This window comes from Triturus cristatus, chromosome 7 (genome assembly GCF_964204655.1).
Source record: "Triturus cristatus chromosome 7, aTriCri1.1, whole genome shotgun sequence".
Lineage (NCBI taxonomy): Eukaryota > Metazoa > Chordata > Amphibia > Caudata > Salamandridae > Triturus > Triturus cristatus.
In genome coordinates, this window is record NC_140590.1 from 570,250,222 (window position 1) to 571,403,654 (window position 1,153,433).

The 1,153,433-nt window shown below is 45.9% G+C and overlaps 3 protein-coding genes and 2 long non-coding RNA genes across 9 annotated transcripts; 3 read left to right on the forward strand and 2 right to left on the reverse strand.

Moving 5' to 3' along the window:
* Window positions 1–211,470: 211,470 nt before the first annotated feature.
* On the forward strand, window positions 211,471–931,883 carry ACSF2 (acyl-CoA synthetase family member 2). 3 transcript variants are annotated; one of them, XM_085617105.1, is made up of 16 exons: window positions 211,471–212,242; window positions 425,163–425,358; window positions 450,425–450,553; window positions 460,008–460,061; window positions 479,722–479,840; window positions 530,347–530,509; window positions 531,393–531,491; window positions 543,273–543,421; window positions 643,463–643,554; window positions 671,729–671,805; window positions 826,484–826,591; window positions 886,393–886,544; window positions 897,256–897,397; window positions 898,375–898,485; window positions 923,045–923,113; window positions 929,229–931,883. In XM_085617105.1, exons 1-16 carry the CDS (start codon window positions 212,160–212,162, stop codon window positions 929,277–929,279), a joined length of 1,794 nt encoding a protein of 597 aa, XP_085473231.1. In that variant the 5' UTR covers window positions 211,471–212,159; the 3' UTR covers window positions 929,280–931,883. The 3 variants fall into 3 exon arrangements, with proteins under 3 accessions (XP_085473231.1, XP_085473233.1, XP_085473232.1); XM_085617107.1 differs by lacking the exon at window positions 211,471–212,242 and adding an exon at window positions 371,384–371,787; XM_085617106.1 differs by lacking the exon at window positions 211,471–212,242 and adding an exon at window positions 371,436–371,801.
* Window positions 577,008–577,514, forward strand: LOC146810148 (uncharacterized). The gene is made up of 3 exons (XR_014966552.1): window positions 577,008–577,131; window positions 577,215–577,335; window positions 577,435–577,514. It is a non-coding gene; the product is annotated as an uncharacterized LOC146810148 (long non-coding RNA).
* Window positions 651,069–666,233, reverse strand: LOC146810149 (uncharacterized). The gene is made up of 2 exons (XR_014966551.1): window positions 665,921–666,233; window positions 651,069–653,149 (listed from the first exon to the last, which is right to left on the reverse strand). It is a non-coding gene; the product is annotated as an uncharacterized LOC146810149 (long non-coding RNA).
* On the reverse strand, window positions 706,122–785,984 carry CHAD (chondroadherin). Its single transcript, XM_085617108.1, has 4 exons — window positions 785,192–785,984; window positions 754,995–755,158; window positions 754,091–754,236; window positions 706,122–707,867 (listed from the first exon to the last, which is right to left on the reverse strand). Exons 1-3 carry the CDS (start codon window positions 785,966–785,968, stop codon window positions 754,095–754,097), a joined length of 1,083 nt encoding a protein of 360 aa, XP_085473234.1. The 5' UTR covers window positions 785,969–785,984; the 3' UTR covers window positions 706,122–707,867; window positions 754,091–754,094.
* An 82,461-nt stretch (window positions 931,884–1,014,344) lies between the features above and the next one.
* On the forward strand, window positions 1,014,345–1,141,454 carry RSAD1 (radical S-adenosyl methionine domain containing 1). 3 transcript variants are annotated; one of them, XM_085617110.1, is made up of 9 exons: window positions 1,014,345–1,014,571; window positions 1,079,398–1,079,531; window positions 1,087,121–1,087,325; window positions 1,091,173–1,091,538; window positions 1,092,393–1,092,456; window positions 1,095,859–1,096,006; window positions 1,099,626–1,099,680; window positions 1,106,320–1,106,423; window positions 1,140,502–1,141,454. In XM_085617110.1, the coding sequence occupies exons 1-9, from the start codon at window positions 1,014,365–1,014,367 to the stop codon at window positions 1,140,608–1,140,610; spliced, it is 1,392 nt and encodes a 463-aa protein (XP_085473236.1). In that variant the 5' UTR covers window positions 1,014,345–1,014,364; the 3' UTR covers window positions 1,140,611–1,141,454. The 3 variants fall into 3 exon arrangements, with proteins under 3 accessions (XP_085473236.1, XP_085473238.1, XP_085473237.1); XM_085617111.1 differs by having other exon boundaries at window positions 1,014,422–1,014,561; XM_085617112.1 differs by lacking the exon at window positions 1,079,398–1,079,531 and having other exon boundaries at window positions 1,014,404–1,014,571.
* Window positions 1,141,455–1,153,433: the final 11,979 nt, after the last annotated feature.

The window sequence follows — 1,153,433 nt, forward strand, 5'->3', positions numbered from 1 at the left end:
AATGGCTTTGCAAATGTCTTTTTGATAGTCTCGAATTCAGCATCTGATTCTGCCAACCAGTGGAACGTGGACTTCTCCTTCAGCAGCTGGCGTAAGTTGTGGGTCTTGGTTGCGAAGTTCTTGACGAATTTGCTAAAGAATTCCGCCAACCCGAGGAATGATCGTACTTCTTCCTTGGTGCTTGGCTTGGGCGCCGATCTGATGGCTTCGACGTTGGCTTTCTTCAGGGAAATCCCATTTTCGCCGATTTCGTGCCCCAGGTATGTGACTTTACGCAGGCCGAATCTGCACTTTTCCAGTTCAGCGACGAGGCCATTGGTGGAAAGTGTGTGCAAGACTGTTCTAAGTGTCTCATCGTGTTCTTGCTTGGTTCTCCCCATTACTAGGATGTCATCCTGGAAGTATAGGACATCGCGGCAGTCTTTGAACAGCTTATACATTAGTTTTTGGAATACTGATGCTGAGGATGCCAGTCCGAAGGGAAGGCGCCTGAATCGGTAGCAGCTGAATGGGGTGATGAACGAGGTCAGCTTTCTAGACGATGGGTGGAGTAAGATCTGGTGGTATGCGGCTGTGAGATCTATGGTCGAAAACCACTTGATTCCGCTGGTTTGAGCTAGCATGTCGTTGATGCATGGCAGCGGGGAACTTGTCGACCAGTATGTTTTTGTTTAGTTCTCAAAGGTCAATGCACAGACGCACTTTTCCGTTTGGTTTGCATGCCACTACCAAGGGCGCAAGCCTCTCGGCGCTTTTGATGAGTTCAATGACTCCATTGTCCTCCAGGCATTGTAATTCGAGTTGCATGGCTTCCCTGCAGTTGAAGGGGATGTTCCGCACCTTGTGACTGTCGGAGACTTCCCCGTCCTTAAGCTGGATTTTATGAGTGAACTTAGACAATTGTCCAATGGTCCCGTCGAAGACGTTGGGGAACTCTTCTCAAAGTTTGTCCACGTTAGGGCTGGGGCTTTCGCTCGTCATCAGTACTTGCGTTTTTCCACCTGGGTTGAGCTGGATGCCCAGCGCTCCTTGGTCGATCCACCCTAGGACCGAGGGTCCTATTTCTGCTATGTGCAACTTGCCCGTGGTCTCCCGCTCCTTGAACTCGAAGTGTAGTCGTCGGAATCCTACCATGGGACTCTTTTCACCTGTGAAGGTGACCGGATGTACATCCGTAGGGTGTAGATGACGCCCTAGTGTGCTGGCAAAATCCTTGTCCCATATGTCCCGTTTTATGATTGTGAATGGGGACCCTGATTCCACCACCATGGATATCTGGATCCCTCCTATGGACATGAGACAGGATGGTTTCCTCCTGGAGGTGCAGTCGACGCCTAACACCTGATCCTCTATGCACAAGATGCAATCTTCGTCTTCTTCTCCTTCTTTGGCGTCGGGCTCCGAGTCGTACATGACACACTTAACTGCGTTGCTGCGGGGTCTCCGCCTGCAGACTTTGCCGAAGTGTCCTGTCACGCCGCAAAAGGAGCACTTGACGTGGAAGGCAGGGCATTGTTTGTCGTTGGCCATGTGCGTCTGGCTGCCGCACCTGTAGCAGGAGCTTTTCGATCCGGGGTAGGGCCGGGATGGTCTGTCGAGGTCTTCGTGGGGTGTCGGCCAGAATTGTGTCCTGTGAAGGGGCCTGGTTTGTCTCTGGGCATGTCTTTGTCGCTTATCTTGCACACCGTCGGTTTTGTGTCCTCTTTTTTCGCAGCCGCCGTGCACCTTTTGGAGAGTTCAGCCTTTTTGACGATCGCGATGATTTCGTGGAGGGGAGCTTCCCCACTCACCCACAACTTCTCCTCCGCGCTGGTGTTGACCGTGTGCATTATTATTTGGTCCCGTATCAGGTCGTCGTGCAGGTGCCCGAACTTGCAGTTTATAGCCAGTTTCTTGAGTGCTGCGACGTAGTCCTCCACCGTCTCCGTGTCACTTTGTTTGCGTTGAAAGAAATTGTATTGATCGATGGCTATGCAAATGACCGGTTGGTAGTGACCGTCTAAGTTGTCAAGCGTGTGCTGGAATACGTATTCATCTGTGGCTGCTCTTGGCTTCTTGACCATGTTCTCATTCACTCGTAGAACCTCCGGTCTGAGATTGTGAAGGAGTATCTTCTTCCTGCATTTGCTAGAGAACGCTTCTTCACCTTCGTCGTCTAGGGCCGATAGGTAGTTCAGAAAGTACCCCTTCCAGTCCGCCCACTTCATGCCAGGTTCACCTGGCTTCTGGAGGAACGGCATGGGGTTGGTCAATGAGAATGTCTGGGCGCACATCTTGCTGGACTGAATTGTATCTGCTTGGGAGGGTAGTCGGTGGGGTGGGGTGCACAGCTGAAGGCGGTGGCTGAGGTGGCGGGACCTGCTGGTGCACCTGGTGGGGCTCACTCGGGCATTCCTGGGCAGCTGAATGAAAGTGTTGGGGGTGCCTGGGCTGCGTCCTCTTCAGTAAGCCAATGAGGGAGAGGAAGCTGCTTTGCCCAAGTGCAGGTGGTGTGGCACTGTGGAGCAGGTTGCTTTGCACGTTGTGAGGGTAGGTGGCTGGGAGGCAGTAGAGGTGCCTTTGATCAGAGGCACCGCAGCAAGAAAGGGCTGATGCACGCTGTGGCGGTAGAGTGTTGCTAGAGCACATGTACTGTGTGTTGGCCTGGCGAGTGCCAGTCTATCGCTCCAAGAATTTTTTTCAGTTTTATTTTTTGCTGTGGCAGAGAGCGAGCGTGTGAGTGGCGTCAGGCTTCTGACAGCACGGGGCCTCACTCACGCCGTGCGTGTACCTTAACGCCGCGGTAGCGCTGCCTCAGGGCGGAAGCCCGTTGTGCGCCGCCCTCCCTCTGCGAGACTGGATGTTGCGCCACGGGTTGTGAATGGCGCGGTGCTTGGCTTAGCAGTGTCGGCAGGGTCCTCAGCAGCTCGTCGCCAGTCTGTGGTGATGAAAGTATGTGCCCCGGAGGAAAGATGACACGGGCAAGTGATAACTTATATGTCCCTTTATTCGCAGAGGGAGAGCAAGCGTCCATACATTATACTCTGCCTCAAGTTCTGCACCACCTCTCACGATCCCATGAGGCACAGCGCAGGACATGTGGGTGTAGAGCACTAGACTTCAACACCACAGCAACTTGAGTAGGGACAGATGAGAGGAGCATTTAGGCCAAAAACAAACGAGACTATTTTTTTTCTTCGATTTACTTGCCTTTTTGTAGAGGATTTTTAAAAATCTAAACTAAAGCCAATTTCCTACCACTCAAACGGTTGTATCAGCGTACCGGTGAAACGTCAGGCTCATGTGCTTGTCTGAATTTTATAACCTAAAAATGAAAACATTTTACCATTCTGAGAATATTTAAAGTCCTGTTTTTAAACCACACACTCTAGGCTTTGCTAAAGATATTTTTACAAGTATGCTGAGTTACTTACCTACCGTCACAAAGAAAGAGTCTTTTTTACCCATGGTCTCCAGCTGTTGCACTTTTCTCTTGGCCTTAATACTGTCTGTCAGCAGGAGTCTGGTCAGAGACCTGTTTGCGTGTGAGTGGTACTGAGACATGTGAAGAGTTTGGCAGCATTTCCAGCAACCCCTGTTGAAATCGTTTTTTGCTCTCTACTGATGAAGGAGGAAATCCAGATACACATATGTCTAGGACTATACAGCACTATCTGCACCAACTTTTGTGAACAACACAGTTAATATTGAGGTAAGCGCTACTTGTGTATTGTATTTACCATAATGCAAAGGGACGAACTATGCTGGGCTGTGAGGCAGTGTGCGCCCAACCCCCCTTCTGTTTAAAAGGTCCCGTGAGCTAGCGAGCTGAAGATCTATGGAGATGCACCTGTGTGTTGTGCTGAGATCTGTGAAAACTTTGGCATCATTTCCAGCAACCCCAGATGAAATAATTTTTTGTTCTCTACTGATGAACAATGAAATCCAGAAACACATGTGTCTAGAGATGTACCGCACTATTTGCATCTGCTTTGGTGAAATACTACAGTTAATATTGAAATAAGCGCTAATTGTGAACTGTATTTACCATAATGCAATGGGGTGAACTGTGGTGGGATGTGAGTCAGTGTACTCCCAACCGTCCTTCTATTTCAAAGGCTCCCTTGGGCCTGCAAACTGACAAGCTTTAGAGACACATCTGTGTGCCTGTGGGTGGTATTAAGACCTGTGAAGACTTTGGCAGCATTTCCATCAACTCCAGATGAAATTGTCTTTTGTTCTCCACTGATGAAGGATCAAATCCAGAAACACGTATCTAAAGATATACAGCACTATCTGCACCAACTTTGGTAATAAACTACAGTTAATATTGAAGTAAGCGCTAATTGTGGACTGCATTTACCATAATGCAATGGGGCTAACTGTGCTGGGATGTGAGGCAGTGCACTCCCAACCTCCATTCGGATTTTGTTAAAATTTGGAAGATTACATATTATGCTGCGCAGATGATTAATTAAGGCAGTGCAGGTAAGTAGTATCATTAGTTTATACGTTAGAAGAAAATTAAAGTTAGTGATATCTGTTGGCATGGTATTTCACCAGAATATGGGGGTATTTTGCGACACTACCACGGTACATAGTGACCACACATCATGAGCTGATTGGCTAATCATTTGGTTTACAAGAGCTAAAGACAGCTGTATTGTTTTTAGTTGCACTTTGCACTTTGCCCATGTTCTGCGTTACACCATATGATGTCTGTAAATATTAGGCTTGGTATTTTCCCCCTAACTATTCCCATTTAATAAAGTGATAAAAGGTATATATATATATATATATATATATATATATTACCTACTGGCGGTCGCCAGTAGGTAGTTATAGTTAGGACCACGTTTCCATAGGAAATCCGCAACATTCTATTTTGAATAACTTTGGCGCCGGTCGACGAATCCTCGCGAATTTTTCGAAATAGGTGGGGCGCTACGCTCCGCTCCTACCCTGAAAGTCTCGGGGGGATTCGTCAAGCGGGGGCTGAGATAAAAGGGGGGTCCCAAAACGCATTTTTCCCATGCATTTTTCCATAGGACCTTTAGACAGGGCTACAGCCCGAACGGCTGAACAGAATTACTAGAAATTTGGCAGAGAGGTAGTCCTCAGGTCAAGGAAGTGCCTTTTGTAGGTTTGGTGTAAATCTGTTCAGTAGATTCTGAGAAAATAGCCTTTAAATCAATATATATATCTGAGCCAGCTTACGATGCGCTTACGGTACGCTTACCGTACGCGTACGGTGGCGTGCGCGAGCGCAATTCTGATTGGCTCTTAGATCTTAGTAAACATTCGAATCGGCCGAAACCAGGAAGCGGCGGCCGCCATTTTCTCTCTCGCACTGAGAGTGATGTTTAAAATATAAAGCACAAAAACATGTAAAGGGGCTGTTTAGAAAGCTCCCACACACATAGCAATGTTGAGGGAGTCCGCAAAGATCCCCCAAGGCCAAAAATGGAATTTTTATTTTTTCGCCAAATTTGCCGATTACGCTTACCGTACGCGTACGGCTAAAAATTATATAAAAAAAAAAAAATTTCCACACTCTCCCCACCCCGTGTGCAATTGGTGCCCGAAGGGCACCAATTGTGCATGGCTTATTAAAGATGAGTTAAAGTAAAATATTTAAAAAAATAATAATAAAAAAAAAAATTATCCACACTCTCTCCACCCCGTGTGCAAATGGTGCCCGAAGGGCACCATTTGTGCAAGGCTTATAACATATACGAAAAATTAAAATATTACCTTTCAAAACGAAGTGCATCATATGTCCTCCATGTGCGCACGGTGCGCGAAGCGCATCGTGAGTACATGGCCCATCTAGCGTAACGTGGGCACGCGGTGCGCGTTGCGCACCGCGTGCCCACCGTGCGTGCACGGCACTAACTGTGTAAAGTGGGCGCGCGGTGCGCGAAGCGCACCGCGCGCGCACGGAACGAACTGCGTTAAGTGGGCGCGCACGCCACGAATGGCGTAAAGTAACTTAGCATTTAAAAAACCGTACAAATTCACTGAAAAAACCATAGGTTTCACACACGTTATAGTTAGGAATTGGCATTTAAAAAACCTTGCAAATTCACTGAAAAAACCATAGGTTTCACACATGTTATAGTTAGCGGAAATTTTACTGATAAAAAACCAATGAAATTCCCCCGTTATAGTTAGTGCAGGCAACTATAACTCACGCGACCGCAATCTTCTGCTGATGACATATGTGTCTTTATGAAAAAAAAATATTTGTAATATATGTATAGCTAAAAATGTATGGAAGAAGACATGGGCAAATAAGTGTCTAAATACAGTATTAGCATCAGCAGAGGATTGCGGTCGCGTGAGTTATAGTTGCCTGCACTAACTATAACGGGGGAATTTCATTGGTTTTTTATCAGTAAAATTTCCGCTAACTATAACATGTGTGAAACCTATGGTTTTTTCAGTGAATATATATATATATATATATACATATATATATATATATATATATATATATTCACTGAAAAAACCATAGGTTTCACACACGTTATAGTTAGGAATTAGCATTTAAAAAACCTTGCAAATTCACTGAAAAAACCATAGGTTTCAGACATGTTATAGTTAGCGGAAATTTTACTGATAAAAAACCAATGAAATTCCCCCGTTATAGTTAGTGCAGGCAACTATAACTCACGCGACCGCAATCCTCTGCTGATGCTAATACTGTATTTAGACACTTATTTGCCCATGTCTTCTTCCATAAATTTTTAGCTATACATATATTACAAATATTTTATTTTCATAAAGACACATATGTCATCAGCAGAAGATTGCGGTCGCTTGAGTTATAGTTGCCTGCACTAACTATAACGGGGGAATTTCATTGGTTTTTTATCAGTAAAATTTCCGCTAACTATAACATGTCTGAAACCTATGGTTTTTTCAGTGAATTTGCAAGGTTTTTTAAATGCTAATTCCTAACTATAACGTGTGTGAAACCTATGGTTTTTTTCAGTGAATTTGTTCGGTTTTTTAAATGCTAAGTTACTTTACGCCATTCGTGGCGTGCACGCCCACTTAACGCAGTTCGTTCCGTGCGCTCACGGTGCGCTTCGCGCACCGTGCGCGCACAATGAGCACGCGGTGCGCTTCGCGCACCGCGCACCCACTTTACGCAGTTAGTGCCGTACACGCAAGGTGGGCACGCAGTGCGCTACGCGCACCGCGTGCCCACGTTACGCACCGTGCGCACATGGAGGACATATTATGCGCTTCCTTGTGATAGGTAATCTGTTAAATTTAATTTGTAAGTGATGACAATAATATGCCATGCACAGAGAGTGTTTTTTTTTTTATTAAAATTTTTAGCGTAAGCGCACCGTACGCGTACGGTAAGCGTAATCGGCGAAATTTTCAAAAAATAAACATTTACCGTTTTTGGCCTTGGGGGATCTTTGAGGACTCAACTAACATGGCTATGTGCATGGGCGCTGTCTAAACAGCCCCTTTATATGTTTTTTGCCTTTGTTTACAGCCCCCCCCTCAGAGTGCGAGAGAGAAAATGGCGGCCGCCGCTTCCTGGTTTCGACCGATTCGAATGTTTACTTAGATGTAACAGCCAATCAGAATCGCGCTCGCGCACGCCACCGTACGCGTACGGTAAGCTTACGGTAAGCGCACGGTAAGCGCACCGTAAGCTGCCACAGATATATATATTGATTTAAAGGCTATTTTCTCAGAATCTACTGAACAGATTTACACCAAACCTACAAAAGGCACTTCCTTGACCTGAGGACTACCTCTCTGCCAAATTTCTAGTAATTCTGTTCAGCCGTTCGGGCTGTAGCCCTGTCTAAAGGTCCTATGGAAAAATGCATGGGAAAAATGCGTTTTGGGACCCCCCTTTTATCTCAGCCCCCGCTTGACGAATCCCCCCGAGACTTTCAGGGTAGGAGCGGAGCGTAGCGCCCCACCTATTTTGAGAAATTTGCGAGGATTCGTCGACCGGCGCCAAAGTTATTCAAAATAGAATGTTGCGGATTTCCTATGGAAACAGGGTCCTAACTATAACTACCTACTGGCGACCGCCAGTAGGTAATATATATATATATATATATATATATATTCACTGAAAAAACCATAGGTTTCACACACGTTATAGTTACGAATTAGCATTTAAAAAACCTTGCACATTCACTTAAAAAAACATAGGTTTCACACATGTTATAGTTAGCTGGACATTTCACTCGTAAAAAACCAATGAAATTCCCCCGTTATAGTTAGTGCAGGCAACTATAACTCACGCGACCGCAATCCTCTGCTGATGACGTCAGATATTACATCACTGTATTTAGACACTTATTTACCCATGTCTACTTCCATTAATCTTTAGCTATACATATTTTCCAAATATTTATTTTTCATAAAGACACATATGTCATCAGTGATGTAATATCTGAATGGGACACGGACTCCAATTTGCGTGCAGGTAAATTCCCCCGTTATAGTTAGTGCAGGCAACTATAACTCACGCGACCGCAATCTTCTGCTGATGACATATGTGTCTTTATGAAAAAAAAATATTTGTAATATATGTATAGCTAAAAATGTATGGAAGAAGACATGGGCAAATAAGTGTCTAAATACAGTATTAGCATCAGCAGAGGATTGCGGTCGCGTGAGTTATAGTTGCCTGCACTAACTATAACGGGGGAATTTCATTGGTTTTTTATCAGTAAAATTTCCGCTAACTATAACATGTGTGAAACCTATGGTTTTTTCAGTGAATATATATATATATATATATATACATATATATATATATATATATATATATAAAAATCCACAATTCTTCAAGCTTATAAAGAACGCCAGGACACTTTGGAAATGCAGTGAATGATACCCACTGCACCAGCAACGCGTTTCAGCTTTCGCCTTGCTCACGCTGTGGCTAACGCAGAGACAGCATCTATTTTATTAAGTGTAATAAACAATGAAAAAGGACAAAAAGTTTAAAGCTCATGTCTTTACAGTTCAGGGGTGGCCATCTTAGAACAGTAAAATTTCAATAGAAATGTATCTAATCATGGCAGTGATTATTCTTCATGTTAAAGAGAACAAAAGCAGATTAAGCCCAAGTGGGCCATAAATATGAACAACAAAATAACGCTGTCATCATCATGAAACTAATTAGATTGTGACAAAAAAATAAATATATATATATATATTTTTCAAATGAAATATCATCATATTGGTCCTCAGTGTATACAACAGAATACATGATATATTGTATGTTGATTGAAATTGCGCCCAAGTGGGCAAAAATTATACTCAACAACCTAATTAGAACGTTGTGTTCCCTTGTACTTGCTTCAACATGATTAGCCTGATCTGAAATACCCCATCTGAAAGATGTACAAAAAAGAGAAAAATTTTTTTTATGTAAAAACATTACTTGAAAAATTGTGTTAAAATTAGAAACATACAGCTTTTGTCAAGATTCTGTGGGCCAAATCATACTATATACATCACCATAAAGTTACAGAAAATGAACCTGGAGGTCAAAAAAAGATTTTAAAATCCATACAAATTTAATATGTTACTGCCGTAAATGTACCACTAATTCCTCACTGGAATTCAATCCCACCGAGGACATAGTCTCCAAATCAATGATGTATCTTGATTCCAATTGGCGTAATGTTAGCTGTCTGTTGCCTCCCCTTACACCAATTGGAACTTCGTCAATAACCACCATTTTCAATAGTTCCTCCTTTTGAGAATGATATTCAAAGAAGTGTCTAGCCACTGGATACTGTCTATTGTGGTGTCTGATAGCTCTGACATGTTCTAACACTCTTTTCTTGGCACAGTGGATAGTGCTCCCAATATAGATCTTATTGCAGGGACACATGAGTGCATAGATACAATATGCGGTGTTGCAACTCAGAGCTTTTTTGATTTTAAATTCTCTGCCACTGTTGGTAAGGGTAAGTGTCTTACAATCTGAACTGTTTTTACATGCTTTGCACTTTCTTACATTATCGGGATTGGTATCGATATATATATATATATATATATATATATATATATATATATATATATATATATATATATATATTCACTGAAAAAACCATAGGTTTCACACACGTTATAGTTACGAATTAGCATTTAAAAAACCTTGCACATTCACTTAAAAAAACATAGGTTTCACACATGTTATAGTTAGCTGGACATTTCACTCGTAAAAAACCAATGAAATTCCCCCGTTATAGTTAGTGCAGGCAACTATAACTCACGCGACCGCAATCCTCTGCTGATGACGTCAGATATTACATCACTGTATTTAGACACTTATTTACCCATGTCTACTTCCATTAATCTTTAGCTATACATATTTTCCAAATATTTATTTTTCATAAAGACACATATGTCATCAGTGATGTAATATCTGAATGGGACACGGACTCCAATTTGCGTGCAGGTATATTCTTCTGTTTATTCACAAACAATGACCGGCATGGCAGATGACGGGTTTCACCCAACTAGTGGGCTTGATCACATGACCAGACTTAGCTGTTTTCTCATTTTTAAAGCCCCCTCACCCTACAAGTGTTATGTGACTTAATGAACATAAATGAAATACTCCACTTAAATACATGCTACAGGCGAACTAGTTGATCCTCTTGAAAATAAATACAGTAATGAGGGGCAAGTGATTCATACATAATAAAATAGTTTTTACATAATAAAACACTGGTGAACAAAGGGAACAATTGGAAAATTCCGGGTTAAATCTATTACCAATTATCTCAATGACTATTCTATGACAGTATGCATACAACATATATAAAATCATTCAATTGAAATGTTGAGCGGACATATCAGTCATATAGTCTAAGAGGTCAGTTGTTTTCATCATTTAATCAACCCCAACTAAAATCACTGTTACCTAATCTAGTTCATTGTGGAGCATAAAATAAGTATATTATAATGTTTGTGCCATAAAACCAAATTTTAATAAAAAACCATTAGTGATTCGAACTTAGGCGGTTATTTCTAAACCATTTTTCTATTCTTTTCTTTCTCTTACTTTCTCTTTTATTTTTTTATTATTTTATTATTTATTATTTGTTATCTTTTTTATTTTGTATATACATTCCAATTCATTGTTAATATTCACCTTTGTCTTTCTATAATTTTTCATCACAAAATCAGGATTGTTGGTATTAAACCACTAAAAGTATACTGGAATTTGATAGTTGTCTGAGATGTCAGCTACATAACAAATAAAACATTCACTGAATAAGATTAACATCCGCTAAAATGGTAATAAAACTAGTTAAATAGTAAAAAACAGTTATCAATTTGCTAGATGTAAAAACAATTAATAGGTTAAAACCAAAAGGGTCCTAATAAATATAGACCTTAAAACAATTATAAATATATATATATTTTAATTTGGAGTAGTGCTGTACTATCGCAGTATCACAATACCATTTTGTAAGGTGAAATCTCCTTAACTTGTTTTACCTGTGTACATGAAGTGAATTTTTTTTAAAGTAGCAAGTTAATTTTAACTAATTAATGTGCTACTCTACTTTTTTGTGCATAGTTCTGTAAAAAAAAAACCTTTAGCACACTATATTTATAAAATATACTGTCTTATAGTCTTTAAGTCTCAGAAACATTTACGAAACACTTTCACTCACTGAATGATGTCATCAGTGATGTTATCAGCAATGTCATTTGAAATGTCACCAGTAATGTCACTGACCATGTCATGAGTGATGTAATATGTGAGGTCATAAGCAGTGCTTTGCAAGGGCATAAGTTATAGTTAGCTCAGCTGACTATAACTGCTGAATTTCACTGGTTTCTGTACAAGTGAAATCTGAGTCTAACTACAGAGCGCATCTGTACAGGGCTGCGAGCAGCAGGGGACTCCATTGCCCAGGAGTCCCTGCGAGCCCCATTGCCTACACCTGGGCTGCTCTCCCTGCACGACACGCCCCCCTGCATAGCTGTGATTAAAAGCAGAACACCAAGCTCCCATCCCTGGGATTCATCTTTGCTTTCAGGAACGACGTGGGACTAACCAGTTGACTTTCTTGCCTTTCCCGGCCCAACAACTCGCCGGACCCGCTGCGCGGGTCCCGCAGCGTCCAGTGAACACCGTAAGAGCGCCTGGACGGGGTTGCCTTCACCGGGGTGAGCGCATCTGTACAGGGCTGCGAGCAGCAGGGGACTCCATTGCCCAGGAGTCCCTGCGAGCCCCATTGCCTACACCTGGGCTGCTCTCCCTGCACGACACGCCCCCCTCACCTACCTAATTTCCAAACTTAAGCAGCCACTCATCCGCAGCGCGGGAGCGCGCGGGAGCGCCCGGGGCTAAGCCCGGGCAAAGGGCGGGCCGTCTAAGGCCGTCCAAGGACGTACAGGGACGGGCCGGGCCCTTTCTCTTACTCTCGGGATTCGAGGACTCAAAGTATGTTTTAGTTATCAATGTGATAAGATGTTGAATGTAGTTATAATGTGTAATTGAAGTTTTAAACTTTTATCTAATTTATATTTTAAATTGTACACATTATTCCTTATTTTTAGTCTTATGATGTCCTCATCACTAAGAAAGGGTAGGCGGGTTACAGTAAAGTCAAGTAGTGTTAAAGCCACTGGAACCTTAGATGATTTTATCACCCGTGCCACGGGGATATTAGATAAGGAAATTGCTCTTACTGAAAAGCGTTTGTCTCTGGACTTAGTTACGGGGAAGCGTTCATCTTTGGGTCGGTTTGCATCTGTGGTCACTCCTGAAAAGAGCATAATAAACGACTTGGAAGCCAGCCCAGACTTAGCCGTTACTTCAGATAATCAAGAAATATCTATGGGCGATGTAGTGAACGGTCCAATAGAAGATTGTTCTGTATTGAGCAATATTGAGGATGGGATCCAACACCCTAATTTGACCCTGTCGGGCCCCATTTCCCTACAATCCAAAGCTTCGGCCTCTGTTCCAGAAGTCACAAAAACTAGTAAACGTAAAAGAGGGGGAGGTCACTTGAATGGAAGGGTCATACGTATGGGAGACCCTGGTGATCTGACTCATTGCTGCCAAAACAACAACAACAAAGCTTTGTTAACACATATTGAGAAGCTGGTAAAAAATCTCTTGTTACCCCTTATTGAGAGAACACAAATAGTTAACCTAAAATTGGACCAATTAGAGCACTTAATATCAGTTAACACACATTCGCTGGAAATTTTGGCTAACAACAGCAAATTTCCACAGGCCCAGGGGAATTGTATTGAAATAAAGAAGGGGGCTCATAAAACCTCTATTCAAAAACCAAGTAATCCGCCCCAGCCTATTGCATCTGTTGATTCCCAGCGAACCCCTGTACGATCAGTCCCAACTAGACCTGCACTGGTGGCTGATGGGGACTCTCAGTCAATACCGATTATGGCTATAGCAGCAGCACCGAGCTCAATTACATCTAAGCCAGTAGCCTCATCTCAAGTTAAACAAACTCCACTGAGCGGCCCATTAGTTCTGGATGAAATGGCACCTCCAAGTAAACCAATATGTGTGAATATACCCCCCGAATCTGCACCTTTTATGGCCATCCTGACAGGTGTCCCGGTGGTCGCACCAAATAAACATGAATCAAATCAGGACCTATCAAATAAAGTCATATTCTGGCTCAACAACAATAGACCACTCCCCCCAGCCTCTAGTACAAAAATATTAAACGTACGAAGGGTCCCTTGGGTTGGCCCAAGCAAGAAGGATTTAGAGGGGGATTGTATCCTAATTAATTTTAGGGACAGGTGGGTCAAGGACTTAATCTGTAACAAAGCAAGGTTTGCTAGAATGGGGGATATTCAATGTATAGGTCTTGAATATTTTTATCCCAACTTGCATCATCTTCCCCCTAACCCTCGCTTTCCTGGGTCGAGAGTGCAGGGTAATAATTACTCTGGATGGACTCAGATTAATACTATATCTCGACCCCCTCAAAATCATCCTGGTTTGTGGTTCCAGGGTGATGGATCTTTCATGGGGCCAACAAGTTTCAAAAATTTTGGGCAAACCCCCTATGACCAATCAAGAAGGAGATTCCAGGGGGAGGAATACCTAGGGTGGATGCCAAATAACAATATTCCATTAAGAAACCGATTTGACCCACTGGTGGGAATGGAGGGTTTAGATTGACCATTAGACAAGAAAAAGGAAAGCATTTTATCTACCACAGATTTGGTCATGGGGGAAAACGGGGGGATAAGGCAGGAGGATAACCAGGTGGTGGACGCTTTCGACCACAATGCTCAACCTAATATGCGTTCGGATAGTCAAACTGTTAGCAACTTAGCCTGTGAGCTAAACCCACCAATTACTGGGCCTGACCTGGAAACTCCAATAAAGTTTGTGGACAATAGCCTAGGGGAACCTGGGCTGTGTCTAATCTCATGGAATATTGCAGGTCTTGCGGGTAGAATGGAGGATGAAGCTTGGCTGGAGCATGTGGGTGGTCAGGATATCCTGTGCTTTCAGGAGACATGGAGCAGAGTGGGTGGGGAAATTGATGGTTTTCAATCTTTTAATGTTTTGGCGGTCCCATCACTAGCTGGGAGGGCAAGGGGTGGGTTAATGACAGCTCTATCCATCAAACTAAAGAACCTGATAACCTCAAAAATAGTGGATACTCCTTGGTACCAGTTGCTCTTGTTGGAAAATTTGTTACCACAGCCCGTGTTGTTAATTAATTGGTACCATAATGTCTTTGATAGAAATGATGTATCTACAATCCAGAGTTTGGAGGAAGCAATATGTAAGGCTCGTAGTGATCGAGCTTTATTAGTAGTTATTTGGGTTGGTGATTTTAATTGTACACTGTGCAAATTTGGTGGCTGCAATGTCTGTGGTATCAATGATCTAAATGAACAGCCCTTGATGCATTTTAAACACACGCCCCAGGGGGACGCTTTAAATAATATCATTATTCTAAATGACTTGTGTATGGTAGAGCCCTGGGCTGCCCCAAATATATCGCCAATACCAACCTTTCAGGGAACAAGAGGTGCAATGAGTACTATTGATTTTGTATTTGTGTCTAGTAACTTTCTTCATTATGTTAATAGGCTTGAGGTAATCGCAAGTGCCGTAAGCGATCATAATCCTTTAATGCTATCCTTGAGTGCCCCTGCTAGTAGAAAACATTTGGTTTGGGAGCAACCCATAACATATAATACAAATCAGGGAGTTACCATGAAGTGGGGGAAAATAAATGCTGAAGGCCTTGAGGTAGAGATTCTGAATGTTTGTAAAACTGAGATCGAATCATGCCTGTCTCAGACGTCTGATCCAGACAAGGTCATTGGGAGTTTTGAAAAATTATGTGGGCACGTGGCTGAGCACCTTAGAAAACCAGTGGGGAAAAAGAATTTAAGGTGTTTTAAATGGTTTGACTCCGCATGCTCTGCCTCACATAAATCCTTAAAAGCTGCCCTTACACAAAAACCAAGAAATAAGGAACTGATAAGATCGACCAGAAGGGCTTATAAAGAGGCCATCACAAAGAGGAAGCAGGAATTGAAAAATCGAGCCTGGGACGATCTAGAGAAGGCCTCTGAGCTAAAAGATAGTAGGCTCTTCTGGGAAGTAGTAAATCGTCCCTTGTTTAAAAATGACACCAAAGAAAGTATACTGACGCAGATTACTGGTGAATCTTGGGAAGTTCACTTTGGTAAAATCTTTAATCCCAAAGCATTATTACTTTCGGATTTGTTGGATGATGTAGGGGATTTGGTGGTACCATCTTCAGCTTTGCTTCTTAGCTCTTCACTTACACTGGAAGAGGTTGAAGTAGCTTTGAGGAAGGGCATATCATTAAAATCCCCGGGCCCTGATGCCGTCCCTTTAGACTTTTTTAAACATAATATTGAAGCTTGGGCACCTTTATTACTGAATGTTTTTAGGGCTGTTGTTCTTGGTCGCATCCCTGTATCGTGGAAGGTGGCAGTGGTGGTGCCGATTTTCAAGAAGGGCGATAGGTGTGATCCCCGATGCTATCGCCCTATATCCTTGATCGATGCATCATGTAAACTATTGGGGAGGGTTATTTTGGCCAGATTAGAAACATGGGCTGACTCTGTTGGTCTAATTGTGAACTCCCAGTATGGATTCAGAAGTGGGAAGGGGACAGTTGAGCAGTGCCTGAATTTGGCGCTAATTATTGGCAAGTACATGAAGGCAAGGAGTTCTGCAATTTACCTTGCCTTCATGGACTTGTCAAGCGCCTTTGACACTGTTTGTAGAAGCAGGCTGTGGCAGATGATGGACGATATGGGCTTCGAAGAACCCCTGGTGACACTTCTCCGCAGACTACACGCAGCAACGTCCGTGGCTATAAGATTTGGACCTGGGGGGGAAACAACTAAACCTATTCCCTCAACTGAGGGGGTGCGTCAAGGTTGCATTTTGGCGCCTTTCTTGTTCCTAGTATACACAAATGGACTAGAAAAGTACTTGTTGGACCACTGTTGTGATTTTCCTAAGGTAAACGGTAGGAGTATTCCTATACTCGCATATGCAGACGATACTGTTTTAATGACCCTCACTGGAAACAGTTTGCAGTTGTGCCTAGATGCCTTTAACACCTTCATGCTGGATCTTGACCTGAAGGTAAATTTTGGAAAATCTTTTGCAATGGTCTGTGGTCCTAAAGGAACAAAACCTAGAAAATTTGTGGTGAATCACTCTACTATTGAAAGGGTGGAGAATTTTAATTACCTTGGAAATCTTTTCAATAGCAAACTAAGTTGGGCTCCTTTAATGAAGGCTCGAGCCCAGAGTGCTACCCGCTCCATAGAAGGTCTTTTTCGCTTCTGTGGTAAGTTGGGTCAAAAACCTGTTGCGCACCTTAAAACTCTTTATATATCTAAATGTTTATCTGTGGCTACCTACGGGGCAGGAGTATGGGGGACCGAAAACCCCTCAGTGGTACAAGTGATGGAAAATAAATTCCTAAAACGGGTATTACTGATTCCATCGGGTTCATCGAATAGCTTCTGTCATAATGAAATGGGAATGACCAAAGTGACTGACATCATTCGTCTGTCACCCCTATTATTATGGGGCAAAATATGGTTATCTGACGATTTGCAGCTCTCGAGAGAAATTCTCTCAGACTGCTTGAGCCTGGATAATGCAAACAAGATCCCCTGGTTGTCATACGTCAGGGACATGTTGAATAAGATAGGTTTGGGTCATGTTTATGAAAATCCTGCAAACATCCAGGGAAACATAAAAACCCAAATTAAGTCAAATTACTGGAAGTTTTTAGGCTCACGGTGTCTGGGAGGCCCTATTGGCTATGTACCTAAGTTACAGCATCAATTTTATTTAACTTTTACAACTAATGTCCAATGGCGGTTTTATCTCACGAGGTTTAGGCTAAATACCCTCCATTTTCTTTTCGCCTTTCCTAAACAAGGGGGTTGGTGTGAGCAGCTACCCCCTTGTCCCTGTAATGACAGAGTTAGCCAAAGTACTATACATGTTGTCCTGTTTTGCTCCTTATATCAAGATCCTAGGATTAGATTTATTAAACCTGTCCTGAAGGGGCGGCAACCATGCACTTATAAAGAAGGCTATGATTATTTGCTGTCATTATCTTCTGTTGATACTTGCTGTGCCATGTTAAATTTTATAAGAGTTTCACTTCAGATTAGGAAACGCTATGGATAAATTAGCTGTAGAACTGTGCTTTGCCATTGGATTTGTATTTATGCTGTATGATGGATTTTTTTGAATTGTAATTTTTATTTTATGGATGGATCACCTTATTTGTGTATTATGTTTTTTAACTTTGTGCTTTTATGATTCATTGTATGAATCGAATAAAGATTTTTGAACCGAACCGAGTCTAACTATAACATCCCTGTAACCTTTGCTTTTTTCAGTGAATTTCTAAGTTTTTTTAAAGTTCCATTTCCTAACTATAACGTCCCTGTAACCTTTGTTTTTTCAGTGAATCTCCAAGATTTTTCAAATTGAATTTCTAAAATATTATATCTCTCTAATGTTTACTTTTTTAGTTAATTTGTAGGGTTTCTTTTTTAATACTATGTGGTCTATTATGATGTAGGGCGGATCGCCACCACCCGCATGGCAGTGGCGATCCGCCCTACATCATACCCCGCCCGCCACCCATTTCCCTCCGCCATATTAGTATGGCGGGGGGACCGTCTGCCGGTTTTCTGCTGGTCGACCGGGCAGAAAAGGGGCTGGATATGTGACGTTGTCTGGAAGACACCGCCATCCATATTAGCATGGGCAGCGGTGCAGGGCTTTCCATGGCGGGGACGCCGCCATGGAAAGCCATGCGGAGTTTGCTTACGGGGGCCCATTGCAGGCCCCCAGGGTATTGGGGGGTACCTATGGCACCCCCTACATTGTCATCGACAAGGTGACAGCCACCGCGCGGTGGCTGTCACCTTGTGCATGACAATGCCCAACGTGCATTCCCAGCATTGTGGTGGGCGGTGACAATGCTGAGAATAGAGGATGCCACCGCCACGGTGGTGGTGGCATACTAATTGCCGGTGCGGAACCGCCGCACCACTGGCGGCCGGTCCCTGCACCGCTAGGGTGGCGGACAGACATCCTAATAGGCCCCAAGTGTATTATAATTCTTTTATTACTTTTTTATACTGTAGATATATTTTTTACAACTAATCTTTTTATGTTTTACAATATAAAAATCACGTATGTACTTAATGAAAAGTAAAACAAGTTTTTTTATTGTAATTAAACAAATGTTAATTTTTTTTTAAAAAATAATCTTGAGGAACCGCAGTACCTTTGCTGGTCCGGAAATATAGATGGGCTGCTACTCTATGTTTTTTACTCCTAATCATGTGATCGGAATGAATCCGCAAGTCTGAATCTGCGGAGTCAACGAAAATTTTACAAATTACTGTGCATATGTACAGCCTTCCATTGTCATTAATAACATCAGTGTGAACATATTTATAAGTATATATAAACCACCTTATATCAGTTTTTCAAAAGAATGACCCATTTACCAGTTTTGCTAATTTATTATCCAGATTTGCAAATTCATCCAAAAACACACCAAACTTTGTCTTCTGACTGGGTACATTAAGACCCCCCCTTCCTCACCTAAAAGCAGTTACTTGTCCAGTGAAGTCAAGGAGGATTGAGAACAAGCATTGTTGCGCGTTTAGACAATGGCTGAAGCTACATCCTCCGTCCAAGATGAGGATTCACAACCTCTAAAGGATGAAGAAGAAGACACACCACCTCGCAGAAAAGAAAGTGATATGTGGAAGCACTTTACTATACCTTCTGGGGAAAAGAAGGTATCAGCAAAATATGTCAAGTGCACAGTTTGTGGCACACAGTTATCCAGAGGCACCGCAAAAAAGTATTCACATAGGACAAGTTCTATGTGGAAGCACCTAAAAACAATTCATGAGTGGGTCTACAACCATATTATGCAAGAGAAAGCAGGTGCAACAGGATAGCCAATGTCTAAAGCAGCCTTGGGCGAACCATCTTCAGCTGCCTCCTTACAAAACCAGCCTGTGAGGAATTAAGTGACATGGATAGTCACTGCGCGAAAGGCCACCTGCTAGTCACTATAAAAATGTATTCTGTGGGTGCATCCTTGGATACAATGAAGAAGCATCCAGGGGAGTGGAATTTTTGTAATAATGTACTTGTCCAAAGGGGCAAAGTGCTACAGAAATCTTCTTGTCCTGTAATGAAATCCACTTGTCCCCTTTACGATCTAAATCATTTATATGAGGCAGCACACTTGCTTTATTAATCATGAACAGCCTCCTAAGTAAACTTGCCCTCTGCTTCTGCCCATCAGTAGTACGCAACCACACAAATTCCCTTATAGCAACCTATAAGCTTCCACTTTTCTCTCATCATATATGCTAAACTGGTCCCCTTTCCTCTCAATTACAGTTCCTAACCTTTCCACAGACTCATCATAGGCTCCATCACCCTTTGCTTCTGATCTTTCACAATATTATCTTTATCCCCTTACCCATCTCTATCAATACAGACTGAATAGTGTTTTCCCTCCACTCTGTCATTGCAGGCCACAAGTTCCATGCCCCTTCATCCACTACACACAATACAGGTTTCATGCTTGGTCCCTTTGCCTCCAGCTCACTACGTGTTCTATGCCCCTTTCTCCAAAGGTTCCATATCTCTTCCACTCCAATATCTTATCTCAACACCAAATCACTCTATTATAGTTTTGTTAACTGCTTTAAAACCCTTGCCATCCACTCTTTCACAACAGGCTACCTGCATTTTCTACGACTGTTTGCAAGTTGTGCTTGGCTAACAGAAAGGCTGCCAGCAGTCGATACCTCTCACCAAACCACTCCTCCCTGTACACCATGAACCCTGCAAACTGCTCCTACAGCAACCACAGTCCTACAGGCATGCTGTAAATGACAAGTGTTGATTGAGACACAAACCCAGATAGACTTAATGTGACAAGTGCAGAGGTGGCAAAATGTATAAAACAAAAGATATATTTATGTTTACTAACATTGGCATCAACAAAATCTTATGTAGAAGTGTGCATTCTACATTGAAACACAGAAAGTAATTTCCTGCTGATGTAGGACGTTAGCCATCGGCAGGAACACGCCAAGCATCATGGCTGGAGTCATACTTCAGTGACAAAACAACTAGGTGAAAGGAAGGTGGAAAAGCAGTATAACTGGCTTCTGGGTGGAAGAAAGCAGCATAAGGGACAGGCCAATTGCAAAAAGCAGAACATGGAATGGTGAAGCTAGACTAAGGAAATACTGAACCACACTGGGCAGGTTGTTGATGAGTGGCTATTCCAGCAACCTACTAGCTGCATCAGTGAGAGCATGGCCATGAGACCAATATCTGACCATTAAGCATACCTGAAAGTGTTGAGCTAGATAAAGGGAGAAAGAAAGCACCAGCTATGCACTGGTGAAAGTGAGAACAAGCAAACCAGATGAAAGTGAGTATGAGGGCAGACAGGATAGGGACAGTTTTAGAGACTTCATTTCATTTATTCTTTATTTTGGTTAAAAATAACCATAAAAGATTTCACAAAATAGTACAATTAATTCCACAATACACCATATGGGAAATAAAATGCAATACAATGCTGCATATTTCATTATAAAAGTCAACCTAAATTTAACCAACCAATTTAGCGATGTTCTAGCAGTATCGCGAGTTTCTTAAGTATTTAGATTGTTAAAAAATATTTTTTTAAATACAGATTTTAGGAACAACTCTTTCAAGACATTCTAAAAAGGCAAGATAAAATACATATGTGAACAAATAAATACCGATAAAACCATTTCTTTAAAAAAAGATATTTTCATAAGACAGATTTATCACGTAATATACAAGTAAGTATATATTTTGTTTAGTTCTAGTAAAGTGCATGTGCCAAACTCATAGTAATTTCCCATTCATTTTCTCTGCCTAGAGTTTCAGACCTTCCCTTTTCCTTATCAAGCTTACACCAAACAAATATCGACTAACACTAAAAACCACAGTCTGCCTCGTGTCAGAACGTAGTAGTCTTTCTGCTTCAAGGCATGATCTAATACCAAGCAACCGGCAAATAGGTTTTATCCATTTATTCCTGCAGCGCGCATAGGCCGGACAGAAGAACAACAGATGTGTCTCGTTCTCCATTGCACCTAAATCACACGAAACGCATCTGTCCTCCTCGTCCTTGCCCAGCGCCCATTTTACTGTGTTTGCCTTTATTTGTAGCATACCATAGCGATATTTAAGGTATAATGACTTAGCTAATTGTGGCTGTATTTCATTCATTAAGGGTTCAAAATTCCAAGCTATTTTCATTTGGAGGAACCGTGTGGAGAATGGGACACGTAATCATGTATAAAAGACCAGTAGGTTTCCTTTAAAAGTTTTTTTGAGGCAGATGTCAAATCGGACGGCTCATCCCAGTAGTGCCTTAATCCCAATTTAAAAAAACAATCGTAAATGTGCTTTAACCAAGGCAATCCTACACCTTCATTTAGACCGAGAATTTCTACAAGACCCTCCCTGTAGTGAATAAGCTTCTCTGTACTCCATAAGCGAACCCAAAACAACAATGGTCTAAGGTTAGCCTGGTCATCCACACAATTAAAATTTAAATCCATCAATACAGGAGTCAGTGGTGTTCGTGTGGGCAAAATTTATATTTTTCTAAGAAACTTATTTTCACCCACCTTGAATGTTCCATTTACCGCAGGACCCCACAGCTCTGCCCCGTACAATGAAGCAGATTGTGCTTTGTATTTATACACTTCGAGAGCGGGTGAAATTGCTTTGGATATACTACCTTCGATTTTCCTGATTAATGGGAATGTGTTCTGGAGGAGTATAGTTCTACTTTTTTCTAACTGGGGCCTCCAGGTCAATTTTGAATCCAAGGTAATACCCAAATAGTTAAAATCGTGCACAAACTCGATTATTTCATTGTCAGCAGTTAAATTTTTCTTAAAAGTTTTGTGTGGGTTAATTGACATATATTTTGTTTTACTGGGATTTATTTCTCCCCCCTTGGCTTTACAGTATTTCCTAAATGAGTGTATTAAACTTTGTAGACCCTTTGGTGTTTGGGAAATTAAAATCGTATCATCAGCAAAGAGGAGTGCCGGTACAGGCAGCCCTCCTAGCCTGGGGGAATCATGATCACATCCCAAGAGATAATCAGGGATGTCATTAACATATAAAGAAAATAAAGTCGGAGCTAGAACGCACCCCTGTCTTACACCCTAATTGGTTCAGTTAGTTCACCTCGTGGACCCCATCTAACATTTGCCCAGTTGTCTTCATGTAGCCTTATAATTTGTAAAAGAATTTCCCCCGGGACCCCTTGGTCCTTTAAGGACTTCCACAGGAGATTCCTAGGGACAAGATCGAACGCTGCTTTTAGGTCCACACCCTTCCTGAATAATATATATTTCCAGGCTATACAAAGGAATCGAAAAACCTGGTTTATCGTGCCAGTCTTCACTCTAAAACCTGCCTGATACTGTGATAAAATGTTATGTTCCTCAATCCATTCAATCAGTCTGTTTAAAATTTTGCCTGGCGTATACCTTCTGCAAAACATCGATAAGACTAATTGGTCGGTAGTGGGATGGGTTATGCCGATCACCCTTCTTAAGAATAGTCGTGATCTCTGCTCCTTTCCAAGTTTCAGGTAGTGGAGCGCCTGAAGCAAGAGAATTACACAACAAATTAATATAGGGGCCCCACACACCTTTATCATGCTTTCATAGGTCCCCAGGCATTTTATCGGGACCGGGCGCCTTTCCTGGCTTTAATGCATCTATGGGTGTGAGGGTTTCCTTTAAACTAAAGGATAAAGGTGCAGTGTTTAGTGTAGTTTCGTAACTCATTGGGCAAAAGTCAATGCCATTTGGGGAAGAAGTGTAGAGACTAGAAAAATGTGTTATCCAAGTATTAGCGTCTAAGAAAAGGTCCCTATTACATCTACCATTTTTATTGCCCTTTGAGATTAGCCTCCAGAAGCCAACTTGGTCTTTTGCTTTCGCTGCGACTAATAATTCATCCCAAATGTTTGTCTCCCATTCTTACTTTGTGGAGGCTAACAGTTGCTTATTTCCCTTAAGGCCACAGTGTTTGGAATGTTAGAAGCCGCAATGAGCTCACTTTTTACAGTACGACATGCTTTATTGTACCATGGGTTTTTCAGCTCAGCCACCACCGTAATTGCATTGTTAGCTTTCTTCGGGATTTTACTTAGTATGGGTACCAAGCCCTTAACTAATTTGCAGTGGATATCCATTATTGGAATGTCTGATACAGGGAAATCTACGTACGGGGAAGCCCTATCTATGAAAATGTCATTGGTCTTTTTGATAGCCACTGGGTTATTCCCTATCGAAGGCCACTTTAAAGCTCTCCTGTTGTTGCTTACAAGTGGATCTATAGTTCCATTATCAAATTCCCCTATTCTCAGGGTGGCAGAATGGAAAAGGTCAGCTGTCAATGTCAAACATAATGGATAATGGTCACTCTCTACTCTAGTTTCGACTTTTAGGTCAATGGCCATTGGCCAAAGCTCGACTGAGATCATAATATAATCTAGGTGGCTTTTTATGTTCTTCCTAGTAAATGTGTGTGCTGCTGGGCTGTCTGATGGTAAATGGCCATTGCAGGCTCTCAAGCAGTGTCCCGAAACAAATCTCAGTAACTGGGCAACCGCTACTGTGCATGGCACTACTGACTGGCTGTCCAGGAGTAGAATGTTATTGGCCAAATCTTGTTCCTGAAAGATATTTTCTAGCCCCACCACAGGTTTGTATCTGCGGTTGAAATCGCCTCCCACAATTTTGAGTGTCTTTACCTCAATCGTACTTAAGAAGTTATCTAGCTGCTCAATTGCCGTCGATTGTTTACTTATTAAATATGGTCTAGAGTATATATTTATTATGTAGACTTCCTTTTTATCGGGTGTATAACATTTTATTCCAAGGATATCCTCTGAACATATATCGATTAGTTTAACATCTAGACCAAGAGTAACCTTTACCCAAATACAGAGACCTCCTGAAGCCCTCCCTTTAACAGAGGGGATAGCACATTTACTAAAAGTTTTGTAGCCTACTTTATGTGGAGGTTCCACGACCCAAGCTTCTTGTAGCATAATTATGTCTTTCTGGTCAATGTACTCCTGCCATACAGCATCTGCTAAATTCCTTCTAAGACCTGCAACATTCCAGGAGATCAGTGCTAGCTCCCTTAGGCTTCCAGCCTCACTTTCTTCCATGCACCCAGTTACTGTACTTAATATGCAGTCAAGTCTAGTATGCCTTGTGCGACAATTAACATTGTCTACAGGAACCATATTTAGATTAGTAGAAATAACCGTGGCAGGCCCTTCCTCCTGTGATTGCAAAGTTACTGCAGAGGATTCTACACATGGCATTAATAATTGTCAGTCTTGGGCATCCAAGTCTGACAATGCATGGTATCTGTTTGTCAGTGGCACTGTGTGCTGCCTAGATGTTAGATTCCATGAAGGTGGTCTATAAAAAAAAACCCAGTGGAAGTGCACAAATGTTAGCATTCATCAAGCATAATTCCTCATTTCTATTCAAAATGTGGCGTACCAACTGTGGCTGACGAAAGTTTACCACTATACAATCCCCCTCTATGTTTAGGTCTCGCTGAGGCCAGCGCATGCGCTGGCTCGGAGAGACATTTTATAGTTGGGATTTTTAAAGTGCTGCCTGTGGCCTAAAGCTTGAGTGCACGTGAGCGTGCATGCGCGCAGCCGCCAGTCACTGCTGCGCGCGCACCACTCGCGTGCTTGCCACACAGCGCTCCCGTCCAAGCGATCGCGATCAATTTCGCTTTGATCGCGATCGTTATTACTTTCGTTTTTACGGCCTCGCGGCCGAATGCTTGTTTACTTTTAGCGCGAGGCGCGCGCGCTTGTACTTTAGCTGTCTGACCCCGCTCCTCACTCTTCCCTCAGTTTCCTGCTCTCCCCACTCTTATCTTTCAATTTCTCACTCCTCTTTCTATCTCCGTCTTCACCATCGCCATTCCGCCGAGATGCACTGGTGACATTTCTTTATTTCCAAAGAGTCGGAAGTCGAGTCTTTGTCTGCCGAGTGTGGAGACTTTCTGTGCACAGCGAAGCATTTCAGCCGATCTCAGGTCTGGTAAACAATGTCGGAGTCCTAATTAAGGGACATGCGCAGGTTTGCCGACATTTGCTATTTTATTTTTATATAGCCAACTCTGATGCTGCGAACGAAGTGACAGGTGAGGCTGTAGTATGCGGCGCTCCGTTCAGTCACACACCATTGAGGCGCGCGCGCTTGTACTTTAGCTGTCTGACCCCGCTCCTCACTCTTCCCTCAGATTCCTGCTCTCCCCACTCTTATCTTTCCATTTCTCACTCCTCTTTCTATCTCCGTCTTCACCCTCGCCATTCCTCCACCTCTCTCCAGCCGCTCTTCCCCTGTAGCCCTCTGTCTCTCAGGCTCTCTTAGAGTGTCCCCTGTACTCAGTTAGAATGACTGACCTTAAGCTGCCGACACCCCAGAAAGGCATCTAAGATCAGAAGAAATTGAGGTCTCCTCGCCACAGGACCCGCGCAGTGGAGACGCCGAGATGCACTGGTGACATTTCTTTATTTCCCCGCGCAGAGCTCTGAAATCCTCTCCTGAGCTGCCGATTAATGAGATGGTGGAAATTGAAGAGTCCGAAGTCGAGTCTTTTTCTGCCGAGTGTGGAGACTTTCTGTGCACAGCGAAGCATTTCAGCCGATCTCAGGTCTGGTAAACAATGTCGGAGTCCTAATTAAGGGACATGCGCAGGTTTGCCGACATTTGCTATTGTATTTTTATATAGCCAACTCTGATGCTGCGAACGAAGTGACAGGTGAGGCTGTAATATGCGGAGCTCCGTTCAGTCACACACCATTCTCCAAGAGTCTCGCTGCAGTCCAGCTCCAGCCACCGCTTTCAAGCAACGAAGTTAAAGCAGATATTTCTAAGAAATAAGGTCTGCTGCTTGGGAATCTCTCGCTATGCAGCTTTACAAAGGGTAAGAAGTCTGTCATTGCAGAAGAAATGCAATGGTATGTATTTGTGTATTTAAGCCCAACTGGTGTCTCCTAGTTAGATGAAACATTTCTTGCTGTCTCATAGAGGAAACATGTCAGAAATTCAATAAAAAGAACATTTGTCCGGAATCCAGTTAACCAACCACAATCTTCAGCAATCTTAACCAATCCAAAAAGATGGTCTAAGAAAGTAAATAAATAAATATACATATTCACTTCAGGTGAGGAGAAGTCATGGTTCAAACTAATAGATGAATGCAACTAAAACTGTCCAACTGTGATTAGCGATGCAGGGTTAACTCGCTTTCAGATGCACTGCTCATGACCTAACAGACGGCACTAGTTACATCATTGTAGTGGGCTGGGCCCACATGTTCAGGTGATGAAGTAGACGTAGCACTACTATCATCCATAATATTAGTGCTGCCATCACATTTGATCTCACCATATACTTCTCTATGGATGCACAATTGTTTGTATATGTGCCCTTATTTACTGATTTTGCCTTGCTATATGCTATTATTGTTATCGCATATCACCTATACCCAGGTGTGGACAAAACCGCACTTCAGGGGTTGATCACAGGCCCTGCCCAGTGACCTGATCATGCAACTTCCTACCTAAACCCGGTTGATAAAATGCCCAACACACCACCATCAAATGTACAGAGTGGGGGGTTAGCACAGGTCCTTACCTTTGACCAGGGCATGTGCTGTAACCTGTGAGCTGGTGTGATTCTTAAAGATTTTAAACAATTCTGTACTTTGGCCATGTATATTTACAGAACTGGTATAAAGGTTGCGGTTTACGATGTTTGTCAGCTTTTACTTTATAGGACGTTTTGGCTTCTTTGAGGTTCCTGTAGTTAAGTTTCAACGTTTGTTGTATGTGGTTAATCCAGTCTTGTACCTCAGGTACTTTTTTGAGCCGCTCTGGGATGGATGATTGGTATGATTCAAGCGTGAAATCCGTAAGTGCTGTAGAAAGGAGCCAGTGGATTGGTGTTTGGCGCTGTTGTATGCAATCTCGGCCAGGCATAGTAGGTCCACTCATTCATCCGTATTCTCTTCCACGTAGCACCTGAGGTACTGTTTCAGGGTCTGATTTAACCTCTCGGTCTGTCCGTCTGACTGCGGGTGGAAACTTGTTGACTTGGGGGATTTCATGTGTACGGTTTCACACCACTCTAACCAAAACCTGGCTGTGAACTGTGGACCCCGTCTGAGATTATGTTGGTCGGAAGACCGTGTAACCAAATTACATGTTGCAGGATACGTTTTGCTAATTGGCCTGCAGTAGGTTCCTGAGCACAAGCAATAAAATGGCCCATCTTGATTAGACAATCCATCACCACTAGAATAGCAGTACACCCCTTGTCTTTAGGTAATCCCACCATGAAATCCAGCTAAATGGACTCCCACGGAACCATCGGGGTAGAAAGAGGTTGTAACAATCCTGATGGTTTTCCATGTTCCACCTTGGCTTTTACGCACGTCTCATATCTGCGAATCATGTTTTTAATGTCTGTCACCACAGACGGCCACCAAAACTGGCGCCGTATCCAGTCAAGGGTTTTATCGATGCCATTATGTCCTGCGCTGTGAGCGTTATGACACCATTGGAACACTTCTTTGCGCAAAGCCGCGTTTGGTCCCAAAAATTGACCTGGTTTTGACCTTACAGGGACCTATGAATTTAGGATTAAAGATGCTATACCTGCGGAAACTAATGTTTCGGGTAGATAGCCATACCACATCACGCACCTGGCTCGTGGGTATGCGGCAGCAGGCTGCAGACCAGGCCGCAGGTGATCAGTCTGGGTCACATTTCATTTACTGGGAGAACGACCTCCTATATACAGAGCCTAAGGTTGCTGAGCCTGGGTCAGCCCGTGCGCTGGTGGTACCCCAGGACTTCAGAGTCTTCCTACTGTGGCTGGCTCACGATGTGCCATTGGCAGGACATTTGGGGCAGGACAAGACCTTTGAAAGGCTTGTCACCCACTTTTATTGGCCCCAAATGCGCAGGAGTTCAGACACTCACTGCAGGACCTGTCAGACTTGCCAGGCAAGTGGAAAGAGTGGGAGGAAGCAGAAGGTTCCTCTCCAGCCATTCCCTGTGGTCAGTATCCCATTTCCAGTGAGTGGGGATTGATATTGTGGGGCCACTGGACCCCAGGACAGCCATGGGCAACAGGTTTATCCTGGTCCTGGTGAACCATGCCACCCGGTATCCAGAAGCCATCCCTCTGAGGACAGTGACGGCCCCCGTGGTGGGACGTACATTGATGGGAATTTTCTCCAGAGTGGGATTCCCTCTAGAGGTGGTGTCTGACCGGGGTACCAATTTCATATCCAAATATATGAAATCCCTTTGGCAAGAGTGTGATGTAACCTACAAGTTCACCACACCTTACCACCTCCAAGGAAACGGGTTGGTTGAGAGATTCAACCGTACCCTCAAGGGCATGATAATGGGTCTGGAAGAATCCATGAGGCGTAAGTGGGACGTCCTCTTGCCATGCCTTCTCTTTGCGTACCGTGAGGTGCCATAGAAGTCTCCAGGGTTCAGCCCCTTTGAGCTCCTGTATGGCCACCCAGTGAGAGGACCTCTAAGTCTGGTCAAGGAAGGCTGGGAGCAATATCCCAGGAAACCTCCCCAGAATGTATATAGCTACATGCTGGCCTTCAGGAATCAGACTAGGCGATTCAGGCAACTTGCTGAGCCAAATCTGGAAGCCAGCCAGGAGGAGATGAAGCGATGGTACGACCAGAATGCCACTCTGCTAGAGCTTCAGCCTGGACAGAAGGTGTGGGTCTTGGCCCCCGTGGGGCCTTGTGCGCTCCAGGATAAGTGGGCCGGTCCCTTTGAGGTTGTGTAGCGCAAGAGTCCTGTTACCTATTTGTTGGACTTGCGGTCTCCAAGGAACCCTTTAAGGGTCCTTCATGTCAACCGCCTCAAGCCCCACTTGGAGAGGTCCCAAGTGGGCATGTTCTTGGCAACAGATGCTGGGGTGGAATAGGAGACCGAGCCTCTTCCTGACCTCCTGTCAGCCCAGGAGCAAGATGGGTCAGTGGATGGTGTCATCCTCTCTTCCGCCCTGACCCCTGAGCAACAGAATGATTGTCGCCAGCTGCTGGGACAATTTTCTGATCTGTTTTTCCTGGTTCCCGGTGTCACTGATTGGTGCGTCCATGATGTGGACACTGGGGATAGTACACCTGTGAGGCACAAGGCCTACAGGGTGACTGACAAGGTGAGGGCATGCATCAAGGAGGAGGTCTCCAAGATGTTTGCACTCGGGGTAATTGAGTCCTCCAGCAGTCCTTTGGCCAGCCCAGCGGTCTTGGTCCCAAAGGCTGCGGCGCCGGGAGCCCCACCCGAACTCCGGTTCTGTGTGGACTACAGAGGACTCAATTCAGTCACCAGGACTGACGCACACCCCATCCCCAGAGCTGATGAGCTCATAGATCGGCTAGGGTCTGCCAACTACCTCAGCACGTTTGATTTAACGTCTGGGTACTGGCAGATCGCCTTGACTGATGGGGCCAAACAGAGGTCAGCAGTTTTCACCCCAGGTGGGCACTACCAGTTCCGGGGTATGCCCTTTGGGATGACTTCAGAGCCTTCCTACTGGGGCTGGCTCACGATGTGCCATTGGCAGGACATTTGGGGCAGGACAAGACCTTTGAAAGGCTTGTCACCCACTTTTATTGGCCCCAAATGCGCAGGAGTTCAGACACTCACTGCAGGACCTGTCAGACTTGCCAGGCAAGTGGAAAGAGTGGGAGGAAGCAGAAGGCTCCTCTCCAGCCATTCCCTGTGGTCAGTATCCCATTCCAGTGAGTGGGGATTGATATTGTGGGGCCACTGGACCCCAGGACAGCCATGGGCAACAGGTTTATCCTGGTCCTGGTGGACCATGCCACCCGGTATCCAGAAGCCATCCCTCTGAGGACAGTGACGGCCCCCGTGGTGGGACGTACATTGATGGGAATTTTCTCCAGAGTGGGATTCCCTCTAGAGGTGGTGTCTGACCGGGGTACCAATTTCATATCCAAATATATGAAATCCCTTTGGCAAGAGTGTGGTGTAACCTACAAGTTCACCCCACCTTACCACCTCCAAGGAAACGGGTTGGTTGAGCGATTCAACCGTACCCTCAAGGGCATGATAATGGGTCTGGAAGAACCCATGAGGCGTAAGTGGGACGTCCTCTTGCCATGCCTTCTCTTTGCGTACCGTGAGGTGCCACAGAAGTCTCCAGGGTTCAACCCCTTTGAGCTCCTGTATGGCCACCCAGTGAGAGGACCTCTAAGTCTGGTCAAGGAAGGCTGGGAGCAATCTCCCAGGAAACCTCCCCAGAATGTATATAGCTACATGCTGGCCTTCAGGAATCAGACTAGGCGATTCAGGCAACTTGCTGAGCCAAATCTGGAAGCCAGCCAGGAGGAGATGAAGCGATGGTACGACCAGAATGCCACTCTGGTAGAGCTTCAGCCTGGACAGAAGGTGTGGGTCTTGGCCCCCGTGGGGCCTTGTGCGCTCCAGGATAAGTGGACCGGTCCCTTTGAGTTTGTGTAGCGCAAGAGTCCTGTTACCTATTTGTTGGACTTGTGGTCTCCAAGGAACCCTTTAAGGGTCCTTCATGTCAACCGCCTCAAGCCCCACTTGGAGAGGTCCCAAGTGGGCATGTTCTTGGCAACAGATTCTGGGGTGGAATAGGAGACCGAGCCTCTTCCTGACCTCCTGTCAGCCCAGGAGCAAGATGGGTCAGTGGATGGTGTCATCCTCTCTTCCGCCCTGACCCCTGAGCAACAGAATGATTGTCGCCAGCTGCTGGGACAATTTTCTGATCTGTTTTTCCTGGTTCCCGGTGTCACTGATTGGTGCGTCCATGATGTGGACACTGGGGATAGTACACCTGTGAGGCACAAGGCCTACAGGGTGACTGACAAGGTGAGGGCATGCATCAAGGAGGAGGTCTCCAAGATGTTTGCACTCGGTGTAATTGAGTCCTCCAGCAGTCCTTGGGCCAGCCCAGCGGTCTTGGTCCCAAAGGCTGCGGCGCCGGGAGCCCCACCCGAACTCCGGTTCTGTGTGGACTACAGAGGACTCAATTCAGTCACCAGGACTGACGCACACCCCATCCCCAGAGCTGATGAGCTCATAGATCGGCTAGGGGCTGCCAACTACCTCAGCACGTTTGATTTAACGTCTGGGTACTGGCAGATCGCCTTGACCGATGGGGCCAAACAGAGGTCAGCAGTTTTCACCCCAGGTGGGCACTACCAGTTCCGGATTATGCCCTTTGGGATGAAGAATGCCCCTGCCACCTTCCAGAAGTTGGTCAACCAGGGGTTGGCTGGACTGGATTCGTTCAGTGCTGCCTACCTGGATGACATCGCAGTGTTCAGCTCCACTTGGGAAGAACACCTGCGCCACCTCTGGGAAGTGTTGATGGCGCTGCGGAGGGCAGGCCTCACGATCAAGGCGAGTAAGTGCCAGATCGGGTAAGGTTCCATGGTGTACTTGGGGCACCAGGTTGGGAGCGGCCAGGTGGCGCCCCTTCAACCCAAGATAGAAACCATCCTGAATTGGGAGTCGCCCAAAACCCAGACAGAGGTGAGAGCCTTCCTAGGTCTCACCGGGTACTACAGGAGGTCTGTCAAGGGGTACGGCAACATTGTTGCCCCCTTGACAGCGCTGACTTCTAGGAAGCAGCCCAGGAAAGTGATTTGGACTGACACCTGTCAGAAAGCTTTTGAGGTCCCGAAAGCTGCTATGTGCACGGCGCCCATGCTCTTGGCTCCCAACTTCTCCAAAGAGTTTATCGTTCAGACAGATGCTTCAGAGCATGGTGTGGGGGCTGTTCTTTCACAGATTAATGAGGAGGGCCTAGATCAACCTGTAGCCTTCCTTAGCAGTAGGTTACTTCCACGGGAACAGAGATGGAGTGCTATTGAGCGTGAGGCATTTGCTGTGGTCTGGGCACTGAAGAAGCTAAGACCATACCTGTTTGGGTCTCACTTCCGGGTTCAGACAGACCTCAGGCCCCTCAGATGGTTGATGCATATGAGGGGTGAGAATCCAAAGCTGTTGAGGTGGTCCATTTCCCTACAGGGTATGGATTTCATGGTGGAACATCGCCCTGGTACAGATCACGCCAATGCTGACGGTCTGTCCAGATTTTTCCGCCTTAGTGATGAGGAACTCCCTGGGGTAGGGTAGTTCTCCCCACATTTCAGCTGGAGGGGACACGTGTTAGACCTGGCACATTGGCGTGAGTCTCCCTTCCACTTTTTGTCGCTGTGCCTCATGTGTTTTGCTGGTGTTAGCTGCTCAGAGCACTGCGCCACTGCCAACCAGTGCCACAGTGCAAATGCTCCCTATTTAAAATGTATATGTTGGTTGGATTCCATGATTGGCTTATTTGGTTTACTGTCAGACCCCAGTAAAGTGCACCAGGAGTGCCCAGGGCTTGTAAATACAAATGACGCTGGTGGGCTTGCAGCACTGGTTGTGCCACCCCCAGACGCGGTCTGGTAAAATATGTCTAAGGTGTGCCATTGCAGAACCTGCATGCAGGTTGGTACTGTCATGCTGACTGGGCAAGTGCACCCACTTGCCAGTCCCTAAACCTTCACTTAACTTCATTTTAGTCATCCCTATGGTAGGCCCAAGGGCAGGGTGCATTGTAAGCATAAGGTAGGACAAGCCCTGATGTGTGTGGCATGTCCTAATAGTGAATTAGAGCCATTTTCGTTTTTCACTATTGTAAGGCTACCTGTTCTCCATAGGCCAGAATGGGCTGTTAGAATTGTTACATTCTATGATCCTAACAGACCCAGGGAACATGGTAGAAATTCGAGTTTAGTATGCCTGAACTCAGAATAATAAAATACATCTTTTAGTGAAGGTTATTTTAATATTCTGTGTTTGCAAATGCCACTTTTAGAAAGCTGGTATTTGCTTGCCTAACCATTTCAGCCCGCCTCTGCTAGGATGTGTATCTGCTGTCTGGTTTCTGTGAGTGACAGGGCTGGGGAATTCCAGGAGACAGGCTGGGGCAGCCCGGTGGTGAATAGAGAGATCTACATCCAGATGGGTGGGAGGAGTACACCTGGACTCTGAATAGGGCTGTGCTCTGCCTCCACAATGCTGGCTCCACCTCCTGTGGAGCGGCTGATGTCTCTGCCCTGCACCCTGAATAGAAAGTCAGAGTCATGTCAACAAAGTGCTCAGGAACTGGTTTGGACTGGGCAAAGGCCCCTCTACCCCAGAGGAACAAAGGAATTAGGGGTATAAGTATTGGGACCCTGCTCCCAAGAAATTAGATCCTGCTTGACAAGAAGAGCCTCTGCCTGAGGAGAAGGAACTGGGAAAGCTGTAAGTAGGAGTACTGTCCCTGACCAGGGGGATTGGCCTACAGTGGTTGCCTTGCTGCTGAAGGAGAGGAGAAAGACTACAAAAGACTTTATTTCAACTTGTGCTTAAAAAGATCTCCAAGGGCTTGGAATAGAGCTTGCCTCCTGCTGAAGTTTCAGGAAGAACAGACTTCACCCCTCAGCTCCCCAGAGTTCTTTGGACGTGCCTGCTGCTGTTGTTGGGCCTTCTGAGGGACTGCGTGTCGCAAGGAGCTGGAAGCGCGACTCAAGTAGGAGAAGCGTGCCGCCGTTGGAGCTGTTGTCGTCGCATCTCGTAAAGGGTGTCGCTGCTGCAGTATCGCATCGAGCGGAAGTGTCTCGCATCATCCAGGAAGTGTCTCGCAACGCCAAAGAAGCGTGTCGCCATCGCAGCCATCGTAGCTGACGCATCGCACCGCATCAAGAGAAGAGTCTTGCATCGAGGAAGAAGCGTGTCGCCATCGCAGCCATCGTAGCTGTCGCATTGCACCGCATCAAGAAAAGCGCCTCGCATCCACGGAGAAGCGTGCAGCCGTCAGAGCTGCTGTCGTCGCATCGCGTAAAGGGGTGTCGCCGCTGCAGCATCACATCAAGTGGAAGCGTCTCGCAGACGTCGGAGAAGAGTGTCGCTGCCAAGGCCGCTGTCGTCGCATCGCGTAAAGGGTGTTGCCGCTGCAGCTGACGCATCGAGTCGAGTCTTCTCGCAACATCGGAGAAGCGTGCCGCATCTGGAAGATCTTCACGTCTTTATTTCTTTGCACCAAAAACTTCATCGCATCAACAACGTTGCAACACTTTCGTTGCCCTGCGTGTCGCATCTAAAAGGTACATTGACTTAAAGTGTCGCATTTAAGAACTTAAGAGAACTAAGCAAACTCCTACCATCTAAAGTAACAGTATTGTGTATTTTTGTCGTTTAATTGTCTTGTGGTAACTCTATATAAAGAATCCTTATTTTTAATATAAAACCTGTGTGGTGTCCATTTGTAGTGTTGTCACTTGGTTACTGTATGTGGTCACAAATGCTTCACACACTGCCTCTGAGATAAGCCTGTCTGCTCGTGCAAAGCTACCAAGGCGGTGAGCAGGGGTTATTTTGGGAGTGTACCCCTTTACCCTGACTAGAGGAAAGATTCCCTGCTTGACACAAGTACCTACCTGTGCCAACCAGAGAACCCGGATTCTAACAGTGTGGTTTTGTAGTGTGTGCTGGTACATTGATTTGTGCATAGGGTTGGTTTGTAGTAAATGTGTAGAGTACAGTTGGTGGGAGTGTGTTACACTTTGGATGTGGATGGTGTAGGGTGGGTATTAGTGTATGTGATAATGGGCAGCATTTCTGGTACTGGCCTGACCAGTTTTGAACAGGCTCAAACAGGCACTCACCCTTGTCCTCTCCGCCCTTAGCCTCGAAGCCTGGGCTGAGACGCCCTAAACCTCGGCCTTTAATAGCTCTAGTAGTGAGGTGACCCCTGCAGCCAATGGGAACAATAGCCCTAACCCTATCCAATCACACTAGCTGTAAACTCTAGAACCAATACGAGACCAAGACCTTACAACCAATCATAGCCCTAGTCCAAGCACTCAATCAGGCTCAAAACCCTAATCCTTACGTCCAATAGAAGGCCTAACCCAAGCCCTAGTACCACACCTAGTCCAGCAATCAATCACACAGGAAACACTAATCTCTACTTCCAATAAAAAGCCTAACCCCAGTCCTAGTCCCAAACCTACATTAATTGAATCACTGACCCAGAAACTAATCAGAACCCTCAGATACCCAACCAATGAGAACACTAACCCTTATCCAATAGAAACACCAGATACAACCACCATTAAATGCAATCATGTACCATCCAATAGCAGACTATATACGGTCCCAATGACTTCAGACAACGTTTACTAGCCAGGGAGTTGAAAGCTGCTCCTCTTTTTCGATTCTCCTAGGAGACAGAGAGGCTCAATCCACACTTTGGACTTCGGCAGGGTAGAGCCTATCCAACGTTGTCCTCTAACAACACTGTTTGTATAAAACTTTACTCACTCTAGAAAACACAGCTTAAACAGCTCACAGTAGATTACTGTTGTCTCAGAGCACCCTCTGTTCACTCTCTAATGTAGACTATCCCTATTGCTAAGGGGGGAAAAGGAGGGGTTCTGGTTTCACTCACTTGCTAACACAAAATGGGAGCTGGGGGTGTATTGCTTAACATGCAGGTCTGAGCACAGAGCAAGGGGGAAATTAGAAGGGACGAATGTGAGAAAACCCAACAGATTTTGGATTGCAAATATCACAATTCAGCAGGTTAAATGAAACAGGCATGGGCAACTAAAAACCACAAGTTTCTGCACAAAACTTTTGAGAAATGATGTAATCACGGACAGGTTGAAAACTTCGATTTTTTAATTGTAACAACCACAAGCAAAACAGCTAAAAATAATGCAATTACGGGTAGGGAAAATGACTTTTCAAATTTAGAAGAGAGACAGCACTAGTTTGCCTCCTTACCACCTCCTGGTCTTTGGTTCACTGCAATCTGGGTCACAGGGAAAACTCCAGCTTACAAAATTCCCTGGACACAGTAGTGGTGCTCACACCGTTTCAGTTTGACTGTTACTGCTATCTTACCTTCAAGTGCACCTCCTTAACACTCAAACCAGCAAGGTCCTTTTCCCCTCCAGGGTTCTCTTCACCTCACATTTTCTCTCCTCTTCACCTAGCTGGTGCAGATGTGGCTCAGAGCCCATTCAGCCTGTCTGTCGTTGAGATCCTCAGGGGACTGCGGATTGGTTTTGGATGCCGTATCTGCCCGCCTCCCACTGCGCTTGCTCCAGCCTCCACGTCGGAAAACCTTTTCTCTGTTACAGAGGTCTGTTAATGCACAGGATTCACCTTGGGACTGAAGTAGATTGATGCTGTGGAGACATCCCCCCTCGGGGCCTCCGTCATCGGTGTGGTTGGATGACACCACACTAAGAACCTGCAATGACATTTGAGAAAGGAAAGAGAAAGAACAAAATCCTCGCCCATGAGATGCACGAGGAAACTGTCATTCTGCATCACTGCCTGAAGTCAAGTCGGAGGACCTGGATCGAGTGGTGATTATGAATGCGGTAAATCTCCTATGCTGGGCTGCTATGTTTGTTTATACATGTATGCGGGGCTAGTTTAGCACATAATTACAACTGTACCTGGTGAGGAACATTGAGGCAGATTGAATCTGTAAGAAATTGGGTTGTTGGTTGACTGGGGTGTAAGCCCTGGTCAAGCAGCAACCACAATCCTTGTCAGGGTAAGGCACAAGCAGACCCCAAATTAACCTCTGCTCACCCGCTTGGTAGCTTGGCACAGTGCAGTCAGGCCTAACTCAACGGCAATGTGTGAAGTATTTGTGCAACACTTCAAACAGTAAAACAGTGACACCACACCACAAAAGGAGCCCACAACAGGTTTAAAAATAGAGTAAGTTTTAATTAATAAAATAAGACCACAACTGCAAACATCCAATCTGTAGAACCAGAGATACTGAATTTTTTTAAGTTTATAGTGAAAACAGTGCCAATGGGGGATATTTCATCATGCCAGACTGGAATAAGTCACAAGTTCAGGCCAACCGTGATGGAGCATGGATCCGTGTCTATGATGCACTGCACACCTAATTAATAAATGTCTAAAAAGAATGTGACTCCCATAGTGGAGCGGACAGAAATATTATAAAAAATAGACAGGATACATAAGAAACGTGATAAGATGATTGTATATATTAGTAAAGAAGTTGGACAATTGCCATGTGAATTTCTAATGATATAAGATGCTGCAGTTCCATACAACGAATATAATTATATCCATTATATTGAATACACATGTACGTGATATGTACTTATTACAAAATGCAATTAATAATATGCGTTAAAAAAAAAAAATAAGATGCACTGCGCAGCCGGAGGGATGCATTGGTTCAAAGATGTGGCAAGGCTGTGGTGCAAGGTCCTGTTGCATTGGTGTTGAAGATCTCATAGACAGGGCCTGTGCTGCGAAGTCCTAGCATCGAAATGCGATGTGCAGCTGGCAGAGTCCAGCGTCGTTGAGGCTGCCTTCGACAAGAGATGCAAGGACCTGGGCTGGAGATGAGTTGTGCCATCGAGATGTGTCAGTTCCGAAGACTGCAAGGGCGATGTGGATCTTCTGCGACGGGTCCAATCCACACAACTGTGGCGATGTGGCAGCTCGGCTCGGGGATGAGCCGAGAAGATGCGTCGGTTCTGCTCGGAGATGCATCACTCAACAGAGAGGGTGCATCAGTTTCACTGGCAAGCACCTAACGCCCAATTCCAAGGGTCCAGGACTGGGGTGGCACCACTTGGTAGGTTAGACTCACAGATGGCAGAGTCGAGGTGCAGGTGCAAGGAGGTTGGATGCCTGGTATGTCCCAGAGGCCTCAAATCAGGAAGCCAGTCAACTAGCCCTTGGAATCACTCTGTGTTCTGGGTTCTGGACTCTGGGCTAAACAGATGCAGATTCAGTCCTTTTAACCCAGGCAAGAGGGCAGCAAGGCAGCGCAGTAGAGCAGGAGTCCAGTGGAGTAGCAGTCTAGCAGAGTGGCCGTCCTTTAGAAGCACAGCAGTCCTTCTTCCTGGTAGAGTATCCACAGGTCCAGAAGTGTACTGAAGTGGTGGTCTATGAGGTCCTTTTTTTATACAAAGTTGTGCCTTTGAAATGAGGAGAAACTTCTAAAGCAAACCTTTGAAGTGCACAGATCCCCTGTCCTTCCAGCCCTGACTCCAGACTAAGTACAGGGGGTATGCATCCCTTTGTGTTGGGACAGGACACAGCCTATTCGGGTGTAAGTGAGGCTATTTCCAGCTCCTCTCTCCCATCCTGCCAGTGACAGCCCACTCAGTTACGCCTAAGTTCCCATTGTGTTTGGTAGTCTAGGAGGAATACACAAAGCCCAACTGCCAACTACACCCAGTCATATAACCAGAGACAGGGATGTCTCAAATCATCGATGACTACTCTCCTACTTTTATGTTCAGGAAGACTCCTTCCAAGTTCCCCTCATCGCGAGCACAGATGCAATGGACCAAGTACTCCTACCAACACCCAACATCCCACAATGGAACCAGAGAGCGCAGTGTACAGCTTCGACCGGGAGAAAACACCCCCAGCTTTATGTCCTTTGGTATTCCCAAATATAATCTCAAAGTGAGGAACCAATGGAAAGCAACAACAAAGGAGGGAATCCCAGGATGCTGCACCAGCGAATCTTCTCGGTAGCTATAAAGGGTGCTGGGACACACCACTGACCATATTTTAAGCAGCAGTCAAGGCACCAGCGTGGCACTTGAAGGTAAGAGCAATGGTGAGAATTCGGTGGGGGGGTATTTCGACAGACAACCACAAGGAAAAAATTATTATTTATTTTATTTGCCCCTGTCGTCGTATGTCGAAATCCCCCCCACGGCCCCACCGCTCTTACCTGCATGGGCCGCAGCAGCAAGGCACTGAACTATTTCTCCACCAAACTTGATATCCAAAGAGATAACCTTAGAATATCTTTGGCAATATCTGTCTCTGGTATTGATTCACAACTAGAAAATGTAAACAACCTCATTGTCAGAGCCCAATCTGAATCAGACATTCATTTAATCTGTTGTCCTTGCTCGCCTCAGATACTAAATAATCTGTGCTTAAGGGATATGTGACCCCTGGGCAACAACAAACACATGTTAATCGTGGTAATTTGACATCATCAAGGGAGGTGTATACTCACCTCCATTGAAAATGCCAGTCACTCATCCCACGTCAAAAACATTTTCATCTCTTCAAGTGAAGTATGTAGAGGTCACCATTTTATCTATCCGCACAATTCCAAGACCCCCAGTTCGAGCCCAGCAAGAAGTGGTTGCAGAAATTCACCAGCCACCGTTAAATAAGCAATCACTCTGGTCAAACCCAACAAGTCCATTTGCTCTCTTTCTATCTACATTTCTTACATCAGTAATAGACACAAACCAATCAAATGACACATAAGAACAAGCATTTGCAATGCAATAGGTCTCGCATTTATGCGAGTTTGAGCTACTGGCATTGTAAATGACATTGCCTTTTATTTTTGTTTTGCTTTTTAAAACATAAATAAAAGGCATTGTCATTTACAATGCCAATAGCTTAAACTCGCGTAAATGCGAGACCTATTGCATTGCAAATGCTTGTGTGATCCTGGTAATCAGTTTGCATTCCTCTGAAGATTCCGTCACAGAAGCAGGGCTAATTATTCCAACATTATGACACAGTGGCACAGCCACAAGCAGACATCCGTGAACTGTGCAGCCTCTGCTCGGCCTCGTGATTGTTAGAGCTTGTCATCGTCATCACAGCAGGTAGCCAACCGGGCGAACTCCCAGCACACTCTGTGATTGTTGAGCATGTTTTAAAGAAATCTGCCTTGACGCTGGGGATATGAAATGTTTCTGGGCAGCCTGTTGGGTACTGTTAAAGGGAAGGGCGGGTGTTCTTTTGTTCACATTCTTATACCCGCGCCTTTACACATGTGCCGTGATTAAAAACCCGTGAAGTGTCCGTTATTTTGATATAGATGGGAGTAAGTGTAGAGAGGCCTTAGTTGAGTGGGAGGGAGGCATGAACATTTGTGTGAGAGAGAATGGAAGGGCAGTTCTATAGATTATGCGTGGGTACAACTTGGTAACGCGCCTTATTGCCTCTTAAGCTGCGACCCCTCAGAAGCAGGAGGCGGTAAACGGGAAGAGATATAATTACACCCTGAACCACAGCAGTTTCCTGTAACCCAGCCAGACGGGGCCTTTAAGAGAATGTTCTTTCTTTAAAAGGTGGTCATCGTTGGGGGAGGAAAGCAAACGTCACAGCAGACCGATCACGACGTTTGCTGTTGTACGTTTTTTACAAGAAGACATCACACATCTTTAAGTGTTAAAAGAGTAGTGAGGGTGGCTCCTGGATTGCGGTTCCACCCCTGGCTGGCAAGACGTGAGGTCAATGAAAGCCTCTCCTGGGGCTTCACTCTGTCACAAAGGGCGGTGTGACGTGGGGAGTGGGGAAAGGGCAGGGGAGGCGAGGAGGGCGGCAGCTGCTAAACGAGCCATCTGCCCCATCTTTAAAATCACCATTACAATCGCACTAATTGGTCGTCTGGCTTCCTCAGCAAGGAGGCTGAGAGTGAGACTTGAGTAAACATGTGAAATTTACCGCCTGGCCCCCCCCAGCCCTCCACCCCTCTCCAACGCCCCCGCCCACCTAAACGTAATTGTTAATATTGGCAGATTATCGTGGTGGCTGTCGATCCCAGCGTGTTAGTTCTAAATCCAAAGCATAATGTGCACCATCTTCTTATGAGTTATAATGCATTAGGTGATCTCTACCGGACACCAGTTCAAGGAGAGAATTGGTCAGGGTATCACTTGTCCGCACTTTTCCTTATGTGCTCGGCAAAATGTTTGATGCTGATACTAGGTCTGAAGCACAGTGCCGGGTATCTATTGCTGATACTAGTTTTAACAAACAATGCTGGGTATCTATTGTTGATACTGATTTCTGATGCACAGTGCTGGGTATCTATTGCTGGCACTATGCTTTAGCCTGCTTCACGGTCGTCGTGAGGGTATTTGTTATCTTTAGGAGGCGTGTAATTACGGATCATGACTTCGGAAACATGATCCATCACTACACGCCTCCAAGAGATAAGAAATTGCTTCACGACAGCCGTGAAGCAGGCGACCCAGTCCGGATGGGCCGGACAAAAAGGCGAAAGGGCGGAAACAAAAAAGCCTCTTTTCTAATGGCAGGCCACCGTTTAGTATAAACGGTGACACCAGCCAATGAAAAATGAAAAAGAGGGGCGGGTCTTCAAGTCCCCTTCTGAAAACCCCTCATCCACAATATCTCTCGCCAGTGAGCAACGCATGCGCTGCAACGCTAGGTGAGACCTAAAAAACTCAAACAAACACTATTAAGTAAATAGAGTGCATAGCACCGTCAATTGAAACTCCATCTGTTGATCCTGTTCCGGTAAAGGCGGTCAATAGTTAAAACTGAGACTGGAATTTCACACATCGGAAACATCATGGAGCAGTGCTCAAATGGAACCAGTAAAGGAAGCACTTTTCAGAAAGCAGAAAGAGTCCATAAGAAATTACGTGGATGGGAGAACACGTATAAAGCAGCCAACATATGAAAAGAAAATCTCCTTTTAATGTGTTTCCAATCTTTAACAAAAGAGTTAACCACCCAAACAAGGGCATGAATAACCCAGAACCTAGAAACAGTCCATGAAGAGAACTCTGGGTCTTGCTCATGCCAATCCAATGCAAGATCAGAAACTACAGGGTTACTAGGTCGATTACCGCTAAACAAATATATGACTCAACAGGCCAGACATGAGGATGCAACTACAATACACTTTACATAATCAATAATCAATCAAAAGCAGAATGATGGCTGTCACCCTCAGGGGCATAGCATCCTTGATTTTTATATGCAGTCACAGACAAAAATACAGATACACTCTCTCATCTCTGCCTTAAAACTTGGCTAGTTTGAAAACGAATTGTGTTTTAAGTACCCCTAACAATCCTCACTCCTCTCTCTTTCCACTGCCTCTTAAGCCCCCCTCATGTCCTAATTCTCCTAATGTATTTTAACAATATATGCCAGCGTGATTGTTGGGAAATATTAAACTTACGCCCCCCCCACACATCTTACTGACCAAGCTACGCCCCTGGTCAGCCTGCACAGAAACATGGGACAATTGCTCAGGAAAACCCCTTCAAATATACAGAGCTTTCAGCATTGGAAGCTGAAATAGATAAATAGTGTACACTGGCAGCAGTTCCCACAATGTGACAAATTTGCAATCAGAACCACATAGGAACAGAAGTTCAATAGACACACAAGCAAGCCCTTGTTCCTTTTCTGATCAAAGTTTAATTGATCAAGACAATCATGAGTCCTTGTCTAATCAGATCACAAGCAGGCTACTTTTTATTCCTGAATACAAATCCTAGGAAAACCCTGATATTTAAAAGCGTGGCACCCCATTGAATCTGTTAAAAAGCGTACCAGGGCTGGCCTTAATTGAATGTTCCGATTTACTGTCTACACCAAGTAGAAGTCAGATCCCGGAGCCTCTCGTGGTTACACTTGACTCCAGTGAACTAGCCCACCCAGTTTATAGAGTTATAGGATTAAAGATAATTTAAGAGAATGGGGCATCAAGATCTCGGTTTACCATGACAATGCCTATTCCTCTGTACTAGCTATTTTATCAAGTAATGAGTTGCACCTTACTTTCCCAAATAAAGTACCTCCATTTTCAGACCACTGAATCTTGCAGGCGAGAGAACATATTACACCTGCTAAGTAGTGCACAAGCATCCTTGGCCCCACAATCAACAGATCCACAAAAGACTCTCAAAAGGAATGAACCATGTTCTATATTACACACTCCAATTAGGAAAGAACTGACCACAGTAAAGAACCCTAATTTCTTAGCATCGAATTATAATGCATCACATAAGGCCAACACTCTGACCAGGCACATAAATAACACTAGTGACAACTCAGACTGGGCCTGGTTATCAGCTATTTTAGCCTCAAGTCTTTCAGCCTGATTCGAGGCCCCTAATGGCCCAGTAACTTTGGCTACTAAAACTGCGGATCTTTTAAACATCTGTTCTTGGAATTTGGGTGGTCTATGTCACAAATTAAGTGAGAGTGACATTTTTTTTGTAACTTTTTACTGATTTGAATACAACATATATCATGGTTACACGAATTGCGAGGAGTAGTGTTCAACATTACAAAATTACACATATTACAGGGTGAAGCAGCCTTGACACCATTTGTAATCACAGTCTGTTTGATCAATATAAAATTATCATCAATGAGGAAAGGAACCGTAGTTTGAAGGCCGGCCTTGAAGAGTCTGAACAAAAAGGGTGGGGGGGATCCGATTTCTGTCTGCCCTTTGGTCCCACCCTACCGTCTCTGTTACATCCTCATCATCTCCCATTTCCAACCCATAATAGATCATCCAGGGGGACAAGATCTTTTTCAACTTTTGAGGACACCCTTGCTTTGTAGGTCACTCTTTCTGCCACTATGTACATATCCATACTGGCTTTCCACTCTGCAAGAGGGGTGAGAGTTGGGGCTCCCCAACGTCGGGCTATGTCTCTTTTAGCCACTGCTAACCCCAGGTTGGAAAGGTGGAGTTTTCTACGTGGCAAGTCTATTTCAGTGGGAATACCCAGTAAAACATATCGGGTGTCTAATTTGAGCTGCACATTAAGTATTACATTCAGTTCTTTTTCACAAGGGGACACTGTTCCTGTACCGGGGTGCAAAAAGTCCCCCACGCCTGAGGGTGCAAATAGTCACCCGTGCAATGAAGATCAAAAAGGTGAAGACATAGAAAGAGAGAAAAACATCCCAACTCCCACACCTGACCTCATTACTTTATTAGCACCACGTCTTGCCGCCACTTTTTTACTCCCGGCAGACACTTGGAGGGGGTAGGTGGAGAGGAGGCAGCACCCTGGTGAAATTGTAAGTAGATTACCGTGGCAGAGATTCGGACATGGCGAGCGATTTGCTCAGTACAGTCTGTGCCTTGTATCTGTTCCTGCATTTTTCTGTTTATTTTCATTGCTTTTACAGCCCAGTTATGTGCGGGCATCCTTTGCTCTCGCCGGTGGAGGAACCCTCATAACAATGTGAGGTAAGCACCTTTTAGAACTGATAACCTCATGGTACCGTTAATAGGCGGTGCAACATTCGTATTATTTTATCAGCTGCTGAGACTTTTTGGGCATAATCCCCATCTGGGATATATGGAGGGTTACGAGTGGTACCATAAACAAAAAGATTAAATGGCACAGTGTCAGTAATACCGCACTGGACCGGGGCCCCATTGAATATACTTATATGTCTCCTGAGCCTGTCTTTTGTTTATTGCGTTATATAATTGATGCGAACACAGATGTGGCACATTATGAGGCATCAAGTTGTTACTGATGCTCTTCTTTGTTGTTTATTTTGTGTTCTTTTTCCTAGGTTCTCATCAGGAGCGTTTTTCATCATGCAGCTGTAGTCATATTATAGGTATACAGGTTACTGCCTCGCCCTTTTTGATTTAGAGGGTTTAGTAAATTTTTATCACGTGCACTTTATATATTATTGCTCTGGTCCTGAAGAAGCGCCAACGACCCTTAAGGCGACGCAGGCGCGAAACATGTTGACCTATGACCTTTTGACACCCGGACATAGTGTGCCTCTGGGGCAAGATTTTATTTAGCAGTTCATCTGCCAAGGGTTTACAATCCATACATTCGCTGCATGTTTACCCTTATTAATTTTTTCATTTTTTCACTACCTTGCACGCACCCTTATCACCCTCATTTGGACCCACACCCCACACACCCACATGCACCATCCGGCAGTCCTTAAAAAGATCTCCGATAAAGAGACCCTTCGGGGGACCCGTAGGGAATTGCAGCGCCGGCCCTACGAGGAGAAACTGCCCGATGATGAAGCAGGACACCTCTTGGGGTGTGTGAGGGCAACAGAGGACAACAAGTGGTTGTTCCACTTCACTAATGGGTCCCCTTTACCTAGGATGTTTTTCTCTCTTTCTATCTCTTCACCTTTTTGATCTTCATTGCACAGGTGACTATTTGCACCCTCAGGCGTGGGTGACTTTTTGCACCCCGCTACAGGAACAGTGTCCCCTTGTGAAAACGAATGTAGGCATTAGGAGCATGGACACTGGACCTTGAATAGCTCCATGACCCCCCCTCTCTTTCTTTGTTGTTTACATTCAGTTCTCCCATTATCCGCGACCGGTAGTCTCTTCACACCGACTCTGCCTTGACCAGTTGTAACGGTTAAATTAGTGTTTCAGCGGTCCACTATGTCTTGTACATCTTTTAGCTCAAGCGGCTCCTATGCTGCATACTGTGACTACCGCTGCGGCCGAACGATTTTCTTTATCTTTTTTTTTGCATGTACTTCAATCTAATGATCTTGCATTATATGTAAAGCGCTCGGATTCTTCGGGTCTCACTAGCGCTATAAAAAAAGTATAAATCAAATAAATAAATAATGGGGCACATGCATCAACAATGCCATTTGCGATTCCTTATTAGCGAAAAATAAGGAATCGCTAATAAGGAATAGCAAAAGGCTATGCATGTAGGAATCGCTATTCAAATAGCGATTCCTTAACTTTCCTTAATTGCGACTAGCAAATTGCGAGTAGCAATTAAGGAATGCCGTCCCAATCATTCCTATGGGCCTCCAGGCCCATAGGAATGAATTGGAGATTGCATGAGCAAATTGCGAGTACCAGTAGGTTCTCGCAAATTGCTCATGCAATTTCAAGGGTGCAAAGGTGTCAAAATGACACCCTATTGCACCCCTGAAATTGATATGTGCACATATGTTGCACACACACATGCTCTAAGGGCATGTGTGTGCGCAACATGAAACTTTGAAAAATGCACAAAAGTGCATTTTTCAAACTTTTAGCAAATTACCATGCAGTTCATCTTCATGGTAATTTGCTCCCCCTATTAGCGAATTCGCTAATTTTTTAACTTTCATGCATTGCATTTAAGGAATCTCAATTTGGGATTCCTTAAATGCAATCGCAATTTAAGGAATCGCTATTTAAGGATTCCTTAAATAGCGATTTTTGTATTTGGGTTGATGCATTGGGATTAGGTTTTATTTACTCGCTAACGGGTGTTATTAGCGATTCGGTATTTTACCGACTGGATTTTGGCTTGATGCATGAGGCTGAATGTGGCTACATTCCCAGAGCGTATGTATGCATGTGCCCTGGGGAGCTTTACAACGCAGGCAGTCGGGTGTGTCCGCTCTTCCCATAGTATGAAGACATGATCTATCATAGTAGACCCTATGCAGGATTTTAAACTGTATTAGTCGGAGTCTCTGTTTTACAGCCACCTCTCTTGGGTGCATCAGGTCCGCCTCCCAGTCGATTTCCTCCAGTGGCCCTGTGGTATCCTCCCATTTGGCTCATAGAGGTCCCAGTTTATCTGGGATATTGTTCAGTAGTGTTTTATAAGTCCAGGAGATGGCTTTGTTGGAGATCTCTTCTTGTAGGAGCCTGCCCTCAAGAGGGGCAAATTCCGGAATACTTGCTGCTCTAGTCCTTCTGCCCTCCATGCTTGTTTCAGCCTGTGGTATCCATTGCGCTGATTGTTGTTTAGCTGGTATGTAGCCTGTAGCCTATCAAAGGAGGCAAGTGTTCCCCTTCTAGGAGATTTCCGAGTTTGGAGATTCCAATAATATCCCATTGTCTGAAGCCCTGAAGTTTACTAATTCTCAAAGCCTTGTTCCTTCCCACAGGGGAGTGTCCCTTGAAATGTTGGCGTCTCACTTCATTTGTCTTTCCACCCCTTTTCAGGCTTCTATTACTCTCTGGGTGGCTGTCAGCAGTTGGCTGACTCCCTTACCTCCATATAGATTGTGTAGATAGGTGGGATTGTTAAATTGAAGCCGTTCGAACGCATATGTGGGGTGGTCTCCTGCAGCGTGTCCCCATTCATTGAGTGCGATTAGGTGGGCCACCCTGTAGTTTGCTCGTATGTCTGATTTTGCAAGGCCCCCGCTGTATTGAGTACACTGTAATGTTTGCAGTGCCACTCTTGGGTGTTCTCCGTCCCATAGGAGCGTGCGTTATTCATAATTAAGTGTTGTGAAGATTGTCTCGGGTATCTTATTATACATATTTTGTAACATGTATAGAAGCTTTGGAAGAGTGATCATTTTATACATGTCTGCCCTGCCCCTTATTGCCAGTGGAAGTCGTCTCCACCTTCCTACATCCTCCTGAAATACTTTAAGGACCCTTGTGCTATGTTTGCTGCCTCATCAATGGTAACGTAAAGGCCTAGGTATCGAAATCCTCCCTGTACTACCTGTAAGCACCCTGGGATGTCTTGACTATCAGTGGGTCTCCCTATCGAGTATAAGCTGGACTCATTCCAGTTAATGCAGTACCCCGCATGACGGCCGTATTCTCCAACTACATCTAAGATCGTCGGGAGCGTCCTGGCTGGATCAGTGACATATAGAAGGATGTCGTCTGCATATAGAGAAATCCGTTCATCTCCTAGGACCTTTTTATCGTCTTGGAATCCACTCATATCTGGATTGGACCTAATCACAATGGCTCAAGCACCAGTGCGAACAGCAATGGGGACAGGAGACATCCTTCTCTAGTACCCCTCTGCACCGGCCAAGCTGCTGAAGTTGCCCCATTAACTCGAACTCTGGCCTATGGATTTGTGGATAGTAATGCTACCCAAGCTGTGAATACTGGCCCGAACCTGAACTTCAATAATGTCTGTTTCATGAACGGCCAGTGGACTTTATCGAATGCCTTCTCGGCATCTAGGGAGAGGAGCACATGAGGGGCGTCTCTGTTCTTCACCGTAGCGATCCAGTTGGCAAGCCTGCGCAGGTTAAGGTGTGTAGCTCTTTTAGGCATAAAGCTGGATTGCTCCCAGTGTTTAAGAGATGTGATGACCGTCAGGAGGCATGTGGCCAGAATGGTGGCCAAGATCTTAGTTTCTATATTAGGCAATGAGATTGGTCTGTAAGACCCACTGTGTGTTGGTGGTTTCCCTGCTTTATATATCACTACCACAGTGGCTGTACACAGGTCGGGCAGGAGGGTTCCCTCTTTCTGTGCCGCCAAAAACATATTTAAGAGTTGGGGACCCGTAGGCTTGCATTCTGTTTAAAGAATTCAGTGGGCAATTCATTGGGGCCCAGGGTTTTCCCTGTTTTCTGCTTACCAATGGCATCAATCACTTCTTCTAGGGTCAGTTCCTTCTCTAAAACGTCTCTGTCTTCCTGAGAAAGTGTGGGCTTGTGTATTGCTTCTAAATATTTGTGAATTTGGGTGTCCTCTACTAGCTTCCTATCCCTGTATAGATCTGTGTAGTATTGGGCAAAGGCATCTGCAATGTCTTGGGCTTGCGTGTGTATCTTGTCTTGGTCATGTATGGTGGCTACCCACCTTGCCTCTTTCTCTTTTTGGCTTAACCAGGCCAATAGCTTTCCTGTCCTTTCTCCTGCTTCGTATAGTTTATTTTGGGTGGCTTGGATTTGGACTTTTGCTTCCTGATTTACCAGGGACCGGTATTCCCCCCTTGTTATCTCCACCAGGCGAAGTGTATGCTGGTCAGACTCTGGGCCTATGTCTCTCTCGAGCTCCAACAACCTACGCTCCAGGGTTTCAACGTCCCGGGTCTCTTCTCTCTTTTTATTCGCTACGATATTTTGTACCCTGTCCCATATCACTGTCTTAGAAGCTTCCCAGAGGGTAATTGCTGAGCCCACTGATCCCTTATTCTTCTTAAATTACAGCTCTGTGGCAGTCCTGATTCCGTTCGCAATCTCTCTGTCCTTTAGGGCCCATGTACTGAGTCTCCATCCCTGTTGTCCTGTGCCTGCTCTATTTCCTATTGTCAGCCAGAGCGGTGTGTGATCAGGTATGCCTTTAGCCAATATTCTACTCTATCTACTGTCTCGACCTCTCCTGCCAGGGCTAAGAGGTAGTCTAATCTTGAGAACACCCGATGGACCCCTGAGAAGTAGGAGTATGCTCGGTCATTCGGATGATGCCTATGCCACAGGTCCCCTGTACTGCCACAAATGTACCATTAGGATCTATCCAGGTTTTGTTGACCTGAATGTCTTCCTAATTAATATAGCTACCCCTCTTGATCCAGTAGAGAATCCTGTGTGTACGAGTGTGGTATAAGGGCCCCTGCCCAGGAATGCGCAGTGTGTGCCCATTAAGTGCGTCTACTGTAGGAAGACAATATCTGGTTTGAGTCGTTTGAGGTATCTAGTGACCAACCCCCTCTTAATTTTGTTCCCCACCCGTTGACGTTCCACGTCATTATCGTGTATTTCCCTTCACTCATTGCGGGTGTGTGTTTTCCCTGTGATTCCTCTGGTGTGATTTGGTGCCGCTATGGCTGCTTTTGTCTCTGCCTCTGTTTTCGGTATCCTTTTGATCTCTTCTAGCAGTCAGCTGTACTTGAACATCGCTTATCCCTGGATAACTCCGACCCTGTAGCATGAACCCCCCACCCTACTCTCTTCCATTACGCCTGCCACCCCCCAGATTGTCAACATGACAACTGTGGCCCAGGTAAGTATAAGAGGTCTGTTTCCCACTCTCCCCTCAAAAGAATAAACCATAAATCACTTGCAATATTTCCACTATCTGCTCCACCGCCTCTTGGGCAGAGTGTTGTCTGATCTAGTGGGCCTTTAGTGGTGCCTTACTGTCTCTTGGCTGCTGTCTTGCCCCTGCATCTCAGCCTTCATCACCACCTTTGTCTTGCTGCTGTTGCTAGTTTATATGGGGTTGCACGATCAGGGCCTGATTCTTCTATTTGGTGAATGTCCTTGAGGAGCCGATCATCGCAGTCAACATTCGCCGCATATTCTCTTTCCGACGGCTCGGAGGCTGCTCACACTCGGTTTGAATGCAGTGGTCGCTTAGTGTTTCTTCTTGAGATTTCTTAGTCCGAATCCGAATTCTGTGTCTTTTCATTTAAAATGTGTTTGGCACAGTATGGAGTTCCGGTGTAGGTCTCCCACAAAGTTGTGCGGTATCTCAAACTTCTTCCTCTGGATCTACCGGAGCTTGAGTTCACCGGTTTCTCTGTTTGAGGTGACCCGCACTGTCCCGGACGGCGTCTTGTGGGGGTGGGGGCATTCTTCAATCCAGGCTCATGCTTCTTCTGGTCTCTGGGAGAATTGTGTGGTACCCTGGAAGATTACCTTAACCTCTTCTATGCCCATGACGAGATAGTCTCGTCATGGAGCGCGGTTGCGCTGTGCTCATGGCGAGACTATCTCGTCATGGACCCCGCCCGCTAATACAATGCCCGGCACAGGAGGGGGAAAGGGCAGGGTACTGAAGGGGTTAAGTTTTGCCGGAAAAAAGAACATGTATTGGATCGACAGTGTTCTCAGTTTGCCTTAATGGCGTCGAAGCTTCGTCGCTGTTTTTGTACTTCTCGGGAGTAATCAGGGAAGACCATTATTCGTGTTTTGGCATGTTTAATTTCCCCCTCTTTGTCTCAGCTCCCGAAGTATTAGGTCACGGTCCTGGAAGTTTAAAAAGCGAGCAATCAGTGGTCTCAGTGGGGCACCCGGCAGCGGCCGGAAGCCTGGCATTCTCTGGGCTCGCTCTATTAGTAAGCAAGGTGAGAACTGTGTATGTGGGAGGGTATCCTTATGCCATGTAAGGAATAACCACCCTGTCCCCTCCGGAAATCCAATGAATCAGAGGTTATTCTGGCGGGCCCTGTTTTCCGCGTCATCCACCTTCCATGTCATTTCTTTCATTGCTGCTGACAACCCTGTGACTTCCTTCAGCATGGTGTGTGACGCATCTTCCACTTCAGCAATGCGATTCTATGCTAGTGTCACCCTCTCTGAAACGTTACGCAGATCCTAGTGCAACAGGGACACCTCCGAGCGCACCTCAGCTATCTTTCCCTCCTCCAGAGCCTCTCTAGAGGCCGAGATCGCTTATAGTATGGCTGTGTTGTCCGGTCCTGGTACATCGTCTCCTTCTGCTCCGTAGTAGCAGGTATTGCTTTCGCGTAGCGCTCCATCTTCCTCTGCTTTGTCGGTTTAGGGTCTTTATCTTTCGCCATCGGCTTAATTCATGGTCAGGTCCCTGTCCGGACCCTGTGTGTCTTGCGGTGCATTTCTATCCCAATGGGTCTATGGTTGTTCAGATTTTGGGTGAGTGCACTGCTCCCTCTAAACAAAGTTCAGTTGCCATGTGTTCTCTAGTTTGCGTGATTCCCTCACTATTTGGGGGGGATTACGGTTCTGTTGCCCCTTGGCTGTGGCCTCATTCCAGCCCTCTCTGTGTGTTGCAGGATCAGGGCACTGCTCCCTCCTCACAAAGTTCAGTTGCCTTGTGTTCTCTGGCTTGTGTGGTTCCCTTACTATACGGGGGGACTACTGTTCTGTTGCCCCTTGGCTGTGGCCACATTCCAGCCCTCTCCGTGTGTTGCAGGATCAGGGTACAGCTCTCTCTTCACAAAGTTCAGTTGCCTTGTGGTCTCTGGCTTGCGTGATTCCCTCACTATTTGGGGGGGATTACTGTTCTGTTGCCCCTTGGCTGTGACTTCGTTCCAGCCCTCTCCGTGTGTAGCAGGAACAGGGTAAGAGAGAGGGACACACATAAGGCCTCTCGAGTGTCACCAGTCCTCGGGGGCTTAGATTATAGCTACTTGTCCTCGTCCCCTGAGGTGTCCCCCTTTTGAAGTTTCTCCTTCCTTTCCGCCACGGTGATCAGTGGCTGAGGCCTTCACCGTCAAGGGCAGCCCGCGGGCCCCCAGCCGCTTGCTGCCCAGCCTCAATGGTCCTGGAGCACATCTCCACCACAAGTGCCCAGGCAATTTCTCTCCTTGTGGGTCGCTTTCGCTGCTACTTATCGCCGTTCCCAGGGGACTGTCCCAGGCTGAAGCGTTGTCTATTTTGGGGGCCTCTGCTTCTCTACCGGCCTTCATAGGCCTATGGCACTTGCTGGATTGAATCCCCGCCCTCAATTTCAGTGGCCTGCCGTCCAGGCAGGCGACTGCGCTCCTTCATTTATTTAGTTCGTCCCCCGCAGTGATCACCAATTAGTAGTCTTGTAGCCCCAGGCGACTGAGTTTGTTGGCAGTGACTCACCGTGACTCCCGTAGCCGCTGCCTTCGAGCAGGCTTCTCGCTCTCCGGGACTGCAGCCCACCGCAGCCGCCGTAGCTCTTTTCTCATTGCCGCAAAGGTCTTCCCCCCCCAAACTTGTTGCAGGGATTGTTGCCGTCGGGTGCAAAACACTTGAATCGATCGCGGGGATTGCCTCTGGTTCCGCTTTGCACTGTCGCCGTCAGAACACTCTGAGGTTAGACGGTGTCAGTGTCTTGAAGCCCTTATCCCCTCCGTCTCAGCAGTCAGGTCTAGTGCCTGAGCCCCGTCTCCATCTTGGGTCGCCGCGGTTGTTCTCGGCTTCGCCGTTTTTGGACACGTTCTCGATGTATATGTTCTTTGTTGCCCCTCTACTGCAGCTATTATATGTTGGGTGACATCAGCCCCCCTCTGGGTCAATGTGTTCGATTTTAAATCCAACACCATCCTTGCTGTTGCACTAACTGGAGTAGGAATAGTAATTTATACTATTCCTAAATCCAGCGCGCCACGAGCGCGAGTCGTTGAAACGTCTTACGTTGTAACAACCACGTTGTTATGTACCGTGTGGTAAAAGCACGCGTTGTTAAGTGCTACATTCTCTGGGAACAGGTAATCAAAAGGATTTTAGTAGCCTTTTCGAACAAGTCCAACTTCAGCCATCGCACACCGCGTATACATTGCAAGATAATTAGGAGGAATTTAAACAAAGAACTTCCACAATTAAAATCCAACTCCCATGACTAAAGTCAAATGTTCAATGTACAACTTCTTCAGCAAACTTACAAAAGAGAAGTTTGGTTGGCAAGTAAACAATACTTTGATGATGTCTGGCCAAAACTTTGATTTGTTAGCACAAATAAAAACCCAAGAATTATCAGTTAAATGCGTTCCACTGCTTAACTAATATAACCTTGCATAAAGAAAAGTGGGAACCGCCCTTCAAAAGTATCTTAGCAGCCGGTTATAAACAAGTCCACTGTTATCCATCGTACACGAGGTGTACATTGCAAGATTGCTTGGTTTACAAAGGGACTTAAAATAATGAGCAGGAATTTAAACAGAGGATGTTGCTAATTATAGTCCAAGCCCCAATGCCAAGCAAATGCTCAATGTACAACTTCTCAGGTGAACTTAGAACAGATACGTTTGGATGGCAAGGAAACAGTACTATAACGACATCTCAGCATAACTTTGGATTTCTAGCACAAAGAAAAAGCCAAATAAATTTTCGAAAATGATCAATTGGATCGAAAAAGGTGATGTGTGAGTGTGTCTGTGTGCACATTCAAGTCTCCAGTGGTCATAATCATCTGATGTATTCTGTGTATATATCTTTATATCTTTTCATGCTTGCCTTTGATTCCTTGTGTCTGATTACTTGTATTTAACAGTACCTATTTCTTGCAGTGGACGTCCAGTATTATTATCATTATCACCTGCTTGTATTTTATCCCATGCACATAATAATAACATTTACTAACTTGTAAGTGTGTATCCTATTGATTGCTTATATATATATATATTCACTGAAAAAACCATAGGTTTCACACATGTTATAGTTAGCGGAAATTTTACTGATAAAAAACCAATGAAATTCCCCCGTTATAGTTAGTGCAGGCAACTATAACTCACGCGACTGCAATCCTCTGCTGATGCTAATACTGTATTTAGACACTTATTTGCCCATGTCTTCTTCCATACATTTTTAGCTATACATATATTATAAATATTTTTTTTTCATAAAGACACATATGTCATCAGCAGAAGATTGCGGTCGCGTGAGTTATAGTTGCCTGCACTAACTATAACGGGGGAATTTCATTGGTTTTTTATCAGTAAAATTTCCGCTAACTATAACATGTGTGAAACCTATGGTTTTTTCAGTGAATTTGCAAGGTTTTTTAAATGCTAATTCCTAACTATAACGTGTGTGAAACCTATGGTTTTTTCAGTGAATTTGTACGGTTTTTTAAATGCTAAGTTACTTTACGCCATTCGTGGCGTGCGCGCCCACTTAACGCAGTTCGTTCCGTGCGCCCACTTTACGCAGTTAGTGCACGCACGGTGGGCACGCGGTGCGCTACACGCACCGCGTGCCCACGTTACGCTAGATGGGCCATGTACGCACGATGCGCTTCGCGCACCGTGCGCACATGGAGGACATATGATGCACTTCGTTTTGAAAGGTAATATTTTAATTTTTCGTATATGTTATAAGCCATGCACAAATGGTGCCCTTCGGGCACCATTTGCACACGGGGTGGAGAGAGTGTGGATAATTTTTTTTTTTTTTTTTTAAATATTTTAGTTTAACTCATCTTTAATAAGCCATGCACAATTGGTGCCCTTCGGGCACCAATTGCACACAGGGCGGGGAGAGTGTGGATAATTTTTTTTTTTATATAATTTTTTGCCGTACGCGTACGGTAAGCGTAATCGGCGAAATTAGCGAAAAAATAAAAATTCCGTTTTTGGCCTTGGGGGATCTTTGGGGACTCCCTCAACATTGCTATGTGTGTGGGAGCTGTCTAAACAGCCCCTTTAAATGTTTTTGGGCTTAATATTTTAAACATCACTCTCAGTGCGAGAGAGAAAATGGCGGCCGCCGCTTCCTGGTTTCGGCCGATTCGAATGTTTACTAAGATCTAAGAGCCAATCAGAATCGCGCTCGCGCACGCCACCGTACGCGTACGGTAAGCGTACCGTAAGCGCACCGTAAGCTGGCTCAGATATATATATTGATTTAAAGGCTATTTTCTCAGAATCTACTGAACAGATTTACACCAAACCTACAAAAGGCACTTCCTTGACCTGAGGACTACCTCTCTGCCAAATTTCTAGTAATTCTGTTCAGCCGTTCGGGCTGTAGCCCTGTCTAAAGGTCCTATGGAAAAATGCATGGGAAAAATGCGTTTTGGGACCCCCCTTTTATCTCAGCCCCCGCTTGACGAATCCCCCCGAGACTTTCAGGGAAGGAGCGGAGCGTAGCGCCCCACCTATTTTGAAAAATTTGCGAGGATTCGTCGACCGGCGCCAAAGTTATTCAAAATAGAATGTTGCGGATTTCCTATGGAAACGTGGTCCTAACTATAACTACCTACTGGCGACCGCCAGTAGGTAATATATATATATCGAAGAATTTCGCCAAGTGTGCTCCTGTGCACCAACAGTCTCGAGGAAAACAGGAACAGACGAAAGCTGACCCAGGATGCAAGTGAGAAAATTACTTTATTCTTGTTTTACAGCAATGCCTGCATGATGCGTTTCAGCCTACGAAAGACCTTGATCACATGACGCCGAGGCTGAGCAGGATCAATTTAAAGTGCAAGTGCAAATGAATAACGTGCATTGATTGGCTAACGCATGAATAGCGTAATAGACATGGAAGGGATATATGCAATAATACATTTGTAGTTCCCTAATGGTAAAATACATAAATGTAACAAACATTAGTAAACAGTTGGTAAAAACACTCCTTAAAAACAGAGAAAGCACAGGTATTAGGTGCAATCTAAATTTAAGGTAAAACCAACGGGCAGTAGCAGTTTAAAAAACTTATATGTTTAAAAAACAGACACCTGCATATGCAACAACAAGATAAGCTGTGCAAAAGAGGCAATTTGTGCAAATGAAACCCAAGTGGGTAAAATCCTCATAATGTTTGTAGTCGATGAGCATATATAATACGAATAACCATCATAAATGAACACTACCATGTCTGTATCAATGTGTCAATCAAGATGATGCGTAGTGTACAAAGTGCAAAAATAGTGCTATATTAAAAAAGATCTTTATATAATATAAAGTAATGTTACAAAAAATATATTTTTTCCTGAGTACTAAAAAGATGTGGAGGCTAAACATCAAAGAAACAGCAGTTGAGAACCTCTTTAAGACTGATGGAAAAGATATGATTTACAGACAAGTGAAGAAATCTTCACTGGCATTAAGGCCCACAGGGGTCTTAGAATCCAGTTCTAGAATATAGCGGGTTTCTAGCGTATGAAGAAGGGCCTCACGATTCCCTCCCCGTCTCAACGGGGGCACAGAGTCAATGACAAAAAACCTAAGGAGTTCGCTTTTGTTGTCATGACACTCCTTGAAATGGCGTGCAACAGGGTATGTAGAATCATTGACATTGATGGCCCGTATGTGCTGGAGTATCCGCTTGTGGACCTGCAACTTGGTACTGCCGACATATTGCAGGCCACACGGACACTCCAGCACATACACCGCAAATTCAGTCTTGCAGGTAAGAAATTTATTGATGGGGCGAGGAATGTCACAAAATGGAATATGAAATTCCATCTTACTAGCCCCGTGCCTACAAGCTTTGCAGCTAGAACAGCGCTTGAAACCCTTGCTCATCTGTAGCCATGTTTTAGTGGCAACAATTTCAGGACTGGATTTAACTAACGCATCCTTCATCGAACGAGCTTTTCTGAATGTAATGACCGGACTAGCTGACATCAGGTCCCCAATGACAGGGTCATTGCAAACAAGGCTCCAATTTTTCTTGAGTATTTTGCGTAGAGCCTGATGCTGACGATTGTAGGTCACAATCAATCTAATCGGTTGATTAGTTGGTATGACCGTTTCAATAGGTACAGACTTCTTTAAGGTCTCACTCCTAGGGATGCGATTAGCTTTTAGAATTGCACTATCAACCATAGCAACAGTATAACCCCTTAGAATGAAACGTGCTTTGCTAGCTTGTTGAGCTTTAGCACATTCTGAATCAGTGCTGCAAATGCGCCTGATACGCAACATCTCCCCGTAGGGTATGCTGCATATGAGATGTGCCGGGTGGTGACTTGAGGCATGCAACACTTTATTGCCCGCAGTGGGCTTCCTAAAGAGTCGCGTTGTTAACTGGTCATTGCTGGCAACAATCTCTACATCTAGGAAGCACACCGACTCCTGGCTTATGTTGGACGTAAAGCGGAGGTTAAGAGTGTTGATGTTGAGTGCACTAATGAAGTCAAGGGCTGCCTGTTTGGTACCTTGCCATATCAGAAAAATGTCATCGATATAGCGGAGCCATACAATCACATGTTTGGAAAAAATGTCATGGTGTTGGCCAAAGAGGACCTGTTCCTCCCAGCAGCCCATATGCAAACAGGCATAGCTGGGAGAAAAACAGGCCCCCATGGCTACACCTCTGACCTGTTGGAAATATTGGTTACCAAACATAAAAAAGTTGTTATACAAACAATATGAAATCATATCTAGTAACATCTTGTTGTGATTGGCTAGCATAATGGGTCTGTTCCCCAAATAATGTACAATTGCTTTCAAGCCATCAGAATGATGAATACTTGTGTATAAAGCTGTTACATCAAGTGTAATCAGCAAATACGTATTGTCCCAAGTCGTGTCTGCAATTTTTCTTAGAAAATCACCTGTGTCCTGCACAAATAACGGTAGGGCTTGGACATGTTCCTGCAAGAAATTGTCAATGTACACAGATGTATTTTCCAATAACCCCCCACAGGCTGAGATGATAGGCCTGCCAGGAGGCTTAACGGGGTCCTTGTGTACTTTTGGGATGAAATAAATCACCGGGGTGATTGTATGCTCATTCTTGAGGCACTTGAGTTCATCCTGACTCAAAAGTCCGGTACTTCTCCAGGCGACCAAACGAGCATGAAAATCGTTTTGTGCTTTTCTCATTACAGCTGCCTCACACCGTTTATAACACAGAGGATCATTAAGCTGACTGTGGGCTTCCTCTAGATAGAGTTCACGAGGCCAAAGCACCACATTGCCGCCTTTATCTGATTGACGGATAATGATGTTGTTATTTGCCTGCAGTTTTTTAACCAACTGAATGTAACAGGTATTCTGTGCGGTGTGTTGCGTTTTTTCACGTAGCGTGGATGCATACAGTTTTTTCATGCCCGCTATGGACAATTCGTGAAAAATGTCTAGATTATCATGCAGCATCAAGGGAGAAAACGTTGATTTGGACTTTGGTAAGGCCAGACACGTTTGGAATCAGTTCATCATTTATACGGCTGGAGCTGGAATCTTCATTATGCAGTTGTTGTAGATCTTGCAGCAATTGAAAATCACTAACACTCAGTCTATATATATATAGATATGTATGTATATATACATATAGGAGGATCGGCAATTCTGTTTTATTTGCAAGACTCATGATTTGAACATTCCGCACCGATTCAAGATTAAACCTACATTTATGGGGTTAGTTTATTCAGCCACTGCCCAGCAACACTCACCAGAGCCTACAGCATTCTGGGAGCTGTAGTTGTGGCAGAACTACAGTGGAGTTGCACACATGTGACCGTGGGTCAGCGGATTTCCGCCAATGGCAGTGACTTTGGACAATGAAAGGTGGGGGTGGAGTTACCGCTTGCAAAGCAGCAGCATCTGAGGAAGGCCGTATGGCCGAAATGCATTATGCACAAGCTGTAAACAATTAAAGATCTTCCAACGTTACCCCTGGTGTGGCCTCTACCTGTTCTCGAGGGAGTAGGAGTTTCTTTGATGTTTTTGTGTCAGCCAGAGACGCGTGAGAGGCCCCGTTCCGACAAGAGGCTGGAGACATTACTGGCATCCGCTGCTTGCAGTTTGTGTTTTGTTTTCAAGGGATGGAATTGACTCCGGCCCGCCCCGAAGTACATGCCTGAACCCTGGACTTCTGCGAGATGCAGCTTGTCATTGACACGGAGACGGGTTCATTGTAATTCCGATTCATGGTCCGGACGGCAAACGTGCAACGAGGCTGGAGCGCTAAAGGGGACCAGAGGAGGATCGGCAATTCTGTTTTATTTGCAAGTCTCATGATTTGAACATTCCGCACCGATTCAAGATTAAACCTACATTTATGGGGTTAGTTTATTCAGCCACTGCCCAGCAACACTCACCAGAGCCTACAGCATTCTGGGAGCTGTAGTTGTGGCAGAACTACAGTGTAGTTGCACACATGTGACCGTGGGTCAGCGGATTTCCGCCAATGGCAGTGACTTTGGACAATGAAAGGTGGGGGTGGAGTTACCGCTTGCAAAGCAGCAGCATCTGAGGAAGGCCGTATGGCCGAAATGCATTATGCACAAGCTGTAAACAATTAAAGATCTTCCAACGTTACCCCTGGTGTGGCCTCTACCTGTTCTCGAGGGAGAAGGAGTTTCTTTGATATATACATAAATATACACACACACATATATATATAAATATGCAAGCAATAATAACACACTTACAAGTAAGCAAATGCAATTATTAGATACATGGGATATAATATATATAGATGATATATATATATATATATATATATATATATATATATATATATATATATATATTCACTGAAAAAACCATAGGTTTCACACACGTTATGTTATAGTTAGGAGTTAGCATTTAAAAAACCTTGCAAATTCACTTAAAAAACCATAGGTTTCACACATGTTATAGTTAGGTGGATATTTCACTCGTAAAAAACCAATGAAATTCCACCGTTATAGTTAGTTCAGATAGTTCAGATTAGACTCCCCTGACAAAGGCTAGGGGGTCAGGAACTCTCTACCCTGCCCCCTTTTCACGTTCGCCACCTTCCTTTTCCACTCTCGCACTAAAAACAAACAAAATGGCGGCTGACACTTCCTGATTTCGACCGATTCGAACGTTGACTGACATGTAACAACCAATCAGAATTACGCTCGCGCACGTTAGGGTTCGCGCACGGTGCGCAGCTATAGATATGTATGTGCTTTTAACTGCAATTTTCTCAGGAACTACTGAACAGATTGACTCCATATATGCAAAAGGCACATCCCTGACATGAGGACTACCTCTCTGCCAAATTTCAAGTTCGGGCTGTACCTTCGACTAAAGGTCCTATCAGTGATGTCATTTAAGATGTCATCAGTGATGTCATGAGTGATGTCACTGACCATGTCATGAGTGATGTAATATGTGACGTCATCAGCAGTGCATTGCGGGCGCGCGAGTTATAGTTAGCTGAACTAACTATAACGGGGGAATTTCATTGGTTTTTTACGAGTGAAATGTCCAGCTAACTATAACATGTGTGAAACCTTTGGTTTTTTCATTGAATTTCTAAGGTTTTTTAAATGCTAATTCCTAACTATAACATGTGTGAAACCCATGGTTTTTTCAGTGAATTTGCAAGGTTTTTTAAATGCTAATTCTTATATTTACCTTTTTTTTTTTTTTTTTTTTTTTGCAATGTTTTTTACATATTTTTTTTTAAATTTTATATCCTCTTTAAAGACTATAGTTAAATTTTAAAAATTCTACAATATATTTTTTATTTTTACCTTTTTTTTTAAACTAAACAGGTAAGATTTAGTAGTATAACATAGTGAATCTTTTTTTCCCTTTTTTTTTTTAATTAGTATTTTTTTAACGTGCGCGTACGGTAAGCGTACGTCTTGCTTTTAGTACGTTAGATTTCTATGCTGTTTGCGTTCAGTTACGCAATTTGCGTAGACGTGCGTCACGCGCACGCGGCGCGTAACGCGTACGCTGCACGCGCATGTTACGCGGAAGTGAAGGGGCGTGCCTGTTTTGCGCATGCACGCGTGCACGTGTCTTTTTTACGCGCATGCGTACTTTTACCGTAAGCGCACCGTAAGCGTAACGTACGCGCACGTTGGGTCATGTGATCAAGAAACAACATTTTTGATTGGTTTTTACTACTTTCAGTTCTAGAACTCTCCTACACCACACCCATTCCCCTCATTTCTGCTTGTGATCCCTTTGGAGAAGGAGCTGAGTTGTCTTTGTGATACGATGGCAGAACAGCAGACCTCTTCAGAGAGTGAGGCTAGCAGCACTACCTTAAGGCAGAGAAGGAGGAAACAAAAGAGCTCTTTCATATGGGAGTATTTTTCTTTTCCAGAGGGCAAGAAAAAGGTAAATGCACCTTTAGTGACTTGTAAGCTGTGTGACCGTGTACTTTCAAGAGGGAATCCTAACAAGAAGTATTCCTTTGGGAATCACACTATGTTGAGACACCTTCATGATGTACACGGTAGGACATATGCTCGACATACTGGAGGAAACCCTTCAGTAAGTCAACCAAGCACATCCACAGCAGCTCAGCCTGGTCCATCATCTGCAAGGCCGAGTCCATCTTCGGCAGGTCAGCTGAGCCCTTCATCTGTGGGGGGAGCATCTCCTTTTTCTGGTCCTCTGGAAACTAACCCTCGGTTTGCGAGGGTTACAATGCGGTGTGCCCATTGTCATGGTCTAATTTGTCATAGGGAGACCAGTGTTGCCCTAGTTAACAATAAAATAGACCAGCACATTTGTCCTACCGACTAATATTCCCATTCTTTCTTTCCTCTGTCCCTGTACGAACACAACGGCTCTTTTAAGAGCCAACCTTACCTTTCAACTTTTTTTTATATATTTTTTTAAACTTTTTTGGGATTTTTTTTTAGCGTACGGTACGCGTAATTTTTTTTTTTTTTTTTTTTTAAAAACACTAAAAATCAATTATCACATTACAAGGTCCTTGAGAGATTACAATGAAAAACTGAAAATGTGATTGTGGAGAAGTGGAAAAAAGGGACCATAAAATTTCTGACTTACCATACCCACTCAAAAAATTATTTATTAATTAAAATTTAATTATAATTGCTATAAAAATGGTTCAAGTTTTCGTAAATTTTCTTTCTCAATCTGAAAAAAAAGAAAAAAGTATTAATATTTAATAAAACATTTTATAATACAGTACACATATTTACATATTTTTCCCCAAAATTTTTTGCCTTTTTTTTGCTGTTTTCAGAATATATTGCATTTCACTATAAATCGTGAAAGCAATTGCATTCATCACTTAACAGCGGGCAAAAAAAAAATAACAATCTCAAAGATTGTTTAAAAAAAGCCCAGAATCAATTCTCAGTTAAACATAACATTATAGAAATGCAAAATATTATTCATTTAAAATATCATCTAATAACAAAAACTATTTCTAAAAAATACCGTCTGACAATTTTCTTTCAGAAGCATAATCTCAAAAAAAATATATCTCAAATAAATCCACAATACATCTAGTTTCCTTTCCTTTAGGCCAAATGTTAATTTTTGAAATTATTTTTTGATTAAATTTCCAACGATAATCCAATAAAATTCCAAAATTTAAATTGTACAGATGTTACCGATTCTCTCTAAAATATTGGTTTCCGAAAGATTAATTAGGATTTAATAAGTCCACAATACAATTGGATACCTTTCCTTTAGGCCAAATGGTAATTTTAATAATCTTTTTTGATTAAATTTCCAACGGTAATCCAATAAAATACAAAAATTTTAATTGTACAGATGTTACAGATTCTCTCTAAAATGTTGATTTCCGAAACATTAATTAAGAATTATATAAGTCCACAATACAATTGGTTACCTTTCCTTTAGGCCAAATGGTAATTTTAAAAATCTTTTAATTTGTAAATTCCAATGGTAATCCAATAAAATGGTAAAATTGTTTTGTACAGATGTTGCCAATTCTCTCTAAAATTTAGGTTTCAGGAAGATTAGATAGGAATTTGCTAAATCAAACGGCAAACGTTGCTTAAAAACCAATTGACAATCATTACACATTGTCCAGCCTTTTTTACATTTTAGATAAACTGTGTAATGACCAGAAGTTACAGTAGGTCCATTATGGAAAATTATTGCAACTGTTACAAAAGTTTTTCCTGAAATTGATAATTGCTGTCCTGTAAACTTCTTTATTAAAGTATCCAATTTTGAACCATCAGCTCTACATCGTTGCATCATTAAAATTACATACTGTCCGTATTCCTTTAAAATTAACGTTGAAAACATGTCAGATTTACACTCACCACATTGCATGCTATGATTAGCATCTTTAACTAATTTAGCAAAAGTGACTGTTTTACTCTCTGGCAATGTTAAATAAATAAACCTTTCAGAATCAACATTAGAGCCACATGTATTGTAACAGTTTACACAACTATGTTCCCATTTATAAGAGAGACCAAACAAATTTTCAATGTGTACACCTTCTTCTTCCAGTACCTGAAGAAAATGCAACAAGAATTCCTGTGCGTCTTGCTGTACATTTTGAGAAAACTGTGTACATCCTGAACATACATCTAAAAGTTTTCTAATTTCAGTAGCACTTTCTATTTGAGTTTTATCATTACTCAGCTTTTGAAAAAGGAGACTCAACTCAGAACAGAATCTTTTTCTCTGATTTACTATTATCTGCTCTTGCAAACTTTCCAGAAAAATGCAACATTCAGCACTACATTAGCGTAGCAGTTGACACCAGAGCTATTTTCAAAATGACATCCTACAACCTCTTCTTCATTTTCCTTTTTCTTTTTGCTTGCAATTACATCACTCCTCTTTTTTTCCCTCCTCTCTACATCCTCATTACAGATATTCTCATTTCTCCTTTTACGAGAAACTACACGTTTCTCTAACACAGGATACTGACCTAAATGAGGAGCATAGGTTCTTCTTAATCTATTGTACTCCTTTACACAATTTGCATCAGCACTAACTTTTGAATCATCAAAGTCTATCATGAATAAACCAGATAATGTTTTCACTCGTGACAAAGCTACATAAGCCATACCTTCTTTGAACACAGTTGAACCAATGTTTACAAATGCACAATCTACAGTCAATCCTTGAGACTTGTGAATAGTTACAGCATATGCTAGAGAAAACGGAAACTGTTTCCTTTGTACATATAAGTCTTTCACAAGCATAAAACGAACTGTACAACGACAAATGTCTATAACTTCTTCTATCTGATCAAATTTTATTTTTAAACATTCAATTCCATCTTTTTTCTGATAATTAATATAACCCACAACTCTTCCCATAGCTCCATTAACTAAACCTTTTTCAACATCCAAATTTCTCCTTAAAAATACTCTACAGTTCATGCAAACATATAGATTTTTTTCTAATCCAGCAGTTTTGGAAATGTTCTTCTCTAGTGAATCCAATTTATTTTTCAGTTTGCCTGTTAATGTGATAGTAATTCTTCCATCCTGCATTTTGTCCACTGCTTCCAATTTCCTGATATCTTCCTTTTCCAATTTCAAAAGCTCCTCATTGAATATTGAGCATTCACGTAGAGTTGGCATTAAGCAGATGACACTTTTCTTTTCTGCAATGTTCTTGTATATCTTCTCTGCAACTATTTCTTCCTTTGGAAATAAATTATGTAGCAACCGACTCTGTAATGCTTTTGTGCCAGCTTCAGTGAGTAGTCCAATTCTGATATCTTTCAGAATACTTCCATATTCTTCATCGTTTGCTTGTCTCATATTAGTAGTAAGTTCCTTGTACTCAAAGAAGGACCAAATATTTGCATTACCGATGCTTCCCAATGACTTCTTTGTATCTTCATGTGTCACAGTATTAAACACTGGTTGTCCTTTAACTGGAGTAAGCTGTAGAAGATCCCCAAAAACGATGACATGTTTTCCACCAAATAACACGTCATAGTCTGTCCTTAGAGTTTGCTGCATTCTTAAATGCACAAAGGCAAGCATTAATTTGATACCATGCTCACCTCATCAATAATGAGAACTTGCATCTTCTTCAATACTCTTGAAACTTCCAAGCATGCTTCTCCAGTTAGCTTGTGGTATTGTATTTTGTTCTCATGCTCCACTGGTAACATTAGCAAACGATGTAAGGTGATTCCTTTTATGTTATATGCTGCTAACCCAGTTGGAGCAGTAACCACACAAGACAAAGTAGAATCCGTTTTTTGCTGTAGGTAGCTTCTGATGACTTTTATTAGGAAACTTTTTCCAGTTCCAGCTTGTCCGCTTACATACATCCTGATTGGATGAAATGATGTGCATGAGCACTCTTTTTTTTCATGTAGTAATCCGTGATCAATTTTGTTTCTGATTTCTTCATAAATTTGTTGCTGCTCTTCATTCAGTTGTCTTTCCAAATTTGGTAAGTCTATAAATTCTTCTTGAGCTTGATTCATAGCCGTTTCCACTTCATTCATGGCTATTGCAGCTTCATTTTCAACGATTGGTTGTCCTAGGGGATCTTGACTGAGTGTTCCTGAACTTTGGCTGTCTTGAGAACTGTCTCTAGCTAGTTCAGCTGCAATTGTAGTTTCCTGTTCAATTTCTTCATTTAACATTTGCACATAAGTTGTGAATGTACTGCATTGTATGCTGTCTTTGCAAGCATTAAATGAATCTTCATAGCTTTGAAATTCTCCCAGTAGTTCATCCTCTGTACGCCATGGTTTAAATAGCTGTAAAAGAGCCAAGTAGTAAAATTCCTTTTTGTCAGTAGTGTCGCAACTCAGCTTCCTGTGATTTATCAAACTTCCTTTTGTTTGCTTCACCAAACATCCTTCCTCACCAATGACTTTATATTTTCCATTGTTGATGTCTTCTGCAGCTTTCCGTGAATAAATGTAGTTCTGCAGCACTTCATAGAGACACATGTTCTCCAGATGATGACTTCTCTTGGGATAATATGTGTCCAACATGTTTGATTTCAAAATATCTGTACTTTCTGGGTCATTCTCGGCCAAATATTCAATTTCTCCAACAGATTTCAGTACCCGATTTCTCATTGCTGCAAGGCCTAAACTTGCCCAAATTATTCTTCTTGATTTCAAGTAGAGACTTGCAGAAGATAACCTATCTGAACATTCGTAGGATCCAATTTCTCGATGCGATAACATCTTTAAACTGAAACTGTACAGCTTCTTACTGACAGTCTTCTCGTGAGAAATCTCTTCCCACATTTCTTTCAATTCAGTTTTTTCTGATTTAGTAATGTAAGACGTTACATATCGAGCAACAGCAATGGAATTGTCAGCTACATACTGTATATCCATGTTAGCATTCCACATGGATAAAATGACTGGGTTGTAGTCATTTATATTTTTTGATTCTTCTTTTCTTTTAAGGTTGTAGGTATTCTTAGGTGATTTTCTTGTAATAGTATGTCTCACAGAAGACATAAAACTGTTTACTCTTCCATTTGAAAGAACAGGTTAAGGAAATCCAAATCGACATTTAGGTGCCAATTCCGATCCGGTAAAAACCGGGTATGAACCGTCGGACGGAGCCTTTTCTCCGTCCGACTCGTACCCGGTGCGAAATCCATCCGAAAATGCAAGTACGATTCATACGGAAACACCATTTCCGTACGAATCGAACAAAACACCGACCGAACAGAAACAAAACACAATTCCGATCCTGAAAGGCGCCGACGTGACGTCGGTACGCATCCAGCCTACGTTTCACGAACCAGGAAGTACGATTCGAACCGACGTCATCCCGCACGGAAAATATTTACCGGCTGCCAAAAACTGCCGGGAAATCAGGACGACACACGCAAGGAGCAGCTGGACGCGACGAACAGACATGGACCCGAACCTACGTGCCATCCCTGCCCTCCTAGCAGTCCACCTGGCGTACAGGAACCGACGCAGACGCCGCAGAAGGTCAGCACAACAACCAGGGGCAAAGGGGGGGCAGGGGCAGGACACACAACACCAACACATGGTACCAAATCACACATGGCCTGGACATACCTGACCATCAGGGCCTGGTCACTTCCAGGGGGTGTGGGCGAGGCCAGCAACGCAAGCGTCCGCCACAACGGAAGTGGATGGTCACGCGAACCGGTACGTACCCTACCCATGCCGCAAGAGCGTGGGTACGGAACGTACCACGCGTCCCCCTACGTCACTCCAACAATGGCGGTACGGCCCGTACCCACGTCAGAAATGCCTTGGTACGGCTCGTACCAGCATTGCTGGGGTCATGTAGGGGTACGCGTGGTACGACCCGTAGCCACGCCCCCAAGGCCTGTGTACGGTGCGGACCCCACGGCACCGCAACAATGGGGGGACGCACCGTACCCACCCACCAAAGGCATGTGTACGGCCCGTACCCAGGCACGCAGAGCGTGGGTAGGGGTATGTACGGACCGTACCCCCACCCGTGAAAGTACGGCCCGTACCCCCACCCGTGTATGTACGCACCCAAGCACCACCCGTGTATGTACGCACCCAAGCACCACCCGTGTATGTACGCCCCGAACCCCCACCCCACCCTGGTATGTACGCCCCGAACCCCCACCCGTGTGTGTACGCACCGAACCCCCAGCCGTGTATGTACGCACCCAACCCCCACCCCACCCTGGTATGTACGCCCTGAACCCCCAGCCGTGTATGTACGCACCGAACCCCCAGCCGTGTATGTACACACCGAACCGCCACCCGTGTATGTACGCACCAAACCACCACCCGTGTATGTACGCACCGAACCCCCAGCCGTGTATGTACGCACCGAACCCCCACCTGGTATGTACGCCCGAACCCCCAGCCGTGTATGTACGCACCCAACCCCCACCCCACCCGTGTATGTACGCACCGAACCCCCAGCCGTGTATGTACGCACCGAACCCCCACCCGTGTATGTACGCACCAAACCACCACCCGTGTATGTACGCATTCAACCCCCACCCCACCCGTGTATGTACGCCCCGAACCCCCACCCGTGTATGTACGCACCAAACCACCACCCGTGTATGTACGCATTCAACCCCCACCCCACCCGTGTATGTACGCCCCGAACCCCCACCCGTGTATGTATGCACCAAACCACCACCCGTGTATGTACGCATTCAACCCCCACCCCACCCGTGTATGTACGCCCCGAACCCCCAGCCGTGTATGTACGCACCAAACCACCACCCGTGTATGTACGCATTCAACCCCCACCCCACCCGTGTATGTACGCCCCGAACCCCCAGCCGTGTATGTACGCCCCGAACCACCACCCGTGTATGTACGCCCCGAACCACCACCCGTGTATGTACGCACCCAACCCCCACCCGTGTATGTACGCACCGAACCCCCCCCCCAGCCATGTATGTACGCCCCGAACCCCCAGCCGTGTATGTACGCACCGAACCCCCACCCCACCCTGGTATGTACGCCCCGAACCCCCACCCGTGTATGTACGCACCGAACCCCCCCCCAGCTGTGTATGTACGCCCCGAACCCCCACCCGTGTATGTACGCACCGAACCTGCAATAAGAATGGTGTGTGCCAAACACCCCCAGCAGTGCCCAGACACAGGAGGGGTGGGTGCAGAGTCCTCCCAGCAGTGCCCAGACACAGGAGGGGTGGGTGCAGAGTCCTCCCAGCAGTGCCCAGACACAGGAGGGGTGGGTGCAGAGTCCTCCCAGCAGTGCCCAGACACAGGAGGGGTTGGTGCTGAGTCCTCCCAGCAGTGCCCAGACATAGTACAAGATACCCCATCAACAAGTTCAGTGACCAACAAGGGTGATACCCCAGATGCAGGCGGAGCCATCGCTGAGCCAGCATGGCTATATTGAACGGCAACCCTCACACATCCAGGAAAGGTAGACACAGCACAGCACAGCATTTGGGAGACACCCTGCAGGGAAAATGGCCTGCTCCACAGAGGATGGAACACACCTTGGGACAATGTCACCATACAGTGAGAGCAAACATGACCAAATACCATTGGCAGAGACCTTTGTGATGGCACGCAGATGGCAGGGTACACCCCATGAGCAGCACACTCCAACATTTCACAGACCCCTAACACATTATCACCACCCCAACTCAGGGAGCACCAGCACCAACAGCAAGTCCATGAAAGCATCAGTGTGCAAAACCAAAAGAAAATGCTTTATTCAGCAGGAAAATATCTCTGAGAAAATGTCCACTATGTACAAGGGCCATGGGCCAGCCCAGCAGCAAAGTCCGGGGGGGGGGGTACACATCGGGACGTGTGTCCCCTAGCTTGCCTGCACAGTTCACAAGTCCATTTCATCCACAGAAGAGGGGGCATCAGGGGGGAGGGTGGAAACAGGCACCGCAGGGACAGGAGGGGAAAGGGTAGGTGTTGTGGGTGCAGGGAGGGATGATTTTGCCACAGGGGGGGGTGCCAGCGCCAAAGGTGGAGGACAGAATGGCGCTGCACACGTCGGCAAGTTCCCCCAGCGACTCCCCTGCACCCAATCCAACCACAGGCCCCAAGGAGGGGGGGGGGGCAAAGGGATGGGTCGCAGCGCCACTGGGGGAGGGTGTGGACAGGGTGGGGGACTCAACTCCCCTGGCCGGGTCCCGCCTCCACCGCTTGCGGGGTGGTGTCATCCTGGGGCTGGGGGGCACACTCGCAGTGGATGATGCTGTCACCGACTGTTGGCCAGGAGAGCTAAGGGGAGTGGATTTGGAGGGAGTGGGTTGTGTGGAATGCGGACTCCCACTGTGGCTGCGTGTTCTACGTTTCCCCCCCGACCCAGTGGGTGTGCCTTCCTCACCCTGTGTGTGCGTGACAGGAGGTGTGCGCTTCGACTTCCCTGGTGGTGTGGTGCCTGTGTCTGTTGGGGTGCGTGCACGCTGACATCTGGATGTGCGTGTGACAGGCACGGGAGTGGGAATTGTGGATGGGGCAGGGGTAGGGGGGGGTACGCAGCGCTGCAGGAGATCCAGTGCTGCAGTCAGTGTGGAGTCTATGGACCTCAGCAACTGCCGTTGGTCAGACTGCGCAGCCGACATGCCCTCCATGTATGCCTCCATCTGGGTCAGCACCTGGGTGTGGGCATGGAGGACATTTAGCATCGCAGTCTGACCAACCTGCAACTGCCTCAGGATGTCCACAGACTCCGCACTCACCGCAGCAGTGGTGACAGGGGCAGGGGGTGCGGTGCCTGGCAGGAAGGAGACATGTGGGGACCGAGCACGGAGGGAAGGGCCACGAGCAGGTGGGAGGCCGGTGATGGAAACTGAGGTGGCGGGGGGATGTGGAGGGCTGCCATCAGCTGGGGGGGCAGACTCCGCCACCTCTGGGAGCTCAGCCTCGGACCCGTCTGCGTCATAGTCTGTGTTGGCAGTCGACAGGTCCTCTGCCTCACTCCCTTCGGCCTCCGTGCCACTCCATGTGCCAGACAGGACAGCACTGCTGGCACTGGTGCTCAATCCCTCCTCCCGGTCCGTGCTAGTGTCTCCTTCCGTGTCCCCCGACGATGCTGTGGGCAAGGTGAAGAGACAGGAGATAATCAGACACCTGTACACATATGTCACATGAGTCAAATATACATAGGTCACATTGCATAGCCTGAAAAGCAACAGGAGTAACACCTACAAAACAATGTACACATGTAGGCCATGGAACACACAGTTTTTCGACCCACCATGCCACTGAGACACAATGGAGAGCATGACACAATAGCAAATCACTGCACCTGAAATTTTACAGAGGAGCCAGCCTCTGGGGACAAATGTGCACAGCACCTGCACCACACTGCGTCTTCAAAAAGGGATGAGCATGAATGATATACATTTACTCTTGCCGCATGCTGCAAAGGCAATACATGAAACCAGGCCAAACATGACTGGGTCACTGCACCTTGAGCGTATGTCCAGTCAAACATCACACACAGGCCACACCCAGCAAGGAGGATGAAGCTTCTGACATGTAGGCCTTGTACGCACAAACCACCCACACCTGAGACAATCTCATTGAGACGGAGAAAGTATGTACACCTCTTACTCTGGGATGAAAACACATGGCCTCCACTAATTAATGACTGTACACACACAGCCCCTGGTGGGCATGTCCACACATCATTGACAGGCAAACATCATCAGATTGTCTCAACAACACACACAGGTAATGCCCACTGTGAGTATGCACAGGCAAAATGGGTCCCCCTGTACAGTGGACACATGTAGCAACCTGTAGGTCCTAACAGTTGAGCCCAGGGTACAATGCCACCCTACCCAACCCATGGCGAAGACACAGTGAATGTCCATATTGTTGGATGACGCACATGATACCTAGGAAGAGGTGCCCCAGGGCACAGTAGTGCCCACACTCCTCCATGGTCCAGGATGGACATGACTGCAAATTAAGCAACCGTCCCTGCACTTAGCAGGCCTCCCACTCAGGCACATCATGTCAGAGGGCACACAATTGGACATGCATGCTGGAAGGCTGTACAGTTTGGAGACACACCCCTATGTCGTGATTCACAATCAGTGCCAAGTGACATGGACACCACAATGACTGAAATTGGCCATGGCACACGCAAGGTCCCCATACCTGTGGCACATCACCCCCACACATGATGCTGATGGCATAGGTCACCTGCATGAACTGCCTGCCTAAATAACCTTGTGCAAGAGTGGCTACAGACAGACCAGGGAACACATGGCAAGGAGGGGAAGGGAGGGAGGGAGTGAGAACAGCACTGTGCTAAATTGTTGAGACGTTGACGCCCTGCACAATCAAACCCTGGCAGTGTATCCATGCAACTGCACACTTACATTGGCTGGGGACACACAACTGACACACATGTACCTACCCCCTTCCTGCTGCTGCTTCTCCTGTAGGCGCCTGTCCATATCGGGGAAGACCACCGCCAGCACACGCTTCTGGATGTGGGTCAGACGACGGCGCCCACGGTTCTTACGGCTCACAGGTGAGTCCCCCAGCAGGACCCGTGCAATCCTCCTCGTCCAGCACCGGATGTCCTGCCAGCGTTTCCTCACCTGAGACAGGCTCCGCCTCCGACCCTCTGTACCCCTCACGGCACTGACGGCTTCACTCCAGATCTCCCCCTTGGCAATGGCCCCTACCTGTGAGGATGCAAAAGTGAGAATACATTAATCCACATGAGCAGAGACACAGAGACACACATATAGAACAATCCTCTTTATGAACAGGCCATGGTATGCATGCAACTAATTGCACCTTTGTCATAGGGACATTATCCACTGTGGAAGGCCAAATGCACTACGTGCCATTGAAAGTACACGGGTGGCATGAGGGGTACCACACACTCACTGACCAGGGATCACACTGTGCCTCACAGGCTACAACAGGATTATGTACAGCACCTCACAGCAGTCACCTGCCCCAGCACACTGATGCTACCTCATCAGAGTACACAGACACACACAGGTACAGGACAATCACATGGCATTGCCAACTGGGGGTACACACCTCACTCTGCCCATGTGCCAGTAGACGGGGGTGTCACAGGTGTGGGGCTGGCTCAGCACGGCATGCACACAGCACTGCTCCCTGCTCACATTGGATGGCCAGGCTACATCCATCCCTCATGCTGCTTGTGTGCAACACTCCCCATATGCACTCACCCACATGACAGGGGACTTACACACACACCAATGTGCAGGGGACGAACACCGCCTTTGGACACTCACAGCACAGGTACACTGAACAAACACACATCCATGGGTACTGACACCTGTCACACTGGGGGGAACACAGGATCACATCAGGACTGTGGAAACAACATCCCCGGGAGGAGTATGCATGCAGAATGTGGCATGCACCGTGCATTCATTGTCACAGTAGGCACTATGCAAGTGAGGAGTGCACACAGGAAACACAGCATGCTCTGCATGGGTGACATCAGGCCTTCCACACCCTGGGACCCACTCCAAACAACAGTGCATGTCTGTCACACATGGATACAATGGCAGAAGTCACTGGCACACAAAAGGGGCACAGTCTAAGCTAGTGGAGTCAGCACTCACCTGAACCCCTGGTCGACCATACAGGCTCTGGAACTGTGGGAGGATCACATCTATCAGGGCAAGGTTCTCCTCCTGGGTGAATGGCTGTGACCTCTCCACAGTCCTGGACATGGTGCCAGAGGAATCACTATCAGCAGCAGTGGTCATGGATGAATGGATGTGCAGGCAAGTGCTCTCTCATGGGACCTGGCTGCCTTATATATGCCTGGCTGGCCTGTTCATGTACAGGAGTACTGATTGATTGGTCAGTCACATTTGCATCCTACGTTTCATCCAATCCCTTCAAACCTACCCCAGTGTGTGCCTTTGCATGGTTTCAGTTTTGATGATGATGTCAAGTCATCATCCACATTGCAACAATGTAGATTCTTTCAAACTGACTTCTGCTGGGCACCTGGTGCTCAAATTCAAAAATCTAACTCAGTCTCCATGGCAACCATCATGCATTTAGGCCCTTATACTTGTCCCTCATGTGTCCCCTATGTGTTTTCATACATATACACACAGGTACGGTGCGTTCCACGCCCTAGGGCACCCCCCAAGCAGTGATACGGACCGTACACGCGCTTGTACGGTCCGGATCACAATATGGGCGCTGGCGTATGCGTACGCCACAGTAGTACGGACCGTACACGCGCTTGTACGGTCCGGATCACAATATGGCCGCTGGCGTATGCGTACGCCACAGTAGTACGGACCGTACACGCGCTTGTACGGTCCGGATCACAATATGGCCGCTGGCGTATGCGTACGCCACAGTAGTACGGACCGTACACGCGCTTGTACGGTCCGGATCACAATATGGCCGCTGGCGTATGCGTACGCCACAGTAGTACGGACCGTACACGCGCTTGTACGGTCCGTACTACTGTGGCGTACGCATACGCCAGCGCCCATATTGTGATCCGGACCGTACACGCGCTTGTACGGTCCGTACTACTGTGGCGTACGCATACGCCAGCGCCCATATTGTGATCCGGACCGTACAAGCGCGTGTACGGTCCGTACTACTGTGGCGTACGCATACGCCAGCGGCCATATTGTGATCCGGACCGTACAAGCGCGTGTACGGTCCGTACTACTGTGGCGTACGCATACGCCAGCGGCCATATTGTGATCCGGACCGTACAAGCGCGTGTACAGTTCGTACTACTGTGGCGTACGCATACGCCAGCGGCAATATTGGCCCAGGGACCCTATACACGCACTCCGAGCGTATGTACGGTGCGTTTCACAACTGTCAGTGGTGACAGGCGGCACACAGACAGGAATGGAGCGGTCAGATATTGCCAAGGGTGGACACCAATGCATTGTCTGTGCAATACCACATGTGTGTGACACAGGTGTGTCAGGATGTGATGTGGCACTTAACCCCTGAGGTGTGGGCAATGCACATGTACGATGAGCTGTGTACACATGTCGTGTGTGATGGTGCGCATTGTACCACACATCCCCTGCACTCCTTTGACATGTGTGCATGTCGTACACACTAGTGGAGCCATGAGTCACTTGCATGTCCCAGTCACGGACACCCGCACCTGTCCCCTGATGCCAGGTACACGGAATATTACACATGACATGTGTATGGCTGCGTTGCACGCTGCAACCATGTCATGTGTGTGGCATGTGTTTCCATGATTTTGCTGTAGGTGTGTGGTCCAATGCATCAGCAGTTGCTGCTGCCAACATGTGTCTGTGTGCAGATGGCCATGGCAGACTGTTCTGCACACCAGCCCACATATGTGATTTGCCATGAGGTGTGTATGTATGCAACTACACGGAGTATCAACACAAGTACATATCCACATGCTCTCTATGTATGTCCTGTCTCGACATGTACTCCTCCAAGGCAATGTGTGTGGCCTGTCCTATTCCTATGACATGTGACCAGTGCATATCGCATCCAACAACCTGTCTGTACCATACGCATACTACTTCTGCACATGTGTGGATGTCTGTGAATCCTGTGATGCGTGTGCATGTTCACTTACACTGGCCCACAGCTAGTCTCATGCCATGTCATCGTGATCTTGCCCCCCTCCGTTAGTGGCTGTCCCTTGGTAGGAGTGTCTCCTGACTGGCGTACGTGTCCAGGAAATTTTGCACAGACCTGACTCAGAATGTGGCATATGTGTATTGGCTGTGTAACATGTGCTCAGTGCATTGACAATGTCGTTGTACAGTGCTCACTCTTCGGTGTTCCTTCCATTTCACTGCAGGGCTCCGCCTCTCCCTCGACGTATGCCAGACATGGCTGCCCTGCATGAACGGGACTGTATACGCCGCTACAGATTCAGCCAACGGTTGATTGATGAGTTGACTGGCCGGCTGGAAGCACAACTCCTCCCGCGCCACAGGTATCCCAGTTCACTGACACCCAAGTTGAAGGTGATAGCAGCCCTACATTTCCTTGCCACGGGTACGTTCCAACATACCATTGCTGATGTCGGGGGCATGTCCCAGACGATGTTCAGCCGTGTTCTGCATGATTTCTTAGAGGCCATGTTGGTTCACCTGGATGAGTACATTAAATTCCCAATTCGTGAGCAGTTGACAGATGTCAAGCGTGAGTTCTATGCCCTGGGAGGGATGCCCCATGTCATTGGGTCCATAGATGGGACACATGTTGCGTTGGTACCACCACAGGCACAGGAGGTGGTGTATAGGAATCGCAAACACTATCACTCCATTAATGCCCTTGTGGTGTGTCTGTCCAACATGGTGATTTCACATGTCTGTGTTCGCTTTCCAGGATCAGCACACGATGCCTTCATCATGAGGCGTAGCAGGCTGCCTGAAATGATGCTGCAGCTGCGGAACGAGCGAGCATGTATTGTTGGTGGGTAGACTCTGGCAGTTCAGTGTTTGGCGTCATCTTCCAATCTCACTGCCTGTGCTGACACACTTCTGTCCATGATGTTTCCTTGTAGGGGACGCTGGCTATCCCAACATGCCATGGCTGATGACGCCTGTCCGCAACCCCAGCACGGCTGCCGAGCAACGCTACAACAACGCACATGGGCGGACCAGGAGAGTCATTGAGAGGACGTTTGGACTTCTGAAGAGCCGATTCTGGTGCCTCCACAAGACCGGCGGAGCACTCCCATATGCCCCGGTGAAGGTGTGCAAGATCATCATCGTCTGCTGCATGCTGCACAACATGGCAGTGGAGGAAGCTGTTCCACTCATACTGGATCAAGATGACCAGGACCATCCACCCGTGGAGGATGAAGGCCTTGGTGACGGGGCAAGTGATGTGGAGGAGGAGGAGGCTGTGGAGGACATGCGGAGTCGGCTCATACGCAACTTCTTTGCTTAGTGGTGAGTTCCAGTGTCTGAGTGTGCACGCATTGGGCCGTGTGTGGCATGTGTTGCAATGTGTGTGTCCATCTGCATGTCTGCCAAGTGAGTCAGTGGTGTGTATTGAAGTGTCACTCGAGTGATGGCGCAATTGAAGGATGTTGTCTGAGGGTCATCATTGTCACCTGTCATGTTGACAACATGATACGTGTTGAGTACATGCTTGCGGATGTGCTCCTTTGGGCTGACTCCTTGTGTGTCTCTCTTCCACAGGTCCATGGGCATGCTGTCTGCTGGTGGCATTGTTGTGCTCCTGCTACTCCTCATGAACACAGCAACATGTGCTGATTCTGCGTCACATGCACGGGCAAGTTTTGAAATCTCCTTAGGGTAAGGGATGCCTCACGGCGTTTTGGGTGTGTGAATTGTTTGTAGTCTGTGTGCACTTCTCCGGTTCATGTGTGTTCCATTTACATACATGTGGATCCTACATGGGGAACATGACATGGGGCAGGCTTCACCTGGAGCCATGGTCAGACTTGGTGACTGTCATGTGGCAGGGGATTGGGGATTGTGATGAGGCCATTATTGTGTGTAACACTGACCTCGGAAACATACAGTTTGCACCGGGTTGACATGGTGTGTGATTGCCCCATCAGGGCCTCAATGGTGTATAGCGGCCTCTCCGTGGCAGCAGGGGGTGTTTAGCTGTTATCCGTCACTTGTGTGCCAGTTCAATGGAATACCAGCATCTGTGTTGCAATGGGGGGTGCCAGTGTTGCTCCCACATGTTCATCCACATGACCTGTGTATGTGTTGACAGAGTATCATTGTCATTCCAACACACATGACTAATAAACTTGTCCCTCTGTCTCCAAGGTGCCTCTTCCCTGTCAATGGTGGCCTGTTGCCACTGTGCGTGCGGCATGTCTGGCATAGTTTTCTGAGGTGGTGCATATGTGTCTATGTGTAGAGTGACAAGATGCTAGGGGTTTGTCAGGGAGTGGGAACTGTATTATGCACAAGATGCACAGTTCCATCCACCTCAAGGCAAGAGAGACCATCCCCCAGGGCAACCACAACATCCGTGTCGAATCCTACCATGCAGTATACGGACATGTGCCTTACGACTCCCATGATACTTGTCCATATCCGGAGTGCATCTGCACAGCTCTGCTACTGCATCGGGCAACCAGGCCACATCAACGTCCAAACGGGATGGGGGGAATGTTTCACAGCCAGCTGCAGGATGACCTTCTCGATCCACGCCCACACTCATGATGCAGCCCACAACCCCAACACAACCATGTGGCACTGTGATCCAAAACTCCATTCTGGCATCTCCATGCATCCAACCTCGGGCTAGCCACCATTTTCAACATCCGCCTGACGCAAGCATGCAGGACATTGTAGGGACACATGTCTAGACATACCTGGGAGCGGCAAGCCAGGGCACTCCACATGATCCCTGACCTCTGCGCATGACTGTTGCTCCCCTGAATGTGTCTGTAGCCACAGTTGTGCGGGAACCACTCAGCTGGTTGGGCCCAGCACAGGTGAGTATGGTACTCCATGTCTGTATCAGATGATACATTGGGACCCATGTGTGTCCTGGGCAAGACTGCGACCCCACGGTTTGGATGGTTGGAGTTAATTCTGAGATCAGGCATGCTTTGACTTTACGACACACACATGTATTGTAATAATGCAGAATCACGGCATCATCTTGTAAGTGTGATTAATTTATTTGTGGTGGGGTACGGGTTTGTGGGGATGACAAGAGGTGCACAGCGGGAGTGTAGAATCCAAAGTTCACTGGGGGAGTTGGTATCCTTGCCGTAGCAAAATGTCAGAGTCCATGCCACAGTCTTCGTCAACATAGGTCAGACAGTGACCAGCAAGTCCATGTGGCAGAGAATGTCATGTGCTGCTATTGGGCCAGAGGGCCAGGTGCCAGGCCAGGTGACCTGGGAGATGGTGATGTTCTGCTGACTCTCACAGTCTTTTTCGTGGACGACCCACCTTCCTGCGGGGACCCTCGGAAGCAGTCCGTGACGATGTCTGTGACGCTCCGTCGGATGAATCCTCCTCCTCCTGATCCCTCCCTGTGTCTGGTAATGGCCTTCGCCTGGTGCCACAGGGAGGGTTGCCCATGTTGTCGGCAATCCGACGGAGTACACCGGTCATTTGGGTTTGCACCGCCACGAGCTCAGCCTGTCTATCCTCCATCCTTCCTTGGTGTTGCAGTTGACAGGCATGTTGCTGGGACTGCAGGGTCTTCATCTCCTGGAGGGTCCCCTTGATGTCATTGAGGGTGGACGCAATCTGGTCCATGCCCCTGGTGTCACGCCGGTATGTATCCAGGATGTTGCTGACCTGGGACACTACCGGGTCCTGAGCTGCCTGGTCAGGTTCGCGCCTCCGCCGTCCTCCACTCCCGCCACCCCTGCCCACGTGCACCTGGCCTGCCGTTGTGGGTGCATCGGGTCTCCGGGACCCCTGAGGGATGGCATCTGCGTTGCCGCCTGCCTCTTCCTGGGTGCCCGGAGGACCGTGTCCCTCCTGGGCAGACTGGCTGGGTGGTCGTGTGCGGGCAGGGCTCCTGGACGTGTCCTGGGATGTGGCAGGAATGGGGGTGGTGGTTGGCACAGTTGTACCTGACGCAGGTGCTGCAGGTGGTTGGACACCAGAGGGGCCAGGTTGGTCTGGGTCATCCACGGAGTGGTGAGAGTCATCGCTGGCGGTGGGGTCCTCATCCCGCGGAGCCTGGTCCTGTGAGACTTCCCCCCCAGTGTTGGGGGGTGTTCTTCGACGTTGACCTGTGTGTGAGAGAGACAATGTTAACAGTGTCACATGTGGCATCCATGTTTCATGCATTTCTGATTTGGCACTCTTCCTCTGGGTAGTTGGATCTGTCTTGCATTCCTCTCACAGTGCACTTGTGCATGGGTATGTCCCTTGGCCACAGCTGTCAGGGCTTTACGCATGTGTGAGACACAATCTTAGTTGATGCATCTATTTGGGTACACAGTCAGCAGTGTGGTGTGCGGGCGTAGCGAGCCATGCAGAGGCGCCTTACGTGTTGCACTGTACGTGGCCAAATGGTGTTTTGCCAAGGCAATTTGATGTTGCAGGTAGGGGACTGAAGCATTTGTGACAGGGTTCTTACCGACACAGTGGGTGGGTATACTGGGTGTGTGGTTAGGTCTGTGCCTGCAGCACGGATGGACTCGTGCACAGATTGACACATGGACCGGTCTTCATCTACGGAAGGGGGGGTTTGAGGTACTGCCAGACCTGGTCTGCATGCACACAGTCCACCGGCTGACGAGTGGACATGGCCACACCACCCAAGGGTGATTTAGTCTCCCTGTGTCTCCCTTCCTCCCTCCCTCTGTCACCCTCCTCCCTCCCTCTGTCGGTCTCCCTCTGTCACCCTACTCCCTCCCTCTGTCTGTCTCCCTGTGTCCCCCTCTGTCTCCTTCCCTCTCATTCCCCCTCTCCCTCCCTCTCTTTGTCACTCTCTGTCACCTCAGGCCAGCTTCCTGGGCACACACAGTTAGCCGGTCTTTGAATGGCCATTGGCTTGTTCATGTGAGTTAGTCCCTGTTCTCCGGGCACCCATTGGGCAGTGTGTCTGAGTGTAGGCTGCTGCTGTGGCGGTGTGTGCTGAGACTCTATCAGAGCGATGCATCTTCATTGTCTGCTGTCATGTGCAAATTGTGCCTTCAGACCCATGTCATCCTGCATGGCAGCCACCATTTGCAGGCAAGACAGTACTGTGTGGGTACACACAGTTTGTATGGCTGTGCCCTGGGCCATATGGGCTGAGGGCATTGTTTTGTGCTTGTGAGTTGCTCAATGTTAGTTTTGATGCCCCCACTCCCAGCATCGACCACATCCTGTGTTGTGTTGGTGTTTTGTGTGGCCTGTGACTTGGCATGGCCCTGATTGATGCATGGGGCATGGAGGGGCTAGTGGCATGTGTGTGTTTGTGGAGTGTTGTTGTGTGCGGTGGTGGCTTGGGGGGGGGGTGGCATGCATGATTGATTGTGTATGGCATCCCCCCCATGTGAGGTGAGTTGTTTGTGTACTCACCAGGGTCTGGGAGTCCAGGCAGTCCGTGTAGTCCCTCCACCGCCAGCGTGGACATCACCTTCTCCTCCCAGGGATGGTATTGTACCGGTCTGGGGGGCGGCCCTCCTCCAGTGATGTTCCCCTGGTTGTGATTGTCAGTCATCTTCCTCTTGACCGTCCTCCGCAGATCGTACCACCTGGATTGGCACTCGTGCCTGGTCCTTCTGGTGGTCCCAACAGCATTCACAGAATCGACAATCCTCTGCCACATGGCCGTTTTTTCGGATATGCTGGTCTGTCTGACCAATGTCCAAAAGAGCTGTGGCTCGACTCTGAGGATTTCGTCGACAAGGATCTCCAGCTCCTCCTTCGTGAACTTTGGATTCTTGGTGGTGGACATGGCGTGGGGTGTGGGTGTGGATGGTTGTGGGGGTGTGGGTGTGGATGGTTGTGGGGGTGTGGGGGTGGATGGTTGTGGTTGTGTGGGTGTGGTAGTGGAGGTGTGTGTGTGAATGTGATGAGGGGGTGTTTGTGTAGGTGGTTGTATGAAGGTATGCAAGTGTGAGGTTCAAGTATGGTGGTGTGGGTCGTCTGTGGGCTCTGGCAGCAGTGGGTCTGTTGCAAAGGCTCATGGTTTGTGTGTGTGGTCCATTTTTATTGGTCCATTTGTGGGTGTGGCTGTGTTTGAAATTTGTGTGGGTGTGTTATGAGGAGTGATTGAGTTTTGGGCCTCTGTTTGGCAGTTTGGCAGTTGCAGGTGAGTGTATGTGATGTTTGTGGGGTTGTTGGGCATGTTTGGTGGTGTGGGGAAACTCTAATTGACTCTCCTTGTGTAAATATGGTTTGTCCTGGTTCAGTACGTGTGTTTTTGGCGTCAGTACGGTCCGTACATGCACTGGTGGGGGTACGGTCCGTACATTCCCTGGTGGGGTGTGGGTACGGCCCTACATACACGGGTGGGGGTTCGGTGCGTACATACATGGCTGGGGGGGGGGGTTCGGTGCGTACATACACGGGGGGGGTTTGGTGCGTACATACACGGGTGGGGGTTCGGGGGCGTACATACACGGGTGGTGGTTGGGTGCGTACATACACGGGTGGTGGTTGGGTGCGTACATACACGGGTGGGGGTTTGGTGCGTACATACACGGCTGGGGGGGGGGTTTGGTGCGTACATACACGGGTGGTGGTTCGGTGCGTACATACACGGCTGGGGGGGGGTTCGGTGCGTACATACACGGGGGGGTTTGGTGCGTACATACACGGGTGGGGGTTTGGTGCGTACATACACGGGTGGGGGTTCGGTGCGTACATACACGGCTGGGGGGGGTTTGGTGCGTACATACACGGGTGGTGGTTCGGTGCGTACATACACGGCTGGGGGGGGTTCGGTGCGTACATACACGGGTGGGGGTTCGGGGGTGTACATACACGGGTGGTGGTTGGGTGCGTACATACACGGGTGGGGGTTTGGTGCGTACATACACGGCTGGGGGGGTTTGGTGCGTACATACACGGGTGGTGGTTCGGTGCGTACATACACGGCTGGGGGGGTTCGGTGCGTACATACACAGGGGGGTTTGGTGCGTACATACACGGGTGGGGGTTTGGTGCGTACATACACGGGTGGGGGTTCGGTGCGTACATACACGGCTGGGGGGGGTTTGGTGCGTACATACACGGGTGGTGGTTCGGTGCGTACATACACGGCTGGGGGGGTTCAGTGCGTACATACACGGGTGGGGGTTCGGGGGCGTACATACACGGGTGGTGGTTGGGTGCGTACATACACGGGTGGGGGTTTGGTGCGTACATACACGGCTGGGGGGGTTTGGTGCGTACATACACGGGTGGTGGTTCGGTGCATACATACACGGCTGGGGGGGGGTTCGGTGCGTACATACACGGGGGGGGTTTGGTGCGTACATACACGGGTGGGGGTTTGGTGCGTACATACACGGGTGGGAGTTCGGTGCGTACATACACGGCTGGGGGGGGTTTGGTGCGTACATACACGGGTGGTGGTTCGGTGCGTACATACACGGCTGGGGGGGGGTTCGGTGCGTACATACACGGCTGGGGGGGGTTCGGTCCGTTCATACACGGCTGGGGGGGGTTCGGTGCGTACATACACGGCTGGGGGGGGTTCGGTGCGTACATACACGGCTGGGGGGGGTTCGGTGCGTACATACACGGGGGGGGATTTGGTGCGTACATACACGGGTGGGGGTTCGGGGGCGTACATACACGGGTGGTGGTTTGGTGCGTACATACACGGGTGGTGGTTCGGTGCGTACATACACGGCTGGGGGGGGGTTCGGTGCGTACATACACGGCTGGGGGGGGGTTCGGTCCGTTCATACACGGGTGGGGGTTTGGTGCGTACATACACGGCTGGGGGGGGTTTGGTGCGTACATACACGGGTGGTGGTTCGGTGCGTACATACATGGCTGGGGGGGGTTGGGTGCGTACATACACGGCTGGGGGGGGGTTCGGTGCGTACATACACGGCTGGGGGGGGTTCGGTGCGTACATACACGGGTGGGGGTTTGGTGCGTACATACACGGGTGGTGGTTGGGTGCGTACATACACGGGTGGGGGTTTGGTGCGTACATACACGGCTGGGGGGGGTTTGGTGCGTACATACACGGGTGGTGGTTCGGTGCGTACATACACGGCTGGGGGGGGGTTCGGTGCATACATACACGGGGGGTTTGGTGCGTACATACACGGGTGGGGGTTTGGTGCGTACATACACGGGTGGGGGTTCGGTGCGTACATACACGGCTGGGGGGGGGTTTGGTGCGTACATACATGGGTGGGGGTTTGGTGCGTACATACACGGCTGGGGGGGGGTTCGGTGCGTACATACACGGGTGGGGGTTTGGTGCGTACATACACGGCTGGGGGGGTTCGGTGCGTACATACACGGGGGGGTTTGGTGCGTACATACACGGGTGGGGGTTTGGTGCGTACATACACGGGTGGGGGTTCGGTGCGTACATACACGGCTGGGGGGGGTTTGGTGCGTACATACACGGGTGGTGGTTCGGTGCGTACATACACGGCTGGGGGGGGTTCGGTGCGTACATACACGGGTGGGGGTTCGGGGGCGTACATACACGGGTGGTGGTTGGGTGCGTACATACACGGGTGGGGGTTTGGTGCGTACATACACGGCTGGGGGGGGTTTGGTGCGTACATACACGGGTGGTGGTTCGGTGCGTACATACACGGCTGGGGGGGGGTTCGGTGCGTACATACACGGGGGGGGTTTGGTGCATACATACACGGGTGGGGGTTTGGTGCGTACATACACGGGTGGGGGTTCGGTGCGTACATACACGGCTGGGGGGGGGTTTGGTGCGTACATACACGGGTGGTGGTTCGGTGCGTACATACACGGCTGGGGGGGGGTTCGGTGCGTACATACACGGCTGGGGGGGGTTCGGTCCGTTCATACACGGCTGGGGGGGGTTCGGTGCGTACATACACGGCTGGGGGGGGGTTCGGTGCGTACATACACGGCTGGGGGGGGTTCGGTGCGTACATACACGGGGGGGGATTTGGTGCGTACATACACGGGTGGGGATTCGGGGGCGTACATACACGGGTGGTGGTTTGGTGCGTACATACACGGGTGGTGGTTCGGTGCGTACATACAGGGCTGGGGGGGGTTCGGTGCGTACATACACGGCTGGGGGGGGTTCGGTCCGTTCATACACGGGTGGGGGTTTGGTGCGTACATACACGGCTGGGGGGGTTTGGTGCGTACATACACGGGTGGTGGTTCGGTGCGTACATACATGGCTGGGGGGGGGTTGGGTGCGTACATACACGGCTGGGGGGGGTTCGGTGCGTACATACACGGCTGGGGGGGGGTTCGGTGCGTACATACACGGGTGGGGGTTTGGTGCGTACATACACGGGTGGGGGTTCGGGGGCGTACATACACGGGTGGTGGTTGGGTGCGTACATACACGGGTGGGGGTTTGGTGCGTACATACACGGCTGGGGGGGTTTGGTGCGTACATACACGGGTGGTGGTTCGGTGCGTACATACACGGCTGGGGGGGGTTCGGTGCATACATACACGGGGGGGTTTGGTGCGTACATACACGGGTGGGGGTTTGGTGCGTACATACACGGGTGGGGGTTCGGTGCGTACATACACGGCTGGGGGGGTTTGGTGCGTACATACACGGGTGGGGGTTTGGTGCGTACATACACGGCTGGGGGGGGGTTCGGTGCGTACACACACGGGTGGGGGTTTGGTGCGTACATACACGGCTGGGGGGGGTTTGGTGCGTACATACACGGGTGGTGGTTCGGTGCGTACATACATGGCTGGGGGGGGTTGGGTGCGTACATACACGGCTGGGGGGGGTTCGGTGCGTACATACACGGCTGGGGGGGGGTTCGGTGCGTACATACACGGGTGGGGGTTTGGTGCGTACATACACGGGTGGGGGTTCGGGGGCATACATACACGGGTGGTGGTTGGGTGCGTACATACACGGGTGGGGGTTTGGTGCGTACATACACGGCTGGGGGGGGTTTGGTGCGTACATACACGGGTGGTGGTTCGGTGCGTACATACATGGCTGGGGGGGGGTTGGGTGCGTACATACACGGCTGGGGGGGGTTCGGTGCGTACATACACGGCTGGGGGGGGTTCGGTGCGTACATACACGGGTGGGGGTTTGGTGCGTACATACACGGGTGGGGGTTCGGGGGCGTACATACACGGGTGGTGGTTGGGTGCGTACATACACGGGTGGGGGTTTGGTGCGTACATACACGGCTGGGGGGGGTTCGGTGCGTACATACACGGGTGGGGGTTTGGTGCGTACATACACGGGTGGGGGTTCGGGGGCGTACATACACGGGTGGTGGTTGGGTGCGTACATACACGGGTGGGGGTTTGGTGCGTACATACACGGCTGGGGGGGGGGTTTGGTGCGTACATACACGGGTGGTGGTTCGGTGCGTACATACACGGCTGGGGGGGGTTCGGTGCGTACATACACGGCTGGGGGGGGTTCGGTCCGTTCATACACGGGTGGGGGTTTGGTGCGTACATACACGGGTGGGGGTTCGGGGGCGTACATACACGGGTGGGGGTTTGGTGCGTACATACACGGGTGGGGGTTCGGTGCGTACATACGCGGGCGGGGGGGTGGTGGGGTGTTCGGCGCGTATGCGGGCACATGTCTCCATGGTTGCTATGGGAGTTCGGTTCGGACGGTGTTTTTTGCGTACGGTTGTGTAATGGGGAGGACGGGAGGGATCGTACTTGCGCTGTCGGACTTTATTTTTCCGCACGGTGGGTTTTTCGACCGGGGACGTGTCGGTGACTTTTCCCGACCCGAGGACGTGTGTGGGGAAATCTTCCCAATGCGATTCGTATGGACTTTTTTCCGTTCGAATCGTACTTGGCAGTTTGTACGCTACTTTGACGATTCGGACGGAAAAAAATCCGGATACGAGTCGGACGGGGAATTTTTTTACCGGATCGGAATTGGCACCTTAATGTAGTATTTATCTTGGCTCTTGTATTTCCGTCGACAGTATTTTCCACACCGATGACTTTGGAAACGTAAAACTTGCTCCTTTAACTTTTTCTATTCTGTGCTTTTTGGTATAGCACATGTTGCATATTCTTCAATGAAAGATAACACTGCTTCATCAGTATCTGTTCCAAACTTTGGGGCATCCTTGATCCACAACAGCATATGAATATGAGGAGCACCTCTTGCCTGGTACTCTTTTCTCCAAAAGAAATCCTCTACTTCTCCAAGAGGTGGATTTTTTTTATTGCAGATGAAGGACATCATAGCCTCAAATCTATGATTGAAATATCTGCAAACATTAACCGGATCCAATGAGCACAGTTCTCCAGCTGTCTTGTATTCGATGTTTTTAATGTTTGAGTTTGCCTCTCGTAGAAAATCCAGTAAATCATGCCAAGCGTACTCAGCACAGCTTAGGGTAAGGAACCATGTTGGTGTTCCTAAATTTCGTAACATGCATTTTAATTCACCATGGCGTCGGTACCAATATTCATTTGTCCCACGCTGACAAGCCATCAAATTAATGAGTTGTGTTTCCAAATGATCATCTCGGTGCTGCACTTTCTCCATAAAATCCTTAGCAGACACATTTTGTAAATGTACTCCACTTTTTAAAATGTGATTTACTGCATATGATAATGCAGACAAGTCGCTTTCAAATAAAAGATGGAATAAATAAGGAATACTTTGTCGAAATCTTGGATCTTCTGCATATAGTCTTGTAGTCCGATACTCAGAAGCTGGAATCTGTTCTGGACGTTCATCGTATCGTCCTCCTTTTCCTGTAGGAAACAGCTGGGGAAAACATCGAGCTTCCAAGCTCTCCTCCCATACACTCACGGGAGTTCCTTTTGCTTTCCTCATCTGAAACAGATCAATATTGTCTCCCATAACTTCTTTTGAATGAAGAGGATGTATGCTAAAATGTTCATAAATTTCTTCTTCCTTTGACTTGTCCACTTTTTCAATTTGTCCAGTTGGTGTTTCTGTGTCTTCTTGTAAATCTTCTTCTTCTTCTTCTTCTTCTTCTATATAAATTGATTCATACCATTTGTTATTCCTTTTCAAATACAAATTTGCTCTTTGTACTTTCCGTACATCTACCAGCTCCTGCCAAATCTTCTTATTCTTTGTAGGTACACCATTAACCAGAATAACTAATGGTTCAGTTTCCAAAGTATCTGCATCAATAGTTTCCATATTTTTTTTCAAATCCAAGGGCAAATACACCACTCTACCTTTTAAACCTCTCAGTAAATCTGAAGGAGGTAATTTACCAGTTTTGGGCTCCATACGTACTATGGTCTGGAACGGATGAACACATTGAATAAGTATAGACTCATATATATTTAATTCAGAAAGTTCGGCAGGAATAACATCCAATTCTAAATTATTATGTACAGCTCTGGTCGGCATTCTATTTTCCTCTAACTTGTTGTAACAGTATTTACAAATACGCTGATCTTCACCCAATTCAAAACAATTTTCAAGAAATATATATGTGGCAAAATCCTTCCACTTATAATTATCTTCATTTTCACTTTTTCTGTAGAGATCAACATTCCTGGTTTGTTTTTTATAATGAGTTCTGCGGCAACAAATACAAGTAACATTTGGTCTTTCATTAGAGATTATTGCAAATTTTGTTATGTGATCATTAAATGTCTTACTTACAGAGGGTTCTACATTCTCTTCCACTTCTTCCTCATTTACTGTGTCCTTTTCTGCACTGTCTTGTTCAGGACCAAAATAACAAAACTGAATTTCATCAATAACCTTCTCTACATCTGATACCGTTCCACGGAACAGAGCCCTATTCAATTCATCTAACTTTATTGCTGGACTTTTAGCAAAATACAACCGTCTCACAAACTTTCTCATTTCAGTATGATGAACAGCCAGCATCCTAAAATGATGAAAAACACTTTTACACACTTTTCTAGATAGACAAGCCAGAGAATGACCCTGCAAACCAGTATTCTCTCTCACTCTGCATGGATCTAGACTTTGAAGCACCTTAATCTTCTGTTTCACACTTTTTTTACTATATTCTCTTAGAAACTCACGAAATTTATCAATAGATTCCTGACGCACAGTGCAAATACTACTACAATTCCAAGTGTACACTGGGGCTTTAGGACGTCTCCCCATAGCCTCATCCGCCATCACTTGTACTTCATCTCTTGGAACCATTTTCTCCTTCTCCATTATGCAACCATTTTTCACTTCGTAAGCACGACCTCTGGTGTCAACTGCATGCAGCAAACTATTACTTTGAAAATAACTCTCTTCATTAAAAAAAGGTTCACTACTTGACCTATGCATCCATTCTTCTAAAAACACTTTACAAAAGTTTGTTCTTTTCACTACTCTTTTCCTTTTGCTTTGTGATTTCAGTACATTGACCATTTTATCTAATGTACGCATCCTATTCAAAATTAAAATGAATAGTTTCCTTTTTAATTCTAATGCCTTAGCTGCAATGGCTTCAATTTCTTTTTTTCTCTTATAAAATTTAGCCTTTTGCTTATATTTCTTGACATCCTTTATCAAATTGGACATAACTCTTCTCTGAAACATTTTTCTACGTATCTCTTTAAACGCTGTTTTTCTGTTTAAGTTAATTTTTATTGTTTCTGAAGGTATATTTGCATTAACTAAATGCTCCATTTTTTCCTGTTCTTTTCTATTTAAAACATTCTTTCCAGTACAGACATTTTGTACATTTTTCCTTTTTTTGAAGATGTTCTTTAAAAAATCTTTTGTCTGCTTACCAGAAGACTTTCTCTTTTTCCCAACATGAGCATCTCCAACTAACTTAGGTCCTCCAGTTGTCTTCAAATATAGTTTTTTTTTGTGGTTTTTCCTTAGTCTGGATTTTGTAGGCATCTTAAATTTTGTTCACTGCTCTTCAGCAATACCTGAAAAAAACTAAAAAAAAATTCCTTTATTTTATTTAAATATATTACTACATTTTTTATGATCTTTTCAAATCTTAAAATACTAAGTACCCCTTTCCTACAAGTAAAAATCACAATAACACCTTCACAAATTAAATATCTAAAAACAATTCCTGTGTGCACACAGAGTCATGGTTTGAAATTAGGCAGAAAACGAAATTTCTTTGCCAATTTGAAAGCACACTTACTACTCTTTTTTTTGCCAAGTGATAAGTACTTTTACAGTCTGTCACATTTTGAATCCACTTTTCAGATTCTTAAAAAAGCACATGTCCAAACAGCTTTCTGAGACCAGCAACATGTGTAACCTGGGTGACTGACTACACTCCAGCAAGGGCAACCAGCCTTAGTGATGCTAAATGTATTTGCATTACTGACTGCAACCTCAAACCCCACTCGGTTGTGAATACTGTGCATGATTCCACAGGATAAGCAGCTGGGTGTGTGCTAAGAGTCTGCTTCTGCAGAAAAAAATAGCTCCCCCTTTCCATCTGATGCAAATGTAAAATCACCAGAGCAATACGCAATAAATCTCTGCCTGTAATTCCTCTTTCCACACAAAGTCATGTTTTCATATTAGTCAGAAAATGAAATTTCTTTGCCAATTTGAAAGCACACTTACTACTCTTTTTTTTTGGCAAGTGATATTTACTTTTACAGTCTGTCACATTTTGAATCCACTTTTCAGATTCTTAAAAAAGCACATGTCCAAACAGCTTTTTCAGACCAGCAACATGTGTAACCTGGGTGACTGACTACACTCCAGCAAGGGCAACCAGCCTTAGTGATGCTAAATGTATTTGCATTACTGACTGCAACCTCAAACCCCACTCGGTTGTGAATACTGGCATGATTCCACAGGATAAGCAGCTGGCTGTGTGCTAAGAGTCTGCTTCTGCATAAAAAAATAGCTCCCCCTTTCCATCTAATACAAATGTAAAGTCACGAGAGCAATACGCAATAAATCTCTGCCTGTAATTCCTCTTTCCACACAGAGTCATGTTTTCATATTATTCAGAAAACAAAATTTCTTTGCCAATTTGAAAGCACACTTACTACTCTTTTTTTTTGCCAAGTGATAAGTACTTTTACAGTCTGTCACATTTTGAATCCACTTTTCATATTCTTAAAAAAGCACATGTCCAAACAGCTTTCTGAGACCAGCAACATGTGTAACCTGGGTGACTGACTACACTCCAGCAAGGGCAACCAGCCTTAGTGATGCTAAATGTATTTGCATTACTGACTGCAACCTCAAACCCCACTCGGTTGTGAATACTGTGCATAATTCCACAGGATAAGCAGCTGGCTGTGTGCTAAGAGTCTGCTTCTGCAGAAAAAAATAGCTCCCCCTTTCCATCTAATGCAAATGTAAAATCACCAGAGCAATACGCAATAAATCTCTGCCTGTAATTCCTCTTTCCACACAGAGTCATGTTCTCATATTAGTCAGAAAATGAAATTTCTTTGCCAATTTGAAAGCACACTTACTACTCTTTTTTTTTGGCAAGTGATATTTACTTTTACAGTCTGTCACATTTTGAATCCACTTTTCAGATTCTTAAAAAAGTACATGTCCAAACAGCTTTCTGAGACCAGCAACATGTGTAACTTGGGTGACTGACTACACTCCAGCAAGGGCAACCAGCCTTAGTGATGCTAAATGTATTTGCATTACTGACTGCAACCTCAAACCCCACTCGGTTGTGAATACTGTGCATGATTCCACAGGATAAGCAGCTGGCTGTGTGCTAAGAGTCTGCTTCTGCAGAAACAAATAGCTCCCCCTTTCCATCTAATGCAAATGTAAAATCACCAGAGCAATACGCAATAAATCTCTGCCTGTAATTCCTCTTTCCACACAGAGTCATGTTTTCATATTAGTCAGAAAATGAAATTTCTTTGCCAATTTGAAAGCACACTTACTACTCTTTTTTTTTGGCAAGTGATAAGTACTTTTACAGTCTGACACATTTTGAATCCACTTTTCAGATTCTTAAAAAAGCACATGTCCAAACAGCTTTTTCAGACCAGCAACATGTGTAACCTGGGTGACTGACTACACTCCAGCAAGGGCAACCAGCCTTAGTGATGCTAAATGTATTTGCATTACTGACTGCAACCTCAAACCCCACTCGGTTGTGAATACTGTGCATGATACCACAGGATAAGCAGCTGGCTGTGTGCTAAGAGTCTGCTTCTGCATTAAAAAAATAGCTCCCCCTTTCCATCTAATGCAAATGTAAAATCACCAGAGCAATACGCAATAAATATCAGCCTGTAATTCCTCTTTCCACACAGACTCATGTTTTCATATTAGTCAGAAAACAAAATTTCTTTGCCAATTTAAAAGCACATTTACTACTCTTTTTTTTTGCCAAGTGATAAGTACTTTTACAGTCTGACACATTTTGAATCCACTTTTCAGATTCTTATAAAAGCACATGTCCAAACAGCTTTCTGAGACCAGCAACATGTGTAACCTGGGTGACTGACTACACTCCAGCAAGGGCAACCAGCCTTAGTGATGCTAAATGTATTTGCATTACTGACTGCAACCTCAAACCCCACTCAGTTGTGAATACTGGCATGATTCCACAGGATAAGCAGCTGGCTGTGTGCTAAGAGTCTGCTTCTGCATAAAAAAATAGCTCCCCCTTTCCATCTAATGCAAATGTAAAATCACCAGAGCAATATGCAATAAATCTCTGCCTGTAATTCCTCTTTCCACACAGAGTCGTGTTTTCATATTAGTCAGGAAACGAAATTTCTTTGCCAATTGGAAAGCACACCTACTACTCTTTTTTTTTGGCAAGTGATAAGTACTTTTACAGTCTGACACATTTTGAATCCACTTTTCAGATTCTTAAAAAAGCACATGTCCAAACAGCTTTCTGAGACCAGCAACATGTGTAACCTGGGTGACTGACTACACTCCAGCAAGGGCAACCAGCCTTAGTGATGCTAAATGTATTTGCATTACTGACTGCAACCTCAAACCCCACTCGGTTGTGAATACTGTGCATGATACCACAGGATAAGCAGCTGACTGTGTGCTAAGAGTCTGCTTCTGCATAAAAAAAAGCTCCCCCTTTCCATCTAATGCAAATGTAAAATCACCAGAGCAATACCAAAAAGCTTTCTGAGACCAGCAACATGTGTAACCTGGGTGACTGACTACACTCCAGCAAGGGCAACCAGCCTTAGTGATGCTGAATGTATTTGCATTACTGACTGGAACTTCAAACCCTAAAAGTATTCCTTATTTATACCAGTACACCTTAATTTATCGTAAAAACATAGTCCATATTATTTTACATGTTCCTCACATTTAAATTTCTCCCAAAACACAAAATAATAAACACAACTTCAACAAAAGGAATTCCAATTCTATTATTCATTTCTTAATTTACCATATACATCCCCTCTCAAACACTTAACTCACCTTTAAAATTAGTTAGTTGTGAAATAAATGTGGCACTCAAACAGCAGATTATCAGAGCCAGGATCTCTGTTCTGTACACCTCTCTCCTCTCAGCAGAACCAGATAATGGCAAAGTTTCCCTCTCTTTTTCCGCACATATACATGTAAGTTTCAAATCTCAGTGCTTCCCCCTTTTTTTCAAATGTAATCACACATTTCTATTGGTTGAAAACCAACCCTTTTCCAAAAGTACCCTTCCCCCAACTTGACTTCTGCCTAGTACCCTTACCCCAACTTGACTTCTGCCTGCTACCATAGCAACAGCTCTTGAAACACTGCTGTGTAGAGTTAGGTCACAAGTTCACCAAACAATGTTTCATTTCCAAAGAGCAGGAGTGCTTGACTTTTCAAACCTAACAGCAAATCCATAGTACTGTTCTTCGGTAACACATTTTTCTGTACCAATACAAAACATGCTTCTATAAATTTACACATACAGCCTAGTTTTTATTGTAGAATGGTATGAAACAGCCAATCAGTTCTTTTAAAAAAAAAAAATATATGTATGCCTCCATTTCCAAACTGTCTTTCATTTCTTTTTCCCATTCTACTGAAATACACCTCCTGAGTGCATCCAGATCTCCTTAGATGTTCACAGTGTGGATTGTAGGACACAGCTATGTCTTCTGGAGTGAAAAGTATGCAGAGAAAACAGGTATGGTGAGAGACCTTGCTTTGCCAAATGTAGACATTAAATGGATTGGTCAGAGAGGGTTAAAGTGGCACCAATTGATGCCATTGGTGAAATCCTTCATGCAAATCCAACACCCTGACCTCATAATAGTGCACTGTGGTGGCAATGACCTAGGCACTTTGACTGGGGTAGGTCTGGAAATGCTTATGAAGGAGACCTTTGCACAACTGTTTTCACTTTTCCCTAAAACTGCCTTTGTGTATTCTAACATATGCCAAAGGCAAAAATGGAACTAGTCCAATCATTTTTGTCCGCAGATTGACAAAGTAAGGAAGCACGTCAACAAATCTGTTTCTGCTTTCCTCCGTGACTATGGTATGGGTTCCATTTACCACAACAACTTGCGTTACGACATGCAAGACATTTATAGAGGAGATGGTGTACACTTCAATGATGAAGGGAACAGAGTCTTCCTCTTGAACCTTAGACTCTGCATCGGTACTTACTTGTAGGTACCACTAAAAAATCACTTAATAAACACAACGGCTCTTTTTAGAGCCCCCTAATATCTAAACACTTAAATCTGCATTTCATTTCATTTTTTATTTATTTTTTCTACCGTACGCGTACGGTAAGCTTACCGTACGCGTACCCCGCGATTTTTTTCTAAATTAATAAATGTTTTTTTTGTACTTTTCTGTCCTTCTTTGACCCCCTTTCAAATGTTAGGGGGTCTGTAACTGTCTTCCTTGCCCCCTTTTCAACTTATCTCCCTTTTTTTTTCTGACTGAAACACACGAAATGGCGGCCGCCGCTTCCTGGTTTCGACCGATTCGAATGTTTACTAAGATCTATCAGCCAATTAGAATCGCGCTCGCGCACGTCACCGTACGCGTACGGTAAGCGCACCGTAAGCGCACCGTAAGCTGGCTCAGATATATATATTGATTTAAAGGCTATTTTCTCAGAAACTACTGAACAGAGTTACACCAGACCTACAAAAGGCACTTCCTTGACCTGAGGACTACCTCTCTGCCAAATTTCAAGTAACTCTGTTCAGCCGTTCGGGCTGTAGCTGTGTCTAAAGGTCCTATGGAAAAATGCATGGGAAAACGCGTTTTGGGACCCCCCTTTTATCTCAGCCCCCGCTTGACGAATCCCCCCGAGACTTTCAGGGTAGGAGCGGAGCGTAGCGCCCCACCTATTTTGAAAATTTTGCGAGGATTCGTCGTCCGGCGCCAAAGTTATTCAAAATAGAATGTTGCGGTTTCCCTATGGAAACGTGGTCCTAACTATAACTACCTACTGGCGACCGCCAGTAGGTTATATATATATATATATATATATATATATATATATATATATATATATATATATAATCCACAGAACACATGCTACTCTTCGCAACATGAGACAGGCCACTCCAACGTGCTGTTGCATTTCTTCAAATCTTTATTGGAGACAGAAGCAGCATGACGCATTTCGCCTCCATCGAGGCTTAATCATTTGCAAAGTTTCTATGGATGGGTTCGTTAGCATATTTAAACGTAACTCCAAACATTGAAGAATATCCACCAGTTTGATTTAAATCGGCAGTGGGTGTTTTAACATGAATATACATAGCTTTTCTTTCATGCATTGGAGGTAAGTACATTTTGGTTTTATAAGGAAAATCCATCGACAATAAAGTATTTTCATTATAACTGTATCCCATCACTGCATAGTTTCCCAACTGTCTTAAATTTTGGTACTCGGACCACAATGCCAAGAATACACCATCACTGCTATTTTTCTTTACCTACTTGGTTCTTCAATGCTGTTCTTGGCAAAATTAAAACCTTGTTGTCACTGCAACTCCCGTACATAGCGTAGCCTTTATCAGGAACAGTCCCATTTTGCGGCTTGTGTTTAAAAAGTTGCAGCGTCTCTCAGGGTCAATTTCGCTACCACCCAGTTATTATAACCTTTTCTTTGTCTTCCGAGAAACATTAATCAGCATGAAGTGCATGGGGGAATCCCCGACGCAAACTCTGTGTCCATGTTTATCTTCCAAGTAGAGGCGGGCCTCTCAACGTGGCCCTTCCATCATTCCTTCATTGATAATCCACTTGTTACAGCCGGCGGGCGCTTCTCATGATGGATTCAATCCAAGCAAAAAAGACCTGGCAATTGAAGCGCCTCAGCCAAGCGAGTCGGGCCCATCAACGGTGTGCCAGACACCTTAATAAATTCCACAGAACACATGATCATCTTCGCAACATGAAACATGCCACTCCAACGTGCTGTTGCATTTCTTCAAATCTTTATTGGAGACAGAAGCAGCATGACGTGTTTCGCCTCCATCGAAGCTCAATCATATGCAAATATATATATCCCACGCAAAGTATACAGTAGAATCGCACTCTCAGGACAAGACACAGGACACTTCAATTAGTAACAAGGGGATTTATTCAACCTCATAAACCCTCTGTGGTGCGTTTTGACCCAAGATGGTCTTGAATTAAATATATCTATGTATGTATATATATATATATATATATATACGCAATAATAACCCACTTACAAGTAAGCAAATGGTAGTAAGGTTGGGCGGAGTTGGCGGAGAGTTACTATGCGGAATTCTGCAGAGTTGCTGTCAGGTCCCGGGTGCGGAGAAGCGCTAGAGGGGGCACAGAGTAGCGTATGTATGTGGTAGGGGGACTCTGAACTACATCTCCCATGCCGCAGAGGAGAAGAACTACCGCTCCCAGAATCCTCGAGCAAGACGCGAGTGGCTTACTTAAGCTCCGCCCACCAGGAACGCGGGGCTTGCCACTCGGAATTCTTCCGGGTTCCCCAGCGGAGAAACTCTGGCCAGCGACGAGTACGTTACTCGTGAAGACGAACCATCAGTCCTTCAGAGGAAATTCCACCGGGCGCCTGGCCCGTTCTTAATAAACCCGTGCAGCGGAAGCGCGTTACGAAGCAGGGAACCCTGTGGACGCCTACGCCCTCGCCGCTCCAAGTCTCACTCACTGGGCTCGTGGCCCGGGTTCCATCGCCGTATCTGGGGAGGAGCGCGTTGCTCTAAGAGAGCTGCTTGGGCGCCTGTACTCCGGACCACCAGTACGTCAACGACATTTGCAGCGCGTCGACGAATGCGAAGACTCGACCCGGCGGAGAGCGCGCCGGCTCTGTGTTTTTCTGCAGCCTAGCATGTGCCCTGGTGCTAGCAGTCTAGGGCGAGGGTGACTTCAGTGCCTGCTCTCCACGAACACCCGGGAGGGGCCTGAAGCTGCGCTCAGGGGGCTTGGCTGCACCCATTCCTTGGTGAGGTAACCAAGTAAGGACAACAGGCGTGGATCCTGTCCTAGCCCTCTGGACACTGCAAACCTAGGAGATAAGTACTTTCTCACTATTACCACAGTTCATTGACACTCTGTTATATTTTAGAACCTGCCTGCTTGACAGAAGATATAAGCCTGGTTTCTGTAAGTGTGCAAGCCTGAGGAGCGCAGGGAGAGGGGAGGTTGGTGCAGAGAGCGCGCCTGATGTATTGTGTGTTTATGTCTCACTTACAGGGCCTCTGGGGTGGAACCTAGCAAGAGACTGTCTATCTATCCTGTGCCAGAGTATACCAGCAGTAGATTATTTCGTTTTGGTTCTTTTGTCCCTTTTTTTCCTTTCCCCTAGAGGGGTGGTATACGTGTGGTGTTTATTGAGCACGCATGGGTGTCACCCTTAGGGGGAGAGGGTCATTTAGCTGCGCATCGTTCCTGCTGTACCCGGCTGCCCGGTGAGTCCTGTCTCCCTCTACGTGATAGAGTGGCAAGCCCACGGTGACATACAGCCTGAACGATGGACACCAACACTGTGCTTAGTTCAGTGTTGGAAACGCTAACAGCCTTACGAATAGAAGTAGAAACCTTTTGTGGAGAGAACTTAGAGCTCCGCAATGAAATGAGTACGATGAGATGGGAGGTTGCAGGGTTATCCCGCCCGGGGGCTAGCGCAGGGCGGGGAGCCCAATATATAAAACCTTGGACGCTACTACCGCCCAACCATCAGGGGGTAGGAGTAGGACAGGTAGCACAGGCGACAGGGGGTGGTTCGAGCCCCTCAACCATCCAGGCTATCCAACCCCCACACCTGCCTTTAGCACCACCCGAAAGGTATTACGGCGACCCAAAGAAGTTTGGCATATTCTTGGGGCAGTGCAAGTTGCACTTCATGTGTAAGCCCGAAGTCTTCCATAACGATCAGACAAAGACAGCATTCGTCATGTCCTATCTGGGTGGGAATGCGGCTAGCTGGTCCTTTCCCCTCATTGAAAGAGATGATCCAACCCTGAGAGATTTCGACACCTTCTGTGACGAGATGCGCAAATTATTCGATAGGAAGGCGCATCTCCTTTCCTTGGACAGAGAATTGCTCACCTTGAAACAAGGAAATCAGGACTTACTTACCTATATAACTACTTTCAATAGACTCGTTTCCGAAACAGATTGGCCTATGGAAAAAAGATCCTCCCTGTACTACCAAGGATTGAGAAGCGAGCTTAAGGACGTCTTGGCCCAGGTGGTACAATTGCCGTCAGCCTGTGATGAGCTAATCGATCTCACGGTCCAACTCGATCATAGGCTACAGGAGAGGAAAGGAGATAAACCTCGTCCTGAGGTTCGATACACTCTGCCTCGCTCCCGAACGCCCAACGAGGGCTCTACCCCTAGAACAGACGGTAGCGAACCCATGCAGATAGGGGGTATCAGAGGACCTTTAACCCCAGAGGAGAGAGAGAAACGAAGAAAACAACGTCTATGTTTATATTGTGGGAAGTCTGGTCACTTCATTAAGGAATGCAAAGCAAAAACCCGACTTCCATATCGAGACAGCAAGGGAGAGCAGAAAGTGCCTGCGATGGTATACTCCCCCAAAGTATCGGAAAACTAGAGTGCCCAAACACGATTCAGACCCCTTGTATGAGGCCACGAGAGGAGGAGGTCTGCCATGCAGAGGTTAACACCGTCCAGAACGCTGTTGCCCATATCAATGTCTACGTTACCTTGGATGTACCGGAAATAGGCCTGAGATCGGTGCATGCTTTATTGGACTCTGGAGCAACAGGCAATTTTATCGATCAAACATATGCACGAGACATAGGCTTACAAGGCGTTAAGAAGAAAATACCAGAGATGGTTAAAGCGGTGGACGGCTCAGAGTTAACATCAGGGCCCATAAGATATCATACTCCCGTGGTTCAGATGAGAATCGGAGCACACCACAGGGAATTCATCCAATTCGATTTAATCGACGCTCCCCAGTTTACCCTGATATTAGGCATGCCATGGCTCACGCTCCACGATCCCTTAGTGCAGTGGACAGCAAGGACGGTTACTTTGAACTCTCCCTATTGTATGGAGCATTGTAATTTCGAGACAGTGCAGACACAACCAAAGACAACCAACCCCGCGGGGTTTCTAGCCAACAGTAATGTACCAGCCAGCGTGAATTGTACTACGATTCTACCTAACGAATACCTGAAATACCAGAATGTGTTCAGTGAACAGGAGGCGAATAATCTCCCTCCTCATCGGGAATATGACTGTGTCATTGACATCGAACCTGGAGCCAGTATCCCGTGCAGTCGCATATACGCCCTCACCGAAGCAGAAACGGAGTATCTGCAACAATATCTGAGTACCCTCTTGGCCAATGGATTTATACGTCACTCTACCTCTCCGGCGTCATCCCCTCTTTTTTTTATTCCGAAACGTGAGGGAGGTTTAAGGGCGTGTATCGATTATAGAGCCCTCAACAGCATTACAAAGAAGAACAGGTATCCTCTCCCCTTGATCCCAGTACTGTTAGACCAATTAAAAGGGGCCACGGTGTTCACGAAATTGGACCTCAGGGGAGCTTACCATTTAGTACGAGTGCGGCGGGGGGATGAATGGAAGACGGCCTTCAGAACCAAGTTTGGCCTCTATGAATATCAGGTAATGCCATTTGGTCTCTGCAACGCCCCCGCCACCTTCCAGTATTTTATGGATGAGGTGTTGAGAGGCTTATTGGATGTTTCCTGTATCGTCTACATCGACGACATTTTAGTGTATTCCTCCTCCATGACCGACCACATTAAGCATGTCTCTGCTGTATTGGAAAGGCTCCAAAGACATTCTCTCTATGCGAAACTGGAAAAATGCCTTTTTCATTCCCCTGAAGTGGAGTTCCTAGGGTATGTCATAGGTCCAAAAGGACTCTGTATGGATACGAAAAAGACATTGGCCATTCGGGAGTGGGTATCTCCTTCTTGTGTAAAGGCCCTGCAAAGCTTCCTGGGGTTTGCGAATTTTTATCGACGCTTTATTCAGGACTTCTCAAAAATCATTCAGCCCATGACACAGCTCTTGAGAAAAGGGGCGGTGTTCCACTGGTCACCACTAGCCGAAGTCGCCTTTCAAAAGCTCAAAAAGCGATTTGTGTGCGCCCCTGTCTTACGGCATCCGGATGCATCACAGCCCTTTATCCTAGAGACGGATGCTTCATATTATGCAGTGGGAGGAGTACTGTCACAACGCCACCCAAGGACCGGACAACTACATCCAGTCGCCTTCTATTCAAAAAAGTTAACCCCTTGCGAAATTAACTATACTATTTCTGACAAGGAGCTGTTGGCCATGAAAAGAGCCTGCGAGGAATGGCGACACCATCTGTTGGGAGCCAGGCACACCGTAGAGATATATACGGACCACCGAAACCTGCTCTTTTTGAAAAGTGCCCGAGCCCTGACACCTCGACAACTTCGATGGTCGCTATTTTTTGCGGACTTTGATTTCATCATCAAGTACAGACCAGGCCCCCAGAACGGAAAGGCAGACGCACTGTCGCGACCCCCGGTTGCCGGAACCATGGTGCCCAAGGAAGAAGAACCTCCCGTGATCATGCAGAGGGCGTCCTTTCCGATAGAGACGGTGGCGATACTTTCCTCTCACGACTTTTGTACTGAAATAAAAGAACACTCCTCCTCAGTCGATCAGACCTCTGGATACAGGAAGCCCCCCAACAACGACATGAGAAGGATGGATTCCTTTTCCATGAAAACAAAATCCTTTTGCCTACAAAAATTCTCCTACAACAGGCCTTACAATGGATTCACGACTCCCCCTTGGGGGACATCCTGGAATACATAAAACGGGACTTGCCCTATCCAGATATTTTTGGTGGGCATCTCTACAGAAGGATGTGGCCACATACGTGTCAGGATGTTCCATTTGTTCCCAAGCCAAGGCACAACATCAACGACCTAGTGGGTTACTCCGACCAATACCCACACCTCCAGCCCTGTGGCACACAGTCTCAATGGACTTTATAGTAGAAATGCCGCAGAGCCAGGGATATGACACCATTCTAGTGGTAATCGACCATCTAACCAAGATGGGGCACTTCCTGGCCCTTACCAAGTTACCCACTTCCAGTACCACAGCCACTGTCTTTCTACAGAACATCGTTAAATTACACGGAGTGCCATCAGTCATCATCACCGATAGGGGAACCCAGTTCACGTCCAAGTTTTGGAAAAACCTGTGTGACATCATGAAAATTGACGCCCGCCTCTCTACCAGCTATCATCCCCAAACTGATGGGAAAACCGAAAGGCTTAACCAGACTCTCGAGCAATACCTTTGTTGTTATACCCTTCAACACCAGGAAGAATGGAGCGGATTACTTTGGTCCGCTGAATTTGCGTACAATAACACTTCCCATTCATCCCTGGGATGTTCACCGTTCTATTGCCTCCAAGGGTTTCATCCCAACATCCTACCTTTCGAACATCCTGTAGTCTCCACGCATCCCTCTATACAGGAACACCATGCACACCTCAAACAGACATTAGACACAGCCAAAAAACACTTAGAAGAGGCTCATGCTAGAGACAAGAAACAGGCGGATAAAAAGAAAACGCCTGAACCAGCTTATCAAGTAGGAGACCGGGTGTGGCTTAGTACCAGACACTTAAGACTCAAGGGGAATACTCGCTTAGAGCCCAAAGACATAGGACCCTACCTAATCGCCAAAGCCATCAACCCTGTTGCCATGAAACTAACACTGCCACCACAGTGGCGACTCCACCCGGTATTCCATGTCTCCCTACTCAAACCCTGTCACCCAGAGACACGGGTACCTGTCCGCCCCTCATTCATAGAGGTAGAAGGGGAAGAGGAGTACGAAGTACAGAGCATCCTAGATTCCAAGGTCGTCAGGGGATGTGTACACTACCTAGTTGATTGGAAGGGGTACGGTCCGGAGGACCGGTCATGGGAACCCAAAACCAATCTCCACTGTCCCCTATTGGTACGGCGTTTTCATTCCCGTTACCCCCTAAAACCAGGCAATCCGTCGAGACGCCGGACATGGGGAGGGGGTACTGTCAGGTCCCGGGTGCGGAGAAGCGCTAGAGGGGGCACAGAGTAGCGTATGTATGCGGTAGGGGGACTCTGAACTACATCTCCCATGCCGCGGAGGAGAAGAACTACCGCTCCCAGAATCCTCGAGCAAAACGCGAGTGGCTTACTTAAGCTCCGCCCACCAGGAACGTGGGGCTTGCCACTCGGAATTCTTCCGGGTTCCCCAGCGGAGAAACTCTGGCCAGCGACGAGTATGTTACTCGTGAAGACGAACCATCAGTCCTTCGGAGGAAATTCTACCGGGCGCCTGGCCCGTTCTTAATAAACCCGTGCAGTGGAAGCGCGTTACGAAGCAGGGAACCCTGTGGATGCCTACGCCCTCGCCGCTCCAAGTCTCACTCACTGGGCTCGTGGCCCGGGTTCCATCGCCGTATCTGGGGAGGAGCGCGTTGCTCTAAGAGAGCTGCTTGGGCACCTGTACTCCAGACCACCAGTACGTTAATGCCATTTGCAGCGCGTCGACGAACGCGAAGACTCGACCCGGCGGAGAGCGCGCCGGCTCTCTGTTTCTCTGCAGCCTAGCATGTGCCCTGGCGCTAGCAGTCTAGGGCGAGGGTGACTTCAGTGCCTGCTCCACACAGACACCCGGGAGGGGCCTGAAGCTGCGCTCACAGGGCTTGGCTGCACCCATTCCTTGGTGAGGTAACCAAGTAAGGACAACAGGCGTGGATCCTGTCCTAGCCCTCTGGACACTGCAAACCTAGGAGATAAGTACTTTCTCACTATTACCACAGTTCATTGACACTCTGTTATATTTTAGAACCTGCCTGCTTGACAGAAGATATAAGCCTGGTTTCTGTAAGTGTGCAAGCCTGAGGAGCGCAGGGAGAGGGGAGGTTGGTGCAGAGAGCGCGCCTGATGTATTGTGTGTTTATGTCTCACTTACAGGGCCTCTGGGCTGGAACCTAACGAGAGACTGTCTATCTATCCCGTGCCAGAGTATACCAGCAGTAGATTATTTCGTTTTGGTTCTTTTGTCCCTTTTTTCCCTTTCCCCTAGAGGGGTGGTATACGTGTGGTGTTTATTGAGCACGCATGGGTGTCACCCTTAGGGGGAGGGGGTCATTTAGCTGCGCATCGTTCCTGCTGTACCCGGCTGCCCGGTGAGTGCTGTCTCCCTCTACGTGATAGTTGCTTAAAAACTCCGACAAATTCCGCTGCACCCTAGGCAACATCTCAACTTACCTCTGGCGGTGGCGTTTTCTCGACTCCCAGTCCTTCCCGACCCCTTCCTGCAGGACTCGCGAGGACTGTTCATGCGAGTGCATGTAGAGTAAAGACACATGCGTGCACATTCGCTGTCCTTGCATGTCCTGCAGGAAGGGGTTTCACTTTCGCAGCCCAGGATCAGGACTGGAGGAGAAGAAGAATCCTTCTGCGCCGAGGAGGCAGCCTAGGCACAGACAACCTCTTGCTGGGATCCAGGTAAGGAGGACTAGGATAGGGGCAGGGCTTTCGGGGTGGGTGGCAGGGGGAAACTCCACCACGTCCCAGAGTCAGAGTTTTTTTGCCAACTTCACACTCCCAGCAGAGTGCGGAGTTGGCAAATCTCCGCAAACTCCGCTGTCGGAGCAGAGTTCCCCACCCACCCTTAATATATATGCATTTACATGTTGTTTCATTTGACATCTGGGAAAACCTTTCTGTTAGAGAATGTTGCACAAATAAAACCCCATGCTTTATTCTGAAAACTGTCTTTTGATGTGCCTCATTTTATGAGAGTGAAACCCCTTTCCAGGTGTTTTTTTGCTTTGCCGTGTGTGTGCCTCCATGTGGGAGAGCTGTATTTCTAATATTTGGGAGTGCGAAGCAGGACACCAAGTTCCCACCAAGTTCCCACTCAAAATCTAAGATTAAATTATTGCTACACTGAGGAATTTACATCTGTCATAGGTGCACCTGATCATGTTATAATACGTTACGAGCACTTACTGACATCAAAGAACAACTGAAGTAGGTGATTAAGAACTCAAAGGCTGATGGTGCCCCAGGGCCAAACAGTCTACCACAAGCCTTTTTTTAAAATCTTACCCTTACTTCTGGGCAAAACAGCAAAGGGACTCTTATTTCAATCTTGGCGGTAAGGATACTCTATCGCAACGGTTATGGAGCATCCTTACCGTTAAGATGATGGTCCGACTACCAATTTTAGTTATAGGTGGATCATAGGTGTAACCATGGCGCCACAGACTTATGGCCATTGGAGACTCAATACATCAATCAATCAGGATTCTTATATAGCCTGACTACTTACTGGTAAGGGTCTCAAGGCGCTGGGTGGGGGGATTCGCAGTTCAGTCGAAGAACCAGGTCTTGAGGTCTCTCCTGAATTTAGGCAGTGAGAGTGATTGCCTGAGGTGCAGAAGTGGGGAGATTGGCCTCTGTGTCCGTCCGTCTAATTTAGATGGCTGACATAGACGTCAGTTTTCACTGCCCTTCACCACCAGGAAAACCCTGATAACTCCCATGGGAAAAAACTGTGCCTCAACACCCCCTACTCCTGAAACACCACCAAATTCACCTCCAAACCATATCGTCCACATATCCTACTGTCTATTGTAATCTTCTTTTATACATTGTCACTATGTATTTTTTTATTTACTCTATATGCACCTCATGTTATTGCTGCTCCGCTACTATAACTACCTCTGAACTATATCGTCCACATATCCCAATGTCTATTATATTTTTCTTATATATGTTGTCACAAATTTTTTTTATGTTCTCCATACACACCTCACTCATGTAATTGCTGCTGTGCTAACTCTGTAAAACGCTCTGATGCTCTCGGGTCAAGTTTGTACTGTACAAAACTCAATGAATAAATAATTGAAAATAAAATAAATACATTCAATAAATAAAGTTTTCTCAAAAAAAGCATGCTTTAGAAATGACAAGCGGCGGCTTGGCAGTCATTTCTAAATTTGGCTGGTGGTGTAGTCTTGCCCTGATGGACGTTAATTCTTCTGCCAAGCCAACGAAGATTACTCCAACTGTCAAATATTGAATCAGACCCCAAGTACTTTGTACAAGACAGTTCAGAATACAGGTGACATCCCAGGCTATGTGGAGAAGGTCAATAATACACACCACCTTTAAGCATGGCAGAACATGTCACCTCGGGAACTACCAACTGATTGCCCTATTGGACAACGAGGCCAAGTACTTTACCAGCCTGCTGCCTCAAGACATCAATAACTGGCCAATAGACCAAAAACTCAACCCATGGACTCAGACAGAGATCTGTTTGAGAACCGGCACTCTTTTAAATCTACTTGCATTAGCCATTTGCGTGTAAAATACTTTTGCAACCATATCAGTATTATATTCATGCATAGTTGACTTCAAGGACGCCTTCGACAATGTACCAAGAAACATCTTGTTGCAGAAACTAGTTAATTGGGGCATACCATCTAACTGTCGTGTCACCAACTCCCCGGGATCGGAACGATACTCAAGAATGGTCCACCTCTCGATAGCTTCAAGTCTGTATGCTGTTACAGCACAGATCAGTAAAGTGATCGAGCGAGGGAAGGAAAGGGTGGGGACGGCGGGGAAGGAGACCTGTAATGACAGCAAATGATAATCCTATCAGCAACAAATTGAACTGTATTCCATAAAATATATCACCACTACTTAATAATCAAAATACGTGTAAAGAAAAAAAAAGAACACAATCTTTTCAGAGTAGCCCTGTTAGTTTATCTTGTTCCTATTACTCAGCATAAGACCATAACCATAAACCTTCTTGTAAGGACACACTATTGAGAATGCATGGGAACACAAAGAATATATGCATACATTAATACTGAAACCATTTTGTTGAGTCGTGTATATACTCTAGCAATAACATTTTCCTTATATGATCCAGACCTACTCAGTTATCACCAAGCCTGGCATCACAGGGAAGTAAGAGATAAGGACAATGGCTCTTCTACTATTTCCTGCTACTGAATGCGGCCTGAGCATAGAGAAAAACATATAATCAAACATATAAATCATATATGCATAAATGTAGTTCATACTTCACTTGCCATTCAATGAAATATACTATAAGGATATTCTGCGCGTGTTATACCCTGTTAACACCCAAATTCATCAGGTTATGATGCACATTTCCTAATAAGACCTTGGAAAACACAACAAACAAACAAACATGAACTATAAAGCGTAGGGAGTGCCTCTTTCTAGTTCAGGAACATGGAAGGCCAATTAGAGAATGGCTCAATGGCTCTATGAAATGCCGGTATCCCTACCACCTGCACGAGACAACAAACGTGTGTCTCACCAACAGAGTGGAACACCACAGTATGTAAATGAGGCAGAAATGAGGCAGAAATGATACAAACGAAATGCTGGTATCCCTACCACCTGCACGAGACAACAAACGTGTGTCTCACCAACAGGGAGGGACACTGCAATACGTAAATGAGGTAGAAATGCCTCCAGAGCAAGGTTCCTTATATAGCGTAGCAAAGTTGTGCATTATCTTTTGGCATACTATTGGGCCTGCCATCTTCGGTATATTTCCGAATGGGTGGTCCGTGAGAGTGAGAAACATTGGTTCCATGTGGACCTGGGCGGTTTCCTGTAGGCCCTTGTGGGATCTGGCTTGGATCTCTCATGGAGCACGACCCTGTAGTGCTTACATTGCTACCCCTACTAAGACCGTTCTGGAGATTTGGGATAAATTGGCGGTTTCTCAGGGTCTGACTACTTTCCATTCCCCTAACACCCCTATTGTGCGTAATCCCATGTCCCCACCCCCCGCATTGCAACTTCGAGCGTTTGGCGAGTAGTCTGATGGTGAATGCCGTGTCATCCAAGACATGTTTCAAGGCGACAAACTCCTCTCTTTTGATCAATGCAAACGATCCTTCCACCTTATGGAGGGTGCTCGGATGCAATACTATCAGTTGCGACATTGGTTGCTCGCTCAGGCCTTTTCCCAAGGAGCCACTAGAAATCTCACAGACTTTGAAACTCTAGTGTGTCAATTTGCTGGGTCTAGGGGACTGATCTCTCACACTTACACCATCTTGCAACACTCACATCAGCCCCTGCCTCACATTTACCAAAAGCAATGGAATACTGACTTAGGGGAAGACATAGCTCTAGAATGTTGGGCCCAGCTATGGCAGGATATCCCGAAAATATATCAAAGCATAGCACCGCGCGAATCAGCGTACAAGCTTATGTCGCGTTGGTATTATACCCCGTTCCGACTTCACCAAATGCTACAAATTCCCCCCCCCCCGACTTGCTGGCGATGTCAGGCTGACAGAGGGGACTTTCTACATATTTGGTGGTCCTGCCCGAGCCTTGAAATGTTTTGGAAAGACGGCCATGAAGTATACAGACTGGAGGCTGATACTACAGATGCTGGGTGCAACCAGGCAATCCATAGCTTTATTTTGGAATAAACTAGTGGCCACTTGTTTCCTCCGTTTGTGGCACGTTCTAGCCCTTGAATTGCTCACTGCACGTATCGACCACGCGGATGCTAAATTCACCCGTGTCTGGCAGCCCCTAATACGACACCTTTCTAGTATGGAGCACTCTCGATTGGTTCCCCCTAGGCTACGAGCTCTGCAGCTGTTTGATGACTCCCTTGAACCTTATGTGAGGGGCCAGCAGCAAGATTCCCCTGAACCGACACCTTTGTAGAAGAGGCCTCACCTTTTCCCTTCACACCAGGACCTCTGACCCCCTCCAACCACAGGTTATTCTTATTGCAACTTCCCTTGATCCCTCACTTGATTGAGCGGTTTGATCCTCTCTTCTTTCTTTCCCTTTTCTTCTTCTTTCTTCTTTCCTATTGTTTCTTGTGAGTTATGTGCCCCTGATGTTGCTCAATTTGGAATATTAGTTTGTCTAGTGTATGAGCCATGTGAGCAGGCTATCCTACAGGTTGCTTTATATAAATCACCTAATGATGTTGGTTGGGATAGCCTCCATAAGACCTCAGCGATGTCTGATGCCTTCCCTGTGTCTTTCCCGAACTGTAAGAGAAGCCTTGTAGCCGTGACAGGGTCGGTAGCAGATTGTTTCGCTTTCTGCTTTACTTCTTCTCCCTTCCTTTACAGTGCGGGCTAGGGTGAGGATGTACTGACTCCTTTATTTCCGTTTTATTCGCAATGTTCTGACATCAAAATTGAGTGATGGTGGGTTTTTTATGTCTTTTTGGTGGGGCTACAGAGGCTTCACATGTGTCTTATGTTTTCAGTAAACAGATTTGAAACAAAAAGCATGGACATGGTCAATGCGCACCCACCGCTATTAGGGAGCCTGCTGATTTCACATCTGTTCTACGCTGAGCCCGAGTGTGGCTTTGAGTTTGACCTTCTCAAACAGAATTTGGCTAGGCGAGGCTCCTGCAGTCCTACTTGAATTATGTTACAACATCTAAAAAGCTAAATTTTCCAGTACTGCTTCGGTGCTTTACCAGCTCTGGACAGTTTACCCCAATAGACAAAACCAGCAGATGGTACTACGTGTGTCAGAAATTACAAAACACTACCCTTGTGTTGGTCTCGGAGGAAGAGACATGAAGCTGAATTGATTTGAGAAGCGTTTCCCCAGCTCCACTACTGCGCAAGCACCACCATGGTAGAGTCCGCAAGGTAGAACCAGGAAGGCAGGCGAGAGGGGGTTTGGACAACAGAAAACCAAGTCATAGTGTTAAACCCAGGTGCGGCTCCTCAGGTTTGTGGTGGGTGACCTCTGATATGCAGCCTGGGTGCCTGGGTACCTGTAGTGGTGATTGGCTGGATTTGTTTGCGAAAAAGAGTAATAAAATCATATTCACACTTGCTATTAAATGATTTGGATAAAGGTATGAGGTGCACGCTTGTCCCCATTAAGTATTTGTTTATGTTGTCTCAATTAAACCGTGTCATAAGACACTGGTTTTGCACCATCTGCAAGTTAAAAACACAAAGAGTTTAGCCTGTTTTTTCTCAGTAGGCTACATTTCGCTTTTCTTTATAAACTCCAGTTGGTTTCACTCGAGAGGCAATACGATGAGCTGAATCCACAATAAAAACGTAATTAAGCAATGAAGGCTTCTGGCTCTGAAGGAAACGTCTGTAATTTGTATTCAATCAGTTCCAGAAGTATTTCCTCAAAATAACAGTCCTTCACTTAATAAAAAGTTCCAACAACATGTCTCACCCTTTCTTTGCAGATTTCCTGCACCTTGTAAAAAGAAAAACAGTCTTTCATGAGAGCACTCCAAGAGGCATAAAGAAGATGCTCCCATTAATGGTTTAATTGTTTTCTTGGCTCTAGATTTGATTTATGCGCTCTCAAGGGATAATTCTGAGTTCTTACTTCCAGGTCAGTTGCCTGTGACTACACGCTGCTCCGAAAACACAAGTCTGCAGAGACTTTGGACAAGCTTTTGAGAATAATTAAATGTAATGTGAGTTTCAAAGGCTTCTCCTGGTGACTAGCAACAGGGAGCTCCTCTCATGCTTACTATCCGCTGCGAGCCCTTGTGATTTTACTTAAAGCCTCAGTCCTTTTATAGACAAGCATTGGCATAGCCAATAGGTCTCGCCTTTGGGACCTTATAAGAGATTATTAAGGAGATGTCCTTGCCTGTATTTAAATGTATTGTTTAAGCGTTAACACATTTAATATAGCGTCCTTCATTTTTAAAGCTGTCTACCAGAGAACCACTACGCTAACTTGTCATACATTTTGAATAACGTCATGAAAGCCTCCCTGTGAGGGGGAAGAGGAAGCTACAACTCCATTCCCAGATGCTGGGGAAAACTGTGAGAGAGAGCAGCGAGGCAGGGCGGAACTCTGCCATACCATTGTGCCAGACCCAGCCGATGTATGCCCCCAAAAGCTATGGACGGCAGCGAGAGAAGAGGAGGAGCGGTGGGGAGAGGGAAGAGGTGGTAAGGGGAGAGGACTTGCACTTGACAGATTTTATTTACAGATAGGATAGCCAGCACCAAATTATGCGTTGAGGTTGAATAAATTATGCGGCAACAAAAGCCAAATTATGTGGCATAATGCAGCACATTTGATAGTATCACTTCATTTCTACGCATGGCAGTACTCTGTGCATACATATGTCACCTCATTAGTACCAGTTTAACAACTAAACAGAAATTAGCAACTGAAATATGACCAGTCAACCTGTGCAAAGAGCCTTCCACTGCGCGGGAACACGTCACAACGTTTTAAGTGACTGTTGATATGTTTGCGCAGGAAAGAAACTTTTGTTAAAATCTTGCAGATGGTTATGTGGCAAATCGATAATTATGCGAAAAAAGCCAGAGCATCACATAATGCTAGTGGCCTTGCTCATAATGACTGCTGAATTGGTGGAAGAAAATGTGAATAAAAGGCGTTTGCTAACCTCAGACCTAAATCAAAAGGCCTTTGCTAACACCCAGTCTATATCTAGTGACCACATTAATTGTTTAAGCATTATTTCAAGTTCTGCAATTTGGTCTGCCTTTCACATGGACTGCTGACAGCAGGTATTGTTAAGTTAGAACTGAACGGTGGTAAGTAATTAGAGCTAAAACATATCCTTACGGAGATAGCCATCTAAACATGAATATAATGTCTGTAAAGCGCGCACACAGCACCTGGAGCATCTGGTGCTGAATAGGCAATATTTGTCACCCAGATCGATGGCATTTATTTAATCAACCTTAGAATGATGAAACACTGAGTGGTTCTGCCGGTATTCGGATTGTCACAGTGAGGTCAAATAGACGTTAATTCACCCTTCCCCTAACCCCCGCTTCGCAGACTGTATGCACATGAATGCATATACATTTGGACAAAAATACAATCCCAGACCAGCTTTTCTAGCCTGCAGGACTGCATGTGTAAACATAACTAATGGTGTCCACTTTATGCAGCCTATAATTTTACAAGAGTTAAATAAAAATAAATACATCAAGCGCGTGTGCACGGATACTTAAATGCAATACTTGCAGAAATACTACTCGAGGGTACAATGTTCCACCGGTGCAGGGCAGGAAGTGGTTTCTCTAACCCAGAAGGGAAATTCTCGCTCGAAACAGGAAAATGGAATTGAGTACTTTCCATGACATGGGTTAATAAGACCTCGTTCATGGTTCGAAAAAAAAAACTAAGACCAGACAGCGAAAAAAGTATTTGAATATATAACCTTACACTACTGACACGGACCCCTAAACAGAGGAGTTTAACAGTGTTGATGAGGCTCCTGAGCAGGTCACTTTCCAACAGGGCCGGGAGGAGGTGGCGGAGAATCTGAAGAAAGCAAAAAAAGCTTTGCAGAGGGAGAAGGCACTGTTAAAGGAAAAAAGAAGACGGAGAGAAGAGCTACTAGTTCTCAGACGGTATTAAATAGACTGCATAGTCCTCGTTGCTAAAACGGTCCTATTTATTCGAACTGGCGAAGTTGAAATATGTCTGGATATTTAATAAAGGACTTAAGCCACTGTACGCAGTAAATAAACATAAATAAAACAAATTACAGTCATGGAAGCGGGAGAGCGTGTCATCCCGGGTCCGGTTGAAATTCACCGCACACAGACAAAAACAAGCATTGGCCGTGCGCGAAAGTGAAAGCAGCGCGACGCGGCGGGGGAGGGGCGGAGGAGAGTGAATGCAATCAAGTGAGAGGGAAGACAGATGGCGCCTGATCGGGTGCTGAAAGCTGGCAGTTGCGCGCTTGAACGCAAGCGCTAGGCCAGCCAAAGCAGCTTTTGGTAGCCCTTTTTAAAGCCCCTACTAAATGTCTCGCAGAGCAGCGCATGCGCTGTCTCCAGCGAGACCTAAAAAACGAGCAGTAACAGCAAACTAAAAACAAACAATTTTAGCACTAATTCAACACTCACATTATTTTAATTCCATTCACTTATAAATGTACTTGCTCCTCAAGGCACAACTATACTAACCTTCTCCCCTGTAACTAGGATCACAACAGTGTGTAGGTTATGCAGCATAGAAAAAGAAACAGTAATCCATATAATTTGTATCTTAAAAGAGTGCAGGCATTTCTTGCGGAATCCACTCAACCAACCTAAAGTCCACAATTTCAGACATGTAGTTATTGAATGTCTTAACTCCTCAAACACAATCCTGAATATTGGATTTATTAAATTCTTGAGGTTGTTCAAACAACGGAACAAGAGACTACATGTTGGTTCAGACCATTGATTATTGTTGACACTTTAACTATACAGCAGCACATGTAATATTCAATTTAAGCCTATGATACGCTAACAAACTTTACACAAGCCTCATGAACATGGATAGCCAGATCACCCCTTATTCGAATTGTACTCTTACTAAGCTCTGTGACAAAGGCGCTCCATTTTGAGTGCTCTGAATTTTTTAATGGGTTCACAGAAACAAGCAAAGATCATTCAGCTAAAGCTTTCTAGACCAAAATGCAAATGAATTAAGTTTCAAGTAATATTATTTAGTTTTTATCGGCTATCACTCGAATTGCATTATCACCAAGCTTGAGAATGCCCGGTACCAATTACGGCCGTAAGAATAGGGGAGAATCATGTAGGCAAGCTGAGGGTCATAGGACCATTGTACTCCTTTTTTGTCCCTCCCCATAATTATCATAAGTATAATTATTTTTATACTGCCCATCCACCCAGTGAATAAGGGATACCTGGGAGTGGATGAGTCATGTTAAGTAGTGATATTAATCGCTGGTCACAAAAAAATAATATATATACAAAGAGCTCTCTGGAATACAGTCAAGCCCATCCTGACTTTTAGCAGCCAGGATGAACCTGTCACTACAAGAGTGAGTGAGGGTTGTGTATAAAAAGGAAAGCTTTTTCCTCCCCTGTATTTCAAGACACCCCACTAAGTTACTTCAGCTCTGTGGGTTTACTTGTGCATGGGCAGTGTCAGGCTTGCCGGGTCCGAATCCTCAGGGCTGTGCCGATGCTCTATGGGGGCCCACCTCTGAATCGACCCAAGTCTGGCTATGGATATACACAGACTTTTGGGGCAATTGAGCGGGGGAAGGAAAGGGTGGGAACTGCGGGGAGGGAGACCTGTGGGCGAGAGACAAGAAAGCACAATAAGTTCTTTGATTCCCCCTTTCTCCCTTACTCTGTGTTTCCCCCTTCTCAATCCACCCTTTCTTACCTGTAAAGAAATAAGAGCGATGTAACTGGTTAAGGAGGAGATGTGGAGGCTGCAGCTTTGCGTATCTGGCTCTCTGAGGTTTAGGCGTACGTCTTGTGGACTATAAAAGAGAAGCACACACGTACACCAGAAAGGAAAGCAACAAAAGAATAGTAATGCTACCACTGCAGCGCTAAAGTAAATGTAGACCTGAATAGTTCGGATATGGAGAATGGGCTGGTATTCGTTAGTGGACTTTCTCCCTTCCCTTTCCAAATGAGAGTTCCTGGTATACAGATTTGAACAAAGTCATGAAACAAATAACGTAGTATACTCTGTTTAGGAATTTAGAGGAGAAGGGTCACACTCATTCATCCATTCAAGGTTACTTTTTTCCAGGCACGATATACTGTTGTACAAACGGGATGCAAAACTGTCTTGGGACAAAGAAACACGATGTGCGCAACTTGGGGATGCTCAGAGGGTTAACGTCACACTCAGCCATCCATCCTACGTTGCAAAGCATACCATTCGCGGGCGCGTATTCACCCCGCACGAAACCGGGACCGGTTTCACCAACGGGGTCAATCTGGCAGCCCAAGCGCCACTACGTGCGCGGTCGCTCCCCTGCACGGTGAGTCTCTCACCTCCAACAGGGGAGTCACAGAAGACGTTCTATGAATGCCTTGGAGACACTCAAGGGATGCGGTCGGAGGGTGTGTCCTTTGACACTCTTACCGCCAAAGTAACTGCAAGGCAAAGCGTCCAGCTTTCCCGCGGGAGATGTAGAATAATCGGCACCGCGGTCCGGACTGCAGGGCTTTTATTTCCTGCTTCCGGTCTGCTGCCGTCGTCCGATGCGCAACGTGCTCGCGTTGCCTATCGGGACTTGTAGTCCGTGTGGTTCCTCGTCTCGCGTCTCTGCCGTCTGCAGCGATCGCGGGAAGGCAAATCATGACAGCACATCCCCCTTTACCGGGAGCGTGAGCTGCAAGAGGGTCTTTCCGGGTGCAGACGATGAAACTTGGCAACCAACATGGGAGCATGCACTGCCTCCATAGGTTCCCAGGAGTTCTCTTCCGGGCCGAACCCTTTCCAGGCAACCAAATACCACAACTTCCTTCCCACCCTCTTGGAGTCCAAAATGTTTTGTACCACATATTCCAACTCCCCCTGCACTACCACAGGAGCAGGGCGAGATGAGATCTTACCCCGAGCGGGTTTTAGGAGGGAAACATGAAAGACGGGATAGATGCGCATATGGGAAGGAAGTTTTAGTCTCACAGCCACGGGATTGACATGTTTCTCCACCTGATAAGGGCCTATGTATTTTGGATTAAACACACTATACCTTCTAAACCAGATATGTTTCGTGGATAACCACACCTTATCCCCCTTGATGTATGTTGGACCTGGTCTACGCCTTCTGTCTGCTTGTGTTTTGTACCGTTCTTTTGCCTTGGCTAGGTTGCCTTGTATGGCCACGAGGGTTTTGCGCATGTGCTGTAGTCGTGTGTGTACTTCGGGAATGCGTGTAGGAGAACAGGGAAGCGTTAGTGGTGTGACTCTCGGGTGGAAACCATAGGTGCAAAAAAACAGGGTGTATAGAGTGGAGGAATGTTTGGCGCTGTTGTAAGCGACTTCCGCTGCCCACAACCAGTCCACCCACTCATCGGTGTTAGCCTTCACATAGCACCTGAGGTATTGTTTTAAAGTCTGGTTGAGTCTTTCGGTCTGGCCGTGCGTTTGGGGATGAAAACTGGTTGAGATGGAGGAGGCCATTTGTAGCTCGGAACACCATGTCTTCCAAAATCCAGCAGTGAGCTGGGCCCCTCGGTCCGAAACAATATCCTGGGGAAGACCATGGAGACGGACAATGTGGATCAATAACAGCTTCGCCAGCTGACTGGCCGTAGGGGCTTGTTTCCACGCGATGAAATGGCCCAGCTTCGTTAAATAGTCCACCACCACTATTATGGCGGTATTCCCTTGGTCTCTTGGTAAGCCCACTATGAAGTCGACCGAAATCCTTTCCCAGGGGACTGTTGGCGTAGGCATGATTTGCAACAGTCCTTGTGTGGCCTGGTAATCTGTCTTTGCTCGCACACACTTGTCGCATTCTTGGACCCACCTCAATACGTCTGGACGGATTGTGGGCCACCAAAACTGACGTAACATCTTCTCAAGTGTTTTGGCGCCTCCTGGATGGCCGGCACATGGTGAGTCGTGACACCATACATACGCAGCCCTACGAAGCTTGTAAGTAGGAAGCAATAGCTGTGGTCCTTTCATGGGAAGCCCTTGTCTCATTCTCCATTCTGGATGTGCCTGGAGCCAGCGTTTCCACGTGAAGGTTTGTATTCCCAGACGGGTATCTTGTAGGAACCTTTCGGATCGTAGAGTGCATATCACCTTGTTAGGTTCGATGATAGAATCCTCGCTTGTCTTTTCTTCGTGGCAAGCGGCTTCTTGTCTAGACAGAGCGTCTGCCTTCTTGTTCTGGGATCCAGGACGGAAGGTTACCACGAACTGGTATTCCGCAAAGAATAACATCCACCTGAGTTGGCGGGGTGTAAGATGTCGTGCTGCCTTCATAAACTGGAGGTTACGATGATCAGAAAACACCGTAATTCTGTGTACTGCTCCCATTAACCAATGCCTCCATTCCATGAAAGCGTCTCGGATGGCTAATAGTTCCTTCTCTGCAATGGTGTAGTTCTGTTCCGCTGCGTTGAGTTTGCGAGACATAAAGGCAATGGGATGGAGGCTTCCCGTGGTTTCCTGATGTTGTGAAAGTACCGCTCCTATCGCTGACTCCGAAGCGTCAGCTTCTACTATGAAAGGAAGGTCAGGATTGGCATGTGTAAGTATGGGAGCAGTGACAAACGCGTTCTTGAGAAGGTCAAAGGCTGCTTGGGTATTCTCGGTCCATAGGAACGGGACCTTTTTTCGAGTTAGTCTTGTCAATGGTGTGACCAAGTCCGAGAAATTCCTGATAAATCGGCGATAGAAGTTCGCAAACCCCAACAGCCTCTGTATGTCTTTGACCGTATTCGGACGAGGCCAGTCGAGAATGGCTTTCACCTTTCTTTCCGCCATCACTTGTCCGGATGGGGTGAGCATCACTCCCAGGAATTCCACCGTTGTGACGTGAAATTCACACTTTGTGATCTTACAGTACAACTGATGTTTTCGCAGAGCTTGTAGGACTAGACGTACATGCTCAACATGATCTTCTTCGTTGTCCGAGTAGATTAAGATGTCGTCTATATAGACCACCACGAATACATCCAAATCCCGTCTCAGAACCTCATTGAGAAAGAATTGGAACGCCGCGGGGGCGTTACATAGCCCGAAAGGCATTACCAGGTATTCATAAAGACCGTACCGGGTCTTGAAGGCGGTCTTCCATTCATCTCCTGCTTTGATGCGAACCAAGTGATACGCACCCCTTAAATCCAATTTTGTGTATATGCTTGCGGCTCTCACTTGTTCCAACAACACAGGGATCAGGGGGAGAGGATACCGATTCTTGATGGTGATCTCGTTCAATGCCCTGTAGTCAATGCAACATCTCAAATCTCCATTGGCCTTGGGAATGAAAAAGAGTGGCGATGCCGCTGGCGATCTTGAAGGCCTAATAAACCCCAGCTCGAGGTATTTGTCCAAATATTCTCGCAGATACTTTGTTTCAGGTAGGGTAAGGGCGTATATTCTCCCACAGGGCACCACTGCTCCTGGGATCAAATCAATGCGACAGTCGTACTCTCTGTGTGGTGGGAGTCTTTCGGCCTGGCTGTTGCTAAAGACCTCTGTGTAGGGCACATAGTATGATGGAAGCGCGACCTCTTTCTCAGCGGCAGTGGCTACATGGTGGCTATGGGCTAAAATCTTTGAAGGGCTGAGCGGCGATGCGGTACAATGGACTTTACAATACTCTGACTCGAACCTCACGGTCTTGTGGGTCCACTGGATGGTGGGGTTGTGCTTTTGTAGCCATGGTAGGCCTAGAATAACACCATATTGAGGAGCATGTATGATGCAGAAAGTTAAGTTTTCTCTATGGGACTCATCGTACACGATTTCGTACTCCAGCGTGTTATGGGTGACGGGACCGGTTTCCAGCTCTTGTCCATCCACCGCATACACTTTCTCGGGATAGGGTCGGGGAACTGTTTGCACCTTCAATCGTTGTGCTTCGTGGAGGTCCATAAAACATCCGGTGGCTCCAGAGTCTACCATCGCCATCAGGTGTTGGGTTTCGTGGTTTACTGTAATTGTCATCGGTATAAACAAATGATTGGAAGTATCGATATCGCATGCAGCCACTGAAGGGATGGCATGTTCGCCTGAAGACTTCCCTTCTTTCGTCTTCAAGCTTTGTCGTTTCCCTCCTCCTTTTCCACGGTGAGGGCGGTGGTTGGTCCTACCCTTCCCCTACCGTACTTAGGTTTCACTGGGCATTCTCGGAGGAAGTGTCCCTTTTTTCCGCAATAGAGACACAACCCTTGTTTCCGGCGATGGTCACGTTCGCTGAGCGTTAATGACGCCCTTACCGTGCCTATTTCCATGGGTTCTGGGTGGTTATTCGTTTTCTCCCCGCTGTAGCTTCGGTCACTGAATCCAACCCCTTTTTCATTCTTTTTGTTATCCCCTCGTCGTTCTTTAAGCCGGTGATCCAATTGAAGCGTTAATTCTATCAGCTCCGCACACTTACGAGGTTGAGGATCGATTTGCGCCAATACGTCTTTGAGGTCTTCCGAGAGCCCTTGGTAGAAGATAGCGGACTGTTTGGCTTCTGGCCAATCTGTCTCTGCTACGAGTCTCATAAAGTTATTTAAATAACTAACCAACTCAGTGGTTCCTTGCCGTAATCTCAAGAGATCTCGATCCGCTGAAAACGTGTCGGCTCTGCGGTCGAACGTTTTTTCGAAACTGTCCTTGAATTCATCCCAATCGTATAATTTCGGATCGTCTCTCCTCACAAGGGGAACTGCCCATTGAGCGGCTTCTCCTCCTAGGTAGGAAATTAAGAACGCCACTCGGGCCTGATTCGTACTAAACATTTTGGGCTTACAGTTGAAATGCAGGAGGACTTGTGTGAGGAACACCTGTACCTTTTTAATGTCCCCAAAAAACCTCTCCGGAGGTGCTAGCTGAATTTGGGCTGGCATCTCTACCACTACTGAAGGTGTGTGTGTTGTGTCCCCTGCATTAAACGGATTTCTTTGTAGCCTATCTACTCTGGTATGAAGCGCCGCGGTTTCCTGACGTGAAGCGGCCAATTCGGCTTGTACAAGCGTTAGGGCCGTGACTACGTCTTCTAAGGAGGCCATGATAACTCAACACAGCCAGGAGGACACTGATTCGTGGGCCGATTATTCTGTCAGGCTTGCCGGGTCCGAATCCTCAGGGCTGTGCCGATGCTCTATGGGGGCCCACCTCTGAATCGACCCAAGTCTGGCTATGGATATACACAGACTTTTGGGGCAATTGAGCGGGGGAAGGAAAGGGTGGGAACTGCGGGGAGGGAGACCTGTGGGCGAGAGACAAGAAAGCACAATAAGTTCTTTGATTCCCCCTTTCTCCCTTACTCTGTGTTTCCCCCTTCTCAATCCACCCTTTCTTACCTGTAAAGAAATAAGAGCGATGTAACTGGTTAAGGAGGAGATGTGGAGGCTGCAGCTTTGCGTATCTGGCTCTCTGAGGTTTAGGCGTACGTCTTGTGGACTATAAAAGAGAAGCACACACGTACACCAGAAAGGAAAGCAACAAAAGAATAGTAATGCTACCACTGCAGCGCTAAAGTAAATGTAGACCTGAATAGTTCGGATATGGAGAATGGGCTGGTATTCGTTAGTGGACTTTCTCCCTTCCCTTTCCAAATGAGAGTTCCTGGTATACAGATTTGAACAAAGTCATGAAACAAATAATGTAGTATACTCTGTTTAGGAATTTAGAGGAGAAGGGTCACACTCATTCATCCATTCAAGGTTACTTTTTTCCAGGCACGATATACTGTTGTACAAACGGGATGCAAAACTGTCTTGGGACAAAGAAACACGATGTGCGCAACTTGGGGATGCTCAGAGGGTTAACGTCACACTCAGCCATCCATCCTACGTTGCAAAGCATACCATTCGCGGGCGCGTATTCACCCCGCACGAAACCGGGACCGGTTTCACCAACGGGGTCAATCTGGCAGCCCAAGCGCCACTACGTGCGCGGTCGCTCCCCTGCACGGTGAGTCTCTCACCTCCAACAGGGGAGTCACAGAAGACGTTCTATGAATGCCTTGGAGACACTCAAGGGATGCGGTCGGAGGGTGTGTCCTTTGACACTCTTACCGCCAAAGTAACTGCAAGGCAAAGCGTCCAGCTTTCCCGCGGGAGATGTAGAATAATCGGCACCGCGGTCCGGACTGCAGGGCTTTTATTTCCTGCTTCCGGTCTGCTGCCGTCGTCCGATGCGCAACGTGCTCACGTTGCCTATCGGGACTTGTAGTCCGTGTGGTTCCGCGTCTCGCGTCTCTGCCGTCTGCAGCGAGCGCGATCGCGGGAAGGCAAGTCATGACAGGCAGATGGGTGCTTTGTTGTTTTGAAGATAATGTAATGTTGCCAACTGCCTAATCTTTAGAACTCAAAAGTTAATCAAATGAAAACTTTCAACGTTCAATTATTTTTAGCTCATGAGATTCAGATCCAAAATAATCAGGATGTGGACAGAATCCCATTAACATTAAATACTGTTAAAAAACTTAACTAACAAAGAGAGAAAAGTCTTCTAAGAGGCTTTCTTGCAAAGCAAATGTGGCACACAGGAATATATGAAAACCACTGAAGACTTCTGTCTTGTTCATGCTAACATTAATTTCACTGCTAATTCGGATCATAATATTGGTATTCCTCGTGAGGAAGGTGCATGGCAAATATGTTCCAGATATAGAGAATTCTGTTACAATAATTAAAATGTCAAACAAACAAAGTGAAGTACTCAAAGTCACCACAGAAGTATCTTGTGGAAGTATGATAGCCACCCCACTGCAAGATAGTGTCAACTGAGAGGAATGAGAGAATCAAATTCTGGGCCTGTACAGACTATCCAAATCCTGCACACATTTTGCCTTGATTTAGACGATACCTTCCCTCCAAGTCCCTTTTCTAATGATTGAGACAGATTACACTGGAAGAACCTACTGACAGAGCTACAAACACATGCTTCCATGTCTAGCCCTTATCCTCATCTTACTGTCGAGAATCATAAACAGATGTTCTATTTCAATTGATGATCTGATTAGTTTCTGTATATATCGAATGCAACAAGAACAATATTTTACTATCAACAGTGGGACCATTGTCAAATTCCAATTGTGGGGATTAAGTCTGAATTTGAAGCAAAATACTCTTCTTTTAAGTCTCTAATAAGAAATCAACATAATGCTGAAACATATTTTTATAACCATAATGCAACAGATTTCACTTGTGAGTTAACTCTAGACAAATTTTTTTTTATTGATATGATTTCTTAGATGAATATACTGAAAAAGGGTTTATGAATAACCCTGGGCGGTGAACTCTGCTCCGCTTGCGGAGTTTGCAGAGTTTTCCGCACTCCGCTTTATGTGGAGATCGCGGAGTTCCCAAAAACTCGGCTTCGCGCTGCAGAGCGGAGTTTTTTTCCTTGCTCGCATTCGTCAACGCCATGTTGTCGAGCGCAAGCGAGGAAAATCCACCCCCCGGCGAGATTTTTCCTCATGCGCAATCGTCAACATCAAGTTGGTGAGCGCGAGCGTGGAAAATCAACCTCCCGGCAAGATTTCTCAAAGCGGGGGGGTCAGATTGCTCATTGCGAGTGGTCACATATACTCGCGACCGCTCGTGATGAGAAACTGTCTATTCGCGTTGAGAAAGCTGCAGCTCGAGTAAAAATGTAGTCACGCGGCTGAAAGGAATGCAGCGACCGTTTGCGCTGTGCATGGTGCCGTTTGCGATGATTGCACAGTGCATCAGCACCGCAAATCACCGCAAACTTCATTTTTCTATTGCACTCCCGGGCTTGCGGTGCTCCGCGTAGCACGGTGAATTCTGCCCAGGCTTATTTATGAATCTTTGAGGGAAACTGAAAGTTGGAAATTCAATGATCAGACATAATACTTCCTGCAAGTTATTTTCCAGAGTATTTTATATTCTTGAACTATACTATCCCGCAAATGATGGCTTCAGCTTTCATTAATGTCAAAGAATTATTGATTTCATCAATACCTAAACATAATTATTCTCATTTTTTAAAATTGAAAATGGAAAAGATAATTAAGTAATGATGAAATGCAAACATTTAATTGCTAATGGCATGTTTAGGTATAGGACTTCTGCATCCAGAAAATGTGTGTTTGGGATTTACAAACAAATGAATCTTATAAAAGAATTGCTGAAGGTGTAGAAGGGCCACTAACAAACAAAGTAGGAATAATAAAGTACATGTTGACACTGATAGTATAGGTAAACGTTGTCTGGGTTTGATTAATAAATACTCATTACATGTTGCAGAATAGCACACAGAAACAACACATGAAAACATGATTTTTTATGTTTTCCTTTGAAGTCCAAAGCAATTAAGAAAAATGAAACACTACTTGATTTCATTAGCTGTAATGGCTATGATGCATAAAGCCGCACCAAAGATTCTTCAGAAAATGAAAAAAATAAACACAAAAAAACATTCAGTGAACATTTAAAGTGATAGATCATAATTTAAAAACGATAACTAATTATATTCAATTGTAGCAATGACTTTCATTGCTTTTAATGGTATTGAAAAACACATCAGAAAATTATCCATTTTAATGTGAGCAATTCAACGCTATTTGCAGTGTAAGCTGATTTGAAATCACATAGAGTTCCTTGGAACATAATTGACAATGATAAGATAGATATTTAACTGCTGACAAACAAGTGTTCTACAAGGAAATCATTTTTTAAAAACGTTTTTGACCCAAAGAAGTTTAGTCATGGGTTTTGAAAGGCACAAAAGAATCTATCAAATGCTTGAAGAAACACATAAAACCAAAACTACAGATGTTTCAATTATTTATTTGAAGTATTGAATTAAAGAGACTGATCATCATGCTGTAGTCAAACAAAAAGTTGCTACAAGTGACCGTGCAGTAAGAAATTAAAACAGTGAGCCTTAACACATAATGGAAAGAGTACAAGGGTAGATATGTATTTACAATATGTACAAAAGGCAAAGACCCATGGAATTTACAATTGAAACAGTTACAAACACAATGAGACAAGCTTTTGAGTTTGAAAATCCAACATTGAATGATATGGGTAGGCCAGTCAAATGTTGATGTTTCGACCCCTAATTAGACAAATCATCCAAGTCTTCATCAGGACATAAATTTGGTTGTCACCAACAGAGTAAGATATAAGAAGTTCAGTCTCAACTCAGTAGAAAATCTCACTGAGGAAAAGGAAGACACAGGGCAGAGAAAGTTGTCTTACCTAGTCTGATCAATCATGGGCAAGTTCAAATCAAAACAATCCTACAAGTTTATTTCTATAGAAAAAAGGGGAACACAAAGGAATCCCATGCAATTAGTTATGGGGGAATGAATCCTCTGATAAGAGTTTCAAAATGAAGTGTATAAAGAGGTGTATGGAGTGTGATTGGCATTCCTTCTATTAGAGGAATCATGCACACGTGTGTAGTGGATATGCGGGCATATCGACCATAGTAACAGGCATGGGCCATAACGTGTTAGTGTACGACATGTGATTCAATGAACTTTTGTGAAACTGAGCATCCAGGCATGCGTCAGAGCATGCATTAATACAATTGGCATGCAGATATCATTATCCATAGAGGCACAATGATATATAACCGTATGGTGGAAGCATTTAATAAATTTCTAGGATGCATGCCATATGTGCAACGTCCTCTAAAGAACCAATTCCAAACTTTTGCGATAAATTGCCGAAATTTCACTGCGCACTGCAAGAGAAAGATGTGTGTCATAACTCATGCAACTGGTTTAGAGAACACAGGGTGAAGCTCTAAATGAAACCACCTCTCTACGTGCACCAGAGCTGAATGAGTCCATGTGCATAAAAAGGTCTGTTCCTCTTGTGCATGGGCAGGCATAATAGCCAAATCGACATTCAGGGCTAAACCACCTGATCCAAGTGTATCAAAGGGCCAAAGCATGGCTGCATTATATGAAACAAACAAATGTGAGGTGGGGGGGCCTTGCGCCAACATGAATATTCAAGATACATTACACAGTCTCAATCTCAAAAACCAAGGGCACTAATCATGGTGTCAGCAGGCATGTGTCACAAACTGACCCCATTTGTCCTGGGTATTTAGACCATCCTCCATAGACTTGACTTTCTGCATTCAGCGACATTCCAGCTCCAAAAGTGTATCATTTTCTTCTCCTCCCCAAGGATCCGGTTTCAGAATTTCGATAACTTGCCAGCAGATTTAATTCACAGTGTGTCCAAGTTACACATAATGATCCACTAAAGGTGCTCCAATGACCTTGCAATTGATCCAGATCTTGTATTTAAGGATGCATGATTTCATCTTTTGGATGTCTGTCCTAGATAAATCTTCTCACACGGACACCATATCACATATATAACATTATGAGAATCGCACTTCGAGAAAGCATTCAAAGTATGAGACACATTCCCTTGGCTGAATACTCTAGTTTTGTTACACAGTTTACAAGCTGCACATTGAACACACCTAAAATGTCCTTTGATCGGAGGAAGACCCCACTGATATTGGATGGTGGGAGCTGTGTGGCTAATGCTGCTTTGATTAGTCTGTCTTTCAAGTTGGGACTCTTTTTGAAAGAACAGAGTAGCAAGTCCCTACGTTAAATGGTGTCCCTCACCAAGTGCCAATGTTTGAAAATCATGCTGTGTATGGCATTGTTATCAGTATTGAAGGTGCTTACAAAAATAATGTGAACCTCCGTCTCAGTTTGAGTTTTGGGAGTGAGTAAATGTTCTCTGTGGGTCTACCATGCTCTTTTTCTGGACCTTTTTAGGAACCCTACGGGATAGTCCCTGTCAGCTAGATGGGAAATGAGTACATCAGATTCGCAGAAGAAATCCTCCTTCTTGTAGCTATTCCTGTGCACCCTGAGGAACTAACCATAGGGAAGGTTGTCATGTAGGCCTCTGGGTGGTGACTCTTGTATATAAAAAGGGAGTTCCTTCTGGTTGGGTTACTGAATAGCGATGTATACAGTAACCCATTCTTTGTTTTGATGGTGAGATCAAGGAATGTGATGTGTGAGTTACTGTATTCTGGGGTAAATTGCATGTCAATGGGACTTGTGTTAATCCATACACAAAACTTCTGGAGTGCCCTACTGGTGCCCTCCCATATGAGGAACACATCAACGATGTATTGGCACCAAAAGGTAATGTTGGACTGATAAGTGTTGGTGATATTGAATATGTGTGTACTCTCATAGTCATCCATGAACAGATTCACCAGGTCTGGGTTGAAACCTGCTCCCGTTACCACACCCTTCCGTTTGTAGTAGTAGATGTCAAGAAATAAAAATAGGTATTTACTCAGGCAATTTCAGTTAAGTCAACCAAAAATGTGTGGTTGTTCTCTAGTATCTAGAGTTCTCCTTACCACCCTCATGGCTTCATGTTTTGGAATGTCTGTGTTTAGTGCCTGTCTATGGTGGCTAATATTGGGTGAAGTTTTTTTTTTTTTTTTTTAATTTTCAAAGTAACTTTATTGAGGATCTGCACAATACATCAGCGTAATGACAATCAACCATGGTATTGCTGGCTACATACGACAGTAACGTGCACCTTCCTGTGCAGATTTTCTCCCTATAAACAAACCCCCCCCCCCCTCGTCCCCACTTGGGTAACAGCACACCCACTGGTCAAAGGGTAACATAAACATACAGTGCCCAGAGAGCTACACAGTCCTAATATCCCTCGGGGCAACTAAAAATCGCATAATGCTGGCCTATCTGTAAACGCAGCAGCAGACAGATGTATGTGGCCTCCCGCAACTAGATCGGGTCCCAGGCATGTCCCCCCACACTCCCCGTGGTTCTCAACAGCCCCGTCCCGACTCAGCAATGCTGTTCCCCAGGTCCTCAACACTCATCTGGGGGGGATCTCAATGGAATTCCTGCGGCCCCCTCCCCCACAGGTCCCACCTCTGTTATCATCATCGCTGCTCCATGGGGTGCATCCGAGTTCAACAGATAGGCAGTTAATGGACCTCAAACATCCTTCGGGCGAGAGTTCATGGGTAACAGTTCCGCATAATCATGTAAGTGTCCTTGCCACGTAGCCATCTCATTTATCCAGTCTTTGAATTTGGGGGCTCCTATTGGGTGAAGTTGTTAAGTGGTTTCTCTTCAACTTGTCTAATGAAGTCTATGCTGTCCCTTAAGAAAAGAACATGTGAGAGGTACAAATGACTTCAAGAAGATATCAACCAATTGGCATATGGGTTCCTATAGGGAACCGCAACTCAATACATTTGGACAGCCTAGGGGCCTGGTGAGGTTATTGTGTATCTTTGGAAGAGTATACAGAAACAAAGTCCTAGGATGGATCTGTGAATGTTTTCTCTGATGGAAGGAATACCAATCATGCTCCATACACCTCTTGGTACACTTCGTTTTGAAACTCTTATCTGGGGATTTATTCCCCTATGACTAATTGCATGGTTTTCCTTTTGTTCCCCTTTTTCCTACAGAAAGACACTTGTAGGATTGTTGTGATTTGAACTTGCCCATGATTGATCATGCTAGGTAAGACAACTTTCTATTTCCTGTGTCTTCCTTTTGCTCAGTCATATTTTCTACTGAGTTGAGACTGGCCTTCTGTATATCTTACTCTGTAGGTGACTACCAAATGTATGTCAGGATGAAGACCCCGGCTGATGTGTATAATTAGGGTCGAAACGTTGATATTTCACAGGGCTACCCATATCATTCAATATTTTATACTCCAACTCAAATGCTCGTATCATTGTGTTTGTAACTGTTTCAATCGTAAACTCCATGGCATTTGGCCTTTTGTACATAATGTAAATACTTATCTATCCTTGTGTTCATTGATTTTCACTTCTCTCTGCGTGGTCACCTGGAGCACCTTTTTGTTTCTCTTGAATTCAATACTTCAAATACATAATTAAAACATCTGCAGTTTTGGTTGTACATGTTTCTTCAAACGTTTGATATATTCTTTTGTGCTTTTAGAAACCCTTGACTAAACTTCTTTTGGTCAAAAACGTTTTTTTAAATTATTTCTTTGTAGAACACTTGTTTATTCACAATTGTATTACCTTTATTCTAGGGAATAAAAGGTGCCCCTTTCTTTTGATAAGATATTTAAGCTATTCAATTTGAGTTAGCTTCGGAAACACTAAGTTTGCAAGATTCTGCATATAGTTTTGTTTCAATACAGGAGTCTGAATTGCTGACTTGTACCTCTTGTGAACAATTCAATGTTACATATTTAATTAATGGATTTATTACCATACCTATTGATGGTTTGCAACATCATGAGTATTGTATGATAGAAGATGCTGGATGGTACTGACAGTTAGAAAATGTGTTTTGGAAATATACATGGAAGATAAAATATTCAATGTGCAGTTTGCTTAAGTAGCAACTTATATTTTAGAGTGAAAAAGACTGCTCAGGCCCTTGAGAAGTGTTGCCCAAAATTAAACAGTTAATTGTCTATAATTAATGTAACACTTAAATGGACAGTGCTATTTGCAAGCTGAAGGCATCACCAAAAATAGAAATGTCTGGAATGTTAGAAACTACATACAATATAAGGTTCACAGAAAATTGCTGTTCACTCAAGAGAGATTACACATATTTTGTGACTGTGAGTGAGTCCATTGAGTGTTGTTGTTATACTCTATATCCGCCAAAACAAGAAGTAGTGCCCACACTTAGGGCCCGACTCTGATCTCGCAAGGAAAGCCCTTCGTACGACTCGGATCCAGAGGGCTTTCCGAGCGAGACATGCTCCGGGAGTCTGAACGAGCGAGTACGATGCTGCCGTATGCTTACCGACTCGGTGCACTCGAACTCCAATTGAACTCTATAGGAGCCTGTGTACAGATGCGTACAGGCTCCCATAGCATAAAAGGGGTGGGTGGGGAAAATCGTACACTCTGGTGCCCGCCACACTGTGTATGCCTGGATCGGGGGGACCCATGGCACACCCCTGTGACAGATTCCGAGTGCCCCTAGCGAAGGCGGGCCAGCTACAGCCCCCAAGTACTCTTCCGACAGCCGTTTCGTCTTACTGAGACCAAGGCAAAGAGGCTGTCCGAATCGTGCTTCATACTCGCTCGGTCGGAATCCGGCTCCATAGCGCTGCATAATTGGCTACGAACGTGTTGTACGGACAGGTTCGGGTCCTGAAAATGACTCGGTCAGCGCATAGGCGATCTTCGCATCATACTTGGCCGTTCGGACCAGTTTACGATTTGGTCATAAACAAGGGCTACAAATCGGATCCGGCATAGCCAAATCCGATTCGTAGGCCTTCCGAACAACATCGGAATCTGGCCCTTAGATGGCCAAATACTAACAAGCTTTTAAATACAAACCTTGACAAAGTGGCAAGCATAATTTATTTGTTATCAAAACATGATTTAATTCTAAAATCAGTGAGTGATTATTATAATCATTATTATGCTCGAGGGTTATGAATGGTGCACGTGAAATAACACAGTTCCTATCAAATAACATAGCCACCTTCCTTTATTGAAGGTACAGAAAGTATACTTCTTTCATCAACCACTACAGGCAAAACGATACATGTAAAGGGGCAAGAAATGGTATGCTAAGAAATATTCAAACATACATAAGGGTCAGCTTTACATACAGTAGAGTATATACATTTTTCCACAGGATTATGTCCTATTTTAATAGGGGGTGCAATCACATTATTTATAATAGTGATGTTTTAAGTGTGGCTAAGTTGATTGAAGAAATGCGCTATCCTTTAATCCACACCCATAAAGTGTACTGAACTGATGATGAACTTGAGAGTTTCTGACCCATGGAATATATGAAGGATGAAATACTGTGCTTCCTTAACCCACGTAAGATTGTATTTATTTTTGTATTTATTTATAGTGTTTTATAAAGTGGAACATGACCACCAGGGTATCAGAGCATTGTACAAAGAGTTCGCTGACAAGGGTTTCCGTACAATAGGAACACAATACAGGGTAAAACGTCTGTCTCCAATGAATTGAAGTCAAAGAGGAGTGTACAAAACAATAGGATACAATATTTATTTATTTATGCAGTTTTATATAGCGCAAACTTTACCCAAAGGTGTCAGAGCGCTTTACAATAGAGCCAGTTACATTACATAAGGACTTCAGAGTACATGAATTACATAAAACAAAACAGATAAACTCTAACTCACATAAGAATGGTAGTAAGTACATATGTCTACTACAGATACTAGTGGTTAAAGTTACATATATACAAGTTGCAAATTACATTTTAGGGAAAGTTGAAGTGGTTAGGGTTGAGCAAATTTATATTACATATTTACACAGCATGATCTTCTCGCTATTGCTGGGGTTCTTGCTTTCAGCCTGGCCTTCAGGGTGTTGTTGCACTCCTAGATGGTGATCTTGGGCCTGGAGGGAACCTCTGAGCTGGTATTGCCATAGGGGTAAAAGGCCGGCTGGTGGTGGGCAAAGGCTGCTGCGGTAGTCTGCAGGTAGATCTTGCGCTGCATGGGGGGAATCAAGCAAGGTTGCAAACATCTTGCCCCGAGCTGGGCCCAGCAGAGCGGTCATGCCACCGAAAGACTCACTCCAGGCCTCGGGGTCATGCTGCAGGATCCCCCATGCCTCCGACTGCGGGAGCAGATTTACTCTGGAGCTCCGTGCGACTCACGGGCAGGCGCCGCCATCTTGCTTTCACGAACACCTTGTGCTCAGCTAATATAATACAGGGCAAATGTCAATTACGAAGGAGCTCTTTTATGACACATGCTTTTCTAGTAGAATAGTTTTGACTTTCTTCTTAAATAGCCTGATGGAAGAATAACACCATGAAACAATGTGGTCTGAATTGCTGACAGATTAAACCTGCTGAGCTTTTATTTTTGGTCATGAAGCCAATATAGAACATTAAATTTCATATGCATAAAGGACAGATGTAATAAAAATCTACCTACAGAGAAAGACATCTGTTTGGACTGGATCCACCGTGTGTTTTCAACCTATCAGCAGCAGACGTTCTTTGTATCTGATGTACTTATACATACATATTCACTACTTAAAGGAGACAGAAGATGTCTTTGCAATGGCCCACAAACAAGACTCCATCACCTTTAGTGGAGATTCTGTTAACCTCTCCCACGTTGCAATAGCTGCCGCCCTGGTGAAGAAAGGAGACTTCAGAGAAACCACAGCACTTTGGTGCCACAAGAAAGTCCCATAAAAAGAAGTGTACCTCTCTAATGCCTGTCCTATCCACCTTTTCTCTTTCAACTCTAACTTTACTGTCCTTTCCTCCTTACAGCTCCTTCGCTGTCAAAACTAATCAGCAAAAGGGTACCCACTGTTACAACAATGTAAGAGCTGTACACGCTAGTGGTGGCTAACCCGGCAACAGTATTTGTGATTGTATTCTTATATAAAATAAAAAATAAAAATAAAGTATCCTTTCCATTCAAATTGATCTTCTCTTTCCAAGGCAAGCAGCAAGCTGTCAGATCACCTAATGAAGCAAAAAATATCCTGAGCATAAATGAGACATTATCAGGCCCTGCTATCTGTAGCCTGATGATAATGATGGAGCAGGGAAAGCAACATTTGGTATACCTCCTCTATTTTGCATGAAAATACTAATCACTTAATCGATTTATATTATAATTTGAATGAACTGTTTGCTGTGTTATACTAACCAACCTTTTGCAATTTTTGGTAAACAAAAAATTACACGCGGGACTTATTGCTATTTGCATGGCAGAATAACCCTAATAACTAACTGTGGTACGCCTATTAATAGTAGTATGTGTGGTAATAGGATAGTGCATGATTTATGTTGCTTTGGTGACGTTTGCGTTCCCATTTGGCCTGAATGGTGAGTTTTATTGCTTTAAATGTCGCTAAAAGCTAGGAAAATGCTAATACATGAAGGGATTAGTGAGGGTTTAACATTAGAATCTTCATTTATGTATTAATTACTCTTTTGTGTTTGTTTTGCTTAAGTTGGCATTTGGGCCTACCAAGCCATGACATCCAAAATGGAGTTCAGAAGTGACCACCGTCTCGTGAGCGCGATGTCTACTGCGCAGACTCGGATGGCTCCGTAGACCTCCAGGCAACCTCAAGTCAGAGCACAGTGTTCCTAGTCAAGGATAGGAACATGGAGGACTGCCAAACTTCAGTTAGTAAAAACCAATACAAGAACAATGAATATCCACAACCAGGAGAAATTACAATGTTTCATGGACATGTCCTGGCCCGAGGAAGTGACTTAACACTTCTTTGGGAACCAAAAGTATGGGAAAGTAGGATGATGTTAAAATTTCCTTCAAATGGACCAATCGGATTATAGTGTTGTTAAAAGAATGTTTCATGTTATCCCGAATTTTATTATAAAAAGGATAGTAGAATAGGGAGGAGTTACCGCACACCCCTACCGACCCCACAGGCGATGACAGATGAGCTAGATGCTTGCACGATTCCTGGTCCTTTGGAGATCTTCGGGACTGTGACGTGCTGAGCAAAGAACTTTTCCGGACTTTGAGTCTTGGCCTGCTTTATTGGGACAATTGAGCAAAGAAATTTGGTTTATGCAGAGCCGATTGAATTAGAAAAGCCCCCGATAGCAAGTATAGGTAAATATAAAATGTCATGCGATTTGTGTTGTTTGACTAAATTTCAACCTTGATTGACCGAAATACTAATTATATAATTGCAAACAAGATTTAGATAAATAGAAACTATGAGTTTGTGATTATTAAAAAAGGAGATTAGAGGATTCTTAAGCTTAAAAGGTGTTTTAGCTGGTTCTAAAATCACTATCAACCAGTCCAACTAATTGGTCCGTCGACCAAGTGGTGGAGACCCTTGATGTTAAGGTTAGGATCCTATAGGTGGTGATGCAAATGTATATTCTGTAATATAACTTTTCTTCCCTATAGGCAATAAGGTACCCCCCACATGTCCAGCGCATCATTCCTCCTGTGCGCAGACTTGTGAGAGAACGTATGAGTGTTGGTGTTATGGGCCCCACCAATGAATGCGTGTGTGAATGAGTTAGCGTGATGTCGGGTCTGCAACACAGGGAGGATTTGTACAATTTCGCCCCCAGTTTCACGGTGGATCAGTTTTTTCTGGTAGCAGATTGATGGTTTTATTGCATTGGTTTGGTAATTTTTGCTTATGGATTTTGATTTCTGATTATTGATTATTGATTGCGGATGTTTGGATGAGTATTGATTTATGTTCTAACATTCCATGTTGAGTCGTGTCGCGTTCCATGTTGTTTTGAAGACTTCTGGGATGTAGGAAGTCGGATGCACTGTGGCAAGTGAAGTCACATGGTGTATTGTTTGTTGCCCTGTAGGTAGACGGGGAAAATGTGTGACGATTGGAGTCGCACGACGCATTGTCTGGGTTCGAATTGGTAACATCGTCGTGTGTTATCGTTAGGGACATTTCTGTGTGAAAGAGGTGTATGGGTAGCGAAGGCCACCTGTGAAATTTTGGTCTTAAGTAACAGGAGTCAATTGTGAGCTCTGATTACGCTTATCACTGGAAAGGTAATAGGTGTCCCCTAAGCTTGATAGAAGGGTAAAGTAGAGAGAAGTGCTACTTTATCAACAAATGAAATAATTCTGTGGAAGGGCAGAGGTAAGCGCTGCTCTCGAGAAGTACAGGATTCTGTGCAAATGGACTACATTTTCCGTATGTATGTGTATAAGTGAAATAGCATTCGGCTTTATTGTGAAACTCTGGTCTTAATTCTCAGGAGCAGTGTAGTCTTCAACAGGTGTTTTATCTCCAGAGAAACGGTTAGCTAATGCTTGCTAGAAGGGTAAGGTAGAGGGAAGTGCTACTTTATCGGCGAGTGAAATAATTCCGTGGTAGGGCAGAGGTAAGCACTGTTCTCGAGAAATATGGAATTCTTATGAAAAAGGTAAAAAAAAAAAAAACAATCTCTTTGTTAGCGAAACGGACAATGGTGGTATTTTTATGTCGTTACTAACAGATTTTGAGTAAAAGAGAACGTAAGAGAAATTTTTGCCGATAAATTTTGTAAAGGAGGGGTCAGCAGAAGCAGGAGTAGTGAGAAAAGCTGACGTCAGAAAGAACGAGCTGGGATTGGCCAGCCATTAAGAGACGAAGACGCTCCGGATAGGTGCGTTAGTGTAAGTCGCGCTGCAATTGGAGACTTGCAAAGGTGACATAGACGCTCCTGATTGGTGCGTTAGTGTGAGTCGCGCTACGATTGGATAAGACAACAGAATAGTCATAGAAGAAATCTAGCGATACTGAGAAAAGAAAATGATGTATTACGATCCACCAGAAAAGGAGAAAAAGTCCTGGTTCGGAAAGATCAAGAATTATTTAAAAAGGATAAACCGATTGTGACTAGAGAGGGACAGTTGCTTCCTCCACCGAAATCACCCACATCCTTCATGGTTGCGAAGTATGGGTATCATACATGTATTTGGCTAGACAATTGGGCAAAGGTGACAAAAGATGATGGAGTTTTAGCATTTCCAAAACATGGTTCAATTAATTTAGCGGTATTAAGGAATTTAAGAGAGAGAAGGATGAGATTAGAACCGAGACCTAGACCTACTCAGTTTGAAGCATTGACTGAATGGGAAGATGAGATGTATGAAAGAGAACGACAGAGGAGTGGCGGAAGGTATAAATACATGTTTGGTAGACCGTGTAGACAAGAGAATCATGATGACAGAATGAAGAGATGGCGAAGTGCAAATATGGCGGATGGGATGTTCCTTATGAGAAATGCTGAAGAAACTAGTAGTAGAAAATGTACAGAAAAGAAAAACAATACCGGATCAGAAGGTTACAAGTATGGTGTGCATGAATCGGTGGATGATGTACTTGACAACATGTTTTATTAAAATCCTCCCCCGTATCAACCAAATTCCACGTTATTGACACCAAGTGCCCCAGTAAAAGAGACTCCACAAAATATAAAATTTGAGTCAATGCCACCTGAGGTAGGGAGAAATAATCCTAGCGAATAAAGCAATACTGACGACAGAATCAGTTCCAGGGACACCAAAGAGTTTAGAACAAACAAGAAATGAACCAAATCCTGTAGGTCATACTTCAGAAGAATTAAGTGAATTGTTAAGGAGCTTACAGCAAAAAGATGCTGAACCTCGACCTCTAGATGTGGCAAAATTAAAAATAGTCCTAGAAGAATTAATAGTAGGGACTATACCCACAGAAAAATTATAAGCCTATCAGGATGAAGAACTAGTGTTTCTATGCAAAAGTATAACATGGAGAGCAAGAAATGTACATGAAAAATTGGAAGAAGTAGCAAGTGAAATGGGTATCGACTTTTAAAAACTAAAATCATTACAAAAACCATACAGAGTAGACTTTGCTGAAAAAGACATTGAGAATCCGAATACAGCAGGAAGAATAACTCAAATTAAAGAGCTAATTGTTTTACTGAGAAAATGGGGCGACGTAGATACATGGAAAAGTAGGTGGTTTCGAAAACGGGATGATGCAACAGACAAAACATTCGCAGCTTTCCCAGTAAGAGAAAAAAAAAGGTGGTAACTCAGTGTCCCTTGAGGGAAATTCCAGGAGGAGGCTATGTGCATGTCCCCTGGACTAGACAGGACATTTTATCATTTACATATGACTTTCCTCGCTTGCGCAAGAAGCCAGTCGAGTGGTACAGGCAGGTAGACAGGTTTGTCAAATTATCAAAAGTACTATGGATTGATTTGAACAGTTTATTTGACATAATTGTGCCAGCAGATCTATGGGCAGAATGTAAAATTACAATAGGTTGGCCTACTCAAGAATACCCTAGGGATCCAAAAACAGGTGCTCCTGATCCAGAAGTAATGAGAAAATACGAACAGGTAGTTACCTTCCTGAAAAATAAAGTGCCTCCAAAAGAAACTGATTGGGTAAAGATTGCTAGAACTCACCAAGAAGTAAAAGAATCTGTACATGCCTATTATGAAGATTATTATTGGCTTTTAAACAATACATTGGTGATGAAAATTTGAGCGAGAAAGATTTGAGTCATTTTGTATATCGATTTGTGTATGGGTTGCGTCCTGAAGTAAGTGAAATGATTAAACAGCATGCAGTAAATTGGCAAAATAAAAAGATAGATGAAGTGTTGAGACATGCAAAATATTTTAGCGATGAGATTGAAGCCAAGCAACGTAAGTTAAAAGAAAAAGCCATGTGGGCTCAAGTAAAAGTGGCAGAAAGACAGGACGCCCAACTGATTGAACAGGCAAATGGCATGAGCGTGAAACAAAAGCCCAATATTGGGAAAGGAAAAGGACAGATTAGTATAGAAGAAGCCAAGAGGAAGTGGCCATGTCATAACTGCGGAAGGATAGGGCATTGGAAGACCGAGTGTAAATTTCCCCCAAGTGCTAATGGCGATAATGCATCATTGAATCCACAGGTGCAGAATGAGGTGAGTTGTCAACCGCAGCGACAGCAGCAGGTTGTTGCCCAACAGTGTCAGGTGCCAAAACAGCCTTTTCCAAAGAGCGTAAATCCTCGAAGATACAGTACTGTTTCGCAGTATTGGCTACAACACGATTAGAGTGAGTCAGAAGAGAGTTACTGACGGTGCCGAGGAGAGGAAGAAGAGTGCGTACTTGGCGCAACTCTGGAAGTACCAGACAGGCCCTTTTGTGGATGGAAAGATAAATGACGAAAACATTACTTTCCTAGTTGATACTGGTGCTACTCGTTCAACTCTCTCTCGGATGAAACAATCCAAGTAGTTGGAGTATCCAACAGACAGATAAAAACATATCTTACTGAACCAGTTAAGGTCAAAATAGGGAAATTTTCTGAAATGCACCCTTTTGTCGTGTGCGATACAAGCCCTGTAAATTTGTTAGGAAGGGACTTGCTGTGCAAAATGAACTGCACAATTTTCTGTACTCCTGATGGCATAGCTTTTGAGACTCCTGATGAGGATGTACTGTACAAAATGACTATAGCTAATATGGAACCTGAAATTACTGAGGCATTTGCTGTATTTGACCCCGAAGAATTGCCTCAGGAATTGAAGAAAACAGTGAAAACGGAGGTATGGGATTTCATGGGAGAAGATGTGGGATTAATGAAAAATGTAGATCCCGTAAAAAGTTCTGTAAAGGAAGGAGTACGTTACCCAAATATTCCACAATACAAATTAACACCCGAGATAATTGCAGGAGTTGCTCCTACAATAGACAGAATCATTGAACAAGGTATTTTGAGAGAAATAATGAGCAGTCCATGTAATTCGCCAATTATGTGTCTGAAAAAGCCTAATGGAACTTTCAGGATAGTACAAGACCTGAGAAAAGTGAATAAAATTGTTGTATCATGACCCATTGTACCAAATCCTTCTGTGATTTTATATCAGATTCCTCATGATGCAGAATGGTACATAGTGATTGATTTGTGTCATGCTTTCTTTTCCATTCCATTGCACCCTGATAGCCAACAAATTTTTGCGTTTCAGTTTGGCGAACGTACTTTGGCATGGTGCCGAATCCCACAGGGATATACAGAAAGTCCATCAATATTTAATCAGATGTTGAAGAAATCCCTAGAAGATTTAAAAATGCCCGAAAGCCCGGTACTAGTCCAGTATATCGATGACCTATTGGTGGCATCGAGGACTCGATAAGCTTGTGTAGTGGATACTGTTGCATTGCTGAACCATTTAGCAGATGGAGGACTTAAAGTGTCCCCATCAAAATTACAATTCTGTCAAAAAGAAGTACAGTATTTAGGCCATAAAATTGAAAAAGGGCTAAGAAAAGTGACTGCAGATAGAATCAGGATAATCAAAGGAATGAGAGCCCCAATAACTCAGAGAGAGGTGAGAATGTTTCTTGGAATGGTTGGATATTGCCGTCAGTGGATTAGTAATTTTTCATTGATTGCAAAACCTCTGGTACGCTTAACAAAGAGTGATGTAAAAGATCCCATTGAATTAAATAATGAAGAGTTGAAGGCTTTTAAACAATTGAGAGATGGTTTGTGTGAAGCCCCAGCTCTTGGCATGCCTGACTATGAGAAAGAATTTGAACTCTATTACAGCGAAAGAAATGGATGTGCACTTTCCGTATTAGTACAAAAACATGGAAAATTGGGAAGACCGATTGCATATTTTTCAGCTATGCTGGACCCTGTAGCTGTGGCATTGCCTGGTTGTTTGAAAGCTGTAGCAGCAACTTGTAAGAGTCTGGAACAGAGTGAAGGAATTGTGATGGGCTATCCTGTGAGAGTGTTCGTGCCTCATAATGTGGCGATCCTTTTAACTAGGAGTCACACTCAGTTTATGACACATAGTCGTCTAACTAAATATGAGAAAGTCATATTAGGTGCAACAAATGTGAGCCTTGTAAGGTGTCTGAATGTGAACCCCTCAACACTGTTACCTGATGCTGAGAATGTGGAAGTCAGGGATGATGTGGATCATGACTGTTTGGAAGTGCTTGATTTTTGTACCAAGCCACGCCCTGATATAAAAGATGTACCTTTGACAGAAAGTGACTATGTGATGTTTGTGGATGGGTCATGCTTGAGAACAGACGAGGTAATTTTGAGTGCAACATACGCAGTATGTACTGTAGCAGCTGTACTGGAAGTATCTTGTCTGAAAGGAGTGAAATCGGCCCAGGTTGCTGAACTATTTGCATTAACAAGAGCATGCAAGTTGGGAAAGAATCTGAGAGTGACTGTGCACACCGATAGTCAGTATGGCTTTGGTGTGGTGCATGACTTTGGGCAAATTTGGTCCCAAAGAGGATTTTTGACATCGAGTGGAACTCCTATAAGGAATGCTGAAGTGGTTGGAAAGTTGCTTGAGGCGATACAGCTGCCTAGGCAGTTGGCAGTAGTAAAATGTGCTGCACACTCGAAGTCTGCTGATTATATATCAGCGGGGAACGAGTTTGCTAATGACATGGCACAATATTGTGCACAAAATCAGAACTCTGTTAATCGCGGTAGGGAAAAAGAGATTCATTCATGTCCCTTGCTGTTTACTAACACTGAGAATACATGGGAAGAAGTGAGGCAGTTGCAGAAAGAAGCAGGAGATGAGGAAAGAAGACAATGGGTAAAAGCAGGTTGTGCACCACTGGAGACAGATCACATGTGCGTTTATCGGGATGGAAGACCAGTCATGCCTGATAGCATGGTTTCTACCATGGCATGGATGTATCATGGACAAGCACATGTAGGAAGAGGCGCTATGATCAGACTTTTCAAACAGACATGGTATAATGCTCAATTTCGACTTGTAGCTGAAAGCCTATGTCTAAGATGCCTTATATGTCAGCAATACAATCCTGGAAGAAAAACAGTGGTAAGTTTAGGAACGATAGGACGAGAAGGGCCTTTCACAAGAATGCAGATTGACTTCATTGAAATTCCCCCCTGCAATAGGTTGAGGTATGTTCTAGTGGTAGTTTGTTTGTTTTCTCGATGGGTGGAAGCATACCCAACTAGAAGATGTGATGGAATTACTGTAGCAAAGCTACTATTGAGGGAGTTCATTCCCAGATTTGGTTTTCCAGTCACAATTGAATCAGATAGAGGAAAGCATTTTCATAATGAAATCATGAAACTGATTTGTGAAGCAATGAATGTACAACAGAAACTGCATTGTGTTTATCGCCCAGAGGCTTCTGGTGTGGTGGAACAAGTAAATGGCACCATTAAAAACAGATTGGGAAAAATGTGTTTAGCAACAGGTTTGAAATGGCCTGATGTCTTGCCTCTAGTACTCATGACTATTAGATCTATTCCTGATAGGAATACTGGATTGAGTCCCCATGAGATAGTGATGGGGAGGGCGATGAGACATGTTTTCATTCCTGTCAACAAACTATTGCCTATATCTGATGACTTGGTGTTGGATTATTGCGAGGGATTGGCTGATTCCGTTCATTCTGTGTTTCATCAGGTTGGATCGGATGCAAGCACTCTTGAAAAGAAGCCAGCTCATGATCTAAGCCCAGGTGACTGGGTAAGAATAAAAGTGCATAGAAGAAGAAATTGTCTGGTCCCAAGGTGGGGTAAACCACGTCAGGTGATCCTGACCACGACGACAGCTGTGAAATGTGCTGGAGTGAAGAATTGGATTCATGCTAGCCATACCTTGCGAATTCCAAATCCAGTGAATAACAGTGAAGAAGAATACTTTGAAGAATCTGAAATCAGTTCTGAGTCAGATACAGAAGAAACAAGAGCAAGACCAACTCCTGAAAGGGGGGAGTCAGAACCAAGTCCAGTTATAGCACCAGAGAATCTACTATTAAGAAGGAGATTGCACATTTCTGACACTAGCTCAAAGTCAGACACTGAACCAGTACAAGTACATGACAGTGTAAACGAAAACAGTGAAGAGACTGTCAAAGAAATTCTTGATAAAGAAGCTCCGCATGAAAAAACAAGAGAAATTCCACCTGAAATCACAGAGGTAGATTGTGAGGTAAAAGATACAGAGAGAGAGGGAAAGATTGTTGCGGAAGATCCCAGAGGAGGTGTAGGGAAACCATACATCCAGGTAGATGAAGGGACAGTTAGTCAGCAGGAAGATTGTGTGGAAGAAACACGAGGAGGGACAGAAGTAGATAAGAAAAAGGAAGTGGTGGAAAGAAAAACTACTGAAAGTAAGAGTCAAGGTGGAACTGAATCTGAGGACAGTGATGACGAAGTACAAGAATGTCGAGTTCTAAGAAAAAGAGCATGGAGAACTGAGAAAAGTGAAAAAGGAAATAAGCTGAAAAGGCCAGCAGAGGAAGAAGTTTGGCCAAACAAGATAAAGAGATTGAGATACCGATCAGCACGAGCAAAATCATCCAGAGCTGAACAAGTGAATGAGGTGTCTAGCCAAGAGAAATCAAAAGACGTTGAACAGACACCATCAGAGGAAAGAAAACGGACTAGAAAGCCTAACCAGAAGTATAAGTTACCAGCATGGTCATATGTGGCCCTTCCTGAAGTACAAGAGGAAGCAGACAGCCAAGGGGATCTAGGGGTGACTGTACCAGAAGTGGTTGAGGAAGACGAAGAATCGGAAATCCTGAGAGTTATCTTGTCCGACATCGGAGAAGAGACGGAAGTTCAAGAAATTCTGAATAAAGATTGTGAGAGCAAAGTGAAAGACGATCAAATGCCAAATTGAGGAGACAAAAGTGCTCCAGAAGAGAAATTTTGAAAATTACCGAAAAAGAGACATATCCGAAAAGAACCAAGTAGGCACCTAGAGCCTTGGGTTTAGACAAAACTAGTTGTGTGTAGACGAGGCTAAGTCAAAAGACACTGATCATTTTCTGAAATGGCAAACACAGAAAGTAGATAATCTACATGTGTGTTCCTTTGAAGATGGTGCAAGGTGTGTTGCTGTTGTACAGGATTACTAATGCTTCTGTGGAGTGCATTAGCTTTAATAGTATCAGTTAAAGTAACGTTTGAAACAATAGAAGGTCATACTGAAAATAGAACTGGTATAGAGAAAATTCATGATAGTAATCCAACTAGAGAAATAGATAGAACATATTTACATAAAGATAGGTCCATAACTGATTTTTCTAACAATGTTTTTTCAAAATTATTGTATGAATATGTATAAACGATGAATGTGAGAGATTGCTACGTCTGCACGCAGTTGCCTGCATCAGTGTCTAAGGGAGTGACCTACCACCACCTTCCAGTAACATATGGAATAACATGTTTTGTATTAGCAAACTTGTTTTATAAAACAGGGAAACTAGAATATTATTTTTCTGATGTAGATAACATTTTTTCACAAGTACCCGTAGTTCCTGAACTAAATAGAGTAAAACCTGGTAAAGTGTTAGGTGACTTTTTTCTAGAAACTAGAGATTTAACTTTAGAATCAGTATTTAGAAATAATCTCACTTTTAGTTTGAAGAAGGAAGAAAAGACTTTTCTAGATATGGTAGAAGAAAGGAGAATAAAAATGAAAAAGAAGATACCTGAGAGAAAAGAAGTAAAGACAGTCTGGGATGTTGAAAGAGAAAAACATTTGAAAGGAGAAACTAGTCCAGCTATGGCTTTAGATTGGCCTCAGAAAGGGAAATTGTGTATTAGAAGAAATCAAACTGTGTATGATAATGACTTCATAGGTGCGAGTGACTGCCATGACACTTATAGAATCATGGTTGGATGGGGATTTAAAGGAGGAAATTATCCGGTATTCCCTGGATTATATTTTATCTGCGGGAACAAAGCTGCTTATCGATTACCTGACCATTGGTATGCAACATGTTACCTAGGCCTGGTTTTCCCAAAGATATTTCATGTGGGAAGGGGAAAAGATGGTGCACATGAGATAGGTAACACAACTAACACGTAGAAGAAGAGAATCTTGGGCAGAAATTGTAGGGGATATTTTTGGAGCACTGATACCAGCCGTTGGACTATCTCTGAATGCACACAAAATTAGAAAATTGTCAACAAGAACTGCTGGAGGATTTTTATTGGTAAACACAGAAATGGTTGCCATGCGAGCCATGGTGATGCAAAATCGGCTTGCCCTTGATATTATTTTGGCCAAAGAGGGTGGAGTCTGTGGAATGCTGAAGGTTCAACATTGTTGTACTTATATTCTTGACGAAAGTCAAGATTTGAAGACACACATAAAGAAAATCACTGATTTGCACAAGGAGATTGTTCCACTGGAGGTTGAAGGTGTTTGGGAAAAGATTGGAAAAGGGTTTTCTACTATTAAGGACTTTTTACTAAAATTAGGTAGTACATTTATTGGTAAGATTTTAATTCCAGTAACGTGTGATATTTTTAGTATTAATTCTGAGATTAGGGTGCTTATGTAGTAAAAGGAGAAAATTACAAAAACATATAAAAAGAGAAGCTACTAAGAAAAGAGAGAAAGAAAGAAAGGAAAGGGAAATGGAAGATATAGAATTAGAAGAATGGAAAGAGAATGTGTATAAAAAGAAAAGAGAGCAAGAGACAGGGGAAACAATTATGTGACCTAACAAAACTTAAGAGAACTGAATTCATTTCTATTACAAATTGTATCAAAATTTAAGGGAATTTGTGATGATATTAAAAATCACCAAAGGGGGGATTGATGGAGCAGCTAAAGCAACATTTTATATACCTCATCTATTTTGCATGAAAATACTAATCACTTAATCGATTTATATTATGATTTGAATTAACTATTTGCTGTGTTATACTAACCAACCTTTTGCAATTTTTGGTAAACACAAATTACACGCGGGACTTATTGCTATTTGCATGGCAGAATAACCCTAATAACTAACTGTGGTACGCCTATTAATAGTAGTATGTGTGGTAATAGGATATTGCATGATTTATGTTGCTTTGGTGACGTTTGCGTTCCCGTTTGGACCGAATGGTGAGTTTTATTGCTTTAAATGTCGCTAAAAGCTAGGAAAATGCTAATACATAAAGGGATTAGTGAGGGTTTAACATTAGAATCTTCATTTCTGTGTGTTAATTACTCTTTTGTGTTTGTTTTGCTCAAGTTGGCATTTGGGCCTACCAAACCCTGACATACAAAATGGAGTTCAGAAGTGACCACCGTCTCGTGAGCGCAATGTCTACTGCGCAGACACGGATGGCTCCGTAGACCTCCAGGCAACCTCAAGTCAGAGCACAGTGTTCCTAGTCAAGGATAGGAACATGGAGGACTGCCAAACTTCAATTAGTAAAAACCAATACAAGAACAATGAATATCCACAACCAGGAGAAATTACAATGTTTCATGGACATGTCCTGGCCCGAGGAAGTGACTTAACACTTCTTTGGGAACCAAAAGTATGGGAAAGTAGGATGATGTTAAGATTTCCTTCAAATGGAACAATCGGATTATAGTATTGCTAAAAGAATGTTTCATGTTATCCCGAATTTTATTATAAAAAGGGTAGTAGAATAGGGAGGAGTTACCGCACACCCCTACCGACCCCATAGGCGATGAAAGACGAACTAGATGCTTGCACGATTCCTGGTCCTTTGGAGATCTTTGGGACTGTGACGTGCTGAGCCAAGAACTTTTCCGGACTTTGAGTCTTGGCCTGCTTTATTGGGACAATTGAGCAAAGAAATTCGGTTTATGCAGAGCCGATTGAATTAGAAAAGCCCCCGATAGCAAGAATAGGTAAATATAAAATGTCATGCGATTTGTGTTGTTTGACTAAATTTCAACTTTGATTGACCGAAATACTAATTATATAATTGCAAACAAGATTTAGATAAACAAAAATTTGATTAACCCCTTCGATGCTCATGACGGAATGGTTCCGTCATGAGCATCGGTGCCCCTGTGCTCATGACGGAACCATTCCGTCATGAGGCCAGGGGCACGAAATCCCTCTGCTGCAGACAACAGAGGGATTTCTATTTAATGCCTTTGACCTTGGGAGCGGGGGATGAGCTTCCCCAGCTCCCGAGGCCCCCTCCCTGGGTTCTGTGCAATGAAGATCAGCGCGCACGTCGCGCTGTCTTCATTGCATAGAAACCGAAACTGAAATGAGCCTTTAGGCTCATTTCAGTTTCACTTTGTATGTGCTCAGGGGGATATCTCAGCCCCCCGGGCACATAGAAAGACGGGAGAGGTATCACTGGAAAGGGGAGAGTCTCCCCTTTCCAATGGTACCCCTCCCCAGTGGATCCCTGCTTGGGGATTGCCCCAGGAGGGAGATCCCCAAGCAGGGATCCACCCACTAGACACCAGGGAGGGGGGAGCGGCCCCTTAGGCAAGGGCTTTTGCTCCCCCAAAATATTTTTAGTGCCATTTAGTCTTTTTGCCCCCCTGGGGGGCAGATGGGGGCAGTAGCCCCCAATCTGCCCCCCCCCAGCCTACTAGACACCAGGGATTTATTTTTTGTTGTAAATTGGGGTGAGGGCTGCCCAATATGGGCATGCCCATGCCCCCACCCACCCTCCGCAAAAATGACAGACTTTCTGCCCCCCCGGGGGGCAGATGGGGGCATTAGCCCCAAATCTGCCCCCCCGGGGGGCAGAAAGCCCGCTATACGCCAGGGATTTATTCTTTCTTGTAAATTGGGGTGGGGGCTGCCCAATATAGGCATGCCCATGCCCCCACCCACCCTCCGCAAAAATGACAGCCTTTCTGCCCCCCCCCCCCCCCTGGTGGGCAGATGGGGGCATTAGCCCCAAATCTGCCCCCCCGGGGGGCAAAAAGCCCAGTAGACACCAGAGATTTTTTAGGCAAATTTTAATTAGGGTGGGGGCATTGGCCTGCTCGTTTTGGGCAGCCCCCACCCTAATTAAAATTTGCTCAAAAACTCCTTGGCGTCTAGTGGACTTTCTGCCCCCCCTGTGGGCAGATGGGGGCATTAGCCCCCAATCTGCCATGCCAGGGGGGCAAAAAGCCCAATAGACGCCAGGAAGTTTTTTGGGGGCAAATTTAATTAGGGTGGGGGCTCCCAAAACGGGCATGCCCATGCCCCCACCCCCAACCCCCGCAAAAATAACAGCATTCCTGCTCCCCTGGGGGGCAGATGGGGCAGTAGCCCCCAATCTGCCCCCCAGGGGGGCAAAAAGCCCACTAGATGCCAGGGATTTTTTTGGCAAATTTTAATTAGGGTGGGGACACTGGCATGCCCGCTTTGGGCAGCCCCCAACCTAATACAAATTTGCCCAAAAACCTCCCTGGCATCTAATGGACTTTCTACCCCCCCCTCCCCCCCCCCCCCCCGGAGCAGAAGTGGGCTTTGGCCGCCAATCTGCCCAGCCGGGGGGGAAAAAAGCCCACTAGATGCCAGGGATTTTTTTGGGGCAAATTTGTATTAGGGTGGAGGGTCCCAAAAAGGGCATGCCCATGCCCCTACCAAAATTACAGCCTTCCTGCCCCCCTGGGGAGCAGATGGGACAGTAGCCCCCAGTCTACCACCCCGGGGGGCAAAACACCCACTAGACGCCAGGGATTTTTTGGGGCAAATTTTAATTAGGGTGGGGGCATTGGCATACCCGTTTCGGGCAGCCCCCACCCTAATTAAAATTTGCCCCAAAAACTCCCTGGCTTCTAGTGGACTTTCTGCCTCCCCTGGGGGGCAGATGGGGGCGTTAGCCCCCAATCTGCACTGCCAGGGGGGCAAAAAGCCCACTAGATGCCAGGGATTATTTTGGGGCAAATTTGAATTAGGGTGGGGGTTGCCTAAAACGGACATGCTCAGGCCCCCACCCCCTCCCTGCAAAAATTACAGCCTTTCTGCCCCCGTGGGGGACAGATGGGGCAGTAGCCCCCAATCTGCACCCCCGGGTGGCAAAAAGCCCATTAGATGCCAGGGATTTTTTTGGGCAAAATTTAATTAAGGTGGGGGCATTGGCATGCCCGTTTTGGGCAGCCCCCACCCTAATTAAAATTTGCCCCAAAAACTCCCTGGCGTCTAGTGGATTTTCTACCTCCCCTGGGGGGCAGATTGGGGCATCAGCCCCCAATCTGCCCTGTTGGGGGGGTAAAAAGCCCACTAGACGCCAGGGATTATTTTGGGACAAATTTTAATTAGGTTGGGGGTTGCCCAAAACTGACATGCCCATGCCCCCACCCCCTCCCTGCAAAAGTTACAGCCTTCCTGCCCCCCGTGGGGGACAGATGGGGCAGTAGCCCCCAATCTGCCCACCCTGGGGGGCAAAAAGCCCACTAGACGCCAGGGATTTTTCGGGGCAAATTTTAATTAGGGTGGGGGCATTGGCATGCCCGTTTTGGGCAACCCCCACCCTAAATAAAATTTACCCAAAAAACTCTCTGGCGCCTAGTGGACTTTCTGCCTCCCCTGGGGGGCAGATGGGGGCATTAGCCCCCAATCTGCCCCACCGGGGGGGGGCAAAAAGCCCACTATACGCCAGGGAGTGTTTTGGGGAAAATTTGAATTAGGGTGGGGGTTGCTCAAAACTGGCATGCCCATGCCCCCACCCCCTCCCTGAAAAACTTACAGCCTTCCTGCCCCCCCCCCGGGTGACAGATGTGGCAGTAGTCCCCTATCTGCCCCTCCGGGGGGCAAAAAGCCCACTAGACACCAGGGATTTCTTTAGGCAAATTTTAATTAGGGTGGGGGCATTGGCATGCCCGTTTTGAACAGCCCCCAACCTAATAAGAATTTGCCCAAAAACCTCCCTGGCATCTAATGGACTTTCAACCCCCCCCCCTCCCCGCCCGGAGCAGAAGTGGGCTTTGGCTGCCAATCTGCCCCACCGGGGGGGGCAAAAAGCCCACTAGATGCCAGGGATTTTTTTGGGGCAAATTTGTATTAGGGTGGAGGGTCCCAAAAAGGGCATGCCCATGCCCCTACCAAAATTACAGCCTTCCTGCCCCCCTGGGGAGCAGATGGGACAGTAGCCCCCAGTCTACCACCCCGGGGGGCAAAACACCCACTAGACGCCAGGGATTTTTTGGGACAAATTTTAATTAGGGTGGGGGCATTGGCATACCCGTTTCGGGCAGCCCCCACCCTAATTAAAATTTGCCCCAAAAACTCCCTGGCTTCTAGTGGACTTTCTGCCTCCCCTGGGGGGCAGATGGGGGCGTTAGCCCCCAATCTGCACTGCCAGGGGGGCAAAAAGCCCACTAGATGCCAGGGATTATTTTGGGGCAAATTTGAATTAGGGTGGGGGTTGCCTAAAACGGACATGCTCAGGCCCCCACCCCCTCCCTGCAAAAATTACAGCCTTTCTGCCCCCCGTGGGGGACAGATGGGGCAGTAGCCCCCAATCTGCCCGCCCCCCCCCCCCCGGGTGGCAAAAAGCCCATTAGATGCCTGGGATTTTTTTGGGCAAAATTTAATTAGGGTGGGGGCATTGGCATGCCCGTTTTGGGCAGCCCCCACCCTAATTAAAATTTGCCCCAAAAACTCCCTGGTGTCTAGTGGATTTTCTACCTCCCCTGGGGGGCAGATTGGGGCATCAGCCCCCAATCTGCCCTGTCGGGGGGGTAAAAAGCCCACTAGACGCCAGGGATTATTTTGGGACGAATTTTAATTAGGTTGGGGGTTGCCCAAAACTGACATGCCCATGCCCCCACCCCCTCCCTGCAAAAGTTACAGCCTTCCTGCCGCACGTGGGGGACAGATGTGGCAGTAGCCCCCAATCTGCCCCCCCTGGGGGGCAAAAAGCCCACTAGACGCCAGGGATTTTTCGGGGCAAATTTTAATTAGGGTGGGGGCATTGGCATGCCCGTTTTGGGCAACCCCCACCCTAATTAAAATTTACCCAAAAAACTCTCTGGCGCCTAGTGGACTTTCTGCCTCCCCTGGGGGGCAGATGGGGGCATTAGCCCCCAATCTGCCCCACCGGGGGGGGGGGCAAGAAGCCCACTAGACGCCAGGGAGTGTTTTGGGGAAAATTTGAATTAGGGTGGGGGTTGCCCAAAACTGGCATGCCCATGCCCCCACCCCCTCCCCAAGCAAATTACAGCCTTCCTGCCCCCCCGGGTGACAGATAGGGCAGTAGTCCCCTATCTGCCCCTCCGGGGGGCAAAAAGCCCACTAGACACCAGGGATTTCTTTAGGCAAATTTTAATTAGGGTGGGGGCATTGGCATGCCCGCTTTGAACAGCCCCCACCCTAATTAAAATTTGCCCAAAAAAATCCCTGGCATCTAGTGGACCTTCTGCCCCCCGGGGGGGCTGATGGGGCAGTAGTCCTCAATCTGCCCCCCTTGGGGGGCAAAAAGCCCACTAGACGCCAACGATTACGCTGGCTTTTTTATGTGTGGGGGTGGGGGCTGCCCAGAATGGGCATACCAATGCCCCCACCCCCCAAAAAATAGCCACAGTGTTTCTGCCCCCCTTGGGGGCATATCGGGGCAACCCCCTCCCCCCCGATGCCCCCCCAGGTGGCAGAAAGCCAACTGGGCACAGAGTTGTTTTTAGCAATATGCCTACCTGTAGATTTTGGGCCCTAGCGCAGCCGGCACATAGGGAAACCTACCAAACCCACACATTTCTGAAAACTAGACACCCGGGGGCTTCCAGGGAGGTATGGCTTGCGTGGATCCCTCAAATTTACCACCACCCAGCGTTCCCCCAGGTCTCCCGGTAAAAATGGTGCCTCACTTGTGTGGGAGGCCCAAGTACCCGCGGCAGGCAAGGGCCCAAAACGTTGTGAGGCGACATCAAAATGGCCTATCACAAAATCACCTGATTTTGCAAGGGGGGTCACTTGGGTTTTTGGCCCGGTGCTCGGTGACCATCAAGGGAAACCTACCAAACCCATTCATTTCTGAAAACTAGACACCCGACGGCTACCAGGGAGGTATGGCTTGCGTGGATCCCCCAACGTTTCCTTACCCAGAATCCCCTGCAAACCTCAATTTTAGCTGAAAAAATCCCTTTTTTCACACATTTTTGTGTGGGAAAGTTGTGGCATCACCGGGCTTACACAAATTTTCCACCACCCAGCGTTCCCCAAGGTCTCCCGGTATAAATGGTGCCTCACTTGTGTGGGAGGCCCAAGTACCCGCGGCAGGCAAGGGCCCAAAACGTAGTGAGGCGACATCAAAATGGCCTATCGCAAAACCACCTGGTTTTGCAAGGGGTGTCACTTGGGTTTTTCGGCCCGGTGCTCGGCGGCCATCTAGGGAAACCTACAAACCCATACATTTCTGAAAACTAGACACCCCGCGGCTTCCAGGGAGGTATGGCTTGTGTGGATCCCCCAACGTTTCCTTACCCAGAATCCCCTGCAAACCTCAATTTTAGCTGAAAAAAATCACTTTTTTCACACATTTTTGTGTGGGAATCACCGGGCTTACACAAATTTTCCACCACCCAGAGTTCCCCCAGGTCTCCCGGTAAAAATGGTGCCTCACTTGTGTGGGAGGCCCAACTACCCGCGGCAGGCAAGGGCCCAAAACGTAGTGAGGCGACATCAAAATGGCCTATCGCAAAACCACCTAGTTTTGCAAGGGGGGTCACTTGGGTTTTTGGCCCGGTGCTCGGTGGCCATCTAAGGAAACCTACCAAACCCATACATTTCTGAAAACTAGACACCCGGCGGCTTCCAGGGAGGTATGGCTTGCGTGGATCCCCAAACGTTTCCTTACCCAGAATCCCCTGCAAACCTCAATTTTAGCTGAAAACCACTTTTTTCACACATTTTGGTGTGGGAAAGTTGTAGCATCACCGGGCTGACACAAATTTCCTACCACCCAGCGTTCCCCCGGGTCTCCCAATAAAAATGGTGCCTCTCTCGTGTGGGAGGCCCAAGTACCCGCGACTGGCAAGGGTCCAAAACGTAGTGCGCCTCAACAGGCAAGGGTCCTAAACGTAGTGCGCCTCACCATGTTTTGGGCCCTTGCCTGTCGCGGGTACTTGGGCCTCCCACGCGAGTGAGGCACCATTTTTATCGGGAGACCCGGGGGAACACTGGGTGGTAGGAAATTAGTGTCAGCCCACTGATGCCACAACTTTCCCACACAAAAATGTGTGAAAAAGGTGCATTTTTTAGCTAAATTAGAGGTTTGCAGGGCATTCTGGGTAAGGAAACGTTGGGGGATCCACACAAGCCATACCTCCCTGGAAGCCGCCGGGTGTCTAGTTTTCAGAAATGTATGGGTTTGGTAGGTTTCCCTAGATGGCCGCCAAACACCGGGCCGAAAACCCAAGTGACCCCCCTTGCAAAACCAGGTGGTTTTGCGATAGGCCATTTTGATGTCGCCTCACTACGTTTTGGGCCCTTGCCTGCCGCGGGTACTTGGGCCTCCCACACGAGTGAGGCACCATTTTTATCGGGAGACCCGGGGGAACGCTGGGTGGTAGGGAATTTGTGTCAGCCCGCTGATGCCACAACTTTCCCACACAAAAATGTGTGAAAAAGGTGAATTGTTTGGCTAAATTTGAGGTTTGCAGGGCATTCTGGGTAAGGAAACGTTGGGGGATCCACGCAAGCCATACCTCCTTGGAAGCCCCCGGGTGTCTAGTTTTCAGAAATGTAGGGGTTTGATAGGTTTCCCTAGATGGCCGCCGAGCACCGGGCCAAAAACCCAAGTGACCCCCTTGCAAAACCAGGTGGTTTTGCGATAGGCCATTTTGATGTCGCCTCACTACGTTTTGGGCCCTTGCCTGCCGCGGGTACTTGGGCCTCCCACACAAGTGAGGCACCATTTTTACCGGGAGAGCTGGGGGAACGCTGGGTGGTGGTAAATTTGTGTGAGCCCGGTGATGCCACAACTTTCTCACACCAAAATGTGTGAAAAAAGTGATTTTTTCAGCTAAAATTGAGGTTTGTAGGGGATTCTGGGTAAGGAAACGTTTGGGGATCCACGCAAGCCATACCTCCCTGGAAGCCGCCTGGTGTCTAGTTTTCAGAAATGCATGGGTTTGGTAGGTTTCCATAGATGGCCGCCGAGCACCGGGCCAAAAACCCAAGTGACCCCCCTTGCAAAACCAGATGGTTTTGCGATAGGCCATTTTGATGTCGCCTCACTACGTTTTGGGCCCTTGCCTGGCGCGGGTACTTGGGCCTCCCACACAAGTGAGGCACCATTTTTACCGGGAGAGCTGGGGGAACGCTGGGTGGTGGTAAATTTGTATGAGCCCGGTGAAGCCACAACTTTCCAACACCAAAATGTGTGAAAAATGTGATTTATTTCAGCTAAAATTGAGGTTTGCAGGGGATTCTGGGTAAGGAAACGTTGGGGGATCCACGCATGCCATACCTCCCTGGAAGCCGCCGGGTGTCTAGTTTTCAGAAATGCATGGGTTTGGTAGGTTTCCATAGATGGCCGCCGAGCACCGGGCCAAAAACCCAAGTGACCCCTCTTGCAAAACCAGGTGGTTTTGCGATAGGCCATTTTGATGTCGCCTCACTACATTTTGGGCCCTTGCCTGCCGCGGGTACTTGGGCCTCCCACACAAGTGAGGCACCACTTTTACCGGGAGAGCTGGGGGAACGCTGGGTGGTGGTAAATTTGTGTGAGCCCGGTGATGCCACAACTTTCCCACACCAAAATGTGTGAAAAAAGTGATTTTTTCAGCTAAAATTGAGGTTTGCAGGGGATTCTGGGTAAGGAAACATTGCGGGATCCACGCAAGCCATACCTCCCTGGAAGCCGCCAGGTGTCTAGTTTTCAGAAATGCATGGGATTGGTAGGTTTCCCTAGATGGCCGCCGAGCACCGGGCCAAAAACCCAAGTGACCCCCCTTGCAAAACCAGGTGGTTTTGCGATAGGCCATTTTGATGTCGCCTCACTACGTTTTGGGCCCTTGCCTGCCGCGGGTACTTGGGCCTCCCACACAAGTGAGGCACCACTTTTACCGGGAGAGCTGGGGGAACGCTGGGTGGTGGTAAATTTGTGTGAGCCCGGTGATGCCACAACTTTCCCACACCAAAATGTGTGCAAAAAGTGATTTTTTCAGCTAAAATTGAGGTTTGCAGGGGATTCTGGGTAAGGAAACGTTGGGGGATCCATGCAAGCCATACCTCCCTGGAAGCCGCCGGGTGTCTAGTTTTCAGAAATGTGTTGGGTTTGGTAGGTTTCCCTATGTGCCGGCAGAACTAGGGTTCAAAAACTACAGCTAGTCACTTTGCCAAAAAAGGGTCATTTTTCACTGCAAAATTGAGGTGTGACCACGTTGCGTTTTGCGCCATTTCCTGCCGCGGGCACTAGTCCGACCGGCACAAGTGAGGTACCATTTTTGTCGTAGGACTTTGGGGAACGCGGGGTGGGTGGAAATTTGTGGATCCACGCAGATTCCGGAATTTTCCATCACAGAAATGTGGGGAAAATGTGTTTTTTTTGTTTGTCAATCTTTTTTGTTTGCAAGGGATTCTGGGTAACAGACCATGGTGGGAGGCACTCAAGTAACCCCATCCTGGATTCCCCTGGGTGTCTAGTTTTCAAAAATGTATAGGTTTGCTAGGTTTCCCTAGGTGCCGGCAGGGCTAGGGTTAAAAAACTACAGCTAGTCACTTTGCCAAAAAAGGGTCATTTTTCACTGCAAAATTGAGGTGTGACCACGTTGCGTTTTGCGCCGTTTCCTGTCGCGGGCACTAGGCCGACCCGCACAAGTGAGGTACCATTTTTCTCGTAGGACTTTGGGGAATGCGGGGTGGGTGGAAATTTGTGGATCCACGCAGATTCCGGAATTTTCCAACACAGAAATGTGGGGAAATTGTGTTTTTTTTGTCAATCTTTTTTGTTTGCAAGGGATTCTGGGTAACAGACCATGGTGGGAGGCACTCAAGTAACCCTATCCTGGATTCCCCTGGGTATCTAGTTTTCAAAAATATATAGGTTTGCTAGGTTTTCCTAGGTGCCGGCAGGGCTAGGGTTAAAAAACTACAGCTAGTCACTTTGCCAAAAAAGGGTCATTTTTCACTGCAAAATTGAGGTGTGACCACGCGGCGTTTTGCGCCGTTTCCTGTCGCGGGCACTACGCCGACCCGCACAAGTGAGGTACCATTTTTCTCGTAGGACTTTGGGGAACGCGGGGTGGGTGGAAATTTGTGGATCCACGCAGATTCCGGAACTTTCCATCACAGAAATGTGTGGAAAATGTTTTTTTTTGTCAATTTTTTACATTTGCAAGGGATTCTGGGTAACAGACCATAGTGGGAGGCACTCAAGTCACCCCATCCTGGATTCCCCTGGGTGTCTAGTTTTCAAAAATGTATAGGTTTGCTAGGTTTCTCTAGGTGCCGGCAGGGCTAGGGTTCAAAAGCTACAGCTAGTCACTTTACCAAAAAAGGGTCATTTTTCACTGCAAAATTGAGGTGTGACCACGTTGCGTTTTGCGCCGTTTCCTGACGCGGGCCCTAAGCCGACCCGCACAAGTGAGGTACCATTTTTCTCGTAGGACTTTGGGGAACGCGGGGTGGGTGGAAATTTGTGGATCCACGCAGATTCCAGAACTTTCCATCACAGAAATGTGGGGAAAATGTGTTTTTTTTGTCAATTATTTACGTTTGCAAGGGATTCTGTGTAACAGACCATGGTGGGAGGCACTCAAGTCACCCCATCCTGGATTCCCCTGGGTGTCTAGTTTTCAAAAATGTATAGGTTTGCTAGGTTTCCCTAGGTGCCGGCAGAGCTAGGGTTCAAAAACTACAGTTAGACTCTTCTCAAAAAATTTGTACATTTTCAGTGTGAAAATGTGGTGTGTTGACCTTAGGTTTTGAGCCACTTCCTGTCGTGGACACTATGCCTACCCACACAAGTGAGGTACCATTTTTATCGGGAGACTTAGGGTAGTTCAGATTTGTAAAGCAACTGTTATTACCTATTGATTTTTGATGCATTTCTCCCTTCCAAATGAAAGACATTGTGTAAAAAAAAAGTCATTTTGAAAAATGACCAATAATTGTCATGCAAGTATGAGTATTCCCAATTTTGAAAATGTGCAAATATGCACTGTTTCTAAACTCTGTAATTTGTTCCCATTTCAGAAATACATAGGTGTCTTTCATACCAATTTTTCCATGTATACATTTTCACACTATAATTGCTATATACCCGGAACTAAAAAAAAAACATTACAAAATGCTGCTCAGTTTTTTACTCTGGGTTCGTTGGGCTCTTGGTGAACCTACAAGTCCTATATATCCCCACAACCAGGAGGGTCCAGCGGATATAACGGTACATGGCTTTCTAAGAGATGTCATAATTAGAAGAAGTTACAGGTGAAAACGTTGACACAAAAGGCTGCTTTTTTCAACTAATTTTTAATTTTTCCTATAATTAACTGTTAGTTTCTATAAAGAAACCTTGATGGATCTACACAAATGACCCCTTGATGAATTCAGAATTTTTTCTACTTGTCAAAAATGTATAGCTTTCCAAGATCCATTATTGCTTTTCTACCCATTTCTACCATTATCTGGAAGGAGGTTGAAAGCACAAAATATTGCAAAAATAGGGTATGTTCCAGAAAAATTTCAAAACTGTGTAAAAAAAAGTTGGATTTCTGACAAAAATCTGTTATTCTCTAAAAGCTGAAGAAATTGTGATTTCAGCCCCACAAACCATTTTTTGATATCATTTGCAGAGAAAAACCCAGACGCTTTCATTTGCAGCCACTTTTCCCCATTTTTCACAAAAAAAACTAAATTTTGCTGTATTTTGACTAAATTCTGGGAACCCTCTAGGAAAATCCACAAACCCTGGGTACCTTTAGAATCCGCATGATGTTGGAAGAAAAGGACGCAAATTTGGCGTGGATACCTAATGTGGTCAAAACGTTACAGGGGCCTAAGCGCACACTACCCCAAATAGCCCAAAAAAGGCTTAGCACAGGAGGGGAAAAGGCCTAGCAGCGATGGGGTTAACAGAAACTATGAGTTTGTGATTATTAAAAAAGGAGATTAGAGGATTCTTAAGCTTAAAAGGTGTTTTAGCTGGTTCTAAAATCACCATCAACCAGTCCAACTAATTGGCCCGTCGATCAAGTGGTGGAGTGCCTTGATGTTAAGGTTAGGATCCTATAGGCGGTGATGCAAATGTATATTCTGTAATATAACTTTTCTTCTCTATAGGTAATAAGGTACCCCCCACATGTCCAGCGCATCATTCCTCTTGTGTGCAGACTCGTGAGAGAACGTATGAGTGTTGGTGTTATGGGCCCCACCAATGAATGCGTGTGTGAATGAGTTAGCGTGAAGTCGGGTCTGCGACACAGGGAGGATTTGTGAAATTTCGCCCCCAGTTTCGCGCTGGATCAATAATAATGTAAAATATACACAGCCTTCCCTTGACATTAATGGTAAAATGAGACTTTGTACTTATTTAAAAATAAACTCGAGGCTGTGAGCTACTCTAATGGTGTCTGTGAGCTACTGGTGGCTCGTGATCGACTGGTTGGTGGCAGCTGCATTAGATGCACACAAACGCACTATATTACATTTGTGAACTTATTTGTACATGTCACAATTTCAAGTCTCAAATATTAACATAATAAAAGACTGACAATCTTGCTTCCACATGAATATTCCTTCCAGCTCGACGGAAAATATGTAGATGAGGAGGTAAAATAGTGGGTATCAGGGGAATGTTGGGTCAGATACAGACAGTGTTTCCTATATATAGAATCAACAATGAGAAAGACTGAAATGAAGACAGACACCGTCACGAGGTAAACAAGTTTATTCTGTCTCAGTCGAAATCCATAGCCTCGAGTGACAGTTGGCAAAGGCGCTCACCATAGAACGCTTCCAACATTCCAAAGGTGACGCTTCCAACATTCCAAGGGTGACAACAAGATGGAGAGAAAACAGGGGGGGGGGGGAACGGAATAAACCAAAGGATATAAAATGCAATTACAACACATCTCCCTTCCATACAGAGTAATGACGAGTTCTTACAATACATCTAAGTCATGTTATAATCTCTGTGCCATATAGGTTTTTTACATTGGGTCCTTAAACATCTACCATCATGTTTCGAGTTAAATGGTTCAGTGACCATTGGTGATAGTGTTGCACCAGGATTTAAAATGTCAATGCTGTTATCCCTGGCAATTCTGTCCTGACTCCACATTTGACCATCGTCAAGAAATACCACATTTTTGAAAACTTTGCAAATTCTCTTCCTTTCTGAAAACTTGGAAGACCCAGAATGTGTATAAGTAGGTAACTTTACTCTTACCCAATCTCCTTCTTTCCAGATCGTTTTCCTCTCTGATACCTTGGCATTGTACCTATCAACATAACACCCTTGGTGATCTTTTATTCTTTCCATCATCTCACTTCTATTGACTTCCTCCACATCATTACCCACCAACCATAGCGGACTCAATTTAGTACCAGGTTCCCTTCCTTTGAGGGCTTTGAAAGGTGTAACCTTAGTAACTGAGTGAGGTGTTATTAAATAAAACCAAATCATGTTGTCTAATTCTTTTTTTATGTCAGTACCTTTCAAGGTATTTAATTGAATACAATCCTTAATCATTCTGTTCACCCGTTCTACCAGACCATTAGCTCTGGGACAGTATAGTGCAGAATATTGATGTTTCACAGAGAATGTATGTAAAAACTCTTTCATTAAAGAGGATGTAAATTGTACCCCGTTATCTATTATCAAAACTTGGGGCTCCCTCACTTCTGAATACTTCCTGGAGGAATGCGATAACAGTGCTGGTAACCACACTGTTAACTATCCCGATTACAACCCATTTAGAGTGATAATCCACTAATGTGAGAATAAATTTACCATTCAAACCCTTGACATCAATCGGACCAATGATATCCAGTGCCAATTTATTCCAAGGAGTATTAGGTACTTCCACGGCTGAAATTCTCCCTTTCTGTAAGTGTTTACTCTTGTCACTTTGTGCACAACTTATACATTGTTTAATGTTCCTTTCTATCATGGAATCCATACCTGGCCACCAATAGTGTAATCTGATCTTATTTTTAGTTAAACTGCAGCCTAAATGTCCCTCGTGTGCTAATGACACTATTTTGTCCCGTAGGTTCTCTGGGGGAACAAGTTTTTTCCCTCTATATACATTTTCATCTTGTAAGAAAAGTTCATTTCTCACTTCCCAGTAACCTCTAATGTTACAATCTAATTTAGAGCACTCATTTGGCCACCCCTTTGTTATCAGTTCCTTTACATTCTTAAGTGCAGCATCATCCTCTACACTTACTTCTCCACTCATCTTCTTGTATACCATCCGTAATAGTGGCCACCACAAATTCATCAGGCTCACAACTGTCTTCCCCATTATCCTTTAAAGGTAATCTTGACAAGAAATCCGCTGCATGGTTACTAGGTCCAGGAATGTACACAATTCTAAAGTTGTAGCCTTCTAATCCTAGGAACCATTTGGAAATTCTTGGTGTAGTTCTTTCAATATTTTTTACTGAAAAAACGTTCACAAGGGGATTGTTATCAGTTTTTATGACAAAAGGAATTCCCCATAGGAACACCCTAAAATGCCTTACAGCCCAAAAGCATGCCAACGCTTCCCTTTCAACCACAGAGTATCTTGCTTCTGCATCTGACAAGGACCGGGACGCAAAAGCTACAATCCTCTCTTCTCCATTCACCACTTGGCTTAAAGTGGCTACCAACCCTTTAGTACTAGCATCAGTAGTGAGTATAGTGGATTTACATGTGTCAAAATGTCCTAAAAAAGGTGCATTGATAATGCATTCCTTAAGGTCATTGAAAGCCTTGTCACAATCTTCATCCCATGCAAATCTTACGTTCTTCCTCAACAATGCTCGTAAAGGGTGAGTAATTTCTGCAAAATTCTTTACAAATTTAGAATAGTATTCCAACAATCCCAGGAAGGACTTAACCTCATCTTTAGTGGTAGGTTCAGGTGCTGATTTGATCGCATTGATCAAATTGATTTTAGGTTTGATACCCTCCCTGGAAATTACATGTCCTAAATATGTAACTGATTTCACACCAATCTGGCATTTCTCTTTTTTTAATGTAAGTCCTGCCACTTTCAATCTATTTAGCACTTTCTTAAAATTCTCATTATGTTCCTTTTCATTTTTCCCAAAAATAAGTAGGTCATCCTGGAAACACAATACACATTCTGTTCCATTGAGTATTCTTTGCATTGCTCTCTGGAATACTGCAGCTGCAGATGCCAAACCAAAAGGCATCCTGCAGAATCTGAATGCCCCAAACGGTGTAATAAACAATGTTAAATGTTTACTGGTAGGGTGTAATTCTATCTGGTGATACGCAGAAGACAAATCAATAACTGAAAAAATTTCCGCATCACCAATTTGACTCAACATTTCATTGATATTAGGTAAGGGATGTCTGTCAATCCATATATTGTTATTTAACTCCCTCAAATCAATGCATAACCTGATAGCTTTCTTATCAGGTTTAGAAGTGATGACAATGGGGGCCACCCATTCTGCACTTTCAATAGGTTCAATAACATTTTGATTCACAAGTTTCTCCAGTTCTAGTTTTAAAGGTTCTTTTAACAATATTGGCACATTCCTACACTTATGCGCCACTGGTTTTGCATTTTCTTTCAAAATTATCTTGTGTTGAAAATCCTTTAGACACCCTATTTTCTCCGTAAATACTTCTGGAAATTCCTTGACCAATTATGTTCCACACACCGATCTATCAACCAAAAGAACAGGACATTCAGCACTAGGATCAAGCTTGATACCTAAATCTTTTTGATGGGCCCAACCCAGAAGATTTGAACCACATTTAGCTACGTACACCTTACCCACTGTGCTTCTTCCCTTGAACATAATCTTCATGACTACCATCCCAACCAACGGAATTGGGTCTTTGTTATATCCCACAGGCACTACATCTGGTTCCACGAGTGATACAACATTTTCCTCAAACTTAGATTTGAATGTTTCGCTATTTATAAAGGTAAACGGGGAACAAGAATCCGCATAGACTTCTACTCTTTGTCCCTCTAGTTCTATTTCACATTTAGGCAAGTCAATCACATGCACACCATTTTTTCCCTCCACATCAACTTGTAAAACAAATTTACTGTTGCTCTCTTCATAAATGCCAATAGAATTTACATTTTTCTCAGCAATATCCTTGCACATGCGTGCAAAATGCACCTTACGGTTACATTTCCTGCACATAGCAGTTCTGGCCCAGCAACCCATGTTATTCGCTAAGTGTCCTGTGCTACCACATCTGAAACATCTCATTTTGTTCTCCTGAGTCAATGACTTCCTCTGTTGCTCACTGAAATTATCAAACTTCTTCTTACTATTGATGGCACACACATTTTTCAATTCTTCACCTATTTCTTTTACATCCTTATCACTATGAACAGACATTTCTTTTATGCATACTGCTGTATGCTCTATGCTTTTCTCAATTTCTACTGCTCTTTTCAAGTCAGGGTTTCCAACTAGTAACTTTTCCTGTATTTTTTTATTATTCGTACACCTAACTAGCTGATCCCTGATAAGAGAATCTGTCAACTCGTTGAATTCACATGTATTTGCCAAACCTCTCAATATCGCAATGTAGTTACTTACACTTTCATTTTTCCCTTGGGTCCTACCATAAAATTTATGTCTTTCTAAAACTACATTTATCTCATCTGCAAATTGTAATTCTAGTTTTCTGAGAGTAACAGTATACACATCTCTTTCTTCCATTTCTTCATCTTCATCCCCGATATCAGGAAGACTATCAAACACTTTTCTACCTTCCGCCCCCAAATTATGTAATAAAATGTGCTGTTTACGTAGCGCAGAAAATCCATTTGCACCTATGGCTATCAAATAAGTTTCAAACCCTTTTTTCCAGTTCTTCCATGTCATGCTCGGTTCCCCTGCTTCAGAAAGAAACGGAGGCGGTTGACTCATACTCGCCGCTGCCATGTTGTAATCTTTCTTTACTGCTCACAATCCACTTTAATATATAACCATGCACAAAATGTCCAAAATGAAAAAATATGCAAAAGTCTCTCTAAACTACCTTTGCCAGGTTATTCCCTTTTTTTTTTCTCCGGAGAAATGTTATAGGGGTAATCCCAAAAAATTTGAACACTAACTTTCAGTGTATCTCTCCAAAGGTTAATATTCAGTTCTATGCCCCTAATCCTCTTGAATAATCCTCTGTTGTACTCACCAGGGCACTGTTCTTTGATTAAACCGTAGTTTATCTCACCGTTAAATATACTCCACTCGTCTATTAAAACAACGTTCCTCCTTCAACAACGTTCCTCGCTTCAAGCAAACCCAAACGAATAATTTATATTTGGCTCCACCCCAGGGCTGTTCCAGTGTCAAGCGCGATCACCCTCGCAACCTGCAAAGACGCTCCTCACACTGAGACACTACCGGCTCCACCCCAGGGCTGTTCCAGTGTCAAGCGCGATCACCCTCGCAACCTGCGAAGATGCTCCTCACACAGAGACACTACCTTGCAACCCGGGTGAACCGCCTACTGCCTCACGTGGTGTTCTCAGCTGACGGAAGGCAATCCTCCTTCTGAGCGTAGTCAGCAGCCCGGATGAGGAAATAGTTCAACTCTCCACCCCTTGGCTCATGCGCAATACTCCGCAGGATGCAATGACACTCCTAACGAAGAGTCGTAGCCGACCGGGTGATTCCTCTGTTTCCTTTACGTCCTCGATTTATTTTCCAATATTCCTTTTATTTCCTTCCTGATCCTTTAAAGATGACTTCAGGCCACACATGAAGGGGAAATCGACACGTTGCCCTTCCCACAACAACTCGTCGCCAGTGAAATGAAGACAGACACCGTCATGAGGTAAACAAGTTTATTCTGTCTCAGTCGAAATCCATAGCCTCGAGTGACAGTTGGCAAAGGCGCTCACCATAGAACGCTTTCAACATTCCAAAGGTGACGCTTCCAACATTCCAAGGGTGACAACAAGATGGAGAGAAAACAGGGGGGGGGAACGGAATAAACCAAAGGATATAAAATGCAATTACAACAAAGACATTTTTTTCTCTGAGCTGTTTCCTATAACTGAAGGTTGTACGAAAGTACTTTAATCATAGGACGCAGCTTTAAGTCTCCGTTACACCCAACCAATGATGAAAATTCAAATTGCTCCAAATTGCAGCAATGCCACTCCACCACTTCTGTAGGGAATATCAGACATGAATTTACTGGCTGTTTGGAGAATACACCACACAGGTGACAAAGATTACACATTTGTCTCAATTGCATATAGGACACATACAAGGATAGATGGGGAGAGGATGTAACCTTATGGCTAGAGCTGTCGATCTCGAAGCTGGGGAACGAGGTTCGAGTCTCGGCAATGACGCTCAACCTCCTGTGTTTCTGGGCAAATCACTTAATCTCCCTGTGCCTAACAAAAATGAATGTGTCCTTCTGTAACGAGACTGGTGCTCATGTAAAGCGCTCTGATACCCGATGTCTCAGGTCTAGTTCGTGCTATATAAAATTCTTTAAAAAAACACAAATAAATAAAAGATTTTTTTCATGTGCTGAGCTCTGTAGCACCCGTGGTTATTGACATATACATAGGGACCAAGTCCTAGCAGAACCTGCACCCATTGGGCAACTCTTGTCACAGCTTTCCTGACTGTTAGATCTCTCTGGAAACCCGGAGTATTCAAAGAGATAGTGTTTATAGAAACCACCCTAGGAGCATCAACTAGGAAGACTAAGCTTTGACGAAAACAACAATAAGGTGGTTAGATGGATCATGATCTGGGATGCAGTAAAAGTTATTATTAGGGAGAATTGATTGTGCATACCTACACTTTCTTATGACTATCCAAGCTGAAAATACAGACTTGGAAGCTCGAATAAAATAGCTAGAAACAGATTCCCTCAAGAGGACCTATAGAGAACTGAAAAAAGACAGGAGTGAACTTTAACAATTATCAAGTATCAAGCACAAAATTGCTGTATATAAAATAGAAATATGAAAAAGGCGATAGAACATTTGAAAAAAGATTGAAGAAAACCCAGACAAGAAATTACATCAAAACTGTTGTAGATGACAATGTCACACATTTCACTGATACTACTGCCATTATAAGGTTGTTTTACTCTTAACATTTGTCATTATATCGCTCACAGGGAAAAGACTCTCATAAAAAAGGCAACCATTTAGAAACATTCTCCATTCTAACCTCAGGTAAGAGCACCTATAAAAGGTCTATTGAGCCATAGTGCCCAAGACACTGACTGCTTCTCTGTCACATTTTACAAGGCACACACACGCTTGCTGACTGAGCCATTGGCCAAGGTGTACAATTGTTTTTTGACCTCAGGTTCAGTTACAGAGTCAATGCTTGAATCAACGATTGCGCATATTCTTAAACCGAAGAAGGACCATAAATCATGTGCATCATACTGGCCAATAGTTCTACTTAAATTATGATCAGATGTGCCCTGCTATCCCAGTACTGAGCCTTTATGCTGTATGGCCCTCTGAAATCTCCATCAGTTGGGTTTGTTAGAGATCATCACACAAGTGTCGATGCACATTCCAGTGCGCTCTCTCATTTACTTCAAACTCTCTATTTAGATCTATATAGATGGGAGAAAGTAGACACTACATAGATAGTGTAAAAAATATTTCTTTTTCTTTGCCATGGCTCTTACAGGCAACACAGACATTACTGCTCAAGTTCTCTAAGCCTATGCTATAACAACAATTTCAAAGAAGCTTTTACATTTGTATGGCTGGCAAAGCTCATAGGGTGGCAAAAGCGCTGTTTGAGATACATCTCATGGGAGCTTGGTTTTCCCTTATAGTGAAAACTATACTTATCCAGCTCAATTGCATGCGGCATTGGACTCAAACAAGACCTTCATCAAGTCTTTTCTCTCATCCTATTACAATATCTTCTATGGCTCCCTACAAGTCATCCATCTGCGGGCTCCAACCTCCTTATGTCAGTGTCGGTTCTGCTGGTTTAGTGGAACCATGTTTCTAGAAAGACTAGTGTAACTACATTTCCCTTAACCTTAAGGCCACTGATGCACAGCGCTGACTTCATGGCAGTGACCTTGATGCAGGGTTTTTCACCCAGTGCTACTCTAGACAGAGACCAGGCACATGCAAATTGTCTAGGTCTTGCTCCAGTGGGTGCAGTCCAGCTCAAGTTCGAGACCATAGCCAGAGGATTCTGACTGTCCCGCACTGACAAGGCCTATGTAGGCTGAAACTGAACTCAGGATGGATTGTGTTCCCGTCTGGACTCTTGCTATTGGAGCAGGACCCAGACCGAGTTGCACAAGGCTGGTCTCTGTCTAGAGTGGCACTTTGGATGAAAAACTATTGACTGGAATATGACCATGAAGGATCACTAGTGGCTGCTATCAAATTGTTTAAAGTGATGCAATGTACTAAGAAACTCTAAACAATGTTGATTTGTGTGTATTGCCCAATAAACATATTAAAATTAAAAAAAAGAAAAAGTTAAACTACAAAAAGCATGCAGGGTATGACGTCTGTTTATCAGGCTTTAAGAGTGATCAAAACCAAGGCAGATGGCACCTTAAAATTGTGTAAAACCTATAGCTTTTTAAAGCAGTTTACCCACAAATTTTGGTGTGAAATGTACAATAGACATTAGCGCCGCAACCCCCGTGGTGCGAAGAGAGCTCCGGAATGAGTCCGGTGGCCCCCCCATGCACTTTGGAGGGGGGTTGCTCAAGTTTCATTACACCACTTAAAGTAGGGACCCATTTTTAGGTCTCGGCTAGCGATGGCTGCGCTTGCGCAGTCTCGCTCGCGAGACATAATGACTTGGGAGAAGAGGGGCTTGAACCCGCCCCTCTTCTTCCCTGTTCTCCATTGGCTGGCCTAGTAAATGCTGGCCATCCATTGGAGAAGAGGTCCCGTCACTCTAATCCTGCCCCGTCCTTTTCGGATCGGGGGCGTGTTTTTTGCGAGAAGTCTCAGGGAGGAGACAACAGCAAAACACGCCCCCCAATCCGAAAAGGACACTCCCTTTCTCCGAGGCATTTTCTGCTGTGCCTCGGAGAAAGGCGGTGGTGTCCCGGCGTTGCTCCCTCACCTGATCTCCTACTGTACGGCAGGAGCTCTGTGCTTGGCCGCTGAGGTGACTTGATGATTTTTCTTTCTTCAGAAAGGAACAGAAGTAAACGAGCCTCCAACGCACCAGGGAAACGAAACAGACGAGGAGCAGCGGAGAAACGAAACTTACTGCTGGGCACGGTAGATTAACGAGGGAATGCTGAGTGTGCTTCTGCCGCCGGTGGGCGGGGCATTGGCGAGGAGGAACCACACACAACAGGACATCCACCCTCTCACAACTTCCACTGCCTCGCCCCCTGTGATCGGATCCATGCCGCGAGAGCCTGCCCTGACAATAAACGAGAATTATTTATAGCCTAACAGTTACCGGGCCGGCGGCTGCCTATTTAAATTATGACTTAGAAAACAAAAGCGGAGAATACCCTGCTCGCGCTTACTTTTTGCTGCAATTGAACGGGCGCTTGTGGCCGCAATCAGAAGTACGAAAAACCCCAAGTCTGCTGGAAGCAGCGTGCCTCAACTCTCCAGGAGACTCCAGGCCGGCCTGGACACGTGCGTGCAGCAGCATTCGCAAGCATTGCGCCTGCACTACAGCCGCCGTGCCGCCCTGAAAATAGTGCCGCCTGGGGCGGACCGCCCCCCCCCCCCCCCAGCTACGCCTGTAGCATCCAGGTTGCCGGTCGTCGTCGGCAGAGGTGGGGGCATTGCCACGGGATACCTGTTGCCCTTCCGTGTGGGTTATGGTCAAGGAGCGCTGAGCGTCGTCAGTAACATTACGACACGAGACAGCCTCCAGGTGTTGTATTTGGTCTTCGAGCTCAGTCACCCCCAGTAGGCGTTGGGCCTCGACTTGGCGGACGTACCCCTTAAGATGGCCACACAACAAGGGCTTGGTGGCTGCCCACAGCTTCATCACCAATGCCTCCGACCCAATATTAAGCTATTCCACTTGCCTTCCCCTGTCCTCATTGCAGAGCTCTGTACAGTATAATTTCCGTGTGTTCTCCCTCTGTCCACACTAATTACTGTGCTGCTATAAATATCTCCCTATGCTGTCCACCCTCTGTGGTAATGGCGTCCCTTCCGGTAGGTGTGGCACACGTGGGTTTTTCTTCGCGCGTGGCCAGGGATCACACCGTAGCGATGGTATGCTTTTCTGGGGGAGGGGGCAGTTGATTACTTGGCACCAGAGCTCTGCAGTTTCTGGTATCCCTGGTTATGTGTGTCGACACCAATGTGCACGCGGGCCCCCACCCACAACTCTCGCGTGACAAGAGGTCGAGACACCGCATCTGGTGTAGATTCAAGCAAGAAGCAAGCCCTCGCTTCACAGTGCGGCAGAAAGGCGCAGCTTGACACCCAGGATGGTGCTGAATGTGACTGGGCCGGCTTTGCCAGAGAAGGTGATAGCCCGCACTATGAATGTGTCATGTAACGCAACTGGTGCTCCTGTAAAGCACTCTAATACCTTTGGGTCGAGCTCGCGCTATATAAAACTGTGGAAAAAATATATATATATTGTTGTATGCATTATATCACGTCGGTTTAATCACATTCACTACATAAACATAGCCACCACATCGCAGGGTAATAGTTATCCTAGTTTCATGCCCCCACAAGCCATCCCTGCAAAGGGACCTTTATCACTAGTGAAAAAGAGGAACAGGAACAGTCTTACTTCCGGCCTCTCTGGTTACAGCTTTTGTTCATTTGACCCGCTCTTTTCAAATGCTTTAAAATGAATTTGAGAACTACAAAGTAAGATATATTTTAGCGTTGCCTTAAAGCTGCTTGTAGCATTCCGTTACTTAGCAGTTTAGTGGTTTATCTATCTGTCTGTCTGTCCACTCTTCGGTCTGATAGTCAGTTCCTCCATTTGCGTGTCTGTGGTCACTGTTTGAGTTTATGTATATGCGGGTGCCTGTGTATGTGTTTTTGTTTATGTGCGTGAGTGAACACAGGTTATTAGTTTGCTGCTGTTCTGTGTGCTTGGGGATACACGTGTATGCCTTTTGATCTTTGCTTACGTACATCTTCTGTGTGTGTATGTAGCAGTATATCTGCATGTGTATTGTTCATCTGTGTCCATACTATACATAAACTCTAGACCTCTTGGCTTTATCAGTGCAAGCTTACTTGGGCACTTCCTTTCCCTCAAATCAGAACTAACCCCTGGAGAAATGGCCAGGTATGCACCTGGTCTTCAGAGAGCTGCTGGTGACAATCCCTCTGGGCTGGCACGGCCTGTTAACCTTCCCAGGCGGATTACAAAGTTCACTAATGCTGTCCATGAGTTCTTTGAACTAATTAAAATAAGCATTTGCAATGCAATATATCTCACATTTGTGAGAGTATGAGCTATTGGCATTGTAAAGGACAATGCCTTTTATTTATGTGATTTGAAAACCTGCAAATGGTGCTTAAACACGCCCTTTGTATTTATAGTCCTTACTTACGAGAAGCAAGGGTGGCAGTAAAACAGGAGCAGTTACGGTCATCCTTGCTTCTCGTAAGCAACCACTAAGTGCAAAGTGCCTGTTTACTCACGGCTTGTTTTTTTTAGAGTTTGAGATCGGAACAGTTCTGCCAATGTATGGGGTACCTTATTATTTATAGGCGGTACCCTGTGTAGAGTATTCAGCCTGTTGCATACTAAGGAACGAGAGGGACAGTACCACCCGGGGCACACTTCTGGAGACTCTATAACCCGCCGCTCCTCACTGTGTCCCCAGAACCCCTCCTTCCCCACTAACACCTGATGCGTTGCATCACTGTGGCACACTGCACAGAATATTAGGGGCACAGTAACCCTCTCTGCAATAGAACTGTACAACAAGCATTTACAATGCAACGGTCTCGGCATTGTTAAAGTTAGAGCTATTGGCATTGCTCATGACAATGCCGTTTCTTTAAATGTTTTAAAAACAAAAAACATAAACAAAAATAATGTCATGAGCAATGCCAATAGCTCTAACTTTACCAATGCCGAGACCATTGCCTTGTAAATGCTTGTTTCAAAATGTTCTAGGGGCTGTGGGGGGTGGGGGGACTGACATACCTACGCTCATTGGGAATGTCAGTCTTTGTAACCAGTCCTTGATTCTTCAGATTACTTCATGAGGGTTCCTTCATGATTGCCGGAAAAATCTGTTACTTTGCATTCAAATCATTTGAGAATTGTGCTGCAAAATTCACAAGGAAGCTTCATATCTTTTCCAAATCTCTACAGGTTGAAAAGGCTCCAGACCCCTCGTAGGGAGGGCAGTGCATGCTCACTCTCTGCTCTTGGGATACGGGCCACGATGAACTTTCTTTTTCTGGCTACTGCTTGATATAAAATCGTGCCTGCCCTTAGGGTTAGAGACTCAGAATGCTTCTATGTTAATTGAACTACTTGTGTGCAAACAAGTCAGTATGTTCTGAACTACAACTGGGTGTTAAAGCGGACAGAGAGGTAAACTGTGGTTTGCAAGTAAACATAGAGCAATGCAGTGATTTGTTTGGGATGAATAAATTAAAAACCTAAGGTCTCTCTAGGAGCGCATCACAGAGCCCTCGGCTCTGCCAGACAAGTGACCTGTTCACAAAGATAAACGCAAAATCTGCCCCCACCTTAACATATTTTATGTTTATTCCCGTTTCACTACCATTCCCGGTAGTGGGGCTAGAAAGCCATGCCACATGCAGGTTTGCAGCCAAACAGTGGAAGGGCAGGTGAGCTGCCCACAGGTCCCTAATCCCACTATGCCGAGTTCTCCACAGCAGAGACATGTGTGGACATCATCCACATGCGTAAAAAGAGATCTCTGCTCTCAGAAAACCATTTACACCAACCAGGAATCCCTTTGTGAAATCTTGGCATATGTGTCATCTTATAACAATTTATTGAGCGCAGGTATACCAAAGGTATAAAAAATGTGAATTATGTTTTAAATTCATACTCACAACGTAAATGGCCTTTGTGATGAAGCCGCATTGTGTCTCTCAGACCAGAGACCACTCTCTATCTTTATCACTGACAGTGACCTACATGTCCCTCTCATCTACCTGAGAGAAAGCAAGAAGGACCCTGTGCTGGGGGTGCAGCAGCAAGCCCCCACCCTCCGAAATATCCGTGCTAGAGTGTCAGAAGGTGAACGAGTAACAGAGGTGCTTGCAAAATGTGCGTTTATCTTGTCACATTTGCTGGGGTAAGAAGAGAAAGGTCAAATGTCAGCGTATGTCTTCTGACCCATTCCTGCTTATTTGGAAACGGGTATGTATTCTTTTATTTCTCTGACTGCAAAGTGAGAGGATTTTGTAAAAGTGATCTAGGTGACAATCCTGCTGGGGTACAGGAAACAAAAGGAAAGGCTGTAGCTTGTCGGTTTTTTCAAACACACAGCAGCATTTAAATATATGAACTTTACACTTATTTTCAATCATATCAGCAATCAGGAAAGCACAAGTGAACCACATTTTTGTAATTCTAAAGTGTGATGGAAGCAAAGATTTTAATAGGGTCAAAACAAATCAAGACACTTTACCTTGGTGTTATGCGCAAATAGTAACTATTCCCTGAAACCCGATTTCCAAGCATTATCGTTTTTGCGCTATATAGTTTTACTAGTAAAAATACATGTCTATGCAAATTTAGTGGCCATTTCAATGGAAAATGTCCTATCTGTAGATGGCAGTTCCCTAACTCACCAGCGCTCCAAAATGCACCACCAGCTACATGCCACACCTTTACTACTCTCCTGCTGAAACACCATTACTACTCTCCTGCTGAATGGGCGTGGCACATTTGCTAGTCTTGTTTTCTTGAGTGACGCTTGGATTTTTCACAATCAATATATAAGGTTTGGGTGTAAGGGAAAAGACCTAGCGCTCCAACAAGATTCCACAGTGTAAATAACTAACTCTACAAGAGTACCTGCGGTGCTATCAAACTAGGGAATACCACCCAAGTCCCCAAAAGGCTCAATCTGCGATTGATTAAACTATTAACTTATGTTGATGCACACGCATGCCTCTCACAAGGTTTGGGTGTCATTGTCAATATGGATATGTGACACGATAACTAGCAGGTTATAATATAGGTTTCCAGGACACTTGGGCTTTACACTAAACAAACGGTTCTTATGAAATACTGCATGTCATAAATATGATATTGATATGTTAACATATGTATAATTATTGAGTATATATGTAAGGACTGCATGTTTTTATATGCACACAAGTTCTTTCCTCTACACGAGTTTGTATTCTGGGCTTACTTAAGTCATTTTGTATACAAATATCGTAGATTCCATTTTTTATTATTTATGTTACTTCCAGCCCTGAGGAAGTCGTTTGGGTTAATCCCTATAGCGACGAAACACGTTGGGAGTGGAAGACTCTATTGAGGATTAAAGAAGAACGGAAGCCCGAATGAATATTGTTTTGTCTTCGATTTATTGTCACATTGTGTCTTTAATTTTTGCGTGTGCATCAGCATAAGGTAATATTTTTCACAATCACTCTGATTTCAGTGATATAACATTAATGACAGCCCCCTCCAATCTGAAAATTGTTCTGGCACCACTGGCTGGCAGCATCCCACAATCATTGCTTTGTTGTAGAGAGCTCCCAGAGCAGGACTCACACACTTGTTAGTATCTCTGTCTTTCTGTCACTCACTGTGCAACAAGCCTGATTCAGAGCGCATTGTGCCTGTCTCTTGAGGTTTGTGGTTCCCTGGCATGCCCCAAAAGGTAACTCTCTCATCTGCCAAACAGTAAATCTGTTCAAGTCAGTCTCCCCTCTTTTTCCCTCTCTTTCTATCTCCCTCTCCACACACACACACACACACTCTCTCTCTTCTTCTCTTGCTATCTGCTATGGTAGTCCTGACGGTCCTTTTCATTTGTTGGAAACAATGTTGTGTTTTGCGTCTCAAGTGATTGTTTTACTCTTTACAGATCTGCCAGACGGTGTCACGTTGTGTGAAGTGCATTTATACATTGCATTCCCACCCTTTTTTTGGTTCCGAAGCACTGTCAAAATGTGGCATCATATACAGTTCTGTGATTGTATTTGGCCAGAGTCAAAGTGGTCGGCTGGGATTGTGTTTGGTTTGGTTGTGTTTCCTATTGAACTAGGTAAGAGTCATATTATGTGAAAGCTGACCGGGGGTCGACGACTCTTTTGTTAAGTGATGTATTATAGTGGAAGTGGCTACTTAGATCCTGGTATGTGTCTGTGTGGAATATGTGAATGGATTGGAGTTCCAAATGGCATTGCAGTTTGTTTAATTCTGCTAGGGTGTGTAGTTATTGATTGCTTTGTTTCTGGTGGTTGTGTGGTTTTCAAAACATCTTTCCTTGCTTTTATATTATTTCTATGGGGGTGTGGTAAGTTTACATTAATTCAGTTGATGTGGTTGATGTGTGTGTCTCATTCTCTCAATAAAGAACAATTAGAAAAAAATTAGTTGAGGTGGCGAATGCTTGGTTAAATGTAACCCCCATGAGGGCAACTATTCTAGTGCTTTCAATGGAGGAACTAATACAGGAGGAGTAAAGCTAGCGCGTCAGTGCTATTTGGTCTAAAAAACCTTTGTTGCAGCTTTGTATTGTTTACCAGGGAGGAGCTGCATGTCTTTGCGTCTCTTATTTCTTAGTGACTGTCTTTTCATGATCAGGCAAAGGCTGCTGTTTACTGTACCCTCAAGATGATCAAGAAGGTCATCCCATTCATTCCCGACAAACTCAAGAAAACGGTTGTTGCCTCCTTAACGCTATCTAAGATTGACCACAGCAATGGGCTGTACTTGAATGCCCATCAGCATGTTCTCCACAAATTTCAGACACAGGAAAATGCAGCTGCCAAATTATTTTTGAAAATTCTCAAATATCTTTGAGCGTCAAGCGTCATTAGGACGCTTCTTTGGTTGCCTGTTAGGCAGAGGTCACACTTCAAGTCTCTCTGCATTGTTCACAAAGCCACTCACGACCAAGGTCAGACTTTTTTCAAGAAATGTTGTTTCTGGTACGTTCCAGACAGACCTATATGCTCAGCCGTGGCTAAAACTATTTTAGTGCCACGAGTTAAGCGAGCCACCTGGGGTGGAAGAGTCTTTTTATTGAACACCTCCAAGGCCTAAGGTGCTCTCCCTTTGTCAATCAGAACACAGCCCAGTCTTCCGCTTTTTAGGAAGTCTTTGAAAACATCGCTATTCTCCTCCTATTAGAACCCACGTTAAGCTTCACTCTGGCTGTGACTAGCTATCGCCTAGCCGCCCACAGGCATTCGAGCGTTTAACAAAAACATATAACATAACATTTATCTATATGACAGGTATCTCTATGAGTGCTCTTGTGTGGAAGAATCCGGAGTCAGTGCCAAAGCTCCTGTGATGTCATCCAGAGAATGTTGATGCCAAGGTGCGTAGAGTGTGAGGCATTTTAGATTAGGACACTGGAGAAACAGAAATCAGGAATGAAGTAGAGAAGTGGCAGGGGCCAGGAGCATTTACAGGTAACTGTGATAGAATGTTTCTTACAAATAGCCTATGATGCAACTTATATTTTGAATTACCTGGTGACCTCTCTAAGGCTTATTCTTGGGGTGGGTCTCATTATCCTGAAACATCAAACAAGTTTCACTGTCCCACCCCCCTTCTTCAGTGGAGTGCTGCGGATCAGAGGGAGAAACACTGATGTAATGGAATCATTTACTGTGACATGAGTCACAAAACACATGTCAACCAAACATATATTCTTTTGGAATACTGCTCTAACCAAATACAGATTTGATCAATGCATGCGTGCCTTGAGCATGTGTCTTCTGATATTACATTTCTTGTGTTCTAGGGGCCACAGCGTAAATGTTGAATACCCTCATAGTGCCTACACAATCAGCCTCTCCATGGGTATCTCAGTTTAACTGTGGGGTGTGCCACGCTGCATACTTAAAAAGGCAAAAGCGCTGAAAAAGAGAACTATAAGCACTATATGCTTTCTGCAAGACCGGTGATCAAGCCACAGAAGTTGATGACCAAAATAAACTAGTGGGCATATCTTATTTGTTTCTGAAATTAGCAAAGTTGATGAAAAAAGAATAATCCAAATGGTGGGATTCTATCAACCTTTAAGTTATTTGGACATTTAAACAATTGCTTATGGCTGGAGAATCAGTATTCTCCCATTGACTGTGGAAGAAAACTCAAATGCAGAAAAATGGAAAGACACTTAAAAAATAGGCTCTACGCAGTAATGATATTTCTTATTGTAAAAGCACATGATCACCAAACTAAATTTGTTAAGACAGAAATAGTCAATAATAAAGCTATGGTCTCAAGTTGGGCAAGGGTGTGAGGACCTTGCATGTTTATAGGAATGGAGGTTTAGGATCCTGATACTAATCCCCAAGCTTCGGCTTGAGATTCCACAAGTTTGGACTTCGATGCGGAAGCCAGTGCTCTTTATTGAGAAAATAGAGCTTTGGATCGAGAGAGAGAAAAACCATGGGCATTTATTTCTCTGGGGCGAGAAAGGTGTCTCAGGAAAGTAAGTCTCGGCAGGCCACAATTCACACTCTCCATGCATGACCCAGAAATCGTAATTGAAGGCTAGATGAGAGATTAGAATGAGCAACTAATTCTGTCCACTCATACAAAAAACTCCAGTTCAGGACTTGCCATTTCTTGCAAGAAGATCCCCAATAATGACCTGAAGGAATAGTGGTAATCCCTCCTGTAACTCTGAGAACCTGTAGGACTGGAAACAATGCTACATGTTGATGGAGAATGCCAAGACAGGAGAATGCACAGGTAGTAGTAGTTCAGGCAGTTGCAAGGATTGTACGAAGAATCCAGCTCAGACAATGTGCATAGGTGTGCACAAACAGAGAGATATAAGGGGAGAAACAAGAAACAGAGAGAAAACACAACAAAGGTGCAGGATAGAGAAATGGTGGGTAAACGAACTCTCAGGGAACCATACAACTAAGCAGTTGCGAGAGAACGGGTAAATGTCCAGTGCTACTTCTTAAGTTCCATTGGAAGTAAACACTTTCCCTATTTTCCTTGCTCTGATTGGACCTGTGGTATATCTGACACGTAAATCTTGCCCAATCCCTCAATGCCCCAGCAGACACTGCCCTGTCTTCAATGATCACCATTCCCTTTGTTTCATGTCCTGCTTTATTTACTGCCACATGAACTTCAGGAGATCAAAGTGTATTTTTCTATTTTACTCAAGGATCTCTCCCTAAGATTCCTGACAGAGGCCAAGTACAACAATTACAAGCTTGGAGAACAGATTTGCAAAGGAACCTAATCCAGTGATTGTGCTGTACAAATTTTATACACATCCCCAGGCGGAGCATGAGCCTATCGATGAATTTGTTACAAGGTTTAGGGAGCTCTCGATCAAGTGCCGCTTTAGCACTGTGACTGATAAGTTAATTCGGGATCAACTCATCATACAGTGCAAGGATGTAAAAATTCAGGAGAGGCTGTGGGCTGAGAAAGATCTATCTCTCAAGGAGGCGATAGACATGGCAAAGGTCATTGAGGAGTCGCAGAGATGCATGAAGGAACTCAACAGAAAAGAGAGAAGTCTGTAGTCAATGATGGGTCTCAGGATGGCAGAGAGGACGTGGTCTGTGTGATGAAATGAAAAGATGGGAAAGGAAGGCCTATGCCTTTGGTGAAGGGTAGAGGCAAGGAATGTTTGAGGTATGGTAAGGTTATCATACTGCAGATTCCAAGATGTGTTTTGCAGTCAAAAAAGAGTGCATGAAATGTGGGCACAGAGGACACTATGCACGAATGTGTAAGGATAAGAGCCCATGGAGTGAAGAAGGGAAGTCTAGTGTGGTGGTGGTGGCGGAGGAGGCGAAAAACAATGTGTATGGTGATCAGGTCATTGTTGTGTGTGAAGTTGATGGAGGAGGGAAAGCGCACATGGGAGTGGATAATAAGAGGAGGTTGGTGAGACCTATGGCAAAATTCACAGTATGTGGGAAGGAAGTGGAACTTATGGTGGATTCGGGCTCCATGTACACATCAATCTGAAGAAGAGTTTCAAAGTGGTGTGGGATGGTGTTACATTGTTGGCAAAGGACATCAGTCCCGCAGAGTATCAAGGGGAGCCCATCAACACCTTGGGGTACATAGAGGCTGAGATCCAATTTGGAACGTGATGCACAACTGGAAAGGTGTATATGTCGGAGGATGGCCCACCAATTTTGGGACGGATGCATTAGTTCGACCTCAATATAATGATTAATCCTAGAGCGGAAAACCAAATAATGGTAGTGCAGGAAATGCAGCTGGATGATGTTTTGAATGGGGCTGAAAAAGTCTTTGGGAAATCCTTAGGTTGTTTCAAAGGATCATGGATGATGCTGTAGCTGTATAACATAAGCTATCAGTGAGAGAATGGGCCAAGGAGTTGCCCAGTGAGATGCTCACAGAGGGTGTGATTGAGCCTGTGGAGTGTTCACAGTGGGTTTCTCCGGTGGTCATCACCCATAAATCTGATGGCCCCCTGAAGTTCTGTGTTGACTTGAGATCTCTTAATCAAGAGATTGTTATAGACACAGTCCCACTTCCAAATATAAGTGAAATGCTAATATTGGTGAAAGGTGGTAAGTTTTTCTCAAAATTGGATCTCAGGAGTGCTTACCATCAGGTTAGACTGCATGAGGAGTCAAAAAAATTCACAACATTTGTCACCACTGAAGGGACATTTCAATTCACTCGTATGCTGTTCGGTTTGGCATCGGCTGCGAGTGTCTTTCAAAGTGTTATGACAAAAGTGTTGGAGGGAATATCTTATGTAATTTACTTTCAAGTCGACATCGTGGTCATGGGTGAAACCGTAGAGAAACATAATGTCACGTTGATGAAGGTTCTACAGAAATGGGAGGAATTTGGATTAACTTTGAACAAGGATAAATGTGTGTTTTTGACTGAGCAAATAGATTACCTTGGGTATGCCATATCCAGTGGTAATATTAGTCCAAAATGCTCTTTACTAGATGCTATTTGGAAGGCAGCTGCTCACACAGAGAAAGATCAATTACAATCTTTTCTCAGACTCATTGAATATTATGTGAAATTTGTTGACAGGTTTGCGGATAAAACAGGGAGTCTGAGGACATTGTTACGGAAAGGTGAGAGGTTTGCATCGGGCAACGAACAGCGGGTGTGTTTTAATGACGTAAAATTGGAAATTTGTAATGCTGGAGTGCTAGCTCTTTTTGATAACAGATTGAAATCTATTTTGACGGTGGATGCAAGTGCCATAGGGCTGGGCATGGTATTCTCATGAATGCATGGAAAAAAACAGAGAACAGTGGCATTTGCCTTACATACCTTCCCTCGGCCAAAAGGAACTATTCTGTGACAGAACAGGAGGCATTAGCAGCTGCATGGGGTGCTGAGTATTTTCATGTTTACTTGTGGGGTGCTTGCTTTGTGTTTCACACCTTTCATGAGCCTCTGATGAAAATACTGTAATCTGGTGGGGCTGAAAAGGGTCTGCAAGGTTAGCCAGACTAGTGGCTAAACTTCAAGAATACTCCTAAACTGTGGAGTTTGTACAGAGTTGGAAGAACGTACAGGCTGAATGCCTGTCTCGGCTGCCGTTTAATTGGGAAATATTGGATGCCACAGGCACAAAACAAAATTGAGTCTGAGGGTGTGGTGGCATCCATACATGCTGTAGTTCAATGTGGATTAGGAGCCTTTACTATTGACCAGTGGGAGGAAGAAATTGAACTTGATTTTGTGCTCAAGAAAGTTTTCAGATTGATTCATGTGGGGTGGCAAGGGAAAGCACATTTTCACAGTCCATAACGCCTAATTTTAAGGTTGCAGAGAAGTTATCAATGTGTGGTCCCAATCTTATTATGAGGGGCGATCGCTTTGTTCCTCCTGTGGGTTTGAGACGGAGGTTATTGGACTTGGCACACAAAGGTCATTTAGGTCAAGGTTTGACAAGCAAGAGACTCAAGGGAGAGTTTGTGTGGCCAGGCTTAGATGACCAAGTGAAAAGGTGGGTGGAGAGTTTCTCCATCTGCAAGGAGAGTGAAAAGAGGCTGAAGGTAGGGTGGAAAGACAATGAAGGACACATTGATGATCCAGGGAAGCCGTGGCATACCATCTGTTTAGATTTTATAGGTCCCATGGTGGATTTGTCTGCAGATTTAAGGTTTGCTGTCGTTGTGGTGGATTACATTCTAAGTAGATTATTGTGATGTTCATGAAAGATGTGACAACGAAGACTACCATCACAGTAATGGAGGAAATCTTCAGGGAGGAAGGCATTCCTGTGGTGTTGATTATCGACAATGATACTAAAGTAACTTTGCAGATGATGGTGGACTTCTTGCTGAAGAATGGTATGACACAAGCGCACCTCACTATCCAATCCAAGGGGTAATGGTTTGGCAGAAAGGGCCAACCATTTGGTGAAAGTCACTATTCAGCTTGCTATGGCAAATCATTGTGATGTTGAAGAAATGATAGCCAATATGGTTCGGGCATATCACACCAGCATGCACAGTACCATACAGAAAATTCCCTTTCAAGTTATGTACGGTTGCATGCCAGGAACCTAGTTAGTTCCTGCTTGGCTGAAAGAATGGGATGAGAATGGCAAAAGCAAGAGAGACAAATCATGTGGTATGGGAAGCAACAAAGCAAGATTTAACACTGGTGACTGGGTCAAAGTGAGATTTTGGGGAATTGAAAGGGGTCTCTCTAAATTTAAAGGTCCTTTTGGCATTATTGATGTAGGAAAGTACATTGTGACTTTGGAGAATGGTGAGAAGTGGAATTTGGAGACATTGTGTTGTATCAAAGAGGAGGAGAATGCATAAGACAGAGGGATGATGGATCTTCAGCGGCGCTGTTTATGAAAGATGTAGAAGTTAGAGGTGGTGACAGGGATTACGATGTAGGGGCTTCCTTGGAAGAAAGTGTGACTGGTACCATGTCTATGAGCAGTTCCAGAGTGCACAGGACACCTTCTTACCTTGAAGATTATGTCAGATAATGATGTGGGGTTCTCTTGGCTCTGCAATGGTTCCTTATATTCTTGGGGGGAGTATTTGTGTTTGTTTAGGTCTTTCTCTGTTTCCCTTTCTTTTTCTTGTTTTTGGGTCACACTCCAGGGAACGAAAAGGGATATGTTATGATGTAGTAAGTTCTTATATTTGCATATGTTCTACTGCATGGTTCTGCCTCAGATCGTAAGGTGGACGAAATTCCATAGAAGTAAGTTGCTGCTGACACCTTGGTGAGGACTGACGCCAGGTTGTGCCTGCATTGGAGTGCCTGCAAACCCTCTTTTGGAGCCCTGGCGGTGTTTTTCTTCCACAACAATAGTCCATATTGAATCAGCCACTTATAGCTCCAGCAACGGAGAATCAGACCCACAAGATGCTTTTAAAAGCAAAGATAATCCTCTAGTCTCATCAAAGAGCACCTTTTAGCCAAATTAAATTAATAATACTACATCAGAACTCCACTCCAACTAACACAAAAACTTGGAAGAGAAAACGACAGAAGAAAACAAACGGAGAGAACTTCTGAAAAGGACCACGAAGAAACGAGAGTACCAAGCCAAGTGTGGCTATTAGGTCCAAAATCAAGAAAGACAACAGACACTGGGAGACTGGTACGAGTCTCACCAACAACCTTTTTTCCATAGTATCTATTCTACAAAATGTAAACGTAAATTTGATACTCGTATAGCGCACTACTCACCCGCAAGGGTCTCAAGGCGCTTGTACGAATACCGCTGTGGAACCCATCCTGGCTTTCCCTGTGAGGCGTCCACTCCTGGGCACCCCCAAGGTGGAGGCCAGGCATCCTTAGCGTTGTGGGGGCCGTTGTGGAGATTAAGCAAGCTATTGCCCAGAGTTGCACTCTATGATTGGAACAGGCACCAAGGTGAGAATTATCAGGTCTGTGGAATTTTTGAGCCCAAGAACCGGCGAGGATGGGAATTGAACCCTGGTCCTGGGCTAGACCCCTGCATCAGGGTCTGCAGCTCTAATCATTGAGCCACACTTCTCCACAACAGGTGCCAACCTCCTCATTTTAATACATTGACTAGTGTCGCAACCAAAGCTCTTTCCTTCCAATTTCTTTTTTTCAAACAAGTTTTCATTTACAATTTACCAGAATATGCCAAAACAGCTGATTCAGATAATTCTAATTGGTTCAAAGCAAAGTTGACAAATGTGTGTGGCCAAAGTTCGCACTTTAGGAAGAGGATTTCTAAGGAATGTGGCTGGAGCCTGATGGAGGTTGTACCAATGGGTGTGTTTTGAATGCAACCACAAATCGTTGCCCAGCTAGGATAATTTCCAGGCCGATGACTCTGTGCAGATACTTTGTCTCATTCTTAGATTTTTCCAACCGTTCCCCTTTCTACAAGTGATCCAAGATGTTTACGTCACATTATTCCTCAACATATAACATGTATTTTAGCATAAAAGGTTTGAGATTACATCTGTAAAAAGGTTTAATAAACTTGAGCTGCCCAAGCCCAACAGAAGTCAGTTTGGCTGTCTGGTAGTACAGGTTGTATTGCCAAATCAGATTACTAGAAACCCCGATGGACACTCTCAAAATTGCCATTATCTAGTTTCCAGCTGAACATGATATGAAGTATCTGACACCCAAAAGTCATCACCTTATTCTTTGTGAGATGTTTCTTTAGGCTGTGACTTACTGAGTATTTGTGCAGAGCATTCAGTTGTCTCTGTGGCTCTACAGTCAGGTCTAATAGGACAATATCAGATGCATATTCTTTTTAATTTATTTATTATGGCATTTATATATGCAGAACTCACCTCGGGGTTAGAGGGGTATTTCACATTAAACCTCATATTACATTGAACTAGCTAACAATACTGAGAGGTTCAGGTTATAGGCGTAGAGCAACCATATTCAATACTATGAGGAGATCAGAAAGAATGCCAGATGCAACAGCAGCAAGGGAAAGTCCATTAATTATCTTATTTCAGGTGGAGTCTGAATAGGTGAATTGTAAGCGCCTTACAGAAGCCTTGGAAGTGTATGCTGTGTATATTCTGAGGCTGTTGCAGGTTCTGGAAATTTGAAAGAACAATACCTGGTTGTTTTGTATTTTTTGTTCCGGGATTTCAAGATGTATTGTTGATTTGCTTCTGGTGATTCTATGTCCTCCTGTGGTGTGGAGTTTGCTTCTTGGGTGGGAGGACATGCTGAGGTGAATTGCATTGTGAGTGAGGCAGGCTATTGTGAAGTCAATTCAAGTGGCGGCTCCTCCACTAAGGCAGAGAAGCATCGCCCCACTGCTTTTTAGCAGTGTGAATAAAGGAAAAATAAAATGATAATAATTCAATGTTATTATCATTTTATTTTTCCCTGCTGCAGCAGCTTGGTGTGTGGGGCAGGGCTGCTCTGCTAGCAGAGAAGGAGGGGAGGAGTGGTGAGCACTCTGTAAGTGTGCATGAATGTTTAGCCGGCTGTTTTGGGCCGTCCAAACATTCATGCGCACTTTGCATGTTCCCCACCCAGGCTGCAGTACAGCCTGGGTGGAGAACATCCCCAGGCTCCCATTCCCCATCTGAGCACTGTACCATGGCACTCAGACCAATCATAACGCTGCATTGTAGTGTTGTGATTGTCTTAGGGCAGCCTGGGTGCTTCTTGTTCAGGCCGGAGCGGAAGGACGAGGAGGAGAGACGTAGAGAGGAGGTGAGTGAAATCTTCTTTTTATTTACATACTTCCCCCGTCCCGCACCCCCGACCCGTGCCAGCTGCCACTGGAGGTATGTGAAATCTTCTTTTTATGTATTGCCCCCCCCCCCCTCCGATCCGTGCCAGCTGCCACTGGTCAATTCTGGTCTCATGAGATTTCTTCTGGATACCCCTCATGGGATTGCCCAAAAACTGAATCCAGAAGGTTGATTGAGGAGTAAGTTCAGCTGTCACCAAAGGTCTCACTATACTATTAAGTCAGATCCTTGCAATACTATGGAGCACAGTAGACACAGCCCCCTGAATGAAGACAGACACTCTCAGAGGTTCAGAGTACCCAGGTAAGGTTTATTGAGAGCATCATTGCAACAGAATGCAAGTGTAAAGGTAACCACACTGTGCACAAACAACAGCTTTATATACATGTCCAGATGCACTCCTTAGCCCTCCCCAACCTCCTTGTAAATCTGCCTCTATTTCCAGACTACGCCGCAGTCCTTTTCTTATGCTCTTTTTATATCCCAGAGATGCAGGCTGCAAGATTATGCCTAACAGATGACTCTGTGTTCTTGTCAGATTTACAGCCACGGGTTGAGGATGGGGAGTATATTTATGCGCTGACTGGATTTTGGCTCAGTACAGCTGACAATTGATCTAGTATCCTTTGGAGCACTTGGGAAACCAAGAATACATGTAGTTGAGCTAGTCCTGAGCAGAGGTACAGTGTGTGGTTTTGCTGTTACAGAAGTTGACACTCAGACTAGACATACAAACTACCGTGAACATAGAAAATGGTAAAACATCACATGTTGTCTTTCCACGTGCTATGTTCTCCTTCAACCCACAAGTGCGTGCTTGTTTCTTTTTGTGCACTAGCGAAAAGCCTATTGTAATATAGCCCAGGCTGAGACTCGAGCAAAACCCCTTTTATTTTCTTCTCTCCAAACAGAAAAAAGGTGAAAGATGTATTAGCTCCATTTTTTGCCCAGTCTGGCAATGCTCTCTGCATCTGTTACCCCAAGTCAGACAGTCACCCACACTGTCACATACATGTCTGATGCGCTTGGAGCATCGGAAACAGTGGCAGAGCTAGACCTCGAACTGCATGCGGCGGCCCCTGCGCTTGCTGCCCCACGACGGCCGCAGGTAAGAGGGGGGGATCCTGCATATGCTGCCGGCAATGGCCACAGGTAAGAGCGGAGAGGGGGAGGGGGGACTCCGCTGCCCCCAAAACTCGTGCTACTCGGGGCGGACTGCCTCCTCCCGTACCCCGCTCCCCCTTGCTTCGCCACTGATCGGAAAATAATAACCTGTATCAGGTTTCCGTAAAGTCTGTCACTACTGAAAGCCATTTAAAAACTATCTTAAGGTTCTTTGCTCATAATGTACCTTTGCACCAAGCAGATCTTTTGCTGTCTTGGATGTTCTATTACAGAAGAGCACTGCTGAACTCCATGCCCTTTGCCAGGCAATGTCCCTGCAGCTTCATACTGCCCACGTGTATCACTCTGCCACAGTGTATGTCATACTTATGCAGTAAAAAGCTGTGGGGACTTTGTCTGGCACACAGCACAGCATCCCATGCTAGGCAGCTCTGGCTTTGGGGTGGTGCAATCGGTGCCGCCGCACCGGACGACAAGCTCTAGGGGTGCCATTTCATTCAGACCAAAATGAGTGCTATTGTCCATCTTTCATTCCCATGACGTTGGTGGTTGTGAAAAATAAAGACAGACACAGGCCCTCTCTGGCCGGACATGGCTTTCAGTGGGGCCTGATTGGGCTGTGACAGTGGGTGCTTGATTCTTCCCAGCCTGTGCTATCCCAGGGGCTGCTGGTCCCAGTGCTGCCTGCTGTGTTATGCTTGTGGGTGCTGGATGTGAACACTGCTCTTCCGCCCTTGCCTCCTCACTCAGCCTTGCAGCAAGGTGCTGCACTGATGGAGCTGAGCTGCCGCATCTCCCTGCAGTGACTGCTGCCAGGGGGCCCAGTGCTGCTGGCTGCCTCCCAGAGAGCTGGCACAGCACAGGATGTAGGCACTGCCTGCCCCTGCTGACGACGCTGCAGGCCAGATCTGGTGGCTCTGAAGCGCAGCCCATAACCGACTCACAGGGATTATACTGTGCACGGATCAGGGCCTCCAACTTTAATGACATAATGAAGTAGCGAGATGAGAAAATCCACTGCGGGAAGTTGGTGGCGAGTACTTCTGGCTGTTCCATGTTTTTAGGATCTAATGTCTTGTGTGTTTTCTAGGAGGTTTTTGTTCACTTTACCTCCTTCCTCACATTGGAGAGCTGAGATCAACAGGACGTTGCTAAACAAGCATGGCGAGTGGAAAGCTTAGAAAAGCTGTTATATTACTGGTATATATCCATACATTGGCTCTGTAGGTGGGGGCACTGATGGGCCGATGTATCGTCGTACTGTTATACGGAACAGGGTCCCTAACAAACAAATTATTAGTACACAGTACATATAAATGAAAATACCAAAAAAAAATATATACAAGTGGGAGCAGATTAATAGCAACGATTTCAGGCATCTGGAAGTTGTGGACAACCAATTTAGACCTTTAAGCCACTACGAAATGAATTAGCGCATCCTAGCACATATTGATAAAATTATTGAGTTATGTCAAGGTGCGGAGAGTTGATGGCGTTTCGAGGCTTAAGGAATGCAGCGATCATCTTCAAGACAAGGGAATAGATGCCTGAGGCATATGCCTTGCGAGCAACCGTGTTGCTTTGTACAGCATTATCCCTGGGGTGAGGTTAGTCTGACAAAATTACCAGGGCTGCTTTGGGATCTTAGGGCCTGATTACGATGGCGGTGGGACCGCCACCCTCAACCCGTTGGTGGTCCCACTGCCATTGGACCATGTAAGAGAGCCGGCTACATTAGGATGGCGGACAGATGGCCGAGGGGCCGTTAGACCGTCGGATGCTCTGTAATGCCTTACATTGTAGGCATTACAATGTCAGTTTCCACCAGCCGTTCCATGGTGGTTAACCCGTCATGAGAAGGCTGGCGGAAAGTGACTCTGGGGGCCCCTAGCAGGCCCCCCTTCTACCCTGGGCCTCTGGTATGTGCCGTGGGGGGCTCCACATATCCCCGCACCATGAGACAGGCACCACATGGTGCCTGCCACATAGTGCAGGGATATGCAGAATATGTATTTTTGTACTGTAGCGTGTTCTGCAGCCCGCAGCAAACCCCGCAATATAAAAGACATACATTGAGACTGCCTTGGAGGTGGTCACATCGTAATTCCAATGGCAGGACTGCCGACAGATAGTCGGGTGGTCCCGTTTCCGAGGGGATGGCAGGCGACAAAAAGTCTGGTCGTCATCCTAATGAGGCCTTTAGTCCGGCCCTGGTTTGACACGTTCACTGGCAGTGTTGCTTAGTGAGGTGTGATGAAGTGCTGTGCTCTCTGCTGGTCCAGACTTGTTGTGAAGGGGTTAGATATTTCTGAAAGGTCTGAATGCAGACTGTATATGACACCACTGTAAATGGAGGATCCAGGAGTGAAGGGAAGTATAAATGATGTATGACATTACAACGCGTGTCATTACAACGCGTGCAGTTATATCGCATGCGTTACAACGTATGCGATGTTACAACGCTATGCCATTACAACGCAAGTCTTTACATCGACTTGCACTAGATGGCGTGCTAACATTAGAAAAGTGTAATTTACTATTCCAACCTCAGTCCACGTAACAGTAGGGAAGGTGTTGGGATAGTAAACTACACTATTTGTAATGTTAGCACGCCATCTAGCGCAAGTCGATGTAAAGACTTGCGTTTTAATGGCATTGCGTTGTAACATCGCATGCGTTGTAACGCATGCGATGTAAAAGCTGCGCGTGGTAAAAACCGCGTTGTAATGGCTGTTTCCCAGTATAAACAGTGCAGACAGGCCAAGTGACTGGACAGCAATTTTCAGGAGATAATAATAACAGCAACAGCACAATAACTCTGCAGGGTTATGTACTAGCTTTAGAGATCTGTATTTTGCTTGGTCACAGTTGTGACTCATCATAAAGTAGCATAGAGGGTTAATGTGCCTGCTGCAAAGCACACCATGTAACATGCAGATTACAGATTTGTATTTTAGGTTGATAGTTCAGTGGGATATTGCTTTTCGTCACAGTGATCCTTTTCTTACATTGCATTTCATAAGTTACAATCCTACTATAGCACAGTGAGCTATCAACCGGCAACAAAGAGCTGCACGGAAACTGCAATGCAAAGCTTAGGTTTAGAAACGTATTATTTTTCTCAATTTTTCATTATGCTTAGGTTGCTTAAATGGGTTCCATGGGGAAGTAATAACTTCTTATTAGTATAGACAACTCTAACCACGGTGTTACATTTTAAAACCTGAGTTTGTGCTTCTCAAGACCAAGCACTTTTAACAGATAGTGTGTACCAGTATTGCTGACAAGTGACTCCTACACCCTGTAGCCCTCATTGTCTTATGTAACATCTGCAACACATGATTCACTGTTTCTGTATAATATGTTTGTGTGATGTGAGGGGCTGTGACACCCTACACTGGGATGAGTAGTGCTCTAACAGAAATTAAACACATGTGAAAGAGGGGCACCGTTGGAGGGTGATAGTGAAGGAATCTATGGAGAAGGAGGTCAGTGGGGCAGATGCCAACAGAGACTGTCACACCAGGCACCGCCAATGCTAAAACTGTCCCTGGTGCCAGGCAGAAGCTCTACTGTCCTAGCAGCTCTTGTTAGAATGGAGCACTGGACTCTGTGTCCTTTCCCAAAGCTCCCACATCCACACTGTGTTTTAGCTTCTGTTGCAACAATACATTTTGTACCATGTGCCCCCTGTGCCAGGCTGAGCTGCTCCGACACAACAAGGCAGTACTGCTAAATTCTGAACCATGGCATGAACTCCTCTCCCGCCAAACAGGGCAGAGCTTCCTCTGCTCATGCTGCTACCTTGCACCACAAGCACGGCTCAAACTCTGCAACATGTTACATACAAATGGTATAACTCTTCCACGCATATTAATTTAATAGGCTACGTCGGGAGTTACACTGAGGAGGAACTAGCAAAATTTAAGTGAATGTAGCTCTAAGTATGCAACAATAAACAAGAAGTGTAGGAGGTGTGGAAAACAAAGCTTCTCATTTTCGATTGAACATAAGCGAGTACTCATTAAAAGTTTATACAGTATTCTGCTTGAGACCTGTCTAGTTCAGACACCAGCTAACAACTTCTCTTCACACAGCGCCAAGTGGACTGCAAGTCGGTGTGGGAGCTACATCTCCACCATGAGGAGGATTAGCAGGATCCAGGTTGGGAAGAGTAAGTGTAGGACTGGGAGCTGCTTTGTGTTCATAGGAGAGCGCCTCTTCACTCAGACTGTGTGGAGCCTACTCAAGGAAACGAACATTGGCAAAGCCAATCGGTCTGGTGTTGGCTGTCGGCCTTTCAGCTTTGTCACGGCTAGCTTTGTTTTGTCATGGAACCTTTATTATTAGGGAATCTTCTGGGCTCTTGTCAATCTAAAAAAAAGACATTGGCTAAAAAAAAATAAAAAAATGGACTGTTGGTATTTTTGTGTCGTCTTTGGTGTGTGGTTGTGCTCCTTGTGAAAGAGTAGAATGTCGTCACTCACAGTGAAGTTACCCCATGGCTGAAGTGGGGTGACTCATTGCCCCAAACTGTAGAGGCCAGAAGAAAAATGTGAATGATGCTATAACAGACCAATGGATGAAGAGGGCTGGCTGAAATCCCCAAAAGTAAGAACGGCATACATTTTAGTAAAATCAAAAGGCTGCAGCTAATGCCAGACTAAAAATGTGATTTTTCTTTTTCCCAAAACAAGCAGCTGCAAACAGGTTGATGATACTGTGGAACCCTACCCTAAAAAGAAAACATACATGAATTCATAGTTCATCCTGCATGCAAGTGTGATCATAATGATGTGAATTCGTGGTTTCTGTTAAATATGTGCACCAATATCTTTGGTACAAATACTGAAGACATCATTGATATACTTTAGGTCAGTGGTTTATAACCCTTTGGCTTCTGTGGACCCTCCTGAATCCCAATATCATCATGTGGTTCAGAATGCTAGAATGGGACCTCTCAGTAATGAGGGACCTTCTTGCCCTGTATTGGCCTGATACACGCCGTATCCTAACACACCAATTCTTCTTCATGCAGATATGGCAAAATTACTGAATCAGTTAGTGAATGCATATAGACAACTTAGACAGTATGCTTTACAAATATCTGTGATAGTCCCTCCTGGGCCTGCACCACATGTGAATAGCACAGGACAGGCAATCAGTCCACAGACCATAAATGCCACTACAGCCAAAGCACTCATAAAATGAGGTGAAATCCTATTCTGAATTGCTCAAGAGATCAACCAGTTGGAAGCAGTCTATTCTCATATAACACTCCAAGACCAGCAGTGAAATTTGACTATGTGTCTTCCCCCAGGATGGTGCCCCCAGTACATGATTGCAGCAACTGGGGAAGTGTATTAGTGACTAATTATACTACTACACATGGCAAACTCTCATTAGCGGAGTTAACAGAGTTGGTAATACAGGTACAAAATGAGCACTGAGCTGCACCAGCTCTAGAATTAGGGATGAAATTTATGTGCAATTTAGAAACACCTTCCTCAATCATTATGAGTAACGTCCGAGAAGAAGCTGCAGTTCCGGCGGTACACTAGAGGCTGGACACAGTATCGGCTTAGGATCATGAACAGGAGTTACTGAAAATTAATTCAGAAGATTACACCTCAGTGGGCTGTGACACCCAGCAGGCCATTAAACTGCATACCAAACCAAAAAATAAGATAGAGGGTTTCTCAAGGAGAGAGCCACACCAGAGACTAAAAAGGAAGCAGAAAGGGAAATAGAAAACAGGAAATGGATCCCCTTTAACATAGGAATCCAGCCAGGGTGGATATCATTTGAGGGACCATGATAACATTAAAAGTTATCTTATTATCAGTATCCTGATAGCTGTTCTTCTCATTCTATTCAGTACTCTGGCAGTAAAAGGGATGACAAGGTGGTCCAAGATTAATGTAAAGAAGGAAGAGAAAGGTCCTGACTTAAGACCCACTTTAAAAAGAAGAAAGTTGCCAGACTAGTAAAGAAACATTCCATGCAAACTGCAGATACGTCTGTGGAACAGGACTTGGGCAGTAGAGTTCCAGGACAGTGCATAAGAAGTGACAGTAGTTTATCAGAATATCATAGAGAATCTGGTGGTGCTCCAACTAAGTAATATATACAGGGTGGAACTCCAGATGGTAATGTAAACCCTCCTCCATTGGGTTTATTATTTAGAAATACAGATTAAGAGGGATATAACATGTTTTGGCCAAACAAAGCGCCTTAAAGCCAGTATCTAACCAGTTTCTCAGTCAGTGGATTTCAGTACTGCTAGCCAAGATTACTAATGGGCTAATAGAGTAGTCTTGATTTTATTTAAAGCAAAAATCATGGAGATCTTAAAGGAAGATCTAGAGGCACTATTTTATATAGATGACATATACATCATGGATGATGACCTGACTGAACACCTGGCTAGCATGGACAGGATAGTGATATATATTGGCTCTTTACAGGTATAAAATAAATTTAAGGAAATTTAAAATTGATAATACAAATGTGATTTTTTTTTTGGATACGAGTTATCCAGGGAGGGTAAAGGTTAGGCATACGACTTCCTGCAGAAGTGTGCTGCTGGACACCCTCCCTTTATGTTAAGAAAATTACATGCCCTTTTGGGATTTCATAACTTCCGGAGAGCTTACCTACCATTTTATGCTGAACAAATAAAGCCCTTGTATGATTTGATAACACCTACATGTCTTTAAAAACAAACTGGAGGAAAGAGCACACAGTTGTCTTACAAAAACTGCAAACAGAGGTGTTCGAGACCAAATATTTACAGACTAGGGCTAATAAAACAAACCTAACGAATTGAGTGGTTCCCTGTTCCTAAGGCTATACTTAGGTTGTTTATATTTAAGACAACTCCCAAAGCTTACAGATGGCACCTGTACTCCTCTGCTAAAGGGGAGATTACTGCTGTACAGATGGCCATATTGAAAGAGTGCCCTTTGACACAGGGGAAACAGATCATTATAGTTTCTTCTATACCTACACTAAAGGCAGCCACAAAAGCAAGTATTCCAAATGCTTTCGCTTTGCACCTGTATTGGGGCCTCATCTTTAAATGCTGTTAGCGTAAAATTTTAATATGACCATACACTCTGCATGCAGAAATGTTTACAATATACTCAAAGGCCCAATTACAAAAAATTGCCCTCCCCGAGCTCACTCAATGCAAAATAATATATTTGAATGTCCATTGATTTATTCATCTTTTAAAAGATCCATTCTCTTTCAATCGGTACAGCAATCCTATTCGTACGTCCACAAGTAGTCAATGTGATAAATCCATCCAATTAATTCATATCTTTGGCAGCCAACACGTGTTTCGTCATGCTGTATCTGGATCGGACTTGTATTGTAATACTCGATTCTCAACCCTGGAAACTATGCACTAGAATAAGTTCTTGCGGTTTTGAATGCGGACGAATATGGGAAACTGAAACTATCCAATATATGGGTGTGTTCCTTGATGACTTTACTGATTACTTCAGGGAGTCTCATTGAAATGTTTCAAGGGAGGGTTGAATTGGATGCTTGATTTTGAACTTAAGTTTATACGTTGTTTAACAAGACGGACTGAGGTACTGGTTGTGAACTAGTCAACTACATTTCAGCCCTGAAGAAGTCATTTATGCTTGATACAGCATGACAAAACACGTGTTGGCTGCCAAAGATATGAATTAATTGGATGGACGTATCACTTTGACTACTTGTGGAAGTACAAATAGGATTGCTGTACCGATTGAAAGAGAATGGATCTTTTAAATGATTAATAAATCAATGGACATTCAAATATATTATTTTGCATTGAGTGTGCTCGGGGAGGGCAATTTTTTTTGTAATTGTTATCTGTTTATGTGGGTTTTTGTAGGGTTGTCTGGTTGTTCCTTCCCTTTGAGCACCAATATCGATGTATTGTTATTTTGTTACTTTGACCTAGATTTTCAGTAGAGCGCCCGATTGTCTACCTGGTTACCAAACCATTTTAATATACTCAAAGGGCCAGATGTACAACCCGCCAATTAGGGAGTCGCAAATTACTTCGCATTTGTGACTTGCAATTTGCGACTCGCTAATTGGGATGCACAACAGTGTCTGATACACTGTGATTCCCAATGGGGTCGCAAATTGCACACCTTATGCATATTAATGAGGTGTCGCAGTTTACGACCCCATTGGGAATGGCTGCAGCAGACCATCATGTCTGGGAGTGTTTTTAAATGGAAGACGTTTTATTTCTAAATGCAACCCGTTTTCCTTAAAGGAAAACTGGATGGATTTAAAAAATAAAAATTAAACTTTCCAGTTTCATTTTTTAAGGGCAGGCAGTGGTCCCATTTGCAAGTGCTTTACCACCCTTTCGAGAGGAGTGGTACACTGCGAGTGTTTTGGAACCGCAATTGCGGTCGCAAAACATTCAGACATACCTTTTGGAGTTGCTGTTAGGAAGGGACACCTTTGGAACGCCCCTTCCTAATAGCGAGTCGCTAATCCTATTTTGTGAGTCGCAGATCAATTTGCGACTCACAAAATAGGATTAGTATATGGGCCACCCATTTTTTGCGGGCGCAAATGGGTCTAATATCCTTTTGTGGCCGCAAAAAACTGTCGTACATCTGGCCCAAAATTCCTACTAACACTGAATGTTTTACCCATACATGAGTACAACAGTGTGTTCTACATGGATGGCTCTGCACAGTCTGTGGTTCGCACTGAATGGAAATATTCCCAGACTTGCGCTGCAGTGCAGGCAAATGTTAATGATTGCATCTTAAAGCCACTACATATATGCACTAAGGTTTTAGGTGATTCCACTGCACGGGTAACAGAAATACATGCTCCTACAAAAGGCTGATCATTTATTTTCCACACTAAAAATTTCAGATTTGACATATTGTGTGCGAGGATGCTATGTGATTTGCCAAGGTGGTGCCTGAACCAATTCAGATATTCAAAGGGGAAGGTGCCTATCCTCCAGGGTTAGCTCCCTTGGTCCATGAACAGCACACCATGGCCCATAAAAGTGAAGGTATTCATGATATAGGGAACTGAGAAAAACACATTTAGCTGCAAAGACAGCAGTGCTGTCTTCTAAGACTCCAGCTGTAACTTGATCACAAACTTAGACCAACTCAGACATTTCGCCAGCAATTTAATTCACATGGGGGGGGGGGGTCTTTGTTGGAGATCTTTTTTCCAACGCCACGTGTGAAGTGTAGGTGTAGGGCCCTTTTGTGTAGATTGGTATATGAAAGTGAATGCATATAGGGAAGTGTGTGTTCAAATAGACTAAGTATTCCTCTAAACTGGATTTTTGAATAGGTGAGTCTACTTGTCTGGTTAAAAACATGGTGGCTATCACCAGACATAATGATCTCTGATAGCTTTTAAAAGGTCAACATGTATTTTGCCATGGGTTAGTCAATGAGGATCAATTGGCAATTTTCTCAGGACCAAAGTTATACTAATCTACACAGTGGTTGGAATTTGGTTATATCAAATAGTATCCAATCACAAATGAACTAAGTGTGGGTGGTTATTGATACCTTAACATTGTTTCCTTGTAAAAGGAGAAGCCGACCTGTAATGGAAAATAAAATCCTCATTTAATCTACCCATGTATCTCTGGTGGGGTGGTTATACTATCATCTCGGCGCGGCATGCTTCAAAGTCATACAGCATGCTGCTATCATTGTATGGTGCTTATAGCATAATGAAAAGCAAGCCACACAACATGACAAGTGACACACTCTAAAAACATTTGCAGGCAATTAGATTTCACATACTGTGTTTAAAATGGGTATAGACTTACCTAATTAGAGCAGTAATTTTGTCTCCTTGAGTGGGAGCAGTGAGTATGCCAATTTAGCGTGCTAGAATTGGAGACGAAAATGAGCTACAACATCCTAGCAGAGGTCTAATGCAGCGACCTGTGAGTATGCAGAAGGTAATACTTAAAAAGTCGATATGTGGACTTCACCTGACAATTTACCCCAACACTGCTGCCTCGGGAGTGGAGGAACAGGAATATGGGTCGTCTTAAATCCCCTTACATGAACCATTAGCACCTGTTTTGTTTTTTTCTTGTGTTGCCCGAGTAGACCATAAAAAGCTCTGAGTAAAAACAGTGCCATCTTGGGGGACCGCGAGGACACAACGGTAATCAGAATAATCCCCATTGAACTATTCCATGAAATAGAGGACTGCGGCCAAGAGATAGCGCCACACTGTCCTGCCGAGTGGAGGCTGCGGTACTTCTGTAGAAGAAACCGGGCTGACTACAATTAGACAGTAACATATGGGGATAGGCACGGCCGGCGAGGAGTCACAGCAGTGCCACTTTAGAGTGGAGTGAATTCTTAGAAGAAGCTGGGCTGACTATAAAAGACAGGTCACGCATGCGCATAGGCATGACCGGCGAGGAATCAAATCAGCCACATATTGGAGTGGAGAGGATAATCCCAGGCTTACTGGGTATTATTGGTGGCAGGTGGAAATACTGTGGAGTGCCTTTTGTAGCCAGCAAGAGGAGAATTTTCCCAATGTATAGGCTGTTTTAAAAGATGAAATAAGTTCTACTTGGTGAAAGGGTGGCCGTTAAAGGGCAAAGAGAGGGATTTTGGTATCAGTGGGTTGGTTTTGAATTAGGGAGACAATTTGTAGCTACCTTAGGTGGATCCTAATGATCTGAGAGCAGACTGTCAGTTACATAAACATTGTTAACAGCCCATGTGATCATATGTTATGTGGGTGTAGTAATTCAAGGCACATCCCATGAAGGGGTAGTCAATTAGTCAATTCGCTCCATGGGATGTTGGTATTCAACCCACTCGCGTGAGTTGACCGGTGAAAAATCCAGGTTTGCTCCCTTCTGAATAGGGTATCTTGGGTCATGTGTGTGTGTGTTTCCAGGACCGTCTATCATATGTTATCAGGGGAATGTCCCTTTGTCACAAAATGTGTGCACTTCTTAGTGCTTATTTTCTTACACCGGAAGTTGCTAAGGTTTTCCATGATTCGGGTTTGACCGGTCTTGGTGTCATCCCAATATATCTCTTGTTGCAGGGACATGTCTCCATATACATTTAATTTTTGTGTGTTGCAGTTTGCGTGTGTTTGCTCTGTCAGGTGAATGTACCTGTGAGATTGCCTTTTTTGTTGAATTCGTGAAGGCAAAAACTGCGCCCAAGCCACAAGGAAAGTGCCCCATCCCCAGCGGTAGATCCCATAAAGGTTTTCGTTCAGTTCTTATAGATTTACGTAGTCTAGTGTACACGAACATATCTTTTAGATTGGAGGTACATTTGAAGCCAAAATAGGGTGGTGGTAATGATAGGTTGCTTGTTTGTAAGATGCCTCAGTGTTTTGTTATGATTTTACGTAATCTGTTGGAGTCAGGTGTGAAAGTTGAGTTTCATTAGCAATTCCTATTAGGTCGAAATTTGAGACCCTCTAGGATTTGCTGCCATCACGGGTATGGTGGCCTGCTGGGCTCAGCAGACCATCATGACTTTGCTACATTTAAATAAAGCAATCTTTTTTTTTTAAAAGCAGCCCGTTTTCCTTACAGGAAAATGGGATGAGTTTAAAGTAAAAAAAAATAAAACGTTTCATTTTTTAAGAGTAGGAAGTGGTCCATGGGGCAACTGTCTTCTCTTAAAAAATATGTTTTCAACATTCTCAAATGGGAAGGAGTCCCAAAGGGACACTTTCCCACCTGTGAGTGAGTTACCACCACTTTTCAAATTGTGGTGAAATATTACTGTTTTGTGACCGGAATTCGGTGCAAAACAGTATTGCATACCATACAGATTAGGTATTTGGAAGGTACCCCCAAAACACTTTCCTTCCAAATACTGAATCACAAATGACGCAACTAAATTGGGCTTTACGATCCCAATAATCTGACCTCAACCCAAAAACACGATGGCTATTGTGGAAGAGGTGTGGCGCCGCAGCCACGGTGACTGCGTCTGGAATCTGGGGATCACGGTTCGGGCGCCGGTGGCAGATTAGCCCAGCACCAAGTGACTCTGGGCAATAGCTTGCTTAATCTTCCCGACAGCCCCCAGTGCCTAGAGACCCTTACGGAGGATTGTTCTCACTTTACAAATGTGGATTATTATTACAAATGTGGATTATTATTATTGTAAACAGTAGCAACATACATTCATCTAAATATTGAAGCGATAGAAAGCTCTCTATTCTCTTTGGCGGACGATCCATGTATGACGTAGCTTATACATGAAATGACAACAAATTTATAAAGCACACTTTCACCCAAAGGCATCAAGGCACTAAAGCCATTAATCCACCTAAGCTTGAGATCAAATCAACTCTCTTGAGCTCATGACCACACCTGGAACATTATGAGGTAAATGGCCAGATTTTAAGAGCCTTTCTAAAGGCCATGTGATTTTTCAGATTTGTAAGGTATCGGGGAAGATTGTACCGCAGCTTGGCTGTAACCACTGAGAAGGATTTATCTCCTCGTGTTGCTTTTTGAAATTTTGGGATCACCACCAAATTATGACTATCTGAGCGAAGAGGCCTGATCGGCAAATCCCAATGGAATATTGCTCTAATGAGCTTAGGTCCTAACATGTGTAAGGCGTTATGTGCAAAGCATATAACTTAAACATGATTTGTTTTCTGATTGAAAACCAGTGAAGCTTGACTAGTTCAGATTAGATTAAATAATATTTTGGAATGTCTAATACGCGCCTCGCTGCTGCATTCTGGACAGTTTGAAGCTTTTTGAAAGAGAATGTATTGATGTTTAAATAAGGAACATTACAATAATGAATCTTTGATTAAATCAAGGTCAGAACAACTGGCTTTCATGCCGTCACAGGTATATAAAGGAAAACTTTCCGAAGTATCTCGACAATATTAAAGCAGGTTGATACTGTTTGGTTTACCTGCAGATCAAAGGAGGCATGTTAGTCCACAATAACACCAAGGTTTTTTGCCGATTTGACAGGTGAAGGCAGAGTTCCCAGTACATCAGGCCACCAATTACTATTCCAGATTGAGGGTTGACCTCCAAAAATTATGACCTTGGTTTTGTCTGCATGTAATTTCAGACAATTATCCCTAATCCAGATGTCAATTGTCTTTATGCAGCTATTAAAGCTGGCAGCTATAGAATGTCCGTCATCTGTGATAAACACAATTATCAGCAAGTCATTCGCATAGGAGAGTTCCTGTAAGCCAAAGGACTGAATCAGTTTAGTTAAAAGGGATATATATAATTTAAATAGTGTAGGACATAGGGAAGATCCACACATGGAAGAACAAAGGGACTTGATTTAAACTGACTATAGGTTACTATTTGGGTGCTGTAGGTTAGGAATGACCTCAAAAGGGTCAGCGTCTTACCTTTGATACCTAGCTGATCTAAGCGAGAGGTGAGTAAGGCTGGGGAGATCGTGTGGAATTCTGCAGACAGATCCAACAGGATTAGTGCCGCAGCTTGACCTGCATCAACCAACGCTCTAATATTATTGACTGCTGAGACCAAAGCAGTTTCAGTACTATGACAGCAAAGGGAGCCAAATTGAGAGGCATCCAGTACCTCATTTTCCTCCATAAATGTCTTGCAGCAGCGCCTCGTGCAGGTAAGAGCAGTGGGGTGGTGAGGCCGGGTTGGGGGAGAATTCGACAGATGATGACGAGGGAAAATTAAATAAATAATCAATTTTCCCTTGTCATCATCTGTCGAAATCCTTCCCCACCCGGCCTCACTGCCCCACCACTCTTACCTGCACGGGCCGCTGCTGATGTCTTGAGTTGACTACTCAGATGTTTCTCCACAATTTTCACAGGAATTGGAAGAAGGGATAGAGGAGGATAGTTCTTTGGGTCGTTAGGGTCCAACTTCGGCTTTTTAAGAGAGGCCTGGCTGTTGCTTCTTTCCAAGACTGTGGAAAACACCCCAAAATAATAGCTCTATTCAAGGCCAGGGGCGCAGCGATTGTACAAGCCACTAACGGGATGGTTATAGGTGAGCAGGGCTCAAAAAGGGAGCCTGATTTGGCGCTAAGAAGAAGATAATCCTCTCTCTGTTTCTCTGAGATTTGCGAAAAAGAAGTGAATATAGATTCATTCCCTATCCTCCCCTCTCTGCTTACCCTGGAGTCTGGTTTGCCTTCAGGGTCAGATCCTAGGGGGTTCAGAATTTCTCTATTGGTTGAATCGAATTCTGAATAGATGATTAGAATTTTGGACTGAAAGTAGGTATCCAGCTTATCGCAAAAATCACGAGTAACTTCCAAATTATTTGGGCTTTCAGGAGTAATAATCTCCTTACCAAAAACAGCTTTTTATGATTGTCAAAAATACTGGTCCTTGGATGGGTATGAAAAAATATATAATGCCTTTCCAGGTCTCACCTAAGACATTGTGTGTGCTTAACGCATGCAAGATCTTCTGTTAAGTAAAAGTTAAAAAGGGCTTCAATCCCAACCATAACTTACCATTGGTTTGCTTTGTCAGTCTCATTTCTTTTCCTTTCATTGGTCAGAGGCAGCTGGCTTCATTTTGCCGATCTCGCTACTGGCTACTTTAGACGGATTTTGGTTTCATCAATTCGAAACGCACCACAGCACTACAGGGAATCGGCTGTATATGGTTTGTAACTCCCTTCCCCTTGTTCACTACACTTCATTAATTTTATTGCGCAGGCCCGTGCTCATTTCTGTTGTCTAAATCCTGATCGAATTTTACAAGTAGAAGATACGCAGAATGTTTAATTTTTAGGTAGGTCCTTCAATTTTTTTTGCCCTAGCTTTTTTCTGGCACCTCCGTGAAGCATTACAGGAATTCCTGACCAATTAGAGTGTTTTCGATACACGGTGCATACGTCCCAGCTCTGGCTTCTCCAGTTTATTTTTAGCTCTGATTCTGTCACTTGAAAAAATAAAAAGCCTGTATATAATTGTCCACTGCCCATCTAACTTACGTGGATTAACTAGTAAAAACACAGCATCCCACATGTCCTGTGGCGCTGAAACTTTTAGGCAACAACTCTCAATCACCACAATCATATCTCCATATTTGCTGACTGTTGTTCTTTGTCCCCGACTTAGGTCCTCTTGCCCTGGGGTCACTTCTTAGCACTAAGTGTAGGGAAACAACCTATAAGCACTTTTTGACTACCCTCCCTTGGAGGACATTTGAACCAAGATATGAGCATGTCCTGTTTGTAGGTCGAGCCTAGGCAGCGCGCATGCGCTGTCTGCAAGACCTGCTATAAATCAGTGTTGGGGGTGTAATCCCGCCTGCTGTTTAAATTGGTTCACTCCTGCTGTCTGTCTTCTTTGATGGCTCCTCATTGGCTGGTGCTCCCAATACATCACTTCCTTTTTGTCAATCAGAAACACCGGCAGCATGCAGTTTCCTTATGCTGTAAATGTTAATTTGAGGACTACTTCAACAAAACAAACATGTTTGTGTTGAAGCTTGAAATAATAACTTGAGTGACTAACAATCACACTTCAGACCACTTGTTTTCCTTTCAAATGGCTTCATCTGTAAAAATGGCAGCTGCGCACCTTTTCTTTTGTTCTGCGTGGCTCACCCAACATAACTTTTAAAACAATCTATGGTTTTTATTGCAGCACGCTACGCTTTAGCTTTAACTATGGTGAATGTCTTTCTTTTTTTCTCTCACGTGCTAGGAGATTCAGGGAGGAGTGAGGAGCAAGGCATCAAGGCAGCTGACAGCGGGTGGATTGTACGGCATCCTTGCCGACTGCAGCATCTGCAGTAACTGAGCCTTGCAGTTGGGCTTGCCGAAGGGGCTGCTAAAGTTTCAGTTTCTGCAGTCCTCTCAATCCCGGCATTGTGACACCCCCTTGCCCATTAAGCTCACTGTATGTGCTGAATCTGTGTATGTGCATCATGAACGTTGGAATCCAAGCGATGTCAAGCAGCCTTTTTTTCATTCAATGTCGAAAAAATTAGCATAGTGGGTAGCAGCCACACCTGGTATTTAAATTTTTACATCTATGCAAAAAATAATTCTTATAGGGTTCATTTATACATCTATTTTTGCATTTGAGTTAAATTCAATGTAGCCTAAATTTACAGGTGTGGCACTACATATTTTTCTTTGAGTTACTGGTAAAGTGGCCCAAATACCTCACAGTCGTTGTGCACTATATGATTATGTAAAATAAACTTTGATACCTCCTAAACCACCTTAAGCGTAGATTGTAAGATACAGATTCACAGAATTTGTTTCTTTGCAAATTTACCCCGCAAAATACAGTTTGTTCTATGGAAAATCTGCAAGATTGGATTTTTCAATCTACTAAGGTGCCGATTCCGATCCAGGTAAAAAAAATTGCGTACGACTCGTATCCGTATATTTTCACGTATGAATCGTACAAGTACCGTACAAACTGCGAAGTACGATTCGTAAGTGAAAAATACATACGAATTGCGTCGGGAAAATGGTCCGAGAGGGAGCTGTAAAATTTTACGTCCGAATAGCGTCGGGAAAAGTGTCCGATAGGGAGCCGGACATTTTTACGTGCAAATCGTAAAACAGAAGTCCGAGCGCGCAAGTACGATCCGTACCGCCCGTCCTTATACACAACCGCATGTAAAAGGCCCCGTACGGAGCGAACGCTGTAGCACACATGTACACGGGTAAACTTGTGCCCGGATACGAGTCGTACAGCTCCCCCTCACCCCACACATGTCAGCACCATACCCCCGTATGTCAGCACCGTACCCCCCTCCGCACCGTACCCCAACACCGTAGCACAGCCCCGCACCTGTACGCGCCGCACCCCAGGCCCGTCTCCCAGCCCTGCATATGTACGCCCCGTACCCCAGGACCGTACCCCAGCCCCCCTATGTACGCGCCATACCCCCAGCCCCCCGTAGGTACGCGCCATACCCCCTGCCCCCTGTAGGTATGCGCCATACCCCCACCCCTGTAGGTACGCGCCGTACCCCCAGTCCCCCGTAGGTACGCGCCGTACCCTCACACCCGTATGTACGCGCCGTACCCCCAGCGCATAGCGCTGGGGGTACGGCGCGTACATACGGGGGTGGGGGTATGGCGCATACCTACGGGGGCTGGGGGTACGGCGCGTACCTATGGGGGGCTGGGGGTATGGCACGTACATACGGGGGTGGGGGTACGGCGCGTACCTACGGGGGGCTGGGGGTACGGCGCGTGCATACGGGGGTGGGGGTACAGCGCATCCCGGGCCCCCGTTTCCTCGTGCATTGCGGCATATTTAGCTTTTCCGGCACTTTTTGGCTCCCGTAAAAATATAGCCGTGCGGAGTGCTGTGTGTACGAATCGTACTTGCTGGCCCGTAAAACGCTGCCTGACTCCGTGCGGACATCGCGTACGCGCTGTGCAGGATCGGAATTGTATGTATTTTTTAGCCGCACTGTGTTTTTTTATGATTCGTACGGAAATGGTATTTCTGTACGAATCGTACTTGCTGGTTTGTACGGTGGATTTCCCAGGTACGAGCCGTACGGAGAAAACGCTACGTACGACCATTTGTACCCGGGTTTTACAGGATCGGAATCGGCACCTCAATGTAGTGTCAAAAATGGCAAAAAGGGGTGCGACATATAGGATTCTTAAGCATTTTGAATCGGCATATTCTACAACTGAAGAACTCAATACACTACTTCTTCAAAAGGCGTAAGTAAGGACGTTTCTGGTTTAGTTGAATGTGTTTGCTGCTCAGTAGTAAAAAAACATTTTTTTGAGAAAAAAAGGGGCATTTCTTGGGTAAATGTACAATTCTACCAAATATTTCTGCAGATTGTATATCCTGCAGATAATTTTTAGGATAAAGTCCAAGTGACGGGTACACAAGGACACCTAATAATTTCTTGGATGGCCATGCCCTCTTCTGAGAATTTTTGTGAATCAGAATCCCGGAGTAGGCAGTTATGCAGTATACAGTTCAGAGGTGTGAATCTGGAGTGCATAGTTTTCCATCTTTTCAAAAACTTAAAAGATATGGTTCCATTGTTATCAATGGAGGTCTTGGTGTCCGGAGCGACTGGCAATTATGACTGCTAACTGTGAGAATTCTGTGCATGCTCTTCGACATAAAGTACATCGTGCTGGAGTGACATCAGCCTTTCATCTGAGTCTTCTGAGGTAGAGAACAGAAGTACCTTTGAGTTAGGTAATGCTTGTTACTTATGCTATTATTATAATGCAACTCCGTGTCCTCTGGTATGCCATTTCTAGTGATGGGCGTTCCTTTTACAGATTATTGTGTTAAGGCCAGGGAGTCCAATTGGATTCGCTTGGAAAGTCTACACAATTACTAGAATGCTTTAGGTTGTTAAAGAAAAGGCTAGAACTGGAAACTATCTCATTCATGATATGGAGTCATCTTCTATCCTTATTTAAAGCTGTATAAAATGGCAGGATGGTAGCATCAAGTATTATACAAAAACAAGGTATGATAACAGGCAAAACCTGGAAGTGGGATCTTTTTCCCAATGCTGTATGTGAAGTGTAGGTGTAGGGCCCTTTTTCCTTACACTGTTGAAAAGCAGTGGGGCGATGCTCCTCGGCCTTAGCGAAGATGCCACCAATATTGGAACCTCTTTTTTATGAGGCTCTCCAATGGACTCCTCTAGTTTTCTCAGGCCCTGTTGAACTGGATTTAGAGCAGGTGGACAAATGGCTATCCATAACCTAAGATCTTATTGCTGCGTAAAAAACAATATCCCAGAACCAAACTAGGCCATCTGCTCCCTGGTTTTCTGAAGCATTAAAAGAGGAGAGGATTTTTTGTAAACGGCTTGACTGTAGTTGGCAGAAGTCCTATGATGAATCAGAAAAATTGGTGTACAATAAAGCTCTGACGTTTTTCAGTAGCTCCTCCCGTAAGGCTCACAAGGTGTTTATCGCCATTGATGCTGCGTCAAACAAACCTCATGAACGCTTAGGGATTGTTAGCTACTTCTTATCACCCCGGAATATTCAAAATCATCTTATCTCTTCTGCTCAATTATGTGAGGAGGTTGCTGACTCATTTTCTAACAAAATTAAAACAATTTATGGTCATTTCCCTTAGAAAGGTGCAAATTCATTGACCAGAAATAGGACCCGTGTTGCTTGAGTTTGAACCTATCTCTCTGAAGGCCCCTGCGCTGTTTTTGGCCAACTGTAAATTTGGCTTTCCCCACGATTGAGGCCCTCCTGATATTTTGAAACTAGTTGCCTCGCTTGTCAATTTGATCCTGAACAAGCTGATTAATTCTTCCTTGACCCCAGGATGCTTAGCAAATTCAGATCAATTTCACTTTTACCTGCAGTTGCTAAAATGCTGGAAAAGGTGGTTAATAGGTAACTTACCCTGTTTCTGGAATCAAATTCTCTCCTTCATGATACACAATCTGGCTTCTGAGCGGGGTATAGCACAGAGTCTGCCTTGTTGAAGGTCTCAGAATTCATTAGGATCAATCTTATTCAGTATGCAGTAGCGATGGTAGTACTTTTGGATTTGTCGCCAGCATTTGACAATGTTTTGTAACCTATCTTACTGAATATGCTGCAGAATGTCTGAGTCCAAGGACAGGCCTGGGCCTGGATTAAATCTTATCTTGAAGACAGGTCGTAAGCAGTATTATTCGCCCCTGTTACTTCAGCCTTGAAGCCTCTTGAGTGTGGAGTCCCCCAGGGGTCCGCCTTGAACCCTACCCTTTTTTATGTTTACTTGGAACCCTTGGCAAACCTTGTGGAATCCTTGGGCCTGAAGGTGATTTCTTATGCTGATGACACCCAGCTCCTCCTGTCCTTCCAGGACATTGTGGTAGATGCTTTCAATTCTTTTAAGCTGTGTCTGAAGTCCGTTGACAATTCGATTGATAGTTCCTTTTAACTGAATCCTATTAAAACGGAAATACTTTTTTGGGCACTAATCAGTACCCTTATTTTCTTAACTGCTAGCCTTTGGAGCTTGGTACGTCTCCTGTTGCATCTTCCTGTATGAGAAACCTAGTTTTCAAATTTGATACTGCCTTATCTTCTGATCCACAGGTCAAAGTGGTTTCTGCTAGCTGCTTTGTGAGCATGAAGCCTACCTACTGCACCATCTACAGATCATTCAAAATGCAGCTGCGCATCTTATCCTTAAAGTTCCAGTGCGCGTGTCAGCGTTTGCCTATTTACTCTGCTGCACTGGCTGCCTATTACTTTGCGCTAAAAAAGAAGGCTTAATGCCTACTGCAAGGGTAGATCCTTGAGGTCTAACACCTCAAAACTCTTTATACCCTGAGGACTTGTAAGGCCAGAAGAGGGGGAAGATCCTTTGTGTTTTTAAAGATGAAGCTCTGGAACTCACTTCCGACTGTACTTCGTTTTGCCCAATCTGAATCTGCTTTCAGGAAAAGTTTGAAGGCCTATCTTTTTAATGCTAGATGGCTCTCCATAGGATTAGATGCCTAATATGTCTGCTGTCCATTCTGCTTGCACTGGGACGCTTCCTCGGAAGCAGCTGTGTGCTTTATAAATTCTATTGTATTGTATAGCATTGTATCATGGTGCCGCAGGTGGCGGTATGGAACTCAGTGCTCCAAGTTTCTTGGGTGATCCTGTCCCAGTTGTGTCTGGTCGATTTGGGGGTTTCAGCAATGGTGGGTGATAAGGAGTTTAATGCAGATGATATAATGGTCTTTCCAGGTGAGGGGGTGGACTTGTCCATCCACCGTGATATCAGTGAAATTAGTGAAGATAGAATTGAGGATGTGTCTGGCAGAGTTTGTGGGGTACTTCAGTTGTTGGGCAAGTCCAAGTGTGTACACGTCTTCCATGAGGTTCTTGGTCTTCGGGTCTCTGTGGACATCTAAATGGAAATTGGGGTCGCTGAGAAGGATGAAGGAGCAGGAGTCGAGCACCAATGGGCAGAAGTCTGTGATGGTGTTTCCGAAATTGGATCACGGTCCGGGAGGTCAGTACAATAAGATCCCTCCCAGGGTGGTGTTGTTGGAGATTTGTAGATTGAAGGCCAGGTGTTCCAGGAGGTTGCTTGAGTTTGCAGACAACATTGAGAAGATGGCTAGTCCTCCTCTGGGTTCACAGGTTCTGTTATTTCCTGTCTTGCGATCTTGAAGCAAGGTGGAATTGCCACTGTGATGCTAGGGGCCGATGTCATGGTGTGCCAGGTTTCTTCAGGAGATGAGAGGTCATGCACGAGGTCCCAGATTTCGATGGCATATCTGACGAGAGAGTGGGTGCTGAGGAGCAGGCATGTCAGTTTGAGGTGTGTGTGGTTCATGCTGTTCGTGAAGGTGCATGTGAAGTGGGAGGCATGCAGGAGAAGCTGCAGGGGGCACAATAGAATGCAACTTCAGTGTTGGAAGTGTTGGAAGAGAAGGCGGAGGAGCAGTGAGCAAAGGGTTGTCCAGTGCTCAGTAGGTAGGGGTTGGTGACCTAGTAGCATCTGGGGCTGCAGTGGATGAGGGGGAAGACTAGGGTTCCCAGCATTGAGCGTGGGTGGATGCATACAGGCGCCGAAGGGCTAGCCTTTAGCACTCTGCAGCCCTCTTGAAGTAGGTCTGGGAGGGAGAAGGAGACCCGGGGGCAGTGGGCAGGGCTGAGATGGATGGGAGTGAGCAGCAGGAAAGCAAGTAGGGGCACAGCACAATGAGGGAAAAGACCGGAAGGCCTCAGGGGGGTAGATCGCAAAAACAAGGAAAGAGAAGGCTACAAAGACCAGGAGAAAAGATGAAAAGAACACAAAGGAAAAGGTGAGAAAGAAATGGAAAACAGGCAGAGAGACACAAATGGGCAAAAAGAATCAAACAGGCAAAAAAGAGGCATGAGGGCAAACAGCTGGAAAGAATTCCAGAGTGAGTGTAAATTGTCAGAGGCAAAATCTGGAAATGGAATGCAAGAGTGAATGAAAAGCAGGCAAAAGGCAAAAGCTGAGAGAGGAAACAAGAGTGACAGCGCTAGAGTGGACTGAGAACAACATTAAAACATCAAAAGGCAAAAAGACAAAAGGCAAGAAAAGGTCAGAAGTGAGAGCAGAGAGAGGTGAAAAGAGAGGCACGAGCCAGAAGAGAGAGGTGTGAGAGAGAGCATAGCTGGGGGCCTGAGAGGAAAGCTGTCATGGAGCAGGGTCCGAAAGGGCCCGGCCTGGTGGGAGGATCGGCACAGGTAAGGCGGGCGGCAGACCCAGGCAGAGCCTTCTTAATCATAGAGTTCAACCTACCAATGATCATTCTAGGAAGAGGCCAAAAGTAGTCACTTACTGACAATGATTTCAGTGGCAAACATTGTGATAATGTGCAGTCATATATGAGAAAGAGGAGGTGAGACTGCAACCCACATGAATGAACACTCCTCTCCAGGTATCAGAATCCCACGCCAATTCAAGGCAATTTGTCTATGAAAATATTGACTGGATATAGGAACATAAGCTAAACATTTTTTGTTTTTCTAATAACTTTGGTTCTGTGTAATGAATCTTCACAAAACTTTCTAAAAAATAAAAGACTCCTCCACCTCAGCTCCTTAGAGTCTGTCAAGTTGGTGCCGAGAAAAAGGGAGGGTGGGCAAAACACATTTTTCCACTTTATTTTTCCATATGAAAATTATACAGTGATACCACAAAAACTGCTGAACCCTGGGGCCAAGGATGGTTTGTTGTTGTTTTTTTTGCCGCAAAATTGCCAAGGATCCATGGCCCCTTTTTTTTTTAAATGTGCGGGCATTCATGGGCAGGGGTGTGGGGGACAGTGCAATTGAATATTTGGGGAGGGGGAGCATGTCCCCCCTCACTATAGAACCTGTGGGAGGCCCCAAGGACCCCATCCCTCAGGGCGACATTATTAGAAAGGTGAGGGGGGGCTTGATCCCCTCCCTAAACTTCAAAATGCCCCAAGGACGTGAGTTATAGTTACTTTAAGGCACGAGTTATAGTTACTTACTGATACATTTCTGTGGTTTTGTTTATTTAAAATTGTATGTTTTATGTTACATTCTCACTTAACTATAATGTTCCTCTAACCTTTGCTTTTTTTAGTGAAAATATAGCCCGGTGAGCCCAATCGGTGTTGCGCGCCTGGCTATATATATATATGTCTTTTTATTAGGCAGCAATCAGGAAAATTAATTTACAGCCTAACACATTCGGACTATTCAAGTCATTGATCACAGGCAGCTGGTTTGCAGTTCAAACGTGCTGCACTTACTTGTTCAATATTTGCACGGTGTCCATCTTGCTCTTCGTGAGCGTCATCATGACAAGCTGATAAAATACACTCTATGACCAGTAGTTTACGGCACGCCATATTCAGATCACTCCTCAAATAGGTAAGTATTTAGCCAGCACAATCAATATCCATATTCATGTTTACCAATATAACGTTTTGTCATGCTGAACGTCCCGTCATGAGGCTAAACATAAGGTCTCACAGACCCGCATATGTGCACAGTGCGCCTCTGTTCTCTGTAGCGTAGTTGTGAACTTTGAATATTACAGTGTGCCAGCCGGGAGACAACACCACCACAAAATACATATGCAGGTCCGTGAGGCCTTATAATTTGGCCTCATGACAAAACTTTCAACGAGGCCAGGCCCCACAGACAACACCCCACATGCAGCCAATCCCATACTCCGCATGGCTGTCCACAAGGCCTGCAGCAAGGCCCTGTAGTCAAACCCAAAAAAGGCAGCCAACACCACACTGCATGCCCTGCATGCATGGTGGGATGGTGGCACAGTGCCTACCCCCGCATGCAGCCAACCCCATGCTGCGTATGGCCTTTGGCTCTGGACAGTGGAGGGTTGTGGCCAAGCCCCTCACCCAAAGCAGCAACTCCACATGGCCTATGGCCTTGCACAGTGGGGGCTTGGCCACAGGGCCGGGCCCGGGAGTTTCCATCCCCCAGGGCATTTATTTTTCACTTATTGAATATTATTCCGCTATGATTACACTGTTCAGCAGTGCACAGGTGGGGTTGTATATTGTTGTGCAGTGTCCATTTGTGTGTAGTACGCAAAGAAGGATTGTACACGCATTTGCAAACAGGAGTGCACATCCAGTTGACTTGGCATGGGCTTTGTGGCTGGCACAAGTTTCTTCTGAGACTTGAAATCCAGTCCATTCAATTGGGAGAGTTAAATTGCAAACCACAGCATACAGTGCGCTCCTCGTCTGAGGCCCACACTCGCTGAAGTTGTCATGTATCACCGAGGGCCACTTTGCAGCTGTGCACACAGCGCCACAGGGTGGGGTGGTAAAGAGCTGAGCTGCTCTCTCGCGAGAGAGGGTGTATGATGCTGTTGTGCTCTTGAGACAATGCATCTCTGCAGTGGTGTTTGTAATGGGAAATAGACCAATTCCTTAACGAAAGGAATGGCCAGTAATGAGGCTCGGGGCTGCAGCCCTGCCCTTCACAAGACAGCCGGTGCTGCGCGGATGTTGGGAACAGGAAAAGCACGGGTTTCTGTGGCTGTTTTTTACAATCAAGTCCAATGGTTGGAAGTTTCACCATCAGAGAGTGTGGGCAGACTTGATGCTCCGTGATGGTTCAGCTGAATACTAATAACTTGTGTTAAGACGCATAGAGTGAAATAATTCGGAAGGCAGACTGGACAACATGAACCTTCTGTTTTTGCAGAGTACTAATGAGGTCATTAGGAATCCCGTTTATAAACCAGGTGCTCAAACCCCCTTCCATCAATAGGTTTTGTGTCAGGCCAGGTATCCGTGTAGATTGCCCCACCGCTCCTTCCCATCTGTTCTCTTTGAAAACAACGCTAACCTCACTTCACCATTGCTCACCAGCACTTACCCAAGCATAGGTCCCTGTGCGCTTGCTTCCTATGCTACAGAGACCAGAACCTCTGCGAGGTTTGTTGTTTAAAGCAACCCTGTGGGGTAAAGTTGTCCCAGACTCGAACAGTCCCATGCATTGTACATATCCCGACAAACTGCGATACCACCTCCAGCTTTGCAGCCCAGCAGCTAAGATCACACCGTTTGTCAAATGTGCCAAGTTAATTAACTCTAAGCCCTCTGCTGTCCGTGTTTGTATTACGGCAACTACAAGCTACAGTGATTTGGGGGGGGGGGGGGGGGGAGGGGGGGGGAGGAGGGGTTAAAGCGTCCCTGTGAATTAGAAGCTGCAATTTTGACATATAGAAAAATGTGTCAATTATTCAGCACTTAATGCTACAGTTCATTGCCCTTTCTAAGCATTGTAAATCCTACGTTTTACAATGACGTAGCTCTGTGTTGCAGGGCTCATTATGCAATGAAAAAACACAATACCCCGGGCCTGCTCCAACCTGAGGTGTGCAGACGAAGAGTGCTTTCCATGATGCCTAAGCGGTTAATCACAATAGCACAGTGCTGCGAGGTGGTCTGTCAAGGCACTGTGGCGGGTTGTTGGAAGAGGAAGTACAATGTCTCAGTGCTGTTTACGTGTTATTTATCTATTGGCGGTCTTTGCATGGCAAGCATAGCTGAATGTTGGTGTTATTCCATCCGATTCCCCACTGTGGTGTCTGTTTCTTGCTGCATTGCACACCAAGGAGAATGCATTTTGCATTGGGCTGGTGATGTCGGGACCAGCGATCGGCATCAACCCGTGCTCAGAGAAAAGGAATGACACAGCTGAGGAGAACATTCTCCTAAACAAAGAGAGGCCTACTCAGATTCATTTTTATTTGCAATATAAACATGTTTCTCTTAGCGGGTCCACTCGTGGCTGAATTGGGGCACTGAGCAGAAAAGGCTAGATTGCTTGGACACAATTCATACCTGCCAAGTCACACAGTGCCACCATGTGTCACACGATTTCGGCTCTCTTCACACGATCACCCGGTGAGGATATCAAAATCACATGGTGGCAGGAAAAAAGAGCCCGAAAACTACTGTACAGTGGACTTTCAGCTCCGTTTCGGAGGCTGTAAACAGCCGATCGCCATTAAGAGGTGTGAAAACCTCCCAGGACATCGGCGAAAGCATCAATGACAGGGCCGGACTGGCCGTAGAGGGCACCTGGTGTTTTCCCAGTGGGCCAGGAGGGCGGGGGCCTGTTTTGCACCGGTGGGGGCCATTTTGGTGCAGGGCGTGGTTTTGCAGCAGTGCTGCAATTTCAGCCCCCTGTACCAAAAGCATCTGCAGTGTTTCCCACGTGCACCCCTCCCGAAACCCCCTCCCGCAGCTGGTCCGACTCCATTGCCAGGGCCGGTTTGGGTTCCCAGTCTGGCCCTGCTCAATGACCCTTTGTTTTTCTTTTTAGGTCGAGGACCGCCGGTCTCCCAAAGGCAGAACCGGAAGTCGGAGATTTAATGACTTGGAGAAGAGGGGCTTGAACCCGCCCCTCTTCTCCCCTGTTCTCCATTGGCTGGCCTCTTCAATGCTGGCCAGCCAATGGAGAAGAGGTCCCGTCACTCCGATCAGGCCCCGTCCTTTTCGGATCGGGGGGGCGTATTTTTTGCAGAAAGTCTAATTATCTCCTCCAGCCAATGGCTGGAGGAGATAACAGCAAAACACGCCCCCGAATCCAAAAACGACCTGCGTTTCTCCGAGGCATTTCTGCTCTGCCTCGGAGAAAGGCGGCGGTGTTCGATGACTGCTTGGAAATATCCTTTTTACAAAACGCTGCAAGTACTGAGGTACCGAAGATTCTCTGTTGCAGCAAGGCACTGAGTGGCGGTATATATCCCAAATTATATATAACAGTCGGTAGACGCATGCCTCTACAGTGTTCTCTTATATTTTGAAACCAGAATTGGTCAAGTTCGTATCCTTTCAAAGTTCCCTTTTCAAACAATCATTATCAACGCCAAGTCTGGCCCTGGCACGGTAGTGCGATTTTTGTTTATTATTAATAAAATTTGACACTTCAGACAGCAGTTTCAGCAGAGAGGACAAAGAAGGAATGGGCATGGAATCCAAATACAGAAACTGAAACTTCTCTATCAAGGGGAAACATCACTGCCAAAGTTCAGAGCTTGTGAAAAAGCGACCAGCGAAATCACTTGCTAGTTAATGTTTGGGGTGGGGCTAAGCAAAAATTTCGGGGGGGGCTGAATCTTTAAACAGTAGGCAGAGTGGCGCTGATTTCGGGGGTGGGGGGGCTGAATCTAGGCAGAGTGGAGCTGCGGGGGTTCTTAGAAGGGGTGAACCAACAGCGAGGCCTCATTAACATGCAAATGGTCTTTTTAAAGACCTGTGAAGTGCTCGGGCGCGGCTTTGTGTCTGCCCGGGAAGCGGTCTCATCCCAGGCTGCCACACACGACGGGGGGGGGGGGGCTGAAGCCCTTTGAGTTCAATGGGTGTTGCGCGCCTGATCACCGGTAAATGCGGGAGAGAACGGGGTTGTTGAGCAGGGCCGGGCTGGCTTGCCCGGGCATCGGGCGTTTCCTGTAGCAAAAGTGCTTCACAGTTAACCTCCCCCATGACCCTCCAGCTGGTCCGACATAATTGCCAGGCCTACTTTGGGGTTCCAGTTCGGCCCTGTTGTTGAGTATCCTACCCAGGGCTTTAAGTGGGATAAAAAAAATGGGTGGGGGTGGGGGGCGGTGTTGCGCGGGGTCTATACGACTTGTATTTTGCTGTCTCTTTTGTCATTGCATCCAGGCATAATGATACAACAAGTAACATGATACCTACAACAAGTTAGGACTATTGGCTTTGTCAATCGTTGTTAGTTGCATAAGATAAATTAGCAGTAACTGTGGCTTGTATATAATATTGAAAAAGCATCCACTTGAAGCCCTAGTGACACCACGACAATGTTACTGCTCCTGAGTTTCAAAAAGAGACAACAATATAATCATGCAGTGGCTGAACTCGACAGATTAAGAAATATATCCCAAATTATATATAACAGGCGGTAGACGCATGCCTCTACAGCAGAGGTCTTCAAACTTTTGGGTGCCGAGACCCCCCTGTCAACATTTTCAGTCGTAAGGACCCCCTCCTGATAAACATTTCTAAACCTGTAGGCAGGGCTTCTGGAATTACGAGGCAGGTGAGGACCAAATTACACGACAGGCTTGACTAAATTGTGTGGGAAGAAAATTTAAATAATGTTATGTGATGCAGCGTTATTTTGGGATAGAATTGCTTCATTATTTTTAATTTTTTTGCACACAGTAACACTGAGGAAAGATTTCACCCCATCAATACCAGTTTATAACCAAAATACAGCAATTAACATCAGAAACATGTCTAGTCAACCTTTGAGATGGGCCTTCCAATCCGCAGGAATACGTGCTGCCATATTAGAAGCTCACCTGGCCCTGGCCGGGAGCAGCAGGGGTCCCTTAAAACCCTGGCGGTCTTGTGCAGAGTTAAGCAATTTACCCATGCCACTTTCCTCTCACCCCTCTCTTCCATCCCTCTCTCCTCTCCTGCATCCCTCTCTCACTTTGCAGGCCATTTTATTTCACCACTTCTTACAACTTCTAAACTCTCCCCATTCAACTTCTCACTTCACCCTTAATCACCTCTTACCATTCTGCCTTTTCACTGCCCTCATCTCTAACAGTTTCTCGCATTCATCTCATGGCCTCTCTGGCCCTGTCACCTCCCGTGCCCATCTGCACTTCTCATTCATCTCAAGTTTCTCCGTTCAAATTGTTGTCTATTTGTATCTTACACCTCTCCAGTCCCCCATTCATCTTTCACATCTATCCTTTGTTTTTTCACACCTTCTTGAACCAATGTCCATCTCCCCTGTTACCTCAGCACCAGTGCTTAATTTGAGAAGGTGGTTTCCGTTGCTCCGCACTGGCACCTAATTGTGCACACTGGCAATATGACCGTCTGCCACATGCCACTTGATGGCTCTGTCTGTGTAATTTAGAGATGAGCAGAACAGCTGTTTATTAATTCAATATACATTAAAAACGATAAACTTCTGACATCCATGCCATTCTTATAGCTTTGTGGGCTTGAAATAGTCACACTTGTACAGTGTTATGGTTGGTAGTTGCATAGGTATTGACATTGGCCGCACATGCAAGGCAATGGGTGGGTGGTTAAAGTTGCAGTGGCCTACTGGTGAGGTTCCTGGCACATGTTTAATTACAAATTAATCACTGCTCAGCACCCACCCCAGTACACCCTCTCTTCCCCTATCACTGCTGTCCCTCACCAATGTGCATTCCCAAACACTTGAAGTAACTCAGCATATTATTGACGGCAGCGTAGGGTTTAAGATATAAGTTAAACTATTGCTACTCTGGCATTAATCAGGGATCGAGGGTTGAGGAAATAAATAATATGCTGATCCTGCAACACACTTCCAGTCCTATGGTTAGGGTTGCCTGCTCATTATTTTGATGTCCCAGACAGTACAAAAATAAGCAGTCACCTAAAGCTGTATATTTCAGCACTCATCTGTGCGTACTTGGAACAGCAAATATAAATAAAAGCACTTTTAATTGTGTTCTAGGGCTGCCTCAATGATCCATGACTGATAATTAAAGGGAACAAAGGCAGAAAAGTCACATTACGAATGAATGCATATGATTTTATGTACAATCCCATTTAGTGTCAAGAGGATGCCTTTGCAGGCTCTTTAAACATCAAATGGCTGGTTTCTCTTCTTGCAACCCTACTTTATATTTATTTTCATGAAATGCATTCTCACACTACTGCAGTAACTGTAAAATACAAATGTAAGGAAAAGGCAGAGTTGGGGCCCAGGGGGTACTGGAACTAGAAAAAGTCAGTAAGCACTTTACAAAAGGTATGTAAATCTGCAAATGGTCCTTAACGACCTGTGAAAAACTCAGGAGATAAGATTGCAGACTGCCCAGTGGAGCCCACAGCAGCTCGAGCTGAGACACACTACGGGGGAGGAGGGGGGCTGAATCCCTTGTTGTGCCTCGCAGAAGTGTGACCGGGAATGCGCGACCCCCTTTCCATCACTTCACGGCCCCCCTGGGGGTCGCGCCCCACACTTTGAAGACCCCTGCTCTACAGTGTTCTCTTATATTTTGAAACCAGAATTGGTCAAGTTCGTATCCTTTCAAAGTTCCCTTTTCAAACAATCATTATCAACGCCAAGTCTGGCCCTGGCACGGTAGTGCGATTTTTGTTTAGTATTAATAAAATTTGACACTTCAGACAGCAGTTTCAGCAGAGAGGACAAAGAAGGAATGGGCATGGAATCCAAATACTAATCATGCATATTAGTCTGGGCCACTGGCATTTTGCGATGCTGCAGCGTTTTCCTCATAATTATGGATTTGCCAAACTTCCCAAATAATGCTTGCATAATAAATCTCGCTTTTGAGAGTGATTAAGCTATTGATATTGTAAATAACAATGCCGTTTCTTTAAATGTTTTAAAAACAAAAACATAAACAAAAATAATGTCATGAGCAATGCCAATAGCTCTAACTTTAACAATGCCAAGACCGTTGCATTGTAAATGCTTGTTCTGGGAGAAGTGTGTGGGGCTTGGTGAGGGACAGAGTGCCTCTTAGGTAGCTCTCTGCCCCTTCAAGGCCCCGCCCACTCCTCACACAGTGGCATTCATTTGTCTGTTGGCAGGTCGGCAGCACTACCTCTGCAACCCCACTGTAAACTCCCCTCAGAGTCTATCGCACAGTCTAACAAAGTGAGTCACGGGGAGCAAACAACTCAAGTCTGCACGGTGTAGCACCAACATTGGTGATTATATATTGTGTAGACGTGATTTCTCTGCTCTCCACCTGCAGCCTCTGCCCCCACCCCTTGACAGCTATTCACAGGGTAGGGTGGAGTCTATGAAGATCACGGACTCCACCAGCTTTGAGGTAAGATGATTAAACAAGTGAGTTTTTTCCTTGAATGCCTTTTATGTATTTGTGAGTTCCAGATATCACAGTTGTGCCATAATTGTTCTCACTTTTCACAACTTTAGACCGCTTTAAGTAGATTGCAGCCCTTGTACTGTTTTTGGATGTTGGTTATCATTTAGTTTTCTTATTATTGCTTAATTTGTGTTCAGCCTACCATCCTCAGCCTTTGGCTCGGATTTGCTACCCCTGTTGAAAAGAGATAGATACATAAATGTGTATTTTAAATTCTTGTTGGTCAACATTTCCTGACAAGGTGTTATTGTCATTTCTTCCTGAAAACCTTTTTTGTGAAGGCAGAGAATAATCCCATACTAAGAATACGGATCACAGCTCCCCACGGTCAGTGCTGGCTGCATCATAGCGCGTTTTTCCTAGCTCTCAGTCATGCCGCACTGTTCAACCCTGCTAAAAGACATTGACTAAGCCAATACTGCTGACATAGGTGAGGTCTATTGGCTTTACCAATGCTTGTTTTGTTTATTTCTGTGCCAGTGTGCCATTTGAAGATTGGTTCTAACTTGTCTCTCTTTCTGTTGTGCCAATCTTTTACAGGCTGTGAGGAAGTTTGCTTCTTCGTGGTGGGTGTGCGGTGTTCCCGTCTGTTCATCTGTGTCTCAGACCCAATTTTTCATGATCGTTTGACTGGGGGTATCATGATATATTTTCTCTGGTCGTAGTAGCGCGTGTCTCCACGACCCCCCACCCCCATCTGTCAGGCGGTGTGTGAGCGGCCGCGGTGTGCCTACTACTTCTGATCATCTGTTTTATCAGGTCCCTTCCTTCATATGTCAGACAAAAAACAAAACCCTTGCCATGATCTGCAGACATGCTTCTTCCTCTCATGTTGGGGACACGCCTGAAGACGGCGCTCACTCGCAGCAGGCGCGGCTCACATGCTATCGGCATTTCCTTTGCACTGTCGATGTGGCCTCACGGTAGGCGGCTCCCTGTTTCTGCTGGATTCCGCTTGAAGCTCGAACTTTGCAGACACTCCCTGCTCGGGGGCCGGACGGAGGCGCGTGGCTTCTATTGGAGACTGCGGGGGGCGCTGGGTGCCTCTTCATGAATCTGGGTGACCTGTGGGACTGCCAAGCGCTCTATGAAGTCCTCGGGCAGCTATTCAGTGAATGAAGAGGCCAACTATTTACTGTGAGAGCCAATGAGCACCTGGGGGAGGAGCCCGCAAGTGACCAGCGGCGCCAAGACTGACTCGAGGATCATCTGAGGGTAAAATCTCCTTGGTGTAGGGGGGGTCAAGAGTGCGTGGCAGAGGAGCCCACACCTGATCGGAATGTTACAGGAGTGGCGGGATTAGTGAAAACTTGCAGGAGACAAGGGCGCATAGGTGAGCTCCACGTGTGATCTGCTACTGCAGGTGACTGGGGACTTCGCAAGGTGAGCTTGCAGGAGGCTTAAACTCCCAGGTGACAGACGGAGCTCGCAGGCGAATGAGATAACTGGCAGGCGACCGACGGAGTTTGCATGTGACGTCAGAAACTCGCATGTCATAAGGGAAGCTCAGTGGTGACTGGGGAACTTGTAGGTGCCCGACTGAGCTCAGACATTATTGGCGAGTTTGTAGGACAGTTCGAGTCACCTGCGAACTGGGGAGCTCACAGGTGACCGGCAGAACCACAGAGCAAATTAGGAGGTTACAGTAGAGTGCGGAGGATCTCGGGGGACAGGAATTCACGAGTGACTGCAGAGGATCACCCGGTGACGCCGAGCGATGGCCTGCCCTGTCCTGAGGATGCTCCGCGATGGTCGGAGAAGTTGGAGCCACGCGCGGATCCGGTCCTTTCACTGCAGCAGGTAAGGGCAGAAGGGGTGGGGGGGGGGCTCTTGGGAACGCGGGCTGGCAGGTGTGATGGAGGGAAGGAAGGTTGTACACCAGCGGCGGGGGCACGGGAAGGGCAGGCATTGAGCTTCTATATCTAGAAATTGGACAGTTGCCAAACTCCCAAAATGCACAGCGATATCGATCTATGTAAAGCGCTTCTACGCTTCGCCAGGGACAGTAAGCGCTTAATCAATGCAAATACAATAGGTCCATTTGAGTGGCTTTTAACCGCTACGATACATCTTATGTCAAAAAGAGGGCAGGTAGGACCAGGGGCGCTTAGGTCCAGCTTAGAGCACCTAACTGTAATGATGCTGGGTGCCAGGTAAGTGTTGCTCACCCCCCCACAGATTCACTGGAGACGTTCTCTGTGCTGGTAGACCTTTATTTCAACATCTAAAGCACCTATGGAGAGAGCGCCGGGCAACACGCTCCGATCGCGTCCCTCGTTCGCGCGCTATGCCTCGCGCATGCGCTGTAGCGTCCGACGTCCGCTACGCGCCTCTACGTCACTCCGTAGTGCGCGCGTCCACTAGACCGCGACACTACATATCTCCCCCTTTTCACACCACTCACACAAAGTCCCCGACCCGGAGGTCAGTCCATTTCAAAGTCTCTGAACTTGGATGGTCTCACCACTGCTCTTCCCCCCCCGGGTGTGTCTTACCGGAGTGGAGTGTCCTTCTCGGCTTCCCTCTGTGACCAGGCCTCCGTCGGTACCTTTCGGAGTGCCCGGACTCTCTTTCTCTTTTACCTCGCCATCTTCTCTCGTGGTCTCCCCCAAGGGTCTTCTCCCTGAGTTGTCTCTCTCTCTCTCTTGCTCACCGCCCATGTCCTCTCCGGGGCCTCCTTCGGATGAGTCTGTGTCCTTTATCACCCCCTCTGCCGGGGTTTCCCCTTCCGTGCCCTCTCGGGGCCACTGTAAGATCTTATTGCACTTGGCCATGCGCTCGTGTGACCACACGTTACCATCACTGAGCAGTGCCGCCCGGTCATACACCTCTTCTACTCTGAGGGGTGGGGAGTACTTGCTTTCTCCTTTCCGCTTAAGGACAGCCAGCTTCACTCTGACCCACTCCCCTTTTTCCAACGCCGTATCTTTTGTCTTCTTGTGGCGGTTGTAGTGCTCCGTGTAGATGCGTTGTGCCTTCTGCAGGTTGTGCTGCACCACTGCTGGGGACCATTTGCTGGTGATGGTCTTCTCCTGCCATGCCACATTGTCTTTGGTAAAGGGTTGCCGTCCCCGTAAGATCTGGAAGGGACTGTACCCCGTTCCAGTGGGGGTGATGCGGTATGCCCATATCGTGCTGAGCACCTCCTTTTCCCAGTCTTTACCTCTTGTGATGGCCGCCTGTATGGAGCCCATCAGCACCCTGTTAAACCTCTCTACTTGTCCATTGCTGGATGGGTGGTATATCGAGGTGTGTTTGAGTATTATGCCATTCCTGTTCGCAAACGTGACCCACTTGTCGGAGATGAACTGGGGGCCATTGTCGCTGATAATGCTCCTGGGTATGCCTTCCCGAAGGAACATAGCCTTGAGGAAGCGTAGTATCTCGTCCGTGTCCATGACCTCATTGATGTGCACTTCTGGCCATTTGGAGTATTTATCCACTAATACACATAGATATTTGGGGATGCCTTGGTCGTCCAGTATTGGTCCCAGGATGTCTACTGCTACCTCTTCCCACGGGTTGCTGGGGTTAGTGAATTTCCCTAGGGGTGGTCTCATCGGTTTGAGAGTCTTGTCTGCCCCTTGGCATTGCGCGCAGTCCTTCACATGCCTCTCAACATGCGTGTCCATCCCTGGCCACCAGTAAGTTTGTTTTGTTCTGGCCTTTGTCTTCACAATTCCCAGGTGGCCTTCGTGAAGTATGGCTAGCAGGGTAGGTACAATGTTCTCCGGCGGCACCACCCTGTCACCCCTGTAGACGAATACTCCATCGTTGCCCACCGACAGCTCTTCTCTGACTTCGTAAAACTGCCTGATTTTTGGACCTTGTCTCCTCCTGTCCGGCCATCCCCGCACAATGCACGTCTTGATTTCCTCCATGTCGGCATCCACCTCATATGCGTCCTTCCAGTCCTGCCTGCTGATGGCCTTTTCCGGATCGTCCGTCAGAGCCACCATCTCGTCGTCGTCTTCCCTGTCGTTGGAAGCGCTGTCCATCGCAGATGCCCTGCTGAGGTAGTCCGCTATTTTGTTCTTGGAGCCCGGGATGTACTCCACGTCGTACCTGTACTCCAGGAGTTTCAGTGTCATTTTCGCTATCCGGGGCGTAGCGCTGGCATGGCCATCTGATGTCAGTACTTTCACGAGAGGCTTGTGATCTGTCTTCACCTGGAATCTGGTCCCCCACAGGAACTGACGGTACTTCGCCATGGCCCACACTACCGCTAGCATCTCTTTCTCTATCACGCTGAACTTTTGTTCCGATGCTGTCAGCGTCCGGGACGCGAAGCTGATCGTCTCCGTTCCGCCTTCTGGTCTTTCCTGCATGAGCACGGCTCCCAGCCCCTTTTCACTCGCGTCCGTCATCAATATCGACCGCCCCTGGGGGTCGAATCCTTGCAGCGGGATCGCTCCGCCAATCTCCCGTTTCACTGTGTCGAACTCTTCTTGCGTCTCCTCCGTCCATCTGAACGCCGTCTTGTCTCTCGTGAGCTGCCTCATGTGGTGGGTTTTCGTGGCAAAGTGGTGGACGAATTTGCTGTAGTACTCTGCCATCCCTAGAAACGACCGTACTTCCTCCTTGGATGTGGGTGGCGGTGCTTCGCAGATGGCCTTTACGTTCCCTCTCTTCGGCGTTATTCCTTGTGCCCCTATCTCGTGTCCCAGGTAGGTGACAGATGTCATCCCAAAATGGCACTTCTCCCACTCTGCTGTGAGGCCCTTCTCCTCCAGGATCTTCAGTACTGCCGACAGTTTCCTGTCGTGGTCCTCCTGCTCCGTCCCCATCACTAAGATGTCGTCCTGAAAGTATTGCACTCCCTCAATGTCCTTGAATAGGCGGGCCATTAGCTTCTGGAACACCGCCGCTGCCGAGGCGAGACCGAAGGGCATGCGGCAGAATTGGTAGCAGCCGAACGGCGTGATGAACGATGTCAACTTTTTGCTTGTCGGATGTAGTGCTACTTGATGGTACACCGATTGCAAGTCTATGGTGGAGAACCATTTTACTCCTTTCGTGCGGGCCAACATTTCCTCAATGCGTGGCAAGGGGAACCTCTCCACCACTATGCACTTGTTCAACTCCCTGAGGTCCACACAGAGGCGCACTTTGCCTGACGGTTTCATGGCCACCACCAAGGGAGCCAACCACTCCGCGCTGTCAATGGGCTCAATGATTCCTCCTTCTTCCAGTCGGAGGAGCTCCTGTTGCACCGCTTCCCTAACGGCAATCGGGATGTTCCGTACCTTGTGCGCAACTGGCCGGGCGTTGTCTTTGAGGACGATTTTGTGGGAGAACTTCTCCAGCCTCCCTATCTTCCCGGCGAAGACCTTCGGGTGCCCGCTCCGCCATTTTCCTGCCGTCGACTCCTCTCCGTCCAGCGTCGCCAGCACTTGGGTGTCCCCTCCTGCGTTCAGCTGTATTCCCAACACTCCTTGGTCCATCCAGCCCAGGACTGACGGTCCTTTCTCCGCGACGTACAGCTTGCAGATCGCACTCCTCTCCTTGAACTGGAACTTCATTGTCTTGAACCCTACCATCGGGATTGGGTCCCCTGTGTAGGTGACAGGTCGAATGTCGGGGGGTTCTAGGTGTGCGCCCCACGTGGGTCTGAACTTCTCGCTCCATACTGAACGTTGAATGATCGTGTAAGGAGATCCTGAGTCCGCCACGATGGTGATGGGTATGCCTCCTACTATCATGTCGCATTGGGGCTTGCGCGATCTTCTCTCCTCTATACCCAGTACCTGGTCTTCAATACACAGGACTTCCTCGTCTTCTTCACGGCCTTCTGCTTCTTCCCCCTCGTCCTGTGCCACGAACTTCACCGCCTGCTGTCTTCCTTTCCTGCGGCAAACCTTTTCGTAATGGCCGACTAGGCCGCAGAACGCGCACTTGGCTCTGAATGCGGGACACCGTTTGTCGTGCGCTGCATGATTCGAGCTGCCGCACCTGTAGCATTTCATGGCCTCGCCTTTGCCCTGTTTCCATGTCGGTCCGGGTCTTGGTTTCCCTGTGGCCGCTCCTCTGTACTCCCCCGTCGTTTGTTTCCCCCGCGCCTGGTGGTCCGCGTCGTCTACTTTGTTGACTGTGAGTCTGGGGGCCTGTTCTCTTTTGGCTGCTTCCGCACAGCGTTTTGTTAGCTCCGCTCTCTTCACTATGGCGATCACTTCGTTCAGCGTCGCATCTCCATTCGCCCATAGTTTGTCCTGTACTGACTTGCTTGTCGTGTGCATGACGATCTGGTCCTTGATGAATTCGTCCTGCAGTCCGCCATACCTGCACGTCATCGCCAGCTTCCGCAGTGCCGCCACGTAGTCATCCACGGATTCTCCCGCTTCTTGCTTCCTCTGCTGGAAGTTATAACGGTCGATGGAGGTGCACACTGCTGGTCGGTAGTGGTTGTCTAAATCTTCTATGGCGTGGGTGAACACGTCTGTGTCTCCTACTGGTCTGGTGATCGGTGTGAGATTTTAGAACACCCGTATCCCTTCTGGTCCTAGGTTGTGTAGAAGTATCCTCTTCCTCCTGGCGCTAGAGAACGCCTCCTCGTTCTCATCTTCTAGCGCTTCCAGGTAGTTTCTGAAGTACTCCCTCCAGTCTTCCCACTTCATTATGGGTTCTCCCGGGCGTGGTAGGAAAGGTATCGGCGTCGTCAGGGTCGATGACTGTGCACTCATTTTGGCGTCCACTTGCTTCCTTGGGCTACCTGGTGCGTCCGTCCCCACTCCCCTGCTTCGGGTACCTGGGACTGCGTTCGAGCCGGCTGCTCCGTCGTCCCCTGACTCCGCCAGGATCTCTTCTGCGGCTCCGCCGTCCGTCCGCGATATCCCCTACCACGTGGCTGGCTCCTCGTTGCCCACGTGCCACTCTCCGGCTTCTATCTGCCTCTGCCGCGCTCTCCCGGTGCGTAGGTGTCTGCTTTTTAGTCTCTCCGGTCTCTCACCGCGTATGGTGGTGTCTCTCCTGGTGGGCTTCTCTCTGATGCAGGTAGGGGGGGCACCTTCCGCCTGTTGCACCTGGGGTTCTTCTTGTCCCAGTCTCGTCGCCACTGTAATGATGCTGGGTGCCAGGTAAGTGTTGCTCACCCCCCCACAGATTCACTGGAGACGTTCTCTGTGCTGGTAGACCTTTATTTCAACATCTAAAGCACCTATGGAGAGAGCGCCGGGCAACACGCTCCGATCGCGTCCCTCGTTCGCGCGCTATGCCTCGCGCATGCGCTGTAGCGTCCGACGTCCGCTACGCGCCTCTACGTCACTCCGTAGTGCGCGCGTCCACTAGACCGCGACACTACACTAACGGCATCTAAAGATTGTATGCAGTTCCTTGTGAAGAAAGTGGGGGTAGTGTGTCGGAACAGTATGTTCGGGGGATACCCTCGAGTAGGAGAAGAGCCCTCACACACCCAGATGGGTGTTACTCCCCGGCCGGTGAAAGCAGAGTGACAACAACAGGCAAGACTCATGTGAACACACAAAAAAATCAATTAAGCTATCTATGACCATTTTACCATTTTACCCAGGCAAGTGAGCTCGTACATTGACATTTCTTGCCTCCGAGGATCACTTACTCTATTTCAGTACAACTTTTTTTTCTCTCATATATATTTTACCAATCTACACTAACAGCTCACATACCCTCACTTCATGGAACAGCTGTTCTATAAAAAGATCTCCAGCAAAGTGCCCCCTTCGGGTACCCGTTGGGCATTGCAGCGCCGGCCCGACCAGGCTTATCTCGGTGTGTGAGGGCCCTTGCTCCTACTTGATCGTAACCCCCCGCCCCCTCTAAAAACTGTTCCTAGACATAGTATCTCCACAAGGAACTGTCTACGCTTGTTTAAACGTAGTGCTCCAAAAACAGGTTGTTTTCAGCAAGCCCCAGATATTTTGTAAAGTGCCATCTTGCTAGCACTGCCGTAGTCTGTATTTAGCAGTCGCTATTAATAAATTGGGCTTGGATGGCATGATGGGGTGGAATGTGATTGGTGGAGAGGCCTGGGCGTGCAATAGTTCAGAAAACTCTGTGCTTTCTTAAAACTAAAGAAGGTGTGCTCAAAATGAAGAGATATGGGGCACCTTTTCGAACTGTTACTGCAGCCGATTGTCTTCTGCAGAAGGGGGATGGGACTGGATTTGTTTCCGCCTGGATTTCGTTTTAAGATGAGGTGGATGTTTGCAGATACCCCCTAGTGTGTTGGAATGCGTGTTTAACAACTAACACCACTGATGTCTAGTGGATGAAGTGGGTGTTTAAAGACAGTAGCCTGTGTGTGAGACAGTCTGCATTATAAATAATACCTCTCATTTTGGCCTGGTGCTGATCGACTGGTTAGTTATGTGAGTGAGACAGTGTAAGTGTTTTTAGATAATTTCTAAATACCTATGGGCAGGGGTCGAATGGCATTAAAATAAGTACGGTAACTGTGATGCTGTGCACAACGGGGGTGGGATGAGTGAGGGTGGCCTGGTCAAAGGCGTGTCTAAAAAACAAAAAATGCTGTAACTTTTTCAGTCTTTCACCTTCAGGTAACTACATATAAAATAACAGCTTCAATGAAAATTAAATGCAAGGTAATCCGTGGAAGATGCACTAGCATACATTAAGAGACCTCTCTCAGTTAATGCACTGCACCAGAGAGACAGAGAATGGAATCCTGGTTAGTGCATAGGAGAATAGTGACTTGTGTATGTTTTGTGCTACAAGGTCCCTATCTGTGACATAAAGCACATGTATATCATTATTTTAAAATTGCGTTACACACAATATAAGGCTGCCACAAAATATCCAAAAAGGTTTAAGAACATAAAACGTTCTTCCAAAATATATTTCAGTAATACCCAGACTGTATGTAGTGGATTTTTTGTTTTGTTATAACTGTCTTTTAAAAGCAAACACTTCACAGGTTAGCTTGTCGCTCCCTTGCAATGCATCTCAAAAAGAATACATGGGTGCCATTAGGAAGCTTTTTTTTTTCCTCCTTTTTTTTGCAGATTTATATAGCGCAAACCCAACCCAAAGGTATTGGAGCGCTTTACATGAGCACCGGTTACGTTACACAAGGACACATTCAGGCACTGGGAGATTAAGTGATTTGCCCAGAATCGCAGGATGTGAACGCGACCTTGAGGCTCGAACCTTGGTTTCCAGCACCAAAGTCGGCAGTCTAGCCGACGGACCACATCCTCTCCCCACTTCAAGTGATTGAATCAATTAAAGCCAATAGCGGCTTTAAGCACCCATTACATTTGCATATTGACGTGTTGCGCACCTTTACATTTCTTTCATGGGAGCAGGCACACTGGCAGGAAGGCTTGTTTAGCCGTCTGCCGCTCCCTTGGTTTCACAGCACAGGAGACTGCCTGTTTTACACTTCAGTTGAAGCTTTCAACTCCCCGAATTACCCATCTTGGGACGATTGTCTTCACACAAAAAGTAGGGGAACTGATTTTCTAAAATTTCAAAAGTTTGTTCACGTCACACCCTTCAGATTCACCCACTTCAACCACTGAGGATGAGGACCTGTTGGTGATGGTCAGTAGTTAAATGTATCTGTGAGATGGTGGTTTTGGGTGATTGGTTGAGCTTTTGCCTGTCAAAAGAAGACTGTATTTGCTGACAGTCCTTAGAAATGCCTGACATAAGGGGGTGTGTTTTTCTTCACTCCTTTTTGTACAGACGACCATTACTTATGTATGTGTTTAAAGCTGGATATATGATTTTTGTGAGATAGTATGGATGCTTTTAGAAAATCCATAGTTGTACATTAAAGATGGTTATGTGTCTGTCATGACTTCTAGGATGGATGGGGCGAATGCTGAGTCGCTATGCATGGGAGATGGCTGGGTGTTTGTCTTGACCTTTGTTCATTTGCTCTCGGTGAGAAAGGTTGCATGACTCTTATTACCACTTGTCTAGTGTATGTTTGTGAGACTTAAATGTTTGTAGACAGTCATCGTCATGTCTTATGCTGGGTAGGCAACTGATTTTTCTAGCTTAACAGTACAGCACGTTGCTGTAGAGTACAGCATTCAAAGGCCGATAGCTCCTTTTCTTTGCACCAATTAGAATAATTTTTTCTATGGCGTCCATTAAAACTTTAAAGGGTATTTATATCCGTTCTAAGCACACCTACTTGCTAGGAAGCACTGGCACTGTTTAGTTTAATTAACTATAACTTGTGCCCTGATCATGCACTGCTTATGACCCTACACATTACCTTGGGGACTGCAGTACTTAGTATTTAAACAATATTGTTCATCAAGTCTAATGAGTGATGTAATCAATGATGTTAACATGCCATTAGCGATGAAAAGTATTAAACAATTTTCTCCGAATAATGAAAAGCACACTTTCTTAGTAAAGTTGTAACATTCAGAAGATTTGGTAATATTCAATGTAATCTCCAAAGCTGTAAAAAACAAAACAAAGAAACCCAGTATATAGGCCAAACAATTAATGACCTCGTACATGTTTCAGGAACCAAACATCAATGAAAATTAATAAGAAACTGGACCAGCCTGTAACCCATCATTTAACTGTGTGGACCATTTGCTACCAGATTTTAAGATATTCACTGCAGAATGTATCTTTAAGAATGAACTACTGGTCTCCACAGAAAACATCTGCATGTATAATTTAAAATCATTGCATTTGGATAGGACTGAGCATCACTGACAATAGCACCTGAGTGCTGCACATCTCAACAGAATTCAGGATTGTATTTCAAATGGAGTCTTCACTGATGATGCTTTTCAACAATCCAGCAGTGTCAGCTATGCAGACATCGAGCAGACCCTCTTGTACTCCCCGAGGAAGGCAGAAGCCAAAATGTTGTAGTGGAAATATACTTTTGTTCTTTGGTGAGTCTTTCTGTTTGAGTCACTTCTTCCTTGGATATTATATTTCTTTGTGACTTATTGTATCCTATGGGGTTCCAGATTTTTTTCTCTGGCTGGCTGTTGTTTTCCTGTAATTCTTCATTTTTATGTGGCTGTGTATTTTTTTTAAAGTTAAACATGCAACAACCTATCGAGGAGATTTATATCTGCGCCAAAGTCGTTGTAGCTAGTTAAGACTTTCCTTACAAAATGCATATCATATTTTCTTATTAACTTTGGCACCGTTTTACGAATCTGCACAAAACTTTGCGAAAAAAAGTTCTTTCACATTGGCTCCTTCATTGAAAGTTTTGAATTGATCTGTCAAGCAAAGGTCAAGAAAAAAGGGCAGTAGGGGATCACAAAACATTAATTTCCAACTTTAGTCCCCATACAAAAGTTTGCTCTCCGATACATAAAAAAAATCTTTATGGATTTACACCAAATTTGTGCAAAGTTAGACATTATGTTATGACAGTCATTTCAGGGCTCAGATACATGGTCCCTGTGTCCTAAAAATAAATACAAAAAAAACATATGCGGTAGCAAGATGAGCACATATTGACCCATAGTGGCTTATGTGAGGCTTGATTGGCCAGCCACAAGATGAACAACAGGTTGCAGCGGCCATTACAGAGCTCTGGGACATGTCCTCTATTGAAATACATTGTAGTGAATGCCTATTTCTGAGGCTCACAAAAGGAACATTTACCATGGGTGATAACAGGTAATAGTCAAAATGTAAATTGCTTGTTGGTGATGCCATACAATTTGTAGGAATGTGGTGTGTTCTTAGGTGATTCTAAATATCAATTTAAGGATAACGATAACTGCAACTTGCTAGGGTTAAAGCTGTTGTCTATGACAATGCTTGCTTGAATAAGCGATCTCGAAGAGCTGTCAGTAGATGAATCACTGACTGTTGGCTATTTGGGTAGTAGGTGCCTCAATGGAGCATAAATCCAAGTCTTCATTGTGGTTACAGATTTATCTGCTGACCTTTACCTTGGATATGGCCCTGCATTTTGTGTCAAGTATTCAGGTGATGTGTCCAGTGGCACTGGCCACATTGTTAGCACCCACAATTTATTTGATTTTGGATGATTAATGCTCTGATCCTCCCTTCACCTTTCCCACGTTGGCCATTCTTGCTTTGCTCTCGTCTTCAACATGTTAACCATCCAACATCTGCTTTTGACTCATCAACCATCTTTGTTTTTCCTTCACCTGCATAGCTTTGCCCTAATTTTCATCATATTACTGACATTGCTTTCTCCTTGGCATTGACTCCTTGGAAATCCTGATCTGTCCTCTTCTTCAACATATGAACCAGCTACATGTTGCTCTTATTTTTGGTACATTAAACATTCTTGCTTTTATTTTTCATTTGACGCATGGTCTGATTCTTCTCAGCTCAAAGATGATTCGTGGCAGAGTTAGATGTTTCACCAGACTAATAAAAAAAAACATGCATAATATACATGCATACTGGGGTGTTTGGATAGCAAGCTTCATCTATTAGTGTGTTAAATTGTCATTCACATTTTGCTTGCACCCACCACGGCATGCATCATGGAGCAGTGGGTCAGCTCACTTTACCCATTGGCTCCCTTCACTTTGAGGGACTGCACAAAACCTGTGCACATTGTTCATATCCACGTAAAAAACGAATTTCTCTAAAGTGGTAAACATGGTTCCAACTATGTTTTTTATTTTTAGGTATTTTTGTGTTAGATTTAAATGGGGATTGTTTGTTTTTGCCTGCAACCGGAGTGGCCAGTTAGATGGTGATTTATTTTCATCAGTGATTAAAAAAAAAAAATGTCATGCATGTATATGGTAGTTATGCGTTTTTTTTTTCCTTTTTCTTTTTGTGGCACATTCTTGCAATGAATAATAAATTAACTGTTGCACCAGCCTGTAAAGGTCAGCCCTCTTGGCTTTCCCAGTGCTTGTTTTTATTTTTCATTCATTTTGCAACATATGCATAATTCTTTTGTCAGATTTCTGTACACTAATAGACTATACTGCACTAGATGCACTCCCACTGAGTGGGCTCATTCAGCTTTATGTCTTAGTTGCATGAAGCGGAAGATCTTGAACAGGCAACTTTGATAGAAAGTAACTTCCTTGGCTACTTCTTTATCTGCATTTCCAATTTTACGTTTTTTACTTGATGCAACTTATTGCTGGCACGCTACATGACTTGTGTGAGCTGCACTGGCATGGGACACATCATAGCCATAGATCTTAGTTTATAGCAATCATTTGGGAGGTAACATTGTTGCACATGGTTGAGTCAGGAGAGCTACATTGTTCTTTCATGGGTTACCTTATTGCAGTGGCCTGCGGAGCCAGACACATCAAGAGCTCCTACAAATTCAAATGTGTCGTGGAAGACGTGCACTTGCAACTAGTGTCAAACCTGAAGTACTTGGGCATTCATTTTAACTGGCACGGCTCGCATGTTACACAGCTTTCTAGTCTTAAAGACAGAGCGTTCTCCATAATAATGAGCTGTAAGAAAATAGTAGAAAAGATGCGTGGCCCAGATCTCACAGGCGCTTGCAAAGTTGTCGATGCCAACCCTAACCTACAGCCCATTGGTATTTAAAGACCGTATTGCTGCCTGGCTGGACAAAGCTCAAACCCGGTGCTACAGGCGCTTGTTCCATCTGCCCGACGCCACTCCATCATCCCAAACACGATGGGAATTAGGTCTATACAAACAATCAGTCATGTAAAAGGCACATTTTCTGGGCTATTGGGCCAAACTCAAGCGCCCCAAAGGATCCTTCAAAGAACTATCTGGCAAGGCATTCATGAACACAAGCGTCAAAGGGAGCGCTACGTTAGGAGCTCAGTAGAACATTTGGACATGCAAGGCACTATGGATCAAAATGTTCTGCCAAAGATGACCTCAAAAGTTTTAGCTAAAAGTGCAAAAATTACACCGGCAGAGGTGGACAGGCAAGAACCCTCATGAATGACTCATGCGGACCTATGCATGCCGCTCTACCAAAACCTGGGGAAAGTCTCGTATCTTTCCAGCCACGTGAAATTGGTCTTCATGAAGGACCTAAAGAGGCTCGGATGCAGACTAATACTGGTAAAAGCATACAAATCGGGACGCCTGAAAGGCTCCTCTAATCAGAACTGTCAAATGTGTAATTTTAAGCAGGAACTCTGATGCACATTGTTCGTTTTTGCCCCTTTCTTAAAAGTCTAGGGTGCTGCTGGTTAAAGCCAATATTCGGTTGTTTGGGCATATATCATTGTAACCAGGCCATCACCGCATGCTTGGGTGGTGCCGATGTGCAACTTTCAGTTAGGTACGTGAGATTTCTTGGGTCCGCCCTAAAGTTACTGAATACCAGCTCTTCAGACAGATAATGGGGCAGTCTGAAAGCCATCACCAGATTCTAGCCTAAGAGTAGCCCCTTAAGCTTGAGGTTATTACACTATGCACTGTATTTACCAGCCCTCAGCGTTACCATGACACCACGGATAGGACTAGTGTGGAAGCGGTGCTTTCAGCATAGGATGAGGGCAGGGCAGACTTGATGGTCCTCTCGGCATCGCATACGGCACTTTTGAACCCGGGCTGCATTGTAAGCCCAATGACATTGCACAGTGCACTTTCATTCGACTCGGGCCTTGGCCTGCATGAGTCAGGGGTAGAACTCCCTGCGTTATTGCATCTAGCATCTTTAGACTCGGATTGCAGCCTGATGAAAGTGCTCAGGCGACGCTGTCATCCAGTCGCTCAGATGCCAGAACCGGTCCTTCGGCGACTTTAGCCCTTGGATCCAAATGTTGCCTCCGGTGCACTGGCATCCATGGCGCCCTGCTCAACTTTTTCCTTTTTATACAGTTTTACATTTAGCAATTTCATCAGACTTGGAGACTATTTTAAAAGAAAACTCCTTTGAATGTATTATCTTGATTGTGGTTGATTGATTCCTTAGCAGAACTGTAACATATCATGATTGTACACTGACTGGGAAATATGTAATGATTAGGCAGTTGCACGATGTATTGCACTGGCAGATGTATGCCTTGAATTGATTATTTGTGACGCAAATAATGCTGCTCTGTTTCAACCAATTTCTAATTGTTCTCCAAATTGTTATGGTTTTAAATAACTAGAAACAATAAAAGTCGATCCATCTATCTTATTGCAGTGGAGCACGTGGCCCTGTCTTACTAGAAGTCCTTAGTTAATTTTAAAGAGGGTGCTTGATGCCGCAATGAAGTGTGGACTAGTGGAAACCTGGACCCAATCGATCATGGTCCCTATTTTTAAGAAGGGAAACAGGGAGGAGGTGTCCTGTTATCGCCCCATCTCATTACTGGATTCGCTTGGAAAAGTACTGGGCAGAGTGGTTCTCCAGCGTTTACAGGAATGGGCGGATGATCACAGGATTCTATCCGATATTCAGTACGGTTTCCGAGAGGGTTTCGGAACGACTGAGCAGGCACTGAACCTAGCATTAATAATGGGAAAATATGTTTCCGCAAAGCAAGGAAAGCTCTACATGGTCTATGTCGACTTGTCTGCAGCTTTTGACTGTGTCTCCCATTCAAAGCTCTGGACAGTCCTCCTGGACATAGGTATAGACCCGATTCTTGTTGACCTCCTTCGCGCGCTATACTCTGATGCCTCCTCCAGGGTTCGTTTTGGAACACAGGGTGAACTATCTGAACCTTTTAAGGTGGAGCGGGGTGTCAGGCAGGGTTGTGTCCTGGCCCCCTTTTTGTTCTCTCTTTATACTAATGGCCTCGAGGCAGAGATGCTGAGGGGGAGCCAGGACCTCCCTCGAGTAAAAAATCGCCTAATCCCCGCACTCCTTTATGCGGATGACGCAGTGATTCTGGCACGTACCCCGCGAGAGTTACAAAAAGCACTGGAAAGGTATGCTAGGTTTATGGGTAACCTGGATCTCAAAATAAATATAAAAAAAACTTATGTTATGGTAGTAGGTAGGGGACAGAAAGAGGGAAGGTCCATATCCATTGACAAAGGAAAGCTAGAATTGACTTCCCAATACTCTTATCTTGGGATAATGATAGACGACAAACTCCATTGATGCTCGCAAACACCAACTTTTGCGAGCAATAATCGCCCTTATAAAATTCTCTCAGAAGCTGGGAAAGAGACCACCAGTAGAGCTTCTCCGCATTTATAAAGCTAAGTGTCATTCTACTGCACTTTACGGGGCGGGGCTATGGGGGCATAAAAATACAACCTCACTACAGTTAGCAGAAAATACGTTTATGAGATTTCTTCTGATGGCACCTAAACGTGTCTCTACCTTTGCCTGTCATGTAGAGCTTGGAATGCCCCATATCGAGGACTTGGCAAAAATTCAACCCCTCCTGTTGTGGCGCCGTATCTGGACAGCAACAAAAAACTCACTCACGAAAGAGATAATAGCAGATTGTATGTCTCTGGACCATGTGAAAAAAATTGAGTGGCTAACCTATGTGAAAAATCTCCTGGTAGACCTGGGACTAGACAAATATTATATAAACCGTGAATCAATTAGTGAGATCTCAAAGATAGATCTCAAAACAAAGGCCTTGTCCCATATGGAAGAACTGCGGTTAAGCAGGGAGATAAATAAACCATCTGTCCAACACTCCTTGGCAGTAATGACTACCTTGGATATGGAACCATACCTGATTTACGTTGAGCCACAATTTGAGCGTTTTCTTTTGGCACGCTTCAGATTGAATTCTTTCCATAGGCTCGTAGCCTTCCCCAGAAGAAATAATTGGGATGACTCCTTAACGATGTGCCCCTGTGATGAATTATCAGAGCAATCAACAATGCAAACAGTTCTGTTTTGCAAGTATTATACTGCACATCGTAAGTTATGGCTAATACCTTTGCTGAGAGCCCTTGGCATTAAGAGTTGTCGCCCCGCCATGCTTCATTTACAATTCCTGAATAATGTTTTAATTACAAAAACTATTAGCACCTTTTTAAAGTGTATTTTTAAGCATAGAGTAAATCTTGGATGAATTTAATTCTGTCTTATCAAGTTCGGTCCAGCACTGTACGTAATGCAATGTGATGTAATGCAATTTACCTGATCTAGTCTGCGCACTGGAAAAAGTTTAATATTCTTCTGGTTTTTTTTTTTTATGTTCTTTGTGTACTTTTATGGTTATTAATTTTTATAACCGAATAAAGATTTACTTACTAGAAGTCCTTAGTAAGAGGAAGAGTGTTAAACATCTCGACTGGTAAAGAGGGAGTTGTCGAGTGCTTGCCAGAATAAGATAAGCGTTGTGGTGGATCTGATCCGGGACAGCAGGCTGTTCCAGAGCTGCATGTCTGGTGTAGAGAAGAGATTCCCCCTCCTCCATCTATCTCCTTGGATTTAGAATTGGAGAGGAAGTGGCAGTTCCAGAACAGAGTAGTCTGAGGGGAGTGTAGAGGTGATGTTTGAGGCCTTTGTTTGGTCAAAGTGTAATTATGAAAAACAGAACTCTGCCAGGCTGGAGTTGAGCGCCAATGCTGCGTTTTTCCCATCAGTTGAGCCAGCTGGCAGTCTGGAAGGCCTGTCTGGAGAGCCGTGCATGGTCTAGGTGAGTGAAAACCAGGATAAACCCTACCATAGCATGAGACTGGCAGGCGATGCTGCAAGAAGGCTCCTTTACCTGGATCACTTGCTAGATATGCCAGACTGATGTCGCTTTGCAGCATTGGACAATGTGGTGATGTGATACAAGAGGCGGGAGTAGACTGTGGATAGGGGAGTGGAGCATGCATTTGGGTCTAGCATGGCATTGGCTCGAGTCAGCTTTGACTTGTGTCTTCTCAACCAATGACTGCGTTGATGACTTTGAGATTAGAGCTGTTATTGGAGGCCACAGATCTGTGTCCGACTCAATAGAAATGCAAGTGTTGGAGGATTATCAGGGGCAGTGTGCATACACTAACTAGGTGGCCTGAAGGTTTCAGTGGTGACTGGCAGATTTAGTTAGGAGTTGACTCTTTTTTTAACCAGTTGTTTGTAAAAACGGAACATAACTACCCAGTGGCCCTCACCAGCCTCTTGGAGAGGGTGATCTGTGCAATGGTGTTGAAGGTAGCGGTAAGCTAGGGAGGATGAGCGTTTGCGGCATTTCATCAGTGGGCTAGAATGTCACATGATGGTGACGAGGTCAAGGAAGTTTGCCTACAATATGATTTCAATGATACTTGGTTTATCAGCTGGATTGTGGGCTGTGATTTGCATTGGAGTTTTTTTAACGCGTCATGCTTTATGCACCCAGAGATGCTTGCTTCGCAGTGTGCTCTTCTAAGAAGCTGGTCACTCTAAAGGCACAGCCGTAGCACTTGTAAAGCCCGCTACCGTCCCCAGAGTAGGATCTGAGGCCGTTGGATATCAAAGTGCTGTGTCTTGAGTTCTTGTGGCGCTTGAGCAGGGTCTGTCTCCCACATGCACTTTACGCCTGATACCTCAGCCCCACTCTGCAAGAAACTGCTCTCCTCTCAAATGTACCCCCTACTTTGACCTTAGTTTGACGAGTCTGATGCCATCTGCTGTTAGAGGCCTGTGCCATGGGGGCCATGGTGCCAAACTCTACTGGTGCATCCAGGGGCCCTCCGAGGGGACCCCAGAATGAATATGAATTCTGAGCTCTGGCAACCTCTTTTGCTAGGACTGCCCAGAAATTAGCACGCAAACGCCCTCCATTTACAAAATGCAGAAGTGCACGTGTTAAGGAGACGGGAACAATATTCGCATGTCTCTGGCAGGTAGTTCCCTTCTGCAGCTGCTAGCTCAAGGCTCCATCCTCGGCACTCACGGTCGCTTTCCCTCTTCGAGGCTTTCCCGGAGCGACAGAGTCGCCCCCTCTGCCCCTCAGACACCCTGCCTGCAGGGCCTGGAGACAAGGTTTGATGTAGGCCCACAGCTGCAGGGTCGGATTGATCAGACCATGGCGGACTCCAAGGAGACGTTTACGTCAGAATGTTTAGCATTTAGTTTCCGTCCTCCATGCCCCGCGGGGCTATCTGCAACTTCCAGAACTTTCTGGGGTTTTGGGTGTTAACCGTCACGAACACCACCCAGCAATGTGATCCTACGCCCCCTCCCCCTCGAGGTAGCACCCACGCAGCTCTCACTACCCCAGTATAAGAAACGCCTGCCCCGCCTTCACTGTTACTCCAGTTTACAGGGCAGGGCTGCTGTGTGCGTTCCCTTCGAAGGCCGGGCATACGTGCCAAGCACTGCGTGTGCTCAGCGCTGCGCCTGAGGGCCGCGCGCGGACTGCCTGCGCACTGAGATCTCGGTAGGGGCAAGGCTGTCTCCTGGAGTGAATGTCTGCATTGCTTCTGCGCAGGGTGTCTTTGTATCAGACTGCCCGTGGTGCTCTATCTCTGTACTGTAGTGCTTGTGCGCAGAGCTCTGTACCGGGTTGCTTCTCTGTCTGTACTGGAGACTGGAGTGCTCGAGTATAGAACTCTGTGGTGGCTGCCCGTCTCTGTACTGGGGTGCCTGTGCGATGACCTCTGCACCGGGCTGCTTGCTTGTCTCTATTCCGGGCTGCCTCCGTACACCACTCCTTTTACTGGGCTGCCTCAGCTGCCTGACTCTGCACCGGACTTGCCTCTCGACTCACTCTGCCTGGTTCTCTACAGGGCTGCCTGTAGAGAGCTCCGTTCCGGGCTGCCTGTCTACAGACCGAGCTGTCCCCGAGTCGACATCTTGTGAGGACCCTGTGTATCTGGGGTGTGGACGCCTCGGTGCATCAAAGCCTCCCCGGATGGCCCCGCAGAGCCCCTGCGACTGGAGAAGCCCGGTTGTTTATTTTTTAGCGAACAAAGAGGAAGATGAAATGTTTTCTTTTCCGCCAAGAATGCGCAGCTGCACGGCTTCATCTTTCACTCTGCACAGGGCTGCCTGCAGCGCAGCCTGCTCGCCGGCCCCAGGGGCTGCCGTCTTTGTCGAAGCAGAGTTCACAAGGCATACCGATGAGAGGTGCCTATTTTAGAACTTGGGGAGAAGGTTCAAGACACTTTATTCAGATATCATATCCATAAAAGCACAAAACGCAACAACAAACAGGTTAAAAAATATACAAATTAAAAAGTCATGCTGAAAGCATAGCAGCATACAATATACAGTAATCAAGAATTCATTAATGGAGATCGTAAAGGCTCAAGGATTGGACATCATTTGACGTGCTCGGGCTGCAATTCTCAAAAAAGTGCCTGCGCGAAAGACCAACTCTTCATTATCCATGGTAAGTAATCGCAAATAAGCGTGTCCCAAACTGATGGGCATGTACTTTTTAAAATGCGGAGTTAAAAGCCACTTAATATACTTAAAATAGTATTTACAGAAAAACAAAAAGTGCTGAATAGATTGGCCACTCTGGCCGTCACACGGGCAGGGATTACAATCAAGGTCAGAGTGGTAGCCAAGGGGAAAATATAATACAAATTTCATAGTGCCAGCCCTTAAACGAAACAAAAGGTTCCTCTCCCAGTGGCTCATTGGCAGGGTGATGTAATTAGCCAGCGGGTGTGCAGAGTTTCTAATGGCCATCTAGCTGTAAACAAGGGATTTTTTTACATTCCTTTTCTAACCTTTCAGCTCTATATAATGAATAGAGCGCACTCCTAAGCTAAACCAGATTGGTCGCACACTGCTACACCTACCAGTCCTGTTCCCCCAATGAAAATGGTCTCTGAAGGTCAGCGTCGGCGGATACACCTATGCTCGAGTGTGAATGCAAGTATGCGTGGCGTGTGCCATCCCTGGACACGTGTTTCGAGGTAGTTGCCTCTCGTCAGCAGGGAGTAGGAAAATGTGTGGGGTTGCTGTGTAAGCTGCTAAAATCGTTATCAGGTCTAGTACCTCTCGTAGCGCGCAGGTGCGTAACCATGAGTCCGTCGACTCCACCGGCTCAAGGGAGCCTGAATATAAAGTTAAACCAGATTGGTCGCACACTGCTACACCTACCAGTCGTGTTCCCCCAATGAAAATGGTCTCTGAAGGTCAGCGTCGGCGGATACACCTATGCTCGAGTGTGAATGCAAGTATGCGTGGCGTGTGCCATCCCTGGACACGTGTTTCGAGGTAGTTGCCTCTCGTCAGCAGGGAGTAGGAAAATGTGTGGGGTTGCTGTGTAAGCTGCTAAAATCGTTATCAGGTCTAGTACCTCTCGTAGCGCGCAGGTGCGTAACCATGAGTCCGTCGACTCCACCGGCTCAAGGGAGCCTGAATATAAAGTTAAACCAGATTGGTCGCACACTGCTACACCTACCAGTCGTGTTCCCCCAATGAAAATGGTCTCTGAAGGTCAGCGTCGGCGGATACACCTATGCTCGAGTGTGAATGCAAGTATGCGTGGCGTGTGCCATCCCTGGACACGTGTTTCGAGGTAGTTGCCTCTCGTCAGCAGGGAGTAGGAAAATGTGTGGGGTTGCTGTGTAAGCTGCTAAAATCGTTATCAGGTCTAGTACCTCTCGTAGCGCGCAGGTGCGTAACCATGAGTCCGTCGACTCCACCGGCTCAAGGGAGCCTGAATATAAAGTTAAACCAGATTGGTCGCACACTGCTACACCTACCAGTCGTGTTCCCCCAATGAAAATGGTCTCTGAAGGTCAGCGTCGGCGGATACACCTATGCTCGAGTGTGAATGCAAGTATGCGTGGCGTGTGCCATCCCTGGACACGTGTTTCGAGGTAGTTGCCTCTCGTCAGCAGGGAGTAGGAAAATGTGTGGGGTTGCTGTGTAAGCTGCTAAAATCGTTATCAGGTCTAGTACCTCTCGTAGCGCGCCGGTGCGTAACCATGAGTCCGTCGACTCCACCGGCTCAAGGGAGCCTGAATATAAAGTTAAACCAGATTGGTCGCACACTGCTACACCTACCAGTCGTGTTCCCCCAATGAAAATGGTCTCTGAAGGTCAGCGTCGGCGGATACACCTATGCTCGAGTGTGAATGCAAGTATGCGTGGCATGTGCCATCCCTGGACACGTGTTTCGAGGTAGTTGCCTCTCGTCAGCAGGGAGTAGGAAAATGTGTGGGGTTGCTGTGTAAGCTGCTAAAATCGTTATCAGGTCTAGTACCTCTCGTAGCGCGCAGGTGCGTAACCATGAGTCCGTCGACTCCACCGGCTCAAGGGAGCCTGAATATAAAGTTAAACCAGATTGGTCGCACACTGCTACACCTACCAGTCGTGTTCCCCCAATGAAAATGGTCTCTGAAGGTCAGCGTCGGCGGATACACCTATGCTCGAGTGTGAATGCAAGTATGCGTGGCGTGTGCCATCCCTGGACACGTGTTTCGAGGTAGTTGCCTCTCGTCAGCAGGGAGTAGGAAAATGTGTGGGGTTGCTGTGTAAGCTGCTAAAATCGTTATCAGGTCTAGTACCTCTCGTAGCGCGCAGGTGCGTAACCATGAGTCCGTCGACTCCACCGGCTCAAGGGAGCCTGAATATAAAGTTAAACCAGATTGGTCGCACACTGCTACACCTACCAGTCGTGTTCCCCCAATGAAAATGGTCTCTGAAGGTCAGCGTCGGCGGATACACCTATGCTCGAGTGTGAATGCAAGTATGCGTGGCGTGTGCCATCCCTGGACACGTGTTTCGAGGTAGTTGCCTCTCGTCAGCAGGGAGTAGGAAAATGTGTGGGGTTGCTGTGTAAGCTGCTAAAATCGTTATCAGGTCTAGTACCTCTCGTAGCGCGCAGGTGCGTAACCATGAGTCCGTCGACTCCACCGGCTCAAGGGAGCCTGAATATAAAGTTAAACCAGATTGGTCGCACACTGCTACACCTACCAGTCGTGTTCCCCCAATGAAAATGGTCTCTGAAGGTCAGCGTCGGCGGATACACCTATGCTCGAGTGTGAATGCAAGTATGCGTGGCGTGTGCCATCCCTGGACACGTGTTTCGAGGTAGTTGCCTCTCGTCAGCAGGGAGTAGGAAAATGTGTGGGGTTGCTGTGTAAGCTGCTAAAATCGTTATCAGGTCTAGTACCTCTCGTAGCGCGCAGGTGCGTAACCATGAGTCCGTCGACTCCACCGGCTCAAGGGAGCCTGAATATAAAGTTAAACCAGATTGGTCGCACACTGCTACACCTACCAGTCGTGTTCCCCCAATGAAAATGGTCTCTGAAGGTCAGCGTCGGCGGATACACCTATGCTCGAGTGTGAATGCAAGTATGCGTGGCGTGTGCCATCCCTGGACACGTGTTTCGAGGTAGTTGCCTCTCGTCAGCAGGGAGTAGGAAAATGTGTGGGGTTGCTGTGTAAGCTGCTAAAATCGTTATCAGGTCTAGTACCTCTCGTAGCGCGCAGGTGCGTAACCATGAGTCCGTCGACTCCACCGGCTCAAGGGAGCCTGAATATAAAGTTAAACCAGATTGGTCGCACACTGCTACACCTACCAGTCGTGTTCCCCCAATGAAAATGGTCTCTGAAGGTCAGCGTCGGCGGATACACCTATGCTCGAGTGTGAATGCAAGTATGCGTGGCGTGTGCCATCCCTGGACACGTGTTTCGAGGTAGTTGCCTCTCGTCAGCAGGGAGTAGGAAAATGTGTGGGGTTGCTGTGTAAGCTGCTAAAATCGTTATCAGGTCTAGTACCTCTCGTAGCGCGCAGGTGCGTAACCATGAGTCCGTCGACTCCACCGGCTCAAGGGAGCCTGAATATAAAGTTAAACCAGATTGGTCGCACACTGCTACACCTACCAGTCGTGTTCCCCCAATGAAAATGGTCTCTGAAGGTCAGCGTCGGCGGATACACCTATGCTCGAGTGTGAATGCAAGTATGCGTGGCGTGTGCCATCCCTGGACACGTGTTTCGAGGTAGTTGCCTCTCGTCAGCAGGGAGTAGGAAAATGTGTGGGGTTGCTGTGTAAGCTGCTAAAATCGTTATCAGGTCTAGTACCTCTCGTAGCGCGCAGGTGCGTAACCATGAGTCCGTCGACTCCACCGGCTCAAGGGAGCCTGAATATAAAGTTAAACCAGATTGGTCGCACACTGCTACACCTACCAGTCGTGTTCCCCCAATGAAAATGGTCTCTGAAGGTCAGCGTCGGCGGATACACCTATGCTCGAGTGTGAATGCAAGTATGCGTGGCGTGTGCCATCCCTGGACACGTGTTTTTCGAGGTAGTTGCCTCTCGTCAGCAGGGAGTAGGAAAATGTGTGGGGTTGCTGTGTAAGCTGCTAAAATCGTTATCAGGTCTAGTACCTCTCGTAGCGCGCAGGTGCGTAACCATGAGTCCGTCGACTCCACCGGCTCAAGGGAGCCTGAATATAAAGTTAAACCAGATTGGTCGCACACTGCTACACCTACCAGTCGTGTTCCCCCAATGAAAATGGTCTCTGAAGGTCAGCGTCGGCGGATACACCTATGCTCGAGTGTGAATGCAAGTATGCGTGGCGTGTGCCATCCCTGGACACGTGTTTCGAGGTAGTTGCCTCTCGTCAGCAGGGAGTAGGAAAATGTGTGGGGTTGCTGTGTAAGCTGCTAAAATCGTTATCAGGTCTAGTACCTCTCGTAGCGCGCAGGTGCGTAACCATGAGTCCGTCGACTCCACCGGCTCAAGGGAGCCTGAATATAAAGTTAAACCAGAGCGCACTCCTAAGCTCACTTTTATTTGCTGCCATTACTGTGCTAGGATCTGTATAAATCCTTCCCATGTTAATGCTTCAGAGGCTCTGATACACCCCTGACAGCCATGGTATGTCTTTCCCTTTTGCGCATCCTATACAGCCACTAATGATCTCTCTTGTTAGGGATGCGGCCGGGTTTTTCCAGACCGATAACTAGAAGAGGGCAGGGCGAGCCCTAATAAAATCTTCAATAAAATGTAGGTTGAGTTCATTGTGGCAGATATATTGGGGTGAAGAGATTGGGACATCTAGTAATTTCCTGCAAAATCTGTTCTCTTCCTGTTGGATGCAGGTACTATTGGCGAAGCCCCAAACCTCAGCACCATATGTAGCCGTTGGCACGCATTGGGACTTACATTTTTTTTAAATGGCTAAAATGCCACCTGTTCTCTTTAGGCGTGGAAGGCTGAGGATCGAGTTGGAGGCCTTTGAGAACTTGCTCCTGGCGTGAGCCATATGCTCACTCCAGGAGCCGTTCGCAGCAAAGACCACCCCAAGATAAGGAGAGGTGCTAGTACTCATCAGCTTCCGGTTGCCCACAGATATGGTACTAAGTTGACGTTTCTTTGGACCACACAACATTATAAAATACTTTTTTAAATGAGTACGTAAGTCCTGGCTATCCATATGGTTGACAAAACCCTGCACTAGCATATGTAAGGAATTTGGTGTGCGGCCCATTAGGACCGCATCATTTGCCAAGAGTAATACGGGGAGTGGTTTCCCATTAATTTTTGGGACATCTTGGGTTAATGATTTTAACCACTTCTGTGCCCATGACGAGATAGTCTCGTCATGGAGCACGGTTGCGCTGTGCCCATGATGAGACTATCTCGTCATGAACCCCACCCACTAATACAACGCCCGGCACAGGAGGGGGAAAGGGCGTGGCACTGAAGGGGTTAATGTTTTATTCAGTCCATTGATGTAGATAATGAAAAGAAGGGGGGTCAGAACACAACCCTGTCTGACCCCCCCACCACTATTCAATGACTTCGGAAACATCACCCCTGCAACCAATCCTCACCCAGGCTTTAAGATCTTTGTGCAGGTGTGCCAAGAAATACACCAGGGGCTCATCCAATCCATATGTCAACAGGATAGACCAAAGCTTTGACCTATTAACAAGGTCAAAAGCTGAGGTCAAATCCATAAAGGCCAGGTAGGCTGGAGAGCCTGCGCAATGGTGTATTTGCCCATGATTAAATTAAGTTTGAGGCGGTGTGGAAGACAGCTAACCGTAGCATGGGTTGGGAGAACAAACCCACATTAGCCACCCCTCTGTGGGACTCTGAGATGCTGGGTAACTTATGGACTTCCAAGGGCTTCGACAGGTGGGACCTTATTGGAATCTCTAGAGTGGGAGATCTCTGGGCCAAAGGGGAAATTAATCCTTTACTTCCCTGCAGAGGGAGTACGAACTAGCCAGTAATGAACACTCCAGGTACATGCAAGTGCGACATGAGCTACAGACCTACATACAGAAGGGTGTCACACCCCCAGTCTCCTCCCCACTGGAGGACAGACTGCTGGATGGGTATTTACCCACCAAAACTATCTTGCTAACGTACAAAAAACTGATCAACCACACGGGTGACCCTCTCAGCTGCACAGGAGAAAAATTGGAACACAACGGTATAATTCTAGACGATGAAGACTGGACGGAGGCAGTGACGTCTTCTCGAGAGTTGGCAATATCAGCTAGGTTACACCTCATCCAGTTAAAAATTCTGCACAGAGTGTACATAACTGCCTGGTGAAAATGGGGAGGGCAGAGGGAAACATTCTTACATATCTTATGGGACTGTGACTTCATACAAGGATACTGGCGTGATGTGCACGCAATCGCGAGTGCCGCACTGAACATGCCCATTTGCTTGGAGGCCAAAAGATGCTTCCTAAATGTGTGGGAGCCCACAGACCTTAATGTAGCACAGAAAACCTGGGTGACGCTGGGCCTCATGATAGCAGAGCGTAATATTGCACAGCTTTGGGACGCTAACCACGCCCCGGTAGTGGGGGCCTGGATGAGAGACATGGACTGGTGCATGTTCAGAGAGAAAACCGTATATCTGGCAAGAGGCTGCCCCCGGAAGTGGGTCTCCATCTGGACTGCTTGGAATGTGTATAGAGGGAATATTTGTACCCCCCCCCCCCAAAATTGCCTGAAATAGATGTCTATGATTCACCATAAAATGCTACAAAGTTGGATGTTATGATAATGGCTGATTAAACCCTGCGTTTGTACAATCTATAATATGAGCACCATATTTACCTACTTATTTGATTCAACTGTTCAATAAAAAGAATTATATATATAAAAAAAATTAAGATTGAGGCATTGTTCGTTAGTGCCCACCTTACTACGGAAGCCCAGTTGACAAGGATCTAAAATTCCATTATCCTCAGACCATTCCAAGATCTTATTGTATAGGACTCTACCTAAAATGTTTAAAGTATTGTCAATTAGGGAGATGGGCCTATAGCAATTGGGTTGAGAACAATCCCCTTTTTTAGAAATCGGAACGATACTGCTTGTGGACCAGGAGCTGGGTAATGGAGCTTGCATTAGGTTGTTAAAAACATTTAAAAGTAGGGGCGCCCAAAAGTCTGGCTTGTGTTTAATAAGATCGATGGGTAGACCATCTGGTCCAGGGGCTTTATTACCCACGCTCTGATGGATCGCTTCTTCCACCTCAGGTAGGGTTATCTGTATTGTGATTAGTGGCCCCAGCACAAAGAGGTCTGTCTCTTGTGCGGATGCAGCATAAAGTTCTGTAAAGTGCTTTTCACACGACTCGCTCGCGATGGTGCAGCTTGTGGGGGTAAGAAGCTGCCCCATGGATCGCAAGTCCCTCACAGCTGACCAGAATGTATCACCTTTTTTAGTGTTTGCCGCTACCACCAAGGCCTCCCAACAATTTTTTTAAATTTCCCCTTTCCGATTGGAAACCGCAGTTTTATACCTCCGCCTGGCCAATTTCACTTCTGAAATACATCTTGGATCAGGTAATAGGGCTCTGCGCAATTGTTTGTTGGCCTCAGAGCACTCGTGATCAAACCATCTGGGGTCATGCTTCACACGAGGGGTCAGTCTTGGCAAAAGCATTTTTACAGCTGAGCAAAGTTTAATAAAGTCATGAACAGCTTCAGGGAATGGTTCTTGGGCTGATAAACATGAATTTATAAGGGGCATGTTTTCCTTTACCACCGTCTGGAACAAATCATCATTATCTATGCCCCTCCATATTAGTCGCAGGTTATCGGTGGAGGGTGTTAGATTCCTTCCCCACATTCAGAGGTGAACATGGGCCGTGGGGCTAAACTCAGCCCTGTTTTAACGGGATTATGGTCCCCTTGGGTCGTGGTAATGACTTCAGCTTCCACTAACTTAGGGAGCAAGTTCGAATCCCAGTGTCCTCTAAGCACCTAGTGATTCTAGGCAAATCACTTAACGTCCTTGTGCCTAAAAACATTGTAATGCAATCTGGTGCTCTTGTATAAACTTCTGCAATGTCCTTGGGCCAAGTTGCGCCATATAAAAACTGCAAATAAATAAATAGGCAGCAGTTGAAGTGTATGCAAACCATGAGAACTGAGATCTTGAATGTAGTAGGATCGCAGCTCTAGATGTGGTTAAAATGCGTAAAATGTTCTGTAACTATTTTGTTGGTCTTTAACCTACAGGGAAATACATATAAAATGGAATACACCTACCTTAACTTAAAATAAACTCAAGTTCAACTCATCTGTGGTAAAAGCACTCTTGGTTATGAAAGTTCAGTTGGTTTATGCAGGGCAAAAGTATTTTTAAAAAATCAGGCGTCCTTCTGTTTTTTAATATCCTGACTGGAGGCGTCATGGAGGGGAAACAAAGGCACACAGCTTGTTATCTCTTCACAGGTACTTAAGAGAGGCGTGCTTTTGTCTTGTTCAGTCCTTGTATATCAGAGATGCATGCACTGTAAGAATGTCAGATGTGTTGGTCTGTCCCAGTATTTACACAAATAACAATTTCAAAAGCACTATTTTATTTCTTATATAGTGCTACACAACCCAATGCAGGGTGTCGGAGCTCTATGCACATTACCGGGTTACAAGGTGTAGTTGTCAAATGCACTTCATAGCTCACTGTGCTATATTACAAGGATTACAATTTATGAACTGCAGGTAACAAAAGGATCTCTGTGATAAAAGCAGTAACCCACTTTACTATCTACATGAAATAAAAAATCTGTCATCTGCATGTTACATGATGTGCTTTGCAGGAGACCCATTCATCCACAATGCTACTTCAATTCAAACCTGGGACTTCACAAAACACAGATCCCTCCAACAAATGCCTTCAGAGTTATCTCACCATTATTACTATTCCCTGAGATTTACTGGACACCTTTACAGCAGATGCCTTAACCCATAAAATATTTTAAAATGCAGACTTTGCAACCAATTAAACAGAACAGATCTACTTCCATGCTTCTCCTTGTTGTCAATTTTTTGTGATATAGTTTAAAAAAAAAAATATATATATTCACTTAAAAAACCATAGGTTTCACACATGTTATAGTTAGGTGGAAATTTCACTCGTAAAAAAACAATAAAATTCCCCCGTTATAGTTACTTCAGATAACTATAACTCGCACGCCCGCAATCCTCTGCTCATAACGTCACATATTACATCACTCATGACGTGGTCAGTGGCATCACTCTTGACATCACTGATGACATCATCCTTGTGATAGAGTGGCGGTTGCGCGAGTTATAGTTATCTGAAGTAACTATAACGGGGGAATTTCATTGGTTTTTTACGAGTGAAATATCCACCTAACTATAACATGTGTGAAACCTATGGTTTTTTAAGTGAATTTGCAAGGTTTTTTAAATGCTAATTCCTAAGTATAACGTGTGTGAAACCTATGGTTTTTTCAGTGAATTTGTATGATTTTTTTTAAATGCTAAGTTATTTATGTATTATTATTTTTTTATATATTTATTTTTCAATAAACTACGTATTAAAATTTTATTTGTATTTTTTATGGTTTTTCACGGTGCACGCACGGTGCGCGCACCCCGCGATTTAAAAAATCAAAAAATACTAAATGTTTTTTTCTGCCTTCGGGGTCCTTCAGGGACCCCCTGACAAAGGCTAGGGGGTCAGGAACTCTCTACCCTGCCCCCTTTTCACGTTCGCCACCTTCCTTTTCCACTCTCGCACTGAAAACAAACAAAATGGCGGCCGACACTTCCTGATTTCGACCGATTTGAACGTTGACTGACATGTAACCACCAATCAGAATTACGCTCGCGGACGTTAGGTTGCACGGTGCGCGGCTATAGATATGTATGTGCTTTTAAATGCAATTTTCTCAGGAACTAATGAACAGATTGACTCCATATATGCAAAAGGCACATCCCTGACCTGAGGACTACCTCTCTGCCAAATTTCAAGTAATTCTGTTCGGCCGTTCGGGCTGTACCTTCGACTAAAGGTCCTATGGGAAAATGCATGGGGAAAACGTGTTTTGGGACCCCCTTTTTTTCTCAGCCCCCACTTGACGAATCCCCCCGAGACTTTCAGGCTAGGAGCTGAGCGCAGCGCCCCATTAGTTTTGAAAATTTCGCAAAGATTCGTCAACCGGCGCCAAAGTTATTCAAAATGGAATTTTGAGATTTCCTATGGAAACACGGTCCTAACTATAACTATCTACTGGCGACCGCCAGTAGATAATATATATATATCAGTTGAGGCCAAGATTTTGCATCAGTGTTGTGCCACTTTTTTGGCACAACCCCAAAACCAAATATCATTTGTTAAATCTCATAATGTGCTGAAATGTACTCATTATATACCTGATAAAGATGTATGAGGTCTTAATATCTGATGTCACTTTCACGCCGCTCCCCTGCCAGACAGAACCTCCATGGGGTTAGCGCCCTTCACACCACCGTGCTTCCGCTGATGGGTCTATTGACTGGCACAGGAACTGACGAGCCACTAGTGCCCCCGTTGGGGACCTGCCGTGGTCTGACGAGCCCCTCGCTCTCTCTCACGTCTATCTCCCCGTGGATTGTTTGCCCTGAGTAGCTGGTGTTTGGGGCGCCTCACCTGAGGATCTGAGCCAGAGCGTGCCTTTTGAACCGCGCTGCTCCCCTGCACAACCAGTCCTCGAGGTCTGCGGTCCCGATACTGTTGTGCATGATGTATCCCATTTGAATGGCTGGCGTGGTGTTGTGCCATCGGACTAGACCGATCCCCTTCAGGTAAGCGCGCCCCGCACCACTGTTTTCTGCTACGAGTCTGTGAACAGGCCTGGGATCGAGGAGCCACTTGTGCCCCTGCTGGGCTTGTGATGGACCTACTCCGTGTCCGGATCTGGCTGCCGGATAGATGTTAAGGGGGTCTGCGCTGTCTGTGTCTGCACAGACTGCTGCCTGCCCTCATCCGCATGATTGCCCGCTGTTTCTGCCGACATTTTGTCCTAAGTTTTCGGCTGACATCAGCGCTCACTTGTTGCACATTACCTAGAGGTGATTCCCTTGCCCCCTGCTCCAACAAATGGTAATTGCCATGATCGATTCATTCCATTTTACAGACTATTAACCTTCTTTTGGATACACCGCAGGCTATTCAGACCTGACACCTTCATTTTGTGCTTTCTGCCTACTTTATTTCTTGGACTGAAGGATTGCTCCTTTACCCCTGATCCGCATGATCGGCCTCTGTTTCTGCCATCATTTTGTCCTTCATTTCTCCCTCCTCAAAATGGCGATCCTCGGATTGCACCTTAAAAGCCTCTAACAACCTTCCACCTGGTCACTTGAAAATCTCGCTGTGTGAGCTGATACTCGTCCTCAGGATCTGCTTACACAACCCTCGCACCAAAGCTGCCTTTGATATCTTTGATAACGGTCTTAGTGTTTCTCTGCTCTGCGGCGGCCGGCGCTCCCCCCGCTTCACCCTCAGCATCCTGGTAACTAAGGTTGTCTCTATTGATTTGGCCTAATCACGGACACCTCATCTGCACCTTGCCCTATACCGTCCGCTACCTATCCAGACCCTAGTCTACCTCACTCTAACTGCCGACTATACTCTTTCTGGCGCTACACTAATGGCTGTGCTCTTACCTCCCTAGTATTGCCCCTAACTACCGTGTGCCGCACTTGCCTGACTTTCTCTGCAACTGGATCTCCTAGCGGGATTCTGCAACTTATACTCGCCGAGCCCATTACCTACCCTGTGTTCCCTTGCTGGGCCAATGTACCGCTGAAGAATCTTTGCGCTGTAGGGTCCTCCACATGACCAGAAGTCGTCAGCATAGATCCTCTGCATCTGGATGAACGTCAGTACTCTCAAAAGGCATTTGTGCAGGCATGATCACCACAATCAACACGTCTGTCTATTACCATCTTTGATGAAGACACACTGACTGGCCAAATGCTTCGTTGTGATGCAATAATCGATATAATCAAAGATATTCAGATTGTGTTGACAACAAGAGAACTATATCTAGAGGAATCCCTTTGGAACTGAAAAACTCAGACATTGGACTCTGAAGGAAAACTCATTCTCTACTATCTGCCCATCCTCCCATGATGGCTGGCTCTGACCTGATTGCCACTGGATACAAATCCTTCGCCATCGCCTACCCTCCTAACCTTTCTAAGTCCGCTGCCAAATCTGTTAAACATTCCCTTCTGCGAAGACACCCTGAGACTCTGATCTCTGACCTGTACTTCAATGCCGACAGGGGCATCATCACCAATGACCTTATCTTCTATACTAGGAAAACAGCATTATGGCGCACAATCATACTCCAAGTACTCAGCGTACCCACTGCCAGGAACATCCCCTATGGTCCTAAACTCACGATCGTGCCTTCCCAAACCCTTAAAGCTGACCTTACCATTACCGCTTACAAAAACGGCATTGTAATGATCCAAGCATCTGACATGGATCTCAGTAAATTTGCTGACTTCTTCCCCATCCTCAAGAAACAAGTACTTCATTCCTCAACGCACCCCCAAGGCCTGCCGTCGCCCCCTGACACCCCCCGCAGCGCCGGACCACTCCACTCTAAATCCACGAGTAAGGACCCCCATCTAGACCTACTAATGCGGCTGCCATTCCCCCCTCCACACCCTCTCTCACCCCCACAGGTCGGATTGGCACGAACCCTCCCAACGTGTTCTCCAGTCTGTCCAAACCCAGAAATAATATCTCTCCTGTTGCGCTCCGAGAACTCCCCTCCACTCCCCCCAACCTCTTGCATCCGCCAATAAGTCCTTGTCGCCCCTGCCTCCCATCCCCGCACCTCGCACTCTCGCCTAGCATCTAACAACCACTTCACCCCCAGCTCACATAACTTTGCCCACAATGGTCCCGGATCCTCCTCCTCTCAGAGCTTGCCTAGCCCTCCTCTCTCCTCCTCCCAGTAACCTAGCCATAGGGGGGTCGAGCTCCTCCACGTGGCTGCCCGCTTATGCCACCAGACCCTGTCCTGTCCCCCTGGTCCCTTGCCCCCAAGCTCATCCTACACCTTTAGAATTTGAAACCGTGAATACCAGAGCATCCACCATAGTTCAAAGAATCCAGAAATCCCTATGTGATTTGAAGAACATCCTTCTTCTCATGTAGAAGTGAGATTCCTATCAGTCTCACTGGTGCAAGGACACCCTTTATCTACGGGTTCACAAATGAGGATCAACACTGGAGTGGAAACAAAATACAAGTTTATTTCACTCCTGAGAGGAGCCCTGTCATTCAGACACTGCAAGTACCTGAGGAAGGGAACTGATAAGCGCAAGTTCAAGCACAGCATTTATACAGTTTGGTGCCTCGTGAAACACATTGGAAACCACTTCGCCATGATGAAATGCAGACTGCTAACTACAGATATACCTACCCACATCATCTTTGTAGATAGGCAAGGAAGGTTACAGGCGTTGGTTGGCTTATAGATTAAACATCTGTGTGCTCGGGCTTTTCGGCAGGGCAGGGCCTCTACTCTGGCACTCAATTTTTTTCAGCACAACCAGCTTTTCAGTGAACACGCAACTCCTGACTTTGCAAAAGTCCACACAGAAACACAAAATGGGGGTGGTCAACAAAGTGGCAGAAAGCAGAGGCTAATTTGTAAGGATACATTTTTGACCGTTTAACAGTCCCTCCTTTTAGTCTCTGCTAAACACATTTTGTCTAAGTAAATAGCAAAAGATACATTTCGAATACATAAGATGCAGGAAGCAAAAAAGATAAGCTAACAATGTGGATTATACTGTAACACCTTTAAAATACTCCATCGTTCTTCAAACTTCTCTTATCTATGCTCATGAGATCATCTATTTGTTTCTGGAGCATAAGCTTCTCATTAACATCATGAGTGGTATTGAAGGCGTTCCCCCTTCATCCTGGTGTACAGGTAACAATCCACAAACCCAACAATTGGAAGTATTAGTAATGCTATGGGTATAATGCAACATTCAAATAAATGAATTTTTCATGTAAGAGAGCCTATGTCTCTCATCTAATGGTGAAAGAGTAAAATAATAATGTTCAGGCGGTGTAGGTGTTGGGCGTACAAGCATAGGAAATTTCACATGTATAAGCAAGCTATTACACAAATACTTATGACACTAAGTAGACTCGCTTTCAAACAAATAAATGTCCATTTAGGTTTGAACTTTTCCTTTGTAGTGTGTTGAACGTCCAGATGATCTTCCTCTATGATAGGCATTCACAATATCAAAGTCAACAATGTCTCTCACTGTATAGTCTCTTATGATTTTTACCAACTCAGTTCATAAATGTTCTTTCTCAAATGTTACTCTAAATTTGATACATAGTCAATAAAGGAAAAAACAATCATTTGGGCAAACTAACACAATTTCACTTCAAAAGGCTCCACGCCAGGAGCTGAACAAGATTGTTGAAACTTTGCAGTTCAGAATGACTGTAGCAATGAAAAGTCATCACAACAAGAACTTCAGGAAAGGTCATCCACAAGTTCATCTGCAACAGCCTGAATAATCCTTGAATAGATTTTTTCAAGGGATACAACTCTGGTCCTTTATAATAGCCTGACAGAGACCAGGCAGGGAACTGGAGCAATGGTCCTAGGCAAACAAAAGCAATTTTACTTTTTACTGGATTTCTGGGCCAACGAGTGGAAAGTTCAGATTATATTTCCAATCCAGGACAGAGCAAAGTAATGTACACATTGATAGTATCAACAGTTTTCTGCACTACGAATCTTCTTATTCTCTCCATTCAAACACTGCAGGACGGATTTGCCACAAAGTCTAATGATCAGTAGAGAGTCGGGGTTTTTCACAGATTCAGGATGCTCAGGCCACAAACCGCACCAAAACCTAGTTCGGCCGCTTTTGTAACACAAAGCCTCCTGCCAAGTAGGCCCTCTAACCGGACCAGAGTCGCCGGAACCTCTTCTTCTCAAAGTCGTACTTCAGTTGGTAGCACGGGGTCTCAGATTGTCCCTCTCTCTCCCAGCTACTGTTGGATCTGCAAAAAAAAGTTCATCAGGTGTAGCAAAGTAATGATCCGTCTTCTCCTCATTACTGAGAATGTTGTGTGCAATTCCTGCGTTCTCAGTTTGCTTTGTCTGCATCAGCTCAGCTGGCACTTTTTTGCAATGTGTGCCATGCACCCAATTCTTTCTGTTAGTGACTCGAATTGCTGTCAGTGTGGCCAATAGGACTTGCTCAGGCCCCTTCCAGCGCAGCTCCACATTCTTTGAGCGCTGAAAGTTTTTTATTAGCACCCATTCACCGGGTTGTAACAAATGTCCAGGACCTTCAGAATTGTCAGGTAGTGAGTTGTGTACCTGTTGGTGAATCAAAGAAACATTATCTGTCAGTTCCTTCATAAAATTGAGCAAAATAGGGTACTCAAGTTCTCTCATTTTCTTGGGACGTGGGGAACGCCATACATTCATTGGTCTTCCAAAAACAACCTCATAGGGTGTAAAGCCTTATTAGCCATCTCTCCCCTAGCCACATATGCCTTTTGCAAATGAAGTTTAAATCTACTCTCATCACTTTTTACACCCTCTTCTTGTTCTTTTAATTGTAACTTTTTCGTTTTCTGCACAATAGTCTGTCCTTCGGATTTCTTCCTATCCTTTTCTCCTTTAATCTGTTTTTGTTTAATGTGTTTTCTCCATAATCCTACAGCATCAAACATACTCTGCCTACTTTTCTTTTTAAAGTGCTGCTCTTCTACATATGGCAATTTATTTGAGTCAAAGATACCATTAAGTGGCCACTGTAAACTGGAATCTGCCTTCATATATTTGTTCCACAATGTGCTAAACAGTATGGAAGAAATACCATATTTAATGTACATTTCATAATTCGGTGTGCCTTCTTTAGGCGCTGGCTGTCTTTCTTCCAAAATTCTATTTCTGTTGCAACAACAACACAGTGCATGAAGTGTACTCAAAACAGGCATGTTTTACCAATTTCTTCTTAACAATATTGTCAAGAGACTTTTAAACCAAGAAACAAGAAAAATTTCTTACATTACCTGTCTAAAACATTTGCAAATGTTTTATCAAACCAAAACCCCAAAAAAAGACAACCATTTCGATCCTACCTGATCGCAATTCTCCAACTCCCACTTGCCAATCCTCAGATCAATAGATCACCTCCAAAATACCAATGAAGAGCCCCAGTTAAGAGACACAGCCGCCACGAAGGTCAGGTCGATTAGCTGAAAGTCACCTTGGCCGCGAGATCAAGTCTCCTTCTGTGGGGCACCCCTCGGTGTTTCTGTCCTGTCGAAATGACCTCCTTCTGGTACAGCTGCGGTCTTCAATGGGGCCCCACATTGCAGCGCCAATTGTAGAAGTGAGATTCCTATCAGTCTCACTGGTGCAGCGACACCCTTTGTCTACGGGTTCACAAATGAGAATCAACACTGGAGTGGAAACAAAATACAAGTTTATTTCACTCATGAGAGGAACCCCGTCATTCAGACACTGCAAGTGCCTGAGGGAGGGAACTGATAAGCACAAGTTCAAGCACAGCATTTATACAGTTTGGTGCCTAGTGAAACACATTGGAAACCACTTCGTCATTCTGAAACGCAGACTGCTAACTCCTGATAAACCCCTACCCACGTCATCTTTGTAGATGGGCAAGGGAGGTTACAGGCGTTGGTAGGCTTATAGATTAAACATCTGTGTGCTTGGGCCTTTCAGCAGGGCAGGGTCTGTACTCTGGCACGCAAGTATTATCAGCACAACCAGCTTTTCAGTGAACATGTAACTCCTGACTTTGCAAAAGTCCACACAGAAACACAAAATGGGGGCTTGTTGACAAAATGGCAGAAAGCAGAGGCTAATTTAACAGAATACATTTTTAAATGTTTAACACTCACTGAACATTCTATCACCACCTTCAAGCCCTCCCTTAACTCAGTCCTTTCTTTGCTCATCATAACCACCCTCCAGCCCATGCCGCTGACCAGCAGACACCTTCACCCTCGCAAACTGCCAAACTACCTCTCAGAGGAGGAAACTCTAGCCCTCCACTCATCCTGCACGATCTCCCCTTACGCCCCTTGTCCTCCTAACAAGGAAGTCGAATGCCTGATTCCCACTATCACAATCAATACCAATAGATCATCATCCCTCTGTAATAGAGGGGTAAACTGCAACAACCAAACATAAGTACCTTTAACCTCCCCTTCTTATAACACTTGCACTGATGCTCCTCTCTCTGGCCTCCTTCTTAATTGCTGCTCAGCTGCGAGACGCGCCTCCGACATCGCCGCCCTCATCCTAAGCCATAAAACGGATGTAGCTATACTAACTGAGTCATGGCTTAATGATTCCTCATCTCCTCACCTTGACTTACTGGTCCCACCTAACTAGAACATCATTGACTTGATAGACAGAAAAGGTGGAGGCTTTGCATGCATCTACCACTCAGACCTCCTTGTCACAGAACTCCATGCAGAACCCACTCCTGTGAATATCTTGCTCTCTCCATTAGTAACAACATTTCTCATATATGCAAATTGCACGTCTTCTACCAACCCCCAGGCAAGAATGACACTTCCAAGGATCTCCTCATGGAAATCATCACTGCTAAGGTCTACCCCCACTCCAATGACAGCTTCCTCAGTGACTTCAATCTGCATTGGAACGACCCCAATGACCCCCAAGTCAACGCCATCAAAGTCTTCCTTGCCGACCAATCACTCACCCAGGCATGCACCCTGCCTACCCACACAAAAGGCGCCACTTTGGATTGGATAATCGCTAAGGCATTAGCGATCAGCCTGAATTCAATAGTGCCATGCGACTGGTCAGACCATCATGCCATCACCTTCACAATATCTGACCACCGCCTAAAATGTCTTGGACAACCGGTGAAACAAAAACGCTGGCTCAGAGACACTAAGAGCCTTGACCTTGAGATGCTGACTGCTCGCTGCGAGAGCGACCTACACACCCCCCCCCCCTTAATCTTTCTAAGGTCAATGACCTTACTGAGCACTACAATTCGACTATGACTAACATTCTGGATGATCTGGCCCGCTAAAACTCAAAGGGTCCCAAAAAGACAAAAACCCCTGGTTCAGCAGACCCCTCAATAACGAAAGGAGCGCTCTCCGATTCAAAGAAACAAAATGGAGGCAGCACCCCTCAGCTTCCCATCTTAATCTACTCCGCCAGGCCGGAAATACTTACAACAAGAATATCCTCTTGTCCCAAAAAAGAGTTCTTTAAATCAGAAGTGGAAATTGTCATAAACAGACTAGGCAAACTCTTCGAAATAGTCAAACTTCAATCAAACAAACTAGTGAAGTCATCAAAAGAAACAACAAAATCCCTAATAACCTGCGATGAGTTCTCCTCCTTCTTCACAACCAAAATCAACTCGCTAGGTAACAAACTCAATGCCACCTCAAACTTCCCTCCTCCTCCTTCTGAGACTCCTCTCTCCTTTCATCCCCTCTAAGCAACACCCAAAAATAAGGCTCACTGGTTCAACTTCGAACTTTATGATGACCAGTCCATCTAAAAAATTCTAGCCTCCTTAAAACCGAACACCCACTTCAACAACCCTCTCCCTGCCAACTGCTTGGCAGCGACCTCCCCACTCATTATTCCCATCTGGACTACAATTATCAAAGCTTCCCTTCTTCAAGGATCCATACCTGACTCCCTGAAATCCGGGCAACTCATCCCCATCCTAAAACAAACCCACTCCGAATCCTGAAATTCCAGACAGCTTCAGACCAATTTTGAATATTCCCCTTCTTGCGAAAGTGCTGGAGAAATGTGTGCACCTACAACTAAGCCAACACATCGCTAATTTCAATTTACTTGACGATTTACAATCTGGGTTCAGGCCTGGGCACAGCACTGAAACTACTATTCTTCATATTGTAGACAATGCTCTCCTAGCCCTTGACCAAGGCAAAACCTGTCTCTTCATCCTTCTGGATCTCTCCTCAGCATTCAACACAGGAAACCATGAGAAACTTCTTGAACGCCTCGAACACAGAATGGGCCTAGGAGGTACCGTCATCAAATGGTTTGGTTCCTTCCTCCAGAACCGCACCCAGAGATTCTTAGTCAACAACAACCTATCTGCTCCTTCACCGATCTCTATCGGTGTCCCTCAAGGCTCTATTCTGTCCCCTTTCCTCTTTAATCTCTACCTTGAACCATTAGCTGAAATTCTTCGCATGGCCAACATCTCTTTCCACATGTACGCTGACGATACTCAGATATACATCAAAATCTCCTCTCTTGAGGAGAATACCTATCTGAATGATGCCCTGAAATTGACTGTTTAACGGCTCACCAACAACCAGCTCAAACCGAATGCCCAGAAAACAGAGTTCTTTCTCATCTCCCCCCCCCCCCCCCCCAAAAAAAAATCCAATGAAATCCCTGATTGGATTAACTTGATCACAGCACTCAACTGCATGCCGACCATAGTGGATTCAGCCAAATCCCTCGGGATAACTTTGGACAGTAATGTGAATATGTGCGAACACATCAACTCGATGGCCAAAACTGCCAGATTCGAGGGAGGAGCCTAGCGCGGGACCAAGATGGCTGCGTGAGCACAGAGCTCCCGCGACCCTCGTTCCCTCCGGCAACTATCCTGAAAAAATCCTGTGTCAAATATCCGGAATATTGGAGATGAACCATTGCTGAGGCGAGCGTCGTTGTCCGGACTGAAATTGTACACCGGAGACTGAAGTTGTGACAAGTGGAAGTTCGCGGCCTATCCCCGGGACGTGCCCGGGTCTCGCGTTGGCATGAGCCCGGACACTAATTGAACAACAGCGGCCGTGTGTGGTGCAGACCATCGGATGGGGGCTGTTTTCACTTTCACTTTCGTTTTCTTCTACAACTGCGTGCCTCGGCCCGCGAGTGTCTTGGACAACAGTCGCCTGTAGCTCGGCCTGCACATGCATGGGCTTGAATCGGGGTCCCGGATCCAGCGGACCTCGTGCCAATTGTGTGGCTGAGCGGCCTGTCTTTGACGCTGACTGTTACGGTGTTGAGGATGTCAGCCAAATCGGAAGCCGACAAACAGAAGCCCAAGAATACCAGGTGGGGGGGCTACACTCAAACTAACAATATGGATCGCTATGCCCAGCAAAAGGGATCGCCAAGCGGACCGGGGAAGCCACAGGAATTACCGAGAGACGGCTCGGTCCCCGCACCGGAATTGACACTGCAAGACATCATGGGCGCCATTGAGGAGATGAAGTCCTCTATTGGGCAACAGTTCGAGACCCTGGCACACAAAGTGGACACTATCTCAGTTGACGTTAATTTGCTTCGCGCTGACCTGGGGAAAACTAATGAGAGAGTTAAATCATTGGACCAAAAAACCTCTAGCCTCACAGGGGACGTCTCTAATCTGCAAATAGAGGTCCGCAAGCTGAGGACTACCAATGACCTCTTTGCCCGCAAGATGGAGGATTTTGAAGGCCGGGCGAGGCGCAATAACGTGCGCATTGTTGGCGTTCCGGAGAAATCGGAGGAGCAATCAGCTGACTTGTTTGTGGTGGACTTGGTGGTTAATCATTTGGTGCCTAAGGGCCTCAGCAAGTTCTTTGCGGTCGAGCGGGCCCACCGAGTCCCGGGTGGGAGGCCCAAGGTGGGAGCCCCCCCGAGACCGATCCTCGCCAGGATCTTCAATTTCAGGGACCGCGATGCCATTCTGCAGGCGTCACGAGTGTCCGGACCAGTCACTTTCCAGAACACTGCAGTGAGTTTTTATCCTGACTTCACCCAGGCGGTGCAGAAGCAACGGCAGAGTTTCCTGGGGGTTAAGAGGAGGCTACGTGAGATGGGCCTGAAGTATGCCATGCTCTTCCCAGCCAAGTTGCGCGTCGAGTACGAAGAGCGAACCTTTTTCTTTGACTTGCCAGACGAGGTTGGGGAATGGCTCGACACATTGCCTCAGCGGCGGACTAGCGGGGATCATGCTGGCGGAGCGGAAGGTGGTCATGTCGCAAAAGAGTGAGGACTCCGGTGATTGAACATTCTGGCTAAGCTCAGGACAGTGGTTCGCTGATTTGTTTTCACTGCTAGCTATTGTCCGGGGGTGGCGAGGGTACAATGGGATCTCTTTCCTCCTACGGGGTTTCTTCTTGTAGATTAGCTTCTGCTAGGGCGACAGGCACACTGCAAGTTGGGGGGGCTTTTTAGGCTTACGCAGGGGTGCAGGGTGGGGGGTGGTATGGGTTTGTTGGAGTGTTTGTTGTTGTTTTTCATTTTGCAAGGTATCGCAATGCAAGTCTCGTGTGCTGCTCTCTGGGGGGGGCGGGGGTCTCTTGCCATTCTGTGATGGGGGTAGGGGTTTGAATATACTTAGTTGGAATGTTAATGGCTTGGGGGATCGTATTAAGCGGGGGATTGTTTTGCAATTTCTGAAGAGGTGCTCTCCTGACATAGTTTTGCTGCAGGAGACGCAACTGATAGGCAACACGTGTCATGCTCTCAATAGAAAGGGTTATAAATTTGTTGCGCACTCTGGGTTTTCCTCGGGATCTCGGGGGGCTGGAATACTCGTTAGGACCTCGCTGCCGTTTGATATTGATTCTACTACTGTCGATGAGAGGGGGCGCTTTGTGGCTGTTGCGGGGAGGTGGGAGGGCAGGACACTGGTTTTGGTTTCTGTTTATGTCCCTCCTGGCCTGCAGACCGCCACATTTGCTGACTTGGGGAGGGCTATGCTGGATCTCCCCGAGGGCGTGTTGTTGGTGGGTGGCGACTTTAATGCAGTTGGTTCCGGATTACTAGACAGACATCCGCCAAGGGACCCGGGGGGGGGGTGCAGAGATGGCTCCCAGATTTTATTGATACACTAGGTCTGGTTGACTGCTGGAGGCTGCTGCACCCCACTCAGCGGCAGTACACTTTTCACTCTGGGGCACACGGCAGTCTCTCTAGAATAGATTATGTTCTCACCTTGGCTGCCCAAGCTTCCTTGGTGTCCGAGGCTAGGCACATGGCTAGGGGCATCTCAGATCATTCGCCGGTGTGGATTTGTATGGATTTTGGCCGTGGAGCGGCAGGTAGGGTGGCTCCGATTAACCCCTGGTATTTCCGTGACCCTAGGACTCGTAGCGCGTTGCTGAAAGCGGTCGATCTCTACTTTTCGGAGAATCTTGGCTCGGTTACCTCCGCGGTGTCTTTGTGGGAAGCGTTTAAAACAGTACTGAGAGGGGAGGCCCTCTCCTTGATAGCGGATGTCAAACGTCGGAGAGATGCGGAGGTGGCGCAGATCGAGGCTGAGATAGTGGTATTAGAGTCAGTCCTGGAAGACGAGGTTACGGCGGAAACACTGCATAAGTTGAGATTAAAACAGTCTGAATATAAAGCACTGGTGACAAACGCGGCTAAGGTTCTTAGCAGGGAACAACAAGGGCGATTGTATGATGTAGGTGACAAGGCTGGGAAATTAATAGCGTGGTTAGACAGAAAAGAACGAGTGAATAGAGTTGTGCCAGAAATAGTGACGGTCGGCGGGGATATTGTCACAGAACCCGAAGGGATAGTCCAGTGTTTCGCGGACCACTTCCGCATGGTCTATACGTCCGTGTCGGACAAGCCGGAGGAAGACTCGCACGAACTGCTGCGAGATATTGCCCTGCCTTGTCTATCCAACGTAGACAGGGAAGACCTTGATGGTAACATCACCGCGGATGAGGTTGCAGTTGCTATCCGCTCGCTACACCCGGGCAAGGCCTCGGGCCCGAATGGCTTGCCGATCGAGTTGTATAAACTCAGGCCGGATAAGATTGCTCCGCATTTGCGAGATATGTTTGTAGAGGCGCGGGAGCATGGGTGTCTCCCATTTGACCAACGCCTGGCGACAATAGTGGTTATACACAAAGATGGCAAGCCCCGGAACAGATGTGGATCGTATAGGCCGATCTCCCTACTCAACGCTGAGCCAAAAATCCTCGCCAGACTGTTGGCTAACCGTTTGATCAGGGTCATTGGGGACTTGATCCACCCGGACCAATCCGGGTTTATCCCACACCGCAACACTGCGTTGAACCTCAGGCGACTCCATGGCGTGCTCGCGAGGGTTGGGATGCTGCGGGAGTCAGCCATCTTGGCGTCACTTGATGCCACGATGGCTTTCGACACTGTGGAATGGCCGTATCTGTGGGCAGCGCTCGCAAAATTTGGCTTCGGACCGGGTTTTATAGGCTGGATTAGGCTACTCTATGAGGAACCTTTGGCTAAAATCGCGGTGAACTGTAGGGCGTCATCTCCGTTCGAGCTTGGGAGGGGCACCCGGCAGGGTTGTCCTCTGTCGCCACTATTGTTCGCCCTCGCCCTTGAGCCGCTGGCGGCATGGATTAGATGGCAGCCAGACATAAAAGGGATCCGATGGTCGCCAGACCACGAGGACCGCATTTCTTTGTATGCAGACGACATTTTGTTATACTTGACCTCACCTAGGAAATCCCTCATAGTGGTCTGTGACGTCTTGAATTCTTTTGGTAGAAACTCGGGTCTCGCCGTTAATTGGGGAAAGTCGCATCTATATGTTCTCAGTGGAGACACCCCCTATCGTCCCGCGGAATTGCTCCATCCAGATCGCCCAGCAGGGCTTTCTGTACTTGGGGATATATATTTCCACCGATCCCTCTGTCCGATACGAGAAGAACCTACTCCCTCCGCTCTCACGTTTGAGACGGGACGTTGCGGGTTGGAGGCGGCTGCCGCTCTCCCTCCTAGGCCGCGCCGCATTGTTTAAAATGATGTCTCTTCCCCGATTTCTCTATGCCCTACAGAACACCCTAGAGTTAGTTCCGGCCTGTTATTTTCGTGAGGTGGAGAGCCTCCAGCGCTCGCTGTTATGGGACGGTCGACCGCGTATAGCTATTGCAAAGTTGACCCTTCCATGGTATGACGGGGGGATTGCACTCCCTGACATCAGAAGATATTATTGGGCTACCCAATTGGGAGCGATTAACCACAGTGTTTATGGTCCGGCGTTGAACCCTGGGTTTGCTATGGATCGGTGGTTGTTGCACGGGGGTAATTATCTTAGGGCGCTGTATTCCAAATCACTGGATGGGTCCCTCACGGGACCAACCAAGACGGCAGTGCATGTGTGGAAGGCGGTTACAAACTCGTTGGGCTGGAAGGACAGACTTACCCAGGCTACTCCGCTTTTCGAATCCGATATATTGGGGAAATTATGGCACACGAAAGGGTTTGAGAAGTGGGACCTAATTGGGATTTCTAGAGTTGGGGATTTGCTGACTAAGGGTAAGGTGAAATCGTTTGAGATGCTGCATACGGAGTACGAATTAGGGGGTACTGAATACTTTCGATATGCCCAGGTGCGTCACGCTCTGCTATCTGTCTGTGCCGAGGGGGAGGTCGTGCCTGAGTCTTCTCCTTTGGAGGATCGGATTCTGGATGGTCATATGCCGGAAAGTACAATCTCCTTGATTTACAAGAAGCTTGTAAATGTTCGGACCGACCTCCTCCTTGATGTGCGAGAACAATGGACTAGGGATGGTCTCGAGCTGGACGATGAGGACTGGCAATATGCCATTTCCTCTCCGAAGGAGGTTGCGATCCCGGCTAGACTGCGGCTGGTGCAGCTTAAGATACTTCACAGGGTTTATGTCACGGGGCCCCGCCTGATTCATATGGGTTTCTCTGATGATGGCTTATGCAAGAGAGGCTGTGGGATGTTGGGCATCTTTCTACACATTATTTGGGAGTGTGGGGAGATCGTAGAGTTCTGGAAACAAATTCATGACGTGATGGAAGAGGTCACGGGTATCGCACTCTTCCCGGAGGCAAGACGATGCCTATTGAATGTCTGGGGTCCCACCGACTATGATGCCGCTCAGACCCAATGGGTGATCCTGGAGAATATGGTGGCGAAGCAAGATATTGCGCAGCTGTGGGGATCCCAGAGACCTCCCACCTTGGTAACATGGATGGAAAATATGGACTGGGGCATGTTCCGGGAGAAAACGGTGTACAGTGCCCGAGGTCGCCCTAAGAAATGGCACAAGATATGGGGGCAATGGAACCATTATAGGGGAGATATTTGTGTGACCCCGGTTACTGAGATGCTCGATGTGCAACTTTCCCCCTAGCTCTACTCCCAACTTTGGACGTAAAACTGTTCATAACCTGGAGTCCGTACCTCTGCTTTCCCCTCACTTCTTTGGTGTGGTGTACTGCTCCGCTGATGGGAGTGGGACCTCGCCCCAGCTGAGAACTAGCGCATGCTTATTATATGCGCTGCCTTGCTTGTGTTTTTATTTTTTGGTTTACATTAAAACGAAACCTTTGTTACTCCTGATGTAGAGCTATGGACCTTCCTACGTATTGTTCTCATCGTGCTGCCGGACCTCCGGGATGTCGGCTGAATAGCTGTGTACCATGTTGACGTAAATAAAGGTTTAAAAAAAAAAAAAAAAACTGCCAGATTCCATCTGAGTTACTTGAAAAAACTAAAACCTTTCCTGGAAACCGCCGACCTAAAAACCGCAGTTCAGGCGCTAGTTATTTCCAGAATTTAAGACGGCTGCTCTACCCTATCTGGCCTACCAAAGACTTCAACAACCCCCTGAAAGCTTGCCTCAACGCAGCATCTAGACTCTTATCTGGCTCAAATAAATTTGACCACATTTCACCACATCTGAAGGCCTTGAACTGGCTTCCTCTTGAAGGCAGAATCTAGCTCAAACTGGACTGCATCGCTCACAAAGCCTTGTACACAAACTCCTGAAGTATCTCGCCCAGAAATTTGTGATATCCGGGAGAACCAGAAACTCCCGGTACGCCAAAGACCATGTGCTCCAGCCACCCCGTTCTGCAATGTAAAAACATATAACTAAGCATTCTCTGGGGCCGCACCAAGAATCTGGAACTCACTACCTCCCTCCATCAGAAGAATTCCTACTTTGTTACGCTTCAAAAAGGAAACGAAAACATTCCTAATGAGCAAATTCCTCCAATAACTCCCTCTTTTCTGCGCTTACCGCCTTTTTGTATCCTATGCTCCATCGCGCATCCTAAGATCGGCCACTCAAGGTCTTGTTAAAGTGCCAAAGATTAGAAGAGAATGTTGGGGTGGCCGGACTATTACATATTGTGCGGCGAGACTCTGGAATAAGCTGCCTCAAACTATGAGGCTTCAATCCAACCTCCAGCAGTTCAGAAAAAACCTAAAAACCCAGCTCTTTGCAACTACATAGGCGGCGTTATACCTGTTCTCCCTGCCACTACACTTTCAGCGCCAAGACGCCTCTGCATTTGAGCGCTTAAAAAAAATATAAACATAAACATTTATGGCTTTGTGTGTGCATAATCTCCTGTATTCTCTTGGCCCTCTCCGTATATTAACTGTTCGTCCTGTTTTACTGCTTACATGTTGCTCGCTGTTTTTGTACTGTACTACTTATTGTATATAACTCTTGCTTTTATCCTACTGTATTCATTTCCTTAACCCTCATCCCTATATTTTGCCAATGCCTATCTTGTACGTACGTGTTTTTCCCTGTAAAGCGCTCTGATACCCTAACGGGTCACGTTCGCGCTATATAAAACCTCAAATAAAATAAAAAATCCAGTGACCTCACTTCCTGTTGTGTCACGTGCAATAATGTTAGTCGGGACATCATGTGCTGTGAAGGCACGCGTCCTGATTTCACTTGCATACTGATTAGCCTGGTTAGTCCCCCCGCTTCTTTTTAGGGCTCGCGCCTAGCAGCGCTGCAGTGCGCAGCACTGCTCGCACAGGCGAGAGCCCTTTTGTGGAGGGTTCCAAAACGGACCCTGGAATCGCACAAGCTCGTGCGTGTGCGATTCCTTTTAGGCAACGGTATTGGCGTTTACGGTCGTCTTTTTTAGAAAGACATTACGCAATAGGCCAAGGCGGTTGCGTTGCTCCGCCCATGGCCTATTGGTGTCTGTTACCCGCATGCCGACATCTGTTTTCAATTATCGTGCCCAGAGACGGGCACGATAATTGTGAACAGATCGCTCGCTGTGGCGCGAGCGGGCGCACCACTCGTTAAATATATAGTGGGCTTTGGGTCCATCTAAAGCAGAACTTCTCGCTCACCTGCTGGCTGGCTGTGTGGTGCATCTCCACCTTCTCCAGACCCACAAGCACATCATGCAACACAATAAATTGAAGTGCTGTGGCACACTATTACATTTTGCAACATGGTGTTTTATTTATATTCATTACTTTTAGCACCATTAGTTTAGCTCCTTAGCTGGTTTCACTGGCACTGATAAGTCACTCCTTAGTGCCTCGTCCGGGCTTGTTGGCCTGGTAGGCACTGGTTAGCGTCTCCCCGGGGCCGCTGGCACTGGCTGACACTAGTGTAGCACCTGGATGCCTCTAGATGATGCACAGTTCAGGTCGTCTGGCTCCTCCCTGCACATGGGGCGAGTTCCCGCTCTAGCATGCGCCACAAAACCTCAAAAGGCATGGGCGGCACCAGGTGAGAGTTCAAGGCAGGCTGGAGGACAGTGCCCTCGGAGGAGACTGTGATACAATGTGTGACGTGAGACAGAGGCTGGGCTCCCCGTCCCTCCAAGCCACTTGGTCACAGCATGTTCACATGGGGGCTGCACTGCTGAGGTCCCTCCCCCCTGGTCTAGCTGTATGCACTGCTGGGGCCCCCGGCTCCACCCCCAACCCCCACCCAGGACCCGGCTGTATGCAAGGTGCCCCCCCCCCGCCCAGCCCCTCCTCCAGCTAGCTCTCCTGGGAAGCTGCCGGCAGGGCAGGGAGAATGCAGATTAGGCGCTACAAAGGCCAGCCTGTCCGCTAGAGCAGGTCACAGCCCGTGGGGGAGGAGAGTAGACAGATGCACCGTGTGATCTGTGGACGGAAGCACACTCGAGGACCGGGAGTCAATGGTCACGCCCACCCACGGCAGTCACCAGACTCTGCATCTTCAGGAGGTGTGGTGTACCACATCTGCCATTATCATGTGTGTATTCATTTATTTATTTAAGCATTTTTATATAGTGCGGACATTACCCAGAGGTGTCAGAGCGCTTTACAATAGAGCGAAGAACGTTATATGAGAAATTCAGAACAAGCATTTGCAATGCTATAGGTCCCGCATTTACGCGAGTTTGAGCTATTCACATTCCAAATAACAATGCCTTTTATTTTTGCTTTCGTTTTAAAAACGTAAATAAATGGCATTGTCATTTACAATGCCAATAGCTTATACTCGCTTAAATGCGAGACCTATTGCATTGTTTTCAGGGAGCTGCGGGGACGGTCCGGAGGGAACACGCTTAATAGAATAAACTAATATTTGCTGTGGAGATTAACTGGATGGCTACAGCGTCAGAGAGCGGCCCACCCTACTGATCTTGCAAATTCGGTAAACTTCATGGAAATTCATAAGTGCGGCTGCATAGTGTCTGCCTGCAGAGTAAACAGCCGGGTGCCGTGAGGCACATATGTCGTGAATTAGGAATATTTTTAGAAGCCGTCGTGGTTGGGGCCACTCAGGCCCAAGGCCTTTGCAACTGTAGGGAGCGTTTGGTGTTTGTACATCCTGGATGTAAATAATATCTGGAGTTAAAATGTGCTTCTAAGCAGATAAACTGCATTATGCGTGTGCGCACAACTTCAGACGTTGTTTGCTTTTTCAAGATGCCAGTTGCCAACTTATTTACATAAAAGAGGACATGTTTTTGAGATAAAAGCGAGTTCACCAGCAGCAGTAATTAAGTGTATATGGCTATAAAACCCCACTAGGACTTCCAAGCGCTTCAACAAATGGTCCAACGAAATGGTTAACACTAGAACGGATGTGCCATTAACATAAGAGAATGCAGAACGGAGCAAGCTCCAGTGCATGCATGCCCATAGAGGGCCAGGGCCTCAGTCAAAAAAAGATTTTCCAACCCATCGGGAATTTTTTTTAGTTTTTGGAATTTTGATCAGATTGTAAAGATGGAGTGTAATATGCTAGGTGCAGGGCCTAGCGTTTATGTGTACATGTGATGCAAGTGATTTTGCGAAACCGCGAATGATTCTCATCATCAGCCAATGATGCAGAGAAAGAAAGAGACAGAGGGGAGTGAAAAAAAGTACAAGAAAACAGTGAAAAGGACAAATAGAGGATGAAAAACAACATGCGAGAGGGAGAGAAAGACACAGGAAGTGTAGAGTGGTGCAACAAAGTGAAATCAAGGCTAGGCACCCTGGGTTTCTTGCAACCCCGGCATTCGGGATCTCCTTCAATGCGTTCTTTAGAACAGCTTGGGCCCCTGCACTTATTTTTATTTTACAAATTTTGCATGGCCCACAAGAAGAGAACAAGCATTTGCCATGCAATTGTTCTCGCATTTGCAAGAGTTCAAGCTATTGGCATTGTAAATGACAATGTCTTTTATTTATGTTTTAAAAACCAAAACAACGCCAGTAGATCAAACCCACGCAAATGCCAGACCTATTGCATTGCAAATGCTTGTTGTTTTAGGACTTGTGCCCTGGGTGACTGTCTATTTCTACCAGTTTTGTGAACTGCTTCTGACAAGTCAAAATAAGTTTATGTAAGGTTTAGACAATCGTGCACTTCAGTCTTTCAGTATGCACGCAGCTTTGCAAACCGACATCAGGCCCTTTCTGCAATCAAGATTTGTGCAGGTAATGGCACACCACATGCTGTCACTGTAATAGGGCCCATTGTCATCCTAGCTGTGATAATCGTTTGCAGTCTCAGAATGACAATGGGCCAGTCCACAGTCTTTGCGAGGTCCAGGTGGGGCTGCTGCAGGCAGCCTCAGTGTACAGATTAAAAGATAAGTGCGAGAGGCCCAGAGGGTAAACTTTTAAACTCATGGGGCCTCTTGCTGGGGTACAGCGTACCATCCTGAAATTCCCCAAGTCCCCAATTTCATTTTAGTATGATGTCTGTAAGGTGTCCGTAATTTGGGGACCCCAAATTACGGAGGCTTTACAGACATCATACTAAAATAACCGACAGTCTGTGAAATTTACGGACAGTTGGTCATCCTAGTGTGAGGCAGTGGTTGCAAATGGACCATCCCCTCTCGTGGTGTTAACCATCCGACTCATAAGGGCGGTTCTTCTGACGCAGTGCAGTGGAAGTCCGAAGAGATGCCATGTGATATGGCGATAGCTCCTTGTCAACGCCTGCTCCTGTTCGGATGCGGTGGGAGGCAGGAGCCTTTAATGTGAGGCGTTGGCAATTAGGCCGCTGCCTTAATGGTAAGCTTTCTTTATTCTCAAGATGAGAAGTGAGACGGCAGGGACAGGCACAGGGAACTATTGACTGACAACCTTGTCGTCATTCTAATTCTACGCTCGTCGTGACGGAACGCGTCTCAGACACACAGACACCAAACTCCGCAGCTCTCCTTAGGGCTTCATGCCTGAAGCATTGTTGGACGTGTATTAGAATTTACAAGTATGCCCAATAGAATGTCTAGCACTTCTGCACGCCAAAAATGACACTGGACATTTCACCGAGCAGCCCAGAGCGATTGCTTGTTTTATTTTATCTACGATTTGCCACTGACCGCGGCACCCGCAGGGGGCCAACAGAGCAGTTGGCGCTCTACTGTCGTCTGGGCACCAGAGTCCCCTCCCCGCCCCCCCCCTTGGGGGCAGGGACTCCGGTGAGTCCCCCCTCTTCCTCCCTGGGCGTGACGCGATGGGCGTCACTTCTGGGGGCATAGTGGCCTGAGGGGAGGCTATATAGCCCTCCCCCCACCATGAGATTGACCTCTTTACCACACTCGCCGCATCTGTTGCGTGCCTGACACACCGTCTGGACACATTCTCCAGGCTCGCCGGGGTCATCGTCGTGCTGTCTTTGCCGTCGGGGTTATTAAGGTGAGTCAGGGTTTGTGTGTCGCTCCTGCCTCTCTCTCGGTGTATCTCCGGCTGTTGTGGCGTTGGGCTGTACTATGCCACTCCCACTATACAGCACTCCGTGGCGTGTAGTAAGCTAACTGCAGGCGACAAACCTACTGTGCTGTCGAGCGATCCGCATTGGAAAGGTCAGATGCTCTGTCCCGATGTGTAGCAGCGAGCCTTTTCGCAGCTCGGTATGACGTGCTCTTGGGTTGCCGTGCAAAGGGATCGCACGATGTCCAGCCGAGGTAATTTGTCTGCTTATAACCACCTCCCCCCCCCTCCTCCTCTGCGGGTTTGCTAATACGGCCTCCAGTACTGCCATTCCGTAAGATGAATCGGAGCGATGGGGGTGGGTCCCGAATGTGATGCGACGATGATTATTTTCAGGCCGAGTGTGCGGTTAGGGTCGCCGCTTAATGGTCGGCTTTGTCCAGTGGTGGGTGCAATAAGAGCAAAGCATGTGGGAGCACCATGGCATAGCGAGCCTAGGCCCCAACTAGGGTTGAGGGACCGATTTATAAACACAATAATGCTGCACTGAGGGCGCTGGTGACTTAAAATATTGTGTGGCATGCAAGTTTTCTTTTGACTTTCGGCCTTGCGGTTCACTGAGCTCCAAATTGTGCCATGGGGTGATGGACTGCCTGGGGCATAGGGGTGCAGTGTAATAGCCATCCGTGCCGCTTGCAGGCTGGGGCCTGAATTGCGTTTTAGTGCGAGCTGGGGGACATCGATGGAGATGTGGTGGGGCCTGGAGCGGACTCGTTCCCTTCAGGGCCATACCCTTACAGCGTTGCGGTGTTCGAGTGGGTTTGTTGTAGGCCCCTTGCGTAGGCAGCATTGGCAACATTGATTTCGGGAATAGGGGAGAATACATACCCCGGACAGCGCCGTGCTCGGAGGCTGAGTTGTGGACATCGAGCTCTCCTCCTGATACGGCATTGTTGGCAACCGTGGCTAGTGAATGCGAGCGATGGCTTGTTTCTGTGCACCTGGTATGCCTTCAGTGTCCTCGCATGTAGCTATACTTTGCTTGTGCATGTTTCCTACCAACGTTCAGAGCAAGCAAATTTGAGAGCCCGGGGGCGGGGCGTATACTATGCAGCATATTATGTTTCGGGAATTATTTACCAGCTCCCTGGCGTGGGTGTGTTGGTTGTTTTGGGGCTCCGGTGGGACCCTTGGTCAGTGCAGACGCAGGGCGAAATACAGCAACTTGTCTGCTGCGTTGTGGTGCCTTTGTTGCATTGGAGGTACTTTTGCAGACCTCTGCACTATCCGGAGTATATTGGGGCATTGGCAGCAGAAGTGTTCCGATCGATGTTCCCAACGCCAGTTTGGCATCCAGGAGTTATTAGCGCTAATGATCTGATCCTTGTGGTGCAACCAGGGAGTTTAATACAGGCTAGTCTTCTTCATGGTGGATGTGGCAATTAGTGATGCCGATAGCTGGGATCGGGATTTGGGGGCACGTGGGTCCTCTGGTCCCAGATGGTGATGCTATCTTTGGAGTATCTTCAATTCGAGACTTTTACCTGATATTAGAAGAACTCATCTCGCATTTTTGCTCTGGCACTAAGATGGCACCCTTTATATAATGGCCATCCTTGCTCAGCTAAGCAGAAACCTTAATGGCATTATGACCTACTGTTTTACCATCACCAACTCCGAGCAAGTAGAGGTGGAGCATACTAATCCCCCAGCGGGTGTGGCACAAGGGAAACAGTTGCACGTGAAAGTGTGAGCTCATGACGCCCTGTCGTAGCAGTCCCGGTCACACCACTGAGGGCGAAGGATATGCCTCAGGCCCCTGGAGGGAATATGTTTAATTTTAGTTGTGTGGGAGTGGGGCTCGTAAGCTAGTCGCGTCTGGCTAGGTCTGGTCTATGCAGCTAAATGTGCTCTCTGCAAACAGGGGCAGGTTACAGGTCGGTTCATTTAAAGACATATTCACCCGCGCTTTGGCCAGGGCAGCAGGCGGGTTGTGGTAGTTGTCATATAACAAGTGTGCTGCAGTGCATAAAAGTTGGGTAAACTCTGTGTTAGAGCCAAATGGCGACAGGGTATTATAGACCAGTGGGCATTCCCAATATTCAGGAAAGGACAGGTATTACACTCATGCGGGCTAGAACCAGACAATAGAAGGGGCGTTTTTTGGGTCTGGGGTCCCTAACACATTGATAGTAATGCGCTGGGGTAGATGTACCATGAAAGGCATGGTCACTACATGGGCTGTCCCCAAGTTCTGGGGTCAAACTGGGTTGGAGCATTAAGTCTAAAGTCCTTCGTAGCATCCAGCAACCCTTCAATCCAAGTAAGGGCAGTTAGCGATAGATATATATCAGCGAGTGGGTAACCTACACTGGCTATTTAGCGACATCGTGCCCCGGGGGCATGCACGCTTCACAAATACACAGAGCTGCAACCAGAAGGGTGGCAAGTGGCAAAAACCAGTAAAGAGGTTTAAGATATGTGTTTCTCTGGCGTTACAGCTGGGTGGACCCAGTCCCATTTAGATGCAGAAAGAGGCACAGGGTCAGACTGATTTGCATATGGCCATGTCCGAACTGGGGAGGCGGAGTGAGCTAAAGAATGATGATGGATTAAACCCAGATCAGTTGATGGGAGGGAAGCGGGGGGGGGGGAGTGCTTGATTTGCTCAAACGCTCCATCCAACATCCCCTTTGGTATCGCTCCGTCCCATTTAGAGGTACCCCCGGGGGAAATTGGTGTGCTCCTTAAGGTTCCCATGACCTAAGCGGTGTGTGGCATCTCCCACATCAAATGTTAGGCACCAGATTACAGACAGCGCACCCTGTATCGAATCAGACAGATTCTCAAAGTGGGTATGCCTAGGGGGCTTCACCAGAGGGAGCTGAGCGGGCGAAATTCCCAGAAGGAATAAGGGTTGCTGGGAAAGTGCTGGAGGGCAGCCTTGCTCATTGTCTCATACGCCTAGTTATGGACATTCCTGTGCGCCTTGATTTAGCAAGTAAAGGGACTGTGACATGGTTGAGTAGAATCTTTCTCGCCCTAATAGCCTAAGTGGGCAAGCGGGGGTATGAGCGGTCTCCTAACAAATGAGCTGCTGTCCCAGAGATGGGAGACACATGTGTCCAGACACACGCGGAGCTAGAAGGGCGGCAGCTGGTGTGATCAGCAAATTGGTGGGGCATTGTGAGCCAGGGTGTCTGAAACTGTCCTGCCCGAGTTGGGGCGGGGCTGAGTCATGTGACGCAGTGGAACCTTCCCGCGTGGGGTAAATACTTCACAGGCCAAAAGGGCCTTTTTGTGTCATCAGACACTAGCTGACCCAGGCTAACGTCAAGGGCTATTGGGATATAGATGGGGACCTGAGTGAGGTGCTAGAGATGAGAGGTTGCAGGTAGACTACAGCTGTGGTGGGGGGCCCTGGCGATGATGGGGGCCACCTCCAGAGCTGTGGCGGCGTTACAGGGCGAATTGGAAGCAGGCCGGTACAAAGGGTACCTCTGCGCGGCACCATAGGGCGTGCCAGAGCCAAATCTGCGGAGCCTCATGGGAGGGTCCAGGATGCCGTGTCGGCGTCCCGCTAGTCCTTCGGGCGGTTTGTGGGCCTGAACAACCGGGGGGTTGCTATGCGACGCTCCGCCCTGGAAGGGGCGTGAGTAAGAAGTTACCAACGGTCACGTGATCCTGTAAGAGCATCACTGCTAGGGCAGCAGAGGCGGGGTTCGCTCCAGTGCTGCCCGGCTCATCAGGCCCAGTTGTTTTTTTAAAAATATTTTTATTAAATTTGTCTGTCAGCACATCAAAACCAACAACATATAAAAGACTCATCCCTCAATGTACATGCCAGAAGAAATCCATACTACCCACGTTTCCTCCCTAAGGCCCCAACCCTCCACCCTCTCTACCCCCACCCCCCCCTGCCAGTGTGCCCGCGTCAACCCCTCATTTCACTTCTGCTGGGAGGGACCCGGGGTCCGAGAAATCCGAGCCCAAGGCAATCAAAAGAGCACGTCCACTGTTCTCAAGACAACGGAGACCCCCCCCCCCCGCCAACCATCCAGACCCCAGCGCCAACCACGACTATTCGGCAGTTTCCAATACATTGTGCAAACGCTGAGTCCTCCACAGGTGTACCTAAGTGGCCCTATTCAGTGCGGTCTCCCCAGGCGTCTCAGAGGGCCCCACCCCGGGTTCCACACTCCTATCCATGTCCACAGGATCCCTATCCTCCTCATTCAACTCCTCCAAGGATCTAAGCCCTTCCACCAGAGCTCCCCACACCCGTGCCGCCTCCAACGCTTTATCATTAGACGCGCGTCTGGCCAACTGCAGGCGCAGCGTCCCTTCGCTTCCCGCCCAGGACAAGAAGCTCGCCTTCCATCTCCGAAAGCTCGGCCCAGATCTAGCCTTCCAATGCATAGTGAGCTCCCTCTTCGCCATTATCAATCCTAGATCGTAAAACTTGCTTGTAATTTTGGTATTGGGGGTGTGCGGAAAACACAACAACAGGCAAGTCCCCATCTCCGCCTCCAGCTCTCGCTCCGTCACTTGATTCAGACACGCCACCACATCCGCCCAATAAGAGCCCAGTCCCACACAAGACCAAAATATATGACCAAAATCAGCGCCTTCCACTCTGCACCGAGGACACGGCGATTGAGAGCCTCTGAAGTACTGCAGGATTTTGACCGGAGTTAAGTAAGCCCTGTGTAGAGTATAAAATTGGACCAGTTGGAATCTGGCATTGCGCGTGCCCTTCCAGGCCCGCCGCACTAGCTGCGCCCACATCGTCTCAGGAATGGGCTTACCCAGATCCCCTTCCCATTTTACCCCTCAGGGCATCCATAGGCGACAACCTCTCCGTAGACAGCCGCCCGTATAGACAAGTGATAGCCTTGAACGTACCCGCCGCCATAGTGACATACTGACACCCCAAAGAAACCGGGGGCTCCGAAAGCCCCATCTTCCACTGTTTCTGGATCGCCGTCACCAAGGCGGTGTGCAGAAGATAATCCCCCCTGGGTAAATCATACGCCCCTTGCAATTCCTGGAATGGCAACAATACGCCATCCCTGTATAAATCCCCAAGCATGTGGACCCCCCGCTCTTCCCAACCAGCCAACGCCGACCAATCCCAGCCATGAGGGAGGGCCGTACACATGCCCAGTGGAATCTCCGGGGCATACGGGGCTACGAAGCCTACTCGCTTCTGACTCTGAATCCAGCACAAGCGGAGTGTACGCTCCTCGAGGGTAAGCTGATCCAGCCGGAGGCTCTGCCGAAGCACAATAAATGACAGCACATGCCGTGGAATGACCGTACCCCGCGGGCCCTCTGGGCCTCGAAACTCACGCGCCACGGCCTGCGTCAGCCACTGCAGCTGCGCTGCCAGATAGTACCATCAGGCGGCCCAGTTGGTTGTCTGCCCTTGGATCGCCCGTAAGATAACCCACCATTACATAACGGTGTATGTAATAAACCTGCGGCATTTGTACCCAATCTAATAAACTGTGTTGTGTGTTTATTATTGGGAAATGTATATATGGTGGGAGGGGCGTACAGTGGATGCCAATGACGATACTATGCCGTTGACCGCGGCACCCGCAGGGGGCCAATAGAGCGGTCGGCGCTCTAGTGTCGTCTGGGCACCAGAGTCCCCTCCCCGCCCCCCCTTGGGGGCAGGGTCTCCGGAGAGTCCCCCCTCTTCCTCCCTGGGATGCGATGGGCGTCACTTCCGGGGGCATCGTGGCCTGAGGGGAGGTTATATAGCCCTCCCCCACCATGAGGTCTACCTCTTTGCCACGCTCGCCACATCCCTCCCTTCCGCTTACCCAGCGTGGTGGTGGCAGGTGGGGGTGGTAGAGAGTATTGTAATGTTTTCCTTTTTCGTTGCAGGTGGGGTTACAGGGCGATCTGGAAGCAGGCCGGTACAAAGGGTACATGTGCGTGGCACCATAGGGGGTGCCAGAGCCAAATCCGCGGAGCCTCATGGGAGGGTCCTGGATGCCGTGTCGGCGCCCGCTAGTCCTTCAGGCGGTTGTGGGCCTGAACAACCGGGGGGACGCTTCGCCCTGGAAGGGGCGTTTGTAAGAAGTTACCAACGGTCACGTGATCCTGTAAGAGAATCACTGATAGGGCAGCAGAGGCGGGGTTCGCTCCAGTGCTACCCGGCTCATCAGGCAGGCAGGCGGCCCAGTTGGTTGCCTGCCCTTGGATCGCCCGTAAGATAACCCACCATTACATAACGGTGTATGTAATAAACCTGCCGCATTTGTACCCAATCTAACAAACTGTGTTGTGTGTTTATTTTTGGGAAATGTATATATGATGGGAGGAGCATAAAGTGGATGCCAATGACGATACTAATTAATATGGGATTTGCTGATTCCGCAGGCTTGCTTAAAAAAATGCGCAAGTGTTGCTTACAGGCACATGCCGGTCTAGGAAAGTAAATTATGCACTTGATTAATTTGGTGAGGTATGCAGAAGAGGCAACCCACGTCCACAGAGGCAGTAAAAAGCCTCACATAGGCAAAGTTGTAACAGTGAGCTCACATGCGAACAGCAGCCCATTCTTTTGGGAAATCATAGCCTGTGAAAGAGCTTCTCGCCCTTCAGGCCTGGAAATAATCAGTACATACCTGCCAACTCACACGGGGCCACTGTGCAACACTTGATATCGGCTCCCGGCAAGGAGCCCACATCATAAGGTGGCAGGGAAAACGAGCTGAAAACCACTATAAATAGTGCATCTTAGCTAGTTTTCCAAGGCTTTGAACATCTGACGTCCACTAAGGAGTGTGAATCATCCCAGGACATCGGCACGGGGGTGCTGCAGGGGGGGAGGGTCGGTTTCTCTTAAGTATTTCTTGGCACGAGGCCCCGCCCCCTACAAGGACTCACCCCTCCTCACACTGTAAGATTTTTGTTCAGGTTGGTAGGTATGTTATTACAGGTTGGCTTCATAACCGGTCCGGTTGTAGAGGACGGGCCAGGCCCACCCAATTGAGCCTCCTGGCCCTCCTAATTGCGTTGCAGCATTGTGCTTGGCTCAGGGGAGCCTGTGTGCCTGGAAGCTTCCTGCTGCCGGCCGGGACCGGAGACCGAATGAAGGAAGAGGACGGAGGAGAGGTGGCGACCATCCTTACTTATTTTTTTTTTTTTTCATCCTCGCCACCTCTGTCCGGTAGGAGCCGCTACTGATCAGAGCTGAGGTAAAAGCACTGCATCGCTCCTGCAAATGCTGTGCTTTCTTCAGTTGCTCACAAGGATAAATAAATAAATCCGGTATTTGTTAAGCGTACCCCTAAGGGTCTCAAGGGGCTGGGGGCCGTTAGGGAGATTAAGTGAGGTATTGCCCGGAGTCGCATGGTGCTGAGCAGAGCTGACACCGGTGTCTGGGAATCGAACCGTGATCTGATCCGAAGTCAGCCGCTCTGGCTGCTGTGCCACACAGCTCCTTGGGGAGGATGGGGCACTCTCAATGTGTTCTGTGTCAAACTTTAATCTGTATACTCCTGATAGGTAGGGTTGCTCTTTTTTCAGAAAAAAATGAAATGGAAACTATTTCTCCCCTTGAGGATTCTGGAAGAATCTTGAATCTAACTAAGCAGCATGGGATGCGAATGGGAGGATTACATTAAAGACAGCAACCTGGAGCTGGCAGGGAAAAACCACATTGGGTAGAAGGCAACACGGGTGAGAGAGAGAGAGAGAGGGGAACACCGAGCCCACTGTGGGGGAGAAGAACACACACGAGAAACAGTTGAAAAACACATGCACTGTTGCAGAATGCTTAAACAAAAAAAGTAGTGTCAGAAAAGCGAGCAGTGGATTGGCATACTTATGTATCTATATACCTGGGGAGTGACAACAACAAGAAGAGGACAGGTAGCCCAACGAATAAGAAACAAAGAAGTGAGTGACAACGAAGCCAACCAATGGTAAGCAATGGGACACTCTAAGCACACTGTAAGCTAACATTATGTATTGCAACATGGAGTTCCTGCATTGTCTTAGGCAAGACCTAAAAACGATGTACCCAATAACTATGGAGCCCTGTTAACTCAATTTGATACTGGAGTCTACATCTACCCAAAGAGCTTAAGTTGGTGGCGCACATATGGGGTTCCTGGTCAAGGAAATTGTGTCCTGGAAGCTGAGCAAGGCTGTGTTTATTAATGCATCTGCAGTGGTAAGAGCCAGGTAGGGAAGGTTTCAGAGTGGCTGCTGGTGACTGAGATGGACTGGGTCCCAATCCAGTGAAAATTGAGTGGCCACATTGGAAGGCTTAGAAATGGAAAGGCTGGCAATGGAAAGGATGGGCTGACTGTTATCCACGATTTGGACACGATAACGATGTGTATAGGATATCCTTCTCTCAGGGAAGCTAGATGATGAGAACACTTGTCCAATTTCTCAACAGAGACTTTCAGATATTTGTAGAACATTCCAGTACAGAGACTACAGGACCCACTAGAATGTTTCTGACATTTCTGACTGAGAAAGAGGATTATTAGTTGGGGTGCATGGTAGTCGACCACAAGTAATAATGTCACTATTCTTCTTAGGTAGAGTAAAAGTTTCAGTAATTTAAACCCGACTTTAATCCCTGGTATCTGTTGCACAGAGCAGACAGCTGAACTTAAGAAAATGTGTAAAGCGTTTAGAAGTACCAAAAGTGTTAAAAAGTTGAATACACAGCACAATGAAAATCCCACTCCAATTTATAACAAGCATTTGCAATGCAATAGGTCTCGCATTTACGCATGTTTATGCTATTGGCATTGTAAATGACATTGCCTTTTATTTAGGTTTTTAAAAACCAAAACATAAATAAAAGGCATTGTCATTTACAATGCCAATAGCTCAAATTTGCGTAAATGCGAAACCTATTGCATTGCAAATGCTTGTTCTTCATTATCACATCTGAGAGCACTGACAGATATGTACGTCCAGGGTAGAGGGTAAGCTGTACAAGCACCTTTCTGTTTTATTTAATAGCCCACAATTCTGCACCACCTACAATAGGAACATAGGCTACATTTAGGGTGTATATGACAACTGACTTGCCTCTTGGTTAACTAAGGGCATTGTCATCGATTCAGCGCTGGTGAAGACATTTTCAAAATTCATATTTAAAAACTATCACTTTCAATAAGTACTCCTCAATGCGCTTTTATGATCTGTTGAAAAAAATGTGTTAAATAAATTTGAGTGTTGAAGAGACTTTGGAATTTTTTTAGATGACGTTTTTTGCACGTTGTACATGGCAAATATTTTCACGGACTCGGCTCGTGCGCAGCTCTTGGAGCAGGAGCTGCCCTTGGCTCGGCTCTGGGTTGGCTCCCTGTTAATTTGCTAACTCGGGCACATCTCGTTTTAGCCTTTTTCCAGATGCAGGTACCGAGGCTCCTACTCACAAACTGAGTGCAACAAAACTATGAATACATTATAAAAACAACAAAAGCCACCCCACTGCCTCACCCCTTACCAGGCACTTCACTGAAGAAAGATTGCCACAGTGGTGACACGTGTACCCACGGCGACGCTGCAAAGTTCGGCTGCTTTGAAGACTTTCGTTCTGTGTGAAGGTCTTTTATAGGTTCACAGCCGTAAAGAAGTCTAGGGCTGGGCCCTGCTGAATGCTGGCGTACTGACCCAGCCTGAATCGCCCGGGGAGGCGTGTAGGTTTCCAAGGAATTTTTGTTCCATTTACTGCTGCGCTGTGAAAGGCGTTAAGGATGGGGTTGTGTGGTGCACGAGGCGGATTCTTAGATCTTAATCAGAAAAGCCTCACGCACGCACACCCAGACAGACTTAGATAGAGTGGCACAGACATCCATGCCCATGCACTTTCAAAGAAATACACAAACCCGTACACTCCGCTAGAAGGGAATTCACACACAAAGGCAGCCAAAAAGATCACATTATTTGGCCCATTTAGAGGTGCTGGCAATGGTAAAATTGACCGCAAATTATGTTTTCACTAAATTTAAACTCAGGTAGCTTCAGATGGGCTGTTTGGGCGGGACACCCCCTTATGATTTCTCAGTCTTGTCATGTGGCTAATTGCCATGGCAGGGTGCAAGGCGTGCGATCAATGGGCAGGCACTGCCGCCATGGCACCTCATTTATGAAGAGTCAAGAGGACAGTTAATGCAATTTACAACCAGTTCTGACAATATTAAAATACAAGCATGGCCAAGGCGGACCGAACTGAAAGCGGACCTCGCTGAAAATAAAGATACACAATACCATCACAAAACACATGCCAGCAGGGGGTGGGGAGGCTGTCAGGCCGGGGGCACCAACCTTCCTGCGCAGCCGCAGCTGGCCGGTAAGGATCGCCAGCAGGGGAGGGTCAGGGTCGTTCACACTCACTCACACATGCCAGCACGGGGAGTCAGGCCAATCACGCGCACATGCCAACAGGGGGTGTCAGGCTCGTTCACACTCAAGCACATGCCACAGCGGGGTGTCAGGCTCGTTCACACTCATGCACACATGCCAGCTGGGGGCGTCAGGCTCGTTCACACTCACTCACACATGCCAGCACGGGGGTGTCAGGTTGATCATGCGCACATGCCAGCACGGGGGTGTCAGGTTGATCATGCGCACATGCCAGCAGGGGGTGTCAGGCCGATCACTCTCACATGCCAGCAGGGGGTGGGGAGGGTGTCTGCCGGGGGCGCCCACCTTCCTGCGCAGCCGCAGCTGGCCGGTAAGGATCGCCAGCAGGAGCATCTTGAGCAGAAGGGCCGTATGTTCTCCATCCTCGTGGCCGTGCGAGGGCTGCTCTCTGCCGAGGGTCACCGAGCAGTGCGGGGCTACACGGGGAAGAGGCACAAGGTAGTAAAAGGGGGGAGGAAGGTGACTCAAAGGGCAGGTAGGAAGACAAGAGGGGGTCGAAGAGGAGGCAAGGAGAGGAGGGGAGAGAGCTGCAGGGGAGGAAGAGAGGGGGCCACAGCGGGCGGGAGAACCTGAGCGTGGGCTGAAACGCCGAAGGGAGGGAAAGCGAAAGCACACCATGCGCGCATTGAAGGAGACGAGTACGCGTGCACTGGCTGGGGGCGGCTGGTGCGTGTGTGTTTGTTGGCGCAGGACGCGTAGAACGCGGAGAAGCAGGCGCTGCTGGAGTTCAGCAGGTGAGAGCAGGCCGATTCGGAGTACAAGATGACCAGCGGGTCTTCCCGGGAGTACATGCCGGCCCAGCGACTGCGAAATATTCGTCATTGCTTTGAATTGCTCTTGCGTTAGTGGTTTGCCTACCAGGCACTAGGACCGGGGGCTCATGCCGATGTGTTTAGCTGCCCGGGGGCTGTCCTCCGGGTAGCCAGCGATGGGGGTGGCTGGCCCACTTTGGATTGCACTTGGGCAAGACTGCCCGTGTGTTTTCTCTCCTCGCTTCCCCCTTCAGCCAGACCAAGTTTCCCGACGGCCGTGATCACAGATCTTTTATCCTGTCTCTGGGGGGGGGGGGGGGGAGGCGATGGCCTAAGGGTGCAAGGCACACTACATGCGTTGAGTAGAGCAACACAGCAGAATGGCTAGAGCGTGGGACTTTGAAGCTGGGGAACCCAGTTCGAGTCTCGGCACCGACCCTCAAACATCTGGTGATTCTGGGCAAATCGCCTAACTCCCTGCGCCTAAAAAAGAATGGGTCCGCTTGTTTACGCTTGAATGAAGAAGGCAGTATAGGGCGCCCCGAGCACCAATCCTCCCATTCGCGAGGCGCTATTAGCGGATGTAGCGCGGCATGTAGTATGACGGACCGCGCATAAGGCTCGCACCTGTTTAAATGTACACATTGAAATGGCGCGAGGGGCGCGAGCACTGCAGTTCGAGTGCTAGGTAATTACCGCAGCATGTGGGTACCAAGGTACGGGTGGCGCGGGTCCATCGTACCTCTCTGGTTTGGTTCTCGTATTTTTACTGCTGCGCCATAGCCATAGTTCAGCAATTGAGAGCGGGCCGAGTCGGAGTCCAAGATGACCAGCGGGTCTTCCCGGGAGTACATGCCGGCCCAGCCGGGGGCCCACAGGGCCCAGTGGAGCCACAGCACATGTATCTTGGCCATCATTCTACCGGGACCAGCGCTGCAGGGCCGGTGGGAGAGAAAACAGAGAAGGCGGAGCGTGAGCTGAAACGCTTGAGGGAGGGAAAGCGAAAGCACGCCATGCGTGCGTTTAGGGATATTAGGCGGGTGAGGACGGAAGGGGGACAGGAGATGTGCACATCACGCGTTCAGACTCCAATCGCCCTGCGCGTGCCCATCTCCTGTCCCACTTCCGAGGCAAGTCAGCAACAATAGATCTCGCTGGCGACAGCGCGTTCGCGCTGCGTTCGCCAGGCGAGACCTAAAAAGAGAGAATATTTTAATGAGCAAAATGACACCAAAACAACAAAAATCGAATAAGGGGAATCGGAGATATGAATATTTAAAGTTTGAATTACATTTTAGTAGCAAAAAGCGGAAAATTCCAACCGTGGGCAAATGGCTACGCAAATCCAGATAAAGTTATTGTTCAAGGCCGACCATGATGAAGTGCCGGTTGGATATGAGGAACAGGTTGGTCCCAGCCAGAGTCCCCTTCGGACGTAGAAATTTTTCTGGAGAAAAGGTCAGGGCTGGCTTTGGCACTGTGCGACAATGTTTGTTGGCGCCCCCCTAATGACCACCTCCGCTACGGATTCCCTCACTACCATCCTTTCATAGTACCCCTGAAGTCTCCATAATCACTCTCTCTCAGATGCCTTTAATTATATAGCGCCACTCATACTTTTGTAGGCTGTCAGAGCACTTTACACCGCACACACACTAACTACACAGATACCATAAATCATAGGTGTACATGAAATGTTACGTAAGACAGAGGACTACAAGTCGGAGTCACGTCATCCATACTGGTAGACATGGTAGTTTGAGAATGCTTGGTCTGGAGAAGCCCACATTTAGGGGCGTATTTATGAGCCCTTGCGTCACTTTAATGCCACCCGTACATCACTTTTTGTGATGCACCGGCAGCGTAGAAAATGCGCCACGTTGTGCTTTATTTACAAAGTGACGCATCTAGGCAGATGGGTCACTTTGTTAAACCCTGCGCCACATTATACCTGTGCCATGTATAATGAATGCAGGGTGGGCGTTCCCCTGCAAAAAGCCTCATAGAAGTGGCACAGTGAAATCTATGTGATTTCAGTGCGCCACTTCTAGGCCGCCATTGCCTCAAGATCTTACCCCTGCCTCACAGCAGGCGTAAGACCGACTCAGGCCCTTTCATATGGGGCTTGCTCCATGTGAAAGGACACATTGCCGGAGTTGTCTGTTTTCAGACGCACCCCAGCAATGCGTCTGTTTTGCGCCGACAGATACGTCAGAAATACTGATGTATCTGTCATTCCTTGCGACATGATGCGTCATAAAGTAAATATGACGCATCAATGGTGTCACAAGGAGGGCCCACTGAGAAGTGTCGCATTGCTGCTTTCACGCAAAGATGCGACACTTCTCATAAATGAGACCCTTAGAATACAATTTAAAAAACATGGTTTGAGGTTGTCTTTAATAATGAGAATTGATTTTTACCCTGGTGAGAACCCTCTTTGAAACATTAGGATAATGAAAGACTGGGGAAAAAACATAACGCTCCAGCCTATATCTGGAAATTTACTTGCAGTTCTTTGACGTTAATAGCTCGCTGTACTACATTAGAATTCTAACTTATAAACCGTAGGTAACAAATAGATCTCTGTGACAAAAGCAGTAACCCACTGACCTATTTACATTATATGCACGTTGTGATCTGCATGGTACAAGTTCTTTGCATCAGGCATATTAATCCTCTGTGTTACCTTAGGATGATTAAAAATGTCCACGAGACAAAATTCCGACCTTTCTCTCTCTCCAGAAAGCGCATTATTCACTGGAGTTACTTTGACATTTTTGTTGTTGGTTGAAAATTGCTGGAGGCACAGAGCAAAGTAACGGATGCTTTTGAAACCATAGTATACGGCGCCCCGGCCGCAGTCAGCACCCGGTACGGTGGCACAGTTCGCACCACCCTAGAGCCGGCCCTGGAGAAGGTGGTTGTCATTGATCTGGCAAGCTGCAGGAGGCAGGTTGCAGAAAAGTGGGAGCTTGGTGCAGTTGTTGATGAAGGCGGGAAAGCTCAGAGAAGACTAAGCTCGGTGTCCATACCCAGGAGGTCTTGATGTCGATCGGCTTCGGCTTGGTGTCGCTTTCGGAGAGGCCGTCTAAATTCTGATCTTTTTCAGTGGGATGAACCAACAAGTTGGATGCGACCAGTGGTTTGATGGCACACCCAGTCTCCTGAAAGTTCTTCAGAGGAAAAGTTGCAAACATTTATTTAAGGCCCGGAGCTGAGGTGCGGGCTCCCCAGCCGAAACAACACCGGCAGAAGCCTACCCCGCAGTATTGGTATTGAGGTAAAGTGTGGTGTCCGTGCCCCCAAAAGTGCCTTGTGGGCACTTCTCCATTTCTTTTCTGCCTGCGAGTGGACTGGGGCTGCACGGCAGCAAGAAGCAGCTGCCAGTCGCCGACAAAACCGGAAGTCAGGCATTGAAGGTCTGGTTGAGGGAAGTCAGGCAGGAGTGAAGCCTGCGGCCGGAGAGGAAGGCAGGCAACAAGGTGCCTGATACAAGGCGGGGCTCCGTTATCGGTGAGGGAAGCCCCGCGTGCCACACGAAGAAGAGACGCCATCTGGTGAAAACTCACCACCGCTGTGCGCAGCCGAGGAGAGGCGGTGGGAGGAGGGGCTCGACATGAGTCTCGAACGCTCCCACGGTGACCTCCTCCTTTCAACAACTGGCGTCTGCATCGAAGGGAAAGCAGTGAGTGGGGCTCCAGTTGGGCAGTGTTGGTGCCTGAGTGTGGGGTGTCGGATCCCCGCACCGACAGAGGCATTCCTGCCTTGTCCAGAACAGGCCCTGTGAGTGGGGCTGAACCCGGAGTATTGTTGGTGCCTGCGGTTGCACCCATTTTTGGCCTGCAGAGTCCCGGAATGGGGCTCGGAGGGCACTGTGGTGCCAAGGTTGAGGGAAATAGCTGCACCATGAGAGCGCGGGCAGCTGCACATGGAGACATTCTTCCTTTAAGGAAACCAGTGTGAGTTGCACCCCTCGCCCCTCATTAGAGCACGGGCTGGTGGAGGCCACGTGCTCATTTAGCGCCCTGACTTTCGTGGACAGAGGGCATTTGGGGACAGCCTGGACGGGCCCCAGAGGAAGGCCAGTTGGCCTGGGGTCATCATTGTGATATGGGTAGAGCGTAAGGCCCTACAAAGACGCATAATACATTTATGCCTAATGAGATTGCATAATGTGTCTATGCCGAACGTGATAATGCTGAGTTCATTATTTTACCAGTAGTTACTGGTTGTGTTATTACTTGTGTTTTCTGATGGTTTTGACAATGGCCCGATTGGCCCGGTCATGTATATAATCCCCTGTAAATTACTACCTGGTGCCAGTTGGCACAGTGTATATTGTGTGATTATGACTCTAATGTGTTTTGGATAATACAAAAGCTATTTTTTTATAACTTTGTGTGAAGTTTCTTTTGTAGTGTGCCTAGTGTATTGCTGCTGTGTGTGTGTATTGCGGAAACGCTTTACACATTGCCTCTGGGATAAGCCTGACTGCTCGTGCAAAGCTACCAAGGGGGTGAGCAGGGGTCATTTTCAGTGTGTAACTCCCTTGCCATGACTAGAGTGGTGGTTTCTGCCTGGCTTAGGCTCAAGCGCTAGCCAACCAGAAATTCCATTTCTAACAAGGAGTATACTCGAACACCAGCCAAGGGTTCAAGAACCACAAGAAGAGCACTTGGGGGTCAGGACTACAATTGAAGCCACCAGCAGGGTCCAGGTCTGGCTCATCTAGAACTGGTCAGCTGGGCTCTTCAGGAAAGTGATCTTCTTACTGCATTTGTGTCCCTGTAGCTTAACAGAAGGTCAACCAACGGATCTTTGAAGTCCACTTCTTAGTCCTTGGAACAAGTGAGAGCTGGTGCAGCCCTCAGGGTTCTCCACAAAGGTCACAACAGCAGGTGCAGCCCTTCTTCTGTCTTTTACAGGTCCATCAGTGTTCTCAAGAGGGTACCAGGGGTGCCACATTTACGCCCAGTGCCAGTATGTGGGCGAGGGAAACTCCTGGCTACTTCTTAACGAACGAGGTAAAAGTTCCCAGGGCTGGCCCTGCCCGCTTTTTCAACACTTCCTGTGTGTTGTACTGTAAACTATCCCACAGTGCCTCACTCTACCTAAAACCCACATGAGAGAACCTTTCTTTCCCTGTATAGAGCTCCCTGTGGAGACCCAGAGATGTGGCTATGATAATGGGCAAACCCTTCTTTGTGATCACTCCAAACCAGTTCTGGGGTAGCTCTCCCTCCTGCTGTGTTTGGAGACAAGTTGGCTAGGAGGAGAAAAGGGAGACTGGCCTAGGTGTAAGCTTCATCTGCCAGTGACAGTGTAGGCATCCTTTGAAGTTAATTAATTTCCTGGGCACAGCCAACCTGCCAGGGGAAGGTCAACCCATTTCCCTTTGTGACAGCTCCGGGAGCCACTTCAAATCTAATCAGGGAGATATTCAGCTCCTAGGTGATTGTGAACAGTAGCAGAAAAGCACATTTGGCTCAGGAGGAAAATTTACAACTTTCTAAAAGTGTAATGTTTAAAATGATAATATACAATCCGACTTGACCAGTAATTTGGATTTTAAATTACTATTAAAATGAGAGCTTGAATCATGTTTCTAGCTACCCTCAAACTGAGGTTAAGCATAATAACCCGTTATAATGTAATCAAGTGCTTTCCTGTGGGAGAGCCAGTCTTGCTACAGTGAACAAGCATTGGTATTGCCAATAGGTCTCGCTTTTGGGACCTTATAAGTGTTTAGCCATGCAGCACATTATTCTGGATGCTACAACATATATTGTTGTGTCACATGCCACTGGAGAACGGCCACACACACCCAAGGTCAGGCTTTCCTGCTATTTAATGAACACTGGAAATGCAATTCATACCCAGATAGGGCAAGGCTGCAACCTAAAGGATTGTAAACAATGAATAAAAATAATCCAAGAAAAAGCTGAGGAAATGCAGAGCTTGAACGAAAGAACTCTTGTCTCTCCTTGAAAGTTGTAAACTTCCTAGCTTTTAACTCCTCATCACACTGTTTGTCCTGGTTTGGCCATGCAACCATCCTGAAACTTCTTGGATGACCTGTTTAGAATGTAAAACTTTCCCAAAACAAGCAACAATCCCATACTGTGCTCTTCATGCGCAGGGGGATCAGGAGCTCAGTGTTGTTGAGGCAGACAATGGCAGGCAGTGTCGGGGTCCTGGGGGGAGGCGACGGGCCTTCTCGGTGGAGCTGTCGACTTTGTGGCACTGAGAGTGGCATACGGATTGCGGTGCGGATCGACGTCTGGTGATCCTGGGCAAATTTTTGGTATCCTCGGAATAGCACGGACAGAGGAGGAGGGGGGGACTTTGTCCGGGGGTGACGCAGGGAGTGCTCATGAAGGCAGACGAATCCACACAGATTGGGGCTTGGGCGGGGACGGAGGCATGCCAGGGGAACGGTGGGGGGCAGGGGGCTCTGGTTAGGGCAGCTGGAGAGGAGGCAGCGATGGGTCTGGTTACAGGGTTAATGGGGGGGACGAGGCCGTCCAAATGAGGGAATTTTCCAGGTAAGGAGAACGGGGTGGGGGCTGGCTGTGATCCATTGGGCGGTCCCTCACATCTGCTCTGGGCGTGGTTTGCGCCGTTTCGACAATGGACGGATCCTTTAATGTTGCGGACAGGTATAGCACAAGTAGAGTACAGTTTTGGGATGTGGACATGGCTGCCGAGGTTTCGGATTGCTGTGTGTGACATTTTCATGGTTTCGGTGTAATTGTGAGTGACATTTCGGCCACTCTGGGTGACACTATCTGCGAGCGGAGGTCGGGCAGTGGAGACGAGGAGAGCATGGATGTCGGAGTTTGGGCCCATTTGAGCAACGAGAGGCCTTATGTGAATCTTGGGACTGCTGCAGGTCACCAGAGATGGAGGGGCTCTGGCCTGGTGCTTTTGTGGAAGGATTGTGGTTTTGGGAGTATGCAGTGCATTATTGGACAGTCAAGTGCTTTCAACAGGGATGTTTGGCCCCTGCTCGGTAAAAGATCGCTGGGGTGGTAGAGATTTGGTGGTACCTTGTCTCTGGTGGAGTCACAGCGCAATACTGTTGCACCTGGGTGGGGAAAGATGGACACGGGTGCAGCTGCCGATGTCTGTGGGAGGTGTCTCTGTGGGTTTGTCTGTCTCGCACTCACTGGTTCCGCCCACTGCATGTGCTCAGCTGCTGCACAGTGGCAGGGTTGGGTCTGTCCCCAGTCGCGACCATGGTGGGGAAGCCCCTAAGAGCTCTCGGTTCTTGACTGCCACTGCTCGGCTGATGTGAGGGATGTGTCTGCCGTGGACACCACCTGCTCGCCCTCTCCCGGACTACTGGCACGTGTTCATGGGGCGTTGTGGTGGTGCCAGGCCATGGCAATGGTTGCTGGGGGCCCGGGCTGGGGTACGGGCTGAGGGTGGCAGATATGCGGTGCATTTTCATGACTGTGCAGAGTGCCGTGAGTGGTGTGTGCGGTGGGGGATAGCGAAAGTCTAATTGTCGGCATTGTGAAAAAGAATTAAAAGTGAAAGCGCGCATGGCGCTCAGAAAATAAACATGAAAAGCGCCTGTCATTGCCGCAAGTGGTGTGTTTGTGGCGCCTACTGCTGCCATTGCACTGATGTGGGAGGGCAAGAGTCTAATTGCCGCCATTGTGACAACTGAAAGTTCCCATTGCGTGCAGAAAATAAACACAAAAAGCACCCGCTATTGCTGCCAGTGGTGCAGGACAGTGAAAGTCACATTGCCGCCATTGTGACAAAGAAATCAAAGTAATGCGCGTTGAAGGATCGCACTGATGAGGGACGGCGTAAGTCAACATTTTTAAACAAGCAAAAACGAAAGCACGGCACTTTACGTGTAACCTGACCCACCAGGAATGCAGCTGCCACCCCGAGAGCCACCCCGAGAGCAAAACGCCATGGGAGTGACACATTGGAAAGGAGGTGGGACATGCACCTGCCTTTGGCCATTTGCTCACTTTCATTATTGAAAGACACACGTAAAGACCAATCCAATGTGTGTCAGACCCACACAGAGAAGTTTTGAGTGCTCACAAGAAGCCTCCCATAGGGCAACACATGCGTGCTGCGCTAGGCTCGACCTAAAAACGACTGAATGTTTTTTACTGCCAGGACATGTAAAACACTGATTATGCATGACCTACTTTTTAAACACCACTCACCCTGCCCTATGAGCATTTAAAGCCTCACTTAGTGGTGATATATCTCCTATTTAGGCTTATTTTGCCAGGTCGATTTTGCAGTTTTAAAACTGCACACCTAGGCTGCAGGGGCAGGCTTGCAGAAAGGCTTTGCATTGTCACTTTTGTGGTGGCACAATATGTGCGGCAGTCCGCTAGCGACATTTAACTGACAGGCCCTGGGTACACCTTTGTACCATATACTTGGGACTGATAGATGAGTTAAATATGCCAATCAGGAGTGTAGCCTATTTTGACATGTTTTAGGGGTCAAAGCACATGCACTAGAGCCTGATTAATTGTGTCCCTCTCTGCAGAGTCCAAAAAATCGCAGAAGCAGTCAAGAAAAAAATTGGGGGAGTGAGAGGGGATTAAAGCCAAAAAGGGACTTTTCTTACACTGACCAAATACTTTTTCTTTAGTCTTCTCTGTGTTTGCCACCAGTTTATTCTGTGGCAGTGTCCTTCTAGGATAATACATGCTCTTTTTAGACCAGTTCTTGTCCAGGCTAGTGTTGTCTGCAGAGTGGAAACATACTGACCTCATAATTCAGAGGAAAACTCTCTTGCATTGGCTGGGGCAAGCCTAAATCTGCTGCCTAAACCTGATGCAGCACATTGAGTCCCTACTAAGGGACATCACATCAGGATACTATAAATAACAATATCATTATCTCCTTTCAATTGGTGTCTGTGTAGAGGCCTCCCTTGATCCGGTCTGTTCCAAACCAAGTCTTCAGGTTAGTTACTCGCACGAGAAGTTGCACTGGTGGGCCAATGGAAATTCCAAGCTCCAGGAATGGCAATCAGAGCTGCCATGGAGCATAGGCCATCCATCTCCCAGTGCCTCTCCCTGTCTGTTGCTCATCCCAATTAGAAGTAGAAATCCTATAGGGGCTCTGGTCCGGAGCCCATGAAACCTGCATGGGCTCAGGGGTACAATTTGGGTTGGTGTGCCGGGATCCTGAGTCCATTCGGAACCATGAGCACTCTAAGAGAAATGCACGCAGGTGGAGCTTGAAGGAGACGCTCCCCCCCCCCCCCGTCAGAAGGTAGGCTCCCTCATATGACCCTAGGCATTCCTAGGAGGCACATGCCTATAACAAGATTAAAGCCATTCGAAGGTATTGCCAAAAAAGTACTTTGAGGTGTTTTCAAACCATGTTTAGGTCTCATCTGAGACAGTGCATGCGCTGTTGCTTGCAAGACTTTGTGTTTGTATGAGGGTTTGAACCCCACTAATTGCATAACATTATTTGGCTGAATCATCACTCCTTGCTTCTCTTTGGTTAGCGCTGGCCTACTTTACTTTTTTTTTCTTGCACTTTCTCCTTTCCTAAAGCATGGTCCAACTACTGCTTCCTTTCCCAGTGTGTGTCCTTCCACTGCTCATCAGACTTTGGAGGTACTTTTTTTCAGTACTTGTACCATGACAGCACTTTTTTTTAAAACTTTGAGCCAAGCTTCACAGCAGCCACGCTGCTGTACAACATGGCTAAAAAAACATTGACATAGCCAATAGCTTTCGCACAGGAGAGACCTATTGGCTTTGCCAATACTTATTTTGCCTGGCAGTCATTAATTAGTGTGCACACAACCCCATCCTCTTCTTGTATGAATTGCTGCTAAAGAAATGTGGGCAACCCCGTCTTTGAAGAGCTGCAGACATTCTTATGCGAGTCTGCCTGCGAGTCAGGCAGGGTAGTAGAAACAGCCTGAGGCTGCTTCACAAATCTAGGAGGTCATATTTGGCACAAAAGCTTCCCTGTTAGCTAATTCCCCCAAAGAAATCTTATGAGCCGGGATAAGTTCTGTGTGTCTGGCTTAGGTGTGAAAAGGGCTGCACAGCCGCCAGGGCTTCCTTGCTGATGTCTCCCCTTGCTGTTTGCCAGCCTTAACCTGATGTACTTTAGCACTTCTCAAGGAAACGCTGCCCCGCCTGTTACTGTTGTACATGCCAACCTGGTATTCCGGTGTTTATAACCGCCCATAGAAATTGAACCGATGTTTTATGACTCCGTCTCTCTGATACATCTAGGTGATTGTATTATGTTGTGTCCCTTGATTAGGTCCTCAGCTTGGGAGATTTTATTGAAGGTTTTGTTTTGTTTGCAGTCTGCTCGTAATAAACTACACAAAATAAATAAAATAAAATCCCAGGAATGTGCATCCAAGTGCCAAGGACGGTGTTGTTCGACGGATTGTTCTTGATCAGTGCTTAATTTGAGGCACTGGTTTCCGGTGCTTGGCAACGGCACCTAATTGCCAGTACCGGGGCTCATGACAGTCTGCCATGTGGTGGCGCTGTCTGGCTGATTTAGGTATGAGCATAACAACAACCGTCTATTAGTTCAATTGATATTTACAATGACTAATACCTTCCTCTCAGGCCATTCTTCTAGCTCTGGGGGCCTGGCATAGTATGAATTGTCACACTTGAGAGAGTGTGGTGTTTAGTAGCTGTGCTTGTGCTGTCATTGGCAGCTGGCAGGGGCCATGTGTGGTGCAAGCTGCATTGGCCTCCTTCACCTATTCTTTTACAAATTAGGCACTGCTGGAGGTGAGGCGCGCGCGAGGATTACTCTCCTAGATACCAGTCGTTCCCATTGCTTACCAATCAGCAGCTCGTGACAGACGTTAACGATTCGATGCACGTGACTGTCCTCTGACGTAACCTTCTTACACTCCATGATGTTCTCTCCCTGGGAGCATCTGTATCTCCTGTATCGAATATTTTTAGGAGGCTCATTCTGTATTGTGTTGCGTTTGAAATATCTCGGGACGTAGCTTAGTCAGTGAGGGTCGGAGTGGGGGAGGTGTTAATCTACATTTTCCGAATAAAAACTTGTGGGCCAATTGGTGAAATGACTGAGGTTCGGGATGGGCTGTTCCCTAGAAGAGTGAGGTCCGCACGTCTGCATTGGGTTGATCTCTGGGGCCGATTTAGAGTTTGGCGGCAGACAGGTACTCCATTGAAGTGGCTATGGAGTGCCCTGTCTACCAAACTCAAGGTCTGCCCGCCCAATTTTGAACCAGATGGACTGCAAGTTTTACGCTGACGGAGTAAGCTTTACTCTGCTGGCATAAAACGTAATGTGACAGCCCAACAGAGTAGGGGCCATCAGAGGTAGGCCACGCAACTGTTTGCCCTATGTAGAGTGGAGGGTCAGATAGCGTTTTCTATTACAGTCTGTTACCGCCAGGTATATTCTGGTGGTGAGGAACATTAAAAAATAAATATGACCCCCAAACCTTCTCCCATGGAGTAGGGGCCATTTAAGGTGTTTTTCCTTTTAAAACGCAAACTCCTTCTTTGGGACAGAGATGTCCGTCAAACGTTTCCTACACTGATGGGAACTGCCAAAACACCGGTTCCTGACAATTTTTAGAGAGGTCTGTGGGGCCAGCAGACATCTCTATATTTGACAAACTGATTAAAGGCAAGGTGGCAGACTTAAAGTCCTCTGCCTCCCTGTCTCTGCCTTTATTCCATCTGCCAACTCCTAATTCAGCCACTCTGTCTCCTGTGCCATACTGGGTGAAAAAATGATGGTTTGGAATGCCACCTCGAGCGATTACCAGTGGTTAGACTATTTATAAGCATTCATCCCATCACCTTTTGGGTGTTTGATTGCTAGTTGTATGCCTGGAAATCTGAAACTGAAGTAGGCAAAACAAAATTAATTATGGCATGCTTGAATTAGTCTTCAGCCACTGGTAATTAGTCCGGGCTGCATCCCTGCCCATAGGTATTTTGCACACCATGGCACCTCAGTTTGGACCCAGCGGTATGCAAATCAGTTTTGACCCTGCTCCAATAGAAACAGTCGAGTTGGAACTGCCCAGACAGGTCCTCCCTGAGCCGAAACACAAACAACCCAAGACCAGTTTCACCCTTATTAACGCGCAGCTTTGCAAGACTATTACTGCCAAATGTTTGCGAATTCCAAAAAGTAGTACATTTGCATACATTCTAGCAGTTATGCTTCGGGTTCAGATTTGCTACTTTTTTGGCAAACCAATCACTATCTTATTATTTATTAATCCAAAAAATTAGCCAGTTAAGACCAGTTAGTCATAACGAGAAAAACCATCACAGACACAGCACACCCGACTAATGGCCCCCAGACCCAACGACCAAGCCAAGAAAGCATTTATTTGGGGGCTGTCACATCCCCTAAAGCTGTGCCCCTGGTAATATCCGTGCCAGCTGGATTTGTCTCACTGTGGTAGTGTTGCTATTCCGCCTTTTGGTTTATGGTTATCTGGTTCCTTGTTGTGTGGTTTGTGCCTTCTAGAACTTGATTAAATGTAATGACGTCAGCATTGCCTAAGGGGCTGGAGTCTTTGCAAATAAGCCACAGTCATGCTTGGGAGTTGGAGTATATGCTTGTGACAGTCCTTAATTACATTTGTTTGAAGGGTTGTATATTTTCTACAGCCCGAGCTATGTCTGTGAGATTGCGGTGATGCTTTAATACTGCTCATGTTAAGGTCTCTGAATGTTTCTCAGCTGGAGAGGTAGATCGCAGATAGTTCGTGCCTGCAGTGGCATGGTTTGTATTGCGAATTCGACTGCAGGATGAACGTGGCAGTCCACTATGCTGGACTCCCACACTCATCCGTGTTGGACTCCAGCGTCTCAGAATTTTAAAGCCTCGATTCTGGTAATTCCTTGGAGCAGGGATGCTTTTCAATTACAATTTGTGAATCCCTTTTCATTCATCCTTGCACCAGGTGAAATGTCAGTAGTTGGCGAAGGGCCGCTACAATGGAGGGCAAGAGCATTTGGAGGCTGTGATCTGTGCGGGAATCAAGGGCTCTCATTCAGATGGAAAGAATTGACAAGGGGTATCATTTACTCTGAAGGTATTATTTTATTTCTTATTTTTTGGGCAAGCCAGAACCAGTCTGCAGTGAGAGGAAAGACAACAAAATAGCAGAAGCAAATGCTAACCGCACCATGGAAGTGTCTGGTCCTCTTCTCCTTGTTTTGATGACCTTGGAGTTGGGACTGCGCAGAGAATCTTATGTGCAGGAGCTTTGTGTGTTCCAGAGAGCGACAGGTCCTATTCAGGAGATTAGAAAAGTCAGTTCTCCAGGCCTGTGGAACTCGAGACCAACTTGACCATCCCAGAGACAAGTATGGATGTTGTCACTGGAGCCACAGGAGCCAGATACTACTACAAGCTCACTAAATTGTCAATTCTTTCTTAGGCTTCTACTCTCTGGGGTCCAAGGCCTTCAAAGTTGGTTGTAGAGGCTAGACGTGTTCATTGCTTAATCCTGCTTGGAGGCAGGGCCTGCACTTCCCTGGTACACCATTCCATGCATGAAGAAGCAATCTATTGATCAGGGATACGAGCAGGTGATGTGTGCAGCTGTATCTTTAAGAGAATGTAGCAGCACAGTCACACCGGGGGGCATGGTGGATGGGCGCAGAGTTTAGGAAATCTAAGGACGGCTTTGGGTGGCACTGTGACAGAGAGGCCACAGAATGGATTCAGGTGGACAGGTACATCTTGGGCAGCTGGGCTCTTGGGTGATGCAGCATTAGAGTTTGGGTGGTGGCTGGTGCCAGTGGGACAAAAGGCCTTGCAGAACCACCCAATCCACAACCAGGGTCAGCAAAAAAGGGCTAACAGTGAAAGGAGACAGCAGTTGCTGACTGTCCACCTCCTCTAACATTGGTCTGTGCATTGAGCTCTTGACTCTTTCTGCATTCATCTGGTTTTGGGGGTGCACTTGCATTCTCTTTCTGGGGGAGCATGGAGACATGTGAGAGCTCTACTCCTTGATCTCCATAACAACAAGTTGAGCCTCATATCTGCAGCAGGTCTCTTTTATTTTATCACTACTTCTTAAATCCAAGATCCCAATGTTGCACCTGTAACAACTGGGACTCTGGGCTTAAATTAAGACAGATCCTCAGCACACTAAGCAGTTTACTGCAGTCTCCTTTTATGGTATAGCGGCAGGAGATTTCCTTCACCCTGGCTCCTTCAGGAGAGTGCCCCCAGGTAGCCTCCCTCTGGTCCAGTCCTCTATCTGCACTGGTGTCTAGAGTGTCTGCAAATCAGTAGATGGACTCTGTGGGCTGACTAACATGGAAAAAAGCATTGGCAGTTAAGCAAAAGCAAAGTTGTGTGCAAACCTTCGAAGCATAACACTTATTTGAAGGCGCGACTAAGCTGTAGGTATTCCATGCAAACCAGCTACCAAAGATGGACTATTGCTCAGGTTTTGATGGGAATACCAGACATCCCGTATTGTCCACTGCTTGTGTGTACTGGAGTCAGACAACCTCTGACGAATCTGAAGCTGTTGTGTGGCTCTTGCTTCTTGGGCAGATGAGGATATGGAATGCAGCCGATGGGAAGGCGCTCCATCGCCTTGTGCAGGTGAGCTGCTGTAAGCATCCTTTGCCAAAGCCATTTTTTCAGGATTTTCATCTCTCAGGCCACAGTCTGAGCTGCTGGAGCTGGCTTGACCCAAACATTATTTTCATGAAGAACCATATCTTCTCCGCTGAAGGTAATGTGAATCCAACCAAGAGTCATGCAGTGGGAGGGAGCATGGACGGGAAGAAGAGCAACACAGCAGACGTCTGGCTTCCCTAGACTTAAGAACCTCACACCCTTGTCTGTTACAAACCTACTAGGGAGGTGGGGGCTGCAAGTGGAGGTACCCCCACCTCACATCATGTATACAGTCATTACACATGCCTTGTTAACCCAGTATAGACCTAACTGGCCCAACTATGCTAGAATAAAGATTTTGACACAGTGAGGCAGTAGCCAGTAGGCAGTTTCTCCTCAGGCAGAAAGTCCTCTAACCCAGGACTATTCCTCAGCTATCACCAATTGTTATTCATGCCATAGTCTGTTCATGGGGACTATATCACCTTGTGGTCAAAGCAGTATCTATTTAGCTGTATTCTACTGTCCAACAGCGCCTAGGACCCTATTGATGAGTAAAATGCATAAACGTGTAGAGCACATGTCAGGAACTCAAGTCTCCTTCACAGGAAAACATTCCAATTTGGCTAGAATGACAAAAGGGCACCAGGGACTTTCCACCTTAAGTCATAAGGGAGCTGTTTGCATCCCCAGTGACCTCACAGTTTGAAAGTAATTATTCCTGCTTCCCAGATCCTTTTGAAGTTGGGGCACATGAGTTGTCTCTGAGGTGACCCCCATGGTTTGCTTATGCATTTCCTCCTCTGTCGATCCTTCCCACATTTATTATGAAAATCTGATGGGTCCAAGCAGAGTTGACTATAGCAACACAAGTTTAGTCTGGGATATCAAGGTTTGCAATTTTGGTTCAGATGTAATTATTCCAGTTTTTAAGCTTTCATAGTTTCCTCCACCATTCGGTTTTGATGTATCCATTTAGTATAGCACACAGAAGAGGTTTGGAGGTTGATCAGGAAGGCTTGCGTGGCAAAGAATCCCGGCCAGTTAACAATGTGTTTACAGCAGTCACGCAGAGCCTCCACCTTGCAAAGGTGCACGCGTTATGAGTTCTTTCAGGGCTGATGTACTTCCTTGTTTTGTGGCATCTCTGTTAGTTTAAGGGGTATCGTTGAAGCACTTCAGGACCCTTGGGTGATTGCCCCTTGAAGTGAACCTTTGATAGCCCACCAGTTACACAGATTTGCTACTACCCAGCCCATGCCATGGCTGATTCTACACGCATAGGATTTACTGTTTGTTGTGTTACAGAATTTACAAATATTACAAATACCTACGTTTAAACCTGCTGAAGATGTTGCCAGTAGGTTTCTCTCCATGAAGACATCTTCTTGGTTGCCTTTACCACAGTTTGTTGTTAAGTGAGTTACAGGTTCTTATAGACCGGAACCTATCTTGGTGGGTTGTCGTGAAGCATTGTTGCTGCCAACAGACTCTTCGTTTCACCTCTAGGTTGTTACCTTGTTTCATTGCTCTCAAGCAAGGGGTATTTTCTGCGTAAGTATCTGATGGAAGCCCTGAGGGCATTTTCTAGATGTGTGAAGGGCAGTCCTGACTCCTAGGGAGGATTAACATTGCTATGTTCAACAGGCTGGTACTTCTGGGGCCTCTGGTTTACAATTGAAAGCCTCTGCTATTGATAAATTCACACAACAGTTTCTCTGGCACACGTGTTGGCGAGCCTTATCGTTCCCCTCGAAGGAACACTAGACCAAAGGCAATCTCTTTGGGTGAGATTCAATGTGTCCTACAAGTCAAAAGTTGCCGTGCAACCTCGTGGGCTAGTTCTCATGCACTTGTAAAACATTACAAATTGCAGAGGTACATCAGTTTGGAAGAGAGGTCTTGAGAGCTGGTTTGCCACACTACTAATTTGTTTCCGAAAGATAGTATTTAGAATGAGAACTTCTACATAAATCTTGCGTCTTCCTGATGTTCTTAAAACTACTTACTGAATTGGCATTGAGTTTCAAGTTTCATATCCATTCAAAATCTAAATTTGAAACCTCCAGTACAGCAGTGAAGGACAATTGGTCCAGAGGACTGATCAACTGAGAGCCTCTCTTTCTTTATATCAGTTTGGCCCGCTCTCTGAGATTCAGGGCAGGTTGGCAGCAATGGGTGCTCTTGTGGCAAGTATTGTATGTTACCTTTTTGACAATAAGGTTTTGGTACACCTGAAGAGATAAGTTTAGGGTCAAGAAATCGCTGTTTGGGCATCAACCCTCAGGCAACACTTGGAGGAGCAGTCATGGTTTACTCTTGGAGAGTTATGTTTGTTTAGGGACTCAGTTCAGTTAACTTAGTATACGCTTCATGTTCAGGTAGTGGTCTTTGTAAAGGGATAGAACTTTGTAGGTTCAGTAGTAGAGTAAAAGGCAGTGCCTCATGGCTAATGTGATCCCTGTGGATTGTGAGGCTCCCAATAGTTGCCAAACACCCTCCTGCCGCTTTGTGTGTGCTGGCTAAATTAGGGGAGTGCCTCCATGTTCATCCGTGTTGTGGTGTTGCCTTGTATGCAGAAGGCAACCAGCTCGAATGTAGCACATTCCCACTTGTTTGTGGTCTGACGCAGCGTGCGGATGCGTCAGAGCAGTTCTGGAGGGACGTCATCAGTGACGCGGGAAAGTGTGCTGCCACACAACAAGGCTCCAGCGAGGATTCACCGTGCTTCTCGCCCTATGAAGTTGCAGTAGTGGGAGGAGGGAATTTCTGCTCACAGTGGTTTAGCCTATTGTGAAAACAAGCTGCGAGCGTTTTTGAGAAGTCCAGTATTCCTTTGTTAAAAGCTAATGTATTTTCTGTATGTTAGTGCCTTCTGTTGTTCAGTACATTATTAGAGGAGTTGCTTTTTCTGCGTGCAGTTGCACCTCCTCATTAATATCTTCGGAATGTATTAACAGCTGTTCTTCCATTCCATGTCCTGTGCTTTATATAAAGTATTAGTGAATATTTTTGTGAGGGTTTGTGGTCGGGGTTTCTCCGATTGGTGTTGGTGTGGTTGTTAATACTGAATATAAGGGTACAACAATATGTGGTGCAGAACCCTCCTCTGGCCGCGTTCAGTGGTAATCTTAAAGGGATTTGGTCAACTTCAGTCAGAATGAACACTGGCCCCAGTCTGTGAAATGAGTCTCTTTTCCTCAACCCATTCCAGTGCTTAATTTGTCCTGGTGGTTTCCAGTGCTCAGCACCGGCACTTAATTGTCAGCACCGGCTCTAGTGACAGGCCACCACATGGTGACGCTATCTTTTTAATTTTGAGATTAGCACAACAATCTTATTTATTGAGTCAATATACATCGAAAATTAATAATACCGGTGTCTCATGACATTTTTATGACATTTGGTGCTGTCCTCTGCAGCACTGGCAGGGTATGGGTAGTGTAAGTTGCAGTGACCTTCTGAGAAGAGCCCTGGCACTTAATGTTTTACAAATTAAGCACTGACCCATTCAGACTTCTGGACCTTCTGTGGTGATCTAAATCCACGAGGAGGGTAGGGCTGCACACTCCAGGATATTTCCTACAAAACAAGACAATGATTAACAATAACCTCACTTTTTTGTGGCGTTACCACCTAGGACAGACCGTAGAACACTGACGCTAAGGAGTTGTTCTTTGCGTTGAAGCCCTGGATTCCCTGGACGCTCAATGGATTCATGAACCATCTCCAGTTTTCACACAGCCGAGCTGATTGTCAGTCCCGGATCCTGTGACTACCCCCCCAGACACCCTGAAGGAGCCTGAGCACTGGAGTCTGAAAGCTCCTTTTGATTAGACTCTATGTATCTTGTCTGTTTTTGTCGAATCACCTTGGTGATTAAAGTAGTGAATTACTCGCCCTAGTGTATTCTTATGCTACAATATTCAAAATATAGAACCCAGGCGCTACTTTAGGGTGCTCAGGGATTTAAACATCGTTTTGAACATGCGTAGATAGCAATGTCTCAAATCTTAAACGGAATACTTCATTTTAAAAGCACCGGAAGTCTTGAAGCACATTAAAAAAACTCACTTAGTAATAAATGCAGCCTGTATATAGTTGCAGGATGTGCTGTTTCCCAGAGTATTGCACACTTTATGGACTTCTGAGTTTCCAAGTTTGTCTAGCCAGAACAAAACACTGCTGTTTAAACTTTCTCCAGACCTGGGCACACCAAAGCCCCCAAGGAGCAGATGTTTCCCTGACTCAAGCTATGGTTGAGCTGGGTTCAGACTTTCGTTGAGCCCCATGTGGTGTGTCTCCTTGTGACCTAAACAAAATAACCCAAACCCCAACAGTTCTGTAGCATCCCTAACAAATTAGCCCAAACAAGAGATGGGGTTTACTGATCATGTGATCCCTCTGCGCATGTGCATACTGTTCTGTCACTCAGTGCACTGGGACACCGTGCAAAGCATAGCACTGCTAGCAACCTGCAGCTGCTGATCCTACGATGACGTCAGTAATCTAACGACACAGAGTCCAGGCCGTCTTTTTGTCACCATTAAACCATGTTAAACTACAGCTTGACATTGCATCGCTTTTCCTTTCCCAGCCAAAGTGTGATCCCATTGCAGACCATCTTGATGTAAGGCACAAATCTTGAAGTTGCCTCTCTGTAATCTTAGAACGAAGAAGAGCTAAAAGTGGCTGAATGTGAAAAAACCATGTTCACTCAAACCCTGTATGTCCTATTGTGTTCCTTTTATAGAAGGGTTTGAACCCATTGCCAAATCTGAGTTTGGCAAATGCCTGCTCATTGATCGGCAGTCACTGTATATTCTGTTACATAGTACAAGTTTCTTACTAACGCCGCCTCGTCTCTTGTATTATATGCAAAAAAGCTATGCTCGCTATGCCGAGTTCATGCTTCCCTCGTTGTGCAGAAAACCTGTCCTAACTGAAGAGGAAATAAGATTTCACGTTCTCCCTTTTAGGTTCTGCAATTGGAACGTGCCTTGCACTTGTGTTAGTCCCACACAAGCACTTCACAGTCCGGCACCCCTGACGCCTCTCCTGTGCAGTGCAGACAGTGACACAGGTATGCACTCAGTGCAGGAAGTGAACAGGTATTGGCTGATGGTGACCAATATCGCCATCCATTGGTCAGTTATTGTGTCTGTGCCCACTACAGCAAACAGGGCATGGGTCAGCCAAAGTCAGCCTTTGGCTTACTTCACTGTGAGTAGCAGCATGCTAACCTTTCACAAGTGCACATCCACACACTAAGTAGTTCCCTTCATGGCCAGGGTCTACTGTGGAAATGTGTGCTTTTGAGAACCCAAAAATGTTTTGCTTTTAGCCATAGTTTTTCATTTTATTTATTAAGATCATCAAAGGACCTGGCAACTTCCTTAACAACAAGGTATTGCAAAAACCATGACAAAGTAAAATAAGCATTGACAAAGCCAAAAGGCTGGTGGCAGGTAATGCCAGGCCTATTTGCTTTGCTAATTCTTGTTACATTTTAAGCACTGGATATTGGTTCAATTTCAGCAGGGTGCCAGGAAATCTGGCACTGATTGGTGAGTGAGCGGGTCTGGCAGGTGAAAAAGTGGCAAGATTCGGCCACGAGCCCTGATGAGGACAGTTGTGGGGGGCTAGTTGGCCCTAATGTTCACCAATTACCAATCGTATTTGTCTGTTGCACACAAGCCCCACTCAGAATGGACTTTCGAATGAATCCAGTTTCCTTAGGGTCCGTGTCTCTTAACATGAATACTGTGTTGGATACGTACACGCCAGCGCCGAAACTAAACTCCTGTCAGCGTTCAGGCTTGTCTGGATAACGTTAAACGTTCACCTCTCGCGTTTCTTGCAAGTGCTCTTTGGAATGTTTACATTAAGCCCAAAATAGCTTCTTGCTGGCAGCGGCCGCATCCATGGACTGCTGGTCTCAGCTGGCCTGTAAATGTTTCTTGGTGCATTCGTGGCAGAGGGGGCTATGGCGCTCTTTCCATTGCCTTGCTGCCTATCTGGCCACCAAAGGCGTCACCTGTCAGGGCCTTCACATGTGCAGGGCTCTCTCAGAACCGGCTGCTCTCTCTAGCCATGTTTGCGACTTTTACTTACTACTTTGGCCAGCTTTGTGGCGGTACTCTCTTTGTGGCGGTACTCTTTGTGGCGGTGCTCTCTTTGTGGCGGTGCTCTCTTTGTGGCGGTGCTCTCTTTGTGGCGGTGCTCTCTTTGTGCCGGTGCTCTCTTTGTGGCGGTGCTCTCTTTGTGGCGGTACTCTCTTTGTGGCGGTGCTCTCTTTGTGGCGGTGCTCTCTTTGTGGCGGTGCTCTCTTTGTGGCGGTACTCTCTTTGTGGCGGTGCTCTCTTTGTGGCGGTACTCTCTTTGTGGCGGTACTCTCTTTGTTGCGGTACTCTCTTTGTGGCGGTGCTCTCTTTGTGGCGGTACTCTCTTTGTGGCGGTACTCTCTTCACATGGTCAGCCGGGAGTGCTCTCGTATTTGTTTTATATTACGTGTTGATTTTGATAGTAATCCCGGGCTAGTATTGTTTCTGTGGTTTACAGTGGATCGAGCCGTATACCTCATGTGTCTGTGTCAAACTGCTCTGCTGGGAGCATTGGTGTGAGGCGCTCTTCTGCTGTCTTTGACTGTCTGCATTTACCTTGCTCCCCCATTCCTGCACCTAACCTCTCTCTGTGAAGAGCGTTCTGCCCTGCATTACAGCACATACTCTCTCAGTGATGGGCATCAGCTCTCTAACATGGTCACAGGTTCATTTTTGGTCAACCTCTGTCTTCTGTAGGTCTTCCTGTATTTGTTACTTGAATGCCCTCTGTTTGGCCCAAAATGCTTCTATTTCTTCCTCTTCGTTTATTAAAAGGCTGTCGGTTATGTCTTCCATCCTATGGATTGATCGTGCACATTAAATGTTGGATGCAAGGTTAGGCTTCTTCTTGGCTACGGAGCTTAAGGCGTCTTCAACACCGATCCAGTGCTTGTCAAAGGATCTGGCCCAGTGTGCTGTCGAATGGATCCCTTGGCACTTACAGATCACTTTCTGTTTGGGGAACATTGAGCTCCCGTGTAGAAAGAGATATTTAAATTGTCATGTTTTAGGTCTGGCTTGCCAGTGCAGATGTCTCAAGTACTTTGTGATCAACAAAAATAGCTTTTAGAGTAATGCTGAGATAGGGGTTTAGGCCCCACCTTCATGTTGGTTTCCCTGACTACAGGACTGGATTAGGGTGAAGTTGTGTCCTTCCACTGAAAAGAGAGTGTGTATTATACTTTTTGGCTTGTGGCAAAGCTTATATTCAGTGTAACAAGACTGAGTTGGTTTTGGTGGCAATCCAGTGATCATGGCTTTAGACCCGATCTCTTTATTATGACATGTTACGATAAAAGAAGCAAGCCTACCTTGTTTATTGTGACAAGCATATATTAATATCAATTTCTATGAGGGTGGATCGTTATTACTCTGTATGAAAGCCTGCAGGAAAGGATTTTGTTACAAGAGATCTCAGATGTTACTGTATTATGCACGGGTTTTGGTGGTGGGTATGCCCTTTGACAAACCATGGAATATAGAAGGTTTGCCCTTTGGAAATCCTTTTTACGCCCTCTAAGTAGAGCTAATATTTTGGTTAGCCAACTACATTTTGTTTACCTTTCTACTTTTATGACTGTGTGCCTGATGGTTTTCTTGTGGCAAATGTTATGCTCCAAACAGTAGTCTTCAGTTGCTTATGGTGACAAGCCATAGGACGACGGATTGGTGCAAGGGAAAAGTTATGTCCGAGGCCATATGTCTAATCTGCTTATTAGGAAAAGTTATGATAAAGACAGTATGCCTGGCTTATTTACTGTGAAAAGCATTTTTTAAAGCCAGTAGGTCAGTTGTTATCAAAGTGCATAATAGTTTATAGACATGTATTCTGTTTCATGTATTCTCAAAAATTACAGTAGCATGCAAGGTTTTTGGTGTTGGCGACACATACTGACAAACTCTAGAGGGGTTTATTAATACCACTTTGACGTCCCAGAAGCCTCAATTCCTGCCGATAAGTGGGTAGATATTTCTCAAATGTTTTTAACCATGTTGAGCTCTATGATGTGTCAGAATCTCATAATTTGTGGTTGACATGGAGGGCTTATTACAATGTTTGTACTCTATTCAGGTTCAGGGCATAAGCAAAGGAGTGAGGATTTGTGTATCAGACAAAGTTCCGGTACCGGGTGGAATACCGGTGGATGTTTTTAAATGGAATATATCCAAATGGGGGATGAATGTGATCGGGGTTGCCATCATCAGCACAATTCCACATACCTGGGCAGAGGCAATTATAGTACCAATTTATAAAAAGGAAGATACAAACCGCCTCACTTGTTATCAGCCCATATCATTGTTTGTTTCAGTGGTGATAATTCTGTCAGTCTTACTATCAAAGTTAGAGGACTGGGTGGAGGAAAGAGAGATCTTTTCCGAGATCCAGAATGGATTCCTCTCGGGCCTGGATAAGGCAGAGCAATGCCTGAATCTCCATTTGATAACAGGGAAATACATTAAGGCAAAGAAGGAATCAATCCACATGGGATTCATGGATCTAACTAGGGCCTTTGATTCTGTGAATCATTTGAAGTTATGGTAATTCATGGAATCCATGGGGATGGAGAAGCCTTTAATTACCCTTTTAAGTAGATTACACCAGGAAACGTCTGTGAGGGTATATTACGACACTAATGGGGCTTTCACTGAAAAAATGGTTTGCAAAGAGGGATCAGACAGGGGTGTGTTTTGGCATCATTCTAATTTGCCATCTACATTAATGGTTTGGAAAAGTCCTTAACTGAGGGAAGGATTGGCCACAACTAGGGAGTTGTCCTGTTCAGTTTTACTTTATGTGGCGGATGCCGTGTTGCTCTCAAGACCTGCAAACGGCCTTCAATCTTCATTGGACCCCTTCACTCTTTTCATGAACGAATCAGATTTGAATATCAGTCTTAATCGATCCTTCATCATGACCTGTGGCCCGAAGGCAATCAAGATTAGATCTCACTCGATAGTTGATATAAAGCTAGGGAGAGTAATCCACTTTACATACTTGAGGCTACCGTTCGCATCGACCTTCGGTCGGAGGCCTCTCCTCACTATCGGAGCCCAACCACTGCTGAAAGCAACAGAGGTAGTAAACAGATTTGCCACCAAGATAGGGGAGAGACTAACCAAAGCCAAACAAGTCCAAATGTATCTCAATGGGTACATGTGGTACCGGGGTACAGGGCTATGTTCATCCCGAGCTCCTTTCGAGGCTTGAATTATTTTATATGCCGTCTGTTGCCGCTCCCAAAAACTTTTCCTAATTTCATCTGCCACTCTGAGATTGGCATACGTTAAATCAATGATTTCATAAAAACCCGTCCCTTTTTGTTGTGAGTTTCAGTATGGATTAAACATGAAACAGTTTTCTCCAAAGCTGTAATAAAGGACTGTGTGTCTGTGGATGATATGAAAGCCAAACCCAGGCTCAAGTATATAAAACAAGCCTTTGCTGCACTAGGTGTCTGAGTAAATTGAACTGCCGGAATTTATTGATGGCACAACTAGAGGAAGAGTGCAGAATATGTTCTATAAATATCTTGAGTCAAAACGACTGAGGAGTGAAAATATTGCACCAGTAGTGAGGGGACACTCTGCGTTGGTAATGCCTCCAGGAACTGAACCTTATTCACGGATTATTCGACATCTGCAGTTTAGAGTTTATCAAACGCGCTCAAGATTGAATACATTGCATTCTGTTTTTGTATTTCTTGTTACAGGTGCCTGGTTTTCATATCTCCCTTGTCTGTAAGGACTTTGCTCATAATGCTCTTTTGCGCATTGTATAGCTCTCCTCGGAAATAGTTCCTTTTTGTTTTTATTTAAAATTCTAAATATCTGGAAGTCTAAATTGTCAATGCTTTTGCTTCAACAGCTTTTCCAAGGAAAGCATGTGTGCTGCTGTAATCATTTTCCTTCGATCAGCTCTGATAATCAGAAAAACTTATGAAACTGATCATTTTCTGTGGGTATTTGAGTAGCCGTGACCTACTTCTTTACTTTTTTTAAAATCATTTGTTTGAACTTTTAAATCATAGTATTTATTATGTAATGTGGTCTTTTATGGCTTTTTCTTAGTCCAATAAAGATTTGTTGACTTGACAAATGCTGGCATATTGTGAAACGCATTTGTTAAATCCTGTTATAAAAATTGTGTAATATGCCATTGACAGCTATGTATTCTCAAGCATTACAGGAGCTGGCAAGAGTTTTGGCGCTCGTAAAGACTCTTACAAACTCTGGGAGTGTCATTGGGATAATTCTTCTCAGGCCGATTGTGAGAAGGTGATTTTCCATTTTGCAACAGTTTGTTTCCTACATCTTTGTAATTATCTTACTGTGTGCATAATATGTGCCAATTTATGCACATTGGATAAGACCTGTGTTGGTGATAGTGCCAAGCCAATGGTAAAGGCAGTAGGCCTTATCAGTTCACTGGGAAAAGTTATGGCAGCTTCCTTAGATGTGATCTGTTTTTAATGAAAAGTTATGACAAAAACAGTAGGTATGGCGTACTGTTTGTGTAAATCAAGAGTAAAAGGTAATAGGCTTTTAAGGATGGGTTGTTAATGCACTGTTCTAAAGTATGTACGTAGGTATTTTGTTATATGGAATCGCACAGATTACAGTAGTAGGCAAGGGTTTTGGTAACTTGCCTAACAAGCTGTTTGGATGTGCTTTCCTTTAACCCTTAGGCTCTCTTAGGAGGGATTTATATTTTTTTTAAACTGTAATTCTGTACATATTTGTATTTTTATTACAGTATTCCTGGTGGATATCATGTGGGAAAGCTTCTTCCCAACTCAGTGGGTCTGAGTTGGTGACAAGACAATGACAAAAGTTATAGTGCCGATTGCTTTCTATGAACCGTTATGATAAAGGCAGTAGACTTGACGTATTTATTGTGAAAAGCATGTGTAAAGGCATCCAAAGGCGGACTGTTACTACTCATTATTGAATACTAACAGTTGGGTATTTTGTTACATGGACTCTCATATATTTCTGCAGTAGGCAACAGTTTTGGTTTTGTTTATCCCCTCTATAAACGGTGGAGATAGAAGACTTCCACGGTGAGAAGCCGTATCAAGCGCTTTTAGGAGAGATAGTATTTTGCTTTGCTAACTGTAATTTTGTATACATTTGTAATTTTAGGACTGTGTTGCTGACGCTTGCTTTGTGGGAAAGTTTTTGCAGTACAGTAAGCATGAGTTCGTTGTTTGGAGAGGACTCTATCTATCGGCTAGATTGGTGCACTAGGAAAAGCCATGCCATCGGTATGAAAAAGGCGGTATTTGTTGTTAATTTATTGTGATACATATTTGTTAAAGCTCATAGAACTCGAATAGTGGATTGTTATCAGACTACATTACAGGAAGTAGAGCGTTATTTTGTTACATGTGATCTCATAGAATACCATAGCACGCAAGGGGTTTGGTGTTAGTTACCCACTCTAACCAACCCTGGGAGTAGAAGATTTTACTGTCATTCTTGTAAGGCTCCATCGAGTGGGGCTCTGTAATGTTTTGCCAGATATAATTTTGTACATATTCGTAATGTTATAACTGTAAGCCTGGTAGTTGCCAGTTTAGGCACACTTCATTCAGTAAGCCTGTGTTGGTTAAAGTGTCAAGCAATTTGTAAAGGCTGTAGGCTGTAGGCCTTATCGGTTCACAGAGAAAACTTATGTCCAATTCCTAAGGCGTAATCTGTTTATAAAGAAAATTTAATGACAAAGCACGTAGGTCTGATTTATTGTGAAAAGTGTGAGTTACAGGAAATAGGCTTTTAATGGAGGATTGCTAATACACCTTGCTAAACTCTGTGGGCAGCTATTATGTTGCACGAATTCTCACAGCTTACTGTAGTAGGCAACGATTTTAGTGTTGGTAACCAGCCCGAACCACAGGATAGAAGATTTGCACTATGATAATCCTTAGGCTCTATTATGAGGGATTTTATATTGTTTTGACAACTGTAAATTTCTACATATTTGTATTTTTTTTATGGAATGCCTGATCATTGCCTTGTGGGAAAGCTTATGTCAAACACAGTAGGCTTGAGTTGTTTATAGTGACAAGCTATGATAACCGCTATACACCTCATTCGTTCACTGGCAAAAGGCAGTATGCCTGATTTTATTTACTATGTAACACATATATTTAACCCAATACATCCTTACGGGTGGATTGATTTTCACCGTGTTGAAGTCTGCCATTATGTATTCTGTTACATGAAATCTCACAGATTGACTTTCTAGTGAAGGATTTTGGTGGTGTTCCCCACTTTGACAACCTATGGGGTGAAAATTTTGTACTGTCATAATTTTTGCTAGAATCTCTTCAGAAGGCTTAGCTGTCTCCAAGGATATTTTAATAAAAACAAAGTAATTAAATAATGCATGCATTCTTTCATATAAATATATATCCATATAGATTCATAGAAAGCCCTTGAGTCAGCCGTCTTCTGCCATTAATCTGTCTGAGTATCATATATACTCAGAATCTATCAATGACCATGAACTTTATGGGATAATTGTTGAGTCGACATCACTCATTGGCTCCCTTGCTCTATGAATGCCGGCATAGTCTGATAACGTGCACAATTAGTGCACTTTAACATCCGGGTAGTTGGCCAGGCCTTTAGTTTTTTATTCCCTCTTTGTATAATTCACCTTTCTTTTCTTTGGGTCTCCTGTTTTACTTTAATTTTTCTTAAGGTGATACTACAGCTCCCAAGACAGTGCTAATGCATCACTTTCTTGCCACTTTCTTGCCACATATTTAATATGCTGTGCACTCCATAATGTGTGGCCACTTCCTCTGAACCATAGACTTCTACATCAGCACTGCAAGAGAGGCCCTCACTGCTGTGTTTAATTAAGTTATTGCAAGAACGTTCTGGTCGTATTTAGGGGCAACACATTTTTTTCTCCTTGTGTTCTTTTAATTTACTTTACATATGTTATTGAGTTTGTATAGGCAGTGGTTCAGAGGGTGAAGGCAAGGATGAGTCACTGGATGGATGCATGAGTTCAAAGATAAGTGACAGCGCACATGTACGATGACTTTTTGAGTACCTAAACCCATCAACAATGCACTTTCAATCATAAGCTAAACATATTGGCATTGCCAGCACTTGTTTGACCAATGTCACTGGTTTAATGTCTTTAAAAAAATGTACCATTTGTCTGTAAATATCCCAAAACATCTATTGGTGGACAGTCCCAAATCCTCTTGTACATTGGTCTTTAACTACGTGTTTTGACGAATCCTGCAATCTTGATGTGCTTCAAAATGCATATTTTCAAAATAATGTTGCCACAAATAGTTTGGAAAACTCTCCCATTCTTCGTCCATTGTGAGAATCAAGTATATTGCCACCGTAGTATAAAAGTAAACGTTTGCTCTAATGCCTCTTTGGACCTGATGTCAGGGTCCTGGACAAACTGATTAATGGGCAGTATCCTGTATTCCAACCACATTAACCACATACAGTAAAATCATTGTCCCATCTTAGTGATTCTTTATTTTTCAAAAAGATGTCCTACTACTTCCTGTGGTTGAGATATTCCCGAAGCACACGGGCTGGAAATAATATCAAAACTGATCAAGAGTTTTATCCTGATTGCGGTTAGAGAAGGCTTTCAGCAACTAAGTATTCTTGTCTTCGGGGCACTTATCGAGACTGAGCTATTTGTGTCATTTACAAATCAGGTAATGAATTGCAGCAAAGTAGTCCATGTACTAAAATATTATTGTCCTTTGCCTTTGTTTCCTTCCAACTGGGGTTCAAGCGAGTTACCTTAGTGAGCCTCTGTCATTTCTGCTGCAATTGTACCTAAAACCCAGTAGCTAAACCAGCTAACGTTGAGCTCGCAGGTCAAACCAACATATGGGGATGCTACTGGTGGCACAGAGAAACCAACAAAGTCTAAAGTTCTGTGCATTGTTCAGTGGGTGGGGGTTCAGCTTGGACGTTAGCCGACATATTTCTGGAGAACACGGGGAACTGCGGATTGGGCTTGTTTTCATCAGTGGGCCAGCTACTGGAAGATGAGTTAGTACCTCACAACTGCACAGTAGGGACCCAGCGGAATCACAAACTTTAGAGGCCTACATGTGGGTAATAGGTTGTGGCATGTTTTTGCAGCGACATGGAACCGATGGACAGCCGTTTGTAGTCCACATAGATCTAGAATGAGAGGTATGCAGCCCTGAGGTTCCTGTCTGACTCAGGAAGTGGCTTGGTACAAAAGAGGGCTCTAGTGAAATTCTTCAGGCTACACACTTATCCACTACTGAGGTGCAGGCCCAGGTGCTCACTGCATATTTAAGGCTGGGGTACAGAGGGAAATTCAAGAAAGCATTGCAGGTGGGTTATTGACCCCCCACAACCCCCCTGGTTATGAATAAAGTCTTGCTCTTGGCTATGGTCCAGGCCAACTTGGCTGTAGGTCCTCAGTCAGGTCTCATTTAGCAGGGCCTTGTGTATGTGCTGCAGGTCAGAAAGGTTCCCCTGAGCAGTTTGTCACTCAGACAAAGCACAGCAACAGAACTGATTTCATTTAGGCTTCTTTCCAGCCCCGGAGAGAAGAGCAGGGGCCTGGAAAGGAAGGAAAAGTAATGCCTATCCAGAGCTATCCATTGTGCCAGGCTGACCTTTACTGAGCACCAGTGTATTACGAAGAGGTTCAGGTGCAAATATTCCATTTGTTCTGGCCTGCCTCCAAGCTCAAACTAGCTACCGCTAATCAGTTTCTGGCACACTGCACTTTCTATCCAGCCCCTGCCTGCTGCTGATGCACGAAGCACTTTGGACACGGTCCCTGGAGGCGAGATAAAGCGACGGACGCGGTCCCGCAGCGCGGGAGACCGCTAATCAGTTTCTGGCACACTGCACTTTCTATCCAGCCCCTGCCTGCTGCTGATGCACGAAGCACTTTGGACACGGTCCCTGGAGGCGAGATAAAGCGACGGACGCGGTCCCGCAGCGCGGGAGACCGCTAATCAGTTTCTGGCACACTGCACTTTCTATCCAGCCCCTGCCTGCTGCTGATGCACGAAGCACTTTGGACACGGTCCCTGGAGGCGAGATAAAGCGACGGACGCGGTCCCGCAGCGCGGGAGACCGCTAATCAGTTTCTGGCACACTGCACTTTCTATCCAGCCCCTGCCTGCTGCTGATGCACGAAGCACTTTGGACACGGTCCCTGGAGGCGAGATAAAGCGACGGACGCGGTCCCGCAGCGCGGGAGACCGCTAATCAGTTTCTGGCACACTGCACTTTCTATCCAGCCCCTGCCTGCTGCTGATGCACGAAGCACTTTGGACACGGTCCCTGGAGGCGAGATAATGCAATGGCAGCGTTGTGATTGGCAGGGACGCCGACTGCACAGGCGTCTGTGGGGAGGCCATTTTCTCCTGCTGGTTGAATGCAGCCTACATGGAGAAAAGGGCAGAGTGCGTATGACTGGTTTGATCGGCCCTGTGCCGACCAAACAGTCAGCGCCTACAACAGTGGGCAAGCCACTCCTTCCCTGCTCTGGAGCAGGACCGCCCGCCCCCAACCAAACCCTTCTGCCTTCTCGCAGTGCGAGATGCAGAAACATAAAATGGTATTTATAACACCATTTTATGTTTCTGCTTCTCGCACTGCGAGAAAGCAGTGGAGCGATGCTCCTCCGCCCACATGGAGGAGCTGCCCCTCGAAAAACATATTAACCAGACCATGTCAGAATTTCGAGAACTTAGCAACATGCTCATGCAACCCAAATAGGATTTCAACCTAGGCTTAGCACAGAAACCACCCTTTTGGCGGAATCAATGAGGCTGCTGGATCAGGGAGGCTCATCAGCTATCATCCTGCTCGACCTCAGCACTGCCTTTGGTACTGTAAACCATGATTTTCTTATCAAAAGAGTTTCCAGAGTGGGAGTTTTTCACATTTTTGAAGGATCCTGCACCTCTGATACTTTCTCTTTGAGCTGTGGAGTACCTCAGGGTTCGTCATTAAGCACTACATTATTTAATCTATACATGCGCCCACTGGCAGACATCCTATTGCCATTCGGTATCTCCATAGTCTCATACGCTGATGATACCCAAAAGGATTTCTCTCTTTCTTCCAAACAGAATCCCCAATTCCTCTCCTTGGGTCCCTATTTAGAAAGAATTGCTAGTTGGATGAATAAATTCTGCCTCCAGTTAGATGGGGAAAAAATGTAGCTAATGATTCTAGGAAACATTCTCAAACCCCACATAAGTTTGGGCTGGCCAGAATAGCTGGGCTCACCCCCCTGCTCCCAATATAGTAATAAAAAGTCTGGGAGTATGGCTCGAAAAAGCTCTCATAGCATTCTGGGCATGCACTGAAAATCCTGTATCTACTCCCCTGCTCTGCAGAAGGCTTATAGTCCAGGCACTGATACTCTCCCGCCTGGACTATGTAAACTCTCTCTATCTGGGAGCCCCAAAGTATGTCACCAGGAAATTACAGGTAGTACAAAACTCTGTGGCCCCTATCCTGTTGAATGTCCCCAGGCACCACTCAGCCCATCCTGCTCTAGCCTTTCTTCACTGGCTCTCAGTTCAGCAGAGGATTAAGTTCAAGGCCCTTTGTATAGCCCATAGGGCCCTGGCTGACAAAGGCCCCCATGACCTCTGATCTCCTACTACATCCCTAGGAGAACTCTTTGATCCTCTAACACCCGACCGGTAGTAGTCCCACAATCAAAAAGGCAAGAAGTGGGGGAAGATTCTTCGGCTACAATGCAGCAAATTTATGGAACTCCCCCTCGCACTCTGCAGACAACGAACTGGCCTTTCGGAGCTCTTAAAAACTTGCTTGTTTGAAACCTAATCCTTTCAGAGCACCTGGTCCAGCTTGTGTCGCACTAACAGCACTGGGATGCCTAAGGGTAGCGACGTGCTCTACAAATGGCACATAGATAGATAGCCGTTCTATGTTAAGAGTGAATGATCAGGAGAAACGCAGAGTCTGGATATAAAACATAACACAGTTATTGTGGTTGTGTGTACTAAAAAGACTATTACTTCCCAAAGGAACCCTTCTTACAATCTTAGAGTAACAAAAAATTGAGAAAAAAGAAGAAATAAGGATCCAAACCAATGGCTTACAGTTTTCATGCACCTCCTTGATGCTGGTAAATAGATCACTGTTTTTTTTTAGAAGGATTACAGTTTATGATCCGGTGGTAACAAAATGATCTCAGTGTCAAAAGCAGTAGCCGACTTACCTATCTACATTAAATCCAAATCTGTGATCTGCATGTACTTAGCAGCAGGCACGTTAACCCTCTATGCTACTTTATGAGTCAAAACTGTGACTGGACAAAACACAGAACTCTCCTACAACTGAATTAACCACTGGCGAGAATTTCAATCACGTCACGGTCATTCCAGAGTGACCTGTACTGCCTCGGAGCCAGGTGTGAATGACCTGGATTGTGACATTGTGCGATAGCAGGGATGGCTGCACTGGGTGGAATGGGGCATCTGGTGCTTCACCAGCAGGCTGGAAGGGTGGGGGAGGGGGTGGTTTTGTTAGTGGGGGGCAGTTTTGTAGCAGTGCAGCAGTTTTAAAAGCACTGCAGAGTTCCTTGTATGCCAGGATGTTTTCAGCCAACAATAAAAGTGTCAAGATAACTGGTGATTAATGTACCTGCTGGAGAGAGATGGAATGTGAGAAGTTGGCCTGGTATATGCTGGTCACTAGTTAAAGTGGCCACCTTGCAACAGTACAATTCGACTCTTATGGTAAATAGGTTTAAGACAACCTTTTAAAGAAAGCTATCTTAGTGGTAGCTGTGGAGAGTAGCCTTCAGGCTAAGTCTTTAGAGGAATGTAAAGCAGCTTGTTTTACCTTATAATCTCTTGAATTACCAAATGAAAAGACACCACACAGGTGTATATATATGTATTTATTTCTAGACACACTCTACTAATCTCTTTATGAGATTAGAAGTCAGGAACATATGCACAAATCAATGTTTCACAACAAATTAAGCACTTGTATGGCTGGGGCCCTAGGGGCGTACCAGACCATATACTAAAAAAGAGGTATAGGAAGAACGACTTGAGAAGGGAGAAGGCCTAGGGCCTTCAGAAGCGCTGGGTCCTCACTAATCCACCCAAGGCAGGTAAGTAAAGGACCCACGGGAGATAGATGCAGTGTGAGAACACAGCCGCGGATCCCAATAGACTTCAATAGAGCAAGTCGCGGTTGGAATTTTAAAGTTAGGATACTTCGGGAGAGTCTACAAGCAAGTCACTTACAGGGTAAATAGTTCTGGAGCCAACACACACAGGAGCACCGGAGTGCACGAGTTACCTCACCCAGGGAAGCTGGGTGCATAGGTGTCTTTTGGTGTCGGGTTGCGGCGTCGTTTTCAATGGGAGCCAAAGAAGACTTGCTGCTTGTGAAGACAGAAGAAGTGTCCGGTGGAATCCAAGGCTGGATTCAGAAGAAAGAAGACCTGAAAGCAGAGGAGACAGTGTTCAAAGTCACTTGCCAGTGACCCGGGCCCAGGAAGATGGATGCCCACAGTCGTCAGGTGATTTCAGGTGATCACGGGTGTCTTGACTCTACAGCCACGAGGTCCAGGAGGCGTCAACGACAACCAGGAGCTGCATTCGGCGTGTCCCACAAAGTCTGCAGCTTACTGACGTGTCGACAACCAGATTGGAACTAACAAGCCTTGGCAACAGCAACTCTCGTGGAAAGTGAAGAAAGTCAGCGGTGCAGACCAGCAAGGTCTGAGGGACTCACCCAGCGAGGGTAAGTCAGGGCAGGCCTGCAGCAACCAGGGGAGCCCTTTGGTTCTGTAGAAAAGTCTTCAGGGGACCCACAAGCCAGCCGGCAAGGGATCGCAAAGACGCCTCGGGAGGATTCACTTCACAGGAGCCCACGGTCACTTGGGATGAGGTAGGCCTCTGATTTTCAGTGGAAATCCTGCTGGAGGCTTGGACCACACGTGGTCCAAAGCACAAGTTCATAGAACGTCGTGAAGGGGTTGCACTCGACAATAGTGCACGGTACCTGGGTATTGCTGTTCCTTGTCACTCGTGGGGCCCACTTGCCTCAGCTTCGCTGGGGAATCACGATGGCCATGGAGAAGTCAGGAAATCCACTTTCGGGGCTGAAGGGACTTCGGACTCTGGCGGAAGCAGGAAAGTTTGCCACCGTAGATTCAAAGTTTTGGTGCCTGCCAAGCAGGGGAGTCACTCCTTGACTCCAAGGGAGATTCTTCAGTCTTCCAAAGGTAGTGGAACGTCGAAGGGCCAGGATTCTTCTTCAGAGCGTCATCCAGGGATATCTAGTTTGCAAGGGCAAGGGTTCCCTAACTTATACTAAAAGAAAGGGAGGGACTAGCTCTATGACCCCTCCTATGGGAGGGTCATGGGAGTGGGTGGCTACTTATGGACTTACTACAGTTATTCTTTGAAACTGTATTTTGCACTGTTTTTAGTTTTGGCATCAGGGTATCATTAATTAAAGTTGGTCAGTATCCTTTTTTAATATCACTTGTTTTTTCACGTTATCACATTACAAGCACTGCAACCATCACCCTTTCCAATATTCTTATGAGCTCCTCATTTTTTGATATCACACTAATGGAAACCTTTTTCAAAACTCCCTTCTACTTTTGAGAAGTCTGCAGCCTCTTGATTTAATAAGGGCACGCAGTGGAGTGGATATCCCAAATGATGAAGCAAGCCACCTCGTTGGGTGATGGGATTCCGTTGTTTTCCTAAAACTTTTCATTCTACTGTGTATTTTTGAGCTGACTTAGATATGTGTTTTTAGAGACCATAGTTTTCTTCTTTTTGTATAAGTTGTTAAGGGGAACAGAATACTATTTGGTCTATAAATAACCTTTCCCTGAGACCCTCTTTTTGAATGTTTTTGAGTATAGAGTGGGTGGCTACACCCACTTCTTTCTGTCCAGTTTCGCGCCAGAGCAGGGGCTTGTAGACCCTGAACCGGTTTGAGCTGGCATATGCACAGAGGAGCCTACTGCTCCCCCAGTGCAGGACTTCAAAGCACTCCAGGAGTGCACCCACCCAGCCCCAATACACTAAATCCTGTCTGGAAGGTGGTGACACCTCCCTGTGACAGGATGCCTATTGTTGGGCCTCCTCCACTGTGGGTTTCGGTCAGCAGCAGGAGGGCAGCCCAGTGTCTGTGCTGGTGGCATCCATTTTGTGATGCCAGGGCTCTTTCAGGATTCTACCGTGTTTCCACAGTAGGTACATATCTATCCCTCTAGAAGGGTGGGATCATACTCCCACACCAGTTACTGGTGTGGGGGTATGATTCCAAAGCGTTTGACACCAAACACGACATGTTTTGATGCAGCCATCCCAGAGTTAGCATTTACCGCGAGGTTATAATGCACTTAAGAGAATATGGTTTAACCGCATCCACAAACCGCCACAGAGAATAGACTCTGCCAGCTGCAGAGGGGCCCTGCTCAGGCAGTGGCACCCCCTCACATGGAAACCAAGCACCCTGCCCTCAGGATTGATAGGGCCTGCCTTAGGGGTGACTGATAGGTTTACATGTGTGTGTTAGGTGAGATGTATGTAAGGTGAGATATAGGGAACCTATACCTCAGTGAGGAGTGCTAACACTACCTCACCCAGGCTGCAGTAGCAGGCCTGTAGTGTCAGATTTAGTCTGCTTCCCAGGGGTGGCATAATACATGCTTCAGCCCCTGGTAGGCCTGTGAAGTACCTATGCCCTTGGTACCTAAGGTACCATATACTAGGGGCTCATAAGGTACCACAGTATCCAATCATTAGTGCATCTAATATGCACTCCAAGTTGTTTAGAGAGTACAGAGAGGCTGGGGCCCTCCCTGATTAGCAGGGTCCCAGCCAGACTATAGCTAGAAACCAGTGTATACATCAGAAACAAAGTGGGGGCAACATAAGTACAGAGCCTACTCTCCTACATGGGAGTTTTGTCTGGTGCCAGTTTTGACTCATCTAAGGTAGCGCGGAGGGTTAATATGCCTGCTGCAAAAAAGTGTACGATGTATATCAGAGAATAGTATTTTATTTGCACAGCTCAGTAAGTTACTGCTTTTGTCAGAGATTATTTTGCTACTGTGCAGTTCGTTAGTAATCTAGCACAGTGAACTATGAACTGCCTTCAAAGAACTGCATGCAAACTGCATGAAATAGGTTAGAACGTTCTGTTTTTTCCCTCGTCTTTCATTATCGAGATGTTGCTAAGGTTTGTTTGAGTGGAAATAACTTCTTATTAGTAAATCCAACCCGAACCACTGTGTTAAGTTCTGAATTCTGAGTTTGCGCTTCACCAGACCAAGCACTCTTTAAAAATGCCTACCAGTGTGCATGACCTGAAACCTACACCCTGTAGCCCCCTTTGCCTTATGTAACATTTTCTATACACTGATTTACACATGTATGATTCATTGTCTCTGGATGCGTGTGTGATGTAAAGTTCTCTGACACTGCACCCTGGTATGAGAGGCGCTATAGAACAAATGAAATACATGTGAGAGAGGGGCTATGGCGATGAGGGGCACTGTTGGAGGGTCATAGTGAGAGAATCATTGAAGAGCCCAAACATTGTTGTATCCTATTGCACAGTAAGGTCATCCTGTCAGGATACGCTCCACAGGATCCAGCGGCAGTAGAAAAAGATCCACCTCCTGATATCACCAACACCTCTGTGTAACAAACAGGGTGTTCGAGGGATCAGGCGAGGGAAAGGATAGGGAAGGGAACAGCAGGGGAATTAGAACCTGTAACAAAAAGGAACAAAGGCGTAAGACTTTTGCAGATGACCCTACTCTCATTTGGTCTCACTACGAGTAGTCTGCTGTACCTGGGAACGGGCAATGCTGTCTATCATCCAACGGAGTGTCTTCAACAGCCGTTGATGCAATTCGATTCTGCAATGAAATACCACAAACATTAATGATGTCTTTCACTCCCCCCATCCATGCACTCTGCACCAGCTCTTACTCCTTCACACGTACCCCAGGCAGTAACTCTTCTGCAACAAATGGGGGTGCGGATTCAAAGAAACAAACTCCTCAGCCAGGACTCTTCTGTTAGCAGATGAAAGGCTTCGCAACAGAAACGTGCCTCCCCCAGCACACGTGGCAGTACGCGGTTCCTTCACCGCAGTACTCCGCTGAGAGTCCCCTGAAAGTGTTGTGGACGCTGACTTAGTAATCCTCCCAGAAAGTCCACGGTATGAGTTACCGATTAGTCTCTCTCCGGTACCTGACTAGGATCGTTTAGTCTGAGCACACACGGAAGTGCGCGGTTCCCAGTCACCGCTGCACTCCGCTGTGCCGATAACGTAAAAGGAAAATATAAAGCGTGAGGGACTCAGCGTCTCTTCTTCCTCACTCGGGGACTCACGGCAGCCGTCCGCCGTATTCCGCTCGGTGTAATTTTCAAACAAGGTCCAGAAACCCCGAGAGTCTTTACGGCCCTCTCTCGCGATTACTCACGGTTCCGACGCTGCTTCTCTCCGGCCGCTGAATTTGTCACCGGGTCTCCGTGCAGCCAGGTCGGGGTGCTCTAAATCAGCCCGTACAATCCACACAGCTCAGGACGGAAGTGACGGCAGAATTACGCGCGCCGGCTCACGCGATCATAGCGCCTTTATCCCTTCTTCCTCATTAAGCATCATGGGAATTGTAGTTTAAGACCTAGGGATTCTGTAATGTAGGCGCCGCTTTGCCTGATTCCTGACAGTAGATCCCCCTCTCTTAGCGCCTTCCAGGTCCGGGCTTCCCTGGAAAATGCCGGTGGAACACACGAATGGCAGTCGGAGCATGTATGTTGCAGCAGGGTTCCCAGGAGTCGTCCTCTGCCGTGTAGCCCTTCCATGACACCAGATACCACAGCGCTCCTCGTTTCCATTTGGAGTCCTTAATGCCCTTGACTTCGTACTCCAATCCCCCATCGCGCAACACCGGCGGTGGCGCCCTCCTACGTGCACCCACAGCCGGTTTTAGGAGCTGACAGTGGAACACCGGGTGGATGTGTAAAGAACCCGGCAGCTTCAGTTTGTAGGCCACAGGATTTATCTGCCTCACAATGGCATACGGGCCAATGAATCGTGGATGGAATATACTCCTAAGCTTGAACCTGATGTTTTTGGTGGATAACCATACTCTATCCCCCACCTGGTATTGAAGCCCCTCGCTCCGATGTCTGTCTTCCCATTTCTTATATGTTAGTTTGACCTGCACCAGATGTGCCGCTACCTTGCGTTGTACTGCGTGCAGTTTCCTCACCTGAGTCGCCACCGACGGCTGGCTGGCCACCACTTCAGGGATCGTGATCGGTAGGATGCGGGCATCGTATCCAAAGTTAGCATGGAACGGAGAATCACCTATAGAGCTGTGCTTGGCATTGTTAGATGCCAGCTCCGCCATCCACAGCAGGTCAACCCAGGAGTCCTGTGCCTCCTTCGCATAACACCTGAGATATTGTTTTTAGCGTTTGCTTCAGCCGTTCTGTCTGGCCGTCGGTCTGTGGACTGAAGCTTGTGGATACGGCAGATTCGATGTGCAAGGCCTTGCACCACATTCTCCAGAACCGGGCGATGAACTGGGGTCCCCTGTCAGATACAATCACTTCGGGTAGTCCGTGAGCTCGGATGATGTTACTAAGTAGCAACTGGGCTGTTTGACCCACAATGGGTAGATTACCACAAGGACCGAAGTGCCCCATTTTAGTGAGCCCGTCCACAACAACCATGATGGCGGAATACCCCTTCTCTGGTGGTAGTCCAGTGACGAAGTCGAGACTGATGCTTTGCCAGGGTCGCCTAGGGGTTGGCAAAGGTATGAGCTTCCCCCTCCTACGGGTGTTTTCGGTCTTGGCCCTGGCGCAGTCCTCGCAACTGACCACCCAGGACGTCACGTCTCTGTTCCAAAATTTCCACCAGAAACTGCGTTGGATCAACTGTAAGGTTTTCTGGATTCCGGGATGACCTGCCAACAGGGATTCGTGACACCATGCAAAAGCTTTCTCATGGAGTTCCTTTGTGGGAAGGTAAAGCCGGTTCCCACAAAAGGGTAAGCCGTTATGCACTGTACGCCCCACTTCCTTCTGGGCCCACTCCCGCCAAGCCGCGCTGGTAGCATGTTTTCGCACCCTTTCTAGGAAGTTTTCTATCGTAACAGCACAAAACACTTTGGACGGGTCTATAATGGAGTCTGGTGTCTTGGGTTGTTTGGGGTTAACCGCCGAGTCCTGTTGAGACAAAGAATCTGCTTTGAGGTTTTCCACTCCTGGTCTGTATGTGATGATGAAATCGTAGCCTGCAAAAAACAGCATCCATCTCATCTGGCGCTGCGATAGATGCCGCGTGGTCTTCATATATTGCAGGTTCCTGTGGTCCGAATACACCGTGGTGGGTTGACTAACCCCCCACGGGTAGTGCCTCCACTCCTGAAATGCTTTCTTTATAACCAGCAGTTCTTGCTCGGCTATGGTATAATTTCTCTCTGCCGGGTTCAGTTTCTTTGACAGATAGGCCACAGGGTGCAGCTGTCCTGTGTGTTGATTTCTTTGTGACAAGACCGTCCCTATGGTTTCGTCCGAGGCGTCCGCCTCCACGAGAAATGGATATTCTGGCCTGGGGTGTGCGAGCACGGGGCTGTGGTGAATGCCTTTTTCAGAGAGCGGAAATCTGCGTCGGCTTCGTTGGACCAGTAGAATGATACATCCTTTCGTAGGAGTCGAGTGATGGGGGCGGCGAGTTTGGTGAACTGAAGGATGAACCTCCGATAATAATTAGCAAAGCCCAGGAAGCATTGCACCTCCCGGATGCTAGTGGGAGCTGGCCATTCCTGTACTGCCTGGACCTTCCTCTCTGCCATGTGTAGACCTTCTGGACACAGCATAACCCCCAGGAATTCTACTCAATTTACAGAAAAGCCCATGCGCACGCAGTCGAGACAGTACCTTGCATACATGGCTAACATGTTCCTCCACTCTCTTGGAATAGATGAGGATGTCGTCTATATACACGACTACGAACAAGTCCACGTATTCCTTTAGGACGTCGTTTAAAAAATACTGGAATGCCGCCGGGGCGTTACAGAGACCGAACGGCATAACGGTATATTCAAACAACCCGTACCGGGTCTTAAACGCCGTCTTCCATTCGTCCCCCTCCCGTACGCGTACCAAATGGTACGCTCCTCTCAGGTCTAACCTCGTATAAACAGAGGCCTCCCTTACCTGATCTAGCAAGTCTGGGTTGAGGGGCAACGGGTATCTATTTCTCAATGTGTTTTTATTTAATTGGCGATAGTCCACACAGGCTCTCAGATCACCGTTGGCCTTGGCTATAAAAAACAGTGGAGAAGCCGCCGGAGACCTTGAAGGTCTAATAAAGCCTATCTTTACATAGTGATCCAAATATTCTCTCAAATGCTTGGTTTCTGGCACAGACAATGTGTACACCCTGCATGCCGGAATCGTGGCTCCCTCCACTAGGTCGATGCAGCAGTCATACTCTCTGTGCGGAGGCAGTTGTTCGGCGTTACTCTCGCTGAACACGTCGCTGAACTGGGTATATTCCGGGGGCAACTGGGTCTCTTTCTCAGCCGCGGTGGCGACTATATGAGGACGTGTCAACTCTGTAGCCGCGGAGAGATCGAGAGGCACCAGATGACTTTGGCATTCCTCTGACTGAAACCGAATGGTCTTAGTTCTCCAGTCGATGGTGGGATTGTGGTATCGCAGCCAAGGCATACCCAAAATAATCTCGTATTGCGGGGCCTCAATAATGTTCAAGGACAACTCGTCAAGGTGCTTCTCATTCTTGACCCGGAGAGTCAAACAGACAGATTCCGTTTGTTCGATAATCCGGCCAGAATGCAATGGTTTACCGTCCACCGCCAGAACCTCCTCTGGCGTCTCTTTCGCTACTCGTTGTAGGTTAAGGGTTTTTACCAGACCATCATGAATGAAGCTCCCTGTAGCCCCGGAGTCTAGCATCACCTTCACTGGGTGGCTCTGTTGCTTTCTCTCTAGGCTCATACGGAGCACTATGTGAGACCCAATATCCTGTAAGCCCGTGGTAGCTAAGGAAGGGATTTTCCAGCCTTTCCCTGCTACCCCTTCTACCTGATAGTCCCCTGCCGGTCCTGTTGGAAGCGCACTGGACGCAGCCGCACTCTTACTCCTTGGCCAGGCCCCGGTATTTTTGGGTTTAGAAGGGCAGCATTCCCTCACATAATGACCCCCTTTCCCGCAATACATACACAACCCATGCACGCGTCGATTTTCCCTTTCTTCCCTTGTTAAAGGTGTTCGAACCGCCCCTATCTGCATGGGCTCCGACCCTGGCACCGGAGTTTCTACCGGTCGCCGAGGGGGCCTCTCAGAGCGGCCTGGTCCTCTGTCCCTCCGCCTTCTTTCACCCCCTCTCTCGGACATTCTGCCATCCAACCTTAAGGTTAGATTGATCAGCTCAGTACACGTGGTGGGTTGGGGATCTATCTGGGCCAACACGTCCTTTAACTCATCCTTTAACCCCCACAGGATCCAGCGGCAGTAGAAAAAGGTCCACCTCCTGATATCACCAACACCCCTGTGTAACAAACAGGGTGTTCGAGGGATCAGGCGAGGGAAAGGATAGGGAAGGGAACAGCAGGGGAATTAGAACCTGTAAAAAAAAGGAACAAAGGCGTAAGACTTTTGCAGATGACCCTACTCTCATTTGGTCTCACTACGAGTAGTCTGCTGTACCTGGGAACGGGCAATGCTGTCTATCATCCAACGGAGTGTCTTCAACAGCCGTTGATGCAATTCGATTCTGCACTGAAATTCCACACACATTAATGATGTCTTTCACTCCCCCCATCCATTTACTCTGCACCAGCTCTTACTCCTTCACACGTACCCCAGGCAGTAACTCTTCTGCAACAAATGGGGGTGCGGATTCAAAGAAACAAACTCCTCAGCCAGGACTCTTCTGTTAGCAGCCGAAAGGCTTCGCAACAGAAACGTGCCTCCCCCAGCGCACGCGGCAGTACGCGGTTCCTTCACCGCAGTACTCCGCTGAGAGTCCCCTGAAAGTGTTGAGGACGCTGACTTAGTAATCCTCCCAGAAAGTCCACGGTATGAGTTACCGATTAGTCTCTCTCCGGTACCTGACTAGAATCGTTACTTTAGTCAGTGAGCACACACGGAAGTCCGCGGTTCCTAGTCACCGCTGCGCCGATAACGTAAAAGGAAAATATAAAGAGTGAGGAACTCAGCGTCTCTTCTTCCTCACTCGGGGACTCACGGCAGCCGTCCGCCGTATTCCGCTCGGTGCAATTTTCAAACAAGGTCCAGAAACCCCGAGAGTCTTTACGGCCCTCTCTCGCGGTTACTCACGGTTCCGACGCTGCTTCTCTCCGGCCGCTGAATTTGTCACCGGGACTCCGTGCAGCCAGGTCGGGGTGCTCTAAATCAGCCCGTACAATCCACACAGCTCAGGACGGAAGTGACGGCAGAATTACGCGCGCCGGCTCACGCGATCAGAGCGCCTTTATCCCTTCTTCTTCATTAAGCATCATGGGAATTGTAGTTTAAGACCTAGGGATTCCGTAATGTAGGCGCCGCTGTGCCTGATTCCTGACACATCCAGTCACGGCTGGTCCTGCGAACCAGTAGTGGGGCGGGTGAAGGGTGGAGAAAAAAAAATCACTTGCGTGTCTGCCAGCCGGCTGGTTGGCCACCGCCTCTCTTCAGTCCTCTTGATGGCTTCTGCTGGAAGAGGAAGCAGGATAGACTCCCCTGAGCTAATCACAACACTGCAATGCAGCGCTGTCATTGGTAAGCACCAAGACTCTCCTAAGCCAATCACAACACTGCAATGCAGCAGTGTGATTGGTCTGAGCGACGTGGTTCGGCGTAGCACTCAAATGGAGTATGGAAGCCTGGGCATGTTCTCCAACTGGCTGTAATGCCAAAAATTCATGCAACACTTAGGAGGGTGTCACCACTCCTCCTCCCTGTGCAGCCCCGCCCCACGAAACTCACCCAGCACAAAAAACGAAAATGATTATAACATTGCGTTTTTATCATTTTATTTTTGCTTTTTCGCCATGCTGAAAGGAAGTGAGGCGACGCTCCTCTGCCCCTGAGGTCATCATTTACTATACTTTAAAAGCTAATACAATTGAATATATAATGACAAATGTGTTGTAGAATGCACCACTTTTGGCCACATTTTCTTGGTGGTGAGCTCCCCTTTGTAGTGGCCAGGCTCGCTTGCTGAGCACCGTACAGGGGCGGTCTGACAAAATTCGGCAAAGCTTTTCTGGGTTCCCAGTCCGGCCCTGGCTGCCGCCCATGGTGATTTTAATTACTGTAGTTGCCAAGTGTGCCTGGCAGTGGCTTCAGAGAACACTTTGTCACGGCCCCGGGAGCGTTATTCATTTCTGCAGTTTTAAAGCCCGTTCTTATCTCAAGGACAGGCTGACCCTCAGGGTGCTTGCGCGTGCAGCAGACGCTTTCCAGGTGCCTGCGTCAAGGCTGCGCAGCGCGTGCAGCAGGTACCTTGACTGTTGCGTGCCGCTGGCTCCAGTCCTGGACTCCGTGGACTGCGGTGACGCTGCAGGGCGTTTCACCTGGTTTGGCATCTAAGCCACTGAAGAGACTGTTCGCTCCTTGTCCTGTGAGTTACGTGGCCAAATCGAGAGACACAAGCGGTGTAAAAGTGAAACGCGGTGAGCAGACTCAGAGCACTGCTTGTCGACTACTGAAAACTTCTCTCGCACCCTTTGCTCGTGGGCTTTTGTCTAATAATAATAACTTCTGCCTGCTGGCAAGTATGCTACGCTGCCGCCACTCCCGAATAGAATAAAAGTTCAACTCAGGGTAGTGTTAAACTAGGATATATTACCTTCTCTAGCGTATGGAAAAGACCATCCCGCGCGCAGCTTTAATTTACAGCGCCCACGGGCAAATCATTCCGTCATGAGAGTGCCTGAAAAATGAAAAACAAGCACTGGCGAATCCCAGCCTTTTGGCGTATGTATTGTATTGCAGTATTTTCATAACGCTTACTACCCCTATGTGGGGAACTAAAGCTGGTAACACTATATGGAAAAGATGCTACAATTTCTCATTTAGATATCTGAGAGAGTGGACAAAGGTGAGGTCACGCGTTAACTTCGCTGTTTGTGGGTTCTGGTTTCAAACAGAAGTTGAATCGAGAGGATGCCGCCAATGTGTTAACAATGGTATACTGATGTTGTGCCAAAGTTTATTTTAAAGGCTAACTGATAATTGGAGTCCATCTTGCATTGACCAGTAGGACCCTATTACAATCGGAGTGTTCTAGCACTTTTTTTAATTGTTATTATGGTAGTTGCTTCTGGTTATTGTAAAACAAGCAGGTTTTTTTTTACCTTGTATGGGTCTATAGCTATTTCTCCTGGGGAGTGTGCATCCAAGGAGGTTCACATTCAGATAGTGTATAAATGTATGTATTTCACCGATTTCTCTACCTCTACTTTCAAGCTTCATAAATTCAGGGGGGAGTCCAGGGTGCTGCCGGGTCCAGATGGCTTTTCTTGACTCCACAGACTCTGGATTTTGCCCATTCTAGAGGTTGTAGAAGCTCCCCCATGAAAAAGACCTCAAAGAAAACTGTTTGAGTAGAAGGAGTGCCATTAGACTTTGAGCTTGACGGCTTGTTTTTGAAACATTAAACCTTTCATGATTTTGCATTACTGCATGAAAACTTGATCATGTAAAGCAGCAAGAAAACAATCTTTTAAATGTCCGTGCAATTGAATATGGTTCAGAGTTTGCTACTGGGCCCTAGGAAAAACGAATCCAGTACTTTGCTTCTTGAACTAGGCGTTATCTCTTGCTTTGCACCTGGAATAGTCATGCATACCAGTTTAATCTTGAATGTCACTTATAGGTCCGGGGTTAGTCAAGACCTTTTGTTTTTAATATGAAATATATACTAGACATATTTACAGGGGCTTTCAGTCCTCCCTCTTCATCCACAGGTCTGCTATAGTGTCATTTATAGTTTGCTTCCGCCCTCCACGGCCCGCAGCATGGGGCCTTCTTGTATCTTGTTCCATTGAATACTGCACTCATAACAGCCGTGCGTGCTGCTCTGTATGTATTTTGCAAACACAGTTCCAGAACAGATGCTCCTCTTGGCCAAGTCACTTAAAGCAAATATTGGCGGTGTCTTAAAACTCTCCAGATCTGGTGCTTTCTCTAAGCGGGTTTCTGGGAGTGTTTTTTCCTGCCGTTCCGTGGACAGATGAGAGTAAGCAGGAAGTACTGCAGTAACTCCTGTACTCTGAATATTACGCTCGCTCCAACTTCACTTTTTGTTGAATATACTTGAACAGGCGCGGTGCGTCCATTGGGGCGTTGGGGCGTAGCCCCGCCGCCCGCAGCTTCCTCGGCGTCTTTTAACTTAAGTAATCAGTTTACTTAAGTTCAAAGATGCCGAGGGAGAACTGACAATCATGTCAGTCAGCATGACGTCGGACCGCCCACCCCCTTCAGAGTCTGAAGGGGGTGGGCGGTCCAGCGTCATGTTAACTGACATGATTGTCAGACCTGGGGCAACAGGCACCAGCACAAGTGCGCATAAGTGGGGAAGGTGGGGAAATTTTTGCACCGTGCCCACTCATGCGCACTAGTGTTTTCTCTGACTGGCGCATGCCCATTAGGAGAGCGAGGGTTGAGCAAAGGCTCAAACCTCGGTCTCCTAATGGGCAGGCGGGCGAGTAGTAACTGTGCCCTAAGCCAATCCTGGCGTTGCTGGCAGTGCCAGGATTGGCTGAGAGGGGTTGCCAGTCCACTCCAGTCAGTGCCGTTCGTGAAGGCGCGAAGGCGAGCAGAGGTGGCACGGTGAGGTAAGTTTTCAGTTTTTTTTATATTTAATTCCCCGGTCCCCAGCCCGCGCGATAACAGCACCCCCACACCTCCCGATACCCGCCGCGACTGTATACTGCCCCTGGCATGCGATTTTGGTTCCATGAGCAGGTTTGTTTTCAGAATATATACCGGTTTTGTGTCAGTATCTAGGATAAACTTTATAGTGACATCGATTTAAGAGGTGCTGCTTCGAATTCAATATCTCGCTGAAACACTGCATTTGAAACATTTGGCAGTTGGTATTTGGGGAGACCTTATACATAAAATAATTCACCTGAACGATCGAGTATTTTTTATTTACGTTTGTTACACGCTGACCCTCTTGTGTAATCAGCTCACAAGTACAGCTAATTACAGTGTAAGACGTGCTCACAAATGAGACCATCATATGGCCGTGAGAGAAGTTAAAAGGCTGAGATGGTGAACCGAGTCCACGCACGCTTGTATTTTTGGAGTGGGGTCCGACACCCCGAGACCGGGCGCTGATCCCCGCTCGAGCCCTGGGAGTCGTCCACAGGCGGGGGTGACTGTGTGCCTTAGTGCGGCTGTGCCCGATGGGGGCGGCTGGCGTTCTTGGACACCAGCCAGGGCCAAGTAATAAAAGTGGAGGCGGCGAGGCTCGGCTGCAGTCAGTGTCCACCCTGTGATGCCCGATGTTATGCCATTTTATGAAACCAACAGATAGACGTAGGCATCTTGTGCTTTCTATCTGGCGCCATGTGCAATTCCGGATGGTAACATGACTTCTCTCGCCAGGAACTAAATGTACAACATTTAAAACAGCAGAGTTTACTGCGCTTCCGGGGTCAGATAATCTGGAGTGTTAAATTCTGCTTCTTTCTTCCCAATCCCAGGTGTAAAGTTCTCAATGAATGTGTTCACTCGTTATGCGGCTGCACCCGGGCCTCTCATTCACATATTAATTGCTCAGCTTAGGAATTCTGAATTCATTGCTAAACAAATGATGATTGACAGGTGAATGCTGAAAAACTTTCCACCAGCAGCAAGATCCACATCTTGCTGAATGTTAATCGTTTCCAGGTGCCGGTGGTTATCTCAGCAAGCTCCAGGCCCGCAGTTGCGCGCTGACAGATAGCCATCTCCCCGCACCGTCCGGCAGGGCCTCACGTGTCAGTGTGAGGGATTTAAGAGGAGAAGAAACAGACTGAGAGGCGCAGGGAGAGGAGGATGGGAAAGGGTAGAAGAGGTTTAGAGGGCAGAAGATCAAAGGGCAGAAGCGGGGCAGAGCGTAGACGGGGTGCATCAGAGTGTAGAAGAGGAGCATAAGGCAAGAGAGGATCAGAGGTCTGAGGAGGTACATAAAGCTGAGGAGGTACGTAAGGCAGAGGAGGCACGGAGGGTAGAAGAGGCACAGAAAGCAAAGGAGGCGCGGAGGGCCGAGGAAGCACGGAGGGTAGAAGAGGCACATAAGGCAGAGGAGGCACGGAGGGCAGAGGAGGCGTGGAGGGCAGAGGAGACACATAAGGCAGAGGAGGCACGGAGGGTAGAAGAGGCACGTAGAGCAGAGGAGGCTCGTTTAGTGCTGTAAGATATGGGGTATTTTGTAATGTATTTGCATATTTCAAGTCTACACCTTCAGAATTGCTTTATAAACATTCTTGCCCTCTCAAATTTGCTGTAAAATGCTCCATTTGCACACACTTCTCAAGTCCCTCTCCCCTCGAGTCCCTCCTATGATAGTCAGCTCGCTCGCTATCGACATAACACTTATCCTCAACTTTTACGCCCACCAATTTCAAATGTCACCAGCCGTCCCTGTACTTGTAGAGTCTAAGAAATGAGAGTGCAAGATGGAGGCCGGCCGGCATGTTAGGGCTCATTGGTTGCCTTGGACACATCTAGCAGCAGCCCAGTGTGCCATGTTGGACTCCTTTTATGCTGCTTAAAAAATGCATCCTGGGTTCTTCCTTTTCAGTGTGAACATTCCACAACTCTGGGGAAAGGGGTGGGGCAGGTGATTAACTTGTACTATTCAAAAACGCTGCAAGGTAAGTCAACTTCATGACATTTGTAATAAAGACAAATTTGGATTTTGTGGCAGAATTTTCCTGCCAAAACTAGTTTTTGGAAGGAAAATTTGCAGCCGGACAAAAACTTGTAACGATACATGATTGATAAACTGTAAAAATGAAAAGTCTCTCCTGTTGCCACCAGCTCAGTATTTGAGCGGCTCAACGTGCAGGAAACCTCACCCGCCTCTATGCGTACCCCACAAAAGTAGGTTCACTGTGCTGCGAAACTGAGAACCGGTTGTGTGGCCCCAGTTACTGAGTAGCATAATCATTGTAGGTCAAAATGTGCTGACTACACGCAGTTAGAGGTGGCTGACCTAATCCCCTTCGACCTCCTTTCCGACGAATAGCTGGCACAACTTTTGGGCCGCTGCCTCTCCTGATAGGTTACGGAAGTCTGGGCATTGACCTTGCCTTTGTACCACTGACCTCACAGGTGTGTGGATCGATGCAATGTGATGTACTGGTGGGCAATATGACGGAGATGTGGGATGTTCTTTCAGGCCTTCGATGTTGCTCTGTCCTTGTCATCTGAGATAGTGATGTACAGGGCGGTGATGTGATTGACGCTCATGTAGCTTGGCACTGTTCCCCTGTCCTCATCATCTGGGTTAGCAATGTGACTGGTGATAGGATAGTTCTGGCGAGTGGTGTTCTCAAAAGTGAAAAGTGTTTCTATGTCTTTATGATATGGATATTTGGTATCATTTGTAGTGTATAGACCTAGCTGGTAATGTGACATTTGTTGGTGATTGCTTTATATTAGTGCGATTTTGCTGTGTAGAAATCTACATATGTTTAGTTTGGCTTCTTCGCAGAATACCTGACTCCAAACTAGGTCTGTGCCACTTTACCACCCCCGATCTCTAATGAACCCTCTGTCTGTATTACAATATTATACATTTGTTCCGGAGCATCCGTGTTATCCGATAGAGGTACATAATAGTTTAAAAAGTTCAACACATTATCTGTCACGCTGACTTTGCTTCAAATCCACCTGCCCTTACTATCCCTTAAAACCTCCTTTAAAAAAAAGGAAAGCTTTATTTTCAAATGTTCTTATACATCACTAAACAAAAAGGATTCAAGAGTGGTACATTTTCAGTTATCCTATCACGTAACATCGTCACATATATATAAAGAGTCTTGTGCAATGAGGCTCAGGCAAAATGGCAATTTTGACGTTCATAATAATAAATTTCGTTTGTGTCAGACCCACCAGCCCGTCCGTCCCCTACCCCCTGACCGCAAAGACCATCAATACCCAGACCCCATCTAAAGAAAGATAAAAAATACCCTTCAATTATATGGAGATCCCCAACAGTACACCTGAAGAAAAGTTTGGAAGTGTTTCAGAAAGTGAAGTATCAGCATGCTCATCCCACCCCCTCTGGTACTATTCCACTTTCAACTTGAGAGGCAGATTTCTGGTGTTCACGTTCAATGTATGTCTTGTATGGGCCCCATATGTCCTTAGGGCGCGACAAACTTGGCATGAGTGAGGCATATAGTTCACATTACAATAGGCCAAGCTACGTAGCCATCTCTGCAGGGTAGGAGCAGTACCTAGACCCCATAGCAGCGCTAATTCCCATTCAGCCAGTAATAGCCCAAGTGCTGCAAATCTCCTAACCTTCTTGGGGAAATTAACTGTATATCCCAGGAGTGCAATTTCCAGTGTGAGGATAAGTGACAGCGCTATCATGGTTCCCAATGTGTCATGGATTTGTTCCCAATATGTCTGTAGTTTGGGGCAAGTCCATGTAAGGTGGGCGAAGTCCGCGTGTGGAGCGGAACATTTCAAGCAGCGGTGGGGTCTGGAGGGATCAAGTTTGTGTGACATGGCTGGCGTGTGATATAAGTGGTGGAGAAATTTAAAGTGAATAATTTGTGTCTGCTGTTTAGGGAGACTTCCCTTGTTACCATGCAGCATTTCTCCCATTGATCGTCTCTAATGGGACGGCCCAGACCTTGATCCCATGCAGTGCATATTTTAACATCTGTCACCGGCCGCAGACTTGAACATGATCTATACAGTTTGGAAATGAGGTGGGTACCGTGTCGCTCTCAATTATCAATGTCAGTGGGGCCATAGGTTCGGGTGAAATCGGATAAGTGGGTAGAGTTGCTTTCAATGCCGAACGAATGCGTTGCAGTACAAAGGTATCCATGAAAGACCTGTCTTGGAATCAGACCTCTTCGGACACTGAGAAGATATGATTGTCTGGATATAGATCCCCTATCTTCGTAATGTTGAATTTGGTTAATGTGCGCTGTACAAGCGTTTCAGAGCCCGAGAGTATATTGTGTTAAGTCCTAGAAGTCTCCGTAACCTGTCCGACGCCCAACTAGTAGTGGAGACGGTTTGTATGTTGCACGGGTCTCTGGGGATGCCCTTTGGTAACACCACGGACAACTTCCGGGGAAGCACAAAGTCAGCCTCAGGTCTCAAAAATGAAATACGTGCATCTAGGTGATACTACGCAAATGCATAGCAAGACTGAGCCACTAAATAATATAAATGAAGATCGGGTACTCCGTAACCCCCTCTGTCACTCAGAAGAGTAAGTACCTGCCAATGGACATGAGGCCTCTTCCCCCCCCCCCCCCCCCGACCAATCTTATAAGATGTGTATGTAATTATAAAAAAAAAGACTTAGTGAGAGGGATGGGGATGTTATTAAATAAATACAAACATTTGGGGAGAACTATCTTTTTATGTATAGCAACCCTGCCTGCCATCGACAACGGAAAGCGCAGCCAGCGTTCCACCTGTGCCTATCCCTTAAAACCTCCTTAATTTGCCAGGCTACGGAGTTATTAGCAAACAGTATGGCTACCCCACACACTGCCACTCCTGTCTGTGTGCAAAAAGCCACAAAATATTTTCCTGGCATTGATATTTTGGGCGTGTTGCTTTTGAGAGGGGTTTCCAATGGGAAAATCACCTCCGGATTAAACAAAGTCAACCTCTTCATCAAGGCCTCACACTTCTGCTTGTTCGACAAACTGTTCACGTTACAAGTAATAATTTCAGTCTGTTGCGCCATTATCGATCCACTAAATTAATTCAACTGTTCTTCTTTTTATGATTACTAGTGTTTGTGTTGTGTAGTTGGTTGTAGGAGCCAACATGCCACCAAGGAACTCTTTAGGGAATTCGAGATTCTAGCTTGATGACCTTACAATAATGCCAGTGCCTTCTAATCACATAATAAACCATGCATAACAAATGTCAGCATTGAGGTACAATTCACACTTACTCTGTCCATTGTGAACCCCATGAAGCATTTTGGTGGGGTCTCCCATTTAACTAGGAATCTTAAACCTCACAGGAGGGCCCTGAACTGAACATGATCCTTCAATCTCCGCCTATTGCTACCTGAAGACCGTGTTGCCTGGTTGTAGATTTGTACAGACAACTCTTGCCCGCAAACTTCAAACCCAAGTTTCAATAGAGCCATAAAGCCCAAATAGGCAGAAGGACACACTGCCTGAACCACCCAAGAGAGGTGGAGCTACGCTACTGTCATGGTAGTGCCCTGTATGTCCAGGCAATCCGAGTTCTCCTGGTAAAAAGATGTTGATCGATCGCTCTTATATTGATGTAACTGTATACTAATGATCTGCTAAATTACTTCTGAAGGTCAATAGTTTACCGAATGGCCAACGTCTGTTTTTAGGTCGAGCCTAGCGTAAGACTGCGCACATGCGCAGTCTCGCTGGCGAGATTTAATGATTTAGGGTCAGTGTCAGTATCGGGCTTTAAGCCCCGCCCCTCTTTCCCATTGACTGGCGTCACAGTTTATGCTAAACGGCTGCCAGCCATTGGGAAGGAGCACTTGCTGACGTTCAGTTTTCTCTATTTGAGCCGTCCCACTTGGACTGGCTCACTTGACTTACTGTCGTTGCAAAAGCTTTGTTATCTTTATGGGGCCATGTGTTTCAAACACATGGCCCCATAAAGACAAGAAAGCTTTCACTACGGACGAAAGTGAAAGCCGACCGTGCTTGTATTCACCAACAGCCAGGATGCCAAATGTATTTCCGCCCAGGGCGCTACCCTGGCAAAGGCCGACTCTGTTGACATCGAGTCTGTGGCTCACCAAAGCTGCTTCAGATTCATGTAAAGTCACGTCCTCCCCCCACCCCTACCCCACCTACCTACCCCCAGACACACCAGACCCTCGCAATCAGCCGAAGGTTTAATAATGCTCCTTCTGCAAACCCCAGGGTCACCGCACAGCTCCCTGGCGGAGAGGCAAGTCTCAACTCGACGACCCCCACAGACAGCCGTTATCTCGATGGAGCTTAAACGGTTACTTTTTAAAAGAGTCGGGCGCAATAGCCGTGCGGCCTGTCAGCAATATAATATCACCAACCTCCTCTAAGGAATATTATCGAATACAAGGAAAGGGGAAGAAATATCCCCAAAAGTATTTTCAATAGCATTATTAGAGTGAGTGGCACTTATAGACGAGAGAGAGGGAGAGGACGATAGAGCGCGCGCGAGAGAGAGAGAGAGAGAGAGTGTGTGAGAGAGCGCGAGAGAGTGACAGAGCGCGCGCGAGAGAGAGTGTGTGTGAGAGAGAGCGAGCGCTAGAGAGAAACTTTGTTCTGGCCCCGCACTGATGGAAAGCTGTGCGGTGTGTTTCGTTTATTTTTGCAGCAAATGCACCAACCCGCTGAGCTTTGTGGTCGGCTGGAGGGTGTTGCCCTGCGCACGAGGGATGTCGCGTGTCAGCCCCTCCTGGCCTTTATACAGCCATTCCTGTATTTCTGTCGGTGTTTGGGTAGAGAGGCGCCAGAGCTGCTTCTGGGGGCCCCGGTACGGCGGCCCGTGAGAGGACTGGGCTTCTTTCAAAGCCCCCCACCACACTCATTCCGTCACATTTTCCCCACCTCTGAGACATGCTTTCGCGCATTATAACCGGTTTAGGTTGGAAGCTCAAACAGTGAGCCAGACATGAAGACGGGGCTGGAGAGAAATGGATGGACAGAAATGCAGCACGTGTATTCCGTGGAGTGTCGGTAGAGCTGGGGCAGAGGCCGTCACGCACATGGCTGGCGGAGAAGATGTGGCTTAATGGCTAGAGCGGCCGACTTTGAAGTTAAGGAACCAGGTTCAGTCTGGCACAAACATCCTGTGATTCTGGTCAAATCTCCCCATGCTTGAAAAACTGAATGTGTCCATCTGTAATGCAACTGGTGCTCACGTAAAGCGCTCTGATACCTTCGATCGAGTTTGTGCTATATAAAATTGCACACAAAAAACAATTCGCTTGTCGTGGTATCCCACGGGTCGTCTGCGTTAGCTCAGGAGATGAGACAGGAGGCCGCAGTGGTCTCTAGTCACTTCTCAGAGAACCTGTACAAATCGGGCTTGTGGAGTCTGAGACATTCAGTGCAGTCAGACACCTTTGTTTTAGAGGCTGCCAGGGGTGGACGGTTCACTCCGAGGTCAGCCAGTCTGCGGCACCCAGCCCTGCGTACGTGAAAGCAGATTAACTTTCTTAGATGTATGCACTGCAAGCCTCAGCCCCAAGGGTCCCTCAGCCACCCCCACCAACTGCATCTTAGAACAAACCTAATATATATGAGAGGAGAGAGTCACAGGCGAAACAGAGGCTTCATCACAGTCTGAAGGAACTCTCAGACTGATGCAAAACTCGTGAAGTCCACAGCCCTACCCCTGACATGGATTTCGCTCTGACTGGTGATTTTCAAGCTGCTGGTTAACCATTGCACAATGCTAAGAAAAGGAAAACAAGCATTGGCAAAGCCAGTTGGTCACGTCTATGCAAGAGCTATTGACTTTGCCAATGTCTTTTTAGCTATGTTGTAGACCAGCTTAGATGCTGTGCAGCATGGTTAAAAGTTGTTTTAAAAAAGTGCTAGGACGGTCTGCAGTGGCCACATCATATCACTTTTTTTAAGGCAGATGGGGGTGGGTAACACGGACAAAGGGAGGGAGGATGGGAAGGAATGGAAACCACAGGTGGGAAAGGACAACAAGACCAAAACAAGCATTGAAAATACAATAGGTCTCGCCTTTGGTTAAGTTAAAGCCATTTTCTTTGCTAATGGTAATGTATAGCAACTCAACTGGCTTTAACTTGATGAAAAACGAGACCTTTTGCATTTTTAATGCTTGTTTACCCTCTGCAACCAGAACAATATTTCTCATTAAAACATTTTGGGGCCTATGAGAAGGTAGAACCACTCCTTTTGGGTATAGAGTGCATATCTCCCTATTACAGGAGAGTTCTCCTTCATAGAAACATTTTCCAGAATTGGAATAACAGTGCTTGGTATGGATGTGCAAGTTCTCCCAAGGAACGGATGTAGAATGACAGAAGCAATGTCGATGAAAAGCCGCACAGCATAATGACTAAACGGTCCGCCGTACACTGATCTACATCAAGATAATTATTGAAACTTGCAATATGGATGCATATATGTAGTTTCTACATATCAAATCTGAAAAATCCCTGAGTTAGAAAAACAATCAAGCAAAAGGACCCTGCGCTGAAACTATGTTCTGTACATTAAGTTAATAAGATTAACTAACTGGACATGCTTTGAAAAAAAAACTCCCCAGGACTGAAATCCATGTCGGCAGAGCATTGCATTCATTGAATAAAAAACATACAAAAGACCTGCCTCCACAAGGAAAAAATCTAGTCGGGAGGCTGAGCCAAACCTCAAGGAATGATAAATAGGTGAATTGTGAGAAATCGGGATCGTTTCGACACCGGGGGTCCACCCACGGTTGATCTTGCTTTATTATACTGAGGAGCTTGGCAGTTTATGGCTTCATCTGTCTCTATTGGAGGTATTAGACCTCAAGTCTTGTACAGAGTTAAAATCCTCTCTAATGAACCCTCAGTCTGTATCACAATGTTATACATTTGTTTCGGAGCCTCCGTGTCATCCGATATAGGTACATAATAGTTTAAAAAGTTCAACACATTTGTCACGCTGACTTTGCCCCAAAGCCACCTGCCCTTACTATCCCTTAAAACCTCATTGATTTGCCAGGCTACGAAGTTATTAGCAAACAGTATGGCTACCCCACGCACTGCCACTCCTGCCTTGGTGCAAAAAGCCACAGAATATTTTCCCGGCATAGATATTTTGGACGTGTTGCTTTTGAGATGGGTTTCCAGGAGGAAAATCCCCTCGGGATTAAACAAAGTCAACCTCTTCATCAAGGCCTCACACTTCTGCTTGTTCGACAAACTGTTCACGTTACAAGTAATAATTTCAGTCTGTTGCGCCATTATCGATCCACTAAATTAATTTATTCCCGCAGCCTTCAACCATAACATGTTACATCTTTTACATTTGTTAGCCTCCGTATCTTCTGAAACTAAACCTGAGACATGTACTTCGCAACTGTGGCTTGCTATTTGTTATTAAATGTAAGCAATATATCTGCCCCTGTGTCCAGCTCTTTTTCACTGCACATATCCCCCACCAGCACCAACCCGAGTTCCCTCCCCTCCCTTGGATCCTGGAATTACACACCTTCCCCCCTCCCCCCAGGTAACCTACCCTCAGAAAGGTGCCCTGTTACTGCACCCAGCGTTCCTTGTGTGACCCTTCCCTCCCTCGCAAGCAACTGAAACAAGCGGGTACAACCTGATTAGACATGGCAAATACAGTCGCAGTGCCCTACCCCCCCCCCCCCCTCACCCCAATAGCATACTCTGACTTCTCAGAGATATTTCAGGATTTCGACATCTTGGAAACAAGGGCCTGGGCCTTCCCAACTGACAAAAATACATGAAATTGGCCATTAACAGGGACCTTCAGCTTAGATTGCTGAACTAACAAGGCTTGCACCCCTAACAATTTAAATGCCTGAACTAGTCCTTGAAAGGTTTTACGGCATTGTGCGGTAGTGATTGGTAAGTCCAAAAACACCCTTATCTGCATATTGTCCACCAACATAAATTAGATTTTTGATTTGCTGCAGACAAAATCTGCTCTTTTTTTGGTTTCAAATATGTTTTATTAGCATTTTTCAAACAGGCAAATAATACAATTCTCCCGCACTTACATCCAGTAGGGATTGAATGTGCTCGCATGGGCAAAAAAGAAGAGATCATAAAGACAATATAACAGAAAACAAAAAATCCACCCTTTTATGCTGTAGTCTGAAAAGTTGACTAAGACTGTTCGCGGATATTTTGTATCCATTGGCCGATGTGCTGGGACCTTCTGTGCCATCATGATCCCAAGTCAGTTGGAGCATCTGGTAGAGTATACTTTCAAATCTGTGAATCCAACAGTTGGGACACATTCTGGACAGCCCCTTGAGACTTCCTTCCTTCCGGGATGCCAATGAATTGGAGATTTGAACGCCGTGCATGATTCTCCATTGCTTCAAGCTTATTTTCTAGCTGACGAACCTTCTTTTGCTCGGTCGAGGCCTCTTTATTAATAGACAGCAGTCTGTTCTCCAAGTTGGAGTTTCACTGTTCCGCCTCCTGCAACCTCTGAGGCATTTGTGTAAGGCTCTGCTCAATCTTGGACAGCCTCAGATTTAACATTTCAATCCCCCTGGCCTCCTGCTGTTTTAGCTCGCGGATTTCTGTCAGAATTGTTTCAAACTGGGAATTTAGCATCTCCGACTGGAACAACGAGGCCCAATCATAACTTTGCTTACTGCAATTGGCAGGCGCTAGCAGAGGAGAGCCTCTTGGCCCTCACTACCCAAGGGGCTATCTTCCAGATTTGAAGTTCCGGCCTGAACTACCTGGACTGCCCCTTCCCTTGAGAAGGCCAGTATTTGGCTGACAGAGTCTCCCAATTGGGGTCGTCCTCGAATTATCACACTTCTGTCTTGCTGACCGGGATTCATTTTGTTAATTTGTTCCCCTTTTCTTTGTTGATGATTGAATTTCTTCCCTCTGGTAGGCTGACTGGTTACCGACTTGTGAAACACAGGGTAATCTTTGATCTTCACTGGTATGCTTGGACTAGGGACGGAGGTGGGGCCCGAATCCCCTCACTGCTCTTCTGGCATTGCCCTAAAGTCTCTTCGTTACTCCCTTCCATCTGGCCAGAATTATGCTGAGTCACTAACACTGGACTCATAACAGGGGAGCTTAGAGATGCATTAATCTCGGCCCGATGAAACTGATCCTGAATACCCTCACGGTTAGGAGATGGGCGTTCCTCTGCCATTAAATCTGCTGTGGCGTCATTTTGCCCCGCGTTTCTGTGAGCTGATTCAGCCAGATGACCCTGTGCTGCCCATCACTTCAATTTCTGGGCTGTTGGCATAATATGGGCTGTGGCTGCTGACTAAGTGTGAACTTGCCTCATATCAGAGGCTGCTTGCTTGCCGTTTCTAATCCCAATAAATCCCATAGAGGGGGCCCTCCGCCACAACTCTTTGCGGCCGACACTCACTTACCTAGAGATGTCGGGGTACTGCCAGCTGCTAACAGCAGCAGTTTTTCTTCAAAGCCCATGGGTCCATGTTCCCCCATCACTGACAGTGGGTCACTCCCAGAATTCAGGTTGTTGCTGTAGCTCGGACTCCATCCCGGGCTCGCCAGGACGTCAAAAGATACTGAAAACCCCAAAATATTGGCCACCATGCCATCATTACACCATGGCCTGCCCTATCTGCAGTGGGAGAGGATGCACACGAGGTGCGCAAGGGGAAGGAGTCACGAACAAGTCACAAACAAACGCTAGCAGCAGACCATGTGGGCTACGACTGTTGCCTCCTGCGACATCTCTCCAAAGATCTGCTTCTATGTGTCATTTGTTAGATGAGTGCTGACCATACAAAAATGTTCCTTGTAGAAATGGTGATTAGGAGCGAATTAGTTTCTGGAGAATTGCCACGGTTCCTCAATATCCATTCGATGTTCCACTCTACTCCTTTGTCTAGAAACATAGAACCCCCCCAGGGGCTTGTTACTCTGTCTGAACCGGGGCCAGATGAGTGTGTTAATCTCTGCTGGAAGCAGCTTCTGACAGTTTGTTGGAGTCTGTGCCTTTACCATCTCTTTTTTTCTTCTCCTTCTGATAAGAGGGTTAATGAGTGGAGGACTGCTCGCAGCTTCTCTAAGGCGTCCAGTTTCCACAGCCAGCCTTCATTTTCTTAATTGTCTGTTCTCATTTCTGTCTGCTTTTCTTCTCGTGACAAGTTGATCATTTTCAATTCAAAATAATCTTTATTTCGGTCATAGACCATAAAAGATAAGCTGTCCATAAAAACAAGAAATTGTTAAATTACATAAAAAGTGAGTACAATAAAGATTAGATTGATTACAAGTTATTTCATTAAAACAATAGATAAAAGATTAAAAGGTTAAGATATCATGAAAACAATACATTATACCGGCAAATTCGACAATAAAAGGGAGCTTCTCCTTCGCCACACAGCATACCAGAAGCGTGATAGCGAAAAAACTATAGGTAATGCTGTGTCTGTCTTCAGAATTCTGTAGGCAACTTTACAATGTATGGTCCCCAAATTCCTACAGAGTTGACGAAGCCAACGTTTTCTGATAGTTTTGTATGTGGGGCAAAAAAAGAGAACGTGTAGATCAGTTTCGCTAGGGGCTCCACAAGTTGGACAGTCGAGAGGATTATTTATCGACCACTTCCCTGAGAAGGCTCTCAAAGGCAATCTTCCATACCTGAATTGTATATATAGTTTTCTAGAGGCATTAGGCTCCATCAGGTCTAGGACTGGCTCTATTTTGAAATCTTCTTTGATATTAAAAAAGTCCAAGGTCAATGAGCCTAATTTATTATTGGTTAGCATCGTGTTTTTGTTATTTATCCAGAATGCATTTGCCAATTCAGCTCTAGAAAGTGTAGGGGCATATGTTTCAGGATGGTGCCATAGTTCAGGAAACCCTAATCTAATAAGCTCCCTTTTGATATAGAGAAGCCACGGTATGTTATCTATACCACGAGGGGTCATTAACGATTTTAAATCGTTTTGATAGTCCACTAGCTCTGGAGTTGCCCACAGCCTGCGCCAATACAGTAGTGGCCTTAAAGCAATTTCGTCTTGGATGGACCTTACTCCCAAGTCCATTCTAAGTGGAATAAGGGGAGTGCTGGGTGGTAAGGACAGTATTGACCTTAGGAACGAGTTTTCTGATCTCCCAATGTCTCCAGTTGAGCAGTGCCCCCATAGTTCAACCCCGTAGAGAGATGCAGCCCGTGCTTGTACTTTGTATATTTCAATGGTGGGTGCTATCGGTTTTGAGATGGAAGCTCTATATATTTTAAGGATCCCACCGCAGGTCTGCGTGAGTCGCAATTTAGCTTTTGCTAGCTGGGGACCCCATTCCATCCTGTCCGAAAGCGTGACACCAAGATATTCAAAGACTGAAACCCTATCCAGTGCAACACCATTGAGAGAAGGGTTTGGACCGTTGTTTTTAGGCGGGTTGCATATCATAAATTTTGTTTTTGAGGAATTAACCTCAAGGCCTCTCTGGGAACAAAAATCGGAGAAACTATCGAGGGCACGCTGAATCCCCATAGGGGATTTAGATACCAAGAGGGTATCATCAGCAAACATTAGTGCAACCACCTGCTCGTTGTTAAGTTTGGGGGCATCGATGTCCTTAACTCCCCTCAGGTGGGCCACTAATGCATTAGTATAGAGAGAAAATAGGGTTGGGGCCAGGACGCATCCCTGTCTTACTCCACGGTTAACCGGGAACTTTGGAGTCAATTTGCCCCACTTGCCACACCTAACTTGAGCAAAGTTGTCATTATGTAGCCGTTTTATAATCCCCAAAAGGCAGGCAGGCATCCCCATCTCAGCCAAGACCGCCCACAGAGTTTGCCGGGGGACTAAGTCAAAAGCTGCTTTGAGATCGACGAAGATAAGGTAGAGGCTGCCACCCTCTACCCTCACGGTTTTCCAATAAAGAAGTTGTAATCGGAAAAGTTGGTCCACCGTGGATGTCTTCTCTCTAAAGCCAGCCTGGTAGGGGGTTAGTATTCGTTTTTCATCCATCCAGGCTTGTACTCGATCAAGAATGATACGTGCAAAGAGCTTCTGACTAACGTCAATTAGGCTGATCGGGCGGTAGTTGCTAGGCAAGAGGGGGGAGCCCTTCTTGAAAACCGGGACTATCTCTGCGCCTGCCCAGGTGTTCGGAATGGGGGCACCATGAAGAATGGCATTGAAGAGTAAGCAAAGGTATGGTATCCACACCTCAGGTTTATGCTTGTAAAGGTCCCCAGGAATCTTGTCAAGGCCAGGAGCCTTTCCTACTGGAAGTCTGTTCACGGCCTTTTCTACCTCCCTGGGGCTTATACTAACAATGGCTTCGTTAATCGCATCAGGGGGGGATGGAGCCTCAGTAGTGGGTGCCAACGGAGCATACAAACTCTGGAAGTGATCTACCCATTGACTCGATGCAATGTTGGGGTCATCGGCTATACAGCCATCCTTTGATTCTGATCTGACAATTAGCCAAAATTCTCTCATGTCCTTTTTAATGAGTGCTCTTTTAATATCCTCCCATTTATCATATTCCCAGTTCTGCTTTGCCACTTTTACAGTTTGCTTGTAATTAATTCTACTCATAGCGACCGCTTTCCTATCGCCAGATTTTAATGTGGCCAATAGGGCTAGTTTTGCCTCTCTGCATTCGTGGTTAAACCAGGAGAGTGCAATTGCGGTTCTCTTTTTCCTAGAGATCAAAGGATTTAGGTAGTTTCCCAATATGTTGACTAGCCCAGTGTGGATTTCGGACACATGATTTTTCCTGATATCATTGTCCTGATCTAAGATTTGGCACATTTGTGCAAGGGCATTACATGTGGCCGAGTAGATAAGGCTGATTTTATCAGGGGATTTAAGAATCAGCATCCACTTAAGGCGTCTTCTGTCATTTTCAACCCTTTAGCAAGTGTAGAAATAAGATGTGTCCACGCAGGTATGTGGCAGCCTCTTTACTTGCTTTGTTCCTGCTCCAGTAAACCCGCTGTACTTCTCTAGATTATCCATTACCTGCCCACCCGTTCCCTACCATCCGATTTTTATCAACACCACTTGTATAGCAGGCTGGGAATTATTTACGATTTTTAAATTTAATTTGAATTCGAGAAATCTCCCCCACCTCCTTGCCTGCCCCGTTTAAGGTGGGAGCCACGGGACACATTGAGGTAGGTAAGGGAGGCCTTAGGGGTTCCGCCCACCATACTGACCCTTAATAAGAGAAAGAGCTGAGGCCAGGCACTTCCGGTGCATGGATGGTATGCGTGTTAGGGCGCAGGATTACTCAATGAAATGAACACTCAAGGCAGTTAGCGGTCGGAGTTCGAATCCCCACAATGGAACTCCAACCTTCAACCCTTTCCGAGTTGGTTCAGGAGTCGGCATTAACTTCCATAAAGGAGACTGTCATAAGCAGAGGACAGGCACAGGTTGTCCGCTGCATTGACGTGTCGTGTCAATTAAAAGAAGTTCAAAGTTCACCGTGTTTTGCAGAACGTAAAATGATTTAATTGAGGATAAAGAGCGTGTTTAGATTTACCAGTGCGAACACCACACAATCCAAACAACCTATAACAGTGCATTCCAATGATTATATATATATGCCGTGAGTTATATACTTGCCGGCGGTTGACTTGGCACGGAGCACCTCCTTCCAGGGCAGTAGAGGTAGAACAGCCTGCTCTGAAACCGGATAACCAAGTTCGAGTCCCAGCTTGACGGTACATACTGTGATCTTTGGCAGGTCACTTAAGTTATCCTAGAAATACATTTTAAAAAACGAATTCATTAAAATAATTTTAAAAAATCTCCAACGCCTCCAAAGGTTATCTTCTCCAGATATTCCCCTGCCGGGTGTTGAGGCGAAGAACAGAGCGGCAGCAACCAGATGCTGAACGGAGCCTTGCCAAGGTCAAGCCATCAAACTTGATGTCCTCTGGCCTTAGGGTGCCCTGCGAAGAACGCAACAGCAACCCCTTTATCCGTTAAAGGACAGTTGGTATCCTGACAACCGCCCTGTGTCTCACTGGAGCAGCAACTAATTGTAGAAAAAAATAAATTCCAAGGAGGCTGCAGCCCCACTTGAGAACCGCGAGCGCCGGATGTCGATGTACTATGAAAGTTCTGCTTGGTAGCTCTGGCTTAGCATTCAGAATAGGGTGTCAGCTTTCACTTTTTCATACTTTCGAACCTGTAAATGCAGCTTTATCTGACCAAATGTTCATATATGCGGGCAGTTGACCAGGATTTGTCACAAAGTGTTTTTGCTTTCTCCCGGCAGGAAACCTATAAATTGCAACCTCTGTATGCCCTTCTGCCCTCTCCTTATATCCCCCCAATATCGTGTTCTCCTCTTCAGTGCTTAAATTGTGCCGGTGGTTTCCAGTGCTCAGCACCGGCACTTAATTGCCAACACCAGCACTTATGACAGTCTTCCACATGGTGCCCATGTTTGTTTTATTTAGAGATGAGCACAACAACAGTTGTCTATAATTCAATATGCATTAAAAAGTTCTGATACCTGCCACCCAAGCAATTCCTCTAGCTTTGGAGGCCTGGGATAGTCTGAAGTGCAAATGTATAGAATAATTTAGAACTCCCGGTTCTTCGTGAACACTGCTCACCACAGTCAGGTTGAGACTCCTGTTAGATTTTCATTTTAACTGCTTGTGCTGTCAACACGAGCAGTGGTGAAGCACCATTTGTTAAAAAATAGTTAAAAATAGGTACTTTTGAATAAATAACTGTGATAGGGAGTGCACTTCCATCCTTCATACCAATAAATTAGCCTGAAGTGCCACACTTGTAGGAGTGTGATGTTAGTAGACATGTTTGTCCTGTCACTGGCAACGCTGATTGAGGCAATAGATTGTGCAAGCTGCAGTGGCCTCCTGATGAGGGCTCTTGCACTCATGTTTTTTTTACAAACTAAGCCCTGCTCCTCTGTGTTTCTTACTCTCATCACATCTGGGTGACTGTTTCTCTGTCTCTCTCTCTCGCTGCAAGTCTCAATCGTGGCTGTGGCCTCTTCAGGGTTAGTGCTGACGCGTTGTTGCATTCTTGGCCCGAGTTGCTGGCAGAGGCCCAACATCTGTGGGACCTTTATTTACATCTGTAAGTGTGTTAAGAGCGGAGAGAGTGCGGGGCTTGGGGGAGGGGTGAAAAAGGGATGGGGGCCTGGGCAGTAGCGGCCCGTGGTGGGAGTGCTGCCGGGCGCTTACATGGGCGGGGGAGGGCAGGTTGGGGGGTAGTAAACTACGGATTACGGCCGATTAGAGTTAAGTAAACATATAAATAAATAAATAAATAAATAAAATTAATTTCGTTGCGCGCGCTGCATCTACTTTTGGCGATGCAGCACGCGCGCAAACTAGCCTGGGTACACTTAACACTGGATGCTGAGGGACAGGCGGGGGCAGCAAGGATTAGAATCTACAAACTAGGGGGGGGCGCAGAAAAGGATGGGCGGGGAACTGGTTCAGGGGAGAGGGTGAAGTGCATGGGAAGAGAAGATTTGTGTGCACTCAGCTCCCTCCCTCCCCATTGTCCTATTCTACCAGAGGTTGTAACCTAACGGCTAGAGCGGTCGACCTCGAAGCTGGGGACCCGTGTTCGAGTCTCGGCAACTACGCTCAGCATCATGTGATTCTGGGCAAATCACTTAATTTCCCCGTGCCTAACAAAAAAAAAATGAATGTCTGTCTGTAACGAAACTGGTGCTCATGTAAAGCTCTCGAATACCTGATATCTGTGGGTTGAGTTTGCGCTATATAAAAATAAAAAAAATAAAAAAAGAACAGAATGCCAAGCTGCCTTTAGAACCAGCTTTGAAAACAAGCATTGGCATAGCCAATAGGTCTCGCCTTTGGGACCTTATAAGAGAATATTAGTGAACTCGCAGGGGCCACCCACAAGCCCCCCTGCTGGAAAGGCTGGGTTGGAGTGTACTCTCAGGGTAAGTGACAATGTAATTACCAATACGGTACTTACATTGTGCACCCTGACAGTGCTGGGTGACAGAAGAACCCCCCCCGCCCCCCTGCATTTCTCGAGGCGCCGAACGAGGGAACCTCACTTCCAGGGCATTTGACCTGCGATCCTTCCCTTCCTCGGCCATGGAAGGTGGTGTGGAAATGCAGAACTGCCTGCCGTTTCACACCCGCCTACTCTGGATTGAAGCAAAACGGTTTCTGCTCCACCTTCTCATCAGAGCACATCGGACCTTCATAATCACGACTCGGGGTGAAAGCTCTATTTCTCATGCAGAACACTTGTACCTGCTCACATGGCTTGCATTTTGCTACCCTAAATGAAATAAAAACTAAAGAGTTATATTCACCAGGTAACCCACTGTTTTCTGTTGTATTCATTCTAGATAACATTTGTGATTGATGTGTGAAAGCTCAGAGCGCTTAGAAGCCTCAGATTGTTTCCCACTGCACAAGTGCACAGGCGAGGAATGGGTTAACATCTCCAAAGCAACAATGTTCCCTTCCATCGAAGCGCCGACCCTCTCCCTATTACATTCATCTCTTTGAAGTGGAGCTGATGGCCGGCGAGACAGCATTTTAATTAAAAGGCAGGAAATGTACATTTTAGCATGAATGTCCGTGCGATGGAGAACAATAGCGCCTCGTGCTTTCCGAAAGATTTGTTGTTCAGATTTATACGTCAGCACATTATTCAGACGCCTGTGGATGAGTCGAGCATGGGGGGTGGTTAAGGGGGGGGGGGTCATTTGTCATTATCAAACACCACAGAACATGTCAGGCGCTGTACTTGAGCGGAGTTACCAGCCCCAGGGCTCGCTTTTCTAGCGTGATGGAAGTGTTACCACTGATGGAAACACCCCCGAGGCCGAGGCATCTGTGGGCATGGGTGCCGCTATCAATAGTGCAGCAGGTACAGTCGCACCCGGACCCAGAGTTCCGATGGCCCACTTCACCCCAGTTATTACCTGTTTATTACTCCATAGCCAGAGGATGCGATACCCAATGTCGTTGCTCGGATTAGGGCGCATTGAGTCCTTGCGACGCCACCGTCAGTGGGAAGTGGCGTCCTGCTTCCTGGGGTGCCTCAGAGAAGGGGGTGAACAGCAGCCCGGGCAGCTGTATGATAAACAACTAAGCGGACCAACTCACTCCAGGTCATTACGGACCCTGCCACCAGCCTTGAACCTGAACCCTTCACCTACAAACCGCTGCTTCCAGCTGTGTTGATCTAATTATTTCAATGGAAGCAATACATGACTTGAGTGCATTGGGTCTCTGGCCTTTCTTGCCTCCCTACCTGACCTGACTCTGACCCAGCATTAGGGACGAATGGCAACATGAACCACAAACGAATCTGGCACTGTCCTCCCTTTCCCTTCATAATGCGGTTTTGTAAACAAAAAAGTAAACCAGCTCTATCTTGCGAGAAGAATGAGAACTCGTGTAACGAACGCTGTAAGCAGAAATTATAGCCAAAATGTAAACTCCTCTCACTCCATCAACTTTGTAATTTCGATTACATGTAGGACAAGAAAATAAAAATATGCTCAGCAGTAAGCAGGCACGTGCACTATCACTGCCAGTCCGTGACTCGAGACAACCTAGAGTCATGTTCCGAGACCTCCGCTAGTTAGCTTGTAATGTCCTGCCAGTTTGTTTTACCGCCACTACTGAGACTTGAGGCTTATTAAAAAATGCAGACTTGCCAACTGACTGAGGGTGTTACAAGATATCGGCTCTCTGCGCATGGTCACCCACTGAAGAGCTGATATCACGCGCTGAAAAGAAGGTAACCTATAAATCCCTACGCAAAATGGATTTCCAGCTCTATTTTGGTGGGTCGAAGCCTTCATAAAATTCCAATGGGGATTTCCGCCTCCCTAAGACACAGGAGTGAAATATTTGCCGTACGGGCATGCAAGTTCGCTTCTTGCATGCGTGGGACTTAAGACTCACAGCTTCCCTCCAAACCCGATCCCACAGTTTTCGGGATTTCCGCCTTTTAAACAGAAGCACCCGGCGTTGCCTTTTTAATGGCCCTTTGACCTGCATCCCATGAAAGGGATCGAAAACAGTAACGATAAAAGCGGACACGACAAATAACCACTCTCCTGAGTGTGTTCAAATGTCTTGTTGTAATCTCACCCAATCTGTTATAGTACATGCTATAAAACAAACATTTGTAATGTAAATAAACAAGGAGGCACGTCACGCGAGGGGTGAGCGATGTGTGCACGCTGTAAGGGTGCCTGCCAGTGGTGCGCACGCGCGCTGCAAGGAAGAAAAACAAAAAGTGAAAGTGAAACAGCTCTGTGTTTAATGATCCACGACCTGCCGCTGCTTGCTCCTGAGACCCCTAGTCCATGGGAGTGAACGTTTACAGAAAAGGCAGGTCATGCTCCCGTCTTTGGCCATTTGCATGCTTTCATTTTTGAAAGCCACACGCAATGGCCAATAAAATGTGTGGGTGTTAACAAAATCACACGGAGAAGTGTGTAAGAAGTTTGGAGTGCTCACAAGAAGCCTCCCTATAGGGCAGCGCATGCGCGCTGCGCTAGGCTCGACCTAAAAATCATCTCTGAAACTTACCACTGTATGTTTGTGGTGCCAATTCCAGACATCTCGAGCCAGCAATGGATCTTTTCTTGATTGCTGTAACTTTCAGATCTGTAGTTTACATGTCATGGGAAGGTGTGTTTACCCCGTTGCTTTCCTAACCCTTGCTCTTGGAAGAAGGGTGGACTGGTTAGCCCAGGCCCAGGCGCCACGTTGCCTTTGTCAATAAGGCCAAATATAAGGGCAAACTCATTGAATACGGTGCTGATTGTCACAAGAGAAACAAGGATTTGTAATGCAATAGGTCTCACATTTGCGAGAGTTTCAGCTATTGGCATTGTAAATGACCATGCCTTTTATTTATATGTTTTGATAATTAGCACATAAATAAAAGGCATTGTTATGTACAATGCTAAATGTTCCCAAAGGTAACTAGTTTTATGGGGAGGGGGTGCACGGGGGTACGGGGGAGGACAAATAAAGCCAGTAAAGGACCTTTCTTCCCTTACACCGCCCGAAGTAAGGGGAGGTGTCTTTGCCATACAAAACGTTGTATAAATAAATAAATATGTAAATAAATAAATGGATTTGTGCTTACATACATAAGTACATATATGCTAAGTTCTAGGTTAAGTAACACTCAAACTAAAATGCAAGGGAAGCAGAACACCAACTCTACGGATCAAGGAACGCGATTTATTAGCATTTTCTCGATTTCTTCAAATTTTGCAATTGAAGGTTAAAAAAGTGAAGCACCTCTGTGTATCGGTTTACTGGAGTGACACATTCATTTTGAAACTGTGTATCGTCAATAGGTAAGAGGAGAAAGGGGCAGGCTGGAGACTGCTTGTATGGTTAAACAAGCAGGCTAGGTGACGGTTGAGTGTGTAAAGTAAATATTGAAATGTTTATTTTTTTATTTTTACATTAAGTAATAAAATGTGAATGCACTTTTTATTGTTTTTGTATGTGTTTCTATATGTTAACACTTCTGTGAAGAAAAGTGTTTCGGGTGTGATTTTTCGGCCTTAGCATGGGTCCAAATGCTTTCTAAAATAAATCCCCAATTCCAGCCTGATTCGACCGATGTGTTGCCGATAGTGTCACGTAACCTCCCTACCATCGCTTGTATGTCCTGCTGTCTGCAACGTCGTAATGCAAGAGGATGCCCCTGACCTTGCCTATTTCCTGAATCAACAGGTGTGATTGACAAACTCCCACTTATAGCTTCACAACAAAGTTAGCAGTAATGCCAGGACTGCAGCAAACACCCCCACCTGCAGACAAGATTTGAAGCGGTCGGCGGTGAGCTGACGGCTCTCAGTCACTCACGCCTCTTCCATGAAACCGGCTGACAAGTTACCCAGACTTTGTTATTTCTCACGTGCCGTCTAATTTCCTGTTTGCACAAATTACACAGAGTGTTGGAGTTACTGGTATTAACGAAAACAGGAAACTGAGCGGCTGCTTACACCAAGAGAGTTCTTCTACAGATGTTCCAATGTTTTCCACTTGATCCCTTCCGAACAGTTCCCTTGTGCATCGTTTTATGCAGCTCATACAAAAATGTGTACTTTGTCAGCAGCAGAAAAATTGAGAAATACGTGTAGGGGAGCTGTTAAATGCCATCCCGTCTGGGGCCGAGTCATGAACGTGCGCGCTAGGGACAGACGCAGCTGGGTGCCTGTTTTAGGCGCTTTCACTGTCATGTGTACCTTTAACTCTGAATTTCTCAGAGATGGTGGATAAACTGCATATCCCACAGTTCGGAAACAGTGTGCATTATTGCTTCTCTCTGTTTCCGAGCGTTGCTGCCTGAAGCTCGTACACTGTGAGAAATTCCAAGTTAAATGCATGTACCTTAGAGAATGGAAAAGCATACAAGCCATAGTTGCTGATTATTTATCTTATGCAACTAACAGCCATTGACTTGTTGTAGGTATGATGTTACGTGTTGTATTATATATTTGGATGCAATGACAGAAACCGCAAAATAGAAGTTAGACGGCACACTATGCTAAGCACAGATTTTTAGCTTACGTTTTTTAAAAACATGCCCTTAATTACACTGGCCACGTCCCTTTGAGAGACCCCCCAGTTGTTTCATCCCACTTAAAAGAGAGAGTATGTGCGTGCGTGCACACGCACTGCCGAGTCAAAGTCTGTTTCTACTGCTGCGAACTGAAAATTCTGCTAGCTTTTATCTCAAAAGGTGTGTTATATAAACCAGATTTGTGATCAACTCCAGGAGGGTTGTGTCATGAGCTTGATGGATGTTTACCAATACATATATTAAATGCATAACATTTATGTGCGGTCCCGTTTCACTGCAATCAATGCTAGAAAAAATAAAACCCAATAGTGAAAGGTGGACAAATACAATTCGCCTAGGATGTAAGCATCAAAGACACGCTCACATCAACCTGGTAGCAGCACAGGGGGTTAATTTCCTTTTGAGGCTGTCCAATTCTCACCTTCCGCCAGGGCTAAAAGGACTTATTTCTTTCTACATTTACAGTAGAAGCATTTCAACTGAAAGAAGCAGGAAGGGTATGCAAACATCTCTTCATTTTTAGGTGAAACGGGAAACTAAATCCTTGTACTATATGCAGACTTCCTTGTAAATATAAGGGGAAGAAGTGCATTAAAGGCAGTGAAGTGTACCTTCGTGTCAGACATAAAACATGAACCTCCTGTCCATTCCCGGTAGGGTTGTATTCGACTTCTTTATACGTTTTTATACCCTGACACTTGTACATAAATATTGTGAAATATGTGTGTCCAGGTGGCTTGATCCGCATTAGATCCCCGGGCAGTGTGGAGCGGCCGTTCAGTTCCCCTATCCTGAAGCTGGCTGCTGCATCATTCATCACGCGGCCTATCCGGCAGCCTCGTCCCCGTCCTTTCCCAGCCTCCCCTACCGGCATCCTGTCCGCCTATGCGGCTTACCTCACTGGTGCTTGCGGAGGAGGCGGCGCTCGGGGTGGGCGAGCGCTGCAGCGTCACCAGGGCCATGGTGAGTCTGGGAGGAGGAGCGGGGCGCTGGCCACGGGATTATCACCGTCTCAGAGGCCAGGGACCGGAGACCGCCGCTGCTTGGGGGATCCATCTGCGGGTCCTGGCAGAAGCTCACACCGCCGCTGCAGCTTCCTCACTCCCCTGAGGGTCCCCACCAGAGCTCATCAGGTGAACATACATCACTGCTCCATCCTCCTCCTCTCAGAAGCAAACAGGCTTTATTGCCTGCTGCAGACGCTAGCACTGGACATGCACTTCTCGGAGACACCAGCAGCAAACAGCAATTTCCACTACAAAAAATCCCCCACTAATTTCTGCACTATTTTGAATGTGCACGTTTGGCAAGTACGCACTTTTAACACCTTATTGCAAACGTTCTTTCTACAATTTCAAATGTGTATTTCTTCTCTTTAGTCATTTACTTTTAACGTTATTTATTATATTTAATCTTGTTTCACAGTCGCATTTTTATGAACCAAAACACAATTTCTGAAATAAATATAAGTAAACAAGCAGTGTAGCGTACATTTCAAAACGAGTGGTGTGTGCGCGCGCGCGCGCACCACAGCAGACATGTGCTTTCAATTATCGCGCCCATGTCTGGGCACGATAATTGAAACCACATGACGGCCGGTGCTCGTAACAGACCCCAATAGGCCGTGGGCAGAGCTATGCGCCTGCCTTTGGCCAATTGCGTGCAGTCTTTCATTAAAAGACGCACGCACAGGCCAATAGCATGGCCCAAAAGGAATCACACACGCACGAGCGTGTGCGATTCCAGGCTCTGATTTGTAACCCTCTACAAAAGGGCTCGCGCTACGCGAGCAGTGCTACGCACTGCATCGCTAGGCACAAGACCTAAAAAGGATCAAGAAAAGTTTTTAAAATGCGCTCAAGGCGAGAGAAAAAACTTAGTAAGGCACAAAATATGTCAATAAACAGCTAATTACAAATTAAGGTAGAAACATTATCAAGACCAGCATGAGGAAAGGCACAAGAGACTTTAATGCCAAGGGGTGAAGCCCACCGTATGGCATCTCTAAGCATTGCAAAGGAATGAAACCCAGAATTATTGCCCTTAAAGGGGTCGTTTGATGTTTCTGCCTTTCTTGCCATGGAAGAAGTGTACCAATCTAGATAGAGTTCATGCTTTCAGATCTACATAAGTGTCTGTCAGTCTATGTTGAAGACACAGAATAGAGAATCCTCGGTTAAGCGGTGGTCGCTGGGCTATGATGTGTTGGGGCTCATGCTGCTCTGGCCGAACAGAGGCAACATTAAAGATTGGCCCTTTTTTCGGACTCTCCCGGTGCCCAAAAGTCAAACACGACCTTCAACCAGAGGAGCCTGAACACTGAGTTGCCCTGTGCTGCAGAAGCCAGTATCCAAAGACAAGTGATCTGAGAAGGATGATCTGCTGGTGCCGGGCAAGAACTGGCCGGTGTTAGAGGAGATGGGGAGGAAGGCCTGCTGAATCAAAGGGTATTGGAAGTGAACATGAGTGGCTGGTTCTAGGCCCTCAATGGTTAAAAAGAGGATCCCAAAAGGCAGGAGGAAAACTGTGAGCTGACACTACAGTCAGGCAACTGCATCCAGCTACTATAGAGCTCTAACACAAGAGGCCTCAAAAAAGCACCCAATGGAAAAATGGTCTCAGAAGTAGTATTGTTTCTAGAGAAGGGGGAGCAGCTAAAATGTAAAATTTTTATTTTTCTCACGCTCGGAAAATCCTTGCAATGGATTTGAAAAATATAGAGATCACCTCAACATGCTCTGCAACATATGAAATGTCATTTTCAGATGGTCCATCAGTTTTCATTATAGCATTCCACCATTCACTGGATTTCAAGACATGGCAAGTAAATGTATAGGAGTACAAGCTACTTTGAATATGAGTGGCACTACACTGTGTCCCAGCACGTGGACTGTGCTAGACATAAGACTAAAATGGAGATCAACACTGTCAGGCCAATGGGGCCATTTAAACATTAATGCTGGCGATGCCTCAGCAGATTCGATCTCACTACCTTCCTTCTCCCACCCCTACTGGCTGCTGTAGCTTAGGAGGCCAGTGCTAGCACAGGTTGCGGTGTGTTTACAGGGCCAGGCCAACAGCACTGGTAGTAACTGAGCAGCGTGAGAAGGGGCAGTTTGAGCATTTGCTTGTGATATGAGAATGGGACACAGGAGAGAGAAGGGGGGCAGTGTGAGCAGAATAAATACAGTAGGGATATTGCAAGGAGTAGTGGGGGTATTGTAATCAGGGTAAGGTTTGTTAGCCGAGGGCAAGGGCTGGTGAATGAATGCTACTCTTTGCACTCCGTTGAGTTGTAAAATATTTGTGTTTTCCTAGTAGCTTTAATCATGAGTGTGGTAGAGAGCTTTGTAGATGATCCAGATGTTCATGGGGAGGCTGTGGAGTGTCCTTTGCACTGATAACATGGAGTGCTGGCTAGTGCTATTGTCTGACTGCATCATTTTGGAGGGACACATCCTTTACAACTAGGTTTTTACCACACAGCATTTACAACTCATTCAGTTTTTGGTGCTTTTACCAAGCTTACTTTTACTACACATGCTATATATAGCTAAGGTAAGCATGTGTGTGTGTATGTATATGTGTGTGTGTGTGTGTTTGTGTGTGTGTGTATATATATATATATATTACCTACTGGCGGTCGCCAGTAGGTAGTTATAGTTAGGACCCCTTTTCCATAGGAAATCCGCAACATTCTATTTTGAATAACTTTGGCGCCGGTCGATGAATCCTCGCGAATTTCTCAAAATAGGTGGGCGCTACGTTCCGCTCCTACCCTGAAAGTCTCGGGGGGATACGTCAAGCGGGGGCTGAGATAAAAGGGGGGTCCCAAAACGCGTTTTTCCCATGCATTTTTCCATAGGACCTTTAGAACGAGCTACAGCCCGAACGGCTGAACAGAATTACTAGAAATTTGGCAGAGAGGTAGTCCCTATGTCAAGGAAGTGCCTTTTGTAGGTTTGGTGTAAATCTGTTCAGTAGATTCTGAGAAAATAGCCTTTAAATCAATATATATATCTGAGCCCGCTTACGGTACACTTACCGTACGCTTACCGTAAGCGTACGGTGGCGTGCGCGAGCGCGATTCTGATTGGCTGTTAGATCTTAGTAAACATTCGAATCGGCCGAAACCAGGAAGCGGCGGCCGCCATTTTGTGTGTTTCACTCAGAAAAAAAAGAGTGAAAACAAGAAAAGGGGGCAATGAGGAGAGTTACAGACCCCCTTACATTGGTGAGGGGGACAAAGAAGGACTGTAAAGTACAAAGAAAACATTTATTGATTTTTTTAAAAAATCACGGGGTATGCGTACGGTAAGCTTACGGTAAGCGTACGGTAGAAAAAAATAAAAAACATAAATGAAATTCAGATTTAAGTGTTTAGATATTAGGGGGCTCTAAAAAGAGCCGTTGTGTTTATGAAATGATTTTTTAGTGGTACCTACAAGTAAGTACCGATGCAGAGTCTAAGGTTCAAGAGGAAGACTCTGTTCCCTTTATCATTGAAGTGCACACTATCTCCTCTATAAATGTCTTGCATGTCAAAACGCAAGTTGTTGTGGTAAATGGCACCCATACCATAGTCACGGAGGAAAGCAGAAACAGATTTGTTGACGTGCTTTCTTGCTTTGTCAATCTGCGGACAGAAATGATTGGACCAGTTCCATTTTTGCCTTTGGCATATGTTGGAAAACACAAAGGCAGTTTTAGGGAAAAGTGAAAACAGTTGTGCAAAGGTGTCCTTCATAAGCATTTCCAGACCTACCCCAGTCAAAGTGCCTAGGTCATTGCCACCACAGTGCACTATTATGAGGTCAGGGTGTTGGATTTGCATGAAGGATTTCACCAATGGCATCAATTGGTGCCACTTTAACCCTCTCTGACCAATCCATTTAATGTCTACATTTGGCAAAGCAAGGTCTCTCACCATATCTGTTTTCTCTGCAAACTTTTCACTCCAGAAGACATAGCTGTGCCCTACAATCCACACTGTGAACATCTTCAAAGGAGAACTGGATGCACTCAGGAGGTGTCTTTCAGTAGAATGGCAATATGAAAAGAAAGACAGTTTGGAAATGGAGGCATACATATTTTTTTCAAAACAAAAAGAACTGATTGGCTGTTTCATACCATTCTAGAATAAAAACTAGGCTGTATGTGTAAACTAATAGAAGCATGTTTTGTATTGGTACAAAAAAATGTGTTACCAAAGAACAGTACTATGGATTTGCTGTTAGGTTTGAAAAGTCAAGCACTCTTGCTCTGTGGAATTGAAACATTGTGTGGCGAACTTCTGACCTAACTCCACACAGCAGTGTTCCATGAGCTGTTGCTATGGTAGCAGGCAGAAGTCAAGTTGGGGGAAGGGTACTAGGCAGAAGTCAAGTTGGGGGCAGGGTACTTTTGGAAAAGGGTTGGTTTTCAACCAATAGAAATGTGTGATTAAATTTGAAAAAAAGGGGGAAGCACTGAGATTTGAAACTTACATGTATATGTGTGGAAAAATAGAGGGAAAGTTTGCCATTATCTGGTTCTGCTGAGAGGAGAGAGGTGAACACAACAGAGATCCTGGCTCTGATAATCTGCTGTTTGAGTGTCACATTTCTTTCACAACTAACTAATTTTAAAGGTGAGTTTAGAGTTTGAGAGGGGATGTATGTGGTAACTTAAGAAATGAATAATAGAAATGGAAATTCTTTTTGTTGTAGTTGCGTTTATCATTTTCTGTTTTGGGAGAAATTTAAATGTGAGGAACATGTAAAATAATATGGAGTATGTTTTCACAATAAATTAAGGTGTACTGGAAAAAAAAAGAATAGTTTAAGGGTTTGAGGTTGGACTCAGTAATGCAAATACATTCAGCATCACTAAGGCTGGTTGCCCTTGCTGGAGTGTAGGCAGCCACCCAGATTACACATGGAGGTGGTCTGAAAAAGAAGTTTGGACATGTGCATTTAAGAAAATCGAAAAAAGTGGTTTCATAATGTGTCAGTCTGTAAAAGTGATTTTCACTTGCCCAAAAAAAAAAGAGCAGTAAGTGTGCTTTCAAATTGGCAAAGAAATTTTGTTTTGGGACTAATGTGAAAACATGACTCTGTGTGCAGAGAGGAATTATAGGCAGAGATTTATTGCGTATTGCTCTGGTGATTTCACAGTTGCATTAGATGGAAAGGGGGAGCGATTTTTTGGGGGAAGAAGCAGACTCTTAGCACACACCCATGTGCTTGCCATGTATAATCATGCACAGTATTTACAAGCGAGTGGGGTTTTCAGGTTTCAGTCTGTAATGCAAATACATTCAGCATCACTAAGGCTGGTTGCCCTTGCTGGAGTGTAGGCAGCCACCCAGGTTACACATGGAGGTGGTCTGAAAAAGAAGTTTGGACATGTGCATTTAAGAAAATCGAAAAAAGTGGTTTCATAATGTGACAGTCTGTAAAAGTGATTTTCACTTGCCCCAAAAAAAAGAGCAGTAAGTGTGCTTTCAAATTGGCAAAGAAATTTCGTTTTGGGACTAATGTGAAAACATGACTCTGTGTGCAGAGAGGAATTATAGGCAGAGATTTATTGCGTATTGCTCTGGTGATTTCACAGTTGCATTAGATGGAAAGGGGGAGCGATTGTTTGGGGGAAGAAGCAGACTCTTAGCACACACCCATGTGCTTGCCATGTATAATCATGCACAGTATTTACAAGCGAGTGGGGTTTTCAGGTTTCAGTCTGTAATGCAAATACATTCAGCATCACTAAGGCTGGTTGCCCTTGCTGGAGTGTAGGCAGCCACCCAGGTTACACATGGAGGTGGTCTGAAAAAGAAGTTTGGACATGTGCATTTAAGAAAATCGAAAAAAGTGGTTTCATAATGTGTCAGTCTGTAAAAGTGATTTTCACTTGCCCCAAAAAAAAAGAGCAGTAAGTGTGCTTTAAAATTGGCAAAGAAATTTCGTTTTGGGACTAATGTGAAAACATGACTCTGTGTGCAGAGAGGAATTATAGGTAGAGATTTATTGCGTATTGCTCTGGTGATTTCACAGTTGCATTAGATGGAAAGGGGGAGCGATTTTTTGGGGGAAGAAGCAGACTCTTAGCACACACCCATGTGCTTGCCATGTATAATCATGCACAGTATTTACAAGCGAGTGGGGTTTTCAGGTTTCAGTCTGTAATGCAAATACATTCAGCATCACTAAGGCTGGTTGCCCTTGCTGGAGTGTAGGCAGCCACCCAGGTTACACATGGAGGTGGTCTGAAAAAGAAGTTTGGACATGTGCATTTAAGAAAATCGAAAAAAGTGGTTTCATAATGTGTCAGTCTGTAAAAGTGATTTTCACTTGCCCAAAAAAAAAAGAGCAGTAAGTGTGCTTTCAAATTGGCAAAGAAATTTCGTGATGGGACTAATGTGAAAACATGACTCTGTGTGCAGAGAGGAATTATAGGCAGAGATTTATTGCGTATTGCTCTGGTGATTTCACAGTTGCATTAGATGGAAAGGGGGAGCGATTTTTTGGGGGAAGAAGCAGACTCTTAGCACACACCCATGTGCTTGCCATGTATAATCATGCACAGTATTTACAAGCGAGTGGGGTTTTCAGGTTTCAGTCTGTAATGCAAATACATTCAGCATCACTAAGGCTGGTTGCCCTTGCTGGAGTGTAGGCAGCCACCCAGGTTACACATGGAGGTGGTCTGAAAAAGAAGTTTGGACATGTGCATTTAAGAAAATCGAAAAAAGTGGTTTCATAATGTGACAGTCTGTAAAAGTGATTTTCACTTGCCCCAAAAAAAAAGAGCAGTAAGTGTGCTTTCAAATGGGCAAAGAAATTTCGTTTTGGGACTAATGTGAAAACATGACTCTGTGTGCAGAGAGGAATTATAGGCAGAGATTTATTGCGTATTGCTCTGGTGATTTCACAGTTGCATTAGATGGAAAGGGGGAGCGATTTTTTGGGGGAAGAAGCAGACTCTTAGCACACACCCATGTGCTTGCCATGTATAATCATGCACAGTATTTACAAGCGAGTGGGGTTTTCAGGTTTCAGTCTGTAATGCAAATACATTCAGCATCACTAAGGCTGGTTGCCCTTGCTGGAGTGTAGGCAGCCACCCAGGTTACACATGGAGGTGGTCTGAAAAAGAAGTTTGGACATGTGCATTTAAGAAAATCGAAAAAAGTGGTTTCATAATGTGACAGTCTGTAAAAGTGATTTTCACTTGCCCCAAAAAAAAGAGCAGTAAGTGTGCTTTCAAATTGGCAAAGAAATTTCGTTTTGGGACTAATGTGAAAACATGACTCTGTGTGCAGAGAGGAATTATAGGCAGAGATTTATTGCGTATTGCTCTGGTGATTTCACAGTTGCATTAGATGGAAAGGGGGAGCGATTGTTTGGGGGAAGAAGCAGACTCTTAGCACACACCCATGTGCTTGCCATGTATAATCATGCACAGTATTTACAAGCGAGTGGGGTTTTCAGGTTTCAGTCTGTAATGCAAATACATTCAGCATCACTAAGGCTGGTTGCCCTTGCTGGAGTGTAGGCAGCCACCCAGGTTACACATGGAGGTGGTCTGAAAAAGAAGTTTGGACATGTGCATTTAAGAAAATCGAAAAAAGTGGTTTCATAATGTGTCAGTCTGTAAAAGTGATTTTCACTTGCCCCAAAAAAAAAGAGCAGTAAGTGTGCTTTAAAATTGGCAAAGAAATTTCGTTTTGGGACTAATGTGAAAACATGACTCTGTGTGCAGAGAGGAATTATAGGCAGAGATTTATTGCGTATTGCTCTGGTGATTTCACAGTTGCATTAGATGGAAAGGGGGAGCGATTTTTTGGGGGAAGAAGCAGACTCTTAGCACACACCCATGTGCTTGCCATGTATAATCATGCACAGTATTTACAAGCGAGTGGGGTTTTCAGGTTTCAGTCTGTAATGCAAATACATTCAGCATCACTAAGGCTGGTTGCCCTTGCTGGAGTGTAGGCAGCCACCCAGGTTACACATGGAGGTGGTCTGAAAAAGAAGTTTGGACATGTGCATTTAAGAAAATCGAAAAAAGTGGTTTCATAATGTGTCAGTCTGTAAAAGTGATTTTCACTTGCCCAAAAAAAAAAGAGCAGTAAGTGTGCTTTCAAATTGGCAAAGAAATTTCGTGATGGGACTAATGTGAAAACATGACTCTGTGTGCAGAGAGGAATTATAGGCAGAGATTTATTGCGTATTGCTCTGGTGATTTCACAGTTGCATTAGATGGAAAGGGGGAGCGATTTTTTGGGGGAAGAAGCAGACTCTTCGCACACACCCATGTGCTTGCCATGTATAATCATGCACAGTATTTACAAGCGAGTGGGGTTTTCAGGTTTCAGTCTGTAATGCAAATACATTCAGCATCACTAAGGCTGGTTGCCCTTGCTGGAGTGTAGGCAGCCACCCAGGTTACACATGGAGGTGGTCTGAAAAAGAAGTTTGGACATGTGCATTTAAGAAAATCGAAAAAAGTGGTTTCATAATGTGACAGTCTGTAAAAGTGATTTTCACTTGCCCCAAAAAAAAAGAGCAGTAAGTGTGCTTTCAAATTGGCAAAGAAATTTCGTTTTGGGACTAATGTGAAAACATGACTCTGTGTGCAGAGAGGAATTATAGGCAGAGATTTATTGCGTATTGCTCTGGTGATTTCACAGTTGCATTAGATGGAAAGGGGGAGCGATTTTTTGGGGGAAGAAGCAGACTCTTAGCACACACCCATGTGCTTGCCATGTATAATCATGCACAGTATTTACAAGCGAGTGGGGTTTTCAGGTTTCAGTCTGTAATGCAAATACATTCAGCATCACTAAGGCTGGTTGCCCTTGCTGGAGTGTAGCAGTCTGGACATGGGCTTTTTAAAAAATCTGAAAAGTGGTTTCATAATGTGACAGTTTGTAAAAGTGATTTTCACTTGCCCAAAAAAAAGAGCAGTTAGTGTGCATTCAAATTGGCAAAGAAATTTCGTTTTGTGACTATTGTGAAAAGAAATGTAGTAATATATTTAAATAAAATGAACAAAATTAAAGATGCCTACAAAATCCAGAGTTCAAAAAACGCAAAAAAAAAAACTATATTTGAAGACAACTAGAGGATCAAAGTTAGTAGAAGATGCTGATGTTGGAAGGAAGAAAAAATCTTCTGGTAAGCAAAAAAAAGATTTTCTAAGGAATATATTCAAAAAAAGGAAAAATGTACAAAATGTCTGTACAGGAAAGAATGATTTCAAACAAAAAGGACAAGAAAAAATTGAGAATTTAGTTAATGCAAATATACCTTCTGCAACTAAAAAGTTAAACTTAAACAGAAAAACAGCGTTTAAAGAGATACGTAGAAAAATGTTTCAGAGAAGAGTTATGTCCAATTTGATAAAGGATGTGAAGAAATATAAGCAAAAGGCTAAGTTTTTTAAGAGAAAAAAAGAAATTGAAGCCATTGCAGCAAAGGCATTAGAATTAAAAAGGAAACTATTCATTTTAATTTTGAATAGGATGCGTACATTAGACAAAATGGTTAATGTACTGAAATCACATAGCAAAAGGAAAAGAGTAGTGAACAGAACAAACTTTTGTAAAGTGTTTTTAGGAAAGTGGATGCATAGTTCAAGTAGTGAACCTTTTTTTAATGAAGAGAGCTATTTTCAAAGTAATAGTTTGCTGCATGCAGTTGACACCAGAGGTCGTTCATACGAAGTAAAAAATGGTTGCATAATGGAGAAGGAGATAATGGTTCCAAGAGATGAGGTACAAGTGATGGCAGATGAGGCAATGGGGAGACGTCCTAAAGCCCCAGTGTACACTTGGAATTGTAGTAGTATTTGCACTGTGCGTCAGGAATCTATTGACAAATTTCGAGAGTTTCTAAGAGAATATAGTAAAAAAAGTGTAAAACAGAAGATTAAGGTGCTTCAAAGTCTGGATCCATGCAGAGTGAGAGAGAATACTGGTTTGCAGGGTCATTCTCTGGCTTGTCTATCTAGAAAAGTGTGCAATAGTGTTTTCCATCATTTTAGGATGCTGGCTGTTCATCATACTGAAATGAGAAAGTTTGTGAGACGGTTGTATTTTGCCAAAAGTCCAGCAATAAAGTTAAATGAATTGAATAGGGCTCTGTTCCGAGGAACGGTATCAGATGTAGAGAAGGTTGTTGATGAAATTCAGTTTTGTTACTTTGGTCCTGAACAAAACAGTGCAGAGAAGGGCACAGTAAATGAGGAAGAAGTGGAAGAGAATGTAGAACCCTCTGTAAGTAACACATTTAATGATCACATAACAAAATTTGCAATAGTCTCTAATGAAAGACCAAATTTTACTTGTATTTGTTGCCGCAGAACTCATTATAGAAAACAAACTAGGAATGTTGATCTCTACAGAAAGAGTGAAAATGAAGCTAATTATAAGTGGAAGGATTTTGCCACATATATATTTCTAGAAAATTGTTTTGAATTGGGTGAAGATCAGCGTATTTGTAAATACTGTTACAACAAGTTAGAGGAAAATAGAATGCCGACCAGAGCTGTACATAATAATTTAGAATTGGATGCTATTCCTGCTGAACTTTCTGAATTAAATACATATGAGTCTATACTCATTCAATGTGTTCATCCGTTCCAGACCATAGTACGTATGGAGCCGAAAACTGGTAAATTACCTCCTTCAGATTTACTGAGAGGTTTAAAAGGTAGAGTGGTGTATTTGCCCTTGGATTTGAAAAAAAATATGGAAACTATTGATGCGGATACTTTGGAAACTGAACCATTAATTATTCTGGTTAATGGTGTACCTACAAAGAATAAGAAGATTTGGCAGGAGCTGGTAGATGTGCGGAAAGTACAAAGAGCAAATTTGTATTTGAAAAAGAATAACAAATGGTATGAATCAATTTATATAGAAGAAGAAGAAGAAGAAGATTTACAAGAAGACACAGAAACACCAACTGGACAAATTGAAAAAGTGGACAAGTCAAAGGAAGAAGAAATTTATGAACATTTTAGCATACATCCTCTTCATTCGAAAGAAGTTATGGGAGACAATATTGATCTCTTTCAGATGAAGAAAGCAAAAGGAACTCCCGTGAGTGTATGGGAGGAGAGCTTGGAAGCTCGATGTTTTCCCCAGCTGTTTCCTAAAGGAAAAGGAGGACGATATGATGAACGTCCAGAACAGATTCCAGCTTCTGAGTATCGGACTACAAGACTATATGCTGAAGATCCCAGATTTCGACAAAGTATTCCTTATTTGTTCCATCTTTTATTTGAAAGCGACTTGTCTGCACTGTCTTATGCAGTAAATCACATTTTAAAAAGTGGAGTACATTTACAAAATGTGTCTGCTAAGGATTTTATGGAGAAAGTGCAGCACCGAGATGATCATTTGGAAACACAACTGATCAATCTGATGGCTTGTCAGCGTGGGACAAATGAATATTGGTACAGACGCCATGGTGAACTAAAATGCATGTTACGGAATTTAGGAACACCAACATGGTTCCTTACCCTAAGCTGTGCCGAGTACGCTTGGGATGATTTACTGGATTTTCTACGAGAGGCCAATTCAAACATTAAAAACATCGAATACAAGACAGCAGGAGAACTGTGCTCATTGGATCCGGTTAATGTTTGCAGATATTTCAATCATAGATTTGAGGCTATGATGTCCTTCATCTGCAATAAAAAAAATCCACCCCTTGGAGAAGTAGTGGATTTCTTTTGGAGAAAAGAGTACCAGGCAAGAGGTGCTCCTCATATTCATATGCTGTTGTGGATCAAGGATGCCCCAAAGTTTGGAACAGATACTGATGAAGCAGTGTTATCTTATATTGAAGAATATGCAACATGTGCTATACCAAAAAGCACAGAAGAGAACAAGTTAAAGGAGCAAGTTTTACGTTTCCAAAGTCATCGGTGTGGAAAATACTGTCGACGGAAATACAAGAGCAAAGAAAAATACTACACTAAATGTCGATTTGGATTTCCTAGACCTGTTCTTTCAAATGGAAGAGTAAACAGTTTTATGTCAGCTGTGAGACATACTATCACAAGAAAATCACCTAAGAATACCTACAACCTTAAAAGAAAAGAAGAATCAAAAAATATAAATGACTACAACCCAGTCATTTTATCCATGTGGAACGCTAACATGGATATACAGTGTGTTGCTGACAATTCCATTGCTGTTGCTCGATATGTAACGTCTTACATTACAAAATCAGAAAAAACAGAATTGAAGGAAATGTGGGAAGAGATTTCTCACGAGAAGACTGTCAGTAAGAAGCTGTACAGTTTCAGTTTGAAGATGTTATCGCATCGAGAAATTGGATCCTACGAATGTTCAGATAGGTTATCTTCTGCAAGTCTCTACTCGAAGTCAAGAAGAATAATTTGGGCAAGTTTAGGCCTTGCAGCAATGAGAAATCGGGTACTGAAATCTGTAGGAGAAATTGAATATTTGGCCGAGAATGACCCAGAAAGTACAGATATTTTGAAATCAAACATGTTGGACACATATTATCCCAAGAGAAGTCATCATCTGGAGAACATGTGTCTCTATGAAGTGCTGCAAAACTACATTTATTCACGGAAAGCTGCAGAAGACATCAACAATGGAAAATATAAAGTCGTTGGTGAAGAAGGATGTTTGGTGAAGCAAACAAAAGGAAGTTTGATAAATCACCGGAAGCTGAGTTGCGACACTACTGACAAGAAGGAATTTTACTACTTGGCTCTTTTACAGTTGTTTAAACCATGGCGTACAGAGGATGAACTACTGGGAGAATTCCAGAGCTATGAAGATTCTTTTAATGCTTGCAAAGACAGCATACAATGCAGTACATTCTCAACTTATCTGCAAATGTTAAATGAAGAAATTGAACAGGAAACTACAATTGCAGCAGAAATAGCTAGAGATAGTTCTCAGGACAGCCAAAGTTCAGGAACACTCAGTCAAGATCCCCTAGGACAACCAATCGTTGAAAATGAAGCATCAATAGCCATGAATGAAGTGGAAACGGCTATGAATCAAGCTCAAGAAGAATTTATAGACTTAGAAAATTTGGAAAGACAACTGAATCAAGAGCAGCAACAAATTTATGAAGAGATCAAAAACAAAATTGTTCACGGATTTCTACATGAAAAAAAAGAGTGCTCATGCACATCATTTCATCCAATCAGGATGTATGTAAGCGGACAAGCTGGAACTGGAAAAAGTTTCCTAATAAAAGTCATCAGAAGCTACCTAAAGCAAAAAACGGATTCTACTTTGTCTTGTGTGGTTACTGCTCCAACTGGGTTAGCAGCATATAACATAAAAGGAATCACTTTACATCGTTTGCTAATGTTACCAGTGGAGCATGAGAACAAAATACAATTCAACAAGCTAACTGGAGAAGCATCCTTGGAAGTTTCAAGAGTATTGAAGAAGATGCAAGTTCTCATTATTGATGAGGTGAGCATGGTATCAAACTTAATGCTTGCCTTTGTGCATTTAAGAATGCAGCAAATTTTGAAGACAGGCTATGACATGTTATTTGGTGGAAAACACGTCATAGTTTTTGGAGATCTTTTGCAACTTACTCCAGTTAAAGGACAACCAGTGTTTAATACTGTCACACATGAAGACACGAAGAAGTCATTGGGAAGCATCGGAAATACAAATATTTGGTCCTTCTTTGAGTACAAGGAACTTACTACTAATATGAGGCAAGCAAACGATGAAGAATATGGAAGTATTCTGAAAGATATCAGGATTGGACTACTCACAGAAGTTGGCAAAAAAGCATTACAGAGTCGGCTGCTACATAATTTATTTCCAAAGGAAGAAATAGTTGCAGAGAAGATATACAAGAACATTGCAGAAAACAAAAGTGTCATCTGCTTAATGCCAACTCTACGTGAATGCTCAATATTCAATGAGGAGCTTTTGAAATTGGAAAAGGAAGAGATCAGGAAATTGGAAGCAGTGGACAAAATTGAGGATGGAAGAATTACTGTCACAGTAACAGGCAAAATGAAAAATAAATTGGACTCACTAGAGAAGAACATCTCCAAAACAGCTGGATTAGAAAAAAATCTATATGTTTGCATGAACTGTAGAGTATTTTTAAGAAGAAATTTGGATGTTGAAAAAGGTTTAGTTAATGGAGCGATGGGAAGAGTTGTGGGTTTTATTAATTATCAGAAAAAAGATGGAATTGAATGTTTAAAAATAAAATTTGATCAGATAGAAGAAGTTAAAGACATTTGTCGTTGTTCAGTTCGTTTCATGCTTGTGAAAGACTTATATGTACGTAGGAAGCAGTTTCCGTTTTCGCTAGCATATGCTGTAACTATTCACAAGTCTCAAGGATTGACTGTAGATTGTGCATTTGTGAACATTGGTTCAACTGTGTTCAAAGAGGGTATGGCATATGTTGCTTTGTCACGAGTGAAAACATTATCAGGTTTATTCATGATAGACTTTGATGACTCAAAAGTTAGTGCTGATACAAACTGTGTAAAGGAGTATAATAGATTAAGAAGAAGCTATGCTCCTCATTTAGGTCAGTATCCTGTGTTAGAGAAACGTGTAGTTTCTCGTAAAAGAAGAAATGAGAATATCTGTAATGAAGATGTAGAGAAGAGGAAAAAAAAGAGGAGTGATGTAATTGTAAGCAAAAAGAAAAAGGAAAATCAAGAACAGGTTGTAGGATGTCATTTTGAAAATAGCTCTGGTGTCAACTGCTACGCAAATGTAGTGCTGAATGTTGCATTTTATCTGGAAAGTTTGCAAGAGCAGATAATAGTAAATCAGGGAAAAAGATTCTGTTCAGAGCTGACTCTCCTTTTTCAAAAGCTAAGTAAAGATAAAACTCAAATAGAAAGTGCTACTGAAATTAGAAAACTTTTAGATGTATGTTCAGGACGAACACAGTTTTCTCAAAATGTACAGCAAGACGCACAGGAATTCTTGTTGTATTTTCTTCAGGTAGTGGAAGAAGAAGGAGTTCTCATTGAAATTTTTTTTGGTCTCTCTTATAAATGGGAACATAGTTGTGAAAATTGTTATAATATATGTGGCTCTAATGTTGATAATGAAAGGTTTATTTATTTGACATTGCCAGAGAGTAAAACAGTTACTTTTGCAAAATTAGTTAAAGATGCTAATCATAGCATGAAATGTGGTGAGTGTAAATCTGACATGTTTTCAACATTAATTTTAAAGGAATACGGACAGTATGTAATTTTAATGATGCAACGATGTAGAGCTGATGGTTCAAAATTGGATACTTTAATAAAGAAGTTTACAGGACAGCAATTATCAATTTCAGGAAAAACTTTTGTAACTGTTGCAATAATTTTCCATGATGGACCTACTGTTACTTCTGGACATTACACAGTTTATCTTAAATGTGAAAAAGGCTGGACACTGTGTAATGATTCCCAATTGATTTTCAAGCAACGTTTGCCTTTTGATTTAGCAAATTCCTATCTAATCTTCCTGAAACCTAAATTTTAGACAGATTTGGCAAGATCTCGACAAAATAATTTTACCATTTTACTGGATTACCATTGCAATTTTATAGAAAAAAGATTTTTTAAATTATCATTTGGCCTAATGGAAAGATAACCAATTGTAATGTGGACTTTTTTAATTTTAAATGAAACTTTGAAAAACCAATAATTTAGAGATAATCGGTAACATCTGCACAATTTAAATTTTGGAATGTTATGGGACTGCCATTGGAAATTTTTTCAAAAAAGATTTTAAAAATTACTATTTGGCCATGCGGAAAAGTAACCAATTCTATTGTGGACTTAATAAATTATTCAAAAAATTTTCGTGAACCAAAATGTTACAGAGAATCGGTGAGATCTGGACAAATTAAACTTTAGAATTTTATTGGATTACCGTTTGAAATTTATTCCCAAAAAAAAATTAAAATTACTATTTGGCCTAAAGGAAATGGAATCAGATGTATTTTGGAGTTATTTGAGATATAATATTGTGATTATACTTCTGAAACAAACATATCAGACGGTATTTTATTTATTTATTTATTTATTTATTTTTTTGACTTCTGAAATCCTCTTTTATTTCATAAAAACATTCTGACATGCAGACTGAAACATGCACTTTAAATACCAGCAGCAGACTTGCCTGGTGAGCAGTAGCTTTACTACAGTGATCTAATGATCAACTAGAGTGCTAACATTCAGAATTTATGGAAAATGTGTGACACATCTGAATGCCTTCTTTTTTTTTTTTTTTTTTTTTTTTTTTTAAACCGTTTATTACATTTTAAAAAGGTTACAAGTATGGGCCTACAACCATCCGGCCGGCCGCTAGAGTGGCAGAAGCATATGACATACCTACAGTAAGAGTCTCTTGGCGGTGCAGATCGGTAAATCAGGAGATATCAATAGCGCCGGCCACTTAACTCCAAGCCCACAATACGGTTTCCTTTTTCCAAAACAGAACAACACAAAAAACCACACCCGCAAGGCAACCCGCCATCCAAAGTGACGGCACGTGCTCCTTAAGTGGGGGATCCCAACCAGCAGCCAAACTCTGAAGAGGGGAATGGGAATAGATCAGGGACTGGGGAACCACATGCCCGTGGCTGGGGGAGGGGGTCGGCTAGGGGGACGGAGCTGGTGAGGCGGCCGGTAGCAGTGGCGGCCCACAAATACCCCCGCGATAGGCGTTCCAGGGGCCCCAGAGTTTCACCCACGCCCCAGGCTTACCCCTCGCCACATACACTACCTTTTCATGAAACATACACCAATCCATATGTTCTTTCCAGGCCAACACCGCTGGGGGCCTCTGGGATCCCCACAATTGTCAGACGGTATTTTAAAGAAATAACTATTGGTATTAGATGATATTTTTTTAGAATATTATGCATTTCTATAATGTTAAGTTTAAGTAAAAAGAGATTCTGGGCTTTTTTATTACAATCTTTGTGATTGTTATTTTTTTTTGCCCGCTGTAAAATGATGAATGCAATTGCTTTCACAATTTATAGTGAAATGCAATATATTCTGAAAACAGCAAAAATAAGGCAAAAATATTTTTTGGAAAAAAATGTAAATATGTGTACTGTATTATAAATTGTTTTAAAAATATTAATACTTTTTTCTTTTTTTTCAGATTGATATAGAAAATTTTCGAAAACTAGAACCATTTTTAAAACTATTTTTTAAAAAAACAAAGGAATAAATATTTTTTTGAGTATGGTAAGTCAATAATAATAATTGTAGTCTCTCAAGGACCTTGTAATGTGATAATTGATTTTTAGTGTTTTTAAAAAAAAAAAAAAAAAAAGTACGCGCACCGTACGCGTACGGTAAAAAAAAAAAAAAAAAGTTTTTAAAAACATATGTAAAAAAAAGATGAAAGATAAGGCTGGCTCTTAAAAGAACCGTTGTGTTCATGCAGGGACAGAGGAAAGAAAGCATGGAAAAATTAGTCTCTGTGACAAGTGTGCTGATCTATTTTGTTGTTCACTAGGGAAACACTGGTCTCCCTATGACAAATTAGATCATGACAAGAGGCACATCGAATATCAACCCTCAGAAAACGAGGGTTAATTTCCAGAGGGCCAGCAGAAGGAGATGCTCCCCCCACAGATGAAGGGCTCACCTGACCTGCAGAAGAAGGAGTCAGCCCTGCAGATGATGGTCCAGGCTGAGCTGCTGTGGATGTACTGGCTCGTCTTTCTGAAGAGTTACCTCCAAAAAGATGACCATGTGTCCTTCTGTGTACATCCTGGAGGTGTCTCTTCATGGTGTGATTCCCAAAGGAATACTTCCTGTCAGGATTACCTCTAGAAAGTACACGCTGACACAGCCTGCAAGTTACTAAGGGTGCATTCACCTTTTGCTGGCCTTCAGGAAAAGTAAAATAATCCCATACATAAGAGGGCTTTTGTTTCCTCGATCTCTGCCTCAAGACAGTGCTGCTAGTGCTAGCCTCACTCTCAGAAGAGCTCTGCTGTTCTGCCATCGTATCCCAAAGACAAACCAGCTCCTTCTCCCAAGGGATCACAAGCAGAAATGAGGGGAATGGGTGTGGTGTAGGAGAGTTCTAGAACTGAAAGTAGTTTCAACCAATCAAAAGTTGTGTTTCATGATCACATGACCTACCGTACGCTTACGGTACGCTTACGGTACGCTTACGGCAAAAGTGCGCATGCGCGTAAAAAAGACACGCGCTTGCGCGCATGCGCATAACAGTCACTACCCGACACTTCCGCGTAACGTGCGCGTGTAGCGTACACGCGTACGCGTCCCACGCGGAGGGCGCGCGGCTACGCAAATTGCGTAACTCTACGCAAACAGCGTAGATAAATTACGGACGTTGCGTAAACCGTACGCTTACCGTAAGCTTACGGTACGCGTACTAAAAAAAATTTTACAAAAAAGGAAAAAATGTATTGCTAATAAATTTTACATGTTTATTTTATAAAATATATTAAAAAAAACATATTATAGAATTTTAAAAATTTAACCATAGTCTTTAAAAAAGGATAGAAAATTAAAATAAAAATATGTTTAAAAAAATAGAAGAAAAAAAACAAAATTAGCAATTAAAAAACCTTGCAAATTCACTGAAAAAACCATGGGTTTCACCCACGTTATAGTTAGCACTTAGCATTTAAAAAACCTTAGAAATTCAGTGAAAAAACCATAGGTTTCACACACGTTATAGTTAGGAATTAGCATTTAAAAAACCTTAGAAATTCAGTGAAAAAAATCATAGGTTTCACACATGTTATAGTTAACTGGACATTTTACTCGTAAAAAAACCATTGAAATTGCCCCGTTATAGTTAGTTCAGCTAACTATAACTCGCGCGCCCGCAATGCACTGCTGATGACGTCACATATTACATCACTCATGACATGGTCAGTGACATCACTCATGACATCACTGATGACATCTCAAATGACATCACTGATGACATCACTGATGACATCATCCAGTGAATGTGTGTTTTTCTGAAAATTAAATATGTTTTATATATGTATATCTCAAGGTCGATGGAAGAATAAATGGGTATATAAGTGTCTAAATGGATGAATTGTTTTTGAAAAATTGATTGTATTACTGACTGATTAAGTGTATCTTAGTGAATACATGGCTTAGTGAGTAATGTTTAAATATGTAAATATCTGTATCAGTCTCTCACTTTGTGTATAAGTGGCTGCATGGGTTGGTGTGTAGCTACATGAGTGTCTAAATAGGTTATTAGTTGGTTTTTTGAGTATCAGTATGAGTGTGAGTGTCTGGTTCGGTGAGGGGTATTACGTAGTGCATGGGTGCATGAATGAGTGACTCATTGTTTGTATGTGTTGAAGACAGCATGTGTGCAGGACTGTATGGGTGGATGAGTGTATGTATGGGTGTGTTAGTGAGTGAATGACTGTCTCAATAGTGTCTTTATGTGTAACGACATATGTTTTAAACTAGTATATGTGACTATTGGTGTATATATGTGAGTATATGTGAGAGTGAGAGATTGAAAGAGTTCCTGTATGAATAAGTATGTGTTTCTATAAGTGATTGTTTAAAAGACTAAGTATATGTAAGTTTCCGTAGAAGTAAGTGTGGTGGTGTGTGTATAACTGTATATGCAAGTAAATGTATGTTTGATTCTTTATTAGCATGACTAACTATGTGTGTGAGTACCTCTATGGATGAGTGGCATTGTGTAACAGGATGTATACGTGTATGAGTACATATGATGAGTGAGTACATGTATGAGTGACTGTATAGGACTGTTGGTGAATGAGTGGATGTGTATTTGGATCTTAGAATTACTGTATAGGTTGTTGTAACTGGTATTGGTATGTCCATTGTTTTTAAAATTTTAATTTCTATTTTTGATTGTGTGTATCAAAGGTTATATTAGGGGAAGAGGAGGTCTGCCATGTCATCAGTGATGTCATTTGAGATGTCATCAGTGATGTCATGAGTGATGTCACTGACCATGTCATGAGTGATGTAATATGTGACGTCATCAGCAGTGCATTGCGGGCGCGCGAGTTATAGTTATCTGAACTAACTATAACGGGGCAATTTCAATGGTTTTTTACGAGTAAAATGTCCAGTTAACTATAACATGTGTGAAACCTATGGTTTTTTCACTGAATTTCTAAGGTTTTTTAAATGCTAAGTCCTAACTATAACGTGTGTGAAACCCATGGTTTTTTCAGTGAATATATATATATATATATATATATATATATATATATATATATATATATATAATGTGTGTGTGTATGTATATAGATAGATAGATAGATAGATAGATTAAGTGTGGTTGGGGTAATAGGGTGGTACGGGTAATTTACAAAGGGAGGCTTGGGGATCGCCCACCAACCTTCGTAAAGGCATTTAAGGTTCAAGCATACGTTCTAATGTCGTACAGCCCATTTTAGGCCTCTATGTATAGCTAGGAATGTGTTGATAAGGCCAAGTTAGAGTGAATTTATGTATCTGAGAAGGGAGTTGATGGTCTGTCCTCGGACTACTGGTCACTTCTTTGGAGAAAAAGGAGAGGCTGCATTGAAATAGATGGAACTAGGATTTGGATATGTTGGCCACACTTTTGCTCTTGGTTTAGGTAGAGATAATTTAGATGTTTTTTATACTGCCTTCTAGTTACAGAAGGTAGTTTATGGCGCCGTTTAATAGTTCTCAGTCAGACAGTGCCTGTGGTGGATCAGGCACTGGGGATGAGGGTCAGTGGATCGTAGGTCACCTGGTGGTCACTCAGTAGTGGTTGCTTTGCAGTCTTCAGGATCTCTTCCTTGATTAGGGTGTAGTATCAAAAGCTTCAAAAGGGACAGGAAAGCCACTTTGAAGAGACATGTTTTCAGTTTTTTTCTTGAACAGAGCCGCTTTAGGAAAGGTTCTGAGGCCTTGCCCAATGCTTTGCAGATTTAAGTGTCCAACAGATGGATCAGGCTTCTTTCAGGTCTCCAGAGGTTGTATCTGCCTTGGGTGCTCTGCTTTGGTTTGCGCGAGTTAAAGTTACAGCCCAATGTGTGTAAAGTGGGAATAATATTGACTTGTATTTGGGACCAACAGCTTCCCAACCTTCCAAAACATCACAGAGAAGGTTGGATTTTATTGCCTGCACTATTGAAAGCCAGCAGAGGTCTCAGTGGCCAGTGAGTGATTATCCAATGTCTTTAAATTGAGGCGGAGTCTGGTATAGATAATATTTCAATAGTCTGGTCACATTAAAACCAGAGCTCTGATCACTTAAATACAGAGCAGACCCTGGGGCAGTGGGAAGATCATCCTCACGAGCATGATCTATTAATTGACGTTTTTAACCACGGTGGAGCTGTGGTACTCACAAGCTAGGATGGTGTTTTGTAAGAATGGCTACTCTGATGTGTGGCAAGTGGGTGGGTGTTCCTGTTGAGCACCAGCAATCATACCCACCCCTTTATCCCTCAGGGACCCCAGGATAAGGATTTTCTTCAACTTGGAACTTCCAAGGATAAAAGCATCCTCTTTCGTCAAGCCATTTTGATTAGGGGCTGTGACAATGGCTGTTAAACTTCTACAGGTGTGATCTCGCCCCTCTGTGGAACCGGAACAGGTGTACTCTGTTCCACAGTAAGAAGTAATTGGATTTTGCCAAATGATTGACATTGCAACCTGGTTTCAGAAAACTGAATTGTCAGCGGACATCATCATTACATAAAGATAGGCACCTAGTTGGAGTCAGCAGATGGTGTAGCAGCCTTTCAAATTCTCATTTAATTTTTGCACAGATGAAAACGTGTAACCACGTTACATTTATGTGTTTACCCTCGGCTGAATCAGGCTACACCTGGATATGCTTAATTTTTAATTCATTTCTAGCTACTGCGGCATGCTTGCATGTAGTACTTTGTCTTGTCCAAACCCTAAAACTGTTCCTTGTCTTTGGATTAAAAGGGTGGTTGCCATTGGCTTTGTTCCTATTTGTTTACTGCCTTTTGAATGAGAGTTTGTTCCATAAACCAGCTCATATGTTTTTGCACTTGTGTTAAGAAAAAAATAGGATACCTCTTCGCTACAGGACTTGCAGACGGTGCACAAGTTGTATCCTGCCTCTTAGTTGTCCAGATTGATCAGGGTCTGTCCATTTTACCACCATCTGCATGGGGGCCCTCTCGGGAGATCTCCTTGGGGCATCCAAGTGGGCAAGGATAAAGAGTCTGAACCTCAACCCACGGGTATGTCAATGTCCAATGAATGTCTGCTCGTGGAGGGCCCAGACGTACACCAGTTAAATACCACTAGTCAGAATGGTCCTTTTCTTCCATATTGTTGTAGTGCGGTGCGCTTACACCCAACACATTGATGTAGGGGCTGAGTGTCTGTCAATGAAGTAAGAGCAGACTTTACACATCTTACTTGCAGAACCGGGTTATTTCTTGTTTCTCTCTCTGTTGAGAAGGGGAAGACTGCTAGTTTATCACTATGGTGGGGTTCATGTTGGCTTTCCTCAAGAGAGGAAATTGCAGATTTGCTTTAAGCCTCTTGGTAGGGCGAGGTTAAGAACATCACCCTGTGAAGGGACTTGAAGTGAATTCCCTATGAGATGATTTTGAAGATATTCACTGATGTAGATAGCTAGTAGGGAAGGCCCGCCTCATGGTGGGTGCCCTTCCTATGATGCATTCCACGAAAGCGTGCAGTTCAGTTCTCTAGTGGTCTCAAGATCTTTAGAAACCTAGGTCGTTCTCGGGTGATATCTCGCCTCTCCTCGAAGTCCCTGTTCTCTCAGATTGTGGCTGCATCATGGATCCTCCCTGTTGCGATCACAAAGAAAAAACTCCATCAAGGCTTCCGTGCTTATCCAGCAAAAGGTGCTCTCTGTGAACCTGTGTTACAAACCAATCGCACCGCACCACGAGCTGATTGACTGCAGCCAATGTGAGCCTTGTCTCAACACAAAAGCTGATAGTTGTGGTTGAGGTTTTGTTTTATTTGGAGGCATACAGCATGCTAGAGATTCCCTTAAATATACCATTAATTTTCTTTCTGGATCCCAGTCCAGCTTTTGCTGGGTTTTAGTGCAGTTTGACTATGGTGTGGACTGTGAAGCAGGAGATGCCGTGTCCCAGTAGGCAATGGTTGGGGGTTGGCATTAATTCTCCGTAGTGTGAGGGGTCCTTATGAACTCATACTAGTTTAACCCAGTGCCTCACACACAGGCTCACTGCTCTACTTAGGGTTTCCTCGAGGAGCCTCCACTACATCTTTGATTATCTGCCTGTACGCTGAGGTCTGTGTCGCGCATTTTGATTGGCAGTGCCAGTGCAGACTTGGGGCTAGTGTTTTGTCTTATAGCCTCACTTTCATAGCGCCTTTGAACCGCATTCTCTCTTCTTTTGGCGCAGGTCCTCTGCCTCCTTCTGCCAGTCTCCCTTCAGCCCCTCCGGAGTGCACAGTGTTTTCTTTACAATCTTGTCATTGTTGTAGCCCTGTAGTTACAATTGAATTAATGTGATTTCAGGTTTCACGATGGAAATAAAAACCCTGGTGTGATGAGCGGGTTCGCACACGGACCTGGGAAGCCTGGAGCTCTGTTAGCGCAGCCTCGGGGAGTCTCCCGTGCTTGTCTGCAGCTGGGGGGGGGGGTTGTAATGTGATCGTGTGTATTCGAGCTGGCCCTGCCGTGTGCAGCTGGATATCACACGGTTTAATTTCTTTAGTTCCCAGTTCTTCTTTTGTTGGCTCATTCTTGTATGCAGTGACGTAGCATGGGCGCCAAAGGGGCTAATGCAAGCAAGCAAAATACAGCCGCTGATGCGGATGAGGCGGCCCCTTACAACCCCGGGTCCCGCCCTGTGTTTATACGCTTTACATTCTGTGTGCTCCAGCCACTGAGTCCCTGCTCTGCTTCATGCAGCTGCGTGTGTGTCTCCTGTGGCTAATGTTCATCTCGGGTCAGTCGGTAATTGGCTTCGGCCTTCGGGGAGTTCTGGCTCTCGTGTTTGTGCTTGTTTCCTGCTCAGCTCGAATACGTGTGTGTTTTGTTACTGTGTTTATTCGCCCCTCTATCCTGACACTGCGCGCCGTTCTATCTGCATGAGGCTCCTAAACCAAAGTAGCCTAGACAAGCCACAATGGCACTTGGGACGTCATTCTTGTACTTTGTGTAAGTGGCGTTTGAAAAGACGTTAAAGATGGGAGGAGACAAAAAGCAACGACACGCGGAAAAAAAGACATTCCCGAGTGCAAGGGGAAAAACTCCATCCAGTACAACAGGGAGAAGCGACTGGAATGTTGTACACGTAATGGACCAATGCATCAAGGCTGCTGCGGGCACTGGAGGCGCAGAGGGAGTCCAGGGAAAGTCTGGGGTGAAAGGGAGCACCCAGAGGCTGCTTAGGACTGTTGGAAAGAGACTGCGAATCTTAGAAGTGGTTTATAAAAAAAGCACCTTTTACTCCTGCTGTGTGAGGTGGGGCCCCTTCTGTTAATGTCCTGGCCCCACCACCAGCGACAATCGCAGCCAGTGGCGTAACGCAAAATGATGCCTCACCCCATTCCCATGCACATTACGAAGAGGGGCCCATTAGTTTCCCATACATCGCAGATACTCATAGGTCTTTAGTTAAATTGGCCCATCTGAAGGTTTGTGGGGCCCAGAAGGGTTGGTCTCCACACTGCACTGCAGGCGCTGCAGGGACCTCCCATACGCTCTTGATCACAGGCGGTACAAAAGGGGGTGGTGATGGACGGAGCATCAGAACCAATCAAACACTCACACCCAGTCAACAGATCCGGGTTTGATCCATCACCGTTCTTTAACCCACTCTGCCACCCCAGTTCAGACATGGCCATATGCAAATCAGTCTGACCCTGTGCCTCATGGGAACAGTCCAGCCCGAACTGCCAAGCCATGCCTTCCCTGGACCGGAAACAAGCTTCCTAGGACCGGTTTCTGGCATTTCAGCCGTCTTCAGCCAGGCTTGCTTGAATCCAGTGGCAAAGTGAGCAAGGGACTCACGTCTGAGCATACCCTGCCAACTTATGTCGAACAAAGCGGTTCAAAAGGGGGTGGTGATGGACGGAGCATCAGAACCAATCAAACACTCACACCCAGTCAACAGATCTGGGTTTGATCCATCACCGTTCTTTAGCCCACTCTGCCACCCCAGTTCAGACATGGCCATATGCAAATCAGTCTGACCCTGTGCCTCATGGGAACAGTCTAGCCCGAACTGCCAAGCCATGCCTTCCCTGGACCGGAAAGAAGCTTCCTAGGACCGGTTTCTGGCATTTCAGCCGTCTTCAGCCAGGCTTGCTTGAATCCAGTGGCAAAGTGAGCAAGGGACTCATGTCTGAGCATACCCTGCCAACTTATGGTGAACAAAGCGGTTCAAAAGGGGGTGGTGATGGACGGAGCATCAGAACCAATCAAACACTCACACCCAGTCAACAGATCCGGGTTTGATTCATCACCGTTCTTTAACCCACTCTGCCACGCCAGTTCAGACATGGCCATATGCAAATCAGTCTGACCCTGTGCCTCATGGGAACAGTCCAGCCCGAACTGCTCAGGGTCAGACTGATTTGCATATGGCCATGTCTGAACTGGGGTGGCAGAGTGGGCTAAAGAACGGTGATGGATCAAACCCAGATCCTGTGACTGGGTGTGAGTGTTTGATTGGTTCTGATGCTCCGTCCATCACCACCCCCTTTTGTACCGCTTGATCACAGGCAGCAAAACAGACCCTGCCCTTAGACTGGGGATACCATTGTTGTTCAGCCGCGGCCTGTGCAGGTAAGAGCGATGGGGCAGTGGGGCCGGGTGGGGGGGGGGGGATTTGAACAGACGACCCCATGGGGAAATAATTTATTTATTTAATTTTCCCTCGTGGTCGTCCATCGAATCCTCCCCGCCCCCCCAACCCAGCTCCACCGCTCTTACCAGTGGCAACTGGTGACATTTGAAGGTGGTGGGGCGTGAAGGTCCGGGTTGAGTGCCCGGTGGTGGTGGGGGTGCTCCGGAGTGTTCTCCCCCTGAAAATGTTCTGAAGGAAGGAGTGGGTTGGTGGTGCGTTTTCAAGCACATATTTGGGAGGGCAGGAAGATTGAGAGAACAATTGTTTTAGTGTTGTTGTGACATCAATGGGGACATTTCCTGTGATGGTGAAGTTTGGGGGTTTTAGGGGGTGGTGGCCATCTGGGTCTCGCCAGTTTCACTGATCTCTTGGGTGGACACACTTCGTGTTCCGGCAGCCAGGCATTGATGTGGGACATGGATGCACGGCACGGGTCGGGCTGGCGAACACACAATATGTGAGCTCCAGCACTGCAGCACGTGAGCAGCGGGATGGAAGCGGCTCTGACCCCGAGATGGCTAGTGATTGGGTGCAAATTTGAACTTGTTGGGACAGAGTGGACACGGTGACGGTGTAGCTATGGTTTTGCAGGGCTGGGGTTGATATTGTTGGGCAGTTTCACTTTGCTGCATTCCGGCAACTGAGCGTTCGGTAGGAGGACCGGATGCACGCACAACATCGTGGTTGCCTGGTCAGATTGGTGAACAGAGAGGATGAATGGCTAAAGGCCTGCCCACATGGTTGATGACAATGGCGTGCAGGTTGGGGCAAATTTGAACTTGTGGGCGGTGGAGACACTCAGTGATGATGTGGCTGTGAATTTCAGTGGTATACTGCATGCATTTGTCTTTTGTGGTCAGTGTTTGCGGTGGTGTCGGAGAGCAAGTGTATAACAGTGAGCACCAGCCCGGCCCAGTTGGCCGGTGGCGACAGCGGAGCTCAAGTGAATCAGGCCTGCATTTGACGGCACTGCGGCTCCTGTGATCTTGTGGTGAGTTTTATGCCCATTGTATGGCGGTTTCCCTGCATTCCGGCGACCAAAACATTGATGTGGGCGGGACAGATGCACGCACGGACAGCCTCGGGGTCAGAATGGCAAACACAAAGTAGATGGGCTCCACCTGAGCATGTCGGACACCAAAATGGAATTGCACTTGCCTGTTGTCGCACCCCAGCCTGTCGGTAGTCTTCTGCAGTGCTGTGCTGTGACTGCAGCCGGTGCTGGTGTCTGTCCCGAGCAATGCACAGCCAGCAGCACATGGAGTGCAGTGCACCTGCTGTGTGTCGATCAGTCCTGGTGCCGGAGTCAGAGCTGCACGGAGGGTCGGCGGGCTCTTCCACAGCCCACTCCTTCAGCTCCCATTGTCCAATCAGGAGGTCTGGGACTAGCGCGAAGGCAAGGGAGTGCTCCGGTTGTTGCCACCCATTGCTCTGTCTTGAGGGGCTTGCCATTCATTTCAGTGGCGCGCTGCTGAAGTCGCCTGGGCCGCAGCATAGGCACCCCATTTGAAACCAGCCATTTTCCGCTTTCTCTGGCCACTCCCTTCAGGATGAGATCACTCTTCTCACATGTGCTTCAAGGGCGAGCAATAGTCCTCGCCCCAGCCAGCACATGCGCAGGAGGTCTCTGACCTATGACCTCGTCCCTTCCTAGAAAAAAAGAAAACAGAATTTTATTTGTGTTCGACACGGGGCAGTGAGCACTTCATTTGAGGCTGCTGCATTGCGTGTGGTGTCTCTCTTGTCTCCTCCCCGATCCTCGTCCCGAGGCTAGTGGGGCAACGTCCCTTTCACCCCTATGCACCAGCCACCACTGGCTCTTACCTGCACGAGCCACCGCTGTTATTGTTCCTGTTTACATTTACCATTTTAATTACTCTTGTATTCTCTAAGAGTATTTTCTTTTCCCATATGAAACGTTTCTGTATTTTTTCGTGCAACAAATTACTCTTGTATAGTGAGTGTGTAGTGTCAAAAAAATCGCTCCAATGGGCGAAAGATAAAGAAAATGGAGTGTGTACTGTTGAGGGCTGCGTAATGTGCATGTGGGAAGAGTGAGTAGTGCAGTGAAGGAGATTGAAGGAAGTACGTGCAGGAAAGAGCTTAAAGAGGATGCTGAAGAGGAAAGAGATGTGTGAGATATGCATTATCCCCTAATCATTATGTTTGGACTTGTATATATGAGTGTTTAAGCACAAATGCTTTTCTTACAAATCAATGTATAGTTACTCAGGACCTGGGAGCATAACTGTTTCTAGCAACTCGCTGTACACTGATTATTTTTACTAATCTCACATGTCGTAAGTGTTGTTCTAAGTTTAAAGATATGTAAATGTAAATCGCTCTAATACCCTTAGCTCTCAGCAGCGCCCCTCTGAATACTGACGCCCCTGGCCTGTGCCCAGCTCGCCCGTGCCCGGCCCTGGACTCTGCTAAACTGTCCACCTGCTGCAATCATTCTTTGCTCGCAGGAAGGAAGGAGTCTCCCTCGTCCTCTCATGCCCTGACGGGGCTTAAGTCATGGAGTTGGGCGAGCCCCAGTGGCGCGTCACCCCACCGGCCATCTGAATCTTGATAGTGCACTGTAATGCAGGCAGGCGCGTGCAGTGACAAGTCAACCGCGCGCACAGACTAATGCCGGCCGAGCCCAGGAGCTGCAACTGGAAAGTGAAACTTCTCACCCCTTCTGACCGCTCTTGTGGCATGCCCTCTCCCCGACCCTGGTGTCAGTGGCGGGTCACACCCAACCACGCGCAGAGTTAATCATCTGCCGCGTTGTGCAGGTGTGTTTCCAAGAAAACGTAGAGGAAGCAGGTCTTCGAACCCGTAAAACTCGAGCTGCCCTGGCAACGAATCATTCTGCAGGTTCACCTCTGCACTGACAGGCACTGGAGGAGGGTAGGAGTTCGAAAGAACACATTCAAGAATGGGTTCCAGACTTCCAGATTATATAATGGACTAGTTTTATAAACCAATACAGAACTAGTATTAATTGTTATGACGAAGCCTCGCCAATCATCAAATAACAGTTAAAAAAATTAAATTATAGCCATGGTTAACAGCAGTAGTGCAGATTTGCTAAACTCCGACCTGGACTCCCAAGCAGGGAGGGAGCGAAGGAAAAATATTGGTAGCATAATGCCCATAAATATTATTTGGCTACTTTTTGAAGTGAAAAATGAAAAGCCATGAAGTACAGGAAAGCTCTGCTGGATGGCTGCAGCCTGCAGACCGGGCTTCGTTGAGAGAGTAGATGCCGAGGACTGAGACCGCTGAGCGGCACAGGGTGTAAACGGGTGCAGACTCGGGTACTGTTGGGCTGTGAAAGTGTGTTATTTTTGTTTGCAAAATTCTGGCTATGTGTAAGGAAATGAAGAGAAATGACGCTTTCAGAGCGTGGCTTTCTGGTATTGCAGGTTGTATTTAGTAAGCGGGCGTGAATCTCGCATGAAAAAGTCTTATGAGATCCAGGCAGGAGACTGGTTTGAGAAGAAATTGTCTCATGAGAGCCATTTCCAGTGCAAACCAGTCTATTACAGATGTTTGCAATTTACACGTAATGCAAAATCAATGGATTTGGCAAAGTTCACCAAACTGAAATTTTACCAGGTATCCAGCGGAGTGCAAGACTGGCCCACATCCAAGAAATACATAAAGCAAAGCATGAGGCTCTAAGTGGAAAAACAGGGAGAGTGGGTGATGCAAGGAATCTTAAGAAAGGATCAGTGTAAGGAACGGCAGAGGGCGATGGATATAACGCGAAAATCAGAGAAGTCCAGATAAAGGACTGATAGAGGACGCAGCGATGAGCTGAAACATGACTGAATGGCTATGGGTGGGACAGAGCCGGAGCCCCAGAGGAGAAGGAGCGAGCTCCGAGAATGGACATTGCTCCGGAAAGCGACATATCCGGGACACGAGAGAGAGAAAAGAAGGAAGAGTGAAGATGTACTACTGAAGAGCGGCGGATCAAGGGAGGGTGGGTCTGTTTTGAAGAGATCACAGTGAAGCCCAGATGCGACCGTATACTGCAGCGCTGCGGGTCCCACTTTGTTAATCGACCGATCGTGGAAGAGGCGCACTTGACAAGGGTGAGGATACAAGGGTAGGCTGCACTCTACGTTTACTTCTTAACAGAGCAGCATTTTGCAAGTTACAAGTTGCAAAGACTGGTTTGAAAATACAGACGCCAAATAGCATAGCTTAGATCTCCCACATCTTGAGGATGCATAAGGATGCATATAACGTTAGTCTCAGTTCACATATGTTCATCATTTCCATCCCCCTTCACCGGGCAGGACCCGTGGCAAGGAGACGTGCATAGGAGCTAATCGAGAAAGCACCTGGCAAGACCCCCAGCGGGGCCGAGGCTTATATTTACAACCCAGTAACCCAACCAGTGAGATCTCGCATTGCCAAGAGGAGGAAACGGATAAGGGGGGGGGGGGGGGGCTGCATGTATTAGAACAGATGGTAGTACTTTTTTATATTTACATGTTCCAAAACTATTTTTGTCAGAGCTGGGGAGGTGGTGTGGTATGTAGCGGGTGTTATATGCCCCAAAATATGTTATGATTGTAAAAAGTGCTGGCTGTTCACCACACTCTGCTGCTCCCCCATCTCACGTGGTTGAAAGGATAGACATTTGAGCTGAGGAAAAGCGGCAAATGAAATATTTTCATCAAAATGGATCGAACAGAATTGATGTATATGAGGTTTAAGAATAGCGCATACAATGCAACGCCCCACTTATGGGTGTAGGATTGGGCATTAGGAAGTGTACCCAAGGATAGTAAAGATGGTGGTGGGGGTTCCATTTAAGAACCTAAACTTGTACACATGTGCTCGCTATACAGCAGAGCTATCCTTCCAGGGTTGGATTGAGATAAAACATTGGCCCACATTTGCATACTGCCCTCGCACAAAACACTGCATACATTAATGGGCTGGCCCAGCAAGAGAAAGGGAGTGACACCTCTGCCCGTTGATAAAAGTGAGGTAATGACGCCCATCTGCCTCCAGAAATGCCACTTGGGCACCCACCGGGCCGCTGGCGATATCTGAACAACAAAGACAACCCCCCCCCCCACAGTGGCATAACGAAACTTGAGGGGGCCCCCCTGCAAAATGAATGGGGGGGGCCCCTACTCCACGGACCCAGTCAGGAGCTCTCAGACGGTGGCCCTCCGTCCATGCACAGTGCTGGAAGGGCCCCCTGGAGCTCGGGCAACCTCCACACCGCGGGGCTGCGGGAGTTATTGTTACACCACTGACGTACCTACATACAGCATGGGTGCCTTCATAACAATACATTTCTAATACTGAATATGAATAAAACATGCTCTAACATACATTTCCTTCCAAAAGCCAAGACATTCAGCTTGCTCTCTCCTAAGTAAACTTAAATAAAATTCCCTACATTAAAACTCACTAGTGAGTACGGCAGTGGGTCTGCCCCACTAAGTCCTCCCTCACTAGATAACAAGATCACTCTTGAATCTCCCCAGACACCCTCCTCCTAGCTCACAGTACCTCTTCTGGCTGGTTGTCCCCTAAAAATACGGTCCCATAATAGTATTCACATCCATACATGACTCCTCCCCTAACTAACTCTCTGTAATCCTGAGTCTGTAGATGCCTACTTGCAACCAACACTCAAACAGAATCTTCCGTGCTACGACCAAACCTGGTAGTGAAGCATCCGGGTCCCGTTCCTTTCAGTTACTAGGGCCACTAAACAGGAACTCTGTTCCAGCCGAAACTTTCTCAATCACTCTTCTAGTAGCAGTTAAAACAGCTCTCAAGGAGCACCTCACCTTATGAGAATTATCTTAAATATCACATCTATGATCTGCACTCCAGCCTTTCTATGAAATTGTGTATGTAGAGAGCAGCAGTTGGTAATTTTGAATAAATATTTGCTCTGTGCTCCTTTCCTTTTCATGCGCAACATAACATAGCAATGCCGCATTGTGCTTAAAAATGATAAATCTGCCCCAAGGCCCTTTTCGTGCGGGAAACACTTTTGCAGCTGCAAATTGTGCGATCACAGACTAGCACTAGCCTAACGTTCACCAGTTAGTAGATGTGCAAACTCTGCCCAAATGCACAGGAATAAAGAAGAGCTCAAATTGTTATTCCTTATTCCTGCACATTCAGGCAACACACATGCACAATTTGCTCCTGCTATTTACATTAGTTTTTTTCTGTCACAAATTGTGGGTTCAAACTCCGACAAACTGAGGACAGACAGTATCTTGTTTTATGCACAAACGTGTTTGCATGCAAAATAGAATTTAGTGGCTCATAGTAATTGGCATAACCATAAAATGTTTTAAAAAAATGTCAAAGGAACATGCTGGTAAATAGGGGCTTTAAAAGGCACAGCACATTGGCCAGAGTTCCCAATACAACAAGCGTGACAACCCCTAGCTGAAACAGTTTCAATACATGATCCTAGCTCATAACATACACGCAATTTATACATTTCATGTTTCGAAAATTTGAAATAATGGAAAAGAAAGGTACAGGAATACATCTTATAACTTCCATAAAATGCTGCTTCATCATATGGTGCATCAGAGAGGTAATTTAGGGCAGTCTTAGGGCTTGATGCACAAAACTGGCGTCTTGCAGCATATTTACAGTGACAAGCCTCCTCATTGCACCACAGAGGGCATTTTTCACAAAAAAGCATGTCTCCCAACTCCCTATTAATGAGGCAGGAATCAGATTGTGACTCTATGTGAAAACTACCAAATGCTAGGATGGAGGCCTGGAGGAGACAGCAGACCTCTGTCCAGCATTCCAGTTGACAGAGTGTCTGAATGGCGACCACAAACCCCTAAGGAGACAGGGGTCACCATGCAAGGATGTGGCTCTCTGTGACTGTGACCTTGGAGACAGCATGCAGTGGGTCTGTGGGACCGCTGTCTGCCACCATCTTACAAAGTCTTCAGGCAGCACATGTAATTTTGACAGCTTACACTTTGTCACCTTTGCCTGCAGGTAGGTGCTAATTATGTCCTACTTTGTGCCTAGAAATTCGCCACAAACACATTAAGAATCACAAGGAGGGAGGTGAGAGTTAAGTACTGTCCCAGAAGCAGCTCCTTCTGGACAGCAGTCTGAGGTGAGCCCAACATCGCTAACTGAACCCGCAGTCCCAAAGGCCTGGGTTGGAGGAATGCTTCATTTGCATTTCCGCAGTGGCATAACGCGAAATCATGCCCTTTCCCCTGCGGAATATCATGAGGGGCCCAGGCGTCTCACATATTGCACAGATATTTATTAGTCATGAGCTTAATGGGGCCCCCCCTGAAGGGTTCCCCCAATCCCCCTCCCCACTCCACAGGGGCCTGCATTATGCCTCTCCCATGGACATGAGAACATAGGGTACCGTTTGCTGGGCCTTTGTCTGCCAGCGATGCCACATGAACAGTGTTGCTTCTCATTGTGTGTTTTTTCTGCGTAGGAAAGCAGAGTGGCTTTCCAGTGCGTTTGAATCTTTCTCATTCAGTGCCACTGCACGCATTCTGCTGATCATGCAATGGCATGTCTTAAAGGCTGAGGGGGCCCCTTCCAAAACAAAGAACCATTGGGGCCGCCTGGGCTGCGGGGGGCCTTTGTTATGCCCCTGCCCCCACGCCCTCCCGGCTTCCCAAAAATGCAGCTCACAGCTGGAACTCTGACACTGGCCCCTCGGCCATTGCCCGCCTTTTCAAACCGACCCTGTATCCTGCTTACAAAAATGTACTGGCTTAGCCTTCACATTGCAAACCGATTTCTCAGACTGCACACGCTGCTCTTGGCCAGCAGAGGGACCCCTTGCTCAGCCAGTGTGACCTGCCTTTTGCTGCCTGCTGGTTTGACCTGGGGGTCCATTGGTTTGACTCCTGGTGGATCAGCTGAGCATTACAAATGAAAACATCTGTATAATTTGACACTAGATATAAAACGATTAGATCATGTAGATTTTACATATCCAGGCCTCGGAGTGGCGCTGTTTCTACAACTATACAGATTTTAGTCAGCTGCATATTTTTGTGGTCAGACGAGGAGGGGGGTGGCGGGGGTGAGGCAGTGGCTTCCACGAACATTAGGAGATAGACTGCGGCTTCTGAAAGGGCTGCAGTTGCAGGGCAGACGCAGTGTGAGTCCCATGTGACGCTCGACAGGTCAGGGCCATTGAATGAATACTAGGGCTCTATCAGAGGCAGGGACATGCTCATCTGACAGGGCAAGTAAAGACAAGATAGGGCTTTGGGCCTGAGCAGAGTCATTCACAGACAAAGTGCATCTGTGAGGCCTAACGCCTGACCTGTGTTATAAAAGAGGCTTCTAACAGACTTGATGGCCCTTTCAGATCACTTTAAACCCATCCTTTTAAATGACATAGTTCAGTGGCATTCTTCTTTAAAGCAGACCAGACCCTTCATTGCCACGGTTTTGGAAAGTTTGGGAGTGGAAGCTCAAACCGCGACTAGAAGATTAGAACCCCTCCTTTAGAATTGACACATTCTTCGCGTCAGAGTGAAATGAAAAACCGCACGAGGCCACTCATGGCTTCTCTATGCTGCAGTGCAGCTGATCAACACAAGCTCAATCATGTTCAGCCCCCCAAAAGCTCCCTGGCAAATCCAAGTATATTCTTCACCTAGAGACTAGCGCCCCATGCGTCTCTTCTAAGGCCTCAAGACGCCACACAGTCTTCTTTCTGCTTCAGAGACATTTACACGTTTTTGTTTTTGCGGACTTTGGCACTTAAGGGGGGCAAGAAACCTGAGAAGTTTAGCAATGTTAAAACTTTTGGTGGAAAATGTGGCGTAACGGCCAGAGCGTCCGACTTTGGAACATCACCTCGACAGCCTGGGATTTTGGGCAATCTCTTAATCTCCCCTTGCTAAATGTAAAATTAAAGGAATATGTCCTTGTGCAATGTAAATGGTGCTCGTGTAAAGTTCTCCACTACGTTCGGGTCGAGTTTGCCGTACATAAAAAATAAATAAAAAAGGCCCAACATTTTGAATTTCGGAAAGTAGCCCAGGTGCCTCCCATGCATTGAACAAGCATTGCCAAAGCAGTAGGTCTGGCCTTGACAGGATAGTGCCAAGGTTCCTTCTTTGTATCGCAAGCATATAATATAAAAAAGAAAGGAAGCTACGACTTACGCATGCCACCGTATTCTTGCAATAATAAAAAAAACCTCATCAATGCATCTTTTGTGCGCGTGATGTTTTTAAACAAGAAGCCTTTCAGATACAACATGCATTTTATTATTCCTTTTGAAAGAGGCAAATTCATCCTCCCCAACCCAGCACTCAAAAGTCGGGCAGCAACCATGTCACATTCCCTCTTATTTATTTATTTTATTTGAAAAGTTTTATATAGCGCTGGCTAGCCCCGGAGGTATCAGAGCGCTTTACATGAGGACGAACATTGTTTTCAGAGCATAGTTACAAGTTACATGAGTTACTGGAGCGAAGTTACATGCTTTAAAAACATAGATATAAGGAAAAAAAGCAGGCAAGGGGAGAGGGATTCAGGGGAGAGAGGATAGGAGCAGGGGAGGAAGACCAAGAATGAGAGAGGGAAAGCGAAGGGGGAGGGTGAAGGAAAACACAACCGGGATACGAGGAGAAACAGTGTCTGACGTCCGGTGTGCTGTGATCCCAGTGGAAGAGTTATCATTCCCACACTTCCGCTGTTTGTGGTTCCCTTTGCACTGTGGACTCTCTCAGAGGGGTCTCTGAAACTCCAGGGCATAAATACTGGATCCCTCCCCAACAAGGGGAGAAGGACTGCTTTGGCAAGGGGTGCCATTCCCACACCTCCGCTGTGTGTGTCTCCCTTGACACTGTGTACTCTCTCAGGGGGGGTCTCTGAGACTCCTGGTTATAAATGCTGTATCCCTCCCCAACAAGGGGAGAAGGAGTGCTTTCGTAAAGGGCACACACAATGGTGGTAAGTTTAGGGATAATGATGTATTGCGAGGTATAACAGTTTTAGAATCTGCCCATGGGGCATCATCATTGTCAGTCCAGGCAGTATGTTTCAGTAGTTGGAGACCTTGGTGGCGTAAGGGCTGCATCATGAATCTGTCCTGCTCAGCTCACCTTCTGACTTGTGGGGCTCTCGTGTAGAATGGAAGCAAGTAAAGCCTTGCTGGATGGTTGTTGTGAGCTCGGTGGCAAAGCTTCCAGGAACCAGATATGCAGGCACCATTATGAAGTCAGGTAATTGCAAAAGCTTGAACCACTCAACAATGGTAAAATTATGTGGGTATACCTTTATAGCGGCAGAGTAATGGTGAGGGACGCTTTTGCACGGTGATGTTAGGTCAGCGTGAGGGGAGAAAATACTACTGCAACAGAAAGTAGACGCCATCTTAGGGTCATGCAACACGCTGCTGGATAAGTGTTTGGATAAGGTTCGGATTCTGCCGAATAGGAGAAAGGATCGGGAGGAGACCGAAAAGTCTTGAGTCCAGAGACAGGTGAGTGATCTTAGTGAAGATTTGATGGAGCGATGGATTTCTCAGCAGGCAGTCATTCAGGCAGAGAAAAGGACAGCCACCAACACTACATAGCAGCAAGGTACTTTAGTAGAAGCCTCGTGATATTCGTGATCGGCAGCCATTCTAGGAATCAAGATCGGGCGCCATGTTAGGGTCAGGCAGGTATCAGGCAGGTATACATAGGCCGAGATCAGCGGTTAGCTGTAAAAAGTCATACATCTTTATTGTTACTTTATTGCCTGTATTGCTACTGGCCTCTTCTCCTGCCAAAAGTGTATATCTCCAGTCACGTCTCAAAGCTGGTGGGGGGGGAGAAACGGGTCCGGTCACTCCCATACCCCGTCATCGAGCCTCCCGCCCGCTCCTCATCTTCCTTAGCGGTAGCAGTTCAGCAGATGCAGGCGGGGTGTAGTGCTAGGCCGGGAACAGAGCCTCACTTCGCTCCAAGCTGATGCCCCGCGGTCACTCGTGACACAGTTTTACAGATCTTCGCTCGCCGCCTCTGCCGGCTGCCATTTTTCAATGGGTGAGGCACAGCGTAAGCTCCCTGAGCGTGCGGGTAAGCACGCAGTTCACTTTACCGGGGAACGTTTCAGTCACCGGAGGGGGGAGTCCTTCGGCTGACCGATCTCTCGGGTGTTCACTGGGTCGCTGGCACAGGTCAAAGCTAGAAGTCTGGGTTGCGGCGTCCCCTACTCCGGAGTCGCCACCATCTTGGATCGTGTCATCCCAGAGCCTGTGCAGTCCGCTCCAGAGGATGTTTTCTCGTTAGGGGGGCACCGTGGCTTCTGTCCTGCCATCCTTTTAATTCTGTGGATATTCCGGTCCCTTTTTCTGTCCTCAGGGGTGTCGAAGGTCAGGATAGTCCATCAGGATTAGGTCGGAGCCATCGGGGCGATCAGGCAACGCAGCTGCTGCCCTGTTGACTCTTCCTCCTCTTAAACCCTTTACTACATACACTTTAAAAAGGACTGTCACAAAATAAATAGCTGGTACTTAAAGTTAATGTAAATAATAACTGTTATTATTTTTGTAAAATCTGTAACCGTGCACCAGTGTAGCAAGGATGTAATGGCGAGATAGCTCACTTGGTAATGGGTTTGTGTCTTCTTGTGGCTAAATTGTCGGCTATAGAGCTTGGAGTCCTGTTGTCTAATCGCCGTTCCTCTCTAGACCAAGTTGTGTGATCTTTAGTAAATTGTATTCTACCCAACGACTGGCGGCACGGGCGCAGAAGCCAAGGGCACTTTAAATATGACACTTGGGACCCTGTGACACGGGCAGAGAAGCATCTGCTAGTCACCTCAATGTTCTAGAAGTTCACTCTGTCGCTACAGCTGCGTGGACAATACACACGGGCATTCTTTCTTGTTGTGCAGCAATCTTTCTTGTTGTGCAGGAATCTCCACATATTTGAAAACTAGAGTTTCATTTTGCCAGCTCCTGTAATTACCAAGGCACACAGCCGCTGACTGCCCTTCTCTCTGAAGATTGCTTTAGTTTACTAGGATGCACACTTTCTATGACGAAGTTGCTGGACTTCACGAATGAGAATCCCCTCAGCAAAACATTGTTTACAATTGTACTCATTTTTAATCCTGGATGAAAGGATCCCCGATCCGGCAGCTGCAATTCAGCCGGAACTGGGTTCCATCTGGCCCCAATGAAATATGCTGAATTGGTTGGTTGGTGTGTAATTGGACAAAACTGGGACGCAATTCAGAAGAGACGGCACAGTGTCTGCTTTCTGTTTGTTGCAGCAACGTGCAGGCTGTGAGGGCTTTTTAAAAAAAAAAAGGTCTTCCAGCTTGGGCCCATGAGAAAGGGCGAATTTAAAGAGCCACCAGCCCTCCTTTGATTCCAGTATAATCCGGACTGAAGCTATCTGCAGCCTAACACCTAGATACCAATGCAACAGGGAAACAAAGGCACACAGCTTGTTATCACTTCACAAGTACTTGAGAGAAACTATGGTTCGGAGGCAGGGTTTTGACTTGGTACAACCCCTTTATATAACAGATGTGCATGCATTGTAAGAATGTCAGATGTATCAGTATGTACAAGTATTTACATGAATGACATTTAAATAGCACTTGCTATTTTTTAGTTAAGCTTTGATAGCCCTACTCATCCCACTGTGAGGTGTCAGAGTGCTTTACATTACACACACACACTTTATACTTTGCCAATAAATCATACACGTGGTTAGCCTAAATCAATGCACACAATGTTTCATAAGACTAAGAGGGGTAAAAAGTGTAGGGGTAAAAAGTCTAGGGCTCCCACATCACCTGAATGATGGGGATTATATGCTAAAACTGTATAGCTGGGAAAAACACTAAATCCGGATTTGCAATGTAACGGTGCTTGGGTTGTCTTTTGTATCTACCCACAAAACCCTTTTAAGCAGCCATATAATAACAGATTGAGAAAAAACAATAAGGTTCTTAACTTATATCTTGCAGTTTGCTTGCAGGTCCTTGATGCTGGTTCATAGCTAACTGTGCTATATTAGAAGAATTGCAATTTATGAACTGCAAGTAATGAAAGGATCTGTGCCAAAAACAGTGACACACATAGCCACCTACATAACATAATAATCTTTTGTATGCATGTTACCCGATGTTCTTTGCAGGAGACACATTAGCCTTTTATGCTACTTGGAGTGAACATTATGAGCAAACAAAACGGAGATCTCTCCGGCAAGCGCTTTAACCTCCAGAGTTCTCTTACCATTATTCACTGAAATTTATTGGGCACATAAAGCGCTCTGCAGCAGGTGTTTTAATCTATGAAATGGCTTCCCTCATGCACGATACGCTCTGTCACCCAGGTCCTCTTAACCAGCAGACTCGACTACGGCAACGCGCTCTACAATGGTGATGCAGCGGAAGCGACAGAAAACTTTCTATATACCCATTATGATACCGCTAATTTCCATATACTGAATCATTTATAACATGAGTTTGGGCCCATAAGAACTCAATAACCACTTGCATATCCAGAACCTTTTGGTCGAGCTAATAGGGACTCGATAATGAAAAGACGGATAATATTCCCTTCATGAGAACCTATAATGAAGGAAATGCCCACACATAACCATTGACACACTATTGCAAATTATTAAGTTTCACTTAATAATGACACTCGGATTACTTATCAATTCTTCATAACATGAATGGTCAATACACAAATCCAAAGGAACAATATGAAATAGTTAAATGACACAGACTTCATCACAATAAGAGAAAACTATTAATTACTAGACTTCATCACAATAAGAGAAAACCATTAATTACTAAAAACATATCATAATCAGTGACTAGCATGAGTGGGAAGAAGAGACAAAAGAGAAAAGTTTATTGCAAAGACAATATTAGATTTAGTACATACAAACCTAAATCAAGGAAAATTAATGCGCTATGTGCAAAAGTTAGACGCGCTAACCCTTTGGCAGAAAAGGTTTAGCTTAAGGCAACATCACCAGCCGATAAAGTATTAGGACAGCCTCAGTCAGGTACAGCAAACAGCCTAGCCAGCCAGAGTAGCAAAGAGAAACAGCAACATGGCCCCTCTCATAGAAGCAGCTACTCCCCAAAATACTATTCTAAAACACTAGTAGTTACATCCTAAATGTTCAAGTCCAACCCTCTCTGTTTTATTCCGCGAACATCCAGGATTCTTTTTGTACAAAAGTCATAAGGTGATCGGTCATCTCACACTATTTCAGCAAGTCTTCTGCAGTCCTTTATGAGCGCAGGCGCAGGCTGCCGCCATTGCCCTTCAGCAGAGGAGAACATCACTGCATTCTTCTTGCGAGGCTCGCACACTCGTCCACATCCTTCTTTTGTGACATTTATCAACACAGTTAGCCCTCGAAAGTTAAAACACTTCCCCGGATGGTAAAGAGGACGTCTGGAAGATATACGCTTTACCCAACTAAACAATTAAATCAGACTTTTAGAAATAATGAAGGACAAAATACATTCCTTAGAGCCCTGGGTTAGTAGAAAGGAAAATGAACTCTAGCAGCGGTTTGAGGCCTTCTGGAAAATTGTAAAGTCATCTTTTCTAGGAAAATAAAACAAGTTTCAGTTAAAGGTTCACAAAGAAAATGCATAAGAAAATCGTTTGCTTTAGTTTTCAATATTCTATTAGACTCAAACATGTATACTTACGTCTATTACTGGCTATGACGATTAATGCTCTCATGTTATTAGGCAAAGGAAAAAACAGCATTCAGGCTAATCATTTCTGAATGCGTTTCCATTATTTTGCACTTTTCATACTGAACGTACACTTTCTAATATACATAGAAAAAGTTATTTTCTCGTTTATACATTGAAATCTTTATATTTCAATCCTTTTCTTTTTCCACTTAAAATCCATTAATGAGTCTTTAAACAAACAAATGTGCTATTTCTTTCTTGTATATACACACGAACCGCTTCTGATCAAAGGGGCAGGGAACAAGAGGCTACGGGGTAGTCAGGGTTAGCTGGCTTCCGTTAAACATATATCACACAACATAAAGCTACCCTGACATTATCTGATTCCTACGGGGGCAAAGGCACACTATTCCTGTAACCTATGTGCTGTTGGGCATCTCAAAAAAATGTATGAACTGTCCTCACACACCACCTGGTGTCATGCTTCATTATCGGCAGTCCTCGCTCATTCAAAACCAGTGGGGAAGCAGAGAGAATGGATCATAGGAGCATCGCAAGGAACGCACCTTGGATTAAGTGTGACTACAGGGGTCCTTCAATTCCTCCCTTCCCATGGGACATTGTTACCCCATTCCCGGGTTTTTTGAAGATTGTAGAGTCTGACAAAGGTCGACCTACCCTCAGTGGACTAGTTTTGTCTCTTAGAGACTAGACAAGAGCCCATTTCTTTACACGTCCTGATGAATGCCTTGGACCCTCCAGGCCACAGAGGCAGAAACATGTTGGTGACATTAATGGGAATGGGGCACTAATCCCCCAAGTTCCCTTCAACAGTTTTAACATTGAGCAAATCCTGCGCAATCAAAGTTTTTGTAGCATTTGCATCAATTTTTAACATCACTCACTCACTTTCTTAGCACGGGCCCCCACTTAGTTATAGAAGGGCCTCCCTGTCTCCAGGTGTAGACCCGCTCTTTATCAAACGTGTTTTTTAAAGAGCGAGGACTGGCGATAATGAAGCTTGACAACAGGTGGTGTGTGAGGAGGGTCCATACATTTTTTTGAGATGCCCAACAGCACTTAGGTTACAGGCATAGTGTGCCTTTACCCCCCGTAGGAATCAGACTATTTCTTTCTTGTACATTTTTCACGCTATTTTCCAAGATCCCGTTTAATTAATTTTTTTACACTTTTAGTCACTTGATCTTACTAATAACACACGAGTAGACTTTATTGAGCAAAATAATTTTCCCCAAATCTTGTTCCATCACTGGCATCTCCAACCAGCTCACAAAAATACTCCAGACCATCCAAAACACCTCTGCCAGACTTATTCTACACATCCCCAGATTTGCTCCCATCACTCCCTACCTTACCCATACAGACACTATGCCAATTCAAGCTGCTTGTCCACGCCTACAGAGACGTCCACAACACCCGACCTGTGTACTTCAATGACCTACTTCAACTCTACCATCCAATCAGAGCTATGCTCAGCCTCATTCACTCTTGCACTTGACCCCTGCATCCACAGAAGCAAGTCAGGAGGGCATTCCTTCTCCTACACTACCACCAAGACCTGAAATGAACTCCCTCAACACATCAGGACTGCCCATTCGCTACTCAACCTCTGCAAGAAACTGAAGTCCTGGCTGTTCAACTAGGAGCTCCGGCCATCCAAGTTTCTTGCTGCAGCACCTGGATTCCCTCACAGGTGATAATTCGTGCCATACAAATCAACATATGATGACAACATATTTTAAAATGCAGCTTTTGCAACCAATTAAGCCAGAACAGATTTTCTTTCCAGTTTCTCCCTGGTGCCAATTTCTTTGTGACAGAGTTTTAAAAAAAAGAAGTCTATAAGTTCACTGTCAGGCTGCTTTTCATGACTCCGTCCCTTGTTACTCCACCCACTTTTTGTTGCTCACCTTGACCCCAATTTATGGGTTGCTAGAGTAAAGTTTTTCCTATTCCAGCACTTGCTATTGCTGTAATATAGTGAGAAAGCAGCAACTCGAGTAACCGTATGCATGGCACACTGCACATTCGTTAGTGCCCAGTGTGGGGGAAAAGTGAAACGTTGGCCCAGCCTATCTTGTTCAAAGCACCATAGAGGTAACACCTCTACGGAAGCAACGCAACCACAGGGTAGGAAGCTGGGATCACTAGTCAGAGCTGAAAGCAAGCAGTGCTATAACAAAATCATGGGAGGGACCCCTGCAAGGTACATTCTGGGTCCCCTTCACATTCTCAGCCTACCAACTATTATGTGCCAGTTTCCTGTTGAGTGGGGCCAGTGCTCTTGCGTGTTAGAACATTGGACTTGATTTTACCAGATAGTAATTCTGACCGGTAAAATCGCATGAAGCTTTGTCAGCAGCAGCCTAGCCTTGAAACTCAATTTCATTTTTTTTTTCTGGCAGGAGGGAGCATTCAATGTGCTTATTGTACACAAGCAAAGGTCATTACCCACAATGAGTAGAGCCAAAGCATCATAATGGCTGGCTCATTGCCCAGTTCTGTATGCAGTGGTGGGCATAAGCAAAATATGAAAGACCTTTTAACTTACCAATGGATGAAGATCATTTACCAGGATCCCTCTATATAGTATACATATGTAATATTTTAATCTTAAAAAAACCAAACAACAATAGTCTGATGAAACAGCTAAGGCTCAAATGCAATGTTTCTGGCAGTAAAAAAGTGCATTATTAATTGGGGTTGATGGTAGTCAGTCACAAGTAATAAAATCACTAGCCTGTCTTGGCAAACATTTCAGTTATTTAAACGTGAGTTCAACTCCTAGTAGCTATTGTGCAGAGCAGACAGGCTTAATTTTAGAGAAAATATATAAAGAATTTAGAAGTAATAAACTGTTAAAAAGTCAAAAACACAAGACAATTAAAATACCCAATATATACAAATAGAGCAAAATGACACCAAAATGACAATAATAAAATAAGGAGACCCAGATATTTGAAATTTTTAAGATTTAAGTGAAAAAGTGTCAAGAAAAACAAAGTGCCAATAGTAAGTACTGGTTGCGTATGACCAGGACCTTTATGTGATTTCAGGCCGACAGCGATGGAGTGCAGGTCAAATACGCTTAAGCCATTGTCCTGCTCTTGGATCAGTTTTCATACCTCATTAAGGTTAAGCACTGACAGGGCAGCTGCTGGCAGGCTAATGCAAATAAGCCTCCAGGATCTTTAGACAGGGAAAAGATAACTTTTTAAAAGTCATTTTCCCCCAAATATTTTGTAAGAATCCAACTTGACCATTAAATCGAATTTTGAATAAATATTAAAAATAGTGGTTGAACTGTTTTTCTAGCATGTCCCGCACCTAAGATAACAGAATTGTATTGTAGTCATTACTCTAATTTTGCCTTGTAGGACATCCTGAACCATCAATAGTGGAAATAGCTGGGACATGGTACCAGTATATTTCCACATGTCACACTTTTAAAAGCCATTCACCTTGCATTGTGGGCTGAATGGCATACCTAGTGGTAACCTATTTCTATTTAAAAGGAATTTTTCCCCACTCTCAAAAGGGTTATTTGGACAGGTCTGGCTGCAGGTTTAAACTGTTGCAGTCAGACTAAATTGGTAGGCCTGAAGCCATGTTCTCCTACAATAAAGGTGACAATTAACTTTCCATGCCATGGATGTCAAATTCTACATCATATAGTATGTCCTTACAGGAGAGTTAAATATGTCATTTGGGTATTAGCCAATTTTTACATGTTATAGGAGTGGGGGCACCTATTTTGGGCCTGTAGGCGTAAATTGGTGCCACCGCCAGCCAGGACCTTAAGGCTGCTTATCTCGACGTATGCCAACTTTGGTTCTGATATAGTGACACTACTGTTAATTCTGGCAATAGAAGCATGACCCTGAGAAGACAAGGAGTCGCCTTTCCAGTCATAACTCATCATCCCTCATCCTTACCTCCAGTTTCTAACTCATGCATTGGGACAAATGAGTGGCATTCTATTCTGCCATAAAGCATAGGTTCTCTAGCTCTGAAAGTGAGGCTGTGTTGAGGAGATGCCTAGCTTGCAAGCTCTGTGCACTGAGGCGGTTCACACTTATCTTCAATTATTTATCTCTCTGTGGTAAATGTTTGATTCCAAAGCTTGCTAAAAGGTGAACCAGTCAACAGACCTTGTCTGTGGACTTGAACACAGTGTTTTGTATTCTTTTGCAACTTCAGCACTTGGGTTTTGTTCACTGTGTACTGTTCAACGCTAGCTTTACATCCTGCCATGCTGAAACCCTCATTTCGGTCGTTGCTTCTTGCTTGACCAGCTGCCAGCAATTAGGCATTGTATGGATCAAAGGGCTGCCTTGTTAATTATCACGCGTATTTAATATCATATAGGGCTACAAACACCGTGTATCAATGACAATAGTCTATTCAGAAAACAGGTTACTCCGTTTTCTCACCTTTTTTCTCACTCCCTTGTCTTTATTCTGCCCTCAATCCCATTTTTTTTCTCCATTTCTCTCTTCTTCTCTCCCGCTGTTTTCTTCTACCCATTTTACCACACTGTGACAGGTGGTTGACGCTCTTTGGGGATATAACGGGGGATGGTAAAGGGCCCATGTGGCTAGACGAATATATATAATCCCATTTGTTGATACAGTTCTTGGTGATTCGAACTTCAGTGCTGGAGGGATTCAATTTTTAGAAAATTTGCAGCCATTTAACCCCATCGATAGTTAAGGGTTCCCTGAATATCGATGACCAGATTAGCAGAGTTAGCCAATCTTGAGGTCAGTCTACGCAAAATGTGAGTGTCATTGGCTTACATATGAAATTGAAGGCTCATCTTTTGAAGAGCCTAAGCTAGCGGGGAGAGTAATATTCAATGAAAAAAAAACAGACGTCCCGTTATAGTTGGACTCAGATTTCACACATACACAACCATAGAAATTCATCCTTTATAGTTACCGGAGTTAACTATAACTTACACCCCCCCCCCCCCCGCAATGCACTGCTGATGGGACTGTAACTGGACGTGTAACTGCCTACCTGACTGTGTGAGTGGGTGCAAATTACATGCTATTAAGTTACTTACTGTAAGCAACACCTACATCTAATATCAAACACATTCATTCATACTGGCTTAATAAAATTCCTATATTTTCAGTATAATAATTCATCTTTCTCCTTTTTTACTCAATCTATTTTTAGGGAATGTTCTTATCTAAACTCCCTTCTATTTTGCCTTCTACTATAGTGTCTAGAAGCTATGCATTTTCTTTCAACTTACATGTTTTATTTAAATATACTTTTTTTATTCTGCAACCTAATTAACATACATGTAAACACTTTTTGCTGTTCTCCAACTTTAATTTCCATTTTTGTTAACATTTGTTTTCTATGGAACTCTCTAGTCAAAGCTATGACAATCCTCCTCCACTCTAAGTACAAAAGCAGCTAAAATGGCCACCCTTCAGCATGCATTCTTCCTTATATTCCTGTAGTTAACAAATGACACACTTCCTTTCATCTTTTATTTTTCATATACCACTTCTAAATGGTCACTATTTTTTTTTAAACCCTTTCCATGTTTCCTGGAAAGAAGCCCCATTTGGTTGATTTTTTTCTTCTGCCAATCCGTGAATCCACCGCAACGCTCAGCGCGGCCCCCGTGTATCTCTGCGGTGGAGCTGGGGATCCACACGGAAGCCTGTGGAATCACTTAACAATCTACAATGATTAGTTTGCATTTATGTTTTACTTTGTAAAAATGACTCAATTAAAAGTCAAACCCTCATAATTATCAATATTATATCCACCAAGCTCATTTTCAGTTTCACAATGCAGTCGCTTTTGTTTCACTCCCCCATATTCTTTTAGCTCCGTGCCGATTGTGGCCATGTTGTCAGCACTTTCTACCTATCACTAGGTCAAAAGTACACATTACTTTCTGTAAGTAGCATACTAGCTTCAAAATAAATTGTAGCAGGTGTGGTTGACTGGTAGCAATTTCAAGCATATTCCTAACAATATAATTTTGAAAATATTTTTTCAAAACCAATCGCAGATTTAGTTACATTTTCTCCAAAACACTACCTAGTTTTAGCTCCATGCACAACTCCAACATCCAATCAAATATGTTCTTTTTCATTCTACCGGCTGTCCTCCATTTTAGCTCTGTTTCATCTTCAAGACTGTCTCATTCTACTGTAGCCTTCTCCTCTGTGCTACTCCTCTTTCCCTCCAAATTCGTCATAGTGTGGATTATGGGTCATAGTTTGTTTTGAGCATCCTGGGTCCCAAACCAAAAGCTCACATTCAACACAGTTACAACGGGTTTCCCTAACCAAAACTATTCATGTAAAACAACATTATATTTAATACAGTAGGCATATAACTAGCTACATGGGTATCTCGGAGAGTGTGGGAGTGCCTGAATAGGCCTGTTAGTAGGCATGTCAGTGGTTTTGATGTTGTGTCAGTGGGTGTATAAGAGGCTGTATGGGTGTCTAATTGGTTGTGTGAGTGGTGGTATGGATTGCTGAGTGTGTGAAAGTGTGACTGGGTGAGAGATTCGGTGTTTGGCTGTGCATGTGTGTGAGTAGGTGTGTCACATACTAAATAGGTTTGTAAGTGGGTGTGTGAGTGTGTGCCTGGGTGTATCAATTGCTGTGTGAGTGGTAATATGGGTATTTGAGTTGCTGTGTGAGTGGTTGTATAGGTGTGTAGTGGTTGTATGTGTGTGAGTGATTGTATGCATGTGTAAGTAAGTGTGTAAGTAGCTTTGTGGGTATATAAGTGTGGGGGTGTCTGGTTGAATCGGCATGTTAGTAGATGGGTGAATAACTGGATATGTAAGTATATATATATGTGTCACTTTAAGTGTGTGTAAGTGGGTGTGTGAGTGCTCTCTCTGTGTGTCAGTGGCTGTGTCACTACCTGTTTGGGTGTGTGAGTAGTTGTATTGATATGAGTTGGTGTGTGAGAGTCTGTGTGGGTCTGAGAGAGGGTGTGTGAGCGTTTGGGTGGGTCTGTGAGTGGGTGTGAGTGGGTCTGTGAGAGGGTGTATGAGAGAGTGTGTTGGTCTGTGAGTGGGTGTGTCAGTGTCTGTGGATCTGTGAGTGGGTGTGTGAATGTCTGTGGGTCTGTGAGTGGGTGTGTGAGTTTCTGTGTGGGTCTGTGTAGGTGTATGGGTTTGTGAGTGGGTGTGTGTGTCTAAGTGAATGGGTGAGTGAGTACATCTGTGAGTGGGTGTATGAGAGAGTGTGTTGGTCTGTGAGTGGGTGTGTGTGTCTGTGGATCTCGGAGTGGGTGTGTGAGTGTCTGTGTGGGTCTGTGCATGGGTGTGTGTATGTCTGTGGATCTGTGAGTGGGTGTGTATGTCTGTGGGTCTGTGAGTGGGTGTGAGTTTCTATGTGGGCCTGTGAGTGGGTGTGTTGATCTGTGGATCTATGAGTAGGTGTATGAGAGTGGGTGTGTGAGTGTATGTGTGGGTTTATGCATGGGTGTGTGTATCTCTGTGGATCTGTGAGTGGGTGTGAGTGTCTGAGTGGGTGTATGAGTGTGTGAGTGAGTGTCTGAGTGGGTGTGTGAGTGGGTGTATGAGAGATTGTGTTGGTCTGTGAGTGTCTGTGAGTGTCTGGGTCTGTGAGAGGGTGTGTGAGTGTCTGGGTTGGTCTGTGAGAGGATGTGTGAGGGTCGGGGTGGGTCTGTGAGTAGGTGTGTTAGTGCCTGTGTGGGTCTGTTAGTAGGCCCATGAGTGCCTGCATGGCTTTGTGAGTGGGAGTGTGAATGCCTGCATAGGTCTATGAGTGGGTACGTGACTGCCTATGTAGGTCTGAAATTGGTGTGAGAATACCTGTGTAGGCATCTGAGTGGGTCTGAAAGTGTTTTTTCCCCAAAGTGCCTCAAGATTTGCAAATCCATCATGGGATTTACATGGGGGGCGCGTTGAGCCTCACAGGGGATCCGTGGATTTGCAAAGTGGAAAAAATGCTTCAACAAAATTTCGTATCCACGATAGATCCTTCTGCCACTCCTCTAACACACCCATGGGGGCAGGGTACCTCTACTCTGACCCCTTTAATCATTTTGCAGATACATTTTAAGATCCCTGGACCTTTACCCAATACCTAAAATGGTGGTCTCAACCTCCTGGTTAGGTTGCGGTCAGCCAATCACGTCTTTGCTGGTGGCTGTGGATCCGCGGAGAGTCCATGTCCCTAGATATACAATTTAGTTTTTCCTTTAATAACACCACAACTGCTAAATGGATTTACACTAGTTTCACAAAAAAGCTCTTTCTGGACCAAGACCTACCTCTTTGCCAAAATTGGTTCAATTCCGTAAAGTAGTTCAGGCTGTAGTCATGTTCAAAATACCTCCGGGTTAATGCACGGGAGACTCACATTTTTTGACTCCCTCCTTTTTCTCAGCAGCCCACTTTACCGATCACCCTGAAACTTTCCATTCAGAACTAGACAAAGTGGGACACTTTTCTTAGAAAATTTTGCGAAGATTTGTCAAAGGGCGGCAAAGTTATAATCCAGTAAAAACACATTTTTCCTTTGGAAACTACGTCCTAACTATATCTACCTAATAGCAGCTACCAGTAGGTAATTATATATATTCACTGAAAAGGCCAAAGTAATGTCTTGGTTAGGTAAATCTGTCATTGACAGCATTAAGGTTTTCAACTAAAAAACAAAAATAGAAATGAACCAGTTATTGTTAGCAACATTAACTGTAACTTGCGCCTCCGCCATGCCCTGCTTGTGACCTCACATATGTCATCACTCATGACATGTTCTGACATCGTTTATGACATCACTGATGACCTCACATATGACATAATTCAATGAGTGTGTCAGTTTTCTCCCGCTTGGCAGGAGATTTGAAAATACTCCCACCAAGCGAGAGCAAACACAGGTTTCCCCGCGCACTCTGGTGCAGGCAGGGAAACCGCTATGTCCAGTGGTGGACTCTCCGGGACATAGCATCTGAACCAGCCTAGAGGATGGGGTCCTGGGGCCATTAAGGGTCCACGGAGGAGGGCCGCGTGCCCCTCCCCCCAAGTAATCGGCCCTGGGGGCAGGGTCCCCAGGGGCCTTTTCAGGCTTGGTGAGGTTTGGCCCCGGGGTGAGCTGTGTGTGTGAGTGTGTGGGTCTATGAGTGGGTATATGAGTGCCCACTCCCGGGCCTTTGGAGGCACAGGGAAGGATTTGCGCTGCCCTCTATCCATTTTCACAAATTTCAGCCCCAGGAGTGGGCTCCCCTGGGCCTCTGGAGGCATGGGGAGGGGGCCACGAATTGACCCTATACTTTTTGAAATCAGCCCAGGGATAGACTACCCAGGGCATACGTTATTTAAAGTCAGCCTGGCCGCCATTTCTTTTTTTCCCCCCCCAATACTGCTAGAGTTTTGTGGGATCGCTGTCCTTTTTGTCAATTTTATTTTTCCTTTATTGGCCCTGGGAGGGGGGGGGGGCCTCTGGATCCTCCCCATGGCGCCTCGTGGGTCAGGGTATCCATATCCTGCCCCTTATATAGCTTTATTTTTTTAAACTTCAGTACAGGGGACTAAGTGCTAGAGTCCTGTAATGCCTGCTAGCAAACCTTTTATCATGTTGCTGGCAGCCAGTGAGAGTGCTTACTCTCGCAGGAGTCTCACTCCTCCTACTGGAGCGAGATTGCCCAAGGGAAATAAAGCTCCCTGGGCCAATAGGAACATTCTATTTATAAATTGGTGACCCATCTGCCAAAATATACAATATATCTGTACCCTAAATTTCTCAAAGACTGCTGAACAGATTAACATGAAATCTCAAAAAGCACTTTCTGCAACCCAAGATCTAGCTTCCTGCCGAATGTGGTGAAATTCCAGTCAGCAGTTTTTGCTGTAGCCTTGTCTATGGAAAATGCATGAGGATTTTGTGTTTTGGGAGCGCCCCTATTTTCTTGGACCCTGCTTGATTGATGGAAATTTTCTTTTGGAAGGTTTTGTGAAGGTTTGTTAAATGGTGCCAAAGTTATTAGCAAACCCCAAAAAACACTCTTTCTATGAAAAAGCAGACCTAACTAGAACTACTTAGTGCCGACAATATATAACCTTGTTGCACCTCCAGTTGACTTGTTTGGGTATAACAACTAGGATAATTTAAAAATAATGGATTTGTAGTGATTGGACCAGAAAAACTCAATCCATTCAATTGTTCTATCTTGAAGTCAAAACCATTTAGCTCTTTGGAGAAGGATGGAGTGAGCTATTGTATCAAACAGTGGAGAGGACTAACTGAGTCAGAGGCCAGCCTCTCCAAAATTGACTAGCCTTTAGAGATGATCAGTTATTGAGGTGACCATCAATTCAGCACCATGGCCTGGTCTAAAGTCTTCTTGCAATGGACTGAGGGTATATACTGAGTCTATGGTACATTGTCAATGGAATCTGCACCCATTACACCGCACCAGCACGCTTTGGTGGATGTGGCCGGTTTGTTGCAGAACGTCTGTGATCATCAACATTCCAGTCACTTCAACTAAAACAACTGAGCATAGACTCCAATTGCTTCTCTCTTCATTTATTGCAAAATATCTGTATATATGTGTGTGTGTGTGTATATATATAGTATATGTGTGTGTGTGTGTGTGTGTGTGTGTGTGTATATATATATATATATATATATATACCGCCACGGTTGGGACCTGCATCCGCTCTTGAGTGCTCACGGCGGTTTCTTGGTGGATTTTTGAGCGTACCTTCTTCCGCAACGAGCACCGCTGCATCGCCGTCACAAAGTGTGGACCCGGTTGGGTGAGTCGATTCCAGCCGATATCAGCAATTGTATGCAAAAAGATGGTCCAGTGTTGGAATTAAATAACGGCAGCACGAGCGTGGAATCAAGGCGTTTATCTGTATTGTGCAGATCATAAGAGTTCGAAGGCTATAATGTTTTCAAATGAATCAAGACAGGCTGAGGCAGCACAAGTCTTCAGATGTGTCCCAGCACAGAATACTGAACGTGAACGTGAAACCAATTTACCCAGCTCTCTCGATAGCCAATTTGTGAAACTTAAAAGAGTTTTGGAACGTGAGACACGCAAATGGTGGGAAGCTACCTCCCTCCAGAATTATATCGATGTTCAACGCATACCGCGAGGTTTACGAATATACACAATTCCATCGTATGAGAATCCTGACCCAGCACTCCTGGAGGAATGGGCAGCACATACGACAGAGTCCTCTGTAGGTATGTTGAAAATTTTGATTAAATTTGCGTGGAGTGACCGTGACAAATGTCTTAAAGAGATTGATGAGCTAGAGGCCATTATTGCTACCAATCCAGACACCAAAACCAAAGAAGAACTGAGACAAGCCATGAAGGACCGGTTAATCAGCTACCAGGAAAAAATCAAGACGCGCAAACACACCAAATTCAATAGAGATGCCAGAGACTATGCTCAGGGAAGAATACTCCCCTTTGCACGAAGTGTTGATGGACCGAGAAGAGCACTAAATAGTACTGTCTCTCAAGATCTAGAAACTCGTGACACCTCGGAATCCAATGTAAGTACTGATGCAGAACAATCAGGAGATGACGCTGGTGATACTCTCATGCCCTCCTCCGTACAGAGTCGTTTTTTAGAAGAGTTCCATTTGATGCGGAATTCGCGACAAAGAGGGGGACGCGGCAGATTTCAGATGACAAGAAGACCAAACGCGGCCGGAAACCAAGACTGGGTTGCCGCGCACAGTCAAGATCCAGGTCAAGGAATTGCGTGGCAAACTCGCAGCAAGAGGGGGTTCAAAAAGTAGGAGTAAATTATGACCTAACTACCGTTAACCTAACCCCAATCAAGTTAATGGAAGACCAGCAATCAGTACTCAAGAAAGGATTGTCTTTTTGTCCAGCTAAAAGATGTGAATATACACAGACTCGTATTGACTTATACCTTTTTTCTAGGAAGCTAAAACTAAAAAAATTATTTAAACTCAAAGGTATACAAGATAATATTAGCGACTCACCTAACACTACTTCTGTACCATCGAATTGATCTGATTCATCAACTGCCCTCACAGGTGAAGATTTGAACACACTACGAATTTTATCTAGCCAGCAAGATCCTGCAGTATCTGATGTAACCTATGACGTCTCCTGTATTCAAAGCTTTGGCATAGAACAGCGTGCCCCGAGAACAAATTTTCAGCAACCATCTACTTTTGTACCAATGTCTTCCTTTGATACCATAGATATTTATGAAGAATCCGTAAAGAAAGACCTTATGAAATTGAGACTTACAGAATCTAAGAACTTACAAAATAATCTTACCATTAGACAAAGGACTGCCCTTTCACAACTAATGAGTGACTCTGATCTAATTTGCAAACTTTCTGATAAGGGAGGAAATGTGGTGTTGATGACTAGAAAATTCTATGTGGATGAGGCTCAGAGACTACTCTCAGATAAGACATATTATTGTCCAATTTCTAAATCAGAGTATATTGTAAGTATTGATGAATACCATACACTTATTCAAAAATGGTTTGATCGACATCTGCTCAATTATAATGAATTTAAGTACTTAACATGTCCTTATCCTGTCACGGCCACTTTTTATCACTTACCTAAAGTGCATACAAATCCAGTCAGACCACCGGGCCGTCCTATCGTATCCTCCATAGGGTGCCTCACAGAACACATGTCTCAATATATTGATTTTTTCCTGGCAGAATTTGTACAGACACTATCTTCGTACATTAAAGATACTACACACTTCATTAAAACAAGCATTTGCAATGCAATAGGTCTCGCAATTATGCAAGTTTGAGCTATTGGCACTGTAAATGACAATGCCTCTTATTTATGTTTTTGTTTGTAAAACATAAATAAAACGCATTGTCAATTACAATGCCAATAGCTCAAACTCCCGTAAATGCGAGACCTATTGCATTGCAAATGCTTGTTTAATTTCCCTCTGTGACAACCCTCTCTTCGTGCCTATTTCCTCCTTAATTTCTGGGGTTGGGCACACACTGAAACACAAGGCAAACATGAGCAGGAAACAAAGAAAGGCCACGCACCGACATGGGAGGAGGTGGAAGAGATGAATGCTTTAATAAACTGCTCCAAATCTGAATGTATCCGCACACAGATTTTGAACGGATCTCGGAGACCAGCCAATCCTAAACATTGATACGAATGATTTACGGGGAATCAAAGGCCAATAGGGGTACAGAAAGGCCAAAATAATGCCTGCAGCGATGAGTGCCACAAAGGAGATTCACGATGCCTTTGCGCTGCCACGAGGAAGATCCTCTCCTGGCCCCACCCACATGGTGGCAGTGTTCAGTAAGAAAGACTGTCTTTTTAATCAATTTCACGCTCTTTGGTGTTGATTAGAGCGAGATACTCTTGGGAGAAGGGACCGAAAACAACAGACTGAACACCTAGAGATAAGTGTTTGCTTAATATGGATGTGGCCACAACGCTTCATTCTTTTGATGGAAGTGCTGGCAACAGTAGAGGCCTGATGCGCTCGTAACAAAGGCAGAGCGATAAATGAGAGACACGCTCGTGAGGAGACGCGAAGTCTCTGATAGTAGCACAGTGTAGGCACGAGAAGAATGGCACGGGCAAATGCGCAATAGAAGGTGGCGCGAGTTCTGAGATGAGCTGTGAGGAGTGCGCGGTCTTCGAAGACAATGCAGAGCGTGGCAGACGGCAGGCACAAGCACTCATAAGGCAGTTGGTGGCATACGCGCGAGGCGAGCGTAACCGGCAGCTTGCTTGGACTAATAAAAAAAAAAAATAATAATAATAATAAAAAAAAAAATGCAAAACAGCAGCAAGGCAAAGTGGAGGTTAAGCAGGGCAGCAGAGAAATGGCAAACGGCAGGCACGAACAGTTGAAAGGCAGTTCAATCAGCGCATGGCAAACGCGTGAGACAAGTGTAATGGGCAGCTTGCTCTAATTAAAACAAGACAAGCCCGGCGGAGCGTGGCGCGCGCGCTTGGCGGGGGAGCGCATTCCAGGTGGGGGAGCGGACCCTTTGAAGTGCGATGCCAAACAAATTGCATGGCGGCACGATGCGCGTGATTGTGCGCGTGCTCGCCATGCAATCCGCTTTTGGGAGCACTTTTAAATCCCCCTTACAATAGTCTCGCTTTGCGATCGCTTACGCGATAGCAAGGCGAGACCTAAAAACAGTACGGGACAGCAAACACTTATGCCTGGGAGTGGGCTGCATGCAGTTGTTTGAAGTGGGCATGCAACCCACTGAGTTATTTTACAAGGATTACTCAAGAATCTTTGCAACAAGCACAATCAGCGACTGAGCTACTATGCTTACAAATAATGCTCCACAGCAGGCACATTAACCCTCTAATTTTTTTTTTTGTGATAGGAACCTATCACCACAGATTATACACACAGATTACTCCAGTAAATGCAGTAACACCTGACCTACGTTACCAGTATCATACCCACAAACCGTCGGAATCTTTCTAGCAGGTTCTCTGACCCTCTAACACATCTAAAAAGTCAATCAATCTGTGATCATTTTAGAAAGCCAGAACAGATACGCCATCACCTTTTGATTTGTAATTTATTTGCAAAAAGAATGTTTGATTTCCACCTGCGCTTCCCTTGGCCCTCATAATGAACCCCTAAGGTGGTGATTTATGACCTGAAGTAAGAATTGCACTGACTTTTTGTGAAAGGAATAGTATTTTTAGAACCAATCCAAATCGCAATCCTACTTGTCTCATCAATATTCAAGAAGTCGTTTGTAAAGGGTGCCTCATTACACCTGGATGCCATAACAGGAATGGTGACCTGCTGGGGTCATCAGACCACAATGTTGTGTCCACATTTTAATAAAGAAAACTTTTTTTTAATGTAGACCATTTTCCTTAAAGGAAATGGGACTACATTTAAAAATAAACATTTAGTATGGGTTTCTTTTAATTCAAAAAGGGAAAGGGGTCCAAAGGGGATCACGGGCAATTCTCAAATAAACTTACAAAAAATAATAAACTTTTCTTTTTAAATTCAGTCATCCATTGACCCTGTTGTTCTTGCTAGGATCGATAAACAGAAGAACATACTAGCGATGGGTGGGTGGGTGGGTGGATGGATAGATGGATGGATGAGCGGACAGACGGGTAGGTGGGTGACTGGATGGATGGACCGGCGGACAGACGAATGGACGGACTGACAAACATGTGGGTAAGTGGATGGATGGATGGATGGACAGACGGATGGATGGACAGACGGATGGACGGACAAGCGTATAGGTAGGTGGGTGGGTGGATGGATGGATGGATGGATTGATGGACGGACAGACAGACGGATGGACAGACGAGCATACGGGTAGGTGGGTGGGTGGATGGATGGATGAATGGAGGGACGGACAGAAGGACGGGCGATTGGGTACATAGATCACCAAATGCAGGTAGGTATATAGGTAAGAGGCAGACAGGCAAATAAACTGCCATGCAGAGAGACAGACAGCAATCCCATCCATGGAGGGGGGACCGAAGAGGGGCCTGCAGGGGACGTGTCTGATCATAGGAACGCACAACTCAACGCTGAGCTGGGTGAGGGGCGCGCATCGCGGAGTGACATGGGAGGGGGCTGAGACCTGTTCTGAACAGACCGCTCCTTTGAAAAGGATGAAAAGACACAGAGCTAATAAAGGGCACACACAGTAATTGAGAGAAATGGGAAAGTGGCGGAGCCCCGGGTCTGGCAGAGATCCCATAATGAGAACCGTATGTCTTCGACCCCCCGCATGTGACCCCAGGGTCCCTGAGGGCCGAGGCTGCGAGCACACCGAGTCCCAGGGATGAAAGAGCCTGTATCCCGGCCTTCCTCCCTGCCCCTGGACAGCTCTGGCGAACGCAAACAGGTGTGGGCTAAACAAATGACAAATGACGAGGCCGAGGCTGGCCTGCAGCACAGAGGCGTTTCTATCAGCGGCGGCTGGCAGCGGAGGGAGGGGTGCTGCCGGGACCTAGGCACCGCACGGAGAGGTGTCAAAGACGGGTCTCAGTCATACGGTGAATTCAGGCACAGGGAAATGCAATGCTCTGTTAAAGGTTAAGGAGAATGTGGCCTAACAACCAGAGCTGCCGACTTTAGAACTGGGGAACTGGTTTCGAGTCTCGGCGTCCCCTCAACATCCTGTGATTCTCGGCAAATCACTTATCTCCCAGAGCCTACAAACATGAATGTGCCGTTGTGTAATGTAATTGGTGCGCATGCAAAGCGCTCCAACACCTTCAGGTCGAGTTAGCGCTACAAATCTGCAAAAAAAAGATTACACCGTTGTTAGGTCCTGGGAATGCTGGTGTGAGAGCAGTCATTTACTGTTCCAGCCAGGAAGGAAGCCATCGGAGGGCTACAGCTGCAGAAAACAGTCCCCGAAACACATCTGTCCACCAGAGCCACGGCGCGAGGGTGGGTTTCACTGGCACGCTTTTGATTCTCGGCAAATCACTTATCTCCCAGAGCCTACAAACATGAATGTGCCGTTGTGTAATGTAATTGGTGCGCATGCAAAGCGCTCCAACACCACAGAGGCGTTTCTATCAGCGGCGGCTGGCAGCGGAGGGAGGGGTGCTGCGGGGACCTAGGCACCGCACGGAGAGGTGTCAAAGACGGGTCTCAGTCATACGGTGAATTCAGGCACAGGGAAATGCAATGCTCTGTTAAAGGTTAAGGAGAATGTGGCCTAACAACCAGAGCTGCCGACTTTAGAACTGGGGAACTGGTTTCGAGTCTCGGCGTCCCCTCAACATCCTGTGATTCTCGGCAAATCACTTATCTCCCAGAGCCTACAAACATGAATGTGCCGTTGTGTAATGTAATTGGTGCGCATGCAAAGCGCTCCAACACCTTCAGGTCGAGTTAGCGCTACAAATCTGCAAAAAACAGATTACACCGTTGTTAGGTCCTGGGAATGCTGGTGTGAGAGCAGTCATTTACTGTTCCAGCCAGGAAGGAAGCCATCGGAGGGCTACAGCTGCAGAAAACAGTCCCCGAAACACATCTGTCCACCAGAGCCACGGCGCGAGGGTGGGTTTCACTGGCACGCTTTTGATTCTCGGCAAATCACTTATCTCCCAGAGCCTACAAACATGAATGTGCCGTTGTGTAATGTAATTGGTGCGCATGCAAAGCGCTCCAACACCTTCAGGTCGAGTTAGCGCTACAAATCTGCAAAAAAAAGATTACACCGTTGTTAGGACCTGGGAATGCTGGTGTGAGAGCAGTCATTTACTGTTCCAGCCAGGAAGGAAGCCATCGGAGGGCTACAGCTGCAGAAAACAGTCCCCGAAACACATCTGTCCACCAGAGCCACGGCGCGAGGGTGGGTTTCACTGGCACGCTTTAGGCAGCAGTGCACCAACTGCGATTTTTAGCCCGGTGCATGCAATAGAAAAGAAAAACTAAAAGTCCTGACATGCCCCTGCGTGGTTAGTGCTGGAGGCTGACAAACTAGGTCTGCTGAGTGACGCGGCCGCGAAAGTGAAAGTGATCGCAATCGCGATTACGATCGCGTGCAACGGAGGGCGCGCGTGCACGTTCACGTGCACTGTAGCTTTAGGCCACGGCAGCACTTTGAAAAAGCCTGTTTACAAAATGTCTCGGCCAGATCAGCGCAAGCGCTGAATCAGACGAGACCTAAACATAATGGATATACCATGGGAATCTGACATGCTCATGATTGTTCTTGACATCACAAGTCTCTACACGAGTATTAAACATGAGCATGGTATCCGTGCGGTTCAGTATTTTCTTAAAGGTAGATCTCTCCACTTTACTGAACATAATGCCATGCTCATTGAATTTATCTTATTCTGTCTAAACAACAACCTCTTCCTATTTGATAAACAACACTATCGACAGATCCAAGGGACAGCCATGGGCACCTGCTTCGCCCCCAGTTACGCAAACTTGTTCGTGGGCTGGTGGGAGAAGCAGGTGGCCTGGGCCGAAACATACAACCATTGGACCAAAAGTATCATTTTATGGTACAGATATATAGATGATCTGTTTATTTTATGGAAGGGTCCTAAAATAGAGGCAGAGAAGTATATTGCAGCATTGAATAACAATACCTTGAATCTCCATCTGAGTGGACAACTCAGTACCCAGAAAGTTCCCTTCTTAGACCTTAAATTTTTTGTTAAAGATGGGAGAATTTGTACAACTCTCTTTAGAAAGGAAACTGCAGGGAACTCTGTACTGGAAGCACACAGTAGTCATCAAAAATCACTAAAAAATAGTATTCCCTATGGAGAACTATTGCGCCTTAAAAGAAATTGCTATCGTGATGTTGACTTTCAGTATGAGGCTTCTGTTGCAATCGAAAGATTCAAATTGCGAGGTTATTGTTCTGATTTGTTAATGAAAACTTTAACTAAAGTTAATAGAATACCTCAGCAATCTCTATTGGGAACCCGACATCTAAGGAATGAGACGGAACAAGATACGTGTGGATTTATCACCACCTTTTCTAATGAGACTGATTCTTTGAGAAAGATTCTTTGTCGGAATTGGCAGATCCTTAAATCAGACGTAGTCATTGGCGATTCCTTACCAGCCTATCCACAAATAACCTTTAGAAGGAGTAAATCCTTAAAAGATAAACTGGTTCAAAGCCACTATGAACCTACACCGTTCATTCAACATATCAGCACCTTAACTGGCTTCTTCCCTTGTCTCAAATGCAAGGCATGTAGAAATAGCAAAAAGGTGTTGACGTACAATGTTCCAGGAATGAAAAAACCAAGAAATATCAATACATTTTTAACGTGTAACACTCCTTTTTGCGTATATTCTCTTACATGTCCTTGCCAGAAGCAATACATTGGTAGCACGATTCACCCTACTTAAAAACGTATCTTAGAACATGCACGAGCCATCGAAAAACAAGATTCTACCTATCCCGTGGCTAGACATTTTGCCAAATATCACAATAGTGATAGAAACTTATTATCATTTTTTTGTCTAGACCATGTTCCAATTAGTGACCGGATAGGTAATCGGGAACTTAAACTAAGAAGATTGGAATCCCGTTTTATTATTGACCTTCAAACCACTACTCCCCATGGTCTTAATACCGAAGAAGAATTGGCATGTCATCTAGGGTAATTCACAGGTACTCAGTTGTTTAGGGATCCATTGAATCATTATCAATGTTATGCTGAAGTTCGATATGCTAGTTTCCTTTTCGTTCTGAATGCGTTGTTCACCAGGTCTGCGTATCTGAAATTGCCCATACAGGGCCTCATTTTATATGCCGACTCGGTGTTCACCGTTCTCCATGTTTCATTTATATGGGGCATCATGATAATTATCATTGAATGTATTTTGCCTGCCCATACAGGGCTTGATTAACCGGATGCCCATTAATTTATGCATTCTGAATTGCTACCTCAATAATGTCATTGCTATTGTTATTTTGAATTCTTAAGGTTGCATATTTTTGCTATTACGCGAGATTAATGTTCCTTACTTTAATTGTGATCTACTCATTTTCGCATGCCTTCTGTTTATGTTGATCACTGGTGAAAAAAACGGAAGCGATAACATCAATCCGGATAAAATTGTATGGCATAATTATGCAATTGCGCGAGATTAATGTTCTTTATTTTAATTGTTATTCATTTACTTGCGCAAGTCTTTTGTTTATGTCAATCACTGGTGAACCGAAACTGATAACAGTGATCCGGATATAATTGTACCAAAAAAACTGCACTGTGTAAACAAAGTCGAAAAAGGCGCCAATGCCGAAACGCGTCCTGGCGTTTATCTCGGACATAATAAACTAAATTTTCCGAGAACCTTGTTGAGTGAGGTCCCCTTCATTCGTTGAGTGGAGTGTTGGAGCTGAATATATATATATATATATATATATATATATATATATATATATGTATATATATATATATATCCATAAACGAAGCACTCCTTCCGGGAAGCCAGACCCGTGGGAGGTGGCGTGTAACGCTGGCGGAGAAACCAGCTAATCAATCCCAGTTACGTCTATTATGTATACACGCACGCAGGAAACCAGGCAGATACTGATACCCATTTGATTTATTGCTTCATAAATCCAACGGTTGGATTTATGAAACAATAAATCAAATGGGTATCGGTATCTGCCTGGTTTCCTGAGTGCGTGTATACATAAACGTATCTGAGATATATATATATATATAAAACAAAAAATCCTCCGTTAATGAGAAGCAAGAGGCCACACGGGGGAAACCTTTCAGAAGTCTTTAATTAGGACACTGGGCATGATGCATTTCGGCGACCATTCGCCTTCCTCAGATGCCTTTGCAAAACGTAGAATACCTCCATCCCCACCTTTGAGTCTCCTGCCGCTCTCCCATTGGTTGGAAAGCTCCACCCCACGATCGTCCATATGCACACCTCCCGTAGTTTTAAGATTTCGCCTACAGTTCCCAGAGTTCAACTTAAAGGGCAGTGGGTGGGGGAAAAAACTTTAATGCCCAAATACTCAGGGAAAGGTGAGTGCTGTTACGATGGAAAGTACTGTTTTGAAATGCTGTCCTCTTGGCTTCATCGGGTATATATATATATATATAAATATTTTAGTAGTTATAATTAGGACCTATTTTCCATAGGAAATGCATTTTTTGTTTTCCTAATAACTTTGGTGTCGTTTGACGGATCTTTGTGAAATTTTCAAAACTAGTGGGGCGCTCGATTAGCTCCTGTCTTGAAAGTTTCGGGGTGATTTGTGAAGTGGGGGCCGGGAAAAAAGAGGGCTCCCAAAACGTGTTTTCCCCTATGTTATTTTCCATAGGAAACTTTAGACACGGCTACAGCCCAAACTGCTGAACGGAATTACACCAAATTTGGCAAAAAGGTAGTGCTTGGTTCAGAAAGTGTCCTTTTTTTTTAAATGATGTAAACCTGTTCAGTAGTTGCTGAGAAATTCAAAAAATTAAAGTTTCGATATCTAGGGACGCGGTGGATTTGCGAACCCTCCCGACCACGAGCTTCACTGTGATTGGCTGCCAACACTCCAAAACAGGAAGTGTTGGCAGCCATCTTGTGACTCAGTAGAACCGAGTCACAAGAAAACAGTAATTACAAAGGTGAAAAACAAGAAAAGGGGGCAGGGTAGAAACACCCTGACCCCACAGGCCTGCTCAGGGGGTTCCACAAGGACCCCCAGGGCCCAAAAAAACATTTCTTTTAAAAATAATGTTGGCGTAAATCGCGTTGGGGTCGCGAATCCCACCGAAATTATTTTTAAAAACGAAGCACGGCCTCCCCGGGGCACTGCTGTTTGTAAAGACAGGGCGGGAGCCATGCAGCTCTCGCCCTGTCTTTGCAAACTCCGCTTTGCTTCATTTTAGCGAGAGCAAACATTCAAATCGGTCGAAATCAGGAAGTGTCGGCCGCCATTTTGTCTCTCGCAGTCTGAGGCAGTGAAAAACAAAGGTAGAGAACGTGAAAAGGGGGCAGGGTGGACAGTTCCTGACCCCCTAGCCTTTGTCAGGGGGTCACTGAAGGACCCCCAAGGGTGAAAAAAACATTATTTTTTTTTACAAAAAAGCGCGGGGTGCGCGCACCATGCGCGCACCGCACGCACAACGCATCGAGGGCGCTCTGTGCACCGAGTGCCCACAGCGCGCACGGTGAAAAACCTGAAAAGAAATATATATTAATAAATACATAACTTAGCATTTAAAAACCGTACAAATTCACTTAAAAAACCATAGGTTTCACACACGTTTAGTTAGGAATTAGCATTTAAAAAACCTTGCAAATTCACTTAAAAAACCATAGGTTTCACACATGTTATAGTTAGCTGGACATTTCCCTCGTAAAAAACCAATGAAATTCCCCCGTTATAGTTAGTGCAGGCAACTATAACTCACGCGACCGCAATCCTCTGCTGATGACGTCAGATATTACATCACTGATTACATATGTGTCTTTCTGAAAAATAAATATTTGTAATATATGTATAGCTAAAGATTAATGGAAGAAGACATGGGTAAATAGGTGTCTAAATACAGTGATGTAATATCTGACGTCATCAGCAGAGGTTTGCGGTCGCGTGAGTTATAGTTGCCTGCACTAACTATAACGGGGGAATTTCATTGGTTTTTTACGAGGGAAATGTCCAGCTAACTATAACATGTGTGAAACCTATGGTTTTTTAAGTGAATTTGCAAAGTTTTCTAAATGCTAATTCCTAACAATAACGTGTGTGAAAGCTATGGTTTTTTAAGTGAATATATATATATATATATATATATATATATATATATATATATATATATATATATTATCTACTGGCAGTCGCCAGTAGATAGTTATAGTTAGGACCGTGTTTCCATAGGAAATCCGCAACATTCTATTTGGAATAACTTTGGCGCCGAATCCTCGCAAATTTTTCAAAATAGGTGGGGCGCTACGCTCCGCTCCTACCCTGAAAGTCTCGGGGGGATTCGTCAATCGGGGGCTGAGAAAAAAGGGGGGGTCCCAAAACGCGTTTTCCCCATGCATTTTCCCATAGGACCTTTAGTCCGAGCTACAGCCCGAACGGCTGAACAGAATTACTTGAAATTGGGCAGAGAGGTAGTCCTCAGGTCAGGGATGTGCCTTTTGCAGGTCTGGTGTAAATCTGTTCAGTAGGTCCTGAGAAAATAGCATTTAAATCAATATATATATCTGTAAGCGCGCTCCGTGCGCTTACGGTAAGCTTACCGTACGCGTACGGTGCCGTGCGCGAGCTCAATTCTGATTGGTGGTTACATGACTGTAAACATTCGAATCGGTCGAAATCAGAAAGTATCGGCCGCCATTTTCTGTCTCTCGCTCTGAAAAACAAAGGTGGATAACGTGAAAAGGGGGCAACGAAGAGAGTTGTAGACCCCCTAGCGTTTGTCAGGGGGTCCACGAAGGACCAAAAAGTACGAAAAATAAATGTAATAATTTAAAAAAAAAATCGCGGAGTGCGCGTACGGTAAGCTTACCGTACGCGTACGGTAAAAAAAAATAAGAAGAATTAAGAATCACATTTAGGGCCTCATGTAGGTAAATAAATTTTACCGGTTCTTAAATACCGAGCCGTACCGAATCGGTAAATTAGAATCGGTAAGTTATATGTAGGTAAAAATTCGGTAACAGTTACCGATTCGGTAACATTCGGTAAATACGAATCGGAATTCACCGATTCGGTAAATACCGAGGTGATAATTACCGAATCGGAAAATACCGAGGTGGTAGCTACCGAATCGGAAAATACCGAGGTGGTATCTACCGAATCGGAAAATACCGAATCGGTATGTACGGATTCGGTAAATAACATCACATGACTTGACGAAACAGCTAATCCTGTGCAACGACAGCCCACCCAACCAGGAACTGCCCACACCCAGGCAGGTGTACACAATTAGCCGAAGTGGCCACACCCAGGCAGGTGTACATAATTAGCCGACCCTGGAGAGGCTTGGAGTGCAGAGGAGAGGCAGGGAGCAGTTGCATGTGCGAGCGGGAAACGAACAGCATGTCCAGCCAGAGAACACAGAAAGACGGAGGGGAAAGGAGGAGGAAGCTCAAATTCAGCCCCAAGGAACTCCAGGTGCTGGTGGAGGAGGTGGTGAAGCAGCACCAGAAGCTGTTTGGGAGGCAATCCCTGCAAGTGCCTGAGGCCGAAAAGCGCAACATATGGCTGGCCTTCCAGGCGCAGGTCAATGCTGTGGGAGTGACCCACAGGGACATTGAGGTCCTCAAAAAGCGCTGGTATGACCTGAGGATTGTGACCAAGAGGAAGATGGGCGACATCCAGAAGGAGGCCAGCCAGACCGGAGGTGGAACCAACAGGGCACCTGCCCTCACCGAACTGGAGGAGCTGGTGGCAGCCACAATCGAGCAAGAGAGCGTCGTGGGTCTTGGGGACGCCGACAGCTCTGCCAGAGCCGCAACACACCAAGGTAAGACGAAAGCACAGCAATGTAGCCTCCCCTACCCCTATCCCACATCCCCCATTGTGAAACGAGAATCACACTGCAGTCCACACGTGTCAGTGCAGACAGGCAATGCATTCCGGGAGATGTAGTCAGGGCAACACTAACCATGACGTAAATGTTACAGGGCAACAAGGCATGTCACGCACTCGAGGCACAAGGAGACAGAGGACAGATTGGAATGTGAAATGATTTATTGTGACGCTTGCAATGCAGCCCTTCGGGGACACTGAGCCAATGTTGTTTTTCTGTCCACAGATGTGACATCATGCAGTACAGGGCATGCTGCAGGGGAGACGGCACACCGGCCACAAAAATCACCTCTAGCCAGCACGAGTTCAGACCAGGGAGCAGGCCCACTGGCAGCCGCACCACCAACACAGCCAGCCTCGCCGCACACAGAGCCAGCATCACCTCACCGAGAGCCAGCATCACCACAACCACAGCCAGCATCGCCACTCATGTTCGAATCACCGGCCACATCTCCGCTTGCAGGTGTGAGAATGAGGAGGCGTCCAGCAGCCAGGCTACGAGCCCTCGACACCTCGTCAGACGACAGCATGGGCCCAGAAGACCGCACCGGGCCCCAGGAAGGGAGCCATCCCACTGTGCCCCACACCTCACAGGCAGCACAGACGGGAGCAAGAGGGCGCCGCAGGTCGCGTGTCCAGAGTCCACCAGCACCCACTGACGGCCATGGTGTCTTCTTGGGGCTCGAGGGCCAAATGTTGAAGCAACAGCGCCTGCAATCAAAGGCAGTTATGTCAGTCCAGAGGCACATGCGGGTGATGAAGACAAGCTTAGTCAACATGGACACAAACATTGGCGGCATGGCTGCGGGCATTCGGGACATGTCCCAGTCAATCCAGCAGTTGTGCAGCAAATTAGATGCTGACATCGAAGCACGGCGCCGGGAACGCCAGAGAAGGGACACAACCAGCAGGGCACTCAACCGTCTGGCAACTGCGACTTCCCTACTTTGCCGGCGCTCTGTGACGATGCAGGAGGGCCTAACACAGTGCTGCAGCGACCTGTCTCGGGGGATGGTGCAGGTGACAAGTGCACTAGGGGTGCTATTGACTAGTCAGGCGTCGACAACTGCTGCAGGGGATGCTGCGGAGAGCATCGACACCAGCAGCAGCATCACACCCCCCGTCCCCGAAGCACGCAGGAGCAGCAGGCGGCTTGGGGTTGGCTCTAGTGAGGATGCACAGGCCGTGCAATCCACCACTGCAGCGCGTATGCGCAAACATTGATGTGGCCCTGCTTAGCCACTTCCCATTGGGTGACGTAACCCTGGACATACTCCTTGTATAGATGGTATATTGCCAGATTGGCCTGTTCATGTGTTCATGGCGTGGTGCCACATTAAACTACGTCATGACTTCTCACAACTCGCTGTGTCCCCTCACTTACTCAGAAATAGTTGCATGTGATCTCTGCCCGTCTCTCTCTCCCATCGATTGCAGTTGGCACTCTAGCTGCGCTGCCCTCTGGCTGGCCTGACTCATCCTCGTTGTCCTCAAAATATGTTAGTTCCACATCTGTACCTTTTTTCGTGGCAAGGTTGTGCAGCATTGCACAAGTGGCAATAATCTTGCAGCAGGTGATGGGTTTGTACTGGCGTGCGCCTCCGCTCTTGTGGAGGCAGCGGAACCTGCTCTTCAGTAGTCCAAACGTGCGCTCCACCACATTGCGTGTTGTTTTGTGGGCCACGTTGTATCGTCTCTCACTCTGGGTTGCTGGGTGTAGGTAGGGAGTGAGGATGAATGAACGGCATGCATATGCACTGTCGCCTGGATGAGTAAAAGGGAACCATCAGTTACATGCCTCTATACACTCTGATTTGCAGGTTTCAAGGGGCGTCACTGTTACTTACCCAGCAGGTATCCCTCTCCGAATTCGCCGGCACTCAGTCGTGTGTAGATCCCACTATTCTGGAAGATGTAAGAGTCGTGGGTGCTCCCAGGAAACTTTGCAACAATATCTGTGATGATGTTCCCTGCATCACAGATCACCTGCACATTGATGGAGTGGGTGGACTTCCTGTTCCTGTAGATGTGCTCTGTATCAGCTGGTGGACAGATTGGGATGTGTGTACCATCAATACAGCCGAGGACATGGGGGAACTGTGCCATGTGATAAAAGTCTGTTTTTGTTTTCTGCAGTGCAGCCTGTGTGTTTGGGAAGCTTATGTAGTGGTGCATTCTCTGCATCATGGCATCCAGGAACTTCCTGAAGAAACGGGACAGGCAACTCTGGGATACACCACCCACCGCAGCTATCACCACCTGATAACTGCCGGATGCCAGTAGATGTAGGCTGCAGAGCACCTGCACATGTGGTGGTATGGCGTGCGCCCTTCTTGTTGGCTGGTCCAGGAGTGGGTGCAGGTCCCTTATCAGGTCCATGATGGTTTCGGGGTGTAGCCTGTACCTCTCATGTATCTCTGCATCAGTCAGCTGTAATAGTGTGATGCGCTGTCTGTAGATTTGTTCCTCCCGTCGCCACACCCTCAGTCCTGCTGCCTGTAGACGTAGGCGCCTTGCAATGACGTACATGGCGGCCATGTTGTCCACGCTGTTGCATTTTGGGATTGCTTATGTGCATTGTTGATGGTTACCACCTGCTTTCAATCCGTGTTAATTACCGACTCTTATTTACCGATTTTCCTGGATTTCTTAATTACCGACTGCTCCTACATGTCATTTTAAATTTTTACCACTTCATATTTACCACTTCATATTTACCGATTCGTTAATTATGTATTCGGTAAATATGAATCGGTATTTTAGAATTCGGTAAATATGAATCGGTATTTTAGAATTCGGTAACTATGAATCGGTATTTACCGCCTCATATTTACCGAAAAGTGGTTTTTGGACTCCTACATCTCACTTGTCTGAATACCGGTCGGTAACGGCATATTTACCGAAAATCGGCCGTTACCGACCGGTATTTCGCTACCTACATGAGGCCCTTAATATATAAATGTAAGGACCCCCAAGGGAGAAAAAAACAATTGATATTTTGTAAAAAAATGGCGAGGCGTGCACGGCACGAAATGCGCAACGTGGGCGCTCGGTGCGCGAAGCGCACCGAGTGCCCACAGCGCACGCACGGTGAGCGAAGTGCACCGTGCGCACAGGGTGTGTGCACGGTGAAAAACCAGAAAAAAAAATTACAAATAAATACATAACTTAGCATTTAAAAAACCGTACAAATTCACTGAAAAACCATAGGTTTCACACACGTTATAGTTAGGAATTAGCATTTAAAAAACCTTGCAAATTCACTTAAAAAACCATAGGTTTCACACAAGTTATAGTTAGCTGTACATTTCACTCGTAAAAAAACAATGAAATTCCACGTTATAGTTAGATCAGGTAACTATAACTTGCGCGACCGCAATCCACAATGTGTCATTTCAGATGTCATCAATGATGTCATGAGTGATGTCACTGACCATGTCATGAGTGATGTAATATGTGACGTCATCAGCAGTTTATTGTGGGCGCGCAAGTTATAGTTACCTGATCTAACTATAACGTGGAATTTCATTGTTTTTTTACGAGTGAAATGTACAGCTAACTATAACTTGTGTGAAACCTATGGTTTTTTTCATTGAATTTGCAAGGTTTTTTAAATGCTAATTCCTAACTATAACGTGTGTGAAACCTATGGTTTTTTCAGTGAATATATATATATATATAGCTATATATAGCTATATATATATGTATATATGTATAGCAATAAATAGCTGCTGAGTGAAAGCACGCATAAAGTCAACGAGTGATACGAGAGGTAGCTGCTTTAATAGTGGTAATGAGGTTGTAATTGTGGGGCAATAACCCACAGGAGAGCCCATCGCTTTAGCCAAATTAAGGAATTAACCTCAGATTTAGTAACTGAATTAAATGAAAAAGCATCAGTATTAGAAGGATCAATGGGATAAGCATTAGCAAATGTGTTTAGACAGTCTAATTCTGTATTTATTTCCATTTATGTCAGCTCTAATTGTGGAAATCTTGGTAAAAAAGACTAATTGTTTAGATTAAGTTGATGAGGTATATGAAAGGTCATGTTTTACTGGTGGGGAAGTGGGGGGGGACATCCTTAATCATTGTAAAGAAAAAGTTCTTTTGACAGATTTGGTGCATTAACAATAAAAGAGAAGGTATAGTATTTGCTCTTTACTGTACGAATGCTTAATTTTATTGTTGAGTAATGACTGCAATGAGAGATGTCATGTTCAAGCTGTAGTTGGATCTCCAGTATCACTCTATGAAAATCAAGTTTCAAGAACGCCAACTCCGTGTGAAAGCATTGGTTACATTTTCCTCTAAAGTTGCATCATATGAAGCTCTTCTTTTTGTTTTAGACAGCCCGGGGCGGGTACACTCCTGCTAGTCATGACCTTCCCCAAGAAGCCAGTTAATTTGCTTTACCATCTCCTTTGAACCTGGACTTCTTGTGTGAAGGCCCGAGTTTTCTCACCGGGGTTTCCCAACTGGCTTTTCCCACTCACCGTTCTTCCTGCCAACAGAAGCCCTGCCCACCCCAGGACCTACTTAATGCAGGTCACAGCGCAATCGCGCCTCTCAGAGCGCCAAAGGCAAGTCCATCCATGCTTGGAACGCACCCAGCGCCATGACCACTGGCCCCCCACCCACCAAAGATACACCAGTGCCGAGGTTTACACCCTTTACTCCGGATGCCAAAACAAACACTGGCACCACGCAGACCCATGCTCAACCAGAAACACCATCCTCGCACCAGACATAGTCTACCTCACTGAGACCTGGCTCAATCCCACATCCACCCCAGATATTGCCACATTGAAACCCGACTGAAATAAAATCACTCACCGGGACTGCACCAACAAGCTGGGAGGAGGAACAGCTATCATCCACAAAGACAATACAGTGTACCATTGTCACCGACAAGATCACCCCTTCATGGAACATCTGAACTTCAAGCTCCACACGGATGACAAGGAAACCATCAGAGGCACCCTTGCATACTGACAACCAGGCTCAAGCTTCTGCAACAGCATCATAGACTTCATTGCTCCCCTAGCCTTAGTCTCCAAGGACTACATCTTCCTCCGCTACCTAAATTTCCACATCAGTGACACAATGACAAAAATACCACACAACTCCTCGACAGTATGAGCAGCCTCGAATTGACCCAGATCATCCATGACCCTACACACACCACAGGACAAATGCTGGTCCCAATTTTCACCTCCAGCAACCGCATGAAATACAGCCATGTCACAGAACTCCCATGGACCAATCACTCCATCATCCACTTCAGCGTCTCCAGCTCCTGCACCTCCACCCCCAAGTTGACCAATGGCCCCATTTGAGGAGGAACACATTCTCAGAGACCAGCTGTGTGCAAGCCCTCAACTCTTCTAACCCTTTTACCGCCACCAAACTGGAACAGGGAGTGAGCAACTTCAAAGCCTGGATCACAAGTTGTGCAGACCGCATCATCACCATCAAAAGCAACATCCAAAGAAAATCCTCCAAAAAGGCCAGCTGGTACACCCAAAAACTTAAAACAGTGAAACAGGACAGCAAACAGCTGGAGAGGAGATGGCGCGCCAGCAAGGACACCTCCAACAGGGCATCCTTCAAGACCTCCCTCAACCTCTCCCTCCGCCTGCTGAGGGTAACAAAGACAGCCCTTGCCACACAAATTGAAGCCAGCAATAACCACACCAAGGAACTTTTCTACATTGTTAAGAAATTCTCCAACATAGCTGCCAGTGAAAACACCATACCCTCACAGGAGCTGTACAACAACCTCGCCTACTTCTTCCACAACAAGATCGCAACCATATACAGAAACTTCAATTCCCAACCCACACCTATGGAATTCCTCGACAGATACACCACCATCATAAGCGACACAAATCACACAGACCACCTGGAATTTCCTCTCCACCCAGGACACCACCTTCACCATGAAATCCATCCACTTGGGAACCCCCCCCACAGACCTGTGCCTGCACCACATTCTCAACCTCGGAATTCAAAGAATTGTCCAGGAACTCACCACCCTACTCAACACCTCTCACCACCGCAACATATCCCGACGCCTGGAAACACTCCAAAGTCAGACCACTACTCAAAAAACTCTCTGCTGACCCCAGATAACTGAAAAACTACCAGCCAATCTCCCTTCCTTCTCCTATTCCTAACGAAGGTACAGGAAATGATCAACAACTATCAACCCATGACACACTTGGAGCAAAACCAGCTACTCAACACCTCCCAATCTTGCTTCCAATTCAAGCTTCTGACCCACACACACAAGGCTCTACTCAACCAAGGACCCACATACATTAACCACCGCATGAACGTCCACCAACCGTAGTGAAGACTACGCTTCACCTTCCTTTCACTTGCCTATACTTCCTGCATCTACTGTAGCAGAAATGGAGGACACTTCTTCTCCCACATTGCAGTAAAGACCTGGAACAGCATCCTTAGCACCTCCGGACCATCACCTCACTTCCGGAATTCTGAATGGCCCTCTAGACCTGGCTGTTAGACTAAGCCTCTGGGACCTGCAAGTGCCTGAATACACTATCGGGTGATTAGCTGCGCTTTATAAATCTTGATTGATTGATTGGCTATTCTACTTTCACTTTATTCTCTCCTATTCGTACGTGCTGCATTACTCTCCATTTGACCAAGTCACTCTGCTGTCACCTCGAGCGACAATCTCTTGTTCACTTTCTTTTACACATCAGTATTTCCCTGCCAAACTCTGCTTCTCTGTCACAATCTCTTGTTTTTAGTATGTTTCTGCTACTCTTCTTTTTGACTTATTGTATCACTCTTTCTAACTTTTACTTCCTCTGCTATTCTAACTTTATCTGTCTTAGCTCCCATCCTGCCACACTTTTCCCTGTCACTATTTGCCTGTCACTATCATTGCTTGTCACTATATCCCTGTCATCATACCTTTCCTCCTTCTCTCCCTGTCAACCTACCTTTTCATCTTTCCTTCTCCTGAGTCCTCCTCATCTCTTTTCTCTTGTACAGATCATATATACCAAGCTTAATGGGGTGACCCTCTTTGAATGGCAATACTACTTTTTGCAGCTATTTGTTTTTTCTCCTTCACACAATGCCAATCTGCATATGGGCACCCGAAAAATTATTGTGAATCCTCCCAGTGACAAACCTTAGGCCAACCTTTTCACTATACACACCTCCTGAGGACATCTTGTGTGATCTGCAGGCCACACGTTTGAATCCTGGCAAGATCAAATCATCCTTCTGACTTTTATAAAAGTAAAACCTGTTATTTTCACTGCTTGGAAAAGGCGAAAGTGGAGCATGAAGCCATAAAACAACAGTTTATTAACCTGTGCAGTTTAAAAAAATATATAAAATGTTGAACGTTCCCATTGTTTTAACACTGCCTCCTCATTCTTAAGACTGACTGTGAATTGAAACCATTCCTTTCGTTCAGTGTCTAGGTTTGAAGGGAGATCTCACTTAGACCTGTGCCCAAAAAAATCCCGATTTCTCTTTTTAAATCTGGTAATTATAACTTTGCATGTGAAGCCAAAAATGCACTCTTAACATAAGACAACTTGAGATCCATGCAACGTATTAAATACATAACATGGGGGCAGAGCTAACAAGCTTTGTCAAAGCCAATATCTTTCGCCTCTGCAAGAGCTATTGGCTTTGCCAAAGTCTCTTCATTATGTTGTACAGCAGCGTGGAGTTGAATGGCGCAGAGTGGTAGGGAGTGGCGTAGAGTGACTTAGAGTGGGGTAGAGTGAAGTGGCATAGGGTAGAGTGGAGTGACATAGAGAGGAGTGGTCTGACCTAGAGTGCCGTGGAGTAAAGTAGAGTGCGGTGGCATACAGTAGACTGGCATAGAGTAGAGTGGGGAAAATGAGAGTGGCGTAGAGTAGAGCACATGAAGGGGAGGGGAGTGGCGTGGGGTAGCGTAGAGTGGACTGATGCAGAGTGGTGCAAAGTAGAGTGCGGTGGCATAGAATGCAGTGGTGTACTGTAGAGTGGCATAGAGTGCACTGAAGTACAGTGGTGTAGACTGCAGTGGCATTGAGTAGAGTGGTGCAAAGTATTGTAGTGTCATAGAGTGCAGTGGTGTAGAGTAGAATGTAGTGGTGCAGCGGTCAATGTTGTAAAGTAGAGTGGTGTAGCGTGTAGTGGCCTAGAGTGCAGTAGCATAGAGTAGAGTGCAGTGGTGCAGAGTAGAGTACAGTGGCTTAAAGTGCAGTGGCATAAAGCAGGGTGGTGCAGTGAAGTAGAGTGGCGCAAAGTGCAGTGGCTTAGAGTGCAGTGGCATAGATTGGTGCAGTGACATAGAGTGCAGTTGTATAGAGTAGAATGGCGTAGAGTAGTGCAGAGTAAAGTGAAGCAGAGTGGGGCCGGTTAGAGTATTGTAGAGTGCATTGACATAGAGTCGAGTGCGCAGAGTTGAGTATTGTAAAGTGCAGTGGCATGAAGTGGAGTGGTGCAGAGTAGAGTGGTGTAGAGTGCACTGGCCTAGAGTAGAGTGGTGCTGAGTAGAGTGCATTTGCGCAGAGCAGAGTGGTGTAAAGGGCAATGGAGTAGAGTAGCTCAGAATGCAGCAGCGTAGAATGCAGTGGTATAGAAGGATTCAGAGAAGAGCAGAGTTGGGTAGAGCTCAGTGGCGTAGAGTGGTCTGGCATAGAGTGCAGTAGTGTAGAATAGAGTGGTGCATAGGTAAGTGCAGTGGCATAGAGAATAGGGTAGGAGGGAAAAGAAGCAACATGGAAGGAGGATGGGTGGGAGGGAATAGAAGCTACATGGACGAGGATATGGAAGATGTACTAAAAACAAAAGCACTCACATGGAGTTCATGAACACAGAAGAAGTAGCTCCAAACACGTGATCAGTGAATAGTCCATTCTCCAGTAGAGGGCCAAACACAAGAAGAGGACATGACGCCCGCATGCAGGTACAAACAGGGACAAAGCAAACACAAGAGGAGAACATGACGCCTGCATGCAGGTACAAACAGGCACAAAACAAACACAAGAGGAGAACATGACGCCCGCATGCAGGTACAACGGGTACGAAGCAAATGAGAGTGACGCTAAGGCTAACAAATGGGAAGCTATGGGCGATCTGTAAGCCCACTCTATGTAAATATGTCTCGCAGAGACAGTTTATGCGCTGTCTAGGCGAAACCAAAAAATGGTAGTATGGCAGCCATGTGATGTGTGCCACTGGCAATTGTTAGGTCTCGCCTAGCGACGCAGCGCATGCGCGTTGCTCGCCTTGGCGAGAGCTATTGTTGCCGCTTTCTGTGCCGAAGGGAGACAGGAGATGGCACGCGCGGACAGGAGATGTGCACGCGTATGGACAGGAGATGTGCACCCTGTACGCGTGCACATCTCCAGTCAGCGCGCGCATCGCGTGCCTTCACTTTTCCTCCCCCGTCGGCTCCACGGAGCCAGCTTGTTACAGTCTGCTTTCAGTTCTTGCCATTGAGTAACTTTGATTAATGCATTTCTTTTAAATCAGCAGCACATGGTTCTGTGTATCTCACACCAGGGACTGGTAACACTCTACAGAATGTGGGTTCTCACTGAGTGTATGGTCTCGTGATGAGGTGATTTGCAGGGTGTACTTGTCAACTGATCTGGGATTGGATAACGGTACGTAGCTTGAACTGAAGACAGGCCAATGGAGTCTGGCGAGGCAGCACGGACTCTGCGAAGTTCCCAGCTCTACTCAGATTCCAGAGCTAGTCAGTCTCCAGGCTCCGCTGTCTAGTGCCAGACACTTTTGGTCTGGAAACCAACAGCTACAGCCCTCAGGTCCCAAGTGACCTTCAGTTACTTTAGGAGACTCCTGCAACACCATCGGAGTTTCAGCTAAACTTTCTCTATTTTTCACTTGCACCACTCTCTCACTCGTGGTGGGCACCTTCTTTAGGCAAGAGCGCACTGCATAAGAGGCAACGAGTTTCATACCTGCCTATTTTGGGTGTTTTCTATAGGGCTTAAAGTCACGTGTAGGGCACTTCTAGGTGCTAGTCAGCTATGCGTATGCAGAGTAGATACTCAGGACGTTAAGGTTTTAATAGAAAATACTTTTAAAGTAACTACAATTATCACAACACCAATTTCTTCTACAACCCCCCATATATAATATGTTGACTTTATCTAAAGCAGGGGGTGTCCAACGTTAGACTGGAAGGCCCAGATCCATTCCAGATTTGCAGGATAGAGACATAGGACAAATGTGCATATAAAGGCTCCAAACTCACGTACAAAGTCAGTGCTTACCCTGACAGAGACCATATAAACAATCATTTGCAATGCAATAGGTCTCGCATTTTCGTAACTTTGACCTATTGGTATTGTAAATGACAATGCCTTTTATTATTGCAGGTTTTTTAAACAGATAAATAAAAGGCATTGTCATTTACAATGTAAAAAGCCTGAATCTCGCAAACGTGAGACCTATTGCATTGCAAATGCTTGTTTTTAAAAGCCACACCCACTCAGATGATGTGAAATTCGTCTGCAGTTGTAAAACTTTACAATGGTTCACCCGTGAAGATTTTTATGCAAGATATAAATACCAACTGTGCACTGTCACGAACTATGGGGGTGTTTAAATAAAAAGTAATTGCTTTCACAGTTAAAAGCTTTGAGTTTATGGGGTTTTATTAGCATGTTAGAATGTTAATGGGCCAAGGTGCAAGGTCTCTCCCACGGTTCCATAGCCCAAAACAACAAAGAACAGCACTAGCGATTAATTGTATTGACAGAGGACAGATTTAGCCTTAGAGCCTTCTGTACCAGGCTCCAGGTGGCCCAAAATGGGGCTTCAGGCTCGCTTGCTGCTTCCACCAAAGAGGTCCTGCTGGTCAGGGTAACTTTGAAAACTGCATGTCTGCCCTTCAGATACTTCTGCGACCTGTCCTCTGTTTGTCTTATAAAATGAGTCAATGTTTGCATCAAAGAGCAAGCACAGCATCCCCGTGCCAGCAGCCTCGATCTGAAACAGCCTCTCGGGCCAGGGCCTTTCATAAATCTCAGCTTACTTAAAATGGCAGCCATAGTTCAACCAGGCATTGACACCTTTTAGTTACAAATGCGCTATTTATGTGTGTTAATTTAACAGTTAGACAGCAGGGTGCAGGTTCCAAAAATATCACTGTACATAGTTCCCAAACCCGCCCACACATACACTGTGACAATCGCAGCAAGAGACTTCCATCTTAGAACTGATGTACGTTTGCGGAATTTTATAGCGCGAACCTAGCCAAAAGGCAACAGAGCGCTGTACAAGCTCACAAGCTGCTGGTAAGTGTAGTGCTACCTTCAAAGGAGTATATTCTCTTAAGCTTTACACAGGTGTGCAGTTGAGAGGTGCAACAATTTTCTGGACCCAACATAACAGGTTAGAATATGCAACAGAGGCATGTGAAAATACAATTTAACAACCATAATTCGACTTGCATAACATTGATGATCAAACCTATTCCAGCTTAACTTCCAAATTAATTATTTAATACTGGAACCTGACATCTTTTTTGGACAACAAAGGCCAAATGGCAAAATAGCCTAGCAAGAGTTGTAACACCTTGGATCTCCATAGTGCACTGGTTCCCCCTGAGTAGGGTGGGAAAGAATTGCCTACCATAAGAAGTTTGTGCAGCAGCAAATGTTGGGTAGCTGGATGTTTCTAAGGCCATCAAGAACTGGTCATGTAGGCTGGATTGGGAGATGGCAGCTAGACTGCTCATTGGACCCCTTTTGAAGGGTGCTTATTGACATTTCCCTCATTGTAGGCTGTGACAGAGCTTCCAAGACTCACTCCAGAAATGTGGCACCAAACAGAGTGAGACCTTCACCTCCCAAACAAACCCCAGAAGTAAGGTCTGTCTACGTCACAAGCCATCTTCGAAGCCCAGCAGCCCTGTCAGTGTCATGCTTCATCATCGTGTTCACCCGACTCTCAAAGGTCAGGGTGGGCTCATCCATCTTCCAGGCAGCTCTTAAAAGAAAGTTACTAGGGGGCATAACTATATACTCAAAATCTCTCGATGTTGGACATCAAAATGTCATAGGACCATTATATCCAATCACCCCTTGCTATTTTTGGGTTTTAATATCCCCGACCACTCCACGATCAAGCAATTTTTAAACTATAGTTTCCTATAGCTCCCTGGAAGATGGTTGAGCCCGCCATGAGCTTTAGGAGTTTTGGTGAACCCGATGATGAAGCATGAAACTATTAATGTGTAAGGGTTAGTTAAAGAAAAATAATTATTTCTTTTCCTGTGGCTAGTGACGCTCAGTCTAGTTAGGGTGAGCTCCACGCCACACTACACTGCCCTCATTATAATCCTTACATTTGTACTGTCACCATAGATGGTCTTGCTGTAGGTTGAGATGGACCGTTTTTTTACGAGGCATGCTCCAGACATATAGTACTAGACAAAAAGAGACCTACTCGTCTAAAAAAAATCCCAGCAATGCAATCCTTCCTTCATAAAAGTCATAAGGTGAATCCCAGAGAGTCCCTCAATGAGCTCCCTCATACACCCTAATCATTACTGTCCTGTCCCTCTAGCCAATCCCTGAATGTAAGGCATGCTCTAACCAGTGGATTTTACTTTACCCCAAAGAACCTACCCCCTTTTGAAATGTCACTGTGACATCACACTCCTCGTCCGACCTAGGGAACGAACCAGTGGTGATCTATCACCTGTGCTCTTTTCATAACCATTAAAGTTTCACTGTCATGAAGCATAACAGAGGCCTATCCCCCTCTGAAGATAGCCTAGAGTGAGGCTCTAAATCAATTGAGCAGGCTGCTCAGAAGCGTTCCCTGGGGGGCTCCTTTTCTGCAAACAGCACTCGACCAAATCTCTCCTGCTGTTACTCCTGTTGATGGCCAACCAAAGAGCAGGAGTTGGAGTTTGTCAAACCTAACCCATGGCCTGGCAGTGGGTGCCAAGGATAGAACATCTCTGGAGGTAGAGACCTCTTCCTACGGTTTATCCTGTTAAATTTTGAGTCCTATTACTCTGACATAGAAACGTTTGCACAGGAAATTTTTGGGCAATGCACAACTAAAATAACGGCATTCGTTGAGAGGTGGATTAAACTACCATTGACGGTAGCTGGTAGGATAGCGCCCCTGAAGATGATGCTTTTACTGAGATTCATATATATGTTTCAAAACGTCCCTATTTCCTTCACTAGATCTTTGTTTGACCAATTCAAGACATTGATGATTAAATTGGCACAGGTGGAACGCCATCCCAGTATTGCATGGAACAAATTACAGCTTATCTATGACAAAGGGGATTTTGGCAGCCACAAAATTTGACATATATTATTTGTTTGCACGTGAGCATTTCATGCATTATTGATTACATACTGAAAAGCAGGCACCTTATCAGAATCTGGAACCTGGGTTGGCTGGTCACTTGCCCAGTGTCCATTAATTTATTCCTAACACCCTGCAGGTCCTCTAAGCAAATGCATACAGTACTCAACACAATGTGGGCATGGTCTAGGCTCGGCACATCGAATGGGATTGAGGAACTATACTCTCCATTAGTTCCTTTGATTGGCAATCCTGGTATCTAAATAACTAGTAAACGGGGGTAAGACAAGAACAGAACAAACAACTGAGCACACTTGATGACCTCTTTATTAACTAGAAATTAAGAATCAGCAACATCTGAGGCCAACGTAGAATCTGCCAAAACAATCTCCATGGTAGTACTGAATGTATCTGAAAAACTATTATCCCCCATAGAGCCACAAGAAATATTTGCACTTGAATTAGAACCTGTTGAAGTTGCCAATATTGTGAGCCATGACACCCAAGAAGAGGAAAAATAAAGACCCCTTCACCCCCTCATAGGACGATATTCAATCCTTGGGTACCAATCCTGATGTACTAAAATATTGGAAGAAATTATTTCCTCATTGAAGTCAGGCCAGCAGGGCAGCCCCTCCTTGTAAAATAATCAGAAACAGCACAGACAATATCAGTTCTCCCTGTCGTTAAAGGCATAAAGTAACAGCTCAACTTCATGATGGAGCCCACCCTGCTGACTCAAGTCAACAAGAGAACAAGCATTTACAATGCAATGGTCTCGGCATTGGTAAAGTTAGAGCTATTGGCATTGCTCATGACATTATTTTTGTTTATGTTTTTGTTTTTAAAACATTTAAAGAAATGGCATTGTCATGAGCAATGCCAATAGCTCTAACTTTAACAATGCCGAGACCGTTGCATTGTAAATGCTTGTTCTCTGTGTGAGCTGTGCTTTTGTGGCTCCATGAGACATTTTTCATTAAATGGCCAGAGCTCCGCCGGTGTTTACTCTGGGTTTATATCAGTCTTCTTCGTGTGGTTTAGCCGCTGACCCTGTAATGCTTCTACAGGGGATTTGTAATAAAGCAGGCTCTGCCCTTCACGAGACAAACAACGCCTGCATTAACCGAGGCAAACACAAGCGACCTTTATCAGCAGCGGGGCTCTCGAGTGCGGTTTTGTCTCCTTGCAAATAATCTGCTTTATGATTGCGATTCAACTCACTGAAAGAGTGTCTGTGAGACTCGAGCGCACGGACCCAGTTCATAGCGCTGTGAATGTCTGCGCCACGAGTCCATATCTCTCCCAGGTGGCGAGGAGGCCTATCCGGCCGACAGTCGGCAGCAAAGTGGCCGCCTCTAGGTTACTCCCCATTGTAGCGGCTCCGCTGGAGCAGAGCGCCGACCCAGGGGTTAATTAAGCGGTGCTGAAACTTGGACGTCTTCTTCATCATCAGACTTAAACCCAAAGGGAGATAACTTGTTTATATATAGCGCTTCATGCACCACTCGTGCAGTTTCTTAGCGCTGTAAATATCGTGTTATTGTTACCCATTCATGGATCTCATTTGACTGATCCTCGAGAGATGGCAGGCTTAGCTGGCCTAGGCGGGATTCGAACCCGTCATCTGCCGATCCCCTATTTTTGTTTAGTGGCGAACGTTCAGCTCGCTGAGTTGTCTCTCCAGCTAAACGAGAAAGAAGTCATAGAAAGCCAGGGAAGTGTGGCAAATAGAGAAAGAAGAGATGAAAAAGAGCTACGAGAGTGGAAGAAAGGGAAATGAGGTGCAATGAAAACTAGACAACCTTGGTAACCTCGCCATTGAGCAGCACGCGGAGGTGGAGCGTGGGGGCCTTAGAAAACTTTCCATATTTGTTTGTAGTAAAAAACAGAACATCCCTAAACCACGTCTATTCCTTAAAACGGGGTTTAAAATGCATAGGGACGGAGTGGCGTACTTGCTTGATCGGAAAGCACGTCCTCAACTTGAAGCCATGTGTGCAGTGCAGTTTTTTTACGAACATTTCTCTCCAAGATTAAGTGGCGTAATGTACAATGAGTTAGATGGCTGCAAGTCCCGTCAATCAATTTAAGGTGAGGGAGCAACGCCGGGACACCACCGCCTTTCTCCGAGGCAGAGAAGAACTGCCTCGGAGAAACGCAGCCTCGGTTTCGGATTCGGGGGCGTGTTTCTTTTTCTCTCCTCTTGCCATTGGCTGGAGGAGAGAAAAACACGCCCTGCGAAAAGCAACGAAAAAACACGCCCCCCCGATCCGAAAAGGACGGGGCTTCAACGGAGTGACTGGACCTCTTCTCCAGTGGCTGGCCAGCATTTAAGAGGCCAGCCAATGGAGAACAGGAGAGAAGAGGGGCGGGTGCAAGCCCCTCTTCTCAAAGACATTAAATCTCCGGACTTCCGGTCTGCCGACCGGATGGTCCCGAGACCTAAAAACGTCAGTCTAGATTCAATATACATGCACTCAGTAAGCTGAGTGTGTGCATTCTGACGGTCAGCTGGCAGAATGCAAAGGGGCACAGGGCACAGGGCTGTCGGTGATGCCTTGGATAACCTTGCTAAATTGTTGGAGCATCAGGCAATGACAATGTCCCTAATGGCTCAATTTGCTACAAGAGACAGCACTACATCTTCTTCACTTCCTTCTACATGATCTCCATCCCTGGACGCGCAGGCTTCCCCATAAAGAAGATCTGCTAGAGCTGCTACTTTGGCATCATAAGTTTAAGAAAGCAAGACGAAATAGTTTTTCTTTATGTAAATAAGCAATGACAAAACAGTTATTGTTCACAATTTGGCAGTCGCTTTTACATTTTATTTCAATAAACAATAAAAGATCCCATCTTTTGTATGTCTCTTTCCTTCCAAATGGTTGCGATTGTGACATATTTGAAGGTTTGAAAAATAAGTTGTAATGATGGCGTTTCTTATGGCTTTGGCCTCCGCGTCCCTTTGCCGCCTTTGGTTGGCTGCCGGTGGATCATCCTCATCCTTGCTGTCATCCGCATTCTCCTCCTCGTCTTCAGGCATGGGCACACGTTGTGTGATCCCAGCGTTGTGCAGCATAGAACAGACTACAGTGAACTGACAATCTTTGTCAGGCTGGTATTCCAAGGCACCACCACTTGGATACAGACATCGGGATCTGGCCTTAAGAAGTCCAAACGCCTGTTCTCTGGAGTTTCTATTGGGAATATGTGCTCTGTTTGTGTGCTCCTGTGCAATCCCTGAGTTACGCAGCGGATTCATGAGCTGTGGCTTCAAGGCATAGCCAGCATCACCTGTATAATGAGAACACATCTATACCACAATACCCACTATGCATTTTTTACACATTTGTAACATCAAAATAAATGTAAGATCTTAATCAGTTTCAAGGGTGTGCTCGGACTTCCCAAGTAGCCGTGATCTCATAGTGTGCTGTATTTCTGTACACTTGCTCTTGACTCCGGGAGACCACTAACGAAACACCAGAGCCGCCTGTGACACCTATCGCGTTAGGAAATCTGGCTAAAGCATGCCATTTGGCCTTCATGATATTAGTTGTTTGACTGTCCGTTGGAAAACCAATGTGTTGATTGGTAATATTGATTGTTTGAAAATTTTACAAAAGGTTGGTTGTGCCATACATAACGATCCAGGTTGTGCTGAGTGGAGCCGGTGGCTAAAAATGATCGCACAGCAGGATTTTAAGGAAGGGTGGTATGGCAGTGTGCATGCCTACATTAGGCTGTAACATGACACCTAATGGTGTTAGGATGTCTTGGATAGTGCACATGTCCAACCTATTAGTTTTTAAGATTCCTTTTAAAGTTAATATTAGTGGATCCAACCGGATTTTTTGGATGTTTGGCCTTCACTGGCCTCTTGTGGCCATCATTTGCCCATGCACTGTTCAGGCTGGTTATATGCATCTTCTTGTATGGCTTGCTGTAGTAGCACAGGGATTTGACATATTCGAATGAAGTGCCCAAGGACAGCTTTCGACAATGAGTGAATTATAGCACCTGAAAGGCCATGTTCAGCAGAGAGCCCCTTTAACTGTAGGTGCCCCTTGCAGGGGAAAGTTGTTTACTGCTTTCTACTTTAAAAAAATTGTGTTTCTTTATTTATTGTTTATTACACACCTTCGACCCCATGCAAACACTTTTATTTCTGGTTGATATAATCACTACACACATTTACCACCTACTTTAGGCAGGTGGTAATTTTAAGTGTACGTCACATTCAGCCTCACATTTTGACCTCATAATCTCTTTTTTAATTATTGCATGCGGTAATTAACACATGCGGTAATTAACACCTGTTAGTATTTACCACCTGTGTTAAAAAAAAAGCATGATGTAAATAACACCTGTTGTTGTTTACCTCAATCGCTAAATAACGTTTCAGAAACACTTGTAATTATTAAACACTTGTAATTAAATGGATGTGTCGGAGGGACTCGGTAAAATGATATTCATGCGGGAACCATTTGCGCATGACTCCTAATCCGGGCCATGGTGTGTTCCATCTGTGGCTGTCCATGTCCTCTAATACATCTATGTCTCAGTCCGCTTCTATACATTTCTCGGTGTTTGTCATGTACTGCCCTCTGATTCGCTCTCTTTCCTCGTGTCTCACTGCCCTGTCTTTTTCTCTCCCCTTGATATTCTTTATCCTTTCCAGTAGCCCATTTTATCTGAGCCCCACCTCTTCCTTGACTTTTCACATCACTTCCACTATTGTGCTGCTCTCCTTTCAATTCCCACTCTTTTTTCGCTCTAGTCTGTCTTAAGGTCTTTTCTCTCTACTACCCCCTTTCCACGTCTCTTCTGTCACATTCCCTCTGGCCCATTCTTAACTTCTCTTCCTCTCTCCTTTTCTTTTCTCTCCTTCTATCTACCTCCCTTTCTCTTGCTTTGATCTTTGCTCCTTTCTCACTCTATCTCCTTATATCTTATCCTCTGCCAACCCTCTCCCTGATTCCCTCTCCCTCCCTCTGCCTCCCTCTCCTCTTGCTTCTGTCTTTCTAATCTCACCACCGCTTACTTTTCACTCTTATGTTTCCCCCATTTCCTCTCTAGCCCCTCCCACTTCTGCCCCTCCCCTCCTTGCTAGCTTTCTCCAGTCCTTCACTATTCATTGACTTAAGGGTTTGCTGCTGACATCTAGTGTGACCTGTAGGTCAAGAGTTGATATCCCAGCAGGGCCAACCATCCTTTAACTCTTCTGAATACACACTTTTAGTAGCAGTACATGGCTAACCATAGCACGTTATTTACCTGCCCGGGAGCAGAGGAGACTGCTATTTTAAGTCTATTCAAAAATAGGTTTATTATTACTGTTTTCATTATTGATCTCTTCGTGTCTCTCATTCCATTCCTCAGTGTGCAGACTGCAGGACAAATCCCAACCAGGCCCGTGACTGCCACCAGTTATGTCCATGGTCTCTCCGATGTGCCGCTCATGCCCAAGACCGTCAGCCAATGTCTTCAGGACACAGCGGCCCGCTGGCCCGACCGGGACGCAGTTGTATTCCCAAAAACAGGAATCCGCAAAACATTTGCTCAGTTCACGCAGGAGGTAAGTGAGTGGACCCTGCCTTGGTTTGCTCTGTTCTTCTATCTATGAACAGTTTTCAGTGCTTGTTGTAAATCCTCCTTAAGCCAGCATTTGCAGCTCTCTCCATGTATGCAGTGTTCAGTGTTTGCTGTTCGTCTCTCTTTTAGTAGTGTCAAGTCACATGATTGAAAAGTGTCCTTCTCAGTGAGAAGTGTCTGGTGCTTGATGATGCCTCACTCTGTCAGCCATGTCTGCTGCTTGATGATGCTCGCTCTGTTGGCCATGCCTGGTGCTTGATGATGCGCGCTCTGTCGGCCATGTCTGGTACTTTTTGCTCCTCACTCTTGAGCAGTGACTTATACGTAGCCACTTGTCGCTGTCTTTGAGTACTACTTGGCATCGCACTCTATTAGCGGTGCCCGGTTCTTGTGTCGCAGCCTTCTCTGTGACAGCAGCCAGTGCTTGCCCCAAGTCTCCTTCTGAGCTGGCTCTGCTGTATTGTCTTGCTGAGATGTATCCAGTGCCAGTTCTCTCTTTGTAATGGGAGTCCATCTCTATCAAAACCACTTTGGTTCAACCACTTCCAAAGATACCATCTCTTGACCTCTCTTTTCCGTATATAACACCCCATTTTTAGGTCTCGCCTGACCCAGCGCATGCGCTGGTCTGGCGAGACTTATTGAGAGGGCTCCAAAAAGTGCTACCAGGCCAGCCTAGAGCTACAGTGCATGTGCACGGGCGCGCGCTTTACCGCGATTACTTTCACTTTTGCGGCCGCTTGGCATAGCCAATAGGTCTCGCTTTTGGGACCTTATAAGTATTTAGTTATGCAACTGTTGCATGGCTAATCACTTATAAGGTCCCAAAAGCGAGACCTTTTGGCTATGCCAATGCTTGTTCTTCTTCCCTTCTATTCCAAAATTCTTAAATTCATGCACATGTTATTCACTTTTAGCTGATGCGTCACTTCAGTTTTCACTCTTGCCCATATTATTCTGGTTTCCTGCCAGGCCATTTCACCCAGACTGATCATCATGTTCAGTTACCTTACCTGTGTACATCACATTAACAAACTCAGCACAACAAGACAGTGGCTACCTGCCATGGTCTGATGAGAAACCTGAGGAAAATCGTCCCCGGCTTCCACAACCAGCAAGAAAGCTGGTGGTACAATGTACAATCCTTAGCAGGATTGAATACTGTAATGCCCTCATACTGGGAATCCCGGACCACCTGCTAAAAAGACTCTATAAAATGCAGGTGCTGGCAGCTAAATTAGCTCTGAATAAATCACGGTTGGACTCTGCAAAAGATAGATTAAAAGAACTACACTGGCTACCAGTGAAAGAGAGAGTCATCTTTAAAGCACTAAGATAAGCCCTTTAGAAGCTAGAGGGATAGAAGCCAGATGTGACCATAATCTTAAAAGTCTCAAGGCACTTAACCACTGTCTAACATGTTGCAGCCAGGGAAGAGAAGCCGATGAGTCAAGATCCATTATTTAAAGTAAACTGTTTCGAAAGGGGCCTAATACCGCACAACACCAAAATCTAACCTAAAACATTTAAGGTCCTAAGGCAGCCGAGTGCTTAATTTTTTGTGGCGTGATATCAAACTATAGAGGTATCAAAGGGGTACGATGTAGTAACCTAAAGAAAGATCTGACGAAGTCGTTCTCTCTTACAGAAAATACTTTTGTATTTTCAAATCCCCTGATTTCTCCACCATATAGGGCTGCAACCTGCGCCTTCACTTTGTCAACCTCTAATGCTGGTGAAACCGATTTTGAAATTGTTGCACGTTGTTTGTTTAACTCTACTGCAGCCCTGTGCTGGAGTGTAGCCCTATCCTTCTCAATATGTGGAGTCCAGGATCATTTTCTGTCTACTTAAATTTCCATGTATTCAAATCTGTCCACCCTTTCTAAGCAGGAGGGCACTAATCTAACATTGTCCTTAAAGACCTATGCAGACTAGTGGCCAAATAATTTCAAGGCCCTTGCAATCGCAGTGAAGTTTGCACTTGGCCAACAGATTCTACAGGTCTACAGGTGTTCTTGAACAGCAAAGTAGTGTCTACGAAGAGCAGGGCCGGTACGGCTAGGGCGCTTGACCTCGGACCTGGGGAACTGGGTTTGAGTCTCGGTAATGACGCTGAACATCCTGTGATTCTGGGCAAATCACTTAATCTCACTGTGCCTACCAAAAAAAAAGAAAATGAATGTGTGTCCTCATGTAACGTAACTGGTGCTATGTAAAGCGCTCTGATACCCGTTTCGGGTCAAGTTTGTGCTATATAAAACTCTGCAAAAAAAAAAAAGATGATCCATTTAGCTTGGGGGCATTGTGTGTATTATTCAACTGGGTCTCAACAACATTGTTAATTTACAATGAAAAAAGGATGGGGGAAAGGACACACCCTTGCTGCACACCTCTACGGATAGGGATACGTTCTGACGCTCCCCCTGGCTGCTCCACCACACCTGTGCGTAACTGTAAGTATGTAGCAGCTTTTATGATCTTGATGATCGAAATAAAGTTATTATGTTGCTGATGTTAGCATGTAGTTTGATTATAATTGTCCATAGGGACTCCAGAGCCCCCATCGGTCTGATGGATGTCCACAATAAATGTCTGGACGCCAGATTGAATGCTCTCATCAGATCAACAAACGCTACAAGTAAATGGTCTTTTTTTAGTTTGGGATTTCTCAGAGTCTCTCGAAATAAATCAAAGACTTGATCAACTGTGTGGGTATTAGGCCTGAAGCCAGCCTGAAATGGGGACAAGACTCCTGTCTCAATAACCATTCTTCAACTTTATTGTGAATCTGTCTACAGAAAACCTTTTGCAGATTGTCCAATAAACTTAAGGACCTGTAATTACTACAGATACCTCTTTTTGTAGATTGGAATAATTTCAGCAGCACTTGATCTTTCTGGAATTGTTGCCCAGGCCACTATTGCATTTGCTAATAAATTAATATAAGGGGCCCATATTTTGATGTTGGAACAAAAAGATCCTCCGGGACTTTATCAGGGCCTGAGACCTTCTCCCTTTTTAAAGATTCTATGGCAACCTATGTGTCAGAGATTGAAAAGGACAAGTGCTCAATTGGAAGCTAGTTGTTGGCACTCGCTGGTGTAAATACGTCACCATGTTAACTATGCGCCCACGGTGCAGTATGTGAATATAGGTCTCTGAAATGATTGACCCAAATAGAAAAAGAAATTAAATGGTCACTAGAGATGTTACCTTCTCTGCTGCCGTTGGCTATGATATGCCAGAATGTTTCTCTAGCTTTAGCCTTAATAAGGTCTGTCAAATCTGCCTCCTCCCAAATCAGTTTGCTTGTGCTTAAAGTATGCTTGTAATTAGACCTAGCTGTTACAAAATCTTATTGCTGTAGTATACATTTTGCTTTAGGACAGTCTTTGGTGTACCAAGGGTTATTCTTTGGTGTTTTTTTGACAGTACCACTAGGCGTGTACAAGAGAAATTCCTTTAGTTTGGTGACCAAAATAGAATGAATCTCCACTCTGACACACTACTCCACTGTACACCACTTCACTCTACGCCACTCTGTGCCACTCTAATCTATGCCAATCTATGCCACTCCACTCTGTGACAGTTTACTCACATAGGCCAATAGACCCGATTCAGGCTCAAGATGCCCAATTTTAGAAGCCAAAAGTGGCTTTATTTTGGCTGTCTCCCGCCTGAAATTGCCTCTCCCTCAATAGAAGTCAATGGTGGGGGGGGAATACATTCTCGCAATTCTTTTTTTTTTTTCTCTTTTTCAAATCTCCCTCTTTCCTCTACTAAAATGTTAGCATATATGCGTACTCCACTTCACACCCCTCGACTCTACTCCACTCCACGACACTCTACTCCCCTCTTCGACACTCCACTCTACCACACTCCACTGCACACCACTAGTGTTGGCCGTGCTAAACAGCAGCCACGATGATTTACAACATGGCTAAAATACACTGGCAAAACCATTAGCTATTGGCTTTGGCAATGCTTGTTCTTCTCTTACTGACCACACTTCCTTTCGCTTCTGTAGGTCCTGCCTCTTTGCGCTATTTCAGGGGCACTGCCTCCCTCTGGACATCTGTCTCCCCCCCCCCTCTTTCTGTTTTTCACGTGTATCTGAAAGCAAACCTTTTCCCCTCCTAATCTTATTAAGTGGCGCGTTACCAAGCCCGGTTCTCATTTTATTATCCCACTTAAGTACTCCAGTGTATGTATTTTGGCCCAGCTTGCTCTGAAGGCCCTCTGGAAGAGGCACAATAAAATGGCATGTTCAATAAATTAATGCAGCCGCTCCTCCCCACAGCAATCGCGCTCCTGTGAAGCTGTGTGTGCCCATGCAGAAGCACACAGCTCTATCTCTGGTTGCTATGACGTGGTAATCTTTCTAGACACCAGGCCTAACCTGCAGTTTATGTATATTACCATGGAGCAACATTAACCGGCTCGATAGTGTGAAGACTAATATCGCAGCCCTAACCTAACATGCCATAAATACAGATTATAAAGAGCCTAGCACTGGCCCGCTGTCAGGTTGTCCTGCAGTTTGTAGCTTTGTAAATCAAAGATCACGTGACATCTGCATTTTGTCCTATCTACATAGGTACATGATTTCTTGAGAAGGTCAGAATGTCCTCAGTTCATTTTACATAGCTTCATAGCGGATTTCCTATATCAGTTAAATTTGCATATCCTGCTTGGTCTGCACCTCTGACAGTATTGTCAGCCAACATCTGACTAATGCTATTTAGCATTATAGTACCCCCAGGGGCACCCCGCTGTCCCCCCTCCCCCAAATAGGTTACCCAAATGACACACCCAAGACAGTTGGTGTTGGGTAACAATGGTGCAGGTTTATTACATAATTCCAGAATATGTAATGGGTGGGTTATTTTACGGGCAATCCAAGGGCAGGCAACCAACTGGGTCGCCTGCCCGCCTGATGAGCCGGGCAGCGCGGGAGCGATGCCCGCCGTTGCTGCCCTCCAGGTGATTCTTTCTACGATCACGTGCCGTTGGTAATTATACTCACGCCCCCCCTCTCGGGCGGAGCGTCGCATAGCAAGTTCCCGGTTGTTCAGGCCCACAACCACCCGCAGGACTAGCGGGGCGCCGACACTGCTTCCGGGACCTCCCTTGAGGCTCCTCGGTTTTGGCTCAGGCACCCCTATGGTGCCGCGCAGAGGTACCCTTTGTACCGGCCTGCTTCCAGATCGCCCTGTAACTCCGCCACAGCCCTGGAGGCTGCTCACCGTCGCAGCCAGGGCCCCCCACCAACCCGCTATAGTCTTACCTGCAACCTCTCCTGTCTAGGGCTTCCTGCAACTAGCTGGAAGGGAAACATCCCTGCCGAAAGGGGAGTTTGAAATGTTGCCCCCTTTCTGACACTTTGACAGCGCTGGCGGGACTCAACCTTTGACCTGTGGGATCCTTTACAACCCCAGGCACAAGGCTTGCCCGTGAGCTAGAGATGGCCCCATCTATGTCCCCAAGCCCTAGACGCTATCCTGGGTCGGATAGGGTCTGCTATTGTGGCAAGAAGGGATTTACGTAACTTTGGACAGTCCCCTCTGTATGCTAAACCTGGTGCACAGGAGTGCTCCTGGCTGACAGCGCGCGACCATGGGCAAGGGGCGACTCTTGCCCCTGCCCACCATCCCTTATTTCTCATGGAAATTATGCCCCTACAGATCCCTCAGTGATGAAACCCCCTAGGCATACCAGCTTCGGTAATCTGTCTGGTTTGAGCAGTGCGCGCTGTCTGTATGGTTCAGGCCTTGAGGATTGACTAAGTCATATTATGTCCCTCCCATCATGCTCCCCGGTGGGAGGGTAGCAGGGGGGGTGCCCCCACGCCAACCCAGAGCCTCACCTGCGGTGCCAAATTCCTGCTCCGTTGAAGTAGAGTTTTGGTGGCACCCTGGGCGTGCCAAATGTTCTATTGACACACTGTCCCCTTGTGTTTGGCCCGCTGACACCCCAGTTATTGGGACGGCAGCACCAAATGTTGGCTGGCCGCATCCCCTAAGCGGGGTAAAAGTGTCCGTGAACCAGGTTCCCCGTTCCCTGCAGCTGCAGAACGTGAATTAGTAAAACAAGAGACATGGTTCACACTCATGGTTATTTAATCTACATTAACTTATCCACACAATAACAAAACCACTACAATCACGGCACACCCAAACGGGTGTGGGGGTGGGTGTGGGGGTCGTTGGACATCGTTTCAGGGGCGAACATACGTTTGTAATAGTCCGACTCCCACCGCCCCACCAATTCCACCTTGGCGGGTGCTAAAACAGCTAGGTGGGCCGCTGTGGCTGCTCCAATCCTAAATGAGTGGCTGGAGTATCACTTCTCTGGCTGTCCCAGCCCTGCCCTGGACAAGCTGGCCCCTATCATTCGCTCGAACTGGTATCCGGGGTGGGTTGGCCAGGGCTGTCACGCTTGGAGCATGCGGTTGCGGCATGGGGGGCCCCGCATTTGCTGCACTTGTGAGTGAACCGGCATGCTTTGCCCCAGGAGCAAGACCCTGCATTAAAAAGCCTGCAGGTGCCGGAGGACTGTGCCCTAACTCCCGGCTTGCGGCCCCCCCCTCGACCGGCTCGAAAGGGCTTCCCGTTCTGCACTTTCCCCTCCTGTTTGTTTTCCTTGCTCTTCTCGCTACTCGATGCGCCTGATTTTGTTGCTGCCTCCACTGTGTGCTTGCCCATGTGCTTCACCCATAACCTGACTTCCAACTGATCCCACTCAAGATCTGGACAAATAACCCTCTTCTTCCGGAAGTCACAATCATAATGGTACCACCCCATGCACCCGCACTTGGCAGCCTCCTCTGTGATTACGCTCGTGTAGTGGAAGAGACCTGGCCCTTCATCCGGAAATTTCTCAACTATCACAGCTGCCATGATGGCGAAAGCCTGGCCCCAGGTCACAATGTTTTTCTCAGGTCATGCATGGTAACGCACCTTCCTATCCTCCTCCTTGGTGCCCATCCTTCTGGTATCTACCCCTCTGCCCCATGCATGAGAAGGGTGAAAATGTCTATGAATTCCCTACGCCAAATCCCTTCCTTGGCCACTAATGGAACCATCCAAGCTAGGGAGCAGCGGCCAGATACTAGCGGAGCAGTGGTAACCAGCGGCTTGGGTACTACAGCCAGGGTCTGCGGGGGCCCCACCGGGGGGACCCCCGTTGGTACGTTGAGGGTGCTTGCCACGGCACCTGCCTCTACATTCGTTGCGGGGAAGTAGCGGGGGGGTGCCACCGCAGCAGCAGGCTGGCCCTCAAGGGTGCCACGTCTGCAGCCAGCAGACTCCCCTCCACACCTGTGGGACAAGGCTGGCTGCCCCTCTCGCCCCAGACTTGTGTGAAAGGCCCCGGTGATGAATACAGGCCCCAGCTAGGCCCGCAAGGCACAAGGGTTCGCTCTCCTGTAACGGAATCTATAAGGAAGTTGGCACGGAAACTGCAAAGTACAAAAACAGCATTTATTAACCCTTAAGGGTGGTCCTACAATCCACACAACACCCTTCAGTATTGCATGGAGTAGCACACAGAACTTGCGTACACAGTCCCCTTTTATACACAACAGAGGGGCTCATAAGTGGGTGGATACAACATGAGGCCGAAGAACATTACCATTTATGGTCATTCTCGATACTGAATCAATACATGGGCGGAGCCAACACACTCCTTGAGCCCGCGAAACACATGGTCAAGCAAGGCTAATTATAACAGATGTGGTCAAGTCTGGACATGCGCCAGATGGACAAGAGAGAGCTATTTATAAACTGTTACTAGGCAGATTACAAGAGCAACTAACACAAAGGTCGGACTCTCCTCGTGGTGAACACGTGGCACATGATAATACAAAATGGATTCCGAACTTCGGTCAACATAACGGAGAAAACATGATCTAAAGGGAAAGCATTAATGTCTTCAGTAAATGCTTAATCACATTGCTGTTTTAATTTACAACAGACGACCCTTTCAGCATTTACTGAAGACATCCGGTTTCCAAAAATCATCATATATGTCAATTATCATCATTCCTTTAACCTCTTTAGCTAGACGCTTCTGATGAGCAACATCGGCAATAGCTTTCTTATCCGGGATGCAGAATGAAATGCATACGGAACAGAACAATGGTCCACATTGAACACACATACAGAAAAAGAACAAAATTGCTATAATAATACAGAGACCAGTTAAGACCTTCCATCCCCAGGCAGTAACCAATGCCCAAAACCATCCAGAAAAGGACCAAGTGCCGTTTTCTGTGTGGATTTCAGCTGCTATTTTATGCAGCTTGTTAATGGCGTTATAAACGGATGGCGTATGATCAGGGATGAACACACAGCAACTACTTCCAATAATTTTACAGGCTCCACCTCGATCAGCTAGCATTACATCTAATACCATACGATTCTGCAATGCAACAATCCTAGTTATTTGTAACTCTTCCGTAAGATTCCCAAGAGCAGCAGCAGTCTGATTTGTCACAGCTTCTACCACTCTTGTTAATCTTCGGATCTTCCTACTATTCAAAGCGGCTCCAACAAAGAAAAACAGTCCTAAGTTAAAATCAATATACTGCTGCAAGCTGGTATCAGTCTGATCCACATCATCAATCGATAAAGTACGTTTATACCTATTTACAGTCACATTATTCAACAATTTCAAATCCTTATGGTAAGATGCTGGCGCTAGGAATACAGGAGGTAATAGGAAGGATACATAACATACCCCAGACCACCCAGCCGGCAAACGGTAATAACCTTTATTCCCGCACACAAAATAGGTATTATGGGACGCTAGGAAGGTACTGTTATTCAATCCATCAATGTTCAAGACAGTTAGGCAATCACTGACACCAACAGGGATAAAACCCACACTCTGGACACACAGGTCCGCTTGAGCCTGTGCCACTTGGATCACGAATTTGTCCTTCCCCACAGTGTCTCTGGTGTTCGTGAAGATATAGGGAATGGATTCATTGTCTGGTCGGTACTCTTCCCATTCCCAAATTGTCCCATTCGCTTGCGGATATCCATTTTTATCCTGATGACATTCTTTATTAAGTCTGAAAAGCAATCGTCCCACTGTCGGTTTCCGAGTGGCAAACAGTAAGGTGTACCATGCTCTACAAGAGCCATTATGAGAGAAAGGAAGTGGTATGAATGGCGTACCTCCTTTCTTCTGATGGGCCGGCATCATCCCACATATCCAACAGTTCGTAGCGTTCGTAGCAACGTGGGTATGATGCAGCATCTGAATGAAAGTGTTATTCAAATAAGACTGTCGATGCTTCAACTCTTGATACGGCAATGTATAGAAGTAGTGCTCCGCAGGCACCGGAGTCGTCAACACAAGTGTTTTCCGAGCAGGAGTTACCTCCTCTACAAACCATGTTGTTATTCCAACAATAGCTACTGTTAGCATGAACCCCAACGCACAAAGGATTTTCTTCTTCTCCATGTCAAAGGAAACAATACCCTGATATCTTCCTGAAACTAAAAAGTCTGTCAGAACTCTTCCCCTTGGGCAGCGGTTGATTTCTTCACCAGCGGGCCAAGACGGGTGTCACTACACTAATGCAGGGCTGATCCCCCCCCCTTGCCTCATCGGCTCTCCGTTTCACTAACCCATGGGCCGTTCTGACAGTATGTCCCGGTACTGGAAACCTCACTTCCTCGGTCGAAGATGATATCGCCTTCCTCCAGAAGTCGCGTGGTCCGGAAAGAGCTCCTCAGTGTCACCCGGCTCCGCAGCACGGCCTGTCTCTGCTGCCAGGATTTCTCGTTGATCGGTCAGCACGGCAGACTCCACCAATCCGGGCGGTACCTTTCGACAGTGCAAGGAATGGATCCAATTCTTCCTGTTCGAGACTCGCACAGCCGTCCTCGTTGCAAGGAGGACTTGCTCAGGGCCCACCCATCTCGGCTCCAAACTGTTCGTTCTGTCGAAGACTTTCACCATGACATGGTCACCAGGCCGGAGACCATGTCCTTCACCGGTAGACCGATCAGGGAGCGCCTCTCGGACCTGTTGATGAATAGAAACCAAGTTATCCGTTAACTGTGCCAGATAATCGCTCATCATTACACAAGGTACATCATACACAGCCTTAGGCCTTGGTGGACCCCAAATGTTCATTGGGCGTCCAAATACTATTTCATACGGCGTAAGGCCGGTTCGAGAGTGTGGCACTGATCTAATTGACAATAACGCCAGTGGCAGGGCGTCTGGCCAAGTCAAAGACGTTGAAGCTTGGATTTTGGCTATCTTAAGCTTCAGTGTACCATTATACTTCTCGACTAGTCCTGCAGACTGAGGGTGGAACACGGCGTGGAACTTCTGAGTGATGCCCAGGCCCTTCAAGACGTACTTTATAACATCCGCTACAAAGTGAGGCCCATTATCACTCCACAGAAGTCTACAGACGCCGTATCGAGGGAAAAACTCTTTTAGCAGTAGCTTCGCCGTGGTCATTGCAGTATTGTCTTTCGTAGGGTACGCCTCAACCCATTTACTGAAGGCGCAAACCACTACTAGAACATACTTCAAATTGTTACAGCGCTCAAGCTGGATATAGTCCATCTGCAGAACCTCAAAGGGTGCAGTGGGCGTCGCAAATCCTCCTGCTGGAGTTCGAGTACCCTTTCCTGGGTTATACTTCAGACAGATCATACAGGTCTGCACCACCCTCTTTGCCGTGCTAGCAATCTCTGGATGCTCCCAGACTTGGGTAAGCAATTTCACAATTGCGGAAGCTCCAACATGTGCTAGCCCATGTGCCATCTGAACCATAGGTTGTACGAAAGCCGTGGGTAACTTCCATCTATCCATCTGCTTATTTCTCCAACAACCCTCATCATCCAACTCTCCCTCGCTAGCCCATTGCTCCCGCTCTTTATCGGAAGCGGTCCGTTGCATTTCGCGCACTTCCTCCTTCGCATCACGCCATCTTTCCACCTGTGACTTTACTACATACATGGCAGTAGCACCGGGCTGCATCGCAGTCTCCCGCGCTACTCGGTCTGCTAACGCATTCCCTTCTCCAACTTTATCAACTACTTTCCTATGGGCGCTACACTTAACAATGGCAATTTTCTTTGGGTATGTCAATGCGGTTAAAAGATTGTGAACTAACTCTCCATGCATTATCTGCACCCCATGTGACGTTAGAAACCCTCTCTCCTTCCAGAGTAGGCCGAAGTCGTGCGCTACTCCGAAGGCATAGCGGCTATCTGTGTAAACATTCACACACAATCCTGTACTGAGCTCACATGCTCGTGTTAATGCTATCAGTTCCGCTGCTTGAGCTGACTTCTGTGGTATGCGTGCTGTCTCCACTATCGTTTGCAACGTGGTAATTGCATACGCTGCTGAAGTCGTACCATCTGGTAGCTTCAGACAGGATCCATCCACCCACAGTTCTCCATCTACATCTGGAAAGGGCGTATCCTGGAGATCAATACGACCCTTTGTTTGTTCCTCAGTCACAAGAATACAATCATGCGCTTTCCGCGCCTCAGGCTGAGTTTCGGGGTATGGCAACAATGTTGCCGGGTTTAGTGTTACGCACCTTTTCAACGTAATATGAGGAGCCAAAAGCGTCAACTCATATCCCGTCAAACGGGCACTGGTCAAATGCTGCGTCTTTGTTTGATTAAGCAGGGCATCAACAGCATGGGGGACTAATACCAACAGCTTATGAGATAACACAATTCCCTCGCTTTGGCGTATTGACACAGCTGTCGCCGCAACCGAGCGAAAACACCCTGGTAATGCTCGGGCGACAGGATCAAGTACAGCCGAAAAATATGCACAAGGGCGCTGCTTGTCGCCGTGCATCTGCACTAAAACTGACAATGCACATCCATCTTTCTCATGCACATACAACGAAAAGGGTTTTGCATAATCAGGGGTCCCTAACACTGGTGCTGAACAAAGGGCCTGTCGCAGTTGCTGAAAAGCAGCATCACACTCATCTGACCAAGGGATTGGGATAGGCGTATCCTTTGTCAAAAGGGCTAACAATGGCTTAGCTATGTGTGAAAACCCCAATATCCACTGTCTACAAAAAGAAACGAGGCCCAAAAATGCACGGACATCCTTCTGTGTGGATGGTCTCGGTGTATCCAAAATTACTTGGATACGATCCGGTGTGAGTGCACGTCCCTCCTTAGACAAAAGGTGACCCAAATAAGTCACCTTTGGTCTACAGAATTGCAATTTCTTCCGAGATACCTTATGATTGTGGGATGCTAAAAAGGAAAGTAAGGATAGCGTGCTTGTCTCACACAATTCCAGGGTGTCAGCCGCCAACAAGATGTCATCGACATATTGAATGAGGGCGACCCCCTCGAGTAAAACAAAGGAATCCAACTGTCGTTTCAAAGCCTGACTGTAAATACTAGGGCTTTCTGTGTAGCCCTGGGGAATTCTACAAAAACGATAAGATCTATTGTTTAATGTGAACCCAAAAAGAAATCGGCTATCGGGGTGAATGGGAATAGAAAAGAAGGCATTTTTCAAATCAATCACTGAGAACATGGTCGCCGTAGGCGGGACCAAGGTAAGCAACGTTGTGATATCGGAAACCACCGGGTACTGAGGTATCACGATCTTGTTTACCTCCCTCAAATCAATTATGAACCGATAGACCTTTGCATCCGTGTCCTTTTTCAGAATAGGGAGAATCGGACTGTTACAGATATTATAGGGAACTTCTTCCACTACTCCCACTGTGATCAAATCTTGCACAATCTGTATGAGAGCCTCCTCGCCCTCCTGGGAAATGCGATACTGCGGGAGGCGCGGTAACACCGCCCCCTCCTGGACACTAATGTGGACCGGAGGAATCACCATTTGTCCCACATCTGTGTCCGAAGTCGCCCATAAAGCTCGAGGGAGGGTGGCCAACAACGCATCCTCTGATATCGTACACATCCGCCCTGACCGGGGGTAGTTGTCATTTAAGATCACCCTCACACCCTCAGGGGAGCAGCGGATCGTAGCCCTAAAGTGCTTTAACATATCAAGGCCCATAATGTTATCCGGTGTATACGGAGCAAGCAGAAACGGACAGGGCGCAGAAAAAGAATCAACCTTAAATGTAAGGGGCTGTGAAAGAGGGCTTCGGGAGAGTGTACCGTCAAACCCTACCGATGTAACCACTGAGCCGGATGGGGGAGCCCCCGGAACCAAGTACCTAGACAATGCACTACGTGTCGCTCCTGTATCTACTAGGAACTGATCAGTAGAACCTAAAACCTCAGCCGATACATAAGGACCCGTCTGATCGACCGGCACCTCAACTGATTCAGACCCCCATCCAACGCATTCCTATGCATGCTGAGAATCATGATATCCTGATCGATCAATCTCCGATACGTGATACTGATGCTGGCGATCGAAAACATTTGAGCTATCTCGGTGCTGCCCAGCGGTATCGAAACGAACATGATCGTTAGAATTCCCTCTAAAGTTCGAGGAACCCCCTCTACCTCTCGGGCCACCCGGAGTATGCCCCTGACGCGAAGCACGCAACACTGGGCAATCCCTGGCCCAATGGCCCAATTGCTTACAATACGCACACTGGTTCCTATTCAAATCAGATCGGCCCGAAGGGGGACCATAAGATCCTCCCCTTCCTCTATTATTACCCCGTCGGGGCGGGCCATATACTTGTGCCAACATTACCTTAGTCTTAAGATCTTTCGATTTCTTTTCCTCCTGGCCCTTCGCCTCGTGCTCCTGACGCTCATAATACTGAGCGATAGTCAGAAGGGCCGTCGGCGTCGCGGAGGACCAGGAACTCTCGCTCGCTTTCAAACGGGCCGCAACTGCCGGTAGCAGATTAGCCACATATTTGTCCGCGAAAAGGTGGCGGCCCGTGTCGTCAGTAAGCGACTGGCCACTAAAATCATGAAACGTTTCCTCAAAGCGCGTGAAGAAATCTGCAACTGACTCGTCAACTTTCTGTTTACATGCAGCTAACATATTCCAGTCAATCTTTTTAGGGGGAATAATTGTTTTCAACTTAGCCACAATAGCAGCAGGGAGATCTAAAATATTCTGGGGTGGTTTCTGTGCGGGCTTCCTCTCCCTGTCTTCATCCTCAAGCTCAGACCACCGGGCCTTGAAGGCAACCACATCATCTACCTTTCGGACAGACCGCCACGTGTCCGGTGGTAGAATAAGACCAAAGAACAGGTCTATATCCGCTAAGGTCATAATGCAAGAATTCAAGGCCCCCTCGACTTCTTCATAGAAGGCCGCTGGATTCTTGCGGGGGTCAGGCAATGCATTCTTTAACGCCATAACATCGGCCCTATGCCATGGAGTATAAACCCAATTATACACAAAATATCCCCTAGCATCGGCGGAGTTAATGTCCGAGCTAGTCCCCGCTCCTTTGGGAGGAACATACAAAGGCGCCGCCTCTCGCATTGGTTTAGCATGCACTACGTCATCCTTATCTGACTGGGAGGTGGATGAGTGGCCCCCTGCTGCAAACGAATCCGACTGCTTCTCCTCCTCCGTTTGTTGGCGTGCTTTCTCTCTAAGGGCCAGCACCTCGTCCCGCAAAGCGAACAACCGCCGAGCCGCCTCAGGAGCCTTAGGGGGAGAAAAAACACCATTACGTAATGCTCCGGCATCCGAAGACACTTCGTCAGGCTCAAGGACACTAGAATATTTTCGGAAAGCAGTAATTACTTCATCCGCGAAATGAGACAGAAAATACACCCTCTCTCTATCTTGCCACGACCCCCAAGTATGGAACAACTCCTCCTTAGACATCTTGCCCTTAAGTGCACGGAGGGAAAGTTTCCGAAGCTCAGCCATATGCTCGGCCGATAACATGGACCGTGTGTCTACCTTACCCGAAGCCGGGCCAGAATCTTGCGGCCGCGGAGCAGATGCGCCAACATAAGGGGGCGGAGAGCGATCTAGCAAATAAAAATCATCATCAGGATTATTAAGGACAGGATAAAGTGGCTGGCGAACAACATATTGACCCGAAACTTGGAGCCTACGCTCTTTCTCTTGTCTGTCCGCCTGCTCTTTGTCCTCCCGACGCTTCGCTTCCTGTGCTCGCACATGATCATTCTTCCGTTGGTCTTTATCATACAGCGCTTTCTCACGCTTCTCTCGCTCACGCACTTCCTTCACCCATAATCGCACACACTCAAACATATCCTGACGAGCACGTCGCTTACACATACACTGTTCCACATACTCAATCTTACGTATATCAAACGATCCATACAAAGGCCATCGCAACTCAGGATCCTTCTTCGTGTATTTCCTCCATACTGTGCTGTACATTATGGAAGAAAGACCATGCTTCACATACATATCCCTATTAGGCGTCCCCTCTGGGGGAGCTGGAGCAGATTCCTCGAGGTTCAACCGGTTTCCAAAACAGCAGCACCACTTACGGAGTGCGCTGAAAGCAGGCATGCTCAGAAATAATGCAAAATATGCAATATTATAAAAAATGGCACTTAATCGTTGCGCCGTTCAAAGTTACACAGCTCTGGAGAAATCTCTCCACATTACCTGCCTATATGTGTTGCAACGCATATATTTTCACAAAGACAAATACAAAATATGACTAGTCATCATCAATCAAACTCAAATAGCCAACCCAGGCTTCAAAAACTCGGAGCAAGTACCGTACAACGGTTCTTACCAATCAAGAGTCCAGATTCCAACTGCCAAGCTCCACAATCGCCCAAACGGCTCTCACGGCAGGACCGACAGAAGAGGTCTCAGTCGATGACCGGCGCCACCCAGACGGTCAGCTCGGAAGGGAAGGAAGAAAAACCTCGGGATGCCAGGGCTAAGACGCCGCTGGCAGTGATCACGTCCCCGGCCAAACTCCTCACCTTCGTCGCGACCAGTCCTTCGAGCATCCGAGTCGCCGATGAGCCCCACGTGACGGGCGCCAATTGATGAATACAGGCCCCAGCTAGGCCCGCAAGGCACAAGGGTTCGCTCTCCTGTAACGGAATCTATAAGGAAGTTGGCACGGAAACTGCAAAGTACAAAAACAGCATTTATTAACCCTTAAGGGTGGTCCTACAATCCACACAACACCCTTCAGTATTGCATGGAGTAGCACACAGAACTTGCGTACACAGTCCCCTTTTATACACAACAGAGGGGCTCATAAGTGGGTGGATACAACATGAGGCCGAAGAACATTACCATTTATGGTCATTCTCGATACTGAATCAATACATGGGCGGAGCCAACACACTCCTTGAGCCCGCGAAACACATGGTCAAGCAAGGCTAATTATAACAGATGTGGTCAAGTCTGGACATGCGCCAGATGGACAAGAGAGAGCTATTTATAAACTGTTACTAGGCAGATTACAAGAGCAACTAACACAAAGGTCGGACTCTCCTCGTGGTGAACACGTGGCACATGATAATACAAAATGGATTCCGAACTTCGGTCAACATAACGGAGAAAACATGATCTAAAGGGAAAGCATTAATGTCTTCAGTAAATGCTTAATCACATTGCTGTTTTAATTTACAACACCGGGGTCACTCTCGGTGGGGCTGAGGCGGGCGGCTCGATCCCCCCTGTGGGTGACCTGACTAGCATCAAGCCTGATCTGACCTCCTCCATAAAGTTTTTTAAGGTGTCTGAGAGCTTACCCAGGTCGTCCGATGTCGCAAATGTCACCTGGGATTTGCCGGGGGGGGGGGGGGGGTAAGGAGCGGCCCTGTGCACAAGGGGAGGTACGCCTGCGGGACCAATGCGGCCCTGGGGGGGGGGCAGCGGCTCTGATCCGTGCCGGCGGTTGTTCGGCCGGAAAGTCCTTAATTGTGGGGCGGCGAATCCTCTTTGACCGCGAGGGGCCCGCGTCGTCTCCCAAGTCCCTGTCAACGGGCGGAACATCACTGGCTATACCAGAATCAGAGGGGTTTTTGGCTTTCAATAGTTCCGTTGCCCAGGCCAAACCCCTGGTCTTTGCCAAATCTAGGAAAGCGGCAATCCGGGCGTCCTCCAATGTGCCTGCCTGGGGCTCCTCGACTTGGGGCCCTGTCGTGAACAGCGAGGGGGAGGATCCTTGGCTGTTCTCCTAATTGCGGCGGCGCTCTATACGTCTGTAAGGGGAGAAGAGATCAATTAACCTTATGCTAGTCCCCTTAGGTGGTCATCGCCATGCTCCTTGGAATAAGGATGCTATTCCTGGCCCCACCCCTCCCCCACCTGCCCGTACTTACTCCCGAAAATGATGATGATTGCGAAGAGCGTCCGCTGGCGTTCGCTGTCCCGTCAATGAGCTGCGTCCGATCGCAATCAGACCAGAGCGGAACTGTAAAACAAACCATCGTTAGTAAAGAGGCAACCAAGACCACGAGCGCACAATCAGAAAGGAGGGCGGGGGGGGCGGGAGGGGGCAAGAGACGGGTGCAAATGCGCGCGGCCATATACAGAAACGTTAAGAATCCGCAGCCGCATGTGCTTATTTACCCTTTTAACCTTACCATCCTCCACCACTGCGCCCTTATGGGAATGACCCATTCGCAACGCAGCGGAATGCAGCGCACACAAACATTTGCCCCCTTTACACAGCGCAACCGTATCGGGGCGCTTCCCCCACCCAATCAAGCATGCCAACGTATTGTAGCGCCGTATAAGAGCGCCGTGCCAAATTGACTTGAGGTGAAGGGGGGGTATCGTAATGTCCTGGGGACCTAATGCGCCTCTCGTGACAATGCATACACATGAATCAAGTATCAAAACGATGCATACACATGAATCATGTAATTGCCTTATAGGCAACCAGCAAACACCGCCAGCATAATTATATCGCGCCAACACGACTTGAAGGAATTGGCGCCAATTCTTGTGACCATACAATCTATGCATTGCGCATTCGCCATTTTAGGCAGCCAACCAACCTGTTGCCTACTATATGGCGCGAAATGACCCGAGGTATTGGAGCGCTATACGTGAGCATCGCATTTACCTTACACAAGGCACTGGGAGCTCAGTGCCGTAATAAACGTTCGAATACGAATTGATCCGAGGTATTGGGGTGCCTTACATGAGCATCATATTCACCCTACACAGGGCACTGGGAGAGCGCTTTACGTGAGCGTCGCATTTACATTACACAAGGCACTGGGAGCTCAGTACCGTAATAAACGTTCGAATACGAAATCGACCCGAGGTATTGGAGTGCCTCACATGAGCATCGTAATCACCTTACCCAGGGCAACGGGAACTCAATACCGTAATGAACGATCGAATACGAAATCGACCCGAGGTATTGGGGCGCCTTACATGAGCATTGTATTCACCGTACACAGGGCACTGAGCACTGTATTAACCGTTCAAATGTCCCTGGCCCTGGGCACCGGCCCTGGACCAGATAACCGGCAACACAGTTATACAGCCTGCCGGATCTTTGAGCACATGTTGCCCTGACTATCCCTGAGGGGGCCGAATTAAATGCTCACCGAGCTGTTGGTGACCCGACCACGAGGCTCGCACACGCATTCCCGCACTTCGGCGGCAGCGCAGCCGCGGACCACATCCTCCCAGCCCTACCCGGTCCCAACTCGGCGCCAAGGGGGGTTTAAATTAATGACTCGCCCAGGAACACTGGATGATGAGCACCCCCCCAGGCTCGCAGCCTGCATCACCGCGCCCCTGGCAGCAGCGCAGCAGACGGCACACCTCCTCTAGGCCCCGCCCGGACCCGACCCAAAGCACAGGGGGGACGCAGTTCATTTTATAATCCTTTATACAGCGTGAACTCGACCCGCAGGTCCTGGAGCACTGTACCTAGCATCGTACTTGCATTACATACTCAGGCCCGGGGAGATTAAGTGAATAGCCCCGAATCACCGGGCGTGGACGCGGCCACGGGGCTCGAACCCAGGTTACCTGCACTGAGTCGGCAGTGCGGCCGGCGGACCACATTGCCCACGGAGATCTCGACCCGCGGGACCTGGAGCGCTATACATAGCACCGCATTTACATTACATAACAGGCACGGGGTGATTAAGTTCTTTTGCCCAGAATCACCGGGTATGGACGCGACCACGAGGCTCGAACCCTGGTTTCCTGTACCGAGTCGGCGGTGCAGCCAACGGACCACATCGCCCACGGGATCTCGACACGCAGGTCCTGGAGCGCTGTACATAGCATCGTATTTACATTACGTATTCAGGTACGGGGGATTAAGTGACTTGGGGGCTTTTAACTTACGCAACCCTTTTGCGCCTTTTCCCCCGCACCACAAGGGGCCCCCAGTAGTCGGGCTAAGTTCCTAACTACACTGATGATAACCGCGCTTTGCCGGCGCCGCCGACGGACCGCAGCAACCGCCTATCCCGCCACCCATGCCCCCATCTTGCGCCCCCTCCGCCCGTGGCCGACCGCGCCACAGGGCCCCGTCGACCTGGTACTGCCCAGGGACAGGGCCGGGGCGAAGTGGGTGCAGCAAGACTCACCGTTGATCCTTTAACCAGCGACGAGAGACGACCGATGCGGCGTGGATCCGGGGACACAGCGACGAGACGCGCCTACGACCGTTGATGTGGCGAGGTGGGTGACAAAGAGGTCGCCAGGAGGGTTGGGGAAGGCTAAATAGCCTCCCCCTCACACCAGGGCCAGGAAGTGACACGCATTGCGCGTTAATTCCGGCCAGCCCGAGGCGGGGGGCTCCGGTCTGCGTCCCCGCCCCCCCCCCGTGGGAGGGGGTGTGGAGGGGTGACCGGTGCCCCGGGGGCACTAAGGCGCCGACCGCCGATTGGCCCCCTGCGGGGGCCGCGGTCAGCGGCAATACTGCGATGGTCTGATGTCAAAGGAACCTTCAAGATGTCGGTGTTGTCGCTTCACCGATACAGTGGCCCACACCAAGGGTAGATTGACTTGTGTTTTTGTTTTCCTATATTTTCACGCACTTAAATGTAAGAAAGATGGGTAGACACACAACGTGCTTTCTTCCCATCTTCCTCTCGAAATGAGTCTGTACCTAATATTAACGCATTCCCCCGTGTGCATCTTATCTTTTTGAATGTTGTTTTATCTAGAAATCAGACCATTTAGACTAAGGAAATGTTGTTGTTTTTACGCGCGTGTTAAACACAAGAACTATTTCCAACCCCTTGAATGTAGCAGCACGGAGCCACACTGCTGCACATCACTATATTTGCATGATGGGTAGAATGTTTTTTATTCTGGTGCTATTAAAAACCAAAGTCTCGAACACATTTTCATATTCCAGTATGTGTTTGCCTAGCTCTTTTTTTTTTTAAATCTATGTACAAGACCGTGTAGTAAAATACAATTTAACTAACCTTTTAAAATGTCACAATTTCCAAAGTCTCTGTCGAGAAACTCCTTATATTTTGTATCCCTATCAGATGCCTGCGGATTGTACGTCATGTGTTATGTGTACTGTCTGCTTATTTCCTATAAGACCAGCACCTTTCCTAGCTTGCACCTCCTCTCCACCGGTTTGAACCAATAGATATGATGAAAGCATGTCTGCCTTACTTGCTGCGTGGAAATGTTAGTCCTACAGAAGAGAACACGAAACATATATTAAACTCTATATCAAACAATATTTTCTAAAAACGTGGTCATGGAACTATGTAAATATTTACCAAATGTTTTAATGATTGTGGCGGCCTCGGCAAATGCATTCAGTCTGGTTGCATCACTGCTGGAGTAACTGTAGACAAGTATAGGTAGTACTTGGGAGAAATGTGTGCTCTTGTGCAATAATAGCCCCAGTACAAGAGGTTACAATGTGACAGATCACCAGAGTAACAGGTGAAAATGGTGAACTTCCGGAGACTTTCAGTAGCAGCTGGAGTCATGCTTGAGGAGGCACAGTTCCCTCTTCTCTGGGGTGAAAACAACCAGTATTCTTGCTAATAGATGGAAGGGCACACTGAGTTAAACTCATGTGTGGCATGAAATGGTGCGCAATGGCTAAATCTTTATTAACTCACTGGGTTTCTTCAGGCCGAAGGGAATTGTTATGTTATGTAATGTAGATTTGTAGAGCTTGCGCACTACACCCGGGAGGGTATTCTGGTGCTGAAAAGGTGTGAGTCTAGCCAAACCTAGGGCCTAGTCGGACTACTCAAGAAAGAGAGGTCTTCAGCTTCTTGTGGAATACAAGATGTGAGGAGGAGGCTCTTATTGTAGCGGCAGGTTGTTCCACGCTATAAGAGCGATGTAGGAATTCCCAGTGCTGATCCCTCCACCATGAGTGTACAACTCAAACCTATGCTTGCGTCGATGTCTTCCTCAGCCAAATAGGTATCTCTTATTAAGTGAAGACTTAGTTTAGATTAGGTGATCCGTAGTCATGCTGGATAAAGCATTGCGTATTCCACACCTTCCTGCTGGAGTTTCTTCTTGATGGGAGCAAATTTCTTACGCGCTTCCTGAACGTTTAAAGTAAAATCAGGGTAGAGTGAAATGGCATTATTTTCAAAGACCATATCTTTCAGTTCTCTTGCTTAACGCAGCGCCGTATCGCTGTCGCGATAGTGTGGCAGTCTCGTGACTATGGGCCGAGGCAGTGCACCCGGCGGGGGATTTGGCACCAATGTGTGGTGCGCTCTTTGCACAATGAGCATCCTGGAGAATGCCTCCTGCCCAAAGCACGTAGTGAGCATCCGTTCCACATATTCTTCACGCCTCCCGGTGTTAGTGACCTCAGGGACGCCAGTTATGCGTATGTTGTTCCGCCGTGAACGGGCTTCAATATCCTTATTTTTAGCTGCGATCACCTTCAGCAGCTTATCAATGTCTTCTAGGGTAGAGATCCGTGCTTCAGCCTCTTTGATTCTCCTGTCTTGTTTTTCGAATCCTCTGGGTAATCTAGTCCATTCTGGCGCACGTGGAATCCATCTTTCCCTCTATGGAGGCGAAACTCGCTTTCATCGTGTGGAGCCGCGTCTTCATGTCTACCTCATCTGTGCCGTTTGTCTCGTGACCAGACTTGATCATGGTCAGGCGGTTGTCCTCTAGGTGTCCTGTGGGTGTCAAAGTTCAGTTTGGGTTGCTTGCCATCTGGTTTCCCCATTGTCACGCCCTGCACGGTAGGTGTGGGGTTAACCTTCGTCCACGTAGAGCTGGTCTTTCATCCGCTCGCCCCGGGCGGTGTGGGATATTTATGAAAAGTTCAGGAACCAATTGTCGCGGGCGGCATCTCTGCCCGGCTGCGCGGTGCAGAAGCCGGAGCAGCACTTCAGTGCCTTCGGCTGCGGGTCTATGGTTCCGATATGACCGTCAGCCTGGTGTACAGCAATCGTCTCCAGGACCTGGGCCAGATAGGGTCCTAGGAATGTGCCTGTGCTTCCTCCAGGCAGTGGTTGAGGTGTGTGGAATATTTCACCTGGGTGGCCATATAGTGGGACAGGTAGTATGCTTAAAGAAAGGGCTCGGTGCCCCTCATCTGTTGATGCCTGCGCAAGTTCTGGAGCTGTATTATCTGCTTACCAGATGGCCCATGTGCGCCACATGTCGCAGGGGCAGTTGATACAGGTCACTCCACCCCCACAATGGGGAGGCTTCCGGGGATTAATGCAGGAGCTGTGAGGCCCCCCAGCAGAGTATAATTCACCTATCGTCTACTGATAATTACTGGGCGCGAGTGCAGATCCACCGGTCTTTGGATTCCCAGCAGGTCCAGTCACGTTATGGCGTACGTCGCAGGTAGCCTCTCCTGTACGGCGCATCTGATTTTACAGCGCGGGCTGTAATGGCCGCATGCACAATGCGGGTCTCAGGGCTTAGGTGTTCGCGCCAGTCCACGTGACGTGTAGAGGCTGAAATGTGCAGGCGCAGCGAGTTCTGTGCCCCGCGCCTAGTGCCCCTCTATCCTTTTACTCCCGGGGGACCACTAAGGCAGTGCAGGGTGTTGCGCCGTACAGCGGCTGCTTGGCGGGCTTGACGCTTCGCTGCAGGCCCCACTTACTCTAGGCAGGCCGCAGGCCCCGGTCTAGCTTAGTCATGGCCTGCGCCGGGACCCCTCAGCAATCCCCTGGCAAGCGCTCGTGCAGGTGCGGTCGCTGGTCTTATCCGCTCACTCACGATTACGCACGCCTCACCGGGCTCCCACCTCCTAGTCTCTGCTCTCTCGGACGGTAGCGGCTGCTGGTCCGTCCCAGCAGTGCTCCTCTAGGCTCCGTCAGCATCGAAGCATCCTCGTCAGTTGTGGCCCGGTCGGCCTTTGCTCTTCTCACAGGCGCAGCTAGGTGCGGCGGCCCGCAGGGACATCGTAGTCTCTGACGTCTCGCAGCCAGGTCAATTGATCTCTGACTTGCTTTCCGATCCAGTTAGGGCTATTGATGGCCAGATCTGCCACCGGATTCAGGATAAATGATGATTAATTTAGTCAGGGCTGACAGAGCCTCACTAAGGTGCGTCCATCTATAGCACGCTCCCTAGCATCTTCCTCTGAATAACTGTATGTGTTGTACTTTGCAAGAAACCTTTTCCTTGGTACAGAATTCTTCAACCACCCTTCCTTACAGCAACGCAACAATATTTTGTTTTCTTGGAAGATCCCTCTTTAGCCAAACACAAGGTTTATTAGGGTATGATTTTCTTGCATTGCTGTCATCCTAAATCTCCGGTAGGTTCTTTAAGACAACATTACGTTTATTATATGCCCCATTGCAGACCTGCCAGCATACACGGTGCAACCATGTGTCACACTATTTTGGCTCCCTACACAAGGTCACCTAGTGAGAAACCAGCGGATGTCCATTAAAAGGTGTGAAAACAACCTAAGACATCGACTGCCTCGATAACTTATTTTTATGGGAAGGTGGGGCTTGGTGAGGAGCAGAGTGCCTCTTAGGTAGCCTTTGTCTGTAGGCCCGCCCCTCCTCATACGGTGACATTAATTTGTTTGTTTGCAGGTATGCCATTGGCCGCTGAATGAAAACTGGTGGTCGTGGTCGTGTAGTGAATGACTTCATATCCGTTTCATTAATTGCACTATAAAAATGGGGTCCTCATTACTTGCTTAGGTGATGCTACCTGTAGTAATAGTACTAAGAATGGCACCAGTAGCCTTTCATTCCTAATAGAGCATAGAACCTCGGCATCTGGATACTGTAGCCCAGTGGTTCTTAACCTGTGGCCCGGGGACCCCCAGGAAAGTAATGCCTAATTGGACTGTCTATGGCTGCCTAAAAAAGTAAATAATATGAACAGATTTCTAAAGTGTGCATAAAAAGAGAAGTAAAATTGGAAATTTTAAAACGTTCTGTAAATGTGCAAGGAATTTGAAATGAGATGCAAACAATTAAGCTAGTGTCCTCCGATTTGTGGGCGCAGTGCAAGTGTATTGAACAGAACATAGTATGGGTGATGGGTGGCCTCATCTTAATTTTAAAAAGCTCCAACCTTCCCATTAAAATTATTCTTTTCATATTTGTTTCTAAATTAGACAAAATATTTCAGTATTTACATGTTTGTTGTAACAATTCTTGTTTCCGTATTTTTGTTTTAATGTTTCGCCGTTTAAGGCATCAAAGTTGCTTATGCCGGGGTCCCTGGGTGCCAATAATGACTCAATTTGGTCCCCGGGTTCCAATAATGATTGAGTGATGGTTCCCGGACTCCAGTAATGATTAAGTGGGGGTCCCCAGAAGTCCAAAGGTTAAGAATCTCCGGTCTAGCCCTGATCAGTTTTCTTTCTACCCAGGTAGAAATGAAATATTCATGTTCACAGAACACGAGTATAAAGCCCTAAAATATTGTTGGACTCCTAATCCTGTTGTGATTGGGTGTTGAACAGTGCTTGCAGTGGTTATGCATACAAGTCGTATTTCGCAAAAGAGAAACTTTGGGGTTTGCGGGCAGCGCCATGCTCTTCTTGTGACGTCTCTCTGAATCATACGGTGGCCTGGGTGCCTTTTTATGTTAGTAGGGCCCAATGCTGTCGTTTTGACATTTTTTGCGAACTGAACCCTGTGCTGACTGTGTGTGAGCAATATCTAGTTTTCTTTTAATCTTGTGTTTTTTTTTTTTAGGTGGGCGAGTTGGCGGCGGGGCTGCTTGCCGTGGGCTTTCAGCGGGGCGACCGTCTGGGGATGTGGGGACCAAACAGCTACGAGTGGGTTTTGATGCAGTTTGCCACAGCCCAAGCCGGCATCATTCTGGTAAGAGAAGCTAGCTGCACTTTTATTGTTTACTGACCTGCAATCAGCCATGTACAGCAGCCATTAACACACTCTCAATAAATGGCTGTACCACGCAGGCCACCAACGCACAGACATCGCACAACTCTGCCAATGTTGCTTTAGTCCTGCAAGGGATCTAAGACCTTAACTTCAGCACTTTGGCACCAATAAATTCATATACCAATGATGTGATGAGAACAACTGTTTTGGTGCTTAGGCCCCAGCAGGCAGACGACTGCATGAGATTTGATGAGGTTGTTCTTCAAGGTTATCTCAAAACTGCATGAATGTTGTTTTAAGGCAGAACTTTTACACATATATACATATGTGTGTGTGTGTGTGTGCATATTTGTGACATGGCAGTGGAAATAAATGTGGCCTAATTTTCACGCTATTTAGAGCAACTGTACCAATGATCATTCATTCATTCATTTATAACTACAGTGCAAAGGTTAAAGTCGAGTTTTTTACCACAGTGCAGCAAAGCTTGCATGAGAAAAGACCTTTTCCTGCCTCACAGATCGCATTTACAATTTTTTTACACAGAGAAACGCCTCCCTTAATAGTAACAAGGTCTCTTCAATGTGACTCCTCCATACTGCACACATTTAACCCCTTAAATCCTGGTTTTGGTTAAGTACCTTTTGTTGAAACAAGTACACATAAAAAACATACCATATATGCAGATGTACAGACAGGACCAACTTGAGGGTGGTGTGACAGGTGCAGGCATACCTGGCGCTGAGCTGAGGGGCGCTGTCTTTAGAAGTAATTTATAGGTTTAAAACCCCTTGCTAACAGTTCCTTTTGTGCCAAGCAGTGTTAAAACAAGAATAAAAATGTCAAGAGAACTCTGCTGATTAATGTTTCCTCTGGGGAGAGATGGAGTTTTGTCTAGTAGCAATTTTGACTCATTAAAAAATAGGGCAGAGAGGGGGAGGAGCCAAGATGGCGACCGGGACGGCAGCGTAGACTTCCGGCTCCGTGAACCTCCGTATCCCGCACGGATATCCTGCATTAGATCCTCAGCCTGCGCTATGCGCCCGTGTTTGTGAATGGGAGCGGCAACCGATCGAGTGACTCCGAAGTTTCTGGCGGTTGTACCGCCGGAGAAACGGGTATTTGCAATTTGCGGCCTGTGCGGCCCTGGAGCCGGGACCTTGAGTGGACATCTTGGCCGGGTGGCAGTTTCACAACAACGGCCTTTGGTGACTGGGTGGAGTCGGACTGCCGGATCGGTGCGACTATCGGCCTACATTTCGCCGTGGTCGCTTCCTACCATTAAGCGGAGCGGAACAAGTGCATGCCCGGGGTGGCAGTTCCACGACTCTCCGGTGATTGCCTCCGCCTTCGACGGTGAGCTGCCCGAACGCCGCCCGTAACTCGCCCTGATTCCTGCGGGCTGCTCCCGGATTTTCGCGGGCGCTGGTCCGTGGTGGGGACGACTGTTGCCCGTGACTACATAACGGATACATTTTTGGTCTGCCTCCGGAACCCTGTTTGCCAGCGACATGGACCTTGATGCGCTTGCCCCTGGGTCCCGGTCCCACTACGGGTTGGACCTACCCGGCGGCCATCTTGTCACGATGAAGTCTACCATCCTGTCCACCAGGTCACAGCAGGATCGGGAGTGTGCGACTCTGGGGAGCGTAGCGGAGCGATCGCAGAGAGCTGTGCTGGGGTACCGGGACCTTCTCGAGGCTCTCGGTGCCCTTCATTCCACCTTGCTTCATGGCGTTTGGGTATTGGGGAGTAGGCTTGATGGTGTGGCATCAGCGTTGGGACAGTTGCGGCCTGCCTGTCCTCCGATACACAGGGACTTCCTGCACTGCACTCAGGACGACAACGTCGGGGCCACCCCTGTGCCTAGTGACCAGCTGGAAACTCCGGACAGTCTACTATTGTGTGATCGGCTGGCTGTGGATCTGATCTGTCCCGGAGGTATTGGACCTGAGTGGGGGGGGTGGCCTTGTCCGGTGTGCGGCCTCCGGCGACCCTGGGAAAACTCAAGCAACGGTTGTCTACTCTGGCTGATTCCGCCTTCCTGGACCTTGTGTGCAGTGCAGATCCTGGGGCAGCACTGGGAAAGACGTTCCTCCATACTGCTGACTGGGTTGGTACTCAGAGACTTCCACCCCACCGGGGTGCGTCGCTTCCTGGTCGTTTTTGGACGCTCCTTTACCGTGTAACATTGGACATGGCGCCGGGTCGAGGGGTATGCATGGGCGGATTTGCCAAGAGTGGCCAAGGATAAGAATGCTCTTTCAGTGGTGGTCGGCTAATAGGCGGGCGGGCTCGGGGTTGCGTGCTCTCATGGTATAACTGTCGGTATAGTAGGTGCAAAATGCTCCCCATCTTTCCTTGACATGGTCGATTTTGTGTTGTTTACTGTTTGCTTTGGGGGAAACATAATGTGCGGGAGGGAGACGCCGGGGGCATGTTTTGAAGGCCCTCCTCCAGTTTATTAATACTCTCTCTACCCCCCCCTTCTGGTGGGGTTCTTTTCTTACTCCTTTTTCCCTGTTTCTTCTATATTTCGGGTCTGGTTCCAGGGCGACAGGCACACTGCTGGGGGGGGGGGGCCGTACTCATCTGCAGAGGTGCAGGGTGGGGGGTTGGGGGAGGGGATTCTTTTAGTCTTTAATCTCTTTTTTCCATGGCCTCCTTTTTCTTCTCTGATTCTTCTTGTTTTCTCTTTTCTGGGATCAGCGTGGTACATCTTCTTTGTTGTGAATCGTTGCCTTTTCATGTGTGCCACAATTTCCGGGGTGTTCTCTGGGCTTTAGGGCAGGGGACTGCAGGCGCAGCTGGGCATGATATTCTTCCCTATCCTGAATTTCCTGTGTCTGCGCCATTGATTCAATAGATTGCTGTTTATTGCTTACGTTTATCATTCTGCCTGCCTCTTATCGCTGTTGGGAAATTGTTCGGCACCTGATCCTTCTGTTTTTTTCCATTATAAAATGAAAACCCTTTTTATCCTGGTGTCCTACCTGCGCTCTTCACTGGCCAGACTATATTAGCATGAAGATTCTGCTCCCCGAGGTGCTGCCTGTGTTAACATTTGATCTCTGTTGTTCTGACTGCTTAGCGGCCGCCCCGGGGGGTTGTAGGCCCATACTTGTTATTGATTGAAATGTCAATAAAGGTTTTTCAAAAAAAAAAAAAAAAAAAAATAGGGCAGAGGGTTAATATGCCTGCTGCAAAAAACATGCACCAAACAGATCACAGAACTGTATTTTATGTGGATAGCTCTGTGGGTTACTGCTTTTGTCACAGAGATTCTTTTACTTGCAGTTCATTACCAGATTCTCATTTAAAATATACTAACTTCTAGTATGGGTGACGTAATTCCTACATTGCAACCATCATTGTCTTATGTAACCTCTCCTATAGACTGATTTACACAAGTCTGATTTATTGTCTTTGTATAATGTGTATGTACACCCCACACTGAAACGAGTAGCACTGTAAAAGAAATAAAATGCATGAGGCAAGGGGCTATGGAGAGATGAGGGGCACTGTTGGCTGTTGAAGGGTGGTAGTGAGGGGAATCGTCGAAGGAGATCTATTGGGGGGGGGTGCAAAAAAGACCGTCGCACTGGGTGCCACCAGTGCTAAAGCCGGACCTGTACACAGAGGACGACATGCTGTTCATTACTATTGTTGAGGAGAGGAAGGACAACACGACTCACTCGAGAATTCATCTCTCGTGAGCCATGGCTTCTCCTCACAATGGTAATAAATGGCATATTACACTGCACATCTGCATATATTCTATACTACATATTTTATACACGGTACTAATTGGATCAGAAGACTCTTCAGTATGAACATTCTCGCCACGCTCTGTGTGTCAGCGCTCAGGGGCGGCTCTAGGCGGCCCTGTGCAGGGAGCGTAGGTAGGGGGCCCCGGAAGAGGGGGTCTGGGCGGGGCGGAGCTCAGGAAGGTGTTTTAATAAAACGTCCAGAAAAGGCGTTAGATGACCAGTACCTGCGGCTGCTCCTACCCTTCCGAATTCGTCTCAGAACGATAACATTTAGTAAGAGGAGGGCATTGTGACACACGACGTGAGGGACTGGCACAGACGGCTGCAGGGCCTTGACAGGGGGGCCCCGGACGCACAGCCCCCCCACAGAGAAATAATCTGTGGCTCTTTGCCCGGAAACAGTAATATCGATACCATATCGAATATGGTGTCTTACGCATGGCCATGTCTGTTGCAGACACTGCATAGCCGCCTCGTGACATAAGCGTTTAACTTTTGCCAAAATTTGTCTGATCATTTACTAATGATTCTTATGTTGCCGTGTTTTAAATCTAGGTAGAGCAAGAATGAAAGAGAAAACCCCATTTGGATGAAATTTGACCAAATGTTGCCTAAAAATGTTGTTGCTCTCAATTGTTGCGATTGTGTATCACTGTGTTCCTCTGCCATGCATCTTTGTGGGTGTTTTACTGGAAGATAGTGTTTTCTGCTCGAATAAAGTCTTTGTGCTGAAAGCAATAAAATTACTAACATGGGGCAAAATACTTTCAAAGATTGTCTTATGTAGTATTTCATACCATTTGCCAATACCACTGCAGATAGCGGCAGGCTTGACATCATAGAGTTTAGGGTCTAAATAATAGATTATTGGTACAAACCTAACATTACCTTACAACACTGAGCCCATATCCGTAAAGTCCTAATTCTTGCATACAAGAACAGAAAAACAGAGAGGTAAGAGCCCCTTGCACCCTCATGGTGTTCACGACCGAGGGGCACAATATCTGCCTGGCCCCTAATCCCTGCATAAAATTAAACGATAGTTCGTCAGCGTCCAACATCGACAAGTGTATGGGACAATTTACATTCAGGGTGAATATGGCAAATCCTGGTACTATAAGGACGAGGGGGAAGTGCACACCTATTTAATCCAATGAACAAGATATTAAATGTTTTTTTGCAGAGGTGCAACAGTGTTACGCTTGTTGTCTGGTCAAGCGTCTTAATATAAGAAGAGAAATTACTAGCGGGCAGGGTAGTGTGCACTGTGCTAGGGGTTACTAAAGAACCCTGTTGGTTTGTGCAAAAATAAATTAAAAAGTAATGAACAAATCAAACCGGTGGAGTGTTTATAACATCATCTCAATTTATCAAGATATATGCATGAAATTCCTTCAAACCTACTTAGGAAAGCAAAATTGTATCGCCAGTATACAACATATGGCTAACCTTGGTACAATTAGGTACCAGTGCCGAACACCGGAAACCACTGGCTCAAATTAAGCACTGCAAAAAGGTATTTTCCGTTTATTCTTTTTTTACTCAGATTTTTTTTAAATTGCTAATTTATTTAAAACTTTTGTTGTTCTTTGTGTTTTTTCTCTCATTCCATTGCACAGTATTTGATTGAAACTCCCAATCTCAATCCCAGAAAACTGCAGTTTGTCTGTCCGATCATTGTGACCCTCGGTGGAGGACAAAAGTCTCCTCCCCACACCAAAGTCTTGGTAATTTTGCTACTTAATAGACACACCTCCCTCGAAGGCTCACTGTCACCTTCTCAAGCCCGTGAGGCAAGGAGGTGTACCACATGATGTGCATCCTCCGGCCGCCAAATTGTCATTTTGCAAATTACAATTCATGGGCCTAATATATGGTATGCTTAGACTACTGCTCACCTGAAGCTGCAGCAGTCCATTGGTTAGAAAAATCAGTTCAGGTATATTGGGCTGCTTTATCCACAGACGATAAAAAACGGCCTACTAGCTCTCTTCTGCAACAGGCCCCTCAGGCACCACCCGATTGTCAATCCGACCCTGGTTTGCACAAAAACACAAAGTTGTTACAGTTTTTCCTCTTATCAGAGGCAAGGGGTACCTCTTTATGCCCTACTCTGTGGTGGTAGCGCAGTATATAGGAAGGTGGCAAAAGACGTAAGCAGGTGTGAGGTTTATCCACCCATAGTTCCCTAATAGTCCGCCCTTTATGATATTTTGTACCTAGAATTACTCTCAAAAGAGCGTAGGGAATTATGACATGGTGATGGGGCAATGTCTTAACCGGTCCTACCTCTTGCAGTGCGAACTACGCAAGCTGATTTAGGCCCCTGTGAATCCGTTTGGCCGAAGTAGCTCCGAATCTGTCACTTCTACACAGCTGTCGTGACCTATATTTTAGGGAATGCAGCGGCCAAGTAACAAACTAGCAACGCTGTGTCAAAAAACGCATCGTTTATTGTCTCAATTTGAGGGAGTTTTACTGAAAACGCTGTGAATGAAAGCAGTTTGCTTCATGTAACTTGGTTAGCAGAGAATGGTAATTGTTGAAAAGTTTCGATAGGACAACAGTAAGAAACAGTCAGAGTTCATCCTAGTGTTGGAGTAGGTACGAGGGAAGAGAAGTTGAGGAAGGTAAAGTGGGACGGACCGGGAGTAATAGGTGTGCTTAAAAAACAGGACTGTCTAGGAAGCGACGTAAATGACTGGTTTCTAACCGCTTTCTGAAAGTAAGGAAGGAAGGTTTAGTTCTGACATTGGTAGTGAGTTCTGTGCTGACATCGCAGCACCAGAATCCTCCCCTTAGCCAAGCCGGAGGCCGCCAAATCCCTGCCAGGGGCCGCCATGAATATGTATTGTATCCGATTCCTCGTGGCGGCCCCTGGGGTTTGCTTGCACATGCTTAAGGCCGCCCCAGCAGCGCTGACCTAATTCAGTGTCTTTCTGTTTTGCGATGCTCTTCACCTTTTGTGCAAACTATGCATCATATTGTGATTTTTCAAATCTGTACTAATAAAAACCTTTATATAAAAAAAAAGAATACGAACGTTCACCTGAGTTGTCTCACAGTGCTTCTGCATTTCACCACAGCATTTCAGTATTTAAATTCTTCCACTGGCGCACATTTTTAGAGCATACCCTAATCTCATTCTGACAAGGCAACACCTCAGAGAGGCAAACAAACGTCCCCGAATGCCTAGGCCACACTTTCTGTTGGGTTAAAGAAAATGTCCTTTATCTAAATGGGGTTAAACAGCCATCCTTGTACTAGGTGGTCACAACCATGACAAAAATCCTTTTATATAGCCCAGGATCCTGCATCACCCATCAACCACATTTCAAACTTAAAAACCTGGAGAATATCTTCAGTACAGATCTCCCATTCGCCCCACACGTTAACACTGTTGTTGGTGGGGTAAACCGACAACTGTCCTAGCCCAGCCAGCAAAATCCTGCCACTTATCAGCATGAACTGCCAAGAGCCCTAGTCATTCCCAGGCTCCACTCTTGTGTGGTGATATGCGGTGAGGCCCTGAAGAAGTTTTTTTTTACAGCAAAGCTAGGCAGCCAGACTCTGCCTCGGCCTCCAGGAAATCCGACCTTGAAATCCCTCCACTGGCTCCTTTTGGAATTCAGCATTAGATGTAAAACCTTGTGCATCACCTACAAGGACTACTGGAATACAGGAGTCTACAGCCGACAAACCTAGCCCTGAGGTACAGTAAAGCCAGGAACCTGCTATCCATGAATCTTCACCTCATCGAGCAAAAAACATCCAAATGACATAAAGACAGAGGCGGATCTCGGAGTCCGGAGTCCCAGTCTCTGGCACGTCTTCGACCTTCACCTGATAGCAGAGCCTAAGACCTGCTGTCCAGAAAACTTCTGTTGAGTGAGTCTCCCTGGCAATGAGGTATATCTGAAAATTCAAGAATTCCTGTGGAAGCGCGGTTCAGCTGCCCTCACCGTGGAAGCCAAGGGAATTCACAAGGAAAAGTGTTCTAACTGGTCAGTGTGTCCTGCTGCAGGATACGCCCTCCTCCACAGAGAGACACTACTGTGTCCAATGTGCAATGGAAGTATCTGATGTTCATTCCCCCTGGTTACTGCCACGCCCCGCTCCCTCGCAAAGAGCTTGGAGTAGGGAAAGGAGCAGCTCCACTGCATTTTGATTCTGCTTATTTATTGTTCAGCAGTTTTACATAGCGTGAACAAGACCCAATGGGTGGCTGTGGCTCACAAAGGAAGTTTCATACAAGCCTATAAAGTAATGCAATATACTGTGATTGAATTAAACAGCGTAATATGATTTATAATACAAAACATGCTAAACTTGGACCATGAAATATAATGTAAATATGTAGAAAATGTCCCTTCTAGTGAGTGGAGTATACAAGATGAGTCGTTCGGTGGGTTCAGGAGGTTCCTAAATATTACTATAAAGAGACAAAGAGGGAGAAAAGGGTACACAAAAGCATAGCGAGGAGGTCCAGTCTTAGCACAGCAGTTACAGAAGTCCCATAGCATTTGTCCATTTCGGATCAGGACCAACTGAAAAACTGAGTGGTAAGTTTCCTCCCCCTTCCTTAAAGAAAAGGTAGATGATAGAGGTGAGTCAGTGTCCCATGATAGTCTTCTTCCCAACTCATTCTCAGCCAACTCTCCACCTCATACAAGGCTGCAAGGATTTAGGTGGTGGTATGTAGTCGCTGGCTGCGTTGGAGTGGGTGGTGTGCTCAGGTGTCTTTCCCTCATTACAACATTGGAATGTTGGCAGCTCCATTGAAAACAATGGAGCGCTCCGGGCTTATAATGGCTGGTATAAGCCCGGAGCTCCAACAGTCCAATGTTTCTTTGTTCACTGCTCTGGCTGTGAACAAAGGCTTCAGGGAGCCTGAGGGGATTTCAATCCCCTCGCGCTACCTGACGACTTTGTTTTATTTGTTAGAACATTCTGCCCTCTAGTGGCAGAATGTTCTAATAACCTTATAGCCCTTCGTAGCAGGGCTATACCGCAATTAAAGTCCCGCTGCTTTGTTAAAGTCCCGAGCCGAAAACTCTGCAGCGGGCCTTTAATAGCCGGTATAGCCTGCTACGGCGGGCTAAAGGCTATATTAGAGTGTGGGTTACTGAGTATTCTAGTGGACCAAGGTGTCCAGTGAGTAGAACAGGTTTATTGTGAGGCTTCATGACAAGGGAGCACTACGGTGGTGTAAAGAACAACTGGGAGGTGGGCAGACACCCAAGGAGACCCGGAGGCCTCAGGTGGGAGAGGGAATGGGCTAGGGTCCAGAAGAAGTTGATGAAACTGAGAAATCATTGGGATCATGTCTGGTATGGTTGAGGGTAAGCGCCTTCTGGGATGGGAGAAAAGTTAGAAAATACCTTCCCAGCGCATTGTAGGTAGGTAGGGCAGAGTGGAAGTGTAATGAGAGAAGGAGCCATAGGGTTGGGCTCTAATATGCCAGGAGCATATGGCAGGTGGAGAGAATAAGGAACACAAGAGGTTAGTGATGAGGATATAAATGATTATGTAACTCTACTGCCTGGTGTTTGTCTGTTCTTTGTGCTGAATGCCTTACCTTTGATATGTGTCTATATTTACTTTGTTTGCTCTGTGTCTGTTTGTAATGATATTACCCATTGTCATTTATTTCATTCTTAAAGGTGACTGTGAATCCTGCTTACCAGTTAATGGAGCTGGAGTATGCACTAAAGAAGGTAAGATCATGCCATCCTTCATTCAGGAATACAAATATCTTAAAGTGCTAGAATCAAATGTTTTACAAATGCAAAATAGCTTTAAGATCTTAACGTGATTTTTGAATGGCATGCAAAACACACAGTACCTTACGAACGCTGCTTTATGGAAGTTAGAGGGCTTAAATTGAATTCCGTGCCTGTCATGGGGATGTCAAATAAACAACCTTTATAAGCAATGGAAATTGAACTATCTCTTAGCTGCAGCTTCTGAGGTGGACACTATGATACCTAGTTTGACCTTGTATCATTGAACCATGTTTATAACTGATACAGTAACCAAGTTAACTCAAAGTACACAAGGAACCATAGTCCTCACAGTGGTATGTTTTATAAGCCAAAGTGGTTTACCTATGAGCTGACACTAAAAGAAATCTTATGTAAAAGTCTGAGGTAGTTATGCATTAATAATTATAAAGCTATCCACGTTACTGAAATTAAATAGAAAAAGGATTACAAAACACGCTCTGTAAGATGCAAATCACATCTATAGGTATTCCCGTTGGAAGGAGAGAATTGCATTAACATGACCTAAAGATTCGAGCGCGTTTTGGTGATTCATTAAGTCTTTTGATAATCTTTAAAATGTGATGGTAACTCAGTGAGTTGAAGATGCAATGAGCTTGTTCCACAGTTCCTTGACGTCTGATAACAATACAAATAACTTGTGGTCTGCAACTGCCCTATAAATTGAAAAGGAGTAAACTAATCAGACATAGCCAAGCCCATAATTTTAAGGCAAATGGACTGAATGGAACTCCTTTAACTTCTTAAAAAAAGACACATAATTTTGGTCAAATTTACTTACTCCATCGCACTCCTGCATAGTTAATTCAGGGACCCCACCTGAATGCTAGAAAGGATCAACTTTACATCTGACCTTTGAAAATGCAATCCCAGTAATCCCAGAAACTATAGATTCATTGCTCTGTTGGATACCGATTCAAATATCTTAGCCACAATGATGTTGGAACACCTGGAAGCCTGGGTGGAAGATCATAATATGTTCGCATTCTACCAAACCGGCATCCAGAAAGGGAATGAAGCTATTGACAACATTCTCACTTTAAATATTCAGGCCCTCAATTCTCTTGGAAAGCAGCTGTATGCTCGCTTCTTGGGTTACTCTGCAGCATTGAAGTGAGAGTGAATATATTCTATGGAGGAAATTCCAAAACTGGAAGATTCAAAATCACAATCAATACTGTGATATTTTGTAGAATGGCACAGATATGTGGCTTTTAGTTAATGTAGGAGACATGTCTAGGTTGTCTGATTAAAATGTATGCAGGATAGTTTGCTGGTTCCACTATAGTTCAGCTTGTTAACTATCAATATTGGTGGAAATTGGTCAAGAGGAACATTGCTTCTGAAACTGGTGACCCAGAACATTCTTCAAGATATTGATGATGCATTGATATTGGCACAAGCCCAAAAGGGCATACAACGTTGCATCGCGCAGCGGAAGCATTCAGCGGGCGTGCCGAAAGCTCCCCTGTCTGCGCCCGTCCAACCTGACCACGACCAGCGGCAGGAACCTTGGATCGCCGACCATTCACCGGTACAGCACAACCGCCCCCCATGCACTCAACCCTGGAAGACTCAGAGATTGCCAACAGGTCAAACTGAACACAACCCACGGACAGTTCTCCTGCTTCCACTGCCGCCAGACTCTCACCACCACCCCAACCTCAAACACCGCCGATGCCAACACCGGCGACACCCTGAGATGCATACTCCTCAACATGCGCTACATGCACAAACACGCCGTGGAGATCTGAAACATACTAGACTCCCTCTCGCACGACATCGCCTTCTTCACAGAGACCTGAACCAACACCTCCTCCTCCCCCAACATCAACACCGCCATCCCGGACGGATATAAGATCCAGAGGAAGGACCGCCCCAACCACCCGGGAGTGGGCCTCGCCATCGCCCACAAGAACACCTTCTGCCTCACCACATCCAGCGAAACCTTCCCCTCCGCCGAACACCTGCACTTCCAAATCCAGACATGCCTCAACTCCACACTCCGAGGAACCCTCGTCTACAGACCCCCCCGGCTCCCTTTGCCGCCACCATCACCGACCTCATCACACCCCATGCCATCGCCTCAATTAACTACATACTCATCAGAGACCTTAACTTCCTACTTGACAACCACAGCGACCCCAACTCCACCACCCTTCGTGACAACCTCGCCAACATCGGACTCAAACAACTCGTCACCACACCGACCCAGAGGGCAGGTCACATTCTCGACCCCGTTTTCTCAGCAGGAAACAGCGTTCACTTCAGCCACACAATGCAACTCCCATGGACTGACCACCACTGCGTACACTTCACCGTCGACAAACCCAAGACACCCAAACCAGCCCCACGCCCACCATGAAGGAACTGGAGCAAGTCACCGACGAGCAACTGAACTCCACCCTCACCCGAGACAACCACACCTCGGCATCCGACACCAACGTCACAGCCAGAGAACTCCACACTTGGATCTCCAACTGCGCAGACGAGCTTGCCCAGCTACACAACCCCAACAAACAGTGCACCAGGAAAGCCGCCTGGTTCACCACCGATCTCCAAGAAGCCAGACGCACCTGCAGACGCCTGGAGAAGCACTGGAGAAACACCAAGAACCTGAAAACGACACCACCTGCAAGGATGCCATGACAGACTACCACAACCAAATCAGAACCACCAAGAGGACTCTCATCCACAACAAAATCCTCGCCAACTCCACCAACTCCAAGGAACTCTTCAGTGTCATTCAGGAATTCACCAACCCCCGCAGCGAAGCCACAGACATCACCCCGTCCCAAGACCTCTGCAATAAGCTCGGAACCTACATCCACCTCAAGATCAAAACCCTCTACGACACCTTTGTCGACCATACACCACAGCTGGCCCGCCCCCAGACACACCAGCCAGCCCACCATCTCCACCTGGATGCTGATCAACGGCCAAAGACACCACCTCGACCATGAAAGGCATCCACTCAGGGGCCCCCACCGACCCCTGCACTCCACACATCTACCACAGAGCCACCATCGCACCCAAACTACAACACAACATCAACATCACCTTCGAAACCGGCACCTTCCCAGATGACTGGAAACGCGCAGAATCAGGCCCCTGCTCAAGAAGCCCACAGCCGACTCCACTGACCTCGGGAACTACCGGCCCATCTCACTCCACCCCTTTGCTGCCAAAGTTGCAGAGAAAACAGTCAAAAGGGAACTGACACAGTTCATCGAAGACAACGCCGTCCTCGACCCGTCCCAAGCCGGATTCCGAAGCAACCCCAGCACCGAGACCACCCTACTCGCTGCCACAGACGACATCCACACCCTCCTGGACCACGGCCCCTCCGCAGCCCTTATCCTACCCGACCTATCAGCAGCCTTTGACACTGTCTTCCACTGCACACTCGTCACCAGGCTACACGACGCTGGCATACAAGGAACAGCCCTAGACTGGATCTGATCTTTCCTCAACGGAAGAAGCCAAAGAATCAGACTGCCACCCTTCCTCTCCGATCCCACGGAAATCACCTGCAGAGTCCCACAGGGGTCATCACTAAGCCCGACCCTCTTCAACATCTACATGGCCCCCCTCGTCGCCATCGTCCGACAACACGGCCTCAACATCGTATCCTACGCTGATGACACCCAGCTCATCCTCTCCCTCACCAAAGACCCCACCACTGCCAGACTCAACTTCCAAAAAGGAATGCAGGACGTTGCAATCTGGAAGACCAACAGCTGCCTAAAGCTCAACGCCGAGAAGACGGAAGTCCTCGTCCTCGGAACCACTCCTTCAGTATGGGACAACACCTGGTGGGCGAATGCCCTCGGAAGCCCACCGACCACCTCGGACCACGCCAGAAACCTCAGCATCGAACTCGACTGATCCCTCACCGTGAACCAACAGGTCAACACCATTACCTCCAGCTGCTTCAACACCCTCCGCATCCTCCACAAGACTTTCAAATGGATCCCCCCGCCGAGTCAAGGAAGGCGGTCACCTGCGCACTCATCGCCAGCAGACTGGACTACGGAAACACACTCTACGCCGGCATAAACAAGTCCCTATTCGCAAACTCCAGACGATACATAACACCGCAGCCAGACCCGTCCTCGGCATTCCCCGGCTCGAACACATCAGCCAACACCTACGAGGGCTCCACTGGCTCCCCGTAGAGAAGAGTCCCCTTCAAAATCCTCACCCACGCCTACAAATGCTTACACAACACCAGACCCAAAAACCTCAACAACAGACAACTTCCACGTACCCAAAAGAAACCTCCAATCTTCCAACCTCACACTAGCCAAAACCCCACGCATCCACAGAGCCAAAGCAGGCAGAAGATCATTCTCTCCCATTGTGGCCAAAACCTAGAACGAGCTCCCGGCAGACATCAGACACGCCCCTTCCCGGAACACCTTCATGAAGAACCTCAAGTATGGCTCTTCGGCTAAACCGATCTGTGGAGCCCCCCCCCCCCAGCGCCTTGAGACCCTCGCGGATGAGTAGCAGGCTTACAATCCCCTGATTGATTGATTGAACGTGCATACATGTATATCTGTGTTTGTGTATATTTCATAATATTATGGTGAACAAAAGTACAATTAAATGGCTTATGTCTTTGTCTGTGCACTGAGCGGATACCAAAACAGTAGGCGGCTACAATTATCTGAATGTTTTACAGGAGGCCTGGGCTGCAAAGGAAGGAGTTCTATGAAAAATAATTATGGGTTCATAACATATGCAGGGAACTTGTGATCTAGTAGAATGTATAGCCCTCTAGATATTCGACTGTGGACTGGTTTCTTCTGGTATATCAGATGATTTTGGGGGGTTTAGTGTTCGGACTCCCAGGATCAAATATTGTAGGTACTGTTTTTTCAGGGGTAACTGGTATTTGATAGCATGTAATACTAGGAGTATTTTTTTCTTCTAGATATTATTGACGGCCACAGTAGAGATGCTTGCTCATTTTCAGACTATTATATGAACAGAAATTTGGAAATCATAAATTGCACCAGCATCTCCTTGCACGAATTCCTGCACAGTCTGAGAAAGTGATAGATTACATCATGATTATTGTAGTGTATCATAAACTTCACTCGTCCAATCAAAATCTCAGTGGGCTGGAGCAGGAAATTTGTTTCAGATGTATCTTCTGCTGACTGATCCTAGCAGGATGACCCTGCTGGGAAAGTTAAGTAATCTCTCGCTAAAGACACTTCCGCAGTGTTTCCTGTGCCAAAATATTTGTTCTGGTTGTCTTTTGTTTTTCCTGACTATATTTGCAGAGTACAACTTTCTACACTGTACTTCCTAGTATTTCCTTTCTGTTTATGATCTAGACTTGTATCTATGCAATATTTAGCTTTCTATCTATTGTCAGGTTTTCCTTGGCTAACTTGGCAGCCCCCTGTTCTGATCTTGATATTAGACTACTTAGCAGTCGTGATTTATCTTCATCCTCTACACCGTTTTTGGTTTCTTGCAGCTTTGATGATCTACTTTGTTTCCTTAGTTGGCCTAATTTCGGAGTTATTTTGTAAAATTGCTTAATATAGCCCACCTGATCCATGTCTGAACTATTGTCAAAGTACAGATTCTTGGTGGCTGGTTATTGTTTGTTTCTATGATTTTGACGGGGTATTATTGATTGTCACGTTCCACCGTTTGGGCGAGAGATACTTCATGGGAAGAAGTGTAGCAAAGGGAGTTCAGAGAGTGGGGTCTGGAGGGAAGCGGTGGAAGCGGTGGAAGGAGTTGCTGGAGAAGTGTCTGTTGCAACCCCCTGGCTAGTTATGTTTCAGTTGACTTCCTCTTACATAGGACAGATCCATATAATCCATGTAACCACATCGCACCACACACCACCCTGAAGCAGCCACTACTAAACAGGTCCCACCATATCCTTTCATGGAACGTTATTGGGCTCAGTGACAAATGTAAACGGGGTGCAGTCATCAACTAGGTTAAAAAACTAGGCAAGGATGTCCTCCTACAGGGAACACACTTAATGGGTAATCATTATAAGTTCCTGGGCCAACATGCTTATGCTCGGGTGTATCATGCTGGGTATACCTGGGCAGCAAGGGGCATCGCTATAATCCTGCACAGTTCCTTCCCCCTGGTCCTGTCTGTGGTCCTTATCCACTGGGCCGATTCATCACTCTCACTGGTAACTAGAGGGGCAAATGTGGTCTACCGTCAGTGCATGGATCCCCTTGGTGGTGATTGACTCTTCGCCGACCGCCCTACAAGCTCTAATTGCACTACTTCCCACTGAAACTTTCATACTCAATGGTAATTTTAATGCTATGATGAACCCAACTCCAGACGCCCTTAGGGGTAGGTCGACCACTAGAGAGACTCCGCTTAAGACATGAGTGATGAGTCCATCTCCCATGGGCATTGCGATGTTTGGAGAAAATGTCACATAGACAACCAACAATTTACCTTCTTCTCTCACTCCTCTGTTTCCCACACAGACTGCTTCTTTATGCCAGCCACAGGGCTACCAGGTGTGAGAGAGGTGACCATCCTCCCATGCAGATTAATCCTCAGTGGAACTGCACCTCGGGGCAGGGAGGTCGGCCGTCCAGGACGATTGGTGCCTCAATTCCGGGTGACTAAAAGATGAGCACTTCGTCCGAGACATAGTATCTACATACTTTGAGACCAATGTTGGCTTGTTAAACTCCACTGCCACCACTTGGGAGGCATTTAAGGCAGTGACTCATAGGCACATTAAATCTTGTATAACCAGCATAAGAAAAGAATAGCAGCAGGAGGCAGTTGAGCTTGAAGTGAACATCATAGAACACTTCATCCCTCTCGATGGCGGTACAGATGACACGTTGCAACAATTAGCTGTGGCGGAGCAGAACTTGCGACAAATCAGATTGAACGCAGCCAAGCACAATTGGTTAGTGGCCTAACATTGTATCTATGAGTAGTGTAATAATGAGGGCTGCATCCTATATTGGTTGGTGACTTGAGACCTGGAGTGCATGGTGATTCCATTTGTGCATCGTACAATGGTGAGCTGGTCTCGGAGGCCAGTTCCATTGCCGAGGGGTTTGCGGAATATTACTCTTCGCTGTATGCAGGCTGTACTTCACCACATCTAGAGAGAACTGTCAACATAGCCATAGATCTACCGCTGTGCCCTCTCAGTGAGGCTCAGGAAGAAGAATTTGAGGCCCCATCAAGTTTGAGGAAATACAAAGTACCGTTGTCTTCCTAAACTCTGGCAAGACCCCAGGCCTGAACGGGTTTCCTGCCAAATACTTCAAACGGTACTACTCTTAATTGGCCCTTCACCTCCTTGCTCTCTTTGAGGCGACCACATGGAAGGGACGCTTGACGCAGGACATGAGAGGGTCCAATGTTGTTGTCATCCATAAACTGGGAAAAGATGTCACTGACTGCACTTCTTACCAACCGATCTCCCTGATCAATATAGAGATGAAAATCTATACTTGATTGCTGCAAGTCATCCATTCCTTTATCAGACCTGACCAAAACGCTTTATGTCAAAATGCAAGACTAGGCACTGCATTCGTCGCCTGCAGCTCATCATGGCCAAACTTGTTAGATGCAGGAGAGAACGACCCTGGCCTTAGAGGACTTTGAAAAGAAAAAGGTTTTGAACCTACCCATTTGCCATTCATTCTACATATCCTCCATAGGAAGAACTTCGGATGCCGGTTCTTAAAATTAATCCAAGTTCTCTTCTCTCTAAATCTTGGGTGTGGGTCTAGGTCAATGGCGCTCTTTCCTCTCCATTCCCAATTGACATAGGTAGGACTGTCCTCTCTTCCCCTCTCCTCTTGGCACCTGTGGTTGGGCATCTAGGAGAATGGATCTGTCTAAGTGTACAACTAGCGGGTAGCCACTGGGATCCCATGCACGTGAGAATCGGGTGTCCCTCAATTCTAACAACCTTTTGCTCTTTGTGCAGAGACTGGAGCAATCCATCCCCAGATTTTTAGACATATCGTGTTTGTATGGATAGGCCTCTGGCCTGCATGTGAGCCATATTACATCTCTGTAGCGAGGCTTTGCCCCACTGTTGCTTCCACCTGGTCCCTTACACTGAAAGATGGGCCCTTTAAATACCTGGGAATAAATTTAATAATAGACCGACCGCAATCCTGGAATCACAACATCGCCATCTTACTGCCAACCATACACGCAGAGATCACAGTGTGGGATAAACTCCCTCTATCGACTATGGCTCGAAGGGATTTGTTTAAAATGGTGGCTTTGCTGCGATTTTTGTATGTGCTGCAAAACTTCCCCTATACCATACTCCCACCCTCTTCAACAAAATTAATGTGCTGCTTTAAAAGTACCTCTGGGCCAGTGCACAGCTCAGAGTCTCTCTCACTAAATGCGTGTCTGACGATATCTATTAACCTTAGACTAATCCAGTTGAAATGTTTCCATCGATGTATTATGACCCAAATAAGTTATGGCGGATGAGAAAGAAAAAAGACAACCACTGTACAGGTTGCCTAGCCGAGTACGTTGGGTTCTTTCACTTGATATGGGATTGCACCCTAATTTCCACTTATTCGACTGCTATACATGACACTGTTCGCAGAATAGTACGTTATACACTGACTCCATACCTGAAGCATGTTATTTTAGGTATCGAAGAGTTGGAAGCTGTCTCAGTGAGCGTCCGCTGCTTAGTGGTCACCGGCTTCATGGTGGCAAAACGTGGCATTGCTTGACGCTAGATTGCACATGCTTCCCTCCCCCCCCCAAGAGTGCTGTGAGAACTCCGGGGATGGACATATGTGCAGCGCTCAAGAAAACAGTCTATACCGGTCATGGTTGTCCACAAAATACCTGCATGTTGGACCATCTTCACTAAATGTAACCGGACTGGGGATGAACAGGACTGGGGATGAACAGGACTGGAGATGAACAGGGGCCCGGCCGTGTGGGAGGCACCATCGCTTGCTGGTAAAAGGATGAATTTACCAGCTGAACGAGGCTCGAGCTCCTAACGCATAGGAACTTATTGTAGCACAGGACTCTTCATTAATGGACTTGCCCGACCGCACCGCTGCCTACTTAAGTTATTGAAAGGTACACAGCCAAATTTAAACAGGACACTTGACCTTACTACAACGATGATAATGATGACGCATTACGGACTACAAGTCCCAGCTAATGATGGTGAGACGGTGCATTCAGCACACGCCCACTTTGGAGACTTGTCAACCGATAAAAAGTCTGAATTGAAAGTAATGCTGTTTTCGAGTGCCATGATTGCAGGCCCATGAGGAAGGGGTGTGTTGACCCTGAAACGCGTCGGGCACAGTAATGGATTAAGCTGAGGTGGGAAGGCATGATGATTTCAAACCCGGAGGGCAGAGACCTGTCGAGTGCCTTCCAGATGCTTAAGGCACTTTTGTTTGTGTATATATATATATATATATATATATATATATATAATATATATAATCTACTGGCGTTCGCCAGTAGATAGTTATAGTTAGGACCGTGTTTCCATAGGAAATCCGCAACATTCTATTTGGAATAACTTTGGCGCCGGTTGACGAATCCTCGCGAATTTTTCAAAATAGATGGGGCACTCGGCTCCGCTCCTACCCTGAAAGTCTCGGGGGGATTCGTCAAGCGAGGGCTGAGAAAAAAGGGGGGTCCCAAAACGCGTTTTCCTCATGCAATTTTCCATAGGGACCTTTAGTCCAAGGTACAGCCCGAACGGCTGAACAGAATTACTTGAAATTTGGCAGAGAGGTAGTCCTCAGGTCAGGGAAGTGCCTTTTGCAGGTCTGGTGTCAATCTGTTCAGTAGTTCCTGAGAAAATCAAAAGTAAAATCATATACATATGTGGGCGGAGCCTAACCACACATCTCATCCTGAGATCTGATTGGCTGTCAGCACTTCATCCAAGAAGTGTTGGCAGCCATCTTGGGACCAATATACACGATAGCACCTCATTAAAAAGCATTGCAGTTAATAGAAGGTTTTAAGACTTTAGTTACATTATAAATCATTTGTTGATGGTACCATACTCATTTTAGGAATTGTGGTATGTACTAAGGTGATTTCACCATGTGAAAAAGCCTTCTGCTGGGATATCATGATTGAGAGAAAAATATTTTCTCATGCTTTTCCCACAGAGGTTTGGAAGGTGATCTATAAGCTAAACTGAGAGCTTATTTTCTGTAAATTCACATTATCCTTCTCAGTCATGTGAGAATGAAGTCCGACATTCTCAGAAAAACATGTACATCCAACAAGGGCAGAGACTGTCAGTTGATTCCTTTGTGTTCTACTGCAGCTTCCCAGAGTGTTCCAAAGAACAACTAGAGCGCTAACAGTCCTACTTATGATAAACATATGGCACACCTGAAGCCATCTTGCTTGGATTAAAGTGGTATCTCTTAAAACATTTAATTTAAAAAGGAACAGCATGAGGGGGTTCATTTTTCCATTAAAAAAAATGATTAGTGCTGCAGAAAGAAAAATTAGGGCACATTTTGAGTGACTTCTCAAATCCTCTTCTATTTCATTAAAAAATTCTGACATGCAGACTGAAACATGTACTTTCAATACCAGCAGCAGTTTTCCCTGGTGCGCAGTAGCTTTACTACAGTGATCTAATGAGCAAAAAGAGTGCTAACATTCTGAATTTATGGCAAATGTGTGACTCATCTGAATGCCTTCTTGATGGAATCAAAGTAAAAAACTGAAAGTATTTCCTACTGAGGAGACTGCAGTAAATGAGGAAATTAGGAAACTTCATAACAAATAAGTCTCCCAAGATGGCCACCAGAGACAAAAGAGCCCAAATGTAGCCCAAATATCACCCAGATGTAGCCCAAGTATAGCCCAATGACAGAATGTCCCAGAGTGTTCTTAAAAACAACTAGAGCGCTTACTGTCTCCATTATGACAAAAGTATGGCACACCTGAAGCCATCTTGATTGGAATAAACTGGTAACACTTAAAACATTTAATTTAAAAAGGAACACAATGAGGGGGTTCGTTTTGCCATAGAAATTATGATTAATGCTGAAGAAAGAAAATGAGGGCACATTTTGAGTGACTTCTCAAATCCTCTTCTATTTCATTAAAAAATTCTGACATGCAGACTGAAACATGCACTTTTAATACCAGGAGCATACTTCCATGGTGAACAGTAGTTTTACTACAGTGATCTAATGAGCAACTAGAGTGCTAACATTCAGAATTTATGGCAATTGTGTGACATATCTGAATACCTTCATGATGGAATCAAAGTAAAAAACTGAAAGCATTTCCTACTGAGGAGACTGCAGTACATGAGAAAATTAGGAAACTTCATAACAAATAAATCTCCCAAGATGGCCACCGGAGACAAAAGAGCCCAAATGTAGCCCAAAATCACCCAGATGTAGCCCAAATATAGCCCAATGACAGAAGTGTGCAAAACACTTATTATTTTGTGTTTTTGCAGTGTTATATAGGGCAGACTTGTCAGGTATTGGAGTGCTTTACATGAGCATTGGTTACATCACACAAGAACAAATTCATTTTGGTTGTAGACATGGGGAGACTAAGTGATTTGACCAGAATCACAGAATGTCGAGCTGAAGCAGAAACTCCAACCTGGTTCCACAGTTGCAAAGTCTGCAGTTCTGGAAGTAACACCACATCCTCTCCCCTAAGTGCAACATTTAATCAAGTGGTCAACTGGATAAAAAACATAAAGATAACAAATAATTTAAAAGTGCTTTGTCGCTATTTGAAAACTCAGAAAATATGTCCTTATTTTAGTCTTTTAGAGCACTAACCATAATTGTGATGCTAATAAGACACTCTCATATATGTAATTTCTAAAGGAAATGCTCTAGGTATTACAGTTTTGATTACATCAAGATGACGTCAGGCGTTCCACACTTTTGTAATAAATATAGAATGTTAGCAATCTAGTTGTTCATTAGGATACTGTTGAGAGGCAGAGGCCAGGGGCACGGACTCTGAAAATTGAAGGCAGGTAGGAGGGTGCAAAGGCAACAATTTAACCACACTGAGCAGGCAGGAAGGGCCGTGGCAGCACAACAGACTATGGAGGGCAGTGGAAAGGGGGGCAGGGGCAACAAACCAACAATACAGGACTTGCAAGAGAGGCTGTGGCAATGTAATAGACCATTGTGGGCAGGCAGAAGGAAGAGGCAATGGTAGTACAACCATACATGCCAACAGACCCGATTCAGCCAGGAAACGTCCAATGTTTTTAAGCTCAAATGGGCTTTATTTGATCTGTCTCCTGTCTACAATCTCCTCTTTTTCAATGTAACTCAAAGGGGAAAATCAATACCCCAGTTTTTTTTCAAAATCTCCCTCTTACCAAGTTCGAAATGTTCGCAAGTATGGTACATTGGATCATGGAAGGAAATGGGGTAGGGACATGGACTTGGATAACAGAGGACAGGAGGGACATGGAGAGGTGCACCAAACTGACCCTGCAGGGCAGGCATCAGGGTTTGCAGCAGCACAATACACCACACAGGGCATGCGGGATGGGAGTGCAGCACAACAATCCATAGAAAGCAAGAGAAAGGGGACAGGACCATGCACATGGACAACAGAGAACAGAGGGGCAAGAGGCAATGGTAGCTAGCTGACCATAATGGACAGACAGTAGAGAAAGCTGCAGCATAACAGACCATAAAGGGCAGGAGGGACGGATCAGGGGCATTACAATGGAACAGACAAGCCAGGAGGGAGGGAGTAGGGGTCTGCACATGTAAACAGAGGGCTGGGGGCAAGGGGGCAGGGCAGGAGCAGCAAGATAGCCATGGAGGTCAGGCAGGATGGGCACTAGAAGCAAGACACACCATGAAGAGCAACACTGAGACTGTGGTGGCATACACACAGACCATGGAGGGAAGGTGGGAGGGGGTCAGGGGCAGCTAACCGACCACACAGGGAAGGTGGGAGGGGCCATGGCAGCACAGAAGACCATGCATGGCAAGTGGGAGGGTTAGTGGCAGCACAATGGCTATGATGGGCAAGAAGGAGGGTGCAGGGGCATGCACAAAGGACGATGGAGGATAGAAGGGAGGGTCAGGACCTGTGCACAGACAAAGTTCAGGGGAAGGGTCCTGACAACAGACCGCACGGGGCAGGAAGGAGGAGCAGTTGCAGCACAACAGACCAGGGAGGGCAGAAGGGTGTGGCAGTACTATGGACCATGTAGGACAGGAGGAAGAGGATAGGGGCATGGCATGTGGACAGGCAGGGTGGAGGTGGCAGGGACAGGTTACAGTCATCTGACAATGCTAGGCAGGTGGGAGGGGAGTGGCAGCTCAACAGAACACTCAGAGTAGATAGAAGTGGCCCGTCCATGGAACATGGTGGGCAAAAAGGATGGAGCAGGGGCATGCACAAAGACATCGGAGGACCGTGGGAAGGAGAATAGGGGCAGCAAGCTAAGCACAGAGTTTGAGCAGGAGGTCAATGATGGGGCATAGAATTGGGCAATGGAGGGCAGGAGGAGTGGACTGGTACATCATACTAAATTGAGGGCAGTGGCAGCACATCAGACCATGCATGGCAGGAGGGAGGAGGCTAGTCCATGGATTCACACAACAGAGGATAGGGAGGAGGGGGATGGGGCAGCAAGCTAACTGTTCAGAGAAGGCGGGTATTAGGAACTTTATTGTCTTTAAAACGTGTGTCTGTGCGAACTACTTAAAATATGAACAAGTATGCAGCATAATCTCACTTTTATTCAGGAAGAAGAGGACGTTTGTGACTGTGACTCCGGGCTCACTTGGCAGAAACACCCCCTGACCCTCCACCCCCTATCGCAAAATGTAATGCCCGTGAAAAGGATAGGTGAACACAGTGTTATATAGAACATAGTCCTGAGAGCACGATTGAAAATGAAAACTAGATATAGTGTATGGTATAAACTATGCACCAAAAAGTGTGATATAAGATGAACCGGGCGTGAAATATAATATGCAATACATTGTGCGCAATTAGATTCATTGGAGAGCGCGAGATAGCACAGGCACTAGCGCGTGCTATGCGATGTGCGCCTTGGAGTGTAATATGCACAGGGCAGTGTTGTGTAACCTAACTAGTCTCTAAAGTTGTAATATAAAATATGTGCTGGGGAGTGTAACGTTGCATATGCACTGTGACAAAGATATGGATCCCAGATTGTAATATGTATGGCATGGCACTGTGCGTTATAACATAGGCATCGAGGAAGGCACGTTAGATGGGGCAATATAACCTGTGCGAAGACAAGTGTGGCATGACATATTCACGGGGTGGTGTTACAGTGCACATGGGCTAGAGAGTGTCATAGCATATGCACTAGCTAGTGGAATACAACACAGAGTTGTGTGGCACTCAGCAGGCAATGGTGGGTGTAACACAGCATTGGGCTCTGCCAAGAGCGCGCTGTGACTCTCAAGTGATGTTCGTCCCCTTTCCAGAGAGTAAAATATAAAGTATTACACATCCGGCAGTGGATGTGTGTTTTATTAACCGTGAGGGGGGTTTCTTGCATAGTTTTGGTCGAATTTTTGTCGAATCCCCTTTGAATGGCTTGGTGTGCATGTGTATTAAATGTGCCCGTCAATAGCTACCCATGTTTGTATAAATAAACGACAAGGGTGTCTACCGGGATTAGGCACGGTGGGGCATCAGACATGTCAGAGCTTCACTAGTGGTGTAAATACATTCCACGTGGATTCATTGTATGCATAGTCGCCTTTTAATGAATATCACGTAAATCGTCATGGTGATAGGTACGTACGGTTTGTCCAGCATGTCCTAGGTGTGTCTATAAATATATATTTTTTTAAAATAATAAACAGTGGCCGGCCCTGGGGACTGGGGTCAAAAAAATATAATTAGGAGACAGGCCCTGGGGGATGGGGTCATCAGGGCCAATAAATTAGAATAAGAAGGGGAACCACACAGCCCCCCTTCTTAAAAAATGAAAATAAATAAAAGACTGGCATCGTGCCGGAGGCCACGCCCCCTCCTTGCAGCACTCTGCAAACGCGCCCCCTGGCGAATTGTAAGTTGGGGAATTAATTCCTCTTCAATACTGAGGGTCCCTGAGGGCCAACTAGCCCAACAGGCATCTCCAGTATGCGCCAGGGAGCTGCGCTGCAGACAGGTGTTCTGAGGCCAAGCCCCTTTTTACACCTCTCTGCAACGCAGCTCTGTGGCGCTTACTGGAGGTACCTAGTGGTCTAGTTTAACCCTAGGGACCCTTAGGATTCAAGGGGACTTAATCTCTCAACTTATAACCGCCACAGGGCGCGTTTACACAGTGGTGAAGGGAGGGGACGGGGCCTGAGGTGACGTGTGCAAACACGCACTATGGCACGTTTTAAATTGGGGATATAATTTCCCTTCAATACTGAGGGCCCCTGGGGGCTAACTAGCCCACCAAGTGCTTCCAGTAAGCGCCACTGAGCTGCATTGCAGAGAGGTGGTCCAGGCCGTGCCACTTTTTACACCTCTCTGCAACGCAGCTCTGTGGCACTTACTGGAGGTACCTAGTGGGCTAGTTGGACCCTAGGGACCCTCAGGATTCAAATGAACTTAATCTCCCAACTAAAAACGAACACAGGGCGTGTTTACACAGTGGTGAAGGGAGGGGACGGGGCCTGACTTAACGTGTGCAAAAACGCCCTGTGGCCTGTTTTAAGAGGTAGTTTTAATCCCCCTGCCCTATTATATATTAGGGGCTTACAGAGGAGGTCATGCTAATCACAGGGGGACCCCAACGCATAATGTTCCCTAGTGTATGTAGGTGTTTTCACTGTATTCTAAGTGTCTTTTAACATAGCACTGGCTCTAGAACTGGTTAGTCAGACTCAGTTACCACCAGTATCCGTCTGAAAAAGTTGAGGGTAGAGGATGATTTTGCAACAAGGCTTCTTTCTGCTCTTCCTTTTGTTCTTTCTGCACGTTATCCTTCTTCCTGCACTTTTCTTCGTCTTTGAGGACTTCTGTTGCTTCTTTCTGCACTTCTTTTTTTTCTTTCTGTGCATTTTTTCTTCTTTCTTCACATGTCCTATCTCTGTAAGCATAGTTAGAAATTAGCATTTAAAAAACCTTTGAAATTCACAGAAAAAACCATAGGTTTCAGGCACGTTATAGTTAGGAATTAGCATTTAAAAAACCTCAGAAATTCACTGAAAAAAACATAGGTTTCAGGGGTGTTATAGTTAGCTGGACTTTTCACTTGTACAAAACCATTGAAATTCCCCCGTTATAGTTAGTTCAGCTAACTATAACTCGCGCGCCCGCAATGCACTGCTGATGACGTCACATATTACATCACTCATGACATGGTCAGTGACATCACTCATGACATCACTGATGACATCACTGATGACATCATCCTTGTGATAGAGTGGCAGACCTCCTCTCACCCTAATATAACCTTTGATACACACATTCAAAAATAGAGACTAACATTTTCAAAACAATGGACATACCAATACCAGTTACAACAACCTCTTCAGTAATTCTAAGATCCACATACACATCCACTCATTCACCAGTCCTATACAGTCACTCATACATGTACTCACTCATCATATGTACTCATACACCTATACATCCTGTTACACAATGCCACTCATCCATAGAGTTACTCACACACATAGTCACTCATGCTAATAAGGAATCAAACATACATTTACTTGCATATACAGTTATACACACACCACCACACTTACTTCTACGGAAACTTACACATACTTAGTCTTTTAAACAATCACTTATAGAAACACATACTTATTCATACAGGAACTCTTTCAATCTCTCCCTCTCACATATACTCACTTATATACACCAATAGTCACATATACTAGTTTAAAACATATGTAGTTACTCATAAAGACACTATTGAGACAGTCATTCACTCACTAACACACCCATACACACACTCATCCACCCATACAGTCCTGCACACATGCTGTCTTCAACACATACAAACAGTGAGTCACTCATTCATGCACCTATGCACTACGTAATACCCCCACCGAACCATGCAGACACTCAGACTGATACTCAAAAAACCAACTAATAACCTATATAGACACCCATGTAGCTACTCACCAACCCATGCAGCCACTTATACACAAAGTTAGAGACTGATACAGATATTTACATATTTAAACATTACTCACTAAGCCATGTATTCACTATGATACACTTAATCAGTCAGTTACACAATCAATTTTTCAAAAATAAATCATCCATTTAGACACTTATATACCCATTTATTCTTCCATCGACCTTGAGATATACATATATAAAACATATTTAATTTTCAGAAAAACACACATTCACTGGATGATGTCATCAGTGATGTCATCAGTGATGTCATTTGAGATGTCATCAGTGATGTCATGAGTGATGTCACTGACCATGTCATGAGTGATGTAATATGTGACGTCATCAGCAGTGCATTGAGGGCGCGCGAGTTATAGTTAGCTGAACTAACTATAACGGGGGAATTTAAATGGTTTTGTACAAGTGAAAAGTCCAGCTAACTATAACACCCCTGAAACCTATGGTTTTTTCAGTGAATTTCTGAGGTTTTTTAAATGCTAATTCCTAACTATAACGTACCTGAAACCTATGTTTTTTTCTGTGAATATATATATATATATATTGTTAACTGTGTGTTTTTTTGTTTTATGCTTGTCCATCTGGACAAACCAAAGCCAACTCATCATACTGCAGTTCATATACAGGGTTCCACTCTGTGAAATGCTTTACTATCACAATCCGTATTCTAAAATGACTTACTCAGCTTCCAGGACCCTAAAAACGCATCATCACACCTTATGGCTGCACCTCTTCCATACGTACATTCAAAGTTATCTCCAATCATCTCATTGGTTGATCTCGTGTCTCAGCTAGTGTGATGTGTAAGACTGGTGTTGACTTTCCCGTTGCTGACCACTTACCAAAACTCTTTGGTTCATCCACCCCTGGCTTAGACCTCGTTCATCAGTACACAAAAGATGGGATTCTACAAGCAGATTGCAGCCTTCATTGGTCGGTTGACTGGTTATTTTGATATTTCAGTGTCCTGTTAGTATCATTTCCACAAGCACTGATAGGCTACCATGAGGTGCATTGTAGCTCTTTGCAGAAAAACTAATTAGATACAAAATAATTAAAAGTGTGAAATGACTTTGACATTATCAAACCCATGAGGTGGGAGAGTGGATTCTACAAAGGATGAAAGTTGTAAGTTTAGATGAAACATTATTTCCCTTTTCCACACTTGCTCGAAAAGCGTTTAAACAATCCTCGTTAAACCCCGGAATGAACATGCCTGCGCGTGTCCCGTTGGGCATTTATCAATCTATTAAATTAAAGTAGGTGCCTGCATTCATAACTTGTTCACCTCACACCGCGCATGCACGGCCTCAGGAAATTGGTAACTTAGAGACGCTAAATCCGAGTTAACGAAGTATGTTTAATCTTTATTGTAAAATTGTTATTCAAAAGGAAACGAATTAACAGTACGAAAGACTGACCCCAGGATATACAGTACTGCATTCTTTCTTGATTAAGAAGGAAATGTCACATTCTCTCCGCGGCCTTCAGCTGCAAGATTGTTTTTGCCAAACATGACGTTCACTGTGTCGCTGAGTTTGGGGGTGGCCTCCTTTCCTGCCTCTCCTTATCCCAACACAAGACCCCTCGGCTGGGTCTGTGGGCAGGATTAGCAGTAGATTAAAGTACAGATTGGGGCTGGACCCAGAGTCGGGCTTGGTGCTAGTCTCACTGCTTCTCTCTCTCATTCCAACCATAGCGCTCTCCTGAACTCTCAACTCTACGGCCGCATCCCAAATCTCAGGGTTACAGTGGCTGTTTATTTGAATAGTGAATCACCTCGCCACAGGCTGATGATGCCGAGAACCGCTATGTACAAGGCTGCATGGACAGGATTGCAAAGGAGAGAAATGGAAGGTGTGTGGACGCTACTCACAGCCGAGACCACTCTGTGAGAGCTGAGCATCCGCTGTGTGACTCTTCTGACTGAGTGGAAGATTTCTGCCGGGTGCAGAGGGGCCACACGTGTTCTCTGATGTCACAGTCTGCCAGCCTGAAGGATGGTTAGTTAACTGGCTATGTAGCTAGCTGATGGTCATGAATGAATGAATGCATGTGTGCTTGCAACTATGACGCACACAAGCAGAAACACCCACTCTATTGGGGCAAGTGCGCCTCACCCCTCTGAAGAAAGTCTATGCATTGGTCAAAGACACTGCAGCATTTTAGGCTCTGTGGTTTTTTGAGCCCAGAGGCCCAACTGAGCAGCACTTACTGCAGAAGTCTTTGCTTAGCAAACACAGAGGCTGTCAGGGTGGTTAATGTGCATGTATGTCACATGTAGGTTTGCTGTCCTCACAGTGTCTCAATATGTTTCAGTGTTGCTTCTAAGCTGTTCTTTCTATGTCTTTCTGTCCATGTTCATCTCGCCGGCTGACATTGAGTTTGCCCTTTTCCCTCTCCATGTTCCATTATTCTCATTCTATCCACACTTTCCCACTTCTCGTAGGTTGGCTGCAAAGGTGTGGTGTTCCAATCGCACTTTAAAACACAGAATTACTATGATCTTCTGCTGCGTCTCTGCCCTGAACTAGAGCGATCAAGTGCTGGAGAACTGAAGAGCTCGAGGTAGGTGTCTTGATGGTGGCCTACTTGCATCACGGTATGGGATCAGCGCACGGGTTCTCCTTCAGTCATGGTTTTACTGTTATCGACAACATGGAAGTGATCTGTGGGATCTGCTAAGTCTCAAGATCTAAGTTTATGAGAAACCTAAACGGAGAATGTAGTTGCTTTCTAATAGTGGGCTGGTTCAGGATTGCCTTTATTGACCTGGCCTGGTGCATCAGAGTCCGAAGCCGAGTGATGGCCATGGCCCTGGTCACCATAGACACAGAGCCTGCGGTAGCGTGGTGGGCACGACTTGGTGTAACAAAAGCAGTGATTGATCTTGCTACCACAGTGTATCTGTTTAAATACTGTTGTTTTAAACCCCGCCCTTAATGTGGGGCACACCCAGATAGCTTTCCTAAACCTCACACCCCATTTGCTTCCCCTGTTCGGAGAAAAGGAAAATGGGCAGGTGTATCTCACCCATCGCTATAACAATCTAGGCACATCTAGATTTAGCGAGTTGTGAGTTGGACAACTTTTTGTCAGGGGTGCTCCTATCTGCAGGGTTTGCTTGTAGTTTGGCAGATCCCTGAAAGCAGTAGACACACTGCAATTGGTGTTTATAATGAATAGTTATTTATTGTGGTGATATGATGGACAATCAGCACGCAGACCTTTTTTATATTAATCATAAGATCAGTTATTATTTCAGCAACCATCAAATTAATTTTAGAAAAACCCAAAGCATTTTATACTGCCCAATCTTACTTTCTTTAGGAAGTAATCTAAACCCTACCTATATTATTGACAGCCTCTGAATTAAGGTTTTGGTTGAATTATTAGCTGATCTTTTTCTCTAGTATGCCAATCCATGTATTTTCCCTGCATACCGCTCTATCATTCTCCCGAGGCATCAGTCTTTGTGTCTTTTTCTCCTAAATGCTTAGGTACCTTTATACCTCATTCCTCAATCCTTCTCTATCGAGAGAGGATTGGGAGTTATATTGCTGAGAGAACAAAGCCTCAGTTAGCGACATATCCCAAAGTTAGGCAATTGTTTGAAAACACACTTCTTTCCACACTAGTTCTGTGCTTAGCTTTGCAACCTTGTAATGTTATATGTTATATGTAATATTGATGGACACAGCCTCCTAAACAGCAGAAAGTTAAAGTTTCTCTTTTCTGCATTTTCGTTTTTTTTGTTAGTGCAACTCTCAGCCTGTTTATTAAATAACATGTTAATTTCATTCACTCAGTTAGCAATGATCACAGTTCCAAATATTAGTTTCCTAGGCCGTAAACCTTCAGGTACACTCCCTAAAGTATTAGTGTAGACATGTTTGTTGCACAAGTAGGCCTCATTTGCATGTAAAATTCACAGGTTGTCAAAAAAGCAGTGCCGCTTACGCCAAGACATTGCAAAGCTAATTTGCGACACTTAAGCTATTAAAAATCTAATGACTTCAGAATGATGAAAGCATTTAATCTGCCGACTGATTGGTTTGCCTGATGCTGCTTAATGGAAACTTTCCGTGTTCCCCCTGAGCCAACTAACCCTGGGCGTAGTTCGCGAAGTAGCGCTACGCAAAGTGCACTTCGCACTACGCGAGCTACGCGTAGCACTTCGCGAACTGCGTAGTACCCTGTTCGCACTGTGCAAGATGCCGTTATCAATGATTGCACAGTGCGGACAAGCATCCGGCACTGTGCAATCATTGAAAACGGCATCTTGCACAGTGCGAGCTGTAGTTTTCTGCTGCTCGAGTAGATTTTTACTCGAGTGGCAGCTTTCTCAATGCGGACTGGTAGTTTCTCATCACGAGCGGTCGCAAGCATGCGCGACCACTCGCAATGATAAACCTGACCTCCCCGCGTTGAGAATCTCGCTGGGAGGTTTATTTTCCACGCTCGCGATTGCCAACTTGATGTTGCTGATCGCTAACGAGGAAAAAGTCTTGCCGGGATGTCATTTTGCTTGCTCGCGGTCGCCAACTTGACGCTGAGGACCGCGAGCAAGCAAAAAATTACCGCTGCACTACGCTACGCTATGCGTGTTTGCACTGTGCTACGTGCAATTCGCGTAGTGCGAAGTAGCACAAACTTCGCAATCTACGCGAGCGTAGCGTAGTGCTTTGCCTAGGCTTACTAAATACCTCTCTTGATGTTCTAGCTGTAAATCTACATCTGGACTCCAGTGCAGCAGTTACTATTGTGGGCAGCAGCATATAGTTATGTTGCAATTTTAGGGCACATCAGGTTCTCCTGTTTGTGGGCAGGTCTGAAGAAATAGGGAAGTAGAGTGCTGCCTGGTGATGTCACTCACAGCATCCCACACATAGTCCTCTGATTTACATAGGGCTTTCCGGCTCCCAAAATGAAGGCGGCAGTACTGAGACTGACGGGGAATGTCATCTGCGACTCCCACTACCAGGCAAATCCCTTTATAATGAATGGCGATGAGCAAAGCTCGCTCAAGAGACCCACATATTGGGTACCCCCCACTGTCTCCCATGTTAAAATAGTTATCTACCAGTCATCCGGATACCTTGCTGTGACGTGCAGGTGTCCTCTGCAAGGCCTGATTCTAGCTTCGGCCTTTCAGAGCCTGCAAGACAGTTGTACTGGGAACTCGTCTGCTTAGGAAACACTACTAACGGGCTCCATGGGGTGGTGCCCAATAGAATAAATGTGTCTCTAGTTATATAGTACCTCTTTTTTATAGAGGCAAAAATCCAAGTAAGTTGGAGAGATAGTTTAATGTTGCATTGATACGGGCATAGCACAGGAAAAAGTGACGGGCATAGATGGCTCAGTGAAATACAGAACATTTAGAATAAGGAACAATAAGAGACCGTGGATCAAAAGCTGCAAAGACCCTAATGGAGAAAGTAGTACCACACAATGTTATTTAAAGTAATAAATAAGACTGTTGCACCCTTTTTATGTGTATACCTCGTGCATAATCTTCACATGTATGATGCTTCAGCAATGGAGAGAGTCCTCAAGAGCAGTGGTCTCGGTCTTCAGTGAATCAGTGGCGTATCCCCATTCACTGCTGATCTGCTCACATATTTAATCTGTCTCTTGGGAGGTGTTGTGATATTTTGCTTTTTCCACATTTTCTATATTGAGTTGTATGTTAAAACATGCCCCAAGTATTTGATGCCACTTGAAACATAACCAGAATCGATAAATCTGGCAATATGTGAGTGCATAAGCAACAATGGACCTGTTCTGGATAACCAGTGAATATTTTCTTCAGTGACCCCTTCAAACATGTATGGTCACCCTAATTGGTATGACAAAGCAGCGGCTATCCTTATACCGTCTAGTCAGGGAGGTCCTGAATCACCAAGTAATTATTAAAATGGGTTGCGTCTGTACATACTGTCTCCCATGGTATCTCCCAACCATCAGTGTGAAGTGACCAGGTTCAAAGAAAAACAAGAAAAATGTGAGATGAAGGTGGCGGTGCTTCACGGGAGTAACACCATGGGAGTTAGCAGACTGGTACTCGCCTGCGTCCTCGGGTTCTCATCATTAGCAACTGCCACCCTGTAACAAAAATTGTGATAAATGCAAACAGAAAGAATAATAATGGAGATATAGAAAGTGCTAAGTGTGAAATCTCTGCACCGGTTAAATAATCCGGGCCAAGAATAGTATCAACCCTATGAGGAGTAGCGAAGTCTAATTGGAAACATCGCCATTCCTAGTTAAAAACGAGCTAGACATCACTAGCTGTCTTACTTTATTCCATGCTGTGTGTCTGCTCATTTAAAAAAAAAACATGTTTCATTGCCTAGGGGAACTTGCAGCAATTTCATCAGAGCAAGTGTTAATTAGCCACACTGCACCATTATTTGTCCATCTTTTATGTTTTGTAAACCTATGGGAGACAGAAATAGACAGAGAACAGCCATGCTTCAATCAGCACCAATTAAAATATCGTGTATATGAGAGTCACTTTCATTATATGGATATATTTACCAGGTTGTTGTCCTTCATTGGCATACCTATAACCCCCTTTGTTTCGTATGTGTGTGTCCTAGTCCACTATCACACTGGCTGTCGCATATACTGCATAGCGTCAGTCTGTGGGGGAATAAAAGAAGCTGGCATCATGTTTATGCACATGTATTAAAAACGACATCGAGCTGAGTCCTTCATATGTAAATGTCAACTGAGGGCCATTCCAGAAATCACAAATAAAAAATAAAAAAGGAGCCCAGTCTCCTGTTCTTCTTTAAAACTCAGCACCCGGGGGCATGCTTAAAAATAGGGAGGGGACGCATGCGGCCCCCTTTCTGCAGCTCTTAAGAGCCCCGGGGTCCACCACCTCCCTGGGGCTTTATTAATATATTGAAGGGGTACTGCATGGCCCTCATCCTGAGGCTCCTAAGAACCCCGGGGACCACCTCCTCCCCTGGGGGAGCCGCACGGTCCTCCTCCTGGAGCCAATAATGGTCCTGGGACCATCACCCCCACCCCAGGGCCTGCGTCCAAGAGGCGCCATGCTGACAAATCAAAGGGTTTCACATAGGGAGGCCTTAGCTGGCGTATCCAGTAGCCTGGCTCACAGAGCTCAATCTGAAGAGTGGTACGGAGGGTCCCACTGTACCTAGGATCGTATTTAATGACACGTTATAACAAACTCTTAAGCGTCAAAACTCACGCGCAGCGGGTGACCAACCGGGAGTGGTAACCATCAGAGGTGGGACTTTATAAACCAGTGACGGATAGGCCAAGATGAAATCGTCAGGCCATGCATGCGTGAAAATAATTATGGGAAGATGTGTGGCTTGTAAACCAACATGACACAAGTGAGCTGAGTGAGGAGATCCTAAAAAGGTATCATGGCGTGAGTTTAAAAGTGAAACATGCCCCATATTACTCCTGACCATACTACACAAAGCTACCAACCACGGTTGGTGCTAACCTTGTGGGCGACGTGGTTAATCTGAAAAACATTAGAAAAAGAAGGAACATTGGAAAACCTTGAAATCGCTATAGAATGAGTGACCGATTTAAATCCCAAAATGGTGCCTGAATAATAGGATGCTCAGGGAGTGCCCACCCTTGGGAGATTTAAGTAACAGTGGGCTAACCCATAATGCTAACTGGGCCCAGGTAATTACAACAGTACAATAGAGAAATGGTCACAATAACAATCAAAACTTCAAGGTACACATAAAAAAAAGGGGAAAGCATTCACCAAGACCTAGTCATAGGTATGCAGTAAATGTCTTTTTATTCTGAAAAACGTCAAAATCAATTGTTGAAGACATCACAATTGACTATCCACTTATGAGAATGGTGTTCATGGTGAAAAAAAGAAGTAAAGTGCTCAGGGTAAAGGTGCGTTGGTGAGGGTTGAGAGAAAAGGAAAGGTAATGTGCCATATATACATTATATTAACATAATGAAAACCTGTCCCGCATACAGAACGCAAATCATTTATAGTAACAACATAGCAATCAATGAACGCTAAAGACAAATCTCAGTCATGCATGCTTGTTATTGAGTCACAAAAAAGTCATTGTTTCGACCCCTTCCCAAAATCAAGGTTGTTGAATCCTTAGCATGAGGTTTTCATCAGGACAAAAAGGTAGAGCACCTACAAGAGATTGAATACTCCATATTACTTACAAGAAGCCTCGTGTCTGAATGGGAATGCTAAGATAAAATGAAGTTAATAGTTACCAAGTCAGAACCCAGCAAGGGAAATCAGGCTGGATAGAATGGTAGGGGGGCTCCTTAAAGCTCCTGAGGCTGAGAGTAAAAAACAAGCATTAAGTCTAAGGAGGGACAAGAGCTAGAAAGGCTAGAACCTTAAGGGCATATGTTATGTAAGCTTACTCAAAAAATCAGAGACAGTGCAAAGAATCACCTTACGGCGATCGTCTAAGAGGCGCCGTGCTGACAAATCAAAGGGTTTCACATAGGGAGGCCTTAGCTGGCGTATCCAGTAGCCTGGCTAACAGAGCTCAATCTGAAGAGTGGTACGGAGGGTCCCACTGTACCTAGGATCGTATTTAACGACCCGTAATAATAAACTCTTAAGCGCCGAAACTTGCGTGCAGCGGGTGACCAACCGGGAGTGGTAACCATCAGAGGTGGGACTTTGAAAACCAGTGACGGATAGGCCAAGATGAAATCGTCAGGTCATCCATGCGTGAAAATAATTATGGGAAGATGTGAGGCTTGTAAACCAACATGACACAAGTGAGCCGAGTGAGGAGATCCTAAAAAGGTATCCTGGTGTGAGTTTAAAAGTGAAACATGCCCCATATTACTCCTTACGACCATACTACACAAAGCTACCAACCGCTGTTGGTGCTAACCTTGTGGGCGACGTGGTTAATCTGAAAAACATTAGAAAACAGAAGGAACATTGGAAAACCTCAAAATCGCTATGGAATGAGTGACCGATTTAAATCCCAAAATGGTGCCTGAATAATAGGATGCTAAGGGAGTTGGTCTCAATCAATCAATCAGGGGAATTGTAAGCGCACTACTCACCCATGAGGGTCTCAAGGTGCTTTGGGGGCGCAAATCTGTTAGCCGAAAAGTCTGGTCTTGAGGATCTTCCTGAAGGTCTTCAGGGAGGGGGCATGTCTGATGTCCGCTGGTCGCTCGTTCCAGATCTTTGCAGCCATGTGAGAGAAGGATATTCCACCTGCTCTGGCTCTTTTAATGCGCAGGGTTTCGGCCAGTGCGAGGTTGGAGGATAGAAGGTTTCTTTAGGGTACGTGGAGGTTGTCATTGAGATATTTGGGACCAATGTTGTGGAGGGATTTGTAGGCTTGGGTGAGGATCTTGAAGGTGACTCTTTTCTCCATGGGGGCCAGTGGAGTCTTTGTAGTTGTTGGCTGATGTGTTTGTGCCGGGGCATGCCGAGGACGAGTCTAGTGGCGGTGTTCTGTATTGTCTGGAGTTTGCGGAGTAGAGACTTGTTGATGCCGGCGTAGAGTGCATTTCCATTGTCCAGTCTGCTGGTGATGAGTGCGTGGGTGACTGTCTTCCTTGACTCAGGGGGGATCCATTTGAAGGTCTTGCGGAGGATGCGGAGGGTGTAGAAGCAGCTGGATGTGACGGCGTTGACCTGTCTGTTCATGCTGGGGGATGAGTCTCGAGCTAAAGCCTACGTTTGTTCATGAGCCAAGTCAAAAATGACAGCAGCGTTCGTTCCCCATCACTGTCAGGAACGACTGAAGGGGCTGAGCGTCAGACATAGCCTAAAATAGGGATAAACCTATGTGCGCGCGGTGTGCAGCCGCTCTGTAGTAAGACGTGCTCGGTGGTCCCGATCGGACGATCAGGGATAATAGGGTGGGAAAGGAGTCCCTGGTCGTAAGTGAGTCCGGAGCATTCAAGCAGAATGTCTAGGTAAAATCTTATCACCAGAATGATGGCGATTCCTTGCACCGTCTCAGATTATTCGAGTAAGCTCACATAACTTATGCCCTTAAGGTTCTAGCTTTTCTAGCCCTTGTCCCTCCTTAGACTTACACTTGTTTTTTTTCTTTCTGACTTAGAAGCATTAAGGAGCCCCTGTAGAGTGAGATGTTATCTGTCTCACTGGTGCAGGGACACCCTTTGTCTACGGGTTCACAAATGAGGATCAGCACTGGAGTGGAAACCAAACACAAGTTTATTGCACTCATGAGAGGAGTCCAATCATCTAGACACTGCAAGTGCCTGAGGGAGGGAACTGACAAGCACAAGTTCAAACACGGTATTTATACAATTTGGCGCCTCGTGAAACACATTGAAACCACTTCATCATGATGAAATGCAAACTGCTAACTCTTGATAAGCTGCTACCCACGTCGTCGTTGTAGATAGGCAAGGGACGTTACAGGCGTTGGCGGGCTTATCGATAAAACATGTGTGTGCTCGGGCCTTTCGGCAGGGTAAGGCCTCTTACCCTGGCACACAAGTTTTATCAGCACAACCAGCTTTTCAGTGAACACGTAACTCCTGACTATGCAAAAGTCCTCTCAGAAAAACAAAATGGGTGTTTACAGACAAAATGGGGGAGAGCGGAGGCTAACTTAACAGAATACATTTTTTACCGTTCCTCCTTTTAGCCTCTGCTAAACACATTTTGTCTAATTGAATAACACAAAGATGCATTTCGAATATATTAGATACGGGAAGCAAAAAGATAATAAGCTAACTCAGTAGATTATACTATCACAATTTAAAGTACTCCATCGCTGTTCAAACTTCTCATATCTATACTCATGAGATCATCTATTTGTTGCTGGAGCATAAGCTCCTATTTAACATCATGAACATTTTCTTTCTTGGGAATACAAGACATGCATAAAGAAGTGCAGAGGGTACATATTACAGGTATACACTGAATGCAAATACAACAACCTAAAATAGCACCTACTAGGCAAGCTACTGTAATAAGTAGTTTCCATCCCTGTGATGTAATAATGCCCCAGAACAAACTAGACCAGGTCCATGTTCCAGTGTCTTGGTGTATTTCAGTAGCTATCTTATGTAACTTAGAGATAGCCTGATAAACGGATGGTGTACTATCTGGAATGTATACACAGCAGCTATCTCCTATGATTCGGCATGCACCACCACGATCCGCAAGGATAACATCTAGAACCATACGGTTCTGTAAAACCACGAGTCTTGCTGCCTGGAGTTCCTCAGTGATGTTACCTAGATCTGTTGTGGTTTGATTAACTACTACTTCAACTACTCTCGTGAGTCTTTGTATGTTCCTGCTATTGAGGGGCGGACCAACAAAAGAAAAGATACCTAAATTCATGTCTATGTACTCCTGTAATGATGTGTCAGTCTGGTCCACTGCTTTAATATCTATCATTCTTTTGGTCCCAACTAGTAAAGAATTGTTAGGCAATAATCGTGTTTTGTGGTAAGAGGCTGGAGCTAAATAAACAGAAAGGAGGAGGAAAGATACATAGCATATCCCTGACCACCCTTGTGGTAGACAGAAATAACCTTTATTTCCACAAATAAAATATGTATGATGGGATGCTAAAAAACTACTGTGATTGGGACCTGTTATAATCAAAATGGTGTTGCAGTTGCTATTACATACAGGAATAGGACCAATACTTCTTACGCAAAGGGGGGCTCGGGTTTCCATTGATATTATAATAGGGAATCCTTTCTCTAATTTAGTCTGTGTCTTCGCAAAGACATATTTTGTGGCTGAGGTACCTCCAGCGTATTCCTCAGTTTCCCATGCTGACCCCTTTGTTTGTGGGTTACCATCGTCATCTGGGTATCATACCGTATTTAATTTCTTATTAAGACCCCCTACATCAGCTTTAGAAACACCACTAATTTCTGCAGCCCGCAGAAGTGCAAACCAGGCATGAATGGTAGTGGGATGAGAGGTGTTCCCCTGCACCCTGGTGTGCAGGTAACAATCCACAAACCCAACAGTCAGAAACATTAGCAATGCTATGGGTATAATGCAACATTTGAATGAATGAATTGTTTCTTATACGAGAGCCTATGTTTTTCGTCTAGCGGCGAAAAAGTAAAATGATAATGTTCAGGCGAGGTAGGCGTTGGGCATGCAAGCATATTCACAGGAAATTTCACATGTAAAAACCAAGCTATCACATAAATACCTATAACACTAATAAAACTTGCAGCCAAACAAATAAATGTCCATCTAGATTTGATCTGTTTCTCCGTAATGTGTTGAATATCCAGATGATCTTCCTCCATGATAGGCATTCGCAATTTTAAAGTCAACAATGTCTCTCACTGTATAGTCTCTTATAATTTTCCCATCTCAGTTCATAAATGTTCTTTCTCAAATGTTGTATGGTGCATTTATCAGTCAATGGAGAAGGTGAGAAGGGAAACAAACATTTGAGGCAACAAACACAGTCTCACCTCAATAGGTTTCAAACCAGGAGCTGAACAAAATCGTTGAAACTTTGCAGTTCAAAAATGACTATAGCAATGAAAGACCAGTACAATAAGTTTTTCAGGAAAGGTCATCCACAAGTTTATCTGCAACAGCCTGAAGGACCGTCAAATATATTGCCTTTTTCAGAGGATGCAGCTCGGGTCCCGTGTAATATCCATTCGGGGACCAGTCAGGGAACTGGAGCTGTGGTCCCAGGCAGGCAACAGCTATTTTACTTTTCACAGGATTCCTTGGCCAGGTAGTGGAAAGTTCAGATTCTATTTCCAATCCTGGACAAAGTATTGTAATGCAAACACGAATAGTGTCAGTCATTTTCTGAACTGTGAATTCTCTTATTCTTTTCATTCAAAATACTGCAGGATGGATAGCACACATGTAGAAGAAACGATGTTTGCGAATCCGGTTATCTCACGAATACAGGATGCCCTGGTCACAAACCACTTCTGTAACACAGAGCCTCCTGCCAAGTATGCCCTCTAACCGGACCAGACTCGCTGGACCTTTTTTCTCAAAGTCTGTTATTCAGTTGGTATTACGGGGTCTCAGATTGTACCTTTATCTCCCAGCTACTGTTAAATCTGCAAAAAGAATTTCCTCAGGTGTGGCAAAGTAATGATCCGTCTTCTCCTCACTGCTGAGAATGCTGTGTGCAATTCCTGCGTTCTCAGTTTTGGTTGTCTGCATCAGCTCTGCTGGCCCTTTTTTGCAATGAGTGCCATGCATTCAATTATTTCTGTTTGTGTAACGCCCTGAACGTCTCAGGATCGTTTAACAGACACGATAATGAGAACGCAACCACTTGTGAAGGTTTAGTTATTTTAATGAAGGCAAAAATAATACAAGGAATAAACAAAGGTTATAGTCACTGGAATCCTCCAGGCTAAGTACGTTACCAGCCCACAGCACGGATGGTCCTAACCGTCCTCTGCATATACGCCGATCCCGGCGTATGCCAACAGAGGGCAGAAATGAAATGGCCGACAATGCCAATCGGTAGGCTGTGAGGGGCACGAAGAGTGTTGGGGAGAATCGAGGAGTCAGGGAAACACCCAGCCGGGGTCTCTACCTGAAGGGAGCAGCCGCTCAACCTCTTCCTCAGACTGCACCGGGACGCGGAGTCACCTCCTGGTGATGCGTCACCGATACCCCAATCACAAGCAAAGAAGACTGAACCGAGAGCAGCCGCTCGATCGATCCTGTGGACTTCCGAGTCTGTAACGCGGCAAACACCTCCTGGTGTGCGTTACAGCTGGCAGTCCCTGTATCTCTGGTCGGGCTGGGAGTTACGACTCCAACCAGCAAAAGCGCCACTGCGCTTTGACTCAGCCGAGTCAAAAAGCGAAGCTCAATGGTTATCCGGTAGAGCTTCCGGGTCCTTCACAGGTGACGATGGGGCAAGACACGGCCCAGGGAGTAACGACTCGACCTACCTCCGTTCTTGCCTTACTGGAGCACCACTCCGGAACACTGCTCTTCACTAAGCAGGTACGTCGGTTGTAAACACAATATCCGACAGCGTTGTACCTCCCGGTTCCTCCCTTTATAGGGCGTTGTTTTCCTTGAGTTATGTAACAGCTCTCCTGTTTACATAAGGGCGTGTTTTCCTTGAGTTATGTAACAGCTCTCCTGTTTACATAAGGGCGTGTTTTCCTTGAGTTATGTAACAGCTCTCCTGTTTACATAAGGGCGTGTTTTCCTTGAGTTATGTAACAGCTCTCCCGTTTTACATAAGGGCGTGTTTTCCTTGAGTTATGTAACAGCTCTCCTGTTTACATAACCTCTCAACCGCTAAGCATCCTGGGAGATGTAGTCCGTTTTCGCTGGTTACCGTTTTCCTCCCCTCGCATGACAGGAATTCTTGACAGTACATCCTCCCTCTCAGCGGCTCCCCACAGGTCCAGCGCTGGCAGGAAAACGCCGATGGAACAAGGAGACCAAGCGCGGAGCATGAACCCCTTCAGCCGGTTCCCATGACTGCTCCTCCGGGCCATAGCCTTTCCACGCAACCAGGTACCACAGCTTCCCCCTGCGCCATTGGGACGCCCGTATGCCCGACACTTCATACTCCACCTCCGACTCCACGCATACCGGCCTAGGTGTCCCAGACGGCTTGGAGGGTGCTGGTTTGAGCAATGATACATGAAAGACAGGGTGTATCCGCAATGACTGGGGCAAGCACACCTTCACGTTCACGGGACCCATACACTTGGTAATTCGATAGGGGCCCATGTACTTGGGATGGAACACACTGTTCTTTCGAAACCTCATGTTTCTTGTGGATATCCAGACGTAGTCTCCAGTGCGGTACAGTGGCCCGGGCCTTCTCTTCCTGTCTGCCGCAGCCTTGTATCTTCTCTTGGCCTCTATTAGGACAGCCCTTGAGCGCGTCAACGTGTCTTTTATGTGTGCCACCCTGTCCGCTGTGGCGGGAATCCTGTCCTCTCTGAACGGATGTAGAAATGGCAAGAACCTGGGATGTTGGCCATAGTTGCTATAGAACGGAGATGACTGTGTGGAGCTGTGAGTGGCGTTGTTATAGGCGATCTCTGCAACCCATAGCAAGTCGACCCATTCTTCCCTGCCCTGGTCCACAAAACATCGCAGATACTGTTTGAGCGTTTGGTTCAGGCGCTCGGTTTGGCCGTCCGTTTGAGGGTGGTAGCTGGTGGACAGGGCAGTCTTAACATGCAGCGCAGTGCACCAAGTCTTCCAGAATTGCGCAGTAAACTGCGACCCCCGGTCCGACACGATCACCCCAGGTAATCCATGCAGTCGTACCACATTCTTTAGGAGTAGTGACGCCAATTCCCCGGCCGTAGGGACTCTCTTGCAGGGGATGAAGTGCCCCATTTTCGTCAAGTAATCCACCACCACCAGTATTGCCGTCATCCCCTGGTCTACCGGTAGGCCCACCACGAAGTCCAGTGATATGCTATCCCATGGTCTATCCGGGGTCGGAAGTGGATGTAAGAGCCCTTGGGTTCGGCCATGGTCGGCCTTCATGGTAGCACACGTAGGACACTCCTGTCCCCACCTCCTGACATCCACTCTCATGGTTGGCCACCAGAAATGCCGTCCCATGCTAGCCACCGTTTTTTCAAAGCCCAAATGACCTGCGCATGGAGAGTCATGGCACCAGATGAATGCTTGTTTCCTTAGCCTAGGCGTGGGTATCAATAGGCACCTGCCCTTCAGGGGTATCCCGTCCTTCAGCTGCCATTCTCTGTGACTGAGGAGCCACCTCCGCCATGCGAATGACCTGATCCCTCTCTTTATTCCCCTCAGGAAAGTATCCGGTTGGATAACCCCCAATACCATCTTCGGGGAAATGATGGAATGCTCGGTCGCAGGCAATGGTTCCTTAACTGCAGATTGACGGGACAGGGCGTCCGCCTTCCGGTTTTCCGTCCCCGGCCGATATGTGATGCGGAAGTTGAACCCCGCAAAGAAGATCATCCACCGCAGCTGTCTGGGAGAAAGGTGTCTTGTGGCCGTCGTGAACTGTAGGTTCCGATGGTCCGTGTACACCGATACCACATGTCTTGCCCCCATCAACCAATGCCTCCATTCGGTGAAGGCGTCCTTGATTGCGAGAAGCTCCTTCTCCGCAATATGGTAGTTGCGTTCGGCGTCGTTGAGTTTGCGGGACATGTACGCAACGGGATGAAGCACCCCTGTGTCGTGGTTGCGTTGGGACAAGATAGCCCCCAGCGCCACATCCGATGCGTCCGCTTCCACTACGTAGGGGAGATCCGGATCGGGGTGAGCCAACACCGGTGCCTTACCAAAGGCGCTTTTCAGGGCCTCAAAGGCTTTGTTCGCTTCAGGGGACCAGACAAACTCCTTGGACTTCCTCAGTAGCTGTGTGATTGGGGCCACCAATCCTGAAAATCCATCTATAAACCGCCTGTAAAAGTTGGCGAAGCCAATGAAACTTTGGACGTCCTTCACGCTTTGGGGCACCGGCCATTCTTTCACCGCCTTGATCTTTCGTTCTGCCATCTCCTGTCCCTCTGGACTCAGCATCACTCCGAGGAATTCCACGGATGTGACGTGGAAGTCACACTTGCTGAGTTTACAAAACAGCATGTTTTCCCTCAGCTTTTGAAGCACGACTTTGACGTGGTGTACGTGCTCCTCCACACTGGACGAATAGATGAGGATGTCGTCGATATATACGACCACGTAGATATCCAACTCCTCTCTGAATACCTCATTCAAAAAGTACTGAAAGGCTGCCGGGGCGTTGCACAGACCGAACGGCATGACGAGGTACTCAAAAAGGCCGAACCTGGTCTTAAAGGCGGTCTTCCACTCGTCTCCGTCCCTCATGCGCACCAGATGGTATGCCCCTTTCAAATCCAACTTGGTGTAGATACGAGCTTTCTTGACCTGTTCCAGGAGTACACTGATGAGAGGCAAGGGGTACCGATTCTTTACGGTTATCGCATTCAATGCCCTAAAGTCCACACAGGCTCTCAGCTCCCCATTAGCCTTCGGGATGAAGAAGAGTGGCGAGGCGGCCGGAGACTTGGACAGGCGGATGAATCCTAGCTTGAGGAGTTTATCCAGGTACCCCCGGAGATGCACGTTTTCAGGCTCCGTCAGGGCATACAGCCTGCCGCTGGGAACGCTGGCCCCTGGCACCAGGTCGATCTGGCAGTCAAACTGTCTATGTGGTGGTAGCACTTCCGCCTTCACCTCATCAAATACATCCTCAAAACTGTGATAAGCCTGGGGGAGAGCCACATCTTTTTCTGCCGCTGTAGCCACCGTCTGACTCCCGCTCTCATCTGCGTCAAGGGATTCCGTTCCTATTCCACAATGCAGGATGCAATACGGTGACGTCAGTTCGATGCGATGTGTTGGCCAATCCACAGAGGGGTTGTGTTTCTGTAGCCACGGCAATCCCAATATGACGCCATATTGGGGCGCTCGGATGATGTTAAAATCGATTTGTTCCAAATGGTTCCTCCCACATCTCATCGGAAGGACCCCCGTGTGCTGCCCGATGGGCCCCGTCACCAATCGCCTTCCGTCTACAGCATAGACGTCTTCGGGTACAGCTTTGGGAAGAAGCACTAGCCCTAGCCTGCATGCCTCGTTGTGGTCCATAAACATGCCAGTGGCCCCTGAATCCACCATGGCCACAACGGGTATCCACTGGTCATGCACTCCCACGTGCACCGTGAGAAACAGGTGTCGTTGTCCCTTAGTGACCGAGTTGGAAAGTGAAGGGATGGATGAGTGACTCCGAGATGCCCCTTCTTTGGTCTGGGAGTCCTCTAGTTTTCCGCCGGTACGTCCACCACGGCTGTTACCGACCGGTTGGCCCGATAACGTGACGTCTTCGGTTTGGCAGGGCATTCACGTACGTAGTGGCCTTTTTTGCCACAATATAGGCACAATCCTTGTTTACGGCGTGACTCTTTCTCCGTGGCTGTGAGGCTCGCTCGTATTGCGCCGATGTCCATGGGTTCTCCCTTGGATGCGGTGGAAGTTTCAGGACTTCCCACTGTCACATAGGATGGAAGGGATTTTCCTTTTCTCCCATGATCCCCCTTTCTTTCACTTAGCCTATGTTCCAGCCGTAATACCAGGTTGATAAGGCCCTCACATGTCTTGGGTTGTGGGTCAATATGAGCCACGGCGTCCTTGAGCTCATCGCACAGCCCGTGATGGAAGAGCGCCGTCTGTTTAGCAACAGGCCACTTGGTTTCCGCAACCAGCCTTCGGAACGCGTTGAGATACTGCACCAGGTCGTTGGATCCCTGTCTCAACTCAAGCATTTCACGGTCCGCCGTGTACGAGTCAGCCCTTCTGTCGAAGACCTTCAGGAATTCCTCGCGAAAAGCACCCCAATCACATAAGATGGGGTCGTCCCTGCTCACCAGAGGTACGGCCCATTGTGCCGCGTTTCCAGCCAAATAGGATATAAGGAAAGCCACACGAGCCTGACTCGTGGGGAACGCCCTTGGTTTGCACGATAGATGTAGCGCCACTTGTGTGAGGAATACCTGCACTGTGTTAGGATCCCCACTGTACCTCTCTGGTGTTGCCAAGGGGACGGCTACCGGCATTTCCACTACTACCGCAGGGGTCTGGTTCGTGAGGGAGGTGCTGGGCGTGAGCGGGTCCAATTGGATAGCATCCAGTCTGGCTTTTACATCGGCTGTTTCTTGCCTGGAGGCAGCCAATTCAATTTGCACGGTCGCTAAAGCAGCCAGCACATCATCAAGTGTTATCTGTTATCGACCGGGAGACAGTTAGTGTTATTAAGGTCGGATATTTTGTAACGCCCTGAACGTCTCAGGATCGTTTAACAGACACGATAATGAGAACACAGCCACTTGTGAAGGTTTAGTTATTTTAATGAAGGCAAAAATAATACAAGGAATAAACAAAGGTTATAGTCACTGGAATCCTCCAGGCTAAGTACGTTACCAGCCCACAGCACGGATGGTCCTAACCGTCCTCTGCATATACGCCGATCCCGGCGTATGCCAACAGAGGGCAGAAATGAAATGGCCGACAATGCCAATCGGTAGGCTGTGAGGGGCACGAAGAGTGTTGGGGAGAATCGAGGAGTCAGGGAAACACCCAGCCGGGGTCTCTACCTGAAGGGAGCAGCCGCTCAACCTCTTCCTCAGACTGCACCGGGACGCGGAGTCACCTCCTGGTGATGCGTCACCGATACCCCAATCACAAGCAAAGAAGACTGAACCGAGAGCAGCCGCTCGATCGATCCTGTGGACTTCCGAGTCTGTAACGCGGCAAACACCTCCTGGTGTGCGTTACAGCTGGCAGTCCCTGTATCTCTGGTCGGGCTGGGAGTTACGACTCCAACCAGCAAAAGCGCCACTGCGCTTTGACTCAGCCGAGTCAAAAAGCGAAGCTCAATGGTTATCCGGTAGAGCTTCCGGGTCCTTCACAGGTGACGATGGGGCAAGACACGGCCCAGGGAGTAACGACTCGACCTACCTCCGTTCTTGCCTTACTGGAGCACCACTCCGGAACACTGCTCTTCACTAAGCAGGTACGTCGGTTGTAAACACAATGTCCGACAGCGTTGTACCTCCCGGTTCCTCCCTTTTATAGGGCGTTGTTTTCCTTGAGTTATGTAACAGCTCTCCTGTTTACATAAGGGCGTGTTTTCCTTGAGTTATGTAACAGCTCTCCTGTTTACATAAGGGCGTGTTTTCCTTGAGTTATGTAACAGCTCTCCTGTTTACATAAGGGCGTGTTTTCCTTGAGTTATGTAACAGCTCTCCTGTTTTACATAAGGGCGTGTTTTCCTTGAGTTATGTAACAGCTCTCCTGTTTACATAACCTCTCAACCGCTAAGCATCCTGGGAGATGTAGTCCGTTTTCGCTGGTTACCGTTTTCCTCCTTTCGCATGACAGGAATTCTTGACAGTTTGTGACTCGAACTGCTGTCTGTGTGGTCAAAAGGACCTGCTCAGGCCCCTTCCAGATTCTTTGAACGCTGAAAATATCGAGTTAGGACATAATCGCCGGGCTGCAACAGATGCCTGGGACCGTCAGAATAGTCGGGTACAGTACTATGTATCTGTTGGTAAATCAAAGAAAGATTGTCTGTCAGTTCTCTCATATAGTCTAACAAAATAGGATACTCAAGTTCTATCATTTTCTTAGGTTGTGGAGGACCCATCCATTCATCAGTCTCCCGAACACAATCCGTTCTACTGCGTGCCACTGCATGAGTCGACATGAGTGCTAATGGCTAAGCATCAGGCCATTTAAGTCCCGTAAAAGCTTGCACCTTGGCCAACTTAAATTTCAGGGATGCATTGTATCTCTCCACCAAAGCTTCTGACTGTGGATGATTGGCAGCATGGAACTTCTGGCGCATACCTAGACTCTCAGTGATCAGGTTAATAACCTGTCCAATAAAGTGAGGTCATTCTTTCAGTGATATCTTAGCTGTAGTGAGTGCAGTATTATCTTTTGTAGGATAGGCCTCCACCCACTTACTAAAAGCACATACTATTACTAAAACATACTTCAGATTATTACATCTTTCAAATTCTAAAAAGTCCATCTGCAAAACTTCAAATGGCACACTGGGTGTGAAAACCCCTTCTTTTGGGGTAGTGTTAGACGGACCGGGAGGGTCGGCCGAGGACAAGGGGAGAGGTCTCCGGGGAGAGCCGTCTCCAGCGATCGTACAGATGAGTAACTTCCCCCCCACAGATACACACCACACAAGGATAGGATTTAATGTTCTTTATAGGCGATTTCTTGAGGTACGATGAAATGGTACAAGGAGGTCTGGACTCAGGGGTCCCCTCGATTCTAGTCTCTTGGTTTGGGAAAAGGGGGTAGCGGGACAGTCTGGTTACCAATCTGGTAGCTGAGATGGTATGGTGGGTAGCTCACAATCCTCGAGCTCGGTGTTCTAGCTTGGACGGGCCGCGGCAGCGCCAGCAGGTCCCGGTGAAGGTGGTCGTTACACGGTCCGCGGCAGCGCCAGCAGGTCCCGATGAAGGTGGTCGTTACACGGTCCGCGGCAGCGCCAGCAGGTCCCGATGAAGGTGGTCGTTACAACGGTCCGCGGCAGCGCCAGCAGGTCCCGACGAGGATGGATGATGCAGAAGGCCGCGGCAGCGCCAGCAGGCAGGACGATAATTCACAAGGCAGGGCTACGGCAGCGCCAGTAGTCCGTCAAGGCTGAGTTCTTCTCGGTGTCTCTCGACTCCAGGATACAACTGCCTTCCTGCTCTGGAGCTGCCCTAGTTATAGGTCTGGCGCCCTTTGATGTCCGGACCCTCGCACTTGGAGGTCGGGGGGTCCGGGATGAGGGAGTCCAGACACCCAGCAGGGGGTGGAGCCAGCGCCCGGGGGAGCTGGAGGGCGATCGGCACCTGGCGGGGGAGAGCCATCGACACTTCTTTCTCCCATTGACCTGCCAAGTGGTCCGTTCACCTCCTGGGTGGATGGTGGTGCCGGGCTGTCGGGGCCGGGCCAGGCCCAGGGTTAGGGTCGAGCTGAGGCCACGCGGCCTCGTGGCGCAGTGTCCAAGATGGCGGCTGATCCGGCCGGGGGAGCCGGTAGGGGTTTGGCCCCATGATACATGGATGTCCGGGGGCAGGAGTTCCGTCGGGAGACGGGGTGCGGGTTGCTCTTGTGGGTAACACCTAGGAGTCCGGGGCTTGGGCCGTGTCATGCGGGGAGGGAGCGAGCCCTTCATGTGGCCTGTCCAACATGCGTCCCCCCAGCTGAAGGCGGGGAGAGTCACCCATCCTCTTGGGGACTCTCCTCGTCGTGGCGGAAAAAGCGTGACAGGCCATCTGCGTTGGCGTGGTCTTGGCCCGGTCGATGTTCCACAGTGAAGTCCATCCCCTGCAGGGAGATGGACCAGCGCAATAGTTTTGGGTTTTCCCCCCGCATCTGCATTAGCCACTGCAGGGGTCGATGATCGGTTTGCACCCGGAAGTGGGTACCGAAGAGATAGGGCCGGAGCTTTTTGAGGGCCCACACCACTGCGAAGGCCTCCCTCTCGATTGTGCTCCAGCGCTGTTCTCGGGCCAGGAGGCGTCTGCTGATGAAGGCCACCGGCTGGTCAAGACCCTCGGGGTTCAGCTGGGAGAGAACCGCCCCGATGCCGTGGTCGGAGGCGTCCGTTTGCACAATGAATTCCCGACTGTAATCGGGGGCCTGGAGCACAGGGGCGGTGCACAGGGCGGCTTTCAGCTTCTCGAAGGCCGCTTGACAGTCGGGGGTCCAGTTAATCTTCTTCGGTTGGTTTTTGGACGTGAGACCCGTGAGGGGCCCCACAATGCTGCCATAGTCCCTCACGAACCGCCGGTAGTAGCCGGTGAGTCCCAAGAAGGCTCGGACCTCGGTCTGCGTGACTGGGGGTTGCCAGGACTGGATGGCAGCGATTTTGAGTTGCAGAGGGGCCACCAGACCGCTTCCCACCTGGTGTCCGAGGTAGGTCACGGACCCCTGACCAATTTGGCACTTGCCGGCCTTGAATGTGAGGCCGGCCCACTGGAGGGCTTGCAGGACCTCTCGGAGGTGGTGGAGGTGGTCGGACCAGTGGTGGCTGTACACAGCGATATCGTCCAGGTAGGCGGCGCTGAACTCTTCGAGCCCCGCCAAGACCTGGTTCACTAGTCGCTGAAAAGTAGCTGGGGCATTCTTCATGCCGAAGGGCATGACCTTGAAGTGGTAGTGGCCATCGGGGGTAGAAAAGGCGGACCGTTCTTGGGCTTGGGGTGTGAGACCGATCTGCCAGTAGCCCGCTGTCAGGTCGAAGATGCTGAGGTAGCGGGCAGCCCCCATGCGGTCGATCAATTCATCCGCTCGGGGGATGGGATGAGCGTCGGTCCTGGTGACAGCATTCAAGCCCCGATAGTCGACGCAGAATCGGAGTTAAAGGAGTGGTGCCGGGGGCAGCGGCTTTGGGGACCAGCACGACCGGGCTGGCCCAGGGGCTGTCCGAGGGCTCGATGACCCCGAGCGTGAGCATCTTGAACACTTCCTCTTGGATGCAGGCCCGCACCAGATCTGGTACGCGGTATGCCCGGTGTCTGATAGGGGGACTGTCCCCCGTGTCCACGTCGTGCAAGCACCAGGGGGTGACCCCTGGGGAGAGGGAAAACAGAGTAGCAAACTGCAGCAGGAGGTCCCGGCAGCCTTGGCGTTGCTCTGGGGTGAGGGCATCGGAGAGCCGGACCCCGTCCACGGAACCGTCTTTCTCCTGAGTCTTCAGGAGATCAGGGAGAGGCTCGGAGTCTTCTTCCGCCCCACTGTCTGTAGCCATCAGGAGGCTGAGTTCCGAGCGCACAAAGTGGGGTTTGAGTCTGTTGGTGTGGAGGACCCGGAGGGGGTTCCGGGGAGACTCCATATCGATGAGATAGGTGACGGGGCTCTTGCGTTCGACCACTTTGAAGGGCCCCGTCCACTTGTCCTGCAAGGCACATGGTTCAGTGGGGGACATCACCCACACTTGTTGACCAGGTTCGAATTCGACGGAGGAGGCATTTTGATCGTACCATTTTTTTCATGTCCTCCTGACTGGCCTCAAGATTCGCTTTTGCCATTTCCCTGAATCGCCGGGTCTGATTGCGTAGTGCCAGGAGGTACTTGAAGACGTCTGGAGGGGTCTTTAGGGGGGCCATCTCCCAACCTTCTTTGACTAGGCTGAGGGGCCCTCGCACAGGGTGCCCGTACAACAGTTCGAAGGGGCTAAAACCGAGGGACTTCTGGGGAACTTCTCGATAGGCGAAGAGGAGGCACGGAAGTAGTACATCCCACTGGCGACGGAGGGGCTCTTCCAATCCCCCAATCATTCCCTTGAGCGTGCGGTTGAATCGCTCAACTAGTCCGTTTCCTTGAGGATGATAGGGGGTCGTGAATCGGTAGGTGACCCCGCACTGTTGCCAGAGGGACTTCATATATTTCGAGATAAAGTTTGTGCCTCGGTCGCTGACGACTTCTCGGGGGAAGCCCACCCGGGAGAAGATCCCCATTAAGGCCCGGCCGACCACCGGAGCTGTTACAGTTCGCAGGGGCACAGCCTCGGGGTAGCGGGTGGCGTGGTCCACCAGTACCAGGATGAACCGATGTCCTTGTGCTGTGCGGGGGTCCAGGGGCCCCACAATGTCTATTCCCACCCTCTCGAACGGGGTGGTGACAACTGGGAAGGGTTGCAGAGGTGCTTTGAGCTTGCGGACGCTCTTCCCGCTGGCCTGGCACGTGGGGAAGGACCGGCAGTGGTTGAGGACGTCGTTTCGCATCCTCGGCCAGAAAAAGTGGGTCACCAGGCGACTGTAGGTTTTGTCCTGGCCCAGGTGTCCCGCCAGAGGGACATCGTGGGCCAAATTTAGCAGGAAGTCTCTGAAACGGAGGGGCACCACCAGCACTCGACTGGCCCCTAACTCCGCGATTCTCTGTTCACTGTATAACAGGTCGTTATCCCAATAGACCCAATGGGCTCCGGTGGAGTCCCCTGCGCTCTGGGCGATGGCTTGCTGGCGGAGTCCCTCGAGGGAGGGACAGGTCTTCTGCTCCTGGCGGAACTGTTCCTGGGTGGGCCCCCCTTCTTGACGCCACTGAGCCAGGCCGGGAAGGTCCTGGGGCTGGGGGGTCGGTATAGTCGGTGTCCTCTACTGGAGCGATCGGGGGAGGAGGTGCAGGCCATTCTGGTTCTTCTGGTCGGGGGATGGCATGGGCGGCCATGGACCGGGTGGTTACGCACGCCCAGTCCGGGAGGCCCAGCATCCCCAGGTGCTCTCTTCTTTCAACGGCGGCCCACGGGGAACTCTCAAGATCATTCCCCAGGAGACAGTCCACGGTGCCATCATCCCGGACCGTCACCTTCAACATGCCGGAGACCCCTCCCCATTCGAAGGGGACGCAGGCCATCCGACATAGACTCTCGGAATTGTCGGCTGAGCGGACGGGGCAGAGAATGTTCGGCAGGATCTGCTCTGGTTTTACCAGTTGACAGCGGACGGCCGTCACACTGGCCCCTGTGTCACGTAGGGCTTCGGCCCGGCGCCCATTAATGTTCACCCACTGGCTATATTTTCTGGTGTTGGCAGGTAGGGGAGCCCGCGGGACCATGTCTTTTCCCCCTAGGCACGCTAGAACCATGGCGGCCGGTTCCCACTCTTGTTGTGCCTGCTCATATTCTTCTTGTTCCTCGGAGATTTGTTCTCCCCCCAGGGCGGCGGCAGCTACCTGGCGGGGTTTTGGCGTTTGGTTCTGCGGGCAGTTCGGGTCATTGGCGTAGTGGCCGACTCGCTGGCATCGGTGACACGTGACGTTGGCTCGGAACCCCGGGCGCATCGGGGGGTTGCCCCGGCCGGCCGGGGGCGGGGTGCTGGCAGCGGGAGTGGCTGGGACGGTGTCTCTCCCTCGCCCCTGGCCTCCTCCTCCTCCTCGGGGACGGTGCTGACCTTGGTTGTTCCGGTTTTGCTCGTGTGGCCCTCTCCGGCCCACTCGGGTGCTTTCCCACCGGTCAGCTTCGGCGGCGAGTTGCCGTGGGTCAGTCAATTTACTGTCGAGGAGGTGCTGCCTGAGCTCGACGAAGCAGTTGTTAGACAGGTGCTCCCACACCATGAGGTTAAAAAGTTGCTCATAGGTCGTTACGTGGCTTCCCTTGATCCAACCCTCGAAGGCTCGGCTGAAATAGTTGACATATTCCACCCACGTTGTACCCGGGATCCGGGTGCAGTCCCGAAACCTCTGGCGGTACATTTCGGGTGTGAGCCCATATCGGGTGAGGAGGGCAGCCTTCATGTGGTCATAGGATGACATCTGATGGTCTGGGAGCTGCAGTAGGGCATCGCGGCCTTCGTTGATGAACCTCCCCCATAGGCCGGCTCCCCAGTCACTCCGATCGATCCGGTGGGAGGTCATGGCGATCTCGTAGGCCTTGAACCACTGTTGTATGTCGTCCTCTCGGACATACTCTCGGACAACATCCTTGGGGATGTGGACCTTCTTTTCTGTCGCTCCCGGGGTGCGCGGTCGCTCGGGCACCTCCGGTTCTTTGTTCTGCTTCCGTAGTTCTATTTCTGCCAGTTTGCGCTCGTGTTCGAATGTTAGTCTTTTTTCTTCGAGCTCTCTCTGCCTCTGTTTTTCTTCCCGTTCTTCTCGGAGCCGCAGATGTTCTAGGTTCAGTTTTTGCTCGGCTAATTTTAGTTCACCGTCCATTTTGAGTCGTGCCATTTCCAACTCATGTAATCTGTTTTTTTCTCTTTCTTGGATCTCTTCCTGCGAGAGGCCCGTTCCTCGCTCCTCGGGAGCCGTGGCGTTCCTCTCCGATGCTGCACCGTTTTGGTCTGGGGATCCGGCGACCCCGGTTTCTGCCCACGACTCAATGGCGTGCTTAAAATCGTCTTTGGTACTCAGGCCGGTGGTAGCAATGCCTAGTTCCATGCAGAATTGTTTCAGTTCACGATGGCTATACTCTTCCAATTTATCCATCTGGAATTTCTCGGTGGATCCGCTCTCTTTGGTTGACATCGTGGTTTTGTCGTGGGGTGAGCTACTCTCTGTACGATTACGCGTTGATTCGGATCGCGCCGCTGGCCACCAATGTTAGACGGACCGGGAGGGTCGGCCGAGGACAAGGGGAGAGGTCTCCGGGGAGAGCCGTCTCCAGCGATCGTACAGATGAGTAACTTCCCCCCCACAGATACACACCACACAAGGATAGGATTTAACGTTCTTTATAGGCGATTTCTTGAGGTACGATGAAATGGTACAAGGAGGTCTGGACTCAGGGGTCCCCTCGATTCTAGTCTCTTGGTTTGGGAAAAGGGGGTAGCGGGACAGTCTGGTTACCAATCTGGTAGCTGAGATGGTATGGTGGGTAGCTCACAATCCTCGAGCTCGGTGTTCTAGCTTGGACGGGCCGCGGCAGCGCCAGCAGGTCCCGGTAAAGGTGGTCGTTACACGGTCCGCGGCAGCGCCAGCAGGTCCCGATGAAGGTGGTCGTTACACGGTCCGCGGCAGCGCCAGCAGGTCCCGATGAAGGTGGTCGTTACAACGGTCCGCGGCAGCGCCAGCAGGTCCCGACGAGGATGGATGATGCAGAAGGCCGCGGCAGCGCCAGCAGGCAGGACGATAATTCACAAGGCAGGGCTACGGCAGCGCCAGTAGTCCGTCAAGGCTGAGTTCTTCTCGGTGTCTCTCGACTCCAGGATACAACTGCCTTCCTGCTCTGGAGCTGCCCTAGTTATAGGTCTGGCGCCCTTTGATGTCCGGACCCTCGCACTTGGAGGTCGGGGGGTCCGGGATGAGGGAGTCCAGACACCCAGCAGGGGGTGGAGCCAGCGCCCGGGGGAGCTGGAGGGCGATCGGCACCTGGCGGGGGAGAGCCATCGACACTTCTTTCTCCCATTGACCTGCCAAGTGGTCCGTTCACCTCCTGGGTGGATGGTGGTGCCGGGCTGTCGGGGCCGGGCCAGGCCCAGGGTTAGGGTCGAGCTGAGGCCACGCGGCCTCGTGGCGCAGTGTCCAAGATAGCGGCTGATCCGGCCGGGGGAGCCGGTAGGGGTTCGGCCCCATGATACATGGATGTCCGGGGGCAGGAGTTCCGTCGGGAGACGGGGTGCGGGTTGCTCTTGTGGGTAACACCTAGGAGTCCGGGGCTTGGGCCGTGTCATGCGGGGAGGGAGCGAGCCCTTCATGTGGCCTGTCCAACAGGTAGCTACTCCTTTGCCCGGATTATGTTGCAAACAGATCATACAATGTTTAACATAATGTTCAGCTGTCTTTTTTATGTCTGGATGTTCCCATACCTGCTCTAATTGTGTAGCTATACTCTTAGTGCTGATATGTGCTGGACCATGTGCCATAGTAACAAACGGTAAAACATAGGAACTCAGCATTTTCTACCTGACTCCATCTTGCCTTTCCCTCCAACAGTTTTCACTGTCCAATATTCCTGTCTTTTCCCATTGTTCCAGCTCCTTTTTTGTTGCCATCTGCTGGATATCTCTAACCTCTTCATTTACATTATAAATTTTCTCTGCAGAGGAATACATTACATACATTTGTCCTTGTTCGCTACGTGCTGTTTCTTTTGCTGTACTGTCTGCAAAAGCATTGCCACTTCCTACATCATCTACTACTTTCTGGTGTGCGCTACATTTGACAATAGCCACTCGCTTTGGTAATGTTAATGCAGTCAGCAAGTTTTGAACTAACTCTCCATTCTGTATTCGCGACCCGTGAGATGTCAAAAACCCCCTTTCCTGCCACAAACGCCTGAAATTATGTGCGACCCCAAAGGCATATTGGCTATCTGTATAGATATTCAAAGACAGTCCTTGACTAAGCTCACAAGCTCTCAGGAGCACAATAAGTTCAGCTGCATGTGCGGACTTGTAGGGTATTCGATCTGTCTCCGCAATTGTGTGTAATGTAGTGATAGCATAAGCTGCAGTCGTGCCATCGGGTAACTTAAAACAAGATCCATCTACATACAATTCACCCTGAGCATCAGACAGGGGCATATCAGTAAGGTCCACGTGACCCCTCGTTTGTTCTTCAGTGGTAAAAATACAGTCATGTATACCACTAGGCTGTTCAGAGGGCAATGGCAACAAGGTAGCTGGATTCAAGGTCAGACAGTGATTAAGCGTAATGTGTGCTGCTAACAAAGTGAGTTAATACCCAGTAAGACTGGCACTCGTCAAATGTTGTGTCTTAGTCTGATTCAATAATCCATCAACTGAATGGGGGACAAACAGTGCAAGTCCTGCTGATTGTCTGATTGAAATGGCAGTTGCTGCCACAGCCTTCAGACAAGCATGGAGTGCCCTGGCCACGGGATCCAGAACTGCAGAAAAGTATACACATGGGCTTTGTTTGTCCCCATGTGGCTGTGTTAGGATAGACAACGCACAACCTTTACGTTCGTGTACATAAAGAGAAAATGGTTTTGTGTAATCAGGTGTTCCTAATACAGGAGCAGAACATAGTGCTGCTCGGAGTTGCTGGTATGCACTATGACACTCAAAAGACCAAGGCAAAGGAAATGATGTATCTTTGGTTGTAAGGGCAAGGAGAGGTTTAATAATGAGGGAGAAATTAGGTATCCAATGACGACAATAGGACGTTATGCCAATCAATGCGCTAACGTCCTTTGAAGTTTGAGGAATAAGCTTGTGTATGATCACCTGAATTCTGTCTTTGGTCAACGTTATTCCCTCCTTCGACAAGAGGTGAACTAAATAGGTAACCTCCGATCGACAAAACTGTAACTTATTTCTCGATACTTTGTGGCCCAATTTAGCAAGGTGATTCAATAACGGCAATGTAGCCTCAATACAGAGTTCAGTGGTGTTGGCTGCTATCAGCAGATCATCCGCGTACTGTTACAAAAAAGTGCCTGAGGGTAGCTGCAAGGTATCAAGTTGATGTTTAAGGACCTGGCTATAAATGCTCGGTCTCTCTGTATACCCCTGAGGAGCACGACAGAATTGGAAGGATTGGCCCTTAATAAAGAATCCAAACAAATACCTGCTAGAAGGTGCAATAGGAATGGAAAAGAACGCATTTTTTAGATCAATTACCGAAAAAACACACGCTGTGGGCGGGATCATTGTCAATAGAGTAGTAATGTCTTGAACTACGGGAAACTGTGGCACTACAATTTTATTAATCTCAAGCAAATCAATTACAAATCGATAAAGTTTTTCTTTATCATCAGAGGTGGAACGTTTCAAAACGGGCAAGATAGGGCTGTTAGAAATATTGCTATCAGTTTCTTCCACTACCCCTTTGACAATGAGTTCCTCTATAATTTGTACTAAGGCACTTTCATCTTCCTATGATATTTTATACTGAGGTATTCGGGGCAGGACAGCATTCTGTTTAACCTGTATATGTACTGGTTCAATAGATAATAATCCTACATCAGTATCACCTTCTGCCCACACAGAAGGCGGGACAGTGGACAGTTCATATGGGACTTCATTAATGACATACTGCTTATCACATAACAGCTTACCAAACGTAACACAAACACAATCCAGTGAACAATAGATACGTGCATGAAAATGTTTGAGTAAGTCGAGTCCTAGCAGATTATCAGGACAATTTGGTGCAAGAAGGAACGGTGAGTTAATAGTGAACGGACCAATAGTAAGATCCAGGGGTTTAGACACGGGACTAAGAATTGGCTTGCCAGCAAAGCCTACAGATAGATTATTATAGCCAGACGAGGGAGTACCAGGGATTGGTTTTTGAGAAAGTGTATTTCGTGTAGCCCCAGTATTCACCAGAAACTTCTGCGATGTCCCCAATATTTCAGCAGTAACATATGGGCCTGTCTGATCTACCGGTATAGAAACCGATCCCTCCTCTCGTTCTACACTGTCCTAGTTAAACTGCATACCTGTGGCATCCTATACACTAAAGTCATCTGTATAATAAGTTTTCTTCGCGGCAGTATTGTCAAAATGGTTCTGTCTGTTGTTAACACCTGGATGTTGTTGTGGGCCCCTTGTCATTCCCCGTCCCATTCTTCTACCTTGTTGGTGGAGTAATGTGCATCCGGATCTCCAATGTCCGTCTTGTTTGCAATACGCACATTGATTTCACCCTAACAAACCAAACGTCAGGGAATCTTGCATATTCCTCATCAGGTCAGCTCTAAAAACTCCTCGACCTCTATCTCTCTGTGGCCCATAAACCTGTTGCAACAACATTTTAGTTTTCAATTCCTTATTTTTACCTTCTTTCTTATCTTTCTCATCATTTACTTGATTGGGCCATGTCCTACATTTTTGGCAGGGTGGGGGAAGCCCACGTACTTTCAGCCCACTCGTACTTTTTGCGAAATCTCAGGTAACAAGTTAGCTACGAACCTGTCTACGAATAAATGTTTGCCTGTGTCAGAAGTTGTGTCTTGGCCACTGTAATCATGAAATGTCGTCTCAAACCTGGTGAAAAAGTCAGGGACAGACTCATCTTTCCTTTGTTTACAAGCTGCTAATTTCACCCATGATATTTTCTTTGGTGGCACTACCGTCTTCGGATAAGTAATGATGTCACCCCGTAAGTCTAATATAAGCTGTAGTGGCTTCTCCCCTGCTTTCCTATCCACATCTGCTGCTTCTAATTGCGTCCAAGTACCACTAAAGGCTGCATGGTCCTGTTTACGAACCATACGCCAAAGGTCAGGGGGCAGTATCAGTCCACAAAACATTTCAATGTCTACCAAAGTCATAACACAAGAGGTCAATGCAGCATTTATTTCTTCATAGAATGCACTCGGATTCTTCCTAGGGTTAGGCAAGGAAGCTTTAAGGGCCAATATGTCCGATTGCTTCCAAGGGGAATAAATCCATTGGAACCGAAACCGGGTCGCATTAACACCCTGACTGTCTCCTGTGCATGGCTGACAGGGCTGGCTTTAGGGCAGTGCGACTGGTGCAGCCGCACTGGGCGCTGATCTGTGGAGGAGGCATCAACGTCAGGGTTGGGCGCTCTGTTTAGCAAAAAAATATGATTGGAGAGATGAGGGGCACTTATGCCCGGTCGTAGTGAGAGAATCCGAGGAGGCGGTCATGTGGTGTGGGGGCACCAGAAATGATTCTTGCACCGGGCGCCACCAGCGCTAAAGTCGTCCCTGCTGGCTGAAACACAGGAGTCGCTTCCCGCATAGGGAAAGCTTTAGTCGAGGCTGTCATGAGCCTCTTAAGTTTTCTCTTTTGAGTAAATATATCTCCTACCGCTTGCTTTAAGCAAAGAGCCCCAGGTGAGACTCACGGCCGCCACGAAGGTCAGGTCGATTAGCTGAAAATCACCTCAGCTGCGAGAAAAAGTCTCCTTTTGCGGGGCGCCCCTCGGTGTTTCTGTCCTGTCAAAACAACCTCCTTCTGGTCCAGCTGTGGTCTTCAATGGAGTCCCACTCGGGCGCCAATTGTAGAAGTGAGATTTTATCTGTCTCACTGGTGCAGGTACACCCTTTGTCTATGGGTTCACAAATGAGGATCAACACTGGAGTGGAAACAAAACACAAGTTTATTGCACTCATGAGAGGAGTCCCATCATCCAGACACTGCAAGTGCCCGAGGGAAGGAACTGACAAGCACAAGTTCAAACACGGTATTTATACAGTTTGGTGCCTCGTGAAACACATTGAAACCACTTCGTCATGATGAAATGCAAACTGCTAACTCTTGATAAACCCCTACCCACGTCATCATTGTAGATAGGCAAGGGAGGTTACAGGCGTTGACGGGCTTATTCATAAAACATCTGTGTGCTCGGGCCTTTCGGGAGGGCAGGGCCTCTCACCCTCAGCTCAACCAGCTTTTCAGCACAACCAGCTTTTCAGTGAACACGTAACTCCTGACTTTGCAAAAGTCCTCTTAGAAACACAAAATGGGTGTTCACAGACAAAATGGGTGAGAGTGGAGGCTAACTTAACAGAATACATTTTTTACGGTTCAACACCCCCTACCATTCTATCCAGCCTGATTTCCCTTGCTGGGTTCTGACTTGGTAACTATTCATTTCATTTTATCTTAGCATTCACATTAAGCCATGAGGCTTCTTGTAAGTAATACGGAGTATTCAATCTCTTGTAGGTGCTCTACCTTTTTGTCCTGATAAATACCCCACGCTGAGTATTCAACAACCTTGATTTTGGGAAGGGGTCGAAACGTTGACTTTTTGTGACTCTCAATAACAAGAATACGCGACATGAGATTTGTTTTCAGCGTTCATTGATTGCTATGTTGTTACTATAAATGATTTGCCTTCTGTAGGCTGGACAGGTTTTATGTAAATATAATGTATATATGGCACATTACCTTTCCTTTTCTCTCAACCCTCACTTACGCACCTTAACCCTGAGCACTTTACTTCTTTTTTTCACCCTGAGCACCATTCTCATAAGTGGATAGACAATAGTGTTGTCTTCAACAATTGATTTTGACGTTTTTGAAAATAAAAAGGCATTTACTGCATACCTATCTAGGTCTTTGTGAATGCTTTCCCCTTTTTTTATGTGTACCTTGAAGTTTTGATTGCTATTGGGACCATTTCTCTATTGCACCCTTGGGAGATAGCAGTTTGCTTAAGCTAGGCGGGAGCTTTGACAGCTCAAGAGCAAACAGTAAGTCTGTTCCTAGCTGACGGGAGATGAAAATATTGCTACTGCTTGCAGGGAGCACAATTTTTGCTGCTCTCTACATGTGGGAGCAATACCGGCTCCTGCTGTAGGCGGGGAGCCTGCAAGGACTGCAGGGGTATTGAGACTTCCCTACTGTCCCTAATGTTGCTCACTGGTTGCTCTGTGGGCTCCATGGCACCCAACATAAAGAGGCTGAGCCTGTGGGAGGGCGTCCCCAGGGCCAAAAAACAGCCTGGGTACAGGGCCCGCCCATTAAGATTTAGCCGGCCCATTCTGGCCCTGATGCTCATTTCACAGAAATTAAACCTCAACCGGAGGAACTTACAAATATAAACATAGCAGGTGCCCCAGTTGAAGCTCCATTCTGTAAAGGACAAATGATCCTAACTTCCTGGGCTTGATGAAGCCAAAGCATGTGTGTTTTCTCCCCAGTTCCACATTGAAAAATGATGTGAAATCCTTGGTGAAGGTGAATGCATCATTGATCTATCAGAGTGCAGCGTAGTGACTGTGGTGAGTGGATTCTTTCTTGGCCTTTCCTGGTGAGAGCAGAGTGCAAGGTTCTCCTTTTAAATGACTTTAAATATTCAAATGTGAAAAATCACCTGAAGCTTTGCTCGTTTGGCCCCACCAAATCCACTTTAGTAGTAGGCAAAGGACTTCCCGCTTTTTACCAGGTTGACGGATACCTTACCAAAGGGCCCCCTGTGCTATTCCTACCAATTTTGGTGACACCTTCTTGATGCCAAAGAATACGAGGATATCTCCACCAAACAAGAAGCACTTGCTTCATATAGCTAAGAGGAAGTGCCCTTGTTTAATGGAGATTCACCTCTTTGTAGTCTTGTTGTCTTCGCTATAGGAGGATTCATGTTATCACAGAGCCCTGGATGAAGATACACGAAGAACAGTCACATTGCCGAAATGCACACGAGGTCGCTGGAGACCTTTCCTTGTGGCCCATTGCACAGTTATACTGTGGAATATGCACTAGATATTTACCCAACTAGGAATCAATTATTAATTAACCAGTATAAACTACTCCAGTGAGATAGATATTTTGGGAAAACTATGAAATCTTGTTGGATAAAGAGGCAGATGAGGTTCCCTTTTGGCCCTGATGCTCATTTCACAGAACTTAAACGTCAACGGGAGGAACTTACAAATATAAACATTGTAGGCGCCCCAGTTGAAGATCCACTTCTGTATAGGACAAATGATCCCAACTTCCTGAGGTTGGCGAAGGCAAAGCAGGTGTGTTTCTGGGTCAGTCCACATTGAATAGCGATCTGAAATCCTTAGTGAAGGGGAATGCATCGTTGTTCTATAGGAGCGCAACCTGCAGTGATTATGAGGAGTGGGTTCTTTCTTTGCCTCTCCTGGTGAGAGCAGAGCCCATGGTTCTCCCTTTGAATGACTACGAGTATGCAAAGGTGCAAAATCACCTGGATGCATCACTCGTTTGGCCTCGCTTTGTCCACCTTAGTAGTATGCAACACACAGTCAGTCACTCACCCGCACAACCACTCGCACACCTATACAACCACTCACACTCCCATTCACTGACCCATACAGCCAATCACACAGCCACTCACATATGTTGCAGTTAGGAAATACATTTTTTTTTTTTTTTTTTTTTTTTTTTTTTTTATTGATTTTGATATCCAAAAGTATACAGCATTTAACGACATATCAATATATCAAACATATTCCCACCCACCCCCTCCTGACTGGTCCTTATGATAGGAAAAAAAAAAACATAACAAAAATAAAAGTCAAAATGACAAAAAAAATATAATCAAAAACAGAAAAAGGAGAATAAATACTGCCGTAAAATCTTCCACCTCTGACATGGGTAGAGGGCAAGCTGTTATTAAAGGCACCAGCTTGATACCCCGGCAGCCACACAGATAGGCTAATTTCTCCAACCCATCGCTTAGTTATTCTCTAGCCATCTTGTCAAAGGAGCCCATATACCCATCCCCTTGGCTCTAGATCCATGCCCCTTTCTAGCATATACAGCTGTTTCTAGCCTATAAACGGCTAGGAGTCTCCTCGGGCATTATTGGCCCGTAGGTGGTATAGGATCCAGCCAATGAGTGGCTAGGCAAAGTCGAAGCACTGTCATAGCGACATATAAAAAAGTTTGAATCCGGGTGGGTAATTGAGACCTACTCACCCCCAATACTATCAATTGGGGGGTCATCTCTACTTGCTGTCCCACATAGGATTCAAGAATAGCACCAACTTCCCTTTTAATCAGGCCCAGCTCGGGACAAGAAGCAAACATGTGGACAATGTCAGCAGCAGGATAGTGACAGCGTGAGCATAAAGCTCCCGCACCTCCTCCCCATTTAGCAATCTTCTCAGGTGTTATATAGAGGTTAAACCACGTCTTAAAGCATTGAAGTTGAAGGTTTGCAGCAATGCAAGAAGTTTGGAATAAATTTAAAGAATCTTCTGCTTCCCCCGCTTCAACCAGAAGCCGCTCCTGCCACCGTCCCGTATGTTAGGATAAGGCATCCGCCATAGACTCTAATAGTTTTTTATAAATCCCGCCTAGCATACCTGGCTCCTTAAGTAATTCCTCAACCAGCACCACTCGATCGAATCCCCTCCAACCTCCAGTTTTCTTCCCTAGGAAGTCTCTGATCTGAAGGTACTTAAAGAAGTGCCTATTATCAACCCCAAAAGTTTCTTTGATTGTATCAAATGACCTTACCCCCCACTTCCATCAATGATGTCTCCCACCTTTCTCACCCCTTTATCATTTCAAATCTTCATAAACCCATCATTAAAAATGCTGGGGAGTGCTTTATTGCCAAACAAAGGGGTATATGCATGTATTATGCCCATGCCTAACCTTTTATGAACAGCAACCCAGGTTTTGAAGGCACACATTAATGTCTTAAATTTCACCCTTTTATAGTACTTAAAATCTGTATAGCATAAAAGACAATCCCTGGCCTCCAATCCCAACAATAACTCATAAATTGAAACGGGACCCGCCCCTTGCATCTGATCTGGTTCAGCCCCGATCAAACTACCTATTTTTGATAATATGGCCGCCCAATGATATAGCTGAAGGTTCGGGACCGCCCATCCACCTCTCTCCCTGGGTAGCATCAAAAATTTGAGGGCTCTCCTAGGGCGGCAGTTCGCCCAGAGAAATTTGGAGACCAACTGGTTTATCGATTTAAACCATTTCGCATTAATAACCAGCGGAATTGCCCTAAAGAAATATAATATTTTTGGTAAAAAAAACATTTTAATAATATTGCACCTCCCCACCAGGCTTAGTTTGAGATTATCTAAACGCTGGAAATCTTTTTTGAATTTTGGCAGCAGTGGGTCCAGATTAGTTTCAACAATTTTAGATACTTCTGCCATTATCTCGACCCCTAGGTAAGTTGCCTTCTGAACAACCCAAGGGTCGCTAGCATGGCATCCTTTACCTAGTATGACAAGAGTTTTATTAGAGTTAAGACGAAACCCTGAGATTTCCCCAAAGATCTTTGCTTCTCTTTCGATTTCGGCAAGTGCTCCCAGTGGGTTTGGGGACATAATGGCTAAATCATCGGCATACGCCAAAATCTTAGTACCCCCCCCCCCCCACCACCACTATGTACTGCTAAAATCTGATTGTTATCCATAATCCTCCTGACCAAGGGGTCAATGTATAAAGCAAATTGTAGGGGGGAGCAAAGGCACCCCTGGCGTGTCCCTCTACTTATTGAAACTGGGCCCGACAATTCCCCCATGATGGCAATCCTGGCCACCGGATTATTGTACATTACCGAAATGGCCCTGATAAAGCCCGCACTCAACCCTCTTCTCTCAAGTGTTGCCCATAAGAACGGCCAGGAGAACCTATCAAAGGCTTTCTCTGCATCAAGCAGGATCAGCCCGATAGGATCCCCTGTAATCGGCCGCATCGAAAAGAGCAATCACCCTCTGGATGTGATCAATTGTACTCCTCCCTGGAACAAACCCATGTTGGACCGGGCTGACTAACTTTTTAACCACTCCTGCTAGCCGGTTTGGCAAGATCTTAGCGTAGATCTTGACATCGCTATTAATTAGCGTTATGGGTCTGTAAGAGCCCAGTTCCTTGACTGGTTTCCCTTTCTTGGGGAAAACCACCATATTGGCCGACCCCCAAGAGGCGGGCGCCCTCTGGCCTGACTGGGCTTGGAGAAAAACTTCGACCATTAATCCCAATAGACAAGGAGCCAGTTTTTTATAAAACTCCCCAGGGATTAGATCGGAGCCCGCCGCTTTCCCGTTAGCCAAAAGACTAATAACCCCTGTCACCTCTTCCGATGTAATGGGGGATTCTAATAATTCTCTCTCCTCATCAGTTAACCCGTCCCCAAGCATCTCTGCAAGATAATCCCATATCTCTTCTTTACTTCCCCCTATATCATCGGAATACAACAGTTGGTAAAAACGTTGGAAGACAGCTCGAATATCTGAAACCTCCGTAACTTCCCCCATTTGAGGATCATTAATTGCTAAAATAGCTCCCTGTGTGACCCTCTGTCTAGTACGTACTGCAAGTAAATGTCCCACTCTCTCGCTACATTCATACATTTTGGACTGCCACGCTGTATATTTCCCTGCTGCTTTCTTTGTTGAAATTTCCCAAATTTTGGATTTAGCTGCGGCTACCCTAGTCTGTGCCTGGCCCACCTCTCCCCCATTAACGATAGCTTCAACTAGTTGAGTTTCTGCGTCTGACAATTTGACATATAGTACCTGAAGATTGGCTCTAACCAACTTCTGGATCCTCCAGCCATACCTTGAGGTTTCCCCCCTAATCCCTGCTTTCAGTGCATCCCAGATGACATCCGCTCGAGTACTTCCCTTATTCTCGGCTATAAACATCAGAACCCATGATTCCATCTGAACAATATAATCTTGATCCGATAAAAGTGCTCTATCAAAAGTCCACCGTGATGTTTTCCTCTTTTCAGCCTGGAGCGGAATCTCAAATACAAGCGGATTATGATCGGACATGACCCTAGGGAATTTAAAAATCTGGCAGCTGATCGAGAAGCTCTGAGAGACAAAAAAATAGTCTAACCTGGCATGTGATTGATGTGGGGCTGAAAAAAAAGTAAAGCCATCATCTTGATATCCCTGCGAGGTCCAAGCATCTATAAGCCCATGTGTCTGACAGAGCTCCAGCAGCGATTTAAAAACCTTAGGTTTGCGTCCTCTGTATAAGGCTGACCCCAGCTTCATTGTATTGACTCCCAAATTTAAATTAAAATCCCCACAAACAATCCTTGGCAATGGCCATCCCATCAATTTCATATTTAACCAATTCCACAAAGTTGGATCATCAAGAACAGACCCATAGACCGAGCAAAGCGTAAATGAAAAAGAACCCATAGTGCATAAAGTGATGGCCCACCTGTCCATACGATCTGCCTTAGACCGAGAGAAGCTAATGCTTTTCCCACGAGCCATAATAGCAACCCCCCTAGTCCGTGTACCTTGAGATGTGGAAGATATTAACTGATAGCCCTCTAATTCTGCCACCTTCTGCCTCCCTGCTTCAATGTGCGTCTCCTGTAAGCATATTATATCTGCATTCAAATACTGTATGTCTTCACTAATCCTGCGCTTTTTGGACGGGCAATTCAAGCCACAAATGTTTACTGATGCTATCCTAATCTTAACCCGTGCCATTCAAAGTATTGTCAGTTAGCTTCCTGGAAATTCGCCTACCAAACATATAATCTTCATACCATTGCATATATCCTACCCTAATGAACCAGCCAGAACCCTTGAAACCCCCCCTCCCCTTCCCCCCATCCCCTACCTTACGGCAAGAAAGGTCCGAAGACCCTTGAGCTGCCCCCTGCATGCTACTGCTTCCAACCACCACCCATCCAGCTTCCTTGTAGAAACACCAGAAAAGAGAAGAAAAAGAAGAAACAAGAAAAACATTAAGCCTCCATAAGTCCAATGCATCAAATAGCGATATATTTCCTCTTTACAGAAGAAAAAGAAGAAACAAGAAAAACATTAAGCCTCCATAAGTCCAATACATCAAATAGCGATATATTTCCTCTTTACAAATCCTTGTCGGCTGAAGCTCCTGCGAGCTCTCGTAGAAAATCCTGAGCTTGAATCTCCGAAGAAAAGATCCTGATATTCCCCTGAGGGATTACTTTGAGGCGTGCCGGGCTTAATAGGTAGACTTCACAGCCAGCCTTTTGGAAGGGAGAGATAAGTTGTCGAAGCCTCCACCTCCTTTCGACCGTTACATGGAAAAAGTCTGTCCGGACAAAAAAAGAGTGACCCTCCTCTGAGCGTTTTGCTTCCGGGTGTGCTTTGTCAAAAACTGCTTGTCGCAACAGAAAGTTACCAAAGAAAATCAGGATTGCTCTAGGTTTTATATCCCCTTCCATTTGGCCCTTTCTTTTCTTCAACACAAGTGGGAAGCAATGCACCCGTTGCACTTCCGAGTCCCAGTCCCAGTGTGAGAGTTCAGGGAGCCCACCTTTCAACAACCGGAGCACAAAACCGCGAATATCATCCCCTTCTGCATTTTCCGGAACGCCTAGTAGCCTTAAAATATTGCGCCTATGGCGGTTCTTAAAATCCTCCAGCTTCCACATGACATCCGTCATCCTTAATTCGTTAGAAGTTAATTGTCGAGTACTACTCTCAGCTCCTGTCTCCAGAGCCACCACACGTTCTTCCAGCACCGTTGTTCTTTCTCTCATTTCCGTACAGGTTTTGTTAATTTTCCTAATGGCCCCTTGTAACAGCTTGGTTGCGTGGTGAGCCTTTTATGCTCCTGTCGAGCCTCAGTTTGAATCTGTTTAAGAGTTGAATAGATGAGGTCCATTGAGGGGGAGGCCACGGAGGTGGATAATGTTAGGGTAGATACATTGCTCGCTCCACGAGTAGTAATCTCAGGAGTAGGTCCGTCATTGATATCAAAGGGCGTAGTGGTATAATCCCATTTTAATTGTCCTGAGAGGCTTAAATCTGAGTCAGAGTACATTGGGTCCTGGTCCTTTTTTCCCCTCCTTTGATCTTACTCCGTCGCCGCTTTTGAGTACTGGGGTTGGAGAAAGATCTACCTGAGTCAGACTCCTCCGCCAGAGATACCTCTTCGCCACTAGCACATACACTGATATTTGAGGTCTCAGAATCCTCATTGAGGGATTAAAATGTATCCCCACCATCGGGGGTACCTGCTGGTACCTGCAAGTCACAGCGAGTTTGGCAGCTATTCCATCTCCACTCATTAAACCATTAACCTCCGTGTCTTGACTTTCCCCCTGTGTAGTTGCCTGGCTACAAACCCCACAATCAGCATTTATAGGCAAAGAGGATATTGATCCTGTACTCACAGTACCTGCATCACTAGCAGCCAAGTTTTGTTGAGCCTCCAAAGTGTGAATGACACCGTCGGTAGAATGATCCAGCGTGTCTCCCCCAGCTCCGACTCCAGTGCCAGCACGTTGCTCACTTATCTCCTGGATCCTTCGGAGTCCTGAAAACATCCCTGGAATTACCCGATCTTTGGTTGTGCCAGCCTCCTCCAGACTCGTGCTCAGACGTTGAACACCTACTTTCTGTTTTGAGGACGCTGCTTCCACGCTCCCTGACGCTGCGAGAGTAGCGTCTCCCATCTTTCTTCCTCCAGGAGCCCCTCGTGTCGCTGGGGGGTAGCGTTGGCTTGTGACTGCCCCCGCTCCATCACCAGTCACTCCGATGTCCCCTCGACCCCGTTGGGGTTTAGAAGCTCTTGGCGGCATGATGCTTCGTCGAAAGTAGCAGCCTTGGTCGCCTGCCACCGCCGTGAGTGCTCTTGAAGCCGTCCGGACCAACAGGTACACCACAATGCTTGTTTTGCCGTAAGGACCCCCCGGTCCTCGCTTTAGCCAACATATTAAGCCGTGTCTGGCCACAGCCTTCTTTAACTCCCTCTATCACCGTCCATCATAGAGAGTCGGATGGGTGGTGTATCGCAGCTCTCACACAGCCGCCATCTTGCCGAAGGTGACAGGGACGCTATAGTGAGGAAATAACATTAAAAAACATACAAATTCTCTGAAAAAAACTAAGGTTACAGGTATGTTTTAGTTAGGCTCAAATTCAGCAGTTACTGTTACCTGAGCGAACTATAACTTATGCCCCAGCAATGCACTGCTTATGTCCTAACATATTTCATCACTCATGACACGGTCAGTGACATCACTGATGACATCATTAATGACATCTCAAATTACATCACTCATTACATCATCCAGGAGTGTAAGTGTTTCATTAAAGTTTCTGAGAGTTAAAGATATATACTAAGCTTATGAATAAGTTAAATTGTTATTTTTTTTGTACTACTAATGAGTGATACAGTTTCTAATATATGTCATCTGAGTGGCACTGTGTCTGTATCAGTGTGGGAGTGGGTGTCTGGGGTGTGTGAGTGGCTGTATGGGTGAATAAGTGGGTGTATGAGTAGCTGTATGGGTGAGTGACTGACTGTGAGTGACGTAATGGGTGGGTGAGGGGTTGTGTGAGTGGCTATGTGGGTGTGTGAATGGGCATGTGAGTGGTTGTATGTGTGTGTGAGTGACTATATGGGTCTTTGAGTGGGAGTGGTTTTGTGGGTGTGGGAGTAGCTGCATGGGTCTGGGAGTGGGGGTGTGAGAGGCTATATGGCTGTGTGAGTGGGTGTGTGAGTGAGTCTGTGGATGATGTCATCAGTGATGTCACTGACCATGTCATGAGTGATGTAATATTTGCGGTCATATATTTCACAATAATAACCTCCATTGTGCTGGGTCAACATTTTGTAATGGGTACCTTCCCTTTGCAGTGTGTGCCCCTAATGCCAGTAATTACTTACAGTATACCAGAGCCAGAATTTTGCTACTGATGTCACCCATATATCCTGGGTGATTTGTAAGTCAAAAATGTCCTCTTGTATGTCCTCTTGTATGCTAGGGCCAGTGTTTAGTCATGTCACCATACCCCAATATCCATATATATACAGTAGTTGTACTTGCATTGCCAAGAATTACCCCTATATGTAGGCACAATTATTTTCCTATGGGTACCTCCAGAATGCCAGCATCAATATTTTGCCACAGGTGCCCATTATGCTAAGAAAAAACTTTAGTATGCCGGCTCCAACTTTTTTCCATTGGTCCCTCAGATGGCAAATATTACCTATAGAATGACAAGGTCTGCATCTTGCCATGGGTTCTCCATGTATAGATGCTACCTCCAATATGTCTGTGTGAGCATGTTGTTGGGGGTCCTTCTGTAAGCCAAGAACTAGAGCTGACTTAAAAGCATAAAACACATACTCGTGCACACACACTCTTCTCTCATGCTCCATTCACGCATACCCACACACACACACACTCTTCTATCATGCTCACTTACACTGCCTCACACACACACACTCTTATTCTCATTAATTCTCGTTAATTGTGAGTCCGTCTTTGACCTGCTGAACAGCAATAAGAAAATGACTCTGTAGATGGGGTGAAAATTGATCCTGATTGACTTCTTGACATCAAGGGAAAGGCAAAGAGGTTTTGGGGCAGTTTGCCCTCTTCTTTCTGACCCCAGTGTTGACACCTCCCTGCGTTCACAACATAGACGTGGGAGAACACTTTCATGTGAGCTGCAAGCTATATAGGATGCCAGACTGGGGCCTGGAATAGTTTAAGGGAAAGGTTGCCAAAATGCTGAACCTGGAAGTGGGTGAGCGCTGCCATAGTCCGTTGGTCAGACCAGTGATTTTTCCAAAGCAGGGTGAACGACTCTCCACTTTTGCATGGATTATGGGGCTCTTAATGCGGTACCAAGATGAACGCACACCTGAGTTGGTGGACAGGCTGTGTGCTGCTAAGCACTTGGGTACCTTTGAGATGATCAGTGGCTACTCGCAAATCGCATTTGTGCCTATTGCCAAGGAGAAGACTGCCAAAGGGCTTGTATCAAAATAAGGTGTTGCCTTTGAGGCTGATGAATGCTCCTTTCATTTTTCAGCACCTGGTCAAGTATGTGTCGTCAGGGCTGAAAGAGTTCTGCATGGCTATCTGGCTGTGATTTCTTCAATGAAGGACCTTCTGAAGCAGTTATTGCTGAGGATACAGAAGACTATCAATCATCAAGGCTACCAAGTGCCAAATGGGCCAGTCCTCCGTAGTTTACCTTGGATAATAGGTTATGTAGAGGAAAGATTCACCCATTGGAAGACAAGGTTAATTCAGTGTTGGTTTGGGAAGTCCCCACAACATAGACCCAGGTGCAACCCTTTCTGGACCTCACCAAGTACTACTGGTAATTTGTGGTTAACTTTGGGACCAAAGTTGCTTCACTTTGAGCCTTGACTTCCAGGAAACACTGGGATATTTCAGAAGACCTGCAAGGACCCCGAGGCAAGACTACTCAGTGCCCCTGTTTTGAAGGCACATGATTATAGACATTTCTTCACTGTACAGACTGACATCTTATACAACAGAACTGGAGCCATTCACTAAACTCAATAACCAGGGAAGGGTACATCCAGTTGAGTTTGTCAGTCACAGACTACAGGACTGAACTACCATTAACCCCTTCCATGCTCATGACGGAACGGTTCCGTCATGAGCATCGGTTGAGCTGTGCTCATGACGGAACCGTTCCGTCATGGCCCCGCCCGCGCTCGAACCCTTCAGCACCGCGGGGGAATCCGCGCAGCGCTGAAGGGGTTAAGAAAGAGTGCTTTGTTATTGTCTCTACTCTTAGGAGGTTCCATCCTAACTTGTTTGACACAAAGTTTGCGATCAGAATAACTCACTAGCTCTCAAGTGGTTGATGCCAGGAAAGGTTGACAACCCCTGGTTGCTAAGTTGGTCCACATCTTTACAGGGTTGGACTTCGCTGTGGAGGACAAAGCCGGACTGCAGCATTGAAATATAAACAGACTTTCCTGTCAGTTTTTCCAAACTAACTACTAGACTATTCCATCTCTGGATTAAGGATCTGAGTACTTGGAACTGAGAAGGAGCTTCTGTTGTGACAGGAATGCCTCCCGTATGGTTGTGCAAGCGTGGCCCCTGTCCTGAGTTACTTAACTTCAAGTATCAATAGTATTTTTGATTTCTAGTGCCCAGCCCATGATATTCATGCATGGTGACTGATGCCTTGTATGTGTAAAAATACTGAAGATCCAGATTGATGTTCTGCGGCGGTCTGGAGGGGTGCACCAAGCAGGCCTTCCTTTTTACATGTGACTACAGTCCATGTACAGTATATAGCTGCTTAGTTATAGGAGTGAGAGGCAGATGTGCAGGATACCTTTGAATCACTGGTGCCACACAGGCCACTTTCCTATCGGCTAGCAAGAAGCCTGCAAGCCTCAGACTTCAGTGTTCTGCTTAAGTGCTGTGAACCTTTGCTAACATCCTGAGTGTATTGTATGTATGCAAGGGATATTAGGTGACTAGTGTTATGAATCTGTATGGCATGAGAGTGTGGTTAATACACCAGTGGGATTGAGTTTGGATTTCCCCAGGCAAAGCGTGGCTAAAGATGGAGACTGGGTAACCCCCGCTCAGGCAAGGCTAGAGTATTGCTGACATTCTTGAAATGTTTGTGAAGTACTGAACATTAAGGGGTGGGAAGATGGAGACACGGCTCCCTATAGAGATGTAGGAGTGGGTTTTCAGCAGCAGCTTGCTTGCTGGTGACTTATTTGGCACTCCCATTGGGATGTGGAGATAGTGGCACATGCAGGATGAGCCAGCCTGAAAGGACCTGACATTTGTCTTTGAATGGATGAATGAATGAATAAACACTTATAAAGCCCATAGCTACCCTAAGGCATCCCAGAGCTCACAACATCAACGGACAGAGTAGACACAAATGTTTATGCTGATTTTTGGAACAGCCAAGTTTTAAGGAGTTTCTGGAAGTTCAGGAGATTGGATTCCCGATGTAGATGGAAAGGGAGGGTGTTCCAAAGCTTGGCAGCGTTATAAGAAAAGGAACGCCCACCACTTCTTGCTTTTTTGATTTTTGGGACTGATGCAAGAAGGAGGTTAGTCGAGCGAAGGTTTCTGTTAGGGCAGTAAGGTGAAACAATAGTTTGAATTTCCAATGGGTACTACTCCTAACGCATGATAATAGGTGGTAGAACTTCACTACTCATTGCGCCCTTCTATTTGGTTGCACTACCTGGAGACGTCCGTCATCACTCCCTTCTGCAGACCATCACGTGATGACAGATTGTGTCTACTCTGGAAAGAGTCGATACATATACTGAGTTAACAACCTAAAACTTGTTCCAGGTCAATGACAGTGAAATCAACATCCTGTTTGGAAAAAACAACTAGAAACATCCTCGGACATCTCCAAGCTCTGTCATTGACCAAAGAGGTGCCAATCTGCAGAGAGTCCAGGTAACTCTTACAGTTCATGTCTGTTGTCATTGGCAGCCAGTCTTCCTGAAATGAGGGGACATCGCTTCAAAGTCTGCAACTACTTTCTGAAGGAGAGTTGTGGACCTTCTTTGGTAAAGAGCCTGCCTAGCCTGCTGAGAGTGGAGAGCATTGGGAATGCCTGCAGGAGGACATTTACCCAAAGGAGAAGCCCAGCTGCAGTCACCTGGAAGAGGTAACTGCCAGGAAGAGCGGATTGACTGGATTGACCTCATGGGAACAAACCAAAGTACAGAAGAAGGTCTCCTTGCATCACCCATTTGAGTCTGGCATGCTGCACCAACGATTCTCACCATCGCTGCTACCCGTGAGAACCCTCAACCTGGAGCACTGCTCTGAAGATCCCAAGTGTAATTACTGCTTGTGGTCACGCAGATCAAGATGACTATTGCAGGGGCTGAGCCAACTCATGTGCAGGAGTAGGTGTCCCTGACACCTCTTGTGAGCCTGAGCGCCGAGCTGATGAAGAAAAGTAACCACTTTAAGCAGTCTTCCTTGTGTCTCAAAGAAATGAAAAATGCTGGCACCCCCTATTACCTTGTACCTACCCCAGTGGGCTCTTAACACTGTTTGGGTCCTTGGGCCTCAATTGCCCTTCTGGAGATTCCAACTTCCCCAGCAGAATATCCATGGTATTTTTGGTTCCTTCAGCAGGACCTGTTGTACTGGTGAGGATAAAAGCTAACTGCTCCAGAGACATGTGAGGCTTAGTGTTAGACCTGGTACCATTGGCATGAGTCTCCCTTCCATTTTTTCTGATTGCCTCCTCTGTTTTTGATATGTTTTGCTGGTTTAGATGCTTTGGGCACTGTGCCACTGCTATTCAGTGCACAGTGCAAGTGCTCCCTATGTTAAATTAATGTATTAATTAGTGACTCCATGATTCAGACCCTAGTACAGTGCACCATGTGTGCCCAGTGCTTGTAAATCAAATGCTGCTGGAGGGCTTGCAGCACTGGTTGTGCCACCCACAGAAGCAGCTTGTAAAGTGTGTCTCATGTCTGCCATTGCAGAGCCTAGGTGCAGTCTGGTACTGCCATGCTGACTGACCAAGTGCACCCACTTGCCAGTCCCTAAACCTTCCCTTATCTTAATATCAGACACCCCTATGGTAGGCCTAAGGGCAGGGTGCATTTTAAGTATAAGGTAGGACATGCCCTGGTGTGTGTGGCATGTCCTAATAGTGAATTACAGCCATTTTCGTTTTTCACTATTGCAAGACTACCTGTTCTCCATAGGCCAGAATGGGCAGTTTGATTATTACATCTTATAATTGTAACTGACTCAGGGAACATGGTAGAAATTCAAATTTAGTATGCCTGAACTCAGAATGATAAAATACATATTTTAGTGAAGTTGGTTTTAACATTCTGTGTTTGAAAAAAACACTTTTAGAAAATAGGTATTTTCTTGCTTAACTGTCCAAGCCTGCCTCTGCTAGGTTGTGTATTCCTTGTCTGGAGTTTGAGTAACAGGGCTGGGGAATTCCAGGAGACAGGGTGAGGAAGCCTAGTGGTAAATAGAGAGATCTGCATCTAGATGGGAGGGAGGGGTTGCACTTGGAACCTGAATAGGGCTGGGCCTTCCCTTCACAATGCTGGCTCCACCTCCTGTGGTGTGTCTGATGTCTCTGCCCTGCACTCTGAAAGGAAAGAAGGAGTCGGGTAAACAAAGTGCTCCAGGACTGACCAGAACTGGTTTGAACTAGGCAAAGGCCTCTCTGCCTTCAGAGAACAAAGAGAAAAGTAGTATAAATATGGGGACCCAAACCCCAAGACTTTAGATCACTTCTGGAACAACAACAAGAAACCTCTGCCAAGGAGAAGAACCAAAGGAAGCTGTAGGAGTGGACTGCCCCCCTGCCAGTGTGCTGTGTTGCTGGGTTGGCCTACAGTGGTGTCTTCAGTGCCAAGGAGAGGAGAAGTCCCTTTGTGTGTAGTTCATCTTGCAGAATATTTCTCCAAGGGCTTGAACTTGTGCTTGCCTCCTGCTGAAGTCTCAGGGACAACAGTCTTCACCACCAGCTCCCCTCTGAATTTCCTTGCTGGGAATTCTATCTGCAGAAGCCTGCGTGTTGCTTGGAGCTGGAAGCGCGACGCAGCAAGAAGAAGCGTGTCGCCGCCGCAGCTGTAGTCATTGCATCGCCGGAGAAGCGTGCTGCCGCCGCATCTCCCAGAAGCGTGCCTGCGTCGCAGCTGTCTGCTGTCGCATCACCGTAGAAGCACGTCGCAACCGTGAGGGTCGCCGTCGCATCATCGGAGAAGCGTGTTGCAGGGCCTGTCGTGGCTCCAAAGTATGAGAGTCGTCACAAGGCTGCCAGGGCGTGTCGCATCGTCTCAACGTCGTCGCATCAAGAGTGCCATCTAATCGCATCGCACCGGATTGTCGCATCGCATCGAGGCGCCATCTTGCCGCATCGCAACCGGGCTGCAGCACGAGAACCTACGCATCACCTCCTCTCCGGTAAGGATCAAGACGCATCCCCTACTCTGCGCAAGCATTGAGGCGCGACGCATCGTCTCCCCCGAAGCAAGGAACCGACGCATCTCCTACTCTGCGAGCCTTTTGTTTATTTTGCGTTGCGTATCCAGGTACTCTTGTGAGAACTGTGTCGTATTTACCAACAACTTGAACTAAGCTAATTCTACCATCTTGAAACCAAAGTACAGTATTGTGGATTTCTGTCGTTTGTGGTCTTGTGTTAAGTCTATATAAAGAATACTTATTTTTATAAAACCTGTGTGGTGTCCATCTGTAGTGTTTTCACTGTATTACTGTACATGTTCACAAATGCTTAACACACTGCCTCTGAGATAAGCCTGTCTGCTCGTGCCAAGCTACCATGGGGGTGAGCAGGGGTTATCCAGTAGTGTAATCCCCTTTCCCTGATTTAGAAGCAAGGGTCCCTATTTGGTCAAAGGTACCTACCTCTGCCAACTAGAGACCCCCAGTTTTAACACTTATAATTTAGACTGAAGGCCTAATTAGAGTTTCGTTGAGCAAAGCATTGTGTCTTGGGAGCATCGTGTTGTGAAGTGGAATGTGGAAGAGTGTACAGTGGAGGGGCATAGAGTGGAGTGGAGTAGAGTGTCATAGAGCGGAGGGGCATAGAGTGGAGTACAGTGGCATGGAGTAGAGTATCACAAAGTGGGATGGGATAGAGTGTCGTAGAGTGGGGTGGCATAGAGTAGCGTGGAGTGGTGTAGAATGAAGTAGTGGAGTAGTGTGTTGTCGAGTGGGTTGTCGTAGAGTGGAGTAAAGTGGCATAGAGTGGCATAATATGTCCTAGAGTGGAGTAGTGTAGAGTCTTGTGCAGTGGCATAGAGTGGAGTAGAGTGTCGTAGAGTAAAGGGGCATAGAGTGTTGTGGAGTTGAGTAGAATGTCACAATGTGTCGTAGAGTGTCACGGAGTGTCGTAGAGGGGGATAGAGTGGAGTGTTGTAGAGTGTCTTGGAGTGAAGGGGTGTTGAGTGGAGGGACGTAGAGTGGAGTGGAGTAAAGTATTGTAGAGTAGAGTGGAATAGAGTATTGTTGAATGGAGTGTCGTAGAATGGGGGAGCTTAGACCGGAGTGTCGTAGACCAGAGCAGTGTTGAGTGTCGTAAAGTGCAGGGGTGTAGAGTGGAGTATAGTGTCATAGAATAGATTGCCGTGCCATAGTGTAGAGTGGAGCAAAGTGTAGTAGGCTGGAGTAGAGTGGAGGGGCCTAGAGTGGAGTAGAGTGGTTTAGAGCTAAGTGGCAGAGTGCCATAGAGTGAAGTAGAATGTTGTGGAGTAGAGTGTGAGAGTGGAGTAACGTAAAGTGGAGGGGCATAGAGTGAAGTGTCGTAGAGTGGCATGGTGGAGTGTGGAGTATGCATGGTGTGGTAGTGCACTGCCATTACAGACAACACATTTTCAAATGAAATGAAAATTACATTTGTACAGTTTTACTGATAACACTATAGAGCACACAACAGATAATGTGCGGAAAAGGCATCACCTAGTGCATTGATTTGTTTTGATCGTATGAAAATATTTGTTTCTACCACACTTCAGAACTTTCCTAATTCTGACATATTCTGAAATATTTGCACAGTTAATTTACAGACATTTACAATCCTTTCCCTTCACATCCTCCGATTGTGAGATACATCCTCTCACTTTGAAGTCAGAGAAAGCGAAGTAAACACCAAGCTCTCTCGGAAGACAGAGCCTGACATTTGACAACTGTCTTTAAATGTACAGCAAATGTGACAAGATAAGAACAAAATTAAAAGGACTGTTTACAGAAAAAGAGCACCCTGTGGAAACACATAGTAAACAGGGTATGCCCTACGGGAGGGGCAAGGACATGCTGAACAGCCTAAAACAAAGGAGCATTAGCAAAGCTGATATGTTTTGCCTATGCAAGAGCTATTGGCTTTGCCAGTGTCTTTTCACCATGTTGTACAGCAGCATGGAATGGAATGGAGTGGAGCAGAGTAGAATGGAGTGGAGGGGCACTTTGTAGAGTGGGGTACAGTGGCACTTGGTGGAGTGGTGTGGCGTAAATTAGCGCAACGTGGAATGGCATAGAGTAAAGTAGAGTAGAATGAATTGTCGGAGAGTGCAGTGGCGTAGAGTAGAGTGGTGCAAAGAAGAGTGGCAAGAGTTCAATGGCGTGGAGTCCAGTAGCATAGAGTAGAATGGCATAGTCTCGAGTAGAGTGCAGTGGCCTTCAGTAGAGTGCAATGGTCTAGAGTGCAGTGGCATAGAGTAGAACGCAGTGGAGTAGAGTGGTGCAGAGTAGAGTGCAGTGATGCAGAGTAGAGTACAGTGGCATAGAGTTGCATAGAGTGCAGTGGTGTAGAGTGCAGTGGTGCAAAGTAGAGTAGCATAGAGCGCAGTGGTATAGAGTAGAGTGGTATGTCGTAAAGTGCAGTGGCCTAGAGTAAAGTGGTGTAGAGTGCAGTAGCATAAAGTGCAGTACTATGGAGTGGTATAGAGGAGAGTGGTGTAGAGTATAATGGCCTAGAGTAGAGTAGTGCAGCGGCATAGAGTACAGTGATGCAGAGTAGAGTGCCATAGAGAGCAGTGGCATAAAGTGCAATGACATAGAGTGCAGTGGCATAGAGTAAAATGGTGTAGTAGAGTGGTGTAAAATGCAGTGGTGTGGAGTGGTGCAGAGTAGAGTGCAATGATAAGAGCAGAGTGATGTGATGTGCAGTAACGTAGAGTGCAGTGGCATACAGTAGAGTAGAGTGCATTGTTGTAGATTGCAGTGGCATAGAGTTCAAGGTAGGGGGTGGCAGGAAAAAAAGCAACATGGAGGGGGGACCGGTGAAAGGGAATAGAAGCTATATGGTTGTGGACATGGGAGACAGAATGAAAACACAAGCACTCATATGGAGTGCTTGAGCACAAAGAAAAATGTAGCCCCATAAAAGGGAGCAGTGGATGGACACAAGTACTTGGTAAATGCCCCAGGGGAGGGCCAAACACAAGAAGAGGACATAAGGCCCCAATTCTGGTACAAACAGGGTTGATAGAAATGAGAGCGATTCTGAAGCTAACAAATGGTAAGCTAACGGCAGGTTGTAAGCCAACTGTATGTAAACAAAATGCCTCGCAGAGAAAGCCCGTATGCTGTCTCAGCAAAACCTAATAAAGGAAGCAAATGGAGAGCAACATCAATGGTAAGCAATGGGTGGAATGCATTTCCAGGGAAGCTTTCAGAATGTCCCCAAGAAGTCTTTGCAAAACAGACAGCTGTGCAGTCTGTTAGGCTTTGACCTAAAAAGTGGATAACAGCTTCATTGTTTACAGTTGTCACAGTGCAATGAAGTCTGCATGGGAGACATGGAAGAGGTATATTTTTCCATTTAGAGTCAAAGGCATTCTTCATCTTCTCTTCCACACCATCTTTCTGCAGTACCTTTAGTTGCAAGCCATAGTGTATGAGCCTCTGCGTGTGTCTAAGTGGCTTTATGCAGACTTAACACAATATTATTGGGAGACAAGAATTGACTGTTAGTTCTTGAGTTTTCTTTCTTGTCTGGCAAATTATCCATTCTCTTAAATCAGATGGATGAGTGTGAAGATAGGGTGACATCCTAAGTTGGTAACTAGCCATTGCCTCACTCTATATTCGTATGTCCTCAGCAGCACAAGCTTTAACCTTAGTACGACATTTAAACTGTAGCCTCATAACAAAATACGTTCATTGCTTGATGTGAGTTATTAGCCACTCAATTGGTAGCAGATTCTTCATTAGCCCATCACTGGCCAGTGATGTCTAATCACTTTCACATTCTGCGTTAGCCCCTAGTCATTATGTACTTTAAAGGGTGGCACATGGTGCGCGTTCTTCATTAGTCACTTTAGTAGATCATTTAATACGGAGCTCAGGGCTTCATGAACTAATATTCTAAATAAGAAACCCTAAATTGCAACAAATATCGATTTGCGATTTGCCATTTATCATTTGAAATGTATTTTAATGGATTCAGTAGAAGTGGTTGTAATTTGCACACCAACTTCCACTGAATGGGTTGGTATTTTGCAAACCAAATCTTTGTAATAATTGGTTGGTTCACAAATTACTGAATCGTAGTGGGTCACAATTTCACTGAACTCATTAATATGCATGAGGTAGGTCACAAATTATGACCTACCACGATTAGCTAGAGTCACCGGCATAGTGGCCTGCTGGTGTCAGGAGACCACCCTCTCTGTGATTGCTTTAAACGAAAGCAGTTTTTTAAAACCCATCACATTTTCCTAGAGGGAAAATGAGATGTGTATAAAAAAAAAAACATTGTTTAGGAGAAGAAACTGGTCCCAGGCACCATTGCCTGCTCCTAAAAAATGGTTTTATGCACATTCACAAAGGAGAAAGAGTCCCCCTTCCCACTTGCGAATGTTAACCACCTCCTGATGCGGTGGTAAAATATCAATGATTTGTAACCCCATTTTGGTCGCAAAACATTAATACATAACCATAAAATCGCTTTGTACATGCAGCCCTAACCTTTTTCTTGGGTACTCGAAGAGCAGTTTTCTCACTTTGTAGTAGCATTGTTGTTCTTGGTTCTCAACAATGCAATGGTTATCTCTTGGCATGTTCCTCTGGGGCTTGATCCAGTAACCTCAGAACTGTCACTTTACTAACGCTCTTTGCATCACTTTTACTTTTTCATTTTGCATGTAGGGTTGTACAGTCAATAGTCCTAGTATGGTTCATTTGGTGTGCTTTGAAACTCTGGGACACAAAGGTATATGAGTAACCGTTGCACTCTATCTGCAGGAAATGGGCACAATTTCTTTTCAAATGAAGGAACCTATATCTTCACATGGACTATAGGGCAGAATAGAACTCAGAAGGGAAAAACTAAAGAGACTCACCATGCAGATGGGACCTAGAATATTCGGACAGAATAACTTGTTGGAGATACGAATTGGAGATTGTTGGGGTAACTTCACCCAGTGGGTGGATGAGTTTGCTCAAACATACATTTTCTTTCAGGCTTCCTAACCTGAGGACCGTCATTGTCACTGACGCCAAGATGGCAGGGACATTCCAGCTGAGTGAGGTGCTTCAGGCGGGGAGCACGTGCCATGTGGAGCAGCTGCACAAAACGGCGCGAGAATTGGGCTGTGATGATCCCATTAACATCCAGTTTACATCTGTAAGTGTTTAAACTGTGTCTCTAGAAGGCCCTTATGTTCAGTCCCTTATTTGTTTGTGGCACATTAACACATACATTGACACACAATTGCAGGATAAATGCCCTGTAAATTTGGAAGGGATGTCCTTTCAGCTCGTCTATGGCTGTAATTCTGTAGAAATGAAATTTAGAAGATGTCCACACCCCGCATTCACCTCTCACTTGTAGTCTGTAGCAAAAACCCTTGCTGGTGTCCCTAGCTCGTAGAAGACTCTCACTGGGTGTTCTGGCCATTAAGTGAAACACTTCATTCTCACTCAGTTTATTGAACCCTTAATCCTTGCCAGGGTTTGTAGCAGTAAGCGCTCCCTCTGACTCTGGCTGGGTGGTTATAGCACTGAATCCTGAAAGGTAGTCCTGTCTCTCAGCCCTCAATAAGTGTTGCAAGTGCTCCATCCTCACTGGAAGTTCCTAGCACTCAGCCTTCCGACACTTCTGTCGGTATCCCTAACACTCACCTCTTCCTCTGTGCCTTGGGCACCATGTCCTCTCCAGGTGTCTCTAGAATGCATCCTCCCTGAGTGTGTCTTATGCTCTAATCTTGTAGGGTGTCCCTAGTACCGCACCTTCAGTTGGTATGCCTAGCCATCTGCCTTTGCTCAGTGTTGTACCAGTCTCTCCTCCGTCCAGAGCATTAGGCGCTTGCTGAGTGTATTTGCAGCTGATCCCTGGTTGCAGTATGCCTCTGGTAGTAAGCTCCTGCTTGGTTCCTTGAATAGTTGATTATTAATGAGCCATCTCAACAATTCAATGTAGCCTGATTTTCTTAGCAGGTGTTCCTTGGATGTGCCTAGGAAGCACTGTTGAATATGCATCCCTAACTATGATTTTTTTTCTTTTCAAGGGAACAACAGGTCGCCCTAAGGGGGTCACATTGTCCCACCACAACATTGTGAATAATGCCAATATGATTGGACGACGAGTTGGCTTTTCCTGGAAAGAGGTAAGCATGGAGTTTTTTACACCCAACGTACTGTGTACTTAATTTTGTTGTGGAACGAGTTCAATAGGAAACTAGCTGAGAGACGCACTCGCAAGCAGAGGGATTCATGTTCTGACAAGAAGATAACCCTGGGATTTGCCACATCTCCTTCAAATACCTACGGGTTCTCCGAGAATTCCCAGAGTCATCTCATTAGGCTGCCAATAAATATCTCATTAGGATGATCTGAGGGTTCTCATTTGAATTCTTGAAGGAGTTTCCCCTAATGTTCTGATTGGATGTACCTTTGAAAGGTCTACGGGAAGAGGCCTCATCTGAATGACTTGAGGTGGAACTTAAACAATTGCCCTTAGACTCCTCGAATGAATTGCTTGTGGCGGATTCAAGCAAATGCCTTTGGCGGACGGATTCTCATAAGAATGCCCTCAGGTGTGTCTCATCCGCATTTCACAAGGGGCCTCTTATCTAAATTCCCTATAGAGGGTGCCCCTCACCATAGGCAATGAGTGATGCTTCTTCAGAATTCCATAATTGAGGACCTTATCCGAGTGATATCCAATGGGGACCTCATCCTAGTGCCCTGTGTGGGGGTCTCAGCTGTATTCTCTTATGGCAGGTGTATCGAGCAGTAGTATCACCCAAACGTCCTTTAGGAGTAATGCTTTCATGTGATCTCATTCTAATGTTAATGTTAGCTCCTATCTGAAGAACCGGCAAGGGATGGTCTCCTAAGTGTGATATGAGAGGGCTAATGAGCCCCTGCCCTTGGGTAATGTTCAGATTTTCTAGGGACCCAGGTGGTCCCATCAGGATGGCCTTCAGTGGTCTCAACAGGACAGTCATGAGGAGTTTTGCAAAAGGGGCTATTTGGAATGTCCCAATTAGAAGGACCCTCAGCATTCTCTCCAGGTTGCCTTGAAGGCTCACGGGATCACCAGAGTTTTATGATAGTATTGTCATGTGAGATACTATAGAATACAGCAGGGGTCCTGCTATAGACTATCACAACTGTTTTAGAGTGGATCATTTCCTGTAATTGGTACTGTGGGTTGACAGTGTGCTCACTCCCCTGACTCTTTATTCTAAAGGACATTCTGGGTAGTAAGGCCTGACCATGGGGAGCAACATATGGATATTGTTTTGGACACAGCAAGGGAAGTCCCAGCATAATTAGCGCAACTAAAGACCTTACCTTGGAATGTTGTAATCAAAATGTTCTTTTCATTACAAGGCCGAGGAGAATTTGTTTTCACACTATAGCCACATTATCAGCCTGTGTACTGTAGCCACATGACCAGCATGTGTAGCATAGCTACATGCCCAGCATGTGTTTAGAACCCACCCTGGTCCTGGGTGAGACATGGGTTTGTGGGGGGTAAAGGCCATTTTGTTGTTGATGTCTTATCAGACTGTCAAAGAGGTTGTGAAAAATTCTGCTTCCTACACACAAACACACTAGACAACTGTACTCCAGGTCCATCTCCCTCACAAACACATGTAGAGGCCATACAAACCTACTTTGACACCACTTAAAAAAAAAAATTATGGTATAAACTACAGATTTCACATAAACACACATTTGCATAACAGTGTTCCTCATCTATAAGTAGACTGAATAACACATACCTCACAATTACCACGTGTGCACACACTTTCAGGCGTGCAACATGCACACACTCATGCACTCCAACGCATCATCATTCCTAAGGGAATCTCGCAGAGTTACTCCCGCTTCACGTTATGTCATCTTCTGTTGTGTTACTCTGCATTAATAAAACACTCTGTCACCAAAGATCTCTAGTCTCTGCTGTGTGTTGAAATGTGGGTGCAACAATAAAAAGCACACCCCTCATAAATCTGTAAAAGTTTGTTAAATATCCAGGTCATTCACTCTCATCTGGACTGAATTAAAGATTTTTCAAAGCGTAAATCAGATTTACGAAGTGTGGGAACACCAGTAAGTTAGCTGAAAAGGAGTGAAGACTTCTAGGAGAGCAGTTCTGTCTGCTGCTTTTGACAAAGGCTGGCAATCTTCTGATCATGATGTATGCTCCATACACCTGGCCTTGAAGCAAACACCTTGAATCAACGGGAGCCAGTGCGCTTTCTGCAATATAGGGCTTGTTCGAGCAAAACAAGGCACACCTACCAGTAACCCAGCTGCTTATTGTGGGCCACTTGAAGTTCACTGAACAAGGCTGCAGGACGTCCTAGTGGAGATAGTTTGTGTACTGCAAATGAGATTCTACTAACTCCGTACCCGAATGTGCCTGCCCAAAAAGGATAGCTTGGGTAAAATCTTTCACAGAATTTAGATTTTGAGGAGACAACAACCGAATCTAGAGCTGCCAATGTAAATAAGCTCTAAGGAAATGCTAACTCATACCTAAAAAAAAAAAGTAGCCAAAAGCTTGATTCAGAAACCCTGGGACATTGATCTCATGAAGCCACTCACTCGTACTCTTTTCCAGCCACGCTCATCTTCACAAAACTTATAGGAGTGCACATGCGTGTGTGTACCCTACCCATGCTTCCATCCCTTCTATCTACAAACCAACCCTCAGTTCCCACACACATGCATTGCCCATTGTGTTCGGAGTGAAATAGAATATAATGATCACTGTTAGTAAAAATAACAAAAATAAAGAAGTATTAAAGTCCACTGGCTGATTTCTACTCAGTGAAAAAACACAGGTGCTCTGGATTTGCAAGAATTCCATCCACTCACACCCTTCTTGCTAGAGTAGAACTTAGTGACACGCTACAGAGGCAGACCGTTAGCAACTTGCAGAAATATCTTTATTTATGAAATCCCTAAAGTGAAACACAAAATTAAATATGCTGTTTGTCTGCAAAAATAAAAACACATGAGCATTCTTAATTCTCCATCATGGAATCTTCATCAAGCATAACATTAAGAGTATTCTTAGGAGCTCCCGACAGACTACTGCAAATAATGTTTAGAAATGGACAATGTTTAAAAATGTAAAAAATAAAGAAATACATTCCAACTTTTCTGAAACAAAACACACACACGCTGCAGATGAATTCTTTTGTGGTTGCTTTGAGCCCCCCTGGGCCTGCAGCTGCCACAGTGCCCTGCACCAGTCCAGCACCCGCATTTCTCGATCAACCCGAGCCAAATCCAAAGCACAGAAGGCTCTTGGTTTAAGGCTTGTCTTTACATAACGTGTTTTTGTCTGATTGCGAATGTCTTTGTGCGTTTTTCAATAGCTGTACTGTGTGTGAGGCAGGTGGGCAGTACACAGGTCTTTTTTGGTTGTCTGACCTCTATAATGTAGGGTGGTAAACATGTGCAGGGCCCCAGTTAGACCGCCTGCTCCTGCTGCGAAAAGAAAAGGAGTCAAGTTGGCTTTTTGCCTTCTTACACCAGTCAGGATTTGTCGTCCTTCTTGGTTCCACTGTTCTCGCGCCTTCAATAAGGTTGCATCTGGAGTCTTAATGTTAGGGACACAGCTCTCCACAGAGGCGGCAACAACCTTCAAGAGCTCTCCAGATCCCTGCAGACATGGTATACTGAAAAGAAGAGCCTTCACACGTTTCTTCGAAGTATCCTTGTAGTTTTATTGATTGAATAGCATCCCAGCAGAGAACAGCTTCCTCTGGCTCAGTGGCTCTCTTCAACTGTCTACATAGAATATTCCCTCGCATCCATTTATTGATTGAATAGCATCCCAGCAGAGAACAGCTTCCTCTAGCTCAGTGGCTCTCTTCAACTGCCTACATAGAATATTCCATCGCATCCATTCTACATGTAACTAGGTAACAGTGCTATGGCATCTGCAATATGGAGATCTCTACATATCTCCCTTCATTACAAAAAACAAACACATGTATAACGCAATCATGAGAAACAGAATATCAAAAGAACTAACAACTTGTTCATTAGATGAGATAAAAAAAATATTCATTGAAAATTAATATTCTAAACTCTAAAGTAATACTTCATAGTAATGTCCTATGGTTTTGACACTTTACAAACATTTCCTAAACTCCACATTCTATCATCTTCCAAGATTACGACATTGGATTTCACATTTTTAACTCGTAAAGGTCCTATATATCTGCTTTCACCTTTACGAACCCATTCATTCTTCCGCACTACAACCCAATCACCAACATAGATCGATATCTGTTTAACTCCTTTTCTAGAATTATACGCATCCTTCATTTTTTCTTGACCTACTTCCACTTTTCAAAACATTTGTTCACGATCAATCCATATCTTATCCTTCTTACATAACCAAACAGGACATTCTTTTTTTCCTGGTTCTCTCCCTTTGAGAGATACAAAAGGAGCTATACCAGTGCTGGAATGAGGAGTAATTCTATGCACCCACATCATTTTTTGTAATTCCTGTCTCCAAGACAACCCATTCGCAAGAGATAACTGAATATTGTCCATTATATTACAATTAACTCTTTCCACTAGACCATTAGCTTGAGGTCTAAAAAGAGCCACCTTTTCATGAACAATACTCATTCTCTTGAGATAATCTTGCATTTCCCTTGAAATAAATTGTACTCCATTATCGGTCACTATACTCCCTGGCATCCCATCCTCGTCGCCATGAAAAGAAGAGCCTTCACAGGTTCCTCTAGCTCAGTGGCTCTCTTCAACTGCCTACATAGAATATTCCCTCGCATCCATTCTACATGTAACTAGGTAACAGTGCTATGGCATCTGCAATATGGAGATCTCTACATATACCTTCCAGGTTGTTAAGGCAAGATATTCAGTAACAATCTGGCAAAGTTGAGTTTGGCGAACTGGCATCTGAAGCCTTCAGCAAATACATCTAAACCCGATTTCCTGTCTGCGTTTATAGCCTGAACAAGGCAACAAGGTCTTAAATGATGACGAGTCAAGCCTTCATGAAGCAGAGGTGCTGCTTCTAATACATTAGAAAACACATGACCTGCTTAAATCTCCAGAGCAAACAGTCTCCATGTATCTGCTACATCGTTCAAGGCGAGGCTCTAATATTTGCTTTCTTGGTACAGTGATTTGTCATTAGTGTCGTTAAAAAGAACCCTAATCAGAAATTTGTTTTGTTATCCATGATTGTATGTCTTTTGATATCATCGTCAAAATTTGTTTATTATGGTATGGTATACCACAGACAATATAAACAAATGCAAAGCAATGATATAGTATAAAAGATGCATCAATCTAATTAAGCAGATTTCAATTTAACTGCATTAGTTGTAAGGCGTACTACTGCAACACAAACCCCAGGTTGACAGTAATATCTGCACATATGAAAAAGCCATGGCATAGCTTTTAGAATTCCAGGTTTTAGTACGAGGACAAGAAACTGAATTCAAGCCTGGCTATACGAGTTGCAAAAAACATGAAATGCATCATAGTTTGGCACGGGGACACACATTAACAACACCAGAAAAAGCACACTTTTTATAAATAGACAGAATATGATGAGCAATGCCAATTTTAAATCTAGTTAAGTTAAATTCATAAATAGTAGTTACCCATTTTAAATAGGGTTCCAAACCTTGAATAGATTTAACAGTAGTAAAGGCACTTGCTGATGTTTTCAGGAACTCTTCAGACTCCCTACACACATTTCTTCTCACCATAAACCTTCCATTCAACCACTACTTGTCTACTTTCTGGATAATTTGTGGATTGCGCTACAAATCCCATATTAGGCATCCAGCTTTAGACAGCCTTACATTTTTTATTATTTTTTAAAATTTTATTTATAAAGTTTTGTATAGCGCGAACATGACCCAAGTGGGTATGAGAGCACTATACATGACGAGAAGTAAAGTAACAATTGGACTGCTAAACAAAACATGCAAAAGAGTCAAACATATAAAAGTAAGTATGATAAAAGAAATTTAAAAAATTAACAAAAAAGGCTTGGTCTATGTTAAGGTCAAACAATATGTTGGTCGTTCCTCCCAAGAGGATTGATATGCATACATTTTCATTTTGTCACCAATATGTTGTCTTAGGGTAAAAATTTAGTTAGCATAAAAGATTTTGTTTCTTTTTTGAAGGAGGCGGTAGAGAAGATTAGGCGTAGGTCCGGCGGTAGAGAGTTCCATATCTTAGGTGCAATAACTGAGAATGCTCTAGCACCCATTTACTTTTTGTGGGTTCATTGGGGTTTCAAAAGCAAGGTGTGCCCATTTCGCGAGGATCTGTTGCCACCTGATTTTTCTAGCTTTTTAGCCAAGTAACTGTGGGGGTATTGAAGAGTAACGCTTTAAGCGCAGTGCAAGCAATTTTTTGTTGTGTTCTTGCTTCGTACGGTAGCCAGTTAAGGATTTTAGAGCCGGTGATATGTGTGTTTCTTTTAGTTCCGAGGACAAGTCTTGCTGCCGCGTTGAGAGACGCTCTTAGCGGGGCCAGTTTGTATCGAGGTAAGCCACATAGCGTGGCACTACCATAATCCAATCTGGGCAAAACAAGAGCTTGAACCACTTGTTTTAGGTCTTCGTGTGGAAGGTAGGGTTTAGGTTTCTGCAGAATGCTCAGTTGGTAGTTTGCTCCTTTGGTGGCTGCACTAATGTGATCCTGCATATTCATGTGTTTGTCTAGTATAATACCCAAGGATCTAGCGGAGTCTATCATGTGGGGCGAACAATTGAGGGCTGTAAGATGTTTCAACCAGGGCTTAATCTTGGGAATGTTATTCGGCAGAGAGATGAGGAGAAATTCGTTTTTTGCAGCTTTGAGTTTAAGATGGTTATCCGTGAGCCAGAGGTGTGTGTTTTGTAAAATGGAATTAAGGGATATAATGTAATCTGGGGAGGCAATTTTGAGATACATCTGAGTGTCATCAGCGTACATATGGTAATGGGTGTTGGTAGATTTTAGATGGTTTGCAAGTGGTTCCAGGAATAAATTGAAGAGAATGGGTGATAGTGCAGATCCTTGGGGAACGCCAAGAGTGGTAGCGTGGGGCTTGGACAGATATTGGTTCATTTTGACTCTTGGGGATCTGTTTTGGAGGAATGACGAGAACCATTGTAAAACGACCTCTGATAAGCCCATCCTTTCTTCCAGTAAGTTCAGTAGATTATCATGTTTGACGGTGTCAAAGGCAGCTGATAAATCAAGCAGTATCAGAAGGCATGATTCATTTAGATCCAGCCTTTTTAGTATATCATCCTCGATATGAGTAAGTACAGATTTAGTGCTGTGATCTTGACGGAAACCTGATTGGTTCTAATCGAAGTTGATAGTTGTTTGTGATTGCAGAGTTGGCCCTGGACACACTTTTCTAAGAGTTTTGCCAGGGTAGGGATGTTGGAGCTGGGTCGGAAGTTATTAGGGTCCTACTTTTAGGCACTCAGGGATAGTGCCTTGATGAAGTGAGGCGTTTACTATCTTGGTCCATAGGGGGAGAAGACCGGTTATGATCTCTTTGAAAATGAGCGGTGGTAGAGGGTCAGTGAAGTGGTTAGATGGGTTTAACGAAGAAAGAATGTTTGTACATGTCATGTTCACTGATTTGGGAGAAGTTGTTCCAGGAGGCATTGTTTTTGGAGGAATGCCCGGATGTTTACTTCCCTCCCAGATACTGGGAAGTGTGTGAGAAACTGAATCGGGTAGTCCGAGGTAGATCCTTTGCTACTAGTAGTTCGTTCTCTATCTTTGTGGTTTTGTCCTTGCAAAAGCCGGCCAGTTCTTCGCAATTTGGCGGGGTGCTAAACCCGAATTCTAACGGGTTTGATGTGTTGCGCGATTGCTGTTTGACTATTTCCAATAGTTTTTTGTGTCTATTTCTGGCTTGGTCAAGCTGTGTTCTAAAAAAGTTAGCTTTCACTTTTCTTATTCTTCTGTTGTATGTGTCCTCGTTGTTCTTAAGCATTTTAGTAGTTCAAGGATGGGGAAGATCTCAATGCTCCTTCTGCAATTCTTAAATTTCATCTTTCGGTTTTCAAATTGTCATTGAACTCAGGGCTTTGAATTTTTATTGGATATATTTTTCTGTTGAAGGGGCGCGATGGAGTAGGATTTCCAATATGGAAGTATTGTAGAAGTTTGTGAGGTCATTGACATCGTCCACGTTGGTCTATGGGAATCAAGGTATAATTGTAAGGGTAGTTAGTTCATTGTGGTTTATATTATGAAGATTCCTTTTCCAATGTTTTATTTTCTTCGGTTGGCCATTCTTTGGGGTCGCCTTTAAGCCCTATTCAAGTGAGCCACTGGGGTTTATCTGTTTGAAATCTGTAAGAGAATCGGGGCCAGTTTGATCTTATCTTTTAGGTTTTCACGTCCTAACTCTTCACTGCAGAAGTGAAGTCTTCTGTGTGACAATCTAGCAAATTCCTACAGAATCAACTTGCTTCAATTTGCAAACCAGAGACTTCTTTAAAGCTCAAAACACCAGCTCCATATGTAGCCATGGGGAAGCATTTGCTGAAGTAGAACATTTTCATCTGCTTGATGGATTTATTGCCTATACTAGAGATGAAGCTAAAGACAGTCCGCAGAGATGTCTCCAAAGGATCACACCATCTACTAGTGATGTCCACGGATAGTCCCTGTAAGGGAAGGAAGAAACCTTCTCCAGCAAGTCCTCCCTTACTATAACTAGTTCTCTATTTGGCTTTATTTGGTGCAAAGTTTAAAATAAAATGTTGGGAAGGATTAGTGGTCAGATCGAGGTCATCCATAACAGAGTCTTTTAACATGATCTTTGTAAGGAATTACCCCATTCTTTGGAATGTAAGGGTTAAAGCACCCCCAGCCGTTCATTTCAGGGATATTACGAGTCACTGAGGTGCTCCGAGGTGACTTGCAGTATCCTTATATTAAAAACAGTTCAATAGGTCAGTTTAAAAAAAAAAAAAGCTGCAGTAGCTCGGAACGTGTAGAAACATCCAGAAAGATTCAAGCTTTTCTCTATCTAAGGAGTGCAAAAATTAAAAAATTTATCTCTGCTTGTCATGATAAGCTATTAAAATAGAATTGAAGAAAGAAAAGCAACCCTCCCTTTTCGTTGCTGAACAGCTACTACAGTTATGTTTCATGGCCGGACCTGCCTTTCACCTGGGCTGCTGGCTCTGGCAGCGGGCATTGTGACGTCAGAACTAGACTGTAATAACCTTATAATAGTAGAGTTCTAACGTCTTTACTTTATAATTGACGATATGCCCATATTTCAAACTCATGCGTGAGTCAGGCTTGAACCATATGTTGTGAAAGCTACCGTATCTTTTTAATTGCTACAACTTTAGGTAGAAATGTTATCGAAATGTAGTCTTTTTCTATTGATGAGCTATCTTTATTTTCCAAATGGGTAAGGGTTTTACCTCGCACTTGCTCTCCTCATTAAGGTAATTTCTGATTTCCATTTAAATCAGACATTATTGAATTTTCTTTGTTAATGCTACGGTCCCAGCAGAACAATTCAGGCAGACTTTGAATGATTAACGAGTGTTGAGTTACAATTTAGACAAGACTAAGCGTGCTATTTTAATGAACTACTTTGTACCGTACTTCACGCTGCTCTACTGTCTCAGGTCAATAGTTTCCTGCAGTTGCCTATATTCCCAAATTTCAACTGCCTATTCCAGGAAATCCTAGAACTTACTCTAGTAGGGGGAAGGCAGCAACAGCTTCCCAGTTAGGACACATTCTACTCTTGGAAAGTTGGCACACTGCAGTCCACTCTGTCTGAGCTCCTTAGTATATAGTCTGGGTGCAAATCAGCATTCTTAGATGGAGCCATCTGTTCTCAAGATTATGTTCTGTTATCTCATGTAGATTTACCTTTTCCTCCCCCTTAAGGGCTTGTCTTTGCTCTTCTTTCTTAAACATCTTGATTTTGATTTCATTATGGAGAAGGTGCAGTGATAGTCGTTCTCTAATAAGGGCATTGACATCAGACACGAGATGTACTGGCACCTCATGTGAAGGATATCTATGGAGCTTACACCAGAGCTGAGGGGCTGGTTATTGCCAATGATGCAAAATTAGTGACGTCCCAAGGGCAGCACCTTCTTTCGTCAGCTTGTAGTTGTCAAACTACATTTTCTTTCTTTCTTTTTATACATTTTAAAACCCAATTTGTGCTGAAATAGTATCGCAAGTGTTCTAGGATCCACAGTAATAACCGTCATCGATGACGAAGATCCCAAAGGTCGAATCTTTTCCCTACCTGCGTCTTGGAGTCTGCGGAAAGCGGTGCCGGACCAGAGCCGGGTTGTCAACTCTCTGCTAGACTGATGTTCAATGGATAGCTCACCCTTTTGTACTGAAGAGTTACAAGGCTGTGCCATATTGTGCTGTACTGAGTCCGCAAAAGACATTTATTTTAAGCTGCCACTGAGTGCCCCTGAGGCTTCAATTTTGCTAATTAACTGTCTTATGCTAGTTGGCTTCCCTCCACTGTTCTTCCATCTCCCACCACTTTTAGTCCCTCATTATTAGTCAGACAGAGCTGAAAAATCTCATGGAAATTAGCTCTGCCCGATACCAAGTGGGTCGGGTTTTCTACCTGTGGGAGAACCAGACCCGATTTTACAGTGTGGTAATGCCCCGCAGTAGAAAAGCATGACGCTCTGGCTGCAGCAGCTATCAGGGCTCATTCCCCTTTCTTATTCTGGCAAGGTGGGGGCTCTACAGTGCTCCCCTCCTGCCAGAAAAAACATTTCCCTTCCCGGCCATACTTTCCCCACCCCAGTCACACACCCTACACCCCCCCAAAGGTCCCCACGTACATTTACCATCTACTCAGAGCAAGCGGTAAATATAATATGTGTGAAACCTCACAGAATTTAGTGTGGTTTTACATCTGGAATAATTAGTCCCACATGGTAACTCCTCATTCCGTGGGCTTTTTACTTGTAGTTGCACAGTACTGAGGTGGATTTACTGGATGTTAAGGGTAAAATCTCATGCAATTTCACCATGACCCCTGTACCGTACACCACTGAATGAGGGCCTTACAGTAAAATGTCGGGTTCAGGCGGAAGAGCCCCATACAGTCTCTGGTAATACCTCATTTGTTTGTGATAGTTATGGCACCTACTCTGTCAGTCAACATCACTGCAGCTGTAGGAAGGAGATGAGGCAACATAAGGGAATGCAGGCCCAAATAGAAAGTTGGGATGACATTGAAGGGCGTGTAAACTCATTGCAGTATAATCATTAAGGGATGGGGAAACTTAGCTTCATATTTTTAGAATAACTTCAGACATATTGCTTTTTAATGTCCAGTATGATTAGAAATTAGGAGAAGAGAATGCTTTGAGCAAGCAGAAAAAAATTAATCCATAGAGCACAATTCTAGAGAGATCCTCATTATCAACGCATCACAAAAAATGGATGCACTGGCTACCATCTTTCCCTATGGTCTATAATCTGCTCTTTTTCTGTATACCTCTTTCTTCACGTTATCTCCCCTCCATCCTCCTCCTTTCTCTCCCAGTCTTAGTTTATTTCTGACCACCCCATATCGTGTATGTTCGTTCTGACTGAAATCCTTTTCTCCACCCTTTCCTTTCTTTCACTTATTTCTCCTCTCTCCATACCCATATTTCCTCTCAAAATGTCAGCTTATTTTCAATCCCCAGCTGAGCACTTATCCTTTCTTCCCTCTCAAATCAGGTATCCCACCACTCTCCCATTCTCACTTCGATCTTTGTTCCTCATTTTTATTACAAATACCCTGCTTCTCTGTCCAGTACTTCATCCATATTCTTTACTTAAACCCAGCTCTCACTTCAACTGTGTCTATTTAATGTTTCTTCTTTTTTAAATACTTTGTTTTCTAGGATGTCCGGTGCGCCGTACCTGCCCCGCTGTACCATTGCTTGGCATCTGTGGGAGGTACCATGGTGATGGCCATTCATGGCACCACCGTTGTCTTTCCATCTCCAACCTTCGAGAGCAAAGCCACACTGGAGGCTGTCGTAAAGGAAAAGTGAGTCCTTCTCTCACCATGAGATTTTTGCCTGTATGTTAGAGGCCAGAGCTATGAGCTACATATTGTGACATGGTAACTGGTGAAATCCAATGCCCATTATGCGGAAGTGTCCAAGTAGATGTAGATATCTACCTCCTTGGTGACTTGGGTGTCCCTAAGGGTTAAGGGCTGCAATTGCTTTTGATCTCCCTTGAATGCCGGTCCACCCATACTGCAGTCTTATCATAACTGTGATCCTGCCATCTTTTACTACATAAGGAACAGGCTGCCAGTGAGGACCTGCTTGGAATATGATGTTGTGGAAGTGCTCTTTATCCTCCCCAGTACAATGTGATGAACAGAATTGTTTGTTTGATCTGGCAGAATGAATGGAGAGGTGGCACAGAATATGTGATGTTGAGAAGGTGACAGAGGTGAAAAAGTTGAGGAGTTCCATTTTGCTACCAAAATGAAACCCACTATTTAGGTCCAACAGGATAGGGAGGGGTGGAATTAGGTCGGTGCAGTGGATGTATAGACTCAAATTATCTTGGTCTTGAAGATGTTCAGAATTAAACTTCCATCCTGTATCTTCTGGCAGAGAGTGAAGCTTGGAGTTAGTTTGTAACTGCAGAGAAGAAAATCGACTTATTTTTAATGAAAGGATAACAGTAAATACAAGACTCAAACTACCAAGCATTGAGACACCACTGATATACTGGAGGCCATCACTGGTGCTCCAGTGCTGTGGAAGCCCATGTGTAGTAAGATGGGCATGGACCTGGAGGAGCATCAGGTGTAAGGATAATCTTCAAGGTCAGAGAAGAGTCAGGAGGGTGCACTGCTAGTGACCTTGTGCCGAGGTGGCGAGACCAAGAGTGATGAGCATGGAAGATGAATGATTGAGGTGGGCAGAGATTATGAGCTTGTAAATGTGGGTGAGTATTCTCTTGTTGTAGAGTTTTTAGTAGAATCCCATGTAGAGGGCTGTGGACGGTTAGTTGGTACTGTTGCTCCAGGTTTGTTCTAGGTAAGCCTTTGAATGGCTTTACTGATGTATGGCAGAGGGATATTGTGCTTGCTTGGTCTAGAAGGGTCAAAAGATGGGTGTGTTTATAGTATTGGATAACAAGGGTAGTTGAGGGACTTGCAAATCAGCAGAGAGTCTGGATTGGTAAAGAGACGTGAGATTTGAGTGGGGTGAGATTGTGAATGTCTTGTGGTGGTCAGGGAGGACGCAAGGGGGTTTAACTCATTGGAGGATGGCATTGCATTTAGCTGGACAATGAGGAGAGATGGGCGACAGAGAGGAATGGATACAAGGCATAATTGCTGTAAAGAGGAGACTTTAGCAAGGAGAATAGGAATTTCTTGCTAATTTGGATTCTCCAAGGAGGACAATATTGGAACAAGATAACATTCCATGAAGTTAATTGGTTTTAATAGCAGCCTGAGCTATACCGTTCATGAAGTGAGTGTTGATGGATCGCTTATAGGTCAATGTCTGGACATTAACCCCTTGAGTGCCCGCATCTTTCCCCGCCCTGTGCCGGGCGTTTCATTAGCGGGCGGGGTTTATGACGAGCTGGTCTCGTCATGGGCACTCAAGAGGTTAAAGGGTGGAGTTTCAGAAGGCTGTATCCAATCCATTTGAGACCCCCATCTCTATGGCTGCATTGATTCCCTGCTCCAAAGCCAAGGCCTGTAATAGGTAACAATTATAATGTTCCACCCCCCCCCCCCAATTCAGTGCTTTTCTCATATGTTACCTGCCTTGTTTGTCGTACAATGGAAACTGTGCACTGCACGCCACTGGAGAGGAGCTTGGCAGAGCTAAGGAGAGGTGTGGGGCATGGTGAGTCAAAGGGGTCTTTACATTCTTGTATCACTCGATGAGGCTGTGGGTAACCCTTTGGGCCTTGGAGGGTGGATGGGTGACAGCTCAGGAGTTGCTGCGGGGAATCCCTTCAAGAATAAGGTGCACAAGATAGGTGCATGGTATTTGTAGGGCAGGTAGAGACTCTAACCTCCCCTGGATATTCATAGAGCACTGTGGCTGCTCGGTGGGACCCTGCTGAGGATCTGATGAGGGTAAGTAGCATTCAAAAGAGGAGCTGGCACTGGGGCATGGACGTTCAGGTAGGTGGTTCGTCTGCTACCTTGGTGCCTGGTGTGGACAGAGTTGGAGGTGAAGATTGCCGGTTTCTAGCTCCAACTCCGCTTCGTGCAGGATGCCACTGCATTGAATGTGTATGTTCGTGCATGCAAATTGAGGGTCTCAGTGCCTAAAGCACTTCACTAGGGTACATCCCTCTTGATGACCCGGCGCCCATCTCTCTGAGATGCACGGGTTTTGGGGTGCCCGGGTACTATTTGTGAGGTGCTTAAGTGCATGTATGCTTTTGTTAGGCTCTTGGTTGATCGACAATGCCAGGGATGCCTGCTGTACGACGTATGGATGCTGTGGAGATCAGTGAAATCCAGGAAATTTGTCTTACCAGTGGTTGCGTTTGGTGCTCCTGGCAGGGCAGGCCATGTCACTTTTGTACCCTAGATGTCTGTAAAGCTTGCGTCACAACCATGATCGTTGGCCAAGTGGGGGCTCGTAAAGCTCTCATCTAAGGATTCTCTTCTGGGGCCTCTTGTATGGAGAAAGGAGGGTTCTGCCTATACCTTACACTTGATTAATCCTGAGCCATAAATTTGCTAGCTCGCGGTACAAACATGCCAGAAAGCATCAACCACCTGCCTGCATCTCCAGATTCTGGCAAGATCTCATCAGCTGCTCAGAGGGCAGATTATTGACTGCATGCCAACTTTGCAGTGCTGTGCTATATTTGCAAGGGATTTGGTCATTCTATAGCCTAGGCTGTGAGTGGGATGTCATTGTCTCCGGTTATGATGTCATAATGTTAAATGTTTACTTATGTAGTTACATCACCATTCTGTTCTTTAATCTTAATGCCACTAAATCTCACTGTGCCCTCACATTTTTAGATAGGATAGCTTTTTGTGCACCACACTCTCTGTATTGATTTGCACCATGTCTTTTGAGGCATGTTGTATTCTTAATTGTCATTAACCCAAGCAGAATTGCTGGGGTGCAAATGCATTAATTTGTAAACAATGTAAAGGCCCTCCATGGTCTGACTCTTCTAATATACAACTGCCCTCCATGCCCCTCTGTCACCTTAATACATGCTGTTCGGTGCCTACACTATGTAAACAGTAGGCATTAAATATCCAGCGTGACTAGTCGCAAGCTTTGGTCTTGTAGCCGGAGTGCCGTAATGACTCTCCTGAAGTTTTCCCTTAAAACTTCTCTGAAGATCAGGAAGTGCTTTTTTCTTTCAGAAATCTGCAGGCAGGAGAAGGGGTTTTGGTTTGCTTATGTTTTCAATTGCCTATCTACCCTTTTCTGCAGACGCAGCCTTTGTGTGGGTTGATTCTCCTCACAGAAGGTAGTCTTCAGCCTGGAGCCACTCACAAGACAGGTACAAAGAGGTGTGAACTATCTGCACCTGGCTGTGAACAGCCATAAAGACTGTTACAAGGAAGGAGACAAAATTGTGGTTTTACCTAGAAGACCATTCTCAATCTGAACTACAGTGACTGCAGCCACCTTCACCTCCACTGTCCAGCAAGTGGCATTGCTACAGCAAGAATGGTCATGAGCACCCTCAAATTAAAAGGACCTAATTGAATTTCCGTAGCAGCCTTTGTCCTCACTTTACTGCCTGAAACTTCTCCCCGGTCCATCGCTCCTGATACACTTCCACTGTTTGTGGAAACAACATCACCCCCATCTTGTGCACAGGAGGAAGTCCAGGAGCTTTTAAAAAGGAACCCACAGACTTCCATAACTCTGCTTTGCTTATACATACACTGTATATACTACAATAGCCACATACACTAACACACACAACATATACTTGGATGAGATTAGATGACAGGGCATACATCTGACTGCACACTGGTGAGATACTGTCAGTCAGTGCCAAATAACTCATTTTTTGTGAGAGGAAAACCTTTAATATTCACATGGACAGGACAGACTGTTCTTCAGCGGATTTACTGAGGTCCACTCTGAACTCAGCCAACCTTAAACTTGTTAATGAGGGCCCTACACACAGAGCGGGCCACATGCTCGATTTAATATTCTCCAACATCACTAATATGATGGCTAACACCCCATTACCCCTGATTTGGTCAGATCACTCCCTGATACCATTTCAATTTGTAGTAACGGCGGATAAACCTATGACCAGTAAGTGCTTGTTCATGAAGAGACAATGGAGCAAGCTGGTCCCAGCCACTATGGGTCCACACCTAGCGGAGCCAATGCCGACCTTCTCCTCCAATGCGGACACCGATGCTCAGCTTTTTAATGACTGGATCGGGAATATGCTAACATCTATAGCTCCGGCAACAGCCACAATGTCCAAACGAGACTCCCCATCTGCCCCCTGGTTTTCTGAGGAGCTCAGAGTGCAAAAATCGCACTGTAAAAAGTTGGAGCGACTTTGGAGGCTAAATTATGATCCTGCAGAGAAGGCCTACTATAAGGAAGCCTCAAAAAAACTGCATAAAGCCATCAGAAAAGAAAAAAAACAGTACTATGCGAACTCGATTCAGCTAGCTGAACATTCTAGCAAAGAAACCTTTAAAATAGTTCAGTCATTTTTCAAACCCATATGTATTGAGAGGGAAGTTTCCCCATCAATCTCGTTCTGCAACAGCATTTCGGACTTTTTTGACTCTAAAATCAAGAAAGTATATGAGTCTTTTGGGCCAGTGAAGACCACGGTTAAATCCGATTTAGCGGGCTTAACACCGAACTATGCTACCCTGACACAATTTGATTCAATAGACCTAAATACGGTCAAGCAGGAACTAAGTCGTTGCAAATCGGGCTCGCCAGACGACCCTTGCCCTCCTAAACTCTGGAGCCGCATAGCTGATTTTGTGGCCCCCGCTATTCAACGCATTTGGAATTTGTCCATCTCATCGGGGGTGTTCCCGGATATTTGGAAACATGCCACTCTTCTCCCCCTAAAGAAAAAATCTAATGGGGACCCTAAGGATCTCAATAATCTCCGTCCAATCTCCCTCCTTGCAGCACCAGGCAAAATGCTTGAAAAAGTTATCCAGCGGCAATTAAATCAATTCATTGAATACAACAAAACTCTACATGAGACGCAATCAGGCTTCCGACCTGGTTTTAGCACCGAAACAGCTTTAATTGAGGTGGCAGAGTCAGTAAGGTGGTCGATGGACTCGGGAGACTCAGCGATGCTGGTGCTCCTGGATCTGTCGGCCGCCTTTGACACGGTCGACCACGCTATACTACTGTCTCGACTAGCGGAGATAGGCATCCAGGGTCAGGCACTGAAGTGGTTACAGTCCTATCTGACTCAAAGAACTCAGAAGGTGGCATTAAGGGACGTCTTTTCTACACCTAAAGCACTGAACTGTGGCGTCCCACAGGGCTCGGCTTTGAGCCCACTTTTATTTAATGTCTACCTGGCTCCACTCTTTACGCTGATCGCCAATTGGGGGATCAAGGCAATCTCATACGCCGACGATACCCAATTGGTGTTCCCATACTCAGAAGTGTCAGAGGCATCCTTCTCAAATTTTAAGGGGTGCCTACAAGACGTAGCCTGCTGGATGAACACCAACAAATTAAAACTCAACACTAGTAAAACTGAGGTGATCTTCTTTGGCAGAGACCCCCCCCCACCATCTGATTTATGGTGGCCGGCAGAGATGGGTATAGCTCCCTCGCCTAGCCATTCTGCAAGAAATCTAGGTGTGCGGTGGGATGATAAGTTGTCCTTTGTTTCACACATACAGCAAGTTGCTGGCTGCTGTATGAGCAAGTTGAGGAATCTACGTAAGATTCTTCGACTTCTACCAGTCAGCTGCCGAAAAATCGTAGTCCACGCCACAGTCACATCCAGGCTGGATTACGCCAACGGTCTGTATTTGGGCCTACCAAAGTACCTTATACAGCAACTACAACTGGTTCAAAATGCGGCTGCGAGACTTTTAATGAGGATTCCGTTCAAGCACTCAGTCTCTCCGTACCTCCTCTCCCTTCACTGGTTACCAGTTGCTAGTAGAATAAAATTCAAAGCACTCACTCTGGCCTTCAGATCCTTATATGGAAACTGCCCAAATTACCTGAAAGTTCGACTTCCAAGGTATTCCCAATCTCGTTCGCTCAGATCCAACAACCATGTGCGTCTGACAGCCCCTAGAGTAAAAAGAGCCCGGCTGGGAGGACGAACCTTCTCGGCCAATGTGGCCAATCTATGGAACTCACTACCCATCACCCTCCAACAGGCCCCATCTGAAGCCTGTTTTAAACACCTGCTGAAAACCTGGCTGTTTACCCAGTCTCGCTAAATGCTACCCTCTCCAGCCTCCATGGTCTGATACACTTGTTCTCTCAGCGCCGGGACACCTCCTCGTGAGGTAGCTGTTCGCGCTATACAAAATTCTGTATTATTATTATTATTATTAATAGTGAGGGTAGCTCTTTAAATTAGACATTTTTATTTTTGGGTGCCAACTCCCCTTATGCAGCATACACTAAGCATATACTAAGGTTGGGATAAACCAGACAAAGTTTAAAAGTGCTGTCCAAGGCTTGGCAGGCTAGGATTTTTAATGTTTACATGATGTATACACTTCAGAATCACTGGTTTATGCTGTCAGCCGCAGATATGTAGCACTATGTATAATGTTTCTTTCTACAGCTTACATCCTCTGATTTCTTGCTATCTCAGAAAGCCTTCTTCCACTATACTCCTAAAACCCTCCATGAACAAATGACCTTGACTTACCTCCGCTTGAGTCCTCTCCTTTCTATTTTCAGAGTGATCCTCTTCTTAACTTCCATTCTCTTCATACCTTCTATTTGTGAGTACAGCCTCTTCTCAGTCCCATGCCTGTCTGCCTTAATCCTTCTTATTGTAATTCTGCAGTTGGCTGATACCACATTTCATAGATCACAATGTCTCCTCTTTAAAACTCTACTCCTGCAACCTAACATTATCTATCTACATAACATTGCCTGTCTACCTCACCAGCCATTCACCTGAAACCACATAGCCCCACTACTGATCACACCTAACTAGCATCAATATAAACTACTAGCATTAATATAATCTATCACTAAGTCACTGGAGTAAATGCATGTCATTTTTCCTTTAGAGCCTATGACTAACCGCAATAGCCACTGGATTTACTGCTAACCTTGGGTTCCAGAGTAGCTTGCTGTATGCCGTAAAGTGCTTCAATGTCTTGTCAGGGATAGTAAGCGCTATGTAAATACAATTACAATCGCTGTTAGTTAACTGAAGATATGTTGTTGGTTGCATTATGTGTTGTTCATCCTGCTCAGTTTGCTGAGTGAGGTCTGTAGGGTTATGCACAGAGAAATCTGGCAGCTGAGAATGCTGGGCTACAGGTGTGTTGAAGTGCTCTAACATGATATAGCTAATCAAGTACACTTTATTGCACTGTGATTTTTTTAAGTATGGCCGCGAGATTAAGAAATACGATAGATTTTGGTTGCTGAATTGGGTAATGATATTCCCTCTTGTAGGTTGGACTTTTCGTTGTTTTGGTCTAGAAACCCATATCCTTTCTTTCTACTGTGACGTGGAGCCTCATTTAAAATAATTGTTAGTCTGACCTAGTAGTATTCTTACGACGTCTCGCACTGATATTTGTACAAAATTTTATTAATTATTTAAACAAATGTAGAGTGTTTTATCGATGGTTTTTTTAAATGGCTGTTTTTTACTTTTATGGTATTGTCAGATACCGAATAAAGTAAATTTGAAGTTGAAGTAATCAAGTAGTTAAGTACTGGACGCATTTTCACACACTCGGAAGTAATGCAGCTATCTTTTGTACTTTATCCTTGCAAGTACCAGCTTGGCCACGCCCTGCAGCTCTCACCGTCACACCATAATCAAAGCATGAGATTGTCTTCAGTGCTTGGTATGAGACACTCTCTTCAGTGTCCAAATTGTCCAGAGCAAAGCAATACATTCAAGTGATAATGCTGGGGGGTGTCCCACCTTCTCATGGTTCTGGGCACTTGTCCCCCCATGACCTCTCCTGCCACTCTTCACTTTCCTTTAACCTTGTGTACTGTTGCACCCTTTATTTCTGTGCAGACCTGCTTTTAATATAGTTTACATTAATTTACACACAGCACCTATATCACATACAGTTTGTAAACCAGCCCTTCCACAACAGCAGAAGATACACGGTGTGGGCTCTTGTTACCTAAGAAATATGTATGACAAGATGCTTAGTTCAAAATGCATGTGTATGGCCGCCCTGGTCTTTATTACAGGTCGTAGAAGAAACTTAACCGCAGTAACTTGTGTGCCAGTCACACAATAGAATATTGCCTCATGAACACAAGAGAATGGATTGACACTGGGAGGGTAACTTTCGTAAACCAATTCATCAGCCCGCATTCAGATACAGGGCATGCTCTTTCTTCTACCTACACTTTCATCTGACCTAAGAGGCTATCTTTCAATAATACAGCCTGAGAGAGCTGAACCCCAATCTTCACCTAAACCTCAAAATTTTTAAACACCTCAATTTTAACCCAATTAATTCTGCTCCAGAAACTCTAATAGATCAAGCAGTTAGAGACTACACTCCTCATACAAAAATATACATTTCAGCAGAATAAAACAAAATAAATGAGGAAGCATTTATAACTGAGTCTGAGTTTTGGATCAAAACTAAGGCAGAATACATTTATTATAGAATTATTAGTAAATGCTGTACAGAGAAAAAAATATGGATTGTCGTGAAGGCCAAAATACAGTAATACAGAGCCATGAAACTCAGCCCCAAACAGACCACTCTAGACAAAATCTCAAGTCAAACTCATAAAGAATACTGACTGATAAAAAATGAAAAATCTCCTTGGCAGCAACAGCCCTATAGACAACAATAAATATGTTCCCCACCTCCCCCACAATTCTAAAGCTCAATAGGTTTGAATTTCAGGGAAAAAAAACACACACAACCTAATAATAAATTTAGCATGGTGGATCATGGTTAGGGTCGCATTGGCAAATCAGAAATAGCAGCGTAATATTTTAAATCTTTAGCACTAACCCATTTCTTAAGGTAAGAGAAATCTTCCACATACCCTCTCAATAGCTGCACTCCAGAGATGTTCCGCAAAAAAGAAAACATTTCTTAAACAACGGCTCATAGAATTAGCAAGCCTTCAATGGAACTTCCAGGGAAATTCCTTGAATATGAAACTTTGGGTACACAATTGGACTTTCATCCACAATACACACTTCCTAACACAATTGTTCATCTTTGAATCCTTGATGTCATTCATTTGGTGCTCTGGAAACAAGAGGAGAGATTGTTTGCAGCTGGACAGTGATTGGGAGGTGGGATAAGCAAGAGTTAGATGAGCAGAACACCAGAAACTGCATCCATATGAAAATTATTGGCATCTCATGAAAGTGTGGCGTAACTACTTCACAGTAAGTTTTACATTTCAATGTCACTCAGTAAATTAGTTTCAAGTGCAACGTCATAAATTCATCAGTTTTGACTATGCATCATTAAAACATCAATTTTCAAAAATAATTTTCACCGATATTGCATATTTGCACATGCTTTAAAAAAGCTGCTTCACAGCTCAAGATGTGACTCTCATAAGCTTTAATTATTTACTTATTGCAGGGGATATGAAGATTATAAAATAACAGGGAATCCTAATTACTTCCTCGGATACATAAAGGTAGCTCAGACGCACATACCGTGGACTTTCCTGCCCTCTATTGTTGTTTTTGGATTATTGCAACTTGTTTTCGTTTTTGGGCATCTGTGGAATCACTGTTGATTATTTTCTCTGAACCACAGTGTACTGCATAGGGAGCCCGACTCCCTCTTAGATTAATTTTGTTTCTGCAACTGGAGTTAGAGTGGTTTATTAGTACTGTTTAAATTTGGCACATTAAGAGCAGCGACTCAACAGCAGAGACTGGAAAAAAGGAGAAGTGAAACTACTGTGACATCCTGAAGTTCATTCATACTATGCACAGAAAGGCCTACATCTCTCCCACTTCTGTTATGATGCAGGGAATCTGTCTCCCTCCTAACATGAGGATTGAGGCTTGATTTCCATTTTAACATGCCTCCTGTCATGTAAGCACAGTAAGATTTTCCTATGACACATGTCATGACACAATTCATATATAAAAGCCTGTCTCTAATTTCCTTATTATAGGCGACTTGTGACTAGTTGCACGTAATAAAGAAATTACACCACTGCTCACTGTAATATGTGGAGTAAAGTACCCAATCATGCATTATAACGATATTGCAAGTCACTGAGGAGTTCCATGACCATTCGGCCTCTTTCCTGTAAAAGCTCATGGAATGGAAAACGGAAGTGCCTTTCAATATCTTTTTATTATTTGACTGAGGGTATTTCATTCCTTATAATACATGTTGACACCCTCACCTTTCCCACAAACCATTGCTCTTTCATGTTCATTGGAGACACACAATAAAACCAGAATCTATACTACGAAACACACCAAAAAGCAGTTAGTACTTTTTGCCAAACGTTATTAGGAACAGTTTATGAAAGTCAGATTAAAACAATGCTGTGTTGAAACATGCAGAGATTCTACCTTTCCTGACCTATAAGATGGAAAAAAATAAGCCTGTTGCCATAAATATCTCCTTTCTAAAAAATATCCCAGAAGAAGGAAAATGCTATTCCCATTTCCCTAGTTTTACATGCAGCAGTGATTATGCTTCCTGACCTGCCTCTCACCAGACTCTCTAGGATAATTGGGATTTTGTGATTAGCAAAATAATTGCGAAATCGGCACTTTCGTAAAAATCCATCCATTTTTACAGAAGTGTCCACAAAAATTGCCATTCTAAATATATTAATGCTGACCCTCCTTTTATTGGCTCTGCACTGTGCATAGCCAAATAAGAAGGGCAAATAACTGGCTACCTGGTGGGCAGAGCGATTACATTTCTCCGTCACCTTCCTATTAATCCCTTGGAAATGCACAGGGACCTCCTACTACGCTATGTTTCGTGGGACCTTGACTCTTAGTTTCTTACTTTCTTTATTTTGCTGCTTTGTACAGCACAAACTTTAACCGTATGGGAGCACCTTACATGAGTGCCAGTCTGCAGCGGCTGGTATAGGTAAGTGCGGTGGGGCAGGACGGAGGGGATGTCGGAATACGGCAAATTAAATAAATAAATAACTCCTATTCCATCGTCTGTCGACACCAACCCCCCAACCCCGCGCCCAGTACCCCGCCTCACCGCGCTTACCTGCACCTGCCGCTGCTGGCACCAGTTACACTATGAAGGAGAAAGAGGGGGTCTGAAGACGTTGCATATATTCTCACTTTACCCATTTATGTGTGATAGATAATTTGAATGATACACCTTGTGTTATTTCTTTGGAAGAGCACAGCGGATGCTCTCAGGCGTTATTAGGCTCACTAGAAACGGGCTTCTTGCTGCAGAAAGTTGATGAAGAAAATGTGCCTTTGCACTGAATGTACACTTGTTAATATTATACCAGTCTCAGTTCTGTTATTTAAAAATTCCGAATGTTTTACTGCTATGCTGGAATGCACAGCAGATTAGTGAGCAGTGTGTAACTGGTGCATACCTGACAGCTCATAGGCTGCCAGTGCGTGACACACAATATCGGCTCCCTTGACAAAATCACCCAGTGAGTATCCGTTATCACACGGGGGCAGGGAAAACGAGCCGAAAACCATAATAAAACAGTGGATTTCCAGCTTGTTTTCCGAGGCTTTGAACTGGCTCTCGAGATACATTAAGGGGTGTGAAACATCAGTACCAGCCTAATCAGGCTTTGTTTTTTTTTTGTTTTTTAAGGAGAATGCTTGAGGCAGGGTGGGGTCAAAAGTGCTCCTTAGACACTTCTCGGCACGATGCCTCGCCCCCCTCATACGATGAGATTTTGTATAAATTGGCATGTCTACTGGACTGGTGTGATTGTATCCCAGAGAATTAACTTTTTAAATTAAAAACTGGTTAACCGTGAAGATGACATAAATATTCCAGTTCATCACTATAAACAAAAGACTGAGAATCGACAAATACGAGCATAAATACATTAAGTGATTTGCCCAGAGTGACATGATGTTAAGCTGACGCCAGGACTTGGTTCCAAAGTCAGCAGCAGGCCTGAACGCTGTCACACCCTCTCTTCTATCCTCCACCCCCTCCCGTGGCTCTATTCTCCTGTAGACAAAACATCCCTAACCCAACAACCCCAGGACACTCATCGCGCCCTCTCCTCACCCCAATGCTCCCCCCACTTCTCAGTCTCTGGTGTCCCCACCACTCCATTCGCCTCCCACCACCATGTGCACCTTAGTAATATTGGTTGTCGGAATCCAGAGTGAGCATAGTTTTTAGGTCTCGGCTGGCGAAAGCAGCGCACTTGCGCTGCTCTCATTACGAGAGCTTCTTGGAATCAATACAGATTCCAAAGCTCTCGGAGGCAGAGTTGAAGCCCCGCCCATCTTCCTCATTCGCTGGTGTCATCCTGCATGCAAAACGTAGACTCACCATTGAAAAGGAGGCTTATTAGTCCCTCCTTGTCTCCTTTTGGCCCCGCCTACCGGGATTGGATCGTTTACTGGCAGAGTTATAGTCACCCTTTAAGACTCAGTAAGCACTATTTTATTTTCATTTTCAGCGCGGTGCTAATGACAGTGTACCGCACTCTGTTTGTGTTTGTTTTATTTAACTTTCAAACTGAGCGCGGCACCGCTTCAAGGACACCGCACTCGGATTATTTATATATTTCTTAACTTTAACACTGAGCACAGCGCCCGCTTCAAGGACACCGCGCTCAGTGTTAAAGTTAAGAAACATATAAATAATCCGAGCACGGTGTCCGTGAAGCGGCGCCGCGCTCAGTTTGAAACACATTTTTAGTGAAAAGGCGTCTTTCTTCCGCAGCCAACTAGATCTGGCGAAAAACAGACGGAGAGAACTCTTCAACATTGTCAAAAGCCAAACTAATTGCACTCCCTCTCAAGAAATCAGAAGCCACCAATGAGCGTTGTGAAGAAATTGCCACCTTCTTCACCAATAAAGTCTAAAAAATGGATCAATCCAAACCTCTAACCCTCCTTCCCTCTTAACCTGCCCCACTCTAACCACCCCTGATCATTCAGAAAGAGTTCTCACCAAGGACAATCAGGTCTGCCTCCAGCTAAAAAACAATGCACATTTGTCCGACTTTGAGCTAATGTCGGAAAATGAGGTCTTCAGTATAATTTCTAACCTAAAACCTTCCTCCCACACTATGGACCCCATCCCATCCACAATCATAAAAGAACTCTACCACACCATTTCCCCTTACTGGACAAAAATCATCAACGCCTCTCACCTCAGGCTGTGTCCCAGACTCCCTTCAACTTGGACAAATCACACCCATTCTCAAAAAACCAGGGGCCGACCCTAACGATCTCAACAACCTCAGACCTATCTCCAACCTCCGAGTCCTTGCAAAAACATTGGAGAAATGCGTTTGTGATGTCCAGCAGCAGTAACGACAGACACCAGGACTATGTGTAACTCTCACTTTATTATGCTGCATCCATCACCTTCCCTGTCCCTACTCTATCTGCCCTCGTCCTGTCCTGGCTCCTCCTCTTCCCTTGGCCCACCTAGCTCCGCCCAGACCAACAACTATACCGCTGACCCTCTACATCTTCCCCCTTTTTAACAAACGAAAAGAAATGACTGACTTGTTTATAGTTCTTCAATCAGTCGTCGCGGCCTGCGAATGTCCTGTCTCGGTCTCGGTGACATCGTTCCTGTCACAACCTCTGAGTCTCTTCAGGCCCAGGACACGGACTCTCAGCAGCTCCAGCATGTTGCCCTCGAACTTCACTCTCTGGTTGCCCGCTCAGTCTTTGAAGCGACTCCTTCATGCCAGGCGTGCATTTCTGAAAGCAAGACGCATGTCGGGTAACTCTTCGACTGTCCGATTCTGCCGTCACCATGGTACCCTTCTTCTGAGTGATTGTCAATGGTTCAGCTCGGAACCTGCAGTCTGTTTTCCGGTGTTGCTCCTGCTTGACGAGAACACAGTCTCCTTCATGGAAGGAAGGTGATCGTGCTCTCCTTATGGCGTCTGCATACGATTTCATTCTCTCTTTCCCACGACGATCTGCGGACACAACCTCTTGATGCATGCGAACAGGTGAGACTGCTCATAGGGCGCCTTCCCATGTGGGTATCCTATTCCGGATCGGTCTTCCCAGCATTAGGGTGGCAGGACATTTACCCGTGGTGGCATGGGGAGTTGTCCTATAGGCCCGGAGAACCTCATTGAGAGCCACCTGGAGATCCCTTCTCTCACAGGTCGCTTGTTGAAACGTTTTCTTCAGAGTGGCCATGAATCTTTCAATGGTGCCATTTGCCTGTGGCCATAAGGGCGTTATTTTCCGATGTGTGAAGTTCATGTGCCATGCAAAGTCACTAAACTCATGTCCGTTGAACGGGGGGCCATTATCCGTTTTGAGCACCTTTGGAATACCCCACGCCGCAAACACTTCATCCAGTACCGCGATAGTGCTGGCTGCATTAGTGGATGATACAAACTGGGCTATCGGGAACCGCGAATACTCATCCATAATTGCCAGGACATATATTTCCCTGACTGAAGGGGTCCGTAGAAATCCATAGCAAGTTCCTGCCACACGCCACAGGGTAATTCAGTCATTCGCAAGGGAGCCGGGGGACTTCCTTGGCTGACAAGCTGACACTGCAGACAGTCTGTGAGAGTACGTTCCATTATCTGATCTAATAACGGGAACCACACTCGCTCTCTCAGGGCTCGCTTCGTCGCAACTACACCACGATGACCTTCGTGAGCTAGATTGACAATCCCTTGTCGTAGTCGCGTCGGGATAACAATCCTGTGATCCCTTAGCAGAAGCCCTTCCGAGGTGGCAGACAACTCCTCACTCACGTGTCTGAACACCTGCAGCTCTTGGTTACTAGCTAGATCTTTCGGGTCCTCATCATCATCAGCTCTCCACCTGTTGGTCTGCAGGCGCCTGAGTACTTTCTGAAGAATGACGTCTTGCGCCGTCGCTTCCAGAATGGCCTCCAGGGGAACTGCCGGCGGTTGAGCCTGGCACACGACAAAGTGGACATATTCCTCAGCAATTGATGCCTCTGGCGCCGGCGCAGGTCTCGGGTGGCGAGACATGTAATCGGCCGGGGTGGCTGACTTGGCCGGCTTGTGCAGTATGGTGTAAGTGTACTCTTGCAAACACAGGCCCCACCGCTCTATCCGAGGTGGCATCTTCGACCGTGGATTTCCAAATATGGTGACGAGCGCCTGGTGATCTGTCACCATCGTGAAGTGCTTGCCGTAGATGAACACATGGAAGTGTTCGCAGGCCCAGACAACCGCCAGACTCTCTTTCTCTGGCTGAGAATAGGCCTTTTCAGTGTCAGACAAACTGCGACTAGCATACGCTACGATGTGGCGCTGATCCTCCTTTCGGTCATACTGAGCCAGGATCGCCCCTAGGCCCACCGGGCTGGCATCCACGGTTATTTCCGTCTTCCGTTTGGGGTCAAAGTATGCCAAGTTGTCAGCTGTCTCAACTGCCCGTTTGATGTCCTGAAAGGCCTGCTCACACTGACGGGTCCAGTCGAACAATTGTCCCTGCTTGGTGAGAGTGCGAAGTGGATGACTGATGGTGGCATAGTCCTTGATGTACCTCGCACAATAACTGGCCATGCCCAGAAAGGAACGGACATCACTAACGTCTTGAGGGCTCTTGGTGTCGTTTAAAGCCAGCACTTTCTCAGGGTCAGGCTTCATCCCTGCTCCAGAAAACACATGCCCAAAGAACTTGAGTGTGGATCGATGGAACTCACACTTCTCTTTGTTCAATGTCAGATTGGCGTCCAAGAGAACGTGGCATACTCTATCAAGGGCCTTGTCATGCTCCTCGACGTTGGACCCATACACAAGGATATCATCGCTGTAGTTTAGCGTGTTAGGTATGTGGCATATTGTTTGGCGTATTGCTTCCTGAAAGATCTCCGCAGCAGAAGAGATGCCAAAGCTTAATCGTTTATAACGATACAGACCCAGGTGTGTCGCGAACGTCGTTATGTACCTTGACCGTTCAAGTAGTTCCAGCTGGTGGTAGCCTTTGTTCAAGTCCAGTTTCGAGAACACTCTGGCCCCATTCAATGCAGTAATCATATCACTCAAGTGAGGCCCAGGATGTTGTTCACGCTCAATCGCGGTGTTGGGAAGCCGCATGTCCACACACAGTCTCACTTTTCCAGAGGTACCCTTGGGCATGATGACTACGGGTGACACCCATGGGGTGGGGCCATCAGTCCTTTCAATGATGTCTGACGCGAGCAGTTCTTCCAGCTCATCCTCCACAGCCTGCTGAAGGTGGTATGGTACCCGTCGGGGATGTTGAGCGAAAGGTCGGATCTGCTCATTGATGTGGAGCCGGACTTGACATTTATTCAGCCTTCCTAACCCAGTGAATAGCTTGGGGAATTTGTGTAGTATGTCCTGATCCCCACTGACATGGTATAAGATCTCAACCAGCCGAAGTCTCTCGGCCGTCTGTAAGCTGAGAAGGCAATCAGCTTCCGGGCCATCAATTACGTGTACTACAGCAGATATCGATTTGTTCTGGTGTCGAAGAATGGATTGGAATTTCCCTAGACAGGGGAGTGGTTTCTTGGACATCCAGGTGAAGACTCGGACGTCTGCCGGGCACAACGGCGGTGGTGGCTTCATCTTTTTGTACTCCGTCACCGGGATGTAATTCGGTGATGCCCCACTGTCCAGGACAAACTGCGTGTCATGATTGCCCACGCTGATGTCCAGTCTCGGGTAGGTCTTCAATTGATCTGGATCTGCAACCATGCTGGCATACTCGACCGTGTACTCGGATTCGCACGACCCTGATCGAGAGTCCGCGGATGGTGACCTTCTTGCCCAGCGAGATCTCCTCGATTCCCGGCTGGAATGAGATGAGCTGGAGGACGATTTTGGCCGATCTTGCACCGCTTTCACGTGGTGTCGCCTGGTGTCCGAGCGAGTCGGCCTCATCGCGTCATCCTTCCTCTCCCGGCGATATTCACCACAAGTCGCCTCAAAATGATTAGTTCGTCCACACTTCCGGCATTGCTGCCCCATGGCTGGACACGCTTCTCGGTGCGGGAAGTCATATCCACATCTGTAGCACTTCTTTCCCCCTTCTTGTCTCTTGTCTTTTCTCCTCGATCCGTGTCTTCTGTGCTCGGTGTACCTCTGGCGCGAGTAAGGCCTAGAGTGATACCGGCACTCTTTCGAGTGTCTGCGTCGGTGACTGTCTTGCACCCGGCATGCTTGCTCCCGTCTCTCAGGGCGCCCGGCTTCCATGCTCTTGGCTTGCTCCTCCGCCTGGTCATACACTCGAGTCGTCACAACCTAGAAGAAATAGAAGAGATTTTTCCTCAGCAGCCTCCTCCTCAGTGTCTCAGACTGACACCCATCAATTATCTGCGACCGGATGGCATCATCCGTTGAAAACGCATCAAAATCGCAATATCGGGACAATCGACGCAGTCGTGTTATGAACGAACTCATCACCTCTTCTTTCCCTTGACGAGCTTGATGAAAGGTGTACCTCTCATAATCCACATTTTGTTTCGGCAGAAACTTCCTGTTGAGCGCCTCGCGCACTTTATCATACGTTCCGTTGTCCGCACGAGGTAGTTCTTTGATGATCTTGCTAATCTCTTTGCCGACCAGATTGCGCAGTGCAATCACTCTGTCCTCATCCTCGGTCACCTTCGACCCTTTGATGTAATCCTCAAAGTCTTCGAGCCATTCTTGCCATCTGGGGCCCATACTCTCCCCAACCGTCAACGGTAGCGGCTCTGGTGGGCGCAGGTGTGACACGCTTGTCACAATCGGTGTGGCCTCGGGTCTTTGCGGCGAGTTGTGGTTCGACATGATGGTAACACGCCCCCAACTCGTCCGTCTGTTCTTAGCTTGCGTGGAGTCAGTGCCTGGTCACTTTTCGTTCCTCCTCGTCTGCCTCAGCAGATGCCTGACCACTCTCCGGACAAAATATTCCGTCTCTTGGCTTGTCGAGTGCTTGCTTAAATTCTGGCCTGTTTTCAAGATGGCCGCCCACTGATTCTTATGGAGATGTCCCACGGATGACTGCCTGACTTCAAGATGGCCGCCGCACCGGGTCTCTCACTCCCACGAGGCCTTGCCTGCCACTCTCAGCCCCCTTGCCACACTATATGTCAGTGCTTTGCATTTACCACCACTTTTAGTGCCTCACATGCATTCCAGGAGTCATTAGCTGGCACAACAGGCTCGGGGTGGGCTCCCGGCACTCTTCTCCGCTCGCGTGCCGTTTATCACGCATCGGGCGTGAGGGTTTCAATTAGCGCGTAACAGCGCTCAGGCACTCACGTGGTCTGCCGCTTCGGTGCAGCCGATAACCGCTTCAGAAGCCGTCAGCATTCCTCGGGGTGGGCTCCCGCTTCTATTTTTACACTTCTGGCGCCATTTGCTCTGCCTCACTTTGGCGCTCGACGGTGAGCGCGTTTGCTTCCCCGGCTGCACCACGGGACAGGGGCACGTCGTTCTCAGTTTCTGGGGACACTGGGCTGCAGCATCCCACCCTCGTCGCCAGCTGTGATGTCCAGCAGCAGTAACGACAGACACCGGGACTATGTGTAACTCTCACTTTATTATGCTGCATCCATCACCTTCCCTGTCCCTACTCTATCTGCCCTCGTCCTGTTCTGGCTCCTCCTCTTCCCTTGGCCCACCTAGCTCCGCCCAGACCAACAACTATACCGCTGACCCTCTACAGCGTTCTCCACCAACTCAACAAACACATTGATGAGTTCAACCTCCTCGACACCTTTCAATCAGGATTCAGGAAAGGCTGTAGCACAGAAACAGCTATGCTCAACGTCTCTGACGATATTCACAAGGCTTTAGATGAAAGTGATGCCTGCCTACTCATCCTTATTGACCTATCTGCGGCATTCGACACAGTAAATCATCCAGTGCTTCTGGAGACCTTGTCGAAGCGCTCCGGCATCAATGGCACAGTACTAAAATGGTTCACCTCCTTCCTTCAACACCGCTCTCAACAAATTAAAATCAACTCCTATTTCTCGAAGTCGACAAAAGTCACACTTGGGGTCCCGCAAGGCTCGATCCTCTCCCCGGCCCTCTTCAATGTTTTCATGGAGCCCCTCACAATCATCTTGAAAAAAGCTGAAGTGAATTACCACCTTTACGCTGATGACACCCAAATCTATTTCAAAATCAAGCCTCCCAGCGACATCCAACACCTCAATGCCACTCTAACCGAGATCCAAACTTGGTTCAACGCTAACCACTTAAAGCTCAACCCAGATAAAACAGAACTAATCTTATTCTCTCCAAAAAGCAACCATCGTCCAATCCAAGAGTGGCTCAAGAATCTGGTCGCCCTAAACTGCACCATCATCCTATCCGACTCAGTTAAGTCTCTAGGCATCATCCTTGACAAGAACTGGTCTATGGAGGCCCACTTCAAAAACTCTGCAAAAAGTGCTCTTTTCTCTCTAAAACACCTCAAGAAATTGAAACCTTTTTTTCCCCATGATGACCTCAAGACAGTAGTCCAATCCCTAGTTCTCTCTAAAATCGACTACAGGAACGCCATCCTAACAGGGACTCCAAAAGCTCACCTAGCCCCTCTAAGGGCAGTGTTGAACATGGCCGCTCGACTCGTATCTGGAGTAAAAAGATTTGAACACATCACTCCAGCTCTCAACTCCCTCAACTGGCTTCCCATTGAAGGGAGGTGTATTTACAAACTGGCCTGCATCACACACAAAACCCTTCACTCTCCGGCCCCTTACTACCTGAACAACAAACTGGTAAGAGCAGGTCAATCCAGAACGCTGAGAAGCTCCAACTCACTCCTTCTTATTCCTCCGAAACTGAAAAAGAAAACCACACAATACCGATTGTTCTCTGGCAACGCTCCCAGGATATGGAACGCTCTCCCTAGAGTCCTCAGATGCCACCCCTCCTTCTCCTGTTTCAAAAGGGACCTGAAAATCTAACTCCTTAACAAATACTTTTCTGACCAACGTCACCTAGCCTAGACTTCAATATCCGAGTTTACTCCTCTCTCTTGACATTCAAGGATAGTTGGTGACCGGACTGTGTTAACCACCTTATCTTCCATGCTGTATTTTTTCAATCCCTGGTTTGCTTCCTCACTGTCTGCCTACTATGTAATGCAATTTCCGTCTGTTTTTTTTCTTTACAGTATGCATGTAAAGCACTCTGATACCTACGGGTCAAGCTAGCTCTATATAAGACTTTTTTTTTTTTAAAACAAACAAGCATTTGCAATGCAATCAGACTGATTACATTGCAAATGCTTGTTTTGTGTTCCTCTCCTCATTTATGCATCAGCGTTTAAAGTTTTTCCCTCCGGCCTGACGGAGCGACTAATTGTATTTGTTTTTATTAAATAGTATCCCCTGTAAAGATGTAATAGAGGCGCAGCCGTGTCCGTCCATAAAGGTGGTTGGGGTATAAAGGCGCTGGTGCTGCAGCAGTCCTCGTTCGCTTGTTGGAGCAACGTCGCACTCCCACTCCCGGAGGAGCGCCAGCTCTGCTGTACAGACTAACCTTTCCCTTGTTCGGGGGAGAACACACTGTGCTGTACAGAGGGTGTCTACTCCCCTTATCAGACAACCAGTTGTTCCATGTAGAGTGCCTGCTGACCTACTCAGGGTGTGCTGCTCAGAGTGCCCCCCCGAGAGGACGTGGTGCAGTCTCCCTGCACTGGAACGCCTCTGCCCTCGGAGGGCGCTGTGCTCTTACTGGCTCCTCTTCTCACTGGCTCAGGTCTCGTTTCCTCACCCACGAGCTCACATCAGAGCCGAGTGCACTCTCTGTAGCCACTGCCACCCAGCCGGTGATCTGGAAGAGTTCATCTCCTCTTAGAGACAGGGGTCATTTGCTAAATTGGGTTTCGAATTAGAACCTCTCTATATTGTACCTCTGTTTGGACTGTAGAACCTTTAAATAGCGCACCCCAGCCCCCATTGCTTCTTTGCACTTGCACTTGCAGTACATATTATGCAGCCTCAGCCGCGCTTGTTTTAATGTGCCTTGTTATCGTCCTGGGATGGCTAAACTGTGTCCCATATTGGGGGATTATGATAACACGTGTTGGCAGCACTGCTAAACTCAAAACGCTTGGCCAAAGCGCTATATAAATGAATACGCTTTTGTAAATAGTCGGCGTATTATAAATGTGCATTTCGAGGTATCTCACCTCGGTAGCCATTGTGTATTTTTAATTCTCTTTTCCCAGGTAATGGCGGTGATTCGAGGTCCTGTAATGCGGTGAATGGACACAAGTTGGTCCCAAGGGGCAGAGCGGTGTCAAGTAATTTCACATCTCACCCCGTTTTAAATCCTCGGCGTGTGGGGGCTGCTGTAGTGCAATGCACAAAGTGAGGTTTTTTTTGCCGTGGACAGTTCTTAATAAAACATAGCGCTCTGAGTGACTACAGGTGTTAAGCTCTGCAGCAACGCGTGCACAAGGACCCCAAGAGTCTGTTCATTTGCAGTACAAAGTGTAGAAGTTTGCAACCGGCACACGACCTGCTGTGCTGTCTCCACGACTATTTCGGGAGGCTGTATTATTGTTATCTGCTGTCACATAATTGTATTTTTATAGCGTGCTGAATGTATCCAGTCAGCAGGGCCCTTAAACTATTTTTTTGTCCTTTTTTGGGGGATGGCCGAATGCGGGGGGGGGCATTCAGCGGGAAAGTGTTGGTTTCTTCTGAGTAACGAGGACGCTCAGAGGTATTTTGGAAAATGTGGTTGTCCTTGCGATCCTACGTGCAAAGACCCTCCCCGCTGGTATTTTCCTGGCGGCGAAGTTGAGCTTACCCAGAAGGCTCTGCAAGAAGCCCAGAGTGACCTTCTCCTGACCTATGAATGCCTGGATATGCCGTGCAAGGTCCTGGACCTTGTCTGCTGGGAGCCTGGATTCCCTTGCTAAGGTGTCAAGTTCGATCCCTAAAAAAGTTAACACTTGCACCGGACCTTCCGTCTTCCCTGGCGCAAGAGGGACCCCCAAATGACTGGCCAGCCACTCGAAATCCCTAATGGCATTGCTGCAGTCCAGAGAACCATCTCTCCCAATGAATAGGAAATCGCCCAGGTAGTGTTTCACCCCTACGACCCCATAGCCTGTCTGAAGAGCCCACTGATGGAAGCTACTGAATGCCTCGAAGTAAGCACAGGACGCTGCGCAACCCATGGGCATGCACCGGTCGTAAAAGGAGCTGCCTTCTAGCTTGAAGCCTCGCAGGTGTTGGCTGCTTGGATGCACTGGTAGTAAGCGAAACGCCAATTCGATGTCCGCTTTGGCTAACCAGGTGCCCTTGCCCACCCTTCTGACTAGGTCCAAAGCCACATCCAGTGTACAATACGTGACAGAACAAGCGCCTTCCTCCAGCCCATGGTTGACCGAGCCCCCTTCCAGGTAAGAGAGGTGGTGGATTAAGCAGAAAGCCCCAGGCTCCTTCTTGGGCACCACCCCCAGAGGGGAAACCACAAAATTATCTAGGGGCGGTCGCAGGAAAGGGCCCGCCACTCTCCCAAGTGCCCTCTCTTTCTCTACTTTGGCCCTAACAACCTCTGGCTGTTCCATGGCTGACCTGAGGTTATCAGCCTCCCTGGCCCCTTCGGATCCCACAAAAGGAATTTTGAAACCTTTGCAAAATTCTGTTAGTAGCATCTGACTGACCTGTGTGAGCGGGTACTGTCTGAGGAGAGGCAAAAGGTTTGGCAAACTGGCTGGCGAAGGGCCCTTAATAGTGCCCCCATCTACCCTGGGCTGGCCTCCGGTGGGAAGTGAATGGGGTTTGGGTAGAATAATCTGTGGGGACCAAGAACTTGCTACCTCAGGGGGGAGGGGGTGGTGGAAGGACCCAGAGAGCTCCCTCTAACTTCCAGTGTCCTGCTTACCTTTGGTGGTGCTCCCTTGCTGAGAGTGGCAAGAAACCACTGGGTGGGGGCCCCCACATTTGTTGCATGCGTGCAAAAATTGACATGTTTTACCCCAAGAGCAAGACCCCGTGTTGAACAAATGGCAGGTCCCTGGCGGCGACCTTCTGAAGCCCCCTCTATTGCTCCCTCTCCCCCTGCTCCCTCCCTGAAAGGACTGTTTGTCACCCCGTGTCTCTGTGTGAGAAGTACTACTGCTTGCTTCCTTGTTCATCTGACTTTTAGGCTGTGCCCCTGCACCTTGCAGTGTGCGTGATCCCATGTGATCTAGCCATAGCTGTACTTCCTTCTGGTCCCAACGCATATCAGGACACATGGACATCCTTTTCCTAAACTCCCTGTCATAGTTCACCCAGCCCTGTCCCCCCCACTTCATCACCTCATTGCGAATTAACGCGCCGTATTGCAAGAGCCCCTGACCCTGCTCGGGATGTTTTTCCAGGATGACTGCGGACAGAATAGCAAACGCATCTAGCCAGTTCTCTATGGTCTTCTCTGGCCACGGCAGGTACTTCAATCAATCAATCAATCAAGACATTTATATAGCGCACTACTCACCCGGAGGGTCTCAAGGCGCTTGGGGAGGGGGGGGTCCGCTACTGCTCGAACAGCCAAGTCTTGAGCTGCTTCCTTAAGGCGAGGTGGTCTTGGGTCAGGCGGAGGTGGGTCGGGATGGAGTTCCAAGTCTTGGCGGCCAGGTAGGAGAAGGACCTTCCTCCTGTGGTGGCTCTTCGGATGCTGGGGACGGCGGCGAGGGCGTGGCTGGTCGATCGAAGCTGACGAGTGGGAGTGTAGAAGTTGAGGCGGCTGTTGAGGTATCTTGGGCCTTGGTTGTGTAGGGCTTTGTGTGCGTGGGTGAGGAGGCGGAAGGAGATTCTCTTGTTGACCGGGAGCCAGTGCAGGTCTGTCAGGTGTCCGGAGATGTGGCTGTGTCGGGGGGTGTCGAGGATGAGTCTTGCTGAGGCGTTCTGAATCCACTGGAGTCTCTTCTGGAGCTTGGCGGTGGTTCCAGTGTAGAGGACATTGCCGTAGTCAAGTCGGCTGGTGACGAGGGCCTGGGTGACCGTCTTCCTGGTCTCGGTGGGGATCCACCGGAAGATCTTGCGTAGCATGCGCAGGATGTTGAAGCACGACGAGGAGACGGCGTTGACTTGTCTGGTCATGGAGAGGGAGAAGTCCAAGATGAAGCCCAGGTTGCGTGCGTGGTCTGTTGGTTTGGGTGCGCTGCCCAGGGCGGGGGGCCACCAGGAGTCGTCCCAGGCGGAGGGTGAGGAGCCCAGGATGAGAACTTCGTCTTGTCTGCGTTCAGCTTCAGGCGGCTGTTCATCATCCACTCGGCGACGTCTTTCATCCCATCGTGTAGGTTGGCTCTGGCGGTGGCGGGGTCGTTGGTGAGGGAGAGGATCAGCTGGGTGTCGTCGGTGTAGGAGATGATGTTGAGGTTGTGTTGGTGTGCGATGGCCGCAAGGGGGCTCATGTAGGCATTTAAGAGGGTGGGGCTGAGCGAGGAGCCTTGAGGAATGCTGCAGATGACTTCGGTGGCTTCTGATCTGAACGGGGGTAGGCGGACTCTCTGTGTCGTTCCGGCGAGGAAGGAGATGATCCATTCTAGTGCCTTCTCCCGGATTCCGACGTTGCTGAGGCGCTGCACTAGGGTGCGGTGGCAGACAGTGTCGAACGCCACGGAGAGGTCCAGGAGGATGAGGGCCGCTGTTTCTCCGTTGTCGAATAGGGCTCGGATGTCGTCAGTGGCTGCGATGTGGGCGGTCTCGGTGCTGTGGTTGGCTCGGAAGCCAGACTGCGAGAGGTCGAGGGATCCGTTCGTCTCGAGAAAGGCGGCCAGCTGCTTGTTGACGGTCTTCTCTATGACTTTGGCCGGAAACGGGAGGAGCGAGATGGGACGGTAGTTTTCTTGAGTTCGGTGGGGTCCACTGATGGTTTCTTCAGTAGAGCGCTGAGTTCTTAACCTTCTTGTCATCCTCCTTCACCCCCGCTTTTCTGGCATCTACCCCATCCTGACCCAACAAGAGCAGAGAGAAGATATCTATCAGCTCTCGCCTCCAGATAACCTCCTTGGCCGCTAAGGGGACCTGCCAGGCCAAGGAGCAGTGACCTGACAGCAAAGCTGCCGCTGCGACTGGCTGAAAAGGAGCGGCGGCACGATCTGCTGGATAGGGGGAACCCCAATCGGCAGGGTGATGGCCAGAGGAGATGGCGTTCCTAGCACGGCATGAGTACTGCTTGTAGGGATGCTCACAAGCGCACTGGCGGATGGTGAGGAACTAACTGGTGCAGCGCCCGTTGAGACTGCCGCCTCCTATAGGCTAGGAGGCGCCAGAAGGGTGGCGGGAGTCGCGGAAAGGGACACCTCCCCAGCTCCCTCCAGAGGCTTGCTTGGCGCTGGCGTAGCCGCCACCCCCGATGATCCCCCCCCTAGGTGGCGGAGGCAGGCACCCCCTGCAGGGTTTTCTGAACATCCACCTGGCTAACCCACACCCTTGCAGCCGCCCGCGCCCCTCCCTCTGCTGTAGGAGTGCTGCTGCCCAATAGTGGGGGGCAGGGGCTAACCTGGCCCCCTCTTAGCTCTGCCATGAAATTCTTGAGCGTGTCAGTGAGCTTACCAAGGTCTTCCCACGTAGCGTACATTGATGCGGCCGTAGGATTGTCTTGCGGGGTCACTGGCCGCAAGGGCTGAGGGATGGCCTGCTGGGGCCCTGCCTCCTTCTGCGCGTGCAGTGCCCTGGATTTGGCTGGCAGCTGGTCTGCCGGGAAGTCCTTTGACGTGGGCTTGCGTACCCGCTTCGATGCTCTCGATGGCCCGGCCTCAGTGTTGAGGTCAAGCTCAGGAGGGGGCAGCTCGCAGACGACGCCAGAGTCCTCCGATTCGACGGCCTTCAAGATCCCCGTGGCCCAGGACAGGCCCTTCCCCTTGGCCATCTGTATAAACGCTGCCCACTGCGCTTCCTGCGTGGTGTCCGGCAACGAATCTTCCACCTGCGACGTCTGCGTGAAAAGGGGTGGTGAGCCCTGGCTATCCATGTTGGATCATCAGGTTCTGTGTCCCTCAATCTACGGAGATAAAGTTAGTGTCAGACAGCACCTTACCACACCCTTAGTCTGGCCAGGCCTCTTGCCGCTAGCTGCAGAGCCCCATCATCACTCCCCGTAACCACTTACTCAGAGAAGATGTCAGATATGATTATGTGCGTTCCAGGACTGAACACGGCGATAATTCTGAGTGCGAGATGAAAAGACAAGTTAGCATAGCCCCGTAGCGTCTTGAGACCTTCCTTACATGTCACCGATCACCCCGCGACTCCCTCCCAGTCCGTGTCTGAAACACACCCTCCCCTGAAGCACCACCTGCCCATACCTGATCCTGTTCACCGTCAGCTCCTCTCCTATTGCTGTTCGAATACTTGTTCACTTAACTCTAAAATTAGAAAACAAGAGTTACCCCTCCATCCTGAGCCTGGTTGCCCCAGACCCCAGCACACTGGCCCCAGTGTGCCCTGACCCTTGTTCCTGTCGATGCCTCTGGTGGCCCCCCGGGTGAGTTGGGCGGCGATCGGCGCGGTTCCTGCATGGGGACATAAGACATACATCAGAAACCCGGCCCCCCCATCAATACAACTACGGATTGCTGCCGCCAAATGCATAGAAACGAGGTTGCCCGCTGTGCCCCCCTGACCACCCCCCCCCCACCGGAACAGCCCCCCTGCCTCCCTCTGCCCATTCATGAAACTGCCCCGGAGAGTAGTTGCCCCGGCAAAGGAAAACGCGCCCCACTGCAGGCCAGGGGGGTTCCCAGCTGACCAAAAAGCCCAGCCAGGCCTGCCCTGGCGGAGAAAAAGGGGGGGAGAGGAGCACGGGGAATGCCGAACGTGAGAGAAGGAAAAACTGGCAGGAGGAAACTACAGGGGAGCGAAACGGCCCGGTAGGGAGAGCAAGCGGCCAAGGACACACACAAATATGCGGCCAGCAGGGGGCGTGCTGAGAGGGCTAGCGTGGCGAGAAGGGGGGGGAACACCGTCCGCGGCTGGGGCAGGCGCTGCAAAACTCCCTGAGAGAACACGAAGTGCAGGCGCCCTCTCGTGGCGGCCTGGGCCCCCGACCGGGTGGGGAAAGCCCAAGAGCCGCCGTGCTGGAAGAGCGGGCCGGAGCAGGGGAGGGAGAACACCCCCGCCCCGCTCATGGCTGCCCGCACACCAAGACCGGAGCACAGCTGGGAGCAGGGAAACCCCTCCCACCGCCCTCTCAGTAGGCCCCGGCCAGGCCGGGCCGGACCCAAAGCCAACCGCACGCCGCTGGTGCGAAGGAGGGAGAGGTCGCCTAACTCGACAGATCCCCCCCACCTCCACATGGCACATGAGGCCCCTGGCACCCCAGGGCCCGTGGCCCCCGCCCGGACTGGAGCCCCGCCACCGGCCGGGGCGCCAGCAGGAAAACAAGAACCCCTACTACGCCCCCCTCAGCAGGGCCCGGCCACGGCGGCCCGGGCCCCACCGAGAGATGCCGCTCGCCCTCCCCCGGGGCAGGGAGAAGGAAGGAGGCTGGCCGCGGCAGGTAAGGCCCCATGCCCCGCACGTCAAGCGCCCAGGCGCCCCGTGCCCGCTGGAGATACCCCCCAGGCAGGTCTTGCGTGATGTGAGGACCCCTCCTCCACCCCCTCCTCAGGGCCCGGCCGACAGCCTGGGCAGGCAGGAAGAACGCTAGCCCCACCCCCCTCCTCCAGCTGCCCCCACCCCTGCTAAGGATAAACTCCCACGGGGAAAGGGAGGAAGGATGCAGGGAAAGGTACCGCCCAGTGGTGGATGGTGACATTTGAAAGTGGTGGGGCGTAAACTTTTCTGTCGGAGTGCACCGTGGCGAGCGAGCGCAAAGTTTTGAAAAAACATTGGGTAAAGGGTGCATTTTCAAGCAAATTTGAGAAGCACAGAGACTAGAGCTGCAAACACACATAGAGCCCACTGCAGAGGGTATGTTCTTAGGTGAAGTCCTGCTGAAACTAAAATGCATTAACATTATAATCTCAGTTTCCCCACTTAACAAAGAGAGTCATCCCCAGAAAATGAGTTCCCCATCCTGTTTCTTCATTACATTTTCAGACAAAATTAGGAACATTCATACCCTTCGGAGTGTACTAATGCCCTAGGCACACACCCATGCACTAATGCACCCGTGCACCAATGCTCCTAGAACACACCTGTGCAATAATGCTCCACGCACACACCTGTGCACTAGCGCTCCAGGCATACACCTGTGCACTAATGGTCCAGCCACACCCTATGCATTAATGCTCTTGGAACACACCTGTGCACTAATGTCCCAAGCACACACCCAAGCACTAATCCTCCAAGTAACACACCCATTCTTTGCTCAAACAAGACAGGCATCACAGTATGAATGCATGTTAAATAAATGTTAAAAACACAATTTTATGACTTCGTGTGTTTTCCAAACACAAAATAAATATGAATAAATACAGATAAGATGGCAAACATTAAATACGGATAAATACAGACGAAAACATAAATCAATAGCATACAACCGGGAGCCCTAATTATAATCCACCCCTAAACACTACACTGGTCTCCTCCATGCAGCCTGAGCAGCCACTCTCCAAAAGGACTCACCTACAAACAGTACAAAGTACAACTTAATACTGGAGTAACCTGGCTCTGTAAAAGATACCCAAACCAATCCGCAACTTGTGCCCGGGTTATAGGGCAAGGGGTGAACCCTGACCCCCAAGCCACCACATATTTATTATTATATGATATTTCGTTAAATTATAATCTTATTTATTATAAGTCACATTAAAACAGAATCATAACAACATATTTTAGAATGAAAACACTAAGCTTCCATTGAAACGCAATGGAGTGAGAGAACAAGGAGCCGAATTTAAGAGTGTAAATACTGCTTACGGGGGGGGAGGGGAGAGGGAGTCCAGCGCCTCGATGGCCTTGTCTGAATGCAGTGCCTGCCATACCAACAGCCAGAACTCTGTGTCCTGACCCTGCCTTGCACACGCCTGCACCCAAACGCAGTTAAACTACCGCCGCGCCGGCTCTCAACAAATTGGCAAGAAACTAAATAAATATACCGAAGGTGATCACAGGACACCACTGCAAGACACGGAGACAGGAATAGGAGGCTAGTTCTAAGACGACCAATTTTTTAGATCTGACAATCATGAATACAGGAAATAATAATCGCAGTGTAATTATTTTCGCAGCCAAAACGTCACCTATAAAAGTACAGGCTGATAGAATACATATTCTAGATATGGGTTCACAGCAGTGGTTTTTGAATAGTCTTTGATGAGGGCACTGTTTATCCCATGCATTCAGTACATAGCATGAGTGTGGAGTCGCAGCCGGCATGACGGGTGGTGGGGGAGGGAGAGTAGCATGGGTTCATGGGGGGGAGCGGCCCGGTAATAAAATAAAATAAAACTTATCTCTAACTTTCCACGTTTTTGTAGAACGTTCTCTATGTGTAGACCGGGTCCATGCTTTTGGTCCATCGTACCGGGTCTGTGATCCAGTAATCTGCCAGCTTCAACGTACATGGTATTTTTGGCTTCTACAAATATTCTACTTACTCCACGACTTCTACAAATATTCAGCATAAAACACACAAAAAATCAACTCTTTATGCTGCGACTGTGAGGAAATATGCTGACACCCTGGTCCAACCTTGCCTCATGTGAATATTGAAAGCAAAATCGCTGGCGTGACTGCTAACGTGCTCTTGATCAACGAGCGTCTGTGTCCCTAAATCTGAATCATGATTCCATCAGAGCAGCCACTCTCATGTCCGAGTGCTTCCCTGTTCTGTTATCGACCTGTAAACATTCAATTCAATACACGTAAGGGCCACTGCAGAAACCTACGGAAGAGGCAATTAGCACATATCTAAGGCACTGTAGCATATTAGTGTACTAAAAATGTTAATCATTTGCTTAATTCAGGATTGCATTTCTAGGTGAACTTTTCTCAACTTATTTTCTCAGTTTTGTAAAACACACAAAGGGAGGAAATACCAAATATACAGAATTGTATGCTTTTAGTAGATTTCAGAAGAAAGCATACATTTGTTGTTTTCAATCTTACTCTGCATCTATGGTTGCCTCCTCCCCACCCACCTTCCCACATCAATGAAACCCTCGGTCTAACCCTAAAACGGTACCTGTGAATCTATCGCCTTCCGTTCGAACCCACATATCGCGGTTGTCGACTTGGTCGCAGGGAAGAAACAGCAGGTGGAAGTTGATGTGTCTTTTCTATTTGGTTCTCTCCGATGGGGAGAAAACGACACTCTGAGAAACAAAAATGTCCTCTGCACTGCGCTTGCCCCCGAAAGACGGCGATTACCTGCTGCAGAACGAGGCACACGGGGAAACAAGATGTCGACAAACAGGGCAATTTGATAAAACATTTTTTTTTTTAAAGAAACAGACTGCCGTGCTCGTAGGAAACCCAATATCTGAATTAGACTGCGTTGCCCAAGGCGCCAACAAGTGTAACAATCAGTGCCAACGCCATAAAGTGCCATTAAAAACAAAATAAACACAGATACAAAGCGGCAACAAACCACAGCCTGCGGGAGTGAATAGCATATATTATGAGAAACTGAAACCTCGGTGTGCCGCGAGGGCAAAGATGCGAACACAGACCCTGGCGTTGGTTTATTTGACTGCATTTTTGTGTGACGCAAGAGACATTTCCTTTCGCTCTTATATGCGGTGTTTTGCTCAGTCGCGGCTCGTGTCGTGTGGGGGGGGGAGGGGTGTCGCGCGGGAGTGTTTTTAAAAAAAATAAAATCCTACCTGTCCTGAGCAGGTCCGGGTCCGCGCTGCCTCGCCTCAGGTCCGTTACTTCTGGCGCCGCCGCCTCCACACTCACTCACTGGAACAGGCGCAGCCCATCTGACCCCTCTCAGCCAATCCTGGTGCTGGAGCAGCACCAGGATTGGCTTCGAGCGGGCTTACGCTCCGCCCGCCTACCCATTACGAGACCGAGGTTTGAGCCTTGGCTCAACCTCGCAATCCTAATGGGCATGCGCCAGATTCGGGAAACACGAGTGCGCATGACTGGGCACGGTACAAAAATCGCCCTCCGTCCCCACTCATGCGCACTTGTGTGCTGCTGGCTGCCTGTCAGTCAACATGACGCCAGACCGCCCACCCCCTTCAGACTCTGAAGGGGGTGGGCGGTCCAACGTCATACTGACTGACAGTTCTCCCTCACCGAGGAAGCTGCGGGCGCGAGGCGCGGAGGCGCGGGCGGGGGGGCAACGCCCCAACGCCCCCAATGGACGGACCGCCACTGGTACCGCCCAGCCCCCGGAGGAAAAGCCCAGGGCGGGGAAAGCACTCACCTCAAAAAACAACATCAGGGCAGCCAGGCAGGAGGGGCACCGTTAACTGGGCAGCAGGAAAAGAGGTTGTGCTGAGCGCTGGAAAGGTATAAGTACCTTTCCCCTGCCCTCCCCCTCCTCCCGGAAGTGAGACCGCTCAGGGGGACCCACCTGGGTCCCCTCAACACTGCACTGCTGGCGAATGTGCCATCCTGTGGCACTAAGGATGGCCGCCCTCTTAAGAGGGCTCACTTCGTGGGCCCGGGGCAGCCTGGCAAAGTGAGTTTTTTTTTGTTGCCGTGGACAGTTCTTAATAAAACATAGCGCTCCGAGTGACTACAGGTGTTAAGCTCTGCAGCACCGCGTGCATAAGGGCCCCTATGAGAAACTGTTCATTTGCAGTACAAAGTGTGGAAGTTTGCAAACGGCGCACGACCTGCTGTGCTGTCTCCATGACTAGTTTGGGAGGCTGTAGTATTGTTATCTGCTGTCACATAATTGCATTTTTATAGCGTGCTGAATGTATCCAGTCAGCAGGGCCCTTAAACAATTTTTTTGTCCTTTTTCGGGGGATGGGCGAATGCAGGAGGGGGAGGGATTCAGCGGGAAAGTGTTGGTTTCTTCTGAGTAAAGAGGACGCTCAGAGGTATTTTGGAAAATGTGGTTGTCATACAAGGAATGAACGTTTGACTTGCAAACAGAAATGACAAACGTCTAATGTAAATGTTAAGAATTCAAATGTGATTTCGAACTATAGTACTGGCCTGTGCGGGAGCAGAAGCTTCGCAAAAATATTCTGGGGGCGGGGTTAAATTCCATATGGACTTGCATTGAAGTGGAGGCAATTTTTGGTGAGAGACAGCTACATGAAACCAGTTTTTTGCTTTAAAAATCCGGAGTCTCCTGCCTGAATCGGATCTGTTGGCATCTGTGCTCTCGGACCCAGGTTTAGTTGTTCTTGCTGTCCTGAAGTGGCCTTCATGACTTCTGTGAGCAGGAGTAGTGAAGGCTGTGTGAAGGGGACCCAAAGGTAGGGACGGGCTGGGACCAAAGCAAAAAGAACCTATGATGGACTGAATACCGAACAAATCCAACACTCACCCTAGTCACAGATCTGAGTGTAATCCATCGTTTATTTGCTCACTTTGCCACCCCAGTTTGGACCCAGCCATATGCAAATCAGTCTTAACCCTGCACCCCATGGTAGAAGTCCAGCCCTGGATCAGAAATAAGCATCCTGGAAACGGTTTCGGGATATCCCCCGCTTATCAGCCAACCCAATCAGAACCAACAACACATTTTTCTAACAGCTTTAAAAACAAGCATTAAAAATGCAATAGATCTCGCCTTTCATTTTGTTAAAGCCAATTGTTTTGCTATACAAGCACCATTAGCAAAACAAATGGCTTTAACTTAATCAAAGGTGAGACCTATTGCATTTTCAATGCTTGTTAATTATAGATCTGAACTCTTTGACATGAGACACCCTCTTCTTCCAGGACACTGTGCCAAGTCACTGTCATGCTTGCCGAACACAGACTACGGAAGACCGCGATCACTTTCAACATGGCGGCTCGCTACTGCGCATGCGCAACGAAGTCAGGCGAGTAGAAAAGCCTGACTTCCGGTAAGCTCGAGGCTTCGCGTTCGTGTTGCTCCTCAGGCTGTTGTTGTACTTCCTGTGTCCGACCCGAACTTGGATATTCGTTAGACTCTCGGAGTCTGGTTTCTTCGCCTATCGTGGTCCCTTTCCAAGTCCTAGGCATATGTGCTGAACCATTCAACTTCAGCCATTCGTCAGAGCTCTGACTTCCCGCGTCATTCCCTCACTGCTCGGGATATATTGCGTTTACGAGCGTAAAGTGCTCTTCCTTCCCTTGTTTTCCAGTATTCAGAAGGTAGCATGGGTAGCGGTGTGCTCCGCCCGCCTTACCGGATTTTGTCCCGTGGGCCGGTCGGGTTTAACCGCTCCCGCCCCCATTTCCGGACTCTCTACGAACCTGCAATTCCCTCGACACTCCTCTAGTCCAGCCCCGTTTTCGTTAATCTCCCAGAGACAAGCTGTTTGCACTGCATTGGGAGGAGTCTGGATCTCGTGTGAACCTCCGCTTCTGAAGACGGTGGTGTTTCTGATTTGTCAAAGACTCCTTCTCTTCAAACAAAGGTACTGTGCAGAGGTTATCAGAGGGTACAGTATACCATTATTTCTGTAATAACTCACCACTCTCCCTGTTTTCCGGCATCTAGTTCTTATGTATCAGATGGAAGACGCTGTAGGACAAGTGTACTTACCTTAACTCGTACCAGTGCCTTTCCTGTTATGCTCCTCAAGAATCCCCATTTCGATCACCTCTGTTTCTTAAGCTAGGTATTCCCAACACCTACAGGGTCCCTAGTTTATATGGGTGGGTCAGGGTATACCTTCACACACTATCTATGTACTCACTCACTCTTTGTGCTCTTCTAGATTCACGGTTCCCCAGACCACAGATGAAGTGAAGACGGCAGTTCTCTGGATATTACCCCTCTTTCCTTGTTTTGTTTCCCCTCTTTCCCCAATCACCTGTGTATTCTAGGGTTGGATAGATACACTAGGTGAAGGTGGAAAGTTGAGAGTTTAGCAACAGCATCCTTGAAACTCGGTGGCGCTCCTGCAGAATCTTTATCCGGTAAGATCCTTACAGTCACAGACTGTGATTTGTCAAAGTCTCCAGCAGTGACACCTTAAGAACCGGGTGACAGGCACATGTTTTGCCTGTTGCAAAAATAACCTAATTTTTTTCCGTTTGGAATCACAAGTTATGCTTTTATGCCGCATAATTTGCCATTCCTGGCTGCAAAATCTTGTGGGTTTCATGCTGTTTCTGGAAGCAGGCATTGCGACATTAGACCTAGCCCTGCCAAGTACAGTGCAGCAGGGGTTAGACCAGTGCTAAATTTGAGCCGGTGGTTTCAGTTCCTCAACACCGCCACTTATGACAGTCTGCTACAGTGCAGAGGTGGTTGTCTAATCTAGAGACAAGCACAGAAACAGTTGTTTATGAATTCAATAATCATTAAAATGACTAATATTTACCACGCAAGCCATTCTTATAGCTTTGGGGGCCTGGCATAGTATAAATAATCACATTTCTAGCTGTGTGATAGTAGTTGTATTAGTACTGTCATTGGCAGCATTGGCAGGGGCAAATGCAGGGTCAGATTAGGATTGCAATTCGGCCCGGGCAGCACCAGAAAAAAGAGGCCCACATTTGCGGATTGTGCCCTTTCACAACATCATTTGGTTAGTCTCATTGGACTCATTTTTAGAGAAATGTTTGGTAACCTAAGCATTTTAAAGCCTATAGAATCAGTCGGATTAGTGAAAATGAGAAACACTCCATTTTGGCTAGGAGGGTGATGTCCCAAGGTCCACAATACCTGATGTGGCTAGGGTTGCCATCTGCTCGTTTTTTACAGACGTGACCTGTATTTTAATATCGTGGCCGGTGCAGAAATGAAGAAATTCACCAAAAGTCAGTATTTTTCCGTCTGATCAGTATGTATTTCAAACAGTCATCATAAGGTGAAAGCACTTCAAAATATGTTGTAAAGCTGCTTTACACATCCGTGAGTAATAGCTAAACTAAACAAGGCATATTATTATAATAAAGGGTGCTCTGTAATTATCGTACTCTGGCCCTTGTAGAATCTGATAACATGAATAAATTGCTGTTTTTTTTCTAATTGCTTTTTTATAGTTTTACATAAGGTGAACTCAGTGCTAGGGCATTGAAGTGATTTACATGAGTACCAGTTACAATTAAAAAGATCACATTTCTTTTTTACTTACGGCGTCGTTGGGAGGATTAAGTGATTTGCCCAGAATCACAGGATGTTGAACAGACGCTGGGACTGGAACCTGATTTCCCAATTCCAAAGTCAGCAGGCTTGGCTGTAACTCCACCTCCTCTCTAGTTTAATAAAAGCTTAATAAAGATTGCCTCAAAGTGAGGACTGTGCAAATCGCACAAGCTCATGCTCACTCTCTTACACTCACTCTCTCTCTCTCTCCAGAAAGGCTTCTCTTACTTCACTCCCTTCCCAGACCTCCATAGCTTCAGGGAGATGGCCTCGCAGTGAAGGGGTCAAGAAAAAGTACACCGCTACTGCTGCTCCAGTGGGGGCTAAGGGGTAGCAGGCCCATGGCCATAAAATGCCCCCCCAGCAAGGACCCTGCATACTCCCAACCTCCCCCACCTGATTTTCAGGCCCTGGGAGGTGTCAGGGGCAGGACACTGCTCCTGTATCAAGCCGGCCCCACAGGGGGTCCTAGGCAAGAATTGCTCACCAAATGGAGGAACACCTGGCCACCTGTAAGGCCGACTGTCACACTTACCACCCTCACCCGAGCCTGAAGTGCAAGGGCCAGGTAGGGTGGGAATGAAGCAGAAGCACTTAAAGAAACCGCCCCATCGCCAAATGCCCGACTGCCCGCCTCCCCAATCCGACCATGGCATGGGTGGTGCAAGCTGCATTGGCCTCGTGAAGAGGGCCCTGAAACTTATTTCATTACAAATTAAGCACTAGTTAGTTTAACACATTGTATTGTATGTATTGTATTGTATATAGCATTTATAGAGCGCAACAAACACCCTACGGGTACCCTGGCGCTAAAGATATGTGACACAGACCAGCGTAAAGTGAGGAGGACAGAACCTAAAATGGGCAGTTCTCAGACACAACAGGATCAGTTTCTGGGGAACAGCCACGTCTTGATCCTTTTCCTAAACAAGGACAAGGTACTGCATTGTCTGATTTCAAGTGGCAGCTCATTCCATAGTTTCGCGGTGGCAATACTAAAAGTACTTCCTCCCAGTCTGACTCTATTGACCCTGGAGACCTTTGCCAGACAGGCAGAAGAAGATTGGGGGCTCTGGGTGGGAGTGTAGCAGGCCAATTCCTTCTGTGGCGGCTTAGGACCGAATCCATGCAGAGCCCCAAACCCTATACATAGGAATTTGAAATATATTCTTTGCTGCACCGGGAGCCAGTGTAGCTCAGCTAGACACATTGAGGCAGAGCAGCCTCGTGGTCTAGACAGAGCTAATTTCGCTGCCATGTTCTGAACAAGTTGCAGTCGCTGGATCAGATATTTGGGGGACTCCAACAGTAAGGCGTTGCAGAAGTCAAGTCTGCTTAAAATAGCAACTCGTAGTGCTGGCGTCCGCCTCAGCACACTAAAATGCATTGGTCATTTACACTACTCCTGGACACAGTGCGCCTTAGGAGGCGCTCAGCTTTTGAGGTAATACGTATTAATAGCAGTAGATGGCGCACGAGCTTTGGCGCAGCCGGCACCATTTCAGGTTTGCGTTGTGGTTTCCAAGGCTCTTGTCATCGAGCACCATTGTAATTATTGCTTTAATCATCTGCCATCTAGTGGCTTTAGAGAAAATTCGTCACATTCCTTAAGTGTCTTTAATTTAGCTTCTGCGATCTGCAAGCATTTATTTGTCAACTGAATGCATCAATGGAAAAACAATCTGTGCTCCGGTGGCCTGGCCTCTGGGAGACATTCGTGTTTTCCTAGCACCCACTGCAGATGATTGGCCCCAGTGTCCTTGATTGCCCCACCCCCAATACATTACTTCCGGTCCTCGCCTCTTGCTTTCATGCAGAATTAACCCTTGTGAAAGTCCTCTCTCCTCCAAGATGTCTAGGCACACCAGGCCCAGTTCCAGGAATTTAAATCTAGATGGGCCAAGGGTGCGTTCCTGTGGGCCGATGTGTGCCCAATTTGCGACAGTTCTGGATGTAGCCTTCTAGCACTAGATTTGAATTATATTTTGTTCCAAAGAGTCATACACAGCATGTGGAGAGTTATTTGAGAATAAAAGCTGATGGCTGTACTCGTCGGGCCCAATCCTCGTGATTTCCAGCGGCCCAGATTTCAATAAATACAAGCGTCTGGGTGAACAGTAGTTCAAGGGGGTCCCTGTAACCACACCCGAGCTTTTGCATCTTTGCGCTTGGAAGACTGGCTATTTACTCCTTGCAGTTTGCCCAACACCTATTTCTTCTCACATTGTGATCTTAGTAACGGTTTATTTTAGTGCCTTTTTTTTTTTTTTGCTTTCATTAAAACGTTTACCACATTTGGAACAATGTTCTTGATACCTCATAGCAGATTTCATGCCTGGCAATTGTAAAACTGGTAATTGCAATCAAAGAAGTAACCTTCTGGAGCGTATCATACTGAAGCCCCAGGGGCAGGATGGCCCACTTTGTGCGCCCGAGGCACTATGGTGTTACAGAAGGGGGGCGCTTGTGCAGCCTCTTTTGTAATACTGATGGCGCTGGCGCACATGTAGAACCAGCGCAATCTTCAGCGCACATGCCATCATTTTCATGGGAGCATGCAAATGAGGAAATGACTTTGCCTCTGCACCCACCACATATCATGGATGCAGGGGCAGGGGCAGAAAGATCCTCATGACGCACACTGACATTATGCCACAAAAAGGTGGTGCACAGTCTGTGTGCCTCGATAAGCCAGGCTTCTGGAGTTTGACAAGGGGCTACCATGGATCCCCCCAGATATCACCCTGCAGGTATGTGCAGTCACTAACTGCACCTGTCTGCAAGGGCATCTTGATCACCTCTTTAAACTGCAGGCAGCATGCCACCTGAACTGTGAAACACATGGTTTCTATGCTCATAACTAGCCGTTCTGTGTTTCACTGAAAGTGCTGCCCCCAGAGCAGGCGCAGGTTTCCGGCTGTTCGGAGGGCAGCACATTAATTGTAACAGGGTGCACTGTCCCTGTTTGCGCACCTGTTTAAAGGGTGCAGTCAGTGATGATCATCCCAAGGTTCTTGGCATGGCGATGGGGGTGGTGGGAGTAGGTCCTGTCTCTCTTGGCCACCAGTGTAGTCGCATGGAGAAGAGCTCTCCCCAAAGATCACAACTTCATTCTTCTCAGTGTTTAATTTCAGGCAGTTGCACTTCCTTCTTCAAGCATTGCTCGTTGTGATATATATATTCTAGGAAGATTCAGCTAAGGGGGGAGAAGCATTGAATGCTTGTGGGCCTTGCAGTGTTTGAGGCTGTTGATGACTAGTGAAAGTGTGTGCTAGTATATGGGATCTACATATGTACATGTCCAGTTTGAGTGAATATTGTATATGCGAGTGTGACTGTGGTGTTTTTGTGCGTGTGTGTGGCATGGCCATTCTGGTGTAGGTGTTTGTGTGCAGCGTTCATTTGAGGCTGGTGAGAATGTGCTTATGTGTTGTGTGTATGGATATACACATGGTGTTTATGTATGTGGTGGGTGCTTGTATGTGGTGTGTTTTGCACTAATTAAACACTGGATTGGTGTGCACAATGATATAGATAAAATGACACAATAACTTATTTGAAGCAAGCAGACAGCATATGTATATCATGCCACATTGCTTAACTCTTGGTAGCTCTTTATTGAACTGAATTTTGATCAGTACCATTGCTAGTACATGTGAAATGTAAGATCAATATAAACAGGGCCACTGAAATTATGTGGCAGGGAAGGACCGATTAAATTATGCAGTAAGGAAAGACAAATAATGTGGCATAATGCAGTACATTTTGTGATGGTATTACTTCATTACTGTGTACTGGAGATAAGTTGCATCTCAGTAGTACAAGTTTACCACCCGAGTATAGCAATAAGCAAAAGAAAAGTGACCAGTTAGCCTTTGCGAAGGGCCTTCAACTCAACGGTAATTTATGTTCCATTTGAGCTATAATTTTTTTATAAAAACATTCTTTAAAAAATCTGCAGATGATACGTCAGGTTATGGATTATGTAGCAAATGCAGCAAATCCATTAGTTATGCAGAAAATACCATATCCTCAAAATTGCATAATTCCAGTGGCCCAACTATAACCTGGGAATGTGCAATGTACTATGACAAGATATCGAAAAATGATATGTGCTCATTTGTAACCCTGCATCACTGTTGAGAATAAATCCAGCCCAGCACAATGTCTTACTCGAGATAAAATGGTTATTTACTTTACCGCAGCATCTGGCAGACAACAGACACACATATTCTAGTAAACCTTGTAATTCCACATTATGGCTGCTCATCCAATGAGGAATGGACTGCTGCTAGCTGAACTGTATAATGCATTCCCCATTCTACACTACATTATAGCGCATACCCAATAAAGACTATACTACACTCTCAGAACCTCCACACAGAAACAGATCTACTTGAGGTGCAGAACCATTCTTAGCCCTGGGCCCTGGTGCCACTGCACCTGCTACATCATTGACAGGTGAAGTCATGTCCCCTCTTACCCAATACAAACCTCCCCACTGCAGCTTGCCTCAGATATGAGCTTGGGTTGCCACCGGGCTATTTTCTTTTTACAGGCATGGCCAGCATTTTTAATGTAATACACTACAAAAATAGAGAAAATCATCTAAAGCCGGTATTTTTCTCAGTACATAATTAAAACAGCTATTGTTACAACAATGCACTTTAAAAATGTGCACTAGAGGTTCCTGGTTGACCTCTGACTGATAATTAAAGTAAACAAAGTGAAAATAAATCACAACCTTTGGCCCTCGACATGAAGTTGTTTTCACTGTGGCCTCTTCTGCTGTGACTGGGAGGGCCAAAGGTCATGTTTGGGTGGGCCTTGCCCACCCGGGCCACCAGCGAGAAGCTGCCTGATGCACACACTACCAGAACCAAGGCAGCCTCAGGGGTGCTCTCCGGACACGTACCTGTCAGAGATACTGTCATGGTGGCTCTGTGTGCTACTGATGATTTTTACTGACGACATAGCTAAAGGAAGGTACTAGAGATGGCACGGGTGGCACAGTCCTACAATGTTTTCTCCTTTCTGTCAGACCAGATTTCTTACAAAATCGTTTGCTTAAAACAACGCTGCCTTTCTCCTCCTCCTCTGTCTGTCGTCTCTTGCAATGCACTCTACCCCTTCATAGGGATGGTAGAGAATTACCTTTGGGGTGGTTATCAGTTGTATCTCTAGTCCCATCACCCTCATAGTTTCCATCTTCCATTAGTCAAAATTATTACAGTGATAAACTCCATAAGTCAGTGGCGGCTCCTCCATAGGGGCGTGGGGGCGTCGCCCCACTGATTTCTCGCAGTGCGAGAAGCAGAAACATAAAATGGTTAAACTACCATTTTATGTTTCTGCTTCTCGCTCTGCCTGGTTGGGGGCGGGAGGGTGGTCGGTCCTGCTTGAGGGCGGGGGGAAGTGGCTTGCCCACTGTTGTGGGTACTGACTGTTTGGCCGACCAACCCAGTCATGCGCACTCTCCCTTTTTCTCTATGTAGGCATGCAGCCTACGCAGAGAAAATGGCCTCCAAACAGGCGCCCGGCTGGGGCTCTACCCGCTACCCCACACCAATCACAATGCTGCCATTGCAGCGTTGTGATTGGCTTAGGTTAGGGGAGGGAGGCTGCCTGGTTGCTGCTTCCTGTTCCTACAGGTGACGCGGTCAATAAAAGGGCCGAGCGCACGTGGCCATTCTCACTACCACTAACCATGCGTCCAGCGTGAGTCCTTGCACCCAGCATGAGGGCCTAGTGCCCAACATTACAAGCGGGTTCCTGTCATCGATGAAGATAGGTAACCCCGCAGAAAGATTCAGTAACTTTGTCACTTACTTAGCTAAAATGGCCGATTAAATTATACCTAGCAGCCATGATGGTCTGGGTGCTAAGATTTTAGAGTGAGGAAGTCAACGGGACCTGCTTTCAGTCACTTAGTTGAAATATTTTAATTTCTTAGGACCGAAGATCTTGGCACATTCTCAAGCCGCTGTCTCCCGGCCCCCTATATCCTTAGAACAGCAGAACATAAAAGATGTGCTGTTACAGTTTGCATATGGCCAGGCGATGGCATACGGAAACCGTGTTTCCTGCTATTTAATTTAATTACTCCAATCACGTGCCCGCCTCGGGCATGTCAGTCGGAACCTCCGAGGCCCTTTGTCTGTCAAAGAGATGGACAATATCTTGGCTTTGTTCGGCCGTCCAGCCGGCGGCAGATGAAACCGCAGACGCACTGATTGTTTGCATAGCCCAAACTTTGTTTTTTTTTACTATTTGAGTTTGATTCATATCTTAAACAATAAAATGGCATACAGGCCTCTGAGAGACAAAAAGGAAATGTTAACGATTTGATGGGACGTTGTCAACTTTTGTAGTTTAACCCCATCCATGCTCAGGACGGCTCCCGGCCGTCATCAGTCACGGTAGTCGTGTGCTCATGACGGCCGGGAGCCGTCTGACCGTTGCCGCTCCGCCCACACGCGGCTAATTCCCCGCCTGTGCGGGCGAATTAATCAGTGGGCAGAGTTTGGACGACTCCCGGCCGTCATGAGCACACGCCCACCGTGATTTATGACGGCCGGGAGCCGTCCTGAGTACCTGGGCGCCATGCCCAGCCCCGCCCCCCCCCCCCCCCTCGCATCGCGGCGGAATTTGCCGCGCGTGGAAGGGGTTAACATAAAATGAATTGGGGCCTTTTGGTCAGAAATGTATATTTTTAGCAGAAAATTAGTAGAAGATTTCGGCTAATGTGTATAATGGGTATTCCATTCAATGCATCAATTTACAATCATAGTGTAAGTGGCATCTGAGCTCATTTTTACTTCAGTTTGGCTATAATTATTATAAATAATAATAGTTAATGACAATCCTATAATTTTTGTTTAATGCTCGCAGTGACAATGTACATGCTTCGTAACGTGTGAACTCACAGGTGCCAACATTATCCAAATCAGTGTAGCTGATTTTACTGACCACTAATGGATGAAAGGTTGTGTAGGCCTTGTGGTTTTAGAACTTATCATTTATATACACAAATATTACCAGCAACCCACACAATATATTTGTAATGCCAGTCTGGCATGTGAATGTGAACCAATTACATTCAGAATTTGAACTTGGATGTATATATTTTAGATCAGGGCTTTAAATGGAAAAAAATAAGTGCAGGTACTCACCTGAGACGTGGACTGGGTGGCGGGGTTAGGGGGGGCAGGGCTATGGGGGCGGGGCTATGGGCAGTGCTAAGGGACAGGGCCAGATGCACACATTCAATTTGATTGACGTTTTATTGGTGAGCAGATATGCACACTGCAGACAACACTCACTCATACAAGAACATGCACAGGGACATAGAAGCACTGGTGCACGCAGACAGGGTATTTAGTTCATGTGTTTTAGAAACGCATATTCTGATGACCACATTACTATACCTTGATTCCCCGATTTCCCCCCCCCCCCGCACCCTCTGCTGTGCTACAGCATCATCATCACCACCTTTCTCCTCAATCTTGCTCCAATCAATTGCTGCCCTACTCTGCCATGCCAGCAGGAATCCTACTCTTAGGTTTCCAGTCAGGAGATGTACCTCTTAGCCAGCCCTTATCGCACACCTACAGTGCAATTGTCTCCACAGAGCCTGAGTGGACACTGTGCCAATAATCACAGTGTGACTCGGGCCCCTCCCAAACTCCCTGCCTGCTCTGATTGAATGCATAGGGGCGTTGCTCACTTCGCAGTTTGTAAAGGGAGATTAGCACTCGAGTGCTAAACAAAAACAGACCGACTCCTCAGCTGTGTCACGCTTCTTTCTTTACATGTCAGATTGCACTGAGTTAGCTTGCTGTCCCATGAGTACCGGTACTCTCTTTGAGACAAGAAAAAGTTCCGGTACTCAAAGGCAGAACATTTAGAAGTGCCGGTACTTAGTACCGGTGAGTACCGGCCCATTTAAAGCACTGTTTTAAATCATAGCAGTAGAATAGCTTGTGAGTTAAATTAAGTGATATGTTTGCCACAAGTTAGAATCTAGGAAGGCCGGCTCTGTCTGTCATCTTTCTGAGGTCAGTAAATTGAGATAAATAGCATACATTTATGTCCGAGCAGCTTCAGACGTCTTGGGGTAGTGCTTTGGATTCTACACAGTGCAGTGGTTTTATGTTCTCTGCATTCAAATTGCTGTTGTGATATTGTTTTAGATGTTATAAAAGTGCAGTGCGTGAGGTGTTCTCATCCTCTCCTCCTGTCAGCATTAGGCTGGCACTTGGCATCCGGTGCTCTATTGGTTTAGTGCACTGAATGTGTTGCTTTAATGTTCTCTTGCTGTGGCACGTTACATGACCGGCTGGGCGCATGGATACTCCGTTGTAATCAAAGTTCACTGAAAATCCTTAGCGACCATGTCGCAGTCTGGCCACTAAGTTGACGAATGATAACCAACGGCAGTAAATGAGGACTTTTGATGTAGTTCTTCTTCCGGAAACGTGGTCGACAAATTAGTGTTTTTTGCGGGGGTTACTCTTCTTACTCAGCAGTGCTACTCTGTCACTGGTTGGTAACGCACGGGCAGGGCTAGCTAGCTACATGGCTCAAAACATCTCTGGGATGTAGCACTGCTGCACTAAACACAGATTCAGATTTAACTCAGGCTTTCTACTTGGTATGGGATGATGGTTTTAATCTGTGTGTTATACATTTTTATAATAACAATTTCACATGTATTTAATTTTCCAACCCAAAATTTGCCATGCTTTTTTATTTTTTGGACCGCTCTATAGGGGAGTTGCAATCACAGAGGTGTGGGCTGAGCGTGATTTTGGCCGGGGATTTCAATGCTATTCTAGGCAGTGAAGCCTCTGTTTATGGTGAAAGCCTGCCCTGAGCAGACGTGCGGGGGTGTACCCTGCAGGGACAAGATCAGAGAGGTTATTACCTGTCACTTAATGTCACCACGTTTGATTTGTGTAATGCAATAGAGATCACAGGGCTGACCTTAGTAGGATCCACGGGGTGCGGGGTGTGGAGGGGCCGTGCCGGGGACTGGACTTGGTCATCAGACCTCTGAGTGGTTGACACCTTCCTGCTTTCTCAAATTTGCTTGAAAATGCGCAATTTGCCCACTCTTTTTTCAAAATGATCTTGGGGGAGATCCCCCCCCCCAAAACCCCTGGAGGTGGTCCGGGCTTGCTCGGTGCGCTCGCTCGCCGCAGTGCAGTACAACAATTGTTTTACGCCCACCAATTTCAAATGTCACCATCCACCACTGTCCATAATGTTGGAATGGATAGGGTTCCTGTTTGCAGCGATATGGAAAAATAGTTGAATACTGTGCACACACATTTTCAGTTCTTGCCTTTAGGTGGCAGTGTACCCATAGAGATCTTTCAAGTTGGTTCTTACAGAGTCACCATGAAGATAAGTGTATCTTAAAAAAAAAACAAGCATTTGCAATGCAAATTGGTCTCGTATTTGTGAGTGTTAGAGGTATTGGCGATGTAAATGACAATGTCTTTTACCCATGTGTTTTGGATTGGAATGGATGTATATGTGCTGACGAGTGGAATTAATTGGGTTGGATTGGAATTGTTAGTAGTGGAATTGTGTGTAGTGGAATGTGTGGAGTGGATTTTTGTAGCGGAATTATGTGACATGGTGTGTAGTGGACAAAATGTGGATAGTAATTATGTGATATTGAGTGTACTGGAACATATATATATATATATATATATATATATATATATATATATATTAGGGTCCACAAGTGTCCAAAAACGGAGCGCACTCCACACCAAGTAACCAAAGTTAAATCTGATGGCAGGTAGGCTGGCACGTACTGTTGCAATTAATCGATGCCTAACGCGTTTCAAGCTCATTAGCTCTTGATCACAGGCAAGCAGCATCCAAATGAAATGTGCGGCTGTTGATCGGCATTTTTAAGTTCATTTTAATTACCCGCAGGTGAGTTGGAAAGTTCACACAATTGCACCATGGGACTGGTAGTCCATTTGCATATTAACATTCGTCATGTGATGCCACTTCAATTCTTTTGAGTAATACCTGAAATAGGTCAAACAGTTCATGATTCACTGTCCCTGCATATAACATCTCTCAGTGTTCCCCAGCGCCTCGTCGTTCACGAAGCTGGGGCCCGCCATACAACCAGGGCGGCGGTGCAGCTCCAACGGCTGGACTGCCGTTCAACATTAGGGTCCACAAGTGTCCAAAAACGGAGCGCACTCCACACCAAGTAACCAAAGTTAAATCTGATGGCAGGTAGGCTGGCACGTACTGTTGCAATTAATCGATGCCTAACGCGTTTCAAGCTCATTAGCTCTTGATCACAGGCAAGCAGCATCCAAATGAAATGTGCGGCTGTTGATCGGCATTTTTAAGTTCATTTTAATTACCCGCAGGTGAGTTGGAAAGTTCACACAATTGCACCATGGGACTGGTAGTCCATTTGCATATTAACATTCGTCATGTGATGCCACTTCAATTCTTTTGAGTAATACCTGAAATAGGTCAAACAGTTCATGATTCACTGTCCCTGCATATAACATCTCTCAGTGTTCCCCAGCGCCTCGTCGTTCACGAAGCTGGGGCCCGCCATACAACCAGGGCGGCGGTGCAGCTCCAACGGCTGGACTGCCGTTCAACATTAGGGTCCACAAGTGTCCAAAAACGGAGCGCACTCCACACCAAGTAACCAAAGTTAAATCTGATGGCAGGTAGGCTGGCACGTACTGTTGCAATTAATCGATGCCTAACGCGTTTCAAGCTCATTAGCTCTTGATCACAGGCAAGCAGCATCCAAATGAAATGTGCGGCTGTTGATCGGCATTTTTAAGTTCATTTTAATTACCCGCAGGTGAGTTGGAAAGTTCACACAATTGCACCATGGGACTGGTAGTCCATTTGCATATTAACATTCGTCATGTGATGCCACTTCAATTCTTTTGAGTAATACCTGAAATAGGTCAAACAGTTCATGATTCACTGTCCCTGCATATAACATCTCTCAGTGTTCCCCAGCGCCTCGTCGTTCACGAAGCTGGGGCCCGCCATACAACCAGGGCGGCGGTGCAGCTCCAACGGCTGGACTGCCGTTCAACATTAGGGTCCACAAGTGTCCAAAAACGGAGCGCACTCCACACCAAGTAACCAAAGTTAAATCTGATGGCAGGTAGGCTGGCACGTACTGTTGCAATTAATCGATGCCTAACGCGTTTCAAGCTCATTAGCTCTTGATCACAGGCAAGCAGCATCCAAATGAAATGTGCGGCTGTTGATCGGCATTTTTAAGTTCATTTTAATTACCCGCAGGTGAGTTGGAAAGTTCACACAATTGCACCATGGGACTGGTAGTCCATTTGCATATTAACATTCGTCATGTGATGCCACTTCAATTCTTTTGAGTAATACCTGAAATAGGTCAAACAGTTCATGATTCACTGTCCCTGCATATAACATCTCTCAGTGTTCCCCAGCGCCTCGTCGTTCACGAAGCTGGGGCCCGCCATACAACCAGGGCGGCGGTGCAGCTCCAACGGCTGGACTGCCGTTCAACATTAGGGTCCACAAGTGTCCAAAAACGGAGCGCACTCCACACCAAGTAACCAAAGTTAAATCTGATGGCAGGTAGGCTGGCACGTACTGTTGCAATTAATCGATGCCTAACGCGTTTCAAGCTCATTAGCTCTTGATCACAGGCAAGCAGCATCCAAATGAAATGTGCGGCTGTTGATCGGCATTTTTAAGTTCATTTTAATTACCCGCAGGTGAGTTGGAAAGTTCACACAATTGCACCATGGGACTGGTAGTCCATTTGCATATTAACATTCGTCATGTGATGCCACTTCAATTCTTTTGAGTAATACCTGAAATAGGTCAAACAGTTCATGATTCACTGTCCCTGCATATAACATCTCTCAGTGTTCCCCAGCGCCTCGTCGTTCACGAAGCTGGGGCCCGCCATACAACCAGGGCGGCGGTGCAGCTCCAACGGCTGGACTGCCGTTCAACATTAGGGTCCACAAGTGTCCAAAAACGGAGCGCACTCCACACCAAGTAACCAAAGTTAAATCTGATGGCAGGTAGGCTGGCACGTACTGTTGCAATTAATCGATGCCTAACGCGTTTCAAGCTCATTAGCTCTTGATCACAGGCAAGCAGCATCCAAATGAAATGTGCGGCTGTTGATCGGCATTTTTAAGTTCATTTTAATTACCCGCAGGTGAGTTGGAAAGTTCACACAATTGCACCATGGGACTGGTAGTCCATTTGCATATTAACATTCGTCATGTGATGCCACTTCAATTCTTTTGAGTAATACCTGAAATAGGTCAAACAGTTCATGATTCACTGTCCCTGCATATAACATCTCTCAGTGTTCCCCAGCGCCTCGTCGTTCACGAAGCTGGGGCCCGCCATACAACCAGGGCGGCGGTGCAGCTCCAACGGCTGGACTGCCGTTCAACATTAGGGTCCACAAGTGTCCAAAAACGGAGCGCACTCCACACCAAGTAACCAAAGTTAAATCTGATGGCAGGTAGGCTGGCACGTACTGTTGCAATTAATCGATGCCTAACGCGTTTCAAGCTCATTAGCTCTTGATCACAGGCAAGCAGCATCCAAATGAAATGTGCGGCTGTTGATCGGCATTTTTAAGTTCATTTTAATTACCCGCAGGTGAGTTGGAAAGTTCACACAATTGCACCATGGGACTGGTAGTCCATTTGCATATTAACATTCGTCATGTGATGCCACTTCAATTCTTTTGAGTAATACCTGAAATAGGTCAAACAGTTCATGATTCACTGTCCCTGCATATAACATCTCTCAGTGTTCCCCAGCGCCTCGTCGTTCACGAAGCTGGGGCCCGCCATACAACCAGGGCGGCGGTGCAGCTCCAACGGCTGGACTGCCGTTCAACATTAGGGTCCACAAGTGTCCAAAAACGGAGCGCACTCCACACCAAGTAACCAAAGTTAAATCTGATGGCAGGTAGGCTGGCACGTACTGTTGCAATTAATCGATGCCTAACGCGTTTCAAGCTCATTAGCTCTTGATCACAGGCAAGCAGCATCCAAATGAAATGTGCGGCTGTTGATCGGCATTTTTAAGTTCATTTTAATTACCCGCAGGTGAGTTGGAAAGTTCACACAATTGCACCATGGGACTGGTAGTCCATTTGCATATTAACATTCGTCATGTGATGCCACTTCAATTCTTTTGAGTAATACCTGAAATAGGTCAAACAGTTCATGATTCACTGTCCCTGCATATAACATCTCTCAGTGTTCCCCAGCGCCTCGTCGTTCACGAAGCTGGGGCCCGCCATACAACCAGGGCGGCGGTGCAGCTCCAACGGCTGGACTGCCGTTCAACATTAGGGTCCACAAGTGTCCAAAAACGGAGCGCACTCCACACCAAGTAACCAAAGTTAAATCTGATGGCAGGTAGGCTGGCACGTACTGTTGCAATTAATCGATGCCTAACGCGTTTCAAGCTCATTAGCTCTTGATCACAGGCAAGCAGCATCCAAATGAAATGTGCGGCTGTTGATCGGCATTTTTAAGTTCATTTTAATTACCCGCAGGTGAGTTGGAAAGTTCACACAATTGCACCATGGGACTGGTAGTCCATTTGCATATTAACATTCGTCATGTGATGCCACTTCAATTCTTTTGAGTAATACCTGAAATAGGTCAAACAGTTCATGATTCACTGTCCCTGCATATAACATCTCTCAGTGTTCCCCAGCGCCTCGTCGTTCACGAAGCTGGGGCCCGCCATACAACCAGGGCGGCGGTGCAGCTCCAACGGCTGGACTGCCGTTCAACATTAGGGTCCACAAGTGTCCAAAAACGGAGCGCACTCCACACCAAGTAACCAAAGTTAAATCTGATGGCAGGTAGGCTGGCACGTACTGTTGCAATTAATCGATGCCTAACGCGTTTCAAGCTCATTAGCTCTTGATCACAGGCAAGCAGCATCCAAATGAAATGTGCGGCTGTTGATCGGCATTTTTAAGTTCATTTTAATTACCCGCAGGTGAGTTGGAAAGTTCACACAATTGCACCATGGGACTGGTAGTCCATTTGCATATTAACATTCGTCATGTGATGCCACTTCAATTCTTTTGAGTAATACCTGAAATAGGTCAAACAGTTCATGATTCACTGTCCCTGCATATAACATCTCTCAGTGTTCCCCAGCGCCTCGTCGTTCACGAAGCTGGGGCCCGCCATACAACCAGGGCGGCGGTGCAGCTCCAACGGCTGGACTGCCGTTCAACATTAGGGTCCACAAGTGTCCAAAAACGGAGCGCACTCCACACCAAGTAACCAAAGTTAAATCTGATGGCAGGTAGGCTGGCACGTACTGTTGCAATTAATCGATGCCTAACGCGTTTCAAGCTCATTAGCTCTTGATCACAGGCAAGCAGCATCCAAATGAAATGTGCGGCTGTTGATCGGCATTTTTAAGTTCATTTTAATTACCCGCAGGTGAGTTGGAAAGTTCACACAATTGCACCATGGGACTGGTAGTCCATTTGCATATTAACATTCGTCATGTGATGCCACTTCAATTCTTTTGAGTAATACCTGAAATAGGTCAAACAGTTCATGATTCACTGTCCCTGCATATAACATCTCTCAGTGTTCCCCAGCGCCTCGTCGTTCACGAAGCTGGGGCCCGCCATACAACCAGGGCGGCGGTGCAGCTCCAACGGCTGGACTGCCGTTCAACATTAGGGTCCACAAGTGTCCAAAAACGGAGCGCACTCCACACCAAGTAACCAAAGTTAAATCTGATGGCAGGTAGGCTGGCACGTACTGTTGCAATTAATCGATGCCTAACGCGTTTCAAGCTCATTAGCTCTTGATCACAGGCAAGCAGCATCCAAATGAAATGTGCGGCTGTTGATCGGCATTTTTAAGTTCATTTTAATTACCCGCAGGTGAGTTGGAAAGTTCACACAATTGCACCATGGGACTGGTAGTCCATTTGCATATTAACATTCGTCATGTGATGCCACTTCAATTCTTTTGAGTAATACCTGAAATAGGTCAAACAGTTCATGATTCACTGTCCCTGCATATAACATCTCTCAGTGTTCCCCAGCGCCTCGTCGTTCACGAAGCTGGGGCCCGCCATACAACCAGGGCGGCGGTGCAGCTCCAACGGCTGGACTGCCGTTCAACATTAGGGTCCACAAGTGTCCAAAAACGGAGCGCACTCCACACCAAGTAACCAAAGTTAAATCTGATGGCAGGTAGGCTGGCACGTACTGTTGCAATTAATCGATGCCTAACGCGTTTCAAGCTCATTAGCTCTTGATCACAGGCAAGCAGCATCCAAATGAAATGTGCGGCTGTTGATCGGCATTTTTAAGTTCATTTTAATTACCCGCAGGTGAGTTGGAAAGTTCACACAATTGCACCATGGGACTGGTAGTCCATTTGCATATTAACATTCGTCATGTGATGCCACTTCAATTCTTTTGAGTAATACCTGAAATAGGTCAAACAGTTCATGATTCACTGTCCCTGCATATAACATCTCTCAGTGTTCCCCAGCGCCTCGTCGTTCACGAAGCTGGGGCCCGCCATACAACCAGGGCGGCGGTGCAGCTCCAACGGCTGGACTGCCGTTCAACATTAGGGTCCACAAGTGTCCAAAAACGGAGCGCACTCCACACCAAGTAACCAAAGTTAAATCTGATGGTTACTTGGTGTGGAGTGCGCTCCGTTTTTGGACACTTGTGGACCCTAATGTTGAACGGCAGTCCAGCCGTTGGAGCTGCACCGCCGCCCTGGTTGTATGGCGGGCCCCAGCTTCGTGAACGACGAGGCGCTGGGGAACACTGAGAGATGTTATATGCAGGGACAGTGAATCATGAACTGTTTGACCTATTTCAGGTATTACTCAAAAGAATTGAAGTGGCATCACATGACGAATGTTAATATGCAAATGGACTACCAGTCCCATGGTGCAATTGTGTGAACTTTCCAACTCACCTGCGGGTAATTAAAATGAATTTAAAAATGCCGATCAACAGCCGCACATTTCATTTGGATGCTGCTTGCCTGTGATCAAGAGCTAATGAGCTTGAAACGCGTTAGGCATCGATTAATTGCAACAGTACGTGCCAGCCTACCTGCCATCAGATTTAACTTTGGTTACTTGGTGTGGAGTGCGCTCCGTTTTTGGACACTTGTGGACCCTAATGTTGAACGGCAGTCCAGCCGTTGGAGCTGCACCGCCGCCCTGGTTGTATGGCGGGCCCCAGCTTCGTGAACGACGAGGCGCTGGGGAACACTGAGAGATGTTATATGCAGGGACAGTGAATCATGAACTGTTTGACCTATTTCAGGTATTACTCAAAAGAATTGAAGTGGCATCACATGACGAATGTTAATATGCAAATGGACTACCAGTCCCATGGTGCAATTGTGTGAACTTTCCAACTCACCTGCGGGTAATTAAAATGAATTTAAAAATGCCGATCAACAGCCGCACATTTCATTTGGATGCTGCTTGCCTGTGATCAAGAGCTAATGAGCTTGAAACGCGTTAGGCATCGATTAATTGCAACAGTACGTGCCAGCCTACCTGCCATCAGATTTAACTTTGGTTACTTGGTGTGGAGTGCGCTCCGTTTTTGGACACTTGTGGACCCTAATGTTGAACGGCAGTCCAGCCGTTGGAGCTGCACCGCCGCCCTGGTTGTATGGCGGGCCCCAGCTTCGTGAACGACGAGGCGCTGGGGAACACTGAGAGATGTTATATGCAGGGACAGTGAATCATGAACTGTTTGACCTATTTCAGGTATTACTCAAAAGAATTGAAGTGGCATCACATGACGAATGTTAATATGCAAATGGACTACCAGTCCCATGGTGCAATTGTGTGAACTTTCCAACTCACCTGCGGGTAATTAAAATGAATTTAAAAATGCCGATCAACAGCCGCACATTTCATTTGGATGCTGCTTGCCTGTGATCAAGAGCTAATGAGCTTGAAACGCGTTAGGCATCGATTAATTGCAACAGTACGTGCCAGCCTACCTGCCATCAGATTTAACTTTGGTTACTTGGTGTGGAGTGCGCTCCGTTTTTGGACACTTGTGGACCCTAATGTTGAACGGCAGTCCAGCCGTTGGAGCTGCACCGCCGCCCTGGTTGTATGGCGGGCCCCAGCTTCGTGAACGACGAGGCGCTGGGGAACACTGAGAGATGTTATATGCAGGGACAGTGAATCATGAACTGTTTGACCTATTTCAGGTATTACTCAAAAGAATTGAAGTGGCATCACATGACGAATGTTAATATGCAAATGGACTACCAGTCCCATGGTGCAATTGTGTGAACTTTCCAACTCACCTGCGGGTAATTAAAATGAATTTAAAAATGCCGATCAACAGCCGCACATTTCATTTGGATGCTGCTTGCCTGTGATCAAGAGCTAATGAGCTTGAAACGCGTTAAGCATCGATTAATTGCAACAGTACGTGCCAGCCTACCTGCCATCAGATTTAACTTTGGTTACTTGGTGTGGAGTGCGCTCCGTTTTTGGACACTTGTGGACCCTAATGTTGAACGGCAGTCCAGCCGTTGGAGCTGCACCGCCGCCCTGGTTGTATGGCGGGCCCCAGCTTCGTGAACGACGAGGCGCTGGGGAACACTGAGAGATGTTATATGCAGGGACAGTGAATCATGAACTGTTTGACCTATTTCAGGTATTACTCAAAAGAATTGAAGTGGCATCACATGACGAATGTTAATATGCAAATGGACTACCAGTCCCATGGTGCAATTGTGTGAACTTTCCAACTCACCTGCGGGTAATTAAAATGAATTTAAAAATGCCGATCAACAGCCGCACATTTCATTTGGATGCTGCTTGCCTGTGATCAAGAGCTAATGAGCTTGAAACGCGTTAGGCATCGATTAATTGCAACAGTACGTGCCAGCCTACCTGCCATCAGATTTAACTTTGGTTACTTGGTGTGGAGTGCGCTCCGTTTTTGGACACTTGTGGACCCTAATGTTGAACGGCAGTCCAGCCGTTGGAGCTGCACCGCCGCCCTGGTTGTATGGCGGGCCCCAGCTTCGTGAACGACGAGGCGCTGGGGAACACTGAGAGATGTTATATGCAGGGACAGTGAATCATGAACTGTTTGACCTATTTCAGGTATTACTCAAAAGAATTGAAGTGGCATCACATGACGAATGTTAATATGCAAATGGACTACCAGTCCCATGGTGCAATTGTGTGAACTTTCCAACTCACCTGCGGGTAATTAAAATGAATTTAAAAATGCCGATCAACAGCCGCACATTTCATTTGGATGCTGCTTGCCTGTGATCAAGAGCTAATGAGCTTGAAACGCGTTAGGCATCGATTAATTGCAACAGTACGTGCCAGCCTACCTGCCATCAGATTTAACTTTGGTTACTTGGTGTGGAGTGCGCTCCGTTTTTGGACACTTGTGGACCCTAATGTTGAACGGCAGTCCAGCCGTTGGAGCTGCACCGCCGCCCTGGTTGTATGGCGGGCCCCAGCTTCGTGAACGACGAGGCGCTGGGGAACACTGAGAGATGTTATATGCAGGGACAGTGAATCATGAACTGTTTGACCTATTTCAGGTATTACTCAAAAGAATTGAAGTGGCATCACATGACGAATGTTAATATGCAAATGGACTACCAGTCCCATGGTGCAATTGTGTGAACTTTCCAACTCACCTGCGGGTAATTAAAATGAATTTAAAAATGCCGATCAACAGCCGCACATTTCATTTGGATGCTGCTTGCCTGTGATCAAGAGCTAATGAGCTTGAAACGCGTTAGGCATCGATTAATTGCAACAGTACGTGCCAGCCTACCTGCCATCAGATTTAACTTTGGTTACTTGGTGTGGAGTGCGCTCCGTTTTTGGACACTTGTGGACCCTAATGTTGAACGGCAGTCCAGCCGTTGGAGCTGCACCGCCGCCCTGGTTGTATGGCGGGCCCCAGCTTCGTGAACGACGAGGCGCTGGGGAACACTGAGAGATGTTATATGCAGGGACAGTGAATCATGAACTGTTTGACCTATTTCAGGTATTACTCAAAAGAATTGAAGTGGCATCACATGACGAATGTTAATATGCAAATGGACTACCAGTCCCATGGTGCAATTGTGTGAACTTTCCAACTCACCTGCGGGTAATTAAAATGAATTTAAAAATGCCGATCAACAGCCGCACATTTCATTTGGATGCTGCTTGCCTGTGATCAAGAGCTAATGAGCTTGAAACGCGTTAGGCATCGATTAATTGCAACAGTACGTGCCAGCCTACCTGCCATCAGATTTAACTTTGGTTACTTGGTGTGGAGTGCGCTCCGTTTTTGGACACTTGTGGACCCTAATGTTGAACGGCAGTCCAGCCGTTGGAGCTGCACCGCCGCCCTGGTTGTATGGCGGGCCCCAGCTTCGTGAACGACGAGGCGCTGGGGAACACTGAGAGATGTTATATGCAGGGACAGTGAATCATGAACTGTTTGACCTATTTCAGGTATTACTCAAAAGAATTGAAGTGGCATCACATGACGAATGTTAATATGCAAATGGACTACCAGTCCCATGGTGCAATTGTGTGAACTTTCCAACTCACCTGCGGGTAATTAAAATGAATTTAAAAATGCCGATCAACAGCCGCACATTTCATTTGGATGCTGCTTGCCTGTGATCAAGAGCTAATGAGCTTGAAACGCGTTAGGCATCGATTAATTGCAACAGTACGTGCCAGCCTACCTGCCATCAGATTTAACTTTGGTTACTTGGTGTGGAGTGCGCTCCGTTTTTGGACACTTGTGGACCCTAATGTTGAACGGCAGTCCAGCCGTTGGAGCTGCACCGCCGCCCTGGTTGTATGGCGGGCCCCAGCTTCGTGAACGACGAGGCGCTGGGGAACACTGAGAGATGTTATATGCAGGGACAGTGAATCATGAACTGTTTGACCTATTTCAGGTATTACTCAAAAGAATTGAAGTGGCATCACATGACGAATGTTAATATGCAAATGGACTACCAGTCCCATGGTGCAATTGTGTGAACTTTCCAACTCACCTGCGGGTAATTAAAATGAATTTAAAAATGCCGATCAACAGCCGCACATTTCATTTGGATGCTGCTTGCCTGTGATCAAGAGCTAATGAGCTTGAAACGCGTTAGGCATCGATTAATTGCAACAGTACGTGCCAGCCTACCTGCCATCAGATTTAACTTTGGTTACTTGGTGTGGAGTGCGCTCCGTTTTTGGACACTTGTGGACCCTAATGTTGAACGGCAGTCCAGCCGTTGGAGCTGCACCGCCGCCCTGGTTGTATGGCGGGCCCCAGCTTCGTGAACGACGAGGCGCTGGGGAACACTGAGAGATGTTATATGCAGGGACAGTGAATCATGAACTGTTTGACCTATTTCAGGTATTACTCAAAAGAATTGAAGTGGCATCACATGACGAATGTTAATATGCAAATGGACTACCAGTCCCATGGTGCAATTGTGTGAACTTTCCAACTCACCTGCGGGTAATTAAAATGAATTTAAAAATGCCGATCAACAGCCGCACATTTCATTTGGATGCTGCTTGCCTGTGATCAAGAGCTAATGAGCTTGAAACGCGTTAGGCATCGATTAATTGCAACAGTACGTGCCAGCCTACCTGCCATCAGATTTAACTTTGGTTACTTGGTGTGGAGTGCGCTCCGTTTTTGGACACTTGTGGACCCTAATGTTGAACGGCAGTCCAGCCGTTGGAGCTGCACCGCCGCCCTGGTTGTATGGCGGGCCCCAGCTTCGTGAACGACGAGGCGCTGGGGAACACTGAGAGATGTTATATGCAGGGACAGTGAATCATGAACTGTTTGACCTATTTCAGGTATTACTCAAAAGAATTGAAGTGGCATCACATGACGAATGTTAATATGCAAATGGACTACCAGTCCCATGGTGCAATTGTGTGAACTTTCCAACTCACCTGCGGGTAATTAAAATGAATTTAAAAATGCCGATCAACAGCCGCACATTTCATTTGGATGCTGCTTGCCTGTGATCAAGAGCTAATGAGCTTGAAACGCGTTAGGCATCGATTAATTGCAACAGTACGTGCCAGCCTACCTGCCATCAGATTTAACTTTGGTTACTTGGTGTGGAGTGCGCTCCGTTTTTGGACACTTGTGGACCCTAATATATATATATATATATATATATATATATATATATATATATATATATTTTAAAGCAAAGTGAGGGGCCGCGGAGACACCGAACTGTGTCAAGTCTCCGCTTGGGGAATCAGACGGCGCATCAATGGGCAGATCTTGCAACTCAGAGGCCCACTGGAGGGTAAAGAAAAAGTTCATTAATATTTTGCAAGTCATGGGACCAACTATTGGGAAAACCTACGGAAAGGCACCACACACCCACTAAAGGTTTTTACTGAACTGCAATTCCCAGCATGCCACACAAGTGGAACGCACCTGATACTAATGAGGGACGTAAGAAATACGTGCTGGTAGCAGCGCCTCTCCGTTATGCCTGTGCCTGCATTTGACATTGCCTGTGACCAAGGAGCGCCCATGCTCCGAAACGCGTTAGGCTTAATAAAAGAAATAACTTTGGAATGCAAGTGAAGCCGCCTGCCTTACTGGTCTGACTCGGAGTGCTCTTCGAATCGAGGTTCCTTTGCTTTAAATATATATATATATATATATATATATATATATATATATATATATATATATATATATATATATATATATATTCACTGAAAAAACCATAGGTTTCACACATGTTATAGTTAGCGGAAATTTTACTGATAAAAAACCAATGAAATTCCCCCGTTATAGTTAGTGCAGGCAACTATAACTCACGCGACCGCAATCCTCTGCTGATGCTAATACTGTATTTAGACACTTATTTGCCCATGTCTTCTTCCATAAATTTTTAGCTATACATAGATTACAAATATTTTTTTTTCATAAAGACACATATGTCATCAGCAGAAGATTGCGGTCGCGTGAGTTATAGTTGCCTGCACTAACTATAACGGGGGAATTTCATTGGTTTTTTATCAGTAAAATTTCCGCTAACTATAACATGTGTGAAACCTATGGTTTTTTCAGTGAATTTGCAAGGTTTTTTAAATGCTAATTCCTAACTATAACGTGTGTGAAACCTATGGTTTTTTCAGTGAATTTGTACGGTTTTTTAAATGCTAAGTTACTTTACGCCATTCGTGGCGTGCGCGCCCACTTAACGCAGTTCGTTCCGTGCGCGCACGGTGCGCTTCGCGCACCGCGCGCCCACTTTACGCAGTTAGTGCCGTGCACGCACGGTGGGCACGCGGTGCGATGACAAAGCAAGAAAGCACGTCAACAAATCTGTTTCTGCTTTCCTCCGTGACTATGGTATGGGTGCCATTTACCACAACAACTTGCGTTTCAATGATGAAGGGAACAGAGTCTTCCTCTTGAACCTTAGACTCTGCATCGGTACTTACTTGTAGGTACCACTAAAAAATCATTTCATAAACACAACGGCTCTTTTTAGAGCCCCCTAATATCTAAACACTTAAATCTGATTTTCATTTTTTTTTTTTTTTTTTCTACCGTACGCTTACCGTAAGCTTACCGTACGCGTACCCCGTGATTTTTTTTAAAATCAATAAATGTTTTCTTTGTACTTTACAGTCCTTCTTTGACCCCCTCACAAATGTAAGGGGGTCTGTAACTCTCCTCATTGCCCCCTTTCCTTGTTTTCACTCTTTTTTTTCTGAGTGAAATACACAAAATGGCGGCCGCCGCTTCCTGGTTTCGGCCGATTCGAATGTTTACTAAGATCTAAGAGCCAATCAGAATCGCGCTCGCGCACGCCACCGTACGCTTACCGTAAGCGTACGGTAAGCGTACCGTAAGCGGGCTCAGATATATATATTGATTTAAAGGCTATTTTCTCAGAATCTACTGAACAGATTTACACCAAACCTACAAAAGGCACTTCCTTGACCTAGGGACTACCTCTCTGCCAAATTTTGAGTAATTCTGTTCAGCCGTTCGGGCTGTAGCTCGTTCTAAAGGTCCTATGGAAAAATGCATGGGAAAAACGCGTTTTGGGACCCCCCTTTTATCTCAGCCCCCGCTTGACGGATCCCCCCGAGACTTTCAGGGTAGGAGCGGAGCGTAGCGCCCCACCTATTTTGAGAAATTCGCGAGGATTCGTCGACCGGCGCCAAAGTTATTCAAAATAGAATGTTGAGGTTTTCCTATGGAAACGTGGTCCTAACTATAACTACCTACTGGCGACCGCCAGTAGGTAATATATATATATAGCTATATCACCATATTCAGTGGTCTTCAACCACCACCACAGCAGCCGCACCAGAGCATTGAACAAATAGACGATTCCAAGAAACGAAGCGGGTACAGTGGGATGCAGGTAGTGGTTTTACTTTGTTGAAAACAGTGCACCAAATAACCAAGCAGGATGCCGTGTATATATACATATATATTACAAACTACCAACTGCTCCCTATACATTCACTGAAAGAAAGAAAACAGGGGCTTATTTACAAGCCTCTTGCGCCACCGGTGCCTCACTTTTTCCCATATAAACAGTGACGCACCTTGTAAATAAGCCCCCATATTTGTTATTAGTTATTGTTTGGAAGGGCAGGCCAACCACTTGTATTTCAGCCTGCTGATAATACAAAACAAAATAATTTAATAAATCGACAAAATACAGCCACAGCATTTCCTTGGCCCTCCCCTTTCAGGTGAGGTGATGGGAACAAAAGATAATTATCTACAAAATGGTCAAAGAAAGCCTTCATTTTCTTTTGTAACATGCACACAATAGCCTCCCAGGGGACTGAGAATCGGTCTTGGACCCTCTAGGTTGCCTGAACAGCCCAGGTGGGAGAGCTTTTCACAACAGATTTATAGCAAATTGAAGCTTTCTTTAAGGGCAATAATAAAAAGCATCAAGGATGGGGAAGCGCTGAAATAGGCAAACTGTATTCATCTATGAGAATTAAAGCCACTAAAGTCAAGCTAGCACCAACCACGTGTAGATCCAAAAATCGTGCTGGCAGCGGTCCCCATCTTCCCTTGCAGCTTCCATGCAGTAAACCTATTTTCTGCTGTATTAAAGCCTCCGCCCCTCGCCCACTTATCTTAACTTACACAGCCTGCCTGTCTTTTGTTTTTAAAAACCATTACGGCATTGCTAGATGCGTCAGATGTATTCAAGCTGCTGGGTTACATCGTTTACACAGAGTAACGTGTGGTTTTGGCTGTGGTACATAAGGGAGAGTCAAATAGCGTTATATATTGCAAGGCATTGGTGCGGAAAATTGATTGCACTGAACAGCCCAGTCACATTATCAAAATTCAATAGTTATGATTACGCCAAATTGCACCCCGTATCTTCCCCACTAGATTTGGCGCAGATGGTCTTTTATTTACCTACTAAAAGCGATTGAGGGGAGCAAAACAATTCAGGATTATACCTTCAATATACACATGCTTTAAAGGACCGCAGACTCCGAACTTCAGTTTGGTCGATTTATTATAAGGCCAAGAACAATTGGATGTAGACACAGCGAAGAATCAAAGTAAATAGATATAAAAAGATTAATCCTGAGCCGAGTCTACGAAAATAGGTTACGCTGGCAAGCTGGTGAGAACCTGCCAGTAGCTCCTCCGGTGGTGTGCATGTGAGATACTTTCTCATTTCTCCACACTTTTTCTTTGTGGTATACATACACTCAGTTAGAGTGCTGTTTGCTGAGTGATTTGGCTGACTACTGGTTTCTCTTTCTCTTGTTGTTTTAAAATATTAATCAATTAGGCACAGAGGATTAGGTCAGAGTGCATAAATGAGCATCTGAGTTTGGGTGAAGATAAGAATATCTCCTCATACCAATCCTATATAATAAGTTGATGAGAGTGCCCAGCAGTGCCAGTTCTTTGATTACATGTTGATTGGAGGGTGATCTGGCACGCAATTCCCTCTGTAACTCCTCGTTGAGAACAAAATGATTTATTATAAGGCCAAAAGCAATTGGATTTAGACACAGCGAAGAATCAAAGTATATAGTTATAAAAAGATCAATACTGAGCCGAGTCTACGAACATAGGTTATTCGGCACAAAAGGTATAAGATAGTAAACTCTAAAATCAGAATACAGCAAAGAATAGATGCAGAGTCCAGGTCCCTTTTCATTTGTAAGAAATAAAATATCTTTCCCTACACTGCTCTCTTGAAGGCCCTGCCTAATGCCCTTCCATCATTTCCCAAAGGTGTCAGCACGTGTTGACTTCCTAAGAAGTACTCACATCAAATGGGTTGATAAGCTTAAGGCTTGGACCTCGCTCTAGGATGCTCCTTCTCCTCCGAAAGCTAGCAAAAGTCTGCATTCTCTGTCCCTATGCATCATACAAAAACATGGGATTTGACTAATACGTCATCAGAAATTTTCCATTGCAACTTTGTCGGTGTGGTGATTTTCCAGCCAGGGGCATGATGAACCTTCTTTGTTCGAATGGCCTTGGTTCTCAGATAGGCCAGGCACGGAAGCCCTCCCCCTTCTCGCCTTTCAGCCATCTTCAAAGACATTCCAGGTATCTCCTTCAATATGAAAATAATTAGTTTGCATTCCGACACCTGCGCTCTTGTTTTCGAACACAACATGTAATTAATTATTAATTTCTCGAGAGAGAGAAACCAAAAACAATCTGCTATTTTTGGGCCTAGACTCTGGCAACTTAAACTAATCACAATTACATGATATGAATATATTTTATATCTTATACATTCAAGAATCTCAATACATATTCGATCCTACTTGAATATATTTACTGCTATTACAAGTTACATGGTTCCACTAAATACATCTTAATAATCATAAAACACTGCAAACGATAAACTACATGTGAATGCATTTTAACCATGAATATAATGCACCCATACAATATAGAGTGCTGAAAGCACTCTATCAGTTCCCCCCTCTTATGACTAGTGTCATAACACCAACAATATTTTCTCTGACAGTTTCTCCTTGTAGAAAAGACCGACCTAAACAGAAGCTGTAGCTTGCCGTCCCTGTCTAAATCTTTCTAACCCCTTAAGGTGCTGATAATGACTGTCCCGCAGTCGTTCCATTTGCTGTTCTCGCTTTTTCAGGACATTTTCCTGATGTCTGGCCTTTTGCCATTTGTATGCTTTGAAGGCTCCCAGTAAGACAATTATACAAATGACAGCTATTAAGATGTGTTTCAAGATGTATCCCATTATCCCTTGACCCAAACTGGCAAACCAGCTCCCAATCTTTCCAAATCCCTTTCCAATTTGGTCCCAGAGTCCTTCAGCAGCCAGATTGCGTAACTCTTGATGTATATCGGAAATATTATTGATATATTTCCTAATATCCCGACTATTGTCAGGCATATAAGTGCAGCACTGTTGGACTCTCAGTAATTTACAGACTCCTCCGGCTTTTGCTAATAATACATCTAAAGCAAGAAGATTTTGAAGAACCATAGCCCTTTTGGAGACCATCTCCCCATCAACTAATAATAGAATTTGTGCCGTATTCACAGAGAGCTTATCTACTAATGTTGCCAACTTTCTGATCTTCACATCATTCAAAATCACACCCAGACTGGGTATCATAGCTCCAAACACATCACCAATGATTTCTCCAGCACTTACACCACGTTTTCCTCTATGGGGTCTCTTCCCTTCCAGGGCCATAAATCATTCACATGGAAGATTTTGGGAAATACTACAGCTAAATAACATGTACTATACCAATTCTTGGGCAAGTTCACATAGGCATTCTTCCCACACACAAAATACACATTGGGCACTATGGTTAATTTATCCAATAGTGCTTTCCTAATGGATTCTTCAATCAGAAAAATGTGTTCATAAAAACTCTCTCCCACGAAAATCTTGTCATAATATGTGGATGGGTGTCTAATGCACAGCTTCCCTCTGTGATGAAAGTCTAAGGCTATTGGTCCAGAACTCCCTTTTGCCTTGTGATCTAATTCTTCTTTGGTCCATGGACTAACTTTATGCTTAGGATCTGGTCTAAATAAGGTCTGCCTATGCCAATCTTCTATCTGATCTACGAATTTCTTTTCAATGTCTGTTAACATGCAGGTCAAATTATGTCGGTGGGCATACAATGTGTCTAAAGTAATAGTAGGCACAAAATATGTAGACATTCGCTCTACCCGTTTATAGTAATCATATTTGTTCATGTACTTAAGAACTGGGACTTCAGAGAGTACCACATCATAATTTGAGAAAGAGTACTCAAAGTGTACCTTACTATAAAACATGCTCAACAACACACTACATGTAATGCCATAAGTCAAAGGCAAATGATGGTGTCGAATACCTTCTTCTACTGATGCGGGTAGTTGCATACACACATAACAATCTTTCGCTTCCATGGTGTCTACATACTCATACAATAAGCGAGCATATGCATTCAACGTAAAATCACCTTTTGACAAATCTACATGTAATCTACGACTAGTTTCCTTGATCATTTCTTTATCTTTTATGGATGGACCCTCTTCTGAATCTGAGACGGGTGTGGTAAATGTAGTGTGTTCCCCATTCTTTTCAGCCTCGTGAGACCCAACCAAAGAGATGACAACCACCACAATTATAACAATAAGCACTACGACAATAAGTGTACCAATTATGCATTTTTGTTTGCGTCCTGATGTTTCGGAAGCCATGTTTCCACTGTTCGGTTGTGAAGCACAAAGGAAATGATAAAGTCTCTTCTTCACTGTACTTCGCTTATACTATTGTCCACAATGTCTCTTTTCATTTGGCCTTTTCCATCCGATTATTGCAATATTCAGTCCATTAATACTAAACCTATTTCAAAGATGTAGTCAACCTTAATGTTTGGTTCTTCTTCTTTGTGAAAGTCCATAATTTTAAAACTTCTTCCACTTGGAGCTAGGTTATCTTCTTTCTAAAGCCTAATGTGTTCTTCGGTCACAGTCCAAGCTTCATCTGTAAGGATATTCGAACCAAGTATGGTAAGAACAAGTTGCAAAATTTCTGCACGGACTTCTCCCAATTCTTGTGCAGTGAGCTGTCGACCAAATGAAGGGAAAACAACCTGATTGAGGATCAAAAATCGCAAACCACTCAGTCTTGGTGGGTTAGGGACTGTCAGTGTTAGAGTTCCAAAAGCTTCTACTCCAGGGACAAGTAACTGAATGTCATTCGAGAGGGTTTCTCCTCTGTAGCTCACTGTTCCAGTCCCCAATCTCCCGGAATTCCTCGGTCTCTGCATCTGCAACCAGATACGTCCACTCAGGAGATGCATACTTTTGAGACGGTATCCTCTTTCTTCTTGATTGTCTCAGACCATCCGATCCGTCTTCTGTTTCACTTTGATCAGATTCAGACGATTTCAGGTTCTATTTGCAACTCCGGAGTAGTTTGCTTTCTTCTTTCCAGCTCAGTTTACTGTTCAGCTGCATCAGCACCATTCACGACTTGATCTGTTTCTTCGCTTGGAGTTGCATTTTCAGTTGTTCTGCTTGAAACAAAAGAAGTCTGTTCCTCCACGGGCTCTGGAACTTGGCGAGTATGGGAAGCGTGGATCCAGTTTGGTAATCCCCGACACTTCATGGCTGTACTCGTGACCAATATCACCTGATATGGCCCTCTCCAACGACCATCAAGGCAACTCTTCCTCACGTGCTTGCGGACCAGTACCCAATCACCAGGGTTAATTTCATGCAGCAGGTCTCTCGAGGTGGATGCAGTCGCAGCCTCGACCCGGTGAGATACAGAATCAGCCAGTCCTCTACAATAATCCAACACCAGATCATCTGTAATGTTTATCAATGCCATAGCTGGCACCATAGGCAATCGCATAGCTCTTCCAGTTAATATCTCATGGGGGGAGAGCCCTGTCCTCCCGTCAGGAGTGCTACGCAGACTCATCAAGACTAGTGGCAATGCATCTGGCCATTTCAATGCAGTCGACGAACAAACCTTAGCCACTCTCATCTTGATTGTGCCGTTTACCTGCTCCACAAGACCAGATGCTTCAGGCCTGTAGCTACAATGCAACCTCTGATCAATATTCAAAGCGGCACACAACAATTTCATGAGTTCGCATGGAAGTGTGTTGCTCTATCTGTCTCCACAGAGGTCGGTAATCCATACCTCGGTATCAGTTCCCTCAATAGCAGCTTTGCCACTGTGAGGCTATCACATCGACTCTTGGATAAGCCTCCACCCAATGTGAAAAGATACACACCACCACCAAAACATATCTCAGCCTGTTACATCTGGGCATTTCAATAAAGTCCAATTGTATCCTATTGAAAAGGCCTCCTGATCTCCCAATGTGACTCATTGCTACCACAGTTTTCTTTCCGACATTCATTTGCTGACATGTAACACACCTGTAACACAATTCTTCAGCATTCACATGAAATCGTTGATTAAACCACGTTTGCCTGAACACTCGCACCATGGCATCTCTTCCTAGATGAACTGCTCCGTGAATTTGTCTTGCCATCGGGCTCAATAGGCAATTGGGTAATACTGCTCTGTCATCGGTTGACACCCAAATGCCATCCTTTCTCTTTTCACAGCCTGCTCTGACCCATGAAGCAGCTTCTTCCTCTGAGACCTCATCCTGCAACCGCTTCACCTCATCCAAAATATTAGCTACAGCCAACATCATGCTGAGCTCGGTCTCTTCTGTGCTTTCTCCTATATATTCTCCATTGAAAACACAAGCATGTTGTGACGGATCAGACAACTCGGGAGACCGAGGGGGTGTTTTGATCACTTTTATTTGTCTAGTCTTTCGTTTACGAATGGGGGTGGGTCTATAGTATGGTAGGGGGGCTTCGGTGATTCTTTCCCTGGGCTCTCTCCTTCCCGCCGTGGTCCTTCCTGTCCGGATTCTTCCACAGTGGAGGTTGAGTTGTACGGTTCTCCCCAGGTCCCTGGGTCTCACGCGCTCAAAGAAAAGGAAAGAAAACAGCCCTGAGTACTCGGTTTTCGGCCCGATCTGATTGGGGAACGGGGGTGAGGGAACACTCGGTGCACTGGCAGTCAGAACTTCAAGTGAGGTGGTGCTCAGGAAGGGGTGTGACGGGATGCATACATCAACACGCTACTGTCTAGTGCCCGGTTGTCCCCTTAATCGGTCCCTCCCTTTCTCTCTCCCCAGCCCCGTATGCGCTCTCGTACCTTGGAGAGCCACGCTCCTCCGTGAACGTGGCTGGGCGGCTCACGGGGTCGTTGGCCTCCTGGCTCTCGTCGCTGGGGTTCCACGTCGTCTCCGGCCGTCCTCTGCTCCTCCGTCGCTCCTCTGCCGTTCCCAGTCTCGTCCGTACTTCTCCCGATCTTCTCCTTCGCTGTCTCGCCTTCCTCTCCGCCAGTTCTCGATTTCCCGCTCCTGTTCCTCTCAAATAACTCCTTCCACTCTCCAGTGTCTATGCACACTGGAGGATAGGCTGCACTTCCTATATCCGCCCGGGCTTCCTCGTCATCACTGTTGGGGGTGGAGCTCTCCGCACAGGCCTGCCAGTTAAAGGAACAGACACCAGGATCTTCTGTTAAGACGGGTGTCGGGGTTCCTGTAGGGAACCACTCGTTTTGCTGTGAAAAAGAAGGAGGGGAGAGGGTATTGGTCAGAGTCTCGGCCTGGACGCCACTCTTCTCAGTCCGCTTCACCCCGTGACACATGTATAGCACAAAAACGAGCTACTTCGTCCGCATAATTGTTTCCCTTCTTAACAAAGTCATCTACCCCCCCATGAGCAGCACATTTGACTACTGCAATCACTTTGGGTTTCTGCAAGGCGTCCAATAGTTGGCGCACATATTCTCTGTTATGGATAGGGGACCCCGAGGACGATAGAAATCCCCTCTGTGACCATAACTGACCAAAATCATGAACTACTACAAACCCGTATTGGCTGTCCATATAGATCGTCACTCGGACTCCATTTGAGATGGTACAGGCATGTATTAGAGCAATAATTTCAGCTACCTGAGCAGAAATACCCTTCGTGTCTCAGAGACATCAACCATCAACAAAAAGGATCAAATCAGATTCATCAACAATGTCAGGTCTGGGTTTGGTAGATAGCTCAGTAACATCGAGGCAGTCATGCTCTTCACAATCCTCATCTCCTTGCTCTTGTGGAATGGGTAACAATGTAGCAGGGTTTAAGGTGGTACAACATTTCATTGTAACATTCTCAGAAGCCAAAATAACCTGCTCATACTTAGTCAGTCTGTTAATTGTCAGATACTGTGTTTTCATTCTTGTCATCAACAGTTCTACTGAATGTGGCACGTAAACAATAAGTGGATGACCCATCAGTATGCTTTCACATCTTTCAATGCAGACACCGGTTGCCGCTACGGATTTGAGACATCCGGGCAACGCAGAAGCTACTGGATCTAAAGTAGCTGAAAAGTAAGCCACTGGTCTATGGGCACCCCATGAGTCTCTACAAGGACCGATAACGCACATCTCTCCTTCTCACAGCAGAAGAGCAAAAGCGCCTTATTATAGTCTGCCATTCCAAGAGCTGGGGCGCGACATATGCTTTCTCTCAGCTCACGCAAGGCTCTCAAGCATTCTTCATCCCATGGTACCGGATCACTAATGTCTTTTCGAGTCAGTCTCAACAGTGGCTTTGCTTACAACAAGAAGTTTGGGATCCACTGTCGACAATAGCCGGCCATTCCCAAAAACATGCAGACTTCTTTTTGTGTTTTCGGAGTTCCCATTTGTAGGATCGTCTCTATGCGATCCGGTGACACCCTTCGTTTTCCTTTCTCAATCCGATGCCCTAGATACTGTACTTTAGGCAAACAATACTGCAATTTGTTTGGGGACACTTCGTGTCCATTCTCTGCCAAATGGTTCAACAAAGCCACAGTGTCAGTCCTACAAGCATCTTCAGTTTCTGAAGCGACCAGGAGGTCGTCAATATAGGACTGACCTCTGAGGCATTACCAGCCCTTCAAGATTCTTTTTCAGACACTGGCTAAAGATGGAGGGGCTGTCTGTATACCCTTGAGGGATTCTACACCATGTTAAGACACGGTCGCCCATCCGAAAATGCAAATTAATACTGGCTCTCTTCATGTAATGGTATGGAGAAAAATGCCTGACATAAATCTATGACTGTAAACCATTCTGCTTCACATGGTATCTGGAACAGAATGACAGCTGGACTCGGTACCACAGGACAACATGGGATCACAATTTCATTAACCCTGCGCAGGTCTTGCACTATCCTGTACTTGCCACTGGGCTTCTGCAGACCCATGATAGGTGAGTTACAGGGACTTCCTCGTATCTCCTTGAGAATGCCTTTTGCAATCATGGACTTAATGACAGGTCTTAATCCGGCCACAGTTTTGGGAGACAATTTATACTGCGGTGTTCGTGGAAATTCGGCATTTGGTTTGAACTGTATCTTCACATTATCAACCCCTCGGATCAGACCTGTCTCTTCACCTGTGAAATCCCACACTTTTGGGGAAACAGAATCTCTCAGATCATACGGTAATTCCTCTATGGTGAGGACCACAAACACTTCTGCAAATATGCTCATATTAACCATTTTAAAATCGACGTCCTCATCGCAGGTCTGCAACTCCACACCTCTTGGAGTGCACGATATGGTACAGTTTATTTTACATAGGTCTCGCCCTAACAGACAGACTGGACTTGTGTCGCACACTACGAATTGGTGTCTATCTCGGAACGACCCTATTCTCACAGGTAACTCATTCGTCAATGGGTGTGTCATTTTCTGGTTACTGACTCCTACTGCTTGAATTGATTGTCCTGAAAGGGATACATTTGGGACCACTTCTGTTCTTACTGTTCTTACTGTAGAACACGCAGCTCCAGTGTCTATCAAGAAAGTAACCGGATGTCCATTCACTTCTGCATCTGCAAACGGTCCATACTGATCTACTTCCAGAATGGCACCCAAAGTGCAACCTTCCTGCACCCCCCTCTTGTACTCCTGAGAATCCTGATTCTGATCAAATCCATCTTGTATTTCAAAATAAGGCATCTGATGATATGTCTGATTATTCATAGGTATTCTTGGAGGCTGAGGTATTTGTACTTGTGGCTTATACCCTCCATACATGGACCTAGGTCTAGTCATGGTATTCAATGTCTCGGACATTTGTCCCTCTCCCTCACGCTGTAATTGATTTGCTGGATTCAGTCAACACTCGCGCTTCCAATGTCCAGTTTTGTGACAATGATGGCATGCAGTAATCTTCTTTTGTTGTGCCACCCACTCACTTGTACTCATGTCCATACCTCTTCCTCTTCCCTGACCAGGTTGGATCACCATCTGTTGACCCAGTCCTCTACAACCTCCTCTGCCTCTACCCATTCCTCCCTGCATCTGATCGGACCTCTCTGCATTTTTCAACTGCCCCAACATCAACTTGTCTTTCAATTTCTTTTGTGTCGATTCCACATGATCACTACAGTATTTTGCATAACGCAGAACTTCGTCCACCATTTTATTTTGCCAACATATCAAATGTGTCTGTTTCATTAAACTAATATCAGACCTTAATCCCAGCACAAACTTTGAGACAAACTGTCCCATATCTTTCTGTTCAATGGTGTCTAGACCACTATGCTGTTTAACAGCCACCAATAATTGCTCATAATAGTCATGTACCGATTCTTTCGAATTTTGAGTGGTGCGATCAATCTTAAGCCAATCAACAGTTTGGGGAGATACCTTCGATTCTAACCAGGTAATAATCTGCTCATATTTTTTCATGACCTCAGGTGAAGGACCGTTATTCACCGGGTCTCTAGCTGGTTCTGGAGCTGGCCACTCAATGGTAATTTTACATGCAGCCCACAAGTCACCTGGAACCCCTATATCAAATAAGGTGTTCAGAACAATCCATAACACCTTCGAGATCTTGACAAACCAATTGAATTGTTTTTACCAGTCAGCTGGTTTCTCCCTCAGCTGAGGAAAATCATTTGTGAATGATGCCAAATCGCCCCTGCTCCATGGCATATGTACATACCCTCCATTCTGTACTTCTCTCAGAGGGAAATTTCCTTCCGCTCCCGTCCCTCAACCCGGAGGCGGAGTGTTTCCTATTCCATTCTTGGCATTTTTCTTTTTAGCCCATCTCTCTTCCCATTTATCTTGTGCTTTCCAACCTCGCATCCCTATCACTAATTCCTTGATGTGTGCATTTAGTCCTATCATTCGCTTCTCTTCCAACTCCTTATCTGTTTAATTAAATTGGCAGGTTCCTTGCATCATTTTAGTCTTTGTCAGATCCACCTCATACCTTCTGGCCAATTGTGACAAGACATCATGGGCTCGCTTTGCCATTCTTGTAATATCCTTAGCTACAAATAGCAATTCACCTGGGTCATGTGTCTCAATTATATCCAATGGCAAGTTCCCTTCAACCACCTCATCTACTTCCAACTTCAACCGCACTACATCTAACAGTGGTGGCTTCATTGCAACCTGTATAACTCTCTGTCTTCTCTCATTTCATGGGTCCTCCCTGTCGCAACTTAGTGTTCACCTGGAACTCCCCCCTTCTTCCATTCTCTGGCCTGGGCGACTTTCTCTGTCCCAGCTTCGACTTCTCCAATGATTACCTGGACATACAACCTGTGGCCCAAACAGTACCCTTGGTGTTTCCTGTCTCATCTCTCTTTCTTCATTCTGTGTCATTGACGCCCTCACCGGCGGAACCCACATTCTGATATCTGATCAGAATTTTCCAAAGCTCCTGTCCGTCTTCGTTTTGACCCGCTTTCCATCCTTGATGGATCAGCCGTAGCTGGCAGTGGAGTACTAGATTCCACTGGCACCTGCACTATGCCTGTCCCACTCATTGCAAGACTCCCTCCGGATACAGTCTCTTCCCCTTCTCCTGAATGCTATTGTCTATCGTGTGCTCTCTCTTTAGAGTTATATATTGAAAGCACTGGTCCAATAGTAACTGGTACTGAAAGAGAATCTGGTAACTGCATATTTCCTGTAGATTCTGTTGGCTCAGAATATGGATACCCGATTCCTCTTGACCCTCCTGGGATTCGTCTTCCCACTGAAAGTGTCCCACTTACTCCGACTTGTCTCACTCCAATAGTTTCTTCTGTTTGTTGCATCCTCTCTGCCTCGGACCTAGAGTCACAGGGTGGAGGACGTTCTGCTAACAATCTATCCAGAAAGCTGCCATCTGTATCACTGTCCTCTTCCGAGCCACCTTCTAACAGCCTGAATGGATATAATCGTTCTCCTTCTATGGTGTCTACTCTCCATCTCTTCAACTGTGCGTCCCATCTAGCATCCTGATATGCCTTCATCGCTTTCTTCATTCTTCCCTGTGAAGTCTCTCTTCTCCTCGCTAATGCTGCTCTCATCCAAGCATCTAATGCTTCGAATTGGGTGGGTCCAAGTGGAGGTTTCAGGGCAGACATTACCCCCCTCAGTTGGTACAGCACTGCCATACGAAATGAGCCATAATGAGGGAAGGCCAATTCTCCCTCTTTCTCTGTGAGTTTATGCTAATTCTGAAGCCACACTATGGTATGGAGTCCTACATTCGTTGCCATGTAATGTGCCGGTGCGACTTCACTTGAGTCCATTCACTAAACTTCCTGATCCGCACGTGTTCGGACCAGTACCAATAACCACAATCACTCAACATACATTCTAACTCTGCAAGACATCACACAATTAATTCATCACCGCAATCTAACACATCACACGTTTCCTTTCATACTCACGCTACTACTGTTTCCGCTGCACCATCAACGAACGTCTGCCAGTCTCCGCCAATATTCGCCGTTGTTCACACCGCATCAGAAGCCGCTCTTCTTCCTACTCTACACCTATTTCTCTCTTCTACCCTCACCTTTAGAGGTAAACCATCCTCTGCTATCATTTGATTACGCCAAATTGCACCCCGTATCTTCCCCACTAGATTTGGCGCAGATGGTCTTTTATTTACCTACTAAAAGCGATTGAGGGGAGCAAAACAATTCAGGATTATACCTTCAATATACACATGCTTTAAAGGACCACAGACTCCGAACATCAGTTTGGTCGATTTATTATAAGGCCAAGAAAAATTGGATGTAGACACAGCGAAGAATCAAAGTAAATAGATATAAAAGATCAATACTGAGCTCAGTCTACGAATATAGGTTATTCGGCACAAAAGGTATAAGATAGTAAACTCCACAATCAGAATACAACAAAGAATAGATGCAAAGTCCAGGTCCCTTTTCATTTGGAAGAAATAAAATATCTTTCCCTACACTGCTCTGATGAAGGCCCTGCCTAATGCCCTTCCTTCATTTCTCAAAGGTGTCAGCACGTGTTGACTTCCTAAGAAGTACTCACGTCAAATGGGTTGATAAGCTTAAGGCTTGGAGCTTGCTCTAGGATGCTCCTTCTCCTCCGAAAGCTAGCGGAAGTCTGCATTTTCTGTCCCTGTGCATCATACAAAAACATAGGATTCGGCTAATAATACGTCATCAGAAATTTTCCATTGCAACTTTGTCGGTGTGGTGATGTTCCAGCCAGGGGTATGATGAACCTTCTTTGTTCGGATGGCCTTGGTTCTCAGATAGGCCAGGCATGGAAGCCATCCTCCCTTCTCGCCTTTCAGCCATCTTCAAAGACCTTCCGGGTATCTCCTTCAATCTGAAAATAATTAGTTTGCATTCCGACACCTGCACTCTTGTTTTCGAACACAACATGTAATTAATTATTAATTTCGAGAGAGAGAGAGACCAAGTAGTTTTGAAACTAAAAGTAATCTGCTATTTTTGGGCTTAGACTCGGGCAACTTCAACTAATCACAATTACATGATATGAATATATCTTATATCTTATACATTCAAGAATCTCAATACATATTCGATCCTACTTGAATATATTTACTACGATTACAAGTTACATGGTTCCACTGAATACATCTCAATAATCATAAAACACTGCAAACGATAAACTACATGTGAATGCATTTTAACCATGAATATAATGCACCCATAAAATATAGAGTGCTGAAAGCGCTCTATCAGTTACCTGCACCTCACGTCTATCTCTCTGCATATTGAGACGGTGGAAAAATGAGCCTTGTTACCGTCATATCGATCCTTTTTAATGCTTTTAAATAAAAAAAATGGGAATATATCAATAAAATGTAACTCCACGAGATAGCATCCATCAGGGCATGAGGCTAAGACAGCATGATAGGAAAACGAGGTTTGGAATCGAGAACATACTTTTGCCATTGGGTAGGATATTGTCCACAGGGAAGACATTTGCTACCAAAAATACAATAAAAAGGGCATAAATAACTTCCACACAAAGTACCTGATCACTAAATAATGCAGGTAAGTATGCTTGTGTACAGTCTCCTCGGTTAGAAGAAATGATGACAGCCTATACTGTAAAACGAGACTGAATCAGGGTGTTAGTATACAAGGCATATTATTTTGGACCTTTACTGTACTTTATGTAGAGATTAATTAGGTGCTTGCTCAAGGACACAATAAACCACAGTGGTAGGGACAATTTGCGCTGGGAAATGAAATATTAGTACTGTGTGTAAATAAGAACCCTTGCTACTAGGTTACCAATACGACGACCACCAACATCATAATATAGGCAAACTGAGTTTACCTCAAACATCAACAATTTATGAAAACCGAGCAAAAGGGTTCAAAGTAAAGATCAAATAATAATGCAGGTGCACATCAATTAAAATCTCAGATTAAATTCCAGCTGTTCATATCTTGTCTTTTATTTCTTGACAAAGCTTCTTCGTTGCAAGCCCCCTGCCAGCCAACACGTGTTTCGTCCTGACTATATTAGGTCATGGACTTCATCAGGGCTGAAGACAAAGAAATAACCAAGTTCCATAAAATATATATTACAAGTCAAAACAACATACGTACAACTATACTAACATCAAAAACTAAAATGCTAATTGTACAATTTATTGTGCTGCTTAAACCTAACAGATAAACAAGATGGTCGGAGCAAGACGTATAATGTGTAAGTTCACCGAAAAATAAGGATTGTGAGTAGTGTGTAGGAAAGGAGGGGAAACAGCAGAGAGGGAGTAAAGAATATTGGGAAAGTACCCAATGAAAACCAATATATGTAAAGTTCAAGAATCAAGTAAAAACCAGAAACTGTTAGTAACCTGAAAAAGTAAGCAGCTACTAACCTAGACACTAGTGCCCTAACTAAAGGAATGAGTGAAAAGGATACTATCTAAAGTTGTAAAAAACATGCGACCATTTGACCCATCTGTAAGGTTAAACCATAACCAGATATAATCTACTAGTATTTATTAAGGCTGAAATCTATAAATTGAACAGATAATACATTGAACTCACCATTACTTGGTGTGATCAAGAACTGTGTTTTAATAGTCCAGGAGCCTAAAGCTACGTCCGCATTCTACGAGTAAGAAAAATTATTTTCAACATAACTAGTATTCTATCAAGAGTAAAATCTTCTATTATACGCCAATTGCGATAAATATTGAAAAGCGTACCAATTAAATCTCGGGCTGCTGGCTCCAATCCAAAATCTCAAATTTACGATCTGTAGTATTCAGCTCTAGTTATAAGTCATGTAACCTAAGACAAAAAGAAAACCGGACTTTACCGCACTATCCACTGTATTGAACTAAATTCAAGAAAAGCCTTGCTAGTCTAAGAACGTTATGCCAGGGACACTAGTTAGGATGACTATCAACTGCAGTCCATAAACAGACTAACACAGCCCACATGAGGCCATGTAGTTAAGTAATATAAAGGTAGGGCCACAAACAAAATACGGAAAACCCATAAGATGATAGTAACGCAACTCCATAGAACACTATGAACTCCTAAAACTGATTACATTAGCATAGCCAGGATCTAATGCTCGGATACAAATTGACACTTCAAGAGATAATTATATCTCTTAGGTTATCCCTACGCGCTAGATCAGCGATTACCTCAATATGTTATAAACGGTCCGAAATCTCGACCTCTCGTAATCTTCTCGGCGTCAGCAATGAGCGCCATGTTGATATGGGAATAAATAGTCCTACTAGACGACGGACTCTGTAGCTCGTGATTCGTGCCACAGATAGGCGCCATATTAGAGAAGTGAATGATTATATCGAACGAACATCGTAAGTCGTAATAATAAATTAAACTAACTGAGGCAGAGCATAAAAATAAAAATTATGATTATGTAAAAGAAAAAGAAAACTGCCATTACCAAATTTCTACTCCTTACAGTTTATGAGATCCAGTGCGTCAAAGTAGCGCGCCATCTTGGGTCGGGATCATCACGCTAAAGTTAAGGATTCTAGGTTGCGCGCCATCTTTGAAAGGACTGAGACGCCAATGGCGTAACTATTAGAATAATTCCTACGAAAATAATTCTTTATCTAATTTCAAATACTAAACACGCGTATCTATAAGATTCAGTCTCAAACTAAGGTAATTCAAGTACATGAACAATCAATAAATGAGTATATACAAGCCTCTAATTCTCATTTGGAGTAAATTATTCACTCCTCAGAAAAAAGAAAAAGGAAAAAAAAGAAATGAGATACCAGAAACCAAAAGTGACCCCACCTTAACAAGATTTCTGTGAGGGAAGGCATACAGTAATGTACAACATATTATTTTGTATACACTACTTTAGAATAAGATGTTACAATCATCCAGTAAACACATGGAAAGGCCAGAAAAGGGAAGCACATAGTAAATCTCCAAAGAGTTATTCAAAGTTAATGTACAATATTTAACAGAGTTGTTTGCTATTAACATCATGACCTGAGGTTAACGTGAACAGGAGTAATAGGAATACTAACGTTCAGTTATGTACCCAAGAAATACTGTAATTCATTTTCAATGTTAATCCCCATATTCACTGCATGTAACCTCAGAATCCAACGTGCTTCAGACTGCCGCAGCTTTAGCTCTCGATTACCACCTCTGGTGTCACTTGGTACTGATTCCAGAGCATGAAATTTAAAGTTCTGTTGTTTATTCTGCTCTGAGCATTCTAGAGCATGATGAACTATAGGGTATCTATCATCCATATTTTTCAATGCTCTGAAATGTTCCGCAATTCGAATTTTGAGGTTCCTAACTGTACTGCCCACATAAATCATTGAGCATTTACAGATAATGACGTAAATGACAAACTTAGTATTGCAATTAATATACTTGTCCAAAAATCTCGCTTCAATGTATGTTGCACTTTTAATAAAGTCTATGTCCTTACTACAATTACGGCGTGCTCTATGAAATTCTCCATAGGGAATCGAATTAACTTGCGTCCTAGGATGAGCACTTGCTGCATGCAGTACTGAATTACATGCTGTCTCTTTTCTGTGCATGCGACTGTGAATGCACATATCTTCAACAAAAAGTTCCACATCTAGAAACACAATTCTTTGTTTGCTATGAGCCATTGTAAATTTCATATTAAATGAATTGCTGTTGAGATGTTCAAAGAAACCATTAAGTTCATCTGTACTTCCTGTCCAAATTAAAAGGCAGTCATCTATGTAACGACCAAGAAACATTATATATTCCTGCCATCTAGTACCGGATGGGCCCCAGATGTGCACCGCCTCGAACCACCCCATAAAGAGGCAGGCAAAGGACGGCGCAAATCTGGAACCCATCGCAGTACCGCACGTCTGTTGGTACCACTCACCCCCAAACAAAAATACATTGTGTTCTAAAATCAATCGTGACATATCGATTATCATTTGTGAATGTTCCAGAAATTCGACTGGTCTCTTATCCAAGTAATAGCGTAGAGCTAATAAACCTTGTTCATGTAAAATATTGGTGTAAAGAGACACCACATCTAATGTGACTAGGGTCATAGACTCATCCCATGTAATGTCCGTTAATGTATTTAAGGTATGTTTCGTATCTCGAATAGTTGATGGTAAATTGTGGACATAAGGTTGCAAGAAGGTGTCCACAAATTCAGAGATACGTTCAGTCGGTCCACCTATTCCCGACACAATTGGTCTGCCGGGTGGTGACGTAGCATTTTTGTGGATTTTAGGCACTGTATAAAGGCAAGGATATCTGGGTTTGTCAATCAAGAGATAGCGAAATTCATCATCACTAAGTAAGCCCACAGTATTCCACTCTTTAAGTTGTTCATTAATCACTGTCTTGATAATTAAAATGGGATTACTAGGAAGTTTCTTGTACCATGATGTATTGTTTAGTTGGCTTAGTATCTCTTGTTCATAATATTCTGTTGACATTATTACAATGTTGCCTCCCTTGTCGGCTTCTCTTATTGTAATTGACAAGTCCGCCCTCAGTTGTTTCAGTGCGAGTCTTTCTTTAAATGTTAAATTGTCAACATGGGGGAAAGATTTCCGATGGTTAATCGTTTTTTCTAGGGCATCTAAGTCCTTTTCAACCATCTTATGAAACAGGTCAATGCTGTTGCCTGATGCAAGGTGTGGAACCCATTTAGACTTGAGTTTGAGGCCACTGTCCTCCCTTAAGTTCGTGGTACAGTCAAGATCTTGCAGAACCTTATGCATGGTAATAGGATCCTGTTCATTTTCCGTGATAGATAATAGTAAGACCCTATCTCTTATATCTTGGATAGATAAATCACCAACCATTGTGTCTGTAGTACCTTTTTTATTTGGAACAATAGTAGTGGCAAAAAACTTTTTTAATTTCAGGTTTCTAGAAAATTTGAAAAGATCTATTTTCACATTGGTCATATCACAAACCGGGGATGGGCAAAATCCCATACCCTTGCTTAGAACCGAAATCATGTCAGTGGACAAAACAGTATCAGATAGGTTTATAACCTGTATTCTCTCATTATCTTTATTTATTGTTTCACCTTGCTCCAGGATCTGGTATTCACTCTTTCTCTTGTGTTTTGATTTGGTGCCCCCCCTACAGCCTCTCCTTGCTTTACTCTTAAATCCTCTCTCACTCTGTTGTTGTTCTCTTTGTTGCCTATCCTTATACGTTGTACTTCCCGTAAAAAACTGTTACCCGGAAGTACATTAGGCACCCCTTCTGTTGTTCCCTCCGTTCCTGATACTGAGACATTGCTAGATGAAGCAGAACTCACTGTGCTAAGTAAAGATGATCTGCTACTCGTCAGTTGTTGATCCTGTCTGACCAGGTTATCAAATTTTTTGGCAAATGTAAATACTATACCATTACGGTAGTCTATTTCATCCCGTTTTAATTTACGAGCTTTCTTTTCTTTTGTTTCCTCTTCAAATTTATTCAAAATGTTTTCCAAAATGGCATAATTCTTTTTGGCTACTTCAGGCAAGTTTATTTCTGCAATTTCTTTTTCCAAAATGTCTGCTTCTTCCGCTGCCTTTTGGACTTTTCTTTCGGCATTTTCTATAAGAATATTCATAAGACGCATAGAATTACCAGTGAGTTCTTTTTCCCAGAGGAGAAGTAAATCCTCCTCGAGATCATCATATGTTGGAAATATAGTAGATCTCAAGCCTCGTGGGATTCTTTCCAATCGAATATATTCTTTAAGTGTAGCTCCATCCCACCATTTACCTATTTCGGTTTTTTTGAGTCTTTCCAATCGGGAAAATTTAGCTTTTAATCCCTCATTAGTCTTCACATTGCCTTGCGAAACTGCTTTATTTATTGAAATTCCTGCGTGTAAATTTCTAAAAAGTTCCTCAGCTATTTTACTTCTATCACTTCTAGAGCTCATATTTGACAAGTTTTATATGCTTAGTAGCACACTTCCCGCAGCAGTCCCAAATTTAAGACACAATAATCCACAGTGGTAGGGACAATTTGCGCTGGGAAATGAAATATTAGTACTGTGTGTGCTTGCTCAAGGAAACTAAAATAACAACAATACTCCTTTTTTTAACTAACTTAGCAACAAAATAAATATTTAAAAAACGTGATGGCAAGTGCACTGAGCCTACCCTGACACTTTCTCTGAGGTACTTTGACCCGGACACTCTCGCAGGAAGAATGAGCGCCTTGAGCTAAAAAATTCCAGAGCACTTTTTAAACTTCTCCAGATCTAAAAGAGTGTTTTAATAAAGAGTCCTGGTGAAGTCCCAATGGTAGAGATGTTTTTTTCAATAAATCGGTGTTTGGTGTAGTGCACGTTTTAGATTTAGAGAAAGTGTAGATAAATGGAAAAAAATGAAGTCGAAAGAAACACTGGAAAAAAGGTCTCCAGGTCCACCCGCAGCTACCAATTATTACTGCTGTCAAGTAACCTTCACTGTAGCCTTCGTTTTAAGAAAGTGAAGGGAAGCTACTCAGATGTGCCTTGGTTTCTTCACTTGTACAGCTACATAAGCACAAAACTGCAAGATCTGACACTCTCAGCTTCCAAAAATAGAGCCTCTGCAGAGAAGGAAATGTTTTGGAGATATTTCTTCTTTTTCAGATTATTTTAGAAAATGATCAGAGGCATCTGATATCTTCATGGTGAGCCTGTCCCAAAATATGTGTCTAGCCACACAGAACGGCACACTGTGCCACTGTCTTCACTGAGGACGCCTTATCTACCCACCACAAGGTTCAGATGTGTGTGAAACAGATCTCCCTTAATATGCTTGGAGCAGGCATCTGCAAGTTAATTAGTGACAAGCTCTAAAACTGTACCAGTTTGGCCGCATTAAACCAATATATGGAAAACAATGGCATGCCATGCTTAAGTTTCCTTTTGCCATTAAAAAAATAAAATGAAAAACAAGAGGCTCATCCCATCAGTAAGCTCAAACAGTGGCTTTTGACATGGGCGTATTCATGAACTTACAGCAGCACTGCATAATCACTTTACATATTGCATCAGATCTCTGGAAGTTACACCTCAAAGGACCCTCCTTTGGGCCGCAATTACTGTCACACCTTGGCTGCGAAACTCCACTGGCCTATGTGAAAGTGCTGTTCTTTCATCAAGTTCAACTGGAAGAACCTATAATAATGCAACCAAAATGCCTCTGCATGAGAGAACACAAGGTGCTCATAGTTAAGCTCCACCCCCTTCCTGTTCTGGATGGAATCACAAGACGGCTGCAGTAATGTTTCTTGACTTAGGTAAATCTTGCAATTTAACTAGAAATGTGATTAACACCTGTAATGGAGAATCTATCTTAGACTATGTGGTAGTTGGAAGTTCTTCTTTCTATTTATTAAAAGACCTAAAGGTCTCTAATTCTTCCTGCAGTGACCATAAAGTATTAACTCTTACTATTGATTTAAATTTATCTTTGCATGATCAATGGGCTTTAAATGGTGAGTCTGTTAGTTTCTCTAAGAAAACAGGGAGATGTTATTGGGATAATAAAGCCATATTGGGCCTGAACAATGTTTTAGAGTTCACTGTAGTGAACTTGCCTACTTGGAATGGAACAGAAATTGTTAGTTTTAATACATGTATGAATCAAGTGGTAGAAATTGCAAAGAAGGTGAATCTAAAAAAAAGCCCTAAAGTAGTCCCTAGACCTCTCTTGCCATTAAATAACGAAATAAATAAACTAGTTAGGAAACAATACTTGAATTACTCCTCTGAACGTTATCACAGAATATTACTATTAAAAAGGAGGAGGAGGAGGGTAAAGGTTAAGCTAAGAAAAGAGAGGCAGGATAACATTTGGATTAAATTGAGAGAAGCAGCCTCTAAAGGCCAGGTAAAAACCTTTTGGCCTCTCATCGGGGAGGGATGTGGAGCTAGGTCTCGATCATTTCCTGTGACCATAGAGGAGCACAAATGGGTTAGCTTTATTCAGAATCTGTATGCTGATAATGCAATGGTAAATAAGTATGTTGTATTAATGGAAGATATTTTACCGTATGATTCACCATCTGAAAAGGAAATAGAAATGGCGATTAGGGAGATGCGCTCCTCTGGAGCAATGGGCCCGATGAATTACCAATCACAGTGTTAAAACAAAATAGTGTACTGTGGAGTAAGATTCTCTATCCGGTGTTCAAGCACTGCTATGCAAATAAATTGGTTCCCCCCTCCTGGAAGGGGAGTATAATAGTCCCTTTATTTAAGAAAGGAGACCGGGAAGCTCCACAGAACTATCGTCAAATTGCACTTCTTGATGCAGTGGGTAAAGTTTTTGCTAAATGCCTTTTGTCCCAGATTAATGATTGGGTGGTTGCGGAAAAATTGTTACCATTGGAGCAAACCGGGTTTAGGACAAGGCATGGAACAATTGATAACCTAACTGCATTACAGGTAATAACTGAAAAATATGTCAAAGTTAGAGGAGGAAAAGTGTATACAGCCTTTATAGATTTCTCCACAGCATTTGATAAAGTAGATTGTTTCTTGCTGTGGAGAAAATTGTCAGACCTGGGTATGCCAGCTACCCTTTTGGAGTTAGTTCGGGCTCTCTATACGGACACTTGGTGCAGAGTCCTAATGGGTGGGGAAAGAGGTCTCTCCCACTTCAAATGGCCTAAAACAAGGATGTTTATTAGCTCCCTTACTTTTCTCCCTATATATTTCTGATCTTCCTCACAATCTGGTTTAAAGTGAGGGTATTGCCCCGTTATTGGGGGGAAAACCGATTGCATGTTTACTTTATGCAGACGACATAATAATACTGGATTTAACGCCTAGGGGATTAAATAGTCGTCTGCAGGCATTACATGAATTTGTAGAAGCCCACTATTTAAAGATTAATATATCTAAAAGTAAAATTATGTGCATGCACGGAAGAAAAAAGATGCAGTATGGGAATTTTGTATGGTCTGTGGGTGGCCAAAAATTGGAATTTGTAAAATCTTATGTTTTCCTGGGAAAAGTAGTGTGTGGATGTTGGAAACGCCCACTCCCACTCCGCAGGGTGGTGGTGGACTCCCCGAACACACTGTGGTAGGTTGGCTCGAGTGGTCAGGAAACAGGCGCAGTGCTAAGCATACAATATACCCATACAATAACCATGCGTGCATCCGTTCCAAAAACGACTCCACACCGTAAAAATTATGAAAATATTCTTTCTTTATCTTTTTCTCTTAGTTGCTGATTGGAAAAATAAATAGGTCAATCACAATATACAAGTTTCAATTAGTGCAGGTCAAATAAATATTGGCTGTTTGATGAAATAAATAGGGGTGATCATAAATAACAGGGCATAAATACAAGTGCAATATATACAGACAATTAAATACTTTGAGGCAATAAATACTGTACCAATAAATATTGTACACCATCAAGTCCTGTGGACCTATAAATATAGTGCAGCAATAAATAGGTAAAAATTCAATAAATACAGTACCCCCAATAAATAATTAAAAGTATACAGCAACACTCATGTAATCAGATGACACTTCAATTCTTAAGGGCTGATTTGGCCCAGGCACAGCTTGTAGGGTTGTGGAAGGCTTGAGGGGGGGCTACTCCCTGGCTGGGACAAGGCTGAGGCCTAAACTGAGGTAGATCAAAGGGGGGAATACCAGTGCCCTGGCTTTCTCTCTCCACACAACCTCTCTAGGTTAGTCCCAGTTCACCCCAGGCACAGTCAGGTGGGTTTCAGCACCTCCCTAGCCCCTTTGAGTAGTCTCTCAGGTCTCCACAGGGCCTTAGGCGCCCTCTACTCCACTTACTGCCCTTTTTCTGATGTTCCGACGCCGCTGGAGTCGTGTCGACGCCGTGAGGCGGTTCCGGTTCGGTCTCGGCGGCCTCGGCACAATGTCAGTTCTTTGACGACGCCGGCAGGCGGTTCCGGTCCGATGTCGGTGGCCTCGGTTCGATCTCGACCTCCCATTCGACGGCGTCGGGCAGTCTCTTCACGATGTCGACTTCGGGCGGCTCCGGTCCGATGGCGCTCTCGGCTCCGATGACGTCGGCCGGCCTGGCCTCGATGCCGACTTCCGGCGACTCCGGGGTGCGATCCTCACCCCCGACCTCCGGTGCTCCTCCTCACAGGCTCCGGGCGACTCCGGAGTGCGATCCTCACTCCCGACCTCCGGTGCTCCTCTACCTCGGTCTCCGACGACTCCGGAGGGCGGACTTCACTCCTCCGATGACGCCGCTCGCTCGACCTCGGTTCACTTCCTCCTCGACCTCTGGTATTCCTCACGACCTCCGTCGGCGCCCTCTCACGACCTCAGGCGGCTCCGGGTACGACGTCTGCTACTTCAGTCAGCGCCGCTTCTCCACCTCGGGCTCCAGGTCTTCAGGCTACTCGACGCCGGACTCCAGGGAAACCAGTTCTCAGGTCAGAATCTTGCTGTTTTCTTGGTTCTAAGGCCTGTTCCTGCTGTCCAGGTCCTTAGGATAAGTTTCTTCTGTCTTCTTCCCACACAGGGCTATAGGCTGGGATCCATCAGTAGGGACAAGTATCAAGGGTGGGTTTATGGACCCCACTCCAGGCACAAGTTTCCACCCCTGCTGCTTCACTCCTTCCTCCTTCACTGTTGTGCTCCTCTCCCTTCACCAGTCAGGTGCCAACTGCCAGCTCCAACTGCCAACACTCTGTCTTAACCTCCCAACATTCTAAACGGTCTCCAACTGTCACAGAGTTCTGGAATCTCCTGGAATGTTCTGGAAGGTGCTGGTAGGTTCCAGTGGATGCTGGTGATGTCACAGGTGGCCACCATTTTGTGCTCCAGGCCCTCAGACAGAAGTTTCAGGGGTAGCTAAAATGGCTCCCTGAATCTGTAGCAACACGAAAAAGTCTGGTGGTTCCCAAAAAGGAAAAATTCAAACAGGGTTTGAGGCAAAAGTGGGACAAAATAAATAATGATGAGGAGGGACCACCCAAAGGGCTGACAGGTCTAACACGCGTCCCCCCCAGCTGAAAGTGGGGAGAGCTACCCAACCCCTTGGGAGTTCTCATCACTAAGGCGGAAATACCTTGAGAGACCGTCTGCATTGGCGTGGTCCACTCCAGGCCGATGTTCCACCTGGAAGTCCATCCCCTGTAGGGAAATAGACCACCTCAACAACTTGGGATTCTCCCCCTTCATTTGCATCAGCCAACGAAGGGGTCGGTGGTCGGTCTGAACTAGGAAGTGCGAGCCAAACAGGTATGGCCGCAACTTCTTCAGAGCCCATACCACTGCAAAGGCTTCACGCTCTATTGCACTCCACTTCTGTTCCCTGGGAAGTAGTCTCCTGGATAGGAAGACCACGGGTTGATCCAGACCCTCTTCGTTGAGTTGCGATAACACTGCCCCAATGCCATGTTCTGATGCATCTGTCTGGACAATGAACTTCTTGGAAAAGTCTGGGGCCCTTAAGACCGGGGCCTCGCACATGGCTTTCTTCAATTTCTCAAAGGCTTGCTGACAAGCCTCCGTCCAGACTACCCGTCGAGGTTGTTTCTTGGACGTGAGCTCCGTGAGGGGGGCTACGATGGTACCGTATTCCTTCACGAAGCGGCGGTAATATCACGTGAGGCCCAAAAATGCTCGGACCTCAGTCTGTGTCTTGGGGGGTTCCCAGGCCATGATGGCCTCGATCTTCGCCTGGAGGGGTTGCACCGTTCCCCTACCCACCAAGTGTCCAAGGTACACTACCGACCCCTGCCCGATCTGGCACTTGCTGGCCTTGATCGTCAATCCAGCTTGTCTCAGGGCCTGGAGAACAGCTTGCAGGTGACGCAAGTGATCCTCCCAGCTGTTACTGAAGACGGCTATGTCATCCAGATAAGCAGCAGAGAAACTCTCCATTCCGGTGAGGATCTGGTTTACCAGGCGCTGAAACGTGGCAGGTGCGTTCTTGAGCCCAAAGGGCATCACACAGAACTGGTAGTGGCCATTGGGCGTGGAGAAGGCTGACCTTTCCCTTGCTCCATCAGTCAAAGAGATCTGCCAGTACCCCGAAGTAAGGTCAAAGGTACTTAGATATTGGGCAGCTCCCAGCCGGTCAATTAATTCATCCGCCCTAGGGATCGGATATGCATCAGTCTTTGTCACTGAATTCAGTCCCCGGTAGTCCACACAGAACCTCAGTTCTGGTTGGGCACCCGGTGGTGCAGCTTTCGGTACTAACACCACCGGACTGGACCAGGGGCTGCTAGAAGGTTCAATCACTCCTAGCTCCAGCATCTTAGTGACTTCACTATGAATGCTGGCCTTCACCTTGTCTGACATCCGGTAGATCTTGGACTTCACAGGTGGGCTGTCTCCTGTGTCCACGTCATGGACGCACAGGTGAGTCCTACCCGGGACAAGGGAGAACAACGCAGAGTACTGCCCCAGGGCCTGGCGACAGTCCTCCTGCTGTTCAGGAGTTAGAGATGGGGAGAGAATCACTCCCTCCACCGACCCATCCTTTTCCTGAGACGCAAACAGATCAGGGAGAGGCTCGCTTTCCACGTCCTCTCCTCCGTCAGTCACCATCATCAAGATGACTTCGGGCCTCTCGTGGTGGGGTTTGAGGCGGTTGGCATGCAGCACCCGCAGGGGCTGACGAGGGGTCTTCAGGTCCACCAAGTAGGTAGCCTTACCCTTCTTCTCCAACACCTCAAAGGGTCCTGACCAGCGATCCTGGAGGGCACTAAGCTCTCCTGGTTCGATCACCCACACCTTCTGGCCAGGCTCCAACTCCACCGGGTGAGCGTTGTGGTCATACCACGCCTTCATCACTGCTTGGCTGGCTTCCAAGTTGTCAGAAGCTTGCTTCCACAACTTAGCCATTTGGCTCCGGAAGGCCAGCATGTAGCTCACCACATCCTGGGGGAGCTTTCTGGGAGTTCTTTCCCATCCGTCTCTCACCAGGTTAAGAGGTCCACGTACAGGGTGCCCATACAGAAGCTCGAAGGGGCTGAAGCCCACTCCCTTCTGTGGCACTTCCCTGTATGAAAAAAGTAAACAGGGTAGGAGGACGTCCCATTTCCTCCGCAGGCTTTCAGGCAGACTTCTGATCATGCCTTTCAAGGTTTTGTTAAACCTTTCCACCAGACCATTTGTCTGGGGGTGGTAAGGAGTGGTGAACCGGTAGGTCACTCCACACTCCTTCCACATTGCCCGCATATATGCTGACATGAAGTTGGTCCCCCTGTCGGACACAACTTCCTTGGGAAAACCCACTCGGGTAAAGATTCCCATCAGGGCCCTAGCCACAACAGGTGCTGTTATGGTCCTCAGAGGTATTGCCTCTGGGTACCGTGTGGCATGATCCACCAGAACCAGGATAAACCTGTGACCAGCTGTAGTTGGTGGATCTAATGGACCCACAATGTCGATGCCCACCCTTTCAAAGGGGGTGCAAACGACAGGAAGTGGTTCCAGGGGAGCTTTCAGCTTCACCCCTGTTTTCCCACTGGCTTGGCAAGACACACATGTCCGGCAGTAGGTATCGGACGACACTTTCATCTGAGGCCAATAAAAGTGTGGGACAAGACGGGCGAAGGTCTTGTCTTGCCCCAGGTGTCCTGCCAATGGTATCTCGTGAGCCAACTCCAGAAGGAAGGCTCGATAACGTTGAGGAACTACCAAGGCTCGTGACGATCCATGTAGGGGTGCCTTGGGTTCACTGTAGAGGAGGCCATCCTCCCAGTAAACACTGTAGTTCCCTTCAACGTTCCCTGCTGCCTGGGCTTCGGCCTGTCGCCTCAGCCCCTCAAGGGTAGGGCACTCCCTCTGGCCCTGGCAGAATTCCTCCCTGGACGGGCCTCCCTCCACGTGCCACTCGGCCGGGATGGGTAGGTCCTCCAGGTTGGTAACGTCCCCCTCCGCAGACTCCTGGTCCACCACCTCCGGTGGCCTATCCGTCCTACGGGGTGGAGACGCCGAGGCAGGCTCCTCCTGTCCTCGGTTCTTCCCTTGACTGGCAGCTGGCTGGGCCTTTGTTCCAGGCTCCAGCCGGAATGAACTCCCTCTTCGGGTAGTCGCGGACCTTGTGCTAACACAGGCCCAGTCAGGTGTACCCAGCATCTCGGTGTGAGTCCGGTATTCCACCTCCTTCCAAGCGTTGTGCTCCATGTCATTGCCCAGCAGACAATCGACTGGCACGGCAGGGCTTACGGCAACTCGAAGTGAACCTGCAACCCCCCCCCATTCAAAGGGAACCTCGGCCACTGGATAGTGACCTGTTCTGCCGTCAGCCATCGCGGCTGGGTGGAGTACATCGGGAACTACCTGCTCTGGAGACACCAGCTGGCTACGCACCATAGTCATACTGGCTCCTGTGTCTCTCAGAGCCTCCCCTCTTTGGCCGTTGATGGTGATCCACTGCCCATACTTTGCGGTATTTGCGGGCACCTGGATCTTGGGAACCATCTCCCGTTCTCCCAGGGACACTAAAGTGACACCCGCCCACTCCCTTCCCTTAGTTAAGGGCATCTCCTCCCCGAGCACTACACTAGCTACTCCGGGGGTCTTTCCTCCAGTGGGAGGGGGTGATCGTTTCTGACACTTCGGATCTCCTTTATAGTGTCCAACGCCACCGCACTCGTAGCAATGGACAACCCTTGGCTGCTGACTCTGGCCAGGATTAGGGTTTCTGGGTGGGTTAGCCTTAGAGGTGAATCCTGTTCCCTTCCCTTGGAAGTTATTTTGGGGGCCTTTGGAGAACTCCTTTTTCTTTTCCCCTCCTTCTTTCTTCTGGGGGGCGCCCTGTCCGGCCTTTTGAGTATCCCCTCCAGTCCCCCTTGTGGACACCCGGGTACTAGCCCAAATGTCCGCCTCCTCAGCAAGCTTCCGGGGGCTGGTCAGCTTGCTATCCACCAGGTGTTGCCGCAGTTCAGGGAAACATTTCTCGAGTAGGTGTTCCTTCAGTACTAGGTCAAACAGCTCCTCGTAGTTCCTTACTTCACTGCCCTGAATCCAACCTTCCAGTGCCTTCTTTGCATAGTCCAGGAAGTCCACCCAATTCTGTGTGCCCAGCTTGTGACTACCCCTGAACTTCTGTCTGTACTTTTCAGGTGTTAGTCCAAACTTTCTGATGAGCGCCAGTTTCATGGTGGGGTAATGGGTCTGCTCATCCTCTTCGAGGGCCAATAAAGCGTCCCTACCAGCTGGAGGCATGTACTTATACAATCCCCCTCCCCAGTACTTCACTGGAACCCCATGGGCCCTCAACGAGACCTCATAGGCTGCTAGCCACTTGGCGATGTCGTCACCCGCCCCATAGCTAGCTACTATGTCCTTTGGCAGGTAAGGTTTGGATTCCCTGGTGACCTCTTGGTTTTGGCTGCCACCATTAGGAACAGGTTGTGCCCCTATTCTTAGGATCTGAAGCTCTATCTCTTTCAGTCTTATCTCATGAGCCATCCTCTCTTTCTCCGTCTCATGAGCCAACCTCTGTTCCTCCTTCTCCTTCTCCAGCTTGGCTAAATCCCATGTGAGCTGTCTTTTCTCTCTCCGATCTGCTAACTCCACGCTGGATAAGCCCCCGCTAGAGACAGTGCTGCCCTTCCTAGAAAGTGTCCTGGGCCCTGCTGACAGGTTCCCCACCTCAGGTTGGTACATCTCAGCCCCCTCGGGGTTAGGCTCTCCCTCCCTGTCTTCCTCCTCAGCCTTGCTTTCTCGGCGTGCCTCCCCCCAAGCCCTTAAGCTGGTTTGGAGTGCACCCTTCTTTGCTCCTGGGGGGCAGTACACCCCCTCCCGCTGGCAAAACTCCCTGAGTTGGGCCACAGTGTACGTTTCTAAATCTTCCAGTACAAACTCCATCTTGCCCACTCAGGTTAGAGGACAGGTTTTGTGCAGTAACAATGCAGGGGGGTACCTTTAGTAATACCTCCTCCCACCACCAGAGTAAATTTGGAAAAAACAAAAACCCACAATTTGGAAGGCCGCTGTGAGAAAACTCCCGGTGTAGGCCTATGGACTACCCACAGTTATTGTTGAGTATATGTAGGCACAGCTCTATCCCACCACTGAACACCAATTTATGTTGGAAACGCCCACTCCCACTCCGCAGGGTGGTGGTGGACTCCCCGAACACACTGTGGTAGCTTGGCTCGAGTGGTCAGGAAACAGGCGCAGTGCTAAGCATACAATATACCCATACAATAACCATGCGTGCATCCGTTCCAAAAACGACTCCACACCGTAAAAATTATGAAAATATTCTTTCTTTATCTTTTTCTCTTAGTTGCTGATTGGAAAAATAAATAGGTCAATCACAATATACAAGTTTCAATTAGTGCAGGTCAAATAAATATTGGCTGTTTGATGAAATAAATAGGGGTGATCATAGATAACAGGGCATAAATACAAGTGCAATATATACAGACAATTAAATACTTTGAGGCAATAAATACTGTACCAATAAATATTGTACACCATCAAGTCCTGTGGACCTATAAATATAGTGCAGCAATAAATAGGTAAAAATTCAATAAATACAGTACCCCCAATAAATAATTAAAAGTATACAGCAACACTCATGTAATCAGATGACACTTCAATTCTTAAGGGCTGATTTGGCCCAGGCACAGCTTGTAGGGTTGTGGAAGGCTTGAGGGGGGGCTACTCCCTGGCTGGGACAAGGCTGAGGCCTAAACTGAGGTAGATCAAAGGGGGGAATACCAGTGCCCTGGCTTTCTCTCTCCACACAACCTCTCTAGGTTAGTCCCAGTTCACCCCAGGCACAGTCAGGTGGGTTTCAGCACCTCCCTAGCCCCTTTGAGTAGTCTCTCAGGTCTCCACAGGGCCTTAGGCGCCCTCTACTCCACTTACTGCCCTTTTTCTGATGTTCCGACGCCGCTGGAGTCGTGTCGACGCCGTGAGGCGGTTCCGGTTCGGTCTCGGCGGCCTCGGCACAATGTCAGTTCTTTGACGACGCCGGCAGGCGGTTCCGGTCCGATGTCGGTGGCCTCGGTTCGATCTCGACCTCCGATTCGACGGCGTCGGGCAGTCTCTTCACGATGTCGACTTCGGGCGGCTCCGGTCCGATGGCGCTCTCGGCTCCGATGACGTCGGCCGGCCTGGCCTCGATGCCGACTTCCGGCGACTCCGGGGTGCGATCCTCACCCCCGACCTCCGGTGCTCCTCCTCACAGGCTCCGGGCGACTCCGGAGTGCGATCCTCACTCCCGACCTCCGGTGCTCCTCTACCTCGGTCTCCGACGACTCCGGAGGGCGGACTTCACTCCTCCGATGACGCCGCTCGCTCGACCTCGGTTCACTTCCTCCTCGACCTCTGGTATTCCTCACGACCTCCGTCGGCGCCCTCTCACGACCTCAGGCGGCTCCGGGTACGACGTCTGCTACTTCAGTCAGCGCCGCTTCTCCACCTCGGGCTCCAGGTCTTCAGGCTACTCGACGCCGGACTCCAGGGAAACCAGTTCTCAGGTCAGAATCTTGCTGTTTTCTTGGTTCTAAGGCCTGTTCCTGCTGTCCAGGTCCTTAGGATAAGTTTCTTCTGTCTTCTTCCCACACAGGGCTATAGGCTGGGATCCATCAGTAGGGACAAGTATCAAGGGTGGGTTTATGGACCCCACTCCAGGCACAAGTTTCCACCCCTGCTGCTTCACTCCTTCCTCCTTCACTGTTGTGCTCCTCTCCCTTCACCAGTCAGGTGCCAACTGCCAGCTCCAACTGCCAACACTCTGTCTTAACCTCCCAACATTCTAAACGGTCTCCAACTGTCACAGAGTTCTGGAATCTCCTGGAATGTTCTGGAAGGTGCTGGTAGGTTCCAGTGGATGCTGGTGATGTCACAGGTGGCCACCATTTTGTGCTCCAGGCCCTCAGACAGAAGTTTCAGGGGTAGCTAAAATGGCTCCCTGAATCTGTAGCAACACGAAAAAGTCTGGTGGTTCCCAAAAAGGAAAAATTCAAACAGGGTTTGAGGCAAAAGTGGGACAAAATAAATAATGATGAGGAGGGACCACCCAAAGGGCTGACAGGTCTAACAGTGGCAATCTAAGTGATAAAGCCCATATAGAAAGTAACATCTGTAAAGCTACCACGCAGGAAAAAAGTTTGGGCTCCCTCTATAGATCCACTGGAAAAAGACATTTCTCATTCTTATTAGAGGTTTTCCGTGCAAAAATACCTGCTTCTCTGTTATATGGTATTGAACTGCTTGACATAAAGAAATGGGGCTTTTTAAATACAACAGAAGGACAAATTTTAAGGAGCCTAGCCTCAGTCAACTCTGCTTGCCCAGTGGCTGCCCTAAGGTTAGAATTTGGTATAAGAAGCAGTTGGGTACAGGGTCTTGAGGGGATATTGCGATGGGTTGCAAGCCTGGTAAAGGGTGATCCTGGCACATTAACATTTTTAATCCAGAAAGAAATATTAGAAAATCTGAAGGAACAGTCATTAGTTCTTAAACATTTTAGGATTGCGGTTGATTTGCTTCAATTAGATGAGTCTCTGCTTTTCTCCCTCTCGCCATATCAATTAAGGGCCATCTTGAAACAGGCCACCAGGGAATTAAGTTTTACTAAGGATAGGGACGCTCGCAACCAAAAGAGGGGTATCCATCCGTCTATAGATTCCTGTAAGATAAATAAAGCACAGGCTTATATTTCCTGGAACCTGCCCTATGGGGTGCACCGCTTCTGGCTATTATTGAGACAGGGTATGCTTCCTTTAAATAATGTGTTGTCTAAATGGTATGGTTCCTCCCCGATCTGTAATCTGTGTAATAACTCCATTCAGGATGTTAATCATGTGTTATTTATTTGTCCCGCTTTACTATTGCATCGACGTAAATGGATGAGACCTATCTGCCTACAATTATCTATCCTCTCAGCGTCTGCACTAATGGATTCTATTTATGAGCCACCAAATGAAATGTTTTGTTATAGGATTTTTAACTTTTTAAAGTGTTTTATACATTTATATTAAATTATATGTAGGAAGTAACTATTAACTTTGGTTTTAACGCAATGTTTTAGTATTTTGGGCATAAAGGATATTTTAATTATCTCTTAATGTATAAGAAACTTGTTGCACAAAACTTTTATATGTAGTTGGTTATCTAATTTATGTGGATCTCTTTGGCGTTCCAAGAGCATAAATAAATAAAACTTGAAAACCTGATTAACACCTGGCGACGTCAATATCTCAACCCACGGGAAAAAAATCCCAGCAAATCACACCTTACATAACTAGGCACTAATATTTAATTTCTCTTCATCAACAGGACAAGTATAGGTAATAACGGAAGCAATGCCTTGACAATGGGCCCTGATCCGGATCACTGCTACCTCAGCAGCAGGGCCTTCCTGGGCTTCAGTATTAGATGTGCCTGAACAGGGCAGACCTTTTAGAGCATACTATCTGTTTCCTCAAAAGCAGAACTTTTCAAGTGAGGCACTGTACATTCAAAATAAACAGCAGGTCATCTAGGTTAAAGCTACTGCACTACAAGAACAGCAAGGCTTTTTTGGTAGCATCGATGTTAACCCTACAACAGGGGTGTCCTACATGAACACATCTATGCTACCTATACACAGAGTCAAAAGTTAACCCGCAGCTTCCCGCCGAGGAGGGCAGTGGTACAAATTTTACAATAAAATGCACCTAATTGACAAATAGATTCTCCAAGAGTACAGGAGGCCACTGAATAACCAAGTCATTCACATTATTGGACTGTTCAGCGAGTAGACTCTGTGTATCATCTCTTTACAAAATACCATCATTCAGAACCTACTCATACCGCTAAATAATTTTTTAGGTATGGATTACTGACGGCCTGTTACATGTAACAGCGCACATTGTGTTCAGTTAATAAGTTATGACCGGAGATTGACTGCTAAATGCTAGCTATTTGGAGCAAGGTGACAAACACCAACACAACAGCACCTCTTGGGACCTCACAGATCTTGCCGCACCTTTGTTTTAATACCACAAAGCACACGAGATGACACACCTAAATCAAGATACAACAGCAGACCTTAGAAACGCAGGAAAACAAGTCACCACATTTACACTGACCGAAGGTTCTCCAAATATCACAATTTTCAATTGAAAGTGTAAATTTAGCTGATCTGGGCCTATTTTGCGGAGAGTTTTTTTCATATTTAGCTACAAACTGCGCCAAATTCTAACCTGCGAGAATTGCAAAGATGCGGTGGTTTACAGCGTGCAGGTTTTCTGAGAACACACTGCAACACGTTCCATCCGTAAATGGGTCAGCAACGGAGGAGGGGGGATAGCCTCGGAATCACACATGCTGCAATGCTCACAATCCGGGCTTCCGTCGGGCAGCTAGCCTGTAAAATTATCGTGGAACAAGTGAATCTGCTGTCCCCATCGCTCGAAGCATGAAATCAATGAATGACTTCTGGTTGCTGGCTGTTCATTACGAAGACCCCACGAGCAAACGCAATGCTGACCTGTTGTTAAAAACGGAATAAACAAGCACCAGCTGTTCTGGACTCCATCATCAGTGTCGCGTTGGCTGCTTAGAAAGTTAAAGCGCGCATGGCAAACATAAGCACGTCGTGACGTGTACAGAAAATAGTGCTTACAAGAAGAAATAAACAAGCATTGGTAATGCAATAGGACTCGTATTTACGCAAGACCTATTGCATTTAAAACAGGAGTGTGGGCAACCAAAAAGGCACGAACGGGAGGAGGGGGTGATAAGTCGGGTACTGTGGGAGGGGGAGTGGGGGAGGCAGGAAAGAAAACAGTGTTAGGAGTAAAGGGGCCAGTAGCCTTGGAAGGATATAAATGACGACATGCTCGTCATAAGGAGGGACTAATAAGCCTAAAACCAATTGTAAGGCAGCATTTAGGACCTAAGCCAATGACAAAGATGGGCGGAGAGTGGGCGAAGCTTCCACACTATAGTATATACTGCATCTCTCACAAACCTAATTATGGTCCTGTATTATGCTTTTTGCTGCTGCTTTTCAGTTTCCTTATGCCCTCGTTTATGCTTTCCTATTTCCCAACGTCGTTGACTCTGTTTTTATGTTTCCCTGTATGTTTGATAACACAGCTTTTTAACAACGAGCGAGTGGTAAATGCTATATGCCCGATTACTTTATATGGGAAATATTATGCCAGAGGGTATAAGTCTGTTCAGTTTAATCATGAAACGTTATGAAAAATGGAGCAGACTATACATATGAATTGTGCAAAGCCTATGTTCAGGCCATTTGGTCTTAAAGGGTGGATTGCTATTGCACCGTGTTAATAATTTTGTTAATGGAATCTCACAGATTACTTGTGTAGTTAAAGGTTTTGGTGGTGTGTACCCCCTTTTGACAAATCCTGAGCATGGATGATTTGTTGTTTGATAATCCTTGCCAGACCTTAATAGGAGGAACTGGGAGATTTAAAATACATACCCACTGCTGGGACGAGAACGTCCTTATATGGTTGAATGAGTGTGCACCTCTGTCCTGTGTGCCTGACTGCAGGTTAAACTAGTATCCTGAATTTTATTTTGTGCTCTGGCATCATGGTAATTTAGTGTGTGTGTGTGCGTGAGAAGAGGCCTATGCCTGTCACTAGTAATGCACAGTCCTTAACTTTTTCTGTGACTTTGAGGGGTGCACCAGCGTGCCGTCCGAGTGAACTTAGAGCTGCTGTCCATGCCCTGAGATAATGATATAAAGTAGCTCATAGCTTTGAGTTGGTATCCCATGTGAATGTCAAGTGCATGTATGTGCAGTGAGTGTGTAGAACATGTATGGTAGTAGGACTGTATATTGCATGAATCTGAGTGCTGGGGCCAGTGGTGTCCATTTTGGATGCCCATACTTTTAACATGGTACATGATGGAGGATGCGACTAGCTTCTCCCAAAAGTGGACATGTATTGCCTGCATTTCTGTAGCTGAAGTGTGGAGACCCAAACACTGAAGTGATGGAGGACTAGACAGGACTATGTTTAGAAATTCCGTTGAGGATCTTATCAGCAAAGGACTGCTGATTAAATCCTCCTGAGCAATGTCATTTGGTAGATGGTTGGGGTGAGGGCTGGGACTGCAGTTTCTGATGTTCAGATGAGTAGCGATGTTGATGGAGCAGACAGGCTTAACTTCAAAGACAGGAATTTAAGCATTTAAAAACACTATTTCAGTAAATAATTAACACAACACATAATACAAATCCAACACCAATTTATAAACATAGGAAATATTTTTATCTTTAAAATGACACCAAAACGACAAAAACCCAATGTAGGGAACCAGAGATATGAATTTTCAAAGATTTAATAAAATATAGCACTTAGAAGATTATAGCACCATATTGTGATACCTGCTCGCGATAGACCGCACCAAAGTCAGCGTTTCAGGCCGGGTGCAATGGAACCCTGAGCGGCTACAGCTCCCGCCAGGTCCCAGTCTCAGTTTCTACCTTCACACTTAGAAACTTTTCTGGAGCTTTTTTTTCCGAAGGTCCTCAAAGCTCCTAGCCAGTCCGGATCCGGTGAGGGTTCGCCGGCTTGACTTTTGACGAGGTCCCGGTCAACTTCCCTGGAGCGGACTTAGAAAATATTTCAAGATTGCTTCAGCGGGACAACCCAGGAATCCAGGCCGGCACGCGATGGAAGGCAGGCGGCTTGGCTCTCGCAGTTGCTCCCGGTCACCTTTTCTACGAGCGGACTTAGAAACGTTTCTGGAGCTTTTTCTCGCGGGGTCTCTCGATGCTCCTCATTCAGCCAGATCCGGTGAGGGTTCGCCGGCTTCAGTTTTCTTCTAGTCCCGGTCAATCTCTGGAAGTTGGAGCGAGTGAGCTTTTAGCGGGACGAACCTGGTTGGCTTAGCCAGCTCGCGGTTGAAGGCAGGCGGCCGGTCCCTCTATGGAGCTTTTCTTCAAAGTTGCTCCAAAGTTCTCCAAACTTCTTGAACTTCTTCCTGAAGTTCCTCAAGGGGTCCCAAAGTGTCTCAAACTTACTCTAAGGGTCTGGAAGCTCCAAGATGGTTCTTTTAAGTTGAGGACGTCAGTTCCCACAATCCACTGGTACAAAACCCTTACAAATCCACTGATGGTTCTCCAAGGTGTAGATTTAGTTGGTGATTTTCCAGTTGAGCTCTTTTAACCTGTAGTTTTCATTTAGTCCACTCTTTAGTTACTTTTTCAGCAAGATAATCCACAGGGCTGTAGTTTTCAGATGGTGCAGTTTTCAGAGGTCAGGCCTTAGAAATCTTTTCACAGCAAAACTTCTCAACAGGGCACTTCTCGCTTCAGTAAGTTTCAAGCAGCAGATCTGGAGGGCTCTGCCCCTCTCAGATACTTGTTCTAAGTTCTCTGGGTCATGCAGGAGGTCAATTCTGACCAATAGGAGCAGGATAACTCCTCAAAGTTAAGACCACATCCTGTAGAGTGTGGCATTATTTTGTCCCAGAGTGCATCAAATCTTCCAAATCCATAATGGCTGATTTTCCAGCAAGGAGGTAAGAGCTGGCTAAACACCCCCCCTAGGATGGCTTATTTCTATAGACTCTCCCCCTACCATCTGCAAATACCTTCCCTAATCCTAGGTCTGGTGGGGGTCAAAAGTGTAAAGTGGAAACTGACACTGTGGCCATCCCTCTGCCTTTGATGACCATGGTTTAGGACTCCTCCCCCTGGCCTGGCATTCCAATGGAACAGCACACTGCCCTCCCCGCAGAGCTGGTTAACCCCAGGGGCTCTTTATCACCTCTTCAAGGCAGTCTGGCTAATCCACTTAACTCTGACCAATCAGGGCAGACCACTGGAAGGCTGAATTTGGACTTTCAAACAAGAAAGTCTTATAACTTCTTGTATGTACACTTTAGGAGAAATTCAACAATATGATGTTGTTGGATTTCTTAATACCATTCTGGGAAGTCTTTGAATGGCATTTCTATCCCTCTCCTATCAAGAGTTATTAATCAATAACTTCCTACCATGTTAACCTATGTAACAGGATTTACAATGGGAAAAATGACTTGGGCCATTTTTCTAGCGCCAGGTCTTACAAAAACATATTTTATAAGTACTTGCCTTATATCTACAGGAACCCCACCCCATGTGCAACTAGGGGAGACTTTAGGGGTTCTGAATCTGTAGAAATATTGCAGATTCTCCCTCTACAGTGCTCCTAGCATCAAAGTCGAATTTGAGCAGCACTTTACCACAATGTGGGGAGTGTAATATGCCACAACATTGTAGGTTATCCATTTTTAAGTGCTCCAAACACCAAAGTCGAGTTTGGGCACAATTTACTTCTTAAAAGCAGTCCTGGCACCCAGTGCTGCTTTTAAACTGACCTCAGGTTTCAGCAGTGCACACATGCAAGTGCAAAAAAAACTGCTGGCCTCAACTGTCATGCCTCAGGGTACTAGGGACTTCTAGGCAGTTTCAATCCCCCTGCCCTATTAAATACTAGGGACTTATAGGGTAGGTCATGCCAATCACATGGGTTCCCCACCATACCATTGTGTACCCTAGTGTATGTAGGTGTTTTAACTGTATTCTAATGTGTCTCTTTCAGCATAGCACTGGCCCTGGGCCTGGTTAGGCAGAGCCCAGAGTCAGTCAAAGTCAGTTACCACCAGCATCAGTCAGCAAAAAGTAGGGGGGTGTCCAGTTCAAAGGATGACTTTGCAACACCCATGTTTTGGATATTCCTGCTTAGAGCCATCCCTGTTGTCACCTGCTTTAAGAGCCAGCAGTTTGTGCAATGGTTGTGTCTGGAGATCAGCCTGAGAATTACATTTGAAAAAGAACCACCTCACTTTGAGCACTCAGAGAACCTCTGTACAAAAAGGACTGATATTTGCCTTACAGTCAGTCTCCTAGAGGTGAGGGGACGTCACCTGAAGTCTGCACTTTCTGCTGAAAGAGCTGATGGTCTGCATGAAGTACCTAAAAGCCTTGGTGCCTGCTGAGAGAGGCAAGGAGTGTACCTGGCTCTGCAGGAGGAGAGACTGTGAAAGAGGAAAAGGGTGGCATGTTCCTGGGTGAAGCAAACCCAGAGAAAGTTGGCTTGCCCAGAGAACTAAGCCACAATTGTTCCATTTTGTGGTTGGTCCCTTGGTTGCTCTGCAGAATGTCCATGTGAGTTCCATAAGGCTACACCAGAACAAGTATTTTGTGCACCCAGCAACTGGGGCTGTTACTGCTTCTTTTGCGAGTGAAAGCCATGTTTCCGCTGAAGCAGGAAGCCCTGATTGGCCCAGAGGCTACAGTTGACAGAAAGATACCACTGTGAGGGATTTGGCCTAGGGGCTGTAGCAGCTACACCAGAACACTGGTCTCATGATGAGTGCTGAGTGTGAGTTCTGCTGCTCAAATCTACCCTACTCATCGTTCCCGCAAACTGCATCCCACAGTCCCTGCAGGAGAGGAGCCAATGCTATGAGTGAAGGAGACCTTCTGTTGTGCAGCCAAACTGCTACAATAACTAGCAGGTAAAATGCAGGGCTTAGCCTGCACTAAGGACAAGACTCTAAAGTGCACAGACCAGCCTGCTGTGCACGCAAAAACTTATTGACAAAGGGGTAAAGACATTGAACTGATATGCACAGTTGACCTGTGAGAGTATTTGAGTTATGTGCACCCATTCAGGTCAAAACCCATAGATTATTGGGGACGGCAGATCTGGGATCTTGACCATATCTAGAGGAAGGGAATACCTTTAAGAGGAGGGTTAATCACCTCACATTTAACGCAACGTAGTTTGCAACCCTGTATGTCATTTTAATTGAATTATGTAGTATTTAGCTCTGCTTTCTTTTTACATAAAAGATGAGAACATTATGTCCAGCCCATAATGTAATTGCACATGTTGGTTTACTGTTGACCTCTGAGATCTTGGCCCTCTATATTTGAGAGTTCTGTGCAGAAATGGTTGTATTTGGCCTAGTATGCAGAGCAATTATAATGCTAACACCAGTGTCAAACAATCTAACCACCATGGTTCGGGCATAGTAGCCCTTCTGCCTGTGTCCCAGAATAGTGTCTGACACATACATATACTTACATTGAGAACCTCTGCATCATACATTTTCTGACTCTGGTCTCTTCAAGTGTCTCTCATGTTCTGCTTATTTTTATGTGGAAAGCATGGCACAATCGGCAAGCCCTCTTCAGCTATTGGCTCTAATGCCCTGTGAATGACAGCTTTTTGCCTGCTCACTTATGCTCATCTATCTGAACATGAGTGTTTCAGTGCCATGGTTTGCTTTTTTCTCTTTACATAGGTCCCTTGTCATTCTTTCTTTTCTTATATTGTATTTTTAGAACACCCTACAACTCCCAAGACACTGCTACAGAGCTCCTGCAGCTCATTGTATCTGCTGTGCACTGCATACTGTATGGCCACTGCTTCTAAACAGATAGCCAACTTGTAGTGTTCATAGCGAGTCATTGTTTTACCGTTCCAAGATGACCACCACATGCCATGTTTATTGAGTGTGCTTTTGGAAATGGTATAATGACTAGTCATTGTTTTACTCTCTATCCCAAAAGTCCGAAGCTTGTTAGTCATATTGAAACTGTATAACAATGATACACTATGTACAATAGCATTGCGCATTGTAGATCCGCTACTATGTGTCATTGTATATTTTATTGCTAGCTCATTCCCGCCACACTTGGGTAGTGGCATGTTTTCTTGTTTCTCCCTTTATTCATTTAATTTAGCGTGCATATGCTTGTTAAGTTTGCATGTGTGTTTCATTGTGTTTTATCGTTGTTGTGGGCCAATGCAAGAATGAATCATAGTGCCTCTATGACTACTTAATAAGTATATATGATCAAGGCATTCTGAGATACTGGTGCAGTTCTCATGTCTGTGTTTCAACTGTAAATAGGTGTAGGTGTCATCCCTGCAAAATGACCCCAGGAACTCTAACCGCCTCAGTCACCATGTCTGTCGTGCCACATCCTATCACGTGCCACCAGCAAAGGCCTGTTTCGGGGTTTTGTGCATCAAAGCTTTCAGGGCTTTTTTAGTCTGTAGTCTTAGAACACTTTTATTTCAGGAAGCAAGATAGTTTGTGTTTTTGTTCCAGGTGAACATAATGCATGTTAATTTGTAGAAGCACTTTGCTTCAAGTGGCAGGCAAGATCACTGAGCAGTAGGGCAATGTGGTCATCACGGCTTGTGACAAGGTCTACAGCTCTATAAATTATTGCTTTTAAGAAGAGACTTTACCTGGATTTAGGAAGAACCACCAAGAGGGTATTGCCTTAATTAACTTTAAGTCCTAGTACTTCTACAACAGTTTTCATGTCTATTTGAGAGTGAAATGTTTTAATTTTCTTAACATCCTCAGTAGGAAATGGGTTTGTTTCACAATATATTTAATATGTTTATCTAGTAGGATCTTATCTAGGATGAATCACAAGGGTTTTGCTTATTTTTACCTGACTCCCAGGAATTTTAAATGGAGTAATGAAGACAAGATAATTTGTATTGTGGAACCATCAGGAGGTGGAGGTAATAATTGTTCAATTTTGGATGGCCTTAGGCTCTGTTTGAATTGAGGCATCCATCACTTGGACTGATCTTGGCAATTTCCAAGAAATGCAACATCCTCAAATGATTTATTTTCCAGCTGAAGGGTGAGCAAGTGCAGAAAGAGTATATGTGTGGAAGGGGGGATGCTCACCTATAGGGGCTGTCAGATGGGATGCCGTTGCCAAAGATTAACCTATTGTCTTGTTTACCATCCAGATGCACATACCTGTATGGCACACCGACCATGTTTATTGACATACTGAGCCAACCAGACTTCTTCAGCTACGACGTTTCTAGCCTTGTTGGAGGTGAGTATGGATGGGATATTTATCCCGCTAATCCACCATCCAGCTCTGATTAGGCATAATCTGGTCTGATAGAAAAAAGACAGATTCTCAGCCAGTCCAATTGGTTTCAAAATCCAGAAGTCTGTAGATTACTCATTGTTCTGATGTGCTTCATTGGGCTGATCCGTGAGATTTGCAAACTGTGTTCATCTCAGCTTGATCTCTCCACCAAAGTTAAAAATGAAATTGTATTTGTAAAGCACACATTCTGCCCATTGGTCATCTTATTGTTACCCAACTAAATGGTATTTACTTTATCTACCTTGGAAGGATGAAAGGCTAAGTAGACCCAACAGGGGTCCAACCTGTGACCATGAGGTCAAACATGATTGTTGAAGTGGATGCATTCGTTCACTGAAACACCAGACCCAACATAATGATAACCTAGTATTGGAATGAAACCAGGAGAAGACAAAAGTCAAAACCTCATTCTGTCAACAATTCTGTAGCAACAACCAGATGATTCCGCTCCTCATGAACTAACCTTCTGAAGCTTGTCCTCAATATAGACTGACTGCTTTGTGAAACTGTACAACTCAAACTCTTTTGGCAGAACCTCACCGACATTCCTCACCATTGAAATGTCCAACTTCATTCACTCATTAAGTAAGGCATCCAAACATTCATGCATATATCCACACCCTCCCCATCAAGTGCACTTCACGTATTGTCCCTTTCAACAGTGTCTCAACAGACAGTTGGGTGAAACCCACAAACTGACAACAAAACCGCATACCAAACCCCAGTGGTAAACACCTTTTCTATAGAGGGAATGGCATTTTCAACCACAGCACCTTTCACAAACTACTTGTGTGCTCATCACATCTGCTTGCGTCAAAATATATGCAAAGGGAGGTTATTCTTCTCAAACTACCAATAATCCCAGAGGATGCAACACTAACTTCTTGCGTTTATCAGCTTGTTAAACAAATTATAGCAGTCCATGTCTCATTCATACTTCACTCTCCCTGTTTTCTACCATATGATTAGTCTCACATTATCTCTGATCATTTCTACCTGAACTTTCCCCGATTACAGAAAATCTTAACCCACCTAATTTAATACAGAATGTTGCCAATGTCCTAGAATTAGAACATCTTTTTTTTGCAGTCTTTCCTCTAAAATGTTGAGCTGCCTCAAATTCAACAACTCTCGAAAGTTCATTTATGAACCTCATATTTTTCTGCCTCTCTGCTCCTCACTTTGTAGCAAACACATACTTCAGGTGAAAGGAGTATGCTAAGTGACTGTCCACTAGAATTTGAAATTGCCTATTGGGCAGTCACCTTTTTGCAGCCATGAACTTGTTCAGCAATGATGACCTGTTTCACAGTGAGCACCATTTGACACACACCTTCCTGGTTCATGCTGCACATCATCCACATAGAAGGCTTCTTCCTTCAACATTTTCATTTCCTTATGCAACCTACTTTACCTACACACTCTGACAAGGTGGCCTAGTATGTCACATCCCTTACATACTGTTGCAGGGATTTTGCTCAGGAACAGAACTACACTTGGGAGAATAGTCACCATACCCATCAGCATCTATGGACCAGAATACAATTAGCTTATAGTGCCTCACTTGCCCTCCGAATCATTCCAGAGAGACAAGTGATTTGGCACCTTAGAACACAATACTACTGACCCTTTCCGGATCGCAGTAGCAGGTCACCTCCTTTCGTTCTCTCACTCGTACTTGTCCACAATAAATAGAAAAGAGACATGAGGAAAGTTTATAATATTTATTTAAACTATTGTACTCTAATGTGCAATAGTACACCACAACTAGCAAACAGATGCAGGTCAGTAACATCATTAGCATAGCTATTAGACCGTATACAATAAAAAAGCCCTGTCATATTATCTGACAGATTTGCCTAAACCCACCCTCACTACATAAGCTAAATGATTGTAGATTATAGATCTCTGGGCTTAGCAGCGGACCCTATACCTTAGCATTCATCGATAGTTCTGCATCCCAGCTGACGTAGCTCTCTTGTCTCAGGACCTTTGCCCTGTCTGCCAGTCTTTGCTCTCTAAGTATTTAGAATGACATGTATGGGTTTATATGACCAAACACGTGCTTTCAAAAACAGCAGCTAAGTTTCTCTATTATGTCTAGGTGCTAGTGTCCGACCATAGAGAATAACAAAAAGCAATGTTGTTTGACCGTGCCTAGGCTGGGCAGACCAAATCCCAGGAAAAGAACAAAATACTGAAACGTGCTAACTATATGTGACAATACAATGTGTCACATAAACAAGCTTGTGCTTTGATAACATGTGCAAAGCAGAAGTCGGCCTACTATATGCATAGTTTAGCTAACATAGGGAAAACAACAATGTCCATGTAGGAAAAACACAACAGTACTTTGTTCAAAGCCAAAAAATCCTGGAGCGGTGCACCATGGTTTCACAACTATAACGTTAACATTGTAGTCACACAGGGTTGGACTGGGAGCCAAAACCAGCCCTAAAAATGTAGTCATACTAGTTTGGAGCACGCAAACACAATGTACAAGCCCTTCAACTGCAAGAGAGAAAGATGAGGGTGCTCACTCCCACTTCCCCCTGCCCCCCCCCCCAAAGAAATGGGGGAAAGTGTTGCATTTTTCATCGCGTTATAAAATACCATAGCTTTTAAAGGATAATACATTAACTGTGTCACCATCTTTGGACTCCTCCTCATCCTCCAGAGAATGCAACCCATAGACTTTAATAGGATCACCTGAGTTTAAATTCGTCCCCTCTCTCTGATTTCTGAGGTCTATTTTGTCTTCCAATACATTTAGCAGCCTGTCGTGGCCAACGGTGACAAAGGCTGCTGAGAGGTCTACAACAAGTTGCAGACAAGAGTTTCCTTCATCTGCTATTTGATAAATGCCATGTAGGTCTTTTACTGTTGCTTTTTCTATGCAAAAACCTGGTCTTATTAGCAACCATTTGTGATACATTAAAGAGAGGCGCCATTGGCTATGAGTGCTGCTTTCCACCCTGGAATTGCAAAGGTTTATATTACCACACATATAAATTTGACCAAATCTTACCTATTATCGAGTTGTATGTATTTTTTTCAGATGCTAAGGGATATTAGCGCTTTTTCGTTCAAATGTCAGGGCACAAAAAGGGCTATCTGATGAATCGAAGTTCACAACTGAGACTGGTGATATGGGGGCATATGTATCAAGCCCTTTTCCAGATCGCAAACGGGCCGATTCTCAGAATCGGCCCATTTGCGAACGGGAAAAGGCCTTTTGGGATGTATCATCCCAAAAGGGCATCGCAAATTAGAGAATCGCTGTGAGAAAGTGCCCTCTTTCTTGCATGGTATGCCCCCACTTTTTGCTGTATTGCTGAATGTACTTTGACTGAGTGTGCCCTGGACTCCTGCCAATCAGGTGCCCAGGGCCTATGTTCCTTCCCGAAAAACCTAAAACCCAAATTGGCAAACCCTGGCCACATGTCAGCCCCTGGTAAATGGTACCCTAGGTACCTAGGCCCTTGTGACCAGGGAAGGCCTCTAAGGGCTGCATCACTCATTTTGCCACCCTTAGAGGCCCTGTACCCTAACACACACACACTGCCCTTGCAGGCTGAGTGTCTGGGTACAGGACAAAACAAAGAGTCGACATGCCCACCACCTACACTGCCCTGGCATACATCAGCCACCCCTCTAGCTGGGTGCCCTATGCCAGTGGTGTGGGCACAGGAGCAGGAGCCCTGTGCCCCTACAGTACCCAGGTCCATTCCTGGGCACTGTAAGTGCAGTGCTGCCATTTAAGAGTACATGGTGCTGAGAGCGCGTCAAACACGAACTCCACAGCACCATAATGGCAACACTGAAGACTGAGAAGTTTGGTATCAAACTGCTCAGCACATTAAACCTGCACTGATGCCAGTGTGGGATTTAATGTACCAAGCACCCCAGAGGGCATCTTAGAGATGCCCCCTGAAACCTACAATCCACGTCTGGTCTGAGAGGCTGCCTAGGCTGCCACACAGCAGACATGGTGCTGGACCCCTGGGTAGGAGAGCCCCTGCTCTCCTGGGCCTGCAACAATGCACATCCTGGGCGAGGTGCAAATCTCCTCCCCCAGGATGGGCAGGGGGAAGCTTCAAAGGCATGCCACACCTCTGTGAGCTTCCCCAGGCCACTGCAACCCCCCACTCTGGCGGGAAGCTTGGCCGGAAACCCCAAATAAGGACAGGGGATGTGCCAGCCTGCCAACCCCATCCCTCAGGTGGGGGAGGCGAGGTGAAGCACATCTCCGGGCCCTCGCCATCTTGAAGATGGGGAGCCCTTCCCAATCAGGACTAGGCTACTGCCCCCCTCCCACAGGAGAGAGGCAGGATAGGGGGTGTACCCACCCCAAGACAAGGACCCATTGGTCCCTGCCTTTCACCTACCTGTAACGCCCCTAAATCTAGTATTTAGGGGCACCCTGAACCTTCCTTCCCCAGATTCCAGATTCCGAAATACAGAAAAGAGCAAGAAGAAAGATGACCTGCCCTGCAGCTGCTAAGAAGAGGAAGACACCAACTGATTTGGCCCCAGCCCTACCGGCCTGTCGACCCTCGAACCTGCTCCTGCTACAATCCGGCATCTCTTGTGGCCAGCAACCTCACAAACCCCGGAGGACCTGGCTACCTTTTGGCTCTAAGCCCCTGGGACTCCCATAAGTAGAGGCTCTACTCAAAATCTACTTCTTTTCCCTGGCATCAGCCCGGAACCACGAACCCTTCACACTCTGCAACCGCCAAGCCTGGCCTGTGCCGGAGTGAACAAAGACCACGAGGACGACCCCACGGCGGCTGTGACCCAGAGTCCGGCACCCAAGGACTTCCCTCGACGCTCCTGAAGACGCCTTCAGCCTCAGAACCAGGTGCCCCCCCAACCACGATCAACAGAGGGTAAGATTTCCAGACACCAAAAGGCACCCCTGCACCCGGTGCCCCGCAGCCCCCTGTGCCCAATCCCGGGGTACCTACCTATCCTCCAACTACCCAACTTACCTCTCGAAGTGGTGGTGGCACCTGAAGAATCTCCGTCCCCGAGCTTGCAGTCTTTTTCTAAACCGGCGCTTTCCCATTGACATCAATTGAGCTCCCGAAGGCTCAAAAGCACCCTCCACCCAGCTGCCCGAGTGGCCCTGGCAGTGTAACCTCTACACCTATCTACTTCCCCATTTGCCCTGAGCAAGTGATCAGGAGCCCAGCTCCCACAGCCGCGTGGCCTGCTAGTCAGCAGCCACCAACCAAGGCCCCCCTACCTCTCATAGGATAACATTGGGCCTAACTCTCTCTGCACCCGGCTGCCCCTGTGCCGCTGAGGGTGAAGCAACTGTACCTACCTGACACTGGGAGACCCCTGAGTCTACGCCCAGAACCTTAACTCTGCCAGTCGAGTACTTACCTTTAAACCGATAACTCAATTTTCTCTATAGGGTAACATTGGCTGGTTTCTTCTGAAATTTCTTCTAAGTGTGGAGTTTTCAAAACTTAAAATATTCACCAAAAATCAGCCGAGTAACAAACGAAAATGCTCACCTGCTCTTAGGTGAGCTCCCAGTGCTGGATCTTGGTGCCCAGCACTGACTCTGAAAAATACTTACAGCTGTACTTACCAGTAACCCAATTTTCTCCTGTAGGAAATCATTGACTGTTTTTCTGTGAAATTTCTTCTAAGTGTCAATTTCTGCAAACTTAAAATATTCTTTAAAAATCGTATAATGTCTGAAAACGTAATTACTTACCTGTTTTGGATAAAGGTCCCAGTACTGAGTCTAGGGACCCAGTACTGGATTACAAAAGTAACAAGAACATACTATACCTGCAACTTGAATTTTCTTCCATAGGGAATCATTGACTGTTCTCTATGAAATTTCTTCTAAGTGTCAACTTTTAAAATAGCAAAATATTACTTAAAAATCCTTGTAGTAACCAAGTCGACTTGTATCACTTGTTTCTAAGTACTGTCCCAGGACTGAATCTAGGATCCAGTCCTGGAATCCCAAAAGTAATCCTGAAAGTAATCTATTGCAAATAACTTGAAACTTCCATTGAACTCAATGCATTTTTGTGTTTGAAACTGTGTTGCCTATTGCAACAACTTGTAACTTTCTACAAAAGCCAATTGCCTTTTGCAAAAGTATTTATATAAAGCCTCTCATTCTGAGAAAGTATATTTTAACTCCTATTGTTGGTTCTAAAATAAAACAGACATATTTTTTTATATAAACCATTGGCCTAGAGTTCAGTTATTGAGTGTGTGAAATCATTTTGCTGACTGAGTGTGTACAACAAATGCTTTATACTGGCCTCTGATACTGCCTTACTGCTAGACCAAGCTACCACTTTAGAGAGTAAGGTTATATCTAACTTTAGCCTCTGCCAAACCTCTGGGGACTGTGGACTCTCTACACCCTGTACCTATTTGGGAACAGTATATACAGAGCCACTTTCTCACAATCGCAAATTTGCAATTCTCTATTTTGCAATTGCACTTAAGGAATTGCAAATTGCGATTCCTTAAGTGCGATGTAACGAGCACCCAAGTTGTGCGATTTCTCCTTAAGAAATCGTAAATTACCACCAGCTTCAAGTTGGTGGTAATTTGCGATTTTTTTTAAAGATGCACTTTTTGGCATTTTTCAAAGTGCCATGTGGCACAAATACATGTCCTTAGGGCATGTATGTGCGCCACATGCGCACACATGCTCATTTCAGGGGTGCATCAGGGTGTCCTTAGGACACCCTTGCACCCTTGAAATTATTCTCAATTCGCGATTCTCTAATTGCGAATCGCTAATTTTGAATGTCTTCCCATTCATTCCTATGGACCTCCTGGCCCATAGGAATGAATGGATAGGTATTCCTTAATTGCGATTCACAATTTGCTAATCACAATTAAGGAATTCCAAGGAATCGCTAACAATTTGTGAATTTTTACTTACATCTCGTTTGCGATTCCCAAATAGCGATTCTCAAAAAATCGCTATTTGAGAATCACAATAAGAGAATTTGATACATATGCCCCCAAATCATACGTTCAATAAACGTAAAGCACATCAGGCTTCACAGTGAAATCAAAGAATGATTGTTTTCAAACCATAAAGGTCTATTAAAGATTAAAAGTTCATGTAAGGGAAAATCATCAAGTTGGTATCGATCAATAAATGAATAAATAAAATAAAATGAAATTCAGATCAAAGTTATAAAATGAAGAGAACGAAGTAGCACTGATTCGCCTCAAAGAGAAAGATTTAGAAAAGTCTGTTCTTCCATTTGGAGAGTACCCTGAAATCTCCTACTCTGCTGTAAACTAAATCGAAAAGTGGGCACAGCATTCTCTGAAGTATAATATACTTTGCACTTGCTCAAATTACGCAATTCTAACATTTGCACACCTGCACACAGTTCCTATAAAATGATCTAAACAGGTTAGAACTAAATGATACAGTCGCAAACTCATTAGCTTCTCAGAATCTTTCATAATACAGCTTTTTTCAGATTCCTTCACACTTTCATTATCTGTAGCAAAATGAGATACATGGGCCAGTCTGTACTCTGTCGGTGTTTCAGTGAGCATACTACCAATTATAACATTCCATGATTATCATAGTGAAAAGAGCATGTTTCACATGGGAAAGAAAGCAAAAAAAATCAAGTTTGTTAATTAGGACTTCAGATTACCCAAGAAATAAAATGTTCACGTCACAAATGATGAAATCACACTACATGAGCCATTTGAAATTGCAGACCTACATTAGTTATGGTCAACCTAAACGTGAATAAATACAATTCTCTTCAAGTAACATTTGCGTCTTTGTGTGATAATGTTGATTAACTGCCAAAACATTTAATATAAGAAAAACCCTCATGGATAATTCAGCTTTTAAATAATCGGGAACAACAATTTGAAATAAGGGTATGCATGATTGGTTCAGACATTACACATATCTTGAAGTTAACTATATTACACTTTTGCCATGCACTGCTTACTATCTCACATATAACTCATGACATGTTCTATGACATCATTAATAGCATCAATGCAACATCTGAAATGACATCATTGATGAAACACTGCATGGCTGGGGCACAAGGTATAGTTATTTCAGATCTGCCAGGCTGGAGCTCTGCTGCCCTGAGCTGGAGATTTTCAACTCCATCAGACAGTGACTGCCCTTTACAATGACATGCATATTGTTTTAGAGTCCTGTTGCTTGTTCAAGGTGCCACAGGGCAGGCAGGCACTCTTGGGACACAACTGCTTGGAATGGGATATTTTGCCTCTGGTGTCATAGAGTCCATTCCACTGCAGAGCAGAAAACTGGGCCAAGCACACCCTTTCCACACTTAAAACTTAGGGTAGAGGGGGCGAGCATTCCAAAGTGTCTCAGGTAGTGTGGGAAGCAGAGTCTCAAAACTCAAGCAGACAACTAATAAACACAATAAGTTAATGTCCACTTGCTTTAAGAAAAAGCGTAGTTCAATCACACCATAACTAAATGCTATGCATACGAAATATGCGGCACTATAAGGATTGTATTTCACAGATGCAACAGAGGTTGCTACACACGGAAGCTTTGGATTCAAGCACAGGTACAGTCTCACAGTGGAAATGGAGCAGATTTCCTGAGGTCTGTCGCCTGTCCCGTTGAATAGGCAGGTCTCTTAAGCTGGTTGCAATAACCTCAACATTAGTGCTACCTGAAGTCAAGAGTAGGTGTGCAGTTGCAAATTTCATGGTGTGAGCAATAGCACTTTCAGTTTCAGGGGCTAGTTGTGGGCCCCTGACTCTTCTCCATGTCCGGTGGATGGAAAATGCGGTGGCACACATAGGTGAGGGATCCCTTCTTCCAGTCTGTGGCGCAGCAAAGGCAAAGACAGCACAGATCCTCTGAACTTTCTTTGTGGCAGGCAGTAGAGCAGGCACAGAGGCAAGTCACGGGTTCACGTTAGTGCGTCTTGGGTATGCAGGGAGGCCTGGACACCATCAGGCAAACTCCCATTGCAGTTTTTGTCTCCTGAGCTTCTCCTCTCGCTGGGCTCAACAGCTGTGCCTTTCCTCCCTCAAAAGACCGCTCATGTGGTATAAGTCACTCCTTCTCTCTCCGCAGTTAGGCTCTCAGGTCTTAAACAGACCCACAGCTCACCAGCATGATGCACAGACTTGAGGAAATGTCCCCTCACCTCTGGGACGCTGGCTATCAGCGATACCAGCCCTACATAACAGCACCTCTCGGAGTACTGTGTGGAGTATCCCCGTCCATGGCCAGTGAAGAAGCTTGGAACTGGAGCAAAGTGGGTACATTTGCGCCTCTTTTTTTATACACAATTTCTAGTCATCGAATGTTAATGAATGGGTTTGGTGTGTGTTCTTTTCACATTTCATTTTCGTTCTCCAGTGCAGACACAGTATTTCTGTAAAGTCAATGGCTCTTCGAGCAGACAGTGACAAGGCTGGTTCTAAGTAGGAGTGCCTTTAACTTGAGCTCAGTATGCGTGAAGCTTTGCACATGCCTGACATCATCCTTCCTGGATGCATCACTCTAGAGAAAGATAAAGGACAAGACTTTAATCTGAAACTTCCCTACCCTCCAACTGCATCTCCTGAAACACCCTTATTCTCACACCTTCAACCAGATGGCAGTGCTCAGGAAGGATTAACCCACAATCCCCTACTAAAAAGGATGCCAGCTCTGTTTCTATCCATCCATACTTCACATGTCATGGGCAGCAGCCTCCGGTTCAGGAATGCAGGCAATACATTCAGACTGTCTGGGAGGCTGCATCACAACCACAGTCTTGTGCCATGTCAAACCAGAGGCAATCCAAAATGGATCCCAAAGGCTGCAGCATTCACACACTTGCAAACTACATGGAGTCCTGCTGACAGTCACCATGCATACAAACACACACAGCATATTATGAAGGTTGTCACAGCAGGGCCTGGTCACGATATGTAAGTGGAACTTTACTCGAGTGGTCCTGTAGGCATCACACACTCACTTTGAACGGGTGAAAAGGCCTCTCCAATACTATGGATTCAAAAGAGTGTGCTGTCACCACTGCAGACAGCACATATCCCAAATGACACCGATCCAGGCATTTAGGTATCCTGTCCACTGTGGTCAGGGTCTCCAACCTTTTGAGTAATAAGAGCTGCTTATGTTCAATGAAAACGATCCCAAGCTACTATTATTATTAGTGTTGTAATGGTGTTCCCATCAGACAAGATTAAATTGGAGGCCACCATATGCAAGATTACTAGAAGTGATCAATTCAATGCATCCGGCTGGGTTGTCAGATTGGAATGCCCCTACATGGATAATACAAAACTGCTATAGTTGCAATCCTCCTGCACTGAGTCTCCCCAAATGGCACATGATTTATAACTTAAATATCCACTTTAAATATATTTTGGAATTTCTGGCATTTTTCTCCAAACCACAGCTTATTAGTTCTGAAAATACACACCTTTTTGATTGAATACATACTTTTAAATTTGGTATGCATATACTAATTCAGCCAAGCATCTAATTTAGCAGGCTGGGATGGACACAGAAGAGCTACTTACACATAGCTGGAGTTCAACAGCAGTTCACAAGCTACTCATTAGAGAATCCTGCACTAGAGAGTACACTTTTTAGCGCCCTTCCTGACCTCACAGCTAGGACAGGGTCTCGTCATTTTGGGCTTAGAACTCCATTTACATGCAGGATTATGTGTCCTGGGCTGAAAGAAATTGTGATAGATGGAGAACCAAAGGTACAGATCAATTTTTTCGCTAAGCTGTGAATTAAAATTTTCTAGTCGTTAAATTGAGAATAATTTTTAGTATTTATTAAAAAAAGAGTCCATATTGGACATCCATTTGGAGGCTTGTCTCTTTTTACCCTGATAGATTCATTTCATCACTTAAAGAAAAGAAAACAATTGTTAAAAACTTTGAAAAGTTGCAAGAAAATAATCAGAGTGGCCCAAGTATATGGACAACTGTGCCTTTTTCTAAAATTTGCAAAGGGACAGATCACATGAACATGTGCGTTTTGTTTTTTAATTTAGCACTGCTTTGCATGCTCAAATTCAATTTTCCTCATAGAGAAAACCTTTTGGCTTTGTTCTATATGCACCAAAAAAGGGGTCTCTGGATAAACAAACCTTTAGTCTAATGGGAAAACAGCCTTTGACCACACAGGCACTACAAAATAATTCCATTACCACTAATCAATTACCACGCAATACCTTTACCACACATTTCCTTTATCACACATTTTTACAATGTATATGCCTTTACCAGGCATGCCTTTACAAAAAAATGGTAAGTATATTTAAGGTAAGTGTATGTCACTGACCATGTCATGCGTGATGTAATATGTGAGGTTATAAGCAGTGCATTGTGGGTACAGAAGGTATATTTAGCTTGGGTAACTAGAACTGATGAATTTCAATGGTTTTGATGAGCAAAATCTGAGCCTAACTTTAACGTCCCTGTAAACTTTGTTTTTTTCATTGAATTTCTTAGTTTTTTAAAAATTCAACTTCCTATCTATAACGTCCCTGTAACTTTTGGTTCTTTCAGTAAATTGATATGATTTTTTTACTTTCTAATCCTAACTGTAACCCGTCATCCTGAAGAGTGGGTGTATGAGTGGCTATGAGGGTCTGTGAGTGGGTGTGTGAGTCCTCAGGTCATACAAATCTCAGAATGCACGTTGAAAATATACTGCACATTTGTTCTGGACTGCAGTGTGAAATGTAAATCTAGTCAGTTGCACCAAAACACTGCAGTTACTAATTCAAGTCATCATAGGGTGCATTGGAAACGTGCGCGAGCGTAATTCTGATTGGTGGTTACATGTTAGTCAACGTTCGAATCGGTCGAAATCAGGAAGTGTCGGCCGCCATTTTGTTTGTTTTCAGTGCGAGAGTGAAAAAGGAAGGTGGCGAACGTGAAAAGGGGGCAGGGTAGAGAGTTCCTGACCCCCTAGCCTTTGTCAGGGGGTCCCTGAAGGACCCCGAAGGCAGAAAAATAAATGTAATTTTTTTTTTTTTTAAATCACGGGGGTGCGCGCACCGTGCGCGCACGGTGAAAAACCCCCAAAAAAAACCTTGCAAATTCACTTAAACTATGGGTTTCACACATGTTATAGTTAGGTGGATATTTCACTCGTAAAAAACCAATGAAATTCCCCCGTTATAGTTAGTTCAGATAACTATAACTCGCGCGACCGCCACTCTATCACAAGGATGATGTCATCAGTGATGTCATTAGTGATGCCACTGACCATGTCATGAGTGATGTAATATGTGACGTCATGAGCAGTGGATTGCGGGCGCGCGAGTTATAGTTATCTGAACTAAATATAACGGGGGAATTTCATTGGTTTTTTATGAGTGAAATATCCACCTAACTATAACATGTGTGAAACCTATGCTTTTTTAAGTGAATATATATATGTGTATATTTATATATGTATGTGTGTTTATATATATATATATATATTCTCTGAAAAAACCATAGGTTTCAGGGACGTTATAGTTAGTTGGACATTTCACTCGTACAAAACCAGAGATATTCCGCTGTTATAGTCAGTTCAGCTAACTATAACTCGTTCCCCTACAATGCACTGCTAATGACGTCACATATTACATCATTCATGACATGGTCAGTGACATCACAGTGATTTTATCAGTGATGTCACTGACCATGTCATGAATGATGTAATATGTGACGTCATCAGCAGTGCATTGTGGGGGCGCGAGTTATAGTTAGCTGAACTAACTATAACGGCAACATTTCTCTAGTGTTGTATGAGTGAAATGTCCAACTAACTATAATGTCCCTGAAACCAATGGTTTGTTCAGTGAATTTCCAAGGTTTTTTAAATGCTCATTTCTAACTATAACGTGCCTAAAACCTATGGTTTTTCATTGAATTTCAATGGTTTTTTTAAACGCTAATTTCTAACTATAAGGTCCCTGAAACTTATTGTTTTTTCAGTGAATTTCAAAGGTTTTTTAAATGCTAATTTCTAACTATAACATAGCAGTCGCACTTGCAGAGTGGTGGAGAAAGGTGAGCATGGCCTTCAAACACCTCTTAGCAATTCCACTGTGTGGGATTTACTGGAGGTAACAGGAGGAGTAGTTAAAAACATTTTTTTTATTAAACAGGAGGGGTGCTAAGTGGCCCCCTCCCAGGCCACTTCTGGCCCCAGGGACCTCATCCCCCGGGGCCGGCCCTTTCCGTTGGGGACAGGGGGGGAGCTCCAATGCCCCCACAGTCCCGCCGGCTCCCTGCCTCCTGCGGGAGCCAACATTGTTTTTCCACAAGGGGGGCTGCTAACATGCAGCTCCCCTTGAGGAAATGCAATCTGCTTTGCTTCATTGGAGCAAAAGCAGGTTTCCCTGCTTTCACTTCAATGAGGCAAAGCAGAGTTTGCTATGGCAGGGCGGGAGCCGCACGGCTCCCGCCCTGCCATTGCAAACAGCAGTATCCCGAAGGGTGGGTACCCCGGGACACTGCAGGAGCCGGCCCTGGGGGTGGCGGTCCCCAGGGCCATCAAGGGCTCCAGGAGGGGGGCCACGCAGCCCCCCTCCCTTTGTCAAAATAGCTCCAGGGAAGTGGTGGTTCCTGGGGCATGTGGAGGGGCTCGAGCCCCCCACACATCTTTTAAAGGTGGTCCCTGAGGCAGCGTGGGGAGATTGGGACCCCCCCCACAAATTTGTTTGGGGGGCCGCAGTGCCCCCGCTAATTAATATGTGAGTGCCTACGGGACCTGGCCCACACAGGGGCTTTTTCAAAACCAAGCGCGGGAGCCCGTGCTTTGTTTTTTTTAAATAATTTCGGTGGGATTCGCGACCCCAATGCGATTTCTGCCACAATTATTAAGAAAAAATGCTTTTTTTGGCCCATCGGTGTCCTTGTGGGACCCCCTGAGCAGGCCTAGGGGGTCAGGGTGTTTCTACCCTGCCCCTTTTCTTGTTTTTTTTAACCTTTTTTTCACTGTTATCTTGTGACTCGGTTCCACAGAGTCACAAGGTGGCTGCCAACACTTCCTGGTTTAGAGTGTTGGCAGCCAATCAGAATGAAGCTCGTGCTCTGGAGGTTTCGTGAACCCACCGCTGCCCCAGATATCGTAACTTTTTCTTTTTCTAATTTCTCAGGAACTACTGAACGGATTTACACCATTTAAAAAAAAAAAGTTGTTTTCTGAACCAAGACCTACCTTTTTGCCAAATTTTGTGTAATTCCGTTCAGCAGTTTGGGCTGTAGCTTTGTCTAAAGTTTTCTCTGGAAATTAACATGTGGAAAACGTGTTTTGGGACCCCCCTTTTTTCTCGGCCCCGCTTGACGAATCACACCGAAACTTTCAAGACAAGAGCTGACAGGAGTGCTACATTAGTTCTGAAAATTTTGCTAAGATTCGTCAAACGGCGCCAAAGTCATTGGCAAATCAAAAAACGCTTTACCTATGGAATCTAGGTCCTAACTATAACTACCTTCTGGCGACCGCCAGTAGGTAATATTTATAGGTAAAGGCATGCGTGGTAAAGGCACTGGGTTGTAATTGTTGTGTGGTAGAGGCATGCATTGTAAATACATGCATGCTAATGTTATACAACCATCTAATCTAATTTGTTTTCGGTCTCTTTTGCTCTCCTTTGTGCCACTTATTTGTGACTTTTCTCTGGTTTTGCCTATTGTTTTTCTGTCTCTTTTGCTATCTTTTGTGCCACTTATTTGTGACTCGTTTCTCCGGTTTTGCTCAAACTGCCTCTTTGCTCAGTTTGTGCGGTTTCTCTGTCTCATTGCCCCTGCCTGTGTCCTTGTATTCCTGCTTTTTTGTCTCCCTCAGTGTGCCTTAACTTTTTATCTCCTCCTTCTTTCCCGTCTCTTGCGCCTCTCTCTGCCCCACCCCTTACCCCTTGTGCTCCTCCCCTTCCTAGAACCTGCTTAATGGCAGGCCACACTTGCATGCATGCTATTCAACACCTGCTCGATCACCAAACATGCCACAGAGATATAAGACCTGCTACACGACCATTCCCTGGACCTGCACCAGACATCACAGACTTTGTCGCACCCCTCATCATCAACTCCAGTACCTTCAGCTTCCTTGAAGACCTGAACTTTCAGCTGGAAAACCTCATGGATCTAAATTTTGCAGCTCTCATAGAAAACCTCAGAAACCTTATCCTTAACCGAGCATGTTATCAGGCCTAGCCAAGCTGCTAGACACACATTGGACCCAATTTCCACCTCCCTCAGCAAGATCACAGTTGACAAGCCATCACCTGTGCCTTGGACACAACATGCTATTGTCATTTCAAGAATTTTGTTCTGCCCCACTACAGACCTAATACCATCAGACCTGCAGCTGCAGCTGGAACAACAACTTCACAGCAGAGGACTGGACTTGCACCCTTGCCATGCTCCAATCACAAGCACACCAGTAGCTTAACCAAAAGCCATTAAGTATTTCAACAGCTAGATCACCAAATGCGCAGACACCCTGGCTCTCCTCGAGTGCAGCAGTACTAGCCCAACCACAGGCAAGCTAGTACACAGAGGAACTTAGGCTGACAAAATGTCACTGCAAGCAGATGACACACAGTTAGATAATGAGCCATTACAGCGCATACAAAAACATTTACAAATCTGCACTAAGATGTTACCACCAGCAGATCCAGAACACCAAGCTCACAGTCTTGAAGACTGCATCAACGCCGGCACGAACAGAAGCAAGCAAATCTTCACTATCGTCAACATTTTCACCACACCTCCAGCTGCCTTCAGCAACATCACCCCCTCATAGGACATCTGCAACAAACCCTCTGAATTCTTCTGTAAAGAAATCTCCTCCATGTATGGCAACTTTAACCATCAACCGGACACTGCCATCCTCACACCTCAGCTTACCATTGCAGCTGAAAAATGAACCCTGACCATGTGGCTTCCCATTACCACTGATGAGACCACAACTACCATGAAGTCCATCCAACCACTTGGGGGTCCCATCTGATCTCTGCCCCCACTACAACTTCACCAATCAGCGAAGCACTAACACCTCAACCCCCTCCATTGATTCATCCACTTTCCCAGACACCTGGAAACATGCCATGTCACTTTCCTGCTCAAGAAACCATCTACCGACCCAGTCACACTAGTCCACTACAGCCGTGCTTCCCTCCTACCACACCTGACAAAGACCTTGAAGAAACTCATCAAAAACCACCTCAACAACCACTACAACCCCCAGCTCCTCAGCACCACACAGGCCGGCTTCAAGCCCAACCACAGTACAGAAACAGAGCTTATTGCCACCACAGATGACATCCTAAAGATCCTAGACAAAGGAGATACGGCAGTCCTGGACCTCTCTGCAGCATGGGACAGTGTCTCACACCCCATCCTCATCAAATGCTTACCCGGGATTAGCATCCACAGACCTCCTCCCCACTGGAACTGCTCCATCTTAACATATAGAACATAAGCTGGCAGCAATGCACCTTACTCCTTTAAATTCCAAAAACTCATATGCGGAGTGCCTCAAGGTTTATCCCATAGAGCCACCCTCTTCAATGTATACATAATCGTTCTGGCCATCATCATACGTGCATATGACATCAATAGCCTCTCCTACACTGATGACACACAACTCAGACTGTTCCTTTCGGTCAAGTCCACCAACACAAGAAACTAGTGAACCCCTTGCATGACCGAAGTTGCCAACTGGATGGAAGCCAACTGCTCAACCTCAACACCGACAAGACCGAAATGAACTCCAGCTGAACTTGAACCTCACCCATGCTCAACACCAGTGCCAGAAACCTCGGGATCATCCTTGTCAGCAAGCTGGACATGACCGCACAAGTCAGTGCCTCACTGCATCATGCTTTCACACCCTGAAGATGCTGAGAAAGATCTTCAAATGGCACCCAAGCAACACCAGAAAAGCTGTCTCTCAAGCCCTCGTCACCAGCAAGTTGGACTACCGGAACACCCTCTAATCTTGTATCACCAAGAAACACACCAGAAGACTACAAACCATCCAGAAAAAAGCAGCCAGACTCATCCTCAACCTTTCATGCTGAACTCTCAACACACCACATCTTAGGGACCTCCATTGGCTCCCTATGCACAAACACACTCAGTTCAAACTCCTCACTCACACGTTCAAGTCACTACACAACTTAGGACCCACCTACCTGAACAGGTACATCCCCTTCCACTAATCAACCAGACAGCTCCACTTCACAGGACTCTTACTCGTACACATTCTATACATACACAGAACTAGATCCAGAGGGTGGGCCTCTTACATGATTCCTAAAGATTGGAATGCCCTCCCACTTCATACCAGAGCCACCTCCTCTCTTCTTGAATTCCACAGGAAGCTGAAGACCTAGCTATTTAATTAACCACCTTGCTCCATGCAAGGCTAAGCACATACTCCTGCTTAGCGCTAGGATACCATTACAGGTGATAGTGCGCTTTATACACATAAGAGAACAAAACATTCTATGGTTAGAGATGGGTCAGGCATTGGGCTCCCCATGCGAAGTTTGAGTTCACCCTCCGCTTTTGGTATAATGCTGAAAGCTTAATAGTCTACTGCTGCTCGGCTACATTTCTGTTATACAAATACTTAGAGTATACAATCCAACCAGAACATGAGACTTGTGGGAGACACCAGTTGAAAACTCTTGAAATCTTCAAAGAGTTGTACTCGGGACATCATGTTGTCTCTATTTGGTGTCTAATTGGTGCTCTGAATTTCAGGCATTTGCAGTCTTGGAATAGACTGGGAATCAGCTGGACTCTGATTCCAGCAGTATTATTGAGCCTGAACCAGCCAGCCTCAGTGAATCTTTTCAAATGTTTCCTGGTGGAGTGTGTGCAGCAGACACAAGGACATTCAGGGGGCTTGCACAAATCCAGTTCCCTTTACTGTGCTAGACTGCTGTCTGCAGGGCAACTGCTTTTGTTTTACTACCAGTACTGCCTGGCATTCAAATGGATCAAAATGGGGACAATTGCGAATTTCTTTATTGCAAGTTATGTTTCCAGCAGGTAGCAGTTGGAGGTCAAGCAGATTACAGCTAGAACTTGTCTCCAGATTCAACAAAGCTTCACTGGGGTTCACGTGTTTCAAAGTCACCAAGTGCAATTTGTGTTTTTACTGAAACAGCATTGTGCTTCGATTGGGAGCCATTTTAGGTTTTGTAGCGTGGGGGTGATATGGTCATGTTTTTTAGCTCCTGTGACCATTTGTGCTGCAGCATTGAGGGTGGCTCTCATGGGGGCTATGTGTGCTTTGGGCGCTCCAGTGAGTGTGGCATTACCATAGTCTAGTCTGGATAAAACAAGAGCTTGTGTTGCTGTTTTTAGGTCATTGGGCGGAAGGAAGGGTTTGATTTTATTGAGAAGTTTTAGGCTGTAGAAGGCGCTCTTAGTAGTGGAGCTAATGTGGGATGTCATGCTTAGCCTTAGAGTCTAAAGATATCACAAAGATTTAGCTGAGTCGGATAGAGTAAGCTTGCAGTTTAGGGAGTCCAGGTTGTTTAACCACTCTTGGATCTGTGTGCAGTGGTTGAGATTGTAGAAGGCCATGATTTCAGTTTTTTCTTGGTTTAGTTTGAGATGGTTCTGCGATAGCCAGCTTTGAACTTTTGAGTGTGGAGTTAAGTCGTTGAATGTCGGAAAGGGAGGATATTTCTAGGTAAAGCTGGGTGTCGTCGGCATATAGATGGTACGAGATATTTGCTTCTTTTAGAATGGTGGTGAGGGGTTCCATGTAAATGTTGAAGAGTGTGGGGGAGAGGACCGAGCCTTGTGGCACTCCTCGGGTTAAGGGTGAGATGTCTGATATGGAGCTGTTGATTTTGATGAGTTGGGAATGGTTGAGAAGAAATGAAGAAAACCAATTCAGAACAGTGCCATCAGCTCCGATACGCTTTTGAAGGGCATCTAGCAGTAGCTTGTGATCAACTGTGTCGAAAGCCGCCGAGAGGTCAAGGAGGACAAGCAGGCAACATCTGTTTGAGTCAAGGGAGCTGTGTATGTCATCTGTTATGCTCAGTATACCTGTTTCAGTGCTGCACCCCTTCCTGAAACCGGACTGGTGTGGGTTGAGTAGGTTGTTGAAGTTTAGGTGTTGGTTGAGTTGTTAGAGAACACATTTCTCGAGAATCTTTGCTAGCAAGGGAGGTTTGTGATGGGTCTAAAGTTCTTAAGCTCGCTCTGGTCTGCATCAGGTTTTTTTTAGCAGGGGGGAGACTTGGCCTAGTTTGAGGCAGTCTGGTATCAGCCCGTTGCTTAAGGAACTGTTAATGATCTTGGTCCATAGAGGGGTTAGGGTACCATTGAGGTTTTTAGCCAGAGCGGCAGGTAGAGGGTCTGCGAAGTGGGGTGAGGGTTTGGCGTTGGCAATCACCAAGGAGATGACTTCTTCAGTAAGGGATTTGAAGACCCTCCACCTCCTGAGTCTGGAGTATGGACTTTAGGATTGCGTTTGATCGGTAGTTAAGGCCGGAGGAGTCACGGTTCTAGGGATAATGGAGTGAGCTAGCGTTGAGGAAGTTTCCGTTTTGGGACAAGAGTCACTGGGTTGGGTTTGTGAGTGATGGTCTAAGGAGAGTTCAATTTTGTTGATTTTTCTCATTGAAGAATTTGGCTAGGTGGTCACATTGTAGTTTAGGTAGGGGGATTTTCTTTGGGAGGTTAGGAGGTTTGATTTCGGATGATGTTGAAGAGTTTTTGGCTTTGTCAAGGGTGTTTTGAAAGAAGGTGGCTTTCTCTTTGAGGATTCTAGTTGAAGGTGGGTGCAACAGTGAGTTAAACCCATGCAACATGCACAGTCACTATGTGGGTGAATACACTGTTCGAGTGTGTTCATATGTTGTCCCCGCTGCTTATGACCTGGAATAACAAAGTTTAGATTTTTTGAATGGGTAACTAGATTTCAGCCACCTCAGAACAATGCTGATCTAAACCAAGACATTCTTTTACCAAAACTCCAATGCAACCAAGCTCTACCCACTCCAATGTGGCAGCCACAAATGCCAGGCCCCTCTTAAACTATTTCAAGCCTAAGACTCTCTTTCAATAGGAAAAACACAAAAAGCAAGGGTCTGCTGGCTTCTGAAATGACAGATTCTTGAAACTGTAGCAGTTTAGGGCATGACACCTGACTATTCATGTATAATCTCTCTCTTTTTTCCTACAGCACCAAGATACTACATTTAAGGGTGCACTAAATAAATGCACTTAAAATAAAATAACTGGGTTTCTTCCATCCTCCAATGTTGGTAAGGTATAGTGGCTACTAGATTCTAACATGATGCTGGCTGACTTAAGATTAGCTTTATGCTGTCTCAATCACACCACCCCACTTCTTCAACATGTGGGGTAAGGTTTTGATGTTTCTTTCTGAATTTAAAGTTATGATTCAGAGGGATGATGTTTGACCTCCGTAGCCTTCTCTACATCCCACTTGTAGGTTATAAAGGCTTCATCTTTTAGTCCCACCTTCCAACAACAACTGCGTCACTGACTCCCCTTCGCCAATTCTTCCATAAGAGAATCAGCAGATGCCAGTTGGCTGACTGAAGTTTAGGACTTCATAAGAAGTAGCTGTTTTCCATGCCATCAGTCTCACCAGGCATGTAATAGAATGATTAAGATGTTGGTGAAAGGCACGTAGATGGCTGAAAGTCCATCTCGGAGGCTTCAGAATAGACACCCTATTGCTATCCATTAACCACCTTGACGCCTTAACCTAGAAGGGTGGCTGACTGTTCTTGAATAAGATGTGTTTTTTCAAATGGTCCATTTTCTGCTGCTTTCATCTCTGCCACCTCCCAGAGTAGCTCATGGAGGATTGTATTCCAGGATCTTTGTGCCACACATTTTCCACTTGCACCACTTACACTTTCATTTCAGAAGCTGTCATAGATTGCCAGTCACTAGGTGGGATGAAAGACAGATTTTAGTAAGATTGCCAGTCATCAGGTGGGATGAAAGACAGATTTTAGTAAGTTGTTGCAAAGCAATAAAAAACAAAACAATATTGTAACATGATGACTATTTACAAGGCCAAATGTAGACCTGCTGCCGTGTACGGGTCTGAGCTTTGGGGGTTATGTGAATGTTGATGCACTCCAACTAGTAGAAAATACATTCCTAAGGCACCTTCTTGCCCTTCCGAATAGCAGCTCAACTTTTGTCTGCCAATCTGAACTAGGGAGTTCCTTATTTAGCAGACGTGATCAGGATTCAGCCAATTTTACTCCGGCATAAAATATCGTCTTCTGTTCATACTACATTTAATTGGTCTATCATTAAAGACTGCCATAGATCAACATCTGCACTTAAAACCCTCTGGCGCAAATTCGTACATAACATTTTGGTGAATATTGGCCACCCTGAGTTTTTTGATTATCCAGAGCTCTTGATTACTATTTAAAGAAAAGCCCTTAAATTGAAACGTCTAACACTAATTGAGGAAGTGAGGTTATCCACAGAGATTACGAAATCTTCCAAGTTGAGGAATCAGATGATCCTGACTAGCCCCAATATGCAATTTTATTTAGTCAATGTGTATAATCAGCCTCACAGGTACGTGCTGACCCGGTTTCGGCTGGACATTTTCCATCATTTAACCAGCTTTCTTACTATCAATAAAGGGTCGTCCGTCCTTGTGAAATCTCCTTGTGACGACATCTCCACCCAGAGTACGATGTGCATTGTCTTCTTCTGTAAATACTATTCTGATCTGAGAAAATGTCTTATTAAACCCTTGTTATTACAATTAGGTTTTGTAACATTTCGACCAGCTTTTATGTATATGCAATCTGTCCCGGACTTGTATATATGCGCTGTATTGTCTCGGTTTTTATTGGTCGTTATTAACTGTGTGGATTAAACAAGGGGAGGCCAGAGAAGGAGAGGCAAGTTCACAATGTTTTATTGATCCCAAAACAAAAATGTAGCAAGTAAATAGGTCTTTGCTCCTTAATGGCAGGGGCCTAGCAGAAGTTGAACATATGATTCTTCCTTCTCTTCCGTCAGATGAAGGCTGTCACTCTCAAAAACAAAAGAAAGAAAGAAAACGGATTCAGAACAGAATCACGAATAACAGCAGTTTGGGCGGAAAAGGGAGTGAGGAAGAAGCACCCAGACCGTCACCCGTGGATTATCAATAGGGTTAGGAACCCAGGGACTACCGGAGCCCTCCCTCTACCCCTGGAGGATCGACTAGCGAGGTTCTGATGGCTCTTTTAGAAAACCACCCACGAACCCGGGCACGTACCTCAGGGAGCCACGCACCTGCTGGGGCGTGGCTGGTGTCGTCGCGGAACCGGAAAGGGTCTGGTTCCCTCTCTCGTAGATGTTCCCGGTTCCCTCGGTCTGCGTCCGGCTCTTTCTCGCGGCGGTATCTCCAATTCCTCGGAGGTCTCTCGTGGTCTGGCGCTTCGGTCTCGGGCGGTCCACGAGGTGTGGTGGTTGGACTCTCCAGATAGCTCTCAAGTTCTCCTCTGGTGTCCTCTTCAGTCCGTATGTCCGGCACAGCAGCGCGCTCTCTGATTCCTATGCCTGCTTCAAATACTGGTTCTTCCTCATACGTCATTCCGGTGGGATCATGTGACGAGGTCACATGGGAGAGGACGTCATCGGAGAGACGACCGAAATTAAAGGGGCCGCTGGTTTCCAAGTAATGTGGTTCCCTCGGGGACTGTAAACAAACAAGCATTTACAATGCAATGGTCTCGGCATTGGTAAGGTTAGAGCTATTGGCATTGCTCATGACATTATTTTTCTTTTTGTTTTTAAAACATCTCTCTCTCTCACAAAAATAAGACTTATTCTTGTGTGAGAGAGAGAGAGAGATGTTTTAAAAACAAAAACAAAAATAATGTCATGAGCAATGCCCATAGCTCTAACTTTAACAATGCCGAGACCATTGCATTGTAAATGCTTGTTAAATAAGGGGGAAAAACAATGTAAAGAAATTAACAGGATTAAATCTACTAAAAATGGTACTTAAGTTCAACGAATAAATACTAATTAGTACTTGCAGCTTATGTGTGCTGCAACATGTGTTGTGTGACTTAAGTATCCTTCCTGAGATCAGATAAAGTTTACTTATTCAAAGGCCATAATGATATTTCCTTTTCCAGGTGGATGTTAAGATGGTGCTCTGTGGGAGCACAGCTGCATGTCTAATCGACCGGTTCAGAGAACACTTCAGAAAAAATTGTGCTGATCCACAGAGCTGAATCCAGAGGCAGACGTGATCCGTTCCTATAGCTTCCTAATGTGGTTAGGCAAAGCAGAAGGAATTGTCTTCTAAGCACGTCCTTCAGGAGGTGGAAGGGAAGTCTCGGAGTCACCAACCTGGCATAAATTCAAACTGTTCACTGTGTCTCCGCCTCCAACACAAGTAGTGCCAGTGGGTCTGACAGCAATGCCTACATTACCCACATAGTGATGCAAAGCATTAAACAAACAATATTGCCACCCTGCAAAAGGATGCAGTAATTATATAAACCAAATGCAAGCACTCCAAAACACACAAAATCTGTTAACCTTACCTTAAAAACAACTACCCCCCCCCCCCCCCCGCCCTGTATACCACGAAGCATTCTTTGGAAAGCAGCACAGTTTTAATCTAAAAGCAACAAACCATTGCAAGTCAATGGAGGTTACCTCACTTGCTCACTTGTAGCAGCATCCTTGTTCTTAGTGTCCCAGTTGTTTGTATTGCTTGCTTACTGTAGCGCCTTGACAGCAGGCTTTAAAAAAATAAAAAACAACGCAGATTAGGTACAGAAAACAACATAAGTGAAAAAGCGGCAGTGTAGAGAAATCGACACTGTTTAATCCTGTATCTCAATTTGTAAAGAGAATACAAATACAGTAGACCTTAAAAAACAAAAACGCAGAATAGGTGCCGAAACCAAACCTAAGTGAAAACGGGGCGGCATAGAGAAAGCTACACTGGTTAATACTGTATGAAAAGTACATTTGCAAATTAAATACAAATAACTAAGTGTAACTTATCGTAACCATAATTTAGCAACTTCCCCGAAGATAGCAATGGCCGCAGATTCCCTACTAAAGTACGCGAATCAACATTAATACAAGCACATTCCAAATATTACAAAATCCAACAAAATTTTCCTTACTGCAGCATACAAAACTGTTCCTTTATTATTAATCCATGCCCCGAAATAGACTTATCTTGTGCAGGTGTCCCCATTGCTCGCTTCCTGGAGGGCCTTGAAAAAGTCCTAAAAACCAAAAAAGACAAACAGTGATTAAGGTCTGCAAAAAAAATGACGAAAAGAAACAAACATATGGAATAAAGCCATACACACTGTGTCCTATTTCTCCACAAAATAAATGTGCAAACAAAATACAAACATCCCAAACTCCTTAATAGGTGCAACTTAGCTTACAAAGGCTGCACCCCGTCCTGTTCTACCGCTTACCGGAACATTCATGAAGATACCGATAACGGCAGAATCGGGAAAAAAACCGAGGTAGATCAACAATGTAGAAAAGCATTTTGAAACATCCAAAACACAGCCAAATTGTTGTAAAGTTAGCATAGAGACATACACACTGCGTTATATGTCTCCCCAAACGTAATGTGTAAAGAAACCTAAAAAATAGATAAGTTAAACTTACTGTACAAAGGCAGCGCCCCACCCTGTTGTACCGCTTACCACGGAACCTTCTCGAAGGTACCAATCCCTGCAGATTCTACAGTAAATAGCAATTTGGAAAATAGTTTGAGAAACATTCAAAACACATCTAAATATTTGTAAACTAATCATAAAGACATACACACTGTATTATATTTTCCACACCAAAATAAATATTTGAAATCAACCTCCAAAAAGCTATAGTCCTAAATAAGTGTTACGTACCTTACAATGGCTTTGCCTCGTCCAACCACTCACCATGAAACATTCAAGAAGATACCTATCCACGCAGATTCGACATAAAACGCAGTAGACCAACAAGGTGAAAAACTGTTTCCGAAACCTGAAAATGACACCTCAATCTTCTATCTAAATAAGTTAAATTTACCTTACAAAGGCAGTGCCCCATCCTGTTCTTCCGCTTTTCACGAACATTCACGAAGACAACGTTCCCGCAGATTAGTTAGAAAACTACAAACATCAATTTCAGGAAGCATTTTCAACACATGATAAACACATCTAAATGTACGTTAAGTATACAGACCTACACAGTGTTATATTTCCCCCAAACCAAATATGTAACCAAAAGACAGAAACGCAATAATCCTAAACAAGTGCAACTTCCCGTACAAAGGCTGCGCCCCGCAGTGTTCTACCGCTTAGGATGGAACATTCACGAAGGTACCGATCCCCGCAGATTCGACAGAAATCGACGAACTTTATCAATGTTAAAAAGCATTTTGAAAACATTAAAAACCACCAAAGCTACTTTATTTAATGATATAAAACGCTTCCTTTATCTAATGAACACAGTTCAAATACCTTACTTGCACATGGACAGAAATCGACGAACTTTATCAACATTAAAAAGCATTTTGAAAACATTAAAAACCACCAAAGCTACTTTATTTAATGATATAAAACGCTTCCTTTATCTAATAAACACAGCTCAAATACCTTACTTGCACGTTAATCAGCAATGTAGATCAGATTTGGAAAAACATTAAACACAAATCTTCTGGAAAACAAACACACCACTGCCTTTCTCCGAGGCGAAGCAGAAATGCCTCGGAGAAAGGCAGCAGCGCTTTCGGATTCGGGGGCGTGTTTGTCTTTTCTCTCCTCCAGCCATTGGCTGGAGGAGATAATGAGACTTTCTGCAAAAAACACGCCCCCCGATCTGAAAAGGACGGGGCCTGATCGGAGTGACGGGACCTCTTCTCCACTGGCTGGCCAGCATTGAAGAGGCCAGCCAATGGAGAACAGGGGAGAAGAGGGGCAGGTTCAAGCCCCTCTTCTCCAAAACATTAAATCTCTCGACATGGTCCCGAGACCTAAAAACAGGAGAGAGGTAAGGGGGTAATTGTCCGTCATCGTCTCCCTGCATCAGCTCCTGAAGGGGCGTCTCGTGACACTGTAGGAAGCATCTGTAGAAACGTTATTAACTATGATGAGGATGCAGGTTTTTGTTTATGTTTGGTCTTAACCTGCATTTTCTTCTTCTTTTTTTTTAACCAATTATTTAATTTTTATATTGTGTAGCTTTTATGATTCACTATGTGATTTCTAATAAAGCTTATTTTGATTTGATTTCTTTTGAATATGCCACAAAACTTTAGGAATTGTGTTTCTTTTACTCTGGTGTCACATTTCTGACCTTCCAAGTGACTTTTCATGGTCTTGGGACATCTCACTAGGTTTAGCTTCTGTTTATTTCAGGGTTTAGATGGGTTTATGACTTCACCTTATCCCTAATGCACAAATCAGATCCAATAATGTTATATTCAAATGCAAACAGTTTCTTACACCATTGGGTACAATAGTGATAGACAGCGCACACAGAGCTGCTAGCATAATCACTCCCCCGCCACTTTCGCCACCATTTCATGTGGTCTCAGTCCTTTCCTTGAACCACAACAAGTAGGGACTCCTTGCCCAGCTCTCATCAGCAAATGTGTCCTTTTAAGTGTTTGTAAATGTTAAACGGTGATCCATTTTTCACCTTGGTTGAGGGGTTAACATTGGGTTTGAGGTTTTCCAGCTGCATCCGCTAGGCACTGTTTTGCGTGACTGCTGCTGCTGTGTGCCATCATTCACTCTATCTATGCCATACTCTTCACTGGCATTTCCATCCTCTCCTGTTTCCAGGTGTTGCTTCCTTATCCTTCACCGTTAATCATAGACTTCCTGAAGGCAGGACCCTTTTTCTACTATACCTTTTACTGCTGTGCTTTGTTCTCTATGCTTGACTTTCTTCTGGGATGTCACTTAGAGTTTGACCAGATCTGTACTTGGGCAGCTATACAGTGAATTCAGAGACAGGTGGTGGCACTAAATCTACTATTCCATTAAGACGAGTTCAGTATTTTGTTGGCAGCATCAGATGGTGCCTGTCTCAATGAGGGCTCCTTTCATAATGTTAGGAGTGGGATGAAAGAAGAGCTGGACTCAATTTAATGAAGATTATTCGTATGTAATTGTGCATTATGTAGGCGCTTACAAAGCCGAGCAATATTACCCTCTGTTACGGGTGTTAGCTGTGAATTAGCCAAGCCACGATTCATGGGAATTGATGCTCTCTGAAATCAGTTCTTCTACAAAGAGCCGTAAGACAAGTATTTAGTTTGCGCTTTGAAGATTTTCCCTTTTTTTTTAACGTCTTTAATCTGTCCTTTCAGGAGTAGAGAAGCAGGGTGAAAATTCACTCTTGCACCATTGGTCACAGCTGCCTGTGATGTGATGGTCTGTTACTAGTTGGTACAAGGTAGGGAGGTTTGGAGACTGAAGCTCTGCAAGGGAACCCTTGTGTAGCCCCCTAATTTCCCTACCAGCTTTTGTGAGTTTTCAAGAGTGTAAACATTTTGAATTTAGAGGTGTCTTGGGGAAAATCTATGGTGTGCGGAATGATCAGGGGCACTCCTAGTCAGCCCTATTCCTTGTGCTTGATGGCACATGTCTGTCTGCATCTTCACTATGAAAGATCTAGAATGCTCACTCAACTAGAGTTTGGTTGAAGACCGAGTCAGTACACTACAGGGAGAGCTAGTAAATGTTTCAGAATGTTCTGGAAGCATGAACAAACTGATGTAGATGGTCCCTGTTCTGCATTTCTTACAAAGCTTTGATCTTTTGGAGAAGTCACAATAGTATATTTGTAAGCACAGACACTTCTCCTAATGCTGATTGTACATAACCTTAAAGTCCTTGTTGTGGCAGCTGACAAAATATATTTGACTATGTTTTAATGCAGAAAGAGTCATACAAGTATGGTAAAAGCCAGCATGAACAACAGAAATGTATCTAGGTGACTGGATTTTACTGTAGACAGCACTATGGGCAGTCTAAATTGACCTTCCTCTCTCTCTTTGTATATTTATCTGACAATTCCTGTTTATTTTTCCTTCGTTAAGGAGTTATGGCAGGATCAGTATGTCCTCCTGAAGTCATGAAGAAGGTGATAAACAGTCTCAACATGAAAGAGGTTGTGGTAAGTCTCTGCTTTCTATGGTTTGAATCTGTCTGTGGGCTTTTTACTTTTTTATTGTACTTTTAAGCAGTTCAGTTTTGCAAAAATGATCGTCAACAGGTCAACAGATCAGGGGAGGAGCCAGCCCATCATGGCCGCTCCGAGCTGATGCTCCATGTTGAACCTCCTTTCAGCTTCCCGAACGGCATCCCGCCGCACAGTTTTCACACCCAGAACAACTATTTTGCAGTCGGAATGTCGGCAGATCACCGCAAGATCTTTGTCTCCCTTCCCCGATCTGGCATCGCAGAGATATAAGCCGTGATCTCCCCACATACGAATACGCTACGAATACACTAAGATGGCGCCTGGTGAGCAGGGAGGTCTTACCCGGGGCCGAAGGAACTGCACCTGGAGGTCGTCAAGCTCCGTTTCACCCAGCAATCAACATTCCTGGTCCTTGGCTCACTTCTGGAACTGAGTGCCACGCACTGCAGTGTCTAGCAGCTGGACGGATGGGGCTCCAAAGATGAGCGGTCAACGGTGAGCAGGGGAGAGAGCTCTGTCCACGCCGGTGAGACGGAGCGCGCTTCCACTTCACTCGCCATCCCCATTGGAGAGCAGGAGCTCCGTGGGAATAAGTGGGGCGATCCCAGCTTGGACGCTGTTCAGCTGTACTCTTTGCAAGTACTTTTGTGAGCAGAGGGGACCGACGCCGGACCCCAAAATGGCAACCGCAGCAAGGCAGACCCGGGGGCCCTCAAATCTGGACAGTGTTTAGTTTCTTTGCACCTGGCAAGGACTACTCAGCAGAGTGCATGGTGAGTAGTTGATCACCCTCTTGCAGCCCCTCCGCTATTTTGCCACTCCTTCCATATTGAGAGGAAGGCCCGCCGGGAACAGCCCGCAGAGACCCGCGTCTGATGCCAAAATGGCGAGCACTTAAGACGAGGAAGGGATGGCTGAGCGCGAATAGCCGGTGAGTGTTCCCCCGTAGACTGAGGGGAAATACAAGCAAGCAAAGCGACAAGGAGGACTTAAGCTCCATATAGCACAAGTGCCAACAGGCTTCGTTAAGCAGAATTTAGCTACCTCTATGCCTGACCCTAACATGGCGGCCAGTCCCCGCATAGCCCCATGTGTTGTGGAAATAAACAGGAAAAGTGAAGATCACATCCCTACACTCAGTGGGGACTGGAGAACTAAGCGGTGCTAAAGAGGATGTGGAGGGGTTACAGGGAAGCACTGTGTGGACCCAAGTAAGCAATGCGCTTTGAGAGACCCTCAAGCAATAGTGATATAGTCCAATCTACCCATCAGTTGCCATGAGTAAACTGCAGGCAGTGATGAGTATTCACAACAGAGATGAGGACTATGGGACAACCATGAGATGCGAGCCTACAAGCACTAAGGTAGAGGTCACGCCAGGACATAGACCTTGTGGAACTTTCCTCGGACAGGGAAGACCTAGCTTTTTGGCTGATGCCCGGTGGAGCTAACTGATATCTAAAGAGGAGATGGGTTGTGGAGTTCCCCCTCGGCCGTCACCTACCCAGCCGGACTTTGGGCAGATTTTCCTTAGTCTCGCAGTCTTATCCCCCCCCCCTTCCCCTTCGCCCGACCCCTCTACGCTCCATTCATCTCGTTTTACTATGATCTTTAAATGTTTTCCCGTGGAGACCTAGCTATTTGGCTGATGCCCGGTGGAGCTACCGGATAGCTATTGAGGAGATGGGCTGTGGTCTTCCCCCTCGGCCTTCACCTACCCAGCCGGACATTGAGCAGACTTTACTTCGTCTCTCTGCCTTAGCTCCTTCCACGTTACCCTTTTACTCTACCCCTTACCCTTCGACACGAACCAACTGATGTATTCTCTGTAACTATGTGTAACTTGTAACCTATGTAACTTTCCTCAAGTGAAGCACTCCTGATACCTCCGGGTCTAGCCAGCGCTATATAAAACTCAAGTAAATAAATAAAAAATAAATAAACAGGTTTTCCTACTATTTCTATCATGTAGATAAGTCTTATATGAAGAACGTCTGTAGTCAACTAAGTGCATATAATTCTTCCTTGATGATGAAAGAGGTTTGTTGGGTGGTGATTAGCCAGAGTGGCTATGGCTCAGCATGTCTCCTGGTTGAGTCAATCTTAGAACTCTCAGACGTTTCTTTCCTGTCCATACTTTACTTACATTAAACCCTAAACCAGAAATGTATCAGCATGTTCCTAGAATTGGCACATATTACTACATAAATATTAAAGTTAAACTGGACACTGAGATGAGAGAGACTGTTAAAAAAAAGACTACACTCCAAATCAAAAGAGGCAAAGGAGAGAGGGTAAACTACAGCACAGTGCTTTAAAAGACAACCTTAAAGAAGTACTACTTGTGTTGAAGTGTAAAGGGCACAGAATTTAATTGATAAGCACAAGGGTGTTGAATTTGATTAAATATATACTAGTCCAAAGGATGGGAATATTCAAAAATGCACGCATCCTGTAAAAAGTCAATATATGCTTTTTGGTGACATGCATTGAGGTGACAAATTATGGCAGCCTTTTCATTATGTCAAAACACTGATAGTACTCTCTCTGAGAGTTTATAATGCCAGAGCTCATATTATACCTGGCAAGTCTGATGTTGCTACCTTTACTCAAATATACATATAAGATTGGAAGTATGAAGGAAGCGGTAGTTCCAGGGTTGGAATGCCTTGTGACTCTGTGCACACCCGCAAACCTAAATATTTTGGTATATTTACCAACTCCTCGAGAGTGGAAAATGTTTTAATTTTACTCCCGACAAGGGCAGAAATAAAACTTTTTCCAGGGTGGGAAAATAAGTGGGCTTAGAGAAAGTGAAGGGACAGTGAATTAGCATTCACTCAACAGATTTTTACTATAAGCAAAAGTATTTTTGAATATTTGCTCATACAAAAATTGAATTCTATGTCAGGAACGGAGGCATTTGTATTTGGGTTCTTTACTCCCATATTCAAGTAGCATTACAAGCTCCAATAAACATACTACTAGCAGATTTAAAAAAACTCAAGACACGATGAAAGAACTACAAATCACTGACACATGAGCGCCCTCCACGACGTTCATCAATCTCCTCCATAACCGTAATCTTTTCTTTGAGTGGTCCTCTTTTCTTCTTGCTTTGGTGGCAGTTAATTACTTCTAGGAGGTCTGGTTGTTATTGCATATTGTTCGTTAACCTGCTTTGGTTTCTGATTCCAGGACTCGCGTGGCGCAAGTCTTTCCCTGCAGCGGCATGTGAGCATGGTGTTTATTCTTTGTGGGGGGGGGATGGTTCTCCAAACACCAGGGGGCACTGTCGAGCAGTACCTTCTGTGTGCTGCTCATGCAAGAGGCATAGAGTTGGCAGCTGGCTCATAGTGGTTTGCTGTGCACCCGCATTTCTGTGTAGAGAACTTTAGTGATAGTTTCACTTCTCTTTCCATTCTACACTATGGAAGGTCTTAGATAGTTTAGTGCAATATACACTTAGTGACCAGTGGCACAAACCTCTCCTACTCCTCTTCTGACCTGATGCTACTTGTCTGAGGGGTGCACGGTTGTTAAACCTCCTCCTTTTTTCTGCTTGGTATCTCCTTGACTGGATTCCATGATGAGGGTTTTTATTACTCTGATAAGACTCTCTCAACGGCCCTTGTCTCCTCAGTGAGGCCCTTCAATCCTAGGGCACGCAGCTGATACTCCTGTCAACATACCATTCTGAACTCCTCAGTTGGCTAAAACAAAGGTCAAGAGGGCAGAAGAATGCCACCATAATGCTGTTAGTGTTTGCAAAGCAAGTTTTGGAGACCGCTGGAAATTCCCTTCCCCTTATCACTGTGGACCAAGGGGTTGACACAGTGTTGAAAACTGAGGTTCCTGGTCGGCAAAATATATACTCTGTCTAAACAGGAGCCACAATCCTAGTCAGGGTAAGTCAGATACACAATCTAAATTAATCTGTGCCTTTCCTCTGGTAACTTGCCATAGAGCAGTCAACCGTAAATTAAGCAGCAATGTGTAAAGTATTTGTACACACTTTAATTACAGTAATACCGTGAAAATGCCACAAAAAACTCCACACAAGTTGAGAAAAATAGAGATTATTTATGTGAATAAAACAAGACCAAAACGATAAAAAGTCAATGAGCAGAACTTGAGATATGAATTTTTAGTCAATAGCACTAAAAGGGGGAGGAGCCTAGCGCTTGACCAAGATGGCCGCGTGAGCTTAGAGCTCCCGAGACCCTCGCGCCCTCCGTCGACTATCCTGTCTCTAATCCTGATGGTATGCATGGCACCGTGTTGCTGAGTTGTCAGGGAGGCGATTGATGCTACCCACGGTCGGATCGCCCATCGGGAACCGGACTTACGACTGGCGGAAGATTGCGGCCTAACTCCCGGGGATGCCAGGGGCTAGAGTTGGCAGGATGCCCGACTCCTAGTTGATCAACAACGGCCTGGCGAGGTGTGAACTGTCGGACGGAGGTCCTCGCTCTTTCACTTTCGGTTTCGTTCCCTTTGTCTGCCCGGACACTGTAGAGCTCTGGGTGGCTTTATTACCCCAAGGACGCTCGGCGGGCTACTCTGGCAGCACAAGGCAGACCTGCTCACTCCTTATTCCTCTCTCTGAGAGGGAACAGTCTTAACTGCATTGGACTGCCTGGAGTCCATTATGTCGGGCAAAGCAGAAGGGGATCGGCTGAAGACTAAGTCCACCAGGCGGGGAACGTATTCCCAAGTCAACAGTATGGACCGCTACGCCCTCCTGAAAGCATCGCCGAGTGGATCGAGCCAGGTGCCGGATGCCCAGAAGGAGGACTCGCCTGGGACACCGGAGCTCTCCCTACAGGATGTCATGGGCGCGCTCGACGGGTTGCAGTCCTCGATGGGGAGACAGTTCGAGGCCCTGGCGCATAAGGTGGATGCCATCCTGGTAGATGTCAATCTGATCCGCTCGGACCTGGGCAAGATGAACGAACGCGTTAAGAACCTGGACCACAAGACCACGGGCCTCACTGATGATGTAGCGGATCTGCAGACCGAGGTTCGGAAGTTGAGGGCCGAGAGTGACCTCGCCGCCCGCCGGCTGGAGGACTTCGAGAGCCGGGCCAGGCGCAACAACGTGCGCGTCATCGGGGTCCCGGAGTCCTCGGATGAGGCTTCGGCGGACCTGCTGGTGGAGGATTTGGTCCTCAATCATCTGAAGCCTAAGGGCCTTGGAAAGTTTTTTGCGGTGGAAAAGGCCCATAGGGTGCCGGGCGGGCGGCCCAAGGCGGGTGCCCCGCCGCGGCCGATTGTCGCCCGGCTCTTTCATTTTCGAGATCGGGACGCTATCCTGCAAGCTTCGAGGGTGACGGGCCCAGTCCCCTTCCAGAATGCGTCGGTGAATTTTTATCCGGATTTCACCCAGCAGGTGCAGAGACAGAGACAGAGCTTCCTGGGGGTGAAGCGGAGACTTCGGGAGCTGGATCTGAAGTATGCCATGCTTTTCCCTGCCAGACTACGGGTGGTGCATGAAGATCGGACATTCTTTTTTGACTCTCCTGTTATGGCCGACGAATGGCTGGACGCTTTGCCCCGGCGACGGACGGGGGACGACACAGCCGAGCATGGAGACAGTGGCCGGGATGGACAGGGCTGATATCCCAGAGCCGGCCTGACTTGATTTGACCACCCTTGAAGATTTGAACAGAGTGCAGTAACTGTGGAGGGTTGCGGGAGGGCGAGGGGTGCTCTTTTCCTCCCTTAGGGTACTTTTTGTAGATTTTTTGTTTTTGTAGGGCGACAGGCACACTGCAAGTTGGGGGGGCTTTGTAAGCTGCAGCAGGGGTGCAGGGTGGGGGGAGTTTTGGGGATTTTGACTTTGTTGTTGGGGGGTTTATTTCTGCAAGGCATGATGATTATCCTCAGGGCTGTTCCATGGTGGCTCCTCGGGTGTGGGGTGGGCCTCTTTCCGTTTGAGGATGGGGGGTAGAGGCTTAAGTGTTATAAGCTGGAATGTTAATGGTTTGGGGGATCGCATCAAGAGGGGGATTGTTTTGCAATTTTTGAAACGCTCAATGCCAGACGTTGTCCTGCTGCAGGAAACGCACCTCATAGGTAATACGTGCTATGCCCTGAATAGGAAGGGGTATAAATTCATTGCACACTCGGGATTCTCTTCTGGGTCCAGGGGTGTGGGCATCCTCGTTAGAGCATCGTTGCCTTTTGAGGTGGACTCCACGATTGTTGACGATAGGGGGAGGTTTGTGGCGGTGGCGGGGCGGTGGGAAGGAAGGACTTTGGTTTTGGTTTCGGTTTATGTCCCGCCGGCCCTGCAGGCCTCCACATTTGCTGAACTGGGCAGGGCTTTGCTGACTCTCCCGGGGGGAATGCTGGTAGTGGGAGGGGATTTCAACGCTGTGGGCTCCGGACTGTTGGATAGATACCCGCCCAGGGACACAGGGGGGGCTCAGAAATGGCTTCCAGACTTCCTGGATACGTTTGGTCTGATAGACTGCTGGAGGCTCCGGCACCCCACACAGAGTCAATACACGTTTCACTCCGGGGCGCATGGTAGCCTCTCCAGGATTGATTACCTGCTCACTCTGGCCGCACATGCCTCGTTGATATCCGAGGCGAGGCACATGGCACGCGATATCTCTGACCATTCGCCAGTGTGGATCCGGCTGGATCTAGGTCGGGAGGGAGGAGGGAGGGTGGCCCCCATCAACCCATGGTATTTCAGAGACCCCAAGATGCGCAGCGCTCTGGTAAAGAAGGTAGATAACTACTTTAAGGACAATCTGGGAACCGTGGACTCGGCGGTGTCGCTGTGGGAAGCTTTTAAGACCGTCCTTCGGGGGGAAGCCCTCTCCCTGGTGGTGGCTGCCAAGAATCGGAGGGATGGCGAGGTGCGGCAAGTGGAGGAGGAGATCGCGGCCCTTGAGGGGGCTATGGAGGAGGAGGTTACAGAGTCCTCACTGCATGAGCTTTGCTTGAAGCAGGCGGAGTATAGGGACCTGGTGACGAACGCCGCTAAGACCCTCAGTAGGGAACAACAGGGCCGCCTGTATGACGTTGGTGATAAGGCAGGGAAACTCCTGGCGTGGTTGGACAGGAAAGAACGGGTCAATAGAGTGGTGCCAGAGTTGACGGGAGAGTGGGGAGAGGCGATTGTGGAACCTGAGGGGATTGTGAAGTGTTTCGCGGAGTATTTTCGTAGGGTTTATTCCTCGGTGTCGGACAGGCCGCCCGAGGACTCGTCTGATCTCCTCCGTGATATCGAGTTGCCCTGCCTCTCTGACATAGATAGGGACGATTTGGATGGTGACATAACGGTTGACGAGGTGGCGGGGGCGATTCGCGCTTTAAACTCGGGTACGGCCTCTGGACCGAATGGACTGCCGATCGACCTGTACAAACTGTTCCCGGATAGGGTCGCCCCTCACCTGCGCGCCATGTTTTTGGAGGCGCGGGGGGATGGGATCCTTCCGTTGGATCAGCGGCTGGCGTCGATCGTGGTCATACATAAAGAGGGTAAACCCCGAGATAGGTGCGCCTCCTATCGGCCCATTTCACTCCTCAACGCTGAGCCGAAAATTCTGGCCAAACTCCTGGCTACCCTTTTGATTAGGGTACTTGGCGATTTGGTCCACCCGGATCAATCTGGCTTCATCCAGCACCGAAACACAGCATTAAACCTTAGGCGTCTTCATGGCGTCATCGCCAGGGCGGGCACGCTGCGTGAACCGGCTATTGTGGCATCTCTTGATGCCACGATGGCCTTTGAGACGGTGGAGTGGGCACACTTATGGGCCGTTCTGGCCAAGCTTGGTTTCGGTCGCGGTTTTGTGAGTTGGGTTCGGTTGCTGTACGAGGGGCCACTAGCGAATGTTGTGGTGAATGGTCGGGCATCTACTCCGTTTCAGCTTGGTAGGGGTACTCGGCAGGGTTGCCCCCTGTCGCCTCTGTTGTTCGCCCTCGCCCTTGAACCGTTGGCTGCGTGGATACGTTGGCACCCGGATATACGGGGCCTTCGGTGGTCGCCTGATCACGAGGACCGTATTTCGCTTTATGCCGATGATATCCTGCTGTATCTTGCCTCACCTAAGAAGTCACTTATAGTGGTCTGTGACGTACTCGCATCGTTCGGTAGGAACTCGGGGCTTGTGATTAATTGGGGAAAATCGTACTTGTACGTTCTTAGTGGCGAGGTCCCACCGATCCCTAGAACATGTTCGATACAGGTTGCCCAGCAGGGCTTCGTGTATTTGGGGATTTTTATATCCATGGATCCTGCTGTGCGCTATGAGAGGAATCTGCTCCCCCCCTTGGCACGCTTGAGGCGAGATGTTGAAGGTTGGCGGAGGCTGCCGCTCTCCCTTGTTGGGCGTGCGGCCCTGTTCAAAATGATGTCTCTTCCCCGCTTCCTCTACGCCCTCCAGAACACATTGGACTGGGTACCGGCCAAATACTTTCGGGAGGTCGAAGGCCTCCAACGGACGTTGCTGTGGGATGGGCGGCCGCGAATAGCTATTTCAAAGTTGACGCTCCCATGGTACGATGGGGGCATTGCGCTCCCAGACATCCGACGGTACTACTGGGCCACGCAGCTGAGCGCGATCAACCATGGGTTTTATGGCCCTGCCCTCAGCCCTGGGTATGCCATGGATAGGTGGCTGCTGCGTGGCGGCAACTACTACAGGGCGTTGTATTCGCGGTCCTTAGACTCGTCCCTCACGGGGCCCACAGGTGTGGCGGTGCGTGTATGGAAGATGGCGACTGACTCGTTGGGCTGGAAGGATAGGCTCACCCTCGCTACCCCATTGTTTGAATCGGAAAGATTGGGAAGACTCTGGCATACGAAGGGCTTTGATAAGTGGGACCTGATAGGTATATCCAAGGTGGGAGATGTGCTGCATAAGGGGAGGGTGAAGTCCTTCGAGGAGTTGCAGACTGAGTATGAGCTAGGGCCCTCAGAGTACTTCAGGTATATCCAGCTGCGTCACGCCCTCCGATCAGTCCTCGTGGAGGGTGAGAAGGTGCCGGAGTCCTCTCCCCTTGAGGACCGAGTCCTTGATGGTCATATGCCCGAGAGCACGATCTCGCTCATATATAAGAAGTTGATTAATGTCCGGGCAGACATGCTTTTGGGGCTGAAAGAACAGTGGACTAGGGATGGCCTTGAGTTGGATAATGAGGACTGGCAGTCAGCGGTTTCTTCTCCTAAGGAGGTTGCGATCCCGTCGCGTCTGAGGCTGGTGCAGCTTAAAATACTGCACCGGGTGTATGTGACGGGGCCACGGCTGGTCCACATGGGATTCTCGGAGGACGGCCTGTGCAGAAGGGGATGTGGTATGGTGGGTACTTTCCTGCACATCATTTGGGAATGTTGTGTCATTGTGGAGTTCTGGAGGAGAGTCCATGCAGTTATGGGGGAGGTGACGGGCACTGCGGTACAGCCGGAGGCGCGGTGTTGCCTCCTGAACGTCTGGGGGCCCACTGACCTCGATGAGGCGCAGACCCAATGGGTGACTCTGGGTAACATGGTTGCTAAAAGGGACATCGCGCGATTGTGGGGCTCCTCGGGACCCCCTACCCTGACCGCGTGGAAGGAGAACATGGACTGGAGCATGTTTAGGGAGAAGACGGTCTACTGCTCTAGAGGTCGCCCCCGGAAGTGGCATGCCATCTGGGGGCGGTGGAACCAATACAGGGGGGGAATATGTCTTGCCCCGGATCTGGAACCTCCCGAGGAACAGCTTTCCCCCTGACCTACTTTCCAGCACAGTTGGGTTCTAGGAACCGTTTTGGGGCCTCTGCTGTCCCCCTTCTTCCTCCGTACGCAGTCTTGTAACTAGTAGATGAGTGGGGTCCGGCCTCCCCTGGGGGCTTTCGCCATGGGCTTTCAATGTCCCTGCCTTGCTGGGGTTTGTTGTGAGTTTTTTCTGTATTTACTTAAAATTGGACCTTTGCATTACTCTTTGAACTGTATTGGGGACACATCACTGTATCCAACTCTCAATGCTGCCGAACCTCCGGGCTGTCGGCTGAATAGCTGTGTCCTGAATTTGAAATAAAGGTTTTCAAAAAAAAAAAAAAAAAAAATAGCACTAAAAGGTTACTTGAGGTCATGCTAGACCAAGGTAAATCCAAAGTTCCAGGCCGACTGTGATCGAAGACAGTCCTGATACAGCGCCTGCTGAAAAAGTACCTTTGTATGGAGCAAGCATTGATGTCAGAGACTTGATGCATCGGTTCTGATTCACACAGTCGGGTTAATGCGTCAAAGTCAAGCCTCGCATCGGTGTCTTCGGATCAACACTGCCTCGGAAGGCACTTAGTCAGTTCAGATCAGCGCAGTGATGATGCATCGATTTTTGCAGAAGCAGCCCCAGAACCAGTGGCGTAGCTAGGGGGGGGCGAGGGGGGCGGAACGCCCCAGGCGGCACTGTTCTGGAGGCGGCGGCCGCGTGGCACTGGCGGCCCATTTCGGCGGCCTTTATAATTTATTTGGGGACACTAACTGTCTAACACTTTGTCAGTCAGTGTCCCCAGTCCCCAAATAAATTATAAAGGCCGCCGCAACGGGCCGCCAGTGCCTCGCGGTGGCGGCCCTGTTTGAAGTGTAAGCGCCAAGCAAGCTCACGTGACCTGCTTGCAACTACTGCCTGCACAAGCGCAGGCACGCTGCACGCACCGTGTGGTCGCGACCGGGTCACCAGTCTCCTGGGCAATGTCAACCTCCCGCTAAGGCAGGTCCCGCAGTCATGCTGAGCTCAGCTGCCACCCGCGGTGCACATCGACCGGGCGGCATTTATCGAAGGTTTGTGCTGCACGACGTTTAAGGTGGCGCCATAATTCTGCACAACGCTTCGAGCTTCGAGCTACTCGACCATGTCCCGGTGGGAATTTTTTTTTTTTGCATCTTTTATATAGCGCGAACTCGACCCGGAGGTATTGGAGCGCTGTACATGAGCACCTGACCGTATTTACATTACATATTCAGGCACGGACACAGACAAGCGCATTCCTAATAGAAGTATAGCAGCAGCACTGCTGAAAAGTGGAGGGTGCCAGCCAATATGTCCTCATCCGTCTTCCTCCCAATAACCCTTAATTCATGAGAGAATGCTTTTGTGGACATAACAGGTCATCAAGCCAAAAAAATACATAGGTAAAAAAAATCACTTGTTTTCCCTTCCCTCCCATATTGCCAACTGCTTTTGCCTATCATATGATTAACATAAATGGAAGGCAAGATAAATGGAAGGCAACCTACCTCACTCCGTGGTCTGTTGTTTCTGTGCAAGTATGTTCACTGGGTACTGGTGATAATGTTGATTTACATTTATTGTAAGTCTATAGTAGACATAAGCCTCTTCTATAGCGACGTCATATCTAATACAACAGTATAAGAGGTCCTGTTTTAGCAGGCCCGTATGAAGTATTGAGGACAGCATGGAAGCCGCTGCTCTCGTAATACAAAACTGTGGCAGTTCTACTGCGGTCCTGCTTCAGCAGAACAATTTTGGATCAGCGTGCATTCTGTTTACTTGGAACACTTCTACTGGAGTGAAGCAAGTGGGGATTATTCAATTATGTGGTTGCAGCTGCCTGACTCTGTAATGGCGCCACTTCGCGAGAGTCAATGTTGCTTAGCAACATAAATGAGGGAGAAAGTCATTTGCATTTTTGTAGATCGTGAGCCACAGTGTTGTGTGGGTGATTGTGGCTGTGTTTATGCAGAAAATAGAGCAGTACAAGAAGTGTCAGGTTAAGAGGCACCATTTGGATGATGGGTAAGCCTGACCCCGAAAGTGATGATTCCCATGAATTAGCTCCATCTACATTAGATAAACAGCGCATGATTGAAATGGCAATGACTGCAACATTTTAAACCAGGGACAATCCCTTCCTCCTGCAAGAAAAATTGTCTATACCTACCTGGTGGGCAGCATACTGATGAGGAAGACATTAAGGGAAGGTTCTTACAAGGGACTGAGGTTCTGCAGCGCATATGGGAAAATATGGTCTTTCCTGGTATTCTGCTTCTGGAAAAAAGTGAAGACTTTCTCTGTAATAGTAAAAATAACTCGAAACACTATCACTACATGTGCAATTAAAAATGCCATGGATATGAAGAGGAAATAAATAGACAACTATTCTTCCTCTCTATTCTATTCTAAATGATATCCTATTCAGATTTCCTAGATGATTTCCTACAAGTGGTGAAAGAGGACCCTCTTCAGGGAGAAATAGCGACTCATAGTGCTATAATTACAGAAGAGACTGCTCCGGCTGCCCTAGTCAATAAAGGATAAACCTGGCAGCAAAACTGGCCTATGTCTCATCTAATCTTCTTTTTAGAGCAACAGCATACTCTAGATGCAATTCGGTCGCTCATTAAGGACATTTAAAGACAGGCATCTTCAGGAACACTGAGCTGAATTGACACCAACATTAGTTATGATGGGGCAGCAGGTACACTTACTCTCCGCAGTAGCTGTTGATCCCCTAAGCACATCAGTACCAGTGGCATAGCTAGGGGGGGGTGAGGGGGGCGAACCGCCCCAGGCGGCACTGTTCTGGAGGTGGCAGCCGCGTGGCACTGGCGGCCCGTTGCGGCGGCATTTATAATTTATTTGGGGACACTAACTGTCTAACACTTTGTCAGTCAGTGTCCCCAGTCCCCAAATAAATTATAAAGGCCGCCGCAACGGGCCGCCAGTGCCTCGCGGCCCTGTTTGAAGTGCAAGCGCCAAGCAAGCTCACGTGACCTGCTTGCAACTACTGCCTGCACAAGCGCACACACGCTGCACGCACCGTGTGGTGCGTGCACGAGTGGCGACCGGGTCACCAGTCTCTCCTGGGCAATGTCAACCTCCCGCTAAGGCAGGGACGAGTCACAGCCTGGTCCCGCAGTCATGCTGAGCTCAGCTGCCACCCGCGGTGCACATCGACCGGGCGGCATTTATCGAAGGTTTGTGCTGCACGTTTAGGCGGCGCCATAATTCTGCACAACGCGATAGCGTGGGAGCCAGCTTCGAGCTACTTGACCATGTCCCGGTGGGGATTTTTTTTTGTTGCATCTTTTATATAGAGCGAACCCGACCCGAAGGTATTGGAGCGCTGTACATGAGCACCGTATTTACATTACATATTCAGGCACGGGGAGATTAAGTGATTTGCCCAGAATCACAGGATGTAGACGCGACCTCGAGGCTCGAACCCTGGTTTTTCTGCACCAAAGTCGGCAGCGCAGCCGACGGACCACATCCCCTCCCCTAAATGGATTGATTCCCACCACCAACGCACGCCATCCAGGACAGGCGGGCCCAGACAACGCCGGCCGCGGCTAAATTAAGTTGGTCAACAGCCTGCTAAGTGCTGGGCAAGGCCGCTGAGAGCGGCTCAAAGCAGCATGATGAGATCCCGCCTGGCAACTCGACCCATGACCTCAGGCCTACCTATGGCTTACTCGAGTGAGGCAGGCCTTCTGAGTCGCCGGCGAACCTGTGCAGAAGTATAGGAGCTGTCTAAGCTTCTCATGTTGGCACCTGCGCGTGGGATCCGATGCACAGCTGCCACAAGAAGTCATTCATCTTCAGGAGTCAGTACGAGTGCAGGTATGTTTTAAAGCAAACACTTCTGTGCAGTGCCATACGTATTTTTTAGACTACTTTTACAGCCTGCTGCATAACACGCACTGGTGCACGTACCCTTAGATAGTGCGGGCTTTTTAATGCTCGCTCACTCTCTCAAAAAGTATATATTTGAAATAAAACTGCCTACAGCCGAATTGTGACCCCTAGGCTATGTGTACTTTAATCAAACTTTTCTCCTGAGGCTTGCATGCACCCCATGCTTAATTGTGTCTCAATGTTAATTGCTTAGACTAGCAATGCAACGTAGCTTCAGATTGTTAATAAATAACGGGCGGTGACGCACACCATGCTGTTATCAACGAATTGATTTTTATCAAATTGCTCAGTGTGTCCTTTTGAGATAAATTACAGTCTGCAGAGGGGTTGTGACCTCTAAGCTACGCATGTACCCTTCCATTTCCAGTGCTTTGCAGCCGTTTTAAAATCTTCTTACAGTTTCTCGTTGCTCAAATGGGTGTAATTTCTGATATTTATGTTGCCTTTGTTTTTATTGCTTGATTTTCCTTGCGAAAAAAGTGTCACTCATAGTTGTTGAAATGTCACTCATAATTACGCTGACATTATAAAAATGTCACACTTAGCAATCTGAAACCTTGGCAGCTATGCTTCCTTTATGTCCGGCCTGCTGCTGTTAGCTGTACTTCCGGTGCCAGCTGCGCCCCTCCACGTGCACAAACCAAGAGGTGAACATTGCAGGCATTGCCCTGTAGAAATGTACACATGGCCGCCGGTTGTACAGTGAGGTGCCGGAGAGCATTCCATAAAGTATAGAACCCTGCGAATGCTGGTAATTTCTACGTTTTTATTTCTTTATTTGAAATTTTATACCACACGCAGACGATGTTAAAGTACTCTACAGTTTAATATTTTTACAAAAAAATGTGAGAAATGATTCCAAATAATAAACATACATATTTACAAAGAAATGTTCAGGATGACGGCAGAGCATTTTGCAATTTGTAGATACATATTTTGAGAAATGCATCCAAGTCATATAAATCCATGTTAGCAAAGACGTGTTGTCTTATAGTGAACGTTAAGTAGTCAGTTTGTTCTTCACTCTACAATATTTGATTTAAGAATGACACTGCCTATGTGGCGGTGCAGGTGCTGGAGAGAGCTGCAATTAAATGTCACAAACGTAAGTGTTAGTGTTAGGTGTTATGAGGCATGAATATGGAGTTTTATTGGATAAATAAAAAAATCCATATTCTGAGTGTTGTTATTGAGATGGAGTAAGGGCCTACTTTGGAGTTTGGCCGATGGGATGCTCAGACACAAACAAACAGGTGCATTTTAGCCTATAGCCTTTGTATACAGAGCACAGGATATGTGCCACTGTGTGGCAGAGTATTCCATTCACCAATCTCTAAATAAGGCCATACGATTTTTTTATGTTGAATTTCAGAGCTACAAGCATCAGTGCTTCTTTGTTTCTGGGGTTTCTGTTTTGCTCAGTGACGTGTAATTGCTGATGCTAGGTAGGTTGGTGAAGGGCTTTGAAGGTTATACACACTGTCCTGAGTATGCAGTGTTTCTCTACTGGGAGCGAGCTCAGACATTCTCTAACTGATGAGCTGTGGACTGTCCTTTTCCATGTTTGCAGTAAGCCTTGCTGCTGAGATTAACACTAATGTTGGGGAAGCCAGGCTCGATAGGCCAGTGAGTAGGGCAGTTTCACATACCTACCTGGTGACATCTAGAGAATGGACTAAAGTTTGCAGATCTTGTTTTTAACATAAGGCACCACAGCATGCACAAATCTTGCACTGAAACAAGATCTGCTATTCTCGAGTTAGGGCACGAGATAGGGGTTGCCTTAAAGCTGGTATTAGTGTTTGAGTTGGAGTGACAGTCAATATTAGTGTTAGAAAGAATTAGGTTATAACTAGGATGAGGGTGATGGTTAGATGAATGGGATAGGGGTGGAACGAGGACTGGAATTATTAGCATCACTTGGATTAACAATAGGTTTAGAGATACATGTATGATTATGCTTAGATTGCGGGTTAGTTTTAAGATTTGGATAAACACAAGTGTTTCGATTGGGTCTTAACGCAGGTTTGTGGTTAGGGTTTGTGTTCTAGGTTTAGAGTTACAGTTAAAGTAATTGAGCCAACAATTGTGCAAGGGGGAATCCAGACTGCTTAACACCCAGCCTTAGCACAGAGGCCAGCAATTTACAAATAAACATAGAATTGTCAGAGACTGTATCAAGCTCTGAAAACTATAAAGGGCCTACCACAGCAGGCTTCTTTTTTTGGTCACTCTGGTGAGACACTAAAAACACACACAACATGCGCCCTTCTTTAAAAATGCAAATGAGTAAAATATCTGGTTACCACATTATCAGGCCAATACCTGCCTTAATAATGTCCAGAGGGCTTGTGACACATTCATAAGGGAGGGGGTCTAGAATTTCGTTGAGTCAGAGAAGGTAATAACCAAGAGAAACAGGATTGGGAACACCCAGTGGTGCTCGAACAATTTTCAGAGTGGCGTCGCTGCCAACAGTGCTTCATCACTGATCTCACAATGTTGAACATATATCATTAAAGCATGGTGTGTTCGCGCAGTGTCATTTATAGACAGCACAATCTCCCTTCAAGTGGTCACTTAACTTGCAAAGACATACAATTTTACAGATAAAACTAATGTAGCGCACAAACGATGTGTGGAAATCGGGTGTCAATCAATCAAACAAACTGGTTTTGCATAGCGCTACTTATCACCTGTGAGGGTATCTAGGCGCTGGAGGGTGGGGGCGGTGCTGCTGATTAGGGACGTTAATCGAATAACCATGTTTTTAGGCCCTTCCTGAAATCCTGCAGGGTGGCAGTCTGTGTGTTCTCCTTTGTACTGCCGGTCACCGGTGTATTTAACTGTGTAGCCTTGGACGGTGTCATGTATGTGCATGTAACTTGCATGATCGAGGTAACTATTAGCAGCGATACTATGTGTCTCTCGGTCCTTTTTCCCCAGCACCCCTCATCCCCCTCTCCAGGGGCGGCAATCTGAGGGATAGCCCCGGGCGCCACAAGCTCTAGCTACGCCTCTGCCCAGAACCCACTTCTGAGGCCCTGGACTGGATGGGGCACTTCAAGCAAGGGTAGAGCTCACAGATAGTAGAGTCCAGAAGCACCGGCAGAGTTGCAAGAAGTCTTTTGTGACCCTGTGACTTCAGAGAACAGGAGGCAAGCCAACAAGCCCTTGGAGAAACTTTGATTCAAGGATGTAGAGAGCAGGGCCAGTCTGTTGCACTTCCAGGCAGGAAGTAGCAGGCAGCAGGCCAACATAGCAGAGCATATGGCAAAGGGGTAGTCCCTCCTGTAGCACAGCAATCAGCAGGCCAACACAGCAATGCACTTGCAAAGTGGAAGTCCCTGCTATAGCACTCCTATAGCACAGCATCTTTTCTTCCAGGCAGAACACCCTTGGTTCCAGCAAAGTTCTGATTTTGTGGTGTCAGGGGTCCTGTACTTATACCCAAATGTGCCTTTGAAGTGAAGGAGACTTCAAAGATTTAAAGATCCCAAGGTCCCTGCCTTTCCTGCCCTGGCTCCGGACTCACTACAGGGGTATGCAGCTCTTTGTGTGGGGACAGTAACGGCTCTATTCAGGTGCAAGTGTCTGCTCCTCACTTCCAATCTGCATCAGGAAGGCCCATCAGCTTGGTGATGGGCGATCAGGATGCAAATGTCATACCCTAGCTCCCATTGTGTGACTGTCTAGGGGGAATGCACAAAGACCATCTATCACCCAACCCAGATGTGTATTCAGAGGCACAGAATAGTTATAGTAAGAAAACTATAACCTTTCTGAAAGTGGCATTTTCAGACTTAAAATTTTAAATCCGAGTCCAGAGACACCAAACTCCTAATCTCTTTTTTTTCCCAATTGGAAATTACACTTAAAATGTGTTTTAAGGCAATCCCAATGTTAACATATGGGAGTGCTAGGCCTTGCAGTAGTGAAAAACAAATGTAACATGTTTTTGCTACCAGTACAAGTCCTACCTTTTAAATACACTGCACTGTGCCCATAGGGCTGTCTAGGACCTACTTTAGGGGTGACTTATATGTAATAAAAGGGATGGTTTGGGCTTGGCAAGTAGGTTAACTTGCCAGGTTGAAATGGAAGTTTAAAATTACACAAACAGGCTATGCAGTGGCAGGTCTCAGACATGTTTACAGGGTTACTGAAGTGGGTGGCACAATCAGTGCTACAGGCCCACTAGTAGCATTTAAATTACAGGCCCTGGGCACCTAGATTGCATTTTACTAGGGACTTATAAGTAAGGCAAATATGCCAAACACGTGTAAACCAATTATACCATGTTTTAAGTATAAAGCACATGCACTTTAGCACTGGTTAAGAGTGGTAACGTGCCCTAAGTCCTAAAGCCAACACAAATGAAGTCAGAAAAAAGGGGAGGAGGAAGGAAAAAGGTTTGGGGGTGAACCTGCAGAGAGGGCCATTTCCAATGTGCAGGTTAAGACACAGGGGGATCTAAAGAAGAATCTGGTCTCAGAAAAACCCCTTGCAGCTTTCTGTGCCATGTAAGCATCCAATACTAGTGAAACCAGCTGCTAATCCTGCCAACGATTCCAATATATTGGAGTCAGAAGACCTCTATCACTTAGGTCGTCTCCGGCCCCCTCCAGAGAGAAACTTCACCCAATACATTGCACGCAAATTGAGGAAACCACTCCATAAGGTGGTTAGGGCTGCCTATGGTCGAAGTGCTGTTAACCTTCTCTAAAGGTGCAGGTTACGGCCACTCCTGAAATCGATGGCAAGATAGGGACTTTTCTCTCCAGGTTCTTCAGGGATCCCAAGCAAGGGATCAACAGGTGGATGTGTTGACATACTATGCTTTAGAATTTGTAAAGCGTGTGGCAAACTGAAGGGATCCCAGCTCTAGTTCAAAGAGGCTGCATCTAGAAACAGGTACTGATTAAAGAGCCAAGTTATAAGAGCTTTTTGAAAGCATAGCTCTTTATTTGTCACTCGGATATCTAGAGGGAGGGAATTCCAGAGCATAGCTGCATTGAAGCTGAAGGACCGTCCTCCACTTCTAACTCTTTTGACAATTGGGGCAGTCAACAGTTGGAGGTTTGAAGTTCGACGTGGTCTATTGGGGATGCAGGGGGAGGCAAACTGACCTAAAATTGGTGGGCCTTGTCCATGTAAAGCATGGTGGAAAATGCATTGTGATTTGAATTCACTTCTTTGGATGATGGGGAGCAAGTGCAGGTCTCTCAAGTCCTGTCTAACTGACTGTGGTCTCAGGATTCCAAGTTGCGCGCATTCGACTGCATTTTGCACGACTTGAAGTTTCTGGATCACTCCTTTGGGAGACCCCAAGTACACTGAGTTGCCATAGTCTAAGTTTCAAAGAACAAAGGCCTGTACCACCACCCATCTTGAGGTCTGTGGAAATAAAAGCAGAATCTTATGCAACATCCGCAACCCTCCAAAGCAGCTAGCAGATATTTTAGTGGCCTGGGCTTCCATTGTTAAAGTGTTTCTAGCCACACCCCTAGATTGTTTATGACCACCTTAGAAATGGCAGGGGGGAGCCAAGGCTAGAAGGCCAGCCCAGAACTTGTTGAGTGATGAGGTTGTTTCCAAGAATCATTAGTTCTGTTTTAGCTCCATTAACCTTAAAGCACTACTTGTTCATCCAGCTGGCCACCTGCTCCAGGCTAGGTCCAAGGGTGGGAGAAAAATTATCTGAGTCTGGTTCAAGAGAGAAGACAAGCTGACTGTCATCTGCATAGAAGACTATAGAGATTCCATAGGGGGCTATAATATCCACCAGAGGTTGCAGGTAAACATTAAAAAGTGTCAAACTGAGTGAGGACCCTTGCGAGATATCACAAATGACAGGCAAAGCTTCCAATGAGCAATCGTTATCAAAGGCCAGGAATGTTCATTTCCTCAGGAAGGAACTCACCTAATCCTGGGCTTTTCCAACAATTTCGGCCTTGCCAACCCTATCTATAAGCGAGGAGTGGTCAACGGTGTTGAATGGTGCAGTAAGATCCCAAAATATGATAGCCACCATAGCTCCTCGATCCCATCTCCTTATAGCCTCCTCAACCACAGCCAGGAGAGCAGTTTCTGTGCTGCGTTTGGGCCAGAAGCCCATTTGTGTGTGGTGCAAAATGTAGTTAGCTTCCAAGAAATCAGATATACATTTCTTGACATATTTTCACTTTGCTAAGAACAGGGATCAGTGAGATAGGATGATAATTTCCTAGGCAATCAGGGTCTAGGTTGTGCTTCTTTTAGGTCATCTCTAACCATCTCATGGATTCAGGGTGGGGCCATAGTACCAGTTTCCAAGGAAAGATTGTGTCTAGCAAAGCGGGGAAGATGATTTCAGGCTTCAGAACGAGGATTCTCAGGGATGCCGATCCATCGGGTATTGTTAGTCTTGGCTCTTTTTGCAAGGTCATACCAGAACTTTTTGCCTTCCTCCTGGTATTTCTTCTAACCTGGTGTTGGTGGTTTTAGGACTCTGGGCACTTTATCACTGCTGCTCAGTGTTAAAGTGCATGTGCTCTCTATGGTAAACTTGGTAAGATTGGTCTACACCTGTTTGGCATATTTAATTTATCTATCAGTCCCTTGTAAAGTGCTATCTCATGTACACGGAGCCAGTAAATTAAATGCTACTGGTGGGCTTGCAGCGCTGCTTGCACCACCCACCAAAGTAGCCTTTCAGACCTGTCTTAGGCCTCTGCCATTGCAGGCCCTGTGCACAGCTTACTGCCACTGTGATGTGGCACATCAATTGGGTTAGGCCCTAGCTAGCCCTCTGGGCAGGGTACGCTGTAGGTAGAAGGTAGGACATGTGCCTTAACTGTGTGGCATGTCCTGATAGTGACAAGCAGCCATTTTGGTTTCTCACTACTGTGAGGCTGCCCTCTCATCGGAATGCATTGGGGTTTCCCTGATGTGTTTTAGTGGTAATTACTGACATGAGAGGAGTAGCATGATCAAGTTTGGTATATTTGGAATAGTGGTACTAAATGCTGCGTAATGGTGTTCACAGATTTATTATGACTATTTTAGAAATGCCACTTTTAGAAGTGGGCATTTCTGTGTGCTATGTGTCTTTGTGCCTGCCTGTTGTGTATTGCATGTCTGGCTCTGGATGACAGGGGCTGGGGAGGTGCAGTGGCTCCAGAGAGGATGGGTGAGTCAGCGCTAAGCTGAATAGGCTGATCTGCATTTGGAATAGTGGGAGGAGTAGCACCTGGACCTGAATAGGACTGTGCCTACCTTACACAATGCTGGCTCCGCCCCCCTGTGGTGTTTATGGGGCCAGAGCCTACACTAACAAAGGAGGTTTTGTGGACTGTAAAGAGAATGTTTAAGTGCCCCCCAGAACTGGTCTAGACCGGGCACAGAGCCCTGTGTAAGGGGGAGTGGCAATATAAATATTGGGGCTGTGACCCCATGTTTTTGGGGTTAGCTGCTGTCTCCCTACATGCTGGCCTGCCTGTGCCCAGCACTGCCCCTGTGGACTTTGGAGGCTCAGCGCGTGGTGAGCACTTGAACTGTGCCCTGCAACATGGGCAGCGCCACCCACTCCTAGGTGACCTGAGCCCCAGGTGTGGGCTCACACTGCCCGATGCGTGAGGAGTGTCTCAGGGATTTTGCGCTCAAGCCCTGTGCAGCGAAGCCCGCTTCATCACGGAAACCCACTAAGAAGGAATCACAGCATGGGGATTCCTCTGTGCTGCCTGGTTGTGGGTGGAGAATTGCCCCAGGAAGCCTGCTTGCGAGCAGGGACGCCGGAAGTCAGACGAATTCCCTGCCTGGTTGTGGGACAACCCACCGAAAGTGAGGCAGGGTCTGTGCCTGATGTTGGGCGGGGCTCACTGCAGCGAGAGACGCTGCAAATCCCCAAAGTCGGGCAGGAGCCTATTCATGGGCTTCCGTGGCCATGGAGAGGAAGTCAGGCAGTTGCAGGCAGGACCAGAGGCAAGCCCAAGTCAGAGCCTCGCGGGCTCCTGGAGCAGCCAGAGGAGGACCTGCTCACCGACGAGAGCCCCAGGAGAAGAGAGGCCCCGGTGAGTGGGGCTTGCAAGGCACACGGTTGGTGCCGGTGTACGGTCACAGCTGCACCGCCAGATCGTGGGCAGCTGCAACGTGGGGGCACTCCAGCTTGGGGACAAGGGGGAGTTGCACCCCCGCCCCCTTTGAATGGTGCACGTGTTTCTGCTGCATCGGCGGCCAGGGAAGGGCCCCTTTGGAGGCCCCGTGTTAGAGGAGACACGGAGTAGGGAGAGCCCTGACTTTTTGGACAGATGGCATTGGGGGGGAAGCCCAAGACGGGCCCTGAGGAGCAGGCCAATCGGCTTGGTGTTTGCCTTGTGTTGTGGCGGGGTGTACGGCCCTTGGGTGATGCGTGCACCTTCTCAGTGATTACGGTGCGCTGGAGCTGATTTCGGATGTATGCCCAAGAGGGGCATGAGGTAATATGGAAATAATGCATTACTGATGATCTTTTCTGCCTAATGTGTTTGTGCTACGTGTACTATTGCCAGTAATTACTGGTTGTTTTCATTTCACCACTTGTGAGTTCTAATCGTTATGACAGTGGCCCGATTAGCCCTGTAATGTATATAATCCCCTGTAAAATATACACTGTGCCACCTGGCACTAGGTATGATATGTTATTACGTTCTAATGAGTTTTATGAGTAATACAAAGGCTATTTTTGATATATCTTTGTGTGGAGTTTCTTTTGTGGTGTGCCTAGTGTGTCACTGCTGTGTGAGTGTGTTGCACAAATGCTTTACACATTGCCTCTGGGATAAGCCTGACTGCTCTGCCAAGCTACCACGGTGGTGAGCAGGGATTATCTTCAGCGTGTAACTCCCTTGCCCTGACTAGAGTGGTGGTTTCTGCCTAGCTTTGGCGCAAGCCCTAGCCAACCAGAAATCCCATTTCTAACAGGGATCCAGACTTGATTTTCCTAAACATGGGTGGTGAATTCATCCAGGGAAAGGGGAGTAAATTGGAAGAGCGTCTCTCCTTACTAATGAAATTGAGTTACCACTTTTATTGATCATCTTAAACGAACAATAAATGTCATGAATTTTAGTACTGAAGTAGGTGGCTAAAATATTGCATCTATCAGTGCAGGGTTCAGACCCCAGAGGATTGATGTTGGGTTCCAACAGGATTTTGTAATTTTGAACATTTCTGAAGGAGAATTAAGGGCTTTGTTAATTCTCACTTCAAAATATGAGGCCCGAGATTGTTGAATTTCAGTGTGATATATCCTCACTCTCTCTCATTAAAATGTTTTTTTTCATTTTCCCCATAATTATTTCTCCATGCTCTTTCTGCAATCTTGCTACTTTTTTTTTTTTAACATTCTAAGAAGACGGGTGTGCCATAATGAATGCTTGTTCTTGGGTTTTAGAGTTACGTTTTTTTTGGGAATGTTTTGGTCCAGGAAATGGACCAACCATTCTGAGATCATATTAAGCTTAGACCAATGTCATACTTCTGTCGGCTTAGACTTAGGGAACATTGTTGACATGTTGGACCCTCATGCTAAAATCTTTAACATGGTTGAAGAGGCAAAGAAATCGGGGGACCTAATTTCCCCGATATCTTGTCCGATTGGGCATAGAGGGCTATTTGGCTTCTCAGCAATGTCAACTGCCCCATATTGACTGAACACAGGCTAAAGAACGGTGATGGATTAAACCCAGATCAGTTGACTGGGGGTGAGTGCTTGCAATGTTCAACACTCCGTCCATCATTTCCTTTGGTTTTTGCTTTGAACACAGGTGAGGCACTCACCTACAGATACTGGCATGATAGCCTTTTCAAGGAGCCTTTCTGTAAGGAACGGAGCAGATTCTCCACGGCTTTCACTTCCCTGGTGTGGGATGAAGTGGGTCTTTGCCAGGTGCTTTACCTTGGCCGGCAGAGGAGGAGGGTGCTCGTCCAGCTGCCCGTTTATGATTGGCTCCCTGAGTACAGTCTTTCAGAGGATTTGGCCAGTTGCAGGAACAGGCCATGTTTGAAACCTTCATCCCCTCCAGAGGTGGTTGAAACAGAGCCTGGTATGCCTTCATAGGAGCGTGCAACACCCTAGTCAGTGTTACAGGTGAGAATGATCCTCTCTTCCTATCTTGCGCTATGGGAAATGCTGGTGGAGTTCCTGCAGGACAGCTTTCACTTGGGATGCATGAGATGGGCAGGCTGTTGCATGTTTTTTCCACAGAGTTCTACAGTGTCAGAAAATAAGAACTTGGCCACAGCCTCTGTTCTTTTTTAGAGGTACAGGGTGTGGAGGTGGATACAGAAATCACAAGTTTGGAGTCTTTTTTCAGTCCACGATAGGCTTCCTTCATCCAACGGTAACTGAAAAGATTTTTTTTTAAATTGCGAAGCGCCACGCATATCTATGCGTGCATGGTGGTGCTTGCTTGCGTACATGTTATTACCCCTCTGTAGCATTTCTTTTTTTTTTTTTTTGCAGATGCTGTGTTGTGGTGGCAAATCATGTTTTTTTTCTTTTTGATGATTCTAAACCGCACCAACCAAAAATATTGGCAAACCAAAAAGTCAGGAAAGTGAGTCATATTGTCTTTGGCAATACTTGTTAAGTATGGGGATCATTTATGGTGAACACAGTAGTGATTAACTGGATTTCTTGAGACTGGTGTCACTGGTAAATGTTGCGAGCCAGGCCAGCTTACCATTTTACCGGGGCCCGGTAAATAGAAGCACTCGCAGACAGGTAGTAATACTTTATGGGATGACCTCGAACTGTCCCAGTCCCCTTTATTTATACCTTGTGGTCGCATCTGGCCATAGTGCTGTGTGCTGCACAGACCTGAGGTCAGCGGTCATAGCTACAAGCTGGGCGTCTCATCTAATGTTAGTCTGCATCTTGTCCCTTTTTTATTTTAGTTGGGCTAGACACATAAAGTCGCTGGCTTTGTGTTGGATTAGGGTGTACGTTATACTGGCTCAGTGCCTCGCCAGGCTGATTTGAGAGTATCATTTACTGCAGTCACAGTGTTCTCTCGTTGGGTGTGCCGAATTACCACCCTGGGTGCCAGTTTCAGATTACCACCTGGTCTCCTGGTGCCAGGTTTGGGATGAGGGCCATCCGGTGTTAGCTTGCGTTGTTTTTCTTTCTTCGACTCTGCGTCTGTGCAGGGTCATGCATAGGCACTTGCCATCCTGGGGTGGTGGGCATTGTGTCCCATCCACTTCCTTTCAGCATCAGTGCCCATGAGGAAATTCTCCTCTTGCAGTGAGGGGTGCTCTTATATGATCGCAGAAACCTGTGCAAACTGGCCATCAGATCTGATTCCTCATCCACTGGCAAGTGCAGTGTCTTATTTAAAGTACTGGCAAATTGTTTGACAAGTCTTTTAGCTTGTGGCCATTGCGTTGTTATCATGCGGGGTCGAACTCCGAGGTGCTCCATAAGGCCCCTGGGAATGGCGATCCATTGTCCATCTGGTTTTTTTCCGGGATGCTGAACAGAGCAAAGATCTTCTCTAGGAGAGGACTGTCTGTGGGGAATTCGGCCAACTCTGCTACTCAGGACTTAGAATACCCATCGACCATCACCATTGCCAGGTGCCCATCTGGGTAGCTGCCAAAGTCGAGGCTGAAATTGGTTCATGGCGTCTCGCAGCGACCCTCCATGGCTACTGGTGCCAGGGCCTTGGCTGCACTTGTTAGTTGGCATGCAGGGCATCAGACTTTTCACATGTCGTCGATTGTAGTGTCGAGTACCTTGAACTGAACTTTCCCTCACAGGTGTGCTTTAGTTTTTGTTGCACCCGGATCACCAGTGTGTACTAACTCATTTACTCTCTTGCAAATTGTCGCTGACACAACAATATGGATCCCTCGTAGTAGCAGCCCATCCATGATTACACTGAGCTAATCTCGAACTCTCCACTGCTGAGATAGTTGTTCTTTATCAGGAGTTCACTGGTTGGCAAGAATGACTTTCACCTCCCCTGTTGAAGAGTGATGATTACTTTCTGGAGCACTTCATCCTTGAGTGTGGCTTGCTTGATTTCTTGGCAGTCAATGCCTTCGGGTATGATGTTTCGCTCACCATATGCATGTAGTCTTTGGTCACCGAGTCCGTATTGGCTCGGTTTACTTCCTGGGCTGCTGGGTGAAAAGACAGAAAATCTGCAGGGTTCTACGCCCAGGCCTGTATACAAAAGTCAATTTATACTGCTGTAGGTGCACCACCCATCGTTCAATATGAGGGGTTGGGTGAAGGGCAGTATTTCCAAACAGGGAGACATGTTCAGTTATTACTTTGAACTCACGTCTGCACAGGTAGGGATAAAAGTGCCTGCAACCCCATTTGATTGCTAGGGCTTCCCTCTCAATCTGGGTGTATTGGGTCTCTGTGGCAGTGAGTACCCGGCTGGCAAGTGCAGTGGGGCGGGCGGGGGGGGGGGTGGGAAGTGGCAGATATTCTCATGGCTCTCTTTCTTGGGTCAACATTGCTCAGAGACCCATGGAGCTACCATTCACGGCAAGTTATGCGTTTTTTTAGAGTCAAAATATGCCATTGAGGCATCCTCAAGCAGGGCTTGTTTTACATTTAAAAATTGTAAAATGAGCGTCCTATGGGAGTACTAAATTCTAGTTACACAGTATTCCTTCACAGACAACGTTTTCATTCATTCAACAATCCTTACCCATTCAATCAAGAGTATCACTGTAAACACCAATGATCTAGGTGTTGGCACAGAAACCTACAATTGATGCACTGATATGCTGACTTTATTAAAATTGTAATACAAAATTAAAACCATTTCATATGAAGAGAGAAGCATCAAACAATAAATCAACAACATCACAATATATTCATTAAAAATACAACACGAGAGATAATAAAGACATTAGATTTTTGTCATTAGGTACCACAAGCAGAACCACTGGTCTCTAGACAACCTCCCCAATGTTTCAAAATTCATCAATATTTGGGGTGAATTGAGAGCGATGGGTTTATGGTGAACAGGCGTCGACGCGTTTCGAAGGTATAGTTTGGTTGGACCTTCTTTATCAAGACTACATACGATTGTACTCTCGGTGATTAAAATATCTATGGTGCATATTTCTTTAAAATCAAAACCCTAATTGGCCACTGTTACGTAGGTCCCAATGTCTATATGGGTGAACCGGAACTGGTTTCACCTGCTCAGGTCAACCAATACGGTTTAAACTCTAACCGAATTCCCTTCGTGCACGGTGGTTGTGAAAGCGAAATTCCAATTTTTATTTATGCACATATGTTCTTTGGGTCCTTTTGTTTCTGAAAACGCTGAGCCGATAAACAGCTGACCTTATCGGTTCAGCGTTTTCAGCCGCATACAAACAGATGGTAGCTTAGAAGAAATACTGGATCCCTGCACGAGTCTTTGAAAGGGCCACAGAAACAAAAGGACCCAAAGAACAAATGTGCATAAATAAAAATTGGAATTTCGTTTTCACAACCACCGTGCATGAAGGGAATTCGGTTAGAGGTTAAACCGTATTAGTTTACCTGAGCAGGTGAAACCAGTCCCGGTTCACCCATATAGACATTGGGACCTACGTAACAGTGGACAATTAGCGTTTTGATGTTAAAGAAATATGCACCATAGATATTTTAATCACTGAGAGTACAATCGTATGTAGTCTTGATAAAGAAGGTCCAACCAAACTATACCTTCGAAACGCGTCGACGCCTGTTCACCATAAACCCATCGCTCTCAATTCACCCCAAATATTGATGAATTTTGAAACATTGGGGTGGTTGTGTAAAGACCTCTGGTTCTGGTTGTGGTACCTAATGACAAAAATCTAATGTCTTTATTATCTCTCGTGTTGTATTTTTAATGAATATATTGTGATATTGTTGATTTATTGTTTGATGCTTCTCTCTTCATATGAAATGGTTTTAATATTGTATTACAATTTTAATAAAGTCAGCATATCAATGCATCAATTGTAGGTTTCTGTGCCAACACGTAGATCGTTGGTGTTTACAGTGATACTCTTGATTGAATGGGTAAGGATTGTTGAATTAATGAAAACGTTGTCTGTGAAGGAATACTGTGTAACTAGAATTTAGTTCTGCCAGAGGACGCTCATTTTAAAATTTCTGATTGAATCCTAGTCCTTTGGGTCTGTCTTTTTTTAAGGAATTACATTTTTAAATGCCATGGCTACTTTCTGACTCCAGTCCCAATTCACGTCTGTCTTCGTTTGAGCTCAGCGATGCTCCAACAGTATAGCGAGAGTGAGGATGAAAAAAGACAGAGTATATGGCCCTTCCCAGACAGCTGCGCTCCTCAGTGGCGATTCAAGGGGCAGGCTCTTGTTGGGTCGCTTCTGACTTCCGGGGATTCAACTTTAGTCCATCCTTTGTGGATATGTAGCCAAAGAACTCAATCTGTGACTCAAAGAATGAGCACTTTTTGTGGCATAACGTGAGACCATGGTCTCAGAGTCATTGCAATGCAGCCTGCAGCCGGTGGATATGTTTTTCAAGGATTGCTAGGTATAAAAGAATATCTTCACTGATATTCATGACCTTAGCAGGCCAGAGAGTGTTTCGGAGCTGGCGTTCTGAAACATCTCTACTGTGAAGGATATGTAAAAGTTCAGCTGCTTATAGTGTCGTAGACCTAGATGTGTTGAGAAGGTTATAATAATTCCAGCTCTCCTGGTCTAGCAGTAGCTGATAGAATTATGAGTTAAGATCCAATTTCGAGAACCATTTTTCTCCCTTTAGGTCGGCAGTAATGTTGTTCATGGTAGGGGGGATGTGCCTCTCCCTTTTAATTGCTCTGTTAGGGGGATGCATGTCAATGCAGAGCCCAATTGTAGCAAGTTGTTTAGGCTTCTCTGCAATGAACATCAGGGACACCCAGGGAGTGGGACTGGATATTGTCTCGATGACATAGAAATGTTTGAGCTTCTCGAGTTCTTGTTCCAATAGCGGCCACAGGTGGAAAGGCCCACTGTGGTGCCACAAGGCCATGGGCTTCACCGACTTGTTTATATGTAACTTCACAGGGGGCCGTGTGAGGCATCCATCCCTTGAAATACATTTTTTAATTGCCCTAGGAGGTGGCCTACTTCAGTTGCTAGGACAGCGTGTTCAAAGACTCCACATGGCAGTGTAGGTGCTCCAAAACAATAGCAGGGCAAAGCGTGCCAATGGCAGGCTGCCCAATGCATCATACTATGTGGCTCTCCCAAGCCTTAAATCCTGATTGGGAGCGAGGTGTCAGGGCATGGTAATTTCTTCACTGCAGCACCCCAGGTGCGGTGGGGGTGTTCTTCCCTCATCGCCAGTGTAATGTGCCTCACCTGGCCAGCTTACCACCTTAGCAGGGCCTGGGTGGTTGCACAAATAGTAGCACACTCCGACAGGTGGTAATACTTTATGGGATGGGCCTCAGTGGGTCCCAGTCCTCTATTTATACCTTGCAACCATGCCCAGCCATGAGGTCAGGTGTCATATCTATGCGTCGGGTGGCTGACACCAGGCAGCACACAGGCCTGCCAAGTATCATGCATCAGGCGTGATACTAACGCATTTCAGTGTGTGGTCCGCATCACCGCACTGAAATGCTTTGTCACGCATTTATAGTGCCTCCTCAGCAAGCGCCGGAACGCTGGTAATTAACACCGCAGTATGAACAGAGCTCCTGCCTTAGATGAGATTGCGCATCCGCGCTGCTTTGCAGCCAGTAAACTAAGTGTGGGGGCTGGCTGAGCTCGCTCTGGGCTCAGCTGGCTACAGTGTTTCACTAACACCTGTTGCTCACGAGAGTCTGTCAACGTGAGGATAGTTGCCCAATGATGATGCGCGGTATTTAACGTGGCAGGGCTGCATCCCATCGCAACAGACGATAGTGTGACACAATCGGGCGGGCCCTGCGATGGACCGTCGTTCACCTACCACTGACCCTACAAAGTAGGGGTGACACTTCACCGAGCAAAGAGATCTCTCTCTGTGACGCGCCACGTGCCGCCTGATGAAGGTCGCCATATCTTCCATTCCAAGTGCGGTGGTAGAGCACGGTGTCCACGCGCACCACGAGGTTATTTCTCTACTGCGCACCCCTATGTGAAATCAATGGGGCCCGCGGCTGACGCTCAGTTGTGCCAGGTTGCACCTCAACAGCCTGGCCGCCCAGCCATTGCAGAGTGCAGCCAAGTGAGAATGCAGCCTGAGCCGTGCAAATCACTCGAGTCCTCTCCTCTCGGGCCGCGCTACCGCTGCACGTCGCGAGTGGGCGCGTCCTTCATGCCTCCTTCACCATCAATCGGTGCTCGCTGACAATCAGCGAGGAGTGACTGACACAGCCCAGCCCTGGCAAGTTAAGTACCGGTGTGGTTGGTGTTTGCGTAGAGCTCAGCTGCCACCACGAGTGAAACTGCAGCGTGCGATTAGGAGGCCTGTGACATCAACAATGCATTGATGGGGTAAGTGTTACTGAGCAAAAGTTATTTTACACACGATCACAATACATACATTTTTAAGCTATGTACCTCGTTTTCGATCTCTCCAAGTTTCAGTTTCCGTCTTTCTGCCCCACGTTTATAATGATCAGTGACAATGCACCTATATATACCCCATTTATGGGTCCCTACGTTTTGGTGTGAGTTCCCTGTGCCTCTCTACCCTGTGCCTGCATTCAGTTGTAGTAGAGTTTCTCGTTCCGCAAATGGTTTTAAGTTGTAATATTTATATATTTCCCTTGTCCTCGTTACTTCATTTAGCTCGCGAGAAAGTGTCACTCATACTCGTTGAAATGTCACTCATAATAACATTTAAATTAGGAAACTGTCACACATGGCAATGTGAAACCTTGGCCGCTATGAGCTCATGGAAAGGCCCCCCTCTGTAGTGTAGTACAGATCAGAGTTGAGGGTTTCCTGTTTTTGAGTCATTGTCCAGAGCCGAGGGACCTGTGCTGGTAAAATACAGAGATCAGCATTTCAATGAGCGCAACAAGAGCCCTAATGGACGGCTTCAGGAATGACCCCTGTTGGCAGTCGGTGCGGTATTACTCTATGGAGAGTTTGATCAATCACATTTAGGAACAATCTGGCACATGATCTGTTGACACTGGTTATGTGTGCCCAATTTGTTGGTCTGTGTGAGACACTGCAGTGGTGTGTTTTGAAACTTTGCAAACTCGTATCTGTACAACGCGAGGCTCTCGCGTGCAGAAGTAGAGTTTTTCTCTTCCAGTGAGCTAGATAAAAAAGGTGCATGATGTATCTATAAATCTTAAACTTTCGTGACAGGGTGACAGAGCAGCCTCAGGCATTTCATCTAATGCTGGTGAGGACAATCAACATATTTATTGTTATTTTAGTGAAAAGACAATATTGTGAAATGTTGTTGCTGTTTGCTAATGTGACATACATGCCATATAAACACCCTACATTAAGCACTATATAAACGCTGCAATACAATACAAAATATGCAGGTTGAGCTCGAAGAAAGAGATGCTCTGTATATTACATGCCAACATTTCGAAAAAGTTGAAAATTGGAAAAAAAATGTCAAGGGAATTTATTTTCCCAACTGACTATCATTAAACAAGCATTGGCAAAGCCAATAGTCTGGTGTCGTCCGCCAGCCTTTTGGCAATTCTTGTTTTGTTTTCTTTTGTCATGGCTTTTGCAAAAATTAATTGTTTGGGTGGTTAACTATGTCATACACATAATTTTAGTAAAATCGGTAGGTCTTTGTTAACCAAGACCTTAAAAAAGCCAAACGTTATGCCATTGGCTGTCAGCCTCTTGCCTTTGAGAAAAGGAAGGTGACTCGATTATATATACCCTCCCTTCAAAAGTGAACATTTTGGTATGACTGTAACAAGGTTATTCTCTCCCCGTTCCTAGGCTGCCAGGTTTCTCCTCTCTAAGGTTGCCCTCACTCTCCTGCATCCACTCTTTGTCTAGCCTGTTTTTTCCCTCTGCTACCTGTTGTCTACAGTGGATGCCCACATCGCCTCCCAGTCACCACTGCTGTTGGTTCCTTAAGATTAAACTCTAGCCCCTTTGCATTCCATGACAACCCTGTTTTCCTTTCCTATTTAGGGTGAAGCCTACCAGGCAGCCCAGCTGTCTGGTTTGCTGAAGACATTTTGGGGACATTCAGAAAGCTTCCATGGGAATGCATTTCACCCATTGCTTACCATTGGCTGTGTGGTTTGTAACTCACATTTTCTTGCTTACCCAAGCCTTCAAATGCCTCAACAACACCAGACCCCAATACCTCAACAAGATAATCTCCTTCCACGTACCCAAGAGAAACTTCCGATCCGCTGACCTTGCCCTCGCTGAAACCCCTCACATCCGCAGAGCCAGAACAGGCGGAAGTGCTTTCTCCTACATTGCGGCCAAGACCTGGAACGAGCTCCCGGTCGACATCAGACGTCTCTCTGAACATCTTCAGGAAGACTCTCAACACCTGGCTCTTCGACTGCTTCCCTCCCCCCAAACCACCCCCCTTAGCGCCTTGAGACCCTCACGGGTGAGTAGCGCGCTTTACATTTCCCTGATTGATTGATTGATTGTTTGATTGTTTTCTATTTGCTGACTTTATTTGTTATAGGCTTTTCAACTTGAGTTAGTCCATTCCTTGGAGCATACCCTGTCTACAGTATCCTTCCACAAACTCCCTTTCTGTAAACATTCCTTTAAATCTTGTCTTGTCGCATTTGCTGTGCATTCAAAGATGGAGGTCAAATGGCAGACTCTGTCTGCCGATCAAGCTTGGTGTTTACTTTTCTTTCTCTGACTTCAAAGTAAGAGGCTTTATATGACAATCCTGCTGGGTACCCTTGTGAGACGAAAGGCTGTAGGATGTTTTTTTTTTTAGCACACAACAGAATTGAAACGTCTGTAAATGAACTAACTGTGCAAATATTACACAATATGTCAGAATTAGGAAATCACAAATGAAGCACATTTTGTTTTTAAATTCTGTAGTGTGGAGGAAACAAATATTTTTTTACGAGGAAAAAAATCAATAAGTTTGGTGATGCTATTTCCACACATTGTTTGTGCGCTGTACACTTTTATCAGTAGAACTGTATGTGCAATTGTAATGGCCATTTCAATTAAAAATGTTTTGTATATAATGGCAGTGTGCTATCACACCATTCATACTCCACTCTACCCAACTCTACTGTACAACACTCTACTCTACACTAGTCCACTCTGCAACACTCCATGACACTCTGAAACTCTACTACCCTATCCGGTACACCAGTCCACTCTATGGCACTTTACACCACTTCACTCTATGCCACTCTAGGCCAATGCACCGTAAGCCATTCTACGTCACTACATCACTTTACTCCACTCTACGACACTTTACTTCATTCTACAGAACACCATTTCACTCCACTCTACGACATTTTACTCCACTGCACGACACTCTACTCCACTCTATGACCCTCCACTCTAAGACTCCACCACTCTTTGACCCTCCACAGCACTCTGGCACTCTATTCTACAACAGTCTACTCTAAGACACTCTATGCCACTTTTCACAACTCTATGGTACTCCACGTTAAACCAATACAATCTATGACCCTCCACTCTGACACTTTACTCGACTCTACAGCACTCCACTCTGAAACTTTACTCCACTCCGTGCTATGCCACTCTATTGCCATCCATGCTATGCTACTCTATTTCACACCACTCTATGGCCCTTCACTCTACAACACTCTACTCCACTCTACGATGCTCTACTCCACTCTCCGCCATTCTGCATCCTGCCACAATACTCTATGACCCTCCATGACACTCTACATCCATTCACAACATGCTATAACCCTCTACTCTGACACTCCACTCTACACTACTCCATTTTGACACTCTGCTGCACTCTGCAGCTGTTTACTCCACTCTACAACACTTTATGCCATAACACTGGCCCTTTACTCTGTGCCCCTCTACTCCATGCTATACCCCCTCTATGCTTCGCCCCTCTACCCTGCGCCACTCTACATCACTCCACTCTACACCACTTCACTCTACTCCATGAACCTCCACTCTAATCCATGACATGCCACTCTAATCCATAACACTTCACTCTAATCCACGACACTCCACTCTAATCCACGACACTCCACTCTAATCCACGACACTCCACTCTAATCCACAACAATCCACTCTAATCCACGACACTCTACTCTAACCCACTCCACTCCACTCTAATCCACTACACTACACTCTAATCCACGACATTTCATTCCAGTCTACAACACTCCACTGTATGGCACTCAATGCCACTCTACAACACTCAACGGCACTCCACCTTAAGCCACTCCACAGCACTCTATGCCACTCAACTCTACACCGCTTTATTCCACTCTATAACACTCCACTGTACATCACTCCCCTTGCCACTCTCCTCTATGCCACAACCTTTTAGGTATGCTGGTGTACAACATTGTCAAAACACATTTCCAAAGACCATTGACTATGCCAGGGCTTGTTATGACAGTTCTCAGTCCTCTTTGGCTGATTTTAGCCTCTTTTTCTGCCATTCTCTCTGCCTATGCCCACCTGAACTCGACGTGATACATACTCTTGAGTCAGTGCATGTCTGCTTTGTTATAATGGATTTATTATACACAGCGATTTACATAAGAAAATAGATACTTTATTACTCCAAAGAAGGAAGAAATGAAGAGTCTTATTTGCTTCAAAAGAATTCCTACCAAGTGTAAGGAATAAATATATCTGTAGACATCTGATAAATACAGCGACTTTGCCAGCGAATGTGGTGTGGAATCTTGCTAGTAACTTCTGACTGTCTGCGCTTTGGAGTGCAGGGCATGATAGACAATAACTTTGTGAAGAGCAGAGATATGTGAAATGAAGTGGAGATGTGAGAAGATGGAGGTTGCCCTGCAAAGTGATAAGGTCATAGGATGATAGATCAACGTTCAGTATATGAGTTTACACATTTGGGGAGCAAAGTGGGGTACAATAGGAAAGATGTATGAAGGAGGATAAAGAGAGATGCAAAGGAAGATCTGAGGCTTGTTAAATTGATGTCACACTGGTACCAGCAGCACAAGTTTCATGTTAATTAAATGGGTTGACTCTTCCCCCAAGGACCAGCCTCTCAGCTGCACGACAGTGGCATGCTGGGTGGGAAGGGTCAGGTCAGAAGTGCTGCTTGTGATAAGATTACTATCTTTGGGCCTGATTTAGATCTTGGCAGACGGGTTACTCCATCACAGCGGTGACGGATATCCCATTCGCCGAAATATAAATTCCATTATGTCCTATGGGATTTATATTTCAGCGGATGGGCTATCAGTCACCGCTGTAACAGAGTAGCCCATCAGCCAAGATTTAAATCAGGCCTGATTGTCTTCTACCTCTGTAAATCGATGGGTTAGTACACTCTGTTACAGATAGTAGCATGATGGTGTTTTTAGTCCGGGTAACAGTCAGTAGTACGATGTCCTTAGTTAGTGTAGCAGTCATGAAGAAGTTGTTTAAACCCCATGCTTAATCAGCCATTTGGTCTCTTTTGTGTCTTTAGCACTTGGTGGGATAGTGTCTTCAATCTGCAACAACTAGTTAGATAGTAACTTAAGTTTCATTTGAAGTTGGTAGGATTCTTTAGTCACTTTATTCAACATTGTGTAGGTAGCTGTCTTTGGCCTCTGTCGTGGTCCGTTACATGATTGTGTTTTCAGTCCATCTAACAGTTCGTGGATGATGCTTTCAATTTATGGGACACTCATTAGGATGGTATATTCAGGTAATGCAACATAGTAGGATCAAATTGTTTCTTCCCTCTGTATTACTTTCAGCAGATTGGCTTTCAGTCCATGTACACTGCGCGAGATGGTAACCTCTCAGTTTGCAGGGTTGCATCTCTAGTCCTAGTTGCATCCAGTCATGTAGTGTCTTAAGGGACTGTAACAATGGATACATTTGTGTCTTCAGTCCTTGCTAAACTCTTCAACTCCGGTAACCCATGTTGAGATGGTGCTTTCAGTTCACCTAATGTTCAGTAAGGTGATTTACAATACTTGATGTTTATTGCATAAGCTCTGGGGCTACAGAAGTCAGGCTTGACCGTTGGCTGTAGGTTTTGCTGGACTCAACCTTCAATTGTGAAGTTTTCATAAAATTCTCTATCCAGATGTGGTTATTTGTAACAGTTTGGTTCAGTCTCACAGGTAAGCTGATTTCCAAAAGTGTGAGCGATCAATGGACTTGTCAGATTGTTTTCTGGCAGGTGGGAGGAACTTGCAGACGGGCTTGGAAGATGTCAGTAGTTTGCTGAATGATGCGGACATTCACCGGGAGCTATCGCCGCAATGCATCCTGGGAAAATAAAACAGACATGAGTATATGATTTGTTGTAAATACAAGAGCCTGTTGGTGGAGGGCTGTGGTTGTGTGTGTGTTTGTATTATGAACGGCGTGTGTTGCAGTTAGGTATGTTACGTTTCTTTGTGTGTTGGAAAAGTATTGTACTGTGTGTATGCTGGGGGATTTAAAGGATTAGTCAGTTGCAGGTCTGGGGGACACTTTATGGATCGGTCTCATCCTCACATATACTTGTTGGTGTGTCAGGTTTCAGGTGGGAAGGAAAGTTAAATGAGGGAGTTGGGGGAATGTTTTCATTTGCTAATAACATTGGATCTGTTAAATTAATCTGCATGAAATATGAGTCTCGTTAGTAAATTAAGTTTAGTGTGGGAATATCATGGTTCATACAGATCCAAGGCATGATGGGGAGAGATAGGGAAGGGTTCGAAACATCTTTGATTTGCTTATATCTTTGGCATCATTTGACAGACAAATCAACACAACATTTGACTGATTCTTACAATGTAGAATTTACTTTTGAACTGATGAGTTTCATGCACTGTCAATCAAGGGTCAAAAAGCGACAAATCGGTCATTTACATGTTTCGTTTTCTTTTGTTATTTAAGTTAAGCCCAGTATAGGGATCTCAGATTTTATGCAGACAAAAAGAGTAACGAAAGTTATGGGAGGGGGGTCATAAAGTATTTTTTATTTACAAATAAGTAGGTTGCTCTTTGACAGATCTTCACAACATTTGGCAGACACTTAGCATGTTTAGCTTACCTTTGGTATACTGAGCTTTTTGCAGATATATCAAGGTGCAGTTAAGTGTGGCAAAAATATTTATTTGTAAAAAAAAAAAAAAAGTGTTTCCGCTTTTTGACAAATGCGCAAACAAGACAAAGATTTAAGTGTTTTCTTTTCTCTTGGTATGTCATGTTTGGCACATATTTTTAGTGGGATTAAATTTAAAAGGGGGTTGATGTGGTTTACCAATAATCATTTTCTAATAACGTTGGCTTTTAAAATTAATCCGTATAAAATTTGGCAGCATTTTGGAGTGTAAGCCCAGTGCAGTTATTTCAAGTTTTACGTAGATCGTATAAGAATAAACGAAGGAAAAATTGGGATCAAACCACTTTAATTTGCTAATACTTTTGGTACCATTTAATAAACCTGAACAAAAGTTGAGAAACCAATTGAACTTAACTTGCTAACTGTGTGCGCAGTAGGGGGTTGGTCACCTGATTGGTTTGGTATCTGTTGCAAACCCCCATTACACATGGCTGAAGGCTACATGCAGAGGGGCTTGGCCACAAGTCCAGTCCCTACTATCAGACTCCGCTGCACATGCCTGAAGGCTATTCACAATCACAACAAGGGGTTGACTTCAATATCATAGAGTCTTTATCATTCACGACCCCCAGCACATAAAGGAGCACAACCTCTGGTAAAACTGTGAAATAAGTCATGAAAATGTTCCTTTTCAAAATAAGTCTCTGAAAGTTACCGGAAAAACGATATAAAAAGTAAATTGTGACTCATGTATCGCAATCACGTATAACTTTCCATAACAAAATAACTTTTACTGCAAAAAACAGTTAATGTGGTGTTATTGTTCCATTTGCAAAGCTTGACATTTGCTAATTGTTGTACCATAAGTCACAACCCCTCCATTCAGTGCTCATGATATCACACATGATTCCACTGATGACATCATAACTGACACGATTGATCACACCACTGATGGCATCACCAGTGACATCATTAGTAACAGCAAAATGTGCTCCTTTTTAATCACTTTCATTATATAGTTACTGTTCTTTGTCACACCATGTTTCCCGAAACTACAGAAGAGAGATGTTGTTGATGTGTACAGTGTGTTGGGTCTGCAACAGCAACTGTGCCAGTGGTTGTGCTTCATGGAGGATGTGGGGATGGTTCCTGTATGGGGGCATGGGGGTGTTGACCGCTACTGTGAGCCACCACACCTTGCACAACACATTGCTTTCTGTTAACTATTTTCCCCTGAACCGACTTTCTTTTTTTCTATCAGGGGTGGGGCGACAGTGCTCTCTTTCCCAGCACGGATAGGCTGGGATGGCCACTACAAGCTGAGGCAGTGTAAACTGAACTGTGCTTGTCAGATTGGCCGATGTTTTGCTGTGGGTTGACTAACATGCTTAGTTCAGGCTTTCAGAAGCAATGTTACTATGGAGATTACTCCGCAGAGACACATCCCAATCCGTTTTTGAAGGAGCGTTATCTTCGCCTGACCAAGCCAATCCTGGCACTGCTCTTATGCTGTTTAGTATTCTAAGTGGCATAAAAGCAGTGCTTGGATTGGCTGGGACGCTTGGGGCTTATGTTGTGTGGTACCAGATGCGCACATGAACAGCCAAGCAGCGCGACACAAGATAATCCAGATGACAAGGTAAGAATACAGTTTATTTTTGGCAGTACTCCATGATTATAACAGACAGTAAATGCTTTAAAAATAGAATGTGCTCCGATTACCTCTACAATAAGAATTTCTTTCTGCGCCTATTGCTGAAAAATTAAATCCGTATTGCAGAGGTGAACAGGGCACATTCTAATTATAAAGAATTTACCATCCGTTATAAGCATATTTAAGTTTTACACTCCCCACCACTTTCCAAATTTTGGCAGCGGCCTCTGGTGGGCATATGCTCCTGTTTGCACGGTCAAAGTTTGTAGTGATTGTGTTGTGTGATAGTGGCTGTATGGCTTAATGATCAGATGTGTTGGTGTGTGGCAGTGAGTGTGTGATGATAAAGTGTGTAGGTGGTTGTTGGTTGAATGGATATAGGTTTGTGCTATCGCATATGGTGGTGGCTGTGTGCCACATGGTGGTGGGTGCATAGTGTACCCCTACCCTTTCTAAATCCGTACTGACTATCAGCTAGGATACCCTCTTGCTCGGCCCATTCCTCGAACCTCACGAGCATAATTCTGCTCATGATCTTAACAGACGAGTCTAAAAGAGAGATGGTTCGATAATTTTTGACATCGGACCTACTACCTTTTTTATGTATAGGAATAATAATAGATTCCCCCCATGTTTCGGGGGGCACAGTACATATGGCAGCGTTAAAAACTATAGCCAAGAGAGGGCTCCATATATCGGGGGCCGTTTTATACACATCAATAGGGACCCCGTCTGGGCCCTGGGCTTTACCCCCCTTGCTAGCACAAATACCGGCTTCAACCCCGCTAACAGTAATGTTTAGGGGTAAGACAGGCCAACTATTATGGCAAGTGTCAGTACAACTGTTAGAATCAAAGATATTTGAAAAATGGGTAACCCAGCCGTCACTCGAAACATTGGAGGTTTGCAATGGGGTATTCTCATCCCTAATAAAGGGAGAATTGACAGTGGCCCAAAACAAAGTACTGTTAGATGATTCCGCTGCCTGATTGAGTGAGTCCCATGCCAGCTGCTGTAACTCTCTCTTCCTTCGCCTTAGAGCAAGCTTATAATCCAGCCTTAATTTTACAATAGACTGAGTATCCCTAGGTTTTTTAGCAAGCGCAATTTTTAATTCAATTAAGGAACGATTGCACACATGGTCAAACCATCTTGGAACATTGCTACATTGCCCCCCCTTAGATTTTGTAAATCTGGCCTCAATGGTTAAATTAATGTCCATAAAAGCATTTAAAACCTGTAATTCGTCGGTAAAATTTTCAAAAATAATACTAATACTGGGTAAGCAGTCCCTCACAATAAGGCCAGTTAAATCACTAGCTTTATCCCCAACCCATCTCAAACGAACACCATTTGGTCTGTATGATTCAATATTAGAGACCACGATGCCCGTTTGAACAAGGCTATCGGCCCAAAAAGTCGTTTCCAAAATAATACAGTTGTGGTCGCTTAGGGTAGTTACTTCAATCCTAGGTGAAGCACAACAGGAAGCGATATTAGAGGAAACAATCACGTGGTCAATAACTGAGCAAGAATGATGACCCTTGAAAGTAGGGATGATTTGTCCCGAATCCTCTCTCGGGAAACCAAGAATTTCTAAATCATAGTAACCCAAAAAATAATTTAATGAATCTCCATAGTTGTTATGACGAAAATGTAGATGTTCCACTCCCACATCGTTGGTAAATCCACAAACATTTTCAGTTGACAGTTTACATAACGGGATATTGAAGTCACCAACCCAGATGAAATAAAAAGAAACATTAGCTTCTGGGTTTAGATTTTCGATGGCACTAGCCAAATCGCGGACGACTACATCCCTGGAACTATCAAAAATATTATTATAATAATTAATCAATAGGATATTATGGGCGTGTTCCTCTAACAACCAGAGAATCTGGGCATGTTCACCCACTGTTATATACCTTTTTACTATGGTTGGGCGATGGATTGACACTAATATTAACAGACCCCCCCTTTGCTCTGCCAGGCCCAGTACCCTTTGCCACCAGATTATATGACGCAAACCCCTCATAATTAATTTCATCCTTACACCATGTCTCCTGGAAGCATGCGATATCAAAGAAATTAATGAAATTCTGCCAGCCCGGAAACTTCCCCATAGATTTTAACCCTGCAACATTCCAACTGGCTATAATTATTCCATTACCCCTTGCATTAACCCTAACTGGTGTAGTAAATACAGTTGGAGGATTTCCTTCCATTAGATTTTCATTGACTGACCCCCAACAGTTATTATCAGTAGAAACTTCCACCATTGGCGGCTCTGGAACCACTTTAACATTAATAGTTTCAGAGCCCCGCTTATACATAGCCTTATATGGGGAAATCGGACTCTTCGGGTTAAGTCAGTCATTAGAATCCAAACTGTTGAGGGCATAAAATCGATTATGCAAGGGAATGGCTAAACCCCGCTGCTGTATCGGTGGGGGTAGCCAGGAAGAGTTGTAATCATTAGGGGGCATATTAATAAGGTGGCTATAAAAAAAGCAGAGGGGGCGTACACAAATACCATGATCGGGCAATGATAGGGAGGCTGATCTAAGCAGGACTGTAGTGACGTGTTGAGGATATTTAAAATTAACAATAACACAGTCACCTTTACAGGTCTTTCTATAATTACCAACCCAATTGACCCTTCTTGTAGTTAAGATATCATTAGAGAGGGCCGTCGGAAATCCACTTTGCTTATGCAACCAAGCAACAGTTTTATTTTTCAGGGAATCATGAGATTCATACTGAGACTGGGGCATAATTGAATCAACCCGTGGTACGTTAGTTAAAACCACCACATAAGGGGCACAATCAGGGGGAAGGTTAACAAAACCCTTTCTCCTTACCTCAGTCCAACCCACATTGCTTTCAGTTACCGAGGTAACCTGATTTTCTTGACTCGCAGTGTGCAGTTGGGCAGGAACAACTATTTGGGTGACCCTGGTCCCCTCCACAGATGGTTCTTCTAATTGATTAACCTTGGACCCCTCCACAGATGAAATTACTACCTCTTTCCTTACGTTGTGACTTACATCGGTAGTCATTGGAATACCTACCCGGGTGGTGTAGGTATCCAAGAGATTGGCCAATCTAGTTACTTCTACCGAGATATGATCTAATTTAGCCACCAACGGTAAAATAATCTTATCCAGCTTGGAGTCAATATAGCTAAACAGCAAATTAAATTGCTCAGGGTTCAACTGGGCATGACACTCTTTTTCTTGAGTCTCATCCCCCCCAACTATACTTGTGGAAGGTAATTGGACTCTTTTGGCCTTTTTGCTCCCCCCTCGTTTTACAGGTATTTTCTGGCATGCCCTAACTGCTCTACACACCGGGACAGAATCTCCAGTATAGTCAGAAGAGTCATTTACCACCAGCTGACTAGGAGTCATTAACACTAGATCATCACTGTTAATCGGCTGGGGATCATGATCAGGACTAACATCTAGCACTGGTACACCTGGGGAAATTGACAAAGTAGGCGGAGAAGCTGGAGGGCTACCCTGGCTGAGGGAGAGTCGACGTTCGTAGTTAATTTTATTAACAACTTTCACTAGATAGTTATCTAGTGTAGTAGGCACTGCAGTGGTTTTGATAGATTTTTGTTTGGACATGCTTACAGCTACAAACGCACCCTATTGCACAAATGGTAAAAAATCACGCACCCAAAATATAAAAAATAGCACAACAAACAAAACAAAATAAAATACAAAACAATAAATCGCCAATGGGACTAGTTTAGTGCCCCAAACACAATGTGAAATGGCATTGGTGTGATAAAGGGAGACTCACAACCATGCATCAACCCTGGCAACAAACGCCAAAGTCCGTGGCCCTGCCCTGCCACGTCCTGCCCCGGACGGCCACAGATGGCCCGCCCTTAGCCCGGGCTTCGCCCGGCTCATCCCGCGCGCGTCCCACGAAGCTCAGCGCTGCTTAAATGAGCCTCCTGGCGCTAGCGCAGCGTGGATAGAGTGCGCCGCCGCTGAGGCTGCCGGGAATTGAAGTCCCGTGATGGCGGCGGCGCTGCTTGCGGCTGCAAATGACTCCTGGCAGTGGCGGCGCTGCTTACGGCTTCGAATGACTCCTGGCGGTGGGGGCGTTATCAGCGTGGTAAGTCCCCCCACTCCGCCGGGCTCAGCGCTGCTTAAATGCACCTCCTGGCGCTGGCGCAGCGTGGATACAGCGCGCCGCCGCTGAGGCTTCCGGGAATTGAAGTCCCGTGATGGCGGTGGCGCTGCTTGCGGCTGCAAATGACTCCTGGCATATGGTGGTGGCTGTGTGCCACATGGTGGTGGGTGCATAGATACATGAGCTGGTTGCATGGGTCCTGTGATGGTAGGTGTATTGGCATACAACAGTTGGTGTGTTTGTTTTTTATAGTGGCTATTTGAACACATCATGGTGAGTAGGTAGTCCTTTGATGCTAGGCTTGTGATGGTGATGTGTTATGGTCTAATGACAGATGTGTGGGGCTCCAATATTGGTTGTGTAGTAATATATAATAGGGGGTATGTAATGGTGGGTGGGTGGTAGCATGATGGTAGGTGTGTGGTCTTGTGATGATGGTGGATGTCTAGTTGACTGATGGTGAGTGTGGAGGCATATGTGAAGAGGGTACAACCAGTTGCTTGGTACAAAGATGTGAATCCTTAACAGACTTCTGCTGTAGGGAAAATATAACATACCAGTAATAATTTCTTTACCTGTAAATATCTTTCAGAGTATCATGTAACCATATAGAGTGAGGTGAGAGGAGTGATAAAGTTTAAGCAGGTCTCACTCAAGCACAATGTACAAATCTAAATAAAGTCTCAGATTTGGTTTGCATTATGGCCTTCAGAACATCATCCAAAGGATGTAGACTCGCCCACAAGTTAACATCCAGTAGCAAACCATTAGCAAAACTTTCAAGGACAATTAAGGATGCAAACATACAATGATCGAATGATGCATCAATCACACATTAATCTGAGCAATCAATTTTACACTAGTATCGTTTTCCTGTACAGATGTCAGCAGTGTTCGAAACAGCAGAGCTATCTCTCACATTACATGACTCTCATGAATGTCTCGGGTGGAAGAATGGTCTCCAATGCTTGACTGCCAGTGTTTTAGGTAGCAGCAATGGCAGCGGTTACAAAGCGCTGTTGCCCTAAATAGCAAACATCTCTGTCACAAGGTTCAAGGCTTTATTCAAAACAACCAATTCTCAGTTTACACGGCTCTTTCTAATGTCTCAGAGAACTGAGTTAGAGCTATGCAACTCTAAGCTATCCCTCAGGCTAATAACTCTTGTTGCACACTGGTTACGCATCACCATCCTAAACCTAGAGCCATCCTATATGGTACACATTTTAGGCTGAGGGACCCGATAGCAGGACTAGCCTTCCGGTTACAAAGATTTATTCTGTGCCCTGCAATTGTTTATTCTCCAGTAAGGCTCCTGGAGGTCTTGGCACTGCTGTTAAGGATACTACAACAAAGTGACCCAATCTATTAATACGGAAACTCATTAGACGCTTTGTGAAAAGGACTGAGAAGTATAAACTTTTCTTCTTCTGACCCACTCTCCACCACATAGGTATGTAAGAGAGGTCCCTAATTCACAAGACTCCGTACATACGTAAAAACTACAAGAACCTTGTCCAAATGAAGCAGTCACTGTGTTAAAAAAAACGAATTTGTGAAATTACCCTGTAAAAAAAACACCATGTGAATATCAGTGAAAAAATGTGTGCAAAACAAGGCAGTACCTCACGTGCGCAACACCACAGCGGGCTTAAACTGGTTAAATTGTCGCCAGTTATGCCACGTTTATCATCATAGGTTACTACCTTGAAAAAAAACAAACTGGAAACATGTACCAGAAAAAGAATTGCTAATCCAAAAGGTGAACATATGTGAAAACCTCACACACTTCAGTCCCAAATTAAAAATTGAGATTGATCCATAGCGACCATATTTTTATTCTTAGCTCATGGATCAATTCAAAAATAAAAGCGTGCTGGATCGTAACAGACCAAATGCCGTTGGGCCGACATGTTTCATTGCCTTACTCTCATGGCAATTTCTTCAGGGCACCAGGACTTCGTCCACCTTATCTGCACACTTGTTGCGAACTATCAGTGACCGATGTCAGCCTGGGTCTCTCGTACCAGCTCAACACCGCGTCACACAGGCACTGTAATTTTTCAGTAATCCTGTCTCTCAATGTCATCGTTCGCATGTCGGTCGCGAGCAGAGCTTCATCTCAACTGCTTGGTCCGGTCAGCTGGCAAGGTGTAACGCTCTGCTGTACTTTCCTAATAAACCTATCTTGTAACTTACAAGAAGTGTCCCGCTGTCTATGAATTGTATCACAACATTTTGGCGATGATTTTAGCTGACCAGACCAAGCAGGAAGCACAGCGAAGCCCGAGCAGCACCTTGCACCAAGAAGAACCTGCGTGTTGCTTAAGGAATACTCTGCCTGCTACTGGAACTAAGGATTTGACTAAGTAACTTAAACTTTAGTACTGGAACCCAAAGAAATAGTATTACTACGGAAACGCTTACTATTGGAAAAGAAAAAGGAAACGTAACAGCAACGCCCTGGTCTACCCTATCATTGTTCCTTATCTTCCGGACAACCGGCAGTCCAGGGTGTTTGCCTTTCTACTGCCAGTGTTCGTGTACCTACTCTAGAGATTGCTGCCACCCTGCTGCCTCAAAATTTTGCTCCTGCTCAGCTGGCCTTACTACACTTGCGAGTCTCACCACTGTGTGGAATTGCCGGCAGCTACTGGTGTCTTGGAATTGGAACCAGCTATGTGAGTTGAAGGAAACCAGCACTCAAGTGAAGCGTTATACCTAAAGTAAAGTTTACAGCCTTCATACTGAGATGCCATTGGAGATTATTGTCATTTTTAGGGGGCAGCAGTTGGCAGTGAATGTATTACTGTGCTGTACATCGGTACAGCCTGAGCAATTTGGCCGTGAGCAACTTTCATGTAATTTGTAAAGTAATCGGCATGTGTTTCTTTGGATTTACGGAGAGCTGCATGCACCGCAAGATATAACATCGATGCCATTTTCTGTGAATTTGCTGTGAGCACAAATTTGAGCGCACCAAAGTGACTGTCATTTATTGAAGCCACGTGTATACCCAGACTGGTTCTGCTGGAGAGGCTTCTTTTTGCTTTGTTGTGAACCTCGATATCTGAGGTGAGACAGTTTACGTTTATTATTGTTGGGGCCCTTTGATCTTTCCTGCCAGCCGTGTCTGTTGGTCCGTTTTTTTTTTTTTCAATTGTTTGCACGCGCACCCTTACCTACATCCTGCAGTCTTCTTGGAGTGTGACAATATCCTTCCTAGCGTCACAGCCAGCTGCTACACAACGTTTAGCCGCACGCATATGCCATTACCCATCCGGCGCAGCGGCAAAATGCGTGCCGCCATCTTAGGGTTGGTGGTGGCACATAGTCTTTCACGATATTCTTTCCGTCCTTGTGCCAACCACGTTGTTAAGGCCTGCCTCAACAAAGTTTTCACAAATCTGTATTGAGTCTTTGACGGCTCTCCGGTGCCAGTCAACTTTTCCGGTACATTTAATTTCGTCAAGGGATTTCGGTTTGCTGCTTTCTGATCATCCGCATCCCTCGCAGAACTGCAGTGTCAAGTGACTAAAGGGGCATTGATTGGAAGTTCACTGTCAGATACTACAATTACAAGCCGCATGACCAAGATACATTAAACATTTGAATTTTCCATCTCTTCTTTATTGGCAGCAAATAGTACGATCAACATGAAGAGACTGTGTTTGGTGATCCTTATGGTGATTTTCAGCAAATGGAACTGTAATGTTGCCCCTTCCTTATGTAATGTTGCCCCACCACAAATGACAAGGGCCGTTAGTATAGTTGAGGGGTTTATTCTTTAGTTTCACAACTCCAGCAGGAGCGCCGGCACGGAGCTACGTCCGCTGTTTGAATCGGCGCGCTAATGCGACCCTAAGATGGCCGCCGCCGGAAGTCCGGTGACGTCACGCCTAGCGTGCCGTCAACTAGACCGCAACACCACATCTCCCTCCTTTACAACACAACAGTCAATGTCCCTCCTAACAATAGAACAGTCTTACTTGTGGTCTAGGCTGAACTCCTCGAACCTTCGAGGGAGCATTATTCTTCTTCCGCAGCGTGTCCTCCTGCACCCTGCGCCTGCGGTAGGGGTGTTGCTCCCTCCACTCGGATCCGCTGTCCCACTCGCTTCTTGGGGCGCAACTCTTCCTAACTCTGTCTCCCGGTCACCCAGTCCCGGAGTCTCGACTTCGCCTCCTCCCGGACTCCAGGGCCCCTTGGGAACGCTTCCTGCGGCTCCCACTGGACTCCTACTTTCGCCTTTCCCCGCCGGTGTGGTCCCGGCTCCTGCCTCGCTGTCCAGCTCAGTCTCATTGGTCCTGGTGCACCTTGCCATCCGGTCTTGTGCCCAAATCTTCCCGTCACTTAGTAAGGCTGACGTGGAATAGGGTTCCACCACTTGGAAGGGGGGCGTGAATTTGCTGTCCCCTTTCCTCCCCAGTGTTGGCAGTTTCACCCTCACCCACTCTCCTCTCTCCAAGGCGGCTTCCTTGGTGTTATGCCTTGCGTCATAGTAGTTCGTGTATACGGCTTGTGCTTTCTCCAAGTTCCTGCGCACCACTGCCGGTGACCAACGACTCTGTACCGTGAGCCTCTTCCAGTCTACATTGTCTCGGGTGAACGGCTCTCTACCTCTCAGAATGCGGAAAGGGCTGTAGCCTGTGGACGAGGGAGTTATCCGGTACGCCCATAGCATGCGCTTGAGTTCTTTCTCCCAGCTTGCTCCCTGCCCGATTGCCGCTTGCACTGACCCCATTATCACCCTGTTGAATCTCTCAACTGCTCCGTTCCCAGCCGGGTGGTAGACTGGCGTGCGCCTGACGGTTATCCCGTTTCTGTCCATGAAGGCCTCCCACTTTGTAGATGTGAACTGTGGGCCGTTGTTGCTGAGGATACCTTTGGGGATCCCTTCTCTGATGAACACCTCCGTGAGGAATCCCAGGATGGTATCTGTCTCCGCGTTTTCATCTACATGGACTTCTGGCCACTTCGAGTACCTGTCCACGACCACGGTGATGTACTTCTGGTTGCCATTGGTGTCTTGTATGGGACCTAGCACATCTATGGAAATCTCTTCCCACGGGTTTTCCGGGAAGTCGAAACGTCCCAGCGGTGGGCGTAGCACCTTCTGCGTCTTGTCTGCGTTGTTGCATTGCTCACACGTCCTGACGTGTCTTTCCACTGCGAGGTCCAACCCTGGCCACCAATAGTCCTCCTTCACTCTTCCCTTCGTTTTCACGATGCCTAAATGTCCTTCGTGGGCAAGAGCTACCACTCTAGGTCTCAGTGCCATCGGGGGTACTACCTTGTTGCCTCGAAACAGGAAACACGGGTTGTCTCCAAGCGACAGTTCTTCCCTGACTTCCCAGTACTGTTTTAGTTCTTCTCCGAGTAACCTCTTCTCCGGCCACCCTTGCGTCACGTATGTTTTGACTGCCTTCACCTTTTCATCGGACCCATACTCTTCTTCCCATTCCTGCTTGCTGATTGCTCTTTCGTGATCGCTCATGAACGCCACTGCGTACTCGGCCCAATTCTCTGCGTCTTGTGCCTCTGCCGGTTCCTTTGCCGCCGCCCTGCTCAGGTAGTCCGCCACACGGTTCCTGGTGCCTGGAATGTACTCTACGTCGTACACGTAGTCGAGGAGTCGCAGTGTCATCTTAGCAATTCTTGGCGTAGCGTGCTCGTGGCCGTTGGACGTGAGCACTTTAACCAGGGGTTTGTGGTCAGTTCGTAGGAGGAACCGTCCTCCCCACAGGAACTGCCGGAATCTTTCCACTGCCCACACGACAGCCAGCATTTCCTTTTCAATCACGCTGAATTTGCGTTCATTGTCGGCCAGCGTGCGGGACGCGAAGCTGATTGTCGCCGTCACTCCTCGTGCCGACTGTTGGGTAAGCACCGCTCCAAGGCCTCGGTCGCTTGCGTCCGTGGTCAGGGTCGTGGGAGCCGTTGGGTCAAACCCTTGGATGGGTATGGCGTCACAAATTTCTCTCTTAATCTCCTCGAACTCTCTCTCTTGTTCCTCCTTCCATGAGAACGCCGTCTTCTCCTTCAGGATCGACCTCAGGTGGTGTGTCCTCGACGCAAAGTGGGATACGAACTTGCTGTAGAACTCAGCCATCCCTAGGAATGTCCGTACCTCCTCCTTGCTGGTGGGCGTGGGTGCATCTCTGATGGCAGCTACGTTGGATGCCTTGGGTTTTATGCCCTCCTGACTGATTTCGTGCCCCAGGTACGTGACCTTCCCCAGCCCGAACTTGCACTTGTCCCACTGGGCCGTAAGCCCGTTTTGTTCCAGTACTGTCAAGACACCCGCTAGCCTCCGGTCGTGTTCTTCTGTAGAGGCGTCCATCACCAAAATATCGTCCTGGAAGAACTGGATTCCTTCCATCTTGTTGAACAGACGGTACATCAATTTTTGGAAGACCGCCGCTGCCGAGGCGAGCCCGAACGGCATCCGTAGGAATTTGTAGCACCCGAAAGGTGTGATGAATGATGTGAGGTGGTTGCACGATTTGTGGAGTGCGATCTGGTGATACGCAGACGTTAAGTCCACAGTGGAGAACCACTTAGCGCCCTTGGTCTTCGCTAACATCTCATTGATGCGGGGAAGGGGGAACTTGTCCACGACAATGTTCTTGTTGAGTTCCCTGAGGTCCACACATAGTCTCACCTTCCCATTCGGCTTCTGCGCCACGACCAAGGGGGCCAACCACTCCGCATTATCGATGGCTTCGATGATCCCGTTGTCCTCCAACCTCTGCAGTTCCTCTTGTACTGCCTCCCTGGTGCGGAACGGGATGTTTCTCACTTTGTGGGACACCGGTCGGGCTCCTTCTTTGAGGTTTATTTTGTGCGTGAATTTTGTTAGCCTCCCTATGTCGTCTCTGAAGACTTCGGGGAACTCCTCCTTCCACTGCCTTGCTCCCACTTTGGGGTCGTCCTCCATCATGAGCACTTGTATGCGTCCTCCTGGGTTCAGCTTTATACTCAGCTTCCCTTGATCCTTCCATCCTAACACAGATGGCCCCTTTTCCGCCACGTACAGTTTTCCTTCACACGTCCTGCCCATGAAGTCGAACGTTAGGGGGCAATACCCTACCATGGGTATGGGTTCCCCTGTGAATGTCACCGGGTGGATGTCCGTGGGGCGCAGTCGGTGTGTCACGACAGGTGCAAAATCTTCCTCCCATATCTTCCTCTTTATGATCGTGTAGGGGGAACCAGAGTCAGCGACCATGGTGACTCCTACGCCCCCAATGGTCATGGCGCACCTCGGTTTCTTGTCGACCGCGCCGTCGATCCCCAAGATCTGGTCATCTATCATCAGGATCTCTTCGTCGTCCTCCTGCCCTTCTTGCTCTTCCTCCTTGGTCATCTCCTGCGCCACGTACTTCACTTGCTGCCTTGGCGCCTTCCTTCGGCATACTCTTTCATAATGCCCCATCAGCCCGCAGTATGTGCACTTAGCCCGGAACGCTGGGCACCCTTTGTCGTTGGCGGCATGCCTTTCACTGCCGCATCTGTAGCACCCGTTGGTGCTCCCTTGTCCCTGCGTCTGCTGTTTCGCGCCCCGGGTCATGGGCTTCCTGTGTTGGCGAGTGTTGTGTTGTTCCGCCGTCGTCTGTCTCTCGTGGCCCTTCCGGTCTTCTATCTTGCACACTGCTTGTTCTGGGTATCGGTCCTTCTTTGCTGTCTCCGCGCATCTCTTGGACATTTCTGCCTTCTTCACCATGGCTACCACCGTATTGAGGGGTTCGTCTCCGTTAGCCCACAGCTTATCCTGGATGGACGCGTTCGCTGCGTGCATTACTATTTGGTCCCTGATCAACTCTTCCTGGAAGGCTCCGAATTTGCACGTTAGGGCCAGTTTCTGTAACGCCGCTACGTACTGGTCAATCGTCTCTCCTTTTTGTTGCGCTCTGTGGTAGAAGTTGTACCTGTCGACGGCTACACACACGGTCGGGCGATAATGAGCATCCATGTCGTCGATCGCGTGCTGAAACACATCATCATCCGCCGCGGGCCGCACCACCTTCACTAGATCGTCGTAAACCCTCTGACCTGCAGGGCCCAAGTGGTGTAGGAGTATCCTCCTCCTGCGCGTGCTCGAGAACTCCGCGCCGCTTTCTTCCTCCAGAGCGAACAAGAAATTCAAGAAGTACGGCTTCCAATCCTCCCATGGCATGTCCGGGACCCCTGCTTTCATGAGGAAGGGTATCGGGTTCGGCAGTCCCGTCGATGTGGCATTCATCTTACCCCTTGCCTCCGTCCGCCGCGGTCTTGGACTCGAGCTTCTCGACCCCTGGGTGCTGTCCGGGCTCCCTGTGTCCGGGTCGTCGTCTCGGTCTGTGGTGCCGCCGCTCGCGTGTCGTCCTGTGACCCCCGCCACGATGCGTGCGAGCGCCTCTCCACGTGGACTCTTCCCGGTGCGGTTCCACGCTGTAGGGTTGTCGCGGTCCGGAATCGGGCTCAGGAGTGGCCCGTCTGACTGGCAGCGCTCTCTCCTCCTCTCTCCGCGACACTGCCGCGCTCCCGCTGGTCAGGGGTGGTGACTGTGGGCGCCGTTGGTTTGCAGACCACGAGGCAATCACCCTGGAGGTAGCACTGGGCCGTTTCACCTCCTCGTCGCCATTGTAATGTTGCCCCTTCCTTATGTAATGTTGCCCCACCACAAATGACAAGGGCCGTTAGTATAGTTGAGGGGTTTATTCTTTAGTTTCACAACTCCAGCAGGAGCGCCGGCACGGAGCTACGTCCGCTGTTTGAATCGGCGCGCTAATGCGACCCTAAGATGGCCGCCGCCGGAAGTCCGGTGACGTCACGCCTAGCGTGCCGTCAACTAGACCGCAACACCACAGGAACGATCAACATGAAGAAACTGTGTTTAGTGATCTTTATGGTGATTTTCTGGTATCCTATTGTACCTTTTTGTAGCACATGTATTGTATTACTCTGTTGATGCCTTATATCCACACTTCACATTTTCAAGAGTAGTGCATTGTGGGGGTGTGTACTGCTCCTTCCCAAGTTTTTTTTAGAAGTGTGCTGCGTAACAGTAAGTGCTCTGTTCAGCTTTCTGGTGGTATGGGTGGTGTGTATCTTTCACTTAGAGGTTAGTTCCCCTCTTATGCTGTTCTTTAGGGAGTGTTGTTCCCCTATAACGATGTTTTTATTAGGGATGTTGTTTCCCATTACGATGTTCCTTAGGGAGGCTACACGCATTGGATGTTGTTAGCTGTGTAAAGCCTTGTGTGGAGACCCTTGCACAAAGCCTACTGTGGAGACCTTTTTACTGTGGAACTGTTTTGTGGGGGTGGGTGCAACGTGGTAAGTTTTGTTGTTAGGGAGCTGTGGTCCTTATTGGTGTGTAAAGTTGGGGGAGCTCAGTGCTCCAGTTTTGCCCTCTTAGAGAGGTGTTCCCTATTTCACAGGTTATGGGGTGGTGTTGCTAAGTGCCCCAGTTTATTTATTTTTGAGTGGTGTGTGAAGTTGTGGGAGCTGTGTGCCCAGTTCAATTTGGAGAGGTTTTAGGACTTAAGTGCCCAATTTTGTTCTAGTGCCCCAAATGTTGTTCCTAGGGTGGTGAGTGCCCTTTTGCAGTGTGGTGTGGGAGCTACGTGCCCTAATTTCTGCGTGAAGCCTTGTGTGAAGACCTCAGATAAGAGATTGCTCACCGGAGCCTTACAATTTCTCCTGATTATAATGCTTCTACTCATTTTGCATTTCCTATTTGGGTATGTAACGGCAAAGTACCTCTATTCACTTTATAACATAGTGTCTTGAGTGGGTGGTTAGTACCCAGTGCTCCAATTGGGTTTTTCACGAAAAGTGGGTAGTGGCACTAAACAGAGCATACTCTTTCCTTTGGGGGAGGTCGTGGGGGTGTTTACTTATACAATTCAGTCATTGTGTTGTTTTAATGGTTAGTATCCTCCGGTAAACCCCTTTTAGGAGAGGTTTTTGTTTTCAGTTTCCAGGGTGAGTACTCTCTGGTGTCGTTTTCAGTGTTCCCTGGTTTCCGTATTTCTAAAAGCTAGAGACACCATGTAGCTGGTAAAATATTAAGGGGATATCAAATCACAAGCCATACCGATGTGATGCGCGATGCGGTTGTAAGCTGACACACTGTAGGTGCCTGCTAGTTTATGCTCATGTGTCCTTTCAATTTTGATCATATGCAAAGATGTTGTTCATTCTATGAATAAATTAAATAGCGTTGTGAGCAACTTGGACACGTCATTCCAACTTGGACATATAATCTTAATTAATTGGATGTTGTGTGTGTAACATTGTAAAGCCTTTGACAACAGTGCCACCTAGTGGATTTTGGAAGTATTTAATGCGTGGTTCATAAAAAAAAAAATCAACACTAGGATGGTCACAATATGGATCTGTTTTGCAAGCCAGAACCAAACTAAAGCAGTTGAGGTGAAAGTGAGAAGATAGAATAGGGAAAGTCTTGAACCTGAAGCAGGTCAGTGGACTTTGAACAACAGGTGTCAAGCGAGAGTAAATCCTTGTTGCAGAGATAAGTAGGGACATTAGTACCAGGGATTAGAGGTCCAGCCGTTAAAGGAAGTGGAGCGTCTTAAGTAGAAAGTACTTAGTGTACAGAATATCTTAAGTAGAAAGTACTTAGTGTACAGAATCTTCTGCAGATGCTTGAGATGGCCGGACAGAACAGTAGTTGTAGAGTACAACATCAGCTAAGAGACATACTTCATGCAGTAGATGATCCGAGTATAGAAGTTTGATGGAAAAGGTGGAAAAAAAGATAATACTTAATCCTTACATGCTTGCTGAGAGAAATTCCTAAAGACTTGGAGAGCAAAAAGAGTATAAGTATCAGCTGTGTCATGCAGAACAGCAATCTTAGAGCACAACAACTTCCCAGAGAGTTGGAGAGCAAAAAGCTAATCTTGCATATCCTACAAATAGTTGTAACTGAACCAGCAATAGATCTTTCTGTGCTCAATGAATTTGAAGTAAAGATCCATGTAATTATTGCAAACATCACCATCAATGGTAAACTGTTGTATTGTTAGTGGGTGTCAGCGTCTCAAACAAGTTTTCATTATATAGAATGTACTCTGTTCTTTGGTGGAGCATGTGGGGGTAGACCACCCTTCTGTGTTGCATTGTATTTTTTCCACCCAAGCATTGTCTTGTTTTCTCTCTTTCCCTAATGGAGGGAGATGGGGAGTGGAGTAATGATATTTGCAATGTTAATGTATTCAATGATTTTTGACGTTTTTAATGCATTTCTTTTCATTCCAGTCTCATTTCTGATACCAAGAACAGGGAAGATAGAAATGATATTTGCAATGTTAATGTATTCAATGATTTTTGCATTTTGAATGCATTTCTTTTCATGCTCGTGTTTTTCATGATACTAGAACCGGTAACATTTCCCGCAACTAGGACAGAGTTTCAGAGTCTCTTTTGCCTTTGCGATTTGAAAGTTCAACATGCTTCAGATCTTCTATCTGTCTCAATTATCAGTGTTGTTGTGTCTCATGTTTGCTTTCTTTTCGTAGTTCCTTTGTTTATTGTTCTTTTCCAGGTAAAGGAGGAGGAAGTGAATTTAGTAATGGCTAGATACAAATTTTATACTCAACCACAGTCTGAAGATGAAAGTATAGAAGATTTTGTTGCTAGGTTACGAGAATTCTCAGTAAAGTGTCGTTTTGGGTCAATGTCTGAAGAATTAATCCATGATCAATTGATTGTGCAATGTAGAGACAAAAAGATACAAGAGAGACTTTGGGCTGCAAAAAGTCCTTCACTGGAACTGCGGTTGAGACGAAGCTCTGCTCGCGACCGACATGCGAACGATGACATTGAGAGACAGGATTACTGAAAAATTACAGTGCCTGTGTGACGCGGTGTTGAGCTGGTACGAGAGACCCACGCTGACATCGGTCACTGATAGTTCGCAACAAGTGTGCAGATAAGGTGGACGAAGTCCTGGTGCCCTGAAGAAATTGCCATGAGAGTAAGGTAATGAAACATGTCGGCCCAACGGCATTTGGTCTGTTACGATCCAGCACGCTTTTATTTTTGAATTGATCCATGAGCTAAGAATAAAAATATGGTCGCTATGGATCAATCTCAATTTTTAATTTGGGACTGAAGTGTGTGAGGTTTTCACATATGTTCACCTTTTGGATTAACAATTCTTTTTCTGGTACATGTTTCCAGTTTTTTTGTTCAAGGTAGTAACCTATGATGATAAACGTGGCATAACTGGCGACAATTTAACCAGTTTAAGCCCGCTGTGGTGTTGCGCATGTGAGGTACTACCTTGTTTTGCACACATTTTTTCACATTTTTTCACTGATATTCACGTGGTGGTTTTTTTACATCTGTGATTTCACAGGGTATTTTCACAAATTCGTTTTTTTTAACACAGTGACTGCTTCATTCGGACAAGGTTCTTGTAGTTTTTACGTATGTACGGAGTCTTGTGAATTAGGGACCTCTCTTACATACCTATGTGGTGGAGAGTGGGTCAGAAGAAGGAAAGTTTATACTTCTCAGTCCTTTTCACAAAGCGTCGAATGAGTTTCCGTATTTATAGATTGGGTCACTTTGTTGATTTGAGTGGGGGGCGACTCAATCTTATTTCCCCCTTGAGCTCCTTGTTGATTTGACTGCTGTTAAGGAGCCAGACGAGCACTACCCGTCTCCTGCCAGGATTGGCCAACTCCCTTGGCAGACCCTCCGCCCACAGAAAGTATCTGGGGCTTGGGGCCTCTCTCAAAGAGTTAGAGTGCCAAAGTACCTTGACGATGGATCCTTCCTTTAGGAAGAAGGGCCAACCTTCAGGGTCTGAGCAGTCAGCCTGCCATCTGGCTGAAGAAGCCTTCGTACGGCCATCAATGTGCCCAATGAGAACTGCGTTCTCCTTGCCAGGATTGACCCATGTCCCAAAGTGCCCATCCTCCCAAAGTATATGAGGCTTGAGCCTCACTCCAAGAATTAGAGTGCCTGATTGCCTCCATGCAGGATCCTTGCTGGAGGAAGAAGAGTGTTGTGCTAGGATTCTGAACACAAGACTCTACCCGTGCCTACTGGCCCATATAGCTCCTCCAGACTCACCGAGGGTAATGGCTGAAGAATTCTCAGTATGGCCATTAAGAGGGAGCTTGCTGCCCTTTGTATAGATCAGCCCCACTGCCCCCGCCCGCCCCCCCCTTTCCGGAGGACCTTGAGGCACCATCTGATACTTAAACTACAGCCTCAGCATATCCATCGCCCAGACAAATATTTAAAGGGCGCTTTCTAAGGGCATCTCATTTATTTGGGCCAGAGGCCAGTCTTATGCCTCTCCATCCCTAGGCAGGCCAATTTAGACCAGATTTGTGTAATAATACAATACAGAGGGTTAGCCTTTAGACTAAGTCTCTGATAGTGGACATTGCTTATATAGTTATGTTGCGGTAATAAAACTAATTGGCTAATATGTGTTCAGTACTCTTTATTGCTGGTAAACCCTATTCCGCACATAGACCAGGGAATAAAATACTTATGAATGTACCTGGGTTTTATATATATATATATATATATATATATTACCTACTGGCGATAGCCAGTAGGTAGTTATAGTTAGGACCACGTTTCCATAGGAAAACCTCAACATTCTATTTTGAATAACTTTGGCGCCGGTCGACGAATCCTCGCAAATTTTTCAAAATAGGTGGGGCGCTACGCTCCGCTCCTACCCTGAAAGTCTCGGGGGGATCCGTCAAGCGGGGGCTGAGATAAAAGGGGGGTCCCAAAACGCGTTTTTCCCATGCATTTTTCCATAGGACCTTTAGAACGAGCTACAGCCCGAACGGCTGAACAGAATTACTCAAAATTTGGCAGAGAGGTAGTCCCTAGGTCAAGGAAGTGCCTTTTGTAGGTTTGGTGTAAATCTGTTCAGTAGATTCTGAGAAAATAGCCTTTAAATCAATATATATATCTGAGCCAGCTTACGGTACGCTTACCGTACGCTTACGGTAAGCGTACGGTGGCGTGCGCGAGCGCGATTCTGATTGGCTCTTAGATCTTAGTAAACATTCGAATCGGCCGAAACCAGGAAGCGGCGGCCGCCATTTTGTCTCTCGCACTGAGAGTGATTTTTAAAATATCAAGCCCAAAAACATGTAAAGGGGCTGTTTTGACAACTCCCTCCCACATAGTCATGTTGAGGGAGTCCCCAAACATCCCCCAAGTGCAAAAACGGTTTTATTTTTTTTCCGGCAAATTCGCGGGGTACGCTTACCGTACGCTTACCGTAAGCGTACGGTAAAAAAATAAAAATAAAAAAAACACTATCCACACTTACCCCACCCCCTGTGCTTTTGGTGGCCGAAGGCCACCAAATGTACAGGGCTTATGTTAAGGGCAAAAAACACTATCCACACTTACCCCACCCCCTGTGCTTTTGGTGGCCGAAGGCCACCAAATGTACAGGGCTTATTATAAGGGAAAAAAACTTAGCATTTAAAAAACCGTACTAATTCACTGAAAAAACCATAGGTTTCACACACGTTATAGTTAGGAATTAGCATTTAAAAAACCTTGCAAATTCACTGAAAAAACCATAGGTTTCACACATGTTATAGTTAGCGGAAATTTTACTGATAAAAAACCAGTGAAATTCCCCCGTTATAGTTAGCGCAGGCAACTATAACTCACGCGACTGCAATCTTCTGCTGATGACATATGTGTCTTTATGAAAAAAAAATATTTGTAATATATGTATAGCTAAAAATGTATGGAAGAAGACATGGGCAAATAAGTGTCTAAATACAGTATTAGCATCAGCAGAGGATTGCAGTCGCGTGAGTTATAGTTGCCTGCGCTAACTATAACGGGGGAATTTCACTGGTTTTTTATCAGTAAAATTTCCGCTAACTATAACATGTGTGAAACCTATGGTTTTTTCAGTGAATATATATATATATATATATATATATATATATATATATATATATAGCTCTGCCCTGTATGTTTTTGTGGCATTTACCAAGTAATGTCTAACGCGATGTACATTACCTCATATGCCAACACTTTACTAATGCCGCTCGGAATCTGTCTTGGTCCACGAACTTTGTTACCAGCATTCAACTCACCGGAGGTATCTGTTGGGCGGAGAAGTGCGGGAGTGGTGACTTTCTTCTTCCACACGGGTCCCCGGGACTGCGAGTACCAGCAGCCCTACTGCCTTGCTGATTATTTGCTGCAGCTGCTGGCTCTTCCCGGCCCCTCCCTCCCACTATAAAGCGCCTCGCGTCCCCGCTTCGCGGGCGCCGCTCGGAATCTGTCTTGGTCCACGAACTTTGTTACCAGCATTCAACTCACCGGAGGTATCTGTTGGGCGGAGAAGTGCGGGAGTGGTGACTTTCTTCTTCCACACGTGTCCCCGGGACTGCGAGTACCAGCAGCCCTACTGCCTTGCTGATTATTTGCTGCAGCTGCTGGCTCTTCCCGGCCCCTCCCTCCCACTATAAAGCGCCTCGCGGCCCCCGCTTCGCGGGAGCCGCTCGGAATCTGTCTTGGTCCATGAACTTTGTTACCAGCATTCAACTCACCGGAGGTATCTGTTGGGCGGAGAAGTGTGGGAGTGGTGACTTTCTTCTTCCACACGGGTCCCCGGGACTGCGAGTACCAGCAGCCCTACTGCCTTGCTGATTATTTGCTGCAGCTGCTGGCTCTTCCCGGCCCCTCCCTCCCACTATAAAGCGCCTCGCGGCCCCCGCTTCGCGGGCGCCGCTCGGAATCTGTCTTGGTCCACGAACTTTGTTACCAGCATTCAACTCACCGGAGGTATCTGTTGGGCGGAGAAGTGCGGGAGTGGTGACTTTCTTCTTCCACACGGGTCCCCGGGACTGCGAGTACCAGCAGCCCTACTGCCTTGCTGATTATTTGCTGCAGCTGCTGGCTCTTCCCGGCCCCTCCCTCCCACTATAAAGCGCCTCGCGGCCCCCGCTTCGCGGGTGCCGCTCGGAATCTGTCTTGGTCCACGAACTTTGTTACCAGCATTCAACTCACCGGAGGTATCTGTTGGGCGGAGAAGTGCGGGAGTGGTGACTTTCTTCTTCCACACGGGTCCCCGGGACTGCATGTACCAGCAGCCCTACTGCCTTGCTGATTATTTGCTGCAGCTGCTGGCTCTTCCCGGCCCCTCCCTCCCACTATAAAGCGCCTCGCGGCCCCCGCTTCGCGGGAGCCGCTCGGAATCTGTCTTGGTCCACGAACTTTGTTACCAGCATTCAACTCACCGGAGGTATCTGTTGGGCGGAGAAGTGCGGGAGTGGTGACTTTCTTCTTCCACACGGGTCCCCGGGACTGCGAGTACCAGCAGCCCTACTGCCTTGCTGATTATTTGCTGCAGCTGCTGGCTCTTCCCGGCCCCTCCCTCCCACTATAAAGCGCCTCGCGGCCCCCGCTTCGCGGGAGCCGCTCGGAATCTGTCTTGGTCCATGAACTTTGTTACCAGCATTCAACTCACCGGAGGTATCTGTTGGGCGGAGAAGTGCGGGAGTGGTGACTTTCTTCTTCCACACGGGTCCCCGGGACTGCGAGTACCAGCAGCCCTACTGCCTTGCTGATTATTTGCTGCAGCTGCTGGCTCTTCCCGGCCCCTCCCTCCCACTATAAAGCGCCTCGCGGCCCCCGCTTCGCGGGCGCCGCTCGGAATCTGTCTTGGTCCACGAACTTTGTTACCAGCATTCAACTCACCGGAGGTATCTGTTGGGCGGAGAAGTGCGGGAGTGGTGACTTTCTTCTTCCACACGGGTCCCCGGGACTGCGAGTACCAGCAGCCCTACTGCCTTGCTGATTATTTGCTGCAGCTGCTGGCTCTTCCCGGCCCCTCCCTCCCACTATAAAGCGCCTCGCGGCCCCCGCTTCGCGGGAGCCGCTCGGAATCTGTCTTGGTCCACGAACTTTGTTACCAGCATTCAACTCACCGGAGGTATCTGTTGGGCGGAGAAGTGCGGGAGTGGTGACTTTCTTCTTCCACACGGGTCCCCGGGACTGCGAGTACCAGCAGCCCTACTGCCTTGCTGATTATTTGCTGCAGCTGCTGGCTCTTCCCGGCAACTCCCTCCTCGATTACTATAACTGTCTCCCCGCCTACGCGTAAGCGGGACGCGTGCGGGGCGTACCCCGGGGCGAAGACCGGGCAAAGAGCGGGCCGTTTGAGGCCGTTCGAGGTCTGTGAGGTCTGGTCTGGGCTACCCCCTTTTGTATTGTTCAAACTAGCCTGTGCGAGTGTAATTGTTATACAATTTATTATTATCATATCCACACAGTAAGGTTGGGGGTTGCCCCTGTTGGTTGTTGAGCTATGTCTAGCAGGTTAACACGGAGCAAGGCCCCAATTGGTGGTCTTCCTATCAATGGTCCTATGGACGATTTTATTACTCGTACCAATACAGCTATAGACCATGAAATTTCCAAACTCCAGACTCGTGTTTCCCTGGAATTGGCGTCCGCTAGGAGATTGTCCCAGGTAATCGATTTGTCGAAAAAATCTTCCCTGGGCAATATAGCCACAGCGGTTACCCCGCCACGTCCAGCTATCCCCCATTGTGTAGTTACACACGTTGATGTCCACCACACTCCGGCTTTCTCTGTACTACCCCCCACATTGGAGCCACTGATTCAGGATAGTGCTGCGAACCTTTCCATAACCCCTCTCAAGCAAGATACTGGTTCTAATAATCCTACCTCGGCAATGTTCTCCTCTAGGCACACTCTTAGTAGAGCCCATCAAGCTAAAAGAAAATGCACCTCTCGGTCTGCTTACCGTCGTAAGAAGGCCAAAATTGTGATTACTGAACATCTGAATGCGACTAGTGCTCCGGTCTCAAATCCTATAGGAGGGGGTGTGACCGGGGAACATTCACATTTTGAGGGGGCTAAAGATGAGCCAGCTCCTGCTTCCTTGACCACCTCCTTGGTTATTGAGGCAGGAGAAGAGGGCATACATGTTGAGAGTGGGGACAGGAACGAAGGGGAATTTATAAGTTTAGTTTGGGAAACCCTTAAGAAACTTCTTTCTCCTCTTGATCTTAGACTCTCACGCATTGAGAACCATTTACTCGAGATGGAAAAGAGCATTATTGCTCTGGCCACTCTCGGCCTGAGAAGTCTAGAAAACCAGGGTTTCCCTGTTGCTGAGCCTCTTCCCCATGATATGATCCCTCAAGTTCCACAACCTTCCCCTCCTTTACCAGTTATCGCACGATCGGTGCCTACATCGGGGCCTGCGGCTGGGCATCATAGCTCAACCGCCTCTATACCTAAAGCTCCTAAATGTCCCACCCCCCAACCAGTAGTTAAACCTAATATAGGTGTGTTGCATAGACCCCCTCCTAGGGAAGCGGTGCTCCAATCAACCAAGAGCCCTCCTGCTAAGAATAACTTTAGAGGGGGTTTTATCGATCTCCCTCCAGAGGCTAATGATTATGTGGTTGTGCTGACGAATGTCCCCCAGTTAGGAAATGGCCAATACGAGAACCATTGGTCTCTGAAGAATAAGACAATCCATTGGCTCAATGCGAATAGACCAATCCCTAATGGCCAGAGAAGTAGAATTTTAATGGTACGTAGAACCCCCTGGGTGGGCCCCTCAAGGAAATCTAGCGCTGGGGATTGCATAGTGGTGACCTTTGAAGATCCTTTCATGGTACACCACATCTGTTCCTGGCCCATTGGCGAAGGTTCTCTCGTTATACCTAGGCCTTTGTCCTTCTTTTATCCACCGTGTCTTAGATCTACACGTGATGAGGACTGGTCTCTAGTACACCACCGCAACTGGAGGAGCCACCCCAAAAAATCCCAAGTTTTCCCCATAAATGGGAATGTCTTTTCCACTTCTAATCGGTTTACTGGGCTTGAGGAGGTAGATTGACTGGCATGTCAACCTGTTCCCCAGGATCCTTTACCACTGGTACTAGGGCATAATGAACCATCTTCCTCTCCTTGTGTGACCGAACCCTCGGCTGTTAGCCCACCAACTTCAGAGGGAATGCTGTCTGTTCCATCTATGGAGGCGGCCTCGATTACGTTGTATTCTTCTGATTCTCAACCTGTAATGGACCAACTGGCCCTACCTTGCCCGTTTCCCACAATCTCAATCCAGCATGTTCCTTTAGCTAGGAAGCTGACTGATGTAACAATGGCTCCCTATTACCATCAGATTGAGCCATTATCTAGGCCAAATAGATCTGCTGCGGGGGGGGGCAGGTCCTGTGATTAAATTGGCCACATTAGATGACCCTCCAAGACAGACTACCTCTGCCGACCCCTTGATAAAGATCATATGTTGGAATGTGGCAGGGCTCGCCCGTAACTTCGAAATTCCAGAATGGAATGCCTTTCTGGCCCCCTACAACATCTGTCTTTTGCAGGAAACCTGGTGTCTTGAGCCTAGGCATAGAGTGGGCTTCACGACTTACTTTGTTCCAGCTTCCCACCAAAATGGAGGTAAAGGTCGCCCGTCAGGTGGCCTTCTCATATGGGTTAACATTGCTCTAGGTCTAAGTGTCACTCAAAAGCCCACGCATTCTCCTGATCTCCAGAGGATAACCATTCTATGCCCAGGGGGTAGGAAGTTGGAAGTCTTTAACCTTTATCTAAGGGGGGCCAGGGGCGGGTCATCCACATTATCCTCTACAGGTCTGGGCAGCGATTTAGCCGCCTGCAGTATCGACTCTTATGTTCTTCTGGCAGGCGACTTTAATTGCTGTTTTGAGCCATTGGCTGTGGAGGATATACTGGATACTTGGGATGAGGACACAAGGAGAGGTATTCCCATCCTGACCCTAGATCCGATTCCCAAGTGGACCCAGAGTGCGGTAGACATCAACGCGCTCTGTATGGAACATGACTTAAGACCAACTAACGGCCGATCTAAATCGGATATCCTGGGTGCGCACACTTACAACCGGATAGGCCGTACCTCCAGAATAGACTATGTTGTGCTGAATTATAATTTGTGGGCATTCCATTATGATATGGAGGTCATTGCGTCTTGTGATAGTGACCACAATCCTCTCTCCTTATCATTGATTCCGCCCTGGCAGGTGGGAAGTCAAAATAAGATTCCCTACAAGTGGAAAACCTCCCATGAGCTTGTCCCCTCGGCCTGTGGTAGGCGCCTAAAATGGGCTAAAGTAGAAGCGGATGAGGGAAGGATGGCACAGGCAGGGACCGCAATGTTAGCGGCAGGGCAGCGCCTGGATGCCCTGGGTGTCTCCAGCCAATCTGTTTTACCTTTATTCACAGAAACCATTGTGGTGCTAAGCGGTTTGTTTATTATACCTCAATCCAGCGCAAAGGTTTCTGTGAAGGGTGCTCCCAGGGCAAGAAATAAATGGTATTCTTCAAAATGTCGGGTTGCCAAGGGGGAACTTATTACCGCAGTTAAAAACAAGGATCCAGGCACCATCAGATTGGCGAGGAATCTCTATGAAAAAGTTGTGGCAGAGGCGAAGGAGGCCCATGACTTTAGCTTTTGGTGGGATTTAGCGGAGGCAAGTACCAGAAAAGACTCCAAAGGGTTCTGGGATCTGCTAAGAGCCAGGGACAAACCCCTTGATTCGCAGTTCACTTGTAATATTTCTGGCGATCTCTGGTTTGCCCACTTTTCCAAATTGTACTCTGTTCAAAGTGGGGTACCCATCCTTAAAACGGGCCTTCATGCCAGCCTACCTCCTGAGATTTCTACCAATGCCTTCCCCTTCAGCATAGAGGAAGTTGAAGGGGCAATCAGTCGTATTGTTTCTAGTAAGGCTGCTGGTCCCGATGGAATTCCGGGGGACTTGTTGAAGAAATATCCATCATTGTGGAGTAGATTAATTGCCGCTCTTCTGAATGAGGCGGTGTTGGGTGGTTCTCTTCCTGACTCATGGAGTGGTGCTGAGGTCGTCCCCATTTTTAAGAAAGGCAGTCGGGACGACCCAGCTAACTATCGCCCTATTAGCCTGCTTGATTCAACGCAAAAGGTTGCGGGCAAAGTGGTTCTAGGTAGGATCCTGCAGTGGGTTGAAGAAAACCAGGTTTTGTCAGATTTCCAGGCAGGTTTCAGATCTGGGATGGGTACTATCGAGCAGACGTTCCGTCTTTTAATGATTTACTGGAAGGTGGTTGTGCTGGGTGGGGGCAGCTTGTACTTGGTCTTTATAGACTTGCGAACTGCCTTCGACCTGGTCCCTCGAGCCCAACTATGGAATGTCTTAGATAGGTTGGGCTTACCTCCCTATTTGCTGGCCTTGCTTATAAAGTTTCATGAAAGCAACTTTGCCCAGATTAGATGGGGTACCCAGGGGGATAAAACATCTCGTATCTCCGTAGACAGGGGCGTCCGCCAGGGTTGCGTGCTCGCCCCCACTCTGTTTTCTCTATACGTTAACGGAGTGGTGGAGCATCTGCTTCAACAGCCGTCAGATGCACCATCCTTGGCTGGTAGGAAAGTTCCTACGCTCCTGTTTGCGGATGATACCCTCCTAATTTCCAAGTCACCAGTAGGTATCCAAAAGTTGCTTTCTAGCTTTAAGGCCTTTTGTGATACCAAGGGCCTGTCTATAAACATAAGCAAGACCAAATTCCTCGTTCTTAATCCTCCCAGGAAAACGGTTGTTCCCCCTACCTTGGACTCTGTTCCTTTGGATAGAGTCAATGAATTTGACTACCTTGGTATTCGTTTGTGTGCCAATATGAGTTGGAAGGCGCACCACCAGAAGGTGTTTCTGACACACAAGAGAGTTTCAGGGGCCCTGCTCAAGGAACATCGTGCCTCAGCTTTAAAACCTATAGGGGCACTGCTTAATATCTATAGGGCAAGGGTGGTGAGTGCAGCATTGTATGGTGCTGAACTGTGGGGTATACAGAGTGTTGACACCTTGACACACCTCGAAAATAATTTCCACAAAGATCTTATGAGGTTACCCCATAGCACCCCTACTATTCCTCTTTTGTTAGACGCAGGCACACGCCCAATTTGTGAGCAAGCTAGGCTACGTCCTCTCTTATTATGGGCCAGGATATGGAATGTCCCTGAACTGAGTAGTTATGCAGATGCCCTTAGCGAAATTCTATCCTTATCTGGCTGGCATAAGGTTACCTGGCTCAGGGAGGTTAAGCGTCTCCTTTTGGACCTGGGATTAGGAGATGCCTGGGCAAATAGAACAGCACCCTCAAAACAATTGCTTAAGAAGATCTATTGGCTCTGGGTGGATAATGAGAGGTTGTGTAACCCTAACCATTGTAAATCTGTCGCCCAGTTTTTCTTGGTTAAGGAGATCCCTTGCAGAGAACCCTACTTGGATTCAATCCTTAACCCGGGTGACAGAGCATTATACTTTAAATTTAGGGTGGGCGTTCTTCCATTAGGTCTGTTCACGTCTACTTGGAAACCTCCATACCAAACTATACCCTATTGCCCCTTTTGTGATTCTAGGGTCGAGTCTACAGCCCATTTGTTATTTGAGTGCTATGCTTATTCTGTGCCCAGGTCGAGATGGTTAAAGCCCTTATGTAGGTGTCTAGGCACAAGATCCTGTCTGGAAGCTTTACGCATATTACGTTCAGACACCCGTCCCTTCTATGCCTGTTGCTTGGCTAAATTTTTGGGCTGGGCTTGGAGGATAAGATCTGTAAGAAAACAGTTGTTACAGTAATGTACTCTTCTTAATTTTTTTAGATATTAGACAGTCATGGAATTTAATAACTTTTTACCTTGTAATTGTATATGTGTTATTTATTGATTGTTATGTGTTGTATTGTTGTGCTTTTATGACAAACTGTCGAAATAAAGCTTTGTGAAAATGAAAATTGTTGCTTAAACAGCCCTGTGTCTAATACTAGGATGAACTTACCAATACCTCCTGTATTTGTGTTAGTTTCCCTCTTAATCTTCCTGATCTCTCTGATGAGTATTTAGCAGCTGTCTTACTCGTTCCTTACAAGTCTCTCCTTAAGCGGTTTGCAGGTGAAAGGGACACAGAAGAGACCTCAAGGGTGAAAGTCAACTCAGGGTATGTCAGGACCTCTCAGATAAGTGACAGCCAGGGGGTTTCTAGTGAATTTAGATTTGTCTGCTGCTGAAGGGAGCTAAGTTTTGAGGGGGTGGGGGGCTGCAGGCTGAATAAACCAGGTGCGAGCTGCTCTTGGGAGTGAAACCCATAGGCAATATGATGGGAAAAGACCCCCACACACAACTGCAAAGAGTTTCTATCTAAGCCAGCCGTAATAGGAGAATGTACTGAGAGAACCAACATACCCAGATTAGGAAACACTATAACTAATAGAAAAGGACAGGCTTTGTGGTACTGTCCCATGGAGAGGTTGAAAGCAGAATGAAAAGACCTGTATGTTGGGAACTCAATGAGTTAAGGAAATCGCTGGGGCAGGACCACTTTTTGGAAGAGTCCCCATTTTCCACGGAGTTGGATTTGTTCCGGCTAGGGATACATTAGTTCATGCCTCAGGCAGCAAAAACGTCCAAGCAAAGCATTACCAACTTATTTGAACAGAGTAAAGAAGGGATTTCAGAAAGACAGGAAAGAGTGTCAAACAGAGAAAGGTGAAATGCCACCTCCCGCACAAAAGGCCTGCAAGCGTACTTGGCTTGAAAAAGGACTTTGACAACTCACTGTCAGAGGGCCTCAACAGACTGGTTTGAAAGCAGCTAGATAAATGATTTAGTCTATGGATGACCCAAGCCACGTGGTGACTGCCTCGGTCTCGCTGTAGTCTCAGATTAAGTCACTCAAAAGAAAAGTGTAAAAACCTCCCAACCTTTTCTAGGAGAAATAATATTAGGATTCCTAACCTGAAAGGAGTGGAGGAAGACAATAGGAACGTCCAGTTTGTCTTCAGAAAAGTACTAAATTCAGAGGGCTCCTTGGTTGTTGGTCTTGAAGAGTGCACAGTCTGGAAATAGTGCACAGACATTCCAGACAAGAGGCAGAGTGGCAAAACTATCCTATTACAAACCCAAGGTGCGGATTCTCAAAGCTGGGAGATTAGGCATGTATACTATTCAAAGACAGCAGGATGACACCTTTTAAAGGCTTAGCTGCACCATCTTTAGCCAAAAAAAAGTACCCTTGTGTGGTGAGGCCCATTACCAACAAGCAAAGGCGGTACATACTGATTTTTCCAATAGGTCTACAATTTAAATGGAAGGTCAGAGAAGCCATGGTGACAACAGTGGAAGAAACAGGAACACTTCTGGACATGCCGGACGAAGGTCAGGAAGCTGACTTTGGACGCAGGAATAGGGAGCAAGGACATCATGGAAAAATACTTTGTTGAAATAAATGAATGATGATATCACACATGGTCAAGTCATTGATCGTAACTCAGCAAGACAGATATTAAAACACTACTCCAGAAAACGAATGCAGACCCATGAAAAGGAGTCCTGGTATTTCCATAGCCCATACACTGGTGTTGTTCTACCAAGATATGTAGCATCCCACAAATGCATTATTAGTAAGGGCAGAGTCTGGTGCAACACCACCATCTACCTTGACTATTTCTGCATTCCATTCTGCCCGGGTAGCAGGGGTATAGATCTGAATATGTGTCAAGAGAGCTCTGTTGGGAGCCCTTCTATGCCCCTGAGGACATAGGAGACATATGAAGCAGCTGCATTGTTTATAGCTGTTGTCTTACCGTTGTAGTGTTGGTAATAGTAGCAGTTCAAACAGGAGGGGAGGGGGTTCACACTCACCTGAGGGCATTATGAGCGGCATGAAATTAGTATAATCAATAACCAATTATTAAGTAAAATATTTTCAAGATATTGTCAATGATTGTGAGGGGTCTGATTTCCTCAAACACGTGGCACAGGGTCTGGTAATATTGACGAGAACACAATTCAGATATTCTGTTTCTACAAGAGTCCCGTCTAAGAGAAGAAGACCAAACACGGATGATACAAAGCGTCTTCCCCATCCACTATCTCTTTTCACGCATCTCTAAAACAGCGAGGGTGGCAGTTCTGTTCAAGTGTAATGTAACACAATTTTACAAAATTTACCCCCTACACCCCACTTCGATCACTGAGGTCTAGCAACAATCTCTTTTTAGTGACTCCCCGTGCAAAAAAAGCTAGACATGGGAATAAAGCATTATCGATCACAGGTCCCACACTGTGGAATAAACTCCCTCTATCTCTGAGACAGTGTAAAGAACACCTCACTTTCAGGAAACTCCTGAAAACTGTGCTGTTTAGAAATGAGATCTAGCTCCTTTTCTTCTTATCTTTGTCTTACCGGCTCCTGAAAGCGCAGAGATACTCCAATTGGAGTTGATTCCAGCGCTATATAAACCAACAAATAAAATAAACATTAGAACATGTCCTAGACCAGCTTCATCAGAGAGGTTCATATTAGTTCAGTTTGTTCGTATGGAAACTAACCTGACACTGTTTTACTTTTATGTTGTTCACTCACTCATTCATCTGCACGAGAAGGACATCGCCTTCGGGCTGGTCTGAGATGAGAATCTATGCAGATTCACTTGCTACGGATGGGCAACTAGGGCAACTGATAAGAATCTGATGGTGGTAATGGAGGAGTTAGGGCTCACTCACACAGGGATATTGTCATGCTTCTGTGAGACACTATTCCTATTTTTCTTCAGCGGACAGAACCTATTCATGGGTTGACTATTTATTTATAAATCAGAAACTCGTGGATAGACTAAATTGTGGGGAAATTAGGATTATATAATTGACCCCACTTTGGGCCTGATTTAGAGTTCGGCAGCCGGGTTACTCCATCAAAAATGAGGCAGCTATCCCGCCGGCCATACTACAAGCGCAACTGGAAACAACGCACTTGTAATACAGCAGATGAACTATATGTCACGTTTGGGACAGAGTAACTTATCTGCCAAACTCCAAATAAGGCCCTAGGTCTTACTCAAATGGGTGAACTGCAGCCCTAAAAGATGCACGCAGAGATGGCGATCTGAGGAATACTGGCTCATCCTTTCATCTGCTTCTTTCACTGACCTATTACTGCTTCCTAATTACAGACTTTTACACTTGCACAAAATAGATATAACTGAGGTAATAGCAATCATCTACAAAGAATGTCTAGCATGTTGGCTCATAAGCAAGCATTCCATGAAGAAGCCCTCGTAGTGGACCTTGGCACCCAAGTACATTTTGCTACCAGGTTATACATCGTATGTCACATTTCTGACAGAAATAGTTTATTGTAAGACAAGCTCGTTGATTTCATGCAGTTCAACAGCTCTCTTCTGGCAAGGGCTTCCTACTTGGTGGTTTCCACTTTCAGTGGACTGAGACAACAAACACATGTACTTCTCTACCTAAGAGATTCCTCCCAGAAAATCACCTTTTCCAGCATTGCAGCGTTCCCACACTCACACACCAATGTTGCTACTCTTGACCCAGTGATATCCAAGCAGACCATTTCCTGATTCACAGCCCTGCACAGTCGACTGGTCTGATCACTAGTTCCCCTTCATCCATCTGCACAGGATGTGACATTGCTGGTTTCATGCCAAAACCATATTTAAAAGAAGTCTCCAGGCACGCAACTTAAATCCCTATCATCCATTTTCCCAGGAAGTGACACCATTGTATTTTCCAGCATTCATATGTACAGGAATGAATTGAATGAATGAATTTACACTTATATAGCGCATGGCTACCCTGAGGCCTCCCAGCGCTGCAGACGTGCAAATAAGGATAGTGGTCAGAAAGCTTAGGAGGAATCCTTAAAGAGGAAATTACATCACTTACTGAATTCTTACTACCTATCGGGCAGACAGAGACTAGGGCTTTACCTGTATGGGGCCACGTTGGCTTTGGGGCAGACCTCTTGTCCCACTGAAACGCACAAGGTAAAATACAATCATGTGCACTACCCAGCACTCTACACTGCCACATCCACACCTAGATGGCTTACACCCTCACACTGCATCCTCACAACACATAGACCCAGCCTTGTACATATTACACATTCAACTAACGATCACACACCCTTGAATAACAGAACATACATGACAACTCATGGGCATTAACACTTCCTCTGCAGTACTTCAGGCACCGGACAGCATAGACATCATCATTTATCAAAATATTGAAACCCTCTTCATCACTGAAACAAGATTTACCCCCACATTTCCGCACGTCCTCGATGTCCTTCTTCCCACAGGCTATAGCGCCCATCATGTGGACCACGCACATAAGAAGGGAGGGACCAGGCCTTGCTGTCATCCATAAGTTCTCCTGGTCAGACTTCCCAGTTTATAGCGATTACGCAAACAGCTGTTTTACCACAAAATAGGTGGAGGATCATGATGGCCGCGATTTCTAACACAAAGGCCGCTTAAAACTAAAGAGCCTCAGTGTTTTTTCAGTTCACTTCTGTGTTCGTTTTGTGAAGTGTTATTTCCCGTACTTGCCGCGTGGTATAATGCTCTTGTATGCATGAGCTGCCAGTACAACAGAAAGTAAACTTTTCTTGAGAGCAGCTAATCAATGTTAGATGTTTGCGGAGAGTGACAGTGAATCCGTTCTGTTTAACGTAGATGCAACATGTAGAGGAAGCAAAGAGTTTTCCAATAACCACCATAACTGCAATATTGCTGGGTGAGGGTCCCTCGCCAATGGCAAAGTCCACAGAAGGTTATTCAAACCTCTGTGACTTCCATTCAGGCTTTAGATGAGCAAGAGGTGCTGAAATCACCTAGAATTACTTCAAGCAACATTACCACACCCAATCAACCAGAAATCTCATTAATGTTTAGCCTGTCGGCAACTTGTAACAAACAGGACCACGTGAAGCTCTTGGGCACCTGAAGAAATTGGTGGAAATGGAAAGCACAGCCCTCCAATTAATTCATCCATTGTTGCTAGGTGTAGAAAACGCGTCACAACTGAAATTTTCACTCATTGGTGAAAAGTGTATCCTGTAGCATCCCAAATGGGTCTGTTCTTCAATGCCTACATGAGAAGCCCCGCACACTTGATTGCACAATGCCAACTTAATTTCGAAATGTAACTACTCAAAACATCCTACCAAGATGTCTATGTTTCTTCCAAGCATCTCAATATGGATGAGATAGCTTCTATCCATCCATAGGTGTATGGCCTACGATGATGACTGAAAAAAGCTTCAATGCAAGCCAACATTTTTACCTTTAGAAATGCGTTTTACTTCAACTCCCGTTCAGTAACTTAATTACGATTACAAGCAAAGCATGGTACAGAGTTGAAGAGAGCCCTAACACATCCTTTGAATAGATTACTGTGATAATGTCTGTGCGAAAAACATTGAAAGGCATTTATAAACTTCAAAGACTGCATAATTGGAAGGTCAGGCTTTGGTTCAATCATGAAAAATCTCAGCATATCACGCCAGCACTGAGAGTATGCGAAAGAATCATATGTAATACTTTTCTGTATTCCCCACCAGACACTGGAGCAATTGCTCTGAATACCTTCAGATACTGGCCTTTCACCACATACCAATGGATAAACTAAAATCCAGCTGCTCAAAATGGATCAGTCCTCCCTCCTTCAAAAACAAGACACACCGAGGGAAACCTATGTCAGGGCTATATTGCATCTATGAAATACCCAAGCCCCCCTGCTTTGACACTCCTGTACAAGGAAGTCTTCCTAAAGATGACTATCATCCAGGCAACCATGTCCCTGTGGTCTCCACAGACCTGTCCCCAATGTCACCGACCCCCAAGATGATATCCCAAGAACCAATTAAGAAGCTTGATGAACTTCAAAAACGTACAATCTCCGCCGTGTGAGGTGATCCACAGACCGGTGTGCGCTCTACGGGACATAAAATGAATTAAATACGATTAGGCACCAAAATAATTTTTCCATCAAGGGGACAATAAGCATCAAAGAACAAGCATTTGCAATGCAATAGGTCTCGCATTATTAAAGTTTGAGCTATTGGTGTTGCATTATTTAGCAATGCCAATAGCTCAAACTTTAATAATGCGAGACCTATTGCATTGCAAATGCTTGTTTCTGTTGGTGTTCTAGGCCGACTTGGCAGTCCAATGCAGTGCTGTGGTTGCCCAAATTTTAGATATGGTTGGCTCTATTGTTTGCCTGTACGGAGGTGTGTACTTGACAAACGTTTCCTATTCTCACGGACTTCTCCTTCAGTGTAAGATTTTTTAACAAGTCTTTAGAAGTACCGCTCTCACTCAAGGACACCAACGGCCTACAGTACAAATCTACCCTGCAGCCAACACCGCTCAATACAACCCATATACACCCAGAGTCCCAAACGTGACTCGTTTGCATATAAAATGAAACACAGCCAAACCAGGATTTCTACTGCAATGAAGATGCCGGTGTGACCTCTGAAAATTACAAAAACAAGGTCATCACATACATAAATGTGCCACATTCGGTTCTGGAGAGCAGGGGATTCAATTGGATGCCCCTTACCCGGCTTCCACTCGTTACAATTGGGGAGCCCTTTCAGAGTTTCTAGGTACTACTACTACTGGACAATAAATTCAAGGGTTCATGTTAAGACAATACCAGCTAAAAGATTTTTCATTAAATGAAAACAGGGCTTGATTAACACAAACCTTTGCAGTGAGTAGTTGTGTCTCGGTCCTGTCTAAGATGTGAGTTACAGTCTGATTCACAAAGCTTTTTCTGAGTAGTTGCATCTTACTCCATATCCAGGTCTGACTAACTCGTGAATTTACAAGGGTAAGGCATAGTTATTCACAGAAAAACGTTTTGTGAATCACAGTTTTTATCTGGGAATCAGCATGTCCTACCCCTAGAAAATCATAAATAAACCACACCTAAGCCCGGAGTAAAGCACAAACTACTCACAGAGTATGTTTCCTAAAATAGGTGCAAACATTTAGAAGTAATTTACACTGAAGAACAGGTTTAAGACAAAACTACCTACAGAAAATATTTGTCGATTCCATCCACGCCATGTACAATGTCAACAATGTATGACGTGAATTAAAGCACTAATAGTGTTATTTCACTAACGGTTATAGTAAAGCAGTCGTATTGCCCCAAGTCATCAAGCAGATCTTAATCTAGAGACGTACCTTGCTGTAACCCCGCTTCCAACTGCCCCTCCCCCCAAGCACTGCTGACCAAATTTGGATAACACTAATTTATGGCTCTGTGTGTCGTGCAATCCTGCAAAGTACAATAAAGGCGTTTTAATGCTCGAGCTTGGCAAAGCGATTTACGGCTGCAGAGGGCTCCAGGTCACGGGCATTGGAAAAGTCCCTGGAAGCGTGCTCCCTTCCTCCCTCTGAGGAGAGCGCTCCAGACACGCACTTCCAGAGAGTCGCGTACTTTTGACACCCTCTCTTCACTGTTGACTAAATAAACGAGATATCGGGTATCAGATCGCTTTACATGAGCACCAATAAGCATTCAAAACATTAACTCACGTTTGTGAATAAATACGGTGTGGAAGGTTATTGTCCTTTAAAGAGGAAATGAGGTATGTCATCTAAGTTCTTGGCCGCAGAGCGTATTGCAAAATATTAGTCAGCTGCGCAGCACTATTCACATTGTTAAAGGTGTTCTCTCCAATTTATAGGCCCACCCCAGCAGAGAAGTGGTTCTAGTAAGGGAGATAGTATTTACCGACCAGTGTAGGCGAAGCCAGAAGCCTATCAAGCTATTAGAATATCTCAACCAGACAGGGTGCGAAACACAATGCACTGGACTGAGAGCACAACGGAACCAGGATGGCTCATAAGAGATGGCATGGTTTTGGGACACCAATGCGATTTCGCAAACGCTATTGTAAAAAAAAATAATAAGACGCCGGCGAGTGGTGCGCGCGCCACAGCGAACATGTGGTTTCAATTATCGCGCCCGTGTCTGGGCACGATAATTGAAACCACATGGCCTTTGGTGCACGTAATAGACACCAATAGGCCATGGGCGGAGCAATGCGTCCACCTTTGGCCTATTGCGTGCCGTCTTTGGAAAAACACGCACGCAAAGGCCAAACGCGGGAGCCAAAAGGAAAAGCACAGGCACGAGCATGTGCGATTCCAGGCTCCGTTTTCAAACCGCGGACAAAAGGGCTCTTGCCTGCGCGAGCAGTGCTGCGCTCTGCAACGCTAGGGCGCGAGCCCTAAAAAGGGGTATAGAGCTGAGGCCTCTATTGCAACTCGGGTCATAACTTCCATTGAGGCCTGTCAGGAGGGTCCCATGTTGTACAGTGAACATAGTGGAGTTTTATGATCGAGAGTGCCTTACGACATCGTAGAGCTAATAGCATAAAGGCAACACCATGATTATCATCTGCCTATACTATGAGACTGACTAAGATGTTTTAATGACTGACTCATTGCCTAGGTGCTGGTCTAAATCCGGCCTGTCCTTTGTTTAAGAGTTTGTAACCACCAAAGAATGGGTTTAGTTGCTCCACCACGGTTCTTGGAAGAAACTTATCTATGAATTGAGAGTTAGTGATAGGCCTGAATCTTGATATATCTGTTGGATTTGCTTTAGATGTTTTAAGGAGTGGTGCTTCTCAGCTGCTCATTTGAGCCTGCGTAGGACTTGACCTATCAGTAATAAGATGCTGATTGCTTCACATGTTACAATTGAGAAGGCAGGCAATTTAACTACGTTTTTATTACTAGGGAATGGACATTCGTCATCCGGTTGACCTAATGGTTTGCTCTTAAACGATAGTCTGGAAAATAGATGGAGAGAGGTTAAAACATGTGCAGGTATCAGGACTACAGGCTTGGATGGGGCCTGAACTAGGGATATTGCAATGCAAACTCGTCTTGTAAATGAGCCCCTTTACCTGGAGGGCTGTTAACAGTAGGGGTAATTTCCCGGAGAAAAACATGGAACTAGTGAATTTCACAATGACTTTAATACAAAGAATATTTGTTGCTATTAAGGTTTTGTGGTTTCCAGAGTGCATGTGGAGGGGAACTGGATTTGGTAATAATGGAGAAATGTATTATTTCTCTCAGTTATGTTTTTGTGGAAATGTAGTTGTTTATGTAATGCTTGTCATAATTCTGGAATATAGCTTCCGCTCCACTCACTTGCCAGGAAAATGTATTTTTTTTCTCTCTGGCTTTTGGAAAGCCACGAATACCGTACTTTGAAGACATGGCAGAAATTACAAAGGGTTTTTTTTTTTAATCAAGTCCTGTCTTTGGCCCTATTGTCACTTGACTGAACATATTGATTAGCCTTCCACTGTTAAAGTCCAAATCTAATTTAAATCATTTTATCTGCTGGTTCTCTGGTCTTTTTGGTGGTGGGGTCCTTAGGTTTGTCACAGCAGATGCTGTCTGAATCGAGATTGATAACATTACACGGTAAAGTCATGTGGCCAGCAAAAGTCCATTGGTATGGGATGCATTGTATGGTATTGTTAATTGCATTTATATGGTGCTTTGTAACCGTGACTAACAGGCAAAGCAGAGTAGTGTATGGATAGCTCAATAACCAATGGGAGAATGGTTGGTTGGAAGATGTATGACCCGCAGTGTGAACTATGTGGGACGCGTTTTGATGTCATGCATGAGAGACTAACGTGGTGCTATTGTCTTAGGTCACTGCGCTTAGGCACGTGATGGCTGAAAGAGGAGAGAGAAGCGGAATGCATGCACTTTACATTCATGAATTGATGTGCTTAATTGAGTGCGTATCTATGGGATCCAACCACGAGTCACAGAGCATTTATTTATTTATTAAAGGTTTTTATACAGCTCAGACATGGTACGAAAGTAACAGAGCACTCAGCATAGTAACAGGTGAAAAGAGTACAAGATAAAACCATAGTATCAGAACGTATCTACATATGTACAGAGAGAAGAAGAAATGAACAGTGTCAAATGTAAAGAATCGCAAATCTTAACATCTAACTGATAATATTAGGGGGCGAAGATAAGCAACTAGTGAGCGATGGTGAGCATCATTCTACTCAACAGCAAGTCCTTAATGGTCTTTACAGTGATGCAGAGAGAGGCTACCAAGTCTGGAAGCGGTGGTAGAATAATAGGTTTTGCTGTTTCTTTTTGAAGGTGTGAAAGGGGGAGATTGTTGTTCTAGCTGGTGGAACAGAGTTACAAGCCATTGGGGAAATCCTGAAAAAGACTATGTTTAGGGTTTTTCTTTTCGTAAATCCTGGCATCTGATGGAGCAGGTTCTCCTTACCTCTGAGGAGACGTTGACAGCCTGTGTCCCTTTTTTACCTTTGCTTAGATGTGAGTTTTTAGATTGAGGGTATTATCAGTTTAGAAATGGAGCAAAATGTTGAAGTTGCTCAAATCGAAGTCTAGAGACGCCATACAGAGGTTAAAAAGTGCATGGGAAGATAGAGCCTTGGTGGTACCTAAAGGTGTGGAACTGGAGGTATCATTGGCCATTTATAGGTCTCACCTAGCGGCGCAGTGCATGCGCTCCTCGCTTGGAGAGATCTATTGTTGTCGATTTCTTTTCGAAGGGGGACAGGAGATGGGGACAGGAGATGTGCACGCGTACGGAGGGCAGGAGATGTGCACCTGTACGGCTCACTGCATTCGCACAACCTTTGCATGGCGCGCTTTCGCTTAACCTCCCCCCACCCCCTCCCACCTCCCTGCCCGTCGGGCTCCCTTGCTCGCTCCATCAGGCCCCTTCTGCTTCCATTATATGCCGCTGCTCGTAAGAGCCAAGCGTGGCTATAAACGGGCGCTGTACCAGTTCCGGGTCCGTTACATTAATGTTTGGGACTCAATCGCCTCCTGTGAGGCTGTCATTTTTGGGACGCAGCGACTCCAAAGGAAACAATCACAGGTCAAATGTATGTACACACATCGTAAAACATAACACTTCCTGTTTTTAAACCCGTGTGCCTCCAACACTTGCATGTGACCTGCCTATCCTTCAGTGTTCCAGAATCCACTACTGGGAATAATACAACTGTACAGTCTGGGCAATGCCTGTTCACTGTTCCGGCTTATTTAGTTTGTGTTAGTACTTTGTTGTTTAAAAATATTAAACTGTTGCAGGTGAACACCCAGTGCTTTAAGTGGGATTAAAAAGGTGGGGAAGGCGGTCGCTAAACGTGGGGCAGCAAAAGAAGCGTAACTAGAAATCCTTTCCGAGAGGCTTGGTCTATGTGATCTTAAAACGCATGAAATAGTCTGTGCGTGACACTGTTTGGGTGCCTCCTTGAGTTTTGTGTTATTGCATGAAGACATGACACAGCAATAACCCCACCTAAAACAAGGCAGACCTGTTGGCTTTGCCAGTTTTTTTAAGTTAGCAGTATCAGATAAGTGATTGTCGGAGTAATTAAAATTTTAAAATGTTTCAAGTAAGAACATGTCACAGAATTTAACATTACCAAGGTATGTGGCGAGAGGCAGTTATGACTGTCGACCCTGCTCTTCCCTTCACACTTCTTACCTTTGCTGTGTCTCACTGTTATACACTTGTGCCATTTGTTCCCCCCCCCCTATGTTTTTATGAAATTATACATCCCACATGTCATCTCTCTCTTCTTTATCATTGTCTGTTCTTTCTGTCCTGCATGTGCTTCCTTGCATCTCCTGACCTTTGCCATGCCCCCTCACACTCTGATCTCACCTCTAACCACTTTTTCTTTTCTTTGGCTTTTCAGCAGCCGAGTATACCCTTTCACTTAAAAGGGTAATTACAATGGGCACATGTGATTGTTGTCTGTAACACATGTATGACCCGTTTGCATTACCATTACCCTCTAATATATATCCTGGAAAAAGTAGAAACTCTTTAAGACCTCTTGAAGAAGTAGCCCATGAATGTAAATGGGTACTCCATCACTGGTGTGAATTACCATAAGGGTTTTTACATTAATTGTAGAGAAATCACAAGTGTTTGTGCCAGTACATTTAAGGGCACAAATATAGGGATCTAGTTTCAAAGTCCGTTTTTAATGACTAGAGGCCCTGAACACTGGTAGCCATGAAAACCCATGTTCTTTGTGTGCATAGTAGTCAACACATTTTCAAAGTACTTTACAAATTCAACCGTTTGTATTAGCTATTCTGCCTTCTTCTATCTTAAGTTTGACTAACGCTAAATTAACTTTGAGCAGTGGATGGGTCCAAGCGATAAATGTCCTTTAAATAGTGATGTATGTCTAGATGTTGCTAGATCCTTCATTTTCTGTTTCTTTGGGTTTATGTTCACAGGGGTTAAGTGGTTGTAGATGGTATAGACTGTAGAACTTTCATAGCAGTTTGACATACCCTTGGGCGGGGGGCATAGGAACCTTTTCAGTAGTGTGCAGGTCATATTATTTAGTTGGTAGTTTTTTAAAATGTTTATCCTGCTTGTTTTTTAAGCCAGCATACCCCACGCCCCAAGTTTGTGAAGGACCACTCTGATCTAACAAATGTACCTGCCTCTGGATAAAAGTTATGCAAAGTCAGACATCCTTCACTGCTTTACACACAAGGCTTGATTTTGTTGTTGTTGTTGTCTAGATGCATGTTCACACTCCACCCATCTGTAGGTGCAGGCCTCTTTTGCAGCTGTCTGATTTATTCAAGCATTTTCACACATCGCCTTTTTAGGTCGAGCATTCAAGACCTCTTGTTTACACTTTAATATATACTTATATACTTTATTAGGTCGAGCATTCAAGACCTCTTGTATATACTTTAGTATATACTTATGTGTATGAACTTTGTGTGCTCTGGAGATTATCCCTAGGACTTGTCTGCTTCCGCTTAGGGACCTTTTTTCTGTTCACCTGCCTCTATTTAACTGTCTTGATAGAAAACAACCAGCAGATGTCAGTAAAATACCTGAATTGCCTTCTGCTGAGGGACTTCTTTTTTTTCTGGCAACTGCCTCTATTTGACTTTCTTGATAGAAAACGACCAGCAGAGGTCAGTAAAATACCAGAATCACTTTAGCATTCTCTAGATTCCGGTCCATAGAAATTGTCTTCCCCGAGCACCCGTAGACAATAATATTTTTTTTAAATCTTGTATTTTCAGTGATATGACCACCAAAGGCCCTGATTTTATATTAAAAACAGAGCTTTGGATTATACCATTTCCCAATGAAAGGCAATATTTCTCTCCATGTGCTCGCAAACTTGGTGTGTCATGCAGTTTGGTGCTTACTTTCCCTCCATGTTAAAGAACAGTAAAAGTTTCAGCACCCAGGCTAATGTGCTGCATAGCTAAAAACATATACGGTCCCAAAGGCGAGACCGATTGCGTTGCAAATGCTTGTTGTATACTGGGTATGATTACTCGTGTATGAAGAGACCCATCTAAGAACTGTGTCCTTCAGCCCCATTCACTCCTTAGGGATTTTAAGAAGGGTGGCATGATTTACCATGTCAAAGGCAGTGAAGACACTAGTTCCCACGGTTGAGGATACAGAGAGCATCATCATCTATTTATACGGTGGCAGTCTCTGTACTGCTGCCTGCTTTCAACCCATCAAATAGGTTGTTTTCTTCAATGAATTGTTTAAGCTGGGACTGAAAGCAGCTCTCTAATACTTTAGCCAGAAATGTGAGGTTGGAGACCGGTCTGCAGTGATTAAGCTCAGCTGGATCCATACCTTCATTCCGAGGGTAATACTTGGTCAGTTTTTAAGCATTTGGGGACTTTCAGGTTTGTCCATTAGGGAAGATAGAGGTGTGATTTCCTGAAGGAGCGCAGTCTGAATTGGTTCATAGCTGTGAGACGAGTGTGTTTTTAGGCGATCGGTTTGATCAGTTCAGACAGGGAGACCCCTTTGAAGCTGCTGTTGATGATTTGGGCTTTTAAGGTAAAACTGTTGTGGCCTTGTGAGCTTGGGAGGTGAGAGAAAGCTACATTGTTTTCATTTTCTCAACAAAAAACCTAGGGCAGTTCTTGCATCTTTTTTGTTTTACGTGTTTCATAAGCCATTGGATTTAGGGAGTGTGTTTTGATTATTGTTTCAAGGATTTTTGGGGGTGGTTCCTTGTTTGGTCAAGCACCTTTCTTATATGGGAAGCTTTAGCTTAAACAATGAGTTCTTTTTTATAGTTGTTTCTTTCATTTCAGAGTTGAATGACATTTTTTGCCCATGGCTTTTGATGCCAGATTCTATCAGGGGTTCTCAGTAACTTCCTACTTTTATTTCTTTCTTTCTTTCTTTCATATAACAGTGTACTGATCTTCTCATTTTAATTCTTAGACACTAATATGTTGATCGTCTCTCTTGTGCTCTCTTTATATTGATCTGTCAGCTATTCGACTCCTCGTGCAGGTGGGAAATGAAGCAGGATTGTTCCACTTCGGAGATGAGTATGTGAGGTTTTTCCAGTTTCTCAGCCGGTGGGCCTCCTAGGTCGACCTTTCTTGGAGATGTGTGCAGAATGGAGAGAGGAGAGAATGAGGAAATGGTCTGGCCATTCGACTTGGATAGAATATTCGTTTTTAGGTCTCGCCTGGCGAACGCAGCGCGAAGCGCTGCTATCGCCAGCGAGATCTATTGTTGCTGACTTGCCTCGGAAGTGGGACAGGAGATGGGCACGCGCAGGCTTTGGCGGATTTGAGTTGGTGTACGCGCTTGTGAAGACGCGCTTGCAATGATGTGTACACGGCGTGCACATCTCCTGTCCCCCTTCCGTCCTCACCAGCCGCATGCACGTTCACTTTCACTTTCCATTCCGCCCCCCACCCCTCTGTCGGGGAGATGTTGGCCAGGGAACACGTGGTAAATATGAGAAAAAAACCCTGATGCAGGGACTGCGGCTGACAGGCGATTTGTTACACAAAGTTAGATTAACCCGTGCACTGCTCCCAGCATGGGGGCCAGAGGTTAAAACAAGGAATACAGTCAGGGTTTTATCTTTCAATGGAAGCCTAAATATAGCGGCGCAGCGCAGCATCTCCTTGGTGACTGGCGGCTCCTCACCTCATCGTGTCCGCTGCTGGGAGTCCGGGCGGGGGCGGCGGGTCATCTGGAGTCCGACCCAGGGTGTCGTGGGTCCCGGGCACCGCGCAGCTACCAGGCGGGGGCCATTAACCGGCTGCAGGGGGCGGCGGAGTGCGGGGCACCGACGTGCAGCTGTGTCCCGACTGGCTGGGGCTCGCGCTCCTCGGGCTCTCGTGTCCTGCCCCCCGCGGCGGCCTCCTCCTCCTACCACCGACTCTCTCTGCTAGTGCACTCTCTCTGCCGAAGAGATGGGGAGAGGTAAAGTGGGAAAGAGCGGACGCGCCGACGGTCCTTAGGGACGGGCTGACAAGTGGGGGTGACGGTCGCGAGCGTGCAAAGTCCAAAGGGAGGCGCTCTCAGACAAGGGGGTTGGACAGCGTCGTGGGCGCGAACAACTTCTTCCACCTAGGGCTGGGAATTGGGATGGGTGAAGTCCAAGAAGTAGCTTGAAGGATAGAGGGGTTGAGCAAGGAGATGGGTCGCTCTGTGTGTGTGCACGCAGCAGCCATCTTTAAGTAATTCGATTACGTTAGGCGAATTAAAATAGTTACCCAGAAACAAGAGTATTTTTTTGTTGGTGCCAGTCTAATGAAAGCGTGTATTATTTTAAGTGAACTTTAGACACGTAGCTGTGCTTGTTGATTGCACGTAATTTTTTCAATTAAATTGTAATCCGAAATTAATAACAAAAGTGACACATTTACGTTGTGAAAATAGCTAATTATTAATGTGGTTTGAAGGCGGGAAATGCAACCGTCATCATTAATTCAAATACAAGCTCGTGCGAAGTTTTACAAGTATTGTCATTCCAAGATGGCCGCTTGCGGCCAAGGAAGGCTTAAGCACCTCACTCTGTCCCTTAAAGTACTTTGGGGACAACACTTCCATAACTCTTTCCAAGGTTGCGTGTGGGGAAATTTGCTGGGGATAGGGGATACAGTACAGCCTTTTGGAATAGCACGTACATGACTTCACATAACCGGGTCTATAATGTAATATTAAGTTTTTTCCTAAACCACCCCATTTAGGAAAAATGCATGGATCAACTTTGCCTTTGTAATTTAAGAGTAGGGACGGCTCTGACTGTATCGTATTGCAATTTCAATTATTTTGCACTTCATACTCCCGATCAGGTTAGGGTGGTCAACTTTCCATTAACACTTCACTTATACATGCCAGTATGAAGACACATTGCCCCATTGCGAGTTTGCGCTATTGGCATTGTAACTGACAATGCCTCTTTATTATGTTTTGTTTTTTAAAACAAATAAAAGGCATTGTCATTTACAATGCTAATAGCTTAATCTCTTGCAAATGCGAGACCTATTGCATTGCAAATGCTTGTTAATTCTCATTTTAACTATAAGGCAAGTGTTGCACCTTTTATGTGAGTGGGTACAGGTGACAGTTTTTGGAAATAATGCCACCTGTGTGTGCTTTCTTAAAGGTTGAACACGCAAAATATTTTCAAGAGAGCAAGAAAGACTGGCCCTTTGTACTTGTTAAAGTATTTTGATAAAGATGTGTTTGTGGTGAACAGTTGCTCCTCTGTGAGGGAGGAGTAGAAGAGGTAAAACCATTCTGCTGTTGGGCTGTGTTGGGTAAATCACACTGCAGCTGGGTCGGTATCTATAGAAAAGGTAGTTCTCAGACGCTGTTACTGGAGATGTGCACTCGTGTGCCCGGCTCTTTACCTTGCTAATGGCGGCTGATCCTCCGCGGCTTCTTGCTGGGTGCTTTGCAGGCTCGGAAGGCGGCCGTGTCTCGCAGCTGCTGCCCTTTGTACTGAGCGGGGGTGGCGCAGGCGGCATCCGGGCGCGCGCGGCTGGACTCCAACCACCTGCAAGAGACAGAGGGGGTTAAGCAAGTTCGGATTGGTAAGGCGGGAACTCGGGCAATGGCCGAGGGGCTGGTATCGAAGTTCTAGCTATGGGCTGCTCCTTCGGCAGCCTGGGGGGAAGATTTGGGCTGTATCTGGTGTGTTAAGATGTCGCCAGCATCCCAGTGGGGCCGTGAGTGGCCTTTCTGGAGGCAGATGGGCGTCCAGTACCTCCCTTTTGTAAGTGGGCAGATGTGTCACTCCCTTTCTCTCGCTGGGGTGGCCAATTAATGTGTACATACTGAGCCGGGGCAGGGGGCCTGAGCTGAAGTGTCCTCACTTGTTTTCAGGTGCTTATAAAACTCCCCCGAAGCAGTGTTTTGAGGAAAGGCAATATGCAAATGTGGGCCACTTTTTTTTTTAATTTGCCAGGGTCGATTTCTAATCCCAATCCAACCCTGGGGATAAGGGTGGTGTTGTGGGGATCCGAGGCCGCTGACAGCAGAGCGCAGGACCCTGTCCACACCCCTCAGACAGCGGGAAGTACTGACTGCTGTGTAGCCGTGAGCAGAGACGGGACTGAAGCACTGACTCGGCATCTCTCTTGGGGTGCAGCTGAGAGTACGTACTCAGTCTCTGCCTTCTACGGTGGTATATCATGCAGGATTAGGGGCTCTTGGCTGTGCTGTGGTGGGCTGGTGTGCAGTAAAGAGTGTCCGCCTCTCTAGTGTAGTGTTAAGACTCAGTGCAAGTTTATTTGAAGACATTGTGTCTCTTACCTGCGCAGTGATGTCAGCTGACAGGTGCAGTGCCAAGGGTTGTTGGCCAGGGTCAGGTTTTCCAGGGTGCCATACGGGAAGTTTTTCGGCAGGTTGCTCAGCCTGTTGTTCTCTATGTGGGCAGATTTCAAGGTCGTGACCCCCGTGAAGGCTTTATCGGAAATCTGAAATAGAAGTGAATCCCTCGTCATTTGAGTCAGTGAGTCCACATTTATCCGTTTCACACACCTATCTGTCTGTGGTCTTTGTGGAGGGAATTTCAAGGCCTTGCTTTTATGCTTAATCGCAAAGACACTAAGGGGCCCATTATGACTGACCTGGATTTTTCAGGTGGTAGTACCATATTACTAGTGTTACCGTCACTGGGGGCCCTAGTATCTATGGGGCTGATATTACCAGTGATTACAAGTGGAGCCCCGAGGTTCCCCGGATAAATTAAGAATTACTAAATGAATTTTGATTCTGGGTCTGATTCTCTCAGTAATTCCTCCTTTTTTCTGTTCCAATTGAGCAATCGCAGATCTGCAGTGTTCCCACAGGTCTGACAGGGGCGGCTCCTCCATAAGGGCAGAGGGGCATCACCCTACTGCTTTCTCGCAGTGCGAGAAGCAGAAACATAAAATGGTAAAACTACCATTTTATGTTTCTTCTTCTTGCACCGTGAGAAAGCAGAAGTGACTGGTCGGGGGCGGGCGGGTGGGCAGTCCTGCTCGAGGGCAGAGGGGGAGTGGCTTGCCCACTGTTGCGGGCCCTGACTATTTCTTCAGCCCTCTGGGCCAACCAAACAGTCATGCGCACTCTCCCTTTTTCTCTATGTAGGCAGCATACATAAAGAAAATTGTCTCCCTACAGGTCCCCGGCTGGGCGCTGTCTGCACCAACCACAACACTGACATTGCAGCGTTCTGATTGGCTTAGGGGAGGGGAAGGGAGGCTGCCTCTAGAAAACACAGAGGAGCTGAAGCGGCAGCGCACGGAAGGGAAGTTTTTTTCAATTTTAATTACCATTTTTTGTAAATAGATGTATGCCGGTTTTATTATAGTTTATTCTGTAAAATACTTATTGATAAATACTATTGTAGAAAGAACTTGGGAGATATTAATGTACGGTTCCTCATTAATACTCGTCATAGTCTATGCTAATCCATGTTTAAAAATGTCACGGGCCGACGCTGGAAATCATTCGGTAACTGTTTAACTGTAATCTTATTTTGGAAACACCTTATGTTGAGAGAATTACTTGCTTGTATTATTCAGTGGTGGTTTGCTGTACATACCAGGCCTGCTTCCCTGATGCCAGCAGTGGTTGGTGGCTACTACTGCAGTGGCGGCCGGTGACATTTGGAAGTGGTAGGGCGTAAAAGTTGTTGATGAGTGTTGTGTTGCGGGAATTTTGAAAATTAAGTGGGAAAATAGTGCATTTGAAAGTACATTTGATGAAGCAAGATGGTATAAAGCAATTGTGACAGTGTAGATTTGGAATATTGAACTATAAAAAATACTCTATATTTACAATTAAAATTGCTTAATTACTGATCGTAATGGCAGGTTACAAACAACATTACAGCAACAACAGAATATTCAAGACATCGGCGACAGCAAGTGCGAATAATAACAAACTTTAGGAGAACAAGAGAGCCATATAAACCACGAGAGGGATCATTTGGCAGTTCTGTTGAGGAGGTTGCACTTAATGACACGCAATGATGGCGAGAGCGGAGACATGCTGTGGTGATGGAGGGATTATGCCCCTGTAGTATATGGATTAGGAATATGATTGTATTCTTGGTTTGTTGCGCCACTTCGGGAGCATGGAACAAAAATATTAGGGGGCTTTAGAGAATCCCTCAAATCTGGAGGTCAGCTCACCCCAATTTATGGACGGTGGTTGTTTCCGGAGTCTTCTGGCTTGCTCACTCTTGAGGGCTGAGCTTTCAGATTCAGACAGAGGAGGACGTATCGCCAGTGAACACCTATCATCGCCGAAGAGGCCCTGGGCCCAAAGAAAGGACACATGTCCAGTCCGCCTATTGTTTCTCTATAGGCCCTGCTGCAGCTTGCCTTGTCTGAATGTGTGTTTGTTTGTGAAGCAGCCCACTGTCTTTTGCATCACAAACAAACACACATTTTGACTGGCACTCTGTTTCTGAGGCACACCAGCACCCGGCTGGATTCACACAACACACATAGGATTAAACAGCTTGAAAGCGAGTGTATGAGCAGTAAGAGCTGGGGCAGTGGACCAACAGGGGACAGTAGCAAATGGGAAACACTGCGCCATGTGGGAGACAGTAAATGGATTCACCAGGGCAAGAGGGGCCAGCACTCACTAATGTGCCAACATAACTCACTGCGTGAATCTGGAAATAGCGTAACACAGAGAATCTCCGTGTTAATCTGGGCCATGCAGTCTAAATTAGGGGCTGTTTTAACTGGGGGTGCCTCGTCAACCACAGCAGAGGACCATAGATTCCCACACATTTTAAAAGGATTAAGGAATTAACGGAAACCAGGGCTGGGGAGGGGGGCCTGGATATTTCATTTTTAAGCACGGGCGCGTCGACACGAAAAAGCTCAGGGCTAATGACAAGTCTCGCAATAGCTGCTGGAACTACACACTGATACAATTGCTCCTGAAGCGTTATGTACGTCAGTGAAAGTACATCGTACATAGGGCCTAATAACCCCTCACTTATATCACAACATTACTTTTCCCGACACTATCTGGGCCTGAATTTGAAACCACCAAATACATTTCTCTGCTCCTCGTCCGCATAGAGAGATGTGATTTCATGAGATGGCATAATCGATCCAAGGGTCATTTGATGTAACTTCAGGTGTATTCTTGTTCTTGGTGTCTCCCTGTGCGAGTCACGTACATTCTCGCGTTCGATAGGCTACGAGTGTTTCATAATATGTGGCATTCTGTCATAAAAATAGCAAGTAACTGACATTTATATGAGCAATGGGAAGTGGAAGTAAAAAGAAATATTTCCTCTAAACAGCGGCGGCCGACATGCTCGAGAGGAGGTAGCGGGGGGAACATAACAAACAATTAAAATAAAACATTAAACCTACCTGAGTGAGTGCGGGGGTACCGCACCGCCTCCACTCCAGGCCGGTCACTGGTGAGTCCTCGTGTTCCTGCTGCAGGAAGCAGGCAGCTTCCTGCTTCCCTCTCCTACGCAACGCACTACGCACACCAATCAAAACGCTGGTAGGCGCAGCAGGCGAGCACCCCAGCCGGGACATTTTCTCTGTATAGAGAAAAAGGGAGAGTGGGCGGTCCCGCTCGAGGGCAGGGGGGGAGTGGCTTACCCACTGTTGTGGGTACTGACTGTTTGGTCGGCTCCAGGACCGACCAGACAGTCAGTACCCACAACAGTGGGCAAGCCACTCCCCCCCCTGCCCTCGAGCAGGACCGCCCACCCTCCCGCCCCCAACCAAGCACAGAGGCACTTCTGCTTTCTCGCTATGCGAGAAGGCAGAAACATAAATGGTCGTTTTTACCATTTATGTTTCTGCCTTCTCGCACCGCGAGAAAGCAGTAGGGCGACGCCCCAACGCCCTAATGGGGGAGCCGCCACTGTACTACTGGTCTTTCTCATTAGAAAGGAAAGTGAGGGAATGGCGTGGCTCGTCAGCACTATGTCTTGGTTATTTTGGTAAGGTGTGATTGTCTGGTTGAAAATGAAAAAATCTTATTCGCATGTTCACACCATGCTTGTGGGAGGCTGCTAGGTAGAACTCGCCGCCTTGAACTGACATTTCATGAAGTATGTGTATGGCACAGCCTCGAGCTTCATGTGATCGAGAGATTGTTACTGCAGTATATTATTTGTGTAATCGTTTTTAACATGTACCGTGGCAGCCCCACCCAACCCCTTGCACGTGAGTTGTATGTAGTGTCACGGCTTAGATGAAGGGGATAATCTGTACTTACTGGCTGAGACAAGGTGTCATTTTTTTATTGCTTTAATAATGAAATTTACTGCAGGTGCAGCCCGTGCCATTTAAGCAAAGAAAAATAAATTAGATTGACTTTGACTGCCAGATGAGTGTAAAACATATCTATGTGTTTTAGGGGGCATGCTGCTCTGGAGGGGGGGGGTCGAAGGGGGGCTGTGTGTTGGATCACAGACTTCATGGCATGTTCAGACTGCTCACATGCCATTTAACTCTATCTGGATGGTTGTTAGATTTTCCTGTCGTTGCTGGGAACAATAAGCAACAATTGCTCTATTGCCAATATCATTTTCGTTCAGGATGCTGAACTGTAACCAGTTAATCAATGAAAGGTTAACAACTTTGAAGGTTACAAAATGTAAATGGGAAGGCAAAAATTACTATTAGATGGCCCGAGACACAATACGTTTCTAAAATGTTTTATAACCCTGCAGGACAAGCTAGCAGTTCTCCCCAGATAGCTGTCAGTAAGCTCGAAGCGCAGATATCAGTGAGTAGTATGCAACATGACATGCTCTACACTGTCCAATGAAGCTGTTAAACTGATAGAGCACGGGTTATCTGAAGACTTATGAGGAAAACTCACATAGATTAATCACAAGGCTGATATAAATGCAATGAATTAAGGGCTTTGTGCAGATGGGGAACTGACCCTTTATAAATATCAGAATCTGGGCCTCTATACATATCAGGCAGGGGCGTAACACAGGCACCTGCAAATGTGCTGTGCAGCTTGATTTGCTGCAAGCAGTGATAGAAGACAATGTCTGTATAATTTGTAAGTTATACATGTAATATATAAGATGTTGAACAGTTTTATTTCAGAAATATATGGAGCTTTTTTATGTGTTTCAGTATTCACAATAGCTTTATAAACCTTCTTGCTTTCTCAAATTTGCTTAAAAATGCACAATTTGCCAACTTCTTGTTCAAAATTTTCTCTGGAAGGAGAACACCCCTCATGACTTTTAAGCTCTCTCTCTGCACTGACTCACCGCAGGGCAGTCATCCTGAGCTTTTACGCCTCACCACTTTCAAATGTAACCAGCCGCCACTGAGATCTGATCATTCTGATAGGACCTGGGAATTAAGTGACCACTTGTAATGATGTTAAGAGGAGTCTCATGAATGCCATGGGATGTTCTTAAGTGCTTTGAAATTTACCAGATTTTAAATAATGCAAATATTACATAGAATAATGGTTATATCTAGTGCTGACTTCTGCATTGTTGTCGATCAGAAAAGTAATTTTGGATAATGTATCCCTAAGAGAACAATATTGTGTATTTTGAAATATACCTGAGACTTTTAGAAGACCTATGCTGGGGTAAAAGTCTACTCTGAGTCTCTAAATTTGCTGGGGTGCTGTCCCAATGATTAAAATATACTGGAAAAGCTCACTTTGCTTTAAAGCAATGTTTCCCAGCTATAAAGATGCCTTTAAATTCTGTATTTATCTTGTCACATTTGCTGCTCTTCAAAGACAGAGTTCAAATGTTAGGCTATGTCCTCTGGTGAATTGCTCTTTCTATTCTTGACATGGGGATTAGTATTGACAAACTCACTTTGCAGCCAGAGATAAAACAGTAAAGTGAATTATGTGACAATCTTGCTGGTGTACTGGGTGTGTGAAGGGAAAGGCTGTAGGATCAAATTTTTTGAAACACACAACAACATGTAAATAATTGTAAATGACCTGTACACGTTCAGCACTTAGGAAAACAAAAATGAAGCGCATTTTCTAGTAATTGTGAAGTGTAATGTTAAGAGATTTTATTAGGATAAAAATAAATCAACTCTACATTGTGATGCACAAATTATAAATATTCACTAAAACCCGATTTCCACACATTCTCATGTGTGTGCAATATAGTTTTAATAGTAAAATTGTATATCTGTGCAAATTTAGTTGCCATTTCAATGGAAAATGTGCTGTTCTTAAATGACAATGCGCCACCACACAATGCTTTAGTTACATAAAAAAATTGCCCACCTCTTGTTTATTAAAGATGGGTATGTTGCTAAAGTTTGAAGTTCTAAAAATTGGGTCATGGTTCTAAAACTTTTGGGAAACACTAAGATCCGAGCCACACCCTTGGGTTGGTTCTGGATCGGCTCTCCCAGCTAATGTGTTGGTTCGCCCATCTCTACATTGGTTCCCTCCGCTCCCCTTCGTGTGCCTTGTCACTGATCGCTCCCTCTCTAGCCTTCCTCTAGTTTGTTGTTCTTTTTTTGTTGCAATTTTTATATAGGGCAAACTCGACCCAAAGTTATTGGAGCATTTTACATGAGCACAAGTTACATTACACGAGGATACATTAATTTTTTTGTGGGCACGGGAGCATTAAGTGATTTTCCCAGCATCACAGGATGTTGAGCCAATGCCAAGACTCGAGCCTGGTTCCCCAGTTCCAAAGTCGGCAGCTATGGGTGTTACGCACCATCATCTCCCCATTCCTTTGCTATTTTCCCCTCTCTGACACTTGCACTACTACTTTCCTAAGCTCCTTCTCCCCCCATGTTTTCTTTTTCTTATTTCCCTTCTCTCCTTGCACCCTGACTAGCTCTCTTAGCCCTCCATCATTCCCTAGCCTCTCCTATCTACCCTCATTTCCCGCCTCTTCCCCTCTCATCCCGGCCTCTCCTCTGCTACATCACCAGAGCTTCCTTTATACTGGGAATGTTCCTATGAATACAGGCGATGTAACACAGACGTCTTCTTCAGGTGGTTAATTTTAGCAGTAGCTCTCTGAAGAGGTCTCTCTTTTCTACCGGCCCTCCTCTTGCTCAGTGTCCAAAGGAAACGTTTTCTGGCTTCAGCCGAGGGCTCGCTCTCAGGCGGTCCTCTGTTCGGTGTTTGTGTATCTGCATTTCCCCCTCAAGCAGATCTCAGTCCTGGCTGCAGTCTGAAGCAGCGGTTATTTTTAGCTACTCTTGCTGGGGTTCAGCCACTCGCACACCAGTGTTTCCCTTTCAATATCCGAGAGAGCACCACGAGGGTGAAATCCTTCCTCTCAGCTTCTCCTGCCACTGCCCCAGCCCCTACCCCTACTGCCTTCTTTTACTTTGGGCTCCAAACTTCCTTGTGTTTATATTCCTTTACTTTGTGTACTTTCTATTTTTCTGCCTCATTTTCGTTCACTCCTATTCTGTTGTTTACCGGTTTGGTCTGTTGCTCCTCTCTCACCTCTTATGTATGGGAAGACACTCCTCTTCTGATGGGTTCTGGAACATTGGTATATAGGCCTATCTGCAAGGGCCTCTTATCTTGATTTACCATGTCTTCATCTACCAAATCTGAGATGCCCCTGACTCCATGTGGGGACTCTGGACACCGTGCCAGGGGTTTTATTTTCCTTATCCCATAATTTTCTTAACCTCTTCAGTGCCCATGACGAGATAGTCTCGTCATGGAGCACGGTCGCGCTGTGCCCATGACGAGACTATCTCGTCATGAACCCCGCCCACTAATAAAACGCCCGGCACAGGAGGGGGAAAGGGCGTGGCACAGAAGGGGTTAAGGTCCAAAAGTTACCTGTAAGAATATTTAATAAACTACATACATGCCAACATTTTAGAAGAGGAAAGTGGAAGATTTATAAAAAATAATATGGAAAATGCATTTCCTTCATTGACTTCTATTAAAGCAGAGGTAATTGCAGGCAGGAGCCAGCCAAAAGAAATCAATTTTTAGCTTACAAATCAGGAGTCCCCCATCTAAATCGGGGCTAATTACATGTATATAACTATAAAGGTATATTTATTCAGATTTGTCACAAGTACCCCAGGGCGTGAGGGTGAGTTGATTCCTCACCCCCACACTTCTAGTGTTATAGATACTGTACGACCCATAAACTCTGAAGCCAATAGGAATTACTAGAGAAATCAGTAATTCTGGGTCCGATTCCTAGTAGTTCCTCATTTTTGCCTGCAGTTTTCCCTGAAAATGTCAACGGCTGGAATATCTGTGGTGAAGATGACAGGTCTGAGGTATCATTGTTGACTTCTTGATTCTGAGGGGGCTGGTAGCATGGTTACTAGACCCAATCTGAAATTACAGGCCTCATACAGTAGTTTGCTAAATACTGAGCTCAAATTTCTATTTAGGTGCATCAGTTTCCCTTAGCAGTGCCTGCGACTCATTATTCTTGTGCAGCAGCATGTGCTTGAGCAGGGCAATAATGTTACCAAGTCAGAGATCTGTCTGATTAAAACTAAACATAACTAATAATTGAAAACAAATCTTTGTAAATATACATAGAAACCCTGCCAATTAATAATTATATCGTGTGGCAGATTTCCTATCATCCATTTACACAGGAAGTGACATCACTGCATTTGCCATCATCCATCTGCACAGGAAGTGACATTCAAACCAGTCTTTAAAAGAAGAAGCCAAGCAAGAGGACTTCATTCATCATTATTTATCTGCACACCGCGTACCATCCCTTGCGCTCCTACCCCCTCCAAGGACCTACCTAATGACGACAGCACAGATATGCATGGGACACACCGCTGGCTTGCCAAAGCCCGTCTGTGCCTGGACTGGCCCCCAACCACCATTATGCTGCCATAGCCCCTGCCTGGTCTGCTGACTCCTGCACCACACAACATGGAGGGAGCGTTCACATGCACCTCCTGCAAGTTCTTATGCACTATCCCACACCCTACACCCACCACTCCCACACCAGCATTACTTAGCACCCCATTCACTCTCACTCAGAGAGACCAACCACCACCCACACAACACGCCACACTCTAATGCATGCTCATCAACACCCGTTTGCTCACCAAACATTCCACTGAAAGGTTGGACCTACTGCACAGCCACGCTCTAGACCTGGTCTGCTTCACAGAAACATGGCTAAATCCAGCCTTTGCACTGTGCATTGCTACAGCCACCCTTGCTGGCTACAATATCGCCAGGCAAGACTGTCATCACAGCCAAAAGGAGGAGTTGCAGTCATATTCAAAGACACCATAAGTTGTACAACCTACATGGACACCCCCACAAGCCACATGGAACACGTCACATGCAAGATACACATCACAGCCAACTTCTCCCTAGGTGAAACTCTTGCATATCAACCACCAAAACCCCACACCAATTTCACCAGCAATTTCAAGGGCTTTGTTGCATCCCTTATCATTGCCAGCACCTTCCTCCTACTCGGAGACCTTAACTTTCACATAGAAACCGTAGTGACCACCTACTCTTACAGAAACTGATTACCTGACCACCTTAGCAACTGCTCCTCAATATCACACAGTTTGGATTCAGGCTCACCTACAGTACAGAAACAGGACTGATCACTGCTGCAGATGACATCTGCATGATCCTTGATGGAGGAGACACGTCAGCCCTCATTCTCCTGAACCTCTCTGTAGAATTTGACACTGTCTCACACCTCATCGATACCAATCCTGTTCTGGCACCTGGTGATGAAGGACCCACTTTCCACTGGATCTGCTCTTTAACGGATAGATCACGAGCTGTCAGCCTGGCATCTTGCTGCTCCGAATCTCGCAGACTCATGTGCACTGTGACTCGGGGTTCATCACTCAACCCCACCCTCCCCAACACATACATGACCCCTGTGGCTAACGTCATCCATGCACATAACATCAACATCTTCTTCTACTGAGATGACATGCAGCTCATGCTCTCCCTCTCTGACACAACGCCCCAATACAAGAAACAAATTCACCAACTGCACAACCAAAGTCGCTAACTGGATGAAAGCCAACTGTCTCAAGCTCCACACCTAAAAACAGAAGTAGTGATCTTTTGCAACAACACCTCACCACAGGACTCCAGCTGGTGGCCATTGAACTCAGATCCACACCTATACCCAGCAAACTAAGAACCTAAGAATCATCATTGACAGCAAACAGGACACGACTGCATAAGTCTCCGCCACCACTGCATCCTGCTTCCACACCCTGCCGATGCTGAGGGAGAGCTTCATGTGACTCCCAAACAACACCAGGAAAACTGCCACTCACGCCCATGCCACCAGCAAGTTGGACTACGGGAACTCGCTCTACGCAAGGTTCACCAGGCAGATCACTAACAGACTGCAAGCCATCATGAAATTTGCAGCCAGTCTCGTCCACAACCTCCCAACCTCCCTCATCCACTCATGACATCACACCTCAGGGAGCTCCACTGGTTAACAATACACAAACAAGCTAATTTTAAACTCCTCACATACATTCAAGGCACTATGCAACTGAGCGCCCACCTACCTGAAAGGTCACATCTCCTTCCATCAACCACCTAGACACCTCCGCTCTGCTGGACTCCTACTCGCACACTTCCCACACGTACACAGAGCTAGATCAGGAGGATGATCATTCTCTTACTTTGCTCCTAAAGCATGGAATGACCTCTCTCTCCTCATCACAGCCTCCCCTGTTCTTGAATTCCGTTAGAAGCAGAAGACATATATGTTCAGTTAATCAACAGACCATAAGCAAGGCTAGGCACTCACACCTGCTCAGCCCCAGGACACCCTTGTGGGTTATAGTGTACTTTAGCAGTACATTTAACATAACGTACACCAGTGGCGTAGCAAGGGGGGGTGGGTGTTGGTTTGCCCCAGGTGGGAGGAGATTTAGGGGCGATTTTACTTGTGGCCATCACGGAATGGCAGCAAAAGCTGGAATCGCCAGCACCTCCCAAACCCCAGCCCGCCAAAAGCAGGGGCCGTCACGGGCGGCGTAAGGCCAAGCTACGCCACTGACAGACACACAGACACCTCCACCCTCCTCGGTGCTTCACCCCTCTCCTCTTCCTCAGTTGGATCATTTTATCTGGCTGTTAGAAGGTGGTTCTGACACTATGGGCCGCCCAGATTTTTCGCTTTTTGAGCACCTAATTGTTGAGCTTTTACTGTGGGGGAGCCTCATAAGTTGGGACTCACCCACCGTGAACTCAGGATGTAAGAGACTGCATGGGGATTTTACTGGTGTTCCCCTGGCTTGACCAGGCCACTGCGCAGCAGCTGGAGTAAGGGACACCGGGCTGGTTACATTCAGACACGTGTGTACATGGAATAGGCTTTATAGGCTGGAAAGAAACATGCCAGGGAAATTCAGTGTGTTTTATGTGTTTTCACTTCATTATTCCCCTAAGGGAATGTGGGGCCCATGGCTAGATTAACTTCCGTTAGGCCTACAGATTCCAGACACGCACTTAAGTCCAATGTAGCGAATGTGAAAATAAGTATTCTGCAGATTCCAAAGTCATATTTGTACTGCTTTTGGGTCATCCAGAACTGTCATATTTCTCTGAGCCAGCCATGACCAGACCCAGACTGACGGCTGACCGCAGCTGGATGGATTGATAACCTTTCTTCCACAAGCGAGGGCCTCCTCTCCACAAAGAGAAGATGGGTGGGGCTACAGGCCAATCCATCAACTGCTGTCGCTGGGTGCCAGGCACCAGGCTGCACCAAGGAGGGAAGGCAGCTTGGGGGGAAGGTGCTTCCGAGACATGTGGCAGAAACCCTGGACGACGCCATTTTGAACAAGCTCAGAGGCTGGACAAGGAGGGAGCAGGGGCAGGGACGTGATGTGTGGCTGTTTGATAGGACCAACAGAGACTTCCTGCCAGCCCCCTACTCAACTTTTAAAAAGTGCTTGCACAGGAAGAGAAGCTCTCTGGGGTGTGGTCTGCTGAGGGTAAAGGTGCTGGAGCCTGGCGCAATGGGCAGTTGGAAGGAGAGACCCCCGACTGCCCCCAGGACCCTATCAGCACCAGAAGAAGAGCCCAGGACTGGTGCACAGAAGCAGGGGCCTCTGCGCAGGGAGAGAGGCCCAAAAGGAGAGCCTAACGAAAGGCTGGCGCAGGGAGCCAGTGAAGACAGCACACTGCTGAATCTACCATCTCAGAAACCCAGAGGGCAGAGGAGAGTGTTCCCAGTGGCTGGGGCTGGTAAAGAGGAGCATGAAGCGCCCCATAATGACTCGCCAGGCATTTGGAAATCTGCCGTTTTGGTGCTTTGTGGCCCCCAGAGGAGGGGGTCACCCTCATGTGTGAAAAGGGGTGCAGGGGGGCTGCAGGAGCACCGCAGTCTCCCCCAGCATAAAGAAGAACAGTCCACCCCTAAGTTTCACGGGGCATCTCAAAGAATAACCCCTCAGGGGCTCAGCCATCCTTTAACACCTTCTAGGCTGGAACTTATGTTCTACAGCTGAGGGTGTACTATGAAGTGCATCATGGAGTGAAGGGCTGAGTTGGGGATGTCTAGAGAAGGGCATCCCCTGGAGGTTAAGTGGTGTAATTGCACCGAAATGCATTTACTATTGGTTATTTCTTTTTAGGTGGACTGAAAGTCACATGTGTAAAGTGAAGTACCTGTGTAAGGTGATGTTAAGCAAAATGTAGTTATGTTGCTGGACCTTCCTGCTAGGGGGTCTGGCTGTATTTACGTAATTATTTAAACAAAAGGGGGGGAAACAAGTGGGCTTTTTAAGGTCCAACATACATGCCCATATCGAGATAGAACAAGAGGGTATGAAGTTCCTTATGAGAGTCTTAAGCGGGGAGAGCCAGGTTAACTAATACTATGGGGGTCGTCCAACTAGTGTTACAAAGTGAGAGGGGAATTCCTCTGTTGGGAACTAGGGCCCTCACACACCCAGCCAGCTAGGTGTCATGCTTCATCATTGGGCCTGCTCCTCGTCGGGTCGGCGCTGCAATACCCGATGGGCACCCAATGTGGGGCTCTTTGGCGGAGATCTTTTGTTCCACGCCGTATTTACGTAATCCCATGCTTTTACCTGTGATTCCTTTTAAAGTGAAGAGGCGCACTGCAGGAGAAGTGTAGTTGCCAGGAGTACTTCCTTTGAAGGGACTGTAAGTCACATGTGTAAGGAGATGTCATAAGCCAAGTGGGGTTATGTTGCCAGACAGTCCTGCTAGGGTGTCTGGCTGTATATGCGCAATCCTGTGATTTCATCTAGGATGCCCTTAGGGGCTGTAATTGCAATGCATTCAAATGATCAACCAAGGTGATGAGTACTGTCATTCTAAAGTGTGCGTAAACATGGATTCTTGCTGCTGCGCTTAGGTGAAGACCCCAGACTGCTAGCCCTTAAGATATAGAGGTACATACTTTATGGTCAGTAGGAGATGCTCAGTCAGGGTCATGTGTCACCAAGGCAGGTTTACCCCTTTTTAATGCTTGTTGAGGTAATGGGGTCGGTCGCCACTGGGATGGTGCCAGTGCGCAGGGCCCTCGCTCCAGGTTATGTTCAACTAACTGCATTGGGGGCAAGTTGATGTGCATACATGGGAGTGGTGGTACTAGACCCCACCCCCCCTGCGGGAGGGGTGGAGATGTTATGCAATGTCACAAAGTAATTCCAACAGCTTATGTATATTTGTAAATTGGTGCATAGTATTGAGTGGTGTGTGTGTTTAATAAATGTACTCTTACTTTTATAAAGCAAAGTACAGACTGGACAATCAATTATTGAGTGTTATTTTTGTGCACCTGCAAATGGTGATTACTAGCCCACGCCACCTCCCTTGAGTAAGCCTCAGACTGCTCTGCAACGCTACCCTCTGAGAGTCAGGCACTACAATTGGGTGTTTGGTTCACAGTGAAGGACAAATGTAGTCATGTTATTTGTGCAGGCCTCACAGATGCTGCCTCGTTTTCCAACACTGGCGCACCTAGAAGTGGCGTTTTACATCCAAAACTATTCATCAACAATATCATAGCCAAGCAGGATGGCTCACAACACAGGAGCGTTTTCAAGAACGCAACTGGCGGGGGGTATTAGTGAATGCTTTGTATTTTTTCCCCGAACTGACCATTTGGTTTTGGGACTCCCAGTGTGTGCGAGTTTAACTATGAATTTGGAATTGTCTACATATGCCGATTTGTTGGTTTGATATTTGTTTTGTAATGTGTAAACTGAAAAATAAAGTCTATTAAAAAAAACTATGAATTTGGAAATAGCTGGAGTAAGATGCGTGCGTCTGACATTTAAATTGTGTTTTAGCTTGTAACATTCCATTATAGTGTTTTACCCACCTACAGCCTCGGTGTTCGAAGTGTTCAATACCTGGCGTATGTATGTATTGTTTTATCTTACGAGATTCATATTTTATTTACAGCTTCTCTTCCTTAAGAGCTGATTTATGTGAACATCGTTTCCTTTCTTTCTCAGTCTGCATGGAAGAATAGTTTTATTGCGACTGTATACTGCCGTGAATGTGCTTGCCCTAGCATTGCTGGAATGCCGGTTGTCGTAGAAACCCCCAGGCCCCATGCTCTATTGCTTCATGTAAGAATCTTCCTCTCTGGTGAGGGAGAGACATCTCGGAGTCTGTGCTGACAGTTTTAGCACACTGCAGTGACCCTCACCACAGTGCTGCAGATTGTCAGTGAATCCTGGGCTTTCTCTGCAGAGGTCTTGGAGGGGTCACAGTGTCAGAGGAGGGATAGTGCCAAACCCTGGCACGTCTCCAGATTAGTAATGGGCTGCCTCCCCGGGCCTCCAGGACCCCCACCCCGTCGCAGGTGCGGTGGAGAACACCTGGACGCTTTAGGGGTCACACGATTATAGTAATAGTATAATTTTATATAGCGCTTATTTTTTGCCACTTATAGGCTCTGCAAAAACCAGTTGTTTCTGTTACATAATTTAAAAGTACTTGGTGGGCGTAGGCCTAATTTTTTTAAAGGGGTGCCTATAATTCACCCTCAAACGAAGGTCCTTCCCTCAGATATCCCCTACTATCTGGCGCACCTTAGACAAATTTGCATAATTAAAAGGATACTGTAGACATAGTCTATAGACTTGCCCTTATCTTTACTCTACATATGGGACTTAGCTGTACACTTTCCCCTTTTCCCCTTTCATTACATTCATTGCGTGACAAGGCTGGGTGCTACACCTTACTACATTCTTTGCCATACATGTTCTCAGATTTTCTCTTGTCTTCCTTCAATTAGCTCCATTACAAGGAATTATTAAAGGCACGCAACACTATACCTTCTTGCTTTACGGGAATACCTTATATATTTTTCTGTGCCATACATGTTTTCCGCATTATACTGTCTTTTAGTAAGATGATGTACTAATACGTATATTTTATTCTAAGTACTGTAATAAATGAATTACTTTGTACCATGATATGCATCCTGTGTGACGCCAGGTCTATGCATCTGTGTACTGTACTTTGGTTATTTAAATGCCAATAAAATTTATTGAATACAAAAAAATTACTAAATGACTTTAGAATGGTAAGTGGCTGAGTTATCCCATTTAGATTTAAATTCGTGACCGGCAGGTTATGTTGGATATCAGCAGCGGGCACATAATTCACTGCTTATACTTGCTGGCCTAAATGACTCCTTATTTGCTGCTGAGGATAGATGATGCACCTGGGTACTGTGCCAGGCCATCAGAAATTTGAATATTTTATGTTTCTCATCAGAAGTTTAACAACAGTATTAGCAAAACAGTTGCAAAACCGTGTTGTGAAAATGTATCATTTGATCCATTTTTTTAAAACATGCAGGAGAGAGAACACTCTTTTCTCTTAGGTCCGAGGTGAGTGTGGAATTTGCTATCTGCGCATAGCCATTTTGTAAAGTATAAAAGTTATAATACCATATTTTTTAGGACTTCTTTTATCTCCCAACCGGATCCCGCTGCACAGTTGTGGAAATGGGTCAATCACCAGCAAGGCCTGAAATCTGGAACACTCTGAGCCTCACGCAAGAATAGTGAGTGTATTCCTTTCTTGAAGAGGTTCCACTTTTTTCATTTCTGGAAGAGGCTGTCCTTCAGCTCTGGCACAGTCTTTCCTTAGTATCTGGAAGAGTGTCTTCTGCTCGGAGTCACAGGATGATCATTGCCTGACGACAGCCTCTGTAAAAGTATCCTCGTTTTATTTCAGAAGGCAGTACCTCACATGTTCAGGAAGGGGTTCTTTTCCTCACCTCTTACAGTGGTTCCATCCTCTCAGGCTTCTGGAGATGTTTGTCTTCTCAAGCTCTGGTAGAAGTTCCTTGCATCTTGGGCTTTGGAAAGGGTTCTTCTACATTGAGGATCTGAAAGTTTCCTTTCCTCTCTGGAAGTGGTTCCTCTGTTGTTGTTTTCTGCTAGAGGATCCTATCTTAGGTTTCCCTGGGAGAGGTGCCTTTCTTCTTGTCCCAGGGAAGAGGAGCCTGTCTTTTATATTCTAGAATATGTTCCTCTCCCTTTTTTTCACAGGAAGCAAATACCTTGACATCCTGTACTGGAAGATGACCTTGTAAGAAAGGTTCATTATCTTTTTACACTCTGTGGCAGGTTCTTCCTCCTTTGGTGACTAGTATGTGCTCCTCGCTAGGAGAGGTTTCACTCCCAGTAGGTTAGGAAAGAGGTTTCTCTCCTTTTGGGGGTAGATGTGCTGTGCCTCTGTTAGAGGGTTTCCTTCATCCTACGCTCTGGGAAAGGTCCTCTCTCCTCAAAGACTCTAGAAGAGGCGTCTCTCCGGTTGGACTCTGAAAGAGGCTTAATGTCTTTTAGTCCTTGAAATATGTTTGCCTACTCTTGGGCCATACAAGACATTCCTTCTCTTGTGCCCTTCTCTGATGCCTTGGAAGATACCCCCTCCTAGTCTGTTCTGCCACGGGTTCCTCGTCGTTCATGCTGTATAAGAGATTCCTTTTCTCTCGGCTCTGGAAGGGCTGTTTCTAAAGTGTGGTGTTTGGAGTGCTGTACTGCTTGGAGTGATGTCCTTCATATCATGTGTCGCCTCTTGCCTCACGGCTTGGTGTTTGGGGTACTCTTGTTCTAGGGTGTTGTGCTCCATTTCCTGTATCCCAGGAGGGCCATAGGCATGTTGTCATTGTGCTGTCCATCATACAGTGAAATTCCCCATCTCCTGCAGTCTTTGTTATGTTACTGGGCACTGAGGGTATGCTGGGGGAAAACCAGAGGGGAAAAATAGGGGGGATAAACATTGCCCTAGCTTATGTCTCCAAAGTTCATGGCAGGGCCACTGGAAATATGCGATTCTGCATCCGCAACTTTTTTCGCATAATTTCACAAAAACAAATTTGTTTCTAGGTCAAACAGATCAAAGGTTTAAAGGATCAAAGGTTACTAAAAATGTGACTATATCTTTTCGTGTCCGCTGAAAGACCCTCTGCAAAGGCTTTTCATCTTTCAGTTACTTTTTTATGTATTTGGTTGTTAAACTGGTGCTAATGAGGTGAAATTTTTGCCCAGACAGCATTACCAAATTAGAAAATAATGAAGTAATACTGCCAAACAATGTGCCGCATAATTATTCTACCCTGCCGCATAATTTGGTGTTCCCTGCCACACAATTCCAGTGGCCCAGGCTATAAGGGTGCTGCTCTTCATGCCCAGGGCAGGCCCCGAGTTGGACCTGTGTTTTCTGGCTTGCGCTGGCCCTGTCCTGCTGGCAGCACGAGGTGCCTGCCGGGCTGTCTCTGAATTTTGGTATTTTGCTGTGATCTAAAGTTCTTCCGTGCACTCAGGGCGGAACAGGAGCCTCTTTGTTGGCTGCGTGGAGCGCCCATCAATAAACACACCTCCCCTTTATGGGTTGTAAGAGAGGAGGGTGGGAGGGCGAGGGCCAAGGAAGAGGGGTAGCGAGAGGCGGTGGTGTCAGAAGGAGGCGCGAGGGCAGAGGGGAAGAAGGCCTGGAAAAGGCCGCAAGGTAGAAATACAGCTGTTTACCTGTGCTCTCCAAATGTGCTTGTGGTCTTGCTCTGTTTGTGGTGAGTGTCTCTGTGTACAAGGGTTACTGGTCTCTGCTTCCTTCCTGAGCTCATGTTTGCTTTGCTGCAGTACAGCTCAGCCTTTTAGCCATTGCATGACGCAATGTTTTTGTTGACAGTGGTCGAAGTAGTGGAAGGAACCGTGGTCTTGGTTGGAAAAAGCTCTGGTGCGCCTCTCAAGACCCCCCCCTTCAAGGTTAGGAAGGGGTGTCGGGAGTAGGCGGGGCAAGCAAGCAGCAGTGCTGTTGGTTGCAGAGCAGCACACCATTGGAAATAACTCAGTGGGTTGAGTGGAACTTTCCCTAGCACAGGCAGGGCGTGCCTCTCTTCAGCATTCCACCCAGGGACGTAGCTGCCATTGGTGCAGCAGGAGCAGTGCACCGGGGCCCAAAGTCCTAGAGGACCCATTGAATCCTGACAATTGTTGAATTTGATTTCACCTACAGCATTCAAAGGAACCGTTTTTCTTGCTTGCACGAGGACCCATGGCATCCTTGCTATGCTACTGCTCCCCCCCCCCTCCCCGCCCAGCACTACTGGCAGAACATTCCTCTCACTTGTCTCTCTTCCCATGATTGGCTGTGTCTTGTTATGTTACTCTGCTCATCACTTCTCTCCGTCAGCTTGCTTCCCTTTCCAACTTTACTTACCCCCCCCCATTTAATATCAGGTAGTGCAAATTGTACTTATTTTCTCAGCTAAAGCAGGTCTGGCTACCCAGCAATGGTGGAGGAGTTTTCTCCACCCCCTACTCTTCCCCCCCCCCCCACCCCGCTAGCAGCAGCAGCTGCAAAACTTGAAAAATAAAACGATAATAAAGCATGTTTATTGGCGTTTTATTCTTCTCCATAGAGTCCAGTCTAGGGGGCGTGGCCATGGAGATGACAGGCATGAGGGGGAGTGGTAGGTGCACATCTATCAGTGTGCATGTGAGTTTGGCCGGCCGTCTCAGGACGGCCAAACCGACATGCGCACTGCAGCTGTCTCCAACCCGAGATGCGTTGCCGGGTTGGAGACAGGAGGCACAGGCTCCCAGTGTATCTGTGAGCACAAATCCAAGCCGCTCTAGCCAATCCGGACGCTGCTCTCATGCATGAGAGCAGTGTTAGAATTGGCCGCAGGGCAGTCTGAGAGCCTGTGCCTGCAGTGGAGCCAGAAGAGCGGCGATGCGGCATACATTCACATACTTTTTGTTTTGTTCCCCCGACCCCTTTGCCCCGACACCAGCCGTGGCGGCACTGAAGGACGAAATGCCGAGTTAACCCCATTGTTATTCGAACTGCTGTTTGTCTGGCTGTGCACATTTCTCTTCCAAAGGCACGTAGCCATGTGCCTGGTCACCATCGATCACTGAATGACTATTAGAAAATTCAAGTTCAAAGGCACAAGAACCAAGATCATGTCATGGTGGAATCACAGACAGTGAAAGCTGTCCATTGAAAACATGACCAGTGGACCTTCATGGAGCCGGTCCCTTACTGGTGAACTTGGTGATGAACTTTGGAGTCCATATCGACTCCACACTCCCTTTGATGCCCCAAAACATTATAACAGCTGAGGCAGATTTCCTAGCACTGAAGCTGCTCCTTAGAATTTTACCTGCTACTCTTCTCACGGTGAAGGCAGGTTGACTCCAGTGGTTTCCCAACTGAACTTTACAAATAGTGTCCATACGCGTGTCCGAATTTCTGTAGAACAGATTGCGATGACTCCCAAATGCAACTGGCAGCCTCAGGGTCCCGTCTTTGGCAAGAGCTCGTAGGGTCATGTTCTTTCTACATGTATCATGTCTCCTCTCCCGCACTGATCTTGTGTCACCTCCCATGGTCTTGCCCATATTGATAATTGTTCTCCTTTATTGATCATGTTTGCTCTCCCATGTTAATCAACGTCTCGCCTGCATTGGGTTGCATCCTGCTCTCATTGACCATGTTATCACCCACTTTAAGACTGGCTTGATCTGATCTCATCCACATCAGTAATATCCCTTTCACTTTGATCGTCTCCTCTCCCGCATTGATCATGTCTCACCTGTATTAAATTCTCCACACCGGATCCCTTGAAGGCGGTTTGTGTGTAATTCCCTGAGCATTTGACAATCTAGGCCCCTGATTCCTCAGCAGCTTTTCCTCCACCGTCTCTGTCTTTACAGGTGATGCAAACCACGGCGCGAGGCTCAGTCGTCTCTGTTTATGCCACATCTGCTGGAATGAATTTCCTTTAGACCCTCCACTCATTGAAAACCATGTGGGCTTTTGAAGCAACTGAGGAAGCCCAACAGTCCCCCTGCTCTAACTCTGATATGTTGACAGTTGCCCAAAACAACAAGGGGACAAACTACATTCTCAGCAAAAGTGGGTTGCATTCAGCCTCCATGCTAATTTACACACACACACATGCAACCACGCCATTTAGATTCTATCCCTCCGAAGAAGATTACTTCATAATTTAACCTAATGAAAGGATTTAGCACCTGTTAGTTACTTCAGTTGTAGTCTCGTTTTATTTAGTACCGCATCTTTTCTTGGACTGCAAACCACACCACTTAATAAAGAATGCTTCTGTCTTTAACTGCCTTCACCTTACGTTTAATCACAATGTGCTGCTGTGTGTCCTGCCACCTGAGGTGTGATGAGGTGGTGGAGACAGGGTTTTGTACCAGAGAGAGTGACCGCTTCTTTAGGGGTTACCGGTCCAGGCCGCCTCTCTAGAAATTATGCATATTTTATTTACATATATATGGTCATCAATGATGACTCAGAAACACCACAAACCCACACCCTGCCAACCAAGCGCATCCTTGAGTGTGTGCTTACCATCTGCTAAGTAGTCGAGCACCTTCTGAAGAGTTTGAATCACCATAGAAATACAACAAAAGTACAAACCAACTATCGTATGTATTTTTGTTACACTGACAGTCACTTTAGTGAGGAGGTGGACACTTGCTATAGATTATGGGACTATTGGTTGTGTGATGGAATAACGCATGCCTGAACCACACTGTCTTAACCACGATCACGTCTTTACCACACAATTTCGTGGTAAAGATATGATTGGTAAAGGGACATGTGTGATAAAGATCACACTCCTGCCCCTCTGCCCTGAGCCCTAAAATTCGGTCCTCCTGCGGTCTATTCTACCCACCCCAGCCCTATAAACTTCCCGACCCCCCTATCCTGAAACTTAATACTCATCCCCACAGCCCCTAAAAACAATTCCGACCACAGCCCCCCTTCCTGAGCTCTAAAATCACCCCCACCCCCTAAAACATGGGTACTCACAAACTTTCTCTCGGGGGCCAAATTTACAGTGTGGTTTCTGGCTGAGGGCCGCACCGGTGGGGGCGGGGCCAGTGGGGGAGGGGGCGGGGCTAGAGCAAAAAAAAACTATGACCATGAGGTTGAACACAGGCCACTGCAGCGGACGCTTTCATCCACTGAGCCACCAGACCCGGTATGCACACCTATCTATCTATCTATCTATCTATCTATCTATCTATCTATCTATCTATCTATCTATCTATCTATCTATCTATCTATCTATCTATCTATCTATCTATCTATCTATCTATCTCTCACTCTGTCTCCCGCTCTCTCTATCTATCTATCTATCTATCTCCCGCCCTATCTATCTATCTATCTATCTATCTACCTATCTATCTATCTATCTATCTATCTATCTCTCACTCTGTCTCCCGCCCTATCTATCTATCTATCTATCTATCTATCTATCTATCTATCTATCTATCTATCTATCTATCTATCTATCTATCTATCTATCTATCTATCTATCTATCTATCTATCTATCTATCTATCTATCTATCTATCTATCTATCTATCTCTCACTCTGTCTCCCGCCCTCTCTATCTATCTATCTATCTATTTATCTATCTATCTATCTCTCACTCTGTCTCCCGCCCTCTCTATCTATCTATCTCTCACTCTGTCTCCCGCCCTCTCTATCTATCTATCTCTCACTCTGTCTCCCGCCCTCTCTATCTATCTATCTCTCACTCTGTCTCCCGCCCTCTCTATCTATCTATCTCTCACTCTGTCTCCCGCCCTCTCCTTCTATCTATCTATCTATCTATCTATCTATCTATCTATCTATCTATCTATCTATCTATCTATCTATCTATCTATCTATCTATCTATCTATCTATCTATCTATCTATCTATCTATCTCTCACTCTGTCTCCCGCCCTCTCTATCTATCTCTCACTCTGTCTCCCGCCCTCTCTATCTATCTATCTATCTATCTATCTCTCACTCTGTCTCCCGCCCTATTTATCTATCTATCTATCTATCTATCTATCTATCTATCTATCTATCTATCTATCTCTCACTCTGTCTCCCGCCCTCTCTATCTATCTATCTCTCACTCTGTCTCCCGCCCTCTCCATCTATCTATCTCTCACTCTGTCTCCCGCCCTCTCCTTCTATCTATCTATCTATCTATCTATCTATATATCTATCTATCTATATATATATCTATCTATCTATCTCTCACTCTGTCTCCCGCCCTCTCTATCTATCTATCTATCTATCTATCTATCTATCTCTCACTCTGTCTCCCGCCCTCTCTATCTATCTCTCTCTCCATCCATCACTCTGTTTGTCTCCCTTTCTCTCTGTCTCTCTCTCCGTCCATCACTCTGTTTGTCTCCCTTTCTCTCTGTCTCCCTCCCTGTTTGTCTCCCTCTCGCTCCCTTTGTCTCCCTCCCTGTTTGTCTCCCTCTCGCTCCCTTTGTCTCACTCACTGTTTGTCTCCCTCTCGCTCCCTCTGTCTTACTCACTGTTTGTCTCCCTTTCACTCTGTCCCCTCCCTCTCTCTCTCTCTCTGTCTCCCTACCTCTCCCTCTCTCCCTCTGTCTCCCTCCCTCCCCCTCCCTCTGTCTCCGTCTCTCTCCCTCTGTCTCCGTCTCCCTCCCTCTGTCTCCCTCCCTCCCTCTGTCTGCCTCCCTCCCTCTGTCTCCCTCCCTCCCTTTGTCCTCCCTTCCTCCCTCTGTCTCCCTGCCTCTCTCTCCCTCTCTCTCTGTCTCCCTCTCTCCCTCCCTTCCTCTCCGTCTCCCTCCCTCTCTCTCCCTCCCTCTGTCTCACTCACTGTTTGTCTCCCTTTCTTTCTGTCCCCCTCCCTCCCTCTCTCTCTCCCCCTCTCCCTCCCTCTCTCCGTCTCCCTCCCTCTCTATATTGCTCTCTCTTTCCCTCTGTCTCCCTCACTCTGTCTCCCTCCCTCCCTCCTCCGTTCTCCCTCCGTCTCCCTCCGTCTCCCTCCCTCTCCCTCCCTCCCTCCTCCTCCCTCTGTCTCCCTCTCTCTCTCCCTGTCTTCCCCCCTCTCCCTGTCTTCCTCCTCTCCCTGTCTTCCTCCTCTCCCTGTCTTCCTCCTCTCCCTCCCTCTTCCTCCCTCTGTCGCACTCTGTCTTCCTCCCGCTGTCACCTCACCCCCTGCTCTCACTCCCTGCTGCCCTCCATCACCTCACCCTGCTGTCCTCTGTCACCTCACCCCGCGCTGAGACGGCTTCCAGGGAACGCACACGGCCGCCGCACCCAAGTACTTCACAGGTCTTTTAAAGACCATTCACTTGTTAATGAGACTTTGTTGTATTTCACCTCTTCTTAGCGCCCCTGCAGCTCCACTCAATCAGAGGGGAGATGCAGGGGCGCTAAGATGAGGTGAAATACAACAAAGCCTCATTAACAAGTAAATGGCCTTTAAAAGAATCGCCCGGCCTCACAGCTCCGCGCTGCTGTAACCGGCGGTGTTCGCTGACAAGCACAGGGCACAGGCACTATGTCTGCAAGGTCCGCGGGCCGCCAAGGAAGGCTTGCCGGGCCGCTGACGGCCCGCGGGCCGTACTATGAGTACCCGTGCCCTAAAACGTACCCCACTTCCCCGCTACCCCCACCCTACTGCCCCCTGGCCCTGAAAACTGGCCATTTCCTGTCTCCTGCCCTGAGCCCTAAACCTCAGCCCCCTAAAAATAACTCAGACCCCAGCCCCCCTCCCTGACCCCTAAAAGCAGCCACCGCCCCTAAAATCTACTCCCACTTACCCTCTGCCCAACTGCCCCCTTTGCCTGTAAACTGCCCCTTTCCTTTCCCCTGCCCTGAGCCCTAAAACTCCTGACCCCCCAGCCCTGAAAACTACCCCGACCACCAGCCCCCAAAACTACCCCAACCCAAACAGACTACCCCCACCCCATCCCCTGCCATGAGCCCTAAATATCCTGACCCCCCAGCCCTGAAAACTACCCCTGAAACCCTGCAAACTACCTCACCCTCCCAAAACCCCACTTACCTCACCGCCTCATCCCAATCTTTCCTCTTCCTTCTCTTCCACGGAGCTGCAGCCAGCAACTAGACCGCGCATATACCTTAACCACGCATATGCGTGGTTAAGGCAAGCGTGGTTACGCTTGCGGTGTCAGAAAACGCTTGGCTGACTATTTTTTACATTGAGATATTTGTTGTGCAAACTGGGACCGAGGGAGGGCGAGATTGAACAAGAAAGACTGGTACATATTTGATGGTGCTGGTGAAGTTAAGAAATTGCTTGAGCTCTGTGACCTGATTTGACCCCCAGTCTATAAAAAACGAGTATACTGCGAATGTATTTTAAACCAGGTTTCAGAACCTCAGCTAATGGCTTTGCATTTCACAGAACTAAAGTTGTTAAATATGTCATTGTTACCATTTACAACATATTTTTCCTAAGCTTTGAGAATTGAGGTTACCCATGGGTAGTAGAGTACTTATATGTCCCATTATTGCCAGCCCAAAACAAAGGCAGGCAGCTTACTGGGGTATCATTGTTGTTTTTCCATTCAGTCTAACGTGGCGCTGTAGTGAGATAAAGCATTCATCAGAAGCAGCTCTCTACTCTTCAACATCCGACCTAGCTTCTTCTGCATAGGATGACCAGATGTCCTGGTTTCTCAGGCCTGTACTCATTTTAATACATGCACCTCAGTCTCCTAAGAGACTCTCGTGGATCAGATGATCGCCCTGGCTGTGCCTCAGGGTCGGACTGGCCTATAGAGCAATCAGGCAGTGCCCGATGGGCTGGGCTGGAAGATCAGTGTGTGGGCCAGTTGGAGCCGTTTTTACTGTTGATTTCCCTGAAATTGCCACTTTTTTAACCATCTGCTTCGCTAATGGGGGCCACTTTAATTCATTTGGTGCCCTGGCCGATGTGCCAGTCCGACCCTTGCTGTGCTTCTGTAGCAAAGGCAGAGATGCAAGTGTCAGACGGCGGGGCTTGTCTATGGCTTCCCTTGACTGTCACAGTGCAGCAGCTTAAGCCCACCCCGCTGCCAATGAAGAACTTCTATAGGCCGGATGCGAGTGTGGGTGTTCTCAAGTGTGGTGGAAAGGCTCCAGAGTCTGTATGCCCAGGTGTTTGGCCCACAGCATAAACGGTGGGTGGAAATTGAGGAGCAGTGTAAGTAATTGCAAATGTGGCCACTTCACTGGCATGTTCTTTACTGTTTCAACTTTAAAAAAAAAAAAATATATATATATATACACACACACATACACACACATATATATGTGTATAACTTCTTACTGGCACTCGCCAGTAGGTAGTTCTAGTTAGGACCTAGTTTCCATAGGAAAAGCATATTTGTTTTACTAATACCTATGGCGCCATTTGACGAATCTTCACAAAATGTTCAAAACTAGTTTGCCACTCTCTTTAGCTGCTGTCTGGAAAAGTTTGGGGTGGTTCGTCAAGCGGGGCTGAAAAAAAGGGGGATCCCAAAACGTGTATTCCCCATTCAATTTCCCTAGGGATTTTAGATGAGACTACAGCCCGAACCGCTGAATAGAATTACACCAAATTTGGCAGAAAGCTAGATCTGGTTCCAGAAAGATCTTTTTGGTGATTTGGTGTGAATTAATTCTGTTTTGGAGTTATTAAAGAAAAAATATGTATATGTAGAGACGAGGAGGGTCCACAAATCCGGCATATCTCAAAATAAGATCTGATTGACTGCCACCACTTCAATCAGGAAGTAGTGGAAGTCATCTTGGGACTCAAACTTGGCCGAGGTTCAAGAAAAAAACATAAAAATGACAAGAGGGCAGGATAGGAACACCCTGATCCCCAAGAGGCTCTGGGCCAATTTTATTTTTTTATTTTACCATGAATTCGCTGGAAAGGAAATAAACAGGCATGTTTTCCTGTGCTTGTTTTCACTAGCCCCCCGGGTCGGCCAGGTCTAAGGGGTGAATTATATCATTATATAATGGGGAGGAGGCATATGCGACCCTTCTGCCCGGCTGCTTTTAGCCCCAGGGACCCTATCCGCCAGGGCCCGGTCAATGTACAAAACCGGGAGGGGGGCCTAGTGGCCCCCCTCCCGGGCTGATTTCGACCCCATGGACCCCATTCCCTGGGGCCTGACCTTAGCAAAAAAGGCTATCTGTTGATGTGGCAGTGACTCAAAGCACAGTCTCTCCCTGGCCAGGCAGCAGCACCAGCGCACGTGGCGGGCCTAGACATGACCTCCGAGGATGCTGCCTGTGGTACCCGAGGGTGAAGGTGACGCAGCCACATACCGGGCTGTAGTAAACCTCACTCTGATGGACAGTGACAGGTGAGCTACTAACAACTCTCCGAGGATAAAAGCCGCCTTTTAAAACCTAGCCAGCAGCGGTGATATGGTCATTGAGGGTGACCGTATGAGTGAAACAGATAGAGTGCAGCACAACCTTCCTTTCAGCTGTGCGAATGCATGACTCCACTCCGGCCCAGAGGAGATCAGCTCACAGTAAAAATAACACAAACCCTTGTTCTTAGTAAGGGGCCATGTGAAGGCTGCAGGTAGCTATGAAAATGAATTAAAAAAAAGTAATAAAAGCATTGTTATCCCCTCCCTAGGCAGAAATCGAGCCCGGGGGTATGTGGCCCCAAGCCCCCACCCCGCCTTGGCTGTGGCACCAGTGAGATGCCAGCCAGTTGCCATACCACACTGCCTTCCAGGGTTAATGATCGTGGTAGTGCCGTGAGGAAGAGAAGTGATCGTGGGCTTGAAGATAACCTGAGCAGGGTAAGCGCCTCGAATCCCCTTCAGCTCTGGACCAGGCAACCAACCTCTCTTGTTCACTGAGAAATGATTAAACCATTTTTAAGTGCGCAAAATGTAAAGAAACGCTTCCCTATCAGAAAACGAAACATGGGAAATGCGTTCCAGTAGTTCCTGCCCACTTCGTCCTCTGGTGTTTGACCTCAGAGCATGCATTCTTTTGCTCAACCACAAGGAGTTCCTGCTGGGGGACGCAGGTGGAAGGGGGGGCGGGGGGGGGAAGCAGCTTAACAGCTCCTTGAAATCGATTCTATATTTTACTTTGAGCCAATGAAGTGTTTTGAAAAGGCTAGACAAATGGGTCCTAGGACCGACCCTCACAACAGCCCTGGCTGCAGCATTCTGAACCAATTGCAGACGGTTCAGCAAAAATTTCGGGATGCCCAGATAGAGAACATTTGCGTAGTCTAATCTGAAGATGATAAGAGCCTGAACTACAGTCTGTCTATGAGGCATAGACAGAAGGGAGAGAAAATTCCTCATCATTTTGAGAAGCCTGAAACCTGTGCCCGTCACAGATTTCACCTGCGATTTCATAGAGAGATCTGAGTCCAATAAGACTCCAAGATTTTTCACTGTAGTCACAGGGTTGGGTGGAGAAGGCTGGTCCTGTGGCCATCAATTTTTCCACTCGTCCCCAGGAGTGTGTCCAAAGAAGATAATTTCAGTCTTAGCCGAATTGCAGGACAGCTGGTTCAGATGAAACCATCCAAAAATATTGGACAGACATTCCCTGATTGAAGATTCATTAAAAGGTTCATCCTTCCCATAAGTAAACAAAATTTGAGAATCGTCAGCATATGTTATAATCTTGGCTCCAAATTTTTCAGCAAGAGAGGCCAATGGGGCCATATATATTTAAAAGAGTCGGGCTCAACACGGAGCCCTGGGGTACTCCCACATTTAATTGGGGAATAACAGCAGAAAAAGGAGGAGACCAGACAGATTGTTGACGCTCATTGAGGAAAGAGGAGAACCAGTTAAAAACCGTGCCCCGTAGGCTGCATTCCCTCAATCTCTGAAGGAGGCGGTCGTGGGGCACGGTATCGAAAGCGGCTGAGAGATCAAGCAGTATAAGAACTGCTTTACCTCCTCTGTCAAGAGTGTTCTTAATGCTTTCAGAGATTTCTAGCAGAGCTGTCTCAGTACTATGATTTGCTCTAAAGCCAGATTGGCTCGCATGAAGAGCGTTGGTGGTTTCTAGATGATTAGTAATTACTGCATTTTTTTCACAAGGTTTTAGCAAAGAAAGGAAACAGTGTGATAGGCCTGTAGTTGTTAGTGACTGCTGGATCGGCCGTGGTTTTTTTTTAGAAGAGGGAGCTGGATGAGTCTGTAGATGAGCTTCTATGGCATTCACAGTGATGTCTGGGCTTCGTGAGTGTGCAGGTGAGTTTCTTATCACTCACGGGGATGTCTGAGCTTCGTGTCTGTGCAAGTAAGGAGCTTCCCTGGCCCTCAGGGATGTCTGGGCTTAATGAGTGTGCAAGTGAGGAGCTTCTCTGGCACTCACAGTGATGTCTGGGCTTAATGAGTGTGCAAGTGAGGAGCTTCTCTGGCACTCATAGTGATGGCTGGGCTTAATGAGTGTGCAAGTGAGGAGCTTCTCTGGCAATCACGGTGATGGCTGGGCTTAATGAGTGTGTAAGTGAGGAGCTTCTCTGGAACTCACCGGGGATGTCTGGGCTTTGTGAGTGTGCAGGTGAGCTTCTTGGCACTCACGGGGATGTCTGGGCTTCGTGAGTGTGCAAGTGAGGAGCTTTTCTGGAACTCACAGTGCTGTCTGGGCTTAATGAGTGTGCAAGCGAGGAGCTTCTTTGGCCCTAAGTGATGTCTGGGCTTAATGAGTGTGCAAGTGAGTAGCTTTTCTGGCACTCACAGGGATGTCTGGGCTTAATGAGTGTGTGAGTGAGGAGCTTCTCTGGCACTCACAGTGATGTCTGGACTTAATGAGTGTGCAATTGTGGGGCTTCTCTGGCACTCAGTGATGGCTGGGCTTAATGAGTGTGCAAGTGAGGAGCTTTTCTGGCACTCACAAGGATGTCTGGACTTAATGAGTGTGCAATTGAGGAGCTTCTCTGGCACGCACAGTGATGTCTGGATTTAAGTGTGCAAGCAAGGAGTTTCTTGACACTCTAATAGTTCCTCTGATGCAAGCGCTCATTTCATGGGGGTCAGTAACCCTGATTAAGGCGTGAGTGGGACCCTGCACTTGGATCACAGCTGCAACTTGTACAGAAATATTTCACTTTTTACCAAGCACACGTTTCGCCAAGTAAAACTTCGTGATGTTTATGTAGGGAAAATGGTGCAGCTCGGAATGGAGGGAATCATATCAGACTCTCACCTCATACCTCATTCCAAGGTGAGGAATCCAGAAAGACTAGAAAACACTACACCCCATCCTACCCGCAGGCTCCGGGTATTACCGCCCGAATTCTGGAGAGTTCGTAATAAGGCTCATACGTCAGGTATGAGCTGGGTGAGATTGTAGCTTAGCAGACCCTCCAGAGGCGTTTAATGCACAGGCAGGAGTGACTTTTTCTCTATTTTTCTTTAATCTATTTCTTTATCCCAACGTTTAATTTATCATTCAATTTTGTTTGCCATCATAGGGCTTGAATTAGTACACAATGGGTAATAAAATTCAAAGTTGTCCGAAACAGGGGCTCCCTAAATATTTTTTTGCACAGGGCCCCCAACATTATTAGGACAATAGTGAGCCCCTCAGACACCTAAAACCATATCCAAGCTGGGTGAGGCTGCAGCCCCGGAGACCCTCAGGCATAACATTATTACTGAGCTGGCAGTATGGGAAGCCCCAGATCCCAGCCAGTGCCATGGAGTCTGCTGCGGGGCATTCTCTACGGCACTCACTGTATCTTCATGTATCTTAATACATCTGCAGTAAGGGTCCCCTGAAGCGTGCCTCAACGCTTACACAGGTTTAGGCATCCCTAATTCAGGGAAAGAGATGACCTCCACATTCAACAAGGCATTCTTCTCAGCTTTCACCTAAGAGGGATTGAACTATTAATCACCTTCGACCGCCGCTGGAACCCCAACATCAGCCCTTGAATTTCTGGGATGGGTAGGGGACACCAGGTACCTCCAGGGTCCAATATTTGTCCCCTGAGGAGCTCGGATGGGTGGAGATCACAGATACCTTCTGAACCAGATAATAATTTTGTGAAGAGCTGGGATTGGCCGCGGGCACTGGTTACACACGCACAATTACTAACCCCAGATGAGCTGCGGTGGACAAAGGGCATTCACTCCGCTTGATCTGGTTATCGTTCTCTGAGGAGTTGTGAATGGCCGAGGGTTGACACACTTTAAGAAGGAGCATGTGGGATCAGGGAGTAGGGACAGGCAGCACTTACCTTCTCTAGCCCCATGTTGTCCATGAAGAGCGACTCCATGTAACGTCCAAAGGACTGAAAGGCGAAGTCGGGGAGAGATCGGAGCGGGTTGTGGGAAAGCTTCAGGTCCTCCACCACCCTCAGCTTGCTCATGGCTGCCGCCGGGTAGCTGCTAAGCTGGTTACCTTCGAGGTGGAAGATGGCCAGGTTCTCCACCTCATCCAGGGAGCCTGGCTGCATGGAGGCGATCTCATTGTTGGAGAGGTACAGCCAGCGGAGGTCCTTGGCTCCGGCAAAGGTGCCAGGCTTCAGCTCACGGATCTTGTTGCTGCTCAGCTGCAGTACGAAGAGGTTGATGAGCGGGGAGAAGATGCCTTTGGGAAGCTCCACCATCCTGTTGTGATCCATGTACAGGTACGTGAGCTCGGACAAGTCATCGAAAGCCCCCTGCTTGAGCGTGCTAATCTCATTATTGGACAGGTAAAGATAGACAAGCTTGTTCAAGCCCCGGAAGGCCCCGCTGGCGATCTCTTTGATCTGGCTGTGCTGCAGGTGAAGGCTCACCACCCCTTTCATCTCCTTGAAGGTGTTGGCGGCCAGCACTGGGAAGCTGTTCCTCTGCAGGCTCACGAGCAGGGTCTGGTCAGACACCTTGGGGACCTTCTTCAGCCCTGCTCCATTGCATATGACATGCTGCTGTCCCCCCATAGGGCAGTTGCAGTTTTGGGGGCACGCCTGCAAGATAGGGATGGCCCATGACAGCAGAGCGAGCTTGAGGAGGAAGCTGGTGCAGGCCATGGTCAGCACTGAGAGGAGCTGCAGAGGGAAGTGTGCTGGACTGGGAACACAGGGCTATTTATAATCGCATTTCAAGGCAGACCCAATCCAAAAACCACAAGCAGCAGCCAGGCTCCTGCGTGCAGGCGTCACATTTTGGGAGCAGAGTGTGAAATTAACCCCAGTGCAACCAAATAGAGATGTTCTGGACCAGTCAGAGCAAAACAGTATCGGAAGAAGAAGAGGAGCGTTATATTGGGAGGAGGATGGGAGGGCTGGGGAGTCAGGGTCATGTAACAGGGAAGAGAGAGAGCAGGGGGGAGGGACTGATGCACACCTGAGAGCCTGGACTTCACCTCCAGCCAGCCCTTTGTATTGGAGTATATGTATTATACTAAATGTATTATAGTTGCTGCAATTTCGTTTTCGGCCTTCAGCAGTGGTCTCTTAAAATATTTTCATTTGTGTGTGGTACCAGTATATCTGTGTGCATACTATTCTCGCCTGTGTGCACAATGTAAGGTAGGGTAGTGATGAACTACTATGCTAGTGACCGTGGTGAGAGTGCAGTCCCGTCTGAAGGTTGTTGGAGTGCTGTGAGGCCACATAGAACGCATTAAAATACTACACAAATGACAAGTAACAGTAACAACCAGGGGCCGGATTACAGAAGCAACCGGGGGTCCCATGGGTATGTGCGCCCTCTATGTGCACCCTGGGGCACTTTGGTATTACAGAAGGGGCCGCAGACGCTTGTGCTTCCCCATCTGGAATACAAATAGCGCTGGCACACATGTAGCACCAGCGCTATCTCAAGAGGGCATTCCCTCATGTGAATGAGGGTGTGGCACCATGCAAATGAGGGAATCTCTTTACCTCTGTGCCCGCGCCGCATTATGGATGCAGCCACAGAGGCAAAGAAGCTGTCAGGAGGTGCACTGACAGTGCGCCACAAAAAGGTGGCACACTGTCAATGCGCCTCTGATGCAGCCCTCCTGAGGGTTTTAGGGGGTCCCATGGTCCCCCAGACATACCTTTGCAGGTGGGTGCAGTCACTCTATGCACCCGCCTGCAAAGGGGATCTCTTCCCCCCCCCCCATCTTTAAAGTGCAGGTGGGTGCCGCCTGCACAGTGAAACACAGAGCAGATGCTTCAAAGCCACTAGGTATTGCACTTGAATGCACTGCGCCCAGGGCAGCACAAGATTGCGGCTACCCTATGCACAGCACTTTCAACATTGGAGGGCGCACTTTCCCTGCTTGTGCCTGGCGCACCAATTTGAAGGTGCGCCATGGCGCAAACAGGGAAGGTGCACCCTGCTTGTTTAATTACAGTGGGGAAACTGTTGCAAAAGCACTTTGGTATTAAATACATCCCAGTATCACGCGGTGAGTTAAACAGTTGCTGCTCACACAAATGTTGAATCGCAGGTGACAAGTTCACATCCTAGCAAAGCTGGCTTAGCCTTCTATCCGTGCAAGGGCAGGAAATCGAGTATCATAAAACTGAGCATTAATCATATGTGTCACTTGAAGCCCTTTAAAATGGCATTTGTGTCGTATATAGCACTACATATCAAAAACAAATTATTATTACCACGTTACCCAAATTAAAGAGCTGGACCTCTGAAAAGATAGTGTAGAAGAGCAGCCTGGAATTACTTCCATCCAACACTGATCCAGTTGATCGGTTGAAGTGGGCTTAAAAGCCTTTGCACCAACTCAACGGCGTTTACATTACAAAATCAGTAGATACTCCCTGAACAATACCAATTCCGACACCCAGAGGACAGCAGAAGAACAAAGAGCAACTCCTAGAATTGATCAATCAGTGATTGTGCAAATCCTACATTCTTATCATGCATTGGGTTGGTCTGTGACAGAGATCAAGGGCAGGTTTAAAGATTGGGATGGAAGCCTTCGGTGGCCATAGAATCACCTAGTTGATCACCTACTTGGCCCGTGGATATCTGGTAAAGAGCCCTACCTGACATGAGTTGCAAGCCCAATGTAAATACATTTGCATTTAAAGACCTTCATTTTGTGAATAAAATGGTAGTAACTATGAGTTTTGTTCAAGAATGACTTGGAAGAAGAGTACTGCAAATGAGACCGGCACTACAAGGTTTGTTGCTTGTTCTTTTGCCACATCAGTTGTCTAGAGAATGCAGAATTTTATTATTCAGGAAGATCTGCTCTCCAATTTCTATAAAGATTAATCCAAGGCATGTAGGCAATTATTTTTGTTTTTATTATATGTAGTGATGTATTAAAGGTGTGTAAGCCAGCAGATTCTTAAAGTGTGCCAAACCATGGGTTTGCTTTGGCCCTAAGTCCAAACGTATTCGCTGTTTAGGAAGAGACAGGGATTTCTGTGGATAATATAAAGGATATTTGGTAAAAACAATGCATAATGGCAATTACTGCTGGTACAGGGATGCTGAAAGAGAAGACGTTCATACACAATGCAAATAAAAGACCAAATACTGTTTATGCAAATTTTGTAAATATATTTGAAAAGACAACTTCGGTGTGCTCAGTGTCCCAAGTGAACATAGACCTTTGTCTTCTAGCAGCAAGAAACCGACCAGGGCGGTTCTCTTTGGAGACGGGAGGCAAATCTACTGATCGTGAGTTGCGGCTGATGTGGATGGCCCACACTTCCGCTTGAGAACAGACATGGGGATCTCAAACTTTGTGCAGTGGCAAAACATGCCTGCACCACTCCATATTGTTTTCGATGATGTGTCCATCATCACACACTCCGGATATCTGCCAGAGTGTTCCCCCTCACTGGGCGCCCAGCAGGGCCCTATGTGAGTAACATATAATTCCTTTTCCTCACTTGGTTGTTGAGCAATAAAATCATTCTGGCTTCATCGCATTACGTTTCAGGTGTCCCCTATCCTTCGGTCCTGATGAGTCCGTCCCATTGCTCACGAGATCGAAATGCAGTCGACTCGCATTGTAAGCAAACCATTCCTAGTCGCTGTGATATAACCATAAGGCTGTAACTAAACATTCTGTATCGCATAATGGTCGTTTAGATGTACCAAGAAACCTTGTTGTATGTCTTAATTTGTCACCCAATGTGTGTTGGTTCTATGTTCACTTGGGACACTGAGCACACCGAAGTTGTTGTCTTTTCAAATATATTTTCAAAATTTACATAAACAGTGCTTGGTCTTCTATTTGTATTGTCTATGAACATCTTCTCTTTCAGCACCCCTGTACCAGCAGTTATTGCCATTGTTATCACCAAATATCCATTATATTATCCACAGGAATCACTGTCTCTTCCTAATATTCTATATACCCTGGTTCCTAGTGTTTAGGGTTTCCCTGGTCTTTTGAATACAAAAGTATTAGCTGAGCCAACTAAAGAAGTAGCATGCAAATTACATCACAAACATAATGTAAACATATGATAAAGATTTTATTAAATTAAAAATATATATTTCTTAAACATTTATAAACATTTAAATGTAGTACGATATCAGTGGTTCTTAACCTTTTGACTTCGGTGGACCCCTACTTAATCGTTACTTGAACCCAGGGACACCCACTCAATCATTATTGGAATCAGGGGACCCCCCCCACTGAGTCATTAGTGGAAACAGTGTACCCTGTCCTAAGTATTTTTGATGATTTGAGCCACAAAACAATACATAAAAAATACAGAAACTTTCATTCATCAAACAAATGTACGAATTATTAAATATTGTTTCTAATTTGCAAACAAGTATAGAAAAAGCAAATGTAACTTTAGGGGAAGGTTGAAGCCTTTCTAAATTCGATTGACTCATCGTCCATACTAGATTTTTGATTGATGCACTTGCATTTCTCCTAAGAATCAAGCATTAACTTATTGTTTAGCCTCCAATTTAGAATTCCTTCACATTTACAGAATGTTTTACATTTTACATTCTACTTCTTTGTGTATACACTTTATTAATCTGTTAATATTATTTATTTTTCAAAGCTGCCGCTGACTCCCTAGGTAGGCTTTGTCGACCCCCAAGTGTCTCCGGACCACAGGATTAAGAACTACTCCCATACTTAATATCACTGTATTGAGTGAGCTGTATTGAAAGAATTCCTTTCTAAACATGAACTTAGAAATATTCAGGAACACTGCTGTGCCATGTTAATGTTGCCATCGGTCAAACTCATCAAGTTAAATAAAACTGACACATTATGTTAAAGTTATAAAAATACTCTTATGTGAAAAAGAAGGCACGGTACCAATTTATATCCATAGCGCTGGTTTTCCCTTACGTAACGCATCGTTTTGAACACTTCTAATGAAAACAATCTGCAGATAGATTATTGGCCATTGCAGTGGGAGGTGTGGGCTCTGCATTTGTCACTGTTTGTGAAAAGGTCAGCTGTTGTCATGCAGGATACCCCTCGCTCAACCTGGACTCTGTGCACGTAAGGAGTGGGTCTTTGGAGCAGCCATCTAGTTCACAGGAGGCTGGGGCAGGTGTTGCAGCACAAAGAGGTTATGAATGGCGGCCTTTTAACAATACTTGAATTATTGCTGATTAGGAGAAATGGGAAGTAGCCCTAAACTAGCAGGAGCGTATCCCTGAAGCCTTTAATGCAGCATGTCCTGATACCCTGAAAGGCAGGAAGGAGGCACTTTGGCAGGCACGGCACAGATCATCAGTAACTAAACCTTTGTTAGCGACTGAGTTATCAATTTGGTGAGATGTGTCCACCATATTGGATTGGTAAATAAAAAATGAAAGCAAATGTTGCGTCATTTCACTTGTGCACGAAAGCATTCTGACTTGAGCGCACTCATACATCTTCATGCATACAGGTGCCAGTGGAATAATTCCAGCAGTGATTCTGTCATCACATTCTTTTGTTTACATTTTTTTTTAAACCATGCTGCCCAGCATCAGGGGAAAAAGCCAGACTCTGTAGAGCATTACCAAACGGCATTGGCAAAGCATATAGGTCTCAAAGGTGAGATCTGTTGGCCTTGTTTTACCAGTATTGGCAGACCTAATATATCTGGCTTTACTGTGATAAACAGCATTTGAGCCTGCCTGTGTTTGTCTGTGGTAGCACATTAAAGCATTACAACCAGGCTTATATCTAACGCTAGCCCGAAGAGAAAATAAATGTTGTAATGTATAAAGTGACGCTCTGTAGTGACAGCAAGGTAACATGATAATCCATTGCCAAATGTAGAAATCGTAGGTTAGTGCATCATTCTGCATTGATCTCTCATTACAACACTATGTGGAACAGTGTTAGTCTAGCTTCGGTCATCAAGAAATGCATGATGGTGAGAACCACCCCTTCTTCACTTCTAGTACAGTACAGGCAACAGTAAGATGGAAATACTGCTAGGAAGCCACAGAGCTCCTGTGCCCTCTTTACCTGCACGAACATCTTAAGTATTTTGCGAACCCACGTGATACTTATTTTGGGGATCCCTGTTCGGAACACCTATATGTTTTAGGTTTAGCATATATCTTGCCTCGGTTGGCTACTGTATCAATAATTTCTATTTTGCAGCATATTTTTTTTTTTTTAATAAATATTTTTATTATATTTTTAAAAACACAAAGTAAACCAACCATTACAAAATCAGGTACAGTCTTGCAGTGCTGTACATTAGTAAACCATTCATCAGATAGTACACCTTTATAGCCATGTCAGGCCATTGGAGAAGTCCTCTTTATAGAGCCCACACATTTGTATCGCTAATCCATGGGGTTTCCCTTAGGTACTAGGGGCCTTGTGCTGGTCATTGAGCCCGAGAGGAACATCCTTCTGCGATCCAGCTAGTCATCACCCACTGATACATCAAAACCATAGTATTTCCTCCATTTACCCCATACCCTGTTAAATTTCTTCGGGCACCCCCTCACCTTAAATGTGACCCTTTCTGCTGCCATATACATGTCCATCCCCGCTCTCCACTCCCGGAGTAATGGTGCGTTGACGGCTCCCCAAGTCCTCGCCACTTCCCTCTTCGCCACCACCAGTGCTAGTGCAGTAAAGAGTATTGCGGCCGGCTCAGGTTCACGCCGCCTGGGATTCCCAACAGTATAAATTTAGGGTCCGGGGGTATATCGACCTCTAGTACCTTACTCAGTTCCCCCAATACCTTCCCCCAATAGGCCTGTATGGTAGTGCAGTCCCAAATGTTGTGGTAAAAGTCACCCTCCCCATGTCCACATCGCTGACAGGTGGGGTCGTTTGCTTGTCCAATTTTATGTAGTCTGGCTCAGTCATAATAGGCTCTGTGGAGTATTTTGTATTGAATGAGGTGAAGGCTCGATTTAATTGCTACCTCCCTAGGGTGTATTAAGGCTGCCTCCCAGTCTATGGTTTCGAGTGCACCCAATTTCCCTCATAGGTAGATCGCATATTTTGCAGCATAGTTAAGACTGAGAAATGTAAGAATTCACTTGTGGAATATCCCTCAATCAATCTTTCTGCTCCCTCAAAAACATGCAGCCTCGTTATGCAGTACAAACATGCAACACTTTATTGTAGAAGTCCCAAATTATATTTGTAAAGCACGTTTCACAAAGAGTTACTTGAATATATAACAATTGTTTGCTGTCATCAAAGTCAGTGCTTCTGTTTTATCAGCCTTGGGGCGATGAAAGGCTGAAGGAACCCATCCTGTTTTAAATCAAAGAGAGATATCTGCATTTGTCCACTGAGCTATCAGGCATGGCTTAACAGGATATAGAGGTAGGCTTTACACCTGGAATGACGCCATGTGTCAGAATCACGGTCAGATGGCAAAGGGGCAAGCAGGAGCTACTGGGCCCAACTGTGGGCACTGAGGCCTTTTATTACTGATGTTCTGGGGCCCAACCTACTATGGATCCCGAGCAACTGGGCCAAGTACTTCTTCAGCACTTGGCTTGCAGTGGTAGCGCAGATCGAACAGTCCAAGGCTTCTCGCGAGGGGGGAGGTAGACCCAGGAGGGTGAACACAGGCTCACAACTCAAAATACGTTTGGCAGCAATAAATGATTGTCCAGTCAAATACTTACTTTTATGAAAAAAAGGAGTATTTATATACAAACACAAATTAAAATACTGCATTCACAAACAATACACACCGTCTCCTGAGGTCGGGTTTCTAGAGTTGTAACAAGCGGGGTCCTGAGTCCCACCCCCCTCTAGCTAGCATTCCCCATTCATTATATTCAGGTTAAGCTCCACTAGTAGTCCAAGCCTTAGGAGTCCCACTCCGATTATGTATTAAAGTCAAAAGTGTTCCAATGCAGAATTCTCCATACAGCAGGCAAGTTCCCCTGTGGCTGTTTGGCCCATAAATCACTCTACCAGCACCAGCAGGATGTGAATGACCGGATCCTCCGAGCATGCCTCCTTCACTAAAGCTGCAGCAGCTGTCTCCTGTAGGTTACTCACACCGGGCCCAGAGGGGGCACCGGTTGAGTGTCCTCAAGTTCCTTAAATGCAGACCTGCAGGGGCGGTGGGCAGGGGCTTCTCGATGCTCCTCCAATGCTGGTAAGTTTCTTGTGACCTTCCCCACATGAGGAGGGGGCTGGTCCTCAGTCAGGGCTTGACCCCGATCAGGTCACCATGGCAGCCTCCTTTTCGCAATAACAGTCTCAACCATGCTCCTTGCTTTGTCCTGGTGCCAGACCCCTCTCCCCGCACACAGGTTTACTGTCCTCACTCCACACAGGAGCTACGGCTCAGCAGCAATCATCATCATCATCATCATCAGTCTTTATTCGATTTAAAATGAATCATGAAAGACACAAACATAAAAACAAGAGCACAATTATTGTGCCCACAATGGTACAAAACAGCAATAAATACATTAAAAGAATGTTAAGAGAAACATTAAATAAGTAGTATGCTGATGAATAGATCTTGGAATATTAAAAAAAAGAAAAAGGAAAAAAACACACTATCAGTTACACGTACTAAATCACTAGGCAGAAAGAACAGGCTGGACACACGTTAATAGCCCATTTTCCATGTTCTCTAGGAGAGCTCCTGGGGGGTTCCTGATCGCTTTTCTTCGTAGAGACCATGCCCAACCCAAATATTTTGCTAGGGCCACTGAGACAATTGTTAGAGAACTAGTGCGCAGAATTCGAAATGCCACAGCACTGCTCCTGGTACCAAGTGCCTTACACAAAGGGGAAAGCCAGACACGTCTTGGAGTAATAAGTATCGGGCAAGCAAACAGGAAATGAGCAATTGATTCTGATTTAGCCCCACATACAGGGCACGATTCCTCCTGTTTCCTATCCCATCTCCTTGTCAGGGATCTAAGGGGTAGAGACCCAGCTCTAAACTGAAAATAGAGTTTCCTGTCCCCCGTATTAGTAACCAGGTCCCAGTATGACTCTAGAGCAGGGACAATTTTGGCCTCTAGAAAGTTAGCAGACATCCCTGAGGCTCTATTCAATACCTGAAGGTCTACCCTATCCCAGTATGCCTTTTTGAGGGAGTTCTTTGATGGAAACAGGGCTGTCGACGGGTCATACCATAGCACCTCCATACCCATTCCTTTCAGTGTCTCATGTAAATTCTTTAACCATACAATTTTATGGAATTCATCAGTTTTTATAATGTCCATGAGACCGTTGGCGTAATGGGAGAGCTCGGGAGTAGTCCAGAGTCTCCGCCAATATAAAACCGGCCGAAGCTTTGCGATGTCCAAAATGGACCTCCTGCCTAAATCGTGTCTAAGTGGAATCAGTGGAGTACTCTGGGGGAGACCAGTTATACTCCGAAGGAATTTGTTTTCAACACTAGATAAAAGGGATAACTGGTCAAAACCCCAAAGCTTCGCCCCATATAGCGCAGAACTTAAAGCCTTGGCTTCGTAGACTTGCAGTACTGGGCTTATTGGTTTTGTAAATGACTTACTGAATTCCCTACATAGAGCACCGGTCAGTTGTTTGAAACGCAGGGTAGCCAGTTCAATGTGTTTACGCCATTTGTTGTCATTTGATATTTGGATACCAAGGTACGTAAAATTAGTTACCGTCTCCAAGGGTTGCCCATTCATAAATACCTTTTTTCTTCGAGAACTCACGTGGGGGTTAAAGGCCATGAATTTTGTTTTTGTCACGTTAACCTCCAGACCGTAGTCAAGGCAAAAGTTGTCAAACAAGCGCAGGGCTTTTTGCAGACCACTCAACGTTTTGGACACGATAAGCGTGTCGTCTGCAAACATTAGTATAGGGATGGGAACTCCAGCCAACCTTGGGGAGTCTATGTTTGCAGAAAGCATGAGATCAACTATTCCATTAATATATAATGAGAAGAGCGTGGGTGCCATGGTGCAACCTTGGCGCACACCACGCTCGACCGGGAACTCAGGGGTAACCTGACCTGGCCCGCCCCATTGAATCCTAGCGTAGTTGGACTCATGCAATCGCATAACCAAAGTCAGAATTTCGTTAGGGAGACCAAGCTCTTCCAAAACTGCCCACAGCCGGATACGAGGCAGCAATCTTCATGGGGGCCCCGCCTGGCACACATGCTTACCTATTTCACTCTGCTCAAGGTCTACAGCACGATCGTTGCAATCTGTCACAGTTAAAGTGACTCCAAATCTGATAGCCCCACAGCACAGGCCATGCGAATGACTAGAGGCTCACACCTGGTTGTCAGCCACAATGATGTGTATCAAAAGGTTACCCAAGGGCCTTAGCCTTACTCTGTATGATTCACATATCAGCCCCATCTCCTTCCTGAGATGTGCCCCAGCCCCTTCTCAGTGATTTGTTCCTGAGTCAAAGACCACCCTTTGTCGTAGACCGAAGAGCCTCGCTCTCCCTTCCTCCACCTTCGATTTCTACATTGGCAATGGATTATCACGTTACCATGCTGTCACTGCAGAGTGTCTTGTTATACAACACACCGCAGAGAGACTGGGAAGCTCCTGACGCGCCCGGTGCGGATCACAGAGGCGCTTGTCTGCTTCCTTGACGCAGTTTATTGCTCGGAGGCTCCTGCTGATCAAATCTTGGAGCAGGATTTGTTCCGGGCTGTCCGATTGCCCACCTTATAAGAGGCAGGCCCTCAGCTCCCAGATGGCAAAATAATGAAGGATATGATAGTGGATGCCATTGGATCCATGTCCAATAATAAAGCCACAGGGACAACGGGTTCCAGATAGTATTTTATAAGAAATATAAGGACCAGGTGGTCTCCCTGCTCTGCAAACTATTTAAAGAGTTGGAAGGCCTCGACGGCTGCACCCAGAATATAACAAAGCACTCATTAGTCTCATTTTGAAGCCCAACAAAGACCCTACTATTTGCATGAGCTACCGCCCCATTCACCTCTCAATGCAGATATGAAGGTGCTTGCGAAGGTCTTAGCGACTAGTATCAAGCAGGCTATCCTGAACCTTATCCATGATTACCGAGTGGTTTTCGTGCCCAGCCACTTCTCTCACAACCACTTGCGCCTCCTGGTTAACGTTCTTTGGCATGTCTGTGACGATAGGGACCACAAGCTTCTCCTGCCATCAGAATCCAAGAAGGCTTTTGACAGGGTGGAGTGAGGGTACTTATTCTGCATCCTAGACAGGGCTGGTAAGGGTCCAAGGTTTTTGGCCAAGTTCAAGTGGCTTTATATATCCCCATCACACATGCTTATTGCAGCGGCCTCTTATCTCAAACCTTCCCTATACTGCAGGGGATGACGCAGGGGTATCCATTGTCCCCTCTCCTGTTTTCCTTGGCATTGGAGCCCTTAGCGGCCACCATCCACCAATCTGCCCTTATCAGGGGTATCGATACCCCAGCAGGTGAATGCAGGATCCTACTTTACTCTGATGGCATTTTGTTGCCCTGGAGTGACCCTGGGGCATCTGTTCCACATCTTATCTCCTTGATTTATGATTTTTAAATTTTTTCAGGGTACAAGATCAATTGGATGAAGAGTGAGGTGCTCCCATTCACACTCTGTGCACCCCTGCCCTCTTTGACCACATATGGCTTCACCTGGAACCCGAATGGTTTGTAGTATTTTGGCCTCTTGATTAACAGGGGTCTCTAATGTGGTGCGGGATAACATCCAGCCCCTTATAGCCCGAACGGAGCATGACTTTACTCGTGGATCTGCTCTGAAGGTCTCTCTGCGGGAGAGTGTCCAGATAGTAAAGATGGTAACGGCTCCCTGGTTCAATTATTTTATTAGCATGCTGCAGCTCCAGATCTCCGCTACACTGCCCGTGCAGAATAAAGGTATGTACGAAGTTGTTTGTGTGGATGAGCAGGAAGCCTTGACTCAAGCTCGCGAGGCTGTATGTTAATACTAGGGCCATGAGGCTCCACCTGCCGAATATGCACCTGTACTATCTTGCGCACCATCTTTCCCAGGTGGCTTGCCTCCTGGCACCCATGAATTCCCTTCCACAGTAGACCTCCTGGAAACGCACCATGGCGCACGCCCCTGAGGGTCTGGGTCTCCTATAAAATGTCAGAAAACCAAAAGTGGGAGAGAAGAGGTGATGCTCCAAGAGCATAAGAGGTGCATACGTCCTCCTCTAGTCAATGAAAGTTTAAACAAAGGGATCCACCCTCATACAGATGAGAAAGGATTTCCTTCCAGAAATTGTGTGTCGCCTACATTCAAGGAAAGCACACAGCTTTGTTAAAATACCCCTCGCCCACCAAAAGGGCCCTTGGTGGCATGCTTCATCATCTGGGTCTTCCCGCCCCGATGCGGGACAGGGCGTGCTGCGACCTACGACTACGCAGGAGCACTGATTTTCAACAATACTATGCGTGGTGTAGGAGTGAGTGGAAGGGTCAGGAGTGGTTGAGTGAAAGTGATGCATGACTAAAAAATACCTGGGTATGCTGTAAAACAAACTTTAATATTTCTATAAGCTGTTATTATTAAAAGTGGGGAAGAAGCGGAGGTACTATGCTTTAATGGGCAGTACTTCCTTTGTCGACATGTTTCGAAGCCCTCCCCTGGCTTCTCATCAGGACCTAGACAGATCCTGTCAACACTCTAAATGCTGGTGATAGAAGATAAATACTATATCCGAAAAACACTAGTTAATGTACATAATATTAATCATGCACTTTGATACTGTGCCCTAATAGGTATTATTCTCTTGTTATGGGTAAAACACAGCCAGTACCAAGCATTTTGACTTTTCTGAAGAGAAGAGTCTTATGCCAAGTTTAACTAACACAACACAGATATTGCATGGAACGGAGCAGTGCAAGTTCCAATTCTACAAAGAACAATACTTGTGAAATTCCATTGACACTGGTAACTCAGGCTGCCACCGTCCAGTCTACTAACAATCTCCCGAGATGCTTTCTCAAGGCTGAGCCTGTTAATAGATTTAAAAGAAAGATAAGGAACAGACACCAAACTTTGTGGCACCAGTGACTGCACAATTATTCTCGCTTTGTCACATGGGTAGATAGAAAAGGGTTGTAGCACTCCTCTAACACATTGGGTCCTGAACTGGTGAGATAATATAGTGAGTTGGCTAATGGACCTGCTGCAAAAATATTCCTGCAATCTGGTGCTTCACAAGTTCAAATCTTGCTGTCATTCCTGTTGAAGAGTGGGACAGCAGGCGCTTATTTGAGCCTCAAATAAATGGGATGTTTGGGGGCATTTTGAAAGGCAGAGCGAATAATTCACCTAGACCTCAAGTGGTTTTTGCTATGGATTAACTTGAGCTGTGTATGCTGCAGCGTCTTCTCATCAGTATTTTTGGAAAAACAAGGATTCCAGTTTGCCCAACTTTGGTTCCAAAGGGTAGTGAACGCAATAACAAATGTGAGACTTGTGACTCGAGGAAAAGGTGATGGGGTACAGAAATGGAGGGTGGCTATAGGAGAGGATGATCATATAAAAGATGAGGGTAATGAAAAAGAAAAGGAAGGATAAGATAAAATAGTACAGAAAGTTGAATGAAATGGGGGGAAAAGGAGTGAGAAGAAGGGAAGAGAAAAATATGTCAGCGATAGTTGAATAGAGAGTAGCAGGAGGGAATTAAGTCTCATGAACGAGAGATGGTGTTGAAAATATTGTAAGTGGTGGGTGAAGGAGGATGGAAAGAGCTTGAGGAGGTAGGCTATAGAGCAAGAGAATGAGGAGTAAAGTGGGTGATGGAAGTAGGGATGTACTGAGGAGGGTAATGGGAGCTGAGTAAAGGGAAAGGAGGGCACAGGTGAAGGCAAAAAATGAGAATAATTAGAAAAGAAGGTGGTCGGAGAGGAGTGGGAAGAGAAAATTAAAACTGGTTGAGGAGGGGGCCATAGAGTGAGTGTGAAGAGACCAGGGTAGAGTCGTAAAAAGGAAAGAAGAGGGTAATGTAGAAAGAGTGGTTGGTGTGAATGGGGGACACCAGTGAGAGAATAGTAGAGAACAAGAGAAAGGAACATGCCGGTCACTCTTTAGGAGAGGCATTTTAGTTTTGAAGTATTCACATCTGTGCGTTTCCTGTTTTTTTGTTCGTCCTAAAATACATTTTGCATAAAGGACTGACAGACAAATATGTTTTTGAGGAACTCGCCACCAAATGTTAAATCCAGGGATCACTCTCAGAAGATTTACTCTTGGAACAGTGGGTGGCTGAAGGCAGAAACAGACCATGTTTGTTGGTTGCTGCCTCTGTTAAAAATGTTAAAAGTTTCCAGTGAAGAACAGGTTCAAGGCAGCAAGAGTGCAAGGTCCCCTTATACACACGTGCGTACGCACTGACGCACACACGCTGCCACTTGCAAGTTGCAGCGCAGCAGTGCAAACTTCCTTTAAATATACAACCTGATAATCCTACAGACGGGGGCAGTGAAGCTGAAACTGCTGGAAGCGGGTGAGTTGAAGACGGTTGAGGTGAGGAGAGAGAGAGAGAGTAGGGAGAGTCGATGCTGAGGTGAGGAGAGAGAGAGGAGGGAGAGTCGAGGGTGAGGTGATGAGAGAAGAGGGAGACCGAGGGTGAGGTGGTGAGAGAGGGGGGAGAGTCAAGGTGAGGTGGTGAGAGAGGAGGGAGAGTCGAGGGTGAGGTGGTGAGAGAGAGGAGGGAGAGTCGAGGGTGAGGTGGTGAGAGAGAGGAGGGCAAGTCGAGGGTGAGGTGGTGAGCGAGGAGGGAGAGTCAAGGGTGAGGTGGTGAGAGATGAGGGAGAGGTGGCGAGAGAGAGTAGGGAGAGTCGAGGCTGAGGTGAGGAGAAAGAGAGGAGGGAGAGTCGAGGGTGAGGTGGTGAGAGAGGAGGGAGAGTCGATGGTGAGGGGAGAGAGAGGGAGAGATGAGGGAGAGTCGATGGTAAGGGGAGAGAGAGGGAGAGAAGGGAGGGAGAGTCGGGGGTGAGGAGAGAGAGAGAGGGGAGGGAGAGTCGAGGGTGAGGAGAGAGAGAGAGAGGGGAGGGAGAGTCGAGGCTGAGGTGAGGAGAGAGAGAGGAAGGCGAGATGGGAAGAGGCGACAGGGAGGAGGACGCAGCAAAGTGGAGGATAGTGAGGAAGAGTGGACAGTGAGCGAATAGAAGGAGAGTAAATTGGTAAGCAGGAGAGTGAGGCAGAGAGAGAAGGTTGAGAAGAGAGGGAAGGTGAGTTGGAAGCAGAAGGGGAAGTTGGAAAGAGAGGGGGGGTGGTCAGGTGCTTAATTTGTAAACCAGTAAGTGCCGGGGCTCTCGTCGGGAGGCCACTGCAGGTTGCACCACACATTGCCCCTGTCAGCTTTCTTTGATAGTAAAAACACAGCTACTAACCATTACAAACAGCTGTTTTTATGCTAATACCTAAATTAGCTAGCCAGTCAGACAACACCACCATGTGGAAGGCTGTCATAAGCCCCCAGTGCTGGCAATTAGGTGTTGGTGCTGAGCACTGGAAACCACCAGCTCAAATTAAGCACTGAGGTGTTTTCCCTGTGAGAGGACGGCGAGGTGAGAGAAATGTCGATGGTGAGGCAGTCGTCATACTCGTTGTGAGAGAGGCATGCAGTAGGTGCCTAAAACGGAAACCTTTGGTGGTCAGGAAGCTGCAGAGGCTGAGGCGCTAGCTTCTCTTACCGAACCCCACGCCGCCGCCCCCCCCCCCCCCCCCAAACACTCCGTGACAGGACGTGTTCGTGCAAATAGCAGGTTAATAATGGACCGCGCTTCAGATTAACAGCACAGGGAGTTTTGTAGTCGCATTTAAAAACCCTTCATTTGCATACTTTGGAACCATACAGCAGGCTTTAGAGTGGGTCAGCCTTGGCAGGACTCCTGTGCTGGCATTCCTGGCGCCTCTGTCGCTGGGCGTGACCATGTGTTCATCCTGGCAGCGGAGCGTTGACTGGCACGCTGCCCGCACCTCTGACCGGCGCTGTTGATCCGGTTTCTCTTGGCTGTAGGTGTTTGTCGGTCATTGCCAGGCGGCGGCGACGGTTGTTTGCGCTCTGAATTTCACAGTTTGGTATGAGTCAGTGCTGGGCACAGTGATGCTCGCAGGGGCTCCCATGCAGATTTTTCCATGCCAGCGCCGGTGGTGGCACTCAGACAGGGAAGAACACCGCTCACAAAGCGCCTGTGTGTCCTCCGTTGCCGCCGGAACGCTGGGTCACGGGCCTGGCCTCTCTGGGGGGGTAGAGGCTGCTCTCCGGGGAGGGAGAGTGTGGGTGTGTTTGTCTGCACTTGCTTACTCGTGTTTGGACTTCATATGTTGCCTCTTTCTATGTTGTTTGTTCAGGGCTTTGAGTGGGCCGGGTCCGTCCCGGGTCCAAGACCCGAAAGTCATTTGAAATGGACTTTGAAGCGGGGCCCTATATTCATGTCCCTAACTTTACTGTCAAAAACAGCGATCGATTTCTGAACAAGGAAGGTAAAAAATGGAACCTGTTGTTCATGTTAATAGTTATCATTCCCTATTTAATCTTCCATCTTCTAAGAGTTTTAGCTATTTCCAGGATGCTGTATTTTTGTACTTTTTTTTGCGTAGCATTTTACTCGTGGATGCTGCTTAATTTGAAGGGAGTCCCCTCGGGTGTTTATAATGGGCCACAGGTGAGAGCTCTGGAGCAGAAAATGGAGATGTGTGAGTTTCTCGCTGTGTCTGTCAGTGGGTCAAAAAGGAGACCAGAATTCATGGTTTTCCAATCCTTGTCGCTCTGCAGAGCGCACAGGGCAATGGTCGGGCACTCCAGTTGCATTTGCCATTCTCTGCAAATATGTGTTTAGGAGGGAAACAAAAGCAAAAGAAAATGCAGTGCTTACACATGAGTGAGTACTAGTGTTTAGGCGGTAGGGTGAATCGAAGGAGATGCGAAGAAGCGCATTTAGGAGAGGATTAAAAGAGGGTGCTGAAGAGAAAAGACGCGCGGTGAAAGGTATGCAGATGGAGGCGATGCAGTGCTTAATTTGAGCTGGTGGGGGCCATCAGCACTTATTTTTGGGAACCAGCACTTATTTTTCCACATTATATATTTACAAACTCAAGCAAGAAAGAAATACGCAGATCGGAAAGATGAACAAAGAGAAAGATGGCTAAACTGTCCCAAAGGGAAAGAGCAGGAACCCGAAAGAGTAAGATAAAGGGCAGGGAGTGTCTGGTAGTGGAGTAGAAAGGCATGAAGTGGATTTAAGACTGCCAGCCTTGGTTTTCGGCGAGCCTGTGTATAATTGCACCAGCTGCAGGCTTCTGAGCAGAGCTTTGGGCTCCGAGACCCTTTCTTTTACAAATTAAGCACTGAGGAGATGTGAAGAGAAATAGGACAGCATGTCTAACATAGAGCGAATGCTGAACAGTGTTCCAAATGCGCACTCCTTGTTGCGGTCGCGACAACAGCGGTCTTTTGGTAAATGCGGTTGGCGTGTTTGAACGCATTCAATTAGCAGAGGTAACACAGCATACTGGCGATATTCAGAATCTAAACCCCTGATGAAGGGTCACAGGACCCGAAATGCACTGGGTATGATAAACAGCAATGAATACCAAAGAACAATGTGATGCTACATTTTCAAAGCATGTTGACTGAAAACATGAATGAAATGTAATTCATACAGAAGGATGAATAAGCAATGAATAATGCCTTGTTTCAAGAAAGGAAATAATATTCGCTCACCAGTGTGTGAAGTTATATGTTAAAATAATAAATAAACTTAAGCAAGAATCCTACGGTTCAACAGTGAAGTGCAACTGGGGCAGGCAAGTGCGGACCCACTTCCAGCACGGTGGTTGCAGTAACATAGAGCAAAAACATAACAGGAGTGATTGAGACACTCTGAAGACCACTACCCTTCAACAGGCCTCAGTAGCGTTTAATTCACAGTCTCATAATTTCTGAAATGAAAAAGTTTCAGTATTAATTATTTATATCAAAATTATTTTTGTTACTCATTTATCTTAAACAGCTAACCAAGCTATAGTCCTGGCTGGTTTTAGATGCAAGTCAGTTGTTGTGTTATATATCCGGATGCAAGGCACCAAATTAAAGGTCGGGTGGAACACTATCGGAATCACAGAAATGTAGTTTACTTGTTTAAGCCACACCCTTAACTACATTTGCCACGCCCCTTTTATAGTCCCCCTCTAAAAAAAATAAATTTCATCCCACTTAAAGCCCTGGGTCTGTGTGCTTATGTTAGTGCATATGTTAGTGCCAGGCTATGTCGGTGTGTGTCAGTATTAAGAGACATGTGGTTTTTGTTGCATCTGACAGTGCAATGTTTGTTGGTGGCTGGCTGTGTGATTGTGTCAGCACCACCAAATGTGAAAGGCCTCTTGCTGTCTGTGTACCTCGACACAGCTGTGTGTCTGCAGTTGTCTGCGTGTACCAGTATCTAGAGGTGTGCGCATCACTGCCAGGCTGTGTATACAACCGCCTGGATGTGCATTGGTGTGGTGTGCTTTAACATTTAACTACGTCTCGTTTTTGTGTGTTTTGGGGTTTAGTTTTGTGTGTGTATATATATATGTTTATTAACTTGCATGGAGTGCCCACCTCTGCTCTTTTTTACAAGAGTTTCTGAAATATATATATATCACACAGCACAATATTCAAATGTCAAGGATATCTCAAACACCTTTGGATTTGAAAGTGCAGTTTATTGCAACAAGTATGTCCTCACCAATGCGTTTCAGCCGTAGCCTTGTTCACGGTAAACTGAGGAACTGGCATGATCATTACATACACTTAGTTTTAGACATAAACAAAAGACAAAAAATATAGTGAAAGTGATAAACAAATATCAAAGGCAGCCGCCACATTGGAACATACATTCACAACTCAAAATAAATGGAATAGCCCATATTAATATCATGTCACCATTCCCCAACCGACATATAGGCAACATAATCACAATATATGATGAAATAATTCATGAACAGTGTGAAATTAACAGAAAACATCAAGTTGCTCTTCTGAGATGTGATATTCATCATAAAGTCACAGTGTAAAAGTCTAAATGACATCTCTGTGGAGGCATATAGAGAAAATATAATACAGATTAGAAGTGGATACACTCTACTCTACTGAGAACTGTAGTGCTCAATGGTGAGCCTCCCCGTGAGTGCAGGGTCACAATGTACGCCGCACGATACGTCTGAGGACTAAAAAAGTCGACTGCGGCATGGAGGATTGCCACATGTTAAGCAAATTAATGTAACACCAGATAAGGTATTATATACAGAGTGTGAACTCTCACTGTGCGATATACTGAGCTCCCTGGACTTGTGGGACTTGTATTCTAGTTAACAAGAAAGGAAGTCAAAGATAGTAGAATAATGTAAATACGGTGATGGGTGTGATAAATGATGGAAAATACCGCACATCACTAGAGGCCACAAAGTAGTACACATAATATATGCTGCGTCCACCAGACCCGCCTCATAACTGATGGGTCAAGTGGTGCGTGATCCTGGGTGCGCAGTGGATGCACCTCGGCATGTTAGTCCCACATGTTTATAGCAAAGGGCCTGACTGTGGCAGGGAAAACATGCATAGAGATTACAAGTAACACAGTGCCAGTGCCCCTGGTAATGAGCAACCCTGTACTGGGAAAATACTGGCAAAATATAACCATATATTGCATCCCTATGCAAACAGCCTGGTCTTATCTCCCCTCAGTCCTCAAACTAGTGTCACAAAACACAATGTTAGACCCAGTTTAAGAAACGCACAGAAATCCTGCCCAGGTGTGTTAAAGTACCTAACAGTTGTGTCGTGAAGTCTACAGAGATCAGTCTCAATTCCGCCCATGTGGGCTTGCACACAAACCTGTGTGATGTGATCTCTGCTTGGGTGACATGAATAAGATAAGTGCAGTGCCCAGCTGGCTGCCCTCAGATACATTCTGTGTATGTACCTGTGTAGGTAAATATCAAAACAAACAAAGAAGATACAGTGGTTAAAAGCAGTTGAATGTACTGAAGTACCTAAAGACGCAAGAGAGGGCAACAAACAGAAATATACACATTATATTCATCCTAAATGTACATACATCTCCTCACTGGAGTTTAGACCCCCTGGTTCCAGTGTCTCGATATCCAAAATAAATTTAGATTCCAGTACCCTTAATTTGTGTTCTCTGTTGCCTCCTGCCCCACATCAGGGGAGACGGCATAAATTATCTTAAATCTTAAGAGGTTTTCATTGCGAAAATGTACATCTGTAAAATGTCTAGCTACTGGGTACTGTTGATCATTGTGTTGAATCGCACGCCTGTGTTATAGTATCCATTCTTGCCTCTATGGATAGTGCTGCCTATGTAAAGTTTATTGCATGGGCAAATGAGGTGGTACATGCAATAATCCGTTTTGCAACCAAAGTTGCCCATGATAGTGTGGGTCCTGGTTTATTAGGTATTTTGACCCTGGTGCAATTGGAATTCTTGCTACAGACTTTGCACTTCATGCAACAGAGGAAACCTTTGCTACCACTAGTGTGTCTATCTTTAGCTGCATCTTGGGTGACCATGTTGAAACTCAACTTGTCCCTTAGGGATCTGCTTTTTTAAAAATTGGTCTGCAGAGTTTCATGTGGGTATTGATTAAGTACCTGGTGTGTCTTGAGTATGTGCCAGTTCTTATTGAACACCTTTCTTACCTTCTATGCCTGGGTAGAGAAAGCAGTGATGAATCTCACCTGATCAGGTTTGTCTCTCTCAGGATCCATCCTGGGGTGTAAGAGACATGATCTGGAGACTAGATCAACCTTGGCACAAGCTTGTGTGATGACCTTATTGCTATACCCTCTATCTCTGAATCTGTCTTTCATGATTACTTTTTCTTTCTGAAATGCCACAATCGTACTGCAGTTACGTATGCCCGCATGTGTTTCCCATAAGGGATGCTGTATATCAGACTAGATGGATGGGCACTAGTGGCATTGAGGAGACTGTTACCTTCAGTGTTTTCTGTGTAACTTAGTATGCAATTGCCCATTACTGACCACCACCACTGTCTTGCTTTTTCTTCTGAAAACCTGGGCAAGATTTCAAAATACCAGGACACAACATGAACACTCTTCAAAATAGACACACTTTAGAATACAAAAATACAACGTGAACAAACCTCAACACTCATTTACCAAGTAAAGGGGAATATGCATTGCAGCAAGTTCCCATATATAAAATGGCAATAATACACAAAAGTAAATGTATAGAAAGGTAACTGTAAGTACATAAGAGTAAGTAATTATAACTTGGAATACTTCTCTGGCTGTTTGTTTAGCATCATCCTTGCCAGCACGACTGGTGAACCCGTTGACAGTCTCAGGCAGGAGATCTCAACCGGGCACAAAAGGCCCTGGGAAGCATGTCCGCTCTGCAGGAGAGTTCCTGTCAAATCACTGAGAGGTCTCAATCTTTATACTCTTTCCTAACTTAGAGAGAGATTTCTAGAAGCACCCCCTCCCTCCATCTGCACTGTAGGTGCTGGTTACACTTCTCTACATTGAGGTCACTCAACAGAGCTGGCCAGGCTCCAATGAGAGCTGAGGAGAATTCTTCCCAGTCTCATCCTCTGACCCTGTACGCATCCCACACCATATCTTCCAGCAGCTTATCTCTCACACTCGGTGAAGTGAGAAACATAAACATCCTGTGTACGCAAGTAACCTGGGCCTGCCTGTGTTTGCAGCTGAAAGGCATAGTCAGACAGACACAATATGAAACCGTGCTCACAAATGTAGTTAAAGCAAAATGAAGTCAATGGTCAATACAAGATCTCACAATGCATAATTGCCTGTGGCATTACAACCTCCATATCCAGGAATACTATGTAGGTTCTACTGGTTTGGGCTTTAACCTGAATGTTACATGAATTCTTGTTGAGATTGGAGACAAAGTCAGTAGCCAATCTCTCATCCCCTTTCCAAATGAAAATTAGACAAATATACTGTCGGTGCTGGGGACATTTCTGCTGTCCATGAAATGTGCAAAAAACTGTTTATTGGACAACTCCTTCCTGCTTCTGAAGTTGAGGCCATACTGGAATGGCTGAAGATGTGTCACAGATTCCTAAATCCAAGTGCTGCTGAGAGAGCAAGTGTGCTTCACTTCCTAGCAGCACCGCATCCCTCCACGTGTGCACAGTACAGCCCCAACACACAGTATGAAGACAGCAAGACAAGGGTGCCACAGAATGAGTCCCAGCTGGGTCCTCTAACTCTGCCGTTATCCCTCTGTGTGCATGTGGCACCTCCTCATCTTTGTTGCTCCACACCACCGCGGCAGCTCTCTGATCCGAAACTAAATCCAGCACTTAAATATAGCGAAGTGGTCCTCTCCCCGCAGCAAACAGCCAGACGGTGCGGGGTTGTTTAGCTTCTCGTGTCCAGGCTCCAGACTCCCTACAGTAGCTACGTGGTCTCTTGTAGGAGCACCCAGCAGTGTGGGTGGACACAAACACGTGGCGGTCAGCACCCGAGCTTGTAACATAAAACAATACCAAAAGCTGGGGTTCGGGGGCTAATAATGCAGCAGTCCGAGTTGGGCAAAGATCCTCTGCCTTCTGTTAAGATCTCTGTCTAGTCTCAATAAATACAAAGGACATGATACTACAGTGGTGGGTCAAGTGCTAAGCCCTGAAGGGCACTGAAGGAGTTTATTTTGAGGCTGGTTTGAAATGGTGGTATGAAACCTGCTTGCGCACTCTCTGACCGGTAGGATGTAAGCCATTGTAGGGCACAGGTCCACGCGTTTATTACCTTAAACCGTGAAAGTAGATTCCATTGGCAGCTGTGTCGAAAGCTGCCTCTATATCAAATAATATCAGTTCAGCAGCATTGATGGAGTCAAAGCACATGCGCAAGTCGTCTTGTTCATCTATACGGGCAAATTGAGTACTGTGGTCTTACCTAAACCCCAATTGCTGTTGATCAAAGTACTGTAGGGTGGCACAATGTAAGGTAAGGACTTCATTTACATTAGCTTCTATATTCCAGGGAATGGAGATATTGGCCTATTTTTATTTTACAGAGTTTTATATAGCGCGAACTTGACCCGAATCGGGTATCTAAGCGCTTTACATAGCACCAGTTGCATTACATGAGGACACATTCATTTTTCTTTAGGCACGGGGAGAGTAAGTGATTCGTCCACAATCACAGGATGTTCAGCGTCATTGCCGAGACTCGAACCCAGCTCCGTACATTCGAGGTCAACCGTCCTAGCCGTTAGGCCAACTCCTCTTCCCAAATCAATAATTCATCTTCCATGCTCATCACTCTTAGTCTCGCCACTTTGGCACAATAATTTGTAAATATCTGAGGATCAGCATTGTTTGTTTTTTAACAGTGACAGATCATGGCTTGCTTCCAACAAGCAGGGACTGAGCCAAGTTCAAGCGAAAGAGTGAAGATTTTGAGGATTGCGGCTAATGTGGCAACCCAAAGCTTAAGATACTTTGGTGAACAAGGGTTTTGAGGGTCCTTGATCCAGGTGTCACTGCATCTGCTACACTGTTAGGTACACCCCTGGGGCAGAGCATAGTCAGGCTGCTAGATGGCCACTCTCTCTCAAGACACACTGGCTGAGCCCAAAATCCTGTCATCATCCACTGATCAACAGGCTACCCACCCACCCGACTGACCACAGCAGTGAGCCCAACCTGAGGTACACCCACTGGAGCAGTTTGGCTGCATTTGCTTTCCCCGGCAATTGGCTGTGCTGGGCGGGGGGCTGAGGCCTGCCACCATTGTGTTGTGGTCTGTGCCGGGCAGCAGAGCCCTGTCTCTTAGTAGCTCCTGGGATGAAGGTTGCGTACCCGGTGCTTGGCCTGCCGGCGCTGGAGGTGCCCACAGCCTGCCGTTCTGTGCTGGGCTGGGTGTCCCGAAATGACCCGCTTTGCTGTATTGACCGCCTGACTCCGGAGCTGTCATCCACATGCCACGCTGTGTGGCGTGGTGCCTGCTCATTGGGTAATGGACCTGGGCTGTGAGGAAGCCCATCGGAACCATCGAAGCCTCTGGACTGGCAACCATCGATGGCGCTCCATGTAAAGAGGACCGTCTGCATCTGGAAGTGGTGGGTGCAGGACCCTGTATGGTGGTGCCTGAAGTTTGAGCCCAGGATAGTGGGTCCTGGACATCCCGTTGCCAGTAAGTGCAGCTGCACTGGCCATAGTTGGACTTCTTGCTGCTGCTCCACACAATCCACGGCCGGTCCCACCCGTTTTGATCCCACTGTCAGTCTGTCTGCGGGGGGCCTGGCCATGCAGGCTGAGCGGCAGGACTGCACCGGTCACATAGACTCCTTGCCGCACTCCACCAGCCTGTGCTGTTGCTCACCTCCCCTGCCACCCATGAGCATTGTGAATCAGCCTGGGGCGGTCGGCCACGACTGGGTGGGCACGAGGTTGGGGTGCCTGGCTGGTGACCCCGCTCTGTTGCTGGCGGCTCCCGTGTGATCAGTGCATTTGCATTTTCCCCCATATGTACTCGCACAAACTGCGCCCAGTAATGCCAGCTGAGTCCACCGGATTTACCTTACCCCCATCGCCCACAGTTCTTGGGGATTGGTGCCTATTCAGCCAGCATCGGGGCATGCTCCTTTGGGGGAAATAGGAGCAACTCATACCCATGTGGTGGACATACCTAGCGTAACCCCATGGCGCTAACGATCTTGCAGGGGTTTCTTACAGATCCTGGGACCTGGGCCTGCTCGTGTCCCCTTGTTGAGAGAGCGATACAGGGCAGGGCGGGGCTCTGAGGACACAGCGGTGCCTGCCACAGACCACGGTCCCCTTGGCCTTCATTCCTGGATTGTCCGGATTACCCTGCCCATTTTAGTGGTCAGCCAAGGTTATCCTCACCTGCTAACTTGCTGCCCGGGGTGCGCGTCTACCACAATTGGTGCAGTACCCAGCCATAGGAAAGCACTATACCAAGCAATCGAAGCTCTCATTTGAGGGTAGGTGCCTCACCTGTCAGGTGGACCATGTTAGTGATCTGAGGTCTCTCCGGATCGTTCTGGGCAGGACAGTCAACAAGGTAGTGACATATAGGGGCTCCTAGTAGACATAAAGGCAAGTCTGATGGCCATAGATTCTAAGCTAGACATCCTCACTAGCCGCATGGATCATGTCAAACAACGCGTAGACAATCATCTGGAAAATCACGTATCGAATGTGGACAATGCACAGGCAGACTCCAAAGAGCAAGTATTGAGGATGGAAAGGGTCCTCGAAATCATAAAGGCCAAAAACAAAGACCTAAAAGCGCGATCCTAGTGCAACAACCTGCGGATTACGGGTGTCCCGGCATCCACGGCAATCACCAAAATGAAGGGCTTTGTGAAGACTATGCTGCATGAACTATTTGGGGAGAGCCTGTCCACGGTCTTCATCATCAAGTGGGGTCACCTCTTGCTGGGCCTGCGGTCTTCCTCTGGGCGCACTGGCTCCCCCTATAATAGCATGGCTTTTGAACTACAGAGACCGTGATGTGGTTCTACGGCTTACACACGAGCGTGGTTCTATCAATTATCTAGGGAACAGCTTTCCATTCCATCAAGATTTCAGTGTCGGTGCAGGCCACCCACCGCGAATTCCTGCCCGTAAACGGATTCTCCAGAAAGCAGAAATTTCCTATGCATTGTATATTGCAAATTGCAGATCTCCATTGAGGGTACACCACACTTTTTCACAGATGCTTAATCTGCCCTGATGTTCGCTAAGCATGCTACCAAGGGAGAACGCTCACCCAGGGGCTCGCCGCGCACAGCTGAAAAGAACTAACTAAGTGACAATGATTGATGACATGCCACTCTGAACCATGTCTGTACCAGGCCTCCTTGCTATGCTGCCTTATTTTTTTACCATTCTCGTTTTCAATGTGTTTATTATCCGATGAGCTGCACTGCCTGTGTTTGCATTACCACTGTTTCTATTATACTGTTCATGTCGTAGTCATCTGTATTTCACAAGCACTGGGTCGTGGTGTGGGTGGGTAAAGGGGTAGGGTTATTTGTTTTGATTGTTTGCCTTTGACACATTTCTCTTTCCCTACTAGGATCCAGTCACAGTCCACTGATCACAACTCTCCCAATTGCACTTTCCATAATACACTACAGGGGCTAGCTCAGCATCTTATTTCCAACCCAGAGAAACCATGACCTCCACCACATGCATTACGTGGTACATTCGCGGCCTTCATAACCACAGAAAGCACGCTTTGCCCATGCTTATCTTACTAGATTCAAAGTCGACATCTGCTTCCTGCAGGAGACCCATCTAACGAGTTTGACATCCTCGGGGCTGCGATCCCGATGGTGTGGGGAATCGAGCAGAAATATGTTTATTTCTCCTTGTATTTTTTCTCTTACCATGTGCTATGCATTCTGCAGCACACATAGAAAGTAGAAAATGCCTCTTAGGATTGTTTTGTGCGGAAGGTGCCCCTTCCTGAACAAAATAAATCCTGCCTGCAATAGAGGCACCATGGTGCAAGAGTGCCTATGCTGGTGCTAGGCTGCTGAAACTGCGTTAGCGCAGGGAGAAAGGACAAGAATGCACTGTATTGCTTAATAAAAAGGGTGCATTCCTGCCCTTTCACTTTGCCATTGGGCAGCGCAGATGCCTTGCTGCACTGCCCTACGTCAGAATCCCATAAATGAGAGCCTTAGTGTATAGTGATGATTCAAGTTACTCTCCTACCTTTGGCCTAGTGTCACAATTTCACCAAATTAAAGGCTTTGGAGGCTCATATCATTTGCATGTTGCATTTAATTGGCTGTGATTCAGCACCAAAAGATCACTGCATTAAATGGCAAGCTGAGTATGAGAAAAGCAAAAAAGAACAATTGATGGATGGAATGCTGAACAATGTCAAACATTTACCCCAGTACAGAGTTGCTCACCATACAGCCATATGCTAATCAGTCTTGACCCTGATCCCCACGAGAACGAGAACACTCCAGCCCGAACTTCCAGTCCAGGTCCTCCCTGTACTGGAAACAAGCATCCTGGGACCAGTTTCAGGGTATCACCCCTAATCAGACAGGCTAGCTTGACTCTAGTGGCATGGTGAGCACGAGACCCACACTTGGGCATACCCGTCCTACTCCGGGCGACAAATGCAAAAATAACAATTGATGGACGGAATGCTGAACAATGTCAAACGTTCACCCCCAGTACAGAGATCTGGGCCTAAATCCATCATTTTATTTGCTCACCATGCCATTCCAGCTTGGACCCAGCCATATGCAAATCAGTCTTGACCCCGCTCCTTATGGGAACAGTTTAGCCGGAACGTCCAGGCCAGGTCCTCACTGTACCGGAAACAAGCATCCTGGAACCTGTTTCGGGGGTATCACCCCTCATCAGCCAGGCTAGCTTGACTCCAGTGGCATGGTGAGCACTCCCTGATTTGCATATGGCTGGGTCCAAACTGGAATGGCATGGTGAGTCCAGACTGGGGTGATGTGGCGAGCAAAATAACGATGGATTAAACCCAGATCTATGACTGGGGGTGAGTGTTCGAAAACTTTCAACACTCTGTCCATGATTTTATTTTGTGATGTTAGTAACAGCAGCAATGTTAATGTTTTTTCCTCTTTTCTCTGCAAGGATAGGCTTTGCAATGTTGGTCAGGGCCGTATAACCAGAAACGCTTATTAGCCCCACGTCCTTTGTCCTTGTTCAAGCCATTACTTTTGAGGTGGGGATCCCCCTGCTGAGACAGGAAAACAATCTGGAAAGCTGTATAGGAATCTCTGCCAACCTTCTGAGCACCATGAGGGATCCTGCCCAGCAATCTTCCTGTTTTGTTTTCCTGTACCTCATTATATTAGGACCAAGAATAACTATTTCACCGACCAGAGACCCCAGCAGGGCTTGTGTCTGTAATAATTCACCAACCATGGTCTTCTGTTGGGTTTGGGGAAAACGGTTGGTGCATTGTTGTAAAATGGGAAGGAGGGAAAAGATCCCCAAGTTTGGTCAGCAGAGATGAAGTTGGTAATTGTTAAGGAGGAGACAAAATGGCATTTTGGTGTTCGCTGAATGATGGGAGTAGCATTGGTATCAGCCAGTATACGCGGTCAACAGTGGAGGCAGCACATGCACCAGCTTTCATCTGTCACTCGAACAACTAAGCAGGAACAGATAAATGCATGCTGTTGGGATCAGGAATCCGGTTTGGAACTTCTGGTGCTTTTTTTAGTTTTGTGTATTATTAACAATGTGCACAACATTCATGTATTCTTTGGTTTTACATGTACACACTGACATGGTGCTACTGCATTTGAAATCAATTTGCTATGACGCGTAAAAATGTGTTTTCCTGGCTTACGTTAACTGGACCTCAGTTTAGGCCCTCATTCCATCTTGTTCAAAATGAATGTCTCCTCCTGCATGTTCACTGTTTGTTATTCCTGCAGCAGACATTCAAGCAGTCATGTTTGTTTGTTTCCATTGACATTGTTCTTGATGTCATCACAGAAAAAACTTTACAGCATGGTTACAATAATGTTGCCTTTCCAGAGGTCCTCCTGTGAGCAAACTGTTCCCTATTCACTCATAATAGTTTGCTGTTGTTTTTGTAGCTACCTTGCCCTGCCATCTCTGGATGACACTAGCATGGAGTAGGCAGAATAGATACTCATATAGAAGGATAGTACTTAAATGCTAAAGCAATATGACACTTAACAAAACTGTGCTCTGATTTACTGACAGTGTAATTCTTTTGCTTACACCATGCTGATTTAGCAGAATTTTATCTGCAAGAAATTGTATGAAAACACTCAATTTGGGGATGAGCCAGAACTTTCCTGAAGGCCGTCATATGCTAATAGGGATGTTGTCCTTTTCTGTATTGATTTTGCTGCTCATTTGGGATTTAGAATCATTTTGATTTTGCACTTCATCTTTATACCCTATTTACAGAGAGTTTTCATGGTAATGACTTAATGTGTCTGCATTTATGATTTCTGAACCGCACCTTTCGAATTTTTGTGATAAATCAGTAATATTTATTTCTACCCTAGAACTCCATTAAGTCTGTCTTAGATGTATTAACTGTATTTTTGATAAGTTGTAGGGTGCCATATCTCGGGAACACATCGCCTCTTGAAATTGAGGTTTAACACTGTTTCCGATTCATCAACCCATGAGCGTGCTTTTGAGGTCATATTTTGTGCTATAAAATGTTAGGGGTTCTGCACACCTACACAGGTAAATGTGGGATGTTTTGAAAGGAGTGTAATTGTTTATCTGGTGATTTTGTCCTTTACAATATCGTTTCTCGGGTGAGAAAGGTGCTTTTTAACCCCTGGGAGTTAGGAAGATGGGGAGACATTGGAGAAAAAGCACATTATATGGAAACCACTTCCTCTTATCCTCTGAGGGGAACCCTAAGAGTGTGGGTGTGGAGTTATTAGATACTTATTAGAAACTATTTCAGAACTGAAAAAAGGGAGTTTTCTATAGATAAAACCTGTAGCATTTTTTTCTGATTATTCTTCAAGTTCTGGAAATAAAAACTCTCCTTCTATGCCTGATGAGCAGAAATTGAAATGGGTGAACAGGCATGAGATACCAAATATTCTGTCACATATCTAGGTAGGCATTTAAAGAGGAAGAAGTCCCAGATACTTCCTTAGACTCCTTATTGAAACAATTTCCAAACACAGATGATATTTGTTGACTTTACTCTATTTGCAGATGGTTAATGTTTGCTGGGTTTATATCTTATATACTCTATATTTTTTATTATCTCCGAAAACAAAGAATATATATAACTTTGTGAAATCAAATATTGCGTACGCCTGTTCCCTTCCTGATGAATTCATGAGTCACATGACATTCCTGCCTCTAGTTTAGTGTTATACTGTCACCTTTCTGGGACGTACTCTCTAGATTTACTTTGGGGTTTTTTCTGAGTGGTCCCCTTGTTGGCACGTTACCTTCAGTGAGGTCGATATCCAAGCTCTCAGGATGTTATTGGGTCGTCCACCCTGTGATCTATAACAATTGAGGGGGGCATTCGTTGGAACAGTAAGTCTCGAAAACCCCAGCTGACATCATTAAGCAAAGCAACATTTCAGAATGACTGTTGTTGGTGATTGTGCAGGACAGGGTCAAGAGAAGTGTTTTTCTTCTCTAAACTGGGTGGTTTCTTTGAAGGGAAAATGCAAAGAAGATAAGCCTCCAGTATTGCAATCCATATAATACCCTCTAATTTATAAATATTGAGGGTGTATATATTGGTGGTGAATGATAGTTTCTCAGAGGAGTCTTTGAGCATTCAGCTTACTCAGTCGCCTTTCTAAACTCGCATTTTTCATCTGATGTTTATCACTGTGTAAGGTTCTGTTAAAAAGAAAGAAGTCTTTCTCAAACAAAATTCATGATCATAAATAGGAACTATTGGACTCCTGCAAAACTGTTTAAACTTAAACTAATCCAGTCCCCACAATGCTGGAACTGCAACTCTCAAACAGGGGACTTACCACATATGCTCCTACTGTGTCCTATGTTAGAAAATTTTGCTTATCTGTGGTCCCCTAACAACATACACTCGAACGACCAGGATTGTGTGATGGCTCCTTACCAGAATAAGGTAAATTTGATAAACCTCCCATCACCAGTCCATAAGTATGCTAACTCATAAGCAGGCCTTTTGACCCGAGTGTTGTCTTACTCTTCTCCTATTCCTACTCTCTCCTACTTTCTCCTTTACTAGCCTTTCTTTTCAGGTAGTAGTAGTAGTAGTAATAGTATTAGTGTTGTTGTTTCTTCTCTCTCTTGACTTTCCCCAGGCTGATAAGGGGATAGGGATATTTAGCAGAACTATCTACGTTAGGGTTCACACGTGTCTTTCTTTCTTCTTTAACACGGTCTGGTTGGATACAATTGGTCTACGATTCATCGCTCACTATGTAAACATATGTGACCTACTGTACACTAGTATGCAATTGTTAAGCCATTACGAGTTCCAGGCTATGTACTCTGTAACTGGTGGTCCCTATGTGACATTAACTATATGCTTAGCTCACCATGGAATATTTGTATCTCCGTCAGATCAGTTAGCCAATTTATTTAACCGACAGCACTGTAATACTTGAAAAACTACTCGTATATCTTTATCCAAGGTGCATTGATGGATTCCTGTACTTCTACCCTTCTGTTCTGTTTCTTTTATTTATTTTGTGTCTGAAAAACCAATAAAGCTTTTGAATCTAAAAAGAAAGAAGTCAAAGTTTGTCCTCCAAATCCCTTTAGTCTTCTGTGTTGGAAATGTTTTTATTTTGTTTCTTGTGAGACGATCACGGCACTTCAAAGTACCTGTTAGTGTCATAGTCCCCATGTGCGATGGCGACAACCCAGATACATCTACTATAGGCCTGATGGCACACCTTTATATGCTTGCTTCATTACTCGATTAAAACAATATCTATTTATACCAAAATGAACTATTTTCCAAATAAAATTGTGTTGGCGTCATTGGAAGTGAGGGAAGAGACTGCCTGCCATCAAGGATTATAAACTCTTCTGGTTAAAATGCAAGCTGTGACGTCCTGGATACCAGAGAGCAAACAGAAGAGTGACCCCTGGCTATTAAAGTTCTGTCTTGAATTACCCAGTGTGGTCTGACGCTGAAGATACAAAACCGTGGAAGTATTTTCATTAGATAATCAAAGCTAACCTGTAATCCTGTCGACAGGTATATAGTCATTATTTATGATTTGTGGGTTTGTCTAGATGTCAAAATAGTTAGCCAAATGACCAGGTTTACAATTTAAGCACACTATCATTTCTTGTATATGTACTTGAGGTTTGAGTCATTGAATCTTTTGTTTTCAATGCTTTGTTGGTGCATTAGTGGGCTGTATGCGAGTATGGGCTTGGTGATAGCTCATGCTTTGTGCACTCCATTCAGAAAATGAAAGGCAATTCTGTAGCAGGTACTGCAATTGCCTGTGTTATTATAATGTTTTAGTTGCTGGTTTATTAAATAACTGGAAAGCTTTCATAGTTAAAGGAAAGAATGTTGATTAACATATTGCAATTCCAATTCCGCAAATTGCGATGAACTGGAAGGATAATATGTAAATATCATATGTTGCCTGGTAAAATGGCACATGTTGCAACCTTAAAATAGATAGATTTAAGTGAAATTGGATCCTTTAGGCAAGAGAGACATTGGGTGGTCTTCATTTATGTTTTACTCGTTTAGAAACTATGCTAATCATAATTGTTGGAAATGGCCCTTTTTGCAGTGTTATCCCCAAACGTTTTGCTTCTTCCTCCTTTGTTTTTCCTGACCTGTGGTTGTTGGCTATAGGACTCTGGGCACTTTACCACTGCTGATCAGTGCTAAAGTGCATATGCTCTCTGTGTAAATTGTTATTGTGATTGGTTATCCATGATTGGCATATTTGTCTTACCATTAAGTCCCTAGTAAAGTGCACTGAGTGTGCCGGGGCTGGTAACTCAAATGCTACTAGTGGGCTTGCAGCACTGATTGTGCCACCTACATAAGTAGCCCTGAAAAGATGGCTCAGGTCTGCCCAAACAGTGCCTGTGCACAGTTTAACTGCCACATTGACCTGGCCAGTGCACCCACTTGCCAGGCCTTACCTTTCCGTTTTCTTACACATAGGACATCCCTATGGTAGGTCCAAGATACCCCCGGGCAGGGTGCAGTGTATGTGAGAGGTAGGACATGTACTGGTGTGTGCAACATGTCCTGATAGTGAAATACTGCCAATTTCGTTTTTCACTATTGAAAGGCTAGCTTGCCCATAGGCCAGAATTGGGAATGCTGTGTAAAATGTTTACCAGCATATCTTCCCATAGGAGTGAGATGGAAAATTGGAGTCTGGCATCCCTGAACTCAACATTTAATAACACATCTTTTAGTAAGGATGGTTTTTAAATTCTATGTTTGAAAATAGCACTTTTAGAAAGTGGCTATTTTCTTGTTCAACCTTTCTGTGTGCCTCTGCCTGTTTGTGGATTGACTGTCTGGTTTGAGATTGCCAGGAGCTGGGGTGGTTCCAGGAGTCTGGGTGAGTCAGCATTAGGCGAATAGACCGATCTGCATTTGGAGTGATGGGAAGAATAGCACCTGGGCCTGAATAGGGCTGTGCCTGCCTTCCGCGATGCTGGCTCCAACTCCTCCTGCGGTGCGTCTGAAGACCCTGGCCCACATTCACAAAGGAAGAAGTTGTGCACTGGCAGAGTGCACCAAGAAATGGTTTGGGCTGGGTCCAGGACCTCTTACCCCTAGAGAGCAAAGACTTTTGGGGTATAAATATGAGAGCTGAAACCCCTGAACTTTAGACTACTTTGGAACCAAGGAGGAATCTTTGCTGAGGAGAAAAGCTGAAGACCTGAAGGAGAAGTACTGCCCTTGCTGCGTGTCTGGGGTTGGCCTGCAGTTGCTATTTCTGCCAAAGGAAGGACAAGGGACTTTGCTGTGTGCTGTGTCTCCGTGCTTGACAAGGATGTTGCTGTGTGCTGTGTCCTGAAAAGAAAGTCTCCAAGGGCCTGAGAAGAGCTTGCCTCCTGTTGTAGAAACACAGGGATATAAAAGTTTCCAAGACTACTTCGTGATCAAGAGGAATCTCTGCCAAAGAAGAACAGCTGAAGAAGACTGAGGAGAAGTACTGTCCTTACTGTGTGCTCTGGGTCTGGCCTGCAGTTTTGCTGATTTAACTGAGGAGAGGACAAGGGACTTTGCTGTGTGCTGTGTCCCCCCTGCTTGCTAAGGACTTTGCTGTGTCCTGAAGGAACAAGTCTCCAAGGGCCTGAGGAGAGCTGGCCTCCTGTTGCTGAAACACAGGGATATAAAAAGTTTCCAAAGATCTTGAGACTCGCACTTTCTGAACAGTGCTTCGCTTTTTGTACTGCCTCTAAAAATAGCTGTGTGTCCCAGTACGCCGCTGGCGCCCTTTGTGAGACAAGCATGCCTGCACGTCTTTTGCCCAGGATCATCGTTTCCAAGCTGTGGATTTCACTGCCGCGGGCCGTGATCCCGAATGCTCTGTGTGTTTCACCGCCGCCGGACCATGACCGAAGGGAAGCGCTGAGTGCCTGTATTTCACCGCCGCTGGCCCAGGAGCCCCTGGAGCGATGTGCACTTCACCGCCGCCGGCCCAAGTCCGCTGATGTCAGGGGGAAACCGCACTGGGATGAGCTCCAGCGCGGGTTTTTGCCTGGCAATGAGGGGCTCATCACAAAGAGGAGCTGCGCTGAAGTCCAGGAAGTGCGAGGTGTCGCCCTGCAACCTGACCTCGTCCCGAAGAACAGCTGCTGTCTGTGAGAAGAAGCGAGAGAGTGACCGCACCCCCCAGGTAAACGCTCGGATTGATATCCAGGGCGCGTGAGTGTGTCGCCGCCTGGGGCAGGAGTGGGAGTCTGTGGGAATCGCTCTCTGACCTTGGCAGTCAGAGCCTCTGCCCGAGTGCTCATAGTGGCCAGTACTTGCCCCAAGAGGAGCATGAGTAACAGGGCCTATATCGGGACAGTGCTTATTCGTAATCTAAATCAGTTAGAGCATATTTTGGAAATCGCTGACCGCACATGGCGAGGGGCCCGCAACAAACACCGTGAACCGGTGCTGAACAGTATTCTTGATCTTTTATTAAGTAATCAACCTACAGAAGTCAGAAATTACAAACTTATTTTGTTTCCTTACCAAGAACCCTATCAGAAACATTTCTAAGGAAAGATTGATTATGTATTTTGGATTTATGTCGTTTTGGTCTTGCATAAATTAGATAAACATATATATTTTTTTATAACAACCTGTGTGGTGTCCATTTGTGGTATTTCACTGTTACTGTGGGTGTTGGTGCAAATACTTTACACATTGCCTTAGTGATAAACCTGCCTGCTCATGCCAAGCTACCAAGGGGGTGAGCAGGGGTTATCTACAGTATCTTTCCCCTTACCCTGACTAGAAGCAAGGGTCCCTATTTGGTCAAAGGTACCTACCTCAACCAACTAGATACCCCCCCGTTTCTAACAGTAATCAAAGATTAATTGAAGATGTAAATGATTCTAAACCTCCTTAAATTCATGGTATTCTCTCGGAAATTCAAGTGCAGTATATTTTTCGTTTGAATGTTTTCTCTTAGTTCCATTCCCTCCTCTTTCTCTCTATCTTCTCTCTCCTCTTTTTCTCCCTATCATTTTTTTATCACCTGCTAAAAAATTGTTTATATTTTGGTGTCTTATATTGTCATCAGACATTTGACTTGGAAGAGCAATCCTGAGTTTCTTGTCCGCAGAAGAAAAGGCTAGCTCTCCAAATTTTTGTTGGAAAAGCCAAATTGTAATTGTATTTATATAGGGGTTAATACCCCTGACAAGGCATCAAAGCGCTTTTCGGAGAGTTGCACACTACTCTGGAACCCAAAAAGTATTATTGGTGAATTAGTATAGGGAAATATGAAATTAATTTGAGCGGTGGACATGTGAGTCTGTTATGTGGGTTGAAAAGGATAGTGAAGGGATAGAAGAGGGAGGAGTTTGCATTTAAACAGTGCTTTTTACACCTGATGAGGCATCAAAGGGCTTTTTGACGAGTAGCACACTACTCAGGATTAGTGATGAATTAGTATAGGGAAATAAGACATTAATTTGAGCAGTGGACATGTGAGTCTATTAGTTGGAATGAAAAGGATAGTGGAGGGATAGAAGAGAGAAGGCTCTAGAAAGTGTTTATCTGGAGATCAAAGCAGTAGGCAGAAGTTTGGGGTGAGTAGGGGGAGTCAGAGGGAAGAGTTTAGAAAGGCTCGTTTGGGAGATCTGCATAGCAAAAGAGGTTTGAGATGATGCAAAGGAGGGGTAGAGGAGGGAAGAGTCCAGAAATTGTTATTTTGAATTTTAGATTGAGCTTTTTCCTTTGGCTTTGGAGTGGTTTCATGCTTTTTCTGAGGACAAGAAGTGGAATTTAGCTGCATTTCTCCCTCCTTTGCTTTGGTTGTCCTTTAGTCTCTCGAAGTTATACAGACAGATTGAGGCCTGCTTTGCCCTGGCTTTGGTTTAGTCCACGCCTTCCTTAAAGATGTACTTTGACCTAGATCGCTTTCCTCATAGCTTCGGTTATTTCACTTTCTTTATTTTCAAAGGCATAGAAACCTATCGTTTTGCATTATCTGGTTTTGAGGGTGATCCACACACTCTTTAAGGGAATAGAGGCGGTAGCCTAGCGATGATACCACGGCCCTGGTGCAATCAGTAAAAATTGACCCTTTGACTGCTGTCAATATAGTAAAAAACAACAATTAACATGGCTCAATGGGCCCCTCAGAGTCCCTGGCCACGGTGCCGCTGCACCTGGTGCACCAACCGTAGCCACGCCCCTGTGTAAAGGTGGCCCTAGTTCCGCTTTTACTTTCGTCTTTGACTGGTGCTTTCTTACTTTGAGGGTATAAAGGAAAGTGTAGGTCACCCTTTTCACTTGCCTCAGGATGTTAGTTTTTAGGTCTCGCCTGGCGAAAGCAGAGCATGCGTTGCCCTCGCCATTGCGAGTACCTTTTGGAATCAATCCTGCCGAGGGCTTTCATGCACGCGTCTGCATGGACAAAGATGGCTGCTCTCACCATTTGTCCATTGCAAACAGCATGCGCGTGTCGTAGGGACTGTGGACAGTCCCACACCATTTTGTTGCCATAGCAATGAAAATGCCTGGGCTTTTAATAGCGTCGCTTTCGCGATCGCTTTCACTTTCGCGGCCGCTTGTTTAATTGTCGCTTCCACTCCGAGAATTGCCCCTTCCACACGACTTTTCTGTAGAGCAACAGCTGTGATTCACGTTCGTCCTTTCAGCGTTTAACGTCGCCCCCCGTAGCCCCATTCTGTGTCCTTTTGGCGTCCCCATTTCCCGCCTCCCTGAACATTTTACGCGGCCAGTTGCTGGAAACAAAGTAGGACTTGACTCTCGCGCTAACTCCCAGCCAAGTGCGTGTGAGGACAGTTTGCAAACAATGGGCTCCGGCGAAACCAGAAAGCGGGGGAGGCAGGGCGACTGCCCGACGGTGACTGCTCCGATTGACCAAGACATTTTACTGGACCCACCTCCTGACAGTTGCAACTGAGCCAGTGATGTGCTGCTGATGCATGGTGTGTGCTAAGTCTTTTCTCTGCTTGCTGGGATCCTTCTCTGTCTTGCTTTTCTCCTTACTATCTCAGAGTTGCCCCCCTTGCTCAAGTGTATTTCACTGGGTGGCGTGTTTGCGCTGTCCTTTGAGTTTTTTTCGCAGGAAAACAATCCACCAACCAGTTTGGGTGTGATCGTGGGTCGTACGTGTGGTTGTTGTCGGTGTAAGTGATGATTCATTCAGGGATGTGCCATTGTTTGCATACGTGCTTGGGTTTATCGATCCAGGTTTAAGTCTCAGTCTAATGTTTTTGGTGCTAGTCCGATCTTCTAGGCGCTGGGTTGGTTGTTCAGTCTCTCCAATTTCACAATTAATGCCTGTGGCGAGGAAGGTCGGGGAGCTGGGGAAGGATTCAATGCAGTTTTTGCAGGTTGGAGAGGGACAGATTGGGTGTTAAGACATTTAAATGATCTGGCTTCCTTCTTTCATGGACTAACCTTCCATGTGACGGTCTGAGGTTGTTCAAACCGCTTTAGATGAGCGAACATGAACATACATTAGTGTGTGTGCAGTATTTACACAGACATGATGTCCTTTATTCGCCTTTTCTATTCAGAATAACTGGACTATTTTTTTCTCCCGCGATGGATGTTTATTTAGGACTGAGGGACAGCTCATTTGACGCCTGGAATATAACACTGTAATTTATTTCAATGGAGTTAAAGATGTCGGGAAGGGTTAACAGCATCATCGCGGTGTAAGGAAGTGTATCGAGCGCGTGCTGCGCTACTATACGTCTCCACTCGAGCACTGCATCTGGCAGCCTCTTCCTGACCATCCAGCCAGACTGGAAAACACAAGCCTGCGGCGGTCTAGAGGTTTGCAGTTCGCCCAGGCACTCAATGTAAAATTTAGGGGGTGCGACTGTTGTGGTGGCAGTCACATTGTAATTCCCCCTGTGGGACCGCGGCCTTTAGGTGGGCGGTCCCACTTCCCGAAACAATGGCGGACGGACGGAAGTCCGTCCGCAATCGTAATCACCCCTAAGTGCTGATATTGCATAACATCTCCTCCCTGCACTGCAAGAAATCGCAAAGACAACACTTTGGAAATAGATCAGGTGTAGTCACTTATAGATTCCTTTTACTGAGTTCCACCACAATATTTGTGGCCATAAGGTAAACCTCAGACGGCTAAATTTAGGTGTATCTACGCATAGAAAATGAATTGGGCAAGTGACTTGTCTGTGTACTAGTGGTCAATTTACAGTCATTACATATCTGTGAAAATTTCTTTTGAGCTTGTCATGCTTAGACGAGCTGGAAAATTATGTGAAGTTCTCAGCAGACAATTAAGAACTCCTTATGTTGGTTCATTGCAGTGTTTGGAATGCCGTGATTCACCAATTAGGCTGCCTGTTTTCTGTCTTCATTGCCTGGATGAATAATTCCTTTCTCTCCATTGCATTATTACTCGCTTTCTGGCAGGAAGATTTCTGTTGCAACTGTCAACTTTCATCTTGGAGCAGATTTCTTTCTAAAATGTAAGAATTTTCCCTGACTGCTTGTACCTTCTGTTGAGTACCTGAAACCAAGTTCTTTTGTTCACGACCCAGACTTTTTAATACTATAGAACCAGTTTTTCCATTTCTGGAACAACCAAAGGAGACATTGTGCCTCTTGGACAGTAGACAGTCAAGCAGCCCCCACACAACTGAAACAGCACTTAATAGCTGGGACTTCTGCACCACCGCTTGGTTAAAATAATTTTATTACAGATGTTTTACTCTCATCTACCAATATTAGAATCTCCCTGAGGCTGGCAGGCTTCTTGCCATAAATTCTTCAAGACCACCCAACTTTTTAATCTTTCAGGGAAATTGTGTCCGTGAACGGAGGTCTAGAAATTACAATAATATTCACACTACCAGTTCACACAGGGTGAAGGTATAGCTGTGTGTTAGTTTTAAGCACCGCTACTAATTGTATGTGTAGTTTCTCTCTACCTGGACAAAAGATAGGGGAATTCTATTGAACATCAAAGCACACTACAGAGTTCTATTTGATCTTTCTACCTTCAGAGATGTCTACAGCAATAGCATAAGTATTGCAGGTTGTGAAAGAGTACTTGTTGTTGAAAAACAGTCTAGTGCATAAGGAGCCTAGGATCTCCACTAGAATGTAAATGTCTGTACCTCGTCAAGTTATGTATTGAGTGTATTTTTTTTAGATTAAAAAAAACACCGTAATGTTGGCAATCTGACATGTGTATAATGCCTTTAATGAACAGCCTACTGCCTGTGCACTATTTGCCACTTTTCAAATTCTTATTTATCACATTTGTGTTGATTTATGCCAATAGGAACAAAAAATGTATTTTGCTTATTCATGACAAAGGAATCGTTGTTCGGGTAGTGATCACTAGAGCCTGGGGAAGGCTTTTGATGACCAACAAATTGGGGATGAAACAGCTACCTTCACATGACCGTATATTGCAATTGCCTGCATGAGCATCTAATGCTGTCTGGACAAAGTACCTTTGCATCTTTTTGTCATAGTTTTGACTTTCTGGAAAGCTGTTTTACACTACTTTTAAAAAATAGAACATGATTTTCATAAACCTAGTATGGTCTTTTTGTCAGCTAAAAGTAGTAGGTCTTTAGCACTTGTCCTTCCAGGCATTAAAACTCATTTTGTTCAGCAAATACGTAAGCTGCCAAAAATAAGGGAAAACAAATCAAAACTAAATATAACTTATTGAGGTACAACTATACCCTTGCTCCACTACAAATGATATGATATTTAGAAAGTGGCCCCTCGGAAACACTTACTAGCTTACAGTGAACATGTCCACATCCCGTTGGATTTTCTGGTCGTACAATACATTTTTCACGGTAATGAAATCAAAGGGATTACACTGCTAGGCCTTTGTCAGTCTCTAGCCTCCTTCCTCGCCTCGTTCTTGCTAATGAAAAAGCCACTCTAAAGCCTCTTGTGTTAGGCGTAATGGCCCGCACGGTCTCACTCCTGTGTAATGTACATTCCATATGTGTCCAGAATTCACACACTTTTTGCTACAAAGAAGCACATTTAAACAGTATATCGACCAGGTTTACCGTTGGGTTACAGAGATGGATTCTGTATCAAATTATGAACACTAATTTTTATTGAGATTATTACATATCTGGGATTGCCTGTGATTTACATTTTTCAGGTTAACTACGTACATGACAGTGACGCTGTTATGAAGTCATACAGAAGTTCCAAACAACTTTCTGTGCAGCACAGTTACAGGGCTTCCCAAATTATTCAAACAAGCGGGATTTGCCATCATTGACTGATCACTTAAGAATGCCACAGTGCAGAAAAAATATTTTCGGAGTGTGATTGCAGATAACTTTGCTCTTCCCATCGCCCAACCTTTTAAGTCCAAAATTGGTAAAATGCCCCGGATGATTAAGCTAGTGGAAATGTCTTCCAAGTCTTGTTTGTGTTTTGGCTTGTTGATCCTTGTAAAGCGTGCCGTCATCTTTCAGTAATTGTGCTGAGTTAATAACTAAAGAAGTGGTCGTATGGACATGGACTCCTTAGATGATTGACTTTGAAGTGCCATCTACCCTGATAGACGTGTTCTCTTTCTTCAAGTCTTTTAGGTCAATTAAATCAATGGGTGCTAGGTGAAACCACCACCAGAAAGGACCTATCTGCAAGTCGGCTTAACATATATCTTGATTCTTGGCATGCCCTGTTTCTTTCGCTGCTTAGTGAAGGCACTGAAAAACAAGCATTTGCAATGCAATAGGTCTCGCAGTTACGACAGTTTCAGCTATTGGCATTGTAAATAACAATGCCTTTTATTTATGTTTTTAAAACAAAAACAAAAATAAAAGGCATTATTATTTGCAATGTCAATAGCTCAAACTCGCGTAAATGCGAGACCTATTGCATTGCAAATGCTTGTTTTCGTTCCTTTCACTTTGCTGTGCTTTTTTTTGTCTTTGACTCGTTTGATGCATGCACTCTTTATGACGTTTTTGCATTTTTTGCTACAGGTTGCCTATGGAAGCACAGAAAACAGCCCCGTCACATTCCTGGGGTTTCCATATGATGATTCCTTCCGGAAAACACAGACTGTTGGCGCCATCGCGCCCCACACTGAGGTAACCCTTCCCGTGTATGGTGCAGTGCTCTGCACTTTTTGACTGGCTGCACGGTCGGCTTGCAGCCTCTTTTACCTGTGCCTTAACGTCTGTCATTCTTATGCAAACGCCACCAAAGCAAGCACTCGCTCTTCCTGGTCAGGCCGAGCCCTGTCTGCAGAGGAAATGTTGATTTACTTGTAGTGCGTGTCAGTTTCGAAGTCTGCGCTTAATTAACATCTTGCGTCGCCACTCATGGTCCTGTCGCGATAGATGCAGCAGTGTTTCCAGATGTGCTCGTTAGTGGTTAAGTCTGAAAGTTTCACCGATTGTTACTCGTTTTACAATCCCTACCTACACTGTTATGAAATTAGGCAAACATCATAGTGTCAAATGTGTAATAGGACCATTTGTTTACATAGTACTTAAACAAGCATTTGCAATGCAATGGTCTCGCATTTGTTAAAGTTAAGAGTTATTTGCGTTGCAAAATATATTGTGTTTTACATATGTTTTTTGTTTATAGTGGAGTGGATGTATTTTTTTGTAGTAAAATTATGTGGTTTGCATTGAAATTGTTAGTTGTGAAATTGTGTGGGGTGAAATTATGTAGTGGAGGGTATTTGTGTATTGGAAATATGTGGCATGGTTAATAGATAGAGGTGAGAACTGTATAAAATAGATACAAAAGTAAGATTGAGAGAGATAGGTAGTTTGAATATGAAGTGCTGAATGAACTCTATATAGAGTAGTAGAAAGAACGTGTGAGAGAGAGAATGAAGGGGAGAGAAATGTATAGGTGCATAAAGAGATTGCACTTGTGTACGCAGAAGACACTGAATGGAGAGGTTTGGATTTTTAAAAAAGTTATGGTAAAGAAACTGTGCTGAAAGACCTGAAGTGACCCAATATAAGCAATGCTGGATGAATGTGTGTATTGGAATTATGTGGATAGTAATTATGTGGTAGTAACTGTACTGGACTTATGTGTAGTGGTATTGTGTGTTGTGGAGTGACATGTATTGTGTGAAATTATGTGGTGTGGTGTTGAATTACGTGGCATGATGTGGAATTATGTGGTGTGTATTGAGTGTATGTGGTGTGTAGTGCAACTGTGTTGTGGACTGGAATTTTCTGCAGTGAAATGGAATTGTGTGAACTTGAACTGTGTTGTTTGATATTGTGTGACACTGAGTTAAACTATGTAGAGTGGAACTATGTGCCATGGCTTGGAGTGTATTAATGTGGAGTGTTACGTAGCATGGAGTATATTTATGCGGACTGTAATTATGTGGTATGGAGTGGAGTGTATTTTTTTTGTGTGGTATGCAATTGTGTGGATTGGATGTATGTGTTGTGTAATTGTGTTGTTGAGTTGAATGATGTGGTTTGGTGTTGAATTATGTGGTGTGGAAAGTGCACGATCTATCCATTCGCTTAGTAATTAAGTTAAACTCTGCTGATTGACACATTGTGTGTCAGTCCACGTCAGCATAGCGCGCGCTCTGCCCCAGCTGCCTCAATTCTCCGATGCGACCGTGGTTGCTAGGCAACCCTCCTGACACGTCACTCTGTCAACGTCAGACAGGACTGCCCCGCTCACCTTCATGTAGCAGCCTGCCTGTCAGTTGCGGCTTCCTCCGACTGAGACAGGAGGTGCTGCAGCGTGAGTCGTAATCGCTTCGCTCCTTTTCTTCCCAAGTAAGCAATCATCCCCTATTCCAGTGCTCCCGGCCCTACCCGGTCGTGAACAATCCTCATTGAATGTTCATCCTTCCAGATATTAATAGGAAGTATATCTCGGATCGGTTCCGACGCAATTGATTCACCGGAGTCGGCTTTACTTAAAAGAACAACGCCGGTTAAGGTGAGCGTCTCTCTGAGCACTGAAGTTGTTTTCCTTAAACCGATGTTTGCATCGCTTAAATTCCTGAATCAGTCTATATAGAGGCCAATTCTTGTAGTCTATTAACCCTTATTCGTAGCCGCACAATTTAAAGACGCAGACTCTGTGTTGGTTACTGACGGCAACACGCGTTTTTACTTTGACTTACAGAGATTACATCGGATGAGGCGCTCTGTATTTCTACGCGTGAACTTTTGTCTGCGACAGGCCATCCTAGACCACTGGTTAGGTGAGTTTTGGCCTTTATCACTCGGGATCACACAATTAAATAATTACACAACACGGTATTGATACGTACTTTACTTGCTCTTGCAGGTTGCCATCGTTTATATTAATGTCCTGATGAAGACCCTACATGACGATTCAAAGTCGCTTATATTGGGTTGAAACGTCGACGATAACTGTTAGGACCAGTGCGAGACCTGTTTTTCATACATGTTTTGATTTATCCGTGAAACAGTGTCATTGTGATTTTCCTCGATACTGGCCCTCCTCATGTATATTGTGTACATAAAAAGTTTTTTCTGCATTCGTTCACTGTATATACTATGCACAATTCGGTCACTTATGTCACCTTGTCACAAATTCACTGACTCACTCTATAGTTTACTACTTTGGTAATCCTGCATTACAAATGTCATTTGTGCTCTTTCATATAAATGATGCAATTTATATATAAAAAATGACATCACATCCTTCAAAACAAGCCTAATCGTGATTTGTACTTTGAGATTGTGTGGTCAACTTGATTGATTCCCATTTTTTCCTTGATTCATTTTTTCAACAAAGTAATTGTTTTACCCATACCCGACAGAACCATTGTTTTCTTATAATAAGCTTACCCAGGTTCTGAGGGACACAGGGTCACCCCATTGTTTATAGATTGGAATTATGTGGCATGGTCTGGAGTATCTTTGTTGCAATGTGAGTGGTTTTATGTGTGGTGTATTTATGTGGTATTGAGTAGAGTGTACAAATGTGGAGTTGAATCGTGTTCCGTGTAGTGGTATGGTGTTGTGTTATTTATCTCATGGTATAACCTCGAGTTAGGTTAGGTGATGTCACACTATGTTATTGAAGCTAGTTTGTTTTGGTTCAGAAAAACGAAATCATTGTATTTGCCTCTGCATTTTCTTTAAATTAAGCTGTGCTTGCAATTGCATATAATCTCTCAAAGGCAGGGATTTGCAGAAGGGCAGTAAAAACATTTCCTTGACAGAACGGATATGTCCAGAATTATAGAGAGGCACAAATATGTTTCCGAACGGCACAAGTGTATATGAAACTGTATTTTTGTTGAACAAAAATAGATATATCTATGGGGGTGGTGCTCTGAAATATGGACATGCCGAGTTCAGAAATGTGTACTTTAATGAAATTTAAAGTTATAAATAATCTTCCATTTCTGCCAGTGAAACTGAAAAACAGACTTCATCGATTTTTTCCCCCCGCTACTTAATGTCGGTGTGTGCTCTGCTTGCACGTGCTTCCTGCAGACAGGGAATAAATGGCGCGCACCTTTTATTCATCTCCCACCTCGGTTATGTGCAGTGGGCTCCCCGTGGGTGCTGCAGGTTTGTGTCACTTGGCAACGCACGAATTTAGCACTCGTGTCTATCAAATGGGGCCATGCTTTATATACAAATTAAACTACCTCGAGACTTTGATGGCATTCCTTGGAAACGAGCGGCCCGATCTTTTATTGTGGGTGCCCTACTGAGATGCACAGTTTTAGAACAAAATTCTGCCAGATGTGTATGCAGTATCTTCATTAGACTTCGACATCTGGCGTGTGTTTGAACAGATTTTATAACTTTGAAGTTTACCACATGCGGCCCTTTTTGGTGTGGCCTATTTTTTTATGTATGGGATGTGCATGTTAGTTTAATGTACTGCACCTCTCTGTAAATCTGTTTGGTATTGTTTTAAACCGTAATGTAACATTTTCCATATCCTCATACATAAGTAATTACAGGCTACAGGGCGTGACATTTTGTCACACGTCAGCAAGTAGTGGCGTGAGGAAGTGGGCTGTAGTCCCTGCGTCTGTTCACCACGCTGTGATTCTGAATAGTATGTGTCTGTTCATAGCATAACAAAACCCTCAGAGATAAGGAACTCAACGCATCCTTACCAAGCTCAAAATCCTACGGATTCTGCACATATATCATGGGCCAGATTCAAAAAGTACTATCTGTTGCAGATGTCATTTGTATCTCCTTACACACAGCATGGTGGCATGTCATTGTAAAAATATACATCGGTGTCTGGTTGTAGCACATCTAGTATCGAAATGGGTTGTTAGATTCTATTCCATCCAGCCAATGACTAGTGTTAAAAACATGTCGACCGAACTCCATGAGGTGTGACAGGAAAGGGAGGGGTGCACAAAGATGGGAAAAGCATCTGGGGTAGCAGCATCGCCATGTCCATCCCCCAGCCCAAAGGGAAATAGTGACGCAGCAGTAAATTCTGTACGAATTCTGCACGTTGCCGTGCCTAACGTAGGAGAAACTCAAAAAAAGAAAATATTACACGTACCGTGTAACAACCTAGTAAAGGGGCCAGTAGCCATGAGTGGTTCCAAATAAAGACAAGGCCGTACAAAGGAGGGACTTAAAAGCCTATTAACTAATCCGAAGGCAGCATTTACAAAAGACAATAACACAAGCCAATTAAAAATATGGGTGGACAGCGGGCGCAGCTTCTCTCCCATACTCTACTACAGCAGTCTTACAGAGTGAGCAGTGTATGCGCGCTGCTGCTAGGCTCGACCTAAAAAGGACTAAGCAAATGTTCATATCCAGTACAAAAACACCTTCCTTGAAAGATGTCGGTCAAAAGTGAAATGTGAATTTGTGAATCTTGCGAATTGTTTAGAATTCGATAAGATTAACCATGACATAGAAACAAACACCTTCGGGGACTGAACGTGTTCCGTGAGAAAAAAAAATGGTAGAGCACTTGAGGCGACTTGCCTTCTACCCTCAGCGGCTGGGTGAGGTTGTCATTTTACACATGCCATGAAGATTATATTGGTGTCGCTGATGCCAAAATTGGGAAATTTTTTAAGGTTATGCTAGCTCTGTCCATAAGAGGACATTTTGGTTGATGACTGACTGATACATTTGTAAAGCGTGAGCAGCTGCCCTGCCTGGGCTTACCGTGCCACAGAAGTGAGGACTGCCAACAGGATGTGGGAAAATGCAGAAAGCTGTATAGAATAATTGAGTAGCCGTGTTTAAGGCAGCTTGAGGGATTGGGGCACCACAGGAGAGAAGCTTGTTCCAGAGATTGGGTGGCAAGAATTGGTAAGGATTTACCCATCCCTTGTCTGCTCCAATAAATCTAGATGTACTAACCCAGTGAGGTGATGAGGGATGCGGCTGCAGAGAACGACCATAGTGATGGGACAGACTGTGAAGGAAAGACGTTCCAAGTCTTTGCTGGGCTAAGTAGGTAACCACAAGTGCTTTAAAGTGGGTTCATTTAAGCCCTGGAAGTTAGTGGACCTTCTAAATTTGAACGGAAGTAATAGGTTGACAACACAGAATAATCAGAATGAGGGGGGTGGCTGCATTTTGAATAAGTGGAAGTTTCTGTAGGTGGTATTTCAGAGCCCACAAATAGAAGAATTTTGGCATAGGAGACTGCTTGAAAGTTCACTAAGCACAGCTCTGTGAGGCCCAAGAGAATGTAGCCAATGAAGCAAACTAGTAGGAGGTGCAGTATGAGATAGTGTCAAACGCAGCTTTCTCCCTTTGTGGCGGGTTTTTCGTTTTTCTCTTCCTCTGTGTTTCCCGTTTGTGTGTGTTGCTCTCTGCAAATGTCTGATATATATATTTTTTTATAAACCTTTTTTATTGGCATTTATATAATGGTACATACAACAACACATCTGGTAATGCGATTGAGATAGACAGACAAGCAAGAGTGCTCAATCGCTCCTTATGTGGACTTCTGAGCATGTTAGCCTAGAGTATGTAGGCCCCCGCTCATTCTATGAGCTGACAGCAGTCCCCCGAGGCCTGTGCCGAAGTATACCCAACCAGCTTGCGTGGTGGTCGCTGCGCCTTGCTGGGGCTGTGGGGTATGTCTATTCCCCCTTGTATTTTATCATAGGGGCTATGGGATTGCAGCCACATGTTAACCATAAACAAACTGGGGATATATAAACTGGGGGTGCACTGTGTCACAGAGGATGAGCACTACTAATCTTGCGCCTGAGAGCTATACCATTGCAAGGTATGTTGTTGGGGTTACGCGGGTGCGAGGGGGAAGAGGGAGGCGGGAGCGCTGATCACTGCCCGTGCGAGGGCGTGATGAAGGAACAGTCGCGGTCTGCAATTACGACGCGCCGGGCGTCTGGACCCCCTGTACATCTCCCTGGGTGGACTCCTGGGCCATGGGAGCCCCGGGGGAACCAATCGCTCGTGGTCCCGCCACCGTTATCGTATCCTGCACGAAGGAATGCAGTAGCAAGCCCAGGGCAGGGAAATCGGGTGTTTGCGAAATCCCTGGGCTTCCTCCGCTCGGAGTAGCTCTTCCTCTGCCTTACCCCACTTTTTGACTGCGCCCACCCATGCCGCTAGGGGCAGCCCCTCCAGTGTCTTCCAGTGCATGGTGATGCACCGTTTGGCCAGGAGGAGTACCAAGGAAGTAAACCGCCTCTCTACTTTCATGTGCTTATGTCGCTTGTGGATGCCCAGGGCGCTAGCCTCCCATGTATATAGGTCCTGTAGCCCCGTCACTGTGCGAAGGGCGGTGTGGATTGCGTGCCAGTAACTATAAAGCGTCGGACAATCCCAGAACATGTGTATGAAAGAGGCAGTGGGCTCCAGGCACCTGGGGCAAGCAAACGAGCTGTCAGGGAAATACTTCTGCAATTTTTCGGGAGTGAGGTATGCCCTATGCAGGATGTGCAATTGTATATTCTTAAAGCGGTAATTGCGAGATACCTTCTTGGTATGCTCAAGGGCCCTGGTCCATTCCCTGTCATGTAGTGGTCTGCGAAAGTCGGTTTCCCAGTGTTCTCTGAGGGGTGCAAGTGTGGGTTGTTTTAGAGTCCGTATGGCTTTATAGATCCAGGTGACTAAGTGGCGCTCTGGCCCCATCTGCAGGATCGCACGGATTACCGGAGGCGTGGGGGGTTCCGTGTCAATCGCGCACCACAGCTTGCAGCAGTCTGTTAGGAGTTGTCTGTACAGTAGGAACTGTCCCCTGGGAAGTTCGAAGTCGTCGATAAGCGCTTCAAAAGTCTGCAATTGTCCCTCAAAAAACAACGCCCCCACCTCCGTCACGGCGTGATTCGTCCATATTTGCAGCAATCTCTCTGTGTAATGTACCCGGCCCTTGGGGAACCCTATCAGTGGCAGAAGTGGGGAGTACAGGGGCGCAGCCCGATTCATACGATGAATACGTGCCAGACAGGTGCGCGCAGTCATCACTTGGAGGGGCTTAGTCGGCAGCGGCGCTGCCCCTGGTAACAACATACGGTGAATAGTAGGAGTTTGAATGTGCCCTGTCGTAGTGATCAGTTCCCTCTGCGCCCGACTCGCCGTCCAGCGAGACACCCACTGTAGTTGGGCTGCCAAGAAATACGCCTCAAATGATGGGGCCGCTAGCCCACCTTGGTCAAGGGGCAGCTGCAGTTTTGCCAGAGCAATACGCAGGCGGCCAGACCCCCAGATGAGAGTCCCCGGCAGGGCGTCGAGCTCACGAAATAGGGATCGTGGGGGGACTACCGGGAGATTGGAGAAGAGATATAGCAGGCGCGGAACGAGGATCATTTTTGCGACCGCTATCCCCCCCAGTGGAAGGTCTTTCCAAAAGCGGACAGAGGATCGAATGCTAGCCAGCAGTTTGCGATAATTCCCCTCGTATATATCCTGCGGTGTATGGTATAGTCTAACTCCTAGGTAGCGAACCGCTTGGGGGCTCCACGAGATGTCCACGTTACCCATTCGTATTTGACAGTGGAGCATAGCCTGCACCAGGGGATAGACAGTGGATTTGGGCCAGTTGACTTTGAGTCCCGCCACTTCTGCAAAGTCTTGTAGGATACGCAGTATAGGAGTTAAATCGGCTGTAATATCCCGGACATATATAAGCACGTCATCAGCATATAACGATACTGAGTGGGTGGAATCGCCTATTGGGATACCCCACTCCTCACCCGCGGCGCGGAGGAGAGTCGCCTAAGGCTCCATCACCATGGCGAAAAGTAAGGGGGAGAGTGGACATCCTTGTCTGGTGCCACGACGGACTGGAAAGGAGGCCGAAATAAGGGAGCCTAGTCGCGCTCTGGAGATGGGCGCGGAGTAGCTGAGCTGAGTGTAGGCTTGTAGCCTGGGTCCTATGCCCATGCGTTGCAGGACCCGAAACAGGTAGGCCCACGAGAGAGTGTCAAACGCTTTTTCGAGGTCCAGCACCAGACACGCTGCCCGGGGGAACCGATCCCGTATCTGGTCCTGGACGTGGAACAGCCGCCGGATGTTATAAGAGGTATGCCTGCCTGGGACGAATCCATTCTGATCCGGGTGGATTAGCTGCGGAAGGACCGTAGCGTACCTATCCGCCAGGATTTTCCTGTAAAATGTATAGTCTGCTGGCAATAAGGCTATGGGTCGATAGGAGCCCAGTTGGTGAGGGTCCCTATCTGGCTTGAGAAGGGACACTATGACTGATTCGCACATGGATTGGGGTAAAGCCCCCTCGTCTAGGGCTGCCTGGAATTGTGACTCCAGCTGGGGGACTAATTGGGACGCGAAGGCATGATAACATTCTAGCGGAAGGCCATCTAAACCAGGGTCCTTGTGGGTAGCTAGCGCCTTCATTGCGTGCCTAATTTCGGTCGCCTTGATCGGCCCGTCGAGGTCTTGGCGTGTGTCAAGATCTATGTGGGGTAGCTGGAAGCGATCTAGAAGATCGGAAAGGATGTCGTCCGATACCGGGGGGGGCGGGTTGGCTGGCATATAATAGCGTGTAATGCTCCTGAAAGGCTTTGAGAATCCAGTCCTGCGAGTAGAACAGGGTGCCTTGAGCATTACGAATGGCCGTGATGGGCGGAAGAGTCGAATCCTGCTTAACAAGCCATGTTAATAACGTGCCCGCCCGGTCGCCCTCTTTATGGACCCGAGCTGCATACGCCGCGAAATTATATCGGCGCATACTTGCCAGCGCCTCCGCGTAAGCCGTCTCGGCGCCAGCTATCTGAGCCGGCGTGGCGTTAGCCGGGTTGGTCTCTTTGGTAAGCTCGGCTAACGCTTGTTTCGCCTTCTGGATGTCCCGCTCCAGAACCCGTCGGACTCCCGTGATGTGGCGAATGCAGGTACCACGCATTACGACCTTGAAGGCATCCCACTCCTGCGCGCGTGTAGTGGCCGTGCCTGTGTTCTCCTGGAAATAGTGGCGGATGTGGTCCGCTAGAGTGTGCTTAAAAACCGGGTCATCAAGACTATCCCTAGGGAGGCGCCAGTTAGGGACAGGAGGGTGTGGCGGGCGCCATCGGATCGTTAATGTGTGGGCGTCATGATCTGATATGGTTCTACCTAAATAGTCCGTGTCTGAGATGATAGGTAGGATGGAAGGGGAGCAAAGGAAACAGTCCAGGCGCACGAAGGCCAGGGTGCCGGAACGCGTGTTAGTCTTCACGGAGAAGAACGAATAAAGTTAATTTCTTTGGATTGAGCCCGAGTGCGCCGCACGTTTTTTCCAGAGACGTGGTGTTTGGCAGGATTTATTTGCGCTATCGCCCGCGCAATTGGCGCACCCGCACTGCAGAGAGCAAAGGAGTGGGGCGATGTTGTTTTTCCCTTATGGACTGAGACCTTGCTCCGCCGTGACCTGGATGTGTGCAATTCTTCGAAGCAAGATTGCGGGAATGGATTGGCTGACTGGACTCCTCACCAAGCCCCGGTAGACACAGTGGACACACATACCGATCAGCTGGCGTGTAGAACACGAAGTAGTTCTACCAACCCGGTGAGTCCGTCTGTAAGCCCTCATTACAATTTAGGTGATTTACGGCAAGTGCGCAGTGGCTCCGGCGATTATCGCTGATATTGCAGTCTTAATATATTCACATTATCTCGTTCGCTTCTGTGAAGAGCGATGTTCAGCGATGCTGAAAGACTGGAAGCAGCTGAATTGGTCTTTCAGGGCGCTGCATCTGGGTTGGTTTCGGATGCAGGCACAGGTACTGACAGAAGGCCAGAAAATTTGAAAGGGTGGTTCACTAAGTTGGAACGCACCTATGAAAAAGAAATCAGGAAGTGGTGGGAGGCGACCTCCCTACAGAGGTATCTGGATGTGGGCCGCATACCTCGGGGACTCCGGATTTACACCATCCCTTCATATGAAAATCCGGACCCTAATTTACTAAAAGACTGGGCAGAGCACACGGTGGCATCTTCCAAAGGAATGGTACAAATATTGATTACATACGCCAAAAGCGACAGAACTAAACTCCTGGATGAAATCAATGAGATTGAGCAACATATCTCTACTCTGGGGGAACACTCGGAGGTAGAAAATCTGAGAAGTCAAATGAAAAGTAGATTGATCTCATACGAAAACGACATTAAAAGGCGCAAACAAAGCAAGTTTGCGAGAGACCAACAGGATTATGAATCGCTGAGAGTTCTGACGTTTGCCAGGAAGTATGATGCACCGAGGAAAACCCTGCAGTCAGCAACCTCTAGAAGCAGAGTATTGGATCAAAGGGATACATCTGAGTCTGAGTTTGAAATCGAACAAGCAGAAATTGAAGTCACTCCGTTGGACCAAGGTGCGAGTGGCGGTAGGGAACCGGATTTTCCCAGGGAATACGAAATCATGAAAGAATCATGGAGAAGGTATCCGCAACAAGTGAAACCCCCAGACCGAAGCATCGGAAAACCAGGAGAGGGGGCAAGAAACGTAAGAGGGGGTGGAGCACCCCGAACGACGAGAGGCAAGCGTGGGATCAACAGGAAATAAATAAGCAAACAGTAATTAATCTTTCCACGAGAACACTGACCAAGGATGAAATCTCAGTTCTCGAGAAAGGTCTCACATTCTGTCCAACTTCTGAATGGGACTATGTACAAACACGAATTGATTTATACTGTTTCATACGCAAATTAAAGTTACAGAAAACTTTCAAATTGCATCCAACCTTGCCTTCTCCAACCTCAGCATATCTATCAACGGACGAGCTCACAGGACATGACTCTGAGGCACTTCAAGCCTTACATGATTTGCAAATGGAAATGACAACAAAGGAGCCGGACGGACTCCCGCATCTTGGGATTGGACAGACAAGTGGTAAAAGCAAATTCAAAAAGAAATCGAGGTTTATCCCGAAAATGCCCTTTGATGCAATTGATTGCTTTCATGATTCTATGATTAAGGATCTGAATACTCTACGCATGCAAGATAAACCACAACAACACACTAAAAACGCCTCTTCAATCTATCGAAAGCCCAATGGACAGCAGTTAAGACCCTCAGAGAAGACACTGGCATTGTTATTAAACAATCCGATAAGGGCGGCAATGTAGTCGTTATGTCCAAAGACTTCTACCGAGGCGAAGCCCTACGCCTTTTGGGTGACTCTTCAAGTTATTTAAAAATCCAAAGGGAGAGATACAACACCAGTGTGTTAGCACTTCACAAACTGCTGGATAAATGGAGGAACAGTGGCATCCTGGAGGAAGATGAATTTCAGTTCCTTAAAGTGGACAGTCCGGTTTTACCTACATTCTACCATTTACCTAAAATCCACAAGGACACCCTGAGACCTCCAGGACGTCCCATTGTTTCCAGCAAAGAGAGTCTACTCGAAAAAGTTTCTATCTATGTTGATCATTTCCTGTTCCCTCTGGTTAAGGATTTAAGTTCTTACATCCAGGACACTACAGATTTCATTAAACGCATTCAGGAAATACAGTGGGAACCGGACTTTGTGCTTATCACTATGGACATAACCAGTTTATACACTTGTATTGCACAAACTGACGGTTTAGGAGCACTCCAATACTTTCTTAAAGCTAGACCCCTGAAATATCAGATGCACAACACTATGCTTTTTGAATTTGCTGAATTTTGTCTGCACAACAATATTTTTCTGTTTGGTGGGCAGCTGTACCTGCAGACCCAAGGTACCGCGATGGGCACGTGCTTCGCCCCCAGCTACGCAAACTTGTTCGTGGGCTGGTGGGAGAAGCACGTGGCCTGGGCGGAGGGCAACGAGGTATGGGTTGACAAAATTGCCCTATGGGCGCGCTACATTGATGACTTGTTCATCGTGTGGAAGGGTACTCCTGATGAAGCCACAGAATATATCAATATTCTTAATACTAATTCTCTGAATCTTCATTTCACCAGCTTGATGAGTAAGATTGAGGTACCCTTCCTAGACCTCTTAGTATTTGTAGCAGATGGGAAAATTTGCACCAAGCTCTACCGCAAACCCACCGCAGGGAATTCAGTCTTACATTTTACTAGTCAACATCCACGGTCACTCATTAACAGCATTCCCTATGGGGAGTTGTTGCGTCTTAAAAGGAATTGCACACTCCCCATAGATTACACCCAGGCAGCAAGTGAATCGCTCAGAAGGTTTAGACAAAGAGGTTACACTAACACTCTCCTGAGCGAAACTGCCCTCAAGGTGCAATCAATTGAGAGACACTCCCTCCTTGGTATGGAACAATCCAAATCGACCCAAGCAGAAGATGATCCGGGTGGTCCCCGTCTTATTCTAGGCTACTCAACCAAGGCTGGGATTATAAGAAAACTAGTAGAAAAGAATTGGAGTATATTACAGACCGATAACATTATTGGTCAAGATGCATCTTGCAAGCCTGAGGTGACTTATCGTAAAAGCAAGTCGCTAAAAGACTTGTTGGTACGTAGTCACTTTACTGATAAGGTTCCCAAAAACACTCCGTTAGGTTTCTACCCATGTGCCTCTTGCAAAGCTTGCAAAAACAGCAAAAAGGTGAAAGAATATAGTGTTCCAGGCAGAATAGGAACACGCAGCATTAACAAATTTCTTAATTGTAATACCAGTTTTGTTGTGTATTGCCTGGTTTGCCCGTGTGGTCTCCAATACATTGGGAGTACCATTCACCCTGCTAAGAAACGTGTTTTGGAGCACACACGGGCAATCACGAACCATGACACAGCATACCCTGTAGCCAGGCACTTTGCAGATAAGCATGAATCCCGTAGTGATAAACTCAGCTATTTTTGTCTGGACCAGGTCCCCATCACTGAAAGAGGAGGAGACAGAGTAAGAGAGCTACGCCAATTAGAGGCGCGTTTCATCATTGAATTGCAGACACGCACCCCTGGGGGCCTCAATATGGAGGAAGAATTATGGTCCTTCATTGGCTGAGTTTTCCTTGCACTATTTTCAGTTTCCATTTTTCTGTATAGCATTACTATTGGTTAAGAAATGCCTGTGAACTGAGTGTTTTCCTCCCATTTCCTGTTTGTTTATTGAATGTCTTTATTGAGTATGCCCATTGGAGGGCTCAATTTTGCGTTCTTTGAATTATTGATGCATTTTTGTACATACTTTGCATAGATTGAGTGAATGCCCTTTATCTTTTCGTCCTTCTCTTCTCTAACATTTAGTTTGATAAAGCACCATCGACAGGACCGGTAGTTAATGAACTAGGTCTGTACCGCGTGCATTTTAGCTGTGGCTACGCCCATTGGTGGGCGCAATTGTACATTCCAAATGTTTGGGAGCCAGATGCTTGTAGCCACAGATACAGTTAGTCATGTCATTGGTTGGTCACAAAAATTAATTTGACTGAAAATACAGTACATGAATTGCACATGTTTAATTTCTTGGATAACTATTGTTATGACATTGTTTATATATAGATGTTAATTGTGTTCCAATGACGTGCTAGGAGGTACGATACATGATTTACATGTCTGTGCGGTAATTCAAATATGGCCGCTTTGGTTACGATGAATTGTGGTTAACCAACTGTGAAGTCCTTTGTCGATGTTACTTGCTAGTCCCATTGACCAATGACCGTACTTATTATTTATATGTGTGTTTTGAACATGAAAAACTAACACTGACGAAGGCCAGGGTGCCGGAACGCGTGTGTTAGTCTTCACGGAGAAGAACGAATAAAGTTAATTTCTTTGGATTGAGCCCGAGTGCGCCGCACGTTTTTTCCAGAGACTTGGTGTTTGGCAGGATTTATTTGCGCTATCGCCCGCGCAATTGGCGCACCCGCACTGCAGAGAGCAAAGGAGTGGGGCGGTGTTGTTTTTCGCACATATATATATATATATATATATATATATATATATATATATATATTATCTACTGGCGGTCGCCAGTAGATAGTTATAGTTAGGACCCTGTTTCCATAGGAAATCCGCAACATTCTATTTGGAATAACTTTGGCGCCGGTCGATGAATCCTCGCGAAATTTTCAAAATAGGTGGGGCGCTACGCTCCGCTCCTACCCTGAAAGTCTCGGGGGGATTCGTCAAGCGGGGGCTGAGAAAAAAGGGGGGTCCCAAAACGAGTTTTTCCCATGCATTTTTCCATAGGACCTTTAGACACAGCTACAGCCCGAACGGCTGAACAGAGTGACTTGAAATTTGGCAGAGAGGTAGTCCTCAGGTCAAGGAAGTGCCTTTTGTAGGTCTGGTGTAAATCTGTTCAGTAGTTCCTGAGAAAATAGCATTTAAATCAATATGTATATGTGGGCGGAGCCTAACCACACATCTCATCCTGAGATCTGATTGGCTGTCAGCACTTCATCCAAGAAGTGTTGGCAGCCATCTTGGGACCAATATACATGATAGCACCTCATTAAAAAGCATTGCAGTTAATAGAAGATTTTAAGACTTTAGTTACATTATAAATCATTTGTTGATGGTACCATACTCATTTTAGGAATTGTGGTATGTTCTAAGGTGATTTCACCATGTGAAAAAGCCTTCTGCTGGGATATCATGATTGAGAGAAAAATATTTTCTCATGCTTTTACCACAGAGGTTTGGAAGGTGATCTATAAGCTAAACTGAGAGCTTATTTTCTGTAAATTCACATTATCTTTCTCAGTCATGTGAGAATGAAGTCTGACATTCTCAGTAAAACATGTACATCCAACAAGGGCAGAGACTGTCAGTTGATTCCTTTGTGTTCTACTGCAGCTTTCCAGAGTGTTCCAAAGAACTACTAGAGCGCTAACCGTCCTACTTATGATAAATGTATGGCACACCTGAAGCCATCTTGCTTGGATTAAAGTGGTAACTCTTAAAAGATTTAATTTAAAAAGGAACAAAATGAGGGGGTTCATTTTTCCATAAAAAGTATGATTAGTGCTGCAGAAAGAAAAATTAGGGCACATTTTGAGTGACTTCTCAAATCCTGACATGCAGACTGAAACATGCACTTTCAATACCAGCAGCAGTTTTCCCTGGTGAGCAGTAGCTTTACTACAGTGATCTAATGAGCAAAAAGAGTGCTAACATTCTGATTTTATGGCAAATGTGTGACACATTTGAATGCCTTCTTGATGGAATCAAAGTAAAAAACTGAAAGTATTTCCTACTGAGGAGACTGCAGTAAATGAGGAAATTAGGAAACTTCATAACAAATAAGTCTCCCAAGATGGCCACCAGAGACAAAAGAGCCCAAATGTAGCCCAAATATCACCCAGATGTAGCCCAAGTATAGCCCAATGACAGAATGTCCAAGAATGTTCTTAAAAACAACTAGAGCACTTACTGTCTTCATTATGACAAAAGTATGGCACACCTGAAGCCATCTTGATTGGAATAAACTGGTAACACTTAAAACATTTAATTTAAAAAGGAACACAATGAGGGGGTTCATTATGCCATAGAAATTATGATTAATGCTGAAGAAAGAAAATGAGGGCACATTTTGAGTGACTTCTCAAATCCTCTTCTATTTCATTAAAAAATTCTGACATGCAGACTGAAACATGCACTTTTAATACCAGGAGCAGACTTCCATGGTGAACAGTAGTTTTACTACAGTGATCTAATGAGCAACTAGAGTGCTAACATTCAGAATTCATGGCAAATGTGTGACATATCTGAATACCTTCATGATGGAATCAAAGTAAAAAACTGAAAGCATTTCCGACTGAGGAGGCTGCAGTACGTGAGGAAATTAGGAAACTTCATAACAAATAAATCTCCCAAGATGGCCACCGGAGACAAAAGAGCCCAAATGTAGCCCAAAATCACCCAGATATAGCCCAAATATAGCCCAATGACAGAAGTGTGCAAAACACTTATTATTTTGTGTTTTTGCAGTGTTATATAGTGCAGACTTGTCAGGTATTGGAGTGCTTTACATGAGCATTGGTTACATCACACAAGAACAAATTCATTTTGGTTGTATACATGGGGAGACTAAGTGATTTGACCAGAATCACAGAATGTCGAGCTGAAGCAGAAACTTCAACCTGGTTCCCCAGTTGCAAAGTCTGCAGTTCTGGAAGTAACACCACATCCTCTCCCCTAAGTGCAACATTTAATCAAGTTGTCAACTAGATAAAAAAACATAAAGATAACAAATAATTTAAAAGTGCTTTGTCGCTATTTGAAAACTCAGAAAATATGTCCTTATTTTAGTCTTTTAGAGCACTAACCATAATTTTGATGCCAATAAGACCCTCTCATATATGTAATTTCTAAAGGAATGCTCTAGGTATTACAGTTTTGATTACATCAAGATGATGTCAGGCATTCCACACTTTTGTAATAAATATAGAATGTTAGCAATCTAGTTGTTCATTAGGATACTGTTGAGAGGCAGAGGCCAGGGGCACGGACTCTGAAAATTGAAGGCAGGTAGGAGGGTGCAAAGGCAACAATTTAACCACACTGAGCAGGCAGGAAGGGCCGTGGAAGCACAACAGACTATGGAGGGCAGTGGAAAGGGGGGCAGGGGCAACAAACCAACAATACAGGACTTGCAAGAGAGGCTGTTGGAGGGAAGATCTATTACGGGTCAAGGAAGCTAGGGGCGGTCCCCAGAGCCCCGGGAGCCACCACAGAACTGAGCAGGAGAGTGAGTCAGGGACAAAAAGGGCACCTTAATTTGAGCCGGGGTGCCTAGGAACGCTTGCTCCAAAAATGAAGAAAACAGACATATGAGACATGGAATTGGAGGCAGAATACGATGGCAGTTTAATGAGAAGATGCAACTTCAAAGAAACCGCAGAATAGAGACATAAAGTACAAAATACAGAATCCAGATAATCATACAGCTGTCATGATATTCTCTGTATCTCAATTAATGGACTGACAGAGAGAGAGAGAAAACACATCTATAAATGCATCATGAGAAACAAGTTACACCAAGGAAAATGTTACCTAGGGACACTCACATTTACTCTTAGAGCAAGCATTCCTGCAATTACAATACAACATCTTTTAAATGCAAAAGTAAAGAGAACAATGGTTAAACATAACATGACATTTCATATAGGTAAAATAGAATAAGATACTTCAAGCAAAGCAGAGCAAGACATTTTAAGCAAAGGAAGACAAGAGCTCCCAGTTCTTGGGGAAAACCTGCACAGCCTGTTAACCTACATACAGAAGGCGAGGTTGTCCGTCGATATCTGTGGGTGCTCCCTTTTTATATCATTTTGTGGGCTCCTTTGCACGCTACATCTACCTACGTATGCTACCCAAAAGCTTCGTCTGCAGATTTTACCAGACATTTCGTCATTTACCCACTTAATGCTGACAATGGACTGGGTGAAAAGGTCAGTCTCTCAGGCCAATCGCTTATCGTAAGTTCCATAGAGCAAGCAGAAAATAATGGGTATTGTACAGGAATTCAAAATATTCATGTATAAAATCTCCTCAGTTCTCCTAACTTGACGCTCTGCGGTTGCCACTTCCTTAAAAGCGGGAAACCTGCCCAGGAAGCAAGTACCAGTCCAGGATGCAGCCTACTGTATGTCGACAGCTTCAGGGGAATGTTGAACTTTGATACCGAGCACGGAGCACTCGGGTAGGGTGGGGGCTACTAGTTTGGAGCAGAAGGCCTCGCAGACCTGCCTTCAGACTGCTATACACTAAAATTGCAGAGCTATGGTCAATTTAACAAAGAGGCCTACATATTGAACAGAAGGGCCTACACAGGGGTTTTATGCTGGCTGAGTGGTAAGGATGTCTCAGGATAATTATATAGCAACACAGGACCCGCTGGTCAATTTAATACGGCCTACAAATGCGGCTGGCAAGGCAAGGACAAGGGTCTCATACTTCAGGTGTGGACAGAACGGGCCAGGGGCCCCCTGTGATACAAAATCTACCCTCCTTCAAGGCTGTGGCAATGTAATAGACCATTGTGGGCAGAAGGAAGAGGCAATGGTAGTACAACCATACATGCCAACAGACCCGATTCAGCCAGGAAACGTCCAATGTTTTTAAGCTCAAATGGGCTTTATTTGATCTGTCTCCTGTCTACAATATCCTCTTTTTCAATGTAACTCAAAGGGGAAAATCAATACCCCAGTTTTTTTTCAAAATCTCCCTCTTACCAAGTTCAAAATGTTCGCAAGTATGGTACATTGGATCATGGAAGGAAATGGGATAGGGACATGGACTTGGATAACAGAGGACAGGAGAGACATGGAGAGGTGCACCAAACTGACCCTGCAGGGCAGGCATCAGGGTTTGCAGCAGCACAATACACCACACAGGGCATGCAGGACGGGAGTGCAGCACAACAATCCATAGAAAGCAAGAGGGAGGGGACAGGACCATGCACATGGACAACAGAGAACAGAGGGGCAAGAGGCAATGGTAGCTAGCTGACCATAATGGACAGACAGGAGAGAAGGCTGCAGCATAACAGACCATAAAGGGCAGGAGGGACGGATCAGGGGCATTACAATGGAACAGACAAGCCAGGAGGGAGGGAGTAGGGGTCTGCACATGTAAACAGAGGGCTGGGGGAAAAGGGGCAGGGCAGGAGCAGCAAGATAGCCATGGAGGTCAGGCAGGATGGGCACTAGAAGCAAGACACAACATGAAGAGCAACAGTGAGACTGTGATGGCATACACACAGACCATGGAGGGAAGGTGGGAGGGGGTCAGGGGCAGCTAATTGACCACACAGGGAAGGTGGGAGGGGCCATGGCAGCACAGAAGACCATGCATGGCAAGTGGGAGGGTTCAGTGGCAGCACAATGGCTATGATGGGCAAGAAGGAGGGTGCAGGGGCATGCACAAAGGACGATGGAGGATAGAAGGGAGGGTCAGGACCTGTGCACAGACAAGAAAGTTCAGGGGAAGGGGCCTCACAACAGACCACACGGGGCAGGCAGGAGGAGCAGTTGCAGCACAACAGACCAGGGAGGGCAGAAGGGTGTGGCAGTACAATGGACCATGTAGGACAGGAGGAAGAGGATAGAGGCATGGCATGTGGACAGGCAGGGTGGAGGTGGCAGGGACAGGTTACAGTCATCTGACAATGCTAGGCAGGTGGAAGGGGAGTGGCAGCTCAACAGAACACTCAGAGTAGATAGGAGTGGCAGGTCCATGGGACATGGTGGGCAAAAAGGATGGAGCAGGGGCATGCACAAAGACATCGGAGGGCAGGGGGAAGGAGAATAGGGGCAGCAAGCTAAGCACAGAGTTTAAGCAGGAGGTCAATGATGGGGCATAGAATTGGGCAATGGAGGGCAGGAGGAGTGGACTGGTACATCATACTAAATTGAGGGCAGTGGCAGCACATCAGACCATGCATGGCAGGAGGGAGGAGGCTAGTCCATGGATTCACACAACAGAGGATAGGGAGGAGGGGGATGGGGCAGCAAGCTAACTGTTCAGAGAAGGCGGGTATTAGAAACTTTATTGTTTTTAAAACATTTTGTCTGTGCAAACTACTTAAAATATGAACAAGTATGCAGCATAATCTCACTTTTATTCAGGAAGAAGAAGACGTTAGTGACTGTGACTCCGGGCTCACTTGGCAAAAACACCCCCTGACCCTCCACCCCCTATCGCAAAATGTAATGCCCGTGAAAAGGGTAGGTGAACACAGTGTTATATAGAACATAGTCCTGAGAGCACGATTGAAAATGAAAACTAAATATAGTGTATGGTATAAACTATGCACCAAAAAGTGTGATATAAGATGAACCAGGCGTGAAATATAATATGCAATACATTGTGCGCAATGACAGATTCATTGGAGAGCGCGAGATAGCACAGGCACTAGCGCGTGCTATGCGATATGCGCCTTGGAGTGTAATATGCACAGGGCAGTGTTGTGTAACCTAACTAGTCTCTAAAGTTGTAATATAAAATATGTGCTGGGGAGTGTAACGTTGCATATGCACTGTGACAAAGATATGGATCCCAAATTGTAATATGTATGGCATAGCACTGTGCATTATAACATAGGCATCGAGGAAGGCACGTTAGATGGGGCAATATAACCCGTGCGAAGACAAGTGTGGCATGACATTTTCACGGGGCGGTGTTACAGTGCACATGGGCTAGAGAGTGTCATAGCATATGCACTAGCAAGTGGAATACAATACAGAGGTGTGTGGCACTCGGCAGGCAATGGTGGGTGTAACACAGCATTGGGCTCTGTCAGGAGCGCGCTGTGACTCGCAAGTGATGTTCGTCCCCTTTCCAGAGAGTAAAATAAAAAGTATTACACATCCGGCAGTGGATGTGTGTTTTATTAACTGTGAGGGGGGTTTCTTGCATAGTTTTGGTCGAATTTTTGTCGAATCCCCTTTGAATGGCTTGGTGTGCATGTGTATTAAATGTGCCCGTCAATAGCTACCCATGTTTGTATAAATAAACGACAAGGGTGTCTACCGGCATTAGGCACGGTAGAGCATCAGACATGTCAGAGCTTCACTAGTGGTGTAAATACATTCCACGTGGATTAATTGCATGCATAGTCGCCTTTTAATGAATATCACGCAAATCGTCATGGTGATAGGTACGTACGGTTTGTCCAGCATGTCCTAGGTGTGTCTATAAATATATATTTTTTAAAAATAATAAAAAACAGTGGCCGGCCCTGGGGATTGGGGTCAAAAAAATATAATTAGGAGACAGGCCCTGGGGGATGGGGTCATCAGGGCCAATAAATTAGAATAAGAAGGGGAACCACACAGCCCCCCTTCTTAAAAAAATAAAATAAATAAAAGACTGGCATCGTGCCGGAGGCCATGCCCCCTCCATGCAGCACTCTGCAAACGCGCCCCCAACAGGCATCTCCAGTATGCGCCAGGGAGCTGCGCTGCAGACAGGTGTTCTGAGGCCAAGCCCCTTTTTACACCTCTCTGCAACGCAGCTCTGTGGCGCTTACTGGAGGTACCTAGTGGTTTAGTGTGACCCTAGGGACCCTTAGGATTCAAGGGGACTTAATCTCTCAACTTAGAACAGCCACAGGGCGCGTTTACACAGTGGTGAAGGGAGGGGACGGGGCCTGAGGTGACGTATGCAAACACGCACCATGGCACGTTTTAAATTGGGGATATAATTTCCCTTCAATACTGAGGGCCCCTGGGGGCTAACTAGCCCACCAAGTGCTTCCAGTAAGCGCTACTGAGCTGCATTGCAGAGAGGTGGTCCAGGCCGTGCCACTTTTTACACCTCTCTGCAACGCAGCTCTGTGGCACTTACTGGAGGTACCTAGTGGGCTAGTTGGACCCTAGGGACCCTCAGGACTCAAATGAACTTAATCTCCCAACTAAAAACGGACACAGGGTGTGTTTACACAATGGTGAAAGGAGGGGACGGGGCCTGAGTTAACGTGTGCAAAAACGCCCTGTGGCCTGTTTTAAGAGGTAGTTTTAATCCCCATGCCCTATTATATACTAGGGGCTTATAGAGGAGGTAAGGCTAATCACAGGGGGACCCCAACGCATAATGTTCCCTAGTGTATGTAGGTGTTTTCACTGTATTCTAAGTGTCTTTTAACATAGCACTGGCTCTAGGACTGGTTAGTCAGACTCAGTTACCACCAGTATCCGTCTGAAAAAGTTGAGGGTACAGGATGATTTTGCAACAAGGCTTCTTTCTGCTCTTCTTTTTGTTCTTTCTGCACGTTATCCTTCTTCCTGCACTTATCTTCGTATTTGAGGACTTCTGTTGCTTCTTTCTGCACTTCTTTTGTTTCCTTCTGTGCATTTTTTCTTCTTTCTTCACATGTCCTATCTCTGTAGGCATAGTTAGAAATTAGCATTTAAAAAACCTTTGAAATTAACAGAAAAAACCATAGGTTTCAGGCACGTTATAGTTAGGAATTAGCATTTAAAAAACCTCAGAAATTCACTGAAAAAACCATAGGTTTCAGGGGTGTTATAGTTAGCTGGACTTTTCACATGTACAAAACCATTGAAATTCCCCCGTTATAGTTAGTTCAGCTAACTATAACTCGCGCGCCCGCAATGCACTGCTGATGACGTCACATATTACATCACTCATGACATGGTCAGTGACATCACTCATGACATCACTGATGACATCTCAAATGACATCACTGATGACATCACTGATGACATCATCCTTGTGATAGAGTGGCAGACCTCCTCTCACCCTAATATAACCTTTGATACACACATTCAAAAATAGAGACTAAAATTTTCAAAACAATGGACATACCAATACCAGTTACAACAACCTCTTCAGTAATTCTAAGATCCACATACACATCCACTCATTCACCAACAGTCCAATACAGTCACTCATACATGTACTCACTCATCATATGTACTCATACACCTATACATCCTGTTACACAATGCCACTCATCCATAGAGTTACTCACACACATAGTCACTCATGCTAATAAAGAATCAAACATACATTTACTTGCATATACAGTTATACACACACCACCACACTTACTTCTACGGAAACTTACACATACTTAGTCTTTTAAACAATCACTTATAGAAACACATACTTATTCATACAGGAACTCTTTCAATCTCTCACTCTCACATATATACACCAATAGTCACATATACTAGTTTAAAACATATGTAGTTACTCATAAAGACACTATTGAGACAGTCATTCACTCACTAACACACCCATACACACACTCATCCACCCATACAGTCCTGCACACATACTGTGTTCAACACATACAAACAGTGAGTCACTCATTCATGCACCTATGCACTACGTAATACCCCCACCGAACCATGCAGACACTCAGACTGATACTCAAAAAAACAACTAATAACCTATATAGACACCCATGTAGCTACTCACCAACCCATGCAGCCACTTATACACAAAATGAGAGACTGATACAGATATTTACATATTTAAACATTACTCACTAAGCCATGTATTCACTATGATACACTTAATCAGTCAGTTACACAATCAATTTTTCAAAAACAAATCATCCATTTAGACACTTATATACCCATTTATTCTTCCATCGACCTTGAGATATACATATATAAAACATATTTAATTTTCAGAATAACACACATTCACTGGATGATGTCATCAGTGATGTCATCAGTGATGTCATTTGAGATGTCATCAGTGATGTCATGAGTGATGTCACTGACCATGTCATGAGTGATGTAATATGTGACGTCATCAGCAGTGCATTGCGGGCGCGCGAGTTATAGTTAGCTGAACTAACTATAACGGGGGAATTTCAATGGTTTTGTACATGTGAAAAGTCCAGCTAACTATAACACCCCTGAAACCTATGGTTTTTTCAGTGAATTTCTGAGGTTTTTTAAATGCTAATTCCTAACTATAACGTGCCTGAAACCTATGGTTTTTTCTGTTAATATATATATATATAGCTCTGTCCTGTATGTTTTTGTGGCATTTACCAAGTAATGTCTAACGCGATGTACATTACCTCATATGCCAACACTTTACTAATTGTTGCTTAAACAGCCCTGTGTCTAATACTAGGATGAACTTACCAATACCTCCTGTATTTGTGTTAGTTTCCCTCTTAATCTTCCTGATCTCTCTGATGAGTATTTAGCAGCTGTCTTACTCGTTCCTTACAAGTCTCTCCTTAAGCGGTTTGCAGGTGAAAGGGACACAGAAGAGACCTCAAGGGTGAAAGTCAACTCAGGGTATGTCAGGACCTCTCAGATAAGTGAAAGCCAGGGTGTTTCTAGTGAATTTAGATTTGTCTGCTGCTGAAGGGAGCTAAGTTTTGAGGGGGTGGGGGGCTGCAGGCTGAATAAACCAGGTGCGAGCTGCTCTTGGGAGTGAAACCCATAGGCAATATGATGGGAAAAGACCCCCACACACAACTGCAAAGAGTTTCTATCTAAGCCAGCCGTAATAGGAGAATGTACTAGGAGAACCAACATACCCAGATTAGGAAACACTATAACTAATAGAAAAGGACAGGCTTTGTGGTACTGTCCCGTGGAGAGGTTGAAAGCAGAATGAAAAGACCTGTAAGTTGGGAATTCAATGAGTTAAGGAAATCGCTGGGGCAGGACCACTTTTTGGAAGAGTCCCCATTTTCCATGGAGTTGGATTTGTTCCGGCTAGGGATACATTAGTTCATGCCTCAGGCAGCAAAAACGTCCAAGCAAAGCATTACCAACTTATTTGTACAGAGTAAAGAAGGGATTTCAGAAAGACAGGAAAGAGTCTCAAACAGAGAAAGGTGAAATGCCACCTCCCGCACAAAAGGCCTACAAGCGTACTTGGCTTGAAAAAGGACTTTGACACCTCACTGTCAGAGGGCCTCAACAGACTGGTTTGAAAGCAGCTAGATAAATGATTTAGTCTATGGATGACCCAAGCCACGTGGTGACTGCCTCGGTCTCGCTGTAGTCTCAGATTAAGTCACTCAAAAGAAAAGTGTAAAAACCTACCCAACCTTTTCCAGGAGAAATAATATTAGGATTCCTAACCTGAAAGGAGTAGAGGAAGACAATAGAAACGTCCAGTCTGTCTTCAGAAAAGTACTAAATTCAGAGGGCTCCTTGGTTGTTGGTCTTGAAAGAGTGCACAGTCTGGAAATAGTGCACAGACATTCCAGACAAGAGGCAGAGTGGCAAAACTATCCTATTACAAACTAAAGGTGTGGATTCTCAAAGCTGGGAGATTAGGCATGTATACTATTCAAAGACAGCAGAATGACACATTTTCAAGGCTTAGCTGCACCAACTTTAGCCAAAAAAAAGTACCCTTGTGTGGTGAGGCCCATTACCAACAAGCAAAGGCGGTACATACTGATTTTTCCAGTAGGTCTACAATTTAAATGGAAGGTCAGAGAAGCCATGGTGACAACAGTCGAAGAAGCAGGAAAACTTCTGGACATGCCGGACGAAGGGCAGGAAGCTGACTTTGGAAGCAGGAATAGGGAGCAAGGACATAATGGAAAAATACTTTGTTGAAATAAATGAATGATGATATCACACATGGTCAAGTCATTTATCGTAACTAAGCAAGACAGATAATAAAACACTACTCCAGAAAACGGATGCAGACCCATGAAAAGGAGTCCTGGTATTTCCATAGCCCATACACTGGTGTTGTTCTACCAAGATATGTAGCATCCCACAAATGCATTATTAGTAAGGGCAGAGTCTGGTGCAACACCACCATCTACCTTGACTATTTCTGCATTCCATTCTGCCCGGGTAGCAGGGGTATGGATCTGAATATGTGTCAAGAGAGCTCTGTTGGGAGCCCTTCTATGCCCCTGAGGACATAGGAGACATATGAAGCAGCTGCATTGTTTATAGCTGTTGTCTTACCGTTGTAGTGTTGGTAATAGTAGCAGTTCAAACAGGACGGGAGGGGGTTCACACTCACCTGAGGGCATTATGAGCGGCATGAAATTAGTATAATCAATAACCAATTATTAAGTAAAATATTTTCAAGATATTGTCCATGATTGTGAGGGGTCTGATTTCCTCAAACACGTGGCACAGGGTCTGGTAATATTGACGAGAACACTCCGCTCGGTGGCCCGCGGTACAGTTCTGGTCCGTCCAGTCATGCACCTCCTCTGGGGTTGTAAAGAAGTGAGTAACGCCATTGTGTATGATTTTAAGACGGGCCGGGAAAAGCAGGGAGTACTGTATTTTCTCCGCCCGTAGACGTCGTTTCTCCTCCAAAAAGGACGCCCTTTGGCGCTGGACTGCTCGGGAATAGTCAGGAAAGAGCATGATGATTTTGTTCCCGACTCGGAGTGGTCCCGACTGCCGGGCCGCCCGGAGCACCGCATCACGGTCTCTGAAGTGTTGACATTTGGACAGCATTGGACGCGGCGGGGCTCCCGGCTGGGGGCGACACACTGGAACTCGGTGCGCCCTTTCGACGGAGAAGTACGCTGTGCGGTCATCACTGGGGGTGAATGATTGAGTCCAGGTCTCCATATACTCCACTGCGTCAGACCATTCAATTCCCTCCGGCAGGCCAAGGACGCGGATGTTGCAGCGTCGTGACCGCCCTTCCAGGTCATCAATGTGTTCTTCCATGGTGGTCATGCGACCCATCAGGGTACGCATTGAATCCAGGTGTGTCTGCACCATAGGTTGGATGTCGGCGACCACTCTCGCGTTGTCTGAAACTTTATCCGATAACTTACGATGAACATCGCTGAGGAGGCTGACGTCCGTGGCGAGGGTGCCCAGCTGGTGTTCCAGGAAGAACCGCGACTGCTCTATCGCTGCCAGCACCTTGTCGAGCTTGGCCGATAGAGAGATATCCCCCGACGATCCAGTGGCTTTGGAAGCACCACTGGATTGGCTGTCCGGAGCCTCCGACGCAGCCCCGGGGGCCGGCGTCGCCGTCCTGGGTATGACCATACCGTCCATTGGGGGCCCCGCAAACGTGAAGAGGACTCTTTAACAGGGCGAGGCGCAGTCTTAGCCGATGATGGCCCCCCGGCACGGTGTTACGCTGCTGCGCAGTACTCTTATGCAAGTGTCCAAGAGTCAACCGCGGGCGTCGGGCGTCGGGTGCCCCGGCAGGTGAGTGTCGCCCATTGGGCAGGTGGGGGTGCGGCAAACTGTGTGGTTGCTCCGGTGATAGTCTGCTGGCGTTACATAGCCGCAGGGATACCAGCGGCCCTCCTGCTGGCGGGGACCCATCCCTTTCTCCATCCCCGGGGGGCCCCAAGGCGAGTCCTCCGCCCGGACCGGTGGTACCTCAGCTGTGAGGCCGCCCCGTTCCAGCGCGCGGCAGCAAGAGGCAAGATCAGGGTCAGTGCACCACTAGTCCTCCACGGCCTCCCTCAGCTCCCGGAAAGTCCATGCGGGCCGCTACAGTGAAGTCAAGTGCCGGGGTAAAGCCTCTGTGCCTCAGCAATCGTCGCCCCATCCACCAGGGCCCACCGCTCTCCTGTGCAGACTGCTAGGTAAAAGCGCAATGGGCCGCCATCTTGGAGTCAGGCAGGCAACCTCATGTCTGCGAGTGACAGCAGCACCTGCAAGGCATATACATAGCGTTTCACCAAGTCCCCCTCACCGTTGCGCGGGCTCACCTCTGCTCCAGTGGCCGCCCGGGGTCCAGCAATGCACCCGCTTCCGGAGCAGCCGGCGACAGTTCAGGGCCTCCAAGAGTGCGCTGCCCGGCCTCCCAGGCCGATAGTAGACGTGTTTCCTGCGGCTGATTCAGGCGGAGGCGGCGCTCCTCAACAATGCGTGCCCCCCGATCGCCACTGTCTCATGCGGGCCGCGTTGTGCCTTTGGGGGGGCCTCCGCCACACGCCAGGTGAAGCCGCAGGAGGGCGCTGGCACCAGTGAGCAGCCGCGCCTCTGTCCCCGCCATCCACCGGGATGCCCAGGCAGCTCCCTCCGGGTCGGTGGTCTGGGATTACTTCCTCCGATGCGCCCACACTGTCCATTTCCCCACCGCTATGGCCGGATGCAGGAGGCGGTGCCGCAGGGATTCCTCTGGGTTAACAGCCAGGGCGGGGAGTTGCGAGTCGAGCGGGTGCCATCTTGTGCTTGGCGTCCCCGCTTCGCCGCAAACTCCGGAGTTCTATCCCCACGGGGCCAAAGCTGCATTCGGAACGTGGGCACCGGGTGCCCCGTGCCGCCGGGAACCGCCAGGTGTGGGCCAGAACCAGCCAGGCTCATCGAAACCAGGTGAGGTGAAAGCCCAGTCACGGAGCCTCAGCGAGACACGTCCGTCGCGGTGGCCATCTTAGCCACGCCCCCTCTGCAAATGTCTGATGCAGGAAAATAATTGCCGGTCCTCAAAAATAAGTGCTGGAGCCCCCCACCAACAAACATGGCTCAAATTAAGCACTCCTTACTGTTTTGTTTAGTGGATTTAAGAACTTCTGAGAACTAAAGAGCAGATAGGGAAAGCTGAGCAGAGCGGTGCTTTAGGAGGGGGCAGTATCACCAAGGGCTGACATGAGGTATAGGATAAAACCGTTAGCATCAAGAGTATTCCAACACATAGGAAAGGGAAAAGCCATTAGAGCAGATTTGATTTTTTTTGTGTGTTTTGATACAGGAGTTAAGGTTCTGATATTGTGATTGGATTATGGTAGGGCTCCAGCCGTGGTCTCGATGGACAGACATTGAGGAATTGGTTTGCACCTACGTCTACAAAAGATTTCAGAACATGTTTTCTACCATAGGGTTTTTTGACATCAAGAGCCGAGTTCCAAGTTAAAGTGATTAAGATTCCACTCTTTTACCTCAGGAGTTGAATCTGATGGTTTTACCAATCTTACCCATGTGTTAGATTGAATACAGAGGCCTCAGCGGTGGATGAGATAGATTGCCACTGGTGTCTTGGGGCCTATCTTACTATGGCAGTGCAAACTGGACTAAGCGGAGCCCGTTCCTCAGTTGACTCTCAGGGAAACGAGAATGAGCAGTCATTGATGTTTTGGGGAGATAGTCTGGAGGGCAAGAGCTCAGAACTCACACACTCGACCAACAGACACAGTAACTCAATGTCCAGCCCAATGCTTGCCTATTTGTGAAATAAATTACCTACAGCAGAACTAAATACTATACAATCTCATTGCAAGTACTGGTTGTCCCTCCTGATCATAATTATACCACTCTTGTTGGCGCGACACCCCTCTTCTATTCAAGACTCTGTTCCCACTGTAGTGATCCAGTGAGTTATAGTGCCCCAGCAGCCTCGAGCAGACTCTCAGTAAATGATCCTGGGTGAGATGAGCTGTAGTTCAGCCTAGTTGTCTAATTTTCATAAATTACAGATGTGATCCATGTGATATCATATTTCATGAGAAATTGAGGAGTGTTGAAGTGAGTTTGATTTACTCTGCTGTCATGTGCTTAAACTTCCTGTCCACATTCGTCACAATTGTTTTTTGGTTTGTGTTATTGTGGTAATTTAGGTACCTGACATATTGCCCTGCCTGCACGTGGTTCAAAATCAGATTACTGAGCTATGCGAACTTGATCTAAATAAAGTTTAAACAAATTAGCAATCACCCACCTTGATCTTACCACCATAGTGGCGCAGGTCCTTGTGCTTGTGTCATGTGTTGCAGTTCTTGAGCCCTGTTGCAGTTGTGGATCTATAGTATTCATTCGTTGTTTATTTCGAAGTTGAGGAGCGAGCATGAGTGCTGCCCATGCCTTAGGCATGCTTGGTCTCCTTATAGGATAGATCAATGCAGCTCAGCAAGCGTTAAGGTACAGATCACAGCACATTTGACAGTTTGGGACCTTATTCGGCCAAGCTAGGTGTGGCCTTCTACTGGGCAGGTACAGCTGAATCTCATGGCTGGGTAGCTGCCACCCTCCATCGAATCGATGAGTCCACAGGCATGTGCTTTGGGTAGTTTCAGTCTACTTAGGCTGATTGGTTCTACCTCAGCTGCAGTGCAGCGTGTCATGATGTTGGTAGTGGTAGTATTAAATTACGGCCCACAGCGGCCATAAGGGGGCACACAGATAGTTAACTATGGCTGACCTTTGGGTGTAGTTCTCAACTGGGACTGCAGAGGGAGTCCTAGGAACCCACTTGCAGGAAGTGTTGCCCCCGGAGCACTCTTTTGTGTCCCTCATGCTTGGAACACACTGGGCTGCTCCGGCTGGACAATCTTTCCACTTGCAGGGCCAGGCAGACCCTTTCTCTCTGTCAGCAGGTAGGCAGATTTCTAGACACTGCAGTCCCTCCATTCCTCCTACACAAAATGCAGACGTTAGGTGAAGTCTCCTCACTTTTAAGAGACAGCTGTCAGCAAACAGCAACCCTAATAACACAGCAGTCCTGCGAGTACCCTGTGAAGCACGCCCTTTCTTGGTCATGAAGATCTTCTAAATGGAACTATGTGGGTGGTTCGATCCCAATTCAGTACACATTTTATAGGCGGGGCATGTAGATCCACTGTCTCATATTTCAAAACTAGTTTGCGGTCCTTCTGTTTCAAGTGTCCTTCTTAGGCTGACTGCCAGACATAGCCTTTGTGTAAAGTGATGCACTAAAGTTTCCACGCTAGAGCACCCACTATATGGGCACAATGAAGTGAGTTTCTGACATCAGCCCTTCTGAAGCAGTAACCAGGGACAAGCAAAAGGTCAGGGTTCACCAAGAAACGTCTGCACCTTAAAAAAAACGAGAAACTGTAGTCTTACCCCTCACCCCTACCATCCGCCAAATGTTAGTGTTTAGGAAGAACTAATCAACTTCCCATGATGGCAATGCAAAAAATAAAACATGGGGAGTTTACGCATCTGGAATTAACATCAGAAGTTCCTGCATCCATTAATTCCCAAGGACAAGATCAAGCAGTGGTTAGAGAGGGCATTGAAAAAGGAGGAGAAACAAACTGTGCTGAAAATAGTATGAAAATCCGGCTTCCTAGACATCCTGTCAGTAGTCCAGCCTAGCCTAAATCTTCAGCAACTAAGACTACATGTTTTCTAAAGGTAGCCTTGCTTTCATCTGCCTTACTTCAGTGTCTGACCCTCTACCCTTTACCCACAGGAAGGCAGGCAATGCAGTTCCACTGTCATTGTTAGCTGCCCTCATCCTCCATCTTGTGCCATGCCAAACCAGTAACACTCTCAGAGGTATTTCCTCAAGATATCTGGCATCATGATCCATCACAACCAAGATATAGTTGGTGCCTGATGCTGAAGTGGGTCAAATGTACCAACAGTGTCAATTCTTAGCCACTCAAAAGTAACATCTACTGCTGACGCTGGCACTGATGGTGCCTTGGCCTTACCTTCTGATTTCTCCAGCATTGTGTCTTTCATATATTCACATGACCATCAGATTGGGAATCCCTGATACCTTTAAATAGCAGTAAACTGTGTTAATAAGGCCATAGGCCCAACAACAATGTTTAGTGGTATAGCCACCTTTTTTAAAACACCTGAAATTTAAGCCAGTGAGGTGTTAGTGCTGAGCTGTCTGCTCTACCTAGAAGTCACCAAAGCTCAGACTTCTACAGAGTGTCATGTTTGAGGGTTTCACAGCTGAGAGCACTGCTCTGACCTCCTTACATTGGCTACATCATGCCTTCTACTTGATTTTCCCTGGACTTCAGCCAGACCTAACTTCAACTTACACAAACCGACTTATTTTAGGGAGGTTGTAGACCTTTTGTCTTCTGACCAAGAAGGACGCTGTGGACAAAGGATTTACACAGATCATCTACAAAGTCAATCCATTTATTGTCTTTATCTGTTTCATAAGGTGTATCACTGTGACATCTTTAAGACTTACCCTGCTCAAAACTCTTAAGGACGGGGAATGAGCTTGACTCCACAGCTACTGGAAAAAATAATTTTGCTCTTCTCAAAAGGATACCCCCTCATCTAGGCATGAGTCTGTACAAAGTGGTTCCTCCATGCTCTTACATGATGGTGATAAAAAAATAATACACGGGGACGTTCCTTATCTGGAATGTATAGAAGTGCCTGCATCCATTTCTTCCCAAGGACAAGAACATGCCTTTGTCAGAGATGGCATTGAAAAAAGGCTACAACAAACTGTGCTGAAAATAGCATGACAATCCAGCTACCCTGACATCCAGTCAGAAGTTCCTCCTGAATCTTCCTCAATAAAGACTCTGCTACATAATCATAGAAGCACCCATCATAGATGACCACCTCTCTAGTAAAGCATTCAGGCGGTGCCCAATTGTTGTAATAGAAGATCGCATAAACGACACCGCTTATGGTGACAAATTCAATGGTCAGGCCCTCATTGACGGCGCCAACAAATGATTCAAACATTCCAAAAGCTGTTTCCTCAAATGCAGCATCTCTAGGATATGTCAAGACAGCACTATTTTGAGTACAAAGCTATCCTCAATGCCCTCCACAGATAACTGGGTGCTCCAAATAGTGCAATCTGGACACACGCTGGAGTTTATAGAAAAGCCTTAAAATCATCTACCTGACGATTTGTGACAACTTCATCAAGAAATTCTTCACCTCCATTTAAAAGGAGCGAACAAGAATATGCCGATATCCCAAAGAAATTTGGAATTATATTCCATATTCTTCATGGATGAAATGAAATCAGGAAATTGGAGACTAATTCTAGCACCGTGGGACCAAACATGTATCTGAAGAACTAATCCTTTAAGATGGTTACTCCACAGGACGTCCTTCTGATACTTCAGGAACTGGAGTACCTTACCTCTCTGGACCTTCTGGAAGCTCACTTCCATGCCCAAATGAACCTGACCCGCAGGCAGTATCTCCGATTCTCTGTGGCAGCATTACCAATTCAAAGCACTTCCTTTACGACTAAAGTCAGCTCCCTAAATGAAGTGCCTCTCCCCTGTGACTTATTCCTTATTCAGACAAGTACACCGGTGTTACCCATACCAGGACAGCTGCCTCCATCAGAGGAAGAAGCCTATAATGCCACAAGCATTGTATCAACCATTTCTGCAGGTTGGGTTCTAACACTGTAAACTCACATATCTATCCTCTCAGCAGCAAAGTTATAACTCTTAGGGGCTATCTTGGATACGCAACTCGGAAAAGCATTACCCTCAGCAGAACTAGTGGTGACTTTATGTTCCAACGAGGCAGTCCCAGTGTGATCTTAGAAATCCTTGCTAGGCTTAATGTCATCATGCATTATTTTAGTTCCCATCTGTAAGTTGTGGAGGAGACATGTATAACAAGTGCTAGATAATTCAGGAGAAGCAATGGCATCTTGAATCTATATAGTGCTGACATGCAGAAAGTTCAAACAAGCCCTGCCATGCTGGAGACTCCCAAGAAATCTCAATGTGGGCCTTCCATTCCAACCCAATATGGATGGGCTGACAATGATAGTGGATGCATCAGTAGAAACACGAGAAGCCCACATGCAGGAATTGTCTACAAGAGGCCTCTAGCTAGAAGTGGAAAAGACACTCAACATAAACACCGTGGAGCTGCGTGCCATCAGGCTGGGTATATAAGCATACCTTCTGAGACTTGCTGGCCAAGCTATACTGATCAAGACAAGCAGGACAACTTCGATGTATAACCTCACCAAACAAGGTGCCAGGTGTTCTTGTTCTCTGTCACAACAGTCACTGTTGCTGAGGGACTAGGGTACAGTGAACTTAGTAGGTATTGCAGTGGAATGTTGAGACTTCCATGTGTGGGAGCTCCACAAAGATCAACCAATCTTCCAAAAATGGGGCAAATCCATATCTATGCTTGTTCTTTACCATTCAAAGCAAGAAATGCCAATGCTACACCAGCATGTGCTGGTAACTGGGATCCAAAGGTGATGCCTTCTCAATGACATGATTGAATGTCATTGCTTATGCCTTTCAGCCATTTCCCTCATTCGCAGTGCACTGAGTAAAGGCAAAGCTGATCACTGTTCCCTGATTCAGATTGCCCCAGCCTGATCCTGCCAGTTCTGGTACTGAGTCCTGTTGAGTCTATAACAACACTGATACAGCTCAAGATCCAACCCAGGCTCTTTTCCAAAAACAACCTAAAGTCACTCAACCGGAGAGCTTCCTCATCACTTAGACTTCGGTCACCTCAACATGCCAGCTTTGTTAGAGCGTGTTGGACTTGGCCCTTTTTGCAGGGTCATCCCTCAACTTTTTGCATTCCTCCTAGTCTTTTTTCTGATCTGGTGTTGGTGGTTTTAGGACTCTGGGCACTTTAGCACTGCTGTCCGGTGTAAAGTGCGTGTGCTCTCTGTGGTTAACATGGTAAGATTGGTCTACACCTGTTTGGCGTATTTAATTTACCTGTCAGTCCCTTGTAAAGTGGTATCTCAGATACCCAGGGCCAGTAAATTAAATGCTACTGGTGGGCTTGCGAAAGTAACAATAAAAATGCTAGTACTGATAAACTTTTTTGACTCCACTTTCTTATGTGGGAACATTTCGAAAGAAAACAAAAAGAACGGGGGACCTTTTGTTTAGTCGATTTAATCAATCTGTTTATGCGTTTTGTTTCTAATTTCACAAAAACTTTTTTTGTATTTCCACAATTAACATTGAACTAATAACACAAAATATTTACTGTACATAAGTAGACACATTCAACCACAGTCGTATCAACATTCATTCCCATACCACACTGGACAGTCCAGAACCAAACATACTATGTATAAACAAACAATCTGAATTCTCTTTAAAGACACAATTTACAATTTGGCCATAGAAAATGATGGAGTCTGTAGGGAACAATATTGAGGGTTCCGAATGATTCTTTTAATTCATTAGGCCAAAAGATAGAGGTCGACGCGTTTCAAGCCCCTTCTAGTACTGGGGCTCTCATCAGGACCTGGGAGCTGTGGATGATGTCCACCAGATCTTTTGCCGTGTAAAATGTGTATAGATGATGGGACAGAATTAATCTTGAATCTCCGGGTTGTAGGCGAAAATCTATTGCTTTTATCGATTGTCATGCGTCGCGATCAAATCACTATTTTCGTTTCTTCTCACGCTTCAAACTCGGAGGGAATGAGCTGCTTGCGCCACCCGCCAAAGTAGCCTTTCAAGCCTGTCTCAGGCCACTGCCATTGCAGCAGGGCCTGTGTGCACAGTTTACTGCCGCTGTGACGTGGCACCTAAAGTGTATGCCACGTCTGTGACCCTCTTTTACTGCATATCAGTCACCCCTAAGGTAGGCCCTTGCAAGCCCTATGGGCAGGGTGCATTGTAGGTAAAAGGTAGGACATGTACCTTAATTTTGTGACATGTCCTGGTAGTGACAAACAGCCATTTTGGTTTCTCACTACTGTGAGGCTGCCCTCTCATAGGAATGCATTAGGGATTCCCTGACATGTGTGTCAGTAGTAATTCCTGATATGAGACAAGCAGCATTGTCAAGTTTGGTATGTTTGGAATAGTAATAATAAATGCTGCGTAATGGTGTGCGCATATTTATTATCACTATTTTAGAAATGCCACTTTTAGAAGTTGGCATTTCAGTGTGCTATGTGTCTTTTTGCCTGCCTGACGTGTATTGCATGTCTGGCTCTAGTCTAGAGTGACAGGGGCTGGTGAGGTGTGTGGCTCCAGAGGGGCACGGTGAGTCAGCGCTAGGCCGACTAGGCAGATCTGCATTTGGAGTAGTGGGAGGAGTAGTCCCTGTCCCTGAATAGGTCTGTGCCTGCCTTGTTCAATGCTGGCTCCACCCCCCCTGTGGTGTGTCTGGGGCCAGAGCTTAACCTGACAAAAGAGGGTGTGAGCACTGTATAGAAAGTGCTTCAGTACCCCCCAGGAGCAGTTGGGACTGGTTCCACAAGCCCTGTGCCAGGGCAGAACAAATCTGGTATAAATATGGAGGCTGTGACCCCATGTATGTTGTACCTGTTTGGATCTGAGGACTGCTGGGCCCAGGAGGAACCACCATGAAGGACTGCCCCTCTGCTGTAAGGCCCCGTGAGCTGGCCTGCCTGGGTCCAGCTCTGCCTGTGTGACTTTGGGGCTTAGGGAGAGGACTGCAGCCTTGCCCTGAGGGTCCCTGGTGCTGGCCTACCAGTTCATGCCCTGCTGGTGTCCCAGGCCTTGAGGACGCCTAGCGCTGGTGAAGCGCTTTCTACAAAGGGAGCTGGGAGCGCTTTACTCTTCAGTCCAAATTTAGTTTGGCAGGCTCCACCACAGGAACGCATGCTGAGCACTTCAATTTACATTGTACTGGTGCCGTAGTGGAAGCGGGTGGTGAGCGCTGTGGCCACGGTTGTTTGCGGCGCCAGAGAGGGGCCTCAACCCTGCGGCGTGCACGGGGTGTGTCGCGTTGAGAAGAAGGCAGAGGCCCCGACGGAGACTTCACTCCGTAAATCGCTGTGGCCAAAAGTTGAGTGAAGCCTGGTTGTGGGCGGGACGTTGTACCTGGAAGCCTGATCCTGGGCGGGGCTCCCTGAGCGGAAAAGGAGAGCCCCCGCGTCTTTTCTGAGGCTGTTGTGGGCGCTTTTCAATCTTACTTCTAGAGCCTGAGAAGGGGGCTTCAACTACAAGCTACTGCAGCCACAGGAAGTCAGGCATCTGGCCTGGTTGTGGGCAAGTCTCTTGCTGGGCACGACGCGTCAGCAGGAGCTGACAAAGAGGTGGAAGTCAGGCGGTGACTCGGCCTGGACGTGGGCAGGGCCCACAGCCATAGAGGAGCTCGATCGGAGTCTTGCGGGCTCCGGGTTGCAGACTTCCTCCCTACCCCCCAGAGAGGATAGTCTCCTGCTGAGACTGCAGAGGCCTCGGTGAGTGGGGCCTGCAAAGCACTCTGTTGGTGCCTAATTCTATAGCTGCACCGCTAGATCACGGGCAGCTGCAACGTTGGGGGGGGGGGGGGTGGGGGCATTTCTTCGCTAAGAAAAGCTATGGGTGAATTGCACCCTCACCCCTCCCCCCCCCCCCATTGTGTTTCAGGCCCGTGGGCCCCTGGTTCTACCGCATCCACAGCAAGGGGGCTAGTGGAGGCCCCGTGTGAAGGGACACTCGGTGAAGAGAGCCCTGACTCTTGGACTAGGGCATTGCGGGAGCCCAGGACAGGGCCCCCGCTTGGGAAAACCGACTTGGGGACAGGAACCCAGTGGCAGGTGTTGCTATGGTGCACAGCTGCTGATGTGACACATAATACGTTATGCTGATCATGTTTTGCCTGATAGGCTGCCCTAGGTGATGTTAGGACGTGCACCGCTGTGGGTGAGGTTTACGTATAATGTGTTATGCTTAGTACCCTTGTGTGCAGTGGTTATTATGGCACACTGCTTCTGATTATGTTGGGCATAACTTGCTATATTAGGAAGTGCTATGGTGTTTATGCCTCATGCCACATGATTTATGCCTAATTTGTTTTGGCCTAATGTGTGGTGCTAAGAGCACCTTTACCAGTCGTTACTGGTCGTTTTGTTACTTACCTGTTCTAATGGTTATGACAGTGGCCGATTGGCCCTTTTCGTGTATATAATCCCCTGTAAAATGATACCGAAGTGCCAGATGGCACAGTGTACAATTGTGATTATGTTCTAATGTCTTTATGGATAATACAAAGACTATTTGTGATATAACCTTGTGTGAAGTTTCTTTTGTGGTGTGCCTAGTGTGTCGCTGCTGTGTGTGTGTGTTGCGCACACGCTTTACACATTGCCTCTAGGATAAGCCTGACTGCTCGTTCCAAGCTACCAAGGGGGTGAGCAGGGGTTATCTTCAGCGTGTAACTCAATTGCTCTGACTAGAGTGGTGGTTTCTGCCTGGCTTAGGCGCAAGCCCTAGGCCACCAGAAATCTAATTTCTAACAGAGAGATTGGCACATACCTAAGCACTTAGTACAATAAATATTTATAACTGATAATGCAAGCACATGTGGAACAAGGACAAAGAACTCAATCAGATATTGATACAACCCCATTAAATGCGGACGTGCTTGCTCTACCTTACCAAAAATGGTCTCAGCTCACCAGTCAGAGTTCATCTTGCCACCATTTCGATGTTTAGGAGAATTCACAAATCATTATTGTTAGTCTCCTAAACAATCGTCATAGGATTCACAAAGAGACATTTTAGGGTCACTCCTGTGAGGTGCCATTCTGTGCCATGGATGTTCAATACAGTGCTTAGTCAGTTGATGCTGCCTCCGTTTGAGCCAATTAATACAGCACTTCTGAAATTCATCCTGTGGAAGATCGTGCAGTTTCTGGCTCTCACTTCTGCAAAGAGAGTTGGCGAGTTACTAGCATTTACCATAAAAGAGCATACCTCCTTTTTATGAAAGACAGTCATCCTGCGCACTATCCCAAAATTCATACCCAAAGTCCCATCAGACTGTCACTTTAAGAAATGTAATTCTTCAATCCTTTTCCGCAACCCATCCACATGAGCTGAAAGGTCTTTGCATTTTCTGGATATCTGTAGGTGAACTAATCTCTACATGAAAAGAACTACAGACTTTAGAATCAATTATTTGTCTCCTATGTCCACCCAGTCAGAGGCCGTCTATTGTCCAAACAGGAAATAGCCTATTGATTGTCAGCCTGGATCACCTTTTGTCACACTAAGGCTAGCCACCCACATCAAGGTAGAGAGAGGGCAGCAACAGCTGCTTTCTACGCTGAAGTACAGTTTTAAGACATTTACCACACAGCGATGTGGAAAAGCAGGTATATTTCCACCAAGCACTATTGCCTGGATATCACTGCAGTGGCCAACTTTTCAGTGGTTCAAGTAGTTTTATGCATCCTGTTAGAGTAAAAGTGAGCCGCTTTATCGCTTTATTCAAATTCAGTATGCTGCTTACTGTTTTGATTCAAACTATGGAATCTATGGAAGATCCAATGCTACTTATATAGATTCACATTCAGAGACTCATTATCTATTACATGTATCCTTTATTCTAGTTTTATGAAATGTAACCTATGTTGGCTTCTTGGGATTGAGAGCTCAGTGCTTCCACCTCATTCACTGAAATTTGGGTTATTTCAACTGAGAGAATGTGCTACTCAACAATCACTGTTGTTGGGCATAGGGACATGTTAGCACTGTTTACTTCTATTTAAAGTTATCAGAGATTCCCTGACCTGATGATGGGAAATGATTCAAGCATGTGAATCTATGAAAGAAACCAAGTCTGGAGAACTAAAGTTACAGAAAATGTCATGATATCTTACAACTTATTTGGCAAGTGGGACAGGTTCTACAGAATCTCTCTGTGTATCTGCACATCCTTGGCCAGTAGAACAGAGTTCAGCCGCCTATCCTGGATCGTTCTTATGCCCAAGTGTCCTGCTAAGGACAGTAGGTGGGCCAATGACAGTGCACTAAGGGAACCACTAACTTCTTGCTGGCTCCTGGCCCAGAATTCGAGGAATCCTCCCATCCAATACAATGCATTTAAACCACTCCCTTAATGACCTGTCCCTGGGTCCCTCAAGGACACTTAGCTTGCTCTTGTTTGAACACCACCTAGATGGGTCCTCTGGCAGCTAACAAACCCATAGGCTCTGAAAGTGACCCAGCCTCCAAAGCCTGGTCTGTTTCATTTGTCTTATTATCCTTTCAACAGAGGTGATGAACGCCATGGCTTGTGCCTTCACAGTCTGCCCTGATCTGCTCACTATCTTTCTCTGGTCATTGGGAAAATAGAGTAGTCTCAGCCTCTACCTGAGACTGATGTACAGCTCGTGTACTGGTCAACACTGCTGACATGGTCCAAGCCATATAGGCTGCTGGTACGAAACCAGGGACAATCAAATCATTGCTTACCAGATATACACCACCTTGCATCTCTCGCACCTCTACACTGATCATGGGCATCTTGCCATGGATTTCTACCTCAAATTGAGCAGTTGGGCACTCAGTGTCATCTCCACTGGCTACCAAGCTTAAGCCACTGGCACCAGGGAGAATATCCTCAGGTTTGAGACACCACCTCACAACTATAGTCTTATAAGCATTTGTATTCCTCAGGTCAGCAATCTTCCTCCCATTGATACTAGCCTGCATTTTCTTAAGGGCATCTTGGTCCCACTCCCAAATGTCCATTGTTACTATTTTGAGTGTAACAAAGGTCTTTCACGGCCCTTTACTCACAGTCAACACACTTTGTTAACCTCGTTAGCTAACCACTTTTCATTCAACACTGCAAATTTCTCTGGGTCCTTCTTTTTGAAGTTTGAGTCGTATTGCTTAAGTGGGACAGAGCTCGTCTGCCTGAGTCACTCAGTTGCATTGAACTGGTTTAGGACATGAATATCCTTGGCCTCCATCCCTCTCTCCTGCTCATTCCATTCAACTGTGCACACCATGAATCCAAGTTTCAAACACAACTCCCGCTCTCTTATTTTCTTTGAAAATCTGATGATACCATGATGGTTTCAGCCCAAACCGCCTGATCAGAGCTTCCTTCATCCACTCATAGTTTGTTTGATCAGTTACAGACATGCTTCCTATGACTGCTTTACTTCCTGTGAGCAAACCGCTCCAAGTGCCTGCCTTTGACACCTCATTCAGTGTCTGCGCTCTACAAGTGATCTGATTCCAAAATATGCTGGCCGTCCACATAAATGTGCAGAAGTTCTTTTGCATATTTGGAAAGTACTCCTGCAGAGTTGGAGGAGGGTTTGCCTCTCGCAGATGTGGTTCTCTGCTAATGTGTTGAGCTTTTTCTTTTCTAAAATGAACTTCCCCTGGCTGCACACATTTACAATACTTCTACTAAAGCTGTTCACACTGTGTAATCCCCATTTACTGTCAAGATAAGATCTGTTCTCACAGAAAAAGACGACAGCTTCTAACAGTATGTTGGAATGCTTGCTTTTCTTACTTAAGTTGTGTAAAACAGATCCTTTAGCCTTGGAACGTTTTTGGCATTTCCTCTTTATGCCTCAGTACCTTTTCGCATTTTGTAGTCATTATCTGATTTGATTTTTTCAACTTAATCTATTAGGTCATTGTGATCAAATTCCAAATGTTGCAATAAACAGGGTCATGATTTGAATGGTGCAGCAGGTGCAGTAGCACTGGGCCCAAAAGGTGTCAGAACTCCTCTAAACACATAATATTCCTATAGTTGTCTACTAAACAGGCAGTCACAATTGCAGTTACCTTACAGTTAAAAGGGTCTTGATTTAAATGGTGTAGTAGGTGCAGTGGCACCGGGGTCAAATGTTCTAATAACTCCATTAAACACCAAATATTGCTATATTTTACTACTAAACAGGCAGTCACAATTACATGTATCTTGCAGGCAACAGAGTCATTATTTGAATGGTGCAGCAGGTGCAGTGGCACCAGAACCAAATTTATCAGAACTCCTCCAAACACCTAATATTGCTATATTTTACAACTAAACAGGCAGTCACAATTGCAGTTATCTAGCAAGCAGTAGGGTTGTGATTTAAGTAGTGCAACAGGTGCAGTGGCACCAGGACCGAAAGCTCTAGTCACCCCACTAAACACAGATTAATACTATATTGTACAACTAAACAGGCAGTCACAAGTGCAGTTATCTTTCGGGCACTAGGGTCAAGTTTTCAGGACTCCTCTAAACACCTAATATTGCTATATTTTGCTTCAAAACAGGTAGTCACAATTGCAGTTACCTTACAATTAAAAGGGGCTTGATTTAAATGGTGCAGCAGGTGCCGTGGCACCCGGGGCCAAAATTTTCATAACTCCACTGAACACCAAATATGGCTATATTTTACTACTAAATAGGCAGTCATAAGTGCAGTTATCTAGCAAGCACTAGGTTCACGATTTCAATAGTGCAGCAGGTGCAGTGGCACCAGGACCAAAAGCTCCAAGCACCCCACTAAACACCTAATATTGCTATATTTTACTACTAAACTGGCAATCGCAGGTGCGTTATCTTACAGGCAATAGGTCATGATTTGAATGGTGCAGCAGGTGCAGTGGCACTGGGACCAAAAGTTGTCATAACTTCTCTAAACACAAAATATTGCAATATTGCACATTAAACAGGCAGTCACAAAAGCAGTTATCTTGCAGGCACTAAGGCCATGATTTGAATGTTGCAGCAGGTGCAGTGGCATCAGGCCCAAAAGTTGTCAGAACTCCCCAAAACATATAATATTGCTTTTACATCAATGAATTCTATTATTTCCCTCTTTAATTTCATTTTTGAAACTTTTGCTATTAATTATCGGCACTATACCTTTAGAAACAGCACAATACATTGTCTCTTTGTACATAAACAAGTCATAACACTTTAACAGACTTTCTGTAACTTATATTGTACAACTACTCAGCAAGCTACAACTTACAACAAGAAACAGCTTATTATTAATCACATGGGCAAAACTTAGTCCATTTACCAATGCTTGTTTCTTTTTCTTCCCAATCCCTTTCCTCTCTCTCCCTTTCCTCATGGACCTATTCCTCCTGTTTCTCCCACCTCCGTTCCTCTTGTTCCTGGTGAGCTGATCTCAAATTCTCCCCCTTGAACTCTTTGGCCTTCTCTTCCCCTGCCACAGCTTTCTGTAGAGCCAACTGCAAGCTCAGGGTCTCTGTCAGTGTTAACCTACCCAACGGGATAGCTTGTGGAGTTGGTGACAGGGGTACCCTTGAAATCTGGGAGGGGCAGTAGGTGAGAAGATGTCCTAGAGACATACTGGAAAGCAAGTGTGGGGATATACTAGGGGTGTGGGGAGCATCTTCGGAAAACCTGTGCTAAGTGGCCAGGAGAGACTGACACCACAGCACTTAAGGTTGTAGGCAGTGGTCTGCAGTACTCATACCTTGTCTCATTTACAGTTGCAGTGGAAAGTCAAGCTCGGCTCATGCCATGGCCTCTTGATGGAACACACAAATGCAGCTCAGTAGGCTTTTGTGTAGTGATGCTGATGTACGTGGATTCGAAGGCAAGGCAGTTGTGGCCATTTTCTGGTTCACTGCAGACAAATGCCATGGCAGGTTAGGTGCTCTCTCTGCAGAAGTGTCTCCAGGTGTGTGCTCCTGGCAATTGTGTCCCCTAAGCAGCCACGTGCTGTCCAAGGCAGCAGTCCTGAATTGTGGCCCACAGTGGCTGCAATGGCGCACACAGATCTTAAGGGTGTAGTTTTTTAGGAATTGAAGCCATGTATGGAGTCCAGAAGACCCACTTGCAGCAAAGGTTTCCCAAGGGAAACTATCACACAGTCCACTTTCTAGTCCACTTTCTCCAGCTATTCCCCAAACTAGGGACACACTGGGCTTCTCTTCCTTCTCAGTCTCTCCTTTTAAGGATCCTGACAGTCTTGTTCTGGCTCTCAACAGGCTTCAAGGTGCTAGACAGGCCCTCCACTCCTTCACCAGAAAGTGAGAGCAGACTTCAGGTGATGTCAAGTCACCTCTGGAAGACTGGCTGTCAGGCAGACATCAACCCTGGTAATACTGCAGTCCTTCCTGGACTCTTCAGAGCACTCCCTTGTTTGGCGAAGAACTTGGAACGGGGACAAAGTGGAATGGTTTGGATCCTACTGTTTGCACATTTTCTAGGCAGGGGATGTGGGTCCACTGTCTCAAACTTCACAACCAATTTGGGGTGGTTCTCGTTCAAGTGTACTTCTCAGCCTGCTCTCAGGTCACAACCTTTGTGTAAAATGATGATTCTAACAGCAGGTGCAGTCCCCAAGCTAGAGGACTCACAACACTGGCACAGTGAAGTGTAAGGTGTCTGCACTCGGCTGTCATCAGCCCTCCCAAAGCAGTATTCTGAGAAATACAAAAGGTAATGCCTGGCCTAGAAACGTCCTCACCTTAAAAATTAAAAGCTGCAGTCCCACGCATTACCCCTACAAACAGTCAAATGTCAGTGATCAGGATTAACGACCGAGTAGCTCCTTGCTAACTAACGGCCTGATTTAGAACTTGGCGGATGGGTTACTCTGTCACAACTGTGATGGATATAGCATCCGCCGAAATATAAATTCCATTATATCCTATAGGATTTATATTTTGGCGGACTGGATATCCGTCACCATTGTGACGGAGTAACCCATCCTCCAAGATCTAAATCAGGCCCTAAGTCTTCATGGAATTTCTAAAGGTAGCCCTGTGTCCATCTGCCGCACTTCAGTGTCTGGATCTTCACCCTCCAGCCATAGGACTGCAGGCAGTACACTTCCACTGTCTGAGGAAGCGGTCCTCATCTTCCATCTTGTTTATGGTAAATCAGAGACATCCAAAGTGAATCCCACAGTCTTCAGTACTCAGGCTTATACAACCCACGCACACAGAGTCCTACTACCCACACATCTATTAATGCACATTTTACACACACACACACACACATGCACTCTCTCTCTCACACACACACCTTCCCTATGTTAGTGCTGGGTTCTGGTTTTCACTTCGCAGTAAAACCGTACCCGAAAAGAGCCAGTAGGTCTCATGCTCACTTACACAAATAAAAGTTCTGATCATGCTAAACATTCACAAAACACAGAACACTGCCACCATCACTTTAGGGTCTGTACCTTGCATTGTCAGGGACAGGCCTAGCCCTATATGCACACGCTAGATTAGCATGACTAAAGGGCCAAGATATGTCAGGATATTCGTTTTATCAGCAGTCGGGCATGCAGGTACTTTCTAGTTCACCATGCAGGGGATTTAGTACCAGGAGAGGTGTCACATTGTCACAGTTGGGCCTTCCATAAGTCTTTGATATCTCCACCAGACAGGAAGCCACTCATGAAATCATAAGTTACTCCAACTTTGATCGTAGCATGGGAAAACAGAACGAAACCATGCAAATTACACTTTGAGAATAAGTAAGGCTCCAAACAACAAGGAGAGTACCTTCACAAGGAATTGAAGAAATTACAGTCTTAGACTTCTAATACATCTAACGTTGAAATGTAAGAAATTCCTCTAGGTTTGAAAGCCAGCCTCAGGGCCATTGATGATGCAAACGATATTCAATGGAAAGGCTAGACTGGATGAAGGGAAGGATAGATAAACAGAGCAAGCCTGTGTGAAGTACTGCATATCTGACCTACAAGATACCACTGGTGCATCCTACAAACGTCTACTACACTTTGAAAGAGTGTTCTCATTATTCAGTGTGAAACATGAAGATATCGAAGCACGTTCATGGTGAAATAATATCCTCATCTTGGCTTTTCAGAAACCAAAAACATAGATGTGACTGAATTACTCATTGAAAATCTGCTTAGTATAGTAGATCCCATTTCTCAGAGACCGTTCTCTTACCCAGCTGATGTCTCCGGGCAGTTCTCCCAGGCCCTAAATTGACCGATTCGTCAATTATTGGGACCTCAACACATTTTTTAGACTTGCCAAGGAAAGGGCAGGATTGAATATAAGGGAATCACGATTTCTATGTTTTTTACTTCAGCACCACAGTGCAAGAAGCTAAAAGCATTCACAAGGTCAGCGCTGGAGATAAAATAATTGATGCCGTACCCCTCAAAATTCATTGTGTTCTGCGATGGCAGTGCCCACACCATTACTGAGCGCAAGACTGTAGTGAAATTCATCAAAACTTGATTTCAGGGTAAATGCAGAATAGTACGGACGCCTTGAAGGCTGATCAATAATTCTAATGCAACCGACAACTTATATTGCAACATGACAACATAAGGTACATCCCCATGGTGCCAAAGCTTTGCCTCTGGCGTCTAATATCTTGAAGAAGTGAATGAAACAATATGCTACCCTTTTTATTCAACATGGGCTCCCCAGATTTATGTATAAGGTAGCCTGAGGTTGAGGTGTTCTCAGTGTTCCATGACGATGAGAACGTTTTTCGGTTCTTAGAGTGGCCATTTCCACTTGAGAAAACTGTAGATATAGGTTCAGGTGAATATATGGTTAGTCTTATAAAATATCTACAAAAGACAGGAACTTGTAGGATGCACATAAAGAGATTAGCACCCATTTTAGGTTTTTTCTGCACAGCGCTTGCACAGTCTCTTGTGTTTAAAAAAACATAATCTTAAAAAGGGCTTAGAATCTGCCCCTTAATTACCTGAACTTACCATTTGTTGATTCCAACAGCTCTCTATTTTACGTGCTTCTGATTGGCCAGCATGTCTAATTCTGCTCTAATTTAAGTGTTTTTGATTGGCCAGCACGATTGACGGCCAGCACTGCCTGGCCAGCAGATAGTCTGCTTTCACTTCCTGCTCTGCCCTGCTGTCCATGCCATGGTGTGGAGCTTGGATCAAGTACAGCTTCCGGTCACTGGCTACTGGTCAGTTTCCTTCCACTGGTTCAGTCTGCAGGTACCTTTTTTTAAAAATTTACGAATTGGCTCTCCATATGTGTGCATTTGCAGGCCGTCCTCTCCTCCCAGGTTGTTGTCACCCTCCACCCTTTGCCAGCCCGAAGGGCTACTTTTTTGTAACTTTATTTTATTGCAGTAAACTCTACATCTTTACATTTTGGGCACATCACTTAATCTCCTCGTGCCTGCCTTCATGGGTGCCCATCCCCCCCATCACCTCCACCATCTCTTACCCGTCACTGCTTGCCCCCGCTTAACTCCCATTGCTGTACAGAGCTCACCTCCTTCCCCGACCCTGCGTTTCCCACTTTTTTTTTGTTTTCAGTTGTATGTAGCACGAACACCACCAGAAGGTATTGGAGCTCTCTACATGAGCACCAGTTGCTTTACACAAGGACACATTCATTGTTGTAGGCATTGGGAGATAAGTGATTCACCCAAAATCGCACACTTGAGCCGATGCTGAGACTCAAACCCAGTTTCCCAGTTCCATAGTTGGCAGCTCTCTCCCTACCCTCAGTTTAACAGTTCGTGACTACGGGCAAATCACTTAATATCCACAAGCCTAAACGCAACCTATTTTTCCCATAAAAAAAAAATTGTTGCAGTTTTATATAGCGCGACCACCATCCGAAGGTATTAGAACGCTTTACATGAGCACCAGTTAAGTTACACAGGAAACATTCATTGTTGTAGGCACGGGGAGGTTAACTGATTTGCCCGGAATCACAGGCTGTTGAGCCAATACAGAGACTCAAAGTTGGTTTCCCAACTCCATAGTCGGCAGCTCTGGCCCTTACGCCACATCCTCTCCCTAGTCTCAGTTCAACAGTTTGTGATTATGAGCAAATCACTTAATCTCCCCGTAGGTGTGAATTACTTCCCCCTAGAGAGCGGATAGCAAGAGGACAGCTACATGAAGAATACGCGACCCCAGAAGAACAGGCCTGCACATTGGTATATTGCCACATATACCAATGTGCACTTCTACAACAATCAAGTTTGAAACGTAAGAGTATATGGTTAATGCGCAGGTGGGAATATTGATATTATGTTGTACTCCTCTTGAATATGAAAAAAGGTTTTGTAAATAGCAAAACATATTTGATTAAAGTCTTGGGGATACAAATCACCTGAAGGAAACTCCATTGTGAATCATGTCACACGACATGACATGCTCTGTACAAGCAGTTTGGTTTACAAAACCCAAAAAGCAGGCTTGGGTTGCACACGGTATTTTCAAGAACCAAGATAACTTCTGCTTTGCTGTAAATGCCACATAAAGCACAAGCTCCAGGTATCTTCCTGCCAGCATGACCCCGGTAAAAATGTTTGCACTCAACACAGGTTGATGTCAAGCACTCATTCTGCACATGCTCTGTATAACCATTGTTTACTTTTTCTGTGAACATAAGTGAGGGTTCTACAGGAACTGCACGATTAGTCAATGATCATCCAGGTGCTCAATGTTATTCTATACAAACAACTTGATCTTAAAACATCTTACTGGCCGACCAAGCAGAATCACATCCCTAGCTTAAGTTCAATACTTTGTGATTATGGGCAAATCACCTAATCTCCCCATGCCTAAACCCAACCTGCTTTTCTCGTTGTAAAGAATATTTGTGCAGTTTTATATAGCGCAAACACCACCCGAAGGTACTGGAGTGCTTAACATGAGCACTAGTAGAGGGAGATTAAGTGATTTGCCCGGAATCACAGGCTGTTGAGCCAGCACCAAGACTTGAACCCGGTTTTCCAGCCCCAGAGTCATCAGCTCTTCACCTACGCCACATCCTCTTCTCAGAAGAGTGCCCTCTGCACCCATAGATGAAAAAAAACCAAAGGAAAATGGACACAATACAGACAGCTTTATTCTTGGAAATCGTTCAACCCACCACTCTCCTACAAACATTTTATTTTTATTTTATTTTAAAAGTTTTATATAGCGCTAGCTTGACCCATGGGTATCAGAGCGCTTTACATACATACTGTAAAGAAAAACAGACGGAAATTGCATTACATAGTAGGCAGGCAGTAAGGAAGCAAAACCAGGGATAAATAAAACACAGCATGGAAGATAAGGTGGTAAACACAGTCCGGTCACCAACTATCCTTGAATGTCAAGAGAGAGGAGTAAACTCGGATATTGAAGTCCACGTTAGTTGACGTTGGTCAGGAAAGTATTTGTTAAGGAGATGGATTTTCAGGTCTCTTTTGAAACAGGAGAAGGAGGGGTTGCATCTGAGGACTCTAGGGAGAGCGTTCCACATCCTGGGAGGGTTGCCCGAGACGATCGGTTTTATGTGGTTTTCTTTTTCAGTTTCGGAGGAATAAGGAGTGAGTTGGAGCGTCTCAGCGTTCTGGATTGACCTGCTCTTACCAGTTTGTTGTTCGTGTAGTTAGGGGCCGGAGAGTGAAGGGTTTTGTGTGTGATGCAGGCCAGATTGTAAATACACCTCCCTTCCATGGGAAGCCAGTTGAGGGAGTTGAGAGCTGGAGTGATGTGATCAAATCTTTTTACTCCAGATACGAGTCGAGCGGCCATGTTCAACACTGCCCTTAGAGGGGCTAGGTGAGCTTTTGGAGTCCCTGTTAGGATGGCGTTCCCGTAGTCGATTTAGAGAGAACTAGGGATTGGACTACTGTCTTGAGGTCATCATGGGGAAGAAAAGGTTTCAATTTCTTGAGATGTTTTAGAGAGAAAAGAGCACTTTTTGCAGAGTTTTTGATGTGGGCCTCCAAAGACAAGTTCTTGTCAAGGGTGAAGCCTAGAGACTTAACTGCGTCGGATAGGACGATGGGGCCGTTTAGGGCGACCGTATTCTTGAGCCACTCTTGGATTGGACGACGGTTGCTTTTTGGAGAGAATAGGATTAGTTCTGTTTTATCTGAGTTGAGCTTCAAGTGGTTAGCGTTAAACCAAGTTTGGATCTCGGTTAGAGTGGCATTGAGGTGTTGGATGTCGCTGGGAGACTTGATTTTGAAATAGATTTGGGTGTCATCAGCATAAAGGTGGTAACTCACTCCAGCTTTTTTCAAGATGATTGTGAGGGGCTCCATGAAAAGATTGAAGAGGGCCGGGGAGAGGATTGAGCCTTGCGGGACCCCAAGTGTGACTTTTGTTGGCTTCGAGAGACAGGAGTTGATTTTAATTTGTTGCGAGCGGTGTTGAAGGAAGGAGGTGAAACATTTTAGTACTCTGCCGTTGATGCCGGAGCGCTTCGACAGGTCTCCAGAAGCGCTGGATAATTTACTGAGTCGAATGCCGCAGATAGGTCAATAAGGATGAGTAGGCAGGCATCACCTTCATCTAAAGCCTTGTGAATATCGTCAGAGACGTTGAGCATAGCTGTTTCCGTGCTACAGCCTTTCCTGAATCCTGATTGAAAGGTGTCGAGGAGGTTGAACTCATCAATGTGTTTGTTGAGTTGGTGGAGAACGCATTTATCCAATGTTTTTGCAAGGAATAGGAGGTTGGAGATAGGTCTGAGGTTGTTGAGATCATTAGGGTCAGCCCCTGTTTTTTTTAGAATGGGTGTGATTTGTCCCCGTTGATGGGAGTCTGGGACACAGCCTGAGGTGAGGGAGGCGTTGATGATTTTTGTCCAGAAAGGGGAAATGGTGTGGTTAAGTTCTTTTATGATTGTGGATGGGATGGGGTCCATAGTGTGGAAGGAGGGTTTTAGGTTAGAAATTATACTGAAAACCTCATTTTCCGACATTATCTTAAAGTCGGACCAATGTGCATTGTTTTTTAGCTAGAGGCAGACCTGATTGTTCTTGCTGAGAACTCTTTCTGAATGATCAGGGGTGGTTAGAGTGGGGCAGGTTAAGAGGGAAGGAGGGTTAGAGGTTTGGATAAAGGAGTGATCAATTTTCGAGACTTTATTAGTGAAGAAGGTGTCAATTTCTTCACAACGCTCATTGGTGGCTTTGATTTCTTGAGAGGGAGTGCAATTAGTATGTTGAAGAGTTCTCTCGGTCTGTTTTTCGCCAGATCTAGTTGGCTGCGGAAAAAAGACGCCTTTTCACTGAAAATGTGTTTTTTGTATGCTTGCCGAGCTGATCTAAGTTGCGCTAGGTGTAAGGTTGAGGGGTTTAGTCTCCAAGACCTTTCCGTTTGTCTGAGTTGACGCCTTTCCTCATTCAGATCCACGTTAAACCAGGGTTTACATGTGGTTCGCCTCAATTGTTTGAGTTTGAGATGAGCTACTTGATCTAGAACCTCTGTCATTTTTGAGTTAAAGTGTGTAGTGAGGTCATCGGCTGTCGATGATGAGGGTTGGAGTTGAAGATGGGCATAAATCCTGGATTCAAGTTCGGATAAAGGGATTGCTTTGAAATTTCTGGTCCAGTGTTTAGGTTTGTCATCATGAATAGGTTGGTGGAAGACAAGTGCATCAATCTTGAACAGAATGAGGTGGTGGTCAGACCAGTCAATGGGAGAAATCGCCCTCAGAGAGACCAGATCATTGTTGGTAATGATCGCATCCAGTGTTGCACCTTTGATGTGAGTTGGTTTAGTGCAGTTGTTTGAAGTTATATATTTCAATTAGGTTAGATAGGTTCTGGGTAGTGGAGTCTTCTTGGTCGTTCCAGTGGATATTGAGGTCACCCAGGAACACGTTTTTAGTGTCTGTCATGGAAAACTGTGATATTAGGTCCTGTTAGTTCTTCGGGGAAAAGGGTACGCTCTCCAGGAGGATGGTAGATGGTGTGGAATTTGATGGGTGAGGTGCCCTTGGCAGTGAGTTCGACACCCAGGTATTCAAACGATAGGTATTCTGCAGGTTTAAGTTTGGTAATCTGTATTCCTGCATTGTGGATGATGGCTAGTCCTCCCCCCGTTTTGATCGGTCTGTCTTGTCTGATGATGGTGTACCCTGGAGGGGTGAGAATGTCAAGAATGGGGGTGGAGTGGACATTGAGCCAGGATTCAGTGAGGAAAGCGATGTCAATTTCTTCAGCGAGTAGAGCTTCAGCAATGTCTGTGGCGTGTTGTACTGCTGATCTGCAGTTGAGGAGCATGCAAGAGAGAGGACGGGGAGCCTTGATGATGGGGGCAGTAAGGTGGATAGAGGAGTACTGAGCAGGAGGTCTAGGCGAGTGGACATTTTTAGGGATTCTGTTAGTGCCGATAATAACAGGGATGGGGAAAGGGGCTGACTTCTGGCTCAAAGCGAGGTTAGAGTTGTTGATCTCATCAGGTTTCGGTAACGAAAAGGGTTGGCGATCCCGGTTGGGTCGAAGTGCCTGACTTGCTGACGGACTGGAGGGACGAGGGGTGCACTGTGGGGCCAGGGGAGCGGTATTGAGTGGGGTGGGAGGAAATCTACCCAGGGAGAGGGAGCATGGCGGCTTGGTCCTGTTGAGAAGATCTTGTTGTAAGTATAGGAAATCAGCAGCAAGGGAGTTAATTTTCAGCTCCATTCTGTTCAGTTGCTGTTCTATTGAGCTGAAAAAGTTTAAGGTTTTAGGCAGGGGCCGAGAATGATTTGGGTCTTTGGAGGGAGAGTGAACAGGGGTCGGGGATTGGACAGAATCAGTGGGGTTAGGAGAGGGGAGAGGTTGGACGCGGGGAGCCGGATTATTAATGCTCCCCTTCAAGGAGTTCAAAGGAGAAGTAGAGGGTCTACTGTCCAAGTGAGGAGGGAGAGAAATTCTAGTTAAGAAGTCAGAGTTCCAGGGAATGTCAATGAGATTAGGGGTGGAGGCAGGTTGTGTATGTGGGTGTGCGACGGCGGAGGGGGAGCGTGTAGTGATTATAGGGGGGAACGAGTTTATAGGATTGGTGACGACGTTGGCCATGGGGATGTCACAGGGGTTATCAGTGAGGTAATCGGTGGAGACCTGTTGTGTCTGTGGATGTGGGACATCGGAGGGGGAGTGTGCAGTGGTAGTAGGGGGGAGAGTGACCACTGGATTGGAGATGACGTTGGACATGGGGGAAGTAAGGGTCGGGGGAAAAGGGTCTGTGTTGGAGGAAGAGGTAGTTTGTAAGGGATTATCAGGGGTCGAGCGGAGAGTGCCTGTGGGGATTTCGGTTGCGGGAGGGCAGAGGTTAGAGTCCGAGCTGTCAAGATCTAGATCGGTCTTGTGGTGTTTGTTAATTGTGAGTTTGTTGTTCCTGGTGTACTCAGTAGATGTAATAGTTGTGGGTGTTTGGCGGCGGAGAGTAATGATAGTGTGATTATAGTGAGTGATGGTGGATGTCCATGAGTTGAAGAGAGGTTCTTCAGGGCAGGGATATTGTATCAGCTCCACGTTATTAGTAAGGGTGATGGTGGGTTGGGGAGATATGGTTTGACGGCTCAGTTGAGTTAACGAGGAAAGAAGTGTGGGGAAGTGGCGGTCAAAAGTGGTGAGGTGCGGGTCGGTGGCCTGTATGAGAATGGTTCCAGTTCTGTAGATGGAGATGGTGAGCTCCCCTTTGAAGGTCGGGGAGATAGTAGTGGAGATTTTTTCACCATAGGAATGATTACTGACTTGGCGACTTGAAGGTGAAGAGAGAAGGTGGTTTTCCATTTAGCCGGGCGATTTGTGTAGAAAATGAAGTTAGTTTTTGTGTTGCCGTTGGTCGCTGTGTGGTAGTCATCTACAATGAGTGTTTCCGGATGTTGTTTTAGAGTACTATGCTTGAAGTTCTTTTTTGCATTACTGGTCATTTTGTCTGGGTAGTTTATGGACCAGGAGTTTGGTCCGTAGCGCACAAGATTCGAGTTCCAGGTGGGGTAAGGTGGGTGCATGGTCGAATGGTAGAATTCCGAGATACAATCAGGACTCAGGCCGGAGAAGAAATGCCGAGGCACAGTCCGGAATCAAGCATAAGGCAGGGTGGTAGTTATCATACAATTATATGCAGTATATACACTAAACTTTAAAGTGCCATATTCACTGCAGTTTAAAACATTTATAGCAGTGTATCTCCTAAATCACAAGAGGTCAGGGCCCCATCAACCATGATTTTACAGTATCTGCTGTGCCTTCAGGGGGGTGAGGGTGCAGTGCAGGCCCATGCCTCTCAAGCCTGGGCGAGAACCTCAAGCGAACTCCAGGTCCGCACCTGAACCAAGTCTCGTCGGGCACTCCAGCCAGCCGAGCCCTCACCCATCGGCAGTGCCACCTGGGCCACACTCGAAAAACAAAAGCCCAGCCTCACCTTGAGCCGCAGTCACCACCATCGATCCAGGGATGCGGCGAAAACCAACGACCTGCCGGGGCACCTCTCCTGTCCCTTCTTGAAGTGTCCCGGCCACTGGCAGTGAGTCCTCATTCAGATAGGTTCCCCAGCATGTGTTGAATGTTCCGATATCGGCTCGGGGGTCCGATGTATGGGATGCGAGGCCAAACAAGGATTACAGCTCGCTTGAGTAATCCTCAGCCTCAAACGGTCCGGAGTACCACCTGGACTTGGATAGAAATAAGCAAGAAAGCGGGTAATGTGCACTTCTATTTTTTCAGCCATCCCACTTTGAAATATTCCAAGGCCCCTCCGCCCCCTACCATGGAAAAGGGAGCAGTGAATGCAGTAAGGGGTAGAGGTATAACATTCTTACGTCATTTGTAAGTAGAAGGGAAATTCTTGACTCGGAATCCTTACCAACAGAAGCACAACACTAAACATTTCCATACACTAGAGACTGATACAGGCTGTCTAAACGGTCTTTCAAGCTTTCCCAGTGGAGCCATCCAAGTTTTATCACTCACTCAACTGAGTTCTGGGAGATGGGTTTCCAAATTATACACTGCATTCCTAAATGTTTGGAAGACTAACACATCATGCACAGAGACATTGGGAGAAAGATTTGGAGATGGAAATAGACATTGGTATATGGCAGTACTATTAGATGAAAATTGGCACAGTATTGTTGTACTGCAAACTGCTTGTACTTCCCTCTGGTACGAATGCGTAGGTTTGACGAAACGAAAAGCCCTGCATGTCAACGGTGTTGGTACCTGCATACATACTTTGCCGTGGCACTGCCCAGACATTAACACCTTTTGGCAGGAAGTCACTGACACTGTATTAAAAACTCTGGCTGACACTATAGACCTCTCACTGTAGACTCTCTTATTGGGATTATCTTGAAATAGGCGCGATGCCCGGGCGCGTTACTCTTGCTGGTGGTCAGGAGACTTATAGCGATAACATTTCTAAGAGTAAACAGGACTGGCACATGTATGCTGTCTCTGCAATAAAAGCTCAGAAATATACACTACAATGCAACCAACCACTGCGAGACTGTCGTTTGGATGGGGACTATTGTGTCATATATTATTGATCACAAGCTTGGATAGATTTGTGACCACTGGCTGGTTCACAAGGAGCCTGTGCCTGAGGATGCGCATACGCTTGGAAGAATCAGTCTTGAATCACGGAATAGCAAAACATTCTTTTCTGACCGGTCCTCTTTCACCAACTTCTTCTTCATTCAGTTCTTTGGTATCTTCTCATAGAACCAGTCTGGAAAGACACCCAGCTGTCATATTTTCCACCCCAGAAAGAAAATAAACATCAAAAGTATACTTTTGTCAGCTGAAAACCGATTCATGTATTCTAATCGAAATCACATCTATGCCTTTCTTTGAGATAAAAAAAACACAATTGCGAAGAGGTTGATGTCCCATGAGCGCTGTAAACATCTTTCTCCATAGAATGTTACTAAATTCGTTAATGGCCCAGAATTCTGCCAAAGCCTCCCTCTCTGTGACGGAATAATTGCATTCATGCCCTTTTAGTGCTCTGGAGGCAAATGCAATGGTAAATTCTTCCATATCGTTGACTTGAGACAGCACTGCCGCTAAACCTTTAGCACTGGCATCTATAGTAACAATACATTTCTGTCCAGGCACCAATGCTTTTAAAGAGGGTGCACTCTTCAGTTCTTCATTGATCCTTTGGAAACTTTTCTCACATTCATCTTTACGCTCAAACGCATACCCTTTTTTTTAGTTGAACTCTCAAGGCATGAGCCTTCACTGACATGGTCTACAACTTTGCATAAAATTCAACCATTCTGAAAAAGAAACACAATTCCTCTTTATTGACAGGTGTCTGAACTTTATCTTAAGTGTTCACCATATCTTCTTTTTATTTTATGCCTTGTCCAGTAATTGTTTGCCCTAAATACTATCTTTTATTTTGCCCAAATCAATACTTCTTTGTTCTTAATGTCATCCCTTATTTCTAAAATATATTTAGTACTTCTGAAACCTTTTCATTATGTCTATGCCAGTTTCTTCCAAAATTAAGAAATCATCATATGGATAAAATATTATTCCACATAAATTCACAAAGACCAGTGGCATGACTTGTGGGCCTCATATGGATTCAATTTGAGGTACTATATTAAATAACCACGGAGCCATAAATATTTTGAATAGCCTGTCTGGTGAATAATGTTACAATAAGTAACAAAACCCAAATAGACATTAACAAATAAAGTAACGTTCTGGAATTTTGTTGATGATTGTTACTTGTGCAAACCCGTTTTTTTCTCTATACTTGCTGCCCATCTTGTTTCCCTAAGATCCCTCCAAGGTGTGTGTAGGTGGACACACCTGGTAAATGCAGTTTAACTGCGAGTTTTGCTACACACTAGGGCTTGTAGCTAGTATAGCAACTTCTTTCCTTTCGTTACTATTATGCACTTAATCTCCAAAGGCAGCCGATATCAGTCCGAAATGTTGCATGGTATTTTTACTTAGACAAAAGACCAAAGGGCAACCCAGTCACCCCTTGCAAGCTTGGGTATCAACTAGATAAAAAAAAAGTAAGGTAATCATTCAAATAAAAGGTTAATATCTAAATAGAAATAAATTGTATGTCCCAATATGGTGAAAAGCAGAATAAATCTTAAAGTGCAAGTCAGTAATAAGATAATAATTAGGGCTCCCAGTTTTCCGTTTTACAGATTTTTACGGACAAATACAGACAGAAAACTATTAATTTTCCTGTCTGTATTTATTTTCATCTACAGAAATTTACAGAAAATAGCCTTCACTGGTTGATGTTTTTCTACTGTCAGTTATGAGTGCCAGGTTACTAGGTGTACCAGATTGAGAGGTAGAGGAGATGAAAAAAGACCATATGTTTCCTAATTAAGCTTAGTTAAGTGCAGATCTACAGTTATTTATGCTATTCTACAATGGAAGTGTTTTCAGAAAAAGCTATTGAACTGTATACTGCTGAAATCCTTTGGACATTCAAATGTAAGTATACATTTATTAGTTAAATAAATGAGGAAAAATACCCATTGCAACTTCATTTATAAAGAAAACACAAAATAAAAATGGATGAATACAGAAAAAATGAGCAAAAAATTAATATGGATAAATACAGACTGAAATGTAAAAAAACTAAAATACCATAAAACCGGGAGCCCTAATAATAGTATGAATCAGTCAGAAAAGGGAACAGGCATATCAATATCAAATTTATGAAAAAAAATATTCTTTATGCTGCAAGTAACAGAGAGCATAGGATACATTAAAAACAAAACCTTCATACATTAATCATGTATACATAAAGTAGATACAAATTGATTGAGTGGCAATAATCCAAGAATTTACACGGAAGAAGTGAAAACGCTGTCAACGTTTCAGTCTCCAATGTCAGCAGTGCATGAGACCATTATCAGGACCATAACGGTTAAAGGAGATTTGCATTAAACCAAAGATGCAAATAAATATATGGTTGCTTGATTGTTTGGGTTGTATTTAAATAAGCTACTTTGATTAAATCGTATGGGAGAAGAGCAGCAACACTGGCAGCGAGATTTGACTGGTTGTTTGAGTATTGGTTAAATAGGCTCCATCAACTCAATCGGCAGAGTAAAACTGCAATTCTGCTAAAAAAACTGCAATATGAACTGCTAGTTAAATAGGCTCCCTTGACTCAAAGGGAAAGGAGACAAACTGCAATCCTGCTAAACAAAAGTGCCAGCTCGGCGATCCAGTAGCAGATAGGCTCTTGCCCAAGTCGGCTTCGCAAGGGCGACTTTTTTTTCACATACTCCTAGCAGCACGACTGTGCATAGAACAGATGTGAAAGCAACCTCAGGCACCCTCGCTAAATATGTGGTGGGGAAAGGTATAGAACCCCTATGCCATGGAAATTTTCACAGCCATCATCAGGGACTGGGTGGACAAATTTCTTTCAATGTGTAATCCATTTACCACTTACATACCATGACAACATAGAACGGGAGGAATAAACCTAACTATGCCCTAAACAATAAGGGCTTTAGATTCGTGGGTGGTGTCCCCCTCCAACACAGAGGGTGACCCACCCTGACTCTCACAATTGCAAAACCTAGGAAGCCTTAGGGTAGCCATGCGCTATGCAAATCGACTAGATAAGTTTAGATCATCAACAAGACACATTTCGGCTCCGTTGGTGTTTTCCATTACTGTACATTTTTGCGTGATATTTAATGTTAAAATCTGGATTGGTGGGAGACGTAGCAACTATCATGAGTTTGGAAATAATGTTGGACTTTGCTAGATCAACCCTATTGTACAATTCATTGGTATGGACTTTTTTCCAAATTCTTCCAGATATTTGTCTTCACCGATACATATGATGACTCTGCAATGTGTGTCATGTTTCTTTAAACCAAAAGGCTAAATAAAGTTCTTTAAAAAAGTGGCAAAACTAGCTGCTAGTGTTGCTGCTTTTTGAGCATAATTGTTATTTTGGTCCTTTCCCCAAAAAGTGGATTTTTCATGACAGGTCACTTTTAACATGCTGCACCCTTTCATAGGAAGCTGTTAACGCATCATTATTTCTCCTAATAACTTTGGCTTGGAGGGGGATATAGTAGAATCAGACCAGCCCCTAGAGGCTTTTAAACAGTTCACCTCACTCTAACTGGAATTAATGAGATCTCTATAGACCTTGTTGTTCTGCTTGGATGCACAGCATCTTGCCAGTCTAACTGCACTGAAGGGGAGTGAAAAAAAGCTATGAAACAAGGCAAGAGTTGAGGGATCTCTCACTCATCTCTCGTAAATCTAGCCTGTCTTGCTCCTCTCACGTTATCACCCTCCAGGCGCTTGCTGTCCCCTTGGTGTGAGGTATCTCCCTGTCAGGCATCCTGAGTCAGATAAACTAGTATGTTCCCTCAGAGTATGAGGCCTGTCGCGGACACGTATACCCACAAAATGGAGCTCCAGGGGAGGATATCTTTCAGAGTACCTTTACTTATATCCTTCTTAAACGGAACAATGAACCAGCCACTGCCTTTTCACATGCAGATTCGTAATCCTGTTTCCTGGCTCAGAGTCGTTTTAAGGCATGGGTAAAGTGGGCTCTGGCCCTGGGTACCAGCCTTTTCAAGGGGTCCCCTGATAGAGCCAGCTCCCTTCTGCAGAGTCTTGTCCTGAAGACCTTAAAAAATTCTTAAACTTGTTTTGAATATCGTTGTCCTCTAGTTTATTGTTAATGTGGGTGATGTGTGAGAAGATATTACAATGTGCAGAAAAATGTTTGTTTCATGCAACATCCATAAAAAAAAGTTTCTTTTTAGATCAAAACAGGACCTCACATATAAGAAAGGGGAAGGTGTCACAGAGATTGTTTGCAGTAATATAAGTGAGCTGCTGCTATGTTACAATTTTGAAAACACACATCACTATCCCAGAATGTTAGATGTATACACCCCAAGAATTTGAAAAAGTGTGCCAATGCTCTGTCAGTGACCTGGTCAAAGAAGGCATGAAAGGTCTGAAATTGGATCATAAATGCAAAGCTGTTATGAACAGGGGCCCCCAAAATATGCTTAGCCCAGGGCCTCCAAAATCCTTAAGTCGTCCCTGTTCCTTGTGTTTCAACCATCCAGTAGACTGCACACATTGTGGTCGGTTTCAAGCTACACTTTTTCAAGCTTATTGAACTGACATCAGAGTGGCATCTTCTAGTGACCCTCAAATCTTCTAGTTTGAGACTTACCTCCAGCAACCCTCACCATCATTGATTACACTAAACATTCTTGGAGCAACCATGTATTTACTAGAGGGTTGCACCCATGTCAAGGTATCTCTTTGTTGGTCTACTGAGCTGCCTTTCGAGGTACCCAGTTTTTAAGGACAGACGAAAGATGTTTTGAGGGCGCCTGTTTTCCCCTTCCTTTTTGAGGATGTCTGTGGTAATACAACCTTGTTGTGTTATTTTGAATTTTCGACCCTTGAAACGCTAAATGATCATGAAAGGATTACTTCTGGGTCACTCCACCATGGAGGAGCAGGGAGGTTTTTATGTAATTCCTAATTAAAGCTTCTGTAGTGTGATCATCTAGGTTTAGGCTACTGGGTGATATGTGCATGTGGAATGTGTGAACGTAGAGTGCACGCGGAGTGAGAATGGACTGTGTATGTGTTTCATTGTGAAGGAGCTGGAGACAGACCTTGGTGTTATGCAGATGCCGATCCTATCACTCTCTCAGTTGGTCTGTCTCTTCTTCAATAAAGTGTTCTTATGGAATAGTGTGTGATGCAACTTCTTTCATTGTGAACGTTTGCCTGCGAGGGCGACCCCCGGAGGAAGGTCTTGTTGTCATTAGTGATCCAGAAAGCCTGACAGTGATCCCCTGCAGTTATCAGAGAGTCAGAAAACTTACTGTGATCTACTAAGGTGATCAGGGATTGAGGAGCCCTGATGTCATTCGTCTAGGGTTACCTCTTTTGGACAGGCCTGACTTTGACTATGTGGGATTGGTTTATACAGCCAGAGATGGAATAATCGGTGCACATCATTAGCCGTGGACTCAGGCGTTTTCTTTCTCCAGGCGAAGGTTGTGTGCACGAATACGGGTCGTATTGTACCCTTGAACGCCCCTGGAGAGATCCTGATCCGAGGCTACTGCAACATGTTGGGATACTGGGACGAGGAGGAGAAAACTAAAGAAACATTCACCCCGGGAAACTGGTATAAAACCGGGTAAGTAGAACTGCCCCAATGCAAAATAGAAAAAGTAAAACCCTATTTTACAATCTTCTAAAATATTAGTTGCAAAATGAAATATGTAAAATGTTCAAGAATTTCAGATCCAAACTAATAGTGGGTCTGTTCTGCTAATGTTTGCTACTCCTTGGATATGATTATGCAAAGTCATAGGATGAATGCACAAATGTAGATGCTAGGGAATGGGGTTAGGTGTGTGTGGCCAAAAATGAAATACATGAAACAGGAATGTAATTAACAAGGGTTTTTATTGCAATGTAGTAAATTACATTTTCATTATTACTAGTCAAAGCAAATTGCTGCTAAGCAGAAATGTGTCAAGCAGCAGTGTTGGAATCTAATCTGATTAACAGGTGATCGGCACGTGATCTACTGGGGCATGGAGTGAGATGGATTGTGGTGCTCCATTCCATTTTTGAGGACCTCACCCCCGAAATGAACCCGGAAACTGCGGCCAGCCACACAAAGGAAACATCTACAGCTGCTGCCATCCTATAGAAAAACGACCTAGGTGAACTCCAGCAGTCCATGGGACTCAGTGCTGGGCCATTGAGTGAAAAGTTGTGACTTTGCAGCTTGGCTATTCCTACAGTGCTGTGATGGGCGACTTACCGTCTGTACTGTGGTGGTGGATGACGCAAGTGCTGGCTAGGAGACGTCCTCGCTGGCTGCTCAGGAGGGTCACCCAGATCCAGGGTGAGGACTGCTGCACTGTGCTCAGTGCCCCTGAAGTCGAGCACTGTCAAGAAAAGAGTCTCCTCATGAAAGAGGTGAGTTGCCCAACGCTGCTGCAACTGCAACTGCAGGGAGCAGCGACTCTGGCAACACAAATGCAGTGCAGTGGGAGCAGGCAAAATAGCCTTACGGGACCGGTTAACCAGAGAATTTCAAGCAGCTCCCAGCTCTGTGAGTGAGGAGGGTCCATTGGCAGTGAGGCTGAGAAAGTCTGGTCCCATGGCTGGAGCAGACTTGCAAGCTCTGGAGGGCCTAATGCGACTGGAGCACCCCATGCCTTGAACCACAATAAACTCAGCAGGCTGTGTAAACATTGCAGCCCTTGCCTTGAATGAGAGAAAGGCAGTCTGCCCTTTCATACACTGCAGTTAAAAGGGTCCTTCTGGATTTTGCCACGGGTGAGGTAGCCCTCTGGCCCAGACCTTCCCTGTCCAGCCTGGCAGGCAACATCCTTAGGGCTCATGATGAGTGGTTGAAAAAGAAGATTGGTGAGTGAAGAAATTCAGAGGAAGGCCTGTTTCATGGGGTACCGGCCTGAGTAGGAGGGGTTGCTGTCAGCTTGGTAAATACTGCTTTACAGCGCTGATCTTGTGACAGCAGGAGAGCCCTGCTTGGCAGGAGGCTTGAATAGACTTTGTAGTAGAGCACCAAGAGCACCGGGGAGGCATCCTGCCTTTCCTGAAATTCCTAAACAAAGGTACCCGGCAATGTAGAGACTAGGAAAAGTATTAACTCTTGATCTTGAAGTAAATGCTCACAGGATTTCTGCAAGAAGTACACTGTGTTCCCACATGACCAGACCCTGTCTCAGGATACTGTGTGACTCACAGAGAAAACAAGCATTGGCATAGCCAATAGGTCTCGCTTTTTGGACCTTATATGTATTTAGTTATGCTGCACAATATCCTTGGTGCAACAACATCAACTGTTGCATGGCTAAACACTTTTAAGGTCCCAAAGGCAAGACCTATTGGCTATGCCAATGCTTGTTTTGTTTTGGCAGCACAACTGTTTGCCAGAGATATTGTTATCAATTCTTTAAAATATAGAAAGTGGTGCTTTGGATCCTCCCTTAGGAATATTACTTTCTCATCTCACACTATTAGCTGTTTGGTGTATCTTTCTCCATTCTATAGATATCTTGCTTTGCCTTACACGAAGGACTATTATACCTCAGAAAAATGCTCTCAATCATCACTCAACAATCATCAATTCTTTCTTACATGTATTTTATAGAAAAAGCAATCATTTTTTACTCCAATAATGTTTTTATTGGGACTCAAATGTGCGGCAATAACACCACCACCTCTGCTACCACCATTAAATACGACCACACCAACAACACCATAATATAATGCAAATAGCAACGTGGATAACGGCCCCTTGAAACAGTGGGTAGTATTAGGGTGACGGGCTGTCTCCTATCTACATAGGGCAGGGGTCTTAAAACTGGGGTCAGGTCCCTGCTTGGCACATGCCTGGTATGATGCTCGAGGAGTACGTGGGAGCTTTTTTCTGACTGTTGAATCTGCTCTGTTTCTATTTCTCATAGGTTTTTGGGTTTGACTTCCAATGGAAGGTGAGGCGAAAGGTTGTTGTTCAACTTGTTTTGCTTAGCAGAAGGCAAAGATGACACTTACCTCCACGTTTCCAAAACTGTTTGCCGTCCTTTTAAAAAGTCTTAAAATATAATGAACGCTTTACTGTTGCTTCTTGTAAGAAAGATTGGCTAGAGGCTGGTAGGGATGACGCCAATGACCTGTGCTCAAGGGCATCAAGTAGGGGTGTGTGGCGCAAGCCCCCCGCAGCGATCCTTGCCCCTTCCCTGCTTCCGTGATCCTTTGGCCTGAGGCAGCAGGCTGTGGCAGCCCAGGCACAACTTCCTTGTCCTCCTCTCGCAAGTCGCATGACGGGAGCGAGGAATCCTAAGAAGCTATTGACGACACCTGGCTCTTAAGGGCAGTCCGCGACCTGTGCTCCCACTTTGGAGTGGCCACGGTGACATCAGGACCGGAGTGAGGCACAGCACATTGGGTCAGAACACAACTGCATAAAAATCCCGCCCACACAGCCCCTTATTCTTAAGCTTCACAAGATGCAGTTGGGATAGTGGCATGCAACAGTCAATGATTTCAAGGTAGGGCGAGCGACCAGATCTTGAGAACCCAAACCAGGACATTTTTCAAAAATAGAAGAAGGACTGCAATTTTACATCAACGGAGCGGCGCAGAGTGGCAGCTCTTATCAACATAGGAACACAGAAGAGGCACGAAGAAAATAATTAAAATGTAATTTCTAAAACTAGCACCTTATTATAACAGCTGCTAACTAGCACAGCTTTAGGACACCCAAAAAGTGCCTCTCAATGGTTTCAGTCGACCCTCTCTAAAAACTGGGACAGGAGCCAAAATTGCCAAAATCTGCAGGGACAGCGAGTGAAAACCCAGGACGCCTGATCACCCAATTTCAAGAACCGATGTACTCCCTATCATTACCTTTTTAAGAACAGCACTGATTTTACGGGAAGTAATCCTTATTCTGCAAATGTATTCATGCTGGTCGGAGGGTTAGGCTCACAGTATAACCAGCGTAGGCCTTGGGGCTGAAGCCCTGGTCTCACATTGTGCAGCCCCTTTCTTCAGCCTTGTGTTGGGGAGGTGAGATCATGGCAGGGGCAGGAGGTACAGAGAGTTGGGACTGCCACTGAGGGATGCCACTAGTTTCCCACTGAGCCCACCCCTAACCCACATGCAACTCTCACGTGCAAGTGATTATGCATCGCCCCAGGATTTACATCAACATCAAGTTTCCTAAACTGAATAAAAAGAAATCTCAACAAGTGAGGAAAGAAAACCCCCCAAAAGAAATGATGCAGTGAGTCTGCATTAAAAACTGTTCTCATCGGTTTCTCCGGGTGATTTATGGCTTTCCAAAATGGTCTCGAGCAGCCTCCCGAGCCCAGTCAACCTAAGGCCCAGTTAATCAGCCCACATCTGCACATTCTTTTTTGCAGTGTGGTAATGTGAAACCTCGAGCTGGGCCGTTTGCATCGGAGGAGCTGCCTGGCTCCCAGACTGCTGCATGGGAACATTCCATGGTGGTTCAAAAAGGGAACATTCAGGCAGACATGGAGGAAAGCGTCTGGAAGAGCTAAAAAGCACAAGGGGGGAGGGAGACGGTGCAATTGAAGAGGGGTAAAGGGGAGAGGGGAGGGGTGGGGAGGACCGCGCAGCTACTTAGCTACTTAGAAGGGAGAGACTTGAGGATGAGGAGAGGTGCAGGGAAGAAATGGAGGAAGGGCAAGAGAGGGCACTCAGGAGACACACAGAGGAAATTCGATGAGAGCGCCTGGAGGGACTGAGGAAAAAAAGAAAGACCCTTTCTGAAGAGACAGAGTAACCGGAAAACCAAGGAGAGAGGTGAAGTGAGTAGAAGAGAAGACCGGGTTTAGAGCATTCTGCTACTGAACACTTTGCCAAGGAGTTTAACCATGTGCGCAGCAAACGCTGAAAGCCCCGTTTTCTACAGCAGCATCGGGAGGGAGTTTGGGTGACTGCAGAGTCCAAGTACAGGCCCTCCTTTGTTGATGAATTAAACAGCTATGCATCTGCAGGGCTGCTTGCAGGGCTTTCCCAAGTCCGTGGCCTGCTTGTGAGGGGAAAAAGACGCCTTGATCGTTCTGTTCTGAAAGGCTTGAGTATTCACGTGGTGAGCACAGAGGAACAAGCCCAGGAGTTGTGTGCACGTGCGCGCTAAACAGAAATTTTTAAAAAATCACGCGAGTGGTGCGTGCTATGGCAAAAGTGAAAGCAGCTACGACGCCACGTCTGGCGAGTGATGTGCGATATGCGCGCACCATGACAAGAGAGGAAAGCCAGATGGCACCTCTGCTCGTGCCTGTGCGCGTAACCACACACTATGCCAGACAAAAAACTGTGGTCGGCTTTTTAAAGCCCACTCACTAAATGTCTCGCCAGAGCAGCGCATGCGCTGGCTCAGGCGAGACCTAAAAAACTATTGGTCACCCTCGACTCCAAAAAGGCATTTGCCCGTCATTGCATTTAGGCGATAACTAAACATTGATGTCTGATTCAGCTGACTGCTGTGTGGAAGGCATGCTTCATGAGGAAACACTGATTTTGGTGGATTTTGGGATTTACAGTAGACTGCCAACATGAACAAGCATTTGCAATGTAATAGGTCTCGCATTTACATGAGTTTAATCTATTGGTATTGTAAAGGACAATGCCTTTTATTTATGTTTTAAAAACAAATCAAAAATAAAAGGCATTGTTATGTGCAATGTCAATTGCTCAAACTTGTGTAAATGCGAGACCTATAGCATTGCAACAGAGTACAGGTCTGTCAAACTCTAAATCAGTTGCAGAGGCCCACATTCTGCAAATCAGAACTGACCCTGCTCCTCATGGGACTAGTCCATCCCACAAAGTGGTGACCCCACACATTCTCCTCACCCTGTGGCCCACTGTTTTAGTTAGAAATGTGAGCCCCCTTCCCGAATCTTACTGAGTAAACTACGCTCCTGGCTCCTTAACATTTATATGAGCTCTCTGGCAGCCATGATTCGGGCTTCTGTCATACCATGACCACACTCAACTACCTAACCTGGAAGAACACTGCTAACCAACTTAAATCTTGGGGTTTCTGCCTTTAGCCACAGAAAAGAAAACCTGCAATCCATGCTCTAATCACCTCCAGACTTGACTACGCTAACTCATTTGTACCTGGGTCTGCCTAAATATCTAAATAGGAAACTTCCGTTGGATCAAAACTCTGCGGCTATGTTGCTTTTGAATCTACCTTTTATTGGTGCTAAATTATGGAACACGCTCCTTCGAGTGGTCTGTGCTACTCAATTAGGACAGCTCCCGAGTCTTAAAAAATATGAACATTTAATTTTTTAATTAAATTTAGTTGTCTGGGTCTTTTTTTTAATCCCTTCTCCCAGTACCTCAGATCTGGTAACCTGAGGTACCTAGCACCCAGAAGCTCTTTGAGCTGACCAGACGCTCTATAAATTCACTTTATATTACATGACAATAATTTTCTCGGCCTCAGATGGTTGAAGAGCTCGGCACCAGCAGGGGCCCATATATGGTACGGGCACGATGAAGACATTGTTTTGCAGAAGGCACGTTATCCTTCTGACATGTCAAACTGATATTTGAAAATATCACATCTCTACGGCAGGTGCATTTCCTCCCTGTCATCTCACTTTAAATGCAGATCTCTAAATTAACCCAACGAGCTATCTGCGTCGACAGCTGGATACTTTACAATGCAGGGGTAAGGAAGTGACTTCCCTCTGGCTACGAAAGAGGAGGAGGAAGACCACAAACTGGCGCAGCAATGCATGAAAAAGTGTTCTCTTCAAGACAGGGTGGTGAGAGAGGGAGGGGTCAGATGAGTCTCAGACAAATGCCACAGTTCAGGAAAGAAGACCAATTGGTGGGCAGAGAGACAGGAGGACGAGGAACAGGGAAGGCAAGAGTAACGGAGGGTATACAAAGAGAAATAGAGAAGGGGGCAGAGAGAGTAGAGGCACGAAGAAATTTAAATTGAAAGAAAAAGTTGGGCAGAACGAGAGAAAGAGAAAAGAGCGTGAACGCAAAAAGTAAGGAGAGAAAGAGACGAAAATGACAACATGAAAAAGAAAGTAAGTAGGTAGCAGGGGAAGAAAGTCGGAACCGAGAGTGGGAAAGAAAAAGGGTAGAGGGGAGGGAGGAGACAAACAGCCCGGCACTAGAGGAGACCCAGAGGGAAAAGAGAATTTAGGAGGAAAGGCAAAAGAGAGCAAGCAAGAAGGAAAAGGAACGAGGGAGCAGAGGAGAACATAAGAGAGGAGGAAAGATGATGAAGAGAAGGGAAGAGGGTGTGAATGAAGGAGAGAAGGGGGGCTTGTGCTGGCATACAAGAGCGGCAGACTGGGAGGTGGGCAGTGCCGAGGCCAGCCATGCTGCAGGACATGCAGGTGAAGGAGACGGTAGCACCAGGAGTACAGGGACTGAACCTGACATCCAAGCAGGCATGGAGGGTAAGAGACGCGTCCCATACTTTTCTCACTGAAGTTTTGTATAGCGCTGGCATGCCATCTTCTGAGCACTAGTCATGAGATTGAACAGGACGCCTGTATTTCCTATCTCTGCGGTGGAATAACTCACCCAGGAGATTTTATCGTTGCATTCTGATATGTTTAGTCTTGATTTTATCGTGCGCTAAATAGGATGTCCAGGGAAGTCCCAGAATGCAAGTCCCAGTAAGCAAAGCAAAAACACGGGCCCGATAAACTACTTACAAAGGAATCTCATAATCTTGACTACACCGAGGGAGTTTTCCCGCACAGTGCCGGTAATTGCGGGGGGTGGGGCAGCAGCTAAACTGGGCAGACTCGCGCCCTCGCCTTCGAAGTTTCTGCATTTGAAAAGCAGCCAGCCACTGAGTAAGGCTTACACACTGGATAGCGCGCCGTGCGCTCGTTCTGATGAAGCACCGGTGAGCCATACACCTGCACATCGCCTGTCCGGGCGCGTGCATGCACATCTCCTGTCCCCCTTCGGCTAAGAAACCGACGACAATAGATCTCGCCAAGGCGAGCAGCGCATGCACTGCATCGCTAGGTGAGACCTAAAAATTAGGTGATCTCCATTGAGGCCACCATAGTTTCTAGGGGCTAAAGTCTGTCTAAAACAGAGGATGTTGCCAAGTACAGTCTTGCAAGAACTGTGCAGTTGGATTCATCAATGTTGGTGACACAGGATGGCAACAAGATGCAACAGAATTTTAAATACTTAGACCTACCGGTCTTGATTCAAATTGAACATAGACTGATTGACCAGAAGAGAATCTGCGAGCTGCCAACATTCTTAAAGCTACCATTAACTCCCAGGTACAAGCAAAGAAATTATGACAGTTGGTACTCTGGCCCCCTCTCCTGGTTATCCAAACCTCAGGTCATAAAATGAGGTGGAAGAGCAACTTGTAGTCTATAGTTGTTTTCAATCTGTATTGCATGTTTGTTGCATGTTTGTTAGCAGTGACGTCTGGGAGTTCCCGTCATGACACCAAGGAATAATTCAAGTATCTGAATCTATTAAAAATACCAATGCTGGAGTACTGTAGTTATAGGTAAGTAACTTTTTCTTTTGTGTATTGAGATGACGGGTGCTATAGATTCAATCTTCATAGCTGCTGCCAACTCTTCTGAAGATGTCGCCCCTATCTTTTGAGGACATTGAGTTAGTTGGGCTACCAAGGTACTTGTATGTTGAATGTGAGTGCTTTAAGTTCGAGTAGGTTTGATTTTATTAAGGCTCCAAGATTGATTTGTTTGTTGTGGAGAGTTCACTGTAGATAATTGAGTAGCTTCTCATAAATTGAACTTTGAGTGCAGGTCAAATGTAGCAGAGTGGAATGTCGTTTAGAGAGTTTGTAGGTGTTTTGAGATTATGTTGATTATCCAAATAGAAGAGCAAAAGGAGTGGCTGAGAAAGGAATAGCCTCATGCTCAAACCAGTGGCTATACAATGAGTTTGAGGAATGCGGTATTCTAACCAGGTGATCTGTAATAAAGGTGTAAACCCAGGAAGTGCATAGATGTAGTTTGATAAAAGCAGGCTGGAGCTGTAATGAAGGATGTGAGGGTAAGTTGACCAATAAGTATGTGTAAATTAAGGATTTATGTAGTCTCTGTTCTCAAGCCGAATCTTGTCCAGCAACCCCAAACCTATGGATCAATTTCACTGTTATGTGTTTTTTTTACATCGCATCGCCAAGGTTGATAAATTTAACCTGATGAATGCAAATTTTTCAAAATTTTGTCTTTTAATGGGAGAAAGCCTCTTGTCCCATTACTGTTATTTCTGCTCTCCCTGCCTCAGCAACATCCTCCTTTTATCCTCCTACTTCTCTTGCTTTTCTTCCCGGGGTGTGGTGGTCTGATTGTGAGCCTCTGCCTGAGCCATCGTTACTTCTGAGTCCTTTTTGTTGCGTCTGTCAGTGTCTTTCTGAATGTCTGCATAGCGTAATGGGGAGTCATTTTGGAGACGCCTACAGCCAGAGTCTATTTGTTTTTTAAAAGTTGTATTATATAGTCCCAAAAATGCATAAGCAAGAATGATTTAAGGTTTGTATTGCTGGAATAAGACATAAGGGGACCAGAACTTTTCATCAAATTAAAAGAGGGCTGATTATTTGTAATAAATTATAGAGAATTTAGAACTTATAAATGGATAATGTGCAATTACCCCAGTAAACAGCAATAATGACAAATACTGCAATTGCATTGGTTGTTTTTTTCTCTCTCCTTTCTCTCCTCTCTTAATGTATTGCTTATTTTTTGACATAATGTGTAATTGTTGATCTTTTTCTGTTACATTGTTGAACCTTATGTAAAGCGCTCTGATACCTTCGGGTCTAGCCAGCGCTATATAAAAGTCTTTAAATAAAATATATAAATAAACATAAGCTTATGATTTTCGTGCAAAAGTCAATTTCTTTTCGAAGGCTTATGCAGTTCAAAAACAAGACCAATCATGCCTGAAAAAAATATTTGACATAATGAGAAGAGTGCATACAGTCTAATGCTTTGGGATTGTGGTGTGCGATGTATACAAGAATTGATGATAGAAACAACATAGCAAAATAAAAAAAGAGCAGAGAAGTTTCTGTGGGAGCATTAGTTCCTTTTCTAGCAATCTGCTGCCTTTCCAAAAGTAGAAGTCGCATCTACTACAGCGGTCTCCTAAAGACATAAGCAACATTTTGCAAGCATTTTCTGTAATCCCACAGAATGGTTCTCGTTGCCGCAGAAGATTTCAATCATGGAGGGCAGTTGTACTTGACGATTTCATCGATACGTTTGTATTAAAATTCAGTGCACATGAAAAGAGAACGAGTTGTTTTTCAGTGATGCAGAAAAGTGCATTTGCTCTACAGAATGGCGAAAACTCTGCATGTAACTGCATGAAAATCTTCAGTACCCAGTACTCTGTACTGGGAACTGGGAGAGTGACAAGAGAGGGGGCCCAGGAGACCAAGGACACACAATATTATATTAACTAGCCTGTGTCAATGGAGAACTTGGACAGGAGCGCAACGGTGAAGAGGAACCGAGCCTTCGAAAATGGTTGCCCAGAGTGCCAGCCCAGAGGTGGGACAGACCTCAGCATGTGGTGTTGGAGATTGGGGGGGGGGGGGGGGGGGGGGGTGAGGTCCACAGAGGAGCACGTACCTTTCTGCCCCGAGTGATAAAGTCACCTACTGAGACCCTCAGTGACCTCAAACCAGGAAGTCATATCAAGATGCATCCGAGCTGGATTAAAATGTCTGGAAAGTTTCAACAGAAGAACTGAGGACCATCTGTGGCAACCCAGACATATAGGGAAGCAGAGGTCCAGACAGTGGCCGGATGTGCAAATGGATGGGCTGAATCAAGTGTTGGAGGTTCATGATTCTGAATCACGTGCGACACCCGGCAAATGGACTCTGGGTATAGCGGTCCAGCACCGACATCGCTGACTGCCCAGGGCTCACAGGCCCGAAGTAGAGGGAGTGGTCTTCCACCAAGAAGATTCTGCAGGCCCTCTGCTGCACAGCACAGTAATCCCAGCAGTCCCCTCTCACTAGGCCATGGCAGGCAATGGGTGGGGGCTCAGTTGCTTTGACGAGGACCCTGTATTGACTTCATAGGCTCATATTCGTGGTGTATGTTAAACAGAATCGTGTATGATCATGCTATAAGTGTGAGGGTGTATGGAAGAGTGATGTGATCTGTGGTAACAATGAGTTCTCCCTTGCTGTGATTGCAAACTTTATATAGTTTACCATGTTTGGAGAAGTTGATTGGTGAATATGATGGTACCATTGGTAATGTGTTTCTTTGAGAATACACTGGTGCAGTCCACATTTACTCATGCTGTTGTTTGATTTTCAGGGACATTGGCAGCTTGGATAAGTATGGTTACTGTAAGATTGTCGGGCGTATTAAGGACATGATTATTCGAGGTGGCGAGAACATCTATCCAGCAGAGATCGAGCAGTTTCTACACACGCACCCTAAGATTGATGAAGCACAGGTCTGGAAAAGCAAGGGGATTCCTCCCGCTCCTTTGCACATTTACTCATTTATGTTCTGGTGCTGGCCTGATGGCCATTTGGAATGACAGTTTCATGATACAAAGTTGAATGACACACAGATAGGAATATACTCGGTTCACCAGTAGTTCGGTGTAAGATACACCACGGAGATCGGAGCAGATTCATGCACCACACTTTCCTTGTATCGTACATTCAGTTGGGGGCAGATTCTGGGCGACTGTAGTTCTCTGTATAACATGCTGTGCGATTAGGAACAGTCTTGGTGCATCACTAGCTCATTATATGGTAAACCATAGCGGTAAGAACAGACCTGGTGCACCAGAAGGTTTTTGTATCATAAACCACGCAGTCAGGAAGAGACTCAGTGTGACAGGAGTGTTTTGTTTGGTGTGTCATCTATTTAGGAGCATACTAGGTGCACAAGGAATTCTTAGTATAGTATGCCATGCATTTAGGAGCAGATTTGTTGCCCCCCAAGTTCTATGCATTGTATGTCCTGCTGTTATGGCCCGAATTATTGCACCTGGTGTTTGCACGGCATGCTATGCAGAAAGGACAGAATCAAAGCACCAGTAGTTTATTGTACACCATGTCAGGCAGTCAGAAACAGACTCCATAACTTTTTCAATGGCGTACCATGTAATTTTTTTTTTATGCTATGCAGCTCGGCTTAGTCCATTGTATGTTATGGACGGCAATGCACCAGAAGTTCTTTGTATGGTATGCTTTATTTATTTGTATAGCGCAAGCCAGGCGTCACTGGTGTCAGAGTACTGTAGACAAATGTAGGTACAAAACAGGCTGACATTACAGACAACAAAGGAGCTGCTTGCAGATGTAATGTTGATGGAAGAACAACCTGCATCTGTGCTGATGTATATTTATAAAAAAATAATTATTTGTGGATGGAGTTGTCTGTGAAGTCTTTGACTGACAACTGTCTCTTCCTCCCAAGGTGATTGGCATAGACGATGAGCGGATGGGAGAAGAGGTCTGTGCCTGTTTAAGGCTGAAAGGCGGCCAGGAGTGCACTGCTGAGGAAGTTAAGGCTTTCTGCAAAGAAAAGGTAAGCATTTGACCTTCCCCAGCATCCCATTTACAGCTAAATCCTTTCTTGAAAAGCCAAGTAAGAAAATAGTTGCTTTCCTGTAACTACACTTCTCCGGCATTGGTATCTTTCATAGATGTGCATGCTTGAATTATTCCCTGCATCCTCAGTAATCATTCAGCGATTCAGATTGGCATCTATTGTGAAATGCAGTTGTGGATTTTTAAAATCTGAATGTTCTCACAAGCGTCCTTGAGGTAGTAAAAGAAAAGCTAGAAGACATCATCCCTAGGAGTAACTTGAATTTGCCTGCTGCAATTTGGATTTTTGTATCAGTATCCTGGGCTAGGTTCATCCATCTCAAGCCTCTTTCTTGTGAGGGATACACTTTCCAATTATCCAAAATAAATCTGTGCTCCTAGAAACATCTCAGTTGCAGGGATAAAAACAGATGTCACCATGTCCAATGTCAATCTGATTTGTTGGCTACCTAGATGTGCGAGTTGCCAAATAATGGAAGACTTGCACCCCAAGATGGCATGGATGTGCTGCTACAGGTGAAATGCATTTTGTAAAGACTCGTGGACTTGTGTTGCGGCCAAATTAAAGGGTATTGAACTGATAATTCTTTTTTTGAAAAAAGATTTTATTATGTTTTTGAACAAAACAGAACAAAACCAAGGCTAGGTCAGACACATAGCATGCAGGACAAGCAGGTGAATCATCATTATCACATAAATACACTCTTTTGCATGTACAAAAAGGGGGAGTGCAGAAGGATCTCTCTTGTAGACCTAAATGCAATGTAGGCTCACTGGAGTGCAATTTGTTTTGTCCATGGGCTGGGTCTGCAGGCTTCTTTGTAAATCCCCCGATGCTCCCCCCAGTTTTTCCCAATCTAAAAGTATTCACAGGGACAACCGCTAGCCAGATGATCTGGACACTCCAGGCCCTTGAAGAAATCCATGTCCTTTGCTCATCCAACCCAGGTCAGACCCCTACATTTTTCCACTCCCTTGAAACGTCCCGCTTGGCCACAAGCAATTCGATCCACAGCAGGGCCTTCTGATATCTCGAACTTATAATTCTGACCATTGACCATTAAACCTTAGATATTTTCGATGACAAACAAGGAATATGTATCCTCTAGGTGTATGAATGCAAAATGAACCCTCCATTCTTGGATTAAAGTGTATCCAATGTCGTCACCATCTTGAAGCCTTGTTTCTTGATGAATTTTGTGGATCGCTCTTATTCTAAAATAGTTCCCCATTTCCTGATTTTTTTTCTTGAAAAGGAAGATTCTTGACTACAACCCTTGAGTTTGCAGGGCCTTCACTACTAGCTGTGCTGCATACTTGTAGAGGAGATGTAAGATTTCTCCCTGCAAAGCTTCTAGGTTAAGACTGTTTTCTTTCTTTGGAGGTTGAGGACATGGCCTAGAAAGAAAATCTATTGGAAGGGCATACCATAATATGAGGTGGTGTTGGCCAGGTCAGGAGACACACCAGTATCTTTCCACCAGCAGTATAGATGTCCAAGGGGACAGTAAGCTGAGGAGTTAAGTTTGACAAGCTTAATCTTAGCCTTAGCTATGAGAGGCTCTTTGCTCTTTCCTTTGTTGTTTACTGGATGATTTATGGTGCTTTCCTTACAGTGAGTAATGTTCTCCACGATGCCTATAGTAATGTTATTTTTAATTGGATTAGAGTGTTAATAATACCATCTTTTTGTCCATAGTATTCCGTTCATTGGTAATTTTGAAAAGTGCCCAAAGAAACGTGTCATTATTGACCTTGATGACTTGGAAGGCTTTCTCCACACATTTAAAAAAATAGGTGCTCCCCATCAAGGGGCGCATCTAGGGCCTTAGATTGCACCTCAGATCTAAGCGATGTGCTGCAAAGCTAATAGACATGCTTCTGTTGGCAACTGGCAAAAGGCAATTCTAGAGGCATTTAAAGAGGTATCAATCAATAAGAGCGGACGATTCAAATTCTCGTTCCTTCAAGATAACATTTTCCTGGGACTCATCTGGCAATCTGTCCATGAGAACAGAGTTATAGTGCCTTAGTTCTCAAATATAGCATTATACGATGGTTCAGGCATTAGCAATCCTTTTCAATGTTGCTGCAAATACTTTAACATACTTGCCTATGGTGTCCACTTGGTGCCCTTTCTTGTCTGGGAATACTGTGCATGGATCTGTTGTGTTGAGTGGATGATGTTGCATTGCAGTTGAGATGACTGAATAATTCTTAATTTGATTTAAAAAAAACTGGCAGCAGTTGTATCAGGAAGCTTATACTTTTCTCTACCGGAGCCACAAATGTTGAGCTTTTGGCTGGATTCCTCATACAAGTTAGACTTTCTTTCTAACAGTAGTGTATGATATGAATAGATCTGATGGATTACCTAGCTTTATCTTTAAAATAAATAATCATGATTGTCTTTACTTCCATTTTTAATCACAAGTGGAGAATTGTGAGAAACTGAATCCTGATGAGTTATTTCTGAAGGGCTATATGCATCCCACAGAGACATATGGCCATCCAGAAAGGACATGTTGCTACCACCCTGATCATCATCAGTACCATTTTCCTTACTACTTTCACCTTTGGAATCTGGAAAGTCGTCATCTTTGTCTTATGGATGTTAATATAATGGGCCCAAATAGAAATCAACATTTGCAGAGGGACAATGACTGGGTTAGATTGTGTAGAAGACGATGGAAACTGAGGAGTCACAGGTGACCATTGGCACTGATGGGTGAGGTACCAATGGAGCCCGTCTTCTTTAAAACTTACTTTTCAATGAGTCCAGAAGCTCGGCTGGCACTTGAACTTCTGGTGGAGCTGATACCATCAATGGGGGGTCTGTAGCTCCATCTATTGCCATGCTGGTGTGTATATAGGTTTCCTCATGCTGAAAGTCACCATCATGAATTAATTGAATGTACATATCCTTATGAGTTTCTACTCAAAACACATCATACTGACTCTTATCATCTTCATCAGAGTAATCTTGCATTAAATCCTGTTCCTCTCTTTCCTTGGTGAATATAGCGAAAAGGAACTCTTTATTTAGTAGCCTTGGTGGATATTCCCGTATTATTCAAATCAGAGAAATAAACAATTGTACAGGAATGGCTCACACTACAAAACTGATGTGCAAGAGTATAGTAAGTATTGTTGACAGTGTCATTCTCATTCTTGTTGAGGAAGTTACAGTTGTCAGATATATCACCAACGGTGGAGTTGATGGTGCAGATGTGATACCTGGTGCCACTGTGATCAACAATGTATATGTCAAAAGTGGGTTGTTGATGGGGATTGCCATCATTAGCATTCGTGTTACTGTCAATTTCTTGCTCGTAGTCCAAGTGGTCTTGATAATAGTGGTAGTGGTCTTTGTTATTGATGCCATATTTCTTGTCATCAACAGAGTCTTATTCTACGAACAAAGAGGCTTGTTCGTCGTCAACAGTGATGCTGACAATTTCTTTGTTGACAAGACTGTTGATGATGAAGTGTTCTTGATCATCAGTGTGTGGCTGAAGGGGATGTTGCTATTGAAGGTTTGAGAGATCACTCCGAAAGAGCCTTGCATGGTCCATCGCTGGTCTTTCGGATCTTGGTTGTGTTAGGAGGCTTGTCATCTTCACCAAACGTTGGTCCTCCGAGGCAGAGCTAAAGGACGCCTTACTGATTGGTCTTGGCAGTGTTATAGGGGAGCACGCTTGACAGATTAAGCACCAGGTGCCTTCGGTGCAATTAAGAGCTTTCCTTTTCTATTGTAGAATGTCTTGCAGCTGAAGGTCTTGCAAATGGCGCATTACTTCATATAATCTAAATACTCTTTGCTGGCTTCCTAAGATTCATACGGGTTGAAAAGTCATTCCTTCAAGCTGTTGTCTGTCCTGGTGACGATTTGACAGAGGTCTCTGGGATCAGCCTACCTAACTACAAAAAGGAGCATAGGTTGGCAGAGGATAAACAAAACAGAGACAAAAATTAGAATTTAGGTAGAAAAACTCATTTCTGGAGAAGAACGGAGGATTACTATTCATATATTAGATGATAGCTAGCCCCACGCATAACCCTCCTCCTTTCGCAGCTGGGATTGGGAACAGCCATGATGGAGTTATTTATTAGATGGGCAGTAGAAAATGTGAGCAGTTGAGTGCCGAGAAGGAATGGAACTCTGCTCATCTGATTGGCTGAACTTCAAATTATAAAATAAAGTGGATAGACTACATATCGTTTATGGCTGTCCCAGTGTGGTTTGAGAGTAAATGTATGCTGCTATGTTAACATTGATTACTGAGAGCTCCCAGTCTGATATCAGGTGATAGCTCAAACATGTGGATCTTTGAAAGATCCAATGCTGAAGAAAACATTTCAAAGTTGATTGACAGAGTTTGTTTGCCTGACCTGTTTTTGATGTACTTCCAACATTCTGTTCTGTTTCAAGTGTCCTGGAAGGCAAGAAAGAGTTTGCATGGTCAGTCCAGAAGTGCTCTAAAAACTAACACCAATCTAGTGTTGGTGTAGTAGCTACAGATTTTGATTACTCGTAGAGAAGTCAAAAAATGAAGTAAACATGCTCCATTTATTATTTTGATGTGCTGCTTTATTGCCCTGATTTTTTGTGTGTTACCTGGTTTGCTGAGAGGCAATTCTTGATGCTCTGTGGATGCTTGGATTGAGTTTCATTAAGTTTCAACAAGTGTCATTTAGGTGAGGTGGATAAAGCACCTGGATTTTCCACCTAAAATCAGACAAAGTTGAAAATAGACACTTTGAGCCATAAAGATGATATGTCATGTCACTACTGAATTTTCTTGTGAAGAGCGGATCATTAACAGGAGAAAATACAACGTAGTGAAAAGGTAATCTTGTTTTTCAAATTCTAAACTCTCCCGGCTAAAAAGCTTAAAAGATAGGTTTGATGGTGTTTACGGAATTTTCAGAGGCGTTGCCTATTGGTGGCTCACTGTTCTTTTTTTTTTTTTTTAACATAATAGCATTGTGAAGCAGTACCTAGTTACTAAAGTTGGTTTTAAATTGCTGTCTTCCATCAGCTAACATGTTTCATTCTTTGGAGCTCTTGCTGGGATTTTCTTTTTTTTGGCTACGGTTACCATATCACTCAAAAGTTCTCTTATGTTCTTTTTAGTAATATATGCTGTAACATTTCCCTACATAAATTTAATGTTTTCATTCAAATCTTTGATGTCCCCAAAATTTGGTATTGCTTTATAGAAGCGGGCCTACGTAGGAGCAGCTGCGTTGGAGATTAGTGCCTTGGTCTAGGCTGGCTATTTGGAATTTGCTTGCATCCTAGTTCATATGCTCACCATACTGTTCTTTTAATAGTTCTCTCTGTGGTTTCTTTAAATTAGTCGAAACAGTAGCATGCTAGGGCTTCTTTCATTACTGATGGCCGGAGCTTATTTGTACTGCTGTTTTCTAATGCCACTCTGCTTCGGTAGCTCATGTTCAGAACCAAAATATGACAAGCTTTTATGTTATGTATCTATATGATCTGCGCAATGCACACCTAGCTACACTATATGCCACTCCTCTCTACACCACTCTACAACATGCCACTCCACTCTGACGCCCCACTGCACTCTACCAAAAGCCACTCCACAGCACTGCATTCCACTGTAAGGCATACCACTCCACTGTACGTTATACCACTCCACTGTACGGCATGCCACTCCACTGTACGATACACTTCACCTCTCTACAACTGGGCACTTCATTGTACTTGCATGGTAGTCCACTCTATGCCAATCCACTCTAAGACACTCTGAAACCCAGCTCTAGGATACGCCACTCCACTCTACAACATGCCACTCCACTCATGCCATTCCACTCATCTGTACAACGTGGCACTCCACTCTACAACGTGCCACTCCACTGTATACTACTCTACAACACGCCACTCCACTATGACAAGCCACTCCACAGCACTGCACTGTATGACATGCCACTCCACTCTATAATGCGCCCTCCACTCTAACATGACACTCTACTCTGACACTACATGGTACGACACTCTCCTCTACTCAACGACACTCCACTCGACAACACTTCACTCTATGACACTCTACTTTGCTCTCAGCCACTCTACTCAACGCACTTCAGTTGATGCCCATTCACGATACAACACATCACTCCACTCTACAACACACCACTCTATGGCACTCACTTTACTACACTCTACACCACGAGGCTCGATGACTCTCCACTCTGTGACGCTCTAATCCACTCTGTGCCACTCTGACATTCTACTTGATGCACTTCAGCCGATGCTACTCCACTGTACAACACTCCACTCTACAAAACGCCACTTCAGTCTATGACATGCCACTCCACTCTATGCCACTCCATTCTGAGCCCCTCCACTCTAAGACACTCTACAACACGGCACTCTATGAAATGCAACTCTACTGTACTCTACGATATGTCACTCCGCTCCACTCTACTGTACGACACACCACTCTATTCTACTCTACTCCACTCCACTCCATGCCACTCCACTCTACTCCACGATATGCCACTTGACTCTACGCCACTCCATTCTAATCCACAACACTCTACGAGACAACACTTCACTGTATGCCACTCCACGTCACTCCATTCTGACCCGCGACACTCCATGAGACAACATTCCACTGTACCCCACTCCACTCTATGCCACTTAACTCTATGCTTCTCTACAACACTCTACGACACTCTGCCCAACTACCTCTATGCCACTTTACTTCACTCTACTCTGACACACTATTCTACTTCAATCTATGCCACTCCACTCTACGCCACTCCACTCTACGCCACTCCATTCTACGTCACTCTGTTCCACTTCACTGTATCACACTCTGCTCCACTATACATCACTCCACTCTACTCTACAACACTCCACTCTACCACACTCTCGTAGGCTCTACTGGACGCCACTCCACTCTTTGACTCTCTACTCCACTCTAATCCATTCTATGCCACTCCACTCTAAAGCACTTTACTCCACTCTATGCCACGATGCCACTCCACTCAACGCCACTTCGCTCTGACACACCACTCCACTGTACGACATGCCACTCTACTCTACGACATGGCACTCCACTCCCCTCCGCTCTCACTCTACGACACATTACTCTATAACATGCCACTCTACTCTATGACCTACCACTCCACTGTCCTCTACGACATGACACACTACGCCACTCCATGCCACTCCCCCTCTACACCACTCTGCTCTACGCCACTCCACTCTACCCCACTTCACTCAACTCCACCATATTCCACTCTGACACTCCACTCGACAACACTCCACTCTGTGACACTGTACTCCACTCTAAATATAATCAGATGTCACTGTAGTAGTTTATTAATAACTTACCATCTACTATAAAGCCACCATAAGGTACATGTTTAACTTACCTTATTCTTACCATTTACGTCTGTTTTAATATTTCTGATACCTAAACAAATATGGTTAATATCGGTACAAGCGGTATGCAGAGTTTTGGAGGTTCCTGCCCGCCTGACACTAGAAGACTTCATTGGCCACAATACCTTGCCCCATGAGGAAGGGCTTTCCAACAGCCACCTCCGGCTGCTGTCTGACGCGCTATAAAACGCTACCACTACTCCTGCGACGTGAGACGCAGACTGCTGGGGGTTCCTGCCTGCCTGACCCTGGAGGACTTCATTGGCCACACTACCTTGCCATGTGAGGACGGACTTGCCCACAGCTGCTTTCTGCTGCCGTCTGGCATTCTATAAATCAATACCATGATTCCCGCGGCATGGTACACAGAGTCCTGGGGTTCCTGCCTGCCTGATACTGGAGAACTTCATTAGGCTCAATCTTTGCCTCATGAGGAGGGGCTTCCCAACAGTTTCCTCCTGCTGACGTCTGACGCGCTTTACCGCATGGAGGCTTTTCCCGGGTCAAGTGCGGGCACATCCTGCGCCCGTCATTGACAGGACAAGATTGGTTTCTTCTTCTGCCACCATCCTCCGCGACTTCATTCTTGATCAGTCCTGTGAGTACATTTAAGCTTCTGAATAATGGGGAAAAGGAAAGCTGCTGATAACTCTTCAGGGCAAAGTCATGCAGCAGGCAATTTGCTCTTGATGCTATTGACGAACTGATAGAGAATGTGGAGGGCATCTTTGATTACGATTCAACTCGACCTAAGGAGAATGGTGCAAATCCAAAAATTACTCATTATTTTAAAGGGGAGATTATGAAGGGAAATACGGAAAACAAGGAAGCTTCTATTGGCCAAAAGAAACGTGCAAGTACTGTGTTAGGCAAATCAGAGCTTTCCAATTTTATTGAACCAGGCAGCCCATCTACCCCCATGGTCAATTCCCCCTCAGGAGAATATGCAAACCGGCCAAGAAAAGAGGTGTGCCATGTGCCCAATATTAACTGTTCTAATCGTTACACCCCTCTCGCTACCCTGGTCGAGAACACCCCCATGCTCCAATCCGCTGAGGGCAGAGGCTCCACTCAGGCTCTAGCACCAGAAAGCCCTGACTCTATTAAAGCAGAGATGGAAGGTTTGAGGAAGGCTGTGGAAGCACTTGGATGTGGGTCAAGGAGACCTATAGAGTCAATCAAGAACTGGCAGTAAAATATGAGGCCTTTTTGAAAGAACTATGGACAAGTGAGGCCAAAAATCGAGCTTCCCAGTTTTGTGGATGCCCTAGTGTGGGGCAAGCTCAGGAGAACAGGTTCTTCAAGGGCCAAAAAGTACCTTGGACCCCAGAAAACGTTACCCAAATTAGCCAAAATCCAACACTCGGTATAAAGAACCCCCTCCCACCCCCCAGTTATTCCAAAGAGACAGCAAGCCAAAATGATCAACTCCAAAATATCCATGATAGGGCCAGTATTGGAATTGTTAAGTGTTTTCAACAAAGTATGCCAATAAATATTAATTCCCAGATCTTTTTCCCACCCTCAACCACCATCCAACCAGGTACTCAACCTGATATCCAGCAACATCTCTGTGCCTAAAGCCATGGCCCATCAGTGGGTGCTCCACTGCTCCGTCCAAAGAGGGTTTTGCCAGCATTTCATCCATACCAGCCTGTGTTTGCGCTTTATATGACAGTGGCCCATAGATGGACTCCCTGCCAAAGGGAAAGTCTGGAATCTCCACTGAACATGGTGATACATGGGATATGCCACAAACGAAAATGTCTTTCCCTGATTCGATCAGATATTATTTTTTCAGAATGCTTGTCCAACAACTCTTGCAGCTATGACAAGTTCTTGTGAATACATGCAGTAGTGTCAATCCATTTAACATTATTCAACCACCATTCCAAAATAGTAGTGACCAACTTCCCATGGCAAAAGCTGCAAATGATTTCACAAGTGCACTACATGACCCCTCAGAAGACTTAATCCTGCTGTCTTTTGCAAACAGAACATGCTCCGACCATGGAAATAGACACCAGGGAGCCACCCCCATGTAGATCCAACAGAGGCAAATGGACCTCCTTCATCTCCACTCAAAGAAATGGATTGACTGACTGGAACCCACATCACTACCCAACCTTTTACCTCTTCTAGTACCTCTTTAACGCCCAGTTGGGGGCGCTCAGATATGTCAGACATTGATGCCTAAGGAATCTCTACTACTTCTACACTGAAGGCTTTAGCAAATGACTCATGTTGTATTCTTCTATGGAACTTGGCTGGTTTAAAAACTAAATTAAATGATCCTGATTGGGACCTCTTTGTCGATCAACACAAAATGTGTGTTTTCCAAGAAACTTGGGCCCGAACCTTTTTTTAGATGTGGCTATTCGAATTGTTATTGCCCAGCTTTGTCCCAGCCGAAAGGCTGACCAATAGGGGTTTAGTAATTTGGGTAAGAAATGTGTTAAATTATCAATTGGTCGAAATCTCAGATTTTCCCTCTCATGCCCTATGTGACAGAGTTTGCGCTGGACTTCCCAATTGAATGGTGTGAAACAGAGGTTAAATACTTGGGGTAAGTATCACCATTGATCGGGATGAACTGATGCGTCTGAATTATGGCAGGGCGCTGAAAAGCATAACTAGTTACGTCACAAGATGGATTGCACTCCCAATTTCAAAGGCAGAACACACCTCGCCCATTAAAATGATCATTCTCACGAAACTCCTTTATCTTTATTTAAATATCCCGTATGACCCGGGTAGACACTTCTTCTCAGCGCTACTCACAGAGCTGATACGACTAACTTGGGGAGGCAAGCAGCCTAGGATACAATGGGATATGCTTACCAAGCCCTACTCCCAGTGCGGGTTTGATATCCCTGATCTAGAAATATACAACCTTTGCACGCAGGCACATTATGCTCACTATTGGTTTCACCCTCCTAAGTATATGCGACAAGTGGCTACGGAGCACTGGTTAGCAGACCCAATCCCACTGGAAGGAGCTATACTGAGCCCGGTCACGCCTTGAGAGCCTGTCCCTATGCCAGTCACGTGTACAGTGCAAACATGGCAACGCATTGCCAAATGTACGCACACACCCATGATATATTCCCCTCTCCTTCCCTTGGTCTACCACCCTAGGATGCCGGTACTGCAAGAAGAAGCTTTTAAAAAAACTAAAGCAAAGTTCAACATTTACTGCTGGGGCGATCTCTATTTAAATGGCAAATTTCGCACCCTACAGCAGATGTTTGCTGATGCAACGCCCTCCCCCATGGACACCTTTCTCTACGTCAGACTCCTCCAAGGCATAAAAGAATACACTCCCGCATATCCACAAGAGCCACGAGACCTCCCCCCGTTACATTCAGTACTGCGCAGTGATGCTGTATCACACCTGGTAGCGACATTATATTATAGCCTGTATACCATCCCACCTCCAGCCCACTGCCCGGCTAGAGACGGATAGACCGCTGACATAGCTCAGGACATCACTGATAAACAGTGGGGGTATTGCTGCAGACAAAATGTGCGCATTTCGTCCAGCAGACGCCTGCGCATTGTACACTACAAGTTCCTGCACCGCACTGTGCAGGTACAAATTGCGCGATAACGATAAATGTGATAGGTGTGGCGTAGAAGCGGCAGACTTCCTGCATCTCGCGTGGGAATGCAGCGTTATGCAGGCATATTGGCTACAAGTCTTTCACGCTCTAGAACAGATGATATCACTACAGTTACAGGCTTCTCCAGTACTGGCGCCGCTAGGATACACGGAAGATATCAGCGTTGAATATCAGCATTGCATATCGGCGATTTGTTTCAATTGTTCTCCTACTAGCCAAATGGAGAATAGCATGTAGATGGGGACGGGGCTGAGCGCCCAAATTTAAGGAATGGATCAATGACATGATATTTTGACAGGAACAGACATTCACATATGCTGAACTCCTCCCTCTGACATCCCGCCCTAAGGATATATGGGCTCTCCTCAAAGCATATCTACTTACACACCCTATAGATGCCCCCGACACGGCACATTCGCCCTCAAGCGAGACGGGTCTACACGCTTCAAATAACGCTGTGCTCCATCCCTAGCGTACACTGTATAAGCTACAAATTCCTGCTTAATCCAGCAAAAATGACCTGATTGTTTTTGGACACATCACTGTATATGACCGACGTGTTACTGGATACTGCTATTTATATATTTGGGAAACTGCTGTGCATACATACGTGTATAGTTAAATTGGATGAGCATGTATCTACCAAAGCACTGTATATGCTGAGTTGGGTTTATGTTTAATAAATCAAATAAAAGTAAAAAAGAAAAAAAAGAAATGTGTTAAATTGCACCATCAAGAGGCTGCAAGTCTTCTCTTCGGAAATACTTGATCTTTCTATAAATAAAGACAAGTGCATTTTCCTTTTTAACGTGTATAATGGACCTTAGAGTGTGAATAGGGAATCACCTACTTTAGCACTTTTAGATAACTATATGAGCTCTTTACATCCTGATACGTACATGATCGTTGCAGGTGATTTGAATGTGGTATACGAACCTTGGGTAATCGTGCTCACTCTTTAAAAGATGAGGAAGATGCCCAATGGCAGATCCCAGTTAGACATTCCCCCCTTAAGGAAAATCTCCACCTTGGCTCTTCAGTTGTTGGGCATCACATTAAGACAAGGGCTAGGAGCCCGCAGAGGCAGATCCCATTCCGATCAGAACGGTGCTATGACCTTCAGACAATCAAATAGCTCATGTAGAATTGACTACATTTTATTATCCCTATACACTTGGCCATTTATGTCTCATATGGTAGTCTTAGAAAGGGAGGACAGTGACCATAATGCCCTGGTATTACAACTAAATGGGCTGGTTGAGCCTGGTAAAACGGTAACAAAACCAACTCTATCGGGGAATGTAGTCCCCTCCAATAATAAATAAAACCTTAATGGTAATTTGTGGAAACACACCTGGATCTCTAGAAGCCGTTATACTCAATGGGGACAGATGCTATTGAAAAGAAGACCCAGCTATCATATGATAGGACAGGCCCAAGCCTAACAATAAAAATGCGTGAAGATTTGTTTGCTGGGTTGAGAAACCTGCTACCTAGAGCCCCGACAAGAGGAGGGAAGGGTGGTACCAATCTGTGGTTTAATACACTGTGTAGGACTGCTAAATCCCATTTGCTGGGTCTGATGAAAGGTAGAGATCGTGATAAAATCCCTGATGCTTGCAAGGAATATAGAGAAGCCTTAGAACGAGCTGAATCTGACTGTGAAGTGGGGGTTTGGGCTGATCTAACTCATCCTGCCTATTAAGGGGATTCAAAGGTATTCTGGCACATTGTAGCACATGATAGCCGCTCCGTAACCTTGTCCATGTCAAATCACAAAAGTGGGTCAACCACTTTGGTAAGCTATACGCAGTATGCAATGAAGAGGGAGTAGAGCTGGATACTACAAATCCGGAATGCACCAACCCTCCAATTGCAATAGACCCCCTCATGGTTTCTAACCTAGGTTCTCGCCGGGCCCTAGACGCAATTATTGCCTCATGGATTTTCATATTTAAAGAACATGTTTAAAGCCCTTGCTTTGGAAACCTTGTTGGCTAATCCCGACGAAGCTGCTAAAATATCGAAGCAGTCAATCGAAAACCAGTGAAGGTATTATTTCTCGCAAGAGTATATTTGGAAATGTTCCCCAGGAAACCAAACAGATAAGTTCTTAGACCACAAGATTATCCCTTTTTACGAGGACACCATAAATTCCATACAAACCTCTTTCACTAGACAGCTTTAGTTGACGTTTCATTATGCAACCCTCCCAGTGGCTGACTTTGTAAGGAGTTGCAGGAATTGATGTAATCTGAACCACTTTTGCCCAATGGGTAATGTTGGCCATGACTCTATGGACCACCTTGTCTTCATGTGCCCGGCCTTTAGATGGCCTCAGAAGAAATGGGTCCTCCCTGTGTGCCGACTGTTGGGCTTAAGATCTACCCAGCTAGCATTGAGGATTTTTAAAACTGGCACAAGGAAAGTGATACTGATCAGCTTAGTCAAGTACCTGCATACTGCTTGGATAATACGTATCCATGTAGGCTTAGCGGACCAAAACCTATCTATGAAGGTGCAGTGGCTGAACTAGCGTTTGTGGATGAGGAAAGCCTTGGGAACCTTTTTAGATCTATTTTAAGTGAGCCCCTTCTAGATATCGGGTAGGAACTGAGGCTATAACAAATTGTATAGTTTTATCTTATTATCCTTTTTTGTTGTTTTTAAGATGTATATCTGATTATGAGTCGTTGATCTGATGTATGTGTTATGATGGATTTGTAATCCGAAGCAAACAAAGTTTGATGATGATGATGGTACAAGCTCTTTATCTTTTGAGATATGTAGTTAGTTCTGAAAATAACTTTTTTTTAAATGAGGAAAATAGTTTTATTTTTAAGAGGAATTTACCTTTTCTAGTACAAAAAGCTATATATTTGCATTTAGTAAAATGCTACAGGATCCCTCACATGGCCTGGACAATTTATTGTGTACGTTTTCAACAGGGATTCCCCTTGAGGAGAATTAGGATTACAGGTAAGCAGCTCATTCTCTCTCATTTTTCCGACCATTCACACATCCACTCCCTTACGATCTAGACTTACATGTCCTCACTCACAAATTGCTTACTCACCCATCCATCTCACTCTCCATATACACTTGCATATCTGTGCACCCATCAACTAGCTCAGTTGAGCTCTTTATTAAAGCTTTTGGCATAGGCCTTTGAGCATAATAAACCATTAACAACAGAATAACACATTTGATTTCATAGGTAAAAAAAGTTCAATCACAAATAATCCCTATATTCATCGGTGATCACAGTCTTGGCAGCTTTATTATCTCTGTGAGGTCTTCAAAGTTCCAGGTGCTTAATGCTCAAAATATAATACCTGCATCACCCCAAAGGGGGTGAACAAGAAAGGATACACTTGTCTCTGCCACCTAATAATAGCAAGTGAGGATCACTTTTTTGCCTTGGATGCTTCACAGTCATTTTCACATCCACCCTTCACATGAACCAGTGGAATCTTGTCAAAAATCATAACCATAGCGGCATTGTTGTGTTAGCGGTATAAACAGTTTCGACGGAGTTGGGGACTTCCTACATGCCCATCTATCACTTAATGTAAAGGAGAAAGCGTCCTTTGTCACTCCAGGTGCTTATGTGTTGGGGGTGCCATGTGCCCTCATTAGCTAATAGGTAGTTGAATAATAGTGAATCTCCTCAATCAATCAATCAGGGTTTTATAAAGTGCGCTACTCACCCATGAGGGTCTCAAGGCGCTGGGCGGGAGGAGAGGGGAGGGCCTGGGGGGGTGCAGCATTCTCTCAGCTAAGCGATTACTCTCATTGATGGCAGCCTTCTGATTAGACAATGAAAAGGGTATCACTTCATCTTGCCTCTTGATACTACAGTCTCTCATAGGTTGAAGTAGCTTCCTTTACCAGGTCTCATGGTAATGATGCCACAGAAGAATGACATGATCCGGAGATTCCCTAAGCACCATGGGTGAGGTGCATCTTTAGTTCTTTAACATGGAATGCTCTGGTCTCTGCTATCCATAAACAGTAAAATACCTCGCGCACCTGTAGCATCCACTGAACATGCCTATAAGAGGCAACATTTTGTCTAGTTTTAAAAACGAATCATATTGGCTAAATTAACAGTATAGTGTATTTGCCTGAAAAGCCCACCGTATTGGACCTTTTTTGATACTCAGCACTTTACCTTTAACGAGCTCCAAGGCTGCCAGCCTTTCCATCTTGCAGCACAATTGAGTGATGGAGTTAATTTTTCAGGATAACCTGAAAAGGACCTCCAAACACTGCTCCCTTTTTAAGTCTCATCTTGGCTGAAAACCTGCAATTTCTAGGAGGGGTGTTGGCTTCACTCTACATTTTGAAATGTCCATCTTCTTTTTCTGAAGTAGGTGTCTGTTTTTTTTTCCTGAGGTGTTTCTCCTCTCTGCTGTCTCTAGAATCACCTTGCTTTGTTTCTCTGACAAATCCCCCTTGTGTAGAAGAAAGAAGGGCTGGAGAAAGTCTGTTTGGGACAGACTGCTCTTCGAGTAACTGCCTTGCGCACTTCTGGTTGACTGCAAGGTATCCCTTTTCTTGTTCCATTCCTCTAGGGAGGTATTTGTAGACCCTTTAAACTTAAACTCTATCAACTCACTCAACATACCCATCCTAGGACTGGCAAAGCTTCCCCATACAAAACTGTAGAAATAACAAGTGTTGCACTGTAGCTTGTGCCTCTTTCTGGACTCCAATTAGACGCATTATAAAGGGTGGTCCCCTGCCCTAGCAAATCCCCGCCATCCACCATCATGTCCAACTGTTCATGGTACTCCCATCAGCATTCATGTCTCACCATACATCTTGTACAGTGTCTTATGTTTCTTTTACAGTTCACCTGCAGTTCTTGGTTCCACTTGGGGCATTTGGTGTTTCTCTTGTAGGCATTGTGCCTATAAGCGTCGAATTCTGGATTTTCATCTGCTGTTCTCCTAAAGTCATCCACAATTGCATTTTTTCCTAGACTCGCTGCCGCTGCCAATGCAGTGTATCTGTCTCTGAACTTGTACTTGCATTGGACACCTAGGGAGGCGTCTTTTACTTATTGATTTTCTCCATCTTTGTGAGTGAAGTTCTTCCCCTAGATGGGGTGTTCATAACCGTCCCTGTAGCTCAGTTAATTCCCAGGCTTCCTGGGGGTACCCCATGTTTTATGTTTCTCCATACCCAAGAGAGTCAAAAGTTTATGCAACCACTCTAGCTTCGTTGAATAGTATGCATTCCCCATTTGGCCAAGAGGACTTGATTGGCGGCACAAAGAGCCAGGGTGATAGCCCGGCCACTCGCTGAGCGTAGCGGGTAAGTTAACATGTTGGGAAGTCCAAGCAGGCAGGGCCTGACTGGGATTGCAAACCAGGCCTGGCAATTATGTCTGACCAGCCCCGTCTCGAGGGGGGGGTGGGTCTGCTGCTGTGCTTTTGTTACAAGGGGCTGATTTTTCAGCACTAGTATAAAACCGGCCCCCTTTAACAAAAACAGCCCCCACCGGTCCAAAACCCGCTCTCACCATTCCGGTCTACCGGGGAAACGTCCGGTGCCCACTACGGCCAGTCCAGCCCTACCAGCAGGATCTAACTGGGAAATGAGGTATATCTGTGCTTTGCATTTCATTGATAGCAGTGAGTACTTCAGATCAGAAGGGTTGGAGTATTGAGCAGTGCCATAAAATGTGAGTCACTGTCCCTCGTTGCCCACAGTGTCTTCAGCATTGACCATCCCTATCTGGCCTGCATCTAGCCAGTCGGGCAGGGCTGTAATACCAATAGTGGGTGATTTTTAAGAGCATTTCTTTACATCCAACACAACAGGCAGATGAACGCACTCGGTGCAGAATGTATGCCCACTCCATGAGGATGAAGGGCCATTTGCACTCTAGTTCCCATCGCCGCTGCGCTGATGAGATAGGTTTAAGAAAGGCATACATCTCTGCCAGTATGCTTTAATCTGATACACGGGTTAAAAGACACTTCTCAAAAGGCATAGGCGGTCGGCCGGCAAATGGTCTGATGTGGGGTTGTGTGACCCAATGCTTAATGGCAAGGTATTGCCAATACGCAGTAGAGGGGATATCATAGTCAGACTGAATTTGTGCAAAGTCTAGGAGACCATCCTGATCAAAGAAAACTCTCACTCTCGTACAACCATCAGCCTGCCAGTGTGTGAAGGATGTTCCTCGCAAGGCGGGGAGAAGTCCAAATTGCCAATATTAGGTTTCTCTGGTGACAATATTTTAAGTTATTTGCAAGCATGGATATAAAAAAAACAGGTCAGGCTGGTAAAATAACAGTCAGGTGACAATCCTAGACCTTGTGGCCATGATCCAGTGCTGCGAAGCCCGTGGGTGCTGGGGCACACCTCTGGCCCTGCAGCACTATACCCTTTCTGGGAGGCCTGCAGAAGGGGGGGTGGCTCTTCTGAGCGCACAGCACTGGGTCATGGCTGCTATGTCCAGAAGAAGGGCCCACCAGGTTTCAAGCTGCATGTGTTTCACTTCCAAGATTGTAGCGGGTTTATGGATGATATCTATATGTCATATGATTGACATGTTAGCAGTCCTACAAATTTCTTTTTTTGCATTGTTGCTAGTTCCAGAGAGGCACACCCTTTGAACAAAGTAAAGGTCTAGAAAGCATCAACACATTGAAATGTTAGTTTCCAAACTACTGACTTTTCAAACAGTTAAACTGAAAAACTTTGCCATGCTATGAACTAATCTGCTACTTATTTTGGGTGTAACGTTTTATCCTAAAATTGCATACCCTCTGCTATTTGGTTGTGATAGGTTGCCTGTGGGGCAGCTGTACCCATCATATACTTTTCCTCATAATGATTCCATCCTTATGCCACACCTCAGAACCCTGGTACCAGATTGGGCTGACCAGTGAAGTAGGAAATAATCACAGGAGTCCGCAGAATAGAACTTTAAATTTTTGTGGAGTAAAACTTTCATTTCTAATCTCCGACCATGCCACAGTAATCGCTGATTTTGATCTGCTCCCTTCGCAACCCAAGTCCTCCAGGTGGAGGTTTAATAACTTCCTTTTACAAGATCCATTTTTTTCTTCTTCTTTCACCTCTTTTGCTGAGGAATTCTTCTCTTTCAATGAAGATCCATCCATCTCTTCTGCCCTAGTATTGGATGCTTTTAAAGCTGCTGCTCACGGTTTCATCATAGACTTTGTCTCTAGGAAAAAGAAACATGCCTTTCCTCAACATAAAGTCTTACTTGATAATATCAAATGCTTGGAACATCAAGTCTATACCTCCTCATCAGATTCCACTCTGCAGGAGCTTGTTCGTGAAAAGCTGCATTTTAATAACTACTGACAATGCTTCTTCTATTATTCTTCGTAGTAGCACCCGATATTATGGAGGCCGTAATAAGGTGGGTTCTCTTCTAGCTAACTACCTCAAATCTAGAAAAGAAAGAACTCTGATAGACTCTATTCAGTCAGAGGATGGGAAAACTCTTTTTAAGGACCATGACATTTTGGATGAATTCGCTTAATTTTACGAAAACTTATACACTCCAGAGTCTCCAGCATCGTCCGTTCTTATCGACTCGTACCTCGGCAGTGTCTCTCCCTCTTCATCCTCAGGTCTTGACTTCGATTCCCTAGATTCGCAATTCCCTAGGCTCATTAAAGAAAAACAAATCCCCTGGTCCAGATTGTTTTTTTGTCGAATTTTATCTACATTTTTCTAATATCTTACTCCCAAAACTCTTTATTCTCTTTCAGTGCTTTTGCACTACTGGTGCAGCAAGCGGTACTTTCCTGGAGGCTTCTATCTGTCTTATTCTTAAAGAGGGTAAAGATCCAAAATTCTGCAAAAATGACCGTCCTATTTTTTTGATAAATGTAGATTATAAAATTTGCACTAAAATATTAGCATTATGCCTTGAATCATTCTTACCTCATTTAATTGGTCCAGAACAGTGCGGTTTTGTCAAAGGCAGACTAACATCTGATAATTCCCGATTATTCTTTAATGTTCTGAACAAAGCATCTACTCTGCCCTACCCCTTAGCTGCAATTTCTATTGACGCGGAAAAGGCTTTTGATAGTCGATTGGTCTTTTTTATTTAAATCACTCCATTGCCAAGGTTTGGGGCCTAAATTCATTTCCTTGGTTTCATTACTTTATACCACACCTACTGCCTCTACTGTTGTCAATGGTCTTATTTCAAAACGTTTTTCCCTCCATCGTGGCGTTCGATAGGGTTGCCTCCTATCTCCTCTTATTTTTATCTTATCTCTGGAACCCTTTTTGTCTCACATTCGTCACAACACTTCCATTTCTTGGTTTCTATATGGAGACCGTCATTTGAAACTCTCTGCTTATGCGGACGATATTTTACTTTTCATATCCAATCAAGAATCTTTTCTCCCCCCTTTATTACAAGAAATTTCAAATTTCTCGGCGGTATCAGGTTACATAATTAATTCTAATAAAACAGAAATTCTTCCTATTCCAAATTTTGTTCTAAACATAATTTTGACCTAACGGAATGTCATTGGAATACTTCAAAAATTAAATACCTTGGTGTATGGTTTACTAATTTAATTCCGGACTTGATCACAATAAATATGAAAGAAATTCTAGATCGAATTTCCAAACAACTTTCCTCCTGGAATCCTCTTTTTCTTTCCTGGTGGGGGCGTCTTGATTCTATCAAGATGATGGTCACCCCAATAGTATTATATGTTCTTTCAATGCTCCCAGTTCATATCCCTTCTCTTTATTTCAATAAGCAGGCTTCCCTTCTTTCTAAATTCCTATGGAATAGTAAAAAATCTAGAATCTCTTTATCTCATCCCAGGAAGTTAAAATCTATTGGAGGTGTGAATTTTCCAAACTTTAGATTATATCAGAAGGCCTTTTGTCTCAAATAGGCTTCTTATTGGCTTCATACTGATGTCTCCTCTCTTACTCCTTTATGGGTCAATATTGAACACTGCCTTTTCTCCCCTTTCTCTTTTTCAGAGATCCTCGCTTTTACCGCCAAAACTAGCCTCACATCACTCCCACTGTTTAAACACACTTGCCCATTACTAAAACCCCATTTACAACCAAAGTTAATCTCCAGGAACATATTTTTACGTTCTCCTCTTTGGCACATTCACCTTCTTACCATCAACAACAGACCCTTATTTTGGAGTGCTAAGGGTATCATTTGGATTCATGATATCTTTGATGGTATTTCTCCTTGTTCTTTTCCCCAGTTTCAAACCACTTTTCAATGTCCTCATTCATTTTTGCATACATTTCTATTAGTGATGAAAACCATCTTAGAAATGTTTTATTCTCTTCCCACTGAAGATTCCCTGTATACGCAGGATCCACTTATAAAATATTTATCGTTACTTCCGAAGGCCTCTCTTATCTATAAATTCTTCAACTCTGCTGATCCAGAACGAGCCAAATCTAAGGTAGAACTTGTATGGGAAACGGATCTGGGTTGTGAATGGAGCACTGATTTTTGGAACAAGATCTGGATCCGATCGTTAAAAATCTCCAGATCTGCATCCACCACTCAATCTATGTTTTTTATGTATCATAGATTGTTTTTTACTCCTATCTCCATTGCTACTTTTACACACTCTGATAACAAAACTTGCTAGTCTTGTGACCATCCATTAGCTGATTTCTATCACCTCTTTTTTTCTTGTCCTCACGTAGCCTCATTTTGGTCACAAATTTGGTCTAGGGTCTCATCTATTTTTAATCTCCACACTCCCATATCAAATACCATTCTCTTCATAGGTAGTCTATTAGAGTCACTTGGATTACTGTCTCATGAGCGGGGACTCTTTAACTTTGTTAGCTTTAGACTTTCAGCAGATTACACTTAATTGAAAATGCTCAAGCAAACTCTCAGTCAAATCCTGGTGGAACAATTTATGCCTCTACCATAGGTCATAATACACAGAAAAATAGAGATATATTTTGGTTACCATTAACTGTTTATTTAAATAAAATCTCCAATGTTCAGATATCCCGTAATTGTTCTGAAAATTTCCAGCCTCCATGATTTTTCTGTCCTACGTCTTTGCCTTTTTTTTCTCTTTCCATTTTATAAAATATTTATTATTGTAATCCTATTTGCATTTATCAATCTACATTCCATTTTTTCGGATATATATTTATTGTTTTTTGAACCTCAGTTGTAGAGCATATCTTATTTCTCCCCTCTTTTTCCCTCCCTCACCCTATTTCTGTTTTCCTAATAAATCCTAAAATTTTGGAAACGGCTTTCTACCATGTTTCATGGCATATTTCATTCCGTATAATCTAATCGTCCTCTAATATTGTTCTGATTTTTGCCCAATCTTTCTTGATGTAATTTATCTCAATAAAGCGTATTAAACTTAAAAAAAAAAACTTTCATTGATTAAACTTCTTAAAGATCTGATAATGATGCTGTGTGTTGATGTGAATAGAGCTCTTGAGATACCTTCCATCAAGCATGAGTAGCACACCAAGTCTTATTTTGCATCTTCAACTCATAGTCCTCCCTAATATTAAAATGAAGGGCTATAAGTACCAGAACGCAAAGAGACAAGGTGAATTGATTGAGTTAGCCTTCCTTGTTGGGGCATTTTCCTCTGTGCCGCACAACCCTTCATCTCTGCACCAACGCACCTCCTTTAAATGGAGTCTCTCAGCTACTACATGCCGCCTTGTTTATGCGCTACTTGAGACAGCGCCCACCTTTACACAACCCGAGACCATCTAGCCAAGCTCCACATACTAGTAGCAGTTACATGCTGTCAGTATTATCCAAGCTCAAGCTGGCAAATAACTGCTAATTTGTGGTGCAGATCATGAACTGCTGCAGAGCTACATTAGTTCTGATAATTTTGTGACAAAATGTTTCAATGCAGACGTACGATGAAGACTAAAGCATGCATTTGTTTAACCTGTGATGAGTGATATTCGGCAGGGATGGCCCCCTCCCCTTGGACTTGCAGTGCAAGATCGTGGCTGGGAGGGTCTGGGGAGCAGGCTCCCTTCCCTGGGCTTTATAGGGGTCTACCATGGATGTCTACAAGGCCGCAGGGTAGGGCAGCCATGCACTGGTAACTGTTATTTTTCATTTGCAGCCCTGCTGCTTTAGTGCCAGGAAACTCAAGACTGTCCGCCTTTTACATTCTTATTCAGTTCTAGCTGCCCCACCACTGAAGCAACCTTAGCAATATCACTTCACCGACCAATCTCCCTGCTCAATCCCTACACCACCCACTCTCTGCCTGCTCTATCCCTACACCACCCAATCTCTCTGCCTGCTCAATCCCTACAGCCTCCAATCTTTGTGCTTGCCCCATCCCTGCACCATGCACGCTTTCCTACTGCTTCATCCGGTACCAGCCAAGAGTCGTATTTGTCAATGTCGCCCTTCAGCATCACATTCCTGGGCCTGCTGGGTCTTTTTAAAATACATACCCCTTATAAGGTGTTCTGCAGAAAACAACTCCGTGCCAAGTTGTTTGTTGTGTGCCATGCCCGCTGAGATCTGGCGCATGCTCTTGAGCGCCCACTGCCGCTTCATTGAGGCACTTCAAGAGTGTGTTCCTTCAGTCGGTCACCTCTGTCTCAGTTAACATTGGAATGAACACCGGTAAAGACCTGCGCCCAGCGCTTCCATCCAATTTCACTCATGTAATCTACTAACAGAGCTTTAAAATATATGGACTTGTTTTAGCTGGGATATTTATATTCTCATTCATTCTACTGATATCTATTCCAAAGAAGTTGAGTCTTGCAAGTCACTTCAATGATGCAAAAGAAGATTAGTGGGCCTGTGATGTCACTTCCTATGATGTATTTTCCTGTGATGTTCCTTCACATTCAAATTGGAAGGGACTTCGGACTATACCATTACTTTTCCCATCTAGTTTTTTTACTAAATTAGATAGGATAATCTCTAGATTTTTATGGGGATATAAAAGAGCAAGGAAGTCTCTTATTAGTTTTACTTTACCCCCGCTTCGAGGTGGTTGGGGAATTCCAAATTTTCGTCTATATTATATGGCGATATCACTTAGATTAATGAGTATTTTAATTTTTGAAGGGATATCTTTGGATGATTTCCTATGCCCTTCTATCTACACAATGATTCTTGGCAGTCAAGCACAAACATGTTTAGTTCGCTTTTTAGAACCAAGTTACTATAAGAAGACAAGATTCAAAGTAATGGAAACGGCCTTTCAATTATGGAAAATATGCAAACGAAGACTCCATTTAGATAGTAATTTCAATTTTTATATGCCCTTATATGACAACCCATCGTTGCCACCAATATTTTCAGACCATATTATGCAGCGCTGCAAAACTTTAATATTTGTCAGCTTGGGGATCTTTTTCCGAATGAACAATTTACAACATTTTCGTATCTTCAACAATTATATAACTTACCTAAAACAGACTTTTTTAAATATCTTCAAATACGTAGCTTTTTAAACTCTAAAAACCTAGTGAATTCTAATAAAATTAAGAAACATGAGGTATTAGAATGCTGTTGGAAACAAAATAGAATTGGGGTGATATATAAGGCAATGATTAAAGGTTTAGAAGACAATCTTGTATCTTATAATGCAAAATGGCAAAAAGAAATGGGTATTGAAAATATAGACATACTGGATGCTTTAGCTTTGTCTGATCAAGTACTATGTAATGGATCTTTAAAAAGTCAGAGTTTTATGAGTACTTTTGACTTATATTATACTCCAGCCAAGCTATTAAAATGGAAAGGGAATGTTGGAGACAAGTGTAATCGCTGTGGATGTATAGGAGCAAACTCTACCCATATGTTTTTTTTTTATGTCCTAAATTATCTCAATTTATTTCTGAAGTTCAAGCGTTTTTAAACCAAGTAACGAATATTCCCTTAGTACTGTCTGTTGATCTAGTAATACTTGGCATTCAAGCTAATCCAGTTCGGTTGTACACACGTGCAGAAGAAGGTTTTCTATTTATATCTATGTCTATTTTCAGATACTGTATCACCTCGCACTGGCTTGATGCTGATCCTCCTTTATTTTTTCAATGGCAAACTAAATTGTTAAATACCTATCAACTAGAGAAAGCTGTGTATTGTCTAAAGGGGATGAAAAAGAGAAACTTTGGTTTAAAATTATGGACTCCAATCAACAATTGGTTACAATGCTAAAAATATAACTTGTAATTAGCCTGATTCTCCTGTTATGAAGTATGTTAAAAGTTGTTCTAATTAATTGACTACCTATGTTCTTGTATAACCTATCGGATAATTCTGTGTTCGGTCAACTATTTACTTGCTGTTGTGAAAATCAATTAAAAAAAAATAAAAAAAAAAGGAAGGGACTCGTATCTTCCGTTTTGAACAGGGCCCCAACAATCCTAGGCTGGTCCTGGTGGGTGGATTAGAACTGTTGCTGCTTGTGTGTGCTTCCAGGGAAATACTGAGCTGTTTTTGTTCTGTTTTCTAGATCGCATACTTCAAGATCCCTCGATATGTGTTATTTTTTGATTCGTTTCCGCTCACCGTGTCTGGAAAGGTAAGAATGACCAAGGGGAGGAGGGGAGGGCCAATGGTTGGGAGGGGGGGGAGCAAGGCGTGCAGCCATCTAGAACACGAGCACCGCAGGCGTCAGCAGGGCAAGCTTCCCTCACAAGCGGAACAAACAGGCAGCAGAGGCAGGTTCAAGCTTTCTTCCACGCGCACTGCCAGGCATAGCACAGGCAGCACCGAGGGAAGCTTCACTCACATACACGTAAAGGAGAGATGCACACAGGCAGCGTTAGTACATACCTTCTTCTCAAACCCAGTCCAGCCGCAGCATCATGTCTGCAGGGTCCTGTCACATACAGGTCTAGCACAGATATCAGGGAAAAGAATCCGTCACCCTCAAATCAGGTACCTTATGCATAGAACAGTCACAGCACAGGCAGCAGGGGAGACATTCGATACATGTAGAGTAGGTGCAGCAGTGGCAAAGTTAAGAGCATTGAAGCGTCTCTCTCTGGTGCGCGCTCTCTCTCACTCGCACAAGCACACTTGGCTATTCAATGTTTCTAAATGCACACAGCTGCAGAGCAGTATTCCAACATCTGTCCCACAGGGATGATGTACATCCCAGGGTGCTGTGGCGCTGCGGTGCATGCATTACATCAGAGGCGCAACTAGAGCCAAATTTCGAGGGGGGCGAAGAAAAAATTTCGGGGGGGGGGGGGCTGAATCTTTAAGCACTAGGCAGAGTGGAGCCGCAGGGGCTCTTAGAAGGGGTGGAACAACAGCGAGGCCTCATTAACATGCAAATGGTCTTTTGAAGACCTGTGAAGTGCTCGGGTGCGGCTGTGTGGGTGCCCGGGAAGCTGTCTCATCCCGGGCTGCCACACACGACGGGTGGGGGGGGGGGGGCTGAAGCCCTTTGAGTCCAAAGGGTGTTGCGCGCCTGCATTACATCATGGGCAGTAGTCACCCAAGCATCCGCCACACACAGAACGGGTGCAGCACAGGCAGCAGTAGTGCAAACATCTGTCACACACAGAACGGGTGCAGCACAGGCAGCAGTAGTGCAAACGTCTGTCACACACAGAACGGGTGCAGCTCAGGCAGCAGTAGTGCAAACATCTGTCACACACAGAACGGGTGCAGCACAGGCAGCAGTAGTGCAAACATCCGTCACACACAGAACGGGTGCAGCTCAGGCAGCAGTAGTGCAAACGTCCTTCACACACAGAACTGGTGCAGCTCAGGCAGCAGTAGTGCAAACATCTAGTGTAGCACAGGCAGCAGTAGTGCAAACATCTGTCACACACAGAACGGGTGCAGCTCAGGCAGCAGTAGTGCAAACATCCGTCACACACAGAACGGGTGCAGCTCAGGCAGCAGTAGTGCAAACATCTGTCACACACAGAACGGGTGCACCTCAGGCAGCAGTAGTGCAAACATCCGTCACACACAGAACGGGTGCAGCTCAGGCAGCAGTAGTGCAAACATCCGTCACACACAGAACGGGTGCAGCTCAGGCAGCAGTAGTGCAAACATCTAGTGTAGCACAGGCAGCAGTAGTGCAAACATCTGTCACACACAGAACGGGTGCAGCTCAGGCAGCAGTAGTGCAAACATCTAGTGTAGCTCAGGCAGCAGTAGTGCAAACATCTGTCACACACAGAACGGGTACAGCTCAGGCAGCAGTAGTGCAAACATCTGTCACCAACAGAACGGGTGCAGCTCAAGCAGCAGTAGTGCAAACATCCGTCACAAACAGGACGGGTGCAGCTCAGGCAGCAGTAGTGCAAACGTCCGTCACAGACAGAACGGGTGCAGCTCAGGCAGCAGATGTGCAAACTTCTGTTAAATATAGAGTGAGTGCAGCTCGAGCAGCAGTAGTGCAAATGTTCTTCACACATCATACTATATGTACAGTATGCTACCATCAGGGCAAGTTTCCTTTTCACATAAAACAGGAAATACATGGACAGTAAAACTGCAAGCTTCACCCACACACAAATAATGGTCATCCTACCAGGCCCAAAAATGGAACCTCTTGTGGCATAGCAAACAGCTTTGTGGCAATGCAAGGGTAATCTTCACACACAGAACAGTACAGAAACGGGTACAGTACCCCCAGCTCACATTACAAAGAAAACATACAACATGGGCGGTGTTAGTGCAGGCATCTCTCACCCAGCAGAATGAGCTGCACAGTGCAGCCTATACATATACAGCACAGTGCAGCCTTTACAGATGCAGCACAGTGCAGCCTATACAGATGCAGCACAGTGTAGCCTATACAGATGCAGCACACGCAGCACAGTGCAGCCTATACAGATGCAGCACACACAGCACAATGCAGCCTATACAGATGCAGCACAGGAAGCACAGTGCAGCCTACACAGACGCAGCACAGTGCAGCCTATACAGCAGCCTATGCAGATGCAGCACACGCAGCACAGTGCAGCCTATACAGATGCAGCTCACCCAGCACAGTACAGCCTATACATATGGAGCACAGTGCAGCCTATACATATGCAGCACAGTGCAGCCTATACAGATGCAGCACAGTGCAGCCTTTACAGATGCAGCACAATGCAGCCTTTACAGATGCAGCACATGCAGCACAGTGCAGCCTATACATATGCAGCACAGTGCAGCCTATATAGATGCAGCACACGCAACACAGTGCAGCCTATACAAATGCAGCACAATGCAGCCTATACAGATGCAGCACACGAAGCACAGTGCAGCCTATACAGATGCAGCACAGTGCAGCCTATACAGATGCAGCACAGGCTACCAAAGTGCACGTTTATGTAACAGACACCAAAGAACAGGTATATTATAGGCCTCTGCAGTGCACATCTCACCTTCGCAGAATAGTATAGTTTGGCTTCACAAGTCGCAACCTTTATGTTTTTTTTAAAGGGCTACGATTATTAATTGTTTCAAGGAAGGCACACGGCAAACAGATTTTTTAAAGAAATCATTATTTTACGGGGTGAGGACATGGAAAGAGCAGGTACTGCCCAGGCTGGAAATCTGCATGCTTGCCACGCACGCACAGCATGTGCAACGCCAGCAACGTACAGCAAGTTCTTGGCACACAACAGGTACAGCAAAGGCAAGGGAAGGACAAGTTCCATCCATCTATCATAAACTGCCTTTGGGTGGACTCTCACCTGCGCAGGTACACTGTAGGCATCAACATAGAATGTGAGCAGTGATATAGGTGGTAGAGCCTTCCCGAGCTCGCAGTGAACCTAAAGCATGAGTAGCAGCAGATGTATAGCTCCCTCACAGAACAACAAAGGCAAACTGTCCCCCATCGACACCAAAGGGGAGAACATCACGAGCAACAGAAGCACGTGCTTCCCTCACACACAGCAGAGGCCCTGCTATTGATGGCTGCAAAAACAGTTGATGGACAGAATGCAGAACAGTGTCATACATTCTCCCCAGTACAGAGATCTGGGCCTAAATCCATCGTTTTTTTGGTCACCATGCCATTCCAGTTTGAACCCAGCCATATGCAAATCAGTCGTGACCCTGTGCCTCATGGGAACAGTCCAGCCCGAACTGCCAAGCCAGGTCCTCCCTGGACTGGAAATAAGCATCCTAGGCCCGGTTTCGGGGTTTCACCCCTCTTCAGCCAGGATAGCTTGATTCCAGTGGCATGGAGAGCACGGGCTAGACTGTTCCCATGAGGCACAGGGTCAAGACTGATTTGCATGTGGCTGGGTCTGAACTGGGGTGGCATGGTGGGCAAAAGAATGATGGATTTGACCCAGATCTCTTGACTGGGGGTGAATGTTTTGATTTGTTCTGCATTCCGTCCATCGATTTTGTGTGTCTTTTGCTTTCTCGCCCTGCGTGCGCCAGGTATACCCAGACGTGGGTCCTGGGCTCACTGTGCCACTGGAATCAAGCTGTCCTGGCTGAAGAGGGGTGAAACCCCGAAACCGGTCCTAGGATGCTTGTTTCCGGTCCAGGGAGGACCTGGCTTGGCGGTTCGGGCTGGACTGTTCCCATGAGGCACAGGGTCAAGACTGATTTGCATGTGGCCGGGTCTGAACTGGGGTGGCATGGTGGGCAAAAGAATGATGGATTTGACCCAGATCACTTGACTGGGGGTGAATGATTTGATTTGTTCTGCATTCCGTCCATTGATTGTGTGTCTTCTGCTATTGATGGCAGCACGTGCAGGAGTTGTGCAGGTCTCCATCACAGTCCAAGCAGGTGCAACACTGGTATGGGAAGGAGATCATTACATACACTGAAGTCACACACACTACTCTTGCTTCCCCCTCACAAGCAGTGGAGGATGAAATGCAAGCTTCCACCACACAGATCACAGCAAGTAGCAGCAATGCAAGCGCATCAAATGCAACACGAACAGCACACGTGCAGCAGCATCGCAACTTTCCCTCACACAAAACCTGGACAACCATGGCATTGTTTGGCATTAGTCATAGCAAGGTAACACTTAACATGGCTTTAGCACTACCAGCTTCCCTCACACAAATGACAGTTACATTTTTACAGCAGTGTAAGCGTTCCTCAAACACAGAACATGTGCAGCACAAACTAGATTGATGCTGGCCTCCCTAAAGTAGGCCCCGGAGCATGTACGTCGGAAAGCAGCTGTAGTACACATTTCACTCACATATACATCATTTGTGGCACCATCAGGGACAGGTGTGTTTCACTCTTACATCATAGCCAGCTACGGTGCAAGCTTCCCTCACAGACAGCCTGCAAGACACAGTAAGCAGCCAAACAAGGGCAGCGAGAGAAGCAGCTGTGCAATGTTGCACGCATGCCATGTTAACATGGTACAGCCTCTGCAGCAGCAATGCAAGCTTCTCTCACAGACAGTCTGCAGGAAACAGGAAGCAGCCAAGCAAGTATAGCGTAAAGTCGCAGCTGTGCAATGTTCCACAAGTGGCAAAAAGGCATGTTAACATGGTACAGCCTCTGCAGCGCCAGTGCACGCTTCCCTCACAGACAGCAGCAGCAGTGCCAGGTTGCACGCATGTCATGTTAACATGGTACAGCCTCTGCAGCAGCAGTGCAAGCTTCCCTAACAGACAGCAGCAGCTGTGCCAGGTTGCACGCATGCCATGTTAACATGGTACAGCCTCTGCAGCAGCAGTGCAAGCGTTCCTCACAGACAGCAGCAGCTGTGCCAGGTTGCACGCATGTCATGTTAACATGGTACAGCCTCTGCAGCAGCAGTGCAAGCTTCCCTCACATACAGCAGCAGCTGTGCCAGGTTGCACGCATGCCATGTTAACATGGTACAGCCTCTGCAGCAGCATTGCAAGCTTTAAATACAGCAGGGGAAATGGGGGATGGTACAGAGGGAGAGATACCACTCAGTCTTTACCCATGAGCTTCTGTCACACATTGAATAGGTGGAACTCATCCACTAGCAGTGCAAGCTTCTCTCTCTCACACAAAAGATATGGAGTGGGAAGCAATAAGACAAGCTACCTTTGCACCTGCCCACTCAGATCTATGGTTAGAGCAGCAGCAGGGCCATTCCTTCTCACAGAGTAATTACAGAAGTGGCCCTACAAGTGAGAGTCTTCCTTGTGTGCAGATCAGTAAGCCAGGGACAAGGGCAGTGAGGCGTCCCTAACACACCAAGTACAGTAGGGGTAGAACAGTTAGGCCTTTCGTCTCACATAAAAAACAGCACAGGCAGCAGCATTGCGAACACCCTTCACAGACTCAGAAGAGTAAAGCAGGCCCTATGCTTAATTTGAGCTTTCCATGCAAATCACAGGTGCTCACAGACAGCAGCAGTGACACAGCTTCACTGGTGCAAAATATATACATCTGTGGTACAAGCATTCTCAGACACAACAGGTGATACTCATACGTCAGTAATGCAGTTATCCCCGCACAAGCGTGCATACAATAGTAGCGCTAGCAACAGGGTAAGCTTTAATTTTGAACAGAAAAGGAAGAGATCTTCTAACTGTATTGCCTGCATCCAAAAATGAAAATTCGAGTAGTAGCACAGATCGCTTCCTTCCTCATGCTCGAAGAGGAATATTGGGGATCTGGAAACAGAAGATGCATTTATTTTCTGGTGTGGGGAGTGGGGTATGACACGGAGTTCTATTCCTTGCACCCTGACTCTCTTTCTCCATTTCTTCCAGGTGAAGAAGTATGAACTGAAGGAGATTGCAAAGAAGACACTGAATCTCTGAGTGATTGTTAATGATGCTATGTAGAGGACATTGTGGGGTCTGGTTGCCCCCGAGGTCTCTTCAGTTTGGCTTCACTTATTTGGTGTGGGCCCAAAACCACCATTAAGACTTTCTTAACTCAATGAAATAGGTTGTTCCTTACCCAGAGCCAGTATGGAATAAAATGGTCTCCTGTGGAGACCGCTTTCACTGGACAACAGAACTAGGCACAAATTTCAGACAAGTTAACATTGGAGGATAACCTCAAGTGAGGGTGGGGTGACTAAATGCAGGGTACCTCCCAAGTCCTCTAGCCTTCGGTACTAGTATGTCTGCGTCTGAAATTCAACTATCTGCATTACCCATTGGGCAGAAGCTATAGGACTGCTGTCCTCCTTAGTCTCAGGTGCCGCAGTATGTCATCCCTTTTAGTCAAAGGCTTCAACTACTTTCGTCTCTTTTTAAACTGAAACACAATAACCTGCTTTCCTCTTGGATCTCGGGTGACATTCTGCCACCCCCTTGATCAGTGGCCCTCCTTCTGGCACCCTCTTTGGTCTCACATGCCACTTCTTCATAATTGCTCTTAGTACTCCCATTCTGCAGTTGTCTTTGGGACAGCATCCCCGTATCCATAAGGACCACTCTAACGCCGCTCCAATTTAGGAAATATTTGAAGACTCCCCTCTATAAAAGAACACTACATCACAATGTATTTCTCATCCACTACTCTGCTTACAATCCACTTACTCGTTGGCTTCAAGCATGCCTTGACCATGTTTTGCGCTCCGCTGCCTTTGGCCAGGTTCGCGCTGTAGAAATACCAACGTACCGATTTGCCTCTAACCGCCCTTTATATTGTCCAGTGATTGCAATGCCTGCCTTCCACATTGGTCTGGCATCCATCCATCCATCAGCAGTTATATTAAGTCCAAGCTTCTGTTGTGCCCCTTTGGTGTGAGGTCACATTGCTACTCCCTTTATTGATCCGGGTACCCTTGGTCTTCTTTTCCCTTTGGTCAGTGGTCACAGCACCAGCCGTGCTTCTCAGTTTGATTAACTGCAGCCAGTTGTCCTCATTAGTCAGCAGATCTATGAATTTCTGTAGTCATTGGACTTCCATCCAGTCCCGATGATGTAGGTCCCATCTCTAAACCACTTATGTAAAGTCCAGAAGCCCAATCTCTTCAAGCAACCTCTCACTGTAGTACCAACATCTTCCTGCCAGACTAATCAAGACTTTACCAGCTGTGCCTGCTCGCGCACATAAACTATCATTCTCCCAACCTCATCCTCGCCCATTCTTACTGCATTCACTCCTCTTTTATCATCCCTATTTGACAACATCATCCGGTTACCCCTTCCTTTCCTGCTTTCCCGTTACCCTTTCTATACTTTTCTGCCCCCTCCATGCAAAGAATGTCTTCTTACTTCAGATGTTGTGCAGAATATACCTTCCCATCCCAGCAAATGCTTTTCGATCCACCTCGCCCTTGCCCACTCCGATTGGGTCAACTCCTTCCGATGAATGGATATGCTAACGATCACATACCCAGTCTGTAGGAATGGACTTTCAGAATTTGACATGCTTGTAATCCCAGATGGACCACTTAAGCGTAAAGCTTTGTGATGCACTGTATTTATCACATGTGCTCTTGAGTGTCTAATGGCAGAACATGGATCATTGGTGCGCATCATGAGCAATGGTCTGCTAACCCATCGCGCTGTGTGTTGTTGCTCTTTCAGAAACAACATCTCTATCCCATCATGAATACATCACTGCAGCCCAGCCACGACGAGTAAAAACAATAATATTGTGTCCCACTGTGAAAACATTCAGCTGAAAAGCAAATAGCAAGGCTTGTGGTGGAATCATTTTAGTGAAGTTGGTTGACTGACAAACCCTGGAACCCATAGCGTGTGTCCCATCGCAGTCAGTCTCACTCCTGGATGCACAGTGTCTTTGAATGACTAAATCAGAGCATAAGCCATAGTGCTGGAAAGACACAGCGATGAAGGTGCAACGCCAACTGGCGACAAGCTGTAGGCGTCATTTGAGCTGTATCACATAAGTCTACTTGCAAAGCATACATTGACAGCTCAAGTTTGCTTGGTGCTTTTAACAGATGGTTGTTAACCAACTAATGTTGCTCGCTGTTTGAATGTCAGGAGGTTGAAAGGCTGAGTTGACCTGCTGAGATTCAAAGCTGTGACCACACATTTAAACAGAGGTCCTTGTAGTGAACGCATCTGCCACAACCACGGGCCACACTCGAGCTCTCTCTTCAAATCTTCCTTTCTACCTCTTTATTTAGTTCTCTTTTGGCCTTTGCCTTTCGTTCTCTAATTCCCTTTTTCTCTTAGTTTTACATCGATTTCTCTCTCAACCCTGCTCTTGTTTATTTCTTTTTATGGAGTTGACTGTCAAATTAATTTGAAGACATAGCCTTAAATAAGACATGATTTTTGCCAAAATGAATGTAACACGTTTCCAAATAAAATGTCTTTTTTAAAATAATAGATTGTATGATTAAATATTTTAATGGAGGCATGCTGGCCTTAGGACACCATTCAGAACATGAGCAGCTTTTGTAATAAACGAATAAACCCGAAATCTAGTACTTTTGCCATTTTGTTTTTTACTTCTTGGACTTTGTGCAGATGGAAAGCCTTTAGATCCAGAAGGCCGGCACTGGAAGTGTGCGCCATGCACCGGAGGGACTTTGCAGACATTTCTTACTTTCCGTCGAAGAAACCGTGACCCTAAATCTCTGGCATTTCAAAGACTGCCAAAAGAATGTACAGGATTGTGCTTGGATAATGGCGTACTGTGGATTACGTGTTGATAGTGATTTGATGTGCTTTATAGAGTTCTGATCTGGACTGTGTTTTTATTGATTACTTTGTTGAAAATTCTACCTTCTGTTGCTTTTTTCTTTATAATTTACTCAGTGTCTATAGACCGAAATCTCACTAAAGTCACTGACACTTGAAGCTGTCCGATGAAAGTGTATTGTTGGTTGATGATTGTCCAAAGGACTGTGTGTAACAAAAGTGGTAGGTAGCTCGTGAGTTGAAGACGGCTGGTTGTGTGTTGAAAGTGAGTTTTGTAATATGGAATAAGACTGGCTTTCGTGTATTGTAGTGAGATGGCTGGGCATGAGGTGGAACATTAGTTGTCTATGGTAGTCGATGTGGTATTTTGTATTGATTGTGGGTTTTTATTTTCTTCGTTTTGTGCTTTTAACCCCTTCCATGCTCAGGACGGCTCCCGGCCGTCATGAGTCACGGTAGTCGTGTGCTCATGACGGCCGGGAGCCGTCCGACCGTTGCCGCTCTGCCCACGCGCGGCAAATTCCCCGCCTGTGCGGGCTAATTAATCAGTGGGCAGAGTTCGGACGGCTTCCGGCCGTCATGAGCACACGCCCACCGTGATTTATGACGGCCGGGAGCCGTCCTGAGCACCAGAGCGCCACGCCCAGGCCCGACCCCCCTCGCACCGCGGCGGAATTTGCCCCGCATGGAAGGGGTTAATGGTAATAGTAATGGGTCTTGACAATAAACGTGTTTGATGTTGTGTTTGCAGGGTTTTCGTGCATTTGAATGAGTAAATGACTGAAGGAATTTATAAAGCACACGGCTACTCCGATGAGTGTACCAGCGATAATAGGCTTAACATAAGGATAGGTGCAACAATGCTCATGTGCTGAAAAGAAATGAGTGTTTAGAGCTTTAGCAAAAGAGGGCTCATGCAAAATAGGCCGTAAAGCAGGGTCAGCCTGGCCTATAGGACAATCAGGCAGTTCCCGAGATGCTGGTCTGATAGGTCAATGTCTGGGCTGTTTGTTTTTTAAGTTTGTGGTCCTGTTTTTTAATCTGGTGGGCTGATTTTTACAGTTTTTGATTTCCCTGATATTACCACAAACATTGCCTGTAGCAAACATAAATGCATACAGCCTCCCATACCTTGCGAAAAACCTATACACAGTGTCATTACAAATTCAAAACTGCCCTGTTTGGAAATGTGGGCCACTTGATTCGATAATGACGGTCAGTTTTATTCTGGTGCCCGGACCTATTTTCTGTCCTAGTCCCACCCTACCGGAAAGAAAGAGGTAACTGGTTCCATTCCGCACCAGCCATAACCATGAAAGACTGACCACCAATTCTTACCCGGCGAAACCTCGGGATGGTCACCAGCCAAGCTGTGGCCACACATAGGGTTTAGAAGGCTGATGGTGATTGGTTGTTGGGATCCTAATACCGGCTATTAGCGTAGTCCAGTCTCGAAGTTCTAAGAGAGTAGACCACTGTCTTATGTGTTTTTAATGGCAGGAGATCCAGGAACTTTCTGAGGGATCTCAGTAAAGAAAAACAGGTGGCAGCCACAGAGGGGATTTGAGGTGAAAAGGCTTGTTGTCTGTTTTTACACCCAGATTCCTGGCTAGTGAAGAGGGACCAGGGAAGGGAGGCAGGTCCTTAGGCCAGCAGCTGTGCAGCCATTGCTCTTTCATATGACCAAACAGGGGAATCTCGGTTTTACCGGCTTTACTTAGCAGGTGGCTCCCTCCCAGCCAATGCAGAGCAGCGCAGAGGCAAGCTTTCAACAGCTCAGATGCAGTGGATAAAGCTGTCAAAAGCAGCTGAATGTCATCAGCATGAGAGATCGTCTTAAAGCTGTAGGAGTCTATGAATGTGACCAGGGGTGCTACAAAGATGTTAAACAACGTGAGGCTCAAAGAAGAGCCCCGGGGCACCCCGCTGGCAAGCTTCTTTGCTGATGGCAAACTAGGGCCAAGCCACACTTCTAGTTCCCTCACGCTAGAAAAGATTGGAGCCATCTCAAAGCAGTCCCACCTATGCCAACCTCCGAGAAATGTTGTAATAAAATGAGGTGACACCGTATCAAATTCTGCCGATATAGCAAGTAAAATGAGGGCGGCGCTTTCCCCTCTGTCCAGCATGATTTTAATAGCCTCTATGGTCTCCCAAAGAGCTTTTCCGTGCTGGGACATTGCCTGAAGCCTGACTTAGTGTAATGAAAGAGGGACTTATCTTCCTGATAAAAGGACGGCATAGCAGGCAGCAGAGAAATGGAACAGAAGTTGAAAAAGACCTCAAGGCCGGCAGACAGCTTTATTTTCTCAAGAGGGACCACTTTAGCCCTTTTCCAGCAGTGAAGTACTCTCGCCGAATCCAGAGAACATTTTATTAAATCATTTATTTTCTCCCCATAACACACATTAAACAAGTATTGGTAAATGCAATAGGTTTTGCTTATGTGATTAATATCATTTTTTTATTGTATGTTTTAGCTCGGTGAGCAGTTGTGCAATATAAGTTACTGAAACTTTATAAAAGTGTTATGTCTTGTCAATTGAAAAATCTAATATATTGTGCATTAACTGGTGGTAATATAATGCGGGGATATTAGCTAAAGGGTGGAGAACAAAGAAAAAAACGTGAAGTGTCCAAACACGTTTCAAATGCGTGCAGCCACGGGGAGATTAGGTAAAAGGTGGAGGACAAACCAAACAAGCACAGCGCAAGCACTGTGCAGGCAAAACCTAACACGAATATGTTTGAATGTTGAGAGCATTTTTTATTTACAAAAGGTTCAGATATAGGGCTATTCTATCTGTTCGGTGAATTTTGGATTTCAGATTTGTAAGTGAACCTCGAGTTTTGTTTCAGTCCAGGTCAGGGAGCAGTGAGTCAAAGTTAAGGAACTTGACTGAACTACGTTGCAAAATGTTTACATGGGGTCAGTAACCGGAGTAGGGAGGCTGCCAGATAAAAAATCTTCCCAATTCAATCTAATCTGGTACTCTCAGTAGCCTCGTAAAGCTCAACATGGCTGAGATGACAATGAACCTTGTGACCCACCTGGGTATAGCGCACTACTCACCCGCAAGGGTCTCAAGGCGCTTGTACGAATACCGCTGTGGAACCCATCCTGGCTTTCCCTGTGAGGCGTCCACTCCTGGGCACCCCCAAGGTGGAGGCCAGGCATCCTTAGCGTTGTGGGGGCCATTGTGGAGATTAAGCAAGCTATTGCCCAGAGTTGCAGAGTGGGACTCCATGATTGGAATAGGCACCGAGGCGAGAATTATCAGGTCCGTGGAATTTTTGAGCCCAAGACCCGCCGAGGTGGGGAATTGAACCCTGGTCCCGGGCTAGACCTCTGCATCAGGGTCTGCCGCTCTAATCATTGAGCCACACTTCTCCACTAACCCACTCCCCTAGTGCTTAACCCACTGATGTTTTGTTTAAATGGCTTCGGTGCTAAGATCTAACACTTGAAACTTTGGAAGAAAACAGAGGTATAACCATACCCCTTTGTGCTACGTGACTGTGCATGGTGTTTTAAATTGGAAAACAGGAGTGACGTCAGTTCCTTTGTCCTTCGTCCAGCGACGTCATGGGAATTATAATTTAGGACGATTGTATTTCCTTAGGCAGACACTCAAGCGTAGGGAGTTAACCTGTACTCATATTTGCAATGACTCAAAATGCATTTAAAAAAATGCATTATTAAGAAGACAAAATAAAACTCAAACTAGGAACGACAGGAGAGGGGGCAGATTGCACACAGAGGAAGTACAGGGCCGGCTTTAGCGATGGTGGCGCCCAGTGCGACAATGGTTGTTGGCGCCCCCTCAGTGACCACCTCTGCCATGGATTCCCTCACTAGCACCCTTTAACAGTGCCCCTCAAGTCTCCATAACCACTCCATCTCTCAGATGCATTTAATTTGTTGTATAGCGCCACTTATACCAGTGTAGGGTGTCAAAGCACTTTACATCACACGCACACTACACAGAGACAATCAATCATAGGTGTGCAAATCAGTGTATAGGAAATGTTAAATAAAACAGAGGACTATAAGGTGTAGGAGTCACGTGTCTTACACACTGGTATACAGTATAGTTTAATAGCTCACTGTCTATGCTAGGATGTTAACTTATTAACTGCAAGTAATGAAAGGATCTCTCAGACAAAAGCAATGACCTACTGATCTATTTAAATTATATGCATGTTGTGATCTGCTGTTACAGGTTCTTTGCAGTTGGCACATTAACCATCTGCGCTACCCTACCATGACTCAAAGCTGCCACTAGACAAATCTCCGATCTTTCTGTAGGAAGAAAATTAATCACAGAGTTATCTTGACATTTGTATTGACGGCTGAAAACTGCTGGCGGCCAGAAAGCTGGCAGAAGGTGCTTTTAAAACTATTATATACTTGCAAACACGACGCCCCCACCTAAAGTCCGCACCCGGTGCAGTTGCACTGGTCGCACCGCCCTAGAGCCGGCCCTGAGGAAGTACATGCTTAATCCTAAACCTTCAGCAGCACAGTGTGGGTGTGGGAATTGTAAGAATAAGCGGGATACGGCACCTGGAAAGAGAGCAGGAGGGGGAAGTAAAATAAACAGGAAGGTGAACAAGTGTGGAGTACTGCTGCATACGGGGCGACTCACCATGAACAACAATGTGGCAGGGCAAGACTACCACAGAAACCCACTGCCTACCTGGACACAGTCGGCAACCAGAAACCACTGTGACACAGCCAGTATTACAGAAAGTAGTTATTGCCAAGCTATGCCTTAACCCTGACATTTACTTTGCCCACGCCCTGTCAGGAATCAGATAAACATTTGTACAGTGGCAAGATATAAACAAGATTACGGTAAGGGGGTACGATGTGGGTGGGGGACAAGCAAAACACAGGAGATAGGGAATAAATTTAACAGGACAAGCAAGGATGGGACAACAATGACCGGGGAAGCAACGACAGGGAAACAACAAATGGGCAACAGAAATGTGCAGAGGAAGAAGGTAAACACATGCACTCTTAAGGAGTGTATAACTAAAATGTAAACATAACTAGGAAAACCAAAGCACTCAATTAGTAATAACAAAAATTGTATGGAGTCCAAACAGTCAGGACTTGTGTAGAGATGAGATGTTGCTTTATTATAAGGATGTGTTGATTACAATGATCTTCAGTACATTTATGTTTCACAAAATTCCCGTTCTTCAGTTCTTGATATTGAATAACAGCCAACACGTGTTTTGGCACACAGTGACTTTTTTAAGGCTGTATAAACATTGGTAAACAGCATTGTACATACCTTCGGTACAAGTCTAGTTCTTCACCGGAGAATCATTGAATTTGGACCCAGTACTGTTTTATTTTCAACTTTTAGGTGAAGTATGGGCATCTCGCTAAGGGCCTTTCTCTTTTGTTTCTATATTCTTCTCCTTTTTTCTTCTTTTTGCTGCTGTTCTTCTTAGATTGATCTATGGCTCATACATATTCTGTTTGAAGGAACTTTTACATGTACCTCCTGCAAATTCTAATGCACTCTCCCACACCCTACATACACCACTCCTGCACCAACAGCACCCCACTCACATTAAAAAAAACAGTCACCCGCTCATCTACACACAGACCAAACACCACCCACAAAACATGCCGCACTCACAAACTTGCTCCTCAACACCAGCTTGCTCACCAAACAGGCCATGGAGATATGTGACCTACTGCACAACCATGCCCTGGACCTGATCTTCTTCATGGGAACATGGTGAAACTCAACCTCTGTACCCTACATCACCATAGCAATCCCCACTGGCTACAAGATCATCAGGCAGGACTGTCAGCACAAGCTATGGTGACATGAGTTGCCTAAAAGTGAGACATGAAAGGGCTCTTTGATGGGACTGAGAGGCCTTTCAATGAGAAGGAAGCAGCCTCTGTACATGAAATGACTGTGTGTGGTATAGGCAGTGAGATACCAGTGAGAGGGGTGCTACCTTGCCTATTATGTTGCTCTTAACAGAAGCTTTGGAGAGGCTTCCACTATTGGGGATGAATACAAAAGATGAAACTCCTTCCTGGCTAACATCTTTCCTCATAAGTCCTCACCACAGGTTATGTCCTTCTCTCCCCCGCTCCCTCCATGTCCTTTCCGGTCTCCTCAACCAGGGGTACTTTCGGAACTGTTAAGCTGTTTCAATGCAGGAGTTTTCTGAAGCCTACCTATTGAGCCTCTAGGGCGTCAGATGGAGGCGTGGGATGCGTAAGTCATGCTGTGGCAGTTCTGGCTGGCACATCATCATTCTAAGCATGACAGGGAGCCGGCTTAGCTTTGTGTCCTTCGGATAACAATCTGTCTCAACGTGTGCTGCTCACTCTGAAAGGATGCAACATTTTAAGTTGTACTCTGGCAACCGAACCAGCCAAGGCTGGTGGGGTTCCACTTCACCAATGGAAAATAAACCTGCCCACCAGCTGGCCTGCAGCATAGGTAAGTAGGACAATGGCTGATTGCCCATATTACCTATCCAACCTGGTGTGCAGTTGATGGACCAGCATGTGTGACAATGCAAGCCCCTTTTTCCTTTTGGAGCAGCTTCACCCCCTCTGAGTCCTCAGATACAGTCTCCCAATAAAGTGCAATATATGTCTTGGTGATTCACCAGAAGTGTTAAAATCTAAATTGATACAAAAATGGATTGAAGTAATGTTTCCATTTCTCGTGTTGATGAGAACTGTTGATCAGTGCAGGGTATTGGGGGGGAGGTTCCAGAAATATGCCATATCCAGCAGTCATTATTGAGCCGGGTCCAGGCTTACCCCAATAAAATATGATGAATTGATCCCAACATCGGAGCACATTCAGCAGTGCACGCATGTTGTCTGTTTTCCTGCAAGGGGTGACGGGGCTTTTCTAATTTTTCCTTCAAGCTGGGCCCAAAACAAAGGCCTGATTTAATGGGCCATCTACCCTCCTTTCGTTTGAGCATCATCCTGGCTCTGAGCTATCTGGAGCCTAACACCTAGATGTCAATGCAATGGAGGGACATTAAGGCAAACAGCTCATCACTTCAGAAGTACTTAAGAGAAACTATGATTTGGAGGCATGTTCATTAACTTTCTTCTACCCTTATATGTAAGGGACATCCATGCAGTGTGTGTAAGAATGTCAGGTATATCTGTCTTAATGGGTAATTACACACATAATGATTTAAATAGTACAATTTCTTTAATTTAATTTGCTTATATCGCTACTCATCCCGATAAAAGGTGTTCCAGCACTTTCCATGACATCCACACATTATACAGAGACAATAAATCATGCAAGTATGTAATTCAATGTTTAAGAAATGTTACATAAAACAATGAGGGTTACAAGGTGTAGGAGTTGCATATCTTCCGTACCCGTGACATTTTAAAGCATGTGGCAATTGGGCTTTTGACCAGGTCCCCCACCTTCCAAGGGGTCCCTGGTAAAGTAAATGGGAAAGTAGAAATTCCTGCCATAATAACGTTGCTCTTAAAAATAGCTTATTTTACTAACTTGACTTGTGGAGTTTGCTTAACAGACACTTCGTGCCAGTGTTTTGGCTACGGCAAAGTCACACCATGTGATGCAACGCAGCACAAACTCTTGCAGAAAACATGGGAAAGGAGCCCTTTTATCACTGCAAATAGTGTTTGGCGTTACTTTTCGCCACTTTGAGTCAAGGGGGTATTACTTGGGTGTAAATTGGGCAGATTAGTTCAAGCACAAATACTGTTTGATGTAAAACCTAAACCACTAACATAACCAGATTGGGCTTTGCGTAAATTAGTAGCCTCCTTGAAAGAGCCTCTAACATGAAGGATTTTTTTATTTCTCCAAATATTCCACAACTCGCATGTGTACTGCACTGTACAGCACACTTATAACATGTGGCATGTTTAAAAATAGTATAGGATTATGTACTGGAAGAGTATGCTTCCAGTACAAATCTGATGCCACATAGAATGCACCCACACCTCTGCACCATGATGCAAAGGGTGTGCCTGACAAGCAAGCTTGTTTATGCACCAGGCAGAAAGGTAGTGAGCAGCAGCAGGCCCTTTTAAATAAATGTGGCTCTGCAATTCATTTTCCAGCTTGTGCAACGTAGCACAACAGCTTTGGTAGTTGTGCTAACAAATGATAAATCTGCCTCTGGTATGCATGCCTGGCCTGGGCTGCCCAGCCTTCACCTGCACACTCACAAGCAGGTAGTGGCAATTACATTGACATTTTCAGTTTTATTTCTCTCTCCTTACTTCACCTCAACTCATCTACCACTCTCTTAATATCTCCAACTCACCTTCTCTATGTAACTCATCCTCTCTCCCTAGCTCATCTCTTCTACCTCACCTTTGTCTACCATACGTCTTTCTCAACAGACTCATTATCCCTCACTCAGCTTCATCTTCATTTACCTCTCTAGACCATGCCTCTCTCTGTCACTCGCTGTGTCTAATCTATTTCTACTAGTCTTGATCCCCTCTCTCTACCTCATTTCTCTCTGTTAGCTCCCTGCTTTACCACCTGACCTCCCTGTATCTCTCCTCTATCGACTTCACTTCTCACATAACCTCATCTCTATCTATATCCACCTATCGCCCTCTCTCCATGTGTCTACCTCTCTCTCAGCCCTTTCTCTACTCTACCACTCCCCCTCACTTCTCTAACCCATTTCTCTCTATACCTCAGTACCTCCCGTCTTTCCACTTCACTCCACTACTCTCTCTCACTCTCACCTTCTAACCTATCAATTTATCTCACCATTAGTTCAATCCTTCGCCTCTACACTTCCGCTTTCTCTCACTACACCTCTGTTGCCTTTTCTTCACCACTCTAAATATCTTACTTACATCTCTATTCCTCTAACTCTATCCTTTTATCTCCATTATTAACTCCCCTCTCTCTCGCTGTCTCTTCCTCACTCAACCACGTCTTTGTGCACCTCCTTTTCTATTTCAACTCATCCCTTCCATCTCAGCTATCTCTATCAACCTCTTTTATAGATATATTTATCTCTCCATCTCTTCCTCTTACATTTATTCATCTGTATATAAACCCCACCTCTCTGTCTATTTCACGTCTGTTGACTTTCTCTTTTTGCTCTACACCATATTTATCTTACTACCATTCCCCTTCTTTTTCTCTTTTTTCACCTGCTCCATTCTTCTATACCTCTTCTAATTTTTCTCTTTAGTTTTCATCTTTTTTTTTTTTACCTCACGTCTCTCTGTCCACCTGTCGTTGCCTTTAGCTCACTCTATTTCTTCTTTTTTTCTACATTACCTCTATCCCTACCTTACCCTTTGGAGTACTATTCTCCTCTGCCTCCTCTCCCCATCTCTGTCTCTCTCTACTGCACTCTAAACCCTTCCTATTTCTCTTCCTCGCTTTCTCTACCCACATCTTCCTCTTTTTACAGAACTTTATCTTTCCTTCTAACTCACCTGTCTCGGTTTGCCTTATTTCTCTCCCTAACTCGCATATCTTTCTACATCATCTCTATCTCTAGTCCCTTCTCCCTCTACTTCACGTCCCTCACTTTGGTGTTCTCTTTATGTCTCTGTCCATCTCCTGTATTCTGCCCCGTCCCATGCCTCATACTAATCAGGGTCATAGGTGACTGCATAGCTATAGACGTTCACACATACAGAGGAGAAATGTGATAACGGTAGGAAAAGAGAAACAAGAAGGAAGTTGTTAAATTTTAACCAATGGAATGGTGAAAATATTCAGAGAACCGCTGGGATGGTAACTATTGCACAAGACTGCCAGCAGTATTTCAATATTATGCGCTGGTCCAGTAACCATCTAACAGGTTACCCTTAGCATGTTTTCTTACAATGGGAACAAGAAGCTAGTTAGACAATGAATTCCACATAAAATGTTGTAGCAAGTAGAAATATGCAGATCCAAATTGAAGAAGAAATGGCTTTATCAATGCATTGTTCAAGTTTTCTTTTGATACTATTTGACTGGCGGGTACCAGGCAGCTTGTGCTTTCGGCTGTTTTTGCTTATATCTGTTACTGAATGTTTAACATATTGTTTGTTATTGTTTGCCATCACGAGGGCTTGAAAGAGCCAAAAGAGGGTTATACATTTATTATTGTTTTAAACAGGGGGCCCCAAAATATGTATTGCCAAGGGCCTCACAAATTCTTAAGATCTCACTGATCCGCAATGGTAGGCATTATATTTAGGTCGAGCATTCGAGAACTCTTGTATATACTTTAGTATATACGTATATGTGTTTTAGCTTTGTGGGCTCTGGAGATCAGCCCTAGGACATGTCTGCTTCCACTTAGGGACTTCTTTTCTGTTCAACTGCCTCTATTTAACTGTCTTGATAGAAAACGAATAGGAGAGGTCAGTAAAATACCAGAATTACTTTCTGCTTGTACAACTACCTCTATTTAACTGCCTTGATAGAAAACGACCAGTAGAGGTCAGTAAAATACCAGAATTGCTTTCTGCTTGTTCAACTGCCTCTATTTAACTGTCTTGATAGAAAACGACCAGTAGAGGTCAGTAAAATACCAGAATCACTTTAGTATTCTCTAGATTCCAGTCCATAGAAATTGTCTTCCACGTGCACCCTTAGATAATAATATTTTTTTCAAATCTTTTATTTTCAATGATATGACCACTGAAGGCCCTGATTTTATATTAGACACAGAGCTTTGGACCATACCATTTCCCGCTGAAAGGCAATATGTCTCTCCATGTGTTCCCATACCTGGCGTGTCACACAGTTTGGTGCTTACTTTCCCTCCATGTTCAAGAACAGTAGATGTTTCAGCACCCAGGCTAATGTGCTGCATAGCTAAATACATATATGGTCCCAAATATGAGACCAATTGCATTGCAAATGCTTGTTTTTTAAAAGTGCATGGACGGGAAAAACAAAAAGTCAAGATATAAAACGCAATACAGTGGTTGGGGTTCTCCGTACTAATAACACTTTATTGCTACACAAGGCGACCAATGGTAGCAACCTTATGAAACAACAAATTGAGAAAACATTAAGGTTCTGAACCCAGGCTTGGAGTTTGCATGAAACTCCTTTGTTGCCGGTAAATAGATCACTGTGCTACACTAGAAGGACTGCAGTAACCAACTTACCCATGTACATAAAATACAATTATGTGATCTGCTTCTTTGTACAATGTGCTATACAGCAGGCGCATTAACCCTCTATGCTACTTTGGAAGTGAAAATTAAGACTAGAGACAGATCACTCCAACAAGAGCATTAACCATCAAAGTTGTCTTGCCATTTTTATATGCCCTTAAAAATACTGGGCACACAATTATCTTAAGTGTCTTAACCCAGTGAGATATTTTAAAATGCAGCCTCTTTGCATACAACTAATTAAGACAGAACATATATACTGTTATTTGTCCTTTGGTAAGTAAGATTTCCAGTATTAGGTCAATATACATGTATATGTATATTGGCCTAATACTGGGAATCTTACCAATGAGTATAGTAATAAGATTTTACTTTACGCTAACAAGAAACCAAAAAATCGAAGGTTAAAGTAAAATTACAGATATGAATGCTAATATGTTTTTACTTGCCATTAAAAAAAAAAAAAACATTCACTCAGTTAAAACAAAGGTTAAAGTGACTTTATAGTTAGGTGAAAATGGCAGTCATTACGTCATATTTTCAATGCAAGAAAAATACTGACTAACACCAGTTGTAGTTTACTGAGTGAACTATAACTTGCACCCTCACCATGTGCTGCATATATATGCTCTGCATATTCATATTTATATGTCATTTACTGTTTTAGTGTCTTGTTCTGACCATTGCTGTACATTTGCTGTGCACAATGAAATCATGTAGGGAAGACTCAACTCTCTATTCGTTTTCTGCGGCGGAGATGGTTCACTTGCACAGAGAAAGATGTCAGTTTTTTAGGTCTCGCCTGAACCAGCGCATGCGCTGGTCTGGCGAGACTTTTTGTGAGGGCTCAAAAAAGTGCTACCACTGTAGCCTAGAGCTACAGTGCGCGGGCGCACGCGGGCCTCACTTTCGCGGCCGCACGGCCGCTTTGATGTTTGATCGCGATCACTTTCACGGCCGCTTTGTTGTTCTCCGTGAGCCAGTTTTTTATTTTCCTGTTTATTACTTCTATGTAGTAATGGTGGCACACGTGCGCCGCCATTACTACAGAGCAGTAATAAACAGAAACAAGCATTGGCATAGCCAATAGGTCTCGCTTTTGGGACCTTATAAGTATTTAGTTATGCAACTATTGCATGGCTAAACACTTATAAGGTCCCAAAAGCGAGACCTATTGGCTATCCCAATGCTTGTTTTTCTTGTATGTTGGGATTTTGAGAGCAGGTGCCAGTCTAGAGTGTTGATTCCTTTGCTGGATGCATTTTGTGATTTTTCTTTTCCTGATGAAAAGGAATCCTTTGTCATATATTGCCAACTGGGTGATATAAAGCAGCTTGAACGAGGATCTTCTGGCAACTGGTAACCAGTGGTGGGCCCTTAAAGCAGGGGAGATATGGCTTGTGGTTTACATGCTGTAGTAGTAGTGCACCAGAGTTCTGAATTCTCTATAATCTTCATGGTTAATACGGGTGAGCCGTGATATAGGCCATTAGCGTAATCTAGTTTTGATAGGACTAGAGATACTTTTGCTTGTGCCTTGAGGGGGAATCCTAGGTGCAGGAAAATGTGTTACAGCATTTTCAAAGTAAGAAATGTTGATCTGGATAGTTTATTCATTGACAGCTTGAAGCCCCTAGTTATTTCAAGGTTTCTTACCTCCTTGGATATTTTTGGTGGTGGTCCTAGATCATCGGGCCAGGCGCAGAGAGGGCCATAGGTTTTCCAGTAACCACAGGTGAGTATTTACGTTTTGGAGGCATTCAGTTTGAAGTGGCTCCATGTCAACCACTGGACAATGGGCCTGAGGCAACTGAAGATTTTGTAGTTTCCAATGTCCTTGGTGCTAACCATTTTATGAAGTGTCTGCGTAGTTTCAGCAGGTGAACTCAAAGACCTTGATCAGCCTCGAAGGACTCCTGCTTTTAAGCTGTATGGTATTGATGCAAAAGGAGTACTATGGATCACATTTGCTCTATCGTGTAGGTAAGATGAGATTGAGATCAAATGAGAGTGATACCCTCTATGCTAGTTTCCTCATTTCGTAGGATTAGTAATCCACTGTGTTTGAGGCACTTGATAGCTTCAAGAAAAGTAGCAGCGCAACCCTATTCCGGTCTACTGTTATAAGGTTGTTCTGGATGAAGATTAGGGCTGAATCAGTGCCTCTTCCTTGATGGAATCATGTTTGGAAGTCAGAAAATAGGGAGTTTTTCTTCAATTAATTGTTTCATGTGGGCGAAGGCTACTCCCTCAAGTTTGCCTAGAAATAGTCCATTTGCTATAGGTCTGTAATTGTTGGGGTCTTCAGGGTCCCGGTTTGTTTTCTTTAATAATAGGTGTATGTATGCCTTTTTTAAGTCTTCTGGAAAACTCCCAACGTTAAGGAATTATTGATCAGTGGTGTTCTGACTGAAATAGCCGCTAAAGTTGGTAATAGTCCTTTGAAGGAGTGCAGAGGGTGTGTTAAACCTCCCTTGGCGGAGCTTATAGCAAAAGGGTAAGTGCTGTTTGTTCTTTTGTGTGACAAATATGAATCCAATATGTCTGTTTTTGCTGGGTAACATGTTGCTAGTTTGAGACAAAATTTGTGCAAAATGGGATGGGTTCCTTCAGCGCATTTGAATTTTTTAATTCTTTGAGTATTTAAAAAAATTCTTTATTGGGGCTTTTTGCCTTGTGGGTTCTGCTTGAGTAGTAGCGTGTTTGTTTTTTTCAGGTTTTTAAATTGTTGACTTGTACGTTCTGTTATGTCTGTGTAGGTGAATTTTGTCTGAGGGTTCATTGTTCTGAGCCAGGAAGCTTTGTGATTTGTAACCCTTTGGAATGTGAATATATATGGGTTTCTAAAAATTACATATAAGTTTCTCCTGCAATGTGTGATAGCTTGGGAATGAGCGATTGTAGATTGAGCATGCGTGAATTGTTCTCGAGTGGAAAATACTAGTTTGGAACCAAGAATGCATAGGTCTGGGTATTTTGTATCTAAGCTTGAAACTGTGACCAGAAAGTTGTTGTGGGCGTGTTTGGGTAGATCATTTTGTATTGTTCTCTTCATTTAATTAACGTTAAGCTGGTTTGCTTGCTTGCTTTGCTTTCGGTGGGAATGCATTTTGGGGTATTTATTAGGGTATTTCATAATGTTACTCATTTTGATTGCCTAGACTGCCTGGTAGTGGTGGGCCTGCACAGAATTCATGCTGTATTGTGATACTTCAGCTTTTTATCACGTTCTTACTTTAGCTTTTTATCACGTTCTTACTTTTGCTTTCTGCAGTCTCACACACAACAGTGTAACCAGGTGCGAAACTGCCTTATCAGCGTTCGCACAGATACAACAGTGTAAAAAATATCTTTCTAGTCGAATTATTAGTGGATACGAAATGTAGCAAAATGGCACAACTATGGCATTTTTCACGTTTGCTTTCCACACAAAAGCTGTTTCCACCAGCCCAACTGCTCTGTCACTCTAACTTGAATCATGTTGCTCCATAGCTTTCACTTCTTGTCCCTCAGTCTCTTAGTCTGTCATGTTCTTTGTTGTTCCTCTCAATCCAACAGTCACACTGGTCTCCCTTTCTAAGCCCACCTCACATGCTCCCTCTTTCCAGTGACCCACCCTTCTGCCTTTCTTGCTCACTCTCAATCCCTAACAGCAGTGGCCACGCAAGATGGCTGACAGGACACGTTCCTAAATGGCTCCTCATCGGCCCCAACTGAATGCTACATAATCCTTCCGTTTGCTGCTACACAAACGGGCCAGCGGCTTCAGGATTAGTTGCCGGTGCATTCCCACACCCATGGACTGTGTACTTCACCCGACGTCATCGCTCCGGGAGTGGGGATTGCCTGGGCGTGGGAGCGCATGCGGAGCTCCTGGTGCCTGGAGAAGGGCGGGTGAGCGACGCTGCCTGCGGCCGCGGTTAGAGGCCCCTGACCTCATTGCCTGGTAGAGATAGGCAATTTCGGGGTGCGGCTGTGGTTCAGTCACCGCCTCTTCTGCCTCATGGACTAGTGGAGCCACCTTGAGGGCGCAGACTGTGTCTCGGGGTCCTACCTTGAGACTGCACTGTAAGGGCCATTGACAGCCACGATGTGGGTGGATTGAAAGGCTTCTAGCTTCCTGGTTGGGTCTGTGGGGCCATTGGTAATGCCGCGCCACTGTGAACTTCTGGAGAGTGCACCTGGAGGGGGGTGGGGGGGGGCTATCTGGTGTCGCTGCAGTGGGGGTGGGTGCGTATTCCATGGGACTCAGGCTTGGCTGCCCTGTCCTCTCTCCTTTCCCCCTCAAGCTGCCTCGGGAGGCGCAATTTAGACAGCGCTGCTTGTGGGGGCCTGCCCTTGGACGAAGTGGGCCTCCGGTGTCACTGTAGCCTGCTGCCTTCTCCCCCCGGGGACGTGCCCAACATTTTGGGGTGCTTCTATACATTCTACACTTTCCCCTGGACCCTGATACCCTGCTCATATCCCCTGTGGGTGAATAGAAGGATCCGGGGGGGGGGGTCCTCCCTGGATGGTGGCTGCTTGCAGGCGTAGTAAGGGTGGGTCTTGGCGGGGCTACAAAGGTGGCTGGTGCCCTTGTTGGACTTGATGAAGGGACTGGCGCAGAGTCAAGTGGTGTAGAAGGTGCTGTGGCCCTGGGAGAGTCTGCATCAGCTGGCCCAGCGACTGCAACATTCCGGTGTGGGGGTCTCACTTGCCCCCCACATGGGTAGGAACAAACAGTCCGGCCCCCAGCAGGGGAGCACTATGGTACACTATACTACACAGGTGCCCTCCTTGGAGCGGCATACTCGACAAGGTGGTGTCCAAGGTGATCCGGTGCCAGACTTGCCCACTGTAGAACCGTTACAGGCGGAGATCCTGGCAGCCATTCACCACTCCCATGTGGTGTTAGAAGGTAAAATCAAAACTGTGGCTCTTCAGGTGAACCTTCTCTGCAGAGATCTCCGAAAGGTATCGGATAAGGTTTGGGTCACTGAAGGGTCCATTGCTGAACTTCAGTCAGAGGTGGATTCGCTCATAAAGTAAGGGGCTACTATCACATCCAAAACTGGGGTCCAGGAGGCAGGGGTAGAGGACGCAGATGGGAAGTCCTGCCGCAACAATGCCCGCCACCTGGGTTCCCTGAGCGGGCCGACGGGGACGAGGTACAGACTTTTGTCTATCGCTGGGTCCAGGACATGCTGAAGCCTACGGGGATTGTTCTCATTCTTTCTCATCGAGAGGACGCATTGGGCATTGGTGATTCTGCCCCACCCCTCTGACCAGGGGTGCCACCACAGGCCATCATTGACTGTGTCCTGAACTATAAGGATGGAGACAGTTTCCTACACTTGGCCCGGGAAACTGATAATGGCCATTTCGAAAATCACACGATCTCTGTTTATCCCGACTGCACCCAAAAAGCACAGGGGAATTGGAAAGCTTCATGGAGGTTAAGAGTAAGCTGAGATCCATGGGCCTTAGGTACATGCTTTTATATACTTCCACACTGTGGGTGCTCTCGGAGGGCAAGTCTAATTTCTTCAACTCACCAGAAGACGTCTGAGGTGGTTGGAGATGTTTGACAAGTTCCCACAAGTCAAAGTGGACTCATTGAGAACTGGTTCCTGTACTGACAAAGGCGCGCACAGCCCGTGCTGGAGATCGCATGAAGAGCCTGTGTCCAGTGAGACTCGGGCCTCGGCAGTCATGGTCCTTCAAGGATTGTCATTCAGGGTGATGGTGCCATGGCATTGGCTTCCCGCAAGGATGCATTGAGATCGGAGGGAGTCCTGACTACCCCAGTGGCGGCTGTGGTCATGGGTGACTCTGCTCCCAGAATGGGGATTCAGTGTTGCTTTATGTTTACCTCTCGATTTTTTTATTTTTTTTCCTCAGGGTGGGTGTAGGTATCCTACCAGGGGTGCGGCTGGAGTTCTATCAGACCACTACTTGCATTCTAAAGCTGTTTTTTTTCCTTTAATGTATCAATTGGTAAGGCACTACCTCTTGTTTGGGGTTTCGGGAGACCTTTCTATGAGTAGTGGTAGGCTATGGTTGCGGGTGATGGGTTTAGGTTGCGGGTACTCACAGCATTGATACGAATGGATAAGCAGTATGGTTTACTTTTGTTTTACTGTTTATCCCAGATGGGTGGGGGAAGTGGGGCATGTCTTTTTGATTTGCTCTTTGTTTTTTGTGGAGGGTGCATTTCTAGTAACAGTGCGAATGAAGTGGCACGATGCTAAGTTTCTTTTGGTGGGGTCTATGGATTGGCTAATCCTGTGGGTGGGGATGCGACCACATTCTGGGGGATGGGTTACTTCTCCTGATGGCTGAATGTACGAATATTGTCATGTGAATGTCAGGGGATTGAAGGGCTACTCCAAGCGGTATAGGGTACACTGGTATGTAAGGCATAACAAGGTGCAGATAGCCTGCCTTCAGGAAAACCATTTTATGGGGAATGAACCTCAAAAGCTGGGGAATAAGTGTAGGGGGCAGCTCTTCTTGATTACTTAATCCTCATATGCCAGGGGGGTGGCCATTTGTATAGCACCTGAGGTCCCCTTTCATCACACATACAGAGAAACAGATGCTGACGAGCGTTTAACTCCTGCTACAAGGCACACTAGATGGTAAGGCTATCGCGATTCTAAGTGCTTATGCCCCTGATGTGGACGACATGAGCTTCTATGAGGGGATGCATGATTTATTTGAGGTCAATATGGGGTCTTCAGTGATTTGGGCGGGAGACTTTAATTGTGTTCTGGATGGTGGAAGGGGTTATGGATGGAAGGGGAGACTGGTACATGAAGATCAGGGCAGGTTTATGTCGGCTTGCAGTACATCATTCAGCATCCGTCGGCTTACCCATGTGTTACATGAGACTATGGAGTATGATCTGGAACTGGCTCTTGTATCAATAGACTTAGAGAAAGTCTTTGATACCGTGGAATGGGGTTATCTAACGGCGGTGTTGCAGGGAATGGGTTTCGGGCTTGTTTTCGAGACTGGACCCTGTGGTGCACACCAAAGTCGGGGTGCACTTTCAGAGCGTGGACCGTGGGGAGAGGTACTCAGCAGGGCTGCCCTCTCTCCCCGCTCCTCTTTGCTCTTGCTATGGAACCTTTGACATTATTGTTAAGCAGGGAGCTGGAACCCTGGGGCATTCGGGTGGGCAGCTCCAACCATATCTTCTTGCTACATGCGGATCTAGTGTTAATTTATGTTTATTCCCCTGGTGAGGCAGTGCTGCTTCTGATAGGGCTGCTGGCTGACTTTTGCGTGGCCTCCGGCTTGAAGGTCAATGTCCGGAAGACGCTGTTATTTGACCCTAGGAAGGCTTGTGGTGACATCTGTTGAGCAGCTTCCGGACCTAGCAATTTGTTAGGAGGCTGAGAGTTTCTGATACCTGGGCATCATGGTTACACACACGGAGGCCACTCACCAGCCCATGAGTATGGATATAGTCATGAGGGGCTTCACAGGATCGATTGAGTTCTGGAATAAATTGCCATTGTCGGTGATGGGTGAGAAGGCAGTCGCCAAAATGGTTTTCCTTCCATGCTGTCTCTATCTAGGACAACATTTTCTGTTCCTGCTTGGCTCACAAGTTTTCCACAAGCTAAACAGCCTGTTGGTCTCATTGATTTGGGCATGACGTTGGAGCAGGGTAGCTCTGTCGGTCCTTAAAAGGGACATGGTGGACAGCAGCTAGGAACACCCAGACATGCAACTCTATTATTTATGGTGCATCTACAGCATTCCGCCCAGTGGCTTGCAGAGCCTGAAAAACTGGGAAAAAAGACTTTTCCGAGACATGCTTGGGGAAGACACATTGGTATGTTTGCTAATGCGAGGGGGGCGATCGAAGTGTTCAATCCCGTATCTGGTGTGGCACACAGCCACAATTTGGGAAATGGTGGTTAAGAAGGTGCTTTGCAGGGCTCCCTTTGACAAGGAACTGGGTCTCAGGGATCCTGCAATTGATTTGGATGTCTATGGACCAATGGAGGGCGGGTGGTTGTCGGTTGGCTGGAGACCTCTATCCAGCCGAGGTTTTTTTTTTAACCTTCCCAGATGCACAGGAGGCTTTCAAAATATGGCCGGGACACTTACTGCACTATGCTAAGCTGGAAAGTATGGCGAGGGAGGTGTGGAGCCTCTTCCCAGCGGTACTGCAGCCCTCCCAGGTGTTGGGTGGCCTGCTTTGATGGGGGGTAGGGCAGACACCTGATCACCCTCTTCTATAAGGCTGTTAAGTGAGGACACGATTCAGCATCCCTAAAAGGTACAGCTGGCGTGGGAGACTGAGCTGAGGGGACCTATCGCGGGTGTGGATTGGGGGTGTTCCTGTGAACTGGTAAGAACTGTCTCCTGTAACAGCAGGTTTAAACTGCTGCACTTCAACTACTTACACCACACACATGTGACCTTTTTGAACTAAATAAGAAGGATCCCAGTAAGACAGCGAAGTGTGTGCATTGTGGGGCTGAGGGGGCCAACTTTTTGCATCTTGCCTGGGCCTGCGCTGCAGTACAGGGGTTCTGGAGGGAAGTGGTGCCCAAAGGGCGGAAGATTCCATACAAGATTTCCCAGCTTGTTCTCCTACTGGTTAAGCGGTGGGTGGCCCTTGGGTGGTTAGGATCCTGAGCACCGCAGGTGTCGTTCTGGCTTAAAGATTTGCTCGAGTAGGAGGTGGCAGAAGAACATCACCTGCGCCTATCTCGCACTGATGAAAAAGCTGCTGATCATGTGATGGCTTGGGGGCTCCTACTAGACAGAGTTAATGGTGGTGAGAACTGAGCCCCCGACTCTGGCTCCGGAGAGGAGGAGTGACAATTGAGTGTTTCATGTCGATTTGTACAAGAGTTGTGGCAGCCAAGTGTGGCTATGATTTATATGCACTAGACTAGCTTTGTGACTTGGATTCTGTTGTACTGTATTCCTCACTATGTATCCTTTTGCTATGCTACCTTACCATGTTCAGAGACACTTATCACTGGAAACTTTTGCAATACTTCGATGTGAAATGAAGCACCTGTAATATGGTCTTTTGCGCTGCTTGTTATATTGTTCTACATGTAAAACTAATAAAGCCAAAAACCGACGACTACTGCAATGCATCCAAAACGCCACATCACCCCCCGCCTGAGAGACCTACACTGGCTCCCCGTCAACAAGAGGATCACCTTCAAGTTCCTCACCCACGCACACAAAACACTCCACAACGCCGGACCAGCCTACCTTAACAGCAGACTCAGCTTCTACACCCCCACCCGCCAGCGCCGCTCCGCCAGCCTCGCCCTCGCCGCTGTCCCCCGCATCCAACGAACGACCTCCGGCGGCAGATCCTTCTCCTACCTCGCCGCCAAGACCTGGAACACCCTCCCTGCCCACCTACGGCAGACCCAAGACCTACTCGCCTTCAGAAGACTCCTCAAGACCTGGCTCTTCGAGCAGGTGCGGCACCCCCCTCCCCTCAGCGCCTTGAGACCCTCACGGGTAAGTAGCGCGCTTTACAAGTACTTTTGATTGATTGATTGATAAAACAAATGAAAGATTTTTTTTAAGAATGTAAAAAAATGTTTTAGAATCCCTAACAGCACCCATGGAAGCAGAAAGGCACAGAGATTATTCCTGCTTACTTTATTGTGATAATAAAAATTACAGAGGAGGCCAACTATCCAATCACTGGGATTGCATTTTACAGGAGTCAGCTGGCGGGAGCCTCCCAACCATGAGGTGCTGTAAGGGGGGCTGATGGCTGTGACTTCATCCCTCATCCTCCACAGCTCCACGCCCTGATTGCTGTCCAGATACCGTCTCTTCCGCCCACTGGTCCCCACTCCATGCTCTTCCGTGTTGGTGGACACAACTTGGCTTCTGGTTGCCGTGGGGTCTTAGCACTCGCGTTGGGAGTGGCAGGCAGTTGTTGGCATAGTCCGCTTCAGCACGAGAGGTATCAGAACTCTGCTCAGGGTCATGGGGTTCTACCCATGGAAGTAGAACGTAGAGCGTGTGCTCGGCATACAGCTCGTAGGCCCATTGGCTAATGGTAGAGATTGAAACAAAGACACAAGAGTTAGTTGCTTAATGAGGTACATACCCTTGGGTCCCCCAAGCCCCAGTCCTCTCCCCACTCCTGCATCTCCCTGCCAAACTCAACCACCTCCTCAGCTACTCCCTACTCTTATCAAGGGTGAAAGGTGAAAGCAGCAACACACTGGCATTCACATAATGTATTAGAGGAAATAAACACGTTGCTATTGTTCTAAGACCTGCACTTCTGTTACCACTCAAAGCAGCACTTTGCAAAGTGTCTTTGTTAAATGGCGGGACTCTTTTGCATAGAGTCTGATACTTCTAATGGTATTGTTTTACAGTTTTTCAAGTCTCCCCTGCAGTTTTGTAATGTCTCAGTGAAGCAGCACAGCAGGATGTAAAGAGGGGCTAATTACCATCCGAGAAGACCCTCAGCTGACACTCAAGCTCGTGCGAGAGAAGCGAGGGGATATTTAATGAAAACACTCTTTTCACTATTTCCTTTGGATGTTGAGTTGGCAAAACTTTAATGTAATGTTTCAAAAAGAGGCTCTGTGTATTTTATTTTTAGTTCTATATTCTAGCAAAGGCAAATATTCATTTATGGATCCTTGTACATCTCTCCACGTTCTATCTTGCAGGCACATATGTACTCTTATCAAATCTTGATTTTATCATTTTATTTTAGCAGTTTAAGCTCTGTTTTTAACTTTATAGAGGCATAAAATACAGTCCCAGAATACAAAAAGGCTATATGACGTACTCATATGCAGCTTGAGATCTCTGAATGTCTTCCGTTAGCTAGGTAGCCTTAACGAAATGGCGCAAGCACTAAAACTCAGATTTTGGTTGTCCAACATTTAGTCTGTCTCATAGGTTTGTGGGATGTGCCAGTTTAGTCTTTTAATAGCAGTAAGAGCAGTTATAGTGAGCATGACCTGGTGTTGACCTAGCTTCGGTGGGGCAGTGCTGTTCTTTCACCAAATTTCTTGGCAAGTTTCAGCTCCTGTCCTAGGTTTCAAAGCAGGGAAACTAAATGCATAAGGAGCCAAATTTGCATGTATTTTGGTGCAGAATTAATCATTAGACCTTATTAGAAAGTAATTTAGTTAAAACAGCGTATACATTGTGTAGAGGTTGCACGTAGTTCCTCCTAGTTCCATATTGACTCTCTTCCTTCTGTTGGTCAGTGCTGTCAAAGAAGTCCTTCTGTGCCCCTCAGTTGAATCAATACAAAATCACAGTCCCACTGATATGTCTGAGGACTGTTTCAGTTTTTGGTTTATTACATCTGATCACCGTGTGTATGCGGTGCTTTACAGGGGCCTGCTGCCTCAAGGCACTCGTACTAGTATGTTACTCATGCATCACTTGGCAAATTCCAGAGCACTCAAGTTTCCCACAAGTGTGTAGGTCATCTAGATCAGGAACTTTCTTTGCATTCCAGAACTTGTAGGGATAAACCAGTGGCGGAACAATAGCCCCCACATCCCCTGCGGTGCAGGGGGATCCCCGCTCCAGGAGGCCCCCTCCGGCACTGTGCACAGGTGGCAGCTGAGAGCTCCTGACTGGGTCTGGAGCGTGGGGGTCCCCTCTATGCACTTTGCAGGGGGGTGCTCTCAAGTTTCGTTACGCCACTGGGATAAACAGGACTGCAAAACCCAGGCTACACAGAAGGAATGGACTGGATGAGTTACTAGCGCATGGAACTGGGAAACGTGGGAGCTCTCAGAGTCTGAGCGATGCATGGTGTACTTTTCACAGTATCAGTGTTACATGCAGGGGTTCTTTGCATGTCTTTTACACAGGGTCACAGGTAGCACAACATGTACTTCATGGGCAGGCCACCTGTCGAGGCATCACTAGAAATGTTTTTAAGGGGGCACGCAAGAAGCCAAATAAAAAAGTGGGCGGGTTACCAATAATGAAGAGAGGGTGCACGAGTGTAGGAATTTTATTCATGCTGATTTTTATATGTTTAAGGACTGTGGAGTCCAAATAAACTTTGTCTTGAACTGAACTGAGTGTAAGATTGGATGTACTTGGGTAAGCAGCCCTGCATTGCCCTTATATCAAGTTACACACTTACTGCTTTAATTTTGGGTTTAGGTGGAGTAAGATTCTCTGTTTGTACATATACCCATCTCCATAGTTCGTTAGCTTTCCACTCTATCTCTGGACACACTATTGCAGGAGACGTATTACATGGCGACCAACAGAGAGAGTGCGCGATCATGAGGACCTCTTGGCGCATCTCACCTGGCCATCTTTCTGTCTCTTGGAACCTCAGAGACTCTATTTAGTGTCCACCTCTGTCTTTGCTCCTGGGGCTTTAAAGCTGCCAGTGTGTACTGTGTGTTCAAATCTGCAGTTGTGCTTGTGTGTTGAGGAGATATATACATGCATACAGCTAAATATATGTGAGACAAAAATAGGAGTCAAAATGCCCACCTAGTTTGCCCATTTCCGTACCTGCTGTACTCTGTACTCTTAGACTCTACTTAGTCTCCACTTCTGTCTGTGCTACAATACTACAGTTATACCTTATAGACAAAAGTGTGTGTGTGTGTGTGTGTGTGTGGGTGTTGTGTGGTCACCTATTCTAGCGATTCTCCTGCCAGCTGCCCACTATCTGCAGCCTCAAGCTCAGTCTTTGTCATGACATATTTACACTTTATAAACAGACGAGTGTGTGCGCGTGTGTCTGTGGCCAGTAGGCCAACATATTCTGCCCATGTTCCTGTCATCCGCAACTCTGTCTGCAGTCGGCAGCTCTGCCGTTGCTCGGGCACTATTATTGCATTATTTAGAGAGGCGTGGCTACACCGATATTTAAGGTCAGGTGAAGCCAGGCTCATCCATCTATAGTCCCCATCACCGTCCCTGGTGCAGCCTCACACACTCTACTAAGGCCCTTATTGTAGGTGGCCCAATAAAATGCCACCTCTGTGCAAACACCTATTTCCAGGGCTGTCACAGATATAAGTTTGCCTGATTTTACGACGATCTACTTACCTGCTCAGATTGTACAACTCGTCGTGTAACGCAAAATGATGGTGACCCCTTGAAATTATGAAGAGGGGCCACTTTGTCTCCCCTATCACACTGCTATTCATCAGCCTACGATTGAATGGGGGCTGCTTGAAGTGTTAGGGGGCCTGAAAGACTGGGGACCCTCTCCTGCCCTGGAGGGGCTTGAGTTACGCCCCTGGTACAATGCCTCAGGTTAAATTCTGCCTGCTCAAACGCAGCTACATTTAACAAGTATTAAATGCCGCTAAACTCCGGGATAGGATTTTGTTGAGGAATGTAGGAATATCCAGATGCCGTTCCTCATATGGATGCTGAAAACCTGTAACTATCAGCCACCGAGGGCTCGGTGTTTATCGGTGCTAACAAACAACGTATCCGCACGGGGTCCCTCATAATGAGGGCCTTAGTCTGCACCTCGGTCTCTGCTCCTGGTGCTTTAAAGGTGCCAGTGTGTATGGTGTGCACATAGTGCCTAAGAAAATACCTCTACACGCTCTGAAGTGCAGCAAAGCAGGTTTCATCAGAGAAACGCAGGCAGGAAACGTGTAACAGATGTCTGGGTGAGCCCAGGGGACGAAAACCAGCAGCACCCCTCCCATAAAGTAGGTGATGTGTTACTAAAATTAAAAAGGTTCTGGGATGTAAACCTCTGCCTTGAATAGTATGAAACAAACAAGCAAGCCCTTCTCTCCAAAGGGGCTTTATCCCATGAAAATTGAAACACAGAAGACACAAAGGTACCTTCTATGATTTTTCTAAAGATTTTTTTTTAAAGCACTAAGATCAAAAGGCAATTCTTAAGAGGAATTCTTGAAGTACTCAAGTACTTGACAAAGAGCTGCCCAGATTTGTGTCGCCAGCAGAAATAATGTAATCATACCCCGCGTTTGATTTCCCAAAAAATACACATTCCTATAACTTGAGGCACGTCAGCGTTTGGGTTTTGAATACGAGGCAAGTGTCTTAATACTAGCCTATGAAAATGACACTGTTCCTTGAAGCCAGATGACCTGCACACATTTCATTAAAGTGGAGTGTGAGGCTGAGCTACATGCAGCTGGTCAAGGGTTGCTCTCCTGCTATTACCAGTGCGTGGTCTTGCGGCTCCCCTCCCTAATCACAATGGCTTTACTCTCATTTCACGGCACATTTTAAAATTCTTACAAAATAAATCAAAGTAGCTGTCCACAAGTCCAAAGTAGTTATCCCCAAAAATAGAAAAGACCAGTCAGACAGCAAAAACTACAGACCAATCTCTCTACTTAATGCAGATTGTAAAATATATGCAAAAATCCTTGCAAATGAGATTGGAAAAACTCCTCTCCTCTCTAATCCCCCCCTCTCAAATGGGCTTCATAAAAGGGAGACTGGCCTGTGACATGTTAGAAAAATCTCCTCTGCGATGGCCATGGATGCCGAAAAGGCTTTCGACAAGGTCTCCTGGCCTTTCTTCAGAGCAGTTATTCCGAAATATAACCTTGAACCCTCATTAGAACAAATGGTGTTCGAATTATATGACAACCCCTCAGCCATATTCAGGGCTAATCGCTCCTTCTCTGAAAAATGTAGTCTCTCACAAGGAACTAGGAAAGAGTGCCCTCTTTCACCACTGCTATTCCTCCTGGCCATTGAACTTCTCCTCTTGGAAATTCGTCACAACCCCATCATCACAGACATCCTCTTTGGCTTCACAACTCATGAAGTAGCAGCCTATGCGGACGACGTCCTCATTTATTCTGAGGAAGCAGAAACGGCTATGCCCAAAATCCTCAAGCTAATCAATGCCTACTTTCATACCTCCAACTACACACTCAACAAAGAGAAAACAGAAGTTTTCCCGCTCAACACCCTCTGCACGCCCACAAGTGTCAACAACACAGATCTCAAATGGCAAAACCTCCATTTGAAATACTTAGGCTTACATCCAGGTAAATCCCTCTCCGAGTCCCGCACACATACTGAAAACATCTTACTGAAAAGGATCCAGGACCTGATTGAAACTTGGTCCCCCAAACACATGATGCAGTGCGGCAGACTAGTATGACCAAAATGCTAACTGCCCCACAAGTGAAGTTTATCATCAGCATGATCCCCCTCCAATTAACGGATTCTTTCTTCAAAACTCATTTTATCTGGCGTAATAAACAACCCAGAATCGCCTCCAAAGTCCTATTACTTGGTAAAGAGAAAGGAGTGGGTCTACCCAACTTCAGTAAAATGCAAATGACTTTCCTACTTAAACAATCCACACACTGATTCAGTCCAACCCCCCTACTCCCGCCTCCCCTGTGGTCAGAAAATAAGAAATACCTCTTTCGAACATTTGCGGCTTTCACGACTGTCTCGAGGACCACTGTAAACCGCAACATTCATTAAACATTCTTAGAGACACAATTCTTGCTGTAAAACACCTACACAAGCTCAGCTCGATCTGAATGAAACATTCTTCATGTGTTTCAATCTGGCACAACACACTAATAAAAATGGACTGTAAAGCCCCACACTGGCACTCATTGTCATCCTGCAGTATTCTATACATGAAGGATGTGATCAAAAAAGACAACCCCATCCTGTTCTCCCTGATTCTAGTCTCTTCAGGCATTCCCAATAAGGAATCTGTAACTTCCTAAAACTCAAAGTAGCGATCAATGCAACCAACACTTCCGAAACCCTCAACCCCACCCCACCCCCCCCCCCCACCCAAGTATCCTTACAAAACTTGCCTCTCTATCCACCCAAACTCATCAAGCCTCGAACATCTACAGGATTCTCCAGGAATCAATCTCTATCCCCGTTCATAAATATCAAAAGAGGTGGTCAGACTCTTCCCTTACGCAAGGCTTTTCCCACCAAACTGATAACATTTGGTGACTGATTTGGAAACATGCCACCAAGCGTAAGACATCTCCAATCAGACTCCAATGCAGAGACTGGTTACGGCAGAACATTTTGGACCCCAGCTAAGCTCTAGCTCAAATAAATATTGGAACTGCTCATCAGAAGTGGGCGACCTTGACCACAGGATCTTTTATTGCCCCCCGCTCAAGTCATATTGGGAAGACATCAACAAAACTATCACTGGCATCTTCCACTGCGGGGTATCGCTGGACACAGTGTTAATCGCGTTAGGCGCCTGGGCTCTCCCCAACCCCCCTCCACTCAACACAACTGAACTACTTCTATTTGACTTGTTACTCACACTGGGTGTTAAAACGATCCTTTGTGATTGGGAAGGTTTCAAACCTATATCTTGCCACTCATGGCGGGCCTGGGTTTGCTTCCTTAGCAGCGCAGACAACATTATTCTTAACCAAAATATTGTCCATGATAAATCAAGACTTTTATGGTCGCCACCCGATGCTTACATCCAAACTAAAAAAAAACAGATAGCTGACCACCTCATCTGAATTTGGGATATCCCCCCAGATCTCCTACCCCCCTGTTCTCACTCAGCCCCCTTTCTTCTGCACTCGCTTTTTCTCTCACTTATTTCTCTCTCTCGTCGAGAAGTAAAGTCTCCCTGGACCACATTATGGACAATAATGCGAATATCTCAGTCCGTAAACTATTCCTCTCGCGGTCCTACCCTATACGTTGCTTCATAACACCTGAGCGGGGGGAGTACTGTCAGACTGAAACGTGATAACTGGCACCGTAATGCATTTTGCTTCTCGTCTGCCCTATTCCTTTGTTATTGTGTGTTTTACTTTATTGAAATGCCTAATAAAATATTTATTAAAAAAATGAACTGTCAGAAGCCACTTAGTGGCAAAGTATGAATGACCACGTGAAAAGGGAAGTTACAAAGTAAAAAAAATATATACCAAGGCCGTGTCGGACATTCTTCCACTTTTAAGACTGACATAGCCATTTCTGAGGGGCGCGCGAGAAAATATACTATCATATGAGATGGTTGACTTGTGAGAGAGCACGGTTCTTTCATAATGTCCAAGCTGCAGCTTAGTTTCCCTCAACAGCCAGTCTGAGAATACTTGGACGGGGTTGCCATGACATCCATAGGGTACATGCCCCATTCTGGTGGCTCCACTCGCACATGTGACATGTACGGTGTGGTGTGTGTGTGAGTGTGCTCAGTGTATATTTCCTGAGTATTCTAGTCATAACTCTTAGGAACGTCTGCCCTCTAGTGGCAAGATCAGTAAACGGTGTAGCATAAAGTACATGTTCCAGAGGGGAGGACGGATGACGCTTCTTCTGTGTTGTCTTTGGTCACTTACCCCTCTGTACTTTTATTCCGTTTACTAGTAGACCCGGTAACCTGGGCCATGGTTCTTATAAAACGTATGGAATTGTCCCTTATGCCAGTTTTCCTGTCTTGTATGTGTGGCCCTACGCTTCAACCCCTGCCATCTTAAAAATTATTGGGGCCCCGGGCAATACTTATTTTGGGGATCCTGTTCGGTGCAACTTGATTTTTCAGATAGTTCAAGCCCTCGTGATGCCAAGTAATATTGAATTACACATTAAACGTTATTTCGGAAACGGGGTCGTGCAAAAAGAGCTAAACTCAAGCTGCCCCATTGATCAGCCAAACTGTGCCAAAAAGACACTTGAACACGCGTTGATAAAGCCATTTGTTTTTGTGCTGGACTCTTGATCTTTTTTGGTCTTGCCGAAGCAAGAGTTTCCATGCAATCCAGTGTCTAGCCAGCTTTTCCTCCCACTGTAGGAAGTGCCTGAGAAGAGTGACTTTGTGAATGTTAGTGGACTGGTGCATAATATTAAAAGAAGACCAAGGCACAAAGCGCTTGGAACTGTAGGTTCAATTGACGGATACTTGTAATCATGAATAAAGACCACGTTACAATTTACATTGTTGCTGCAAGAGTGAAAATCACACCATCGCTCAGAGGATTTTCACCCTTTTCCATCGAGTAAAATCTGATTATTTTTCCTTACATCTCTTCTATTGCCTTGCTTCTCCTCTCCTCTTCCTAGGTGTACACTTCCCTGGCTAGGTAGTAATTTCAAGATCTTCTGAGTAAGGTGGAGGAAAAGAGCAATGTGGTGAGGTAGGAAAGGATGGAGGTATGGGAGGTAAAGATAGAGACGAGGCGCAAAGATATGGAGGTAGAGAGCTGCATGGGGTAAAGAGAGAAGAGGGAGGTAGAAAGAGAAAGAATGAGATGTGCCAACTTAATGTTTATCCTCCAATGTCAAATTCCTTCACAGTTACAAAACATTTTAACACTTCCAATTTTCTATTTTGCTTTTTATTTAAATCCACTTTATGAATCTGTTAATATTATTTAATTTTCTAAGTAGTCAAAGACCCCCTCTGTAGGCATTGCAGCAGCCCAGGGGCCACTGGGCCACAGGTTAAGAACCAACCGCTGCTGTGGATCAAAAACAGATCCCGGAGAGAGAATGGTGAGGCAGAGAGAAAGGTAGAGGGGCCGAAGAATAGAGAGAGATGAGTTATAGAGAGAAATGAAGTAAGAGAGAGATAGAGGTGAGTTAGAGAAAGGGAAGAGACAGAGAGGAGGGGCAAAAAGGTAGAGGTAAAGAGGATGAATTGCATAGTAAGAAGTTCAAAGAGATGAGAGAGAAAAAGGAAGCAATAAGAGAGAAAAGAGGAAGAAATAGAACGCTAACAACAAAGGCATCAGGTAATGAGAGATGAGTTAGATGAGACACGGGTAGAAAGGGGCGTGGAGGGTGAAGTGACAAAAGGTGAGGTAAATTGAGAGGTTATTTAGTAAGAGAGAGATGAGGTAATAAAAGAGATTTGCAGTAGAGAGTGGAATGAACGAATGAGATGAGTTAGAGGGTGATAAGGTAAAGAGAGGGCTGAGAGAGGTGAAGTACAGAGACGGAGGGAAAGAGAGAGAAGAGAGTGAAAGAGAGAAATCGGATCAAAAGAAAGCAGAAGTAGATGGTAAAATAATAAAGGGAGGTGCAGTGAAAATAGAGAAGTGATGTGCAAAGGGAGAGAGGTGAGGTAGAGAGAGTTATGTAGTGAAAGAGAGTATGGATTTGGATGTGGCTGATGAGGGGTGTTACCCCAAAACTGGATCTAGGATGCAAGTTTTCGGTCCAGGAAGGATCTGTCCTGGCAGTTCGGCCTGGACTGTTCCCAGGGGGAACAGGGTCAAGGCTGATAAGCAAATGGCTGGGTCCAAATCTGGGTGGAATGGTGAGCCTAAAAATTACGGATTTAACCCAGATCTCTTCACTGGGCGTGAAAGTATGACAATGTTCAGCATTCTGTCCATCATCCTTTTGTGTTGCTATAGGCGCCCTAAGTGGATAGGGTACATCATCCTTTTGTGTCGCTAAAGTTGCCCTAAGTGGGAAGGGTATGCCCAGACATGGGTCGGGTGCTCACTGTGCCACTGGATTCAAGCTAGCCTGGCTGATTATGGGTGATACCCCGAAACCGGTCCCAGGATATTTGTTTCCAGTCCAGAGAGGACCTGGCCTGGCAGTTTGGGCTGGACTGGTCCCATGGGGAGCAGGGTCAAGACTGATTTCCATATGAATGGGTCCAATCAATCCATCCATCCATCCATCGTTGTTTTGTGTACATTGATTAACACCTGAATACAGCAATGAGCAACTATAGGTGATCAGTTAACCATTGCAAAGGGTCTGCGACTGTGGTACACCAGGTATGGTGTATATTTTACCGACTTTTGATCTATTCGAACTAAAATCACATTTCTTCGTTGAAATCTGCAAATTATGCAGTAGATAGTAGATTATGTGGCAGGAGTAGTAAATACATACTTATGCTCAAAATACAGCCATCATGGAATCGTATAATTCAAGTGAAGAGCGCAAAGGCATTTTTCCTTGAGCTATAAATAAGTGGTACCAAGTAGTAGATGAGAAAATAAATGTTGCATCAGTCACCTATGTAAATGTGGCACTTGTGTTCAGAAATGAAAGTTCATTAATTATAATGTACCTCACGGTATGCAGCGGGTTGGCGAGGCTAAAATGGGATGGGTAATAGTGGACTCAAAAATCATGTTGTATGTGTCTGGAGCCATGAGGCAAAATTCATACATCTTTAAGTTCTGCATATGGTTACATTTCTCGCCAGGTTCTACTATTGTTTGTGTGGGAATTGATTAATATAAAATGTTTCAATGATTTCTGTTTTAATAGTTAAATAATTTATTCAATATAAATTGAGAAGTACAAAGAATATTAGTATTTCAATTACTGAACTACTTTTACAGAATGTAAAGTACTTTGCAAAGTACCTACGTGCAGTATTTTAAATAGTTTGTGTTACTTTGCCATTACTTTGATCAGTGTTTGCTACATCGCAGTACCTCAAGTCATGTGTATGTTACCTTGACAGTGCATTGGAAGAGTGATTTGTTTTTGTAGTACTTTGAACTGTGTGTTATTCTGGCAGTACTTTTAATTGTGTGCCATATGTATGTAAGGAAGCACTGTGTAAATTGCTCTTTCAGGAGGAGAGTTACTAAGATTTTATGCCGTGTTTGCATCACAAAAGTGAAGCGAATCGACGCAATTTTTTTTTTCTGATTTACTTTCTAGCACACATAAAAAGAGGGAAAAGGATTAAAGTTAGTTTAAGCATGGTATTTTGTACTGGAAGGCTATCCTTCCAGTACAAAACCTATGCTTGACTCACAGAGACACCCTCGCACTATGGCGCACATGTGTCTCCGAGGCGCACGGCAGCTGATTTCAGCGCCAGCGGTAGAGAAAGTGGAGGAGAGTGCCATATTTCTGACAATATGGTGCTCTCCTCCTCGCCGCTGCACTGCGCTCCATGAATGAGTGTTTAATCTGGCCCTCAGTGTTCCACAATGTTTCTTGAGCAGTTCATGGAACAGTGTGTGCTACCTTGCCAGTTCCTTCAATGGTGCATATTACTAACGGATCCTTAAACCAATTTTTGTTACTGGGGCAGTATTTTAAATGGTGTGTTTCTTGACGGCATTTTGCACGGTTAGTGTATTACATGAATGGTATGTTGAGCTATGTGCACTGATGTTTTTTGACCTGTGTCTTTTTAATGTGTGTGTACTGAGGGTTCTGTGTGCTTTCCAGGCAGATCTCGTGTACTTTGATGCTACACCCCATGATCTTGTCAGAACAACTGGATAGCGCACCCACCATATGATGATTGATCGATCAGGAGCATAGAACAAGAAGAGCATGAAGAGCACTCTGTCCCTTCTCACATACTTCTAAAACATTGACATGCATAACACCAGCAGCGCACTCGCCGTGACAGGACCAGACCAAGTGGCAGGACTTCACGCATCACACCCAGGTCTTCCCACATCGGTCATGCCACAATCACACATACAAACCTGCCAGTAACTGTTCTTGGTAGTTTAAGCACTATGATGGCACACTAGTGGAATATGTGCTCCTTGCAAACATTAGGTAGCCTAGCATAACTTTGAGCAGTGTTTTGATGTTTTGAACAATGGCTCAGGCAGTTTTTGAGTTAAGCACTTTTTTCATGTTAGTACTTTGAATGGTGTGTGCTTTGTAGCATTTGAACTACACTTGCCATTACACAGTGCTTTGTAGCATTTGAACTACACTTGCCATTACACAGTGCTTTGTAGCATTTGAACTACACTTGCCATTACACAGTGCTTTGTAGCATTTGTACTACTTTCGCCATTACACAGCACTTTGCAGCAGTTGCACTACTCTTGCCATTACATTGCAAACTGTGTGTCACTTGGGCTGTATTCTTCCTGATGTGCCCTACTTTGAAAGTACTTTGAATTATGTTAAGTGTTAGGCAGGCAGCACTGTACCCACTGTGTGTTCTTCTGGCAGTACTTCCTACAGTGTCCTACTCAGGTTTGATACTGAAAGGTGTGTGTTTCTTAGAGTAAAACTTTCCCAAATGTATGTTACATGGTGCAATAGATTACAGGGTGTGTTTTATTTGAAGCAGTAAAGTGCATGATGTGTTAGTCACGGCACTATGTTATATGGGCTTGTGTTAATAAGGTAGCAGTAAGTATATACTCACTGTTGGATGTTTCGCCTCCTTGAAAATGTTGCAGTGTTTCCTGGAGAAATTTTTCATCTGAAAAAGATTGGTGACCGATTTAGATTACTATCAGAGCAACATGCTACAGATCACAGCCAATGCAAAGTATTACTATCACAGGTATGGATCTGGTTTTTACACTCAACCAAGCCTTCTCTTCCTCGCTAAAGAGCTTCAGTTGCTCTTCTGGCTCCAGGCAGACCTAGAGGAGCTATGCTGTTCCATTATGGTCTTTTATAGGGCCTCACAGACCTAAAGCAGCAGGTATTACCTCCAGAAAGTACCACAATGACCACTCTACTGAAACATAGGTACGAAAGGGCCTGTTTTACAGCCAAAAGTGCACACCCTACCATAATCAAAAACACAAGGTCCCGTTCTGCAGCACAACAGATCCAAAAGAATCCACTCTACCTTAATAGGGAACCAAATGGACCATCTCTGCCACAATACCAAGCCAAGGCAACCTGCTATCCTATGATAAACCACAATACCGAGCCAGAGGAGTCTACTGTATCTCAATGTATGGTCAAATGGATCAGCTCTACCATAATACTGAGCCAAAGGGGCCAATCTACCTCAAAAGTGTGCCCATTGACCTGCTCTACCACACTACCAAGACAGAGGGGGCTGCTCCGTCTCTAAGCAGCACTAGAATATGACTACTCTACCACAGACACAAAGCGGAGAACGTGTCCTTCTGTGCGTTCAAGGAAAGTTAGAAGGACCGCCTCTGCTTCAGTTCAGACATGAAATGCCAGCTCTACTTCCACAGGGAGTAGGAAGGGCCTGCTGTGCATCAGTACAGAATTGGAAGATCCCCATCACACATGTTTAAAGACACCGTTGGCGGTCTGAGAGGATCTTTGTTTCAGTGATTTTTGAGTAAGAAGAAAAAACTGTATGGATTGTGGCTCCTTTTGTCCATTTTCATTGCTTAATGGGAATTTTAATATCTTGTCTAGAATCCTTTTGAATTGACTTTGCAAGGAGATCTGTACATGAATTGTGGGAGACTAATAAGGCTTTGTACTTAATGTAGACATAATTCACTTCGCTCCCTTTGTAATAGAGTAGAATCAGCTAAAAAATTAGATTACAATAATTTGATAGCTTTTTCTTATCTGCTGAAGGTAGTACACAAGTTACTGAAAATAACACTTGATTACCCCTTTTGGGACAGAGAAACCATGCTGTATTGCATCTAGACTTGATACCTTCTTAACAAATGATCTTTAAGAGTATTTGCCAGAAACACTATCTGCTCATGGTTCACCTAATTACTGTTAGTGACATGACAAAGTACTTTGACTATTGGGCTTAAATTAAAACTCTCCTTGATCCGTACTCCTGGCAGTGGAAGCCTCTCTCACTGAAATCAAGTACCACTCACTGGGAGCAAGTGTCACTCAATGGGAGAGACTGGCCATCACCGCTTCTGGTGCTCAGCCTGTTCCTTTATAGGAGTTGTAGGAAATGTGCTTTTCTGAACGATCAGCCTGGATTTTTTTGCCTTTTGCTAGACCCTATAATTTTGCTGGCTTTAGAACCCTGCTAATCAGTAGTAAAGGTCCTGCACTCCACTTTAAACATGGTTAAATTGGCATACTCCTAAATGGCATATTTACCTTGCTTATAAGTCCATAGTATTTGGTACAAAGTGTAGCCAGGGCCTGGAAGTTAAATGTCACTACTAGACTGCACCACTTATTGTGCCATCCATTACAGTACCACTACAAACAGGGCTACAGGTCTACCACTGCAGCCTTACTGCAGAAGTGTAAAAACTGCAATCTGACTTGTCAAAATAAACCCATCCTTTTAAATAGAAAAAAGTCACTCATAATGCAGGGCACAGGTATTTAAAAAAAAAGGACATGTAGAAATGTAATGTTAACATGTCCTTACAGTGACTAACTACTTTAACTGTGGCAAATTTACCACTACAGTGCCAAATCCTGCTTGATTGCAGCCACGGCCCGTAAAAATAAATAAAATGAATTTTGTTGCGTGCGCTGCATCGCATTTGGCGATGCAGCACGCGCAACAAAATTCATTTTATTTATTTTTTCCGTTACTTACCTGAAATCGTCCGTTTGCTGAATTTTACAACCTCCCACCCTGCCCCTCCCCCGCCCCACGTCACCGCCCGGTGGCATGCCTATACTGGCCGTGGTTGCTTGATTGTAAAATCTTGCTTGAAAGGTCTGCTGTGTTCACATATAACTCTTGGGGCATACTTGGAAGGGGAGAGAACAGAATGCCAAGAACATTCTTGTGGGTTCACTGTTTGGTTGCTGAAGGACTCTGCTTTTGACCTGCCAGACGTCTGCCGCTGGGTTTGTTGTGGGTACAGTGGCTGCCTCAAACTGGATTGTAGTATTAGCTTTCGGAGGACACTAGGATAACCATAGTACACTCCCCACACACACCCAGCCATCAGAGCCCAAGTTCAATATGGCTGATGACTTTTGTCATCTTAAAAAAAAATGGGTAGGGTTGGCCCTGGAAATGTTTACCCCATTTGATAGGGTTTGCCCAGAAGTCATTCCCACCTACTAGCTGGTGTCAGGCATAAATGTGGCACTCACCCACTTTAGAACACTTGCTGAACATGCGGGAGATCAGAAGAGGACTGTACCTGTTGTTTATGACATGAGAGGAGTCCTGAAGGACTGGACCCCTCCCTTTTGTACCCAGGACAAAGAAGTGAACTTCAAGGTTCATTTGGCTGCCCTCCTATAGGGATATAATGAGACAACAAGCAGCGATAGGCCTTTTCCTGGAATTAACCAGTTGACCAGAGAAAACTGGACCTGGACTGGGCCCTGCTGTTGGCCTCTGCCTCACACTCTTTGAGTCTATATGTGCCTTCTATAAGGTCCTGGGGACGGGGTTTAGAAGTGTTGGCCTGAGGTGGATTGGGACTGACAGGTCTAAGTCAGAAGGCAAAATCTTTGACCAAGACAAACCTGGCTGGTGTATCTGACCCGTGCTCCATCGCAATAATCCTCATATTGCACCTAGGTCTCAGTCTACCGCGACCACTGACTAACATTCACACTTTGTGCTTTTTGTCGCTATTTCTACTTAAAACTTTAAAAATTCATTTCCCAAGTTCCCCTTATTGGAGTTTTGTCATTTTGGTGTCAGTTTATGCATTAAATTGTACTCTATTTTTCTAATTCAATTTGGGATTTTTATTGTTTTGCATTTCGACTTTATTACTGTTTTGGTAGTTCATAAATACTTTTGTACATTGAGGGTTCATTTTGACAAGACTTATAATTATTACTTGAAGTGGCCAGTTGCCAAACCCAATTAATAATCCAGTTTCTTAGAGTAGCAGGTCTCGTTGCTAATACTGAGTCTCAGTGAAAGGATGCGTTTATTATTGGGCAGTAGGAGGAAAAATATTGACTGTCTATGCATGGGCGTGACGTAAGAAGAATTACAACACTTTATCAGGGGAGTGGGCTATTAATTAAGGGCAAAGCACACTATCTGTGGGCTAATATCAAATGATTGATAAGCATAGAGCAGTACAGAAGCTGGCACGCCAAATGATATTTAGCATTTCATATCGCACCCTAATCCTGAGTCATTAGCAATAATACATTTGCCAAGGAACATGTGAAATACAACAGTCCACTAGAAATGAAAATGCTGAGCTTAGTATTGATTATTTAATGCAAAGCGTAACCACCAAAGCCAAACATTCAACTGTCTTTGTGCAGCATTAAGAGCTACTTGCCTAACACAAAAGACAGGGGTTGGGAATGGAGGAGCCCAAAGTGCATGGATGAGGTGTTGTGTATTTCCTATAATAATTATACAGGATCTGCGAGTTCAGACAGCATACACTGTAGGATTGGTGGCAGACTGACTCTGAACACCCCCACTGGGTGTGTTGGCCTCTTGTACCAACTAGCTCACAGTGCCACTAGAATCTTCTCTTACCAAGTAGAGAATAGTTCTTGTCAACCATCGAACATGACAACCCTGATCCCTCAGGACCATGGAAACAATATACTACTTTTCACTCAGTCACTCGTGCTTACTTAGTATGTCTCAGTGAGATACACAGAATAAACAGACTGTGCATTTTCAATAAGTATTTATTGAACAGTTGTTATTCTGGTGTAGATGAGCTGCAACAACTGTTAGACAGTGTGAGATATAAATGATTAGCAGTACTAAAAAGGTAAAGGGATGGTATAGCTCTATCATTTTACAATGATCATGAATCCATACGAGTATATAAAATACATTATAAAAAGATGCCTACTCCTACGATGCCTTCCTAACTAGATGTACCTAAGTGTACCATTGCAAAGGGTCTGCGACTGTGGTGCACCAGGTATGGTGTATATTTTACCGACTTTTGATCTATTCGAGCTAAAATCACATTTCTTTGTTGAAATCTGCAAATTATGCAGCAGATAGTAGATTATGTGGCAGGAGTAGTAAATACATAATTATGCTCAAAATACAGCCATCATGGAATCGTATCATTCAAGTGAAGAGCGCAAAGGCATTTTTCCTTGAGCTATAAATAAGCGGTACCAAGTAGTAGATGAGAAAATAAATGTTGCATCAGTCACCTATGTAAATGTGGCACTTGTGTTCAGAAATGAAAGTTCATTAATTATAATGTACCTCACGGAATGCAGCGGGTTGGCGAGGCTAAAATGGGAAGGGTAATAGCGGACTCTAAAATCATGTTGTATGTGTCTGGAGCCATAAGGGAAAATTCATACATCTTTAAGTTCTGCATATGATTATTTTTCTCTGCTAGGTTCTACTATTGTTTGTGTGGGAATTGATTAATATAAAATGTTTCAATGATTTCTGTTTTAATAGTTAAATAATGTATTCAATATAAATTGAGAAGTACAAAGAATATTAGTATTTCAATTACTGAACTACTTTGTAAAGTATGTAAAGTACTTTGCAAAGTACCTACGTGCAGTATTTTAAATAGTTTGTTACTTTGCCATTACTTTGATAAGTGTGTGCTACATCGCAGTACCTCAAGTCATGTGTATGTTACCTTGACAGTGCATTGGAAGAGTGATTTGTTTTTGTAGTACTTTGAACTGTGTGTTATTCTGGCAGTACTTTTAATTGTGGGCCATATGTATGTAAGTAAACACTGTGTATATTGCTCTTTCAGGAGGAGAGTTACTAAGATTTTATGCCGTGTTTGCATCACAAAAGTGAAGCGAATCGGCGCAAAATATTTTTTTCTCATTTACTTTCTAGCACACACACAAAGAGGGAAAAGGGTTAAAGTTAGTTTAAGCATGGTATTTTGTACTGGAAGGCTATCCTTCCAGTACAAAACCTATGCTCGACTCACAGAGACACCCTCGCATTATGGCGCACATGTGTCTCCGAGGCGCACAGCAGCTGATTTCAGCGCCAGCGCTAGGGAAAGTGGAGGAGAGTGCCATATTTCTGACAGCACGGTGCTCTCCTCCTCTCTCCTTTTCACGCAGCGCAGCATTTGCGGCCGCTGCACTGCGCTCCATGAATAAGTGTTTAATCTGGCCCTCAGTGTTCCACAATGTTTCTTGAGCAGTTCATGGAACAGTGTGTGCTACCTTGCCAGTTCCTTCAATGGTGCATATTACTAACGGATCCTTAAACCAATATTTTAAATGGTGTGTTTCTTGACAGCATTTTGCACTGTTAGTATATTACATGAATGGTATGTTGAGCTATGTGCACTGATGTTTTTTGACCTGTGTTTTTTTATATGTGTGTTTACTGAGGGTTCTGTGTGCTTTCCAGGCAGATCTCGTGTACTTTGATGCTACACCCCATGATCTTGTCAGAACAACTTGATAGTGCACCCACCGTATGATGATTGATTGATCAGCTGCATAAAACAAGTACTGCATGAAGAGCACTCTGTCCCTTGTCACATACTTCTAACACATTGACATGCATAACACCAGCAGCGCACTCACCGTGACAGGACCAGACCAAGTGGCAGGACTTCACGCATCACACCCTGGTCTTCCCACATCGGTCATGCCACAATCACACATACAAACCTGCCAGTAACTGCTCTTGGTAGTTTAAGCACTATGATGGCACACTAGTGGAATATGTGCTCCATGCTAACATTAGGTAGCCTAGCATAACTCTGAGCAGTGTTTTGATATTTTGAACAATGGGTCAGGCAGTTTTTGAGTTAAGCACTTTACTCATGTTAGTACTTTGAATGGTGTGTGCTTTGTAGCATTTGAACTACACTTGCCATTACACAGTGCTTTGTAGCATTTGAACTACACTTGCCATTACACAGTGCTTTGTAGCATTTGTACTACTTTTGCCATTACACAGCACTTTGCAGCAGTTGCACTACTCTTGCCATTACATTGCAAACTGTGTGTCACTTGGGCTGTATTCTTCCTGATGTGCCCTACTTTGAAAGTACTTTGAATGATGTTAAGTGTTAGGCAAGCAATACTGTACCCACTGTGTGTTCTTCTGGCAGTACTTCCTACAGTGTCCTACTCAGGTTTGATACTGAAAGGTGTGTGTTTCTTAGAGTAAAACTTTCCCAAATGTATGTTACATGGTGCAATAGATTACAGGGTGTGTTTTATTTGAAGCAGTAAAGTGCATGATGTGTTAGTCACGGCACTATGTTATATGGGCTTGTGTTAATAAGGTAGCAGTAAGTATATACTCACTGTTGGATGTTTCGCCTCCTTGAAAATGTTGCAGTGTTTCCTGGAGTAATTTTTCATCTGAAAAAGATTGGTGACAGATTTAGATTACTATCAGAGCAACATGCTACAGATCACAGCCAATGCAAAGTATTACTATCACAGGTATGGATCTGGTTTTTACACTCAACCAAGCCTTCTCTTCCTCGCTAAAGAGCTTCAGTTGCTCTTCTGGCTCCAGGCAGACCTAGGGGAGCTATGCTGTTCCATTAGGGCCTTTTATAGGGCCTCACAGACCTAAAGCAGCAGGTATTACCTCCAGAAAGTACCACAATGACCACTCTACTGAAACATAGGTAAGAAAGGGCCTGTTTTACAGCCAAAAGTGCCCACCCTACCATAATCAAAAACACAAGGTCCCGTTCTGCAGCACAACAGATCCAAAAGAATCCACTCTACCTTAATAGGGAACCAAATGGACCATCTCTGCCACAATACCAAGCCAGAGCAACCTGCTATCCTATGATAAACCACAATACCGAGCCAGAGGAGTCTACTGTATCTCAATGTATGGTCAAATGGATCAGCTCTACCATAATACTGAGCCAAAGGGGCCAATCTACCTCAAAAGTGTGCCCATTGACCTGCTCTACCACACTACCAAGACAGAGGGGGCTGCTCCATCTCTAAGCAGCACTAGAATATGACTACTCTACCACAGACACAAAGCGGAGAACGTGTCCTTCTGTGCGTTCAAGGAAAGTTAGAAGGACCACCTCTGCTTCAGTTCAGGTATGAAATGCCAGCTCTACTTCCACAGGGAGTAAGAAGGGCCTGCTGTGCATCAGTACAGAATTGGAAGATCCCCATCACACATGTTTAAAGACACCGTTGGCGGTCTGAGAGGATCTTTGTTTCAGTGATTTTTGAGTAAGAAGAAAAAACTGTATGGATTGTGGCTCCTTTTGTCCATTTTCATTGCTTAATGGGAATTTTAATATCTTGTCTAGAATCCTTTTGAATTGACTTTGCAAGGAGATCTGTACATGAATTGTGGGAGACTAATAAGGCTTTGTACTTAATGTAGACATGATTCACTTCGCTCCCTTTGTAATAGAGTAGAATCAGCTAAAAAATTAGATTACAATAATTTGATAGCTTTTTCTTATCTGCTGAAGGTAGTACACAAGTTACTGAAAATAACACTTGATTACCCCTTTTGGGACAGAGAAACCATGCTGTATTGCATCTAGACTTGATACCTTCTTAACAAATTATCTTTAAGAGTTTTTGCCAGAAACACTATCTGCTCATGGTTCACCTAATTACTGTTAGTGACATGACAAAGTACTTTGACTATTGGGCTTAAATTAAAACTCTCCTTGATCCGTACTCCTGGCAGTGGAAGCCTCTCTCACTGAAATCAAGTACCACTCACTGGGAGCAAGTGTCAGTCAATGGGAGAGACTGGCCATCACCGCTTCTGGTGCTCAGCCTGTTCCTTTATAGGAGTTGTAGGAAATGTGCTTTTCTGAACGATCAGCCTGGATTTTTTTGCCTTTTGCTAGACCCTATAATTTTGCTGGCTTTAGAACTCTGCTAATCAGTACTAAAGTTCCTGCACTCCCCTTTAAACATGGTTAAATTGGCATACTCCTAAATGGCATATTTACCTTGCTTATAAGTCCATAGTATATGGTACAAAGTGTAGCCAGGGCCTGGAAGTTAAATGTCACTAGTAGACTGCACCACTTATTGTGCCATCCACTACAGTACCACTACAAACAGGGCTACAGGTCTACCACTGCAGCCTTACTGCAGAAGTGTAAAAACTGCAATCTGACTTGTCAAAATAAACCCAACCTTTTAAATATAAAAAAGTCACTCATAATGCAGGGCACAGGTATTTTAAAAAAAGGACATGTAGAAATGTAATGTTAACATGTCCTTACAGTGACTAACTACTTTAACTGTGGCAAATTTACCACTACAGTGCCAAATCCTGCTTGATTGCAGCCACGGCCCGTAAAAATAAATAAAATGAATTTTGTTGCGTGCGCTGCATCGCATTTGGCGATGCAGCACGCGCAACAAAATTCATTTTATTTATTTTTTCCGTTACTTACCTGAAATCGTCCGTTTGCTGAATTTTACAACCTCCCACCCTGCCCCTCCCCCGCCCCACGTCACCGCCCGGTGGCACGCATATACTGGCCGTGGTTGCTTGATTGTAAAATCTTGCTTGAAAGGTCTGCTGTGTTCACATATAACTCTTGGGGCATACTTGGAAGGGGAGAGAACAGAATGCCAAGAACATTCTTGTGGGTTCACTGTTTGGTTGCTGAAGGACTCTGCTTTTGACCTGCCAGACGTCTGCCGCTGGGTTTGTTGTGGGTACAGTGACTGCCTCAAACTGGATTGTAGTATTAGCTTTCGGAGGACACTAGGATAACCATAGTACACTCCCCACACACACCCAGCCATCAGAGCCCAAGTTCAATATGGCTGATGACTTTTGTCATCTTAAAAAAAAGTGGGTAGGGTTGGCCCTGGAAATGTTTACCCCATTTGATAGGGTTTGCCCAGAAGTCATTCCCACCTACTAGCTGGTGTCAGGCATAAATGTGGCACTCACCCACTTTAGAACACTTGCTGAACATGCGGGAGATCAGAAGAGGACTGTACCTGTTGTTTATGACATGAGAGGAGCCCTGAAGGACTGGACCCCTCCCTTTTGTACCCAGGACAAAGAAGTGAATTTCAAGGTTCATTTGGCTGCCCTCCTATAGGGATATAATGAGACAACAAGCAGCGATAGGCCTTTTCCTGGAATTAACCAGTTGACCAGAGAAAACTGGACCTGGACTGGGCCCTGCTGTTGGCCTCTGCCTCACACTCTTTGAGTCTATATGTGCCTTCTATAAGGTCCTGGGGACGGGGTTTAGAAGTGTTGGCCTGAGGTGGATTGGGACTGACAGGTCTAAGTCAGAAGGCAAAATCTTTGACCAAGACAAACCTGGCTGGTGTATTTGACCCGTGCTCCATCGCAATAATCCTCATATTGCACCTAGGTCTCAGTCTACCGCGACCACTGACTAACATTCCCACTTTGTGCTTTTTGTCGCTATTTCTACTTAAAACTTTAAAAATTCATTTCCCAAGTTCCCCTTATTGGAGTTTTGTCATTTTGGTGTCAGTTTATGCATTAAATTGTACTCTATTTTTCTAATTCAATTTGGGATTTTTATTGTTTTGCATTTCGACTTTATTACTGTTTTGGTAGTTCATAAATACTTTTGTACATTGAGGGTTCATTTTGACAAGACTTATAATTATTACTTGAAGTGGCCAGTTGCCAAACCCAATTAATAATCCAGTTTCTTAGAGTAGCAGGTCTCGTTGCTAATACTGAGTCTCAGTGAAAGGATGCGTTTATTATTGGGCAGTAGGAGGAAAAATATTGACTGTCTATGCATGGGCGTGACATAAGAAGAATTACAACACTTTATCAGGGGAGTGGGCTATTAATTAAGGGCAAAGCACACTACCTGTGGGCTAATATCAAATGATTGAAAAGCATAGAGCAGTACAGAAGCTGGCACGCCAAATGATATTTAGCATTTCATATCGCACCCTAATCCTGAGTCATTAGCAATAATACATTTGCCAAGGAACATGTGAAATACAACAGTCCACTAGAAATGAAAATGCTGAGCTTAGTATTGATTATTTAATGCAAAGCGTAACCACCAAAGCCAAACTTTCAACTGTCTTTGTGCAGCATTAAGAGCTACTTGCCTAACACAAAAGACAGGGGTTGGGAATGGAGGAGCCCAAAGTGCATGGATGAGGTGTTGTGTATTTCCTATAATAATTATACTGGATCTGCGAGTTCAGACAGCATACACTGTAGGATTGGTGGCAGACTGACTCTGAACACCCCCACCGGGTGTGTTGGCCTCTTGTACCAACTAGCTCACAGTGCCACTAGAATCTTCTCTTACCAAGGAGAGAATAGTTCTTGTCAACCATCGAACATGACAACCCTGATCCCTCAGGACCATGGAAACAATATACTACTTTTCACTCAGTCACTCGTGCTTACTTAGTATGTCTCAGTGAGATACACAGAATAAACAGACTGTACGTTTTCAATAAGTATTTATTGAACAGTTGTTATTCTGGTGTAGAATAGATGAGCTGCAACAACCATTAGACAGTGTGAGATATAAATGATTAGCAGTACTAAAAAGGTAAAGGGATGGTATAGCCTTACCATTTTACAATGATCATGAATCCATACGAGTATATAAAATACATGATAAAAAGATGCCTACTCCTACGATGCCTTCCTAACTAGATGTACCTAAGTGAACATAGCATGTGTGTGTTAAGCCAAGAATCCCTCTTAGACCACTGCGAGCTGGAGTATCTGCATGCAGGAACCTCAGAGTCTCTGGTCAGTGTGTCGGCCGGGAAGTCTCTGTCTCCTCTGCCCTATCTTAGCAAGATGTGATGTATATATACCCATACATCTCTATAGGGGTCCTACCATGCTGTATTACTGTGTCGGCCTAAGGATGACGTCGGGCATGAACTTTATACATAGATATTATACAGGAGATGGTTGTCTTGCTGTGCTTCCAAGAATCCTCATGCATAATGTATGAGATCTCGAACTAGGGAAAACCCGTGTTCTGAATGCAGTGTTGTATCTAGGTAAAAGGTCAGTCCCTGGAAACCGTGACAAGTGTAATGTAGAGTAGAATATAGGTGAAGGGTAATGAAGTTCCTGAGGCCTACATTATGGTATCTATATGGAATATAACAGAGGTTGGTAGTCAAAATATTCCAAACGGGTACCATTTTCAAATTAGAGGGCAGTGCCGGACTTGTCATATGACCACTCTATCATTTCTCCATTTGCCAACAGGGTAGAGGACTTTTTTTTTTTTTTTTTTTTTTTTTGAAACCGTTTATTACAAAATTAAAAAAATATACAAAGATGGGCCTACAACCTTCAGGCCGGCCGCTAGCAAGCAAGAGGAGCATGTGATACAAACAATAGCGCGCATGCCGCGGCAAAGGGAAATGCACAGGAGTTAGAAGCGGTGGTAGCCACACCATCCGGGCCCACATAACGGTTTCATTTTAATAGAAATAACAACAAAAGAACAAATCCACAAGGCAACCCACAATCGGAAACAGCAGCATGTGCTCCCCTAGCGGGGGGGGGCCCTACCAATCCATAGGAGTAGCAAGGGGGGGGAAAAAGGTCAAGACTGGGATTAGGTGGACTCAGTGCCCGGGACCGGGGAGATAAACTGGCTAAGGGGACGGGGCCGGTGACAGATCGGGCAATAACGGCGGGGTACAGATTCCCCCGCGGTAGGCGTTCCAGGGGCCCCATACGTTCACCCATGTCCCAGGCTTACCTCTCGCAACATACACCACCTTTTCCCGAAACATGCACCAATCCATGTTATCCTTCCATGCCGAGACAGTCGGCGACCTCTGGGAACCCCACAGTTGAGCAATGTCGCGTTTGGCCACCATATATCCCAGAGTCACCCACCGCGTCTGCGGCACCGAGTAGTCGGTTGGCTCCCACACATTCAACAGGCATCTCCTCGCTTCGGGCAGCAGCGACACACGCGTAACCACCCGTAGGACCTCATGCACACCACGCCAGAATTGCTCCACCTCCGGGCATTCCCACAAAATATGGAGAAAGGTCCCCAAAGAACCACACCCACGCTTACACAACCCATCCACAGCATATCCCATACGCAGTAGCCTTGGCCCCGTAACATAGACCCTATGGAGTATCTTGAGCTGGACGAAGCGAAGGCGGGCCGGTATGGCCACCTCTTTCGGGGAGGCCACCGCCGATACCCAGTCCTCGTCATCCAGCTCCAATCCATCGGCCACCCATGCCTCACGAAGGTTAGTCAGCAGTCCCGAGCGGTCATTGATAAGTTTTTTATAGATTAATGAAATCGTGCTGTCCGGTACATGTCCATCTAGCACTCTATCCTCCAGAGGGGAATACTCCGGGATGGAGGCAACGTCCGGGAATACGGAGCATAGCGCATGACGGATCTGCATATACCGAAAGTACTCCCTGTCCTGCAACTGGAATTCTGTCCGTAGCATCTCGAACGTTTTGAATCCCCCCCTCGTCCAGAGATCACCCACCCTGCTGATGCCTATCATGTCCCACTTTTCAAAGCCCTTCGAGGTCCACAGGGAGCCCAACTGCTCAGATGCGTATAGTGGCGACGCCCGGGTCAAACGACCTTTCCACCCCATCGCCACATTAGCCGCGTGCCACACTCGTACCATGACACGCGTGGGGCCCGTCAGACGTGCGTCAAGCGAGCTGGAGTAAAGCGCTCGGTTATAATCACCACCCGGCAGTAACATCTTATCCATTTCAAAGGCCGGGTTTAGAGCGGGCCCGTACAGGCCGTGATTAATCGCAGCCAGCTGGGAGGCCCAATAATACCGTTTGATATCCGGGAGGGCGATCCCCCCGTCATACCACGGGAGCGTCAGCTTCGCCAGGGCGATACGCGGTCTACCTTCCCAGAACAGTCGGCGCTGCAAACTCTCCACCTCGCGAAAGTAGCGCGCCGGGACGACGTCCATTGTGTTCTGCAGAGCGTACAGGAAACGCGGCAGCGACATCATCCTAAACAACGCCGCCCGGCCAAGCGGCGAGAGCGGCAAGCGCCTCCAACGCGCAACATCCTCCTTCAGGCGCTGGAGGGGGAGAAGCAAGTTCTGACTATATCGGGCCTCCGCGTCCAGGGTAATGAAGACACCCAGGTACCGGAATCCCCGCGGGGCGATCTGGATAGGACAGCCCCGCGGAAGGATAGGGTCCTCCCCAGAGAGAACATAGATGCACGATTTAGCCCAGTTGATGACAAGGCCGGAGTTAAGACCAAATGAATGCAATACATCAACCAGTACTATCAGTGATTCACGTGGGGAAGCCAGGTACAGGAGAATATCGTCAGCGTATAGAGATACGCGGTCCTCATACTCGGGGGTCCAGCGGAGACCACGAATAGAAGGTTCCCACCGCAGCCACTCCGCCAGGGGCTCCAAGGCGAGCGCAAAAAGGAGCGGCGATAACGGGCAGCCCTGCCGCGTGCCCCTGCCTAGCTCGAACGAAGCCGACACTCTACCGTTCACCACGACCTGCGCCAGCGGGCCAGAGTACAACAATTTTACCCAACTGATGAATCCTGGGCCAAACCCAAACTTCGCGAGCGTCGCCCAAATATAAAGCCATTCAAGCGTGTCAAACGCCATAGTGGCGTCCAAGGACGCCAAAATGGCCGGCTCTCGTATGAACGGGACACGTGCGAGCACCCCATGCAAACGCCGCAGGTTAAGCGCTGTATTGCGATGAGGGATGAAGCCGGACTGATCCTGGTGAATCAAGTCACACACTACGCCGACCAGTCGATTGGCCAACACCTTGGTGAGGATTTTGGGCTCTGCATTCAATAACGAAATAGGCCGATAGGATGTGACCCGGTCCCGTGGCCTCCCCTCCTTATGGATAACCACGATAGTAGCTAGACGCTGGTCTAGCGGGAGGGAACCCGCCGAGTGGGCCGCGAGGAACATAGCACGGAGATGCGGTGCCAGCGTATCCGGTCGCAGTTTATACAACTCGATGGGAAGACCATTAGGACCCATGGCCTTGCCGGAAGCGACCGAACGTATGGCGAGGGCAATTTCCTCGGAAGTTGGAGCAGCGTCCAACGACACTCTGTCCTCCTCCGAAAGGGAAGGCAGCGCGATATCCCTGAGCAGGGCGTGGGAATCCTCTTCAGAGCGGGAGGACACCGGGGAGTACACCCCACGGAAATAGTCTGCAAAGCTGGAGACAATTTCTTCTGGTTCAGTGACACACACACCATTCTGTTTCTCAATCAACGGGACAACTCGACTCGCTCTCTCCTTTTTGTCCAGCCATGCAATCAATTTACCAGCCTTATCACCCACATCATACAGTCTCCCCTGTTGCTCTCTACTGAGGCCCCTGGCCGCCTCCGTGACGAGGGCCTTATAAGCCGCTTGCTTGAGTCGGAGAACATGTAATTTGTCATCCGTCACCCCACATTCTAGATCACCCTCCAACTCGGTTATCTCAGCTTCAACACGAGTCACCTCCTCCCGCTCGCGCCTCCGGGAATGGGAAATAAGGGACAAGGCCTCTCCCCTGAGTACCGTCTTGAACGCCTCCCACAATGAGATCGCCGATGACACAGACCCCACATTCTCGTCGAAGTAGCGCTTAAGGGATTTAACCAGCTCTGCGCGAATGGTGGGGTCACGCAGGTACCAGGGATTAATCGGGACCACCCTACCCTCTCCCCTCGAAAGAATATCAAAGTGCAACAAGAGTGGGGAGTGGTCCGAAATACCCCGTGCCAAATGGCGCACCTCCCCTATCCTCCCAACGTGCGCTGCCGGAACCAGGACATAATCTAGCCGTGAGAGACTACCATGAGCCCCTGAATGGAAGGTGTACTGTAGCTGCGTGGGATGTTTCAAACGCCAACAATCCACCAACCCCAAGGTATCCAAGAGGCCAGACAACCATGCCTGGGCACGGGGGAGATCCCTAGGGGGGTGACGATCCACAGTTCCGGAAACCACAGCATTAAAATCCCCCCCCACCACTAGAATCCCCTCCGGAAGGCCAAGGAGGAGGCGCCCCAGATCCGCAAAGGTAGTCGTCTGCAGCCCCGGCGGGACATAAACAGACACGAAAACGACCACTCTGCCCTCCATTCTACCCACCAAAACCGTGTAACGTCCCCTGTCGTCATGGTGCACCTCATCAATCTCCAACGGGAGCGAGTTCTTAACCATAATGCCCACACCCCTTGAACCAGACGTGAAGCCCGAATGGGCCACAAGGCGGTAGCCCCGTCGATTCATGGCACAAAAGGAGTTGCCAATGAGGTGTGTCTCCTGCAGAAAAACTATATCGGGCGAAATTCGCTTCAAGAACTGCAGGACCACACCTCGTTTTATCCTGTCCCCCAATCCATTAACATTCCAGGACAACAGATTCAGTCCCCTACCCCCCATCATAAACAGAAGCCATCACTCGTCCCCCAGAGAGCACTTCAGAAATGACACAACGATGCTTTTGCCTTGTGGTAGAAACGAACAACACCCCACCCCAACCCACCCACCCCAACAAAACTCCCCCCTCCCTGCACCCCTGCATGAGCCCAGACAGCCCCCCCAACTTGCAGTGTGCCTGTCGCCCCTATATAGTGAAACTAGCTAGACCCCCTAGAGGAGGAAAGAGTACCCCTTCTAGACCCCACACAACCTCCAAGGGAGGGGAAAGAACAAAGACAGAAGCTTGGTCGAAAGTGGCATCATAGTCGTCCAGAGTGAGGCCTAATATCAACCCCTCAGTCCCGATCCAGTGGGCCGTCTCCTCCCGCCGCCCCCCCCCCACCATCTCGAGCACTACCCCCAGACAGAGTGTCCAGCCAGTCCCCGGCCGCTTCGGGACGATCAAAAAAGTGCGTGCGACCATCCACCTCTACCCGCAGCTTGGCCGGGAAGAGCATGGCGTATTTTAAGTTCATGTCCCGGAGCCGGCGCTTAACACCCAGGAAACTCAGTCTCTGTTTCTGGACCGCTTGAGTGAAATCGGGATAAAAGTTCACCTCCATATTTTCCAGCTTAATCGGCCCTTGCAGTCTGGAGGCTTGCAAGATCGCGTCCCTGTCCCGAAAGTTAAAAATCCGGGCAATGAGAGGCCGCAGAGGGGCTCCGACCTTCGGCCTTCCCCCGGGAACTCTGTGGGCCCTCTCCACGGCAAAGAATTTACTCAGTCCCCGAGGCTGGAGATGGGTAGCGATCAGGTCCTCTACAAAAAGATCCGCCGCCGCTTCCTCCCGTCCCTCTGGTACTCCGATGATGCGGATGTTATTCCTCCGGGCCCGACTCTCGGAATCTTCCAGGCGCCGATCCATAAGCGCACTCGCCTGACGAAGTCGGTGCACCTCCGTTTGGAGGGCCGCCACCTCAGTCGTGAGGCCCGACACGGTGTGGGCCAAAGAATCGACCCGGTCGTTGGTCTTGGAGAGATCAGCCCTCACCAGGTTGACATCAACTAGGACCGCGTCGATTTTATGGGCTAAGGTGTCAAACCGCTGGCCCACCGAGGCCTTCATCTCAGCAATGGAGCCCATGACGTCTTGCAGAGTCAACTCTGTGGGCAAATCCGGGGCATCCGGGGCATCCGGGGGGCACTCAGAGGACTTGTGCGGTCCACCGGGAGATCCCTTCGGGAGGGTGTAGCGGTCCATGACGTTGGCCTGATGTGCGGCGCCACGCCGGGTCGACTTGGCCTTCAACCAATCGCCATCTTGTTTCGTGGCCATCGTCGCGGGTCTCACACCCTCACCAGCCACGCAGTAAAAGGGCAAGCAATCAAGGCCACGGGCTCCGGGGGGTCACCCCAGGACGGCGGAGCGGGCCACAGCAGGCAGGCAGGCTGGGTCACCCAGCGAGGCCACCCCAACACAAAGAGCGCCGCGATCCCACTTGCAAAGACGGCAAGGGGGCGCGAAAGTGAAAGTGAAAGTGCGGGGTACGCGACTCGCTAGGCCCAGCCCGCCGTTGTTGTTCACTTTGCCACCGGGTCGCCCCCAAACGCGAGTCCGGGGTCAGGAGCGAAGGAGGCCGCAAACTTCAATCGGTGCTCACTCCGGCACCCGAGGTCCGATTCGAAAACGGGAAACGGGTACCACCTCGGCTCAGGCTCACCGACACAGTCCCCTCAACCGATGCAGGATAAAGACAGGATAAACGTAGGAGGTCGCGGAGGTCCTCGGGAGCCTCGCACCTACGCGGCCATCTTGGTTGCGCGCTAGGCTCCTCCCTTGGGTAGAGGACTTTTGAAGTGGTTTGGCCTGCCATAACCCCATAATGCCCACAAGATGTCATTCTAGTAGAAGCCACTTGACGTGTGGGACTGGCTTGAACATTTTACCAGGGCTGCTATTGGTTTTCAGTCTGGTTTTGCTAGGGGGCATGCACACTACAGAGCACTGGGCAGGGAAAACGTCCACAGTGCTCTGCTGATGGGTCTTGTGTCACTGAGAAAACCATCAACCAGGCTCTAAAGATGGCATGGGAAGCGTTGGTGACAGAGTTGAAACTCCCAGATTCCCCCTCCTTTGAGGAGACACCAGATACCCCCTGAGATCGTATGTGACACACCCACCTGCTGTGAGGAATTTCACTCTAACGACACGCGGACTCCCTTGCACGGGACGCCGGAGGGGAGTCTAAAAGCTTAGACAATGTGTATCGGCATAGGTCGCTATCCTCCATCATGAGTATGTACCATTTCCTACGTTGACAATAAAAGACTGCCTCAGCCACGACACGCCCTGGGGGAGAGGGGAGGGAGGGGGCGGTTTGTTTATTACAGTTTGATCTGAACCATAAACCTCAGTGACTTCTCGTCTAGACATGGCAGGAAAGATATGGGCAATTGTGAATCCATACTAGTGTGCACCATACATATCCATGAATGAAATAATACTTCTTCACACCACGCCAGCTCGAGGTAGGGATGACCCAGACTACAAGATGACTAACCTCGTATATGTGTTATTGAATATTTGTGCATTACTGCATGTGAAACCTGGTCTCGTTTTGAAAAACAATCAAAATCTGTTCACATTTTTTTTTAAAAGAGGCTCTAAAGACCAAAATAGTAGGTAAAGAAATGAGTGTACCCTCCCCCCCCCCCCTTATTTTGTACCAAACGTATTAATGGCCCAAAGCAATTGTGCCCAACCTTTGCTACAATCATTTGGCACTGGGATTCTCCCGAAAATATGTATCCAAAAATAGGGACAAATGAGGTCTGTCATTAAAGGGGAGTTTCTCTCCCTCACCACCATCTTTAAAAACGTAGTAAAAATGGTTGCAAAACAGAGAATTTTCCATTTCACTTTCATGTCAGTGTCCAAAAAGCAGTAGGCTGTTGAGGAAATTCAAGTAATGCTGGTTTGCAATTTCATATGGATTGGTATAGTTTTAAAGATGTATATAGCATTTCTCACTATTTCTACCTTCCATTTTCTTGCATGTTCCCATCCTGTCACGATAAAATTATATTCTCAGTATTATATTATGACCGAGAATTTACTGAAAGGAGGTAGGGTCGAAATATAAAAAGATGCATTGTAATCTATGTCAGTAAACACCACAGCTGTCACAAAATCAGACCGGCCTCATAGCCTGACATTCAAGCTAGTGTTGAGGCTACAAAAAGCTTCCCGATTCATCTGTAATGTTACTGCAGTCATACAAAATAATAAGTCCTCAAACATCAACTTGACACCTCCTGAAAAATACATATTTCTTAGGAATTGGCTAAATATTTCCAGCCCTACACAGAAAAAAATTATTTCCGTTTGTAGTAAATCTACAAGTACGCTTCCCAAATACCATCTTCTAATCTTCATCAAGTACTTATGTGGACCACCGTCTGACATAGAAATATTCTTCCTCAAAAATATGTATGGATGCTTATATTACCCACTAGTTTCAGAGATACCCAGCTTATGTCAAGATGCCTATCAGACAAGATGCCTATCAGAAGGCATGGGTGACTATCTCTTGTCTTTGGTGCCACAATATTGACAAGGAAAGCCACCTTATTCCAGGGACATCATTATACTAGGATGGCCAGGATTATGCTTACAATGTACCAGTGAGGTGTACATCCTGCCAGGGCCACCATTATGCATAGAATAATTACTCTGTGACCACTTTAAGCCAGGCCACCAGTATATAAACACCACCCAGTATCCCAAGACACGCTGCCTTATGTCAGGGTCTATTCAGTGCCCTTAAAACCCACATTATGCCAAAGAAAACAACTTTATGTCTTGGCCACCATATCACCTGAATGCCCACATTATGCGAGAAAGGGAAATCTTGATGACTTGAATGTTCACAAATGCCAAGGAGGGTGCTCTTATGCCATTGACATCATCATGGCAAAGATGTCAAGGATGATGCATAGTATTATCACAATGTTCCAGTGAGGTACAGCTTAAGACATGGCTACCATAATGCCTAGAATGGCCACCACAATCTGTATCAGTGAAACAGTCATCTCAGTCTTGGGATTTCCCTCTCATTTACACCTCTCACTTCAACACAAATAAATCAGAAGTCATGCCACTCAACATCCCAAACCCTTCACCAATTCAGGTGAATAGAGAGGACCTCGTCCTGAGTGAAGAGTTCACCTAACGTGGCAGTACTATCAGACATGATGGAGGGGCAGGAAGTGACATCAAGGGCAGACTGAACAAGGTCAGGAATGCCTTCAGAATGTTGAATGTTGTATGAAGGTCAGGTCATTACACCACCAACACCAAGCTAGAGGTTAAACAGAGCTGTGTTCTGTGCACACTCTTATATGGATCAGAATGCTGCTGGCTGATGATGAAAAGCAACTTCCCCAAACTGGTAGCCTTCCATCTCAGTAGCCTGAGAAGAATCGTGTGCCTTTTCCGGCTGCGAACCATCTCCAACTGGGACCTATTCACCAGATGGAAGCAAGAGAGCATGGACACCTTCATTATCAGAAACAAGATGGGGGTGTTTAGGACGCACCTTCAGAAGAGAACAAAACTCCATCACAAGGACAGCTCTCCACTGGACCCCAGAAGGCAAACAGAAGAGAAGCAGGCCAAAGAACATCTGGAGGTGAACTGTGGAAACAGAAACGAAGACCCTGAACCACAGCTGTGGCAGCATACAGAAACTTGCCCAAGACACAACTTCATTGCGCCAAAAGGTGCCAGTCAGAAAAAAAGACAGGCAGTAAGTAAGTCAACCTCTTGCCAATTGCTTTTTTTCCCCAAACTTCCCTCATCTGAATCTCTATCTCTCTTCTCTCACTATTTCACAATTTTCCCACTAAACTGTTTCCTACACAGTTTGCATCCTCCTTCTTGCACACTTGTTTGTCTTAATCCCTACTCTTCTATTTCCCTCTCTCCTTTTATATTTCTTGAAAATTGTATATTCCTTTCCTGTTTGACCCTTATTTCATTGTACATCTCCTCTTTCTTTCTGTTCCACTTGACCTTTCTATCTCTACTTATCTTTTTCTCTTTCTTTATCTTTCCATGCCTTTCTCTCTTTTTCTTTCTCATACTTGTTTCTTTCCTTATCTATATCACTATCTTTTGTTTTAACTTTTTTATTCTTAAACGTTTTCTTACCCCTTCTGCTCATTCCTAATTTTTCTTTTACTTTTTCTGTTTAAGGTTTCATGTCCTCCCTTTTGCTTCCCATTATCATAATTCCTTCATATTCCTTCTTTCTCCATCCTATTAATATTCTTTATTCCTTTTACAATATGAGCCTTTCTTTCAAGGTATTCTTTCTTTTTGGTGTCCTATATGTCACTTCCCCCTCCCTTTCTTACTCCTCCCATTTTTTCTATTTCTTTAATTTGTTCTTCTCTTTCTTTCCTCCTTCCTTTCTTTCCCCATCTGTTCTCCTTTTCCCCTCACTTCTCATCTTCCATATCTTTTGTTCTTTCTTTCTTCTCCTGTTTTTCTCACCTTTCTGTCTTCTCAACTTTGTCTTCCCTCTTTTCTTTCTTCTCCGAATTACTTCTTCTCCCATTTCTCCTACCTTTCCCCTTTTGTTTCTCTTCTCTCTTTCTTTGACTTTCCCCACTCCTGTATTCCTTTACTTCTGCATGTGTGTCTCCCATCCATTCTTTTTGCTCTCTTTTCTCTTTCATTTGTTTGCTTTTATTTTTAATTCTCACTTTTCATTCTTTATTCTCCCTTTTTTCCTTCATTCGTTTTCCACATCCCCAAACATCTAAATTTTCTTTCTTTCCCTAATTTGTCATTTATTCTCCAACTTTCTTTCTCTCTCATACCCCTTCTCTTTTTCAGTCCTCTCTCCACCTTTTCTCTTCCTTTTCTCCCTTCTCTTTCTTTTTCTCCCTTCCCTTCTCTTTTTTTCACATCTGCTAACCTTTCTCTGTCTTTTGGTAGGCTCTTTTAACCCTTTATCTTTCTTTTTCACTTTCTTTTTCCATTTAATTATCCTTTCTTCTGGCCTGAGCAAATCAGAACTATAGAAAGACTGACAAATTAAGACCAATGAAGACCAAATACTAAGGGCCTCATCTACAAGAAACTGCTGTAGGGCAGCGCTGCAAGGCTTCTTGCTTCACTGCCCTATGCCAATTCGAAATGGCAGGAATGCACGATATTTACAAGATACAGTGCACAATTTGCAGCCAAGCACCAACGCCAGCCCTCTTGCACCATGAAGTTTTCCTCTTTCTATGTGGGCTGCATAATGCAACACACATGGAAAGAGGGAAAAATGAGGAGAAATAGTTATTTCTCCTTGTTACGCCTCCCCTGGTGAGGTGCATAGTTTTGACACTTTCCCAGGTTTACAGATCCTTGTAAATCTGGGGCACCGTCAAAACCCATGGGTGTTGCATAAGAAAACCCACCACAACGCCCATGGAACGCCTCCTTGGTGTAGAGTAAGGCAAGGCAGGGATTTGCGCTGCCTTGCCTTATTCCATATCTATGAGGGTATGCAAATCCACGCAAGGTGGCTTTGCGTTGTCTCATAGATATGACTGAGAGGCCTGTGCCACGGAGCGTCATTAAAAGGGAAGCTCTGGCAGCGCAGCCCTCTTTTGAATGAGGACCTGAAACTGTTACTCTAGGATTACAAAATCAACCCAGCATCCTATCACGACAATTCACTTAAACACTCTTTACAGTGTGATTAACCCCATGCATCCCACACACCCACTAAAACAAATACCCCACTAAAACCTTGGTAAGTAGAGTTGAACCTCATAAAGTGTACTAATAAACATTCATTCACTCATTTAATACTATAGCCTTATAGCCCGCCGTAGCAGGCTATACCGGCTATTAAAGGCCCGCTGCAGCGTTAAAGGCCCGAGCCGAAGGCAAGGGACTTTAACAAAAGAGTAATGGTCAAATTCCAAGTTATTGCCACAGCACAGCTTAACATGAGGAAACAAAGCGTATTGTCTCACAGGTTCCATTTCAGAACCATTTGACAGAGCGAAAAAACTGGGGTCATATTCACGAATCTAAGGTATTGTAAATCTGTCTCACTACACAATTTAATCCCATATGCTCTGTATATGATGACATATCGTTTTTTATAACGACTGCACATGAAAAAACACAGCTTGCAGGAACCATACATGCAGATTCCCTTTGTGGGATATGCTATTTATTAACATCGTTGAAGGAGGGGCAGAGAGAAGACCCCTCTCTCGTGAATCATGGCTCCTCCTCACACTCAACCACGGTGCTAAAAAGCATATCACATTGCAATTTTCATATACACTATATATAGAGCCCGACAGAGACGTAATAATGGCAATAAGTAGCATATCACGCTCCCCACTCGTTTGTTGGCAGTGCCAGGGTTAAGTGCAGGCGCCCCAGTTAAAGCACTCACAGTGTGAGGACCAAGTGAACCTCTTACCAGTTCGTATTTTGCCCCACATTCCCTTCGTCCACTCCCCTTTCACAGCCTCCCCCAGGGCTCCAGGCCCCCTGCCTTGTCGTTCTGCTCTGAGTGCGCTCATACCAGGACCCGTTATTAACTTTCCGAGCCTGTTTGCGAATTCATCGGCATATTATCAAGACACGGTGTTAAAATTATCGCCGCTTTAGCGGCAGAAAACTGCCACTAAAGCGGCGATAATGGCCTTGATAATATGCGCAGAGAATTCCCATAGAAGTTCATGTTCTGGTGTCAAAATGGGCTTCTATTGAAATTCTCTGGGGCATATTATCAAGCCCATTATCGCTGCTTAAAGCGGCGATCATTTTAACGCTGTGCTTGATAATATGCCCCTAAACACCTATCTGTGCAGAGCAGCGCCCGGCCTAGTTGTACTTACCACCATACCGTATATTTGCAGAGGTGAGCAGCCTTGCTCTTTTTTGTGCTATGGTAAGTGGTATTTTATGAAAGTTTAATCTGTCTAAACCGACAAATACACATTGTATTGTATTGTAATTGCATTTATATAGCATGTGCCAACACACTAGTTTTGCACCAAAAAGCTTATAATATTTTAGCTTTCTCCCGCCTAAAACTTCTTTGATTCCAATGCATTAATTTCTCCTAACTTGTTTCAAAATGTCCCTCTTCATTGTTCATGCATGTTGGCATAAATGCAGACGTATGCAAAATACAAACATTGCGATAGGAGAATTCCCTTATCTCCATGTTCTTCAGTTCCAGCAGCTGCCAAAAATGGTTGAAGTAAACAAAGTATTATACTAACAACCAGGTCACATTTACTGTTGCTGCCTCTATCTGCAATTCCCATCTGCTGCTTTTAGTGTTTAGAAACCACGCAAACGAGACACTTGAACCTCCTCGACCCCTTTGGAAAAATAAACCGCTTTCTTACCTTCCAAGCGTCAGTAGTTCCCCTCTGCTGCCTCGTCTCTCGCGCTCCTCTATTATAAGGGCACAGGGGTCCGCAAGGGGAGTCTCCACAGACGTAGAGATGCTGGCCTGCGTCACTAAGCGGAGGCAGGGATCGCCCGGGATGTTGAAACATCCTGTACTTCTTCCTCTTAGAAGGAGGAATTCTCACGACCATCACTGGGTAAAACTGCTACGTTTGTGTTTAGTGTCGCATCATGCGCCAGCTGCCCATTCAAAGCAGAACCATCCTGTGCCTCGCGCTCTGCCTGTCACTCAGGAGTCAGATGGTCGCCAGCTACCCCCTTGCTTCATTTTAGTCGTTGGCTACTACCCCATCCACCGTGCCAGCACCACCTCCTTTTGAATTATCTTTCCATTTGCTCTTCTCTCATTCTGGGACCCTGCTCTCTGCAATCACACTTCATGTCATTCATATTTTCTGAAATTGCTCCATAGCTGTCCCACCCTGAGTCATCTCATCAGCGTCAGACTTGAAGAAAAAACAGGATTTGAAACCAAACAAGTATTGGCAAAGCCGGCCTCCCTCTGTCAGCGCTTTGTGGTCGCCAATGTTGGCCTTCTCGGTGCTGGATGCTTTTAAAATGTTCGGTACTGGCAAAATCAGAATAGGCAACTAACTAGCCGCATTAAAAGTCTCTTTCTTTTATTTTGCAGATTGCTGCCACATTGTGTAAAACAATGCAGTGTGAAAATATATAACACAAAGGGGTATATTTACAAGACCCTTGCGCTGCAGGTGCGTCACTTTAACAGAAGAAAAAGTGACGTGCCCGCGGCACAAGGGGCTTGTAAATAAGCCCCAATGTTTTTCTACTTGCAATGTGGTAGCCACATTGCGCCATGCCACATTGTATCACGCAATGTGGCAACTAACATTCAAAGTGTCTTCCGCATCATGTCCCACACCAGGCTGCATCACGTGCACAAGAATACATTTTCATGCTGGCTTGCTGGTCTCCACTACTTTAAAAGCATCCTTCACTGGCAAAGCCAATGAGGTGGCAGCATGATGTGATTGACGGCCCGTGGAAGAGGGGTGAGGGGGTAGACTGGGGAACTAGGGCGTCAAGAGTCGCAGGAAAGTGCTGTGAGACAACATTCAGGACTCCAACAAGACTTCCTCCCAGCATCTGGCACACAATGGAGGATGGGAGAGAGGTACAGGATGAGGGAGTTTGGGGAGAAAAGGAAGGAGTGCGGTCACACTAAGTGCTCACAATAGAAGAGACAGCAAGAACATGCACTAGCATGGAGTGCTAAATAAGAGAAGAAATGTGAAAATGAAAAAAGTTGATCCATGTCAGTAGTGGAAGGATACACCTCATCCAATCAAGACTAAGGGTAAAGAAGCAATGGGTTCAAATTTGGGGCAAACACAAGAATAGGAAGGAAAGGAATCTATTCAAGAGCAAGGAATGGAGATGCATAATAAAACCATCCACTCATGAATAATGGGCTGTCCCAAAGTCCACTCTATGTAGTACAGTATGCAGCTGAAGCTGTCTGTAGAGAAACCGCAAAACCACAAAAAGTTGGCCACATTCACAAATCAGGTAAATGTTGCATGCAAACAACCACAATGGTGTATGCACAAATTAAAAATTATCTAGCTATCGTAAAGGAAAGTTTCAATTCTAATAGGACATGAAGGTGAAGATTATGCTTTTTTGCTTTCCTTTCTCCTTTAATTTCTCCAGCAGCCCTGGATTGTTCAAACAGTTAACAACTACATTTCCCAAGAACCACAGGGAAAACAAATGAACAAAATTCCAGCCAATCACATTCATGTAATGTTCATAAAGTCCCTTTTCTCTTCTCATGCCCCTCAAACGTCGCTCAGTGTACCCGTATTTCTATTGCTTAGCCGACTGTCTGTGAAGGACAAAGATGACGTTATAGATTGTGACTCCTTTCCGTCAGCATCTCAGAGTACATCAGGATTCAAAGCATCCACAAAAGAACAAATATGTATGAGCCAGTAGTGGCTCGTGGAGGGAGTGCCGCGGGGCTGTGGGGCGGGGGAGGGTGGGGGGTAGTAAACTCCGGCTCACGGTCGACCGGAGTAATGTAATTAAATAAATAAATAAAACGAAAAGCCAAATGCACTCAAAAAATCTTTTTATCAATCCCTCCATGATCCACCATACCCATCTGGCTATGGTTGGGGAAGAAACTCCTTTGTGTGGCTTATGAACGGAAATTAGCAGTTATGTCTGGCCTGCTGAGCAAAGGCCTGCTGCTTGTCTATCTATAAATGTTAAAAGTAACCCCCTCCGGGGTAAATACTCTACCTGTTATATCGAGGTCTCTGACATCCGAAAACCTCCTGCACGATACTAAGCAGAGGAGCATTGCTAACTAACTTAGCAAACAGTTCCTTCCTCGACATAAACTTATTTCTTTGCCAGGAAAGGAAATGTTTTAGGACTTTGTTTACATCTCAAAGAGAGAAGTACCTAGGTTCCGGAGCTAATGAGAGACTGATGCCTCGGAGTAGTTTCCTGACTAGTGGGTGTTCACCCACTGGGTGACCGTCAATAGGGGTGTGGCCAGCTGATATGTCCAAGTGGAAAGCAATACCTTGTTCTGAGATGGTTACAAGGAAATTCAGGATACTGACAAACTCCGACCCCACGGGATCCAAGTTCCCCTGCATTCACCAATCCTGCCATCATGACCATGCAGATTGATATCTTTTAACCGTCCTGTCTGCCCATGCTCTGGAAAGGAGAGGTTAAGCTTGTAGCAAAAGGCAAGGACCTTTACATCCATATCCCGTAATTCTCCAGGCCATTAAATGTAAACTACCCTTCATCACCAGGAGGTGAGGATTCCCCAAGGGATCCCGAAGATAATCTGGGCAAGAAGGCAGAAACATTGGAGAATCCCGGGAAAGTTCCATCAGAACTAGATACCATACCTGAGATCTCCAAGTCAGAGGCACCACCACAAGGCCCACCAGTTGCCTCCTCACTTGTGTCGATAGGCGCATCAGCACGGAGAAGGGACGAAAGGCGTTGCCTTGTTCTTTGGTCCAATAATGTAGGAAGGCATCCGTCACAGTTGTGCTCGGATTTGGCCTCCAGCTTAAGCAACTGTGAGGTTGAAGATCTTGTCTGGAGGCAAAGAGTCCTGTCGTGAGTGGGCCCCAACAGTTTGAGAACTGGTTGAAAATTGTTTGGTGTAGTTTCCATATGTTTGTATCCTGAAAAGTCTCCAAAATTACAGTCCACGATTGCTTTGGATCTGTCCAGAAAATGCTCTATCGTTACTTTGATATTCTTCTCCAGGCAGAATTCCTAGAAGGTCCTGGCAAGGATTGCATGGGCTCTGGATCTAGTTCCGCCTAAGTGATTGTCATATCGCACCACTGCGACATTGTGCATCCTCAGACCTACTTTGGATTGGACTCTGTCCCTGGTCTAGCACTGAACTGTGAAAGAGCCGGCTAGGAGCTCAAGACAGTTGATATGTAGGTGTTGTTCTGAAGAAGACCACTTCCATCCTGTGGAACAATCGCCACACTGAGTGCCCCTGACCTCTCTGCTAGCATCGGACTCGTTGAGAAAGTCCAGGCTGAGACGAAGATGGTTCTCCCATTTCTTGCTTCCATGTTGTGCAAACACCAACCCATTTCTTCTGTTTCATCAGAAGTTAGTAGGACCTTCTATGAGTATATGAGTCCCTTCCTGAGGTGGTGTGCTTTGAGGTGTTAAAAGGTCCTGTAGTGTAGGGGGCCCGGGAATATGGCTTGTATTGATGACGACAGGAGGCTGACCAGTCTTGCGATCTGACACAGGAAAGTTTCTTTTTTGGTAACAGTTTTGCAAGGTTCCAGTCTGATTTTCTTCATTTTCCTGGATGGGAGGCTAAAGGTTGCTTGCATGGAGTCTATCACACAGCCTAAGAAGGTAATGTGTAGTGATGGAACCAGGATGGACGTCTACTTGTTTATGACAAACCCTGGGTTCTCCTGGAAGGATACTGCCCACTGTAGGTGCACTGTCAGTTTACCAGGACTCTGGTCCATTAAGAAGATGTTGTCTAGGTAGTCTATGAAGCATGTCCCTTGCAATCGAAGGTGATCTATTGCTGGTCTGAGAATATGTTGAAGACAGAACAAAAGGCACAGCTGTGAATTCGCAGGTCTGAAGTCACCAACTGAATTGCAGGAATCTGTGGTTCAGAGGGTAGATGAGAATGGTGCGGCACATGTCCCTTAGGTCCAATTGAGTCATCTAGTCACCGGGCCTAGTCACACGCCCTCAGGAGGTCCCTGAGAAGGTGAATACCCTCCGTCTTAAAGTGGCGGAATACCAGTCACTCATTGAATTCCCTTAGGTTTATTACCCCGTTGATGGACAAGGGTGGGAATGATTCCACCTTTTGCAAAAAGGGCTGAAATCTTGTCTTGTACGAGGGTGGCAGTAAAAAGGACAGAGGATGAGGCCATGAACTCTTTACGGGTGAGCTGAAGAAATCTCTTTGGAACCCTTGCACTGTCTGAAGAACTCAGGCATCTGACATAAGGGCCTGCCAGTTGTGGACAAAATTTTCCAGTGTGCCTCCCACCTTTAACTGGCAAGAAGGGAGAAGACTCACCTGAGGTGGCCTCTACCACCCCTGTGTCTCTGGAAGTCTCTGGACGGAGGGGAAGAACCCCCCAAATCTGGACAAGTCTTGCCATTGGTCCTGTTTAGCGCTTTGACCTCTGGCTGGGGCTTGAGGGGAAAAGCGGTTGGCTAAGCACCCTCTCTACCATGGCCGACCCCTGCAAAAACCTTTGGGTTAAAAATACTTTTCATAGAGATTTATGCTTTGTCAAGAGAAGTGAATGTGGCTAATAACTTACCTAGCTCCTTGATGAAGGAGTCCCTTAAAAGACCCCCTTGGGCCACTGGTTTGACGTCTAATGTTGAACATTCTCCTAATTTTGTGTCGACTTTGATAAAGAGTGATCAACATGCCACAGTAGAGAGGGCACAGTTATTGTTACCAAGAAAGATAATTGCCTTTTGGGCCCAATCTGAGAGGATAGCAGAAGCTATCAAAGAGCCCATATCCTTGGCCTCCTCAGCTGTGTCAAGAATCTTTGTTAGGGGACCAGTTATATCCAAAAGCTTATCTTGGCATGACTGCCAGAAACAGTCAATGCCCTTCTTCAAGTCTTGAATGTATTTTGTGAGGAAAGTGGCCATTCGTGCATTGATCTCGGGTGTGAGTGCCATTTTGCCATGCAGCGACGGATGGGGACATTCTGCTCTGAGGCGACTGCGCACTTTGTTGTCCAGCAGCTTACGGAGTCACCCCACCACATAGTTGGGCACTTTCTCCCCAATCCGAGGAAATGGATGGAGGATATCATCAGGGTCCAACATATCTGACATCGTAGCCTGAGTGTCATTGCCGGAATCCCCATCTTTGGGAGGAGCAATTGGGGAAGGGCACCAGGGCCTATGGTGCCCAGTGTCACCATCAGAGTTTGCTGGGGAGTCATCCCCATTGAGAGGATCTGGTGTCAGTAGGCGGGGGTCCCCAGGCATCAGGTGTCCCTATATGGTTTCCAGGAAGTAGGGGTTTCCAGGCTCCATCCTTTTACAGAAACTCGTTGTTATGAGCTTGGCAAAAAAATCAACTTCAACACCATGATCATATTTCCTTTTGGCAGTAGCCTTCTGGGAAGAGGTATCCCCCAAATGCCCTTGAGGTGGGGGTGTCTAAGATGACCTGGAAAGGCTGAACTTCAGCGAGAGAGCTTTTTTGCATCTGCGTTCCAGCAGTGACAACGTCTTCTCCAGGGGGCCATTACTCAGACTAATACCTTACAAATCGAGGCATCTACTGCCTTGAAAACATTGTCACCCCAAAGAAGACTTGAAAGGGATTTCTCGTCTACTTCAGACTTGTGTGAACCTTGCATAATGAGGGTACAATTGAGGTCTGGGCGACCAGCAGAATAATAGGGGCCAAGAGGTGTAGTCTGGACAAGGTCAAAGACACTGCGGTCAGTGCTGTGGTCCAATGCTGAGGAAAGGAAATACTGTGGAGACCACCACACCACTGCAGAGAGTAGTGTATATCGCCCAGCATGCTACGATGTGGAGCATGGGCACCATCTAGCAGTTGGATGACCGCTCTGCGCAGGGCCTCACCGAGACTTCTGGAAACAGATCTTGGCCCCATAAGGAGCGCCGAAGTGTTCCCGCCGTTGTGAAGGAGAGGGCTTAATAGCTAAAAAAATCAGTAATGATATTACATACACCCTTAGTAATAAAGAAGATAAAAACTCGGTCCTCCATGTGAGGTGACAGTGAGCACTTATCTGCAGCTGCTGGAGCAGCAAAGAAAGAGGGGGCATGAGGAGAGAAATGGGACTTTATGGACATTCCATGAATGTGATTGGCGGGAACAGGGGCAGCTCCTCCTCTAAGGCGGAAGAGCTTCGCCCAACTACTTTCAAAGCAGTGAAAAAAAATGATAATAACTTTATTATCATTTTATTTTTGTTAGCTGCGGGGCTGGGTGAGGGCGGGGTAGGGCTGGGGTCACAGGGGTAGGAGTGGTGTGCACACTCTAAGTGTGCATGACTGATTGGAAGATATACAGTCATGCGCACTTTGCATGTGCCCCATCAGGCTGCATTACACAGCCTGGTGAGAAACATACTCAGGCTCCCATTCCCCGTCTGAGCGCCTAATCATGGCGCTCAGACCAATCACAACGCTGCTTAGGGGAGGGAGTCTATGTGTGCTTCCAGTTCCTGCTTGCTTTGTGGGACGTCGGCAGGGAAGTGGAGGAGAGACGCAGCCGAAGAGGTAAGTGTTTTTTGTCTATTGTCAGAAACCCCAGTCCAAGCCCACATCCCAGATATAAACCCATCAACCTGCACGCCCCCAGAAGCCTAAGCTGTGAATTGAAGAATTGCACTTGCATATTAAACCGAGCTACAGCTAAGCCATACATAAACCGGTGTAAACACCACCTCCTGAACCCTACAACTGAGCTCTGAACGATAAAGCATACATAAATGTCCCACCACTCCCTCTTAAGGCCCAGAGCTGAGGACCTAAAACTTGTCTCATACATGTATATTTCAGGCCAGTCCACCCAGTGCTGACGTGTGCTGAGGACTGAAGAACTCATCTCGCACATGAACTGCTGCATGCACCAACCTCCTGGGTGCTAGAGCAGAGCTCAGAAAAATTCATAAGATACGTGACTGTCCCACCCATCCACCTCCTGAGCCAAGGCTGAGAGTTGAAGAATGTATCTTGTATATAAACGTTCCAGCCACCTACTTTCTCAGGCCTGAGCTGAGGACGGAAAGAACCTCTCGTACACACACGCCTTTTGGGAACCAGTGCTAGGAACTTAGGGCCGTTTGAAAAGGTCAGTACACAAATTGCAACCAGGTTTTGTAACCATATTTTTAGTACACCTGTTCCTTATTTATTTGAGGTTTTCTATAGTGTAGACCGCATCACATCACATCACATAAAGAAAACATGATTTATGGAAAATGCATTACTAGGGAGGGAGTATTTGTGTGTGCGAACTAAAATGGGCATTAATATCAGTTGCTCTACAAGGTCCCACATGACTCCTGACATGACGCTATTGCAGTTAAAACAAAATGATTATGATGTGTTCAAGAGGGCTTTTCTGGCTTAGATTGAACTAGGCTTCAGCTAGGACTGGAGCCATCTTATTTAGTGAGGATGCCGAATCATGATGGTCATTCTGTGTTTATTTTTCTCATTTGGCACTTCATGCAGCAAGATGTAAATTGTTTATTTTTGTATGACAACCTGTTGGAGAACTCACTGTAGGAAGCTTTTTGTAGCATCTTCTAAGTTCTCCCTGCTAACACACAGTACTGCGTGCATTCACAATGGTTCTCTGTTGATTATGCAACTAGTTTGTTCAAACACCTCCAGACGACATGAGGTCAAAAGGGGCAATCAATATTCATGTAGTTGGTTAGTGCTAAGGTAATAAGGTTTGGTAACGTTTAAAATGAGAACATATGATTTGCTGGAGCAATGAACATACCATGCTGACAGTTTTAGTGATTCTCTATGAGAGGAAACTACATATAACCCTTCATACTTTTGTTCTCTACTAGGGATGCTGCCTGATTTCTTAATGATTTTTCTGCTCATTTGAGAATTAGTCTATTTTGATTTTACCTATTATTTTGTAATTTTCGTATTATTGAGAGTCTTCATGGCAAATGAGTTCCATGTAAGTTAATGAGAGTGCCACTGCATTTGCATTTTTCAAATTTCTGTATTACACTTCTCAAACTCCCTTTTTGAGTCAGTCCATTCTCATTGAAAGTACCTTTAAAATGGTGTTTTTGAATCTTGTCGCTAGGGACGCATTACCTCATAGACTTTGAGCATAACACTGCCCCGATCTAACCAACATTCGGGCACACCACTGGCACGCAGATTTTCAAGGGGTGCAGCGCACCATACTGAATAGGCACATATATGTACACAGGTAAATTGGAAGATGTACTCTGCAAGATTGATCCTTGTGATAACCACTTAAATACAGAATGAACTTTAAATAGAGACTTGGAGCCATATGTAGGTAAAACGTGTTTTGCGATTCTCTAATTGCAATTCTTAGGGAATCGCAATTAGAGAATTGCAAAACGGAATGTAGGTAGGATTAGCAAAATATTTTGCGATTCCCACCTATTCCTTATTTGCAAATCCCAAATTGAGATTCGCAAATAAGGAATACCTTGCCATTCATTCCTATGGGCTAGAAGGCCCATAGGAATGAATAGGAAGACATTCTCAATTTGCGATTCTCAATTAGAGAATCGCAAATTGAGAATGCAATTTCAAGGTTGCAAGGGTGTCAATAGGACACCCTTTTGCACCCCTAAAATAAACATGTGTGCACATGTGGCGCACATACATGCGCTAAGGGCATGTATGTGCGCCACATGGCACTTTGAAAACTGCAAAAAAGTGCATTTTTCAAGGAAATCGCAAATTACCACCAACCTGAGGTTGGTGGTAATATGCGATTCCTTAAGCCAAAATTGCACAACTTGGGTGCTTCCTACATTGCATTTAAGGAATCGCAATTTGGGATTCCTTAAATGTATTAGCAAAATAAGGAATCGCAAATTTTGCGATTCCTTATTTTGCGTGTGGGTTTTTGTGTGCTGCATAGCACACTGTCCAAATTGCGATCGCAAACGCTGAAATTCGGCGAATTTCAGCATTTGCGATCGCAATTTGCCTTCCTACATATGGCCCTAAGATCTTAGAGGAGAGCACATGAATGAGATGTAGTTTAGTAATACCATATTAGGATTCAGCTGAAAAACTTGCTTTTCCAAAGAGGAAATGGTGCAGTCCCAGTTGAGAGCTTCAAATTGTTGACAACCTAGTCTTTATCCTAGACAAAGGTGATTCCTGCCTTCTCACTCTCCCCAACTACCTCACACTTCTAAAGATCCTTGATAAAAGAGTGGGCATCGGAGGAGTGGTATTGAGATGACTCATATTCCTTGATAGCTACTCTAAGGGGCATATTTGGCCAACCTTTGCACAGCAAGCCACCTTGCTGCGCTGAGTGAACGTGAGAGGGCAGGAATGCACCATTTATAACATTATACGGTGCATTCCTGCTCTGTTGTAGGCCTCGCAAGCATTTTCAAATTTCTCAGTGTACTACAAAATGCAGCACACTGAGAAACAGGAAACAAAGAAGATAAATAAAGATATTTCTCCTCATTGTGTCTTAACGGGGAAGGGATACAATTCAGAGGCATTCCCAGGTCTACCACTCTTGGTAAATCTGGGAATTTATCAGAATACATGGGTGGATGTGTCCCATGCCCCATCCATGTAACACCCTCACCATACAGTGTAATGCAAGATAGCGACTTGCACTGCCTTGCATTAGACTAAATTTCCCAAGCCACACAGGGCCAGGCAGGGTGGCCTTGGGTGGCTTGATAAATCTCAGTGTAGGTTTTGCGCCGCCCTGCATCGCTTTGTGTTGCACACGGCAGTGCAAAACCTATAATAAATATGCCCCTAAATCTATAAAAATCTTGAACTCTACCTCAAACTCTTAATCATTCTAACAAGTTGTTCCACAATGATCTATGCTCTCATCCACCCTCTTTGACCTTTACATGAAGCCACTTGATGCCCTTCTACAAAACTCTATCCTTTCATATAGCCTTATAGCCCGCCGTAGCGGGCTATACCGGCTGTTAATGGCCCGCTGCAGCGTTAAAGGCCCGAGCCGAAGGCGAGGGACTTTAACAACAGCAGCGGGCCATTAACAGCGGTATAGCCCTGCTACGAAGGGCTATAAGGCTATTAGAACATTCTGCCACTAGAGGGCAGAATGTTCTACCAAAACAAAGCCCTTCAGGGAGCGCGAGGGGATTGGAATCCCCTCAGGCTCCCTGAAGTCTTTGTTCACAGCCAGAGCTGTGAACAAAGACACATTGGAATGTTGGTGCTCCGGGCTTATACCGGCCAGTATTAGCCCGGAGCGCTCCATTGTCTTCAATGGAGCTGCCAACGTTCCAATGTTCTAATATGACTTCTACACAGACAGCATACAGCCATATATGAAAGCATACTCTCCAACTGACATTAAGATCCTTGCAAAAGTCTTGGATTTCAATCATAGATGACTTACCACCACCTCAAACTAAATCCTCCCATACCTGAATTCTATCCACACAACTGCTGGGCACTGGTGCTATCACGGTTAAATACCCTCAATGTCATGTTTTGCACTCCCACTTGCCCCCCACATCGCTGACAGTGCTAATGTTTTCAGCTGTACAACAGAAGCAATCTTTAAGTCCACATCAACACAATAGCAAATGGACCTCAACTCCAAATCAAACTTCCATGAGGAATTAAACCTTTAATTTCTACCGAAGTTTTTAAACAAGTTGTCACACAGACTTTTTGAGGTTGGACTCTGTCAACTGCCTGCTCTCAGGCATACTCAAACTGCATCTCCCTCCCCTGAAAGCAACTCTCCATTTAGCAGCCAGATGAAATACATCGGATCACCTCAAACTCTGAACCTTTTGAACTGGCTCCTGATAAAAGCAAGTTGTATCTTGACAGTTGATTGCATTATCCACAAACTGCCAGTAAAACTACCAGGCTAGGTCCCTTGTGAACAGGAACAGAAGCAGCCCAAGATGGTCTCGGCTTCGTTAGGCCTTGTCAGTAAGGTACATCTTGGTTTCTGTGGCCAAAACTGGAATCAGGCTGCATATTGTTCCCGTCTGTTGGGAACCTGGCCTGACAGTTTGGGCTGGACTGTTCCTATTTGAGCAGGACCAATAGTGCATATGGCAGATTTCTCTCTATATGGGCTTAGTGGGTGAAAACAATGGCATGGGACTGGGGTTGGGGAAACCTTTAGTAATTCCACCCCACTAGACTATATCGGTCGTGCAACCTAATGGGGTTATCATCATCGCCTTAACTCACATAATTTCACACTCCCAAAATGCCAAAAGCTTCCCAATAGACTATGTTAGGGTTTCCCATAGGTAAAAAGTTTAATCATTCTTCAAAATTATAATTCCCCTCCATTGATTTAATTGAGATGGGATCACCCACCAGAAACAACTGTCTTCACAACTTGGCAACTATATTGATAGGTATGTGAAATAGGAGCACGCACAGAGAATACATGCACTCTCCTAATTATAATATATGAAGTTACAATGCAATCCCTTACCACGCAGGTGCATTCACCACGCTACCACGCATGGCAAGTATATGCAAGGTAATACATTACTATATTGCCCAGTGGCGGTTGCCACTGGGTAGTTATAGTTAGGATGGCTTTTCCATAGAAAATGCGTTTTTATTACCTTTTGCAAAGTTTTCCCAGAAAAAGCATACTCACCTTAGCTCCTTCCTGTAGCGTTTCGGGATGATCTGTCAAGCGGGGGCCAAGAAAAAAGGGGGCGGGTCACAAAAGTAAACTTCCCCATACATTTTGTATAGACTTCTACAGGCAGCGCTAAGGCAACAACTGCTCAAATGGAATTACACCAAAATTGTCAGGAAGCTAGATCATGGTCAGCAGATTGTGCTGCTTGTTATTTGGTGTAAACCCAAGTAGTTTTTAGGGAATCAGGATTAAAAAATAATTGTATATCTGGACGGTTGGGTCTGTGAGAGTCTCTCAAGTGTCTTGCGGGTTCATCAATTTAAAAATTTCTCCTTGGGCCAATTAGCTACTGCAGGAGTCAGACTACCACGGGAAGGATCGCTCAGAGAAGATGTTGCTGGCAGCCATTACAGGACTCAGGGACTTTGTCCCCTGTCCTAAAGATTAATTACAAACGGTTTAAGGGGGCATGGTAGGAATATCCTGCCCCTCCAGGTCCCATGATGGATTCAGAGGGCCCCCCCCGGCAAAAATGAAAAACAACCCAACAAATTTCACTGCAATCCCACAGGAGTCCCATGGTGGTTGCCATGTTATAACATATATGGGGAGGTGGGCGTCCGTAAGGCCCTTCTCCCTAGTCTATTTAGGGCCCTGGGAACCCAATCCTCTGGGGTCAGGTATATTTAAGAGGAGGGGATGTGCGCCCCCCCTCCCAAGCCATTTCCGACCCAAGGGACCCAATCCTTCATGGCCCAATGTATTTAATAAGGGGAGAGGGCACTTTGCACCCCTCCTCAAGATGTTTTTGGCACAGGGACTACATCCCATGGGGCCCAATATATTTATTAAGGGAAGGGGTGCCAGGCCCCCTCGCCAAGCCAGTTTTGGCCTGGGGACTTTATCCCGGGGTCCATCCAATGCATATATTAAGGGGAAGGGGCTCATATCCCCAATCAACGAGCCTTAAAAAGGCCCTGGGGACCTATGGCTGTCACTTAAATTAAAAGGGAGCGGGGTTACGCGCCCCCCTTCCTGAGCCTTTAATGGCCCCGGGGACCCCATCTGTGGGCTTTGGCTCACTGACTGTGTCTTGGGGAGCCCACTGCCAGGCCACAGTAGTTTTCCTGTTCACACTACTGTGGACTGGGAAACCTGTGTTTGCTCCTGTCTGGCGAGAGCTTTTTCAAATATCCAGCCAAACAGGAGCAAACACTAAGTCTGCTCTCAGCCATTTGGAGCTTTAAAGCAGACTTCAGTTCTGTTTCCCTACCTGCACTGATGCGGGCAGGGAAACAGAAAAACATAATCCTCCCTCCTGGAGGGAGCAGCATAAATACCTGCTCCTTCCAGGCAGGAGCAAACTTGGCTCCTGCATCATGTGGTAAGCAAGTAGGCTGAGGCAGCGGGGACTCCGGTGCTCCCTCGGCTGCCCCCAATATTGAGCTTGGCTGGCGCCCCAGGAGGGCACCGAGGCACCCACCTATAAAAAATGGAGGCCCCAGGGTATGGGGACAAAATAGGCTTGGGGAGTGTGGGCCTCGCCCCTCCCCTTTTAAAAAACAGACAACCCCATGGGTCTGGGGTCCCCAGGGCCTATGAAGGCCCTGCGAGTGGGGCCACGCAGCCCCCCTGCCATCTTTGATAAAATAAGGCTCCAGGATATGGGCTCCGTGGGGCATAATATGGCTCGGGTAAGCTGGCCTCCTTCTGCTTTATAATATAATGCGGCCCCGGAGTGAGGTCCAAAAGGCCCAATAAGGTGGTCCCCCCTCCCCTTTTAAAAAATGGACAGCCCTGGGTGATGGGATCCCCAGGGCCTGAGAAGACTCGGGGATGGGTGGTCGCACGGCCCCATCTCCTTTAAAAAAACACACACACACACAGCCAAGGAGGATGGGGTCCCTGGGGCCTAATAAGGTCCATGGAGGGGGTTGCAAGCCCCCGTTGCCTTAGAATTTTTCATGGGGGATGGGGGAGGACCCCAAGAAGGCTTGTATTTGGTCCTGGAAACGAGGTCCCTGGGGCTTATTAAGGCACAGGGAGGGTGGCTGAACGTCCCCTCCCCTTAGATTTTGGCCTCGGTGTTGGGGTTGCATGCCCCCTCCCCTGTTTAATTGCATTTGGCCCCGCTGGATGGAGCATTTTAAGGCTTGGGGAGGAGGGGCCACACTGCCCCCTCTCCTTTTTATTGGAACTGAGCCCAGGGGATGGGTCTCCAGGGCAAATTAAGGCTCAGGGAGGGTTGGCTTATGCACCCACTCACAGACTGACTCACACACTCATGGAGGCACTCACAAACCCACTTAGACACTCTGACACCCAGTCACATACTGACTCATACTCTCATGTACCCATTCACCCACTCACACACCTACTCAAACACCCACACACCCACTCACACGCCCAATGCCACACTTATTCAGCCATTCCCAGACCCACTCAGACACTCACACTACCACTGATAGACCAGCTCAGATACTCTCACACCCAATCACAGACCCACTCAGACACTCATGCACTCACTCAAACACTCACTCTCAAAGGTTACAGGTTACTGTCAGGAAATAAAACATTTGAACCCTTAGAAATTCACTTAAAAAACAAAAGGTTACATGGTTGCTATTGTTAGGAAATAACATTAAGAAACCGTAGTACTTCACTGAAAAAAGACAAAGGTTACAGGGACGTTATAGTTAGGAAATAGAATTAAAAAAGCCTTATCAATTCACTGACAAAACCAAAAGCATCAGTGAAATTATAATTAGCCTCAAATTGCACTTGTACAAAACCATTGAATTTCAGCAGTTATAGTTACCTGATCTAATATAACTTTCGCCCCCGCAATGCACTGCTTATGACCTCACATATTAAAGCCACTCAGTCACCCATACAACCACTTAAACACCCAGTTGCAGATCCATAGAACCACAAGCACCCCCACTCACACCCCCACAATCACTCATACACCCACAAAACTACTCACGCACCCACTCACACACCCATGCAGCCATTCAGCCAGTCACACACTGATACACACAGCCACTAACATAATAAATGCTAGAAGTAGTATCACTCAGTAGTGCACAATGTATAGTAATTTAACTTTGTAGTAGCTTAGTATGTATCTTCAAATCTCAGAAACGTTTACAAAACACTAAAAATCAATGAATGATGTCTTCAGTTATATAATTTGAGATGTCATCAGTGATGTCACTGAAACTGTCATGGTGGAGAAAGGGGGTGTGGGCTCCAAACACCTCTCTGCAATCCCACTGTGTGGGACTTACTGGAGGTAACAGGAGGGGTTGTTCACGCCCCAAGGACAGTCATCATCCAAGGGGACTTCATCCCCCCAGCAAGAGTGTGCTGAGCAGAGCGTTTGCATAGTGCTGGAGAAAGGGGGTGTGGCCTCCGAACACCTTTCAGCAATCCCACTGTGTGGGAATTACTGGAGGTAACAGGAGGACTTGTTGGCCCCCAAGGACCCTCAGCATCCAAGGGGACTTCAGCCACCCACCAGAAGTATGCCGAGAGACGGGATGCAGAGTGTTGGAGAAGGGGGGGCATGGCTTCCAAATACCTCTCAGCAACCCCACTGTGTGGGACTTACAGGAGGTAACAGGAGGGGTTGTTCACTGCCAAGGACTCTTAGCATCTAAGGGGACTTCGTCCCGCCACCAGTAGTGCACCAAGGGGCGTTTGCAGAGTGGTGGAGAAAGGGTGTGTGGCTTCTGAACACCTCTCAGCAATTCCACTGTGTGGGTCATACTAGAGGTAACAGGAGGTCTTGTTAGCACCCAAAAACCCTCAGCAGCCAAGAGGACTTCATCCCCCAACCAGCACCGTGCCAGGAGGTGCGATTTCAGAGTGCTGCAGAAAGGTGGCGGGTCTCCGATGTAATGCCTGTAGCTTTTTCTTTTTTTTAATTGAAAAGGGAAGGTGGGCCCTTTCCCTGGGCCGATTTTGGCCCCGGTGGCCGTTTTTCTTTTTTCTTCATAAAGGAAGGGGGTCCGCGTGGCACCCCTTCCCTGGTCCGAATTTGGCCCTGAGGTCCCCATCTCCCGGGGAGTGCCTTTTATTTTTTTTGTAAAAAACATGGGAGGGGGCACCATCCCCCAGGGCTTGGCCACAATACTGGGTGCCCTGGTCCGACCAATTTTTCACGCTGGGGACCGTGAGGGGAGCTTAAAGCCCCGCTGACTTTGCCGGCTCTCCGCAACCTGCGGGAGCTGGCAATGCTTTTGGACAGAGGGAGCTGCTGAATAGGCAGTTTCCTCTGTCCAAAAGCAATTCTGCTCCGCTTCTAGTAAGCGAGAGCATTTTTTCTGCTCTTGCTGACCAGAAGCGAAGTAGAGTTTGCTATGGCTTGGCGGGAGCAGTGAAGCTCCCGCTAAGCCATAGCATACAGCTACCTCCCGAGGGTGGGCAATGCGGAGGTATCTGAGCAGGCCCTGGGGGTGGCAGATACCAGGGCCATGTATGGCTCCAGGAGGGGTGCTGCACGGCCCTACTCTTTTACAGAACACAGCCCCAAGGAGGTGGTGGTCCCAGGGGCTGCGGGGGGCCTAGAGCCCCGCCACATTAATATTTCATTTAGCCTGATAGAGATGGTGGTCCCCGGGACTTTAAGGCTCCAAGGAGGGGGATCCCATGTGCGCCCCTCTACTATATGTTAATAACATGCACCCGGGGCCTGGCTCACTCAGGGGCCGATTACAAATGAAGAGTGGCAGCCCGCACTTCGTTTTTATTTTTTTAACTTTTCGGTGGGATTCACGGATCCAGTGCGATGCCCGCAAAATCAATTTAAAACATGCTTTTTGGGCCCTACTGGTGCCCTGTGGGACCCCCCACAAGGTTCCTAAGGGTCCGGGGGGGTTCTACCCTGCCCTCTTTTCTTTTTATTTACCTTTTTTTCCTGTAACTCGGTTCAACCGAGTCACAAGATGGCTGCCAACACTTCCTGGTTTGAAGTTTTGCCATTCAATCCGATCTAGGCACGAGAACGGCAGGAGTAGCGGATCCTCTGCATCCTTATTTATACAACTTGAAATTTCTTTAAATAACTCAGCAACTATTGAAGGGATTTGCACCATTAACAAATAGTCGCTTTCTGGACCAACAGCTACCTTTCTGCCAAATTTGGTGTAATTCCGTTCAGCAGTTCGGTCTGTAGTCTTGCTTAAAATTTCCTATGGCCATTGACATGGGGAAAACGCGATTTGGGACCCCACCTTTTTCTCGGACCCCACTTGACGGTTCACCGCAAAACATTCAAGACACCAGCTGAAGTGAGCGTTGAACTAATTTTAAAAACTTTCGCGAAGATTCTTCAAACGACGACAAAGTTATCAGTAAAACAAAAACGCTCTTCCCATAGAAACTACATCCTAACTATAGCTACCTACTGGCAAACCCCAGTAGGTAATACACATATATATATATGTACCATAATGTTCATTTAATTTCAAAGCCCTCCGGTGGTGATTGATTTATGACGGCAGTCCAGCCTGGGAAGACTGCACCACCCCTCAAGGTCAGGGGGCCACGAGGACATGGAACTGCTTTGAGTCTTCTTTAATGGAACAGCAGAAAAGGAAAAATAAACTGAACATTTTCCCTTCGGAGGCCCACTGGAGGGCTTTGAAATCAAATGAACATTATGCCACAGCGCAGAAACCTACTAGAGGAAAAGGAATTCATTAAAGTGCACTACTAATCTCAGCATGCAACACTAAGTTGAACTCACCTGTGAGGCCCACTGAGGGCTAATTAAATAGAGGAAATGCAGAGGAGAGTGCCTATCCACCTACCCTGCGCAGCATCATGAAGCCTGTGACCAAGAAGCTGCTACTCTGAAACACGTAAGGCAATGAAACTCATCTGAATGAAAATGCTGGTTTCTTTTAAATAAAGAATCAGTGGAATGTATTTGTTTTTCGAGTGTGTCTTCAACTTGGGATATTTTGGTGATTGACTGCACCACCCCTCAAAGTCAGGGGGCCAGGAGGACATGGAACTACTCCAAGTCTTCTTTAGTGGAACAGCAGAAAAAGAAAAAGAAACTGAACATTTTCACTTCGCCTTATCTCCCTTTGCCACTACCCATCCCTAAAACCTAAAATTACCCTCACCTCCCTTTACTACTGCTCACATCTAAACCCTAAATCTACCCTTTCCTCACTTTACAACTATTTCTATTTTCTATTTCTATTTGAACTTATAACGTGCATCAGCTACCCACAATGGGTTTCCGGGTGCCTTAAAATGTCCCTTATCTCCATTTACCATTGCCCACCCTTAAACCCTAAATTTACTGGTTCGTCCATTTACCACTGCCCACGACAAACAACTAAAATTACCCATACCTCCCTTTACCACTACCCACTCCTAAACCCTAAAATTATCTATCTATCTATCTATCTATCCATCCATCTATCTATCTATCTATCTCTAGTACCTATAACTTATACCCTAAAGTAACTATAACTAGCGCCCCCACCATGCACAGTGTTGTCATAAGTGATGTTATTTCAGAAGTTATCATTAATGTTATCAATGATGTGATAGAACATGTCATGAGTGATATAAGATGTGAGGTCATAAGTAGTGCATGGCGGGGGCGCACTAATGTACTGGTCATGTGGTACAAAAGACTTCCAGGTGGCAACCCTACCTACACCAGGATCCTGCTGGACCAGTCAGTCAATCAATCAATCATAGCACTTATAACATACTCACTACCCAAAGCGCCTCTTAGCGTGGTCAATAAGTCACTCATAACAAGTATATATTGATGGCCTTATTAAACACAGTCAGTTTCAGAACGCACTTTATATTTAATGGCAGGGAATTCCAAAAACAGGGAAATTGAAACAAAAAGACCATAACTCTTGGCTTTTTAGATTTATTAAAGGACTAGTGACCTCTGTTTTTTAGATTTAGTCAAGAGCTAGTGAGAAACCGAAAGTCCTGACTCCTTAGGTTTCTACCAGGATCGTACCAGGAGTTTTTCTTTTCCCAATATCTAAGCTTGTCAGTTTTTAGGTTGCAGCCTACCAGACAGCACAGCTATCTGGTTTGCTAAAGATATCTCAGGGACTTTCAGAAAGTTGATCATGGAATACATTCGGTGTGTTTGCCAATGGCTTTGTGGTTTGTAACTCACATTTCTGGCTTTCTATTTGCTGGCTTTGTTTGCTTTAGGCTGTCCAGGTTCAGTTTGTTCCTCCTGTTGCCTAAACCGTGTTTTCTGTATTCTTCCATGAACTCTCTTTTTGTAAGCCAGTCTTTAAATCTTGTCCTTATCTTGTCACATTTGGTGTGCTTCCAATGCCCTTGACCCTTCTCTGTAGGGAAGATCAAAAGGCCAGGGAATAGGCATGGGTCCACTGGGAGTTGAACCCTCCCACACATTAGAGTAACCTTGAAGGGGAGGGCTCCCCAAGCCAGGGGTGGACTGCTGCCAGCCAGGACAGCGGGTCGTCCCCAGGCACAGGAATGATCCTTACTACTTCTCCTCTTCTCCAGTTCCAAGGATAGAGTCTGAGCAGTGCAAGTTGGTGAGCCTCTGATTATGGCTGTTGGTTTTTTCAGGTACTTTGGGGATGTGGTTTTAGAGCAACTGTTCCTGAAGTTGTTAAAGCAGACTGCTGTGGAAGAATGCAAAGACAGGCTAGAGTAATTGCTCATCCCTGTTTACAAATTACCCTTTCTAAAATGCAGATTTTCCCAGCACAGCACGCCATGTCTGAGGCGAAGTCTGGCTCAAGCGTGAGCTTCCGGCTACGTGGTGCATGCCACAAGACTCAGTAACATACCAATAAATACGTTCGCTGGGTAATCATCATATATTTTATCCTGCCCCTAGCTCTCAATTATTAATCCGTGCACTAATATTATTAAAAGATCCTAAAGGAAAAGCATACTCTGAGGAGTACCATATCATTTACATACAAAACTTTGTGTTAGCAAGATCCCACAATACTCTTCCACACAGGAGTAAATAATCCCACCACATTTCACACAAAGCAAGCAGGATGGTTCCGTGAGTGGAATGCTTGCTTCATATACATGGCTTCATTTTGCACGTCACAACTTACAAATTTGAATATTGGCATGCCTTCTCTTTTGTCCATTTAGCCGAGGCCCATCTCGTTATAGTTGCCTCTTATGTACTGGACTTAAAAGCAATGAAAATGCGGTATTAAGTGCACTGTGAAGTTATTACAAACAATGGACGCAAATTAAATAAGAATGCAGTCAAATCTCGCAGTGAATGAAGTAGATGTTGTGCAATTTGGAGGCTGGCATGGACATAGGGAGAAGAGAGGCTTTCATAGAAGAAAATCATGGAAACCATTGTAGCAAACACTGGTCAACAGTGTTCTCAAATCTTCCTCTGAGACTTCAACCTCCAGTGGAATGTTCGGAATGATCCTGCAGTTGACAGCTTTAAAACCTTCCTTGCTGAACTTAACCTGACCCAATTTTGAAGCAGGCCCACACACAACAAAGGGTCAACCTCAGATCTTATTATTAAGAAGCCCAATTCAATTCAATTGGAATCGATCTTCCCCTGTGATTGGATTGACCATCACAGCCTCACATTCCTCATCATGGAAGCTGTGATAACTAACACAGTTTAACTAACAAAACCCAGACTCTGGAAAAAGGAGCATGCATAACATCAACCGTAATGAACTGACCTCTCTCAGTCACAACATCCTGCCTCCTTCTGGAGAGATGTCAGATGGCCATGATCGTATAAATCACTACACTCGCTCCATGGAGACTGTTCTTGACTTGATCACTCCATTACAACTAAAAGAGCATCCACAAAAGACTCCAAACCTTGGTATAATAGTAGCCTCAATACAGAAAGACACAACTTGAGGCTGGCTGAACGTCAGTAGAGATCAGCTCCATCCCTTGAATACCTCAAGCACCTGAGATCATTGAGGAACAGATACTACAAAAGCATCAATATTTCGAAAGCATATTTCTTCAGAAGCCAGCTGTATCAAGCCAGTAACAGACACAAAAAATTATTTGAACTTATAAAAGCGCAATCGAACTGTGCACCCAATGTGACCAATGCAGGGTCTAGTCGGCTATCAAACTGCGAGGAATTTGCCTTCTTCTTTCTTCAGAAGACAGAAAGCATGAGAAATGATCTGCAGACTGCCTTGGGACAACGTCCTCTCCATTCTCTAGCCATCTTCTCCGACTCCCCTATGACTGTTCCCTCTTGTCCCCCCGGGCACTTCCCCAAAAACAACGTCTCGTGGAACTCTTCCAAAACCTTTGAGGAAAGTGCCAGTCACAAGAGTCTAACAACGCTGAAACCGTCAAACCACTTCAAAGACCCTCTACCTCCCAACTTCTAGTTCATACCCTCGATACTCCCACTTTGGACCAAGATTGTTAATGCTTCCCTCCTTCAAGGCACTATCCCTGACTGCCTAAAGTCCGGTCAGGTTTCCCCCATTCTACACAAAAAAAGCAGATCAAACTGACTTAAACAACTTCCAACCCATCTCCAATATTCCTACCCTGGTGAAGCTCCCTGAAAAATGTGTTCACATCCAACTCTGTAACTACATTGATCTATTCTGACCATTAGACCAATTTCAATCCGGCTTCTGTCCAGGACACAGCACTGAATCAGCTATGACACACATAGTGGACGATGCACTAAAAATTGTGGATCAGAACCAATCTTGCCTTTTAATCCTCCCTGACCTATCATCTGCATTCGATACGGTTAAGCATGACAACCTAGTAGACCTTTTGGAACACCAAATGGGGCTAACAGGATCAGTCCTTAACTGGTTTACCTCCTATTTCCAAAACAGGACTCAAAGACTCAAGGTTAATCACTCACTATTGCAGACCACTCTGGTCCCATTAAGGGTCCCACAGAGCTCCTCACTTTCACCCACTCTCTTCAACCTGTTTATGGTGCCTCTAACAGAAATTCGGAGTGCATTCAACATCCACTACCACGTTAACCGTGGGCAATGAACTCCGCTCCGCTAGCGGAGGTTGCGGAGATTGTTAACTGGGTATTACATTGAAAACACAAAATTCATGCAAAAACTCTTAGTCCGTCACATAGCAGAGTTAGCTACTGCATCCACAACACTTTGATGAAACAACTTTATCTTTACATGCTACAAAGCATATAACCAATTCACAAAAGTGAATTTTGAAAAATATCTGGAAATGAGAGAGGTGATGATTTTGGGGTCACCCGTAACCTAGGGGCGGACCAAGCAGATGCCTTGAACACAAAGAGCATATCATGCTGAACGATTCGGTGGCGGTCCCATCCTCCTAGGACCACCCCAAGCAAAGGTATGGGCAAAAATACAATGCCAACCAAAGGCCCAGCAAAGCATTATGGGCAAGATTCCAGAGTGCAGTGAATATTATAGTATTTTGCCAGGACAGCCTGTCCCTTGAGGAATATTTTGATATTGGATACTATAATATTCACTGGAGCCACTGAGAAGGGGACAAATGGGACTTTTCCAGGTTGAAGAGAACCCCGTGCTTCTCCAGGACCGCAAAATGTGCTGAATATCTTCTTGTACCTTAAAGGAAGGTGTTAATCCCATAAGTGGTTGGTTGCTCAACAACTGAACCTGTCAACCGAATTTCAAGGCAAATGACAGTGCAAATAATAAAGTATATTAGGCTTAACAATGAATTTAAGATGAGAAACCATGAAGAGTTATTTAAGGATTCAGATCATTACAGAAGAAAAATGTTTTGAATCAGTCAATAAGACATTTAAATAAGATCGTATGATGCTCAGTATAAAATGCCAGAAATGAACAAGCAGAAACAGACATGGTCCAGCTCTAAGAAATAAATAAAAGTTATTTTTCAAAGGTCAGGGCGACATAGTGTTGCCTCTTAAAATCCAAGGGAGCCCAAAAACTTCAAGAATGCCCTTCTTTTATAATGCAAAATAAACCCCATACATGAATATGGTTACTTCAAAATCACACAAGTTGGAACAATCAGGTTAAAGAAAGAACAATACAGTTTCTGAAATCACACTATACAGCACCATCCCACGGATTCACATATTGCAATTCTTACCGGTTTCCCTTTAGACACCGAAATCGTTAGTACAAATATTGCTATCTGTACATGATTTACAAGAATCACCGTATTCCCAATAGGCGAGGCCTTGAAACAATTTACTCTCAAAAGTCTACTGTGCTACAGAGTACTAAGGACACAATCCGCATTCTAAACCTAGGAAAGTGACCTTACCTATTTAAACATTGTTGCTCATTCAAAAACAGCCTGTGTGACAGAGACTAAAGATAACATGCTATCAAGGCCTACATTAGAAAACGTTAAAGATGAATGCAATCAGCTTCACACACATTTCATCTATTGTCGTTTTAATACTATTAGACAAAAAAAACTTTCCTAGCATCCATGTGCAGTATACCTGGCGAAGGGAAAACATACTTGGAATAATAACAACAATAATGCTGCATACAGCGCGACATACTTTTTTTTTTTAAAACCTTTATTTACGATTTTCCAAATAAGAACAACACATTCAGTGAGTAGACAGAGCAGCGTGTACAGAGTTACATAAACAGATATACAGTAGGTATAACAAAGAAGAGCAGAGCAGCTGACCAGGGTCAAGCACTTAAAGTTTCATTAGGTGATAATGTAAATGTTCGAGTGCAACAACTTCCAGTATCCGCTGTTTAAAGATACTTGTCATACAAGGAGACCATAAAGAAAAAAGGAAGGTGCACTCAGTCATAAGTCTTTACAGAAGCAAAACAAATATTTGGAAATACATTTCTTCCTTTATTCGTAGTCTTCGTTTGCCGAATTCGAGGTTACCAGCTATCAGACTGCGCCTCGCCTAGAAAGAACGTCTCAGACACTGTATGAGACCTTTCAGCGTTATCAAGGCCACTACTTTGAAGCAATGCCTTACTGGCGATAATACTTCCACCCGTAAAAATTTCTTTAAGAACCCGTATATATTGGTGTTCTTGATCAACCATTTTAGATTCTACTTTCCGTATTGATGACATTATTTGTCTTTGGGTCTTATTGACTTTTTCTTACATCCATTGGAAGCCCTGACGAAGTTCCCAAGGCTTGGGGGAACGAAACGCGTTGGCTGTGTGCCTATTTTCTTATTGAAGACTACGAATAAAGGAAGAAACGTGTTTCCAGATATACAGTAGGTCATGCCTGTAGTTGTGGGTATCTTTCTCAAGTGTCCAATGGTATTTATAGGTACATCCAGGGGGGTCACATCATCCGTCCCAGCTAGTCTCATATCAACTACAATACATATCACAATGTAGTCCATGGCCACGTATAAGTTCCAGATGCGCAAGAATGTTATCAGGAGATGTATAACGCAGCTCATGTTGCTTGGATCGACCTACTAACACATTTACATCCCTCCCACTTCAGCAAGAAGATAGGTCGTCATCTCTCCTCTAGCTCTCGGGATGGCATTGCTGGGGGGGTGGGGGGGGGGGGGTGGTCTGCCATCGCTCCCTACATACAGCCTGACATACTTCGGTTTTACCGGCTCTAAACATTGTAAATAACAAGGGTTACTAAAAGAGTATGCAAGTATTATTTTTGTAATTTAAGAAATGTTTTTAAATGCATTAACATGTAATATTAATTAATAGTACAAGATGTGATCTTGTATTGAAAGAAGACTTAATATTTGTTGACAAATTAGTATTATTTTTAAACCAATTCTTGTCATTATGTGGAGATGGGCTTCTAGGGCTTCTTTCTATAGAATGTTGCGCTTTCTTTAAGTTTGGGATAAGTAATGCAAAGCTGCATTCGTGTTTCTGTAGTTTCACTCTGCGTCGTTCTTCCCATGTCCCTGAGATGTGGCTGCCTGGGAAAGGCCCTGCTCTCCCCCGGGGTTCCGAGATGCTCAGCGGCGTGGTACGGTGGGCAGAAGAACGTGGATGGTGATGAAAAGAAGAGGCTAGCGCTGAAGCAACATGAGTCTGCAGCCGTGTATGTGCACGTGAGTGAGCGAAAGCAGTTTAGCAGAGGACACTGACTGTAGGAAGGGCATGCGAAGAAGCGGCGGAGAAAAGGGGTCACGGGCAAAGCGCAGGTGCAAATAAGTGTGGAAGGAGTTGTAAATGCGGCTTTTAATGAGCTAGGGTTGTGGGGTGCGCGGAGAAAGTGTGTTAACAAGAGTACTAGTGCTGGAGTCGCAGCAGGGGCAAGTACGTTTAAGGAGGGGAAGGAACCTCCTTGTGCCACGGACGGAGGGGTGGTATCTTCTACAGAGGGGTTACCTGCACACCCGAGGAGTAGGGAACACAAGCTCAACTTGCAAAGTCGTACAATTGCCCAAGTCACCGAATTGATGGGCTAACTTTGACTTTCCATTTGAATGCATTGCATGAATATTTTGAGTGTTTAATGCGGAAACAGACTATTTTGAGCGAACGTGAGTTTAATTCAGTACTAATAGCATTTGCAATGCAATAGGTCTCGCAATTGCGAGATTTTGAGTAAATGGTAATGCCTTTTATGTGTTTAAAGAAACATGCAATAATAAAAGGCATTATCACTTGCAATACCAATAGGTCAAAGTTTCTGAAATGCGAGACCTATTGCATTGCAAATGCTTGTTAGAAAGTGGATTATTATTTTTTTTTTTACATGAGTCCGAATTGAGCACTGCAGCTGCTTGCATTTACAAACACAGTGTGCGTGCCGCCTAGTCTGAGGGCATTTTATGCTCTCTCCTCACTGACAGCATCACCTTTATTATTGGATTTTAATGGTTCTATGCTAAGCTCTGAGCCAGCCGAGTCTGAACAAAAAGGTGAGAAATATCTGCATTGAAACATAGGCCACGTTTTCTCATATTCGCAGTAAAACACAGTCTGGCACATGCATCAAGCTAGGATTTTGCGAGTCCTTAAATAGCGAATATTAAGGATTCGCAATTAAGGACTCGCAAAATGCTATGCATGTAGGAATCGCTATAATAATAGCGATTCCTACACATTCCTTATTTGCGACTCGCAAAAAAGGAATAGCTTCCTATTCATTCCTTCCTATGGGCTTGCAGGCCCATAGGAATGAATGGGAAATTGCGCATGCAATTTCAGGGTGCAGGGGTGTCAAAAGGACACCCTGTTGCACCCCTGGAATTGACCTCTGCACATATGTTGCGCACACACATGCCCTAAGGGCATAATGTGTGCGCAACATAAAACTTTGAAAAATGCGCAAAAGTGCTTTTTAGGTCTCGCCTGAGTGCTAGCGCATGCGCTAGCTCAGGCAAGACCTTTAGTAAGCGGGATTTGAAAGTGCTACCAGAGTGGCCTGAAGCCTGCGTGCATGTGATCGTGAACGTGCACAGGCCTCTCCTTTCGCGCATACCACTCTTGTGTGTTTTTTTTTTTTTTTTTGCGCACGCACACGACTCCGGGCTTGATTGCTTTCACTTTTGGCAGTGCTGCGCGCGCACCACTCAGGTGTTTGCCGGCGCGCGCACCCATGCTTTTATGTTTTTCGCGCGATCACTTTCCTTTTCCCGTGCGGCCAATGCTGGTCTTTTAAATGTGGTTGGATGCTTAACATTTTCTAGTCAGCCCTTCACATTACTTTCGTTTGACAGAAGAAAAATAATGTTCAATTTCTCCTGTTTAACGCAAAATTCCTGATATTATGCCACATCGTGTAATGTTAAGTCTGAAGTCTGTCTGGTTAAAAATCCTATCATGAGACCACAGAACCAACGCTCACATATAGAACGTGAGCCGCTGTCATTTGCGGCATTCAAGTTTTTTGTGCTTTTATGAGTTAAATGCCAGATTGGAAGTTTGCATAATTTTGCTACATTTTTCTGAAATTTCACGTAATTGTTCAAAATGGAACTACATGAACTTTGCGAAAATCTATTAATCTATTAATTACCACAAACCTTGCTTATTTTTGTTGGAAGATTATTTGTTTTCTAATTTTTTTTATGGTAGCAAGAAGGAGCCTCATTTTGAGTGATAGAAAAAATGTGATAAAGGTGCAGTAATACGGTGCAGCCTGACGGCACTGATCTAATCACCACATTAGGGTTTTGCTCAAGATATAGAATTCCATTATAAACAATGGCCTACGTTTTTGATTTCAAGATTGCTGTTATTAGTGCCTCAAAAAGTGTGGTACATTACCATGGTTATATTAAAATAAACATGTTTGACTAGTACTTGCCTACACACTCGTGATGCTCCAGAAGAGGATGTGACTATTTCAGAAGTCGAGTGTACTCGTTTTGTTGATTTTAAAAACATGGTAGTCTGAATTAAATACAAAGTATTCAGCCCTGTGCCCTGAAGGCTGGTGGAAAATCCCAGCAGTAAATGCTCAAACTCATTACATTACCTCACTAGTCGAATTAGTAGTGTTGTAAAATAGTTTATGTTCACCTGCCCAACTGAGGGTGTGAAAGCATTTTGGCAGGACTTTTGCATGGATTAGGGAGCTGCAGGCAAATGACATTTTGCCATTTGGGTGCTCCCACTTCAATTGCAGCAAAGGCCATGGTGCAGGTCATTGGTTGCAATCTTTCGTGACCTCTTGTGGCTCCACTAATAGCAGCTTTACCTGTAGCACCATTCTTGCCTCGTGGGCTTGGAATACGGAGCACAAGTTCCTGACCAACCCTTTTTCGTGCAACAAAGAACATCCTGCTGCATGGTTCGTGTAGGAGGACAATTGATTTCTTTATTTTACCATGTTGTATATCTTTTTTTAGAATTTTTTAATATTTGTTTAGAATTTTTATTTGCTTCAATGACACACTACCATTCTAATTAACATGTATTTTGTTGGGTATATTTTACCTTGAGTAATATTAAAGCTGCCAAATGCTCAAGTCATCTCTAACAGAGGAGTTTACCTAGAGCAACAATGCCATACTACTCGTGGTAATCCACATACCTAATATTGGCGAGCATTACTGTCAACCAAACTGTAATCTTCGTAGATCTACAATTTACCACCAGTGGCAAATTTGAAGTGAAGGCCCTCTTGTCTTTAAGCAAATCCTCAAAGAGAACTGATCTCTAAGCTGTGTGAAACCTGCAGTTTATCCCGAGTACACCAAGAGCAAAGCTGGGGACCATGAGCAAAGTGTGAAGAGTAGACAGACGATAGCCTCGATGGGCCTGGAGGCCCTAATATACTGGCAAATCCCATGTTTCAACTCTCCAAAAGAGTCACATCATTTCACTGGTCCTTTGTTTAAAGTCTCTCTTACAGTACTATCTCAGTGTCTCTTTTAAGTTCATAAAGTCTGCTCTGCTTTGTAAGTAGGATTGTTTTCCTGCAAAAACTCAAATGCCGTTGGCCCTGAGCAATGGAGGTAATAGTTCCTGTAAGGCCTGCCCGGGGTGGTGGGGCCAAAATCCGCCAAATGTTGAACCTGTTCACCAAACAATTGTTGAGAAGGCAAACTATCCTGAGCCAATGAAAAGGGCCTTTTTTGCTCCCTAATTATAATAAACACGCATTGGCATAGCCAATAAGTCTCGCCTTTGGGACCCTGTAAGTGTTTAGTTATCCAGCACAATATCCTTGGTGCAACAACATTAACTGTTGCATGGCTAAACACTTATAAGGTCCCATAGGCGAGACCTATTGGCTATGCCAATGCTTGTTTCAAAGGTTTTGCAAATTACCTTGAAGTTCAACTTCATGGTAATTTGCGCACCCTATTAGCGAAATCGCTTATTTTTTACTTTAATACATTGCATTTAAGGAATCTCAATTTGGGATTCCTTCAATGCAATCGCAATTTAAGTAATCGCAATTTAGAGATTACTTAAATTGCAATTTTTGCATTTGGGATGATGCATCCCAAATGCAAAAATACTGGTCGCAAAGGGGCAGATTCTGAGAATCTGCCCGTTTCCGACCGGTTTTTCTTTTGATGCATGTGCCTGAATGTTTCCTTCCATGGATTTAAAAAAAGCATGATTTTGTGTTGTTTTACCGCTCTGCCGAGGAAAACAAGTTGGTTGAAGCATTGTACCTTCGTCTTTCACTTTCTATTATTAAAGGGCGCAGTTTAACAGCTTTTCTGCGCCACTATAGGTACCTCGAAAGTATCAACAGTACACACATGAATTTACAGATTTACATGAATTGTGCGCACGCTCACTAGAGCATCTGAGTTAGAGCGGTTGCAGAGTGTGCATTGCACCAAATGTTATGCAACTGTGCGTCATTACGCGCAGTCATACCCAGGGCACAAGTCCTAAAAAAAATTAAAAAGTGGGGGCACTAGCCAAGTTTGGCAGTATGCAAGTGATATCATGGCGTGTGACATCACAGTGCTGACATTACCGCAGGCGGCATTACAGGAAGTGTTATCACTACCTGTGACCTCCCAGGAAGTGACATCCCAAGAAGTGACATCAGGTCTTAAGACCTCACACATATGCTTTGCATGTCTACTTTGAGTGCATTTATAATATTTAATGAATGGGATTATGCATCAGGGTTGTGCCCAAAAAGTGACGCAACACCTATGCAAAATCCGGACCTCAACTTATTTCTTTTTTAAAACCCTTCCACCAAGAAAATGGCAAGAAGAAGAAACGTGGCAATACATCTGTTCTGCTTAATTGGTTGCAAAGTCTGCATTTCAAAATATTTTATGAGATTAGGGCACTTGCTGCAGAGATCTTAGTGTGCCATCTACATATCAGAGAATAATAATGGTAAGATAACTCTGGAGTATAACGTATTTGCTGGAGACATCTGTGTTTTGTCTAGTCCCAGTTTTGAATCAAAGTAGCATAGAGGGTTAATATGTCCTAACGCAGGTGACAGATTTTTATTTATGTAGGTGGGTACGTTACTGCTTTTAACACGGAGGTCCTTTTGTTACTGACCGTTCATAAATTGTAATCCTTTTAGTATAGCACTGTGAGCTATGAAAGACGTGTGGTTCCTGGACCCTGTAACCCTCGCTGTCTTATGTAATACATCCTACATATTGATTTACACACAAATGACTTATTGTCAATCTATAGCGCTCTGACATAAATAAAACACAATAGTGGCATTTTTCAATCCACCTCTCTCCGCTTAAAACGCTCTCAGGCATCCTTGTATATCGGCCGCCGGGACCGCAAGGTCAGTTCGCCAACTCGTTGGTGGAAACCATCACGTCCTTAGCCTGTCTCTCCCCCAACTTCACAGTTCTAGGAGACCTCAACGTCCACTTTGATGACCCGTCAGACAAATTAGCAGGAGACCTCAAGGAAGACTTAACTTCCCTTAACTTTACTCTGAAAAACCAACATCCGACCCACATCAAGGGCCATCTCCTGGACCCTATTTTTACAAATATCCCCGAACTGATCGCAACCGAGCCCCTTCCTATCCCCTGGTCAGATCATCACTTGATCCCCTTCAAGTATCCGATCTCTACAGAATGCCCAAACAGATCCCCCCCTCCCCCCCCCCACCCCCCCGGCTCCATCTCGCCCCTGGTCAAACCTGGATATCGAAGTCTGGACTGGCATATTAATGTCCTCCACTCCTATTTTGGAGCCAGATCCAACTTTGTCGGACCACCAATTCCGCTCTTGGATCACTAAATCCCTTGACCTAGCTCTTCCCAACAAATTGCTTCCTAGTAAAAAGGGAACTTTTAAATCCCCCTGGTTTACTCCCGAGTTGCGCGAATTAAGAAAGAGCTGTAAAAAACTCGAACGCCTCTGGAGAAAGGACTGGGAAACAAAGAGTTAAGGAGATTATAAAGCAGCGATGAAACATTATAAAACTTGCCTAAAAAACACCCAGGCCTCCTATTACGAAGGCAAAATTCGAGCTGCAGCTAATTCTTCCAAAGAAATTTACCGGATCATCCGTTCCTTGATGAAAGCCCCAGATCCTCCACCCGCTATTGACCCCTCAGGCTCCAGATGTAACCAATTAGCTGAGTTTTTTTCTTCCAATATCACCAATATTTTAAAAACTCTCCCCTCCCATTTCACCTCTCTGGACCTGTTTCACCCTACTGCTCGCCCGGACGCACCCCACCTTGACGCCTTCTGTCCAGTGTCCACAGAGACATTACTCACTACCCTAAACTCAGTAAAGAGTGGAGCCCCTACAGATCCAGCCCCTATGAATACATTAAAATTGGTTGCCCCCATTATATCCCCCTTACTCACCAAACTTATCAATGCCTCCCTTACTTAAGGTACCATCCCTACTAGCTGGAAAAGAGCTATAGTCCGCGCCCTTCTGAAGAAACCCAATCTTGACCCCTCTGACCTGGCGAATTTCAGGCCAATCTCTCTCCTCCCAGGTATCAGCAAGGTGGCGGAAAAAATTGTGAACCAGCAACTCTCCACCTTCCTAGAGTCTAATAATCTCCTTTGTCACTCCCAGACAGGGTTTAGACCAGGGCAGGGCACCGACACCGCCCTCCTAGCCGTGATCGAAGAAGCAAGATCCATCTTGGATACAGGAGGCTCAGTGGCAGTGATCCTCCTGGACCTAAGTGCGGCCTTCGACACGGTGGACCACACCATCCTTGTCCACCTTCTCTCCAGGGCAGGAGTCACTGGCTCCGCTCTGGATTGTCTTAAATCCTTTCTGGAACATAGAACCTACGAGGTGGCCGACGGACTTGTACACTCGAGAGCTCTTCCCCTCCAGTGTGGGGTTCCCCAGGGCTCCTCCCTGAGCCCCACACTTTTCAACGTGTACATGTCCCCCCCTCGAAGACATCGTGTCACCTTTTGGAATAAAGGTAGTCATGTACGCCGACGACACACAACTAGTCATCTCCCTAAACCAGTCAGCACACTGTATGGAGAACTTGGCCTCCTGCCTTCAGAGCATATCCAAATGGATGCGAGATTCTCGCCTCAAACTTAACGGAGAGAAATCGGAGATCCTACTACTGGGCGATCTTCGCAAAATTCCCCTTTCTCTCTCATGGCCGCCCTGTATGGGGTCCCCCCCCCCCCATCCCAAAAAGTGAAATTAAGAGCCTGGGCATTTGGTTGGACAAAGAGCTTAACTTCAAAACTCAAGCAAGGAATACTGCCGGCACCTGCTTCGGCCTTATGCGGACCGCAAGGAAGATTTTTCCTCTAATCCCCCCTCAATCCAGAAAGCTCCTAATCCAAGGCCTGATCATCCCAAGACTGGATTATGGAAATGTTCTATATCTAGGTGCCCCAACCTCAGTCATCAATAAATTGCAGCGTGTCCAGAATGCAGCCGCCAGGCTCCTCACCGGGACAAAATCCAGATGTTCGGCGAAACCTGCTCTGAAGGCACTTCACTGGCTTCCAATCCAGGAACGCATTGCTTTCAAAACCCTATGTATTACGCATAAAATATTTCACGGCAAAGGCCCATCTATATTGAGACCACTCATCAAACCCTATCAATCCATTAGGCAGCTAAGGTCAAATACCCTGTCCCTGGCCAGCATCCCTAGAATAAGAAGAGTACCCTCAGGAGGACGTCTCTTCTCATTCAACGCCCCCAAGCTATGGAACGCCCTTCCCATCACCATCCGAACGGAAACGGACCTGCTGTCCTTCCGTAAGCGCCTGAAAACTTGGTTATTCCCGTAAACGTTTTCGTTCTCCATCTGGTCACTCTGCCCACTCCCCTTTCATCCCCCCTCCTGGATCTGGCAGGCGAGTATCAGCACTGGGACGCCCTCGGGTAGCTACGCGCTTTATAAACCCAAAAAATAAATATTTAAATTGTTACTTGTGTAAATACTGGGATAGAACAACACATCTGCCATTCTTACAGTGCATGCATATCTCTTATTTACAGGAACTAAACAAAGCCAAATCATGCCTCTCTTTAGCTTTGAGTGATAACCTGCGAGTGATCAGCTGTATGCCTTTGTCTGCCCTCTATTACAGTTAGGTGTGGTGGGGTCAGCACGCTATACAAGGCTAGACAGTGTAACCCACGGAACACATAGGTTTTAACCGCTGATAAGGCCTGCGAGCCCACATTGTATTACTATTTGCCAATTCCAGACCATCACATCCAGTGATTGTGCCCTGTTGCCTGGACTGATAAACACGTGATTGCTAAGCGCACGTGGCTCAGCGATGCACATACAACCCCTGGCCTATCACATAGATAGACACATGCACATATAAACTCTGTGGCATTTCCAAAGATTGACAACATAACTTCGCAGCGCTCTATAGTGTAACAACAACTATACCGCTCTGTGCATAGGTTTGCGTCCCTGTTCCCACCTGACTGAGCCACAGTGCAGCCTGAGACACAATCGTACTGTGCCCACTGAAACCAGACTGACACCTGCACAGTGGCGCAAGAGTGGCACGTGCACAGTGGCGCAAGACTGACACCTGCACAGTGGCGCAAGACTGACACCTGCACAGTGGCGCAAGACTGACACCTGCACAGTGGCGCAAGCAGCATTCACCTGCGCAGTTCCAAAGCATTTGAAAAGTTTCCTGTGCAGGGAATGCCCAGCCTGCAGCACAGAGTGCCAGAACAGCCAATGCCAGGGCGCGCATGGTGCAAGAGACAGCTGGGCTTGCGCTGTGCAGTTCTTTAAAAAGAAAAGGTACAGCCTGTCTGCTCCGGGGGGGGAGGGGGGGGCTTCTCCTGTCCCCCTTCCGCCAAAAAAACTACAATAGATCTCACCAAGGCAAGCAGCGCATGCGCAGATATGAACACATAACCTTCAAGGTAAGAGTCAGATACCTAAAACACTAGGCCACCGTCCCCGATATGTAATGGCCCTGAACCACACATGACCCCCGGACCGGTAGATTAATGTCGCTGTACCTGGGCCGCGTTAAGCCCTTACAGGGCCTTAAACCAAAATTATTGTGGCTTATGTAAACCATGGGACACACCTGGATTTGAACACATCACCTCCAAAGTGAGAGTCAGATACCTTAACCACTAGGCCACAGTCCACAATATGTAATGGCTTTGTTAATATTAGTTGGGTCGCACTTAATTACAGCAGCCCATAAGGCAAGGGTTAATCGTTGTATATATACACCACTTCATTCAGGCATTTTAATAATAACCAGCGGACACCACCACAATTAATGTTTGGCGTAAATTGTACCCATCTTATTTACCGACCGTTTGGGGAGGAAAGACCTGCCTAGTTTGACTGTTGTGGGTTGCACACAGTGTGTTGTGTTTCAATGGAAAAGCATGGGAGCAGGCTTCGTGGCTCTAAGGGACACACATGGCCTTAGAGTTTCTCTGCGAAAGGAGTTTATTCAGCAGACTAGGGGCTTGGCTTGTTTGCCTGAAAGCCATGGGTATCCTGCCAGAGACCTACAGTAAAATAAACTACCTTTTCTTAGAGGAAGAGATCGAGAATACAAAAGTCTGTCTTTATATTAATATTGCTTAGTTTCCTCACAATCACAGTGAGTCTGTTTTAACTGCAGTAAATGTGACTGGATAAATCCTGTACATCTCATATTTGCTGGAGCACCTAATAAACATTATAAACACAAGAATGCCTCTGACACCATTAATCACAATGTTTCTTTTCTCACTAGTCCTTTTCATTGACTGTGAGTTTCAATTTAATTTTTCTTTTTTAACGCTTGTTTTCAAAAGGGAATCGCTTCATCTTGTAGACTTTCACCTGTCTTCTGTATATAAAACACACAAATAGCTTATCACTTTGTGGTGCTATTTAAACAAACTCATAACGTATTATACACAAAAAAACTTACATTTAGTGCTATAGACATTAGATTACATTACAATACACACTGTGATAGACACATTTAGGCACATTTTTAAGGCAATTTGTCTTGTCATTTGCTAAAATCTATATTCCTTTACGAGGCAACTGGTCTTATCATTTGTTAGAATCAATATTACTTTTTATGTCCTACTAGTTTGACTCTTGGGACCATAACTGTCTTGGTCCTCAAAGCTGTCCGTTTCTTATGGTCCTAGGCAGGGTCAGAAAATATTTACATAAATGATATCGAACAACAAATCAATTAATGTTCATGATGTGGGGAAAACGAGATCGCCGTATTGTTTCCCTACTATGATCTGAGCCACTGCGTGTTTGAAGCCAACGCGTTTCGACCTTTTTATATTTGGACCAAACACTTTATTTACGGTAAGGTCTTCCTCAGGGCTGGACAAGATTCAGATAGGACATCTTTCACCTGTATGAATGACAACATTTCTAGTTTTAGTGTGTGTTAGTGCTCGTTTGAATTCTTTGTGGTTCTAAAGTAAAATAAACTTACGTACCGTGTTTTTATTTTCTAGGATAGCGATATCTTCCTGCCTGTTTAAATAAAGACGTTAATGAAATCAGGATTCCATTACGTTCCTACATTGCATGCGCTCATTCATTTACTCTGGGCTTTCTTGTATATGTTTTTAAGCACCTACCCGGTCTGCTATATTGGAGAAGGAAAAAATTCAATGTTGGTGCTTCTTAGGCTGTGTTGATTCATAAATTGGCCCGTTTCTGTTTAAAAAATAAACTTAATGAGTTTACTGCACTAAGGTTTTTTGCCCGTGTGTTAGTTTTACATCTCTTTTGTGGTTTAAATATCACCGTGGCTTGCCCGTGACTAAACCTCTCTTAAGTGCATTCAAAAACTGAATGGGTAACATGCTTCATTTTATATCTGGTACAAAAGGGGGTGGTGATGGACGGAGCATCAGAACCAATCAAACACTCACACCCAGTCAACAGATCTGGGTTTGATCCATCACCGTTCTTTAGCCCACTCTGCCACCCCAGTTCAGACATGGCCATATGCAAATCAGTCTGACCCTGTGCCTCACGGGAACAGTCCAGCCCGAACTGCCAAGCCATGTCTTCCCTGGACCGGAAACAAGCTTCCTAGGACCGGTTTCTGGCATTTCAGCCGTCTTCAGCCAGGCTTGCTTGAATCCAGTGGCAAAGTGAGCAAGGGACTCAACGTCTGAGCATACCCTGCCAAGTTATGTCGAACAAAGCGGTACAAAAGGGGGTGGTGAAGGACGGAGCATCAGAACCAATCAAACACTCACACCCAGTCAACAGATCTGGGTTTGATCCATCACCGTTCTTTAGCCCACTCTGCCACCCCAGTTCAGACATGGCCATATGCAAATCAGTCTGACCCTGTGCCTCATGGGAGCAGTCCAGCCCGAACTGCTAAGCCATGTCTTCCCTGGACCGGAAACAAGCTTCCTAGGACCGGTTTCTGGCATTTTATATCTGGGCGTTTGATTTTTTACCCCAATGCTGGTTAGCTCGTGTTAATCCATGTTAGCGAGTAGGTGGATTTCCGTCTTTTTTACTGCCTTTGGTGTCAGTTAGAAAGAAAGCGTTCTTGTTGTTACGTTGCCTCATACCTTCGTGGCTCTGAAGCGACTTGCAGTCCCCTTTTATTTGGTAGGAATCTTCTTTTCTTCTGCTTTCTCTGCGTTCGTGTCCTTCATTGGGGCCATGACCTTTTTCGATAAAGTGCGCGACCATTGGTGCATTCGGGGTCTTACATTTAATCCGAGATCGATGTTGGGAGATACGATTTTTTTATAGGCCGAGTGGTTTTTCCAATATAGGCTTGTGCGCAAGGGCATATCACGCAGTATATAACGTTGTGAGTATTGCAATTCGTAAAGTTTTCATGTTTAATGAACTTTGCGCCATATACAAATTTTGTTCCAATGGTCGCGCACTGTATCGAAAAAGGTCATGGCCCCAATGAATAAAAATGGACAGTATTACGACATATTTGCGGACCGAATACTGACGTTCTTCTATCCAAGATAGAAGCAAAAACCATCATGTTCTTGGGTACAATTGAGAACGGCCTAAATGAAATGTCCGAACTAGCGAACATCGCATAATCAACAGGTCCCTGCTGCACCCAAAAGATTCCTCAACAACACTCATATTACTGAGAAAAGCTCCAGAATTCATACTCGAAATAGAAGGAAAAACAATGTGCCTATATAACTTTATTGTCCCACACGCTAAAACTTTATTGTCCCACACGCTAAAACACAGCGAATCGTTCGAGAGAATGCAACATCGACTTGCAAGCTAAGTGAGACGTCATGCCCAATCGGATTCAAAGCTCTTTACGCATTAAACAGCTCCATGACAACGATTACGGAGCGACGCTGGATGCAGAGACGTCGCACGCTGCATGAACAGACTAAGAATCAAACACCCACGGAGTATCTTCCACACAACCCGGAGTGCAGAAGGACACGAACGCAGAGAAAGCAGAAGAAAAGAAGATTCCCACCAAACAAAAGGGGACTGCAAGTCGCTTCAGAGCCACGAAGGTATGAGGCAACGTAACGACAAGAACGTTTTCTTACTACCTGACACCATAGGCAGTAAAAAAGACGGAAATCCACCTACTCGCTAACATGGATTAACACGAGCTAACCAGCATTGGGGTAAAAAAATCAAACGCCCAGATTTAAAATGAAGCATGTTAACCATTCAGTTTTTGAATGCACTTAAGAGAGGTTTAGTCACGGGCAAGCCACGGTGATATTTAAACCACAAAAGAGATGTAAAACTAACACACAGGCAAAAAAACCTTAGCGCAGTAAACTCATTAAGTTTATTTTTTAAACACCAACAGAAACTGGCCAATTTATGAACCAACACAGCCTAAGAAGCACCAACATTGAATTTTTTCCTTCTCCCATATACCAGACCGGGTAGGTGCTTAAAAACATATACAATAAAGCCCAGAGTAAATGAATGAGCGCATGCAATGTAGGAACGTAATGGAATGCTGATTTCATTAACATCTTTATTTAAACAGGCAGGAAGATATCGCTATCCTAGAAAATAACAAGCATTTGCAATGCAATAGGTCTCGCATTAGTATAAGTTTTAGTTTGTGGCTTAGCAAATATTAATGCAACATTACTAGCTCGAATTTTGTTAATGTAGACCTATAGAGTGTAGTGTGGTACAGTGAAGTGGCGTAGTATAGAGTAGAGGAAATTATTATAGAGTGTAGTGGAGTTGAGTAGTTTAGCGTGGAGTGGTGTTGAGTAAAGTGGAGGAAAGGTTATAGAGTGGGATTGTGTGTGCTTGTATTATGATAAAATATAGTAATATTATGTAGGAATGAACGTATGAGAAATATAGGTTGGTGGTACTACATTTGCTGTACCAATTTATTTATAGTGTGTTCTGTTGTGCAAGGTAACTTTACTTGTAACTGCTTGTTTAGTTGCCTGTTTAGGCTTTAAGCAGTGCATATAAAAAAATAGTATCATAAGGAATTTTCTGTAAGCAGAAATAAGAGGGAAACATTTTGTACAGCATGCAAAAAGCTGGTAATTTAGTTGGAAAGATACAGTCACAGTCATTCTCATCTTCTGAGCTGCCCTGTCTGCCCTGTTACAGCTGTTAACTGTACATCACACAGCAGTGTGTGTTCTTACTGACAGTAAGCTGTGTTAGTAGTTGCTTGCACTAACTTGTTTTTGGTAAGGTGACTGTGAGAGCCATTGTGGTGCTTGCTAACAAAACTTTTCAGCGCGCCAAGCATAACTGTGTAGCTTTGTGTGACCGGCTGCGAGGTATGTAGGTGGCACTTTGCAGGTAGTGGGCAGCATGCAGGACCGGGGCGCACAACAAAGTAATACAGGTTGTGGGGTGGTGGCACTTTGCAGGTAGTGGGCAGCATGCAGGACCAGGGCGCACAACAAAGTAATACAGGTTGTGGCTTATGATGTGACTCGTATTAGAGTTCCTTGTTGTTCACATGGGTTTAATTTCTGATATTTATGTTTCCCTAATTTTCACTGCTTGAGTTTGCTTACGAGAAAATGTCACTGATAGTCATTGAAATGTCACCGATAATTACACTGAAATTAAGAAGATGTCACACATAGCAATCCGATACCTTGGTAGCTATGTAGCTGAACCATAACATTCAAATAAGGGATGGCACAGAGCTAGGGAGCGTGCGAGCGAGCAGGAAGTGTGATGATGCCCTGCGCAGGACACGTGTGTATATATATATCTAAAAGATATCCCAGGACGGGTGCATATTTTTTCGTGTTTTTAGTGGTTAACGCTGTTGTACGTGTGTGAGGGAGGAGGGAGCGTGTTAATGTGCCGCTTGCCGTACGTGTGCACATGTCCTGTCCTCTGAGTTTTGCTAACGGAGTTATACGCGTGCACAGCTGCTGTTTGTACGTTTGCACATATTTGGGGTGGGTGGCGAGAAGCTGAGCAGCATTGGAGTAGCAGTTTAAAACGGTAAGTCCTTGGTAAAGCATTATGAGTAAGTTTGTGGCACGTGGCCTGCAGAGGTTTGGGGCTTGTGTTAATGCGCAGTGGAGTTTTTAGATTTGGCAGTTGGATAAGCGGTGTTGCTGAGTGTTTATAGGGAAGTGGCGTCGGTTAGGGCGGCGGCTTGGAGTGTGTAAGTGAGGTTACAGTTTTTACTTGTGAACGTCGCTACTTTGAACATAGTCTCTAGGTTTGGCAGTAGATTGCAAATGTGAGTTAAAAATGATAAGGAACAGTGAGTTGGCTTTATTGTTTTAACACTTGCAGCATGAGACAGCTTGATAATGGCTGTGGCAGGGACTGAGAGCAAGGAGAAGGTAGGGATTGAAAGTTGAATGGGCTTTATAGAGAAAAGGAGGGAGGGAGGAAGAAAGCAGAAGGTGCGTTATGGTAAAGCGGTATTTAGTGTTAATTCCGGTAAAATGATGCGGGCAACAATAAAACAAGTGTAAAAAGGCATGTGTATGGAGATAGAAGAATGCAGAAGAGGCGGCAATATTATACAAGCATTCGGCCGTGAAAACGAAAGTAATAGCGATCGCGATCAAAGCGAAAGTGATGGCGATCGCTTGGACGGGAGCGCTGTGTGGCAAGCACGCGAGTGGTACACACGCAGCAGTGATTGGTGGCTGCGCGCGTGCAACGCTCACGTGCACTCAAGCTTTAGGCCACAGGCAGCACTTTAAAATCCCAACTACAAAATGTCTCTCCGAGCCAGCGCATGCACTGGCCTCAGCGAGACCTAAAAACACAGTACGTAAGTTTATTTTACTTTAGAACCACAAAGAATTAAAACGAGCACTAACACACACTAAGACTAGAAATGTTGTCATTCATACAGGTGAAAGATGTCCTATCTGAATCTTGTCCAGCCCTGAGGAAGACCTTACCGTAAATAAAGTGTTTGGTCCAAATATAAAAAGGTCGAAACACGTTGGCTTCAAACACGCAGTGGCTCAGATTATAGTAGGAAAACAATACGGCGATCTCGTTTTCCCCACATCATGAACATTAATTGATTTGTTGTTCGATATCATTTATGTAAATATTTTCTGACCCTGCCTAGGACCATAATAAACGGAAAGCTTTGAGGACCAAGACAGTTATGGTCCCAAGAGTCAAACTAGTAGGACATAAAAAGTAATATTGATTCTAACAAATGATAAGACCAGTTGCCTCGTAAAGGAATATAGATTTTAGCAAATGACAAGACAAATTGCCTTAAAAATGTGCCTAAATGTGTCTATCACAGTGTGTATTGTAATGTAATCTAATGTCTATAGCACTAAATGTAAGTTTTTTGTGTATAATACGTTGTGAGTTTGTTTAAATAGCACCACAAAGTGATAAGCTATTTGTGTGTTTTATATACAGAAGACAGGTGAAAGTCTACAAGATGAAGCGATTTCCCTATTGAAAACAAGTGTTAAAAAAGAAAAATTAAATCGAAACTCACAGTCAATGAAAAGGACTAGTGAGAAAAGAAACATTGTAATTAATGGTGTCCGAGGCATTCTTGTGTTTATAATGTCAATGTACTGATTCTGGCCTCTGAACTCCTAATTGAATCAATCCCCTGTTTTGTATGCTTGGAGCAGCTAATAAAGGGGTGTTTATTATATGCTCACACTGCCACCAATAAAATACACTGTTAACGGAAGATTGCAGCCTTGAACACAATACTGGACACATAAGTATAAATACACGCGTTTCCTTTCACTCCTGTAGTCACATATTTGTAGCTCTTTGTTTTACAAATTTGTTTGTTAATATTCAGACAGCCGATGATTCAAAACTTGAAGTTCACAGGCATGGCGTCATGTACGGCAGTTACTGAGAAGCCAGAGAAAATTGTTTTGTGCATGTCTTTTCAAATACATAATGGTGATATCATACACGTAAAACAGCCTTTTGCTTTGCTCAGATTCTGCATGATGGGCGTTGCTGATACGCAACGCAGTTTGAGCTGCTGTAAATTGTCGCTGCGCCCTCATCAAATCGCCTCACTTTCCCTGCCCTGAAGGAGAGTAACATGGGGCTTGCGACTGTAGAAGGAATTACTTTACCAGCCTGTGTTTATGGCAGGTTGATCTAGCGTGATCTAGCCCCGAAGGTGTTAGAGCGTTTTTTATGAGCACCAGTTATATTACACATTCATTATTTTTTCAAAAAGGGAGACCACGCGATTTGCCCAGAATCACAGGGTGTCGAGCCGACGCCGAGACTCGAACTTCGTTCCTCAGCTCTAAAGACGACAACTCCGGCCGTTAGGCACAACCTCTTCACAATTTCACACGTAGCTTCAAAAAATTGCACCGTGCCATCTATTGTGTTTGCGGATGGGAGCGGCGCCTGCCATCACCAAAGCTCCCATACTCTCAGAAATGTGCAAGTATACCTCTAGATAGTTATTACCAAAAGACTTTATTCTACCTTAATAAGCCCTGTGCACAGTGCGAGAGTTTAACTGTTTTTCAGGGTGCGCTCACATCTCCTGTCCCACTTCTGCCGAAAAACCGACGACAATAGATCTCGCCGAGGCGAGCAGCACGCATGCGCTTCGTCGCTAGGCGAGACCTAAAAAGGTGGGGTGGGCTCTAAAAGGGTCGTGGCCAAAGACCAATAACTTGGAATCCATCCAAAAGGCGTGGCCTAAAACATGTGAACTAAAATCCAGCGTTTCAAACCGCATGGCTTTTGACGAGTATTGGAGTGCCTCTTGTGAGTTTTCTTTTTTTGCATCTAGACCGAACACACAACAAAGCACAAACACCTCATACAAACCTGACCAATTGGCGTTACCAATGTTTTTTGCAGTTTTAGATAAATTAGTAACAATAATAATTTTGTTTTGAGGAATTAGAATTGAAAATGTTTCAACTCTGTGAAAATTAGACTGTGGATTAAACAGTATGCAGTGGCGGCTCCTCCGGCAATGCGGAGGAGTCGCCCCACTGCTTTTTCGCAGTGAAATAAAGGGATAACAAAATGATAACTCGCGTTATCATTTTATTTTCTCCAACTTCCGCAGCTTTGCATGAGGAGGCGGGGGAGGAGTGGTAGCACCCTCCGGAGTGCGCAATTACTGCTCAGCCAGCCAAACAGTTTTGTACACTTCGCATGTTCTCCATGCAGGCTGCATTACAGCCTGCGTGGAGAACATGCCCAGGCTCCCAGTCAGCGTCTGAGCACCTACACACGGCGCTCAGACCAATAACAACGCTTCCTTGGCTGACTGGGTGTGCATCCTGTTCAGGCTAGCGAGGGAGGACTACGGAGGAGAGACGCGGCGAGAAGGTACGTTTTTTAATTTTATTTTTTAATACCCATGCGTCCTGCTGCTCCTGCCCCCGTACCTCCAATCTGTGCTGGCCGCCGCTGTTTTTCTTATCTATGGATCGGGTAGTGGTCTTTAGATTGTTTCAGTCACTTCCATTCTTCCCTTCACACAACTTCATCTGCAGTCTGTCATTCTGTTAGACACTAAAGCCAATTTCTCCCACATCCTTCTAAAAACCTTCATTTCCATGTCGATCCTGCTGTGGTGGAAATGAGGACAATCTATTCAGATTGTAGACTGGCAGCTGTTATTTAGGTGAACCTGGGCCAGCCCTAGTAAAATGTGGTGATTTTTAGGTCTCGCCTGAGCCAGCGCATGCGCTGCACTGGCGACACTTTAGTAAGTGGGCTTCAAAAAGCGACCACAGCTTTTTGTGTGGCCTAGAGTGTGTGGTTACGTGCACAGTTACGAGCACAGGCGCCATCTGGCTCGTCATGGCTCATTAAGTGCATCGCTTGCGGGCACCCTCACAGCCCGCGATCGCTTTCACGGCCGCACGACCAATGCTTGTTTAAATGTGTGGCTTGCAATTGTGCCCGTGTGGTTTTTTTTTTTTCTTTTAAATGCAGGTTAGGTTAACAAAATGTATATATATATTTATTTTTGCAGTGCGGGACACTTCATTAATAGCGTCCGCGTGCCTTGCTTTGGTTCGGCTTTAAATACTGGCACACTAGGATCCTGCTCTATCCAGTCAGCTGATGCTGCCTTACAGCCCCCCTCCATGCCGATTCCACAACAACAAGAGGGCGTGAGGCACAGGATGTAGTGCACGTGGCTCTTTCCCTCCACCAAAGGCTGTAGCTCAGTCCCCCAATTCTGTCTGGCTCATTCCCTCCCTGCGATCTCACCTCCCCTCCCTCTCCCCTCATAGCTCGCAGTCAGCCCAAGTCTTTGCCGGAATTCCTTCTGAAGGGAGAGCAGACACCACTGGATGGGAACTGTGCGTGTGTGTTTTTTTTCCCTGTTCTGTTTGCTGCCTGCTGTCACAAGATGGGGACCCCTGTGCAGAGTCTCCACCTTCTTCTGTGTACGAAGGCATCCTTGCGTTTGTACACCATATGCAGTTAACTTTCGGGGCCGCGCTTGTGTTTTAGCGCTTGTGCTTTCAAGAGTCTACGCGGGATTCTGCCGCTGTTCTGTTTTCCTTATTTCCTGTGTCTATGTGTACCCTCTTTCTTTTCTCTTGCTTTCGTTTCTGCTGTCTCCCTCAATAGGCCTGCCCTCCGACTCCATTGAGAGATAGCTGCCGTTGTTAGGCGTAGAGTGCCTGCACCCTCTCTGACAGGCGTGCGCACCCCCGGCACCTTTTCTCTTCTCCCTGAGTGTTTTGCCGCTTTTCAAAATGGTGCACTAACACGCAGACAATTTCTGCAGTTATACGAGGAGTTCCTCTCTCCACCCTTTTCATTCTGCGGCAGGCGCAGAGTGCAAAACAAGATTTTTTCAGAGTGTGAGCATCGTCTACCACTTTCGTTAAGTCAGGGCCGGTCGGCAGGCGCACAGCATTAGCAATAATGTGCGGCTTTACTTTAAAGCCTGCACCTTCCTCCCGTTCTCTCACTGCAGTTGAGTGTATAATCGGCTTATCAGCCACGCACCCCTCTACGTCACAGTTTACACGCAGACAATTTCTGCGGTAATGTCAGCAGCTTTTTCTCCTTGGCCCTTCTTGATGTATGGCCGGGGATAGAAACATGACTAGACTTTTCTCTCTCAGTTATGCGGGTCCCCCTTTTCCCGCTCTTTGGAAGTTGTACCCTGTCGGCAGGTACTAGCTACATAGTGCGCCTTCATTGGATAGCTGCCCCTTTCGTCCCTTTTTTGCAGGCGAGCTCGTGATCGCCTCACTTGCCATGCTCACGCCCACGTTAGTAGGGCTCCCCTGTATCAACTTTAGATCGGGACTTTATTCTCCCGTAATCATGTAAGCCAAGCACTTTTCCCTGAGGCCACCAGCATCTCTCTTAGGCTGTGTTTTTTCTCTTCATGGCAGCATGTAAATTGTTTCTATTCACTGTATTTTCATTTACCTTGGGTCACGGCTAAAGATGGTTCCCCATTTAGCTGTACCTGTATCTATCAGATATCCGCATATTGCAACAAACTGTCAGACTACTAAAAATGCAGACACATATCAATGTAATGCTACACTTCCTATGCAATTCAGGGCACAAGTCCTAAAATAAGCAAGCATTGGCATAGCCAATAGGTCTCGCCTTAGGGACCTTATAAGTGTTTAGATATGCAGCACAATATCCTTGATGCAACAACATCAATTGTTGCATGGCTAAGCACTTATAAGGTCCCAATGGCGAGACCTATTGGCTATGCCAATGCTTGTTCATTCAGCAGCTCCACCACTTTGTGTGCTTTGTTTTCGGCTCATCATTCTACAGGGGGGTGAGGAGGTCTCATAATTTAAGTTATAGCACATTACCACACAAATGCCTCATTTAAGGGGCTATCAGCACTCCTGTTTTTTCATGTCCCCTCCTATCTGACAGCTTGCTGTAGCCTAACACCTTCCTGACAGCGTGTCATTTCAAAACTGTTTAAGAAATAAACTATGAATTGTGTTGCGAGTTTATGCAGTGGTGTAACATAGTCCTCCATGGTGTGGGTGGCGAGCTCCAGGGGGCCCCTCAGCAGAGTAGCTTGGCTTAAGAGCTCCTGACTGACTCCAGAGGTGGGCCCCTTCATGTACTTTGCAGAGGGGGCCCCCTCAAGGTTCGTTTCGCCACTGGGTTTGAGTTTTCATAGGTAAGAGATCACATGCACTGCAAGATTGTCAGATGCATCTATCTGAGTAATTACACGAATAACCATGTATATAGCACTTAATGAGTCTTAATTGCTACTCAAAACCTTTTGGGTACATCTTAGAATAATAAAAGATAGGAAAAAACGTTAAGGTTTTAAATGCATGCTTTGTGGTTTTCATGCTGTTCTCTGATACCAGTTAATAACTAATTAAGCTATATTAGATGGATTGTAACTTGTGACCTACAGGACACACTAGAATTTCTGCAACGCAACAGAAGCATTAACCGAGTTAGCTATCTATATCAAATACAAATCTGTGAGCTGCCTCTTACATGCAGTTCTTTGCACCAGCCACACTAACCCTTTATGGCTTTTTAGGTCTCGCCTGACCCAGCGCATGCGCTGGTCTGGCGAGACATTTTGTGAGGGCTCAAAAAGTGCTACCAGGCCAGCCTAGACCTACAGTGCATGTGCGCGGGCGCGCTTTACCGCTATTACTTTCACTTTCGCGGCCCCCACGGCCGCTTTGATGTTTGATTGTGATCACTTTCGCGGCCGCACGGCCGCTTTGATGTTCTCCGTGAGGCTTCAATAGAGTGCAGCAGTTAAAACAAGCATTGGCATAGCCAATAGGTCTCGCTTTTGGGATCTTATAAGTGTTTAGTTATGCAACTGTTGCATGGCTAAACACTTATAAAGTCCCAAAGGCGAGACCTATTGGCTATGCCAAGGCTTGTTATAAGAAGTTACTAGGCACTTCTTAATGATAGCATTGGACACGTGAGTAAGACGACCAATCGCATAAGGATTTCAGCAAAGTTCCCACAGGAGACCATCACGTAGTCTTGGAAAGCAGCCAGACAAGTATGGTATTTAAATTTGTTTTTTTCAAGATTGTAATGTCCCGTTCAAGGTCTTCTTTACTGCACCGTACCTGAGAACCCCGGGCACAGACTAGTGTGACAGCCATGGTATTTGAGAGAGTTGGATATTATATGTTGCCAGTTTGTACTGTTACTAGGCTTCACACGCATCTCTCCAGCAGGTATGTGGACTACCAGAGTTATCTTACCACCAATATAAACAGAACGTGCCTGGATAGACAAAAAACTATGAAGCAGGTGCCTCAACTCTATGTGTGATTTTAAAATGCAGCTTGTTTTTTTACAATTAAGAGAGCTAGTGCAGATGTCCTAAATTTCTATGTGGCTGAGTTAAAATAATAAATAAATACAAAATGTGTAAGTTGACTCCACCCCTTTTCTTGTGCCACCCCTTGCCTTTCAGTTTGTGAGATCTGAGTCCATTTTTCCATTTCCAACACTGCACACGAGTAAATCCTTCCTTTTCATTGCTGTCTTTTTCTGTCCTAATGTGTATACTTCCTTGTCTTACCCCCCTTCACCGTGCACTCTGTGACACACATACATACACACACATGCATGCACACTTTCTCCCTCTCACCACCTGTAAAATGCAACATTTTCTTTTCCTTTGACGCAGTTTCCAGTCTTTCACCAGCTGGGTATGCCTCCTTCACACACTTTCACATGCAGTTGTAAATACAGTTGGCACATATCTGACCATTGCTAGGCCCCCTCTGCAGAGTGGCAAGGATTGTATCTGCATGTAGTCTGAATATTACCCACTGACATCCATTGTGAGAAATGTACACTACCTTAAGCCTCAGTTCCAGAGTTGTCAGTCATGCCCTAACATAACCACCCACCAACAACCTGAATTCATCAAGAAACCTAGGCCTTCATTATGAGTTGCTGGGAGTGGTAGAGTGGAATTCCTGAAGGGGCCAGGGAAGGAGGGCAGAGTTGGCGGCCACACCGCTCTGGGCAACTACGTTTGTCCTATTGTGTCTAGGCCCAGAATGATCATGTCAGCAAATTATAGACCCTTTGATTTTGAGTCCAGAAACCTTGACACAGACTTCCCTGTGGAACAGCGGGGGCTGCAGACAGCTGCTATGCCTGTCTCCCAAAAGCCTGCATATTTCAGCATGGGGAGGGCGGAAGAAGCTCCCCCAGCTGAAGTGAATGCAAATTTAAGGAAAACATGTGAAATGTAAACAGTACCTGCATCGTTGACATGGATTACCTTAAGGGTTTTTAGGTCGAACCCGGGCAGCCCATGTGCTGCTCTGCGAGGCATGCTGTATTCGAGTATGGACTTGAAGCCCCGCCCACATTTTTCATTGACTTGTGTCATTGTCCTTTGTAAACGCTGGCTTCTGATTCATTAATAGGCTTGTTAGTCCCTCCTTAGTACCGCCTTGTCTTCGTTTGTAACCTCTCATGAGTACTGGCCCTTTTACATCTGTTGTTACACGGTATGTTTATTTTAGTCTGTAAGCACTATTTTCTTTAATGATTTTCTGGTACTTCAGGCAAACTTGCTTTCCTGCAATATACAGTGTGCAATGCACGCTTTCACTTTCAAAGAAGCCCGGGACAATCGTGGCTGCTTCTCTGCAATGAAATAGGTCTCGCATATACGAGAATTTGAGCTATTGGCATTATAAATGGCAATAGATTAAATTCTCTCTAATGCAAGACATATTACTTTTCAAATATTTTTTTGTAAAAGCACCCCGTACGGCACTTTCACTTTAATGTTGGCTATGCCCCTTTCTTTAGACTAGCCGCTCCTAAAGAAAGGTGCGCTTTCTTTTGGAAAAGAGCGGCATGGGGGCGCTTTACCGAAACCTGCATTTTCAATGGAATAGGTCTCACATTTGTGAGAGTTTAAGCTATTGCCATTGTCATTTATCATGCCAATAGCTCAAACTCTCGTAAATGCGAGACCTATTGCATTGTAAATGCTCGTAACATTCAATCATTGTTTTTGCCTCAAATAATAAGATCATGAATATACGGCGGCCCGGTAGGGGCCCATTTGAATGATAGTTTTTCATTACTGCCAGGTTCTATCCCACTGAAAGTTGTGGGTTAAGTGAATGTTGGAGTCTTCCTAGTGAGAAGTTTCAGTTGTAAAAGCAATTGCGATTGAGTCGGAGGATATCAAAGTTGATTTCTTTTTTCACCACTTTAATATTCAGAGATGTGTGTTCTTATTCTGTCAGCTTCTTAAACATATTGTAGAAATTCTACTATTATTGGCATTTTAACATTTGAAAATGTTTTCGAAGTAGTTGCGTCTGCCTGATGTGTGCATTTTGTTTCAAATAATCATTTTCTTATTGATATGCCATAAATGTCTACATATGTAATATTGTTCGAAAAAATCAACATGTCTTGGGCCACGGGGCTGGGTGTGTATTTTACTCCTTTTAATATTTTCGAATTGTATGTTTGGCAGACTTGAAAATGGACAAAAGACAATTGCACCCCATTTCATTCTCACGTGTGATACTTTGAAAAGTATTGCACTGTGTAATACATAAAAATATGTTCAAGCCAAAGAACAGGGCATGCTTTTTTATTTCATAATTCAGATGCAAATATAATGGTCCTGGTATGAACAAAATTGGACAGCTTAAATACACAAGAATGGTTATCTAATGCCTTACTGTGGAAACGTATTTCAATAACTAAAAGTGGACTGAAGCTAGACTTTGAAATACAATTTTAAAAGCATTTTTATGTGTATTTATTTATTATCATCTGAATTTGCTTGAACCTGTGTGCATTATTGTGTTTACTTATGCCATTGGTCTGACTACATTTTTGCATTGGCATTTGTGAGGGGATTTTAGTTCTAGGGGGTGGGTTGGTGAGGGTTTTGTTTTTGCCGCTCAAGCCGCCAATTGGAAAGAATTTGAAGGTGACATTACCTCCAGTTTGATAAATCCAGATATAAGATGGCCCTACATGTCTATCATAAAGCTATCAAAAAAGCTCAATCTGAATTCTTTACTGCACATATAGATGCAGAAGACTATAAACCTGGTGAGTTTTTAAAATCGTAAGGAAATTAATCCACCCAGACGCCGTGCTTCAGCCCCTAACACCTTTGCTTAAACTGTGCTCCCAACTCTCAGACTTTTTTGATACTAAAATCGAAACTGTTGTTGACTCCTTTCTTCTGATAGATATTGTTCCACTGAAGGCCGATGGCCTTCTAGCCCAGCAGGATGTTGTAAAGTCAATTACTGCAGGACTTAGCTACAATTTTGTTGGATGATTCTACGCTTGCCTTAAGATCCTGTAAATCTGGGCCACCAGAAAAACCCCTGTCCTCTTCACATTTTGACTTCTGATTGTGATGCTGTCAATTTACTTTTATACTATCTATTGAATCATTCAATTCAATCTGCCACAGTACCTAGTGGTTGGAAACAAGCAAAGTTAATCTCATTATTAAAGAAACCATCGGCTGATAAAACCTTCCTTCCTAATTATCACCCTATTTCTCTGCTCCCAGCCTTTGCCCAAGATATTGGAAAAACACAGTAATAAACAGCTTTCTTCCTTTTTGGAGCATAATGTGTTACTCCTCCCTTCCTAGTTGGACTTCAGCACCGAGACCACTATGTTGGACGTAGCGGACACAATCATGCTAGCGGTGGATCAGGAGAAACAGAATGCACTGGTTCTCTTAGATCTGTCCACAGCTTTTGATACGGTCTTGCATGCCATTCTTTTGCAGCATCTCCGTGCTATAGGGGTGTGTGGTTTAGCCTTGGGGTGACTGAGTTCCTTTCTGGCAAAGAGGCCTCACTCAGTGGATGGCCCCTTATGTCTCAGAAAGAGTTTGGTATTCTCCAGGGCTCAGCTTTGAGCCCTACACTATTTAATGTGTATAGGGCTTCCCTGGCTTCGCTGATTGAATAGTTTGGCATACACATTGTTTCGTACGCTGACGATATGCAGCTTCTTCTTATACCAGATCATAAATCTCCCAATGCTAATAGCAATTGTATACTTGTTTGACTGCTGTATTTCAATGGATGCGTGACAGCAGCTTCCAATATAATGCTTGCAAGACTGAAAGTTTGCTTTTTGGGTACCCCCGCCTCCTGACCTGGGATAATGATCGGTGGCCACAGATGTTCTTCCCCCACTGGCAGTGGTAGCGCACAATTTGATGGTGAAGTTTGATAATTCTGTGTCTTTTGGGCCTCTAGTGGTGATGCCTGTTTTGGCCTGCTAAAAATGTTTAAAAAACATCCTGTACCTGCTCCCTCTTAAGCAGCAAAAAATTGATACAGGCTCTGATCACTTGTAGGTTGGACTACGCCAACTCACTCTATTGGGGTCTGCTTGCCTATCTCCTTAGAGACTGACACTAGTACAGAATGCTACTGCCCAACATTTGATGCGTCTCCCAGGAAAGCTTATATTGAGCCAGCCCTAAAACATCTACATTTGCTTTCTGTGAAAGATTGTGTCAGGTTGAAAGGCTTAGTCCTTAATCATAGAGCTTTCCCTCGTAAGGACCCTCCGTATAACAGATTTTTTTCGTATCACCCGACCAGATCTCTTCAGTCCTCCAATTCTTTCTTGGTGGTCACTCCTCGTTTCAAAAGGAAGAAATGTGGTGGCAGCTCTTGTGCCTATCTGGCCACCAAGGAGTGGAATGTTCTTCCCCTACAAGTACGGGTCTCTGAGACATATTGTTTTTTTTTTAAACTTCTTACAACTTTGCTCTTTGGGACTGCTTTTTAATTGATTCTTTTATGGGTCTAGACTTCATTATGCGTGCCGGGACACACTTTGGGTCCAGGGTGGGTCCCTGTCAAAGGCCAGGGGGTCAAGGTACCCTTACTTAGCCCCCTTTATATATATTTTTTTTTAAACCACTTAAGGATACAAGGACTAAGCTCCTTGATCCTGTAATGGCAGCCGCTACATTTTTTAGGTCTCGCCTGAGCCAGCGCATGCGTTGCTCTGGCAAGACATTTAGTGAGTAGGCTTTAAAAAGCTGACCACAGCTTTTTGGGTGGCATAGAGCGTGCGTTTACGCACACAATGACGAGCAGAGGAGCCATCTGGCTCTCCTCTCTTGTCATGGTGCGCGCACATCGCACACCACTCGCCAGACGTGACGCTGCAGCTGCTTTCACTTTTGCGCGCTAGAAGGGACGGCAACAGCGCGTGATCGCGATCTTCATCAGTTTCACTTTCGCGGCCGCGCGGCCAATGCTTGTATTGTATTCTACTGCTGAACCCGTGCATAAAGCTAGGCTTGAAGTGTATATCATAGACGTCAGCACTGCAATATCTATTGATTCACCAAGCGTGGTTATTAAAAATTAGACTTTGTTTCTTTAGAATGATATCAGCGTCATTGAAATGCGCTCGCCGTTTATAAGGCACTCTGCTGTTTATTCATCTACTAAAAGTGATAGTCTATCTGCAAGAGGGAAACAGATTTTTAAAATGGTGAATCAAGACTCATTATAATGTAAAACAAAAAAATATTATATATCTACGTAAAACGAGATGCCAGCGACTTTGTAGCCAAACCATGCCAGGCTTCGTCTACGGTTTACTGTGTGCTTGCCTTGTTAATTTGTTTTTTGGAAAGCAAGGTGATATTCTTCGTGTGATGCCCTGTAAAGGTCTTGTTTCGTTTGACCTGATAGTAATGTTTTCTTTCTGTCTCCCGAGTTGTGTCTGTAGTCCTTTAAAGCAACCGCTGCTCCTTGCGTTACGCTTTCTCCTACTTCTTGACAAACAGCTTCTCTCGCTGGCCAAAATAAATAATGCAGCCTATGAAGTAAAAGCACGGCTCGCGGTAGGAAGACACTTTTAAGAACTAACTATATGAAGATATTTTATTTTTGACATGCATGGGGAATTAATTGCTTTGTCATCACGAGCATATATCAATGTTCTGTTACAATCTTTCAAACATAACCGATCACCACCCTCAATCTGTCTCACTTTTACTGTACATGATTTCCTTCTGGAATGCACGTTATACGCAAACAAGCACATTGCATGTGTATTCTAATTTTGAAATCAATATAAGATAATAATCAATGATGCACTAGTTTCTTGTTTGATATTTGACAGAATAACTTCGTTCTGGAATGCAAGCGTTGTGTATACTGACATCAGATTTTCTATAGCTTTTCCACTTGCATCTCACTTGTAACTCACTCAAGTCTTCTATCTTTCTTTTCAAATTCCCAGGTGCACATTTTTATTCAGACGTTTCATACACATTATCTCCTCCAGATCTCTGCCTAGTATTTTAAGCGCCTCACATTTCCCTCTGACTCATACATAGTGGAAGGCACGTGCTCCCATCACTCATTTCCATGATGTTCCAACGGGATTTGCTCCTAACAGGCACTAGGCAATGGAGCATACACGCGAACCCTTATTCTTTACCAGCTCCTATAATATGGGATCTTTTTTCCCCGAGCTTGTTCAAACTCGTGGCTTCTTACAGCACGAGAGATGGCATTTGGCAGAGAGCGAGAAGATATAAAGCTCAGTCTCAAGAAAATCGCAAAGAACAAACACATCGGAAGTTAACTCGGACTCTCGGAAGCAGAACGCGCTTTTGAACAAAGTTGATGACCTTTTCTACAATTATAAATAAAAAATATCATAACAGTTAAATATCAGTTAATAGCGTGATTTATTAAAACCATTGCAATGCATCTGCAATGAACCAGAGCCCCTTTCAGAACCCATCCAGGGTCAGGCTGCAAAAACAAATAGGCCCTGGTACCAAGGTCAGACTGGCCATACGAGGCATGGGACGAGAGGCTGGAGGGGTGGGAGGCTGGTTTTGTAACTGGGGACCAGTTTTGCGGCAGTGCTGCAGAATCGGCCCCCAGTAACCAAACAATCATTTGCAATGCAAAAGGTCTATTATTTGCGAAATTTTAAGCTATTGGCATTGTAAATGACAATGCCTTTTATTTCTCTGTTTTCAAAACCAACACTTGGATAAAAGGTTTGTCATTTACAATGCCAGTAGCTCAAAGTCTCGCAAATGCGAGACCTATTGCATTGTAAATGCTTGTTTTCATGTTGTGGCCAGCCAGTCAGAGTCCTCGGTACAGCAAGACTGATGGGTCCCAGGGTACTAAGGTGGTCTTTGGGGGGGGGGGGGGGGGGAAGTGGCAATTGGGGAGGAGGGTGTTTGAAGACTTCATGACCAATCAGGTTGCTATATTTTCTTTAGTTTGTGCTCCTGCAGGGCCAACCATCTGGATAGCTTTTATGTTGTTTAAGCTTAATTTCTCAAAAACGGCTAAACACATCTACATTAATCGCAAAGAACACACTTTCTGGGCAAAGACCTATCTTTCTGTCAAATTTGGTGTAATTCTGTAGCTCTTTTTTCTGTATCGTTGTCTAAAATTCCCCTTGAAAATTGCATTGGGATAAAAATTATTTTGAAACTCTCTTTAGGAGCACTGACAGGAATGTGGTTGATTGTGTATTTAACACTATTTTGTGTAATTAAAATGTCTCTTAGTTGGCCTAAACAAAGTCTTTTGAGAAGTGAGCAACAAAGCGTACAACCAAATGCGTTCCCATGAGGAATAATTTGACTAAGAATCTAAGATTTATTTTCTACATTATCAGCATTGTTATAGTGTCTTCTACCTTTAGTCGGACATCATAGCACTTTTTTAATTTAATGGCGATTTGTACAGTTCGGGGATTTCCATCTGTCAGTTGTGTATGGTTGTTAGTACATGGAAATTATGTTGAGACTGATTAAGTTAAATCTACCAGACAGGTTGCGTAAGACATATGGGCTTACCAAGAACATAGAAGGGCTTGCAGCCCACCCATTGCTTACTATTGGCTGTCTTTACTGTTACTCTCAATTGCCTGCTTCTTATTTGATGGCTTGCATTATCCATCTTGTCTGTCCCTCATCCAAGCATTGTCAATTCACTTGTGGCTTTCTAGGGAACTACTTTAGCCTTTTATTTTTTTTCTTAAGCATGCCACAAGTGCATTTGTTTTCCACCTTTCTCTCGCCTCTGGTCCTCTCCCAACAAATTTACATGTTGCTTCTCATCTTCCACAGTACCTCCATGTTCAAATAGCATTTCGCCTGGTGTGAACAACATGGTCAAAGAAATGAGCAGAAGAGCATGTTACCCAAAGTCTAGTCCAACTCGCTGTTTCCTTACTTAAAATGCTGCCACAGTTCTCTATAATTGGTTTGGTAGTGTCTTTCATTCACAAGGTTTTAATCATCACATTTCAATTTCCTTGTTATCCTTCCAAGCAGAGCAAACCCTTGTAGGTTAAGACCGGATGAGTAGGACTTTGTGTCCTTGCATTGTGAGGACAAAGAACAACCAAAATTGAATAACAAAGAGTCTACAATCCATGTCACCGATGACACTTACTGAAAAGTAAATGAAATGACAATATTTATATGGAACACTTTGTGGAAACCATCTGTAGGTGGTGTTCCACCACAAGGCCTGCCTTGCCCGCCATATAAATGAGCATGTAAGGCTTGGACATATTGTTTCTATCATGAGGTAATAAGGTTTGGGCCTTACTGGTTCAAATCTTATCTAAAATTTCATAAGCCGACAGTCCAACTTTGAGCAACAGACATGTTGAAAGCTGCATCCAGATGAAGCTCTTACTCTTTAATAAAGATGTCCAGAGACGCCTTCGTTTTTAGCCTATAAATGTTTGACAATTAATCCACTTTAGATAAAGGCCAAGACGAGGAACCCACTCTTGTGGACCAACCTTAGACTCCTGGACAAACCTTAGACTCCGTTAACAAGAGACATCTCAGGTTCCTTGTATGCATTGTTAATCAACACCGTAATTCACCTGCTCAGGGTGGTAGAGATAAGTTTCTTGCCTTGGTAGCCCGGCCCCAACTCGATAAAGAGGAACTTGAACTTGCCAGAAGAAGCTAGTGTGGTCTTGGTAAGTTCTGATTGTCCATCATTCATCCAGGGATTGACAAATATCCAAAGGTGGGTTGCCAATACCTTGAGGGAGATAGTGGAGCACAATGTTCTGATAAGGGTAAAAGGCACAGGTGATCCTAGGTAGAATAGCCAGGGAGAGTCACATAGCCAGATCTTCATGAAGAAATCGAGATGGGTCTTGTTTAGGGGGCGCCCAGCACATTAATAAGTTAAAAAGAAGTGATGCAAGAGAGGTTGGCGGCTGTCCTTCATGACAGATTTGACCCTGACATTTTGTTGAATGACAGAAATTGTTTAATACTGTTTGAAAACCTACTATATTGTGTGAATATCTGATCTCACTAACTCAGAAGGCAGTTCTGTTTTTTGTATTTCTTCTTTGTGCGGTTTTGTACATTACGCAATCTGGGAGACGTATTCCTACTCAGATAGGGAACGTGATCTAAAAAGGATGTGATAAATTGCTGATCTTTGCTATTGTGCTTGTTGCACTTTATCTGTATTGGTTGCGCCAGGATAGGTTTTGTTTCCATTATTTTTATTCCATGACTTGATTTGGGGTTTTTGGCTAGGGTTTCAGAAAGAAATAGTGCTGCTTTCTTCGTGTGGTTGTTTGGAAAATAAAAATACTTTTGGACCGTTTCCTTGTAAGTCTGGCTTAAGCTAAGTGCCCTTTTTTCAATATTTGTTTAAACAGAATCTACACATGCAGTGGGCTTTGGGTCAGCCTCCTTAAAAAAAATTGACATTCCTTGGCAGGACTCGTCCACCATTAGTTTGGGCCCTTGTCAATCACTTCTTGGATGAGCCCATAGGAGGACTCAAGTATCCTCTTTCTGTTGGCTGTTTCGTTGAATATTTCTCCTTCTATTAGAATGCATGTTTGTCTATTCTGCATTAAAAAACGCAAGTTGGCACACATTGTATATTTGTTTCTGAAAAATGCAGTCACTCGTCACCTATTAAGTTCTTCAATGGTCCTCTCTCCTAACCGCAGCCACTGCTTCTTTTTTAAAAAAAAAAGAAAAAATAAAATACACATTTTTTTGGCACATGAAATCAGACATGGTTGCATAATAAAACCAGCTTTGCCAAAGTCAGTATGTATGACACTATCTGCCAGCCTTTTGGCTTTGTCAGTGCTGGGTTTGTTTTGTCACTGTTTTTGTTAAACTTAATTGGTGGGGGAGCTGCCGGCCGGCCCCCTCACAAACTTAAAACAAGCATTGACCAAGACAATATATGGCGACCTTTTGACCTATTGTCTATGCCAAAGTTTACCAATGCTATGCAGCATTGCCAAAAAGAAATACTTTTTGCCAGCATAAGAAAGGAGCAATGGCAAGGTCTTGCCTATGTGAGAGCTATTGTCTTTGCCAATGTCTTTAAGCCCTGTTGTACAGCAGCGTGGCTGTTGTTCAGCATTGCTAAAAGTTAGTGGCATAGAGGAGACTGGAGTAGAGTGGTGTAGAGTGGTGTACAGTAGAGTGGCATTGAGTGGAGTGGTGTTGACTGGAGTACAGTGGCGTAGAATGGAGCGCTGTAGAGTGGCATTCTGTGGAGTGGTATGGAGTTGACTAGAGTGGCATACAGTATAAAGGAATGAAGAGGAGTCCCATAGAGTGACATAGATTGGGATACAGTAAAGTGGTGTGAAGTAGAGAGCCATGGCATAGAGGGCATTGTTTGGAGTCGAGTAGAGTGGCGTACTGCGGCATAGAGTGGCATAAAGTATAGTGGCATGGAGTGGGGTGGCGTGGCATAGAGTAGAATGGTGCAGAGGAGAGTGGCATTGTGTGGAGTGAACTAGAGCAGAGTGGAATTATGTGGCATAGACTGAAGTGGCGTGGTGTAGAGCAGAGGTGTACAGTGGAGTGTAGTGGCGTAGATTGGACTTATATGGAGTGGACATAGTGCATTGCAAAAAGGCGAGGAAGAACAAGGACGAGTAAGTACAAGTAAACACAAGAAAGGAAGGGAAGGCTACGGGAGTAGAGCAATCAAAAGATTGAAAATGAGTGACAACGAAAACAATTAATGGTATGCTGTATTAGGGTTGTAAGCCCACGCAATTGAAAACCATACATCTCGCAGCACAGTGGATGTGCTCTGTAGACAAGACCTAATAAGCATTGGCATAGCCAATAGGTCTCGCCTTTGGGACCTTATAAGTGTTTAGCCATGCAACAGTTTCATAACTAAATACTTATAAGGTCCCAAAAGCGAGACCTATTGGCTATGCCAAGCGGCCCTACGGCAGCGAAAGTGAAAGTAATCACGGTAAAGCGCGGAGCGCGTGCCCGCGCACATGCACTGTAGCTCTAGGCTGGCCTGGTAGCACTTTTTGGAGCCCTCTCAATAAGTCTCGCCAGACCAGCGCATGCGCTGGGTCAGGCGAGACCTAAAAATGGCACAGTGATGTGTACTTGCATGTGTGTATCATGTTGCTATAGCAGCCTGCCTTGATGATATACGCATGCATACACTACTGCATACACGGCATGAAGCAGCTGACATTTATTTCATATTAGCCATGCAAGGTGGCTCATACAACTTGGAGCTGTAAATAAAAAAATTTAAAAAGTAAAAACTTCTCAAACCTGTGCAGAAGCACATTTTACAAATGATACCTGCCTGGGCTGGGAAGGGTGGATTTGGGAGAAGCAATGGATAAGGTGAGCAAGGGAGCAACTTGATGTGCACAGGATGGGGGAGGTATTTGAGGGAGTATCAGTACACGATATAGAGAGCTGGACTGCACTCATGAAGTGCTTAAAGAAAAAACGTTCCCTGAATGTGAGCAGTGGATCAGGTCAAACGAACGGTAAAGAAGCAATGCTCTAGAGGACAAACGAACACAGTACGAGAAAGGAAAACCATTGAATAAGAAGCAAGCAATGAGAGAGACGAGAAAACCAGCCAAGGCTAAACTGTGGGCTGGCTATACGGCTACTGTACGTTTTTGGTATGGCAACAAGAGGAATACTTTTTTGGTCTCAGAATATACGCCTTTCCATTGTGGTTCCTGCGCTGAAGGAAACAATTTTTTTTATGGCTGTCGTCTCTGAGAAAGTGCAGAATGCTGTCTCTCACAGTGAATAAATCCACTTGTTTAAGCAAACTGTCCTTCTGCCCCATGCTGTAGATACATATGTATAAGTATAAATATATATATATATATATATATATATATATATATATATATATATATATATATATATATATTCACTTAAAAAACCATAGGTTTCACACATGTTATAGTTAGGTGGATATTTCACTCGTAAAAAACCAATGAAATTCCCCCGTTATAGTTAGTTCAGATAACTATAACTCGCGCGCCCGCAATCCACTGCTCATGACGTCACATATTACATCACTCATGACATGGTCAGTGGCATCACTCATGACATCATCCTTGTGATAGAGTGGCGTTCGCGCGAGTTATAGTTATCTGAACTAACTATAACGGGGGAATTTCATTGGTTTTTTACGAGTGAAATATCCACCTAACTATAACATGTGTGAAATCTATGGTTTTTTAAGTGAATTTGCAAGGTTTTTTAAATGCTAATTCCTAACTATAACGTGTGTGAAACCTATGGTTTTTTCAGTGAATTTGTACGGTTTTTTAAATGCTAATTTATTTATGTATTATTATTTTTATATATATTTATTTTACAATAAACTACGTTTGAGATGTCATCAGTGATGTCACTAACATGTCATGAATGATGTAATATGTGACGTCACCAGCAGTGCATTGCGGGGGCGCGAGTTATAGTTAGCTGAACTAACTATAACGCTGGAATGTCTATGGTTTTGTACGAGTGAAATGTCCAACTAACTATAACGTTCCTGAAACCTATGGTTTTTTCAGTTAATTTCTATGGTTTTTTAAATGCTAATTTCTAACTATAATGTGCCTGAAACCTCTGGTTTTTCCAGTGAATTTTAAATGGTAATTTGTAAGTCTAATGTACCTCAATCATATATATATATATATATATATATATATATATATATATATATATATATATATATATATATATATATAATCTCCTACTGGCGGTCGCCAGTAGGTAGATCTAGTTAGGACCTATTTTCCATAGGAGATCAGCAACATTCTATTTGGAATAACTTTGGCACCGATTGACGAATCTTCGCGAAATTTTCCAAACTTTTGGCCAGCTCTGGTCCGCTCCTATCCTGAAAGTTTCACGGTGATTCGTCAAGCAGGGCAGAGAAAAAAGGGGAGTCCCAAAACGCGTTTTCCCCATGCAATTTCCCATAGGACCTTTATTTATATAAGTCGCCTCTGAAGAAAAGGCAGGAGCCTTGAAACGCGTCAGGCGCTATGAATGCTAACTGGAATGCAAATGCTGGTTTCTTGGTGAAAATAAACCTTTTGGTTTTTCATTTGCTGTCGAGTGCTTCCTCATAAAGCTTTGGGCCATTGGAATACATATATATATATATATGTGTGTGTGTATGTATGTATATATATATATATATATGTGTGTGTATGTATATGTATATATATATGTGTGTATGTATATGTGTATGTGTATATATATATATATATATATATATATATATATAGCTGTATGCAGTGAATATGACATGTTCCAATATGGCGGCTATGCGCAAACAGAGGTACTATCTCTTTGTGAGTCCGTTTTCTATGTTGAGCTGTTGATCTGTATGTAATGCACTGGGTCACTAGCGTTCGATGTGTGATCAAGAGAGTTCACTCTCGAAACGCGTAACGTGGGAAAAAAGATCGTTGATATACCCTAACTGAGAGCGCGCTTTACTTTGAAAACTGGAACCAAAATTTATGCCGGCTGCGGCTCTACCGGCCCCGTGCGCCACCAGACAATGGGCGGATATCCCAGGAGGAGCTGAATCGGTTTGAAAATATATATATTTATTATTATTATTATTATTATTATTATTATTTTATTTATTTTTAAATTGTGAATAATTTTTAGTTAGGAAAACTATATTCATTCATAAAAAAAAATACATATTATACAGAAGTCGCGCACCCTACACGATGACTTCGCGCATTCCGGTAGCCATTTTGAAAAGTCACGCTGGGGTCGCGACTTTGGCGTAATTTGTAAAGTATGAAATATCTTTAAATTAATTATAAATAAAAGTTTTGCTTTAAGTGTTTGTCTAAATGTATTAATAAAAGTAGTTTTAAAGTATTATTTTAAATATAATTTCGACTAAAAATTATTCGATTATTATTGGGTTCGGAGGTTAGGAGGGATGGCGATTTTGCTCGATCTGTTTTGCAAGATTTTTTGGTCTAGTCAGGTGGACACCCTCCTCCGGGTGAGGTACGGCTTGAGGATTCTATTCAAAAGGTGAGGAATTAACAGGCAGAAGTATCAGAAGAGCATGTTACTTACCTTCAGTAACGCTTTTTCTGGTGGATACAGTATCTGCCTGTGGATTCCTTACTGTCCCACCCACCTCCCCGTTGTCCACCTGTTTCTACCAAAAATATGCTTTTACTGTTTGGCATGAATGTTTTTAATATGTCTTAATCATGCTTATGTTTCAATAGTGAGCAATGCGTGATCTGTTGCCATTTCTTTATGCCTTTATTGGTTATGCATTTGTGTATGTATGTGTGTGTATATATAATATAGTATACTATGTATACATGTGAAAATGTGTCGGTCCCCCTGTTTGCCTCAGTGGCACGGAAAAATAGGTGGAACTGACGTCAGCACGCCGACAAGGTCCTCTTATGGCTCCCATGACGTCATACGGTGTCGCGAGCGGAGCTGTGCTATTATGACGTTTAGGGCAGTGCAGTGCTCTTCGGGCAGTGTAGGGGGTCGTGCTGGGGGTGGTGGTTCAGGGTTTAGGACAGTGCAGTGGTGTTCGGGCAGTGTAGGGGTCGTGCTGGGGGTGGTGTTTCAGGGGGTCGTGCTGGGGGTGGTGTTTCGGGGTTTAGGACAGTGCAGTGGTATTCGGGCAGTGTAGGGGTTGTGCTGGGGTGGGGTTTCGGGGTTTAGGGCAAAGCAGTGGTGTTCGGGCAAAGTAGGGGTCGTGCTGGGGTGGTGTTTCGGGGTTTAGGGCAGAGCAGTGGTGTTCGGGCAGTGTAGGGGTCATGCTGGGGGTGGTGTTTCAGGGTTTAGGACAGTGCAGTGGTGTTTGGGCAGTGTAGGGGGTTGTGCTGTGGGTGGTGTTTCAGGGTTTAGGGCAGAGCAGTGGTGTTTGGGTAGTGTAGGGGGTCGTGCTGGGGGGTGTTTTAGGGTTTAGGGCAGTGCAGTGGTGTTCGGAAAGTGTAGGGGGTCGTGCTGGGGTGGTGGTTTAGGGTTTAAGGCAGTGCAGTGGTGTTCGGGCAGTGTAGGGGGGTCATGCTGGGGGTGGTGCTTTAGGGTTTAGGGCAGTGCAGTGGTGTTCAGGCAGTGTAGGGGGTCGTGCTGGGGGTGGTGTTTCAGGGTTTATGGCAGGGCAGTGGTGTTCGGGCAGGGGGTGGTGTTTCAGGGTTTAGGGCAGTGCAGTGGTGTTCGGGCAGTGTGGAGGGTCGTGCTGGGGGTGGTGTTTCAGGGTTTAGGGCAGTGCAGTTGTGTTCGGGCAGTGTGGGTGGTCGTGCTGGGGGGTGTTTCAGGGTTCGGGCAGTGCAGTGGTGTTTGGGCAGTGTAAGGGGTCATGCTGGGGGTGGTGTTTCAGGGTTTTGGGCAGTGCAGTGGTGTTCAGGCAGTGTAGGGGTCGTGCTGGGGGTGGTGTTTCAGGGTTTAGGGCAGTGCAGTGGTGTTCGGACAGTGTAGGGGTCGTGCTGGGGGTGGTGTTTCAGGGTTTAGGTAAGTGCAGTGGTGTTCGGGCAGTGTAGGGGGTCATGCTGGGGGTGGTGTTTCAGGGTTTAGGGCAGAGCACTGGTGTTTGGGCAGTGTAGGGGGTCGTGCTGGGGTGGCATTTTAGGGTTTAGGGCAGTGCAGTGGTGTTCGGGCAGTGTAGGGGGTCGTGCTGGGGTGGCATTTTAGGGTTTAGGGCAGTGCAGTGGTGTTCGGGCAGTGTAGGGGGTCATGCTGGGGGTGGTGTTTCAGGGGGTCGTGCGGGGGGTGGTGTTTCAGGGTTTAGGGCAGTGATGTTCGGGCAGTGTGGAGGGTCGTGCTGGGGGTGGTGTTTCAGGGTTTAGGGCAGTGCAGTTGTGTTCAGGCAGTGTGGGGGGTCGTGCTGGGGGTGGTGTTTCAGGGTTTAGGGCAGTGCAGTTGTGTCCAGGCAGTGTGGGGGGTCGTGCTGGGGTGGTGTTTTAGGGTTTAGGGCAGTGCAGTGGTGTTCGGGCAGTGTAGGGGGTCGTGCTGGGGGTGGTGTTTCAGGGTTTAGGGCAGTGCAGTGTTTGGGAAGTGTAGGGGGTCTTGCTGGGGGTGGTGTTTCAGGGATCAGTGCAGTGGTGTTCGGGCAGTGTAGGGGGTAGTGCTGGGGGTGGTGTTTCAGGGCAGAGCACTGGTGTCTGGGCAGTGTAGGGTGTTGTGCGGGGGTGGTGTTTCAGGGTTTAGGGCAGGGCAGTGGTGTTCGGGCAGTGTAGGGGTCGTGCTGGGGTGGCGTTTTAGGGTTTAGGGCAGTGCAGTGGTGTTCGGGCAGTGTAGGGGGTCGTGCTGGGGGTGGTGTTTTAGGGTTTAGGGCAGTGCAGTGGTGTTCGGGCAGTGTAGGGGGTCACGCTGGGGATGGTGCTTCAGGGTTTAGGGCATTGCAGTGGTGTTCGGGCAGTGTAGGGGGTCGTGCAGGGGGTGGTGTTTCAGGGTTTAGGGCAGTGGTGTTCGGGCAGTGTAGGGGGTCTTACTGGGGTGGTGTTTCAGGGGGTCGTGTGGGGGGTGGCGTTTCAGGGTTTAGGGCAGTGCAGTGGTGTTTGGGCAGTGTAGGGTGTTGTGCGGGGGTGGTGTTTCAGGGTTAAGGGCAGGGCAGTGGTGTTCGGGCAGTGTAGGGGGTTGTGCGGAGGTGGTGTTTCAGGGTTTAGGGCAGTGCAGTCGTGTTCGGGCAGTGTAGGGGGTCGTGCGGGGTGGTGTTTCAGGGTTTAGGGCAGAGCAGTGGTGTTCGGTCAGTGTAGGGGGTCGTGGAGGGGGTGGTGTTTCAGGGTTTAGGGCAGTGCAGTGGTGGTAGGGCAGTGTAGGGGGTCTTGCTGGGGGTGGTGTTACAGGGTTTAGGGCAGTGCAGTGATGTTCGGGCAATGTAGGGGGTCGTGCTGGGGTAGTGTTTATGTGTTTAGGGCAGTGCAGTGGTGTTTGTGTAGTGTGCAGCGCATGCACTGCGTAGCTAGGTGAGACCTAAAAAGCATTGCACCAAGATGGCTGCCAACACTTCCTGGATTGAAGTGTTGGCAGCCAATTAGAGCCAAGCTCGTGCTTGTGTAGTTGGGTCCCGCCCAGATATATAAAGAGTGTTTTTCCTTTAATATCTCAAACTACTGAACGGATTTACAACATTTAAAAAAAAGGTCGCTTTATGAACCAAGCACTACCTTTTTGCCAAATTTGGTGTAATTCCGTTCAGCAGTTTCAGCTGTAACCGTGTCTAAAATTTCCTATGGGAAATTGATTTTTTTACCTCTATTTTTTGAACTTCTCAGGAACTACTGAACGGATTTACACCATTTAAGAAAAAAAGGTCTCTTTCTGAACCAAGGGCTACCTTTTTGCCAAATTTGGTGTCATTCCGTTCAGCAGTTCGGGCTATAGTCGTGTCTAAAGTTTTTCCTATGGGAAATAACATGGAGAAAACACGTTTTGGGACCCCCTTTTTTTCTCAGCCCCCACTTGGCGAATCACCCCGAAACTTTCAGGATAGGAGCTGACCGGAGCGGGCCACAGGTTTTGAAAATTTCGCGAAGACATGTCTACCGGCGTCAAAGTTATTGGGAAAAGAAAAAACGCATTTCCTATGGAAACTAGGTCCTAACTATAACTATCTACTGACGAACGCCAGTAGAATATGAAAAAAAAATATATATATATATATATATATATTCTCAAAATGCTGTGGCAGTATGCCAGCTGTGCAGTTTGCAGCCACCGCAGCTCATCATACTCTACTCTCTCAATACTCCAAGAAGAAGCATGGCACTCCTCATCCTGCTGTCATTTAATTTATTTAAAGTAATGTGCAGAGGTTGGAAAAAAAAAACCGCATCAACGTTTTTTGGCTTCACAGCCTTGTTCATGACCCTCGCCATGCAATGTGTTATCAATGATGTCATTTCAGATGGTGCATTCATGTTCTCAATGATGTCCTTGAACATGTTATTAGTGATGTAATATGGGCGGTATTTAGCAGTACATGGTGAGGGTGCGGTTTATAGTTCTCTTAGGGCTGGAGTTAGTTACTTGAGAATTCTAACTGGTGAATTTCCTTGGTTTTGTTTGCTTCAAACAGTATGTTTTAAGTGACATTTTCACCTTACTATAAAGTCTGCATCCCCACCCTTGCGCATAGCCTTCATGGGGTTGGTTGGCAGAAGGGCCTGGCTCCTGCCTGTGTTCAACCCCCCCCCCCCTCACACACACACACACACACAACTCCACCTGTTGTGCACAAGCCATGCGCAGTGAGAGTTAGGCAGAGGATCAAGGGCACAAACCCCCACAGGCACACATGTCTGTATATAAAGAGTGTTATTTTTAGGTCTCGCTTGACCCAGCGCATGCGCTGGTCTGGCGAGACTTATTGAGAGGGCTCCAAAAAGTGCTACCAGGCCAGCCTAGTGCTACAGTGCATGTGCGCGGGCGCGCACGCCGCGCTTTACCGCGATTACTTTCACTTTCGTGGCCGCTTTGATGTTTCATCGCGATCATTTTCACTTTCGCGGCTGCATGGCCGCTTGGCATAGCCAATAGGTCTCGCTTTTGGGACCTTATAAGTATTTAGTTATGCAACTGTTGCATGGCTAAACACTTATAGGGTCCCAAAGGCGAGGCCTATTGGCTATGCCAATGCTTGTTGACTTTGTCAAAGTGTCAGAACAAAAAAATATAAAAACTGGGCCTCTCGGCTTTATCAAGGGGACAGAATATCAAAAACAATATCAAAGAGGGGGAGTGAAGAGGTAACTGGATAGAACCTACCTCCTATATGATTATTTTATAAACAAAGTGGTTCTACCCTATCTAGATATAAAAATTAATAATTTTTATTTGTTTTATCAACATATACAAAGCACAAGTATTGTTTTCATCTGAAAATGACTATTAATTATAATGTATTGTATATCATTAATTAACAAAGACCAATATTTAATAAAAGTATCATAAAAAAATAAAGCCTTATTCAATCAAAACCATCAGCCCTTCTTGAGTCTTTTGAAAACAAATTCAGGTTACAAAGTGCAGCCATTGAACTGACCACAAGGAGGCTCCGCACTCTAGCTGAAGAGCATAGAGCTCCAGCCAGAAGTTCTTTAAAAATATGGTAAGCTCTCCTGGGGTCATGGATTTAGGGCCAGCTGTATGACCATTAAGTTTAGCGAGTCGCAAATTACGCAAAATTGCGACTTGCAATTTGCGACTTACTAAACTTAATATACAACAGTGTCACAGACACTGTTTGAGATTCCCAATGGGGTCGTAAATTGCACGCCTCATGAATATTAATGAGGCTGTCACAATTTGCGACCCCATTGGGAATGGCTAGCACTCCCAGGGATGGTGGCCTGCTGGGGTCAGCAGACCACCATGTCTGTGACTGCTATTTAATAAAGGAAAACGGGAAATTGAAACAACAAAAATGAAACTTTTCAGTTGCATTTTTTAAGAGCAGCCTGCCTGCTCTTAAAAAATATTTACGCACACACTTAAAGTTTTAAGAGTGGTTTACCACCTACCTGAAGTAGGTGGTAAACTGTGGGTCCATGGCATGGTGACTCACTATTAGGGTGGGGCGCTCCTTCCTAATAGCAAGAGTCGTAAATGCTCTTTTGCGAGTCAGTGACTCGCAAAATAGCATTAGTACATGCCTGGAACCTTTTTTTGCGGTCGCAAACAGTCCGATCTCCCGTTTGTGGCCACAAAAAAGGGAGACGTCCTGTTTTTTTTTGTTTTTTTTATGTTGCTGGACAGTTGCCCCATTCCCTCAATCCGCAGACAAAAAAAAAAAAAATACTTGGTGATGCCCCTTATCACTTTTAGGAGCACCACCAAACTGGAAAAAAAAATTTCAAAAGGCTGTGGAGAGCATTATGGTGGGCTCTTTGCAAGAGGAGCAGTGAATAATAAATGAGTGGCTCCTGCTGCTCATTTAATATATATATTTTTTTATTATTAATTTGTGGTTGACCAAGTGCACACTTGGGACACCCATATTTCTTTTTATTGGGGGATGCAGGGAGGGCCCCATGTCCCCCGTGTCCTTGCTGGCTCCTCTCCCAGCGCTCATCCCGGGTGCCGGAGTGATCTGGCAATTTTTCGTTTAAAAAAAAAAAACCAAACATTTTGGGAGGGAGTGTGTGCCCCTAGGGGAACCCATCCCCTGGGGCCTAATGTGGGTGCCCATTCGGGGCACCCACACTTCACCTTTTGATGGGGAGGCCAGGGAGGCCTGTAAAGCCCAGCACTGTAGGTATTTTTCTATGCTCATGTCAGTTGGAAGCAACCTCTGTTTCGATGCACCCAAGAGCGCAAGCAGGAGAAAACAAGCATTTGCAATGCAATAGGTCTCGCAGTTACGCGAGTTTAAGCTGTTGGCATTGTAAATGACAATGCCTTTTATTTAGGTTTTAATAAGCAAAACAAAAAAGGCATTGTCGTTTAGAATGCCAATAGCTCAAACTCGCGTAATTGCGAGACCTATTGCATTGCAAATGCTTGTTATAATCATTATTGACAGACTTAATTTGAAAAATATTGACTGTGGCAAGTAAATTGGCTGTTTTCCTATGTATTAAATCTAGAAACCATGTTGGGGGCATACTTAATTTGAAAAGCTCAGAAGTGAGGGTGGGTTAATCACGGAAGTTTCAAGTCTCAACATTCTGATTTTGATAGCGAGTTTGCCCCTCGGTTGAATGACGCCCCTGTCTGGATTAACGTACAAATGTCACCAGAAGCCCTCGTCAATCGTCGTCTTTCACAAATAAACACAATTATCCTTAGCTAAATAGCCTTTTCCTGAAACCGTGTCTGCATTTCCGGTATCTGGTGTGATGTGTCAATTCATCCCTCGGAGCTTATAACGTCGTTTTCCATCAACTTTCCGATCCTGTTATTTTACGTATAAGCGGCAGATGTAACTAGGAGACAAACACGTGTTCGTATACCACACACGTGTCGCCTTCCAGTGCACCTGACCCCAGCCAATTAAAATTATTAATAGGAGGAAACGCTGCGGTTCAAACGCGGCCCTCCGCCTCCCCAGAAGAGCTGCAGGAAAGGTTATTTCTTATTTTATGACAGGTACCTCTAGCACGGCTTGGCGCTCAAGAAGGTGCGATGTGAAATAACTGTTTGAATGAAGGAAACACGCGCAGGTGAATGCGGGTTCTTAAGACTGGCGCTGTAGTAAGGCCCGGAAGGACACTTACGAACAGGGGGATCGCACGCCCGCCATATATTAATAAGCCGTGGGTGGTTCTAAAGAGATTATGTTTTAGCAGGGCACTCGCACGCCAGGGAACCCCGCTGGAGATTAGGGACCTGCGCCGGTCGAAGGAGGGACACCCCTGTGTTTTGGAAGACGTGAAGCGTGTTCAATAATTCATGATTGGCATGTAATTGTATTGCTTCTTGGGGGATGGGCACTGCAACCGCCAGTGCATAGCCTGGGCGCGTGCATGCCCACTGTTGCCTCTAGTGAGCCTGGGCCACGCCAATGCAAGCATACACAAACATGCACAACACGCACACGTATGCACAAATACGGCACAAAAGCGCACGCACATAACCGCACATTCATACAAGACAGAAGCACGCACACACACCAACACACACACCAACACACGCATTCATAGAAGATAAAAGCACGCACACACACCAACACACGCACTCATAGAAGACAGAAGCTCGCATACTCGCACACGCGCAGCACAAGAGCACGCACACACTTACATATTCAAAACAGAAGCATGCATACTCGCACAACCAATGTACAATGACCACACACATAAAACAAGAGAGGGGCACTCAGGAGACAGCAGCAAAGGGAAATGGTTAAGAGTGGAGGAGGGGTGGGTAGATGAGGGTCAGACAGGACAGCGAGATCTCTCAACAGAACATCAGGAGGGGCTGATTTGGGGATGGGGGAAGAACAGGCTGTTGTGTGCGTTCGAGAAAGAAATGAAAATAAATACAATTAAAGGCGCGCCTAAAGTGAATGTGGTGCCGTTCATTTACAAATGCACGCGCTCGTGTGTGGCAATAGTGCAGGAGCATCTTGAACACTATGCTGGTGATGGGAGGGGGTCAAGTAGAAGCCAGAAGCTTTTGCTTCAGTAGCCATAAGCCAGGGGAAGAGATGTTGCTTCGGGAGGAGAAAAACAAGGCTGGCTTAAAAAAACGACCAGCCCGGCGGAGCGTGGCGCGTGCTTGCTTGGGGGTGAGGGAGCGCATTCCAGGCGGGGGAGCGGACCCTTTGAAGTGCGATCCCAAAAAGCGGATTGCATGGCGGCACGATGCGCGTGATTGTGCGCGTGCTAGCCATGCAATCCGCTTTTTGGGAGCACTTTTAAAACCCCCTTACAATAGTCTTGCTTTACGATCGCTTACGCGATAGCAAGGCAAGACCTAAAAATGAGTGCTCACAACCGGCTGGAGCATTTTTTTGCAGCTCCCACCGAACATGTAAAGAGATCTTCGGTTACATTTAAACCTGAGGGATATTTAGTGTTGAGATCCAGGATATATCTTGTTTCCAACTGACGTAATCTATGTTCCCTGTCACCATCTCTTCTGCTGGCTGGAATAGAGTCAATAACATAATACCTGAGCTCGCTACTTCTTGAACCTTGCTTCGCTTTAAAATGTCGAGCCACTGGATATGTATTATCCTGATTAGTTATTGCCCTTAGGTGTTGTAAAATACGTTTGTGTACTTGAAGCTTTGTACTTCCTACATAATGCAGGTTGCACGGGCATGATAATACATAAATTGCGAACTCAGTTTTACATGTAAGTAACTTAGATATTTTATGTTTTTTCTCATTGAAGGGAGTGGTGTAACATGTTTTATTTTCTCCCTGTAGGCATACTCCCTGTAGGCATGCTTTACATGTTTTGCATTTAAAAAAGCCAGTGAGAGTTTGTAGCCAACTCGTGGATTCAGTAATTTCCGGACTTGTTTTAACTAAGTCATCTCTCATGGAGCAGCTTCTGCTGTAAGTTATAGATGGTCTTTTAGGTAACTTGGAACCAATCATTGGGTCACTAAGGACCATGGGCCAGTTGCGATTTTATTATGGATTCAATCTTCTTGTGTTGCTGACTATGTTGTATTATAATCCTGAATTCATCTGTTGTATCAACAATATGTGTTAATGCTCCCTCGTGTGCCTTTTCAGTATTTGAATTCCTCTCCATAAGTAACTCTTCTCTACTTCTGCGCATAGATTTGTTAATCGCAGTTTCAATGATTTGTTCTGTGTAACTTCTTTCTTTAAATCTTAATTTAGTTTCATTCTGCGCTAGTATGAGGTCACTTTCTGTGCTGTGAATACGCCTCAGCCGAAGCATTTCACCGTAAGGGATGCTAGTTATTAGATGTTTCACATGGGAACTGCTTGCGTGTAGTGTGGAATTTCCCGCAGTTTTCTTACGGTAGTTTTGTGACTATTTGATTTTCTTTTACATACACCTGTGTGTCTAGGAAGTTCACTGTAGAGTTGTTGATGTCTGCAGTGAAACTCAAATTTAAATCATTCACATTAATAGCTTGTACAAATTCCTGAGCCTCTTCCTTACTGCCATCCCAAACTACAAACAAATCATCGATAAAACGCAGCCATAGCTTGACATGGGAGTTTACCTTCTTGCGGTGTTCCGTCATGAGGACCAGCTCCTCCCACCAGCCCATGTGTAAACATGCATAGCTGGGAGAGAAACTGGCCCCCATCGCAACACCTCTTATTTGTCTATAGAGCATATTGTTAAACATGAACACATTATTTTCCAAACAAAATTTGATCATTTCCAGCAACATTATCTTTTGTTCACTGGTGATACCAATAGCTTTATCCAGGAAAAAATCCGTTGCTCGCAAACCATCATTGTGTTGTATACTTGTGTATAATGAAACCACGTCAAGAGCAATGAAATGATAATTATTTTTCCATTCAAGGTTCATGATTTTTCTCAAAGGTCGCTGGTATCTCTCACATATGATGGTAGAGCTTTAACCAAATCCTGTAGAAAAAAATCTATGTATTGTGATATATGTTCTAGACAACAATTTCTAGCTGATATTATAGGTCTGCCAGGTGGATTTACAGGGTCCTTATGCAGCTTAGGTAGAAAATAAATTGTAGGTACCATTGGATGGTTGTTTTTTAGGAATTTATATTCTTTTCCTATAATAAGGCTGTTAGATTTCCATGTTGAGAGTTTTTTATTGTAGGTTGTATACATGGCTTTCAATTCAGATCCACTAAATTTGATATAACGTGCTCTGTCATTAAGTTGTTTGTAGGCTTCCTTAGCGTATTTGTCTTTAGACATTAACACAATGTTCCCACCTTTGTCCGAAGCGCGAATGACAATTTTATTGTTTTTTTTTTGTTTCAACATTAAGGTCTTGTAGTCTTGTTGTTCTTTATTGTATTTGAATTTCCCCCTATATGTTTTGCTGTTTAAATATTTCAGTTCTTTTGTTACCTGGTTATGAAACAAGTCAATGGAGTCCCGCAACATCACAGGATTAAAGGTTGACTTTGGTTTAAAATTCGTTCGAGATCGTGAAATTTGCATATTTACATTACGACCTGTAAAGTCATCTACTTGATTTTGTATAGGGGTAGATAGTTCATCATCTGGACTATTTATATACTCAGTAGGGTCCCACAGTTCTTGCATTGCATTGACAAAAGATGATTCTGATTGGGTGGACATTGGTGTTGTTGTTTCTCCATCCCCTAATGGGATGTATTTCTTGTTCAGCATATGGTATTTTTTGAGCTTCAATTTACGGGTGCTTTTGAAGATATCCAATCTTGTATTTACATATTTAAATTTATTAGGTGGGCAATACGTAAGACCTAAATTAATTATTCTTTTTTCCTAGTCGCTCAAGTTAGCTTCCGAAAGGTTGACAATTGTCCTGGTAATGGTTTCCCTTTCTTCTGTTTCATTTATTTGCCTCTCCTCCATGTACCCCGTTTTTTTCAATTTATTCCTTGCTCGGTTTGCCTTGCGCCGTTGTTTACGCTTGCTGTTTTTGGTGGGCCATGGTTGTTTTTCAATATGCGAGGGCGAAGAATTTGTCGCCTGTCCTCGCATAAAAAACCAAGTTCCTCATCAAGCGTATGTTTTTGTCCTCTGAGGTTAGTTGTTGAACCTCTATCGGAATCACTGTCAGGAATTGAACTAAGATCCGACGAGGTACCAGAGGATCTTTCACTAGTTTCTTTAGCACCTAGTTTATTGGCTCCTGGTTTCTTCTCTTTACTGGCTCTCAGGGCTTCATATTTCTTTGAGAAGGTAAAAATTTGACCCACTTTGTAATCTGTTTTATCACGAAAGAACTTAAAAGTTTTGCGTTCCTTTATTTTTTCTTCTTCTTTTTTCAGCCTAAATATCATTTCTTGGCGTAATTTTGATTTCTCTTCAGTTTGTTCCATTGCATCGATTTCTTCATTGATTTTCGCTATTTCTTCCAGTAATACTGCACGGTCGATGTCAGCATATTTGATCAAAATTTGCATGAGCCGTTTAGAGGAATCTAGGTTGCATTCGGCCCACTCACGCATCATGAGTGGGTTAGGTGCCTCATAACTAGGTGCTAAAAGAATTCGTAAGCCTCGTGAGACCCTATCCACATCCAAATACATTCGTAGCGAGCGTGATTCCCACCATTTACTTTGTTCGGAGTGACTTTTTTTTTTAAATTTGTCTTTCATTGTGGTGTTACGTTCCATGGGATTAGTAGTGGTGTCCGTATCCTTACTGGTCCCAGTCCTGCAGTCATTAAACATTGCTAATGCTGCGGCTTCCCTCTCCTTTACCGTGTCAGCCGACATTGCACTATATTGTTTGAGTATAAATCGGGCAAGTATACAAACCTTGCTTTTGGTTTCAACTCCTCGATCAGCACACCTCTCACCCCTTTCTTCGCCAATAAACACCTACCTGAATGTATCCTTGAGACGCCCGCTTCCTCCAAGACGGTCCCTCACAAGTTTACCTCAGGATCGTGATATTATCGCGGTACCAGGGGGTCCGAAGTACGACTCCTTCCGGGTCAACGCTATCGATTTTCTGTGATTAGAAAATCCAGTCTCTCCAAGTACTTCGGTCCAAACGAAAGGGGGTCCGTATGATTGCCGGAAAGAGACTCCGCCGGCTTCGTAATATTCCAAGAACTGCGCTACTGCCTCCTCATGGACAACGGATACGGACCACAGTTTGGTGCAAATTCATTTATTCAAACACGCACAATGCCGCCATGACGCGTTTCAGCCCGACCATGGGCCTTGATCACATGACACGGTAAGGTATCACCCTATTGGTTTATATGGTGCATTCTAACAAGCAAAATGATTGGCACATGTGTTGTGAACAACAAAAGACATAGATAAAAGACTACAAGCTGTAATATCACAAGTTTTTGTAGGCTATGAATACAAGTATAATACAAGTAAATAAATAAAACTATACAAGTTTCTCAATCAATCTTAAAATTGTTTTAAAAGAATAATATTCTCAATAAAACTATTTCAGATTCAGTTAAAATAGCCAAAACTCCTGCTTGTATATATCTGATTTTGCCTGATTATTTATGTAAATGTCTTGAAATTATAAAGTGCAAATACCAAATGTGAGAGAGAACAAATTTAAATTATATAGAAAATAATAATAATGTTGATAGGACCGATTTATTATATTATTTTATGTGTACCCATCTAAAGTACCGTAGATCACCAAAATTACGTGAAAAATTTCGTGAAAAATGTAAATAAAATCCTCGGCTTAAATGTCTAAATCTTGAGACTATCACTGGAGCCCCAGTAATTTGTTTTGTTGTGTTTTTTAATGTTTTTTCATCTGTTTCATCTTGTATTACTTTTTTCATTTTTCTTTTAGTCAACTTCTTTGATGTGTTTATTTACGTAAATGGCAAACCCGCATATTGTAATGGGTTACGATCAACATCTGATCTGATTATATACATCACAACCAAGATTTAAACAGTTTAAATACCAGAAAACCCAATGTTTATCCTATTTTGTTATCTTATTAGGTCTCTATACCTCATAGTCTGAGTTCAATATTTACAGTTTTATGAATATACATTTTTTTTTTAATATATATTTTTTGTCCTATATGTTCTTTTCAATGTAACCTCTTTATGAATAAAAGAGAATTTAAATAAAAATTAGGTGAATAGAGTGTAGGCTATGTAGATAATGATAATAACGTTCCCTAGTCCCTGTCCACATAAATAAATAAATAATTTCCATGTATGATACCATATCATATAAGCAACATAAATATAATCCAAAATAGATACTTTTCTGCTTAGATATTTAAATACATAATAAATAGATAAATATGTATGAACGGACCACTAAAACATCAATAAATAATCAATAAATACACAAAAAATTCCTAAAATGTTATACATTCACTATGTTCTAAAACTGTAAAATCAATTATCAGTAGGTTAACACATTCTGAGGGGTCTTATAAACATGTAAAGAGATCTTCTGTTACATTTAAACCTGATGGATATTTAGTTTTGAGATGCAGGATATATTTTGTTTCCAACTGGCGTAATCTATGTTCCCTGTCACCACCTCTTCTGCTGGCTGGAATGGAGTCAATAACATAATACCTGAGCTCGCTACTTCTTGAACCGTGCTTCGCTTTAAAATGTCGAGCCACTAGATATGTATTATCCTGAATATATATATATATATATATATATATATATATATATATATATGTTCTCAAAAACAACAGAATACATTTACAACTGATCACAAAAAACATGCTTTCTGGGTAGATATCTAGGTTTCTGCCAAATTTGGTGACATTTGGTACAGCGGTTTTTTTTTGTATTGCTGTCTGAAATTCCCTATGGAAATTTCATGGGGGGAAAAGTGTTATAAACTCCTTTTTTCTCAACCCCCACTTGGCGGATCGCCCTGAAACTTTCCAATAAGGAGTTGAGGTGGATGAACTTTTTATGTTGGAAAGTTTTGTGAAAATTCATCCTATGGTGGCAATGTAATTAGCAAAACAAAAATTGTTCTTCCTATGGAAACTTGTGTGTGTGTGTGTATGTATGTATATGTGCGTATAGATATATATATTATCTACTGGCGGTCACCAGTAGATAGTTATAGTTACAACCTAGTTTCCATAGGAAATCTCAAAATTCTATTTTGAATAACTTTGGCGCCGGTTGACGAATCCTCGCGAAATTTTCAAAACTAATGGGTCGCTCCGTTCAGCTCCTACCCTGAAAGTCTCAGGGTGATTCGTCAAGCGGGGGCCGAGAAAAAGGGGGGGTCCCAAAACGCATTTTCCCCATGCATTTTTCCATAGGACCTTTAGTCGCAGCTACAGCCCGAACCGCTGAACAGAATTACGTGAAATTTGGCAGAGAGGTAGCCATAAGGTCAAGGAAGTGCCTTTTGCAGGTCTGGTGTAAATCTGTTCAGTATTTCCTGAGAAAATAGCATTTAAAAGCATATCAATATCTATACGCGTGCACCGTGCGCGTACTGTGAGCGCACCCTGCCGTGCGCGAGCGCAATTCTGATTGGTTGTTAGATGCCGGTAAACATTCGAATCGGTCGAAACCAGGAAGTATCGGCCGCCATTTTGTCTCTCGCAGTCTGAGGGGGTAAAAAAAAAAGGTGGAGAACGCGAAAAGGGGGCAGAGTGGACAGTTCCTGACCCCCTAGCCTTGGTCAGGGAGTCACAGAAGGACCCCAAGGGAGAAAAAAACATTTTTAGTTTTTTATAAAAAATCGCGAGGTGCGTGCACCGCGCACGCACGGCACGCACTGCGAACCATGGGTGCTCGGTGCGCGAAGCGCACCGAGTGCCCTCAGCGCGCGCACGGTGCGCGCACGGTAAAAAACCTGAAAAAAATATTTTTTTAGAAGTACATAACTTACCATTTAAAAAACCGTACAAATTCACTGAAAAAACCATAGGTTTCACACACGTTATAGTTGCGAATTAGCATTTAAAAAACCTTGCAAATTCACTTAAAAAACCATAGGTTTCACACATGTTATAGTTAGCTGGACATTTCACTCTTAAAAAAACCAATGAAATTCCCCCGTTATAGTTAGTGCAGGCAACTATAACTCACGCTACCGCAATCCTCTGCTGATGGTAGAGAGGTGTGGCTCACTGGTTAGAGGCGGCAGACCCGTAAGCAGAGAATTGGCCAGGGACCAGGGTTCAATTCCCGACGCGGCAGGGTCGTGGACCAGGGTCAAAACGGACTCGATAATTCTCGCCTCGGTACCTACTCTAACCAGGAACACACTCGGCAACTCTGGGCATTAAGCTTGCCTCATCTCTACAACGGCCCCCCACAGACGCTGGGGATGCCTGGTTTCACCTTGGAGATACCCCGAAAGGGACCATCTCACAGGGATAGCCAGGACGGGTTCCCCAGCGGTCTATAGCGCCGGGACACCTCCTCGTGAGGTAGCTGTTCGCGCTTTACAAATATCAGTATTATTATTATGACGTCAGATATTACATCACTGATGACATATGTGTCTTTATGAAAAATAAATATTTGTGATATATGTATAGCTAAAGATTAATGGAAGAAGACATGGGTAAATAAGTGTCTAAATACAGTGATGCAATATCTGACGTCATCAGCAGAGGATTGCGGTCGCGTGAGTTATAGTTGCCTGCACTAACTATAATGGGGGAATTTCATTGGTTTATTACGAGTGAAATGTCCAGCTAACTATAACATGTGTGAAACCTATGGTTTTTTTAAGTGAATAAAAGCCCCGCGAAAACTTACAGCTTGGAGCACACAGCAAACACCCGGCATTGAGGAAGGCAACCGCCGAAACGCGTCTGCCAGGGGCTGATAGTGTGGACATCGCGAAGATTGCTTTGTGTATCCTGGTGGCATTAAATCTGAGTTTGGCAACCCCAGCATGTGTCAGACCCGTTTTTATTAAGCGGGCTTGGAGGAGTATGTGATAGCGGAGGTCGGCTCCGCTTTCTGGCACGCCCCTCGTTCAGGAGCTCCGCGTATGCCGGCAAATCCTTTGGTTTATGGTGCATGGAAAGCACAACGCGGCGCCCCCCCAACCTGGACTGGCTAAAAGGTATTGGGGAGAGGGAGCAGATTGACTGCTGAGAGGGTTGCCTGGCAACGATGAAATCCACCATGCAGATCCCGCAGAATAAAGGGAACAGGCGAGTCAAAAATGGCATTATCATGTGCTAGGGCGGGTCACTGTACCTTGCTCTGGATTTTAGACTGTCCTGTTCCTGACAGCGGGAGCCTCAGCACAGCAACCCGAGGATCGTTGGGCAGGAAAGCGGCAAGTACTATCTGGAAGAACTTTCTCTGTCCGCTTTCTATTGCCATAACCCTCAGCCAATGAGAATCCTCGGCAGGATTTTTAACAAAAGCCCCGCGAAAACTTACAGCTTGGAGCACACAGCAAACACCCGGCATTGAGGAAGGCAACCGCTGAAACGCGTCTGCCAGGGGCTGATAGTGTGGACATCGCGAAGATTGCTTTGTGTATCCTGGTGGCATTAAACCTGAGTTTGGCAACCCCAGCATGTGTCAGACCCGTTTTTATTAAGCGGGCTTGGAGGAGTATGTGATAGCGGAGGTCGGCTCCGCTTTCTGGCACGCCCCTCGTTCAGGAGCTCCGCGTATGCCGGCAAATCCTTTGGTTTATGGTGCATGGAAAGCACAACGCGGCGCCCCCCCAACCTGGACTGGCTAAAAGGTATTGGGGAGAGGGAGCAGATTGACTGCTGAGAGGGTTGCCTGGCAACGATGAAATCCACCATGCAGATCCCGCAGAATAAAGGGAACAGGCGAGTCAAAAATGGCATTATCATGTGCTAGGGCGGGTCACTGTACCTTGCTCTGGATTTTAGACTGTCCTGTTCCTGACAGCGGGAGCCTCAGCACAGCAACCCGAGGATCGTTGGGCAGGAAAGCGGCAAGTACTATCTGGAAGAACTTTCTCTGTCCGCTTTCTATTGCCATAACCCTCAGCCAATGAGAATCCTCGGCAGGATTTTTAACAAAAGCCCCGCGAAAACGTACAGCTTGGAGCACACAGCAAACACCCGGCATTGAGGAAGGCAACCGCCGAAACGCGTCTGCCAGGGGCTGATAGTGTGGACATCGCGAAGATTGCTTTGTGTATCCTGGTGGCATTAAACCTGAGTTTGGCAACCCCAGCATGTGTCAGACCCGTTTTTAATTAAGCGGGCTTGGAGGAGTATGTGATAGCGGAGGTCGGCTCCGCTTTCTGGCACGCCCCTCGTTCAGGAGCTCCGCGTATGCCGGCAAATCCTTTGGTTTATGGTGCATGGAAAGCACAACGCGGCGCCCCCCCAACCTGGACTGGCTAAAAGGTATTGGGGAGAGGGAGCAGATTGACTGCTGAGAGGGTTGCCTGGCAACGTTGAAATCCACCATGCAGATCCCGCAGAATAAAGGGAACAGGCGAGTCAAAAATGGCATTATCATGTGCTAGGGCGGGTCACTGTACCTTGCTCTGGATTTTAGACTGTCCTGTTCCTGACAGCGGGAGCCTCAGCACAGCAACCCGAGGATCGTTGGGCAGGAAAGCGGCAAGTACTATCTGGAAGAACTTTCTCTGTCCGCTTTCTATTGCCATAACCCTCAGCCAATGAGAATCCTCGGCAGGATTTTTAACAAAAGCCCCGCGAAAACTTACAGCTTGGAGCACACAGCAAACACCCGGCATTGAGGAAGGCAACCGCCGAAACGCGTCTGCCAGGGGCTGATAGTGTGGACATCGCGAAGATTGCTTTGTGTATCCTGGTGGCATTAAACCTGAGTTTGGCAACCCCAGCATGTGTCAGACCCGTTTTTAATTAAGCGGGCTTGGAGGAGTATGTGATAGCGGAGGTCGGCTCCGCTTTCTGGCACGCCCCTCGTTCAGGAGCTCCGCGTATGCCGGCAAATCCTTTGGTTTATGGTGCATGGAAAGCACAACGCGGCGCCCCCCCAACCTGGACTGGCTAAAAGGTATTGGGGAGAGGGAGCAGATTGACTGCTGAGAGGGTTGCCTGGCAACGTTGAAATCCACCATGCAGATCCCGCAGAATAAAGGGAACAGGCGAGTCAAAAATGGCATTATCATGTGCTAGGGCGGGTCACTGTACCTTGCTCTGGATTTTAGACTGTCCTGTTCCTGACAGCGGGAGCCTCAGCACAGCAACCCGAGGATCGTTGGGCAGGAAAGCGGCAAGTACTATCTGGAAGAACTTTCTCTGTCCGCTTTCTATTGCCATAACCCTCAGCCAATGAGAATCCTCGGCAGGATTTTTAACAAAAGCCCCGCGAAAACTTACAGCTTGGAGCACACAGCAAACACCCGGCATTGAGGAAGGCAACCGCCGAAACGCGTCTGCCAGGGGCTGATAGTGTGGACATCGCGAAGATTGCTTTGTGTATCCTGGTGGCATTAAACCTGAGTTTGGCAACCCCAGCATGTGTCAGACCCGTTTTTAATTAAGCGGGCTTGGAGGAATATATATATATATATATATATATATATATATATATATATATCTTCTCGCTCCAAGGATGCCCTCCTTCAGGAAGCACTCTGAGGCTGACCCTTAATTAATGCAGGGAGGGCATCCTTGGAGCGAGAATATTTGGCCGTGTGATCGGGGATACACCGGGTCGCAATGGAGATGCTGTGTCTGGATTGAGGGAGAAGCGCTACACATCGAGGCCCATCTGGGGGCTTTTAACTTTTGCGGCAGTTTGATCAAGTGTGCTATAGATTGTAAAGTTCATCTTTCACGGACTACAAGGCCCAGCAATACATGCTTCGCTGTACGTCAACGGCCCATACAGGGCGGGCTTCCCTGCATTAATTAAGGGAGGGGTCCGGAGTGCACGCACCATTCTTCCGCATCTATGCCTCTGAGGAAGAGGTTTCTAACTTCGAAACGCGTCAGGATGAATAGACGCTGTGGAACTGCTAAATGCTATCGATGTATGCTGTGACTCCCATACCATTAAAGGTTTGATACCTATGACCGCGTCAGAGTGCTTCCTGAAGGAGGGCATCCTTGGAGCGAGAATATTTGGCGGCGAGCCTAGCCGCCGGGAATGCACCACCCCATGGCAGGGGGCCGTGTGATCGGGGATACACCGGGTCGCAATGGAGATGCTGTGTCTGGATTGAGGGAGAAGCGCTACACATCGAGGCCCATCTGGGGGCTTTTAACTTTTGCGGCAGTTTGATCAAGTGTGCAATAGATTGTAAAGTTCATCTTTCACGGACTACAAGGCCCAGCAATACATGCTTCGCTGTACGTCAACGGCCCATACAGGGCGGGCTTCCCTGCATTAATTAAGGGAGGGGTCCGGAGTGCACGCACCATTCTTCCGCGTCTATGCCTCTGAGGAAGAGGTTTCTAACTTCGAAACGCGTCAGGCTGAATAGACGCTGTGGAACTGCTAAATGCTATCGATGTATGCTGTGACTCCCATACCATTAAAGGTTTGATACCTATGACAGCGTCAGAGTGCTTCCTGAAGGAGGGCATCCTTGGAGCGAGAATATTTGGCGGCGAGCCTAGCCGCCGGGAATGCTCCACCCCATGGCAGGGGGCCGTGTGATCAGGGATACACCGGGTCGCAATGGAGATGCTGTGTCTGGATTGAGGGAGAAGTGCTACACATCGAGGCCCATCTGGGGGCTTTTAACTTTTGCGGCAGTTTGATCAAGTGTGCAATAGATTGTAAAGTTCATCTTTCACGGACTACAAGGCCCAGCAATACATGCTTCGCTGTACGTCAACGGCCCATACAGGGCGGGCTTCCCTGCATTAATTAAGGGAGGGGTCCGGAGTGCACGCACCATTCTTCCGCGTCTATGCCTCTGAGGAAGAGGTTTCTAACTTCGAAACGCGTCAGGCTGAATAGACGCTGTGGAACTGCTAAATGCTATCGATGTATGCTGTGACTCCCATACCATTAAAGGTTTGATACCTATGACAGCGTCAGAGTGCTTCCTGAAGGAGGGCATCCTTGGAGCGAGAATATATATATATATATATATATATATATATATATATATATATATATCTCTTAAATCTCTGCAGCTTGTGAGGTCAATAAAGCAGTACTTAGTTTGTTACAATATCATGTGTTACTCATCATTAACATGCCTTTTAACTTGCATCTCCCTTAACTTGATTTGACCTTGGTCCATTGTGCCAGCCCTTTTGGCAAACCTATATTGATTTGACATCTTTTCTGCTAAGTTTCATATTTTGCTATTCCGCTATGGCCTACTCTGTCGGGTTTCTTTTTTCATTCGTATTTGGGGGGCTATTTGACTAACCCAGTCAATGTCTGATTTCTAGGAAGATACCTAGTACTGCAAACTGATTATTCATTTTCTTAACCCCCCCCCCCACAGCTAGCAAGCGCCTTAAAATGAGAAAAATGCGCCTTACTTGAAGATCGCCTCACGGCAATGGGTCCGACCCACACCTACTGTGGCAATAAGTGAAAACCGACCCGCAAATGCAGGTGTCAGGGTTCCCAGACCGGACAGGCAAAGGTGCGCTGCGGCTGTAAATGAAAAATTTGCAAACATTTGTGACAAGAATTTTCAATTCTATTAAGGACACGGAGGCGAGGATTATGCTTCTCATTTTCTTTACTGAAAATCTCAGCAGTCAATCAGAAAGTAGAAAAAACACATTAAGTACTACAATACCCATAAACCTAGTGGGTATCACGTCACAACCATAGAGTAGTCCCCTATAAATGGAGCACAAGAGAATACCACTTCCTCTTTCTTTGTGTGAAAAGTTAAGTCAAAATATAGTCACAGTCTGGAATGCGAGGAAACTGGAAAAGTCCATTCAACCAAAGGAATCCAAAGGCCAAAGGCAGCAACGAAAACGGGAAGACAACTTCAAAGGAACAGCATGTCCTGGAAGACGACGAAGATCCTTCCTTAAGATGAAAAGGCAGCAGAGCTCACTTGAGATCAGAACCTGGAAATAGAAATATAATGCCGTAATACCATATTCCCAAGAAGGGATATAGCAAAAAGGGAGGGAAAAAACATGAGCATAAATATACATTTCATTATAAAACAGTGCAAATCAAACAGTACAGTACTGAGTATGGGTGGGATAATCCTCGCCTCCGTGTCCTTAATAGAATTGAAAATTCTCGTCACGAATGTTTGCAAATTTTTAATTCTACGTCAGGACCGGAGGCTCCGATTATGCTTGTTCAAAGCTGTGCCACCACAACAGATGCAACATTTACAATAGGTTTATAATAAAAAGTTTTAAATGTAGATTCAGAGGACCAATCAGCAGTCTTCATAATGTCCACTAAAGTGACTCCCCTAGAAAAGGCCTTGGATGCCATAGCACCACGAGCAGAATGAGCACCAAATTTGGAAACATCAATACCAGCTTCGCTCATGAGCCAACGCACCCAACGTGCCAGTGTAGCTGGGGTCACTGGACGAAAAGGTTTCTGGAGATCAATCAACAATTGACCTGTCAAATCTTGACGAAAACCTGCAGTACTTACCTCATAATCTCGGATACATTGTACCACGCACAGTTTGGGTTTGTCAGGAAACGCGGGATATGTGACAGAAGTGGTGTTAGTTTTAGTGCGTCTTGTGACCAAAAAAGTAACACCCTCAGCGGAAAATCTACGACCCGCTAGATCGAGAGCGCGAATATCCGATACGCGTTTACATGATACCAAACAAAGTAGCATCGCTAGTTTGGCAGAAAGCTGTTTGCGAGACAAACTCTGATTGACAGGCCAGGAATCCAAGAAACGTAGTATAATGGAGACATCCCAGAGCTCGGAATACTTAGGACACGGAGGTTTTACCAACCGGATACCCCTAAGTAATTTACACACCAAAGGATTTTCACCAATCGGTTTGCCCTCAAGGGCCACGTGACCTGCCGAGATGGCTGATCGAAAATTATTAACAGTACGATAAGCAAGACCTGAAGCGGCTAAGGACGCTAAGAAGTTCACTACCAAGGAGACATCTGCTGCAGAGGGATCCACATCCCGTGAAGAGCACCAATCACACCATCGTTTCCATGCTGAAGCATAACGTTTGAGTGTGTTGGGCGACCAAGCCTCATTGATAAATCTGGTAGCGTCTCCCGAAAGGCCAGGGACTTTCCAACGATCCCCAAAATTCGCCAAGCGACCAGCCGTAGTTGACATGATGTTATCAACGGATGGGGAGATTAGAGAGGGTCTAACAATAGATTCCAACGAAGGGAAAGAAGAACCGGAACTGCACATAACATTTCTAGAATTACCGGGAACCATGCTTGTGCCCTCCAAAGAGGAGTGATCAGAATCAATTCTGAGCGATAACATTTGGTTCTGGCTAGTACCCTGGGAATCATTACAAACTGAGGGAACGCATAACACATCACTGGAGGCCATATTTGCAGAAAAGGATCCATGGCAAGAGCCTCCGGATCCGGACGCCAGCTGAAAAACTCCGGAATTTGTTTGTTGAGTCGGGAGGCAAACAGATCGATCCGACAAGGGCCCCATAACCTGTCCAACAATCGAAATATTCGAGGGTGAAGCCGCCAATCGCTGAAATCTCGGAGATGTCTGTAATTCCAATCCGCAACTTGGTTGCTGCAACCTGGAAGGTACTCCGCCACTACAAAAAGACTGTTCTGAAGGCAAAAGTGCCAAAAGTCCTTGGCAATTACTGCCAGAAGACGGGACCGAGTCCCCCCCCCCCAGCTTGTTGACATACCGAACCGCCGACACATTGTCCATGCGGAGAAGGATGCAACAATTTGTCTGGCGGGGAGAGAGACAACGAATCGCAAAGGAGCCCGCTAATAGCTCCAGACAATTGATGTGAAGGTTCAATTCTTCCGGAGACCAACGGCCGCCCGTCGACACTTGACCGCATCGGGCTCCCCAACCCCACCGACTGGCGTCGGATTCGATTACTACCTCCGGAGTGGTGCCGAATAGGGCTCGACCGTTCCAAGATTCCATATGTTCCAGCCACCATAACATCTCCCACCTCGCCTCCTCTGAAAGAGGAATCTGATCTGAATACTTGAGGCCTTTCTGGAGATGGCGGATTTTCAGGCGTTGAAGCGCTCGGTAATGAAGAGGACCCAGAAAAATCGCTTGTATAGAAGAAGCCAACAACCCTACGACCCGGGCTACTGACCTCATGGACACAGTCTGCTTGTTCAAAATCAACCTCAACTCTCTCTTGATCGATCTGATCTTCTGTTGGGGTAAGAGGAGTTGACAAGATATGGAGTTGACAAGAAAGCCCAGAAACTCCACCGACTGAGATGGAATCAACATTGACTTTTGAGGGTTGATCAAGAATGCTAGATCCTGCAAGAGATCTGTGGTCCAGGCAAGATGTTGTAAAACAAGACGAGGACATTGACCCATGATGAGGATGTCGTCCAGGTAAATAATGAGGCGAACGCCCCTGACCCGAAGAAACTCGACCACAGGCCTCAGAAGCTTCGTGAAGCACCAAGGTGCTGACGAGAGGCCGAAAGGAAGGACTTTGTACTCGTACCATAGGCCCTGCCATTGGAATTGGAGAAAACGGCGATGAGGTCCGAAGATGGGTACTGACAGATAAGCATCTTTCAGATCTAGACGGACCATCCAGTCCCCTTCCTGAAGAAGATCGCGAAGAAGATGGATCCCCTCCATCTTGAAGTGACGATATACGACCCATCCATTGAAGTCCTTGAGATTTAAAACAAGCCTGGATTCACCCCCCCTTCTTCTGAACTAGGAAGACGTTGCTGACAAAGCCCTGAGGGTGCTCTATGGCCCCTTTTTGAAGAAGCGAATCTATCTCGCTGGAAATGAAGACCCGATCTAGATGGGAAAAAACCATCGGATGTGGGGCAAGACTCTGAGAGGGAGAATGAAGAAATTCTATTCTGTAGCCCTGCACCGTATCCAGGATCCACGCATCCTGCGAGATCTCTTGCCATTTGTGGAGAAAAAACTGGAGACCGCCCCCCAATAGAACCTCTGAAAAGGGAATTAAGCTCACCTGAAGGAGTGGCATCGCAGTGACCTCCTTGGTTGCCTCCAAAACGTCCTTTTTTGCTGGAATTACGGGATCCCCGTGTGGGGTAGAAATTGGCGAATGAAGTGGACTCCTGATATTTTCCACGGTGAGCATCATAGCCTCGCTGGGTGCCTCTTTGGAAACCTCGGCCGAGCGACCGCCCCCTGTATCATCCGGCCCTTCCAAAAACCGGGCGGAAAGCCCGCTTTAAGGAGTGTTGTGCTTTATCCAGACCACTGAAGGTCGCAACAAACTTAGTTAACTCTTTTAAAAAGGGTTGACCGAAAAGGAGACCCTGAGCCAAAGGGCCGGACTCCGAGGAAGACAATTCAGCTAGTTTGGGATCAAGTTTTAAAAGGATAGAGCGGCGGCGCTCACTGGACATGGCACAGTTTGCATTGCCTAATAAACATATTGCCCGTTGGGCCCAACCAATTAAATCATCTGGGTTGATAATCTGCCCTGAGGCTTTGGCAATATAACCCAAATCCAAAATCTTTGTGAGGGGGCCGGACAAATCCAGCAACTTATCCTGGCAGGATCTCCATGCCCGATCAAGACCTCTCTTCGAATCCTTAGTATATTTTTTAAGATATGTAAGCATGGAAGGATCCACATCAGGAGTATCCGCTACCTTGTCCTCTAGGTCTGGGCGTGGACATTCAGAACGCAAACGCGCTCTAACATCCTTGTCAAAAGGTTGACGTAAGTGGGAATGGACGTAGGTCGCAACTTCATCTGAGGGGAGCCATGAAGAAGAGTTCGGATGGACAATTGTAGAAGGCTCAAAGGTCAATAAAGAGGGATGCGAGGGGGAGTCCACAAATCGCTCCATGCGCGATTTCTTTGCTGGAGGAGGAGAAGACTCTGACTCCGACGAAGTACCAGAGGAGGTATTACCATCATCTCCGGGAGGGGAGCTAGAAGGAGTAATCTTGGACGTAGATCCATAAGAATGGTCTGAAGCCATGGTTTTAGCGAGTTTCGCAAAGTCTGAAGAGTGTGGGTTCTTGCGTTTAACCCTAGAAGAAGTGCGGGGCGATGAGGCTCGAAGCCATCCCTGCTGTAAGGCATAGTTACATAAATATCGCTTCAAGGGTTCAATAGCCCTGACCATCGCTTTATTAACGGAGTGCTGGACTCCCACATCAAGAGCTTCGACGAGCTCATACTCCAAAGACCCAGAGGGTTCCTCCTCAAAATAGTCCGCCTGATCATAATAAAACTCGGACATTGTAATCACTAAAAAGTGACAAAATCTACCCACAGGAAGAAATAAATGGAGTAATATGGACTGTCAGAGGTATCCAGCTGTAAAAAGAATGACAGTGATAAATAAGGGGAGTGGCCAAACCCCAGGCAAGCCAAACAACATAGGAATGAGGAGATTCCAATGTGAAAATATGTAAATTTTTAAAATGTGGAGGGAGGGCTTGCCAAATAATGCCACTCTAGGCAGAGCCTATGCAAATTATACAGCCCAAGCCCTCTGGTGGACTTGGACGTCACTGGGGAGAAAAAACTGGCAAGTTTTGTGGGTATAGAGCACTTAAACGCTGCCCCTGCGTTCAAACACCGGTGCTTTGTGAGGAGAAAGTCGCCGGTAATGTAAATATGTAAATATGGCCGCCGCGCATGCGCGGACGGCCAAAACAAGCCAGAAGAAGGACTGCGCTCTCAACGAGCGCGTGTCCTCACTCCCCCTGCTCGCACTCCACTATTAAGCTAAACAGGCGAGAAGCGCCCGTAAGCGGGAGGCGAAAAACGCGCTCCCAAGGCAACCGAAGCGGCCACAAGAAACAAAGAGGGAAGCTCAGACACTCTGCTCGAAGTGCGAAAGAGCGCGGGGCAAGCAGGCGTTTACCGCCAAAGCTACAAAGTTCAAGAATAGACGGCAATGCGAGCAGCGCGCACCGGAACTACAAAGCCACAATAAGTAAGCAATTTTTTAAAAACACTCATAAGAGAAAAAAGGTGAAAGTACTTAACTGGCTGCGGAGAAGCAAAGAAAGAGGAAGTGGTATTCTCTTGTGCTCCATTCATAGGGGACTACTCTATGGTTGTGACGTGATACCCACTAGGTTTATGGGTATTGTAGTACTTATTGTGTTTTTTCTACTTTCTGATTGGCTGCTGAGATTTTCAGTTACGAAAATGAGAAGCATAATTGGAGCCTCCGGTCCTGACATAGAATCACAGGCTGCATGTTTGAACTTGCCGCTCCTCACCGCAGGGAGGGCTCAGATCAACGAGTTCAAAGCTGCGCCCCCTCGCGAGCCGAGACGCACCTGCACCGCAAAGCCTGTGACTGAGGGGCCGCGAGCGGAGCTACGACGATGCTCCCACAGCCCCGAACGAAGAGAAAAATACCTAAGGGAAAGACTTAGCAAAAATACCTAAGGGAAAGAATTAGCAGAAAAATACCAGCATTACGCCGCCTAAAGCGGGAAACCCGCCACTGTGAAGACCTGGTGAAGCAAAACCAGTCTCCTGACAAAAACCTCTCCTCTCCGCTGCCGAAGCGCGGGAGGCGAGTGAAAACAACAGCACAATTAAACATACACAGCACACCGTAAATACACTTCAAGATCATTTATTTCACATCAAAATAAGAAGAGAAGGAAAAAATGTGACTTAACTGCTGGCAGCAGGAAAGAAAGAGGAGTTGCCACAGGAAGCACACGCCCTCGGGGTGACGGAGACGCTGATTGGTGGCTGTTACGGACTGCCTAAAGCACCATATGAGTGCTAGTTTTTTGTTTGAATGTTAAAGTTGAACACTGCTGGCTGTAATGAAAAAAGGAAGTTACAGCATAATTATCGCCTTCGGTCCTGATATAGAATTCCAAATGGACACTGCCTGATACTAATGTCTGGTTACGTTCCTGTTCCCTGACGGAGCCCCTCTATTAATGTGCCCCAGAATATTGAGATTGTTGGGAAATTCCACACCCTTTTGTATAACTGCAGCCAGCCTGGGGACCTCCCTGGGTATATTTGTGTCATTTTTGGAAACTGCTTCCTTTCTGCATGCCTGGCAGTTCTGCCTTAATCTCCTCCTGGTGATCCAGAATTCCTACTGCCCACACCCAGCACAAGCTGTTTGGCTGTCAATTTACAGTACTTCAGTATTGATATGTGAAAGAGGATTGCTCGCTACGAAATCAAGATTTGTATCTATATGCGTACGTTTTTAAATAAATGATAATTTAGGACAAATAGCGATATACAATATATGAGTAATAGGAAAAACAGGTGTATACACTATACCTGGCAAAACATGCTTAGACAACAAAATGTATGTAGAATGTCATAGGTCATAAATCTAAATCCCTGTCACTTGAGCAGCTCTATCCAAGGAGTGCACTCATACTCCGGTTGTTCTGCCTGTTGATGCATGTAGAGTTGAACGTCACTGACACTGTATCCATGTGACAACCTGCTCCTTATTGTATCATTCAGGATATCCTGTATGTTTATTTGTGACACACTTCTGCTGCACAATTACTCTACAGTGATTGTATGTAGCTCACCAACAGGCTGCTAGATTATTTTGGGTGAGAGCAAAACATGCCAAAGTGATGTTCTTTTGACACGGGAGGCTCCAAACCCCATGATATGCCATGACACTGCATACCGTTGGTGGCAGCTGTTAGTTTTGGGACTGACTTTTCCTGGTGTAGTCCAAGCGTTCTCTTCACCCATTTTCCGTGAGAGGGAGGCTGCCCTTGGTCAAGGTGGCCCTGGATATAAGTAGTATCTACTGTTATCCATAGGATTTACTGGTATTCAGTGTTGCTGTCTTCCCCTTTGTCTAGAATTCACCTTTGTGCTGCTCCTCTGATTATTCCCTCTTCATTGGGAAACCATGTGCATGAGTCTGGTTTTGGGTACACCATGAGTGAATGACGCCGGGAGGATCTTAGTCTTAGTCTTAGCCGGGAGGATCTTGGTCTTAGCCGGGAGGATCTTTGTCTTAGTCTTAGCCGGGAGGATCTTTGTCTTAGTCTTAGCCGGGAGGATCTTGGTCTTAGCCGGGAGGATCTTCGTCTTAGTCGGGAGAATCTTTGTCTTAGTCTTAGCCGGGAGGATCTTAGTCTTAGCCGGAAGGATCTTAGTCTTAGCCGGGAGGATCTTAGTCTTAGTCTTTGTCTTAGCCGGGAGGATCTTAGTCTTAGTCCTAGTCTGAGCCGGGAGGATCTTCGTCTTAGCCGGGAGGATCTTAGTCATAGTCTTAGCCGGGAGGATCTTAATCATAGTCTTAGCAGGGAGGATCTTAGTCTTAGTCTTATGAGCCTGGGCCTAGCCTGTTAAAGCAGGTCAGCTTGTGGCCTAATAAGAGCAACACATGAAGAGTTTCATGTTTTAAACCAACTGTTATTCATTAATATGTTTCAATATGGGCGATAACTAGCTTGCACATTCAGGAGCTTCTTAATAGGAAAATGTTGGTGGAAATGATGCACCCATTATCTCCTAAATATCTCAGTTTCAAAAACCTTTTAAATGTTAAAAGGGCAATAGCTGACATTTTACAAAGATGGTAGATAACTAGTTGAAGAATACGAAATCAGTAACTGGATCATCAGAGGAAGTACATTTGGGGGCTGGGAGAATTAGACCCAGAGGTGGAGCTTGTAGGGCAGAGTTCATATGAGAGTTGGTGGTGACATGAAAGAGATGAGAAAAGGACAAAGGAGAGGGAGTGCCACCAGCAGGCAATATAGGGCTTAAGGGTGTGGGAAGATTTGGCATGTCAAATTATGGTCACAGATTATGCATGAATATTAAGGAATGAGGCACTTTATGTTGTGTTTACAGAAGACCGCAGGAGGTAGCTCCCTAGTAATGTGGGCATAGTTAAGACAAGGATCAGAATATAGACCACATAAGTAATGCCAGGGGAAGGGACCGATCTCTTGGAGAGCAAGTTAAACCTACGTACAAGGTAAGCATGAATGGCATGGGAGTGGGCTTTACAGGGGCACAAGTTCTAAAAAGGCTGAATGATAGAGGCTTTGACACCTATGTTTTGGGTGAGAGGACTGTCACTGATTGTTTCTTGTGTCACCCTATTTATTTCCTAGTGGCCTTATTGTGAGAAGCGCTGCAGCTACTGTAACTTTAATAAGTACATCCCTCGTGTGGTGGATGAGGCAGCCATGGGGCGTTGTCTCAGGCAAGAGGCAGCATACCTTATACAGCTCAGCCAAGTCCGAAGGTAGGTGACTTTTTACGGTGATCGTAGTCCGGGTTTGTCTGTAATAGTCCCATCTTGCAATTCGATGGTGCTTATCCCAGGAAATTCTGAGAAGATCCTGGCTTCATGGATGCATTATGATATATATCTGCTCTGATGGAGAGACTTAAGCTGTTAGCTTAGTTACTGGAAGAGTGTAGAGTCTCAATACAGTGACAAAATAGACAATCTGGGGAACCTATTGAGAGTAGCCTTAATATGCAGCTGTGGCTGCATATGCAGTATAGTATAGCTGTTCAGCTTGTGAATTCTCCATCCTCAGTTCTTGCCTGGAGTCATTCACATGCCTTCTTTCATGGCTGTTCAAATGGTGCTCTGTGGAAGAGTATTGAGAACATAACACTAGTTCTCCAGAGTGTGCATTGAACACTAGTGACTGCTAATGTTCACAGCGGGGTAGTGTATGTGGATTTATACTTTGTCCAGATTATCCTTTGGTGTATGCTGAAGCAACATGTCTTTTTAACATGTCCGTTTCTACATTCCCAGTCCTTTAGCTTTTAATCTCTTGAGGGAGAAGGTAATAAAAGGCGTGTTAAAAGAACAGGAGACGTTAATTTGGGATGATGTGCTGAGATTACTGTCACTGTGGTCGCCATGTCTTTGATAGGTTTGTTAAAGGGCGAGTTGGTTGATGGGGAAGAGAAGCTCGTAGTTTGTGCTGGAAGGAGGATCTATCTTTACAGGTCTTCAGTTTAAGAGTCATTTACCAATTCATAATTGGTGAGTGCAGGTATTACACGGATTCACATTGGTCTTGTGGACTACAGGTCAACCAGGTTGAAACAGTCCAGAGAGGGACCAGAAGAGCTGGACCTTCCATTCTTGTCAACAGCGTGCCAGAGTCCTTGTGGTTGCATGCTGCGCATCCAGAAGAGTTTGAGGATTTCTTTGTTTATATATTTTAGGACGACTTGCTAAAGGCTAATGAGGCCAGCTCAATTTCTATGCTTAAGTCTGAAGGAGTGTTTAAGGCCTTTCATGAATTCCAGGAGTTGAGTAACTACTTCCTTTTCAAAAATGTTGAGAGCCAAGGAAACTAGTGAAGGATATATGGTTTCCCTGAGTAGAGAGGGAGAGGCTGGAAGTCCAAGAGAGCTAAAGAGATAGGAAAACAAACTGATACAAAGATGGATATCAAGAGATGGAAATGGGAAGATTGAGGCAGGCGGAGGGAGGAGTGATTAGAGTAAGAAAGTGTCAGTCCCCATTTGGTGGGGGAAACCGGGTATACAGAGCGGGACTATTGGGTCCCAACTCTGGTGGGCGTGGGTGTTTTCCACTGGTGTCCTGGGGCCTGTCCTACTGCGGGTCTGCAGTCTGGTCCAAGAACACTCTTTCTGCAGTTGACTCGTAGGGCAGTGAAGTTGAGCAGCCAAAGTATTCTAAGGGGGGTAGTGAGGGAGGCAAGAGCTCAGAACTCAACAGCCAAACAGACTAAATAATGTCCAGCCCAGTGCTTATCTTAGGAATTAGAAAGTACTTTAAAAACACAGCAAAACATTATACCACACAGTTCAATGTGTCTCCACTGTGGAACTGTGATTCCAACTACGATTGATAGATGAAGCTTTACACTCTCTATGGCACCCTTTCTCCAATCTAGGAGTTTCTCTAGTGTCTTTGGGACTCCCACTCAAGCATAGGCGTTGACTGGTCACAGGTGCAGTTCATTAAGTTTCCTCTCATGGAATATTTTTTGTTTCTGTTCAGAGGTTCGCACCTAAAATGATATTGTGTAAATGAGACTGTGTTCCTGCCGTGGAGCATAGTTTACAAGTCTATCTCAGTCTTTAATTTTTTAGGCCACGTTACTTGCTCACATTGCAGTTGTGCAGGCAGGTGTGAATTCTCTTTGCCTGCACTTTCTGTCATGACTCTTTTGACACAGAACTGTGTCAGCAGGTGAGCAGCACAGCAGACCTGCTTGGCATGTGCCTGTCCTGGCAGATGCGTTACAACAAACAAATGATGGATGGAATGCTGACAATGCATACATTCTCCCCCAGTCAAGAGATCTGGGTTAAATCCATCGTTCTTTTGCCCACTACACCACCCCAGTTTAGACATGGCCATATGCAAATCAGTCTTGACCCTGTGCCTCATGGGAACAGTCCAGCCCGAACTGCCAAGCCATGTCTTCCCTGGACCGGAATCAAGCATCCTAGGACCGGTTTCTGGCTTTCAGCCGTCATCAGCCAGGATAGCTTGACTCCAGTGGCGTAGTGAGCACGGGTCCCACGTCTGGGAATACCCATCCCACTTAGGGCGAAAAGCGTTACAACAAACAAATGATGGATGGAATGCTGACAATGCATACATTCTCCCCCAGTCAAGAGATCTGGGTTAAATCCATCGTTCTTTTGCCCACTACACCACCCCAGTTTAGACATGGCCATATGCAAATCAGTCTTGACCCTGTGCCTCATGGGAACAGTCCAGCCCGAACTGCCAAGCCATGTCTTCCCTGGACCGGAATCAAGCATCCTAGGACCGGTTTCTGGCTTTCAGCCGTCATCAGCCAGGATAGCTTGACTCCAGTGGCGTAGTGAGCACGGGTCCCACGTCTGGGAATACCCATCCCACTTAGGGCGAAAAGCGTTACAACAAACAAATGATGGATGGAATGCTGACAATGCATACATTCTCCCCCAGTCAAGAGATCTGGGTTAAATCCATCGTTCTTTTGCCCACTACACCACCCCAGTTTAGACATGGCCATCTCTTTGCCTGCACTTTCTGTCATGACTCTTTTGACACAGAACTGTGTCAGCAGGTGAGCAGCACAGCAGACCTGCTTGGCATGTGCCTGTCCTGGCAGATGCAGCCTCTGGGCTGGGATGCTCATTGTGGGCAGTTGCAGCTTCTGGGCCCAGATCACACAGGATGCCGATCTGGCAGATGCGGCCTCCAGGCTGTGATCAAGTTTCTGCTTCGGCAGTGACCCATGATACTCCTCTTTCTTTGCTTTGAATCAATCAGTGGCAGCACCCGGCCTTTGAGTGTTGTAGGGCTACTGGACAGCATGTGGTAACAATCCAGTACTGAAATCGTGATGGGCGACCCTGCACCACACGGATCGGCTATGTCTTTGCTCCCAAGGGCAGTCAGCAACTGCCGGTATTTCTTCATACCTGGAACAGACCTGGCTTCTCTTCGCTGACACTCTTTCCCCCTGCTGGCTCTACCGCTCTCCTTCCCTCTCTGAGTAGCCAGGCAGGGTTCTGGGCACTGGGGAAACCTTAAGCTTCGCCAGCAGAAAGTGTAGACTTCAGGTTAAGGTCCCTCACCTCTCAGAGATTTCCTGTCATACAGACCCAAGCAGTAGTCACACAAACTCTTCGAGTAGTCTTCTGAGCATTCCCTCCTTGATCAACAAGAACTAGGAACTGGGAACATGGGTGGTGGTTTGGATCCCACTTATATACTCATATTCCGCACTGGGTATGTGGAGCCATGACCTAAGACTTCAGAACTGATTTGGGTTCCGTCTGTTTCAAATGTCATTTTCTGGTTGTTGCTCAGACACAGCCTTTGAGCAAGGTAATGACTCTCACAGCAGATAGCAGTGGGGTTAGCTCCAAGCAGCAATATCCGTAACAAGGGCGCAATGTAGTTGTGCAATCAATCAATCTTTATTGTGTGATTACTTAAAACCATTGCAACTATAAAACATTATATCATATATTATTTCATGTAATAAAACCATATTTTAAAATAGGCTTTGATAATGAAATGAAATACCAGCATTTGTAAAGTGCACAGCTACCTCCAGAGAGGTGTCCTGGCGCTGGAGGCCCTTGGAAAGATTAAGCGAGCCCAGAGTCGCATGGTGCTGGGCTAACCTGCCGCCGGCACCGTGGATCGAACCATGAACCCCATGGTACAGAGTCCGGCACCCTGGCCACTGCGCCACACCTCTTCCAAGACGATGATAGTTGAGTTATTCGAATTGCAAGCCCTTATTTGTTTGACAACATGTACTGTCCCATGAGTCTTAGGTTTTACAAGCAATCTGTTAAAAAAAGGATAATTTTAAAATTTTAAGAGTTTTGCATTGTGGAGTTACGTGTAATCCTGCGTTTTTTCAATTTTTCCTCCTATATGACCAATTCGGACGCCACATACCTCCAGGTAGCTGAGATGAGTGGGTACTGATTCTGTTGGGCGCTGGTATTGAGGTAGATGAGTCTTAAGCACATCGTCAGGTGGCCCAACCAGATGTCTGAGAGTTGGAGTTTGGCATGTTTCCTGCCTCGTCTAAAAATTGGACCAGGCGGCAGACTAGTCTGAGATCCTCACCTTTGAAGCATGCCTTAACTGCCTGCCTCCATATTCTTATTCCCATTTTTTCCAAAGCAGGTTTTAATATGCATCTTCGTTCCTTATCTAATCTCCTGCATATACTTAGTAGATGCATCATATCTCTTTTACATCTCTGCATAGTCTGCAGATAGTAGTTGTTTGTAGGCGTTTCCATAGGGGCAGATGAAACGATGATGGGAGAATGCCCAACCGTAGATGAAGGTTTTTCTCCTTTGTTGACCGTGAGAAGCCAGTGCCTAAGTAGGTTTGAGGGGAGCCTCTGGTGTAGCTCTGAAGGACTAACCAAACATGTGCCCGTTTCTTTAGCGCTGCTTTGCCCTCCACTAGCGATTATAATATTTACTGTTTTGTTTACCAGCCTTTTAAGTTTTTATGGGATCCAGCGCTCTCCCAGAGGTTTCTTAGTGCCAGGCTGTGTATTGAATTTTGTAGATAGGGCATTGCCGTTCTGCCTTTTTTTAAATTCATTACAACAAACAAATGATGGACGGAATGCTGACAATGCATACATTCTCCCCCAGTCAAGAGATCTGGGTTAAATCCATCGTTCTTTTGCCCACTACACCACCCCAGTTTAGACATGGCCATATGCAAATCAGTCTTGACCCTGTGCCTCATGGGAACAGTCCAGCCCGAACTGCCAAGCCATGTCTTCCCTGGACCGGAATCAAGCATCCTAGGACCGGTTTCTGGCTATCAGCCGTCATCAGCCAGGATAGCTTGACTCCAATGGCGTAGTGAGCACGGGTCCCACGTCTGGGAATACCATTTGTTTGTTGTAACGTTTTTTTAAATTCAAGCTCATTCCAGAGGTGGGTGTTCAGGGTCACAAGACCCGCTCCCTATATTTTGTGCCAGCATTTGGCATAAGCACCCTTCCGCGCTATTTGTTGATTCCGTAAGCCGAATTCCAGTCTTATTTGTGCCAGGGATGTATATTTGAAAGATTGAATATAATTCTCATTGCCCTGGCTACTGTGCTGTCCAAGATCCGCGCATCACCTCCTCTTAGGCACTCGCTTCCGTAGGTGATGGTGGGTATGAGTTTTGCTTGGTTCACCTGTAGCAAAAGGGTGAGATTTGGTCTCTCCGTTTTGAGTTTGAGGAATGCAGTTGTGACATCTCTGCACTTGATTGATATCAGCCTCTCAGAAGCAGCAGACAAAAAAGCTGGCCCTCCCTAGAAACGTCCTAACCTTGAAGAACAGAAATTGTAGATCAGCACATTACCCCAACCATTTGCCAAATGACAGTGCTCAGGAAGAACTAATCGGCAGAACTTTGCTAACACTGTCCTCATTGAACTTCTAGGAAATCCCTTTCTCCATCATCTTTCACTTCAGTGTCTGGGTCTCCTCCCCACAGCCACCGGAATGCAGGCAATACGCTTCCAATGACTGGAGAAACTTTCCTCATCCTCCATCTTGTGCCGCACTAAACCAAGGGGCATCTAAAATGGATCCCACAGACTCGTACTACACACCAATTCCTACTGCTATACATGTTCTACCCACTCACTACATATACACACACTCAACATGCATGCGGGATGTCATCACAAGGTTTTCTGGGGTGGGCTCATAAAACAGCAGAACTTTATAAGAATTGAGTCAGCATCCCGCACTCTGTCTGACTTTGAGAAAAAGGCGGACTATCCTAAAGATTCACAAAACACAGTACGCTGAAACCACCACTTTACATGTCTATGCTGGAAATGGACAGTAGTCCTATGACCGCCACTTTCTGTGCTTCTCCAGGTTGCAGAACAGGTTCTGGACTAGGCCTAGGCCTAGGCCTCTGCACAAACACTAGATTAATGTGATGCTGGGGACAAGGAAAAAGTCGGTTTCCTAGTTTCAAATCAAGTCGGGCACTCGGGCCGGAGTTCACGGCCATAACAGGTGACATTTCCATCCCAACAGAAAGAATAGAGGGAACACATTATTATAACTGCACTTTGAGCAGAAAGTTGCTGCGTGTTCAGGACAGGGGTAGAAAGACAGACATGAAAGAAACAGGCACAGGCAGACAGAAGGAGAAAAGACGGGACAGACACATGGGGAGAGGGACAGGGACAGGCACAGACACAAAGAGAAACTAGCAGAGAGTTACAGAGAGAGAGAGACCAGTATAGAAGTACTGTTTGACTGCGACGGACCAAAATTGGGAAGTGGAAAGGAAAGAGACAGGATGTGGCGTACTGACCGCGTGGGACAGAATAAAGGGAAAGAGAGATGAAAATAGACTTAGACAGAGGGAAGAGGGTCGGAAGAGGCATAGATACAGAGAATGACAGAGTGTTAAAATATAAAAGTATTTATTTGAAAGAATATATGCTGAATAGTGAGATTTTTAAAAAGCAGGTCCCCATAATATCCTCTGTGTACCAATTGTAATTGCATTTGTATAGCGCTTACTACCCCTGACGAGGCGTCAAAGTGCTTTTTCGGCGAGTAGCACGCTACTCTGGGACCCATAGAGGATTAGTGTTGAATTAGTATTGTAAAAACATGCAAGTACATTTTAAGTGGTGGATATGTTAGTCAGTTATTTGGATTCAGAAGGATAGCAGAAGGAAAGAAGAGGGAAAAAAAAGGTTTGTATTTATATAGTGCTTCTTAATCCTGATAGGGTGTTGAAGCGCTTTTTTTGGCGAGTAGCACGCTACTCCCAAAACCTATAAAGAATTAGTGGTGAATTAGTATGGTGTAATATGAAAGTAATTTGAGTGGTGGATATTAGTCAGTTATTTGGAGTGAGAAGGATAGTGGAGGGATAGAAGGGAAAGAAAGATTTGCATTCATATAGCGCCTGTTACCCCTGATGGGGTGTTAAAGCTCTTTTCTGGTGAGTAGCACGCAATGTAATTATTCGTCTCTGAGCTTTATCAACTGCATGCAAGCGTTTTGGTGAACAACTTTATTTTAGTGCGCTCCCTATCTATTATGTTTTATTGAAATTGATTTCCTCATTCACACATCATGATAATAGAACAAATTGTTTTATTCTAAATGTGGGTGCTGTGAGTAACCGTTAGTGTTCCAGTTGTAATTCTGTTACACCATTCCAATTTGTCATTAATGAAGTTCGAGGTGATGTTTTGAATCACTGTCCATCCTGGTTATTTTCGTATGTTTTAAGATCCATTGTTCTCCCTTTTCTGTCCCCTCCATTTGTCTCACGCCGTGCAGTTCACCTGATACTTTTTTCTTGTGCCTCTGCAGGATCTCCTCTGTGTTCTTTGGTGGTGGCACCCCAAGCCTGGCCAGCGCTTCTACCATTGCATCTGTCCTGGAAGCCATCTCTGCCAATGCTGAGCTGCCAGTTGATGCTGAAATTACTTTGGAAGCAAACCCAATGTCAGTCGGTGCCTCACGCCTGGCTGAATTCCGGGCAGCCGGTGTGAACCGCATGTCCATTGGCCTTCAGGTAAGGCATGTTACCAGGCAAATCCTGCTTCTTCACATCTCTTATTCACCCGATTTTATGCCCATGCCTATCCATACATCTCACAGCCCCTCCCTAATACTCCACATCTCAAATGACCCAATCAATCTCTCATGTGGCAGCGTATCTGTCAGATGTCTCCAACCACCCAAATCTGTAATGACCCACCACAGTTGTCCATCATCCTGACATTCCCTCATAAGTCTCCTGCCTATTCTCCTATGAAAGCAACCCATTTCGATGGAGAGGGAGATCATGCTGCATGAGTTTGAATTACTTGACTTACTACCCCCACGGAGTACACCACCTCCGTAACACACAATGTCGCTCTGCGACTATCTCACATTAGGTTCCAAGACTCGGACCCATACATTATACCTCGTGGGCACTGCAGACCCCTCAGAATTACACGACTAGCATCCCCTGTCGGTTACTATAGACCTAAAACATCGCCTGACTAGGAGTATGGGTTAGGGAGGTAGGGGACATGGTCGAGATTGTTGTTCTCGTTAATTGAAAATGTATATGCTTTATGCTGTAGCTTTATCTGACACAGCTGCAATGATCTGGAACTTCCATTGTCATCAGGAACCATTTGCTCTCCATTTCCTACCAAATAGTACGAATACTGTATGATAGACTCATGCAACGTATATGTTGTACCTATTTCAAGTACAAAAGACCGTCTCTCTGTAATATTCATTGCACTGGATATGCTGTCAAGGTCATCAACAAAGTATGTTAAAAAAAAAAAAAAGTCTTCTGCCCATTCTCATTCACTTCTCATGTGCTTTCTCTGTCTCATCAGTAAACCCACTCCTCATACCTCCAGATGGATCCCTCCTCTCTTTCCTCTTGCTCATCTTTTCTCTCTATGGGAGTTGTCGCTAGCCATGCGATTCTTGCTTTATGTGCTGGAGGTGGCCCGTTCTCTCTAATCTGGGCAGATATTTCTTTCTTTCCACAGTTCTTTCCCCTACATATAAGGAATGCTTAGATGCTGTCTCACTCTGCCATTAATTGCTAGCTAATAACCTCCCACTCCTTCTTACAATCCTTCCCACTTTGTCTCTAGCATTCTTGTGACAGTGAAATGATTGGTGAATACACCGCTACATCTCTAACTGTCTAAAAGCAATAACCATGGAAATCGATGAGATAATGCAAAGCTCAAAATACTGAATCTCTGTTTTTTAGTTCCTACATTGCAATGACACTCCTTGATATGTGATATCTTCACTGTACTATTAGTATTATTAGGTACTGCTTGATGCACTGATTGTGATAGAGGGTGTACTCACTACACTCACTGGCTTGAGGTTGCTGGCCCTTACATGGAATCTTGGACATGCACTTTTCACGTTTTTAATTTCCTTCATTTACTCCCTACAGGATATAACTGCAGTATCATGCCCATGGTATGCGAGTTCACTTGAAGCACTGACCAGCACATGGCCTTCTCATATTGCACTACAAGTGGTGTGTATCACCTCACAGTGCCTAGTGCCCTTACTGTGCTGCCTATGGGATTGGGTCCCCACACTGCACTGTGCTGATGTGGAATCCTTTCACTGCAGTGCCTATGTTTTAGCTAGAAAGTCTCAAAGATGCTTGCCTTTTGCCAGACAGAAAGTACACAACTACAATGGTGCTTATCATCCTGTCCTGCTTGGAGTGAGGGGTTAAAACACCCCAGCTCCAGTGAAGCTCTAGAAGCAACATATACATATCAACCTCCTATGTATCATCTATCCATCATTATTTCTAAGCGACATGCTCTTTCTGATGTTTTACTCAAATACTCAAACATTGACCGTCGTATGTACAAATGTAAATGGTAGGGAGGAGCCCTATGGCACACCATTCTTCATATGGCCAGTTGCTTTACAGAGGACCACCTTGACTTAAATGATAAAAGTAGCCTATTGCCTGACTCACCCTTTCAAATTGAGTGGGTGTGGCAATGCCAAGAGGCACTGTAAACATACTCCCACATAACACGCAATTGTAATCCAGAAAAATCATTTTGTATTCACATCACTCAGTAGAGTGCTCAGTCATCCGACAGGTGAGTCCTAGCAAATAGGCTTTAAAACATTCTAAAGTATGTTCAAACTACTGCATTATTGGGTGGCAATCCCTGAGATGTAGATGAGGCTTTTTAAGTCTAAAATAATGGCAGCTTTAGTGTCACCAGTCACATACATATATATCCATATACACACCATCCAGAACACCGCTGCAAGACTCCTACCCAACCTCCCATGCTACACCCACATCACACCTCACCTCACAAAGCTTCACTAGCTCCTCATTGACAAGCGCAGCCAAGTCAAACTTCTCACGCACACGTCGCACCCAAGACATTGGACGACCTCCCTCAACACGTCAGAGCCTCCTCCTCACTTCTTGAGTTATGTAAGAAGCTGAAGACCTGGCTCTTCATATAAGCACCTCGGGGACCACAAACCTACACACCTGCCGAAGCGCCTGGATACTCTCATGTGTGATTAGTGTGATGTACAAATCAATATAACATGACATATATCTCACACATAGACGTACTCTGGGTTGCTCTCTTCATCCATTGGTCTGTTCATCTATCATTCACATTTTCCTTCTACCCTCCACAGTGGGTCAGTCAATTGCAGTCTTTGGCTTTTTTCCCACTGTGAATGAGGGCATTTTGCATGATAAGATATGCACATCACTACTGTGCTAGGGCTGGTGACCAATCATTTAATTTGCCTATGCTTTTTTTCCATTGTTTTACTTTTTTCTTTTTAGTCTCTCTTGTGTGTTCAAGCTGTGTTTTAAGTTTGCAGTGCCGAAAGCTGGTAGTATTCTGTGTTTTGCTCTAACAAGAATAATAATTTCCTGTGATGGGCTTTAGACATAAAAGATTTTTTTTATACCTGTTCTAAGAAAGTCTGTCTGCTAGGAAGCACCCATGGTGCACTATTAAAATTATATCCAATGGTTAATATAAAAAAAAAAAAAATTAAATTACAAGCAACTGGCAACCATGTTTATGTGTAGGCTTGTTTTCCTTTTCATGTGTCTTATATTTGTAGCATATATTTGTAAAAAAAAAAAAAGTATATGAACTATCACACCAGCTTGCCTGGGCCAGACCTATTGGCTATGCCAGTATTAGTTTCTCAACATGCAGGTAGAATTGGGATATGTGGAGATTGTTCACAATGGGGGAAGAGGGAGAAGGGTTCATCATGCATGGTGTTTTGGCGATCTCCATCCACATGCTGCGGGGGTCAATTACAGCCAGCTTCTACAATGCTCCTCTTTGTAGCTTGGCTGGGTGCTTTGCTCCTAGGTTCTGGGGCATCTTGCAGACCTGTAATTCAATAAAAAGCAAACTATTGCTTACTGTACCTCTGTGCCACTGGCAAAGGCCACCCATGCTTTAATTACATCATCGGTAGAGATACTTGTTGTCTTCGCTGTTTTGCACTGTCCGATGATAGTTCTGCAGTGTGGGCCATTGTACACATGCTGGTACTGCTCCTTGCCTAGATAAAATCATGGATGGCCATGTGACATGCACAGAATGTCTGTGTTTGCTAGATAGAACCTCATCAACCAGGATCTTGGGCTTTAAACATGTGTTTGATGGACAGTTTCTGGGTAATACTGATCTGTGTCTGTTACTCCATATTTCTGGGACAGCCTCTGGCTGATACCGACAGTAGTCATAACTCGATTTTGTTGCACAGACTCTAGACAATAAAGACACAGGGCTCTTAAACTGTAGTATTTGGGCATTATTTGAGCAATTCTTACTTGAGGCTCTAAATTGTTTTTTGGACAGTCCCTGGATGACGCCCACCTGAGAGTCCTGGGGCGGACCCACACAGCTGACGAGGCGCTGAAGACTGTGCAGGAAGCAAAAATGCTTTTCCCAGGTAGGACTTCAGTGGACCTTATCTTTGGACTGCCCGGACAGACTGTTAGTTCATGGATGCAGAGCCTGAAGGACTTCTTGGTGCTGTCTGACGACCATGTTTCCCTCTACCAGTTGACCCTGGAGAGGGGCACGTTGCTCTTCCGTCAGGTTCAAGACGGGTTCCTGAAGATGCCTGAGCCTGAGGAGACTGCTGATATGTATGAGGCTGCACGATGCACACTCAAAGATGCCGGGTTCCGGCACTACGAAGTGTCCAACTTTGCCAGGAATGTAAGTCTGCAGTGGCTCCTCATCTCCATGTTTTCCCCACCCCCTTCAGAACTCATTATCTTCTCTCACCGCACCCTCTTCCACCAATCACCCTAGGAAATCTTCATGTCCTGTGCTTTGTTTTTGGGTATGCCACGGGGCTGCAACTTTCTCTCTTTAATTGTTATGATTGTTATAAATTGGTTCTGTTTCCAATTGTGCGGGGAGTAATGATACTGTATGAGCAGTGAGGCCTGGGTGGCTTCTATTGAGGGATTTGCATCTTAACATTGTTTTCTTTCCCCAAGACAGTAGTTCCTGGGGTGGGTATTGATGCTTTCCTCATATGATACTCAACCTATCATCCTAAAAGTGAAGGGCTCCCCCTTTCATGATCTTTAATCTCAGGTGATAGTGACCATGAGTCCCATTTATCCGAGGAGATCATAGAAGGCAGCACTCTTCCTCTTCTAGTCCGAACTGCTGGTGATGAAAGAAGTGCATTTTTATCGGAGGTGATGGTACTCAACGGAGTTCAGTGTTTCCCCACCCACTTTAGGCGATGGCAGTGAAAGGATTGCAGTGTCGTCCCTTCAGTGATGGTGATCAAAGGCAGGGGGAAGAAAGTGCAGCCCTCCTTGCTACCCCTTTTCAGAGGTTTCAGAGTACTGTCCTCTTAATATGAAATGATCACCAGGAGGAAGCAGTACCCCCTTTTATCCGAGGTGATTGGGATTATAATAATGCAGGGTGCTCCACATCCTCCTCCCTACCACAATTTCCTCTGATGCCCGGACCCGCACCTTTATAAATGGGTCCTTCTGTGACTGTAGGTTCATGACTGTCTTTCTGATTGTTTTTTTTCTCACCTACAGGGAGCACTGAGCACCCACAATTTGGCATACTGGCTAGGGAGGCAGTACATCGGGATTGGACCAGGTAAGATCTTAAATGGGTAGGGAGTGGTTGCTTGCACATGAGACACCTGTCCTAGTCTTGTTCTCACTCATGAACATGGCCTGGCTCACTTGGAACTGCAAGCAGAGCCAGACACTCACACTGCTGGGGTCAAAGCACTGAGGATTCCAGACCCATGCTATAGCATATCACTTTTCACTTCAGTGTCTCCACCTGACACTCAATGTCCATAAAACATAAATACCACGCAAACAGTGGAAAATATGCAGCAATTACTGGACTTGTTAACTGGTATTTGAGAATTCCCCTTCAGTGTGCCTCATAAAATGCTCAGACATTCCAATAGTGTCAATTGGCGAAACAGTGATACTGGTCTGTGCGAGGTTTAGGGCAAGGCGCGCTTTCTGGTCACACTTGGGGCCACACCTATGCATTGTCTCACATCTCTTGGTTTCTGGTCCTGAGTTGGTGACCTGCCTTGTGCCACTTCCCTTACAGTCTCACAGTAGAGCAGCAGGTCTGGGCCCTGGTTGGTGTCTCTTCTTCTTCTTCCTAAGATGCAGAAATGGAGATTAGACGGACCCCCCCACACCCCTCCCATGGATTCCCCATGCCTAGAACTACCCCGTCTAGCCATGGGAGTCTTGAGGGTTGTGTCTGGGTATTCGGATCAGGAGGATGGCTTTTGGGACTCAGCTGAACCCCACCAATAGGTTCCACCTTTTCGCTCTGTGTTTGCTTCTGGGCAGTATCTCCAATGTGGCATGCCTATGGGCTGTTGGGTTTAGTGTTTAGTAGGCAACAGAGTAGTTTACAAAATAATGTGGTTCATGGGTTAACCTTGTCGTTTCCTGTGTTTTTGTGTGCGTATAAAGCACTACTTCACGTTTCTCAAGGTTTCCGATTACCTTTTGGCGGATTGGTTCATCATCTCCTTAGTCTTTAATTTTGGATCTATGACTTTTGATTCTTTTTCCTCTTACTTGGGATCTCTTTGTGGGTCTTAGGATCCCTAGCTGCCTTTGTAGCTTGGTTGGGGTTCAAGTTCATAGCTAGTGTTCTCTCTGCTTCTCATCTCCATCTAGAAATGTACGTAAGAATTTTTTTATGCCTTTTGTGTTTTTTGCTCCTGAAGTGGAATCTTTTTGTTGAGACACTCCCCGGCTTTGCATTTGATTTCTGCTGGCTGGTAAAGTGGTTAATAGATGAGACCGGGCTTTTCACCCTGTCATTGAGAGGAATGTGATTTGGCAGGAGGAACCATGTTTCACTTATCCTCTCTCTTCATTTTCCAAAATATTTAACATCTGGTCTAAATGGCACGCCAGCCTTCATGGATCTCATTTCCAGCCATTAAAACAAAGCAAAAAAATAAATCTTCATCGCTGGAGATGCTAATATCTGACTCAATGACACAACAAACTCTTGCACCTGCTTCTCTTCTTAAAACATCATGTCAGCTGGCCTCCTCCAATTAGTCTTTGGCTTTGCTCCCACACTCTGGATCTTTTCATACTAGTTGGGGTCCTTCTGTCTCCACCCTTTATCACTCCTAGAATGTGGAAAGACCAACCCTGACTGCTTTCATGTTGGTCCATCCCAACGTCAGCCACATACTTCAAAGATTTAAAGCTGCATTTGAACCAAAAATGTCTGACCTTATTGCAGGTTGACTTTTGCCCTCACTGGAATGTCCTCGGTACCACTATCCTGGAATCTTTGTAAACTTCAACATCTGATGGGTGTAGAAAAGAGTCAAGTACACACTTGTTTATAGACATCCTCATCCTCCTCAGCTTATATGTTGAAAAACCAATACACACCCCCACTTAACTATACTCAACTTTTGCATGCAAAAATTGAAGGCAGAATTGTCAAAGCCACGAACTACCCAAATGTACTCGCCAGAATAGAAGCAAACCTGAAAAGCCCTTCATGCCTCTCCAGTCCCATCGCACCTTCCAAAAGATATGATATTGAACTACAGAACTTTTTCGTTGAAAATATTGTCAAGATTAAGACTTTCATCCTTGCAGGTCAAGGCTGTCAGTCAGGGAATGTATGCGCCCCATTTTGTCTTTGTTGTTGCTTCTCTATCCCCCCGAGGCACTTTCTAAGATGGGCAAAAAACCCACAAAGTACCTTTCAATGGCTTTAAGTTGGAAGAAGAAGGCTGAAGTTACCATTTTGATATGAGATTGCATCGAAAGATGGGGAATCAAAAATAGACACCCAGTAGTTTGACATTAACCACATGGACAAGCACAGAACCTTAAGAAGAAAGCGAAAGTCAGGGTGTTCGTCGTTGTATGCAGTTCAAAATGTTCATCCTTGGCTAGTTTAGATAGAGTGCATCTTACGAGGTTGTATTTGGCTTTCTTATATAGTTATGAGTGGTTTGCATGTCATTAACATTGAGTTGCTCAGTCAAGTCAGGGCGGGCCCTACCCTGAGTGTACTCTGAGTCTTAGGCAGATAAAAGTGTTTATTATCATATGCTGGTAAGAGGGCTCTTCATACTATGCTGGCAATATTGTACTTGCCTCCTGTTAGTTTCCTGTATCTTATGCCAGTCAGGGAAACATATTTATTGCTGAAAATATATATATTCAGGAATTGAGGCACTCCATGAAGTATTGGTGTATTTTTAAAGATTACTACTTAAGAGCTGCCTTGCAAAAATGTGCTTGACAAAGCTGCAGCTTGCCATATCCTTTAAGAGGTTTTTGTGGTTGGTATCGAGAGTCCCTCTCACGCTTTGGAGTGGATCACTTAATGCAATGCAAGCTAGATTTTTCCACTCCGCTACTTTTAGATTTTACCAGCCTCCAGTGGTCCTGTACCACTGATAGGACTCTGCTCCCTTAAAGCACACACTACTACTGTTCTATGCCATGGGACTTTGATGGGAGGAAGCTCACATCGCTTCCTCATCTCCTGAAAGGGGAACCTTGCCATACTTGGAGGAATCTTGTGGCTTATTGGCAGAGTAAGGATGGGTTGACGTTTTCACCACATTCCCCATGGGACTCCTGTAGCACCGGAAAGACAACACTTGGAGGTGACTCAAACTAGTGGGGTACTATATCATGGACTGGACCCAGAAGGAGGAAACTTATCTCTGGAATCTTTCAGCATAGGCCAATGATGGGAAGAAACCACACTTATTGGGGTCTTGTAATGCTGAAAGTGTACTGCTTGTAGTAACTCACACTGCTGAATGTAGCTTGTTGGAGAAGACGCTATTGGGTGGATCCTCACACTAAGCACCCACCCGATTTTTTTGGGGGGGGGGGGGGGGGGTCTAGGAGAGCAGCTCTTTAGAGAAATGTCTTTGAGAGATGCCTTTAGGAGTGTGTAGTTTGAATTCCCTTTCTTGTAGGTTTTAAATACGTAAAGCAGTAAGGGTTTTCTTTCTTTTAGGGGCACATGGCAGATTTGTTCCCCGAGGTGTTGGGAAAATGCATCGTGAAGCCCGCATTCAGACGTTGGAGCCTGAACCATGGATGAAGGAGGTGTTGATTTGTGGACATGGCACCAGGAAGAGTGTAGAGCAGACCCAGCTTGAAGTGTAAGTACCTCATTCACTGTTCTCTGAACTGATAGTGTGGATAGCGTGGAGTCACAGGTGTCCCAAATGTACCAGTGACCTTCGTACTTATAAAACGGAGGCCTGACCACCTCATCTCCTCCTCGTGAGTTATTTATCTCTATACTCGGTATGAGCACGTACAAGGTGCCAGAGATCCTAGTATAATTTCAAAAGTGGTGCGCGTACCACTGTTCAACATTTCTCTGAAGTAATGGAGGTGTAAGTATGCAGGAGAGGTCACTCACACAGTGTCTCTTAAGTGGTGGTGTGAGGACTCCAGATGTGCGTGTGACCCTAGTACCTCTAGACAGCTGCTGTGAAAACTCCACTTCTGCAGCATTTCTTTTATTAATGACTGATCCTAAACTTCAGTTTCAGGTCTCTGTTCTTTCACAGTGTGTCCCTTCAGTTACTAAGACTGTTTCCTCGGAATCCTATTCTTGTATCTGGTACCCCACCCCTCTTGAACATCTCATCTGCTGTGATAAACACACCACACAACTTTAGCACCTAAACTTCTTGCACATCAGGAATTCCTTTGTAGTCTCAGGTCCTTCAATACACTCTCACCCCTCTGGTTTGTGAAGTCGTGTGACACTGCATCCATCCTACATTTAAACTCTGCTCACATGACCCCTCTCACTCTTCCTCTTTGACACCATAAGCTTTGGTAGCGCTGTTTGCCCCGGTGAGACCTCAGCTGTGACCATTTCTCCTGCCGGCTCCTGTGACCTTTACCCCTACTCCCTTTATTATGTTCCTTGACACCCCCTTAGACCTCTCAGATCCGGTGGCCCACCAAACATACAAATTGAAATCCTCGGCTTCTAGAAACTGCTTTCATCATCCACTTGATTATTGTTTATCATAACCTGTGACTTTGAGCCCTCGGCTGCTGTGGCATTGCCCCTTTCATTCTTGACTGAGTTTGTTATGAGCACCCTACCATAAAGATTGTTTTTGTAGGTGCTGAACCTACTCTGATTTAGCTTACAAAAAGGAGGGAGGGCTTCATTAGCCTTTTGGTGGCAACAAGGGTGTTTGTTGGAAGGAGTTCAAATAGACCTTACATGGAGAATGATCTTCCGGCCTTTACATTTCAAATGAATGACAAGTAAGCTCTTAACTTAGGGCAGGTTGATGCCCCTTTGATTAGACTAAATGATATTCACTAAACAAACTGTTGCATGAATATTAAGGCACTTTAATGTTAGGCTAACATTTGTACAACGGTTCAGTCTGCTACTGGTTGCCTAGGAAGTGATCTTTTAGCTGTGTGTCATGATCACTTTTTCTAAACTAAAATCAGCTGTACATCTGAATTTTGCATCTTTTGCAGTTTTCTGTTGTCGCTATCTACTACATAAGCATATAAACTGTAAAGGTAGGGAAAGTGGTTTAGATGACAGGCCCACAGTGCAACATGAGAAGTGCATCATTTAACCAGATAAACTAGGTGTGTTTAACCAGTAAAAGCGACTTCCCACCATAAACCTATTTTAAGAGATTAGAGAGGAATTGGAGTGAAAGTAGGATACTATGGGCTGGGTTGTGCAATAGTCCCTGGGAGGTGCAACAGGCTTTTCTGCAGCTGTTTTCCTGCTGTTGCACCTCTGGTGCACTTCCGTATTATAAAAGGAAGTGCAGATAGATGTTTCACTGCCTCTTTGGAAATACTGATCATTTTGGTTCACCTTTTGCTGCTGCTTGATCTCAAGGGTGTGCCCAACATATTACCGATGATGTCACAGGAGATAACAGGCTGTCAACACAAACCAGTTATGAAGTTGCGCACAGTTAGTGCCCCCTGGGCATGCTGTCTGGCAAAGGCACAGGAGTACCAGTGAGCACCTAGGTATTCCACTCTTGAATCCTCTAAGAGCTCCCTAGGCATTGAAAGTTGGACCTGCAGTTTAAAACCACTGGTCCATCTTTGAATGCTCTATGTCGTCAGTGCAGGCACAAATTTGTATACAAATTTGTGCCTGCAATTGGGATAACAATTTTTTTGTAATAAGGTGGACAGTCCCAATCTTTGCCTTGTATATCCACGAGGTTGCACCTGACCAGACTGTGACATGCTCTTGTACTGAAATATGCTCCCAGGTATATTTACCTTTTAGTAGTCTGGCATGTGTGGAGCACATATGTCAGGGTGACAAGAACAAATATTCCCTTTTTACAAAAATGTAACTCCATCCCGGAGTTGTTAAGTTAAAGAGAAGTCCTATCTAAACTTGAAATTTCAGTGAGGTGTAATGCGGGGCATTTACTCATCCATACAGATTTGAAAAGGCAGCATTATATAAACTTTAAAGAGAAAAAGAAACCGTGAGGAGCGCTGTGTGACTATACAAGTAAGGGTGGCTTTATCAAAGAGTCAGATCCTGAAACCTGTGGCCAATAGTTAGTGAAAGATTGTGCTGTGAGGCTGTGATCTACTGCTCCCTGTCACTTCAGTAATATATAGTTGTGCACCCTGTGGAGAGCAATTTAGCTATCCATCAGAGGGCCTTCACCCTTGTCAAGCAAACAGATGAACCCATAAGACAGTCAGAGAGATCTCAGTCCGTTTTAACTGAGTTGAGAATGGATTTTTTTTTTTTTTTTTAGTTTTATATAGCTTGAACTAGACCTGAAGGTATTGGAGTTGCTTTACATGAACACTAGTTGCGTTACAGACGAACACGATGGTTGAGTGAAAGTCATTGATGGCTATTGAGGAACCCTAGTAACTGGGACACTAATAATCTTCAATTGAATTTTGGCCATTGCTAGCAGGGTCTAACACATTGTAGGTTCTCTGCTTCTCCTCTGGCACGTTTCACGTCTGGGCTGCTACAACAGCATTCACCGCATTTCCCCCTTTGCTCCTTCAATTGAGTTGTTTTCCATTTTGACCACTCCTGGTGCTGTGATTTAACCCCTTTCCTTGCCCCTTTTGATACATTTTGCTATTCTACTCTCTCTCAGCCCTTGAATCTCATGAGCTTTGATTCCATTGGCTTCTGTGATTCTACCTCCCCTTACCTGTTAGATTTTTTAAAATCTGGGTTGACTCTACCACCTCCTGCCACTTTGATGCCATCCACGCTTCTAACTCCACCATCGTTGTCCCTCAGCTCCTGTGGCTTAATCCCCATCAACAATTTGAACTCCTTGGCTGCTGTCTCTCCTTCTCTTCTCTCCTATTTAATATCTTTCCAATTGTGACTCCATGCTAGTACCCCATCATTCCTCTGTAATCTGGAACTCCATCTTCCTTAACTATGAACATCGAAAGGCACAGACTTTTTGACAAGATAGACCTGAGAGCCACAGACATGCACCCCACACTCTAATGCATTCTTCTGAATTCCAACAGCTCAATAACACTTGAGCAATTGCAAAATGGAGTTTTCAAAGCGACGGAAGAGGATATGCCCTTGTTGTTCTACCCACCGACTCGTTTTAATTCTTGGCTTGTGTAGTGCATTTTCTGTGTTCCTCCTGTGATGGCTTTGGTTTTTCTATATCTAATTGCCACTCATGATCCACTGGCTGCATCACATTCCCTGCTCTTGTCATATATGTGTAAAATTACTTTCTTTCTCCATAGGCTGGAAGAGGCTTTGGTCTTAGGTCTGCGTTTGGACACTGGAATCACACATGAGGTGAGTTTTCAATGATTGCACTTAACTTAAAGAGCATTCCTTAATGATTTTGGGTGATTTAGCTGGCTTTAACGACTGAAATTTGAATTAATATTGCCATTGGTGAGAGGAGGAGCCTAGCGCGCAACCAAGATGGCCGCGTAGGTGCGAGGCTCCCGAGGACCTCCGCAACCTCCAACGTTTATACTGTCTTCATCCTGCCTCGGTTGAGGGGACTGTGTCGGTGAGCCTGAGTTGAGGTGGTACCCGTTTCCCGTTCTCGAATCGGACTTCGGGTACCGGAGTGGGCACCGATTGAAGTCTGCGGCCTACTTCTCGCCGGACCCCGGATTTGCGCTGAGGGGGGATCCAGTGGCGAAGTGAACAACAACGGCGGGACGGGCCTGGCGAATCGCATACCCCACACTTTCGCTTTCACTTTCGCACCCCCTTGTCGTCTCTGCAAGTGAGATCGCGGAGCTCTTTGTGTTGGTGTGGCCTCGCCGGGAGACCCTGCCTGCCTGCCGGCTGTGACCCAACCCGTCGACCTGGGGTGGCCCCCCCGGAGCTCGTGGCCTTGATTGCCTGCCCTCTACGGCGTAGCTGGTGCGGGCGTGTGACCCGTGGCGATGGCCACGAAACAAGACGGAGATCGGTCGAAGACCAAGTCGACCCGGCGTGGCGCCGTACATCAGGCCAACATCATGGACCGCTATACCCTCCAGAAGGGATCTCCCGGCGGACCGCACAAGTCCTCTGAGGGCCCCCCTGATGCCCCGGATTTGCCCACAGATCTGACTCTGCAAGACGTCATGGGCGCCATTGCTGAGATGAAGGCCTCGGTGGGCCAGCGGTTCGACACCTTGGCGCATAAGATCGACGCGGTCCTCGTGGATGTCGGCCTGGTGAGGGAAGACCAACGACCGGGTAGATTCTTTGGCCCGAACCACGTCGGGCCTCACGACTGAGGTGGCGGCCCTCCAAACGGAGGTGCACCGACTTCGTCAGGCGAGTGCGCTTATGGATCGGCGCCTGGAGGATTCCGAGAGTCGGGCCCGGAGGAATAACATCCGCATCATCGGAGTACCCGAGGGACGGGAGGAAGCGGCGGCGGACCTTTTTGTAGAGGACCTGATCGCTACCCATCTCCAGCCTCGGGGACTGAGTAAATTCTTTGCCGTGGAGAGGGCCCACAGAGTTCCCGGGGGAAGGCCGAAGGTCGGAGCCCCTCCGCGGCCTCTCATCGCCCGGATTTTTAACTTTCGGGACAGGGATGCGATCTTGCAAGCCTCCAGACTGCAAGGGCCGATTAAGCTGGAAAATATGGAGGTGAACTTTTATCCCGATTTCACTCAAGCGGTCCAGAAACAGAGACTGAGTTTCCTGGGTGTTAAGCGCCGGATCCGGGACATGAACTTAAAATACGCCATGCTCTTCCCGGCCAAGCTGTGGGTAGAGGTGGATGGTCGCACGCACTTTTTTGATCGTCCCGAAGCGGCCGGGGACTGGCTGGACACACTGTCTGAGGGTGGTGCTCGAGATGGTGGGGGGGGGGGCGGCGGGAGGAGACGGCCCACTGGATCGGGACTGAGGGGTTGATATTGGGCCTCACTCTGGACGACAATGATGCCACTTTCGACCAAGCTTCTGTCTTTGTTCTTTCCCCTCCCTTGGAGGTTGTGTGGGGTCTAGAAGGGGTACTCTTTCCTCCTCTAGGGGGTCTAGCTAGTTTCACTATATAGGGGCGACAGGCACACTGCAAGTTGGGGGGGCTGTCTGGGCTCATGCAGGGGTGCAGGGAGGGGGGAGTTTTGTTGGGGTGGGTGGGTTGGGGTGGGGTGTTGTTCGTTTCTACCACAAGGCAAAAGTATTGTTGTGTTGTTTCTAAAGTGCTCTCTGGGGGACGAGTGATGGCTTCTGTTTATGATGGGGGGTAGGGGACTGAGTCTGTTGTCCTGGAATGTTAATGGATTGGGGGACAGGATAAAACGAGGTGTGGTCCTGCAGTTCTTGAAGCGAATTTCGCCCGATATAGTTTTTCTGCAGGAGACACACCTCATTGGCAACTCCTTTTGTGCCATGAATCGACGGGGCTACCGCCTTGTGGCCCATTCGGGCTTCACGTCTGGTTCAAGGGGTGTGGGCATTATGGTTAAGAACTCGCTCCCGTTGGAGATTGATGAGGTGCACCATGACGACAGGGGACGTTACACAGTTTTGGTGGGTAGAATGGAGGGCAGAGTGGTCGTTTTCGTGTCTGTTTATGTCCCGCCGGGGCTGCAGACGACCACCTTTGCGGATCTGGGGCGCCTCCTCCTTGGCCTTCCGGAGGGGATTCTAGTGGTGGGGGGGATTTTAATGCTGTGGTTTCCGGAACTGTGGATCGTCACCCCCCTAGGGATCTCCCCCGTGCCCAGGCGTGTTTGTCTGGCCTCTTGGATACCTTGGGGCTGGTGGATTGTTGGCGTTTGAAACATCCCACGCAGCTACAGTACACCTTCCATTCAGGGGCTCATGGTAGTCTCTCACGGCTAGATTATGTCCTGGTTCCGGCGGCGCACGTTGGGAGTATAGGGGAGGTGCGCCATTTGGCACGGGGTATTTCGGACCACTCCCCGCTCTTGTTGCACTTTGATATTCTTCCGAGGGGAGAGGGTAGGGTGGTCCCGATTAAACCTGGTACCTGCGTGACCCCACCATTCGCGCAGAGCTGGTTAAATCCCTTAAGCGCTACTTTGACGAGAATGTGGGGTCTGTGTCATCGGCGATCTCATTGTGGGAGGCGTTCAAGACGGTACTCAGGGGAGAGGCCTTGTCCCTTATTTCCCATTCCCGGAGGCGCGAGCGGGAGGAGGTGACTCGTGTTGAAGCTGAGATAACCGAGTTGGAGGGTGATCTAGAATGTGGGGTGACGGATGACAAATTACATGTTCTCCGACTCAAGCAAGCGGCTTATAAGGCCCTCGTCACGGAGGCGGCCAGGGGCCTCAGTAGAGAGCAACAGGGGAGACTGTATGATGTGGGTGATAAGGCTGGTAAATTGATTGCGTGGCTGGACAAAAAGGAGAGAGCGAGTCGAGTTGTCCCGTTGATTGAGAAACAGAATGGTGTGTGTGTCACTGAACCAGAAGAAATTGTCTCCTGCTTTGCAGACTATTTCCGTGGGGTGTATTCCCCGGTGTCCTCCCGCTCTGAAGAGGATTCCCACGCCCTGCTCAGGGATATCGCGCTGCCTTCCCTTTCGGAGGAGGACAGAGTGTCGTTGGACGCCGCTCCAACTTCCGAAGAAATTGCCCTCGTCATACGTTCGGTCGCTTCCGGCAAGGCCATGGGTCCTAATGGTCTTCCCATCGAGTTGTATAAATTGCGACCGGATACGCTGGCTCCGCATCTCCGTGCTATGTTCCTCGCGGCCCACTCGGCGAGTTCCCTCCTGCTAGACCAGCGTCTAGCTACTATCGTGGTTATCCATAAGGAGGGGAGGCCACGGGACCGGGTCACATCCTATCGGCCTATTTCGCTATTGAATGCGGAGCCCAAAATCCTCGCCAAGGTGTTGGCCAATCGGCTGGTCGGCGTAGTGTGTGACTTGATTCACCAGGATCAGTCCGGCTTCATCCCTCATCGCAATACAGCGCTTAACCTGCGGCGTTTGCATGGGGTGCTCGCACGTGTCCCGTTCATACGAGAGCCGGCCATTTTGGCGTCCTTGGACGCCACAATGGCGTTTGACACGCTTGAATGGCCTTATATTTGGGCGACGCTCGCTAAGTTTGGGTTTGGCCCAGGATTCATCAGTTGGGTAAAATTGTTGTACTCTGGCCCGCTGGCGCAGGTGGTGGTGAACGGTAGAGTGTCGGCTCCGTTCGAGCTGGGCAGGGGCACGCGGCAGGGCTGCCCGTTATCGCCGCTCCTTTTCGCGCTCGCCTTGGAGCCCCTGGCGGAGTGGCTGCGGTGGGAACCTTCTATTCGTGGTCTCCGCTGGACCCCCGAGTATGAGGACCGCGTATCTCTATACGCTGACGATATTCTCCTGTACCTGGCTTCCCCACGTAAATCACTGATAGTACTGGTTGATGTATTGCATTCATTTGGTCTTAACTCCGGCCTTGTCATCAACTGGGCTAAATCGTGCGTCTATGTTCTCTCTGGGGAGGACCCTATCCTTCCGCGGGGCTGTCCTATCCAGATCGCCCCGCGGGGATTCCGGTACCTGGGTGTCTTCATTACCCTGGACGCGGAGGCCCGATATAGTCAGAACTTGCTTCCCCCCCTCCAGCGCCTGAAGGAGGATGTTGCGCGTTGGAGGCGCTTGCCGCTCTCGCCGCTCGGCCGGGCGGCATTGTTTAAGATGATGTCGCTGCCGCGTTTCCTGTACGCTCTGCAGAACACAATGGACGTCGTCCCGGTGCGCTACTTTCGCGAGGTGGAGAGTTTGCAGTGCCGACTGTTCTGGGAAGGTAGACCGCGTATCGCCCTGGCGAAGCTGACGCTCCCGTGGTATGACGGGGGGATCGCCCTCCCGGATATCAAACGGTATTATTGGGCCTCCCAGCTGGCTGCGATTAATCACGGCCTGTACGGGCCCGCTCTAAACCCGGCCTTTGAAATGGATAAGATGTTACTGCCGGGTGGTGATTATAACCGAGCGCTTTACTCCAGCTCGCTTGACGCACGTCTGACGGGCCCCACGCGTGTCATGGTACGAGTGTGGCACGCGGCTAATGTGGCGATGGGGTGGAAAGATCGTTTGACCCGGGCGTCGCCACTATACGCATCTGAGCAGTTGGGCTCCCTGTGGACCTCGAAGGGCTTTGAAAAGTGGGACATGATAGGCATCAGCAGGGTGGGTGATCTCTGGACGAGGGGGGGATTCAAAACGTTCGAGATGCTACAGACAGAATTCCAGTTGCAGGACAGGGAGTACTTTCGGTATATGCAGATCCGTCATGCGCTATGCTCCGTATTCCCGGACGTTGCCTCCATCCCGGAGTATTCCCCTCTGGAGGATAGAGTGCTGGATGGACATGTACCGGACAGCACGATTTCATTAATCTATAAAAAACTTATCAATGACCGCTCGGGGCTGCTGACTAACCTTCGTGAGGCATGGGTGGCCGATGGATTGGAGCTGGATGACGAGGACTGGGTATCGGCGGTGGCCTCCCCGAAAGAGGTGGCCATACCGGCCCGCCTTCGCTTCGTCCAGCTCAAGATACTCCATAGGGTCTATGTTACGGGGCCAAGGCTACTGCGTATGGGCTATGCTGTGGACGGGTTGTGTAAGCATGGGTGTGGTTCTTTGGGGACCTTTCTCCATATTTTGTGGGAATGCCCGGAGGTGGAGCAATTCTGGCGTGGTGTGCATGAGGTCCTGCGGGTGGTTACGCGTGTGTCGCTGCTGCCCGAAGCGAGGAGATGCCTGTTGAATGTGTGGGAGCCAACCGACTACTCGGTGCCGCAGACGCGGTGGTTGACTCTGGGATATATGGTGGCCAAACGTGACATTGCTCAACTGTGGGGTTCCCAGAGGTCGCCGACTGTCTCGGCATGGAAGGATAACATAGATTGGTGCATGTTTCGGTAAAAGGTGGTGTATGTTGCGAGAGGTAAGCCTGGGACATGGGTGAACGTATGGGGCCCCTGGAACGCCTACCGCGGGGGAATCTGTACCCCGCCGTTATTGCCCGATCCGTCACCGGCCCCGTCCCCTTAGCCAGTTTATCTCCCCGGTTCCGGGCACTGAGTCCCCCTAATCCCAGTCTTGACCTTTTTCCCCCCCTTGATACTCCTATGGATTGGTAGGGTCCCCCCCGCTAGGGGAGCACATGCTGCTGTTTCCGATTGTGGGTTGCCTTGTGGATTTGTTTTTTTTGTTGTTATTTATATTAAAATGAAACCGTTATGTGGGCCCGGATGGTGTGGCTACCACCGCTTCTAACTCCTGTGCATTTCCCTTTGCCGCGGCATGCGCGCTATTGTTTGTATCACATGCTCCTCTTGCTTGCTAGCGGCCGGCCTGAAGGTTGTAGGCCCATCTTTGTATATTTTTTGAATTTTGTAATAAACGGTTTCAAAAAAAAAATATTGCCATTGGTAATGTGAGTGAAGATTACATCTGTGTATTGATAGAGTGGGCTGATACATACCAAGAGATTGACATCACCTTCTGATGTTATTCTTGCTTGGAATGTCCCACTTTTGCGAAGGTTCTGTCCAAATTGCCTCCTGTAGATGTTTTTGTGCTTCCTGTACTGCCCCTTGTGGGTCTCTTTGTGTTGCTTTGTAGGGTTTTTTGCATGCTGCATTCAGAAGGATTCCCTGTGTTTACTCCTTAAGGACCTGTCTGTTCTGGTCTGTGGAGTGTTCTCCATGGACACTTGTATGTGCTGCTTCATGATGTGGTTGTGGGCGAGGAAGTTCCACATGTTTTTTGCATAGATGTCTGCGTTAGTGCTTGCTGTGATGTTTTGCTATTCTCTTTCCTCCACCATTCAGTTGTGTTCTTCATTATGCCTGATCCCCTTTGCTTTCAAAAGTTTTTTTCTGTGAGATATGCGCTTTTTTGCACAGTTGCTTACTTTTCTGACTGCTTCATTCTCATATGGTTGTTTATCTGCATATATGTTTAAGTTATGCTTCACCCTTTCTTTCTGCTAGCACTGGCTGGAGCTTGAGCCCCCCCTGAGTCTGCATGATTTATTTGATGCCTTTGAACCTGTGACGGCTATGATTCAGCAGGGCCTGCTTCAACTGGATGACAGGTACAGTAGTCACGTAAGGGAGGTTGTGCACCTGGTAGATCTTCCATGAATGTGAAATGTTTATATTCAGGCTGCGGTCGGAGTGGTATCTTGAAGAGTGGGAACGATAGTAGATGTTTAGGTGTTGGACTAAGATGGGTGGCTTATTTGTTTTATTTGAAATCCTTTTTGGTGAGGAGTTGTTCCTAGTGCGATCACGTCCCTTGTGTTCTGCTGCAATATGTTCATGCAGCATCCTGTCACAATTTTTTTCCAGTGTCATGGTGTGTTTATCATTTGATGTTCTGCAGTATTCCTGCACGGATAACGCTCTATGTGGCATATTGTGAATAAAACTTAGTAAACATCTTGACATGTCTTGGCCCCTAAGCAGTAGGTGACAAAATCAGGATGCTGCTACACCTTAGACACACCATGTAGAAGTAGTGCTTGTGGATGCCATCTGCTATGTGGATTCCTTTCTGATTTCAGAATCCTCTGTCTAGAGTCAACTGCCTACCCATGATCTCAAGATCTGTAGTGTCTTGCATCTTAATTGTGCTCTGAGGTTTTGCAATGTAGTGTGTGTATATAAGATGAACCTCAAGATGGAGATGAAGGCCTGAAAAAGAGGCAACCATGTCTCTTCCTATGCAGCTACAAAAAAGTACTGTCTCAAGAGTGTCACTTTGTTCTCATTTGTAGGGTGGTCAGGAAACTGTAAAGTCATTAGTATGTTGTACTTGTCTGAACTATGCACAGCTGTAAGTTGTGTGTGTTTAATCTTTCCTTTCTATTTGCTGCGTGGCCATGAACATACCTGGGGGCTATTTAGCTAAGAATGGGTGTGGATTATCTCTAGACAGACACAAAGCCACTGCGCACATGCACTCAACCAAACTTTGTGCCTCAGGCACCTGAAGAAGGAAGAGACTGTGCAAGACATTGCTATATTGGACTATTACTACAAGGGCACGGCACGTTGTTTGACGACTAGTGAACGTCCGTATATTGACATTCTAAATAAAGTATGTAACATAGGCAGATCTGTACATTCTCATGTATGCATACTGAAACCCCCAAATATGCTTCAGTACAGTCCTTTCTGTTACATCCTCTAGTCTTGTGCACTCAGGAGGTTTGTGTTTTCCAGTTTGCAAAACCTGTGTGCACTGTCCTGGTGCGTCTGGAGGTCCCTTTCCAAGTCCTTGTGTAAGAATTTGAGACCGGTTGACTATATAAGGCATGATCTAAAATGTGCGCATGAAGGACATTCTTGCACAACACACATGCCTGAATTTTACGGTGTCTGGCATGGCAACAAGGTAGGTGCACAGTATAAGTGAACTGATAAATGGGCTATTAGACACAGAAGTCTGACACCAAAAGTATATGGTAAATCACAGTTTGCTGCCAACCCTTATCTACTGTTGACCTTACTGCACATCTGGGGAGGAATGTAAAATCTGCCAAGCTTTTGGCTTCATTGCTGGACTGATGGACTACCTATAGCCTTCTTTGGATTACACACATTCTATGATAGGTGCAGGGTACTTTGCACTCCTCTCTAGCCTGTGACATTGCTGGCATTTGCAACTCAGAGTTGTTGTGTGCAGATATCCATTGGCTTTTGGCAAAGGACAGGGTATGGATTGCAAAGGGGATGATTTAGGACTTAAGCCCCTGACACTGTTATTCGTCTTGCACACTTGCAGGTCCTTCTTCGCGTATCATTTGATAGTGGCTCCCTTCTACCTACCTGCTTTGGTGGAACAGCACTCTGTAGCCACAGGGAATCGAAATTACATTTACCTAAACCTTCACGGTCTTACCACTAATGGTTGTTGTAGACTTCATTGATTCCAGTGTGCCATACGCTAATACACGTTGGCAGGGGTTTTGTGGGTCTTATGCCACATTTGTTTACTGTCCTATGCGCAGTCCTTCGTAGATGTGTGATAGCCATTGATGCAAGTGCTTAGAGACTGGGTGTTTTCCTTGGGTAAATACAAAATATTGATGAGTTTATAGACCTCTATGGCTTCGAGAGATACAGAAACCTGATTATTTGTGATCAATAATTGATTATTGTAGATGTAGTTTTGTAGGAAATAAGTTCTGTTAAAAATCTTTGACGGGCACTCGTCTCTGACATCGGGCTCATTTTTGAGAATTTCACACTAGTTCTTATTTTTGTTTCCAGGGGCTTCATATCTAATGTCCAAGAGAAGGTGTTTCATGTGTTTTTTGCTCCTTTAGCAAACACTGTGGGATGCATCCCCACTCATACTGCAGTATGGATGCTGGCCTCCCCAGACCGTGGGGAGCAGAAAGGTAGATAGTAATTGATTGCTCTCTCTTGGGGGATCTCCATTAATAGTCATATTAATGGAGTGTGTGATCTCTGTGACTTCCCAATATACGCTCACCATTTGTTGCTCCACCGTTTATTGAAGAAAGTTTGATGAAAAGAATTGTGAAAATGCTCTCTGCATTGCTTGTCAAGGAATTTTAAATTGAAAGAGGCACACCATGTGATTAGTGCCACCTGTGCTAGCCTGGACATCCATCAGTCTCCAGTGCCTCTAAAGCATGTTTATGAAAAGATCCTTCTGTCCCTGGCTCACAGCCGTACTCAAGACAGAGAGACTCTTAGTGTAACAGTCAGAGAGAAAATAGCACATGAGTTACACTCCTGCTCAGTGAGTAGCCTTTGGATTCACACTCACACTCAAACACTATAAAGACTCAATGCACTAGAGGGAGAGTGCCTACCATGAGAAATAGATCCTTAAAGTTACTACTCCTCTCGCACTCTCTTTAAAATGGTCAGATAAATACTTATCCTCAGTGCTTAGTCAAAGAGCTGCATCCCTCTAAAGGAATGTAACAAATTGGTGTCCTTCACAAAAAGTGCAAGCATTATATGACAGCATAAAAAAGGACTTCACCCCGCCGAAAGAGCCCTTTGTTTTGGTGTCAATTTTTATGTGATCCTTAGCATTTATGAGAATCTGACCCATCAGCTACTTTTGTGCATCAATTCGGGGTTGCCGAGCGACATCTGTCCCATGAAAGTCTTGCATGAAACGGTGGCCGTGGTCTCCCCTGCCATGCTCATTCTGAATCAGACTTCCTTTACTGATATCCTCCCTATGGACTGGAAAGAAAGTGTAGCTCAACCTTAACGGGAAAAAAACATCAAAACTCTACTGTTTATCATGTATAACTAAAATAGGGGCAAGTTACTTAGCACAGTGGCTTGTGAAAGATCTTGAGACTAACTATCCACTGGATGCTACCCATTCTGACTTCAGACCAGAGATTGCCTCATGGACACACTTGGTCTCTGTCTTGAATGACATTGGAAACAGTCGTGGTGAAGGCCGCCTGTGGGCGTCATCCCACTTAACTTGTTGGCTGCCTTCAACACGGTTGAGCACTCTGATTGTCGGAGGACATTAAATGTACAAAAACAATGATTACTTCAGGGGAAGGAATAGACTAGCCTCCCTTGGCTAGTAAGGCATGTACAAAAATATTTTTGCACAGTAGGCAGACTTCATTTGTTGTCTAATTATGATATCTGTATAACAAAGCCATAATTTATGATTCAAAATATAGGTGCTCTGACAAAACGGCACTGTGAATAGTAACATAAGTGAGTAAAGTGCGCACCGTCACAAGATCAGTGGAAAATCTGCGCGGGCAGTGTTTGGCCAGAGTTCTGAATAATTGCAGGCCGTTTTCACTGATCTCATGACTGTTTATCTTCATATCAATTGCTTGATGTCTTTCTTTATTTTTTATGGGTCCAGTTACTCTGGTGCATCATCAATATTTAAATCCAGCCATTTCACTTACAGGTTTGCTACCACGCTGGCCCTGATGATGACCCTGTAACATGTGCTCGAAGGTTGAAAGGTCAACTATATCATTAGTGGTCTGATATTCACGGAAATAATGAACACATTTACTCTAACTTTGAGTCTTGTTGTTAAAGTTGTATCAAGTAGCAGTGTATATATTGTAAATAGCACGTGCACACTTTACTCACTTATGTTGCTGTGCTGTTTTTGTTGGGGCACCTATATTTTGAATCAAATTATGGGTTTGTTAAACTGATGCAAAGATTACACAATACATGGTGTCTGCACATTCTACTAAAACAATGTTTGTACATACCTTCCTAGCCAAGGGAAGTTAAGCCTATTCCTCCCTCTGAGGAAATCCTTGTTTTTTTACATTTATCAACTGCCCAGGATCACCCAATATTGTTTTGTGATTGTCTGATGTCCCCATTAGGGAGATGGAGCTTACTTGGTTTTCTCCTTTTTGACAGGCTGCAACCAATACTCATCCCTTGCGTCTTTAAGGTTGAATCCTGTGCAGTTAATTGTGGAGACCCTCAGGGCTCCTCTCTGCCTCCGTTTTTGATTAATATTTACACCGAACCCTTATCAATATCATTCATTCTTTTTTGATAGACTTTGTCATATTGCAAAGACACACACAGCTTTCCTTTAAGTTCGATTGCTCCATCTTCCATCTTGTTTGTTAGTAATTCAAGCCTGGATGAACAGTAGTTTGCCTAAATTAAATGCCGCTAATTCTGAGGGTCTGATCTTTCATTCCCAACTCCTCATGGAACGCCAGTTTGTGGCCCTGTGTACTAGTTGCAGTCTCGATCACAGTGAAAAACTTGGGATTCAAGTTTGATAAAGATCTCCCTTTAGAATCCCAAGTTAATGTGATGGAATCGATTTGTTTTCACCAACTGAAGCATATAAAGAAAAGTCTAAAAGTAATTTCCCTAGAACTCTGGTCCTGCATATCTCACCATTAGAATAGACAATGTAGGGATCTTTGCGAGACTGTTAACCAGACTGCAGCTATTCCAGAACATGTTGGTCAGTTTGGTGTCTGAGTTATGCGTGTTTGACCACATTGCAGAAGCCAGGAGAAAGCTGCTCTGGCTGCAAGTAGAGCAGAAAAGTAACTTTAAAACACTATGCCCATTCCACAAAGCACCATATGGGGTATGGCACCTGCATTTCCCCTATTTGAACCTTGCGACTGTTGCCTGATATAGGTGTGCCTGTGTAGAGGGAAAGCATTCTTCTTTCAGGCTTTTCAACTTTGGAACAGTCTTCCAGCTTTGCTCATGACCCCTGCAGACCATCTGGCTTTTTGGAGAGAAAAAAATCTTGTTTTATTTTTGTATTTTATAATCCCTCACTGTCAGTTTTCTGTTCTCTTCTTTTCTGATTTCTTTCTAATTTGGGTTTCCCTACTAGTGCAAAGATTTATTTTAGGTGAGCAACACCCTTACAAATACTTGGTTCATTAGTTCACTCCAAAAAAAGCTTTGCAGCACCAGTTCCCACACGAAGGACTCTTTCAGGCTGAAGCTACTGCTTGGAAGCAGACTTCTCAGAATGGAGCGAAGCTGCTCTGACCAAGACACACAGAACAAGGGACCAACTATATAGATTTGCAGTTTTGGTTGACCTGGTTAAATGTATAAACCAGCATTGGCATAGCCAATAGGTCTCGCCTTTGGGACCTTATAAGTGTTTAGCCATGCAACAGTTGCATAACTAAACACTTATAAGGTCCCAAAAGCGAGACCTATTGGCTATGCCAAGCGGCCGTGCGGCGAAAGTGATCGCGATCAAACATCAAAGTAATCGCGGTAAAAGTGGCGCGCAAGCCCGCGCACATGCACTGTAGTTCTAGGCTGGCCTGGTAGCACTTTTTGGAGCCCGCTCAATAAGTCTCGCCAGACCAGCGCCTGCGCTGGGTCAGGCGAGACCTAAAAAGGAGGGTGTAGCCACTCACATGAAAAATGGCAAACGTGTGATCCTGATCTGCAGCTGTGCCGAGATTCGCCTGACATCGTGACAAGTGGAATCCAGCCGAACCTTCGAATTGCGAAATAATGATATTGGGGACATGAAGCACGTGCCAGTTCTCTGTGTTTAAGGACCCACTAATGGCTGCATGTAGGTCTCAGGAGCCTTCAATAAGGCAGCTGTCCAGCAGTGAGAAAAGTTGAAGCCAACTGCAATGGGGGTTGAAAAAGAATTGTACAGTTCCGCTGCTTGCCCTAAACGTCCCTTTCAAAAGGAGATAGTAAAGCGGGGCTAGTTGCCATCTTGTGATAATTCCCAGGTGAGTGAGGTCACAATGGGCCTGTAGGCATGGAGGCGCTGGCCACCATCCCCAGCAGTTCTGGGATCCCAGCAGTGGCATACCTGGAAGCCCTGCACATGAAAACCACTCCCACTGCATATAACAATTTGGCCCAAGTGACCTCTAAGATGGTGATAGTTCGGCAGTGAGCTGGTGAACCCAAGTCACACATGCAAGGTCCCCGAAGGCAGACAAGGGTTAGCAGGAAAAGAGCAGCACAGCCCAAGGTTGTCCTCCGAGTGCCCCTGGTGCATGAAGCTGGCAAGGAGAAGGTGACCTTGGGAAGGGGATGCAGTGGGAGGCCTGAGAGCCGGAAGTTGGCCCCATTGGCCATGAGATCGGTTGAACAGTGTGCCCATTCACCCCCAGTGATCACAGGATGAAGGGGTTTGTGCTACATTAGCAACAGGGCTGAAAGTAAAGGGTGTTAAGCTGGATGGAGCTCCCGCTGCCCGTGAACCCAAAAAGAACAACAAATCCTAAGTTAATGCGGAAATGTTGATCCTCAGCACACGATGGAGTAAGCGCAGGAAGGTCTGACAAACCTGGATTAGGGACAAATACATTTGCTTGACTGGTGAGGGAGTGTAGTTAGCCCTAAAACCGGATTGTGACTCATGAAGGAGCTTCCCATCTTCAATTTGTTTTTGGAGGGCCTTGTTTACATGCTTCTCTAGTACTCTGGAGAGGGTCGGAAGAAGGTAGATTGGCCTGTAGTTGGCAGGGTCCGTCGATTTGGCGTTAGCCTTTTTTATCAGTTGAAGAATCTTAGCATTCTTCCATAATTTCTGCATGTTGGCTGAGGAGAGAGAAGCATTAAAGAGCTGGTTTACTGTGGGGTTTATGGTGGGAGGTAATAGGTTCAAGATATTCCCTGGACATGGGTCAGTAGGAGAGCCAGACTTAATGCTTTGGAGAGGGGTCAGTGACTCTTCAAGCTGAAACTCAGGGAAAGCTAGTAAAGATGTAGGATCCAAGAGGTGAAATTTGCTATTAGAACTAAGGTAGAAGGTCAGTTCTTCCTCTGAGATGTTAGTGAAGGCTTGTTGGATCATGGAGATCTTTTTGTGGAAGAATTCAACTATTTACTTAGACTATTCTTCAGTGCATGGCCCTTCCTTTGTGCCGGCTCTCAGGGCAGTAAAGGATTTAACTATGCTAAAGATTTCCTTACTCTTATTTTGGGCATTTTCTATCTTGGTTTGAAAGAGGTTTTTCTTGGCTGGCTTCACGAGAATGTAATGAGCTTTTAAGGTGTCTTTATACACCTTCCTGTCCTCAGATTTACGCCATTTCCGTTCAATTGTTCCACAATTTCTGTTGCGAGATCTAAGGGAATCGTTAAACCATGGAGCTGGTGGGGCTTGACCTCTTTGAGGAGCAGCAAACAACCAGTACCACTGCATCAATGTTGGTTCGGAGCCATGAATCTATTGAGAGGGCGTCCGAGTCGGGGCAGCCAGACAGCTCTGGTGAGGAACGACCGAGGGCGTCTGCTAACATCAGGATGGATATTTTATGGAACGTCCTGTAATTAGAGACCCTCTGCCCTGTGTTAGCTCAAGGGGCTGTGGCAGAGTTGGGAATGACGAATTTTAATAGGAGGTGGTCAGACCAGGTAATGGGAAGAGGTAGGTTTACTGATATGTCAAAGTTGTGAACGATTTGGTCTAGGGTATGGCCCTTCTCATGGGTGGCCAAAGAAACAGATGGAAACATGTTGCAGGCCTGCAGCGCCTCCAACAAGGAAATTGTTTGAGGGTCTTTTCCATTGTCCATATGTATATTGAAATATCCCAGAATGAGGCAGTTGTTGTATTTTAAGGCCAGGGAGGTGGTGGCTATATTAAGCGTAGTAATAACATTTTCAATAGCACTGGGAGGTCTGTAAATCAGAAATCCAGCTATGCTATGATGGGGGGATAAGGTACAGCAGAAGCCTAAGCAGTCTAGTTTTTTATTGTAAATTATGGCAACACCTCCCTCCTTCCCATTCGATCGGTCCCTCCTAAGAATGTTATAACCCGTAGGGATGGCCGAGGTGATAGTAGGGTTGGAGGCTTCAGACAGCCAGGTCTCAGTGACAAATAAAAGATCAGACTGTTAGTCTAAAAGTAGGCCATAAATGTATGGTTCATGCTTTTGTATAGAGCGACAATATAAAAGGGTGGCCTTTAAGTCCTCTGTTTTCTTATTGTTTTTACACTTATTGTTGCGTGGGAGGATATTGGGTGCGAGTTTCCTGGGCTGGAGGAGAGTCCAGTTGCACTTATTGCATCGAAAGTCTACCTCTAAACTCGGATCAGCGGCTGTACAGTGACATAATGGTAGCCGCCTAAGGCTAAGCAGTTTTTCCCTATTGCAATATAGTGGAAGAAACTCACCGGAGGGGAACTGGGCAGCATGGTCGGCTGTGCATGTCCACTTAGCACGTCCGTTTGCATCGGGAATATATAGGCTAATGCCTATGATGCAAACTGGATCGCCAACGCAGCTGAGGAAGCGGAAACTGCATAGGCATAAGTGAGGAGCCCGATAGTAGCCCCAGCCCTCCGCACAATCGGCGTATCAGCCGCGGCGGACCAGGACTGGAGGAAAAGCGAGATGCGAATCCACGCAGCTAAGGAGGTGTAGGCAAACAGAATCAAGTAAAGTGCAAGTGCGCATAGATAGGAGAAATTATTAAAAAGCACAGAGTAATTCAGCCAGACATATACAATTAAAAAAGTAATAAAAACCTAGTAGCAGGGCAGGAAACACTAAATCCTACAGCTATCAGCTGCACGCATCCGTTTGCATCGGGAATATATAGGCTGATGCCTATGATAAAAACTGGATCGCTAGCACAGCTGAGGAAGTGTAAACTGCGTGGGCGGAAGTGAGTAGCCCGATAGTAGCCCCAGCCCTCCACACAATCGGCGTATCAGCAGCAGCGGACCAGGACTGGAGAAAACTGAAATGCGAATTGGAGCAGCTAAGGAGGTGTTGGCAAGCAGAATCAAGTAAAGTGCAAGTGCGCATAGGTAGGATAAATTGTTAAAAAGCACAGAGTAATTCAGCCACACATATACAATTTAAAAAAGTATTAAAAACGTAGTAGCAGGGCAGGAAACCCTGAATCCTACACCTGAAAGATGCACATGTCCATTTACATCGGGAATATATAGGCTAATGCCTATGATGCAAACTGGATCGCTAGCGCTGCTGAGGAAGCGGAAACTGCGTGGGAAACAGGGGATCAAATTAGATCATAAATTCAAAGGTGTCCCGAACAGGGGCCCCCAAAATATGTTTGGCCCAGGGCCACCCAAATCCTTAAGATGTCCCTGGGAGTGTGAGGCTTGAGCCTGGGTGGCCATGTTTGAGCTTTCCATGGGGCACGCCCTTAGATACCCAAAATATTCCTACAGAACCCTGAGAAACTGTAATCCCCATTTAAAAATGTTGCAAGAAATAATGTGCCCCTGTCTCGAGGTCCTCGGTTATCCAACCGGCTGGACTTTGGTGATCACATTTCCAGGTGGTTTGCTTGGGGCCCCATTCTCTGGACCCAGTGAATAACATTGTGAAAGCTGCCTCTATAACTGTCTGATATTGTAATGGTGAGAGAGAATTACCCACAAGCCTTCATCAAATACCCCACATAAAAACAAAAACCTCCTCACAATCAATAAAACCCAGAAAATGGGTTTGCGACACTAGAGGGCTCAATATGGAAAGTCTTGCAGCATGCTGTGAGAAAGAACTGCAACCTCCTAATAACCTGGTAGACGTCAGTGACCTCACAGAATACTACAACAATACAATGACGAGCATAATAGAGGACATAGCCCCTTTAAAGCTCAAAAGGGTCCCCGACAAAGATAAAAAACCCTGGTTTAACGGATCTCTCAACGAAGAAAGACGATCACCCCGACTCACAGAGCAAAAATGGAGACAACACCCCTCCTCACCCCATTTAATCCAACTAAGACAGGCCAGAAATGCCTACAATAAAAGCATTCTTAATTGAAAAAAAGACTTCTTTAGAAAAGAACTGGATAATGCATAAAATAGACCGAGGAAACTCTTCGAACTGCTAAAAGATCAATCCGCACCAACAGCTATGAAATCGAACATAAGCAGCGAAGAATTCTCCTCTTTCTTTACAGCCAAAGCCAAATCCATGGAGGTGGAGCCCTTTGATTTAAAAGAGCACCCCAGCTAAGCCTCAATATCAGCCACTTCTGGAAATGCCTAAAAATATTGCCTTATGGTCAGAATTCAAACCTTACGTTGAAATAGATATTGCATAGATTTCTACCATAAAACCAAACAATCACTTCAACGATCCTCTACCTGCAAATTGTTGGTCTACAATAAACCATCTGCTCATTCCCTCATGGACAACGATTATTAATGCTTGGCTATCGCAAGGCTCACTACCGGACTGCCTAAAAACAAGGCAAGACATTCCATTCTTAACAAAAACGAAAGAGAACCCCTCAGACCTTAAAAACTTTAGACCAGTAACAAACATTCCCATGCTAGCCAAAGTTTTGGAAAAATGTGTACAACAACAACAACTGAGCCAACACATTTCTTAATTCAAACTGCTGAATGACTTCCAATCAGGATTTAGACCAAACCACAGTACTGAAACAGCAATTCTGCACATCGTGGACGATGCTCTACTTGCCCGTGACCGCAACGGAACCTGTCTCCTAATCCTGCGCGACCTCTCATCGGCATTCAACACTGTAAACCATGCCAAAATACTAGAACACCTGAAAGGAAGGGCTTAAAGGGTACAGTCCAAAAGTGGTTTAGTTCGTTCTTAGAGAACAGATCGTAAAAATTCATAGTGAACCAAACACGATCTGCATCATCCAGAAATCTTATTGGAGTAGCACAGGGCTCACACTATCTCCTGCTCTATTCAATCTTTATGTAGAGCCACTCACAGAAATCTTACAACAAGCAAACCTCTCCTTCCACATGTACGCAGATGATACACAGCTTTACATCAAGATCACATCGATAGAAGAGATCGGTGTCATGAACCAGGCACTAAAGAGAACCGTCCATTGGCTAACTAGAAATCACCTCTGGCTTAACTTGCATACAACTGAATTCCTTCAGATTTTTCCCCCAAAAAAGCGCTACGAATATCTTGGAGTGGACCAAGCAGATCACAGCGCTAAACTGTACTCCGAGGCTTGTAGATTCAACCAAATCCCTTGGAATTATGCTAGATAAAAACTTGAACATGCTAACACACATTAACACAATGGCAAAAAATACAATTTTCCATTGAAGCTACCTCAGAAAACTGAAACCTTTCATAAATAACTCAGACCTGAAAACAGCAGTCCAGGCAGTAGTTATATTGAGGAACGAGTACGGTTGTACAACTCTAGCTGGTCTACCCAAGATTTCAACAGCACCACTAAAAGCTTGTCTCAACGCGGCCACAAGACTTATAACTGGCTCCAGAAAATTCGACCACATCACCCCTCACCTGAAGGCGCTCAACTGGCTGCCTTACAAAGCAAGAATACAACTAAAAATTGCATTTATCACTCACAAAGCGTTAAACTATAAAACACCAATGTACCTAGCCCAGAAAATCACACTATCTCAAGTATGCAAAGTTTCCCGGAGTCATGAAGATCTATTACTGAAATCGGCCCTCTTCCGAAAGAAAAAAACTTATGACCCAGCTTTCTCTGGTGCAGCACCAAGAATTTGGAATGCTCCCCCCTCGTACATTAGAAGAATATCGTCCATTTCTGCTTTAAAAAATGAAGCCAAATTCTTTTTTATGAGAAAATTCCTTCCATAATTTCAGCAGACTAGACCTTATCAGATGACCTTCTTGTTCACACACAGGCTACCAGACATCGACCCCTAACCATGATTTTGGACTTGTATATATGAGTGTTAAAGCATAAATATTTCTCTCACAAATCAATGTATAATTACTTAGGACCTTGTAGCTTTACTTTTTCTAGCAACTTGCTGTACGCTGATTATTTTTACTAAAATTGCATGTCGATCTTGTTGTTCTAAGTTGAAAGATATGTAAATTTAAAGTGCTCTGATACCCTATTTAGGGTCATGTTCGCGCTATATAAAACACCAAATAAATAAATAAGCTTTCCATGGAGACGCTGCTGTTCATCCCCATTCTTGGAGACGGAAAATACTCCGGAGATGTTTCATTTGGGAGCCTCAGGCAGACCTGAGGGGTTGAAAGGTACCAGAGCTAGATCAACACCAGGAATAAGGCCCCAGACAACTTAGCCAAGAATCAGTGGGGTAAGAAATACTGATTATTGGCCTGTCCTGCTATAATGAGGGTATATTGGTGTAGGAGAGTAGGGTCTGCAATCCTATGATCACCCAGATTTTTTTTGCTTTTGCTTCATTGGTTTACGACTTTCCCCGGCTGCGGGCCTGCCAATCAGACCCACAGCCTAGCTGTTCTCTCTCGAAATTAACACACATGTACATTAGGTGCATCCACTAATTGGAACTGGGCCGCCTTATCAGTCCCTGTATCAGCATACCACAGGTATCCAGGGCATCGGTGTACCCAGGGGCTGCAGCATGTATTATGCCACCCCTGGATGGCCGCCCAAATCTGACACAACTGGCTGCACGACAGCTGGGGCAAGGTGGTGTAATCACCCGTTGCTGTAGGTGTAGTATTCCTATACCTAACCCTAAAATGGATGCATGGGTTCCTGTCAGTCACTCCTATGGCAGGCCTTATCAATCCTGAAGGCAGAGTGCTGGGAATCATGTGAGATGGTGCTCTGGCGCGAGCTGAGCCCGTCGACGGCTTGCGGAACCAAAACCTAATAGCCGTTCCATGGTGACGCGGGCCAACTACCTTAAAGGGCATTATAATCCTCGCGGTTATTTGCTAACTTTGGCATCGCATCACCCAAACATGTCGAGTAAGGTGTCATACGAATTGGAATACGAACCCCTCGCCAGTTCTGGCGACGGGGTTAGCATTCCACCCTTCTAGAGGGACACGACATGGAAGTAACCTTGAACCCCGGTTAAAGTTGACTCAAGCCTCAGCATCACAAAATGGATGCTGCCACCAGACACAAGTCTGACCTCCTGCGGCTGGGAGATCTTCCAGCGAGGGGAGCTTGGACAAAGGGTTTCCTGTCGAGGGCGGTGTTAGCACCATCCCAGACAGGGTTTGTGTATCCCAGGTAGGCAGGGCTGAAAGGAAGGTGATTGCAAGTGGCACCCCGGTGCTCACTGTGCATAGCCCGGCTCAAACCAGTTTCGGGGGCACACCAGCCCCTGAGCTGGGGCGAAGCCGGACAAAGGATAGGGGTGTAACCACCCCCCTCCTGGTCCCACCCATAGGTAGGACCTAGTCACGGGCCAGCCCCTTTTTCCTAGAATAAAGGTGGGAGCGGGTCCCCTTCCCAAATTGGATAATTCTGAATCTTGAACTACTTTCCACGAAAGGAACTCTTGACTATTTCTGAAGACTCTCCCTTGTGGCTAAGGAGTAGCCACCCTGCACCAGCAGGCACCACCTAAGCGCTTGCGGTTTGCTGCACGTCTCTCCCACGGATCAAGACTGCCCAGCTCGACGAGACCCGGGTTCCCTGCCATCTCTGACCTCTACCTACATCATCAGCCCAGCTGAGATTCGTAGGTGTGACGAGACCTGCGGGACCGGCCATCTTCAGAACCTGCACGACGCTTATCTAGCACGCCCACCGAGGGACCCTCGAGTGAGTGCACCTAGGGTTTGAGAAGCCCTAACCCTGAGCGGCTCCAGCACCGAAGTCTGCCTCCCCAGCATCCACGAGATCTGCGTGGGGGCCCTTCTGCTCCTTGCTGCTCACCGCGTTGTCCGGCCACTCGCCGACCGGCTTGTGGCCCTCTTCACGACGCACCACGACAGACTTTCATCACTGGTCTGGTTGCTCCAGACTGGCTCTGGCTCCCCTTCAACAGAGGAGTACCTCGGACCCTCCTGGTCCACTCCCGACGCCATCTTGACTCCACCGCGTGGGTTTGCCACTGCCAAGACCTGCTGCCCCATTCCTGGGCCCAGCATCATCGACAGCAGACACCTTCGTGGGACAGCTCGCCCTCCATCCTGGTCGCCGCCGCGCCTCCTGGTCCGAGGAACAGCCGAGTCCGACGTCATCCACTCACCTGGTCGAGGTGACTTCAGCCGGTACCTGCCTGGTACCCACACGATCGCTGGCTAGAGGTTGAGAACGGAGTCCCCTCTGCTTTCAGGTTTTCTTCATCACCGATCCAGGCTTGGATCTCTCTGAACATCAACACTGGTCGCCTGCCAGCAACTTCTTCTTTCAGGCTCCTGAGACTACAACGAGGACTCCCGACATCTTGCTGAACCCCACGCAGCCGCAGCCTCTGGGCTAGGTAACTCGAGCATCTCGGTGCTCCATCGTAGGTTCACTTTACAAGTGTCCAGTTCCTTTTTCGTTTAGTCCCACTGATCGGATTCCTCCGGAATCAGTAACTTTAAACTATCTAACCCTTCCCATTCCACTTGCAGTGTAAATGGTTTCGTGCCCTTCGGGCATTTGTGTAAATTGTGCAACCAGAAGTATTTTCATAAGAGTTTTGTAGTGTGCTTAGCTCCCTGACTCATAAAGAGCCAGGGTAGTCTTGTTATAAATAAATATCCTTTATTTTCATAACAACTTGTGTGGTGTCCTTTCACTTGGTGTTCAAGGGGTATATGTGATGGTAAACAGCTGGCTTAACACGCCCTCTAGAGTTTAGCCTGAAGACTGCTCTTGTCCACGCTACTAGGATAGCTGGTCTATAAGGTTGACTTACAACCAATCACCAATAAGGGTCGTTTGGAATGATACACAGTGATCACTAGAATAGTGAGCACTACATATCAGGCCAACTTCTCACAATTGGTGATCACTCTTTCTTGGAAATGGGGAACCCCTCGCCCATTATAATCTAAATTATATATAGTTGACAAAGGCGAGTTCACTAGAATTTCTTTATAAGAATTGTTTTATAATAAATCAAAAGCGTTATGATCACCCGTTTAACCACGATCCCTTGGTCAAGGATGACTCTTAGTGTCAGATTCATCCGTGTCCGACTTATTGATGGTAACATTTAACACGTGTGTCGCCCCCTACGGCATGCAAGCCTGGTGCTTTTTAGAGGATGATAAGAAAATGAAAACACAAAAGGCAACATATACATTTTTCAAGCGATAAGCCATAAATAATTATACATACGGGAATTAGAAACGAATGCAAACCCATTGTGTAATCATCGCATAATAACCATGTTGAAAATGTGAAAGGGGAAAATAGTGCGTGGGAAATAGGGGGGGTCGGTGCTTGCCAGAACCGTGTGTCATTGAACACTTGTCTACATTTATATACAATATTTTCCAATTTGCACCGGGCATTATTGGTTGTGGGACAGTTTAGAACATTGCAATATATAAAGTCATAGCAAAGTACAAAGTCCAAAAATGTCATGTCAAAATCAGTTATGAAGTGTTCAATCAGATTCATATTATAGAAGGCAATTAGAATTAAGAAAAGGAAATTCCAACTCTTAAGTAGGTGCCCAGTGTGACAAAGGAGAACCCGTTATCGACACGGCATAGGTTAACAGTATTAATGGCAAAAATAATCAGTTGAATACATACGTCAAATCGTTTATAAACTACTACCTCTATTAATGGAGGTCATGAAGGGTTTTCGAGTCACAGGAGAAAGTCTCCCCAGCCATGTCGAAGGCAACAATAACAGGATAACAGGGACTTTGAAGCTGTGCAAAGACAGCATCTTGTGTACCTCATACCTCCCAATATACCTATTAAATGTAGAAGTGAAGTTATTTACAAAAATATGGGTCACTAGTTTGGAGTACCTTCTACAGTCTTTCATTTATTCTAGTCAAACTGGCTTCATTAAGGCGCAAGGCACGTGCGATAGTACCTAGAAGGCCTTTCACCTGATAAATCTCACCAGGCAAATTAGGAGAGAGGCTGTGCTTCTTTCCCTTGATGCTGTTAAAGCCTTTATTGGGTGGACTGGGAATAAATGAAAAGTGTGTTAACATTTTTGGGATTTGGCCCATACTTGACATGGTGTATATTGGCTAGTTACCAACCACCAAACAAAAGCATGACTTTGTCTGAATGGGAGACAGCAGGCAAAGGTTAATAGGCAAGGACTAGGCAAAGCTGCCCCTTCTCATCCTAACTTTTTGCTCAGGTTTTGGAGTCCTTCTTGCAGAGGATTAGGAATCATCTCAACATTTGAGCTATTGGGATGGAACAGAAGACTTTTAAAGTGTCGGTATTCACAGTCAATGTCCAATTTGCCCTTACTGAACCAGTACAACCCATAAGAGCAGTTATTAGACAATTGGAAGAGTTCCAGGCGGAATCAGGGTTCTGAACGAACATTCACAAATAAGAAGGATTGATAGTGCCCACGGAACGGTTATGCTCCTTACTCTATAGGCTCATAAACTGTTTCGAATTTCAGCACCCGAGCACTAGATTGGTGACGACCCTGTTTTATGTGCAACAGATAGTTTCCCCATCTTTTTCTGATACACTAATCCTCTATTGGTGCCTGGAAGAACCATTCGCTATTTTGGGTAGGCATGATTATGCCCTATAAGTTGGCAATTTTGTCCAAAAATTCTATATGCCTTTCCTGCTTTTCAGTGCTTTTTGCATAAGGACATTGCTCGCATGCAAGATCTCTGCACAACGTATATCAAGTAAGGGGAGAGACTTAAACTGATGCAATCCACAGTGCACCCACAAAGGGAGGGCTATTCAATACTTAGTGAAATGGTGGTATGGGGAAACAGGCAAGCTGTGGTGTTTTATCGATCGAAATCTCACATCTCTTCCTCCTGGGTTGCCCATGCTCCTTGTGACTGAATAAACAACTCCCCCCCCCCCCCCCCCCCGACAGCATTTACAATCCCCATAGATAACATCCGCGACCATTCCTGACAATCCATTATTGGATGCCTCAAGTTTTGTTGACGAAAAAAGATTTTCCATCAGGGTTCACCCTGAGCCCTACTGGGCTCCCTAAGGAAGAGGATCCCCCTCACCATCCCAAGCTGATAAACTGCTTATGGGGTTGCTGCAGACCCTTCCGTTTAAGCCATCTGCTCTGAAATCTAGAAACCATATTATGCGACTGTCGTCCATCTGCAAGTCTGCCTTTTGGTTACCCGCTTTCCTGAGGACGGGCTAACTGAAAACTACTATGATGATGCCCCCCCCCTCTTTAAGAACCTGAGCTTGGAGCCCTACATGGAAGCATGTAAACTCTTGTCAACATTAGGGTACCAGGGCAGTAAGGCAGGGACAAGCGATTCACATCTTCTGATTCACTGTCCCAGAAATGAATCAAACCTTGCCATGCTTGAAGATCCGCAGCGCTTTAATCTACTCATCTGTGTGCCCCACGCATCCATCTGCAATTCAGAGGTGTGAAGCACTTGCCATCAAAATCTTAAACCCAACCATATCCCTATAACAATAACAAACATTTCCACTTTCTCCAGTTTGTTGCCACTTCCCTTCAGTATGGTAATTGTACGTCTCTGGCCCATAATTACAAAAAATGGACTAACATATCCACCACTCAGTCAGTCGTACTTTATTTCGATAAGATTAATATCACAAAAAGAAACAATTACAATAAAAACATTAGCCGACAAATTAAAAGTGAAAACAGATAAAGCACCATAAATTCTATTAATTAACATTATATAAGGCAAAAGACAGGGACCTAAGACACGTTCCCCTCAAATTCATACTGGGGTATACAATAAAAATTCCATACAGTTAATATCATTAATAAATATTATACTTAAAATCAGATAAAAGGTCATAACCATCTAATAAAATCGAAATAAAAACCACAGCATCATACCAGATCAGAGTGCAACATGCCCTGAGCCAACTTTTTTTTTCTTCGTATCATTAATACGAGCAGCACTAACTAAGAAATTAGTGACATGGAAAATAGTCCGAACATTACTCAGTAATTGTAAATGTACAAGTGCTGGTCTAACCTGAGCAAACCCTATTTCCTTAAGCAACGGTACTAAATATATTTTCCTAATGTCTGAGTAATACCTGCAAAACATGACAAAGTGTAAAGTATCTTGTGGTGATAAATTGTCGCATTTGCAGGGCTCAGCCTTATCCGGAACACCCCATTTGGGAAAATCTCCCAAAGAAAAATGGATTAAGTTAAATCGAAATCTGGTTAACAGAAAACGATGAAAGGGGCGTGTTACTAGCTTCAGGTAGGGTTCCAGACCCGGTACACTCACTAACCCAAAGTGTGATCTAACTAGAGGTTTTTTCAACTCTAATTCTTCCCTTTCTGCAAGTTGAAAGTTTGCCATGGCGGTTTTTATCAAATCCAGGTCCGCTTTCTTAATAGAATCTGGAGCCGAGAAAATCTCCGGCCAGCCGAGTTTCTTAAAGGTTGATTCAATATATGCAAACCACGGCATCTTACTGGCCATATCTAGAGCCAGACAATCTTTTAGAATCATGTGGTTTAAAGATATCTCTTCATTGAGCCAGGTCTTGAGCCAGCATAATAACGGGGCCATTTTCACTTTGTCTAAAACATAATCCAGCCCCATCTCCTCATGTATCAAAAAAGTAGGGGTTGACTGCGGCACAGATAATAAGGTTCTTAAAAATGCGTTTTCCACCACTTGAATCTGATGGTTTTTTGATACGTACCCCCAGATCTCAGAACCATAAGTAGCTATTGCAAGGCATTTTGCCTTGTAGACCTTTAAAATAGCTTCCATGGGTCTGGCTCCTAGACGTTTTGAGAAACCCATAAGGGCTGATGTGGATCTTGCAAATACATTTCTTTTAAGTTTCATTTGTGGACCCCATGACCCCTTTTCATCAAATAAGAGACCTAGATATGTAAAAACAGGGACCCTACTAACCTCATCTTTACCACAAAAAAATGTCATTGTATTTTTCTTTTTTCTTTGTTCCCCTACTATCATTACATGGGATTTTTTAGCGTTTATTTTTAAATCAAGGGATTCCATAAATTTGTCAAACTCCATTAACAATTTGTTTAGCCCAATTCCTGTGCGGGCCAGTAAAACTGCATCGTCGGCATAAAGGAGAACTGGAATGGTTGTATCTCCTGATCTCGGGAAATCTAGCGAGGCTCCATTCAGGGCAGGTTCTAATGCATTAATGTATAGTGTAAAAAGCAGGGGTGCCAAAATGCATCCCTGCCTAACCCCTCTTTCTGATTTAAAATGCCTTGTGCATCTCCCGTCTTGGGTGACTCGTATGGAGGCGATCAAGCCACAGTGGAGGTCAGCAAGAAATTTGACTAAAACACAATCGATCCCCATATCAATTAAAATTTGCCACAGCTTGGTCCTATTTACTAGATCAAATGCTGTTGATAGGTCCATGAATCCCAGGTAGAGGGAGCCCTTTTTGGCAACAGTATACTTACTAATAAGGAGCTGTAGATTGAGACATTGATTTAGTGTGCTCCTTTTTGCTCTAAATCCATATTGAGCATTAGAGAGGATCCCCCTTCCCTCAAAATGTTCTGTCAATCTTGCTAATTAAACTCTGCCTAATATTTTCACAGCAGAGTCTATCAAGGAGATAGGCCTGTAACAGGCTGGGTCATCTCTTTGCCCTTTTTTAAAAACCGGAATAATAATGGGTTTTGACCAGGAGACGGGCAGTGTATTTGAGCCTGAAGCATTAAAAATATTAGTCGGTACCTTTGCCCAGAATCTGGGATAACTTTTATAGAGGTCCGCCGGGACCCCATCTGGGCCTGGCGCCTTGTTTATCATGGTCTCCGTTAACTACTTAACTCTCCTGGAAGACCACTACTGACGGTAATTCCGAGTTAAAAATATATTCTTGTGGGCTCTCAGTCCCCTGACTGCCATAGGTTTTTTCAAAATGAGCAGTCCACTGCTCATCTTTGATATTACAATGAAGACGTGAATTATCTTCACTAGAAAAAAAAGGGTCATCAATAGTTTGCCAAAATTTTCCACTGTCCCTCAGGACCTCAGGGACAAAAGTTTGTCCCATGCCTCATCTTTGATCTTGTTTTTCCTTGTATGAATGGCCTGTTTATAGTATTTCCTTAAACCCCTAATTAGCTCCCTATTTCTGGGGCACTGTTTTAATGCTTTAAGGAGGGCAGAATGTGCCCTACTACAATCTTTATCAAACCATCTTTTCCCTCTGATAGTAGATTCGGGGTGCATTCGCTTCGTCAGCTTGCTACTGATTTGTTTACAGATGGTTTCAAAAGCCTCAATAATCAGTATATTTGACGCGTCAGTGTCCAAACAGATCATAACTTCCTTCTCTGTATTGGACAAAACCTCCCCCACAAAAATTTCTGGGATTACTTTCGACCATTTCAATCTCCTGCCTTGATCCGTTGATGTCACCTCTCTACTGATAGCCATATTCTCGGATACTGTGAATGGTAATTGTGCCCCCCGGGCCATTTCTAAAATTACAGGGTTATGCTCACTAAAAGCGGAAAACCCCACCTTATAAGAGACAACACTGCCTAGAACTGCAGCAGTCATAAAAATATAGTCTATGATTGTACCAATGACCGTACCCTTAAAGGTAGCTACCCTTGGGCCTACCTTAATACAGCCTGATTCATAGAGATTTGTGGTAGCCAATAGTTTCTCGAGGGTCTCCCCCTGCTCCGTGTGTTAAAAATGTACAGGGGCAGAATATGGGGGACCATCTGAATTATCAAAGATACAATTATGTCCACATGGGTGAATGTTAAAGTCGCCCAGAACAATAACCTCAGCCCATGGATTTTTTGCTTGATAAGCGATTAAAAAGTCCTCTACGCGTAATAAGAATTGATTTATACACTCACTATTGGGAGAATTATAAAAGTTAACTAGTAATAATTTCCCAGAATGTGGGCGAGATAGCTCCACTGCCAAACAATTATGGCAGCTCGCATCAATCTGTTTTAATGAGCCATTCAAATTTAGGGAAAAAAACATTACTAACCCTCCCTGTGCTCTACCATAGTGTGCCTGTTTAGCAGGGATAAAAAAAATTGTATACCCATCTATATAAAAATTATGGTCTGTGTCCCATGTTTCCTGAAATGCCATAATGTCATAGGACTTTATCTCTTCCAGCCAGATCTTATCCTTACATTTACTTCTCAACCCCGCAATATTCCAACTCAAAATTTTACAGGTAGAAGTTTGGGGGACAATGTTGACCACTGAGCTGTCTATAGCAGTTACCCTTTGTACCGCGGCCACCTCTGCCTCACTGGGGGCTGTATTAGCATCCCCCTGACCAGAATTAACCCCTTGAAGTCAGTCGCAGTCTTCCAGGCCAGAAAGCACATCAAACCTATTAGACAACGCTAAATTTTCCCCAAACCTCCGCTCCTTTTGACCACCATAGTGCTGAATACTATCCCTATCTGAAAGCACTACGGCATAGAAATAGGATAGGGGGAGAGGATGAATTGTTGATACCAGATCGGTTTGGAACCAGTCACAGATATACTCCACCGTCCTCCTGTCCCTAAAATTAACAATTATGCAATCCCCCCCTACTGTCTTTGGTTTATTCCCCACCCAGCCCACTCTTCTAGCGTGGAGAATTTCAGCAGAAACATGTATTGGAAGAGGGGGATTCTTATTGAGCCAGTGGATACACTTATTCTTCAGCTCCTGGTGTGATTCCCTCTTGCCCTGACCTAATGAGGGCACCCCCGCCAAAACCACTACATAGGGTGCAGACTCCGGGGGAAGCTGGATGGTTGGTAAAGGAGCTTCGCTATAGTCCCTAATGTTTGTATGCGATGCTACTTTATGTGTTACAGCCATACCAGGCTCTCTTTGTGGCAACAAACCCCTGTCACCTGAGTGCGCTACCCCTGGTGGGTTATTAGAAACTGGTTCCGGTGGATTTACCTGGGGTACTACCAAGTTTCCACTTGTAGCTATTTTACTGGGGACAGAGGGTGGTATCTCTACACCATGAGTTATGATAGACCCCTCTCCCAACATGATTATTTACTGACCCAATGACTTGTTTCCCTTCCCTACCCCGAGATGAGACTAACAATAGTTCTAGGCATATTAGTCTAGAGTCAATTGAGTCCAGCCGTTCACTATATGGGGCCCAGGACTTCTTGATCAGATGTTCCATTTTTATCCAGAAAGATGGGCCCATTTCTTTTATATATTTCAGTTCATCAGAGGGGGCGTTGAATGTGTCTTCACTGGCAATACAAGTACTACTAGATTGAATTACAGGCTTGTTGGCGGGATGAGCTTTGCTAGGTTTTTTGTTCTTTCCGGGGGTCTGAACTTTGTTATTAATACGGCTCCGTTTTAAGGAGAGACCCTGTTCACCTTTGGGCGGCACCGCCTTGGAACTAGTAGTAGACCGGGTTTTAATTTTATCATGACGTATGCCTCCTGTCACAGCAGGGGTAACTGTATCTATGCTCTTATCCGATAAACTGGCAGTGCCTGGAGGCTCACTGGTCATGGGTCTTACTAATTCTGGGCTCTCTAGTGGCCCCTGCACCCCCCCCTCCTCTACGGAAGACAATAATACCATAGAATCTTTAGTATAACTCCGATGTAAGTCCGGAGATCGAGCTTCAGCTATCCTGCCCATGGAAGATCTTTTCTCAAAGGCGATGTCAAGTGATAGTCTTTTTTCTGTGAGCTCAATATCCTTGGCAAGGGCAGAGGACACTCTGACTAAAAAATTACCCAGGGTGCCCATTAACGCTCCTCCTGTTGGCTTTCTTATGTCTTTGACATTACAGGTTGGTGGGGAAGCAGACATGATATATGCAGATGGTGCTTGACCTAACATCGACAGTTAGTGCTAAAAAATTTTTTTTAAATGAAGTATCCACGGACTAACCTTTACTTTAGGTGGTACGTGAAAGAGACCAGGCCCGTCCCGGCCTTGACCGGTCTCGAACGGGCTAAAACGGGCCGCCCTTGGCCCGGGCTTCGCACGGCACGTCCCGTGAAGCGGGCCTCAGCGTTAGTTATATGCGCCTCCTGGCGCTGGCGCTGCCTGGAAAGGACGCGCTGCCACTGGGGCAGCCGGGAATTGGAAGTCCCGGGGTGGTGACGCTGCAGACGGCACACGCTGACACTCCCTGGCACTCACTGGCCCTCCGTGACTCTTGGCAGTGGCGGCATGATCTGAATTGAAGGTAAGTTCTGTCCCCCTCGCTCCGCCGGCCTCAGCGTTAGTTATATGCGCCTCCTGGCGCTGGCGCTGCGTGGAAAGGACGCGCCCCCGCTGGGGCAGCCGGGAATTGAAGTCCCGGGGCGGCGACGCTGCAGACGGCACACGCTGACACTCCCTGGCACTCACTGGCCCTCCGTGACTCTTGGCAGTGGCGGCGTGATCTGAATTGAAGGTAAGTTCTGTCCCCCTCGCTCCGCCGGCCTCAGCGTTAGTTATATGCGCCTCCTGGCGCTGGCGCTGCGTGGAAAGGACGCGCCGCCGCTGGGGCAGCCGGGAATTGAAGTCCCGTGGCGGCGACGCTGCAGACGGCACACGCTGACACTCCCTGGCACTCACTGGCCCTCCGTGACTCTTGGCAGTGGCGGCGTGATCTGAATTGAAGGTAAGTTCTGTCCCCCCCCTCAAATTACTTTCATATTTCACTAATAATTCGACACTAATCCTTTATAGATTCTGGAGTAGCGTGCTACTCACTAAAAAAAAAAAGTGCTTCAGCACCCCATCAGGGGTTAGTGCTATGCAAATGCAAACTTTCTATCCTTCTGAATCCAAATAACTGATTAACCTATCCACAACTCAAATTACTTTCATATTTCACTATACTAATTCAACACTAATCCTTGATGGGTTCCGGCGTAGCGTGCTACTCGCAAAAAAAGCACTTTGATGCCTTGTCAGGGGTAGTAAGCGCTATATAAATGCAGTTACAATACAATGCAATACAATAATATGTACATCTGTGGCTGCCAAGTGCACATAGTCGTAGGAAACAGGACGCACTTCTCACACTAGCCACAAGCTGGTCCCAGATGTGTCACTTACACTTGCCATCTTGTCTAATCTCTGGCTGAAGAAAGAGAAGTCTCTCATGCAATTACAAACACCTGTGTAATTTTACCTATTATCTCTCCACTGATTAGGGTTCTTGCTCCATACAGCCCATTAACAATTGCGAATCCTGCAGCCGATACTCCTAGCTGGGATTCAGAAGTAGGTTGCAGGACGCCCTGGAAAAAACACCATTGAAAATGCCTCCGTCCCCTTAACTGTGACTTTTATTTGGTGTCTTTAGTTTGTGTCATACTGTTTATTTTCTTTTTTCCAACCCCCTCATTGTATCCTAGAGAAAACACTGACTGATTGACTGCTGTAACCTTGGACATTCAATATCTAAATAGGAATGCTTGGCTTCGGTGGTAAATGATTCGCTCATCAGAAAGATGCCCAATAGCTATTCATGAGCTAGAGAAAGTGCCAGAACCATTCTCTTCAAGAGTGCAGTTGATCATAAGTTTTTGGTGTATTTTATTACCTCCAAGGGACCTAGAAAAGGATCCCACCGATCCTACGCTGTATGATGGATAGCCTCACAAGCATTTCCTTTTGTGGTGGACCATGTTATTTGAAAAAGGTAAATTGGGCAGCTTTTGATAGAAATGGAAGAAGGTGTTTTTGAGCTTTTGGTGTTTGCTGAAAGTGATTGGTACTTCACCGAGGAGGAATGTGCTATAGATGATGATGTACTTTTAACAAGTTGTGGAGACGTTCATTACGGGGATGGCCGAAGGTTGAGAATAGCTGCATTAACTTTGGACAGCAGAGGAAGAGAAAGATTTTGGGGCTGATGAAGGATGGTCTGTCTGTCTTCCTCAGGCATAGAATAATTAAATTGGCTCCAGAAAGCCACTTGTAAAGTAGTTGGCAACAACACAGAGTAATAGGGGGCATGGCTAAGATGGCCGCCGCGACGGACGTGTCCTGCTGAGGCTCCGTGACTGGGCTTTCCACTCGCCCGATCCAGATGAGCCTGGCGAGTCCTGATCTGCGCTAGGCGACTCCTTGAGACGTCTGGAGTCTGCCACCCGAGCTCTTGAAGCGGCGGGAGTCCCGGGAGGTCCGAAATCCGGGGGCCGCAGCGGAGAGGAGGCGCTGAGTACAAAATGGCGCCCGCTCCTTTCACAGATCCCCGCACCAAGTACTGACACGGAGGGGAAACGGCGACTGGAAGCTGGCCGACAGTGGTGGCTGCCGGGGGCGAGATTGAGGGTGGCAGGGACTCGGCGCACGCCTGGACCGGTACCGGCACTGCAGAGGGCGCCGAGCGGCGCTGAAACGGGGGACCCGGAGGCGGAGGGCCCCAGCCTACACAGTGAGGGCTCCTGAGCTGCGGTACACGGACACTTGCGGGCCTTTCCGGAGGGGCGGAGGCGGTGCGAGATGCCTTGCTGACACGACCTCCCCATCTGCCTTCTGCGGGCGGGCTGTGCTCTGAGCCCTGGCCGGTGGCCGACCGGGCGTGCGGCTGCCACGCTGACTGCGTCGCTGGGACTCCTGGAGTGGCTGCGGTGTTCGTCCTGCGACAGGAGATGGAGCTCCTGCGGATGCGTGGCTGGAGCCACTTTGTGTTGCGCTAATCGCCCCACTGGACTGCGGGGGAGATCTGCCGGCGGTGCACGGACCGGCGCTGTGGAGAGCAGATTCCGTGGCCTAGCGGCGACATGAATGCGCGCACTGCCGGGGGGCTGTCCCTAGGCGCCGGCTGCCGAGTTGGGTTACGGACCCCAGGACTGTGGCTGGAAGCTGTGAGTTCTGTCCACGATCTCCCTGACATTTGCCATTGTCCCGGGCTGAGGTGCCTCTCCTCCCCCGCTCTGAATCTCTACCTGCGGCCTACGGACTGTCTGCACGTGAAGACCGCGGGCACACAGGCTGGGAAGGATGTGGGGCATGCTCCGGATGGCCCGGAGGAGGGGACATTGCTGGATCCCTGGACGATCACCGGACCACAGGTGGGCTTCGATATCGGCGAGGGGGATTGGAAGGGGTGCCGGGGAGGTGCCCTGCACGGGAGGAGGCTCCTGGTAGCTGCACGGAGGCCTGCCTGACCCTAAGATGGCGGCTGGCTGAGCTCCGCTTCAACGGGCAGTGCAGGTGAACGGGGGACCTCGAGGAGCGGCCCGGGGAGGATCCGGAAGCTCACCTTCAAGGAGATGGGTCCCAGGAAGCTATGGAGGATGAGGATGGCCGGAGCGGACGTTTGAGAGGCCAACGTTGATCTGGCCGGGCTGAGGTGATATCGCCAGACTAGGCGGGAACAAATACCCCGCGCGTGGAGTGAGAGGCGGAAAGGCCGCTGCCGCTCTGGGAGGGGTGAGGCGTCGTCGACCTTCACCGCCGGAGCGGACACAGTGCCTCCTACATCCCCGCCCACCACACAAGCGGCCATTCCCGGCGGTTGCGCCTGCCAGTACTACAGCGGAGCACAGGGCCGGAAGGCCAGTCGGAGGTCACAAACACATACTTCAGGTGACCTGTGTCGCGTTAACAGGGGGCCCCCAGGGGACACAATGGGCAAATCTAGAATAGTGGCTCCGGGACAGCGTCGGTGGCCCCGGCCAACCAGCCCGGAGGGGCCTCCGGAGCTGCTGGATCGTCGGGGGAGCCCTCTCTATCAGACAAGCTTGACAAGGTACTGGCGGCGATAGAACAGTTGCGACTTTCCCTGGAACATCAGTTGGGCACCCTCACTACGGACGTCAACCTCCTCCGCGGCGATCACCGTAAATTGTCTGATAAAGTCTCAGACAACGAGAAGGCGGTGGCCGACATTCAACCGGCGGTGCGGGCGCACCAGAACTCGCTGCATACCCTCATGGCTCGTGTGGCCACCATGGAAGAACGCATCGATGATCTGGAGGGGAGGTCGAGGCGCTGCAACATTCGTGTCCTTGTGCTGCCGGAGGGAATTGAACGATCAGACGCAGTGGAGTATATAGAGACCTGGACTAAATCATTCACCCCCAGCGCTGACCGCACGGCGTACTTCTCCGTTGAGAGGGCACACCGTGTCCCGGCGCGTGGCCCCCAGCCGGGGGCCCCGCCGCGTCCCATGTTGGCCAAATTCCTACACTTCAGAGACCGGGATGCGGTGCTCCGGGCGGCCCGACAGTCGGGACCGCTCCGAGTCGAGAACAGTACAGTCATGATCTTTCCAGACTACTCAGGAGCGGTCCAGCGCCAAAGGGTGTCCTTTCTTGAGCTGAAGAGACGCCTGCGGGCGGAGAAAATACAATACTCCCTGCTCTTCCCGGCACGCCTGAAAATCATACACGAGGGCGCTACCCACTTCTTTGCAGTGCCGGAGGAGGCGCACGACTGGGCAGACCAACATTGCACTGGGGGTCATCGGGCGGAACGCGCCCAGGAGAACCGCATGAAATCGGATGGCCCCAGGAGACAGCGCGCGCGACGACGACATCGTGCGGGTGCCCCTGCGCCACTTCCGCATACTCTGGGATCCCCGGACCTGGAACAAATAGTGCAGGAGCGGCGACAGGCCCTCAATGCGGCGGCGGGCCTCTGTCCGGCCTCCCCAGCAACGGACATTGAACACGCCCCCCATCTATTCACGTCAGAGGAGGATGGGGACAGTGAGGCGACGCAGTCTGGAGTGGACTCGGTTGCTTTGCCCTCAGTTACCCCATGCACAGCGGACGACCTGATATGATTGGACTTTTGCAGAAAGTTGAGCAGTTGCGACGGGGTGAGGTGTCCTCAGCTCACAAAATTGCTGACCCTGGCGCTGCGTGCGTCCCCTTAGTGCCTTAGACCGGGATGTTCCCGGGCGCGGATCAATGGGCCCAGAGCTAGTCATAGATAACGCGCATAGCTCAAGCGTTGAGCCCCCGGCGGACACGAGTCGTCACCCCCTTGAATATGTTGAGGCTCTCGTATCATTTGAGAGTAGGTTTGGACGTATCGCCTTTGACGATAGATCCCCCGCATTGGGGCAAGTTATGTTCGTCCCAACCCAGTTTTCCCTCCCCTCTATCCAAACATTTTATGCACCATGTCCTCATCCACAAGTCGCTGAGCAGCCGGGTTGACACACAAGAGGCGCGAGAGGGGGAGGTGGAGATCAGAACCGGGTATATCCTGGGGAGCCTGCCAACCGGTCCTACACTATACGCTAGACATACACATTGATGGCACACACGGGAAAAATCACAGTCATTACATTGAATGTGCACGGCATGCATACCACACGTAAGAGATATTCCATATATGCATACCTTAAACGCCATCGTGCACAAATTGCGTTTCTACAGGAGACACACCTCACAGCGGGGGAGATGGCGAAACTACGCAGGCGTTGGTGGGAAACCATATGTGCCACATCTTATTCGGCCTTTGCCCGAGGAACCCTTATATGGGTACGTCCTGGGGTCCCTTTTCAGGAACAGTCTCATATAACAGACCCAGACGGCCGATACGCACTAATGCTGGGCCGGCTGGACGGTCAGTCAGTACTACTGGGCAGCATATATGGGCCTAATGCCAAACAGAATAAATTTTGGGAAGCGCTGTCTACTCCCTGTCTACTCCCTTAAGCACATACACGCAGATACCCTGGATCCTGGGGGGAGATTACAACTGCGTGCAAGACATAGCACTAGATAGGTTCCACCCACCCCATCCAGCATCCCCCATAGTGACTCAGGCAAAGCGATTTGCAGCATGGGCACAGCACTGGTCCCTAGCGGATGTTTGGCGAACCCGGAACCCTACCACCAAACTCTATTTGTTTCACTCCAGACCGCTTGACCTTGGAGTGCGCCTGGATAGTTTCCTCTGTTCCCCCACTATCCTCCCTATTATTACAGACACTGATTATTTAGGTAGAACCATATCAGACCACGACGCCCATACGATAACGCTTCGGTGGCGCCCGCTGCATCCCCCTGTCCCCACCTGGCTTCTCCCTAGGGATAGCCTTGACGACCCAGTGTTTAAACAAACTTTAGGGGATCACATCGGCCACTACTTTCAGGAGAATACAGGCACGGCCACCACACGGGCGCGAGTGGAATGCATTTAAGGTTGTAATGCGGGGCACCTGCATTCGCCACATCACAGGGGTCCGACGGGTTCTGGAGCGTGATATCCAAAAGGCGGAGCAAAAGCTGTCCGAGCTTACCAAACAGACTAATCCGGCTATAACCGTTCCGGCCCAGATAGCCAGTGCTGAGACCGCTTACGCTGAGGCGTTGGCCAGTATGCGCCGGTTTAATTTCGCGGCATATGCAGCGCGGGCTCACGGGGAAGGCGACCGGACGGGCACACTATTGGCGTGGCTTGTTAAACAAGACTCGCGCCTTCCACCCATCACGGCCATTCACAATGCTCAAGGCATCCTAATAAATTCACAAGACCTAATCCTTGGAGCGTTTCGAGAACATTATGCATTATTATATGCCAGCCCTCACCCCCGACATCGGATGATATCATTTCTGGATTCTTGGACCGCATAGGGTTACCCCGCATAGATCATGACACACGTCAAGATCTTGACGGACCTATCAAGGCGACCGAGATTAGGCGCGCGATGAAGGCACTGGCGACCCGCAGGGCTCCTGGACTGGATGGCCTCCCACTAGAATTTTATCACGCCTTTGCGTCCCAATTAGTCCCGCAACTGGAGGCTCAATTCCAGGCCGCCCTAGACGGGGGGCCCTGCCCCAATCTATGTGCGAATCAGTCATAGTGTCCCTTCTTAAGCCGGATAGAGACCCACTCCAATTGGGATCTTACCGACCCATAGCTCTATTGCCGACAGATTACAAAATTTACGGGAAGGTCCTGACAGACAGGTATGCTACAATCCTTCCGCAGTTAATCTATCCGGATCAGAACGGGTTCGTCCCAGGAAGGCACACCTCTTATAACATCCGGCGGCTATTTCATGTACAGGACCGGGTGCGTGAGCAGTTTCCACGGCCGGCGTGTCTGGTGTTGGACCTCGAGAAAGCGTTTGACACTCTTTCTTGGGCATACTTGTTTCAAGTCCTGCAACGTATGGGCATAGGACATAGACTGCAAGCCTATACCCGGCTCGGCTATTCCGCGCCCAGTTCCAGAGCGCGGATAGGTCCCATGGTCTCGGACTCTTTTCCGGTCCGTCGCGGCACCAGACAAGGATGCCCACTTTCCCCCCTTGCTCTTCGCTATGGCCATGGAACCGCTGGCAGCCGCGCTCCGTGTAGCGGGTGAGGAGTGGGGCATCCCAATAGGAGATTCCACCCACTCAGTATCACTATACGCTGATGATGTACTCGTATATGTCCGGGATGTCACAGCCGACTTAACTCCAATATCACGTATCCTACACGACTTTGCGAGGGTGGCGGGCCTTGGGGTCAATTGGACTAAATCCACGGTCTATCCCCTAACACAGGACATGGCCCCATGCCGAGTAGGAATGGGGAGTGTGGACCTTTCCTGGAGCCCCCAAGCGGTACGCTATTTAGGAGTTCGACTGTACCATACACCGAAAGATATATATGAGGGGAACTACCGAAAATTGATGGGTGGCATTCGCTCTTCTGTTCACTTTTGGCAAGATTTACCATTGGCGGTCACGGGGAAGATAGCGGTCGCGAAAATGATCCTGGTTCCGCGTCTGTTTTATCTCTTCTCCAACCTCCCACGATCCTTTTTTCACGAGCTCGATACTCTGATGGGGTCCCTCATCTGGGGCACTGGTCACCGCAGCTGCCCCTCGACCAGAGCGGGCTAGCGGCCCCGTCATTCGAGGCGTATTTCCTGGCCGCCCAGCTGCAATGGGTGTCACGCTGGACAGCAGACCGGGCACGGGGAGAGCTGATCACCACAACAGGGCGTATTCAAACCCCCACTGTTCACCGCATGTTACTACCAGGTGCAGCGCCGATCCCGGCTGGGCCCCTACAAGTCAATATGGCGCGCGCGTGCCTGGCTCGTATCCATCGTATGGACCGGGATGCACCCCTGTACTCTCCACTCCTGCCACTGATAGGGTTCCCCAGGGGCCGAGTACATTATACGCAGAGCAAGCTGCAAACATGGACAGACCACGCCGTGACAGAGGTGGGGATGTTATTTTTCGAAGGGCGCCTACAGACATTTGACGCGCTGGTTGACGATTTCGAGCTTCCCAGGGGACAGTTCTTAAGACATAGACAGCTTCTCACGGACTGTCGCAAGCAGTGGCGTGTGATTGATACGGAACCCCCCACACACCCGGTCATCCATGCGATTTTGCAGATGGGGCCAGGACGGCACCTAGTCACTTGGATATACAGGGCCATACGGACCCTGAGGCAACCCACACTTGCACCCCTCAGGGAACACTGGGAAAATGACTTTCGCAGGCCACTACACGACAGGGAATGGATCAGGGCCCTTGAGTATACCAAAAAAGTGTCCCGTAATAACCGCTTCAAGAATATACAGTTACACATCCTGCATAGGGCGTACCTCACTCCTGAAAAACTACAGAAATACTTTCCTGATAAAATGTTTGCCTGTCCTAGGTGTTTAGAGCCGGCTGCCTCTTTCATACACATGCTTTGGGAGTGTCCGACACTTCACAGTTATTGGAGTGCGATACACACCGCCCTTCGAACAGTCACGGGGTTGCAAGACCTATACACATGGGAGGCCAGCGCCTTGGGCATTCATGGGCGGTACAAGAATAAGAAGGTGGAGAGGCGTTTTGCTTTCCTGGGGCTTATCCTGGCCAAACGATGCATTACCATGCACTGGAAGACACCAGAGGGACCTCCCTTGGCAGCATGGGTGGGGGCAGTTAAGAAGTGGGGGAAGGGGGAGGAAACGCTACTTAGAACGGAGGAAGCCCGGGGACATCGTAAACACCCGATCTCCCTGCCCTGGGCGATGCTAATGCACTCCTTCGCACAGGAAACATTACCGGCGGCGGGCCCGCGAATGGTTGGCTCTCCGGGGGCCTCCGCGACTCAGGAGCCCGCTCAGGGTGGCACGCAGGAGTCCCGGGCACCCGGCGGATCCTAAACTACAGACTGCAACTGTTCCCTCATTAAGCCCACGTACAGAAAAGGATCATTACGCCCGCCTCCAACCCCCCCCCTCCCCCGACCCTTCTCCGCGCCTGTGAAACCCTAACATTATGATAGGCAATGGCACTGCTCTCCGACGCTAGACTCACACTGCTTATATTCCAAGGTATGGTGCACTCCCCAGTTTACATACCCCCAGTTTGTTAATAGTAACCAGGTGGCTGTACTTCCATGACCTATGTGATACTCCACACAGGGGATATAGATATAATTAGTAGCCCCCGTATGGTGCGGCGTCCACAGTGCACACTAGTGAGCTGGGCCCAGGCACAGGCTTGGGTAGTCTGTTTATAGCTCAGAGATAATGTGGGGACCATAACACCCTAGGCCTGCGAGGTCTGCTGACCGCAAGAGCAGCGTCTGTATATTTCTGTTCCTGGGCTCATACTTGCTGCATTTCCAGATGTGAAAATGTATGCAATGCAATGTTTTTATTACAAATGCCAATAAAAAGAGTTTGTAAAAAAAAACAACACAGAGTAATAGTGGTAGGGAACGAGAATGTTGAGGCTGCTGTCAAGGATTGTGTAGTGTGCTCAGCAAATGCTAAGGTGTGCAAGACAGGGAACGTTGCTACTATTGCAGCCAGGTGAGGTTCTAATCAGGGTGTGGGACAAAGGTGCTTTGGATCCTCTTGTACGTCTTGGACCTTTTAAGGCACGTTATTGTGCTTTCAGTTTAATATAGTAAATCAATAGTTTGAGGTTCTTAAGGATGTCCAAACCAGTACATTTGTGTGATTTATTGGAGAGGGTTCCCTGGTGAGCATTTCTTATGAAGTAATTTACAGAATTCAGGCACAGTTCTGCTTAATTTATTTAAAACTAGGTATGGCTCATTTATCTATTACACACCAGAGCGCCACACTGTATATTCCCTACTCCAATGAGTTGGTGCTGAGGTCAAACACATTGATTGGTGAGGGTGTACAGCTAGCTGTGGGAATTGAGTACAGAGCAGTTTGAGCCTATCACACCAACAGCCTCTCACAAAAGGGTCCTTCAGATCTTATGAGTGAGATAAGTGCTGATCCTAGACGGATTAACCAAGTAGACAAGAGTGTCTGTCCTTGGACGTTAAGATTTGGAAGAGGGTCAGGAAAAGAACAAGAGTTACAAATAATGTGTGAAGTCGATGAATTTCAGAGACCTCTTTAAAAGTAAGTAATCTGATGCATTTTACCGAGGGTTTTCTATATTTTTGGAAATGAATCAGATAAAAAAGGTTATTAAGAGTTAATTTTGGTCCTATTGGAAGCAGAGATGTGCGGTGAAGGATATGTTTAAATGATGTGGAGAAGAAAAACTGAGATCAGTGGTACGAATCCTGGTGGTGTAGTTGGCTCTAAAACCTTCACTGATGCCATCGGAGTAAAAAGTGTTTCTGTGATATTTGTAACTGTATATAGAGCATTATAGTTATTCATACTATTTTTGTTCATTGTTTTTCCATTGTGTGTGATATAGGGGGGAAATATAGGTGTCAATAGACATGCGACAGGCTCCCTGGGTGAGAGTGCGGTGTTTTTAAAGCACACTAAACACATGCATTTGCATTTAGGGATTGATGGTTTGATGTAGTTTGGGGTAGAGTTTGTGATGGGTGTGATGTAGGTTGTTCAAGCATTTAGTTACTTCCAGTTTTTTCTGTCCCTCACCAGGGGTCTGCGCTGCACATGGCGAGGATTGGCTGTACTGGATGGACTCCTGCCTCCGCTTCTGACCCAGCTGCAGCACTCGTGGAGGATTCCACCTTATACACGTACTTGACTTCTTCATGCAGCCCACAGCATCCATTCTTGAGCTATATCTTGGTTTCCAAACTGGGAGTTGTTACCAACATTTTAAACATGGTCATTTTATGTAGTTTGAAGAGCTGCCTGTGACAGATAACCGAGTGGCAAAGCATTATTTTTATTTTATTTTCGATCACTCTGTCTGCTCTCAATTATCGCAGCTAATATCTATCATTTGCTTGTCAGTTTCAAGCATATCAAGAGAATCCTAAAAAAGTTATTATGCTTTAAGAAGATTTGATGCAGGCTTGTACGTGGGCAGCGAGGACTAGTGTCATGGGTAGGCTCCATGCAGACCTTCAGACTTTGAACAGATCCACATCATGCTCTTGGCTTTTCTAGGTTTAGATTTGGAAACGGTTCCAGTTGAAGGATGTGTCATATGGTGCAACGGAGCCAGAGAAACCTAACCTAGACCCTTCCTTTCCCAGGGCAGGAAATGCAACTCTGTGATATGTGGCTCCCGGTACAGTAGTTACTGAGGAGGCAAAACCTTTTGGGTCTCGCTCATCACTCCCAAAGAAGATGTTGAACAGCGGTCCTGGAGCAGCCACTCACAGGATAGGATCCTTTGCATTTTATTGATTTATTGAGCTGTGTGTGTAGTACACTTGATTGCTGAGCAATATCCCCAAATTACTTCTAGTAATGAGTTGCAAGAGATTCTTATTCAGGCACATTTGTATAGGCAGTCATTGACTTTGCACATTTAACTATTGTTCTTGATTTATTGTCTGAATCTCTAAATGTTGCAGTGTTGTGCTAGACATTTTTACATGCACATATGGTAAATAAAGATTACTATATTTTTATATGAACCTGCAGTGTTGTTTCTTGTTGTGATTAGAAATGTAGTAATTGTTCCAGAACAAGTAAGGAAACTAGGGGTATGCGCCACAAAGCTCTGCGGAGTTGGATGTTGCATAAACAATTTGGATCACGTGGCACTGACCAATTATGCCTAACAATGGTGTGTTACAGAGCTTTGCCCGAAAATGGCTCTGACCATGATGTCAGGGCTAAGCTAGTTAGGGCATGGTTGAAGGGTCTCCGAGGTTGACTGCCCAAATTGCAAACTCCTAGCACAGGTTAACCTTACTCTCTTCCGTGCTGGACACTGGCAATTCCAGGACTTCTGCAGCTCTCTGAACCCCAACCTCAAAGGAGGCTCTTCCTCCCTACGGGGCCCCAAAGGCGAATCCACGGTAAACTACACTACTATTTGGTCCTGTATAGTGGATAGTGACTGTGTACCTACAGGATGTGTCCGGCATTCAGACAGGAAGTACCTCGACTTTTTGGAAGGGTCAGAGCACTTCTAATTTACCGCATTGCCCTTTGAACGTAAAATTCGCCCCTCTGGTCTTTACGAGGGTCATATCTGTGGTTGTTGCACATCTTCGCAGGTCTGGGATACATATTCCTATATCTCAATGACTAACTCCTGAAAGCAGGTTTGCCACAGCTGGTCTCGGCCCACCTACAGACAATGCTGTCATTCTTACCACTGGTGGTAGGTTCTCCATCAGTGACCCGCACCCTTATCTTCAGCCAGTACAGAGGGTACCCTTTAAAGGGCCCTTCTGGACACAGTTGCTTTGAGACGTACCTGCCCTCACAACTAGTCCAGGACATTTGGCAATGATTAGGAAGCTGTTCGGGCTTTTGGCATCCAGATGTTGCCCCACATCCGTTGATATATGCAGACTCTTAATTCGAACCTGTAGCTGCAGTGGGCCCGGCACTACAGATGCCTTTTGGCCAGAATCTGCATTTCCAATGAGGCCGCTTGAGATGTTCAGTAGTGGAGGGTGTATGTCAACGTGACCTGCACTAGCAGGTTCCTTGCCCCCTCCAGAGGTCGAATTAAATAACGGCTGCGTCATCTGTGGGCTGGGGAGGTAATCTAAACGAGATTCAGATCAGAGGTTTCTGGTTTAAGATGGACAAGTACCACCATATAGATTTTGTGGAGCTAAGCGCCATCCAGCTAGCCTTAAAGGCCTCTCTGCCTCCTTCCATGGTAATCCAAGTGCCGATGGACAACATGACCACCATGTATTAACAAGCAGAGTAGGGTGGGGTCTAGTGCCCTCTGTCTTGGGGTCCTAAAGTGTTCGTAATAGCGAATAGTTATCTCTTTGCAGGGTATCCTAGCAAGATCCCTTAACGTCAGGGCAGAGGCATCACGAGTGGTGTCTGCCCAAGTGGTGACACAGGGTATTTTTGCCCAGTAGGGTATGTGCTCGGTAGACATAGTCAATACCTCCGAAAAAACTCACTGTTCACCCTTTTGGGATTAGAGATTCCTCCTAAAGGGTTTGTAGGACACTCTTTCCGCTTACAGGTTGACTGTGATCTCCTATACAGGTTTCCACTTCTGCCGTGGATCCCGCAGCACTCATCATAATTCAGGCTCGACTGAGTCTGTTGATTCTGATGGCCCCAAATTGGGCTGGGAGGGTCTGGTAATCCAAATTGCTGACCCTGAGCATCTACCCTCCACTTCGTCTTCAGGAAGACCTGCTGTCCGAGCAACAATGCAGGTTGGCAACCAAACTGAGAGCAGCCAACTGAGGGGCTGTTGTCTACTATCTAACGTGGTTGATGTCATATTAGAAGCCAACTGCCCTTCACTAAATCATTTTTTTAGGCCATTGGTTAGGTTTTTTAACTAATGCAACAAAAAGCCGGTTGACCTACAGGCTATTTATTTATTTCATTTTGAAGGTTTTATATAGCACGAACAATACCCTTGCGGGTATAAGAGCGCGTTACAAGGCAGACTATAGGAATCAAAACAGTTCAGTAAAACCACACAATCCTATTACAAGGTTATACATCGTTCATGTGAATTTAGATAGGACAATAGATTTAACTTCTTTTTTTAAAGATACAGAAGACGGATTCAGTCTGGTTCCTGTGGGCAGTGCATTCCAAATCCTGGGTGCCTTACCCGAGAAGGCACGATCATAATGTTTCTTCTTGGCAAATCGTTGTGGTTTCAGTAGAAGGTTACTGGGGCTCCTGGAGGATCTGTTGTGAGAAGTTGGCCTGGTATATGCTGACCACTAATTAAAGTGGGCACCTTGTACCAGTCCAAACAACCCTTATTGATGATTAGGTTAAAGATAACCTTTATTGAAAGCTATCCTTGTGGTAGCTATGGAGAGCAGCCTTCAGGCTAAGTCTCGAAGGAATGTAAAGCAGCTCGTTTTACCAGATTAGAACCTCCTGAATGACCAAATGAAAGGAGAACCACACAAGAGATATATAAAATATATGTATTTATTACTAAACACTCTCCACTAACCTCTTTATGAGATTAGAGCACAAAGCACACAATATTAAATCACTAGAACGAAAGTAAATAGCACAATACCCAGTGGGCTCCAGGGGGAGACAAAACCATATACTAAGAAAGTGGTATAACAACCGCGACTTGACTAGACACAGTGCCTAGAGCACGTAGAATCGCTGGGACCCCAAGGAACCACCCAAAGTAGTGACACAGGGGACCCACGGAGGATGGGTGCAGTGTGTGAACACAGGCGCGAGCTCCGTACAATCCTATGAGAGTCGTGTTTGGAATTTTAAAGATTAAGGACCCTTCGGAGAGGACTTTAAGCAAACCCTTTCAAACATAGAAGGTTCTAAGGCCAGCACCCTTGAGAGTACCGAGATACCCATTTTACCTATCCGAGAGGAGCCGGGTGCATAGGGGTCAAGTGATGTCGGGAACCTTCATTGTTTTCAGTGGCGGATGCGGAAAAGTGCTGCTGCCGGGAAGATGAAAAGTGTCCGGTGGAATCCAAGCCTGGATCCAAGGTGTGAAGAACCTGAAAGCAGAGGGGACAGATTCTGGGTCTCTTCACAGTGACCAGGGAAACGATAGACGAATGCCCACCGATGTCGGGTGCTTCAGGTGAGAAGATGCGATGCTTGACTCTGCAGCTACGGGGACCAGCAGACGTCAACGACTAACAAAGTCCGGAGGTGAGCTGTCCCATGAAGGATGTCTAGTGCTGGGGGGGTCAGTGTCCGGATTGAACACCTACAAGCCTTGGCAACGGCAACACAAGCGGGCAGAGGAAAGAAGCTTCGGTGAGGACCTGCAAGGTCCTGGGGACTCTCCAAGCTATGGAGTGTCAGGGCACGTCCGGAGCAACCAGGAAAGGCCACGAAAAGTCAAAGTTACCTTCACAGGAACCCACAGGCCAACGGACCAGGGATCGCGAAGGGTGCTCGAGCTGAATCCCGAAATAACAGCCCACGGAACACTCGTGGAATGTAGGCCGGAAATCTGAGGTGGAAACACTGCACGGGTCAGGACTACAGGTAGCCCAAAGCACAGCCTCCGGGATCACCGAAAAGCTAATGCTGCTGCAAAAGAACACGGTGCACAGGGGTTCGGGTTGCACGGTCCCCATGAGGGATACTGGTCTCAGAATTGCTGAGAGAGCAGATCGACCTCAGAGACCTCGGGAACCCACCTCCTGTGTTGCAGAAATCTTTGGAGTCCTCAGGAGCTCGGGAGATTCAAACCGGTCAGATGCGTTTAGGTGCCTGCCTTGCAGGGGAGTAACTCCTTTACTCCAAGGGAGATTCTTCAGTCATCCAGCGTAGTGTAGATCATCGAAGTACTTGCTTTCTGTAGCAGAGTTTAGTCGAGGTAAAATCTAAAGCCCTGTAGTCAGGGGTTCCTACTTTATACCCAAGGAAGGGGTAGGACAAACTCTGGGGACCCACCTATGGGAGGGCAGGACAGAGAGGTGGCTACACCCATTTCCTTTGTCCAGTTTCACACCAGAGCAGGAGCAAATGGCTCCTGCAACCGGTTTGAGCTGGACTATGCACAGGGACACCAAATGTGCCCCCAGTGCAGACTTCAAAGCACTCTGAGTGCACCCACCCAGCCCCAATACACTAAAGCCTGTCTGGGAGGTGGTCACATCTCCCTGTGACAGGAAACCTATTGTCAGGCCTTCCCCTGCTCGAGCTTGGCTCAGCAGCAGGAGGGCAGACTCGTGTCTGTGGCTGGCAGCATCCATTTTGTGATGACCAGGTCGAGAAAGCTGGTACCGGGTAGCACGGTGTGTCACATAAGTCCCTCTAGGAGGGTGGAATCCTACCTCCCCCACCAGTTACTGGCAGGAAGGTATGATTCCAAGGTGTTTGACGCCAAACACAACATGTTTCTAACCAGCCGTTTTAAAGTTAGCATTTACTGCAAGGTTATAATGCACTTAAATATATATGGTTGGCTGCATCACAAACAACACTGGAAAATAGGTTCCAAAGGCTGCAGAAGGGCTCTGCTCATGCATGGGCACCCTCTCACATAAAACCCTGCACCCTGCCTTCAAGATTGATAAGGCCTGCCATAGGGGTGACTGATAGGTTTATATGTGCAGTGATTTAGAATAGATATAGTGAACCTATATCTAAGTAGGGGTGCATGCACCACCTTACACAGGCTACAGTAGCAGACCTGTGGTGTCAGTTTGAATGGTCTCTCAGGGGTGGCACGATACATGCTGCAGCCCCTGGGAGGCCTCTTGGGTACCTATGCCCTGGGTACATAGTATACCATATAAGCGTACCCCAGAATCCAATCTGGAGTGTACCTAAAGTACATGCAATCAATTTAGAGGACAAAGCAGCTAGACTGGGGTCCTGGATAGCAGGATCCCAGTCAGACCAAGTCGAAAACAGTGATACATCCGCAAAAAGAGTGGGGGTAACTATAAGAAGCAGATCCTACTCTCCTACACAACCCCCACCCCCCTAAACGTAAGGGCATTAAACTAACCTTGACCAGTTGAGTCTTCATGTTCTAAGTGAAAATATCTAGAGAGTCCATCTGCATTGGCATTGTTACTCCCAGGTCTATGTTCCACTGTGTAGTCCATCAACTGTAGGGAAATGGACCACCCCAAAAGTTTGGGGTTTTCACCCTTCATCTATTTTACCCATAAGAGGGGCTTATGGTCTGTCTGAACAATGAAGTGGGTGCCAAACAAGTATGGCCTCTGCTTCTTCAGAGCCCAAACCACAGGAAATGCCTCCCTCTCAATAGCTGACCGACATTTCTCTCTGGGGTCAGCCTTCTGCTAATAAAAGCTACTGGCTGATCCTGACCCTCTTCATTCAGTTGTGACACAGCCCCTACCCCCAACTCAGATGCATCAGTTTGTAGAATGAATTGTTTGGAAAAATCAGGACTTTGCAGAATGGGAGCAGTGCACATGGCCTGCTTCAGGTCATCAAATGCCTTTTGACAGCTAACTGTGCACTGAACTTTCTTAGGCATTTTCTTGAAAGTTAAGTCATTCAAAGGGGCCACTATTGATCCATATCCTTTGACAAACCACCTATAGAACCCAGTCCGGTCCAAGAAAGCTCTGGCCTGAGTCTGGGTGGTTGGAGCAACCCAGTCCATGATGGTCTCGATTTTGCTCTGCAAAGGTTGAACCTGGCGTCCACCCACAAGGTGGCCCAGGTATGCAACCTGACTCTGCCCTATCTGGCACTTGGTGGCCTTGATAGTGAGGCCTGCTTTCTGCAGGGCCTCCAAAACATTTCTCAGGTGAACCAGGTGATCCTCCGAGGTGGAGCTAAAGACAGCAATATCCTCTAGATAAGCTGCACTATAGGCTTCCAGGCCTTTAAGGACTTTATCCAGCAACCATTGAAAAGTGGCAGGTGTATTCTTCAAACCAAAGGGCCTCACCACAAATTGGTAGTGCCCACTAGGGGTTGAGAATGCTGTTTTTAGCTTTGCATCCTCAGCTCGTCTGATTTGCCAGTAGCCAGCTGTCAGGTCAAATGTGCTCAGAAACTTGGCTGAGGCCAAAGTATCTATAAGCTCATCTGCCCTGGGTATTTGATGGGCATCAGTCCTAGTGACTGCATTGAGACTCCTGTAGTCAAGACAGAACTTCATCTCCCTCTTACCATTCTGGGTGTGAGATTTTGGTACCAAGACTACTGGACTAGCCCAAGGGCTGTCTGAGGGCTCAATTACTCCCAGGTCCAACATTTTCTGGACTTCAGTCCTGATACAGTCCCTGACATGGTCAGGTTGCCTGTAAATCTTATTTTTAACAGGCAGACTGTCACCTGTGTCCGCTTCATGAGTGCACCAGGTAGTCTGACTTGGAGTCAGTGAGAACATATGTATAAATTGATTCAGATCTCTTCAGCAATCAGCTTGCTGCTGGTCAGTGAGGCTGCCTGCCAAGGCTACACCATCTACTGAACCATCATCAGGGTTCTGTGAGAGCAGGTCAGGAGTGGATCACTCTCTTCCTCCTGTCCCTCATCAGTAGCTATGAGCAAGCCCATGTCTACCCTGTCAACATATGGTTTGAGCCTGTTCACATGGAGCATCCTATGGGGGCTCCTGGGCGTTCCAAGGTCCACCAGGTAGGTAACCTCTCCCTTCTGCTCAGTGATTGTATGAGGGCCACTCCACTTGTCTTGGAGGGCTGGTGGGGCCACAGGCTCCAACACCCAAACTTTCTGTCCTGGCTGATAAACAGTCAACACAGCCTTTTGGTCATGCCAGGCCTTTTGCAATTCCTGACTAGCCTCCAGGTCTTTGGATGCCTTCTTCATGTACTCAGCCATCCTGGAGCGGAGACCAAGTACATAGTCCACAATATCCTGTTTAGGGGGTTTGGGAGGTAACTCCCATCCCTCCTTCACTAGACATAAAGGACCCCTAACTGGATGTCCAAACAGAAGTTCAAAAGGGCTGTAACCAACCCCCTTCTGAGGAACCTCTCTGTAGGCAAGGAGAAGGCAGGGCAAACGTATGTCCTATCTACGCCTGAGCTTTTCAGGGAGACCTTTAATCATGCCCTTGAAGGTTTTGTTGAACCTTTCACCCAACCCATTGCATTTTGGGTGATAAGGGGTGGTAAATTTGAAATTTACTCCACACTCATTCCACATAGTAGTCAAGTAACTAGACATGAAGCTTGCATCTCTGTCTGATAGTACCTCCTTAGGAAAATCCACCCTGGAAAAGATTCCCAGGAGGGCTCTAGCCACAAGAGGAGATTTGGTAGTTCTAAGGGGAATTGCCTGTGGATACCTAGTGGCATGGTTCACCACCACCAGTATAAATATGTGCCCTCATGCAGTTTGAGGATCCATGGGACCAACAATGTCAATCCCAACCCCCACCACAGGTAGTGGTATCAGGAGGGCCTTTGTAGTATTACCTGCCTTACCACTGGCTTGGCAGGTGATACAGGAGTGACATAACTCCTTGGTGTCTTCTGACATGTGAGGCCAATGAAAGTGAGGGCAATCCTGTCCCAAGTCTTGTTTTGGCCTAGGTGATCTGCTAATGGGATGTCATGTGCCAGTGTCAATAGGCAGTCCCCTAAACTTCAGAGGTATAACCAACCTCCTGGTAGCACCAGGCTTGGGGTCTCTACTCTCTGAGTATAAGAGTCCATCATCCCAGTAGAGCCTATGGGACCCGCTGGCACTCCCAGCAGCCTCAGCAGCAGCTTGCTGTCTGAGGGGTTCAAGAGAGGGGCAGCTCACCTGCTCCTGGCTCAGATCTGCCCAGATAGGGCCCCCAGTCCCCAAGGACTCAACCTGATCAGGTTCAAGTTCCTCTGAGACAGTTCCTTCTTCAGGACTAAGATCATCTCCCTCAAGAGCCTGATCTGTACTCTGAGGCAGGGGAGAAGACATTGCCTTACCCCTACTGCTCCTTCTCTTGGAAGGCGCCTGGTCCATTATCCCAGGACCCAGGGCCTGTTCAGTGGAAGGCATTTTTTCCTGTGACCTAGTCATAGCAAACACATCTGCAGGGATACGCAACATTTCTGCATGAGTCCTGAGTTCCACTTCAGCCCAAGCTGAAGTTTCCTAATCATTGCCCAGAAGCATTCAAAAGGGAGGTCGGCACTTACCACAACCTTCTTAGGGCCAGTTACCCCTCCCCAGGTGAAATTAACAACTGCCAAGGAATGGTCTGTCCTGACATTGCTTGCATTGGTCACTTGGTACATCTCACCAAGTATGATTTGCTCAGGGGCCACAAGATCTTTTGTCACCATTGTGACACTTGCACCTGTGTCCCTGAATGCCAAGGCCTCTTTTCCATTGATCAAAGGCTGCTGTCTGTATTTGCCCAGCTTATGGGGACTGACAACTAAGGAGACAATATCCATGCCTCCATCACAGACCAACACAGCCTGAGTTGGAACTCTGACTAGGCCAGAGTCCACCTCAGATCCCAGGGTTAACCCTACTACACCCTTATTCTGCGTACCACCACTTTGAGCTGAACTAGGGGGAACAGTTGCCTTCGGGGTAGTGGTGGCTGGAGTTGAGTCCTTCGACTTTGAACAATCACTTGTCCAATCACTTGTCCAATGGGTCTTCTGTTTACAGATTTGGCACCATGGCTTTTTCTTGCCTTTACCCTTGTTTGATTGTGACTCCCCACCAGATGAAGATTTTGGGGGCCCTTGAGAAGACTTCTGGTCTTTACCCTTCTCCCCACCCTTATCTGAGTTTTTAGAATCCTGCGTCTTGCAGTCACCACCTTGGTTCTGAACTTCCTGCCTCACCCTGGTTCTGACTCATTTGTCTGCCTTCTGGCCCAATTCTTGGGGAGAGGTCAGATCAGAGTCCACCAGGTACTGATGCAACATCTGATTTTGACAATTATTAAGGATCTGCTCCCTCGTAATTAAATTGCACAATACTTTAAAATCACACACTTTACTGCCAAGTATGCAAGCCTTCCATCGCCTTAGTAGCACAATCTACAAAGTCAACCCAGTCCTGAGTCTGTGCCTTTTGGGTGTCTCTGAACTTAATCCTGTATTGTTCAGTAGTTAAACCAAACCCATCAAACAGAGCACTCTTCAAGACGTTGTAATCATCAGCATCCTCTTCTCTTACAGTGAGGAGCTTGTCTCTACCTTTGTCTGCAAAGGAGAGCCATAAGATTGCTGTCCACTTCTCTTGAGGGACCATCTGTACTTTACAGACCCTCTCTATTGCAGTTATCCATTTGTGGATGTCATCCCCACTCTGGTAGGGAGGGACAATCTTGTTCAGGTTCATATGATCATGAGTGTATTCTCTAGGGACACTGTTGCTGCCACAATGGGGCTCTAGCCCCAAACTTCTGGAACCTCTCTGGAGCTCTAGGCCAATTGTTCCCTCTTAATTCTGAGTTTGGTCCTCTTATACTCCAGTAACTGACACTTCTTCTCATATGAGAAGCAGAGGTCCCTACAGTAGTACCAGAATGATTAGATTCCTGAGAAGGAGATCTTGATCTTCTTGGTATACTGCTAACTCTCCCTGGTGGAGTAAAGTGAAGGTCACTGGGGCCTTCTTCCCCACCTGAAGGAAGAATTGGATGGTCCAGGTAAGAATCATCTTGATCCTCCTGGTCAGCATTTGAGTCCAAGTCATAGAAGTTTTCACTTCCTAGTCTGTCCTCATCTGCTGTCCCACCCAACCTGCCTGCCTCATCAGACCCTGGGGTCTTTCTGAGGTCATCTAAAAGCAAAGTCTCTATGAGACGTTGGGTACTGGCATGTGTCCCTGTCTTCAGTTTCCTAGATGTACACATATTTCTCAATTCCTGAAATGAGAGATGGTCATACTTAGTTGGCAAGGAGCTACTGGCTTCTGGCCTAGAAGACATACTAGAGTTATGTGGTGTAGGCACCTACCTAACCTAGTGGGAGCTAAACTCTCGAGTTGGAGAAAGGGTGTGCTAGACCTTTGGCTACCCAACTCCAAGTTCAGTAGAACTTACTTACTCTAGTCTTGATTTAAATGTACCTAATACCTTTAGTGGTTTTCAGTTAATCACTTAATGAGATTTATCTGGTAAAACAATAGCAAGTTTGAATCCCAACCACTGCACACCAATGTGAGAAGATGTCCTGGTATATGCTGACCACTAATTAAAATGGGCACCTTGTACCAGTCCAAACAACCCTTACTGATGATTAGATTAAAGACAACCTTTATTGAAAGCTATCCTTGTGGTAGCTATGGAGAGCAGCCTTCATGCTAAGTCTAGAAGGAATGTAAAGCAGCTTGTTTTACCAGATTAGAACCTCCTGAATGACCAAATGAAAGGAGAACCACACGAGATATATAAAATATATGTATTTATTACTAAACACTCTGTACTAACCTCTTTATGAGATTAGAGCACAAAGCACACAATATTAAATCACTAGAACGAAAGTAAATAGCACAATACACAGTGGGCTCCAGGAGGAGACCAAACCATATACTAAGAAAGTGGTATAATAACCACGACTTGACTAGACACAGTGCCTAGAGCACGTAGAATCGCTGGGACCCCAAAGAACCACCCAAAGTAGTGACACAGGGGATCCACAGAGGATGGGTGCAGTATGTGAACACAGGCGCAAGCTCCGTACAATCCTATGAGAAAGTCGCGATTGGAACTTTAAAGATTATGGACACTTCGGAGAGGACTTTAAGCAAACCCTTTCAAACATAGAAGGTTCTAAGGTCAGCACCCTTGAGAGTACCGAGATACCCGTGTTACCTATACCAGAGGAGCCGGGTGCATAGGGGTCAAGTGATGTCGGGAACCTTTGTCGTTTTCAATGGCGTGATGTGGAAAAGTGCTGCTGCCGGGAAGATGAAAAGTGTCCGGTGGAATCCAAGCCTGGATCCGAGGTGAGAAGAACCTGAAAGCAGAGGGGACAGAGTCTGGGTCACTTCACATTGACCAGGGACAAGATAGACGAATGCCCGCCGATTTCGGGTGCTTCAGGTGAGAAGATGCGATGCTTGACTCTGCAGCCACGGGGACCAGGAGACGTCGTCGATGACCAAAGTCCGGAGGTGAGCTGTCCCACGAAGGATGTCGAGTGCTGGGGGGTCAGGGTCCGGATTGAACACCACCAAGCCTTGGCAACGGCAACCCATGAGGGCAGAGGAAAGAAGCTTCGGTGAGGACAAGCAAGGTCCTGGGGACTCTCCATGCTATGGAGAGTCAGGGCACGGCACGATTAGGGACTACTGCATTTTTCCTGCTACCCGCCACACATGCTATATGTTCCTGACTAGGCGCAATAGGGAAGGCACTAGGGAGGGGTGGGGGGAGGGGGAGTTTCCAAGTTTAACGTTTTCTGAAAGTAGATTGTAAGTCCTGTGGGTATTTAGGGGAGCGGAGGGACAGCGATCAAAAGCGGGCAGCGGGGTTCCTCACCGGAAGTATGCTCCTGACAAGTTTCGTATTGATGTGCCATGTGTCTATATGACGCCGCCCGGCCTCCGGGATGTGGGCAGTACGGCTGTGTAAACTACACGGATTAATGGTTAAGGGGAGGACGGGAAACCTGCATTTTTGACATGCATCCTGACTGCTGTACGCTGTATTTGGTCCTGCAATAAAAATGGTTTGACAAAAAAAAAATGGAGAGTCAGGGCACATCTGGAGCAACCAGGAAAGCCCACGGAAAGTCAAAGTTACCTTCACAGGGACCCACAGGCCAACGGACCAGGAATCGCTAAGGGACCTTGAGCTGAATCACAAAATACCAGCCCACGGAACACTCGTGGATTGTAGGCCGGAAATCTTAGGTGGAAACACTACTCGGGGTCACGACTACATGTAGCCCAAAGCACAGCCTCAGGGATCGCCGAAAAGCATATGCTGCTGCAAAAGTACGCGATGCACAGGGGTTCGGGTTGTACTGTCCCAATGAGGGATACTGGTCTCAGAATTGCTGAGAGAGCAGATCAACCTCGGGAACCCA

What these genes read in the sequence shown, in the direction of transcription:
- ACSF2 (XM_085617105.1), top strand. Translation starts at nt 212,160, where the DNA reads ATGGCCTGCCCTGTCCTGAGGATGCTCCGCGATGGTCGGAGAAGTTGG. An exon ending in TTGCTCAGTTCACGCAGGAG is followed by an intron (nt 425,359 to 450,424) that starts GTAAGTGAGTGG and finishes TTTTTTTTTTAG; the next exon opens with GTGGGCGAGTTGGCGGCGGG. An exon ending in CCATCGCGCCCCACACTGAG is followed by an intron (nt 826,592 to 886,392) that starts GTAACCCTTCCC and finishes TTCTTTCTCCAG; the next exon opens with GCGAAGGTTGTGTGCACGAA.
- CHAD (XM_085617108.1), bottom strand. Translation starts at nt 785,968, where the DNA reads ATGGCCTGCACCAGCTTCCTCCTCAAGCTCGCTCTGCTGTCATGGGCC. An exon ending in ACAACATGGGGCTAGAGAAG is followed by an intron (nt 755,159 to 785,191) that starts GTAAGTGCTGCC and finishes CTTCTATTTCAG; the next exon opens with ATTTCCGATAAAGCCTTCAC. An exon ending in CAGCTGACATCACTGCGCAG is followed by an intron (nt 754,237 to 754,994) that starts GTAAGAGACACA and finishes TGTCTCTTGCAG; the next exon opens with GTGGTTGGAGTCCAGCCGCG.
- RSAD1 (XM_085617110.1), top strand. Translation starts at nt 1,014,365, where the DNA reads ATGCAAAGCTGCATTCGTGTTTCTGTAGTTTCACTCTGCGTCGTTCTT. An exon ending in TGTCCAACTTTGCCAGGAAT is followed by an intron (nt 1,091,539 to 1,092,392) that starts GTAAGTCTGCAG and finishes TCTCACCTACAG; the next exon opens with GGAGCACTGAGCACCCACAA. An exon ending in GTACATCGGGATTGGACCAG is followed by an intron (nt 1,092,457 to 1,095,858) that starts GTAAGATCTTAA and finishes TCTTTCTTTTAG; the next exon opens with GGGCACATGGCAGATTTGTT.